The sequence below is a fragment of the Aotus nancymaae genome, unplaced genomic scaffold (genome assembly GCF_030222135.1).
Source record: "Aotus nancymaae isolate 86718 unplaced genomic scaffold, 86718_ANA_hifiasm-v0.15.2.pri h1tg000029l, whole genome shotgun sequence".
Taxonomy (NCBI): domain Eukaryota; kingdom Metazoa; phylum Chordata; class Mammalia; order Primates; family Aotidae; genus Aotus; species Aotus nancymaae.
The window spans coordinates 21687790-22841222 of NW_026988442.1; the positions used below are offsets into that span (position 1 = coordinate 21687790).

The 1153433-nt window shown below is 42.6% G+C and overlaps 1 protein-coding gene, 3 long non-coding RNA genes and 1 other non-coding gene across 16 annotated transcripts in view; 4 read left to right on the top strand and 1 right to left on the bottom strand.

Annotated features, from left to right (window-relative positions):
* Window positions 1-6588: 6588 nt before the first annotated feature.
* Window positions 6589-838885, bottom strand: PTPRT (protein tyrosine phosphatase receptor type T). Of its 12 annotated transcripts, none has more exons than XM_064382444.1 (33): window positions 838787-838885; window positions 741206-741477; window positions 728734-728815; window positions 719342-719457; window positions 701767-701941; window positions 621448-621741; window positions 422580-422876; window positions 396080-396189; window positions 296729-296930; window positions 295285-295387; window positions 255713-255986; window positions 207446-207482; window positions 195253-195309; window positions 173072-173207; window positions 161087-161113; window positions 132570-132718; window positions 95928-96118; window positions 78231-78318; window positions 77801-77923; window positions 62511-62587; window positions 53729-53765; window positions 52217-52314; window positions 49840-49899; window positions 49009-49125; window positions 44676-44830; window positions 41124-41259; window positions 38632-38781; window positions 35945-36118; window positions 32422-32553; window positions 19844-19969; window positions 18796-18959; window positions 15667-15802; window positions 6589-14734 (listed from the first exon to the last, which is right to left on the bottom strand). In XM_064382444.1, exons 1-33 carry the CDS (start codon window positions 838809-838811, stop codon window positions 14681-14683), a joined length of 4374 nt encoding a protein of 1457 aa, XP_064238514.1. In that variant the 5' UTR covers window positions 838812-838885; the 3' UTR covers window positions 6589-14680. The 12 variants fall into 12 exon arrangements, with proteins under 12 accessions (XP_064238514.1, XP_064238512.1, XP_064238513.1 ...); XM_064382442.1 differs by having other exon boundaries at window positions 132570-132725; window positions 161085-161113; XM_064382443.1 differs by having other exon boundaries at window positions 161087-161116.
* LOC135276930 (uncharacterized) lies at window positions 21214-24536 on the top strand. The gene is made up of 3 exons (XR_010344477.1): window positions 21214-21281; window positions 24183-24279; window positions 24450-24536. It is a non-coding gene; the product is annotated as an uncharacterized LOC135276930 (long non-coding RNA).
* LOC105727418 (uncharacterized) lies at window positions 629009-632056 on the top strand. The gene is made up of 4 exons (XR_001109769.2): window positions 629009-629365; window positions 629479-629591; window positions 629678-629840; window positions 630701-632056. It is a non-coding gene; the product is annotated as an uncharacterized LOC105727418 (long non-coding RNA).
* On the top strand, window positions 777622-777811 carry LOC135277174 (U2 spliceosomal RNA). Its single transcript, XR_010344762.1, has one exon. It is a non-coding gene; the product is annotated as a U2 spliceosomal RNA (small nuclear RNA).
* A 307091-nt stretch (window positions 838886-1145976) lies between the features above and the next one.
* The window catches only part of LOC135276931 (uncharacterized), an 8426-nt gene continuing 969 nt past the window's right edge, over window positions 1145977-1153433 (top strand). Inside the window, exons 1-2 of the long non-coding RNA XR_010344478.1 lie at window positions 1145977-1146492; window positions 1152447-1153433. The exon at window positions 1152447-1153433 is cut by the window's right edge and continues 969 nt beyond it. This is a non-coding gene — a long non-coding RNA (uncharacterized LOC135276931). The remainder of the gene's footprint in view (window positions 1146493-1152446) is intronic.

Below are 1153433 nucleotides of genomic sequence, written 5' to 3' on the forward strand. Positions count from 1 at the left end.
ACAGCTCACTCATGAAACTACCTGCTCTTGTATCTTTCACAGATCAGTCAACAACAAAACTTTTTTCTCTGATAATATGTCAACTTGGGTTTTCGATTTCTTGAGCCAATTTTGTTAATACACGTTTTCAAAACTACCGACTTGATCAAGATTTTAAAATTTACTTGCTATGGTGGTTTATAATATCATTTTAGAATGATATATAATTTCTGTTTTGGTTTTTTGTTTGTTTTTTATAGAATGATGTATAATTTCTATATTCACTATTATATCCCCTTTCTGTCTCCTAATTTTGATTATTTCTGTATTCTCTAGATTAGACTTCTCAGCAATTTGTTTTGTTGGATACAACAACAAAGTAGTTCTTACACTTAGAAATTCTAGTGTTTTTTTCTGCATCTGTGGAGATTCATTGTAAAATGTCTTTCTTTTTTTGTCAGAGACCTGATTTCCTAGGCAGGTACGTTCACTCATTCCTCAAAGTGAACCTCTGCTTTTGAACTCCTGCATCTTTTCATGTGTCTGGTGATGTTTTCTTGTTTGTTCACCCTTACAAGTGAAGGTGTGAGCTTGCTCTGAGTTGGGGATGGGCTGCCAAAGAGCATCGTGGAGGGGCCAAAAAAGGGAAGGGATAGTTGAGATTTGCTGTTATTTTTCTTTGGTGGGCCAGAAATTTGACAGTCTGTAAAGGCAGAGAGCTTAGGCAGAGCTGGTACAGGGAGCTAGTACAAGGAGCTTCAACCCTGGGAGACGTTTGTATCAGCATTTAGTGTTGGCTGGAACACACACCCACAATTTCCTCCATTAGGAGCTAGCTGCCTACATGGCTCGTCAGGAGCCATGTTCTGCAAAGGATAGGCTGGGAATAAGCATTACTGCAGGCTGCTGACTCTACATGCATGGATCCCAGATCCAGATACTCCTCCAGCCCACTGGCCAACCACCCTCTTGCTCTTACACCCTATGTTAGGGCTCTCAATGGTATTTTACACAGGACCCCTTTATCATCCTTCTTACTGTCCATTGGGCAGGCTCACCAACTATTTTCAACAAAAATAGGAGATGGCAGGACTCCTGTTCCCAAATCTGAGCAGGAAATTAACATCATGACACATAGGATGAGCTTAGGACATGAGTAGAATCTCTCCCATGAGTCACTTTATATCAAGTCCATTTTCTTTGCTAGATCAAAAGCTCGGCTGGACATCTGGGAGCCCTCTATGGGTGCTGGCAGAATTTCATCTAAGATTAACAGCTGGATGATAGGGTATTGTACAAAGCTGAAGCCCAGTTTCCCAGCTAGTGTTCCCCTGAAAGCAAAGCCTTAAACAAAATTTTATTTGGATATAGGATTCCAGGAAGCAATGAAGATAGGGGTTGTAAGTCAGGGAAGGAGCGAGAAAGAGGTATTACAAGGTGTGTTAAAAGTTGGCTGCTCCTAGAGGGTCTGTTTGCTTGTTCTGAGAACATTCGAAAAGTCACATGAAATACACTTAAGAACTGCCTTCAGAGGAAAGAAAGGGGGAAACATTTGTTCACAGCCTCCAGGCTCCTATCAAAGATTTCATGGTTAACTTCCCCACATTTCCAGGTGGCACACTCACAAGTGCTAAGTGGGTTCCTGTGGGCATCTCAGAGAATAAAATACCAGAAACTGTGGCAGAGGAAACGAGGTGCAGAGCCCGTATGAGGAAAGGCACCACGGACTTCTCCTATATGAGATCTGAAGAAGCATGCTTCGAAATTGTCCCCATGGACATGGCTGAGATAAGAGGTGGGGCTGAGCATATTTGAAGTGCTACACAAAAGGCATCGGTTTTACCTGGTTTTGCATGCATTCAACCAACAAGGTGCTCTTACCACTCCCTTCCTCTCTCTGGGGTGCTTCAAACAGATTGGGGGTGGCATGACAGCTAAAATCCTCAGCATACATTTCTTCAAGATCCTCTCTGCTGTTCTCCTGCCCATAGAAATTTTTCTTAATGTCATTTCATCTCCCAGGAGATAGAAGTGGACGATTGACCAATTTTCTGAGTGAGTACAGACCATCTGGAGCAGGTACCTGGGAGGGATGAGCAGCTTTATCTTCTTTGAGGCTTCTTTGCATCTTTTAGGCAGCAAAACATGATTCAGCATTGACACTGATTACGATTTTCATTTCAGCTTCTTGTGTCTTATAATCAGAGGAAATTCCTCCCGATTCTCACAATGGTTTGGCTGCCAGGTGTGGTCACAGGTTTCCAGCTTTGACTAAGTATTTATAAGTAGTTTAAAGCAAAGTGGAATGGGATGGAGTCAGTCTTCATTATAACCTGGAATGAGGGTTTACTTCTTGGCCCTAATAGAGAAATAGATTCATTTTCTGTCTCAGCACATGTATCTGTTAGGCTCCTCATCACTCAATAGGAGATATTAATTGTCTTTCTGGCTCAGCTGGCTCTTAAACTCAGACTCCAAATTCAACCAACAACTCAGAATAAGTATTTCACTGGTTCTGGGCTAAAAGCCTCCAGCTCATGAACGCTCAGAGATGAGAGAAAACTTGTTTATATAATAATTAAGATTCTGAAAACCTACACCTGGCTTAGGTCTGACTTGCAGAGAACCATGTAGTGGGCCCCTTCATTTTGGTCCTTCAGTGAAGAGGGTTCACTGAATTGTTCTGTGGCATGAGGCCATGAGTCTTCAGGGAGAGGAATACATTGTGTCAGTGAAGGATGTGTTGAAGCCATTATTTATTAAGGGGACTCATGAAAAAAATTTCTTCTAGGCTCTATAGCAGGAATGTTTTTTATTTATTCTGAGCAAGAGATTATTTTTCCCTTTGGGACATTGACTGATTGACTGTATTCCCCTTTTACAGGAGATGGGCAGTACCACGTTTTCAAACCTCTTGATCCAGGTATATGGCAGGTCTTGGGGTATGACCCTATTCCTGGCATCATCATACCTGTTCTGCCTGGATTTTCCTACATTCTTGTCACCTCTTCTCTTTCTATAATTGACCTTTCTAGGTATTAAAGTTATGTAACATTTATAAAATATAGAAAATTACAAAGAACAAAAAATACTCGTGTTCCCTATGATGGGATATAATCACTGTTAATATACTAATGTGGTTTTTCATTCATTTATATATTCATTTTATTTTCTCTATGCATCTGTATTTCTCTGTATATTTCCCTATTCATGTACTCCAAATGTCCTTGAATAACTAGTTAAATTTTGTTCCAATGCCTATTCTGTAGATTGGGAAAACTGATGCCCTCCGCAGTTTTTGTTAATTTCCAGGGGGTTATAATGCCATGCTATTCTTTCTCCGGTTGTTCAGTTTGTGAGTATCATTTCCCTGTGGGTGCCATGTCTTTACTGCATGTCAATGATGATTTCAGGCTCAGTCCTTCCATTACATTTCAAGAGAAAGCCTCTCAGGCAAAGCCTTTGTTGAGTCTAGTTGCACGTCCTCAAGATTAAGTGGTCAAAATTTTTCTGAAATTAGCTAGAGTGGTTTCTTTCTCTTATCTCACCATCTTCTTCTGTTTCTATTCCTGTTCTTTTCTCCTTGCCACCGCCAAACCCTGTCGGAGGGAATCAGATCCCTCTTCTTGCCTTCCGCGTGGCACGTTGTTGACCTCGTCCCATGTCTTCAGGAATCTGAGGGCTTCTAGGTCGCCTGGAGTTCTGATGAAAGGCTTGAGCCTTTGGAATTAAAGGAAGATCTTAAGTCAAACCAGAGCTACCAGTCAAGGTGCTCCTAGGTCTGACATGGGCCCACACTCCAGGTCTGGCCACGCAGGAAGGCCAGGCTAGGGCCTACCTGGACAGCCAACAGACACATAAAGAGAGTGGTGCCACTATTACCAGTCTCTCTCCAGGACTGCAGTGCATAGGGTTGGATGTCCCTCCCTGCTAACATTGATCCAGATGCCAGGACTGGCTTTCTTAGCATCACGGGAGAACACAAGTCTTGAAGCACCCAAAGTAGCTTAGCTTCAAATTCAGGGGTACTATGGGGAGGTGTCAAGGAAGATAAGGGATATTTATTTAAGCACATTTCCATGGAAATATGACAACTGTATGTTGAGTGAGAAGAGGCAGGTTTCAGAATATATATTGGTTGATGTCACATATGTAAAGAATGTGTATGTTTATGCATAGAAAGGTTGAGAATGGCATAAAAATATTAACAGTTACCTTTGAGAAATGGGAACTCTCACCTTTTGCCTTAAATAATTTTATATTGAGTCATTTCAAGTGAGTATGTGCTACTTTTATCATAACACATGGGGAGAAATGCCAGATATAGTATGCACCTAAAGTTAAATAAATAAATTAAAAAAAAATAGAAATAAATAAATAAAGCGATTTCCATTTTGGGGAAAAATGATACGTCCCAAAGTACTTTTTTAAATTAGGGGTTATATAAGATTTTTTTTTCCTTCTTTCTCCTTTTCTTTCTCCAATGTCATCTATTACATTTGTGGCCAAAGCATAAATATAGCAGGTGGACTAAGTGAGATTAACATGACCAAGGACAAGGTGACAAGATAACTAGCTGGCTGGAAACCAGGTTCCCCACATCGTACCCAAGCTGGAAAGCATGTGTTCTCTAGATTCTGTGGCCTGGGAAGCCTGGTGAGCCATGTAGCTAGGTTCCTCAGGCAGAAGAACCCTGCCAGAGTTCCCAAGGCTGCAAGAGAACTAGGTGAACCTTGGGCTCCGGCTTGTGTTTCCAGCTCAGGCTTATACGAAGAACTTGAGAACCAGTAAATGCCAAAGATTCAGGTTCTAGTAATTTCTTCTGCTCATCCAGAGGAAAATAGAGGACATATGCATCCAACTGAGAGGTTGGCAGCCTTATGTCCCAGCTTGAGCACTGGCTTGGGCTCTTATCTGTTCCTCTTGGGCTTTTATCTGTTCCCCTCTAATAACAACAGCATTAAAAACAGCGCTTGCCTAATTTTAGCATATATTAAAATCATCGGGGGCACTTGAGCATGTGGATTCTTAGAAGCTCCTATCCTGGACCTGTTGAATCAGACTCTACATGTTGAGAAGTTTCCCAGGTGTAATGATGTATGTGACCCATGGATTGCACTCTGTGATCAGAGAGTTAAAGGGTGCATCAGGCACCATTGGTTTCATATCTAAACTCAGCATTTTTTCTTTTTTGAGACAGCGTATCACTCTGTTGCCCAGGCTGCACTGCAGTGGTACAATCTCAGCTTGCTGCAGCCTCAGCTTTCCAGGCTCAGGCAATGCACTCACCTTAGCCTTCTGAGTAACTGAGACTACGGGTGTGTGCCATCATGCCTGCCTAATTTTTTGTTTTGTTTTGTTTTGTTTTAGAGATAAGGTCTCATTACATTGCCCAGGCTGGTCTTGAACTCCTGGGCTCAAATGATCTCCCACTTTGGTCTTCCAAAGTGCTGAGATTACAGGTGTGAGCCACCGTGCCCGGCCAACCTCATCATTTACTGGAAAATTGAGACAAGGGGTCTATGTCAAGATGTAGAATGCCTGCCCCTTGATTCTGAGAATTCCATGTGACTAGCTTTGTCCAAGGGGATGTTGTAGATATTATTCAAGCAAAGGCCTGGCAAAATATGTATGTGATTGGAATTTCTCTCTCTCTCATGTTCCTGCTATTATTATGAGAAACATATGCACAGGCTAGCACACTGGTCCCAGGAGGAGGATAAAAAATGTAAGGTGCAGAGACATAACAGCTTATATGCCCCAGCCAAGCCTTGCCTAGCATAGAGCCCTTAGCCAACACATGAATGAGCCTAGCTGAGATTAGCTGAGCACAGCTTAGAACAGTTGGGTCTTAGCTGGTTGTTAGCAAATATTTTGGTTTCAAGTTACTGAGTTTTGGGGTGGTTTATTATGCAGCCATAGCTAGCTGGTACATTTAGGCAGCTTGTTAGCAATGCAGACCCTGAAACTGTGATCCTCTGGACTTAGGAATGTGTATGTCTAACAAACTTCCCAGTGATTCTGGTGCCAGTGCTCTATGAACCACACTTGAGAAACACCACTTTACACTCAACTGTTTCACTAGCTCAATGTGCAGTCATGGAAAATCCCTTGTTTCTGAGTCTCAGCTTCTTCATCTGCAAAGAGGGAATAATATGTATTTCCTGTGATGTAGTTGTAAGGATTAAATTAACTTAAATATAAAGAAACCTAGTTAATAATTTTTTTTTTGAGATAGAGTTTCACCCTTGTTGCCCAGGCTGGAGTGCAGTGGAGCAATCTTGGCTCACCACAACCTCTACCTCTTGAGTTCAAGCAATTCTCCTGCCTCAGCCTCCTGAGTAGCTGGGATTGCAGGCTTGTGCCACCACACCTGGGTAATTTTGTATTTTTAGTAGAGATTGGGCTTCTCCATGTTGGTCAGGCTGGTTTTGACCTCCTGACCTCAGGTGATCCGCCTCAGCCTCCCAAAGTGCTGGGTTTACAGGGGTGAGCCACTGTGCCCAGCTAAAAATAAATTTTTTCTCCTCCTCCTTCAACTTGTCCCCACCTCATCCCTACCCAACCTCAGGAAGACACTAATACGAATATCTTAGGAAAACATGAATCTCAGGGTCACAGCTTTATTGTATAGATTTTTAAACACAGCCATATTACAAACATTGTCAGGGAACATTTACAAGAATAAATAAGATGGACTTGCAGGTGTAAAAAGATTACACTTCACTGTAATGTACAGTCAAAAAATATATCTGATATTCATTGACCTGACATTATTTACCTTCTGCTTTTTTAAGCTAAAATTGAAAAGGAAAAGAAAAAAACATTGACAGCACAGTGCTGGCTTTTTTAAAAAGTTGATTTATTTTGTTTTCTCTTCTCATACGTGCTTTATCTATCAAACACCCAAACTGTACAAGTGCAGGCCATTGGGATTCATGGAGGAGGCTGCAAACAGTGTGGAGACTTTGGTCTCATGCAATATCATATGCCCAGTGGATGTGAAGATGTCAGCCTCCCTGGAGTTGAGCAGGAACCTTGTGATAGCCTATAGAGGGCTATGAGGGTGTCCAGAAGCCAAGGCAATGGTAGAGACCACAACTCTTTGTCTTTGATTGGCTGATAGACTGTAGGGTGAAAGTGTTTTTGAGTCTGATTATCAATATGAGTTAACCTGGATTGACATGGGCTAGCTCAGGATCCACTGGTGATGAGATGTGTGCACTGGAAATGATTATAATCATGTGTACTTTGAGTTACTGTGCTTTTGCTTTTGCAATCTGCTCCAACAGGCCTTGAATAGGGAGTGGGGTAGAAATAACCTCTGGAGATAATATGTATGTTAAGCAAAGCCCTGCTCTGTGTCCTGCTTGGACCTTCACTGGTTCTGGCTGTCTCTCATAGCCCTATTGGTCAGTGAATCTGAGTTATGGCTGCTCTCATCAGAGATCCACGTGGGTATTGGGTCTATGACAAAGCAGCTCTTCCCTGTGGTTTGCCGTTTGCCAGCCTGGATCAGCCCGGTATATGTGGCCACAATAGCACGTTGGCCTGCTCTGTGAGGAGACTTGGGCGGGAGAGCAGGGAGCTTCAACCTGTACAGACCAAACACAGTCTACTTGGATTTTTGGTCTACAGGTATGAATGAGTTTAAACATGATCCCAGCTCCACAAGGTCTCACCCATCTAGAATGGAAGTGACCTGAAAGCCATTTCAGCAATGCTCCTCTTCCCTTTAAAGAGATACCTGGCTTCATTTAGACAGCTGCCAAGATGGGCAACTTATCCTCTCAGGCAAACAGCAAGTTCTTCCTTACAGCTATTAAGTTTTACTCATGGGTCTTAGTTATACTCAGAGGCGTGACCTGGGCCTGGCAAAAGATGCTTGACTTCATCCAATAATCTGTAGACCTGTGGAGGATATGGACACCAGATTCTGCCTGACCTCTCGGAAGCCCGATTTTACATGGAATGACACCACTCTGTCCTCTAAGCCTTCTGGGGCCTTTGATCCAAAGAACACCTGACATTATTCATCTTCCATGGGAGATGGAAGGGACAGGGTGGGCACTGAGAGTTTGTTGGACCATCACAGAGAAGGCCCACTGATTTGTATTCATAAGCCCAAAGGCACTGAAGTAACTGTACAGAGACTCAATTTTGTAATTTTGGTGGGTTACTTCCTGTAACCCTTTCTCCTCCACATCCAAGAGTCCTGCTCACCAAGGAACCATGAACTACATTAATTACCTTGAGCTCCAGGTTTTTATACTGATAATTTTCTAATGCTTCAAGGCCACCAGACATTGAATTTCTGATCAACCAAGGATCAGAATCCACATTCCACCACCCAGAGCAGCTTTCAGATACAGAAGGAAGCCCCATAATGATCCAGCCCCCAAAACTCTTCCCAATAGATTATCTTTCATCCTGAGCCCTTGCACTTGTATCTGCCTCAGTGGACCACCACTGAGCTCTTAGATAGGCGGGATGCTAGGGTTGGAGGCTACCGTTGTGAGTGCTGATCCCTCCTTTTAGAGACCTAACATTCATGGGTGGATTTCAAGTGGTCAATGTAGCCCCTTTGATGACCTTTTCCTATCTCTTCTGGAGGTGGGCAGGTGGGATGCAAAAGACTGGCTTGATCTCTACAAGACAACCGTACAGCCAGTGCCATGCAGAAGCCCATCCCTTGTTACTAAAAAACTAGAAGAGTCTGCTCATGTGCACAAATAAGGCTTAGATGTCTCTGCTATGCTTCTGAGGATCAAAGCCATGATTCTGAAACCTGTGTCAGAAGAAACTGGAGGTGGAACAGCCCTCCCATTCTCCACCACTAACCTCTCTCCCTGCTGTTCAGACGGTACATGACCTCAAAGACAGATCCCTGCAAGGTGAAGCCGAGGCCTTGCATTTTATCACTTCTAGACATGTATACATGGAAAACCCCCAACAGGGAGCCCTTGCATGGGAGGAGTCAACAAATCTGAATCTCAGCTTGTCTCTTCTAGTTGGATCTACTTTTCCTATTTCCTTGTTTTACTTGGCTGTGATTTGAAGTTGGTCATAGGCTGAGAAGAAGCTCAGACTGTTAAGTAACGGGGAAGGCAAGTCAAGAATCTGAGATGACATGGCCATCCATGTTTATGTTTTTTTCTTCTATCCTGCCCTCCAGTTGGGTTGACCATTTTCCCCCTTGTCCATGCTTCCTCTTGGGCTCACCCATGTCTCCCTTATTGTTACTCCTGATTTAGCTTGGTGCCGATGACCTACTTAGCCCGGGAGTGGCCAGCTACAGCCTAAGGAAGGGTGGATTTCTTCATTCTGTCCCCTGGCAATGAGGTACCAGGGAATTATCACTTCCTTGAATGTCTCTGGATCTGGGTTGGGCAGTCACTCCTGCAGAGATGACAGGATAAGGGCCTGGCTGCTACTCCCTGGGTATCACTTCTGTTGTGTAGAGCAGTCTTACTGGACTGACACCTCTATGTACTCCAAGGGGTTCCCACCAGTGCTGAGGGAATGTAGATCCTGATGAGGACATACAGCAAGAGCTAGTGTGGCAGTGGGGAGTGGAGGATGAATAAACCTGATGGGCGAGAGGGAAAGTCATCATCTTTTGCCGCAGACACTGAGATCTGCCCTTGCTTCAAGTGGCTCTGGCAAGCTGTTACCCATGCTTTGTCCAGCTATGTCATGGAAGTGACCGCTTTGCTAAACAAGTCATCTGCACCCTTGGTTTTGAGTATTCACTGGGTTCCAGTTTCCTGGCCTTGCCTTCCTATTTTCCTGCCTAAAGTGCTCCAAATCTACCCCTTCTAATGTTGATGAGGCTCCTCTTTTCATGTATGTTTTTCCATTAATTGGTTGGCCCAACACTCTATGGCCAAGAAATGGCAGGGATGGGATTCAAACTAAAGAATGAGCTCTGTCCACTGCAACCCCATGCCTTACCCAGGAATGAATTGTGCCATAGTAATCTCTGTTTCCTAACAGTGCCCCCACACCAAGGTGCTATGTGCTGTAGGAACCCAGTAAGTATGTGTGGCTAGGGTAAAGTGAGGAGCCTTCCAAACCCCAGCTGCTCGTGAAGTGTGCCTTCAGACTTGCCCACATTAGCAACCACGTGACTCCACTTGAGCAACAGGCACCACTTTGCAGCCTAGCATTCAGGAACTTGCTGAGTACAGCTGTGTCTAGCTTCTCCTTTCCCTTTAGGGTTTTGTGGGCTTATCCTTCTCCATGCCAGATGTGCAAATCCTCATCATTCTAGTGTGTGTCAATGGGTTCCTTCCAGCACCCAACTGGAAGATACTTTAGTTGAGGTCCACTCATGAACAGTGAGGTCAGAGCACCCCCACACCAAAGGAGCTGCCTAGGAGAAGCTCAGTTGGTCTAGTTCCTGAGCCTACAATTGGCTCTAGGAAGCAGCAGGGTCACTGCTCCTAGAGCCAATTCTAGGCTCAAGCTCAAGAACAGCTGACCCAGGGTCCATCATAGTAGGTTGAACAGAACAGAACCACATGAGGAACAGAGCACATGTTTTTTTTTTTTTTTTTTTTTTTTAAATTTATACAGTCAAATTAAAACCAACCAGGCTAAATCAGAAAGTGGAATGCAAATTTTGCGTGAATTGTGAAAGTAAAACATAAGACTGTGAAGGAATTTTAAGCTTATTGTTGTTTGCTTTGAGCTTATCCACCGAGATATCTGTTTCACTCTAGTCTGTTCTGTTATGAGTAACCTCATAGGAAAAATGTGAGATACAATGGTGGAAAAATATTCTCTCTGTAGTCAGAAAAAAAAAACCAGTTAAAATCCTGGTTCATTCATTCACTAGCTGTGGAACTATGTGCAAGTGATTTCTCTCCTAGGGGCCTTAGTTTCCTCACCAGTCAAATAGTGACCATCACAAACCCTTCTTTAGAATGTTGGAAGAATTCAGTGAGCTCACATGTTACAGTCCCCATCATAAGGTCTGTTGGTTCCTTTTCAGGCCACACCCACAGACAGCACTAACAGCTGTCTTCTTCCATTCCCACAGAGAGGCCTACTGTGGCCTTCTAGAGGCCCAAGGGCCCCTAGTTGGCCCGGATTCTCCATACCAGAAAGGATGCAGTGTTGGAGTGCAGCTGAGATACGTCCTAAACTATCTAGACCATCCACACACACAGGTGGAGAAAGTTCCTGGTCTTCTCATCACTTCCTTGCATCTTCACCAAACAGGCTCCACGTCTATAAAGTAAGAGCTCCTGTTGTAAAGACTCACAGAGCATTAATAATATTTTCCTCTGCTCACAACAGGCTGAGCTCACCCTGTCAGTGGGTTGGGGTGGGGAGACCCCCTGGAGAAGGTGGTATTGGCTCCGGAGATTTTCTGGGTAAAGGAAATGTTCAGATCCTGGGCACAAGTACCCCTATTCATCCAAGCCTTGCCACATCCTAGTCACATGGGATTTTAGGGAAGTCATCCCCATCCATGAGCCCCAATTTCTTCCTGTGTGCACTGGCCTAAGACCTGTATGCTGACCTGCTTTCTTTGGAGAATGGTTGGGTTGTGGGAAAACAAGGGGATAAACTGGGGGAATCTCACTGGCCCTTGCTGGGTTAGCCCACCATGGCCTGAGATTTTTTTTTCCTTTCTCTGTGAAGTCACACTTTAAATCCCTACCATTTAAAATGATAGAAGCCACTGTCATTTTTATCTGTCAGCCATTTCACCCCTTCCTGAGCAGAAAAAAATCTTAGGATTTGTGTTAAATAGCTCTCCCTCCACCCTCATCCTGTCTGGATGTACCAGGATCTGAGAAAATAGCATACAGCAGGCGGATTTGCCATGCTACAGGCTCATCGCAGGCTGGGGAAGGCCAGCTGGGGGAGTGGGCTGGAGCCAGGGGAGGCTATGAGGCCCAGTGGGGGTGAGTCCCCGGGGTCTCCTGAAATACACCTGGGGAGAGGCTCATCAAAGGAAAAGAGCAAGTTCATCGTGGGGTTCCTTTGCTTGCCTTTGCTTTGAGGCATTTCCTTTTGAACCTCTAAAGTGACAGCCCTTCCTTGATCAAGTCTGGTGTCCCTGGACTTCTAGACAGCTCCAGAGCCCATGCCAATGGAAGCAACTTCTGTGGGCTCCTTTCATGTTCCACCCTCACGGGCCTAGAGATCTGGATTGGTGACCCTGCTCCGTGGTAAAGCAGAGACCCTGGGTTTCTCAGAGAAGCCGAGTCTCATGATGCACTGTATATTTAGTTCCAGCAACAAAACAATGAGCAGACAGACAAATAGATGTGATATTAAAAAGTGCACGCTTAAGGGAATGTTTTCACAGTGTCTGATGAAAAGAGGCAGCCCCACTGGCCCAGAGGGAGTCTTTGCCAACACGAAGCTGAGTACATCTCTCTAAAGCTCCATGGACTCCTTGTTGCCATTAGGACAAAGTCTGCACTCACGACAGGCATCTGTCTCCTGGACCCTGGCTCATCCCTGCTGCTCACCCTGTTGTGCTGTGCCCCTGCTGGGCTGGCCTCCCCATACTGCTCCTCCCAATGCCTTTTTACATTTCTCTGCCACTGCACATATGGATCCCTTTGCCTGAGTTTCCTTTTTTTTTTTTTTTCCCTCTTTTCTACCTGTTAAGACCCAGCAGGAATAGATGTCCCTTTCTCTAGGAAGCCCTAGGCTGAAGAGGCTCTCTTGCTCCTAGACTCATGGAACACTCACCTGCTCCACACCACTGCACCATGGTTCAATTTCCCCACCATACAGTGGGCTCTTGACGGTCAAGGCTGTGCCTTCTTGAAATCTGTGTCCCTTGTGCCCTGTCTGGGGCTAGATCAGCCTTCCAGATGGAGCTTCCTAGGTCCCAGCCCACCTGAGGCTGTCAGATATCCGGCCTGAGCACTGGCTAGAGATCAAGGTCGAGATTGTCCCTGGCTGGTCCCTTCATAGCCTGAGGGAACAAGGAATTGTTTTTATGGACTGAGAAATTAGATGAGACTTGCTTTCCTGGGGAGCTGGGAATGAGTTACTAAAATATATCTGAAATTCTGGGCTTCCCAGAAGAACTGGCATCGGGAAAAAAGTACTAAATTTCCATTTGTGGAGTTCTCTGCTCTGAAGCTTCTGGCCTTATTTTCCCTCCATAAAATAATTGTTTGGCTTGGAGAAGATGAAGAAAACAGCACAGAGAAGTTTCACTGCCATTACCTGGCCCTTTGGAACCCAGGATTTCATCACTGAGGAAGGTGCCTGGGTTTCCTCATTGGAGGAGATGATCAATGAAGATGATAACAAGTCAACAGCTCTCTCCTAGGGGTTCTAAGGACTGCGTGAGATGTCCCATGGAAACTACCAAGCATGATCCCTGGCATACATCAGAGACTTAGCAAACGGTGGTTCCCTCTCACTGACTCACTAACACTTTGGACAAGACCCTAGATCTCCAGGTCTGATTGTCTTGGCCTATTTTCAATCAATGTATCATGGGCTCCACAATGTCCTTTTTCAACGTGGCAGCTGGGTTTCTCTAGGAAGAAGTTCAAATGTGGAGTTCCAAATTCTGCACAAAGCTGGTGCTCTTATCTGCCCCAGAAACCAAAGGGACCATCTTCAGGCTATCCCCTCTCTCCCTTGCTCAGTGGCATGCTGTGCCAGGGTGGGAGCTTTTAAGAAAATTGCCAGGAAAAAATAACAGGCCCGAGAGATATGTCTTTGAGGTACACACTCAAACTCCCCCGCCCCCTTCTTTTTGACATAAGAGACTAAGATTTTACACACCCCCAAAACAAAGTTTCTTTTCACATACACTTTGGAAAATAACCAAATCTTATCTTGTTTGTCTCTTCCAAAGAAAGCTACCACCAAAGAGACACAGGGGTTACAACCTACAGTTCAGCCAGAGCCCTGCCCCAGGGAGGTGGTCCCTTTTTACAAAGACAAGGAGGAGCAGAGAAGTTCCCTGCAGTTTCACCCCTTCCCACTGACCACACAAAAAAGCAAAGAACACCTTTATCAAAGAGTGCTGTGCACACAGCGGGCCGGCCAGTGAATGCTGGACAGTCAAGGCCCAGGCTGGGGAAGGGGTACAGAATGGTTGTAGGCCAAGCCCCATGCAGGTTAGGTGCGAGGATGGGTGGGCTCTCTTGTGACCTAGGGAACATTGTAAGGTCACACGGGTCCAGACTGTAGGTGTCTGGTGCCAGAGGCCCCGAAGGAGGTTGCAGGGGCAGCAGAGCTGTGACCCCCAAGAGCCCCAATCTTTTCCATGACATGGAGGAGCAGAACACGTATCTCCTCCACTCCTAAGGAGGAGGAGGGCTGGGAAGGTTCTACTGGGCCTCCCACTCCCCAGCACCTGCACAGTTGGCTTGCCATGAGATCCACAAACTCAGAAAGAACAAAAGCAAGAGGTCTGGGAGCCAAACATCCAAGGCCTTGCTTGTGGGTACACTTCTGCTTGGGCCCAGGGCTGTGGCTGGTTAGGTTGAAAAGGAAACCTGGGCCTTTTGGAGCAGCATCTGCCACAGCAGCAGGAGAGCCCTCAGAAGGTGCAAAGCCCCCTGTGGAACACAGGGCCACCAGTCTTCTCCTTGGAGTCAGGCAGGGTGCCACCTCAGAGCCCCTGAGCCCAGTTACCGCCATTCACACAAAAGGGGGCTTGGTCGCAGCAGCCTCTGGACTCCGGCAGGTTCCCCATCCCATTGAGCTAAAAGGAGCTTAAATATTCCAGTGCCACCTCGTATACAAATTTATACTGTTCCTGAGAGGCGGAGAGGAGGAGAGGCATAGAGGGAGAAAAGGAGACAGGAGAGAGATGAAAAAGGAAAGGGAAAATGCATTTAGTTTAGAGATACGGATTTTGGAGACAACTTTATCTACATCCACATTATATCAACTCAAAATTACCCATCTCTGGACATCCTTCAAAATTCTGCTTGACGCCTGCTTCTACCCAAGCTTCCTCGAATGCCCAGCTGGCATCATTCCCTTTCTTTTTTACTGTTTTGTACAACAGTGCTTCTCAAACTGTGACGTGCATACAAGGCAGCCAGAAATCTTTTTAAAATGCACATTCTGATTCAGTAAATCTGGAATGGGGCTCAAGATTCTGCATTTCTAACAAGCTCCCAGGTAATGATGCAGTTGCTGGTCTGTGGCCCACACATTATATAGGGCCTCACTTTGAGGAAGACCACACTTTGAGTACATTTAAAGACTTTTATTAAAGTTCCTCGTGCATGGTGCAATGGTCCACCATGGTACTAGGTCTTACCATCTGGGGCTCTGCCTGCACACTCTCTTTACCACACTTGCCTCTACAGTGCTCTCTACTGTAAAAATTAGCATAAAATAATTGGAATATAATTGGACTGAATTGAAAACATACTTCACATTCTACTAATCCAGAATTCTTTCCTTTAAGCCTGAATTAATAATACTTTCTTAAAGAATGGGCAGAAAGTGAAGCAAAGTAGGTATACCAGGATTAATAATTAGATTTTCCTGCAAGAAAGGGAAGCTGGGGAGGCTGGAAGGCGAAGACACAGGGCAGACGACATGCCAAGGGCACAGACTGTAGGTATACAATCAGCAGCCAGCTGTCGAGTGATTTAACTATTTGCTGTCATTTTCTTCAGGTCCAGAGAACTAGTCAGCCCCTGGCTGTTAGAGAACAGTTCTTGGGATACTCACCAGGGTCTCCACCATGTTGGATTTGTTGTTACGCAGTGTTTTCACGATGTGGAACACGTCAATGATGTTTTGCTGCTGGATCATCTCACACACACTGCAGACGGCACAGAAGGTTCCACTGCGGCCTCCCCCATTTCTAAACACAGAGCGAAGAGGTAAGCCATGTTCTTAGGTCCCTTCCAGGCACCTGATGATTCTAAAGCTACATCCGTAGGTGTACGGATCAGCTGCCTAGGCAGATGCAAGGCAAGGCAATGGTGAAGGCTTTAGCCTGAGCCATGAGTTAGGGTTTGAGTCCCACCTGTGCCGTTAACTTGCTTTGACCTTGGGCAAGTCACTTCCCCTGTCTGGGTCCCAAGTTCCCCATTCATATAATGAAGGGGTTGGACTAGATGACCTTTGAAAGTTCAATTAGCTGCTTGTTTTCTTGGTTCTATGAGGATGTTACAGACACTCAGGTCACACTCACCCGAACCCCAAGGGCAGGGTGGTACTGTGTCTTTGTACATGTGACACCTTCATCCTTGCTGACACTTGCATCCATGTCCAAAAGAATGCTCTGGGTCCACTTAAACATCCCATAAAGACAGTGAAAATTCACAAGTGATTTTCCTGCTAGTTCTTCTCAACCTTCATTAAGGACAGCAATACTCTGTTAGCCTAGGGCCAGCCAGCCCAAGCTTGGAGGTGGGAACTGGAGTGGGACTGAGAGGCTTTATCTGAAAATGACAGGTCTCTACTATACACCTTGGTTTAAGCAAGATGCTACTGATTTTGAGCCTAGGGATAGAGGGCTGATGGCAGAGCTATGTCTCTGTTACTCCTTTCTGAAACTCCATAAGTCATCTTCATGGAAACACCCTTCAGACTCTTTATAGAGCGTCCCCGTAGGAATATGCCTGATTTGGAACTCCTGGGCATGCTGCCAAGAGCAACTAATGATTTCATGTAATGGTCTGTGTCTAAGAAACATCTGGACGGAAACTAAGACACTCAATCTCCCAGATGTTTTATCTACAGGATATGCAATGACCAGATGTTTCAAGTACAGAGCGTTGGTTTCCATTCACTGACTGGTGCCTGCATTCAGGGCCTGTTATGGTGTCTGTGGCCCTCAAGGATACCAAGATTTCTGTTGGCAGAAGAATGTCTCTGTCCCTTCCTTTGGTTCAAAGTACTGGCCACCTGGGCTGGAAAGGACATGGAAAAAAAGGCACTACTGGAAAAAAGAAAAAAGCAGCCTAAGAAACAAACATGGGAGAGAGAGAGAGTAGGGTCTCCTAGGAAAGGAGGAGACCCTACTGAAGCAAGAATAACAGCGTCCAAGAGGAAGAGGTGAGCAGACACAGGGTCTCAGGGCCTGGTAGTGTGAGACCCTGAAAGATGGGTGCTAGGGTAAGGTCACCTGAGTGTGTGGGAGGCATCTGGAGGCAGCAGGGATTAGCTGGCAGGAAACCAGCTGCTAGTTTCTGGGATGTATACAGAGCCAGGTGGGCTTGGCTGATATCACCCATCAACCTGACTTAGGACACCACGTGGCATCTTCCTGAACTCTAGCCTGAAGTTTGCTTCCTCTGGAAAGGGAGTTTTGCTGCAGGTGCTGGCCCTGAAGCTCTGTGCGTGCATCTGCATGTGTCGTGTGTTTGACCCCCTTTAAACTCTCTAACTTTCTTAATGTGCATGCACCATCTATTGGAGAGGGAGAACAATTAGCTGGGTTTTAAAAGACTGACCTCAATTCTGAGATCAGTCAGATGTTATCAATGCCTCCACTAACTCCAGAAGTATTTGTTCTGAAAAAGAGAAGACCTTGGTTCAAATGTCCTTTAACAAAACATTTTTAAAGAGACAGGCCTTCTCAATGACTTTTCCTCAAATTGTTGAACTTCTAAGAAGCAAAGTGAGTGACTGTGAATCAAATATTTCACACATAGCTGTCACGGCTGCAGATTTGTTTTGGGTGTAAGACTTTGTAGAATCCTCTGTGGCCACTTTATACTCTAGGGTAGAGTCTGTGACACTTGCTCTTTTAAGTAATTACACTGACAACATTTGCATATTTGCTACCATGCCATTCTTGATCTCTGTGTTGGCAGATGAAGTGTGTTTACTTTGTATTTCATGCCAAGGCATTATCGGGTCTGAAGATTGTCTAATTCAACATATCCATTGAACAGATGAGGAAACTGAGGCTTACAAATTCAGTTATTTTCTTGATGTTGCACAGCTCATCAGCCACTGTCCTCGCAAGATCCTGACCTCCACACAGCATAATGACATCAGAATTCATTAGAGGACAGCGTCCATTCGAAGAGGTACAATCTCCAGTTCACCCCAGCAATGGGGGTATAAACACAGCTGGTCTGGAGCCCACGATGTCCCTGGGCAATAGTGTTCCCAGGGCCCTTCAAATCCATCTATCAGCCCCTCAGGGCAGTGCCTTTCCCTGCTCTCTTTGTCCTGTGATCCCTCTAAGCCCATTGTAGAGAGGCAGACATAGCAGACAAGTCCTTTAGTATCCTCAGAGAGATAGTGTGAGTTAATCGATGGCGCTTTAGCTTAGAGACCAGGGAATGTGAGCCACACGCCATTCCTGATTCCTGATTACCTTTCCCTGCCTGCGCCTCAGTTTTCTCACTACAAAATGATAATATCTACCTCACAAATGGATAGAGGTGATTCACTTAAAACGTCTGGATTAAATTAAGCTCACTTAACACCGTCCCTTTCCTCTCCTTCTTCTTTGGGAAATAATAAAGGAGGTTCTGATCAGCGGAACCCACTTTGTCCTGGGCTTTCTTGTAACTAGCAAGACACATCAAGCCTCTTACATCACCTTCTTATTGGGAGCATTAGAACATGGTCTGCTACCTCCTCTCATGTTTGTGGAAAGACCACCAGGGTTTGCATCAATGATATGTCATATATTAGTTCAGGAAAACAAACTGGCAGCCCTATTCCATTAAAGGAGCATAATTCCTTTGAATGCACTTCCACTAGCCTTTGAGGGATGTTGAGCTGTGGTCTAGCCAGGCTTGCCTAGGACTGGTGTATGTGGCCAGCAGCATCTGCAAGGATGCTCTATCACCCACCACCCTGTTGCCCTGGTGACACCTCCCTAGTACTCACAGGCAGTGGACCACGGTGCGTCCCTCCCTCCCGTCATACTGCTCCTGCCACTTCTCCAGCCGCCGGACCACTTTGAGCAGAGAGCGCTTGGAAGGGGGTGTGTCCCGGTAGGCAGGCCAGCCAATGTACTGGAGGTGCTGGACTATACGATAACCGTCCTGTGGCTGAGAACAGAGAGGCTGTTAGGGCTGTTCTGCTGGGGATGCTTGGGGACACGAGCCTTACAGATACCCTGGGGACTGCAGCATCATAGTAGAAGACAGACTAAATGGGTTCTTAGCCGTGTCCTCATGGGGAGAGTCCCCATGACTACTTCTGTTCCTTCGTGCATATAGATTCTCTTGCTGTGACTGCCCTGAACCCCTTCTGTACCTGAAAAACTCTGACTCAGCCTTAAAAACCCAATTTAAATGTCCCTTTCTTTAGGAAAGCCTTCCCTTACTCTATTGGGCAGAATTATTTCTCCCTGAGGCTCATGTACCAGAACATATCTCACTTTCCCAGTAGACAGTGAATTGGGAGCTGGGGGCGGGGGAGGTGCTGAGTTCCTTTCACCCTGGATCCCGAGTAGTGACCAAACTGCATTAGTTAGCAACCATTTCATAGATTGCTATTCTGCCCCTCCCTGCCACTACTCCTCTGCTCAGCCAGTGAATTTCCTCATGGAAGTAAGGAATCACTTTTCATCTTGCTGTTTGCAGTGCCTGGCCCAAAGCGTATGGGATCCAATCAAAGTCTGCATCAACTCATGGCAGCACAGTGAGACACAGTGGGGAAGAGCTAATGTCTAAGAAGTTTTGTCTACACGGCAGCAAGTGTGTCAGGAAACAGGCAGATGGCAGGTTGGATGCCGCTCATTGCATCTCTATGTGTTGGAGTCATTGCTGAGTCTGGAGCCGGAATCAGCACAGGCCTCACTTCCTCAAGGAAGAGATTATCAGGAGAGCACAACACAGACTCTTGGCTGGCTCAGCGGAATCCTCTCTCGGCAGCCTCCATCTGTTTTGGGGAGGAGGGGCTCAGCAAGCAATGGCGGCCGTGCACTTACCCGGGCCATGTTACAGATGCGGAATATTCTGTGGATGATGTCCTCATCTATGTCTGCGGAGACGAACTCCACCTGGATGGGCCCGTAGCACCCAGAGGTCTTCTCAGGCCAGTACTGCATACAGAACTGGGATAAGGAAAGAGGAGGTCAAAGGCAAGGGGACTGAATCTGTCTCATTTATCACAAACTTTTCCTTTCTTTTTTTTGAGACGGAGTTTCACTCTTGTTGCGCAGGCTGGAGTGCAGTGGTGCGATCTGAGCTCAGTGCAACTTCCACCTCCTTGGTGCAAGCAATTCTCCTGCCTCAGCCTCCTGAATAGCTGGGATTATAGGCATCCACCACCACACCCGGCTAACTTTTGTATTTCTAGTACAGATGGGGTTTTGCCATGTTGGCCAGGCTGGTCTTGAACTCCTGACCTCGGGTGATCCACCCATCTTGGCCTCCCAAAGTGCTACGATCACAGGTATGAGCTACCGCGCCTGGGCATCATCAAGCTTTTCTTAAGACTGGCAGGACATACTGGCCAGAAAGGTAGAGCATTGTGTAGGAAATCAGACTCAGTTTCCCCTTTTGGGAGCAGCCAGCCACTTTTCCTGGTGTTGAAATATCAAGGCTTTGAGCACAGAAACACTGGGCTGACAAATCTTTGCTATGTTGATTTCAGACCATTTCTTAGGCTTGCTGAACCTGAGTTTCCTCGTCTGTAAAATGGAAAGAATAATATCTACCTTGAAGCCCGGCTGTCAAGATTACATAGAACATGCTAAAAAAAAGGGCAAGTACAGTCTAATTTTCTTTTCACCACGCAAATTATAGCAAACTCTTCCTCATTCCAGGAAAACCTTCATAGTGTTCATTCATTATCAGATCCGAAATAGTTTAAAATATATAGGGGTTGGATCTCAAATCTGGGCTCTGCTGCTTACCAGCTGTGCAGCCCAGGCCTCAGTTTTCTCGTACGTAAAGTGGGGATAATTATGCTAATTTTGCACCAAAAGATAATGTCACATGGTGCTGACAGATCTTGCCTATGATTTTTCCTATTTACCTGGAATTGGAAATTAGAATTTATAGCTGAGAGCAAAAGGCAATGATTTACCTTCAGTGTAAGACAGTGGTTCTCAGTCGGAGGCTGTTTTGTTCCCCAGGGGGAATTTGGCAGTGTCTGAAGACATTTTGATTGTCACACCTGGGGGTTGCTATGGGCACTTAGTGAGTAGAGGAGAAAATGCTACTAAACATCCTGCAATGCACAGATTAGCTCCCCCTCCACCACCGAGTTATTGGGCCCCAAATATCCATAGTGCAGAGATTGGGAAAACCTAGTCTAAGATAATAAATTATTCTTTATGTGTACAGGGGTCATCAAGAAGAAGAGATGGAGGCTGGATGTGGTGGCTCACGCCTGTAATCCCAGCACCTTGGGAGGCTGAGGTGGGTGGATCACGAGGTCAGGAGTTCCAGACCAGCCTGACCAAGATGGTGAAACCCCATCTCTACTAAAAATACAAAAATTAGCCAGGTGCAGTGGCGGACACCTGTAATCCTAGCTACTCAGGAAGCTAAGGCAGGAGAATCACTTGAACCCAGGGGCGGAGATTGCAGCGAGGCAAGATCATGCCACTGTACTCCAGCCTGGGCAATAGAGCAAGACTCTAAAAAGAAAAAAAAAGAGAGAGATGGATACCTTGTTTCTTTGTTTCTGTTGAGCCACTAGATAACTTCAGTTTAGGATAGAATGTTGAGGTGGTGGTGGGGTGTGTGGCTGCAGTGAGTAGTAAGGCATGCTTCCTCAAATTCCTGGTTCCCAAGGGACACAGAGATGGACCCTGCTAGGTCTACAGAACTCAGTGGTGGGGTACAGAGGAGAGTCAAGGCTGGGGCTGCAGGCTTGCTGGGGACCACCACAACATGGACAAAGAGGCCATGTGTTAGACTGACCCTGCATCTGGGGGTTGCCCTGAAGATATAGCCAAGGTTCACACAGAAAGACCCAGGAGGCTCTGAGAGCAGTTTGGGATTGAGTCTCTCATCAGGGGTTTTGGTTCAGGCTACCCCAAGCTTGCAGATAAGGGGCTAGTTTGACAGACGTGACCCACTCCCCCACCCACAGATGCAGGGTTTTCATCAAAGGGGAGCTTGCTCTCCGCTTTGTGGCCAAATAACAGCTGTCTCACAGTGAGAAGTCACATGTGAAAATATCTTCATTCTCACTACACTTCCTCCAGAACTACAATTAGAAGGCAAGAGCAGGGAGCAGGAAGGATGTAGGAGATGGAAACTCATGTCTTCCACCTTCTTGGCTGTGGAATCCCCCAATTCTAGCTTAGCAATATTCACCTTAGAGCAGCAGTTGGCATACTGTTGCCCACAGAATCAGCTGCCTATTTTTGCAAATCAAGCTTTGCTGAAACACAGCTACTCTTATTCACGTATGTATTGTCCACAGTTGCTTTCATGCTACAGCCACAGACGTGGGTAGTTGTAACAAAGACCATGTAGCCTGCAAAACCTGAAATATTTCCTATCTGGGTTTTTACAGGAAAAGTTTGGCAATCCCTGCTTTATAGGGTTGTTCTGCAGATAAAGGACATAATTCATGTAAATAAAGCCCTTACCACAATGCCAGGCATGGAATAAGCATTTACTAAATTCCAATGATTTATACCATTATTGAACCCATCAGTGCTCAGCAAAAATAATAATGATAATAGCTATCATATATAAATTTGAAGGAGTCTTCTTATCAACCCTCATAAATAGCGTAAGTAGGCAAGGTTAAGCTTCGGAATGCAATGATGCCTTGCTTTACTGGCGTCTCCACTGGGGGTTAGCCAAGAATAGGGACAAAGGAGCTCTGAGCATGTGTGTGTGTTGTCGGGGTGCTGGTCACAGGGGCCTCCGTGGCTGGACAGCCATCTGCTGAGCTGTGCAATAATGACAAATCCACAATTTGAACTTCATTTCTCTTTGCCATTCGCTTGTCTGCCTTGCAACCTTCACAGTAATGAGAGACTGGTACAGATAAGTCTATGGCTGGTCAGAGAAATCAGAATTAATCAGAGCTGCCCATTAAAAAAATAATTGCCTTTATCACTTGCCCTGCATTTACTGTTTCCAGAGTTTGGCTATGATCCCGACATGAGGTGAATGGATCCGAGGTATCAGGGAAAGCCTGTTACCCCCAATATTTTCAGTCGGGAGAGAATGTGGAATGATTTGTCTCTTTTAATAAGATTTCCAGACCAATTTCTCAAGCTAATAGGTTCTATGCCTCAAACAAGACTCCTGTATCTCAGGACACTTCTCTGCATTCGATTTCTGGGTCACTCTCTCATAATGCCCAGAGGTCTGGGGAAGGTTGCAGGCCTTTCTAATCCTAAATCAGAGTCATCCTTTCACTTGGGTTCCCTAATTTGTGAGACCACAGCAGCAACAGAATGGGTGACATTCAGCAGGGTGACATGCTGGCAAATGTGTGATCTGTCAGGGGTGTGTTTGATCTGCCAGGGATCATCAGGGTCTCTCTGCAGCCTGGGACATTGCATATACTGTAGCCATAGGAAATAAGAGAAAGAGAGCAGAGAAGTCAGGTGTTCTCTTTCCACTGACTCTTTGGGGCTCAGATATGACTCTAATCAACAAGAAACATCCTCTGCGGTTTAGCTCAAGACTGTCCTGGTGTTCAGGGGCTGTGGCTGCCCCTCAATGGATGCTGCCATTTTGGTCTGCACATGTTGTGTAGCAAAAGGTGGGAAAATGTGTTGGGGTTTCCTCTTGAAGCTCCCTGGATTCAGATCCTAGCCCTATCACTTCCTAGTTGAATGGCTTGGCCATATCTCTTATCTTATCCAGGTTGTTAGGAGTGACTGTGAATTTTAATGTCTACTTAGCATAGGGATCTGTATCTAGTGATTCCTCGATAAATGTAAGCTGTGATTATTAGGCAGTATGGGGGAGGGTTCCTCAAAACAAGAGGAATAAATAGAAGATTCTTTTTTTTTTCCTCCACTTAGTAGCTCTTATGAAAATTTCTCTTTGGAATAGTACCCAAAGGACTGCCCTTGTGAAAATTCTGGATCAGCCAGCTTGGGGTAGCTGTGAAGATGGGTAGCATCCTAGATACAGGATACTGCATGTCATAAACAAGAGAGCTGTAGTTGCTCTGATGAGTTGAATGACTAGAAGATAAAAGAAAAAGGTTGGGATCATAGTAGAACCAATGAGGTACAGAAGACAACTCAGTGTGTCACGTAACCCTGCTCCTAACCTCCTAAATATTCCGTAAATTCATAATAGCATGTACAATGCATACTGTGCATATATTTCCCGCAGAAACCAGCAAGGAACTGAGTTTGGCTCCCTGGATCACACAGACATGGAACAGAGACCACATATGTGAGTGGAGGAGTCAGACTTTTCATATAAGCACGTAAGCATCTGGGATTTATACAACTCCTGGGAGGGAAAGCTTATGGTTTCTTTAAGGCTCTGGAAATATGAATTCCAGGAAGCCTACTTGCTTCTTTAAGATCACGAGGACCTAGCTGACCTAAAGGCCACACTTACACTCAATGCAACCTTGGCATTTTCTTCATTTAGATGGAAAACATTTGAAGTTGGCTGATCGAAGAATAGATTCAAATTCTTCAGCCAGGAGTCTAGACCAACTGACTTTTTCTACCTCATCGCCTGGTAAGTACTCTCTGCTACTGTTTCTTTTCCAATGGTCTGAGGGTGAGAGCTGGCATGGCCTGAAGGGAGGGCTTTACCGCTGCAGATACACACAGGTAGTGGCGATGAACACACCAGGGATAGGTCAGTCCGGTTGTTGTTAATGAATTAGAAATAATCATGCTTCTTCCAGAAAAACAGAGGGGACTTTTGCTGTTTTCTTTTGTCAGAACAAGTTAAACCAAGCAAAAGTCGTGAAGCCCGTGTGGACAGCTCCGGAACAGCTGCCATACGTTATTCCACTCAGTGCTCTCCATGGCTGTTTGGGACATGAAAAGGCGTCCTTTGGGGGTGCAAGTTCACGCGTGATATATGACAAATGCAGAGGTAGCCTCACGCGTTAAACATCTTTTTCATGCTCATGGAATCAGAAAGCTTGTTAGTCACTGAAATAAACATGCTCTGATGAGTTGAATGAAGACTAGCATATGGGTCTATTTTTGGAATAAACATTTTTAGAGCATATTTCAGTGCACCTTAGTTATGCCTTTCTTTAATTAAAAAATACTTTGATGAAATGGAAAGGCCAAGTAATAGCATAGCTTTAGAAATGAAGGACTCTATTTATTAAGGTCCCTGTGACCCAGAGTGAAGAAATCAATCCCAGGCCACCTAAAGGTGAAGTGAATTGGTATTTTAAAGAGAGAGACATAAGTTTCCTGAACTGGTTTTAAAATTCAGCATAAGTGATTATAAAATTCCTTTAAACAGATTCTATAAAGATCCAAATATATATAATTGGCTTTAATACTATGTCCTGTTAAGGCAGCCTGTGAATGAAGGCATAAAGGTGACAGGGACAGGGATGGGCGGGGGGCGGGGGGTGTTGGAAAGAGAGGGAGACAGAGAAAGAGAGAGAAATATCAAAGTACGAGAGAGAGACAGAGAGAGAGAGAGATATCAAAGCACATTGACACATCTCCCCTCAATTTATCCTCCCAGTATTCTCATGAAGTTTCATAATGCAATCTCTACATAGTGGGTGGAAACTTATAACAGCTGCATCAGAGTTTGTTTCTGGGAGGAGTGGTTGGAGTTTAGAAACATATTTACAGAAGAGTCTTGTGGCGGGAAGCAAGGTGCAGAGCAGGTTTTAGAAAGAGGTACTAAAGAGACAGCTAGATTTTGCAGCTTAAGAAAGGAACAACTGTTGGGGAGTGGGTGGAAGAGCCGAGAAGGGAGAGATGGGAGAAGAGGTAAACGGGAAGAAAATGGTTTGGGCAACAGGGCCAGGGAAGATGTGTTTCTGCCAGTGAGGGCTGAGGAGGCAAGGTGGAGCTTCAGAAGGAGGGTGTGTGATGTTCAACTCTAAGTCATGGGCATTGGTGGGATACGAAGCTCACGTTGCTCCGACTAAAGCCTCAGCTGAAACTTGGAAGTGAAGATGAGAATACAACTCCCTCAGAATTCTCAGAAATATTGGGGATGGACACTGGGTTTTCCTATAGGATGGGGAGTAGGGAACAGAGAAAATTTTATTTAAATCTTCAAACACAGAGGGACTTGGCTAACATCTAGGTTATAGTAATCTAACAAAGGATAACATCAAGACTTGGAGAAAGTGAAGGAAGTGGCTCAAGGCAACCCCATGAGTAAGTGCCACGGCTACAATTTGAACTCAGGTCTCTGGACCCCAGGCTTCTTATTTTACTCTGACCCCTACCATTCTGGTGGGAATAGAAACAGAGACACAGCCCCTTGTGAAGTCAGACCTGAGGCTGGCTGAGATGCAGGTTGGGTGTTGTGCATATTTTGCTGGAGTGTTAGGCTGTGTTTTCACAAGCCCAGATAAAAATGGGATATTGGGCCGGGTGTGGTGGCTCAAGCACTTCGGGAGGCCAAGGTGGGTGGATCACAAGGTCAAGAGATCGAGACCATCCTGGCCAACATAGTGAAACCCCGTCTCTACTAAAACTACAAAAAAAAAAAAAAAGGTTGGGTGTGGTGGCATGTGCCTGTAGTCCTAGCTACCCAGGAGGCTGAGGCAGGAGAACTGCTTGAACCCAGGAGGCGTAGGTTGCAGTGAGCCGAGATTGCACCACTGCACTCCAGCCTGGTGCCTGGCACCTGGCGACAGACCGAGACTCTATTTCAAAAAAAAAAAAAAAAAAATGGGGATATTGGCAGTTGATATTTGCCCTACAGGCACAATGACAGCAAAAGACATCTCTGAAATAGCAACCTGCCTTTCTCCTGGAAGAGTGAGGAACTCGCCTCTCTCACTTCATGAGAATCCATCACAGCCCCCGTCATCCTTGCATTCATGCATCTTCACCTTTCCAAAAGGCTTTGCATCTCCTGATCTCTCAGGCTTTCCACAGTGGAAGCCTCAGAACTGAGCAACTCAGCTTTTATATAAGTTGTTAGCTCTTCTTTGTTTTAAAGTAAAGAAACATTCCTGTATGCTCCACACACCAGGTGCCATAGGACGTTCATAGTCTCAGGGATTAGGATGTGGACATCTTTGGTAGGGTCATGATTCTGTGGCTGGCATGGAGGATCTCCTGAGCTCTCTAAACAGTTTGCTGAGTGTGGCATGACTGCAAGGAGGGCTTCTTTCTGGTGTCTGCTCTCCATGAACTCTGCCCTATCCATAGAGCCCACAAATAGGGAAAAGATGTCGGTGCTGTTGGGTGTGATTGAAAATGTTCTTTCTGCTGAGTCTGAGAAGCCACAGAATCCTCTGCTGGCTGCTGTGGTTCTAGGATTTTACCCCCACAAATTTAACCAGAGACATCTGGAGTTCTAAAGAGTGAGAAAAATCTGTAAGGTTGAATGCAAAAGTTTGAAAGCCTTTATTTTGAGCCCTCATTGATCATAATTACCTTTGAACAGCAGCCACTGCAGAGAATGGAAGAATATTTGGGGCTGATTGAATGAAGGAGTGTAAGAAAGATTCTGAGCAGGGGCAGATTTAGTCAGCAGTGCAAAAAATAAGGCCCTGTGAGAGCTCACACCCTCTTCTTATTTTGCTGCAACTTACAGTTAGCCCTGCCCAGTCCCCAACATCAGCCCGTATGATTCCCAGGCAAACCACAGGAGGCGGCATCAGGCCTCTCAGGAGTGACCTGTCCATGTTGCCGGGCTGGGCCAACTTGGGGCTGCCTTGGCACAAGCATGCAGGCAGACAGATGCTGATGCCACTTCAAAGAACCGCCCCTCCAGGTGCCTAGGGCGGCTTTTCTGATGCTCATGCTGTGTCATTGTTTATTTTCATAAGGCGCCCAGCTGCTGTGGTGATGATATTTATATCAATAGTGCTCTATTCATCTGGTTTCAGGGGATGCTTGCCAGCTGCATATGGCAGCCAACCTCAGGGTACTTGTGAGCCTGACGGTTTTGCATTTAGAGAATCATCAGTTCTCAAACTCTGTACCAATATCTGGGCCTGAAAGAGTCTTCATTCACCCAGGATCCCCCCTGAAAGGGGAAGCTATAGCCAATGACCTTGACTTTTGTTTCAAAGGTTTTATATGTCCCAAAGTGAAGTTCTTTGAAAGTCATCCTTTGTTGCCTGAGCTGTCATTTTGCAGAAACGGATGTTGAAAAAGAGAAGAGCAAACAGGCTTTTGCAGGCCAGACTTCACACCCAGGCTCATGAGCTGAGTTCAGTGTTTTATTTCTTCAGCCAAAAGTGTAGGGTGGTGATGCCTTTAGACTCTGAAAGTCTGCAGGGAATGTTCCAGAACTGTCTGTTTCATGGGAATTCATTTATTTTTATAGTTATCTCAGTTTCTAACCTTCTATTGCTCAGGCCCCAAACCTTCTTGGAATTATTCTTGATTTCTCTCTCTCTTTTTTTTTTTTTTTTTTAAGACAGGGTCTTGCTCTGTCGCCCCAGGCTGGAGTGCAATGGTGTGATCACAGCTATCTGCAGCCTTGATCTCCTGGGCTCAAGCGAACCTACTGCCTCATCCTCCCAAGTAGCTAGGATTATAGGCATGGACTACTATGCCCAGTTCATTTAAAATTATTTTATATGGCTGGGCGCGGTGGCTCATGCCTGTGATCCCAGCACTTTGGGAGGCTGAGACGGGCTGATCACCTGAGGTCAGGAGATCGAGGCCAGCCAACAATGTGAAACCCCATCTCTACTAAAAATAATACAAAAATTAGCTGGCTGTGGTGACACACGCCTGTAATCCCAGGTACTCAGGAGGCTGAGGTAGGAGAATCTCTTGAACCTAGAAGAAGGCAGTAAGCTGAGATCGCGCCACTGCACTCCAACCTGGGCAGCACAGCAATACTCTGTCTCCAAAAAAAAAAATTATTTTGTAGAGATAGATAGGGTGTCACTGTGTTTTCTAGGTTGGTCTTTTTAACTCGCAGCCTCGACTCCTGGACTCAAGTGATCCTCCTTCCTTGGCTTCCCAAAGCACTAACTAAGTAAGATTACAGGCACGCCTGGCCCTTGAGTCGTCTTTCTCTTATTCCATATTCAATGTGTCTGGATGTGGTGTTGGCTTTACCTTCAGAATCCACTCCATGGCTACCCTTGGGTTCAGGCCAACCTCACCTGCCACCTGAATTGTCATAGTGGTCTCCTGTCTGTTCTCTCTGCTTCCATTTCAGAAACCACTCTTCCCCATTCTTGCATCTACAATCTGTTCTCAACACAGCAGCCAGAGGGATGCTTTTATGAAAAAAAAGGCAAATTATGTTCCTCTGCTTCAAGCATGTGCATGGCTCTCTGTTTCTCTGAGAATGAAAGCCCAAGTTCTTCTGTGACTTCCACGGCCCTCCGACCTCACCTTCTGCTGTGTTCCCTGCACTTGTGCTGCTCTGCCCCGGCCTTTGTGCTGTTCCTCAAGGGCACCAGGTGTGTGCGTTCCCTGCAGCCTGGGTGCAGATGTTCCCTCTGCCTGCGATGCTCCCCTGAGAGAGTCACGTGGCTCACTCTCTCACCCCCTTCAGGTTTGTGTTCAAATGTTTTCTTCCCCGTAGGGCCCACCTTGACAATCCTATTGCAATGACATCCCATGTCCCAGATCCACCCTTCTGATCTTTACTACCCTGCCCTCTTGTTTGTCTTTTTCCAAACACTCCTGTCACCTTCTAACATATAATTGAGCACATTAGAGAGTGTGTGTTGCTTATTATCTGTCTCCCCCCTTAGAACAGAAGAAGTGGCATGAGAGATGATGGGAATTTTTTAAGGCCTTGCTTTGTCTGTGTTGCTCACTGATGCATTCCAAGCACCTAGAATGCTTCCAGCAAATAGCAGCTGCTCAACAAATAGGGATTGCCTGAATCAATGGACTCTCAGGAACGTCTCTCACAGGCACATCCCCAAGTTGCACTCAGTTTCATTCCCTGCTCGTCTGCTCTTCTCACTGCCTTTCCCCACCTTCCTGCCATTCCCATTTTCATCAGTTGTATCCCTGGATACTTAAATTGCCCAGACTCAGCATCCTGCCATTATCATCTTCAATCTTCCTTCTCATTCACCTCCCACCTGCATCTGCTCCCTAAACCTTGTGGAGTTAAGTCTGGAAATGTTTTCACATCTAGTTCCAATCCTCTCATCATCTCCTAGCTACTTCCGCAGTTTAGAAAACTACCTTTATTTTCTGCATATTTGCAACATTCTCCTCCCTGGTCTCCTGGTTTCCAGGTCTTTCCTCCAGCTTTTCACCTGCACTGGGTCCTCAGACCTGGTTTACTTTTTATTCTTGTTTTGCAATACTTTACTTTACTTCTTTAAAAATTTTTTTAAGAGATGATGATGAGGTTGGCCAGGTGTGGTTGTGGTGGCTCACATCTGTAATCCCAGCACTTTGGGAGACTGAGGCAGATGGGTCACTTGAAGTTAAGAGAGTTTGAGACCACCCTGGCCAATATGGTGAAACCCCTTCTCTACCAAAAATACAGAATTAACCAGGCATGTTGGTATGCGCCTGTAATCCCAGCTACTTCGGAGGCTGAGGCATGAGAATAGCTTGAACTTGAGAGGCAGAGGTTGCAGTGAGCCAAGATCACACCAGTGCACTCCAGTCTGGGACAGTGGGAGAGAGAGAATATGAACAGACATGGAGTCTTGCACTGTCACCCAGGCTGGAATACAGTGGTGGGATTATAGCTCACTTGAGCCTTGCAGTGCTCAAGCAATCCTTGCTCCTCAGCCTGCTGAGTAACTGGGACTAAAGAAACGTGGTACCATGCCTGGCTAATTAAAAAAATTTTGTTTTGTAGAGACAGGGTCTCATGGTGTTGCCCAGGATGGCCTTGAACTCCTGGCCTCAAGTAATCCTCTTGTCTTGGCTTCCCAAAGTGCTGGGATTACAGGCATGAGACACAATGCCACTCTCCAGACCCAACTTTCTAACAGGAACCCTGGCTCTGTTACACCACTGCTAACCCTCCAGTTACTCAGAGGTATTTCTAACTGTGCACCTGCAAACTCCACGGGTCCCACAAAGGACTGACCCCTCCAAGGGTACCAAGAGAAAATGAGAGAGCAGTGTGGGTGGAACCCCAACCCCTGCCTACTGCTTCATCATGAGCAGCTCTGTTTCATACATTGGGCTTGCATGAAAGCTTTTATTCATAGAAAGGATTCTGTTGCTTACAAAGTAAAAGTCTGATGCTTGCTATGCTACCATCTGAGACCCCAGCTCCGGAGCCTGGCACTGGGAACTCTCTGCAAGCTGGGCTCTGCAGCATTTTTCAGCCTCACTACATTCTTCTCCTTCTGATATACCCCAGGCCCCAGCCACACTAGAACATAAGCTGTTCTGCAAATCAGTCTACATATATTCACCTCCAGCCTCACCTTTGCCTCTGCTGTTCCTTCTGCCTGAAATGCCTTTTCCCAGTGAGTTCAACCTCTGTATACCTAAAGCTCCCCTGCCTTCTTCAAGGCCAAAGTCACCTTCTTTTTGAAGTCTTCTCTCACCCTCTGGGCAGAATTAATTGCTCCCTGCTCCTGGCCAACACAGCACTTCACTGCTGACCTCTATTATAACACAGCCACACGAGGTTGGGACAATTTGCTCATCTGTCTCTGTAGCAAGACCATGAGCTTTTAGAGGGCTGAAACTATAGCTCAGATCTGTTTACATTTTTTTTATTCCCATCCAAGGCCTGCACAAGGCCAGAGCTCACATGGGAATGCGTTGTTACTTTGAGTTTTATTCAGGGCAGTGAAAGGATAGATTTTTAAAAATCTAAAGGACCATTCTTACCTCTTCCACCCCAGAATGGCTGCCCTCCCATAGGGGTACATTCACTGCTTTGAAGAAATCCAGAAACTGTCCCAAGATAGATACATGTCCTGTGTCCTGAGTATGGGGATATACTGTAGGCACGTGGTGCTTGGAGCTGTCAGACCAGAGGGGCTAAGGCAGGAAGCCTGCCAGGACACAAGGGTCAACTGTGAGGACCTGGGGCTTGGTGGGATGGTCAGTGGGTAAAGTGTCCAAGGTTCAAGTCCCAGGCTCTGTTGGTACAGGCTGCATTGCAGAGGGGGAAGGGAGGCAAGTGTGGCCAGTCATCTGGGTATTATTCAGGGCTGGAAGAGGCAGCCTCCTGACTCTGCAAGCTCTGTGTGATTTGGAGCAAGACAATCATCAACGCTTGTGAGATGGAGCAACAGAGTCTGGTCCTGGAGGGGTTGGACAAAACCCATAAGCAGGGGGAGTCTTTGCTGGAGGTCTGGGCGGGGGCGACAGGACCCTCTGTAGGCAGAATGGCTTGCCTGATGCTCATGGTCAGACAGTGCTTATTACAGGACAGCTAGCTGAGGCAGATGTGGCAGGCAGCGGCTATGAAGGGCTCTTTCTCCAGGTTTAGAACATTGCCCCCGCCAACCTACCTAGAGCTTAGCTCAGCCTCCTCCTACCTGGGCAGTGTCCATCTCATTCAGCATCACCACAGAGGAGCAGTTGTAATCGAACACCAGCCTCCAGAAGTCTGCCACGGTGTTGGGTAGAGGGTGCTGGGTGACCACGAAGGCGGCAGGCTGCTTGTGACTCTGACAAAGAAAAGATAGAGGCTTGGTAAATTACATATCCATCAGTGATATTATGATGAGGCCCAGACTGAGGCCAGAGGCTCCCGAGCCTGCCAAATAGATTATACAAAGCACCTGCCTGTTCTTTTATCTCTCCATGCCCTGGCAGCAAAGGGGACCTTCTCATAATGAACACATTCTCCTCCAAACTAAGACATTTCATTAGGAAAGTGTCACTTGGATGGGGATTATCCAAATAAATTATTTATGCCTTGGAGCTCAGCAAATAATCATAATTACAATATGAAATGAAAGATTTCAGATGCAGATTTGTTGCTCTGCTGGTCAAGACACTTCTTGGGATATAAAGGATTGGCCCAGTCCCTGTGCTCGTGATGATGGAGGAGGGTGTGGGAGGGCCTGAGGCAGAGTCTCCTGCAGGCTCCTTTCTGCCTCCAGGCTAGAATGAGGGGCTGAGCTGGCCTGGCAAGGTGGGCACTGTGTCTTGTGAGTTAATGGGGCAGTGGAAAGTACACATGTATTAAGTCAAGTAGACCGAGGGTTCAAGGACAGCTTTACCACTTGTAAGTTATGAGTCATCCATCTGTCTGTCTATTCGCCCATTCATTCATTCAAACTTCATTTGCAGAGTGTTTTTTTTCCCAGAGGGGTGGGTGCTAAGTACTGTCAAGTTATTAGATGACTCCAGAGCTGATATTTTTCACCTGGAAAACTGAACTCATAATTCCAAAGGAATGATTGTCACAGAGATTGAATGAGATTTGTGTGTGAAAAGGCCAGCAAACAGCAGCCTGAACGTAAGCCTACTGGCAGGGCAGAAATACCCTTGACCTTATTTTACATCATGGTACTGGTATTGTGGCTGGCACACACTAGACAGCATTGTTCCGGCAAATAAGACAATAAATTCGGCCCCATGTTGCAGATAGGGAAACAAACAGAGGCCCAGAGAAAATGGACAGTGGGCGTCTGGCAGCTTCAACCAGAGCCCTGTTTTCACACCACCTGAAGTACTGTGTTTGAAAAGACCGGGGAGATTCTCTACCTCATTATCAGTGGCTCAGGCCTCAATATGTTTTCTCAAGAGATGGTTTCTGTGGGAGTCACAGCTGTTCTCAGTGGAATTACAAGCGAGAAGGAAGATGAGGGAAGAGGGCAAAGACCCTGGAAAAAGCAGGACAAAGCCTTGCAAACATGGATGTCAGGCATGCATTAGGGGGGGCCGTTCTTCTAGCCAGTAGAATGTTCGGAGGAGGGGTCTGGGTGGGCAGAGGCAAATAATTTATTTTCCAAAGCCACACTCCCTACCTGTAGACAGCACTGTCTTTGAGCCATTTCCAGACACAGAAAGAAATCAAGGCTTTGAGTGTTTGTTAACACACTTGGGGCTCCAGTCCTCGGCTCCCCATTGCTGAGCTAGTTGACCTTGAGCAAGTGATGACAATACTCTGACCGTGAGGACCTCATCAGAAAATGGGGATAAGAGTACTCACATGCAAAATGAGCCAGTGCAAGTCCAGGGCCCGACATGGTGCCCAACACTCAGTGAATGTTAGTTTTCTTTTCTTTTTCCCTGTCTCTGTGATAAATGCTCTATTAGGCCAGCACTCCTGACAAAGCCTTATCTGAAAATATGTTCGAGATCCGTGCTCCTGCCGGGTTTCAGGGATCAGCCGGCAATCCATTTCATGGATAACATCATGCTTTACCAGGGGAAACATTAAAAATTAACCCAGAGGACTTCATATTTTTCTGCTAGGAGCAAAGCTGCTATGGTTACCAGATAATGCACCGACTGAGCTGGAATACAGATAAGGACTTTTTTTTTTTTTTTACAGAAGAAAGGCAAAGGCCCCAGTGATGGCTCACAGGAGAAATGCCCTGTGGACAAAGAGAACACAATCAGCATCAGAGCTTGGCAGAAGGCATTTGGCTCCAGGCAGTATCTAACCTATTAAGTAGAGGCCAGGAGCTTGTTTGATCTCTGCCTGGATGAGGAAGGCAGGGAGGGGGTGTTGGGAGAAGTGGGTGCACCCCTAGACCCCATTTCTTACCACACTCACAGAATGCACATATACACATACATGCACTCATTGACTTTAGAAGGCTCGCTAATGCCAAAGGCCTTCTTTCCACCTCCAGCTATATGACCGAGCCAAGGCTCCTTGATTCTGAACCTAGAGCTAGGGTTTTTACGGAAGCTACAGGCACACTGTGGGCAGAGGTCAGGACAGACCCCTAGAGAGCTGGGATAGGCATTGACCTTCCTGCCTCTAACAAACACCCAGGTCCTTGGGGAGAAACCAGGAGGATTAGAGGTCAGAGACATTGTTGGCCTTGACCCCCAGGAAAAAGCATCCCATGTTTCAGTCTATTCTGAGTGAGATAGATAGGAGGGCCACAGGGGCTAGAAGGATGTGACCTCAGATGGGTGGGGAGGGGGAGCCGGAAGAGCCCGTTATAATCAGGCAATGGTGTTCTTGGTTCTGAGCCTCAGGAGGCGAGGTGTTTGTTTGTTTACATCTTACTGGATCCAGCAAATTGCGGGGAGGCTCAATAAATGAATACTAGAGTGTGAACCAAGAGCTCTGGGTTTGGGCTGTGCCGCTAGCTCCCTGGGTGACCTTGAGCAAATCTCTCTCTCTGGCCTCAGTTTCCTCTGCTGAAAAGTACATGGCTGGGAGTAGGTAGTCCACAGTTCCCTCCTGCTGCAAACACCCGTACATCTTGGAGGGGAAGTGATGATAATCAGAAGCATCCGAAAAACGCAGGGGAGAAGCCCAGGCTCACTGGGTCAAGAACGTGACCCTACTCCCAAACCAGGGCAAGGTGAAGTGATGTCAAGAAAGCAGGGGACAGTGCCCCTCACAGGACAGCCAGCAACATGGCCCGCTTCCACCCCATGCTTGTTTTACTGTGCCCCTACTGTGTGCCATCCTCATTTCTGCCTCTGCACAGGAGTTACCTGGGAACCCTCATGGGAGCTATCGGGGGCAGAACCTGTGTCTGTACCTTCTTGTGTTCCCTGGCTCAGGCCAAGGCCCAGCATAGAGAACACTTACTTTACTACACTTCAGGCTGAGAGTCGGCTCTGTGGGGAAGAAGGGGTTGCTAGGCAGGCCTGTACACTTGCCATGGTGTCACAGGCGCCACCTTAAGCTTTTGGTCTATTCTTTCCAGGCTCTTTGTATGAGAAAAGGAGCCAAGAGCCCAGCTTGTGTCTAGATTTGGACCAGAGCCTTTAGGCAGAGCAAAGGTCCTTGGGACCAGAATATTAGGAAAAGTGGGGCTGGCTGGTGGGGTTGGGGCCCTGAGGTCCAGCCACTTCCACCTCAGGAAGAATATTTGCCCTTGAATGCCAGCTAGGAGCTTTCTTCCAGGGCACACTTACATCCATCAGTGCCGCGTTGATGTAGTTGCTGGATTCTCCGTCCACCGAGATGAGGAAGGGCAGGCAGCGGTCCAGAGGTAGCACGTCCATGCTTCGATTCTTATCATGGTTCCGGGGTAGGAGCCCAATGCTGCAATCCTCGGGCCGCACACGGGGCGTCACAATGTTGAGGGTCTGTGGGGCACAAAGGTAGATAGATAGGCCCTGCTCACATGATTGCCCCTGAGCAAGGGAGACAGTGATGTACCAACTCAGCCTAACTTGCCTATCTCCACCCTCCAAGTGCAGCCCCACTGTCCATTTCCCAGGACCCATTCCTCTTCCATGTGATGTTCTTTCCTCTCCTGCTCACTGCTACAGGGTGTGTGAGCTGTGTGACACCTTCAAAATGCCAAGGCTGCAGAAGCAGCACACCCACACACAGGCCCAGACAGTCTCATAGTACCTGCCAACCATAGGAACTAAGTGGTTCAGCTCAGCCAGTGTTGAATTAAAGGGTAGGGCAGGGAGGCCGAGGTGGGCAGATCACGAGGTCAGGGGTTCGAGACCAGCCTGTCTAATATGGTGAAACCCTGTTTCCACTAAAAAAAAAAAAAAAAAAAAAAAAAAAAAGCCGGGCATGGTGGCACTCACCTGTAGTCCCAGCTACTTTGGAGGCTGAGGCAGGAGAATTGCTTGAACCCAGGAGGTGGAGGGTACAGTGAGCCGAGATGATTGCACCACTGTATTCCAGCCTGGGCAACAGAGTGAGACTCCCTCTCAATTAAAAAAAAAAAGGGCAGGCCATCCAGGAGCGCGTATGGAGGGGTGGGGGTAGGGAATCCCTGCTGAGTGCTAAACATCACTTGCATTGCCATGGAATGGGGGAAATGATTTCCCAACACTCAGAGAGAAGTCTGAGTATGGAAGGATGCCTGGATGAACTGCTCAGGACAGATGAGAGACCCTTGAGGGGCAACCCAAAACAGGTCTGGGAAATTGCTGTGTTTGGGCTCTGCAGAGTGAGTCCTGCAAGTCGAGGCCAGAGCTGAACTGCTCTAGCCAGTGGACTAGGTATTCTGTGCTATGACCAGGGTTCTGTGCCCTCCATCCTTCCCTCCTTTAGCACTCTGTCTCTACTTCAAGTCAATAATGGCTGTTTTAGGGATTACTAAGGTATTGGCCTGCCTGGGATATCTGCCCGTGGACCAATGGGTCTAGCGTTTGCCCAATGACTTGAGGCAAGACCTGGAGCTTCCTTGCTTTCTCATAGCTGGTTCTCTGCTCCTGTTGCCCAGGTGGAATCCTGACAGTGGGTTTGGGATAAAGGGCTAAACTCTGGCTGTACCTTACTTAGTGATTCATGTCCAGGCCTCTTAGACCAATCAATGTTCCCACAGCTCTGACCATGTGGCTTCCAGATGTGGATCGATCTGGTATGCCTGAGCTATGTTCTAGGACAGTGCTTCTCAAAGTTAAACATGCATACAAATTACTCTGAGACCTTGTTAAATTGCAGGCTGTCATTCACTATGTCTGGGTGAGGTCCAAGATTCTGCATTTATAACAAGTTCCCAGGTGAAGCCAATGCTGCTGGTCTCCAGACCATAAATTTTTTTTTTTTTTTTGAGACGGAGTCTTGCTCTGTTAGTTACCCAGGCTGGAGTGCAGTGGCGTGATCTCGGCTCACTGCAACCTCCACCTCCCTGGTTCAAGCGATTCTCCTGCCTCAGCCTCCTGAGTAGCTGGGATTACAGGCATGCGCCATAACGCCTGGCTAATTTGTTTTCTACTTTTAGTAGAGATGGGGTTTCACCATGTTGGTCAGCTGCAGACCCCACTTTTAGTAGTAAGAGTCTACTGAAAACATACTGAGAGAACCTGAGTGCCTCCAGGGATAAAGGAGTATGAAATTGACACCTCTTTGTATAAATTTGTCTCCATTCACTACTTGGACTAGAACTGAGTAAGATCTCAGTTAAAAAACATAATCACAGTTAAAAACAAGCACCAGCAATCCCTGAGTGCACAGTTGCTCATCGCTATGCATTTTGTGTTGTGGAACAGATTCTGCAGCTTCCTAGAGAAGCAGACAATGAAAGTGCATAGACATATCAGTTGTCCTGATGAAAACCCCACAAATGTGCATGGAGCGACTGAAATTGGTTGGGTTACTATATGGACTAAATGTTTTCATCCCTCCCAAGATCCATGCCATAATGTTAACCTCCAATGTGATGGTATTAGGAGATTGGGACTTTGGAAGAAGATTAGGTCATGAGCATAGAGGCCTCGTGAACGGGATCAGAACTCTTAGAAGAAGAAACATGTAGGGCCGAGTGTGGTGGCTCACGCCTGTTATCCCAGCAATTTGGGAGACCGAGGTGGGAGAACTGCTAGAGCCCAGGAGTTGAAGACCAGCCTGGGCAACATAGTGAGACCCTCTCTCTAGAAAAAATAAAAAAAGAAATATGAGACCTTGCTGCTTCTACTTTCTACCATGTGAATATGGAATGAGAAGGCTGTCTGCAAGTCAGGAAGTGGACCCTCCCCAGACACTGGATTCACTGGAAGCTTGATATTGGACTTCTCAACCCCAAGCAATGTAATAAATAAATGTCTATCATTTAAGCTACCCAATCTATGGAAATTTGTTATAACAACCCAAGCTGACTAAGATAGTCACTGAGTCTGGGATTTGCTCATACCTGAAATTCATCTTTGATTTGGCTGGAGTTCGTTTGGGGGTCCAGCCTGCTGATATTGTAGTAGAGAGAGCGGAACTCACACACAGGGATGGCAGTGTTGCCACAGAGACATGCTTCAAGGATGGCATCGTGTACAAACACATACTGCTCCTGCAAAGGCAGGGGAGACGGAATGGGGTGCCAGGTAAGAACAGCGGCCTGAGACTTTGCTGTCCACATTTAGTGTTGTGGCTATGAAGAATAGACACGATTTATCAATATGTATAAATTACACAACATGTATAAATTGTATGAAATTACAATTAAAATGCATAATGCATACAAATTGCTTTGTGCCTGGATACATAGCAATTTCTCAATAAATAATGGCTATTCAACAAATATTTGTTTAAAATCTATGATGCAATAGATGCTGGGATTGTTCCTTTCATGAAGGATTAATAATCTGGGGAGGGAGAGAAAACATTAAGAGGCAGAGAATAATGATATTTTAGAGTATCTACTATATGTCAGGAATTCTCTCTCAGGCACTTAGGCAGAATTCTTACTTTTCCTACTGTAACCCAAAGGGCCAGGTTTCCAGGTTTCCTAGATCACCTGAGCTCTTGTTTCTTATTTAAGATGGAATAGCATAGTCACTGATAAAATTTAGAAACTTCTAGACATGCTGTAGCAGGCACTTTTGGTGTCCACTCCATTGTCCCCTCAGCTTTCACCTTTACCTAAGGAAGGCTGCTCGCTGCAAACACCTGGGATTCTCTGCTGAAGGCAGAGAGGATACTTGGGCTGTGTCGAAAGTAACCCTGAAGCAACGACAGATGGAGAGTTGAGGATAGAAATCTAAGTTCCCTCTCCATTTAGGTGGAATCACTTGGACACGCATGTTCCACACTCTGAGTTCCCCAGCAGAACTGGGCTCCAGTTGTCTATGGGTTTGACAGCTTGCTAAAGTCGCCTTTGTTTATTTCCTTCCCTGCTCTGCCTCACTTTCCCACTCACCAGCCAGTGTGTCTTGGGATCACCTTCCAAGCAAATTATCTGCCCACAAATCTTTGTCTCACAATCTGCTCCTAAAACATGTGTCCTGTCTTCTCCCATCTCAATTCTTTGTACCTGCTGTTCTCGCCTCCTGAAACTCCACTCCCTCTTTTCTATACTTTTAATGTTCCATTCTTTCTGGAAAGCCATTTGTTAATCCACCAGGCAGAAGTTGGTGTTACTTCTAGGGCCTACATAAATGTTTGAGTGACCTTTTTCTGCAGAACTTGGTCAGTTTGTTTATAAAGAGTGCTTATCCAGATGCTCTGTGATGTATCTGCATTTGAATATGTCTCCCCCTATGTCTGACTCCAACCGGCAAGCCTGCCTTCTGCAATGCATGAACCAGGGAACAGATAAAGCAGTCTTCTTGGCTTTAACACTAGAAGCCTGAAGACTGGCCTGTGTAAGAGCTAGCTCAGACCCTATGTGTAAGAGCTAGCTCAGACCCTATGTGTGTAAACCAATCAGTGATGGTATTCACTGCAGAGTCAGAGGGGCTAGCTGCGCCAAAGCCACGGGTCACTTCCCTTTGCAGGATTGGTGATGTGCGCAGTTCCTTATCTGTCCCAGCTCTGATTGCCCAGGCACCCACAGCCTTCACTAGAACAGAAGATGGGCTCATTACAGGAATGATAAGCCAAGGCACAGAGTGGGAAAGACAGAAAAAAACTGGTTAGTGAGTTTGTGGTTCTGGTGAAAAAGCAGGAATCTTTGGGGTCCCATGGACCCAAGTTCTACCACAGTCTGGTATATGAGGTCTTAGGGACACAATTTCTTCTTCACTGATAAAATGGATATAATACTAGGAGCTACACCATAGCTGGTTTTGAGGAGCAGAAAAAATATCGTGTATAGGAAGAATGTATGCTGCCTGGCTCACAGTAGGTACACAACAATAAAGATTAATTCCTCTCATTACTCCAAGGTCTTGGGCTCTCTAACTGCACGGAGAGGTGCCTGAAGGTCTGCTTCTCCCTTGAGGAGGGGCTGTGTATTATGTCTCTTGAAATCCCAGCACCCAGCTTAAGTACTCAATGACTTTGTTGATTAAACCATTCCCTGCAGTGACTGTACCATCTCTTGGCACATAGTAGTCACTGAATAAATGCCAGTCCTTCTCTTTCCTTCTCTCACTTCACCCAAGGCAAGAATGCCATTCAAATAATCCCTGAAATTTGTCATTCTGTCCCTGCTTGGATGCCCTCAGAGATGGAGAACTCACCACCATTCTTCACTGGTAGCACTCCCTGCACTGTAGCCCTCCAGGGCTGGCTGGTGTACCCTAGCTTCCACAGTGGTCTCGCCATAGTAAGCCACGTGTTTATTCCCTCCTGCTTCTATCACACCCAGGTCCCTTTTAAGAGGAGGCCCCCACCTGTGGGTCTCTCAGTTCTATCATGTTTCTCCTTGGCCAGGGCTACCGGTGACCGTCTTTGTCCCCTAGGACTCACCTCTGTCTGTACCAGGTTCACCCTCTGGGCCCGGAGCTCACGCACGCAGTTGAAGATGTCCACCACCCCTTCATTCTCAGCCATGTCAAGCATGGTGTCAATGGCAATGAAGCAGCCAGTCCGCCCGGCCCCAGCACTGGAAGAGAGGTATGGTCTGTGTTAGGTACCTTGGTAGGGGCACCTGCCCTGGGGAGGCTCCTAGCATTCAGCCCTATCCCCAAGGGTCCTGTTGAAGTCAGTATGCTGCATAGTCAGACAGAACTCTCTGATTCCCAACATTCCTGGGAGATCTTGAGTAAGCAACTAAATGTAGATTAAGCCCCAGTGGTCTCCTTTGTAGAATGAGAGAGTAGTGCTTGTCTCTGAGGGCTATTTTATCAGGACTGACTTATTTGGATGTAGTCATTCAGCAAACGTTTATTCGGTGCTTACAAAATGCCATTGTTCTACGTGCTTTATAAATGTTACCTGTAGATTTCCCTATGAGGTTGTTAAGAAGTTTCTCATCCCATTTCACAGGTGAGAAAACAGGCACAGAGGGCTTACCCTGCCTAACTGAGGTCACACAGCTAGGAAGATGTAGAGCTGGAACTTTTACCCAGGCGGTCTGGCTCTAGATTGCATGTTCCCACATTTCCTTTCTTAATATTTATAGTTTGTAATGCATGCTCAAACCACACATATACATGCAGTTTCCTGGTGGGCTGGACAAAATAATACATCTATATAGTATAAAAAACACCCAGCTCAGCTCCTGGCATGTTGGAGATGCATTATAAACATGTCTTTCCTATTTTCTTCCCTTCTTTTCTCCTCTTTTTTCTTCTTCAGCAAATGGGTTGATGAATGGAAGCAAAGAAGGAGGAGAGAGAACAGAGGGCAGGTGAATGACAGGACAGAAACTAGAGTCCTCTCAGCTGTCCCCAAGGCAGAGAGTGGTTGGCGAAGCGCCACGTTCAAAACCCGGCCTCTGGCTCCACCTGCAGCTGTTTAAGGAAGAGTGTCATCAAACTGGAGCAGCTGATCATCCAGAGACCCTTGGTCATCGAACTGGAGCAGCTGACCACGCGGAGACCCCTGTCAAGGAATAAGTTTCCTGATACATACTTGATTTGTGGTCACTAATGGCTTCTTTAGAAGGATCTAAAACCAAGTATAAAACAGCAAGGGAACTCAACGAGACTCTGTGGGCCACGGCCAGCCCTTTCTGTATCAGTGCTGACCAGGGGCACACAGGACATGTGCCTTGCACATGTGCAGTTTTGGAAGGGAAGGCTGGGAGGCCTGTCGAGGAGGCCCCCTTCCACAGCATTTTCACATCTTGCATTTCTCATGGAGACAACTGTGTTTGTCTAACAATGGGGATGTCAAAAGAAATGCAAAGAGGAAGAGAGATGGAATGAGACGAAAAAGCAATATTGGCTGATTATACGTCCCAAGAGCACAGGCCAGTCTCAACCACTGTCTACAACAATCTGCAAAGTAAACCCATTGGAAGCAGAGTTTTCATTAATGGTAAAATTTCATGGTTTGAATAGAGTGAAGTCTGACTTATGTTTATTTCAGAACCTAGTCCCAAAAATCCAGCTGTGGGGGCTCAAGAGGCTTGGCCTGTGTGTCTCGGGGGGAGTATAAGGGGTCACTCATCTGTTTTCTTCTTCAATGTTCATACTCAACATGCTTTAGTATAAAGAACCAGGACAATCTGGTTTTGAATTTTGGAACTATCAGTGGTGACCAAGTTGCCTAGTGTCTGTTAGCTTCAGATTTCTGATGCATTTAACATACCTCCCTACAGGGTCCCTGTGAGGACAGAGCTGTGTTTATTTCAGCATCACACAGTAATTCAACACAGGATATCTGAAGAGACCCCTGGGATTATATCCTGGCTGTATTACTTACTAGCTGTGTGACCTCAGGCAAATGACTTAACCTCTCTGGGCTTCAATACTCATCTATAAAATGATGTTGATAATAATGAACAGATCCACCTTACAGCATTAATAGCACAATATGTATAAATTGCATGAAATTACAATTAAAATGCATAATGCATACAAATTGCTTTGTGCCTGGATACACAGTAATTTCTCAATAATGGCTATTATATTCAACAAATATTTATTGAAATCTATCATGCAGTAGGTGCTGGCATTAAGAGAAGGAATATGAAAACACTGTTCCTTTCCTGAAGGATTAATAATCTGGGGAGGGAGAGAAAACATTAAGAGGCAGAGAATAATGATATTTTAGAGTGTCTACTATATGTCAGGAATTCTCTCTTAGGCACTTAGCATACTTAGCCAACCCATTTGCTAATAATTTTCAGAACATCTCCAGGAATGGGTACCACTCTGCTCAGATGCCTTAAGATGACCTGCTATGGAGATGCATACCACATAGAACCATCATGCACAGAGGGCCTGATAAACATTTGCCATTGCCTTTCTTTCTCCCGAACCCTTGCTCTGGGTTCTTTTTGGGATATGGAGATGGGGGATTTCATGTTCTATTGTCCTTGGATTGCTATGAGATATAAAGCGGAGCATACGTGCAAAACGCTTAGAGAGTCCAGGGGCTGTGATGAGGGTTACCTCCTCATCCTCACTTGCCTTGCCTGTGAAATGGGGCTGTGTAGCTACTATTGCTGGGAAGATAAATGGATGCTGTATGAGGAGGGAGCTGGCTCTGAGACATCCACACTTACAGAGTCTTCCTGGATCTCGTGACGGACACAAACACCGCCAGGGCAGGGATGTGATAACTCAAGCACCCAGGGTCTGAAAAGAGGGGCTGGCCCAAGGTCATATTGGAAGAGAGAGAGAGGCATTGGGAAGGAGGGGGATGCCAGCTGGCCGGCCTTCAGGTCAAGAAGTCCATCCTCCTCCAATTCTCGACACCCTTGACATGATACTTCATCTCCATTCGGGAGGACTGAAAGACGTGCCACTCATTCTGAATCTGACTTTCTAGGTCAGAGCTGAAAATATCCCTTCTCCATAATAAGGTGAAACCTGGTGCTGTCCAGTTCTCTCTATGATGGACCTTGCAGGCCGGCAATTGATTTTGAAAATAATAGAAACGAAAAGAAGCATGCTTCCACCAAGGCACCCTGCTGCCATGTCAAGGAGCTGAGGGCGAGTGTCTGGAGAAAAGCACGTTAAATATCCCCACTCTGTGTTTACCTTCTCAGCACTTCAGTTTTTGTATCTGTAAAATGGGAAAGATAATAATTCCCATCTCCTAAGACTGGACGAGAAGTAAATTAAATAATGTGGGTAAAGTGTACTTGACAGACATAGCAGATGCTGCCTGTGTTCAGCCTACCTCCCTGGTGACCCCTGTTTCCAGGCACCAGCCGTAACAATGGCTACTACCGCTATTACTCTTGTTGGGTGACCTTGCCACCAAGTCTCATCAGAAAGCACTGGGCATGGGGGACACAGGAAGAGGAGTCTTTAAGAGTAAAGCCACTTGAAAAGATAACATGTCCCTCCCAAGGAAACCGAGGTGCAGAGGCGCACTTGGGTAGGTGGAGGGCCTTGGACTTACCTGCAGTGGACCACGATGGGCCCGGCTTCAGGGGGATTGAGGAACTTGACCTGGCGGACGAAGCCCAGGAGGCCAGTGGCGTAGCAGGGAACGCCGTGGTCAGGCCAGCTGGTGAAGTGGAAGAGGCGGAGCTCCCGGATCTCATGGTAGCCTTTCTGAGGAGAGAACAGGCCTCTGTTCTTCCAGCTGCTGCCCTCACATACCCAGCCCAGCAATACGTGAAGCCACAGCTGCTGCACTGAGAAACCTCCGGCAGGGACAGCGCCCTAGCAGGGTTAATAGGTGTTACTGCATAGAGCAACTCTGTAATCAGTTACATTTGGGAAACGCGGGATTCATAAAATGAAATCGATGACTTTAGTGCAGGATGCCTCAGAGTCTTCAGTGTGCTCATACACACTCTGAATGCCCAAGAGGGCCATAGAGCACCCTAGGGGACCTTCTTTGACCAGTGTTTAGAGGAGGTATATGGAGTAGAAGGGATTCAAAGAAATGTGGGCCTTGAAGACTGAGTCCAAATTGTTTCCCCTGGACTCTGAGGCCTTTCAGTGATTGAGGTCTGAGGTCCCATAGTTCTGGCCTTGACTATGCTAGTCTGTGTGGCTCTCAAAGTTTATAAAACTTAGTAGGCTGCTTTATTAATCAGATTCTTAGCATGATTAGGTAAGATGCAAAACAAACAAAAGCAGAGGTTCTCTGACTGATGGAGGCAGAGCCATTCGCCTCCCCTTTCACGCCCCGCCCCCACCCCTCACAGAGACACACTCCAGGCCCAGTGGTAGTTTTCTGAGCATTCCATGGTCAGGTCACACTTCTAAGCCTTTGCTTAGACAGTTCCTGCTACCTACTATTTTTCTACTTAGGAATCTCCTGCAGATACTCATAGAGAGCACTGAATAGGAAAAGTCTGTTCGATTGTTCATTCCTTCAGTTAAAAATCATTCACCAAGTGTGACCTGTGCCCAGCTTTGTGCTAGGTACTAGGCAGATGAGAATAAAAGCCACAGCTCCTATCCCTGGAACAGCTCATGGCCTTGTGGGGGAGGCAGATGCCCAAGTGGATAATTCTATTGAAGTGTGTCAAGGAGTCCCTGCTAACTTGATCTGTGGAGAGGAAAAATCAGAGAAGGCTTTCTGGAGGAGGCAATGGTTGACCTGAATCTTGAAACAAGTAGTGAAAATAAAAGCTAACATTAACTAAGCATTTACTCTGTACCAGTCACTCTTCTGAACACTTCAATGTCCTAACTTATTTAATCCTGATATCAGTCCCTATAATTTTATCTCCATTTAATGGATCAGGAAACTGAGGCTAAGGCAAGATTAAGTAACATGCCCAAGGTCACAGTACAGCTCATGAGTTGTAAAGGGATGATGTGAACCCTGGCTGTCTGCCTCCAAAGTGTGCACTCTTAATCATTATAATATACTGATATGTGAGTATTACCCAGTTGATGGGAGGAAAGGAAGGGAATCCAAGGCAGGGGACGGCATCGGCACAGGTCTGGGGACAGGGCTTAGCATGGCATGTGCAGAGAATCACTAGCAACACGGGGCAATGCTAGAGGCAAGTGGAAGACAGGCCATGGGGGACCACAGGACTGGGGGTGTTGGAGAGTGGACAAGAGCTGGATCCCAGAAGGCCTTGAATCTATATTAGTGCCTTTGGACTTTATCTCAAAGGCATTGGGAAGCTACAGGGGGATTACACAGATGGTTCGACAGAAGAGGAAGTGCATCGTTAGACTTGCATTTCAGGAGGCTGCATCCTGCTACATGAAGGATGGATTGAGGTGGGTGTATTGGGGGTTGCAGAGAGAGCACTATTGGTGCCCACTCAGATCCCCATCACTGGCCCAGTGTACTCCTCGCCAGATGCTCTGAGTCTCGTGGCTGCACACAACTCACACTTACCCTCTTGTGAAGGGAACTGTTCTCAGCTGAAGAGGAACCCTCTCCCCTGGGATGTGGCAGCATCCTTCAGTGACTGATAGTAGAGGGAGACTGATCAACTGGCTTGCCACTTGCCCAGTCTGCCCAAGACTGAGGGATTCCCTGGTACACAGGACTTACAGTGAAAAAACCAGTAATGTTCTGGAAGAACCAGAAGAATTGTTTACCCTAATGGGGGCACCCGAGGCCTTTTTGCCTCAAGGTTGGACCAAGTGTGCAGTACCATTCATGTTCCAAGGCTCCCATGGGGTCAGGTGGAAGCAAGTCTCTGCTGAGGCCACATCCCCACTCAGCTCCTTTCCCCACCCCACTCTGCCTCTCTCCCCGCCTTCCCCCTGCAAACTCTCCCTCAACACATGAGCCAGGACACCCAAACCTCTGCTGCTTCTGGCTCTGCTTCCAGGAAACCCAAACTAACATAAGAGCAGGACTAGAGGCAAACAGTCCTGTTAGGAGGAAGAGACCAGAAGCCCAGATTAAGGCAGTGATGGATGAGCTGAAGTGAGAGAGGAGAAAGCTTCAAGAATACTTGAACTTTTTTTCATGCCATCTTCCAAATCAATTCAGTCCCAGGAAGCCCTCCTTTGAGCTCTTCCCACCTGTGCTATGATTATTTATCAAGGATCCTCTCTCCCCAATGCGACTGTGCTGTCTTCAAGGGCAGACAGCACTCCCTGTTTATTATTTCCAGGTTCCCAGCTCAGGAACTGATTTTGAGCTAAAATTGTAGGTGATGTTTGCCGAGTGTCTGCTCAAGTGCTGTGAAGAGGGTGCTAAGCCCAGTTAATGCTCAGAAGCCCTTGGGGTCTCTTAAGGTTCCCTGTGGGTCAGCTCTAAGCTAGACTTCTCTGGAGCCTCTGCCCTTGCTTGGCATCTTCCCTTCCCTCTCCTGCTTCCCACTCTCTCTTAGGAATTTCTTCTGGGAGAGCTCCCTTGATATACCTTGTGTACCTGAATCCTTGCCTCAGGCTCTGCTTCTAAACAACCTGACCTAAGGCAACATCCAAGTACCTGATGGTTTCCCCTCCTCTTATGGAGGGAGTTCACAGGCTTCCTGACTTTTTCACCCAAGACTGAAGATTCAGATGAAAAAGACCCTGAGAATTTAGGAGTCTGGAGGTTTGAGGGGGAGCTGCCAGGAGCAAACAGAATGTCCTGGGCCACTCTGTATGCTGGAACAGCACTGTGTGCATGGCGGGCTCTGGTCTGCAGAGCAACCTGCTTTGGCCCTTGCAAGGACTTGTCCAAGCCTCAAGGGCTCAACTCTGAAAGCACGTAAGTCCCCAGTGCTTTTGCATCCTCAGGCCCGTGGCCACATTGTCTATTAAAGTGGTTGCTTTTAGAGAAATGGAACCTAGGGTGTAATGGAAAGAGAAATGTGTTACAGGGGCCAAGGTACGAATCCTGGTTCTACCAACCTTGCAGCTGGGCAACTATGGACAACTGATTTAAACTCTTGGTGTCTCAGTTTCTTCATCTGTAAAATGGGGATAATAATAGCACTTACCTTATAGGGTTGTTGGGAGGACTGAGTTACTCTACGCAAAGCATTTAGAAAAGTACCTGGTTTAGTACTTGCTCAGTAAATGTTAGCCATCATTATGATATAACAGCAATGGTAGAATAGCAGTAATTATATAGTAAATTATAAATGTATCTATTATTATTTGCAATCACATTCTTGCTCACCACGCTTGTACAGCCCTGGCCTCCTTTCAATGTCTAAACCAGCATTTCTCAACCTTGACAATACTGATGCCTTGGGCTGGATAACCCTTTGTTGTTCGGGACTGTCCTGTGCACTGTGGCATATTTATAAGCATCTCTAGCCTCTACACACTAGGTGCCAGTAACATCCTAACCCTTCTCCCCTAAGTTGTGACAACCAAAAATGTTGCCAGACATTTTACAAATATTCTTTGGGGGATCAGAATGCCCCTGGTTGAGACCACAGGCCTTGAGCAGGTCAAGATCTTTCTTCCCCTCCAGATTGCATGTTTTTTCCCTCTGGCTGAGGTAGCTCTTCCTTCCTTTCCACCCTTCACTGGTTCCTCCTCCTTCATTCTCTGCCCAAAAGAGGCTCTCTCCTACCACCCCATCCTCCTGTGGACTTCTGTCTCCATCCTTTGCATATTCCTGTGTGGTTTTTATCACAATGTGTTGTTATTTCATTGATTTGCTTATTGAATTCAGTTTGTCCCACCTACTAGATGTGGGATCTATGGTAGCAGGATCCATGTCTGCCTTGATTGCTGATCTATTGCTGGTGCCAACCGTGGGGCTGGACATAGAACAGACCCTCAGTCACCATGTGCTCTGGATGAACAAACAAGGCAGCTCTCATGGTGGACAAGCTGCCCAAAGCCACTGGGAAGCTTACCTTCTGGACTGTGAAGGTGCGTATGACGTATTCTGCCAGGGGCTCTGTTTCAATCAGGGTGACTTTAATGTCTCCATAGACCTCCGTGTCATCTGGCCAGTATCGCACACATTTCACCTGCAACCAAGTGAGAGACAGAGACAGAACAGAGACGAGGATGCATAAGCATGCGGCTGAGCGTGAGCAGCCGTCCCATCTGGTCGTCCCATTCAAATACACCCAAGGGTGACTTTGGTGGCATTTCAGTCCACAGGGTTCACAGCTGGCTAGGGATCAGCAAGCTGCGCAGAGCCAAGCTCACTCCCAGAGGCACTGGAACCATTAAAAATAATTGTAGTACCTGCTTTTGCAAAGCTCCTTGTAATTTTCCAAGGCATTATCACACTAAGTGATCAAACAGAACAAGGTGAGATAGGTGGGTGTTATTATCCCCACTTTACAGATGAAAATAAAACTCAAGTTCAGAGGTTTGGTGACTTGTCCAAGGTCATGTGGCCAGGCTGGGGACTGACTGAGTCCCCTTTCTGCTCTGTCAGCGTGGAGCAGCTGAGTACTATCAGCTGGGCAAAGATAAGAATAAAAGGTGGGAAATAGGTGGAAACAGAAGTGGTTGGGAGGGGGACATCATTCAGAGGTGGCAATTGGGGTTCTGGAAGGAGAAAGGCTCTTAGTTGGGAAAAGGATGGTAGCTGCTGGGTTCCAAGGGAAGATGTGCAACTCCTCTCTGACCCTGGACGCGAGCAAGCCATTCCCCAGTCGACTCTTTAAGTCGCACTCATGGATGAAAAGGAGATCATGGTTTTCCCCTTAAAAGAACAAAAGCGTGATTACCATTCCGGGGGACGCCGCACGGCCTAGAGTGGCATTTCCCACAGTGTGTTCCGCTGGGTGCTAATAGGTGTTAGGTAAAAAAACAAGAAACAAAAAACAAACAAAAAAAGGTTTTGTGGTCAAATGAGTTTGGGAAATGCTGTACTACACAGTTAAATAGGCAGCTTTGCTACAGGACTACTCAGCTTCTTTCGCGTGCTAGTGCTAATGTGTTCTGTGTTTTGCGACTCTCCAAAAGGGGCACAGAGGACGCAGCATTTCCCAAACGTATTTAACCATGGAACCCTCTTCTCACTAACCATCCTGCAGACTAGCATCCCATGGAACCCACTTAGGGAAATACTGGTATAGTGCAACAGGGCTTGGGGGGGCCAATGGATTCATTGCTTGGTCCTAACAAACAGTATCTGGGGAGCCCCAGAAAGTGCTGAAACCTCTCTGAGCCTCAGCTTCCCATCAGTAATGATAGCTAACATGTACTGACTGTGTACTACGTCTACCCCAGCTCACAAATTGTTCTGCGAATACTTTACATGTATTATTTTAATGACTTTTCAAAACGACTTTATGAAGTAGATATTATTATCCCCATTTTGCAGACGAGGAAGTGTAGGAAGACTAAGAAAATTGCCCAAGGTCAACTGTTGGTAAGGGATGGAGCCAGTATGCAAACCCAGGACACCTGAATGATAACTAGGAATGTGGGCTCCTATGATTGTTGAAAGTTGCAGTAATGTACAATAAGTCTCTGGCACAGGGTTTGGCACTAACAGGAGTTCCTCTAAGAGATTGCTTTCCTCCCCAAATCCAATTTAGATTTATGGTCTACTCATCAAGGGAATCTGTTTCCAATGTGGGATATATCGTAGAACAGGCTAGAAATTGCCTCCAAATCCCTGAATCCTGGGCTGGCCTTTTTGTCCACAGCACCCGCAGCCTGGGCCTGGGTCCCTGGGGAACCGTCTGAGTGGAGTGGCCATAAGCACTGGAATGAGAGTCACCTGTCAGATTTTGTATCTGGGTTTTGGCTGAGTGACTTCAGGGTAGGCACTCTACCCCTTCAGGTCTGTTTCCTCATCTGTAAAATTGAGTAACGGACTAGATAAGGATGGACTCACGGATAAAGTCTCACCTGGTCCTAAATTCCCATTCGGCCCTGAGATGTCCATACCCCTTTATTGGATTACAAAAGCTCAGATTTTCTCCTTCCCATTATCAGAGGTCAGAATTCATCTTTACAAATTATCTGTTTCTTACCCAAACAGAAACTTACCTGCCCACTTTTTAGTTAGTTCACATGATGTGTGGAGAGCCCTTTTAATTCTGGTGTTTGTACACCTTGCCTTTAAACTCAGCAGCCCACCCTCATGCCAGAGTTAACCAAGTAGGCAAAAGCAAGCTGGGAATAGCAGTCCCATTTCTAAGCCCCAGGAGTAGTTAAGGACGACCTCAGAGAGGGTTGAGATGGAGCACAGCAGGAGATCAAGATCTGAGAGCCCTGAAGAACATCAAGATTTAGAGGTCAGAGGAAGAAGAGCAGGGAGCGAAGGGTTGGATACCACTGAGGTTGAGTAAGATGGGAAGAGAGAATTGGAGACTGGATTCGTCGACATGAAGGAGGATGCGAGTGATACCGACGATATCACTGTTGGTGGGATGGAGGGAGGAGCTACGCTGGGGTGGGTAGAAGAGAACATGAGTGAAGAAACAGAGCCTCTCTGTGAGTCTTTGAAGTTTGGCAGAAAAGCGGGAACAAGAAAATACTTTTTATTTACCTTTTCCTTTCTTTTTAAGATGGGAGGTGCCGGGCACGTTTGTATGCTAAGGGGAACAATTTGGCAATGAGAAAGAGACTTATTTTGCAAGTGAGAAAGGGAAAAATGAAAAAAAAAATATTGAGTAGAATCTGTGATCTGGGCACTAGGCTTGCCTTTGGAAGGGCAGAGACACGGCTGCTGTTGTATTAGGCTGAGCCATAAGATTCAGTTGATACTTGACCATCTGGGTCAATGAAAACAGCCATTTCTTATAGTCAAACCTGACAGCAGAGGGGAAGAGCAAGAGCATGGTTGTAGATACAAGTAGGATTGTAGCTTTGTGGTGTGACGATGAGGGAGTACATGATGGATGGTTTTAACTTCCTCAAAATATGAGATGACATCATCAACGGAGAGTGAGGGTGGAAAAGGGGATGAAGGGGATTTGAAGGGAAAGGACATTGCTTGAATGTGGAAGAGGAGTGATGACGTCTCCCTTGTAGGTCACTGTGAGGGTGAAATACTGACTAGGAGGCACTTAGCACAATGCATGGAACAGAGAGATGTTCAAGAGTGCACCTCCAGCTTCCTCTGCCCAGGCAAGTGCAGGAGAGGCTTACCCTGCCCACTTCCACCAGGTTTGTGACCATGACGATGCTGGCGGAGTTCTCCTGCCAGATCATTCTCCAGAAGTCCTTTACAGTCTCCTGCATTGGACCTGCCAACGGAGAAGGCAGTGAGGTTAGACAGTGCAAATGCAAAGAAGCAGCTGAGAAGGTCTGTCTCTCTGGTTGGTCAAGTCTCCACACTAGTGAGCAGGAGGGAGGCCGGGTGATCCTCGTTAAGATACCAAGTATCTGAGACATGGGCCTGAGATATGTTGAGCCTGATGGGGCCAGATCAGGGTATGGATAGGGAAAGTCTCATGCCAAGCTCTCACAATCTGCAGCATCTACTGGAAATGTTGGCAACCTCTCCTTTCCCTTTTGTCCTCCTCCTGCTCAGACCCTTCCTAACTCCACCCATCACCTTATCTGGACTGTATTATGGCTTAAGGGGAGTTTTCAAAAACTGGGCTCCAGAACTTCCATGAGGGACAGGAAGGCAATTGGGGTCAGGGTGGAGAGAGCTGCTGGGTGTCAGATGCTGAGAACAAAAACAGGAGATGCCTGATTTTGAGCTTGACAAATGCTGGAGGCATTCCTCTAGAGCCTGAACAGAAAGGAAGAAAAAAACAACAACAAAAAAAGACAAGGAGCAGAAAATAGGCTCTGACAGACCAAAGCAATTTCCTCAGAAATTACTCTTTCAATGTCCTGGGCCTTCATCATTTTTAAAATTACAAAAGTAATATATGTGTTTGATATAAAAGTTTGAATACCATTTTTCTATATTTATATGTATATGTGTGTATTTACTGTAATAAGCATCAGACCTATTATATGCATTTTCTGATACCCTTAAAAGTTCTTACCAAGCATAATAGTTTTAATAGCTGCAAGGTTTTCTATAATATGGTGGCAACACACTTTATGTAACCAATGTACCAATTGTTGGGCATTTAAGATTTTTCACTTTTTTTTTCCTATTATAGATAACACCGTGAAGAATGTTCTTATATGCGTCATTGTCTCTATATATAATTATCTTCAGGACTTTTTTCTCCAGAAGGGTTTGAAAGGTATGATCATGTTTAAGCCTTCTGAAAACGCACTGCCAAGTTGCTTTCTAGGGCAACCAGCTGCATCTCTGTTACAGATACGCACCCATCATGGAGATAAGGCACCATCAGCTCTGACCCTGGCAGGTGTTGATGGCACCTGCTTGGGCCTCTCCCTCCTGACCATTTCCAAGTAACAGCTCCTTCCTCTGTCACTCATGGGCCTTTCTCCTATAGCGAAATTTGTCACCATTTTCCTTCCCAAATAAACAAATGAACAATTTCAAAGACCTCTACCTCTGTGGCTTCTTTGCTGGTGGAAACTCATTCCTCTCCTCCAGGGCTGTTTCGTGAAATGGGGTGTTGGAGTAACAGATACAGGACAGGAGGCCAAGCCTTGCAGTTAAGAGAGCCCTTTCCCCTGGCACCCTTGAAGCCTCTCTGAGGCACTAGGAGGAGGGAGGGCACTTACCTTGAGTTGCAATGTAGTGCCGAGGTCGATGGTATCCCTGGATAACGGAGAAAAGCACTGTGAAGGGTCTCTTGTCAAAGCTTGCAAACAGCACAATATTAATAAACATCCTCTCTAAGACTTTATTTCCTCATAGGCAAAACGGAAACAGCATCAGTTATTCCCAGAGAAGTGGCAAAGGTTAAATAAGATATTGCACATAAAGTGCGTAGTAAGTCACTAGATGCTAGTTATTCTTATGGTTACTTGTGAGGTGCCTACACAGGCTTGCCTTGGAACCAGTAGCACCGGGAGCAACGACTGGATGGGCATCACTTATCCTTATGCACCCAAAAAGAAGCAGGGAAGGAGTTTTCAGGTTTGTGGGGAGCATCAACCACCAAAAAGTCTTTCCTGAGCCATGATTATGTGAAGTACACTGTACAAGACCCTATGGGACACCCAGAGAAGAAAAAGCAAGAAGACAATGCAATTGTTGACTCCTTGCATTAGTAACCATTAGAAAAAGCAAACTGAGAAGTATCCCACATTGATTCTCCGTGCCAACATTCCTGGGCTTGGAATTGAAGTCCCAGGTACAGAGAGGACTTTATGGAGGTGTGACCTGGGAGACCCATAAAGCTACCTGCTAATCCAAAGACCAGTTTCTAATTTCTGTGTACATTTCAGAGCACTCCAGCAGGCCCTGCTGTACTCTGGTGGGGGAGTACCCCGCTGCCTCATAACCTTAATCACTGGAGGAGAGGCTGAAGGTGACTCCTCTTTTGCCTGGGCATGGCATACATGGAGTGTCCTCTTTCCAGTTACAGTCATATTGAGAAGAAGTTTTAATTTTGGAATCAGACAGATCTGCATGTAGTGCGGAACGCTGAATGCACTTAGTATTTGTTAAATAAATACATGAGTAAATGAATGAATAGATGAATAAAGTTTTTAAAGAACACAGATGCCAATTATGGAGACTATCGATGGAGAGATTGTTGACAGTCCTGAAATCCACTCAACTTTTACGGTTAACCATGTCAGAGAAAGTACGTCCTAAAGTTTGATGTCTTTGTCTTAGATGTTGCTGACCTGTCTTTTTGTCCTGCTGAGGTGGATAAACTGTCTCAAGGCCTCCTTCAGGAAACAGAACTGCCATCTGTATGGCTTATGGTGCCACAGATGGGCCATCTCTAAAGTTCTAGACCCACTTTCAGATTCAAAGACAAGTTTCTAAGTCCCTTGTACATTTCTCCACCTTTGTATTTCACACGCTCAATAACTATTTTGTAGGCACCTTCCAATTGCTGGGCCTGCTCTGCAGTTGGAAGTTGGCACCAATCCAGGGACAATGTCATGACCAGAACTGCTGGATTAACCACAGAGCAATCAGCAGCCCCACTTAAACTCTGTGCTTGAGCAATCATATGTACTCAGTGAGGTTGTCGGCTTCTTAAGGACAGACACTCCCTACTTAGCTTAAAAATTCTTTTTTCCCACAGAGCTCAGCACAATGTTGAGGCTCAGAGAAAATACCCAATAAACAAGCTGTTGACCAACCAGCTAGACAGGCAACATAGCATGGTGGTTATGTGTACCATGGACTCTGAAACCCAGATGCCTGGGTTTGAATCCTGGCTCTGTCCCTTCTAGGCTGTGTGGTCTGGGACAAGCTACTTAGCCTCTTTGTACCTGAGTTTTAAAATTCACAATAGCAAAGATATGAACTCAACCTATGTGTCCATCTCAATGGATGACTGAATAAAGAAAATGTTATACACACACACACACACACACAGTATTCCATATATAGGTAGATATAGTATATGTACATATATACGCATATACCATGGAATACTACTAAGCCATAAAAAATGACAAAATCATGACTTTTGAAGCAACATAGATACATCTTTGGACCTGGAGGCCATTATCTAAAGCAAAAAAACCCTCAGAAACAGAAAGTCAAATACCGCAACTTACAGTGGGAGCTAAATGTGTATATATGGATGCAGAGTGTGGAATAGTAGACACTGGTGACTCAGAAGGGTGGGAGGGTAGGAGGGAGGTGAGGGATGAGAAATAATGTAATAGGAGCAATGTATACGATTCAGGTGATGGTTACACCAAAAGCCTATACATCACCACTGTGCAATATATCCATGTAACAAAGCTACACTTGTACCCCCTAAATCTATAAAATTAAAAAAAAATAATGGGGATAATGGTATTTACATCATAGTGGTGTTATTCAGATTAAATGAGTTGATATGTAACAGTTACGATGTGCCAGGCACTATTCTAAGATTTAACATATATGTCTTTGCTATTGTTTTTTATTGTTTATTTGGCAAACATTTATTTACTGAGTGCCTATCAAGACTAAAAGTGTATGCGGGCCTCTCAGGGGATGATAAGACCTCCTTTCTGTTAATGAAATAATGAACCCTTCCCTGTGACACAAGAGGGAGGAAGACCTATCTTTTCCTCCAAGTGAAGTGGACAGGGCTGCACAGGCTAAAAGAAAGAATTAAACTCAAGGGTTTTCTTCAGTAGTTTTGGGAATAGAAAATAATCTCCTAGATCTGTAAAGATGCAGTTTCTCAAGTCTACCCTCTTTTACCATCCCCATCACTCACTCCCACAGCCCTCATCGTCCCTGGCTGAGGCCACAGCATCAGCCTGTAGCTGGCCTCCCTGCCTCCAGTTTTCCTCTGTAGCCTTTTTGCTTCCTAACCCCATGAGCTTCCTCTTTGCACTCTACCCTGCTTATAAGCCTGCAGTAGCACCCTACTGCCTGCATGGTAACGTCCAGATGCCTTAGCTTGGGACTAGTCATCTGTCTCCATCCTTATCTCCAGCCTCACCTCCAGTTGTCCCTCTTTGTCCACTTCTACAACCCCACATATCCTGTGTTTCAGCCTCACCAAACTGCTCTTGAAATGTGCTCTCCTCTGGGATGCACAGCTGACTGCTTCCTGCTGAGTGGCCCAGTAGAGCTTTGTATATGCTCAGTGAATACAATTCCATATGTGGCAGCAATTTTTTGTTTGGACTTTTCTCCTCCTGGGCCATGGCACATGCCACCCAGAGCTGGGTGCAGTTTTCAGCTGTCTGGTTGGTGAAATGCATGCATGAATGTTTTTGAGCTGAAGTTGGAGCATCCCCTTAATGCTTAGGCTGGAAGAAAAAAGAGACCCTGGAAGAAGCTGTGATTTGGAAGCTTCTAATGTACTTGAAATTCAGTGGGATAACATTCTGAGCAAGAGATTCACATTTTAGTTGTGGAGTTAAATGGCGTGGATTCTCTATTTTGTGAATTCATTTGTTTGCACAGTCATTCACTGTCAATCAACAGGTATTAATTAAGCACCTACTACGATATACAAGGCACTGGAAATACAAAAGTGGACCAGATGAATGTGAACTTTGCTTTTGAGCAACTTGCAGACATCAACAGACTGGGGTAAAGGCTACTAATGGGAAGATGTGGGGACTCTGTGGAGCACCCATGGGAACTGAACAGCCAAGGAGGTCACCTCAGAGGAGGTGGTGGTTGACTGTCTCCCTAAGCCTGGTTTGGGCATCTTGACACCTCTTGTCATTTCCATTTCATCCCCTCAGTGATATTCCCAGTTCCTCTACCATTGTTTCATTGTCCACTGGCTCTTACCCTTCTTCAGAGACAGGGATCACATGTCCATCCAGAGGCCTTAGCACTCGCCCTTCCCTGTGCCTGCTATGTCTGCACCCAGGTAACTGAGTGACTTGCTCTCTCACTCCATCCAGGCATCTGCTCAGTTGTCAATCACTTCTGTGGAAGAGTTCATCTCTGACTACCCCATCAGCTTCTTTCTACTTTTCTCGCTTACTTTGTTTTAGAGAACTTATCACCAGATAGCATACTATTCTTTATTTATTTACATGCTTATTGTGTGTCTCCCCCAGTTGAATGGGAGCTCCATGAAGCCAGGGCTGTGTAACTGGCTTGCTCATGGCCATGTTCCTAGCACCTAGAAGTCAGCCTGGGCCACTGGCCTTGAAAAATTCATACTGACTGAATGCATGCATGCTGTGTGCCTGTCCCCACGCTGCATCTGAGTAAAGAGACCCTCCTTGGCTTCTAAAAACCCACACAGTCCCCAAAGAGAAAACATTCTAACCACGAGACTCCTCAGCAAAGGAGATAAAAGGAAATGTACTGCTCAATTGGGGCTCCTCTGGGGATTTGCCAAGAGTGAGTATAGAAAACTTCCTAACCTTAAAAGAACTTTGAGTTCATTTAAGTCCCACCTACACAGCACGCAGATCGACTGCAAACCAGCACTGGGCCTGCCTCCATCTGTCTGTGAGCAATGGGAAAGAGGTTTGCATCCAAAACACATTTATCTCACTCTGCACTCATGCATCTGTTACTTACTGGGGACCCAGATACGATATTTATTTCCAGACTGGTAATTTATAACAGATTTAAGTGGCCAATACATTTTCGGGTGTGCAAACAAACCTGCCAGCAGGATGGTTCAGACAGTAACAGACCACGGCCTCCGGAGGCAGAGACAGGGCTGGCCCCATTCAGCTCATTATCCCAATGGAGTTATTTTAATGAATCATCAAGATCCAATTGTGGAAAAATGATTCTAGCGTGGGCAGTTAGCTCTTTAGAGAGCCAGGAAGGATTCTGGCTAGGGCGGAGACCAGGGTGATGGAGTGAGGGCCTAGTTAGCTGTCTGGAGTATTGTTTTGCTAGGATTCCCTATAGAGACCCCAGGAATTTTATCTTTGCAGGAGTATATAGTTGGTTCACAATTAATGGAGTTCCTCCACTCTTCACTCTGTAGTGGTAACTGTGCCAGGAGTTGCTTGTGGCTGGTTATCTTCCCTTTGTCCCTCCATTTCCTTTTCTTTCCATGGTCTGCTCTGTATGGGTCACACCATGCACTCCCATTGCTTTCTGCTTCAAATTGGGTTTAGTCAATGGGGAACAAGAGCAGGAGCTCAGAGGCCAGGAGGAGGTTGGGGCATATGTTCTTCTAGATTCCTCCCTGCCGGGTCACCATGGCTTGCTTGACCTTGTTGCCCAATCAAGGGCTTCAGTTCTTGAAGGTCAGCTCTCTCTCATAGCTACTCCCTTCCCTTGTCTGGGTCTAGGGCTGCTAAGGACTCCCTACTATTGCCAGTCTAGAGATACTGCATCCTAACCTACTGGTTTCTCTTAACCCTTTTCACATCCATATTAAGCTATCCTTGGTTACCCACTTTGAGGAAGCCTATGTTTCTTTTTGAGAGCATGACAGATACTTTACATCAGTTATCACACACTTGTAGGGGTGGCACCATTATCTCATATCATAGATATCAGAATGAGTAAGTAATTTACCCAAGATCACAAAGCTAGTAATCCAAAAGACCTAGATTCAACAGTCAGGCCTTCAACAAAGACCAGATTCATGACTTTATCAGCCCTGGAGTCCAACCAGTGAGATTCACCCAGAGTTCAATATCCCATAATAAGACAGCATGAACAGAGGCCATTTGCCCTGTCTGTAGAACCTATTCTTACAGAGAGAAGGAGGAGGTTGTGGTGTGTCCTAAGTGGGCAGAGAACTGAAGTTCATTTGTATGACCTTGGACAGTGCTCTTAACCTAGACCTCTGGTTTCATGTTTTTAAAGGCTTGAAACATGCCTTGTAATGATGAAACAGGAAAGAAATCAGAGGCATAATTAGCACTGGTATTGTACAGATTAACTTGCATTTAAAGCAGTTTCATTTGTTGCCTGTAAAATACTAAAGTGTATCTTGGCCCTGACTGTAGTCAGATGCTCATTCAACTTCAGATTGAGTGCCTATCTAGGAAAATGACTTTTGCTGGGGGATTCTAGTCAAATGATGAATGCCAGATACAGAGACTCAGGCAGGTAAGATCCTGTGTGGGCTGTGGCCCTTAGGGTCATATCCACTCAGCCACAGACAAGGTCAAGGAGAAATGGACGGAATCAATTCAGCCTGCATCAACATAGGCTGACTCAGTCCTTGCTGTGTGTTGGCTACAAGGTGGTGTCTGGGAGTGGGTGGGAAGGGGAAGGAGAAAGAGTGCTGTAACTGGGAGCCCTTCAGGTCTGGTTCCCATTCTGGTTCTGCCACTGACCAGCTGCATGGCCTGGGACATATTTGTAATTTATCTAAACCTCGGCCCACCCCATCTAGACAATGGGAATGTTAACACCTACCCTGTAGGGTTGTTAAGAAGTTTTGATAAGCTGACTTACTTAAGTCACCCATCATAGGACCTGAGAGTGACTCATTAAGAGCCAGTTGGTGTTGCCATTGCTCACTGTGATTATTAAAGACAGCAGGGTATGGTAGGAGAGGTGCTCTTGACTCAGATTTCTGCTCCCTCCTCCCCCACCTCCTAGCAGTATAATTCTGGACAAGTTATATAGTCTTAAGAGACCCAGCTTACTCATCTGGAAACGGGTAGTAATGGTACTTTACCTTGTGAAGTTGTGATACTAGTTAAGGTGACATTGGTACATGAATGGTGATCAGTAATTCTTTGGTTACTATAAACCTGTCTTGCCTGGCTGGCTGTAGGTCATCTTCCAAGGCAAGACTGAGACATCACCTCCTCCAGGGAGCCTTCACTGGCTACTTCCCTTTCCCTACCAACCTGAAGCTTCGATTTTCCTTTACGGTCCCACAGCCCCTACTCTGTGAAGGTCTGTTTTGTTATCTGATTTCCTCACCAGATTTGAGTCTCTTTTAGGTTACAGACCTGCTCTTAAAAGTCAGTATTTTCCCATATACGGTGGACGGTCTGCTCTTTGTTTGTGAATTGAATACTGGATGTATGAGGAACAGGCTGCTGGCATGATGAGTGCATGCTCAGAGTGCCTTGCTCTGGGCTGGAGAAAAGCTATTCAGAACTGGCCATCTCCTGTGAGCTTTCCTGGAAGGGTCATGGTGGCAGAGACAGTGTCCATCTTCAACTCCACTGAAGTTCCAGCCCCAGTTCTTGGCCATGTAGTAAGCCCTTTGTTAACTCGGGTGTAGTTAGGGAAATAGAAACCACCCTAGGTGTTTCAGACAGAGGTAATTCAGTACAGGGAGTTGGTTACACACGTGATGGAGGAGCCAAGATGCCAGAGAACAGTGGGGCAACCCAGAGATCAGGGTCAGCAGGAAGCTGCAACCACCCTTAGAACTAGTGGGTTAACGGGAGACAGACAAATGACCAGAGTCCAGGAGCTGGGGCTGACTGGCAGGAGATGGGACTATGGCAGGTCTGCTTGAGGAAAGATGGAGCCACAGGCAGGATACAGCCACTGCTGGAGCTGCTGCCCAAGGAAGGGAGTGAGACAGAGAATACATTGTCCTTCCATCATCCTTCAGTTTGTCTGTCTGTCTGTCTGTCTGTCTGTCTGTCTCTCTCTCTCTCTCTCACACACACACACACACACACACACATCCACACACCTGCAATGTAAAGCAGAACACGGAAGGACAAGGAATAGATCTGAGGGCAAACAGTCAAATGACCAATACAAGGCTCACTAAGTATTTGCTGAATTAATAACTCATCTGGCTTAGTCTAGATTAAGGGGCAATTCACAAACTATACCACCATACTTTACAGCTTATCTATAAATACATTTCAGAGAATGGGGACCGATATGAATCCCTTGCCATTCTTCAAGACCCATGGACTGTGAGGCGAGGTCTTGAGATGCATGGCTCGAATCAGTCACATTGGGATGTCCTTCTGACCCCAGCAGCCATGTTCTTGCTTTGCAAACTTTCTCACTTCCATGCATACTATTCCTGGCTCCTGTCTGAGTTCAGTCTCTGCCTCAGTCATCTCTGGATTACTGAAGCAGCCTCTCTCCTTATTGGTTGTAGTTGTGTTAATTTCAGAATTTCTTCCCTCTGATCTATCTTATCCTTGGTAGCAGATAAATCATCCCAAAGCTCAGTTCTGAGATGGTCACTTCCTTGATAAAACATTTTTAATATTTTAGTATTTCCTCTTGTCTACGGGATAAAGTCCCACTTCCTAAGTCTGAGCATTTAATCATCACTGATGTAGCCCCAACAGTATTTTCCACTATTCCTGTTTCATATTCTCTGCTCCTCTCAAGCGGAGCTGCTACATTTCTCCTTTCCAGTTGCTCCACCTTGGCTTGTGCTATTCTCTCTAACCAGAGGCCCCTCTTCCCTCTCTTTGATTTTTAATCATACCTTTACGTGCTTGAAGCTTTAGTTTACATCCTATTTTGCATTCCTGATGGGAGAATTGATATTTTTCCCTACCTCTGAATCTCTGCAGTATGTTATCTGTACTTATGACACTTACCACTTTCTGCTTTGCCCTGGAATTACTGATATGCACGTTATCTCCCTGCTAAGGTTTTAGAAGGTAGAGATCATGGTATTTTTAGCATTATGGTTCCCATAGCATCTAGTATACAGTTTACAGTAGGCACTTTAAAATTTTTGTTGCATAAATTGTCGTGTGTTTATGTGAATGAAGGAATGGATCAACAGACATCCATACAAATGAATAAATGGGGTGAGTGAGTAAGACTATCACTTATCCTTAGGTCCCATAGAGCAGGCTACTACAGCCAGCTCGAAAGAGGATGCTGCGTTAGATGGACAGTCACCTTGGGTTACACTAGTTAGTTACACGTGCTCTGGAAGGGCCACCTTATGGAGGAGAGTTTGGTGTATACCACAGATCTTGAGCCTGCAAAAGCCAGCCCCAGACCCTGGCTTCCCAGCCCCATGAAGACACTCACGTCAATGTAGTTGGCATTGATGTAGTCAGAGTGCGGGTCTCCATCCAGCACCAGCAGCCTCACCCGGGAATGGTCGTCTGCAGAGAAAGCAGAAATCAGGGGATGGTTAAGAGGCCTTAGGGTGAGGAGGCAGTTAAGTCCTCCTTTAGAGCTACTGTTTATTAATGACTGCTTATCAGGCATCACGCTACTCTCTCATTTAACCCTCAACACTACCCTCAGTTACTATTCCCATTTATAGAAGAGGAAGTGGAGGCTCAGGGAGGTAAGCACTTCTCATTTTTCTACCTTCCCTTCTGATTTTGTCATTAGCTAACTGGATTAGTCACCTGCTTAAGTCGTAGTGATTTAATCATTAAAACAGGGATGGAAATACCTGCTTCGTCGGACAATGTGAGAGACCATATAAAAATGCTCAGGACAGGAGAGTGTTGCATCTGGATTAATATACTCCATTTTCACATTGGTTAAAAACAGCAAGTTTACCTATCTTCCACACATGCACAAATTGCTTTTCTTTTGCCCCTTGGAGTACTGTTGCAAACAGATTGTATTTATCCATATATTGTTATTAATACTATTATTAAAGTGAGGCTGACTAAATCATTATAAAAGAGGCCATCAATAACTAAACTTTGTGTTAGAGAGGATACCTTTTCAAACACAACCTAGACATAAACAAGATTTGCAGGCTTTATTTTATAGCATGCTTACTTCAAATAACACCAAATAAAAACCATTAAAAGAAAACTAGTACAGCAGAAGAATCAAGATAACCCTTTACAATTAATTAAGTGAGCTCTGACACGCTAATAGACACATACAGTGAAACATTGGTTGGGTCTGGTTGGGAGGAGGGACCCTGCTTTGCTATCCAGGTCACTGTGCACATATCGTTGTGCAGTCACTGCATCCTAATTCACCTTCCTCTAGGGCAGGAATGGGGTCCCTAGGAACTGGGCCGGAGAGCTCTTGAAATCCCCAAGGGTTTTGTGGGAGTTAAGGAGGAGGAGGTCAGGTCAGCTTATCCTGTTAGAATTATACAGCACTCTGCAGTTTACAAGGCACATTTATTGCAACTAACCAAGACTCCCTTGAGAACTGGGACATTATGTCTTATTCCCTGTTCCATCCCCCGCACCTTCAAAGGGTCCTGACATACAGCAGGTACTCTATAAGTACATGGAAAATGTATAATTGGATGACTTCATTGGGTTCTCAAGTGACCCTATGGGAGAGAAGTAGGATGGGTTGTTAGCCGCTGGTTACAAATGAGGAAACTGAGGCCCCAGAAAGCCTGACTGGCCACATGGCCAGTGAATGGTGAAGCACAGAAGAGTGAAGCACTCTTAACTCTGGGTTCAGTGGCTCCTGCTTCCAAAGGGGGTGTAAGCACAATGTTAGAAATCACTTCAAATATACCCAGCAGAGGGAATTAACTACAGAGAAGTGGTTGCCTGGGTGACAGAAGAGTTGAGCAGCCAGACAGAAGAGAGTGGAGAAATTCAGAGATCAGCAGCAACAAGGAGACACCACCTGCCCTTGGGCTGAAGGGACGGAGGAAGGCAGTGGAGTTAGCAGTGCTCAGGAGCTGGGGCCACCTGCTGGAACCTAAGGCCACAGTGGGATTCTGGTAGGAGCTGGAGACAAGGAGGAGCTTCCCTTGCTGCTAAAGAAGGCAACTGTAGTTGTCATACCCTGGCTTCTCCCTTCTTCCTTCTCTCCAGTCTCCCAGTGCATGTCATTGGCCGAACCTTGAGAGCTGACAAGAGAGCCTGAGAAATGCAACCTACAGGGGTCAGTTACCTGCAATAGAGTGGGAGAAGGTAAGGAATGGGTCCTATGATGGACAAATAAGCCTAGGGCTGGTATAAGATACACCCCATATCTATTCATTAATTTAAGAATCATTCACCGAGTATCTTCCATGTGGCAGGCAGGCAATGTGCTAGACAGTGAGTTATACTACACGCCACTTTTCTTACTCATCAGGGGGAAAAGTTCCAGCAGAAGCAACTAGAGGGAGCAGGTGGGTGGTCTAAGCAATCCCTTTGGGTAGGTGGGAGAGTGGAGTGTGACATAGGGGAGGAGTTTGAAGTTAACCTTTATTGGATCCATGGTAGGTACCAGAGACTTTAGATACATTATCCCTCTCAATCATTTATGCCTCAAAATAGCCCTATAGGTTATTATAAAGATACCAGAACCATATGGTATTATGAGCCTTCCCATTTCACAGATGAAGACACTGGGGTTCAGAAAGATTCGGCAAGTTTCTGAAGTTATGCATCATGTGAGTGGGAGATACAGGATTTCTCTCTTAGGTTTATCTGACCTGACCCTGAAACCCTACTCTGCCCACATGACTTGCTGCCCCCCAGCCTTGGGTATCTCACAGGCACTACAGATGGAATCTGTGTAAACAGCTGGTCCCCAGTTCCTGCAGGATTCTAGCTCCAGAGAGGAGGACTTCCTGGAGGACAGCTCATGTAGCAGGCTGGAATTCAGACAAAGCCTGGCACCTGACTCTCAGCCCAGGGCATCAAGCCTCTGTTACCAGCAGTTCCAGGAGCTGCAGGCCTTAAAAAAGTGAAAATGCACATTGTGTTTTCACTCAATGGTCTCATTATGACTTATTGATTCAGAAATCTCCTTTATTTGTTGAGTTATGCCTGCCCCTGGGGCCCACAGCACTGGAAACAGAGATTCTGGTTTAAAATGTTGAAAGGGAATTTTTAAAATAGAAAATGAAATTGAAAAAACGAAAAGCAAAAATGATTAAAAACAAAAACAAACAAACTAATTTATTCTAGTTAAGCGTTCTTACAGATGAAGGGGACCTCTAGCCACCAGATGATGGTGTTTGACAACATCTCTCCTTCATTTATTAAGAACGTGTATACTGCACACCTACTATGTGCCAGCCTAGTTGAAGGGATTAAGAAAGTGCTATTAAATGTGATACTCATGTTTAAGGAATTTGTCAATTTAGTGGAGACAGACCGTATGCAGAAGCAAAACTTCCAAATCCAGAAGATGGGGACTAGAGGGCTTTGTGTAGTGTCATGTGAATGAGGAATTAAAAATGAGTCAGGTTTGACCAGTGCACAATGAGGAAGTCTTTCATCAGAGGGAATGGCTGGGGTGAAGGCAGATATCCTGAAAAAAGCAAGCACAGCGGGAGAGCTGCAAGGCTCTCCTGTCCTGGGAAAGCAGAGTGTGAGGGGAACAGCAATGGTAGGGGAGATGGGAGGGCAGGGAGGGTTAGATTTCATAGGGCTCTTCATGCCCTATGAAGCCACCAAGACTCAAGGAATCATGCTGGGCTCTGCAGAGCAGCCTAATACAGTGTTTCTTTTCTGGGACAGTGGAAGGGTGCTTTATTATGATGTAACCAAAATTAATGCCCACACAGCTAACTTATGTCAAGTGAGACAAACTTTTTCTTTATTTTGAGACGGAGTCTCGCTCTGTTGCCAGGCTGGACTGCGGTGGTGTGATCTCGGCTCACCACAACCTACGCCTCCTGGGTTCAAGTGATTCTCCTGCCTCAGCCTCCCAAGTAGCTGTGACTACAGGTGCGCACCACCACTCCCGGCTAATTTTTGTATTTTTAGTAGACAGGGTTTTACCATGTTGGCCAGGATGGTCTCGATCTCTTGACCTTGTGATCCTCCCACCTTGGCCTACCAAAGTTCTGGGATTACAGGTGTGAGTCATGGTGCCCAGGTGAGACAAACTTTTAATATATGATGTGAAATGTGGAGCTGTGATCAGACTTGGCTTCAAATCTTAGCTCCATTACCTAGCAAGTCAACTGATCTCTCTTAGCTTTGGTTTCCTCAGCAAAATGGAGCCAATACTATGTAACTCTAACATGTAGGCTTGAGAGGATTAAATGAGAAAGTGTAGGTGTGCAAGTGCTAGGACATTAACAAATGAGAGGAAAAGCCACAGACTGGGAGGAAATATTTGCCAAACACGTATCTGAGAAAGGACTTGTATCAAAAATATACAAGAAACTCTTAAAACTCAGTAAGAAAACAAATGACCCAATTAAAAAATGGGAGAAAGATCTGAACAGACACCTCATCAAGGAGGATACACAGATGGAAAATAAGCATATGAAAAGATGTTTAACATCATGTGTCGTTAAGAAATTGTGAATTAAAAACAAGAAGATACCACTACATACATATTAGGCTGGCCAAAATCCAAAACACCGACAACACCAAAGGCTGGGGAGGATGTGGCACAGCAAGACCTGTCACTCACCGCTGGTGGGAATGCAAAATGGTACGTTGACTTTGGAAGACAGTTAGACAGTTTCTTACAAAACCAAACACACTCTTACCATACTATATCCAGCAATTGCACTCTTTGGTATTTACCCAAATGAGGTGAAAACTTGTGTCCACAGAAAAACCTGCACATGGATATTTGTAGCAGCCTTACTTAAAATTGCAAAAACTTGGAGGCAACCGATATGTCCTTCAATAGGTGAATGGATAAACAAATTGTGGTGCAGATGGTCCTCACTTAGGATGATTAGACTTATGATTTCTTGACTTTATGATAGTTCCAGAGCAATATGCATTTAGTAGAAACCATAATTTGAGTACACATATAACCATTCTGTTTTTCACTTTTGGCAAAGTATTCAATCAATTCCCTGACATATTCAATACTTTAGTACAAAATGTACTTAGTGTTAGATAATTTTGCCCAACTATAAGCTAATGTAAGTGTTCTGAGCATGTTTAAGGTAGGCTAGGCTAAGCTATGATGTTTGGCAGGTTAGGTATATTAAAAGCATTTTTAACATGATATTTTAAACTTATGGTTTATGGGGATATAACCCCACTGTAAGTCAAAAAACATTCATTATATATCCATACAATGGAGTAAGGTTCAGTGATAAGCAGGAATGAGTTATCAAGCCACAACAGACATGGAGGAAACTTAAATGCATATTGCTAAGCGAAAGAAGCCAATCTGAAAAGACCACATACTGTATGATTCTGACTATATGACCTTCTGGAAAAGATAAAACTATAGACACAGTAAAAAGATCAGTAGTTTCCAGGGGCTTGGGAGGAGGGAAGGATGAATAGGTGAAGCACAGAGGATGTTTAAGACAGTAAAACTATTCTATACGATACTGCAATAGTGGATATATGTCCCTGTACATTTGTCAAATCCTATAGAACTGTACAACGTAAAAAGCAAACCCAAATGTAAACTATGGACTTTAGCTAATACTAAATCAATATTAGTTAATTAATTGTAAATGAAGGTACCACACGTCTTAATGCAAGATGTTAATAACAAGGGAAACAGTACGTGGGTGGGAGGGAGTACATGGGCAACAATGTACTTTCTGCTCAGTTTTTCTGTAAAACTAAAACCGCTCTAAAGAAAAATACTAGGACAATGCCTGGTACACAGCAGGTGCTTAATAAATGATGGTTTGGGGGCTGAATGGGAGGCAGACAGTGAACTAATAGCAGAGACACTTAGACACTTGGTGCTCTCAATTTGCCCTCTGTACCAAATACAGATCCATCTACCTGCAGAGGCAAAGAACTATTGTGTATGTTCACTAAAGGGTGGAATTCAGCTGTAGGTCCACCGGAAAGGCATTGCAAGGAGTGGCAGTGTCCTCATGGTTTATTTATTCCTTCTGGGAGATGCTAATATTATTCTGTGTCCCCTTCTTCTTCTAACTTTATATAATTAGAAGAATAAAAAATTGTGTTTACCCACATGCACATGGAGAAAGATGGGGCGGCAGGCGATGTGAAGGCGTTTATACGAGGTAATTTACAAGCAGCCCAGAATGTTCATTATGCTCTATCTACATTTTGCAAGCTTGAAAAACAGCTAATTTGGTACTCCTTGTTTGATATTCAAGACAAGGAGAGGAGTTAAGAAGAGTCATGTGGAGGAGAGGCAAACTCCTCAATGAGGCGAGAGGAAGGTGCAGGAGCCTGGCTCCCCCGCTTTCAGTTGAGGTGAGAGATGGGCAAAAGCTGGCTGTGGGGAGGCAGGAACTAGTGGCAGAAGGTAGAAGAGAGACGTAGTACCAAGACACAGAGATTCAAAGCGCTCCCTTTAACACAAGTCTAGGGGAACATCATCACTCAGTTTGCAATCTATCTGCTGTTCCTCACTTGAGGTCAAAGACCAGCAGTATGTTAGAAAACGTTTAACAAACGGCTCCCTGTGGGAAAAAAGGCCCTGATCAGTAATGTCTGCTGATTTCTGTGGTGTAAATACTCCCACCATAACCAATTTCAGGCTACCAACATAGCATCAACCAGCTCACAAAATTCCTGAAAATTTAACAATCTGCTCTCACAAGCTGGTATGAGTCAGCTACAGAACACCACCGACAGAGGACAAAGCCTAGCACACCCCGCAGTGTCTTACATGATCTGATGGTGTGGGACCGACTTCTCTCTCTCTAGCTTCACATACTGCTCTGATAACTGAGGCCTTCTTTCAGTTGTTCAAATGCGCTATGTTCACTCTGACCACAGGGCCTTTGCATGTTCAAAGAACACCCCCATCCAAAGCTAGCAGTTGTGCCTGGATCCTGGGCTCAAATTTTTCCTCTCCTCATAGCTGACCCCTCACCACACCTGTAGACTCAGCTTAACCCTTCCAAAGATTGGCAGCCAATTCTTGCCATCAGCAGAAGGAAGATTATGGATTGGGTGGGGTCTGAATGCAGGCGTGAGTCCTGTCACACCCTTACCATATCACCTGGGGCAGGTTACCACCTCTCCTGAGCTTTTACTTACCCAGTTATAACATCCAAATTGTATATATCTGTATAGACTTGCTGCAAGGATTAAAAGATATAAAATATGAACACACCTGGTATGTTGTAAGAAATTAGCACAAATATATAAATTCAGTTTCATTTTTATTCTAGACCTGGGCCAATAGTATCGGCAGCACCAGAAAACTTGTTAGAAATGCAAATTCTTGGGCGCCAGTTCAGATTCACTGAATCAGAAACTGTGGGGTGGGATCCAGCAATGTGCATTTTGATAAGCCCTCCAGGTGATTCTGATACACATCCAGGTTTGAGTATACAAACCAATGTTTAGTTATTTAGCATAGAGGTGCTCCGGTTATTCACTTCACTCTGTCTTGGGAAAGACCAGAAGATCTTACTGGAAATGGGCCATAAGATGAGAGACTCACCTTGTGCCAGGTGGTGAGGTGCGGAAATTCACCTGTGTGGAAAGTGTAAGATGTTCCAGGCACTTATCAAATGCCACGGGGATGCTATGCCATTTGATCCTCCTAGTAACCTAGTAAGGTGTATATCATCATCCCATTTCATGAATGAGGAATTCAAGGCTCCAAAAAGTTTAATAGCTTGGGGGAAGGCATAAGGATGAGGGCTTCTTTATAGAGTTGTAGGGGCCTTACTCCTCCTGGAATCCTGAGATCCATTACCTTCATGCCCCTCTATGCCACACCTCTCCAGCTCTCACTTCCCTCCAAGTTCTCAGTCTCCAACACTGGTTCTCATTCCACTAAGGTCTCATGCCCACCCCCCAGAGAGGGTTCACTTTCCTCCTTCATACAGCTCTTACTCTCAGAACAAAGCACAACGCCTTCTCCCTCTGTCTATCATCAAAGACAGCCCAGTAAACCAGTCATCTCAAGCCACATCCACTTAAAGAGAGAATCACTTCCAAGAGGTGGGGATGGGAAGGGAATATTATTTGGATACTTGATATTCTTTCTTCCTGTCTTCTGGGCACTATAGAGGGTAAAGAACAGTGCATTTTTTTTTTTTTTTCAGAGAAAAGAGATTTAACTCATTACAATGAATTGTGGATCTGAAAAACCATTTCCTACAAGTATTGGAAATGTTAATGGCATCATCTTGCAAGAGTGGATAAGGAGGAGGCAGGTAATTCTGCTGAGACTGCCTGGGTGCCTCATTGAAGCTAAAGGTCTGCACATTCAATCTTGAGTAAATTACCATTATCAAGCGAGGGTGGCTTGGGCATGATGCAGAGACAGCCCGACATTCTGTGTACCTCCTTGTCCTGCCAGACCCATGCTGGCTGAAATTGGAAAGCTCCCCTTTGTGGGTCCCTGGAAGGAGCTGCTCCAGTAGATGCAAACTTCAAGGGACTGAAGGAGACTGAAGTAGAGAGGGGCAGGCACTGAGAGAGGACCACCTGTGTCCTAAGGATGCTATCCAGGCACTGCCCCACTGACGGCCCTTTCTGAAGGGAGGGAGGGAGGCTTCTTATTTGGATTTCCTCAGAAGAAGAACCTGAGATATGTATTTGGATGCAAGTAGTTAATGTGGGAGGTAATCCCAGGAGACACCAGGTAGGGAGTGGGAAGTGAGTCAGAGAAAGAAGAAATCTAATAGGGGTGTGTCATCCAGCAAGTTGCCATGTGGCCAACTGGGGCTTAATTCTGCTGAGGAGCTCTGGGAGACCATCAGAGAAGAATGTGCACCTCCAAGTCATTCCACCTAAGCGGAGAGGGAGCTGGGATATGTAAATACCCACTCCATCAGTCACTGACTGAGGGCGGGTTCTGGAGATATTTAATATTCTGGCTCATTGGGCCTGCCCTGCAAGAAAGCAGAGAAGGCTCCAGTGAAAAAGTCCTCAGGAAAAGAAGCAAAGGTGCTGGCAATTTGAATTAGTACTAGCACACATGCAAGTAGTGAGTGTTGGCGGATATGGCAGGATACCAATGTGTTCTGCACCACATGGCGTCTGTAGGGCCCAGGGAAGGGCCACCCTCAGAGAGAGTGAAGGGGAATGGAGGCTAAGAGTCCGGAGCATTGAACAAAGCACCCGTTCTGTCACCCCACCCCAGCTCTGTCTCCCCAGGAATCAGCAGAGAAACCTGTTGTGAGAAAAGGCCTCTGGGTTTTGTTTTGAACCTGAGTTCCTCTCTAGGAGTGAGTCCTCTCTGCACACCATAGCCCCACCTCTTTCTGGAAAAGATGGGCCTCTTTGAAGAGCTCATCTGCTCTGAGGTTGGGCCTTAGCAACATATTCTCCCCCAAGAACATGGATGTGACTTGATGCAGACAGGATCTTTGGTAAGGAACATGTGCCACCCTGGCAGGCGAGAGACCACAGCTCCGGTCATGGCTGTTCTACAGACTTGCTGTGTTACCTTGGGCAGGGCGCACTCCATCTCTGGGCCATCTCTTCTTGCCTGTGAACTCAAAAAGGCTACACTAACTCATCTAGATTTAAAAGTCTGTGACTTAAGGGACCACATAGGATTCATATTTAATACCTGTTCAGCTTAATTTGGCCTCTCCATCCTGAGAGCTGCCCTAGAGCCATCTGACAGGTGAGAAACTGAAGGTCAGAGAGGTGAAATGATTGTGCTGAAGGTAAACAACAGAACTGGGGGGAAAGCCTGGGCTGCCTGACCTTATGTCTAAGACCCCAATACACCTGAGCCCAGTGGCTTTTCCTAGCCTAGGGGAAGAGAAGTCTCAGAAAATGTGCTGGTATCCTGCATGCCTTCAGACCCCCCTCTCCACTTCTTTATCTGGCTCTCTAATCCAGGAGGCTGATTGCTACAGCCAAGATTGGATGTTCTCAAAGTTGCACATGCATCAGCATCACCTAGAGGGCTTTTAAAAACACGGCTTGCTAGACCCTGTCCTCAGAATTTCTGATTCAGTAGGTCTAGGGTGGAGCCCAAGAATCAGAACCTCTATTGAGTTCCCAGATAACGCTGATGCCGCTGCTCTGGGCATTATTCTTTGAAAACCACTGGATTAGGTCAACAGATCCCCTGGAATCTGGTTGGGCTCAGCCAGTGGAAAGCACAGGCAGAAGATTGGGTAGAGGGAGGAGAGTGTGATGGAGGTACTTACCCCTTCAGCACCCCTTGTTGGGGTCACCACAGGTGGCTGCCTGGCCACCAAAGGTCACACCCACCTCTGGTCAGTTCATCTCTCTTAGGGTCCTGGTAATCTCTCCCTACCAAATCCATCATGGTTTGAGGATGGAATTTAGCCCCGAGGTAATTCACTATCGCTTGCAGTCTTTTTTTTTTTTTCTTTCTTGAGATGGAGTCTCACTGTCGCCAGGCTGGAGTGCAGTGGCGCATTCTTGGCTCACTGCAACCTCCGCCTCCTGGGTTCAAGCCATTCTCCTGCCTCAGCCTCCCAAGTAGCTGGGATTACAGGCACTCACCACCACGCCTGGCTACTTTTTGTATTTTTAGTAGAGATGGGGGGGTTTCACTATGTTGGCTAGGATGGTCTCGATCTCCTGACCTCGTGATCCACCCACCTCAGTCTCTCAAAGTGCTAGAATTACAATTGTGAGCCACCATGCCCAGACCCCTCGTAGTCTTTCTACATCTAAATTACACCTTTATAAAGAACCTCTTAATTCTCCTCTGACTACCCTATTGGAGGGTCCCATCTGTTTCCCGTTGGGATCCCGACTGACCCCAGAAGGGGGCCTCATTTTGTAACATTTGCAACCCCTGCGATCCTTTCCTCTTCTCAGTGTCAGCTCCATCCTGCCAGTCCAGAAAGCACCTCTAAAACTTTACATGGAGAAGGCTTTGGGATTCTTTAATTTCCCCTTGCCAAGTCTCTGCCCTAGAGTTACTTGGAAGCAAAGGACTCTTTGTTCTTATTTTACCCATTCATTTCCTTCTCTTTCACTTCCTTTCCATTTCCACTCCCTAGAAACCCCACTGTCTCTATTACTAAATTCTAAATAGAATCACTCGGAAGAAAGGGGATATTTCGCCAAGGTCTCTCGTTGTTTCATTTGTAGGCAGTGCCCTCCCTCCTACTCGTCCCCTTTAATCTTTTCTGTTCTCCCCGGCCTGGGCCTTTGTCCTCCACTCCAGCCTGGCAGTGCTCTGGGTTCCTTAAGATGCTAATCACAGCCAGTTTTCTTCTTGCACCAAGAATATTTCTATTTATCAAGCTGCGGCAGGCTTTGCCTTTGGGAGGGACACATACAAGGGCAGGAACACTTTCCATTCCTCGGGGCTGTTTCTTTTTTACATATCCCATTTCAATTCCAGGGTTTTTTTTTTGTTGTTTTTTTTTTTATCATTTTCCTTTGTTTTTCCTTATTCCCCTTTGTGTCTTGTGCTGCTTTCTGAATTCACCGGTTACCTCGGCACTGTCCCCTTTCAGCACTGAATGCAGAGCTGCTCTGGCCCTGATCTCTTGCAGAATTATTGACCCTTAAATTAGAAAGATTCTGGTTGATTTAAACCCATCAACGTGGTATGGTCAAGGTGCTTGAATTCTCTCTGCCTCCATTTGGGTTTCTCAGAAGTAGATCTAAGACAGAGATTTTAGTCCAAGCAGTTTATGTAGGAGGAGACAGGAATACCAGTCGGAAAGGGGGGATGTATGACAGGGAGGAGAAGGCAGCTTATTAAGGGTGAGTTTTCAAGCCCATTAGGACTGCAGGTAGCTGCATCCTCATCCCTGTGGGAACTCTGGGGGAAGCTGGAGAATATATGCTTTAGGGGAACAGTGAAGAAGCTGGGGTATTTCGTGGTGGAGGGCTTCTCCTGAGGGTATTAACCCTTCAGGATTTGCAGGCTGCCTAGGCCTGGGCAGGGCCTCCTTTCCCAGCTTTGGAGGAAGTCCTCAGTCTACGAGATGCAGGCAGGGCAGGGCTGGGGTGAAACGAGCTCAGAGCCTCAGGCATAGGCTTTAAGGAGATCGCTCCCAGAGTTGTGCCCATGTAGGGTCAACAGCTGAGCGTGGGTATCTCCCTGCATGTCTCACCCTCATCCTGGCTCTGCACACCCACCCTGCCAGCTGGGTGCTGCTGACAGTGAGGCAGTGAGGCCGTGGGAAGTAGGTGGGACACTGATGGCACCTTCTGCAGTCCCAGTGCTGGCGTTCTCATCGCCTTCATTATTTTCCCTGACTTCCTGGAATCCTGCCTTCTCAGAAGCAGCTCTCAGAGGGGTTAGACTGTTCTTGTCCTTCTGTGTCTCCTGTGCTCCATCTCACCACTCTCCATTCAGGCTCCGTATCTTCTTCCTTACTGGAACATCATTATTCCAAGTGCCACTGGGCCCGGCTTTCCCCAATCCTCCTGTCCGGTGTTCTCTATAATAGTTTGGAAGCAGAGAGAAGACACCACTGCTCATGCCCTTTAGAGTCTCTCTCACATTCAGTTCCTATTAACGGGGCACCAGCCATAGGTCAGGTGGGAGGAAACCGAAGTGGAAGGCGGTCGCGGTCCTGCTGCCACGGAGCAGCTATTCTAGTGATGGAGACGGGCATCAAAATTCCTCCAAATGCCTGTCAAGCCACAATAATGACGAAGGCTAAGAAGACAGACATTGTGCTCTAGGAGTGAATAGTAGGGTTCTGAACATATCTGAAGGATCAGAAGAATTCCCTAAGCAAGGGATGACTGAGCTGAGATCTGAAGAAAATATGGACCTTAGGAGGTCAAAGAGAGGAAGGAAGGGCACTTCAATAGAACAGAATGTGCAAAGGCCCTGTCACATGGAAGGGCATGGGGAGCTCAAGGACCTGAAGGAAAGCCAGTGTGGCTTCATGGAGGAGGCTGTGATAGAGAAGGTAGAGTGTGAAATGAGACTGGAAAGACAGCCGAGGGCCTTTCTATCGGGAAAATGGGAGAGTGAAGGAATATCATTTGAAGGGTTTTCAGTAGGAAAATGGTAACATTCAATTCATGTTTCAAAGAAGTTTTTGTGGCTTCTATCAGGGTTCAGACAGGCAAAAAGTTGGGGACAAATTAGCTGTGAAGGAACCAGAAAGGAGGCAGGGCAGTGTCAAGTGAGAGCTGACGATGATTTGGGGCAGCCTGCTGCGTGGCAGCCCAGGGGAGATACAGAGCATGCCTTCTGACCTAAGGCCCCCCTAGGCTTGGGCTGGATAGGAAGCCCAGCCTGGGTGGGTATCTGTGTCTCTCAAGGATTCAGGGTCCCTTTACTGTGCTCTAGTCATTTTTTAAATTTTCTCTCTCTTTCTCTCTCTCCCTCTTTCTTTCCCTTTCCTTCCTCTTCCCCTCCCTCCCCCTCCCTTCCCCTCTTCCCCGCTTCCCTTCCTTCCCTTCCTTCCCTCCTTCCTAAGACAGTCTTGCTCTCTCACTCAGGCTGAAATGCAGTGATGCAATCATGGCTTACTGCAGCCTCTACCTCCTGGACTTAAGTGATCCTCCCACCTCAGCCCTCTGAGTAGCTAGGACTACAGGCATGCACCGCTATGCCCAGCTAACGTTTTGTACTTTTTGTAGAGATGGGTTTCTGCCATGTTGCCTAAGCTGGTCTTGAACTCCTAAGCTCAAGGGATCTGCTTGCCTCAGCCTCCCAAAGTGCTGAGATTACAGGCGTTAGCCACTGCGCCAGGCTGTCATTTTTTTCTTATCTGTGCCACATCCCTAGGAGAAAGATATTTTAAAACCTGTTTTACAGAGAATAAGACTGATTGACTAAGGTCACATATAATTTTATAGACCCTATCTGAACTCACAGTCTGATACGGAGAATAGATAAGTGACTATGTATTTTAAGGCACAGTATACACAGCGCAGGAGCAAAGAATGCCCGGGACCAGTCAGGGCAAGCAGTTCCCTGTGGCGGAGTGGGGGCTCCCCAGAAGCAGGAACTGCACCCCCCCAATGCCCATCACAGGGCCTGCTTAGAGGAGGCCCCATGTCACAAGTCTTAATATATGTTTGCTGATTGTTTGAATATCACTTCTCAACACTTCACTTGCAAGAAATCTTACTGTCTGAATTACCATCTTCCAAGAGACAAATTATAAATGTTTTCTGATTAGTTCTACCATTCATAGCCCATTCCTAAATCAGCACAGGAAACAGCTAAGCTGAAACTTCTGCCTTTTTCCTCCTTTACAATCTGCCTGGATCTTACTCTTTCTTCCTCCAAGTTTTTTCTTAGGCAATGTCTAGACAGTTAAAACAAAACAAAACAAAACAAAACTCTGAATTGTGCTAGAAATAACTTGTCATTCAGGATTCTTTTTTTTTTTTCCTTTTGGATGAAGTGGGTTACTCTGTGAGCTGAGACCAGGGGATGCTCCCCACACCATTGGTGAGATGTCAAAAGGCGCAGGTTAGTAACACTGAATCAGACAAAGGCCGCTGTAGACTCCTGTTCTAATCAGAATACATGCTTAGCGTTTTGTATAAGATAACTTTGCCTTCTCTGTATTTATGCTACTTTGAAGGCTGCATCTACCAATATTTGGCAGTGACAATACTTGTGTGTTACCTACGCGTGGCATTCAGTTCTGTGGCAGCCTCTCTCTTCCTCACCTCCCAGAACTGAATACTATGCACCTGTCACACACAAGTTATTGTCACTGTTTCTGTTCGAGCCCCATCATCCCTTGGTAAGACTATTGCAGTGGTCTGCTGACTGATCCCTCTGCTAGCAGCCTTTCCCAATCAAATGTTCCTACCTTCCATATCTGCTACCCTAGCGATCTTTCCAAAATGGCTATCTGATCACGCTCACCTCTCCCCACCAACCTGCCTTATTCCATGTCCCCACAGGACATGTCCTGAGTACTCAGTGAATTCTAATTAATAAAATAAGGTGGAATGATAGATTTATGCTGCTAATCAGTGACCTCAAGGAAGTAACCCTGTGGCTAAGAGTAATGGTGCCAGGCACTGTAGCAAGAGTTTTATGTACCTTTTTGCAGTGACCCTATTATCGTCACCATTTTAAAGGGGAGGAAACTAAAGTTGACAGAGGTCAAGTAACTTTCCCAGGGCCCTACAGTTGGGATAGAAACCTGGGCAGTTTGACTCCAGAGGGTGGTAACTAACTGTTCTGCACCACTGACTTCATCAATGAGTCACTCACTGGGGGTGCCTATGGGAAAGGCAAAACTTATTGCTGACCAAAGGCAATGTCCTTCCTTAGCTCTGCATAAGAATGTGCTTTCTCCCTGCAGGCTCAGCACCTCCAGAGCTGCACTGATGCAGACCTGAGAGCAGCCTTCACCTTCGAGCCCTGCCCTCCTATAGTGGGGTCAGGTAGAAACTGTGTTGCCCTAAACCCTGTCTCTCATGTGGTAGGAGTAGCCCAGGGCTCCTGTGGGGCCTGAGTTGGGCATACCCCAAGACTCAAGTATATGCCGGTTACTGGCTCCTTCTGAGCATCAACCTTTACTTCCAAGCATCAGCCAGTGTGACTCCTCCTCCTTGGAGGAGCACCATTCTCTCGTCCAGGTGCTCCTGGCCCCTCCCTCTCAGGCTGGGGCCCATGCTCCTCACCCCTGGTTGCTGCCAAAGTCCTCCTTTGAATTAGAGGAGCTTCTGGGAACACAGAGCTCATCTCTTTGTCCAGCTGTGGGGTCTTCTGTATGGCAGCCCTTTTGGCTGGGCTTCCTCCCCGACCTGAGGAATTGAGCAGGCAATGCTCAGTGAGACCCAGCCTTCAGAGGTTCTTCCCCAAGAGGCTTTATGGTTCTGCTCTGCCCTGACCCAGCTCCCTGCCTGCTCCCTCCGGCTGAGATCAGCCATGCTTTGTCATCCAGTCTAGGGATGACAATAAGACTGAAATAAAGCTTCCATCTTGACATGTGGACACAAAGCTGGAGACATCAAAGATTATTTGATAACAAATTCCAGGTAAATACTAGTAATAGCCTCTTTTCCCCTTTCTCAACACCTGAAGCTTAGGAACTCCCAGAAGGGCACCTACAGGATATGATGTTCCCGTATCGATTCTTATTGCGGTTTTCATCCTCCTTGGCCGTGTCCCACGAAGCTGTCTGCCCCTCTGGTAAGGCCTAAAAAACAAGGACAGAGTGGTTAGAGTGGCCTGAGATAGGAGCTTTATTGAGGTGGAGATGAACCAATAGACGGAATTGAGACCCACTGCAATGGAACTCGTAGTGGAAAGGGCTAGATGTCCTTGGATGGGGCCTGGGGAGAATGTAGATTTTGGTCTGTCCATGGGCCTATTCTTGTTCATTGTTTCATATGTAATTGATGTCTTCAGCATCATGAGTTTACAATCTAGTCCTGTTCAGGAAATCACTTATCCATTCACTGATTTATTCATTCATACACTCAACAGATACTTACTGAGCCCCTAACATAGGCTGGGCAGTATTTTAGGTACTAGGGATAAAGACAAACAGACAAGTTCCCCTTGAGCTTCCAGCAAACTAGGAAATGTAGCAAATGAAAAAAAATATTAAATTTGAGATATGAAAATGCTGTGATGAAAATAAAGCAGGATAAAGGGATAGTGATGAGGAATGAGAATTATTTCAGATTATACACTCCGGGAGGGCTTCTCCAAGAAGGTAACATTTAAGTTACAGTAGTCCTCCCTTATCCTTGGAGGACTTGTTCCAAGACCCCCCAGTGGGGACTCCTGAAACCATGGGTAGTGCCGAACCCTATATATACTATGTTTGCTTCTTACACCCACATACCTATGATAAAGTCCAATTTATAAATTAGGCACGGTAAGAGATTAAGAATAATTATAAAATAGAATGATGACAACAATATACTATAATATGTTATATAAATGCAGTCTTTCTGTCTAAATATCTTATTATTTTTTGACTGTGATTGACCTTGAGTAACTGAAACCATGAAAAGCAAAACTGCAGGTAAGGGGGACTTCATTAATGATAGATACTGTCATTCCTTCATGATAGTGTAATTCCTTAATATGAGAGAGCAAGTCACACCAAGAAAAGTAGAAAGTGCTTTTCAGGCAGAGGGAACAGCAGGTGCAAAGATGGTCAGGCAGAAAGCAAACGACCATATTCAAGGAACGGAGTGATGTGAGGAGGGGAGAAGTAGTGATGGAAGTATCCACAGTGGATGGGGGAGGCCAGATTATATAAGGCATTGCTATTACTGGTTAATGAATTGGGCATTGTTCTAAGTGTGATAAAAAACCATTAGAGGGTTTTGGGCAGGGGAATCGTCTGATCAGATTCATGTATTACCAAGTACATTCTGGCTCACGTATGGAACACAGGCTCTGGGAGGGCCATGGATGACGCAAGGAGATCTGCTAGGAAGTTGTGGTAGTACTCCAGGCAACACACGATGTACCATGGACTCCTAGACCAGGGTGGTGGCGGTGGATGTGTGAGAAGTGATTATTTGCAGGATATTCAGTTGAATATTGTTGACTTGGGTTGCCTTAGAAGCAGACTCAGAGAAAAGAAGTCAGGCACAAGTAATTTGTTTGGCAGGCAATCCCAAGAAGTTTGGGTAGGAGAATGGGGCAGTGGTACAATCCAGGGAATGAAGTCAATATAGGGCACATCAATGAGCAGGTTACCACTGTGCACAATCGGGGCATAATCCAATGGGCACATCTCATGCCTCAGAGTTGTCCCACCACGGGGGAGTGCGAAGTTGGGGAAGTTATTCATCAATTCTCATCCAGTATCGGTTGAGGACAACTCCTGGGAACTCCCCAGCACTTCTTCCATGCTCTGTGGACAGAGTGTGCATATTCTTCTGTCTTGAAGAAGCCCTCAGGCAGAACGTCACAGGTGTTTACAGGAGGAAGCCATCAGGTGGGCAAGCATGGGAACAGTGAGTGTAGAGAGGATGTGTACAGGGCATCAACACATCTGCCATAGGCGCAGACTGTGAAGGACAGAGAGGAATGAAGACTGACCCTTAGATCGCTGGTTTGCAGAACTGAGTGGAGAGGGATGTTATGTGTGGAGATGGAAAAGCCTGGGAGAGAAACAGGATTGGGTAGGCAAGAATTAAGTGGTGTGTTCTGGGTACATAAAGTGCTTAGAAGAGTGCCTAGCACTGAATACTGAATACTTTTTTAAAAAACATATTCAAAATACAAATAATGGCAGCCATGTTTGAGATGTCTACTAGACATCCAAGCTGATGTCAAATAGGAAGTTGGACACAGACACCCAGAGCTTAGAGGTAGGGAGGAGACAGAAATCATCACTCACTTTAAGAGGAGGACAACCACTGATGAGACAGACAAGTCAACAAGCACGTGGGATGATTTACGAGTTATGAGCCAAGTGGTAAGGAAATACAGGGGAGGGTGCAGTCAGTTATTTCATAGAGAGGATGGGCAGTTAAGGGTGTGGAAACGGCTACAGAAAAGCCGCAGAAGCATGATGACCAGACCACGTTTTGATTACTCTCTCTAGCCTGCCTTTAGTAGAACAGGCTGAACAACCTGCTTATGCCCTTGCATTACCTCTGAGACTGAATTTGCCACACCTTCATTCTACACAGCTCTCAGCAGGGCAGTAGGAGAACCCGCCGTTCATCTTAATACACCAGCCTTGACTTTGCCCATCTATTCCTTACTAGGTCCATCCTGAGCAAGAAGGAACATGTAACCAGGTTGATCAGAAAGTCAACCCATCAGTAAGCCCTGTTTTATTGGCAGGTTCTGAACAGGTCAGTGCTCATGCACGGTTCTACCTTGCATCTGGTCTCTCAAGTGTTAAATCAACCTAGGTGAGTCTTTTCCTAGAGTGGGAGTTGGAATGCTTTTTCTGTAATGGGTCAACTAGAAAGCAGTTTGGGCTTTGCGAGTTGCGTAGTCTCTGTTGCAACAACTCATACTCTACTGTTGTAGAGTGAAAACGGTCACAGATAAAAAGCAAACAAATGGGCACGGCTGTGTTCCAATACATCTTTATTTACAAAAATAAGCGTTGGGCTGGATTTAGCCTGTGGCTATAGCTTGCTGACCTTTATGCTAGAAGCATGACTACGATCCTCATCCATGCAATGATTGAGTAGGTGGAATTAGTGCTCATTCTGCTGCCTAGCCATTTCAGATTCATTGCCGGGCACAGGAAGGAGTTCCTTGCATGGGGTTCTCAGGCTGAGCCACGTTCTACAACTTAGGCTTTCTTAGGGTTTAGATTGGGATAACAAAGTACCTTAATAGCTATGAATGGGTCATAATTTTGCTCTTTGTGTGTCCAACGCTCTTAGATAAACACCCGGAAGAGAAGCAAAACAGGTGCTAGGCTTTGGGCACCAATCTCTGACCTAAATCTGGACATGGCAAAAATGTTATAAGGATAGGTGAGTGCTCATTTTACAAACGTGGGGCTTGTCCCTCACTTTTCTCCCCTGGTTCTTTCTCATTCACCTCATTTTCCTGTTTCTCTTCTTGCTCCTCATTTTACCAAACCCTGCATCCATCTTGCCACCAGTTTAGGCCATCTCTAGATGGAAGATGCTTCCAGCTACTGCAAGTAACTCTTAGAACTCAGATTCTAGCGCTAAACTCATCCTCTATACCAGCCAGGTAGCTCCAACTCTTCCAGGAAGTATGGCAGGTCTATTCTCTGTCTGTGAAGGGAGGTTCCTGCTCTCAATGGTAGCACTGGATTTCTGGATGCCGAAGCTGACCTTCTGAGGGTGGATTCTGTACCTGAAACCCTCTGCGATAAAAGCCAATTGTTCATCCAAACATGTCCCCCTGAAAGTGGGGTGAAGCCAAAAGGAGGATAACATGACTGCTTTCATACTAATATTTTGAAAAAAAAAAATTGAGTACTTGCTATGTGCCAGGGTTTGCGATACAGGTACCTTAAGGTCTCTTTATGACTGCACACTAGAATCGCCTGGGGAAACCAAGGTCCTCCTCAAGACCAATTAAGTCGGACCCTCTGGGGTGGGACACAGGCATTGGTAGTGTTTGAAGCTCCCCAGGTGATACTACTATGCAGCCATAGTATTTGCAAATGATGACTGTAAAATCCTTTCCCACAATTCTCCTCATTGGTTCCTTTTGTTCTGGTTTTGTTCCCTCCAATCCATTCTCCACTGTAATCAGAGAGATCATTCCAAAATGTGAATAGGACCCAGTTACTCGTCTTGCCATTGCCTTCAGGACAAATTTCAAATTCTTTAGGTCCTTAATGACTTCACCCCAAATGCCCCTACAGCCTCACTTCTGGTCCTTATTGTTGGTTATAAGGTGTTTAAAATTTATAAGACTTTTCATATGCTGTTCCCTTTGCCTGAAATTCCCTTTCACCTGAGTTCATCTGGCAAACTCCTACATATCCTTCAAAACCCAGTGTAAGCATCTTCTTTGTGGAGTCTTCTCTGTTCACTCTCCTTCACCCCACTGCATCCCCACTTAGAGCCAGCCACTTCTATTATTAGATGGACTTCTTTGCATCTAATAATTTAATTCTGTTTCTCAATTTGGCCATGGGCTCCTCCAGGGAAAGCGTAGGATCTTAGTCATGACTGTATCTCCAGAACCCAATCCTGGCTCCATACTTCAGATATGCTTAAAAGACCTCTTTAGGATGAAGGAATGAGTGAAATAATTAGTGAATGAGGTGGCTTCTGTGCATTCAGGAGCAAATATCCTGGGATCCTAGAGGTGTCAGTGACCTTGAAAATGGCCCAGTTGTGTTCCCATCCACAATGGCCTTCCAAGCAGCTGATAAGCAGATCCACAGCATCTATCACTTGGATATCCTCTGTGATAGATAGCTCAACACTTCTCCAACTTTTGGCCTCACTTTTGGACAGATTCACCAGAGTTTTTTCTTTACTCAACCTCCCTGTACTTTGCCCATGCCATCTCCTGGGGCCCCACAGAGTAAATATGTGTACTTTCTCTGTCCTGTGAAATCCTGCAGAGATTTGATGAAAGTCCCTTCTGTTTGGGGTCCTCTCACCATCAACAAACACAATGCCTTCCAGGAGACACCCCAGCATGCACCTATCCCTTGACAATCCTAAACCAAACAAAACAGTTGTGGTAAGTGAGTGGCATTTCGTGGGAAACCACGCAGGCCCCATCGTAGTCCTGGGAGCCTCTGTCTCCCTTAGTGGAGACTGAAGGAGACCGAGTGGGCCTGGGGGCTGTGACGATGTTGATAAAAGCAGAGGAGGGATGCCTAATAGAGCCGCTGGGAGGGAGTGGTAATGACCCTGTAACTGGCAGACTTTGATCACACATCCATTTCCCTTTTTAGGGAGCTAAAATCTAATAAAGGATAATCTCCTGGAGAAAAAAAATATGAGGGGGGAAAAGTATGAAAGGGAGACTCATTTCCATCTTCAAAGTGAGCAAGCCGAGGGCATTATTTTTCCATTAATGGCTAGTTACAGTAGATTGACCAGGGAATGGTGGCAGTCATTAGCTGCTAATCACATCCTTTTCAAACCAAAATTGCCGTCTCATTATATTCGTCCATTATCAATCTTTGCTTTCCTTTTCTCATTCTTTTCTCCTGAGAGTGCTGAGCCCTATTTTTACAATCCTCTCAGTGTGGAAATGTTTCCTACTCTTCGACAGTGTTGCTTTTCCAAGGCAGTCCTTTTTTTGTAGTTCAAAAGATGTATTTGGGGATGTCCTTGTCCCTGGAGAGCTGCACTGTGATATTTATAGAGTCCTCAAAAGTCAGATTTGGAAAGATCTTTTGAGAAAATTATTGACTCATTTCGTAGATCAGCAAAGTGAGGTCTCGAGACAGGAAATGACTTGCCCAAGAATATGCACTGAGTGAGTCTGTCCCCGCTCCCTCCCTCCCTCACTTCCTTCCCTGCTCAGCAACCATCTGGATGCCAGGTGCTGGGATAGACAGGGACCGGGGCAAGGGACTAGACAGGGTGGTACGGACAGAACTCTGAAAAGGGGAGATTTGAGAGGGAGAAAAGCAGCCCCTGAATTCTGGGAGCTGACCTGGCACTCACAGGTGGGCCCTGGTGCTCTCCTACTGAACGTGGACAATTTCACGGAAGACCAACCACAGGCAAGCCGCTCTGAGGCCAGGATGGAACAAGACAAAAGCAAGTTGTGTCTGGACACAGACAAAAATATGAACATTGTCCAAGGCAAAAAAAATGACCAAATACCCCCCATTCTGGTTCATATGAGTGACCACTGTTTTTTTTTTTTTCCCAATTACAGCTCTAGCCTGTATCTGGTCTTCTCTTCTCATAGGTAAGATGTATTAAGATATCCAATCATACCACCTCCCAATAGTGTCTAACCTAAAACAAAGTCTCATCTCCTGAGGCCCTCTCTCAAATCAGCAAACACAGCCCACATTCTGAGTCATTTCTAAAATAACTCTTCCTGAAATGTCCCACAGGAACGCACCCTTCCAGGTATGGATTCACCTCATTGCAACAAGGGATAAAGCCAACCTGTTCACCTCCAGGAGGTACGTCCCTGCTCATCTCTGGCCAACACAGTTCAGCTAAAAATGAAAATAAGCAGGTGCCAGCTTTGGCAAGAGCTGGGGAAAGAATATTCTATGCAGAGGGAACAGCAGGTATGGAGGGCCTGGGACGGAATGAGCTTTTTGTGTTCTAGAACTTGAAGGGAGGCTCTCCAGAGCAGAGAGAATAAGAGGAGGAGGATGACAAGTAATGTGGATTTGGCTTGGGGTTGGGCAGGGTGTTCAATCAAGGTCTTGTGGACCAAGGACAAGAACGTGAGTTTGATTATAATTCAATGGGAATGTTTTGGAAGTTTTTTAAGAGGGGGAGGCTGAGCCAGCACCAGCATCATGATAAATGGCGGACAGTGCTTGTCCTTGGAACCCTGCTTTGTCCTTGATGATAGGCTTTATAGATTTTAGAATAAGATTATCATCTAGTACCTGTCCCAGACTGACTCTCCCTAAGACTGCAACCCACGCTCCCATCCACAGAGCTGAGCCAGGTTATAAGGTCCTCTTACGTTCTGCTGTGCTGACTCAGTCCCTAGGACTATGAAATCTACTTCAATGTCCCACTTAGTACTTTAATTATCTGCTAGAACTGAGAATGATCCCTGATGCCTGTGTGGCTGATTTTGTCTTCTACCTGGCTCTACTGAGGCAAGCCAACAGAAGCTTGCCATCCTTCTTTAGACACTCTTCTTTGCACCTAAGCCTTTTTGAGTTATGCCTAAAATAGTAAGATGTCAAAACACAAAGCTTCCTAGAGCAGTTCACTCCCAACTCAAGGCTGAGGGCGTGCCAGCCTACTTCATTTCCCCGTTCACCTCCTATCCTCAGCAGATTCTATCATTTGCAATGCCCTCTTTCACTCCCCTTGGCTTGACTGTATCCCTGGAGGTAATTGGGTATGTTATGCCCTAGGGTGCAGCAAAACCAGGCACAGGGATGGGTGATGAGGCAGTTCCTGGCTGATGCTCCAGGGCACAGCTGAGGGCCTGCCTCCTCCACATTCAGTCCAGCCTGCCAGGATTTCCCCCACACCCCTGGCCAGCACTGAACTCTCCTGGTACACGGAAGACTCTGGAGAGTCTTCAGCAAGGAAGCACCATTTTACCTGGGTCCTTCATTCATTTGTCTTGTCTAGAAATACCCCTTGCACACTAACTGTGTATATGAGTCAGGAAAAAGGCAAGGCTTTGCAAAAGGCAGACAGACTAGAGTGACTGAGTATTTTGACTGCAAATAAGTTCACCACTTCAAGTGTCAACAAATGTTTCTGAAAACAGTCAATAATGCATCCTTCAGGTTATGGGTGAGGAAAGATTTAACTACACAGGGGTAGCACAAGGTAACTTTTTGGTTAAAATTCTCATGTGTCCTGATCGTGTTGGTCCTGACTCTATGCATTAGTTAAAGCTCATAAAACTCTCAAAATCTTAGAGTCTGCACATTTTTAAAAGTGAAAAATAACACACCCCACAGAACTTTGTGATGATTAGTGATTATCAGAGACAATACCCATAGCACCTGGCACGATGCCTGGTACACAGCAGGTGCTCAGTCTTCCATCTTTCATATCCTCTGTCCCGTGGATGTAATATTGAGCCTTCTGCCCACTTGTAGGAGTCATTCTCTTGCCATTTTCGGTCAAAAACATCCAGTTTTTTTTAACTTTAAATTCTGGGATAACTGTGCAGAATGTGCAAGTTTGTTACATAGGTATACATGTGCCATGGTGATTTGCTGCACCTATCAACCCATCATCTAGGTTTTAAGCTCCACATCATTGGTATACATATGTTCAACTCCCACTTATGAGTGAGAACATGTGGTGTTTGGTTTTCTATTCCTGTGTTAGTTTGCTGAAAATGATGGCTCCCAGCTTCATCCATGTCCCTGCAAAAGACATGAACTTATTATGTTTTATGGCTGCATAGTATTCCATGGTGTATATACCACATTTCTTTATCCCATCTATTATTGATGGGCATTTGGGTTGGTTCCAAGTCTTTGCTATTGTAAATAGTGCTGCAATAAACAACGTGTGCATGTGTCTTTACAGTAGAATGATTTATAATCCTTTGGGTATATACCCAGTAATGAGATTGCTGGGCCAAACGGTATTTCTGGTTCTAGATCCTTGAGGAATTGCCACACTGTCTTCCACAACAGTAGAAACATGAGTGTTTTTTTTTTTTTTTTTCTTACAAGGGCAAAAATGGGAGCTCTCTGAAACATCCATTCTGGTTTGTCTCAGACCAAAGTGGGTCCCAGGATGTAGGACTTTCAGTTTTAAAACAGGGACCATTTTTGGCAAATGGGACAAGTCTGTCCCTCTAGGTATAGGTAAAATAGCATTCAGGGAATGGGAAAGTTTCATAATCTGTTAGGAGCCTAAGGTCTGGTCTCTACTGTGGTCCATGGGTTCAGTTAACACATTTACTGGTGTCGATGGCCAGCTTGTGGGTGGCAAGGGAATCACAGAGAGCTGTGTAGGTTGTGGACAATCCAAGAGCATTGCACCTATGGGAGCGCCATGCATATGGCAGAAATTTCAGGTTTTCATATTTATTATGAACATTTTTTGGAAGGTGACAGTCAAGTATCTTGAGGCACCTTTTGCTATTTCACTCTAAGGTGTTGCAGGAGTTTGTAGTGGCCTTGGCAGAGGCCAAGCTTTCAACAAATGCCACCTTCTGTGCTGAAAAGCACATGCCTTAGGGATTATAAATGTGGACAGAGAGAACAGCAGAGGATGACTAATGACATCTACTCAGAGTGGCATCAGGAGAGCAAATATTATTGCATACCATGCCACTAAATAGACAGTAATTTATGAGTTCTGCTGGTAAAGCTAAGTAGAAAATCAGATTGCAGCAAGATGGAGGTATTTGTCTGTGACAGGAGCTTTGATCAAGGCAGAGAAGTTGAGTGCATGTCTGCACGTAGACTCACAAAGCACTCTTTAAAAGGCCCAATTAAAAGCTACACAAGGCCTTTTAGATGACAAATTCTCTGCCTTCAAGAAGTCTATAGCTTAATAGGGAATCTCACATGAGGGTACCTCTATTCCTCCCAGCTGGGAACCCACAATCATCTTGGGGATCCCCATAATTCACTCCAGGCTACAGACTTCCAGCTGCCTACACACGTCTCCATGGTCACGCCTCAGCTTCCGGGTGGCTGACTCTAGGCCAGCAACTCTCCTCTAAACTTGTAGCCAGCTATGGTGAAGAGGCAGACTGCCACGGGCCATGATCATAACCTTGGTAACTCTTTTCAAGAAAATTGTGCAAGGGGTGTAAGATTCCTTTTAAATCTCCCCAACTCCTTTCATTTTATTTTTCCTTTCATAGGCAGGCATCTTTGTTTCTCCTCAAAAGCTGGCTGCAGAATTTCAATCGTTTTTTGCTTCCAAGATTTGCACATGTAGCTCCATCTCGTACACCTCCTTCTTCTCTACCCATCTTCTTCTACTTTTCTCTAACTCAGAGTCTTATCTTTTGTGAAACTTCTGATAGATTTTGGCAACAAGAAGTGACAAAAAGCAAATGTATCTCCAAAGCATTTGAACTAGAGCTCTGTTACATCATTACATGGTGCAGCAAGACCATGAGTTTTCTTTAAAGTCGCGTCTTTATTTTCTTTATATAGCTTTCTATCTCCAGTGCCCAGACAGTGTCAGGTGCACAATAAACACTCGATCGGTGTTTCTGGTCAGATGAATGTTTATAAAATAGAAGCATATACTATCAGCCTTCAGAATTTCATGCAGGGCATGTAGCCAAACATTTCACAGATGAAAATGAGACCCAGTGAGGGAAGAGTCTTGCCCAAGACCAACCAGAGTCTCAGGAGCAGATTGAGAACCAGGTTTTGACTCTTGGTCAAAAGATTTTTCTACATGACTACCTGAAAATTGTTCACTTGGTTGGGGGAGATCTTGTATTAAAACAAAAAACCCACCATGTGCTCTGTTACAAACAATATTGTAAGTGGAACAATAAAATAGGCTAAAAGGAAAAGACTGAGTTAACAGTCTTCCACGTGAGCTCTTTCCTTCTGGAAAACTCCCAAGTTTGAAACCACATGGGTTGCTGATGGCTTTTGGCAACTCCCTCTAATGGCCTATTGTCTTCTTTTTTCAATCTGGAAGTGGGGTGGAATGGATTGAAATGAGCAGGTGGAGCCAGGTCTTCCTAGTTTGGTCATTATGATTTCCCAGAGTTGAAGAACACCATGGATTTCCCATTCACGGTTTGGGCACGGGCCAGTAATTCCTCAGGCCCCTCCCTAGAACCACGCACATCTGCAAATTGAGAAGCTGAACCAGAACCTTTCTGGGGTTGCCTGCGGTGGGATATTCTATCACACTGTTACCAACTGAGGAGAGCAAGCCTTGTGGGAGAAGCAGAGATATACTTTGACACTGTTCAGGTGGCTCTGAGCAGAGAAGGAAGCACCTGGGGTGACCTGAAACTTCCATCTCTCTGGTTATGCCCCATTCAAAAGCTGACTGCCTGCCATTACCCCGTCACCCACAGACGACTAAGAGCAAGATGGCAACACAAGCCTTCCCCACAAAAGCCATACATATGGCGTGCCCGGCCCGAGCTGGAAAATGAACAAATGTTTGCTCTTCATTAGGCTGCATCATATTCCTCACAGCTGTTCCTTGTTGCTTTAAATGGTCTTAATGGAGTTGTAATAACCAGATACCTTCTGGTTGCCCTACTGGGCTTGTTCCATTCATTACGATGACAGGCTGTCTGGGTGGAACTGGGATGAACATGCTTTCTTCCTTCTCTCCATCACTAAGTCACCTCTTTCGATTCACCCTCATCTTCCCTAAACCTGCTACTCTTCTGACTACCATGGCAGGGGTTACACGGCACACAGACAACTCAGCTGTCCAGCCCACATCTCATATTTTGCTGTGATCCTTAGGGTTTTGTTGTGTAACAGGGGAAGATGGGAGAACTGGAGCTGTGGGGGAAGCAGACTGGGGAGGAAGGAGGACACTGTGGTTCAGAATCACATGCTGTTAACTTTAATAGGAAGGGCATATGGCTCAGAATCACATGCCCTTTCATCAGCGGGGGTAGACCTGAGGGTTGGCAGGCAGAGTATGCCAGGGGATGGGTCTGTGGGCACAAGCAGGGAACACGCTGGGGACTCCATGGGTGTTCTTAGTGGTTCTCAGCTTTAAATATTGTCATCAACCGGAGGGCTTAGAAAACACTGAAGTATACATCCTACCCTCAGCGATTCTGATGTAAATGATCTGAAATGTGGCCTGAGCATTGTTTTTTAAAACTCCCCCAGGTAATTCTAATGTGCAACCCAAATTGAAAGCCTCTGACTGAGGTGCAGATCTGTCTGGCAGGTGAAGTTAATTTGCCTGGGGCCTCCTTGAGCTCCTAGGAGCCCAAGGCCCTTGGCCAATTTCGTTTTTTAGAACTTGAGATATAACCACGAGTGGTGGCTCCAGAGAGTGAGGTCCCATGCGACCATCAGTGGGAGGGAAGCCCAGCTGGCTCGGCTGATTGGTTCTTATTTAGACTCCCAGAATATCAGTGACAGAAGGGTTCTTTGGATCACTTTGACAAATCCCTTTGCTCTCACTGCATAAATGTGGAAATGGAGGCCCAGAGAAGGACAGTGGCCTGCCTAAGGTCACCTGAATACTTAATGAATGTTATAAGACTTGATTCCAGGCATTTTGACTCTCAAGTCAAGACTGTTCATACACTATTTCAAATGATTAAACTTAAAATATATATTGAGAGACTCAAGTTTTCATGCCAATGAGAACAAGCTGATTTTATGGCTCTACATGCAGAGAAAGTGCGTAGGCTTGTCTGGGCTCTGGGCCCAGTCTCCTGGTTTGAGTAGCCCCATCTTCTCCCTGAATTACTGTCCCAGCCGCCTACCTGCCTCTGTTGTCCCTGCTCTGATCTCTACAAAATCTAAAATGCAAATCGACTTAAAAAATGTCCTGCTCTCTTCCATGGCTCCAGTGGCTCCTTGATTAAAATCCAAACTCATTAGTTTTACAAATACTCGCCTTTTGCCTCATCCTGGCCCCTGTTGACAATGTCAGCCCCATCTCGCTCCATGCTTCCTCCCAAACCGTTTCTGGCTCCCCTCACTCAACCTGCTACGCACATTCCCATGCCATAGTTTGTGCTAGCTGCTCTGCCTGGAACGCCCTTCCCTTCTTGAATTTGGTTCTTCCTACTTCTCAAGCTTTGATTTAGGCTTTATATTTTCCAGAAAGCCACTGGGTATTTACCTCTAGGCTGGGTTAAGGCATCCCATGCTCAAGAGTTCTCATAGCTCTGGGTGTACCTCTATTGTGGCATTTTGCCAAGATATTGAAATGATCAGTTTGTGTCTAAGAACAGGCTCTAAGTTCCCTAGAAGGCAAGGGTTCTGTTTCACCTTCTCAGTTCCCAGAGCCTAGTACAGTGACTGTCCCATGGAAAATGCTCCCACATCTTAAAGTTGAAATTCTGAAAGGCCTGGTCCTAGGTCCTTGTCTCTGTCTATACTCACTTGCTTGGTGACCTCACCCAGTCTTGTGGCTTTCATCAGCTACAGGCCAACGACTCCCAAAGGTTTCTCTCCAACCCAGGCTTCTTTCCCAAATTCCAGCTTCAGAGATCCAACTACCTCCTTACCACACAGAGACACTAAGATGTCTTGCAATGGTCATTGCAAACTCAATTTAACATGAAACTACTGACTGCTCCAGCTCTGCCTTACTTGAGCATCCCCATTTCCATTAGAGGCAGCTCCACCCTACCAGTGGCACAGGCAACAGCCTGGGAGTCACCCTTAATCCCTTTTGTAACATATACCATGTGTTAGGAAATGCTGTTGGCTCCATCTTTCAAAAATATTCAGAATCCAACCACTTCTCAACACTTCCTCTGCCACGCCCCGAGTCATCCTTGTCTCTCACCTGGGTTACTGCACTGGCCTCTTAACTGGTCTCCTTGCTTTCACCCTTGCCTTCCTAAGTTCCACTCTCAACACAGCAGCTAGAATGAAGTAAGGCCAGATCATTAGCACTTGTCTTTTCAAAACTCTGCAGTGGCTTTCTATTTTAGTCAGTGTAAAAGCTGAAGTCCTTATAACAGCTTGTAATGCATGGCACGGTCACGTCCCTCTCTATTTCTCCAGTCGAATCTCCGATTACTTCCACCCCTTGCTCACTCTACCTCTGCCACCCTGGCCTCTTTGCAGCTGCTTGTATGCGCCAGGCATATTACTCTCTAGATCTGGAACTCTCTTCCTCCAGATAGCTTCCGCCATGTCTATATTCAAATTTCATCTTCTGATGAAGGACTACCCTTTTATCCTATTTACTGTTGGAACCTCCTCTACTTCAGATCCCTGGAACAAATCTCCCTTCCCTGCTCTACTCTTGCTTTTTCCATGGTACTTTTGACAGACGGTATTATCCAAAGATTTTATTTTTCAGTATTTCTTGCTCTGCAGGCTCCTCTAGAATTTGGCAATTGCCCCTCTTCATCAACGGATAGAGTCAAATTCTCCTCTCCTAGAATGTGGGGTGTTTTTACTTGCTTACAACCAATAGTACATTGAGGAATAATACAGTTTTACACCCGAGTTTAAGTTACAAAGGTGATGCACTTTTCACCTTGTTATCTGGGGAGCTCACCTTTGGAGCGCTGAGCCACCATGGAAATAGTCCAACTATCCCAAGGCTACCATGCTGTGAAGAAGCCGAGGCCACTTGAAGAGGCCATGTGTAGGTCTTCCAGTGGACAATCCCAACTGAAAGCCTGCATCAGTCACTAGACAAGAGTGAAGACATGTTCAGATGATTTCAGGCCCCAGCCTTGAAGACTTCCTAGCCAAGGCTCTGGACACTGTGTGGAAGAGACAGGTTGTCCCTGTTGTACACTGCACCAATTCCTGACCCACAGAATCAGTAAGTGCAAGATATTGGTTATTTTATGTTGTTAAGATTTGGTGTGGTTTGTAACACAGCAAATGGTATTTTTTTACCGTCTTGCATACTACATTATATAATTAGCTTATTTTTTAAGTTTATGTTTATTCCTATTTCCCTGCTAGAATACAAGCTTCAGGAGGGCAAAATTCTCTGTTTTCTTCACTGTTGTATCCCAAATACCTAGAATCGTCCTTGGCAATAGTAAATAGTAAATATGCATACATATATTTTTGAGACAGACTTTCGCTCTTGTTGCCCAAGCTGGAGTACAATGGCGCGACCTCTGCTCACCACAACCTCTGCCTCTTGGGTTTAAGAGATTCTCCTGCCTCAGCCTCCTGAGTAGCTGGGATTATAGGCATGTGCCACCACGTTTTGCTAATTTTTTTTTTTTTTGGTATTTTTTTTTTTTAGTAGAGACAGGGTTTCTCCATGTTGGTCAGGCTGGTCTCGAACTCCCGACCTCAGGGGATCTGCCCACCTCTGCCTCCCAAAGTGCTGGGATTACAGGTGTGAGCCACTGTGCCTGGCCAGTAAATACCAAATATTTACTGAGCAAATTTTAAGTGATTGTTCAACTGAATTGAATTTTGTCTTCTGACACAGCTTGCTATGGCTGAGTTGTCCCTTAGATGTCAACTTGTCAAACCCACTCATTTGTATGAAAAAATTGAACAGAACAGGGAAGTGACAGGCAACAAACAGCATGTAGCAGGTTGGTATGAGAGTAGGCCTGGACGCTCAGGAGTCTTACATGTGCAATAGGACACTGATTCTCCCAGCAGATCTGTGACTCTCATGCTCAGGATGAAGATTCTAGACATCACAGGAGCCTTGATGATCAAAGTAATATCCAGCTGTATTCTGGGCGGACACTGTGGGCTAGCACATTGTGAAATGACTTTTATCAGACAAAATTTTCCAATTAACCCTCAGCTAATCAGAAAATAATGCTAACTAGAAGCTAAGCTTTACAGCTTGCTGATTAATATAATTTGAACTAATTGAGGCCACGGCTAGCCTAGCTAGATTTCTGGTTGTAGTTCAAATGATGAAATGACATGTATTGTTTTCTCATTATAAAAGCTGTTCATTTCCATGCTAGAAAGTTTGGAAAATGCAAAAGCGTACAAAGAAGAAATTTTAAAAAGCAACTCATCACACAGGCATGAATGCTTTAAAAGAAATATTAATCTGGAAGGAAATGCATGAAAGTTGTCAAACACATTTGTAATTCTGTCTTCAAATGTCAGACTGCAAGTTCTTACATATGTGCTTCTCAGCATTTGGCTGCTTGTCCCTTCTTTTTTGGTAAGCCACGTATCTCCCTTAATGATATTTGAAACTTTTAATTAAATTGTTATGACTAATTTGGAATATACCATTCCAAATAACGTAACCTTCCTGGCATTTGCTCAACAAACAGGTTTACATACACACACACAAAGCACGCTCACATGCACCCTGCTCCCCAGAGACTGGGGCCTTTCAGCCCGTAGGAAATGAGACCCAGGGATGGGAGGGGACAAGATCATCTTCTTCAACTCTAATTCAAATATTCTTTCAAGATTTGTAGATGAGAATATGAAAAATGCTATTTTACTTAGACCATATTTGAAATTAAGTGCTTGTTCTCCCAAGCTGGTAATTACTCACATCCATTGATATAAACTTTTTTTTCTCATAAATATGTCAAACATGCCCCTTGTCACCATGTTTTACACTCCCATAAAGTTTTAGGACCAGATAGGTCCTGAGAAATCACCTTATCCAAATTCTTCATTCAACTAATAAAGAATTTTAAAACTCAGAGAGCAAAACTCTAAAATCAAACAGCTTACTACATTGGAATCCAGCTGTCTGGACCCCAGTTTAGCACAATTTCATGACCTCATACGACTTCAGAAATATTGCTTTGCAAGCTCTTTCTCAGAATATAGTCTGAGGGATAAACTTAGTCTGCAATATTAAGAATTCCAAATGTGTGGACTCTGAGCCAGTGAGTTTTCTACTGCGCGCAGTGACAGTGAATCGAGCATATCTGGGGCACACGCTCCACATAAGGAGAAAAGAACAAACAACAAAAATCCACAAATGCATACAATTCAGAGAGTGGTACACAGAAGACACTCAAGAGATATTTTAGGAAGGAAGGAGGGAAGGGAAAGAGAGGAAAGGAAAAGTGAAGAAAGGAATTCGTGTTTTCAAAGCTGGCTGCAGCTGGATTCTACCTGCAACTAGGAGAGCTGCAGAATTATTCTTGGAGAGTGAGCTGCTCTTTGGTTCAGAAAAATGTCTTAATGCATTTTCTTTCTATTTTATTTTGCTTTTTGCTTGTAAAAGGTGAGGCCTAATGGGCAGGATTTGAAACAAAAAGAGTGAGATAAAGAAGGCTAAATTGTTCTGCAAAATAAAAGAGGAATGTGGGTCCCTTTGTCTGTATGCTGGGGGAGGGGTGGAGGAAGTTTTGAGGACACTAGAGAAAACGCTGGGGAGAAACTGGATAGAGACCTGTCAGGAGACCAGAACCTTAGAAGGGCTTACCAGCAATGTAGATGGTTAAGGAATTTATAAGAAGAACAGTATCGCATTGAGGCACTTCCTGTACTTTGCTGCAATCCTTCTGTATTATTCCCTAAACCTTGGTAACAAGCCCTACCTGCAAATCCTTTGTGTTAGAGATACTTTGGGGAGGTGGGAAAGGGATGCCCAATGCAGGAGTGAAGAGAAAGTGCAGAAGCAGAAAACTGGTCACTGGAGATAAAGCATTGCCTTCGGGGAGTGGGAGCAGGGACAAGAATATCACAGACGCTTGAGTAGGAGACAAGAGGTGACCAACAGCAAGCAGGAGAGATTTGCTGGCTTTTCTACAGCATGTGGGATGGGAGCCTGAGCCATTTTCTGTTATACTGAATGGAGGTGAGACTCCAAAGTGTAGAACCTTTGGAGCTAACTGGATAATGAAAGGGGAAGGGGAGAGAAACAACAGTGAAAAAGGATGTCTTAGAATTATTTAGCATGGTGCTTCTCAGATTTAAAGTGTATACAAATCACCTAGTTTCTGGTTAAAATGTAGGTTCTGATTCAGTAGGGCGAGGTGGGGCCTGAGATGCTGCATTTCCCACATGCTCCCAGGTGATCCCGATGCTGCTGGCCAGGGAGCCATACTTTTTGTAGCAAGGCTTTAGTGCCCAAATAAACAATCAGGAAGTTTCCCCACAGGCTGGTCTCTTACCTCATATTCCTCCTTGAACCCGTAGCCCTGGCCTCTCTTCATCTGCGTGATGTGCTGCAGCAAGTCAGCCACCCGGATGGCAGGCTGGAACTGGTCCCGGGGGTAACTCATCTCCACAGGGTCGCAGGCGCGGTAGGGATGAGTCTGGATCGTGAGGGTGGGCTGGGAAAGCTCCCCGCGACTGCCATCTGCTTCGAAAAGGAGGAGGCAAAACAGATCATCACCTATAGAAGCTTTGTCCTTCGTTCTTCCTGTCTCCCCCAGCTTGGCCTGAGGACGGCACAGGGAACAAACTTGGGACTCATGTGATCAAGAAACTGCAGAAAGATTGGAGATAACACTGCTTCCCTGGCATGGCTATGTTGGTAGATCTAAATATCAAACCCACAAACCAACCAATGAACACAATACATTTCAAGGGTACCCACTGACAAAGGAGAAGTTCCAGCTTGGTCATCATCCCTGTCACAGTCCTTCCTTTAGGCTGGTTGAGTAGAACCACTGAGAAGCTAGGCAGCCTATTTATTGGGAGCCCCCTTCTGTTTAGGAAGCAGAGAGGCTGGAAATAGTGTCTGATGCCTGTCTGCAGGGGAGGAGAGCCTCAGGTACCCGAAGATTGGAGTCACATGTGTGCTTCTGATCCATTTGCCTGCATCCCTGTGACCTAGCTTCTTTACTATTTTGTTTCCTTTGAGTTTTACCCTGGGAGGAACTGGAGCCAGTTTTGGACCGCCAGCAGCTAGCAGGGACTCTTACCCTCCCAGCTGCTCTCTCTAGTTATGAGCTCTGCCACAGTGACCACCTTCTTGCTATTATATACTTTCCCCACCACTTAATACTATTAATCCAGTGGCATCGTTGAACCACCTTGCAGGTAAGGAAGGCTGGACCTCTTCCTTCAGTGCTGCTGGCTACCTTCCCCAGGCCTGGATCCCAGGCCGCATCTCCTTCACATAATCTCTCCCTGATGTAAGGTCTATATATTCTCTCTTGGTAAAAACCTTTTCATCCAATGAGTTGCTTTAACTGCCTTCTGTTAGTTGGCCACCCTGGAAACTGATGCCTGCTCAGATTGGTTTGAATTCTTCTGTTCCCCTTGGACCACTGAAACCAATGTCTTGCCCTACCACCTCCCTGCCAGGCATACACTGTTGGTGTTTCGGGGCCAGTTTACCTCTCCCAGAACCATCCAGGCTTGGTCTTCCCAATCTCCTCCCAAAGACATGGACAGTCTATGCCCTGGACCATCTTGTTTGTGGCATGCAAGTGATGAGAACTGCCAGTGTGGCAGCTGATGTGTCTCCCCCAGATGTTTTCAGACACTGCGAAGCACCAGTGCAGATACCCACTCGGCCTATGCCATGCTCATTCCCTGGGAGGCTTAGCGTATGCTCCTGATTTTTCTGCAACTTGTCTTTTCAAAATCCATGTTCCCTTCAGCTTATTTGCCTGTCATGTTGCAATAATCCATCAGACATGGATTCTGTATGTGAAGGCACACACTACTTCCTTGTGACAGCATCAGCAAGCCTGTTCCTGGCAAGGAAAGAAGAATGGAAGGGAACATCTGGCCTTCCTGCTTTCTAGGTGACCAACTCGTCCCAGTTCAACTGACAATTTTCTGGTTTTAGCACTGAAAGTTCAGCTCTTGGGAAACCTCTCAGTCACGGGCAAACGGGAATGGTTGGTCACCCTGATACTTTCACTTATATCTGTGGTTGGAGTAGGGAATACATTTTTAACTTTGCAGCCTTCTGCCTGCCCTCACCTACTGGCTCCTCCATGGGAGGAGAGGCTACTAATACGACTGGTCTGACCTTGAGACACTGATTGGGTCATACCTAATTAGTAGGTGGGGTCATCATATGCACAGCATGGCCTCTAAAACTTCCTGAGTCCGGGTGGTAGGTAAACATCCCCAAAGCAGAGACTATCATTTAGGGACCAGCCAAATAACCCCTGGATTGCCTACAGAAGGATTTCTAAGATTTAGATTTATGCACAAGAAAGAAGGGCCTAGGCAAGTTAGCAAAACCTTCCTGACTGCCCAGAAGAGAAATACTGCTCACTCATAGGTGGGCGTTGAACAATGAGAAAACGTGGACACAGGGAGGGGAGCACTACACACTGGGGTCTGTTGGAGGGGCCAGGGGAAGCACAGTGGGGGGTGGGGAGGGTAAGGAGGGATAACATGGGGAGAAATGCCAGGTATAGGTGATGGGGGGATGGAGGCAGCAAACCACCTTGCCATGTATGTACCCATGCAACAACCCTGCATGATCTGCACATGTACCCCAGAACCTAAAGTACAATTTTTTAAAAAGCTGTAGGTAGAAATGTCAGGGGGGCAACACTGTAAGCAATGATACAAGGCAGATCCAGAAAGACTGTGAATGTGCAAGACTCTTGAAGCCAGTGTGAAGATGCTGAAGGATTTTAGAAGGAATCTCCTTCTTCAAAGACTCACACTGTTTCTTGTAGGTGTCCTAGCTGTCACGGGTAGCTGTCATGGAAGGCATCCTTCCAGCGAATATCACTCCTGTGATGGTGTGATTGGAAATGGAGAAGAAAGGAGCACTTGTGTTTGACTCATCTAGAGATGGTACAAAGCTATGGCAGGAGCCACAGAGGTGTGGATCATGAATACCTACAGCTTGGAGTCATGCCATACTCCATGATTTCTAGGAAAGGATGAGCCGAGTCAATGCTAGGAGACCTGTGAGTATTTCCTGTCAAAGCTACCATCACACATGGGGACAGATGTCTTCAGAGACCTACAGTTTCCCAGAGGAACCTGGAGCATGGGCTGCATGGGAAACCAGCTGTCTGGGAAAGACAGGCTTCCTAGGAATGGGAACTCAGCTTTGTGTGTGTGAGAGAGATGTCAAATGTTTCCAAAACCAAATAGCTGTCAATATGGATATTTTCCCTAAACACATTGCTAGACAGACTGTAAACTTGGTGTCAGCAAAACCAACACTGGAATGGAAAACAAATGCATCTGAAATTTAACAACTTGTATTGCTCTAACATTTGCAATAATGTCAACGCCAATGCTAATGATGGTATGAAGACTCAGAACCCAGGGATTTTCAAGGTTTATTAATCCAATGAGTTGGACTCTCCTTTCCAATGTATCTTACCTCACCTATTCCCTTATTAACCTCTGATAATGCAGAAGTGATGTCTTTTATCACACCCCATTTCACCAGACGCACTATACTTAATTTTCCATCATTAGGTTTAATGAAAACCCAATTTCACAACTCACTTCTCTCAGGAACCTACAAGTAATGCTACGTTTTTATCAGGCCCAATTAAAAAACGTTATGATGTTCCTATTCGAGAGGGAGCCTTAAAACTAATGTGCGATTCTACTGCTAATTCAACAAGGGCACTGGAATTCACATGCTGCTCATAAAATGTAACTCACACCAGCTGGCCCAGGGACAGAGCCTTTTTCGTGTTTTCTCCTCACCATCCCCTTCATTCTCATGCCATTTCAACTTCTCATTTATGGGTCTGGTGTGTTTATTTATCACGTAATAGTATTTTGGATTTCTGTCACACTTTTTATCTAGCTGTTGCCTAGCCCTGTGAATTCCCCTGCAGTAACTCTTGTCACTGCCTGCGAGGGGCTTGTGGGGCGGGCAGAAGGCTTTTGGTGATTTGTATGAGATTCTGGGCCACTGTCTCTCAGATTTCTTCTTTGCTGTCTCTCTGCTCTCCCTCCTCTTCCTTGGGATCCTAGATTAATCGCCACCCCCCTGCCCCGCCCCAACCCCCCAGCCCTGCTACGGGCCATATAGATCTCCCTCTCCCTTCAGTCACATATCTCCAATCACCTGCTAGGAATTACCACTCCAACTGGTCAAGAAATATTTCTTGAGTACTTATGCTGTACAGTGCATCATGTTAGATACTGTGATCATATAGGAGGCAGGTATGTTCGGGGAGAAATAAGCTAGCCACAGCACTTGAAGGAGGGGAGAAGAAAATATAAAGTGTGCATGAATAAGTCTAACCAAGAGAGGAAGAGATAGGCACCTGGGAGACGGAAGAAGGGTGTGCCATGGGGTTTGGCAATCTGGAAGCGTTCTCCAGGATTCAGGCATTCATGATCCACCTCTGTGGCTCTTGCCATAGCTGTGTACCATCTATATGAGAGCTGTCCAATAGGACTTTCCACAACAAGGAAGCATTCCACATCGATGCTCTGCAGTTTGGTGGCCACTGACCACAGGTGGCTACTGAGCATCTGGAATGTGGCTAACGAGACCGAGGAACTGAATTTTAAATTTTGTTTAGTTTTAATTAATTTAAATGGAAATATCTACAGGTGGCTTATGTCTACTCTATTGGGCAGTGCAGATATACAGAAAGAGACAGGGAAAGGAAGATTGTTCTAGAGTCACACAGTGGGGCAGAGGTCTAGAACAGCACTGGCCAGTGGAAATGGATTGCAAGCCATGTATGTAATTTAAGATGGTCTCGTGGCAACATTAAATAAGGTGAAAAAGAAGACAAGAAAGTCATTTCAATGAAACATTTTACTTAACCCCATCTATCTGAAATAATATTGCAACATTTAATTAGAAAAATTATTAATGATACATTTTTACATTCTTTGTTCACACAAAAGCTTTGAAATCTAATGTGTGCTTTACACTTATGGCACATTCTACTCAGACTGGCCATATTTCCAGGATGCAACAGACACTGGTAACTGGCAGCTACTGTGTGGGACAATGCAGGTGTGCATGGAACATCAAGTTCCAAAGGGAGGCAATTTAGAGCTGGAGTGAATGCTAAATAGAAAGTCACTGATCCAGTGTAAAACAGCTCTAACTCAGCACTATCCAAAAGAACGTTACACAGTGACACCGATGTTCTACGTCTGCACTGTTCAATGGTAGCCACTGGCCATCTGTGGCTACTGAGCACTTGAAATGTGCCTACCAGTGCTGAGCAAATGTACGTTTACTTTAATTTTGATTTATTTCAATCGACATAGCCACAGGTGGCCAGTGGCTACTATATTGAACAATGCAGATCTACACAATTACATCGTTAAAACTTTTCTTCAAATAAACTTTCAACTATTTTTTTACTTTGCCTCATTCTGACTGAGTGCAACATAAAATCATAGATGTGATGTGCTAGTTTTGCTTTAGTGCTCACTAGAATGTTTACATAACTATTTAAGAAGGGGTCTATCCACGTCCCATGAGAGGAACTCAATCTGCACCCTGAGAAATGTTGAGTTTGGCTCCCAGAATCAGACAGAATGGGGTTTGGATCATTAATCAACCAGTTAGGGGCTCTGGGACCTTGGCCAAGTGACAAATCTTTCTGTATCTCAGTTTCTTTATCTGTAATACAGAGAAAACACATGTTGTAAGGATTCAAAGAGATAGTGCATGCTAAGTGCTCAGTACAGTGCCTGGCATCCAGCAAGCAGTAAAAACCAGTACCTGTTCTGATGATTTCGTGCATAACGTCATCTTGGGCATATGAGAATCCACACACTGGAGATGGCATCTAGGGGGTCATTTAGGGCTTCTCTCGCCTTTCCTTGTCTCCTCTCTACTTTTCTTTATGACACACTCCAAAACCATCTATTTTACACCATTCCTGCTGGTATTGCCTTCATTCAGGTCTTCATGACAAAACTATTCTATCAGTTTTCCAATGGCTCTTCCTGCTTTCACAGTTCCCTTTACACAGCTTTGATCAGTCATTTTTCTTAGCAAAAGTCTTCATGGAGTCAAGACAAAATTTCTTAACTAGCTAATCCAATTCCTGCAGTTTCTTACCACTATTAATGTATTTCTTCTATCACCATTCATCCTAACTCCATGTGCCCTTCAGGGCAGGAGAATATGAAGAGTGCTGTGTAAGTAGCTGGAGACTGCTCACTGAGAGGGGAGACTCTGGGAGAGGAGAGAAGGTTTGAAGTGAGGAGGAGGCTGGGTCACCTGCACAGAGTGGTGATGCAACTGGAACCAACACCGTAGGGGCTGTGGCAACAGCAGGTGTCAGAGTTAAAGCACAGAATCTGAAGATAAAACTTTGGATTCAAATATGAGCTTCACAGCTTTCTAGCAATAGGACTTCAAATAAGTTACATCTGACCCTTGAAAAACATGGAGGTTAGGGAAACCAACCCCCTGTGGAGTTGAAAATCCACATATAACTTATGACTCCCCAAAACTTAACTGCTAATAGCCTACTGTTGAGCAGAAGCCTGACTGATAACATAAACAGTAGCTTAACACAGACTTTGTATGTAATATGTATCATATACGGCATTCCTAGAGTAAAGTAAGCTAAAGAAAAGAAAATGTTATGAAGAAAATCATAAGGAAGAGGAAATATATTGACTTTTAACTGGAAGTGGATCATCACCCAGTTCTTCATCCTCATTGTCTGCACACTGAGTAGACTGAGGAGGAGGAGGAGGAGGAAGAGAGGTTGGTCTTGCTGTCTCAGGAGTGACAGAGGCAGAAGAAAATCCATATATTAAGTGGACCTGTGTACTTCAAACCCGTGTTGTTCAAGGGAAACCATACTTTGAGCCCAAGATCTTCATTTGTAATTGCTGATAGTGATGGCAATGATCATGACTGATCATCGTCATCTTCTGAGAAGGCTGTTGCAATAGTTAAATGTGACTCCACTGGAAGAAATCTCATGGTGGCACCTGCCTAGCGGTCTCCCCTCTTCTCTCTCACAAAATACCAACAAAAACTCAAGACAATGAACTTACACTATCTCTGAAATCTAAGTCTATCCACTAACCTATTGCCAGAGTTTGGGAAGAGTACTTGTTTAAGATTGCAGCAGCAAACATCCCATGTGCATGAAGATATGTATTTCATTTTGTAAACATTTCTTTAAAATCCCTGGAATTGTACAAAATAATCTTCCAATTGATTCAACCATAGGTAGCTGGAAGTAATTACCCTTCCAGTTGGCTTGTGCTTAGGAGTCATGTTGTAAGAAAAATCTGTTCTGTGTTTCTGAATTCTAGACTTGCAATAGCATAGGTGTATGAGATTTGTGACCCCTGAGGAACAGTAGATTGACATCCTCTCACTCAATGTAACAACAGATGTATTTACCTTTTCATGTCTTTCTTATGTCTGACCAAACACATAGTAGGCTTGAACTTGTAAAACTAACAGTAATGGAATGCCATTCACGGTGCCATTTTCTATGGAGCTAAAGATAAAGCAAGCCCAATGGCCTGAAGAGCAGAAAAGAAATGCTTCCCATTTTCTCAGTTTATTTCCTGAGCTCAGAGAACCAAAGACTGTATCAACAAAATAGCAGGGTTGGGGCATTTCCAAGCTCTTTCTCCTCCTAAACTTCCATCACTGGGGTCTTGGACATGGTAAAGACAGAAGATGGTATCTTTGTTTCCCAGGTGCAGATTCAGTGTTATGAAGCAATTGTGATGGAAACAGTCATGGGAAAATACTTCTGGGAGTCATTTACTGTTTCTGATAAAGAGATCAATCCTCCTTTTTCTGGGGAGAGTGTGAATTCCTTCTTTCACAGCACTCACACCAGATGGAAGGATAGGCACTATAAACATCCATTACTCCTTTTCCTTAAACCACTGCCGGAATTTGGGAGGAATACTGAGTAATTATAGCAGCATCACACATATCATGTGTGATGGTATGGAATAAAAGCATTCCAATAATAACTAGTTGGACAGTGAAAACTACACTGCCCTGACAAGCAAATGGAAAATCATCCCATAGAGGTGTTTTCATAATCCCAGGCACATTAATTCCCACAGAACAAAACCACCTCCACTAAAGATGCACTCATGGTAAAAAGTAAATTATAAAGAATGACAAGAGCCTTGTAAAGGCGCTTATCCCCATAGGAGAGAGTCCGCAGTCATGATACACAGAAAAATACGCCTCTCAAGGATTGAAAATAATAAAACAATCAAAGAGACTATTAAGTAAATACATTTAGATTGATTAAAGAGAAAAAGGAAGGAATATGAACCATTGCAATAATGCACATATGATAGAAAAAGGATAGGTGGGTTTGAAAAGTACACATTCAACCTCTTGAGATAAAAAAAAACACAGTCATTGAAAGCAGAAAGAAAGTAAATACATATATAAGAGCAGACATTCATGGAACATAATACTAGTTAAAGACAGAGCAGAGAAGCTGAAAAAAAAACCAGCAAAAGCTGGCTCTTTCCTTTGAAAACAATGAGAAATTAGACAAACCAAAAAATGATTAAGGAAAAAACACAAATAAGCCACTTCACAGTTGCTAGAGACTGACGGAACACTTAGCCCAGGCTGAGACTGGAGAACGATTAATGACCAGAGAAGCCACGAGACACGTCTCAAGACTCTGATGGACAAGGTCCGGGTCAGCTGGTAAACGCTAGCCCATCACCGGGGTGCTAGCTTTTAAAAAAAGAAGTTATATTTGAGATCGTTATAGGTTCATATGCAATTGTAAGAAGTAACGTAAATGGGTCTAACATACCCTTCAACCAGTTTTCCTTAATGTTAACACTTGTGTAACTACAGTACAATATCATAATCAGAAAATTGACATTGGTATATTTTACTGATCTTATTCAGATTTCATGACTTTTACATGCACTTGTGTGTATGTTTAATTTTATGCAATTTTATCACATGTAGATCTGTGTGACCACCATCACAGTCAAGATGCAGAAACGGTTCCATCACAAGGATCTCTCAGGCAATGGAGCACTCGCTTTGAGTCTCTTTCTTGTTTCTACATTGGGGCCTGGTTACTGGATTCTGGGAGACAGTAGCAATAATGAAAAGAATGGTCTCTCAGTGAAATGTCAAACTCTGCCAGGGATCCACAAACTGGGACCCCACCTTTCCCGATGCTCCTTTAACGAAGGCTTCCACAGGACCACAACATGTGGCTGGTTGTACATGCTGTGCACTGCTCAATTTTAGAGGGTACCATTCCTTTGATGACCCTGCTCTTGTGATCTACAAGAGCCGTCAATCTTGACTTGTTCCAGTGACTAGTCCTTGTTATTTTCATTTTTAGTACATCAAGTGGAAAGTTACACCCATCTGGTCTAGAGGGGAAGGATAATAAGCAAAGCATTAGTCTATGGACTGAGTACCCTAAGACTGAGGCAGAGTTAGGAAAGAAGACCTCTATTCAGAGTTTCTTCTGTGTATCTGGAGTGAATTGGGCCACCATGAAGGGTTTTGTGCATGTCATGTGTGTATGGGTTGTGTGTAACCTGGCAAGCATGTGAGTTTTCCCTTACCTCTTCTCTAACTGGACATAAATGACTTTTAATCTGTTTTAGAAAATAAACATCTAGGTATAATTTTGTTCAAAGAAAGGGTTTCACCACTATTTTTTAAAAAAACTTTTAAGATCATTTTTTTTTCTTTTTGTCAAAATGTTATCAAAGTCAGTGGGGAAACAGGCAGCAAAAATGCTGACACCAGTGTTCCACAGCATAGGCTGTATAAACAATACATCTGAAAAAATATGAAAAGTCGTTGAGTCTGCCAGAGCAACAGACACTTAGTAGTGAAAGGGATTCTCTGTGGCTGGCCTTAACCATTCAGTGATGAAATCAGGAAGTGAGAGAATAAAGCTGAGGGGCATGTATGGGATCCTGGAGACATTTTGTTGGACCACAAAGAAGAAGGGATGTAATTTTGGACTTTTTAAGTGTTTTAACTCACTGGAAACATAAGCCCTTTTTGGTAACATGTAAGTTGATTGCTTAATTCTTGGCTATTCACCATCCATTTATACTTTCAGAGACACTTATGTTTGAAAATAATGGCCATGAAAAATGCTGAACTTTGACCAGGAGACAAATACTCCATAAATAGACAATGAAATATATGCCTAAAGAATTTTATAAACTGATAAGTAGAGCACAAATATTGGTTGGCAAAGAATGGATGCCCTGAGAGTGTATTATTTTTCAGAAGAGAATGAGGTATATTAAAGTAAGATGAAACTGCAAGGTGGCTTAGTGTTAGAAAGATTTGTATTATTGGAAAGTTACTCCATACTATCAGTAAGAAGTTCTGCATGTGACTGTGGCTTAAGATAAATAGCATATGCAAAAGAACTTAGAATAACGTGTCTTGGTCAGTGAGTTACTCAACACATAAATAATAAAGAAAGGTAAATCACACCATTTTAATATTGTGGCAAGCGTGAAAGAATGATAAGGGTGTGGCATTTGAGAGGAGTTTATATGGAAAGACTGGGATTGAATGAGGACGGATATGAGTCATAGATAAAGGGATTGATTGAGGCAGCAAGCACAAGCAATGGAAATTGACCCCTGAATGTCAGTTCTGTATTTCACAGAGTCACTACCAATGTAAATAAAACCAGGTATTGGTAGATCCATGTGGATTCACCTGCCCCTATTCCCAAACCATCCCTTAAAGAAAAACTTGGGCAGATGAACTTATTCTCAAAGTGGGGCCCTGTATTGACAGGGACTGCCAGAAACTTGGACAGTCTCCTGCCTTGAAAATTCTAGAGTGTTTGAAGAATCTGATACATTGAGGAAACCGGCGAGTCCAACAGGAAAGACTGAGAGGCTCACACCACACTCTCTGAAACTCTCTGAAGACGGGGAAATGGTCTAACTTGTATAGACTTTGAGCAAGTATAGACCTGAGTGAGAACTCTGACACCACCACCTGTGTGACTTTCGGCAAGTTACTCAATCTCTCTGAACCAGTTTCTGCAAAGCCTTTGTGGCTGATATCTATGAAAACTGGAGAAAGAAAGAGAAAATCAAACACTGATTTCTAATTTTTAGAAGCTCAACGCATCAGAGATTAACACAGCAGAAGAAGAGACAGCCATTTCTCTCCATGGGCAGGACCCTCAAATCTGCTGCCCCTCTCTTTCCTATCCATGGTGGCTGAAACAATATCCTTACAACTCCTTAAATCCCCTCTTCCTTCTCCACTTTCTGTTCTCCAAAATATAGGCATTAGAAATTTTTCAAAGGCCAAAGCTGAGCATGTAATCTCCCTGCTCAAACTTTTTACTGGATGCCCACTGTCCTTTGGCTATATTCCAGATTTAAAATATTTAATATGGCTTCCAGGCTATGATTGGTCTAGCTCTCACCAATCTCATTTGCCTCATCCTGTATTCTCTGTCCTTTGCCCACCAGGCTGTAGCCACACTGTTTCCTCACTGAGTTCTCACCCACCCAAGAATCTGCACAGAGGGTGCTAGACTCCTGAAGTGGTTATAACTTTCCCCCAAACTTCCAAGGCCAAGTGGACACCTATTCATCCTTCAGGACTCAGCTCAAGTCACTTCCTCTTCTAGAAGAAACAAACCGATTCTGTGGTAGGAATGAATGATGGTTACCAATTGGGTTGAGTAGGGGCAGGGCTTGCTGGGAATGGGCATGAGGGATCTTCCTGGCAAGTCTGTATATTAGTAGGGGGCTGGGTGGCACCATGTATGCAATCGTTGAACTCATGAAATGGAAAACTTAAGATCCGTGTATTTCTTTGCAAGTAAATTTTATCTCAGAGGAAAAAAAAACAGACTATTGAGCCTGCATCAGCAAAGTGCTGTTAAATATTTGGAGGAAAGGGAAGTGTAGTGATGTCTAAAATTTCCTTTGACATACATAACAAATTAAGATAGACTGAAGGATGGATAGATGAAAAGATAGGTGTTAAAATACAGTAAAATGTTAATAGTAGAATCTAGGGGATAATTGGTCATTAAAACTATTTTAACTTTTCTGAATGAAGATACCAAGGAAGACATCCCTGTCTGCCTCCATCCACATCTGAGGGTCCTAACAATATCATTTTCATGAATTATAATATATATATATTCCTGAATGTATATCATCTTCATGAATTACTATAATTATTGAATAACAGAGAGATTCATATCTTATCCTTCACCAGACTCTAAGCTCCATGAAGATACGGTGTCATATCTGTGTTGGTTACTGGTGTATCTCCAGAATCTAGTGCCTACTCTGGAAACACTCACTTAGTAGGTACACCTTGTTCTCTGAAATCCACCTGCCACCTTGTTAATAAATACAGTGCTTGTTTATCTTCAAGGTTCATCTGTCATGCCTTCTAATTCCTTTGCTGAGGGTCTGATGATCTCTATTTCCAGCCTCAGTTCCATTTGCCTTGGTGAGTGAGGGGAGGTTGATAAGCCACTTACTCAAAATGCATGTCTTCTGCAGATGGGCTTCTGGTGATTTTCACTACACCCAGATCCAAAGTTCTTCTCTCAGACTGAAAATTTTCAGCTTCACTGTGGCTCCAGGTTGGACTTGAGAAGATTTGGAGTTTCTCATTGGCTCCAGGGTTGTGTGTGCACTAACAAGAACTGGCCCAGCATTTTGTTATGTGTATATCACTAAACTCCATAACCTGTACACTCATGGGAAGATGTGTGATAGGTGGAAAAGACTTTAATGCCTCACACTGAAAATACAGGCTCCTCTTACTTTCTCTCTCTCATTCATCAAAAACGTAGTAAGACAAAGGTATGCAAAATAGTTGCAGAGTAATACTTAGCTAAACTAGAAAAGCTCAATTTTGACAGGTTTTTACGATCTTCAACCTGACAGGTGACTTTGTCTTTTGTTGATGTGTAAGAAAGAGAAAATGAAATAACTAAACTTGTCTGAAAGAGGAAATTTAAATGTGCAACAGATGTTTGAAAGAGTTTGCCATTGTAGTGGGTGGATAAAAGCTTCCTTTCTCCATTTCAAACTATGCCCTGGATACTTAGGCTGAGTTTGTGGATATAATGAACTACAAAGAGAGCAGGACATTAAGACAATGGAAAGAACACAGTTTGGGAGTTACAAGACCTGAATTTTCATCCTGGTGTTACCACTAAATTATCTTGCACAATTATCTTCACGTTTGTGGAACTTAATTTTAAAACTAGGCAGCTGAATTAGACCAATGCTTCTCAAGGTATAATGTGCATATTTAGGGATCTTCTATAGGCAGATTATAATTCAGTGGGCCTGACGTGTGGCCTGAGAGCCTACATATGTAACAAGTTCTCAGGTGATGCTGATGATGCTGGTCCATGGACCACACTTTGAGTAATGAGGGATTAGGTGGTCTCTAAGGGAGCTTCCAGTTAAAAGATACGATGTGTTCATTAAAGGTCCTAGAACTTCTCATAAAAAGCAAACATTATTCTTTCTGATCTGAACGAATGAAGTAGTACAGCTTAGTATTGTTCAAAACCAACCAAAAATGCAACTAATTAAAGCCGATGGCCTTAATTTGGGAAGAAGAGATAGCTAATGCTCTCATAAGAAATAATAAAGCAGTGTGTCCCCATCAAGGTTCAGCCTGGCTGATCCTCAGCTGCTGAATTATAGAAGCTGATCACTTAAATGCCAAACTACTTTGTTTTATATAGATTCCAAATCCTAGTACCATACAAGAGTTGTCCAAACAACTAAATAAAGATTCCTTTGTTTCAGACTCTAGACATAAGGATTTAGTGGCTTTAGTCTGGGGCCAGTCATGTTTTGGGAACCACTGTTATAACCATTTTATGGGGGGCAGGATAGCAAGAAGAAAAATGGGAAGTTTGACCCAATTCCTTATTGAGAACATGGTAAAGAAGATTTGTTTCTCAAGCCTGCTTGCCAACCTCTCCAGAATCCCAGTGACTTCTCATAGTAATAAAGGTGTGCAAGTCATGAGGGAGTCAATGTTATAGGGAAACATTCTGTGAATAGTTGCTCTTATGAGATGTCAAAGCTTCGAGGATCCCTGGCAGCTGCAATGAGAGGTCTGGACTTTAATTCCTATGCTTCTTGTCTTTCAAAATGCATCAGAAGAACCAGGGTTAAATCCTGGATCTATTACTCATTAGTCAAAGGCTTTGGGCAAATTAATATAACATCTCGCATATTAAGCCGTGTATTAGTTATCCACTGCTACCTGACAAACTACCCCCAACCACAGCAGCCTAAAATAACAAACATATACGATCTCAGTTTCTGCAGGTAGAAATCTGGTTGCAGCCTAGATGGGTATCTCTGGCTCAAGGTCTCTTGTGAGGTTGCACTCAGGCTGACAGCTGTGGCAATGATCTCATCTGAAGACTCAGCCGGGAGAGAATCCAAGTTCACCGATTTCATATTCACTGACATGATACTGGCTTATTCACTTTTTATGGGCTACTGCAGTATAGGACTCAGTTCCTTGCTGGATGTTGGCTGGGCATCTCCCTTGATTTCTTGCCAAGTGGGTCTCTCCATAGGGCAACTTACAACATGGTAGTTAGCTTCCCATGTGTGGGCAAGTGGGAGTGAGAGAGAGCACCCAAGATAAAAGCCACAGTCTTCTTAAAGACACATCTTGAAAGGGACATCTCATCACTTTATCATATTCTATTCATTGGAAGCCAGTCACTAGATCTAGGCTGGACTGAGGAAGGGGTTATATAAGAATGTAGCATAGGAGGCAGGGATCATTGGGGCCATCTTAGAGGTTGCCAACCACAAATCATAATATCACTCTGCAGTGTTTTTGTGAGAACCCAAAGAGGTAATGTTGATGAAAGAACGTTTAAATATACACATACGAGAGTATATTATAATAATATGATAATAATTCATTCCAACGGGTCCAATCAAAACCTTCCAGCTGACTTTGCTTAGCTGTGCCAACTATTCTGAACCATTTAGTTAATTATCCTCTTTAAACTTTTCCAAGGAGTTTTCCAACATCTGATTTTTCAAGGAAAGTAAATGGTTTAATTTTCCTTACCATATGAATTGCCATTGAAAACAATCTTTAATCATTAAAGAGTTAACAAACACATTCAATTGCTTTAGCCAGATAAAAAAATTCATTCCGTAAGAAAATGAATTAGCCACATAATTGACAGTAGATTCCTGTAATAAAACACTAATTAGGTGATAATGCTAAGTAAAAAGTGTAATGTGATGAATTTGCTAAACAATGGCCTAATAAATTTTCATGCTAAACAAATGGCTTGTCATGGTGACTAAACACTCACCACATTTAGGGTCAGTTGAAAAAGCAACGATGCTTTCAGAAAACAATGACAGAAGTGACTGTGCCAGCTAAGATCCTTAAAGTATTACACTGGGATCTTTGCCAAACAGGGCCAAGTGACTAAGTCTGAATGGGGTAGGTGTACCAGAATCTGGGGGACTGGAGCAATCACCATGGTGATAGTATGAGTGACTAGTCTAAATGAGGGCTTGGAATAGCCCAGTATAGCCAGTTATAGTAATAGCAGAACCCAGCAACGGACAAGTAGATGCAGAATTCAATGCCAGACCGTCCCGAGCCAAAAAAGATTCGGGTCAGCACCAAGGACAGATCCTGAAAGCAGTGGCTCCAGGAGAGATTCCTGCAGATAGACACGTTTTATCATAAAAAAGTCAAAGATTACAGAGTTTTCTCTTTACTCCAGAACACTAGGATAGTGGTAAGACTCAGCCCTCATATGCACAAAAGTCTTCACTATCCTGTGGAAGCATCACGGCTTCAACCCATTCGATTTACAACAGTGCCTGCTGAAAGGATCTGAATTCAGAGAAGTCCGTATTTCTCATGGGTTCCACTGGTTTTGACTGACCTTTGCAGCTGGAACAGGGTTCTAGCTTCTACATATCAGGCACATGCTTGCCTTGGGAGCCTCTAGTACAGACACTCTTTCCTGACATAGCTCACATCTCTTACCTTTTAAAAGTCTTTAGTCAGATTTCATCTTCTACAAAACTGCAGTCCTCCTCCACTTATGACTCCTAATCCCATTCAGTATGTTCTATTCTTTCAGAGTACCCTCACTTGTTATTATATCCTATCGTATAAGGTACTTATCTTTTGCTGTCCATTGCTTATTTCCTGCCTCTCTTTCCAATTTCTACCAGCACTGAAATGTAAGGTCTAGAAAGAAAGGGAATTTTTAATTTCTGTATTATTCACTGATGTAGATTAAGAACCTATAATGTCAGGCACATAGTAGGTGCACAGCAAATCTTGCTGAATAAATGAATGACAGCACGTTCTGAAGCTTGTTATATTCTAACCTTTGAAGAGAGTAGGGCAATCTTAGAAATCAACGGAGTAAACAACAGCCTATATCCTCTGATTTTAAGACACCACTGTCCCAGTATGCCATCCTCTTAGTGGCTTCAGAGGTGTCTGCATATTTCTCATTATTGGGGAGGGAGTATATTATAGCAGCAGGATCATATGCAAGAGAAAGATTAAGTTTAAATTCCAGCTCTACAACTAATAGCTATGTGACCTTGAGCAAGTTACTTAATCTCCCTGAACCTCAATTTCTACATGTATGAAAGAAGCCTAGTACCAAAAATAATCATCATCACCTCACAGTTGTAAGGATTAAATGATATAGGCACAGCATCTAGCATAGTCCTTGGCACATAGTTAGGTCTCAATAAATACTGGTTTCCTCTACTTTCCCTTTTAAATACAATACGATACATCCCTTCATAGGTAAGAGTAAATTGACTTTTCAGATTATGCCAGATATCGGGAAGGCTCTCAAGGGCATAAAACTGGAGAAGGGAAAGCTGTGATTAGAGAAATGTGAAAGGCTAGAAGCTTAGAGCCCTCTGGAGGAAAGAGGGGAGATCACAAGGGCAGGGGCAGCAGGGGCCACAAAGTGGGTCTGAAGAGTTTTCCCTCTGTTTTCCAGGGCTACGTTGAGTGGTAGAGAGTTCAAGGAAGGCAGTATTTGTGATGGGGCCTTTAGAACTGGTGACAAGAACAAAGACACCAGGATTAGGACTTTCTAAAAAACAGAGTTGCAAAGTGCACCATATATCTCTCCCGGACTATTGTAATGGTCCCATCCCTTGTCCTCCTCCCTCAATCTTCCTCTATGGGATTAAAATCTAAGAGTAATCCTAGTCATCGCTACGTCTGCAGGTTCTCATCGTTCTAGCAATGCGCAACATCGGTTGACTGAATACTGAATAGTGAAAATGAACCATTGTGATCTACCCTGACTTAAAATTAGCATAATGATTCATTCAACAAATACCACTCAATTGTATTCATATCTCAAGCACCATACTAGTCTCCCAGGGATACAGTGGTAGCCTGGACAGAAGTGGTCTGTGCAATCACAGTTTAAAAGTCTGGTGAAGATGGCAGACCATTAACCAGAAAGTTCTTAAATGAATAAACATTTGCATACAAGATATTTCTGAGACATGCTAAGAGGGACTAGAACATAGTAAAATTAGAGAAAAACAAGTGGCCATTGTTCAGATAGAAAATTTAAGGAATCCCTAAAAAGATAACATTTAATCGTAGACCTGAAGGATAGAAAGCAGCTAAACAGTGAAATACAGAGGGGAAGACTGTTCTGGAAAGAACAAACACAACTGTGAAAGCCATAATTTTGGGAAATGCTTAGTGTTTTCAAAGGATAGGAAGGAGGTCAGTATGACTGGACTGTACTGAGCAACACAGAGAGTAGCCAGAGATGAGGCTAAAGGTGTTGACAGAAGTCAGTTCATACTGAGCCTTACAGGCTATGAGCTTCATTTTTACTCCATCCTGAGGGCAATGGGAAGTCAGTGATGGATTTTTGGTTCAGCAGTGGCACTGTGAGTTTGCATTTTAAAATTGCAGAACAGGTTAGGCAGATGGCTATTTTATAAGTAAAGCATAACAAAGATATTGAGTTATTGGTATACTTCTGCTGATGGATCCATTTGAAAGGAGAATGATGGGATAGAGTGAGAAGGGTTACAGACAGGGCACTGGGGACCAGATTTGCAGTGTGTGTATTTGCTAGAACACAGCTGGCTGAAGATTCACTAGATGACCGCTTGGGTCTCCACTGCAGCAGAGACAGAAGTGACTCTATTGGTTTGGAATGACTCTTACTTTCTGAGTGTTTGTTACATCTGTACACCAGTGGGAATTTTATCTAACCTAGATTAAAGATCCTGAAGATGAAAGAAGGTTTCACCTTGGAAAAACTCAACTGGTCCAATGAGATATTAACTTAATAAGGACACTCATTTCGAAGTCAAACATGTCTAAAAATTTCCAGGTATTGAACTCTAAAAATATAGACCAATCAATAAAATAAGGAGCAAGCAGGGAGATCTAGACAATACTCTCAGCTTAAAAATGGTTTCAAGACCAACATTCTCAGCAAACTGACACAAGAACAGAAAGCCAAACACCGTATGTTCTCACTCATAGGTGAGTGTTGAACAACGAGAACATGTGGACTCAGGGAGAGGAGCATCACACACTAGGGGCAGTTGGGGGGTGGGTAGGGGAGAGACAGTTGGGGGTGGGGAGTGATAACATGGGGAGAAATGCCAGATATAGTATGCACCTAAAGTAAAATAAATAAATTTAAAAAAATGGTTTCAAGACTGGAATGCCATAGAATACCCGCTCTCTAACATTGCTTCATTACAAAGAGTTGGCCATACCTGTTAGGTTGTAGTGACTGTTAATTCTACAAGCAGGTGTGTGTGTGTGTGTGTGTGTGTGTGTGTGTGTATGTATGCATACGTGGAATCAAATTTCCATGTGCACAAGTATTTTGTGCTGTTACTTTCCTTGAAGTCTGAAATACGCAGAAACAATACTTACTTAAAGCTTTATCCACTCCCACTCTCCAAAACATTTCCCTCGCTATCAACAAGATGATCTTTCTAAAACTGGACTCAATCCTTCCCCTCTACTTCTTAAAATCTATGTTAGCTCCTTGCAGAAACAATACATTTCAAACTGTCTAGTATTTGAGACCCCGGTTCCTGACTACCTCTTCTGGTTTATCCTTTACCACTTGATCCTATGGTTCTTTTTTTTTTTTTTTTTTTTTTGAGACGGAGTTTCACTCTTGTTACCCAGGCTGGAGTGCAATGGCGCGATCTGGGCTCACCGCAACCTCCGCCTCCTGGGTTCAGGCAATTCTCCTGCCTCAGCCTCCTGAGTAGCTGGGATTACAGGCATGTGCCACCATGCCCAGCTAATTTTTTGTATTTTTAGTAGAGACGGGGTTTCACCGTGTTGACCAGGATGGCCTCGATCTCTTGACCTCGTGATCCACCCGCCTCAGCCTCCCAAAGTGCTGGGATTACAGGCGTGAGCTACCGCGCCTGGCCAATCCTACGGTTCTAATATTTCAAGTACTACAGAGAGGTCAACCCATTTATTTTTTTTTATTCATTTTTTTTATTGCATTTTAGGTTTTGGGGTACATGTGAAGAACATGCAAGACTGTTGCATAGGTGCACATGTGGCAGTGTGATTTGCTGCCTTACTCCCCTTCACCTATATGTGGCATTTCTCCCCACGCTATCTCTCCCCACCTCCCCACCCCCTGCTGTCCCTCCCCTATTTCCCCCCAACAGACCCCAGTGTGTAGTGCTCCCCTCTCTGTGTCCATGTGTTTCCATTGTTCAACACCCGCCTACGAGTGAGAACATGCGGTGTTTGATTTTGTGTTCCTGTGTCAGTTTGCTGAGAATGATGGCTTCCAGGTTCATCCATGGCCCTGCAAAGGACGCAAACTCATTGTTCTTCATGGCTGCATAATATTCCATGGTGTATATGTGCCACATTTTCCCTGTCCAGTCTATCATTGATGGGCCAACAAGAACGAAGACACCACATACCAGAATCTCTGGGACACATTTAAAGCAGTCTCTAGAGGAAAATATATAGCAATAAGTGCCCACATGAGAAGAAAGGAAAGATCTAAAATTGACACCCTATCGTCAAAATTGAAAGAGCTAGAGGAGCAAGATCAAAAAAACTCAAAACCTAGCAGAAGACAAGAAATAACTAAGATCAGAGCAGAACTGAAGGAGATAGAAACACAAAAAACCCTTCAAAAAATCAATCAATCCAGGAGCTGGTTTTTTGAAAAGATCAACAAAATAGACAGACTACTAGCCAGATTAATAAAAAAGAAAAGAGAGAATAACCAAATAGATGCAATAAAAAACGAGAAAGGGGATATCACCACAGATTCCACAGAAATTCAGACCACCACCAGAGATTATTACAAACAACTCTATGCATATAAACTAGAAAACCTGGAAGAAATGGATAAATTCCTGGAAACTTGCCTCCTCCCAAGCCTAAACCAGGAAGAAGTCGAAATCCTGAATAGACCAATAACAAGGTTTGAAGTCGAGGCAGCAATTAAGAGCCTACCACCCAAAAAAAGCCCAGGTCCAGATGGGTTCACAGCCGAATTCTACCAGACATACAAAGAGGAGCTGGTACCATTCCTTCTGAAACTATTCCAAATAATCCAAAAAGAGAGAATCGTTCCCAAATCATTTTATGAGACCAATATCATCCTGGCAGAGATGAAAACCCGGCAGAGACTCAACAAGAAAAGAAAACTACAGGCCAATATCCATGATGAACATGGATTCAAAAATCTTCAATAAAATACTGGCAAGCCGATTTCAACCCATTTATAATCATAAGTACAACGTAAGTAAGGGTCTTTCTGGGAACCTACCAGCAAGGAAGACCAGAACCACGGATAGAGACACTAACACCATCCCCTGCCCTTCACACACTCTTTCAGGCTGCAGGATGAAGTTAATATTCCTGATGTCTTTGGGACTCTGGATGTTAAGGAATACATTTATACTCACAAAGAATTGTACAAGAGAGTAAAAACTATAGATTTGTAAAATGTGCAGAGACTAGCAAACTAAGTGCTTGTAATGGCAGAAGTATCACTCTAATCCAAGTGGAAAATAGAGATTTTGAAAATATTCCTATTTGCCATTGACTATATTAGCCAAGTAGACTTTCCCACCTCTATACCCCTGTATATGTATTTTCTTATTTTAGAATAATGTACTGTCTCCAGGATGACCATGACTGATTCCTTCTCTTCCTATATGCATATGCCATTTTTCCTATAGAAGGGTTTAATCTGCTCCTCTACTCCCTTAAATTTAGGCTAAGATGTGACTACTTTTAATAATGATATATAGCAGAAGCGAAGCTGGCCGGTTCTGAGCCCAGTTTTTAGGAGGACTGGCATTATTCCTGGCTTTCTCAAAACACTTGCTTTGGGGGAAGACAGCTACCATGCAATAAGTGCAATTACCATGAGTCTCTCATGCTACAAGGAAGACTAAGGTAGATGTATAGGGATGTATAGGGAGTGAGCAATGCTAGCCCACCCTAGATGTTGCAGTCATTTTAGCACAGAGGTTGAATATGCAAATAAGGGAGCCATTTGAGTCTTCCATCCCTGACAGATGCCACCTGAGGAAGAACTGAGGTCCCAGACATGTCCTACAACAGCTGTCACAGCCATCTCCAGCCATTCAAGTCATCCCAGCTGAGGCTCCACATTTTCAAGCAGATACAAACTATCCCTGTTGTAAACTATCCAAACTCCTGGCCCCAAGAATTGTAAACCAAATACGATAGTTGTCTACACTGTTAGGTTGTGATATGCTGTGTTACACCAAGAGAAAAAGCAATAACTTATTTCTTCTTTTCTGCATTGACTAATTCTGACCATTCTTTAAGACTCAACTTCTCTATGATGTTTTCCTTAATCACCATGAAGCAGCCTAAGGATTCTATTTCTATTTCCTGCTGGCATTTTTCTTTCTTTCCTTCCCTTCCTTCCTTCCTCTTTCTTTTCTTTCTTTCTCTCCTTTCTTCCTCTCTTGCTTTCTTTCTTGCTTCCTCCCTCCCTTCCTTCCTCCCTCCCTTCCTTCCTCCCTCCCTTCCTTCCTCTCTCCCTTCCTCCCTCTCTCCTCCCTCCCTTTCCTCTCTCCTCCCTTCCTTTCTTCCCTCCCTCCCTCCCTTCCTCCCTCCCTCCCTCTCCTCCCTCCCCGGAGTTTTGCTCTCTTACCCAGGCTGGAGTGCAATGCGGCAATCTCGGCTCACTGCAACCTCTCCACCTCCCAGGTTCAAGCAATTCTCCTGCCTCAGTCTCCTGAGTAGCCAGGATTACAGGCATGCACCACCACGCCCAGCTTTTTTTTTTTTTTTTTTTTTTTTTGTATTTCTAGTAGAGGTGGAGTTTCACCATGTTAGCCAGACTGGTCTGGAAATTCTGACCTCAGGTGATCCACCCACCTCAGCCTCCTAAAGTGCTGGGATTACAGGTATGATCCACCACACCCAGCCCATTTCTGCTGGTATTCAACTCATCTTGGCTTCTTCTCACCTAGAGAAGACATTGATATCCTATCAACCCATCTTGGCTTCTTCTCACATAGAAAACCAGCATGGTCCACATAGCTTCCTTTCTAACCTCATAGTTTTTACTTTGTAGTTTCAGTAACCAGAGAAACATCATGGCTCCCAGGACAAATGGTGTGGAAAAGCCAGCGATCCATGACTTTACAGATTAAACCCACGTAACAGGTGCCCATCATCTCCCAGAACCTCCTAAGAATACTGTTGTTCCTATGGCTACCTGTAGGGTCATCCATGCAACTGGGAACCCCAATCTATTGTTACATATACTTTTTTCTTTACTTTTTCTTTCTTCTTCCATTGAGAGGGCCATATGACAGCCCATCTGAGTGTCTGCCTATATTTATATGTGGTCTGAAGATCACTAGCTGAAATATCTTCCTATTCCTATTATTGAAGGACTAATTGTATCAGATTCCCAGATCAAAATGGTTGACTTCTTAAGGATATTTTGAGTAGCAGCTTCAAGTTTTGTAGCAACCATAAAAAGGGCTTTATAAAATTCCCTTCAATGTTGGCTGCTGTGGGTGGTGGCAGGAGTGAGAGAGAGGCTAAGATCCGGATAGCATCGGACTGGCAAAGCATCATCCTTTGATTTCTTTATCCACCTTTATTCAACTCTGAATGCTGAAAACAGGACAGCAGTGTGTGATGTCAGTTGCATCAAGCTTTCTAAATATTCCTTTTAGTTTTGTCTGAGCATATAGGATTTATATACCCAAGTCTTGTCTATTTATCCATCTATTCATCTACCCATCTGCCAACAAGAGTTTCAGGTAACTATTCTGTGCCACACACTGTGCCACATGCTGAGGATACAGTAATAAGCAGAAAATAAATGGTCCTTCCCTCTTGAGCTTGCCATGTAATCGAGGGGTCAGACACTCTGCTGAGGATACAGCAGCAAACAAAAACGTGGTCCTCCCTTCTTCAGCTTCCCATCTAGCCGAGGGGTCAAGTCTCAAACACATTTGGAAACTGCAGTCATTACTGAGAAAAAAAGATGGAATACAATTCTGTGGTAGCACCTAACAAAAGAAATCCAATCTGGTAAAGGGAGAAGGGGTCAGGAAAGGAAGAAATGTAAGAATGGAGGTCTAAAGGAATCAATCAGGAGAAGAGTGTGGGTACAGCCGGTGATCTAGATGAGGCATTGGAAAACATTTCTGTAAAAGACAAGACAGTAAATATTTTAGGCTTTGTGGGCTAGCTGGTCTCTGGCAACTACTCAACTCTACTGTTGTGCTACAAAAGCAGTCATAGGAAATTGCATGAACGAATAAGCATGGCTGTGTTCTAATAAAGTGTTACTTACAGAAACAGACACAGTACACTGGATTTGGCCTATAGGCCTCCCATCCCACACTCCTTCTACCACAGGACCTTAGACCATGCCATTGCTATGTCTAGCAATAGCACGGTTAAAGGTCCTGTGGTAGAAGGAGTGTGACAAAGTTTAAGTACTGTGAGAAAATTGTGGTGTTGCTGGAGCTCACAGAGAAAGGAGAAGTGAGAAGAGAGAGCCTGGGAAAGGTCAGAAGGACGAGACCTGTATGTGAAGTCAGGATGGAGACTTCGGTCTTTAGCTTATGAACAATCAAACACAAAAGAATTGTTTTAACCCAGGGATGAGTGGGGCAACATATTTAGATTTGCCTTGAAAATGTCTCCCTGGCTGTTATTTAAAAATTAGACTAGAGAATGACAAGCGTGGATATGAGATTATTTAGGGGTTGTGGATTTGATTGAGGTAAGAGATGAAGATGACTTGGACAAGGATGGAGGTAGTGGATATGGAGGAAAATACATGGATTCTACATATGTTGAAGATGTAGACTCATCAAAACTTGGTATTGAATTCGATGCAGGAGGTGAGAGAGAGGAACATGTCAAGATTAATCTATGTTATATATCTGCTGAATGTATCCTTGCTGCTAAGGGGAACTGAAATTTTATTTCATTTTCAGCCTCCTTATAATTAGGATATCAACTCATATAATTGGTAAGGTGAAAAGTAAATCATCTGAACAGAGATGAATCACAGATTAATGGACCATGACAGCTCCCTGACCCTCAGTAGACACCATTCTCTTGGCAGCTTCTGCACACAGCTCTACTGGACATACCAAGCCACATAACTGTTGTCTGTGTTTCCTGTTTCATGGGCTTCTTGAAAGTAGAAGTGCCATTTCTTGTGCCACTAATAGTTATTATTTTGGTCAGTGGAATCTTCTGCTCACTTAACATCTGCCTATTTTGCAGAGAGGTGTAGATTTGAGATGCATTTGATGTCTGGTGGGGTGGGCAGTTCTTCCCACCTAGCTAAGAGCATTCCACTAAAAGTCAGCCAGTGCTGAGTAACTAAACATCATGGAACCCCTTTTCAAAATTACGCAGGAGGCAACCCAGAGAATTTCATAACTTCATAACCCAGAGAATCATAAAAATGGTGATGCACTAATCATAGGGGCTTTGACCATCCTTGGCCTTTTGCTATTTCCTTCTACTACCTCACATGCAACTTTTCAATCTTTGTGATAGTCAACCCTATGGCTCTTCCATTGACTTTCCTAGATCCATTCCTAACCATTAATATATAAACCAGGCCTCAGGTTCTTGTTGCAAGATTCTACTTTGAATACAGAAAACATGTCACAATCCAGGCTAACTAGATATTCGATGGAGTCCTCTAATCCATCAACTCCTTCACACGTTCTGAGTTCCATCCCTGGATCCAGATGCATTTCCAGAATGCTCTGCACCTAGACTGCATTCACACAGTCCCATTTATAGTCCACTGTTTTGATGTTATGTCCTGAGCTTTAATTGATGGCTTTTCTACAGGCCCTCCTATGTGTTAAGTCTTGGCTCAAAGTTCTGGTCCTTCCATTAACTTACTGAGTGATTCTAGGCAATGAGTTTCCCCTCTGTGGGCCACAGTTTCCCTATACATGGCAAAGTCTTCAATCACATTGTATACAAAATGTAGTGAACATGTATATCCCCACGACAGGCTCCTCTACCGAGCTCCAGGCCCAAAGAGCCTACTGTCAACCTGGCATCTCTTCCATGACTCAATAGCACCTCAAATGTAATTGGTCTAGATGTAAATGCCCCCTCTTCTGCTTCAAATCTGGCCCCTTGCTGTGCTCACTATCTCATTTGGCATCATCACCACCTACCTAGAGCGAGTATAAGCAGCAAGGAAGAGCTTCAGGGTTAAAGCCAGGGATACTTCAATGATTAGAGGTTGGGAACAAGAGTATGAACCAGTAAAGAAGAATGAGAAGAAACGGCTGAGGAGGAAGGCAGAAAACAAGGAGAGTAAAAGTCAAGCAAAGAAAATGTTTCCAGAAGGAGGTGCTGCTGATAGGTCCATCATGAGAACCTAAGTGCAAGCCCTGGGCTTAGTTTCTTGGTAGCGATGTAATTGAGCAAGTTACTTAAGTTCTCTGAGCCTCAGTTCCCGTAACATGCCTCATCGAATTGTTGAGAATATTAAGTGAGACATAGAGAATGCTTTGTCCAGTAATTACTCTCAAAATGTTAGCTAATAGAATTATTATCTATGTTTTCAACTCATCAAGGCTGTAGCTTTGAGAAGAGGGGGAGAAAACTGGTCTCCAAGCTCAGTTTATTCTGCTACCTAGCAACTATATATTTACATGTTCAACATCACTTCTTTATTCCTGATTACTTTAGCAAGCACTTTTTAAGTGCCCTGTTATAATTCAGGACCACCTTGTGAGGTGTAGGGAACAATTCTATTTTCTTCTGAAGATGTAGTGGCCTAGGATAAATTGTCAAAAAGCAACTTCAGCCTTGTAACTTTACAGAGGTCTCTTTGAAAGGGTACCGAGGAAAGGTTGGACCAGCTGACAATGACAGTGAAGGTCTGTAGCTGATAAAATGCACTCTGCTTATGTACAATGGAAAGCTGGATCTATACAACTCAAAGAACATATGAGGCTGGGTCCCAAATCACACAGACACCTGACACTGGGATCTCTCCAATTTCCAGGCAGGTTACCCTTCTTGGAAAGTGAATTTAAATGAAACACAAATGTGAGGCCCTTTCCAAGGAGGCTCCAGCTACAATTCCAGCTTCATCTCTGGCCATACACTCTTGACACAGAGTATCCTGGATTTGAAACCCACTTCTCTGAGTGCACCAGACCTCACACCTCATACTTCCAAGCTTTTGTCCCTTCCACCTGGTCTTGCACTCTTTTCAAGTCAAAATCCATCTTACGTTGTCTTTTCCAAATCACTTAGCCAGTATTAATCACTTGCCGGGTCTCCGATCAGTGTTTCTGGGACACTACACATGCCTTTTTCTCTATCACTTATCACATTGACTGAAACTAAGCCACTTGCAATTCTTCTCTAGGAAGACAGGAATATTACTGAAGGCAGAGACCATGTCTTATTTATCTTTACAATCCCTAAAATGCTTGGCATATAGTCAGCATTCCTTGAATATTTAAAGGAACACCTCAGCTACTCCCATAACCAGGGGATGAAAAATATAATTCAATTTGAGAAGGTTCTGTTTATGCAGAAATCAGATTAGGAGTCTACAAAAAATATTACATAGAACGCAAACTGTTGTTGACTGTACTTCATTCCTTTGAAGGATACTATGGGACTAAAACTAGAATGGTCGTGTCCCTAATTAAAGGCCATGGGCCCAATTCTAGCTCTGGTTCTACTCATGACTCATTGAGTGATCCTGGGAAAACTCTCTGGGACTCAAATCTCCATTTTTTAAGATAAGAAGTTTGAATCAGTACCATCTAAGGTAAGTTTTAGTCTTACTTTATGTATAATTATTATCTCTTTTTCTGAGTTTAATATTCTTCTCTGAAACTTAACTCCTTAGTGTTTGTGACAGAAAACTGGTCAACTTTCTCAAGGCTACCTAAATTTCCATTTTGCACTTCTCAGGAAAAACAATTCCATTCAACTTCGTGTTGCCAGGAACTTAATAAGTGTGTCCCTTAATCTGTGAGCCAAGTGGATGATTGCAAAATATTCAATAATTCCTGTAAGATATTCAATAAAACTGGAGGGGGCAAGCTTGTAACTTTCAATTCTTCTCCCAGATTCAATTTAATCTTGGAGCAACCTGAAAATATAATTGTTCCTGCAGACAGGATTTTTGCATATTTGAGTTCTTTTTTCACAATGCTCTGTTGAGCTCTCGATTTCACTGTGTGACTCATCACTGCTTTTCCTTGTAAATTTCCACTCCTTCCATCCTGAGTCTTAGATTGTCCACTGTTCAGACAAAAGGAGACAAATTCAAAGATATGTTGAGAAGGGACTCCCAGATTTGGGGACCCCTATAACTATCAATGGGCTTTAGCAGCCTTCGGGTCCAGTACTCTTATGGCAATAACCTCTTGGCACATCTACCCAGGGAAGCAAGCTAGAGCCTTCCTCTCCCAGAAAGCCCATAACTCAACTATCATAAAAGACCACTTTGCAAATAAAGAACAAGGGTTTTAGAGTCTGACAGTCTTGGGCATTACTTTGAGCCAGTGACTCTAACTAGAACATGCCTGTGAATCACCTGGAAGGCTTGTTAAAAACTGACTGCTTGGCCCAAACCCTAGAGTTTTGTGTTCAGTAGGTCTGAGGTAGGGCCTCAGAATTTGCTTGTAACAAGTTCCCAGGGGATGCTGATGCTGCTGTTCTGGAGATCATGCTTTAAGAACCACTGCTTTGAGCAGATGACTCAATATCTGTGGACTTAAGTTTCCTTGTCTATAAAAGGGGAATAATAGCATCTACAGAAGGCAGCACGGAGGAGTAATCTGGGCTATGGGCCTCAGGGTGTCAGGCAGACCTAGGTTTGAGTTCCAGCTCTGCCATTTAAAGCTACAAAGCCTTAGGCAAGTTCCTTACTATTTTAAAGCCTGTTTCCTCACCTTTAAATGATCAGGTATAATAACACTTATTTAATTTTCCCACTATACCAATGAGATAAGAATTCATATAAAACACTCAGCATGTAAATGGGCATACAATTAATGCTCTGTAGATAGTAACTAGGATCATAAATATTAACAATGTAATAATTACTACATTTCGAGGCCCCAGACTAGGAGGATTAAGTGATTGGCTGATACAACCAGAAATTTAAAAAAAATCCCAGTAGGCTTGGCAAACAGGGTCAAACCTAACAAGAAACAGAATGAACCAAATGTAAAGCCTTTCATTTGGGCCCCAAAACTCATCTTCATCTGGGCTGAGGCAGCCTTAGCTGGAACCATGATCTCTACATTAGGCAGTCAATGTGATGAACATTTAGAGGTTAACTAAAACATGAGTGGTATATTCTGAACCCAGGTTTAGAATCAGAGTGAGGATGATGGCAGCTCTCTGAACTCCCAGTGACTCAGCCCAATGTAGAGGATCATGGTTGTCTTGGAAACCACTCATTCCGTGAGCATGGACCAAATGGAGACAGAAGGGTCAAAGGAGATTTTAAGCAGATTGAAAAACAGAAATGTATTCTGAGGAGGGCTGATGGCTGATGCAGTGACTGCTTAGCCTGAGGGAAGGACCTGGTGACACAGGTAGCTGCAGTCAAATAGCTGGGGAGGGTGTGGGTACTGCAGGCAAGAGAAGCACTGATTCCATTACGCTGAGTGACACCAGAGGGCAGACAAAGGCCAGCACATGGTTGCTGACTAATAAATGGTTGTGTACAAAAGCAGGAATGAATGAAGTTATAGAGGACATATTTTAGCTTAACAGAAGAGAGAATACATTATGAGAAAAGTTGGAACCAGAGCTGGGCTTGGAACTAGAAGATCTTAGTGTGAATTCCAGTTCGTTTGTTCATTCATTCCTTCCTTCCTTCATTCATATATTCAAACAAGTACCCAATGAGTATCTGAATGGGCTAGAGTTGGGCAGTTGTCAGTGCATACTGATCAGCAACCATGGAAGGGTCTAGGAAGCAATGCTTAATACAGCCCTTAGCTTGGGGGCATCAGTGATGCCATTTATGAAATCAAGATACTAATTCCTAACTGGATGCATTGTTTTGAGGATTACAGATAAGATGTGAACAGCACCTAGCAAAATCACTGACCCAGAGAAAGTCCCAAACACATATAGCAATCCTTGACATCACACATCAACAAGTCAAGAGTTTCCCCAGAGAAGATCACGGTCAAGCCAATTTTCCCAGAAACGCATTTCCCAGCCAGCTCACCATCTTCCTGAAAGAGTTAAGGAATCTTTCCAAAGAGTTTACCACCACCCCAGCCAGCCCCCTTTATTTTAAAAGCCATGATCCATCTTCCCTATTTGAAGTGCTTTAGTTATATAACATGTTCCTAAAATAATCTGGCTAAAATTTTGCCTGGTACTTCCTTCTGCCTGCCTCATCTCTGCTGAACCATCCCAAGGGAGTATCAAGCCTGAACATTCTCTGACCTGCCCACAAAGAAACCCTTTTATGAGGTCTGTGTGGTGAAGAACAGGGAGAACATCAGGTTTCATGGTCCATCCTCCCCGTTGGCAGCAAATATCTCTTAAGGTTACTGTGTGCTGGCTGGTAGGTATATTTCGGTCACATTGAAAGGTACAAAGTCAGGGAAAGGGCCCTGTGGCTCTTTGTGTAGGCGTTCACTGCACAAAGTCCTTTAACAAATATGCTCTTTATTGAAATATTCGTCTCTGCTGCCAGCCTGAAAGCTCTCTGTTGGGCAGCGGCCATTCTTTGCTCATCTCTCTCTATAACTACCCAGGGATGGGTCTAGCTTTGGAATGCCTAAGGGTGGGACCACCGGTCTGCAGTCCCACTTTCCTAAGAGGCTCCTAGTAGGATGATTCTGGCAGAACCTGTCTGTGAGTATGTCCACTTGGCAGCTGCCTTCCTGAGGCAGGGGTTTCAGCGAATAGAGGAACCAGGAAGAAGCACTGTTCTCCCAGCCAGAAAGGCTATTTCAACCTTGATTTCCTTTCTCGCCTTCTCTCGTCTTCATGGTAGAGACAGCTAAAGGTGAGAGGAAAGATAAAGTTGCTTGGTTTTGAAAGCAGAATATCTGCTCTGGGGTCCAGGGGCCATTATCTCTTTGTCATACGACTTCAAGAAGATCTTTTAATATCTGAGAGCATCAGTTTCCTCAACTGCAAAATGAATTTGATAATAATCATATGGATTGTATAGGGCTGCTCAGAGAGTGACTAAGATTGCATATTTTAGCTTGCTTATCATAGTATCTGGCACCTGGTGGGAATCTGCTTGGCTCCATGCCAGTACCTGGCCCCAGGCCTCTGTTCAGGACACAGTCTCTGCCCACATGGTAGAAAAGCTGGCTGACCTATCAGTAAGGAAGTGAAGCTCTCCCTTTCTCCCAGCTGTCAGTGACCTTCCTCAGTGAGACTGGTGAATGTTGGGCTACCATTCAGAGAGCAGGAGAAGGAACACTGGTTGAAGAGTCAGATAACCCTATTTGCTTCTAATTCTATCCTTTCTATTTCTTCATTGTGTGACTTTGGGCTTATTTACTTCAGTTCTCTGAAGCTGAATTTTCTCATTCACAGAATAGGAATAATATCTAATTGTAGAATTCCTAAGAAGCTTAAGAGTAGAATTTATATAAAGCACAAGTTTTAGCACATAGCAGGTGCCCAATAAAAGTTATCTTCTTCTTTGGGCATTTTCTACTAGAAATCTCAAAGCCAACGTGGAATGTAAAATTTATCAGACTGCATATTTTAGATTAAAATTTAATGTAACATAATGATATTTCAATATATCCTGGTCCTGACCTTCATGTTTTCCTGATCCTGATTATTTATTTTTCGCACTACTTTTTAAACTGTAGGTTCTTTTATTCGATATTTCCCCAAATTCTTTGCAGAATGAGATGGATAGACTCTAACTGATATCAGGAGAAATGTATTCTCATTACGACTCTGCAATATATATGTGTGATTGGGCCATGACAGCTCTCTGAACCTCAGTTTCCTTATCTGTGGAATGGGAGTAATTAAAAACCTACTAGCTATCTTATTCCTACAAGATGAAGGAACTACTGCTGGAGGGTTTTGCAGAAGGACTTTGTAAACTATGAAAGGCTTACAAGTAGAAACATGAATTATTTGTGATACGATATCTCATTTTGTTCATCTTTGAAACTACCTCTCTCTTCAAACTGTGCCCCATGACTTACAGCACAGGGGTAGGCATATACTGAGAAAAAGGCCATTCAATCTCACCTCCAAGGTCACATTAAGCAGAGAGCTAGATGGCCCAGTGTCTGTCTGATGACCCTTAGAGAAGGATTGTCTTTACCCACCAGACACAGAATAATTCAATAGAAGGAAAGCATAAAAATAAGGACAGAGTTAACTAACGGTACCCAGGAGGCAAGTGAGTCTGTCAAATGCCATTATAGGAAGAGCCGACAACCCACCCCCATATCACAGGAATTCAACAGGGATTTGTTTTGAAGCATTTTTTAGTTTGGACTGAAAATGAACAAGAAGATGACATGTGAACAAAAGAGATAAAGAAGAAGATTTAAGCACCAGAAGAAAGACCCAGAAAATGATCCCAGTGAGCAAAAGATCACAGAGAAAAATAACAAGTACACAGGGCAATAAGATCAAAATCAGATTACTTAATAAAAGCTAACGTTTCTTTAAATGGAAAACAATGCACATTGTCTGTCCTTGAAATGTGACATGTACTCCTTTTTCAAGAATGCCAAGGCACTCCAAAGCAACAGCCCATATCTGACAAAGCCCCACCGCCCTAGAGCCCTGGAGGTCATTGTTCCTATACAATATTAGGAGGTTTGATTGAATAGATGCCTCAGAACTTAGCAGTCACTTGAAATAGAAAACCCCAGGAAATAAACGTATGCAGGGAGAGGTAGAATTTGAATTAGGCAAGGGCCCAGCCCACCTGGTCAATAATGAAATAATTGCTCAAGGCACGTTCTTCTGTCATCTTTTGCAATGTAACAACTATTCTGTGCCCAACCTCTCTCAATGCTGCCTCAACATTTGCAAAAATCTCAGGGCCTCCCAAAGACACCTATTCCGAAGCCACTTTCCTAATGCCACAAAAATAGATTCAATTCTATATACATCAGGGTGATTTCAGAAGCAATTTCTCATCTCCAGTGTAAGCATTACTTACATTTTCCCCCCTCAAATCTCATCCCAATGGTTCCACAGGGCATTTTAAAAGGTACCTGATGCATTCTAGGGTAGTCAAAAGATCCTGAGAGTGTTTTTGCAGCCGTAGCCTGAGGACATCAGATGCATAAAGAGTCATAAAGTATTCAATGATTCAGACAAATGCAAAATTTCCTAATAACTGAGAATAAGTCAATCATTTTTAATCTTTTAGAAAGCATTATTATTATAATGAATGTATATACAGTCATATGTATATTTGTATATATGTGACTGTGTAGGTTTATACATCTCTGTATTTATGTGTGTGTGTAAATACGAAACACATGCACACACATACATACACACCTCAATCATTTGGAAAGTTTGTCCCTGGCCTTTTAAACATCTAATTAGATTTCACTGGCTATTTCTCCTCTTCCTTTATGGCAAGTTAATTTATTTCTGTCTTAGGTGTTTCCTTCTTAAGGGTCTAAGTTTTAGCCCATAGTGAACAGTGATAACTTTCTCCTTTCAAACACAAGAAATCCATGTTACCAGGTTTGCATTTGAGATCAGAAAGACTGAAAACTAATACCTAAAATTTTAGAGTCACAATGATTGTCATGAATTTTTGGTCATAATCATTTTGGTTTTCAGAGTCCTCCTGGGGCACATTTACAAATGGAAAAAAGTGTACACAAAAGGCCAGACTGGCCAGAAAAGGAGGAATAGGTATTACTTGGCCAGGATTTTCAATCAGATAAACTTGCAAATGAAATTCTCTGCCCCAGGGCCAAAAGCAGGGCATCCAGTGACAACTTAGCATAGCTAGCGACTCAGTGAGCTAATGATGAGGCTTTCTCTTTTTTCTATTATTATTAATTGACATATATTAATTATATATATATTTAATGAGTATAGTGTGATACATGTATATAATATATAATAGTCAGGGTAATTAATATATTTATCACCTCAAAATGTATCATTCCTTTGTGTTAGGAACATTCAAAATCCACTCTTCTAGCTATTTGAAAATATACAATAAACTGTTGTTAATTATAGCCCCCCTGCAGTACAATAGAACACTAGAACTTACTCCTCCAGCTACCTGTAATTTTGCTACAGAGGTTGGTTAACAGATGCAAAATTGTAGCTAGAATGTTCCTTTCTTTTAAGGAAAAATCAAGCCCATTTTCTGTTCAACCTCTCCTAACCTGTCCTGGTTTATATCAAAATCAATTTCCCTGCTTCTAGGAAATGTATGAGTCTCAGTCATTTATCTGGATTGAAAATCCAAAAAAGGACTGGCTTCATGGTTAGGCAAACCACAAATTTGCTCTGATCCCTAAGAAAAACAGATGTTAAATATTTGCTTATAATCAGTATGCATCATTAGATTTGTCTTTAAAAGCCAGTATCTAACCTGAAGAAAAACTCAAACTTGCCATGATCAGTAATGCACTGAGTGGTATTATGTGTCTATTAATATGATGCAAAGGGAAGTATGTCATATCAGCTATGTTATATTTTTGGCAAAATTTTTAACCTGAATGTAATCACGATAAGAAAAAAATCAGACAAATCTGGATTGTGGAACACTGCAGGATGACAGCCCTAGATTTAAAAAAAAAAAAAAAAAAAGTTCGTATCCTGAAAGAAAAAATAAAGTTGAGAGGGCTATTCTAGATGAAAGAACATAGACACCTGAAAACCAAATACAATGTGAGCACTTCGACTGAATCCTGGATTAAAATAAACAAATAAGCAATAGAGAACATATGGAGGCCACTGAGGCAACCTGACTATGAACTGGTTAGATCACTGAATTAAGGTTATACTTTATTGTGGTTATGTTGAAGAGCTGCCCTAGTTCTTAGGAAACACATGCTGAATTCTCTGGAGGCAGAGTGTCATGAGGCCTGCGACTTACTTCTAAATGGTTCAGAAAATTTTGAAAAAAAAAAAAAAAATGGATACGGGAGAAAGAGAGAGGGTGAGTACAGACAAGCGCAAAACTGCAAATGTTGCAAAACGGTAGCAATTGGTGAATTAGGTACAGGGCATGTGAGTATTCACTTTGCTGTTCTCAACTATTTTTGTAGGTTTCAACTAATTTCTCTTTCCAAAGACAGCACATCAGTATCTGAGCGTAGCTATCGCCTCTGTCCAAGTGCTGTATTCTAAACCTGGGTGCCTATAAGAACTCCCTGAATGACTTCCAAAATCCATATTCCTCAGCTGGGCCCTACCTCTCATCCCCCAGGAGACTTTGATTCAGAGATGAGGTGTGGGGCCCAGATTTGTATGTGTTGAAAACCTCCTCAGGTGGGTTCTGTGCTGCACTGGAGCTTAGGAATCATGGGTCTGAGTTACTCTCAGATCTGCATCCATTAAAAACAAGCTGTGTGGCTCTGGGATGGTTGGCCAAACACACTTAGCCTTGCATACCTTGCAATAGTACTAAGGATCTTACAGGACTAGGGTGAGGATGAAAGGAGAGACAGTGTCTACATTATAGAAGGGGGCAAATAAGTATTCGTTTGCCTCCCTCCCTCCCTCCCTCCCTCCCTCATTTCGTTCCTTCCCTCCCTCCATTCCTCCCCCTCCCTCCCTCCATTCCTCCCCCTCCCTCCCTCCATTCCTCCCCTCCCCTTTCTCTTTCTTTACCTTTCCTTCCCTCCCTTCCTCCGTTTTTTGACAGAGTCTTGCTCTGTCGCTAGGCTGGAGTGCAGTGGTGTGCTCTTGGCACACTGCAAACTCTGCCTCCCATGTTCAAGCAATTCTCCTGCCTCAGCCTCTCTAGTATCTGGGATTACAGATGCATGCCACCACACCCAGCTAATTTTTGCATTATTAGTAGAAACGGGGTTTCACCATATTGGCCAGAATGGTCTCGATCTCCTCACCTCGTGATCTGCCTGCCTTGGCCTCCCAATGTGCTGGAATTATAGGCATGAGCCACCATGCCTGGCCTTTTTTTTTTTTTTTTTTTGAGACAGAGTCTCTCTGTGTTGCCCAGGCTGGAGTGCAGTGGCGTGATCTTGGTTCACAGCAACCTTTGCCTCCTGGGTTGAAGTGATTCTCATGTCTCAGCTTCCCAGGTAGCTGGGACTACAGGCACATGCCACTATGCCTGGCTAATTTTTTGCATTTTTAGTAGAGATGGGGTTTCACCACATTGACCAGGCTGGCCTCGAACTCCTGACCTTGGGTGATCCACCCACCTTGGCCTCCCAAAGTGCTGGGATTATAGGCATGAGCCACCGCACCCAGCTTTTTCTTTCTTTCTTTATTCTCTTATAGATCCCCATCATCCCAAACTGATCCTATCCTAAGTAATTTTTATAAAATGCATTTTCTTCCATTTGTAGCTTACATGGTATGTGGAGGACATCTGTGTACGTACACATTCTTTTAGACTATTTGCATTACCCAATTTGGCGAAGAGGTTGGGAAATCTAGTCTACAAACTGGCTGATAGCATGGTGTAAGAGCAGAAGCCAGTGTGTCCACAAGGAAGCCTTAGATGTTAGCAGTCTTGGAGCTCTCCTTAGGATAAGGGTTAACCCTGGTATCTTAACCACTCATAGCTGGAGATCCTTTATTAACTCGGCACAAGGACTCAGGTGGCCTTGCCCAATGACACTTGGAACATTGACTGTGGCTTGGAACTGCCAGACATTTGAGGGATGTGGCTTCCAGACTAGATATGTAACTCATCGGCTATTGTATTTTGGATAAGTTGCTCCTCGGAGCCTCAGTTTCCTAAGTACTCACAGTGGAGACAGTCATAATCTGTGACTCACCTACCTTATGTGGTGTATGTGAAACACAGATATGAAAATCTTAAGCCACTCAATGCAGTGTGGCATATTTTTCTCCTTAAGGACATAACCATCCTCCTCCTCTTTCTTTTTTACTGCTATTATTTTTAACCTGTCTCTATTTATGTCCACAAGGAGTTAGGATGACTTGCTCTCATTTCCATCTGATTTGGGGAAGATTTTTAAAATATTCCTTTTCACCTTAAGAAGGACTACCCCAAGTCTTTGTCAGAGAGAACCTTCATCCCAGTCTATCTCAGGGAAGCATCCAGACCCTATGCCTGGCAGCACTGGATCACTGTGTGGGGCTCACAGCAGAAGTACTAGGGCTGAGCTGGACCACAGATGTCCCCTTCCCCTTTGTTGGCTCAACTTACTGAATCCATTGACGTCCTGAGAACTGGAAGAGAAGCCTTCATCATTGCGGCTGGCACTGAGCTTGGTGGTAGGTTTGTCAGCAGAGGCCACAGGCCCCATCTCCCTCTGGGCTCCACTCTGGGTCTCCTTCTGCTTCTTGGCCAGCTTCCTTTGGGACATGTGCAAGGGAAAAATCACAGTCAGATGGTGCCAGTTCCATTAAAGCATTGGGAAGATAGATTGCTCATCCTCAACCCCCAAATCTTCATCCTCAACCCCCAAATCTGGTTCATTCTCCAGAAAAAGAATCAAGGCAGAACAAACTATGAATGGTTTCCATTTACTCAGAAATGAGACTCACGCTGCTGCCTCATCTCTGACAATGTTCTATGTTTGAGCCTAAAATGGGAAATCAATGAGACTTGTACAATGCTTCCCCTACGCTCCTTTCAGAGAAAATCAAGACTTGTACTTCTTTCCCCAACTCTCCTTTCAGAGGGAGGAAGTGCCTAGACTGGACTTTCTGCTTCTGCGGCTCTGAATGAGATTAAAAATGGGAGTCTTGTCTTTCTCAGGAAATGAACTCATCAAAAACCCACCAAATAATGGTAGAGTGAAGCAGGGGCTGGTGGTTGGAAGTAGATGAGTGTGGAGGTTAGTTTCACAGCTCAAAAGAAGGAAAGTTTAAGCTGAACTGATGTATACTTATTCCCATGGGAATAAAAGACCCTCAGAACTAGATGGGCATTTATGATAATAACAGTGTAGAGCAGTGCTTCTCAAACTGTGGTGTAAATTTGAATCACCTAAAGAGTAAAACACACACACACACACACACACACTCAAAATCATGGAAGTAGGACAGGACCTAGAATTCTACATAGCCATCAAATTCCCCAGGTGATTCAGACACCAATCACTGGACGTTCAAACCATCAGCTTTGGTGTCAGGCAGACTCGGATTCATAGCTTTCCTCTGCTGCCTGCCAACTAGCTGCAAGATCCAGGGCAAATTCCTTACTCTAAATCCTGAACTATTCCTCTGTATACTGTGGCAGATAACAGGACCAACCTTACAGGATTGTGAGAATTAAATGAAACAATGCATAAAATACACAGAGCACAGTGCCTGGCACACAGTGGATGCCTGACACCTAGAAGCTGCTATTCTTGTGTTTATACTATTGCCAGTGGATCCAAATACATTCCAGTTCCCTCCCCAACAGCCCCACTGTGGGATCCCATCTCTCCCTGAATTCTGTCAAGTGGTGTAGACTTTGATACCTCACCAAGGAACTAAAAAGTTAAAAAGTTCTTTTTCTATGGATTTAAAATCTATGTCCTTTAAACTTTAACTGGATAGGTCTTAGATAGATCATGAGAGATACAAAAATATGACTAACTCCTCTTGCATATAAGAATTATTCAAATATTTCTAAAATGCCAATGCAGTCCCTCTGAGTTTTCCAACATATATGCATCTAAATATGGCTGTTATAGTCCTATCACATGAAAGGCTATCAGTTAAACACCAAATATCTTGAGAGTAATTTCTCCAGGTCTCTTGCTCCATCCTTCACAAGAGTAGGCTTTTAATTCAATTTTGGTTATTTCTGTCTCAACACACAATGAAGAGGTCCCACAGAAGTCAAATCCAGTGCAATACAGGGAATAATTTTCCAAGGTTCAGCCCCACTGATCATGAAACAGACAGTTTCAAGAGGTAAGGTAACAATCTTCCTGCCACAGGAAGTATAAAAGGAAAGGATAAACTTCAACTTAGGCTGGGCATGATGGCTCATGGCTGTAATTCCAACACTTTGGGAGACCAAGGCGGCAGATCACTTGAGCCCAGGAACTGAGACCAGCCTGGGCAACATGGTGACATGCCATCTCTACAAAAATTACAAAAATTAGCCACGTGTGGTGGTACGTACCTGTGCTACCCAGCAGGCTAAGATGGGAAGATCACTTGAGCCCAGAGGAGGAGGCTGCAGTGAGCCAAGATCATGCCACTGAACTCCAGCCTTGGTGACAGAGTGAGACCCAGTCTCAAAAAAAAAAGAAAGAAAGAAAAGAAATACAAGCCCCAAACCCCAAAGCCCCAAACTTAGAAGTGTTTTAGAGGAGTTCATGTAGAACAAATTCCAGTTTGATAGCATCCTCTTTAAAACATGAATCTCACAATCTAGGTGTAGACTTCACAGAAGAATGATAGACGGCAGACTCAAACAAGGACAATTTGAGGAGCATTTATTTATAAAAGGCGACAAGGGACCCACAATATAATACATCAATGGGAGAGCTGTTTATTACCGATGGGACCAGAGGAATAAATAGAGGAGGCAGTAACCAGAGCCCAAAAGAAGAGAGCTATGGAGAGGAGGCGACCTGAATAGCAGCAGCAGCTTTCTCTGGAAAGGCCCAGCCAGTCATAGACAACCTCACAGGGAGAGAACCAGAGCTACAAATGCCCTGACTGCACCTCACGCCCCTCCTCTGATCCCCTGTGGCAGCTCTCTCCAGCCGAATCCAACGAGCCAGAGGTGGCAAGTGATCTTTATGACAGACTTCACACAAAACACACTCTAGAAACAGAGAGCACAGTAGAGAAAGGTGGAGAGGGGAACTAGATCCAGGATATCCGACCAAGAAGAGAAAAATTGCCTTTTTTTGAGACAGTGTCCCACTCCGTCACCTAGGTTGGAGTACAGTGGTGCAATCTCGGCTCACCGCAGCCTCTGCTTCCCAGGCTCAAGCAATCCTCATGCCTCAGCCTCCAAAGTAGCTGGGACTACAGATGCCCGCCACAGTGGCCAGCTAATTTTTGTATATTAGTAGAGATGGGGTTTCACCATGTTGCCCAGGGTGATCTTGAACTCCACAGCTTAGGCAATCCATTCACCTTGGCCTCCCAGAGTGCTAGGATTACAGGCATGAGCCACTGCAACTGGCCGAGAAAAGTTTCTTTATACTCCCTGTTTTGGCCATAATTTGAAGAAATGCGCAGCCTAAAATGGAATTCCTCATTCACTAAATTTTCCTTTTTTAAGTTGGTTTGGGGAAAGAAAGGCACTCAGGAAGAGGAATGCATCTTTTGGTTAAAATGCTTTGGCCACAGGCGCACTGTTCTACCGTGAAACGATTCCAGGCAGATATACAACAAGAAACAAAGCATTGGATCGGTCAGGCAATTAGGCAGGGGCGGGGGAACGCCAACGAAAGAAAAATGAGCAATTCTGCTGCTGATGACATTTCAAAATTTTATTCTTCATTTATTACCAAAAAGAAGTGTGTTTAAAAATGTATATGTGACCTTCTTAATCATAAATTTGAAAAGATATATAGCAGATTCTTTGCCTCTATCTGAGCTCTGCTCACATTGCCCCAGCAGGAAATAAAAGGAAATCTGATAAGAGAGTTAACTTTAAAACTATAAATGAGTATGTTTCGAAGGCTTTGATATTTCCTTGGGGGCAGAACTCTCAACCAATCTCATTCCATTCAGGGTAAAGTAATATGGAAAGGGTTGTCTTAGGCACAGATCATTGGTTTTCAAAGGAATAATAATAATAAAAAAAGCCTTGCTGCTTTTATGAAAAATGGTATTTTATAGAAATGTTTGGTAGCTCTGAACACCTGTATTACAGAAAGAAAAACTAAGCCTCCCCAAAACACATATTTAAAAATTGGAAAGCTAACTGAATTGTAAAAATCAGATATATTACATCCTTAGCATTTAGCTGATGGTTGATGCTGTATATTTATGGTGATAATAATGTTACATAATAATTTTAATGTATGGACAGATGTTTTGGCAATTGGCAAAGACAGCTACAAGGTGGAAATGGAGGGGATATATGTGGAAGAAAATAAAACACAAAGCCACAGTTTGGGGATCTATAGCTATTTTTTCAGAATTCTGAATTTCAGTTTTAAAAAGCCCTCTCAGTAACACAGAAAAATTGATATTCATCTCCATAGCCAAGTAATTTAATTTACCATCTTTTTTTTTTTTTTTTGAGACTGAGTCTCACTCTATCATGCAGGCTGGACTGCAGTGGTATGATCTCGGCTCACTGCAACCTCCACCTCCTGGGTTCAAGCGATTCTCCTGCCTCAGCTTCCTGAGTAGCTGGAATTACAGGCACACACCACCACATCCAGCTATTTTTTTTAATTTTATTTTTACTAGGGACGGGGTTTCACCCTATTGGCCAGGATGGTCTCCATCTCTTGACCTTGTGATCCACCCGCCTCGGCCTTCCAGAGTGTTGGGATTACAGGCGTGAGCCACTGCACCTGGTCCCTCTTATATTTTTATCTCAACAAAAGAGAAACCCAAAACTGTGAACTGGGCAGACAAGACCCTTAAACTACGGATCAGACTTCAACTCAGTCTTATCCTCTGCACACAACCTTATCTTCCCATTTCGGAAAACATCAACTACCCCCTCCCACCACACTATTCCTCAATACTCTGTATTGCTTGATGTGCCCCTCTTCTCCACTGGTCACCTCCTCTTTATCCTCCAAGGCTCAATGTGAGCGTCACATCTCCTCGGAGGCTTCTCCCTGCTCTTCTACACAGAATTATAATTTTCTCCTCTTGCTTGACTCATCCATTGAACGCGTACACGTATCAGTCTCTGCTAAATGCTAGAAGATCATGTCTTTTTGACCTTAATCCTCATGGAACACGAAGACTAATGGCAAAGACAGGCATTAAACAGATAAATACAGAGATAAACACAAAAACCACAAAGATGACGAACACCAAGAAAAAATACCTGTTGCTATGTAAGAGCTAGAACCTGGTTTGAATCCTGGCAGCAGATCAGGGAGGGTTTTGGTGCCATGTCAGCCAAGTACTTCGAGTCAAATTGCAGTGATTCAACTCTTTCACCCACTCCGACAAGAACCTCTTGGGAGAAGGGCTTTTGACCCTTTGCACCTACTCCAATTTCTTGCTGAGTGTCTGACACTTGGCTCAATAAATTTGTTTCACATATACTTAAAAGTCTGCAATTGCAAGTTTAGAAAAGATGGTCCTCTTACTCTGAACACAAATTATAACCACTTTAAAAGTAGATACGTGCAAAGAAAGAGAAGGAAACATCTGCATAAAATTAGCTAGTGACCTGGAATACTTGTAACTAGAAACATTTTGGTTGGTAACTTAGCATTTTCTTCTTGGAATGTTTGCATAATTAACAGGATGTTCATGGAAGTCAGAGATTTTCCACCAAGAACCTACAAAATATTTGCAGCTATAGCATGATAAAGAAGAAAAAAAAAAAGGCTGGGTGCAGTGGCTCACATCTGTAATCCCCACACTTTGGGAGGCCAAGGTGGGCAGATCATGAGAACAGGAGGTTGAGACCATCCTGGCCAACATGGTGAAACTCAGTCTCTACTAAAAATATCAAAATTAGCTGGGCGTGGTGGTGTGCACCTATAGTCCCAGCTACTGGGGAGGTTGAGGCAGGAGGATCACTTGAACCCGGGAGGCAGAGATTGCAGTGAGCCAAGATCGAGCCACTACACTCCAGCCTGGCAACACAGGAAGACTCTGTCTCAAAAAAAAAAAGAAAAGAAAAAAGAAAAGAAAATCTCATACTATAGTCACATGATTCGTGGGATGATCATGTAATTCATGGAATTCTCAGAGCCTTCAAAACCCAAATACTCATGACTTTCTGAATTGGGGATTTTTTTTTTATCTCTAGTTGCTCTGAGATTTTTGCCAACTGGGTCACACAATTTCGCCAGCAGGGGGTACCAAAAGCTGATAAAAAGAGAGTATGCAAAAGCCTGTTTATTCCCTTGCAGGAACATTTCCAAAGCTGAAGAATGTTTTAAGATACAGCAATCTAAAGTTTACCGCTTCTGACAGGTGAGGACGAGGTGACGTGGCCGTAGCTCTCTGCATTTTCCCTCTAACGGATCACTTTGAGCTCTCTCTGACCTTTGCTTGTTAGCTGAGTGAGGGGTAGGTGGCAGGGGATATGCCCAGGATGGACCCTGAGTCCTGTGATTTATTCTGAGTGCCACTCTTTACAAGGGATACTGGCAGGTAGAATGGCTCATGGGAGAGGAATGAAGAGCTGTTAAAAGTGCAGAAATCATGCTACAAGAGGAAGAGTTTGTGGACTGTCTAGGGCTATTTCTCATGGAGAGGGAACACAAAGCAATTTTCTCTTCATGCATTTGATGACTGCGTCTGTATGGCCCCAGGGGCAGAATGAGGACCAGGATGGCTTGATACAACAAAGAAATTTCTAACAAAGTAAAACTGCTTAGGTCTCCTTTGGAAGTACCTAATGCCTGAATTCCGCTCCCCAATTTTTCTTGTTTGGCAACCTTCTCTTCACTTTTAAGGCCCAACTCAAATGTCCCCTACTCTTAGAAGTCTTTGCCTCCTTCCCAAAGTTAGAAGTTTCTCTTTGCTCATTAATTTGTTTGACAAATAGTTAGTGAGCAACTACTTTGAATCTGTGGCTATTAGAAGGAAGGCAATGATGATATGAAAAACAAGACCTGAATCCTGCCCTGTTGGGCTTTTGCGAGTATTAAGCTCCCCACTATTGGAGAAGTTCAAGTAGAAACTGGGAAACCACTTAGAAAAGAGGTGGTGGAGGATACCAGGATTCAGACTCTGCAAAACCCTTGAATCTGTTCTGGGCTTGGGACAGGACAATCCAGCCAATTGGTGGGGGCAGGAGTCTTCAGGGTTCTACCTCGGGTTTTTCCTTGAATGTGGGAGCCATACCCACTCTCCTGGGGAGTCACTGATCAGGCACTCTTCCCCTTCCCCATAGGGCTCCTCCTCTGGGCCATCCTCCACTGCAATCTCCAAACTTTTCTGGGAAACCACAAAGACTGATACCTTGGAGTCGAGAGAGATCTTAGCCATACGAAGTGGACCAAAACACACACACACACACGCACACATGCACACACAAGTGAGGCCCTGTTCCTAAAAGCTGGCATTATCCTCTTTGAATCTAGTATTCTCTGCTGGCATGACTATATCTCAGCTTAAAGTTACACATTGCAACTGTAAGGGACCACAGCATCCTCTAATTTCACAGAAGACAACACTGCGGCCTGGACAGAGTAGTCCCTTAGTTAAGATGCACAGCAATGTGGGATACAAGCCCTGCCTTGGCCTTCCAGCTCAGGACACCTGTTCCACATTCCTCCACCCTTCTAGGGATTTGCCCCGAAGGGCAAATTCAGTCTGTGGTACACATAATTCCAGTGTCTTAGAAATGCAGCAAACGTTATTAATGTATGCCCCCACTGACTCAGAATTACTGTAACTGAGGCAAAGTCTGAGCTACATTACATAAGAATCAATAGTGTAAATAGGGATCTGGATGTACATAGAATTTAAAGGAGAATGCACTGTTTTCCCTCATATCAGGAGGCAGGACTGCAGAGCAGTTAATATACTGGCTTTGGTGCCAGACAGCCTGGCATCAAAATCTGGCTTCATGTCAGACTAGCTGTGAGAGCTCTTGCAAGTTACTCAGCCCTCTGCATGCCAGTTTCCTCCTGTCTGCAAAACACAGATTAGAGTAGTATTTCCTCGTAAGACGATTGGGAAGATTAAATGGTATACTGCTGGTAAAGCACTTTGCCCAAGGCATGCACACAGTAAGCATTCAATAAATGCTCTCTGCTATGATCATATTTTAAATACAAAAAAATCCATGTTAGTTTAAATAGCATCATTATTTATTAAATATAAATACTTTAAAACAGATGCCCTGAATAATGGCTTTTCTTTAAAAATTACCAGTGAGATTCTAATTTAATTGGTCTGGGGTGCAGCCTGGGCAGCTGGGTGTTTAGAAGCTCTCCAGGTGATTATCATGTGCCACAAGCTTGAGCATCACTGATGCAGAACAGTTCTCCAGTTGTGGTTTCCTGGACCAGCAGCATCAGTTTCACCTGGGGATGTATTAGCAATGCAACTTCACTGACCCCGCCCCGACCTACTGAATCAGACACTCTGGATGATCAATAAGCCCTCCAAGCAATTCACCTGCATACCAGAGTTTGAGAACCACCGAAGCAGGTGGACCCACTCTTCAGCAGATCTGCATTAATAGTTTCATTCCTGAAAAAATGGAACACAAGGAGGTAGGAGACCTGGGTGCTGGGTCCAGATCTCTAAATATCTCACTGAGTTGCCAAGAACACTCCCTTCCCCCTCTCTGGGTATTGATTTCACTATAGCGGGGAGTTGGCATCTAAGAATCATGGCAAGAACTGATGCTTTTAAAATGATTGTTATGGATTGAACTGTGTTTCACTCACCCACTCTCTGGCTGCAAAAGATACATTGAAGTCCTAACCCATAGTACCTGTCAGTGTAACCTTATTTGGAAATGGGGTCTTTGTAGATGTAACCAAGTTAAAATGAGGTCACTAGGGTGGCTCTGATTCCCATATGACTGATGTCCTTACAAGAAGAGGGAAATTGGGACAGAAGTGCCCTGGAAGAATGCCACATGACAACAAAGATGGAGACTGGAGTGATGAGCCATAAGCCAAGGAACATCCAGTATTGGTGGGCACCCCCAGCTGCCAGGAAGAGGCATGGCAGGATTCTACTTAGAGTCTCAGAGGGAGTCTGGCCCCTCCAACACCTTGATTTTGGATTTATAGCCTCTAAAATTATGAGAGAATAAATTTTGGTTGTTTTAAGTCACCTAGTTTGTGGGACATTGGTACAGTAGCCTGAGGAAACTAATAAAAGGACCATAAAAGAGTTAAGTCCTAAATTAATGTTATTATTTAATAAACATTTATATAGTACTTATTCCATGCCAGCCACTATTCAAGGCTTTTATAAACAGGGTGTTAAGTTCTTTAATTCTGCTAATAACAATATGAGGCTGGGAGTGTTATTATTACCATTTTACAGATGGAAGAATGGAGGCAGAGAGAGTTGAAGTAACCCATGGAAAGCCTCCTCCCAGGCTTTCAGAGGCAGAGCTAGGATTCAAACCCTGGCAGTTAGGCTTCTAAATGTTCTCTAAGATTCCCTGTTATGTGATGCTTAGGCAGAGCCACCATCTATCTCCCCTCGTCCTAAAGCTTTCTCAGCTGACTGTTTTCTCCCCAGGCAAACACACACTCACTCAAATGCACACATGTGCATAGACAGCTGCAGCCAGAAAACTCACTCACAACACTCATATCCTGCAGGCAATGAGCATCCTGTCTGCTCATTATCTCTGTTGGGTGCCAATTCTGGGGCATAACTGGTGGGTCCTTTCCCTCCTACCCCATCACCCTGGTCTAGGCCTTCTTTGTGAATCCCTCAGAATGGCAAAGTTACAGAAGCAGCAGCAGCAACAGATGTCATCACAATTTGAAAAGCCAAAGGACTTGGCCTTTTACTTCCCTCCCTCTTCTGTCTTGCTGTCCACATCTGTGCCTCTACCTGTCAATCTCTGCTTCTTTATTCTGCCTGTGACTACCTCTCTGGCCTGGATAAGCTCTCCTACCAATCACACTGTTTCCACTTAGGCCATAGTCAGACCCTGTTGGACCATTCTCTGGATCTGGCAGAGAAATCAGAGCAGCAGAAGGCCTGAAACACAGGTGAGGCCCTCCTCCCTCTGGGCACATGGCCACACTGGCCCTTGGGCCCTAATGCAGAGCCTAGTAGGAACAGCACTGACTTTGGAGCCGGACTGCCCAGGTTGAAATCCTGGCTCCATGATTTATTAGTTGTATAGTCTTGGGCAATTACTAAACCTCTCTATAACTCAGTTTCCTCATCTGTCAAATAGGGATAATTATAATGAATTCTCTTAACAGTGCTTTGAGATAGATACTAACTTACAAATATGAAAGTACTTAACTAGAATCTGTTACCTGCCAAATAAACTCTACATAAGCATTTGTTACATCATAGATGATAAGAAGGAAAAAAGTGCTTCGAAGTAGAGTGTGACCAGAATTCATGGTTCAGACAATGGGAGCTGCCCTGAATGAATGTTTTCTGAGCCGTGAAACCCTGGGCTGGGCAGATGGCCCCTCTGTTCTTGGTGTTGCAGAAATACCATGGGCTTTGGCCCTGGACTAACTTGGCTCCAAACAGCTGTGTAATCATGATCAAGTCTCCATTTCTATGACTGTGAAACTCAATTTTCTCATCTAGAGCATAGAATCGGACATACCCTCATTTGCCAAGTTGCTCTGATGATTAGAAATGATACATGATGACAGTTCCCTAGCATGGTCTTTGGCATATAAAGATATTCAACAAATGCTAGTTCTTTTTTATCCCCTTTCCTTACCCCAGCAACCTGCATGACTTTTTCCTTGCTTTAATTTCTACTTTTATATTTGATCTGCTTGCAGATCCAAGGGATCTGGTGATCCAGGGAACCAAGGTGACTACTTTTTCCTCTCAGTAGTTCCATCTTGCTCCACCCATATCCTGCTCATACGACCAAAAATAAAACCAGACAGTGGGGCAGATGCTCTTCCCCTATTCATGGTTTGACCTTCAGTTTCACATCATTAAAAGTTGTAGACGTTTGGATTCTCCAGGCTGGAAAGGCCCTCAGCGTCCCCCCAGTCATTTTCTCACCCTAGATAGGAGACCCCTTGCAGCACCCCCAGCCAGTGGATATCCAGCCCCTGATTGCCAAATTCTAGCAACCCAAACTCCACCTCTATGGGCAGCTCCTTACCAGGAGTGCAGTTCCCTATACAGGGGCATTCCTTATTGAGCTGAGGCTGAGCTGAACTCTGTCCCCTGAAGGCCTCACCCTTTGGATGCCCCTCCTCGGTCTGTCTGCTGTATCCCAACAAGGCCTGTATATGGACAGATGGATGACCATGAATCCTTCCAGCTTTATCCCAAGCAATCTCCTCCAAGCAGTGTCTCCTGGTTGCTGAGGTTCTATGTCTATTTCTTCACAGCTGAGCGAACTTTCTCCTGCATTCCACACTCACGTGCCCACACCTCTTCTCAGATTTCAAATCAGGACTCCAGAGTGGTCTCTCTCTCACCAGCTCACAATGGCCTCCTCTCACCCTGACCCCATTGTAGACCTTCAATTGCCAACCAGAAACATCTCCTTACTGAATGGCCAACCCATGGGGCTATTGCCCTGCTAGACTATAACCACAAGGACAGCAATCGTGTTGGCCTTGTTCACTACCAACTCCCACTAGCCTTACATAGATTTTGGAACAAGCAGGTATCCTGTAAAGACTGTTGAATTAATGTATTAAGAGATGATCACAAATCCTACAAATCCCACTCAAATCATTACTTCTTCCAGAAGGCTTTTCTGATCTCTGCCTGATAGGGCACGCCTTCCTTCTGTTTTGTATCCCAGTCATTTGCCTATCTTCTCTCATCACTCTTCATTATAATCCATGTACATAATATACATATTTGTATATCATATTTGTATTTCCTTTAGCACATAGTTCAGCACTTGCCACTGTGTTGTAGAAGCTTTAAACATGTTTATGGAATAAATAAATTGAGTGACACTTTCCATTCTTTTATTGTTTCACTGTCTGATATTTGAGCTTCCTTATGTCTAAAACTTGGCCCTTTTCATCAATTTCTGCACCAAATTTCTGTACTGAAGCAGGGTCCTACTTACTATTCTACAAGTTGGCTTTCTCCTGCTGGTAGTGCATGGCAATGATTCTCAGACTTGAGTGTGCATCAGAATCACCTTGTTAATTAGGCATTGTTGGTCTCCACCATCAGAGTTTCTGATTTGGTAAGTCTGGAATTAAGTGTAAAAACTTTGCATTTCCAAGTTCCTAGGAGATTCTGGGTTCTAGATTCGGAGAACTACTGATGGTAGTAATATGAAGAGAAGGGAACACACACTATTTATCTTCCATCTTTTCTTCATCAGTCACCTCAAACATTACATCCAGGCCAGGTGCAGTGGCTCATGCCTGTAATCCCAGCACTATAAGAGGCTGAGGAGGGTGGAGCACCTGAGGTCAGGAGTTTGAGACCAGCCTGGCCAACATGGCAAAACTCTGTCTCTAGTAAAATACAAAAATTAGCCAGGCATGGTGGCGGGCACCTGTAATCCTAGCTACTTGGGAGGCTGAGGCATGAGAATCACTTGAACCCGGGAGACGGAGGTTGCAATGAGCTGAGATCACGCCCTTGCACTCCGGCCTGGGGGACAGAGTGAGACTTTGTCTCAAAAGAAACCACATAAAACGTTATATCCACCCCCACTCCACCCCAAAACTATAGATGAGCATAAGACCATCTATCCTTTAATCCATGTTTCCCATTTTCCTAAAATTTTATCCTAAGGAAATAATAATAAGCAAAATATACATGCATTGTGTAGGTCACGCTGGAAACACAGCTTACTCTATGCCAGGGTTTCTCAGCATCAATACTGTTGGAATTTTGGGCCAGATAATTATTTGCTATGTGTATGTTGGGGAATTACCTAGTGCACTGCAGGAAACTTAGTAGCATTCTCCTTGATTTCCACCTTCTAGATGCCAATAGTTCCTCCTACTCCCAGGGGTGTCAATAAAAACATCTCTAGACATTGCAAAATATTTTTTTGGGGGATGGGCAGAATTGCTCCTACTACTGGCATAGTTAGGTAAATGCAATAGTTTAACATTTAGCAGATACTATCTTGTGCTTAGTATCTTTAAAATAGCTCTAATTTTCACAATACTACAAGGTAGTGATTATTTCTTTTGTTTTACGGTGAGGAATTCGAGGCTCAGAAGGGTTAATCCCAAACTCATAAAACAAGTAAAGGGAACAGGTGGGATTTGAGTCCAGTTCTTCGGCCTGCAGACAGCATGCTCTCCTCCTCTCCGGACTTGGCTGCATTTAATAGCAAACGATCAGTTAAAGCCTCGTAAATGTCTAACAACAGGGAACTGGTTCAGTAAATTATGGTGTATCCTCTGGATGGAATATTATGCAGCTATTAAACTGACAGACGGCCATTAAAAATGAAAACTATGTAACAATATGGAAAAATGCTAACTGGATTACATTAAGTTTAAAAAATACTAGAAAATAAAAATGTGTCTACATTTTGATTATAATGATGAGGAAGTATATCTATGTGCGGATGGCTCATGTGTTAGATTGAGGATATTAAGGATAATTTTTCCTTCTTCTTTGATATCCATTATTGTTATCAGAGTGTCTTCAAGATCCTACTTTCTAAGTAATAGCAGAGTAATGATAAGATTTAAGATGTTAGGTTTGCCATAGGCCCTTCTTCCACCTGAATTAGAATGAAAGCTACTCTAAACTCTGACTAGAGCAAGGAGTTGATATACCCTTACTTTCCTTCCAATTAGCACTGTTGCATGTATGTTTCTGAGCCCAGGCCCCTCTCCTTGCACTAACCAGCTTTTCCCAAGCACAGAAAGCTGGAAGCATACAAGAAAACAACTCTGAAGGCACTGGCGTGAATCACTCTGGGAGCCAGGGCTATCAGGATCATGAGGTCTTTGAGTAGCAGATGCATCTGTCTGTCACAGGGTACTGAGTGGTGTACCGGTCTCATGCATTATGCATCAAGAGTGGCCTGGCACCCTGGCCCGGCCGTGCGGGAGAAGTCTTGCAAAAGAAACATCTGATGAACTGATTGGAATGTCAAAATGTCATTAAGGATAAATTAATGGATGTGTTACTTTGGCTGTAAGAGGCAGTGCCAGCAAGACAACAGACAGCCGGTGGGCTGTTCTCCAGCCCAAGACAGACGGCGTTTGCAATGGAGATTCACGGTCTTTAGGCAACGTGAGGTGCTTTGCAGGGAGAAGAATAAACAGAAAAGCTCCAGCACTTAAGCATCATAAAATCACAAGCATGAGATAAATTAATTAGTGTACACTAGCAAGGCGGCTGGTCTGTCTGCGCTCCTGGGGAAAGCCAGAATGGATGGCACTGGGTTGGAGATGACGGGTCCCTACACCAGCCTCCTAAAGAAAAGCAATTGAATTTAATGTGCAATCATAAACTGCAGCTGATGGAAAGATGCGCCTGGTCGGTGTTTGTTTTTTCAGGGATACTATTTCTGTCTACTACTTCAAACTCTTTGTGTCTGTGGGTCAAGTATCTGAGAGGACTGGGGAGACCCTGGAACTAGTTCTACTTACAATGCCGTGTGGGGTATGAAGGGTGTTATAATCTCAACACGTAGAGCAACTCTCGGGGAAGCCTGACTCCCCCTGTGCCTTTCTAGACAGGGAGTCGTCCATTCTTCTGTGATAGGAGGCTCACCACTTCACAGTCAACCTGATCCAGCGTTAGGTAAGCACTGTCAGCGAGTTCTTCTTTAGACTTCCCTAGCATCGTCCTCCTTACAACTTAACAACAAAGGCAATAAGGAGAATAGCTAATGCTTACTGAGTGCTTGCTGGGTGCCAGGCACTGGGCTCTGGCCAAGTTACAATGTTACCATGTATTCTCTCCATTTTGCAGTGTAGGAAAATGAAGATAGAAGGTGTCAGGGACATGCTGAAGATCACACAGCTAGTATATGGGAGGGCCACGGTTCAAACCCCGGGCTGCCTGAGGCCAGGGTCTGACGTCTTAACTATCACACGGTTCTAAGTCCTGTAACTACCACTAATTGAATGGAGCCTGGCTTTTAGAGCAATATAGAATATGACAAGGTAAGACAGATGAGAACTCACATGTAGCACATACTGGGCATTGCTAAGCACTGGGCCCAGGCCCGGGCCCACTTAACGTATCATTCATGCAGTAGCCTTTTTTGAGTAAGGAAACTATTATTTCCACATCTAAGATATCTATTTCCTTATCTTTTAAAAAACTTATATATATATATACATTTTTTTAACATGCAAAAATCAGTTTCACTTCTATGCATTTATAACGAACAATTAGAATATGAATTTTCATAAACAGTACAACTTACAGTAGCACCCAAAAAAGAAACATCCAGATATAAATCCACCAAAATACACATGGGACCTACTTGCCAAAGACTACGAAATGGTGACAAAAGAAATCAAAGTTCCAGTCAAACAAAGAGACATACATGTTCCTAGGCTGGAAGACTCAGTATTGTTAAGAGGGTACTTCTCACCAAATTGATTATAGATTCAATGCAAATGCAGTCAAAACTCAGCAGGATATCAACAAGCTTGCAGATATCAACCAGCTAAAATGCCATTGTACATTTATTTCAAAGAAAGAACAGGGAGGCAGGTCGTGGTGGGTCACGCCTGTAATCCCAGCACTTTGGGAAGCTTGAGCCAGGAGTTCAAGACCAGCCTGGCAACATAGTGACACCCTCTCTACAAAAAATAAAATAATAAAAACAAAAAACATTAATAAAAAGAAAGAATGAGGAAAAAGCCTCTAAACCTCAAATGTCCAGAAAATATAACCTGAAACATTGTTATGTGAAATACCATCAACATTTAGGTGTATTTTAAAAATAAAGTTATTTCATGCATGTCTGCTATAGCTAAATTTGAATAAAATCCTCTCGAAGGTACAACTCTTTTTATAAGATATTATAAACAAAAACGTTAAGAGACAAAAATTTACTCAATGAAGTTAAAAGCAGGACTCAAGAGGCCAATTTAAAACACAACACGACCCCAACCCTATGATCCTATTTCTACAATGCAGATGATAAATTTCATACCAGTCGTGAAACAAGGAATGATCTTGTTCCTGTTTAGGGACAGTGAGTATATTTAAGGAAATGATACAGGTTTTTTTTTTTTGAAATGGAGTCTCGCTCTGTCTCCCAGGCTATGAGTGCAGTGGTATGATCTCGATTCACTGCAAACTCTGCTTCTCGGGTTCAAGCGATTCTCCTGCCTCAGCCTCCTGAGTAGCTGGGATTATAGGAGCATGCCACCACGCCCAACTAATTTTTGTATTTTTAGTAGAGACAGGGTTTCGCCATGTTGGCCAGGCTTGTCTTGAACTCCTGACCTCAGGTGATCCGCCGCCTCGGCTTCCCAAAGTGTTGGGATTACAGGCGTGAGCCAGTTGGTACAGTTTTTTATTTGGTTGGTGCATTATTCCATTCTCACACTGCTATAAAGATACTACCTGAGACTGTGTAACTTAAAAACAAAAGAGGTTTAATTTACTCACAGTTCCGCAGGCTGGAGAGGCCTCAGGAAGCTTACAATCATGACGGAAGGCAAAGGGGAAGCAAGGCGCATCTTTCGTGTTGGCAGGAGAGAGACAGCATGCAGGGAAAACTGCCACTTTATTTATTTTTAAGACAGCCTCTAGCTCTGTTGCCCAAGCTGTAGTGCAGTGGTGCGTTCTCAGCTCACTGCAACCCCCACCTCCCAGGTTCAAGTGATTCTCATTACTCAGCCTCCCAAGTAGCTGGAACCACAGGTGCAAGCCACCAGGCCCAGCTAATTTTTGTATTTTTAGTAGAGATGGGGTTTCACCATGTTGGCCGGGCTTTCTCAAACTCCTGATCTCAAGGAATCCACCCACTTTGGCCTCCCAAAATACTGGGCTTACAGATGTGAGCCACCATGGCTGGCCAAAACTGTGACTTTTAAAACCATAAGATCTCAGGTGAACTCCCTCACTAGCATGAGAATAGCCTGGGGGGAACTGCCTCCAAGATCCAATCTCCTCCCGCCAGCTCCCTCCTGGACACGTGGGAATTACAATTTGAGATGAGATTTGAATGGGTACACAGAGCCAAACCACATTAGTTGGTTTCTGTCTTTTCTATTGTAATTTAGAGCAAAGGGTAAGAAATGACGTCGAACCCTTTCACTGCATCTCTCCCCTGCACTCAGACGTGTAAAGTGCTTCTCTCTGGGGCAGGGGCTGCAGTACTCATCAGTTTTGCCGTCATGTAAAGTAAGCAGCCTCTTTCAGAATCCCTCCCACAGCCACCCCCCAATTCATGATGAGAACACAACACTAGTAATTAGCACCTCTTTGTTCCACAGGTTTCTTTCTTCATATGGTCTGTGCCTCTGCTCAGTGTGGTGAGACTTCATTTCCTTAAATTTAAAATGTTTTCTCATTGGAGTGACTCAACTTTTTCGTGTGATACCTGTGGTGTTATGAAATATATAACCTGGTTTTTGTCCACTGTGCCTGGTTTATAACTCTTGTGACAGTCTTTTGCTATGTTGGGTGTGTTAGGGCCCAGGGGAAGACCTCAGGAGACACACCCTCTCTCCTCCCTTCCTTTTACCTGCCCCAAGGCAGAACTCTCATCTTCCCCTGCCTTTCTGATTACGGATCTTAAGACTTTCCTCTGAGAGGGTCCCACCTCATATCTTGGGGGAGGAATGCTGATTTCAGGAAGCTTCCCTAGGAAATCAAGAGGGCTGGATTTGGAGAGAAAGCTTCCACGTAGCTGAATGCGTGGAGTTTCCTGGAGGGTGGTACCCCAGGGAGGACGTGGAAGCTCCACAGCTGTTCCCCCAAACCTCACCCTATGTGTCTTTTCATCAGTATTCCTTGTAATATGCTTTATAATAGACCAGTAAACATGTTTCCCCGAGTTCGATGAGCTGCTCTAGCAAATTAGCTGAACCCAAAGAAGGGGTTGTGGGAACCCCATCTTGAAGCCAGTTGGTCAGAAATTTCAGAGGCCCAGACTTGTGACTAGTGTCTTGGGGAATGGAGAGTAGTCATGGGGACTGACCCCCAATGTGTGGGATCTGACCCTATATCCTGGTAGGAACTGAATTGTCGGACACCCAGCGGGTGTCCTCTGCTTGATATGTGGGGAAAACATCCCATACATTTGGTCACGGAAATCCTCTTCCATGTTGATGGCTGTGACAGTGTGAGAGTAGAGAAAAAATACAGTTTGAGAGCATTTTTCTTGACACACTACCTATATGAAAGTACTTAGTAAACTGCAAAACAGGAGTAGACAGAGAAATAAAAAATATAAAATATGCTAATAACTACAATGTACTGAGCACCTACTATGCACCAGATAAAAAAACCCAGATGTTTTATATGCATTCAATTATCTTAGGCTGTTCTGGTAAATCCCCACAGCAGCCTTCCAGATTTGGTATTATTGTCCCCAGTTTACAGATGAGAGAACAGAGGCTCAGAGAATTTTAAGTTAGTAAGTGGTGAAGTCCAGGATTCAAACCCCAATCCAGTCCATGCTCTTTTCACTACAATGCTGTTTCCAGGTGTTGGGTATTGCTTTCATCATCATTCAGAGCTAAGGCAAAAGTACTGTTTAATCCCCTTAAGGAATGAAAGATGAGATTACAGAAGTACAATTTTTGAGCAAATTGCCCCTTGCCTACATGGCTGGAAAACACATCACAGTAATACAGTCAATGCGTATAGTTCAAATCAGCCATAGATCTGGAAAAACCTTAGATCCCACACTTTCATGGTAGTTCTGCTCTCTAAAGCAAAGATAAAAAGAAAGAATGATATAAAATCCCATACCAACCAGATATGAGCTTAGATTTTTCACCTAAAGTTCTCATCTGGTAGATTCCCAAATCAAAATTGGCAATGGGGAAGGAAGAATGAAATAAAGTCTAAAGACTTAGCTTTTCTCCATTTCTGAAAAAGCACATTGTTGCTAAGCTGTTTTCCCAAATAAGCCTTCTTTAGTCTCAAGGCTCAATTTGTTTTTACAACATTAACAAAACAATATTTACAGTCTTTACAAAAATCAAGTCTTCCAGTAAAAGCAGGGTTTTGACCACACTAATCTTTCTATTCTTCCACTTAAAAAATATGGGTGGTTGTAATATACCCACCAATTCCCACCCTTTTAGAATGTTCTGCACTGTGGTTCAAAGCCCTTAGAGTAAAAAAACTGCTACAGAAAGCAACTCAGCCAATGTTCTTTTATGCTGTTAAGAAAGAGATTTCATCAGCAGAAGCACTGAGTCCCTTGAGGCTTCACAGATAAAGAGAGGCTTCTCAACACACATATCTCAGGAGGTAATCATGATGGAGGGGACTTTACTCCTCATAATGTCTCCAAAACCATCATGAGTAGTGATTATTGCAAGAAACTAAATGCTATTCAAATATGTATGTGCTCGGGCATTTTTGCTTTTTATTAAGTGACCTCTGTACATTTATGAACAGTGTAAGGATTGTCTACCTCAATACCTAAAAAAGGAAATGGTGCCACCAAATAGCATCTTGTCTTCAATAGATTTTGCTTTCCAAACTCAGGTTCCAGCATCATAATCAAAACCATGTGTATCTGATAATACTATGGGACCAAATTCTAAACTAAGGTTCTGAGCTAAATGGCCAGGCTAAGGCTTCATGATGCTCTTTCAAATGCCTTTATTTGATAGCCCTGGATTCTCAAGCTTTTCCAGGTGGTTCTCAACTATGGCTTCAGATTAGAAAAACCTGGGGAACTTAAAAGTAACCAGGCACTACCCCAGACCAGTTAAGTCAGTTCTCCAATCTCTCTTTATAAACTGTGGCGTGTGGTCTCCTCTCTAGCTGAGTATCCTCCCTAAAATACACCAACTCCTCTAAGCTCTGTTCCCAGAAAGGCAACATTTCTAAAAATGACATCGTCTTCCTTTGTAGTTCTGGCCAAAATCATTAGTTATCTCTTTTCTTTCTTATTGATATCACTATGGAGGGATGCCAGGAGGAGGGTCATCTTACTCAACTGCTCAGAGGGGGAAATCTGTGAAGTTTAAAGACCACTATCTAAAATTCCCTACTTCATTCTATTTTCAAATTCTTCTATTTAACTCACATCTGGCAATTACATTGATTTCTCTCTCTCTCTCTTCCTCTGATATCAAACTACTGCTTTGTTGTAGCCAAGCTCTATAATTTCATAAAGGACAATAATTCCCCTGGCACATACACTGTCTTACTTAATTTCTTAAGATAATCCCATGAATTGAACATGATCATTTGCATTTTCTAGATGAGAAAACTGAAACTCAGTGGGTTTAGGATTCACAGCTACCAAGTAGTATAAATAGGATTCAAACTTTCTCCCTGCCCTTTTCTTTCTGTCCCTATCCCATTCCTTTCTTCTTTGCCTTTTTAATTTTGTTTCCTAGCATGCTATCAAATTAAGTTATGAAAAACGTGTGTGTGTGTGTGTGTGTCGTGTGTGTGTGTTTTTCAATGTTATGAGGCCAAAGAGTGGATGAATTTTTTTTTTTTTTTTTGAGATAGAGTCTCACTCTGTCACCCAGGCTCGAGTGCAGTGGTGCGATCCTGGCTTACTACAAATTCTGCCTCCCAGGTTCAAACAATTCCCCTGCCTCAGCCCCCCGAGTAGCTGGGATTACAGGTGTGCACCACCTCACCCAGCTAATTTTTGGTAGAGATGGGGTCTCACCATCTTGGCCAGGCTGGTCTTGAATTCCTAACCTCAAGTGACCCACCTGCCTCGGTCTCCCAAAGTGCTGGGATTACAGGTGTGAGGCACCAGCCGGGCAGAATGAGTCATTTCTTTAAGGAAACATCTCGCATCTATTTTATACCAGAAACTTTATTGGGCCGGTTAACCCATGGTATCTCTCCTCAAAGTAGAATCAGTGACTTCCTCCCCTTTGCTGTGTTTTCACTGCTCCTCTTTTCATGCACTTGTAACATTATTTTGTAACATTCTGTTAACATGCCCAAGTTCCTGTTAAGCTGTGAGCTCCTTGAGAGAATATTTCTTACTAAAGATTCAACAAATTTCTCTCCTTAGCACAATGGAATTGCTGAGTAAATGCTCATGAATGAAATAATATGTCACTTAAACATCAGAGCTATTGTAAAATGTAGGTGTTATGATTCCCATTTTACAGATGAGAAACTGAAGTTGGGATGGAATTAAGTGAGTTATCTAAAACTGTGGAGCCAGAAAGCTCAGGGCTTTTTCCTGCTTGCCACAGCCATCCATCTAATAATGTTTTCCGAAATACCTCCAAGCTTAACTAGACAACTAGGTAATAAGTGGGAAAGCACTTTGAAAGAGATAAAGCCCTAAAAACAAACAAAACGCAATCATTATCATCATCATCAACATTGTGGGGCTTAACTAATTTCCTTCCATTAAAAGCACTATTTTGAAACACTTACAGAGCCATTTTCCAGGCTGTGCATCTCGGGATCCCATCTTTGTCACAGCTCTAGCTGTAAGAGTCATTCCCATTTCGGGGATGCTTGCTGAATGTGGCGCTTTCAGAAATAAACCCAATCCTGCCTTGGAGACATATTGCTAAGGGGGCACTGTGGCTGGGCACTTCTGACCCTGGTTCTCTCCCTGGCTGGATCAGCTAAAGGGTATTGCTACAGTCTTCTCTGTGATACATCTTTAGTTCCCCCAAGCAGGGGCTAGGTATGAAGATCTCTGGGGGCCCTCAGGTCCCGCACAAGCACAGGTGAACAGCAAATGCCTATGAATGAATGATCGCCCAAGGAAAAATGTTTTAGAGTTTACGTATTATCAGTGGGCAACAAAGTAATAACTCCAATTAGTTGGTATGCAGCATTCATAGGCAATGAAGAGTGTATTTCAGGGGAGTGAACCCACTTGTCTCCAGAAAAGCCAATGGGAGTGTCCCAAGCTGGGTTCTCTGACAATCAATCAGACTCTGAGAGAGATTGACAAGCAGGAGATGTATTGGGGAAGCCTCACCTATAGATAAAAGGGAAGGGGACAGACAAAGGGAAGGAAAGGGAAGGTAAAAAGAAAGAGAAAGAGTGGGCAGAGGAAAGGGTGAATGGTGATGCAGTGGCAGCTGTGGCTAAAGCCAACCTCATAGGAAGCCTTGAAGCTGAAGTGGCTTTTACATCCCCGTGTTGACCCATGAGTAGATGACTCTGGGTGAGGCGGCTCCAGAGGGCAAGTTCTGAAGCGGGCTGTTAGTGTCACAAACAAGTGAGTTCCCTCCCCTGAAATGCACTCTTCATTGCTTATGAATGCTTTGCATACCAACTAATTGGGGTCATGACTTGGTTGCCCGTGGATAATGCATAAACTCTAAAAAGTTTTTCCTTGGGCGACCATCCTTTCATGGGCATCTGCCAGTATCAATTGAAGCAAATGAAGAAGAAAGTCCCTCATTCTTTTCTTTTTTTTAAATTGAGATGGAGTTTTGCTCTTGTTGCCCAAGCTGGAGTGCAATGGCATGATTTCAGCTTACTGCAACCTCTGCCTCCCTGGTTCAAGTGATTCTCCTGCCTCAGCCACCAGAGTAGCTGGGATTACAGGCATGCGCCACAACACCTGGCTATTTTTTTTTTTTTTTGTATTTTTAGTAGAAACGGGTTTTCACCATGTTAGCCAGGCTGGTCTGGAACTCCTGACCACAGGTGATCTGCCCGCCTGGGTCTCCCAAAGTGCTGGGATTATAGACGTGAGCCACCATGCCCGGCGCCCTCATTCTTGAAGGGGGATCTGAGTAGCATATCAGTGTCCTCCATAGGAATTTTCTTTCTAACCACACTTCAGTAAGGTACTCCTCTCTGTCAGCAGAGAATTCCCACACTCTCATTAGCCTTCTTTATAAAGTTGAAATATATTTATGAAGTAGAAGCATTAAGAGTCACAGACAGTCCTTTCTAAGCCTCAAGACATCACTAATACATGGTTGGTATTATTAGGTTGGTGCTAAAGTAATTGAGGTTTTATGTTCTCACTCATAAGTAGGATTTGAACAATGAGAACACATGGACACAGGGGGAGGAACATCACACACCGGGGCCTGTTGGGGGGTAGGGGGTTAGGGGAGGGATAGCATTAGGAGAAAAACCTAACATAAATGATGGGTTGATGAGTGAAGCAAACCACCATGGCACATGTATGTAGCAAACCTGCACATTCCGCACATGTGCCCCAGAACTTAAAGTGTAATAATAATAATAAAGAAGTTATTATTTAAGTAATTGCAGTTTTTGCCATTAAAGGTACATTTTACCTTTTTTTTAATAGTAATTAGCACAATTACATTTGCACCAACATAATAAAACTTAAACTTAGGTATAAACTTATAACTGAAGTATAAACATCTTTTGCCACCGTTGGAGGGAAAACACTCATTTGTATTTTCCCTGATTAAAGTGACAGAGCCTCTGACATATAGATTTGCTCTGTTTGGTACGCATGATTGATGTGTTTAGATTCCAATTCAATAGAGTAAACAATGAAGCATCCGTTCAGTTGCAATCCCCATCCAAATCTATCAGTACACATGGTCTAGCCCAGCACATTTATACCTATTAATATCTCATTGTGAACACATGAACACAGGGAAGGGTATCTCACACCGGGGCCTGTCAAGGGGTGGGGGGCTAGGGGAGGGACAGCATTAGGAGAAATACCTAATGTAGATGACGGGTTGATGAGGTGCAGCAAACCACCATGGCACATGTATACCTGTGTAATCAACCTGCATGTTCTGCACATGTACCCCAGAATTTAAAGTATAATAAAAAATAAATTTTTTTTTTTTTGAGACAGAATCTCACTCTGTCGCCAGGTGCCAGGCTGGAGTGCAGTGGCACAATCTCAGCTCACTGCAACCTCTGTCTCCCGGGTTCAAGCAATTCTCCTGCCACAGCCTTCCAAGTAGCTGGGACTACAGGTGCACGCCACCACGCCCAGCTAATTTTTATATTTTTAGTAGAGACAGGTTTTCACCATGTTGGCCAGGATGGTCTCCATCTCTTGACCTCGTGATCTGCCCACCTTGGCCTCCCAAAGTGCTGGGATTACAGGCTTGAGCCACCGCGCCCGGCCAAAAAATAATGTTTAAAAAATATCCCATTGTAATAGCAGTCATTAATTTTACACATTTATAATTGTGTTATGCAAGTACAAATGCAACAATTCTAAACCTAAAACCCATGTAAGACTACGAAATAGGTGATCTGAAAGTTCTATCATCACCATAGGCCAAAGTAAGTGAAAATGGGTATCAACTAACTTCTAGAGAATCGAATAATATAACTCAATGGGAGGCAGAACAAAATTGGAAGGATATCACCTCCACACATACATCCACTCATGTAGGTTCATTCATCCAGTCAACACAATCTTATGATGCTTGATTTGTCCTGGACACTGATCTAGTCATTGGGAAATGAATGAGTGAATAATACATAGTTCTCTCTACATGGAGACCGACATGCAAAGATGCCAAAGGCAGGATAACCTGGGAAGGGATCGTGAATTAGTAAGTCAATGGGTGAAGGAATGAAAGATGAATACAACAAAAAAGATATGAGCCCAGCACTATGGATATGGTCTGTGGAAATTGGAGGGGGCCTCCGAAGTAGAGAACAATGATACTCCCTTTGTAAAGATACCAGAATTTTCTGGGCACACAAGGGGGATAGGAAGAATTCCAGGAAGAATGCACTGCAGGGATAAACGTCGTGAAAGGGACATTTAAATCAGAGTGATGCCAGCATGTCATTACAGTTGTTATCAAAGTCAGCATGGAAAATAAGAATCTGAGATACTCGTTAAAATGCAGATTCCCAGGCCGTGCTTTTAAAGAGACTGAGCAGATCTGGGTGTGAGGCTTGGGAATCAGAATTCCCACCAAGGTTCTCACCTTGGCTGAACAGCAACACTGCTAATAATCACCTTCATCTGGACTGCATGGTAGTGTCTTAGATTTTCACCTATCAACATGTTTGCTGTCGGTAATTTGATATTTGCTGGCAATTGATATTTAGCATCTTTAAATGGTTTTCTTCTATTCCTATTCTTTCTTCATTTTTATTCAAAGTGGCTGATGAATTACATTAAATAACTTTTGAGTATCTCTTGATGGAATCATTTGAAAATGCCTGTTTAAATATATTGAGGCAATGATACCTGCTTCACAGCAGCTGATGATCTGAAGAGGCATATGCATCTGAACAAAGGAGCAGTCTCTTATTTTGGTGACGCCCTACTATGTGCTAGGCATTTTACATTACATCCATTGAATCTTTGTGAGACTTCTGTAAGGTTCGTATTTTTTATCTCTGTTTTACATACTAGGCAACTGAGATTCAGAAAAAGTTGAGTGGCTTGTCCAGGTCACACGGATGCAAAAACAGAAGCAAAAATTGCCTGAAAGCCACAGAAGCAAGGAAGGTACAAAGTCTAGAGTCACCTAAAAATTGATGTCTTCTTTTTTCTTTTTTTTTTTTTTTTTTTTGAGACGGAGTTTCGCTCTTGTTACCCAGGCTGGAGTGCAATGGTGCGATCTCGGCTCACCGCAACCTCCGCCTCCTGGGTTCAGGCAATTCTCCTGCCTCAGCCTCCTGAGTAGCTGGGATTACAGGCACGCGCCACCATGCCCAGCTAATTTTTTGTATTTTTAGTAGAGACGGGGTTTCACCATGTTGACCAGGATGGTCTTGATCTCTTGACCTCGTGATCCACCCACCTCGGCCTCCCAAAGTGCTGGGATTACAAGCGTGAGCCACTGCACCCGGCCCCTTCTTTTTTCCTTTTTAAGAGCAGAGTACCTCCCTCTTGACTTTAGCTGTATGTCTTTTAAATTCATTTTGTTCCTGCGCTCATTACCACAGGCACTTACTGGGGCTCACTGTATATGTTAGGAGCTCCATGGAGAATAACCTAATGAGCAAGCAACATCCTTAAGACACATTTGCTCCTGCTAACAATATAAAGCAGCTGCAGTTCAGAGAAAGGTGCCATTCCCACAGGTGGAGAGAATCAGGGGAGACTTCTTGTAGAAGGTAGTGTTTGATCTGGACTTTGAAGAATGATGTAGGATTTGAATATACTGAGATGGAGGACATTGGAAGGATATGGGAAGAGCCCAGGAGTCCCATGGAGTATCTGCAGACAGAAGCCAGCCCAGGTCATGATTTTCTCCCTCACAGACACCTGCACAACGCATTTGTCCAAAACTAAGTGAAGTAGCTATGTGATCTCTCTCAGCCAGAACGACTGGTAAACATCTTCGTGCTTTCTTAAGAGCAACTACGCTAAAATGCCTCTGTTCAAAACAATTACTGCGCATCACACATCTTGAGGTAAATTAACCTGTGGACATATGCCAACTCTTAATATCCTTTAAAATGGCAAACACTGAAGAATTGAAGTGGTTGAGGGCTGCTTTACTACAGAAAGGCAAAATTCCAGAGAGAGTGTCTATGTAGAGTGGCCAGCACACAGTAGGTATTTTACAAATGGCAGCTGTAATTCCTCACATTCTGAGCTGAGAAAAAAGACTCAAAAAGTTTAGAAAATTTGCCCAAGGCACTATAACCAGTGCATGACAGAGGCAGGACATGAGCCCAGAGCTGCATCACTCCTGAAGCTCATTCTCTTTCCACCATAGCAATGACTCACTATATTGTTTCGTACCTCCATGCCTTTGCAGATGCAGTTTACTCTAATCCGAATTTTAATTTTTTCAGTAATGGGTAAAGCTATCTCTAAATGCACTAATAACTATCCCTTGCCACATAAAAAATTTGCCACTCCACATATACACCATGAAAAACTATGCAGCCATAAAAAACGATGAGTTCATTGTCCTTTGTAGGGACATGGATGAATCTAGAAACCATCATTCTCAGCAAACTGACGCAAGAACAGAAACTCAAACACCGCATGTTCTCATTCATAGGCAGGTGTTGAACAATGAGAACACATGGACACAGGGAGGAGAGCATCACACACTTGGGTCTGTTGGGGGTGTCTAAGGAGGGCAGCAGGGGGTGGGGAGGTTGGGGAGGGATAACATGGGAAGAAATGCCAGATATAGGTGACGGGGGGATGGAGGCAGCAAACCACCTTGCCATGTAAGTACCTATGCAATAACCCTGCATGATCTGCACATGTACCCCAGAACCTAAAGTACAATAAAAAAATTGCATATAAAAAAAATTTGCCATTCAACGAAGTGCTTCTATACCACAGTATGTAGAGGTGTCTCTCAACTGACGTTTCCAATAGGTGAGTTTATGCTAGTCTCTCAGATAGGCTTGCATACTGTGAGGGTGAACCTCTGGGTTCTAGTCATTTCTTCATCCACACTATCTAAAACATAATGTGCATGTTGAAAGCATGTTTGTGGGACGAATGAATAAACACATGAAATAAGTGATCTGGTACTTCCAGTATTGGTGATGGGGGTCCATTTGTTCCCATATAACATGAGGGTGGTAGTACCTGCCCTAAAGACCTATGGACCCAACACTGAGCAGAGGGGATGGGGCAGCCTTTTGCTGGCTCCGTCTTTATCTGTGAAGTCTTCAGCAGGTAATGCTGTTAGGGACAACCTCTCTCATAAAGCTGAGTTTGCCAGAGGTGAGGGAAGACATGGAGTGCTAGGCAATGCACATTATCAGAAGCCAGGCATTCCCTGTTTTAATCCTACTCTTTTGCTAGCTGGATGTGCAATGAATTCACATCCTTCAATCTCTTTATAATGTCCCTACGACCTCTCTGGACCTCAATTTCCAAAAATAAAACTGCATATTACAAATGTGGGACTAGTTCAGAGATTTTCTAACTTTTTATCACCAAAGATCTATTGTACAGTTGTTCTCCCTTACTCCTATGTTTTGAGAATCTGTTTTATTATTATTATTATTAATATTATTATTTTGAGATGGAGTTTTGCTCTTGTTGCCCAAGCTGGAGTGCAATGGTGCAATCTTGGCTGACTGCAACCTCCGCCTCCTGGGTTCAAGCAATTCTCCTGCCTTAACCTCCTGAGTAGCTGATACTACAAGCACCCACCACCATGTCTGGCTAATTTTTGTATTTTTAGTAGAGATGGAGTTTTGCCATGTTGGCCAGGCTGCTCTCAAACTCCTAACTTCAGGTGATCTGCCCGTCTTGGCCTCCAAAGTGCTGGGATTACAGGAGTAAGCCATTGTGCCAAGCCCTCTGTTTTATTAATTTAAAAAATAATCACTTGTATTTAGCAAGTGTAAAAAAATAGATAAACAAGCACCCATCTATAACTCCCAACAAAATGCATTGATAACATGAGATAAATAATGCTAAACACCAAACATGTATTTCCAGCCCAAAGCAAAGACACTGGATGTTTTTTTCACCTGTGAGGCTGGTTCTAGATAAAGTCATGAATCCCTGCAGACTTTCTGAAACAGCAGAAACAGCCAATGAATTCCTTTCTAAACTTTGAGCCCCCAGGGCTACCCATTCTCCAAGTAGAAACAAATGGATTCAGAAGTTGCTAAGAATGTGATTTTGTCTTATGTGTGCAAGTCCTGCAGGAGGATTTGGTCCCCTGCTTGATGGAATTCAGGGATTCCTAACTAGAAAATTGCACTCACAAAGGAGAAACAGCCCTTCACATCTCCAAAAACAAGAAAAAAATCCAAAATGGCAGAAACATAACGAAGTTGAACAATGACAGTGCACTTTCAAATGGAACACATTTATGCAAAATAAAAACTTTAAGGCTACAGACAACTTAGACAGAAGAGAAAATGAGAAACTAACAGACACTTGGTTGGTGTGGGAAATGCATGCTACAGATTCCCTTACAGGGCACGAAGCAAAGTTAATACCAGCTCGATACTTACAAGTAATAGGAGTAGGAATAAGCATTTCTTCTATATATTGATGGGCAGTCAGATGAAGGAAATGTCCAAAATGGGGGAAAAAGAAAAGACAAACAAACAAGAATTAGATTTTTAATGAAATCTTGATTCTTAGAAATGCACATATTATTTTAGCATCCCTAAGCTCAAGGAGATGCAAGTTCCTCTACTAATCATCTTCACTGAGAATCAGATATTTCCAGTGGTAGAAGAAATAAGAAAGATCTCTTCTGTAACAGGGAAACTCATGACCTCACACAGGAAGTCTCATGTTGGCTGTTGTAGTTGTTTCAAAGTTCTTCCTTATGGTCAACTAAAACTAGCTTCCTTGTAATTATGATTTAATTTCTTCTGTCTCCTCTACTTCAGATAAACTCACATCAGAATCTATTTAGTAAGGTCATACCCAAAGCAAGGAGATCATATAGCCAGTACCCCAGATGGCTCCCCAGTGATCTGCATGTCCTAGTGTTCAGGACTTTATGGAGTGTCCTCCCACACTGAGTCAGGGCTGGCCCTGTGTGAATAGAATGTGGTAGGAATTATGTTCTGGAATTTTCCAAGCCAGGGAAAAAAAGAAGCCTCTCAGCTCTGTCCATAACTCTCTCTTGGAACCCTCAGTTTCCATATAAGAAGCCCAACTTCCCTGAGGCTACCATGCTGGAGAGCTCCCAGAAGAGCCTCTGAGACTACATAAAGAGAAAGAAATGTCCCACCAGCCCCCAGCCATTCTACTTTCAGCCAACTAAGTTATCTCAGCTGAGACCCCTGACATTACAGAACAGAAATAAGTCATTCCCTTTAAGCTCTGCCCAAAGTGAAGGCTCATGAGAAAAATAAATAACGGTTGTTATTTAAGCCATTAAATTTTGGGGGTAGTTTGTTACATGGCAGTAGATGACCACGCAAAATCCAGCCTTATCATGGAAGAGCATTGTACTGAGAGGGAGGAGTTCCAACCTTCAATCTAAACAGACTCTACCTTGAATAAACTCTCTGTGCCTTCGTTTCTGCATCTGTCCCTTAGGCACATTAAACTAGATCAGTAATTTTCAAACTTTGGTCACAGAAGTCTGGGGGATCTATAGCAGCCCCTGTGTAATGAAGAAGGAGGGTACTGAGCAGGTGAGGCTGCTGGCCCCCACCATCCACCAAAGCACCTCAATTTTTATCTATTTTATACACTGAAGTATCATTTAAGATATCATATGGCTGAGAATTCCATTCTCCAAAAGAAAGCTTGAAAAATCACTGCTTTCAATCTCTTTCCAATGTCCCTACTGGCTCCTGGCTTCCAAACAATCACAAAACTCAAATAAAATCATCATATTCCCTTTCTTATAACTTTTCATATGTTGTAAGAAAATAAATAGGAATGTTTTTATTTCACATCAGATTTAGCTATACTGACAATAAGGGATACATTTGTAGATTGAGAAAAATGGCTAGATCATTCAGGCCTCCAAATATCCACCTGAGTAGACAAGAAAGGATTCCTTTTTTTGAATGATTTGATTACTTGCAACCATTATTTCATTTGCTTGGTACAGGAAAATACAGTCTTTATAACTGCAGAGTGGGGGACACGTCGTCAGAGCCTAAAATTTTCCCATCTCAAGGTGAAAATACCCAAAGCTTGCAAAATGGGGCCATCTCTAGTCTTTCTTTCATCAATTGGCAAAGCCCAACCCTACGCCCCCAGAAGGAAAGTGACTCTAAGAGATAAGAAGCCACAGAAGAAGGAAAGCCCCACACCTCCTTAGGGGGCTGAGCTGGGGAAAATGAGCCACAGTGAAGCAAGATCTGGCCACAAAGAAAACTGTTCAATATCTCAGACTGAAAGAACAGTGGCCCTAGATGATGAGAGGGTGAAGAACTGAGGACTACGATGAGTGGGAACTGGAAGCTCCCACAGAAAGTCATCAAATCCCCCTCACCAGCAATACAGGCTGGCACTATAAGGAGATCATTTCTCCACCCCACTGCTGGTAAGTTCAGTGCCTGGAAAGTGATTCCTCTGGGACATAAAACTCAGGTTTCATTTGATCAGGACTTAGAGGGACACCTACATTCTCTGCATTGTCAAAAACACGGAGCTGATAATCAAGAGGCCAGCATTCTAATCTCAGATCTTTCAGTTGTTCATTGTGACATGTTGGGCAAGTAAATTCTTCTTCTTCATTTTAGACCTCTTTTTCCTGATCCATGCACCAAGGTGGATGGCATAGATGACTGACAGCTCAACCAGCTTTGAAGAGTAGAAATACAATAAGCCTTAGCATCTCAGGACCACCACTTAACTAACTACATGGCTTTGAACAAGTCACTAAACAGCCCTGAGTCGCAGTTTCTCTAGTTCAAGGTTGGGGGCAATAATTATGTATTCCCAAGAATCACCATAGGCATTAGCATTATATTAGTCTAAGTTATACTCAAATTAGATATGATATGTAATATATAAAGAATTTTATGTAAATTATATTAATCTAAATTGATATTATATTAATCTAAACATCTGGAATGTATTAGGGCTCCATAAAAGGTGGTTTATGTCTGCACCTCATCCACAGATATAAAGTTTAGTGCTTCTCAATCTGGTCATCAGGAACAAAGTGTTCACCTCTTTAGGAATAATAAAATAAGAACAGGCCGGGCGCGGTGGCTCAAGCCTGTAATCCCAGCACTTTGGGAGGCTGAGGTGGGCAGATCACAAGGTCAAGAGATCAAGACCATCCTGGCCAACATGGTGAAACCTCGTCTCTACTAAAAATACAAAAATTAGCTAGGCGTGGTGGCGTGCGCCTGTAGTCCCAGCTACTCAGGAGGCTGAGGCAGGAGAATTGCTTGAACCTGGGAGGTGGAGGTTGCAGTGAGCCGAGATTGTGCCACTGCACTCCAGCCTGGTGCCTGGCGACAGAGTGAGACTCTGTAACAAAAAAATAAAAATAAAATAAAAATAAGAACAAATACTTATACAGCAATTACTATGTTTCAGGTATTGTTCTCAGCTTTAGCACACATTAACTTATGTATTCTTCACAGCTGCCCTAAAAGACAGGCATTGTTGCCATTTCCACTATACTGATGGAGAAACTGAGGCAAACAAGGAGAAGTAACTTCAGATCACACAGCTAGTAACTGGATTTGATAGCAACATGGCTCTAAAGCTTATAGCTCATGTTCTTGACCTCAAGCCTGTACTGCTTTCAAGGAAGGATGAAAATGGATATATCTTGAGAAATCTGGTGAGTCAGGCATTGGGATGCCACACGCCTTAACTCTTTCAATCTTCCCCACAATCTTGAGGAGCAGATATTATTACTCTCACTGTTAGCTGAGACCTTCTAGTTTTTCTGCTGTCAGCCTTCAGGATTCGCTTCTGCCTGAGCCAAGAAAACATGGTTCCTTCTTCACCTTCAACTCACAGATCACCTTGTCCAAGTTGTTTTTCTGAGTTATCCTGGCTGTCATCAAAAGCCTTCCTGGTGCTATCTCTGACCCAGCAGCAAGACAACTCTAGGATAATGGTAACTGACAAACTTCTATGAATTGAATCTCTTTCACCAATTAAACTGAAAAATCTTCTAGGTCAAGTATCACAGGTCTTTCCTCTGTGACCAAAAAAGTTTACGTTTGTGTTTTTTTCTAAGCCTTGAAGACGATTTACTGAAGGTCTAAATTTACAAGGATACAGTGATATTGCAAGTAACAGATTGCCTGAAACAAAAAATCCTGAGCAGGAAGACAGCTGTGCTCAGAAAACAAAACAAAACAAAACAACAATAACCCCAAACTTAATAAATCACATACTGCAGAACCTTATTTGAGATAGCTGACAAGATTGACTTCAGGCACAGTTTTCTTCTGTTCCATACAATTTAAACAGGACAAAGTTGTCTATCTAACCACCCATTTGACCATCTACCCATCCATCTAGATCATAAACCCACCCGTTCAGCCACCTGTCCATTCATCCATCCGAAAACCTACCCATGCATATATGTATCCATCCATCCATCCATCCATCCATCCAACCATCCATCCACCCATCTATCTAAATAGCCCATATGTCCATCCATCCATCCAACCAGCCATCCATCCATCTAACAATCCATCCATCATCTATCTCTCTTTCCATCATTAATTCAGAAACTTCTCAAGGGCCTATATCCTTATCTCTGTCAAGTAAAGATAGAAAGACAAATGAGATACTAATCTAGCCCATATGTCTGATGAGAGAGCCAGACAAACAAATTATAAAGCAGATGATAATAATAGCTGTCACTTAGATAGTGGGAGATCAATTATGTGTCAGGTACTGTTTTAAGTATATTGCACGAACTATTTTATTTAATCTTCACAATAACCTTATGAGGCAGTATTATCCTTGTTTACAGATGAGAAAAGTGAGACTCAGAGAGGTTAAGCAACTTTCTCACATTTACATAGTCGTTAAGTGGTATGGCAGGGATTTGAATCCAGGGAGTCTGATTTAAAGAGCCTATCTTAATAGCTATTATATTATCTTCTGTCGCGATAACTTGTATGATGAGGCAAAACAGGGAGCTGTGAGTCCATACCTGGGGTTAGGGGTGAGGAGGGAAAGCAGGCAAGATGTCTCAGAATCTGGGATGCCTGAGTGGTACAGTAAAAGAGAAGTCAGATGGAGGAGAGGGAAAGAGCAATTTTAGGCAGATGGAACTGAGCTTGTGGTTTGGGTGGGGGGGTTAACACAGTGGGAATGGCAAGATGGTGGAAGGGCTAGTTCCCAAAGAGTTTGAGGAGTTGGTCTCAGGCCCATACCTAGGTCATAGGGAAAACCCAAGAAATTACATGGCCAAATATTTGTTGTCAATGAATAATTTTAGCAGGAGGGTGAGGAGAAAGTCAAAGGCAGTGTGACTGCGGTTACACAATCACTGATTGGCCAACGCAAGAAATACTGGGAGCTTCCTTTGCAATGGCCATGGGGATGGGGAAGAAAGGTCAGTGTGCGAGGTGGTTAAGACACGAAATCAATAGGTGATTAAACGTGAATATATGGAGGAGGACTTCCACGTTCCTAGCTTACGTGGCTGCCCACGTGGGTGCAAGCAGAAGGAGCAGGATTCCATTTTCAGGTGTAGAGGAAGGAGCAGTTTAGAACAGGATGAACAGAAGATGACACATTTTGTTTGGGCGTTTGGGCCTTTTTCCCACCTCAACAAATCACTCAAAATTATGCCACACAATTTGGTATCTCAGCAGGTCCCGTTTTATATTTAATCCGGGGTAGATGATGTTTCAGAGTATAGACTCCATTATCAGACTGTCCAAATTGGAACTCACTTCGGCCGTTTATTAGCTATGTGATTCCAGGCAATTTCCTTAACCTCTCCTTGCATTTCAGTTTTCTGATGTGTAGTGCCCTTTACTACTATGCGCTGCCTCTTTTAGCTTGGCCTGAGTTCACTTTTCTGATTGCCTCATCATTTTGCTTTGTTTTGTTTCTGGGTAGACAATGTGCTCTCTGAAGGCTCAGACCACGGTCTATCTTCCACATACTGCCCTCCAGCCTTGCCTTGCCACCCTCCTACCACAGGACTTGGTGCATGCACCATCGATGCTGAAGGTTGACACTTAGGTCTCTTCTCTGAGTGAAGCTCTCTTGTACAACAGATAGAGAGTTGATCTGTTTTAATTCCACTGGGATCTCTCATTCAACATGTTTTTAGGAAATTCTTAGTATTTGCAAGGCACATTGGAGATGAGGATGAATCAGAATACACAGCTGATGGTCTAGTAGGGAAATACAATATGAATACAAAGGCAGAAAACAACACGGGTCCTCACAGAGGGGATCCAGATGTGTAGAGATCCTGTCTAGATCAAAGGTCAGGAAGGGTTTACAGGAGAAAGTGGCTACTGAATTAGCCCTTAAACATGGGTAATAGCTGGTCACATGGAGCTGAGAAACACAGGCATTGAAGAAGAAAGTTCATAAGCCAAACTTATGGAGTAGAGGTGAGACTTTAGGAGACTTGTCAGAAAAACTAAGAAAAAAACTAAAAAGCTAAGAAAAACTAAGAAACTTGTTTCCCTAAGGGGCAGGGAGACAGCACCACTTGACAAAGTTCCCAGGTGACTTAGGTGCTTCTTCCCTCACTTCCACTCATGAACCATGGTTATGGAGAAGAAGCCATTGAAGCGTTTCAGATGACAGGTTTGAGAGTACAAGCTTTATTTTTGAACATGATGCTGGCTACAGTGTGGAGGATAGGTTGGAGGGGTGGGGCACAGTTAGGAAGGTCAGTGAGGAGACTCATGCAATGGGGCTATAGAGGGCTGACCCAGGGAAAAGATAGTGGACAGAGAGAAGAAAAGGGAGAGGGAGAGGGAGAGAGAGACGATGTGATCAAGAGAATGTAAAGAACCCAGGGTGTTGGACTCCCATCTGTTTGGTGATGGGACAGGAGGTAGTGCCTGTGAATGAAGATGGGAAACAGGTTGGGGAGTAGGTAATGATTTTGACTTTGAATATGAAATACCTGAGGGATTTTCAGGGTAGATGTCCAGAGGTAGATGATATGGATAATGGGGCTCTACCAAGAGGGGACCGAAGCAGAAGTAATCCCTTCCTTATAGTCCATTTCCATCTTCAGGTCAGCAAAACCACAACCACCAGGCAGTGTGATAAATACACAAATGCAGACCTGTGTGTATGGCACAGTGGCTACATGCAGAGGAGCATCATTGAATCTTCCTGGGGTAGGAGGCTGGTGGGAAGGCTTTGCTGAGATGGTAACACTTGGGAGTGCTACTTGGAAGGACAAGAGGCTGAGAGTCAGAGCGTGATAGGAACTTTGTAGGTTAAGAGAAATCTCAGGACATTTCATTCAGGGAATCAGCATGCACAAAAGAAGAATATAGTGAAATTGGGAAAACCAAGCCCCAGAGAGGAAAAGAATCTGAGCCCATGTTTCTTAGTCCAGGATTTGCTTATTTCCTGTCAGTCTCCTTGGACTGACAGAGTAGAAGTTAGCAGCACGAGCTCTGGAGACACACAGACTGGGTTTCCATATCAACTCTACCCAAAACCTTCGCCAACTCACGTGACCTCTTTGCACTTGTTTCTTCTTTTCAAACAAGCAACAGACCTACCCTACTATGATTATTAGGAAGATTAAAATCAGAATATGGCTGCAGTTTAAATGGAAAATGATACAAATTATGTTAGTGTGTAAGCATTGATTGCAACCCTGCCATTAGCATATTAGTAATGGGTTTGGAGCTGGCTTGGTACAGATGATGGTCAAGTGGAGATGAATGTTTCTGTAGATATTGTGCATTGTAATTCCTTAGGCAGGTTCAGAGAACAAAGCCTATTCCAATAATTAGCTCATTTGATCTTTAGAATAGCCCCATAAAACTGGCTACTTTTCATAGAAGGGAAAGCAAAGGCTGAGATTTGTTAAGTTGCTTCTCCAAGATTAACAGCAAATAAACAGGACTAAAAATTTGGGTTTGGTTTTTCTGATTCTTTGTCCACAGCTACAAGGTGTGCATCCACTAGACTGGAAGATACCGGCGGGCAGGTACAAGTCACAGAAAATTGATGTATAACCAGAGATGCATATAAAATCTCAGAATAGACACTCATATTTATACTCAAGACACTCCAAATACACTCTTGGAACAAAAGTTTCCATTTGGACAGGCAAGGAAAGTTTGGCAAAAAGTTCAGGCTGGACCAGGAAGAGCTGGGCAGAGGAGCAGGGGAGGAGATAGGGTCTAGCTAGAACCTTGGATGGCACCAACTTTGAATATAGCTCCCTAAAATTTCCTAGTTCTCATTTGAAAATTAAAATGTGATGGACAGGTTAGTGTAGGATCCAGACAAGTTAAGGAGTGTGGAACTTGTGAAAAGTCCCGTATAACCTGCCTTTGATGTTTCCCTATGCACAGATGCCTGGCCATGCTTTAAGCTTTAAGGGGCCATGTTCAGACTCCAGGAAGTGTGTCCGAAGGCATAAAATTGAACTGTATGAAACTTGTGTGCACATACATATAATTCCACACTCCACAAACCTTAAATTCTACAACTTCTCATAAGTGAGTGGCTAATAAACACCTTCAACTATTGAGACATACTGGTTAAGGCAATAAGACTTGATCTTTTCATTTTAATTTGCATGAAAGGCACACAGTGCTCCACGGTATTAAGAAAATATAGAATTGGTCATGCAACCTCTTGATTACTGACTTCAGAGGAGAGGGGGAGAACGCCAGGGATGAAGATGATCAGGACTGCTGTGCTGAGTCAGTAAGAAAGGTCTTTCTCTAGGTCAGGACTTAACATGGTACTCATGACAAGGAGGTACATTTTACTATATAATGACATGGGGTACCCATTACAGAACATTCAGAGCTCTAGATATGATCAACAGATCCAGAAGAAAAAGATGGAGCCACTATCTAGTGACAGCATAAGGATGGATATTTTGTATCTGGTGTGGCTAAAAGCACACTGGTAGTTAACTCTGTCAGTGAGGGGCTCCAGGATCCCGTCTTACAATGCTCATATCATCCTGTGTATGTCCGTGCAATCCTGATTCCATATGGTTCCACATTCAATAAAGCCCAGTTCAAACAGCCAAAGGTAATGCAAAAAGAATTCTAAACTTTAATTCTCTTCTCTTTCAAACTATAAGAGAATCCCATTTAAATTGCCCACCATCTCTTTTCATTTTCTGCTTTTCATTTCTCAAGATCTCCCTCCCCCAGTTACAAAACAAAACCAAGCAACCACAACAAAACACCTCTCAGGTTTTGTTGATATTCTTCTCTCTATTCCCTCCTCTCTCTATTTTGTTTTCAGTTGCTAAGTGTAAATTAATTTAGCTTTTTTCATTAAAACCTTCCCTTCATCCTTGTATCTCAAGCCCATTCTCTGCCTGTCTTCTAGTTCTGTGTCACAAAAGAACCCCTAACAGGATGAGAAGGACAGTCTTCGGAGAGTGGCAAGGAAGCTCTAAGGTCAATGATCACAAACCCTTCAGAGGGAAAAACTGGGGACATCTTATGTGTGCTGGAAACATCTGTGGCTATAGCTTTAGGGAGAGTTTGAGTCAGTTGAATCTATTAGGAACAGGGAAAAAAAAAAAAAAAAAACGCAGAAAGCAACCATGTCCATGCCTAGGGAAGGCAGGGAAAAGACCCAGGCAAGCTTAAGCTAGTGGAGGGGGTGTAGCAAGTGTTAGCCTCTGAGAACTCCTGAGTCCAAGCACTGTAGGTAATCATAGGACACTGAGAAGATGTTAACACCAGGATCCTGAGCTATGTGATGAGCCTGTTATTTGGAAGTTTCTTTGACTTGAATACATCTTCCTTTCAGGTAGGTGTAGACAGTATTCTGGCCAACAGTAAGTTGGTTACAGACTCAGTTGGTCAGTGTAGTATATACTAATATATATATATGCAGCTGGGGCAGCTGGGGCAGCAGCTGGGGCCAGAAGAGGTGCAAAGAATTTCACTGTCCTTTGGAGCATCTCTAGACACAGGAAGACATTGTAGGTTAATGGAAAGAGTACAGGCCTAGGTGTAATTTCTGTCTTTCTCTCCATTTGTAAATTGTTCCAATCAACTAGGCCAACAAAATGTCTTATTTTCTTCAAAAGATACTGTATATGTAAACACTGATTAGCACTCCCCAACATGCAATGCCCAGGTTTTGCCTCTTGGGGAGAAATGGTGATCATGTGATACCTGGTCTGATGGACAGTTTTGATAGACATGAAAGATGATGAAAATACTCAGAGGAGGTTAAAACTACCACAAAGGACTCACTTTATAGTTGCTCCCACCCTGGAAACATAAAGCCTTTTCCTCCCTCCCAAAAAGTCACACATTTCAGAAATAGCTGTGAGAAGGAAGTGAAATTTCTTCACAATCTCACAGATGATGGTGACGTGGGTTAAGCCAGGCTTTAGAAAGAGCAAAATTGGAAAAGCCTATCTGATTTACAAATCGGTAGCAAAGAATAGGAAAATTTCAAGTCTATCAAAGAGGTATTCAGTTCCATTAATTTGGGTAGACAATCCCAAACTCACCTCTGCCTCGAATACACCTGTCACTCTAAGAAATATGTCAATGATCTTACATGTACAATGTGCTTACTGCCCCCAGAGAAATCAAAAGTCATATTCTACCCCGCATAATAGCAGCAGACTACTCACTGGGACATATAATGTGACCGTGTGTTATCAGTGATGATGGTGATATGACAATGCAGTGTTGTCCTTAACCCTCTGAGGGCTCTTCACCCCCAATATTAACATAGTACCTCCTTTTCTTACCCCTATTTTCTCCAACCAGAAAATCAGTAGCTGGATGAGAACCTTAGCTCTTAAGCTATTCTGCTGGGAGCTTGAGGCAAGATAAAAAATTGTCAAGAAAATATGTCCTCACAGTATGATGTCCTGGCAAGAGGCAGGTATGATTGATCCAAAGCAGAACCATGAGAAAGAGACAGAGGGACACCCTGGTGCTTGCATAGCCAAGAGGGTGTTGACTGCATGTGTAGTGGGGACGCTGGTATTTCTAAATCACTGGTGGCTGGAAATGGGGATATTGCTTTAAAAAAAAATACTCTGCATTTCATATTCATGTGGTTCCTAAGGTGGAAGCTGGAATTACTTGTTGGGAATATTCTGTCCCTTTATTCTGGTGGGAAACACATTTGATGAGCATTTTTCATCCTACAGATGGAAGCAAGTTCCCAGCCCTTGTTCTTGGGTCTGACAGACAGTTTTGATAGACATGAGAGATGAGGAAGATACTCAGAGGAGGTTAAAATAAACACAAATGACTCACTTTATAGTTACTCCCATTATAAGCACACCCAGAGCTTCAGGCTGAGGTGTTGGTGTGGTTAATAATGCAGAAGGCTCTTTTGCCTGGGAGCAGGGCACAATATACCACATAGTATTGTAATGTGGATAAATGTGTTGTTTGCTATGACAGACTGAGGAATGGGAAGGTAGAGACCAAAGTTGGGGTGCTGGCATTGAAACTGAGAAGACATGGAGGTGGGAAGTCGGCGTGTTAACACGGTAGCAGGCAGTGGCTAAGGGAGTAGCCCCTTAAGACTCCCTGTTTAGAGGAATAACCAGTACATCCTGCGGACAGTGGTAGCTGATGTTCATCCTTGATATTTTCTTTCCCTCTCTGTAATTTCATTGTGTTATCCTCAAGCCTTGTGAATGCCTCTTAAACAGAAGACGCTAGTGTAGTAAATCTTAGAAATAAGGGAGGAATCTGCATGTATGCTTTCATGAGAAATGCAACTGGAGAAAACACACAGTATGAGAAAACTGTTAGCTGGTTTTCTCCAGGGAGACATGTTGTTGAGAGGTGACAAGCAGCAGCAACCCAGCTGGGAAGGTTCTGTGGCACAGGGCATAGTACAGAACCTGTAACAGGACTCTATTGGGAACTCTCACACCATTGTGGGCTTTATCTCTCAAGCAGAGGGCAGCTGGGGATGCTATTATTTGACCAATGGAAATCAGGGCAAATGGACGTGAGAATGGTAAAACATTACTTTCTGCAATTGTATTTCTGGGCTCACCTATGTTCCTGGGGCTCCTAAGCTGTCTTGATGACATGATTGATTACAACACAGCCGTTAACTCCTACAAGACTCAATTCATGATACATGGAATCCCACAGTACATAGAGGTGGCCCAGCCACAGGGATCACAGGCCCTGAAGAAACTGGCCACCTCAGGACCACCTGCCAAGCAGGCAGCACGCACCCTTCCAACAGCAACACAATGAACCATAGCCGGCCCAAGTATTTCAGGACCTCAATAGTTATATCATAAGATCCCTGCTGGATAATGATAAACAGAGCAAAAACCTGGCCACACAGCCATGCTGGGGTCTCCTCGGGTCAGCAGAGTCTTCCAGGCAGCGGCAGAGACTCACCTCCTTTTGATGGTAAGCATCACGCCCAGGAGAATGATGATGAACATGAGGAGGCCAGCAATCACGCCAGCCATCTTCACGGTGTTGTCCACCTGCTTCTCTGGCTCCACAGTGTTAGAATTCTGGGTGGAGGCACCTAGGAGAGGAAAGGGATGGACAGTAGTGTTGAAAGGGCCCACACATGTCACTAGAAAATAATCATAGTGATAAGAGCTTCCTTTAGTTTGTGCTAACTATGTGCCAGGCACTGTGCTAAGGGCATCCTAGACATTGTCCCATTTAACACCTTTTGAGGATCCAGTTCTTGTGAGGTTGGGATTATCAAGAGATTCTTTTGAGATGAAGAAACGGACATGCAGAGAAATTAAGTGACTTGCCCAAGGTTCTCACTTAGGCAACGTGTTGGAGCATCCTTTTCCTTAAGGCGAATCAAGTTAAGAATGTTTTCTCTCATGTTGCTTTGTCCCTAGGATCAAACCATGGAACAGTTCCCGGGCTTGTGGAATTATATCTAGCCCTACTTTATTCTTTCAGGTAAATGGTGACAATAACAGCTTGATGTTAGGGCAACACAATTTAAATCACTGGATTTTTAAAGATAAAAAGAGTTTTGTTTGTTCTTTATAGGAAATAAATGGTAGGGTAAAAAGTTTGTGTATTCAAGGGAACTTAAATACACTTTGGGTTCAAAAAAACGCTTAAATCTGATCAACTCCATTTTTAGCATTTAGTACTAATGCAACATGCTCTACCAGGTGTTAACTTACTGACACAATCCTCAGTAGAGGAAGCAGGTAACTGGCCGCTTACTATATCCTCAGCCCTGTGCTGGGTAATGTCACTGATCTAGCCTTGTCAATCCTCACAAACATTCCCAAAGACAGATACTGGTTTTCCCATTTTAAAGATGAAAAAACCAAGGGAAGTTGCTAAAAGTCACATGGCTGACGAAGGTCAGGGCCGGAATTCCACAGGTTTTCTGATTCCAATTTTAGACCTCAATGGTCAGAAACCCTGAATTCAACTCTTAAGTTGCTTAGTTCCTCAATCCGTTCTCCCTAAAAGAACCATTCTGCTTATGTCATACCAAAGTAAGCAGGCAAAGAATGCCCCAAATCAGTATCTTCATGCTATGTACTAGGGAGAGAGACAACTTGTTATTTCAGACATTCTAGAGTCTTCCAGGGGTTACCAGCACCTTAAATTAATTTCCTCCTGCTTCTGTTCATATTCCCATTGGTGCCAACCATTAAGGTGCAAGCCTTTAAGTGTGATTAAGCTTAATATCCAAACCATCCTTTTCCTAACCCATTCCTTTTTTTCTTCTACATCCACATCAGCTCATTCTTCATCAGCCAATACACTTTCTCTGAGCCTGTGCCCCTGGGAGAGCTTCTCCCTCTTCTCTAAATTCTATTAACACTTTATAACACTTTGCACATGCCTCACAATATCTCTTACTACAATGCACCAATATTATTAGCTATTTGTTTTCACATCTGTCTCCTCCAGTGGTCTGCAAACTCCTCAGAGGCAAGATTATGTCTCGTTTATCTTAGTTTTCCCATGTTAGCACAGACTCTGACTGGTAATAGGGGCTCCCTAAATGTTTGTGGTTGTTTAGTGTTTAGCTAAAGGGATGATGTCTCTGCCCACACACATTTGTTCTCATGGAAGCAAATTGAGTTTTTTCTTTTTTAAAGTCATGTGTTCATAGAACTTAGCTGAGTTTTGAGTTTAAGGAACGCTGCTCCCTAAAAACTATGGTCCTGATTCCCCAAATGTACTGATGTTTAAGCCCTCCAGCACACTGATGCACCCCTTTCTTTTTGCTTAAGAGCGTTAAATGTTTCCTCTCTCAGAACGCTTTTCCCAAGCTGTTGTAACTTAGACATGTTGGGTTTGATTAGCCCAGTCTTTCTAGTGAGAATGGTAAGTCACCCTCTTCATCTCTCTAATGCTAGTGTCTAGCACAGGCCTCCCTCCTCCTCACTGCTGCTTAACAATGATTATAACATAGTGTGAGGGTGAGTGAACCACAGCTGTGTGCTTTATTTATCCATTCAATCATTCATTACCTTGCCATTGAGTGCCCATGTGCCGTGTGCTAAACTATGCCGTCTGTAGAGTCAGAGATTCTGTTCCTAGAAGGACTTATGGCTGAGGAATTTTATTCATTCCTTTCACAAGCTAATGGCAAAACCAACTCAACAAATTCCAGGGCTGTCTGAGCAGACTTTGCTCATCTCCAGCCTAGAGAATTCCTGAAAGAGTGGGCCACCATCTCTTTAGCAGGGCTGGTCTGATGTTCCGGGGGGCAGGGCGGGGGGCTGGTTCTGAGTAGCTCCCATGCAGCCCCCATTTACCAGGCGAGACATGATTTCTGAGATGTGGCCAATCCACAATGTAGCAAGCATAAAGGAAGGGGAAAATCTCAGATCCCAATTTCCTCAGTATTGATAGAGTCTTCTTATTTAGATTTGGAGGAAGGGTTGTCTCCGGAGCATTCACTCATTGGCACAGCCTCATTTTACTTAGTGCCTGCTACCAGGTCCTGTTCTAGAGACTAGGAGTGCAAAGGCAAATACCTGCTAGAGAAGATTCTATTACTCTAGGAACAATACTATGAGCTTGGTCTAATGAGACTCAGACTTCATTCCTTCAGTAAGTGATCATATGCCAGGCATTTGGTGATACAGTGGTGAGCAAAACAGGCACAGTTCCTGCTCTCAGAGTCTACAATTAGTGGTGACTTGGGGTAGGGGAATACAATTAATAAATCAAGAATCAGTAACAGCAAACTTGAACTCTGTTAAGGTTTGAACAGAGAAGCACATAACACTTGTAAATAGATATTGCATAATTTAAAAAAAGTGAATTGCTTCTTGGAGGAAGCAGCTAATAGGGGTGAGCTCCAAAGGAAGACAGGCTATAACCAGGTAAAGGAATCACGAAAGCAGTATATGGGAGCAGCAGGAGAAATAGTCTTGGCTAAGGCTGTGCAATGGGGCAAGCACTCTGTTGTACTAAAAACGAAAGAAATTCAGTATAACCAGGGCAAGAAAGCAAGGAGGGAAGGATAAAAAAGAAGCTGGAGAGGGCATCGTGAATCAGTTCACACAGGATATTACTGGCCACAATGAGGGCTTTTGTTCTTTAACCCAAAGAACACAGGGCATCATTTAAGTGTTATTCAAGGAGCAATGATATGGTCAGATTTGTATTTCCAACAGATAATTCCAGCTTTTGTGTGGAACCGAAGTGGATTGGTGAAATGAGTTTTGAGACCACTGCAAGCATTCAGATGGGAGATGACAGTTGCTCAGACTCAGGTGATGACAGCAAAGATAGAAAGATGTGATAAAAGAGATAATTACTTGAAATAGCTATAGATAAAATCTGTTGATGGATTGGATATGGGGAATAAAGGAGAAAGAACTGTCAAGGATGACCACAAATCTTTGGCTTGCATGATAGTGTGGATGATAGTAATGTTTATGGGCTACAGACACAATGGAAAAAGAAGAGCTTTAGGGGGAAAATATATCTGGGGCAACTTGAGCTTGAGATATACTCCAGAAAAGTATGTAGTCAAAAATGTGATCTGGAGCTTTAAATTAAAGGTCAGAGCTGGAGGCAAAAATGTGTGAGTCATATGCACACAGATGGTATTTGAAGCATGAGGGCCTGCTGATGAAATCACCCTGGGAGAGAATAAAGAGTGGAAGGAGAAACAGACCTAGAATAGAGACTTGAGGGTCTGCAGTATTTAGTGAGTAGAGGGAAACAGATAAGCCTGCATGGGAAACAGGAGTGACCAGACAGCTAGGAAGTAAACCTGGGAGAGTGTAGCATCCTAGAGCCAAGAGAAGAGAATGTTTCAAAAAGGAGGGCATGATCAACTGTGCCAAAGGCTGTTTCCAGTGTACAATCAAGTCCACACATAATGGAAAGTGAGTATCTTGGGTGAGCATTAGAAAACTTTTCCCAAAAATAATTCTAAGATGTTCCTAAATAGAAGCACCTTCAGCAATGACCATAAACCTACAATAGAACATACTTGAGGGCCACAGAAGAACATTCAGGGGATTTGGGGAGGCTGTCTGAAAGGGCAGAGCCCAGAGGTTTAGACAAATTCAATGAGTTCAGCCAACAGACAGCAAAACTGATATCACAGACTTTACGCAGTGAGGTTTTTAGAAAAATCCATGCTTGGCTGGTCCAACCAGACATCAGAAACAGGAATATGCACATGCCCTGGGACAGGGCAAATCCAGCTTTGCCTTTGGCACTCTTTAGGGGAACTTGCCCTAGTCTCTGGAGATTTGTGCTTCTGTTCATAGTGGAAGTGTGTTGACAGGGTTCAAAGGTGATACAGGGAGAGAGGAAGTGGACTAAAGGCAAGAGAGCATCCACGTGTGGCTTCTATATCTGAGGGATGGACAGAGAATGGGAGAATCTTGCTTTTGTGGCAGACGCAGGTGTGTCCACAGGGACTACATCTTAAAAGCTCAGTGGAGCAGAATGTGACCTGTGATGGGAGTCATTAGAAAGCACATCAGGGTTGCCTACTGACGGGACTCCTGGCGATGTGGTGGGATTCCCACAGATGCCAGCGGTAGGTCCACATAGAAGGCTATCTGTCTGACTCTGTAGCCCCAAAATCGAAAGGGGCTTTTCAGAGGGCTATCCCACCAGAAGCCCTTCAGTGGGATAACACCTATGTTACTTTTACCCCGAGCCCACCTTTTTCATGAGAGTCAGGCTTAGTATCAGCCTTAGTCCCTAAAAGGCTGTCTCTGACTCTGGGTGGCTTCTGTTTATTAAGCAGGGACTGGGAATTTGAGAACCGAGAGGAGGAGGAGGGATTTGGATGCATCTTCCTCATCTTTACCCTCCAGAAGACCCAATCTGAGAATAGGCCAAGCAAATCAGAATTGGCAACGAGGGAGGCACCAGATGATAAATTTCTCCAATTGGAGAAGTTTTAGGGCTCTACTTGAGTCCCGTATGTTGTGATCATCAAAAATAATCTTGTGAAATCAGTTTGCAATGAAAGGAAACTCCTGTTTCCAACATCAGGCTGCAAGTCTGACCTTATGCCCAGCCAGCTTTGTCCTCTGAGCTCTGAACACTTCCAAAGGCTGAACCAGTTCTCTCAAAGCAGCTGCTGCTGCATCCTGTTGTCTACTTTTCCCCCAAATTCCATGATGGCTAAGGATCCAATCTCCTCCTAGCTCCAGCCTAGAGTCTTAATCTGGCTTTTAAAGTGCTACCTGTCTGCTCTTACACATGCAAACCTGGTGCCCAAGGCATGACCCTTGGTTTAATACACTCTACTTCTCTCCCTCAATATTAGCTCCATACATAGGGTCCAGTTGCCATATTTTGTCTCTCTGCTGCCTCCTCTCAGGCTACCCAGCAACCCTCCCAGCTGATTTTCCCTAAGGATTACTGAGACCTAACAAGGGCAGCGCTGCCCTGCTCTACTCTGCACTGCCCAGAACACTCTGGTGAGTCCTGTCCAACTGTGACCCCAACCTCTCAACAGGGATCCCCAGAGTGAAGATAGGCCAAGAGCCTTGCTACTCAAAAAGTGGTCCATTGACCAGAATATTGGCAAAACTTGGGAGTTTATTAAAAAATGCAGAATCTTGAGCCCTACCCCAGACCTACTAAATCAACAGCTGCATTGTAACAAGGTCTCTACATGATTCGGGTGCACATTGATTGAGATGCACGATGATCCAGAGATTACTGACTTTAACGTACATCACTCAGAATCAGGATTTTTCATCTTAGAGAAGGGAAGATTCAGATAAGACCTAATTTTTGCCTTTAGATGGACATAGGGCCATTGGGGAAGATGGAGTAGATTTGTTCCCTTTAATTTCAAACCTCAGAGCTGCGTCATTTGGGTAGAAGTGAAGCGGGTAGATTAGGAATCAATACAGGAAACATGTGAATGTGGAAGAGCTAAGCAGCCAACGCTAAAGCCCAGACCTTTCAATGCCGCATCATGGTATAGAGAGATGATGAGATCATTAGAGTTCCAAAGTCCTGCATTAGAGTTAGCCCTTCGTTTTACCTGCTCAATCTGTCTCTGTTCTCATCTCCTCAACTTCCTGGATGCATAACTAAGCCCTGAGGACATCGTGTCTACAGGATGCTGACCATTTTCTCTGCCTGTTGACATCATCTTTCACTTCAACTTGATGCCCCTCAATCCCAGTAATAGTCATACTCTTGGTGAGAGAAATTTCCCCTATCATCTTTAGAGCCATGGACTCCCATGCAGTCCATTCTCGGCCCCTCACCCTCAACCTCCCTAGGTCACTCACAAAGGAAGGGGAGTGTGTCATCAACAAAGACAAGAGCTGGCTGGAACATTCTGTGCTCCCCATAAAGCAGAAGGGACAATAAGGCTTCTTATGCCCCTTTTGATGTTGAGATGCTATAGTTTTATAAGACTGGTCAAAAGCATCAGGTTTCAAATAGGAAATCTGCAAGCTTGCATCTAAATGCCATCACTAATGGGTTGTGTGACCTTGATCAAACCTGTTAACTACAATGTGATTTGATATTCTCATTAATGAAATAGTGAGAAAATACCAAGTTCACACAAGGATTTTCTAACAATCAAATGTAATAATGGAAGGAAAAATGCTTGATAAATTCTGAGGAGCTGTTCACATATGGGGCACAGTGATGATGTGACCTTAGCACTGGTTCCAGGGTAGTACCAGGATTTTTTTGTGTCTGTGAACTAACTGAAGGTGATAGAGGCTGGGGCAATGCCTCCTGGTAACCTGCTGCCTAAGTTCATCCAATCCTCAGGATAAAGGCAGAGCCCCCAGAGTGCTTCGCTTAACTTTCCTCATATAGGCAAGGCTCGTATCAGGCATACATCTGGATGACTTAATGGCAGCAATAACATCATTTGGCAACAAGGGATTAAGGATTCATTCCGAAGTGCTCTCACTGGTGACAGGCCCAATTCTAGAGCTTTACTTCAGAGAATTTTCCTTGTAAAGATATGGAGCAAAAATAGGAGTCACAGAGAACATCTAATTCCAATTGATAAAACCAAGTAAATCCCAATGGATGCATAACCCATGCTGGTGATCACTGCAGACGGTAAAGAAAGAAAGACACAATTCCTAAAAGCTGCACTCTTTAAAACACATAGTTGTTTCTCAGCTATCCAAAGGCATATTATCCCCAGTGTGGCTTATCAGAGGCAAATCTTACTTTGCTGGCAGTTTACCCCTGTCTACTTAATTACTTCCTTTGTTGAAGAGTTTCTCTGTCTTTATTCTGGCTTTGCATGTATCTGGCACCCAGTAGGGAAAAGCTTTGAAACCCTGACTCTAAGCTGGTACTTCTATGCCAGCGAAGGTTTTGAGCATTACAGGCATCTCTGATTATGGGGGTTATGCCAAGAGGAGATAACAGGGAAGAGATGAGGAGGCTTGGCAACTTTCTGGCTCTTCTAAAGTCAGGTAAGCACCATAAACCTTCTTGATTTTGCTGGAAACAAATTCTCAGGATGGCAGACTATTTTTAAGATGGAATTAAAGTCCAAGACAGAAAAGAAGTTGGCAGGAGAGCATCTGGATACTTCATTAGATTCAAGCCTCTAGACTTTACAAATTGCATCCCAAGGCATTGAGAGTATTTGTAATTGTGATCATGAACTACTTTGGCAGTCTTTGAGGACTGAAATTGTAGCAAACAGGAGGGGTGCGAGAAGCCTGGGGAGAAACAAATGCTGTTGCTGACTTTTTTTAAAAAATGAAAAAAATGTGTATTTCAGATACTTTACGCTAGTGTGATGTTGATACAGGAAAAAAAATATAGAGACTAGATGATTAAATCAGGTTCCCCCACCACCCCCAACGCCTGCCCTTACCACTTAAAAAAGTAAGAAATAATCACCAGAAACCAGCACTGCCTCACATCAGACAGCATCCAACCAGGGAAAGGGAAACCACTCCAAACTTTTAAAACAGAGCAAATTTACTAATTAGTACACCAGGATTAGGAGACAAGGGTGCAGAAACTCAGAGGGTGGCAATATCAGGAAGCCACTGCACAGCCCAGACTGGAGAAACAAAAAGGGGTGGTGGAATTCTCAGAGCTCAGAGTTTAGGATCACCCAACAGAGGTGAAACTCTGGTAGACCCATCCAGAGACTTGAAACCATGGAGTGGACACAGTCACTGCCAAAGAAGGGGCCTGAGCCAGGAGAAAGAAGGCTTCTCCCTTCCTCCAGCTTTACCATCTCTTATTAATGTCTCCCATTAGCCAAATCCAGAAGCCAGTTGGCATGGGGGTCCCATGCAGGGGTCACCTGCATGCCCAGGAGCATAGGGCAACAGTGAAGGATGGATGTGACATCAAATGGGCCAAAGACCAGCATGGGCTTCTTATAAACAAGTCTCTTTGCCACTTTTGAGGTGTGTCTGGACTTGTACGTCAGGGAGAATGTCCAGTCCTGCATTGACTTTAGCCAAGTCAAGGTCAACATGGATAAATTGTGGCTGACTTTCAGGACAGCCCGGTATAAAACTGGGTTCTTCCAGAAGATGGAAACAGAAGGCTCAGGATATCTGACCACATATGAAGTACTAACAATGAACAATAAAGAAGAAACATAGAAGGGCCTTTACTACAATCCAGGCTGCTGTTTCAAGCCCTTCACATAAAGTATCTCTTTTAATCTTCACAGCCGGATTGATATGGTTTGGATCTGAGTCTGCACCCACACCACATGTCGAACTGTAATCTTTAGTGTTGGAGGCGGGGCCTGGTGGGGGTGGGGCCTGGTGGGAGGTGGGGCCTAGTTGGAGGTGCTTGGATCACGGGGTTGGATCCCTCATGAACGGTGTAGCACCATCCCCTTTGGTACTGTCCTCATGACAGTGAGTGACTTCCACGAGATCTGGTCATTTAAAAGTGTGTATCGCCACCACCCCCCATCTACTCTGTCTTGCTCCTGCTCCTGGCATGTAAGATGCCTACTGCCCCTTTGCCTTCTGCCAAGATTGGAAGCTTCCCGAGGCCTCCCCAGAAGCAGAAGCTGCTATGCTTCCTCTACAGCCTACAGAACCATGAGCCAATTAAGCCTCTTTTCTTTATAAATTACCCCGTATTGGCTATTTATAGCAATGTGGGAATGAACTGATACACCTACGAGGCAGGTTCTATCATTATACCTATTTCTGAGTTGTGGAAACAGCCTCTGAGAGACTAAGTAATGGCAGCAAGCAGGAGAGCTGGGACATGGGCCCTGGCTGTCTAGCACAGTTTATTCTCTTTAACCTATTGTACTACTCTGTCATCTCTCCAGTAAATAGGGGGAGACACTATTCAGCAGAGAAACGTGGTTGTCTTTTCTCAAATATCTGGAGTAAAGGAGCAGACCCATATTTAGATCTAGCATCTTCCCTTGACTAGCCAGATTAAAATCTCTTTGTATTGATGCCTGTCTTTGCTGGGTTTGCCACCCGCTCTATCATGCAGTTCTATTTCATGCACCTTTCTTGAAGATGATCTCCCCTCATGCCCTCGCACCCACGTATCCTATTCTAATATCTATGGGATTGATGAACATGTCATGTGAATCTTGTTACATGAGGCAAATTATACAGACTTTGCTCAAATGATATTTAAACTTGACCTTTTCCACTTAAGTTCCCTCATTCTTTTTACTTTCCTTGTATATCAGCCACCACCTCCAGGCCTTCCACACATTGCATTATTTTTATTATTAATTTCTGGGCTTCCTCTATAAAACCTTTCTTGATATTTAGCAACCAAACCATCCCATATAATTCCATAGAGAGACAAGTCTTGTTCAAATTTAGGTGAATTTTTTCTGCTTTGTCTACAATATTCATTCTTTGATCTCGCTGTGACTAATTTCTTTAAATTGCTGACTACCTCCCTATGCCTCAAAGCAGTGCCTCCTTCACTAGATCTGGTTGATAATGGAGCACTTGAGAAGGATTATTCCATCATTTTTCTAAGTGACATCACCTAGGATGTTTCTCAAGTAATAAATAAATTGCCTCAATTCATCATATGACAGTAATTGCTTTTAGTCACGATTTAACTCAGAGTCAATGTTAAGTAGCTGGAAAACGCCACAGAGATGCAGGGTTTTCAAAGACAGCTCTACCCTCGCTGTGGAAAACCATTTAATAAGCACTCTTAAGTGCAAAAAAGACACACATTTCTAATATCCCAGACTCCTCACTATTACCCAGTGAGTCCTAAGAGGTTAGAATTGACTTCATCACAGCCTATACAACTAAAACTGCTAAATACTGCTGACAGAAGTTGCCCTCGTTTTCAGCCTTGAATGGAGGTTAGCACCCTGTGAGATAGGAATAGCTTTAATTGATTGTTTGAAAGCACTCAGGCCACTCAAATAAATTGTTCCTCAAGTGCTGATTTTGCTTGGTCTCCTGAATCTATGTTTCCAGGTAGACCTTGTTTTACACTATCAATGCTCTGTGTAGGTCAAATTCTAGTTCAGTCATGTTACACACACCAGGAAAGATGGCTAAATGAGACTCCAATACAGAACCTCTGCTGGATGGAAGAAAACTCCTTTATTCTATAAATAAAGTGTCTTTTTTATCCATGGAAATAGAGCATGACAGACTGATTTAAGAGCAGTCGTGCCCAACTGATGCCAGACACAGTCATTCTTGACACGACCTCAACTACTTTCTCTTGTGCCCAGGAGAGGCCTACCCTATGAACGTCGCCAGGACTCAGCTGGGGTAGAGAGAGGATTCTGTCTGTGATAAGACTAAGACATTAAGCTATGACTAAAGTTAGGTATAAGGTTGTCTAAGAAACCAGGTATTGGGCATACTTTGGAGACTGAGTTAGGTGTCAGGTTGCAGTCAAGGTTAATAACCAGGATATGGCTGAAGCAGGCATCACAGCTAAAGCAGAGATTGGGAGTCAACTTATGGCTTGATTTTAGGAACGTTATGGCAGTCTATGTCCATGGTGAGGGTCAATCTTGCCCACAAGTGTGGCTTAGATTTTATTCAGAAATAAAATTTAGTCCACGGCCATGGAAATAACTGGACAAAGCCCAGTGACCTTCACATGGACTCTATCCATTATCTTTGTCTCATTAGCACCAGTTCAACCCTTGGCTTCATAGAAAAAGCCCTGGACATTGCCCAACCTGAGTGGTGCTAGGGTTATACTGATGATAGTGGCTACATATAGCAAGGTACTGAGCATGGGAGGTAATTAGACAACACTGCTATCTTGGAGCTCACACTCAAGGAGAGAGGAAAGCGCAAACTGAAAATCAGAGCTGAGTGATGGGTGCCAACACAGAGTTGTGTACAGGAAAGGGCATGCATAACTCTGCTTAGGCAAAACTAGACTACAAACTTGATTTCCACAAGTCATCAGTGGTGTGGGACCCATCAGAGGCATTCCTGTGACCACTCAGTGGCCTTCTCTTTTCCCTCCCCATCTTGACTTCCCGTGGTCCAGACTGCCCTGCTGAGGAGGATGAAGAGGGTGAGTCATCTCAGCGCTGACAGTACTGGCTCCTTGCTTGTAGAATCTGTGCTTTGAGCCTGGATCCCAGGAGGCTCAAAGCTGCTTAGCTGCTTCAGACCGGAGTACCCACAGCCTGTGCTGGGGATTAAGGGTTTAGTCTGAAGAGCAGATATAAAAGAATAACACATACTCTTTAGGACGCCCTGTGGCAAAGTGATGGTCCCTTTAGACTTCTTCAGGCAGCCAGTATGAGGGAGCTGCGGTCACACTGAACTGACCATAATTCTTCCTGTGAAGCTTAGAGCAGTCTCAGGGCAGCAATGGGACAAGGAGAGGCTTCTCAGGAGCAGCTAGTGTAGAGACCAGCACAAAAGCCAATCAGGGACGGTCTGCAGGTCATGTAATCTCAGGACGCTGAGAACAGGTTACCACAGCCTGGCTTGTGAAGCAAAGCCAAGACCAGGGCATGACCAACAGCAGATGCTGTGACTATGCAAAGGGAGAAGGCAGAAATCAAACGAAGAAAGGAAGGGTCAGAGCCACAGAGTAGAGACGTGTCTGGGCCAAATGTAGAATATGGTCAACAAGGGGATCTTACAGGGGAGATGGGGTGAGCCAAAGAGATTCTCTGGATGGCAGATCTTGGCCAAGGTTTTCTTGAGGTCTGTCCACTTTAAAGGCACAGCCCTTGAAGCTCAACCACTGCCCACTGGCCAGTGCTCAGGATCACTGCATTGCCACGTGCATTCATCTCCTAGGGCTGTTGTTACAAATGACCACAACCTGAGTGGCTTAATGACAGAAATTTATTCTCTCACAATTTTGGAATCAAGCAGTCCCAAATCAAAATGACAGCATGGCCATGCTCCTTCTGAGACTATGGTAGAACTCTTCTTTGCTTCTTCCTAGCTTCTGCTAGTGGTTGGCAATCCTTAGTATTCCTTGGCTTATAGATGTATCACTCCAATCTCTGCCCCTGTTGTCAATGACTTTCTCCCTATGAATCTCTGTCTTTACATGCTTTTCTCTTCTTGTAAGGACACCAGGCATATTGGATTAGGGTCCACCCATCTGACTTTATCTAAACTAATTACATTTGCAAAGATATTATTTTCAAATAGGTTCTACTCACAGGTACTGGGGTTATAACTTCAACATATCTTTTTTGGGAACACAATTCAACTTCTAAGACCAGGTGAACCTGAGTCATGACCGAAGCAGCCTGGGGATGGGCTACAAGCATGAGCGGGAGCTTAACATTTCACTAAGTGAAATGCAAACTCTAATAGGGTTCACAGCTGAATGGACAGACAGCATGTGGAAAGAGGAATGGGAGCTCCTGCTTGGTTGCGGACTGAGCAGAACATAAGCCTTCTGGAAGGACAATATGTCTCAGCTTCCTTTGTCTGAACTGCATAGCAGGGTGCACCAGAGGCCGAGGCTCCCCTAGGCTCATACTCAGAAGCAATTCAATTCTTTCCAACCAACTCTACCAAATTGATCCCCTATGGGGTGACTGTATTACCTGACTTAGAGGGGCAAGAAGAAGAGGAGGAGAAGCAAAGATCTGCCCATCTGAGGCAGCTTTGTCCAGATTATGCCTCTGCAATAGGCAGCTTGCAGCTAGCATCGGAGTGCGTGGAAAGGAGACAAGGGGCACAGGAGGAAGCAGGCAATCTGTAGGAAGGATTAGTGGAAGCGTGAGCAGGATCAGACAGAGGAGCCAGTAAACACGCAGCATGGAATTCAGATTAGTGCAACTAACCCGCGCAATGGTAATAAAATGAGCAGCGGTGAGCACGGCATTGATTGTTGAGATTCCAGCCAAATCCACCATGAACATGTTTTCTTTCTTCTAGCCTTTGCCCCTTGGCTTTTGAAAGCAGAAACACTGAATCACTGTGTTCTTTATTAGAGGCTGATCTGTTCCCCTTCCCAAAGGATGGACGGAAAAGCAGCTCTGCTCTTAGTGGGAGGTGAGGAGGGTAGAAGAGGTGGTCGGTGTGGTTGTAGCAGACGTCACTTGCCACACTGGCACAGTCAGAGTCCTAAGAGAGGGTCTTCCCTATGACTGCCCACAATTCCTGCCCCCAGCCCGACCTCTCCCTGGGCAACACCATATGAGCCCAGGCCAGACATTGGGCTCAGCAAGACCAGTCCCACTGGTCTTGAGCTCCACTCAAGGGCTTTGGAGACTCAGTCTCCAGGAAGCTTGGCAGGTGAGTCTGCATGGAGTTCAAATACTGGATTGAAAACTAGTGTTCAGTGACTCACAATCAGCCTAACAAAATGGTAGAAGGTGAACAGAGTGAGGTACTTGAACCATCACAGACTGGAGGCAGAAGCGGGGCCAGGGGTGAGTATAACATGCCTGGCACATGTTCCATCGATGTCAGCCATCTGCTCATTTATTACATCATTCATGCATGGGGCCAAATGAATGAGCATTACAATGTGTACTAGGCACAGGGAAAGAGCTGATAGAAACCAAACAGTTCCAGGAAAACATGCTTATACTTTGAATGTATGCCACATTCAATACAAAACTTTGCTCAGGGCTGGGGGAGGGGGTTGCAGTCCTTTGTGCCAAGTGGTCCAGCCAGTTGATGATCTCTGGGTGCAATCTGGAGATAATGGGGGCCAGTAAAGGTTTTGCAGGGATGAAACTGTCTGAACTTGATCCTAGAGGGTGACTAAGGCAAACCATGGAGGGAGAACATCTCAGCAAAGAGAGGAGGGTGTGAGAAGGCAGGTACCACTCACATGATCAGTGTGAATGGGGTTCAGGATGCTGAGGAGGAAATAAAATTGGAGAGCTAAAGAAGGGATAGGGACTAGGTGGTAAATGGCTTTTGATTCAGGCTTGTTATCCCAAAGCACAAGGGGAGCCCTGGGAGCATTTTAATCAGGATTAGACTCCTTTTTTTTTTTGGAGAGTGGGTCTTGCTTTGTCATCCGCACTGGAGGGCAGTGGCATGAATACGGCCCACTGCAGCCTCAACCTCCTGGGCTCAAGCAATCCTCCCACCTCAGGTAGGGCCACAGGCATTCTCTGGGGCCACAGGCATGCACTGCCATGCCTCGCTATTTTTTTTTTTTTTTAACATTATTTTTGTAGAGACATGGTCTCACTATGTTGCCTAGGCTGATCTCGAATTCCTGGGATCAAGCAATTCACTTCCCTTGGCCTCCCAAAGTGCTGGAATATGGGTCTGAGCCACCATACCTGGCCTGAATCATACTCTTATTTTTAGATTATCATTCTGGTTTAAGTGGGGAGTAAATATTGGAAAGGGACTGCTATAAAGACATGGGGACCCCAGTTTGGAATCTGTGACACTAACCTTATGAGTCCCAGACATGAGTTGTAGCAGTGAGGAAGAAGGAGACAGAGATTCAGGCGAGATTTCAGAGGCAGTATCGATCAGATTTAGTGATAAATTGGATACTGAAGATGAGGAGAAAGAGAAGGCAAGGATGATGCTGGGCTTCTGAATCTGAGTTTAACGGCAGTTTGGATGGAAGACTGGAGACTGATTTCTCTTTGCCTTAAGGAGAATATCCCCGGAGAGAAAAAGGTACAGTGAGAGCCTCAATCATATATGCTCCCTGATTAGATGTTTGTTTTGAAGAAGCATAAACATTCACCTCCTAAAGAACACCCTACAGGGGATGTGACAACTCTCTTCTGCATTAAGCCTTTTGATTCAGTGGGGATACTGGCAACAGAACACGGCAGCTGGAATGATGTACCAGTAGCCTGGTGTCAAGCTTTGAGCATCTGCTGGAAGACTGTTGATAAGTACAGTATCCTAATGTATTTGACCCAAGGCTTGCCTCCTCCCCCATTCTGTAGTGTCAGCCTTACAGCCATACAAGCAGTTGCCCAGAAGAGCTGAGGAGGGTCCCCTGCAATGATCAGCCTGGCTCCTGGATGTCATCTGCCCCCCTGGCCTCCAGCTGTGGCCTCTGTCCCTAGTCTGCTGGCAGAGCCCTGGCCTGTGTGCATTCCAGAACCAACCAAAGCACTGGTCAAGGGGAACTAGAGGATGCCCAGGTCAAAAGCTCAGGGACAGCCACATCCTTTCAGCCATCTCAGTGCTCAGTCCTGCTCTAGCCTTGGGTCACTGCAGGAGCTGGGACTGCTGTGTCCAGCTGTCCACCTTATATCCTAAATCTTTGATGAGCCCTGATTCGTGAATTCTGTTTGGCACTTTAGGTACCCCAGGCCTGAGGTCCTGATGGGCTCTCACCTTTTTCCTCTATCACTCATGTTTCTCAGGAACCACAGTGCTGGCCCAGTCACCAGTCACATTCTGGCCCAGATTCAGTCTGCCTGAATCTCACCAATGGTCAGCTTGCCTGCTACTCACTCTCTGGACTTCAATTTCCTCAAGATGGGTTTAGGATCAAAATAATGACAGCACAAGTCTAAGATAATGAAGTTTCTTATCTCATGATTCCTCTCAATAACTGGTCATTATGAGTATTTCCATTTTGCAGATAAGAAAATGGGGAAAATTTATGGTGCAAAGCCTCTCAGATGAACCATCCTGCCATAGTATTTCCCAGTGCTGGCTCAGAATAGATGCTCTCTAATGTTGGCTATGGGCACAGAGCACGATGAGTATGATTACAGACTGTCTTGAGAGACCTGGGTTTGAATGCTAATTTCACCATTTCAGAGTTCGGTGATTTTTAATCATCTGAGCCTCGGTTTCCTCATCTGTAAACTGTGAATACTAATAGTACTCTAATTGGGGGAGTTGTTGGGAAGTTTAAATGAGTTAATGATATGAAACTCAGCACATTCCATAGCATGTAGGAAGCATGTAACATACTTGCTATTATATTTTTCTTTTCATAATCTTATTGGACATACCCAATGCTATTGTCTCCGAGAGCTGCCCCCTCTCTCCTGGCAGGCTGTGCCCCTGCCTCTGCTGCCTGTCTTCCTCTTCTCTCCACCAAGCACTTTCCCCTCATGGTGGCTGTTCAGGTTGGAGCTTCACCCAGTTCTCCTGCCTCTGTTTCCTGTTCTCACACCATCAGTCAACTTGGACATCTGCTCCCTTGGAGGGTCACTGAGGCCTCAGGGTGTCCAAGCTCGCAGGGCCAAGGCATGACCCTAGGGAGACTGCTGCTTTGCTTCATCATCGTATCTTGGCCCACACAGCTTTCTCCCAAAGGTTGAAACTTCTTATACCTGGGTCCAAGTAGAGCCGTCCCTGGGAAGGTTGCTTTAGGGGCAGTTGGAAAGCACTCCAAGGGAGGGTATGATGACCTGAATCCTGTGACTATGGCAAGGGCCTGATTTAAAGAATTTCCAGGGAAATAATAAGAGAGAGTTTCAACATGAGGTGCACAGGAAATAAAGGAATAATAAGGGAAATTGTGTTCAATATTCCTCAAACCTGGAGCTGGGTTAAGAGTGCATCCATGGCTGGGCGCGGTGGCTCACGCCTATAATCCCAGCACTTTGGGAGGCCGAGGCGGGTGGATCACAAGGTCAAGAGATTGAGACCATCCTGGTCAACATGGTGAAACCCCGTCTCCACTAAAAATACAAAAACTAGCTGGGCATGGTGGTGCGCGCCTGTAGTCCCAGCTACTTGGGAGGCTGAGGAGAATTGCTTGAACCCAGGAGGCAGAGGTTGCAGTGAGCTGAGATGGCGTCATTGCACTCCAGCCCGGGTAACAAGAGTGAAACTCTGTCTCAAAAAAAAATAAAAAAAAAAAGAGTGCATCCATTTCTTCTGTTGGCCCTCACCATGACTGGGCCTGGCCGTACAGAGACTCAAGTTTACTATTTCATAAATGAAGAAGGTGAGGTTTGGAAAGGCTGAGTGATTCGCTCAAGGTCCCTCAGTTTTAAGGAATGCAGTTTGGACTCCAGATGAGGGCTTGTCCCATAACCCTTCTCTCTGTAGAAAATTAACAATGGGCACTGGTCATGTCCAACACAAATGAGTCAGATCTGCCCCTGGGGATGACCTTTAGTACAGCTACTCTGGCCTCCAGACTGGACACTGTCAGTCTCCTCTTGGGCTCGGAGGTCCAGGCCACCCCCTTGAGGCCTGTCTGAGCTGCAGAAGGGATGTGAGAAGAGGCCTGCTTTCTGCACTGGTGGGCCTGAGTGAGACTGAGTCCTCTTAATGTTAATTAACTAGTCACTTGTCTACTGTGGCTTCCACTCAACTCACTGCAGAAAAATGCTCAATCCTGGCCAGAAGAGGTTTTTACCTTATTTCTCTCAATGGAAGCCTACCTGACTTCTACTCGCTAAGTGACTGTAGCCCCTTGCACCCAGCTGTGACAACCAAATACATCTCTTCCAGATGCTGCCAAATGTCCCCTAGGGAGCAATAAGAAATAAAAGGAACTGAATTATTTACTGAGCCTCTTCTCTACACATGCATTTCTATTCATCAACTAGGGACAAAGATGACCCCAGATGTTTTATCTCTAGATCTGCACTGCCCACAATGGTAGTCACCAAGCCACATACTTAAAGCACTTGAAAAGTGGCTGGTGTAACTGAGGAACTGAATTTTAAAATGTATTTTATCGAAGTGTTCTATGTGTAAAACACACACCAAATGTTAAAGACTTAGTACAAAAAGAGAATATAAAATATCTTTCATCAGTTGTTTAATTTTGTTGCACATTAAAATAATATTATTTTGGATATACCAGATGATTATGAACTTAAGATAGCTGGGCTTCAGATTTTTTGACTTTACAATGCTGCTAAGAAAGTGATACCTATTCAGTAAAAAGTGCACTTTGAGTACCCATGCAAACATTCTGCTTTTCACTTTCAGCGAAAGTCTTCCATAAATTACATGAGATATTCAGCACTGTAATATAAAATAGGCTTTGTGTTAGATGATGTTGCCCAACTGTAGGCTAATGTAAGTGTTTTCAGCATGGCACATTTAAGGTAGGCTAGGTTAAGCTATGATGGTCCGTAGGTTAATTGCATTAAATGCATTTTCGACTTACAACATTTTCTTTTTTTTTTTTTTTTTTTGAGACGGAGTTTCGCTCTTGTTACCCAGGCTGGAGTGCAATGGCACGATCTCGGCTCACCGCAATCTCCGCCTCCTGGGTTCAGGCAATTCTCCTGCCTCAGCCTCCCGAGTAGCTGGGATTACAGGCACGCGCCACCATGTCCAGCTAATTTTTTGTATTTTTAGTAGAGACGGGGTTTCACCATGTTGACCAGGATGGTCTCGATCTCTTGACCTCGTGATCCACCTGCCTTGGCCTCCCAAAGTGCTGGGATTACAGGCATGAGCCACCGCGCCTGGCCTCATTTTCAACTTAAGATGGGTTTATTCAGACATAACCCCATCATAAGTTAAGGAGCATCTGTATTGAGTTAGATACATTATATTATTAAAATTAATTTCACCTGTTTTCTTTTTGCTTTTCCCATGTGACTCTAAGAAATTTAAAATTACATGCAACATTCAAATTCTATTTCTATTCAACAGTATGGCTCTGGAGGTTTATAACATAGGATGATTTTGTCTCTATGGGACATTTGGGAATGTCTGGAGATGTATTTGGTTGTTACAATTGGGGTTGACATGCTGCTGACATCTAGTGGGGAGAGGCTGCTAAACATCCTACAGTGTACAGGACAGCACCCCGTCCCCGCCACGCCCCACAGGAAAGAACTATATGGGCCCAGACACCAATGGTGCGGCAGTTGAGCAATCTTGCCATAGAGCATGAATTCCTTGAAGAATAGGCCAAGGAGTCCAGAAGACCTGAAGAGCTACTTGGAGCTAGATGGGCAAAGAAGTGAAAGCTGTTATTGCACTTCATTCTCATGATTAACTATGATTGTGGTTATTAATATTTCCGTTTCTCCAAATAAAGATAATAAAGTCTGGAAAAGAGAAACAACTTATCCAGGATCACCAGCCCAGAAGGTGGCATTGCTGAGAGCTGAACTCAGCCTCCACTCTCTCCGAATGCCAGCCTGTCCCTGCTACATAATGTGGTCCCACAGCTCTCCGAGTTGGTGTTGATATGAAAAGAGGCTGCCTGTGCTTAAAGCCTAATATCGCCATCATTCAGACCCAGGCAGTTATTATTTACATCAGCCATTATTGCTACCAGGGGACGAACATTAACAAAAACACCCTTTGAAAGGGATAGCACTCACAGGCACCTCACCCATCAAATGAGGCTGAGAAATGTGTGGAAATAAATGGATCACAAGGAAATAAACCTGTCAGAGGAGGAACGTTCAGATGCCTTGGAAGACAAGAGGTAAGAACAAAAGCACCTGATATGGGATTGGCTCTGTTTAAAGAAAATATTATCTGACTGCTCGACTTGAATAGAGCCCAGAGAACAATGGCCCAGCAGAAACAGAGCAGCTTGCACACACTCTGGAGAAGCACTGTTTCTTTGTAAATTGGGGGCGTGAACAGTGGCAAGAGTCACTTTTCTCCCACTGTCCATCTGCACGCTCCCATGTGTCCATCTGCAACTCCCACCTCCCTTTGGGAAGGGTCTCAGATAAGGTCGGGTTGGGGACTGATATTTGGTAAAGACCTACTATGTGCTATGAATGCAAACAACACTCCTAGCATTTCTGTCTTTTTTTTTTTTTTGACAGAGTTTAGCTCTTGTTGCCTAGGCTGGAGTGCAATGGCTCAATCTCAGCTTACTGCAACCTCCACCTCCTGGGTTCAAGCAATTCTCCTGCCTCAGCCTCTCAAGTAGCTAGGACTACAGGCATGCAGAACCACACCCAGCTGATTTTTTGCATTTAGTAGAGAAAGGGATTCACCATGTTGATCAGGCTGGTCTCGAACTCCTGACTTCAGGTGATCCACCCACCTCAGCCTCCCAAAGCATTTCTAATTGAATTTTTAATATGATGGTATGAAGTACATATGATAGTTTTGCTGGTGAAATAAGGCTATGCAACTTGCTTAAGGTAATCTAACAGGGACTGGCTGAGATGAAATTCCTGTGGTGTTGGCAGTGACACACTGGAGTATGGGTGTCCATGGCAGTACAAAGGCAGAGACAAAACTGGCTCATAGTGGAGGCTGTTTAGGCTCAGCCCCAGTCTCCTTTACTGGGCTGGTGCGCCCACTCTCCAGCTGCTGTGGGTGCTGGCAGCATATGGCTCACAAATACCTCCCTTCCTAGAGAAGTACCATTAGGCAAAAGGGAACCACTTTTCCAGGAGGTCACGCATTCCCATGGCAGCCCACAGCCAGTAGCTGACTAATACTATGGTACAAATATTGGCCCCCTTGTCTCAAGGTGGGATCAACTCTTTAGCACATTTCCTACTCCAGACCTCCCCTTTACCCCAGGGGCTGAGGCAGATGCAGGTCTCCACACCCTCCTTTAGCTTTGTTCTCTGCCCTATCTCATCTTCCTCCCTTTCTTTCTTCTGAGAACATTCTGCAATGAATAATTTGCACAAGAATCCCCATCTCAGGCTGAGTGTCCAGGGAACTCAACCTAAGACATTCACTAGCAGTGATGTCTCTGAGTTTGGGAAAGGGGGTGGACAGGAGTGAACTGTGAAGGTACTGGATGACAGACTGATGTCATCACTTCCTGCTGCACCTCCTTTTCCACCATGATAAACTGACCAGTCGGGGATTAGTAGACCAGAGGCCATTGTCTGGGCAAGGACTTTGAAAGAGGTGACAGTTAAAGGTTCGACATCTCCAAGAAACATCCCATTGACTAAAAAGGGGCCCTGCAATAAAGAGGTCTCTAGGTTAGCAGATTGTCTTTTGAGTACCACAATGGGCATCAGCACAGGTGGGCTCTGTGTCCTTTGAAGAATGACACACATTTATGTGAAATGAGCTCTACATATGGTGTACTTGAGGAAAGGGGCTGGCATTTATTACAAACAAATACAGACTCTAGACTGGGCATACCCATAGCAGCTCCTCTGGCATTTATTATCATGTTTAGTCTCAGAGGCCACTGCATGTATACAGTCTACAATGCAAATGGTGCCCCATAAGGGGTAGGTGGGATTATTCCTATTTAACGGATAGGAAAAGTGGGGCTGATCATGGTATGGGTAAATCGTCAGGACAAATGGTAGACCTGAGATCATCACGAGAGCTTCTCACTTCCTAAGCACAGAATTGTTACATCAACTCTTTCCCAACTTTAGATCACAGCTCAGCTGTCACTTCCCCTGCGAAGCACTCCCTTGGCTGCACATGGGTTTGTTTATTTTGAATACCCTGTACCTTTCCTTTGTAACACCATTCAAAGTGGCAAATTTAGTGTAGTTTGTTGACCAATGGCTGTTTCTTCTCCTGGAAAGGCACTGGAACATATCTTCTTTTGCTCATCATTGTACATCTCAGTGCCCAGAACAGTGCCTGGCACCCAGTAGGTACCTAGTAGGCATTAGTAGAATGAATGAATAGGTGAGTGGATAGATGAGTACATGGATAGAAGGATGGATGGATGGGCAGATGAATGAATGTGTGGGTTGATGGGTGAATGGGTGGAGAGATGGGTGGGTGGACTGGAGGGAATGCTGGTTCCTCTCTGGTGCACCTGGCTTGGAGGACTCACTGAGCGTGGGCAACTCTCCCCTCCCACCCGCCCAGGGCTCTGGTGATCACCTGTGGTGAGGAGGCAGAGTGGAGTCCCCGGGGTCACCTGGGCGCTGCCCATTGGTGCTGACCACAAGGAAGCCAGTCCCCAGGCAGCATGCAGAAGAGAAGGAGAGAAAGAAACACACATGAAAACGTGCGGCACGGTGAACAAAACTTCAATTCTTGTGGCTCTGAAGAGCTCACACTAAATAGCAAAAGAACATCATGATTTAACAAAACAGGGCCTGAAATAGATTTTTTAAAAAACGAAACAAGAGTAAGAGGCACCATTTATCAAGCACCCACGACATGCCAGGTACTTTTCTGGGTACCTCACATATAATGTTTCTAAGACTTAGAACAACCCAGAAAGGTCAGTGTGATTATAAATAAATCTGCCATTTTTCCACCAAAACTGCTTCTCCCTTTGACTTCCCTTTCTGCACAAATGGTGCCACCATCCATGCAGCTTCTCAGTCTAGACACACGGGAGCCCTCCTTTTTTTCTGATGTCCCTCTTATAATCAATCACCATGCTTTACTAATTCTACCCCAGGAAAACTCTTGAAGCTGCTTCCTTCTCTTTAATTTCACTCTCACTTTGTTCAAGCCACTCGTGCTTCACATACATCATTTAAGCAGCCTCCCATCTAGTCTCTCTACCTCCAGTCCTGTTTTCCTTCAGTCTTACTCTCCATCCTTCAGCTGAAATACATCAGTGCTGCCTCATTTTCCCCAATGTAAACTTCAAACCGCCTCACCCAGCTCACAGGCCCTCCAAGATGAGTCTCCTGCCCACCCCTCTGGTCTTGCCTCTCTCCACTACTACCACCCACCCCATCCCAAGCATGATAAACAGCTTTCCATTATCAACAGCCCCCCACCTTTTTGTCTGTAAGCCTTCCCCAGGTGAGTCACTTTGCACGGGATATTGTCCTTCCTGCTCTTTCACCTGGCTGACAACTGCTCCATCAGGTGTCAGTTTAGAACCCCTTACCTCTAGGGAGCCTTTAGTATGTCAGTGAATCTGGACAGACGCCCCTCCTCATCTTCCCATAACACCCTCATCTTCCCTTCTTATTGCACTAACATCACTGTATTAGAAGTGGATGTCTTCTCTTTAATTCTGCAGTCTCCTTGAAAGCAGACACGGTGTCTCATTTACTAGTGTACTCATGTGGCCTTGCATTAGTAGGCCTGGCACATAGTAGGTACTCAGTGAATATTTGTTGAATAAATGAATGAATGAATGAAGAAATGGTGACTCATAGAATTTGTAAAACTGCTCAAGGTCACTAACTGGAAGAGGCTGTATTCAAACCCTGGTTTGTCTGGCTTTAATGTTCCTGGGCTTTCAAATCCACCCCTCGCCTCTCTAAAGAAAATCATAAAAAAGGTTGAAAGGTGTTTTAGGCTTGGCCAGAGACTGCAGCTTTCTCCAGTGGTCCATCAACAAAACTGCAGGACGTTCTTACGCAAAATAGAGAGGGTAGAGGATGCCAGACCAACTGATAAACAGAAAAGACATAATTTGAAAAATAACACAGATGGCAAACTTGATCAACAGCCATGAACTACTATAAAATGTAACCACCAGTAAATAGTATTCATAATACTTTTCCCTTAAAAAAATGAAAAGTTTTGTTATTTTAAAAGCACAGTCTAAGTCAGGGGTCAGCAAACTATGACTTGTAGGCCAAATCTGGCCCCCCACTCCCTGTTTCCTGTGCAGTCATGAGCTATAAATGCTTTTTACATTTTTAATGGTTGGGAAAACAATAAAAGAGGAGTAATATTTTGTGACACATGGAAATTACATAAAATGCAAATTTCAGTGTCCATAAACAAAGTTTTATTGGAACACAGCTGCACTCATTCGTATACATATCCTTATACGTATGGTTGCTTTTGAGCTACAATGACAGACTTTAGTAGTTGTGACAGAGACCATAAGGCCTGCAAAGCTGAAAATATTTACTATCTGTCCTTTTACAGAAGAGTTTGCTAACTCCTGTTCTAAGTAGCTATTTTTTTAGTTTGTTTATTTTTTTATCCCAATGCTCTGAGGTAGGCAAGACAAGGACTGTCAGCCTCACATGTCAGTAAAAGAAATGGAAGGCTTGAGAGAAGAGATGACTCACATGTTCCCACTTGGCCTCCTCCAGCAGCCTCTTAATTGTTCTCTCATTCTGTAGCCTTTTCCCTGCCTGAGTCCCCCTTCTCTGATTCATTGTCTAAACTATAACTAGGGTGTCCTTCCTAAAAAAGGCAGTCTGCATAAGTACCTCCAGGGGCTCCACCATCTAAGGACAATGCTTTCTTATGTGTACACGTACACGTACACACACACACACACATACACACAATGGGACTACACAGAATCCTGGGTGGCCCCTGATTGCTCCTATGGCCTGCTAGCCATCATTCGTTTGCCTTGTCCCATTTAAATTCAGTGGCATGCTCTCTTGCCTTCAATGATTTGTGTACCTACTCCCTTGGCTTGAAGATTTTCTCAACTTACTTTCCAACCTTGTTCAACATGATAATTGTCACTCTTCTTTCAAACCTTATCTTAGTGACCACATGTTCCGAAAAAACATACCATGAGTTGATTTATATCTCCCTTGTTGCCCTCCAATTACATCCTGATTTGCCTTGACCACAGCCCTTATTGGACTTACATTTATTGGTTGGCTCTTCCATGAGCTACTGCTTGTTGAGTGCTTTTTATAAGCCAGATATTATATTAAGTACTTTTGATACATTAGCTCATGAAATTCTTATATTAGCCCTGTGAAGTAAGGGGTGTTATTGTCATTGGTTTATAGATGGGGAAACTGAGACAAAGAGTAGTTTGGTAACTTTTACTACCTAGAATCAAAGACCATCCAACCATCCAAATCTAAAAATGGTGTTTTTAACCACTAGGGAATGTGGGATTACATATCAATACTAAGTTGTACTTGATACATGCTTACTGAAAGGTAAATGAATACCTGAAACTCTGATTCAGTATTTCTCACTCAGTAGCTGTGTCACTTGGAAAACTACATACAATACTAAATTTGAGTTTCTCCGGTTACAAAGTAGAGGTAATAATTATCTCTCATGAAATCATGGTGATGATCAAATGGAAAACAGTTAAAGCCTTAGTTGGGTTGGAAGCCAAGAGGAGGTGCCTCCGCACTCCACCCTCTGGGTCTATGACCCATGCTGTGCTTAGCAGTAATGCTCAGCTACCTGGGGTAGGAACAGAGGGACAGCTGGATAAGGGCAGGAATGGGGAGAGATTTTTCTAGTTGGTAGGGCAGAAGATAATGGGATGGATCATGGAACTCAGCAAAACACAAAGGTCCTATTTACATATATGGTTCTAGAGATGTCTCCTGTTTACCAGTGTCTGGTCCATCTCTCCTTCTTGGGCATAGGAAAGAGTTCCAGTCAACTTGCAGTTGAGCTGTTATCATGTGACTAACTCTCATCAAGGCTATGTAAGTGGAAGTGGCATGAGTCATTTCCAAGTGATATATTTAAGATCCAAGTTAAATGTAGAATATATGTAGTATCAAAGGACTCCTGAGCAGGGGAAGAGAAGCCACTTTGATGCTTTCTCTTCCCCTGCTCAGGAGTCCTTTGAAACTACATATATTCTAGATGGCATAGCAACAAACATGCCTTTGTGGTATTAAGCTACTGCGAGTTGGGTATTAGCTTGTTATTGCAGCAAAGCCTAGCCTAGTCTGACTAATCCAGTTGGAGAAAAGGTAGAGGTCTCTTGCTTTCTCCTACATCACCTTGTTCCCTGACCATATCACCCTTTACTTGAGGATTCATTACCCTTCTCTCTTCACTATTTCCAAGCCCTGTTCAGCGCACGCGCGCGCGCGCGCGCGCGTGTGTGTGTGTGTGTGTGTGTGTGTTAGCCATTAATGAAAACATAGAGACCCTGCAAAGGACCTTAGAATGCTGAATGCCTCAGACTTCCCTTCTGACTCTTGTTTTTTCTAAAGCAATAAATGTTGAGCACAGAGAGTTGCTGCTGGGCTACAGATGGCCCTGGAGCAGACAACCCTGAAGACAAACCAATTTCTTGGTTTATTAGCTTCTATGTTGTGGAAGTAAAGAAAGTTGAGGATTCCTTGAGCCAGCTCACCTTCTGCTCCAAGACTTAGCTTGAATACTCCTGGAGACAGGCCAAAGACCATCACACCCTGAACATTCTGTTATCAATTATTACTAGAAAAAAGGCATGGGAAGAGGTTAAAAAACAGGAGACAGAGCATCCTGTCAGTGGTCGATGAATCTCACCTATCTATTGGTATTAACAAGATTCAAAGTGGTATGATGGAATCAGATCTGAATTCCAATTCTGAGGAAAGGAGGTCTTGATTTAATCCCTTGAGCCTATCTGGCCTATCATTAAGTAATAACCTTAATGATGACCACTATTTATTTAGTGTGTGGTAAGTGCCAGGCTTTACTTCTATCATCACATGACACATTGTGTCAGCACACAAGCCTTGTGACTGGATGGTTAATTTTTGCAAACCCCTTTTAATCCCCCTTCAAACATTACATTGAGATCCCATCACGGGGGTTTAAAATTTCCAATAGAGGCCAGGCGCGGTGGCTCACGCCTGTAATCCCAGCACTTTGGGAGGCCGAGGAGGGCAGATCATGAGATCAAGAGATCAAGACCATCCTGGCCAACATGGTGAAACCTCACCTCTACTGAAAAATATAAAAATTAGCTGGGTGTGGTGGCGCATGCCTGTAGTCGCAGCTACTTGGGAGGCTGAGGCAGGAGCATTGCTTGAACCCAGGAACTGGAGGTTGCAGTGAGCCAAGCTTGCGCCACTGCACTCCAGCCTGGCACCTGGCGACAGAGCAAGACTCTGTCTCAAAAAAAAATTTCCAATAGAGCACTTTCTCTTTATTTATAACCCTTGTCTCCAGCCTACCCCAAATGTGTTCCTTCCGTGACTCCCAATTTTCAAAGGCCCCCTTTTCCCTTTATAAGATGCAACTGCTTCAAAATAACAGATTTGAGATTAAGTCAACTCAGGTGTTTCAGATCTTGAGTGGATAATTCTTATTTCTAGTTGAGAAAGATGGATTGGAACTCCCAAGGTACATGCTTCAATGGCAAGAGTTAGTCCTTGCTTGTTTTTCTGAACTCTATCACACCAGCTTTTGTCTTCCTGAGTTGGGTGTGAACGTGGGGTATGGAAGGGGTGTGTGTAGTGGGAGAAGTTTGAGCACATCTAGAGAGTAGCACAGAGGGAAAGAAGAGAAGGCTAGAGAGATGTGCCAGCTGTTGCAGTGAGAAAAATATTAAAGAAAGGGTTGGGATAGTTAAAGGTCATCTTTAGGCTATTTTATGTGTACTTATGGTATGGTTCTCTTCCTCCACCTTCTCACAAACCTTCAGGAAAATCCATATATTTCCACTGACATTTTAGGGCCTAGAAGACAGTAGGTGAGAACGAAGGGGGCACAAGTCAAGGAGAACTTGTTACACTCATGTAATTCTGAGGACCCCAAATCCTGGAAAATGTATCTCATGGGACTCAGCTGGGGAGGAATAATGTTGCCCTGCCCCAACCTTCTAGCCACACAGTCTGAGCTTTCACCACCAAAAGTCTGACAAGATTCAAGAGCTTTCCAGTAGACTATCTGACTAGAGTCTTTCCTCTCACAAATGATTCCCCATTATGGCCCCTTCCCTGGTTATTCTAGCTAGATCTGGGCATGCTGTGCTCCTGGGTCCCTCCTGAAATTGCTGAGCAGGAGATGAGGAAAGGACAGTGTCACAGTCAAGGCTAGAAAAGGGATGCCCACAATCCTACACGTGGCCATAAAAGTATACTATTGCTGTGCAGGATCTTATCCAGAAACAACAACATATCAATAGGAAGGTCCAAGTGCTGAAAAGTGAGGCCAGCATCACTCCTGCCCTCTCTTGCTTTCTCCTACATCACCTTGTCCCCTGGCCACATCACCCTTTACTTGAGGATTCATTACTCTTCTCTCTTCACTATTTCCAGGCCTTGTTCAGCTTTGTGTGTGTGTGTGTGTGTGTGTGTGTGTGTGTGTGTGTGTGTGTGTTATCCAGTTTCTTCACTTTGGATCTAGCCTGTATCATTTGAGAAACGGCCGAGCTGTAGAACTGTATGAGCAGTGATTTGAGTCTGGGCTTTGGCTTTCTTCCTTAGAGAACTGAGAGAGAGGATCTGTGCTAAGTAGGTCTGGGTCTCTAAGTCTCACATTAGAGGCTCAGAAAGTTAGGAAGAAAGAAAGAATTATCTATTATGTTCTGGAATATTTGGCAGAAAGGACTACTGATCTCAAGCTTAAAAGTGAAGGGACAGACTCGTAGATGTTAACTGACTTGTCCAAGGTCTAACAGCTAAATTTTAGGGGGCAGGATTTGAATCCAGGTGTTTCTAGCCTTCAATTATTCGATGCAACCTCTCAAGGAAGCTTTATATAAGAGAGAATCTTCCACATAGGCTCGCATCAACGGGAGTGGGCATTTCCTGTTGATAGCAAAGGATTCTCAGACCACCCGTGGCTGTGATTCTGTGGATGAACAAGGCATGAACACATCACTTCTCCTCTGGGCCCCAGTCTCAGCATCTGCAAAATGAGAGCATTTCGCTGAAAAATGGCCATTTAGTGTCCCTGCTACTCCCTGAAGGAGTGAGAATCCATTATGGATAGAGGAGAGAAAAATGCCGGATGAAATGCTTTACCTCACGCTTAGCTCTTATGAAAAGAAGGCATATTTACAAAAGACCAGCGCCCAAGCCTCTTGCCTGTTGCTGCTGGGACAATGGCTTTAGTCCATTGCTCCCACCAAGCAGAACAAAACTACTGGTGACACTGGCCCCTCATCCCATGCTTCATTATTCTGGAGTTCAGCTTTCAGCACCCACTCCAAGGGGGTTGTTTTAATGGGATCGTTAGAGAGTGTTTACTAGATTAAAACTGTGGCTGTCTTCTGCAAAGCAACTCTGCAAATGGCTTTATGGGTTTCTGGGTTTATTTTGTCTCAGTGACTCGGCTCAGTTTGCAAATCAAATCAAAGTTGATTTTTCTAACTGCCACTCGGGCGCACCCAGCGGGAGTCTGCAGAGCCAGCTGTGTTCCCTTGACGGCTGGCACTGGAGACAAACAGGAATGCTGCTGCCCGCTGGCAGCCAGAGTGGTTCCGCCCAGTGCAAAGAAGCAGGCATGCACCTTCCTGACCCTAACCAAGGCAGGGGGAGCAGGTCAGAGGAAGCAAATTTCACTTTCTGGAAGGAGAAATGAGAGACAGAATCTATTTGGCCTCAAGGACTGATGCGCAGAAATAATAGGGAGCCAGTCTGGACTCATAACATAGAAGCTTCCTCAAACTGAAGCATCCAAAGTGTGAAGCAACTCTGTGGTGGGTAGAGAGATCCCTATCAGAGCAGGAACAGAAGCAGAGACTGGCTGGCTTTCTTGTTAATGGGGATTGCAGATCCCACTGAGGACCCTTTACCGCTGTCACTTTTACTCCTACCTTTTAAGAGAACAATCCTGACATGTAACTTGCATTTGAAAAAAATGAAGCTGTGGAAGAATAATGACCTGTTAGTTATCCATCCATCCATCCATCCATCCATCCATCCATCCATCCTTTCATCTATCCATCCATTTGTTCAGCCAACACATTTTATTGAGTACCAATATATGCTAAGATCTGGGAATAATACAACAGCGCTCAAAATAAGCACAGTCTTTGCACTTACGTCACTTAGAGTCTAGCAGAGAGATAGACGTTAAACATGTAAGCAGACTATATATATATATATATGCAAGTTGTGATGAGTGCTATGTAGGAAAAGCACAGGGTTTAGTGAAAGAGGAAAATTGGAGATATACATTAAAATAGAGGTCAGGGTGGACTTCTAAGGACAAAAGGTTTAAGATGACATCTTTAAGATACTTATCTGTTAAGATATTTATCTGTTAAGACATTTATGTGTTAAGGAGACATATAGTAGCGAGGCATTTCAGAAAGAGGGCAAGATGAGCAAAGGCCCCGAGCTTGGAAGGAGTTTGATGTGCCTGAAGAACTGAAAGGAGACCAATGTGTCAGACGGTAATAAGAGAATAAAAGGATGGAAGCTTAGAGGAGGCTAGAGGGTAGGAAAGGGTCAGATCATGCAAGCAAGACTGGTGGGATAGGGCTTGTGGGTAAGAGAAAGAAGCAAAATGAACAGATGACTGCAGAAAGGGAAGCAGGGGAAGAATTGGAAAGACAGGACGTTGATGGGGAAGAGTACTTGGATGGAACTGGGTATCAGTTTCTCAAAGGGGGACTGACCTGTTCTAGAATTGAACAACTAGGTCAGAAACAGTTTTCCCTTGTCCTACTCTGTCTCAGCCAGAGGGCATGAATTGAGATACTTGGGTACCTCCTTTAGCAGCTGCAGTCTAGGGTATCTTTTACCAGATGGGATAATGCACCTCCCATGGGATGGGTTGTTTTCTCTCCCAGTTGAGCATTAGCACCTCTGAAGTCTAAGTCCCTACCCCAAGCTTCCACATGCCACGTTTTCTCAAGGATCATCTTGAGCACCTCTGGCTGAAATCTTAACCTGCTGGCTATGTTGAGCCCATCCCTCATCTTCCAAAGGTAGGATAAACACTGTTAATGGTTCTAAATGCTTCCCCTGCTCACTTGCCCTTTCTAACATTTCCTGGTTTAATCATAAGAACAAAACCTGATTTTTAAATTGCTATTTTTTGCTCTGTGGCTTTCTATTGACTTCCTTTCAGAGTCTTGAATAATAGCTTTAAATCCAAACCATCACTTAATGCCTGTTTACCCATTGGCTGCAGTTTTCTCTTTATGGCTCTGATCAGATCTGTTCCCAGGTCTACAGTGTATCAAGCAAAGTGCTCAAAATATCCTTTTAGTTCTTATATTCAAGGCAATTCTCTTGCTTTTTTGCTATCCTAATCAAATGTCCCTATTGGATTACGTGGTAGTATCCTCATAAGAAGGGAAATTTTGAACACATTTATACACACAAGGAGAATGTCATGTGATGGTAAGGCAGTGATCAGGGTGGTGCTTCCACAAGCCAAGAAATGACCAAGATTGCCAGCAAACCACCAGAAGCTAAGAGACACACATAGAACAGATTCTTCCTCACAGCACTCAGAAGGAACAAAGTCGGCAGACACCTTGATTTCAGACTTCAGACTTCCAGAACTGTGAGACAATACATTTGTGTTATTTAAGCCAACCCATTTGTAGGACTTCGTTACAGCAGCCACAGGAAATTAATACAGGTCCATTACTTTGCAACCCTCCAAGCTGGGCAGTACCAAATTAGATCCTGAGTTACTAGAAGCAATATTACAAAAAGAAAAGGGTTGGAGACACATGCTGGAGCCAGGTGTGTATCTAATAATCTCGTGTAAGGGGCACTAGGCTTGGGGTCAAGTTAAAACGATCCTGAATGAGTGCTTAGGGCTGTTCCAACTGGCAACCATCTGGTTCTGTGGGTTTCATGTAGCTGGTCACAGACATTGGCTGGACTCTCCAGGGTCAGGGACATGACAGCAGCAAGTTGCTTTATCACCAGAGTACTGGCCTCGAGCCTGACATGTGAGCTTCGGGGTCAGGATGCCTTCCATCAGACCCATGAAGCAGGTGCCATGATGACAGAGAGAGGGAAAAGCCCTGGGAGAGACTGATGGCCCATCTCTGGGACTTTGTATGCTTCCAAAATCTGCGAGGCTCTCAGTATCTTCCTCTGTTAAAAAGAATACTGTTTTTAGCAAGCCTGACTAAGGGAGTTTGATCCAGTTGGTCAGGAAGGGATAGGATAAACAGAATATTGATTCCTGGCTTTAGGTTCTTGATACAAACTCTTCACAGGCAATGGATGGATTTATAATAGTTAAGGTTTGCTTTTAATAAACCCTAGATACTCTAAGCACAATACCCGGCACCAACTAGACACTCATCAAACATGGATCTGCTTCCCTTTGTCCTACGCTCCCCAAGCATCCTTCTTATCTGATGTGGTGAGAGGGGATAGCTAAACAGTGTCCGACTGGCATTCTGCACTATCTAGTTCTCTGCCCCATTCCCAAGTGCTACTGGAGTCCCATTTCTTTGAGTTCAAGTGTTGGATCTCACTGAATTGGAAAACCAGGAGTGGATGCTCAGATTCCCCAATACCCTGATCTCTCAGAGCCCTGCCTGGGCTTGGATAGCCGGGCATTCACACTCATTCATGCATTCCTATCCTTTCACACACCCTCACTTTACCTGCATACACGCTCCACTCACTTAAGGAAAGATGGTAACCTAAAGCTCAGACAAGAGGGGAAGCCCTTATACTAAGGAGAGGTAGAGAACTCATCTGTCTGGTTCTTTAAATGTCACTGCAATTCTCTTGCACATCAGCAATGCAACTGTAGAGAAGCTCAGCATGGTGGGCTTCTATGCCTTTGAGGGCTGCAGTCCTGAAGTTTTCAGGAGAGTACAGTTTTAGACATTCTCCCACTGTCTCCATATGTTCCTATTGCCCATCAGGTCTCACGTTTCCAATTCTCAGTTCAGAAAATAGAACCCAGCAAGCGACCCTTTTATGGAGATTATATCCCAGAGGGTGTCCCTAGAATCCCACCTACCCCAGGGAGTGCAGATCCATTGCATCCACCTCTCCTGGTCTAGAAGTCAAAAGCCACTGGGGAGCCATAGAGCATATCACAGTGAAGGAGGTTTCTCTGTGAGTTTCCTTCTCTCTCCAGCCGCCTATTTAAGCGGGCTGCAGACATCCAGCTGTCCTGATCGCTGTCTAGAGCCCTAGTGCTACCCAATGGATGGTGTTCTTCCTTCTACATTATCTGTTTTCTTCGGTAGAAAAGTCTGCCAAGACCTGTGATTTGTGTCACTCTTGTTTGCAGGCCATCAATTCTCCTTGCCTCACAGAGAGTATTTTATCTCCTTCCATCCAGTAGCCTGAATTCCTGAGAGGGAACAAGTTAGGGACATGCCACCCTCTGTGACTTACGTGAAATCAGGGTGACTTCTTATCACTGGGAGCCCTAGGGCTTCTGTTTTCTCCTTTCTCCTGCATCTTCTCTTTTGTGCCTACATATTGGGCTGATTTTCTTCAAAGTTATAAAAATCATGTGTGATAGGTCTTGTTGCACATTTTGTCAAATAGCTGTAGATTTTTCTCTCTTTTTCTCCCCACTCTGCCCACATGTATGTTTTCCTCTGTGTGGTTCTGTGCACTGTGCATGTGTGTACATATTTACACATATACACACACATACTTGGGTCATTGCTTTTGTGTGTGTACTTTACATCTATGATTATATGCCTATTTATATTTACAAATTTTATCTCCTTGGAAGCAGTCTATGAAACTACGTATGCATCAGTAAATTCAGGGAACAGAATAGAATTGCCCAATTTTGTTGTGTGTGTATGGGGAGGGTTTGCTGTTAAAAATATCAACCCTGTAACAAAAAAATACATCTGATTTCTAACCATTCAACCCTGTAATAGGTTAAATGATAGCAAACCATTCATTGATTTTGTTTTTTAAAAAGGGTATTAAACAGAAACATGTACCAATTGAAAGAGCCAGACAATTCAATTATAATTAGGAAAACAGAAGTGATGAGCCTGAACAATGCTGCCTTAGTTTAGGGGATAAATGTTGAAAATGCCAACTACATAATAATGCAGCATTTGTCTTCTCATTATTAAAGGCACCAGTACTCATCACCTCATTTTTGAAAGCCATGTACCAATTGAATGAAATACAAAACTCAGAAGATGGGTCTAACAGACATGCTTAAAAAAATACCCACATAAAAACAAAGACCCAAATACAAGAAAAACATATCAAAAGAATATTTGAGTAAATTTATATCCATCACTCTACCGATCAATGTACCAGTCCTTCCTTTTATACATTCATCTACCCATCCATCCTTTCAGTAAATATGTTTTAAACTTTTACGTGTTTTATGCACTGTGCTACTAATATACACCCTAGAATGTATGGTCTAGATGCAATTGACTCCAGTGAAAATAACAGTTCTTTCTCGTTTTGAGTTATTGTTGCCTAAACTTTCTCTGTGTGGCTAGAAAGAGAGAAATACTTAAACGGTTGAAGAACAGCTGAAGACAGACAAGCACATGCCAACATACCTTTTGTAGCCAGACGGACACAGTTGATTTTGGTCTCCTGTGAACAACAAAAATGAGGTGCCAATTAATTAGCTGTGAGTTACATAAAGTTGTTATATAAAGACAAATATACATATATATATTTGCATATATATGCATCCATAAGTATTTTTAATTATAATTTTAAATTTACCCTTTCCATTCTTTTCGCCATTGGATCACCTTTTAATTCCATTTTTTAATTTTTTTCTCAGGCTAGGTACATACGTTATTCAGTTCACTTCCTGGCGTCTACCATCTCATAAACTTCTTCCCCTGACAGAACCATTTTATAAACATATCAGATAATTCCTAGCACTCATCATCTTTCACAATAACACTCAGTAGGTACTTGTGGTATGCAGTGGGCTTTGTTCAGTTACATGAGTGAGCAGATGGAACAAGGGCATCCTTGGGAAACTTTGTTACTAGCAATAACGCATCTACATGCATAGACTGAAGAGACACTTGGCAATAGTCCAGTCGATATGAAATGTGTAAAACTCAAACTGCAAAGTTCATGTTCAAAAGTTACTTTTCCCCTGAGCTCTTTTATGAGCCTCGAGTCTTCATACACAATGCGTGTGGTAATAGAATCTTTGCTGGGTGAACTATCTAGTCGTTGTTAGCTGTTTCCAAAGTAAAAAGGATCATAAATATGTGATGTTGCTGGGCATGCAGTGGCGTTAATGAAGGGTGCGCTTATGAAGAGAATTATCTCTGCTCACTTTACTGGGATTCATCTCCCAGGAGGTCCTGGAGCCAGCTGAAAATTCCAGTTGACTAAATTGTACCCCCAACAATAGTCTGAATTCAGTGTAGCAATGAAAGTAACATGCAAAGAATGCAACTATGTGAGTTGCTGAACTAAAAGTCTCTCAATAATCCAATGCTTGTCTTTCTGTTGCTCATTCACAAAGAACCACTACATCTTGAAGGCACTGGTGGCAATCAGGATAATAAAGGTTAGGAGGCCATAATAAAACCTATAGACTTCAGTGGCTAAAAATAGCAAAGGTTTATTTTCCATTCAAACTACATGTCCAATGTAGGTGTGTGGCTGGGTCAAAGGGGTGGGAGTGGAGGTGATTGGGAGACACTCTGACCATTGTAACCCCTTAGAGATCATAGCTGGTATGTCCATTTTAACCCAAGGGGAGAGAGTGCTAAAGAGTAAATTAAATGCTTTGAATCAGAAGTGACATTTTCACTTTTATGCATGTTTTAAACATGGCCATGCCTAATTTGAGATGGGGAAATGGAATCCTCCAATGTATCCAGAAATAGAGAAGACATGATAATGTCTATAGCAGATTCTATTCCATCTAGATACACCTCTGAATGCTGGAAATAATCAATTCTATTAAGTCCAAGTACGACTTCCCATAATTAATCTCACAGTTATCCCCAATAGTCTTGCTTCTGTTCCTCAGAATTCCCAGCAAGTCTGTTTTTGCTTGTGTAAAAAGGTCTAGATACTGAAAGATGGTTCTCGGGCTCATAAACATTCCTCTTCATCAATTCCTCATATGATAAAAGTTCAAGTCTTTCAAGCTATCCTAGCTACTCATTCTAGGAACTCCATTTTGTCCTCTTAATCTGCAGTGACTAGAACACAAAGCAGCAGTCTACATGTGCTCTTATTGATATATGATTACCTAGGCTATCACTCTTATACTTACTTATATTGGGCTTCTATTAACATTGTCAACATCTTAGTGTTTATCCATCTCCCCAACCAAAAATAAAAATCTAGGTTATAAACCTGCTTCTACATGTACAGGTGTGGCTATATTTTCGGAACCGAAGTACAGAGTCGTATTTACCACTATGATTTCCATCTTCTTCAACTGATCTAAGTACTACAGCCCATCATCATTTTCTCCATAAGCTGAAAAATTCTAGAAATCAATTTTTCCTTTAATTTCATCCCCATCATTAATATAAGTAACAATCTGGATAATGCCAATAGTAGAACCTTACGGCTTGTACTAGATTCCTTCTTCCAGGTTGACACTCGTCTGTTAATCCAAATCTGAACTAATTACTAATGTCCTAAATTGCTTATGCATTGAGCTTGAGAACAGCATCAAATTCCTTTTAGACAGTGATACTCTGTCTATTGCATTTCTCCAATCAGTGCAGACTGTCTTAAAGAAAGAAGGTTGAGTTGACATGACTTGTTCTTTGGAATAAGTGTTTTCTTCTTTGTAAATGCTGAAAGTGTCTCTCTTTAAAACAAACAATTATTTCATTTTATAAAGTAATAATTTAGAAGTGTGAAAAACATGACGAGTCATGGTTCAAATATATGAATCACTCATACAAAATCTTCATATAAAATTTGAAGCAGGTTATATTCAATAACAAGTTTTTTAAAAAGAACATACTCAGAATATGAAAAGAAAGAAAAATGGCTGAGAAAAAAAATAACAGTAAAGGATGCTGCTCTAAATGTGATGTACAAAAAGCTTAAGTTACAAGTTAAATCTTCCATATGACAATTAAAGGGACCAAACTCATTTCTGTTTTCATGTTTGGATAAAGCTTTTCAGCTTCTGTTGGCTTCCATTCCAAAACTACCATACCCTGTGCTTTGATTTAAGGAGCTTGAGATGGTTAAACAAAGTATGAAACCCAGAGCACTGAAGAAGACATGCAAATGACTGTGCAGTGTCACAATGACTGTCATTGAAATTGTGTGGACTGGGAGAGGTGCCAACACATAATAAATGATTAGAATGATCTCCAACTTCATGGTAATACAGAAAAAAAAAAGATTTTGAAATTAATATATTAGGAAACTTGCCAATTCTGTGCATGATTGTTGAATACAGCAGAGGACAAAGGTTTGATGAGGCTAATACTGTTGAGAGTAGTTTATAAACATGTATCTTCACTTTAAAGACATTCAGTCTTATCTGTCTAGACATCTAAGAATCTTTTCTCAGGGAATAACCTCAAATATAGAAGAAGCTTTATATTCAAAGATGTTGGTTTCAGTGTTCTTTATAAAAGTGAAAATTATGAGCAATGTATCTGTCTAACAACATAGGCATGGAAAAAAAAAAAGCTGTAGTCTCTCTTATTCAACACAGTACTGGAAGTCCTAGCCAGAGCAATTAGGCAAGAGAAAAAAAATAAAGGGCATCCAAATTGAAAGGCAGAAAGTCAGATTGTCCTGTTTGCACATGACATGACTTTATATATAGAAAAACCCAAAAACTTTACCAAAAAAACCCTCCTATAACTGCTAAGCAAATTCAGTAAATTTGCAGAATACAAAATCAACATATAAAAATCAGTAATATTTCTATACATAAACAATAAACTACCTAAAAAAGAAATAGATAAGGCCATCTCATTTACAGCAGCCACCAAATATAATAAAATACCTAGGAATCAGTTTAATCAATTTAACAATTTAATCAAAGACCTCTACAAGAAAAAACAAAAACACCAATGAAAGGAATTGGAAAGCATACAAGTAGAAAGATATCCCAGGCTCATGGATTGGAATAATTAATACTGGTAAAATAATCATGCTATCCAAAGCAGTCTATAGATTCAATGCAATCTCTATCAAAATACCAATGGAATTCATTATAGAAATAGAAGTCTTGGCAATGACCCAGGATGGCGCCACTGCACTCCAGCCTAGCTGTAGAGCAAGACTCTGTCTAAAATAAAAATTAAAAAAAAAAGAATAGACCCGCCCCGCTGCCCTCCGGCTCTGCGGGCGGCCCACGGCGAGGTCCGAGTGACAGCGCAGAGGGTGAGTGGACGCTGCATTTCCAGACGGATTTTTACTGCCCACAGACCAGGAGATTCACAGGCGGAGGAGCCCAACGGGTCACCAGTGTGGCTGTTTTGGCTGGTGCAGCTGTTTGGCCTGCACCCTGGCGCAGCAGTTCCGAGGACAGAGTAAATGAGAATGAGTCCCCTCTTAGCCAGCAAGGGGAACTGAAACGGGGAGCCAGGCCAGGAGATTCCCGGGCAAAAAAGTGCCACAAATCTCAGCCGGTGGCTCCCAGGGCAGAGGAAACGAGAGTGTGTCCCCTCTTAGCCAGCAAGGGGAGCTGAAGCGGGAGCCAGGCCAGGAGATTCCCGGGCAAAAAAGTGCCACGAATCTCAAAGCCACGGTTTCAGCCGGTGCAGTGGGTCACCACACAGGAAATCACACAGATCCCAGCGCCTATTCAACAGGCGACCAGGTCACCTGGTAGAGAGCCAACCGTTCAACTAAAAAACAAAAGGCTCTGAGGCAGGGAGCCAGGTGACCAGGCCCGGCTGGTCCCACCCTGACAAAAACAAAAGCAAAAACAAAAAAAACAGCAATTGGAAACGCTTTGGGTTGAGACTTTCACAGCAAGCACAACTGAACCCGGGATGGTCCAGCTCTGTGGAGGAGGGGCGTCCGCCATTACGGAGGCAGCCTGCAGTTGCTGGGCAACCTGCCATCGTCAAGGCAACCTGCCATTACAGAGAGAGTACGTCACTACAGAGGCGGGCCAACATAGTGGAAGCAGTTCTAACTACACCCATATAAACAGGACTGCAGGGAAGTTCACACGGCAGTAGGGCAGAGCCCACAGCAGCTCAGTGAAGCCTCTGCAGGCTGAGAGTGACTAGGCTGCCTCCTTGTGGGCAGGGAAAATGGCAGCAGCACAGCAGAAACATATAAAGCCCTAACTCCCTGAGACAGAACACCTGGGGAAAATAAAAAAAGGGGTTTATGAGTTCTGCTGCTGCAGACTTAAACTTACCAAAATCAGAAAGTCAACAACGTCAAAGTTGACAGGTGGATAAATCCACAAAGATGGGAAGAAACCAGCACAAAAAGGATAAAAACACCCAAAACCAGAACACCTCTCCTCCTACAAGGGATCACAACTCCTCACCAGCAAGGGATAAAGACTGGATGGAGAATGAGTGTGATGAAATGACAGAATCAGCCTTCAGAAAGTGGATAATAAGAAACTTCTGTGAGCTGAAAGAACATGTTCTAACTCAATGCAAAGAAACTAAGAACCTTGAAAAAAGACTTGACGAAATGCTAATGAGAATGGACAACATAGAGAGGAATATGAGTGAATTGATGGAACTGAAAAACACAACACGAGAGCTTCGCGAAGCATGCACAAGTTTCAACAGCCGAATTGACCAAGCAGAAGAAAGGATATCAGAAGTTGAAGATCGACTCAATGAAATAAAACGAGAAGGCAAGATTAGAGAAAACAGGGTAAAAAGGAATGAACAAAGTCAACAAGAAACATGGGACTATGTGAAAAGACCTAATCTATGTTTGATAGGTGTACCTGAAGGTGACGAAGAGAATGCATCCAAGCTGGAAAATACTCTTCAGGATATTATCCAGGAAAACTTACCCAATAGCAAGGCAGGCCAATATTCAAGTCCAGGAAATACAGAGAACACCACAAAGATATTCCTCTAGAAGAGCAACCCCAAGGCACATAATCGTCAGATTCACCAGGGTTGAAATGAAGGAGAAAATGCTAAGGGCAGCCAGAGAGAAAGGTCAGGTTACCCACAAAGGGAACCCCATCAGACTCACAGCAGATCTCTCAGCAGAAACCCTACAGGCCAGAAGAGAGTGGGGGCCGATATTCAACATCCTTAAAGAAAAGAACTTTCAACCCAGAATTTCATATCCAGCCAAACTAAGCTTCATAAGTGAAGGAAAAATAAAATCCTTTGTCAACAAGCAAGTACTCAGAGATTTCATCACCACCAGACCTGCTTTACAAGAGCTCCTGAAAGAGGCACTACACATAGAAAAGAACAACCAGTACCAGCCAATCCAAAAACAAACCAAATGGTAAAGAGCATCAACACAATGAAGAATCTGCATCAATCAATGGGCAAAACAGCCGGCTAGCATCAAAATGGCAGGATCAAATTCACACATAACAATATTAACCCTAAATGTAAATGGACTAAATGCCCCAATCAAAAGACACAGACTGGCAAATTGGATAAAAAGCCAAAACCCATCAGTGTGCTGTATCCAGGAAACCCATCTCACATGCAAGGATACACAAAGACTCAAAATAAAGGGATGGAGGAAGATTTACCAAGCAAATGGAGAGCAAAAAAAAGCAGGAGTTGCAATTCGCATCTCTGATAAAATAGACTTTAAAGCAACAAAGATCAAAAGAGACAAAGAAGGACATTACATAATGGTAAAAGGATCAATGCAACAAGAAGAGCTAACAATCCTAAATATATATGCACCTAATACAGGAGCACCCAGATACATAAGGCAAGTTCTTAATGACTTACAAAGAGACTCAGACTCCCACACAATAATAGTGGGAGACTTCAACATACCGTTGTCAATATTAGACAGATCAACGAGACAGAAAATTTACAAGGATATCCAGGACTTGAACTCGGACCTGGAACAAGCAAACCTAATAGACATTTACAGAACTCTCTACCCCAAATACACAGAATATACATTCTTCTCAGCACCACATCACACCTACTCTAAAACTGACCACATAATTGGAAGTAAATCACTCCTCAGCAAATGCAAAAGAACAGAAACCATAACAAACAGTCTCTCAGACCACAGTGCAATCAAGTTAGAACTCAGAATTCAGAAACCAAACCAGAACCACACAGTTTCATGGAAACTGAACAACTTTCTCTTGAATGTTGACTGGATAAACAATGAAATGAAGGCAGAAATAAAGATGTTCTTTGAAACCAACGAGAATGAAGACACCACATACCAGAATCTCTGGGACACATTTAAAGCAGTCTCTAGAGGAAAATATATAGTAATAAGTGCCTACATGAGAAGCAAGGAGAGATCTAAAATTGACACCCTAACGTCAAAATTGAAAGAGCTAGAGCAGGAAGATCAAAAAAACTCAAAACCTAGCAGAAGACAAGAAATAACTAAGATCAGAGCAGAACTGAAGGAGATAGAGATACGAAAAACCCTTCAAAAAATCAATCAATCCAGGAGCTGGTTTTTTGAAAAGATCAACAAAATAGACAGACCAATAGCCAAATTAATAAAAAAGAGAGAATAACCAAATAGATGCAATAAAAAATGATAAAGGGGATATCACCACAGATTCCACAGAAATTCAAACCATCATCAGAGGTTATTACAAACAACTCTACGCACATAAACTAGAAAACCTGGAAGAAATGGATAAATTCCAGGACAGTTGCCTCCTCCCAAGCCTAAACCAGGAAGAACTGGAAACCCTGAATAGACCAATAACAAGGTCTGAAGTTGAGGCAGCAATTAAGAGCCTACCAACCAAAAAAAGCCCAGGTCCAGATGGGTTCACAGCCGAATTCTACCAGACATACAAAGAGGAACTGGTACCATTCCTTCTGAAACTATTCCAAATAATCAAAAAAGAGGGAATCCTTCCCGAATCATTTTATGAGACCAACATCATCCTGATACCAAAACCTGGCAGAGACTCAACAAGAAAAGAAAACTACAGGCCAATATCCATGATGAACATAGATGCAAAAATCTTCAATAAAATACTGGCAAGCCGATTACAACAGCATATCAAAAAGCTTATCCACCACGATCAAGTAGGATTCATCCCGGGGATGCAAGGCTGGTTCAAAATACGCAAGTCTATAAAGGTAATTCACCACATAAACAGAACCAAAGACAAAAACCACATGATTATCTCAATTGATGCAGAGAAGGCCTTCGACAAAATTCAACAGCCCTTTATGCTAAAAACCCTCAATAAACTAGGTATTGACAGAACGTATCTCAAAATAATAAAAGCTATTTACGACAAACCCACAGCCAATATCATACTGAATGGGCAAAAACTGGAAGCATTCCCTTTGAAATCTGGCACTAGACAAGGATGCCCTCTCTCACCACTCCTATTCAATATTGTACTGGAAGTTCTAGCCAGAGCAATCAGGCAAGAAAAAGAAATAAAGGGTATTCAATTAGGAAAGGAGGAAGTCAAATTGTCTCTATTTGCAGATGACATGATTGTATATCTAGAAGACCTCATCATCTCAGCCCAAAATCTCCTGAAACTGGTAAGCAACTTCAGCAAAGTCTCAGGATATAAAATCCATGTGCAAAAATCACAAGTATTCCTATACACCAATAGCAGACTTAAAGAGAGCCAAATCAAGAATGAACTGCCATTCAGAATTGCTACAAAGAGAATAAAATACCTAGGAATACAACTAACAAGGAATGTAAAGGACCTCTTCAAGGAGAACTACAAACCACTGCTCAACGAAATAAGAGAGGACAGAAACAGATGGAGAAACATTCCATGTTCATGGTTAGGAAGAATCAATATCATGAAATTGGCCATACTGCCCAAAGTAATTTACAGATTCAATGCTATCCCCATCAATCTACAAATGACCTTCTTCACAGAACTGGAAAAAACTACCTTAAACTTCATATGGAACCAAAAGAGAGCCCGCATAGCCAAGTCAATTCTAAGCAAAAAGAACAAAGCGGGAGGCATCACACTACCGGACATCAAACTATACTACAAGGCTACAGTAATCAAAACAGCATGGTACTGGTACCAAAACAGATATAGACCAATGGAACATAACAGAGGCCTCGGAGGCAACACAACATATCTACAACCATCTGATCTCTGACAAACCTGATAAAAACAAGCAATGGGGAAAGGATTCCCTGTTTAATAAGTGGTGTTGGGAAAACTGGCTAGCCATACGCAGAAAGCAGAAATTGGACCCCTTCCTGACACCTTACACTAAAATTAACTCCAGATGGATTAAAGACTTAAACATAAGACCTAACACCATAAAAACTCTAGAAGAAAACCTAGGCAAAACCATTCAGGATATACGTGTAGGCAAGGACTTCATGACCAAAACACCAAAAGCACTGGCAACAAAAGCCAAAATAGACAAATGGGACCTAATCCAACTCCACAGCTTCTGCACGGCAAAAGAAACAGTCAATAGAGTGAATTGGCAACCAACAGAATGGGAAAAAATTTTTGCAGCCTACCCATCTGACAAAGGGCTGATATCCAGAATTTACAACAAACTAAAACAGATTTACAAGAAAAAAACAAACAAGCCCATTCAAAAATGGGCGAAGGAAACGAACAGATACCTTACAAAAGAAGACATACATGAAGCCAACAAGCATATGAAAAAATGCTCATCATCACTGGTCATTAGAGAAATGCAAATCAAAACTACATTGAGATACCATCTCATGCCAGTTAGAACGGCAATCATTAAAAAATCTGGAGACAACAGATGCTGGAGAGGATGTGGAGAAATAGGATCACTTTTACACTGTTGGTGGGAGTGTAAATTAGTTCAACCATTGTGGAAGACAGTGTGGCGATTCCTCAAGGACCTAGAAATAGAAATTCCATTTGACCCAGCAATCCCATTACTGGGTATATATCCAAAGGATTATAAATCGTTCTACTACAAGGACACATGCACACGAATATTCATTGCAGCACAGTTTACAGTAGCAAAGACCTGGAACCAACCCAAATGCCCATCGATGATAGACTGGACAGGGAAAATGTGGCACATATACACCATGGAATATTATGCAACCATCAAAAACGATGAGTTTGCGTCCTTTGTAGGGACATGGATGAACCTGGAAACCATCATTCTCAGCAAACTGACACAAGAACACAAAATCAAACGTCGCATGTTCTCACTCATAGACGGGTGTTGAACAATGAGAACACATGGACACAGGGAGGGGAGCACTATACACTGGGGTCTGTTGGGGAGGAGTCGGGGGGACAGCGGGGGGGTGTGGAGTTGGGGAGAGACAGCATGGGGAGAAATGCCACATATAGGTGAAGGGGAGGAAGGCAGCAAATCACACTGCCACGTATGCACCTATGCAACAATCTTGCATGTTTTTTACATGTACCCCAAAACCTAAAGTGCAATAAAAAATAAAAAAAAAATTTTTTAAAAAGAAATAGAAGTCCTAAAATTTGTACAAAAACTCAAAAGACCCCAAATAGCCAAAACACTCCTGGGCAAAAAGAACAATGCTAGAGGCTTTACACTAACAGACTTTAAAATATACTATAACACTGTAGTAACAAAAACAGCATAGTACGGCCATAAAAGCAGACATATAAATCAATGAAAAAACTCCAATATGCACATACCTACAGTCAACTGATTTTTGAGAAAGTCACCAGGAATACTCACTGGGGAAAGGACAATGACTTCAATAAGCGGTGCTCGGAAAATTGAATATCCATATTCAGAAGAATGAAACTAGACACCCATCTCTCATCCTATACAAAAATCAACTCAAAATGAATCAGAGACTTAAATATAAGACTTGAAACTATAAAACTACTAGAAGAAAACACAGGGGAAATGGTCTGAAACCAAACATATGACACTGATCTAGGAAAAGATTTTATGAATAAAAGCTTGAAAGCACAGGCAACAAAAGAAAAAAATAAACAAGTGGGATTATATAAAACTAAAAATTTATGTCTAAAAGGGAAACAATAAACAGAATAAAAAGGCAACCTACAGAATGGAAGGAAAATATTTGCAAATTGTTCATCCCACAAGGAATTAATAGTCAGAATATACAAGGAACTCAAACAATTCAACAGCTAATAAAAATCCAACTTAAAAATGGGCAAATGATCTGAAAAGACATTTCTTAAAATGAGATATACAAATGGCCAACAAATATATTTTAAAATGCTCACTATCACTAATCATCAGGGACATGCCAATTAAAACTACAGTGAGGTATTATCACCCTTGTTAGGATAGCTATTATAAAAAAACAATAATAACAAATGCTGGTGAGGATGTCGAGACAAGGGAACTCTTATACATTGCTGTTGGGAATGTAAAGTAGTTCAGCCACTATGGAGAACAGTATAGAGGTTCCTCAAAAAAACTGCAAATAGAACTAATATGATCCAGCAATCTGACTTCTGGGCATTTATCCAAACGAAGATAAATCAGTGTATTGAAGAGACATCTGCACCATGTTTATTGCAGCACTATTCATCATAGCCATGATAGAGAATCAAACTAGGTATCCAAAACCAGATGAATAAAGTAAATGTGGTATATATGTAACATGGAGTAATATTCAGCCATAAAAAGAATAAAAGCCAGTCATTTGTGGCAACTTAAATGGAACTGGAGGACATTACATTAAGGAAAACAAGCCGTGAACAGAAAGTTAAATACTTTGTGCTCTCACTCATATGTGACAACTAAAATAAGTTGACCTCATAGAAGTAAAAGGCAAGACAGCAGATACTAGAGGTTAGAAAGGGAAAGGAGAGATAGGGAAAGATTTGTTAAATGAAACAAGATTATTGCTAGATAGAAGGAACAAGTTCTAGTGTTCCATAGCCTGTAGGATGACTATAGTTAACAAACATTTATCATTTCAAATAGCTAGACAGAGGATACTGAATGTTCTTGACACAAAGAAATGGTAAATATTAAAGATGATTAATATGCTAATTACCTTGATCTGATCTGTATTCATTATATGTTTCAAAACATAAATATTTAGAATTAGTATGCGTTAAACACATAAAAGGAAAAAAAGTCACAAAAAGAAACCTGTGGGCTGGGTATGGTGGTTCACGCCTGTAATCCTAGCACTTTGCGAGGCTGAGGCAGGTGGATCACAAGGTCAAGAGTCGAGATCATCCTGGCCAACATGGTGAAACCTCATCTCTACTAAAAATACAAAAATTAGCTGGGCGTGGTGGCAAGCACCTGTAATCCCAGCTACTCTGGAGGCTGAGGCAGGAGAATCACTTGAACCCAGAAGGTGGAGGTTGCAGTGAGCCAAGATCATGCCACTGCACTCTAGTCTAGGTGAAAGAAAGAAAGAAAGAAAGAAAGAGAGAGAGAGAGAGAGAAAGAAGGAAAGAAAGAAAGAGAAAAGAAAAGAAAGAGAGAGAGAAAAGAAAGAAAGAAAAGAGAAAGAAAGAGAAAGAAAAGCAAGCAAGCTGTAGTCTATCTACATAGTAGACTTTTATGGAACTGTTAACAAAAATGATTGTGAGGGCCATATAATAACATGAAATGGTATACATAAGAGAATATTAAATAAATAAAGCAAAGTTCATTTTCTGTTACAACTAACGTGCAAATTTAAGCATTAAAAAATACATCCTGAAGGAAATAGATTAAATCTTAATAATTGTTGCACAATTAATTTAAATTATAAGGTGTATGCAGATGAATATACTAAACTTAAATACAGTTCAACAAATTTTTCACCAAGTAAACACACACCTATGACCAGCACCCAAATCAAAACACTCAATATTTCCAGCACCTCAGAAGTTTCCCTTATGATTCTTCTGGTTACTTCCTTCCTGGAAAAGTGAACATGAATCTACTTTCAGTGGGAATGTTCTCTTAAAATGTGGTCACATTAAAGGGAATTCTGCAGTGGTTTGTTCTTTTTTGTTTTTTAAGATTCAGAGGGCTCGTGTGCAGGTTTGTTACCTGAATATATTATGGAACGCTGAGGTTTGGGCTTCTATTAAACCCATCGCCCAAAGAGTGAATAAATGAACATAGTACCCAATAGGTAGTTGTTCAACCATTGCCTCTCTCCCTCCTTCCCTACTTTTGTAGTCTCCAGTGTCTACTGTTACCATCTTTATGTCCGTGTGTATCCAATGTTTAGCTCTTACTTACAGAGAATTTGATTTTCTCTTTCTGCACTCATTTTCCTAGACTGCATAGTATTCCACGGTGCATATGAACCGTGTTTTCTTTATCCAGTGAAACATGGATGGGCACCTCGGTTGATTCCATGTCTTTGCTATTGTGAACAGTGCTGTGATAAATATACTAGTGTGTGTCTCCTTTTGGTAGAATGGTTACTTTTCTTTTGGGTATATACCCAGTAATGAGATTTCTGGGTCAAATGGTGATACTGCTTTTACTCCTTTAAGAAGTCTCCAAACTGCTTTCCACAGGGACAGAAGTCAAGCCACACACAAACAATCAACTGATCTTCAACAAAGATGAAAAAAAGAAACAATAGAGAAAGGACACTCTATTCAAAAAAGGATGCTGGGAAAAGCAGGTAACCATATGCAGAAGAATGAAACTGGATTGCTACCTCGTACCATATAAATATTCTTCTGGGCAATGATCTAGGCAAATAATTTATGACTGAGACCTCAAAAGCAAATACAACACAAACAAAAATTGACTATTGGAACCTAATCAAACTCAAGAGCTTCTGCTCAACAAAACAAAAAACAAAACTATCAACAGAGTAAATAACTTACAGAATAGGATAAAATATTTGCAAACTATGCATCTGACAGAGGACTAATATCCAGAATCTTTAAGAAACTTGAACAAGTCAGCAAGAAAAAAACAACCCCATTAAAGAGTGGGCAAAGGACATAAACAGACATTTCTCAGAAGACGTATAAGTGGCCAAGAAACATATGAAAGAATGCTCAACATTGTTAATCTCCAGAGAAATGCAAATCAAAACAACAAGATACCATCTCACACCAGTCAGAATGGCTATTACTAAAAAGTCAAAAAATAACAGATGTTGGCAAGGTTGCAGAGAAGAGGGAATGAACTGTTGATGAGATTGTAAATTAGTGCAGAGGTTTATTCTGTCTTCTCTTGTATATTGTGTCATTTTTGAGAAGTTTTTAACTTTCCTTAGAATAATCTTCCCTTCCACAGTTTTGTGAAAGAAAATGAGCCACTTCTTAAAATCACCCCTTCAGCCCCACACGTTTTAAAGTCTGTTTTCTATGATCTAGATTGTATATACGATTATACTTCTGTCTTCCTGACTGACAAACATGATGCCGACACATTTGTTTTCTCCTAAGTTTCTGACAACTTTAATTCCATAAGCAATTTGTCTCTGTTAGTCAGAATTAGGTACAGAATAAGAAAGCCCTGAGTCACTCTCTTGACCTTCTGAGTGACTGAATTGTCAGCAAGCAAATCAGGTCTATTCTGGACACTCTGATGTCTATCACAGGAGAGGTCTGGCCAGTGTGCCTATGTCCAAAGTTCCCAGTCATTTCAACAAAAGGAAATGAGCACTTGCTTTGTTCTCAGATTATATAAGGCTCTGGGGAATGGAAAAAAAATGGCGTATTTTCTGTTTGTTCTCTACTATACCCTAATTCAAATTTATAACATATTCTGGGACAGTGCAACATAATTTCATTTCCTTATCATTTTAGCCTCACTCACTTCCACTTCCCACTCCAGACTAAAATCTGCACACAGGCATAAATCACCCCGGGGTAGAACGTCATGTCCTTATTGTTGCGTTCTGTTGAGAAATGCTTCTACCCAAGGCTCTGCCAGTATAGCAATATTGGGCAACTCTCTGTCCCTTTCCATGGCTCAATTTCCCCATCAATCAAATGACAGACAATGGGGTAGAAATGACCATTTTAGTGGAGTAGGCAGGCCACTCTACTAAGATTGCTTCCAGAGCTCAATGCTAAGTCTGGTTTTAGCTACTGGCAGTACCTCTTCACTTTCAGACTCTGTCTTCTTGTTACTACCTCATAACATCTCACTTCATGCAAATAATTTTATTTATTGATTTTGGTAGGCTACTACCCACCTTATTATTCAAAATGCCTCACACCTGTATCTACTTATAACCTCCATTTTTATACCAGGTCAAGTCTGACTCATCTAACCATCCATCCATCCATCCACCCTTCAATTATTTACTGAAATTTTAGAATGCTTCTTCAATTGAGGAATTCACAGTGGAACTGTCCAGGGCATCAAATGTCTCATAGTTGCTGTTTATCATCCAGAAAGACTTGGGTTAAGCTGCTAACCTGATCAAGAAGCCCTAGGTACATGGCCAATACATACAATTCTTACTGTACTGCCCCATTAGACTCTTTATTTAATAGGATGTAGATTTGGCTGGGCGCGGTGGCTCATGCCTGTAATCCCAGCACTTCGGGAGGTGGAGGCAGGCAGATCATGCAGTCAGGAGATCGAGACCCTCCTGGCCAACATGGTGAAACCTTATCTCTACTAAAAATATGAAAATTAGTTGGTTGTGGTGGGATGTGCCTGTAATCCCAGCTACTCAGGAGGCTAAGGCAGGAGAATTGCATGTACTGGGGAGTCAGAGGTTGCAGTGAGCCAAAATTATGCCACTGCATTCCAGCCTAGTGACAGAGTGAGACTCCATTTCAAAAAAAAAAAAAAAAAAAAATATATATATATATATATATATATATATATATATGATGTAGATTTAACCCTAATCCCATAGTTCTCTAAGACTGAGCTTCCCAGTTGATATGATGGAATTTAGATTTGACCTTAGTGTCTTTCCATGGTTTCCCCAGTTACTTTGACTCAGGCCTTAGTTGTCCTCTAAAAATGGGCTGAGATCCTGATAGTCTACCTAATTTTTGTTCATGTATTCATTCGGTCAACTGATAACAGGTATTTATTGAATGATCACTATGTGCCAGGCACTAGGCTGGGTACTGGAGCTACAAACATGACAAAAGTAGACATGGTCCCTATCTTCACAGATCATACAGACCTGGGGGAAGACAAACATTAGATGACTATTCTCATAAACAAGTATCTAATTAAAACTTGCAATAAACACTGGGAGGTATGTAATAAAAACACATAGGTATGTATTTACTTGTCGAAAAATTCGTCAACCTGTATTTAAGTTTAGTACACTAAACTAAATGAGGCTGTGTTTAGGTTTAGTACACTAAAGTAAAGGAGAAGTGCCAGGTGCTGTGCATGTGTAAGGGAGATGCCATAAGGGTGAGTGGGAAAGGAGATGGTCTGCTGCTTTTAGAAAGACCATTTAGTCCTGAGTTCTAATTTGATTGCACTGTGGTCTGAGAGACTGTTTGTCATGATTTCTGCTCTTTTGCATTTGCTGAAGAGTGATTTACTGCCAGTTATGTTGTCAATTTTAGAGTAAGTGCGATGTGGTGCTGAGAAGAATGTATATTCTGGGATTTCACTCAAAACTACACAACTACATGGAAACTGAACAACTTGCTTCTGAATGACAACTGGATAAACAATGAAATGAAGGCAGAAATAATGATGTTCTTCAAAAACAATGAGAACAAAGACACAATGCACCAGAATTTCTGGGACACATTTAACGCAGTGTCTAGAAGAAAATTTATAGCAATAAATGTCCACATGAGAAGTGAGAGAAGATCTAAAATCGACACCTTATCATCAAAATGGAAAGAGCTAGAGAAGCAAGATCAAAAAAACTCAAAAGCTAGCAGAAGACAAGAAATAACTAAGATCAGAGCAGATCTGAAGGAGATAGAGACACAAAATACCCTTCAAAAAATCAATAAATCCAGGAGCTGGTTTTTTGAAAAGATCAACAAAATAGACCACTCGCCAGACTAATAAAAAAGAAAAGAGAGAATAATAAAATAGATGCAATAAAAAATGATAAAGAGGATATCACCACCAATTCCACAGAAATATTAACTACCATTAGAGATTACTACAAACAACTCTACGCACATAAACCAGTAAATATGTAAGAAATGGATAAATTCTTGGACACCTGCACCCTCCCAAGATTAAACCAGGAAGAAGTTGAAACCCTGAATAGACCAATAACAAGGTCTGAAGTTGAGGCAGCAGTTAATAGCCTACCATCCAAAAAATGTCCAGGTTCAGATGAATTCACAGCCAAATTCTACCAGACGTACAAAGAGGAGCTGGTACCATTCCTTCTGAAACTATTCCAAACAATACAAAAAGAGGGAATCCTCTCTAACTCATTTTATGAGACCAACATAATCCTGATACCAAAACCTGGCAGAGACACAACTAAAAAAGAAAACTTCAGGCCAATCTCCATGATGAACACAGATGCAAAAATGTTCAATCAAATACTGGCATATCGAATGCAACAGCACATCAAAAAGCTTATCCATCACTATCAAGTAGGTTTCATCCCGGGGACGCAAGGCTGGTTCAACATATGCAAATCTATAACTGTCCATCACATAAACAGAACCAAAGACAAAAAACACATGATTATCTCAATACATGCAGAGAAGGCCTTCAACAAAATTCAAAGGTTAAGAACTCTTTATGCTAAAAACCCTCAATATACTAGGAATTGATGAAATGTATCTCAAAATAATAAAAACTATTTATGACAAACCCATAGCCAACATCATACTGAATGGGCAAAAACTGGAAGCAATCCCTTTGAAAACTGGCATTACACAAGGATGCCCTCTCTCACCACTTTTATTCAACATAGTATTGGAAGTTCTAGCCAGAGCAATCAGACAAGAAAAAGAAATAAAAGGCATTCAATTAGGAAAAGAGGAAGTCAAATTGTCTCTATTTGTAGACGATGTAATTGTATATTTAGAATACCCCATTGTCTCATTAAAAAATCTGGAGACAACAGATGCTAGAGAGGATGTGGAGAAATAGGAACACATTTACACTGCTGGTGGGACTGTAAATTAGTTCAGCCACTGTGGAAGACAGTGTGGCAATTCCTCAAGGATATAAAAATAGAAATTTCATCTGACCCTGCTATCCCATTACTGGGTATATACCCAAAGGATTATAAATTGTTCTATTATAAAGACACATGCACATGTATGTTCACTGTGGCACTGTTTACAATAGCAAAGACCTGGAACCAACCCAAATGCCCATCAATGATAGACTGGACAAAGAAAATGTGGCACATATACACCATGGAATACTATGCAGCCATAAAAATCGATGAGTTTGTGTCATTGTAGGAACATAGATGAATCTGGAAACCAACATTCTCAGTAAACTGACACAAGAACAGAAAACCAAACACCACATATTCTCACTCATAAGTGGGTGTTGAACAATGAGAACATGGGCACAGAGAGGGGAACATCACACACTGGGCTCTGCTGGGGGGTGGGAGGATAGGGGAGCGACAGTGGGGGGCGGGGAGGTTGGAGAGGGATAACACTGGGAGAAATGCCTGATAAAGGTGACGGGGAATGGAGACAGCAAACCACCATGGCATGTGTGTACCTATGCAACAATCCTGCAAGATCTGCACATGTACCCCAGAACTTAAAAGTACAAAAAAATTTAAAAAAGAAAGACCATTTAACCTTACACCTAGAAGATAAGTAGAAGTTGGACATATGAAGTATCAGGAAGGTCAACCCAGACTCAGAAACAGACATGCAAAGGCCTGAAAGTGGGGAAATGCATCATGCCACTGAAGACATACAGAAGCCTGGCATGGCTATCATCATAATGAATTACCTGGGGCATGATGTAAAATGATGTAATAGAAGACTGGGAGAACCTTTGGGACTGTAGAGTTTTGGTCTATATTTGAAGAACAACAGGAAGTCATTAAAGAGCTATTTAGGCAGGAAGAATTGAAATTTCAGATTTAAAATTTTTTAAGGTAGAGGGTGTTATGTAGAGAATAGACTTAGGGTACAAGAAAAACAAGTTGTTGAGAAGAAGGTGGTGGTACAGTCTAATGATGAGATGGTGGTGCCTTAGACCAGAAGAGTGGCTGTGGTGATACCCCAACCTTCTCCTACCTTTGGAAAGCATATTTTGGCTCTATTTGACTCTAGAGCTCCCTCCCACCATCCCACCACACCCCATGTATATGGATCAGTCTGGGCTTCTGGTATTGACACCATTGGGCCCTTAGTATAGCCTTCCCACAAGTTGACTCTCCTTGACTTTCTTCCATTACACTGATCCTTAAGCTATTATTTAGCCTGAATGGGACTCACTCACTTAACATGTTCAATACCTGAAAGAAGCACTAAGAATTTTTTTGTAAAAGATGTCCTCTTTTTTCCTTTTGAAATGGAATTTTACTCTTTTTTCCCAGGCTGGAGTGCAATGGTGCAATCTTGGCTCATTGTAACCTCCGCCTCCCATGTTCCAGTGATTCTCCTGCCTCTTACCTACTTAGCATAGTTTATGCCTTTTAATCCTTATAACAAGACTGTGAGGTGGATAACACAGTGTCCATTGTTTTTCAAATGAAGCAAGATTAAATAATATTTTTCAAGGTTACACAGATAAGAAACCAGACTAAAATAAAAAGTAACCTTCAAGCAAGTGGCCTTCCTTTCTGAGGTATCTGTAGGCAAACACCCCCTTGTCATTGAGGTCAGATGTTGCTTTCTTGGGTTACATGCAGACACACAAAGACAATGGGGCAAAGCTTTATTTGGGAAAACAGGCCAAGTGGTTTGTGATATTACAAAATTCTGACTTGGCACAGGACCTTGAACAATCAGATAAGATCTGGAAACCTTGAGCAACTAAGAACCATTAGAACTAGTTAATGCGGTAGCCTCCTCCTCAAAGGACAATGCATGAGGAATGCCTTTAAAGAGGTTACAGAAGCAGAAGGTCTCTTGTGCACTAGCTCACTAACAAGCACGTATGCTGGGTTCTGCAGACCCTCAGTCGCCAACAGTGAGTAGCAAGGTGCAGCCTCAGGTTGCAGGATAGCTGGCTCTTGGTTACAGACACTTCTAACTGGAAAAATGTTCACTACCAACTTTATGAGATCTTCCTGGAAGGGATTAGGCTCTACTTGAGGCAATAGTCAATGTATGAGACACACTCTAAGAAAGGAAGCCCTCAAGTAGCATGCAAGCCATTTGGAAAATTTAAAATCAACTCACATTATGAAAATCTTCCTATAAGTTTTATCTCTCTACATGCTGATTCCATTGCCTCAAACTTGCCAAGTCTCTGAACTCCCTTCAATCATACTAGACTAAGTCCACTAAGACTTTTATGTGGTCAGCTCTCATAGTCACTGCTGCAACACCATCTCTCTTAATATCTCTCATCAACATTAGCTGCCACTGACCATTCCCTCCTTGACCTGTTTAACTATCTTGGCTTTAAGTCATTCTACATTCGAGACTTTTCTCCTACTTCACTACCTGTTCCTTATCCACTTTTTTGCCTATGCATCTATCCTTTACTTGACTTCAATATACTAGAGTGACCTGGAGCTTGGTTTTATATCCTCTTTCATCATTTATATCCTATTTCACTAGGAGATTATAATAAATTGCAAGGATTTGAATATTACGTTCTCATGACTCCCAAAGTTCTTTTTCTAGCATAGATATTCTTGAGATCCAGGCTCATCTATCCATCTGTCTACCTGAAATATCTGAAATATTCACAATGAAATATACAATCCTCTAAAAGAATTCTGTTTTCTCTTTTATTTTCACTCCAAGCCTTATCCATGACTAGTTTTCCCAGTTTAAATAAATGTCACCATCATTTACATAGTTGATTAAGCAAACAACCTAGGAGTCATTATTGATTTTTCTAAATCTATCACTTCCCCAAATCAATCAACCATTAATTCATGTTGGATCTGGGTAGTTGAAGAAATTGGTAACAACACCAAATTTTCCCACGTATGGTTAAAAAACACCACAGGAAAACAAGAAAAATCAAAATTATACAAAATCCACAACTTCAGCATAATTAACATATGGAGAGGTCTTCAAATGTTATAGGCCCTGTTTCGTAGAAAAATAAGAACCAACAAGGGCGGATCCAAGATGGCCGAATAGGAACTGCTCTGGAGTACAGTTCCCAGTGAGAACGCAGAGGGCGAGTGATCACCGCATTTCCAAATGAGTTTTTACTGCCCACAGACCAGGAGATTCCTGGGCAGAAAAGTGCCACGAGTTTCCAGCACAGCTGTTTCAGCCGGTGCAGCGAGTCTTTGCACAAAAACTCACACAAATCAGGGCAGCCATTTCAACTGGCACCTGGAATGCCTGGGAGACAGAGCTGCCCATTCAACTGAAAAAAAGTGGGTAGAAACAGGGAGCCAGGTAATCTGGCGCAGCAGGTACCACCCCCACAAAGACCAGCAATCTGAAACGCTCTGGACTGAGAGTTTCACAGCAAGTGCAGCTGGACGCCTGATGGTCCAGCTCTGTTGGGGGAAGGGCATCTGCCATTACCAAGGCAGTCCACCACTACTGAGGCAGTCCACCATTACCAAGGCAGTCCACCATTACCGAGGCAGTCTGCCATTACCGAGGCAGTCTGCCATTACCGAGGCAATCCACCATTACCGGGGCAGTCCATCATCACAGAGGTAGTCCACCATTACTGAGGCAGACCACCATTACCGAGGCAGTTCTAACTATACCTCTATAAACAAAACCACAAGGAAGTTCACACAGCAGCTGGACAGAGCCCATGGCAGCTCAGCAACACCTCTGCTGGCAGACTGTGACTAGGCTACCACCTTGCTGGGCAAGGCATCTCTGAAAAAAGGCAGCAGCACATCAGGAACATATAAATAAAGCCCCACCTTCCCAGGACAGAGCACCTGGGAAAAAAGGCAGTTATGCGTTCCGCTACAGCAGACTTAAGTGTACCTGCCCAGCAGCTCTGAACAGAACAAAGGAGCTCACAGCTCAGCACTTGAGCTCCTATAAGGGACAGACTCTCTCCTCAAGCAGCTCCTCGACACCCATATATCCAAAGAGACAACTCATAAAGGAGAGCTCAGGCTGACATCTGGCAAGTATCCTTCTGGGACAAAGATAATAGAAGAAGAAACCGGCATCAACCCTTACTGTTCTACAGCTACCTCAGGTGATCCCCAGGCAAGCAAGGTCTGGAGTGGACCTCCAGTAGGCCTATAGCAGAGGGGCCTGACTGTTAGCAGGAAAACTGAAAAACAGAAAGAAATAACTTCAACATCAACAAAAAGGACATCCACCAAGACCCCATCCAAAAGTCACCAACTACAAAGACCGCAGGTAGATAAATCCACAAAAAGGATGAAAACACCCAAAACCAGAATGCTTCTCCTCTTCAAAGGGATCACAAAGCAAGGGAACAAAGCTGGATGGAGAATGAGTCTGATGAATTGACAGAAACAGGCTTCAGAAAGTGGGTAATAACAAACTTCTTTAGGCTAAATGAACATGTCCTAACACAATGCAAAGAAACTAAGAACCTTGAAAAAAGGTTTGACAAAATGCTACTGAAAATAAACACCTTAGAGAAGAACATAAATGAATTGATGGAGCTGAAAAACACAACATGAAAACTTTGCGAAGCATACACAAGTTTCAATAGCCGAATCAACCAAGCAGAAGAAAGGATATCAGAGACTGAAGAGCAACTCAATGAAATAAAACAATAAGGCAAGAGTAGAGAAAAAAGGTAAAAAGAAATGAACAAAGCCTCCAAAGAATATGGGACTATGTAAAAAGACCTAATCTACATTTGATAAGTGTACCTGAAAGTGACAGAGAGAATGAATCCAAGCTGGAAGACACTCTTTAGGATATTATCCAGGAGAACTTCCCCAACATAGCAAGGTAGGCCAATATTCAAGTTCAGGAACTACAGAGAACACCACAAAGATATTCCTCAAGAAGAGCACCCCCAAGGCACATAATCATCAGATTCACCAGGGTTTAAATGAAGGAAAAAATGCTAAAGGCAGCCAGAGAGAACAGTCAGGTTACCCTCAAAGGGAAGCCCATCAGACTCACAGTGGACCTCCCAGCAGAAGAGAGTGGGGGCCAATATTCAACATCCTTAAAGAAAAGAACTTTCAACCCAGAATTTCATATCCAGCCAAACTAAGCTGCATAAGCAAAGGAGAAATAAAATCCTTTATGAACAAGCAGTTGCTCAGAGATTTTATCATCACCACGCCTGCCTTATAAGAGCTCCTGAAGAAAGCACTAAACACAGAAAGGAACAACCAGTACCAGCCACTCCAAAAACATACCAAATGATAAAGAGCATCGACGCACTGATGAAACTGCATCAACTAATAGGCAAAACAACCAGTTAGCATCAAAATGGCAGGATCAAATTCACACATAACAATATTAACCTTAAATGTAAATGGGCTAAATGCCCCAATCAGAAGACACAGACTAGCAAATTGGATAAAAAGTCAAAACCCATGGCGTGCTGTATCCAGGAAATCCATCTCACATGCAAGGACACACATAGGCTCAAAATAAAGGGATGGAGGAAGATTTGCCAAGCAAATGGAGAGGAAAAAAATGCAAGAGTTGCAATCCTAGTCTCTGATAAAATAGACTTTAAACCAACAAAGATCAAAAGAGACAAGGGCATTACATAATGGTAAAAGGATTAATGCAACAAAAGAGCTAATGATCCTAAATATATACGCACCCAATACAGGAGCACCAGATACATAAAACAAGTTCTTAACCACCTACAAAGAAACTCAGACTCCCACACAATAATAGTGGAGACTTTAACACTCCACTGTCAATATTAGACAGATCAATGAGACAGAAAATTAACAAGGATATCCAGGACTTGAACTCAGATCTGAACCAAGCAAACCTAATAGACATTTGCAGAACTCTCCACCCCAAATCCACAGAATACAAATTCTTCTCAGCACCATATCACACCTACTCTAAAACTGACCACATCATTGGAAGTAAGTCACTCCTCAGCAAATTCAAAAGAACGGAAATCATAACAAACTGTCTCTCAAACCACAGTGCAAACAAAGTAGAACTCAGCATTTAGAAACTAACTCAGAATCGCACAACTTTATGGAAACTGAACAACTGGCTATTGAATGTTGACTGGATAAACAATGAAATGAAGGCAGAAATAGATGTTCTTCAAAACCATAAGAAGGAAGACACAACATACCAGAATCTCTGGGACATATTTAAAGCAATGTCTAGAGGAAAATTTATAGCAATAAATGCCCACATGAGAAGCAAGGAAAGATGTAAAATCAACACCCTATTGTCAAAATTGAAAGAGCTAGAGGAGCAACATCAAAAAAACTCAAAAGCTAGCAGAAGACAAGAAATAACTAAGATCAGAGCAGAACTGAAGGAAATAGAGACATAAAAAACCCTTCAAAAAAAAAAATCAATAAATGAAGGAGCTGGTTTTTTGAAAAGATCAACAAAATAGACAGACTACTGGCCAGATTAATAAAAAAGAAAAGAGAATAATCAAATAGATGCAACAAAAAACGATAAAGGGGATATCACCACAGATTCCACAGAAATACAAACCGCCATCAGAAATTACTACAAACAACTCTATGCACATAAACCTGTAAGCCTGGAAGAAATGGATAAATTCCTGGACACTTGCACCCTCCCAAGCCTAAACCAGGAAGAAGTCAAAACGCTGAATAGACTAATAACAAGGGCTAAAGTTGAGGCAGCAATTAATAGCCTACCAACCAAAAAAAGCCCAGGTCCAGATGTGTTCACAGCTGAATTCTACAAGACATACAAAGAGGAGCTGGTACCACTCCTTCTGAAACAATTCCAAATAATATAAAAAGAGGGAATCATTCCCAAATCTTTTTATGAGACCAACATCATTCTGATACCAAAACCCAGCAGAGACTCAACAAGAAAAGAAAACTCCAAGCCAATATCCATGATGAACATAGATGCAAAAATCTTCAATAAAATACTGGCATATTGAATGCAACAGCACATCAAAAAGCTTATCCATCACGATCAAGTAGGTTTCATCCTGGGGATGCAAGTCTGGTTCAACATACGCAAGTCTATAAACATAATTTGCCACATAAACAGAACCAAAGACAAAAACCAAATGATTATCTCAATACATGCAGAGAAGGCCTTCGACAAAATTCAGCAGCCCTTCATGCTAAAAACTCTCAATAAACTAGGTATTGATGGAACGTATCTCAAAATAATAAAAGCTATTTACGACAAACCCACAGCCAATATCATACTGAATGGGCAAAAACTGGAAGCATTCCCTTTGAAATCTGGCACTAGATAAGGATGCCCTCTCTCACCACTCCTATTCAACATAGTATTAGAAGTTCTAGCCACAGCATTCAGGCAAGAAAAAGAAATAAAGGGTATTCACTTAGGAAAGGAGCAAGTCAAATTCTTTATTTGCAGACAACATGATTGTATATTTAGAAGACCCCATCATCTCAGCCCAAAATCTCCTTAAGCTGATAAGCAACTTCAGCAAAGTCTCAGGATACAAAATCAATGTGCAGAAATCACAAGCATTCCTATACACCAATAACAGACTTAAAGAGAGCCAAATCATGAGCAAACTCCCATTCACAATTGCTAGAAAGAGAATAAAATACCTAGGAATACTACTAACAGAGGATATAAAGGACCTCTTCAAGGAGAACTACAAACCACTGCTCAAGGAAATAAGAGAGGACACAAACAGATGGAAAAACATTCCATGCTCATGGTTAGGAAGAATCAAAGTCGTGAAAATGGCCATGCTGCCCAAAGTAATTTATAGATTCAATGCTATCCCCATCAAGCTACCAATGACCTTCTTCACAGAACTGGAAAAAACCTCCTTAAAGTTCATATGGAACCAAAAGAGAGCCTGCATAGCTAAGGTAATTCCAAGCAGAAAGAACAAAGCTGGAAGCATCATGCTACCTGACTTCAAACTATACTACAAGGCTACAGTAATCAAAACAGCATGGTGCTGGTACCAAAACAGAGATATAGACCAATGGAACAGAACAGAGGCCTCAGAGGCAACACCACACATCTACAATCATCTTATATTTGATAAACCTGACAAAAACAAGCAACGGGGAAAGAATTCCCTATTTATAAATGGTATTGGGAAAACTGGCTAGCCATGTGCAGAAACCCTTCCTTACACCTTACACTAAAATTAACTCCAGAAGGACGAAAGACTTAAACATAAGACCTAACACCATAAAAACCCTAGAAGAAAACCTAGGCGAATTCAGGACCTAGGCATAGGCAAGGGCTTCATGACTAAAACACCAAAAGCATTGGCAACAAAAGCCAAAATAGATAAATGGGATCTAATTAAACTCCAGAGCTTCTGCACAGCAAAAGAAACAATCATTAGAGTGAATTGGCAACCAACAGAATGGGAAAAAATTTTTGCAATCTACCCATCTGACACAGGGCTAATATCCAGAATCTACAAATAACTAAAACAGATTTATAAGAAAAAAACAAACAAACCCATTCAAAAGTGGGCAAAGGATATGAACATATGCTTTTCAAAGGAAGACATATATGAGGCCAACAAACATATGAAAAAATGCTTATAATCACTGGTCATTAGAGAAATGCAAATCAAAACCACATTGAGATAGTGTCTCACAGCAGTTAGAATGGTGATCATTAAAAAATATGGAGACAACAGATGCTGGAGAGGATGTGGAGAAATAGGAACACTTTTACATTGTTGGTGGGAGTGTAAATTAGTTCAACCATTGTGGAAGACACCGTGGTAATTCCTCAAGGACCTAGAAATAGAAATTCCATTTGACCCAGCAATCCCATTACTGGGTATATATCCAAAGGATTACAAATCGTTCTATTATAAAGACACATGAACATGTATGTTCATTGCGGCACTGTTTACAATAGCAAAGACCTGGAACCAAGCCAAATGCCCATCGATGATAGACTGGACAGGAAAAATGTGGCACATATATACCATGGAATACTATGCAGTCATAAAAAATGGTTAGTGTCCTTTGTAGGGACATGGATGAACCTGGAAACCATCATTCTCAGCAAACTGACACAAGAACAGAAAACCAAACACCACATGTTTTCACTCATAGGTGGGTGTTGAACAATGAGAACACATGGACAGAGGGAGGGGAGCATCACACACTGGGGTCTGTTTGGGGTGACTATGGGAGGGACAATGAGGGGTAGGGAGTTGGGGAGGAATAACACAAGGAGAAATGCCAGATATAGGTGATGGGGGGATGGAGGTAGCAAACCACATTGCCATGTATGTACCTAGGCAACAATCCTGCATGTTCTGCACATGAACCCCAGAACCTAAAGTGCAATAAAATATATTTAAAAGAAAGGAAAAAAAGGAAAATAAGAACCAAATATAAATGAAATATCTCTAAGGCATTCAACACAATCATCCTTGTCATCCTATGTAGAGAACAAGAGCTATGTAAAAACAATTTGGGAGAAGAGGTAAGCTAGCAATGAGTACACGGCTGATCTAAAATACTTTCCAGAAAGACAAAGACCATACTACACATGAAAATGCTAAAACAATTCCTGGTAGATCAAAACTAAGAGTACAGGAAAAAGACTTGAAAGAACATGTGACTCAAGGTGGTAGTGTTTAACAGGTATAATTTATGGTGGAAAATGAGACAAAAAGAAGGGAGACGTATTCTTGGAAGACTGGTGAGTGAAGGAAAAGGAAGCACAGTGAGAATTTTTAGAATCACAAAAGTAAAAAGAGAATAAAAACAAAAAGCTAGAACCTACACCCTTCCCCGTGACATACACACACACAATCATCTACTGAAAAAACCTGTACTTTACTATCTGGTCAGAATAAAGTGTTTCTGAACTGAGAATCTTATAAGCCACTTTCAATTATAAAATTTAAAAAAAAATTGAAAGAACCTAATAAAGCTACTAGATGAAGAAAACAGAAAATGAAAGTCAAAACACCACAAATGATGAAAATCTACTCCTAACAAGAAAACAATCAGGAAACAGAAGAAAACAGAAGTAATACAACACTAAAAATGGAATTAAATATCCTCAAACAACTTTGACTTAGAGAAGCACAAGTGAAAAGTGATAATGTACAAAAAAATCAGGAAAAAATAAAAAGAGTTTATTTAACTCAGGAGAGAAATTTTTTAAAAAACCATCTCAGAAATGAATAAATTATCAGATGTCAAAAAAAGCAATTTAATACGGGGTGCTAAATAAAAACAGAAACACAGTAAAGACAACAGAAATGAGATATAGAAAAAATTAACAAGGGTTGGTGAAAAAGTGGTTTAAAAATAAGGTAAAGAAAATACAACATACATATACTGAAATTTCTGAGAAGAGAGACAAAATAATCAGATCGGTAAATATTTTATAACAATAATCCAAGAAAAACTATTCGAAGTAAAAGAAGTCCCAAGCCTCTATATTGAAAGGGTGCACAGTGCCCTTGGGAAAATAGAGCTGAAAAGATCAACTCCAAAACACAGTCTAGTAAACTATTAAAGTTAGAAAAAAATTCTCAAAGCCAAAGGGATTGAATAATGCACAGATGCAAGAGAATTAGACTATCATGATACTTCTCAAAAACAGCACGCAAAACAAGGAAACAATGAGGCAGCATTTTTCAAAAGCTGACAGAATATTAATATGTATCAAGGATTTTATAACTAGCCATGTGTACTTCATATAGCAAAGCTATGGAAAAATAGCTTTCAACATTCAAAAAGCCAGGGATGCTGTATTCTTGAGTCTTTCTGGAAGCATCTACAGAGGATAAGTTCACTCAAAAAAAATGACTGAGGAAACTTTAGCAAAAAGACTGATGGTGAAAGTTTAATATGTTTAACCATAAATCTAAAACTGCAATAATGTAGGGATGTGGATGAAAGTAAGATATATAAATGTTATATTTTCTGACACTGTAGATAATGCAAATATTATTTAAATATAATAACTAAAATAACTAAATTATTAGAAAATTTAGTTATTACTAATAATAACTAAAAATTGAGAGAGAGAGAGAGAGAAGAAACAAGAAAAGAGAAGAGAAGTATCAGGTCATTTATTGTCGTACAGGCAGTGCTATGGTCTGGCTTTGTGTCTCCATCCAAAACTCACCTTAAATTGCAATCTAAATTGTTATCCCCATGCTTTAGGGTAAGGACCTTGTGGAAGGTGACTGGGTCATAGGGGTGGTTCCCCCATGCTGTTCTTGTCATAGTGAATGAGTTCTCATGATATCTGATGGCTTTATAAGGGGCTCTTCTTTCTTTGTTCTATACTTCTCTCTTATGCCACCTTGTGAAGAAGGACATGTTTGCTTCCCTTTCTGCCATGACTGTAAGTTTCCTGAGGCCTCCCCAGCCATGTGGAACTGTGAGTCAAAAAAAATCTCTTTTCTTTATAAATTACCCAGTCTCGGGTAGCATTATCATCGCAGTGTGAGAACGAAGTAATACAGGCAATATATGAAAGCTAATGGATACCAGAAAAAGAAACCAGAGAGCAAAAAAGTAAACAAAAAAGATGGCATTAAGAGTGCTAAATAATACAAAAGAACAGTTAACTACTAGAACAAAAATACAAACTTCCCTAAATACAAAATGAAATTTTAAGTTAAAAGAGTAAAGAAGCGCAGCAGAAAATATTATAAAATTAATAAATTATGAGATACAAATATATGGTAGAGTTGAGACCAAATATGTCAGTCATATCACCAAATATGAATGGTTTGACTCACATACTTAAATTAAAAAGGTACTGCTTTGGCTTACAAAACAAGACCCACCTTCTGTGTATAAAGGTCACATCTAAAACATTGTTACTGTAAACAGTGCTACAACAAACATGCTCAATAATAACTTAATTATACATTTTAAAATAACAGAGTATAATTGTATTGCTTGTAACTCAAAGGATAAGTGCTTGAGGGGATGGACAGCCCATTCTCAATAATGTGCTTATTTCATATCGCATGCCTGTATCAAAACATCTCATGTACCCCACAAACAAATATATCCACCTACTGTGTACCCACAAAAATAAAAATTCAACAATTAAAAAAAAAATTAGGTGAAGAAAATATTTTTTTCAGAAAAGTAAAAAGGAATGAAAGAAGCTATGAACAGTAAATGAAAAAATAACAAAGCTATAGTAATGATTCCAATATCAAATAAGAATTCACCTAAAAAAGTTACAATCCACATTTAACAAATAATATGATAGGTATAAACATCTATGCTCCCAAAACATAATGTATATAGAAAGCCAATAGTAGTCATACATAAAACCAGTACTCAGAGGACATAAGGGTAGCAAAACCCTATTACAATGACAACGAAGATGAAGTAACTTGCTAATAGCAAGAATGCACAAAACCTGTATAAAGAAAACTTTACAGCACCCCTGAAAGATAAAAAAGTACAATCAAACAAATAGAAAGACATCCCTTAGCTCAGGTAAGATAATTCAACATCTTAAAGATGTCAGTTCACCCTAATTAATGTGTAAATTTAATGCAATTCCAGAATTATTAATAGACTTTTTATGAATCTGGACAAGTGGACACTAAAATTTTTAAGGAAAGACAAACATGCAAGAAGAGGTAGAAACTCCTTGAAAAAGGAAATCCCAATGGGGAACTTTCCCTCTCAGAAATTAAAGTTTAGATCCCATAATTATAACAGCGTAGGGCTGCTACATAAAGAGCCACATAGGCTGGTGGATAGATGCGAAAACCAGAAAAACACCCAAGAACATATGAAAATTTAAAGTATGAGAAAAGCAACATCTCAAATTATAGCGACAAAAATGGACTTTTAAACACATGTTGCTAAGACAACTAGATAGACATTTGGGAAAACAGATAAAAATTAGATCCATAATTTACATTATACCCAAAAACAAACACCAAACATCAGAAAACTATATGTAAAAATACTAAAATACACAAGTCTTAGAAGCAAATGTCGGTAAATGCCTTTATAGCCTGGGTGTAAGAAAAAACTTTTTAACTACTACTTAAAGTTTACATGCAATAAAAAAAAAAAGATGCATGTGACATTTTATTTGCTGTGGCAAAAGAATAAGAAAAGTCAACAGATAAATCACAAACTGGAAAAAATTGCAATGTATATCACAGATAAAGTATTGATGTCTCTGATATATAAATAACTCTTAAAATTGATAGAAAAACAGTAAAAAACAAACTGAAAATTGAGCAAAAGACAAACAGGTAACAAAAATTATATTAAAATATCTGTTAAATATAGGAGAATATTGCAATTTCATTTATGAGAAAAAGGAAATTAAAGCTATATTGCGATATAATTTGTTACCTGTAAGTGTGACAGAAATTAAAATTGGACCACACAAACTGTTTACAAGGCTGTGAGGAAACATACATCTCTGGGATGAATACAAATTGGTTTCACCCTTAAGGAAGGAAATTTAGCAACATCTAGCAAAACTACATATTAGTCCACCCATTGATCCCACAATCCCTCTTCTAGGAATCTGCTCTTAAGACACACCTCTAACAATACAAAAATATATATGCACAAGTTCCTTTATGCAGCAATGTTTGCAATTGAAAGGTATTGGAAACAATATACCCATACATGAGAGTGACCAAATAAACTAAGATATAACCATGTAATAGAGTACTGTGCAGCTGTAAAAAATAATAAGGAAGATCTTTATGAAATAATATCAAGTGATACCCAGGTATCTATAGTATGTTACCTTTTCTAAGTTAACATACATTAACTTCATAATTTTTGCAACAACAACAACAACAACAAATTAATGACACTGGTTTCCCACAGGGGATGGCAGAGGTGATGTAAAGGAAGTGACATGTGCTTTTCTGCATGCACTTATTTGTATAGCCAGGCTTTTGGAACTACATTATAATGTTTTATGTATTAAAATAAATCAATGAGAATGGGTAAAATGAACCTAAAATTAGAAACAAAGAGTCACAAATAAACCTAACCATATTTCCAATAAATACATAACTATATTGTAGTGAAAGAAAAATATATAAACCAAATAAGTTTTCAACACAATAGTTTGTATACATTTAGATTGAAGATAGAAAGAACAGAAAATAAATATTGAACCCTAGTTAGTGGGTTTGTTTTACTAAGTTTAGTATTTCTGGAAATGCTTCCTGAGTATTCTATATTGAAGAATAAGTAAACATATAAATAATAATGAAGTTGAGGTTCTCACTGTCAGAGAAGGGAATTACAAAAATGGGAAGAGTGAAGGTTGGAATAAACTCCTTGGTGTTGGACTAGAATTGGGGGTATCATGAACTTTGCCTGTTAAGATACATAGATAAAGGCCAGGTGTGGTAGCTCACGCCTATAATCCCAACACTTTGAAAGGCTGAGGTGGGCAGATCATCGGAGGTCAGGATTTGAAGACCAACCTGGCCATCATGGTGAAACCCTGTCTCTATTAAAAATACAAAAATTAGCTGGGTGTGATGGCTGGTGCCTGTAATCCCAGCTACTCAGGAGGCCGAGGCAGGAGAATCACTTGAATCTGAGAGGCAGAGGTTGCAGTGAGCCAATATCACACCATTGTGTTCCAGTCTGGGTGAACGGGCAAACTCCTTCTCAAAAACAAAACAAAACAAAGCAAAAAAAAGAAACACAGATAGATAGAAAGATGGATAGACAGGTAGATGGGTAGATAGATAAAGAGCCTAGAATCAATGACACTCACTAACAATGAGGACCACTCATCCCCAGATTTAAGTTTCTATAATAAGTACTACTCCCCATCTAAAGGAACCAGAGCTGGGGCAAAGAAAGCACAAGATTCCGTGTCAGAGAGAAAATAAGTTTTCAAGAACTGATGAAGACATGTCAGGATGACAAAAGAAACATCTTGCAGGGGCTCACACCAGCTAATTCTGGGGCAATTTGAGCATAAAAATAAATAATGATAGTAATGAAGTATAACCTACTGAATAAAAGAAGAATCTATAAATTTTTATCAATATAAATAAATTAACACAATGAAAATAGGGGACAAAGGAGAACTCATCCTCAGAATGGATGCCCACTAATAAATGCAGAATGAATGATGGAATTAGAAAATTGTCATTTGGCAAACATCTTTGTAATAGTTGATTTCAACAAAAAATATCAGCAAATGCTAAAACAAAAGATGAAAGTTTGCTGAAGAACAAGATGCTTACATAGTCTAGAAATATTTCTGCACAAAATACTTACACATTACAAAAAATGGTTGCTTTATAGTGGAGAAAAGCTTAATGGACAACACTTTAAGTAATCAAAGCTAATGTCACCAGTAATGGAACAAATTGCTATCACGTGCCACCTAGTATGATACATTGAAAAGGAAGCAACATTACTTTTGTGATATTCCCAACAAAAAAATACATAACTTGAATCCAATCTTGAGGAAACCTCAGACAAACCCAACCTGAGGGATATTCTACAAAATAACTGGTCTGTAATTTTCAAGAGTCAAGGGCATGAACATCAAGGCAAGACTGAGGTATGAGGAATCTAAAGGGACCTGATAACTAAATACAACGTGTGACCTTGGACCAAGTTTTTTTTTTTTTTTAATTTACTAAAAAGAATATGACTGAGACAATTGGCAAAACTGGGCCTAGCAGTATTATGTGAACATCAATTTCCTGGTAACTATACTGTAGTTATGTTGGAAATTGCACTTTAAAGCATTTAGGAGTAAAGGGCTGATTTATAGAGATAGACCTATAGACAAAGAGACAGACAGGAAGAAGAGAGAGAACAGGAGAGGGAGAGAGAAAATGAGATGGTAAAGCAATTGTGGAAAACTGTTAGCAAGTGGGGAATCTATGTAGAGAGTTTATTAACATTCTTTACACTATTCTTGAAACTGCTCTGAGTATTTGAAACTACCTTGAAAAAAGGAGTTAGAAATACTTGGTGTAAGAAAGAGTAAGTTGGAACAAAAAAAATTGATGATGGGTTGATCATTGTTGAAGCTGAGTGATGGGCATATAGAGATCACTCTATTATCATCTTGGCTTTTGTGTTTTTTTGGCATTTTTTTATTATCATACTTTAAGTTCTGGGGTACATGTCCAGAACATGCAGGTTTATTATCAGGTGTATACGTGCCATGGTGGTTTGCTGCATCCATCCCCCTGTCATCTACTTTAGGTATTTCTCCTATGTTAGCCCTCCCCAATCCCCCCAACTTCTGCTATCCCTCCCCTAACCCCCCCATCCCCCAACAGGCCCTGGCGTGTGATGTTCCCCTCCATGTCCATGTGTTCTCATTGTTCAACACCCACTTATGAGTGAGAACATGTGGTGTTTGGTTTTCTGCTGTTGTATCAGTTTGCTGAGAATGATGGTTTCCAGCATCATCCATGTCCTTGCAAAGGACATGAACTCATCCTTTTTTATGGCTGCATAGTATTCCATGGTGTATATGTGCCACATTTTTTTTTTTTTATCCAGTCTACCTTTGATGGACATTTGGGTTGGTTCCAAGTCTTTGCTATTGTGAACAGTGCTGTAATAAACATACACGCACAAGTGTCTTTATAGTTGAATGCTTTGTATGTGTGAAACATTTCTTAGCTAGCAACATGTGTTTTAAAGGCGAGAACAATACATATTGAATATGCCATAAATAATCAATTTAGACAATCAAATTTTGTTTTTCCTTAGGTGAATGACATTGGGTAAATTCCTTAATTTTCTGACTCACAGCATTCTCATTTATAGAATGGGAGCAGCACCCTCTACAGAGCTCTCTAGAGTAAACAAAATTTTGTGAGCACAAGTGCCTTAAAGATGCAAATACATGTACATGACTTTATGATTCTAATACATTGATACTGAGATTATAACCAAGACAATTTTTTTTTTATTTTTGCTGTTTTCAACAAAATAAATGCCAAGTATTTTAACATGGCATAGAAAGCCCATTATTAATTGACATCTGTCTCTCTCTGACTTTCATTCCATATCCTGGAACCAACACCACCATGTCTTCCCAAATGTATCAGGCAATCCCCAATTCTGGGGCTTCTACTCAGGTGCTTCCTTTGCAAAACATACCCTTTCCTCTGCCCCACTGTCTACCTGGAAAATATCCAATTAGCTTGTAATAATCAACTCGAATGTCACTTCTTCTACAAGACTTTTCCTAGGTACCTCCTCATCCCCTCTACCTCCAGGATTATAGCTGAACACCAGATATTCTGCCACTGTGATTGCTGATAATTTATTGCCCACATTAGTCTTCATGGGTGTCGTCTCCACTGGATTGTGGGTTTGCTGAGGGCAGGAACTGATCTTAGTTATCTGTATTTCCAACTGATTCACAGGAAGCCCAGAATAAATAACTGGTGGGTTTTTTTTTTTTTTTTTTTTTTTTGGTTTTTATCACCATCATTCATATCTCCTTACAGAGAAGCTCATGACCAATGAAGGCACAATTTTGCAGAATAAACAAATGTAAATGGGGTGTGGGAGACTGGGTTTAAGCCATGGCTCTGATCTTGAGCAAATAACTTCCCCATACTGGACAATCTACAAGCTCCTTTCCAATATTGCGTTTTATACCTCCCATTCCTCCACAATAGGACTTTGTGGCTGTGGGTTGGCTGTACAAACTATCCTCTAATTGAGAAGTTGGAAATGTAGTTCCTCTGCACCTCATGAAGAAGGACTCAGATTTTCTATTAGGAGCTGGCAGCCCCCTGATTTAAACCAATGCAAACCAGAGCAGTCCTTCATGCTTCCCTGCACAGTTCTTATCTGACCTTAATGATTCCTGCTCTCTGTAAGAGATCCATTGAGCTGTAATTACTAATTGATGTTTGCAAAGTCTTTGAAATTCTCAGGTGACAGATGTAATCAAAGGCCAATTTATTATGATAATTGTTATTAGTACAGCTCCTCATTATTTGTTGATGTTAATGGCAGGACCAGCAGGTGTTTCTCGATTGAGTGAGGGATTTAGGCTGGCCATGTTTGGTGGGAGGAAAAGAAAAGTATGGCTGCATAAGGGATTTGGGATCCTGCTGGTTCTAGTCCAGCCATATTCCTCTATGAAGCCACCTTGTGGGACTAAGACCCAGCATGAAACAGAGCAGTAAATGCATAGGACTTTCAACTGAATTTTTACACACACAGATTCAAACCCAGCTCATTCTCTTGTTTCTGGAGTGTGCTTCAGCAAATCATAGCCTCCCACAGGCTTGGCTTGCTCTTGTGTTAAATGAGAATGCATATAGTGCCAATTTGCACTTGCTGTGATTTGAGAATCTGTTTGAGACAAGCAATCGTGGATGTGGGAAGAAGTTAGGACACTGTTGAGGTTGTCCAGGCAAAAGATGCTACTATCCAGGACTAAGATGGTGGCACTGGAGACAAGAAAAGTATATGGATTAGAGAGAACTTCAGAGTGCAGAACAAAGAGAACTTTGTGATAATTGAATACAGAAGGTGATGTGAGTGGGAAACCCAGACATTGCTGAGATAGGAAAGATGCAGGAATAACTTTGAAGGAGATGAATGAATCATTGCCTTCTATTTCCATCAGTGTCTTGAACATATGGTTCATGTCAATCTCTTCAACTATGTACCCCAATACATTGCATTTATGGGTTTGCAAACTTGAGGGCCATGATGTGAAAGGTGAAACTTGATGAAAATTCAGCCTCTAGGCAGAATGGGACTGCAGAAGAATTGTCCCACTTTTCTACTTGCCTCTCTGTAAGTGCAACATTCCTAGCCTTCCTTGACATCTCAGTCCCTCTCTCTCCTTCATGCATCCAGTGTGTCATCTAGTTGATATTTGCTCAGGGTGGCTGGAAAAATATTAAAGATAGATCAGGAAAAGTTACAGATTAGTCTCAAACCTTTTGGAAGGCTGAAAGGTTTTAATGGGACAGGCTGAATGTGGCAGGTCCATTAAGTTAGGGAGAAGATAGGGACGAGGCTTTCCCAGTTAAGTCTGTTTACCGCACATCCCTTTGTGTCTACTCTATGTAAACTTTGTGCTGGATGGTCCTCTAAGTGGGAAATCAAAGGGGAATTATCTGTTAATAGTGTTTACACTGGGCCTGGAACCTAAAGCTTTTATCATTTGCATAACCACCCTTTTAACCATGTTAATTATCCACAGTGTGGTAACTTAGAACCTCTGTTGTAAAATCTTGATGGAATAAATGTGTGGATGGACAGAGGGTCTTGGCTGATTGGTTGCATTTCGCCCTCTGAAAGCATCGAGCAGTCATCCACAGCCCATTTATATCACTGTAATGGTGTGAGAATACATTCATCCATCCATCCATCATTGAGTCAGGGGCTGCAGGCCAGACTTCTGCAGGTGGTGGTCGATGTCTCATCATCTGGCATCTCCGGAAACCCTGGACTAATTTTTTTCCCCCTGATCCCGCATCATGTTCATACTCTATTCAAATTTGATCCATGGGTTAAAAAACTCTTTGCCCCTACAGATTTTGCCTGTTCTTTCCTTAGTGTACCTCCATGCTCTATCCCATCTGTGATACTGTATGCTACCTGTGATATCTAATAGCAACAGCTGACATTAATTGGATGTTCATTGCATGCCAAGCACTGTGATAAGTGTTTTTATGCATCTTATTATTCAATAGTTAGAAACATTCTTACAAAGTTGATACTGTGGTCATGTTTTCCAAAAGAGGAAGAGACTCAGAGAGCCTAAGTCACTTGCCTAAGGTCAAGTAGCTGGTCAGTGTCAATCTGTGCAATAGGAAAGACCCCATGCTAGGCATATTAATCAAAAATGCTGAGGGGAAACAAACTTGAAAATTCACTAATCTTACTTAATAGCATTAATGCCATTTTATAGTGCAAGAAACAGAATCCTTGAGTGCAAATGTCTCCATTAACTTTTTATATTTTAACCTCAGACTTTATAGGATTGATATAAAAGGGACTAATTGAGTGTTTGAGCAAAAATGTTCTTATGACATTGACCAGCATCAACCCAGGGCTTCTTATGCAAGGATATATGCTATAAATCACCCTCTTAGTGTCTTTCATGACAAAAATATATGCTTCCTTCAAGTAAGAGAAGATATGCAAATCTGCCACATGCACTTTTTTGCCTAGGCTTCTAGGAAGCTCAGGAGATACGGATAGTGTACCCTTAAATTAACTACCTATGCTAGGCCTCTGGTGCAATGATTACTCTTTATTCCACTATAAGATTCTTAGACTAATTTAAGATCTTTATTTAGGGCCAGGCACCATGGCTCATGCTTGTAATCCCAGCACTTTGGAAGGCCAAGGCAGGCAGATAGCTTGAGGTCAGCAGTTCAAGACCAGCCTGGCCAACATAGTGAAAACCCATCTCTACTAAAAATACAAAAAGTAGCCAGGCGTGGTGATGCATGCCTGTAGTCCCAGCTACTTGGGAGGCTGAGACAGGGGAATCGCTTGAACCTGGGAGGAGGAGGCTGCAGTGAGCTGAGATCACACTGCCGCACTCCAGCCTAGGTGACAGAGTACGACTCTGTCTCAAAAAATTAAAAAAAGAAATTTAAATTTAATTTTAATTGAACATGTATATATACATGGTCTTATATATACACATACATCTATATATATGCATACATCTATATATACGCATGCTAAAATATTTGTGTGTACGCACATATACTGAATACTTGATCTATATTTAAATTTCATAAAATTTACAGTTAAAAATTTAGATTCACATACCCAAGTGTTTCCAAAGATACTTTAAAATTTTCCAATAAATGAATTGAGTATCAGTTTTAACTCTGTGTGTGTGTGTGTGTGTGTGTTGGCAACTATACCTTTATTTGAACGGTCTTTAGGGGTTTGCAAAGAATCATCACACCTACCATTTACTTATTACAAAGGTCCCAGTGAGCTTGAAGGGCACATCTCCTCCTATTTGACAGAGGGAAAACTGAGGGTTAGCAGGCACATATTCAGTCCCTGGAGCTGAGAAACGGAAGAGCCAGTTCTTAAACTCATGGATACAATTTCCAAATTCAGAAATGTCTCCACATTTTCACCATTTGAGGGCAATCAGTCCAAGCTGAATGGGGTTCCCTACTTTGTATGGGCCTGATGGAGGCAGCGACTCTGCTATATGGAAACTTAGGCTGCTATTTCCATGAGCTTTGTTGGGACTGGAGTCTGGAGCATTTATCCCTGAAGGCCCAGGCTGACAAGATTATCAGCTGTCAACATTTGGGTAACCTTCATCTCCCTTTCCAAATGAATTCAAATATATTTGCATGGGAAGGAAAATGTTCTTGCTCCCTCAGGTCTCATACCATGATAATAAAATCTGTAGAAAATGTAAGTGAATGAAAAAATAAATTAGCAACCTGGGAGAGCTCATCTTGGTATCTGTACAAGGCGACACTCAGGGAATTTCTATCTTAACCTGAGGAGAGAACTCTGGGCCCCAACAGAGCTCCAGCAGGGGTTTAGTTTTAAGGCTCAAATGATGAAATGGAGGCCCGAAAGAAGAGAGGTCCAAGGGAATAAATGAGCCCCAGGAGATGGAGTCCACTGAGGAGTGGCAAGGAGTTCCAGGCAGATAAATGGGGCATGGAACCTAGGCTCTAGTGACAGACAAGAATTGTGAGTTGATGTTTACCAGATAGAGATTTTCCTAAGGAGCAATAGAAAGGTTGTGAAGATAATCCTGGAATTAAAGTGTCCAGTTCAGTCTTCCTCTTCACTTCAACAGGGCTCTGCAGAGCTAATACAAGCCAGAAATCGATTCCTGATAGAGACTACAGTGATAAGTCAGCAAACGGTTACGTGGGGGCATTTGGGTCACAGCTTTCTGTTGCCTTGGCCCAGCTACCAGTGGTGGGTAAAGATCTAAGGTTTGCTGAGATAGGGAAGCATTGCAAGACCATTGCTTTTCAGGGCGGAACAGCAGCACATGGCGTTTCAGACATTTCTTTACCATTCCTCCACAGAAGTAAAGGGGGAAAGCTGTTATTAAAATTCCTCCTTCAGTGTGAAGTAACTGAGATTCCACGGGATTCCAGAGGGCTTCTGGGTGTTCGTCCATCTACTGACAAAAATGTAGTCACTTTGTGAGACCAATCAAGAAAGTAGCATAGGTGAAGGCACCTTGCTTAGTGTCTGAGACACAGCAGGTGCTCGATCAATTGAAATTCCTCAGGATTTGTGGTAGGAACTGCCATGTGCTTTGGGAGGGGCTCAGTCAATTGAAATTCCTCAGGAGGAACTGCCCATGTGCTTTGGGAAGGGCTCAATCAATTGAAATTCTTCAGGATTTGTGGTAGGAACTGCCTATGTGCTTTGGGAGGGGCTCAATCAATTGAAATTCCTCAGGATTTGTGGTAGGAACTGCCCATGTGCTTTGGGAGGGGCTCAATCAATTGAAATTCCTCAGGATTTGTGGTAGGAACTGCCCATGTGCTTTGGGAGGGAGTCTGGGTATTATGAGAATATAAAGGGGAAGCTTAGTCATCATGGAAAAGCGTGGTAGTCATTGGGGAAGTTCTCAAATATTCCAGCTCTCCTAGCCACATAGAAGGCACTGCCTTATTCTTTTTGAAATTAAGTTGGCCATGTAGTTAGACGTGGCCAGTGGAATGTGAAAATGCCATGTACCATTTTGTGTGGAAACTTTTAGAGTCACTGCTGTATTTGCCACATTTTTCTTTCTCTGACTTGCTACTGGTGTTAAGATGGACTTTCTGTTACCCTGAGTCTCTGAGTGACCCATTTCAAATATATAGCAGAAGTGATCCACTGAGATTTTGTTGTTTATTACTACAGAATAATTTATAAAATAAATAAATAATAATTTGCCTTAACCAGTATAGGAGTTTTTTAATAAACTTACTGATGGGGTGTTCAAGACCCAAACTGCCATGTGGTCTCCTGATGATCTTAACTCGTACCCTCTAGAGCCTGGATCTCCTACAGCTTCTCATTCCATATCTATCTAAGGTTTTCACATGTGACATGTGAACCGTCACTGAACTAACAAGAGAATTAGGGAATGGGGTGGAAAGGGCAATATCACACCCAAAAGATAAGATCAATTGTGCCAAAAGACTCCACAGGAACAGATATCTGGCTTGAAACTGTCAGAGACATTGGAACTAGAACAACTCTGTCTTAAATAGGGGCTGGTTAAAATAAGGCTGAGACCTACTGGGCTGCATTCCCAGGAGGTTAGGCATTCTAAGTCATGGGAAGAAACAGGAGGTTGGCATGAGATACAGGTCATAAAGACCTTGCTGATAAAACAGGTTGCAGTAAAGAAGTCAGCCAAATCCCACCGAAAGAGAGATGGCGACAAGAGTGACTGCTGGTCATTCTCACTGCTCATTGTATGCTAATTATATGGCAGTAGCATGCTAAAAGACACTCCCACCAGCATCATGACAGTCTACAAGTGCAATGGCAACATCAGGAAGTTATTTTATGTGGTCTGAAATGGGAGAGGGACCCTCAGTCCTGGGAATTGTCCACCCCTTTCCCAGAAAACTCATCAATAATCCACTCCTTGTTTAGTATATAATCAAGAAATAACCACAAAAATGGCCAGCCAGCAGCTTATACTGCTGCTCTGCTTATGGAGTAGCCATTCTTTTATTCCTTGACTTTCCTAATGAACTTGCTTCCACTTTACTCCATGGACTCGCCTCAAATTATTTTTTGCACAAGACTCAAGAATCCTCTCTTGGGGTCTGGATCCGGACCCCTTTCCCATAACAAAACCATGTATGAGAAGTTAAACTAAGAGGAATATGGCCTAGAGTGAGTCACAGGTGCGTCAAGGCAGTCAAAACCTGGGACACAGACACAAGTCCTAAAGTCCTCCAGAGTGAGGAAGGTGTGTGCCTCCACGTGGGGTTTATATGCCAGGTAAAGGTGCTCCAACCCTCTTCTGCCTGACAAGAGGAGCCTCTGGAAAGTAGCCAAAAGAAAAACAACAAATAGTACAACTGTAATCGTACAAGGTACTTCAATATACACTGTCTCATTTACTCTGTCCCGATTTTTTTGAGGTAGACCGTTAATCACATTCTCCATCTTGAGATGCTAAGTAAACTGTTGAAGTTCACATAGTTGAGAGCAGCCAAAATTCAAAGCCAAGTCTATCTGATGCTCAACATGCAGTTCCTTCCACTCCACCATGCCACAGAAAACCCTTTCATGTGCAACCATTTCTTTAACAGTGGTTGGATGCAACTGAACGTAATGTCTTCCAATTCATTCAGAGACACAGAATTTTCCCTGACCTAGCTCTACCTCGATAATCCCCACTATTATAACGTGATTATACTGCGAGCGTCGTGACCAATTCAACACAGCATCTGGCTTCCAACCGCTCTCAAGAGGCAATTGAGTTCAAGAACTGGAGAAGGAAGTAAGAGAAAGAGAACAATCACCCTGCTACTTCCCACTTCTCTTATTTAGCTTAGCATTTGGCAGAGGCATCATCCAGGTTAAATGTACCCCTACATGATGAAAAGGATATGACAAGAAAAGAGTTTTATCCTCTGCAAAAATAGAACATGCGTAACAGCCTTGCCCAACAAAAGGTGGCTTCTGATGGATATTTGCATGAGTTTTCCACACTTGTTTTGCATCCAACCGTTAATTATGGTCCTTCAACTTCACAATTATGGCTAATGGTGGTGAGGATGCAGAGAACAGTAGATTCAGCAGACCTCATTCTGGGAAGAGTGTGACAGAAACAATGCGAAACTGCACCCACCCGCTGTTTACAACTGAGACAGCTACCCTGGGTACCATTTGGAGGAAATCAAGGCTGCCCAGGAGCCTGGAGCTTGGGAAATGAGACATCTGGGGGAAAAAAACTTACTGCTATGATGGAAAAAAGGGTCCTTTAGGACTCTTCTGTCTATGGTGAAATGGCTCAAACCACATCTCTCATTCTATACTGAATGAAAATTCAGACTGTACTGACACTTACTCAGTGATTTTCATTATTCAAGATCCTTTTCTTAGTTAATCCTCAAAAAGACTGTGTGAAGTATATATTACTATTTCAATGTATAAGTTGAGACTCATCGACAAGAAACAATTCATAGTCTCATTCATTCATTCATCCATCAAATGATTATTAGGTGTCTATTATGGGTTAAATATTACACTCAGCATGGAAGATATAACAGCCAACAAACCAAAAAACCCAAACTAACAAACCATAATTTATTACCCTTGGAGCTCTCAGCATGCAGTGGGAGGCATGCAGCACCCAACAACATGTGCAATTAAAAAATACATATCCAGCGTAATACAGAAAAACAGTGGGTAAACATATGAGTGAGTGTTGCTGGGTGGTTCTTAGGTAATGTGGTTAGAACGTTCTCTGGAGATGTGAGATTAAAACTGAGGCCTGAAAAATGAGAAGATACTATTTCTGCCAACAATGAAGAAAAGATAGGTGTAGGGTAAATACACCCTGAACTAAGGCCCCAAAGTGAAAAACATGTTAGAATGTTCGAGAAATAATGTCCTAGGAAAGGTTCAAGGCAGGAGGCATAGTTACAATCTAGCAGGCATGTCCAAACCATAGCTGAAGAACAGTGATAGGTTCTGGGCAACTCTTTTTGAGGAGAACATGGTGGGGAAAAGGAGCCTTTAAGAGAAAAGGGTAAGTAGGATGAAGGATACTCAGAAATTACGCCATGTGCAAAATAAAAGAAGTAATAGCATGTTAATTATCAATGAGAAATAACTTGAGTGGCCAGAGGAGGGTAGCTGATAATGTCATATTTTCTCTAAAAGGCTAACATAGGAAAGAAAGATTTGATTTGTTCAAATCAATACAAGTGGCTACAAAGGAAGAGTCAAGGAGACAGAATTTGGCTTTATATGGGAAAAAAGTTTCAATAATTTTACCTGCTCCACAAAGGAATCAACTCCCTCTCACTCCAGCAATCTGCAGCTTATACAAGCTGAAGCAATATAATGTCTTGCTAAGAATGCTTTATTGGAGATTTTTTTTTTGGCTTCTGGTATAGACTAGCTGACACTTCAAAGTCCATCCTACTCCACGACACTATAGATCTATAATATTGCTGTATCCAAAACAAATGGTTACAGCATGGTCTAATTGATAAGAGACAGGTGCTGTGAATGAGGCATGATGGACGGTGTGCCAGGACAAATGGGACTACTCTTGTTATCTGTAACAAAGCATCAATGGGTAAATGTGAGATTACTAATTGGAAGAAAATTCCCAACACAAGTGCCTGTGAACAACTCACGCTTCATGAAAATGCCTGCAAGAACTCTGAGCACCATGTCCTATGATGCACGCCACACTTGAATTCTCCATGGTGTTCACAGGGCTGGATTAAAACACTCCATATTCACAGATCACCAGAGAGTCTACAAAATGTCTTTATCCTCATGTTAATTATAGTCAGTATTTAATGACGGACTTCCACATTCCTAATGTGAAACCTAAGGATTCATTATTTGATACATGATTTCCTTATTTATTTATGCTCTCTCCCCCACTTAGAATGAAAACACAACGAGATCAGGTATCTCTGCTTGACTCACTCCTGCATTCTCAGCACTCAGAAGGCGGCCTTTTTTTGACATATTGCATGTGCTTGATCTATTGTATCTAATTCTTTTAATAGTTTACTGAAAGTCACACAGCCCCTAGGGTTTTGTATGTAGGCAGTGTGGTGGCAAAGGCTGAATTCATAGCCACTCTGTTAGGCTGACAAACCATCCTTAACATCCATAGAACAAAGATGTCTAGATCCCAGAATTTTCCTACCCTGTCCTGACTAAAGCTTGCAGGTAGGGTAGGGAGCAACGAAATTTGTTGATAGTAAATTATTCCACCTGGCTTACAACCATCCTGCCACAAATGCCCATTGCTGCTTTCCTTTCGATTGTTTTAGTTTAATAAACTTTATCTTATCCTTTGTCTTTAATCTTCTAGTGATACAGATAAGGCTAATTCTAATTTTGTTTGACCTAAGCTGTTTTTTTCTTTCTTTCACAATGGAGCAAAACAACACTTTTTTTTTTTCCCACATCAAATCTAGTACTTTCATCTTCAGGCTTGTTTTATAGTTCTGATTTTCATGTTTACTTATAGTTTTCTTAATTTTCTCCAATTTTCTTTGTTGACTGTTTTTTCTCAGATTTTTAAGTATAGATCAGAGAGCTGACTTTATGTTTAAAAGAATACTTTTAAATATTCGCAGTATCAGAAATAACACAGTAGTTATATATTCCCTCTTGCCTAACATGAGAAAATGAGCAGATTTTTATTTACATTCATCCATCTTCCAACTCTGTCTTAGTTTTTGTTGACAAAATAGTGAATTACGGATCCAGATTGGAACCGTTAATTTTTTACATTATGCTTCTTTGCCTCAAGTAGTTATGTTTTACATTAACCTTCCATTTGGTAACGTAGTTAGAGCCATTATTGAGCATTAATGCTATGTTTAATTAGTTTTATGCTCACTGTGGGTCTTTGTATTCTACATTTCTCAATTCTTGATTTCTTTATTTTGATTCATTGCTCAGTCAATTGCTCTGTGAATGATTTATTAGAAGCAGGGAATGTGGCAGTCCCTGGATACTAACAATGTCTTTCTGATGTATTTGCACAAGAACAACAACTTGGCTGATAAGGAATTTGTGGGTTATAACACTTTCTCCTCAAAAAATCCTCCAGGCTTAACATCATTGTCTGCTGCCGTTTATGAGATGGAAAAATCTGAGAGGGACCAGGCAGAGATTTGTTAGGCTGAGAATGGCTGTTCTGCTTCTATGACCCTTTGACCCAACTCTTTTCAGTAAAATGTAATACTAAAGACAGTCTTTTGAAACTGTATAGTTTTTCCTTTGCCAGAAAAATACAGCCTCCTGAGTGCCCAGCCCCCATTGCTTTTCCTTTCTCTATTCCTGTGAGGTCAACTGTACCGGCAAGACACGTCGCATAAGCACTCACCCAATTCCATTCCTGCCTGTTTTGTTACTGGGAATCTTAGTTCCAGCAAGAGCACATATGCAAGGTGTGGAGTAGAAGGTACAGGCAATTAAATGGCCTTGTTCAACTCTGAAGCAGTGTCAAAACTGCTTCTGAGATGAGGCAGTTTCAGAGTCAGAAACTTTTTCTTTCTCTATGGGAAATCCCTGTGTCTTGAAGAAGGAGGTCTCTGATGTGATGTTTGGGGAGCAAAACTGTCGGAGGCGTCTAAACCTGAGCAACTCCCTCTTAAATAGGAGCTAGGTAAAATGAGGCTGAGACCTACTGAGCTGCATTCCCAGGCAGTTAAGGCATTCTAAGTCACAGGATGAGATAGGAAGTCAGTACAAGATACAAGCCATAAAGACCTTGCTGATAAAACAGCTTGCAGTAAAGAAGCTGGCTAAAACCCACCAAAACTAAGATGGCCATGAGAGTGACCTCCGGTAGACCTCACTGCTACACTCCCGCCAGCATCATGACAGTTTACAAATGCCGTGGCAACAACAGGAAGTTACCCTATATGGTCTAAAAAGGGGGAGGCATGAATAATGCACCCCTTGTTTAGCATATCAAGAAATAACCATAAAAATGGGCAACCAGCAGCCCTCAGGGCTGCTCTGTCTATGAAGTAGCTATTCTTTTGTTCCTTTACTGTCTTAATAAACTTGCTTTTACTTTACTCTATGGACTCACCCTGAATTCTTTATTGCATGAGATCTAAGAACCCTCTCTTGGGGTCTGGACTGGGACCCCTTTCCTGTAACAAAACCTCTGTGGTTGGCTCAGGACCAACCACTCCTATGGTGAGGAAATTGCTTTTGATGTGCATTTGCTAGTGTCCTGGGTTCCACAGATATGTTCTATTTCTAGATTTTATGAGTATATTAGTGGGAAGAATAAAGTGAAGCTACTTCTTTCTCTTTCTAGCACAAAAACTCAACCACACCTTTTGACACATGCCAAGAGCAGGGAAAGCCACACCTTCTTAGAGTTGTGCTGAACTGACAAACTGGCCAGCATGGGATGCTGAGAACCGAGAACAAGATGAGCCCTAGACGCTTCTGCCAATTTTTATGTCTTCCTGCTCAATACATCCTAGTACTTCATGCAGCAGGAAGACCAGATGGACAGGTGGAAGGCAGTCTGGCAGCTTCTCTTTGTAGTCTTATGCTCTCTGTGAGGAGTGTTGCTTGAACCGGTAATAAATGCAGAACTGAAATACCACGGTGGAATTTAAATGGGTATGTGGACATTCTAAATGTTAATTAGTTCCTCAATCCAGGTTTCTCACCAAGCAATGACTGCCATTGACAGACTAAACGCTCTATCCTGGCCACCCAGAGCCTGCAGGCTGTTCCCCACAGACTTCACTGAATCTTGCTTCTGTCTCAGGCTTCCCTTCTCCAGCAAGCTTCTCAGTTCTCCATGGTATACACTGCATAACATGGCACATGACAGATTCCCTTACATGTCTATAAGCCCTTGGAGGGCACATACTACATAACCTTAGTGTGAACTGTAGGGCTTAGCATTTGTCAGTGTTTGTTAGATGTTTGTTAAAAGAAATATGACCACTTGGATGAAAAATACAAACTCACATAATAAAAGAGACTAAAGATATCTAGCTTGCAGAAAAGAGGATCATAAGAGCATGTTTGTATAAAGGAGAAAAGGGCGTTAGAAAAGATCTTATGTAACTGAAGGACTATAAACCAAGAAGGTGGTTGCATTGGTTCTGTAGAATCCTAAGAGTCTGAATCAAGAACAATGAGTACAAACTTCAACAGAAAATATTTCAGTAAGTACACTGGAAAGCCTCCTTAGAGACACAGCCCACTCCCTATTCTAGAAAACAGTAAAGCTGCCTCAGAGATAAGTGAGTTCTCTGTCATTGGAGGTATTCCAGAATAAGCACTAATGCCAGTTAATTGGTGTTATAATATTGATAGAACTGTTGCTTTGTGTGTGTTTGGGGTTGTTGAATGACCTTTGATATCCTTTCCAGCCCTACGGTTTTCTGGTATTATGACTGGCACCAATCCTTGACCAAAGAAATATTTGACACAATGGTTACCTTGTCTTTGGAGAAAAATTATTTTCTAACATGACCAATGGTAATGACAAAGTGGGTATTATCACGGATCAACTAAACCACGCTTAGTGCATTCCTAGATAACAAACTGATAGATATTATTATTATATATGAAGACATTAAGCTCAGAGAGGTCATGTAATCTCCTCAGGTAAAGCATCATCTCTATACTCTAATACAAGAGTGTACAAAGGTTTTCCATAAAAAGTCATATAATAAATATCTTAGGCTTTGTGGGAATATAGTCTCAGTTACAACTGTTCAACTTTACTGTTAGGCATCAAAACAGCCACAGACAGTACATAAATAAACAGGCATGGCTGTATTTTTTTTTTTTTTTAATTTAAAGGCATGAGGTAGGATTTGGCCCCTGGGCCTTAGTTTTTTAACCTCTGCTCTAGAGCCCCTCTGACTTATCATTTGAGAATGAGAAAATGCAAACAAGGCAAGGAATGGCCTCCATGTGGCCATACTTACTCCATTGGCTTTGCTGAGTGCCTGGAAGTAGATGCTGTAGCTTTTCAGGGGAGAGAGAGGAGGGTTCCAGTAGCCATTGTATGTCTTATTGTCACCCACTGTAAATGGCTGGGTGACAGGCAGGTTGGCAGGCTTCAACTCAGCAGCAAAGTAGTGTAGAGAATCGAGGCTGGAGGCATTCCGATAGCTCACAGGCACCGAAAAGCACTCAATAATGTCAGCTGCCCTCCGTGACTTCTGAAGTCGCTCCTCCTTGACAACCAGCTGATAAACACTGGATGGGAAAGAGGAGAGGGAGATGGATCAGCAACTCTCTGGAAGAATGAGATTGTTAGTTCTCATGATGTCAACCCAGCTTCTCCTATATGGAAACATTGTTTCTGTCTACCACAAAACTTTAGTCCTGAGCTTCAGATTTCCAAACCTACCATATTATAGAACTTTATTTCCACTTAGCTGTCTCAAAGCCAGCTCACACTGGATACATCCAAACTCCACTCAGCCCCAACCCCTACAAACCTGTCTGCTCCTCCTTCTACATTTCTTTTCTTAGTAAATGGTAGCACCATCGGACAAGTGGCCAAACTTGAATCATCCTCATGAGTGCTCATCCTTAGTTCTTAACTCCTTAGTTCTCACTCCTCATCTCTAATCAAGTCTGCTGATTTGACTTCTGGAGGTTTGCATCTGCCCCACCTCTCTTTTCTCCTTCCACTGATGATGCCTAGGTTGGGTTCTTTCCCACCTATCCAGATTCAACTAGTCTCTTTGCCTCTAATGCATGTGATTTATGAATCAGTCATCCTAATCATATGTGTCCCAGTCAGGTAGCACTTTCCCTCTTCAAACACTTTCATAGGGCTTCCATTGTCCAAATTATACAATCTAAAGTCTTCATCTTGGCATTTGAAGCCCTCTGTGCCTGTCTTCTGTCTTCTGGTTAGAAGGTCTTCTCCTGGTGTTCCCATCTTCCAGCCACTCCAGACTCAATGCTATTGCACAGCCATCTTTTGGATCTCACCTTGTGCCATTACTGACTTATGCTTCCTCTAACTGCAGTGCCCTGCATCCTGGCCACTTCTGTTTTCCTCCAAAGGCTGAGCACACCTTTCACTTCCCTATAAAGCCTGTCCAGATATGTCCAGTCTGGATGAATCCTCCCTCTGTAGTTCCCCTAGAGCTCACCTAATCTCCACCTGCTTTGTTTTCCAATAGCATGAGATGGGACTACTCTTTCGCTAGCTGGATTGTGACCTTTTACAAAGTAGGCACTGTGGTTTACTTATCTATGCATCATTCTCCACCCCCGCCCCACACTGCCCAGCAGGATGCCTGCCACCCAACAAGTGATCAATGAATGCTTGTTCAAACGAATTACATTGGATTGAATTAAAACTGAAAGCAAGCATAAAACCAAATCTGGCTGGATGCAGAAACCCTAATCAGATAAACAGCGATTGCCCTGAGTTCCTGCCTAGTAATCTGATATTGTTCCCTTCAACTTAGAAGGATGTAAGAAGATGCTAGTGTGTGAATAGGGATGACTGATCTTTTATTGAATATCAAATGATATCCAATGTTAGACTCTCTTTGTACAGTTATTTTAAAGCTTGTAAGTTGGATAACATTGTTCAATTTCTTTGAATGCCCCACAGTTTATATTTCTCTTGAATAAATGTTATTCTTTTAGAAGAGCTTTATTGCACAGATCTTTGGGACTCATGATCTAAAACAAAAGATCAATTGCCCAAAGAGTGCCCACAGGAGACTTCTGTGAATTAATGAGGTGGTTGCAGGAGTGGGGGCCCAAACCAATCATTTAAACAAGGCATAGTGAACCAGCACATGGTTTATAAAAATGAAACACATTGCAGGCTACCATCCTTCAATCAGACTATCCATCTAAAGACACTTGATTAAGGAGTACAGCTTGGGAAATGACAGAGACACAGGACTATTTCATTAAGGAAAAAAGGCTATGGAGAACTGCCCTAAGAAAATGTGACACATTCAATATGACAAGTTTTCCCCTGAATTTTCTCGAGCGTGGGAATTTTCAGGCATGCAAAAAGGAAGGGATGGGCATATGAGTATATGCCACACTTAGATGAGTGCAGGTAAGCAGCAGCTCAATGACCATGCCTGTTGTAGTATGTACACATCTGAGTAAGAACCTGACAATTCAGAGTGCATGTGAGTGACATGTGAGTGGATTTGGGCAGTCTCTCAAAAAATGCACACCACATCTGAAGGTGCACGATTTCCAAGTGAGGATCTGTATTACCCCGGCATCTAACTCCAAATGAGTGAACATAACATTCAGATGAATGTGGCTAACCTGAGTGTTTAGACTTCTAAATAAGTGTGCGTAACATCTGAGAATGTTTTAACATCCCCAAGTGTGTGTGGGTGTGTACCATCTATGTATGTTCATAATGCCTGTTGAAGTCAAAAAATCTTTAAATTATGATTTCAATAATCATTTCCTCCTCAACTCTGAGGTCCTTCTCAACTGTACAATTCCAGTGTTTATCAGGACAGCTAAGCTCAAAGCAGTCAATGAAAAATAGCACAAGGACCTAACCCAAACCTAGAGGTTGCAGGGCAGAAGTGGAGGGGTGCTTGTAACAGAGTTTTCAGGACCTGCACTGCTTTATATATAACAATATATTCAGGTAAATTTTTGAATTTGCCTTGAATGCTAATAGTGGCTCAACCAGTTGAGGGTCTGATCTGTGAGGGAAAGGGCAAAAGCAAAAGAGTGACTTCATGAAGCAGACAACTTCCTGGGCTCTCCTGCTGAAGCTATCAATAGCATCTAAGAACACTGCATTGGATTTGGGAGCATGTAACCGATGCAGCCCTCATATCCTCTTGAGCAGATTAGAAGGAGCCAGCAGCCTCATTCCCAGGGCCAGGGTTTGGAAAGAGCTGGGGGTTCCTACTTTCTTCTGAGGGCCGGCCTATCACCACTTGGACTGATCATGTCTACATAATAAGGCCTTTGTCTTGGTTTCTCAGACAGTCTTCTCATTCTACTTTAAATCCTTCTATCATTTTTCCCCTCTAAATTGAGACCCCTGAAGCCTTGGGAGCTTCCCTGGGACTGAATCCCCCTCCTTGAACCACTTCCTATTGTCTCTGGCCCTCCCGTGATGGGATGGATCAAGAGGAGCCATATGGCTGGACTCATTTACTGTCCATGACTGATGTAAGATTCCACAGTTGTGGCCACCAAGAAGACAGGTTCTTACTGGGCTCTGAACACTCAAATGTTGCCAACGTCTTTTAGAGAGAGCCATAATATCTCTGTGGGGTCAGCCTGTATATCCTCATCAGCTCTTTCTCCCCACCAATCTGATTACTGAGGATCCACTTGTTAATTGAACCAAACTCAGCAGCCAGATCACAGATGAGGAGGCTGAGGCTGAGAGGTCAAATGACTCATGAAGGTCAAACTGCAGCAAAAGTAGAAACTCAAACTTTTCATTCATAGCTCAGTATCCTTACTATATATATATATATTTTTTTTCAATTTTTCTTCTCTTCCTACAAACAATAAAATGTATAAAGGACCTTCCAAGCATTTTTTTTAACTTGGCGTTCTAAACTGCTTAGCTCTATCCCAACCAACTCCATATGAAATCACAAAGAATAGCAAAGGATATATATTTTTTTGGTTTAAACTGTGCAGTCAACATATGGTTCACATATGATTGTGATTATTGTGCCAAAATATACCCAGCAACTCCTCCAGGCCCATGCATCTGCAGCCTGTCCATTCAAAAGCAAACCTGCAATGCAGTCAGAAAAATTTAAATCATGTTGTTAGATAAATCTGTTTGCCAGTGGATCCAGCCTTTCTCAAAGACCACAGAACTCTGATTGAAGACAGGGAGAGAAGAAACAGCACTTGCAAGTTGTATAATTTTCCTTTCCTGACACTTTTTAGGAAAGGGTGGGGGAAAGAAACAAGAAACTGAGTATTATTTTTATTTCTTGTAGTAGCTTCATTCTCATTCCCTTGAGAATACATTAATCTAAGAGCATGTTCTTTTCAGCTTGCTAGTAATGATAAAATCATATCCATATGCGAATGACCTCCCTTTTGGGGTCATATCTCCAGCTCAAAAAACGTGGTTTCAATAAACTATTCAGGAACATTTTTAAAGAGAAGGGAATTGTTTTTAGTAGGAAAATTCTAATAACATGAAAGAAGAGTAACGTAAGACACTCACAGCCCAACACATAGCATTTACTCATATATTTTATCCTCTTGTGACACAGTCTCTGTTTCTCCCAATGAGAAGATGGGCATTGTTTTTCATTACTTATCCCAAGGATCTCTTCTTGCAAGAATTTAAGAGCTATGCTGTGCCCCCAATTCACTTCATTCACTCTAAGGTGACTTCTGTAAGGTCAAGGAGAGTTTGTAATTTTACTTTCAGTATCTCCTGCTGCCCATCCAAGGCAAAAACCTTCAGGACTTCTCCACAGGCTTTGGAAAACCCTGCTGCTTGACTATCTCCCTCTCTCTACTCCCTAAGCGAATGGCTTAAATGGTGGCTTGAGATTCTCAAACCAGATTCCACTGAGGGGGACCAGGGACCTATCAGAGCATCCTTCCATCAATAACAGTTAATGTGGCCCACGTTGTATATCTAGAAAAGTCTCTAGCCAGGAGCTGTATCCTTTCAGAAGGTTGAAATATGGTGACAGATGGAGTGTATGCTTTAGCTCACAGGTAGAAATTGCCCACCTTCAGAAAGATGCATATTTTAGTCCACGTTCTCCCAGAATGAGGCATGTCTGAGTTCAGGTTATTCCAGAAACAGACCCTGAGCCAAGCTTTCACTGCAAATGATGTATTGAGGAAGGAGTCCCAGAATAAACTAGTAAAGGAGTGAGAGAAGCAAGAGAGAAAATGGGAGGAAGTGGAGCAAGGGTGTGATATCAGGTAAAGTCCCAGTCTTAGCCTGATCCCATGGGGAGCTGTGGAGCATAAATTATACCCCCAGAGTTTGTCTCATCTCAAACCAAAGGCTTTTGAACTGCCAGTGCCTGTCAGTTATTGGTTATGGCTGCCCCAGAGAGACATAAACTCTAAGGCACTTCTAACTCTGTGTGAGGGTCAGACAAGGTGGCTCTGGTTTCTTAATGGCAACAGCCCACAGCAGGTCACACCAGGGAATCATTTACATCAAGGCACATGGAAGCTGGGGGATGGGCACACAGCAGAAAAGGGGAGGTGACAGGGTCTGGGTGGCCAACAAGAGTGGCTCTGACATGGCAGTTTTGGACAATGACCATGTGAGACCTGTGAAAAGATCAGAGACCTATTTTATCAAGGTATTTTTCAACCTTTGTTTCCAGCACTACTCAGCTGAGAGATATGATAGCTTCTCACCAATCATAGTGGCTTCTCCATCACTGATCCTTCAAGTGAGAGCAGTGAATAGTCATCTCAGATGCTCAACGGAGGGTTGCTCAAAATCAACAGGTTGTTCAACTGTGGCTGCATATTACAATCACCTGGGGGCTTTAAAAATGCTTCTTCCAGGCCAGGCGCAGTGGCTCAAGCCTGTAATCCCAGCACTTTGGGAGGCCGAGGCGGGTGGATCACGAGGTCAAGAGATCGAGACCATCCTGGTCAACATGGTGAAACCCCGTCTCTACTAAAATACAAAAAATTAGCTGGGCATGGTGGCGCATGCCTGTAGTCCCAGCTACTCAGGAGGCTGAGGCAGGAGAATTGCCTGAATCCAGGAGGCGGAGGTTGCGGTGAGCCGAGATCGCGCCATTGCACTCCAGCCTGGGTAACAAGAGCGAAACTCCGTCTCAAAAAAAAAAGAATGCTTCTTCCTTGGCTCTGCTACAGATCAGCTGAATCAGAATCTCTAGGGGTGGGACCCTAGCCTCAGTACTTTTTTAAAAAGCTCTCTAGATAGTTTAATGTGCAGGTATGAAATCACAAACCTAGGTGATTCTGATGTTTATATCCTTGCCCTGATATTATTCTGATATTTGTACCCGTATAGTCAACAAGGGCATTCCCCTTCAGTATTCTCACTCCCTCGGAAAACCCTGATTTGAGTCATTCTAAATTCACCAAAGCATTAATACATAATTACCAGGATTCTGAGTCACTGTACACCATACCTCCTGATTTATTTCTTCCACGGCTTTTAACATAATTGAAACATGTTTAATTATTTGTTTACTGGCTTTGCTGCCTGCCCCCACATAGGCTGCCAGCTTCATGAGGTCTGAGATCTTACCATCTAGTTCACTGCTTCTAAAACCATACTAGCTAGACACATAATGATTTTTCACTAAGTATTTCTTAAAAAAAAATTGAAAAAATTACCAAATAAAGTTTAAGTGCATATCAAGTCAATTCTCACCACACACCTCAACGTCCTTCTACCTGCTGTTCCATCTGCCCACAATGCCTTTTTTCTTCTCCATCTTGAGACCTCCTCATCCAATCCAGATTCAGATCGGATATCACGCTTTCTCTCTTGACTTGCAAACCAGAGCTGGTTTCTCCTGTTCTCATAGCTCTTTCTCCACACCTCTATCATAGCTCTCACTATTGCGTACTGCAATGATGCCTCCGCCCACCAGAAAATGTTTATTGAATTCCAACCACCTACTAGGCAATATGCTAAGCTTATTTCATTTATTATCTCATTTGACCTTTAAAACAATTCTAAGAGGCAGATACGATTATCATCATTTGACAAATTAAAAGAACAAAAACATAGAGAGGCTCAAATTTTTTTTTCCAGGGTCACACTGTTATTTGATTGCTAGAGCTAAGATTTGAACCCAGGCAGTCTGACTCATGAACCCTCAATCTTAACTACAAGACGATATTGCTTTCTATTACACAGAAGGTTAAGCCTCAACTTTACTTTACTCCACTAAATACTTTCTAAACAACAACAAAAAAATTCTATATCGAGGAAAATATAACACTTTATAAAATTTGAAAAACGAAGAAAAAGCATTTCCCTAATTAAACAATCATAACGTGATCATCAATGAAATGTTGGTGAATCTTTTACCATTCTTTTCTTCTGCAAGAACAACCTCTGATTTAATACTGAAAATCAATGGAAGAAAGCTTTTTGCTTGTAGATATTCATCTTCTAGTCAACTTGGTTGGTTTGGACATACAATTTTTATATTATATACAAAAGGCTCCCAATATCATATATCTTAAACTATTCCAGGAGGTCTAATGATTTAGTAAACTTGTTCACTAAGAAGCCCTTACTATTGACATTCCTGAGAATAACCAAATGTACAAAAACTTGCTTCAAGCACACTGACTGAGAATTAAATGGTTTCCATATATCTCTTCTTTCAAAAGTTGCTTGACTAAGTGATTGATAGGAACATGTAGCTCTTGGCTGTTCATGGCCATGATAGGGAGCCACAGGAACACACGTAAATGCACTCCTTTTTGAGGCTTGCTTAACTTTGCTGTCTGTCATGTGCTGTCTCTCATGTGGCAGGGTTAATGCCATTTCCCAAGATAGTAGGAAGCTGCTTTGTCTCTATATTTTTCTAGATTACCTCAGCACCCTGTGCTGACCAGGAGAGCTATGGGGAAAGGTCCCACATAGTAAAAACTGGCATTAGAATTGACTCAGACACAGAGAGTGATGCCTCTAGTCATCAGAAATGGTTAATCAACAGTAAGTAAAATCTGTTTAGTAAAGCAAAGAGTTATGTAACACATCTTTAATGGATTTTAATAAAGCTGATTAAAACACAATGCTGGCATGTACAAACTCAGGTTGTAATCCAGGATCTACTAATGCCAAGCTACCTGTATGACCTTGGGCAAGACACTTAATCTTGCAAAAGGATACAATTATTGTCCCTTTTAATCCCTCTTTCTGGGTTTATGTGTCCATCTTTTATCTTAAGTTATCATAATTACACAATTAAAAAAATATTTCCATAGGTTATTGGGGGAACAGGTGATGTTTGTTACATGAGTAGGTTCTTTAGTGGTGATTTGTGAGTTTAGGTGCACTCATCACCTGAGCAGCATACACTGAACCCAGTTTGTAGTGAGGGACATCTCCCATCTTCTGTGTGCTTTGCTGTGAATAGGGGCATCAAAGACCTCTTCAGAGGGTTGCCTTAAAACTGCTGAAGACTTCTTTGCTGGTGAAGAGGGCTTGAGAATGTAAGTCTTGATCTCCCCTAACTCATACCCCTTTCTGATTCGAGGGTAGCATTTTCCAGTGACTGACTTAGAAAGAAGTGGAAAAATCCTGCTCCTCTGACTCAAAGGGAACAGGTTCAAGGTGCAGTTCACTCTACAGAGGATCACACATTGGTTTGGGTTCTTTATCTTCCCTGTTCTGCTTCCCTCTGTCTTTTAATGGTTTGTACTGAGAATGCTCCCTTAATAATAAATCACTTTTATTCAAATCTTTAGCTCATAGGTCTGCTTCTGAGAGAACTCAACCTAAAATAATCTCTATATGGCTCAGCTTCCTCATAGTTAAAAATTATGGGATGGGCCTCCATGAATGGTAGAATGAGTAGCTTGGCACATGCTCTCCCCAAAAAGCAGTAATTAAACTAGACAATATTGTCAATATCAACCATGTCAGGAGTTGCTGGAGAAAAATTTATAAACACCAGTATTATAAGAGAAGAAAGAACTCAAAAAAAAATCTAAGTTTCCGTCTTAAGAGAGTAGAAAAATACGAGCAAACTAAACCCCAACAAGAATAAAGAATAAACGAATAGGAATAAAGATCAGAGTGGAAATCAATACGAAAGACACCATAAAACAAGGCCGAAAAATCAATGAAACAAACTATTTTTTTAAGATCAACACATTTGACAACTCTTTACATTGACCAGAAAAAAAAGATTTATGACATAAATTACCAAAATCAGAAGTAAAAGAGGGGGCATCACTACTGACTGCAAAAATTCTGTAAAAAAATTTATGCTGAAGAACATGGACAATATAGACGAAATAGATAACTTACCAAAACTAACTCATGAAAAAGAAGAAAATTCTAATAGACTCATAACAACTGAAATAGTTAAATTAGCAACTACAATCCTTCCCACAAAGAAAAGTCCTGCTCATATGGCATCACTGGTGAAGTCTATCAGATATTTGAAAGGGAAATAGTTCTAATTTGTCACAAACTTTTCCTGAAAATAGCAGAGGAGTGAATGCATTTCAACTCATTCTATGATACCAAAATCAGAGAAATATATACAACAAAAGAAAATGTCAGCACCTTTACTCATGGAAATAGATAAATGGTAAACCAAATATTAGCAAACTGAACCTAATAACCTATAGATTATATAAATAACTTAGTGAGATTTATCCCAGGAATACAGGTTGGTTTAATTTTTAAAACTCAATTAATGCCAATATAGCATATTAATAAAATTAAAATGGAAATCACATAATCATCTTAAAAGATGGAGAAAAATCATTTGATAAAATACAATATATATTTATGATAAAGGGTACTATAGAAAAGAAAGTTGGGATAAAAAGGAACTTTCTGAACCAGATAAAGGCCAACCACACAATATGTAAAACTAACATAATACTCAAGGGTAAAAGACTGAATGCTTTCTCTCAAAATGAGGATTAAGACAAGGATGTCTGATTAACATTGTACTGGAGATTCTAGCCAGTGAAATAAGAAAAAATAAATTAATGTCACCCAGATTGGAAAGGAAGAAGTAAAACATTTTATTTGCAGATGGTATTATCCTATATATATAGATAATCTAAGACTTTTGAACACACACACACACCCTACACCAACTACAACAATCAACAATTTTCACAAAGTCATAGTATACAAGATCAATATAAAAATCAACTATATTCTTATCACTAGCAAAGAGCAATCTAAAAATGAAATTAAACAAACAATTCCATTCGCAATGGCATCAAAAATACTTAGAAATAAATTTAACATAAGAAATGAAATACTTGTACATAGAAAAGTAAAACAAAAATTGCTGAAATAAATTGAATAAAATCTAAATAAACAGAAAGACATTCCATGTTCATAGATTGGGATAGTCAATATTGTTAAGATGGTAATCATCTACAAATTTGTCTATAGATTTAGCACAATCCTTGTCAGAATCCCAGGAGACTGTAAAAACAAACTAATTATAAAGTTCATATGGAAATGCAAGGGTCCCTAATAGAACAATTTTTAAAACAAGAACATAGTTGTAGGACTTAGAGTTTCAGATTTCACAAATTTTAAAAATCAATATAGTGGCATGCTGGCAGAAGAAGAAACTTATAGGTCAAGGAAGGTGAATTAAGGGTCCTGAAATAAACTCCTACATTTACAATCAATTGACTCCTGACAAGGTGCCAAGATGATTTAATGGAAACATGATAGTCTTTTCAGCAAATGGTACTGGGTCAATTGAATATTCACATGTAAAAATCTAAATTTAAACCTTCAAGAACAGAAAATGGATCATAATCCTAAATTTAAAAGCTAAAACTATAAAACTTCTAGTAGAAAACATAGAAGAAAATCTTCATAATCTTTGTTTAGAAATAAAGTATATACATACAACCCTGAAAGCATGATTTATTAGTGAGAAAAAAAGATGTAATCCCAGCACTTTGGGAGGCCGAGGCAGGTGAATCATGAGGTCAAGAGATCGAGACCATCCTGGTCAACATGGTGAAACCCCGTCTCTACCAAAAAATACAAAAAATTAGCCGGGCATGGTGGCACGTGTCTGTAATCCCAGCTACTCAGGAGGCTGAGGCAGGAGAATTGCCTGAACCCAGGAGGCGGAGGTTGTGGTGAGTCAAGATCGTGCCATTGCACTCCAGCCTGGGTAACAAGAGCGAAACTTCGTCTCAAAAAAAAAAAAAAAAAAAAAGGATTAAAATAGCAATAATGGTATCTTTTAATTGGACTTCAAAAATACTACTAAACAAATTAAAACAAATATCACATGCTGAGAGTAAATATTTCCAAATGATGTATATGATAAGGCTTATACCTAACATGCATAATGACACATTACAGCTCAATAGTAAGATGAACTACCCAATTTTTAAATGACAAAAGATTTGAGTTGACATTTCACCAAATATGAAACACAAATGGCTAATAAACTAACGAAAACATGGTCAACATCATTACTCATTAAAGAAATACAAATTAAAGCAACAATGAGAAATCACCACACACACTCACTGTAATCCATCAGACAAAAGACAGACAACCATTTTGTTTGAAAGAATGTGGAGAAACTGGAACATCATACGTTGCTATTGGAAAGGTAAATGGTACAGCTACTCTGGAACATAGTCTGCTAGTTCCTTGAAAGATAAACATGAAACTACTATTCATCTAGTTATTCCATTTCTACATATCTACCCAAAAGAAATGAAGACACGTCCACACAAAAACTTGAATTAAACTGTTCATAGAAGCATTATTTATAATAGCCAAAACATAAAAACCATCTACATGGTTATCAATCAATTGGTGAGTGGGTAAACAATATGTGGTATATCTATGCAATAGAATAGTATTCAGTGACAAAAGAAACGAACTACTGCTACAATCTGCGGCGTGAATGAAGCTCCAAAACATTATGCTAAGTGAGAGAAATATGACGCAGAAGACTAACAGACTACAGACCGTATGATTCTATTCACATCAAACACAGAGAAAAGGCGAGGTCATAGATACAGAAATCAGATTAGCAATTGCCCGGAACTGGAAGTGGGAATAGGAATCAATTGTACATGGGCCTAGGGGATTTTATGGTGTGATGAAAACATTCTAAAATGGGATTGTGGTGATAGTTGCACAATCCTATACATTTACTAAAGAGCTGTACATTTAAAATAGATTAATTTATGGTATGTAAATTATACATCAATAAAGCTGTTAAGAGAAACAGACTGAATAATCTTGAATGTCCTTTCTCACTTCAAAAGTCAATGCTTTGGTATTTAAGTATGCACAAATTTTAATACAAAATGCTATGATAAACCATTGGTTTTACTGGACAAGATGGGCTAAGAAACAAGTGTGAGCTTTGTAATCCCCAACAGAATCTAGCTTAGCAATTACATTCCCCGCTTAAAGGTCACTCAGAACTATGGAGCTGAAATTTACAATGATATGTCTTAGTTAGCCAACCTTTCTTCCCAGGCTCTGGGAATTCCTGCTTTTACTCACTATTTGCCTAGTCAAAATAGTTCTCAGAGGAGACAAGGAAATAGGAGGAGGTGCACATTTGGCAGACTAGTGTCAGAGTTAGTGCACGTGCATCTTTGCTTTGCCTCTGACTAGTTTGGTGACCTATTGCCCTGTCTGTCTACCTTTCATACATTTATTCATCAGATATTTATTGGGTGACGATAACTTAATAAAGTGAAAATAGCAGGTTCAAATGTGAATGTAACCTGGCCACTGGGTACTGGGGGCTTAGAGCCCAGAAAGGAGAAACAGATTATTAACTGTTTGCCACAATCCAGTGAAGTGAGGGTAGCAAGAACTCTGCCAGAGAAGGATTCTGGGAAGGTAGGAGCCTACAAGGCAGTGCAAAGACTGAGATCACATGTCTAGAAAGTGCATTCTAGAAAGTGCTCCATGAAAGTTGGCTGGAGCCTTCACAATTGCTGCATGCATTGTTATTACAATGCTACTGAATCAGACACCAAAGAGTGGCTTTGTTTTTTATCTGGGCCCTTCTCCTATGATTGAATTGCATTTGATACATTTAATGAAAGTGAATTTTGTGTAGAAATTTAGAGGAAGACAAACATGTTGTGTAAAGGAATCATAAAAATCTAGTTGAAGCATCCAAGTAAGTTTTTCCTCAATCATGGCTCTTCTCTCTTTCAAAATACCGTAGATTCAGTCCATAAGCAACTCCCATGGCTCCAGTTTCAATACACCATATATTCAGAATCTGACTACTTCTCAACATCTTCATAGCTACAATCCTGGACCAAGCTTCCATCATTTCTTGACTGGATTATTGTAATAGCCTCCCAACTGGTCTCCCTGCTTTCACTTTTGCCTCCCAAAATTTATTCTCAAAACAGTGCCTAGAATGATCCTTTAAAAACATGACTCAGGTTAAGACACACCTCTGCTCAAAGCTCTTATGGCTCCCACCTTACTTAAGAGTAAAATGCAACATCTTTATAATGTCTACAAGTCCCACTCTTAAGAACTCTCTGATCTTACTCTCTAATTCTTCTCCAGTGACACTGGCCTCTTTGCTGTTCCTTGAACACCCCAGACATTGTCCCATTTCAAGGCCCTTGCTGTTGCTATCCTCTTCCTTGAATGGTCTTCCCTTGGAGATACGCAACTTAAGAAGGCTTACTTTATCACCTCTGCCAGGGAAGTCTGCCCTGACCACTTTATTTAAAATAGCAACCTGAATCCACAGTATAACCAATTACACTTTCCTGCTTAATTTTTATCTGTATCATTTATTATTATCTAGCACACCTAAAAGATTAAGTCCTTTAAGAGAGAACTGTAAGCACTGCAAATGTCAACCTTCCTTTGGGAAAAAAGTAACTGGATTGATATGGGGCCAGTTAGGTAATATTTGGGTAGATAACCTTGATTTGATGACCTTTGCTAAAGCAAGATGGAGGTTTTGGTACTGGCTTTACACTCACTGCTCTGTCTGCCATGCCGAGCAAATCATTTTACTTCTAGAACTTGCATCTAAAATGGAATAATTGTGACCAATGCAATAAGACACAAAACAGAAGAGACATACATTTTAGAAAGGAAAGCAATTCATCATCATTTGTGGATAATATGACTAGACCTAATATATCGAAGCGAATCAACTGAAAGACTTTTAAAATTAATAAAAGAATTCAGTAAAGTAGTTTTGTAGAAGATAGAGATAAATACACTGTACACCATGAAAAACAAGCCAGAAGATGTAATGAAAAAGCTTTTTAAAATAGAGTCCTTTAAAAATAGCTAAGGATAACACAAATAAGAAACATACAGGACTGACAGTGGAAGGAAAATAAAACTCTACTGAATGATTTAAAAGACTATCTCCAGCCCCTAGCACACGGCTTGGTAGAGTGGGTGTTAAATAATTGTGCTGAACTGAAGATGAATAAATGGACAGAAATGCTGAAGTCCTGGAGGAAAGCATCATATATTGTAAAAGTGTCAATTCTTGCCAAATTGATGTATTATTTTCTTTGAGAAAGAGCATATTGTATAAAATCTGAGCCAGTTAGGTGATATTTGTGAGCCCTAAAGATGTGGATGACCATAATTTGACAATTCCAGTAAGATTTGTTTTGTTCAAAATGGGAAATATAGTTAAGAACTTAAAAAAAAAAGGAATGAGGCTGAAAAACCACTACTGGATATTAAGTTGTATTATGAAGTTACAATGATTAAACCATGGGTACTAGAGTATGAGTTAAATAAAAATGAAATAGATGTGTGTGTGCATGTATGTGTGTGTCAGAGAGAGAAACAGATAATTTTATGTATAAAAATACAAGCAACATAAATTAATGAAAATTTTATCACTTAGTGTTTGAGAAATTTCATAATTATGAGAAAAATCATCAAATTTAAAACCTCACTACATATGAAAAACCACATTATATTCCAATAGTTCAGAATTTATTTATTTATTGAAAAATTTCAGGATGCTCATGCCAACTAAATACAATGTGTGATCCTTGATTGGATTCTGGATTAATTTTAAAAAGCTTTAAAGGACAATTAATTGGGAGAGTTGGGGAAATCTGAATATAACCTATATATTAGATACCAGCATTATGTCACTTTAAAATTTCCTGAGTGTGATGATGGTTTTGTGGCTATGTAACAGACTGACCTTTCCATAGGAGATACAAACTAAACGTTTTGAAGAGTCATGGTTACTACAAACCCTCAAATGGTTGAATAACCATTTGGGAGATAAGAGAAAGAGAGAAAAACTAAATATGGCAAAATGCTTACAGCTAACAAATCTATGGGAAGGATATGTGGATGTTTATTGTACCATTCTTGCAACATCCTGTAGGTTTGAAACCAAAGAACAAGATAATCTTGGGTGGAAGAGAGTTGTTTAAGCTTAATAATAGAACAATTTACAAAAGACAAGAAAAATGACACATTTGTCTATATGTAAATTTGAAATGTCTAAAACAGAATTTTAAAAAAAACCAACCAATTAGAAAACCTATTCCCAGAAAATATGACAGAGAAGGAAACAATATTTTTATATTTAAAAAATCATATCAGGTATGGAGAATAAAAATGACAAAAGACACACAGAAAAATCGATAAATTATCTGAATAAATAAAGGTATAGGCTATATTCTGTATATATAATGGGAATGAACCAGAAATTGCTAAATCAAAATTCTGCACAAATGAAAACCTCCAACTGCGGAAAATAAGAACTTACCTTATATGACACCTTATAAGTAATTCTCATACCAAATAGAAAATCAAAACCACAATTTCCTACTCTTTAGAAGCTATTACTGTGAGAACAATGATGTTTAATGCTTATGGGATAGGACCAAACCTGTTTTCAGCATCTGAAAAGGCTTTGTTACTAAACAAAAAAGAATGACAATAAATTAATTAAGCATTCCATAAAAAGAAAATTAGAATAAACAACGCTAGAGCCAGATGGCTTTTCCAATGAGTTCTTTCAATCTTTTCAGGAACTGATAATTCCCATGTCATGGAAACAATTACATCAGACAGAAAAAGAGAGAAAGCATCACAAATTGTCACAAACTATTCCTCTAATATACTATTAAATTGGTGCTCCATAAGTGCATCATTTACTGCAGGTACACAAGATAGGTTTAGTAATAGAAAATCTAGAAGAATATCACATAAATAAATCCAAGTAGAAAAAAATATGATCATGAGTAGATATCCAAAAGGCACTTGATAAAATCACTCATTAAAAAAAGTCATAAACTATAGAATAGAAATACGTTTTCCTTTTCAGATTTTAAAGTACCTATTTCAAATCTACAACTAACATTATACATAAGAGACATTTGCTGGAGGTCTAGTGTTTGAGGTTGGAATTTAGACAAAAAGTTCAGCTATTCACATTATTTGGCAACATTGCCCAGAAAGCTCTACCCAATGCAACAAAACATAAAACCAAAATAAGAGCTATTGCAAATGGAATAGGAGGACATAAAATTATCATTATTCATAGATGGTGTGTAATTATTAGCTGGTAAACCAAGATAATAAAACTTAATTAAAGAAACTCACAAGAGGTTTCAGCAAATGAGATGCAGAAAAAGCACACACACCACACACATACTCTCTCACACACAATACACACACAGTTTCCCTAAATACCAGCAAAAACCAAATGGGGGAAAGATAGCAGAAGGCCAAGCTTAACGTTAGTAAGAAACAATTTTAACAAGGTAGCAAAGATGGAATCTACATGACAGAGTCAATGCCTTTGTCCTGAGAATTAGTGAAGACTCAGATGAATGGACAGCCTTGCTCTCTTTCAGTGTGGAAAAGCTCACGTTAATATATATAATCATTTCAGATTAAGCGATAGTCTTAATATAATTTAGACCAATTCCATTGAGGATTGTTTAGAGAACATGATAAAGGGATTTAAAAATTCACAGGGAAACTTAAGAGGGTGAAAATAGCCAAGAACATTTTGAACAACAAGAAATAGGAAGACTAGATATTAAAATGTTTTGTAAAGCTATATTAAAATGGGTGATGCAGACACAATGATTAATGGAGATGCAGATTCAACGGAACAGTATAGATAAACCAAGAATATAGTGGCGCGCACACACACACACACACACACACACACACACACACACACACAGGCAACATCACAGTTCAGTAAGACTGGAAGGATTATTCAGTAAATGGTGTGGAGAAAATCTGTTAACTACTTGAAGAAACAAAAGAATAAGTACTCCCCAAACATCATTAAAATAGTAATAGCTATCATAACATGTGGCAAAAGTAGGATGCAACATTATCAGGGAAGATCAACATTATAAAAGGCCTATTTTTTTTTAATTTGGTGAATAAAAATGGGGAAGATTTCCCAAACATTAGTATTTTCAAATTTTTCCTATCATTTATATATAAGCAGGTATTATTTTGTGTTGAATCTAACTTCAACATGATTTAAAATAAAATAACATTGTATGAATTACCTTAGTACTGTGATGAGGATCAAAGATAGGAATATGAAAATAGTTTGTAAGTAATTTTTAATGTAATATGTTACAAAATAGCTGTAGTATTATTTTTAATTGATGATGGATTTCTCTACATGAGTGACAATTGCATAATCTATGCCTAATACACTCTACCCAGCTGTGCACTGTTGACTATTTCACATTTACTAAATAGAACCCATCTCTACTTGATTGCAGAAGTGCTATTTTCTAAGTTCATGTTGAAAAGTATAATTTCAACCAGTCAAGAATCCAGTAATGTATAAAAGATATTTGACTCAGTTTAAAAATAACTGGATGGGAGGAGTGGCTCACACCTGTAATCCCAGCACTTTGGGAAGCCAAGGTGGGGAGATCACCTGAGGTCAGGAGTTCAAGATCAGCTTGGCCAATATGGTGAAACCCTATCTTCATTAAAAATACAAAAAAATTAGCTGGGCATGGTGGTGCATGTCTGCAGTCCCAGCTGCTCGGGAGGCTGAGGCAGGATACTCCCTTGAACCCGGGAGGCAGAGGTTACACTGAGCCGGGATCACGCCACTGCACTCCAGCTTGGGTGACAGAATAAGACTCCATCTCAAAAAATAAAATAAAATAAAATAAAATAAATAACAAAATAAAATAACACTGACCAATAGCTCTATTAGCTAATGCTAATAGCTCATTCAAAAAATAACTTTAAGCAAGTCTATGTAGTTTGTGTAGGCCAGGCATAGTGTCTCACGCCTGTGATCCCAATGCTTTGGAAGGATCAAGTTTAATGCTGCAGTTAGCTATGATCACACTACTGCTCTCCAGCCTAGGCAACATAGTGAGACCCCATCCCTACAAACAATAAACATTATTATTATTGTTATTATTGATTCAAAGCAAACGGTGCTAACCAACAATAACTGGGAGAAACAGAATGCTGCAGGGGCCCCGGTCCTAGGTGGTCACAAACCAGTAGCATCTTCATCACCTAAAAAAAAAAAATGTGTTGGAAATGCAGAGTCCCAGGCCCCACTTCAGATCTACTGAATTAGACTCTGTACTTTAAGAGGTCCCAAGTTACTTCATTTGCACATTAAATTTTGAAAAGCAGTAAATGTGAAACAGAACGTGTCAGGGAACTGAAAAGCTTCCTGGTTTTCGTTTTGTTTTGTTTTCTAATAAACATTCTGAAGCATTTTCGGTATCCTAGTGGAAGGCCAGACTGTTTTCTTTACTCCAGGCCTCTCAAACCTCAGACATCCTGGGAAGCAACCCTTTTGTACTCCTGTCAAGTTCTCAGTTGAAATGTCATTGTTTTCTAAAGTTACCTTACATGGTGAGAGGAGCAAATAAAAAAAAATGAAGTTAAACAAGACTAGCTTCCAAGGGGATTCAGCTCCTAACTTGGTGATTAGAACCCATGGCGAAGCTTTCACAGAGGAAGACGCTATTGTTTTTAAAAGAGTAATCAGTAGGGGGTCTGGATGTCTCTCCTTGTAACAAAGACAGTTGCTTAAGGAAAGTGTCAGGTGAAATCTCTCTAAGCAGTTTTTTTTTTTTTTAATAAGAACGTCTAAAATCTAAAATCAATTACCTTCAAAAAGCCCTTTTAAGCTCTAAAAAGGTAAATGGAATAATTACTAATTAAGCATTAAATTAATCATAATAGCAGGCATATTTATTTGCCAGATAGGGCAAACAAATGCAAGAGAAAGATGATAACATCAGTTGAAACATTTTTCTTATGGAAAGATGTAACCCACTGTTAAGGTTTGCAGAAGTGCACTGAGGTTATAATCATGTATGCACAGAGAACTGTAGGTTCTCATCCATCCAACAGCAGAATTGCCTGTGTATTCTGGATTCCCATCAAGAATCCCTGGATGTGAGGCTTGGGAATGTAAATTTGAACAGGTTCACCATGATATATATATATATATATATATTTTTTTTTTTTTTTGAGACAGAATCTCGCTCTGTCACCAGGCTGGAGTGCAGTGGTGTGATCTCTGCTCACTGCAACCTCTGCATTCCAGGTTCAAGCAATTCCCCTGCCTCAGCCTCCTGAGTAGCTGGGACTACAGGTGTGCGCCACCATGCCCAGTTAGATTTTGTGTTTTAGTAGAGATGGGTTTTCACCGTGTTGGCCAGGATGGTCTCCATCTCCTGACCTTGTGATCTACCCATCTGAGGCTCCCAAAGTGCTGGGATTACAGGCATGAGCCACCGCACCCACCCACCAAGATATTCTTATATACACTAAATTCCAGAGATGTCCTGTGGGAGTTCTTAAGACCCAATGATTCTGTAACATTGACCTAATTGTAATAGTAATGCTAAGACTTCATTTGCCTTTTTCTACTTTGTTAACATTGACTCTGCAAAGGTAGGCAATACTGCTGGTGCCTCAGCCTAACTCAAGGCAGTGGTACCCAACTGTACTTGTCATTATATACTTCACCACCACAAACTTGCTATAAAAGCAAAAATGCCAGTTTCACTTAAGAAGATCCTCGATGAAGCAGTAAAAGCATTAATTTTATTAAATCTCAACCCTCGAGTCCATGTCTCCTGCTTGTTGAAGTACTATGGTTTCTTCAGGAAAAAAAACATTTCTGCGATTGTTCAAATTGCATGCTAAAGTAGCCACATTTTTCATGGGGCACATTTAGTTTTAACTCTTGAAAGATCTGAATATCTGGAAAACATTTTTTCCAGAATAATCAAAGTCTGTCACTGTAAAGAAAACTGACAGTATTTGTTGTACAAAGGAGCTTTCAAGTGAAACTTAGAATTTGGAAAACTTGTATCTGCCACTGTGAACTGGAAAGGTCTTCAATATTTAAAAATTCTAATGATGTGATTCTGGTGATAGCATCAAATGCAATATTTTGATATGGTATAATGAGATATATTAACATTTGGAATTTTTAAAATAAATCCATGAATATTTTTCAAATGACCAATGCATAATGTTGCAAAATCATGTAAAGCCAAAAATCCACTCAAGTGCAAGATAGATATAAATTTTAATGTAAAAGAGTATACAAGGTTTACTGATACTTCGTTGCAACTAAACTTCAGGAAGCCACCACTCTGAATTATGGTGTCATATGAAAGAAGAATACCCACAATGATCTTAAATGGCTAATAAAATATTCCTTCTTTTTTTCCCAATTATGTATCTATGTGATACTGGATTTTCTTTATTTCAACCAAAATAATTCATGGCAACAGATTAAACACAGAAACAGATATGATAATCCAATTATCTTCTACTAAGCCAGATATTAAAAAGATTTACAAAATGTGAAACTGTATCTCTTTACCCTAACTTTATTATTTGGGAAAATAGAAATATATTATTTATATTAATATGTTTAGGCTTAGTATGAGGCTTTATATTAATATGTATAGGCTTAATATTTTAAATGAATTAAAATATTTGTTTAAATTTTGCTTTAATTCCTTTTTGAGACGGAGTCTCGCTTTGTCGCTCAGGCTGCAGTGCAGGGCAAGATCTTGGCTCAGGGCAGTCTCCACTATTAGGTTCAAGCGAGATTCTCCCAGCTTAGTCTTCTGAGTAGCTGGGACTACAGGAGTGCGCCACTATGTCTGGCTAATTTTTGTATTTTTAGTAGATAGGGGGTTTCACCATATTGGCCAGGCTTGTCTTGAACTCCTGGCCTCAAATGATCCACTCACCTTGGCCTCACAAAGTACTGGGATTACAGGCATGAGCAACGATGCCTGGCCTGAATTTGACTTTAATTTCTAATACAGTAAATATTGGTAGACAAATCTCACATGAACAAAAGTTCTTTGATGCCTTCATTAATTTTTAAGAGGGTAAAGGAGTCTCCTAACTTAAAAGATCAAGAACCTCTGATTGAATCATACATCTAAAAAAAAAAGTCTATTAAGACCCCCATGGTTCAGGGGTTCTCATTCTTGGCACTATTGACATTTTGGGCTGGATAAGTCTTTGTTGTGGGGGGCTGGCTATGCCGTGCATTGTGGGATGTTCAGCAGGATCCCTGACCCCAACTCACTAACTAGATGCCAATACCACCTCCCCCTTGTAATTATCAAAAACATGTCCCGACTTTGTCAAATGTCTCTTAGGGGACAAATTAACCCTGGTTGAGAACCACTGCCATAGGTAATTGGGCAAAGGATGTAAAAAGAAAACGTACAAAAAAGGAAATGTTAATAGCATAAAAATGAGAAGAAAAATATTCTGCCTTGCCAGTAAGCCAAGAAATGCAAATCAAAATGACAATATGTTCCCATTTAAAATGCATTAAATTAGTAAAAGTAAGCATAAATTATAATAAACCATTTCAGTGAAGCTGTGGTTGAACTGGTAAGATTCTATAATTCCAGTAGCATTTTTAATCGATTCATCCAATTGCAAAGAATAATCTGGTAATGGTTTTCAAGACTCATAAATGTTTTTATGACCTGGGAGTAAAAAGAGCATAGGCTCAGGAATCAGTATTAAACTTGAATTTTAGCTCTGAACCTCACTAATTATGTGATCTTCCTTAATTTATTTAAATGACAGTATCTATAAGAACTGAATACAATAATAATGCCTCCACCATTTGTTATTTGAGAACTAAGTTAGATATAATGTAAGTTCCAGATATAATGTAACTTCTAGTTAAGAGTGGAAGAATTAATGTACTTCATTTACCTCCTCTTTCTCCTAAGATATCACTACAATAACAGTGAAATGTGAAAAAGCATAGCAACCCACAAGGAAAAGAGAACAGGAGAGGGGACATGAGTGGATGAGCAGTTTTAACAAAATCCTGTAAGCCTAAAAATGGTCAGAGAGGTACCACATGTGATGGGATAAGGAAAGTCAAATTGCAAAGACATGTGAATAGGAATGAACTTTATTTGCCCCCCAGATTTCAAGGGAGATTCTGATGTTGAAGTAGTCATGTGTGGACAATGTGGAAGTAAAATGTGGGGCTGAAAACAGGGGTGTTGATCAAAAGTCTGTACATAAAACCATCAAACTTTTGAACGTGGAGAGCTATGTGTGTGTCCTCTACCCCTTAGGCAGGAGATGGGAAGAGGATTTCATCTCATCATCTGAATGTCTCCAACTCCAAAAGCACAGAACCTCCAGTCAACTTTCTCAACACCTTACTTTTAAATATTGACTATGGAGGTTCACTGGTTCGGTGAGCAGTGCTTCCAACATGACAGACAGCAACAAATTAAAAAAAATGACTCTAGAAGAAATAGAGAGAATATAGGAATCAGAAAATCTTCCCTGTTATCCAAAATCAAAATCATATCTTGAGATATTTGAGAAATGATTACTTCCATAAATATGAAGTGAATGTTTTAAGAAAAAAATTCAAAGAACAGTAAGCAGCTCTTAAAATGAAAAATTATGACTGCCAAAATTATAAACAAATATGAGACATTTTTTGTTTGAGAGAGTTGTTCTGTTTTATTTTAGGAAATAGAAGAAACTGGCAGAAAAGAAAAGGGGAAAAAGAGTATTTAAAGGCAAACCTAAAATGACAGAGTTCTGTGGGAGGAAAAGTGTATGAATAGTTTAATAAAAATATTGCCTGAAGAAAGGAGAATAATCGTATATTCTATAATGAATTAAACAAAAAAGCCCACAAGATAGGAAAAGTAATTAGAGGTAGTAGTAAGCTCCAGACTGTGGGGCTAGACCATTATGTTCAAATTTCACATCAGCAGCTACTAGCTGCACGATCTTGAGCAAGTTAGTTAACCTTTCAGTATTTCAGCTTCCCCATCTGTAAAATAGGGATAATACAAGTTCCTCCCTGATAGGGTTTTGATAATAATCAAGTGAGTTAATATATATAAAAAACCTAAAATCTTAGCAAGCTTTGAATTATGCAATAACATAAAAATACTTACATATTACATTATATTACAATAAAAGTACTATACCATTTGGCTTTGAAGTGATCTGTTTTTACAGAATTGTAAAATTAGCCATAGTGTATTTATTTAACTAAAAACAGTGGCTTAAGTACATTGGAAAGAAGGAAGGGAGGTATTGGATGATTTAAGACAGCCAAATTACCATCTATCATAGCAGGAAATAAATAGATAATGTCTGCAATCAATAACTTTAAAATAGCACATTATGTAGTGACATTGCCAATTCTCAGAAGAAAGGGCAAAGAATTAAAATGCATTTGCCTCTGAGGTACAGGACTCCGGGCTTGTAAATGGTGGAGTAAGGAATAGCTTGACTATTTGATTTTCCAACTATGTGTATTTGTTACTTCGAGATTTTTTAATTAAAGAATGAAAAAGGTTAATGTATATGAATTGGCTGTCAGTGTCTGGCATATTAGAGTAAGCACTCAATACATTGTAGTTCAATTTTATTCATTTCAGTAATTCCATTCCTGGGGATTTTTGCTATTTAAAGATACAATACGAAAAGAAAAACATGAATAAATTTGTTATTGCTGGGTTATTTATAACAACAAAAAAATGGAAATGACCCAAATTTCTAACCATTTGGAAATGGCTAAGACTTATGCAAAAAGTTGACAAAATGTTTTAAACCAAGAACAAGAGTTGATTGTTTCAGATGGCTGGGGGTTAGCTAAAACTGACTGCACACACACATACAAAGTCTCCGATGTGTTTGGACTAGGGAATAGAAACCTGAGGGAAACTGCACGTCTGAAGAGCGGAGGAGATGTAGTGTATCTTTACTCTAGACAACTTGCTGTGTCCTCCCGAGTCCTTAATAGGGGGCCTCACAGCTTCCTGGGTGGCTGTGCAAGGGGAGTTTCTTCCCTAAACCGAAGAATTTCTTTTTGAGCTGTGGCATGGTCTTTCATACTTAGAGTTTGCATCACTGTTCAGGAAGAATGCATACTCACAATCAATGCTTACAGATATTTAGAAGCACCCCCCCTCCAACCCTTCCCTGGTTCTACAGTTAGACTCAGCATTAGCAAAGTCAAGCCTCACTGGAAGTCATTCCAAGCTGTGGTTCAGCCTCCAGCTTACAATGTCTCAGAAAACCCATTTCTTTCTTTTTTTCTTTTTTTTTTTTGAGACTGAGCCTTGCTCTGTCATCAGGCTGGATGGAGTGCAGTGGTGCGATCTCGGCTCACTGCAACCTCCGCCTCCCAGGTTCAAGTGATTCCCCTGCCTCAGCCTCCCGAGTAGCTGAGAGACAGCTACATGCCACCACGCCCAGCTAATTTTCGTATTTTTAATAGAGACAGGGTTTCACCATGTTGGACAGGATGGTCTTGATCTCTTGACCTCGTGATCCGCCCGCCTCGGCCTCCCAAAGTGCTGGGATTACAGTCGTGCATCACCACACCCGGTCCAGAAAACCCATTTCTTAGCAGAGCCATTGATGAAAATTATATGACAACAATGAAAAAAATTCTGCATCAGAACTTACAAGACCTACAGGTCCTAAGATACTATAAGCTGAGAAAGCTGTCTTTTCAGGATCTCAGTTTTCTCTACTGAGAAAAGGGACTTATATTTTCTACTTCAGGGTAGTATTGTGAGTGTACAATCAATGAATAGATGATTGGTATCCTCAGGTTCTCATCTCAGGTTTAGATCCAGAGTAAGAGCTCAACAAAACTCAGTGAGATGTGACTTGGAGTGTATATGACCCACTCCTTAGAATTGAGCTTCTCAGATGGTAGCACACATGAGCATCTCCTGGAGGATATGTTAAAACACAGATTGCTGGGCTCTCCCCCTAGAGTTTCTGATTTTTAGTTGGCTGGAGGCAGAGCCTAAACATTTGCATTTCTAACGAAGTCCCAGGTAATACATCAGTATTTGATCTGGGACCAAACCATGAGAATCACTGTCCTATAGGCACAAAATACCAGCTTGGAAAATGGTTGAGACTTTGGAGAAGAAAAGGAAAGGCAGGAGGGGAAAGTTTAATAAGGATTCCTCATCTACCTCGCTCGCTACGCCTAGTAGGTAGAGTAGAACCTTGGTGTGACATCTGTACCAGCTCCGCCTCCTTCCTCAGCTCCCTTCTAAGGCTCCAGACCTGAACACAGCCTCCTGTGTCAACTTCCTGAACTGAAGGATGACAACACTTTCCATCTGCCTGGTGCCTATGTGCTGATGCAGCGGCCACCTTTATAGGTTCCAAGAAATTATGCATTCATTATGGAGGAAATTAACACCTCAAAGCAAACTATAATTAGGAATTCTTCAATTCAGTTTATGCTTTTTCAATTAGGTACTCTATAATTTTAATCATGGGAGCATTAACATGTTTCTGTAATTTATATACCTGCGGTATAATTAAGCCTGGGAAACACATTGCTCTAAACCTGAATGGAAGTGATTGTTTCCCTTCACACTTGCAGTATTACGTGTCCCTGATGGAGAGATGGTGCCAGTTGCAAAGGAGCCATTTGTGAGTTGCAGAGGCCAATGAGAGAACTCCTGGCTTTGGAAATATGATGGCTGCTGTAGACCATGTGATGCCTTTGAACATCTGCATCCCAAAGCTTCAACTCCTATTGCGACTTTCAAAACATTCCCACCATTGGAAACTGCTTTGGACAACTATTCTTGGAAACCAATTTCAATTAAGCAGGAACAGGGTGTCCTGGCAGGGGAGACATTATCTGAGAGCCGTGGGAAGCAGATGGCTTTGAATTGAAGAAATTGAACAATAGACTAAAACTTAGCCTGGATTGGGACCAAACTCGTTTTTTAAAAAAAAACATTGATTCCTCTTCCCACTTTCTCTGTTTCTCTCTCATAATTTCAGCTTTGCCTCTTAGCCACAAAGCAGGGCCTGAATCCTATGTGCAAGGTAGTTCTCTTGGGATTCTGGGCAGTTCTGCAAATTCAAGGAATTCAGAGGCACTCAAACTTTTTGTGCTTATTCAGACTGAACCTCTGAACTTTCTGAAGGTTAAAAACCTTCATTTTTTTCTCTCTTCTTTCTGCTGTCCCCACAATAGCAAATTCAGATTTGCTGACTGCAATAAAAGGAAAAAGAACATAATCAAAACTGGCCCGGGGGGACAATGCATACAGATTCCAACCCAGCTGAGTGACGCGTCCATATTGCTGCAGCATTTTGGCACTCAATATATTTTGTCTGATCTAAGAAAATATGGAACTTTTTATAGAGTGAAAGTTGGAAATGGATTTGTTTCTCCCAGGCTGCTCTAGCCTTCCACAAAAGAATACAGATTTGTTCAGATTCTGATATTCTGATGTTCAGCCTCGTCAAACACCCGTCTTCTACCTAAGCCCCAACATCTGCATGGAAGTGACAGGTTCAGATATGCTGTCAGCATGCAACAGCACAACATGAATTATTTTGACACGAGTTATTGTCATCATCATAGGAAAACAGAGGTGTGTTTTTAGCCCCCATGTGGACAGGGATAGAGAAATAAGCTGGCAGAGACTCTAGTTCAGCTTTTAGGAGCTAAAACTGGTTATCCTCATGCTGAAACACACATGGAGAGAGACATGAGAGATCCAAAAGCTGCAAACTCAACAGGGGCAACTTCACAGTACAGTGCAAAACTACTGCTTCCCTATATCACAGGAATGAGCAAATATCGGTGCCACAGAGGAGATGACTTGGTTTCCTGTACAGGTTCCTTTCTCCATATCTGAGGCCACCTATAGGCAACAGCAGTAATACTCAAGTATGGTCCAAGACCAGTAGGTCACCCAGGAAATTGCTCAAAATGCAGATTCTCAGGCATTACCCCACAGTCCTTGGGGACGGGCAGGAATCTGCAGGCTTACCAGAACTCTAGGTAATTCTGATGTTCATTAAAGCTTGGGAACCTTGGGATTAAACCACTTCTTACATTTTATATCCAGTGGGAGTGATGTCGAGAAACTTTGAAAGTCCAGCTCAGTAGATCAGAGTATCCACTGTAAGTAAGCCCTGCCACGCTGTTTTCAGGCTTACATTTTATACCTGTGTCTAAGCCTTCTTTACATTGCTCATCTTGTGTGTTAGGATCCCTGGCCTTTGCCTCTCTCCCCAAATGCCTGACAAATAACCTCTCTGAAACCAAGCATGGGCCTTGACCTCTTTTTACCAACCTTCCAAGGGTCTAGAGCAATGTAGTAAAATAGAATTTTCTGCCTTGATGGAAATGCCATCCAACATGTTAGCCACCAGCTACTTGTGGCTATTGAGTACTTGAAATGTGGCTAAGGCAACTAATGAACTGACGATTTAATTTTATTTAATTTTAATTAACTTAAATTTAAATAGCCATATGTAGCGATGAGTAATATTTACTGTAGTGGATAGTGTAAGTCTAAAGTCTAGCCTTTGATTCCTGCATTTGTTACTAGGGCTGCTACTTCTTGCCTTGGGCATGAATACTTGTATGTTTATAAAATTCTTAGTGAGCCTGTATCTAAGTGGAAGTGCACTAAATAGCAAACCCTAAGCATCTGTAACCAGGTAAGAAAAGGATGAACTGTATTGTAAGAGAGTAAGCACACATTTTTTCTGCCCATTGGTAGAAACTCTAAGTTGTTATTTTCTTACCAAAAATCCAAGATTACTCTCTCACTGTTGCCAAGTGGAGGCAACTCTCTGAGCAGCCCTGAACAGCTGGGGCAGGCATTGTGCAGAATGCTTTTTGGATAAGAGCAAACCTCCTTGGATTCTAACATGGCACAGAGCCACGCTCTAACTCAGAAGAACATCAATAGACCAGGCTATAGAAATGCACTTGATGGAGGCAGACTTGAAAGTTTGACCTTTGGGTGGTTACAGACAGAGACCGAGAGCCATTGGTTATCAGCTGTGCAAGATCTGAGACAAAGCAGTGATGCAAACTGTCACGGGGCCCAGAACAGTGGGAGAAGTAAAAGTCAGCAGAAAAAAAAGTTAGAGAAAAAGTAAGAACCAGGAGAAGGCATCTTCCAAAGTCACTGTGCTCTTGCAAAGAGTTTCACCAGCTCCCCAGGGTTGGAGGGTTTGCTTTATAAGAACTATATCTACTTGGACAGCCCCCTCCATCCTTAGTCTGGTCTCATGTTCCTTGCAATATTTGGCTCCAATGACCTTCACTTTGAATCTATTACTGTCTGTTCACCATCACTGCCAATGTGGTCATACCCAGAGCCATCATATCTTATAGAAGGGTTTTATTACTGATACCTTACATTTGATTATCTTATTCTCCAAATACCACTTCCTGTCTTTCTACCCTCTCCCTGCTTTGTATCCTCTACACAAATTCTTCAACAGCATCCAGGTTGCCTGGCTCTCAGTATATCTGTTTTCTGAACAGCTACCTTCACATTCTTTTTAAAGCAAGCCTAGACCAGATTGTCCATTTTCCAGCACTTTCGCTGACATTGTCAATCATCTTCATTTGTCTGTAGTCCTGGATCAACTTGTGTGTCTTTCTTCTTTTCTATTATAAGAGCTTCTTGAAGCTCCTGGAGAAGATTAAACCACTTTAAAAAATATTTTTAAAACCATTCTTCCCTTGAATTTCTTGTTTTAAGAGAAAAGAAAACTCAAAATGAAATAGACAGCCTTAGTTTTCCTTTACCTCTTTGGCCAGTCCTTGTCCATCTCCTGTGTTGTTCCTTGACAAAGTTTCATAGATCTCCGTTCTGTTTCTCATCTCTTCTAATCTACACTCTCTGATGATGAGGTCATCCACTACCCCCATACTTCAAATACCACCTGGATACTAATGATTCTCAGATCTGAAACCCCTGCTCAGATGCCTCTCCAGCACTCCAGACTTTTGGAATTTAAATAGTCCCTATGGTAGGAGGTGAGCATGACAACCACTCTTCTTTTCCTCATGCCAGTAACAGTCCCTGTCTCCATCTCTCCAGATGGCAGACAGTCCAAAATAGAACACTCCTTCGATCTCTATGTACCATCGACTGCTCCATTTAAAATATTCTTCCCCAAACACCTGTTTTTCCTCCTTGGTTGGAGCCTAAGTAATATAATCCAGAATCCTAACACCAGAGTCAATTATTGGTAAGCTAGGTTGTTGGTGGAGGAAGGAGCCTTATAAAAGGGGACCTGAAATGCAGTGAGGGTAAGCTGAAGTGAATGCAAACCCACCTGAATTATTTGGGTGTCACCTTTCTTCCCTTTTGTTTTCCTGAACAATCATCTAATTGCAGCTCTGTGCTATATTACCAGACTGACCCTTGTCTCCTAGCATGATTTTTTTGGTGGTAGACACATATCCCTTTAATACATACACTTTTAGTTGTCATATTTAGACTGTGTGACAACCCCCGGTGAAGGACACTACAGTAACATTCATCCATTATTCTTTATTTCTGGTTGTTTCATCAAATATCTGGCTTCTCCTATTTCCCAGTCTGGTGTGATGAAGGCCCAGTGTGCTTTTAGGCATGGTTAAAAGTGGTGTTACTTACAACACTAAGACTTCTTGCAGGTTATGGCTGAGTACTTCTTAGCCATGTCCCCCTAAACCCCAATACACCAAAGTGGGACCCACAGCATTCCTCATCATCACGTCCCAGCCAAGGTGGCCCAGAGAACTGAGGAACTAAGTGATAAACGAGGTTTAGAGGAAGAGTGTCTAAATGGAATGACAGTTTCTCATCTCTCCCAGTGTGGACAGGGCCTCACAAACTCCTCAGGCTGCCCTGTGCTAATAAATCCCTAAGTGATCATTTCTCCTTCCTAACTGGACACTGTCATATGTGGGTATCTGAGAATCAGACGGTAGTGATTCCAATTTTGCTCACTGTGGCTTCATGGACCAGCAAAACCCTTCTGTGATTATTTCATGTGCTCCCACTCTGGGCTTCACAGTTATTAAAGGAATCCTGAAGGAAATTTGGCAATCATTTGCTTTTCTTCCCAATAAAGTTTCTTCTTTCTTTAAAAGTTGTCTGGATCTCTAATTTGTACTATTGCTAATCACTGTGCATTTCAGAAGCTATGGTCTTAACTAACTGTACCTGTCAAATGCAAAGGATTGTAGATTCTCATCAGGAGATGAAGAGAACTTGCAATGACCTTTAGAAGCATATACCTTGTTACACCGTCTTCTAGGGTTCCATCTTTCGTACCCCTGATCCTCCAGGCTAGAGCTCCCATACCCTGTGCACCATGCCTCAAGCAACCTAAAAAGCAGGTCTCACATCCTAACTGACCTTGCAAATGATCCCTTAGAAGTCCCCACACTCTCCTAGACCACACGCCAGTTGCAGCTGTCCTTGCTCAGTTGAGTTCCTAACTTCCCCATTCAGTTCCCAGACCACCTTTGCTACCATTTGCCTTTCCTGGATGAAATTTCCTCATAGACCCTTCCCTCCCTCAACATCCATTGGTCCAGAGAATGGCACTACTTTCCATCCCATGAACCAAGCCAGAAAACTGGGAGTCATTCTGGACAATGTCTTTTCCTTCACACCCCAACACCCTGCCCCTTTAAGAAGCCATCACCAATTCATGCCCATTTTACCTCTTACAAGTTTTATCTCATCACCGCAAGTACTCTAATTGTGGGTCACCTTCATTTCTTATCTGAACAACGTAACTGTCTCCCAAGGGTGCTGCTCTTAACCCTGGGTCTTGGCAATGAGACAAGTGCTAGTCCTTGGCAATGAGACACTATAAGCTCGTCTGCTTGAATTTATATTTCAGAAAGGTGCTCACATCTGACCAGGTTCACAGTCTCATAGGCACTTTCTTTTTCTGACTGTCTTTCCTACTTTTAAGGTCCTGTTGTTTTGAAGATCACTGGAGATGGCTGTAGGTTTCCTTATGTGCCCCACACTGGCCAGCATTTCACAGGTAGTAGATCTCACATGAGTGCTAGAGGATACACAGCAGGTAGGCACTGGTTTGCAGCAGGGCTCAGAGAATACTTTTGCTCATGGCTGCCCAGGTCCTAGAGCCAGTTCTTGCCTCAACAGCTTGGCCAAACACAAGGACCATGTTTTTGTTTTGTTTTGAGCCAGAGTCTCGCTCTGTCACCTGTTGGAGTCCTACAGACCCTGACTTAGTGATGGATGAATAAAGTACATTGATACACAGATATTATGCTTTGCTAGTTCAGCTGAGGGTCTGTGGCTGCCCACAGACTTCTTGGAGAGTGCTATAAACAGATAGCAGCTGTCAGCCTTCTTCAGCTAGTGAGACTTCTATTTATTTAGCAAAGTTTAATTGACAAAGGCTTCAGTCAACACTACTAGGGGCTGAAGATTAAAGAACAGGTTCTGATGCTTAAGGCAAACACTATTAGAGGTTAATATCTTTGGTCGACCTCCCTCCGAGAGGGCTTTCTGGCTTAAAGGTTAGTTTTAAGACTACATAAGTAAACTAGTTAGTTAGGTAAACTCTTTTACATACTTTAACTATTTGCTTTATTTATTAACTAGATGTAAAGGAGATTTAGGCTGCCTTCAGCCAAGAACCCCCCCCACACACACAAAAAAAAACCTTTAGGCCTTCTAAAAGGGCTTGAGACTATATTCTATCACTTTCTCTAGTATTTTTCTCTTAATATTTTTGCCACCACCCTGAGTGAATTCCTACTGTCAACCAGGCTGGAGTGCAGTGGCATGATCTCAGCTCACCGCAACCTTCACCTACTGGGTTCAAATGATTCTCGTGCCTCAGCCTCCCAACTAGCTGGGATTACAGGTGTCTGTCAGCATACCCAACTAACTTTTGTATTTTTAGTAGAAATGGGGTTACACCATGTTGGCCAGGCTGGTTTTGAACTCCTGAGCTCAAGTGATCTGCCTGCCTCAGCCTCCCAAAGTGCTGGGATTATATGCATGAGCCACCACACCCAGCCCCAAAAGAACATGTTGAACAACTACCAGTTGCACTTGACACAGTTTAGCTTATCCAACTTTCAAAACGATCTGAGATGTAAGTATTATTCCCATTTACCAACAAGCAACTTGAGGTTCACAGAAAATAAGTACCTGCTTCCAGTCTACCCAGTGGGGCAATTGGATGGGGTTGGTCTGATTTTAGGAGCCTCTCCTGTTTCAATGTATCCAATTGGGAAATCAGCTATGGCAGGAAGAGCATAAGCGTCTCAGGTGTGAGTGAGGAGCTCCCTATGGGACCCATCTCTGCCCTCAGGGAAGCCACAGTACAGCAGAGGCTGACAATGCAAGATGCTGACAGAGGGGTGACCATGACCCAGTGGCAACTCAGAAGGAGCTGGTGCATTCTGCTGCAAGAGTGGAGATGGTCCTGGATGTGGCCAATGTGAACTGGACAGGTGGAGAATGGCATGCTTGGAGGAAAGAACAGCATGGACTAGGGGCCTGTTTGCTCAGAGAAGGACAGAGTTGGACGCTCCCTTCTGAACAAAGTCTAAATCCAGATCGAAGACCTTCTTCGCCTGGTCTCTGACTGCTTCTTTGTTTCCCTCCTCATTCCTCTGTCCCCACCCACTGAGCTACTTGTGGCTCCCTGAACACACCCTGTCCCTTCTCTGTGTCGGCTTTTGCATATCCTGCTCTTCCTTCTCGATCACACTCTTCCCTTCTCCACTAACTCCCCTTCATTCATTAGGTCTGAACTTAAGCAACACTGCCTCCAGGAAGACCTCCCAACTTCTGAGCTTACCAGGCTAATGATGGCTGCCTCTCTACTGAACTCTCATGGAAACCTCTGACCAAGTTGGCCAAACACAGGCTCATTGGTACCTTTTCTTTTTCTGATTGACTTTTCTGTAGACCTTTACCACCCAAATGGCAGTCACTAGCCATACGTGGCTCCTGAAATCTAAATTAATTAAAATAAAAATTTTTAAAGTCAGTTTCCCAGTAGTGCTAGCCATATAGCTGGTGCTTGATGGCCATATGTGGTCAGTGGCAGTCATACCACACAGCATACATTTCTGTTACTACAGAAAATTCTATTGAACAGCACTCTTTTACAGAATAGGAGGTAGCTGAAGGCGGGGTCTGTAATGTGCATCTCTATAATCCCAGCATCTGATATCTACCAGGTGGGCAAAATAGATTTGTTGAACTAACTAAATACATACTTTCGTAACTAGTTATATATACATGTATATACACACACATTTTTTTGGTAGCATAGAATATATGCCAGACACCATCCCCCATAAAGGGAATTCAGAAATTCAGTAATTCAGTAGTTTCAAGCCTTCAGATTTCTTGGAGCTCACAGCCTGTTGAAGGGTATGTAGAAACAATAGAAAACAAAGCAAAATATATAAACAACTGTATAATACAATTAAAGGCTCAGGAAAGAACCGTGAAGGAACTATATAGGTCATTGTTGAGTAAAACCTGATAAAGGGGCAGATGGAAATTAAATGAAACCAGAAACAAGGCTAACAACAGATTCTGATGAGCCTTGAATTCCATGCTAAGAAGCCTGAACTTAATGCAATGGAAAACCAGTGACCCATTTAAGAATTTTAAGTAGGAAAGTTAACTTGTTCCAATTTGTGCTTCCAAAGGATCACTCCAGCAGTTCAGTGCGGGGTAGACTGAAGGATTAGAAGCTGTGGAAGGCACCCCAGCAGGCGTACCCCAGCAGGTGCAGGTCCACAGGATGAGGCTGGGAAGTGGCTATAGGGGAGGAGGAGGGGGAGCTTGGCCCAGGCTGATTCTGAAGTCCAGCGGACCGGTCTCCATGACTGATTAGATGGGAAGGAGAGGAAAGACAGGGAAAGCACATTTCCAGGGAAGTCTTCAGAGATCAAGGGAAGGATCTGTTACAGAATCTGGGGCTCTGCCCCTAGCCTCAATTCAGGGACTGCATTATAGGTGATTAATTCATGGCCAAGTTACTTTCTTATGAAGGTTACTACAGATCAGTCACGCATCAGTGTGACAGGTGGGGCGTGGGGGAAGAAGGCTCGGCATGTTCAAGCCAGAACTGAATATTAGATTCTAGTCACTATTTGATTGATCTTTTAAGCAATTCTAGGATTCTGTCACTTAAAAAACAATAAATCTTTGAAGGTCCGAGGAAAGCAATGCAAAAGCAATAAATCTCCATTGCGGAGTATTAGAAAAATAGGCTAAGCTGCTGAGGTGGTTTGGCTGGAGGGATGAGGGTGCAGGAGAAACAGTCCTCCCTGCCACACCTCCTCGCCCCTGCACACTCAGTTTTTCCAGATAGAGTCAGATCCACGGGGCTTCAGATGAGCTGTAAGTGGCAGAGCAGAGGCTGGAGTTTGGCTCAGCCAGGGTTGGAGCATCATGGATAGAAAGAAGAAGAGCCTACCTGGGTGGGGTCTAAAGGCCAAAGTTTGGGTGTGAGTCTGTTTGAGAACACATAGCTCCACTCAGAGAGGGACCTACTGAAGCTCACAAGTGATAGACTGGGCTCACACAAAGCCGAGTTGGAGGACCCCTGAAAACTCCTCTTGCTCACCCCTCATGCCCTGGTTGGTGGAGGTTCATCCCGTAGCATCCCCACAAAAGGGCCACCCAGTCATCACCTGACATACCAGACAGTGGAACTCAGAACTTCCCGGGGAGCCATGAACTCAGAGCCAGGAGACCAGGTCTACGTACCGGCTTTACCTGTAATGAGCCCTACAAGCTTGGGCCAATCAGTTAACATCTTAAACTTCAGTTTCCTCCTCCAAAATGGAGACGGTATTGCCCAACCAGCTGACTCACCAGGTAGGTGAGGATCAGACAATACCATGGAAGTAAAGGAACAATTAACTATACATGCTAATTCAAAAAACGATCAACTGTAAAATTTGATTTGAAGCATACTTCACCCAGTGCATCTAGTGAGCTCTTTGAGTCCTGGGGTCATAGAGTGTCCACATTACTTTCTCACATGCTTCACCTCCCCAACTCACAGAAATGCACACTGGTCAGCTTTCCTGGGTAGTGCTCCTCTCTCCAGCCAGTCTACTGCTTCTCTCAATCACTACAGGCAATGTACCTCGTGGCTTCATATCATCTTACAGTGGAAGTGTAGAAGCGGCTCAAAGCCCCCAGGTTGCAAGGTACATAACCCAAGCACACCAGATGAACCAGGCATGCAACCATTGGTAGAACCTAGGTGCTTGGAGACTAAGGAATAGAGATGGATTAAGATGTGGACACCACATGGCATGATCCATGATCCAACAGCATCATGTCATGACATGATCCAATCAGATCAAGCCTCCCACAGCACGACATTGCAAATCGCCAATCAGATCGCACCATTACCTTCTGCCTACAAAATCCATCCCAGCTTCCAAGAGCCTGACTCCTGTCTCCTTGTTCAGTAGCCTTGCAACAAACTTTTCTCTCTAGAAAAACATGATGCTTCAGTGTTTGGCTTTCTATTGTGCATAGGCAAACAGACCAAGTTCTGTTCAGTGACACTTTTTTGCTCATTTCATGATTTTGTTTGTTTGTTTGCTTAATGCCCCACCTCCCTGCCCCACTCACAAACAATTTACTGGAGCTTGAAGAGGACAGAGTGTGGCTCTCTTGTGCCTTGCCTTATCTTTATTGCTTAGCTCACTTTCCTAAACATAGCAAGTATTCAATAAATATTTGTTGCATGACCTAGTGGTCAACTACCTCCCATATCACATTCTACTGCCTAGAGTTCAAGGTGAATGAAGGTCAAGATAACTGAAATCCATTGTGATATTTCTACTTCTGTCCTTGCAGTTGTCCTGAAAGTCATGCGGGGTGGCACTGGTTAGTCACTTCCTCTTCTAGTCAAATGCTCAAGAAACAGTCTGAAAATAAGTCCAAAAACTGAGTATACACCCACCCTAAATGCTCCAGAGCCTTGAGAGAAAAAGCAGCCAGACATTTCCAGACACCAACCATTTCCCCTTTGAGCAGTGACATTTCTTTTAATTTTTTTGGATGAAAATGTCACCAAGATATATCATGCACACCTTTCTCCTAGGAGGTGGCATGGTAAAGTAAAATGAGTGTTGGCTTTGGGTCATTTGAACTAATTTTAAATTTTGTCTGTACCACTTGCTTGCTTTATAGCCTGAGTCAACTCACTTAGCTTCTGTTTGTCTCAATTTCTGTATTTGCAAAATGAGGAGACTACTATCACAATGTCATGAGAATACAGGTGGTGTGAGATACAGAGACAAACAGGTAGCAAGCGTCTGTTCCTTAAGTGAAAGCTAGCAGGCTCCTGTAAGTTGCAGAACCATATTTTCGGGGCAAACCAGGACCAAGTTATAAACATGCATGGTTGTGAGGGATGACAGCATGTAGACCTACTTGATTTTTTTTTTTTTTTTTTTTTTGAGATGGAGTTTTGCTCTGCCACCCAGGCTGAAGTTCAATGGCACATTCTCAGCTCACTGCAACCTCTGCCTCTCAGCCTCAGCCCCCCGAGTATCTGGGATTACAGGCATGCACCACCACGTCAGGCTAATTTTTTTGTATTTTTAGTAGAGATGGGGTTTCACCATGTTGGCAGGCTGGTCTCAAACTCCTGACCTCAGGTGATCCACCCGCCTCAGCCTCCCGAAGTGCTGGGATTATAGGTGTGAGCCACCACGCCTGGTTGACCTACTTGATTTTTGAGTCCCTGTGTCTGTTTTGTAGAGTTGTGCTATTCCTTTGCATGCTGACAACTGTCATTTCTCATTGCTACTGGGAAACTTTCATCCCCTTATTCCTCCCCATCATTTGCTGAGTCTTAGAATGTATGAGCTTGTTAAACAGACATGCAAACCGAGAGTATAGAGATTCCGAGGGAAAGTGTAAGGGCTTCTGTGTGTGGAAACTGGAAAGTTTTTATGCGCATTTTGCTTTGGGCTGCTCAGAGGCCCCCTCTGCTGGGTGTGAAGGAGCTTGGACCCTGGGGTCAGGTAGGCCTGGATGTCAGGCCTGCCTTACTCTTGGTACTTCGTTTTGTTCAGCCTCTACGAAATAGTGACTGGTCATGCTTTACAGATAAGGAGAAATGAGTCTCAGAGAGATTAAGCATCTTGGCCAAGGTCATGCAGCTGTGTTACAACAGGATCGGACGCCAGGTTGTTGCCAGCAAACTCTAAGTCTTTCCATGGCCCCACCCACAGCCAGAACATTGGGAAGCTGGACTAAATCCAAACACATTGAAAGGCTATGGATGACAGCTGGATTGGGTCCCTTAGCTGATAGTTCTGTAGGCTTAGTTATCTGGGTCTGCTGTATCAAGATCATGGACTGTGGGTCAGATTGGGGCTGTGTTCTGGGTTAGCTGTTTGAACAAGCTTCTTCCCTTCTCTGGGCTGTAATTTTGCTATCTGAGGAGCTTCCTAAGATTTTGAAACAGTGACCAACGCTGTGGTATAAAACAAGAGAGAATTGTGAAGGGGAGTAAGGTTTTGGTGACTAAAATGGAACATGATTTGACACCTAGGGGACCTGCCTTCAAACTCAGCTTTCCCACTTACTGTCTGTATGCCCTGGGCCATTTCTGTGCCTCAGTTTCTTCATCTGCATCTGAAAATGAGGACAGTACCTCACAGTATATAGAGAAAATTAAATGGCAATGGTACATCAGAGTAACTGGAAGAAAAAGCAGGGGATTCATAACTCAATTTGACTTAAGACTCAACAATCTGCTTTAACTTATCACGGGTAGGATTGTCCTAGAACAATCAATGCATAGAATGTAAGACCAAAGCTCTCTGGTCAGATGCCCCGCAAACATTACCCACATATGTTGCAACAACAGAGGACTCACCTGACTTAGGGGGAACATCGTCCAAAGTCTTCAGACTGCATAGGAACTTCCAAATCGGTAGTGGTTGGTTCTGTCTACTCCAATGCCTATCATTTCTAGGTAACGTTGGATATAGGATGGACAATGGGAGCTAGACCATCTCAACAGCCTCCTTCTGGGCTGGTGTCCTGGCCTCCAGTGACACAAGGGGTAAGGCTGCACACATCTCTCTAGTGGCTACTCATGCCCTTCAAACAGGCCTGAACCTCTCAAACCTGCATTCTAATCACAGCACTCCCACCTTGGTATTTATGTTAAAGCAAACAACTGCCCTGGTTGCTCCTGGTTACAACACGCCGTCTCTCTTCCATGCCTTTGCTCACACTGGGCACTCTTACAACGCTGGTGAAATCTGATGTATCATTATACATTCAGTGTCTCCTCCACTGGGAATTCTCTCCTCTGAGCTCTTATAGTGACCTATGCGTATCTCCACAAGGACACACTGCATACTGTAATTATGTTTCTGACTCCCAAACTAGAGTTTGACTTTCTTTAGGACACGACTTCTCCATGGCTAGCTCGCTGCCATGTTCCAAGCACTAAAGCATTGCCCAAGACAGGGTGGATTCTTAATAAAAATGTTTGTTGAATGAATGAATGGTTTTTAGGTCCTGGGTCTGGCCTCATTCCTGGTACATAAGGTACTCAGTTTATGCTTGATGAACTGTACAGAGCAATTTGAGTTTTTCCACTCGATGCTCTGCTTCATTTTAAGGAACTGTAGTCCTCCTTCCTGGAGTTCTGGGCAGAACTGGCACTCAGTATCTCTGCCCTTGTGCAAAGTGTAGCTTGTTTAAAAGAGATGCCTGTGCTCCTAATGTCATGACCTGACACTGGTCAGTTTAGCTATGGAGATGCATCATTGTATTCCTGAACTCTGACCATCTCTTGTTAAAATCAGCAATTTTACCAGACAGCAAGTGCCCTTGTGGGTTCTAACACCTTACAGCCTTAAACTGGACCAGCCCTCAGGTCTTGGCACATTTGTGATCTCTGAGCAGGTTGTTTGCAGAATTCAGCAAGTCTGTCTATCTGGCTGTTACTGGCAGTGACACAAGGAAAAGTGATCTTGCCAGAAGACTGTGCTCCAGGCCCCCAACCCCACTAACTAAATTTACCGTAAACACGTTCCAGGAAGTTTTCTTCTGGACCATCTCAGGTCCCTATTAAGATGTACTTGGTATTTTGCTGTTTTTGTTTTTGAGACAGGATCTCACTCTGTTGCCCAGGCTGGAGTGCAGTGGTGTGATCACAGCTCACTGCAGTCTTGGTCTTCCAGGCTCAAGTGATCTTCCCATATCATCCTCTCGAATAGCTGAGACTACAGGACTGTGCTACCACTTCCACCTAATTTTTGAAAACATTTTTCTTTGTAGAGACAGGGTCTCCCCATGTTGCCCAGGTTTGTTTTGAACTCAGGGGTTCCCTTTGAACTGGGCTTGGGGCTGCTGACTTTCCTCCCAGGAAGCTTTGCTCCTGGCCAGTCTTGCCCATGGGCACTGCCAGTCACATGATTTAACTGGAGGCCCATGTGACACAGAGAAGGAAAACTGCAGACTCCAAGTGAAGAACCATCCTCACCTGACAGGGGCTCCCCGGGACTGGGCGGGTTTCAGCATCACCGTGATGGTCGTTTCTGTCTCATTCAGTGGGGTGTCTGTGTCGTACTCAGGCATCGACGGAGCTGGGTGGGAAACAGAGAGTGCAGGTGAGTTCAGCACAGGTTCCCACCCGGCTCACCACCTCCCCTTGCTGCCATCCTTAAAGACCAGCATGACTAGAGGGAGGACGCTTAAAAAAGGAACTGGATGAGAAGCCTTCCAGGCCTTCAGTAAAGGAGGCCCGGGTGCCCAACCTGCCCACAGTAGGTTTCTTCAAGGTGCAGTAGCGTGGGGAAGGGTGGCAATGATGTGTCAGGTAATCTGCATGAACCAAAAAATTCCACCCCTAATAAACAGATACATCCAGGGAATATAAGTGTTAACGAAGAAGTGAAAGCAGACTCAGCCTTGCTAAACACATTTAAAATGCAAATTAAATCAATTATGAACTACTTCCCCTCTACCTTTTTTTTTTCTTCATGAGACCCCTTTCCCTCACACTCAGCTGATAGGAATGCAACTATATTTAATCCTTTGGGAAGGTAATTTAGCCATTTGTAGTAACAGCTATTAAAACCCACACCCTTTTTAATTCACTTTTTCCAACTTCTGAATTTAATCCTAAAGTTATAATCCAAACCCATGATTTAAACTTTATTTTGTAACATGTTTATTGAAGCGTTATTTTGTAAAACATGGAAGCACCAAATATCCAACCACGGGGGAATGTATAATTAAATTACGTCCATCCACTTGACAGAACATTATAACGAAAGCAATGTAGCAACACAGGAAACACTTATGGGATAAAGACAAGAGAAAACATTAAGCTACAAAATAAAATCATGTTTTTCTGCAAAACCATGTGCAAAATATGTATATATGCAGACCAGAATTGCATAGATATTTAGGATAATGAAAGCTGCAGAAAAGTTTCTGAAATAATTCTGCATTGAGGCTGTCTAGTGGCAGAGGGAGCCCTACTGGTGATGGCAGTCTATAATTTTGGACTGCTGTGGCCCTATAACACTAATTCATTTATTCATTCATTCATTTATCAGGCATTTCATGAGAACCTGTGCTAATGTCTTACACTGGCACAAAGAACGTTCCTGAAAATGAATTTAAAAACCAACTTGTATGCAATATACATTATCTACACACACACACATGCTATTTAATGCCATCCTGTGGGCAAATTATTAAGTGATCTGCCACCTAATTAATCTAATTTTTACACCTTCAGAAGTTCATCATTTAGATTTTCTCCATAGAAGACAACAATGATAACTTACTAGGGACTGGATCGTCCTAATTCCACCCCTATCACAGGGTGACAATTCAAGAAAAATTTCCACTTCAAGGAAAATTGGCAAGTAGGGGTGAAACAACCTTTCTTCCTTTTTCCTTTCTAGGAGAGATACCTGAAATTTTGGTGGCGATCCGAGTGGTGACAGGGGGCCCAAAGCCCTTTGCTGTGCTGGCCTTGATGGTAAAGGAATAGGTGGTTCCTGGGTACAGACCCACAAACAGGTGGTGGGTTTCATTCCGGAGCTTGAACACTTTCCCCCTCTGGCTGGACAGGTCAGCACTTGGGTCCAGGGAGCCAACAGCCTTGTAGTTGATCTGTAGGACAAGCCAGCAAACAAACAAATCAATGCCTCGCTCAGGAAGCTGGACTGAGCTCATCTGAAGGAACCTTAGGGAAGCGGAGGGAGGGAAGGGCATGTGAGCTTGGCCCGCAGATTCTGCTAAGCTGCCTGTTGCTGTCCACTTTACAGATGATCCCAGCCTCCAAACACCCCATTGCTCACCCACTGGAGCAATGCATATTCTCATTGATTTGTAGGAGTTAAAACTTAAAAAATAACTGAACTTACAGAGATAGAGAGTAGAAGGATGGCTATCAGAGGCTGGGAAGGGTAGCAGAGGGTGGGGGGATGGTTAATGGGCAGAAAAAAATTGAAAGAATGTATGAGACTTCGTATTTGCTAGCACAACAGGGTGTACAGTCCAAAATAATTTAACCATACATTTAAAAATAACTAAAAGGATATAACTGGATTGTTTCTAACACAGATGATACACGCTCGAGGGGATGGACACCCATTTATCCTGATGTGATTATTATGCATTGCATGCTTATATCAAAATACCTCATGTAACCCATAAACATATATACCTACTATGTACCCACAAAATTGTTTTTAAAAAAGAAATAGAGGGTGAGCCACAGATGTCACTCTGAATTTTTTGATAGTCTCATGAAAAGAAGTAAAAAAAAAAACAAAAACCAACTAATTTTAATAACACATCTGTTGAACCCAATGTATCCAAGCAATTATCATTTCAATCTGTAGTCAACATAAAAATTGAATGGAATTGTTTACATTCTATACTATTCGTGAAGTCTTACAAATATGTTGTGTCTTTTACTCCTTCAGCACAACTTCATTTGGACTAACCCCTGCTTTTCACAAGTGCAGTGGCCCTGTGTGGCCGGTGACCACCATGCTGGACATTGCGGTCACAGAGCAGTGTCCAAGTACAGTATCCCAATGAGAACATTTGTGAGTCTTGATAAAAATGCAGATCACAGGCCCCATATTCCACACAAATAGCAATTGCCGACTGGTGCTTTCTTGGGCATTATCTTTTTTTTTTCTTTGCCTTCCTCAAATCCTTGGGGGCATCAGGATAGCTACTCTCATTTTAATAATGGAGAAACTGAAGTGCCTTTGGAAGCCACTTGCAGGCAGTCAGCATTTTTCAAATTGTATATGGAGATAGTTTATCTATGGTTTGTGACATATCATGTGAGTTCAGCAATAGCCAAACTGGTCTACACCTGCAGAATGCTTTCTGTCTACTGTTGTTCCCTGATCACACACTGGGTGCCACAGCAAGGTACTAGAAGAGTTTTGAAGTGCTCACTCTCAATTTCTGCACTTGCCCAAGGGTGAAAATAACCAACAGTTGGTAGCCCAGCAACAGTCCCGTGGATCACACTTTGAGTGTCACATCTTGAAATTACACAGTTGTAAAGTTGCAAACACAGGATTTTTTCTTTGTTTGTCTTACCTGGTTTGTTCCATTAAAAATGTTTAATTAGGCTAGGTATGGTGGCTCACATCTGAAATCCCAGCACTTGAGGAGGCCAAGGTGGGAGAATTGCTAGAACCAGGAGTTCGAGACCAGCCTGGGCAACACAGTAGGACCCTGTATCTACAAAGTATTAAAGTATTAGCTGGCTGTGGTGGTGCACATCTGCAGTCCCAGCTACTCAGGGGCTGAGGTGGGAAGATGGCTTGAGCCCAGGAGTTCAAGGCTATAGTGAGCCATGATTGCACCACTGCACTTTAGCCTGGGTGACAGAGCGAGACCCTGTCTCAAATAAAAAATAAAAATAAAAAGTTTAATCATGGTATAATATACACACAGTAAAGTATCCCTCTTGATGAATGTTTGAAAACTGGATATAGTCATATACTCAAAAACCAAACCATTACCAGGCCCAATACTTTTTCCTTACACCCCCTTGCAATCCTACTTGCCTACCCCCAACAGGGATCACCTCTGCCTGACTTTTTTTTTTTTTTTTTTGAAACAGGTTCTCTCTCTCTCGCCCAGGCTGGAGCGCAACGACATGATCTTGGCTCATTGCAACCTCCACCTTCCCAGTTCAAGCAATTCTTGTGCCTTAGCCTCCCGAGTAGCTAGGATTACAGGCACATGCCACCACACCCAGCTAATTTTTGCGTTTTTATTACAGACGGGGTTTCACTATGTTGACCAGGCTGATCTCAAACTCCTGACCTCAAGTGATGCACCTGCCTTGGCCTCCCAAAGTGCTGGGATTACAGGCATGAACCGCCACACCCAGTCTACCTCGGTCTCACTTTTAACAGCATAGACTAGTTTTGCCAGTTTTTGCACTGTATATAAATAAAATCCTATGAAATTTGCGTCTTGGTTTCTGGCTTCTTTCTCTCAACATTATCGTTACGTCCGTGGGATTCATCCATGTTGTCATAGACAGTAGCAAATAAGGCATTCTCAGGTACATTCAACAATCCATTGCTGACATTGTACTAAGCAGATCTGACTCTGAAGCCGGTACTCTATATTCTATACCACGTTGCCTGGCCTGGAGACGCCATGCATCAGTTGAAGAACGCATTCACTCATCCACTTACTTGCTCCTTCACATGTTTCCTGTGTACTCCTGTATTCTGAGCCCTGCACTGTGTGCTGCTGGGGCGGGGGCAACTGAATTCAAGTCGGGCCTTGTCCTCAAGTGATTTCCATTCTTGAGATAGGGAAGCCAGCTATATAGACAGCCGACATCAGTTACCTTCTGTCAAGAATGGCCAAACCCAAGCAGAAAAGGAAGCACATCAACTTCTCTTCAAAAATAAGCAATTTGCTATTACTGGCAATGACACCAAATGTATTGGAGAGAAAAGTGATTTATCTCTCCTATGTTAAACAGTAGTGGTGCCACATCCTGGAGGAGAGGTCAGACTGCCCAGAGCAGAGTGTGCACAGGAGGAGAAATGCAGGGAGCTGAGGGCTTTGGGATTTTTTCAAGCAGCGCCTGAGCGTGCATGTGCACCACACAGGTGGCTGCCAGCTTCAGGCTGCTCTGGTGGGCCTGTCTACAGCATTCCCTATGGTGATCCCTGCCCACCTCAGTCCCTCTCAGAGGCAAGTGCTACAGGCATCTATCTGCCTCTGTTTGATGACTTTCTCCATGGGTGCTTGCTGGTAATGGGGGGTTAATTAACACCCCAGCCATGATGGGAGTTAATGCACAAATTCCCCAGGCTCCCCTCCCTTGACACCCCTGCAGACGCCCCCTCCTTGGTATTCCTGCAGCACCTCAATTCCCTGAGCGGCTCAGCTACACTTGCCTCTAGGGGCTGCTTTGACAACACAGTGATTACTGGCTACTTTCCTTTCTCTTCCTCACCCTACACCTCTTTACCAGTGTTTCTTAAACTTCTCAGCAATCTGCTCATATTCAAATCCTTATCTCAAGGTCTGCTTCTGAGAAGGACCAAAGTAAGGAAAAGTGCTCAGGGAGGTATCTCAGGAGAGAGTGGAACTAATGCCCAAAGGACAATCCTGAGTCAAAGAGGAAAGAGTGTTCTAGGTTCCAGGCAGAGGGAACCACCTGGGCAAAGACCCGAGGTGGGAAAAGGTTTGGACAGAGCAAAGGCCAGAGCCACTGCAGAGCAGTGAGCAAACAGGGGCAAATGGAGTTTTCAGTGTGCAGGTGGATTCTGGTTCAGAGAGTTCAGCCTGTGGCCACCAACCCCAGTGCACCAGTGGAGAGGATATGCGCTTGCATTCTTTGAAAATTCTGTCCCTGTACCCCTGCCTGCACTGGTGGCAACTACATTGATATACAGACACTGGGAGGTGGAACTCATGCCTTATTTACTAGCCAATTCCTTTCCTGGTGCTCCAAATTCAATCCAAAAGCAACTCAATTTCCACCAAGCTGTCAATATAATATACCGCGCTCCTCTGCTCTCCTAACCTTTCCTGGTATTACAGGATCCTCACTTACTTGTAATGAAACACTATGAATAAATCAATGTATGTTAATATAGCATGTCTTCAATTTTTTATGAAGGGCTTCGCCAAATCTAATTCCTACTGCTTTGTCAGAAACAGTCTTTGAAAAATTTAACTTGCAAGTTTTACGAAGTTAGTGGGGGATCGGGCTGGGGAGGGAAAGAAGAAAGATGAGTAAAATGGGATGGGATGGAGCTGTGGCTGTAAATGTATAAAACCATATGAATCTGCATTTGTAAGTGGGGAAAAGGGGAGATCTGTTAGAATAGCAAACATAAATAAAGGGTTAGTAAGGGGATGGGTGCACGGGTGCACATCAACCCTGGGCTCCTGGCATAGGCTTTGGCCGCAGCAAGTACTCAGGGATGTTCCCCTCTCTTTTAGTTGCTGACAGGAGGATCCCCAGCTGGAAGCCAAAGCAAGTGCTTTATAATGAAAATCCAATCATGTCGTAAGAGCAATGGTTTCCCATAGCTCTCAGGATGAAGACTGTGCCTGTGTAATGTGGTCTTGATCAGCTCAGTGCATGAGCTGGCCTCTCTTGTCCTCTCCCTTACCACCCCAAGCCTCATTTCAGTACCCGAAAACAACGATGGTCCTTTCTGCCACAGGACTTCGCACCAGCTGTTCTGTCAGCTTGGACCTCTCCTTCCTTCCCATCTCCCTTTTGCCAGATTCATGATTCCTCATCCTTAGCTAACCTCACTTACAGTGACTCTTTTTATAGGCATCTTTGCTGACTCCCAGGTTCTCTTATTTTATGTTTCCAGAATCACCTGTCTCTCCTTTGAGCCATTAATTTTCCATGTGCCCATGTAGTAATTTCATCAATAAGTCCCTTTTCTACCAGCCCATATTTGAAAAAAATATGACTTGCTAGTAAAATTCAATCCACCATCTGTTTTATAAGTAAAGTTTTATTGGAAAACAGCTAACCATTTATTTAAATGTGGGCTATGGCTACTTTCACACTACAAAAGCAGAGCTAAGCAGTTGCAACAGATACCCTATGGCCCACATGGCCTAAAATATTTATTCTCTGGCCCTTTTAGAAAAAGTTTGCTGACCTCTATACTAGACTTTAAGCTCCAAGGAGGCAAAGATCTTACCAGGTGTTTGTTCAACACTTATCCTTTTCCAAGTATAAATGAATAATTAAATTAGCTGTGTGGCTTGAGTGATCGCTTAACCTCTCTGAGCCTCGAGTTCTTCAAGGGTAAAATTCTAATTCTAACTTTAGTTTCCATTTTAATTTATGTTGCAGAATGACCCCCATTTCTTTACAAAAAAGAAAAGCCATTTGTTTGGGAGGAAAGCTCCAGAGGGTTCATAAGTGACTTTAGCTTCTGTACCAAGGCTCCGGACCAGGAGACATCGTGGGAAGAACAGGTCACTTTTCCACCTGGGCTTCAGGAAGGAGCAAGAGAGGGAGGGAGAGCAGAAGGAAATGATTTCTCTCAGAGAATTCCATCAGGAAGGATTTGTTTGTTTCCTGAACATGCTTGGGTTGAGTTGCACTGTGCTCCTGGCACTGGGCTAGAGGCAGGGTGTGACTACATTGGTTCCATGTTCAGAGACAGCATAGATGGCCTGGCAGAATAATTTATTCACAAAGATCACTCCCAATGAGAAGACCCCAAATTGAGGAAACCCATTATAATTTTATCAAGCTAACCAAGTGTTCTTATGACATACTTAAATATATGTCAGGTTAAAAACAGGTTCATGTAAGCATCATGATCAGAGACAAGGTAGTATTAAACCCATAATCAAGTAGAATTTAAAAAGATTGAGAATATTGATAGCAGCATTAGCTATCAGTGACAACAGTGTAAACGGAGTCAAGCCCTGCCCACTCACAGCTTATTGCTCCGGAAGCATCCTCTGAGCTCCGCACCCTCCCATCTTGCCACTACATTTGCATCTTCATCCTAAAGTCCTGGGAGGGTCAGCACCCTAAGTTATCCGTCTCATCTCCTGACTTTCTTCAATGCTTCCAGCTAATACTCTGGAAGTCTCAACATACTAAACTTCTAACAGCGCCACAGGAAAAAAAAGACCAATCTGGTTGGTGCATCAGATGAAGGGTTAAATCTATCTATTTTTTCTTTAAGCTAAAAACAACTGGTTAAAACATTTTCTCCTCTTTTCCACTCCACTCTCAACTGTCTACAGGCACAGTCTCTACCATCTTGGTGGCCCCAGAGGCAACTGGTACAAAAGGAAATCAGCTCAAGGTAATCTCTTATCAGAAAGCAAAGTATTAGCTCTTTTGTTTCCCAGCAATTTCAAAGTACAAAGTGAACCCACTCCTTTTGAAGAACAGTAAGAATGCACAGATGACTGTGACACACATGCTGGTGACTCCTTGACCAGGGTGCCCTTGTTTTTTCCTTAGTGAGCCGAGGACCATAATAACAACAGAAAAGCGATTATAACTGACACTCGTATTGCTGCTCCTGGTGCGTCTGAGGCTGCAGACCCAGTGAGAACATGAGGACCTGCTGTTTCTGTGCACACGCAGCTACTGCTTTTACTTCTCTGGGGGGTTGCTTATTCTCTTCATCCACAAATGCTCACTGAGAACCCACTTTGTGCTAGACTCTGGCTGGGGAGGAAAGCCATAGATGAGGAAGATATAGTTCTAGACTTTGGGGACAAACTCAAGCCTTGATGGATATTACAGGGGGCCAAAGTCCTTCAGAAGTAAGTGATTTTGCCAGAGAGAGAAGACAGCCTCTTAGAGAAGCTGTGAGAACACTGGGCTAGGCCTGTGGTCCTCAGCCCTGGCTGAGCATAGAATGCTTAGGAGACCTTTTAAAAATAGTGCCAGTTCCAGCACTATTCACAATAACAAAGGCATGAAATCAACCCAAATGCCCATAATGATAGACTGGATAAAGAAAATGTGGTACATATACAACAGGGAATACTATGCAGCCATAAAAAGGAATGAGATCATGACATTTGCAGGGACATGGATGGAGCTGGAAGCCATTTTCCTCAGCAAACTAACACAGGAACAGAAAACCAAACACTTCATGTTCTCACTTATAAGTGGGAGCTGAAAAATAAGAACACATGGACACGAGGAGAGGAACAACACACACTGGGGCCTGTTGGGGGCTGAGGTAGGGGGAGGAAGAGCATCAGGATAAATAGCTAATGCATGCTGGGCTTAATACCTAGGTGATGGGTTGACAGGCGCAGCAAACCACCACAGCACACATTTACCTGTGTAACAAACCTGCCCGTCCTGCACATATATCCTGGAACTTAAAATAAAGTAAAAAAGTCAGATCCTGGGTCCCACCCCAGACCAATTAAATCAAACCCTCTGGATAGAAGGACCTGGGCATTGAAACATTTTTAAAGCTGACCAGGAGATCCAACTGGGCCCCCAAAGCTGAGAATGGTGGAGCTGGGACTCAGAGCACAAAGAGGATTCGGTAGAAGAGTTGGGAGAGGAGGCCGTGCCAAGGAAAGGAGTCCTCAAACGGCCTGCCGGAGCACTGCCGTGATAGTGCTGCAGGCAGGATACCTTGATGACAGCTGACATGGGCGGGTGAAACTACAGTGAAACAATATTTGCGTAGCCTCAAAGTACCTCCCACCAAAGTTACTAGTTACTCTTATGGTTTTTTCATCAGACCAGAAATTCTCTGATACTCTTCCCTTCGGGAGGTAGAACCTAATTCCTCTTGCCTTGAGGATGGGCTGGACCCAATGATTCATGATGCACTTTGAATGAATGGAGCATGGAAAGGGGAAAGTATTAGTGGCTTTTAAATGGAGAAACCTGGAAGATACCAGTGTTCCAAGTGATCAAGGTCAGCATCACCATTGATAAGTCACATTGAGATCATGTGCCCCTGATATGATGTGGTGAGCAGGACACATGTTTTCTGGGGTTTTCCTCCTCATATCCTCAGTCTCCTAACAGGAAAACATCAGATAAACTCAGATTGAGTATTGAACAGTACTCTTACAAAGTGCCACCAGGTGCAGTGGCTCATGGCTGTAATCTCAGCACTTTGGGAGGCTAGGGCTGGAGGATTACTTGAGCCCAGGAGTCTGAGAACAGTTTGGGCAAGAAAGCAAGACCTTTTAAAAAACTAGCCAAGGGGCTGGGCGCGGTGGCTCACGCCTGTAATCCCAGCACTTTGGGAGGCCAAGGCGGGTTGATCACGAGGTCAAGAGATCGAGACCATCCTGGCCAACATGGTGAAACCCCGTCTCTACTAAAAACACAAAAAATTAGCTGGACATGGTGGTGCGTGCCTGTAGTCCCAGCTACTCAGGAGGCTGAGGCAGGAGAATTGCCTGAACCCAGGAGGCGGAGGTTGCGGTGAGCCGAGATCGTGCCATTGCACTCCAGCCTGGGTAATAAGAGCGAAACTCCGTCTCCAAAAAAAAAAAAAACCAGCCAGGCATAGTGGCACACATCTGTAGTCCTAGTTACTTGGGAGGCTGAGGCAGGAGGATCACTTGAGGCCTGGAGGTTGAGGCCGTAGTGAGCCATGATCACAGCACAGCATTCCAGCCTGGGAAACAGAGTGAGACCATGTCTCAAAGCAAAGCAAACAAACAAACAAAACAAAACAAAGAAAAAAGTGTGAAGGTCACAGAAAAACAAAGACCAAGAAATGGTCACAGGTTGAGGAACAAGGAAACATGACAACTAAATGCTATGTGAAAACCTAGAAGAAAAAAGAAGACTTCTGCAGAAGAACTGGAGAAATCTGAAAAAAAAAAAAAAGGCTGGAGTTTAGCCAATAGTAATGCACTGACATAAATTCTTAATTTTGCTAAATATACCATGGCTATGCAAGATGTTAACACTGGGGAAAGTTGTAGGAAGGGTAAAAAACTCTCTATATTATTTTTTTAATGATTTCTCTGTAAACTTAAATCTATTTCAAAATGAATTGTTTAAAAGACAACAAATGGCATGCTGAGATTTGGCTCCTGTGAACCTCTTTGTGGTTACAGAACAGAATCCACAACAAATATCTATCGAGCTCTTGACTAGGTGCCTGGCCATCTACTAAGCTCTAGAGAATCTTCAGGAACCTACTGTGGATCAAACGCTGGGAGAAAACAAGCTGGAAGTCCAGCTGGCCCAGGGTCTTTAGTATTCACTGTCCATAATCAAAAGGCAGGGTTAGTTAGTGGGTGATAATAACAAGAACTAACATTATGTGCCAACCACGCATATGGTTCTCTCCCGAGTCACCTCCCTGCTCCTTAGCTCCCTCCCAGACAGACTTTAGGTGAGTGTGTTCCTGTCAACAGGTGCTCCCTTCAGCAGCACCTCTGGCCCCCCCAATCCTCAGCAGTGGGCTGTTTCCCAGTCTCATTCTCTTCCCTCCCCTGCCCCACATGGAAGGGATACTCTGAGTATTACTCTTCCCAACTGCCCTAAATTTCAAAGAATGCAGTCAGAATCCCACAGCAGGGCCAGCATCAACTCAGGTGGCTCTAAGCTCTTTCTTCTTAAACTATCATAATAGTTTGATAGTTTGGTGAGGCCCACAGGAATGAGTGGAAAAGGCGCATTAATTTTCCGTTCTGAAGGAAGGGAAGATGGCTCTTATGAGCATATAACAGAGAAAACATATGCTCTTACAAGCATAAAACAGAGATTGAGTCTCTGGGGTCAGATGCCTTCCCCATAGAGTGTGAAGCTGCTAACCAGATGAAGGCATGGGAGAAGGGGGAGAGGAATGAGAGGAGATGGTGGAGAGTGAAAGAAGAGAAGGCTCTTGGGCAGGACCACTGCTTGCCTACGGGGTGCTTTTGCACAAAGTAGAAAAAGGTTCCTGTCTCAACTCAGTTTCAGCCCCCTGTACTTCAGTGAGCTGATGCTGCCTTTGTGAGAAGAAAAAGATATGCCTTCCTTAGCATCCAGTCACATTCTTTCTGGCAGACACAGCGCAGAGCTTAATGGATTTCATTCCCTTGGTAGTGTATCTTTGTGCAGTGCACAAACTATGCAACAGTAGGTGGCATTCCTGCTGAGCTCAGATTATGGAAGCCTTTAATGAACTACTCAAGTGTATATATTTTATTTTGAGGGTAATACAGAGCCATTAAAGGGGAGGGGAGGCTATCAAGAGTGATACAGGATCACACCACAGTGCTCCTAGAAGTGTGGTTTGCAGACAAACAGCATCAGCACCACCTGGGAGCTTGTTAGAGATACAGATTCATGAGTCTACCCCAGACCTCCTGATTAGAATGTCCAGGGCTGAGGCCCAGCACGCTGTTGCTTCATAAGCTCTCCAGTTAATTATCATGCACGTCGAATTTGGTGAAGCACTTTCTCAGGCAAGGGGATGGAGGACTGACATGACCAGAGGAACAACCCAGGGATCCCTTTGGATGGTCTGGCTCTCATGCAGATGGCAAATACAAAGAAGGCCTGGTTTCAACCAGAAGCAGAGGGGATGGAGAGGTGACTAGAGTGACTTTGAGAGCTTCTGAGTCCTGGCTGGAGAAGAATGAGGTCCCTAGAAATGTAAGAATGAGACGGAGCCAACACATGGCCCCAGACCTGAAGGGAGATGAGACCCCTAAGGCTAAAAACCACTGGGGGAGACCTGCAAGTGTCCTTACTGGCCTCATCCTTCCAATGCTGTTAACCTTCATGAAGGCGAAGAGTGTGGGTCTCAGACAGTGGGAGGGAAGACTGAAACTCAGATCCATCACTTATAAGAGTTAAGTGACTGGACTGAGGCTGTATTTTGTACCCTCACCAGCCAAAAGGCTCTGAAAACAACAGAACAGAGTAGCAACGCCTCTGAACAGTGTCTGCTAGGCCTCCCTGCTTCCCAAAGCTCCAAGGTCAGAGGCTCAGCCTGCAGGCTTGGTTGGCTGTGCCAGGGCCTGCCTGGGCTTCACTCCTTTCCCAGCACTGCCAGCACAGGGACCCATGCCCGTGGTTGCTGGCTGTGTCCATCCTGCTGCAGCCCAGGGGCTCCCTCTAGCCTAGTGTGGACTTTCTCGGTTACCATGGATCAAAGAGGCATTGCAGGAGTGGGGAAGTCAACTTGTTTGCCCAACATGGCTTTAGGTGATTTCCAATCAATGTCCTGCTCTCTGACTTCAGCTGTTTTCCTGTTGGCTGTGGGATCAAACACTGGGAGAAAACAAGCTGGAAGTCCAGCTGGCCCAGGGTCTTTAGTATTCACCATCCATAACCAAAAGGCAGGGTTAGTGGGTGATAATAACAAGAACTAACATTATGTGCTGCCCACACATATGGTTCTCTCCCGAGTCACCTCCCTGCTCCTTAGCTCCCTCCCAGACAGACTTTAGGTGAGTGTGTTCCTGACAACAGGTGTTCCCTCCAGCAGCACCTCTGGCCCCCACCCCAATCCTTAGGACTCAGCTGCTTCCCAGTCTCATTCTCTTCCCTCCCCTCCCACATGGAAGGGATACTCTGAGTATTACGCTTCCCATCTGCCCTAAATTTCAAAGAATGCAGTCAGAATCCCATAGCAGGGCCACCTCAACTTGGATGAATCTAAGCCCTTTCTTCCTAAACTATCATAATGCAGCCCAATAATATGAAGCCTAAACCTCCTTTCAGCTTTTAATCTCATGCTGGGGTGTCCTGGGTGCTATGATTTTGTTATTTTCACAGAAACCTTCTTGCTTAATGAGTCTGTCTAGCAATACTCCCAATGGCTTTTAGTCTGTATTGCAACACTTCTTGGGTTTTTGAATGTAAGCTGCTTGCCTTCCAACTTCACACTGAGCTGATTTCTGTTCTGCTAAGTTTAACCTGGTTAAGTTGCTAAGTTGCATGACCAATTCCTCTCCAGTTGGCTTTGGGCATGAAGATGCAAGAAGTTAAGTAATCCCATGACCCTGCTCCTTGGAACCCTGCAGCCATACTAACAGCCTTTCTGGCAGCCACAGCCTGGAAACAATCCTTCATTAAAGGCAAAGCCTGGATTCATTCTATTTATTTATTGTAATAATTGCCAAGCACCCAGCTTGGCACAGAGAAGGAGTCAATAAGGTTTACAAAATAAATGAGGATTAAGAATGAAAATGTAACAAATCCTGAACAGGGTACAGTTGGGATTTGAAATGAGGTCATTCCGAAGTCCAGTATTCTCCACCCCACCCTGCCACCTTGCCCTTGGCTCCTCCATTCACATCCTGTGTGAACAGTTTCTAGGGAGGGGGCTGATTAAGGGAGGCTGCAATTGTCAGAACACAAGGCTTTGTAGAGGGTCTGTCGGAGCCCACACGCCTCAGGAGGGACTTGCCAAGCAAGCGCCAGAAGCTGGGTCCACGCCTGTCTGGCACAGAGTTGGTGCTCAGTAATTAAGCATTTAATAATTAAAGAGGCCCAAGATGGTGAAGGTCTTGTCCTCTGGGCCTGAATTTCTAAATCTGTATAAGTAGAAAGTCCTTTTGGTGCTTTTTAAAAAATACCCTTTGACGCTGCTTTCATTAAAAGGTGGAGTTTATATCCCCTTGAGTCTTAGGGGACTTGGGACTGCTTTGACCAATAGAATGTGGGGGAAGTGACATTTTGTGACTTCTAAGACTAGGTCATGAAGGCAATGCAGTTTCTGACTTGTCCACAGAGACACTTCGGTCTACAGCTTCTAAGCTGCCGTGAAAGAAGTCTGACTCCCCTGGGGCCGCCATGTGTGAGCAAACGCAGGGTGCATGGAGAGTCCCGTGCAGATGCTCCAGACTGACAACCCCAGCTGAGTCCAGTCATCTGGGCACCAGACAGCTAAGTGAAGACGCTGCCACGTGAGTCCAGTTCTCGGCTGTCTGGTCACCCTTGGTCATTTGAGTCTTCTCAGCTGGGACCCTAGACATTGTGGAGCTGAAACAAATCATCCCTGACCTCTTAGATTCCTGACCCACATACTACGTAAGCTTAATAAAGTTGTTGTTTTATTCCACTAAATTCTGGAGCGGTTTGTTACCAGCCGTAGTAACTAGAACACCATTTGTTCATTAGACTCGAGAGTTTCTTAAAGACCACGGGCAATATTTTATTCTCTTTCGTATCCCCGAAGGAAACAGCAAATGCTTAACAAGTACATGCTACATTCTTAGCCAAATGATGAATGTCAACAATATCAGTAATGAGAACTATGGACATTTACGCTGGGCAATATAGGCAGATTCATTTCCATTTCCACGCACAAAAAATTTTTGAAATAGCCAGGCATGGTGGTGCATGCTTGTAGTCCCAGCTACTTGGGAGGCTGAGGCCAGGAGGATTGCTTGAGCCAGGGGGTCAAGGTTGCAGTTAGGCAAGACTGTTCCACTGCACTCCAGCCTGGGTGACAGAGTGAGACCCTGTCTCTAAAAAACAAAATTAGGGCCTGGCCTAGCGGCTCACACCTGTAGTCCCAGCACTTTGGGAGGCCAAGGCAGGCAGAGTACAAGGTCCCAAGAAGGAGACAATCCTGGCCAACATGGTGAAACCCTGTCTCTACTAAAAATAAAAAAATTTGCTGGGTGTGGTGTCATGTGCCTGTAGTCCCAACTACTCAGGAGTCTGAGGCAGGAGAATTGCCTGAATCCGGGAGGCGGAGGTTGCAGTAAGCTGAGATCATCGTGCCACTGTACTTCAGCCTGGCGACAGAGCGAGACTCCGTCTCAAAAAATATATAAATAATAAATAAATAAATAACATGTACATCATATGCCTCTTGATAAGATGATCTGAGAAAGCGCTATGTATGGTATTTTTTTGCCAAAGATGCATAATCTCAATCTAAGTATGAGAAAACATCAGAAGAAAAAAAAACTAACTTAAAGGACAGTCTATGAAATAACTGACCAGTATTCTTCAGAAGTGTCAAGGTCATAAAACGTTTTCAAATAAATAAATAAATAAATAAATACTTTGGGAGGCCGAGGCGGGTGGATCATGAGGTCAAGAGATTGAGACCATCCTGGTTAACATGGTGAAACCCCGTCTCTACTAACACAAAAAATTAGCTGGGCATGGTGGCTCATGCCTGTAATCCCAGCTACTCAGGAGGCTGAGGCAGGAGAATTGCCTGAACCCAGGAGGCGGAGGTTGCGGTGAGCCGAGATCGCGCCATTGCACTCCAGCCTGGGTAACAAGAGTGAAACTCCGTCTCAAAAAAAAATAAATAAATAGACAAACAAACAAACAAACAAATAAAAGGCTGAAAGGCTGAGGAGGTATCCCAGACTGGAGGAGACTAAGGAATAATGACAAGTAAGTGAAACATGGATAGGATTCTGGACTGGAAAAGGATAGTGGGAAGATGAATGAAATTCAAATAAGGCCTGCAGATTATAGTACTCATTATATTGTAGCTTAAGGTATTTATCAACGTTCATTTCCTGGTTTCAATCACTACACTGTGGTTATATAAGATGCTAACATCAGGGGAAGCCAGGTGATAGGTATACAGGAACTCGTTACTAATTTTCTAACTTTTCTGTAAGTCTAAAATTATTTTAAAATTAAGTATTGAGCCAGGTGTGGTAGCTCACACCTGTAATCACAGCACTTTGGGAGACCAAGGGGGGTGGATCACCTGAGGTCAGAGGTTCGAGACCAGCCTGGCCAACATGGTGAAACCCCATCTCTACTAAAAATACAAAAATTAGCTGGGTATGATGGTGGGCACCTGTAATCCCAGCTACTTTAGAGGCTCAGGCAGGAGAATCGCTTGAATGCAGGAGGCAGAGATTGCAGTGAGCTGAGATCACGCCACTGCACTCCAGCCTGGATGACAGAGCAAGACTCCATCTCAAAAATAAATAAATAAATATTGGAAAAAAGAACAGGAAAAGAAATGTGCACTAGGTCTCATCAACTGGCTAATCTGGAATCATGGACCCACAAGTCAGAAGCCAAAGGTGCACCCCTTGACCCCTCACATTCTTGCAGCAATTTATTACAGTAACAACACAAGTAGACATTTATCACCACTCACTAGTTGCCAGGTGCGTTGTCAAGCACTTTCCACACATTACTCGTTTAATCATCCCACAAGTTCCTGAGGCTACTACCATTACTATTCTGAGACTTAAGGAGGACAACTTCCCAGTGTTCTCACAGACAGGAAGAGGCAGAGCCAGGCCTGGAACCCCAGCAGTGTGAATCTGGAATCCACCTGCTTAGCCTTGGAGCTCCCTGGTCATCATGAAGAGCAGCCAGTCTTGTTTCCAGCGGCCCAAAAACTTTTGCTGGAAAGCTGTTAGTTAAAGGATCAGTTAGAGTGAAAAGACATCTTAGGAGTTTAGACAGGCAGGGAGAACTTTTGAGTGCACAGTTGGGTGCACAGAGGCCAAAATTAAGGTGAAATGGGGTGGAAGTAAGTCTGGAGAGTTGGGGCAGATCAGGGGACTTGATGCTAGAATGCATTTCCCAAGCACCCCAGAGGGGTTTTCTGACTACCTGGGAACTTCCCGCATCCCTGTCAGAGGCCAAGTCAGGGATCAGGTTGAGAGGCCTTTCTAAGGAGAAATCCATCGATCACGTAATCACACATTCTGGGCCAGCGCAGGGCTGAAGGCTGAAGTTTCATTCTACTGCACTTTTCTTTCATTCAGCATTTTTCTCATGAAATTAAAATAGAATTGATTTTCTCCCCCACTAAATTAGGCATTAGGAAAGGAATGAAAGGGAGGGCATGCTGGAGACTACAGCATCAATTCCATCCAGTAGAGTAGCATTTGTGAGAGGTTTTATTCGCCCCTGCTTATTATGAGAAGGTTTTGTAAAAGCCTATTTTTTTTTGTTATATCACCTCCTTACCAGAAGAGATGAAATTTCTTTTTTTTTTCCTCCCTTCTTGGTTAAAATGATCATTTACACTAACCTTTTCTCCAAACTTCTGGTCTCACGTTAGAAGCTTCCTTTTTCTAACTTTGCCCCCGTGGTATTTCCCCAGAAGCAGGCACACAGGAGGTGACACTGCTATTTATGGAACTGTCATTTCTGATGAAATAGGTCATCTGAGGACTCTAAACTCTCCTATTCTGCAGTGACCTCAGGCGCATAGCTGGGTCCAGAGTGGAACCTCACAGCTGGAGGGAACTACTCCATTTACAGAGTACTAAAAGGAGATTGATGCAGGAGTAAACTGAGGCTCAGAGAAGTTATGAGGCATGCCTAAGGCCACACAGTAAGTAGCTCTACCTGAAGGAGGCAGTGATGGGATAACAAGAGAGTCGGAAAACTTGGGTACAAATCCTGATGCTACCTCTTCGCAGATGGTCATTTATGGCTGCACTGCCCACTAGAAATAGGATGTCAGGCACATTTGTCATTTTATATTTTCTAGGAGCCAAATGGGGGAAAAAGGCAATAAGAAGCAGGTGGGGATTAATTTCAGTTATATACTTTCTTTAACCCAAGACATCCACAATGTTATTATTCCAACATGTATTCAACACAAAATCATTGAGGATATTTTACATTCTTTTTTCCCCCTAAGTGTTTGAAACCTGCTGTGTATTTTAAACTCTGAACATTTTGATTCAGGCTAGCCACATTTTGAGTTTTTAATAGCCACTTGTAGCTAGTAGGTAGACCAGGGTTTCACAATCATTCTTTTCTTTGGTATCACCTCCTAAGAAGCCTATTTAGACTTTTTTTCTTTGCTGTACCCCCATGAATTTTAACTCTACAGATGTGGTGCACAGCTGTATATGGACATTATGCATACCCGTATGGCTATATGTGGGCTTTATGCATATTATGCATATGCATAAGAAAGGGATTCTTTTTTCCCACCCTACCCCCACCACTACCACCAAGAACCAATTTTCATCTTTTGGGGGCAATGGCACCCCCATTAAGCATGCATGGTCTAGGGGAGGGGTGTCCAGTCTTTTGGCTTCCCTGGGCCACATTGGAAGAAGAATAATTGTCTTGGGCCACACACATAAAATACACTCACACTTATGATAACTGATAAAACAATTGAAATCGTGAAAAAATCTCATAATGCTTTAAGAAAGTTTACAAATTTGTGTTGGGCTGTATTCAAAGCCATTTTGGGTCACATGTAGGCTGCATGCTGAGGGTTGGACAGGCTTTGTCTAGAGCAAGCAGTAACAGCCCTGAGCCTCAGGTCCTTATCTGTAAAATAAGGATGTGTGTGGACTACATGAAGCAGTTCTTCTAGGAAAGCATCCAGTGGGGTTGAGTGTGGCACCAATGCAAATATTGGAGTTGCACTACGGTTTCCAACACATTCCCTTCTACACTGAGTGCCAGGAGTGAGGTCCCCTCCTCACCTGCAGCCAGCTGCCAGGAAGATGTACTCTCTGCCCATGTCCTCCCCCTTGCTCCAGGGGACTTCCCAAAGCCCTCACAGGGTGACCAGGGGCTCTGTCCTTCAGCCTGGCCACAACTCAGCCCAGGGCAGCATGGCCTCATGGACCACCCCTTCAATGCCTTCTCTCTCCCAGTGGACACCTAACTGATGCCGAAGGTCCAGAGGCCACGCTTGAGGACAGCCCAGGTCCCCTGACACCCAGACCCGAACTCTTTTCCCTCCCCGGAGTGTTCATTGGCAGAGAGGTGGTGCTCAGGCTTGTTATCTGTGCAGAGACATATGCTACATTTTCTAACTCCTCCCAAACCCCTGCCCCAGTCTACCCCAGACTCAGAAGGTTGCTAACTGTGCCCTAAGTGGTTTTCTCCCTCAGCTCCTGAGAGATTCTGGCACTTGTTTCCCTTCCCATCTCCTGGCTTCCCACGGGCCAGTAGGGTCCATTTCTGCACCTGTGGCTCCCAAGAAGCTCTACCTTGTCATCGACCACTCTGCCCCCTCTGTCCAGTTCTTTTTCTGTCCCATCTGAGTGAGACATGCCCTTACCAGCAATGCCAGGGGCCATCAGGGAATCATCTGGAACCCTTTGGAGGTAAGGAACTCAGTCCCTCTAACCCGTGATTTTGCCAGCGGTCAGTGCTGTAAGAACATGAGTGCTGGGGTCACTGAAGGCTGCCTCCTCTCTCTGCCCCTCTTGTGATTCTAGTGGGTACACGGCACATGTGAGTGGAGCTGATTGCGAAGGCTATAAACTTGGTGTCTGAAGCTGGGGATTGCAGAGTAAAACCCACGAAGTGAGCAGCCTGATTGCCCAGCCTTCTGCAGTCATGCCTCATTAGGCACCCATTGGAGGGAAAAGTCAAACTAAAAACTGGAAAAGAAAGTGGCTTTGGGATGCTGCTGTTTTTTCCCCTTAAAATGTACTTCTTGGATTGTGTTTCTTTATAGATATAAACCTTCCCCCACCCTTTATTTGGGAGGAGGTTCAGAATAGAAAGCAATTGTTTCAAATTGTATCAGCAAAGATTCATAGAGAATAAAAGGAAATACTTTGGGATTATAAAAGACAGTGAGAATTTGATTAACAATGTGAACTTGGTCTTAGGTGTGAAGGGCTGGTTTTAGGCTGTGATGCTTAGCACTTGGGTGACCTTCAACAAGACTCAATTCCATCATCAAGAAGAAAGGCTTTTCATGAAGTTGAAATGTGTCCATGTGGCCGGGCACAGTGGCTCACGCCTGTAATCCCAGCACTTTGGGAGGCCAAGGCGGGTGGATCACGAGGTCAAGATATCGGGACCATCCTGGTCAACATGGTGAAACCCGTCTCTATTAAAAATATCAAAAATTAGCTGGGCATGGTGGCGCGTGCCTGTAATCCCAGCTACTCAGGAGGCTGAGGCAGGAGAACTGCCTGAACCCAGGAGGCGGAGGTTGCGGTGAGCCGAGATCGTGCCATTGCACTCCAGCTTGGGTAACAAGAGAGAAACTCCGTCTCAAAAAAAAAAAAAAAAAAGAAATGTGTCCATGTGTATAAGAGGGCTTGAAAATTCCTAGCACTTGCTAGACTATCAAGTAGGTCAGTCAGACCTGAATTTACAACATCAGAGAGGGTGTTTGACGGTATTTTTGGGGAAACCACCGACTCATTCAACTGAAGTCAACAACTAGCTATTGGGCAGTAATATAACAGAGCCGTTATTTCAGGCACTGGAGTATGCCCATGAACAAACCAATAAAGTTGCTGCCTTCCAGGAGTTTACCTTCCACCTACTGGGGAGGTGAGAGGAAGGGAGAAAAATATAATGAACATAATAAATATGCCATTTATTTGGTATGTTAGCAGATAATGAGTTCTCTAGAAAACTAAAGAAAAGAAAGGAGACAGCAGAGCAGGGTGGGGAGGACAGGCGTGCAGGGGCACGTAATTCAGGGGTGAGACTGACCAGGCTCATTGAGAAAGCGAGATTTCAGCAAGAACATCATAGAGGTGAGGGAATTAGCTAAGGGGATACCCAAGAGAAGAGCTTTCCAGGAGAGGAGAGTGGGATATGGGGTGAAAGGAGTGTGTGGGGGGTCACAAGATCTCTGTGAGTCCTTGAAAGATCTAGGCATCTAGCCTGGCTGGCATGGGGGCTGCTACAGATTGTAAGAGTCAGTCACTGAGACAGACCTCATGGTGAGAACTGGTTGCAGGACTGAACTCTTTGTCCTGAAAGGTAACAGCTCCAACTCAGGCCATAGATGCAGGATGCAGGGACCCCTGATCTCCTGGGTGGTGGGCACCTGAGAGGACAAATTGATGCATAAGTCCCACCTCCATGCTCCCCAGGCCCAGGGGATGCTGCATAGCCTAGTTTCTAGACCTTTCCTTCTGGTTCAGCTGCCTGACTCAACAATCTCCCAGGAGGTTACCTTCAAGGGCTCCTTCCGGATCAGTGTGGGGAAGAATAAGGGCCATGGATTATGCCCTGGGCAGGAAAAATGAACAGAAATTCAGGGTTCTGAGGAGGCATCTGAGAAGATGACCATTGCTGATCCAGCAGGGCCATCCTAAGCTAAATCTCAGGAGTGTGGACTTTGATGTGGAGACATCAAAGGTTCTGGTGAGCAGTGCTCTCCGAAGGTGGTGCTTTATTGTTATTGTTGCTGCAGTGCTCTCATGGTTCATGAATTATTTATTCTTTGGAGGCAAAATCTGGGCCCTTGGAATATTTGTCATGAAATGAAAGAGCAAAGCCAGACATGGTGGCACATATGTCTGTAGTCTCAGCTACTCTGGAGACCGAGGTGGGAGGATTGTTTGAGCCCAGGAGTTCAAATCCAGTCTGGGCAAAATAGCGAGACTATAGAAAGGGAGGATGGAAGAGCTTTTTCCCAGAGCTTTAGCAGGTGTAGCCTCCAGCTTTAGTCTCCCAGGGACCCTGGGATTTTGAAACCCACTGCCCTTCAAGTAGAGGAATTAGGGCTGGGAGCCTGGCAGGGTTTCAGAGACAAGGTAACCTGCTGGGGCAATACTGAAAGTTACACAAACTCTTTACAAGGTTTACACCTAGAACTCCAGCCTCTCATTAAGATTCAGAGTTCACACCCCCCCCAAATGTGAGGAAAGCAACACAGAGACTCTCTTCTTAGCATGTTGAAGGTGTGTAACTAAAAGGTGCTGGGTGTTTCACGTAGGAGGTGGAAAGAATCATTGCATTAATTTGGATGAAACCTCCTTCATTGAAAAATATCAAAATTTGCATGAAAGACATTTGCTAAAGTAATAGCAATTTAAATACACTTTGAAGTGCTCTGAATATAAATATAAAAACACTCCCATGGATATCTGCTCATGTTGGCTTCTTGCCTTATCACTGCCTCACTGGGTTCACTGTTAGCCTCAGAGGGGTTATACAGTGGCTCAACCATACTGCCTTGGGCTGCCTAGCCTGTGTGTGTGTGTGTGTGTGTGTGTGTGTGTGTGTGTGTGTGTGTGTGTGTGTGTGTGTAGTGGGGGGAGTCCTCTCTAAGTCTGGTTCTATTTTTCCTCTCCTCTCCCTAACCCTGCCCTTCCCCCTCCACCTCCCCCCCACCTCCTCCCCATCTCTACCTCTTCCGTCCCTCTCTCTCTCCCTTCCTTCCTCGCTCCCTCCCTCCCCCCTCCCTCCCTCCCTTTCTATAGTCTAGGTGAGTTGCCTAGACTGGATTTGAAATCCTGGGCTCAAGTGATCCTCCCACCTCAGTCTCGAAACTAGTTGAGACTACAGACATGTGTGCCATCATGTCTGGCTTGGCTCTTTCATGTAATGACAAACATTCCAGGGGCCCAGATTTTGCCTCCAAAGAATAAATAATTCATGAACCATGAGAGCACTCCAACAACAAATGAGACTGTAAGAGAAGGAACGCACTACCTGTCTCCAAATGTGGGTGCATCTGGAGAATTTGAATACCCTCTCCACCCTGAACCTACGCTTTGGAGGCTACTTCTCCCAGCTCCTGAACCACCATTGCTATTACAGAGTCAATGGTGCTGTGGAAACATATTCAATTGCTAAGAGGACTGAATGTATTAAGCCACAAAATAAAAATAAAAGGTGCTGAAGCTTAATGGCTCAGAGATAGTGGGGCCAGAGTTAGTCCCATTGCAGGCTGAAGAACACACTCTTTGAAGTAGGTGACAGGGAAAAAATCCACACCCAAGAAAAGAGAAAAGGCAGCATGCAGAAAGGAGGACAGGGCAGACAGACGCCAGGAAGCAAGAAGCAGAGACAATGGACAAGAGAAAGAAAGAGAAGCCTGGTATTAGGTTTCCAATTGTACATCCATGATGCCAAATCATTTTTCATCCCCTGCTCAAGATTTTCTGTAAGGTAATTTGAGCTATTTTGAGGGATGTCGTGTTTCTTAAAAAGTATATTTCCCTGATGAGAGCATCTCACCTAAATAAACACCTCATTTGGATCTTCAATCTCTTCTTTGCTCTTTCCTCAGCAAACAGCCAAGAGATGCTGGCTCCCCAGCTCAGCAGCTGCCTCCATGTCCCCTCCTCTCTCTGTGTCCAAGTCCAGGCTTACCCGTCCCAAGTCCTGCAACCTGCCTGCTATAAGCCATGGATTCATCCAAAGCGCAGACTCCAAACCACATTAATTCATAAGGGTATCTGGTGCTCCCCAAGGCAGCACAGCTTGTCCAAGAAGTGGAACTGAATGTCAATGCCTTCGTTTCACTGCCGTGTAACTCCCTGGGGGAAACAGCCCAGGAAGCAGCTGTGTGGGCTGATAAGGGCTTCTCTGCCTTGTCGGAATCCTCAGGCACCAGCTCCAGACAACGGCCAGCAACAGGAGTCAGTACCTGTGCCTGGTGTCAAGCCTCCCCCTTGAGCTACAGATACACTCAAGCATACCATGCTGCCCTGCCTGGACATACATTCAAGCATACCATGCTGCCCTGCCCCCCCGGAAGAGGGCTGGGCCTTTTCATCAGGGGACGGGCTATGACTTTCCTTGCTACACTCAAGAACGGCAGGAGCCCTTACACACTTCTCGTCAAAAGCAGGAGGCAACTGTCTTCAGTGATTAACAATGTGAGGACTTACTAGCTTTGAGACTTTGGACAAGGTGCTTAGCATCTGGGTACCTTGATTTGCTCTTCTGTTAAAGGTGACAAGGATATCCCCTTCTTATAGGTCAGAATGAGTAATAACTGAGATAATACTTGCAAAGCCCCTAGAACAGTGCCTGGGCATAATAAGCACTCAATAAATGCAATCAATACTTACTGTTAAAACATTCAAGTTCTTCAGTTGTTTTCCATTGCTCTTACGATAAAAATGCCCCTCTATAATGTGGCCTGAAGATCACACACGGTCTTGCCTTGGCTGCTGTGAATCCCACATCACCTCACTGATTCTGCATTCAGGCCATGCTTGCCTTCTCCCTACCCCTGGTCCTGGCCCTGCATCTCCCACCAGAGGTTCTGGCCATGCTGCTCCCTCACTACAGCACGCTCTTCTGCCCTCTCTGGATTTGGATAACACGTCTTCCTTCAGTTCTGGGCTCTATTGTTACTTACTTGGGCAAACCTTCCCTGCTAGAGTCCAGTGTACCACAGTGGCTTTTAAAGGACCAGAATCACCATTGTGTACAACTCCCAGGAGCACTGTTAACAGTGTACCAATAGGGATGGTGCCTTCTGGAGTGGTACAGAACAGCAGCCCCACAGGGCAGTGGTTTCAGCCAGAGGTGAAACCTGACCACAGGGCCAGGATCTGTACCACTGATCGGTGAGAGAATAAGGACATCAAAAAGGCACCATCATGTGCCAGCATTTCCTTCGTGACTCAGAGTCAAAGCACTGATTATTTGGTCTGATGTCTCACATTGCTGCTTCTACCATCTTCCCACTATCATCTTAACATCTGCCACCAAAGCACCACTTACAGAGAATACACTAAGAAAAAGCAACTGATATTCAACTTCAAGCCCTCTCCGGCAGCTACTCTGGAAGCAAATGTTTATAGCCCATATTACTTATGCAATTTCACATTTATCTCTTTATCTGATTAATATTGGCCACTCAGACAAGACCCTAAGCAACACACAAAAAAGCAACACGACCATGTTGGCTGTGGTCATTGAAGTATCTTTAGCACCTAAAAAAAAAAAGAGTAGATCCTCAATAGATATCTGTAGCATTAATACATAAGCTTCAGTTTCAGTGTCTAGGGCTGTCCTCCAGCCCCAAATTGCCAAGTCCAGTGCCTGAAATTCTACCACTATATCGTATATTTGAGCCCAGTTCCTGGTTCAAGGGAAGGAATGTTAAGAGCCTCAACTACATTGGCTAGTAATTTCAGAATCAGTGCTTTCATCAAGGGGGCATTATCAGTTGTGTCCAGGTAAGCTGCTAAATTGCAGTCTTTCTACCCCTGTCTATGTGAACCTGGCGGTAAGACTGGGGTCACCTGAGAGGGATCATATGGCAGGTGGTTGGGGCTGAGTCTCCATGTAGGTTGGTCTAGATGTCCCCAGGACATCAGCATTTTTAGCAAGCCTTCCCTACCCCTAGGATGTTTATGCAGCTAGTCTTCAGGCTATTTTGGGTACTGGGGAGACAGTTGAGTCACCTTGTATCAAGAAACTCCAAACATCCCTTACTTCCCTAAGAATCCAAGATATAATGAAAGAACGAAGAGTCTGACCTTCAGAGATGAGAAGACGCATCAGCTGTTGGCTATGATTCCAAGCGAAGGGAGAAAAGTAAAGACAGATGAGCAAGACAATTGGTCAGAAAATAGGGGTTTTGGACTGGAGAGTGAGTGACTGTTAAAAAGAAGACAGGGCTTTCTCAATTTTTTTTTTTTTGAAATGGAGTCTTGCTCTGTTGTCAAGGCTGAAGTGCAGTGGCACAAGCTTGGCTCACTGCAACCTCTGCCTCCTGGGTTCAAGTGATTTTCCTGCTTCAGCCTCCCGAGTAGCTGGGTTTACAGGCAGGCGCCACCATGCCTGGCTAAATTTTTACATTTTTCGTAGAGATGAGGTTTCATCACGTTGGCCAGGCTGGTCTTGAACTCCTGGCCTCAAGCGATTCACCCGCCTCAGCCTCCCAAAGTGTTGGGATCACAGGCTTGAGCCACCGCACCAAGCCAGGGTTCTCTTAATTCTGATAAGGGTTTTTAATTTAGAAGATGTTTGCTAAAGTTCGAATGTCCCCCCAAATTCATGCATTGAAACATAACTCTGAAAAAGATAATATTACAAGGTGGGACCTTTGGGAGGGCAGAGTTGTCACGAATAGGATTAGCACCCTTATAGAAGAGACCCCAGAGAGCCACCTTTCCCTTTCCATCATGTGAGGACACAGCATGAAGGTCCTCTACGAGGACCTCACATCTATGAGGACGAGAACCCAGCCCAGACACCCAACTTGCTGGCAATTTAATCTTGGACTTCCCAGCCTACAGAACTGCAAGGAATAAATTTCTGTTCTTTATAAATTATCCTGTGTGCGGTATTTTGTTACAGCAGCTTGAATGGACTAAGACAATGTCTAAGCAAAACGTAACAAAACACGGAGACTTCTGCCACATCTTAGGCAGAAAGATGTGACAAGGATCTCAGTTAAATCGGGGCCTATGGAGGACATGCACATTTTGCTGCGTGCCTACTGTGTGCCTAGCATTTCACTAGGCTCTACAGTATACATATTATTTACTTTGCAGAGTAACACCATGAGTTAAGTATCAGCCTTCCAACTTCACTGCTGAGGAGACAGGCTCAGAGAGGGTAAGTGACTTAATCAAGGTCATGGAGCTAGTGGTGTGCTGCCAGGCTGGGCTCTGGCTTCTGTTCAAAGAGTGACAGGCTTGTAAGGACAGAGTTGCAGAACTATCAGTTCATACATATTCATTTTTAATCCTTATTTTCATGAAGAAGCTTAGGCTTTCTAAATATTTAGGTTTTTTATTTGTAAACTGACAGGGTGCTATCGTTGACACAGACTCTCAGAGGGAACGGAATCCACTCCTTTTTCATTGTCTCATCCCCAAACGACCTGTCTGTTGCGTGGATGTGTCTAACAGCCTTGATGCTAGCAGTGGCCAGCGGCAGCAATCTCAAACTCTAAATAAACCTGTTGATACCCATATCAGTTCACAGTAGCAATAATAGAAATTACGGCCATACATATAGAGGCGCATCATTTGCAAATTACGGACCTGACTTGACCCTGACCACAATTCTGTGTAGCGTGCAGAACGGTGTGACACCATGTGCAGGGAGGGGAGGAAAGCTGTGGATATACCAAAAGCAGAGAATAAAAGGTCAGATTTCACATGCACACTGTTTGATTCCAAGTCCAGCTTTCCTTGCATTGTACCACCCTACAGTTCATGAATCCCAGGATGGAACAGTCCCCAGTAAGACGCGCACCGGGAACCACAGGCCAAAGATGCCAGCGAGGCACCTCACAGAATGAGTCAAGCAGGACCCAGGGGGACACTCTGAGCTGAGGCCAGAGGGTGGTGGGGTAGGGCCTATGGCCCTGTTTGGGAGGTGGAAGCTCCAGGGAGGTGGGAACAGAGAGGGCAAGTGTCAGCCTAGGAAACAGAACAGGTGCAAGTCAGCACCTCTAACCCCTAACATCTAAATAGAAAAGCAGTGACTTCAGGGTATTTCAGCTTCTGCCAGCTGAGGGGAAATGCTGCAGCTTCCCTGAGTAGAGAGCATCACTGCCATAGCCCACCTGTCTCACTCTCAACATCAGCTCATTCTTCTCAAGAACTTTTCAGGGGCAGGGTCTGCTGCCCTCTGAGGTTCAAGGAAGAGTTTGGGTGTGGTGTGTGGACAAGGGGAAACCTCATTAAATCAAGTGTCAAATGTAAAATAAATAAAGCCATGAATTTATTAGAAGTAAATAGGTGTGGCTAGTTGTTTGACCTCTGGTCTGGACTTTTTAAACATGCATCTAAATGAAGAAAATGTACCTTAGTAAACACAATGATAGAGTTTAAAAATCATACTGCAATAACGTTAAAACTTACAATCAATATTAAAGGGAAACAACAAAATGAAAAATACATAAACATACATGGCAGAGAAAGTTAATATTTTCAAATATGAAAAAGTTCTTACAAATCATGCAAATAGAAAAACAATGATAAATGACATGAGCAGGAAATTCACCAGGATACACATTACCAATGTGGGGAAAAGAGATTCAACCTCACTAGAAATCAAATACTTGCAAGTTTGTATTAGATATCTAGGCTTGCTTTTCTAAACAGTAAAGACAATTTAAAATGATAATACAGAGTGTTGCTGGAGAGAGAGTTTCATGCATTGCTGATGGGGTTTTATATATCTTTTGGGGTTAATCTCATGGCTGGAAGCTTCTTACAAGAAGTTAGTAACAACTAGAATCTGACACAGAGAGCAGAATCACAGCAAAACAAAACCGATAACCAAAAACAAAATTATAGACCAGCATATCAATTTTAAAAGAATAATATACCACTGCATGGAAGAATTTATTCCAGAAATTCCAGGATTATTGTAATTAAGATTCGACCAAATTACCTTTAGCCATAGCTCAAAGTTAATCCCAAGGCCTCCAAAATGTATTTGATAAAATTTGGTATCAATTTTTAAAGAAAAAGTAGTACATTTGTAATCAGGGGGTAGGGGGACAGGGAAAGTCTTTCTTGATGGAAGGGGAAAATCACATGTGTGTTATATCCAACAATCCTCTACTGAGTGCCCATCATGTGCCAGGGATACAAGGAAGAGTGAGACACAGTCTCTGCCTCTAAGAGGTTACATTCTCCTAGGAAAGACAAAGGGTGCCATGGTATAAATTTGACCCCTCCTAAATTCATGTTCAAACTTAATTCCCACTGTGGTGGCTTTAAGAGGTGAGGCCTCTGGAGAAGTGATTAAGTCAGGATGGTTTGGTCCTCATAAGAGGCTAGAGGGAACTAGCTTAGACTTTTTGTTGCCCTTTGGCCTCTGCCAAGAACTACAAACCACTGCTCAAGGAAGTAAGAGAGGACACAAACAGATGGAAAAACATTCCATGCTCGTGGTTAGAAAGAATCAGTATCGTGAAAAGAGCCATACTGCCCAAAGTAATTTATAGATTCAATGCTATTCCCATCAAGCTACCAATGACTTTCTTCACAGAATTGGAAAAAATCACTTTAAACTTCATATGGAACCAAAAGAGGGCCTGCATAGCCAAGACAATCCTAAGCCAAAAACAAAAAACAAAAAACCAAAGCTGGAGGCATCACGCTACCTGACTTCAAAATGTATTACAAGGCTACTATAATCAAAATAGCATGGCATGGTACCAAAACAGAGATATAGACCAAGAAAACAAAACAGAGGCCTCAAAAGGAACGCTACATAACTACAACCATCTGATCTTTGACAAACCTGACAAAAACAAGCAATGGGAAAAGGATTCCTTACTTAATAAATGGTGTTGGGAAACCTGGCTAGCCATATGCAGAAAGCTGAAACTCAATCCCTTCCTTACACCTTATACAAAAGTTAACTCTAGATGAATTAAAGATTTAAACATGAGGCCAAACACCATAAAAACTCTAGAAGAAAACCTAGGCAATACCATCCAGGACACAGGCATGGGCAAGGTCTTCATGACTAGAAGACCAAAAGCAATGGCAACAAAAGCCAAAATAGACAAGTGGGATCTAATTAAACTTAAGAGCTTTTGCACAGCAAAAGAAACTATCAATAGAGTGAATTGGCAACCAACAGAATGTGAACAAAATTTTTGCAATCTACCCATCAGACAAAGGGCTACTATCCAGAATCTACGGAGAACTTAAACAAATTTACAAGAAAAAAAAACCATCAAAAAGTGAGCAAAGGATATGAACAGACACTTTTCAAAAGAAGACATTTATGTAGGCAACAAACATATGAAAAAAAGATCGTCAGCACTGGTCATTAGAGAAATGCAAATCAAAACCACATTGAGATACCACCTCACGCCAGTTAGAATGGTGATCATTAAAAAATCAGGAGACAACAGATGCTGGAGAGGATGTGGAGAAACAGGAACACTTTTGTTGGAGGACACAGCATTCAAAGTGTCCTCTTGGAAGCAGGGACTGGGCCCTCACCACACACCAAACCTGCCTCCCTGGATCTTGGGCTTCCCAGACTCCTAGAAGTCTGAGAAATACATTTCTGTTCTTTATTAATTGCCCAGTCTGTTATAACAGAACAAAGGAACTAGGAGGTGGTAACCAAGTAAACAGATAAATAAATGAGATATAGATAGACAGATGGATACATAGGCAGATTTTTATTAATTTAAACATAAAAGGAAGTGAACGACAGATGCTATGAAGAAAAGCAGGGTAAAGCCTTATAGAATGATTGACAGTCAATTTCATTTAGTGGTGAAAGTCAGGACAGTCCCATTAAAACCAAAAACAAACAAGGGGGTGCCTGCTCAGAACATTAGTGTTCAACATTGCCATCTGAATATAAGCAATCAGAATTAAACAACCAACCACCCTAGCAAATAAAGCAGCATGGGAGGGTATAAAGATAGAAAAATTCTTTGGGAAAAAATGTGGAAGCTCTACAAATTAAAACAGTTCCAGAATACAAAGGCTGAATTTTGCCAACAGCAAAATGATCACAGTGGATGGGGAAAATTGCATCCCCAATTACACGAGAAAACTGTGATGAACAGGGCTGAAAAGATACGAGCTTGCCGGATGAAAGATGGAAACGCTCCACCCTGCAGGGGAGAATTAGCAATCCTATGTTCCCACAACAGAAAGGAGAGACATTTTACAGTTGGTTCAGTGCAAAACTGTCTCAGAAATGTCATCAGGAAACAATCTTCTCACACTGGCTGACCCTCAGCACACTCTCACAAGTCACATATTAAGGGATATTCTCCCCGAGAGAACTTCTCCAGAGCATGTTCCCTCTCCAGGCCACAGCTGGTTGCACTCTGTGACAGTGATCAATGGCTCCATTGCGGAGACATATCTTCTGTTCCATTCCTGTGCACCAGACAGTCCAGTTGCCTTTCTGGAAACGAAACGCCACAGTGCTCCTGACCACAGCATAGCAGCCTCTCCAGGGAGAAGTTCACACCCTGACCCCAACCCTCACCCCAAGAACCTCACCCTTTCCGTGGTCCCTTCTGAAAGGGAAGATTTAGGAGATACAATGGTGAAAAGCCCAGACTTGGGTGTTGGGTGGACATTAGCAAAGCTCGTGACATGAAATGGGAGTAAGAAGCTCCTGAGCAGATTGAGGCAAAGAATTCCAGACAGAAGGAGCAGCTCGAGGAAAGATCCCCAGCCACAAAAGCCCAGGGAGTATGAAAAAATGGTGAGAAATTGTATGATTGAGTGTATGGTGGGGGAGATGAGCAAGAGTGGTGAATTGGGGTCAGACTGCAAAGGGTCTTAAAAGGCGTGATAAGGAAGTCAAGCTTCACAAAACTGTGGGATGCCAACTGTGGAATTAAACCAGAGGCTGACGTTATCGTATCTCCCCTTTTAAAGAAAGCACACACTGGTGATAGTTTGGACCCTGTAAAGAGAAGATACACAGAGAGGGAGTAAGGCTGTCAGCTACTTGTCTCTTAGTCCATATTGCAATTACCTCCTTCCTTTGATAATTTGGATAAACGCCATTTTCACCACTGTTTCCTTCTTGGCAAAGCCCTGCATTTCACCTGTGCCTGAACAATCTTTGCAGAAACATTCAGGGGCAAGAGAAGTCAGGCACTGGGTGGAGTTGCACACAGAAGAGAGAAAAGCCAGGAAGATGTGCCTGTGAGCCCAGGTGGATCCCTGAGCTCAGCGTATGTGCTAACTCCAGAAATCCTCGAGTCTAATGTTCCTTCAACAAGTGGTTTATTCCTAGAATGTAAAGATGCCTGAAAAGTGGTGATCCCTCTGGGCAAACACTGGTCATTGCCCCTGATTGCACTCCCCTAACACAAACGTATGCATGCATAAACCCGTGTTTTGCAAGCTTTAACCTGCGACCACATCAGACTCTGATTCAGAAGATTTGAGTTGAGGCCTAAGAGTCTGCGTTTCAAACACATTCCCAGGTGATTCAGATGCTGTTGTTAACCAGTGGATCCCACTGGTGTAGCAGGTATAACGAGACTCTAAACACCAATAGCCTTTCAGCTGCAAGATCTTTGCCTCGATTTGAAAGTACCACTGACCTCAACCTAAAACCTCAAACCTAACAAATGACCTCAACCTCAAATCCTGTGCTTCTACTTGTGAGCCTTGTGACTGTTGAGGAGACATTTCCTAGTGCTGAGCCTCAGTTCCCCACCTCTGTAAATAACGCCTGTGGAAGACACGGCTTTGGAGGAAAGAAAAGAAAAGTGAAGGAAGAGTGAAATGGTAGCATTGGTGCTGTGATTCACAAAAATAACACTATAGGAAGAACCTGTATGACAGAATTCTGAATACCGCAGCAGCATCCATAGAGTAGCAGTAGTAAAAATAGCATCATTATAACTAACAGTACAGAAATAGTACTAGGGGTCCTACCCAGAGCAGGACTGATCATCTCAGCCGCAGAGATGGGGGCAGAATAGGGGGCGTAACAGATGTAGTACATCTCACTGGTTGAGAATTCAGATTCTGGAGCCAAACTGACATTTGATGAAATGAAGTGTGTATTGAAAAGCTTCAGGTACCCAGGCAGCACAGCACTCCCCACAGGGTAAGGGAAAGAATGTAAGATCCCCGAGGAGAGGGACTGTGATGGTCTTGCTCAGCACTGCATTCCTGATGCCCAGGACAGTGCGAGGCACCAGATAAATATCTCTTAAATAGATTAGGAGTCTTTGATTCTTTCTCTTCTCAGATACCTATTGACTATATGATTCTGAGAGATCACACCTCTCTTCTTGGCTTCAATTCTTTCGTCTCAAAAAGTCAGAATTTGGGCTGTGTGGCACCAAAGATCCTTTCGAGTTCCTGTGTTTTCTCTCCTGGTGCCCTATTTTACTCTTTCTTTACAACCTGATTTTTTTTTTAATTGTTCACTCATTTTCTGTCTCCCCACTAGACTGAGTTCTCCATGTGGAAATCTAACTTGCCATCTTGCACAACCCTATAATCCCAAAACTTGGCACAAAGCCTGAGGCATATCTGCAACTCAGTGAGTATCTGTGAAATGAACAAAGGAACGAACAAGCTCTATTTTCCTAAGATCACTGGAGGCAGCATTGTGCCGTGGTTAAGATACAGGCTCTAGGTTCAGACTGTCTATATTTGAATATTGATTCCACCATTTATCAGTTCTATGACCTGCAAATTGTTTAACTTCCCGAGGCTCAGTTTCCTCATCTGTAGTATGCAGATACTAATGGTAACCCTCCTTCATAGGATTTTGAAATGATTAAGTGAGGTAATTCATGCAAAGCTGTTAAAATAGTTCTGACATAGAGTAAGCATTCAATACTTATCAGCCTCATTTAGCAAAAAAAAAAAGAAATTCCTTGTGAATTCCAAGTGTAATTTGACAGGTGTGACACTGAGTCAACTTGCTCCAGCAAGTCTCCAAGGCAACCATTCCCCACTTGGTGCTTCGACCGTGCCCCCACAGCTCCATTTTTGCACTTGGAATGCTGCGTTTCATTTTTAACATGTAAGCCTTTGCTTCTGCCTTTAGGTGCTCATCTCTGGCATGCCAAGCCTCCCCAGTCTTATGCCTACAATTCCCTCCCTCAGTCTTGCTCTAGCAAAGTGCCTCTGTGCCTTGGCCTCTGTGATGGACTTCCAATTTTCTACAACTGGCCAACACCTGGTCATTACTCAAGTCCCGGGTCAAGCCCCTTTATTGCAGGAAGATTTCCCTGAATCCCTAGGCTGGTGAAATGCATGTCAAAGTTCTATTCATTTCCTTGCAGCAAGAGAGAAATCCTAACTGTTTAATCATGACAGAAGATGAAAACAAAGAAGAGTGCCTTAGTATAACTATGACACCGTAATCATCATCTCGTGGGGAGACTTAGAACCACCAGACCCAAATTTGGGATACCCAGTGCATGCTTCCCAGAGCCTCTCACTCTTACCTTTCCCAGTGGCACCTGAGCCTGTGCAAGGCAGCAGGAGCTTGGTCTCTAGCTCCACCCCTTCTTCATATTCCTACAAAGGAGTTATATGCCAGGTACCTCCTTTCTCAGCCTTGGCCCTGGCTGGGTGATTGGAAAAATGAAACAGACTGGCTGAGGCTTGATGCCTCTAAATTGTAATTTCAAGGTAATTTGAACTTCCTTCCTCTTGGGGATGAATGGAAAAGCTAAAGTCTCCTTGAATCAGTGTGCAGAACTCAACAAAGAATTAAGGTGCCCCCGTCCTTTCCTCCAAAGCTCGTGTGAGATCAGCAGGATAATCAATTTCACAATTCTGTGAAGCTGATTGGAAAGTGATTACAAAGGCAGCCAGAGCATTTCTCGTGGGCTTTTAAAAGGCCTGTTGTAGAGGGACGTGAAGGGTATGAAGTCTGGCCATCCATACCAAGCCCACCAAAATCAAGGACTGCTTCACTCCCAAAGGTTTAATTTCTGGCTCTCATAAGTTCCATAGTCAGTCCTGCCTAAGGCCTATAGAGTAACCGTGTGAGTCTGGTAGTCTACTGAGAACCTAAGCCCTATTTCAGCAGATAGGTTTGGGGCCAGAATGCTACTGCAGGCTGATTTTTTAAAACCTGGAACTTCAGTGTTGCCCTCTGCTGCATCCTGCCTCAGTTTCCTTACTCCACTCTCTCCAGCCCCCTGTGGAGAATGGATCCCTGATCTGGTTCACCCTGCCACCTCCTCCATGTGCTAGAGCACTGTTCCCTAAAACGGCCAGCTTTCTGGCACTGAGATGCATTAGGCACTGATTGGTAGGCTATGCAGAGGTCAGGGTTAGCCCACACTCACTGTGCTGCCTCAGACGCTGGACAGCCTGGGCCTTCCTTTCGTGGACTCCTCAATTCCCTGAGCCTCAGGCCTTCCTGGCCTGGTTGGTCACAGATAGTTCCCTTTCTCATAAGCCTCTCGGTCTGGGAACAGGAACAGATCATGCATTTCCCTCCCAGACATTGGGCCCCAATGGGAATGGGGAAGATGTTCACACAGCAAGAAACAGAGAAGCCCCAGGAAAAGGCTGGCAAAGGAGAAAGAAAATGAGCCTGCCTGGTCCTAGGGCTCTTAGTGTAGCTTTGCGTTGCACTCATCATGCTGTCTTGAGTGTGTTCTGGTTTTCCCACTGGACTCTGAGCTCCCTGACAGTAGGGTGTGTTTCTAATTCATTTTGATATCATAGATTATTACCTCAGTTGGCTCATGGGGGGTGTGTTAGTCTGTTCTAGCACTGCTAAAAAAAAATATCTAAAACTGGGTAATTGATAAAGAAAGAGGTTTACTTGGACCATCATTCTCAGCAAACTAACACAAGAACAGAAAACCAAACACTGCCTGGTCTCATCTGTAAGTGGGTGTTGAACAATGAGAACACAGGGAGGGGAACATCACACACCAGGGCCTGTTGGGGGGTTAGGGGAGGAATAGCAGAAGGGTGGAGGGCTAAGGGAGGGATATCATTAGGAAAAATACATAATATAGACGTTGGGGAATGGATGCAGCAAACCACCATGGCACATATATACCTATGTAACAGACCTGCACGTTCTGCACATGTACCCCAGAACTTAACGTATAATAATAATTAAAAAAAGAAGGCAATAAAAAAAGAAAGAGGTTTACTTGGTTCACAGTTCTGCAGGCTGTACAGGAAGCATGACATTGTCATCTGCTCGGCTTCTGAGGAGGCCTCAGGAAACTTACAGTCATGGTGGATGGCAAAGGGGGAGCAGGCACATCTCACATGGTGGGAGTGGGAGTAAGGGAAGGAGGTGCCACATACTTTTAAACAGCCAGATCTCACGAGAACTCACTATCGTCACAACAGCACCAAGGGAATATGGTGTTAAACTATGAGAAACTGCCCCCATGATCCAATCACCTTCCACCCGGTACCGCCGCCAGCATTGAGGATTACATTTCAACATGAGATTTGGGTAGGGACACAGATTCAAACCTTAACAGGGGGCCCTTTAGATTATTGTAGGATGATCCTTTCATGAGCCTTTTGAAGTAAGGCATGGCCAGATGACTTGTACTGGACAACGAAATGTGAGCAGAAGTGACCTGTTCTGTCCAGGTAACTGCTTTAAGAGCCAAAGCCCAATCTGCTGCTTTCTATTTTCCCTCTGACACAATGACTGGCAATGTTCAGCTTGGTGGCAGCTCCGTCAGCTTGGGTCCCTGTGTGACTCTGCTCCCTCTTGACCCATAATGGACATGTCATACAAGCAAGAGGTAAACGTTTGATGTTTTAACATATAGTGTGGGTGAAAGATAAGCTTTTGATGTTTGATGTTTAACTTTTGAGATCTGGGAATTTGTTATTGAGGTGTAATCTAGCCTAACCTGACAGATACAGTGTTCAATAAACGTTTCAGGGTGAATGAAAGAAAAGGAAGGAGGAGTGGAAGAAAGGAAAGAGGGAAAATGGGGTAAGAAGGGAAGGTAGACAAAAAGAGAGAGAAGGAGAGAGACATAAGTAAATGACTCAATTAGTCTTCACCTCTCTTTGGGTCTCAGTTTCCAACTTAGACATCTGGGAAATAATGTTCACCTTTACGGTGTTCCCTTCCACCTTCAACACAGCAAACCTGATACAATTCAGACACAAACTCCATGCCTTTTTTTGGATAAAAGAAAACTCTATTTTCTCAAATCGAATGTGTAACATAGCAATATTTATAGAGAAAGGTGGCAGAGAAATGAGGCAGGAAACAAAGCAATTATGACTTTTTTTTGGTAATATATCCAAGCCATAAAGATTTCATTAGATTCCCTAATACATTGCTAATGAAAAATAAGACCCTTTCTTATTTTACCTACTTTCTGAACATTAGAATCAACTTGGCTTTCCAAGCTTTGCACCCCATTTACATTAATTAGAAAGTTCCATATTAAGGAAAGCTTTTAATGGGCTGTTATTGCAAATGATTTTACTGGCGAGCTGCATTGTTCTGTTTAATAGCACATAAAATAGCATCTACAGAGGAGACTTTGATAAAATTGAAGTTCTGATGGACTCTGGGCCTGAGCTAGCCTTTGTTGAGAGGATGGAGTTCAGGGATATTTTCCTAGTGAGGGAAATGGCTTTTCTCTTTCCTTGGACTAGAGCCAGTTCTAAAGCATCCACATGTTTCTGCTCCCAGGAGAAATTCACACTGCCTCCTGCCTGGGTACACCATTGGCGGACCCTGTACATCACTTGGCAATATCTCTCATAGGTCTTCATGGACAAGATGGAGCAGTCCTGGGACTGAGACTTAAGGGATGAATTTCATAAGCATAGATTTCCTGGACCAGGTGGAGAGTGTCATGGAGATGGGTACCAGGACTGTGCAGGAAAAGAGGGAGAAGGGGGACAAAGCAGAACAAACAATGGTTGCACGTAACAGCAACTGACACAGAGAGTAAGGTGGGGTACATGGACAATTGGGGTACAGTGAAGGGTGTAAGAGGAACCAGAGCATGCTGGCATGGCATCGAGAACCCAAAGGATGGTAACCACTTTTCCGTTTGTCTTTATCCCTATCCATGCCCTGAATAAGTGGTGCCACCCATAGGTGGTCACTATTGCTCCTGAAGGTTTTCCTCAGCTTGGCTTGTAGTTGCCTACTACTGATGGGATCTCCAGTTATCACTACAGCATGAGAATAAACTACTCAGAAGGCAGTGCAGTGTGGAATTTAGGTGTTTGAGCTGTGCAATTATGTCTGGGTTTACATCCTACCTCTCCAGCTAAATAATAAGTGTAATATTCTGGGCCAAGTTAGTTAATCTCTCTAAATCTCAGTTTTTTCAATTTAAAAATGAATCTGCCTGAAGACTTCCAGGTATCTAAAGCGTGCTCAATACATGTGAGCAATTATAAGTTTCATTAAATAAATTTGAGTGGTTTAAAACACTAACACTTTGAGCAGAGCATAGGACATCTGAAATTACAGTCATCCTAAAGCCCAAAGGGCACCAGTGGAGTTATGGAAAATGGGTCCTCGGATCTCAGCAACCCTTGAACAGTGAATTCAGCAGACATTTTTGAGGTTGGACATTCTGGCTTTCCTGGTGCCTGAACTGGATGCTATGATCCATGGCTTATGTAACTGTGAGCACCATGGGCTCATGGGCTTTTATTCTTGCCATGTTGGCAGAAGGACACTGCTAAGCAGAGAAAGATAAAAAACAACTATTCATATGGACCAACCTGGCTGATAACCTTGAAGCAGTGTCTCACCAAGACAGCTTCTACTATAAATGGGAAGACAGGAGAATGGTCAACCAGTTGAATTCAGCGTACAGAGAGAGAAGACTAGTCTCAGGCTGCTGATTCTGCAGTGTCTGATATGTAGTAAGAACCCATTAGAGTTAGTTACTATTATAGCTATAATAGGAAAATACAAGAATAATGCAAGTATATTATATTTTGTCCCCTAAGAAAGGGGAAAATACGACTGTATCACGTGTAGGGCCAGGGCTTACCATGCTGCTGTCAGAGCCCATTGAGCATCTTGAGGATAGCTCTAGACCCATACCCCAGCTCAATCAGGGAGATAAAGTGGTGAGGGACCCAGACTTCATGCCCTACAAAGAATAATTGAAAGAAATCTCCAAATAGAGAAAATGTTACTGCTAGGTGATGTTGGTTGCATTCTAGTAATCAAACAGCAGCTGATTTTATGATGAATTATATATATTCTTTCTAAGTAGGATCTGTGGGTAGAGGGGGTAGGGATAAGTCTTCCATCCATAAGACAATATGGATGGAAGATTTATCAATATAAGTTTGACACAGGGCACAGAGTCAAAATCAGGTGAATACCTTGCAGTGCTGTGAGTTCCTGTCACTGTGGGGCTTCAAGTTAAATGTGGATTCATCCATCAAATTCATATGGAACATGTACTAGTACAGGGTCAGTGATAATAGCTGGGAACACAAAGATTAAAACGATGTGGCTCTTGTTTTATAGTAATTCACTCTCCTGTGAAGAAGACAGACCCATAAACAAATACTTAAGTCACTGAAGTGTCACACATACCAAAGAAGAAATGTCTACAAGGCTGTGTCAAAGCAGAGAAGTGATGGCGGTGGGGAGGGAGGCAAATGTGAAGTCAGAAGGTGGCTGAACTTTGAGGATGAATCAGTAGGGTTCTGATGGGTGGACAAGGGTGGGAGGGTGTTTCTATCTAAGGAAACAACATCTAAAATGGTGTGATGAATATATCACATTTTCTTTATCCATTCATTCGCCAGTGGGCATTTAGGTTGCTTCCATGTCTTGGCTATTGCGAATAATGTTGTAATGAATATGGAAATGCAGATATCTCTTTGAGATTTTAACTTCAATTCTTTTGGGTATATATCCAGAAGTGGGATTGCTGGGTCATACGGTAATTCTATTTTTAGTCTTTTGAGAGAACGCCATACTGTTTTTCATAGCTACATTTTACATCTCCACCAGCAGTGTACAAATTTTCCACATCCTTACCAACACTTATCTTTTAGTTTTTAAAATAATAGCTATCCTAACCAGTGTGTGATAATCTCATTGTGGTTTTGATTTGCATTTCCATGATTATTAATGACGTTTAGAATCTTTTTGTATATTTTTTGTCCATTCAAAGTCTTTTAGAGAAATGTCTACTCAAGTTCTTTGCCCTTTTTCCAATAAGGTTTTGTTTTCTTGGTATTGAGTTATATGAGTTCCTTATATATTTTGGATGTATGATATGCAAATATTTTCTTCCATTCTATAGGCTGTCTCTTCATTCTGCTGATTGTTGCTGTTGCTGTGCAAAACCTTGTAGTTTGATGTGATCCCAATGGTCTAATTTTACTTTGTTGTTTATGCTTTTAATGTTATATCCAAAAATCGTTTCCCAGACCAGTATCATAAAGCTTTCCCCCTATTTCTTGTAGGTGTCTTACAGCATTAGATGTGAGAAATATTTAATCCATATTAGCACATTTAAATCTTCAATCCATATTATTCAGCCTCAAAATAAAAAATGAAGTCCTTCCATATGTGACAACACAGATGAACCTGGAGGACATTATGCTAAGTGAGATAAGCAAGTTACAGAAGGACAAATATTGCATTATTCCTCTTATACGAAGTATCTAAACTAGTCAAAATCATAGACACAGAGATTAGAATAGTGGTTGCCAGGTGCTGGGTGGAGGGAGGAAGTGAGTTGCTGTTCAACAGGTATAAAGTTTCAGTTATATGAGGTAAATACATTCACTCTGGAGAGCTGAGGTACAAGACTGTGCTTATATTTCACAGTACTATGTTACACAGTGTAGTAGTCTGTTTTCATGGTAATAAAGACATACCTGAGAACGGGTACTTTATAAGGAAAAAGGGGTGTAACAGACTCACAGTTCCACATGACTGAGGAGGCCTCACAATCACAGTAGAAGGCAAGGAGGAGCAAAGGCACATCTTACATGGCAGCAGGCAAGAGAGCTTGTGCAGGGGAACTCCTATTTATAAAAGCATCGGATCTCGTGAGACTTATTCACTACCAAGAGAACAGTATGGGAGAAACTGCCCCATGATTCAATTATCTCCACTCGGCCCCACCCTTGACATGTGGGGATTATTACAATTCAAGGTGAGATTTGTGTGGGGACACAGCCAAACCATATCAGTCAGTTAAAAATGTGGTAAGTGTAGATATCTCATGCTAAGTTTTATTATCACAATGTAAATAAAATAAATAAATAGCCACCCTTTTCCTAAAATAAACAAACTAAAACATATGACTCTAAGCCCGCATACACGTGTATAAAACTTTGAATAAAGAAAAAAAAACCTGTTATTTTACTGACACACACACACACACACACACACACACAAAATGTTCAAAAGGCACAATGATATGAAACAGCAGACAGGACATCAGCAGAAGTTTGGCACTGCGAGAGCACAGGATGTAAAAGGATGTCTAAGAGAGATGGGGCTGGAGAGGTGAGCCAAAATCCCATTTTAGAGCCTGAATTTTAGAAACCCATGGGACTAATAAAAGGTATTATGCAGAGAGTGACATGGTCAGATTTTGTCTTTGGCTATAGTGGTATAATTGAAAAACTAACCCAGGAGTTTCAAAAAGAAAATGCAGGGGCCTAACTAAAATTAGAGGTAAGGAGAGAATCTGAAGATCCTCGAGAGGAACAGGATGAGGGATGTTCTTAGGATAGGCTGGGTCCTACATTTTTAGGGGAACAGCCACTGGGAATGCCAGAGAGGAGCTGAACTGGACAACCTAAAGGAAAGAGGGACCTTTCATTTTTGGACATCTATGGTATGCTTGACATTACTATCTTTCATATCTTCATAACAACCCTGCAAAATAAGAATTAGTATCTTCATTACCTGTTAGAAAATTGAAGCTGTTTTATGTGTCCAGGATCATACAGTTCAGACCAAATGTGACCCATAATTGTCTGCATTCTGAAACCTAGGCTTTTCCTACTAGATACTCTAAATTCCTTTTTTTCCCCTCCAGATCTCAGGATTCTAAGCACACAAGTTAATTTTTATCTGTTCAAAATTGAAATAAGGCAAGTCTTGGTGGAAATGATCTGACTTTATACCAAGCCTGGTTATACACTCTCTTCATATTAAACGTATTCATACAGAGGATAAGCAGTACCTATAAATATCATTCCAATAAAAGTGAGGCCATGTATTCCTGAGTGGTAATACCCTGCTTGGGGCAGTGATATAAACCAGGAGGCTGAAGGCCAAACAACTTTAACCAGCCCAGAGATTCAATAAGTTAAAATATGTTTTGGAAGACGGCTTCAGGCCAGACTTGCTTTTAGGCCAGACTTGCTTTTTCTTGACAATTATATGAAGACACCTTATTCAGCACAAGCAGACTGGCTACAGGGTGTGAATTTTGGTTTAAAGGAGAAGCTACAAGCCATAAGGCAAGGGTGATCTGAATTTCAACTTGAGAATTAGAATTAGGTAATCGTGGTCTTTTTGTTGTTGTTGTTGTTGTCATTTGTTTTATTATTTGACAAGCTCCATCAACAAAAGTCTCACTAACATAGCGTTTCTTCATACTGAAATGTTCTCCCAACTCCAACACTTTTTATTCGGAAACTTTCCATAGGGCAAATTTTAGCTTCTTAACTGGGGTAGATTTTGCCTTCCAAGGAACATTTGAATATACCTAGAGACAGTTTTGGTTGTCACAACTTGCGTATGTGTGGGTAAAGGACATCTAAATGGTGGAGACCAAGGATGCTAATATTCTGCAATCCATAGGACAGTCCCCACAACAAAGACTTACCCAGTCCAAAATGTTAATGGTGCTAAGGTTGAAAAATGCGACATAGAGACTTATCTGATTCTCAAAGTAAATTAGGTCCTCCATGATTTATGTTTTCACAGCAACTTAAATTCTTTCACAGCACTTACCACATGTTAAGAGACGTATTATTTGTGGGAATACTGCCATGGTTTGAATGTGTCTCCCCAAACCATGTATTGGAAACTTAATTCCCTTGCAGTGGTGTTGGGAGATGGGGCCTAATGGGAGGGAGGTGTTAGGTCATGAGGGTTCTGTCCTCAGGAATGGATTAGTGCTAAATATAAAAGCGCTGAGGCCGGGCATGATGGCTCATACCTGTAATCCCATAACTTTGGGAAGACAAGGTGGGAGGCTTGCTTGAGTCCAGGAATTGGAGACCAGCCTGGGTAACATAGTTAGACCCTGTCACCACAAAAAATTAAAAAATAAAGCTGGGCATGGTAGTACATGCCTGTAGTCCCAGCTACTCCAGAAATTAAGGCAGTAGGACTGCTTGAGCCCAGGATGTTGAGGCTGAAGCGAGCCATGATTACGCCACTGCACTCCAGCTTGGGCAACAGAGCAAGTCACGGTCCCCTGACTTAAAAAAAAACAAAAACAAAACGGCTTGAGACTGCCAGTTTAATTCTTCTCTCCCCCGTCCTTTCTGTGTCTCTGTCTCTGTCTCTTTCTCTTCCTTTGCCCTTCTACCATGAGACGAGACAGCAAGAAGGCTGCTGAACTGTGAGCCAATAAATTTCTCTTCATTATAAACTACTCAGTCTGTGGTATTCAGTTATATAAGCACAATAGGGACTGATACTGTCATTTAATAGCTTTCTTCCCTATGCAACTGAGTCTAGGAGAGTGGCGAACAGCATTTGATTTTCTTCCAGTTGTGTCCTCAGCAGTTAGTATAGTGTCTGGCACATATTAAGTGAGACCTTCTCACTACAAAAAATTAAAAAGTTCTGGGCTTGTAATCAATAAAGGCTGGTGAATGGACCAACACATAGTAAAAGATAGAATGCAATCAGTCAATAAATTATGCTTGTGAAATTACTCACATCTCTACTTCATTTGGACAAATTGATGAAAAATATAAATTGATTCATTAATTGATTTAAAAAAGTATAAACCAGGAATCATTGTCCCTATGGTGCTGCAGACCCATACAGTACTAAAATTAACCAAAGTAAATACTAGCTTCTATTAACCAAAGGAAGTGTCAGTGGTAGTCAGCTTCCAAGATGGTGCCCAACCATTCCTACCTCCTGGTATTCATGTCCAGATGTAGTACTCTCCTACTTCCAAGGCTAGTTTATGAAATACACAATGATTTCTTTCCCTTTTATCTTGGCTCATTGACTCTAGTGAAAGCCATCTGCCATGTCATAAGGGACTGAGGCCTCCTGCCGATAGCTGTGTGAGTGCCCCATAGTGGAAGTGAATCCTCCAGTCCCAGTCCAGCCTTCAGATGACTGTAGCCCCAGCTGACATCTCAACTGCAACTTAAAGAGAGACCCTGGGCCATAAGCTAAGTCACTCTCAGATTCCTCACTCTCACAGAATGTTTAAGATAATAAATATTTGTTAAGTGGTAGGAAAAATTAACCAAAGAACAGGAGCTTTCTGGAGTACTGGCTGGGAGGCTGGCAAGTAGGAAAAATAAATTAGGTTATGGTGTCAGAATTAAGTTTACAACCTTATTTTATTTAGGCTTACTCTGACGTTATAACTGATCCTGAAAAAGTTACTTACCTCTTTTCATTGCTTTTAAAATCAGAATAATATCCACTTTTTAGGGCCACAATTAAACATAAATTCAATAATATGCAGTGGAGTGAGTTACTAATGACTTAAGAGGTATTTAAGAATTTTTTAGAGGAAAGAGAGAGGAGGGTGACTAGGAACTCTTTAAAATGAGAATTAAAAGGCATATGTCCTTTTAATTGTGAGTTCTGGGCTTGCTTGTCCAGGGAGGAATTAAGAGTTCACTTTTCAGATCCCTTAACTATACCTCACAGGAAAGGAGGAGAAGACTTTTGTGCTTCAGCAGGAAAAGACGAGGGGCATGGCTTGATCCTGAACACAAGTGTAGAAGCCTGAAAAGCTGTAGAAGGATTGCCTGAGTTGCCAGAATCCAGAGACAGTCCCCTGATATCACAATCTGAGCACATAATATGGCAGACTCAGGAAGTGGAGCCATAGCCAATGTCCTGGCTGCCGAACTTAGTGTGAAGGGAGTGGGCGCTCCCAGGAAAGGTTCCAGGGCACCTCAGGCCTGCACGACTTCCATCTCAGAGGCAACCTGGAGGGACCAAAGACCAGAGATTCTTTTGGACTTCCTGTAGTAATTGGGTAGGCCAGGTTTCTATTTGTTTGTTTTTAGAGTGTAAAGAGTAGGAGGAAGGGAACACAACAATGATAGGGCTTGGACGAGCTGCCGGCCACACTGGTGAAAGATAAGATGTTTTATTAAATTCAGTAAAACAGAAGAAACCTGCTTATGTCTTGCCCTGGGTGTCATCCAGCAAGACATACATACTGAAAACAGATATAAATGCTCTGTCACATAATTAAATGCTTTGGATTTCCTTTTATTTCAGATGCTGAGTGTAAGCAAGTTAATCATTCATATCATCTAGGTTCTCCCTAACAGAAGATCTTCCAATGTCGGATGCCCTGCAGGAGTCAACAACAGATTGCCAAGGGCTTTATTTTTCTCCCTGCCCTGATGGGCAGTGGCCAGAGAGAGGTACACTGTCCTTACCACCACACTGTCCTGCTGTGCCCACCTTGCTTGGGTCCCAAGCCCTCCCTTGCTTCCCAGTAGCTCTCAAGTGGTTCTACCCCACTCATATACCTGAGGCCAACTCCCTACCTCATAATTTGTCTCCTACAAATACAAGCCTGTATTTTCTCTCATGTCTTGCTTCCATTTCAGCTGATGCCAGGAGACAATCTCACTTAAACTCACTCAGTTCTAACACAGATGAACATTTCTTCCCCTACCTTTTCTCAGACCCCGCTTGAAATGTCTTTGTTTCCTCCCTCCATTCTGCAAGTCAACTAAGAACCTGAAAGGTAAGAGGGCTATTAGTATCCAGCAGGAAAAGGGGGGGAAAAGTAAAATAATAGGTTTTGATAAGAAAACAGAGGCTGACATTTTCCTCTAGTGGAGGGCGTTTGCTTACTAATCTTTCTTTTGGTATTTCTCAAAAAAAAAAAAAAAAAATCGACTTCATTTTTCTTACCTTAACCCACATATTTATCTTTTTTTTTTTTTTTTTTTTTTTTTAAAAAAAAACCTGCCATTTTGCAATGACCTACAGTTCACTCGGCTTGGCGCAGGAAGAAGTGAGGAGCTACAGAGTCAGAACTAGCTTTGGTTTCTAGGAAAGATTGCAACATAATCACAGCTGCTTAGTTCTATCCCTACCTTCAGAGATTTATGGCTTCACAATATAAGGATTGGAAAAAGCCTGCCCAGGCCCCGAAAACTCAGAGAGAGTATCATCCATATGCAAGAATCTTTGAACAGCTTTCAGAAGGAAAAATTCACAGGAAAAAGGAATGAAAGGGGCATGGTGGTGATTTATTTCCTTATCCATTGCCAGGTTCATGGCTGAGGCACCTATCATAAAAGATGGATTAACGAGAAAAGAATACACATCTATTTAATACATGTTTTATGCAACATGGGAGTCTTTGCAAACAAAGGCCCAAAGACAGGAAAACTTGATTTTTTTTTTTTAATGCTTAGATTTGATGAAGAGTGAACAGTTGTGCAAAAATGTATTTGGACAAAGTGGGGCTTGTCTAATTGTAATATACTGAAGGGAACTGAGCAAGATCTATTTTGTTCAGATTCTTCTCCATCCCCCTGTATCTTCAGAGATGAAAATGGTCCTCTCCTCTAGGAATAGGAAGGGCACCTCTGGAGTAAGGGTCTTAAGACTTGCTTCAGGGAAGAAGTGTGCAGGGAAAGTGAGAGATCCTCCTACTTCTGCTGTTTGTCTGAATGCCAAGGTGCCATATTTGGGGGTAGCATGTTCTCAACCCCATCAATTGTGAAGTCAGTAAATCCATCTTCATTGTAACCCTTTTTAAAATATGCACATATATTAGGGAATAATTTGAACTTAATGGAAATGTTTGATTATGCGTCATTTCACAGGAGACAAAAGCAGGTGACTGGAAAAGAAAACTGCACTCAGATGAACCAGCCACATAGGAATACACAAAATGCATGCCCTCATACACCTCACACATCTGCATGCCCCTCAGATTATGGTGTGTGTCAGCCACATCTGGGGTTCCAACTTTCCCTCCTATTTCAGACAGTCTTCCATGCACCATTTCACAATAATGCACAAGCTGGAATCTGATGCCCACTTACACACAGATTGCATCTCTTTCAAAGTAAAGTATCATGTTTATTGTAGTATTTATGTATTTCCTAGCTATTTAACATGTCTAAACCTGAGCTACTATTTGTCCTAGGTTCCTATTGTTTGGGTCACTGATAAAGTTTTAAATATTTTATCACTAACTTCATTCTTCCTATAAGCTCTGTAATTTTTAGTGTGCAATTTTACACAGCATGGCTATATTTAGGAATGTGTAGGTCACATGATGTCAGAACTGACTGACTGTATTCACAGGTGCTGGGTGAGTAAACAGTGTGGATATCAACAGAACTGCATGGAAGAGTCAGGGAAGACTACGGCTCCCTGTATTTCTGAATACAACCTGAAAGATGCCCAGTAGGGCTGGATTGTCCAAAATGAATAAGGAAGAAGGTAAAAATGCACAAAGTCTTTGAAGATGTAACAGGTCTTTTTTTAAAAAAGAATTATACTACTTGCCTTCAAAAATGATAACAATGTGTATCTTCCTTAGCAGAAGACACACTTGTCTATGTAAATCCATCTCTCTCCCCAACTCTCTTCTTCACTTCTGGCAAAAACTGATTCAATTGGCATTTACTCTTTTATGTGGCTATGCATTCATCAAAGGAGGTCCCCCTTTATCCCATCTCAAGGTTTATCCCCAAAAATAAACATTGAATAATCTCAGCCAATCATGATAACTCTATTTGCTGCACCAGTAATTGGTTAACCTATGGTCATGGGACCTCATTCTGGCTAATGAAATGTGAGGAGAAATTTATGTTGTACATCTGGGAATATTTGCTTAAAAGACTCTTAGGAAGGGATGTCCTCATGTCCACATGAGGTGTCAGAGGGCACAGCAGCTATCTTCTGACCATGACGACAGTCAGCTTAAAGACAAAGCCCACATACTGGGGTTGACAGAGCAGAAAAACCTGAGTTGATAACGACGTTTTAAACATGCTAAGCAATTCCACAGCTTAGGATATCACTGGATACCTTGTTATATGATGCGACACATTTTCCATATTGTATAAATCATTTTGAGTTGACTTTGTTACTTATAGCTGATTATTTTACTATTTGTTTAGCAATACTACTTTCAAAAGAAAGAACCAAAACTAGGAGCTAAGAATGACATAAAGGGGAATTCATTGAATCGTTATCTGCTCAATGTAACAATGAATAACTAAAAAAATGAAATATCCAAGATGAGGGAGTTGGCTAAATAGATTGAGCCCATTTTACAGAATCCTCTGAAACCATTACAATGAAGGTGATATAGCTGTAATAGAAATTGATATTGAGAAACGTTCAAACTGTTCTTGCCCCTCTTGCTTCATTTAAGTCATTTGTCACAGTGTTAACTCTGACGAAGCCCAACTTTCCACCTACTCCGAGTCTGCTGGACAAGCGTGAGGAAAGCACTGACCCATGCTAACTGGTCTTACCGTAACTCCTGTCTGCTAAACTCAGGTGGTCCCTTGGTATTTCCTGGTGATCCTTCCCATTTCCCTGTTTCAGTCTCTTCCTCAGACTCCCAAACTCTTTTCTACTTCATGGAGTCTCTTCAAACCTCCAACACCTCCAGGCGCTCCTCACTCTTAGCTGATAACCCCGCTTCCTATTTCATGGAGAAAACGGAAGTTCCATACTCTAACTATGGCACATGTCAGCTTAACTGACCCATCCCCATACATTCTGTCTCCCCTCCTATTTCTACAGAGGAAGCACCTATGCTGCATCTAACGCCAACTCTTCAACGTGCGTGTGAGACCCCATGTGCTCTCATTTACCGAACATCATCCCTGGGGCAGTGTCCATCCTCTTTGGGGTTAATAGTTTTCCTTTCCATTCGATCATTCCCATTAGTTCTAATATTTCTCAAATTTTGTAAAATGCAGACAACTCCCCACCTTTTGATCAGAGACCATCTTCAGTTACTGTCTCCTGTCTCTGCCTCTTTGTATCATTCTATATAATTCCTCTACTGCTGCTCTCCCTTGGGCCTGTGTAATCAGATTTCAGTGCCCACAATTCTGTAGAAATTGTTAATGTTAAGTCACCAATGACCTCTCTGTTGCCACACCTAATGGTCAATTCTCAGTCCTTATTTTACCTGAACTATCAGCAGCATTTGACACAGTTGATCATCTTCTCCTTTTTTTCTTTGTTTTATTACTTGGCTTCCTGGACCCTGCTCTGTTTCCTTACTACTTCATTGGCTGACGCTTCTGTCTCATTTGACGATTCTGTCTCAAACTTTCCACCTTCAAAATCCAACTGTCCCAAAGCTTAGCACTAGAGTCTCTCTATTCTATCTATACTGAGATCCTTTCACCTCCTCCAGCTTTTTGGCTGCAAAGCCCACGTATGGGCTGACTCCCTTGCTAACATCTCCAACCTCACCTTCTCCCCTGAACTCCAGACTGGTGTATCTAATTGTCTACTTGACATCTCACCCAAAATATCCAACAAGAATCCATCTGAAACTTAACAGATACCAAACCTAAATCCCAATCTTTTCTCTGAAACCTGCTCATTCCACCATCTTGCCCATCTCAGTTAATAGCAACTCCATCCATCCTTCCATTGGCTCAGTCTTTCTCTCACATCCCAAACTTACTTTGTTACCAAATTCAATTGGCTTTATCTTAAAACGACATCTAGAATTCTGCCACTTCTCATCACTCCCTCCTACCTTGGTCTGAGCCTCCACCATCTCTCCCCTGTGTCATAGCAATGTCTGCTCAGCAGCCGCTCTACTTCTATCCTTGCCTTCCTTCAGCCTGTCGTCAGCAAACAAAATGATCCATTTAAACAAAAAGCCAAATTAGTTTCTTCCACTCTTGCCCTTACTCACTCTATTCCAGTCACAGTGGTCTCATTTTTCTTGGAACCCACTAACCAGGCTTCTCATGAGGCCCTTCGCACTTTCTTTTTTGTTTGTTTGTTTGAGACACAGGCTGGAGTGCAGTGGCGTGATCTCAGCTCACTGCAACCTCTGCCTCCCGGGTTCAAGTGATTCTCCTGCCTCAGCCTCCCAAGTAGCTGAGACTACAGGCGCCCACCATCATGCCCGGCTAATTTTTGTATTTTTAGTGAGATGGGGTTTCACCATGTTGGCCAGGCTGGTCTGGAACTCCTGACCTCAGGTGACCTGCCCACCTCAGCCTCCCAAAGTGCTGGGATTACAGGCGTGAGCCACCGAGCCCGGCCACTTTACACTTTCTGTTATCACTGCCTGGAGCAACCCTCCTCCAGACAGAAATTTGCCTTCCATCAGGTCTCTGTTCAAATGCCACCTTTTATTGAAAATAAAATGTCCCTTCCACACAGGTGGTCAGTACATCCTGCCCCTGTTATCCTGCTTTCCCCCACTTTAGCTTTATTGCCATCTGATTTACTATATACCTGTTTATTATCTATCCCTGTCAACTAGAAGATAAGCTCCATAACAGTGGGGTTTTGTCAGTTTTTCCACTGCTAGTTTAGTGCCTCGAAAAATGCTAGACCTACAGTGTATATTCAAGTATTCGGTGAATAAATGAAAATACTGACTTAATTATTTAATTATTATTAATTATAATTATTGGGTACTACACTCACTACCTGGGTGACAGATTCATTGGTATCCAACCCTCAGCATCATGCAGTGATTGACTTAATTAAAATGCAAACAGGTAATGAACAATTACAATACAGACCTGATTCTGTGAAACAAATCTATAAAAAACCCAGTATTTGCTGGATATGTAATTTTTTGTCAACTTTTATTTTAGAATCAGGGGTACATGTGCAGGTTTGTTACAAAGGTATACTGCGTGATGCTGAGGGTTGGATACCAATGAATCTGTCACCCAGGTGGTGAGTGTGGCACCTAGTAGGTAGTTACTCAGCCCTTGCCACCACCCCCCATTCTCCCTTTCCCTCTAGTGATTCCCAGTGTCTGTGTTCCCATCTTTATGTCCATGGGTACTCAATGTTTAGCTCCCACTTATAAGTGAGAACATTTTCTGTTTCTGTGTTAGTTTGTTTAGGTTAATGACTTTCAGCTGCATCCACGTTGTGGCAAAGCACATGATTTTGTTCTTTGTTTTATGTCTGCATGACAGTCCATGATGTATATGTGCTGCATTTCTTTATTTGATCTTCCTTTGATGAGCACCTGGGTTGATTCCAGGTCTTTGCTATTGTGACTAGTGCTGTGATTAACATACATCACTTGTCTATTTTTGGTAGAATGGTTTATTTTCCTTTGGATATATACCCAGTAATGGGATTGCTGGGTCAAATGGTAGTTTAATTCTTAGTTCTTTGAGAAATCTCCAAAGCTCTCCACAGTGGCTGGACTAATTTTAATTTCCACTAACAGTAGACACTTACTTTGTACCAGTCATTTTACTGAGCAGTTTTTTATATTATCAAAATCATGACTATTCAAATAAATAGGCACCTAGTATCGCTATTGAAATTTGAGGAAACTGAGCCTTGAAAAATGTAGTTAACATACTTTGTATTAAATAACTAGAAAGTAGCAGTGGTGGTATCTGGTTTGAAGGTCCATGTTCTGTGGTACACCACCTCAAGGGGGGTGTGTGTGTCCCACAAAAAAATTGTAAAAAAATTACATACATGAGAGGATCATTCCTTAGTAAAACAATAGATAAATAGGAATAACTGATAGACATATACAAATCCAATTAAACTAATGGTTAATAGAATTAAAATGGTATGGGTTTTTTCTATTCTTTGGCAAAAATATCAAGCAGTAATAGCCATAATGTATTAACAAAATAATCATTTACATGTGGGAAGATTTATGTGCAAGGATTTTCATTAGAGCATTGAGCAAACATACAAAAATTATGTAATAACAGGAGATAGTTAAATGAATTACGTACATCTCAAAGATGGAGTACTATATAGTCATTAAATGAGGTAAAATATTATTTATGAGATATGAAAATTAGTGTATTACATGAAATATGCAGGTTACAAAGTGGTATGCACAGCAGAATTCCAATGGTGCATCAACAAGAACAAAATCTCTTTGTATATGTCTTGATCTGAATATCAAAATTCTGGAAGGAAGTCATCTTTAATAACAATAACGACCTCTGCACAGAGACACTATGTATAATAATTTTCAGTTTTACATTTATGTAATTTTTAATTTGAAAAAATAGGGCTGGATCCGATATCTATTGGTACTCCAACATTTAGTTGCTTAAAACAATGATTGACTATTTCTTGTAGTTTTCTGAGTTAGCAACCTGAGCTGTTCTGCTAGAATTCCTTGATGTCACTCAAGTGGCTATAGTCATTAAGCTCAGTTGAGGCTGCAAGTTCCAAGATGGCCTCACTCACATCTCTGGCAGTTGGTCCTGACTATTGGTTAGGACACTAATTATTTTCATTTAATTACTCATTTTCCAGGAGACCAGACTGAGTTTCTTCACAGAAAGGTGGCCCCAGAGACTGGGAGGGCAAGAGCAACCATTCCCAGTGAGTCAAGGCCTTTGAAAACCTCATTTCTAGACTTGCACATCATCACTTCTACCACTTTCTATTGGTCAAAAAGATTCACAGTCAGTCCAGATTTAAAGGACTGGAAATCAGACTCCACCGCTTGCTGAGAAGAGTGGCAATGCCACATTGCAAAGGGGCATGAGCATAGGGAGGTATGATTCATTGATAATCACTACTATAACACTTTATGCATTGTAACAGATTAACTCAGATTAACTATCTATCACAAAGGTCATTCTTTGGTAGTAGGAACTATGGTACCCTCAGAGTTCATCACCCATGTAACCACAGCTTTAAGCTTGGGCAGCAACATGAGAAGCCACCCTTAGTGCCAAGGCAGGGGAGGAGAAAACAGCAGTGCGAACCAGGAAATCTAAATAGCAGTTCAGAAATAGCACCAGAATCACCTGAGATGGAGAGCTTTAAAAATACACATGCTCCTACAGCCCACAAAGGATTCTGATGTCAACAGGACAGGACAGGGGTTGGACCAATCACTCTTTCAATAAATCCTTCCCAGGTAATCCAGATGCTCAACCTGGTTTTGAAACCTTTGTACTAAACACAGGATATCCTGAGGGCTCAGACTCATTTTGAGGAATACTAGAGAGAGGCTCCTTTTTTCCTAGCAGCCAAATTGCTTTGAGACTATTGCTGTGACCTGGAGACATGGGATATATTTACTGACTCATCTTGCACAAGTACTACAACAATATGGGTTAAATACAATTCTCCAGATTCTAGCCACCATTTACATCGCTTTTCACCCTGAAGAATGTATTGTGTCTTTCAAATATCTGACTTATAAGATGTCTTTGGCAATATCACCTTTTCTAAATTGAGGGTGGCCTGTAACTTGGTTGCCTTAGCAACAAATAGGATTGAACATTAAAAATTGAGTCCAGATGGTCACTCCAGGCAGACAAGGAAACAAAGCCTGGTCCACTCTGAAATGCACTCATCAGTACTGCCCACATCAGGGTCTGACATGGTTCTCAGATGCCTCATGTTGTCTTTAACCCAAGTCAGAGCCATGGGCATTACCAGTGCTGGATTTCATTTTTCTTTTTACTAAAGAGACAGCAATGTGGAGTAAAACTGATCATTGATTTTTAAGGCAAAACTATTCCAGTGTCTAATTCAGAGACATCATTTAAAAAATCACATGGGACTTCCATATGATTTTTCTCAGCAAGCATGATCGGTTGATTCATTTATTTGAATAATTTTTATTAAGAGGCCATATTTTTAGTCATTGGAGAAATGCAGATCAAAACCACAAGGAGATACCATCTCACGTCAGTTAGAATGGGGACCTTTAAAAAAATCAGGAGACAACACATGCTGGAGAGGACGTGGAGAAATAGGAACGCTTTTACACTGTTGGTTGAGTGTAAATTAGTTCAACCATCATGGAAGATAGTGTGGTGATTCCTCAAGGACTTAGAAATAGAAACACCATTTGGCCCAGCAATCCCATTACTGGGTATATAGCCAAAGGATTATAAATCATTCTGTTATAAAGACATATACACATGTATGTTTATTGTGGCACTGTTACAATAGCAAAGACTTGGAATCAACCCAAATGACCATCAATGATAGATTGGATAAAGAAATGTGGAGCATATACACCATGGAATATTATACAGCCATAAAAAAGGACGAGTTCATGTCCTTTGCAGGGACATGGATGAAGCTGGAAAGCATCATTCTCAGTAAAGTGACATAAGAACAGAAAACCAAACACTCTATGTTATCACTCATAAGTGGGTGTTGAACAATGAGAACACATGGACACAGGAAGGGGAACATCATACACCGGGGCCTATTGACGGGGTGGGAGGTCAGGGGAGGGATAGCATTAGGAGAAATACCTAATGTAGATGGTGGGGTGATGGATGCAACAGAACACCATGGCATGCGTATAACTATGTAACAAACATGCACATTCTGCACATGTACCCCAGAACTTAAAGTATAATTTAAAAAAACATAAATGGAAGTATGTCATACATACTGATGTTTCCAGTCTAACTGAGAAATCCTGCCTTGGCAAATACCACCATCTCCAAGATCCAAGAAAGCCTACTAGCCAAATGGCAGATGAGGACCGTATACATACGATTTTCTGTATAACCATGAAAAATGTGACGCAGTATAGAATTCGTTCTGCAGTGTCAGGCAGTTAATTGGCACAGGAAATGACTTCATCCAAACATGTCTGCTTTGAGGGACTCATGCTCACTTGGCATATGCTATATGGTATTGTTCCCTGAGTGTAGAGATCTCCTATGTCTTATGAAGTATTGCATTCCACTCAGTATCTAATGAACTTAGTTCCTCATGTGTTTGTACTCGGTGGTCAGTCAATGAAGACCGTAAGTATACTTGCAAAAAAAAAAAAAAAAAAAGCCATATTTTTTGCTAGGTCCTCTGCTATGTCCTCAGGAGATAAGTCTAACTGTTATGATTCCTTCCCTTGAGGAGTTCAAGCCTAGAGAAGAGATGATATTTAAATTACTTCTACATTTGTGAGCAAGAACAAGCAAAGATATATGTGAAATTGGGGAGTCCAGAGGAAAACAGAACTATCTGTGTCTGAGCGGGTCAGGAAAGATGCCACCAAGGAGCCACATCTTGCTGGGTAAGGAGCACTGTGCACAGCAGAGAGAGTATGAAGCAGCATCCCTGCAGGAACAATTGTCTCTGCAAAGGTGAGAACTGGGAGCTCATGGTGTATGGAGGGAAGACCACATGTTCAAGCATGCTCACATGTTCAGGCATGAGAAGAGAAAGGAAAGGTCTTGTTGGTCACACTAAGTCCCTGGGCTTTAGAGAATGGAGTTACTGAGGGCATCTGACCAGACAGTATGACATGATCAAATGCACATCTTGGAAAGTTGGTAGCAACCTTGAGGGTGAGTTAAAGAAAGAATAAAACAGTGTGAGAGTAATTCTACAGCAGGGGTAAGGGACTGGGTTTTTAACAGATGAAGCTATACTGGCAGGGAGAGAAGGATTATTTAGTGGCCAGATACGGGTTTCAGGAGGATGGTGGAGCCCAGGACCTCCCAGGTTTCTGGCTTGGGGGTGGTGGGACTACTTTTAACAGGACAGGAACACAGGAGTAGGAACAGTTTTGATAAGCAGACAGGCTGGTTCAGATTTCAATTTGGAGTAACTAAAAAATGTCAAAATGTCAAAATAAATAAATAAATAAACCTTTATTTTAAAAAGTCTCTATCAGGATTGATATCTTAATGCATTACAGGCTTAATGTCCCCGAAGCTTACTGATCTATCCCCCTTTTCCCTCATGCTGTCCACCATCTCTTCGGACTATTCCCTGACAAAATAATATGCAAGGAGAGGTCTGTCAACTCAAGACAACGTTTAATGTAAACCTTGGCAGGGGGTAGGGAGCTAGGTAACGGAAAAAGTGTTAATCATGATAATAATAATATTTATATCATATTCCATAGTTTTCAAACTGCTTCTACCTAATTATCTTATGTTAATAATGTCTGTAAGGAAAATAGAGGCATTATTTTTTAACCAGCATTTTACAGAACAGGAAACACACACACACACACACACACACACAAAAGGCAGCCATGGAGCACTGAAAGAACAATTGAACTGAGAGCCAGAGGTGGATTCAAACACCTTTTCTGCAGATGATGAACCAAATGTGAACTTAAACAAGTCATTGTCTCTCCGAGCCCCGAGGTCCTCCTTTAGGAAATGGTGTTAGCAGAGAGGATGGCATGTTACAATGGAGGTGCCCAGTACAGGCTTAACCAAAGGATGTTAAATCCCCAGGCATCATCACTGTCACTGCCAGCAGCAGTGGCAGCCAAATGGAGGAGACAGATCGCTGGAACAAGCCTAAGCCATTGGAACTGACTGTCACAGTGTTACACTGTAAGTTGAGAGCTTAAATATTTTGTAACTGCTGCTTGGCTGGGGAAGCAGGGTTGTCTTTGTTTTCCAGAGTTTTCTCTCTATCCTACTGGTCACAGCTGGTGGATACCTGTTCTGTCCTGGGACAATCAGACCCTTCCTGGTGGGAATTTGAAATCAGTTTGCTCTGATTCTAATCAGGCTAAGAATTGTTAGGAGGGCTGGCACATTCTGCCATGTGGAGGAGGGGAACAGAAAACAGAGAAAGGTGAATGAAGCAGGTTTGCAGAGAGAGCAGAGGGGTGTGTGAGAGGAGGACAGAGACTCAGAGCCTGACACTCCTTCAGTTTCTGTTGTGGGTTTTGGTTCTTCAAAACGTCCCTTACTTGAGAATTGTGTTAGCCTTACATTTTCCAGCAAATTGTCCTCTCTTGATTAAGCCAGGTGGAGTCAGTTTCTATTATTTGTAACCAACCAAGCCTGTGCTAAAACAGATGAGGGCCTATTTTCAGATAATTGGGCCCAAGAGGCTGGAGGCGAGCATGCAACCAACACATTTGTGAAAACTGCAAAGAAATATATATGCTCATTCTCAGAAAGATGTCCTGGTTTGCTCATAGAGGATAGCGCATTACAAAAAAAAAAAAGTCGGCCACAGCTAAAGACTTCAGTATTGAGCCAGCTCTGAAAGGCATTGAGACTGACCCAATGACCTACATCCAATAATATGTAGCATTTACAAGACAGAGAGAGAGGTGGGGGTTGTGGGCACACAAGAGGGGACTCAACAACCTGATTTCCAGCAAAGAAAAAACGATAATAATGCTCGGTGTGGGTTATAAGGCATTTAATCTTGAGGAACTTGCAGGATTTGTGAAAACATCTGCTAATACCCATGCCGCCTTGTGTCTTGCTCTTTCAAGGGGACTGTGGTGTGTGTGTGTGTGTGTGCACCTGTGTGTGTATACACACATGCGTGTGCTTGTATATGTTCATGCATGAGCATGTGGGTATTACAAGGACTCCTATAACATTTGATTCTGTGAATTGTTAAAATACACAGCTGTCATATGTAAAAATGACACAATTTTAAGAAGACAATCATTATTTCACTATTCTCAATGCAATACTTACGGTAGAGAATGTAGATAATATATAAAAGAAAACAAAAAGTCTTAGTTTGATTACCCAAGAAATCTTAATACTTTCATGTGTTACCTCCCCGCTTTTCTTTCTTTTTCCCGCTCATTTTTACATAGCTTCAGTCATTCTGGGTATACGATTTTTGCATTTTGCATTTATTGCTTATATTATTTCATAAACTTGCACCCTTGATTCTTAAACCACCTTATAAACATTTTTAATGACTCTAATATTCCATGATATGCAAGTACCATCATTTACCTAAACATTTCTCTATTTGTTCATATTCCAGTAGATTTGTTTTTCTTCACAATTATAAATGATACCATAATGATTAGCTTTGTGAGCACAAGCGTATTTTTAAACCTGTGATGATTTGTACTGGTAAGTATATCACAGATAAACAGATACCTTTCTCAAGTGTTTCAAATAGTTACTACTACTAACAACATATGAATACAAGGTGACATGGTGTGTGGATGAGCTTTTTAAAGCATGTGGGATTTAAAAGCTGACCTCATGATTACATTTCAATATTGAATAAATGAATTCCTTTCGCTTTGAAGGCTTTCAGTCTTCAATTGCTCCCTTTAAAATGCAAGCATCGCAATACCTTGGGTAACAGGGACTGATACCCTCTTAAATGACCAGACCTGTAGACGAAATCCTGTAGAAAAGTGCAGGGACTTGGACCTATGGGTCTCTGCTCTCTCACCTCCAGTCCTCCACCACATTCACTTGCAGTAGTGATGCTTCTGACCTTCTAATCCGGCCCTATCCAAACCTGCCTGGTTGGTACAGGTGACCTATTCTCACTACTTGATGACTTATCCTACTGCCTTTTGTACCTAGAAAAATACTAGGTCCTTTTCTCCTCATTGTGTGGGAGTCTACCTCCTCACCCCTCTAGGCCCTCTGGGATTTTGCCCCTATTTCCAACAAAAGCTTCAGTTCTTCAAACTCAGAACTTCATTCTGATCTCCAGAGCCACAGGAGCCCTGGGCTCAGCTAAGCTTTTTCTTCCACATTCAAATTCAGACCCATTCACTCGAGAACAAGATACAGTTGAGACTGGCTAGATATTCACCAAAGCTAATTCTTCTCCTGGGCACCCAGCTGGGCAAATCTTTGCATGGAGCTGTGGTCATATGTTTGAGTTCTCACCAATGAAAAACAGGTGGAAGTACTGTGCCACTTCTAGACTCATGAGATCCCATGTGGAATCCACCACTCTCTCTCCTTTCCCTGGCCAGCCATCCAGACCCTGCAGAGGACTTGAATGCCTTAGGGGATGATGAAGACACTAAATAAAAAGAGCCTGGGTGCTTGAATGACCGATAAAGAAGATCTCACCTCCACACACACTCCAACATTCATTCAACCATCATTTTTAAACAAAAATTATGGTTTTTTGGTCATTATTTCCATTTTTCTGCCTATGCTAGGTCATCTAATAGTGTCATATAGAAAAATTTGACTATAGGGCACTTGGAGAATGTGATGTGGTAGAAAGAGGTCAGATTCACCAAATTCAAGCTGTATGACTTTAGACAAGGCCATTCTGCTCTCATGGCCTCAGTTTCCCTATTAGTAAAACCAAGAGGCTATTCTACATCAAACATAAGAATTCTCCTAATTCTAATCCTAACATGGTACTGATTTTACATATTACAAGAAAATTTCAAATGTAAGAAACTAAGTATGATTTCTATATCTTATATTTTTCAAAATGTCAATTGAAAACTCCAATTGAATTGACATATTGAAAACTATAACAGTTGTAAACAACACAAAAGCCAATCATATAACACAAAATTTATGGAAATGTAAACAAAACTGAATAAAAACAACTGAAGTATGAGATTTTACTTTCTCCAGTAGTTAGATTAAATTTTGTCATGACAGATGAATGAAATAAAAGTAAGCATGTGAATAGAGGGTTAATTAATAAAGTTATACATATATACACAAATATATAATGTATCATATGGCACCATTATTCACTTAAAGAATTTTAAGTCCTATGAATGTATATTCTTTATATCTTTGATATATACATATAAATATAAGTAAATTTATATAAATATAAATATAAGTAAATAGATCATTATTTGGCTAAAAAGAAAATTATAATACATTGTTATAGAAGTGATTTTGCAGGTCACATTTCTAATCATAATATGATACAATTAAAATAAAAACCTTAACTTCTTGGAAACTGAGAAACCTTAATCTATATACACAGTCCCTAGATCAAACAGGAGATCCAAATGGAAATTATAAACTATTTAAAAAATAATGAAGAAAAAGAGACAATTCATGCCAAAACACACGGAAGCAGCTAAGGATATATCCAGAGTAATGTGATCCAAGCATTTCAACATCACAAATTAGAAAAAAAGAAAAATAAATAACTAAATAAAATTAAGAGAATATAAGCGCTGAAAATAATGACATGATTTTCTTTTTAGTGAAGTAAACAATAATAATGACGTTAAAGAAAAAGTGTATCTAAATAAAATGAAAGGTGGCCCTTTGAAAAAACAGGTACCTCTGGTGAAGCAAATGAAAATAAGAGAGTATAACATGTTAAAAAAAGAGAAAGGTGATATAACCATAAATAGACAAGTTACTAAATTCAAAAATATTATGTATAACTCTGTAATAACAAATTTGAGAATTTAGAGAGTGATAATTTTTTTAGTAAATACAATGAAATTCAACCAAGGAGAAGAAAATCACATAATAGTTTAAGAAATTTGTTTAAATACCTTTATAAAACTCGCATCAGGTCTAGATCCTTTTTTTCCCAGATGATTTAAAAAATATATCTTTAAAGAAAGATAACTCTGATGATATTTAAATTATCTCAATCCACATAAAAATAAAGCTTTTCATTCATTTTATATGTTAAACATAATTTTTATGCCAAAACAAAACACAAATAATGCAAAAAATAAAGCTAGAGATCAATTTTACCTATAAATACAGATGGAAATTTTTAAACAAATGGAATCAATCAGTGCATCCAAAGGATAAACATGACTAAGCAAGGATTATTCTAAACATGGCTCATCAGCAGCAAATATATCAAGACAATGTATTATAAACAGAAATTAATGGGAAAAGCCATCTGGTTGAATCAATGGACACTGAAGTGACATCTGTTATTGTGCCACCCAGTAGCTATTTTCCCTTCTTCTGGTGACTGATGCCAAAGCTTTCCTCTGGGGATGCACCTGCTCATCTCCTCTAAGGAGACGTAGATTGGATGGGATCCTACCCAGCTCAGGGGTGGAGCTTGTGATCTACATCTGAGCCAATCAGCATATCACATTTCTCTGGTCTTAATGATTCTGATTTAGAGGTAAGACTATGACCCTACCAAAGCCAGGGAGATACAATAAAATATTTTTCTGGGAACCCTGAGTCCCTATCTCTTTCTCCACCACTGGATTTGAAGCCAAATGCATATGAGTTTTACAGTTGCTGCAGCTGATCAAGCGGCCACAGGGGAAGAGTCTGTAAGAGTTACCTGATCCTGATAACACAGTTTGAACCCTCATATCAAGCTGGTCTCAAGCCAGACTGATCCCAAGCATTTTCCATTATAAAAGCCAATGCATTCACTTTTTACTCGAGTCAATCTGAGTTAAGATTTCCTGGAATTTGTCACAAAGGAGGTTTTCATTAATATATACGCCAACATACATTTGATAAAATCCAGTAGACATTCCTAATGAAAACTTCAACCAAAATAGAAATTGATGGGCACTACTGAAATATAATAAAGGCTTTTGAAAAAAACTTCAGTAAACCTCTTATTAAGGGGCAAAATACTGAAACCATTTCCTTTAATATCATGAGTGAGACAGGTATGCTTACCATCTCCATTTATATTTAATATTGTTTTGGTGGTTTAAGCCAATGCACTTACTAAAGAAATGAAATATTCAGGAAAAAATATTTTAAAAAGAAGAGAAAAAACAGAATTTATCTACAAATGATGTGACTCTAAACTTAGAAAACCTGAACGACTACCTAAAACATGACTTGAACTTATCCAGAATTTGACAATTTGGCTAGAATCTATCTAAATACATAAAAAATCAACAGTAATAATTTTTAAAAATCAGAAAAACCTCTCATTCATAATGCGACTTAAATAATCAGACAAGGAAAAATACATTTGACAGGAATAGTTCTAAATTTAAAGATATTAAAATGTAATCAATAAATTGTATTAAAACATATAAAAACATGTCCTGAACAATTTTTTAAAAACACATGTATGAATGAACAAACTCAATATTATAAATATGTCAGTCTTTCCAAAAGTAATACATTGATGAAATACAATTTCATTCAGAATCTTTATAATTTTAATTCGTCAAAATTAACTACCAAATTATTTTAAAGTGTATATGGAAGAATGTATGCCTAAGAAAACCAAGTAAACTATAAAAGTAAGAGGAACCACCATGTCTCTTTAAGCTTACAATCAAGTCGCTTAAATAAAATTGTATATTATTGGCCCAGAAATAATAATTTAGTGGAATAAAATGGAAATGCCAGAATAGATTCAACCTTATAAGTATATAGTAAGTGACAAATACAAAATTTTAGTTCAGTAAAACCCATATGTATGTGTGTGTGTGTCTGTGTGTGTGTATAATTTAAATAAATTAGATTAATATGTAAGATGATGTTTTCTTGATAAAATTAAGAAAAAGCAAGTATTCTGCTGGCAACAAAATTAGGAAACACATTCAGGGAATCTGCAAGGCATATGAAGAATGATCTCTCCAAAACAACTAACCTTTAGATGGGAAACTAGACCTTTTGCGTGAAATCTCTCTCTCGTGTGTGTGTGTGTGTGTGTGTGTGTGTGTTTGTGTTTTCCCATTAGGATATAACTATATATTGGCTATACATGGGTGACCAGAGAATTAAACCTGATAAGAGACCAATCCATCTTGCAATACAAAAAGAAATTATAAGGAAAAAAGATTATCTAGCTGATTATCCCAGTCTGCCCTCTGCTGCTATAAACAACAGAAATTTATTTTCCCGCAGTTCTGGTGCCCGAGAAGATAAACACTGGCAGGTTTGGTGTCTGATGAGGGCTGCTCTCTGCCTGCAAGATGTGTCTCTTGTTGGGTCCTCACATGGGGGAAGGGGAAGACAGCTCTGCAGTATCTCTCTCATAAGAAGGCTAATCCCATGTAGGAGGGCTCTGCCCTCATGACTTAATCACCTCCTCGGGGTCTCACCTCCTAATACTATCACACGGATGATGAAGTTTCTACATATGAAACTTTATGAAACTTGAAGGAACACATTCAGATCTTACCACTGATAGATCTATTAAACACTGGTTTGTTGTCTTGAAATAGTTATACCATTGCAATAAAAAAGTTGGAACAAAATCCAAAAGAATGTCAAATTGAAAGTATTATTTTTACAAACTGATGTATTAACAATGTCTTGCATTATAAAAGTGTCAATAGGTTGCTAAGGCAAAGTATTTGAAAAGCAAAGCAGTCTCAAATAAATGGTGGCTATATTTTGTTTTCTGATGTCATTTTAGAAGAATATGTTAAAGGAAATAGAACTAAGATAATGCAAATTAGTTTGACTGGTCCCTTCAGGAAAGGGTTTGGCATGACCATGGGCCAAATTCAACCTTTGCTCTATCTTTGTAAAGTTTTGTTGGAATATGGACACATATTTTTGTTACCTAATGTCTATAGCTGCTGTCACATTACCTACTTGGCTTAAAAGAAAACTTGTTTAATTCTAGAAATGGAGCAGATTGCCGTCTGTGACTACAACTCAGTAAATTTAAAAAGAAATCATGAAAGTAGGAACAAACAAACAAAAACCCAAGCCACTTGGAAAATTTTAAATGTATAATAAAAATTTGATTCAAGGAAGTCAAAACACATTGGTTTGTTCCAGAAATTTTGGAAAAGAACAGTAACTATGATGTTTCATGCAAAAACTTAGGGAATATTGCCAAAATTGCATATTTCATTGTTTCATTACATATAGGAAGGGGGGAAATAAATTACTGAAAGCATTTAATTCAAATTATTGATGAAAAAAGCATAACATGAAATTCTGAGCTACACAGAAGGAGGTGTTAATAAAAGTAACAAAAGAGTAAATTTAAAAGACATATTCATTCAATATTGAATTTGTTGGAAATCAAACATATTTCCATCTAGATAACAATGTAGATGAGCCAACAGCTAATACAATCAATACAAATAGAAACACAAAAATATGTAAAACTGCACCTAACAGCAGTTACATAAAACAAAACAAAAATACTCCACCAACAAAAATACATAAAACAAAACTGATAGAACGGAAAAGAGAAATATGAAAATCCACAACTATAGTTGAAAACTTTCCTCTCCTAGTAATTGATAGAACAAGTAGAGAGAAAATTATGAAAATCAGAGAAGACCTGAGCAAAACTTCAAACCAACTTGACCTAAGTAACGTTATTTCAGACTCCACTCAACAACAGCAAGATACACATTCTTCTCATGTGCCTGGCAAATTCACCAAGATAGACCATATACTGTACTATGAAACAAATCTTAACAAATTTAAAAGAACTTCAATAACAGAAAATGTATATTCTGACTATAGTAGATTTAAACTAAAAATTAATAACAGAAAGATATCTGGAAAGTTCCCTAATATCTGTAAATTATACAAAAGACTTCTAAATAATTCATGGATCAAAGAACAGATCACTAGGAAAGCTGATGCACATTGAATTGATTGAACACTAAAACACAGCATGTCAAACCATGTGCAATAGTGGGATACAGCTAAAGTAGTACTTGGAGAGAAATTTATGGCATTAACATGTCTATATTAGAAAACAGAAAAGCTCTCATAGCCATAATTTAAGTTTCTACATTAAGAAAGTGGAAAAAGAAGTACAGAATAAATATAAAGGAAGCAGAAAGAAGGAAACACTGAAGAACAGAAATGAGTGAAACTGAATATAGAAAACCAATGAAAGCAAATGGTAAAATAAAAAACTGATTCTTTGAAAAGATCCAGGCCAGTGCAGTAGCTCACGCTTGTAATCTCAGCACTTCGGGACGCTGAAGTGGGCGGATCACCTGAGGCCAAGAGTTTGAGACCAGCCTGGCCAACATGGTGAAAGCTCATCTGTACTAAAAATGCAAAAAATTAACCAGGCACGGTGGTGGGCACCTGTAATCCCAGCCACTCAGGAACCTGTGGCAGGAGAATCATGAGAACATGGGAGGTGGAGGTTGCAGTGAGCCAAGATTATGCCATTGAGCTACAGCCTAGCCAGCAGGACTTAAAGTCTGCCTCAAAAAAAAAAAAAGGAAAAAAGAAAACATCAGTGAAACTGACAAGGCTCCAGCCAGCCAGACTGATCAAGAAAGGAAATAAAGAAGATACAAATCATTAGCATCAAGAATATGAGGACAAACATTACTAGAGATCTTTGAGATATTAAAAGGAAAAGGAAATACTAGAAGCACTTAATGCCAATAAATTTGATAGCACAGATGAAATAAACAAATTATTTGAAAGACACAAACTACCAAAGCTCATTCAAGAATTAGGTAACCCCTTTCACCAAGAAAAATCCATTGTCAAAAGTTTCACTGGAGAATTCTACCAAATATTTCCAAAAAAAAAAAAAAAAAAAAAAAAACCAAAAAACTTAGTATCAGAGAAAGAATAGTATTTTTAGCAAGTAGTGCTGGAAGAGATATCCATATGTAAGAAATGAACCTAGACTCATATCTTGCATTGTGTGCTATAATCAACTCAAAACATAACATAGGAAAAACATTATGTGACCTCTGTTAGGCCAAGAATTTTGAGACATGACGTAAGGACTATAAAACAAAGAAATCTGATTAGTTGAAATTAATCAAAATTAAAAACTCCTGCTCTTCAAAGAGCATTGTCAAGAAAATAAAAAGAGATGTCACAGAAAGGGAGAGAATATATAAAAAATAAGCATCTGATAAAGGATTTGTATCCAGAATATGTAAAGAGCTTTGAAACTGAGTGGTACAAAGATAAATCAACTTAAAACATAGGCAAGCAGTTTGAACAAAGATTTCATCAAAGAAGATACGTAAAGAACAATAAGCACATGGAAAATTCCCAACAGCATCAATCACTATTGAAATCCAAATTAAACCCACAATGAGCTCTTACTACTCACACACTCACTTGTATGGCTAAAGCAGGGGAAAAGAAGACAAGGCAAAGTCCTCGCAAGGCTATGAAATGACTGGGACTCTTAGATACGGTGCAAAACGGTACAGCCGCTTTCTAAAACAGTTCAGCAGATTCTTATAAAGTTAAACTTACACTTTACATATAATCCAGAAAATCCAATTCTGGATATTTATCCAAGAGAAATAAAAAGGTATGTCTATTCAAAGACTTGTACACAAATACTCATAACAGTTTTACTCCTAGTAGACAAAACTGAGAACAACATAGATTTCTATCCATGAATAGATGAACTGTGATATATTTGCACAAATACTACTCAACAAATAAGCAATAAAGTACTAATACATGCAACAGCATGGCTAAACCTTGAAAGCATGATGCTTCAGGAAGGAAATCAGACTTAAAAAGCTACATCCTGTGGGATATCATTTACATGGCATTATAGAAACAGAAAAACTATAGGGATAGAAAGCAGATCACTGGTTTTCAGGGCCTGAGGACAGGGAAGAATTAATTATAAAGGGGCGAGGAGAAACTTTTTGGGATTGTGAAAATATTCTTTATTTCAATAGTGGTAGTGGTTATACAACTATATATTTATCAAAATTCATTAAATTTTCCTCCTAGAAATGGTAAATTTTATTATAGATAAATAATACTTTTTGAAACTTAAACACATACAAAATGATGTATTAGAAAAGGCAAACAAGCAGAGACAAAGATGACATTAGAGTGATGTGGTACAATATTTTTGCCCAACCTTACCACCATTTTATTTGAAAACCTGGATGGATTTCCAAGAAACCACAAATGAAGAAATCTGACTGAAAGCAAGTGGAAAAGCTAAATAAATCAATAATCATAAAATGAGCTAAAGACATAAGAATGTCCCAGTGACTTGCGTGCTTCTCCTATACTCTCCCCAAAGCACCAGGAGATTCAGTTTTAGGACAGGGTATTTTCATTCCTTCAAGAAACCCAAGAAATGGTACTAGGCCATATAAAGTGAAAGGCAATTTAGGAATTCCTTTTTAAAACCAGTCTAACACCCAAAGCAAAACTTAACAAAGGTAGGCTTAAAACCCCTAGGCTAAACTTACTTATGAATATGGATATAAAAACTCTATATTAAATATTATTACCTGAGCAGCTCAATAAAATATCCTATCTTGTGATAAAATGAAATTTATTCCAGCTATACAATATGGTTCAATATTTTAAAATCTGCATTCATGCATTACCACATTAAGAGATCCAACAGAAAATCACCCTATCATTTCTGATCCTGCTGCTTGTATCTTTCCCAAGATCTCACACGGCTCATCCTATAAGACATTGAAACCTCCATTCAAAGAACACCCCCACAGAAAAGCAGCTTTCTCAAACTATCTTTGATGTGCCACCTTCCTGCCAGCCCAGAACCATCACTCTCCATGAAAGTAAAGACTTTTTTTTTTTTTTGGAGACAGAGTCTTGCTCTGTCACCTAAGCTAGAGTGCAGTGGCGCAATCTCAGCTCACTGCCACCTCTGCCTCCTGTGTTCAGGCTATTCTCTTGCCTCAGCCTCCCAAGTAGCTGGAATTACAGGCATGTGCCACCACACCCAGCTAATTTTTGTATTTTTAGTAGAGATGGCGACTTGCCATGTTGGCCAGGCTGGTCTCGAACTCCTAACCTCATGTGATCTGCCTACCTCAGCTTCCCAAAGTGCTGGATTACAGGCGTGAGCCACCATGCCCGGCTGAGACTTTGTTTACTGCCTACAGAATGCCTAGCACTACTCAGCGAATATCTGATGGATGAATGTCAGTAGATATTGACAAGGGTTTTAAGAAATTCAACCTCTATCTATGATAAAATACTTGGTAAAATGGAAACAAACAGCTTTTAACATGACAAAAGAGAAAAGTATCTCATATCCAAATTTTGCTTTGCGTTTAATGTTGAAATAATTCAAGCATTTCCATTAGATTCAGAACAAAACAAGGATGTCCTGTATTCCAGATATAAATGCCAAAGCAATTAAACAAGAGATTGAAATAAAAGGTATGCCTGTTTTTAAAAAGGAGGTAAAACAGTTATTATTTGCAGGTCAGTCTTGGTGAATCAGCTAAAAAACTTATTAGAAAATAAATAGATCTTACTAAGGGAGCTGGTTATAAAATTAATATGAACAGTCAGTAGCTTCACAATGTACAATAAACAGAAAATGTAAAGGAAGTAATGATCAGTTCAAAAATGTAATGCAAGAAAAATCCTATACATAAAAGTCATCAGAAAAAATAATCTAAGAGCAAGTGAAACTAGAAATCTGAAGTACCTATGTGAATAAAGCTATGAAATTCTACTCAGAAATATAAAAGATTTTATGAAGTCAGAATAAATTCAATATTGTAAAGGTATCAATTTTTCCTAAATTAATCTGTAAATTCAGTGCAGACAGAATATAAATCTAATAGGATTTCTACTGCAGCGTACGGTTCCCTCCCACTTATTTGGAAAAATAAGTGTGTGAGAATATCCAGAAAGTGTTTGAAAAAGGGAGAGGGAGACAGATCTATCAGATATTGGTAATGTGTTGTAAAAGAACAGAAGTTGAAACTGTATGGAAATCATGCAGAACAGCCCAACAGAAAATACTACAGAATAGAGTCCAGAAATAGAACTGAAAGAATATCTAAGTAAAGGGCAGCAGAGCCTACTGCAATGGTTGGGCATTAGGTTCAAATCCCAGTTCTGTCTCTTCGTACTATGGGACCATAGGCAAGTTGCTTATTTTCATTCATTTATTGATTGACTTTTAGAGAAGGGTCTTGCTCTGTTTCTCAGGCTGGAGTGCAGTGTTGTAATTATGGCTCACTGTAACCTTGAACTCCTGGGCTTAAGTGATTATTTTGCCGCAGCCTTCCAAATCAGCTAGGAAATGCAGGTATGTGCCACCAAGCTCGGCTGTGTTTTTGTCTTTTTTTTTTTTTTTTTTTTTTTTGTATGTGTGGGGCTTCACTATGTTGCCTAGGCTGGCTGCTCTTGAACTTCTAGCCAAAAGCGACAGTCCTACCTTGACCTCCCAAAGTGCTAGGATTATAGGTGTGAGCCACCATGTCTAGCCCAGTTGCTCTGCCTTTCTGGAAAACATTCTTCTCCTACATGGTGGGGGGAAGAATAGTATTATAATAATAGTAATGACCTCAGATGGTTTTTTATATAATTACATGAAATAATCTATAAAAGTGCTAGCTTAGGGCCTGGCATTTAGGAAATATTCAATAAATGCTGGCATACATACATATATGAAATTCTTATTTTAAGTTTGTAGAGAAAAGAAGTTCTTGATCAACAATGTTAGCACAACTAGTTAGCTATTTTGGACAAAGTGTGCACATGGGAGTGATGCGGTATGAGGATGGTCATCTCCACTATTATTTATAGTGGTGAAACATTTCCTTTTTTTCTAAGATGGAGTCTCACTCTGTCATCCAGGCTGGAGTGCAGTGGAGGAATCTTGGCTCACTGCAACCTCTGCCACCCAGGTTCAAGCAATTTTCCTGCCTCAGCCTCCCAAGTAGCTGGGACTACATGTGCGTGCTAACACGCCCAGCTAATTTTTTTTATTTTTAGTAAAGATGGGGTTTCACTGTGTTAGCCAGGATGGTCTTGATCTCCTAACCTCGTGATCCACCCGCCTCGTCCTCCCAAAGTGCTGGGATTACAGGTGTGAGCCACCACATCAGACCCATGGTGAAACATTATTAACCACATGATTAAGAAAAATGAACATAAGAGACCTCTATACTTTGATATGAAAAGACATTGTTAATATCTTGTGGAGTAAAGAGATTATAAAGCAACAGGCATATAGCACAAACCTGCAACGTATAACTGCGTTCATGAATCTAAATGCTTTCTTTTCCTGTAGTGAGTTGAATGGCAATTCCTGAAAGATCTATCTACTCAGAACCTGGAACTGTGGCCTTATTTGGAATAGGCTCTTTGCAGATGTAATTAGGATTTCAAAATGAGATCGTCCTGGAGTAAGGTGGGCCTCAAATCCAATGACAAGTGTCTTTATAAAAGGAGAAGATGAAAGACACACGGAGGAGAGGGCCATATGAAGACTGAGGGAGAGATTAGGTGACATGTCTATGACACAAGGGGAGCCAAGAGTCACGGCAGCTACCAGAAGCAAGGAGAAAGACATGGAACAAATTCTCTGAGCCAGCAGAGGAAACCAATCCTGCGAACACCTTGATGTTGGCCTTCTGACCTCCAGAACTGTAACAGAATACATTTCCGTTGTTTGAAGCCATAGGGTTTGTGACAATGTGTTACAGCAGCCACAGGAAACAACTGTTATTTCCCAACATCATCAAATCCCAGTATTTATCTTTGAAAATCCGCTCATTCACCTCATCGTTCAGTCTCTCTTTACCTCTGAGGACCCACCGGCCTTCTATTTGCTGCCCCTAAGTTAGACAGAAGAAATTGTTTGCAACCTGGCCCTATGCATAATTCATGACTGACTCTGGCTGTATCCGCTTTGTCAGCTTTTGATCTGCTGGTTAAAGAGATAAAAGTGTTATCTGTATTAGAGTAACAGTGTCCAATAATGGGGGATTGGGTAAGTAAATTAGGGTCCATCCACCAGATAAAATATTACATAGTCATTGAATAAGATAATGATAAAGACGAACAATGTGGAAAAAAATAAGGTCTTTGACATAATGCTAAGTAGAAGAAACTACGTTATCAGATTATATCTACAATATAATAATAACCATGACAAAATTCTTCCTAGATATGGACAAGGACTTAAAACAGGTAGATGTGTTGGGCTGTGGGATTGTGGGTATGTTTCTTCTTTATTTTTATTTTTTGATCAGAGTTTCACTCTTGTTGCCCAGGCTAGAGTGCAGTGGTGTGATCTGGGCTCACTGCAACCTCCGCCACCCAGGTTTAAGTGATTCTCCTGCCTCAGCCTCCCGAGGAGGTGGGACTACAGGTGTGCGCCATCACACCCAGCTAATTTTTGTATTTTTAGTAGAGATGGGGTTTCACCATGTTGGCCAGGATGGTCTCGATCTCTTGACTTCGTGATCCACCTGCCTTGGCCTCCCAAAGTGCTGGGATTACAGGCGTGAGCCACCGTGCCTGGCCTTATTTATTTTTTAGAGTCAAGGTCTCACTCTGTCACCCAGGCTGGAGTGCAGTGGCGTGATCATAGCTCATTGTAACCTCAAACTCCTGGGCTCAAGTGATCTTCCCATCTCAGCCTCCTGAGGAGTTGAGGTGACAGGCATAAGCCACTGCACCCAGCTAATGTTTTAAACATTTTGGAAGAGAAAGGGTCTCTATGTGTTCCCCAGCCTGCTGGACATTTATTGATCCCCTACAATGTTCCAGGAGTTCTCACACATAAACTCATTTTATCCTCACAGTGACATAGAACAGGCATTTGTGTCCCCATTGTGCAAATGAGGAAACTGAAATTTGTCTACTGAGCAATGGAAGTATGATTCGTCTGGACTGAAATGTGCGTTAGTGGGAAATGCACACTGTATTTCAAATCTTAGTATAAAATAGTCACATTTTTAGATTAAATTACATGTTCAAATGATACTATTTTGGATTACATATTACTAAAACTACATATTATTAAAAATAATTTCACATTTTTAGATTAAATTACATGTTCAAATGATACTATTTTGGATTACATATTACTAAAACTACATATTATTAAAAATAATTTTACCTGTTTCTTTTTAGTTTTTTTTAATGCAGCTAATAGAAAATTTTAAATTATAGATGTGACTCACATAATGTTTCCATTAAGAGGTACCAGTCTAAAATGACAGAACTGAGAATTATGAGTCTGGCTTAGACTCTGGCTCAGGACTACAAAACTGACCACATTATTACCCTTAGTTAGGTCTCTGCCCCACAGCGAGGACTATGAGTTAGAAAGCAATGTTTCAGAAGTAACACATAGTTAACAACCACATAGCAAAAAAATTAACCTAGCCAATAATCATTAAATGTGTGGTTTATGGCTGATAAGTGAAAGACAGTAGGAATGTGACCATCGGCTTGCACTCAAAATCAATGTCCAAATCAGAGCAGAACAGAGAGATGTAAATTACCTGGACACAAAGAGGGGCTCCCAGGCTCTCAGGTATGCATTGCCACTCAGATCTGGAGAGGGGCAGGATATTCAGCCAGGATCACAGGGGCCAGGTCATGTCAGGGGAAATCCCTGCTTCAGCACATACCCCAGTCCTATCCACAGAAGAGGCTGTCCTGGCTGGAGGACCCCCTCCCCTGGTGGAGGAGGAAGCTATTCAAGATGAATCTCCTATCTCCTCTTGCCTTTGAGAAAGACTTCCCAAATTTTCATACAAGCTGCTTCCCATTATAATTAAAACATCAACTCCCAGAGGAGAGAGATTTGTCTATTTGCTCCATCCACATATCCCAACTGCATAGAACAGTTCCCAGGATATAATAAGTGTTGAATAAATACCTAATAAATGAACTAGCAAATGAATGAATGGACTGATTTCCCCCCATGGGGTGCTGCCAATAGGGAGAGACTGTAACAGCTACAAGGAGCCTGGTTTTCTCTGTGACAACTTTTGTGTGTTCCTCTCATGTGTGAGGCCGCTGACTTGCAGTGTCAGTGTTCCAATTGCACATGCAAGTCCATTCCACCCAACATGTGGCCAAGACAGGTTGAGCCTGGCTCACCAGGGCTGGAACAAAGTTCAAGCCCGGTTGCATGTGCACATAATTTGCACGACCATGAGGGAAAGAGGGGCTCGTTACTTTAGCAAAGGGTTCAGAGGGAGGAGCTTCGAGGTGACTACAAGCACCAGGGCAGCAGGGGAGGGTTAGATTTGGGGGGAAACATGAACAGATGGCATCTTCTAGTTTAGCATGTCTCTGTTTTGAACCACCACCTTTCCTCAGAACTTTGCCTCACAACCCGAAGACTGCCCTGCAAGCAATTGTACTTTCTGGCATGTGGTTTAGATGCTAAGCACTCCACAGCGCTTCCAGTGGACCCTGGAAGTCAAGGATGGGATGAGGCAGCTTTGAGGACTCCTCTCCCTGCCCCGGCCCTCCTTTCTTCTCCCTCTCCTAGAGTTTCCTCTCCTCCAGCGCCTTCCCTACCTCCTTGGCTCTGGTTACCTCCTCCTAATTTCTGTCCTTACAGTAGAGGATCAGCTGAAGACCTTCTGCACCTGTGAAGTGATCTTATTTGAAAATAATGTTTTTGCATCTATAATCAAGTGAAGAGGTCATTAGGGTGAGCCCTAGACCAATATGGCTGGTGTCCTTACAAAAAGCAGAGGAGAGACACACCTAGCGAGAAGGCCATGTGGAGGCAGAAGCATGATTGAAGCAATGTAGCCACAAGCCCAGGGGGCAAGGATTGCTGGTAACAGCAGAAGCCATGAAAAAGCCATGGCACAGGTTTTCCCCAACAGCCTTCAGAGGGAGTGGGGACCTGCTGACACCTCGATTTTGATTTCTGAATTCCAGCCTCTGGGACTGTGAGAGAATGAATGTCTGCTGTCTAAAGCCACCTGGTCTGTGGTGCTTTTCTATGGCAGCCATAGGAAACTCATATTGGGTTGCTGTGTCTGTCTGTTGTCAGCTACGACAGGTGACTTGCTTACTAATAGGCACAATTTCAATGAGAGAAAGTGAACCTCTACGTAAATACATTTATCCGAGGGCCTGAATATGACTGTCCAATGCCTACAATCTCTGAAGTGTGGGGTTATCATGAACAAGAATTGCTAAGCTCGTTCTGACTCAGATATATATCTGAGCTCTGGGGCTTATTCTGGCCATGTACCACTTCCTCAACCCCATGCAAATGCTGCTTTGCTCTGATTGCAAACAAAATGCATGCTTGTTAGAAAACCCAAAGAGAGAGAAAACAAACAAATCATAAAGGGAAAATAATTTGCCTCCCTTCTCCTCACGCCAGGCTAATCCCTGTTGATGCTGTGTTATGTTCTCTTCCTCTTTCCTCATTACGCTGGTCTCACGAGGGATTCGACTCACCTTGCTGTCCAGCACATACTCATGAACCTGAGCCAGTGGGCTTGGTTACTGATGCCTAAGGCACTGACATACTCCTCACAGCCCCCGCCTTTTGAGGGGGATTCTGTTCTGTCTTGGTCTGTCCCCAGAGTGTGAAGAGTCCAATAAATTGTTAGTAGTTAAGCGATTCTGAAACCAACCCCTACCCACATGGGTCTAGGACCACCCCCTGCCAAGACCTTACAAAATTTGGGGGTGTTGCAGAGAACACTGTCTGGAGTGGGGTTTGGGAGTTGCTGTGGATAAATGGGCAGCCATAGAAGAAGCCCCGCTGATGGTGCTTGAAGCAGCCCAGAGGGCATCTCTGAACCTTAGTTACAGAAGGATTAGGATTGGTGAAAGGGGATTTCACTGCTGCCTCTGTTGAGTTTAAATGCTCCAAGCTTGTCCCAGGTCATGCGTAGCTCACCCAGAGGTGAATCATATTAGCCCAGGTGTCTGCTCTTGGTGGATCCAGAACTGCTCCTTATTTATCTTTTAATTTACCTTGGAGTCAGGTAGACCCCATAGAAACCCCCCAAAAGCAAAAGGTCTGATTACCTCCCATCTTTCTGAAAAAACGAGCCCAGTCTGCACTTCTCTTCTAAACATAATGACGTGGTGTTTCTAGTAGACACAAACACACACACACACACACACACACACACACACACACTTTCTTAAAGGAGTTGCCAAGTACAGCAGGTTGAATGGTGGTCTCCAAAACATACATCTATCTGGAATCTGTGAATGAGACTTTATTCAGGAAAAGGGTGAAGGCAGGGAGAACAGGCAGGAGATCATCATAGTCAGGACAGGAAATGAGGAGACGTTGACAGTCACAACTAAGGTGGTAGGAGTGAAGGCAGAGATGTGGGATTTCAGGGACATGTGGAGATAGCACATGAGGCTCCCCCTTTGGGGGAGGAGAGCAGATAGTGGTCATGGATAAGAAAAACCAATGAATCAATATCATTAAAATTGCCATACTACCCAAAGCAATTTATAGGTTCAATGCTATCCCTATTAAAAGGTCACTGATATTCTTCATGGAACTAGAGAAGAATATTTTAAAATCTATATGGAACCAACCTGAATAGCCAAGACAGTCCTAAGCAAAAAGAACAAAGCTGGAAACATCACACTATGCAATTTCAAACTATACCACAGGCCTACAGTAACCAAAACAGTATAATACTGGTACAAAAACAGACACACAGACCAGCAGAACAGAATAGAGAACCCAGATATAAGACTGCACGCCTACAATTATATGATCTACAGCAAACCTGACAAAAACCAAGCAACGTGAAAAGGATTTCCTATTCAATAAATGGTGCTGGGATAACTGGCTGGCCATATGCAGAAGACTGAAGTTAGACCCCTTTCTCACACCACATACAAAAATCACCTCAAGATGGATTGAAGACAATCTACACAATACCATTCAGTCAGTACATAGGCATAGGCAAAAATTCATTATGAAGATGCCAAAACTAATTGCAACAAAAGTGAAAATTGACAAACGATATCTAATTACACTAAAGAGCTTCTACACTGCAAAATATACTATCAATAGAGTAAAAAGACAACCTACAGAATGGGAAAAAACTTTTGCAAACTATGCATCTGACAAAGGGCTAATATCCAGTATCTATAAGAAGCTTAAGCAAATGTACAAGAAAAACAAACAGCCCCATAAAAAAGTAGCCAAAGAACATGAGCAGACACTTTTCAAAAGAAGACATACATGTGGCCAACACATATGAAAGAATGTTCAATATCACTGATCATTAGAGAAATGCAAATCAAAACCACAATGAGATACCATCTCACGCCAGTCAGAATGGTTACTACCAAAAAGTCAAAAAGTAAACAGATGCTAGCAAGATTGTAGAGAGAAAGAAACGCTTATATACTGTTGGTAGCAGTATAAATTAATTCAGCCACTGTGGAAGACAGTGAGGTGATTTTTCAAGACTTAAAGACAGAAATACCATTTGACCCAACAATCCCATTACTAGGTTTATACCCAAAGCAATATAAAACATTCTATTATAAAGACACATGCATGTGGATGTGCATTGTAGCTCTATTCACAATAGCCAAGACAGAATCAACCTAAATGCCCATCAATGATAGACTGGATAAAGAAAATGTGATATATATAAACCATGGAATGCAATGCAGCCATAAAAAGGAATGAGATCATGTCCTCTGCAGGGACATGGATGGTGCTGGAGGCCATTATCCTTAGCAAGTTAACACAGAAACAGAAAACCAAATACCACATGTTCTTGCTTATAAGTGGGAGCTAATGAAAACACAGGGACACAGAGAGGGTAAAAACACACAATGGGGCCTTTCAGAGGGTGTAGGGTGGGGAGAGGGAGAGGATCAGGAAAAATAATAAATGGGTACCAGGCTTAATACCTCGGGGATGAAATAGTCTATATAATTAGCCCCCATGAAAGTCTTCACTTGTACCCCTAACTTTAAAAGTTAAGAGAGAGAGAGAGAGAGAGAGACTGACTTAAAAAAAGAGTCAGAAATGAGTCCATTTCTCTGCCAAGCACTTTCATATAGGTTCCTTTTCCACCATGAGGCAAACTTGGCAGAGACCTTGTTAGTCTCCCTGATTATGGGCTGGGAATCAGGCCCCAGGGAATGACATACACATCACCCCCAGGGTTAGTGGCACAGTTAGACTGCATCTGCTTTTTTTATGTGATTGTTTGGCCACAACCCTTCTAATACACCCTCAGTCTGGCCCCAACTTTCTCAGCCTGTAGCCTCATCCTGTGCACAGGCCCCTCACTGGCCTCAACCTTTTTCCAGCTGAAGTCTTCATATTTCCAGCCCCTTTGATCAGAGCTTGGGTTGATGCAATGCATCACTCTAGGGGAAGCATAAACTCAGGAAAACATCAAGAGGCTGTGCTGTTGACATCACAATCATAATTCTGGAAGCTTATTTAAAAGAAATAAGTTAACAAGACAAGAAAAAGCAAGTTCATAAACATGTTCATGGAAGCCTCTATAATTTTCTATAATAAAGAAATATTAGAGGCTATGAGAATGTCACATAAGGTGGTTAAATAAATCATGATAGTGTCACTTGATAAGACAGAATGTGGCCATTAAAATGCTAGGAATATAACTATGTATCATTTTACATGAGGAAAAAGCATTTAAAATAATAATGATGCAATAATTATACTTACATAAAAATTTCATATATATATAGACAGGTACTAGTAGAAAAAAATGAAAAAAAGTAAGATTCTGAGTAACTGAAAATTTGTTTTCTGTTACTGTTATTACATTTTATAAATATAAACAACTAACTTTTTAAAACAAATGTAAAGCTTATGCTAAATTGTGACTTAGCCCCCAATGGATCTCTATTTATTTGGCATCTGCTAAAAGAACCAAATACTCCTGAGATGCTGAAGGGATCAAGCTTAGAGCATTTGAGGGTTTTTTCCCCCCACCAAAACATTTTTGTTCTTATCATGACTTTGGACACTCAAATTTTTCCAGACCTCAAAAAAACAAAAAATGTTTGTCTTCAGCTGAAATCCAAAGTCACAGGTGCACTTTCTCTGTACAAAAAATACTCCCTCTTTTGTACAGAGAAAGTGCACCTGTGACATTGGATTTTACTGACAGAAACTTAACAAAGCTCAGAATGCAGCTTTCAAGGTTATTCCAAGGGCATTGTTATCCTAGGACTCCTATGGGTCAGGCGGTAAGTTTCCCACCAGTGGATTCCAGAGCCTTGGGCAGAAAACACCAGAGCTGGTATTGAATGGCTTCCACCTGCCTTCTACTCTCAAACTGAGGGATACTTGTCTGAGGGGGCTTGCTGTGCCTCGAAAGCCTTAAACAGCATGCAAGACAAGCTTCCCTGTGCCTAATTTGGGAATGATTTACTAATTTACACAAGTAGCTCAAATTTGGCACAATTAGCTGGTGTCACTGGATGTCACTGTCTATGAGGATGGATGTGGCAGCCCTTGGGGCACACCAAGTGCAGTGAAATTACAGTAAATTGCAGTGCTCCTGGGCACTGTGAAACAGACTTCGCCAGACCAGCCATGGGCATATTTTTTGTCAGGTGAGAACACAAATATAAAACAGTCCTTAACAACATCTTTCTTCCCAAGACAAGAATGCAGGAGGGAATCTAGGACACCATCAAGGTATTATGTAGGGAGATGGTTCCAGGAAGAATCCTATTAAAGAGAGTTGCCTGTCTCTGGCGTATGCATGAAAAAAGATGGATTTAAGCAAATAGACAAGGTTGACAAAAGTATGCGGAAAAAGGAAACAAGAAATTTCTTTGACATTAAGGAATTTACTGATCAGCTAAAATGAGATAGGTTGATTTGGGGAGAAGAAAGGCCAAATATGTATTTATGAGTTATGTATTATGAGTAATATGAGTTATGTATTACTCAAACATCCATTATGCATCCATTCTGTGCTAGGTATTCTTCTAGGTATCTGGGAAACATTGATGAATAAGACAAAATCCTTGCCTGGAGTCTGAGATGCAAACATGCACACCCTCACAAAGATTACTATACTGCAATGCAGTCATTGCAATGACAAAAACACTCCAGAATATTACATGAGGCAGGTGCATAAACCAGTTAGAGGAGGTGTGATGAAATCTCTTTGAAAAGAGGTAATGCTCATTCTACTCTCTGCTTTTATAAGTTTGACTTTTTAAGTTCCAAATGCAAGTGAAATCATGCAATATTTGTCTTTCTGTACCTGACTTATTTCACTTATCATAATGTCCTCCAAAGTAGGGGGTGAAGAAAATGCAGCGATCTTGGTCAATGGTGCAAAGGTTCAGTTACACAGGATGAATAAGTTCTGGGGATCTAATTTACAGAATGGTGACCAACATTGACAATATTGCATTGTACACTTGAAATTTACTAAGAGAGCTGATTTTAAGTGCTCACCATGAAAAATATTATAACTATATGAGACGACAGATATGTTAATTAGATTGATTGTGGTAATCACTTCACAATGTATATATATGTTGCACACCTTAAACAGATATAATTTTTGTCAAGTACACTTCAATAAAGCCGGGGTAAAAGAGAAGTAACGACTGAGATGATTGTGGCAAGCAGACATCTCAGCAAACAACCAGTGAGTGAGAGAGGGAGGCCTTGAAGGCAAATCAACGTATCAATGTGCACAGAAGTGCCAACGTAAAGAGCAGCTTCTGGAAGGGGCTGCCAATAAGCAGTTTGGTGCTGCCACAGCATAGAGGTGGACAAAGCAGATAATCAGAAAGGAAGCTAAAGATGTCATGAGGAGTCCGGGGGCACCCAAATCCTGGATTAAAAAGCTGCATAGTTTGTGAAAGTTGTCTGTGTTTGTAGAGTCTGTGTGTTTCGTAGTGATATGGACAGGAGTCAGGGAAATACTGGGTAGAAGAGGGTGGTTCCCTGGAAACAGCCCCACCCTCCAGCCTGGAAACCCACAGCCCTAAATGGGAACAGGCATTTCTGTTTTCATGCCCAGATGTTGCGTTTTGGCCCACCATACTCCCCTATCCTGTACCCATATAAAACCCAAACCCTGGCTCCACAAGCAGACACACAGAAGAGAAGATGAGTAACAGAACGGTATGGCAGAGGAGGGAAGAGAAAAAGCATCTGAATGTCAAGAGGGGTTCAGCTGGGGATGTTCAGAGAGGAAATTGGCCACCGGATGGCCAAAATCCAGGGGAAGATCATCTTCCCACTCCATCTCCTTTCCAGCTCCCCATTCTCCTTGCTGAGAGCCACCTCCACCACTCAGTAAAACCCCCACATTCACCATCCTTCAAGTTCATGTGTGACCTAATTCTTCCTGGACACCAGAGAAGAACCCAGGTACCAAGAGGGCACTAAGTTGGTTAACACTTAAGCCATCTACAGATGGCAGAGCTAAAAGAGCACTGTAGCATGCCCACTGAGGCTTTGGGAGTCACAGGCACCCACCCCTAGATGCTGCCATGGGGCCAGAGCCCAAAAGTGCTATCTCCGGCTCCTGCACCTGCCTGTCTGCATGCTCCCCCTCCCATAAGGGGTTTGAGTGTGCACGGTGGCTGATGAGTCACACCCCTGTTGCATGTCCCGCAAGGGAGGTCAGGGAACTCTCCTGTTTCAGTAGGTTGCTCAGATGGCTGATGCAGGGGGTGGATCTTGGGGAAAGGACAAGGCGAAGCCAGCAGGTGATAGATGCAAGGGTACTGAGAAAGGGCAAAGGTAGGAGGGCAGAGGTCAGTTCAGACAGATTTCCCAGAGTAGCTCTCAAACGTGGTAGCACAAGAGACTCCTCTGGGCTCCATTTATAAGTATTTCCTGGCCCCACCCCTGAAGTTTCTGATTCAGTAGCTTTTAGAAGGATCTGCCTGTGTTTTAAGCCTCCAGGGCTTTGAAAGCTCAGTCAGATTTGAAAGCCACTGATTTAGAATGTAAAATCCATCCTTCCTCTTTTCCTCTGTTCCTCCATTCTCTTCTTTCTGTAACAGTCTCTTTGGTACCTACTGCATGGCAATAATTTACTGAGGTTAAAAAGTACCACGTGAGTTAAAGAATACAGAAAAAGGAAAGGTCTTTCATTCTTTTAAGTGTTTCTCAAACTTAAAAACTTGTTAACCTGCAAACTTGTAAAATTTATAAAATCTGTTTTAGTTTGGGCTGCTATAACAAATTACCATGGACTGGGTAACTTATAAACAACAGCAGTTCATTGCTCACAATTGAGGTTGAGAAATCCAAGATCAAGGTGCAGGCAGATTCGTTGTCCAGTGAGGTTCTGTTCCTCATAAATGGTGTCTTCTAGCTGTGTCTTAACATGGCAGAAGGGGTGAACAAGCTCCCTCCAGCATCTTTTATGATAGTACTAATCCCATTAATAAGGGCAGACTCCTCCCAAACATCCAAGTATTTTATAATCTCCCAGAGGTCCCACTTCTTAATACCACTACATTAGGAATTAGGTTTTATCATAAGGATTTTGGGGAAACACAAACATTCAGACTACGGCCATCCCAGGCATAAATGTGTGGACATCTCATGGCAAAGTGTTCCATAGATTACAGTTGGAGAAATGCTACCTTGAATATCACACACTACCACTTGTTCCACTGAGATGGAAACCACCAATGAAACATAGTCACTAGGTTCTCCCATCAGCACTGCGGTTAGAGAAGCAGCCAGCCAGGTGGCCCACGTTAGGTTTTTTTCTCATTTTTCTTTTTAAATAATTACCGCTTTGAAAGTGAGAAACTTCATGAACTGCCATGGTTTTTGTTTACAGAACACCCTGACCATTTTGACATTTCTCCACAGATGTAAGAGAAGGAATTCGTTTTAAAAATTGACTTGGAATGGGAAACTTTTTTTCCAGTAATGAAAAATATTAGCCCAATTTGCCTTCTGCAATTTTCCTTTGAAAGAGAAATTTCAGGGGAAGGACTGGGCTCTGAATCCATCTATTCACTTGCAGAAATGTTCAGGTTGAATGGAATTTGCAAATATTATCATGATGATGATGTCACCTCCACTGTGGGGCATGAAACTGGTCCCACCTGTTTTTTTTCCCACTCATATCCCTATACAGGCCCTTGTTCATCCAATACTGACAGGGCACCCCTCCTCAAGGATTTGATAATTCAAGCTGGGGAGACACAATGTAGGCTAGATGGTTCCCAGGCCAAGGCTGGATCCAGACCTCAGTCATCCTCTTCATTCTAAAACTGCACCTTTATTCCTCCCCTCCCCACATCTGCAAGCTTATGGCCACCCTACTCAGGTGGATTGATCATGAATGGGAAATTCAGATTAATTTCACCATCATTTATTGAGTGCCTTTTCAAAAGGGACTGTGCCTAATTAGTTAAATGGGCAAGCTTTGTATTCACACTTAGTAGGAATCTAGGTTTATGTTTACTACTCAAGTCATTTCTGGCAAGTAACTTCCTTCCTCTAAGCCTCAGTATTAAATGGGGATAGTGATCCTTACCTTGAATGGCTGAGACAAAGTACACGATGACAAGCACTCTGAGTGATACATGGTAATGATAATGGGGTCTCCACGAGATTCTAGCAGGAAATAGATAATTCAAGGAGAGTTGACTAAAGGCACTATTTACAATGCTGTGAGTCGGATGAAGAAATCAGGGCAGAGGCACAGTGGAGAAGTGAACTTAGGGAGAGGTAGAGGAGGGTGCAGTTCCCAAAACCTGGAAGGTCACCTTGGGCGGAGCTGTGACCTTTCTGTAGGTTAGAAAGCTGCAGCAGTAAACACCCCCACCCCTTGGTCTCTTCCCTCTCTCCTCATCCCCTGCAAGGCGCTCTTTTGATAAATAGAAGGCAAGAAGGCAAGCAACTCAGTGATGTCTGAGACTCAATCTCCTGTGCCAGGAAGCAGGCGAGAAGGGTGGAGGGAAGAAGACCTGGAGGAAGGAAGGGCAGCTAGCAGCACCACTGCCCTTCACAGATGACCTATCACATGCCAGTTCCTGGTAGCTCAGCAATAAACAAAATGCATTTGAAGAAGTCTAAGAACTCTGAGCCAAGTTGTAGACAGATGTAGAAATATACAATCACTGTACCGGGCAATAAATAACAAGTAGGAATCCCTCATCCAGGTGGTGCAGAGGGACAGAGAACCCTTGAGCAGGGTGCTGAGGATGCAAGAAAGGAGGAAGAGGGAAAAGATAGGAAGGGGAGTGTAGCGTAGCTGTAATGTAAAGCCTGTGGATTTGGGAGTGCGGATGGAAAAGCAAGAGAGGGCACTGGGCAAGCCCGCAAGGACTGAGTCACCCATGGAGGAAACTGTCAGCCAAGTTAAATAGGAGGTTAGGTTTTATCCTCAGAGCTGTTGGGATTTATAAAGATTTTAAATGGTACAGTGTCTGGTATGATCTGCATTTTAGCAAAACGATTTTGGGCACTTCAGGAAGGGAAATGTTGTTTGTTCCGACCCTGACCCATGAGAAAGATCACCATGGTCCACAGACATAACTGGGCAAGGGGAGGAATTTCACTGCAGGGTAGGGAAGTCCTGATGTAGTAAGAGCATGGTTCCAGGAGAGACTGGTACCAAAACTGAGGCTCCAGCATCTGTTCCTGGCATGATGGAAAACTTGGCCTGCAGACAACTCAGTACTGGAATTGCTGAACTTCAGCGTGCACAGTGACAACCTGGGGATCTTGCAACAGTGCAGACCCTGACTCAGCAGACCTGGGGTGTTGTACAGAGATAGTACATTTCTAACAAGCTCCCAGGGGATGCTGCTAACCGAAGAACACAGAGAGGTTCAGCTTGAAAGGCCAACTGCTTCACCTCCTCTTACGCAGGTAAGCTAACAGAGGTGGTGGAAGGGCATGACTGGTGATGTATCATAAAGTTGTCAGGGCCTGCAGAAACCTGGCTGTGAGTCCTTCAATTCAGAGTTCCCATGGGGCTTCCAGGACCCTCTGGGAGATTACTGTGGATGAGACATTCTACTTGCTATTGAAGGGCAAAGGGGAAAGGGAGTGAACAGGAGTTGATGAGGCAAGAGTCCTTGGAGAGTGAAACGGATGTGCCAACACGCATGATAAGCTTTTCACACATCAGCCTGCTCTGAGAGTATCATGAAAGCCGACATAAATCTCTGGTGGGCTGCCAAAGGCCTTCTTCCCAGACATGGTGATTGGCATAAAAACTCAACCCAATACTCAAAACACACACTCGCACAGGTAAGATCTGTTTGCAGTGCCATTTGGCAATAGGTAGCAAGACTTACAAAAGTATTCATTCCATTTAACCCAGTAATCTCATGTTTGTGTGTGTGTGGTGGGGGTGGGAGTGTCTAATATACAAATACCCTGAACAGAGGAGAAAGAAAACTAACTTTGACCTTAAATGGCTACTGGACAGCTAGGACTATAGTACATCTCTAATTCTTATAATATTCCTAAATTGTGGGCTTAAAATTGTTTCCCCAACACACAATTCTATTTAATTAAGCCAGTAAGATCATTCTATTTCAGAGGTTAATTTGCCCCAAGGTCAGCCATCTAGGCAAAGTTAGATCCAGGATTTGAATCCAGCTCAATCTAATCTGAATGTCACGTCCTTTCCACCATGACACCATAAACATGAAGTTTATCGCAGTGTTACCAAATATATAAAAAACAGAGGAATCAATAAGAAAATTATAGTATATATACTCAATGGACAATTATGCAGTCATTAAGAAAGATAAGCTGTTTCCGTGGTGCTATACACCTAATGAAAAATTACAATAGCAAATTTTATGTAATTATAGTTAGGTAAAAGATGTGTGCATATTAACAAAGATAAAAACACAAGGCAAAATAAGCATTGTGGTAGAAGAGAAGATTATTGGTGACCTGTTTCTCTGATATCCAAACATTCTGTAATACTGTTATACAAACTCCCCAAGAAAGGCTAAGATGACAGAATGCACTTGTTGGTGGGAAGAGCAGAGAACCTATTGTACATACAAGATCCTTAAGGGAAGTTCCTACACAATCTTGCGACCTCTGCACATGGCCTTGTCTTCCTGTGGTTCTGCCCTTCGGTCATGAAGACTCTCTAGATGACTTGCTCTAATATAGACTCTCCCACCTCTGGCACCTTTTTCAAGAAGGCTTCTATAGTACTGGTCTCTTTTTCTAAGCAGTAACACAGGTAAGCATCACCAAAAAAAAAACTGCCTCTCAGAACAGCAGATAGAACATTTATACAGCAAGTGGGAAAGGACACACAGGGCCTTTAGGCATCACAGCTGACAGTGTGGCTGCTGCTGGGAGTGAAGACCCAGTCTTCAGGGGCATGCCTCATGGGATTGGAGAGAGTAGAACTAACTCTATCTTGTTAAGAGACAAAACAGCTATGAGAGAAGGGAGATACCTAAGCCATTCTCAGTTCTCACTTTCCCCATGTCCTCCTAAATAATCTCAGTCTAAGCCTCATGTAAGGCTTGATACCCAGGAGCCTGGGGAACATCATGGCACCAGTGTGGCTAACACAGCCCTTCCTGGGAGGTTGCTGAAACAAACTTGCTTGCAAGGGTCTTGACATGTTCTCTGCACCTCCACACACAGGGTAGGGTCTTGCTGTAACTAGGCTGATCCTCAGGGAGCTGAGCCTGCTGCTTGTTTTCACCTCTAATACCTTTGGTAATTTTGTAAACTAAAAATAAAATCATAAGTTCCCAACCAACTGAACGGATGCCTTCTTGGCCAAGGAGACCCCAGAGAAACCTGAAAACCAGAGTTCTTGGCCATGGGGGAAAGGAAGTCACACCTTATTACATACTCTCCCTTTTGAATTTTAGGTACATTGGACCAGCATTAATGTTAAAACGGACCAACAAAACAGACTCTTTGTGGCAATACAATACCAATTATAAGCAAGGCCTAAAGCCATGCAAGGCAAGGGTTAAGTCACACCTGCAGGCCATCAATCCTGCTACATGGCATCTTTAACTTAACTGAAAACATTCCTTTCTGCTGATTCCAAGTTTTAGACAGAGTCTTACTCCTTTAACCAATTACAAATGAAATAATCTCTGAATCCACCTATAACATGTAAGCCCTCACTTCAGGATATCCCACCATTTGGGGCCAAACTAATATATACCTTCCATGTACTGATTTATGTCTTTGCCTGTAAATCTTGCCACCCTAAAACGTATAAAACCAAACTGTAATCTGACTATCTTGGGCACAGTTTCTCAGGATCTCTTAAGACTGTTTTCCTCAGGCCATGATCATTCATATTGGCTCAGAATAAACCTCTTTAAAATATTTTGTGACATTTGGCTTTTCTGTTAATGCTGTTGACTCACCATGTTGAGTCCAGTCATGAGATGGATTCGACTCTGACACTGACATGTCCGGACGTTTTTTTAATCTACTGGCAACTGGAAACCCAGCTGCCGACGGGGGATATAGTGTGTGGGAAGTTTCCCCAGAACCTCACACCATCTGCTTTATCTTCTTGTTGGCCCATAACGCTGACGTCCCTGCAGATTCTGCAACAGAGTCCACTAGGATTACAACTGTTGTGAAAGGGATCAGAAACTGAAACATGCTTAGACTGCAGGAAAAAAAAAATCCAGAAATTACCAAATGACCATAAAGACAGATTCTGTAGGACAAACTGATGAGTGAATGCAGAGCTTCACCTATCCGCCTGTCAACCTTCTGAGAAGAGGCCAGAGACAGCAGGCAGACTGCACCTTGCAGGCTCATCCCATTCCATTGGAAATGACCAGCTGCAGTGCTGTGCCATGATGAGAGGGATTCTGAGGCCATGTTGGAGTTCAGTGGAAGAGCATCCCCTGATTGGTTATTGATGTCCATCCTGGGAATGGTATTAGGGAGGAGGGGGCAAGCACGTGCCCTATATTCATCTCTCTCTGCTAAGAAATAAGTGAACTGAAATCCAAGTTTTAAAACAAGTAGGACAATAGGACCACCACTTCTAACCTCGAGTTTATGGATCCCATCCAAATGTGCATGTATTGTTTGACTCTCCTCCATGAGATCCATGTCTATTGAACAGAGAGAGCTATTATTTAGACCACAGTTCTACGATCAATGAAACACATGTGAATGCCACTGGCTGCTACTGAAAAATCTATTGCGAGGGAAAAGGAAAGCAGAAATTCACACTCTCCTCACCAGCTGCTTAAGGAGATCCAGTTCACTCTTATCATACCTTCAAAATTGTATCTAACATTCTAGTAAGATCAATCAACACATCTCAAATAAATGGATTTGAAAGTAAAGTATGGTCCATATGTTCAGGGAAACAGAGAGCCATTAAATGGGATAGTGGAATAGATTACATGGAAACGAGAATATGTTGGGCAAAGTGAAAGTTAGAAAAAAATGTCGCCATAACCACGTCAAAGCTGTTGCAAATGCACAAGAACGAGAAAAAGTAAACCCACATGAAGATGGCTCGTGTGGTATTTCTACTCCCTATTTTTCTAACACTATGTAATGTTGTTATAATGCCTCCAACATTTAACGAAGACTAAATTTTTTAAAAAATCAAGCAATGACAAGGATGTCAATATTTAAATATCTCTCACAGCTGTTGCCTTAACCTTGACTCAAGTTTGGAATGCATTTTAATATATTAAACAAATATTTATTGAGCATCTACTTTGTGCCAGGTTTTGTTCTAGGCACTGGGGATATACCTGTGAATACCGATCTTTAACCTTCACAAGTTCACACTTTAGCAAACGAATTCTATGAGGTAAGGATAAACTCAGTGGTCACTGGAACCTCATGTAGTCTATTAGAGAATATTATAGGACTTGGGACATAATCTTATGATTTTGGATGGTCCTGTAAGGTCATATATATGGACTAGTGGAAGCTAAGAGTTACTCCTGTTACTCTACCCAAGCCATCAAGGGAACCTCTCCAATCTTCATTAGAAAAAGAAAAAGAAGCCAGGCCCAGCAGCTCACGCCTGTAATCCCAGCACTTTGGAAGTCTGAGGCAGGTGGATCATTGAGGTCAGGAGCCTGAGACCAGCCATGCCAACGTGGCAAAACCCTGTCTCTATTGAAAATACAAAAAACTAGCCAGGTGTAGTGCATGCATCTGTAATTCCAGCTACTCAGGAGGCTGAGGCCTGAGAATTGCTTGAACCCAGGAGGTGGGGGTTACAGTAAGCTGAGATTGCATCACTGCACTCCAGTATGGGTGACAGAATGAGATTCCATCTTAAAGAAAAATAGAAAACTTAAAAAAAAAAAAAAAAGCAAAAAGGAAAGAAAAAAAGCACCACCAAATTAGAGAGCCTACTGTATTTCAGGTACTATGTAAGATACTGAGTTCTTTCCAGAGATGAGCTATGTGTATATGTATATAGGAATGTGTGTGAGTGTGTGTTTCTACACACATACTTGCTTGTAAATGTGTATCCCTATATTGTAAGTGCCTTTGTTTATAAATGTATGTCCCTTGGCACTTACAATATAAGGATACACATGTATAAAGAAGTAATAATTATGAACTGCGATCCATGTCACTAAAAAATGGGAAGCAATAGTAGAGACAGTGGTGAGTGGGCAAAGTCCTAAATGGAGGCTATTAGGCAGGGCCCTTCTGAGGTGTTAGCATTCACATCGATACCTGTAGTAGGAGAATGAGTTGGCCAAGGAAGAGGAAGTGGAAGAGCTTTCTGGCAATTAGGAACTCTGCATGCAATAAGCCTTAGACAGGGGCCCCTGGCATGATGGAGGACAATAAAAGAAGACCAGTGAGGCCAGGTGTGGTGGCTCATGCCTGTAATCCCAGCACTTTGGGAGGCCAAGGAGGGCAGATCACGAGGTCAAGAGATCGAGATTATCCTGGCCAACACGGTGAAACCCTGTCTCTACCAAAAATACAAAAAATATAGCTGGGCGTGATGGTATGTGCCTATCATCTCAGCTACTTGGGAGGCTGAGGCAGGAGAATTGCTTGAACCTGGGAGACGGAAGTTGCAGTGAGCTGAGCTCATGCCACTGCACTCCAGCCTGGCGACAGAGTGGGCTCCATCTCAAAAATTAAAAAAAAAGAAGGCCAGTGAGACCAGAGGAAAAAAAGAGAATGGAAGGTGGGAGTCTTTCAGACCCAAGGTAGCAGTTTGAATTTTATGTGAAATGCAATAGCTCTAAAAGTTAGGTAATAAAACTATGAGAGACATTAAAGAAAACCTAAATAAATATCCAGAGATTGAATATCATAAAGATGTCAATTACCCACATGCTGTTCTATACATATAAGGCGATTCTAATAAAAACAACAACAGATGTTTTCATTAAACTTGATAAGTAGATACTAAAATGAAAGAGCCAACAGCAAGAATAACCAAGATATTGCTGAAGAAGTATGAGGAGGAGGAATCTTCTCTACCGGAGATCAGGATACTGTGAAGCTGTAATAAGTATGACTGTGTATGGTTATGGTGCATGGAGGCCATGGAATAGAGAGCTCAAAAAAAATCCGTGCATATAAGAAATTTTGGCATAAGTCAGATATGGCCTGATAGAGGAGGGAAGAAGAGACTATTAAAAGGACTTGGATAAACTGTTTATCAATGTAAGAAAAAAATGAATTTTTCACTCCATCTCTCCCTCTATGCAAAAATTAATTGCAGATAGATCAAGAACTTAAATTTCAGGAGCAAAACTATGCAACTTTTAGTAGAAATATAGCGAATCATCTTTCTCACCTTGGTTTAGGGAAAAATTTCTTAAGGACACAAAATGTGTTAATTATATAAACAAAGACTGATAAAATTGGCTATAATTAGGGACTTCTGTTTCTAAAAGATACCTTAGAAGTAAAAACGGCAAATTACATTTGCAACTGGCAAAATATTACAAAAAGCATATTTTAAAACTAATACATATCAATAAAGGAAAGAGCATATAACCCAGTAGAAAAGTAGGCAAAATAAATATACCACAGAAAATGAAATACAATATTTAACTTTATTAATAATTGAGGGACTACAAAGCAAGACAAGATGCCATTTTATATTTATTTAACTAGTTAAGGTGAAGAATCTTGACAACACCAAATGTTGGGGAGAGTTTGAAATCATTGGCACTCCTAATGTGCTGGCATTAGTGCCATCAGTTTGGGAAAGAGTTTGGAATGTTTTTGTAGAGTTTAACATTCATTTACCATATGACCTAGCTTCTAGGTAGAAATTCAAGAGAAAATCTTGCACATATACAGGAGAAAGTATGTACAAGGATGCTCATTTCATCACTGTTGATAAAGGCAATGTTCTAGAAACAACTCCAATGTCTATGAAAGGATCCTGGGTGAAAGTTTTGTAATATCTTCATGCAGTGGAGTATTAGACAGCAGTCAAGATGAATGGACCACAGCTGCACTTGTCCAAGGGGATGAACACTTGCAATACAATATGGAATAAAAATGGCCCAAAAGTTTATACACAACTTAAAATCTTCTATGAAAATTAAAACACTAATAAAACGATATGCTTGTAAGGAATTCATACAAGAAGCAAAACTGTATGAAATATACAGGAAGTATATACAAGATTCGGAAGAGTGGAGGAGGCAGGAAGACGGGATGGGGACATGTGAGTGAGTAGATATAGATGTGCTTACGTAGATCATAAGTAAATGTTAGATGTTTCCAACATTCTGGTTGTCTTTTAGTTGGTGTGTTACTGAAAAACGAATGAAAAAATAAATAGAAAAGAGATCCGTGCACAGACCAATATGGAAAGAGTTTCATGAAATGAGGAGTGAGATTAATCTCATTTTGGGCACCCAAGTGATAGTTCAGAGCAGAAAGAGCTTTTTGAAACTTCCTGGTCCAATCCTCCTATGCTATAAATGTGGAAAATGAGGCCCAGTTTGGGAAAGAAACTAGTTCAACTACACTTGGCAATGGCTAACCAAAGATCAATCTTAAATTTCCTATTTGCACAACCCACTATTTGACATGGGGCGATACACATACGTTAAAAATGTGAATAAAATAAAACAGAACAATAAAGCGGTGACCTTTTTTTTTTTTTGCCATTTTGAAGAACCCTGGAGACCTAGTATATATGTATATATGTATGTATGTATGTACATAAGTATGTATGTATGTATTGAAACCTCAATGAGGCAGACCAAGATCTCATACTTGGGTGTCAGTTTTAAGGAATTACTTTTCTCTTGGTAAAGAGTAAGAAAAAGTAGTCAAAAGAAAAAATGCCCATTGACTTAAGGTGAGGAGAGAAAAGCCACCTGCTATCTTCCTGAGCTAATGAGAAGATAAGCAATGAATCATAAATTTGAATTCCAGCCTCCAGAGACTTCAGAACAGAGGTTCCAGATGTCCTGATGATAGATGAAAATATGCAAACACTCTTCATTTGTTCTGACCAAAACAGAAGAGAAAGAGCCAGTTAAAAGCAGCACATTCATGCTGCATTGCCCAGCCCAGGCAGAATTCCAACAGAGGTAACATGGTAAAACATCTGAGATGAAAAGAGAACAACCTGTGATGTTCAAAGAGACACTTCACAACTTAAACACTGCCTCTGGGCACAGTTTATTGAAAGGACCATAGCAGCCAGAGAGTTCCATCTCTAGCCATGTGGCCATATATGCAGGAGGATAACATGTAAAGGCATCTGGGTGCACATGCAGCGCATCAAAATGCAGTTTCCCTCCCAGATAAGAAACATGAAGACAGCCCACACCATGCTGAATGCAGAGCTCACTCTTCATTTTTTTCCCTTCTCTCCCCTTGGACAACTGTAAATGCATAGGATTATATTCAACCTGGAGATTTTTTTTAATATAAAATTTTTCTTTAGCAAAACTCTGGAGACAAATTATGGCAGAAGTTCATGTTAAGCAGCCAGAAGCCCACTGAAGTGAAAGAAAGTTTCTCCCCTGATGTTACTATGGCATGGATATGGGTGACCAGGGGCCCCTCTGGTCCAGGAGAAAACAGACATAGCCCTGTGTCTCTGATACCTCTTGCAGTTAACTCTCGAATGAATAGAACAATCCTAAGGATGAAGTTGGAAAAATGGATACAGCAAAGGATCAAAGCTTCACAAAGACACACCAATACACACACAATTACATGCGTGTATACATGTGCCAGTGTACAACTACATAAACTCACAAAAACATACGCTCATACATACACACACTGAGACAAGCATACTTATTCACATGTATGCACTGCAGGAATATTTTTCATGCAGCAGCCTTTATTGTTCTCTACAGCTAAACTGAATGATTAATGTTTACTGTGAAAACCTTACTGGCAGGAGAACATGATTTGCTGTCCTTAGGTAACAAGTGCTATGCATCTGCTGATTTTCACTGTCAAGTTACCTGGCTCCATCACAAATACCTGTGTTGTGATAGAAAAGAAGAAACACCCCAAGGCAAATATAGAGGCAATCCTAATATACCACAAGGGGATGACCAGCAGCTCTAATGGGCCCATGTACATAAATGTAACTCACTCACATCAGAACGCAACTTCTTTTCCTTCCAGACTCTGAGTGCCAGAAATCATTCTTTTCAACCAGAGCTGTTTCTACTGAAGCAACTGTCAGGTTCCCTGTAAGCCAGAATGACCTGTATATGGCATCTAACCGGGATGCCTGCATTTTTCAAGTTTCTGGAAAGGAAACATCCTGTGGAGGTTGAGTGATGAGCCGTGGGCTAGATAAAAATGGCTCCTAGACATCCCAGGGCCCTGACTTTGAAGATTTAGGGAAGGCCTCTGGGCAAATCTATTAAGTTTTGTGTGTGTGCATGTCTTTTTTAACCTCACAAGAAAACACAACACAACTGACTTCTACTATTCAGGAGAGGGAAAAAGATTTGTAAGGGAAGGTCTGTGGTGAGCTCTGGCATCAGTTACAAGATGCCATTAGTAACACACAAAGGGATATTGACAGAATGATACCTCCGTATGTGTCTTCAATTACTCCACACACTGTTTAGCAACCTTGTGGAAAGAAAGAACAATGTTTCCTGAATATAATCCTTTAAAAGATTAGCGTCTGCCTGTGCAGGAGTGAGTTGGTTGTAGTGTAACATCAGATAGAGGTGGAGTCTGGCAGAGTGAGAGTGAAGACAGGTTAAGCCAGGATCAAGACTGAGTTTATTGAGCAGATATTTAGCTAGGACTACATATCAGAGAAGACTGATTGGATTCATTTCATGCAATGCTTCTTCCAAACCATGGATGTTTCTGAGAATTCTCAAGGAACTTAAAAACAATAAACAAACATAGCACATGGACAGAGCCCCCTCACCTAGAAATTCTAATTTATTTGGACTGCAATAAAGCCCATCCAGCAATCCCTGAATTCATTCAGGTATCTAGCTGCCTATTTATTTATCTGTACATTGTTTCAAGCTCTCAAGGTATGATTTTTAAAAATAAACTTAATTTAATTTAATTATTTTATTTATTTTGAGATGGAGTCTCGCTCTGTTGCCAGGCTGGAGTACAGTGGTGCGATCTTGGTTCACTGCAACCTCTCAGCCTCAAGCAATTCTCCTGCCTCAGCCTCCTGAGTAGCTGAAACTACAGACGTGCACCACCATGCCCAGCTAATTTTCATATTTTTAGTAGAGATGGGGCATCACCATGTTGACCAGGATGGTCTCAATCTCTTGACCTTGTGATCCACCAGCCTCGGCCTCCCAAAGTGCTGGGATTATAGGCATGAGCCACCGCACCTGGCCAAAATAGACTTTATTTTTTAGAGCAGTTTTAGCTTCACAGCAAAATTGAGCAGAAGGTATCTCAAGGTGTGATTTCTATTCTTCAGCCAGGCTTGAGAACAACTAAATTAGTTAGACAAAAATAATCATCATCACCCCTTGCTAAGATAAAGCACAGATCCATACATTTATCCAAAGAATATTTATCGAGTACATACTATGTGAAAGCTACTATTTCAGGTCCTGGGACACACTGAAAGGCAAAAATAAATACAGCCTGTATTAGTTATTTTAAGACCAAAGGCTGTCAGGCTGGAGAACCAGGGGAAAGCTGATGTTGCAGTTCCAATCAGAAAGTCATCAGCCGGGGAATTCCCTTTTACTCAGGAGAACTCAGTCTGTTGATCTATTCAGACCTTTAGCTGATGGCATGAAGCCCAATCCATGTTATGAGTAGCAATCTGCTTTGTTCAAAGTCCACCCATGTAAATATCAATCTCATTCAAAAACACCTTCACAAAACCATCCAAAGTATGGTTTGACCACCCATCTGCCAAACCGTGGTCCAAGTCAACACATAAAATTCACCAACACAGGATCCCCTTCACGAGGCTTCAAGTCTGTTGCGGGGCTGGATGATACTGAAGTACATAAACAAAACGAGTGCAGAGTGGCAAGGGCTGCCGGGACCCAGGTGAGCTTGGGAAATGCCAGGAGGCTAAAGGAGCTGGACCACAGTAAGCAATGGGAAGAGGAGCGGCAGGTGAAGTTAGCGAGGCAGGCAGGGCCAGATCGTTCAGTGCCTAGACGTTAAGATGAAGCCAAAGCAGAGGAAGAAGAGGATCAGGTTTACCTCTTAAGATGCTCTGTCTGGTTGCAGTGTGGATGGGTGGAACAGGTGACGTGTGGAAGGGGGTGAGCAGGGAGGAACTGAAATGCTTCAGGCATCTGATGAGTGTTCAGAACAGGATGTGGCAGTGGAGATGGGGCCGTGTGGCCTGACCCATGTCTATTTTGGCAAGAGAAATAATCAAACTTTCTGGCGGATTAACTGTGTGGCTGCTGGGGGCAACGGATGACGCTCACATTTCTGGCTTGAACAATTTAGAAGAAACAAGAGCTTTTTTCTTCGTTACCAGCCTGGCTCGAGTTATACTCAATAGCGGCCTGCATTATGCAAATCGTGTGTCCTAATTAACATAGATCCAGTTTGAATTATGCAAATTCTTGCTTTGGGCTGAATCAGTCACCATCCAGCTGATTTCCTCCTGCCTAGATTGCCTCCTGCCCATCTGGACCACATCCCATTCTCCCCACTCCTCCTCTGTGGACCAGAGTCATGAGCGAGAATGGGGTCAGTGAGTCCCTCAGTGGTCAGAGCAGCAGAGCTCAAGGATGGGAGGAGGTGTGCTCATCTATCCAGACAGAGCCAGGAACCGTCTCTGGGCCTCTGTTTTTCAGAGCTTCCTCGTGAGCTTATCCACCCAGCTGGTCGCCTCCCTCCTTCACTGTCTGTGTTGGCTTGCATCCTGTTCAGAACTCCTGTCTTGAAAGACACTCCAGCCTCCTTGCAATGCACTCTGATGGCTTGTTGATTCCTGGGGCCCGTGCTTTTTGTTCAGATTGAATCCAACCATCTGTGTGCTGAAAAAATATTGACAAACCCTCTGACCTCTTGTACATTTTAAAGGCACTCCCATGCAGGAATGCCGCCTTGTTTTATTGAGGCGAAGTCTGTTTTATTTAACTCTCAACGCCAGGCACCTAGAATAGCTTGTAAGATAAATGCCAATCAACTCTAGCATAATCAAGACACCCATTCCTGCCTCATTAGGGTCTTCTCATTCCCTTTAAGCCTCTCAGATTTATACACTGTAATTAGAAACTTGGTGATTTTGACTGCTAAACAGAAAGGCTTACTGGGAGGCTTCATATGTCTGAATTTTAAATATTTTCACACTTCGTTAACCCAGTTGCAAGTGTAACATCTTCTGGCCCAATTCCCTCACACTGTGTGATGTTTATTTTTGGACGAAGACGGGAACAATTAATTGAATTGAGACACATATTGATTACTGTTTTCCATGAACTCTGAACAGCTTGTCTCTGAATGATTTTATTGAAGGGTTTTTAGACAACTGTTTGGTTGGATTGCTTCCCTTGGTGACCTCCTTGTGGCTATAAGTGCCTGTCTGCAATTGCAATGGTCTGTGTTCCTGGAGTTATGGTTGTTTCCAAGATTTGAGATAGAATGAGGCCATACCATCCTTCTGCATGTCCACACCCTGATTAGGGAACCCTGATGCCTTAATTAAACCCAAAGGCAGGGTTCTGGAAGAGTCCATGCAGATATCACAATTTCCATATTCCTGATGTAAATACTCAGCAGTTTGGACCTCAGGTGAGCAGGAATATTCCTTAGTTCATTAAATGATCACATTATTCATGCAATGATTGCAATGTTTTCATCAAGCAGAGCTTTCTAGACCAGTTGATATTCCCTTACCACCTCTACCACCTCTTATGCAGATCAAGATTGTGAGATTTGAGAATGTCTCTTGAACCAGTGCTTTTTATGCTTTAATGTACACAGGAATCATCTGGGGATCTTGATAAGAAGACTCTGATTCAGTGGGTCCAGGCTGGGGCCTGAGATTCTGCATCTCTAACATGCACCCAAGTGATGTTAATGCTGCTAGTTTGTGGACACAAGGCCTTTGGTGCTGCATGGACGATCTGTCACTCTGTTAGGGGAATGATCATAGAAGTACATTCTGCATCTCCCACTAAAGTGCAAATCCCCAAAGATTTGAGACCATGGTCTAATTCATCTTAATACTTCCTGCTGCAGCTCAGATGAGGCTGGAACCAGTGGGCTCTGATGAGGATTCTGAGCTCCCTTTTCAGTGGACAGAGAGAGAGTTTGAGGCTGCTGCAGAATGACTGTTTCACAGCCCTGGAGTGGTATTAGGGTCAGGGTGAGACACCCACAAAGGTGGGCCCAGGATCTAAGGGTCCATGGCTCCAGGGAGCTCATCAAGTTAAGACATCATAACTGAAAAGAGGACGTCAAAGCTGGGTTAGCCGCAGTAAAGAGGCAGCTGTAGGCCAGGGGCAGTGGCTCATGCCTGTAATCCTAGCACTTTGGGAAGCTGAGGTGGGCAGATCACAAGGTCAGGAGATCGAGACCATCCTGGCCAATATGGTGAAACTCCGTCTCTGCTAAAATTGCAAAAATTAGCTGGGTGGGTATGGTGGTGCATACCTGTAATCCCAGCTACTCAGGAGGCTGAAGCAGGAGAATTGCTTGAACTAGGGAGTTGGAGGTTGCAGTGAGCCGAGATCACACCACTGCACTCCGGCCTGGTGACAGAGCAAGACTCCATCTCAAAAAAAAAAAAAAAAAGAGGTAGCTATAACAAAGCTTTCATATCTTCTGCCCAAATACAAGGTCTTCTAATAACTAATTCATCTCAATATCACAGATGACGGAAATGTCCTTGTCTCCTGGTGCATTTTGCAGATGTCTCCAAGATACTTGTGTGCCCACCATCTCTCATCCACAGAACATCTGGGTGATTTTTTAAGAATATAAATTGGATCCTTTCATTCCTCTGTGTAGAACCCTCCTAGGGCTTTCCATTCCTTTCAGGATAAAATGCAAGCTCTAGGAGTCCTGACATCCCTGGCCCTACCCACCCATTCCCCGACATGGTCTCATCACTGTCCTCTGTGCTCAGGAAGCCCCAGTCACTCTGGTCTCCTTTTTATTTTATTTTAAAGACATGTCAAAAGTATGTCCACCCCAGGGCCTTTGCATTAGCTGTTTTTATTCATGTGTCATCAATGCTTCACCTTTAGAGACTATGGCTGGTTTAAAGGCAAGAATTAAACAGCAAAGCAACTCCAAAATGAGGTAGAATCTTGAATTTTGTGGGTGTGACACAGATTTACTCTTCCCTTCATTCTTACCCAGTTGAAGCCTAGAACAGTCTGACACCTTCATATTAGAAAGAGAGGACTGAAGACTGATACAAAATGGGACTGAAAACCACTCACATTTTGGGTGCAGAATTGTCCAAGGATGGATCCAGAGGTTGTGATTTGAACTTGTGCACAAGGAAATTTAATCTTAATCACTTGGGACTGCTGTATTTAACAATAACATAGTTATAATAATGAAACTTCCCTCCTCTCCCTCCCTTTTTCTTTGCTTTTAACTTTGCTGAACTATGTGGCTTGAAACCTCATAGTGAGTCCCTCAGTGGTCAGAGCAGCAAAGTTCAAGGATGGGAGGAGGTGTGCTCATCTAACCAGACAGAGCCAGGAACTGTCTAAGGTTGTATATAGGAGGCCACAGACAATCCTGAATTTCTCTTCCATTTGTATTATCCTATTTTTCTTTGTAATAAAATATTCTTTTTTGAGGCCAGAAGAGGGTAATTTGTAATTTATGAATTTCTCTCTTGAAATTACAACTAGAACCTAATTTTAAAAATCAAATTGGTTTCATCTAATTAAATTTATAAATTGCCTCATAAACACATGCTTTGTTATAAATGTTTTTAAAAGCAAGGTCTCTTGCTTACTCTCTGGGGCTGGATTGGGTTGAGCCCAGAGTATCAGGTACTTCTCATCTCTCTACTCAAGAGAACATACTCATCCATCAATTGCCAAAAGTTTCTAAAGAATAGCATTTTCCAGAACAGTGCTTCTCAAACTGTAATGCCCATAGGAATCACCCGAGGATCATGTTAAACTGGAGAGGCCTGAGATGTGACATTTCTAAATAGTTCCCAGGTCACGCCGACACTGCTGGTCTATGCACCAGGCTAAGTTGCAGCAAGGAGCAAGACACCTGTACCTGCATTTAGGAGTCCTGGATTTGGCATCTGGGTAATATGACCTTGGTCTTTTCGTTTTAACTCTCTGCCCTCAATTTCCTCACTTTTATGTAATGATAACAGCTAACATTTATAATGTTATTTCTCAATGCCAAACACTGTGCAAAACATGTATTTAATTGGATCCTCACAGTAATCTTATAAGGTCATTTTATTATTATCTTGATTTTTCTGATGAAAGACTTGAGGTTCTGAGAGGCTACTTGATGTACTCAAGGTCACAGAGCAAGTAAATATCAGAGCTGGGATTCAGTTCTAGGCTATGGGCTCAGGAGTCACCACTCTTATTTTCTTGGGCCTCACTAGCTTGTGATACACATGAGCACACTCATGTTTATGCTCACAATACAATGGCCTAAATCTACAACCTTCTTACCTCCCTTTACAGCATCCCTCAAGCATTGTGGCATAGTCCCCAAAAGTAGCCTCGAATGCTTACAAACAAGTCAACCAGCCGCAATACTCTGGTCCTGGTTCTCTGCAGTTATAGCTCAAATCACAGCCATGAAGCTACTTCAAGTTATCTTTCACTCATAGCTGTCTCCCAGAGAATCCATGGGAATGCCAACATCCCTGGCATCTGGTCTCTGAAAATCCACAAGGCACTGGGTTCACACAGAGAAGGACATCCTTTTCTAATCTGTACCCACCTTTGTGCGTGGGGCTTCAGAGAGTGCACTATATAATAATGCCTCAATTGCAGGAGATTCTGCTCAAACACAGAGTCTAACTCACAGCTGTGTTTGCACCCTTGCTCTCCCTCTCTTTCTTTCTTCTTATCATGGAATAGTGATCACCATATTTCTAAGGCATATCCTACTAAAGAAAACAGTATAGTACTCTCAAGGAATAATCTGTGCAGAGATGTGACTCCACCTGCAACATGGCCCTAGACTAGTGGTTTCCAAATGCAGGTATGTACAAGGACCAGGGCTTTTCCGTAATAAAGTTGCCATCAATCCAAGGCAAAATTAGAAAAAATAAGGTGATTGTGGTGAACTAGTAAAAAACCCTAAATTAACTAAATTTGAAGGATGGCCTTTTATTCTGAAATTATATTCTTTCTATATTTTTGGAATTATGTACTTTATGAAATGATATAAATAAAAGATGTTAAAGTACCCTAGGTTAGTCCCCCAAACCTTTTTAAATGCTACTGGCCTGTGAATTCCAAAAGTCTTGAACATCTGGCACACAGCATCTTTTACATAACCGCACCAAGTAACTTAACTTCCTAAATCACGGGTCCTTTTGTTCTGCTTTACAAACAAAAGTTTGCCAGGCACAACAGATTTTCATTTCCTTTAAATATTGGGGTATGTGTGTATGTATGTGTTTGCGTGTATGTGTGTGTGTGTGTGATTGGGGTCTCTGCTTTACAAAGAATAGCATGTATATTTGAAGTGACTGGATTTTGTTTGAGTTAAATTTCCAGTCCCTCTCTTTCCCAGTAAGGTTTTGGAAATGTCCTAGGCAAGGTGTATTAGTATATGAGTACCTGCCTCCTCTTGGGGTACTCCCCACGAAGACAGTTTCTCCGAAGCATGTGACCTGAGAAAGTTCGTAAGTGGTGGGGATGGATGTCTGTTTCCTCCTTCCATGTGCTCATCCTGAGAGCTGCACCAAGCTCCCTGCAATTTCTAAGAGGGAGATGTTAGCTCTCCTTCGGAGGAATGCCAGTTTTAGTGAGACGAGGTGTTTTCTTAAGCACCTTGTACATGTTGGATAATCTTCTCTCTCAGAGAGTTCTCAGGACCCTCTATGTCTCTCTAGAGAGCTCATGGGTCTGTTAGATTAATCCTGAGTACTTTTCCTTCATCAAACACTCCTTGACTTTCCTCCCCAGAGCTCACCTTTCCTTATAGCAACAATATTCTTCCCCCAAGCCCACTCCCCATACACACATGTTTCTGCATGAGCACTCAGTGGCTTAAGCCTCTGTGTGGGCCTGTGGTTCATGTTTCGGTCTGGGATGACTGTGTCTTTCTTCCCTCTCAGACTCCCTAGGGAAACCCTGAAGAAGACTACCACCTCCATTTTACAGATGAGACAAATGAGGCTTAGAGAGAGGAGGAAGCTGCCAAAGGTTAACTTGGGAGAAGGTGGAGCTACTAGGACACTAGGCTACATCATTTCAGCTTGGGCATCCATGCCCTTCCCTCTGCATTGCTGTGTGTTTCCATTTGATCTAGTGTTGCAATATTACGTTGTGTGAGAATATAAGGGGTAAGAGGAGACTCAATCCTACTCCTATCCCAGTTCTTGAATCCTAGCTCTATCAGCTTTGTTGGGGATGTTCTGTTTTGTTTTGCAATAAACTTTTATATCGTTTGTCTTATTTTTACAAGTTTTCTGGATGGGTACATTCCTGCCTGAGTAGGTTCTGGTTCATCTCTGATATGGTAAGGTCCCACTAATGCTTGGAAGGGAGTCTTTGGATCCAATCATCTGGGTGACAAAATATGCCTTGGGCACAGAACAATTTAAATCTCAAGAATCCTGTGCCTCTGCTGCAGAGAATGACATTGGGATTTTCAAACCAAAGGGAATGATATAGGGAGAGTGAGCACCATGTAGGTGGTGTTGTAGTTTCCCAGGTGAACGTTCACTACTGTTTGCCAGGCCTGGGCCTTCTCTTCTACGCAAGAACAATCTGATTCCCTGGGTTTTGACCCCTTTGTGGATGAGGTCAGTTGTCACCCTAGTCACCTCAATGCATATGTACAAATTTCTTTATCCTTCAGGCTACCAAGACAGTTCCACGTGTGACATTGTGTTTGCGCCCCAATGTACTGTCAGAAACCTTTTGATAAGTTGCATCTCACTCACCTTTAAACCTTCAGCAGAATGAGTATTCACCAACCTCAGGCTGAAGGGAATTGAATGAAGCTAAGCCAATGGATGCAGCGCAAGGGACCTCCTTACCTCATAGAGCGTGATGACCCCATTGGTCTCATTGGGAGGTTTCCACTGGATGTAGATCTTCTCCTCAAAGGGGCCCCCTTGGATGGATTCTAGAGGAACAGCTCCTGGAACTACAGAATGGAAAAGTTATTAACTTGATGTCACCTTTCACATCATTTCTGCAGCCCCACTGACCTAGAACAAGGATTGACAAAGTTTCTATAAAGAACCAGATAGGAAATACTTTAGGTCTGATGGGCCGTACATTCTCTATCATAACTACTCAACTCTGTCATAACTATTCAACTCTGTCATTTTAGCACAAAAATGACTACAGATAATTCATAAATGAATGGGTATGGTGGTGTGCCAATACAACTTTATTTATAAAAACAGGCAATGGGCTGGATTTGACCCACAGGCCATAGTTTGCTGACCCATTTTCTTTTTCTTTTTCTTTTTCTTTTGAGACAGGGTTTCACCATGTTGGCCACGCTGGTCTTGAACTCCTGACCTCAAGTGATCCACCTGCCACAGCCTCCCAAAGTGCTGGGATTACAGGCATGAGCCACCGCACCCAGCCTATGCTGACCCATTGTCAGAAGGCTGATCAGGCTTTTCACCTGCAGACCGAGCAAGTAAGTTTATGAACTGAACCTGATAAGGGTAGAAAGGACATAGCAGTTTCCAGTTCTGCCAGCAGGTGGGAATCTGAAATAAGGTCTTTGCTTCATGGGTGTCAAATCTTTTGGCTTCCCTGGGCCACACTCGAAGAATTGTTGTGGGTCGCACATAAAATACACTAACAATAGCTCATGAAGTTTTAAAAATTGCAAAAAAAAAAATCTCATAATGTTTTAAGAAAGTTTATGAATTTGTGTTGGGCCACATTCAAAGCCATCCTGGGCCGCATGCAACTCACGGGCTGCTGGTTGGACAAGCTTGCTTTAGGATTTGTATTTGAGAAATGCAAAGTGAGCTTTTCATCATCTTCCCAAGTATCATTTTCTTCACTCTGCCAAGTTTTCTCTAACTTTAGGAAGTGCTTCGTCAGTTTCCTAATTCCTGAATCCAACATGAACTATGTGGCTTGAAACCTCAATCCAATTAGAAGCAGCTTGCCTTGCTCCAAGAAGGAAGCTAGCTTGCCTTGCTGTTCAGTCCCAATGCCTGGCATGAAGGAGATGCATCATAACTTTTTGCTGGTTGGATGAATATGTGAATGGATGACCTATGCCAGCATTTTGCCCTAATGAATGCAACTTTCCCTGGGACTGCTTCTGAAGGCGGTCAGCCTTCCTGCCAGCATCTTCCTGCTGGATTTCACTATTCTTACAACCGTCTGGAAGATGCTGAGCCAGAAAGCAAATTATTCCCCAACCTTTCTGCTATAACCGCCTTGGAAATAATGAATTTCAGTAAATTGTTACCAGATCTATTTATATTTTGGCATTATAAAAGCAGGTACTTTTACTAAGCACTTACGCTTGGGTTAGAATTTTACCTACATTATTTCAAGCCACAAAACAGCTCTGCCCAGTAAGTATCATCTCCTTTGCGTAGATAAGGGAACTGAGGCTGAGAGAACAGAATAACTTGCTGAAGGTCATATGGCTCTTAAGTTGTAAAGAGGGAGCTAAACACCTGTCTGTGAGCTTTAAAGCACATACTCTTAATCATCATGCGACGCCTCGCTACATATAGCCTTGGCCATATGTTGCAATCGGTTCCCTTTTGTTAAATTAAAATATATTTAGTTTTGCTCATTATGTACATGATACACAGAATTTGTTGAATATTAAGAATATATAAAAAGGTTAAAAAAAGAAAAGAACAAAGTTACTCATAATTCGCATGCTCAAAGATATTTTCTAGTCTTTTTATGCATATAAAAATTTTATTAAAAAAAGATATGCCTATGCATATAATATATATATATATATATATATATATATATATTTTATTTTTTAAAAACGTTAACTCCTATTGTGTACATTGCATTGTGACCTTATTTTATCACTCAGGAAATTGGAGAATTAAAAAAAAAAATCTTTGGATGTTTGCTGTGGCCATGCATTTTACCGGCTGCCTAGAGGGGGCAGTGCTCCTTTACAGTCACTAATCTTTTATTATTGGGCATTAAAGTTGGTTTGAATTCTTCATGATTTTGAGCGATGCTGGAATAAGCATGCGTATAGGTAAGTATGTATGCAAGTCTGCTGATGTCCTTAAGATTGATGCCATGGAAATTAATTTACTGGGCCAAAGTAAATGAACTATTTTATTTTTAAGGCTTCTGACATATATTACCAGATTGTCTTTCAAAAAGTTTGTAACATTCTGGACTCCCCAACAGAAGAATATGTCTGCTCTTGCCAACACTGACTATTTAAAAAATTAAGTGCATGTGTATGTGTATCTTTTTTAGAATTCTGGAGAGTACAGATTTTGTTTTCAGTTTAATTAGCCATTTACATTGCTTCTTTTATGAGCAAATTCTCTATACCTTGTGCTTATTTTCATTTTTGCTCATCTTTGTCTTATGGGCTTGTAACTGTAATTTCATTTTAAGGGCGTAAGCTTTATTGCATAGGTTGCAAATATATTTTTGCCAGTTTTTCGCTGACTTTTAAAATCATGCAGAAACTTTTTTTTTTTTTTTTTTGTTGGTGAGACAGTCTTGCTCTGTCACTAGGCAGGAGTGCAGTGGTGCAATCTCAGCTCACTGCAACTTCCATCTCCTGAGTTCAAGTGATTCTCCTGCCTCAGCCTTCTGATTAGCTGGGATTACAGGCATGCACCACCACACCAGGCTAATTTTTGTATTTTTAGTAGAGATGGGGTTTCACCATGTTGGTCAGGCTGGTCTTGAACTCCTGACCTCATGATCTGCTGGCCTTGGCCTCCCAAAGTGCTGGGACTACAGGCGTGAGCCACCATGCTCGGCCTGCAGAAGCTTTTAAGTAGCCAGGAATCCTATTGTTTTCCCTTATCCATCCTTCCTTTCCAGAAATATTTATTATGTATTTAATAGGATCAAGGGACAGTGATGGATACTAGAGATAAACAATAACAAAGAGAGAAGTAGTCAAATCCTTGATAAAGCTTGTATTCTGGAAAGAGAGATGAACATTTAATGATTACACTCATAATTAATTCATTACATTTTTAAAATCAGGACACTGACCTAAAGGAATATGGTATTAGGAGAATTATTAAAATCAGAGGAAAACCTAGAATGGCAAGTTAGGATATTAAATGGCACATACATTAGAATTGCTGGATAAGTAGAAGTTACCAGGGCAAAAGCGGGAGGAGGTGCTGCAGCGTGGCGGTTAGCTTTGTGAGGTTAAGGGTGGAAGGAGAAAAATCAGTTAGGATGCTGCATTGTCATCCTGGGGAGAAAGAACCGTGTCCTGGACTGGAATGATGGTAGCGTAGAAGAGAAATAGATTGTATAGGAGATCTGGACTCAGATGACGACAATGTGGAAGATAAATGGACTGTGCAGGAGATTTGAAGCAGGGTGATGGCAATGTAGAAGAGAAAGGGACTGTGCAGAGATATGGGGATGTTAAACTAACGTGACTTGGTGGTGACAGATAAGGGTGAAGGAGGGAAGGGATGCGTCATGGAGAACTGTAGCCCTTTTGTTTTATACAACTGGGGGATCAGAATGTTGTTTACAGAGAAAAGCCTTAAAGGATGACCAATTTTGGAGAGGAAGCTGGTAAGCTGTTTTTGTCATACTTTATTTCAGGTATACAAAGAACATCCAAGTGGTAACGTTGAGTAGCAGTTGGATATAGGAAGACTGGGGCCAATGTTTGGAAATGGAAACCGTGGGCAGGGAATAGATGGCAAGAGTATAGAGCAGAGAAAAAAAAAAAGATTCTAAGACTAAGTGAAGAGGAACTCCAGGATTAACAATTAGGAGGAAAATGAATGGAGAAACGGGGAGTCACTGTTAGAGAGGCAACCAGAAAACCAGGAAGTGAGTTGTCACTGGAGCATCCAAGGAAAGAACAAGGGTCAAGAAGGTACTGGTCAGCAGTCACAAATATGGCTGAGTAGTCAAGTAAGATGTAGCTTTAAACTTGCCCATTGAACCCACTGTCCTCAAAGTTACTCATGAGTCAACCAAGAGAAATTTAAGGGAGAATGTTGGCATCATAAGCCATCCTGAAGAGGGTTGAGAAGAAAGTGGAAGGTGAGGTGAGGCAAGTAAACAATGCTGGCTGTGAAAAGGAGGGGAATTCAAAACAACAGGAATGAGATATGGAGCCAAAATGGTGACCCTCTTAAAGAAAAGAGAGGTTATGATTAAAGCAACCAAGAAAAACTTTTTAAAACAGAGCTAATAAAGAGAAGAGTGAGAAAGAGGGGAGATAACTGACAATGGTGGGGTCCTGAAAGGCAAGAGCAGGGGTGGGTTGAAAAAAGGTATCTTTCCTTCTGTGAGAGAAGAGGAGAGGATGGAAATGTGCTAACGTTTTGCAGGGAGGAATCGAAGTGTCCTAATGGCTCTGTTTTTTTGAGAAGTGGGGTGAAACCATCTACCAAAAGTGTAGTCAGAGATGAGTTGCATCAAGAATTTGGAAAGAGAGGAGAAGCTTTACTAATGGAGAGTAGAAAGTAAGCTGAATAGCAAGATGAAAATTCTATTCATTCACTTGAGGGTCTATCTGATGGAAATTGAGGAGGGTCTGTCTGATGGACTTTAAGAAGGGTCTATCTGATGGAGGGTCTATCTGTTGAAGATTGTGATAAGGAAACTCAAGCTAACAGAACTTGGTCTTTCCAATTTGGAGAAAATTCTCTTTCTCACACCAGATCAGATGAATGGAAAATACAGATAAATGGTTATTTTATAATTTATTTATTTTATGCTTTATTCCCATATTTTTCTTTTTACACCTCACACTTTAATATTTCTGAAATTACTGTGTATACTACACATGGTAGAAATCTAACTAGAATTCCTTACAATTGTCTCAATTGTAAAGGACAATTAATTGACCAGTCAAAACTTTCCCCAGTGATTTAAAATGCCATCTTAGCACCATATTAAATTATTTTATATTCTAGCATATTTTGTTTGGTTTTCTGTTCTATTTCACTGAGTTGTAGCTTTTACTGTGACAGTATTTCTGTATTGCATTGAGATGACATGTTTTGAAACTTGGTAGAAGAAGTCTTTTTCTTTTATTATTCTTCTTTTGCAAAGGTTTTTTGAGGTATCACTACCCATGCATTCTTCCAGAATAATTTAGGAATAATTTTATAAAGTTTCAAATATATTTCATCAACATTTTTATTGCAGTTGCATTTTTCTCTCTCTTTTTTGGGAAGCAAAGAGCATCTCTTTGTAACATGAGTCCTTCTTTCCAGTAATACCATATAAATCTTTATTTATTAATGCTTTTTTTATGCCCCTCAGTTAAAAATGTTTTTCTTTTATTTCTTATAAATTGCATTTCTAGGACTTTATTACTTTATTCATATTATTTTTGCATTATATTAAAAAGTTTCTTTAATAGTGTTTTGCATTATATTAAAATATGTGTAATAATTTAAGAATAGCTCAAGGAATGTTCATTAAATAAACATACATGTACCCACTATCTGCTCTAAGAAATGAAACATTACTATACTATTGAAGCACTCTGTATGCTCATCACTATTTTTTCCTTCCCCATCAGTAAATAAATAAATAATAAATTAATTTTTTTAAGAAAACAGGTGCTACAGGTAGTATCCTGATTTTTCTTTTCTTTTTTTTCCTTTATTTATTTTTTTTGAGTTGGAGTTTCACTCTTTTCACCCAGGCTGGAGTGCAATGGTGCAATCTTGGCTCACTGCAACCTCTGCCTCCCAGGTTCAAGTGATTCTCCTGTCGCAGCCTTCCAAGTAGCTGGGATTACAGGCACCTGCACCACACACAGCTAATTTTTGTAGTTTTAGAAAAGACAGGGTTTTACCGTGTTGGTCAGGCTGGTCTCGAACTCCTGACCTCAAGTGATCCACCCACCTCAGCCTCCCTAAGTGCTGGGATAACAGGCATGAGCCACTGCACCTGGCCTGAATTTTCTCTTAATCAGTCTCTTTGTTTTTCTTCAAAGCTCTAAATATATACATCTATCCCAAGACAATATATCATTTAGTTTTTCTTGATTTCTTTTAAATATATGTGGATTGAGTGTTTTCTATTATATGATTTGCATTTGTCACTCATCATCATTTTGAGAATAATCTATTTTGATGCACATAGTTGTATTTAATTCATCTCCATTTTATGAATATATTCTTATTTATTCCACCACTCTACAGTATTAGAGTTGTACCCAGGTGGGGCTGTCTTAGAATATAATTACTAGCATGCATTTGTACATTCGGTTGAACATACATACAAGATTTTACTAAGGTACACTTAGGAATAGAGGATCTATTCCTATGACTAGAGAGCATATCTGTCATTGTTTTTACAGAATAATGCCAAATTGTCTTCCAACATCGTGGTAGCACTGGCCCAAGCAATGTTCTGAAAGTCCCTACTTCTCTACATCTTTATAAACACTTGGTATTATCAGGTTTTAAAATTCTACAACATCTGGTAAGTGTAAAATGATACTTCATTAAGGTTTTACATGTTTTTACCTATTTACTAGCATCTTTCAATGTTTGTTGGACATTACTGTCCTTTCTCTCTTGATCTATAAAGATTCATCATTTATGTTTGATACTGATCTTTTTATTGGCTATATGTGTTACTGAAAAACTTCTTTCAATTTGTGTTTCATGTTTCTCTTTATGTTACCTTTGACTATGGATAAGTTCTTAATTTTAATTATTCAAATTGATCAGTTTTTAGTTTTTGTATGTGAGAAAGAGAAAGACAAATTTAGTAGCAGAGACTGTTGATGGCTTCCCTATATCCCACTGAAGAATGCTTACTGCGAAACACCTGCTACTTTACCTAAAGGTAAAGGTAAAGGATTACCAACTTGTTATCCACATAGAAAAAGCAAGAAGTGCCAGAGGGAAAATGCCCTGAAAACATCCTTCAAGCAATGAAAGGGAGTTGATGGATGAACATCCCCGTTTCCTTACTACTTGGTTGGGTAATTCTGAGACATGTTTTACTAGCACTTCTCAAACTCTTTCAAACACTGAAATCATTGAGATAATAATAATTCCAAATCCATTGTAGACTCATGCCATCATAAAATACAATAAAAATAAATTACTAGGGAAGTAAAATTTTAAAGTAAAAGTAAAACTGAAAAAGCAAAAAAGAAAAATAGTAAGCTCCTTCATTTTAAATACCTTCTCTTTCTTTACTTGTCTTGTTATGGATTAGAAAGAGTCAATGAGTCAGTGCTGGTCCTTGGACCTCCTCTGGAATAGCAGTGTTCTAGAACTCAGTTATTCACATGGTAAATATTTGTTTAAAAATTTTGTATTGACCTTCTTCCCTTTTCTATCTCACTTTCCCTCTTTCTCGTGAGTGTGTCCTGATACCATCTCCTAAATAAACTACTTTCATTTGTATCCTTATCTCAGGGTCTGCTTCTGAATAAACTCACTGAAAAGAGTTTTACTTAAGAAACACTTTCTCTATCCTGAAGTCATAAGAATACCTTTCTAAATGTTCACTGACATTTAAAAGTTTACTCCTTTAATAAAATGTACTCAACTCATTTACAGCTCAACACAATTACAATTGTGCTACTGTGTATAACATGAGGTAAAAATCCAATTTTAATTCTTTCTCCTTATCCTAGGGAGACTGAAAAAAATATTTTTAATCACTCAGTTGATCTGCCTGATAATTTTAACTTCTGCCACATTTCCACATATGTATGGGCCTACTTCTATGTCCTATTATATTCAATGGTTCTATTAGACTTTCCCTGTGTCAATATCACAACTTAATTAACAATGAGATACAAGTCTTGCTATCTGATCAAGTCTGTTACCTTGTATTTCATGTTCAGGACTGTCTTGACTACTCTTACCTTTTCTCCTTACATAAACATTTTAGGACTAGCTTGTACCTTTTCAAAAAATGTTTGATTTTTGAATTTCAGTTGCATGTATTATAGATCAATTGGAAGATAATATCATGTCTTTATAATAATAGGTTTTCTCATCCATGAATATGGTATATCTTTTATTTAGGCCTTCTTTAACATCTTTCAGTGCTTTATACATATATATATATATGTGCATTTTGAAAACTTAGCTAAATGTATTAGTAAATACCTTATATTTTTATTGTTATTGTAAATAGTGGCTTTAAGAAAATATCACATATTTGACAGAGGTTCCAAGATGGCTGAATAGGAACAGCTCTGAATTGCAGTTCCCAGTGAAAATGCAGACGGTGAGTGATCACCAGATTTCCAAATGAATTTTTACTGCCCACAGACCAGGAGATTCCTGGGCAGAAAAGTGCCACGAGTCTCCAGCATGGCTGTTTCAGCCAGCATAGTGGGTCTCCGCATAAAAACTCACACAAATCCGGGTGCTGTTTCATCTGGTGACTGGAACATCTGAGAGAAAGAGTCGCCCATTCAACTGAAACAAGGGGCTGAAACAGGGAGCCAGGTGATCTGGTTCAGCTGGCCCCACCCCCACAAAGGCCAGCAATCTGAAACACTGTGGATTGAGAGTTTCACAGCAAGCACAGCTGGACCTGGGACAGTCCAGCTCTGTGGGGAGAAGGGTGTCCGCCATTACTGAGGCAGTCCACCATTACTGAGGCAGTCCACCATTACCGAGGCAGTCCGCCATTACCGAGGCAGTCCACCATTACCGAGGCAGTCCGTCATTACCGAGGCAGTCTGCCATTAAAGAGACAGTCCACCATTACCGAGGCAGTTCTAACTATACCCCTATAAACAAAACTGCGTGGAAATTTACACAGCAGCTGGGCAGAGCCCACGGCAGCTCAGCAATGCCTCTGCTGGCAGACTGTGACTAGGCTACCTCCTTTTTGGGCGGAGCATCTCTGAAAAAAGGCAGCAGAATGACAGGAACTCATAAATAAAGCCCCACCTTCCTAGGACAGGGCATCTGGGAAAAAAAGGCGGTTATGAGTTCCACTGCAGCAGACTTAAATGTACCTGCCCAGCAGCTCTGAGAACAGAACAACAGAGCTCACAGCTTAGTACTTGAGCTCCTATAAGGGACAGACTGTCTCCTTAAGCAGTTCCCCAACCCCTGTATAACCAAAGAGGCACCTCATAAAGGAGAGCTCAGGCTGACATCTGGCGGGTATCCTTCTGGGACAAAGATAACAGAAGAAGAAACTGGCAACAACCCTTACTGATCTGCAGCCACTGCAGGTGATCCCCAGGCAAGCAGGGTCTGCAGTGGCCCTCCAGAAGTCCTACAGCAGAGGGACCTGACTGTTAGAAGGAAAACTAAGAAATAGAAAGAAATAATTTCATCAGCAACACAAAGGACGTCCACTCAGAGACCCCATCTGAAAGTCACCAACCACAAAGACCACAGGTAGATAAATCCACAAAGATGGGAAGAAATCAGCACAAAAAGGATGAAAATACCCAAAATCAGAACACCTCACCTCCTCTAAGGGATCACAACTCCTCACCAGCAAGGGAACAAGGCTGGATGGAGAATGACTCTAATGAATTGACAGAAACAGGCTTCAGAAGGTGGGTAACAACAAACTTCTCTGAGCTAAAAGATCATGTTCTAAAACAATGCAAAGAAACTAAGAACCTTGAAAAAAGGTCTGATGAAATGCTAACTAGAATAAACAGCTTAGAGAGGAATATAAATGAATTGATGGAGCTTAAAAACACAACACGAGAACTTTGCAAAGCATACACAAGTTTCAATAGCAGAATTGACCAAGCAGAAGAAAGGATATCAGAGATTGAAGATCAACTAAATGAAATAAAATGAGAAGGCAAGAGTAGAGAAAAAAAGAGTAAAAAGAGATGAACAAAGCCTCCAAGAAATAAGGGATTATGTGAAAAGACCTAATCCACATTTGATAGCTGTACCTGAATGTGATAGAGAGAATGAATCCAAGCTGGAAAAAACTCTTCAGGATATTATCTAGGAGAACTTCCCCAACCTAGCAAGGCAGGCCAACATTCAAGTCCCAGAAATACAGAGAACACCACAAAGATATTCCTCAAGAAAAGCAACCCCAAGGCACATAATCATCAGATTCACCAGGGTTGAAATGAAGGAAAAAATGCTAAGAGCAGCCAGAGAGAAAGGCTGGGTTACCCACAAAGGGAAGCCCATCAGACTCACAGTGGATCTTTCAGCAGAAACTCTACAAGCCAGAAGAGAGTGGGGACCAATATTCAACATCCTTAAAGAAAAGAACTTTCAACCTAGAATTTCACATCCAGCCAAACTAAGCTTCATAAGCGAAGGAGAAATAAAATCCTTTATGAACAAGCAATTGCTCAGAGATTTCATCACCACCAGGACTGCTTTACAAGAGCTCCTGAAAGAAGCACTAAACAGAGAAAGGAACAACCAGTACCAGTCACTCCAAAAATGTACCAAATGGTAAAGAGCATCAACACAATGAAGAAACTGCATCAACTAATGGGAAAAACCATCAGCTAGCATCAAAATGGCAAGATCAAATTCACACATAACAATATTAACCTTAAATGTAAATGGGCTAAATGCCCCAATCAAAGGACACAGACTGGCAAATGGGATAAAAGTCAAAACCCATCGGTGTGCTATATGCAGGAAACCCATCTCACATGCAAGGATACAGATAGGATCAAAATAAAGGTATTGAGGAAGATCTACCAAGCAAATGGAGAGCAAAAAAAGCAGGAGTTGCAATTCTAGTCTCTGATAAAATAGACTTTGAACCAACAAAGATCAAAAGAGACAAAGAAGGGCATTACATAATGGTAAAAGGATCAATGCCACAAGAAGAGCTAAGGATCATAAATATATATGTGCCTAATACAGGAGCACCCAGATATTTAAGCAAGTTCTTAATGACCTACAAAGAGACTTAGACTCCCATACAATAATACTGGGAGCCTTTAACACTCCACTGTCAATATTACACAGATCAATGAGACACAAAATTAACAAGGATATCCAGGACTTCAACTCAGACCTGGACCAAACAAACCTAATAGACATTTACAGAACTCTCCACCCCAAATCCACACAACATTCATTCTTCTCAGCACCACATCACACCTACTCTAAAATTGACCACATCATTGGAAGTAAATTACTCCTGAGAAAATGCAAAAGAATGGAAATCATAACAAACAGTTTCTGAGACCACAGTGCAATCAAATTAGAACTCAGCATTCAGAAACTAACTCAGAACCACACAATTTCATGGAAACTGAACAACTGACTCTTGAATGTTGACTAGATAAACAATGAAAATATCAATAAATCCAGGAGCTGGTTTTTTGAAAAGATCAACAAAATAGACAGACCACTAGCCAGATTAATAAAAAAGAAAAGAAAGAATAATCAAATAGATGCAATAAAAAACGATAAAGGGGATATCACTACATATTCCACAGAAATACGAACCACCATCACAGATTACTACAAACAACTCTATGCACATAAACCAGTAAACTTGTAAGAAATGGATAAATTCCTGGACACTTACACCCTCCCAAACCTAAACAAGGAAGAAGTCAAAACCCTGAATAGATCAATAACAAGGGCTGAAGTTGAGACAGCAATTAACAGCTTACCAGCCAAAAAAAAGCCCAGGTCCAGATGGGTTTACAGCCGAATTCTAGCAGACATATAAAGAGAAGTTGGTACCACTCCTTCTGAAACTATTCCAAACAATCCAGAAAGAGGGAATCCTCCCCATATCATTTTATGAGACCAACATCATCCTGACACCAAAACCTGGCAGAGACTCAACAAGAAAAGAAAACTTCAGGCCAATATCCATGATGAACATAGATGCAAAAATCTTCAATAAAATACTGGCAAACCGATTTCAACAGCACATCAAAAAGCTTATCCATCACGATCAAGTAGGCTTCATCCTGGGGATGCAAGGCTGGTTTAACATACGCAAGTCTATAAACGTAATTCACCACATAAACAGAACCAAAGACAAAAACCACATGTTTATCTCAATACATGCAGAGAAGGCCTTTGACAAAATTAAACAGCCCTTTATGCTAAAAACTCTCAATAAACTAGGTATCGATGGAATGTATCTCAAAATAATAAAAGCTATTTACAAGAAACCCACAGCCAATATCATACTGAATGGGTAAAAACTGGAAGCATTCCCTTTGAAATCTGGCACTAGACAAGGATGCCCTCTGTCACCACTCCTATTCAGTATAGTATTGGAAGTTCTAGCCAGAGCAATCAGGCAAGAAAAAGAAATAAAGGGTATTCAGTTAGGAAAGGAGGAAGTCAAATTGTCTCTATTTGTAGATGACATGATTGTATATTTAGAAGACCCTATCGTCTCAGCCCAAAGTCTCCTTAAACTGATAAGAACTTCAGCAAAGTCTCAGGATACAAAATCAGCAAACATATGAAAAAAATGCTTATCATCACTGTTCATTAGAGAAATGCAAATCAAAACTACATTGAGATACCATCTCACGCCAGTTAGAATGGCGATCATTAAAAAATCTGGAGACAACAGATGCTGGAGAGGATGTGGAGAAATAGGAACGCTTTTACACTGTTGGTGGGAGTGTAAATTAGTTCAACCATGGTGGAAGACAGTGTGGCGATTCCTCAAGGACCTAGAAACAGAAATTCCATTTGACGCAGCAATCCTATTACTGGGTATATATCCAAAGGATTATAAATCGTTCTATTATAAAGATATATGCACACGTATGTTCATTGCAGCACTGTTTACAATAGCAAGGACTTGGAACCAACCCAAATGCCTATTGATGATAGACTGGACAGGGAAAATGTGGCACATATACACCATGGAATACTATGCAGCCATAAAAAATGATGAGTTTGTATCCTTTGCAGGGACATGGATGAACCTGGAAACCATCATTCTCAGCAAACTGATACAGGAACAGAGAATCAAGCACCACATGTTCTCACTCAAAGGCGGGTGTTGAACAATGAAAACACATGGACACAGGGAGGGGAGCATCACACCCTGGGGTCTATTGGGAGGGACAGTAGGGGGTAGGGAGTTGGGGAGGGATAACATGGGGAGAAATGCCAGATATAGGTAATGGGGATGGAGGCAGCAAATCACATTGCCATGTATGTACCTATGCAACAATCCTGCATATTCTTTACATGTACCCCAGAAAAATGCAATATAAAAATATATATTTAAAAAAAGAAAATACCACATATTTGTTAGCTTAATAGAAATGCAATTGACTTTTTAATGTTAATGTCTTGGCAAACATGCTATATTCTTATATTAATTCTAGTAATTTGTGTGCAGATTTCTTTGGATTATCTACGTAGATAATTGTAGCATGTATAGTTAATAACGGTTTTGTTCAATTCTAATCTTTTATTTTCTTATCTTCAACTATACTACCAATACAGTCTTTAATAGAAATGATGATATGTCTGTCTCCAATTTTAAAGATAATGATGATAGTTTCATCTTTGAGTATGGTGTTTGTAGGTTTTTAGCTATCTTTATCACATCGAGGGGGTCATTTTTATTCCAGCATACAAGAATATTTTGTTTTTTAAATCATGCTGAGCATTAACTGCTGCTTTTTCTTTATCTACTGTAGTAATGATATGTGTTTCCCCTCTTTTAGTATGTTACTGTAGCAAATTAAACAAACAGATTTACTTAAGTTAGACCAACACTAATTTCTTAAACTATTTTTTTGCATATTTATACAGTTTTGGACTGTTTACTAATATTTTGTTTAGGGTATTTGCATCTTTTTTTCTCCTAATAAGCTCTTCTGCTTTTGATATCAAGGCTACAGTCTTGTCATAAATTGAAGGGGGAAGTGCTTCTTCTTTTTCCTGTCTCATAAAGTGTGTAAGATTGGGATTACAAACTCTTTCAATGTTTGACTAATTGTACTTATGAAGTCACCTGGGACTGATGTGTACTTTGTTGCAAAAGTTTAAATTACTGATTCTATTTCCTTATTTGTTGTAAAACTATATAGAATTGTTTTTCCTTGAGTCAAGTTTTTAAATTAATATTTTGCCATATCACCTAAATTTTACATTTATTGGTATAAGATTATATACACTATCACATTTTATCCTGTTTATTGTGAACTACACACAAATGCATAAAACAAACATCTCATTAATTTTTCAGTACTGAACTTCATACTATGAACTTGCTTTTCTTTATCATTTTCACTCCTTAAGCATACATCTCTAAACACAATAGAGTTTATCATCAAATAAAGTAAGTATAGTAAATAGTGCTAAACTATTTCACAAAGGCCAAACTCGGAGAACTAATACCTATACAATGTCAACTTCCATTCCATGAACATGTTCTATCCCAGCATTTATTTAGACATTCTTACTGAGTATGTGTATTAGTCTTTTTGTTTTGTTTTTAAAAATCTTGTTTCTTGCTTCAATTCTTAGGGGGTGTTTGCTTTGTATTATCAGATTTGTTCTTTTTAATAAGAATGAAAGCATTTTTAAAACTCTGTCCAGCAACCTTTTCTTTCTTTTGTTTTATTGCATTTTAGGTTTTGGGGTACATGTGAAGAACATGCAAGATTGGTGCATAGGTACATACATGGCAGTGTGATTTGCTGCCTTCCTCCCCATCACTTATATCTGGCATTTCTCCCCATGCTATCTCTCCCCAACTCCGCACCCACCACTGTCCCTCCCCTATTTCTCCCCTACAGACCCCAGTGTGTGATGCTCCCCTCCCTGTGTCCATGTGCTCTCACTGTTCAACACCCACCTATGAGTGAGAACATGTGGTGTTTGCTTTTCTGTTCTTGTGTCAGTTTGCTGAGAATGATGGTTTCCAGGTTCATCCACGTCCCTGCAAAGGACAAGAACTCATCAATTTTCATGGCTGCATAGTATTCCATGGTGTATATGTGCCACATTTTCCCTGTCCAATCTATCATCGATGGGCATTTGGGTTGGTTCCAGGTCTTTGCTATTGTAAACTGTGCTGCAATGAACATTCGTGTGCATGTGTCCTTATAGTAGAACGATTTATAATCCTTTGGATATATACTCAGTAATGGGATTGCTGGGTCAAATGGAATTTCTATTTCTAGGTCCTTGAGGAATCGCCACACTGTCTTCCACAATGGTTGAACTAATTTACACTCCCACCAACAGTGTAAAAGCGTTCCTATTTCTCCACATCCTCTCCAGCATCTGTTGTCTCCAGATTTTTTAATGAATGCCATTCTAACTCAATGTAGTTTTGATTTGCATTTCTCTAATGACCAGTGATAATTAGCATTTTTTCATATGTTTGTTGGCCTCATGTATGTCTTCTTTTGTAAAGTGTCTGTTAATATCCTTTGCCCACTTTTGAGTGGGCTTATTATTTTTTTTCTTGTAAATCTGTTTTAGTTCCAGCAACCTTTTCTTATGCAACCTTCTAAGAAGTGGTATGTGATGGCCCGGTTTAGTAGGTCATTCTGCCAGTTACTATGTAAGCCCTTGTTTTAAATATTTCCAACTCATAGGGAAAGGAAATAATTAGATATATTCATGTATTACTTGGCTGGATAAGGGGTCTGTGACCTGTGGGGCAGTGATATGAGGAACAGTTGAGGAAGAGAAATAATTAGGCAGCAGGAAGATTCTCCATGGAGAGAGGGCTTTTTAAGTGTTTTGAGGAGCAGCCTGAATTTAGTTACCAGAGACACTGCTCCTTCCTGTAATTGTTTCTATACAATGATATCCTTCCATTGAAGCCCTGTTTTCTTATTTGCCATATGTCCTGAATGTAGGCTTGGAGTGGGAACTCTTGCTCTCTGCATCATGGACTAGCAAATAAAGATGACCAGGGCATTCATCTCTCTCCATTCCCTACTCCCATCCGCCAGCTCCAAGGTGCACTGCTGTTTTTAGCACTGGTTGGTCAAAGTTGGAGGTACTCATGCAGATAGACTTGGAAGTCTTTTCCTCCAGATCCCTAAGGGGTTTTCTGTCTAGGCAGTCTCAGCTTCATCATCTTTTTTCCATGTGGGACTCCCTCCCTCATGATGTCTTGCATTAATTCTTTCACGAGCATTCATGGCATCCTCTTGTAGTTCTCAGGGCAGGTACAAAGGTATTTTTCTCTATATTTCTTTAGGATGGTAGTTTAAGAAGAGTGATCAAATTGCCATTTCTAATCAAAACTCTTATTTCCATAACTGAGACCTAAAAGGCAGTATTGTGGAGTTTAACAAAGATCATGGGTTGGAGCCTGAATGCCTGGGTTTACGCCCTGTACTCTCCACCTATTTGCTGTATTACCTTGGCCAAATTGCTTAACGTCTCTGTGTTTCACTTTCCTTACTTCAAAATAAGAATAAAAATACTACCTACTTCATAGGTTGTCCTGGGGATTCGGTATGTTAATAAACACAAAGTGCTTGGCTAGGTGTCTGGCACAAAGTAAACACTATCTATGTTTGATCCTCCCCGTGGCCTCATTGCACTCTCTGCGAACAGCTCTAGGGTAGCCTGGAGATCACTAATTTGATTTTTTGCAGAGACAATTAGGATTGTTGCTATATCCAGTGGTGTCCTTACCTCAATTTGCTCTTTCTCAATGATGTTATATTGCTAATCGTAGAAGCTATATCTTCTCATAGCTTACTGGACTTTGTACAATCTTCTTCTGATTTCTATGGTAAATAATCTTCAAATCTATTTTTTTCTCTGCAGACTCAGAATTCATTCATTCAATAATGTATTTATTGTTTGCTTATTTATCTACCTGGCACTGTCCCTCTAAGTGCTTGGGAAGTAGCAGCAAGCAAAATGTAAGGAAACATTCTTGTCTCTGTGGAATGCATTCTAGTAGGAGAAGACAGATAATAAGACGTATAATGAAATACACAGTATGTCAGATGGTAATTACTAAGGAGACACCCAAGGCTGGGAAAGGGACAAAGAGAGTGGTGTAGGCAGCTTCCAGTTTTTAATAGAATGGTCTGAGAAGAGCTTGCTGAGAAGTGACATTGGAATAAAGCCTTGAAGAAGCTGAAGGAACCGCCCTGCTTATTTGGCAGAAGATTACTCTACCCAAAAAGGATAGCAAATACAGAGGCCCTGAGGCAGGGATGCCCCTGAAATATTTGAAGAGAATGATGACTGAATTTGCATAGTGAAGCACAAGTAGCAAGAGATGACCGAGAGGCAAACAGAAGTGGGAATTCTGCTCACCTTGGGTGTGTGAACCACTGCAAGGCTTTGGGTTTTTAATCTCAGTGACATGAGAAAACATCAGAGGGTTGGGAGCAGAGGAAGTGATATGATTTGCTTTGTGATTTAACAAGATCATTTTGGTTGCTGTGTTGAGAAGAGAACGCAGGAGGCGGGATGAAACTACAAAGATGATTTAGAGGCTGCTGGAATAATCTCAGTTGTAGAGTAGAGGGGTTTGGACCTAAGAGGTAGCAGTAGAGACTGTGAGAAATGGTCAAGGTCTTGATATATATTACAGGATAAACCAGGAGAATATGTTAGTGGCTCGGATGTGGGGAGCAGCAGGGCTGCTACTCTGTACAAAGCCAAGGAATCTTAATCAAAGGCAATAAAAGTTGAAGAGGTTTTCTTTTTCTTTTTTTGAGACAAGGTCTTGCTCTATCACCCAGGCTGGAGTGGGGTGGTGCAATCATGGCTCACTGGGGCCTCGACCTTCTGCCTTCAAGCAATCCTCCCACTTCAGCCTCCTGAGCAGCTGAGATCACAGGCACACATCACCACACCCAGTGTGTGTGTGTGTGTGTGCATGTGTGTGTGTAAAGATGAGATTTCATCATGCTGCCCAGGTTGGTCTTGAACTCCAAGGCTCAGCCAATCCACCCACCTTGGCCTCCCAAAGTGCTGGGATTATAGGGGTGAGCCACCATGCCCAGCCAGAAGAGGTTTTCTTTGAAGATGTTTAAGCCCGTTCTGACAAAAGTGAGGAGTCAAGGTTTTTGGCTTGAGCCACTAATAAAACAGAGATGCCATTAATTAAGATGGTGAAGACAGTGGGAAGAACAAGTTGAGGGATGATCAGGGGCTCAGTTTGGAATGTGTTTAATTCCATGGGCTGATTAGTAATCTAGGTGGAGAGGTTGAGGAGACAGATGGATAAATGACTCTGGAGGACTGGGGAGAGGTCTGGCCTGGAGGTATCAATTGGGAACATTATTAACATATGGATGGATTCTAAAGCCAGGAGACTGGAAGAAATAATTAGGGAAATGAATGTGGATCCAGGGTCAGCAAACTACGGCTCTTGGTTTGAATCCAACCAGCTGCCTGTTTTTGTAAATAAATTTGTATTGGAACACTGCTGCACCCATTTGTTTATCCATTGTCTCTGGCTGTTTTCCTGCTACAATGGCAGCCTTGAGTAGCTGCTACAAATCCCCTTGTGGATAAAGCCTATCCTTTAAGATCTGGCCAGCCCCTGGTATGGAGATGAATGAGAAAAAGTTCCAAGAATTGGCCCAATAAGGTTGGGATTTTGGCTGTGTCCCCACCCAAAATCTCATCTTGAATTGTAATCCCCATAATTCCTCCATGTCAAGGGAGGATCAGGTGGAGGTAATTAAATCACAACGGTGGTTTCTCCCATGCTGTTTTCATGATAGCGAGTGAGCTCTCAGGAGATCTGATGGTTTTGTAAGTGTTTGGTAGTTTCTCCTGCGTTCATTCTCCTTTCTGCTGCTTGTGAAGAAAGTGCCTTGCTTCCCCTTCACCTTCTGCCATGATTGTAAATTTCCTGAGGCCTCCCAGCCATGCTTAACTCTGAGTCAATTAAACCTCTTTCCTTTATAAATTGCCCAGTTTTAAGCAGTTATTTATAGCAGTATGAAAATGGACTAATAAACGCTGTTTAAAAAGAACCAGCCAATTCCAACATTTTCAGAGGCTGAGATGGGAGGACAGCTTGAGGCTGGGAGTCTGAGATCACCTTGGGCAACACAATGAGACCCTGTCTCTACAGAAAAGTAAAAATAAAAATAAATAAATAAGCTGAGCATGCTGGCACATACCTATATGTGATGATGCATGCCTATATGTGCCTATCTCATGTGTCCTAGCTACTGGAGAGGGTGAAGTGAGAAGGTCATTTGAGCCCAGGAGTCAGAGGTTACAGTGAGCTGATCATACCACTGCCCTCTAGTCTGGGAGACAGTGTAACCCTATCTTTAAAACAAAAACAAAGAAGAAGCCACTGAAGAAGGAGGAAATCTAGAAGTGTTTGATGAATTGGAAGCAAAGTACAAAAAGCGTTTTAAGGATTTAACAACCAGCTGTGTCAAATATTGCCAATTGGTTAAATAAGAAGATCTGACTCTCTGAGTAATGACTATTGGATCTCGTGATGTGAAGGTCACAGGTGATCTTGAAAGAAGTGTTTTGGTGGAATGGCAGGGATCTAAGTAACTTTGGTTGAGAGGATTCAAGAACAAATAGAAAGAATGGATGCATATAGAGGGGATGGAATAATAGCTGAGGAGAAGACAGAGCTGGGTGTTTGTGTTTTTTGTCTTTTTAAAGATGGGAGAATATAACCAGTTACAAAGGGAAATTTTGAGGTAGGGTGGAAAGGGGACAATTGCTGGAGTCATGACATTGAGTTAAAAAAAAGTAGTAAGTAGTATTTGGTGCATTAAGTAGAGAAACTGACCTTTATTTAGAAAAGGAATGGTTCATCCATAGAAACACGGAGGTGAGGGGGAGGTCAATTTGGGCAACATGTGGGCAATGAGAGTTGGAGGGAACTTCTTTGAACGGTTTCAGTTTCTCAGTCCACTAGGTAACAAGGTCATTTGTGGAAGTGACAACAGGTGGATGTGCTAAGGGTCTGAAGATGGGAGAAATACTCTCTGGGAGACTAGAGGGATGAATGGGGCAGGGAAAGACCTTATTACCAGTTGACTTTAAAAACCAGCTCCCGTAGTGCTTCTGGCTTCCAAGTGACAGTGGTTAGCACAGTAGCGTGCAGCAGCTGTGGAAGGGAAGACATAGCACAGGCAGGAAATCAGACGGAGGTAGGGTTGTGAATACCTGGAAATGAGAATGAGGCTGAGGTGTTGGGGGAGTATGCAGGGCAGTAACTGGAATGATCAGCCAAGGATCATCTGGGTAGAGAAGGGAATAAGGGCAACCAACGAGTAGCAACTCTAGTGGGGCTGAATTTTTGGAGCTACAGTACTAGAGGGAATAAATTGAAGAGAGAAGAGATGTGGTCAGAGTAAAATGTTTGAAAATGAGATTACAGAGGGGTTAGAGGTTATTTAAAAGTGGACTTTTGCCCAGGGCAAATAGAAATTTTGCATACATCTCCCATTCTGTTTTTCCTAAACACCCTGATAAAAAGCTGCCTATGATGTCTGATGTTAGCCACACACCACTTAGCAAAACTCTTGGCAGAGAGTAAGTTAAGGGCTTTACATACAGACTTTCATGTACTACAGCCTCTGTAGAGAGGCATTTTACAGATGGGGCACTAAAGTGTACAGAATGCAAGTCCTTTAACCAAAGTTGCATAGCAAAGTGCATAGCAAAGTCGTGGATGAAGACTGGATATAGCTCAGATGCTTCTGTTTCCAAAGCATTTTCCAAATCACCCCTTTCTTCTGTCACCTGATAGATCTGTGGGTCCAGAAGGCTGAAAGGCAGTCATAGCATCTTTTAGCAGCAAAATCAGGGCGTCTCAGCCCAAGTAAGAGGTTCTTCCCACCCACCACATTGCCATTCCATAGTCAAGATGTCCTTTACATGAGATAGACTTACTTTCCTTTGATTAAACTAGGTCTCTCTCTCTCTCTCTCTCATTGTAAAGAGACATCTTGGCAAAAAAAGAAAAAAATTCCTTTTTTGTCTTATCTTCTAATTCTGTGTCGCTTTTCCATTCTTTATTCTTTGTAATTCTTTAATGAAGCCACACTTTCCCTTTCCACAATTTCATTTCTTCTTCTATCCAACAGCATGGAACTTTCCATCCTTTTGACAGAGTTCTACAACAAAGGTTAATTACTTTATAATTTCATTCTCTTAAAAAAAAAAGCACACTAAAATTGCTAATTTTAACTGTGCTTCTTGTCAGTGGGTTCATGTAAATTCACTGTAATTAAACCAGATGTTTTCTTGTGCCTTAAAGTCAGGTGGTAATTTAAGGAAAATTTTCATTTCAACATAAAGGAGGACAAAGTGTTATCAAGAGAAGTCCTCTCCTCTCCTCTCCTCTCCTCTCCTCTCCTCTTCTCCCCTCTCCTCCCCTCCCTTCCCTACTCTATTTCCACATCTGAAAACAGGTTTACAATAGTGAACTTTGCGGGTAGATATGAGAAATTCCAAGGTAGCATATATAAAAGCGGAGAGCCCTGCCCAATTCAACAGTTTCTCTTGCTACTTTTCTTGCCTAGGTTCATTTTTTTTGGTCTCTGCACTTCAGTTGCCTTATTTGCTTTTTCATTCATTATAAAGAGGCTTGGAACAAACTTAATAAGAGAGATTTAGATAATTTTAGTCTTATATTTCTTAGTTGTGTTGGAGAAAATGTATTTGTTCCAGATAAATCTTTACAACTTAAGTCATTAACTATAGCCTTTTAATTGAACTATGCAGTGATATGCTACTAAATGATTCACAATTTGCTCTTCAGGGAAAAACAGAAACAAAAATTTGCCAATTTCCATGGTGTAAATATTTACACTACGGTTGATTTGAAGCAAGGAATGTGGTACTACTGAACCTGGAGGTGGGAAGAGATGCAAGTTAGTTTGAGTTAGCTTTGAATATAGCTAACGTACGGCATACATATCCCCAACTTCACCAACAATACCCATAAATGGGACACTGTGGTATCATGAAAAGGGTATGGAATTTGATGTGGGATAGTCATTCATTCATCCATCTATTCACTCAACAACAGTTAATGAGCCCATACTATGGATTAGCAGAGTGAACAAAACAAAACAAAGTTTCTATTCTCATTAAGCTGATATCCCTTATAGAGAGATAATAAAGTAATCAATATACAGCATGAAGTAGAGAGAAATAAAGCAGAAAAGAATGGTAGAGATTTTGGCCAGGAATAGAATTATATATCAGGTGGTCACGGAAGGCCCTTCAGGTAAGATTTTGAAATCTATTTATTCTTCTTCTGCACAACTGTATCAATAGCATCTACATCACAGTGTTTGAGAATTGACTGTAATAATGGAGAGTATCAGCACAATGCCTCGCTCATAGTGGGCATCCGAAAAACATAACTGCATTTCTCTTTACCCTTTATAATATCTCGAGATCATCTTTGTAAACATCTCAAATGTACTGAGCTCTAATAAAGGGATGGCTTCAGGACTCACTAAGGTGTGAACGGCTTTTACCCTTACACAAAATGACCCTGGAATGCTTTACTTACCGCCTTGTTGCTATTGCTTTTTCTGCTTTTCCCCTCACTTTTCCCTTCTCCGGGTTTTATGTGCCACATCTTGTTACTACAGATGTACTCATCCTTAGCAACATGCAGCCTCCTTCAAGTTTACTGTGACCTGAGAAACCCGATGATCGGCTCATTAGAAATGTACACTTAATAAAGGTACTCATTCCTGAGATATGTCAGTCTTCCTTACAATTAAAGTACATGAGCTTTTTAAAAAGGATGATGTTAAATAAAATGTTTTATTTGTAATTAATTGTATTAAATATCAATTATATTAATTATAGTATATATTGTTATTAATTATAATCAATTATGTTATATATAATTATTATATGGGATCCTACATTTCCTTATTTGTAAAATAGGAAAAACAATGCTCTTTTCTCCTTCACATTTGATGTTAAGATTAAATGAATCTATATTGCTAGTGAAAATGCAAAATCGTACAACTTCTATGGAAGAGTACCTCTCAACAGCTAACAAAACTCCATAAGCACTTACTCTCTGACTCTTGCAATCCCACTTTTAGGAATTTATCCTAAAGATATGTTGCCATAAGTACCAAACAACATATGCACAAGGCTATTTACTATAGTATTATTTATGCTAGTAGATAATAGAAGCTTTCATGATCCATCCCTCTCTTCTCTTTTTTTTTTTTTTTTTGAGATGGAGTCTCATTCTGTTGCCCAGACTGGAGGGCAATGGCACAATATCAGCTCACTGCAACCTCCACTTCCCAGGTTCAAACAATTCTCCTGCATCAGCCTCCTGAATAGTTGAGATTACAGGCATGCACCACCACACCTGGCTAATTTTTTTATTTTTAGTAAAAAAGGAGTTTCACCAAGTTGGTCAGGCTGGTCTTAAACTCCTGACTTTGTGATCTGCCCACCTTGGCCTCCCAAAGTGCTGGGATTACAAGCATGAGCCACCATGCCTAGCCCATCTCTCCTTTCTTATATAAAAGGTAGTATAATTGATATACTTTGCATCTTGTATTTTTGTTCACTCAGTATATCCTGGAAATCGCTTCATATCAGTTACTACAGAATTTCCTCATTATTTTTTATGACTCTATGGTATTACATTGTGTTGATGGAAATACTATGACTTATTCGATCAATGTCCAATCTCTTTATATATTATCCCACTTAATGTGCACAAGAAACTATAAGATAGGTATTTTAATTAATTCCATCTTATAGATGAGGAAACCAAGGCACTAAGAGGTTAAATGACTTGTCCCAGGCCTGCTTGGCTCCAGAGTGTACTTTGTCTGACAGTGCACAATTCTACCTGTTGGTGGGAGGGGCTACACATTTCTGAAACAATAAAGTCAGATCTAGGGAAATCTTCTAGAATTGGAAGTTTTACACAGTCTACTCTAAGGATGACCCCAAAGTCCAGTGTGTGGGGTCTGCAATGAGGATGAACTGGAAGGGTTTAAGGGAGGAATGGATCATGAAGGTAGACTGTGTAAAACTTCCAGCTCTAGGATGGGATTTGGTGGAAGTGAGAATTAGGGGCAGAGTGAGAAGAGGCTGGTACTATTTCCCTTATCTTTCCATGAGATTTTACAGCTGAGAATGTGAATCTGGGTTCTATTCAGGGTCATAACTCTGAGGTATTTAGAACTTGCTTATATAAAAACAAGAGTATTAGATCCTATTGAATCCCAGCAACACACACACACACACTCACACATGCACACACACACTCTCACACACACACACACACACAGAAATTTTTTAAAAATGTACAAGACAGAATTGCCATGGTAGAAGTCCTATCTTCAAGTTTGAAGGCTAAACTGAGTCAAGCGGGGTCTTTTTTTTTTTTTTTGAGACCGAGTTTCACTCTTGTTGCCCAGGCTGGAGTACAATGATGGGATCTCAGTTCACTGCAACCTCTGCTTCCCAGGTTCAAGCGATTCTCCTGCCTCATCCTCCAGAGTAGCTTGGATTACAGGAATACACCACCATGCCTGGCTAGTTTTGTATTTTAAGTAGAGATGAGGTTTACCCATGTTGGTCAGGCTGGTCTTGAACTCCCAACCTCAGGTGATCCGCCCGCCTCGGCCTCCCAAAGTGCTGGGATTACAGGTGTGAGACACTGCGCCTGGCCAATAGGGGTATTTTCTTTATGCAGGTGACAATGACAGTGCTCTGGCTAGACCCTTTCAGATCGTTCTGTACCATTTTTGTGCACCTCTATCCTTTGCCTACATGTGCAGAGAGACAAAAGTTCCTGAAATTTTACTTCCGAATCTCTCCTCCCGATCCCAGCCCCTAACCGTTGGCTGGCAGCTTCCTTGCCTAACTTAGGACATCTGTGATGTATGGCCCACCCTGAACAGTGAAGGCTCAGGTTGCAGTCACTTTTTGCTGGACTTGGCCAGAAGTTGCACCTTGGCTTTTTCCCCCTTCCTTGTCCCACTTCCCTTACTCCCCTCTCAGTCTCCCCTTGGAAAACTTTCTTAATCAGTCACCTATGCATGAAGCTTCATCTGAGTCTGATTCTGGGGAACTATCTAAAGCCATGCCACAAGGTAAGAGGCAGCATGGCTGGAGGGGAAACTGAAATATGGTCATAAGGAAGTATTTCCTAGGTACGTTAAGTCCTCGAATTGGCTAATTCTAGCCTATCACTAAGGTAACTATGGTGAGCCTGGGAAGAAACATCCAAGTCAATCTGAGGCAGTCAAGGAATGCTTCCTGGAGGAAGTAACATTTGAGCAAAGACTTGAAAGATCAATAGAGGTTTCCTTGTAAACATGGAGGAGAAGTCATCCCAAGCAGGAGACATGGCATGGGGAAGGACAGAGAGGCAGGAAAAGTTATATGTTCTAGCAGTAGTGGCTCTAGATTCTTGGAGTCTCAAGTTATGAGGAAGATAAACTGTAGAAGCACACTTACTAGAAACTTGTGGGGTATGGAGGTGGGGTGAGGTGGGGAGGGAGACATGGAGGCTCCTAAGCTGACTTTTACATCTCTCTCTTGAGTTACTGAGTGCAGTTCAGTGAGATGAGGACCACAGGGAAAGCCAGTACAGAATTGGAGATTAGTTCATTTTCAAATACCTTGAGTTTGACATGACTGTCATACAGCCAAGTGAATATTCAATTCTGGGTGCATCCAATGTGTAAGCTAAGCTTTTTAATTCTTACATAATTCAGCACTGTCTGACTTCCAAATTCAACATGTTTAAACAATGTGTTGCATGTTTTCTCTTTCCAGAGGCATCAGTGCAGTCAAGCCTTGGACAGAGAAGCTGGTGGATACAGTTGGGTATCTGTCCCCTCCCAAATCTCATGTTGAATTGTAATCTTCAATGCTGGATGTGTGATCGGATCACAGACCTGGATCCCTCACGGCTTGGTGCTGCCTTCGTGACAGTGAGTGAATTCCCCGCAGATCTGGTTGTCTAAAAGTGTGTGACACCGCACCATCAATCTCTCTCTTGTGCCTGTTTGCGCCACGTCGTGTGCCTGCTCCTACTTCATTTTCCACCATCAGTAAAAGCTCCTCAGCCTCCTCAGAAGCCAAGCTATGTCAGTGCTATGATTTCTGTACAGCCTGCAGAACTGTGAGCCAATTAAATCTCCTTTCTTTATAAATTACCGGGTCTCCGGCATTTCTTTATAGCAATGCAAGAATATTCTAATACACTGTATAAAGTGAGAAGAGGAATGGGGGTACAAAAGGGCCAAAGCTGAGTGCATGTCTATGGCAGTCACTGTGATGGAGAAGCGCCTCCTGGAGGTGTGCAATGCACAGCTTACATCATCCTTCATTGAAGACCTTGGAAAAGAAAGGTGTGTGTGAGGGAATTAACAATGTAGGGAAAACGAAAGCCTCCTAATTGACTGGCATGGCCCGGTGAGCAGATTCAACATCTCCCTTCCCAGGTAAGCTCTCCTCCCTTGCTTACCGTCTTCCTCAGTCTGGACCACCAGCTCCTCACTCTCCATTCGGCCCTCGGGGTTGGACAGCAGGAGTCGCAGCCGGATGGTCATGAAGGGGCGCAGGCCTCGCAGGGTGTAGTGGGAGGAGGTCTGGATGACCTCCTCAGCCTCGTACTGCTGCTGGTTGAACACATACTGGTACTGCACGGTGAGGTTGTAGCTGTGGCAGCGGGTCACGGCGTAGCCGAAGGGTTCCCACTGCAGGGTCAGCTGCCGGGCTCGGATGTCCACAATTTCCACGTTCTGTGGGCCATGCACCGGATCTGCAAGACACACAGGCAAGAAAAAAGGGTTCTGAGGAGACTGCCAGGAAGCTGGGGCACATGTTCTGCTAAAACAGGGGAGCACAGCTTTTCCAAACGTATCTCCACCATTCAGTCACTGCCATCATGATTTTGGCCACATGTTTTTCTTTAAATCAGTCTCCCTCGTCTTATTTAAATACGTGCATCTAATAGAAAACCTCATAAATAAATGTTAACCATAAAAATCAATGTGAAATTGTTAAATTCTTAAGAGTGTATCAGAGCGCCACTGAAATCTTCTTGATGCCACAAACAGCACACTCCCCACTTCTGGGATATGCTTATTTAGATGGCTGCTGAGAGCTGACCTGCCTCCTTATACTGAATTCAGCCACAAGCTGTCCCCTTTGGAGGTCAACCTCTCCCCTTCAGCCAACAACATCCAGATGCACAAGCTGGAAACCGAGTCACAGCCTCAACCCGCAACACCCAGTTTATCCATGCCATCATCATGACCCACTGACTCTGCCTTGGGATCTGCGCTCCTTTCCTTGAGTACACAGTTCATCATTTCCCAACCTCTCACAACAGTCCTCCACCCTCCTTGTCTCTCTCCACTTTCTCCCTAAGCGGCCCCTCTGGGAACATCATTCTAAAAGCCAATCTGAGCATGCCTTCTCACTCTAATGCTGTCTCCCACTCCACGCTGCCTACTGATCTTGGTCGCAGGTCACCATGCATAACATCGTCTATGTCTCATTTTATTAGGAATATTCTATTTATACTTTATGCACATTAAATAGATTTTTCATATACAAAACAGGTTATAACAAACAAGATGTTTTTCAAAAATCCTCACGTATAAAGCTCAGTTTATGTTGAGGTTTAGGCATTCGTTTCTTGGGGGTGGTTTGTTTTGTTTTTTTGAGATGGGAGTCTGACTCTTGTCTCCTAGGCTGGAGTCCAGTAGAATGATCAGAGCTCGTCCCAACCTCAAACTCCTAAGCTCAAGTGATCATGATCCTCTAGCCTCAGCCTCACAAGTAGGTGGGCCTACACTATGCTTGGCTAATTTTTTTATTTTTATTTTTTCAGATATGGGATCTCTCTATGTTGCACAGGCTGGTCTCAAACTCCTGGGCTCAAGCGATCCTCCTGCCTTGGCCTCCCAAAGTGATGGGATTGCAGGCATCATCCACCATGCCTGGCTCTGGGGTCAGGCATTTGTTATGGTAGAAACATAACTTCTCATGTGATGGACACCCCAGAAATTCTTATGTCATATTTTCTTCTCTGGGAGGAGTTAAGCACAGGCTAGAGATTCAATCGGTACTTCTCCCCGTACTTACAGGACTACAGAATTATGTATCCTCTTTGGGTCCACTTTTTATTTCATTTGTAAAATGATGATAATAGTAGCTAACCTCATTGCAGGGGAAGGGGAAGTTAGATGAGACACTTGTACAGCAGTTAGAATTAGAACTTAATAAGCACTCTTCATATAACTGGGGTGTGTTGTTTGTTTTGCAGTAATAGTAATAATATATATGTAATAGTAATAACAGTATTCCACATGCTGTGTCTACCCTGAATGCCTTGTGAGTGGCAGTGCTGGGAGCACTCTTATGCAAAATGATGGACTAGGGTTCCCTCTGCTCCAATCCCCTCAGAGCATTTAGGGGTAAGGCTACCTCTGCACCAATGCAGCAATTAGAAACAGGGAGTGCTACTGGTGTTAGCTGATCTGTCCCTATGGGGAAAATGTCCTGTAACTTGCATTAGAGTGTTAGCAAGGAACATAGTTCACAGCAATGTCAGGACACCTGGCGAGCCAGCACAGAGCTGCCCATGTGGCTGCAGGAGAGAGGGTGTTGAGGACAATGGGCAGCCCTGGCCCCTGATCTGCTGAGGAGTTCATGGTCCCTCTTATAGCCGAATTACTCGTGCTCACAGGTCCTTTGTGCAAAGCAGAGCCAGCATCCCAAAACCAAATGGGCGACTTTGAGGATGTGACACTGAACAAGCTGTTGCTGAGGACCTATTGTGGAACGGAAGGTGAAATGTGCTCCCCGTGGTTGGGGATTATGATCGGGTAGGGTTGCAGCTGCTGGCTAAACATCTCGAAGTTGTACAGACTGCACTGAGAACAGGTGCACAAGCACACAGACAGCGAGAAACTGCTTGCCTGGGAAGCCCCGAGCATCCCCACCAGCCTTGCCTAGCTGGAGCCTCTCCACTTGTCCAGGTGCCAGCACTCTGCTGGCAGGGAGCCACTGCCCCTGCTCAGGGCCTCTTCAGCACTCCTCCCCTGGGTGTGCCCTCCAAACTGATGCCAAGCCCCCAATACAACACTCACCCACGTGGCACTCTTGCCTCCCTCCTGAGGCAGCGAGAACAGGAACACTGAAGACCCGTTTACGCCCAAGGCTAAGACCATATGTTATTGACCATCTTAAAATGTACCATATCCCAAATTCAATACAATTTTTGAGATCTCCATTATGCCCTTAACCCACAAACAAAACACCATTGATGGAGCCACAGCCGCAAATGCTGGGTTCTATCTTCTGAACCATCTTATGAACCTGGGAGGGAAGGATGGCCCAACTCAACATTACAGATGAACAACCTGAGGTCCAGAAGGGTACAGGAATTTCTACAGAGTAGCAAGCCCAGCAAGTGACAACGTGGGGGTTTTGAACTTGTGTCTGCCTGCCCCACAAGTAATGTGCAATGTAAAAAAGAGTCTCTGTAAATTATCAGTTGCACTCTCTATTTTGTAAACCTCACTGCCTGGGAGGAAGGCATCACTAGCTCTGTCCGAGAGGAAACCAAAGCTCTTTGAGACAAAATGATTGGTCTAAAGCCACAGAGTGAGCGGTACAGCCAAGATCTGAGGTCTGCCAGAGCGGGAAACCTCTGTGTTTTCTCTGCACCTTGACGCCACCGGAGACTGAGACCAGGGAAAGAACATACACGTGAAGCATGTCGCCTTCATCAGGAGTCTGGGAAGACTCGAAGAGAACATTGTGAGAAAGTCAAAACACTATAAGGCAACAATGACTTGGGTCTCAGGAGCCTAGGACCTGCGGGAGAGGGTGATGCAGTGACAGAAACACATTTAGTGCTAAGGTGACCGCTGGCCTTTTGACTCCTGGTCTCTGTTCTCCCTGGAGCTCACCTCTAGAGGTGCACACAAACACCTTTCTCCTCCTCTTAAAGGAGTAACAGGCAGGAACATCTTTTTAAAGAAGACAAGAACATCATGATCTTGCCACACGGCAAAGAGTCTCTCCCAGAGCGGGAAGGTTGGGATACAGGAAAAGCCACTTGTTCCTTCTTGAGCATGTGTGACTGTCACGACAGGCCCCAGGCACAGTGGTGCTGACTGGAGCATGGCTTGAAGCCAGACTCTGGCGCTCACTAGCTGTGTGACCTTGGGCAAGGGCACTTCATCGCTGAGCCTCCATCTCCTCATCTATAAAGTGGAAATTATTACACTAGTCTCAGAAGGCTGTTAATGAGCGTAAAATGAAATGTAAAGAGAGAGAAAATTGCCTTTGCCTAACAGTAGGTATTCCTCTCAGGGGGAATTGCCTTTCTTGGAGAAATGCCTTCTGAAGCTTGTTTGGGGTCGAAGTTGCATCCTTGGGACCTCAGTGTCACTTCTGCTGAGACTCCAGTGGAAGAGAAAAATAAACCCACTGGGGGCTTAGACAGAATAAGAGAGGTGTGAGGGTGAACAAACGGCAGAATATTGGGTGAAGCCCAAGATGATCGCTCCCCAAGTGATTTTTACATCTCCAGCAAGGCCGTCAAAATACAACAAAGATGTTTGCCATGCCTGGGTCTCCTGTGGGTTCTAGAAAGGACTGCGGTCTGCATGCCTTGGGCCTAATAAGATACCACGTGGGAACACAGGGACCAGAGGCAAAGGAACCTTGGAACATTTGCTCGTGTGTATTACTGAAATCTTGGGAGATGATTTTGGGGGTCCTACCGGCTATGAAAATTCAGAGACTGAAGGAAATCTCAGTTCGTATTCCAAAGGCAAGAAGGACTCTGGTGAACTTAGAGATTCGTTACCTGCAGGTGATAGCATTTCATAAATCTGAGAAGTCCCATTCGGGAAAGAGAAAGACAATGGCTATTAAGCAGCAGCTCTGGGCTAGGTGCTACCCTTCGCGCTTGTGTTCTGAAAGCAACTCTATGGTACAGGAAGTTGAGACTCAGCGAATGGATGTAACTTATCCAGGGTCACATGGCCAAGCCCCCATTCTCTAGGGGGCAGTTCCATGAATGGGTCAGTCACACACGTAAGCATACAAGCCTGTCCCAAACATGTGCAAAATCACAAATGGGTCTGGGATAAGAATACAAATTTTAGCCTGTAGCCCCGTCCCCCTTCCCCTTCTCCCAACCACTTCCCCCATAACCAGGGGCCTCACATATGTGTCTGTGGCGACCACAGTCCTCAGGCGCTAGTTCTGTCCACTTCCCCCAAACACCCAGCCTTTGGCCGTGGCACTCTGCACTGTTGTCCGACACACTTAGCATTTGTCACACTGTCCAGGAATTGCTTGTTCACGTGTTTGTCCCTCCTTCCAGCAACGGACCATGCTCTGTTTGTCAGTAACCTCAGCACATGGCACAGGGTCTGTCGAGGGGCAGTTCCTGTGAGATGAACAGATGGTGACCTGTTCTTGGGAACTGAGCTCAGACTCCCTGACTCCACAGTCCTTGTTCTGTCCTGTTTGCCATGTCAGCAGGGTCTTTAAGGGTAATTTTTTTTTTTTTTTTTTTTTTTTGCATTCAAGCAAGAGCATATCCTCAAATCTTATACAATGGAAACTAGTTTTTAGAATGTGATGGAAGCATTCATGCTTTCAATCTGACCCTTCTAAACCTCATCTGCCAAACCCAGCTTCTGCTGGGTAATTGCCTGCAGCATGGAGAATCTGGGGTTTACATTCGCATTGGTGCAAACAAGTTGGAAATTGCTGAGAAAGCCTTGTGTGTGCAGTGGAGATTGGTATGTTGAATTTACATCCCCCATGTAAATACGGCCAAGCCTAGAGCCTATGGTTTCTGCCTCCAGATAAAGTCCTGTCCGTATGACCTTCTTGAGTAACAGCCCACAGGCCAGGAAGATGGCAAACAGTGGGAAGAGAGTGTGGCTTGTCTGGGAAGCTGGAAAACCATCCTCTGATGATAGAAAATCAAACTGGCTCTACCTCTGGATGCACTTTCTTTATGCTCTCAGACTAGACAACGGTGGCCTTGTCCCAAAATCTGAACTTCAGAGAGCCATCTTGGCCCACTTCAGAATGTGTCCTCTTCCTGGAGCAAGGGATCAGGAGGCCAATGGGCCATGTCCACCTGGTTCTGTCCTCTCCCTTCTGGTCGAGGCTCCACATATATGACACCCTAGAATTCCCTGCCCGGGGGCCCTACACACAGGGTCAGGGTCTGTGTGAGCCTCTTCCCTTGGTCTGCCCTTCCTGTGAGTGTCTCTGGGCCCAAGGATGGTCAAAGGATGGCTATTTGGGGGAAGTGGACAGAATTCGCACCTGAGGACTGAGGTTGCTGCACACACATATGTGGGGCACTTGTAGGGAGAGATGCGGTTGGGTGCAAGGAGAAGGGGGAAGGGGCCACAGGCTGACATTTTTATTCTTATCCCAGATCCGGTGATTGTGGACATGTTAGGAACAGGCTTGTGTGCATGCATGTGTGACTGACACACTCAGGTTTTCAGAAGGTTCTCCATTCTTACTGCTGCCTCAGGAAGGCAGGGTGGTCCTCCTTACCTCTGAACCCTGCTCCTTTTTCTACATCAGTTCTTAATAAACTACCAAGTCCATCCTAAAGTACCATTTTCATTCCAATACCCGAGCCCAACCTGCCACAGGTACCTTCCTGCCCCTAAATGACCCTGAGTCATTTTCCACTTCTCACTTCTCAAATCCTATACTTTTTTTTTTTTAATTGAGACGGAGTTTTGCTCTTGTTACCTAGGCTGGAGTACAATGGGGCAATCTTGGCTCACTGTAACCTCCGCCTCCTGGGTTCTAGTGATTCTTCTGCCTCAGCCTACCCAGTAGCTGGGATTACAGGTACCCACCATCATGCCCAGTTAATTTTTGTATTTTTAGTAGAGATGGGATTTCTCCATGTTGGTTGGCCGGGCTGGTCTCAATCTCCTGACCTCGGGTGACCCACCCGCCTCAGCCTCCCAAAGTGCTGGGATTACAGACATGAGCCACTGCACCCGGCTAACTCCTATACTCTTACCTCAAAGCAAGGTATCATAAATACCTTCACACCTCCATGCTTCTGCCCAGCTATTTCCTCTGCTTGGAATGCCACTGACAAATCCTTACTCAATATTTTAAAGGCCCAAGTCCAATGCCACCCTTTATTCATGACTTTCTCTAACAGCCTCCCTTGCCCATAATTAATGCCTTGATGATCCTTTTTCCTTAACACGCTATCATATGTCTGCCGTGGCTCTGATCAGACTTCAGGATAATTGTCTATATGTTTGGTTCTTGTTCACCTCCCCTGCTAACCTGTGAGCCCCTACATCTCCTCATTGTATAACTAAAACATATAGCTGCTGAATAAATGAATGAATAAGTACATAAATGAATAAATACAGAAAGCAGTGATGTCTGAAGACCAAACCAGCTGAATTAAGGTGTTAATACAGTGCAGGGGAAAAGCAGTAAGTAGAGGGTTGATTCAGGATCTCTTTACACTCCAATTGTTAAGGGTAATCATGTGGTTAAGTCAGAACTGGCTTCCTTTTTCATTCTGTATGGACACAGCCTCCATCCCTGCTGTCAAAGGCAATAGCTGTGGAATCTTCTAATGACCTTAATCAAGGCAGAACATCTTATTAAAAAAGAAGCAGCAAAGCAGATTTCCAATTCATGAATTTTCTATGTATTCATCTTCGCATGTGGAGTTGGCTGCAGCATATGTACTGTTCAAAGTTGAACCTAAATTGAGATAATTTGGGGCATGGGGCTGAAAATGTGGAGGTGGATAGCTTGTATGTAAAATTAATTTTTTATCCATTTGGAGATGCAATTTGAGTTCTTTTCAAATTAAATTGCAATGGAGTCCTAGGCAGTTGGAAACATTACTGCCATCATAATTTGATACTGCAAAAGCAGAAATACGTTGACAGATAGTTCGATGTGACCATTAATTTGTACTTTCTGCATGGAAATGATACACGAAGGGAATAAAAAGGTAAGGGGAACAAAAATAAGATCCATCCTCTTTCCAGCATCATGGAAACCTACTCTCTTGCTTATTTTCCACCACCTCCTCTAATTTATTGCAGATGTTTGGTGGACAAGAATTTGTGGAATATTGGTTCATTATCCCTAATCCAAAAATCTGAAATCCGAAATATTCCAAAATCTGAAACTTTTTGAATGCAAGAATGATGCTCAAAGGAAATGCTCATGGGAATATTTCAAGTTTCAGATTTTTGATATTAGTGATGTTCAACTGGTAAGTATAATGCAAATATTCCAAAATCTGAAACATTTCTGGTTCCAGTCAGTTCAGATAAGGGATATTCAGCCTGTATTACCATAGGTATCTCATAAATGTAAGCAAGGGGAGTTTCATTTGGAGATGCTGGTAATTCCACAACATAGAAGCACTAGATCCTACCTGTGCTGATGACTAGAATCACCTGGAGCTGGAGCACGTCACCTTGTGAGAAGGCAACTCGGTTGCTACCCTCCTATAGCAATGCCACAGAGAAGGTAATCCACCTACCTGTTCATTGGCTCATTTCTTAATTGAAAACTATGGAGGCATCATGACATGGGGAAAAGAACACTGGTCCTGTGATCACCTGAACCTAAGCACATCACTTACCCTACCTGTGTCTGTTCTTTATTTTTCTCACATAGAAAATGTAGATGATATTCCCTGACTCTTAGGGCTATGAGGTGAATTAAGAAGACAATATCTTCCAGAGTCTTGGATGGCACTAGACACAGTTGCATTGCCTCAAACCCAGAGTGGGAGGTGAGACAGAACAGCCACTGAGACAAACAGGGGTTGTGGAGGTTTCTGTGGATCTCTGACCTGGTTCTGAGTCTAGCTGACTATTGGACTCATTCTTTTGACCAACTCTAGTTTAGGGTTAGAAAGCTTCTGTTAATGCCTTGTAGTTATTGCTGTATCTGCTCCTTCCATTCTACATATATATTCTGAACCTCTGAGATAGGCCAGGCATTAGGGATGTAGGTGAATGAGACACTTTTCTGCCTTTCTGAAACTCATGCTAGGGGGATGAAATGATTTTGAAGGATGAAATGATGAAGCTTGATGAGTCTTTTGCAGAGGAAGTATTGGGCTTCTGGACAATAGACACAGTATATAGTATTGAAACTCATCTAAGCCAATTTGATGATGACTCATGCATAACCCTGACATTCTATTTCATAGAAACCAAAGCCATCAAAGAAATTTAAGGTGAGCGAGGGTTAATGATTCCCCAACAACTCCATTATTAGATCATAATAAAAGCAAGCCTCAGGCCAAATTCTTCTACACAGATGGACATATTCATTATACAGGCATTTATTAGCAAATGGGCACAAAACAGCTCAAACAGTCTATTTCATGAAGTTCATGAAGTCTCAGCAATAGGTGAACTAGTTACTATTCTTCATGAAAGGTTCATTTGAAGCAAGCACGACAATACTCTAAGGCATAAGTTGGGGAGTTTTTTTTTTTTTTTTTTTTTGGTAAAGGACTAGATAGTAAATATTTAAAGTTTTGCACCTTTGCAGGTTAGTCTCTGTTGCATCCTGTCATCTCTGCTATCATAGTGCAAAGGCAGCCATAGATAACATGTACACAAAATGGGTGTGGCTGGGTTTCAATAAATGTTTATTTACAAAAAGCCAGAACCTTCGGCTATAGCATGCTTACTCTCGTTATGAAGGTAAAATAAATGACTATGATTGCCACTTCAGGCAGCCAGTAATCCTCCTCATCTAATGGCTGACACAGTAGTGTTTAGGAATCAAGGCTTTGACACCATCCCTGAGGTCGAAGACTAGAGGTCTTACAGGTATTCTTTATTATGTGCTTCTGGGGAGTATTTTAAAAACATTTTGGCCAACCTGCATATTTTAAATGCCTTTAATTTCACCAATTAGAATTTATTCATAACATTTATTATGGTAGTGCATAGGCCCTTGATTTTAATCACAGCAATCAACTATAATCAATTTCTTTTTTCTTTTCAGACAGAGTTTCACTCTTGTTGCCCAGGCTGGAGTGCAGTGGTGCAATCTCGGCTCACTGCAACCTCTGCCTCCCAGGTTCAAGCGATTCTCCTGCCTGAGCCTCCTGAGTAGCTGGGATTAAAGGCATGCACCATGACGCCCAGCTAATTTTTTGTATTATTTTAGTAGAGATGGGGTTTTACCATGTTGGCTAGGATGGTCTCAAACTCCTGACCTCAGATGATCCACCTGCCTTGGCCTCCAAAAGTGCTGGAATTACAGGCGTGGGCCACTGTACCTGGCCCACAGCAATCAATTTCTAGTATTTAGTTTGCTAATTAATAAAATGGAGATTGTTGATCAAGATATGGTATCAGAATAGCTGGGAAAATGGGTGTGCCTCACCATATCTGGCAAATTTTATTTTTTTTTAAGAGACAAGTGTTTCATTATTTGCCCAAGCTGGTCTTGAACTTGAAATCCTGGCCTTGAATGATTCTCCCACCTCAGCCTGGGAAACAGAGCAAGACCATGTCTCTAAAGAAAAAATTATATATATATATATATATATATATATATATATATATATGCATGTATATATATGGTTACTATATATTATTTTGATATATGATGTCAAAAGCATGTGATGTACTTAAAGTTGACTCTGAGCTATGGGTTTCTGACTGCAACACCAGTGTACTTCCCTAAATGGTGTGTTCTTGATTGAAAGGCTCTCAATACTGGAAGTAGCTCTCAATAGCTTGACATATAAAACTCACCCATCACACCCCACTGTGTAAGCTTAGATATTTGAGATAAATTACCAGCAATGTAATATTTAGTCTAGAGACCAATAATTCTTTCCCGAAAAGGGGGCCTTGGGCAAAGGATGGGTAGGATTTAACCAGGTAAAGGGGAAGAGTGTGTATAGGAGGGAACGAGAGAGGGAGAAAAGGGAGTGGGAAGGTTAAGTCCCAGATAAAGGAGGCAGCACATTTAAAGCCTAAGAGACAAGAGCAAAGAGGCCAGTGGCCATGGAGACTGCAGTGCTTGAGTGGACAGGCCAAGAGAACAGGAATCCCTGCCTTTCACCCACATGCATACCCTATACAGTCTGTTGCCTGTTCCATGCTGATTTTCACACAATACTTGCATTTCATCATGGCAATTAGGAAAAGCCCAGCTTTGCAAAGATACGACGTCAGAAGGAATGTAGCTCAATCTCATGTTGAAAGTGTGGGCCCCTTCAGATAGTCCTTTGTACTGTGTCTGGCAGATGATGCTGTGTTTTCCAAGATACCGGTATTACTGGTGCTCTTGTGAGTTAATAGTGGTGTCTTACACTGTCTCAACACAGTTTGAAAACCAGGATAGTTAACAATTCCATATAGGCAATTCTGTCTGTCATAAGTGTCATAATTTATCTCTAATGCAGGGCCTCACTGCCTCAACTCCCGCCTGGGCACCTCATGCACACAAATCTGATGTCCTAGCTTCCCAGCTCCATCTCAGACCTTGATCTTCCCTCCCTCCCCCATCCAGATGCGGCCCCCTGGACTGTGGCTGAGCCAGGGAGCGGGGTGCTCAGCTATCTGCCTTCTGCCACATCAACTGCCCAGGTGCTCAAATCCTGGGAAGAATTAAATGGACGCAGGCAAAAGACTGCAGCCTGAAGACAGAGACTTTGGAATGTTTAAAAATTACTTTTGTGCCAGAGGAAATCGGGTTGGGAAAAGAGAAGCAATTTCGAAATGACACGGTTTTGGTTTCCAGAGACAGGAAAAAAGATTTGAGGGGAAGAAAAGGAGAAGTCAAACCCATAACATCTGGGTTGGTTTCACTTCAATTCCCGCTTGATTCATGGCAAGTCGCCTTATTCATTTAAAGAAAAAGAGGAAAAGAGGAAAAGTTAGAGAAAGACTAAAACCTGAAACATTTCTGATGGTCAAAAGCCACCCAGTACTGGGCCCAGGTGAGGTATTAAACATTCTGAACACTATACTTGTCCCGGCTGTGAAAAATAGGGCACTGGAACTAGGAAAGTCTCAGTGTAGCTAATTTGCCATCACTGCCTAAGATGCTGTGAGTAAATCAAATTGTTTCTAGACTATGTATAAACAAACAAAAGTAATATCTCCTAATTGGACTCTGATGGCCTCTCTTCTAGAAGTACTACCATTTTTTTTTCTTCAGTTGCAGAATTTGGCTTTTCACATTCGGAGCCAGAGCTTTTCAAAGCTGAGGCTGCTCCTAGCTGAGGACTCCCCCATCCCAGGACATTCTTGATCTCCCAAAGAATCACATTAATCTGCAGACACTACTCGGGACTGCTGGACCTTGACAAGCCCTGCTGTGTCAGCAGCCCCAGAAATGCCTACCAAGCTTTTTTATGATGTTCAAAGCTTTATTCTTTGAAATGTACAAGAGTGTCATTAAACTGAAGGAACATTTTCAAATGAAAACCACTGTCAGTTGAGGGAGGATTATTTTCTGCTGAATCTCATTTGGGACTTACCTAGGCAATGAGAAAGGCAACTGACAAAACGAAGCTGTCTCAGTTAACTTGTGGCAAACAAGAAGGGAACCCCAGTAGAAGAGGGATTGCACTAGAACAGTAGCTAGAAGACACATTCTCCATCTGATTGCTTCCCTCACTCATTTGTGAAGTACCTGCTGGCCTTGTTGAGCACTGCTCAGAAAAGATGAGGGGTTAAAACACACACGTTCTGTCTCCTGACTGACCCCTCTAATAGAGGCTGACCCTTGGCCATGACATTGTGAGACACAATCCTAGCACAGGCTTTAGATAAACCACCAAATGATAATTCTTCCTGTCAGAATCTCAAAAACGTTCACTACTCTTCCTCCTTGACTTTCAACTTTGACTTTGCCTTCTAAAGATGGTCTCTACAAAATATGAGCTCTCCTTAAATGTCATCAATCTCTATGCCTCTTCCACTTTCCATCTTCCTCCATCTGCAAATAACCTTACTCAGATACTTGATGTTTTCACATTTTCTCTCTCTTGTCCATCAAAACTTATTTATAAACTGTGTGACATTGAAATAATACTTTTACCCTTCCTGAGCTCCAGTTTTATAATTATACATACCTCCTATGTTTCTTGTAAGGTTAACATAAAATTATATGTACGCATCGTTAGTGGGATATTGTCACCATAGTGCTTTATAACAAATCACCCCCAAAGCCAATGGTTTACAGAAATGGGCATTTATTAAGCTTATGAATCTGCTTGTTTAATCTCCTGGTGTGGATCAGCCAGGCATGGCTCCAGGATATGAACTGTGCCCAGGTCTGCCCGATGTATGTTTATTCTACGGACCAGGCTGAAGGAGTGGTAGCTACTCAGAGTAAGTTCTTTCCATGAGCCAAGCCAACTCAACCCATGTTAGGAGCTCCTAAGGCCTTCCTCATGTCATGCCTGCTAATACCATATTGACAGAGCAAGTCACATAGGCAAGCCCAACATCAATGGAGTCACTCATCCCACAATTGGAAGGGGTGAGAGTAGCAGAGGTGAGTGAATATAACTGAATGATAACTCAAACTATCAGATCAATAGATGTGTATGTTTTGGTTAACATAACCAGCCAACACTCCTTCACATAGTATAGGCTTGGTCCCCTAAGGGAGGAAAGTCTGACTTTGAGTCAGGTGTGTGGAGAGCGAGAAGATTTTGCTAAAGCCGTAAGATGTAGGCAGTTTCCTGCTCTATATTCATTTTAACTATTATGTAATGTGTCTCTTGGAGAGAGGGGTAGAAGTCTAATAGATAGACCTGGAGAAGCCACTTTGGCACTGAAGTCTTTCTCAATCTCAGCATGAACCTTCTGATCTACCAGCCAAACTGATCAGGTGAGTTATTCCTGTCCTCACCTCCCAAATGCTGGCTCACACCACATCTCTCCACATACCCTGATATCCTTTGCCCCAAATCAAAACTCTACAGTAGGCAAAAATATCAGCCCCAAAGAGGTTTATATCCTAATACTCAGAACCTAGAAATCTGTTCTGTTTTTTTTTCTTTTTGAGATGGAGTCTCATTCTGTCTCCCAGGCTGGAGTGCAATGGCATGATCTTGGCTCACTGCAACCTCTGCCTCTGAGGTTCAAGTGATTATCCTGACTCAGCCTCCCGAGTAGCTGAGACTACAGGGGCGCACCACCACGCCGGCTTAATTTTTGTACTTTTAGTAGAGATGGGGTTTCACCACGTTGGCCAGCTGGTCTCGAACTCGTGGCCTCAGGTGATCCACCCGCCTCGGCCTCCCAAAGTGCTGGGATTACAGTGTAAGCCACCGTGCCCAGCCAGAATCTGTTATCTTACATGGCAAAAAGAACACTGTGAACGTGATTAAGGATCTTGAACTGGGGAGATAATCTTGGATTATCTTGGCGGGCTCCACGTACTCATAAGGGTCTTTATAAGAGAGAGGCAAGAGGGCAGAGAGAAGAAATGATGTTATGCTGACAGCTTTGAGGATGGAGGAGCAGCAGCAAGCCAAGGCACAGAATCGGCCTCTAGAAGCTGGAAAAGGCAAGAAACACATTCCCCCCAGAGCAGACCAAAGGAACACAGCCCTGCAGGCCCATCTCAGACTTCTGACCTCCAGAACAATAAATCAGTGTTGCTTTAACTGCTACACTTGTGGTGAATTATTATAGTGGCAAGCCAAAACTAACACAAACCTCAAATATTGCTCCGCTTATTTCTGTATGTTTATCCATGCTCTTCACTTTCACTGCCTCCCCTCTGTAGACCCATTATGTTTTATATATGGTCTTTTGCCTGAATGAGTTCTTGTAAAATACATGTAATCGTTTAGTATGCATGTATTTTTAATTATGTAAATTGGAATGAATTCTAGCTTGTTTACCTTTTTGTCACTCAGCACTACACTTTCGACATCCACCCAGGCTGCTGTGTGCCCTTAGCTCATTATTTTCATCACTGTATGGGGTTCTGGGGTGTGTTCCCTCCAGAATTTATCAGTCTGCTCCCCACTGATAGACACAGTTTGCTTCTAACTCATCACTACCAGAAATCATGCTATAGTAGACCCTCTCAGATATGTCTCCTTCTAGATTTCTGTGAATTCCTTTGTGGTATACATTCCCAGGGGCAGAAATACTGACATATAGGCTATGTGTACACTTAATTTGACAAAGTACTATCAGTCTTGCTTTCAGAATAGCAGTCCTGAAACTTTTAGCTGTACGTAAAGGTACCTGTGAACCCACATTCATCCAACATTTGGCATTATTCAATTTTTCTATTTTTTTACCAATCTGATGAGCGCTACATATTTTTCCCATTATTATTTTAATTTACATTGTTTCAATACTAATGAGTTTGAGAATTTTTTCCTGTATTTATCAGCCTTTTGGATTTTTATCTTTATAAACTCCTTGTTCAAACCTTGTTGCAATCATCTACTCATTTGTAGAATTCCTTGTATATTCTAGGGTTTTGTTTTGTTCATGATCATCTCTAATAAGTAAGAGTCCTTTATTTTTGACGTGATAAAATCAACCAAGTTTTTAAATTTATGGTTTGTTATTTTTTTTAATGTCTCCCTGATGGTAGACAGGAAATCTGTTCTCAAATAGTCCATGTGCCCCCTTGTTCCAGGCATATGGTCAGGTTGTACTTTCCTTTGAAGTTAGGTGTAGCCACAGGGCTTGGCTTGCCCAGTGATAAGTGAGAATGTGTTACGTGTCACTTTCAAGTTTTTAAAAAAATTTTACTTCAGGTTCTGGGGTACATGTGCAGGTCATGCAGGGTTGTTGCATAGGTGCATACTATATTCTGCATTTCTCCCCACGTTATCCCTCCCCACCCTTCCCACCCGCACTGTCCCTCCCCTAGCTCCCCCCGCCAACTGCCCCCAGTGTGTGCTGCTCCTCTCCCTGAGTCCATGTGTTCTCATTGTTCAACACCCGCCTATGAGTGAGGACATGTGGTGTTGTTTTAAAGCCCATGTGTGATTGGCCCATTTCACCTTCCCCTGTCGACCCCATGTGATCACAAAGCACTAGAGAGAGAGAGAGAGAGAGACTTTTGTTGTGGGTTAAGCCATGAGATTTGGGGTCATTTGTCCCTTGAGCATACCCAGCCTGTCCTGACTTGTTTGTTTACTTATTTTATCCCATTCCCCACTCCCTTACCATGAACAACCATTTTAATATATTTATTGTGTGTTCTTAGACAATACATACTATTATGCATGCATTTTTAAATTTAGATAAATGGTGTTGGTTTGTCTCACTCTGTATCTGACTTTTCTTCACTCAACATTATGCTTTTAAGGTCCAGCAACACTGCTACACGTGCATATCATATCTGTTGTTAAATGCTGTGTGGGTGAGCCACAGCTGTAATTTCTCCCTTCTTCTCCCCTGAAAGACACAAACTTTTTCTGAAGAAATCTTTGCCCAACCGTAGTCTACAAAGTCATTCTGCAATATTGTTTTCTAACTGTATAGCTTTATTTTTCGCATTGCCATCTGAGGTCTCTGGAGTCCACCACCCTGCTAGTAGGTGTGAAGGTGGCATTCAGTTTTATTTTCCTCTGCAGAGTAAAAAAGTTTTCCTCAAAATTATTTGCTTACTGTTCTGTACAGTTGATCTGTAGAGCCATCTTTATCACACATGAAGTTTCTAGATATACACGAATTGATCCCTGAGCTTTCCATTCTGTTCTATTGATCCACTGCCTATTACAGGATGAATGCTATACTTTTTATAATTATGGCTTAATAGTATATTTTATATATTTATATATGGATGGGTACACCTTCTTTTCCTTAATCCCTCCTCGAAGTTGACTACTGTGAACTTTTTCCCTCTATATACATTTATTAGAGAAAGTTTATCAAGTTCCTTAAAAACTTAACAGAAACTTTTATTGGCATTGCATTAAATTTATAGATAAATTTAGGGAGGATTTTCACTTGTGTAATATCTTCCCATCCATGGGCATGCACTTTTTCTCCATCTATTCAGATATTCTTTTAAGTCTCTTATTAGTTTTAAAGTTTTCTCCATTGAGGTTTTATATACTCTTGGACGAGTCAAATCCTAAATATTTGCTCATTTGTATTACGATTGTCTTAAATTAGATTTTCTAGTTCATTATTGCTGGTGTACAGACATGCTATTGATTTTTGTAAGGTAATCTTATATCTGGCAACCTTGTTGAACTCTCTTATTACTTACCACAATTTTTGATTGCCATTGATTTTTCTGAGAGGATTATCCTATCATCTACAAACAATGAGTTTTATTTCTCTGCAATCCTCATATGTCTTACTTCTTTTTCTTTCCTTAAAGTTTGGGCCAGAAACTCCAGCATTATGTTAAATAGTAGCTGTGGTTCCTCTCTCCTCCCTGCTCTGAAAAGGAATGCACCTGCATTTTCTACATTAGGTATCATATTTGCTGTAGAATTCTGGCTTGTAACCTGGCAATCTAACAAAAGTTTCCCTTTATTTTCTAAGGGTTTTAAAAATCATCATAAATTGGTGAATACCTTTATCAAATGCTTGTCTCAAGGACTGAAATAATCATGATTTTTATTCTTTAGCATATTTAAAGTAGTGAATTGCACTAACATTGAAAAAAACGTGCTCCTGGGATAAACCCCATATAAACATAATTATTGTTTTTGTAAAACAGTGTTGGCTTTGTTACCTAGTATTGAACATAGAATGTATTTTCTATATATTCACACATGAAATGGGTCTGTATTTTCTTTTCTTGTATTGTTATCTGATTTTGGAATCAAGAATCCAATAAATTCAAGTAACCTTTTGATCTTATTTTCTAGAACAACTTTCATAAGTTAAAAATTAAATCTCCTTTAAAAGTTTGGTAAAGCTCATCTTTCAGTCATTTGGTATTTTGAAAGGCTTGACTACCACTTCAATTTCTTTAATTTTATTGATTCAATTAAAAGTTCTTTTTCTCTTCATGTAACTTTTGTCATTTTATGTTTTTCTGATTATATCTATTCAATCTAGTTTCCAATTTAATAACACATAGGTCAGTGTATTCTTTTTGTTTTTGAGACAGGGTCTTGGGCTACCACCCAGGCAGGAGTGCAGTGGCATGATCACAGTTCACTGCAGCCTTCACCTCCAGAGCCCAAGTGATCCTCTCACCTCAGCCTCCCAAGTAGCTGGAACTATAGCCATAGACCACAACCCTGGTTAATTTTTTTTAAAAATAGAAATGGGGTCTCACTATGTTGCCCAGGCTGGTCTTGAACTGGACTCCACCTACCTCAGCCTCCCAAAGTTCTGGGATTACAGGTGTGAGTCACCATGCCTGGTTTCACTATATTCTTATTTTTTTTCAAATTGTGTTTATTATATATTTGTCAGTTTGCTTTGATTTTTAGTATTCTTTTCAACTAAGAGTTTTCATTTTTGAACTCTTGTCCATTCAATTAATAATGCTTCTTATTTTATTAATTTTCTTGTTTCTTTGGGCTTTTTCTGATATTCTTGGGTTGAATACAAGCTCACATTTTAAGCATTTAAAATAATTATATATTCACAAGAAGTTGTAAAGAAATGTCCAAAGGGAGCTTGGAACAGCAAGATCACAAGCACCTTCCGCCCAGCCTCCACCAATGTTAATATTTCACGTAACATAGTACAATATCCGAAGCAAGAAATTGGCATTGTCACAATCCAGAGCTTATTCAGACTTCACCAGGTATACATGCATTCATTTGTGAGTATGCAAGCGTGTGTTTAATTTTATGCAATTGATCACATGTGCAGCTTCATGTTACTACCATTACAATCAAGACACAGAGCGGTACCATCACAAGGCTCCGTAATCGCTATGGTTTGAATGTTTGTACCCCCTCCAAAAGTCATAATGAAATCATAAGGAAACTTAATCTCCAATGAACAGTACAGTAGTCTCACCGTATCTGTGGTGATACTTTGCAAGACCTCTGGTGGATAACTGAAACCACAGATATGACCAAACCCTATGTATGCTGTATTTTTTCAATCTGATGACCAAGAAGGCTGCTAAGTGACTAACAAGTGAGTAGCATATACAGCAAGGATATGCTGGACCAAGGGATGATGCACATTCTGGCAGGATGGAGCAGGATGGCACGAGATGCCATCACACTATGCAGAAAAGTGACATTTAAGAAACTTATGAATTATTTCTGGAATTTTCCATGTAATATTTTCAGACTGTGATTGACTGTAATTGAAACCAAGAAAAGTGAAACTGTGGATAAAGGAGGAAGACCATGTTAAGCCCCTTTAGGCTCCACCTTCATAGATAGGATTAGTGCTTAGAACAGGGCTTGAAGGGCCAAGTTTTCTTCTCCCATTCCTTCTGGCATGTAAGGACATACATTTGTCCACCCTAGAAGATGAAGCAACAGGGTAGCATCTTGGAAGCAGAGAGTGAATCCTCATCAGACACCAAATTTGCCAGATTGTGAGCTTCCCAACTTCCAGATCTATGAGAAATTAATGTCTGTTATTTCTAAGTCACCTACTCTAAGGTATTGTGTTACACCAGCAGTGTGACTCTTTTTGTAGTCACACCCTTTCTCTCCTTCCTGCCATCTAAAACCCCAGGCAGCCACTAATCTGTTCTCCATCTATACTTTTATCATTTCACAAACATTATATAAATGAAGTAATATACTATGTAGCATTTTAACTCAGCATAATTTTTCACTTTGCATAATTCCCTTGAGGTTCATCCAAGGTGTTGCAGGTACAATAGTTTGCTCCTTTTTATTCCTGAGTGGTATTTCATGGTACAGGTGTTTTACAGCTTGTCTAACTATTCACTCATTTAAGGACATTTAGGTAGTTTCCAGTTTGAGGTTATTATGAGTAAATCTGCTATGGACATTCATGTACAAGTTTCTGTGTGAACATGAGTTTTTGCTTCTCTGGAATAAATGCTTAAGAGTGTAATTTCTGGATCGTATATTAAGTTCATTTTTACTTATAAAATAAACAGGCAAACTACCTTCCAGAGTGGCTATTATCATTCTACATTTCCACCACCAATGTCGGAAAGATCCAGTTTCTTTCTATCCTCATCATAAGCTGCTGCTATCACCACCTTTTATATGAGCCATTCAGATAGGTATGTAGTGATGTCTCACTGTGGTCTTAATTTTCATATTCCTAATGGCTAATTATGTTGAACATTTCCTTCATGTTCTTTTTTTGCCATCTGTATATACAGCTCATTTGTTTTTAACTTTTGTTTCCTGCTAAATAAATTTAAATTTTTAGACTTTCCTCTAAGTGTTGCTTCAGCCTGTTGTGCAAATATAGACTTGTTCTGCTTTCATGATTATTCACTTCAGGATTTCTTTATGATTTCCTTTGTAACCAAAGTGTTACTTAGTAACATGTTATTTAGTTGTCAGATTCGTGAGATTTTTAAATCTGTCCTTTGGTTATTAATTTCTAATTTTATTGCATAACAGTTGGGGGACATGGTCTGTGTGATACAAATTATTTGGAATTTAATTGGGCTTCTTTTATGGCCTAATACATGTTCTATTTTTGTGATGATGTTTGAGTGTGCTTAAAAAATGATTTTCTCTGTTTGGGTTTAGAGTTCTAAATATTAAATTTATTTAACACTAATTTGTTAACCTGTTAATAAGCTTGAGTTTATTCATTCTATTTCTGAGATCTTCATTATCTCTGCTTATTTTTTTTTTTTTTTTTTGTCTAACTGATACTGTTCTGCTTCAGTGGATTGATTTCCTGGTATGGGTGCTAACTTTTTTCCATCTTAAATGATAACCACAAAAACAACCATAATTTGCAAACACTTAACCACCTCATGTAATGTTTTAAATACTATGTGCCAGGCACTTGGCCAAGCACTTTGCTCGTGTCACATTTACCTCGTACACTTATAAGTCACAAGGTTTACAGATGAGAAATACAAGCATCTAGAAGCAAATTAACCATGGCATGTAGCCAGAATGGCAGGGCAGGCATTTAAATGTAGATTTGGTTACTAAGTCCACGCTTTTAATGATTGTATTCTATGACTCAGTTTACTTATTTGTAGGAGGATGTCTGGAGGACTTTGAGGGGTTTTTTTAGACTAACAAACTCATCATCATTATTATTGACTGAGTTAACATTTATTGAAATCTTCCTCTGTAAGTTCTAGGTTCTGTGCTAAGCACAGTCGTCAGTGATCTTATTTCATCCTCACAGCCACCCTATAAAGTAGGTGTTGAAATCTTAGTGTTACAGGTGAGAAAACGAAGGCTCAGAGTGGGTACCCAGCTAGTATAAAAACTCATTGGTGAAGTCTTCAGGGTCCGAGATCCTAACCACAATGCTAGACTTTGATCTCCCACACTGAACTGGGGACTTTATAGATGACATTTCATGCAGCGCCCCAACGGCCCTGTCAGAAGGAGGAAGTGGCATGTCTTCTTAACCTCATCTATCCGAAACTGTTTTGGTTGAACCTTGGGACTTCAGAAAGAAGTTCTCTTGTCTTTCTTATTTGATTGAATTGTTCCTTTCAATTGCTTGAACTCTGAAGCCCAGCATCCTCTGTTTATCTCCCCAAACTGCTCAACACATTCCTCCAGGCAGCACTTGGCCAAGCTCATTTCCTCCTCTTCTCACCCCTTCCTTTAGTCTCCCCATCTTCTATGGAGGTACACAGACCCATTCACAATGCCCAACCTCTCCTGCTGTCTTCCAAAAAAGTCTTAGCCTAAAATGCACTGATAAGCCAATACAACTTATAGCATATTTTAAATGTGTGAAGATAGGGACTTTTCTCAATCATCTCGACCCTTTCTTCTACCTGTTTTTCCTCCCTCCTCCTTGTTCCCTGGAGTAAAGAGAAAGAAGCAGTGAGTTATTGCCATGTTAAGCTGCACTAAATGGCAGTATATTATGGTTAGAGACCTCTGGAGAAATAACGATGAGATCACTGCATCTATTGTTCTTGGAAAAATAATGTGGCAAAAAGAAACTCTAATCCTCTATTTTAATTTGTTTTTATTGATCTCTTTGAAAATTAGGGAAACACGTTTTCTCATTGCAAATGTTATAAGAGGGCATGGGGAGGTCCTAGTTATGAAGAATAATGAAGCTGAGGCTATGAAAGAGAGTCTCTTCATAAGGCATGGATTTAGGAGAGGATGGTGGGTGAGAAAATACCTATAAAAGGCAATACACAGAGGAAAGAAACCTATCAGATATCAATGGCTAACTCTGAGTTGTGAGTTTATGAATAATGTATCATCAAAAAGGCTTTCCATGAGCTCAGTAAAAACCCCACCCCTCCCCCAACTATCAAATCAATATCCTTTATTCTCTTGGCACTCAGTACTTGCAGGAATTACCTTATTCATTCACTTATATGATTGTTTACTTGTATAATTTTCCCTACCCTAGCCTGAAAAATTCATTGTACAAAAGCAAGAACTTTGCATGTTTGTTTTCTGCTATTTCCTGGTGCCTAGAATCACAGCTGGCATATAAGTAGTCAAATATTTGGAGAGATGGATGGGTGGATGAATGGATGGATGAATAGATGGATGGATGGAAGAATAGATGGATAGATACATGAAATAAATGTTTCCTCTATCCCCAATCCCCTGTGATTTCCAAACTTTCTATAATGAACAACTGTTACTGCTCTAAATAGAAAAAAAAAGGTTAATTTAGCATCACATCTTTCTAGAAACCTTTCCTGTTTCCTCAGGCACATGTGGATCTTCCTCCTCTAATCTCCCAAGAATATTCAAACCTCTCACTGGACACTGGGCCTTGTGATTTTAAGACTCTAATTATTCGCATACATTTCTTGTCTTTCTCACTGGAATTTAAGACCTCTGAGTGTTAGACTCATACATTGCCAGAGCAGGAAAGAAGTTAAAGATCATCAGGGCTAATGTGCCTCCTTATAGGCAAAAAACGATGAGACTCAGAGATGTGAGCCATCCAAACCCAATGGCGAAAGATAATCCAGGAAACTGCTACGTTCTCAATGCATTTTCTTTGTTCAACTTGAACTTAGCACTGGGTAAGTTGTGTTAGATTCAGCACTTTAACTGGGCACCTAGCCCTCTAGCCTCCCTTCTCCAGGCTACAGGGCAGTACCTTCTGCCTTTGCAATTCATATTTCCTACCCCAGTGACTGGAAGGGGCAGGAAAGACTGGAAAACGGGGAAGTCTCACCTATACCTTCTCTCTATTTGGCATGTCCATGTACCTGGCACCCTATCCTTTACGCCCAAAGAATTAACAAGGAGAAGTAGAAATAAAGTGATAATTCTCTAGCAACTATCAAAAGGCACAGAGAAGATCCACAAGTGGCTTTTCTGATAAATATGTGCAAAGCCTCTTTCAGCTTTCCCATTAGAGTCTCAGCGCTCCCTTGAGGAAGAGGTAGCTCAATTCTTTATTTTTATTTATTTATTTTTTTTGAGACGGAGTTTCGCTCTTGTTACCCAGGCTGGAGTGCAATGGCGCGATCTCGGCTCACCGCAACCTCCGCCTCCTGGGTTCAGGCAATTCTCCTGCCTCAGCCTCCCGAGTAGCTGGGATTACAGGCACGTGCCACCATGCCCAGCTAATTTTTTGTATTTTTAGTAGAGACGGGGTTTCACCATGTTGACCGGGATGGTCTCGATCTCGACCTCGGGATCCACCCGCCTCGGCCTCCCAAAGTGCTGGGATTACAGGCATGAGCCACCGAAGAATTTTAGATGAGCTATTTAAGACATAGGAGAAAATACAGATTAAAATAAAACAAATTCCCCAAACCTAGCACGTAAGATACTGAATTTAGTGTTTAGCATTTCCATGTAGGTATTCATGTTTCCTTTTCATATATACATCTCTAAGAATAACAGTATGGATTGGCAGATTTAAAAACTACATACAGTTGACCCCTGTATATAATGCAAGGGTTAGAGGTGCCAACCTCCCACCCCACACAGTAGAAACTCCATTTACATGTATAACTTCTGACCGCCAAAAACTTTCCTACTCTTGGCCGAGAGCCTTACTGATAAAATGAACAGTTGATTAAAACATATTTTGTATTATATGCATTATACACTGTATTCTTACAATGAAGTAAGCTAGAGAAAAAATATTATTAAGAAAATCATAAGGAGGAGGAAATACATTGACTATTCATTAAGGGGAAGTGGATCATCATAAAGCTCTTCATTTTCATTATCTTCCTATTGACCAGGCTGAGGAGGAAGAGAACAAAGAGGGGTTGATGGGTTGATTTTGCTGTCTCAAGGGTGGCAGATGTGGAAGAGGTGGAGGAGGTAGAAGGGGAGGCAGGAGAGGCAGGCAAACCCCACGTAACTTTACAAAAATACATTGTAATTTGTCTTTTTCCCTTTTTTATTTCTCTTAAAAATGTTTCTATGTGGTACCCATTTTTCTTCCACCTCTTGCTTTAGTTCCATTGCCTGTTTCATAGAAAGTTCCATGTTCTAAAATAAGTCAAAAGTAGTCTTGAATAATTGGAACCATTCTGTCAGATAATCTAACGTGAATCTGTTTTCTGGCACCGCTGCTTCTGTGTATTTTTCCTTGTCTTCTGGCCCCGGTTCAGAAGAGCTCATCTCTAACAAGTTGTCTGCTGTTAATTCTTCTTATGATCTGGTGAAGTGTCTATCAGCTCTTGAATTTCTCCAAGATCTGTATCTTGAAACCCTTCACTTTCCCAAACACCTTTTTTTCTTTTGCCATATCCGCAATCTCTTTAATAATTTCCTTGATTGCTTCGGTCATAAATTCTGTGAAGTCACACACAGTATCTAGACACATTTTTCTCCAGCAGTAATTTATTGTTTCCGGCTTGGAGGTTTTCATGTTTTTTTTTTTCCTATAACGATGATGACATCTTCAATGGTGTAATCTTTCAGACTTTCATGGGCTCTCTTTATACCATTGACAATACATTCCATAGAATACAACATGAAATGAGACTTAAAGGTCCTCATGACTCCCTGATCTAGAGACTGAATTAGAGATGGCGTGTTTGGGAGCAAGTAGACCACTTAATTGCCTGTGATGTTAAACTCCCTGGCAGGGTGGGGGTATTGCCTGACAGCAAAAGAAATTTAAAGGTAGTCCCTTACTAGCAAGGTACTTCTTGACTTGAGAACAAAGCATGAGGAACCAATTCAGAATCTGCCGTCCAAAACTTGTTGTACAATCAAAAGTCTGGCAGCTGGTGTTTACCTTTTCCCTTCAAGGCTTAACGTTTAGCAGCTTTACAGAAAACATTAGTCCTTGTCATAAACCTAAGTTCATTTGCACAGAATCGTAGATTTAGTATTTCTCTTTCCGTCTTAAATCCTGGTGTTCACTTCTCCTTCTTACAACCAAATGTCTTTTGTGGTATTCTTTTTCCCCCCAGAACAGGGCACATTCACTGGCATTAAAAACCTGTTCAGGCAGATATCCTTTCTCCTTTACAATTTTCTTTACGGCATCTGGGATCTTGCCTGCTGCCTCTTGGTGGGCAAAAGTTGCTTCTTCTGTTACCTTGATTTTTTTTTTTTTTTTTTTTGAGACAAGGTCTATGTTGCTCAGGCTGGTCTCGAACTCCTGTGTTCAAGCGATCCTCCTGCCTCAGTCTCCCAAGTAGCTGAGATTACAGGCACCCAACATGGTACCAGGCTCCTTTCTTAACATTTTTTTTAAACCAAATCTTTTTCAAAAATTACCAAGCCACCCTTTACTGGCATTTAATTCTCCAGCTTTAGATCCTTTACCTTCCTTTTGTTTTAAGTTGTCATATAATAATTTTCATTTTCTCCAATGATATTAGATTCTACAGATATGCCTTTCTTATAGCAATCCTGCAACCACATAAAAGCCACATTCTCAACATGATATAAAAACGTATTTTGCAAAAAGTGCAAGGTTTTCATGCATGCTGGTATAGCTGCAGTGATCACTTCACAAATTTCCTTTTCTTTTCTTTTTTTATTTTTTTTTTACAATGGTCCTTGTGCTGGATTCATTTATCTTGAAATGGCAGAAAACTGCTCCTGTAGACCTCAATCTAGGGTACATATCCAGCAATTTAACCTTGCTTTTGTAATGTCATGACTTTTCTCAGCTTCTTTGGAGCACTTCCAGCATCACTAGTGGCACTTTGTATGGGTATCACGGTGTCATTCAAGGTTTACACGTTTGCACCAAACATGATGAAAAATACATGAGAACCTCAAGAGATCACTTTTTATTGTGGTAAGTGATGTACTCGAAAGACGAACTGATTACATGGAGATGTCAGCGTCATAAACCAAAAATAAAATTCTAAGCCCCCCAGTCAACTGAATGGACTTTCCTTTTGGCCAAAGATCCCCAAAACCTTAAAAAAAAACCCTAGTTCAGGAAGGCAGGGGGTATTCCCTCTGGAGGTTAGACACAACTGACCAGCATTAACATTAAAACAGAGGTCTTAAGGACTCACAAAACAAATTCTTTGTAGCAATAAGACACCCAATTCCAGCCTGACTCTACTGTAACGTCACGTGACAGACAGTGGGCCCTGAAGGAAATCAAAGTATTTTGCTCCAAAATATATCCCTGCAAAGCTATCTCTTGTGGAGGAAATTATATTCTGTAGAGATTCTCCTTCCGCTACTAGGTCTTTTCAGGAGACTTGGACATCTTTTAGGTCTAATAAGAGACATGCACATCTATTCTCTCTGAAGTCTGCTACTTGGAGGCTTCATCTACATGACTGGAACCATGGTTTCCACAACTCGACCACTCTCACCTTACCTTAACTCAAGCTGACTCAGCTCTTCAGGAAGAGCTTAATTCTTTCAACCAGTTGCCAGTTAGAAAACCTCTGAATCCACCTACGACCTGGAAGGCCCCAACTCTACCCGGCTTTGATATGTCCCACCTTTCCAGGCCAAACCAGTGTATACTGTACATATGTCTTTGCTTTTAACTTCTGTCTTCCTAAAACGTATAAAATCAAGCTGTATCCCAACCACCTTGGGCACATGTTCTCAGAACCTCCTGAGGCTGTGTCACAGGCCATGATCTTTAACCTTGGCAAAATAAACCTCTAAATTGATTAAGACCTGTCTCATACTTTTTGGCTTACAGCCTCAAATAGCATTTTAAGGAGATACTCATAACACTCAAACTCACAGCAATAGCAACAGGAGGTGGCTACAAAATTCACTGTAGTACACACTATACTGCTGTGACAATTCTGTGCAGTTGTGACATAATACTGCACTGTTATATTTGCTTGCATTTCTCTCAACTGCAAATGGTGTCATGTACAGTCTACAGATGTGTAAGTTTTGATAAATTTTAACCTTTTAATAAGAGATTTTTGCATACTTTATGGTAGCAAATGATAAAATAGACTACTATCTACATATATTTTATGTTTTTGTGACATACCTAGCTTTTAAAACTTTTTTGATTTTTGGTATTTCTAGGCTACATGATGTGTCTGCAAGTTTTTCAAATCATTGCAAATGTCCAACAAAATTTCCAATATATTTATTGAAAATAATCCTTGTATAAGTGGATCCCTTCAGTTCACACCTACATTGTACAAGGGTCAGTTGTAATTGGTATTATATGCATACCCTTATTCAGCTTCTATAATTTTAGTTAGATTTATTCATTATGACACTTGGAAATTAAATTCATCAATTTCTACTGCTATTCAGTTTTCCATTGTATGACTATATCACAGTTCATTCATTATTCTTTTGATGAATATTTATTTTAGGTTTATTGGTTTTTAGTTCTGTTTGTAATTTGAATTTTTCATTTACTAACATGGTATGTCTTTTAATTTACCTAGGTCTTTAAAAATTTGTTTAATACAAATTTTATAATTTTCTAGGTTTTACACTTTTTTAAACTTGTTTTGATGTACCTTTTTTGTTGCTACTGTAAATGGTGTTTTTAAACATTCTATTTGAATATAAAATACACAGAAGTACATCTCTGAATTTCCACAAACTTCAGCCTCATATAACCAGATAAAAATCAAGAAAGATGTTACCAGAATCACATAAGCCTCTTTATGCCCTTCTACTCACTACCCCCATCAGCAAGGTAAATGCTATTTTAATATTTTTGAATTTTACAATTATTGTAGAAAAATGTAAATGACTTGTATACTGACTAATGTCTAGAGACTTTAATATAGCATTTTACTATTTATAATTTGCTGTAATCAAAAATTTGTTGCTTTATATTGTAATCTTTTTTTCTTCTCTAGACAATCATGCCACATGTGACTAGCATAAAATTATTTTGCTTCCTTTCTAGTAATTATTCATTTTACCCCCCTTTAAAAAACTTCTCTGACCTTACTGGCTGTCTTTAACACCATGTTAAATAGATGTAGGGTTGGTGCATCCTTTCCTCACTTTCCCTTAGTTTTCAAGGCAGTGTTTTCACATTTATCATTTATTCTGATGCTTATTGACTGAAGATGTCCCTTATCAGAATAAGAAAGTTATTTTCTATTTCTAGATTTATGAGGGGTATTTTTAGTTTAATGACTTTATGCACTTATTCAGCTATAATTCTCCTATTTCAATTGACTAATGTGGTAATTACATTAACGTATTTTCCAAAGTCAGACAACTTTCATAGTCTCTCAATAAACCCAACGATGACTTCATCTATTTACTCTTTTTACTTCTTAAATTTAAACTTTAAATTGATAAATAAAAGCAGGTCATAAATCATAAACAAGCAGCTTGGTGAATTTCCAAAATACAGACATCTGCCATGTAACAGTATCGACAACAAAGTATTACCAGCCTTCAGAAGCCCTGACCCCCACAAAACTAGCCAGTATCCTAACTGATAATTTCATTGTTTGTATTTGCCTATTTTTAAATTCTCAACTAGAATAAATCATAAGCATGTGCTCTTTTGTATCTTTTGTTCAACCTTAGGTTTGGGAGATACTACCACAGTGTTATAAGTAACGTTACTTCATCCGTTCCCATTGCTGTATAAAAGTACATTATATGAGTATCTCACATTTACTCATTTATTCTATTGTAGAGAAACATTTTTGTTTGTTTCAAGTTAATAACCATTAGGAATAGTGTTATTATAAACATTATGCATACTATGCTGAAGATGCATATGCATTTCTGTTGAAAATATATCTAGATGTGGTATTACTGGGGTATGGGTAGTATATATTTACTTTCTAGGTACATCAAGGATCTGCAAGCTACAGGCCTTCACTTCTGCCTGCCAACTATTTTTGTTAATAAAGTTTTATTGAAACACAGCCACGCATATTTGTTTATGTATGTCTATGCTGTTTTAGCAGTATAGTGGCAGTGTTGAATAGTTGTGACAGAAACAGTATAACCTGCAAAGCTTAAAATATTTATTATCTGATTTTTACATAGAAAGATTGCTGTTCCTTGTTGTATAATGTCAAACAGTTTTTAAAAGTAATTATACCAATTTATACCCCCACTTCTCCAGCTTCGCCATGATATATTTTAATATGCATTCTTAAATTTCATTCTTACTTATAAGTGATATTAGGCTAATATCCCTTTATTTTTTTGTTCAGTTGTGGTTTTTATATCAAGATATCCTAAACTTATAAAATGAATTAGGAAATATTTCTATATTTTTCATTCTCTGAGTTTACAAAAAGAAAAAAATAAATTATATTTTCTTCAGTTGAGAGGATCCAAGATGGTGGAATAGGAACAGCTCTGGATTGCAGTTACCAGCGAAAATGCAGAGGGTGAGTGATCACCACATTTCCAAACAAATTTTTACTGCCCACAGACCAGGAGATTCTCAGACGAAAAAGCACCACGAGTCTCCAGCACAGCTGTTTCAGCTGGCGCAGCGGGTCTCTGCACAAAGACTCACGCAAATCTGGGTGCCATTTCAACTGGTGACTGGAACACCTGGGAGACAGAGTCACCCATTCAACTGAAAAAAAAAAGGGGCTGAAACAGGGAGCCAAGTGATCTGGCTCAGCCAGTCCCACCCCCACAAAGACCAGCAATCTGAAATGATCTGGATTGAGACTTTCACAGCAAGCACAGCTGGACCCGGGATGGTCCAGCTTTGTGGGAGGAGGGGCATCTGCCATTACTGAGGCAGTCCACCATTACCAAGGCAGTCCTCCATTACAGAGGCAGTCTGCCATTTCCAAGGCAATCTGCCATTACAGAGACAGTCCGCCATTACTGAGGCAGACTGCCATTACTGAGGCAGTTCCAACTATACCCCTATAAACAAAACTGCAAGGAAGTTCACACAGCAGCTGGTCAGAGCCCACTGCAGCTCAGCAACACCTCTGCTGGCAGACTGTGACTAGGCTACCTCCTCTCTGGGCAGGGCATCTCTGAAAAAAGGCAGAATCATGACAGGAACTTATAAATAAAGCCCCACTTTCCAGGGACAGAGCACGTGGTAAAAAAAAAAAGGCGGTTATGACTTCTGCTGCAGCGCACTTAAACGTACCTGCCCAGCAGCTCTGAACAGAACAACAGAGCTCACAGCTTAGCACTTGAGCTCCTATAAGGGACAGACTGTCTCCTCAAGCAGCTCCCCAACCCTGTATATCCAGAGACACCTCATAAAGGAGAACTCAGGCTGACATCTGGCGGGTATCCTTCTGGGACAAAGATAACAGAAAAAGAAACTGGCAGCAACCCTTACTGTTCTGCAGCCACTGTAGGTGATCCCCAGGCAAGCAAGGTCTGGAGTGGACCTCCAGAAGTCCTACAGCAGAGGGGTCTGACTGTTAGAAGGAAAATTAAGAAACAGAAAGAAATAATTACATCATCAATAAAAAGGATGTCCAGAGGCCCCATCTGAAAGTCACAAACTACAAAGACTACAGGTAGATAAATCCACAAAGATGGGAAGAAACCAGCACAAAAAGGATGTAAAAACCCAAAAGTAGAATGCTTCTCCTTCTCCAAGGTATCACAATTCCTCAACGGCAAGGGAACAAGGCTGGATGGGAGAATGACTCTGATGAATTGAGAGAAACAGGCTTCAGAAGGTGGCTAATAACAAACTTCTCTGAGCTAAAAGAACATGTTCTAACACAATGCAAAGAAACTAAGAACCTTGAAAAAAGGTCTGATGAAATGCTAACGAGAATAAACAGGTTAGAGAAGAATATAAATGACCTGATGGAGCTGAAAAACACAACACGAGAACTTTGCGAAGCATACACAACTTTCAATAGCTGAATCGACCAAGCAGAAGAAAGGATATTGGAGATTGAAGATCAATTCAATGAAATCAAAAGAGAAGCCAATTGGAGAAAACAGACTGAAAAGAAATGAACAAAACCTCCAAGAAACATGGAATTATGTGAAAAAACCTAATCTATGTTTGATAGGTGTACCTCAATGTGACAGAGAGAATGAATCCAAGCTGGAAAACACTCTACAGGATATCATCTAGGAGAACTTCCCTAACCTAGCAAGGTAGGTCAAGAGTCAAGTCTAGGAAATACAGAGGACACCACAAAGATATTCCTCAAGAAGAGCAACCCGAAGGCACATAATCATCAGATTCACCAGGGTTGAAATGAAGGAAAATATGCTAAGGGCAGCCAGAGAGAAAGGTTGGGTTACCCACAAAGGGAAGCCCATCAGACTCACAGTGGATCCCTCAGCAGAAACCCCACAAGCCAGAAGAGAGTGGTGGCCAATATTCAGCATCCTTAAAGAAAAGAACTTTCAAACTAGAATTTCATATCCAGCCAAACTAAGCTTCATAAGCAAAGGAGAAATAAAATCCTTTATGAACAAGCAATTGTTCAGAGATTTCATCACCACCAGGCCTGCTTTACAAGAGCTCCTGAAAGAAGCACTAAACATAGAAAGGAACAACCAGTACCAGCCACTCCAAAAACAAACCAAATGGTAAAGAGCATCGACACAATGAAGTAACTGCATCAACTAATGGGAAAAACAACCAGCTAGCATCAAAATGGCAGGATCAAATTCACACATAACAATATCAACCTTAAATGTAAATGGACTAAATGCCCCAATCAAAAGACACAGACTGGCAAATTGTATAAAAAGTCAAAACCCATCAGTGTCCTGTACCCAGAAAACCTATCTCACATGCAAGGATACACATAGGCTCAAAATAAAGGAATGGAGGAAGATCTACCAAGCAAATGGAGAGCTAAAAAAAGCAGGAGTTGCAATTCTAGTCTCTGATAAAATAGACTTTAAACAAACAAAAATCAAAACAGACAAAGAAGGGCATTACATAATGGTAAAAGGATCAATGCAACAAGAAGAGCTAATGATCCTAAATATATATGCACCCGGATACATAAAGCAAGTTCTTAATGACCTACAAAGAGACTTAGACTCCCACACAATAATAGTGGGAGGCTTTAACACTCCACTGTCAATATTACACAGATCAATGAGACAGAAAATTAACAAGGATATCCAGGACTTGAACTCAGACCTGGACCAAGCAAACCTAATAGACATTTGCAGAACTCTCGACCCCAAATCCACAGAATATACACTCTTCTCAGCACCACATCACACCTACTCTAACACTGACCACATCATTGGAAGTAAATCACTCCTCAGCAAATGCAAAAGAATGGAAATCATAACAAACAGTTTCTCAGACCACAGTGCAATCAAATTAGAACTCAGCATTCAGAAACTAATTCAGAACCACACAACTTCATGGAAACTGAACTACTGGCTCTTGAATGTTGACTGGATAAACAATGAAATGAAGGCAGAAATAAAGATGTTCTTCGAAACCAACAAGAATGAAGACACAATGTACCAGAATCTCTGGGACACATTTAAAGCAGTATCTAGAGGAAAATTTATAGCAATAAATGCTCACATGAGAAGCGAAGAAAGATCTAAAATTGACACCCTATCATCAAAATTGAAAGAGCTAGAGAAGCAAGATCAAAAAAACTCAAAAGCTAGCAGAAGACAAGAAATAACTAAAACCAGAGCAGAACTGAAGGAAATAGAGACATAAAAAACCCTTCAAAAAATCAATAAATCAAGGAGCTGGTTTTTTGAAAAGATCAAGAAAATAGACTACTAGCCAGATTAATAAAAAAGAAAAGAGAGAATAATCAAATAGATGCAACAAAAAACAATAAAGGGGATATCACCACAGATTCCATAGAAATACAAACCGCCATCAGAGATTACTACAAACAACTCTATGCACATAAACCTGTAAGCCTGGAAGAAATGGATAAATTCCTGGACACTTGCACCCTCCGAAGCCTAAACCAGGAAGAAGTCAAAACCCTGAATAGACCAATAACAAGGGCTAAAGTTGAGGCAGCAATTAACAACCTACCAACCAAAAAAAGCCCAGGTCCAGATGGATTTACGGCCAAATTCTACCAGACATACAAAAGAGGAACTGATACTGGAGCTGATACTACTCCTTCTGAAACTATTCCAAACAATCCAAAATGAGGGAATCCTTCCCAAATCATTTTATAAGACCAACATCATCCTGATACCAAAAACCAGCAGACTCAACAAGAAAAGAAAACTTCAGGCCAAATCCATGATGAACATAAATGCAAAAATCTTCAATAAAACACTGGCAAACTGATTGCAACAGCACATCAAAAAGTTTATCCATCACGATCAAGTAGGCTTCATCCTGGGGATGCAAGTCTGGTTCAACATATACAAGTCTATAAACGTAATTCACCACATAAACAGAACCAAAGACAAAAACCACATGATTATCTCAATACATGCAGAGAAGGCCTTTGACAAAATTCAACAGCCCTTTATGCTAAAAACTCTCAATAAACTAGGTATCGACAGAACGTGTCTCAAAATAATAAAAGCTATTTATGACAAATTCACAGCCAATATCATACCGAATGGGCAAAAACTGGAAGTTTTCCCTTTGAAATCTGGCACTAGACAAGGATTCCCTCTCTCACCACTTCTATTCAATATTGAATTGGAAGTTCTAGCCAGAGCAATCAGGCAAGAAAAAGAAATAAAGGGTATTCACTTAGGAAGTCAAATTGTCTCTATTTTCAGATGACATGACTGAATATTTAGAAGACTCCACTGTCTCAGCCCAAAATCTCCTGAAACTGATAAGCAACTTCAGCAAAGTCTCAGGATACAAAATCAACGTGCAAACATCACAAGCATTCCTATACACCAATAAGAAACTTAAAGAGAGCCAAATCAAGAACGAACTGCCATTCATAATTGCTACAAAGAGAATAAAATACCTAGAATACAACTCACAAAGGATGTAAAGGACCTCTTCAAGGAGAACTACAAACCACTGCTCAACGAAATAAGAGAGGACACAAACAGATGGAGAAACATTCCATGCTCATGGTTAGGAAGAATCAATATCATGAAAATGACCACACTGCCCAAAGTAATTTATAGATTCAACGCTATCTCATCAAGCTACCAATGACCTTCTTTACAGAACTGGAAAAAAACACCTTAAACTTCATATGGAACCAAAAGAGAGCCCACATAGCCAAGTCAATTATAAGCAAAAAGAACAAAGCTGGAGGTATCATGCTACCTGACTTCAAACTCTACTACAAGGCTACAGTAATCAAAACAGCATGGTACTGGTAAAAAAACAGAGATATAGACCAACGGAACAGAACAGAGGCCTCGGAGGCAATGCCACACATCTACAACCATCTGATCTTTGACAAACCTCACAAAAACAAGCAATGGGGAAAGGATTCCCTGTTTAATAAATGGTGTTGGGAAAACTGGCTAGCCATGTGCAGAAAGCAGAAACTGGACCCCTTCCTGACACCTTACACTAAAATTAACTCCAGATGAATTAAAGACTTAAACATAAAATCTAACACCATAAAAATCCTAGAAGAAAACCTAGGCAAAACCATTCAGGACATAGGCAGAGGCAAGGACTTCATGACTAAAACACCAAAAGCATTGGCAACAAAAGCCAAAATAGACAAATGGGATCTAATTAAACTCCAAAGCTTCTGCACAGCAAAAGATACAATCATTAGAGTGAACCAGCAACCAACAGAATGGGAAAAAATTTTTGCAATCTCCCCATCTGACAAAGGACTTATATCCAGAATCTACAAAGACCTAAAATCGATTTACAAGAAAAAAACAAACTCATTTAAAAGTGGGCAGAGGATATGAACAGACACTTTTCCAAAGAAGACATATATGAGGCCAAGAAACATATGAAAAAATGCTCATCATCACTGGTCATTATAGAAATGTAAATCAAAACTACACTGAGATACCATCTCACGCCAGTTAGAACGGTGATCATTAAAAAATCTGGAGACTACAGATGCTGGAGAGGAGGTGGAGAAATAGGATCACTTTTGCACTGTTGGTGGGAGTGTAAATTAGTTCAACCATTGTGGAAGACACTGTGGCAATTCCTCAAGGACCTAGAAATAGAAATTCCATTTGACTCAGCAATCCCATTACTGGGTCTATAGCCAAAGGATTATAAATCATTCTATTATAAAGACATATGCACACATATGTTCATTGCAGCACTGTTTACAATAGCAAAGACTTGAAACCAACCCAAATGCCCATCGATGATAGACTGGACAGGGGAAATGTGGCACATATACACCATGGAATACTATGCAGCTATAAAAAATGATGAGTTTGTATCCTTTGCAGGGACGTGGATGAACCTGGAAACCATCATTCTCAGCAAACTGACACAAGAACAGAAAATCAAACACCACATGTTCTCACTCATAGGCGGGTGTTGAACAATAAGAACACATGGACACAGGGAGGGGAGCATCGCACACTGAGGTCTGTGGTGGGGAGACTAGAGGAGGGACAATGTGGGGGTAGGGAGTTGAGGAGGGATAACATGGGGAGTAATGCCAGATATAGGTGATGGGGATGAAGGCAGCAAACCACATTGCCATGTATGTACCTATGCAACAATCCTGCATGTTCTTCATATGTACCCCAGAAACTAAAGTGCAATTACATATATATATATATATATATACTCCAAAAATAAATAAATATAATTCTATTTTCTTTGAATGCTTGGTCAAATTTGCTTGTAAAACAATATGGACTTGGCATTTTCTTTGAGCAGATTTTCAATGATTTATTCATTTTTTAAAATTATATTCATTTTTTTCTACTTCTTGCATCAGTTTTGAAAGTTTCATTTTTCAAGGATATACTTTTTTAGTCTCACTTATTGACAAAATGTTATTTATGATATTTATTCATCCTAAGTATTTTAATAGAAATCATTTCATACATAAAAAGAACACTTACAAAGTATATGTAAAGAAAAATAAAATTCACTTCTATCTATGCAACATCTCCCTTAAGAAACAGAACAATATCAATATATTTGAAACCCACTTGCGCCCCTCCCTATGGTATCTATCCCCTTCCAAGTGCTTTTGGAGGGATAGGCACTCTCCTAGAAAAAATATATATCATACACACACACACACCCCCCTCTCAAACCAGATATTTAAATATTATTTACTTTTGCATGTTTTTGAAATATATATAAAAGGAAGAATATCACATATATTCTTCTTTGCATTGCAGTTTTTACTAAAATATCACATTTTTGACAACAGTTATCCATACTGGGTAACTCATTTTTGTGTTGGCTTACTCAGTTTTACTGTCTTATGAGACTATATGAATAGATATAAACTACTAATACAATTTACTCATCAATTCTCCTGACATAGACATTTCTGTTGATGCCAGATTTTTTAGCTCTTAGTGAGCAAAGCTGCTCTGAACATTCATGTATTTATCTCCTGAGAGTACATGTGCGAGAGTTTCTCCAGTCTAGGCTACATATCTGTGAGTAAATCACTGGATGTTATGTTATACACATCTTCAATTTAATAGATGATTGCAAACTGTTTATCAAAGTGGTTGTAACAACTTGCATTCTCCTGAGGAGTATTTAAATATTTGCTGTTCTAAATAATTGCGAATACTTGGTATTTCAGGCTATTTTGTTATTATCAATCTTATAAGTTTATTTCTTAGACTTTCAATGTTAGCGGTTTTTTAAGGTATCCTCTTTTAGTCCTAATAATTTTCGTTTGTGCCGACTTCTTTTCTTGAGAGAAAAAAGAAGGAGTTTGGTGTCTTAAATGTCTTTTCGAAAAGTTTTGGCTTTGTTGAACCATTCTGTTTTAGCTGTGGTTTCTTATTTCATTAATGTCTTCTCTAATATTAGTTATATCCTCTTTCAATTACCCGTAGGTTTAATCTATTGTTCTTTTTTACCTTTTTAAGATGACTGCTTGAATCATTAAGTATTTGGATATTCTTCATTGCTATAAGCATGGGCTAGGAATTTTCCTGAAATTTTGAGTTTAGTAAAGCCCCAAAAGTTTTATTTGTATTATTTTTATGATCATTCAATTCTAAATAGCTTGTCTGTTGCCTTTATGACATTTTCATTGACATATCTATTTTGTAGGAGTGCTTTTAAATTTCCAAATGCATAAACTTTTATAAAGTTCTATTTTTGCTTTTCATTTCTAACAATGTCATTGAGATTAGAGGATGTAGTTTGTGTGATGCTGACTCAGAAATCTGGGGACTTGCATTATTGACTGATTTTTGATTTTTATAATTGTTTTACGCATTTTGAGCTGAATGTATATTCTCTGTGTATCAAGTGGTTCTTAAGTTTTATAAATAGGCCTGGTAGCATTCATGACTTTATATTTTAATTATTTTATTTATTTAATTTTATTTTATTGGACAGCCTCCACAAACCCCTAGGACCAGAATAAGTTCAAAGTGACTCCTGTCTTTGTTATTATTTTGAGATGAAGTCCCACTCTGTCTCCCAGGCTGAAGTGCAGTGGCTGAAGTGCACAGTCTTGGCTCACTGCAACCTCTGCCTCCCAGGTTCAAGCAATTCTTGTGTCTCAGCCTCCTAAGTAGCCCACCACCATGCCTGGCTAATTTTTGTATTTTTAGTTGAGACCAGGTTGCACCATGCCAGATTGGTCTTGAACTCCTGACCTCAGGTGATCCACCCGCCTTGGCCTCCCAAAGTGCTGGGATTACAGGTGTGATCTACCATACCTGGCCTCCTGTCTTTATTATTTTAAATAGATAGGTGACAAACTGAACCCTTCAATTATTTGTTGAAATGATAGACTTTTAGGGTCATAGAAGGAGGGTGAGTTTGATACGAGCAACAGGAACTACTGGCTTAAATGTGCAAATTAATACATCCCTGCATAGCAAGATGTGGCTATCCCTCTGCTTGGTCTCTAAGGGACATATGGTTCACAATCCTCTGTGACACTGAAAAGAAAAAAGAAGCAGGAGTATATGTGCCGTTTGACTGTTTTTCACTGGAAGTCTATGAAAGCATATTTTACTGTGTTCATTGTCCTTTTTAAAGTATCCAGCTCCATGAAAGGATGAGCCAGAACAAGTAGTTGAAAAGCTTGCCCCTTTCCTCCTGGGTTGTGTGACTGGTGGCCATAAAGTCACTTCCAGGCAGAAAGATGCAAAGCCACTGACTCAGAGTTACATATATCCCAAACCATGCTCAATGGGAAGAACAATTAGACTCTCTTTCTGTTTATTTAGTCATCTTTTTAACATTTCTTCTTTGGTGTATGTTGCATGTACCCAAATTATAGATGTAATGCACATAATACATTACTCTAGTAATGTATATATACATTTATCAACAAGTATGTGTATGTATGGGGAATATGAGGTCAGAAATGTTTTACTAATTTGATTTATAACTTAAAAATGAGTACACTGGTTTGTGTGACAGATTTGGAAGCCTAATTTCTCATCCACACAATTCGGTAAGCATAACCGTATAGACCCTCTCAGGTGTATTATCCCAGTTCGTATCTTGGGCCTTCTTTATTGACTTAATTCCGTAAGGTGATACTGATGCCTTCCAGTTGAATCTATTCTAAGAGCACCTTCCTCCTATCATCTCTTCTTTCTTTAATCCCTTTGTCCAAGGCCCAGATTACTGCCACTTAATTTCAGTTGTATCTCTTATCTTTTTCTCCATTCAGGGTTGTGAACAATGTTGTACAATAATTTGTGTAATTCCTGAATATATCTCTCCTGACTTGAGAAAAAAAAAGAGAATATCTTTTAGTATCAGGGTTCCTTGGCGGTCAGGGACTTTGAATAATAGATGGTATTCTTCCCATTATTTATGTGAACAAAAAAACTGAGATTCGGTGATTTTTGTCCAAGGTTATAGAATCAATCCATACATTTTAACCTGACCTTGAGATTCTGAGTCTTGTACTTTTCCCTGCTGGGATCCTGAGAGAATCTATGTTTTCCTAACCTCTGACCAGAGGCTTTGCCTATGCCCCTTCCTTGCTTTTCACATGGTAAGGACAATGTCCTTCTGGGTCCTAGGATCTAACCACATCTCATTAATAGAGTTCAAGGCAGTAGAAAGAGCAAGGTCTTTGAAAATAGACACAAGTCCATTCAAATCTCAGCTCCTAGGTCCACACAAGTTGTAAAACCTTGTTATGCAGCAGTAAAATCAAGCCCCAAATCCTAGTGGCTTGAAAGCAACCAATATTTATTTCCCACTTACTTTGTATATCCATGGGCAGTTAAAAGGCCCAAGATATGAATTGGGATAATATAACTGAGAGGGTGTATAGGGACATACTTATTGAATCCTGTAGATGAGAAATCAGGCTTCCAAATCTGTCACACAAACCAGTGTACTCATTTTTAAATTACAAATTTTAATTATATGTGGACCCAAGCTGATGAAGCAGATGCCAGAGGAGGAGCACATGGTGACCCATAACTAGCTCTTTAAGCTTCCACGGAGATGAGACATATGTCGCTTACACTCACATGGACGTATCCAACCCAAGATGGCAGAGAAGGGAAAGCCCATCATGTGCTCAGGAGGAGAAATGAAAACATTTGAGATACAGCACTAATAATTATCACGCCAACTTATTTAGCATCACTGAGCCTCAGTCTTCTATGTAAAAAACAGGACAGTGATGAGGACAGAAATATAATAAATTAGAACTAATGTCTTAGTACATGAAACGTGCAGCACAATGCTTGGCCAACCATTGAGCCTTAACAAGTATTAGTTCGATCCTGTCTGCATTTTGTTCCTTTCTCTCTAGACCTGAGAATAGAGGGAATTGGTAGGAAAATGTCAGCTGCCCGGTTTCTAATTCCACTAAGAAGAGAAGGAAAATGGGATGCAACAGCAGCCAGAGGCCAGGAGGCCAGGGTAGTCAATCAGGTCCCAGGGATCATGTAGAATTTCATTACTCAGAAGATATTTTTTAAAAGCACAAAATAACTAACCTTCTAGAAAACTCAGCTGAGGAGAAAGTTCACAAAGGGGTCACATAGGTAGCCCAAGCTCTTCGAGGTCAAGGCATGGTATACATCTTGATGCAGCCTGGCACTTTCATTAACATATTTAATCATGCTTTTATCTTTAATCATCAAATGGCTTAATAGTGTGCATTGTATTCCCAGGCCTGAAATAACAATGGTTATGTGGCTCTGTGATAAATGTTTTTAATAAAATCAGTAATTACCCTTTGTGTGTGTGTGTGTGTGTGTGTGTGTGTGTGTGTGTGTGTGTGTATTATCTTTCTATTTCCTTTTTAATTTTGGCTTTTAGGTATGAAAAAAAAAACAAGATTAAGGTAGAATACTCAGAATACTGCTTTTTGTGTTTTTTCTAGGAGTGCCTGCTGGATAGAAGGAAAGGTAGATTCTAAGCAGTGGATTTTAATGCAAGCTTCATGTAAGAATACTTGTAGTTGGGAGAGAGCCCGGGCTTCAGGGCTAACCCAAGGTGGGGTTTGAATCCCAGCTATGTGAGAGAAGGCTACTCACAGGACCTCTCCAAACTGAATTTCCAAATATGTAAAATGGTAGAGCACTATTCTTTATAAAGTTGTGGTGAAGAACACAAAGATGCTTAAAAATATAATTATATTTAACAAAAAATAGAATGGCCCTTACTATGCACCGGGAGTTATTCTAAGTGACTTACAAATATTAACTCATTTGGTCTTCGATGCCACCTTACCAAGACAGGTACTTTGAGTTGATAGATAAATAAACTAAAGGACAAAGAGTTTAAGCAACTTTCCCATTGTTCCATAGCTAGTAAGTAGCAGAGTTGAAATTAGAACCCAGACACACTGCCTAGAGCAGTTCATGCTCCATGTCATGCTCTAAACTGGTGAGCTATTATTACTGATGTTATTGGTCCCATAAACATATTTTACTTAACAGACCTGGCTTTTGTATTGGAAACTTAGGTCATTGTACATTTAATGATGGCTCTTTATCCTTATACTTAATTTATACTTCTATTCCAACTGTTTTATGTTGCAAGGTATTCCATATGTTCATTTATCAATATAGAATATTGATATATGCCCGATATAGAATTGGCCTAAATTTATACTCACTGTATGTCATTCTGCAAAATAGCTCAGGATTCTTTTAAGTCTCATTCTAATTATATTGTTGAAGGCAAATCAGTCTGAACCTTAGTCCATCTCTCTGCAAAATTAGGCTACAGGTTGCACCTGCCATTTTAGACGGATGTGATGGAAAAATATTATTGTCTCTCATTTATTTAGCAAACATGTATTGAGTACTGTCTCCATTCCTGGAGGGAAGCGTCTTGGTAATTTTAATCAATCCTGGCATACCACCCCTACAGACCTCTGATCATATAGATAGGAACAGCCTTAGATAAAGAACGAACCTGGGCTGTGAAGTCAGAAACTGAGCTCCTTCACTTGTAGCAGGACATGCCACTTCACCTTCTGAATCCTATCTATAAAACAGGTTGACCTAAGAGAAGACGAATCTGAGAAGGTGAAAATACATGGCATAGTACTGGGCACACATCATGGACAAGGATGGAGATAGTGTATTTCTAACTCGATTTTATTATGCCCAAGAGACAAGGACCTTAAGGGCACATGGTTTGCTGAGTCCAAAAGCACCATCATGTGCATAAGTTCAGGGCCCCAATGTGTTTCCAATATCTAATCCCCCTTGAAAATGCCCCAGGAAGAATTGGCTTGTATGATCACTGCAGTGCCAGTAAGTTTGCAGGATGGTGTAGTCCTACAGCCCTTCCCTGCCTAGGAACAAAAGCTTGTAGCCTATATTCTTGAATAATCAGGATTATTTATTTTGAAATTCCTGAGACTTGGCTTGGGTTAAAATTCACCTGCAGTTTTAACTTCCACAGGCATGAATTCACATGCTATAATGTGTTGCTTTTTTAAAAAGGAGCCCCAAGACCTGCTCACAGTAAGATCAACGGTGTTTACTGGGTCACACAAGATGTGCTATGGTGTCCAGATAAGAGCTCAGACCCCTAAGAGGGAAGTTATTTTTCCAGCTTTAAAGGACAGAGTAAAATAACCTTTCCCACTATCTTGCCAGACAAGAAACCAAGATAAAGGGGTAAACCAAGGGATGGTGGGCAAGAATATATATACAAATTACTCAGACTGGAAGTAACAGAACCATGGAGTCCTGCAAGTAGGTGGCAAAGCCATTTCCCTCTATTCATTGTGCAGAATAAATTTGGGGAAAGCCACATTTCCCAGCTAGAGAAGCAATACAAATTTAGAATTTAAAATAATCCTGAGCAAAAGCATTAGCAAAGGCCTTGCCTGTTGCTATGGTTTGAATACCCGCTCCAAAACTCATGTTGAAACTTAATCCCCAATGTGGCAATCATTGAGAGTTAGGGCCTTTAAGAAGTGATTGAGGCCGGGCGCGGTGGCTCAAGCCTGTAATCCCAGCACTTTGGGAGGCCGAGGCGGGCGGATCACGAGGTCGAGAGATCGAGACCATCCTGGTCAACATTGTGAAACCCCATCTCTACTAAAAATACAAAAATTAGCTAGACATGGTGGCGCATGCCTGTAATCCCAGCTACTCAGGAGGCTGAGGCAGGAGAATTGCCTGAACCCAGGAGGCGGAGGTTGCGGTGAGCCGAGATCGCGCCATTGCACTCCAGCCTGGGTAACAAGAGCGAGACTCCGTCTCAAAAAAAAAAAAAAAAAAAAGAAGTGATTGAATCATGAAAGCTCTGCCCTTATGAATAGATGAATCCATTCATGGATTGATGAATTAATGGATTATCATTGGAGGGGAATTGGTGACTTTGTAAAAAGAGAAAGAGGTGGGGTGCAGTGGTTCACATCTGTAATCCCAGCACTTTGGAAGACCACAAGATCAGGAGTTGGAGACCAACCTGGCCTATTGGTGACACCCTGTCTTTCCTAAAAATACAAAAATTAACTGGGTGTGGTGACACATGACTGTAGTCCCAGCTACTCAGGTGGCTGAGGCAGAAGAATTGCTTGAACCCAGGAGGGAGAAGTTGCAGTGAGCTGAGATCACACCACTGCATTCCAGCCTGGGCAACAGAGTGAAACTTTGACTCAAAAAAAAAAAAAGAGAGAGAGAGAGAAAGAGAGATCTGAGGTAGCACATTACAGGATAGTACAGTTAGCACCTGGTCACGTGATACCCTGTGTTGCCTTGGGACTTCTCAGAGAGTCCCCACCAATAAGAAGGCTCTCACCAGATGCACCCTCTGAATCTTGAGCTTCCCAGTCTCTGGAACTGTGAGAAATCAATTTTGTTTATAGATCGCCCAGTTTCAGGTATTTTATTATAAGCAACAAAGAGCAGACTAATACACATGTTCTGCAAATAATAATAAAGTCTTGATACAACAGACTTATCCTAGCCAAGACCAATGTGAGGCAGTAACAGTGAAAAGTCTAGGGGAATGCAGACTGGAACACTCACCGGGAAGAGAAACTCGAAGGGAGCAAGGACGAACTTTTGTCTTCTTTGGAGTTGATTAAAGGTTTTCACCAACTGCAGTGAATACAGAACTCATTGTTTTTGGATTTTTTTTTTTTTTTTTTTTGGTCATGACTATGGTCAAGAAGTTGAAGAGTAAATGTGTTCCTTCCCAGTCAATAATCTGAATCTGACACTATTACTTCTGGAGAGGTCCCTTAACTAGGGACTTGATAAAGATCACAAAATCTATATATCTGGAGATCAGGATTAGATATGCCCAACTTAACTCTTACTCTAATGATTTCAGTGCCAAATGAGTAATAACTGGTGAGCAGCCTATTGTTTTTAGAGACCAATGTCTTGGCAAGGTCTATCGCCTTCTGAAAGGGCTACACACTGGGCCTTTGCAGACACACCTCCTGCTTTCTAAATCTAGGCCAAGTTCCTACCAATGACAGAAAAGCACCTCCATTCCACAGTAACCTCTTTTCTTAATTTAGAATATATAATGTGTACATTATCATTCAAAGATTGTATATCATGAATGAACAAGATACAACATTCCGAAGGCAAGGAGAGTAAATAGGAAAGGTTCTATTCCTCTCTCTCCCTGAGCTGAACCATCTGTCCTGTTTCTCTCCCTGGAGGCAACTAGGCAACTAGTTGTAGCAATTTTGGATACAACCTTCTAAAGATATTCTTCACTTAAGCATATATATGTATATGTTTCAATTATCATATCAAATATTCATGAAATTTAATATAAAAATTATAGAAATTTCTATGAATTTTAAGACATATATAGATTTCATGTAACCACCACCACTATCAGGACACAGCCCGGTTTCATCATCCTAAAAAACTTCCTTGTACTATCCTTCCATAGTCACAGCGTTCCTAAAACTTCCCAACCAACTCCTAGTCCCTGGCAACCACCGACTTCTTCTGTTACTACAGTTTTATCTTTTTGAGAACATCACAGAAGTGGAATCACACAATATGTAGCCCATATATATAAAATAAATATATTATATATTATATATATATAAAATATATATATTATAAATACTATATATTATATATATATATAAAATGAAAAATGAATTTTTAAACCTTTATGTCAATGGAATCATAGTGAATGCATTCCACTGTAATATGCATTTTTCTCTGAACAGTATGTGTAGAATTCATCCATTTAGATACTGGTGGCTACAGTTTGCTCATTTTCACTGCTGTATAGTAGCCCCAGTGAGGGTAAATATGACAATTTACTTACCCATTTTTCTACGATGGTCCATTTGGATTGTTATCAATTTTTAGCATGTACAAACAAATTTTCTAAAATTATTTTGGGCATAATCCATGATAAATATGGACAAGGGTTTATTCAGGCTAGTTCCTTCAGAATGGAATGGCTAAAATATGCAATATATTCATCTTTTGCTTTATAATAAAATGCCAACGTTTGCCTGAAGTGGCTTTACCCATTGATATCTCCCTTCTGCAGTGTATCAGCACCCTCCTGCTCCCCATCCTTGCTCCTGTTTGACAATGTCACACTTTTAAACATTTATTACATATAGGATGTGAAGTCATATCACAGAGTACTTTTAATATCTGTTTCTAAGATTTTAATACAATTTCTCGGTTCTTTGTGATCATTCATACTTTATATAATGCATTTTCTTTGCTCATGTTTTTCTTTTCTTTTCAAATGCCTTTTTAAAATTGATTCACTGAGATTCATGAGTTATTCTAGACATTTACATGTTGTTGGCTTTGTGTGTTGCAAATATTTTCTGCCAGCGTGTGGTTTGTCTTTTCATTTTATTTGGGGGTGCCTTTTGAGAAACAGAAATTCAACATTTTAACACATTTGATCAACATTACTATTTGAATAATCTTTAAGAAATCTTTCTATACCTCACAGTCAGATAGTATTCTGTCTATATTTTTCTCTTAATATGAAGGTTTACCTTTTATAAATAAGTCCTTTATTCAGCAAAAATTGATTCTGTGCATAGCGAGTGATAGGATCCCAGCAATTTTTCCATGTGGATAATCAATTTTTCTACTGCTATGTAGGATTGTTGTGCTAACAATTTACAAAACCATTCCACATATGGATAGGCCTATTTCAGGCTTTTCATCCTGTTCTACTTGTAAATCCCTGTACTAACTGCACATTCTCTTAATTTCTGTAACTTATAGTATGACCTTATTACAGGGAGGGCAACAATCTTCATGATTTTTCTCTTTTGGATATCCTCTTCTGTATAAACCAGAGAACTCTCTTGTCAAGTTCCACTGGAGTTTTATTTTAATTGCCATTAGATCCATAGATTAGCTTGAGAAAAATCAACATCTTAAACACACTGAGTATTTTTATCCAATAATTTATCTTTCTATTTAGGTCATGTTTAAAACTTTTCAGTGCAATTTTATAGTTTTTTTTTTTTTTCATAAGAACCATAGACAACACCAGACGTGGTGGCTCACGCCTGTAGTCCCAGCACTTTGGGAGGCCAAGGCAGGCGGATCATGAGGTCAGGAGTTCGAGACCAGGCTGGCCAACATGGTGAAACCCCATCTCTACTAAAAATACTAAAATTAGCTGGGTGTGGCTTTGTGTGCCTGTAATCCCAGCTACTCGGGAGGCTGAGGCAGAAGAATCACTTGAACCCAGAAAGCAGAGGTTGCAGTGAGCCAAGTTTGGGCCACTACACTCCAGCCTGGGTGACAAAGCAAGACTCCATCTCAAAAAAAAAAAAAAAGAGAGGAAGGAAGGAAGGAAGGAGAAAGAAAGAAAGAAAGAAAGAAAGAAAGAGAGAGAGTGAGAAAGAAAGAAAGAAAGAAAGAAAGAAAGAACCATGGACAACTGTTCAGTACTAGTAATTATATTTTGCTATTATATTTATCATCACTTTAAATACTTTATCTGTTTGTAGCTGGGGTACAGAAGTGCAATGACTTTTTAAAATAAGCTTTTTATTGAAGTATAATATATCAAAAATGTGCACAAGTCATAGGTGTACAGCTTTATAAATTTTCAGAGCATGGTCCATGAGACCAGCACCCAGATCAAGAATGAACACATCACCATGATATGAGAACCACCTTAGCCAGTGACTTCCCCTCATAAAGATAACTACTATGTTCATCCCTTTTTACCATATATTAGCTGTCCATCCTTTGGACACTTATGGAATGACACAGAATATATTAACTTATGACTAGCTTTTCCTCCTTGTTTTTGTGAGATATATCCATGGTGAATATGGCTACAGCTTGTTCATTCTCTTTGCTATATAGGTTTATATTACATGACATGACTATAATTTATGCATATTAATGATGGTAGATTTTTAAGGGGGATATGGCCACTATGAACATTCATGGGCTCATCTTTTCACATACGTAGGTGTTCATTTCTGTTCATTTGCACTTAGAAGTAGAATTACTGGTTACATATATATTTAGTTTTGTAGATCCTGCCATATGCTTCTGGTTTTCTGAAGTGGTTGTACCAAGATTCACTTGTAGTAGATAAGAATTCCAATCAAAAATGCAGCCTGTAATTTGACATTTTAATATTTCTTATTATAGCAACATTGGTAAATTCTCATATGAATTTTAATATTTTTATCTACATAATAAGCTAGTATACTGAGAATGAATTCGCCTTAGTCATGATGTTTATCTTTGTACAAACCTGGCTCTTGCAATTCTTTGCAAACAAATTGCTAATGAATTTTTGGTTTTTGAATGTGCATAGGAAAATTAAGCTATAATTTCCTCTCTCATGCTGTCCTTATCTACTTTGGCACAAAGTTTATGTTTGCTAAGTAAAATTAACCAGAGAAAGTTTTATTTCTTTTTTGTAAGATTTTATGTAGGATAAGAATTTCCTTTTCATCAAATGTTTGGTAAAACTTGCCTATTAAACCATTTGTACCTGATGTTTCATTTTGGAGTGATTGCTAATAGATTATAAAGTAATCCTTTAAAGATTACAGGATTGTTCAGATTTTTTTTAGTCAGTTTTAATATTTTTCTACAATGTGCTCATTTCAGGTTAATTCTTTATACTAATTAGCATAGAGATTATAACTTTTGTATCACTGATGCATTTATAATTGTAGTTTTTAATATATAATATGGCTTATTTGTGTCTTCTGTCTTTTTTTCATTTCACCTTGGCAAAGGTTTATCAATTATTTTAGCTTTTATTATAGAATTAACTTTTACTTTGTCAATCTTTCTATTGCACATTTGCATTCCATTTAATTAATGTCTGTTTTTACCTTAATTATTTCTTCCTATGTTCTTTGTTTATTCTAACTTTGAAGCAGGATATACAATCCATTAATTATCAACCTTAAGTCTTTGCTAACATAAACATTTCTGGCTTAAATTTCTTCCTAAATACTGCTTTAACTGCATTTCACACATTTTGATATATAATAGTTTCATTATCATTGAGTTCTACATATTTCGCAACTTTCACTGTGATTTATCCTTTGACTCCAGAGTAATTTAGTAGAGATTTAAGTCCACACACAGATTTTAAAATAAAGCTACCTTTTAATTGATTTTATGTTAATTATAAACAAGGAATGCAGTCTATGTGATACAGATTGAGTTGAGAATTGATTCATTCCTAATAAATGGTCAACTTTTATGAATTCTCACATATTCTTGGAATAAATATGTGGTTTCTAGTCATTGAATACTTTGTAATTGTTCAAATCTTCATCTTAATAGTATGTATTTTCCTGATTAAAATGTTACTTCCTGAGAGACGATATATTAACATTGCTTATAATTATAATGTATTTGTCACATTCTCCTTGATGTTCTAACATTTGCTTTGAATTTTTGAAGTCATGTTAATAGTGTCATTCTCAGTTTAGAGCTGATTATATCTTCAGGATGAATTTGACTCTTGTCGGTATATTAATGGTTATATTTATCTCAGGTAATGCAAACGGTCATTTTAGTAGTGTCCCTTTTCCTCTAATTTATCTGTAACTTTTCCATGATATTATGTTTTAAGTTGTGACTCCACTAAACAGCATAAAACTGGATTTTTTTTAATCTAGGGGACAACTTTAGTCTCTTCTCAGATAATTTTGTATCTTTGTTTTTAGATATATTTATGTCACCCTGTTTTGTGTTTTCTATTAGATTGCTGTCTAGATTTTACTGTCTAAATATCTTTAAAGGTCACAGTTAATAGAGTTTAGGAATTCCTTTTTGTGTTAGTGATAGTATTTTATTTTTCTTGAAAGTTGTCCATTTCACATAAAGTTTTAAATGCATTAGAATGTGGTTATCAATAGTATTCTCATATTTTAAACTCTGCCGTATCTGTAGATTAACTATAATTTCCCTTAATTCTGTGTGTGTGTGTGTGTGTGTGCACGCTTGTGTGCATGCATATGTATTGTCTCTCTTCCTTTTGACTTTGTTGATTTTCTGGGATTTTTTTCTGCTTTTAATTTTTGTTCTTATGTTTATTATTCCATTCTTTTACTGTCTTTGAATGTATAAAACAGTCTCCTTTTCTGGCTTCCTAGCTTGAAAAACTAGCTTACTAATTTTCAGCCTTTTAAAAAATAAGGATTAAAGACAGTAAGTCTTGCTTTCACTATACTCTGTGTTTTAATGTACAGTTTTTATTGATTTTTCTCTGAAGTTTTATTTTGAGATAATTGTAGATATACATGCTGTTGTAAGAAATAATACAGAAAGTTCTCATATACTCTTTATCCAGTTTCCTCCATTTTAACATCTTCAAAAATTATGGTGCAATGTCCTGATCAAGTTCTTCACGTTTCTACGTCAAGATACAGAACATTTCCAGCACCAGAAGGCTCCCTCATGCTGCCCTTTATAGCCACATTCACTTACCTTAGTTCTTCAATCCCTTCTTAACACTGGCAGCCACTAATCTGTACTCCATTTTTGTAAAAAAATTACTGTTTCAAGAATGTTACATAGATAGACTCATACAGTATGAAACATTTTGGGATTAGAGTTTCCCACTTAGCTTAATTCTCTCAAGATTCACCCAGGTTTTTACATGTATTCCTTTGTATTGTTGAGTGGTAATCAATGGTGTACAGGTAAACAAATTTTAACTATTCACCCAAAGGACATCTGTCTTATTTCCAGTTTTGAAATGGTTACCTATGAAGGTGCAATGAGCATTCACATGCAAGTTTCTGCATAAACGGTTTACACAAAATATGTATAAAAATATTTACAGTAGCTTTATTTATAGTAGGCAAGTATATTTTAATTTATTATACTTTCTTTGTGGATACAGGAGTGGTTGTTTGGAATTTAAAAATTATTAATCTACATTTAATAGTGCTATATTGTTGTTGTTGACTTCTTTCTTCTGTCTTTCCAGATGGATAAATAGATATAGATATTGATGTGTGTTTGTGTGTGTTCATGTTTTGAATTAGTTGAGTCCTAACTTGATCAAGTTTATGCATCCAAGTGTGCTTAGGAAGATATATTCTCACGTCCAAACGTAGAATTCTTTAATTTTTTAAAGATTTTATTAATTTTGTTAGCTCTTTTAACTCTTCATTGTGGTTTACATGCTTGATTTACAAATTACTGAGATGTGTAAAATCTCCCACTAGGATGTGTCATTTGAAAATTTTTCCTCCTAGTAAAGTATTTTTTCATATGTTTTAACCTGCTTTATTTGGTACATACAAATTTAGAATTATTTTATCTGTCTGGTGAATTTATCCTTTCATCATCACATAGCTTCTTTTTTTTAAACAATAATGGTTTTGTTTTGCCTTAAGCTCTGTTTTGTCTGATACTATTATAACTACACCAACTCTCTTTCTGTTAGTTTTGCCCATAGCATCTTAATCTATTCAAAAAAATTGTATTAATTTTCTCATCCTTTTACTTCTGGTCTTTTTGAATACTTATGTCGGGGATAGGTCTCTTAAGGAACATGCAGCTTTAAAAATGATAAAACTTTCTATTGTAAAATATGGTATAACTAGAGACAACAGAATAGGACAAATGTAGAGCTTAATCAATATTTATGAAGCAAATAGTCTCAGCATCAGCACTCAGGTCAACAAATATAATTTGCAAGTCACAATGGAATCCCCATCCCACTCACATATCCTTTTCTTTTCTCCTCAAAGTAACCAGTATCATGACTTTTATGATAATCTCTTTCTTCTTTAATTTATAGTTTTATCTTCCAAATACACATCCCAAAATACCATGGCTTAGATGTTTGGCTGTATGTTTTTAAAGATAATGCCTTCGGTCTTTTCTAGTCTATTAGTACCGTCTCCAGCCCACTACCCTCCATTTTTTTTCCAGTGCAATTTATTTATTAAAATATGGGATCATTGAATCTACATGCTTGCTCTAGCTGCATCTTGTATTTTCTCTGCCCCAGCTCTGAGATAAACTATTTCTCTAAGGACACCTGCTTCCTTTTATGGGAGATGGTATTTAGAAACCAAGATCTGAATGCTAGTTGTATTCATTGTTACTAGGATGTCATTCTTTCTAGGGCTTGTCAGCAAAGAGAGCTTTGAAAGATGTGTATGTATAGTAACTCATGCCTAAACACATATCCATATCTATCTATCTATCTATCTATCTATCTATCTATCTATCTATCTATCTATCTATCCATCCATCCATCCATCCATCTTTCCACCTACCTACCTAAATATCTATCTATCTATCTATCTATCTATCTATCTATCTATCTATCTATCTATCCATCCATCCATCCATCCATCCATCTTTCCACCTACCTACCTAAATATCTATCTATCTATCTATCTATCTATCTATCTATCTATCTCCCTTCCTCCCTCCCTCCCTCCCTCCCTCCCTCCTTCCCTACTCACCCCTCTATCCATTCTGATATTTCTGATTCCATTTCAACAAAGTTCATTCATGCTTTACAAAATTTTGGCCATTTCATATGAGTTCAAGATAAAATATCTTTTGAGTTCATATAAAAACTTTTGACTTAAATTCAGGACTACAGGTTCTCCTATCGTACAAATGTATTGCCTTTCTTCTTCACCAAGATTCTTTGTTGTCATTGAGATAAGGGTAAAATAGAAATTAGAATATCATGCTTTTTCTCTATATTATACACCTAATAGTCTCAGAAAAACAGAAACAACTTCAATACTATCCCCATTTATTTGCTTATTAAAACAATAAACTTATTTATTGATCCTCTTCCAATATTCCTACATCTTTAATAGGTATACTGAATTTATGTTGTCAAAGCCTATAGCCATTAAATATTGTACTTTTTTTCCACAGAATATTTATTTAATGTTCACCACTAGCCCGTATGCTGATGTTTCTCTAATCATGATGGTTGACTGAAACTCATTAAGTAGATTATTCAGAAAGAACCCATTAGAACAATATTCTCTAATTTCCTGCCTGTTGGTAGCAATTTGCAGTTTTTAATGCTTGAATGTCAGTATTGCTGAATATAAAGTGCTTGGTTTACATTTTTTTTTACTTGAGTGTAATAAATATATTACTTCATTTTATTCTGGCACAAATCATTGCTGCCAAAAGACTGATAATAATCTGGTTTTCTTTCCTTTTTGTATGAGTTAGTCATTTTTTCCTGGAGGCATGAAAGAATTATTTTATTTTGAGTTGCAAAAATTTTACTGAAACGTGCCTCAGTGTTGGCCATCCAGGTGGGTGTTCTCAAGGAGGGATGACTGCCTTTTCAATAAGTAATTTTTATTGAAGTTATTTCAGAAAAAGAAATAAGTATAACAAGAATTTTTTCTTAAATTGTACTTTTTTATACTTGTGCTTTTGCTTTGGGTTTCTTCTTTGGGAATTCCAGTATAATGATTTTCTTAGCTCATCTTCTAACTTTTTCACGTTCTCTTGGATCTAGTTGCCTCTTGCTTTTGTAAAAGTTTCCTTCTTTAACCTAGTTTTTCCCAAGCATTATAGGTTGTGTAGATTTACTCACGTGTGACTTCTAACTTAGTCTCAATTTCTCAGACGTATTTTCTTAAATTTATAATATATTTCTTGAGTCCTAGGACTACATTCTGAGTTTTCTAATTCAGATTTTCATTGTTTTGTGTCTCATGTCATTTTCTTAATGTCTTTTAACTCTTTCTGAAATAGTATAATATAGTTCTCATTTGACTCGTAGGCACATTTATTTTGCAAACTTTCATTGTCTGGAAGGGTGCTATTCTCCTTTTTCTTTGTGATGGAGTCTCACTCTATTGCCCAGGCTGGAGGGCAGTGGCATGAGCTCAGCTCACTGTAATCTCTGCCTCCCAGGTTCAAGGAATTCTCTTGCCTCAGACTCCTGAGTAGCTGGGACGACAGGTGTACATCACCACACCCAGCTATTTTTTTCTTACATTTTGTAGAGATGGGGTTTCACCATGTTGGTCAGGCTGGTCTCAAACTTCTGACCTCAAGTGATCTGCCCACCTTGGCCTACCCAAGTGCTGGTATTATAGGTGTGAGCCACCATGCCTGGCTTCCTTTTTCTTGACACTAACTTTGCATGTGTTTTTATTTCAATTATTTTCTGTTATCCCATTTATATGAAATTAGTTTTCCTGAGCATTTAGAAGAGAATGTAGTCCAAACTGTAATTTCTAAACTCACAGAGCTCTCTTTTCTCCTGTATATGGTATGCACAAATATGGTGGCTCATTTTCTGATACTCCCACATCTTCCATTTCTTGTCACTGTTGTCTCTGTGATACTCAATTTTGATTCCTAATCTCATTGTTTATTCCTAGAAGGGAATTTTGACTGGTTTCTTCTGAGAGTCCACAAAGCCTAGACTGCTCCAGACCCATAAGTTTTAACTGTTGACTCCTTGTTTTCATCCTCTACTAGACATTGTGAGATCCCTCAAGTTTTAGCTACTATTCTGAAACCCATATGATGCCTGATTACTTTCCTCTCCTTCTCCCTGCATAGTCCTGACACCATGAAGATCTTGTAGCTGTCAGTCTGATAATAATTTGATCTTTTTTCCTTGACAAGTGATTTAGTTTTGTCTTGAATGAACACAGAATTCATTTTTCTTTTAAAGTCCAGAAATTGTATTTGAATCTCATTGTTGGCCAACCTGATTGTCAATAGTTTACCCTCTCTACTCATAATTTGCAATTCACGGGGATAACTTGCATCCTAGGTGTTCTGTAAATATTGTTCATGGGGTTTTATTTTGCTGTTTCAGTTTCTTTGTTTGTGTGAGGGAATTTGGGAAATTTAAAAATTAAGTCACAGTGTCATTTTCCAGCCTACTGCATTTACTTTTCTTTCAACAACTTAATCTGACAATGTCTCTCTTGTTTGGTAAGTTTAGTATAATGACATAGAAATACATTGTAGTTATTGATAAATTTAATATTTTTCATCTTATTCTACATTTTTTACTTCATCTATAAATTTCTAAACATTTTTTGTCCTCTCTTTACTTTCAGTTTCTCCCTCTACTGTTTTGGAAATTAATACCTATCTGCATTTTTTAGTTAAAATTGTAGCCAGGCACCATGACATGTGCCTATAGTTCCAGCTATTCAGGAGGTTGAGTCAGGTGGATCACTTGAGCTCAGGAGTTCAAGGCTACAGTGCGCTATGTTCGCACCTGTGAATAGTCACTACACTCTAACCTAGGCAACATAGGAAGACCCCATCTCTAAAAAAAAAATTTATTGCACACATTTCAGTTGCAGTCTAAGTATTATCAATACATCACTTCCACAAAAAAATCCAAGGATCTCAGACTACATTAAACAAAAACTCCCTCTCAGTTTACATATTATGGTTGACCAAGTTTAGTTGTATCATGTTTTCTACACACACACATACCAACTAGAACACTACTATTTTTTATATAGTCAGTGTTTATTTAGGTTTCCCATTCTGTTTACCAATTTCCTTGCCCACCACTGATTTTGTATAGTAGGCCTTTCTTTCCGGGGAAAGGGATTGATTTTCCCTCTCCTCAGCTAAAATGCTTTGACTTTCCTATAATGAGATTTTATTGGCAGTCCACTCTCAGTTTTTGTTTACTAGAATACCTTCTTACCCATGCTATCAACCATGTAGGCAATTTGAGGTTTGTTTCTTTCCCTCTGTCTACATTTTGCAGATTTTTCACTGTTTTCTGGCTTTCATTGCTGCTGTTGAGAAACCTGCTTTGAGTTGGTCATTCCATGGCAAGTGATCTGTATACATTTTCAACCTCTTTGAAGAGCTTTCTGGTGCTCTGAAATTCCCTATAATAAATCTAATTTTTTTATTATTTCTTATTTACCATGCTTAGGATTAACTGGCTTTTTGAAACTGAGAATTGGTGTCTGTCGTCAGTTCTAGAAAGTACTTGGCCATATCACTTTGAATATCATCCCTTTCCTCAGTGTCTACTTACAGAATACATACGTGAGACTCTCTCATCCCACTAACGTGTTTCTTCACTCCTTTCATGTTTTACTTTCTGTTTTTCTTCTTTGCTACACTTAGGGTAATTTATTAAGTTCTAGCCTCCAATTCATTAATTATCTTTTCCTGCATTTCTCATTTCCTTTGTAATATGTCTGCTGAGTTTGTCATTTCCTATTTAAATTATATTTGATTCTTTTAAAATTATGCCTCCTCAACATTTGGTGTTCTCAGTCCATTATTCCATCATTCTTGCATTCATTTTTGTGACAGGGTTTTGCTCTGTCCCCCGGAGTACAGTGGTGAAATTACTGATCACTGCAGCCTGACCTCCCAGGCCCAAGCTGTTCTTCCACCTCAGCCTCCTGAGCAGCTGGGACTATATGAGCACACCGCCACACCTGGCTAACTTTTTTATTTTTATCTTTATAGACAGGAGGTCTCACTATGTTGCCCAGGCTGGTCTCCTACTCCTGAGTTCAAGTGATCTTCCTGCCTTAGCCTCCCAAAGTGCTAGGATTACAGGTGTAAGTCACTGTGCCTGATCTTTTATTTCTGTAAATGTTTTAAATATTTTTTCCATATTCAGTCATTCACTGAGCATATATGATTTCAAGTACATAAGCTTTATTGAGTGTAGAGCCTTCGATCTAACTCTCCCTAGTAAAACTCAAACTCTAGGTTCTCCTTATTGAGAAATTTTCCCAGGGCAAGCAGTGCTTTATATCCATTTATGATTCTATTCTCAGCTTTCTTTTCACTTGTGCCCCCCGGATATTTCCCTTAATTACACAAGCATAGTCATTCACTTAAAAACACACACCTGTCCTCTCTTAACATATAGGTAATTATTACAGAAGGATTTTTTAGGATATATGGTTTTCAATATCGGCCATGGTGAAAGTAAGTTGGGTAATTTCCACATTTCCATTTCCCTAATTATCTCTTCAAATTTCTATGATTATCTCTTCAAATTTCTGTAATATGAGAACTTGTGATTTTTATGAATGTAGAAACTATAGCAAAAAGACTAGGCAGAGAACACGGAATCTATTTATCTGTTGTTGGCTAAAGTTTATCTTCTAATAATTTAACAACAAATGTTAATGGGGACAATATTCCCGAAATTGTGTGTTTCATAGTGCCCATCTCTTGCATTTGTATGTGAATGGCAATTTAGCTGGTTGCAGATTTTCAGGGTCAAACTTTATTTCTCTGAGATGTTTACAGCTATTATTCTATTGTCACTTAGCATTTAATGTTACTATGGAGAGTGTTTTTTTTCTTTTTAATTTTTTAGGCCATTGATATGTTTGTTTGTACACCAAATAATCCTTTGTTTGGATTTAAAATCCATTAGTTTTACTTGATATATATTTGTTTTGAATATTCTAGACAGTGTTTCCCCAGAACACAATCTGATCTTTCCTTCTTTAGGTTTAAGAGTCTCTTAATTTCTGCAGCAAAAAGTATCTACCTGAACTTTTTTCTATGATAATTCTTCAATGTCTTCTTTGGAGCCACCAAATATGTTTATGTTAGACTCCTTTGCCTTCCATGTGTATAATTTTCTCTCTAATGCTTTCTAATGTTTTATTGATTTCCATTTCCTTTTCCTCATGGTTATTCATACCCTTAATGTTTTTAGAAGTGCTCAATCTTCTTTGTGAAGCTTCCAATATGGCCCCTTTGTTTCTGTGATGGCTTTATTTTGCTATTCTACTTTATTCCACTTTATTCCTAACGGAAGCAATATAATACTTTATCCTCTGCTTGGTATTTCTCTGTGCCATATTTTTGGTAGAAAAGATAACTGCTTAATTTCCTTTTAAAATCAATAGTGATAAATTTGGTCCCAATTTTTATCTGTGGCAACACTTTCTGGCAACTATTCTTTTTTTAACATGTCTTTTTCCTACGCTTTTCCACAATTGTATTGTAAGTTTTTGTCTACAATCTGTTCTGGTATCTCTAAAATCATTGTTATTACCAATTTCTGATTAAGTTGAGTTCTACTTGAATCAGCTATTTGAAGAAGATTTTATTTGAAGTAGAGCAGGGCCACGTTCTAAGCTAGCAGAAATTCTCCCCAGTTCACAGTGACATTCCTTATGGTACCTAGCATTGGGTGTGTACATTACTTATTTTAGCTAGCAAAGACTAATGTCATAAGATTCAGTCTCTTCTACTCCACTGTACTAACAGACTGACTTCTTGGTTCTTTATTCAGTACTTCCTTCCTTGATTCTCTATGGTGCCAAATTGTACCTAGGAATTGTCCCATCCCATGTGCTCTGTCCCTGAAATCGACAACGAAAGGATGATTGGCTTATGGTACACTATCAGTCTTGCAGACCTGCAGACTTTATTTAAGGTCTGCAGCCACAGATGTGTTCTCTCAGCATCTGACCACACCCTTAATGTCCACATTGCAACCTGCCACCTTTCTTCACCATTATTTTCCGACATAATATATTCTTCCCAGTTGTACCACAGCACTTGCACTTCCTTTTCCAATTTTTCTTTTTATGGAGAGGGAGGAAAAGAAGCAGAAGGGTCTTTGCTATCTCAAAATCAGAAGTCTGTTCCTCACCTTTCTTAACAACCTTTGATAAGGAAAAATGTTGGAGGCTTTTCGCAAGCCTAAGTAGATTGTAGGCTGTCCCTGAAAATGTCATTTGTAATTAGGTTGTTTGGAATTTGGAATGCATTTTCTTATAGAAACCAAGTTATAAATGGTATTTGGCAACCAAGGCCAGCTTTTCAATAGGCAGTTTAGCTGGATGCACTGTCCTAATAGCATTATTCTGGCTCCACAGAACTACCATTTATTAAGTTATTTCTATGGAAAAATAAATTCCAAGTTCTAGCTAGTAGAATATAGAATCTTTTAAAATGCAAAGCTATGCCACTCTCTGGCTTAAAATCCTTCAATAGTTTTCCATTGTTCATAGCCAGAGATGAAATGCTTAGCACGGCCTTGCAGGCCCATGATCTGGCTCCTGTTGGCCCTTCTAAATTTGAACCATTTTCCAAACTGGCCATCTTATTGTTAATGGAATACGTTACGCTTCTTCCAGCTCTTAGGTGTTTGCATATTTAGTTCCTTTTGCCTAGATCTTTCTCTTACCTTCTGCCTTTTCATGATTACCCGCCCTCCAGAACTCAACTCAAATTTCATTTATTCAGATAGCCTTCACAGGCCAAACAGCCCTGCCACATACATTCTAAAAACATCGTATTTCCCTGTCTCTACATCCACTATTATATTTCCAATACTGTTTACAGTGTCTGGCATATACTAGATGTTCAATAAGTATGTATGGTTAGATGAATGGATAAATGAATGGTTTCATATTTTGTGTTACAGACAAAGCTCTTAAATTCAAACGTAATTCTCTGAAGTCAAGGAAATATTTGTACCTCTTCCACTTCTGATGCCCTCCCTAAAATACCTTGGGTCTGCATCTCAGATGAACCACCTGTATGCTACATACACATTCCATGGTTCATCCTCAGGATAACTGATGCTCTAAGTAGTTCTTATAACAATCAAGGGCAAACTCTGACAAGTTATTAAAAACAGTTCACTCTCTGATTCCTCATAGTGTTACAGCTTAAACACCTGAAATATAAATATCAAGACATAAAATCAATTGCATTTTATGCTTGTTTAATCTTAGATATCTCTATCTCAAACATTCCAGGACTATGGCCATGTACCCTGGATTTTTCCGGGATAGTTTCATTTTTAAAATAGATTAAGCCCTTGCTGCTAGAAAGTGCATTTTACCTGTCAGATTTTGTGTCCTGACTTTTTGTTCATACAACTTGTTCACTATGATCGTGTCACCCATCAGCTTATCACAACTATCTTTTGAACCACTGCGTGCTTCCTGCCAGAACTAGCTCCTGTGGAAAGAACTTAGAAAACTTTAAACCCTCAATATGAAACAGAAATGACCTTTTGAAATTCTAAATTAACCTGCTCACGTTTCACTGCATAACCCTGATTCAGTTTCCTCACCTATAAGATGTCTAGCATGGTGCACAGGACTTTGAAGGTCCTCAATAAAGGCTTAGGGAATATAATTTCTGAGATCAAAAAAATGTTAGTTTAAAAATCCGCTTGGCCAAGGTAAGAAAAGGTATCTGAGGTTGAAAAGTCCCAGTGAACAGCACGGGGAAGGGTACCATGAGACCGCCGCTCTCTAATGAGCTGGGTTTGACACATGTGAAATAAAGATGACCTTGTTGGTTCGTCAGATACAGATGGAAGAATAGGAGAAGGAAGAGGTGACTGCTGAGAGTAGGTATCATCAAGTTTGAAAACACTCTCTGGGTGGCCTGCTCAAAGTAAATTGAATTAATTTTTTTTATTTTTATTTTGAGATGGAGTCTCTGTGGCCTAGGCTGGAGTGCAGTGGCATGATCTCAGCTCACTGCAACCTCCACCTCCCAGGTTCAAGTGATTCCCCTGTCTCAGTCTTCCAAGTAGCTAATTTTTTTTTTTTTTTTTTTTGTATTTTTAGTAGAGACCAGATTTTGCCATTTGGCGGGGCTGGTCTTGAACTCCTGACCTTAGGTGATCTGCTGGCCTCAGCCTCCCAAAGTGCTGGGATTACAGAGGTGAGCCACCGCACCTGGCCTCAAAGTAAATTTTAAAACATCAGAAGACCTAACTCTTATTCCTGTGCAACTTCTTAGGATTAAAAAAAAAAAAAAATGACTTGATGGTTTTGTCATTTGGGCATAGAACTGACTTAGTAAAATACAGTAGTGTTTTTTACCTGAGTCACTGGAAATCGATTTAACTCATTTCCCTCTCCCACCGTCTCCCTGTTTTCTTATCTCTCCGTTTCTTTACTTGAAAGAACACATCAAGCCTCTTTGTTAGATTGGGCTGTGTTGATCCTGGATGAGTTTATAAGACTGTGGACTTGCTCCTTGCTTCTAGCTATTAAGATTTCATCTATCTTGAGAAAACAGAGGGCTTGTACGTAAGCCGATGAGGCAGATTCCACAGATTCACTAAAAAATTAGAAGTGGATCACTGTAGCAAGCCCTGAGGAATATCTCTGAAAGGAGCCCCACCTTTAAGGATCACCTTATTTTACAGAATGCAGAGTCCAACCAAGCACTCCTACCAACCCTCTAGAAGTTACCCAGCGATTCACTGCTCAGTCACTGCATGCCTGCTGCATGCCAGGCACCGTGCAATGTGGCTCCTATCCAGAAGGAGTGTGGATCCTGGTGGGAGGGACAGACACAGATAATCACAACATCATGTGCTAGATATCGGGGTAGGTATAAACTGCTGTGTGAGCACTGAATCTAGAACAGTCACCTTAGCCTGAAGATACCGGGGAAGGCTTTAAAGAGGAAGTGGCTTCTGGGATCAGACTTATGGGAAGAAGAGTTAACCCGATCAATGTAGGAAGGGGAAATTGAACCTCTGAGTACCACGTTTTCCTGTTCTCTTAATGTTTTTGAACGTGCATGTGCTTTTCTTGTGGACCAAGGTTGCTTTCCGATCCAGTGGTTTGTCCCACCAGCATCACCTCAGGCTGTCATTCGGGGAAAATGGGAAAGAGATTGGAGCGGGGAGATTCGGGCATCCAGCTTTGCAGTAATTGTGCATCGAGGAGCCCTACTTCTGACTTGGTGGGGGTGAGACAGTGCCCAAGTATTTGCTTTTTTAACGAGAACTTGGAATAAATTGGATGCCAGTGGTTTCTGGAGAAACATGGCCCAGCACAGTGTTCCACACCTTGAACCCAATACAAAACACAGGAAATGCTTAATAGCAAAGCCAACGATGTCATCCTTAGAACTACAATGTCCAAGTGTAACTCCTACTGCCACCTATTGGTGGTATGGAGATTTGACCCACCTGCGGTTTGGATACTATCCTTTTTTATAATCCTGGCAAGTTGGCAACTAAAAACCTGAAATTTCCAGAGATGTTAATATATACTGAAGTACCAATGGTAGGTTTTCTTCAGGGGTACTTTTTAAATTCTGGGCTGTGAAGTTCTGAAATGTCCTGCAGTGAGTTCATATTTTGCAATGAGTATATCTCGTTTCTATTCAGAAGAGCAGAATCAAGGTAACAGATAATTAGAAATTTACCTATGGGGTAGACAAAGGGCCATCTACTTCGTTACAAGGGGTTATGAACAGGCAAGAGAGCATCATCAGAAATTGAGAAAGAAAGGATGTTTCTATAAATTTGATTACCTTCTTCTTATTATTTTTACCTGGGGATGGCAGATGTGCCTGACTCGCTCATGCTGGCGGGGAGAGGCCTTAATAAAATCGTCAACAGCCATTCTCAGGCACTTGTTTAGCAAATTCATATTGAATGCCTCCTGGCTGCCAGGACCCCTTGGCTCCAGCCTCCAACAGTTTCATTTTGGGGTATAGCCAACCTTGAGAGCAAGTGGTTGTCAGTGGAATTCAGACTATGGATAAATGCTCAAGAATAATGCCACAGGCAAGCGACCAAGTGCAGAAGCAAGGACTCCCAGTGCTCCAGGAAGTACCTGACCCTCCCAGGAGACGGTCACTACTTTGGATAGCTGTCCTCCACAGACTTGCAGATGTACCTTCACAGCACATCAGAAACAGAGGACATCTTAGACCTTAGCAGGGAGGCCAGCCCTCTTATTTTACTGCAAGGGAAACAGATACAGAAAAGGGAAGGGACTCAGCCAAGCACGTGTTATTTGAGGAACAGTGCTATTGTCTGTGTGCTGGAGCTAGGAAGACTGAGCATGTCCTCATGGGAGCCTGGTGGGATAGACAGATGCTTAAACTCACCATGTCACTGTAGTGTAGTAAGTGGCCATAACTTGGGCTGGGGATAGGCAAGGCTATGGGGATGAGAGGAGGCCATGCTGTGGGACCCTTTGTCTCTCTCATGTTTGGGGATGAAGAACAACAGAGCTTTCTGGATACAAACCCATGGAAGAAGTATGTAGCTTAGGGCACAAGGTCAGCTGCCACAAGTCTGTGGGTTCAAATCCCAAGTTCATTAGGTTCTTTGAGCCTCAGCTTCCATCTCTGAAGTCCCCACCTCATAGGGTTGTTTGTGAGGCTGATATAAGGAAGGCACAAGTGCTCAGCACAATGTGGGATGTCAGTGAATGGCATAAGTCTAGAAGTCCTCCAGCAATCCATTCATATCCTCCTATAAAAGGAGCTATGGCCAGTTTCATCTTTTTTTGAGACAGGGTCTCAATCCATTACCCAGGCTAAAATGCAGTGGCATGATCATAGCTCACTGCAGTTTGACCTCCTGGGCTCAAGCAATCCTCCTGCCTGAGTCTCCCAAGCAGCTGGGACCACAGGTGTGTACCACCATGCCTGGTTAACTTTTAAAGAAAATGTTTTGGTAAAGGTGGTGTCTTGCTATGTTGCCCAGGTTAGTCTCAAATCCCTGGCCTCGTGTGGTCCTCCCACCATGGCAGTTCCATCTTAAATAAAGAAAAAGGCCCTGAGGATGTGCATTTGCTTCTTTGTGTCACAACCACATCCTTAGACCTGAAACCAACCCCCCCAATATCTGTCCCACGACCCTGGGAGGTGCTTAGGCTTGACCAGCTGTGGACTCCAGGAATAAACCCAATTCTTTCAATATAGACATTTTCTTCCCAAAGCAGACCTACAGCTCACAAGGGTGAGGCCCACAGTCTCCACCCCTAATAAAGATGCCCCACTGAGTTCCAGAGCTAGTTATGCAAGTCATTTACCAGAGCCTCCCAAATCCCCCCTCTTAATGCAGGGAGAGTTATGGGAGCCCCAGCAGCTCCTTTTAATGCAACTGGATTAATTGCCTGCTCGGAAAACAGCTTGATTCTAAATGATCCTAAATGGCCTCTAATACCTCTGATCTTCCCTCCGCCACGCTGCCCTGCTGCATTACTAAAGCGGGGCTGGTTCTGGGAGCCCATTTGCTTAATAAACAGCAAGCAGCGTTGCGGGAGGCCAAAGGCTGAGAAGTTGATGAAATCACTACTGGCCTATTCACCAGCCTAATTTGATTCAGAAAACCAAGCAGAGGCATTTGGACTGGCCTGTTCTACAAGCTCAGTGTTCCTTTGCAGGACTGGATAATCAAATGCAGGTGTGCCACGGGCTCTCAGCTCGGGTCCTTCCCAGCCCAGCAGTGAGCTATCCCTCTTAGGGATCTCGATCTTCTTTCTGAAGACCATGATGGAGCTGACAAGGAACCATGATGCCTTTCAGTCAATCAATTACCTGGAAACCAGGAGTAGGTGGGGGCTGGCACATGATGGGCAGTGTGTTCTGACTTTGGGTGTGCATTTACCTGGTAAACAGGTGAGGACCACGATGAAGAGAATAAACTCGGGTTGATATTTTAGCTCTGCCATTACTAGCTATGTAACTTTGAGCAAGTAACTGCTAGGTGCCTCAGTTTCCTCATCTCTAAAATAGGGATGATTATAATAGTATGTACCTCAGGGGTGATTTTGAGAATTAAATGCCTTAAATGAATACAAGATGCCTCAGGAGGTTGGTCTGTCTCACGATCAGCTCTATACATGCATTTGCTCTCATCACTGCAGCTTCACTGCTTCCACATGGGCAGGCACATGCCCTCCCTCAGCCTCAGTCTCCTCTTCTGTAAACTGGGTCAGTGGTTGTTGTGCGAGGGAATGAGGGTAAAGGGTGCACAGAATGTGGCATGGAGGTGTCCAGTGAGCAGCCTTCCTCGCCTGCCATTCTCATGCACGCTGCCACTCTAAAACGTTTCTTCTCTGCAGCTGCCCTCTCTCTGTCCATATGGACAGTTTCCATAGAGATACATGTGAACGCTGAGGGAAGACAGGTCACCTAGCCAGGGAGGCAGGTCGGGAGAAGGTGAGCCAGATCCACTTGGAAAACAAAAGATGGGCAGACAGGTATCTGCATTTTCTCCCTACAGACCAGTGAGGGTCAGGGAAAGAAACCAGGCAGGTTGTGTTCACTTGAAATTTCCAGCATTTGAGCCTGACATTGCCTTCATTTGAAGCCTTCACCACACCAGTGCCCAGCAGTGAGAATGCTTTTGAATCCTTGGCAAACCGATACCAGTAGAGTGTCTGGACTTCTACAAGGACAGCATCTTGCATGACAAAGACACCAAGATACAAAACTAGAGTGCTACAGACCACACTCAAGCAACACTGGCCATGTCTCAATCAACACCATAAGTGACTCTGATGCCAAAAGCCATGTTTGTCCTCACTCTGCAGCTGTTTTACCATCTGGACCTGGTATAGATGCTTATTTCTCTACTGACTGGCTGCCACACGATCACACTCTGCTCAATTGCTCACTCTGTAAAATGGGGTCAACTGTCAACCCACAATATAAGGCGACTGTGGGAATAAAAGCAGCATATCGACAATGGTGAGTATTTGTTGATCCCTCAAGATGCACCCAGTGCTCTGCTAAATGCTTGATGTATGTATTCTACCCCATTGACTCTCCCCACTCGTCATAGAAAGTGAGCCCTGCTGTTACTCCCTATCATGCAGTTGAGAAACAGAGGGAAAAGGAGGTTAATGAACCTGCCCAAAGTCATATATAGCTAGCGGATAAGGAGCTATTAGCAAAGTCCCTGACACAAAATAAGTACTCAATAAAAATATGCAGACATAAAAAACAAGATCATGTCCTTTGCAGCAACATGGATAGATCCAGAGGCTGTTATCGTAAGTGAACTAACACAGAGATAGAAAACTGAATAACGCATATTATTACCTATAAGTGGAGTTAAATGAGTACATATGGACACAAAGAAGGGAACAACAGACACCAGGGAGTACTTGAGGATAAAGGGAGGGAGGAAGGTGAGGATCAACAAACTATCTTATAAGGTCTTATGTTTATTACCTGGGTGGTAAAATAACCTTTCACCAACCCTGTGACATGCAGTTTATGTATATGAAAAACCTGCCAGTGTACCCCAGAGCCTATGAAATAAAAGTTAAAATACAGATGATGTAAGTTGGTAGAGCCACTTAGGAGAACAATTTGGCAAGACCTATATCTAAAGCATTACTTCTAGACAGCTAGCTATGCAAGAACATTTTTCTGCAATGGCTAAATAGAGCTATTGTGGAGACTACCATCAGTGCTAACTTTTGGGGAATGAAAGGGGCTCATGGCCTCAGGTAGGCAACTGATTAGTTCTGAGTGAACGGCTGATGGGACCAGGTAGCTAATGCCTGAGAATGGCACTGCAGTGATAGGGTCATGTATGAAGAGGTTGAGTGCACTTATTTGGGGTCCCCATGGCAGGGCAAAGTTTGAAGCGGGCTTGATTCTGGCAGGGTTTGGAGTTGCAAATCCATAGCCTACTCCATGGCCATTGGGGGTGGCCAGACCAGATCAGGGGCAACACAAAGACTGCAGGGACTGCCAGAAGTCACTTTCTCACCCTGAGTACAGTGACCTCATCTGTAGACTGCATATACAGATACCTATCCTGTCTATTAACAGGAGGCTTATGAGGACTCAATAAGATCAGTCTGGTTATTCCCCACCATCTCGTAGAGAAGAAAGAATAATCTCCTACACTGGGTTTAAAGCAGAAATAAATGCTCCACCAAGCAGAAGCCTCAGGGCTCTGCCAGAGACAAAAAAATGAGTGTCCCTGCCCCTGGCGGAGCTCTGTTTTAACCATTTCATAAGCAACAGCTTCCCACGTGCCCAGAAGATTTTACTTTTCAATTCAAAATGACAGCTAACATTTCTCAAAAGCTGCCTATGCCCTATATGTTATCTCCTTTAATCCTTACAGTAATACCATGAGAGATATTTTATTCTGATTATATAGAAGTCATAACTGATATTCCCAAGAAATTAAATGATTTACCCATTGGCAGATGGCTGACAATTTGGAAACTCTACTTTTGCACCTAAGACTGTCTACCACCAATATTCTCATTAATGATTTTTATTCTACCTGCAGCCCCTAACACTTCTTTACCCCACTGTAGCACATCTGTCAAGAGATACCTGCATTCCTGTGTGTGTGAAAGTTTTATCATCACTCACCTTGTGGGCTATGGGAATGTCATGTCTGTTCTGGGCTGTTGATTACACATCTCTAAAATGAAGATAGTAGCAGTTTACTCATTGGGTTGTCTCAAGATTAAATGAGGAAATACATAAAGTGTCTATCACTACACATGAGAAGATGCTCAACTTCTGTATTAATTAGGAAAACGAGATGCCATTTTTGGTTCATTAGGTTGGCAGAAATGAAAAAATTTTTTGAAATATTAAGTGTTGAAAAAGATAGAGGAAGCAGACACTCTTCCATCACTGGCAGAAGCCAGTGATTTAAGTTGGTACAGCCACTTAGGAGAGCAATTTGGCAAGACGTATATGCAAAGCATTACTTCTAGATAGCTAGCTATCCACGAGCATTTTTTGCAATTGCTAAATATTAAAACCCACCTAAATGTCTACTGATGAACTAATGACTAAATGTGGCATATCCCTTGTGTGAAAGATTATATCATGCAAAAAAAAATGATTTGGTAAATATGTAGTTACTAAGCTGAAAATTTCTCTAAGAAGTAGAGACAAGTTAAAAAAAACAAGTTTTAGAAGATTACCAAATGTCACTTACATCAAAGAAAAAACTCAAAAATGACAATAGGTTTTACAGATACATATATGTTTTGGAAATTCATTGGATTAGCCCTGCAACGATATATGTTACACTGTTAACAGCAGTATTCTGGAGTGGTGGGTGACAGTCACCAGTTTAAATGGACGCAGTATTACCTGATGTTATAAATTTTACAAAGTGAAAACATTCATATATGATTAGTGCACTTATAAAGGTAAAATAATAATAATGAATGCAGTTACACTCTATTAGGTGTTGACTCTGAATCTTCATTTTCTTTCAAATAAAATTATTCATCTAATAAACAAACCTATTGTGTGTCTACTCTTCACTTGAACATGACATCTTTTAACGAATGTTTTCACTGAAACGGAAATCATGTTTTCATTTTGCTGATGATGAAAGTGAGGATTGGCTTAAGTGACTTGCTCAGTTAGTACGGCACAGAGCCAGGACTGAAAACCAGCTGTTTGCCTCCAAGTTCAGTTCTCTTTCAATTAATCCAGCAAGTCTTTACTGAGCGCTGCGCACGTCCCAAGCTCCATACTAGGTACTGGGGATGCAACAGGAGACAGGATAGATGTGCTCCCTGTTTTCACGCATCATGGTCCAGTGAGAAAAGCAGACAGAGCAACATGTACTTACAATGCAGTGTGCCGTGCTTAGACTTTGCGGCTAACGGCCTATTCTTCACTGATGTCTGAAACAAAGTACGGAAGCACAACTAAACAACTAGTCTGGGTCTGATTCATCACCATAAGGTATACCACCAATGTGTCCTGCAGCTCCAAATGTTTTGATTCTCTAACAGATTTCCGAATCGATAGTAACAATGAAGATAGTTATTGAGCATTAGCTATGTGTCGGATATCATTCCAACATTTAAATATAATAGATGACACATTTAATTCTCATAATATCCCTATGAAGTTAAGTTCTATTACAGTCTTTATCTTACAGATGTGGAAAGGTGAGGTAGAGACTTTTTTTAAAAGATTAAAAAAAAAAACACAAAATAAATACAAATCTGCTTAAGGCTATGCAGCTAGTTAATGCTAGAGCCAGGATTCAATGCAGAGCTTTCTAGCTTGCAATCCTACTCTCCACTGCCTTCTCAACAAAAGGTTCCAAGCTGCTCAGCAGGACACACCTCTCAAGGTTCCTTCTCCAAGTCTTCTTTGAAATCCAAGCATGCTAACAGAGTATCAGATGTCATCCTTGTATGAGCATCAGTAGTAGTTAAAGAGAGAGAGAACAAGTGGGGTCTTGGGCTAAATCTCATGTTCCCTGTTGGCAGAAATTAATAGACCCTAAAAAGAGAGACCTAATTTTTCAGTAAACACAAGTATGTAAGAGCATCTTGACCTCAGCCCCCTAATCAGAGGAGCATCTTGCTAATTGCCACTGATGTGATCAGCAGAATTAATTGGCATCTCAGAAATATTACACATCAAGTCACATGGGGATTAATCTGTACCATGATTGGGAACACCATTGCTCAGTACAGGGACAGTGAGACATCTGACCTCCAAAGGGAATCCTGATGCTCTCATAGAGTCCTCTTATGAATTGTGAGTATCTTGTGCATTAGACAAAGGCAGAGAGAGCTTTCTAACCATTCACCAAGGCTGTTTCACTAATTGTAATCTGCCACTTCCAGCCCAGCTAGAACTGCTTCCTGCCCACTCCCCACACTGGACGCATGCATACTCCCACTCATTTCTCCATGTTGTTTGTGCACCATAATGCATCCCCTGGATCTTCGTTGCATTTTGGTAAACTCCTATTCATTTTCCAACAATAGGTTCAAACATCACCAATCCATGCAATGATCACTAATTCTCCCCTTCAGGTATTTCACATTGATTTACATACAAACTTCGAAACTTCTGTTTTACTAGAACTACTGGACCACCGTGTGTATGCCTACCAGTCTCTTCCATGGCAATGGGACCTCAGAGTCAGGGATCATGTTGTTCTTACTACTGTATCTTCAGAGCCTAAGTACAGATCTTGGCATTCAGTAAGGCTCAGTAGTTCCTAAACAGTGGATTCTGTAGCTCCAGACTAGGTAGGGGGCTGAGTACATACTAACTGTGATCCCTAGGCTCAAGGGGATAGGCCTAGGAAATATGTGCATTGCATCACCAGGGAATTATGTGAAAATATCCCTGACTCTGTTGCTCCTGCTATGTGTTTCTGATCTTGGTGAATTATAAAACTAAAGGATCGCCATCACTTTCTTGATCTCTCATTGCTTAAATAAATGATCAATTTCAATTTGTCAATTTCCTTAATTGTTATCTAATCTACCAACTCCCTACCAGACTTGTCTTAGTCTAGGTTTCAACATTTCTCATCAGATACAGATATCTGGAGAAAGCATCAAACATGAAAGATAGAGATCAAAATAAACAAACAGAACAAAGGAATTTGGAGGGACTTGTTGACAACTAAAAAAACCCACACACATTAAAAAAAAAAAAGAAAAACTATTACTAACATCCGCAGAGAGATAAGAGACAATATTGCAAAACTGTGAACAAAATATTAGAAACCAAGGAACATTCAAAAAACAATAAAAAGCTCTTGGAAATTAAAAATATGACAGTATATATTAGAAACTAATAAAAGGGTTAGAGAATGAAGCTGAGGAAATCTCTTGAAAAGCAGAGCAAAACATCCAAAGATTTGGAAAATAAGCAAAGTGTGTGTATTGCAGAACCAAGCCAACAGTTCCAACATCCAAATACTAAAGTTCCAGAGAAAGAAAGCAGAGAACATGAAGGGAGAGAATAACCAATAAAAGAGGTCAAGAAAATTTCCTAGACGTGAAGAATGAGTATTGCCAGAATGAGACAGCCCACCATGTGCTCAGCCAAATAAATGGACAAAAATTAAGCCACATTAAGGTAGATAATGGAACAATTTTATAATGATGAGACACTGATCACATCATACAAGTTTGCACAGAGAATTGGGAGAAATTCATTCTTGGGAATCAGAATGGCTTTAGTTCCCTCAAAAGCCGCACTGGATGCTGGGATGTGATGGAACAGCACCTTCAAAGTAGTAAAGTAAAGTTATTTCCAGTCAAATTATTCCCTGGTTGTGAGAGTCACAGACAGAAGGTCTTCACATGTTGATCTGCTGTGAACACTTTCTTAGGAAGCTACTGAAGAAAATGCACCTCCAAGACAAGGCAGGGAAAAAAAAAGAGAAGTGGGGACAGAGTCATTGGTGCCAGGAGCACAGCAAGAGTAAAGCAAAATACCCTCCTTGTAGGTAGGGTGAAGGTGGAGCAAGATCCCAGATGACAGCACAGAGAGAGGAAAACACCAGCATAGAGCAAGCCAGCAGCTCTGGGAGAGCTTTCTGTAGGAGGATGAAATTGAAAAAATAACTGAAGCATCCGAATATCTTGAGAGGAGCTTTAGATAATTGGCAAAGTGTTGGGGCTGAATTAGTAATAAAAACATAAAAATGAAGCAAACAAACCATAAACAAGTCAAATATTAGCTTCAGGGAAAACATAATAGTCGTGCAGGAAGGGAAAATAATCATAATTTACTGCATGGTTCAGTTTTGAATAGCATTTACATAGTCAAAATAGTGTAAACACTGAATGTTGATCTAGCCAAAATTAGGATATAACTTTATCAGGAGGATGTGGAAGGTTGGTGGAAGGGATGCCTGTGTAAGTGATGGGCGGGGAGTGCAGGGAAAGCAAAATCATTAATAGATAATGGTGAAGTGGAAAAGTCGCAAGTAACAATAAAGGTAGATAATTCAGAAGTATGTGTTTTGCATAATTATAAGCAGGTGAAAAGTGTTTGCAACCAGGTGAGAGGAATTGGAGTCTACACTTATTGCTATCATACACCAAAGAACGATCTGATGATTTAAACTATGTGCATATAGAACTTGGATAAAATTTTTAAAATATAACAAAATTATACAATGTGATGACAACACTCTGTAGGTTAATTCCAATTTAATGTGATGCCAATAAAAACACTAACAAGGTAATTCTAAAGTTTATGTGAAAAATCAACTACCAACAATATTAGACAACTCTGAAAAAGATGAGTATTACAAGGAGTGAAAGCAGTTGTGGATGGCAGATTAGCTATCTATGATATTCAAGCATCTTTTACATTTTAGTAAATAAAACCATATAATTCTGGTATGCTAGTAGACAAAGGAATATAGTCAAAACTTAGAAACAGATACAATTACAGCATTAATTTAGTATATAATAAAGGTGGAATACAAATCAGTAGGAAGAGATAAACTATTTAGTAATAGTTATCAATAAATAGTACTGAGTAGCCATATAGGAAACAAAATGCATCCAGAACCATAGCTCACACAAATGTAAACTTCAGATGGATCAAATAATCAAAAGTTTAATGCAAAAGATGAATCTATAAAAATAATAAGAGAGGCTACTGTTTATTTATACACTTGGAGTGAAGGAAGCCGAGGTATGATGCAAAACCCAGAAGACATAAAAGGAAAGATGAATAAAATATATTGAATTAAAAATTTTTTAAAATCTGAGTAGCTAAAATTCCTATAAAGCTAAGTGACACGGATTGGCTGTGTCGCCCCACAAATCTCATCTTGAATTATAGCTCCCATAATCCCCATGTGTCATGGGAGAGACCCAATGGGAAGTAACTAAATCATGGGGGTGGGTTTTTCCCATGCTGTCCTCATGATTGTGAATGAGTCTCATGAGATCTGATGGTTTTATAAAAGGGCAGTTCCTGTGCACATGCTCTCTCTTGCCTGCTGCCATTAAGTTGTGCCTTTGCTCCTCCTCTACCTCTGCCGTGATTATGAGGCCTCCCGAGCCATGTGGAACTGTAAGTAAATTAAGCCTCTTTCCTTTATATATTACTCAGTCTTGGGTAGGTCTTCATTAGCTGCATAGAACAGACTAATATACTATGTCAAAAACTTTAAATTGAAAAAAGTATAACTCAAACTTTTCCTAATCTAGAAAGAAGTACTACAAATCAATCAATTAAAAAAATCTGATTTATTAATAAGCCAACAGAAAAATTGGCCCAGGAGATAGTTTCCATGGGGAAAATATAAATGACTCATAAACATTTGAAAAGATGCTCAAATTCTACACATACAAAATATAATTTTACTGAGATGCATTTTCTACATTTTAGAAAGGAGAAGTTAAAAAAGTATACTTTGTTGTAAGGATGTAGAGAAAACAAGCACTCTTATGTATTTCTGTAAGAGCTGCGATGTGACACAATCTATGTAGAGAAGATAATTTAACAAATCTATGAAAATTACATCTGCAATTACCTTGGGACCAAGAATTCCATTTCTAAGAATTTTTCCTACTAATAACTCACACATGCATGAAATAATGTTTATAAGAACAAATGACTGCAAACTACTTATATATCTATTAGCAGGGGACTGTCAAATCCACCAAGTTTCATTCATATCATGAAATAATAGCCATTTTAAAAAGCTCTTTATGTAATCAAGTGACTTCCAAGATATATTGAGAAGTGACTAAAACAACGAAAGGTCTACAGAAGTTATGTATACACTATAGTCTATTAAGTGTTCAACAGAAACATGTCTAAAATACATGAACATTCCTTACTTAAAAATGCTTTGTTGCTAAAAAATGCTAAGGATCATCAGAGCCTTCAGCAAGTTGCAATCTTTTTGTTGGTGGAGGGTCTTGTCTCGATGTTGATGGCTGCTGACTGATCAGCGTGCTGGTTGCTGAATGTTGGAGTGGCTGTGGCAATTTTTAAAAATAAAACAACAGTGAAGTTTGCAGCATCAATTGACTCTTCCATTCACAAAAGATTACTCTGTAGGATGAGATGCTGTTTGATAGCCTTTTACCCAAATGTAGAACTTCTTTCAAAATTAGAATCAATCCTCTTAAACCATGCCACTACTTTATCAAATAAGTTTATATAATTTTCTGAATCTGTTGCTGTCATTTCAACAGTGTTTACAGCATCTTCACCAACAAAAGATTTCATCTCAAGAAACTACTTTCCTTTGCTTGTCCGTAAGAAGCAACTCCTTATTTGTTAAAATTTTATCATGCGATTGCAGCAATTCAGCCACATCTTCAGGCTTCATCTCTAATTCTGTTTATTTTGCTATTTCCACCACATGTGGAATGACTTCTTCCACTGAAGTTTTGAATCCCCAAAGTCATCTGTGAGCATTGGAATCAACTTCTTCCAAACTCCTGTTAATGTTAATATTTTGCCATTCTTATGAATCATTAATCTCCTTAACGGCACCTAGAATGGTGAATCCTTTCCTGAAGGTTTCCCATTTACTTTGCCCATATCCATCAGAGGAATCAGTATCTATGGCAGCTGTAGCCTTACAAAATGTATTTCTTAAATAATAAGACCTGAAAGCCAAAACGACTTCTTGATCCATGGGCTGTAGAATGGATATTGTGTTAGCAGGCATGAAAACAACATTAATCTTTTTGTACATCTCCATCAGACCTCTTGAATTACCATGTATATTGTCCATGGGTAATAACAGAAAGAAATCTTTTATTTCTGAGGAGTAGGTCTCAATAGTGGGCTTAAAATATTCAGTAAACCCTGCTGTAAACAAATGTGCTGCCATCCAGGCTTTGTTGTTCCATTTAAACAGCACAGGCAGAGTAGATTTAGCATGATACTTAAGAGTCCCAGGATTTTTGGAATGGTAAATAAGTACTGTCTTCAACTTAAGAGTCACCAGCTGCATTAGCCCGTTACAAGAGAGCAAGTCTGTCTATTGAGGCTTTGAAGCCAGACATTTCTCTCTAGCTATGGAAGTCCTAGACTGCATCTTCTTCCAATTTAAGCCTTTTTTCTACACTAAAAATCATTTGTTTAGTTCAGCCACCTTCATCAATTATCTTAGCTGCATACGCTGAATAACTTGCTGCAGCTTCTACATAACCACTTGCTGCTTCACCTTATAGTTATGTTATGAAGAAAACTTCTTTCCTTAAACCTTATGAACCAAGCTCTGCTGGCTCTAAAATTTTCTTCTGCTACTTCCTCACCTCTCTCAGCCTTTGTGGAATTTAAGAGAGTTAGGGCCTTGCTTTGGATTAGGCTTTGGCTTAAGGGAATGTTGTGGCTGGTTTGATCTTCTGTCTAGACCACTCAAACTCTCTGTGTATCAGCAATATGACTGTTACACTCCTGTTGTCTATAGCACATAACAGATACGCACAAAAACCCAGTGTATGCTGGACTTTGCATAGGGGGGACATTTATTTTCTTAGCACTTGGGAGACTTTCCACTCCTCTCTCAAGAGAGAGCACAGAGAGTAGCCTGGTTGTTTATATGAGAATGCAAGCACCAAAACCTTAGTAAGCAAGTAAGATCACATGGTCTTGCATTCAATTCGATACATTTCTGAGCTTTTAAGAATAACAGATGTAGGTCTTCTATTTTTATTTAAAATATATATATTCTTAACAGAGACAAGGTCTCACTATGTTGCCAGGCTGGTCTTGAACTCCTGAGCTCTAGTGGTCCTCCTGTCTCAACCTCCCAAAGTGCTAGGATACTGGTGTGACACTGGGTCCAACACAGACATGGACCTTCTATGGCCGTACACTCCCCAGCTTCGCCTTTAGATGCAAAGCCTGGGCAGAAAACTAGCAGTGCTATGAAGGAACATAAGGCCAGACACCAAGCCAAGTGCCTCAGGGATCTGTTTTCCTTCCTGGCTTGCTCATGCACATTTAACATCTGCCACTTTAGACCTTCCTGGATCCTCAAACGAGGCCCCATTAAGGTTATAGGCTTATCTATCTACCTACGATGGCAAAGTAATCTCTGATCTAGTTTTCTCTGCTGGACTTTTACTTTGCAATTCAGTAGTACAGGTCAAGCTACACATCTTTTTTGATGCTTCTTGTATGTGTGAAACAATCCCTAGTTACCTGGCAAACAAGATATTTAATTCAGGGGTTCATAAAACCACCCTTGTAGGATTCTGTAAGTCCAGCTAGAAGCAGCCAGAGCCAGCTGACAGCAGTGTATGTAGCCTTCCACACAAAGGCCCATTTGCCTGCCGCCAAAAGCCACTTTTTTCACTCAATGCACACCCACCCTGGCCAGATTCTTTTTTTCCCATGTACCATTTTGCTCAATTCACACTTTCAATTCCCCAGCCTATCCTGAGGAAACAGATTTAGGCTTTCTTCCTATACCCAGAAAGACTCTTCTCTTCCTACCCAAACTGAAACACAATGATCTATATCCACATCACATGTTTAATAAAAGAGAACCAATCTTGATTGAAAATCTTTAGAGAAATCTTACAACTGGGTGAAGGCACTTGGGCTGAGTTTGGTTAAACCTCTTTTCCGGGGTTGACCCTACAGAAAGTCACATGGAGCTGGCAAGGAAAGACTCCCATAGGCTGTTCTGTATTCTTCACTCACAGAAGTTAGCAACAGGCTCACGAGAACAACAACAAGTTAGGAGAAATTAAATGCATCTGTATGTTGGTAAGTGTGTGTCTTGGTTTCTATTTTTAGATATTGTTTATATCTCAGATAGACATTTATATGTATATGTGTTTTTATATTAGTTTAAATACATATACCTATAAATAGTTATACATAATATTTCATATCATTTTCAATACATATGAATATATGTATATATAGGTAAATATTCCTGGTTTATTCCTGTGTTCATTATAATAGCACTTTTAATTTTCTTCAAGAACTTTCCATTTGCAGTGATAAAAGAAAAAAACATCAGCTGAATTAAATTTAAAGGTGTTTAATTGAGCAATAAATGATTCACAAATCGGGCAGTCCCAGAATCACAGCAGATTCACAGATACTCCAGAGCAGCCATGGTGTGGAAGATTTATAGACAAAAAGAAAGGGGCAGGGGGAATGGCCAGAAATTAGAAGTGAGGTAGAGAATGGCTGGATTGGTTACAGCTTGGCATATGCCTTATTTGAACACAGTTTGAACACTCAGCAGTGTATGAATGGCTGAAGTATGGCCACTGGGATGGACCAAGACTTAGCTATTGCTACAGGTGCATACTACTAGTTAGGTTTTCGATTTTGTCTGCCTATTAAGGTAGGTTACAGTTCAACCAACAGGACAAAATACAGAAACATGGAGTCCTTCTCAGGCCATATTTAGTTTGTGTTAACAGCATTTCCAACTTAACTAACCACTTTGTGTACACGGTGTAGCTTTGTGCCTGTCTTGGCTTTCAGTATGCCTTCCTCACCAAGCTTAATCATGTCTAGCTTTGGATTTAAAGTGAGAGACCTGTGATTCTTCCTTTCACCTGAACACTTAGAAGCCATCACAGGGTAATTAATTGGGCTAATTTCAACATTGTTTTGTTTCAGGGAACATGGGGGCCCAGGAGAGGGAGAGAGACAGAAGGTTGATCAGTGGACAGTCATAACACATACAACCTTCACCCATTACGCTTGCTCACTGATAGAAAGGCAATGCTTGTGGCATCCCAAGACAATTACAGCAGCAAAGATCACTTATTACAGATCACTGTCATAGATCTAATAGTAATGAAAATGTTTGAAATATTGAGAGAATTACCGAAACCTAACACAGAGACATGAAGTAAGCACACGTTGTTTAAAAAAATGGGGCCTTATAGACTTGCTTGATTCAGGGTTGCCATAAACCTTCAATTTGTAAAAACATACAATATCCGTAAAGCTCAATAAAGCAAAGTACGGTAAGGTAAGGTATGACCGTATACTCTTGTGTGTGTTTTGAATTTTGAGCCTCAGAACTCAAACACTTATTTAGAAAATTACATGTTTAATTAGCAAAAAACTCTTAAAAATGCTATCTAAGGAGCTCTATAGTAAGTAAAATGTTCAGAAAAGTAGAAACTTGCTAACATGGACACCAAGAAAAATTAAAATTATTTCTGAATGATATTATAAACCTATATTCATGTAAGTTATCTTTCTGTAACTAGTGTGTGACCTAAATCTCTCTATGTATATGTGATAGAAATACTGTGCAATTAAAAAAAATACATATTTAGAGACTTTATAGTCACAGAAGGAAAAAGTTGCATTATTTTACAAGTAAGGAAATAAGAACATGATTTTTATTAATAGAACTGTAAGTTGTCTTAGAATGAAAAACACCATTAATTGACAGATAAAAGACTGATAAAGTTCAACTTCTGCTTTTGATTAAAATCTTTAAGCAAACTAAGAATAAAAGATAACATTCTTAACTTGTTAAAGGTTATACCTAAATCCTACAGTAAATAGTATACATTTTTGAGAAACTTTAGAAATATTCCCTTTAAGATTGAGGACAAGACAAAGGTCCCTATATCCCTGGTTCTGCTTATCAATGAAAGAGAAAAGGGTCAGAATGAGGTGTAAATATTAGAAAGGAAAAGATATAATTGTCATTATTTGTAGATAATACAATCATATATACAGAGAATGTGTCAGAGTCAACAAGCTATTAGAATCAATAAAGGCTTTACTAGGTAACTGGATACAAAATCAACTCAGGAAAATCAATAGTGTTTTTCTACTCCCATCAATAAGTAACTGAAAACCACAGTTAAAAAAGATACTGAACAAGGAGAACACGTGGACTCAGGGAGAGGAGCATCACACACTGGGGGCAGTTGTCGGGGCATAGAGGAGAGACAGCGGGGGCTGGGGAGGGAGGGGAAGGTGGGGAGGGATAACATGGGGAGAAATGCCAGATAGTATGCACCTAAAAAATAAATAAATTAAAAAAAATAGAATTAGAATTAAAAAAAAAGATACCATACACCGTGATAATGAAAACTATAATATGTCTAAGAATCAACAATCAAGAACTCTCGAGACCTATATGAAGACACTTTTTAAAAACTCTGATATGATAATGGACACAAAAAAAGACTCAACAAATCCAGGCATTCCAGGATCTTGGACAGGATACAATGATAAAATAAGTATGCTATCTTTTTATTAAGTTAATTTACAAACTCAATGCAATCTTATAAAAATTCAAATTGGACTTCTATAAGAACTACATAAACTTGGTTTAAAATTTATAAGAAAGAATTAAAATTCATGACTAGCTAAGATGAAGGATGGTGACTTGCTCAATCCAATATTGAAACAGAACAAAAAGCATAGTGGAATTCAATAATGAGCTCTGAAAAAGGCCAGTGAAAATATAAAAATGTATTATACAATAAAGGTTAAATTGCACATCAATAAATAAGTGATGGACAGATTTGCAGATGTGTTGGAAATACTGTCTCATCCTATGGAAAAAAAATTAAACATGCAGCTGGGTGCAGTGGCTCATGCCTGTAATCCCAGCACTTTGGGAGGCCAAGGCAGGTGGATCATGAGGTCAGGAGATCGAGACCACCCTGGCTAACACAGTGAAACCCCATCTCTATTAAAAATACAAAAAATTAGCATAGTGTGGTGGCACACACCTGTAGTCCCAGCTACTCAGGAGGCTGAGGCAGGAGAATCACTTGAACCTGGGAGGCGGAGTTGCCATGAGCAGAGATTGCGCCACCACTGCACTCGAGCCTGGGAGACAGACAGAGACTCTATCTCAAATAAATAAATAAATCATGCGAAGATAGATTTCAGATGAATCAAATAACAAAACATGAAAAGTGAAACTATAAAGTTATTAAGAGGAAAACATAGAAGACTATGCTTGTGACTGAAGGGTGGAGGACTTAAGATTTGAAAGGCATACATCATAAATCAAAGCACTGTGGAATTTTATTATATAAAAATTATGGATGTATATTCAATAAAATAAACAGAACACAGACTGGGAAAAGATACTTGCGATGTCCTAAATCGACAACCGAATAATATTCAGGATATAAATGCAACTCGTGAAAATTTAATAGAAAACACAGGAACTCTTTCTCCAAGAAACATGCAGGTGTTAGGTGAACAGACAACTAATAAAGAAGAGGGAATGCAAAATATTAAGGAGCACTGGATTGATTGTCAAACTCATTAGTTATCAGAGAAATGAAGAAGAACACAATGTACTGTCATTTACACCGAATAGGTTGGCAAAGAAATAAGAAAGCTAAGTAGTGCTACTCCAGGGCAGAGCTGTGGAGCTCTAGAAACTCACGTGCAGCTCGGGAGCATGGACTAGTGCAGGCATTTTGTAAAACAATCTGTCATACTTAGTCCAACTAATCGAATCTAAGTCCAGACATTCAAACCCTGATTTATAGTCCAGAGAACTTCTCACAGAGCCCTCTGGGTGAATGCGTATCAGAATGTCATAGGCAGTAGTGGTGATGTGGAGACAGTCTGCTCACCCATTATGGGGGAATGGATAAGAACAGTGTAGACTACAATGTAAGGGTTAGAAGTAATGTGTAAAATGTACATACAGTAATACAGATAGAAGTTAAAAAAAAAATAGTGCTGACTGGGGAAAAAAAGGGGGATGAAGTAGAATGAGCAACAAATGATTTATCTGTGTACATTTAAAATACTCAGAATAACAAAGAACATTTTTCCAGAACACAAGCAAAGCAGTGTAAATTAAATGCAAGAAATGGGCAGTGACATGGGGGAAGAGAACAAGGAGATAAGGGGGTTACTCAGTAAAAGAAACAAGTAGGAGTGCTTTGTGGACCAACGTGATTGAATGCTATAAACTGTGGCCCATCATTAACTCAACTACCTGAGCTAGAGATCAACAGAAAAGTCAGGTCCATCTCATCTCATGAAATAAATCTTGTACAACTATCCATGTGAAGAGGCACCTGTTTATCCGTCCGCTTAGAACCATGTGTAAACACATGCTCCTCAGTGACAACCCCTCACCACAGTTGCTGAATGGGAGGGAAAGGTGGCGGTCTATGTGATGTACAGTCTCCAGCAGCCAGCTGCGACAACACCACCTTCTTTCCTATCGACCGGACATACCTAGGGCATCTCAACACTACTGTGGAAAACTGTGGTAGTAGGTCAAGAAAGTCTGCAGGGCAGAGACCCACTCTGATTTATTTCTATCTCAAAAAAATGAATACTTTTAAACTTTGCCAAAAGTGCTTAGACAAAGACCAGACCGTATGCTTCAAATTGAAAATGGGCATGAACTGTGAATGGCTTGAGATATTGTAATTTCTAGGGAGACTGTGGGCTAATCTGCAATTGAAAAATCATGAGAGCCATTTATGGAATGACCACTCGGTAGTGAGCAGCTTCGTTTTGTCTTCCATACACCCCTTGCTTTCATGAACTGTCACTGTCCTCTGTTATCCTCACAGATTGCCAATCACCTCCCCAACTTTCTTGCCACGGGGGTAGGTATGCGACCTCAGAAAGGACAATAAGAGCCTGACATTAAAGACTACTTTTGTAGACTAGAAGTATCTCCAGACCACCTTTCCAATTTCTTGAAGGGACTCACTAGCAAATGAAGATAACCAAGAGAAAAGCAGTGATCTGAGTGGGAAGGGGAAGGGGAGAGGGGGAGAGGGAGAGGGAGAAAATGAAGACAGACAGAAGGCAAATGCCACCACTGAGCTTTTAAATTATGTGAACCATGAAATTATTCTTTTGATTAAGGTTTTTTGGGTTGGGTTTCTATCAGTTGAATCCAATTGAATAGATGTCCCACCCTAAAACACACAACCAGTAAAGAGCAGACCTAGTTGAATTCTTGATCCAAAGCCAAGTCACCCCCTATTAACCCATGGTTATCTCTTGCCTAGACACAAACTCAGACTGGCACAAAGGGCCAATTTAGCTCCCGGCACAGACATTTCATTGTGGGACTAAGCTTCATCCTTTATAGGCAGATCTAAGTTTTAGAAATCACCCAAGATTACATCTTTGGAATAAAACAGAAAACCCAGAAAACACTGGAAGGAAATAAGCATGATGTACTATATATCATATACTTGGTAATGAAAGCATCTCTCATTGTATCTAAGTCTGGTTTGAGCCATGGCCTCCTCATTACAAGTAAATTGTCACCAACAGGACACAGAATGTGGTCATTGGAACTGGACTCGCTTCTCCCCAAACTGTGTGTTTAACTTGGTAACATACTTAACCTTTCTATGCTTCAGGGACCTCATGTATAAATTGGGGATAATGATACCTTCTTCAAGCATTGTTTTTCATAGATGAAAGGTAATCAAACACATAAAACATGTGGAATGATTCTTGCATATTGTTGACCCTCAACAAATTATATATCTCTTTATATAAGGTGTATTTATATGGAGTCATGCATATTAGACTTTTTAAGGCATTAATCCTCGTGTGTTGATTAAAACATCTGCCTTGTTACTCTATTATCATACCCTGCAAAGAGCTGGGCCACTCCTATTTCATATACTTCCCAGTGGGCTCATTCTTTTAAAATAGTCATCAGGCACACACAAAAAGCAATTTAAATGGTTCATCTTTCCTCTTTTCATCCATAGACAAATTTCAATAATTATCTTAGGCAACCCATTAATTAGTCTAAATTTGCCCAAGCATAATTGATGCTGCCTACACAATTTTCTATAAAAATTTGAAATGGATGGCTAAACAGAGATTTTTGTTTGTTTGTTTGACTAAGTGCCTTTTCCCCCTATGCAAAATGTGTTAGTCAATGCGTATATGGTATAATAAGCTTAGCTTCTAGCATTTGTGTCTATGTCTGTGATAGAAGTTTGAATCTCTGAGTTCAAATTATGCATTGGCAGTTTCTAGCTTGTTGACTTACGGTCTGCCCTTGAACTCTCTGAGAAAACCTGTGGCCCTACTTGTTGAATGGGGATCTGGTTGGCTAGCCTTGCTTTCTGGAATCCTTCTCACGCCTGGGTCTTAAATGTCTCCTATACCTACATCCCTTGAGTACTTGTTTTCCTGGACCTTCCCTATGCTTTGCTTGTTGGATTTCCCTGAGGTTCCATTCATTCTTAATTCTTTTCTACTATTTGGCAATTCCTGGATAATCTTACTGGTCTCAAACCTTCATTACGACCTATACATGACGAGGATGCTCCTCTCATGTCACTATCAACCTATAACACCAACATTGCTGTGCATAATTCTTTTCTAACCTCTAGAGTTATTTTCAACAGGTGCTGTGTTCCTCACTGAAACTATTAAGGGAATAAATATGGAGACACCTACAATAGCATAAAAGCCTCAGGTTTGTTGCTGCAGTCATGACGAAAATGAGACCAGATGAAGGAATACATGAAAGGAATGATAACTTTCAAGTCAGCTACTTGAGCAATTTCAGACACTCTGGGAATCAGATATAGGAAAACAATACCTCCTTAACCTGAATTGGGAGGGAAGATGGCAGTTGCCACTGAAGATACATATGTAGCACACAGCAAAACGTCCAGAAGCAAATACAAAGATGAACAAGAATTCACAATCTAAAGGTATTTCACTGCAGCAGAACAATGTTAGATTATTCAACAGTATTGGCATAATGGGTTAAGTGTGTGAAAAATATCCAACCTTGTCACAAAAGAAATGCCAGATGAAATAAAGCTCTCAGTGAACTACAAAAAGAAACAAAAATGACACCACAATTTAGGGAAATATAAAACTTTTTTACACGAAAAAGTTTTTATAATACATGAAACTAAAACCATTAAAAATAAATACATCTTATCACATAAAGGATAATATTTTCTCATGATCCTAGACCATCAACACGTTCAATGGCACATGTCTAAATTGGAAAATATTTGCCATGCATAGAACCGACGAAGATTAATGCTGTTAATACATAAAGTGTTCTTACAAATCAATGAGAAAAACAATGAATATTCCCAAAGAAAAATGTACCAGGGAGGTAATTTTGTAGCTTACAAAAGAAGAAATACAAGTAGCCAGCAAGCATGAAAAACGGTTCCACTTTGGGTATCAAAGAAATGAAAATTAAAACAATAAGATGTTGGACCTATGATATTTTTATTGATTAAAATAAAAAATAGTCTCAGGTACTGGCAGGCAAGGGCAATAAGAACTCCCTTCAGTAGTGGTACAGTCAATTTTAGAGGTCAGCCTGGCCCTTTTTAGTCTATATCTCTAGTCTACATCTCAAATTTCAAAATATGAATAATTTTTTCACTTGACAACTCTACTTCTAGGAAATTACCTGAAAGAATCATATGAATTTGCATTGATGCACGTACAACAATCCTCTCTGAAATGGTATAATAATGGAAAATTGGAAGTAGCATAAAATTAAATGATAGGCTAGCTCAAATAAAATCTCTTCCTAAAAGAGTTATTTAAGCTTATTTCTATTTCCTCACTACATCCCATTCTGTGCCAAACCCACACTCATCTTTCTTCTGCACACATTTTTCTTTTGTTTCTTCCGCATATGCATTTACTTTCTCTCAACCCATTTTCACTTTCTCTCACTCAGTTTTACCTTCTCTCTCCATTCCACCCACATTTACTTTCCTTCTTACGGAGCTTTTCTTTTCTCTAAGCCATTTCTGCTTTTTCTCTCATGCGTGCTGTCTTCCTTTCTCTCTCCCCCCAACACTTTTTCTGTCACTGACTTTTACTTTCTCTCTTATATCCATGTTTACTTCACTCTCACAGAGTTAATAGTTTTACATTCTCTCTCTTACAGTTGACTTTCTTACACACACTTTTACTTGACCTCACTGTCACACACACCTTTGCTTTCGCTCCTACACTATGACTTGTACACACACCTTTTTTATTTTCGTTCTCACTCAGTTCTCCTCTCTAACCCAGAGAAGAGGATGAAATGGCCATATTAGAGTTTATCCAGTCACTGGGCAGCCAGGACTGGGTTGCGACCTGAAGCAGGAGGCTGCTGCAGTCTTCCAGGGTGGGACTCAGTTCTTTCTACCAAGCAGCAGCAAGCAGGACGGAAGGGAACACTGTGGATGCAGAAGACATTTCTAAGGTGGAGCTGATGAGTCTGAGCAATGGTTTGGTCAATGAATGGTAGCGTCTAAGATGATGTCAAAGTTTCTAGCAGGGACAGCAGAGTAGAAAACATCACCAAAGCCACAGAAAGTGGTAAAAGAAAAAGGCCTGGGTGCTCCTTGATCCTAGAGCACCTATATCTAAGGCAATATCATCTTTGTGGCATTTTCAGATGAAAAAAAAATGTTCTTAAGAGAACAGAAAAGAGTCCACAATTACTTTCAGGGAGTCCCTGAATTTTGTTTCTTCAACTGAGCAATTCTCCTTCTTGACTGCCATTCAGGGGCATCCTTAAAATATTTTAACTCCAATATCTGTAATACCAATCTGTATGTCTTTGTGTATCCAAAAGGTCCTTGTACCCCCATAGCTATTGAAATTTAAAAGAAAATTCTGTAAAACTTAAGTTTTGTGCATTAATGGATTTTTTAAAAATAGAGCTATCAAGATAACAAATTTTGCCCACCACTATTTAAATTCTGGCTGCATCACCTCTTTGCTTAATATCATTGATGCAATCATATCCCCAAAGGGCTTGCAAACTCTGTGAGGGCAGGGAGGCTGTCCTCAGCTCAGCGCAGGTCCCAATTGCCAAGAGTTGACAGCCTTTTAGTGGGTATTCAGGAAGTATGCTGGGATGAATACATATTTAAAATCTTTCTCGTGTTGTCATTCATTATTGTTCTGTAAAAACTGAATACTAAAATGAAATTACGGAACCACTCGCATTTTTGATGAGAAGTGCAGGCCCATAAACCCAAGGCAATGATGGAGATCATTAAGCATCATTGAAAGTGGTACATTTTTAGTCTCAAGTGGATGCTCATTGGGCTTAAGCCGGTCAAATTTGTGCTCAAGTGTCAATGAAAAGAACAAAATTAAAGACATACTGAATGTTGGAAACAGAGCAATGAAGATTTTATGTAAAAAGTGAGTCAAGTTGAGGAGTTACTACTCTTTAGATTTCCTGAAGCAAGCCTCCTCAGTCCCTACCAAAAAAAAGAAAACCTAAATCAACCATTCCAACATTAAACATTTGACTTTTATGCAATTTTTAGGGAAAGTATTGTGTTACAGAGTAGGGGCTGCCTGTCCCAATTGCTTATCCTGGTATTTCATCTACAGAAAGAGGTGAATCCTTGTCAACAGATCAGACTGTGGGAGCTGACAGACAGACCAGCTCTCCAACGTGACCTTCAGAATAATTCAGAGCATTGCTGCTACACTCCTGGGGATAGAGGGAAATCTAATGGGTACAGAATGCTCTGGGCCTGGAAGGAAGGATTTAATAGTAAGAGAGGCACTTGGTACATTATCCATTGTTTATCTTCATATAAAAGATTGGTTAATTAATCAACTCAAAGTATTCAGCTACTATCCCAGGCTCTGAGGACACAGTCATGGAAACACAGATAAAAATCCCTGCCCTTATGGAGTTGACAGTCTAGGATGGCCAGGTACAGACAGACAATTTAAAAACTAAATAAGTAAATCATACAGGATTATAATAGAATATGATGATCACAAGAAAAAAATAAGGCAGAGATCATGGCAGGCAGTTCAGGCGTTGCTAGCAAGCAGTTGCAACTCTCAATAGAGAAGTCAGGGTAGTTGTGCTAGGGTGTGTCATTTATTGTTCAATATCCATTACTTCTTCCACTCCATTATGCCTATGCATCCTGGACACTGCCAGGTAAGTTGCAGTCCTTCCCTGCTGGCTGAGAAGACCTCCCTGCCCCAGAGACATGAGCTGTGCCATATGATTTCCTTTGACCAATGGAACATGAGCAGGTATTGCTGTGCACAACATCTAAAGGAATGTACTTGCGTCACTTAGCTCAGTCTCTCATGTCTATCTTCCACCATAAAAATGGAATGTCCCAGGCAAGGGCTCATCCTCCTACGTGCTTCTGGAATGAGAAAACATGTGGTGAGAGCCCTATCTCCAGCAAGCCCACACCTATGAGGGATGTGAACAAGGAAAAAAAAGTTTGTCATGTAAGCCAATTATACAATTTTTCTGTTACCACCATAAAGTTGATTGATACAAAAAAGTCTAAGAAGATGACATTTACGCCAAGACTGGAAGGAGATAAGATGATAAAACTGAGGCCCAGAGAAGTGATGTAAGTCTGTCAAGGCACACATCTATTAAGTGGTAAAGACTTTACTGAAAATCATTCTCTTTGAGTTTGTTCACACTGTCTTCTCAGGCAGGGACTTGACTAGCTCAGATCACAAAACCCACAGGGTCAGCAGTATTTCCTCATCCTGGCCAATTGTACGTGTAGCCTCTCTCCTTTAGTTACTTGAGGCACATGGCCCTCTCCTGCAACTGAAGACAATTGTGACTGAGTCTGCAGCTGAATTCTTCCATCCCCTTCTCATATGTTACATCTCACTAGAACCTTGCAATTAGCTTGCGAGACAAGGCAGGATGGGAAATATCAACACCTCGTATGTACAGATGAGAACACTCAGGCTGGGAGCTAAGCGACTTCCTTAAAAATCATGAAGTAAGTGGATGTTGGTGGTGCAAACCCCACCTTTCTGAAACCAAGAATATCACTGCATCACTAGAATTTTTATACACTTGAGTATTTTGAGCATCACTGATTCGCTATCCCTATTATAGATGAAGACATTGAAGCTCACAGACATGAAGTAGCTCTCAGAAGTTCTCACAACTTAGAAGAGCAAGATTGAACCAAAGATTTGCCTCCCCCCAGAACCTGTGCATGTCACAAGCCCCATCCTCTTTGTGAGTATCTATGAGGATGCACAACTATGGCTGTTGGCCACCAAATACATTGCATAATGTGGTTAGTTTAAAGAAGTTCAATGAACATTACTGCTTAATCAATTCATCCTTAATTGAGTGACATTGCTGGTGCCTGGGGAGAGCTAGATTCAATGTGCATGAGGAAGATGCAGGTCATGATGCACCTTCGTTCAGAAAGAGCTACTCCTGCACCAGGGCCTGAGACCACGACCAGCCAAATGTGTAGGGGAGTAACAGTGAGAGAGATGTGTGTCTCTCTTCCCTGCACTTCTGCTTTGCTAGACACTTTCCTTACTAGGAGGGACTAACATCCTACGTACACAGAAGGCAACCCAGTGTGGCAGAGGCAGGATAGTTAGGGCTGGAAACTCATCGCCTCCGTGGAAAAGCTGTATGGCCTTAAGCAAAGACCTCAGAGGCTTGTTTTGAGGGTTCATCCCACAACTCATTCATTGATTCCTTCATTCACTTATTTAAATGTATATTAAGTACCCATTATATATCAGTTATTCTAGACCCTAGGAATACAGTAATAGCAAGCAGACAGTCTCTGCTCCATGAATACCTACAAACCCTTACCATGTTTCACTCTAAATGCACAGAATACCTATTCTGATCTTACCCCTTGCTCAGCAAAAAGGACCTTTGCAACTAGCATAGGAGTCCACCAGATCACAGGAGGTCTCAGAGCCAGAGACAGGTCATAGGTAGACAGAATTCCCCTAGAATCTCCATCCCTCTGCTAATACAAGTAAAACTGACTCATAACCCTACCTCTCATGACATGCTTGGGCAGCCCAACCCAGACAACTCTGCTACCAGAAGTCACACTATTAGCCCATCTCACCATTTTTTAAACATGTTTTCTGGTGAGTGGAAGAGCAAATGGATCCAGACGATCAATAGCTAGGGCACAGAAAGTCATTTTTGAGTAGCAACTTTTGGTTGCATAAAATTGTAAAAACAAACAAACTATAGAGCAAAAACAGACACACAAAGAAGATGGTTGAGTTGCCTATATGGAGAAGAACTAGAAATGTATACCTCACCTTTGCTTCCTTTACCTGGATAAGCCCCAAAGCCCAGCTCCAATCTTGAAATGCTCAGGAAGGCTGGAACAGCCATTCCCCTGACTCGAGACCTTGCCCATGGCCAACCCATTGGGCAGTTATAGATCCAAATATCTTTTCAGCTAAATGAATGAATCGCATGTTTAACTGAAAGGTAATTAGTCTTATCACTGTGTTTGTTTTAAACTTTTAAGTTCAGGGGTACAAGTGCAGGTTTGTTATGTAAACTTGTGTCATGGGGGTTTGTTGTACAGACCCCTGGTGTTCATCACTCAGGTATTAATCCTAGTACCCTTTAGATATTTTTCCTGGTGATCTCCCTTCTCCCAAACTCTGCCCTCTGAGAGGCCCCGGTATGTGTTGTTCCCTCTGGGTATCCATGTGTTCCCATCATTTAGCTCCCATATATAAGTGAGAACACACCATATTTGGTTTTCTGTTCCTGCGTTAGTTCTCTAAGGATAATGGCCTCCAACTCCATCCATGTCCCTGCAGAAGACATGATCTCATTCTTTTGTATGGCTGTATAGTATTCCATGATGTATATGTACCACGTTTTCTTTGGTAGCACTGATAGGCATTTAGGTTGATTCCATATCCTTGCTATTGTAAATAGTGCTGCAACGAACATACACGTGCATGTGTGTTTACAATACAATGATGTATATCCTTTTGGGTATAAACCCAGTAATGGGGCTGCTGGGTCAAATGGTATTTCTGTTTTTAGGTCTTTGAGGAATTGCCACATAAAGGAATGCTCATATACTATTGATGGGCATGTATATTGGTCCAGTCACTGCCAATCTTGACAAACCCAAAAAGTGGAAAGTGGACTCACATGGCACAGAGCGGGGAAACTGAAATCTATTATATCTCTTGGCTCCTGGAAAGAAGTCAGGCAAGAAGGCCCACCCAAGGCAGTCCTGCACTCAGTGAATTCCCAAATGGAGCTGAGTGTTGCTACTTGCCTCAAACGCAACTCGCCCTCATGGATTTTCTGATTCCCATCAGTGCCAGCTGAGAGTCACTCTCCTGATGAATGCTGCACTGATGTAACCACCTACAATACAGCCACATGCATTTACCTTAAAGTGTTGTTCCATGCCAGCTTGCGGCTGATGCAAAGCTAGCTGGCCAGAAATAGGATCCTTGGGATTCACGCCAGCTTGGGACTCAGAATCCCTAAGACTCTGAACAGAATTCTTTATGTGAAGGAGTTGGGAACACTGTGACCAAGATGGCAGCTTTCACGTGTCGACTGGATCGTCCCCATCAAGGCTGTGTGAGTTTTCTGGGTGAACTCCATAAGGACAAACACCCCAAAATGAGGCCAAAGGCCAGATGTTCCTGCACGGTCTTTCCACAGTCCTAATAATATCCTCAGTGCTTATTATGAACTGTAGCTGATTATGCTGATGGAATGGAACAATGCAGAGGCTCAAATCTACTTAAATTTCTGCAAAATTCTGCCCTTTGAGCAGGGTGTAATGTTTGATTCCGTGTTGCCTGATCTGTGGTGTATGTAAGGATTCCGAGTTCCAGAAGTCACCTGAAAATCGGCAAGCCACTCTGGAATTTGTCTTCACCATCTTTCTTTTTGTGACCCCAGAGACCACAGTCACAGGGAAGCAAGGCGACTTGGGGGAAGCCTCTGGTCTTAGCAACATACATAACTTACGTGAAGCAGCTGGTAGAGTGCCTGGCACCCTCAGCTGAGCAACAAGCCTATGTTTCCTTACTTCCATGCCATACTTCTATTCCCAATAAGTTCATTTGATAGATTTCTAATATATTCTAAGTTTCTGCCTCAGGATGTCTAAAGGCATGACACTATTATTAAAGGAGGGACAGTAAGTGACCAGGAAGAGAAGGGAATGATATCTAGAGTCCCGAGGGCACCTGACATTATAGTCTCTTCCATGGATGCTCTTTGACCCCTGACTTGAAGAAGCTGGGCTCTAAGAAGGAGGAATAGCTTGGTCTCCAAACATCTCTGGCTGATGCTATTCTAAATGCAAAGAAATGTCAAAGCTGAAATAACTATAATGCAATTGTACTTAGCCTGTTTGCTGAAATATCAGTCATTGCTTTGCACAGCAATTCCATTTTTAAAGTTCATTGTGCTAGAAAAATGTTGCAGCTTCTTAATTCTTACGTTCTCATCCAAGCCGGGTGGGAGGTGAGAAGTTTTTGAACTGTATGAAAATCCATATTTCAGCAGCATTACGGAGCTCTCTTCTGGCATCCTGCACATCTTCTCTTCCCTGAACCTAGAGAAAGCTCCCACCCCCATGGTCTGCCCTCATTTTGACAGCGAACGTTAAAAGAGCATCAGCAGAAGCAAAGATGAAAAAAGAACAACACAGGGTCACTGAGCACCCGTCCTGTTGTCTGAGGAGGTCCTGGCTCATTGGGAACTCTGGGTTGAGTCTGGTTCCCTCAACCTCTAAGGGTATCAATGACTGATGTTCTGGAAGCTGACTTCTATGGGTTGCCTCAATGGGCTCTCAGTTTCTGACTTCTGGTTATGTTCAGCCAGTAGGAAGTACCGGCATGAGATTAGAGAAGGGGAGGATGGAGAGGCTGGGCAGTCATTCTCTCCCTGGTTTTCCATAGTTTGGATAGTGGCAACATTCTCCTACTGCAGGGTTTCTAAACTCAGCTCTATTGGTATTTGAGGCTGAACAACTGCTTGTGATGGAGTGTTGTCTTCTGTGTTGTTGGATCTTTCAAAGCATTCCTGACCTCTGCTTGCTGTGTGCCAGTAGCATCCTCCCCAGGTTGTGACCAAAATGTGACCAAAAATATCCTCTGAGGGAATGTTGCCAATTTCTCATAGGGGGCAAAACTGCCCCAATGTACATCTCTATAGACTGCCCCTTCATTTAATTCCCAGTGCTAACCCATTGAGAATGTTCTCTGCAAGAAGCTGGGACCCCTAGGTAAGTGAATATTAGCATATGTGCTCCTCAATCTGGATTATCCTTGTAAGTAACTGTGGAGATGCTGTGTTCTTTAGTAGACTGCAGGCCTTCTGAGGGCAGTGACCAGGGCTCCTGCATAGAGCACACCCCACCCCAGAAGCTTCAAGCACAATGTGGCCACTGGAAGGAAGCACTTCTAGGTTCTGCTGGAATCCCGGTGGCTTTAGTGAAATTCTCTTTCCTGTCTTCCTCCTCCATGGAAACAGAACACATAGGGACACTACCCCCCTTCCACTCTCCACCCCCAGTCTCTTTTTATAATGACTCTTCATGTCTGTGGGCAATTTCCTCCCGGGAACAAAAGGTCTAGGAGTCCTCCGAATTGGTACCAGCGCCCTGTGGTTAACCTGAGGCTGGCAGCAAACGCTGTTGGTCCCCAGGATGCAGCAATCACCTCTAAATGAGGTCTGCCTTTGCTTCGTTTAAGGACTGTAACAATTGCTTTTTCTCCCTTGGAAATATAACCTTAGAGATGAACTGCTCTTGAATCAGCAAACGTCTGTGCCAGTTTCCTTAGACGCTACCATGAGAAGGTACTGGCCTTCTTCCACAAGCTCAAGAGGAAAGCACAGACCTGCAATCACTGCCTAGTTTCCTAAGTCCCTGCAAAGGGCTGAGGCCAAGAGCAGAGGCTGGGCTAGGACTCCAGAAGGCAGCAGGGAGGTGTGTTGGGTCTGACTTGCTTCTGGATTGCAAGTGTCATCAATGAATATTTAATATCAATGATGCTGTGCTAGTGTTACTGTCAGTGCCCCATGCAAGCCTTGGGGACAACTTAAGGAAAAAAACTGGCACAAATGATACCATGAGTGTGTCTCTATGAAGCTAGGTTTAAAGTTCTCCTAAACTGGGACCAGAGGCTCACGCCTGTAATCCTAGCACTTTGGGAGGCTGAGGTGGGTGGATCACAGGGTCAGGAGTTTGAGACCAGGCTGGCCAACATGGTGAAACTCCATCTCTACTAAAAATACAAAAATTAGCTGGGTGTGGTGGCAGGCACCTGTAATCCCAGCTACTTGGGAGGCTGAGGCAGGAGAATCACTTGAAACTGGAAGGCGGAGGTTGCAGTGAGCCGAGACCATGCCACTGCACTCCAGCCTGGGCGAAAGAGTGAAACTCCATGTCAAAAAATAAATAAATAAAAATAAAGTTTTCCTAGATTATATTTATACCCTGGGATGGCTTCTCCGGTTGTGGAACTGTGTGTACTGCTGTTTGGTTCTTGCCAGGTCTGGTTTTTCATGGGCTTAGGGTGTGGGTTTAGAATGTCAGTCTTGGCACTTGGTCATGCTGCCTGCCTTTGCCAAGCCAGATGTGAGCAAGGAGTGAGGGATCCGAACTCTGCTCCCAGCCCCCAGTAAGCAGGTGCTGCCAGTTCACACTGACATGCACTGCTGGAGAGCAGAAAACTATAGAATGGAGTTTCTGCCTCAGTTTCCACATTTGTGTCAGATTTCTGTTGGGGCTGCTCACTCATTGACTGTAACCCTGATACTGGCTGTTGTCCCCACAGAACCCTTTCAGGGATGAAACCAAAGCCTGTACCCCCATCCGACAGGCGATGGAGGAAATCACAATTTTGTCATCCCTTGGTTCCAGTGCTGAAACCAGAAAGCCTTGGTCTAAAACAGTAACTCAGAGCCAATCACTACATCTCTCTGGGTTTCAGTTGCATCATCTGTAAAGTGAGGTTGAATTATTTTCATCCTTTCCTTATATTTTCTTCTGAGCTATAATTTGCAGTCAGCAAAATAAACAAGCTTAAGTGTACAGCTTGATGAATTTCTATACATCCACATACCTGCCACCCAATCTGACAGAGAGAACATATATTTCCAGCCCTCTAGAATTATCTTGATCTCCATCCTAGGTAATGCCACACCCCCATAGGTAACCACTGTATGGCTTTCATCATCGACATAAGTAGTTTTGCCTATACTTGAATGTCATATACATGGAATTCTACAGTATATACTGTTTGAGTCCAGTTTTGTTTATTCAACACAAAAGTTTTGAGGTGAATTCTCATTATGGAGTGTGCCAACAGCCAGTCCCTTTCTGTTGATAAATAGTATTCCACTGCAGCGGTATAATACAACAGTGTATCCATTCTCCTTTGGATGTCATTTGGATTGTTTTCATTTGGGGATTATTACAAATAAAGCTATTACCAAAATTCTTACATGGGAATGTTTATAGAAATTTGCATTCATTTCTCCTGAGTTTATTCCGTGGTCCAGTACCAGGGATTTAAGCACCAAAATTCACTCCACATCTAATTTCCTTATCAGCACATTTCTACGCTCAGAGGCACCTGACACTCAGCAGGTTCTACATGGAGTCCATCACCCTCATCACCCAGCCCTGACAATCCCTCCGGTCTCAGTACTAAACATCTCCTCCAGGGCTACAGGCCAGCCATCCTGAACTTCTAGTGCTTTGAATATGCCTTATTCTCTTTCTGTCTTTCTGGACTTCAGATTAAATTAAAGCCAGATGACAACATCCCCTTTATACAGAAATATATTCTAGAAAGATTAATGACTTGAAGGCAAAACAAAACAAAACAAAAAAAGTGCTAGAAGAAAATCTGGAGTATCTTTTCATATTGGTTTGGTTCCTTAAAAGTGTAATAATGTTAAAAGCAAGGAAGAAAGACAGAAATAAAAATTTAAAACATCTCTATATAAAAGGAGTATAAAGAACATAAACATGTTAAAAACTAAATAAACCTAGTTTATTCTTCATTACTAATGCATTGAAAAACTCATATTATCCTTAATATGCAAAGGGCATTTGCATAATAATAAGAGATGTGTAAAGCTCCCAAAAGAAAAAAAGATGCATAAAGAAGTAGCAATTGGTCCAACATAATCAATCAACAAAGAATAACATATTAAAACAAGCTATTATTTTTTACTAATCAGATTAGTATTCAGACAATTGATGGTTTAGGGAAATTAGATCTCTCATATACTCTTCATGGAATTATAAATCAATACCTCTTTTCCAAGAAGACATTCCTGGAATTATCAAACATCACTTAAATGTGGCCAAGTAATTCAATTTCTAGGAAGATGTCCTAAGGAAATGGTTATATATACGCACAAAGATATGTACCAGCCTGTTCATAACACAAGTGCTTATAAATTTCAAAATTGAAACAACCTAAATGTCCAGAAATAGAAAAGTAATAAAGTAAAGTAGGGTACATGCTTATAATGGAATGTACGCAGCCATTAAGGTGACTGGATAAATATACCTTTATTATGGAGACATGTTCATAGCCTTTTTGAGAGACTGAAGCAGGTTGCAAAAATAAGCCAAGATATGATTCCGTTATTGTGCATGTGCATGTGTGCACACACGTGCCCACAGCAAGTCTTTGGAAGGCGTTCTATTCAAGGTAAATGAACCTTGGTAACCTCAGAGACTTAGCACAAGAAAGATTTCTTTTTTGCTCATGTCACAGTCAAAAATGAATCTGCAGGGTGGCTCTGCTTCACTTTGCCACTGAAGAGCCCAGCCTCCTATCAGTGGCTCTACTGTCCCAAAGAGTCTTGAAGTCCCCCTCTGGGTCCTCTGTATCTGACCATTTGGAAGAGGGAAGAAACAGTGGAGGTGGGGTGTATACAAGGCCAGGTGCATATGAAGGTGACTCATTTCTGCCCACATACCAACAGCTAAAACATAACCACAGGGTAACCCCTAACTGCAAAGAGGCTGAAAGTTATAGCCTGACTTATGCCCAGCAACTGCCTAGTCTCTTTTATGGAAAGAAACAGAGCAAAATTTTAACATGATTAGGTCTGGCTAGAAATATCTAGGATCAACTTTGCAATCTCCTTTCACTCTTCCACATTGTCCGGATTTTTTCCCAAAATATGTGGACTACTTTTAGAATCAAAGCAGAAAAGCCCAGTAAAGCTACAGCCAGCCCTCCAAATTTGTAGGTTATGCATCTGCAGATTCAACCAACCATCAATTAAAAATATTTGAAGAAAAAAACAATTAGAAATCACAATACAACAATAAAAATACCAGCAAACTAACACAGGAACAGAAAACCAAACACCGCATGTTCTCACTCGTAAGTGGGAGTTGAACAATGAGAACACATGGACACAGGGAGGGGATCATCACACACTGGGGCCTGTCACGGGGTGGGAGCAAGGGAAGAGAAAGCGTTAAGACAAATACCTAATGCATGCAGGGCTTAAAACCTAGATGACGAGTTGATGGGTGCAGCAAACCACCATGGCATATGTATACCTGTGTAACAAACCTGCATCTTCTACATATGTATCCCAGAACTTAAGGTAAAATAATAATAATAAACAATACAGTATAACAACTATTTACATAGCATTTGTATTGCATTAAGTATTGTAAGTAACCTAGAGATGATTTAAAGCATACAGGAGGATGTGTGTAAATTATATGCAAATACTACCCCATTTTATATAAAGGACTTGAGCATCCAAGAATTTTAGTATCCAAGGAGGGTGCTGGAATCAATCCCCTGAGGATACTAAGGGTCGACTGTATTTCCATTCTGATGGCTTCGCAGAGGAATCAGACAGCCCTCCACTGTAGATCAAGCTGCAACTGGTGCCCTGGTGTTCTGGTGCCCTGGGTCCTTCAGTTAGGGCTGGGTTTAGACAGCATCTGAGAAGAAGGGGGCCTGGAACATCCCTGGCTGCCCTTCATATCCCAAAAGACACAGACACCAGTTCCTGAGGCAGCTCACAACCCACCCACCTGGAACTTTCTCCATGACTAGGAGGCCTCAAACTGAGAAGCAAAGCCCCTGTTGCTGTCTGGCAGGGCCCGCTTTTGTCTGCCTAGGTGCACAAGCGCATCTTGCCACTCAGAGGAATACACGCCCCACACCACCATTTGTCACTGTCAGTCTGGGGAGCAATTATATTCCATCCAGCCAGAAATAAACAGACACCAGCATCACATATGAGATGACAGGCAGACACGCTGCCTCTGATGCACACACGTTTTCCTCCTGCCCAGCTGTGACTGAGCCTCTGGGCACAGATGCAGCCCGGAGCCTGGTGGGAAAAGCAAATCAATCAGGGCCCTTAGAGGATCTCTTCTGCTCTCTCACCACTTGCTCTTTTCAGGTAGAGCGAAGGAATTTGGGGAAAAGCCTAAGTTTTAAATTGAACAGTTGTAAAACTTCTGATTAAAATGCCCTTAAAGAAATGTATGAGATTAAACACATCTGTGGCTTCTCCTGCAGACCAGCCCGTGGGTCTGAAGGCCTTTGGATCAAGGGGATGAGTCCATTGGGGTGGGAGCCGGGGCAGGGCCTGGGGTTGAGCTTCTGCAGCACTGCTCAACGGCTGTGAGGTCCCATCTGGGTCCTGTAACCTTCCTGCCTTTCAAAGGGCAATATCACCACTTGCCCTTCCTTCCTCCCTGCTTTTATTAATGCAATTTTCTCTGCTTCATATACACTCCTACATCCTCCTTGTGGCACAGACAACTTGCTCTCTCCCAAATTCATTATTCCCTTCCATAGCACAGGGCTGCAGCTAGGAAGCAGATACTCAGCTAGAGAGTGTATTTTCCACCCTATGTTGGCTATGTGTGGCTTCAAGACAAGGCTTTTTGAAAAAAAAAGATTCAATTTTATTTATTTATTTTCTCTTTTGAGGCAGAGTCTCACTCTATCATCCAGGCTGGAGTGCTGAGGCACAATCATGGCTCACTGCAACCTCAACCTCCCAGGCTGAAGGGATCCTACCACCTCAGCCTCCTGAGTAGCTGGGACTACCTGTGTGCACCATCATGCCCAGCTAATTTTTGTATTTTTTTGTAGAGACGGGGTCTCCCTATTTACTCAGGCTGGTCCTGAACTCCTGTGCTCAAGCGACCCTTCTGCTTCGGCCATCGAAAGTTCTGGGATTACAGGCATGAGCCACCACAGCCAGATGACTTTATTGGTTTTTTTTTTTTGTTTTTTTTTGGGTTTTTTTTGAGACAGAGTCCCATTCTGTCGCCCAGGCTGGAGTGCAGTGGTGGGATCTCAGCTCAGTGCAACCTCCACCTCCTGGGTTCAAGCGATTCTCCTGCCTCAGCCTCCCGAGTAACTGGGACTTCAGGTGCATGCCACCACACCTGGGTAATTTTTTTGTATTTTTAGTAGAGCTAGGGTTTCACCATGTTAGCCAGGATGGTCTCGATCTCCTGACTTCATGATCTGCCCATCTCTGCCTCCCACAGTTCTGGGATTTCAGGTGTGAGCCATCGTGCTCAGCCGACTTTCTTGTTTTTAAGAGGAGCTTTAGGTTCAAAGCAAAACTGAGCAGAAGATTCAGAACCTCAAGACTGGTTTTCACCAATGAAATGGGAAAAGAAGTGATGCCTGCGACTCTCAGGCCCTGCCCTAAAGCACCTGGCAGGTGTTCCTCCAGGCCTTTTCTCTCTTTCAGCTTGCTGGAGTGGAAATAACCAGGACATACTTGGAAGCCATGCATTGAGAATGTCTGTCAGGCTGCTGGCCACCTAGGTGACCAGGTGACCAAGAAAGGACTATTGCCTCTGTTACCAATCCAGCGTACCACACTCAATGCAATGTGCTAGCTTTGATTGCATCCTGGAATAGAAAGAGCATGTGAGTAGAAACAAAACCACAAAATCTGCTGTTAGGAACCCACAAATGTGCCATGGCAATGTAAGTTGTTAATATTAGGACGAATTGAATAAAGAATAGATGGGACTCTCTGTATTATCTTTGCAACTTTTCCCTAAATCTAAATTTATTCTAAAACTGAATGTTCATTAAGAATGATTTGTAGGCAGGGCGTGTTGGCTCACACCTGTAATCCCAGCACTTTGGGAGGCCGAGGTAGGTGGATCACCTGAGGTTAGAAGTTCAAGACCAGCCTGGCCAACATGGTGAAACTGTCTCTACTAAAAATACAAAAAATTAGCCAGGCGTGGTGGCAGGCACCTGTATTTCCAGCTACTCAGGAGGCTGAGGCGGGAGAATCACTTGAAGTTGGGAGGCAGAGGTTGCAGTGAGCTGAGATCATACCATTACACACCAGCCAGGACAACAAGAATGAAACTCCATCTCAAAACAAAAAAGAAAGAGAGAGCAATTTTTAAAATAGCTGTATTGGGCCACTGTACCTTTGGGTCTATTTATTACTGCAGCCACGCCTACCTAACAAATGTACTCCTCTTCACCTGTAAAACTCCTAGTCACATTTTAAGACTCGGCTTTGACATTATCTCTATTAAGAAGCTTTCTGTGATTACCAGGGGGTGAGGTACCATACACTTTCTTCGTCAATCACATCCAAGAGAACTAACTAATAGACCTGCCTATTTCCCAAGCCACACTGAAGTCTTCCCTGAGTCAGAAATCTCATTTCCTTCACAGCTACAACATTCCTCGTGGTGTTCAGAAATATTTGTCCAATGAGTTAATGCCAACCTCACCTATTTGTTGTGAACGTTCGCTATACCAACCAGAATAAAACTGCTTCATTAACTCTGAAGTACTGCACAGATGTAGGGGATGATTAATCAGTTGCAAAGTATTTATTGAACACCAGACCTGTTTTATAATTGTGATATATTTTCCTGGTGGCCTGGAGTGTCTGCACTGATACATGGCACTTGGTCTCATGATTGTGACTGTCTTAATTAGTATTGATGAGGCAAAATGGCTTAAATAGTCAATTCAATGCCTTCTGTTGAACACTCAAAGACATTGTAGGTGGGAGTTTGCATTTCTTGAATGCCTACTGGCTGCCAGGCAAACATGTGTGGAGGGCTTTCACTCCTATTATTTCACCAAATCCCAGTAGAACCCTCCAAGGTTGGTATTATTATCCTCCACTTTACAGGTGAGAAAATTGAGGAGCAGAGAGAATAAGTGATGTGTTTACCACCGCTCCCTTTGTAAGTGGAGCTAGGTCTCCGAAGTCCACCTATAACCTGCTTCTTTTCAAAACAGCATCTTGACATATGATTGATCGCCAGGCTCCACTAAGAACTGTCATAAAAATAAATTCAATTTCTTCCATGCCCCTCTGGGTTGGCTCTCAAATAAAAGCTGAATGCCAAAACTCAAACAAATTGCCATAAACTGAAGTCTAGTTGCTGAAGCTGAGACTTGGGGTCAGAGGTGATCCTCCTGGCCTACAGAGAGGTGTCTGAGCTGCTAAACCCAGGATCCTTCAACTGTCCTGGATTCATCTGGGAATAAGAATTATTTTGGCTGGGCACAGTGGCCCACACCTGTAATCCCAGCACTTTGGGAGGCTGAGGTAGATGGATCACGAGGTCAGGAGTTCAAGACCAGCCTGGCCAATGGGGCAAAACATTGTCTCTATTAAAAATACAAAAATTAGCCACATGTGGTGGTGTGTGCCTGCAGTCCCAGCTACTCAGGAGGCTGAGGTACAAGAACTGCTTGAACCCAGGAGATGGAATTTGCAGTGAGCCAAGATGACGCCATTACACTCCAACCTGTGCTACAGAGTGAGACTCGCTTTTCAAAAGAAAAAAAAACTATTTCAACTTCTATGCTATGCACTAAGCATTTTACACAGCATAGCTCACATAAGCATAGCTTTCATCGCTACGTAAGCATAGCTTACAACCCTAGGAAGAGACTATTATTATTCCAATTTCAAAAATGATAAAATAGGTTCCGAAATGTTAGGCAAAAGTTACTGTGAATCAATGTTTCACTATGAAATTAGATGCTCAATGTCTCCTTTCCCTATAGACTGCAAGCCATCTGAGGGCAGGGACAGTCCTGCCTTACTCTACTTCGTATCTAAAGTTCACATCACAAAGTCCTGCATACAGTAGCTGCATAATGAACAACTGTTCAATAAAGGCATGAAATGATAAAAGCCATAAAAAGTCTGGGGAGCCACAGCATCTCTGGAAGGTCTGTAATGAATCAACTAATGATTGATGCTATCACATGAATATCAGACAAATGCCTGAGCCTGCATCCTGTCTATCAACTCCTCCTGCCTGCTCCTCTCCACTAGTCTCATCCTCACTGGGCCATGCACTTCCTGAGAGCACCCAGGGATGCAAAACTCATAGATGCCAAATGGAAATGGGTTCTCATTAGGGCTCTCTGCACCAGAGCCATGTGATGCTCCAGGCAGAAAGAAGCAGAGGGCACTTGGCCTGATTCTTTCACACAAGATCACGTGGCCCTCAGTTAGCATGACTTGTGCTCAAGGTTTCATAAGTTCCCCGAAGAAGACATTTATCATCATTCAGCAACCATTCCCAGAGCCTTCTCTTAACTCCCACCTCTAGATACTCCCTTCTCCTTCCCCTTGCAGGTCCCTCCCCTCCACGTGTATCAACTCAGGCTGCCAGATGGCTGGGAAGGAAAGGCCCAAGATGACCAGTTCAGCAGACCACTCAGACTCTGAGCCTCAATTTAGGCTCCTGTGGGACAGTTTTCTGCTCGTGGTGATAATGAGCAGAAATGCTCATTTCTGCACAAATGGTGCATCGTAACTAGGGGAAATGTTGAGGACTGGGGAGGACAGGCATTTCTCTTTACTGTAGGGCTGCCTCACAGCCCTATACCAGCACAGGAGGTGAGCAGAGCATGCACTCAACCCTCACCTTGACTGGAAGTCTTTCTTTACACACAATGCACATACTGCACACCTGTACACAGGGTCTGGTTTTACTAAATACCTCCCATGTACTAGGTACTGTGCTCAAGACTTTCTATTAGAGCACCTTGTTACAAGTCCCTATTGGCATCCCTTACATTTCCTCATCATTTTTAAGCCAACTGTAATTAATTTTTGTGCATGTACATGATTATTTAATGTCTGACATGTTCACTGGCATGAAGGTGTGTTGTTCAGAACTCTATGTCCAGTACCTAGCAGGGTAAGTAACACATAGTACACGACCTCCTCCTAAAACATAACAGCTATATAAAAGAAGTATGTGGCAGTCTGCACTGCTGGTTCAACACTTTTCCCCTCCCTTCATCAGGGCTCTTTACCAAGTGACTTTCTAGTTCTTCCCACCAAAAGAAAGGCATCCCCCCCCTTTGGACTTGGCCTGGTGATCACTTTGGCTAATAGACTGAAGCAGAGGCTATGATGTGTCTGTTTTGAAACTAGTCCTCAGAAACCTTGCATGTTTCCACTTATTCTCTAAGTTGCTGCTTTCACCATGAGAAGATAAAGCCCTGACCAGCTCACTGGTCTTAAGAGAAGAAAAGGAGGCATGGGAAGAGGTGCAGGTCTACAGAACTCCATCGAGAAAAGAGCCAGCCCTGCCATCCCAGCCTAGACCAGCTGACCCCCTAGTCAACGTGCAGATGTAGAAACAAACTCAGCTGGGATCATCCAAACCACATATCTATAAATGTTCATTTATTTATTATATATTCATGTTGTTTGTCACTGATATTTTGTGCTCAGTAGCAATAGCTGACTAATACAAACTGATGTAAGTCTATGTTACAGAAGAAGACACTGAAGACCAGCAAGTTTAAGTACCTTGCCCAACATTTCATAGAAGGAATGCAGCTAGTATATGAATTTAAGTCTGTCTGTCTCTAAAGCAGATAGGCCTCTGCTACCCCACGTGGCTCCCTCTGTCCTTTGGAAGGTCATCCAGTCCTTACACCTGGCAAGACAGACAATGACTATTGTCAGTGTCTGGGGCATCTCTCCCATCTGTATCTCCTTGACAGTAGCACAAAGGTGACCCATGGACAGATGCTGTACTGAGTCAGGATGTCACACCTGGAAACCTGCCGTGTCCTTCCTGAGTAACTACCCTTCACTCCAGAGCTCTCCTCGGCACGTACGGATATTCCTCACTTTAATGTGTAAATACCATTCCAAATCAGCAACCAAATCCACCAGCCAGGGGAGCTCCAGGTGATTAATGCATCTCTCAGGTGGTGAAAACCACTTAATCTTCAGCTGCAAGTTTCTGACTTCACCAAACACAGTTCTAATCGCCCACAAATGCACTACCTGATGGGTCTTTATTGCTTAATTACCAAGGTGAGAGGCTCATAATTAATAAGCCATTTACTCCTACTTTTAGATGTCTCCAGAAAATGTAGCCAAAGTTTTTCCAGGGAAATTCACATTTTTCGTCATCTTTATATCTCTTGGACCTGAGTTGGTCACCTATCACATTGGTTTCTAAATTTTTCTGCTTACAATTAGACAGAAGAGGGAGAGAGAAAAAAAAAGAGATGGGAAGAAGAGCAAGAAGTTGTTTTCCCCTCTTACTTCTGACTCTATTTTTCATTTATAAAGAGGCTTGTGATACATTGGGCCCACCTGAATAATCCAAGCTAATCTCCCCATCACAAGCCCTTTAACTTAATTGCTTTAATTAACTTAATTAATTAACTTAATCTATAAAGTAGGTTTTCCCGTGTAAGGCAACATATTCACAGATTCTGGGGATTAGGACATGGACATTGATGACATTTTTGTAGGGGGTGGGGCTGTGTTATTCTATCTACTCTAAAGTTCAGCATTGCAACAACCTAAGCATTCCAGAGAAGAAAATGGCTAAATATTCTCTCCCCACACATTGCAATGTGCTGCCATTAAAATGCTTATAAAGAACTGCTTATAACATTGCCCATGCTGATGCTGTAATATTTTGTAGAAAGCTGTGCAAACTTGAAAAGTATTATCCTTTGCATAACATGTGTAAAAAGGATGAACAATGATAAACAAATAAGATGAAAGGGAAATAATAATTCTCATTTTTTATGCTTGGTAGTTGAATCATGCACACGTATTTGTTTCTGTCTACATTTTTCTAAATGGGAAAGAAGGATAGAGAACAGGAAGAGAGTTGAAGATGCTGCATTGCTGGAGGAAGGGGCCAGGAGCCAAGGAATGCAAACAGCTTCCAAAAGCTGGAAAAGGCAAGAAAATGGATTCACCCCTAGATACTACAGAATACATCCTGGCAACACATCGATTTTAGCCTGGCAGGATGCATTTCAGACTTCTGACCTCCAGAATTGTAAGAGAATAAATTTGTATGATTTCACACCACTAAGTTTGTGATAATTTGCTACAGCAGCAAGAGAAAACTAATGTAAGGACCCTTGTGAATGAAACTGTTCACTCAGTTCAGATTTCTATTACAATAGATTTCTAAAAGTGGAATTACTGGGTCAGAGGATGTGACTGTGTTGGGAGCTCTTGAGAGATGTTGACAAACTGGTATCCAAGAAGGCTGAGGGGCACCTTTGGTAGATGACCCGGAAAGAGGACCCCAACCCCCACTGCCCTGGGTGGGGTCCTCCAGTCCTTACACCTGGCAGGACAGCCAGTGACTGTCGTCAGTGTCTGGGGCATCTCTCCCATCTGTACCTCCTTGACAGTAGCACATCCACTTCTTTCCAGCTTAGTTTCCCACACCCTTGTCAAAGCCACTCCCTCACCTCCCCTGGGAAGAATGCCCCAGCCCTTCACTGGTCTTCCCACTTCACCTGTTGGCAGCCACAGTTTGGGCCAGGAGAATCTCATTGACACCTGAGTTAGACACTGGTGCTCTCCTGTATTAGTTTGAGCTGCTGTAACAGCATACCTTAGATGGGAATTTTTTTGCTCACAGTTCTGGAGACCGGGAACTCCAAGACTGAGGCCCCAGAGTATCTGATGTCTGGTGAGGGTCTGTTCCTCCTAGATGGTGACCTTATGCATGCTTAGATGGTAGAAGAGGCCAGGGGGCTCCCTCAAGCCTCTTTTATATGGGCACTAATCCCATTCATGGGGGTGGCATCCTCCTGACCTAATGGCCTCCTAAAGGTCCCACCTCTTAATACCATCACTATGGGGGTTAAGTTCCAAGACAGGAACTTTCGGGTGGACACAAACGTTCAGACCATAGCACATCCTTCATTGTTTACCCATTACTCATTGCATAAAGAAAACTATCCCTACCCTGGCCTCTCCTGGCCACCTTCTGACCTCACCACTCACCAAGAACCCTCACCCCTTACCTTCTCTGCTGTGGCCACATGGGTCTTCCCCTGGCTTCCACTCACAGGCCATGCTCTCATTTACTCCAGGGCCCTGGCACATACCTGGAATGCTCACCTCACATTCTTCTTGGTCCCAGTATCTCTCTCTTGTCCTTTAGAGTCCATATAAAATTCAGCTTTCTCAGGAAAACCCCTTTACCTCCCAGGCAAGGTCCACTTCTTATGCATTCACACACTGTATTCTTCTTCATAGCACTCATCATGATTATAATTAATTAACTTTTTAATTAGTTGTTTAGCTTTTAATCAGAGTTTAATATCTATCCAGCAAATTGCACACAGCACAATCTCTATGAACTTCCACAAACTGAACACAACTGTGTAAACACCATCTAGAGCAAGCAAGCATTCTCAGCCTCCTGGGGCATCCTAGAAGCTCACCCCTACCTCTTCCAGTCACTAAGCCCCATAAGGCAATGCCTACCTTGACCTCTAACACTAGAGATACGTTTTTTATCTTTTGTTTTTTTTTTGTTTGTTTGTTTTTCAGATAAACACTATCGATTTCTTTTTTGACATGTATGTCTCCATTAAAATATAAGCTCCATAACAGCAGGACCCACAGGACCCACATCTGTTTTGTTTGTCATCCTATTCCCAGTGCCCAGCACCTTTGCTCAACAAATATTTGTCAAATTACAGAAGGAATGAATTAACAACTAATTAATGTTGTAGGAATTGGGCCACAAGGTGTAAGAAGAACAGTGAGCAGGGTGCCCACAGGAAGATGGAAATAAGAGAAACAGGGTGCATCTAGCCAAGGAGTGGCCAGCAGGAAGGTCAGAGGAATATCCCTGACTGCACAAGCCCAGCCTGCACTGAGCAAGGCAAGCACCCTGGCTAGCAGGGGCCTTCCGTGGTGGAATGAGTCCACTCCCCACCCACCCAACCTCCAACTCCCTACCCATGATGGTCTGGATAAAATACCCTTTCTCTATAGAAAGGAGCTTTTCTGGAAGGACATAAGCTGTTGAGCCCCAGAGAGGGATTGTTCTTCCCAATAAAGAGGTGACAGCATTGTGGTGAAAATAAGCTGGCATCTGTCGGTCTCAGACTGGGAGAAATTCTAGCCTGTAGCCTGAGTTTGAATTGAGGAACATTTACTGGGTGACTACCCCGTGATCTAAGTTCTCATTTCAGGTCTCCTTGCCTCCCTACTTTCCCTCCTTTCTTTCATTCAAACTTCTTTCCACACTTATCAGAGTAGTTTCTCCTGCGTGGGGGATGATACAACCCCATTATCAGCACGGTGGTCTCAAATGGCAAGATCGACTCTTTCCATGCTTCTGATTGAGGGCAGTTTGGGCTCCCAAGCTGGAGAAACATTGAGCCTACCAAAGTGGGTTGCAGAGCCAGACAGAGCATTTGACATTTCCAGCTGGAGGGCCATGGCAGCCAGTATTTTATTTAAAACATTCAGACTTTACAGTTAAAAACCCATGAGTCTGAACAAATTCTTAACTGGCAATTCCCTGCAAAGGGCTCTGCAGTTTGCACTGTTTCAATCATGTGTTCAATCAAAAGGGTATTGGGGACATAACTGTACATTATCACTATTGACATTTCCCAGCCCACTCCACTTTGGCTAAAAAGGAAGTGTCCAAAGATGCCACTTAATAACTTTGGATATCATGAAAATGTCACTTTGGCAAGAAGAAAAGTGGATTTACACACCCACCAAAGGTGACCTGCTTAGAGAGAGACAGCAGGGATTGTTTCCTGGCCTCCAAAAAAGATAGTGCAGTCCCTGTCCCTGCAAGTTACCATTGCTCCAGGGGAGGGAGGGAGGGAGAAGAAGAACCAAGGGGCAGCAGCAGCCCAGGTGCTACTCAGCCCACTGGAGCAGGCTCAGGTGGACAGAAAGGCTTCTGGGGCTTCAACAGCAAAGCTGGGGTGGAGGTGGGAGGTGGGCAACAAAAGGTGATATGGTATGGCTCTATGTCCGCACTAGAATCTCATCTCGAATTGTAATCCCCACATGTCAAGGGAGGGATCTGGTGGAAGGTGATTGGTGGAAGGATCACGGGAGCCATTCCTCTCTTGCTGTTCTCATGATACTGAGTGAGTTCTCAAGAGATGTGATGGGTTTATAAGTGTTTGGCAGGTCCTCCTTTGTTCTCTCTCTTTCCTGCCACCATGTAAGACGTGCCTTGCTTCCCCTTCACCTTCTGCCACGACTGTAAGTTTCCTGAGGCCTCCCCAGCCATGCGGAACTGTGAGTCAATTAAACCCCTTTTCTTTATAAATTATCCAGTCTGGTAGTATCCTTACAGTAGTGTGAGAATGGACTAATACACAAGGAACAAGGACTGCCTCGTGCAAAGCTGAGAAAATAAATGCATCCGGTTCTGGAGTTTGCACCCGGTTCTGTGTGGGGGTAACACACACATAGAAAGACCCAGGAAGGTGGGTCCCGGCTGAGAGACCCATCCCTTGGTCAAGGTGATGGGGGGCAGCAAGTGATCCTGCGGCCTGGTGAAGGCAAAGTCAAAGTTTTGGAAGAACAGTCAAGTGTTAGCAGAGCCACAGCTGAACAGAGAAGAAAGAACAGGGACTAGTTTCCCAGAGGAGAAGGCTGTGAAGAGCCAAGTGGCAGGGCCTAGTTACAAACTGGTGGAATGGGAAGGCTGAGGCATGGCTCAAAGACTGCAGTATCCCCGCCTCCACTTCCTGGTGTTCCATCTCAGTAACACGCAACAACCTCCACATTCTAGGTGGCAATGTCACATCTTTCTGTAACCTCACCATCCCCAATGCTTTGCATCTAACCCAGAGGCAGACAAATATTTTCTGTAAAGGACCAGACAGTAAACATTTTAGGCATTGCAGGCTTCTGTTTATTGGAACATTCACTCTACTGAACTCCACCATTGTAGTGTGAATGTTCCCATAAAATTTACAACAGCAGGCAGTGAGCCACCTTTGATGCATAGGCTACTGCTTGCCAAACCCTGATCTAACAAATTGCCAAAGGCTGTCAATTTTACCTTCTAAAAGTCCCCCGAATCTGCCCACTTTTCTCCAGCCCCCACACCCTCGCCACACGAGTCCAGCCACAATCTTCTGTTGCCCAGAAGACCACGGTGGCTGCCTCCCTGCCTGCCTCTCTCATTCCGCCTTCACATTTGTCTCCTCCACCCAGCAGCCAGAGTGAGCATCTAAAATGTAGTTCTGACCCTGTCACCTCTCTCCTTAAAGCTCTTCAGAGGTTCGCCACTGCTTCCACAAAAAGATCAATACTCTTGACTTGCCAACCTATCGACTCAGAATCTCCAGGAAACCAGGTCTTGTTTACCCCTCTATCCATTACACTATGATCCAGCCAGGTTAAGTGCCTGTTGGAGCATCTGCAGGATCTCTCCCTCCTGGGCCTTTGCCCCTAGATAATCTCGTGGGGGTACACTTTCTCTCCACTCACAATTCCACCCTTTCCTCTTCTCACATTGACTCATCTCAGTTTAGGCATCACTTCCTCTGAGCGATCTTCCCTGATATCATGAGGCAGTGTTGAGTGCCTTCCCTCGGCCCTCTGTTTACTTGCCTGCTAAATCCTGAACATCTGGAAGGGAGTAGTGTTCGCTAACACATCTACACCTTACAGCACAGTGCCTGGCCTGCAGCTGGTGTTCTGTAAACAGCTGCTGACTGACGGGATGCATCAGTGAGTCAATCAATTAACTCTCTCACAATAGGAGGATGAAGCTCAGAGAATATCCAACTGGCCATCCTTCCCCAGAGACTGGAAAATGCTATGGCTTGAGTTCCCTGGGGCCTTGCCTGCCTTGGTTGGGATGGCTTTCTGTCCCCAGAGTTCTTTGGAACTTACAAGCCTGGAGTTTTCTGACCCAGGAGTTATCTGGGTCAGAAAAAGAACCTGGCTTTCAGAATCTTTTGTGCATTTTAAGGTGAACTAAGGTTTAGAAGGGCACAAAGGCACTAACATGTTTACACATTTTCCTGGGTAAAAGCATAAGTAAATTCACCATCACCTTTTCTTTAGTATGATTATTTATTTCTTAATTTCTTCCCTTATTTATTCATTCTACAAGTGTCCCCTGAGGTCCCATGGGGTTTCTGCCCCTCAGCTAGCTGCTGCATCCATAGAGATGGCTGACACCCAATTCTTGCCTTACTGTCAGCTCAAGAAGACAAGCCATTTTGACATAGGGTGGCAAATGCTATGATCAATGAACGATCAGGGACAATGCCGGGAGTAAAATGAGGGAGAGTGAAACTGACAATAAAGTATACAAGCCAGTTCAGGTCACGCAGCATTTTAGAAACAAGTAGACTTAACAAGCTGAAATAAAAACAACAACAGGCCATCACCAAGAAAGAGTATATAGAGGCAGTTAAAAACAAAGGTAGACAGGTCAGGTTAATGTCAACAATTACTAAAACAGAACAGAAAAGAAACATCAGGCTCTTTACAAAATTGGATCATGGATGCATACTACAGTTTGCAAGGAAATTAACCAGCATTAAAGTGATTCACTTCTCCAAAATGGCCATGCAGGTGCCAGTCGTAGCCACACCTCTGCACAAGGCACATGAGCAAACCTAGTGGGATGGATACACGGCAGGAGCCACCATGGAAGGACCACTGGGCAGTGCTGCAGCTGCTCCGAGGGAGGGGCTGAGGGGGCACAGAGGGAGATCCAAGCATGTAGGTCTGAGAACATAGGAAGTAGTGAAAACCTATCATTTCTCTCCTGTCCTGGATGCAATAGAGTAAATAAGATGATACTGCAGATGCGGGATATTTAGCTCCTCTCTTACTGAAACTGCTTCAGAGAGGTGGGGGGAGTATTCCCTTGGAAGTGATTGTGGTTCAACCGGGCTAACGGTGACTTTATGGTAGTGTGAGAATGGACTAATACACAGAACAGGGACTGCCTGATGCAAAGCTGAGGAAATGACTGCATCTGGTTCAGAGTCCCATATGGGGGTAACTCACGCATAGAAAGATCCAGGAAGATGGGTCCCAGCAGAGAGATCCATTCCTTGGTCAAGGTGAAGTGGGGCCAGCAAGTGATCCTATGGCCCGGTGAAGGCAACGTCAAGGTTTTGGAAGGCAAGTCAAGTGTTAGCAGAGTTACAGCTGGACAGAGAAGGAAGAACAGGGACTAGTTTCCCAGAGGAGAAAGCTGTGAAGAGCCAGGCAAAGTGGCAGGGCCCAGTTACAGACTGGCGGAATGGAAGGCTGAGGCATGGCTGCAAAGACTGGGGTATCCCCTCCTCCACTTACTGGGTTTCCATCTCAGCAACACACACTAGATAGCGACATTATCTAGTTCGGTAACCATAGAGGGTCAGGGCTACCCAGACTAGGGGCCAGGGAGGAACGAGATCAATGGCATGGAGATGTGTATATCTCAAATTAAAAAATGGTCTGGGAAGATGTAGGCACTGGTATGCTCTGGGAGAAGCAGTCTGTCCAAACAAGAGAAAAACCTTCAGAGCTGAACGAGGTTGTGTGTGTGTGTGTGGGTGGGTGTGTGTGTGTACGGGCATGCACATATGTGTGTGAATTCCCATTATGAGGTGGGACACTAGCAAGTTGGAAGGCAGAGCCCCTCTGACCCTGAGATCCTCACACTCATGCAACCTTAATGCCAAAACAAACCGAATGGCTGACTGTGTCAACTCTCTTGCTTCAGGGATGGGAAACAGTGGCTCAGAGTGGGGAAGTGACTTACCTCACGTCAACCAGGAGAGTCTATGTGTTGAGACTAGAACTGATCCCTGGCCTTTCTGGAAGCACACTAACCAGGTATTCACTCCTTTTGCTTCCATGACAAACTCTATTATTTAATCCTCATCTCTATCTCCCAGTGCAGTATAAGTGGAGAAAATTATCTCCATGTTAAGAATATAAAAGGCTCAGAGATAGTAAGGGTATTTTCCTGAGGGTCACAGAACTAATCGTTGGTGCAGATGTGATTGCAATGAAGGCCTGTTTGACTCCAAAGCTTTCCCACTGTCTCACGTTGTCTAATAGATAGCCAGCAAATGTTTCAGTTTTAGCATGTCTGAAACTGAACTGCTGATCTTCCCCAGTAAACCTGCTCCATCTACATTCTTCCCCCTCTCACTTGGCAGCAATCTCATCCTTCCAGTTCCCCAGGCCTAGACTCCTCTCTTTTTCTCACTTCCACTACCAATCTACCAGCAAATCTGTTGGCTGGATCTTAAAATAAATCCAGAATCCAACCATTTCAACCAGCTCTCCCCTTGCAGATGTCACCATCTGCCCTATCTTGGCTCTGCAATAGCCTCCTACGGTCTATTCTCAGCTCTGTAGCTGGAGTGATCCTCTTTAAATGCAAGCAACTCATCTTACGCTCTGTTCAGAACCCTACAACAGCTTCCCGTTTCCTGCAGACCCAAAGCCTAAGCCCTTAACAATGGCCTTTGAGTCTTGCAAGTTCCAGTCTCCAGGTACATTTCTGACTCAGTCTCCTCCCATTTTCTCCTTCACACACTCAGCTCTAGGCCCCCAGCTTCCTTGCTGTTCTTTCAATATTGCAAGCTTGCTCCTGCCTGAGTCTTTGCACTGGCTGGCCGTGTGCTAGAAAGTCTTCCCTCCTCCCCTCTTCCTCCACCCTTCATGATCCATCTGACTAAACCTTTTTCATCTCCTTCAAGTCTTTGTCAATATATCACCTCCTCAATGAGGCCTATTCTTTAAAATTATTAACCACTTCTACTGCAACAATTTCCAATCTGCATTTTCTCTGCTGTGTTTTCTCTTACTACCTTTTAGCATACCATGAACTGTACTCATTTATTATGCTAATTGGTTACTTTCTGTCTCCCACATGAAAATGTAAGCACCATGAAGGAAAGGATTTGTTTCTTTTGTTTACTGGTACATCCCAACCTAGGAAGCAGTTGACACGTGGCAGGTGCTCAATGAATATCTATTGAATTGCACGATCTCTCTAATTGGTGACTGCAGAAAAAAGGCTTAAATTCACAGGAGAGGAAATTTTTCTAAGTCACAAAGTCATTTTTTTAAACATTACTCCATCCCTAATTCTTCCACAGGAGGAGCTGAATGCGTAATTTTGACAAATGAGTTTGCATAGAGAAGGAAATAAAACATGGAATGAGACTATGAAAGTAGTTCTTGGGAAGAGTAAATTGCATTGCCTTTAAGTAGGAAAAAAGTAATATCGAAAAGCAAAGATGCTTAAAACATCGCAACTGTAGGTAGAAATAACTCAGAGGTTGAAGGGGGAGGGTGCTGCAGTGGATTTCTTTCTTATCTGGGCTCCTGCCTAAAGCATTACTGGGCAATTGACAGCCCAAATCAATAAGCAACTTAAATTCTGCTCTGAAGGAAAAAGTGAAATGAATGCACAACAGCACAGGGAAACAAATCAGCACTTGGAACAACAAAGGGGCTGGAATGCTGGCTTTGACTGGCTTTGATTCGCCCCAGCCAACCCAGCACTCCAGGTTACTTGCTAAGTGCTGTGGTGATCATAATAATGGTGGCTTTGTGGGGAGAGAGTATCAGCTCAGTCCTCTTTCCCTCCTGGGTCTCCACGGATGGATCTGAATCCGATCTGTTCTGTGGAGAGAGCGGAGGAGGGAAGTACCTGTCTTGGTCTTATCTGCAGGCTCCCTTTGCTGGGGTGTGGAGAGGCTCCCACACGCTTGGTGTGGAGGGCTGTTCCCAAAAGCAAGGCCTGGGGTGGAGGGCCCTGGGAGAAGAGAATGAACCTCAAAACTCAGGGTTGGCCAGATGAAGCTCTGAGGCTAGAGGTGGAATCACAGGGTGGACCACACTGTCCAGAGGTCAGATGGACAGAGACAGGATCACGGCAGGTCACCAATGAACGGGAAGGACCCAAGTCCCCTGGGCTGCCACTTGTAGTTCTGCACAAATCCACAGGTCAAGGGGGTGAGTGGGTCTGAAATTAAATTAGCCTAGGTGCTGCTATCCCTCATGTTGGTTGAGCTAGTTCAGAGGGAGGGACGTCTTTTTGCAATTTTAGCTTTTCAAAATTTACACAGAGACTCCCAAAATTCTGGCAACTGTGGTTGTCTGTGATCACCCTTTAGTGGTTTGTTTTGTAGAGTCAGGCAAACTCTGGTCAAGAAAAGCTGTGGGAACTGGAAGAAATTAACTCTGATCTTCTTAAGAGTTTGCCCAAACAACTGGACCTTTAGAGAAACCTACGGAACATTTCAGGCTTCCTTTTCCCAATCCAAATCTGAGCTACACATTTGAATCTCAGATTAATCCCCAAATGGTTCTCCTACTGATTCGTTCATTTCATTCATCCAAATATTCACAGGGTTACTCTGAAGTGCTGGTCCTCCATCAGGCCAGGAAAGAGAGATGACAGACTTGGTCCCACCGGCAAACACTTTACAAACAAAAATGTCCACCTCACTCATCTCTGCAGCTCCAGGGCTTAGCACAGGGGCCAGCACATGTAAATATATGCTCCCTTTCCTTACCTTTTCCTGGCACATGTAAATATATGTGTGGTTTTTTTTTAGTATATAAATCAATTTTAATGATGATAGTATCTTGCAACTACCTCAGACCAACAAGTCCACAGAGATGATCTTGCTCCTGACCTTGACAACAGAAATATATTCTTAGAGACTCTGTAGTCCTAAACAGCTTTGGAGAGTGTTTTTAAAAATCAAATGCATACTTGGTATGGGAAATGACAATGGCAACCGGTTGCTCAGAGTTATTTACACGAAGGTCTACCTGCCTTCTAAGCCCCACAGTTCCTCATTAACTGCTAGGAGTTAAACTTTAAAGAACTACTCCTAGGGCTCCATATGCAGGAAAACTCTGTCTATATGGCCATGCAAAAGTGCCTGGACATCACTATGGACAGAAGATGGTGACACACTGGGCCCTTGTCATGGCTGAACATTGACCTTCCACTGCCTACAGCTTTTAGAAAGAGTAAAAAGTATGCTCATGGGTACACAATATACACATGCACCCTCCACACACACACACAGGGTACACAATATACACATGCACACACACACCCCCCCACACACACACACGGACACACACAGAGGCACACCCTGCATTATCTTCTCTTATTCATCAATATTCTCAAATTCTCAAATGGCTAAATATATTATACATATTCACATTCACAAATATTCTATCACGTACATATAAATCTATTATATGAATATAAACCTATATAATGTATTTGGTCATTTTTCTCGGTTCGATATTTTTGTTATTTCTACGTTGTCACAATTTTAAATCACGTTGAAATAAACCTGGCCCCTTTGACTCCCTTCTTTCTCTTTTACTCCATGTGGTAGATTAAATGTGGCTGCTAAGTTCATTCCTCCCACTGTGTCTTCCAGTCAATCCTAGACTTGAGTCAATTCTGGAGACCACTATGCTGGAGAGTTCATACGCAGATCCAACCATCAACAGACCTGGGGCTGAGCCCAGCCCTCCAGCCATCCCTGCCAAGGTGCCAGTGTGAGTGAAACCATCTTGAACTCTACAGATTAACTTATTCTCCAGCTGGATATCATCAAGGTGCCAATGTGAGTGAAACCATCTTGAACTCTACAGATTAACTTACTCGCCAGCTGAATATCACCAATGGACTTCTGTCTGCTGATGCTACACGGAGTGGAAGAATCTCCCAGCCAAGCTCTGCCCACATTCCTGACCCCCCAAATCCTAAGATATTAAATAAAATGGCTGTTGTTTTGAGCATCAACCCAGTCTTCTCAATGCTGCACAATCCTCACAATGGCCCATACGTCTCTATGTGATCTTCCACGCTCCTCCTCTTTGATCTAAGCTTTGGTCTTCCCACGGCCCAACCTACTCTAGCCACACTGGCCTTCTTGTTCCTCCCTGAACATACCAAACATGGTCCTCCCACCTCATGGCATTTGCACTCCCTTTTCTCTCTGTGGGGATAATCCTCTCCCAGATGTCAGCATGGCATGGTCTCTGGCTTCATGCAGGCCTTTGGATGTATATCGATTAATCAGAGAAGTCTCCTCTGATATCTTACCTAAAATAGGAGTCCTTTTCTTCCACCTCAGCCCCCTGGAGAGCCAGGGAACACTTCTCTCTCCTTACAATGCTTTTCTATTTTATTTTTTGAGCCAGAGTCTCACTCTGTCACTCAGGCTGGAGTACAGTAGCATGATCTCAGCTCACTGCAACCTCTGCCTCCTGGGTTCAAGCAATTCTCCTGCCTCAGCCTCCCGAGTAGCTGTGATCACAGGCACCCACCACCACACTTGGCTACTTTTGTTTCATTTTTTTTTTTTTTAGTAGAAGCAGGGTTTCACCACGTTGGCTAGGCTGGTCTCGAACTCCTGACCTCAGGTGATCCAGCTGCCTCAGCCTCCCAAAGTGCTGGGATTACAGGCGTAAGCCATCGCTTCCAGCCGCTTTATTTTTCTTTATAGCACTTTCACAATCTTAATATTTATATATGTTTATTGTCTATTTAGACCTCATCTACTCCCCACAAATAAATGTACATCCTTTAGTACAAATTCTCCCCAAACAGAAACACTGTCTGCTTTTATCATTGCTGTATCCCCAGGACCTAAAACAGTGTCCTGGGTGTAGGACTGATCAATACATATTTGTAAATGAATGAATCAATCAATTAGCACATGTTCTTGGATAAAAATATTTCTATTCATTTTTAATTATTCCTCAAAACAAGTTCCTATAAGTTGCGAAGTTGTAGGAAAAACACATTTCAAAATCTTTTAGCACGTAGTAGCTAAAATTCCCTACAGGCAGGCTGCACTGGTGCTTATACATCCTGCTAGGGATATGTAAGAGTGCTAATTTCCCTGCATCATCACCAATATAGGATGAAATCACTCAAAAATATTTGCTATGTGACTACATGGAAAAATGGTTACTCTTTGTTTTAACTTGCTTTATTTGATCCTTTGTGAAGTGAACCCCTTGTTCCTTATGCATACCGGCCACTAGAATGTAAGTCCCTTGAGAGCAGGGATTTAGATTTGCTCACTGCTATCCCAGCATCCCAGAGTCCAGGATATAAGAGATACGTGATGAACATCTGTTGAAAGATTCAATTAATATGGACGTTTTCTTTTGTTACTGGAAGGCTATTGGCTCATGTGTCCTCTGGGAAGTCTGTTTTCTTATTGACTTGAAATAACTCCATGCATATAGAATATTTTTCTGTCACCTAGGTTTAATTTTTAATGTGTCATTTGCATTCTATTTTGTGTATGCTATTTTTTGAGCAATTCTAACATTTTATGTAGTTACATCTATCATTTTATTTTAGTTCCTCTATTTGGTATCCTGTTTAGCAACAGTCATAATAGTTAACACTTAATATCACTTAACCACATGCCAAGTACTTTTCTGAGGACTTTACATACATCGCTTATTAAATTGCCACAGCAATCCTATAAGATAGACACTATCATTATCTCATTATATAGATAAAGAAACTGAGGCAAGGAGCTATGAAATCAATCACTTCTAATAAAAGATTTTACATAAATTTACCTATAAATTGCTTTATGATTTTAGTTTTTGTATTTCTGATTATTATATAATAGACATCTATGGGCTTAATCCATGGAGAAGTGAAGGTCTAATTATTTTTTCCCAAATAATTGTCAACAGCTCCAAAGCAGTTTATTTTAACAATATGTAGCATGCCTGTAACATATTGTTATATATGTGTATGACGAACACACATATGTATACATACGCATAAACGTGTACATTAACACAAACATGTACTACATAGCACTTGCTGGTATTCTTTTTTTTTTTTTTTTTTTTCCGAGATGGTGTCTTACTCTGTTGCCCAGGCTGGAGTGCAGTGGCATGATCGTGGCTCACTGCAACCTCTCTGCCTCCTAGGTTCAAGCGATTCTCCTGCCTCAGCCTCCCAAGTAGCCGGGACAACAGGCATGTGCCACCACACCTGTCTAATTTTTTATTTTTAGTAGAGATGGTGTTTCACCATGTCGGCCAGGCTTGGTCTTGAACCACTGACCTCAGATGATCCGCCTGCCTTGGCCTCCCAAAGTGCTGGGATTACAGGCGTGAGCCACCGCACCCGGCCTGCTGGTATTCTTATTCAGTTTAATTGTACTGTCAATCTTTTTAGTTATGTAGTAACTTTTGTGGTGTGTTCCATGAATCAAATTTATAAAATAGAAATATAAAGAAGAAACATAAAAGGATTACCAGTGATTCCCTACAAATCCTGATTAAATACACATTCAGTGTTGTTATCATGAAATATGCATCTGTCAAATAAAAACATAAGTGCCTCTAAATTGCATTATAAATGCACAATACTTTTTGGAAACAGTTTGCTTCCGAACTTTGGCAGCCACAATAACAACACACACAAGCCTGTTTCACCCCAAAGGAAATCTCTTCAATACAAGGATGTTTAGCTCCATCATTTTTCACTGCTTCGGGTTTCTTGCAAAACCATTTTGATTTCAGTTGAAACTAATGAGAGCAAGCAGTTTATGGTCAGGTTCACAAAGTGCATTTCTACCCCTGCTGTGGGGAAGGGACCACAAGGAAAGTGCTTCCAGTAGTTTAAGACTCATCTAGCTCCCAGAGTCAGGACTCCTCAGCCAGAGCCTGCATTTTCCACTTTTTGTCACTCAGAGAAGGACTTTGACCTCGACATGTGATCCAGGTAAAGCACATCCTCCCACATAACCTCAAAGTAATAGTAACTTTTTATTAGTGTCTTGTACATTCTTTGTCATTCACATTTACATTTTTATTTCCATATCTTCTTATACCAAAGAGAGTGTACTATACATCATTTTCCCACCTTGCTTTTCTCTTAATCATGTATTTGAAAATGGTTCCTCATCCATTTCTACAGCTGAATAATAGTTCGCTGGATGGCTATACCCCATGTATGTAACCTGAGACAGGGGTGACCCTTTGCAGCTCACTGCCTGGCACTTGGCTCCGTCTAACAAACAGAACCTTCATAAGCCCCGCTGGTCATGCCACCAAGTCAGCGCAGTCCTTGGGAGTGAGTAGTATGTGAGTCCTGGCTCCCTGAATGCCCTGATGGACCCCATGGTCCAGCCATACCAGCTGGGTCCCTGTAAGCTTTGCCTACCTTGCCTGGGAGCCAAGGGAATCCCATCCTCTGCCTCACTACCCTCAACCACATTTCAGCACAGATGAAACCTCCAATACAGCGCTGGAATCCTTGTTTCATCCAGGGTGGACATGGCAGAGGAGTCAGCAACCATTTTGTGTCCCAATGTTCTCCAGATAGCTTCCCACTTCTGCTAAACTCTAGCCCATACTGCAGCTGAGGCTCCAAACACGCAACTGCATTGTTCCTCATAGTGGGCTGGGTCACTTGTTACTGCAACAAGGCAGAGGAAGGACCGCATCCCAGCATTTACAGAGGCATTGCCCAGCATGGGGACTGGCCTGTCCAAATCCTGAAAGGTATGAGCCCTTTGTGAACTAGCCGCACTCTGCCCTTTGGTCATAAAATAAACTCAGGTCTTGACCCAAGGCAAAGCCCTGACCTCAGTCTCAGATCAAACTTCTGTCTGGCCATAGAGTAATTCCTGACCCTGGTCAGATTCAACTCTGACCCTTGCACAGCCTGAGCCCTGACTCAGGCCACAGGCTGCACCCAGACCCTCGGCCTCACACTGAGTCATGACCTACATCACAGACACAGCTCCAAGCCCCAGACTTTTCCTGAGCCCTGACCCTGGGCCCAGACTCAGCCCTCACCTTGGCTGTGACTGAGCCCCACTGGCCATCTTCAAATGTGGTCACACAGGAGGTACTTGGCCGAGTAGGCAGATGGCTCTGTGGGGGCCCTGCCTTGGCTCTGGACGGCACTTATGATCTACTGCCTATCCTGAGCACCTAGTATCTTGCCATGGGGAAGAAATCTCAGTCCCACAGACCTGAGTTCAAATTCTGCCAATGTTTAGCTGGGTGAACTTTGGGCAAATTACTTCTAATCCATCAAATTAAATGCCTTCTGAAGAAACCATTTGTAAAATGGGCACAAAATACCTGCTGTCATGATGGTCATAACGATTAAATTAGATGACTGTAAATTATCCAGCTCACAGTAGATAGAGTTCATCCCTTTCTCCAGTAGGCATCTTGTCAGCTGCCGCTCAATTATTGGTATAGCAACAAGCCCTCCTGAGCTGTGAGGTCCAATACTGTGCCCACCAATTACATGGGGCTATTAACCAATTGAAACGTGGCTGGTGTGGCCAGGCACAGTGGCTCATGCCTATAATCCCAGCACTTTGAGAGGCCAAGGCGGGTAGATCACTTAAAGTTAGTAGTTTAAGTCCAGCCTGGCCAAAATAGTGAAACCCCATCTCTCCTAAAAATACAAAAATTAGCCAGGCGTGGTCGTGCATGCCTGTAATCCCGGCTACTCAGGAGAATTGCCTGAACCCGGGAGGTAAGGTTGCAGTGAGCCAAGATTATTTTGTGCCACTGCACTCCAGCCTGGGCAACAAAGTAAAACTATGTCTCAAAAAAAAGGTCAAACGAACAAATCAGAAAAACAAAATGTGGCTGGTGCAAACTGAGATGTGCTATAAGGAACACACCATATTTCAAAGACAGAAAAATTAGAATGAGAAAAAGAATGTAAAATGCATCATAATACATCATTAATACGTTTTTTAATGATTACACATATAAATGACAATATTTGAAATATATTGGATTAAATAAAACATACTACTAGAATTCATTTCAGCTGGTTCTTATTTTTTAAAATACAGCTACTAGAAAATTTTAAATGGTATATATGGCTTGCAGGTCTAGAGGTCTGGGGAGAGCAGTTCACGGGTAATAATGACAATTAAAACAATAGGAGCAACAGTGAAAATAATAGCTAACACTTACCAAGTGTTTACTGTGTGCTGGGCCCTGCTCTGAACACTGAAATCCTCACAGCAACCTCTGAAGGCGGGCCCTACTATTGTCCCTACTATTGAAATGGCACAACTGAGGCACCAAGAGGTAAAGTTACATGGTCCAAGATAAAAAGCCAGTAAAAGGCAGAAGTAGGATTTGAATCCAAACATCTCGATCCAGAATCTATGTCCTAGAGGAAATGACACATTCATTAAAGGCTGCCTGAGTAGATGCCTTCCTACAAATGAGTCACCCCACAGGGAAGAAACTTGCCCTAGATCAATTAAATGCTATCACTGAGACATGGGCAGCAGCAACCCTCACTCTCCCAGTTCTTACCCACATTGCTAGGCACTCACTGCCCATCAGACTAGTCGGCACTCAACAGGGTCCTTATGGAGGTGGGGGAGTTCTCTCATTTAATCTGGTGCATTTCTCAGACATCAGCCAAGTTATCTTTACCTGGCAGAATCAAAGAGGAAAGCTCCCTCAAACCTTTTTAGCTTTCTCCATTAGCAAGAGGTACCTCTGGGAGCAAAAATGATAAACTCAATTGTTCAAAAAGCAAGGTCCTTTCTTCAGTTTGTGTGCCAGTCATAAACATAGCACCTTCCATTTGAGCAGAAACCCCACATTTCAGCAGAAATACTTAATGTGTCATATCTCCTGGATCCATCTTCTTCAAAGCACTTACTTTAGAAAGCAGAGAAGAAAAAACAAACTCTAATAACCCGGTACTTTGAATGGGAGACGGGAACTTTATGATAAAGAACTCAAAATGCTTTATTGACATGGCTGCACACATCCCCATTCAGCTCCTGAAACTGCTCCTGAGATGGAGAAACTTTCATAGGAGCCTTGCAACTAGGCTTCATACCCAACTGGACTCTGGGGTCAGGATGCACATTCACTTCAGCTCCTGATCTTTTTTGATCAGCCAGAAGTCCTATTTCAAGCCTAAACCCAGAATGTAACCATCTTGTTGATCTTAAATCATGCATTTACAAATATCTGGCAATTATATACTGAGCACAGTGGTAGATGATATTTTCCAAACATGGCCATGACCATGCCACTTATCCCACAAGTTCTTTCAATGTGACCTTGTCACTCCCCATCAGGAGGTGCAGTTTATGTCCCTGCCTCTTAGACCTTTGTGGACCTTTGTGATGGCCTAGACCAATGGAGTGTGGTGAACATGCTTCTATATGACTTCTGAAGCTAAACATAAAAGTTACAACAAGACCAGGTACAGTGGCTCACACCTGTAATCCCAGCACTTTGGGAGGCTGAGATGGGTGGATCACGAGGTCAAGAGATCAAGACCATCCTGGACAACATGGTGAAACCCTGTCTCTAATAAAAATACAAAAAAATTATCTTGGCATGGTGGCGCATGCCTGTAGTCTCAGCTACTTGGGAGGCTGAGGTAGGAGAATCGCTTGAACCTGGGAGGCAGAGGCTGCAGTGAGCTGAGATCGCACCACTGCATTCCAGCCTGGTGACAGAACAAGACTCCCACTCAAAAAAAAAAAAGTTACAAGTTATAAAAGAGAAAAGCTTTTGCTCTTGGAGCCCAGCCACCATGCTAGGAGGAAGCCCAATCTACATGAAAAAGTCAGAAGTAGGTGTTCCAGCTAACAGCCCCAGTTGACGCCCCCAGGTGGGCAGCCAGCATTATCCTCCAGACTTGTGAATGAAGAGGCTGACTGAGACATAACTCCAGCTCTACCCTACTGTCTTATACACATACGGGAAGGACCCCCTCAAATGAAAGCCACCTACCTGAGCCAGTCATGCTTCACTAAAACAATAAGAGATAATAAAAAATACAACATTATTGTCTTATGCCACTAAGGTTCTGGTGACTTAGCACACAGCAATAGATAACTGCAGTAAGCACTTACTATGTGCCAGGCATTGTGCAGTCTGCTTTAACGACACTTGAAGCAGACTTTGTCCCTGACCTTAAGGAGACCATAGCTTAGTGGGGACATAAAAAAGTAACCAATCACAAGCCTGCAATGTATGAACACGTAACAGAGATGCATGCAAGATACTCTAGGAATAGATCAGGCTTGGGGAACATAACGAGGCCTGAGGACATCAGGGAAGCCTCCTCAGAGGAGATTGTTTAACTGAGTCTTCAGAATGAGTCAGTGTCAATTGGATGAAGGAGAACAGAGCTTTTAATTCATTCTAAGAAACTTTGCGAAAATAATGTAGCAAGAATGATAGAAAAACTATGAGAAAGCCTGCTCACTTAAAAACGTATTATAAAACCTCAATAATCAGTATATCAATAATAAAAACCTCAATAATTAATTGGTTTATTGACAGACCATTTGACTAATGAAACATCAGAAAGTGCAGAAATAGACCCAAATCTTACAGAGATTGTGTGTGTGCGTGTATGTGTGTGTGTGTAATGGGGGCATCCCAAAGGGACTTTTTCAGAAATGCATCGAATTGCACGCTATACACACCAAGATAATATCCAAATAGGTGGCGATTTTAAATGCAAAAATAAAAATAAAAAAATAAAATATAGAAAAATAGAAATTTAGAAAGAAAATAACTTTGTTTAACTTTGGAGGTATCTAAAGTCTTTATTTTTTTATTCAAATTCCAGAAACATTAAGAGAAAGATTGATAAATTTGAGTACATGATAAAAAAAATATATAATGCCAAAAGAAAAAGAGAGAGAGAGAGAGAAGCCTTAAGCTAAGTCTAAAGACAAAGACTTCTGTGAAGGTTGAAGATAGGTACAATGTCACCCTGAAGAACTGCAGCTTCTCCTGAGCAAGCCTAAGATATCTATGGCTTCTTGAACCTCTTACAGAGGGCCTGAAACAGAGTAGATGTTTAATAAGATAAATTGCATGCTGCTGTTTCAGAAGCTTCCACTAAGATGGAAGTGCTGGTTTCATCTAGACTCAGCTAGTTAAGGGACCTGGAACATAAATAACTTGGCATGTGCACCTATGTGTTCCAAGCACTGGGGGAAGTAGAGCAGGTGATTGCTTCCCTACTGCCCTACTACCTCATTCCTGGAAAAACCACATCACCACTTTCAAGGTAAGTGATCAAGACATTGATGCAGTGATCAAGACTGCCATGCAAGGCTACAGACGCAGCATTAAAGCAAGCCCAAGAAGCAGGCATTGTTCTACGGATCTCACCTTGTTCCCCTAACCTGAGGCTCATGTCTTCAAAAGTCAGAATCTGGCTGCATCTCACTGAACCTCAGTTTTCCCATCAGTACAGTGAAATTGGCACAATGGGCATGGCTTCCGAAAGCAGTTAAGCATTTAAATGAGAATAATGTACATAAAAGACCAAGCACTGGTGTAGGACACAGCACAAGCTTCGTTCTTCGTCTCTGTGAACACCAGAGTCATTACTGTCATGGGTACTTTGCTGGAGATTCCACTATGACAAATATGCAGGCCAGGCCTCACCTGGGTAAATAAGCAATCTCCACTTGTACTTCTCTGCCTGCAGGAGAGGTCATTTCTTCCTAGTCTTTGTTTCCTGCCTTTAAGGCGCATTGCACAGATGAATAGAACACATTACCAAAGATGCACAGGAACAAAACGAAAGCACCAAGAGCACCCTGGGGCACCCTGAGCTGCTACCCAGAACCCTGGGCCATAGACCACACTCCCGCGATTTTAGGCTGAGAGATGAGGAGCTGTTAAAGCTGGGGTTTTGTTTCTCATTCCTCCCTTAATACAGTAAAGCTTGGGAGGCATTAAGTGGATCAAGCATTTTCAGAAAAAGGTAGAGAAAAAAAGATGTGGAGGTATGTCTTACTTAGAAAACACAAGGCTAGCCCCTTTGAAGATGCTGACCAACTCCCTGGAGTTTACTGTTTGTGTAGACCTTACAAAGCTCCAGTTTGGGGTGCCTGCCTGTCAGTTTCTGCTTCCTGGTTTCCATCACGAGCCCTCTGAGGACTCCATCTAACCATGTTATCTACTCCCTGCCACTTTAAATCAAAGATCTGAAGGGCAGCCTCTCCATGTAGCTGACAGGAGGGGCAGCTTTCAAGAGTGTTCTGTAACCTTTGTCAGTGAAAGTTACATGGGGGAATACCCCAAACGTTTCCTCCCTTTCCAGTGTGGTGAAACGGTAAGTTTCCTGCATGTGAAAAACTCAGACACTAAAATATCATGGGGTCAATTAAACCAGTAATGAATCAAACCAAAGAGCTGGGGAATCTTCCATGTAAGTAACAGGGTAGTGAATGCAGGAAAAGCAGAGGCGAAAACTGAATTGCAGCATCCAGTTCATGAGCCTTTGCATGACTCAGGTTTCAGCACAGGCACAGTAACCGTCATGGTATCTCAGAATCACTGGAGAAGCAGGATCCCCCAAAACGTGTCTCTGTGATCGCTACTGGATGCCAAAGTCCCCTGCACGTCTTCACCTCGTGATCACCCAGCACCTGACATCTTCTAGGCTTGAAACTCTACTCTGAAATATTAGGAAGGGAAGTTGTGTTCACCACACAGACACTCACTCCTAGGTCACCTCCCTGAAGAAACCTTCCCTGTCTGCCCTCTCAGTCATTCTCTAATATCTTGTCCTACTTTGCCTTCTTAATAGATGTGTTAGGTGCTGACCCAGACTGGGAGGTTCTGACTATGACGTCATGTAGCTTACTTATTGCCATTTAGACTGAGCTGGAGAGCTCATTTATCTAATCTGTTAAAACCAGATTTGGTGGAAGTTGAGGACCTCAATATTTCCACATTTGCTGACAACCTTAAACTCTCATAGAAGAGTGGGAAGTTGTTGCTTGGAATCACATTAAGAATAATAATGACAATACAGATAATGATAACTGCAAAGATAGATAGCAACTCTCCCACTCATAATGGCAGTCCCGATTGCATGAAGAATCCAGTACGAGGAAGGGACACATTTTAAGCTATGTTGGAATTGTTTCCTAATCTGTGGGATAAAGATAGATCAAGTATCACTTTGCATTTTTTTAACCTTGAATAACTAGGTAAACAGCTCCCTTGCTAAGTAGAAAAAGATATTGGGAGGAGATGAGTTTAGCCTTCTCAATATGTTTTCATCTCATTGGCCAGGAGGTCTATGGTTCAGAGACAGGTTGAGGTTGGAGACAGGGAATCAGAATTATCTGTAGAGTCTCTTGGTTGAGGCCTTGGGAATTAATGAAACTGAATTATCAGAGAGTACGGGAGGAGAATGGAAGTGGGTAGTGGTCCCAGAGAACAAGCTAGGCTAGAAACAGTCAAGACAGCCAAAGCAGGAGTATCTGGAGACCAGTGTGAAGGGAAGGAAGTGGGAGACATGAGGAAGGGGTGGTAACTCTTGCCAACGGTAATTAAGAACAAGGAGTTCTGAAAACTCTCTGAGGGGTTGTTGGGTGGAGACGCTGCCTCCATGCAAATCCCACTGGCCCCCTGTCAATCCAGATCTTGTTCCATCAGGACCATCTCTGAGAAACAGACTGAAGACATAAAAAAAAAAAATCCCTTTTTGTAAAATTGGTTCAGGAAACAGACTACAAGCATTGATATCCTTTATAAGTGATAATTTAGGGCCAATATTTACACTTTGTAATGTTTATTCTCTCTCGGGACAGAAAAGAATGCTGTCAATATCAACAAATAAACATTAATAAAATCAAATATAATCTTGTTCCATCTGGAATCAATCTTTAAAACATTTCTTAACATTTGAATGTAATATACATATACCGCTATGTACATAATAGGGAAATCCGATTATGTCTGAGAGTTGCGCATAGTATTTGATGCCAATTTATTTGGTCCCACCTTTTCTCTAGACTGCTTTAGAAGAGTAGAGTCCCTAGAATTGGGATTCTGAATTAGTCTCCTCTGACTCTCACACATAGAATGTCCAGCTCAAGCTAAGACATATCAAATATTTATCCACTCCCAGAATTTCAAAAATCAGCCTTCTGTGTCCTCCTGCAGCTGACCTCCTCTGGCAGAAATTCTGCCTCAATCTGGGAGAAATGAGTGGATCACCAGAATCAAAGCTGATGTCAGTGCTTCTGTGGGTTGGTATATGACATGAGAACCTTGCCAAACAGAAGCAAATGTTTATAAATGTTAGACCTCAGGTTTGCAAGGAAAGCTCTTGCTGTACTTCACAAACAGACTTGATTTTTAATATGTCTCCTGTTCTAGGACAAGTAATGTTGGTCAGAACTCTGGGGGTGAACTTAGGGGTTCCTGGCACTTGGGGTTGGGTCATTACTCCTGTCCTTAGCATCGCAGAGGCCAAACTGTGCCCAAATGAGATCCCAGCGAAAGAGAAAAGAATCCTGGGCAGGGGGTTTGTTATTCACAGAATCTGGTGCAGTGTGCGGGAGATACTGCATGTACCTCTAACTCCGACAGATCATTAATTCACACCATCCCTCTTGTGCCTACTAAATCAGGGTTTCTCAGCCTTACCACCATTAACATTTCAGGCCAGAAAATTCTTTCTTTGTGGGGACTGCTCAGTGCATTGTAGGATGTTTGGAAGCATCCCTGACCTCCACCCAGAAGATGCCAGTAGTATTCTCCCAGTTGTGACAAGCAGAAATGGGTCCAGATATGGTCAAATGTTCCCTGATGAGGGGGTAGCAAGATGACCCCTGGCTGAGAACTACTGCACTGAATTATTAAAGGGACTATGAAGTTTTAAATAATCCACACCTGAGCTCAATGGTGTCAGAGAGGTGTTGGTGGGACCTCAGCTTTGTTATAGTCTGACATCTCTCCAATAAGCCCACCAACTGGAGACCCCAAGCATGCTGCAGCCCCTACCTAAAAGATCTTCATTTATTCCATTACAGACTGTAGGCAGCATTTCTCTATTTCAGAATCTTCCAGAGTTTAGGAACAGAGCAGGCTGGCTTCTCTCCTCTTGCCAGGAATTTCAATGAGATGTTGAACATCTCACTGGAGTTTGCTTGTTGCAAGAATGAACACTTCTGGCAGCTCACCCCCACACCTGCCTAGAGGCAAGGCTGCCCAGGTTGTTTAAAGGGAAATCAGTACTGTGCCGGGCCTATCCAAGTGAACTTTTTGCTTTGAGCAAATACCCCTGTCTATCTGTTCATCTTTAAAACTGTAGGTCTTCCTGGTGAGGGGGCTTCGAATAAACTACAACAAAGAGTGAAGCCTTTACCTCTTAGTAGGTAGAGAAGAAGAGCCTCCAAGAATGATTTATTCATTCATCCACTGGTAATAACAGCAGGGCAGGGCTGTGATCACATGAGAGGAGACAGATAGGAACTTCTTGGTCTCAGGGGATTTGCAAGGTCCAGAGCATCCAGTGGTATAGATCCAACAGGGAGAAGCTTCTTTGGTGAACTCAGTGCCTACTGATCCAGGCAGGAAAATATACCGCTTACCTCATCTCTTTGTCTCCACGTTCCAACTAGTAAAAAATCAGTCCCAAGAATACCAAAACTTTGCCAATTCTACTTCTGAAATGCTACCTGGCTCAGACCCCCGCTTACCGTCTTTGCAGCCCCTAATGTATTAATAGTTCAGGTTTCATCTTCATCTGTTCATCTGAACGAATATAAATGATTTCTCATGGATTTCCTTACCATCACTCAATCAATCTTCCATACAGAATACCATGGCGGTCTTCGTAAAATCCAACAGAATGTGAAAACATCCATATCCCTCCTCACCAAATACCATAAACAATGTTTGACAATAAAAACAAAATTGTCTCATAGAAGAAACAAAAACACTTGCAATGTTTGTAACAGATAACCTAATATCTGTATTTCTGACTCTCTCCTGGCTTCCACATATGTGAAGAACTCTCATAAATCAGTAAGAAAATGTCAAAAATAGGCAAAGGCCATGATTAAGCAAATACCAAAAATGAGTTTTCAAAATGAAAAATAAAAATATGGGAAATGTGCGACCTTACGTGTAATTGAGGGCCACAAATTAAACAAGTATTTTTTAACCTCTTAGAGTAGCAAAAATTTAAGAGGTTGGCAACAGCAAGTGTTGACAAAAATTCATAAAAATGGGAGCTCTCATAATAGTTGGAGTGGAAATTGGTGTATAATTTATCAGAGGCCAATTGTATTTTTTTTTCTACTGCCACATAACAAATCACTATAGATTGAGTGGCTTAAAACAACACACATTAATTTTCTCACAGTTTTAGTGGGTCAGGAGTCCAGGCAGAACTTAACTGGGTTCTCTGCTCAAGATGCCACAAAGCTGCAATGGAGGTGCCAGCCAGGGCTTAGATCTCATCTAAGAGTCTTCTTCCAAGCTTACGTGATTATTAGCAAAATTCATTTCCTTGCAGCTGCAGACTTTCTGAGGCTTGCTTCTTCAAGGTCAGAAGGAAACAGGGTCTCTGACTTCTAGACTCCCTTTTAAAATGTCTCACCTGATTAAGTCAGGATCACTCAAAATTATTTCTCTGTTGATTAACTTAAAGTCATCTGATTAGAAACCTTAGTTTCATCTGCAAAATCCCCTCACTTTGACCATATATTGAAACATAATCAGAGGAGTGACATCCATTGCCTTTGCCATATTCTATGGTGATACGGTTTGGACCTATGTCCCCACCCCAATCTCATGTTTAATTGTAATCCCAATGTGGGAGGCAGACCCAGTGAGAGGTGACTGGATCATGGAGGCAGAGTTCTCATGAATGGTTTAGCATCATCTCCCCTTGGGACTACATAGTGACTTCTCACAGATCTGATTGTTTAAAAGTATCTGGCACCTCCTCCCGCCTCGTCTCCTGCTCCAGCCATGTAAGGTTTGCCTGATTCACCTTTGTCTTCCACCATCACTGTAAGTTTCCTGAGATCTCCTCAGAAGCCAAGCAGATGCTGCCATGCTTCTTGCACAGCCTACAGAACAGTGAGCCAATTAAACTTATTTTTTTAATAAATTACCTAGACTCAGATATTTCTTTATAGCAGTGTGAGAACAGAGTAATATATATGGGTTAGCAGCAAGTCACAAGTTCCACCCATGACCAAAGGGAGGGAATTAAAGAAAAGTGCAGATCATCAGAGATCATGTTATAATTCTGCCAGCAGCATATTGGACCAAAACTTAACATGTTTAAAATCTTCGCCATACTAATTTCACTTGTAGGACTATATCCCAAAGAAGTAAGTGGACTAAAACGTATACATGCCCAAAGAAGCCTTTTCATCATTCTGCTATTTGAAATCATGAATATATTATTATAGAAGCAACCCCAATATCCATAAATATGACTTTAAATAATTTATGATATGTGCACATAGGCTATCACCTATGTTAAAAAACAACCCACAAGTGATCAAAAAGAATTTAAACAGAGTGCTATGATATATTAAGTGGAAATGGCCAGCTTAAGATCAAGCCCATCTATACCTATATTTATATTTATATATAACTGTGAAAATGAACCTAAAATTGTAAAATAACATACACACAAGTATTAACAGACAGTATCTCCAGGTATGGGAATAGATGGCAATCTTCATTTTCTGTGTAGTTTTCATGGTGTGAAACTTTTTGAAATAGCTGTGTATTCCTTTTATAACAAGACACACACACAAAAAGCTGTTTTTTAAATGCTAGAGTATTGGTTTGTAAAAAGAGTGGTGTACAAAATAGTATACTCAAGGGCATCTCATGTTTTGTAAAATATAGATGGGAAGAAGAAAACTTACTAGGGAAGACACAAAATTTTAATAGTGGCTAGATAAAGGTTGGTATTATGGGATGTCTTGAGGATCTCTTTTAGCTGTTTTCTGCACTTTTTCAATATAACATGTACATTATTTTCATAGTTTTTCAAATCAATTCCTGCATCTTTTTTTAAGCGTAGAAAAGGAACCATAGATACGAAAAACAGTCAAAAGGCAGTCTCACTTCCCTGGTCTCCAGGCAGGGATGGCCTCCAATATCTGAGCCCTCACTGAACACAGCTTCCTCCCATGGCTTAACACTGCCTCCTGTTATGGCTGCCTCCCCCATCAGGCTGTGAGGGTACTGATGGCAGCACCCCTGTCTCATTCACCTCTACACCTCCAGTGCCTGTCACAGGGCCTGCCACAGAGTACTCCACAGTGGCCAAATAAATGAAGACACTGGCAGGCTAGAATCTTGTAAGCAAAGCAGAGTGTTCCAGCAATCATCTTATTTGCAATGGTGAAGGATGGAGTTAAGGGAGAAAACCGGAGGCAGGGAGACAAGATGCCCTGGTTTATAGTAGGATATTGAGGACCCGGTGCCAAGGGAGTGGCAGTGCAGATGCACAGGAAGTGGAAAGGACAGAATGTGGGGAATAATGGGAGTAAAGGTCCACAGCAGCCAAGCATTGACGATAATGCTTGGACAACTGGGTGGCGACATTTGCCTGAATATGGAGCAAAAGCTCTTGGGAGAGAACAAAATGACAACTTCAGGTTTAAACACATGGGGTTTGATGTGCAGAGACATCTGGGAGGTGTCACAAGGAGCCTCTCATGTCATCCTCCCAGCTGTCACATACACAGGGTTGATTCCACAAACCACAGGAGCTTAATTGATGCATGTCTTAGTAAAATTCATCTATCCCTCCTCAGGGATGAAATGCCCCCTGCCTTAGGATTCTGTGACTTCATCCAGCCCAGAGAGATTGGGGTGCAATGGGAGGGTTGAGTTACAGTGTCAGGCAATGCACAGGGTAAGGAGCTCCAGGGCCTGCTACTCTGATACCCGGGAAGATGCTCATTTGCATCGGTCCCCTCTGCAGTGGGATGATTTTGTTCTTCATTTGCCTTCCCTGGATGATGAATGTTGCCTACATACCCACTCTGAAAACTCTACACAGACCTGGCCACACATTTCATAAAGCCTGAGTAATATCAAAGAGCATCTACAATGGGGAGAAGACTGACTCTGAGCATGAGTTTTACATTTGTAATCAGGGGATCTTAATCAAATGCCACCAAGATACCATTGCAAGACAGCCTTCCACAAATACCACTCCTTGCACAGCTCAGGTTCTGCCTGGTGCTCAAATTACCTGTAAAATGGTCCCCACCACCATGTCCGCTTACGTTCCAGGCCTCTCCATGGAGCCACATCCAGTTTCCTAAGTCTGCTACATCACTCTGACTTTGTGCTGTTCTCTCAGCCTTGATTGCCCTTCCAGATGTAACCTAGCTGATCCAGCCCTCTGTAGCCTTCAAAACCTAGCTCAGTCATCAACTGTCCTGGGAGATATTTTATTTTTTATTTTTATTTATTTTGGGTTTTTCTGAGATGGAGTCTCACTCTGCCACCTCCACTGGAGTTCAGTGGCACGATCTCAACTCACTGCAACCCCTGCCTCCTGGGTTCAAGCAATTCCCCTGCCTCAGTCTCCTGAATAGCTGGGACTACAGGTGTGCACCACCACTCCTAGCTAATTTTTGTATTTTTAGTAGAGATGGGGTTTCACCATGTTGGCCAGGCTGGTCTTGAACTTCTGACCTCAAGTGGTCCGCCTGCGTTGGCCTCCCAAGGTGCTGGGATTACAGGCATAAGCTACCATGCCTGGCCAGAATCTTTATTATTTTTGTTAACATTTTTAATGTTATAGATTTAAAGGTACAACTGTAGTTGTTGTAAGGCCGGTGCCTCCTTGGGAGCCGAATGGACACGCCCTTCTCTCTCCGTGCCTAAAAACTACGTCATCATTCTGAGCACATTGCTCAGCATTTGCCCTCTCCACGCAGGCTCCCCTTGCCCATTTCCGCATTCCAATCTCAGCCCTGCACCCGCCATAAATTTTGAAAAGGCCCGCCAAGAACCTGCCCTATGGTAGCTCCCCCGTACGTCCTCGGCCAGCCCCTCGTCCGTGCTCACTCCCTTCGTACCCAATGGAAATGCCTCCGCTTTGTTCACCTCGCCCGTCCCATCTTTTAATATCCAATAGAACTACCTTGTCTTTGTTTCCCCCGTAGTCAATCAGCCACTTCTACTCCCTATAAAATCCCATGCCCCAAGAAGAGAAGCGCGACTTCTCCGGCCCCTCCTGTCGGACCGTAGAACCTCACCCAGGAGCTGATTAAATTTCTTTATTCCAATAACTGGCCTCAGTTGCCTCATTTAAATCTCAGTTGCTTCATTCAAACCTTACAGTTGTGTTACATGAATATATTGTATAGTAGCGAAGTTGGCTTTTAGCATCCACATTACCTGGACAGTATATATTGTACCAGTAAGCAGTATTTCACCTCTCACCCCCCTCCCACCCTCCTACCTTTTAGGGTCTCCGGTTTCTATTATTCCACTCTGTATGCCTGTATGAACCCGTTATTTAGCTACCACTTATAAGTGAAAGTATGCTTGACTTTCTGTGCCTGAGTCATTTTATCTAAAATGATGGCCTCCAGTTCCATCCATGTTGCTGCAAAAGACAGACTTTTATTCTTTTTATGGCTGAATCGTGTTCCATGATATATATGCAACTCATTTTCTTTATCCAATCCTCCGTTAATGAATGCTTAAGTTGATATTGTGACTTTGTTACTGTGAATAGTACCGTAAGGAATATGTGAGTGCACCTCTGGCAATCTTCAGTTCCTTTCTAACAAGGTGGGTTTGAATCCCTCTGTCCTGAGTCAGTGTCAAAGCACTACACTGAACCTTTCTCTTTATGATTCTGCATCTCCCATACTACTCTGAGCTTGTAGGTTTCTATGTCTTGTCTCAGTACCACCCTCACCTCCACGGTCACATCTACCAGGTTACGTACTAGAAAGTGGCAGCTCTGCCTGATTGAATGACCTACTCTCCATAGAGGAAAGTCCTTTCCCATTGATTCTAAACAGTGCAAAAGACCCCCTTTCAGAATAAAATTTTGGGGGTCACCTTTGGCTCTTCTCTGCTCCATCTCCAACATACAATCTGCCTTCCACCTGCATCATCACCCCTTTTATTTTCCCATTATATTATTCCAGTGGATGCAAATGATTGCAAATTATCATCCCACCAGTCATAAAAGCATTATCTACAAATTGCTTTATAGGCTATCAAGCATCAGCCGCCATGATTATCTGGGGTTCATAAAATCCTTTTGAGAGCTGAAGGCCAGAAACCGTCTTCCACATTTTACACATGAGAAACATGAGGCTCAGTAAATTCATCTAGGTCAGATACAAAGTTTAGACTGGAACTCAAGACTCGGTAATTCTCAGGCTTGGTCTCTTTGCATGTTACCTCCATTAAATAGTCTGCTAGAAGAGTTAATTACAGATGCTTTACTCTACAAAAAAGGAACTGTTTGGTTTTCTCCAGTGCCTAGTTTAGGACCTAGCACAACAAACTCACTCAAGAAACCATTACTAAGTTAACAAACAAATAAATGTCGCTTTGCATCATGACCTTAGTTTTCTCATCTGTAAATGAGCATGTTTAGGTGTGCTGGTTTCCAAAAATACCTCTGGCACTCTTTTGTCTCTAGCTATCGATTTCTGGTTAGCAGACTGGTTGTGAGGTTGGGATCTGCGCTGGGGAGAATGCAGGCATGGTGAACACCAGCTGCCCTGGGTGTGAATAAGAAACAACAAAAAATGAATTGAGACCATTTATGAAAAGAATAAAAAAGCTACACATTCCTTGATATCAGAAATAATACAGGGCTCCATGCCTTGTTACCAGCTTTGCATCTCAATGTGTTTGTCATCCCAACAACATTCATTCTGGCTTTGCCTGAAGTTCTTTTTGGTGCAGAAATGTAATTTAGTGGGTAGCTTTTCCCACAACTCTGGGCCATTAACACATCCATTTCCTTCTCTGCTTTTAAAGTTTATGTTCCTTTGTGCACAATAGGCAGCACATCACCACTTTCCTACAAAGTCACAGGCAACAGAGAAACTTCTAAAAGCTCCTGCAGGTCTTGGGAGAGACTGGAGCATTTCCAGCAAGACCCATGTGCTACTAGATTGTTCTTAGGAACCCCTCATAAGATTCAGCAACAAGCAACAAGACCTGTAGAATGAGATAATACTCATAAGGGTAATAAACACCTATTTGATAGTGCTTACCTTGTGCCAGACACTGGTAAAATGGCTTGCTATAGATCCTTTCATTTAATTCTCCTGATAACTCTGTGAGGGAAATGCTATCACTATCTCTATTTTTCAGATGGGGGAACTGAGGCATGGTGACAAACTCTACAGGTGACTTCCTTAGGAATGGGCACAGCATAGCTTGGAACCCAGGCAGCATGACTGCAGAGCAAATATTCTTACCATCATATTCTTTTTTCCTATAGTTACATATGCTCCTCTTCCATGAAACCTTCTTGGCTACCCCACAAACAATGCCAAATACTAGATGGCGACAGAACAAGGAGCAGGGGCTTTACAGTCAGTTAGAACTGATCTTCACCCCTGGCTGTGCCAAATCACTTGTATGATTGTGGGCAGACTGAATAACCTCTTTAAATCTTCCTTTCTTCATTTGTAAAATAGAAATGATAAATATTTCATGGTACCTTGGCAAACACTTAAGACATAAGAGTCAGTAAATGTCCTGCATGCTCTGAAATGAGAAGTCCCAAGGCAGAACAGAGGGGTGCTCTGTTCCCTTCACTCCTCATTTATCCATTCATTCATTCACTCATTCATTTACACAACAATTCTTTAATGAGCACCAACCATGAGCCATGCATTGCCTGGGGTGCTGGGAAAGGTTCCTGTTCTCACGGAGCTTACTGTCTAGTGATGAGTGACAGAGGTTAATAGGCAAACACACAAATGGCACAAACAATTTCAGAGAGAGATCAGTGCAATGAAGAAAATAAACGGGAGACATGAGTGAGATAGTAATGGTATGTGGGGAACGAGGGTGTAAGGGAGAGAGCTTCTTGACACTGGCCTGGGAGATATTTGAGCGGAGACTAAAATGAGCAAATGAGCAGCATTAGCCAGCCAAGTGGAGATCCAGGGGGCTGGGGGTGGGGTGGAGAGAGGAGAAATAATCTAGGCAAAGAAAATGACAAACGCAAAATGTAAACAGGCAAAAAACTTAGAGAGTTGTAGGAAAACAAATAAGGCCAGCATGGCTAGAGCATAGTGCACAGCCAGGAGAATAGAAGGAGATGTGCTTTGAAAGGCTGGTGCGACTAGATCTTGCTGGGTCTTGTGGCCCATATAAACGAGGAGTTGGGATTTCATCGTAAGTGCAATAGGAAGCTCCTAGGGCATTTTAAGTAGGGAAATGGCATGATGTGATTTATGTTTTCAGAAGCTCATTCTGGATAAGAAGTGAAGAATGGATAAAAGAAGTGGAATACATTTAGAAGTGGAACCTGCAGATTGTGATAAATGTTGTATCTCGAAACCTCACTCAGTAGATGGAAAAGAAGGACATCTCTTCTTTATCTCTGTAGATGTGTTTCCCAAGACACCCAAGACAGAGGATATTGGAGCAAACAGTGAGTCATCACTCTCCACCCACCTTCCAGACTCCCTCTTCCATGAATATCCAGCTCTTCTCAACCTGGGGCTCCCTTAGGAAATACAGACGCAACAATTGCCACAGAACCAGTATCTTCCTTTTCCCTTTGTCTTACAGTAAAAATGTATTTGTAGAAGCAAATCAAATAATAAAAGATTAGCACATAAATACACTGAAGAGAGAACACTGACAAATAAACCCAAGTGTGGGTAAGCAGCTCTTAAAGTCTCAGTACATGCAGACCCCATGTTGCAGGTGGCATCAGGCAGACATGGGTCCTACTCAGAACTCCTGCTGAAGCCGGACAGCCATGAGTCAGCAATGCTCTTGTTAATATCTCTCCTCCATTTTTCTCCCACCTCCGCATTTCCTGGTCTTTTAAACAGTCATCTGGGGAGAACCCACACATTTTATAAATATTTTGTCTTCCCCTTCCTCTCTGTTAAAATAAAGGCCAGTCACACTTGATACTCATCTGAATTACTAATGTTGGGCATGAGATGGTGGGGCCATGCCATCCCTCTGGAGACTGGAATCTGGTTTATTTGGATCCTCAGGAGCTCATAAGTGCTGTGAGTTAGGCTTTTGGCTCTTAAAGAAGAGAGTCCGTAATATCCCAGAACAATGCCTCAGTAGCAGATTTATTTCTCCTTTTTTTCTCCTGATCGTGTTCCTTTTTACCCAGCACCCATGTGGGTGGCTATGGGGAGAGAAGAAGAACATGCTAGGAAGAGAGTCTCTCATTTTCATATTCTTCTCATGCACACATCTACCAGGGAGCTAGGTGGAGACACTTGAGCCCCAGGGGCTCTAGACCCAGACACTCATTGGAATCAATAATCCTAAAAGTTTGTAGATGGGGGAACTGGGCACAGTGACATTCTCTACCTCTCTTCTATACCCTGAAGACACTGAGTTCCATAATCGCACCATACTTTGCCTGGCATGGCTCATGAAACATGATAGGGGCCTGCCTAACTCACTCATTCATTCATTCACTCACTCACTTACACAACAATTCTTTAATGAGCACCAACCATGTGCCATGCAATCAGAACAGAGTTGACCCAGGACCCCCTCGAGGCTTGGTGTGTGCTGAGAGGGTGACTCCTGTCTCAGGCATTGACAAGAAACCCAGTCCAGGGGTTTGTGTTGCTGACAGCAGGGGTGTCTGATGTAGGTTGTGAGACTCTAAGGTCAAGGGAGGAAAAGCATCTAAGACTCTCTGTTGGTTGGAGAGGGCAGAGATGAAAGTAGAACTCATGGAGTGAGGCGCAACACACGCACTACAGGGAATGAGGCACATTCAAGCACAGGCCTGGATGGACACCTGAGGAATCCATTCAGAATCCAGTTACACCTGCCCTGGAGCAGATGAAGACGGGTCACACGGTCAGAGACGGACCCATGGCTGAATCCATCCAACCACTTTCTTCCTCGGTTCAGGACTGACCCCAGGACACAGCCTGCAGTAGGGGAGCTCATTGCCCTTGCTTGGGGGCAGGCAAAGAGATTCAAAACCCAAGGTGGGGCCTGGTAACACTGACATCCCAGGCTGAGTGCTGCTCATCAGCCCCTGAGTGAGAAGAGCTGCAGGTCTGCAGGCTCTTGTCACTCCCTGCTGGTGTTAATTTACTCGCTTCTCAGACATCTCCGCAGAAAGGTCAAGGGCTAGATGAGTAATCATGGCTGAGCTAACGCCTCGGCCTTGGCCATCGATTCTCAACCTCAATTTTTACAAATGTCTCACTATCTTATCCAAATATGCTTCATACCTTGGAGCAAAGGGTGTTCCTGGCGAAGTTTGCAAATGATTGATTTAAGTGGTTGTGGCTTTCAGAAACTGGCATAAAGAAGAATGTGAGCAAAGACCGATCTGCACAGGAACCAGCCACTGGATGCGGCTCTGGGGAAGAATGTGGATACCAGGAAAGGGGCTCTCTCCCTCTCTTACAGAAGCCCAGAGCCTCACACCTTACTTAGTCCATGGATCAGAGGTTCGCAGGTTTCAGAAGGCATCAGAGTCACCTGGAGAATGTGTCAACATGCAGGTGCCAGGACCCTGCCCCTGGAAAGTCACATTGTACAGATGTGGTGCAAGACCCAGAAACGTCCATGTGGCCGTGCTCCTCCTGAGCCTGATGGAGGTGTGTTCTCAGAGCCTTGCTGCTCAGAGTGTGGCTGGTAGACTGTAGGCACAGCATAGAAATGAAGAACATCAGGTTACAGGATCAGAGTCTGCCTTTAACAGAATCCCCAGTGATTCTTAAGCACTGTGAAGTTTGAGAAATGCTGGTTTAGACCACATTGTGAGCCCCCTTGGCTCTTCTCTGGGCCCAGATTTTTCTCTGCCTATGTTTGTGACTCTACTTCATTCATATCTAACTCCCTGAGGGACCCCTTTCACCCCAAGATAAATACAACCGACCTTCTGGGCCACATAATCTCACGGGGAGACAGGTACACACACACATGAACCTACCAAGGCTGATGTGGTGGGGCCAGCCCAGCAGATCTGGGACCTCAACAGAGCCTATCTGAGGGCAAGAGAATCAGAACAGAAAAAGTATGGGGGCTACAGCCTTGCTGCCTGCTCACAGATTTCAGCAAAGGAAACAACAATAATTAACTCAGCCAACACTTAGGGAGCACCTGCAATGTGCCAGGCCCATGCGAATGACAGCTGCCATTCATATCATACCTTTTGGTTGATAAAATATGTTCACTCCATTCTGTCAGTGAACTGCTCATGCAATAGAGAAATGAGCCTGTGAGATAGCATGATCCCCATTTTACGGATGATGAAACTGAGGCTCTAAGAAACCGAGTAACTTGCCCAAGATTTTTAAATAGCTCTTGAGCTGGGATCCCCAGTTTTTTGGCTCTCTCCCCTCACAATCAACGTGATTAATTTATTTGCCATACATGGTCGTTTGAACATTACCCTCACTATTTTTTGTGCCTTTCTACCATGATGAATGTCAAGTTGCCACTGAATTTCCATTAGACAGAGTCGCTCATCCTGAGCTCCAAGTGGCACTGAGTACGCCCATGCTCACGGCAGCATTATTCATTACAGCTAAAATGAGGAAGGAGCCCAAGTGCCCATGGATGAATGAATGAATAGTCAAAATGTGGCACATACATAGAATATTATTCAGCCTTAAAAAGGATGGAAATTCTGACACATGCTACAACATACATTAGCCTTAAGCTAATTGAAGTAAGTCAATTGCAAAAAGAGAAATGTTATATAATTCTACTTCCATGAGACCCTTAGAGGAGGCAAAATCATAGAGACAGAAATTAGAATGGTGCCTACCGGGGGATGGGAGAAGAGGGAAATGAAGAGTTAGTATTTAACGGACAGAGTCTCAGTTCTGCAAGATGAAAACTGTATTGGTGATGAAGGTTGCACATTATAAATGTATTTAATTCTACTCAACTCTACATTTAAAAATGATTAAGATGGTACATTTTATGTTACATGTGTTTTACCACAAATTAAAAAATTGAAAGCGGGGAAGAGATTGTAAGCAGCTTCCTATGTAAGGCCAGATCTTGGAACTGGAAGTTACGACTGAGCCACCAATCATGAATGGGACGATCGTTGGGATGAGACAGAAATGTATTAATATGTCAGCCAAGCCCAACATTCAGAGGCTCAGCAGGGATATGCAAGACATCGCCTTGAAAGGCCGACTTCTTGTCACTCATCCGTGAAAATTCTTACACTTGGAGCAACAGTAAAATGCTTCCTGAACCCAAGAAAATAAAACAATAAAATTACGAACAAACAAGCCCTGAACATACCTCAACCAAGAGAGCCAGGATATGAGGGTGATGAGCATGAGGGTGCAGGGCGTGGGTGGATTGCATGGGGCTGGGAGTGCACAGTAGGGGCGCCTGAATGAGCGAGCAGAGGGATCTGTGGGTGCTTGCTTTTGCTTCCAGGTCTTCTTCATCATGGGCCCGGGGGATCGGAGAGGGCCTCACAGTGTCCACACCTTTACCCTTATCCTTAACCTTGCTGATCCTCCCTGCAACGACAGCTAATTACAGCATCGTCATGTGGACCAGAAGCAATGACAGTGGCCCTGTGTCACAGCTTGCAGAGCATCTTCATGTGCCACCCAATCACCTATGCCCTGGTGAGATTGCTATCTCCACCCATTTAACAGATGATGAACATGAAACTCAGAGCAGTAGAGCTGCCTGTCCATGGAATAACCAGAGGGTAGACTCGGCATCCAGACTCCAGGCTCCAAGACCCTAACTCTGTGTCTGGCACCTCATGGTCTCATCTGTCCCTGGAGTAAGTCCTCGATGGCCACAGCTGAGGTGCCTCATGCATCATGGGCAGCCACAGCCTCTGCCCCAGTCCCCTTGTCTGATGAACACACATCATGATGTCACCCTAATAAAGGGACTGTTGTTAGAGAGGAGTAATTCATTCATGAATATGAGGCCTCTGGAAAGCCAGAACGTGATGTAAATACCCATGCTGTCAAAGCTGCCTCTCTGTTGCAGAATGAAAAGGACCAAAATCCCCCCACTGTCCTTGGATAATAGTTTTGATTTGGGGCAGCACAGGAGGAAGGAGACTGTTGGGGGATAAACAATGCTGGGCTGTTCCAACATCACAGGCGGGGAAGGGGGGAGAAGGCTGAGGCTTCAGTCTTCCCAGAGGACCTCTGAGTCTTCGCTCCTGAATTTCCCACACTGCCCCAGCCAGACACACACATGCATGTTCTCTCTTTCTCTCCCTCTCACTCACTCACTCACTCACTCAATCCAGCTCTTGCCCTAGAAAGAAGGAATACCTCATTTTGACCTCTTTGAAGGGAGCAAAGATAACATCCATCTTTCAGCAGGTGTGGGTTTGAAGCTGATTCCCCACCTGGTGGGTGAATTTGCGGTGACCAGTTTGCACTTTGTAGACCACACCCATGGTGACCAAGAGACCAGGTGGCAAATATCAGGTGTGCATCTGAGTATATTTTAGCTTTCTACTGCTGCATAGATGTCTTAGCCTGCTCAGGCAGCTACAACCAAACACCATAGATTGGATGCCTTAAACAACAGGCATTTATTTTCTCACAGTTCTGGAGGCTGGAAGTCTGAGATCAAGGTGTCAGCATGGTCAGTTTCTGGCAAGGCCTCTCTTCTTGGCTTGCAGACAGCAAGGCAGCTTCTCACTGAGTGCTGACATGACCTTTTTTTTTCCTTGTGTGCATGCGAAGAGAGAGAGTTCCAGTGTCTCTTCCTTTTCTTATAAGAGCACCAATCCAATTATAGGGGCCCATCCTCATGAAAATATTTCATCAGAATCTAACTATCTCCCAAAGGCCCCACCTCCAAATACCATCACATTGGATGTGAGGGCTTCAACATGTCTATTTTTGGGTTGACACAAGTTCGTAACAATAACAAGCATTCCATGAAGTAGTGGTACAAGACAATATACATTTTATGATGCTCGCAGGCTCTGTGTGTCAGGATTTGCAAACAGGATCCAGCAGAGATGGCATGCTCTTCTCGATATAGTCTGGGGTATCAACTGGGAAGACTGGAAGAGCCAGGGGAGATTCGGATGTCTGAGGTCTGGAGCTGCTGGAGCTGGAGGAATTGATTTCCAACAAGACTTCTTCACTCACCTGTCTTGTGCGTGGGCTGGATGGCTGAAGTCAACTCAGCTGGCACTGTCACCCGGAGCATGGACACAGGGTCTTGCCCAGGCTTCTCACTGCATTCAGTGTAAGTTCTAAAGTAGAGGATCTTCGAGAGAACAAGTGTCCCAAGAGGCAACTCTCAAATGCCATGTAGTTCCAACTTTTCTCAAAGCGAAGGTGCAGTTTTAGCTAGCCCAGACTCAAGGGAAGGGAACAGAGACTTTCTTGATGGGAAGAGTATCAAAGATTTGGGGGTCATGTTTTAAAACCACCACAGGGAAGGATGTCAGGGTTTGGTATAGGATTAAGTTTGAATACTGTGGACCCAGACACTCTGTCCCCATGAGGAAGATAATACAGAACACTCCAATACTTTTTTTTTTTTTTGAGAGAGAGTTTCCCTCCGTCACCCAGGCTGGAGTGAAGTGGTGTGATCCCCACTCACTGCAACCTCCGCCTCCTGGGTTCATGCAGGTGCATGCCACCATACCCAACTAATTTTTGTATTTTCAGTAGAGACAGGATTTCACTATGTTGGCCAGGCTGGTCTTGAACTCCTGGCCTCAAACAATCTGCCCGCCTTGCCTTCCCAAAGTGCTGGGATTATAGACGTGAACCACTGTGCCCAGGCCCCAACACTTTGAATTAAACCATTTTCATCCTTGAAACATAAGAATAAGGGGTACTCTGAAGTTTTAGGGTCCTTGAAGAACCCAGGTCCTTGCCTTTATCGATGACAAAACTGAAGCCAGGAGAGGTCACTTGTTATGGCCAATGTCGCATGTCTGCTAAGTGTCACAGCCAGTGTTCAAAAATGAGGCTGCTGACTCCAAATCCAACACTCACTCTTTGCTCCCGGGTCTGGCTGCCTGGTTCTTTCTACCAAGATAAGGAATCCATCTTTAGAGCTGAGTAACCAGCTGCAAAGCAGCTCCTCTTCCTCTAGGAGAAGGGCAAGGAGCAGGAGGGGGCAGGGGATGCTGTAGGCTGGCAGATCAGCGGACCCCCACTCCCCCAAGGGCAGGTCTACGATGGGCAACTGGATAAACACATTCAGAGCAGGATGAGTGTGCAGCCGAGTGTAAGCACATTTTAAAATATATATTTCACCTCCATATGCAGATCCCAGTGACATGTGACAAATATGCTGTGCCCTCCAGGAGCTGTTCTCCAGGGAGGCACTTATTTCATTTGACTCCAAGCATCCAATCTCAACAGATGCCAGATTCAGATGGGTGGTGGGAAGCAGGTTTCAATTACCATAGGAAGACTCAAGTTAGACAATGGGAAGAACTTTCCTTCTCTGGAACACCAGCTTTTTTCAGCAGATCTTTTGCAATGTGATACACAGACTCAACAAAGACACTTTCACATAAATAAAAGTGCTCTCTGGAGAAATGGGGGAGGAAAACCCAGCCAACAGAAACTAGGCTTTTTGCTCAGACTCCCAGATTTTCTGGAATAGACTCGCTCCACAAAGGGTGCCACCCTGGTGAGCACTTTTGGCTTAAATGAAGGCTCAATGTCTCTTTGTGGAGAACAGACCATATTTTAAGGACAGAAATATGGAGATTTGGGGGTTTGTTTTGTTTTTTTGAGATGGGGTCTTCCCATGTTGACCAGGCTGGTCTTGAACTCCAGGCCTCAAGCACTCCTCCTATCTCAGCCTCCCAAAGTGCTGGGATTACAGGCGTGAGCCACCGTGCCTGGCCTGAAATAAGTGGATTTGAACTTGAAAAGCTGAGAACTAAAGCCCTGTAACCTTTTCCAAACTAATCTGTGAGATCAGAAGGGGTTTAGGATTATATACATAAGTTACCTGCTTCTGTGTCAGGCACTTTTCTTCTTCCTTTTTATTTTTATTTTTGTTGCAGGGGATAACACCCTTATGGAGCTAAAACTCACAAACATATAATTCACCCATGTAAAGTGTATAATTGCATGAATTATAGTATATTCACATAGTTATGCAGCCATCACCGTAAGTCAATTTTAGAAAATGTTCATTACCCCAAAAAGAAATTCCATACCCTTCGCTTCCCCACAGACTCCTCGCCTAGGCAACCACTAATCTTTCTGTGTCTCTAATTTACCTATTCTGGACATCGTAATACACAATGTAGTCTTTTGTGTCCGGCTTCTTTCACTTATCATGCTATTTCAAGGTTTGTCTATGTTGTAGTGTGTACGCCTTCCTTCCTTTTTACTGTGGAAAAAGTGTTCATTGTATGGCTATGCTATATTTTATTTACCTATTCATCAGCTGATGGGCATGCGGTTGGTTTCTACTTTGGGGTGATCATGAATACTGCTGCTATGAGCATTCATGTATGAGGTTTCCTGTAGATGTATGTTTTCATTTATCTTGGCTATGGGCTTAGTAGTGGAATTGCTGAGTATGGAACTCTACATTTAACTTTTTGAGGAACTCCCAAACAGCTTTCAAAGAAGCTGCACCATTTTACATTCACAACGACAGTGTATGGGGATCTAATTTTTTCACATTCTCTTCAACACTTGTTATTATCTGTCGTTTTCATGATGGCCATCCTTGTGGGTGTGCAGGTAGTTTGATTGTGTTCTTTCATTTAATCTTCAAATGCAGCTACAAGGGCAGGCACCACCATCCCACCATCCAGATCACAAAACTCAGGCTCCAAGACGTTGAGCCTGTCAAGCTTGGAAAGCTGATAAAGAGGCAGAATTATGTGTTGTCAGGTGTGCCTGACACCCCTCCCACTTCTCTGTATCCCAGCCCACACTCTCAGGCCAGTCACGCCACCTGCATAGCCCTCTCTGCGTGTTTATCTTTGTGTTCCACGACAGTAACTGGATTATCTATCCAAACTCATCTTCTTCCCCCTGAGCCTTGAGATGGAACCATCCTTTCCTGGCCGTGGGCATTCCTTCTGTGGAGGGTGAGAGCCAGTCCAGACTGCCAGGAAATAAACCAGTATGCCTCTCTGCCCCAATTCCTCCATCAGTGTCCAGATCCAGCCCCACTAGGCTCCACGTGGCTCAGTAGCTATTTCACCCACCTCTTGGAGCACATGAGGCTCTTGCCTGGTCTATCAGTGGCTTCAGGGAACCCCCAAATCAGACTTCCAGGAAATCTCCCATTGGTTCAAAAAACCCTAACAAGCAGGACCATAAACAACCTAGCACCTCCTAAGAACCACGCTGACATGGGTCCTTGGTCGTGAGCTGTACCATCTAGGCTCCTTGAGGTCAGCACCTGCTGGACCCACCCATCTCCTGACTCTTCCCCTTCCCCACCACACAGGAAGACAACTGACGCAGGGAGCATCAGTGTCAGGTGTGTTGTATTTATGTGACGCACACCGTTCCCTACTCTCCCACCATTGTTCTTTGATGTATGACAAAACTCCCAATTTGTCAAATGCTTAACAGCAGTCAGGAAAATGTATTCTCCACACATCCACAGAGCTTTTCATTTTGCACAACTGTCAGCAAGAACAGTTTATGAATTTTCTGTCATGACGATTCTTAAAGAACGAGGAAGGAGAGAGAAACACCACCCCACCACAGACCCTTCTCCCGTGAATCACAGTCTCAAGTTATCAGATAGACGCCGATGCCGCATCTGAGGGCCCCTATTCTAATACACGTCATCACTCTTTGCATTTAAGCCCATTTTCCATGTTGCCATCTCTGAATGCATTTGTTTGTATCAAATCCCTCCCATGGTGTACAAGTAAATATTAGACAGTGCCCTCCTCCTAAAAGACCTTGCATTTCAAGTTCAAAAACGTCACCTAGAGGGACTCAGTAGTGGACAGCTCTCTGCTCCACAGATGCCAGCCAGCTTCCCTGGCTGACATGCAACAGATTCTAATGCAAACTCAGAAGCCTCAAGCTTTTAAAACATTGTATATTGAAAATATACACTGAATCATCTTTCACAGGAAAAAAAACTAAAATCAACCAAAATTTCCAAAGAGAGATCAGTTAAATACATTATGATAACCCCCACAATGGACCATGGACCCCCATGGAAGTAGAGTTTCTGTGGTGTGGGAATGTTGTTCGGGTATGTTAACTAAAGCAAGTTTCAAAACTGTATTTACAGTATGATTCCAATTTAGTAAATGTATGCATGTATATGTATGCATAGGGGTAAAATAGACCAGATGGATAGACACCCTAAATGTTAACACTCGAGGGATTATCTGCTTTTTAAAAAGATTTTTATTTTAATATATTTTCAAAATTTTCTTCAATGAAGGAAAAAGTTTTTGTTTTTTTTTTAAAGTTGTTTTTGCTCAACAGTCTATTCATGGACCAAAAACTTTAAACTCAGCAGAATGCAGCCAGTTGTACAGTAAACAGAATTTACAGCCCAATGGCTTTCTGGCAGTGAGCACTTTTTCATTCACACTGGGTGACACCACACTGAACAGCAGCTGTCCATATGATTTTAATCACAGTAACTTTTGAAACCACAACTTGCAGTCCCCCTTATTTTGTTCCATTAAAAACCTGTCTCTGGAAGCTGAAGAGCAAATTCTCCGAGTACTGGAACCTAGGAAATGCTGAATCACTGGGTGAATAGCCCATTAAATCCATACTAGTTATGCAGCTCTTTGAAGACACACACAGCTCAGATAACTTGAAACTCCCCTCTGAGAATATACAGGCTCTCTGGTTATCATATGTAAATGTAAGTCAATGCCTAACAAGAAATGATTATTTGCAAATACCTTGGCTATGATCTAAGTTGCAGTTCTAATTTGAGGAGTAGCAGAGTGATCACTTTAGCAAGGACCTGGAGGCTAAGATTAACCTTTACAGGGAAATCCTGAATAGGGTTGAGACTCCCCAAGAAAGAGATTCTATGAGCTACCTACGACTGTCTGAGCTGAAAGAAAATTTCAACACTAAATCCCTTAGTTCTTCCTTTTCCTTTCTATTCAGTCCCTCCCATTTTATCTCCTTTCCTACCCACCTTGAATATTTCTTGAGCTATCTCTTTAATGATACTTTTAGAATGTGCTTTCAAAATGTTTGCTTTAAGTCCTTCACAGCCACTTGAAGGGGGAAAAAAAGGAAAAGGGAAAAAATGTACCCCTTGTGGATGAGTTTGCTAGAGCTGCCATAACTAAGTACCATAGACTGGGGTGGCTTAACAATAGAAATTCATCATTGCACAGTCTGGAAACTCAAAGTCCAAGATCAAGGCGTCAGCAGGGTGGATGCCTTTAAGGGCTATGAAAGAATCTGTTCCATCCCTCTCTAGCTTCTGGTGGCTTGCTGGCATTCTTCGGTGTTTCTTGGCTTATAGAAGCATCACCCTGATCTCTGCCTTCAATTTCACATAGCGTTCTCTATAAGTGCATGACTGTCTAAACTTCCCCTTTTTATAAAGACACCTGTCATAAATCACAATGGATTCGAAGCCCCCAACACACACCCAATGACCTTATCTTAATTTAACTTCATCCACAATGACCTTATTTCCAAATAAGGTCATATTCTGAGATCAGAGGGTTAGGACTTCAACATATAATTCAGCCCCATAGTACCTGTATCAATCCAACCAATGACTTTCTTTGAACCTATGCCCCAAACAGGCTCCTGAACACTGCTAGAGAAAACTGTACAACCTTCGAGGGATGGCATGGGTTCCAATGTCAGCTGAGCTAACACTCACTGTCACCAGTGAGTGTCACCACCCCCTTCTATTCCCCAATGCAGCTCTTTTCAACTTTCGCCATGCTTCTAAATCCTCCTCTATCCACCCAACTTTAGATGATCTTACCTCCTACTTCATAGAAGCAAATAGAGGCCATCCCAAAGGAAAGTTCTGACCACCCTACAATGAATGCTTTCCCTTTACCTGCTTTATTAGTCCATCTTCACACTGCTGATAAGGACATACCTGAGACTGGGCAATTTACAAAAGAAAATAGACAGTTCCACATGGCTGGGGAGGCCTCACAATCATGGCAGAAGGCAAGGAGGAGCAAGTCACATCTCACGTGGATGGCCACAGGCAAAGAGAGAGCTTGTGCAGAGAAACTTCCGTTTTTAAAGCCATCAGATCTCATGAGACCCATTGACTATCATGAGAACAGCATGGGAAAGACCCACCCACATGATTCAGTCATTTCCCACTGGGACCCTCCCACAACACATAGGAATTATGGGAGCTACAAGATGAGATTTGGGTAGGTACAAAAAGCCAAACCGTATCACCTCCCTCCTTCCTTTCCCCCTGTGCCCTGTTCTAAAGCAAGGTGCATCCTTCCCCCGGGCTCTAGACCCCCTGCCCTCCAGCTCCTCATGCCTTCCCCACACCAATTACCCTCTTGCCTCTTTCTTCAACCTCCCCATCTCCAATGGCTCCTTTCCATTAGCATATTAATGTGTCCAAATCTTTTCCCTCATAAAGAGCAAAAGCTCTTATCTCCATGTCTTTCCAACAACCTCCTGTCCCCACCACATAGCAAAATTTATCAAAAGAGAAAAATAAGTTACCTCCACTTTTCTTGTCCTCAACCCATTGCATCAGACTCTTGCCTTCACCTGTGTATTGTAAGTTCTCCTACCATGGACTCCTCCACTGCCCTCTTACGGGGCCTCTCAGCAAGCATAGAATGCCATTGACCTCATCCTCCTTCAAATATGGAATTCCTGGGCTTCTGAGTGATCCTACAGCCTACCAGTTCTCTTTCTGGGTTTTCTGTGCTGGGCACTCTCCACATGTTCAATGGTTGCATTCCTTGGTATTGTTTTCAAGCTCTTTCCCTTCTCTTTCTGATCTCATCTATTACTATGAATTGAACTACCACCTAGATCCTGGTGACTCTCAAGTGTCCATTTTGAGTCTACCTTTTCTCCTGAATTCCAGTTGTCTACATTTCTCTCTATTATTACATCTTCCATGGGTGACCCACATCCAATAATAGTTATGAAAGAGAACAGCTAATAGCAGTAGGCACAGCGAGGTGTTGACACGGATTTAGGAAGGGCAAAGACCCTTTGGCAGGGTTAAGGAAAGCAGAGGTGAAATGAGGGGTTAGGGCAGACAGCTGAAGTACTTTATACTTCTCTAAAAAGTACTCTGAAATTCAAATTGCTAACCCTTCTGCACACCTACATCCTAAGGGACAGGGCTCTCCTTAATGTGAACTAAATTTGAATATGTTTCTACCTTAGAAAATACATTGTTCCTCTACCAACGCCCTGGCATATGGAGACTGCCTACTGAAAATCAAGGGTATGCCATCGACTTGTGTAATGCTAGCTTTGGAGTACATGTAGCTTTTTCTATATAGACTTACAATTTTAAGGGAGTAATTTATATTAAATTATGCTTCCCACAATCCACTCAGCTTGGTCTTCAGCTCCATTGTTGGGTGGAATTACAATTGCTAGTACAGTAGCTGGATGTTAAATAGAAGTCAGTGTAGAACAATAGAAGTTGAAATAAAAAACAAGATTAGAAACAGAAAAGTTCATGGCTTCAAAATGCATGTTAGTTTTAGGGGAAAAAACTGCAAGGATCTTACAGAACATGGAGTCTAGCACTGAAACAGACAGGAGATAGGGAAATGTTAGGTTGAAGAGGGCAGTTCCCTGGCAAAGGCCTCACCCTCAAGCCCGGAAACCCGCAGCTCAAAGTGAGCACAGGCATTCCTGTTTTTGCACCCAAAAAGTTGCCTTTTGGCCTGGCATGTTTCCCTGTCCTGTATCCATTTAAACCCAGAACCCCATGCTCCAGAAAGAGATGACCAGATATATGGCAGAATGGTACAGCAGAGAAGGAGCATCTGAACACCAAGAGGAACTTAGCTGGGGACTATCAGAGAGGAGACTGGCCGCTGGATGGTCACACTCCAGGGGAAGATCATCTTCCCACTCCATCCCCGCTCCAGCTCCCCATTCATCCCACTGAGAGCCACCTCCACCACTCAATAAGACCCCCACATTCACCCTTCAAGTCTGTGTGCAACCTGATTCTTCCTGGACTCTGAACAAGAACCCGGGTGCCAAGAGGGCACTGAGCTGGTTAATACATGAGCCGTCTGCTGATATCAAAGCTGAAAGAGCACACTGTAACATGCCCACTGGGCTCTGGGAGTCGCAGACAACCACCTCTATACACTACCAGACTGGTAAGTTAAGTTAAATATGACAGCGTTCACCCCAGCACCTAGGACAGTACCAAAGTGCTTGCCCTGGCTCCTGAACCTGCCCATCTGTGTGCTCCCCCTCCCATAAGGGTTTCAGCTTATGGCAGCTGAACAGATAGGCACACCGCTATCACATGTCCTGTGGGGGGAGCAGGGAACTCTCCTGTTTCAGCACCTTCATTATTAAAACAAGGATACTGAGGTTCAGACAGAATAAAGTTTCTCAAGGTTAAACTCTATGGAATAGGATGAAATGGTGATAGAATTTAACAGATGTGAGAGGTCTGAGAGACATGGCCTCATTCTGCTAGGGCCTTTGAGTTACTAGAATTTTTGCAAAGCATGTCAACATCCCACCCACTCTGGCATACTCACCTCATCCACGTGCTTCTTCCAGGACCCCTTGTTTTAGCCAACTCCATATCCATACTTCAGGAGGCTCCTGACTTTTCTGAGTCCTGGACTTGTGTTCCCACACCCAGCCTTGCCTCTTCTCTCAGGCTAACCTTAGCCCCATCCACTCTGCTAGAATGTTCCATTCTGTTTTCTTCCTCCTTTGGTTCTACTGCAACCAGCCTCACCAAACAGTATTCTGCTCATCTGTCTAGGAGCTCTGCAATATACCTGAGCTCATACCCTGCCCCACTAACCCCAGCCCCTGAAAGAGAAATGATAGTTGTTTGAAACCCTTATCATGGAAAACAAAGAATGAAGGAAAACAAAACAAATAAAAGCAGCCGGGCACACTAGCTCATGTCTGTAATCCCAGCATTTTGGGAAGCCAAGGCGGGTGGATCACCTGAGGTCAGGAGTTTGAAGCCAGCCTGGCCAACATGGCAAAACCCCATTTCTACTAAAAATACAAAAATTAGCCAGGTATGGTAGTGGGCACCTATAATCCCAGCTACTCGAGAGGCTGAGGCAGGAGAATCACTTGAACCCAGGAGGCAGAGGTTGCAGTGAGCCGAGATGGCACCATTGCATGCCAGCCTGGGCGACAGAGCGAGACTCTGTCTCAAAAGAAAAAAAAACTGCAAAAAAACCCTGCTGAACTCAGATTATGATTCAGCTAGCATGAAGCCATGACTTGTGCCAGGTACTGTCCTAGGTGCTGGGGTGAACGCTGTCATATTTAACTTAACCTACCAGCCTTTAATAGAATCCTGCTCTGTGAAATTTGCACAGGGGCCAAAGAGAAACAAGGCATTATTTATAATAATTGGCTTGCCATTATCCATTCGCTTGGCGCTGCCTGCAACAACATGATGGACCTTTATGCTATTCACAGCCTATAAAAAAGTAGTTCCGTTGTGATTCAACATATAGTAATCTCCATTTTAAGAGGACAATAGAAACACTCAGCTATTATTCATCCTAGAGCCTTAAACGGCAGAGAATTCCTTCATCAGGAACATAAGGTTAGAACGGCATGAGTTATTAATATTGCAAGTAGCCCAATGCATTTATTGAGGTGCAGAAACTATTGAAAAAAAGTAATGATTTTTTAAAGTAAAAGGCTAGACTCAAGCAGCGCTTTGAGAGAAGTGTGTCAAAGGCACAAACTGTTCAGAACTGCTTAGGTTGAAACGAGAAGGGTGATAGAGTCGTGGTCCCCGTAACCCAACTGGGTTCTGAATGTTCTGAAAAGAATAACTAAAGGAGAATGCTACACATGTCCAGAAATCCAGATTTGAGGGGCCAGGAGTGGTGGGAAACACGAGAGCAGCTGCAAATCAGAGTTAATTAACAACCATTAGTGATACATGCATAACACATTTTGTATTCGGTTAGCTATGTATTTATTTATTCACAGCCACATTCCACAAAGGGCTTGAGGCAGCCTGCAAAAAGAATGACACAACAATAGCAAAATGCAAACGAGTGTAAAAAGTCAGGACTAGCACAGAGGGTGAGAAACACCTTGGCCAGAAGGGCACACACCTGTCGGCCATAAGGTACTCCAGAGGCACCACAGTCAAGTTCCAAATTTGACTTGAGGCACCCTGGCAGCCAAAGTGAAAAGGAGACAGGGTCAGGTCCAAGCACTCTCTTTCACAAGACACTGTTAAGTGTCTTTCTTTCAAAGCAGGTAGAAAGCTGAACACGGACACAGTGGACCCGCAAATAACTACAGAACAGAGGCCTGTTCAACTGCAGTAAAAAGGAAGGGACGAGGGAGAATGGCACAGGACTTGGGTTCTGGAGCTGCAAGTCCTCCCTGTGAGGTCTGGCTTAAGCCCTAACAGCTCCTGGGTCCGGGAGAAGTTGTTTACTTTCTCTGGGGCACTTTCTTATTATGCATAAACCAGAGATTTAAAAAGACCTAATTTGCTAAGTCGTGTGTCAGAAAGAAAAAGAATGAGAGAGAATGAACAAAGGCATGGATAGGTATGTAAATATGAAATGAAGTGAAAAATACAAAGCGCCTACCATATGAAACATGCCAGATCCTTTCCCATATATATATATATATATATATATATAATTTTTTACTTTCATTCTTTCTGTGAAATTGAGTCTGGTAACAACAGATTGTTCCTCCATCTGAGTGGCTGTTTGTCAGCCTCTCTCTTCCCTCTCCCACTCTCTGCGCCTCCCACTTTCCTCAACCTCAACTCCAGATGCAGCTGGGGCCATGGCACATTCCAACCTCAGAACACCAGGGCACAGAGAAGTACAGAGACCCAAGGGATGGATGGGTGGGTGAGTCTATCATTCTCAGAGGAACATTATTAGAAGCAGCAGGTGGTGAAGTACACAGGAGCAACCAACACAATGAGGGAGAAAAAGAGTCAACTTGGAGATCGGGTAATCAGTGATTGATAATCCAATAATGGTTGAACACTCACAAGGAAGGACCATATACTGAAATGAGTCCATTCATTTTACATATTCCTACTTTGAGTGCCTGTTCACAAATATGCTCTATCTAATCCATTCTGATTTTGATGAAAAGTTCCATTTTGTAATTTTCATCAGAATCAGAATGGATGCCAGCAATCCATCCAAAATCAGAATGGAGCCAGCAATACTGGCTGTCTGGATACTAAACACTTTCTGACATCAGCTAACAACGTGAGACTAACTATTGAGCTTTTGTGTTTTCAGTGACCATATTTTTCTAAGTTAAACATTTTAAAAATTCACATAAAGGTCAAATTACTCATATATATTTTGAGGCTCATCTAGTTTAAGAAAAAAAAAACTATCGAAAATTGAAGCGCTCTTGCAAATTCTGAGTCATATAGTCACTGCATTAAGCTACTTGGACAGGTGATGTTCCCATTTTTCAGATGATTCTCCTACCTTCAAGCTCAGGTGAGAAGCCTCTGCTCTGAGTTCCCTTTGAACTTGCATACATCTCCATTCTAACATTCTCCACTCTATAGCTGACTTTCTGATTAGACTAAGAATTCACTGGGCCCAGGATTTCTGTCTATTCAGTTGCTTGTTTCCAAAATTTGCTCAATAAGAACCAAAGGGAACTGTTTCGCAAGCATAGGAAATCAGTTCTTCAGAATAGTACTAAATGCAGCAAGTTACCCTCCTCTTTTCTACACTGTCCTCTTCTAGACTTCTCATCCTGCCTTGACCAGCCCCAGCCAGGCCTCCTTAGTCCCAAGATTCCAAGAAGTCAAAGAGGACCCACATTCACAGGGTCTGAGCCGGCTCAGAGAAACAGGTCCCCTGGGAGTAGCCACAGAGGGTCAAGGCTAAGATTTGATTCTCTACAATAGCCCAGGACATGGGAAGCCTTCCTAAGGCCCAATTTGACCACTAAGTATCTGTCACTTCTTGTTTTCCCAATACAGCAGTGAAAGTGAAGGAAACCCTCAGATACCCTGGCCAAAACCTCAACTCTCTGCCTTTAGAATATGAGCTTAATGAGAATTCCCTGGATGACAACCATTGTCATTCATTTAAATCACAGTTACACATTACGCGAAGCCTTATCACACTGGGGTGGTCTGATCTCCTTCTGTAAGTGGTCTTCAATTTCTGTATGTTTTACCTTTTTTTGTCTGAATAATGAACATACTGCTGAAAGCAATGCCCAGGATGACTGGGCATGTCTAGGAGATTGTAAAAGAATGAGTTTCAGATTTTTGACATGATTTTCTTCATGCTTAAACTCTCATAAAATTCTGGATCTATTTAATCATGCTGCCTAATCATATGCTGATCATGATAAGTAGCACTAATGTGGTAGGCCAACTGCTTTTTCATGTTTCTTTCTTCTTCTTTTTTAAGAGATAGGCTCTCTTTTACCTAGGCTGGCGTTTACTGCAGCCTCACACACCTGGACTCAAACGACCCTCTTGCCTCAACTTCCAATGTAGCTGGGACTACAGGTGTATGCCACCACACCCAGCTAATTTTTTTAATTTTTTAGTACAGATGGGGTCTCACTATGTTACCTAGGTTGGTCTTGAACTCTTTGCATCAAGCAATCTTCCTGCCTTGGCCTCCCAAAGCACTGGGGTTACAGGCACAAGCCACCATGCCTGGCCCTAGGTCCTGTTTCTAAACTAATAACTAGCAAGGTAAGGCAAAAAGGGTTCTTTTACCTATATTTGAGCCCACATCTACAGAGGCTTCAACAGAACAATTCCACGTCCTATTTTTGGAAGAAAGCTCTAATTTCTAGCCCTAATTTTCAGTGTTATGGAGTAGTTTTATTTGTGTCCTGTCTTTTGCATTTTTTTAAAGGCTTCTCTAACATTTTAGTTGCAATCTCAGAGAGTCTGTTTCAGAGACAAAATTTTACAGCCAGATGCTCCAGTGTGAACTGCTTCAATTTGTTTCTAAGGATGATCAATAACGAACGGGAATACTTGTCATTTGCTCAAATATTGTGAAGGCCTGTCTTTTCTTAGGCACAGGCACACTTTCAGAGGTAAGGTTTCATCCATCCGTAATGCCTGATGGGATCACTGGGAGAACAGGTCAGTTATTTGCAGAAACAAACCTAAAACCTAAGGCCTAGGAACTGTCACAGCTCCCACACCACCTGAACATTAGCAAGATGCCCAGGGTGGGGAAGAAAGGCAAATGGGAGTGCAATGGAGTCAGGAAATAGGCAACTCTAGGGCCTCCAATTCCATGGGGGATGTTAATATCTCCCTGGATTCATAGAGGGTGGTTATAAGGAGGCAGAGGGAAGGTAGGATGGTTCTGATACAGAAAATACCTCCTGGATGGCACAGGGGAGATGACGGCAGAGGTGTCAACCACTTTTTTGTGATTCCGCAAGTCTCTGCGGCTCACCTGTATAACACTACTGCTCTATTCCATGTGACAAAACATGAGTCACCTGCTCAATTAGTTTCATTCAGTCCATTATCCCTATAGCTAGGGAGAGCTCGCTCCCAGAAACTGGCAAATTATTGCTCAGTATATTTAGTCTTAATATGGCTGATCCTTCCTTCCTTTTTTCCTTCTTGCCTCTCTTCCTCTCCTTTCTCTCTCCCTTCTTCCCATCTATCCATCCATCTAACTGAAGGCATGATGACCATCTACTCTGTGTCAGACACTATTCCAAGCACTTAATATACGGTATCTCACTAAATTTTAACAATACCCTGGAAGTCAGCTCTTAATATTCTTTATGAATATTATATGAGGTTTAGAGAGGTTATGAGTCTTACCCAAGATTCAGCAAATTCAGCCCATAAGCTAAATTCAACCTATTTTTGTAAATAAAGTTTAGTTGGAACATATCCACGCCCATTTATTTACTTATGATACAATTTTAGCAGAGTTGAGAAGTTACAACAGAGATCACGTGGTTCACAAAGCCTAACATATTTACTAACTGGCCTTTAACTGAAGAAATTTGCCAACCCCGATCTTGCCCAGTAATACTTAGCAAGAAAGTAGCTGAGTCAAAGATTCAAACCCAGATCTATCTACCTCAAAATGCCATAATTCTTCAGTGCTGTGTCATGGAACAGAAGTATTTGAGTTTTGTCTGCATGACTTCTTGAGACCTAGGGTGAGATGGCCAGGCTATGTGTATGGCAAGAGAAACAGAACTGACATATATTACTTAGTAAGTAGCCAACGACTGTTGAAGACTCTCTTCATTTGTGAGAAAAGCCAATGAGGACTTTTTTTTTCCTGGTGAAATAATTATAGAGATGAGTGTTGATGCATGTTTTGACTTTGCTGCAAAAGTAGTTCTGTCTTCTCCAGTTTAAGCAATTACATTAGTTTCTAAATAGAGCAGATGGAACTATAGTTGTCAAAGAATGCAAAGATCAGTCAATTGCATTTATGGTGTGACATTCAAAGCAGAGATACCACAAAGTACCTTGTGCGCAACCAAGTAGGTGAGTGCTGTTGAGCACCTGTGAGCCGGAAGAAAATAGGAGGAAAATGTGGCTAAATGGAAATGGGAATTTCTACACAGTGGGATCTGGTGGCAAACACTTTTTCTACCATAATGCCCTAATAACTGCTTGTTTTCTAATGTTGTCTGGTTGGGGGAGATGTATTCTGAGTGTTCCTCCAAACTTGTAGAACTCAATTTTTCTGGGGAAGAGGGTGGTCCTAAGATGGCTTGCTTGGTACTCCGAGTGCAAAGATGCCTCCTGCAAAAAGCAAGGAGCTTATGAAGCAAACAATGGCTTAAAGCAGACACATTAACTCTAAGGAACAGAGAGAAGATCAAATCTAGAACCAGCCAGTAGCAGTAAGGGAATTGACCTGGCGACAGGACAAGGGTCCAAAGGACATGGGAACGACACATGATTTGAAACAGCCACTGCTGAACACCTACACCAATGGGGGGAATAAATGATAATCTTGATGTTAAGAGTCCACTACTCTGTGCTACAGAGTCTCAGCTGTGATCTCTACAGCCGAGGGCTCCCAAAGATGTCTGCATCCTAACCCCTGAGACCTGTGAATATGTTACCTTACTTCGCAAAAGGGACTTTGCAGATGGGGGGATTATTCTTCATTTTTTAGGTGGGCTCAGTATAATCAGAAGTGTCCTTGTAACTGAAAGAGGGAGGTAAGAGGGTCAGAGTCAGAGAGAGATGTCAAGACGCTACACTGCTGGCTTTGAAGATAGAGGAAAGGGCCATGAGCCAAGGAGTGCAGACAGCCTCTAGAAGCTGGAAAAAGCCTACAGATTCTGTCCTAGAACCTCTAGAAAGAACACAACCAGGCAACACCTCAATTTTAGCCCAGTGAAACCCATTACAGACATCTGACCCCCAGAAGATCAGAAGATAATAAATTTTTGTGGTTTTAAGCCACTATGTCCATGATAGTTTATTATAGCAGCAATGAAAAACTAATACAACAGCCCTGAATCGGGGGAGGATAAAGGAAAGAGCCACACACCACCACCCTCTCACCATGGGAGGAAGAGTTGAAATGAACAGACTTCAGGTCCCCAACAAGCAGCTGAATGGGTTTCAGGCTAGCTTGCTAATTCATTCACCAGTTCTCAGCTCTGGTGTTGCTTGATTCAGAATGGAAAAACAATTTAAAAATTTCCTGTTTCAAAACTTAATTCATCCAGTGCATTTAATTTAAAATCATACATTATTTATCCACAAATCTTTATACACAGGGAAAGAAACAGAAACACTTTCTGGACAGGTGGCATGGAAACTAAGGGTGAATAGAGATTGCCATGTGAATTCATGATGACAACATGACATGATGTCCGTTGTTTTTATCAAAAGTGCTGCTCATGGATTAGTGTCAATAACCTCAGAACTATGGAAAGAACCATGTGCAGAGTTGCAGAGTTTGACACTACAGATCCTCTATGAGTGATTGAAGTCTCTTCTACCTCGCTGAGTGGTAACATGGAAGTAATCTTGTCCCTGGGTCTCCTTAGCTTACTTATGATCAACTGATGAGACTCTTGCCCAAGAAACCATTACAGGAAAAAAAAACTTCTCACCTAATAAAATTGTGCCAGTAAACAAACTTGCAGACAGATGGCCGTATTGACAAGATCTGCAACGGTGTCAAAAGAGATTAAGAGACTAATAACCTAAGGAAACAGGGAGAAAATTATGACTGTCTTGTACAGAAGGTCTATAACCAATAGGACGAAGTCTAACGCTGACAAGAGTGGGGTGAGATGGGTAAACTTCTCTACCACCTGGTGATGAAACACACTGGGATTCTATGAAAAAGCATTTTTTTTTCTAAAATCAATTTCCATATTAATTTTAGAGCTATATGTAATTAGTTAAAAATGTTCCTGAAGATTTAAGTCAAGATCATCTTTTAGAAGAAACAAAATTATCCACACATGAAAATACTCTATTCGGCCTCTCATACTGCCACATGTTATGTTCCCTGAGAAGCAGACTCTGAGAGTTTAGCATGTAGAATGATTAGGAGATTCCCTTGGGTCAACAGCTATGGAGAACAGGGGAATTCAGCATGAGTGGGGCAAAAATAGAAGTCAAGCTGTGATGTAGGCCCCAAAACAGCTTCAGCTAACCCCCTGCGGAGCTCTAAGGCTGGAATGTGAGTTGTCCTGTTTTGGGGCTGAAATGGTAATACATTTACACTCTTCCTTCTATGGGTCAGTGAACATCGGCTGCCCCAGGAGGGAGCCTAACCTTGACCAAGGCAGCCCTCCAAAGCTGAGGGGATTCTTGAAGAAGCTTGTGCAATAAAGGGTTAACCCAGTGGAATTGGAGTACTCAAACTGTACATTCCAAAGAAGACTGGCCCTTGACCTGCTCCTGGGAGATAAGCTATAAGGCTTTGGTATATCTAGCCTGATACGAACGTCTTTGTATATCTGGGATCTTGGGATATGCCAGATAGTTTATGCAAACAATGTGACTTACGGTGAAGGTCTGTTTTTGTTCACCTGGGGCCCCGGTCATGCTGTATCAGTCTGACACCTGAGGGTGCTGGAGACTGAGCAGTCATGTGGGTACCCCAGGTCTATGTGACTGGCTCCCAGTAGAAACCCTAGAGACCAAGGCTCAGGTGAGCTTCCTTGTTGGCAATACTTCATATGCATCGTCACACATTGTTGCTGAGAGGATGAAGCATTGCTGGTACAACCCCAAGAGCACAGATGTTTTCTCCTGCACTCTATCCTATGCTTCTTTTAAAACCAGCCCTTTCCTGACTTCAGTCTGTATTCTTTTTTTTTTTTTTTTTGAGACGGAGTTTCGCTCTTGTTACCCAGGCTGGAGTGCAATGGCGCGATCTCGGCTCACCGCAACCTCCGCCTCCTGGGTTCAGGCAATTCTCCTGCCTCAGCCTCCTGAGTAGCTGGGATTACAGGCACGCGTCACCATGCCCAGATAATTTTTTGTATTTTTAGTAGAGACAGGGTTTCACTATGTTGACCAGGATAGTCTCGATCTCTTGACCTCGTGATCCACCTGCCTCGGCCTCCCAAAGTGCTGGGATTACAAGCGTGAGCCACCACGCCCGGCCCTGTATTCTTTTACTATATTAAATTGGAACATGAGAATAGCAGCTTTTCTGAGTTCTGTGAGTCCTTCTACAAATCATCCAACCTAAGGACGGTCTTGGGGACCCCTGACACAGGGCTAGCACTTAAGAGCTGCCTGCTAGCTGTAGTCCCAGAGGCTAGGGTAACAAATCCTTTCTTGAAGAGATATCCAGGTGGCACATCATAGTATGTACCTATAAAAGCTGGAAAAAAGTGAAATATTCATAAATAGGAGATCTATTTGGCAAAGCAGAAGTTAGTAAGTACCCAGCCAAGCTCTGTTTGGTGGAATCAGAGTGCTTTTTGAGAATGATTCCAATATCCATCTTCATTTGCTATTCATATAGAGAAAACAGTCTTCTCAAGTTGGGGGAGAAAAACCTGAGTTATTCTTAAAGAATTTCTGGCTATCTCCTCTAGCTTACATTGAACCTTCTAGATCCTTGCGAAGATCCTCATAGAAACCATCTGAAATGGATTCTTGGAAAATTTATGAGCTATTAACACCAGACAGCAGAAGTGGACTGGCTAAAATATGGTAACTTGAAATATATTTTATGTACTGGAATTCGATCAAATGCAGAAGGGTAACTTCTAGATTAATGACAGCAAACAATCTTTGGAAAAATATACAACTTTGCTTGGAGAACGGTATCATAGTTTTAAAGAAATATACACTACATAGCTAGGTAAGTGTAGTGTCTGTTTAAACCCCAGTCTGACACTTTGTTGTAAGCTGAGAGTGGGAGAAAATGGTTATTTGAATATGGTTTGACAGGCCAGCCGCTATGGCTCACACCTGTAATCCTAGCACTTTGGGAGGCTGAGGCAGGCAGATCACTTGAGGCCAGGAATTTGGGATATTGCAAAACCTCATTGTAAAAATTCATTGTCTTACCTAAAAATACAAAAGTGAGCTGAGTGTGGTGGCGCATGTCTGTAATCCCAGCTACTTGGGTGGCTGAGGCGCGAGAATCGCTTGAACCCAGTAGGCGGAGGTCACAGTAAGCCATGATTGCACCACTGCCCTACAGCCTGGGCAACAGAGCAAGACTCTGCTGAAAACAAACAAACAAACAAACATATATATATATATATATATGGTTTGATGGGTTACTTGATAACTGCCAATTCAGTCTTGAGATGAGGAACAAAACTGAAATATGAAACACGATTGGTCTGGTAGATTATGGGACGGCTTCTGGTACACTGACTGTGAACATTAATGATGTATATTCATTGCTGGGTTGAGGTAAGTATAAGTTGGTGCACTACCCGCTATTTCTCTCTTCCTTTGTCACAGATACCTTGAGACTCCATGACAGAGATGACAGAGCTATAAGATGAAAGCAGCCCAAATCCCTGAGTCACCAATGTTTGAAGAAGAGCTTCCCAGGAGAAGTCCCACATCAGACTTCATATGATTATAAAACGAACTTCTATTGTGTTGAATCTCTGGACTTGGGGGTTGTTTTGCAGCACATTAGTTGAGGAAGGTACAGGCATGAAAATTTCATTTTAAAATTAGTCAAGGACTGTCAATGGGAAATAAAGATTTCAGTTTACTTGCACCTTAAAAAGGAGGAAAAATGTGTCTTTTTTCTTCCCCAACCCTTGCATATGTGAAGCATTGTAGTCTAACAGCTGGCATTTTAGAGAGATGAGAAAGATGAGTTTGCTTCAAAATGTATATATGACCAGACTAAATTCACATGCAATGCAGTCTGCTTTGGGAGTTAAACATATTATTTAAACAAACCATTATAACTTGCCTCTCTCATTATACTTCAATTTGATTATAAAACAAACATTAAAGTGAACTCTAAGGTAAGTCTTTTTTATTTCCAGTTTCCAAGCCATGTCCATTTCTTACTTATCTTTGAATCCTCAGCCCCAAGCACAGTGCCTGATACACAGTAGGTATCCACAATCCTTGGATGACTGAATGAAAAGGAAAGTTTAAACTCAATTATCTTTAATCTTGCTTGTGGTTTAATTTCTCAGAGTTAATTTGAACACTAGATGGAGAAATTCTAAAAAAGTATTTTTTAGAAAGACAAGAATTCCCTTGGCCTGAGAGCTTTTATGACAAGTTAATTTATTTTAAATCAGTATGAATGGATGGATGATAAACTATGGAAAGTCACACTTAGAAATATATTGAAAACAGATAAATGAGTGTGTCCCCAGAAGAGAAATAATAATTACGTAAATAAAATTTGAAATAATCACTTGATAGCATAGAGAACTTCAGTATCAAGAAACACTTTAAATGCTATGCCATGGTTAATGATATTCCTGAAATCAACGAAAAAAAGGGCAAAATTGAAGAAAAAAATGGATATAGTTTAAAATAAAATCATGAACAAGAACCTGAAAAATATAATAGGCAAAAATGTGCTTCATTTCAACACTTAAGAGGTTTTAACATCCATATTTTTCTCCGATGTGCAATTACAGGAACTTATAATCCTTGAAAATTGTTATTATTTTTGTTGCTAAAACTGCTTGTAATAGGAATAACAGATATGTTTGGTAAGAGGCCCAGATGATTACATCTGAACGAATACCATGGTAATAATTCTTATATTTGGAAATGCTAGAATTTGAATTACACATAAACTTAGTGGCATCTCTTTTTGGAAGTCTTAGATTTTATTTTGCTTTTTGTTTTAAGACCAAGTAAAAACCCAACTTTTAGCTAATGGATACTGAATTTAGGTCTTGTTGTTAGAACGAGATCCAGATGAAGCTCAAAACACTTGCTGAATAGTATCTATAAATTGTCACCTTGATATTATCACCAAGAATTCTGCAAGCTGTGTCCGCATTGGAATCTTAAGGACTTGTATACAGTATAGTTATATGTAACTCATAAGAACTAATTATTAACTGCTAGACTGTGAGGACTCTTTCTTTGGCTTTTAATGAAAGTCCCTGAGTTAATGTTGAATATATTCCTAAAAAAAAAGTACTTACAAAATTAATAGAGTTGAGCGATAATCTGAATAATATTAGGCTACACTAACCTTGAACTTGGTTAGTCTTATACATGGTAAAACAAGCCAGACATCCTGGGGAAGGGCTGTTCATCACGACTGCATAGAAATTGCCCAAGACCTTCTAAGTTGCCCAAGGCATTCTCTTACAGTTTCAAGGGAGGGCAAAAGTCTGAAGTGGGTAGGGACTGAGCCATATTTAACAATTTAAACTTAGCATCACGGAACAATTCACACCTGCTACATACAAGTTAAATAACCTTCATGCTGTGTTGCAAACTGCTCTTCCTGCTATACTTCAAACAGAGAATCATTTTACAGAATAAAATTACCAAAATGGGGATGTACTTCATAAAACTGTTCAAGAGAGAAGCAAATCTTTGGTGAAAAGTGTGATATAATCACCAATGGCTTTAAGAATGCCATCGGGAGGATTTTAAAAGGGAGCTGGGTCAGGTGCAGTGGCTCACACCTGTAATCCCAACAGTTTGGGAGGCCGAGCTGGGTGCATCACTTGAGGTCAGGAGTTTGAGTCTGGCCTGGCCAACATGGTGAAAACCCATCTCTACTAAAAATATAAAAATTAGCCGGGGTGGTGGTGCATATTTGTAATCTCAGCTACTCGGGAGGCTGGGGCAGGAGAATTGCTTGAATTCAGGAGGTGGAATTGGCAGTGAGCTGAGATCATGCCACTGCACTCCAGCCTGGGCGACAGAGTGAGACTCTGACTCAAAAAAAAAAAATTAATAAATTAATTAAAATAAAATGGAGATGAAGGATGGAAGTCGTGGTGAGGTGTGCAAGTTCCAGCATGTATGGATCTGACAGCTTTTGAACGTATCAACTGTAGGGATTCTCTTATGTTCTTTCAGGAACTAACAGTGTTGATATACATGATGGAAAATAGCACTCAAACCTTCATGGAAGATAGTGCCTCCGACTCTGGAGGGATACAATGAAGAGAGAGAGAGCACGTAGCCATAGTCGAGGTCTCCAAGTCTATCACGCTTTGGCATCACCAAGATAGTTTCCTAAGACTCAGATTGCTGGATCCCACCCCTAGAGTTTTTGATTCCATAGGTTTAAAGAGGGACCTAAGAATCTGCATTTTTAACAAGTTCTCAGGTTATTCTGACACTCCGACTCAAAGCATAGAAACCTACACTTTGAGAACTACTGGTCTAGGTGTTTCACTCAGAAGCCAGAATGGTTCACTCCTGTTTTCTTCTCACTGGGCTAAAAATCCAAAGTCCTAACCATTGCCGCAAGGCTCTCCGTGATCTAGGCCTTAACAGAGTCTTTCTGATGTCATCTCCTGCCAGTCTCCTTGTTGCTAGTACCACTAAAGGCGCATTGGCCTCCTTGCTGATCCTTACACATGCCAAGCTTGTTCCCCCCTCACATCCTCTGCAATTGCTTCTTGATCCCTCAACCCAGAATGGGTTGCTATGTCAAAGGGCTTGCTATGTCACTTCATTCGGTTCTCTGTCCAGAGCAGCTTTCTATAATCATCCTATTTAAAATCACTCTTCTCCACAGTTCCCCTTTCATTACTGTCTATCCCTTTCCCTGAAAATTTTTTCACATCATTTTCACCTGTAAAATAATATTTATTGATTGATTGCCTGCTCCTCTAAGAACACGGACTTGGTTCGATTCGCTGCTGTGCTCCCAGTGCATAAGAAAGCATCTGACACACAGTGGGCATTCAATACAAATTTGTTTAAATAAAAGGCTGAATAATTGATTGAATAAATAATTTTAAGAAAGAGCAACTGCAAATAAGCCAACCTCCAAAGTGGCAAAGCTAAGGGGTAAAAGGTCTAAGGTTTTAAAACCAAACTTGCATCTATGAAAATACTCTATAAATAAGAATGGACACTAGATAAGAGAACTTCTGTTATACATAAAGAGGGTTGAAATGTATCCACCCACAGGAGCCAATGGTGCACATCTCTTCCCGACCCCATATTCAGTAACTTTACACTGATAGGTAGAAATCAGTCACAGTGGGAATATTTGCACCCAGGAAATTGGTAAACATTACAATTCAAGGCTTATTTTTATCAGCACACCACTGATTCTATTCACAGATAAACACATTTCATTACTCAGTTTGATAGCCTCATCCATGAACCTGTCACCCAGACCAGGGGTAAGACAGGTTGGTGACCAGTTAAACGCAAGAAAATGGGACATCTCAGTACAATAGAGTGAGATAGACCGGGAAGCTTATCTAAATCTTATTTCAGGATTTCTACTTAGTGGGGCTAAACATCTACCTTGCCCTGCATGAGCAGCCCAAACATAAAACAGGTGGACATGGGGACACGTGCTTTTGAAGATACCCACCCTTCCCTCCTACTGTACATGTGTTATGGGGAAACTGATCCTATTCCTGAGTCTAGGGATAGAATATATGACTCATATTATTCAAGCCTAAAGTCAGGCCCCACAATGGATTTTCAGTTACACAAGTCAATAAAATCTCCCTCTGTCTTACTCGTAACTAAATGAATCCTGACTATATTGTGCTTTTCTTAAAGGTGGATTTAAAATAGTATAAACCCATGTTTGAGCACAAGTAAATCAAATACATACTCCAGTGACAGAATGGAATAAGCAGTGGTAAAATTTATTTTTGTTGTTGGTAGTTATATGAATCTATTCATTGTCTAAACATTTTTGCTTAAATTTTAGTCCCATTGTTTCTGCAATTAGAAAAATCAATAATATATAGGTTGAATGTAAATTTACTTCTCTGTTTATAAACGGTTTTCCCAGACATCAGAAAGATGTCTAAGATAAACCCGTGAATTAATGGAGAACTAAAATGGCAGAGCCAATTTAAATACCACATATTGAAACAAAGACCAGAAAAAAAACTCTTGCAACAGAGATTGCTATAGCATGGTAATTATAAGGTTTCAGATAGATTTTTGTAACTCAAACATAAATTTTAAAGAACCTGTCATTTGTTCCTTTTAGTTATTAATGTCTCCAAGAGAAGGACAAGTTGACCTTTAAATCTGAACCAGCTCAGAAAAAGGCCCAAATGCACACTTGACCTCTTCTACAAGGAACCTGTTTTAGTTACAATATAATTTTATCCTCTCACAGGTGCGCTGTAGCAGCCTGATGGTGGCATTTACATTTTTTAAAGCAAGCCAAGAAATAATAGAACAAGGAACACTGGTAGTCACTTGATTTAATTGTAACATTGGGCCTCCGTTTAGTCTTGCCACCCACTTTGGCTGAAGAATGCACTTTTTCATTCCCTGTTTCAAAGCAAGAAACTTGAATTTGAAACCAGAGCCCTGAGTTTCCTATGCCTTGGCCATCCACTGCCTTTGCGTTCTGGCCCTCAAATAGCTCTCTCTGCAATTCCCAGAGCATTCCTTGGGTCTCAGCTCTAAGGAAGCAGCTTCATTTCATGAAGCATTTTGTAGCGGACACAGCAAGATACATTGTTCTAGCACAGCCTATAGCAATTCACTAAAAAGTGCCCAGAGAACTTTCTCCAAAGTCGCCTCCTTAGCCCACAGTCTTCTGGGCTTTCCAAGCTTTCCCACTTCTTCCCTTCTTGATGTCCGTGTCTCTGTTCTATTGCTCCTAAGTTTCAGGACACTAGGAGATGCCAATCAATCAAAAGATTTCACATGCTCTTTTAGGTATTATAATGCTGTACTCACAAATTATTTAGACATTAATTAGATACCTCTCTTCTACCTTCTTGGTGATCTTACTCCATTCTCTCCAGGCACCTAACCTGTCTTTTTAGTCTGGCCATGGCCTGTCAGCATTTCAAATTGCCTACCCCGCATCTCTTTATAAAATAACCAGAAAATCCCTCCACCCCACCCCAATGAAGCTTGAAATTTTAACCTGCTATCTGTCAGCAACCATGGACCTATACAATACCTCCTTTTGACAGCCAAACATCATCAAAGTGTTGTCTACACAGACTGAGTTCATACTTTACCTGCTACCATCTGGTTTCCACCCATACCACACCCCTGTACCTGCCCTCGCCAAGTCTAACAAGTTCTAAATCAAATGGGCATGTTGCACCTTGCGTTACTTGAACCAACATGAAGTGTGAATCCTACACATTAGAATATTACAGATTTGGTAAGACCAGTAAAATTTATTTTTTTGTTAGTGTTATATGAATCCATTTTGTCTAAACATTTTGCATAAATTTTAGTCACATTGTTTGGTATAAAGAGTCTAATACTGGTTGCCATTCACTGGGAACCTCATTCACTGTGCACCAATCTTTAAATATAGAGACTTCTTTTTAAAAAAAAATTTTTGGCAGAGTATTGCTTTGTCACCCAGGCTGGAGGGCAGTGGTATGATCTTGGCTCACTGCAACCTTTGCCTCCTGGGTTCAAGGGATTCTCATGCCTCAGCTTCACAAGTAGCTGGGATTATAGGTGTGCACCACGACAGCCAACTAACTCATTTTTATATTTTTAGCAGAGATGGGCTTTTGCCATGTTGGCCAGGCTGGTTTCGAACTCCTGACCTCAAGTGATCCACCCGCCTCAGCCTCCCAAAGTGCTGGGATTACCCACCATGGCACCCAGCCAGAATCTTCTTTAATTAAATAAACACAAGTATTGGAAATAAGCATTGGCAAAAAAAAAATGGCTAGAGATGTTTAAAATTAGTGGGAGACTTAAATCAACATTGAGGATCACCATTCAGCTTGCCCAGGCTGCCTCTGTGTCAGTCAGATTTTGCTTTCTAGCTGCAAACTGCCCTTACTCCAGCTGGGAATTTGAAATGTGGATTGTTCCTAGGGCCACACCATTTATAACAACACAAACACATATTTTTACATGACTTTAATCATGGTATATGTTCAATGGTGTCTCCTGGCTTATTTACTTAGCATTATATCATAAGCATTTTTAAGGTTGCCCAATAGCATCTATAATTACCATTTTAATTGCTGCATAATATTCCACTAAGTGGATGAGTCATGATTTACTAAACCATTACCACAGTGTTGGGAAAAATTTTGCTTCCAATTTTTGCTACCATAAATTGCCCTGCATATAGCAATTTCCTAGGTTTGAATTAATTCTTTATGATAATTTCTCCAACACTGATTGCTGGTTTAAAGAACATGAGCCATTTTTAAACCTTCCATACACATTTCCTATTCCTTCCAAAAGAGCTGTGCCAATCTGTCACCAGCAATGGGTGAGAGGCCTTCCTAAGGTCACTGCATGAACTGATAAAGTGTGCACGGAGAACAGCATAGAATCCTGGATGAATAAACAGCAGTGAGAGCTGAGAGTATAGGATATGTTGAAGAATGATAGGTCTGCAAGAATTGTCTTTGATGGGGGCTTTATCCATTCTCTCTGTCTCCTCGCTCCCTTGCCTGCAAATCATTTACAGAGTCACTAATGAGGGTCTCTGTCGCAGGTCAGGCATCAGCTTTTCTATAAACCGAAGCCTACGGACTTTGGGAAAAGTCCCTCTAAGTCTGTGACCCACACAAGCACTGTGAGTATGCTTTGCCGTCAGTGGGAGCCAGATAAAGACTGAACGTAATTCTTTCCAGTGGACATAGAGAACTTGCAAATGGCTTGGATGAGCCATTTATGACTGATAGTCCTTTAAAAAGAACCTAAAGCAGTTGGAACAAGCAGCCATAGAGACCAAGAGTGGTAAAGAGAGGCAAGGCAAAGGCTAGAGAGGCATATGACATAATACCTCCATGCCCAGGCAAGACCTGGTGTCCACAAAGGGAGCAATGCTTAGAGCCTGAAACCCCAGTTTCCAATACCAGCTCTATCTTGACTATCTGGTCTCATACTGACTTCTAAACCTCTTAGAGCACTCTCTTCCAAGGGGACCCAGATACCCGTCTCATAGGCTAGCACGGAACTGAGAAGGCAGAGCATAGAGCTTGCTTTGGAAGACACAGGGATCCACGAGGTTATTAAAACCAACTCAGCAACAACTGTCTACAACAACGGTGCGACTGTCCAAATCATATTGAACATGTCTGGGATGTCAACCTGGGGAGACAAGTGAATGCCAAAAAATCTATGTTTCTGCAAGGCTGCCACTGAGAAGGGGACCTACACATTCCTGGAGACCTTTCATAGCAGAGTTAAGGTTATTGGGCCAAAGCTAGAGGGCCTTGGGTGTGGGCTCAGAATTAGAATTTCTGCATGTTAATGTTCTTTCTTTTACATCACACTGCATGAATGACTTCCAACTATTTCCAAATTGTTTTCCAAACTGCCTAAGAAAGCTCTGACCTTTACTAGTTGTGGGACCTTGAGAGACTTAGGAATTTCCCTAAGTCTCAGTGACATTTGTTAAATGGAGACAAAAATGCCTACATTTGGAATAAGATAGGGAATAGTAACAATCTTGATGGTGACAACAGTAATAATAATGTGAATTTGTAGAGTTAATACGATGTGCTGGCTCTGAGCTAAACTAAGGACTGTATGTACATTATCCCACCTAATCCTCGTAACAGCCTCCTGAGGTAGGAACAGTAAATGCCTAAGATCAATGAGGTGCCCAGTGAATGGTAACTAGTATTACAGGCTTTAATACCAATAATTCCCAAGGAAGAATAACCTAATTAGTTAGTGGGAGAGCAGGATTGTTGAAATGAGTATTGCCTCAAGGATTAACCCTCCTCTGGGAGGTTGATGTAAAAAACCAAAGTGATATTGATCGTGTTAATGACTACATTTAGTGCTCTCCTTCCAGCTGTACTATCTGACTTGTAATTGGGTAGTTTCCTCCCACTTTGACTCTGGGCTGGGCCAGGCCGTATGACTTGTTTTGGCCAATGGGACAATAGCAAACTGTGGGCAAGGGGATGCTTGACAAAGTGCTTGTGCATTTCTGCTGCTTCTCTTGGATCCCCGCTTCCTCCATGAGAAGTCACCCCAAGCACAGGCTAGCTTATTGGATGTCAGACCATGTGGATCAAAGTGGGGTCACCCAGCTGAAGCCACCTGAGACCATCCAGTTCCAGCTGACCTGCTAGTTAATCCAAGATGCACACTGAGTTTTGTTATGCAGCATTATTATGGAAATAGCTGACTGATGCAAACAGTTCCATTACTTCAAAGATACTATTTTCTTCATATATGCTGATAACACCTGGTGAATAAGTACTTTGCCAAAATTCTACATGGATTGTATATCATTTATTCCTTATATAAAAACCCATGAGGTACATGATATTATTACCCTCACTTTATTTTATTTATTTATTTATTTATTTATTTATTGAGAGAGGGTCTTGTTCTGTAACCCAGGCTGGAATGCAGTGGTGCAATCACGGCTCACTGCAGCCTCAACCTCCCAGGCTCAAGTGATTCTTCCCCTCAGCCTCCCAAGTAACTAGGAGTACAGCCATGTGCCTCCACACTCAGCTATTTTTTTTTTTTTTTTATTGAGATGAGGTTTTGCTATGTTGCCCATGCTGGTCTCAAACTCCTGGACTCAAGCAATCCTCCCACCTTGACCTCATAAAGCACTGGGAACACAGGCGTGAACCACCATGCCCAGCTACCTTCCCTTTCAAGATGAAAACCTAAAGTGCAAAGAATTTAAATACCTTGCCCAAGCTTACACAGTTAGTAATGGAGATGGGATTTGAAGCTGGGCAGTTTGGCTTCAGAGCCTCCACCGAAACTGCTATGCATTGCTTTGTGCACACTGTAAGACAGCTCCTCACACCAAGCTGCTTTATAGGACTGGTTGCAACCCTCCCTTGCCTGAGCATAATGCCTCTATGAACCTCCTTTTTCAGCCAGGCCAGGCATCATCAATCAAGAGCTGGCTGCCTTACTCTCTGAGCTTATGGCTCCTTCTGCTTCCTTGACAAGGTGCTCTGGGAAGAGAGGACACCATCAGGAAAGGAAACCTTCTAGCAACACAAGATCCACGATTTAAGGGGTGAAGTGCTCTTCATGACACAGTGCTCTTAAAACCTGGGCTGTGTGATGGGCCTGAAGAGACCTGCAGGGAACCAGGGAGGCCCTAACTGCACTCTTGCCACTTCTCAGTAGAGCTCCAAGAATCCCAATCCGCAACTGAGCCTTCAACAGGCTGAGCAGGTTTACGGCCCTGTTCTCACCCAGGCCTCCTTGTCTCTGTGACCTGGACCTTTGTAGCAGTCTCCTCTCAGGACCTGCAGCCTCCAGACTTATGTTTTCTAATCCGCCTTACACTCCAAATCAGAGAATCTTCCCAAAACACACGTCACTCTCTGCTTAAAAGTCTGCAATGTGTCCCTGAGATAAAACACCTGAAAACAGCATTCAAGTCCCCTCCCAATTTATTGGTACAGCCTTCCAGTTCTCGGGCACTGATCTTCATGTTCCCAAAGCAGAGCACAGGGTTTTCCTCTGCCTATGTTCATGGCCCCTCTCTGATCAATGTGTTCTTCATCACTAGGTTAGGCTCTTACCTATGCAGCATGTATCTGGGCACAGATACAGGGGACAGGAGCTGTACGATGCAATAAAGACTAAGATGTCTTGCATGGAGGGTAACGGTCCTGGGTTTCCCCCTCTCTGGTCAGCCCTCAAAGTCCAGAGACTCAGCAAAGTGGTCTTCAGTGTACCCCCAGAGCTTGGCCCCAGCAGTATTCACGGACTTTCTGGGAAATAGGGTGTGAGTAAGGAGCTCCAGGTTCATACACATTAAGGTAAAGACCTGGAATAATAATCAGCAATTCATTTACATTGCCTTAATCACAGCACTTAGTCCTTAAGCAATAACTTACACCCATATGTACTGCACAGATTACTAAGTATATGCTCTTTCATTTCTCATTGGAGGTACAGTAAAAGCCTTGCTACCACTCCCATTATACAGAGGATGAGACTGAGACCTAGAGAAGTTCTGAACCTTGCTAGATCAATCAGAAGTAAAAGCCGAGGCTCCTGAAGTGGTTTCTTTATTTTCTTACCTCAAGTTAGCAAGTCTGTAACTTCTTCGCAGTGCAATTTGCCAAGCAGAGTCTATTGCTGCAGACATTAGTTACAAATCCCTAAGTCAGAAAAGTCCATATTTGGAGAACTGCTAGTAATTCAAGACAGGGGAGTGTGACAAAGGCTGCCAAAACCCTACGCACAGCCCAGAGGTCACAGGCAGCCTGCTTTTTGAGTCTCCCTGCATAGAGCGGGAGGGGCTCTCCCTGAGGGAATGTGGCTCAACTCTGGGTCATACAGAAGAGTTAGGAAGTTAACACTCCATAAGCAACCCTATCCAATGTGGGGTGGGAACAGGTGGATAAATACCCTAACTTTCTAAGGTACATGTGTTCAGAACCTTGCAAGATCAATCAGAAGTAAGGCCTCCAGTGGGGATGAACCAAAGTTGGCCACAATGGTAACTCACCCTAATGCATGCTTCATTGGTCTTTATTCCCTTCCCCGTGTCTTCACTGTGTTTTTGGGAATCACCTCCAAAGGAAGTGACTTACATCCATATCAGGACCTGTTTTTGAGGGAACCCAACATAAGACACAGAGAGATGGCTTTCCTAACAAGAAGGAAATATGGGCTGTAAAATACCACGGAGAGTCAGCGTAAGCACAGGCCGCTACAACAAAGATAGATCAGGTCACTGGGGTCTCCGGGAGTAGACGAAAGCCACCCGGAAGAAAAAAGGACATGACTGCCACTGGCACCATCTGTACGTTTCAGATGGGATGTGTTTTTATGTGTATGTGTGTTTGTGTGCGGAGGGGTGACAGAGAGAGAGAGGGAGAATAAATATCTTGGTAACTGGTTAAAAGCCAACAAAACTTAAGTGATGAAACCCAGTGAGTTTTACAGAAATGTGCTGGAGATGCTTGAATTACATTCTCAATAGGTCTATTTTGATAACCGAATGAAAAGAATCCATGTGAAGCACCTACCACTGGTCCTGGCACGTAGTGAACACACAAAAAGAATTGCTGATTACTGCAATAGACACTGCAGTGCACCTCCTAGATTCTCCTTACCCAGGCACTACACCCATGCCCACTGCTGTGAGGTCAGGTGCCTAGGAATCACAGCATCCCAGCTACCCCTCCTCTGCTCCAGGCAAGGCCCTCAACTGGTAGGCGTCACCTTGACCAGAAGCTACCATTCTTCCAGGGGGCCACAGCCAAGGGCAGACTGGCACAGGCTATGTAAGGCTGGCCCTTGGCAGAACGTACGTGGAAGGGGCAACTCTACAGTGTGCTTTACGGACCACGGACCAAACCCAGCTCTCCATTTGCTTTTGTAAATAGGTACTGGAACACAGCCACACCCATTCCTTTTTGAATTGTCCATGGCTGCTTTCCTGCTACAACAGAAGTTGAATTATTGCAACACAGGTCGTCTGGGCCACAAGATCTAAAGTATTTACTATGGCCCTTGATGGAAGAAACTTGCCGACGCTGGCCTAGGGCTGTACTTCCAATATGGTAGCCATTAGCCATGTGTGAGTATTTCAGTTTAAGTTCATTAAAATAAATAAAATTAATATTTCAGTTCTTCAACTCCACAAATCACGTTCTGATGACTCAGTAGCCATGAGTGGCTGGTGGCTCTCCTATCAGCACAGATACCGAACACTGCTATCTTCATGAAAGTTCTGTTGGACAGTGCTGCTGTATTTCAAAGGGGATACTTAGCCTAACCACATTCTGACTTAAAACCCCTTCCACATCCCTCCCTCCTCCACAGGTTCCTCCTTCAATAAATCACATGCACCTGTTCTCCTATCTCAGGCTCTGTTTCTAGTGATCCCAACCTAAGACAGTTTTTGTTGTTGGTGTTTTGAGACAAGGTCTCGCTCTGTCACCCAGGCTGGAGTGCAGTGGCATGAACGTGGTTTACTGCAGCCTTGATCTCCTGGGCTCGAGCAATCCTTCCACCTCAGCCTCCTGAGTAGCTGGGACTACAGGGTGTGTTACCATGCCCAGCTAATTTTTTAAAATTATTTTGCAGAGATGGGGTCTCACTATGTTGCCAGGGCTGGTCTCCAATTCCTGGGCTCAAGTGACCCCTCCTACCTTGGCCTCCCTAAAGCATTGGGATTCCAAGTGTGAACCACCATGCCCAGCCTCCAATAACTAAGACAGTTATGATATGCTTGTATTGCATTCACAGGTTCATATCTTTGCTGTTCTTGTGATGAGAGTGTGGGCTACTAAGACACAGGGAAGGATGTCAGGTTCACCTCTAAATCTCATCTCCACTACATGTCTGTCACAGAGCAGTCATTCAGTAAATATGAAATAAATAAATAAATGAAGTATATAAGTGCCCCCTCACATGCTGTACCCCTGGTGTCCAGTCAACAGCCAAGATCCATTCCCACTTCACGTTTCAGACTCAATTTCTCAGCCATTCACCTTACCCAGAAGTCCAGCTGTGACAGCTAATAGATGAAACCATCCAATTTGCGAGTTCCCCTGAGTCTCTGCTGTAAAATCAGCCAGATCTCCAGGAAGTTCCACACCTAGGGCTCTGTGCTTGGCCCTGTGACCCCACCTCCACAGGCCCTGCACTTGAGCATTCCACCCTCAGTGCTTGTGAAAGGTGGGCATGGCAGATGCAAGGCTGGAGGATGTGGGATGTGTCTGCATCTTCAGAAACCCACTAACAGGGACAGCATCTGTGATACCGGCTGACGCTCATTAAACCAAGGCTCCAGCAGCTCGTTCCTCTCAGGTTTCAGAACTAAAACAACAGTCTGGTTATCTCAACATCTGCTTTCATCGTAAGATGCTGCCAGTCAAATCTACAGTGGTCAGGGTTAAGAGAAATCATTAAGTAACAAAAAAGGCAGGAGTTTCTTCTCTGAGGTGGCTTTGCTGGAAATCCCTGGTCCATACTCAAGCTGGAAACCCAGAACACTTGGGAGACAGCAGCTCAGAAATGGCCCTGAAGTGGGTCTTTCCTCAGACTCTATGTGAAAACACTTTCCCTTGATCCTCCGGGGAAATGGCTTCCCTGAGGTTGTCTGGGGTTTTTAGAGAGCTCTTCCAAAGCCCCTGGGCCTTGGGGCATGCTGTTTAACTGGTTAAACAATTATGGTTATGGGTTATTGGCTGCCATATTGAAATGTATCCAAGGAAACAATGGCTCAAGAAGAGTAGACACCTCCATCACTTCAGTCAGGGGGTCCTTCATGAACGTGCTTCATTAACAGAAAAAGGGGTGTTAGCGTGGTTTGTCCTTATTCTTCATCCCCCTCTCAGCTCTCCAGGAGTTCTGTTTTCCCAGCAGACCAAGCCTGGCAGAGAGAGAAGCCATCACAGGAACACAGCTGGCCTCAGCAGCCTGATGCTCTCAAGGAACGTGTTGAATCACTAAACCAGTAGTCGAGAGGCAGCTGCTAAGGTTCGGAGGAGAAACAGCAGGTTCCGTTATTAACTGAGAACCCACCCACATGAGGAGTTGCTCTAGGCCCCTGAGTATGACTAAAACACAACCCAAGAAGGCCACTGCAGCCGCAATCCGGTGCCTGGGCTGAGATCCTTGCGTCTCTAGGGCCACCGCATTGTTTGACTCCAAGGTGCAACATTCACACAGAAGGCTATGTAGATGATGCTTCTTGGAAAGAGGCCAGGCCAGAGTCCTGCAGGTGGGCACATGCTGTATCAGTTCGTTCTTACGTTACTGATAAAGGCACACCTGAGAGTGGGTAATGTGTAAAGGAGAGAGGTTTAATGGACTCAGTTCCACATGGCTGCGGAGCCCTCACAATTATGTGAGAAAGCAAGGAGGAACAAGTCAAATCTTACATGAATGGTGGGAAGCAAAGACAGAAAGCTTGTGCAAAGGAACTCCTCTTTATAAAACCATCGGATCTCTTGAGATGTATCCACTATCATGAGAACAGCATGGGAATGACCTGCCCCCATGATTCAATTACCTCCCACTGGGTCCCTCCCATGACACATGGCAACTGTGGGAGCTACAATTCAAGATGAGATCCAAACCGTATCACATGCCTTGATGGCCACACAGAACATTATCTCTCTCTTTGCTCACCTATAACTGGGGAAGTCTGATTTCAGAATCGTACACTTTATGTTCTCGCCAAGTTCATCCTATAAACCAAGTTCATGAAGACACACATTTATGTGATGGAAGTCCATCTCTACGGACGTACCCATCAATTCCTCACAGAGAAAAAGATATGAATGCTGGTTAAAGTAATAACTCCCTCATCCCTGGGGAGTATGGGAAGGTCCTGAAAGAGCCCATAAGTTATGCTTCATTTACTGCAAAAAGTGTTTGCTGGTTGAGAGCAGACATACCTCTCTCTCAACTTCGGTCACATGTTTGGAAAGATAACCCAGGTACAGTTAGCATGAGAACCTCTTTGTATTTGCATAGCACTCAAGCATCTGCAGCACAGAGTCAATCACAGCCTGGCCTCAGCTCTTGGATGCAGGCAAGGCTTACTTGCCTCAGGTCTATGATACCCAGGCAAAGGGAAGCCAAGGAGAGCAGTAAGACCCTGCTCCAACTCTGCCCCCTTATAAAGAGCTCTCCAAAAGTCCCCACATCTCCACCACTCTGCTTTACATCTCACTGGCTAACCCTTGGTCACATGACCACATTCAGCTGCAAGAGGGCATAGTCTTTTAGGGCTCACATCATTGAAAGAAAAATAATAATGCCATCTCAAGAAGTAAGAAGGTGCAAACAGATACTGGTTAGCAGTCTCTTTCACATGGCTCATTTTTTATAGGTGATGAAGCACAGAAGGATTAAGAAACTTGTCCAAGTAAACAGCAGAACCAGGACTTGAAATCAAGATTTGCCCAACCAACTTCCAAACCCTGTCCATTGTTTCCCTGACTTACCTTCTGCACCACTAAGGTTTTTGCACAAATCACTGCAAGATGCTATTAACGAGACAGTATCCTCCCTCCCTCAACCAATCTCACACACATATACATGTCCTCCTTCATCTCCCTGAGCTCATCAGGATCACCTCAGTTTCTAAAATAAACCTGTCACCTCCATCAATCATGAAAAACAATTGGTCAATCAGCTGCAGTAGAGGGGGCCTTGTCAAATCAGGCATTGGACTAAACTGGAATTGATCAGTGGATGCATTTCAACCATCACCTTGACAGTTTCAGGCAGACACAGTCACAGAGGCCAGGGTTGCTGAAAGACTCAGCACGCACAAGAAAAGTGCTTTTATTCTCTGCTGCTTGCACTTCCGTCTTGGCTCAGCAGGGACAATAAAGCAGAGGTCATCTTCTAAGCTGCTCTGAGATCCCTGAGAATACTTATGCAAAGATAAGGCAGAAGAGAAAAACCAATTTCCTTCCTGTATTTTTAGTTTCTTAGGAAAACAACCACAGTGGAGAAAATATTCATCTCTGCCACTGTGGCAAAGAATGACAAGGGCCAGGCAAATGCAATTGGTCTTCCGCATTCACAGTGAGAAAAGAACACTATTAAGAAACCCCAGTGATGCTAGAATTCTTGAGGAAGCGCATAGACATCTATTTCTCTGGCGAAGCTCTCCAGAAAGGCCCCCAAAAGAAATTAAAGGCTACTTTATTCACTTACTTTTCAAATGGGTGAGTGAATAAAGTAGCCTTCAGTTTATTTTACATGTGCAACTAAATGGCTCTAATATATGAATTGGTGTCAGAATACAAAGAGTTCTATAAGCAAAAAGCATTTTGATAAAGGAAAGTGGATCTGGTATATATTATTGTGAGAGAATAAGATAAATGCCTGTACAGAGAGAAAGTGTGAAAGTGATGGTATTGAATGTGACAACGACATATATTAAACCGGATCATATAGGAATTAATAAACATGGCCAAACCCCTATTGCTTGTCTAAGTCAGATATAAGAAAATATAGGTAGACCCTACTGATCTCAAACATCAGAATCAATGAACATTTGTTTAACTTCTACTCGCTCACAACTGTCATAGATACGTTCACAAATGTTTTCCATTTGGTGACTGTTTCAAATCTATGAGCTAGTCATATTTTGTTCCCATCTTACAGATGAGAAAGCTGAGGCTCAAAGAGATTAAGTAACAGTCATTAAGTGACAGAGGCAGGGGCAGGTCTGGAATCCACTTGCTGTGACTATAAGCCCCGTGAGGTTTCTGTGCCTTGAAGAGCAGTTTCCTCTTCCAGAACATTACTAATGATATTCAAGGCAGGTTGTATTGCTGAGCAGAAATACTGGAAGCTTCATCCAAATTCATTGTTTGGGTGTGTCACTCATTAGCTCTGTGACCATGGGCAAGTGACATCCTTCTCCATACTTCTCCCTCATCCTTAAAAAAGGGATGATATGGCCAGGTGCCGTGCCTCATGCCTGTAATCCCGGCACTTTGGGAAGTCCAGGCGGGTGGATCACCTGAGGTCAGGAGTTCAAGACCAGCCTGGCCAATGTGGTGAAACCCTGTCTCTACTAAAATTTAAAAAATTATCTGGTCATGGTGGTGTGTGCCTGTAATAGCAGCTACTTAGGAGGTAGAGGCATGAGAATTGCTTAAACCCGGGAGGCAGAGGTCACAGTGAACCGAGATGGTGCCACCGCACTCCAAACTAGGCAACAGAGGAAGACTCCACCTCAAACAAAAGGGAAAAGGAATGATACTGTATCTCCAATTGCTGTTAATGTTTAATTAGAGAATGTAGGTAAAATGCCTGCTACATATTGTTTCTATTCTATTCAAATGACCAAAAAAATGCCCTATTAAACATTCATTATGACATCAGGATACTTGGAGAGACTCCTTCAAGGGGAATTATCTGCTCTGAATGCACATTGCTATTTGCATGTTTAAACCATGTAGTTCTTCATTCATTTAACAGATCCTCCCTGAGCATTTACTTGCTCAATGCTGGACCATGCTGGGCACTAGGGTACCAGAGCTTAGAAGACACTGTGGTCCCTGAGGAATGTGCTGAGGGATGGTGCACAGAGCGGGGGTGGTCAGTGACTCTCCAGCCTCTGTCTGGTGATGATCGCTGTGGCTCTCTGGACTTTTTCTGCCACTGGTTGCTGATTTCCTGTTTCCCTCTCAGAGCATCCCCCTCCCCTCCACTCATGAGTCTCAGAACCCCTAGAAACTCCATTCTGTGCTGTCAGAACAAAATTCTGCTCATCACATTCCTTTCTTTGCTGCTGGGAGGCTACTAAAGACATTGATGCCTATGGTGACTCTGCTAGCAGGCCAAATCAAGGGCCTGACGGTTGCTAAGGGTGAGTCCCTGCCTTTGTGTCACCTCCCCCATCTTTGTGTCACATCACTTAGTACAGATTTCCTGAACAATGTGTCCTTCAGTTCACATTAGGTGCATGTGGTGGAATAATCAGAATGAATCTGGCAACACTCAGACTTATCCGTAAGGACCTCATAAAAGGCAAATTTCCCAGTGTTCTCTTTTTCCAGCATAACTTTCCAGGACTGACCAGTCCTCTCCCAGTTAATAGCACTGACAGCCTACGCCATGCGTAAAGACTTGTGCTCTGTACTGGGAATCCAGCAGATAAATAAGACTAACATGCTGATATGGTTTGGCTATGTCCCCACCCAAATCTCATCTTGAATTGTAGTTCCCATAATCCCCGTATGTCATGGGGGGAACCTAACGGGGGATAATTGAATCATAGGGGTGATTATCCCCATGCTGCTGTTCTCATGGTAGTGAGTTCTCATGAAATCTGATGGTTTTATAAGGGATTTTTCCACACTTGGTCAGCACTCCTCCTTCCTGCTGCCATGTGAAGAAAGACATGTTTGCTTCCCCTTCATTCATGATTTTAAGTCTCCCGAGGCCTCCCCAGTCCGGCAGAACTGTGAGTCAATTCAACCTCTTTTCTTTCTAAATTACCTAGTCTCGGGTGTGTCTTTATTAGCAGCATGAGAACAGACTAATACACAAACCCTCAGTCTTGTGTGGCTTACAGCCTATCAAGGACAACATCAAATATCACAGGATTGAGTGACAGTAAAAAGAAAAAGGTAGATGACCTTGCAGTCATCAGGTGCAAATACACGGCAGCAAGCAGCTAAGGAGTGGGAGGCTGGAGGTCAAGGAGAGGCCCACGGATGTGTCTGATTTTCACAGGCCAGTCTAGCTGTGAAATTCTCTCTCACAGCTTATTAAGATGCACCTCCATTATACCTTTGAGAGTAACTGTAATTTTGTCTTAAAATTATTTTCAACTATTAAAAAAAAGTTTTATTTTCAACATCATTTGGTTTCTAAGAACTTCATAATTTATCACTGACTGTGGTTTCTCTAATCACTTTGTTCCTTTGGGAATTCTTTATCTGCAAGGAAAACTAACCCATAGTTTATTGTTAAGTTTAATGAAATTTTTTGAACATTAAATTTGACAATATATATAAAGTCACATAGATACATATGTCATAATGAATTCTTGTTAGCTGCAATTATTCCATTTTCTTTTTGTATTTTTGAGCCAACATATTGCTTTTCTAGGCCTTAAAACATTTCCATAGGCCCTGAAATCTCCTGACCACATAATAAGGAAAAAGGACCCAGAAAGGGAGCAGGACAGGACAGGACAGTGATGGAGCGGGTGGGCTGGAGAAGTTCTTGCAGGGCTTCAAGTGGCAAGGTAGTGACAACACTCTCAGGACAGTAGAGGCCACGGAAACTATGTAAACTGGGGGAAAAATCAGGCTAGGTTTGTGCTGGGATGCTCACCACCGCTGTCCCATAGAGAATGAACACCAGCAAGGAAATGGAGTCTGTAACTAGCACCCAGGAGGAGACGGCTGGTAGAAAGGTCCAAGAATGATGCAAGAAGGCTCTCCCTAGCACAGTGCATGTAAGGATGGAGAAAACAAACACTGTCCCAGACAGAGAGGCAGGCAACTTAGGGAGGCTCTCTCGAAAAGCTGCAGTGGAACAAGGAAGTAGCAACTGGCCACAAATGAGAATCATCCCACACCAGACATCTAGGGTCACTCTCCCCTTTGGAATCCACTCACTGAGGGCATGAAACTATTCAAGCCTGAGGGTTACCAAAGAGGGGTAGGGAAAAGCAGAAGAGTGTCCCTTTGCAGACTGCACCACGTCCAACACACCCAGACAATACTAGCTCTGCTGGATCGATATTTTTCCCATCTATGTATCATGTTCTGGGTATTTTGAATGACTCTCTATACACTGGGTACTTTGAATGACTATATCTCTATATCTGTTCACTCAAGCCTCACAAGAGCCCATTGAGGTAAGCACAGTTATTCCAAATGTATAGATGAGGAATTGGTCCAGAGTAGTTTAGTAACTTGCTCAAGATCACACAGCTGGTATGTAGAGAAAAGAGAGTTAAAACCTAGAAGGTCATACTCTCCTTGGAATATTCTGTGGCTTCCCAAAGCCCACTAACATAAGGGCAAGAATATCACTACTACTGGCATTGAAGAGAAATTTATAGATTATATTTTATTGCATTAATGTTATATGCATTTCAATTCATTTTCCCATTTAGTCATCATGAGACCTTCTTCAGCACGACAGTGTGATGGATCCAATAATGTCATGGTATATTTGATTCTAACAGGAATAGGGTATGTAATACCCCTTCTACCCTGAAAAGGTCCATTTCAATTGACCAAAAATGGAAAGATACAGCAGTAGCAAAATTAAATCACATTTAAAAATACATCATCATCTACTGGAAAAGAAAAAAACAGTAATAAACTGCCTTAGAAATTGGCCAGATCTCGTCTAGGTGCAGTGGCTCATGCCTATAATCCCAGTATGCTGGGAGGCCAAGGCAGGAGAACCACTGGAGGTCAGGAGTTGGAGACCAGCCTGGCCAAACACGGTGAAACCTCGTCTCTACTAAAAATACAAAAATTAGCCCAGCATGGTGGTGCACCCCTGTAGTCCCAGCTACTTGAGAGGCTGAGGCAGGAGAATCACTTGAATGTGAGAGGCGGAGGTTGCAGTGAGCTGAGATTGTACCACTGCACTCCAGCCAGAGTGACAGAGCAAGACTCCATATTTTTAAGAAAAAAAGAGATTTTCCAGATCTCCTATTTATACCTTGGTAATTGGTGTAAAATAAAACATGAGACTTCAATCAATAGTGGCAGCAAAGACTCCTCAAGCCATGTCTGTGAATGGGAGAGTAAAACTGGAGAAAAAAGGAACAAATCTAAAGGATAAGGAAGGAAAACGCACAGCAGTACGGCTGATTGTGTGTGAAGGCTAAGGATGGCAAGGGAAGGATTCCAAATGACTCTCAGGTTTCTGATCTGGGCAAATACGATGCTGATTCCCAAACAGAAGCCATTTTCAGCATCAACCTATAATGCTGAGGAAGGTAGAAACATGTAGGAAAAGTAGTTAGGCATGAAGACTTGATGTTCCGAAGGGAGGGGATATAGTCATGTCTTGTTGAAGTCACAGAACACGTAAGACATCTAGGAAGAGTTTGCATGATGAAGAGAGAATTGAGCAGAAGACGCAGCCCTAAGAAATACCATCAAGGTAGAAATCAGAGATGAGAAACAGTGGACATATGATCCTAGAGGCAAGTTCTCAATGCACATGAGCTGGATGGGGCTTTTATTTCAAAAATAAATCTGACATGCAACCCACAGGGAGGTAAAGGTGGAAAATCTGACCCTGGTAGGATGGGATTATTATTAGGTATGGAGTCATGGCCTTTTTTTTTTTAAGAGGAAGAAAAGCTGAGGCAAGATAGAAAAAGTCCTAAGGAAAATAGAGCCCTAAGGAAAACTGAGAGATGGATGTGGGAGGGAAAATGTCAGGTGCTAAAAATTCAGAGCCTGCCTAAGTCAAGCCTAAAGGAAAGATAAGAGCCTGCAAATATTTGACATGTGTTAATACCAGTAAGGGAGAGAATGGATTCCGCTCCAAATAGGGGGTTGAGTCTTGTAAGTTGTGATAAGAAATAAAAGCCATTGATTATCAGCTCCAAACACCAAGCCACTTGTTTGCAGAGTTGTTGTCTCCGGATAACAGAGAAGAATAAAGGCAGAATGTCAACGCATAATAGCTATAGATGGGCATGGCATGTCCAAACAAACAAAGCTGCTCCTCGCTGTTGAAGGCAAGGTGTAAACTGACCCAATTTTTGAAGAACTGTCTCAAAGTGTTGAAAATGCTCACTGATCCAGCAATGACAGTTCCAGAAATTTATTCTAGGAAAAATATTACATATGTGCAAATATATTAGCATCTTTCAGGATACTGATTAGTTTTTAAAAATCAGGAAAAACTTACATGTCCAGAAATCAAAGTTAGGATGAAATCAATTGTACATCCATATAACAATATATTAAGACTGTAATCAAAAATAATGTCTCCACACTTTCACCCCCTTTTCATCTATCATATGATACTCTGGCTTTTACCTGCTTGTATTTTTTAATATCTGTTAATGTCAAGTCACCCATCACTCCAACACTGCCAAATCTAAGTGATATGGTTTGGCTGTGTCCCCACCCAAATATCATCTTGAATTGTAGTTCCCATAGTCCCCATGTTTCAAGGGTGGGACCAGGTGGAGGTAATTATATCATAGGGGTGGTTACCTCCATCCTGTTCTTATGATAGTGAGTGATTTCTCATGAGATCTGATGGTTTTATAAGGGGCTTTTCCCCCTTTGTTCGGCACCTCTACTTCCTGCCACCATGTGTAAAAGGATGTATTTACTTCCCCTTCTGCCATTATTGTAGGTTTCCTGAGGCCTCTGCAGCCCTGTGGAACTGTGAGTCAATTAAACATCTTTCCTTCACAATTTACACACTCTCGGGCAGTTCCTTATAGTAGTGTGAGGATGGACTAACACACCAAGGGGATCCTTTGGAGCACATATTACTCAATCATTCAGAGTTGGCAACTTTCTCCATTCTCAGTCTTGCTGTTGAAGGCATCACGTCTTTCTCATTTTTCTCCTGCTTTTTTTTTTTTTTTTTTTTGAGACGGAGTTTCGCTCTTGATACCCAGGCTGGAGTGCAATGGCGCGATCTCGGCTCACTGCAACCTCCGCCTCCTGGGTTCAGGCAATTCTCCTGCCTCAGCCTCCTGAGTAGCTGGGATTACAGGCACGCGCCACCGTGCCCAGCTAATTTTTTGTATTAGTAGAGACGGGGTTTCACCATGTCGACCAGGATGGTCTCGATCTCTTGACATCGTGATCCACCCGCCTCGGCCTCCCAAAGTGCTGGGATTACAGGCTTGAGCCACCGCGCCCGGCCTCTCCTGCTTTTAGTTGTTCCTTCATGGTCTTCTTTTCAGACTCCGTCTTCACAACCCAACCTTATGGTGGTGGCATTCCCTGGGATTGGCCTCTCTTGTCTCTCCACATGCTCTATGTAGGTTGATGGCATTTATTATTACGGCTTTGTGGGGGGAAAAAATCTGTGCTTCAGTGAAAAACTGCATTGCCTATAGCACACACTTTCTTATTCCGATTCTGTAAGAGCTATTTCCCAACTCTGGAAATTGTAGATAACTGATAGTAATTTAGAATAATTCTTGTCTATAGACATGTAAATGGTTTCATCATCAGGAAGAGGGACAACCTTGCTCCCTCAAGGAAGAAAGCTGGTTTTTCTTCCATTTGCATATTCCTGATCTATAATTGTCTCTTATCTTTGAATTTTCCTCTGTACTGGTTGTAAAACCTCACAAGTTTCCTCATCAATGAATTAAATGCAGTTATGTTCATTTTTACATCTCTGTGAGAGTCCTGATTTTATTTTTCTTGAAAATTATTAACAGTTTTAAGTTATATCTAGAGCCAAAGAACCCAAATGTATGTCTCTATCATTGACCACCCCCTACCTTACTGATTTGTATACACATCTAATTGATTCCTCTTACTGGAAGTAATGTTCTCTAAAGTGGCACTCAATTAGAGAACACTGAACCCATGGCTCCTAGGAGAAATACAAGGTTAGGTTCCTGTGAGCCTCTGCTCACCATGCTTTTGTCAACTGATTAATATAGGACCTTGTTTCTGTACATAATCTTATGTGTGTTTCTATTTAAAGACAGATTACTTAGCAGATTTTGTTAATTCATTACCATTGAACTGACAGCCAGCAGCTCTGTAACTCAGACCTGAACAAAGCTCATTTAATACACCTATTTCCTCTGCAAAGCACATCACACCTTCCCGTGCTCAGGAACATCAGACGACACTTCAGCACTATACTTGGGGGCCCTTTAAAGCAGCAAAATCACCAACAGCACAAAAATGTGAAAAACATAACACGAAATAAACCATGAAAAGGACACTCACTTACAGTAGGGGAGCTGAAACAAGAAGACAGAGTGCCACCTCGTCTGACCCCACTAAAAATATGTGCATTGGGCAACTCACAGTTTTTACTATTCCGTGCATGTCTGAATTACTGGGAAAGAGCTGAGAGTACTGATGTTGGTGTTACAAATAAATTTTAGTGAGTAGGTGAATTTGCAAATATGAAATCTGCAAATAATCAAAATTGTATTTCTGTATCTATATTAAATGTAATGTATATATCCTCCATTAGTATTCAGGATCCATAAAAACTAAGATCATATCTATTCAATTTGATTATATATTATTCAATTTAATATTTGTATTTAATTTAGTAAAAAGATACTTGAGTACACAGGAAAATATTTATTATACACTGTTTAAAAACATGTTACTCAACAACATTTACATACTGGCTCAATTTTGCCCAGGGAGATATATCTGTCTGTATTAAGAAACATAAACCCTAATGGAAAGAATTGCCTCAAAATTTTGTATAATCTTCATGTTGTGGGGATCATGGCTTATTTTTACATCCTTTTTTACTGTAATTCTGTGTTCCAAAATAAAATAATGATAACATATATTTTTCATCATTGCTACAAAATGCCATTAAGATGTGAATACCTGCCTTAACTTTTCCACTATATACAGCAGAAGTTTGAACAGCTCCAGGCACCAGGAACTCTCTAACTTGCAAAAAAAACATCTGGGTCAGCACCTCCAGACTGCTCATATGACAGGTTTAATAGCTCATACCCATAGGGCCTGGTGCTCTCCTAGGTAATATCCTTCATCTAATGTCTTTGGAACTATGTGGCCAAAATTAAATGTCTTGCTCTTGGAATATTTTGTGTGACATATTACAGACATCCCATTGCACACTTAGTCTGAACCCTAAACTCCCATAATACAGAATACTGTTACCTTGATAGCCACACCTAATTGCAAATACACACTCATCCACTCTTCAAATTGGTAGATGTGCCAGCCAGCCACCGAGGTCTGTCCACAGGGAGTTAGAGTCTAATATATTCAGGACAGTGGGATGGTCCTTCACACCCTGTAGGAGGCCTTTAGATGTCTAAGCTGCCATGGCTATGGTCAAATGCTTTGTGATGGGTGCAGGGAAAGTCAAATCCATGTGCCAACTATAAAAGGCAATTAAGGGTCATGTTATTGACTTCTTCCTTCTAAAGGATATTCCTCTGGGCTCAATTTTATTGTGTTTAGTTCATATACAGTCCTATATAAAATAGTCCAGGTCAAGTTTAAATGGATTCACTGCTTAACCTTAAATAAAAAAAAAAAATTCAATTAATCAGAATCCTTGCCTCCTCCATCCCATTGCCACCACCACTTTCCTCCAAGCTGTCTGGTTAATCCAAGATTCACAGCACACAGAAACCTTCTGTAGTGGACAGAGGGCAGGAGTCAGGTGAGTTTGGGGTCAGGAGATGCTATTTCACAACTATTATGAGATTTGAGATTTGGGAAAAATTACTCCTCAGAGCCTCAGTGTCCCTATGTAAAATGACAGTGGTCACCTGAATTAAGTCACAGGGTCACTGTGTGGATCAATAGAAATTGTGCTTATAAAGGGCTCTAGGAAGACAGTATTGTAAGGGCTATGCAAGAGCAGGTGGTGCTGGCTGCCTGAAAGGGGCTGGAGCTTTCCTCCCAAAATATGTTTCCCTAGCAAGGTGTCTGCTCCACCATTATGTCTCCAAGTTCAGAGAATTTGCAAAGATGGCACCCACTCTTACAGATGTGAAGCTTCTTTGGGTCAGGCTCTAAGCTTCCATCCCTTCTCCCTCCCAAGAGACTCCTGTACCCTCCTTCTCCCCAATCCATCATTGTTTGGGATATTGTTAGCTTATTCTGGCAATAGTGTTGGAATGATAGCTTAATACTGAAGAACAAAGTTGAAACCTCACCATCTACCAAAAACCAAAACAAACGCTTTATTGATTAATGAGCTAAATATAAGACATGAAACCATTAAAAATGCCAACTTGGTAAAAGTTTTATCACTGAGTGATGCTTTGTTGAACTATTTTCATTTTTCTCTGTATATTTTTATGATTTTCCAACTTTTCTCTGATGCACACATTTGTCTTCACAACATTCATGCATGCAACACTTATTTATTGCATGCCTCCAGGTGCCATCCATAATTCCAGGCACTGGTGACCAGAACAGACAAGGGAACGACCCCTGGGGAGTGCACAGTCTAATGGAAAGAGCAAGTAATATACAAATACACACATGAATAAGTAGATGACTATGAATTAGGATAAGTTTGGTAAACAGTGTTTTAAATGGTTAAAATGGGGAGTGAAGAGAGAAGCCTAAATCAACAAAGTATATATATATATGGGTAATATATGGGTAATGAGGGAGAGAGTGAGCCTCTAGGTGTTCAAGTGCCAAAGCTCCAATTTACTAAGCACCTACTAAGTTATAAGCATTGTGCTTAGAGGTATATGGTCAGCTGGGTCCAGAGCAGGACTCTAATCAGACTCTGTGGGCCACAGCCTCAGCTACTTCTGAAACTGTGTGACTTGGAGCAAAACACTAAATCCCTCTGGCCTTGGTAGTGATGGTGACGAAGCCTAAATCAACATGTTTTGCCCTACCTCATGGGGTTATAGGGTTGCAGGCAAATTCAGTGGGGTAAGTCTTGCAGAGCATTATTAGCCATCATTAATATTAATGATCTGTATTTCTATCCAGTGAGGTAAGCAGCATTATTCTAATTTAACAGAGCGGGAAACCAATTCACAGAGGTCAAGCAATTGCCCAGGACTGTCCAGAATCCTAAGGAGTGAACCTGGTATTAAAACTCTGATGGGTCTGAAAACAAACCCTCTATTTAACTGCCCCTTACTCTATTTAAACACTGAGCTTGAAGCATGGTTTGCATCTCAGGGCTTAGCAAATTTGGGACTGTTTCTGTACTGTCCAAAAATGTCAATGACTCACTAACTGCAATAAAAACACCCTCTGACATAGAGTGTTTTTCAATTTTGTAACAATCATCCACATTCACATTGGATGTAAAAGGGTAAAACTATTTCTAAATTATATAAACTTTTGTGACCCATAGTCTCAATACCTGAATATACACATATGTGTGTGTATTTATATGTATACATGAATATACAACACATATATATGTATGGTATGTCTGTGTCTGTACCTACACACAAGTGCAGATAGATTAAAATATATGTTTTAAGAAGGGTTGTTTTCATTCAAAGAAACACTTTGATCTCAGAATTAGCTGCCCTCCCCCAACCCCACGTGATGTTTAGCTCAAAGCAAAAAATGTACAAAGAGGGGCCTGGAAATAGAGTCTGGAGAAAGGTGAAGTGCTCTAGGCACTTGAATGAGAAGATTTTGCTGCACCTGTGGGCAACGTGGGAGGGAGGAAAGAGAAAGAGGTGAAAATTTCTTGCCTGTTGAAAGGACTTTTGAAGTCTGAGGAAGGATGAGTTCTTGCCGGGTAGGATGGCAATGCAGCCCCCTGCCCGAGTACCACCAAACACCAAGAGAAGTTTGCTGCTGCAGGAAACAGCCTTTGCTCATGTTGCTTTGGGAGAGTTAGTACCGAAGGGCCCAGGTCCACATTTGGTTCAGTTAGAGGAACTAGGAGAAGTTGACTGATGTTCTACAATTCACAGCAGGCAGTGAACAGGGGCTCATGTGCTCCTCTGGTATTCTCCATGTGCAGAATTTGAAATGGGGAATTCTGGTCAATACTTTATAGCTTTCACTGGTAAACTGGCCACAGCTGTTATGTGGTCTGTGTATTTATATTTCACAAAATTGAGACAGTAATTATACGTGTGGTTTTGTAGGTTCTTTTTTTTTTAACTTCCTATAGCATGAACGTTAACCCATGCCATTAGATAGATATACCCCCAAGCCGGGCGTGGTGGCTCACGTCTGTAATCCCAGCACTTTGGGAGGCTGATGTGGGCAGATCACGAGGTCAGCCGTTCGAGACTAGCCTGACCAACATGGTGAAACCTGGTCTCTACTTAAAAATATAAAAATTAGCCAGGCATGGTGACATGCATCTGTAATCCTAGCTACTTGGGAGGCTGAAGCAGGAGAATTGCTCGAACCTGGGAGGTGGGGGTTGCGGTGAGCCAAGAGCGCGCCATTGCACTCCAGCCCGGGTGACAGATAGGGACTCCATCTCAAAAAACAAAACAAAACAAAAAGATATACCACCAAAACAGAGTTTGTAACAACACTGGCACAGAATTCTACTGTGTGCATGCACTAAGATTTACCTCACTACTCTCCTATTGTTGGTGCATTTAAGTGATTTCCAAGTCTTTGTCCTTATAAATAATGCAGTGATGACCTCTATGTCTGAAACTCTTTTTTTGATCAGCTCTGATTATTTTGCTAGAAAAAAAAATTAGCAAATTGTCCTCTTAATATGCTGTACCAGTTAACTAACCTGCAGAAATCCCTTAAGAATCCGCTTTGTTATTCCTTGCCAATACTGCTTATTATCAATTTTAAAAATATATATGTAGGTGATATTATAGGTAAAACGCGTTTATTTGATCATCTGTAACATTAGATATTTTAACATGTTTTTTGCCATACATGTTTTGTTTAGCAATTACCTCTTTATGCCTTTTAGCCTTTTTTTCTATCAGTGTGATTACATTTTAATGTTAGAGCTCTTTGTGTGTTTAGATACTTTAGCTCCTTTCTCTCAATTTTGTCACATATTTTCCCACAACCAGTTTACTCGTCTGCTTTTTCAGTTTAGTTAACATGGCACAGATTTTTCTTTTTCTTCTCTTTTTATGTAGTAAAATTTTTAAACTATGACCTCATGGTGTATTTGCTTGCTTTGAATGAACTCAGAGTCTCTCCCAATAAAAAAGAAATGATTATTTTCTTTTTCTAGTTTCGCCTTTTAAGTTCTGAAACTACCCATAATTTAATTCGCATATTGTAATATGTGCAATAAATTCTATTTTTCCAAAGTATTTTACCATGTACAATTTATTAATCATGTACTATTTGATATGTAATTTTCAATTCACATAATTTTATTTTATTAAAGATGGAGTCTTGCTATGTTGCCCAGCCTGGTCTTGAACTCCTGGGCTCAAGTGATCCTTCTGCCCTGGCCTCCCAAAGTGTCATATAAATTTTAAAAGCCAGTTTTGCTATATATTGCATTCATTTCTGGACTTTAATTATTATAGTTATTACAAATGTTGACTTTCACAGAGAAATCCACAGTCAATTTTTCTTTTTTTTACTTCTTTCTCCTGTATATTATTTCAGATCAACTTTTTAATCACTTTAAGTTTCAAAATGGATCCCATTAAGATTTTGATGAGAACTTTATTAAACCCATCAATTAATTTGGGGAGAATTGATATCTTCACAATATTAAATTTGCTAATCCAACAACATGACATACGGCTTCGTTTATTCAGATCTTGTTTTCTCATCCTCAATAAAATTTTGTAGGTGTGTGTATTTTCATATACATCCTGCACATTTCTTAGTTTACTCTTAAGTATTTATATTGTAATTACATTTGAGAATAGGATATATTTTATTATATTTTTATAATGGTTATTACTGGCATATGGCTATTGATTTTTGCATATTTCCTTTGTGTCTGAACACAGCATTGAAATATTTTAGTAGTTCTAACAGCTTGTATTTTTAGTTAAGTTTATTCTCTTAGGCATTGAGGCTATAAGAACATTTTCTTCTGGAAATAAGAAAGTGCCTTTCCATTTCTAGCTTACTAAGAATTCTGATCAGTAATGAAGGCTGATTTTTTTTCAAATTACTTTTTAGCCTCTCTCAAGAGGGTCAGATGTTTTTTATTATTTGGCCTACTGATATGAGGTATTACACAAATAGTTTTGCTAATATTCAACATTTTTCATCAGAGCATTCTTGGAAAACACCCAAAGGGCCATGGTGCATTATGTTTTGATAATGATTCTGGGTTTCAGGAGATTGAGCTTTATAGCTGTACAGTTAAGGGTTCAATTCTCAGCTGGGCCATAGAAGCAAGTGTGTGGTCTTGGGCAAGTCACTTACCTTCCAGACAGTGAGTGGAGGAATTATACCTACCTCACAAGGTTGCTGCAGGAATTACGAGTAACATACTCAAAACAAGTTGAATACTATAGACCTTGCCTATAGTAGATACTCAAATTGGCAGCCATTGTTTTCATCAATATCTTCATATATTTTCTTTACATTGTCATCTCAAGTGTGTCACAGCTATAAGAGTGATTGAACTCTAATTTTAATATATTTGGGATGCTATTTTTTAAAAAGCCAGAGAGCTTGATAAACAAACACTGTTACCTTTTATTATCTTCAACGCCTCTCTCTGACTCACTTTTCCTTCAAATCTCCACCCTCAAATTTAGAAGAAATTGAGGAATTACTTGTTGACTTACTATAGACTTAGTCACTTCCTGCCTGCAGAGTTCAATTAACAAAAGCAAGATCTGGTAGAAAGAAAAGTGACTTTATTCCAGAGCTAGCTGGAGGGAAGTAGTGCAAGGCTCCTGACTTAGGGTAACACTTTGCTTCTGGGCAGAAAGCTGGGGCTTTAAAAGGGAGACTTGGAGGGAAGGGCATGCAGGGGAGGGGATGAGGAAGTGCAGGGTCTATGTGACTTTGCAGATTTCTTATCTATCCGGAGGTCTCGCTAGTACCATCATGGGCAGAGTGAGGTTGTAAATGGAGGCAATCTCCTGCTGGGGGAGAATTCTGGACGTGCCTGGTTTGCTTCAAGGTTCAGTCTCTGGAACTTTTAAGTAAACACATAGTTAGACAGGCTTGATGTGTTAGAAGTGTCTGGTGGAGAGAAGGTAAAGATTATAAATTCGCTCCTAAAGAGGTAAGTAGGAGGTGGGGGAAAATAAAAAGTGTTTTTAAAAAATCATTCATTTCTTTCCCTTTTAAAAATGGGTTGCTCCGTTACACTATTACACTTCATCGTCCAGGAGGCCCTAGCTCCCTAAGGGGCATGGAGTGGCCAAAAAATCTAAAAGTGCAACTGGATATCTAATAAGGCATCTCTCATTGCTTTGGAATTTTATCTACGACTACAAAACCAATAAGCATACAAAATAAATACTGCCACCTTCTACAGAGAAGAGCTGAGGGACTTCCAGCTATTTCTTCCAGAGAACACTAAGAGGTTCCCAAGTGGACCCTCACTCTTCCCTCCCAGCACCACAGTCAGCTCATGCAATAATGAGACGTCATGGGTTAGGGGAAGAGAGTCTCCGAGATTACGAATTGTAGGTTTAAAGAGAGAGAGCTTTATGTTTTCCTCATCTGTTTCTTAAGCCAAGGGAGAGGGACTCCAAAGTAACCAACAGTAGACACTGTGTGACAGGGGGAGGGGAGGGAGGGCCTGCAAGAAGGGGAGATGAACATCTTATGCCCTTGCAGGTGCTTGTCCATCTGCAGATAATTTTTATGGAGTCTCAATCATGAGGCTCCATAACTGAGTATGACATCAGAGCAGGTTTTCTCCCTTCTTCAGCTTCCATCTCTCTTCTGTGGTCCTACACCCCAGGGGAAGAAGAGAGTGCAGCCGCAGCAAAGCAAGTGGGAAGACGGTGACTCCAGAACTGCCAGAACCTTCCTCCACTTCTTTCTGAGGAAGTGCTGGCCAGAATCCATCTTCTGCAACTGCCTTCAATCTAGGCTCACCTGCACTGCACCAGCAACTGTGTCCCACTGAGCATGGTGTGGCATGCATGGAAGTCCCCTCCTTCCCTAGTTCTTCATGGTCTTGAAAATATCTCCACTGGTCTTTAGAATCCATTGACTCTACGGCTTTGATTCTGGACGGGACAGTGATTCAATTTTCATTTCTATTAACTACCCTTTTCATGTTCCCCCAAGATTTATGGATCATCTCACCAGAATTACAGCAGAGCAGAGATGGAGGTTAGACATCTGTGTTTGTACTTCCCTCCTGCCCATAAGGATATCCCATTCTACTTCTAATTCAGAACCCTAAGAGTTAGACCAAGTTATATTCCTCCCATTTTATAGATGGTGCAGCCAAGGCACAGAGAAATGAAAAAAAAAAAACTCACAAGGCTAGTTATGTGACACTATTCTATTTTCTAGACCTTCAATTACCTCTTTTTATCATTCTCTGCCTCTACTCTGTCCTAGAACTGCATGCTTCCCTGAAAGACCCTCGCCTGTGGGACCCACTGGCTTCTCAGAGAACAGAGAGACCACCTGAGGCTGCTTATTGCAGACAGTGAGGACTCACTTCCAACCCCTTTTTACTCTGGGCTTGAAAGGCTTCATTCTTACAAGCCTTGACCTCCTCAAAGAGAGAAGGATCTGCACAACATGGTTCTCCCTCTTACTTGAGACTAGAGACAATTACAAAAAGGACAATTCCCATCCCCCTTACCCCATGCCCTGTCATGAAGTACCATCACAGCTACACATCGAAGACTCCGTGACAGGCAAACAGAAACATATGTCCTGTCTTCCCAGCATTGATCAGAGCTTGATGCTAAACCACTACTGTCTAAGAAAGTACAGAGAGTAGCAACTAGAAAAATCCTTCTTAAAACAGGGTCCATCATGCCATAGTGAAGGAAATTAGGTTCTGACATCCTTTTCCCAGGCCTGAGATTTATTTCTAAATAACGTTTATTAAAGGGCCCCTATGTTCCCAGTTCTCTGCAAGGCATATAACTTATCTCACTGAAGCCTTCCAACAAAATGGTGCATTATAATATCCCTTAGATGGAAGAAAATAAATTGAGTCACAGAGAGATGATGTAACACATCCCGATCACCCAGCCAGCAAGTGCCCAGCTTGAAATAAAAACCAGATTATTTTTGGCTCTAAAGCCCATATCCTTTTCATTCAATTCTAATGACTACTCTCACTTCATTGAGCCCAGCAATTTGAATTTATCTTTTTTATCCCCCTGGAGAAAAGAGAGAGGTAGACACATATCACTGCAAGTAGAAATCCATAAATATGTAAATAAAATAGAACGTGCAATCAACCCTCAGGTGGAGGGAATAGAATGAGAGCCCTCCAAATCAGCAGCATATGAGGTGTCTCTGGCTGTACAAAGCCACTTTTCACTTGGAGAGCTGGGACTCCGCAAGACCACAATGAAGTGGGTTCCCACGCAAGGTGCCTTTGATTTACGGAAGTACGCAGACACGGGGGCGGGGGACGGGGCATGGGCGATTACGTGATTGGATTGCTGACTCGCGTTTCTGTAACTATAATCGGAGTGGTCTGGGGTCTGCCTCAAGCAAAGTTTGGGGGAATGAAAGTAAGCAATTTCTGGGGATTAAGTGAGACAACTGTGAGTGGCTGAAGACCTGTTTTTGAGATGAGGAAGAATATGTCTCCTGAGGGCAAAACTTACAAGTGGGTGTTTCAAGGAGGCATATTTGAAGGTGACGATGAGGAAGAGCTTCTTCTATCTAATGCTAGATGATAGTCTCAAGATACCAACAAGCTGGTGCCCAAGCCATTGAAAGTGGTGCCTGCAGGAGAGGTAGAGGGCCAAGGTAGACCCTGTGGTGTCCGTATCTCTTGTCATCTCACCTGCTTTCTCCAGTTGCTGACTTCAGCATCCACTGCCCTTGGTTCTCACTGTGGACTCCAGATAGTTAATGCTAGCAGCCTGCCTACTGCCCCTACTCTTTTGAACCTAATGGATACTCTGTGTATAATCCATCCAGAGTTGTATGATAACTAAGCTAACACCGGTAGAGGACAATAGTAACCACCCACGATCTCTAGCAGTGAAATGATCTGCTATGGAAGAGTGTAAACTTCCCATCAGAGGCAGCATTCAAGGTGAGGCTGGGTCAGCAACACACAGCTCTTCTAGGAACCAACTCCTATCACTGGATGTCGGCTCTTGGGCATGTGCTGGAGGAAAGCACACAGCACTCTAGACAAGAAAGTCTCTGAGAGCCCAGACTACAGCGTAAACTCTGCAATGGGATTTCCCAGGAGATGATGAACAACAAAAGAATATGGTCCATCTTCGAGATGCCAATTAGTTCTGAGAAGTGGACAAGTCGGAGTTCCTATTTTGATGTTATTTTTCATAATCATAGCATCCATAACAATAGCAGCAACCAATAACAGTTTGGTTCACTACAGGCAGCTAAAGAACATTTTGAGTTTTCGATGCGCTTTGATATACATGATGGCATTTGCTCTCAGGCCTATACCTCATGCAAGATGGTAAATGATTAAACCAAGGAAAAGAAACAACATAATAAATAAAAATATAAGAAATGGGGCATCTCAAAAGAACAGCATGAAGACAGAGAATTAAGTTGCTTTCATCAGTACTGAGACATCCCTTTGATCCTAAAGCCCAGGTGAAATCAGGTAGTCCTCATGGAAGAAGAAGTTATCTGCTGATCTCTCCCGAGCTCCAGATTTATATATTCCCATCATCTGCTATGCATCTTCACCTCCAATACAACATATCCAACATATCCAGACCTGAGGTCATACCCTTTTGCGTTTTTCAGCTCAGAATATTGTTCCACCACTGTGATAGTTAATGTTGAGTGTCAACTTGATCGGATTGAAGGATACAAAGCATTGTTCCTGGGTGTGTCTGTGAGGGTGTTGCCAAAGAAGATCAACATTTGCGTCAGTGGATGAGGAATGGCAGGCCCACCCTCAATCTGGGTGAACACAATCTGATCAGCTGCCAGCATGGGCAGAATAAAAGCAGGCAGAATGTGGAAAGACTAGACTGGCTTAGTCTACTGGTCTACATCTTCCTCCCACGCTGGATGCTTCCTGTCCTCAAACATCGGACTCCAAGTTCTTCAGCTTTGGGACTCAGACTGGCTTCCCTTCCCTCAGCTTGTAGACAGCCTATTGTGGGACCTCACCTTGGGATCGTGTGAGTCAATACTCCTTAATAAACTTCCCTTTATATATACATCTATCCTATTAGTTCTGTCCCTACAGAGAACCCTGACTAATACAACCACTCATCCCTCAGTCATCTAAACCAGAAGAATGGCAGTATCACCTTTGATTCCCTTCTCCCAACTCCATATTCCGTGATTCCTATCTGATCGTAAGTCCAGGTTCTGGTTTAACTGGCTGGGAATCTTGCTCTGAACTCCAGCCTACTGGGCTCCGAGGCTGCGCTACAGCCAAACTCTTGACAATCTCCTCCTTAAGGGTTAAGGAGGCATCCTTTGGTTTAAGGGAAGTATACCCTTCCCTTAGTACCCCAGAGTTTTCTTAATCAGTGACCTCTCAGAACTGGCAGAGCCAGAATGAATCTCCACCTGCCTTTGCTGAATTGTCTCTCCAGTATCTTCCTGTGCTACACCCAAGCTTGTAGCTTACTACTGCCAAGTCTGCCTGCTACTAGTATGTCCTTACTAAGCCAACCTCTGCCACCAGTGCCTAGCACAGAATTTGGCACAAAGAAAAGACTCAGTAAATGTTTGACAGAAAGGAGCGAAACTTTGTGTAGCAGTTATTCATTCTCAGCTGATCTCCATAGTCACCAACCTCCCTACTGTCCAAAGCCACCCTCAAGAGGACACTTGTGAGCAGAGGAGGTCCCCAGGGCTGAAGACTCCATCAAGTCCTGTGGTGAAGAGTTTCTTCAGCCAAGAGATCTAGCATTTAACTTATTGGTGATTTTGGTCCAAAGATTCTGAGTCTCAGTTTTCCTCCCATCTACTTCTCAGAGATGCTGCGAAGATCAAGCTATGGAATGAGCATCCTTCTAAAGGGCCATGTTGGTTTGTCACTATATATAAGTTAGACTTAAATTTGTGTATGAAACAGCATCACTCAGCAGGTTCCTTACAGCAGATTTCTAGGCTCACCCCCAGAATTTCTGATTCATTCAGTCGGGGTATAGGGTCTGAGAATTTGCATTTCTAACAAGTTGCCAGGGGAATACTTCTCTTAAGCCATTTGGGTTATAATAATGGAATGCCATAGACTGGGTAACTTATAAACAACAGAAATTTACTTTTGACAATTCTAGGGGATGGAAAGTCCAACATCAAGGTGTGAGCAGATTAGGTGTCTAGTGAGGGCCCATTTCCTGGGTCCTCACGTGGCACAAGACATGAAGGAGCTCTCTGGAGCCTCTTTTAAAAGGGCATTGATCTCATTCATCAGTGTTCTGCCCTGATGACATCATCACCACCCAAATGCCCCACCTCCTAATATCATCACTTCAAGGGTTAGAATTTCAACATATGAATTTTAAAGGAATGCAAGTATTCAGTCTACAGCAATACTGATGCTGCTGGTCCAGGGACCACACTTTGAGAACCACTGCCCTAGATGATTCTAAGACCATTTCTCTTTCCATGCTGCCCCTGTTTTTCCTCCATGAAGCACGCTATTTCAATGCTTTCCTTTATGTTTTATCTTTTTTGCTGTTTTGTTGAAATCTGAACCCAGCCTATAAATTCCTCTGGGCAGAAATTATACCTTCCACATTCCACGTGCTCTCTCTTTCTGTTGTGTAAAATAATGAGTACATTTCCAGTGTGGTTAATAATAGAATAGGAAAAGGAGGAAAATCTCAGACTACCAACACCAACAAACAACACCTACAAATAGTTATCAGCCCTGGAATTCTCTTAAAAATTAATTACGAGGCAAAAAACATTCCACCATCAGTAGCAATGCAGGAGGGAAGACTGTCTTCTTGATGACACATTTTGTAAAATGTGGGTTATTCAAGATTTTAGCTGTAACTTAAACACCAACGTTTTTTAAAAATAAAATACCACAATTGCATTTCAACTCATAATTTTTATATTGATAGCCAGACTATTGTGTTTTCAACATGTAAAATCCATTACACAGTCATGGCAACAGTTTGCAATAGATTGTAAATTTTTATTGAGATGATCATCTTGTGATTGAATTTCAAAATATATTATATGATCATCAGCAAATAAGTCCACGGGGGCTGCTAAAGTACTTTGAATATCATTTATAAAGATCAAAAACCCTGGAAACTCCTACATTTGCCCTGTGGAAAGAGAGAAGTCTCATCAGCAGGATCAAATCAATTATTTTTATGGATGAATATTGCATTGCAAAGCTGAGATAAGGTATTACCCAGTTTAATAACATATCATTATGTCCTTTGAAAGTAGTAAGTTTCATAATCAGGTTTCAGTGAGGAATTTTACCAAAGGCCTGTTTTGAAAATAATCAAGAAAATGGCATCTCTGTTCATCATAGTGGTTCAATAACCTTACAAGGAATATTTCCAAGCGACGAAAATACCTGGGTAACATACTACCACAATACACCATTGATATACTTAAGAATGGTTACAGCCAATCCACTATAATTCTTGTTTTGAAAACGCAAATGTGTTCCAACACAATTAATACATGAAAGAGCAACCTGAGCATAACACGAACATTGCATTTGCTTACATGTGATTTTTAGTGAAGAAGAAATCTGCACCTAGCAGCACTGAGCCACCTAGAAATACACGAAACACACACAGTTCCAACTCCTGCCTGCCCCCTCAGCTCACTGCCTGTGTTCTGAGCTACAACTAGTAGTACAATCTTACCCCAATTTCAAACAGCTTTCCTTCCACCACTTCACTGTCACTCACAGGCTGCAACCTCCCTGATGCCCACTTCCACAGCAAACTTCAGGTCTTTTTCAAGGTAACACACCATCTGTGTTGTGTATCCCTTATTCAAAATGCTTGAGACCAGAAGTGTTTCAGATATCGGATTTTCCTGAATTTCAGAATATTTGCCTATGACCTAACAAGGTATCTCAGGGATGAGACTCAAGTCCAAACACAAAATTCATTTATGTTTTATATATATTTTGGGCAATCTTATATAATATTTTAAATAATTTTGGGCATGAACCAAGTGTGTGTACACTAAACCATCAAAAGCAAAGATGTAACTATCTTAGCCACTTGTGTGGACGATTCTGTGATTGTCTGTCATCACTGTAATTCCTGACTCTGAATGTATATGCAATATACATGATAAGCAATCATCTTCTTATGCTTATTCACACGTAAGTGCTTAACAGTGAAAAAGAATAAATGATATATCATTAATACTGTGAAAAATTAACGTGTTCAGGTTAACTGAGCAGCACAGTAGCCTCAGCAGACACCTGGATCAGCTGTTGAACATCAGCAGCAAACATCCTGGCCCTCAGTCCTCTCCCTGTGATGATGTGCTTTGATAAAGGATTCCTATACACTGCATTTTAGTTTTTTGGTGAAAACAAACATCAGAAGAAGTTGAGGAACCAGGAAGTGGATCCTCTACGGATAAAGAGGCATTCTGCTGGATGGCTTTTTTAAATGTTTCCTCCAGAGTCATCCGCCTTATTAACAACGATTCTTGTCTTAGACGTCTCTGATTTTTTAAATTGACACGGTTTCCTGTCGTCCTGTGAATGCATAGTGCTCCAGTCTTTCAATAAGCCCATCACCCATGTTTGCCGTGTCATCTACAGGCACTTTTCCCGCAGTGTTAACAATGTCAACTTCATTTGTGATACTGTGTTGGCACTGAGTAAGTTTCAGATTTTGGTGCATTTTGGATTTCTGATGTTCAGATTAGGAATGCCCTACCTGGATGAATGCATTTCTCAGCCATTTCACATGCATAAAATTGTGCCACCAGTTTTACTAGATTCCCGTCTTTTTTTATGTGTCCCTAGTGAAGTATGAATATGGCTCCCTAGCTCCATTTTCTCCATAATCCCCGTGGTTATTTCATAACTTGACAAAGTGTGGTGATTCTTAGGGACCTGTATGTCAGGTTATGGCAGAGCTGAATGCACTTTCCTTTGTTTGTTCCATGGTTTCTGTACTGATGGATCCTTCCCCCCATCCCAGAAGCCTCAGTGACTCTTTTTGTCTTCTGAAGTCCATGCTGCCTGCTTCCCTGAACCATGCCTGCCTCCACTAGAACATCCCCAGCTGTATATAAGATGCTCTCTCTCTTACTGCTCTCTTTCTCTCTTTATTCATCATAATGTGGCCAAAAATCAAAGAGTCATAAAATCTAAGTGTAATTCCTAACTGTGCCACTGGCCATTCTATGACTTTGGACAAAAAGTTTAAAAGTATTGAGTCTCTATTCCTTTGTGTATTTAAGAAATGCAAGTACTTACAACAAAAGGTTACTTAGAGTGAAAAAAATATATAACACAAATAAGGTAATTTGTAGCAAACAAACAGCAAGTTCTTTTAATTTCTTGAGTTGCATCCAGAGCCAGAACATCTCCGAGATACAGTGAGACACACATTGTTAGCCAATAGCCCCAATAAGAAATGCAGTAGGCGCCAGGAGGCCTGGGATACAGTTGCATCCACAGAATCGCTCCTCTTAGACACAATCTCAGCCAGCAAACTCTTACATGGCATCCAGGAATATCAGAGAGACAGGTGTAGTCAGTACCCCATAGAGATAGAATGGAATCCAGAGGACCCTCAGAGGCATAGTCCCCACCCAGACTCTTAGGTAGGGATAGGAGCCTCCAGGGGATACAGAGGCAGGAAGCTCTTAGGGACTAAGGCAGTTCCAGAAACAATTCAGAGACACTGTCAGAGCCAGGAGCATTTAAGACATGGTTGGCAACAGGAGCCCCTCAGAGACAATAGTAGAACCATCAAGAACCAATACAGGAAACCATGGAGAAAATTGTCAAAACCAAAGGTCATAGGCCCAGCTTAGGGAGTCTCAGGAACAATGTTAGAATTAGAAACACATTAGAGATACAACCAAAATCAGAAGCCCCCAAGCACATATCTAAATGAAGCCTTCAGGGGGCTCGGTCAGAGCCAGAAGCCCTCAGAGACACAACCAGAGCCAGGAGCCCTCAGAGAAACAGAGCCAGGAACCCTCAGAGAAACAGGGCTAAGGGTTCCCAGAGACACAAAACCAAGAGACCTCAGAGACATTATTAACATTAGAAAGCCTCAGACATATAAATGGCACCAGGAGTTCTGGAAGACGCAGAGCCACTGTGTCTCATCAGAAACACTATTAGAACCAGGAACCTCTATGACCCAGCTAAAGTCAAGAGGTCCTCAGAATCATAGTTAGAGATAGAAAGCCTCCAGAGATGCAACCACAGCCAGAAGGTCCTCTAAAAAAGACCAAAACCTTGATTCTTTTCATCCACAATAAGAAACACATTCACATTCAAAGAAATTTAGGAATTAACTGTCACAGGAAAACGAGAGGAAAGCCAGTCTTGGCAACAGCACAGCCTCTCATAATGGAGCCTGGACAAAAAAAATCTTACCTGCACACTTGGTCCTGGTGGTGAGGGGGGGCCCTGGCGGTCCCGTACCCCCTTCGCCTGGTCGTGTGAGGAGCACTCGGATCTCATACTCCACGTCGGGGTCCAGATGCCACAGCTTATAGTTGGGAGAGTCGACTATGTGGGTCTCGGCCCAGGTGCCCGTGGTGGTGCGATATTCCACTTCCTTCAGGATGATGGGGCCATCCCCGATGATGGAGTTGGCATTTGGCTTGATCCACAGGTATGTGGCCCCCACAGCCAGCAGCTCTGGAGGAGCAATGGGCGTGGGAGGCTCTGTAAGACAAGCAATCAACAAAGGACGTCAGACTCAAATGATTTACAGAGCAGACTCCAAGCACCTAAGGACAAGGGACAGGATTCTAGACGTAGCCACAGAAAACAGTTAGAAAACCCTTTTGATTTTATTATTTAATTTTTTTGAGATGGAGTCTTGCTCTGTCATTCAGGCTGGAGTGCAGTGGCACCATCTTGGCTCTCCAACCTCCGCCTCCTGGGTTCAAGCAATTCTCAAGCCTCCACCTCTCCCAAGAAGTTGGGATTACAGGAACCTGCCACCACATCTGGCTAATTTTTGTACTTTTAGTAGAGACAAGGTTTCACCATGTTGGCCAAGCTGGTCTTGAACTCCTGACCTCAGGTGATCTGCATGCCTCAGCCTCCCAAAGTGCTGGGATTACAGGCATAAGCCTGAAAACCCTTTTGAAATTCCATTCATGCCCTACTTTAAGCGTTTTCATGTATGTACCTGAGTCCGTGTTTCTTCAGTAACTGTATTCAACACCTACCTTATCTCCTTCATTTAAAGAAACAAAGAAAGAAGCCATGTGAGGAAATGGTTTTCCCAGAACACAACAAAGCTGCGAGGTGCATACTCTGCTTTCTAGACTCAAAGGAAAATCTGCTTTTGCTGAAATGAAGTTTGGCTCAAAACCCAGGGGAGCCCGAGGTCTATAAACATTTCTTACAGAGAACACATAGATTGTTAGTTGAAGTTCTTTCCGAAGGGTGATCTGAGCCTAAGTAGAAAAAGAATGATGCCACAGCAAGAATTCAGCTTCTGCCTCAACCCAGCAGGTTTCTTCTAGCAGAGTGTCATGGGCCACAGTGGACCCAGTAGGAATGAGCCATGCTGGGTTATCTTGCATCTGCTCTGTGCTGCCACCCGTCTTCCACTGAGTTCCACGCAGTCAGCTAAACAGACCAGAGGTTCAGCAGGCTTGTATTGGGGCCTCTTCCTTGCAATCACTAGCCCATGGCAAAGCTACCAAAGTTAAAACTTCTTGTACTTCTTCTGTACTTTAAAATCTCACACATATTATTTCATGTAATTCTTGGGATAACATTATCACCTTCACTTTAATGGAGAAAACAAAAACAAAACGAAACTGAGAACCTAGGAAATCAGGTCACCTAACCAAGGTCATGGAGAAGGTGGCACTGGATGAAGCTTATGTCTGGACTTCCTGGACCAACCTGCACCAAGGAAGGCTGTCTGCCTCTTAATACTCATTTTTTAAAAAAATCACACTGAATATATTTGTTATTTTTATTTGTAGTAAAAGTGGCAGAACAATAAAGAAAATGTAAGAAAGAGAAAATATGAGAAGAAATGGAAGAAAATGGAGAAAGATGGAAGAAATAGAAACTATCTCTACCACCCAACATAGCCATTTTTAGTCCTCCAAGTTCCATTTCAATGTTTATTTACGTACTGACATATTTTTTGTGTGGTTCTAACACACAGACCCAATGTAGATTAATTTTTTTCCTTCACTTATATTGTAAGGATTTGTTTTTCATACACTGCTCGAGCTTTGTCATCACTGTCTTTAATATTTACAGAACAATCCATCAGGTTACCACACTAACTATTCTCTAATTGCTGGACACATGAGCTGTTACATGTTTTGCTATGGTAAATAATGCTGCAATGAACATCTTTGTGCGAATGACTTCAGTCTGTCTTATCTCATGTTTTCTTAGGACCAACTGCCAGGAATGGGATTATCTGGCAAAGGGTATGAATGAGAGGAAATGAAGAATAGAACAAGAACAGGAGAAAGGGGAAGCATGGGGGAGGCAAAAGAGGGTGGTATACAATGTGCATTTGTTTCAGAACATGTTACTTATAGAAGCCTCCGGGTTGTTCACATGGATAGAAGGCAGGTATACATTTTAGTTTGGAACTCAGGTAAGGGCTTTGAGATAGAGACTCACTCAGCGTTTTCCTTCTAATTAATTACCTAGAAGGAAAGATTCTCTAGAAACAGAATAATTGCTATGAAACAGAGGTGGACAATATTTTCTCAGTGTGACACGAAGCAAATCTTAAGGGACAACTTCAGATTGCCTCTATTATAGCCTGCCATTTGGTCAGAGAAGGAAATTAAGCAGATTAGTCAAGCTAGATGCTTTTCTTTACAAAGCCATGGAGGTTATTACTCAAGACCTTGTTATCTCAAAGGTGTTTGCAAATTGATTTTTGGATAATTTGTTCCAGGTAGAGAAGTTAGGTTGGCAGGCAGATAATTTCTGAGCTCACCCTTTGTGCATGTTAAATATATGGACCCTTTGATTGCCATTATCAACTCTCCAGAGCTCCCATCAGTCTCCAATGAAGCCCCAGGGGTGATATTTTGTAGCTCTGTGATGACTCTGCCCAATTCCTTAATATAATTATTCACAGACTAGACCGCTACAGAATTAAGAACAGCAGACTTCAATAATTCGGGTGCTGAGTGAGTGGCCCCATTTAGTTCTTTTCCATCGACTTTTCACCATGGTATTCTGCTCTCCTATTTCAGAGAGTAGTATTCAATTGCTGACCACCAGAAAGAAAATAAAGTATTAATCTTTCCAAATGGTTAGCTTCTTTTCATGTATTTCTAATGGCATGTGTGAGTATGGTAACAAACATCCCCTTGAGGATATAAATGTCCCTCTCTTAAATGACTTGTGACTTCACACATTTGTGTGCAGATTAGCCATGTGGTTATCTCTCCCTCCATTCCCTCAAGAATAGACCATGTAAGTTTATCACAGTGTTTCCTCTATATGGCACCAAGGAAGCCATCAGATTATTGTTTGCTTTATTCTTTCTGTTTTTAGTGATCCACTGATTTATAATTGGCATTGTTTAGAAGGCACATGTACTGGTGGTTCAGAGAGAGAAGCAAAAATATAGCACAGAATGAATTTTTTGGTAAGCAGCACATCATTTTTAAAATACATGGAAAAACCATATTTATTCATATCAGTTCTCTATCTCCAAGGTGAACTCTTCAACAAGACAGTATAGGAAATGTACAGGGCCATCCAGCACAATGGCAAGAGTCATCAGGAAGGAAAAGGAAACCCTGGTGTATCCCATGTGCCAGACAGAGAACTGAGTGCATTAAATGTAATGCAGCCAAGTAACTCAGGGATAACAAAGTGCATAATAAAGTCACAATGAGGGTTGCAGAGGCAGCTTTGAAGTCTGTAAAGGAACCTAATCTCATTGAGAGTTTAGGGAAGCTCTTGCAGAGAGAGCTTAGCGGGGTATTGTGCTGCGACCACTCAGGTTGAGTCTATGAACAAAGAAAAATTCCTGGCAGTTCCCTAGTTCTGAATTGCTTGGGCCAGACAGATAAACAATGAAAATGATGTGTCCTGGACACTCGTTCATTCACTCACTCGGTAAACATCGAGTCTCTGCTGCTTGTCACACACTGTCCTAGGCACAGACACAGTCTTGGCTGCATGGAGTTCACCTTCTGGCCTTCACTCAGGATTGAGACAAAGGAGTCAGGAGAGAAGAAAGCAGACCCAGAAGTGGCTGAGGAGGAAGGCATCAGAGAATGGACAGGCCCTGGGAGCCAGACCTAGGTAGGAGCTTATAGATCCATAGAGGGATGCACATATACACAGTGGAATATGGCTCAGTGAGAAGAAATGAACAAGTTGCAGATACACACAACAACATGAGTAAATATCAAAAAAATTCATCCAGAAGTAAAATAAAGAAGAATGCATGAACTTATGTGAAAAGTTCAAGGAAAAGCAAAACTGCTCCATGGTGATAAAAGACAGAAGCATAGTTACCTAGGTGGCAGGTGCTGACTGGGACAGACCCCGAGGAAATTTTCCCTAATGTTAGAATGTTAGAATGTTCCCTATATATTGATTTGGGTAATTAAATAATAGAAATCAGAACAGTGTTAGCATAAGAGAGATGACTGCCTGGAAGAAGGCATAAGAAAAATTGGGGAGGCTATGACCATTTCTGTATCTTGACTAGGGTTATATAAGACTCATTAAACTGTGAACTTAAAACACAGCTATTTCTAAGTATGTAAGTGATACCTTAAAAGTTAAAAAAAAATCACAAAAATATGGGTATGTGACTCAGCAGGTGGAGAGAATGCCACTAATTACTTGAAACTGAATCCCAGAAAATTGGGAGAAAATGAGCCCTTACTCCCATACCATTCCCTCCAGCCCACCCTATCAGCACCATCAGATGCTTGAATTCCTAAAAGTTTTCCTAACAAGGTGTTGTTCAGTTTCTCATCCACACACCAGATTCTTCTCCATGAGCCTTTTCACATCTAACACAACCAACACCTTACCAGACTCCACACCATCAGCTGTGCAAAGCCAGGAGTAAGTGTTTCACATCTGAGGACACCCTCTGCTCACAAAGTTTGCAACCAAATTAAGGAGGAGGAAGTCTTGCCTTCAGGGAGCTGAGGCCTGAGCTCGGAGATGACTTCGGTGCCTTTCAGCCAGGCATCAAAGTGCTGCAAGGACAAGGGCGCCAGGAGCCATCCATGAGGCCTGGGCAGCAGCGGCCCGGAGCTTCTAAGGCTCTCCTTCAGCATGTAGATGGTGAGGTGACCCCTTCATGTAATTTTGCCTTATCCTCAGGCAGCAATCTCCAGAACAATTCTGTCTTTCTTTTCCCTGCTGTGAGCACTTGTAACAGTTTGACTCCCCAGAAATTCCTACAGAGAGCAAAAGTGTTTCAGATAGCTGGAGATGGAGCTGTGCGCATGTATTGTCTGCTCCAGACAGAAATCAAACATTTTGAGAAAAACCAAATGTTACTAAGATGTGAAGTGAGCCTCTTTATAGTTAAGGTGAGTATAACCTGGGCTCCAACACTTTCTTCCATACGCCGCACCCTACCTGATCACCATTTTAATTGCATTTCTATTCACTGACCCTCCAGGTCTGTGGGAATGCCCCCAGTCACCCGACCCTACCCACCAACACCCATACCTTCACACACAGACAGAAACGCTGTTGTACCGTTCTCACTTCCAGACTTGTCTGTGTCATTTTTCCCAACTAGAATAGCTTTCCTTTTCTTTTCTTTTTTTTTTTTTTCCGAGATAGAGTCTCGCCCTGTCACCCAGGATGGAGTGCAGTGGCGCAATCTCAGCTCACTGCAACCTCCACCTCTTGGGTTCAAATGATTCTCTTGCCTCAGCCTCCTGAGTAGATGGAATTACAGATACCTGTCACCACATCTAGCTAATTTTTTTATTTTTGGTAGAGATGGAGTTTCTCTATGTTTGCCAGGCTAGTTTTGAACTCCTGATCTCAGGTGATTCCACCTGCCTCGGCCTTCCAATATGCTGGGATTACGGGTGTGAGCCACTGTGCTCAGCCTTTGTTTACTTTTAACTAAACCATGCCTATTTTTCTTTTCAAATCTGCTTCATGACTACTTAGTTTTGTGTAGCACAGGGCTAGCCACAGAGTAGATGTTCAATGCTGATTAGACTCTCTACGTGCAACACTGTTATCATAAAATGACGGACTGAGGATCAAAAAGGACTACCTTGGGGCCAGGCTGTAAGCTTTCCTTTGCCTTAGCTTACCAGTCAGGTGTGTGACTCTACTCAATCTTCATGATCCTCAAACTTATTTTACCTTGACAATGAAAGATCCAAGTCATTCCAAGTCATAAAGTCCCTAAATCCTCTACCAAGGGCCACAGGGATTCTATGTGTACTCACTGACTATCCTAACAGTGAGCTGTCAGCAGTAGCTAGCCTTTTCATTCCTCCCTGGCTTGGGCTCAGGGTCCTTGGACACAACCTAAGTAGATAGAGCATCATATCCACCAGTAGGTGCCAACCAGAATTAGTCTTTGTTGACCAAGCACAGTGACTTATACCTATAATCCCAGCACTTTGGGAGGCCAAGGTGGGCAAATCACTTGAGGTCAGGAATTTGAGAATAGCCTGGCCAACACGGTGAAATCTTGTCTCTACTAAAAATATAAAAATTAGTCAGGCAGGGTGGTAGGCATCTGTAATCCCAGCTACTCAGGAGGCTGAGGCAAGATAATTGCTTGAACCCGGGAGGAGGAGGTTGCAGTGAGCCAGGATTGCACCACTGTACTCCAGTCTGGGTGACAGAGCGAGACTCTGTCTCAAAAAAAAAAAAAAAAAAAGTCTTTAAGCCCTAACCAAACATACAGCCAATGGTCAATAAATATCTGATGTCTTATTTAAATGGGTAGAAAAAATATTTGATATGTTTTCCCAAAATAAGAGGTTGAGGGTGGCAACAAAGCGATGAAAAAGAACAAGAAGTAGGATGTTGTAGAGAACAGTGAATGCACCTCTAAGCAAAGGATTGGAAGTATTTAGGGAGAAGACATCAAACAACTGATAGAAAGCAACAGTCAAAGACATATGTAAAGAAAACTTCTCTGAAATACCCACCGGCCTGAGTTTGCAGAGCGCAGCGGGTTCCAGGCAAAATCAATGATGACACTCAAGCTTAAGCACATACCGGCAATAGATTTGAAATACAAAACTAAAGAAAAATTCCCATAAGCCTTCAAAAATAACAGATATCCATCAAAACAAACTAAAAAGACTAAAAACTCTGGTTTCAGACTTTATCATTACAATTTCAAACACTGGGATGTGATAAGGAAGATGATGATGATGAGCATAATCACAAATAACATCATGGGGCAGCTCCCATGTACTGCACACTTTCAGACACCTGTGACTGCTCTTAGTGCGCTACTGTATTGATTCATTTGGTCCTCACAGCAGTTTTATGGATGGGTAGATACCCATCCAAAGTCAAGCAATTAGTCATTCAAAAATCCAGGACTGAGGCCAAGGCAGCCTGCCTGGGGTCTGCACTCCTAACTGTTATAATAAAGATAATGGTGTAACACACACACGGGATCTTAAGGGGGGTGTTTCCAGTCCCAAGAGTTTTACAGCAGGTTAGTTGTGGTGCATTTTCAAAGCCAACAGAAAAATGTCCTCAGTTTCTGAAGAACGCAGAAAAGAAAATGCTGTGTACATGCCTTCCCTTAGAGAAAAACTGCTTGAAGATACACCTAGTCCACCTTGTGATGACTCAAAATCATGGCCTCTAGCATGGGGAAATTGTGACGTAAGAAGGATCGGTCCTACGAGATGGTTAGCTACCACAAGACCCTCCTTTCTCAGATGTGAGTCTAGCAGAGGAGTATGACCTTGGGCCAGCCTGAACTGGACACACAGCCCAATCTGTAAGAAGAGGCAGAATGTCATGCCTTTCATCCACACACTATCTAGTGAATGCTTAAAAACAAGCAGCTTCATTATGAATGGTTATCTCTAGCTTTGGCCATCATCCTGAAAAGGGACATCATAAATTCCTAGGAAAAAGTTTCTCTCTCAGTTTGCTGAACTAAATTCAGCAAACAAACAAATCTCATCTACCTAAGCTTAAAACATCTAGATTTTTCAATACACAAAAATGTTGACATTTTTCTTAGGGTTGTGAGAACACACGAACTATTTTTTTCTTTATTCTGTTTCTTCTTCTTTTTTTTATATAAATGCCTAATAAACCTGCATCAGTCGCTTGTTATAAATACAAGCATTTGAAACAGGTAAAGTTTTTATATATTTCAAGCTTTTCCCTCTTGGTGTGACCTCCCTTGCAGTTCCATGCTTCCAATCACTAGGAGTGTTTAGCAGTCAATTTCCCCTCCTAGCTGCCCAGGTACCAGGAGTCAAGAACCACAACTACATCCATTTGCCCAGCAAGTTTCTCACCCAGAGCTCACTATCAGGAGACAGCCTGGCTACCTCTGGGACTTCTCAAAGACCTCCACTGTGAGTTGACACTAGACTTTCAAATAATCCTCTAATCATTGCAACCACACAGTACTTTACCTGTTTCCTCATTTTTCTCGCTTTAGTGACACCACAAAGCAGACAGCACTACTCCCATTTTACAGATGAGGACACCAAGGTTACCTAGAAAGCAGCTGTGTCAATATTGGCTGCTCTGTGGGTACAGGCAGTGCACCACCCCCAAGCCCAAGTGTCACCACTCCCAGGAGCAGCCCTTACCCAAACGGGGTGGAAGTTTGCGGATAAACAGCCAGATTTCCTTGATTTTCTTAACCCTTGGTGGGACAATGAGGTGGTTTTATTCAGTCTTTTTGATGGCCCTTGGTGGAACTGAGCACCAGATATCCTCTAGAGCTACCAGCATAGTGCACTCTTTTTTTCTATCTTTTCTTTTTTTTGAGACAGAGTCTCACTCTGTTGCCCAGGCAGGAGTGCAGTGACACGATCTCGGCTCACTGCAGCCTCTGTCTTCCAGGTTTGAGCAATTCTCCTGCTTCAGCCTCCTGAGTAGCTGGAATTACAGGTGCATACCACCACACCTGGCTAATTTTTTTTTTTTTTTGTATTTTTAGTAGAGATGGGGTTTCACCACATTAGCCAGATGGTTTCAATGTCCTGACCTTGTGATCTGCCCGCCTTGGCCTCCCAAAGTGCTAGGATTACAGGGGTGAGCCACCGTGCCCAGCCCACAGTGTACTCTTTAAAGGGCTTGCTTTCTTTTCTGTCTCCCTTCCTCTCCTATTTGCCAGTGTTCCCTTCAACTTAGATAAACTATTTGCAAATCCATGCTTAAGGATCTGTTCTGGGGGAAATCCAGTCTAAGATACTATGAAAACCAGGTAAAGTTACTTAACCTCTCTATGTCTCAAATGCCTCATCTGTAAAATGGGGATATAGTAACATCTTCCTCATGGGAGTGCCATAAAGATGATATAAATTACTACAGTCGATACTTTAGAACAGTTCCTACACGTAACAAGTAAACTGTCTCAGCTACTATTATTGTCCTCCCAACCAGCCACCGAGGAGCCATTTAGCAATCAGTAAGAACCTTAACTGATATTCTCATTTTGTGCCCCCCCACAGAGGACACAAAGATGCCATCAAACGCACTCCCCTTCCTGTGTCAGGACAAAGAGAGTCCACAGTAATGTCAGTGTGTACTCCTGCCAAAACTCCCAACAGCAAATAAATTTAAGAGCTCAGCCTCAGTCTACTTAACACCATCATGATGAAACCAGTGAAGTCATTTAGAAATGCATAATTCAATAACGACCGAGCACCAAAGTTTTATGATCTGCAACACTCTGTCTGCCCTGGTTCCCGTTTATCCCCCAGTGCCTCCTCATTTTCAGATTACTCTTTGCTGGGCCACTTCCCAAAATTAAGAGCACAGTAATCATTCTAGAAGAGCCTTTCTTTCCTCGCCTGCTAATCAGGAGCCCTGAGAAAGCATGAATCAAGAGTCTGTCACCTCCAAAGAGGGGGCTAGGAGAACCTGAATTATAAAGCTTTGGAATCAAAGACCATGCTTCTGGGGCACCTTGTTCCAAGGCAGCATGGAGTCACAAATGGGCACCCCCTACTCCCCGCTCCCACCTCTGCCAGGCAGCCCTGCTCTGAAGAATATGGTGAAAGGAACTCCTGCCTTATCCAGTTTGGATCTTTGAATTCCAGAGACAACAAAGTCTGTACACCTACAGGATGGTGAGAGCTGTTATTATTACTATTATGTGACCAGGACAAATAACATTCTCATAGTGTCAACTGTGTGCTTGGCTCTGTTTTGGGATTTCCACACAAACTCGTCTATTCCTCATATCACACCAGAAACTAAGTACTGTTCTAGTACGCATCTACAGACAAGGACACTAAAGGACTGTGCGAGTACTCGGCTCTGGTCTTTCCACTTCAAGTCCACCCTGCTGCAGTCAGCTCTGTAACTCTGGAGCTGGGACCTTGCTATCTACACCTCCAGACTACCTGGCCAGCTGTCTTTGGCCTAGTCCTAGTGATGGGAGACTTCAGATGGAGACTGGGAAGCTGGAAGAAGGAAGAAGATGCTCTCTTTCTGTTTCAGGGTCCTTTTAGCATCACGCCAACAACAGGGACTGCTCTGCTCCAGGCTTTAATCTCTTCTGGTCTTCACAGGACTCATAGCACAGCATCTTTCTGAAGGAACTAACAGAACCTAGGCCATGCCCCGTACAGCTGCAGTACAATCTGTGGGGTCCCCTTCCTCAGAGGTCTCAGAATCAGCCCTGCTGGGCTCCTCCTACAGACCTCTAGGTACCATAACCCCTCCTATTCCATTTTGTTACCCCAGCCCCAGGTGTGGTCACCACTTCCTGCCATTTTTGGCTACCTTAGCATCCCATTTTTGCTCTGATGGCCTTTCATAATTGTGTAATGGATTCCCTTCAACAAAAAAACTGTTTGAAATACCTGGTATGATTTAGGGTTTCCCTCGTGGACCCTGATTGATAACAGTAGATATTATAATTATCTTCATTTTTCACGTGAGGAAACTAAGGTATAAATTGGCCAAGGTCATGTGGCCAGTAGTGAGTGTGCTGGGATACTCAGGCTGTCTTGCTGTAGATGTCATGATTTTTTTTTTTTTTTTTTTGAGACAGAGTCTCACTGTATTGCCCAGGCTAGAGTACAATGGCATGATCTCGGCTCACTGCAACCTCCACCTCCCAGGTTCAAGCAATGCTCCTGCTTCAGCCTCCTGCATAGCTGGGACTACAGGCGCATACCACCACACCCAGCTAATTTTTGTATTTTTAGTAGAGATTGTGTTTCACCATGTTGGCCAAGATGGTTTCGATCTCTTGGCCTTGTGATCCAGCTGCCTCAGACTCCCAAAGTGCTGGGATTACAGGCCACCATTGCCTGGCCGAGGCCATTTTAACTCACACACTGAGCTGATGCCCCACTGTTCTCAGCACCCTGGTCAGCGACACAGTGAGGCAGGTAGATGAAGGCCTGGGGGATACCATCTTTTGCCTAACAAACAAGTAATGAGGGCTGACTCTGCTATGTTTTGAGGATGTGGAGTCAAAGCAAATAACTGTCTCTACCCTGGAGGAGACTAAGAGACTAGGGAAGGATGCAGAAACCAATGAGCTACAAAAGAAAGTGATAAAGGGTGGGAAGTGGCAGGCCCAAAGTCCTGTGGACTCATAAAGGTGTGTGGTATTGACACAGACAGGAGACAGGGAAATACTGGGTAGGAGAGGTCAGTTCCCCAGGAAAGGCCTCACCCTCAAACCTGAAGACCCATTGACCTACGTGAGGACAGGCGTTTCTGTTTTTGCACCCAAAAAGTTGCCTTTTGACCCACCACACCTCCAATCCTGCCCCCATATAAACCCAAGACCTTAGTGGGCACACACACAAGTGGCTGAACGTGGGAACCAGCAGACCAGTAACAACAGAACAACATGGTAGAGAAAAACGAGAGACAAAGAAGGATGTCTGGACACCAAGGGGAGTTCAGCTGGGGACAGTCAGAGAAGAGTCTGGCCACTGGGTGGCCCAGCTTCAGGGGAAGACCACCTTCCCACTCCATCCTCCCCTTCTGGCTTCCCATCCATCTCACTGAGAGCCCCCTCCACCACTCAATACAACCTTGCATTCATCCTTCGAGCCCGCATGTGATCTGGTTCTTCTGGTACAGTGGGCAAAAACTCAGGATACAGAAGGCTGTCACAGTGGCCCTCTGCCCTCACGATAAGGCAGAGGGTCTATTGAGCTGATTAACACAAGCTGTCTGCAGAGGGCAAAGCTGAAAGAACACACTGTAACACACACCTACTTGGGCTTCAGGAGTCACAGACACCCACCCCTAGACACTGTCGTGGAGCCGGAGCCCAAAAGCGCTCCCCACAGCCTCTGCATCTGCCTGTCTGCATGCTCCCCCAGGGGACAGAGCAGCAAGAAAACTGAAAAAGCGAGCCACACCCCAGTTGCATGTCCTGTGAGGGAGACAAAGAAAATCTCTATTTCAGTATCATACACAGAATCGTGGCCCCAAAAGATGCTCAAGTCCTAATCCCCAAAACTTATATAGACTCTGAAGCTGTCATCAAGTTAAGACCTTGAGTAGAGAGAGTATCCTGGAAATGTAGATGGGCCTGAGGTGACGACAAGTGCCTTTATAAGTGAAGAAGGAAGGTGGGAGAGTCAGAGAGAGCGACTGAAAGATGCCATGTTCTGGCTGTGAAGGTGGAGAAAGGGACCACTAGGCAGGGAAAGCTGTTCACATCTAGAATCTACAAAAGGCAAGGGAAGGGACTCTCCCCTAGAGTCAAAAGAACACAGCCCTGCTGACCCATTTTAGACTTACGACCTCCAATGCTGTAAGATCATAAATTTGTGTTGTCTTAGACCACTGAGTTTGTGGTAATTAGTTACAGCAGCAATCAAAAACTAATACAAGGGGGATATCCAAATTAGATGGAGGAGGTTAGGGAAAGCTTCCTAGAGCAATCAAATCATGACTTGGGTCTTCAATGAATAGGAGAGTCTAACAGGCACAAGGGTGGGTTTATTCACAAAGACAAGACTGAGTCATGCAGGGATGGTACATCCTGTTGAAACACAGGTGATGGGGAGCAGGGGTGGGGGTGCAGCACAAAGGCATCAGAGAGGTCCCCAGGGACCAGATCAGGAATGGGCTTCATCCTGAGGCTGTGTAAGCAGTGGCACAAGTTTTTTAGGGACAACTCCTCAGAGTGCAGGGTGAAAAATGGGTCTAAGGGACAGAAACAGACAGCGGGTCCCATAAGGAAGTTGTGTCAATGGCAATGAGGGAAGAAATGATAGAGGTATAACTCATGTAATGGCCATGGGGCTGGAGAGGCAGAGGCAGAGGAACAAGGCAGAGGGTTGGGAGACTGAAAGGACAGGACTTGGTCATGGACTGAATGTAAAGAGCAAGGGATTATGGACCAGTACAAGGCTAGTGTTCCATACGCTGGGTGAGTGTCCCCTTGACCTCCACAATGCCTGCCCAGCCCATATAAGGGGAAGTCTACCTCAATTTCCCTACCCAGTACCCCAGGGCTCTATGCTAGCTTCTCGAAACTATGCCCAATAGACTTCATTCTTTTGCATTTTCATATTCACTTTCACTTACAAAGGGAAGGGAGGTGTACTGGAGAGTAAAAGATCACTGGGTCAGACAGAGGTTGTGAGGCAACCTCTATTACTTAGTGATGTGACATTGAGCAACGGATATAATTCCCTTGTGGCTCAGTTTCTTCCCATGTAAAATCAGGGTCATGGATCATATCTCACTGGGTCCTTGTGAAGATCAAGTGTTAAGTGTCTGAAAAATGGCAGGCCCTATATAAATGTGAGTTATTCCTTTCTTCCCATGACTATTAGCCTTGGACCCCTGCACCGGTCTTTCTCCCCGTTCCACAACCTTCTCCTGTAATGGGCCATTCAGCCCAGTGCCTCTAGCCTCCTAAGATGCCCACTCTGAGCATCTGAGCACTCAGGGCATCTTGGGCTCATGTATCACATGTATCACATATGATAAAATCAATGTCAGCTTTCTGCATGTGGAAACCACTAATCTCCCACCAGAACAGGTGACTCACTTTCAGCAAGCACTGGAGGAAAAACACAGTAGCTGCCACAACAGAACAAATATGACAAGAAGACAGAGTAGAGAGAAAGGGGGTGGTAGGGAGCAAGACAAGAAACATGCAATGCAGGACAACCTGAGTCCAGGCAGCTTTGTCAGTTGCTACGCTACCAGCCACAGCAAGAAAGGCTTACGCAGAGGGTGTCTGTGGCTTTAGAGATATTGTTATTTTGCAAATTCCTCTCCTTGGCCTATCCCTGTGTGCAAAGGGGAGATGCATAATTAGTCTCTAAGCTGCTGAAAGGGCTAGAAATGACTAGAAGTATCGACTGCTCTGAAGTGTCAGGAAGGGGTGTCCAGATGGATTAAAAGGCTTATCCATAGAGCCTACTCGGTTTGTGGGAAGAGTTTAAGAGATGACTGCCCCCCCTTATGTAAAGGAATTGAAAAATTAGCCTCTTCTAAATCCCCCCTCATTCCCCTAAGGCTGCCTCTGCCCCTGCCATCTCTCTCCTGAAGACAGACTTAGTACAGCCTAACTCACTGCTCCTTGGGAAAGAACTTCACAACAACAAAATCCTGCAACATCCCATAGGCCACCGTCCCTGTCTCCAGAAGCCATGATTCTGACTAAGCCAGATGGACACTGGGCTCCAAGAACAGAATTAACGGCTTCATGCTGGTGTCCACCACAGGCCACTGCCTCTAGGTGCTTCTGTGGAGGAAGAGAACATGAGGAAACAGGAAGGAAAAGGTAAATGTATAGTTTATGACATTGCAGGCATTGTTCTAGATATTTCTAACATCTTATTCATGTATTTCTCAAGCCCAGGCACAGAGAACTCAATGACAGACACAGTGACTCCCAACGGACCAGAGAAAGCAAGAGTCTTTAGCTAGAACACCTTCTAAGAAGGTAATCGTACTTGAAGATATTGGCTAAGTTTGAATTTTTGCACACACAAAAAGTTTCAATGAAATACCACCTTTACACAAATTCTTGAAGAGACTACCAAGAGAAGAATTACTTCTAAACTTATTTTACAAGCCCAGAAAACTTGCATTCCAAGACTTCACAAAGATATCACAAGAAACTTTTAGGTCGATCTCCCTCATAAACATGTAAACTAAAATCCTACATATTATATTACCAACCAAATCCTGTGACATATAAAATGAATAACAGATTATAACCATATTGGGTTTATTCTAGGACTACAAGATTGGTTTAACATTAGAATATCAATCAGCATAACTCATCATATTAACAAACTGGAAGACAAAAATCATATAATTGCCTCAAGAGATGCTGAGGAAGAACTTGATGGAAATCAATAGCCATTCATGATAAAACTCTAGCAAACTGGAAACAGAAGGAAAGTCCTATAATCTGATAAAAGGTATCTAAATCATTACTTTAACATCATACAATCAATGGTAAAATTCCACACATTTTTCCATGATTTCCCCAATTCTATTGGAAGTTTTAGCCAATGCAATGAGGAAAGATAAAGAAATAAAAGATAGAAAGATTGGAAAGGCAGTAATAAAGCTTTCATTATTCACAGACCACATAATCGTGTGTGTAGAAAATTCTTTAAAAATCTCAAATTATGATGAAAATTAACAGGTTAATTTAGAAAAGTTCCATAAATTAAATATAAATAATTATAAAATGAATTTAAAAGGTGTCATTTACCCAACAAACGGTAATAGACGTCATAATAATGGTGACCTCCAGGGGAAGAAGTAGTTGACTGGGAGGAAACATGATAAAACTAGGTACCAGAACAATTTACGCTTTGATTTTGGAAGATGGTTATATGGATGTACATGTATATAAAAGTCATTAAGCTAGCCACGTGAGGTTTATGCCCTTTATGCCCTTTACTGCATTCTCTCCTACTTCAATAACAAACAAAGGGAATAGTGGCTTACAAAGGCACAGCAAAGTATTAAAATATCTAGGGATGTATACATGCTTATATGTGCATATGTGTATGTGTATATACACATATTCTTCTTTGCTAAAAACTGCCAAACATTACTGGGATACATTTTTTTTTTTTTTTTTTTGAGACAGTTTCACTCTTGTTACCAAGGCTGGAGTGCAATGGTACGATCTTGGCTCATCGCAACCTCCGCCTCCTGGGTTCAAGCAATTCTCCTGCCTCAGCCTCCCGAGTAGCTGGGACTACAGGTGTACACCACCATGCCCAGCAAATTTTTGTATTTTTAGTAGAGACGGGGTTTCATCATGTTGACCAGGATGGTCTCGATCTCTTTACCTTGTGATCCACCTGCCTCGGCCTCCCAAAGTGCTGGGATTAAAGGCGTGAGCCACCGCGCCCAGCTGTATACTGGGAAACATTTTTAAAGATCCAAATAAATGGAGAGATATTCCATGCTCATGAATTAGAAGAATCAATATTGTAAAGTTGTAGATTCTACTTATGCTGAACTATATGCTATCCTAATAAAATGTCTGTCAGGCTTTCTGGATAATTTGACAAATTTATTCTAAAGTTTATATAAAAAGACAAAAGGCCAGAAATATTCATTTTATTTTTTTTTATTATTTTTTTTTTTTTGAGACGGAGTTTCACTCTTGTTACCCAGGCTGGAGTGCAATGGCGCGATCTCGGCTCACCGCAACCTCCGCCTCCTGGGTTCAGGCAATTCTCCTGCCTCAGCCTCCTGAGTAGCTGGGATTACAGGCACGCGCCACCATGCCCAGCTAATTTTTTGTATTAGTAGAGACGGGGTTTCACCATGTTGACCAGGATGGTCTCGATCTCTTGACCTCGTGATCCACTCGCCTCGGCCTCCCAAGGTGCTGGGATTACAGGCTTGAGCCACCGCGCCCGGCCAAGGCCAGAAATATTCAAAGCAATATTTAAAAAGGAAAAGAAAGTTAGAGAGTTTACCTTTTATGAAATTAAGACATTATTAAGCTACAGTAATTAAGAAAATGATGTATTGGCCAAAAATTAAAACTGTTCAAGTAACAATGGAGTCGAGAAACAGATCCACATATAGATAATCACTTGATTTGTGATACAGTTGACACTTCACTGTGCTAGGAGAAGTGTATTCTCAAAAAAATTTAGGATTATTTAGACATCCATATGAAAAAAAAACAACTTGAACACTGGGCCCCATTTTATACCATAAACAAAGTCAATTCCAGTATGCTACAGAGCTATATATAAAACGTAAACAATAGGATTTATATAAAATAGAATGTTTCTTGGGGAGGGAAACATTTTTTAAACAAGACACGAAATTATAATCCATAACGAAATTAAAGTGGACCACAAGGGTTTCTCATGCTTCTGTTTTATAACCACACCCACCTCCCTCCCCACTTCCCCACCTCATCTTCAATCCCTGGGAACAACTAATCTGTTCTCCACTTGTAAAATTTTGTCATTTCAAAAAAGACAGTATATAATCTCTTGGGATTTTTTTTTTCACCTGCCATCATACTTTGGAAATGAGTCGAGCTTTTTGTGTGCATGGATAGTTCATTTCTTTTTGTTGCTGTGTAGTTTTCCATGTGATGTACACATGGGTACACTGCTGTACTGAATGCTGTTTATTCTCCTGTTAAGGGTCATCTAGGCTATTTGCAAGGTTTTGCTATTGTAAATAAAACTGCTATGAACAATTATGCATACGTTTTTGTGTGAATGTAAGTTTTTACTTTCTGGGGTAAATGCCTTGGAGTTCAATCTCTGGGTCATATGGAATTCAGAACTATCAAACTGCTTTCCATAGTGGCTACATCATTTTACAGTCCTACCATTAATGTATGAGTGATCCAGCTTCTCACGTGTACTGGCATTCTATTTCTTTTTAGTCATTCTGAAAAGCATGTAGTGATGTCTCATTTACGTTTTAATTTATACTACCTTAATGGTTAATAACATGGCACATCTTTTGAAGTGCTGCCTCTTGGGTGAAAAGCCTGATCATATCTTTTGCCCATTTTCTAATTGTTTTGTCATTGAGTTTTAAGAATTCTTGATATATTTCTACACACTAGTCCTTTGTCAAATGTATGGTCGGCAAATTTTCTCTCATTCTGTAGCTTGTCTTTTCATCCTCTTTGCTTGAGCTTTCACAGAGCAAAAATTTTAACTTTAGTAAGGTTCAATTGATCAATTTTTCAGTTACAAATCATGCTTTTATGTCAGTCCTGTATTAACTTTTTACTTTTAATTATACTCAAATTTATCAGAGCTCACAAATCCATTCAGATTCCTGATGAAATTCTGTTCAATCCAATATTCAGTTGACAAACACCTAACTATGCTTGGTTCTATTCCCTACCATAGAGTTTCTGAATAATAGATATGCTAAAAAATGTATTGTTTTAAAAGTTTTAGTGTTTTTTTAGAAGTCTGATATTTTTTAAATTATGTTTTAAATCAGTATGACGAATACTTAATTTAAAATAAGAAAATTAAAGAATATACTCAAAACTGTTAAAAAGATGTAAGACCGTATAATTTGGAACAACCTACACACTGGGAGGCAGGTATCCAACATGGCACTATCCTTCAGAGTCTCTTCAGTGAACTTAACAAGGAAGAAGATGGGATCACTACCCCAAATTCAATTACGATTCACTAGTAATCAGCTGTCGATCTGGAAAATGTAAGACATACTTAGATACTTGTTTAATATGTGTCTTTTATTATGGTAAATCTTCAGAGGGCTAAAACTTGGCATCTCTTGTGCAAGAAAATCTGTCATCTGCATAAAACCATCACTTCTGTGGTGATATTTAAAGATCAATTATGGGCAGCCTCCAGCCTCTACAATGACTCTCAGTGATTCCCTCCTCCTGTCATCCATGGCCTTGTGCAACCCTGTCACTCTGAGAGCAGGCAGGACTAGTGACTCGCTTCTAGCAGAGTACAGCGAAAGTGATGTGATAATAGTGCTGAGATTCTGTTACACTAAGTCCACCATTTTACTTGCCTCTCTCTCTTCTTCTCTCTTCTCCTTCCCTCTCCTTTTTTCTTCTGCTCTTCCCTCCCTTTTCTCCCTCTTCCCTAAGCCCTCTCTTTTTCCATCTCCCAGTCATCTTTCTCCTTCCTCTTTTCCATTTCCCCTGATCCCTTCCTTCCTCTCTTTCTCTCTTACTGTCCCCCTTCCTCCTCCCTCTTCTCCCTCTCTCCCTTCTTATCTTTCTCTTTCCCTTCCTCCCGTACTCCTCCTCCCTCCCATTCTCCTTTCTGTCTCCTTTCTCTGCCATGTTGTGATTGGTTTCATAAAGAAACACACATAGCAAAGAAATGATATGTTCACCCAACTAACAAGGTCCTAAAGGCTTCCAATAGCCACATGAATGACCTCTGAAGTGAGTCTTCTGAAGACAGCCAGAAACATTGTGAGCTTGGGAGAAGATTCTACCCTAGCGAGGCCCTGAGATGACTGTAGCCAGAGTAGACACCCTGCTTGCAACCTCATGAGAGACCCTAGCCAGATCCAACCAGCCAAGTTGCACTAAAGCTCCTAACATGTTCCTGTGAGATAATAAATGTTTCTTGTTTTAAGACATTTCGTTTTTGAACATAGTCATAGACAACTAATACATCATACATATTCCATAGATAGCTAATAATTTAGCTGAATATCACTAGACGTTTTTGTAACTAAAAAAAAAGTATTAGCTAGAAGTTAATAAGATAAAAAGGTACAAGCAGATGCACCAGTAAAACAAGCAAACAAAGAAACAGGAAAAGCTTGACACTTTCTTTAACATCAGTTTCAGAATCACCATTGAAGGTGAAGCTTAGAAAACAGGTAAAAGCCTCGGGAAGATGTGGCTGAATCTGTTTCAGATAAACATAAAAGAATGCGGGCTACTGTTACTGAAGGACACTGTCAAAGGAGACATTTTAATGCACTTAAAATGAGTCCAAACATTTGATTAACCCAGTGTTTTACTTTACACTGGTACATAAATATGAGACCTAACATCTCACCATTTTATACATTTCCTCTTTATATTCTATGATCCCGACACCAAGGAAGACATTAACTTGCAAATTACTAGAAAGGAAGATAATGAGTGAGGAAATGGTCAACAGATATGGATGGATGTTTGCACACATGGAACTCAATATAAAACAGACACAACCACGGGGCAGACACAGGGTCTTCACACACACAGCAAGGATTGTTAATCCAAATGTTCCAGCCGGTGAAGCATCACTTCATAATAAAACTCGTCCTAAAATCTACCTCTTTAATTCATTAACGGGATGGTAAAAATAGAGGAAAAATGGAAAAACTCACCTTTGTGATCTTGTACACAATAAAACAAGAAGTGAATTTGAAAGGTTGCTCTGCTTCAAAGAAATACCTTGGCCTACTCAATGGGGCACATTGATGGTCTCAGTGAAATTGCTATCATTCTTCATTGAGGAAGAACACATATAAGTAATAACAAAGTTCTCTTAAAAATCTTGCCTAAAACCTCATCTAGATCTTAATCAGTAAAGCAATCTGCTTAAAGCCACATATACTAAAGAACAAACAGATTTAATGTGGCAATATTCCCCAAGTATTAACTTAAAAAAAAAAAAAGAATTGATCTCTAATAGTATCATTCCTATAGAGCTCTTCACAGCTTGGAGGCCTTTATGGACTCTTCAAATTGCCCCATGAATTTCCTCTACTACCTTTGATTCCCCTAAAGGAAAGGAAATGTAACTGAGATTATATGTTTCTAGTTGGAAACCCAACAAGGTTTCCCAGAGGCTAGTGTGTACTCAGGATTGACCCTGAGCTATCGATGTTCTGCCCAGAAGGCTGATGTGGGCACATTTGGGGGTTTTAAAGTCAATTCAAAAGCTAAAGTAATCAGTTCCTTTACAGACAAGAAGCATAAACTGGGCCCCTCTAAGAAATGGGGGATGTCATTATGAAAACTGCAGGGCTTAATACTTAGAGGACCCCTTTGAAAGGACTAAATTGTACCCACACCTAAATGGCAAACGCCTGGGTCCCTTCAAATCCATTTCCAACTAAGGGCCAAGTACTGCTTTTAATAAAAGTCCTCTGTATTAAGCTATCCCACTCTTTAAAAAACACCTTTAGCGGTTACAAGGAGCTGCACATTAGAATTATGTAGAGAAGTTTTGAAGTTCCTGATGCTTAGGCCTCAACCCTTCCCAATTAAATCAAAATCTATAGGGCAAGTTAAAATTGTTAAAAATTGCTTAACTGTTTCCATTATGCAGCCAAGTTGGAGAACCACTAGGTCGCATCATTCATTCATTCATCCAAATATTTCCCAAACACTCATTTTCATCCCGCCCAGCTCTTTGGGTGGTCATGTCTTATGCATCTCTGTGTGTCTAACTCTAGCATCAGAGGCAACAATGAATGCATATGTGAATGAATGAATGAATGATCGAACAAACAAATGGTCCTTCTTATCTGCCTCTTCCTGATTTGGGATACATGAAGGAGTTCTAATGCTTACAGATAGCTCTGCATAGATTAACCCAGCAAACAACTAACAACAATGTAGTAATAATGTCCAAAAAACTTGGCAGTGAAGGGAACTGACAACAGAGAAGAAATCTAGTCTCATGATCTTTTCTTTGCAAACCTAAAGAGGAATAAAAAGCACAGTCCCAAGGGACCACTGCATCACCTCTTACTCTACAATCTCACAGAATCCCCAAGTATTGAGACATCTCACATATTTACACTGAGTCACATCTGAAATACACATGGTCACACACACCAAATTAATCTGAAATATATGTGATCATTTTGCAACTGCTAAAATAGTTTCATCCTTTAAGGCCCTGTTAATATTGCACCTGCTTGGGAAAGCCTTCTGGGAGACCAGCCTCCCTGACATGTTCCAAAGTGTGGTACATGAGATTAAATCAAGTGCACACTTACGGCTATTTATTTAAAAATTATTTTAATAGTCAAAATGTACATTAACTTAGAAGAAGGAAGACAGACTTCCTTCTGTCATGGTGATATGCACTCTCATTTGAAAGATGAAGGAGGGCATGTGTCATTTTTGAAAAGCAACAGTATATAATACATAGTAGATGGAAAAAAAATCATGAAGAGGGCACAGAAAAGACTGAAGTGTGGGAAACCCAGCTAGAAGACTTTGCAGTCCATATAGTACTGCTACCCTCTACACGGTGTCAGTATCATGTCTGTGTCTTTTTCCCCTACAAGAGAGTCGTTGCAGGGCAGGGATTATGGACAATCATGCTTGCACTCCTCACTACACCAAGCACAGTGCCTTACGCAGGAATTTTGAATAGAAACATTTTTTCTGTGATTGTGTTACCAGTCCTATTTAGGTTAAAGGCAATTGACAAAAAAAGTAAGTCCACAAAATAATTCAGGTCATTGCTAAAAATATAAAATTGATATTATTCTCAGGAGCAGCCCTAAATAGATGATGTAACATGTGCCCCTTTCTTACCTTCCCATCTTTCCAGGTCCTGATCCTTCTCCCTGACAACAGCAGTGAGACCCTGACCCCTGATTCCTTCTCTACCAGCTTGGCCACTGGGCAATGAATCCAGGAAAGCATGTTAAGTCACAAGAGATTTGAGAGATTTCTTGACATAGCACTCGACCCTCTCTAACCTAGCATTTGGGGATTTTCAGAAAATTATCTCTGACAAAACGAAACGCAAACCTCATTTCCATGTGACCACCAGCTTGAGAAGCCCACGGAAGTTACCTTGCCCTTCTTGCCTGGGCTCTGTGGGATGCAGCTCCTGGGGTCCCTCCACAGCACGCAGTCCTCTCCTGTCCCTCCCACTGAGCCTCAGCTCCCATCAAGAAGCCTGGAGGCTGGCAGGCCCCCCTCACACAAGCTGTGTGGTATAAAAGGATCTGACACGGCTTAGGAAACAGACGCAGAGCGTCTCTACTACACAGCAGATATTTTCTCGCTTAAAAAAATGTGTTCTCACTTAAGAATGCTAATGGCCCATGCACAGAAATAAAATCCCTGACCTACTTTGAAGCTGAACTTATTAAACAAGCCGACCTTATTACTCAGAAGAGACTGTAAAACAGGAGAATAAAGCCCAAATAGAATTCCTCGCATCCCTCGTTAACAGGAGCAGCCAAGAAAAGCCCAAAAGGATGATGGAGCCCTGGGCTGGAAGTCAGAAACTGGGGTCTGGTCCAGCTTTTTGCTGACTTTCTGGGTGGCCTGGGATATGTTACCACCCCTCTCTTGGTCTCAGAACCCTCATCTAGGGGCTGGACAAGGTAGAGATCTCTGAGGCCATTTCTACCTGCTATAACTGGAGATCTTATTTTTTTAGGAGCATAATGTTAAAGTAAAATAAAAATCAATTATTGAGGGCATATTATCAGACACAGTAAGACAGGTGAGGGACTAAGACGGACATTCTGCCTCCAAGGAGCCTATAGCCAGGCAGAGCCAGTGGGGACGGTCCTCACTGATTAATGGATTTATTTCCCAACAGCAATTTGAAAGCCGCCACAAGGCTACAGCAGACATAATAAAACTTGTGTCTGCAACAAGAATTCCCTCTGGCTCTCCACCTGACTTCAGTTTAGTCGAATGACTCTTTCAGTGCATTTTAAACCACTGCAGAGTCATGAGTGGCCATCCGTAAGTTATGATCAAATTTACCACAATGGGAAGAAAGAGAGTGGGGATACACTTCCATGGGATTTGAGGGCAGCAATGTGAGTCATTCCTGCTCATTCTGGAGAAGAGCCTGGAACTGGAAGGTAAATTATCCAAACCAGAATCGGAGAGAGGCAGGGAAGGTTATTAATGTAACAGCAGGCATTAGCAACCCACACAACAGTGGATTAGTCAGGAATGATAGGTGCTACCGTGGGACGTTTAAATGATGCTACTGAGAAAATGTCACAGTGCCATGTAATTAGAGGGCCCCCTTTTCAAATTTCAGGCTCAGAGACTCTTCCCTTCATTGACTCTTTAGCCTATGCTCATCCTCACAGAGCTCAGAAAAGAAAGCCAGTGGAGAGAAGTCTCCAGAAAGAAACAAGTAGATCCGGGGTTTAGATTGAGAATTGCAAATCCCACAGTCTCTCCCAGGCCTAGCCAGGGTGAATTCAGGACGTGAAATGGTGTGCGAAAATACCAAGGCAGAGCAAGACTTGGGCGACCCTGTAGGGATTGGATGTCCCAAAGCTGGAGAGTGTGGTGCCCCAGGGAAAGATTTAGAAGGGTCCCACCAAGGAGACACTTGGATCACAAGCTCTGCTGTCACCGTTTTCATAATCCTCACACTAAGTATCCTGCTACAGTGCTCCAGGCACCTCCATACCTCGGAGGTATTTGAGTCCCCAAAGGTACTGAGGAACAGCTAGAGCTCGAGTTCTTGCTTCTGTCCATTTTACAGACATGAGCACTGAGATTCAGAGAGATACACCCAAGGCCACAGAGGTATTAAGTGGCAAAACAGGAAAGAGTGTATAATCCCAGCCCCTCCCTCTCTGTTTGTCCACTTCCCACTTGTCACCCTTGCTAAATCTCAAATCTCCCACAGCTGCCAATCACAGTCTGTATCCACCAATCACATTGTGTTCCACCCTCACGAGTATCCTCCCACCTCCTGTGGGAGTGTTGCTGAACTTGGAACACAGTGCTCTTTGTCCTCCACTATTGGTGCTTATATCATGATGGACTTATTCTGACAGTTATTCTTTGAGCTGTTTTGGGTTTCTTCCTGTTGCTGGACCCAGAAGGTTTTCTCCTCATTTTCTCAGTGTATCATTCTTATTAAGATCTCCAGGGATCAGGACAGATAGTAAAGAGGAAGCAGAGAGCTCAAGGTTGCAAGGAAGGCAAACCACAACCTTGCGGCAGGAACTTTAAAAGGCTGGGGTGAAAAGTCATCTAAATGTTTCCAGTCCTGAATGCATTCTCTGTACTGCATTTGACAAAGCTCCCCTAACACACTGAAGCCCCATGGATCCTTTTCCCCCTAGCAAAGGGGGCGAGACTCTGAACAATCTACTTGGGTGCATCTCCATGAACAATGGCTGTGCAGTACCCCTGGGAAAGCAGTCCTAAATCCTGTAATGAACACAGGCTAACACCATGAACCTACAGTGGGAAATAGAGGCCAAGCAAGGTGGTGTGTATCAAGTTCCCTTGGAAAGACAGTGGCAGAGCTAGGGCAAGATCACAGGCCTTCTGGATTCAAAGGCTCTGACTAACACAATTTATACTTCACTGAGAATCCCAGCGGAGAACATCTCTTAGTTTTGCTTTTGCCTCTCAAATTTGATTCACAATTCTTCTGGTTAAGTACCTTTGCAAATTTCTCTTGAAGAACCCTGTCCCATGGCCAGCCCACATGGTTTGAGATTTATCCTGCCATCAGCAGGATATGATCGGAGTAGGTTCTGATTAGCTTAAGTCAATCAGCATATCTACCTTCCCACTCCCGGTAGTTCAGGGATGGACACATGACTCAATTCTGCCCAATGGCAATTAGAAATAGTTTATTCATTCATTAAGGGAGAATGTTGGGATTAGTACCACTGCAGATTTCATCTGACCATGTGGGGCCAGAGAATAAGAATGTGGAGAAGGGGGCGGGGCGGCGGACAGAGGGAGGGAGGACAGAGGAAGGTGGGAGAGAGAGAAGGAGGGGTAGCAAGATAGTGAGATAGGAAGAAAAAAGGAGAAACCAGAATTCTATGGAAGTGCTGTTTCAACCTTTAATCAGCTCACATTGGAAGCCAGTAAAACCTATTCATTGACTATTTCCATAAAACAATAAATTCCCTTGTTGATTAACAAAAACAAAGACAGTAGGAAAGAAAAAAAGAGAAAAGGAAATAAACGCAAAGCAAAGAAAGAACACTGTTTCCAGAAGTGGGGTGAATGGAAGTTGAGCCCCAGCCTAAAAGTGGTCTTGGCTATGGCAGGCAGAGCTATCAGCAGTGGGCCCAGCAACAGAGAGCTCTCATGATCCAATCAATGCTTCTGTTTCTGATCCTTTTACTGCAACCCAGGCATCATTAAACATCAGATCTTGGAAGAGGAAGCTTAGAGACCATCTAGCCTCACTCCTTCCATTTACTAAAGAGAAAAGTTTATCTCAAAGATTGAAGGAACTTATCCAAGGACATACAGGAATCCAAGGAAGAGTCGCTTATAGAAACATAATGTGTGCCTGAGAGAGCTTTGCAAAATCAGATGCCACCTCTTCTTGCCCCTGCACACGAGCTCTCTGTGGCTTCCTACTATGCTCTAAGAAACAGAAAAGCAGCCCCTGTCATCCAGGGCTTGGTCCTATCAGCTAAAACTGGATGTTGTTGGAAGCTGGTCCAACTTTCTTAGCCAGGTCATTTTGTTCTCCTGTTGGACTTAAACAATCTTACACAACACCGAGTTCAAGTCAGGTCATTCTGTAGCCACAATGAAGCGACACAGAACAAGATTACTTTGTATTTTTTTTTCTAAGCGAGACAAAACCACGATCACTGTACAAATCACAAAATACCACACATCCTCCTTGTCCAGCTCTATTGAGTGGCTGCTGCAACTCTACCAATTGTAGCTCTCGCTTTGCTCTATTATTGTCCCCTTCTAGGTTAGGCTTCCTCAGATATCCAATCATAGAATCGTCCCCACTTCCTAATAGCTAAATCTAGAAAAAACTCTACCCACTTGTAGTCTCCCAAAATTATCCATCCAAAGTCCAAATCCCATAACACTGTCTTGCTAAGACGTCCCATGGTTCTCTATGGAGTACATTCTCTCTCACTACAATGAGTTATAAACCCAACTTGTTCAACCATAGGTGTGTTCCTAATGGTCTTTAGCTGGAAGGCTTTGACATTTTTAAAAAAATACAAAAAAAGTTCCACTTCTTTCCCAGATACAGAATTCTTTCCATAATCAAGCTCTCCTACTGTGTCCACCTCCATGTCATGCATTCCATCTTGTGCCATGGCAAACTGAACACCATTTGAGGCCTTTCTACCTTCTACATTCAACAAAAATAATAAAGTGTAGCTTGGCACAGTCACTCACGCCTGTAAACTCAGCACTTTGGGAGGCCGAGGCAGGCAGATCACTTGAGGTCAGGAGTTCGAAACCAGCCTGATCAACATGGAGAAACCCCGTCAATACTAAAAATACAAAATTAGGCAGGCCTGGTGGCATATGCCTGTAATCCCAGCTACTCGGGAGGCTGAGGCAGGTGAATAACTTGATCCTGAAGAGCAGAGTTTGCAGTGAGCCAAGATCGTACTATTGCACTCCAGCCTGGGCAACAAGAGCGGAACTCTGTCTCTAAACAAACAAACAAGTGCAAATCAAGACCCCTGTGAAAATGCAGCTTTGGTCTATTATAAAAGTGTCACTTGTCACCTGCACAGTACTCTGTGATTTGCAAAGCACTTCCTCATTACCTTGTCTCATTTAATGCAGTCCTCATGGCAACTTTGGTTTCTAACATGTCTACTCACTTCTTTTTTTTTTTTTTTTTTTTTTTTGAGACAGAGTCTTGCTCTGTCGTCCAGGCTGGAGTGCAGTGGCGCATTCTCAGCTCACTGCAACCTCCAACTCCCTGGTTCAAGTAATTCTCCTGCCTCAGCCTCCCGAATAGATGGCATTACAGGCATGCAACACCACGTCCAGCTAATTTTTGTATTTTTAGTAGAGATGGGGTTTCACCATGTTGGCCAGGATGGTCTTAATCTCCTGACCTCGTGATCCGCCCACGTCAGCCTCCCAAAGTGCTCGGATTACAGGCGTGAGCCACCGTGCCAGCCATACTCACTTCTATCATGTCTACTCTTCCAAGATGCTTAGACACATGGAGAAGACTCAAGGCTGGGACAAAATCAGAGAATAACTGTAGCTGTCATAAATGGGTCATGTGGTTGTTGCTGCAAGCTCACTGAAGGCCCAGTCTGCTCATGGGCAAAGGTTCTCTGGGAATCACATCTGACATTTACAGTCTCATCTATGTCTTCCCTCGCTTCAATTATATATTGGAATAAATATGTAAATTTTTTAATTCAATGCCAGTTTGCACCCTGGTTGAGAAGTCAGACAGAACTGAGTATGAGAACCGACATCTCCACTTAGTACCTCTACAACTTCAGGTAAAGTTTTCAACCTCTCCAAGCCTTGTTTTCTCTAACTGTAAAGTAGGGGTTGAAACAGTACCTACCTCATGGAGTTATGACGAGAATTAAATGAGAAAGTGTAAGTTGAGAATGTACACAGAGTCTGTTACATAGTAATAATAAGCATTCAGTACACGTTAGCTATTGATGTGATTATGTTTTGAATGTTACTCTTACTATCATTGACTAGGATGGTCCTAGGCCTGTTTACCATCAAATAGATTCCTTGCCCTTGATCTCCTCTGCTCTGTATAATGAGGAGAGGTTGGAGTAGAGATTAGGGGGTGGGGAACAGGTTTTCCAAGCTCCTCAGTTGGCTTCTGATTTGATCAGATAGATGCACGATTAGGAGATTAGGAGAAGGGAGACTCCAGGGCATGTATATATGTCTGTCTCTGTCTCTGTCTCTCTCTCTCTCTCTGTGTCTCTCTGTCTCTCTGTCTCCCTGTCTCTCTTCCTCCTAGCCCTCTCTCCCTCAGGCAGATGCTCTTGTAGCATCTCAGGCTAATGCTGGACTTGCCACCATAGCTTCTGTTTGTTGTTAATCTCTGAATTGACTCATCTTTGCAACCAATTCCCTGCATTAAATTCTTTCTGTTTGAAACATCTGGCATTTGTATTTTCTTTCCTGGGCCCTGATAAGTGGATACACTAGGTATGTACATTTGAGCAAGTTACTTGATGTACTAAAGTATCTTTATCCTATGAAAAGTTGCTAATATCTCAACATTTTGTATTGAGCATAGAAAATAAAACATAAGGGCACACAGGTATCTCAGTACATGGCGCATAGCAGTCATTTTAAAAATGTAGTTTCTTCATTATCCATTAGAAATAATTTTTATAATGAGATATCATCTCATGCCAGTTAGAATGGTGATCATTAAAAAATCTGGAGACAAAAGATGCTGGAGAGGATGTGGAGAAATAGGAACACTTTTACACTGTTGGTGAGTGTAAATTAGTTCAAACATTGTGGAAGACAGTGTGGCGATTCCTCAAGGATCTAGAAATAGAAATTCCATAGGCCAGGAGCGGTGGTTCAAGCCTGTAATACCAGCACTTTGGGAGGCCGAGGCAGGCGGATCACGAGGTCAAGAGATCGAGACCATCCTGGTCAACATGGTGAAACCCTGTCTCTATTAAAAACTATAAAAATTAGCTGGGTGTGGTGGCGTGCGCCTGTAGTCCCAGCTACTCAGGAGGCTGAGGCAAGAGAATTGCTTGAACCCAGGAGGCGGAGGTTGCAGTGAGCCGAGATTGTGCCACTGCACTCCAGCCTGGCGCCTGGCAACAGAGTGAGACTCTGTCTCAAAAAAAAAAAAAAATAGAAATTCCATTTGACCCAGTAATCCCATTACTGAGTATATACCCAAAGGATTATAAATCGTTCTATTATAAAGACACACCTGGAACCAACCCAAATGCCCATCAATGATAGACTGGACAAGGAAACTGTGGCACACCATGGAATACTATGCATCCATAAAAAAGGATGAGTTCATGTCCTTTGTAGGAACATGGATGAATCTGGAAACCATCATTCTCAGCAAACTGACACGGGAACAGAAAATCAAACACTGCATGTTTCCACTCATAGGCAGGTGTTGAACAATGAGAACACGTGGACACAGGGAGGGGAGCATCACACACTGGAATCTGTGGTGGCGGGGACCAGGGAAGGCACAGTGGAGGGATGGGGAGGTTGGAGAGGGATAACATGGGGAGAAATGCCAGATATAGGTGATGGGGATGGAGGCAACAAACCACATTGCCAGGTATGTACCTATGCAACAATCCTGCATGATCTCCACATGTACCCCAGAACCTAAAGTACAATTAAAAAAAAAGAAATAATTTTTACGTGTAAATAATCTTTATCTATGGACTCCCTAGATAAAGAAATAATGTCTGAAACGATTACATAATCAACAATGAATATTACAAAATTATGTGCCATACAGAATCTTGAAACACCTAAAAATAAAATCACAGCATATTGTTGTATAATTGTGTTCACCCAAAAGGATATGTTGAAGTCGCCCTAACCCTCAGTACCTCAGAATGCTACCTTATTTGGAAATAGGGCTGTTGCAGATGTAATTTGTTCAAGATGAAGCACTACACTGGAGTAGGGTTGGCCCTCATCCAATTTGGCTGGTGTCTTTACAAGAGAAGAGACACAGACAGGGACACAGAGAGAATGCAGTGTGAAGACAGAGGATTGGAGCAACAAATCTACAAGACGAGAGTGCCAAAGATTGACAGGCAACCTCCAGAAGCCAGGAAGAGGCAAGGAAGAATTACTCCTCAGATTCCAAAAGGAGCCTGGCCCTGCTAACACCTTGATGCCAGACTCTTAGCCTCCAGACTGTGAGTGAATAAATTTCTGGGTGTTTTTTTGCCATACCCAGTTTGTGGTACTTTGTTGTAGCAGCCCTAGGAAATTAATCCAATAGTAAGAAAAGATACCGAGTACGTAGAATTCTGTTGTCTCTTAACATTCTCATCCTGTTATACATGCCCTATACAATCCATGGGATCATACATATGCTGGGATAGCATTACCATGAGTAGGTTATGTTACATGGCATAAGAAAGGGAGATTATCCTGAGTAGATCTGACATAGTAAGATGAACCTTACTATTCCCATGTTTAAAAAGATGGGAATTCCTTAAAGGAGATTTGTAGTGTCAGAACATTTTTATTTGAGAGACAGGCTCCATTTTTGGCTTTGAAGATGGAGGGGGCATATGACAAAGAATGTGGGTGGCCTCTAGGAGCTGAGAGTAGCCACCAGCTAATAGCCAGCAAAGAAATGGGGACTTCACTCCTACCATCACAAGGATCAGATCTCAATCAGCAACAAGGATGAACCCAGAGCCAGGCATGGTAGTGTATGCCTTTAGTCCCAGCTGCTGGGGGAGGCTGAGGAAGAGGATCACCTGAGCTCAGGAATGTGAGACAGCCTGAGCAACATAGCAAGACCCCATCTCTGAAAACAAAACACAATGGGCTTGAAGCAGATTTTTATCCAGTGTCTCCAGATGAAAATTCAGCCCAGCTAAGACCTTGACTTCAGCCTTGTGTTATACTGAACAGAGTCCAACCATGCTGTGCCCATGTTTCTAACATACAGAACTCTGAAATCATAAATTATTTTAAGCTGTCAAGTTTGTGGTAATTTCTTATGCAAAAATAGAAAACCAATATAAGTAGGTACATTCACTCCTTAAAATTTTATGCAATTATTAAATTATAAAAATGCCAAAGGTCATAAAGAAACATGTAAAATATGTGTAATGTAGCATTAACTTTAAACTAAGTGAAATAAAATGGTGCTCTCTTCTGATGCTATCTATGCCAAATACACATTTATGTGGATAAAACAAAAAATCAAAGAGACTTTGGATGTACTAGGGTGACAGGATTGTTAGTTCAAAGTTATCATCAGTCTTCTTTTATCTTTTTAAGAATCTAAAATATTATAAAATTCAAAATTTTTCTTGCCCCCAGCCTACACTGAGCAGACCAAGAGTGTAAAAGGAAGCACGGTGTCCCATGAGCCCAAACTACTTGAAAAAGAGAACCATATGAGAACTGACGCTTTATAAAATTCCACTGGAAAGAGAGAGAGTTTCTCAGTTAGATTAATACATCATCACATCACATGACTCCTTTTTCTAGAAATTCCACACAGACCCTTGCTATGGCCACTCTCCTCCCTGCCCTAGGGAAAGAAACATAGACACTGCATTCTTGGGGCTAAAATCACAGCTTGCGTTAAGGGCCCAAGGTAGCAGGCATGCTCTACATTTTCCACTTTGCATTTCCCATAGGTATCTGCCTTGGTCTTTCTCTCACCATAGCTACCTCCTAAGTGGCTTGAAAAAGTTTCTTAATATCCTGTGGCCTCAGTACCCTATCAGAATGAAGACATCATGAATATATTACTTAATAAACTGTAATTCCCTCTTTTTTCATATATTTACTGTGTGATCTTAGGGAAGACAGTCTCTAGGAGTTTCAGTTTTATAACACCCGAAGTGGGTAATGACTACTCATGCCTACCTCCACGCGACTGTTGACAGCATTGGCATTAACAAGCAGAACTGCACTAGCAAAGGTCAAGCCAGAGAGAGGACACCAAATCCCATCCACAGCAGAGAGAATGGGCAGCACGTGCTGCAAATGGAAGCTACCCGGTGGAGGTGTACAGAGAGGTTGTTGCCTCAAGTAACTGAAAATCCAAATACTACATGGTATAATATCAACCCAGGGGCATGCCAAGCTTGTAGCTTGCTTTGGTTATTAAAATATGAGTACAAAGGACCTCAGGTCCTTCAGGATAGAAAAAGCTAGTGCTTAGTTTTCTACATCTTCTTTTCCTCTTTGTCATAGTCACCAGCAAAGTTACAGATGGTGGTCGCGCTATCATCTTGCAATATGTTATGAATGTTTGTCCCCTCCACAAAATCTCATGTTGAAATGTAATCTCCATTGTTGGAGATGGGGCCTGGCAAAAGGTGTTTGGGCCATAGGGGTGGGTCCATCACGAAGGGTTTGATGGCCTCCCTGTAGTAATAAGTTCACGTAAGATCTGGTTGTTTAAAAGAGCCTAGAACTTTCCTTCTCTCTCCCTTGTTCCCTCTCTTGCCATGTGGCACACTGGCTCCCTTTTGCCTTCCACCATGATTGGAAGCTTCCTGAGGCCTTTGCTAGAAGTACATGCTGGCAGTATGCTTTGTGTACAGCCTGTAGAACCATGAGCCAAATAAACCTCTTTTCTTTAAAAATTACCCAACCTGAGATATTCCTTTATAGCAATGCAAAATGGACTAACACAGAAAATTGGTACCAGGAATGGAGCAGTGCTATAAAAGTACCTGAAGATGTTGAAGTGGCTTTGGAATCGGGTAATGGGCAGAGGCGGAAGAGTCTGGAGGTCTCAGAAAAAGAAAGGGAGATGAGGGAAATTCTGAAACTTTTTAGAGACTTGTTAAGTGGTTGTGACCAAATTGCTGATAGAAACATAGACAGTGAAGGCCAGGCTGATGAGGTCTCAGACGGAAATGAAGGATTTATTAGGGAGTAGAGTAAAGGTCACTCATATTACACTCTAGCAAAAAACTTGGCTGCATTGTGTTCATGCCCTAAGAATCTGCAGAAGGTTGAACTTAAGAGTGATGACTTAGGGTTACTGGCAGAAGAAACTTCTAAGTAGCAAAGTGTTCAAGATATGACCTGGATGCTTCTAACAGCCTATGATCAGATGTGGGACCCAAGGGGTGACTAAGTTTGGAACTTAGAACTAAAAGAAAAGCGGAAAGTACACATCTGGAAAATCTGCAGCCTGGCCATATGTTAGAGAAGAACTTTTTCAGAAGAGGAATTCAAGCAGACTATGGAGCAATCATTTGCTAGAGAGGTTAGCATGACTAAAAGGGATACCAGTGCTAATAGCCAAGACAATGGGGAAAAGGCCTTAAATCCATTTCAGAGACCTTCAGTACAGCCCCTCCCATGACAGGCTCAGAGGTGTAGGAGGAAAGAATGGTTTTAGGGGCCAGGCATGGAGCACTTCTGCCCTGCTCAGCCTTAGAACACTGCTCCCTACATCCTGGCTGTTCCAGCTCCCACTGTGGCTCAAAGGCCACAGAGGGCACAATCCGTAAGCCTTGGAAGCTTCCACATGGTGTTATGTTTGCAAGTGCACAGAACTCAAGAGTGAAGAACACTTACCAGCTTCCACCTAGATTTCAGAGGATGTATCAGGAAGCCTGGGTGCCCAGGGAGGAGCCTGCCACAATGGCACAGCCCCTCCAGAGACACTCTACTAGAGTGAACTAACACATCTTGGATCCCACGTGTAGAGTAGAGCCCTGTTCAAATGCCAAGGAATATGAACAAATTTAACTTTTCTTTTCTAGCCTCTGACTTATGGGGCTGTTTGTGACTGCAGCATTACCTCTTGCATCCTATCTAGTATAGCTTTGATACTCTCCCCCTTTGACAAGTGGAGAAAATGAGGCCGATAGATGAAATCATTGACTCAAAAGCACATAGCTACTACTGATAGAACCAAGACTCAAGTTCAGGTGGCCTGACTCCACAGCCCATGACTCTCATTCATTGTGGAAACTTCCCTCTGCTCCTTGATGCCTGGACAACCCAAAATTGTATTCAAATGGAAGCAGGGATGTCACAAGAATCGCACTTTAAAATGAGCAGTATACTGTGCCATTCCTTACCTGGACTAATGAGTCAGAGGTGATGCAGGAGATACCAAGTGTGAGGGCATTCAGACAGAAAGACCTCATTAGAAAAATAATCCTGAATGACACTGTTCTTCTCTCAAGAGGCTCCCGAAGAGGTCCAGGTGCCAAGGTAGTCCCTTGCCCCAGATCCCACAGGATCTAATTGTGGGTTCTGCCCAGCCTGGATGTCAGTTTAGATTTTCTCAGGCCACAAGTGGCTTGCCAGTGGGTATATTAGCCCTTATTTTAAGAGAAGCAAACATCATGTAGCAGCCCAGAAAAGAAGTCTCTACTGAGAACTTCGGGTACTAAGAGTCAAGTTCTATATACTCCTCTCCGTTGATGATACACAGTGAGATGACACGTTTGCCAGGGACAGAACACATCTGTGCACCCTGAGGCTCTGCAAGATCACTCTGGCAACATCCTAAATGAACCGATCAGTGTCCAGATGGGGGCCACACTATGAGTCAAATCAACACATACTTACTTACTATTTATGCACAAATTCTGTGCCAGGTGCAGTATTAGAAGCTAGAAATACAACTATAAACAGGATACAATTCTGCGTTGACAGAGATCACAGTATGAAGTATACAATGCAGTAGACAAAAAGTTAATTTCAATCTCCAGCATTTTATGACAAGCACGTCCACATCTGGCCACAACAGAGGAACTGGCACTGAACTGGGTATCCTATCAAAACAATTATAACACTACAAAAACATAGGAGTGATTTTTTTTCAGCACAGGATTTTGATGACTGATAGAGGCAAAATACGGAAGTGAGACTCATGTCTGTCTTGGCTTTCTGCCTGGCAGTTATTTTCCAGACCTGACACAGAGAGGTGGAGCCCAAGCAGAGCACTGCAGTCTTGTTGAGTTGAGGAACTTGAATTTGAGTTCTGGGCTGCTGAAGTGTCTGGAATTTGTGAGGAAGGGTACCAGAAAGTTCATATGGGGAGTACCTGTTAGAATTTGGATATTGGCTGGCCTCACATTTGCAAGGTAAAACTCTATAAGGTCTAGAAAAGAATGGTTGATGAAGAGCTGAGAGCTGAACAGAAATGCCAGAGGTTGTATAGTGCTGGGAACCTCTGGAATCCTGGCGCACCTGCAGTGGAGATTCAGCTGAGACTTCAGAAACAGCAAGTTATAGTAGTGAGTACCACATCTAAATAAAAGTAAGGCACACACACAAAGATGACTGACAAACCGAAATACATCCATCCTAACAAAGTATAAAAAAATTAGGACAGTTTCAGAAGGACATGCCAGTAATTTAACTGCTTACCAGGATAAAATTCAATACCATTTAAGCCCAATCAATATAATCCAGACCACCTACAGCAAAATATCTACAATTCCTAGGTAACAAACAGTACATAAATTCATAAACAAATAGTTAGGTAGGCAAATAAATAAGGAGTAAAATGAACAGACCCCAAGATAATTCAGATGTCAGAATTTGCAGATGAGAACTTTAAAACAGATATTATAAATATTTTGAAAGATTTAAAGAAAATTGGATATAATGGGAAAACAGTTAGGGAATCACAGCAGAGACATGAGAAGAAAATAAAAATAAAAATTGGATGACTAAAAACTACAATATCTGAAATGAAAAGCTTCCTCTAGCGTTAGTAGCAGTGCACGGCAGAACAAGGAGACCTTTAATGTAAAAACAGATCAATAGAACTAATCCAGTCTAAATAATGCACACATATACATGAACATTAAAAAGTAAAGAGACCTGCAACCTGTGACACTGCAAAAAAATATCTTTAACACATTTCTCAGAATCAAAAAAAAAAAAAAAAAAAACATAAGAAATCAAGAGAGATACTATATTTATGGATTGGAAGGTTCCATTTTATTAACTGGCAAATTCTCCCAAAATTGCTCTACAGACTTAGTGTAAATTTTGATGAAAATCCCAAAAGTATTTGTTTCCTTTTTAAAGAATCAACATATTGATGCTAAAGCTTGTATAGAAGTGTAAAGAACCTATCATAGTAAAACAATCTTGATTTTAAAAAGAGTCCATGTGTGGATCCAAGGATATATGGGAACTCTATACTTTTTACTCACATTTGCTGTGAACCTAACACTACTCTAAAAAATAAAAACAAAAAATTGTTTAAAAAGCACTTATGCAGTGGGGCTTGCTCTCTTGCATTTCTATTGTAAGAATCTTCCACTCTTGGTGGCTGCTCCCACAGTTCTGGGTCCAAGAATGAAAACCGAGAATAGTTCTGAGCTGGCCAGACCCACAGCTTGAATAGAGATGCTCTGCTAAACAGCTTGGATCAGCTGACTCCCAACTAAACCACAGACATGTGAGCAAATAAATGTTGTTTTTTTAAAAAGCAGAGGTATAAGGTCTTACATGGATTTCAAGACTTATGATAAAGCTGAAATAATTAAGACAATGAGACACCAAAATGATACAAAACAGATCAACAGAAAAAATAATAAAACACCAGAAGATCCAGAAATAAACCCTTACATTTATAGACACCTGGGATATTACAAAGGTTCAACTGAAATCAGTTGGGGAAAGATTATATTTTTAACAATAGTCCTGGGTCAATTAATATCCATATAGACAAAGTGAACTTTAATTTCTATATAACATGTTATGTGAAAATCAATTTTAGATGATTACATAGACTAATATGTGAAATGTAGAATAATAGAACTTCTAAAAATAACATGAGACAGGATTTTTTTTTTATCATGGGGAACACAAATATTTCTTAAATATACCAAAAATAAATAAAAGGCTAATCATGGGATGTCTTTTAAATCAAAACTGTTATTCATCAACAGACACCATTAATTAAGTGAAATGACAAGGTATAGAAAGAAAAAGGGGATTTATGATACGTATACTAGACAAGGAGTCATACCTAGTAAATATAAACAAGTAGAAATCAGTAAGCCACAATTCAATATAAAAAAAATCAAAAGACCTGAATATCCAGTTCACGAAAGATGACACTGAGATCGCCTGTGTGTGTGTGTGTGCGTGCATGCATGTGTCCATGCACATATGTGAAGGTTGCTCAATCACTAGTCATCAGAAAAATACAAGTTATAACCACAATGAGCTATCACCACATACCTACCAGAATGGCTAACATTAGAAGACTGACGATACCAATATGCAATTTGTCATACGAGAAAACTGTTTGGCAGTATCTGCTTAAGCCAAAGAACAACTCTCCTCCTAGTTATCTATCCAAGAAAAATGGAATCCAGTACTACCAAAAAACATACAAAATGTTTACAGATACATGGTTCATTATGTCTAAATAATACGAAACAACTCAGATGTCTGTACGCAGTATGGATACATTTTGGTAGATTCATTCCATGGCATACTATTTAAGAATAAAAAAGTGAACCCAACATAAATGAGACTCACAGATATAATTTCAAGTGGAAGAAATAAGCCAAAAATATATAATTTATGATCCTATGTATATAAAATTCAAAAATGGAAAATAATTCTAGTAGTCACAATACCTTTGCAAAGGAGAGTACAAGGAGGGCTTCTGACCTGCTGGTTATGGTCTATATTTCGATCAGGATGTTGTTTATTGTTATAATGTGTGCCTTTTTCTGTATTTTTACTGTTCTTCAAAATAAAAGTTTATCCTCACATACACCACAAAATAAGGAACTGCAAGAATCCAGCTGAGAGCTGATGAGAGCCAATGCAGTGATACTAGTGATGGTAGGAAAGACACATAGTCAAGAAATATTCAGGAGCTACGTTGGCAGGTCTGTTTTCATGGAATATATGCAGGGATGGGGTAGGGAGAGGACTGAGGGCAAGGCAGGAATCTAAAATGAATCTAAGCTTTCTTTCTAGCTTCGCTGAAGAAATTAATGGTTGAGCCATTGATGGAGATCAAAACTTTGGGGAGAACATGTTGAGTCAAAGTGCCTGTGGCCATCCACAGGAATAACTCCAGCAGCTAGTTAACTGTGACTTCAGTGGAACTGTCTAAGCAAGAGATATGGATGTGGGAGTCATCAGCATCCCTGGTCATAATTAAAATAATGAGAGAGAACATGGAACATGAAGGGGTATGGTATCCAGAGCTCTGGGGAACATTAGATTTAAGGGAAAGGCCCAGAAACAGAAAGCTGTGACCAAGACAGAAACGTTTCAGCAGGAGAAATAGTTAGGAAACCAGGAGACATCAGTTATGGAAGCTAAATCCAGAGGGAAAGTCCTGAAAAAGTTTGGCCAATAAAGTAAATTCTCTCCAACAGCTTGGCAGGAAGGCAAGAAGTTAGCTCTATGGCTGTGCTCGTTGGGCAAGTTACTTCTCACCTCTGAGCCTCGTTTTTTTCAACTGCAATGTGGGAATGTTGTAGCTAAAGAGTACTGTTAAAGGCTATTGTAAGAAGTCAGTAAGACAATACATATAAACTGTTTGGCAAATAGTGAAAGGTCTATAGTCATGGTGACCTACAGAAACCATGAGCAAATCAAGCAAGGTGTTCTTTCTCAGGATGAAGAAGATAGGGATATGTTTAGAGACCAAACAGAAGAGCCAGTGGATGAACGTCACTGGATACTCAGAGAAGCAGCAGAAAGGGCAGCCCCATGTCCCCAGGTAGATGGGAACACCTGCTGCTCTGACACGGGGTAAGAACAGATGTGGAGACAGACATATCTGATGGAGAAGTGGTAGCTCAAGCAATGAAAGGGCTCATTCCTTCCAAAGGCCTCCACCATGAACTCACATGCATTTGGGCAAGACCCTTAGGTGTGAGACAACCAGTGCAGGTATGAGAGATATTGTAAGAAATAACAAGCTTCATTTAACTCACTTATCATTCATCATTCAGTCACTCACCTTTGACAAATACATACCAAATGCCTACGGGGTGATTTATGGGGGGAAAAAAATCCTTCTTACCCTTGAGGAGATAACAGTTCTACTGGGATGTTGAACAAGGAAGAAAAGGGCAGTTATATATATTGAATATTGCCTTTGTACCAAACTGTGGGCTTACATGCATGATAAATGACATCATGTTTATCCTCCAGCAGAATGGGAAATAGAAATCATTATTCTCATTTTACATGTGTGAATATTGAGGCTTGAAAGTTAGTTGATTAGCCCAAGGTCACATGGCTGTAAGTGTCTGACTGGTAGTGGAATAAGAGAATTCATATAAGCAAGTGATTACAGGGAAGTATGGTGAGATGGGTGTCAGAGAGGTGGAAACCACTGCAGGAATTATAGAGGGGTCAATCGAGAAACTGATGTATGAGTGAGATTCTAAAATAAGAGTTAAAGAAAAGGGGTCAAAGGCAAGAAAAAATTGGCCAACGTTCCATTGTCACCAGAACATATGTTCTGCATAGAGAAGTTGTCTGTGGGTCCTGCTTGCTTCCCTATTATCAAAATGTGGCTCCTTCTTGAACAAGTACGATTCATTCTTATGACTGAAGTTATACTGGATTTTCTCCAAGCTTTCCTGAGTAAACAGAATTGTCCTTCTGCACTGTCAAATCTCCAGATCACATACTTAGCAGCTGTTTTGGAGATATTTTGTCAGAATTGCTTGTCATAGAGGCACAGAATAATTTGTCGCAGGCATTTTCACATCTGGTTGATTCCAATCAAATCATCCAGAGATTACGTACAAACTTACAAATTTTATCAGTTTTAATTACTTAAAACAATTTTGATGGCCATTTGAATCTCTCTCACACCTCCCTCTACCATATTCAACACGAAGTTTCAGAAATAATAGGGAACAGATGGCAGAAATATTTAAGACTCTGAATTTTTAGCAAAAATAATTAAGAAAAAATTTTATTTTGATTTTTTCCATTTAGAAACAAACTGCTTTTCATGGAAAAGGACATCTTCATAATACCCAGCCTAACTTTTAAAAAATCCCTTTAATCTAATTTTAACCAAAATGAAGCATTCTTCCCAACTCGACTTTGATCAGGATGGATTTAGCACTTAGATCTCAGATGTGCTGATAATAGGAAAAGAACAGCTGTGAGTGGTTTAACCTGGTATCTGAGGAGCCTTTAAAGGCCCATTGCAACTGACCGAGGAACTGGGCACAGCTGGAGCTGAATGAGTGTTTGTGAAGATGTGAGCTCCTGTGGCCTAAATCTCCACCCACTTGGAGCATAATGGAAATAGGCCTTGGAACTGGTATGATTGATATAGAAGGCCCAGCACTTAGGATGAAGCTGGGCAAAAATAGACCCTGGAGGGAGACTGATGACCGGATGCTGCAGAGGCCGCCGTGCCCAGGATTCGTCCTGTAAAGCAGAAATTGGGAAGGTGGAAATGTAATTATAAAGTAGAATGCCCGAAGCCTTTAATGGAAACTGGGTTAAAATCATCTCAGGGCTTCCTTTCAGACGTGGGCTCTATGGTCTACCAGCGATGCTAGGAATGTATTCTGATATGAATACCGAGGTATAGATGAAAAACCAAGCCCTTGAGGGCCATAACCTCTAGATTCAACTCCCTCTTCTGCAACTAACTAGCTGTACAACCTGGGCAAGCTACTAACCTCTCTGAGCATTGCTTTCCTCTACCATAACTCTGTCTTATTTAGCTTAAAAAATACCACAGTAGAGCATCTGGCACAAAAGAACCAGTAACAAAGAGACCTTCTGCATTCTGACCTCTACTATGTACTGTCCCTAAATCACAAATACTTCAAATGAATGATGAGCTTCTACAAACCTGTCTGACTCCTTCTCATGTCTTATAGAGGCCTCTCCCGACCATCCTATCTAAAGTATTTTAACCCAGTGACTGAGGGGCCTTCACTGTTACATCGCAACAGACAAGCACTGGGCCTGATGCCAGGGAAAGGCTCAGTCACTGTTTGACAAATGAGTAAAGACCATCTCACCTGGCAGAGGTGGTCACACCATTCACAAACCTATGACCCTTTTTCTCTTCCTTGACGCAGGTGTCTGACACTCAGCAGCCTCCCTTGCAGTTAATATGGCCATGTGGCTGAGTTGTAGCCAATAAACAAGTGAAAATATGTGCCATCTTCAGGCTTCATCCATCAAAACAAACAAAACCCAACAATAACAACAGAAAACAAACATTCCCCTTCAAACTTCTGATGCAAAAGGGCATGATGAAGATGGGCTGACAGAAGACAGAAAGAGCCTGGATCCCTGAGTCACCAGTGGAGGAGAGCTCTCTGTCTATTTGAGATAGTTTACAAGTAAAAGGTAAACTTCTCACTCACTCGAACCATTACACATAGTTGGATTTGTAATGGCAGCTACCCACACTCTGTGGGTCTCCAAATTGGGTATACATCAGAATCACCTTGAGGACTTATGAAAGCATATTCCTGAGCCCATCCCAGAATTTCTGATTCTGGGATGGGCTCGGGAATGGGTTTGGCATGGGGGTCTTCAGGAATTTGAATCCCTAATAAGTCTCCAGGTGATGCTGATGACACTGGTTCGGGGATCCCTTTGAGCATTGCTGTCTCTCACTAGAGAGTTGGGGTCCAATAACCCTGATGAACTTAGGAAGTTTGAGAGACCTCCTGGCATGCAGCCCTGTGCTCACCCATGTCTGTCTGCACACTGTCCCAGATGCTCTGTGCTTACAGCTTGTCAGCATGAAAAAACAAACACACAACTGACAAAATGTAACAAGTGTCAAACAAGAGGAATGTGGGACAGAACTAAGTGTTACCTCTACACAGACAGCACTTCGCCAAGGAGGTCAGACCATGGTTTGAGCAGCACGAACAAAAGGCAAGGGAGTTTGCACGTTCAGAGTAATTTCATGAACAAAAGTTACTTGGGCCTGAAAGAAGGCAAACACAGGAACAGGATGCCTGGAAATGAGGACATGAAGAGTGGCTGAAGCCGGACTCAAAAGTTAAAATGTATCTTAAAGGCAGCAGGGATCCCCTGAAGGCAAGGGACTAAGGGATGTCAAGGGAAGTGTGTGTGATGGTGAGCTGGAGCTGAGACAGATCCACAGGAGGCAGGACTGTGAAGCACTCACGTAATGGGAGGATGTGGGTGTCACTCAAGTCTTGGCGGTGTGGGTGGATGGAAGCATGGTGGGTGGGCAGGGAACATTTGGGAAATCCTGCTGTTGTAATCAGGAGACTGATCAGGCAAGGGTAGGGGATGGAGCAGATGGGCTGGCCCTCAGGCTTCTGGCTGGACAGGTAGATACACAGCCATGCTGTGAAAGGAACACAGACAAAGCAGCTCGTCTGGGGAAGGGGGTCAGTCAGTGCAGTTTGGGGTGTGAATGGACTGTAGGACCTGCAGGCTATGCAGCATCCTGGGGCTGACAGCAGAGCAGCCAGTTTCCCTTGTCACTCCCATCCTGAGTCCTCCATAGTCAGGGTTCTGGCCTTTTCCCAGGAGATCCCTGCTGCCATGTGCATTCATGCACACACATACAGGTGCATCCCTCACTCCATCTCCTGATTGCACAGACACCTCCCTCCACCTCTCATCTGGCCAACCTATTTCAGACTGTCAGTAAAACACGATTTAGATAACTTCCCAACAATGCCTGACCCTTTAGTGGCTGCTCCCACATCCCCCACAGACTCATGAGATTATATCCGTCTTGGTGCTTTGCTGGGACAGTTTTTTGGAAAGATGCCAGTGTCCCCATGTTGCCAGCGGTCTCCGCACCTGTTCCCTTTCCCTTCCTTGCAGCATGTAGCACTGTGCTCAGCTGCATTGGGAAATCCTGCCTGCTGGCCTCTTTGCTTCCTCCCAAGCTGTCCTCCCTTCCTCTCTGCACATTCCTTCTCACCATATTGGGTCTATGAGTCACCTGATGAACTTGTTAAAACGCAGATTCTGATTCAGTAGGTGGGGTGGGTGGTGTCCAGAGTTCTGCATTTCAAATAAACTCCAAGATGATGCCAATCCTGCTGGTCTCCAACAAGATTTACCTATGACCACTGTCTCCACTACCTCATACCCACCTCCAATGCCCACCTCCTTTCTGGAACACCTCTGGCTTAATTCACTAATGGCCTCTATGTGACTAAATCCACTGGACATTACACTTGACCCTCCCGCTCCTGGAAATAGTCTCTCCTCTCATCTTCTGACCTTGCATAGAAGCTCTGCTTCTGACTGTAGACGGGCTGGCTAAAAACTTCCCAAAAGAAATACCAGCCAGCTCCACTTTCTGCATCCTCACTGGGACCTGACTCCCTCTCTCTTTCCTTTCTGAGAGTCTCAAGGTGCTCCAGGTCACTCTGTCTGCTTTCTGTCCAAACTCAGGGGAGTGTCTTCATACACGGCAGCAGGGTCCAGTAGAACCCTCCACAAGCCAGAGATGTTCTCTATCCCACACGGTTGCCACTAGGCACAGGTAGTTCATGTGGCCAAGAAACTGAAGTTTTTATTCTTATTTAAGCTGAATTAATTTAAATGGCTGCACATGGCTAAGAGCTTCCATACAGGATAGCAGAGATCTATGTGCACAACACCGCAGACATGGGCTCATCACACAGCAGATGGTCCTTGGGACAATGGGAAACTTTAACAATTTTGCAGTTATCCTAGAAGGTGGTAAACATTAGTGGATGGAAAGCATCTCTGTCAGATTCAGATGACTTGAGTTCAAATCCTGCTTCTGATACTAAGTGAGTGACTTCGGCAAGTCACAACCTCAGTTGTCTTCATTGGTAATAATATGACTTATGACCTCAGAATGTCTTCCTAGGGGTAATAGTGGTACTGATCTCACTATTCCTGGGAGTGCTAAATAAGTGAATACATATAGAGTGATTAGGTCAATCCCTAACACATATACATGTTCAATCAGTGCTGTCTTGCTACTATTTTGATCAAGTCTCCATGCTACTGTGCAAAGAAGAGATTATTGCCTTCCCATCTTCATTTTGCCAATCTGAAAGAAAAAGGGGCCACACCAAAAACACACAGAAAACAGGGGTTTGAATCTGGTCCTGCCCAGAACACACAGAAAACAGGGGTTTGAATCTTCTCCTGCCCAGCTCAAAAGTAGCTGACAGGTCAACCGGGGGCCGGATGTCCCATAAGAAGCTGCAGTGACTGCCTCCAGGTGATTGGTGGAGGGAGGTGTCTGTGCAGTCAAGAAATGGAGGTGAGGGATGCACCTGTGTGTGTGCATTATCCTCAGCCTTCCCTGTCAGCTCACCATCTCTATGTCCCCAGAAGAGGCTGGTGGTCCAGATGTAGCAGTGGGGGCACCTGCCATGTTCAGTGCAGTTGGGGTCTGTGCTCTATCCTCAGGGGCCTGACAAGGACTTACACCTCCCCATCCCAGATGCTCAGGAACTCTTCTGATCTACCCTACAGGGACATGACATACCTCCCATCCTACCCAATGTAGCAAAGCATGTGTTTCTGAGTTCAGAGTAGACCCCAGCAAGATGCCACGTGCTTTTGAGATATCCTCACTGTCCCTCCTTGCAGAAGGTACCCTACCCTAGGAAGCAGTCATGGGGAGCCAGCCACCCAAGGAGCCTACATAGGATGAGCAGATCAGAAGGCTTTGATTTGAAAGCCAAAGGCAGAATCCTTCCTCTCCTATCTGCACAGGGTGGCAGCTGGACTGGAGTGGGATTATCACTGGGCTTGGATCTAGAAGACTGGGACTCAAATCATCGCTTGATAGTTCCTGTTTCACCTTAGTAAGTTCATGTTACCTCTCCAAGGCTGTCTCGATGAGTGAAAACAAATTTGTACATAGCAATGCATGACTTTTAAAGTATTTTCACAAGTGCATTCAATCATTTATTCGTTCAGCAAACATTCTCTGAGCACCCACTGTGTGTTCTGTTGCTGGAGAGACGATGGTCAGCAAAGCAATAAAATCCCTGCCTTCAGAAAGTTCACTTTTCAATCGAATTGGCTCAGTGTGCTATTAACCACTGAGACCAATCTTAGGAAGACATATTACATAGCAAGGAAAATGCATCAACATCAGCTGTGCCGTTGTCTCAGTTACTCTGTTTGCCCGCCTAGTTCAGTCTCTGTTCTGCCTCATGCACCTGGAGACCCAAACCCATTCACTGCATCTCTCAGCCCTCTTACCCTCTGGCTGCCAGTAGGGGTCAGCCAGTGAGAGGCTACAGCAGGAGGCAGATGGTAAATTTAAAACAAAAACAAAACTCAGGGCATTTCTTTCTTGTTTCCCTCCATGATCCGCTATTCTAAAGTTCTCACTGGACTTCGTTTCTACTGCTTATTCCCCTGCCCCCGAGCCCTGGGAAGTAAGAGCTCCCTGCTATTGTTTGTCTCTGGGTGCCTCCTCATTCCTCATTTGTTTCCTCAACTCTGCTCATATCCCTGTAAATCATCTCTTCATGCCTAGGCATGGTAGCTCATGCTTGTAATCCCAGCACTTTGGGAGGCCAAGACAGGAGGATCACTTGAGGCCAGGAGATCAAGGCTACAGTGAGCTATCATCCTGCCATTACACCCCAGCCTAGACAATAGAGCGAGACTCTGTCTCAAAAAGAAAAAGAAAAAACCCCTTCCTCATTAACTCTCACTAGAATCAAACATGCTATAAAGGAAAGAGCAGGCTGCCTTGAGAATGTTTAATGAGAGGCTCACTCCATCTAAGGAGGGAGATTTAGCATCTCAGGTGGGACTGGTAAAATGTATATGAGATAACCAAACATGTGCACAACGGTATTAAAATCCTCAATTTTACAGATGAGAAAACTGAGGTTCAGAGAAGGGAAGGGTGGCCAAAGTTATGCAAATCCAGTCTTGTTTGTGTATGCAAAACAGCGCACTGTGACATTTGCCTTCCAAGCCCTCGGGACTTTTATTACTTTCCTATTGCTGCGGTAGCAAAGTTCCACAGATTCAGTGATTTAAAAAGTCAAGAAACAACAGATGCTGGCGAGGTTGCAGAGAAATAGAAATGCTTTTACACTGTTGATGGGAATGTAAATTAGTTCAACCATTGTGGAATACAATGTGATGATTCCTCAAAAATCTGGAACCAGAAATACCATTAGACTCAGCAATCCCATTACTTGATATATATACCCAAAGGGATATAAATTATTCTATTACAAAGATACATGCAAGCCTATGTTCACTGCAGCACTATTCACAATAGCAAAGACATGGAGTCAACCCAAACGCTCACCAATGATAGACTAGATAGATAAAGAAAGTGTGGTACATATACACCATGGAATACTATGCAGCCATAAAAAGGAATGAGATCATGTCCTTTGCAGGGACACAGATGGAGCTGGAAGCCATTATTCTCAGCAAACTAACGCAGGAACAGAAAACCAAACACCCCATGTTCTCATTCATAAGTGGGAGCTGAACAATGACAACACATGGACACAGGGAGGGGAGCACACTGGGGCATGTTGGAGGGTGAGACAGGGGAATGGACAGCATCAGGGAAAAGAGCCTAACACATGGGGAGCTTAATACCTAGGTGAAGGGTTGATAGGTGCAGCAAACCACCACAGCACACACTTACCTATGTAACAAAGCTGCACATCCTGCATGTGCACCCCAGAACTTAAAATTAAAACTTATAAAAAAATGAATGTATTATCTTCCAGCACTGGAAGTGAGAAGTCCTAAAGTCAAGGAGTGGCAGGACTACACTCCTGGAGATGAGGTAAGAATCTCTTCCCTTGCCTTTTCAGATTCTAGAGACCACTTGCATTCCTTGGTTCATGGCCCCTTCCGCCATCGTCACACCACCAGCCTACCATTTTCCAATCACTTTTTCTTTCTCTCTATCTCTCTCTCTCTCTCTCTCTCTCTCTCTCTCTCTCTCTGTCCGCTGCAACCTCTACGCCTCTGACTCTGACCATTCCTGCCTCCCTCTTTTCTGCACCTTGTGATTACGGTGAGCCCAGATAAATTGGTGTGATTTGTCCATCTTAAAATCCTTAACTCCAATATACCAGCAAAATCCCTTCTGCTATGTGAGAGAATACATTTATATATTCTGGACAGTAGAATGTGGGCACCTTTTTTGTGTGTATGTGAAACTGAGTTTTGCTCTTTTTGCCCAGGCTGGAGTGCCATGGCATGACCTTGGCTCACTGCAACCTCCACCTCCCAGGTTCAAGCAATTCTCCTGCCTCAGCCTCAGAGTAGCTGGCATCACAAATGCATGCCACCATGCCTGGTTAATTTTGTATTTTTAGTAGAGATAGGGTTTCACCATGTTAGTCAGGCTGGTCTTGAACTCCTGACCTCAGGTGATCTGCCCGCCTCGGCCTCCCAAAGTGCTGAAATTATAGGCGTGAGCTACTGTGCCCGGCCTGGATGTGGGCATCTTTAGGGGTCCATTATTATGCTACTACTGGGGCCTATCACCATGGAGTGGATGAAAACTTGCCCGTCACAAAAACTAAATCCTATTGCTGAGGTGTTCCCTGCAGCAATGTTGACTACAGAGAGCCACAAACAAGACCAGGATTCCAAGGCCAGATGGCCTCTGGCAAAAAGGGCTGGTCCTGCCTACTGTCGCTTTGTGACCCTGAGCAAGACACATAACCTTTGTAAGCTTCACTTTGCCATTTGTAAAATGGGAACACTATCTGGTCCCCATGCCGAGAGGACGATGTGAGCTGGCGTGTCAAGAACTCACCACACAGTAGGGCTCCCCATTCTTTCATCTCTTTTGGCCCCCTCCTGTCTTCCATTCCCTATACACACATGTGCAGCCCATGTGGAGTCCCTCAGCAGATGCCATCACTGTACTTCGGAGACTGATGAGCTGTTACTAATGGGATTTTTGTGTGTGAATGGTGAGAGGCAGTGGGAGAACAGAAGAGCTTCAGTGCCTCATTCATCCTGCTGAGATTTTGACACAGACACAGATCTTAAGAGAATTAGGCAAAGAAGCAGACATGCTATGAATAAATGTCAGTGCCCCTCACAAAAGGTTACCTTCCAAGGCCTCACTTTTTGCCTGCAAATACTCCGGGATATCAGAGTTTCTGATCATGACGTCCACCTTTTCAACATCACTTAAAGACTGCCCTGCTGCTGACAGGACAGAGAGAGGCCTCCATTGTCGGGAACCTCAGAGGGCCTTGTGCCTGTCTCCGGACTGCTCTTCTCATTTGGCCCTCCATCCCTCAGCTCCAATGCAAGCAAAAAAAGGAGGGATTTCCCAAATTTGATATCCTCTTAGATATCGAATCCTATGTAAGACCTGATACATGATGCCTTTGAGTGAAGCCTCCTCAGTTGTAAAGTGGGTCACTGTGAGGCCAAGTAAGATTATACTTGGAACACACTAACAACACTGCCAGGGGACAAGACCTAGCAAATATTTCATTAACAATAACACTTACAGTGTGCCAGGTGTTCGACATGGGTTGGATGCTCTTCCTTATCACACTAATCACTGACATCTTTCTCAGGAGACTGTGGACCACGGGAAGGTACAGATGTTCTATCACGTGTGTGTGTGTGTCCCTGAGTGCCTGGAGCATTGTAGGTACCCAGTGAAGGCTTGCAGGAAAGCCAGTGGAAGAACAAGAAAAGGACAACTGGTATACCCATCAATGTTCAATTTCAGTAAAAAGTTTTCTTCTGGAGACTCCGGGGACTATTATTTTCCCTGATATACAAGGTCTTCCTGCTACCATACTGCAGCCTTAATGACTGATCTTACTAACGACACATTTGATTTTGTCACTTTTGTGTTTAAAACCTTTTAATGGTCTCCAGGCACAAGTCCAAAGTCCTAGGCTTGGTCAAATCAGACCCTCCTGATCTGGCTCTACTGGACTGCATCTCCCTTGTTGCATCTTCAGCCACCCTTCTTGAATTCTGTGGCTGAGCAGCACCAAACGTGGCACCATCCTCCAAGTACCACTGTATCTTTGCTCACATTGTGCCTCCATCCAGAGGTTCTCTTCCTTCTCAAAACCCACAATCATCTTTCTAGAACTGGCTCCAATTGACCTTTCAGTGCAATCCGCGGCACCCTTGAAAAGAATTATTACCCATTATTTTTGCTCCCACTTCACAGCTGTAAATACCTTTACCATGCATCAATATTTGGGCAGATTCTGGTCCAGACAACTGTCATGCCTTCTATCTAAGCCAGTGCTTCTCAAATTTTTACCAGGCATCATAATGCCCTGAAGAGCTCTAAAAACAGATTCCTAAACCCACCCCCTGATTCTGCTTCAACAGGTCTGGGGTGGGGTCTGAGAATTTATATTTCTGTTAAGTTTCTATCACTGCTGCTGCTGCTCCATGATCACACTTTGAGTAGCACTGCCTCACTTGTGAGCAAAATGACATTATCCTCTTGCAAGGGAGGAGAAGCGAGGACTTGCCACAGGTTAAATGTCCCAGTGGTGAGGCTACCTTTTGAACCCCAGTCTTTGAAGCCACGGCCTGGCTCCCTTACTCAGCAACATGACTGACAGCATCCGACATTCACCAGCAGTTCACTCTAGTTCATTCCAGCAAGCACAACATACACAGCATCTCATTTAATCCTCAGAACCTTCTAACGTGAAGCCATCGTTCCCACATTACAACTGATGAGGAAACAGGAGCAGAAAAGGTAACGTAGCCAAAGTCACAGAGAACTGAGTGAAGGGACAATGACCGCAGGCCCACGCGCTAACAACGACCATTTTCTAAATGCAACGTTGCTTACTCTTCATTCCAATTGTTGGTTTATACACCAAGACTTCCTGGCCAGGCTGTGAGCACTTTTGAGGTCAGGGAAATCGTCTCATTTAACTTCACATCCTAGTCACTGGCAAAATGCAAGCAATTAGCAGGTACCTACATGTGTTTGATGAATGAATATGCAAGACTGAAAGAGAGACCATGAAAATAACCACATTCTTAAATAGAGAACATGAAAATAACCACATTCTTAACTACTTGACAAGTAGATTGGCCTTCTCTCTATAAATGATGTGACTGGACCCACAGAACAATCCAGAGAGGGGCTTGGAGGAGACAAGATCGTCTTCAAACTGAAAAAAAAAAAAAAAGAGCAAAACAACAATGACAAAAAACACTTTATCTCCAGAAGCTACAGGCTGACACTCAAAGAAGGCTCTGGAACCAGGCAAAGGACTGCAGGTCTGGCAAAGTGAGGCTCTCACCGTGATCTAAAAATGCTTCTCTTGTTTGTCTTTTAGCTAATTTCGCTCCTTTCTGAGTCTACCAGGGGGGTCGGTCTAGCAGATGCTATTCAAACCCACAGCTGTAAAAGGGGAGGAAAAAAACAGGGAACTTTTCTGTTGCTTGTAATCAAGGGTAAAAATAAAACCAGCACAATGAAAATTAAGGAAAATAAACAGTGATCAAGGCTTTTCTTTGCCACTTGCCTATGGAGTCCTGCTGTGTGTCCAACAATAGAGGGAGAACAGGACTGACATGTTGGATTCCACGTCAGCCCCTGCTGAGTGCAAGGACAGAAAGACGCCTACAACGAGGCAGAGTTATGGGACTGGGGAGACATGACTCTCACAGCTGCCTTCTCCCCAGTGAAAGTCGAGGCTGTGGCTATATAAGGAGAGCTGGGAAGATGGTACAGGCAGAGGAAAGGAATGACCCAAGAATGCATGCTGCTTGGCCCCTGGCTGTGAGACACAGGATTGCACTCACATGCACCCTTCAAGGTGTCCATCCATTCAGATCTCTTGGGGAGTCAGCTTGGACTTGACCAGAGGCTCTCCAATAAAATCATGGATGACCTGATTTCCCCATGGTTACCTCCTCTTCTCAAGATACTGTGCTATACTCAGGATTCCAGCATCCGGGTTCTAAGCTGAGATTTGGCCTGGATTTCCCTTGGCCAGGCTGAGATGACCACAGTTTCCAATGAAGCCAACAAGGCTGATAACCTCTGCCATACGCCATGCACTGTGCTATGAGCCTGTCATGGAATACCTCGTCCTCCCAAAAGCTCTATGATGCAGGTAGAGTCGTTCCGATTTTACAAAGGAGAAGGCCTCAATATGAAAGTATGACGCCAAACACATGAATCCACGTCTGTGTCCTTAATGTTGACAAAAAGAGAACCTGACTTACTACCCAGCATCATTCTTCTAGAAAGTGGCAGAACGTAGATCCTTACTCTGGTCTGTCTGACCTGGAGCCCACACATTCCGTATTCTCCAGCAGGGTGCTCTGATAGAAGAAGTTGGGCTTCCAGACTCACTGCTAGAAATAAGACCACCAAATGGGAAGAATCATGGCATGGGTGGCAAGAGAACTGAATAGCGGACTTCAGACACAGCCCATCAGCCAGGGACACAAAGCAGAAAGCAATGAGAGAGAGGGCTGGACGCCAGGGGAAGTGTTAGAAGCAAGAAGGATAAAGAATAATAGAGGGAAAATTGGAGTTGAGGTAGCCAAGAGACTTTCTTGCTTTCATCCAGAACAGGTAGAGGATAGAGCAAAAAGAACTGGAAAAAAGGAGCAGAGTAGTTCGGGGTGTGCGGTACCTTGGAGACAATATCTGAAGAAGATCAGAAATACCCAGGGAACCAAACGCTCTCAGTTCCGATTTGCCTTGTGATAGACGCTGTGCAGTTCTGCTGCTGGAAGCACCCCTACCCTATCAATGCTGAATGCTCACAGCTTCGTCCTCCCCTGGGAACTCTCTCACGCAAGACCCCGTTTGCTTTCTTGGAGGTGAGAGGACATGGCTGATGACTGACTGGTGTGAGAATAAAAAAGTCTGGTCCTCTAACCTCAATTTGGGGCAATTCTAAAGACGCATCCCAGCTCCTGGGTTCTGCCACAGGGTTGACTGAGCCCTCAATGGTAACTACATCATGAGTCAGCTTCTCCCTCGGCCCAGCCCTGCCTTAACCACTTCTTTACAGGTGGGTCTCCACAGAGCTCTTCCAAATAAACCTTCTGCACCCAATCTCTGTCTAGGTTCTGTTTCTAGGGAACCCAACCTAAGATACTCCCTGTACCTCTGTGGCTCCCACCACCCTTCGAGTAATCTTCTTGAGAGAAGACCCACAGAATGGAAGGGAGGGATAGAGGAAACAGGTGAAGCAAGAACATCTTCACCTCACCTGCAAGCATGGGCTCCCCTGATGCAACCAGATTCCCCTATGGTTCCACAAGCCAGCTGTAAGATTTCCAGCCTGGTTCTGGCACCAGACGTTCAGCACAGTCTAATTGCACCAAATTTTATTTGAGTCGTCACTGGGGCTGTCACTTCATCCAATTAAGTGGAGGTTACAGAAGGATCCACTTGTCATTACAGCAATTCCTCCTTGTGCTAAATGCTTCCAGAATCTTAACTACCAAGCAGGCAAGATCAGAAAAGATGGCTCCAGTGGAGACGGTAGTATTTCTCTTTCACAGAGACAAACACAGGCAGGCCCCCAAGCCTGACATGCACTACCCGTGTACAGCTGCTACATAAATTAGACAGGCCTAAATAAGTCAAGCTAGAGACAGGGATGGAAAGAGAATGCAGATGAGGCTCACTACCAGGCCCAGTGCTGTTTGAAGGTTGTGCGTCCACATTGCTTGGGCAGCATGGTACAGCAAAGTACTGAGCTAACAGCCAGGAGACAGCAGCCTGTGCTCTGCTCTTTCCCTGACTGGTGCTGGGACTTCCAGCAAGCCCTTTTCCCTCCCCCATGGCCTCTAAGGCCTTGAGTGATCTGATCCCTGAATATCCAGCCTCCACTCCCACTATTCACCCATCTACCCCAGCCACATCCAATCCACCACCCTCGGTCCCTTCAACACGCCACACTCATTCCTACCTCTAGAGTTTCCCACTAACTGATCCCTTTCCCCAGAAAAGTCTTCCTACCCTCTAAATGGCTGACATCTTCTCATCGTCTGAGTTTTAAACCAAATGTCTTTTCCTCCAAAAAGCTTCTCTTGTCCCTTACCAAAGTGAGCCCCCTACTTATTCTCTGTCATGATACTCTATTTGATCCCAACATAGTCTCAATCACAATTTATAATTCCCTTTTGTTCCACTAACTCTTTCAAAGTCCATCTCTCCCTGTAGAATGGTGCTACCCAAAATGGTAGCCACTAGCCATGTGTGGCTATTTAAACTTTTTAAAAAAATAAACAAATTTTAAATTCCTCAGCCACGATAACCACATTTCAAGTGTTTGATAGCCAAATGTGGCTACTGAGTCAGAGATACCAGACAGCACAGATATAGGACATTCCAATCACAGCAGAAAGCTCTATTAGGCAGATCTGGTCTACAGCGTATGCTTTAACCGTGTCATTGACCCTTGTATGTCTGGGTATCTACCATAGTGCCTGGGCACAGAGTAGTCACTCCAGAAATATGTGAGTAAATGAATTAACAAGCAAACAATGCATATTTTACATAGAGGTATGCTTGGCAGAGCTAAGAAGAAGGAATGTTCATTTCTGCTTGGGGAAGTTGAAGAAGTCTTCACAGAGAGGATGATATCTAACCCGAGCTTTGAAGGATGACTATGAAAAGAAGGTGAAGGGGCAGGCATAGAACAAAGAGAACCACAGAAGTAAAAGCATCAAAGGATGAAAGACCATGCTGTTTCAGGTTTAGAGGTTTGGCAAGTTTCTTGTTACAGAGTTTCTTGCTAGAAGTTTCTTGCTGCAAAGTTGATTAGAACTCAGGTTTCCTTTCATTCAAAGTCTGATGCTGGGGGCTCAACAGCTGAAATATTTGCCTCAGGGCCCATAACTTAACTGTGGTGGTAAAGCATATCTTTGAGAAGAAGAAAAAATGTACTGACTTATAACATTCAAGGTGAAAAAGGAATGCAGATGTTCATATTTTAATACAGTATAAAAGACCCTGCATACCTATCTCCCGGCCTACATCTTCCTTGCTTTTGTGCTGCAGACATACTTTAGCATACACAGGTTGTACGGAAGACAAAGTACCAATTTCAGGATAGATAAATGGAAACACTGTTATCTTGAGAAGGCTTCTCAGCACGGAAACACGATGATGCAACCTCATGCGGAAATAAAGGTGCTTTGCTTCCACCTTTACTTACTTCAATATACTGGTACATGCTTGCTTTCAAGCAACTCCCTCTCCAGACATGCGGTTTAACCACCTGCCCTGCAGATGACGCTTACATTCTGACATCTGCGTGGAAACAAGGTGACTCAGTCTTAGAAAGCCAGGAGGGTGGCCGAGATCACAGGGGGAGGACGGAGCAAATCCTAGGGTTTCTGTCCCTTTAGAGGAGGAGGGTTCACTGTCTTCTGAAACACGGGCTCATTTATATAAGCAAACAGATCAGAACACATTACAGGAAGGAATTCCCATGGCATGCACTGCTCTTTCTTTTGCCTTGTGAAGATAAAAGGAGAAAGAAACAAAAGACTTAGAGAGCAGAGCTGGTGTGAGCCATGAGGCTGCTCTGCATTAATCATCTCCCTCGCCCCCACTTGCTGCTGCCCTTCTCGACATAGGCCCTGGGTCTTTTGCTGGGAAGATGCAGGTCCAGCCCGGGCTGGCTGGGGAGCTCATTAGCACCTCGCCAGAGCCGAGGGCTGCCTGCCTTCCAGGAGGCATTTTGAACTCTCACTTCAGTTACTTCCTTGCAATCAATATGCTGCTTTTGCTGTTGCTCCATCCACTGCCCTTGCAGCTATCGGAGGCTACAGGCTTGTAGGAAGAACCGTTTGGGTTTATCAACATACACATCTTCACTTCACAGGAAGTGGCAGTCCATCCTTTGCACATTGGTCCTCTGGGCTCATAATGTAGCAGGGTCCAGATCTGGGGAGAAGCAGGCTCCAGGGATGTGCTGGGAGTAGGGATCCAGGCTTGGCCAGGTGCTGTGGCAATGTGGGCAGGAAAAGGCCTTGGTGGCAATGGGGGTGCATGGAGTTCCCACAGACAGCTCAAGGGAAGGCCCAGGAGTCTCAACTGGGAACTCAACCCTGAAGCCACGTCTCCAACTCAGACCTGGGGCCCTGAAACACCTTGTCTGAGATGCTTTTCTCTTAATGATGCCTGCATTGTCTGAGCCAGCTTGTAGCTGCCACGCATATGGCCACTAGGGACCAGAAGAATTTGGGTTCTACATGTGGCCTGGTTGGCCCCACCCCTCTGGGAGGTCATCACTACAGCTGAGCCACAAGATCCTGGGACTGGGATCCTCATGGCCCTCTGGAACAGTAGGTTCTGTGCAGCGACACTGACTCTAACTCTGCAGGTGTAGCCTTTCAGAAGCCAGTTCCTTTCTGTAAAATAAAAGCATACAAAGGACCACTCCAAGCCCTTCCAATTACCAGCAGGAACCTAAGCGACAGAGTCCCTCCAGCCTTGAGAGTCTCCAATAGCATCACCCTTCTTATCCAAACCCAATAAAGCAATGCTGTTCTTCAAGGCCCACTGACCACAAACTGATGGAGAGCTGAAGCTGCCAGATCCCAAGGCACAGCATTATAAAAGAGGAAAGCTTGGCAGGATCCCAGGGGAAAAGAATTAGCACAACCCCGGCCGGTCTCAGTGGCTCACGCCTATAATCCCAGCACTCTGGGAGGCCGAGGTGGGCAGATCACAAGGTCAGGAGATCAAGACCATCCTGGCTAACACGGTGAAACCCTGTCTCTACTAAATATACAAAAAATTAGCCAGGCGTGGTGGCACATGCCTGTCTATAGTCTCAGCTACTTGGGAGGCTGAGGCAGGAGAATTGCTTGAATCTGGGAGGCAGAGGTTGCAGTGAGCCAAGATCGTGCCACTGCAGTCCAGCCTGGGCGACAAAGCAAGACTCTGTCTCAAACAAAAAGAAAAAAGAATTAGCACAACCCCATACAAAATGGGGTAATAATACACCTACCTCAGAAAATTCGCTGTGAGAATTATCTAAGATCATCTTGTTACAGCACTGTATTGCTTAGCTTTGACTTCAGTAACAACCAACCCGAGTCTTCATGTACAGACACTTGTTTCTTATTCTCAGGTCTTTAGATCAGTTGGCTCCAAGTTGGGTTGGAATCTGTTCCCTATGCCCCTCATTGCAAGAACTAGTCTGAAGGAGCCATTGCTGCCAGGGGCAGATTCTACAGTGATGGACAGCAGCAGGCAAGAGGGGGAGCAGACACATGACACCTCCTGAAATCTCTCCTGGGAACTGCCACACTGTCCCTTCTGCCCACATTCAAACCAAGTCACATGGCCAAGCTCAAGGTCAGCGGGGTTTTGTCAAAGCCAATCAGGAAGTGTACTCTGCCCACGGGGAGGGATCGGGAAGAGTGAATCTTTGCAGAAAAACGACACAATGTTCCAGAGGTGCTCAACAAGGAATGGGGATATAGTAATCTCTCAGAAAACGTTAGTTATTATCAACATTAGTATTACTATCACTATTAGTAACAGGCTTTGCTAATAATTCCTTGAAGCTCAGCTAAGGCTGGGCTGGATGAGATGCAGTTTGGAGGGCTGCTACTCGGGAGTAGCCCTGGGAAAGCTTAACCTCTATTGCGTGGTCAAGGTCAAGACTAACTGTAAGAACTGTGATGGAGCCAAATGTGACTAGAGGAGAAGGAAGCCGCTTCAGCCAGGCCAGGCCTGATCCCAGAGCTGTCCTTAGGCCCACGACGAACTGGAGGAAGCAGCATCTCACAGATGATAACTGAGCTCACGGCAGAACAAGGACTTAAACCCAGATTCCCTTACATTAATTCTAGATTAAATCCCTACTGCACCCTCACTAGGAGAAAGAACATTTTGAGACAGAATTGATTCCTTTCGACATATTTTTCTTTAAAAAAAAACTCAACGTTTATTTTTACTTATTTTAGGCTGAAGCTTAACTCCAAAAATAGACAGTCTTTTTCAGTAGCCCCGTCATTAGCAGTTGCTACAAACACTATGTCCCCCACACTTTGAACTGCCTGCACGACACTTGAAAAGAGCAATTAGAACAGAAGTCTCCTGAGAATCGCAGTGAAGGCAGTAGCGGCTACAGCTCCTGGTGCCCACAGTCTCCCAAAGACACGGCTGGGAGCCGGGTCTGCCCTGGGGCTTCTGGTGCCTCTCTGTGGGCCGCCCACACCCCAGCATTTGCTCTGTTGTGTGTCTGACTGTGTGCTAACTGCAGGAGAACTTGCAGCCATTCAGCCCTCAACTTCACTCTAGCTGTGTCTCCTTAACCAGGTCACTAAGCCCCTCTAAGTCTCTGACTCCTCACCTAGGAAATAAGAATCATAATAATTTGGGGATATTTGAGGCAGCCTCATCATTTTGTACACATCAAAGAACTATTTGATTTAATGAGAGTGGCCACCAACGGAGCTCCTCTTATATACAGGGATCCTGAGAACAAAGAGATAATTGGACACAGCCCTTGCCTTCAGAAACCTAGTCCAGCAGACGTTCCTGCTCTTGATTTGGAGGCATGTAACACAGTTTACAATGGTGGGGAAAGTTCCAGGCAAGACCTCCCTACAGGGAAAATGCATGCGCTGAACTATGAAAGGGTTGATGAAGTAGGGAAAGGTATTCCAAAGAAAAGAAACAGCATGTGCAAAGGCTCAGAGGCTAACTAAAACTATTTGGGCTGGTTTCCAGCCTGGAGTGCAGTGAAAAGGTGTGAAGGAAAAAATATCATGAAGGGCTTTGTCCACCTTTGCAAAGAGGTAGCAAGTAATACAGAAGTATCCAAGCCTTGCAGTGGCTTCATTTATGCAACACATGTCCACTGAGGGCCCACGACATGCCAAGCCCCAGGGACACAGGCCGAGCAAGCACACACCCAGTGCCTATCCTTGTGGAACCTAACCTAGTGAACTTGGTATGCCTGCTACAGATGTGTAGTTTCAATAAGTCACCATGGATAGCAAGGGTGGTGGCACTGGGGAATTAAAATTTGTCTGGCGTGGTCAAGAAAGGGAGCTCATGGAAGGGGTTCCTGAGAACTATGGCTAGAAAGAGACTCAGGGTCCAATTTGTGCCCTTCTGTGAGCAATAGGGCCTTGGCAGGGGAAGGGGGCAGGTTCTAAGCTGAGGGATAGCTAAAGAAAGGACCTAAAAGATAAGGAGAGATGGAAGGAGGGAACGAAATGACCAGTCCCCAGCCTCTCAGGCTGCTGTCTCATCACCCTCTTGTCTGCTGTCACCTCCCAGGTGAGTCTGTGGTCACTTCTCACACCTGGAAAGGTGGAGACCTCTGTATCACCATAAAAGGCGTCTGATCTTCAGAAGCAAAGACACACAAGAATAATCCAAAAGGAGTTGGGAGGGAGATTTCAAATTCATAAAATCCAATATACATGGGTGCTGTGGATTGAACTGTGTCTGCCAGAAAGACACATCCAAGCCCTAACCCCTGGTGCCTGTGAATGTGGCCTTATTTGGAAACAGGGTATTTGTCGATGTAATCAAGCCAAGATGAAGTCACATTGGAAGAAGGTGGGCCCCAAATCAATGACTGGCATCCTTTTAACATGAGGGACATTTGCACACAAACACACAGAGAGAAGAAGATCGTGTGATGATAGAGGCAGAGACAGGAATGATGCATTTATTTATAAGCCAAGGAACACCAAAGATCACCAGCAACCAGCAGAAGTTAGAAGAGGCATGAGCCTGGCGTGGTGGCTCATGCCTGTAAGGCTCATGCTGTAATCACAGCATGTTGGAAGGCCGAGACCGGTGGATCACCTGAGGTCAGGAGTTCAAGACCAGCCTGGTCAACACATGGCAAAACCCTGCCTCTACTAAAAATACAAAAATTAGCCAGGCGTCGTGGCTCATGCCTGTAATTCCAGCTGCTCAGAAGGCTGAGGCAGGGAAAACTGCATGAATTCGGGAGGTGGAGGTGGCAGTGGGCCGAGATCACACCGCTGCACTCCAGTCTGGGCAACAGAACAAGATTCTGCCTCAAAAAAAAAAGGCATGAAACAGATTCTCCCTCAGAGCCACTAAAAGGAACCAACCCCACTGAAACTTGGATCTTGGACTTCAGGACTCCAGAACTGTGAGAGAATGAACTGTTGTTTAAAGCTACCCAGTGTATAGTAGTTCATTATGGCAGCCCTGGCAAACTAACAAAATAGTAAATTGTACTATACAATTGTACAGATTGAATTTGTATGGGTTAACAGCGTTAGGGGTGGCAAGCTGACGTAACTCAATAATTGCATTCTGATATGCTGAGCCCCACCTTGCAGGACAGGGCCAGAAAGTAGCTGGGGGCTTAGCCCTAGGGGTAGGGAGCTGCTAGCTCCTGTTCTGACCACATTGGCTCGCTCATACCTCACAACCAACCTGAAGGGTCCACCTCACCGTGCTCACTTTGTAGAGGGTACAGCAGGCTTGCAGAAGTGTAGGTGCATGCCCCGGGCCCATGTGGCAAGTGGTAGAGCTGGGATCTGAACACAAGTTATCCTGTGGCTTGCTTTTGGGTCATACGATTATAAACAAGCAGTTCCTATCCACAAGCATTCACGAATTAAAACTGACATTCTTGGATGAGCATGGCAGCTCATGCCTGTAATCCTAGTACTTTGGGAGGCGGTATGAATCACTTGAGGGCAGGAGTTTGAAACCAGCCAGGCCAACATGGAGAAACCCCATCTCTACTAAAAATATAAAAACTAACCAGGCATGCGGGTGGGTGCCTGTAATCCCAGCTACTCGGGAAGCTGAGGCAAGAGAATTGCTTGAACCTGGAAGGCAGGGGTTGCAGTGAGCTGAGGCTGTACCACCATACTTCACCCCGGTCAACAGAATGAGACTCAGTCACAAAAAAAAAAAAAACAAACAAACAAAAATGACATTCTTACCACTGTCTAAATGGTCTCACACATTAGCTCATTTTCCTTCTCCCCTCCACTAGAATGTTTGCTTCAAGATAGTAGAAGTCTGGATTCATATGGGTGTTTGGTATATCCCTGTGTCTAGAAAATTACCGGGGCATAACAGCTATTTAATAAATATTTGTCTCATTGATCAGTCAACTAATAAGGGGCATTTGGAGACTAAGACAGCACTGTCCAGGTGTTTATTTCTATACTAATTTAACAAAGTGGCAAATGGGGCTGGGCATAGTGGTTCATGCCTATAATCCCAGCGCTTTAGGAGGACGAGGTGGGCATACTACTTGAGCTCAGGAGTTCAAGATCAACCTGGGCAACATGGTGAAACCTCATCTCTCCAAAAGAAACAAAAAGTAGCTGGGCATGGTGGCACCTATAGTCCCAGCTACTCCCAGGTGGGAGCCCAGGAGGCTGAGGCTGGGAGGTTGAAGCTGCAGTGAGCCATGACTGTGCCACAGCCTAGCTGACAGAGCGAGACTCTATTTCAAAAAACAAAAACAAAACAATAAAAAACCAAATGGCAAATGGTACTATTGCTTGCTCTCCTCAATCAAAGAATACTGGTAGGAAGATGTTAATATCACACATTTGTGCAGGCTTCACCCTGCACCCGAGTCTGCAGGAGCCATGGCCAACAGCTCCATTGCAGTGGACAAGACGTATCATCCAAAACACTGGTGTGTAACAAGGCATTAGTAAGCGATGAAAGGGACAGACAAAGAGAGCAGGATTCACAGGGAATGACAAGGAAAGGAGGATGGGGGAAGAGAGGAGGAAGAGGTAGGGGGAAGAGAGGAACTGTTTTTCAGGAGGGACCATCAGTAGCAGCAGATGCTGACAAGCATGGCAGTGGTGAGCCAAGTTCCCTGTTTGTAACCTTTTGAATGCACAGGAATGGTGGCAAGAGAGAGGGAAGGGGCAGAGGCTGGCAGACATTGAGGAGAGGAGAGAGAAGGATGGGGACGTGCAAGACAGAAGATCAGGGAAGCAGAGGGACAGGTAGAAAGAGAAGCTGAGAGGGACTGAGACTCTCAAATAGACATAGATAACGTAACTTAGTTCTGAACACATTTGGTTCTAAAATGAGTTCCCATCAGTGTGAAATTCATTACAACAAAAATTTAAGGTATTAATGGATCATTCTCCTTGTTATTTAAACCTGAAACCAGGAGACGCAAACTGTAGACCACGACCTACCAATCAGCCCTAACTCTTCATGTGGCCAACTCCCTTCCTGCTCTACTACAGAAAGGGAGAGGCACATGCCAGTGGGAGCCCCACCTATACACATCCTGTTTTGGTCTGCCCAGAATTCCTATTGAGGAAAAGGGCTCTGGTCCCATTTTGTGTCCTCCTGGAGGGCCTGAGTTTTCACACTCTGGCTAAAGAACTGGGCACATGACTTAGACTGGGTCCTTCCATCTGCCACTGGGCAGATGGTGGGTCTAGCATTGGATGCTCAACCCTGCCAGGGATGAACAGAATCCTTCCCTGGGGTTGGCCTTCAGACCCGGGGAGACATAATCCTTTTACCCTTGAGGTTGTGAAACTAGAAGGTGTGGATCTGGAGATGCCAGCCCCCGAATGGCCCCCAGCTTGCCCCATGAGCATGTAGGACAATAGTGTCAGTGAGGAACAAACCAAAGAGAAAATGACAAAAGAGACATAGCCCTGGGTCCCCATTTGAGCCCCAGGATGTGACTCTGCGCAGAGACAGCTCCATGCTGGAGCATGTCAGGGACACACACCAACAACCTTCCTCTGGGGCTTTATCCAGGTAGAGTTGGGTGGCTGCCACTTACCACTGCCAGGGTCCAGGCTGAGATTGGCTCTTCATCTCCATCCTCCTGCTCTGTGCAGCCCCTGCCGAGTCCTCCTGCCCTTGACTATGTCAGTGACCACACAGTTTTGGCAGAACAAGAGTAGCAGTACAGGCAGTGATGTCCCAGCCCGGACAGGTGTCAAGGACTGAGGCAATGGTAAAATCCATCCTGGCAGTGAAATGAATCCCCGCTTCTGAGACACGTAATAGAAAGGCAGGAAAAAGTCATGCATCTGCCAGAGGGAATTAATCCAGAGCCAGTTGGGGAAGAACTGGCAAGTGGGGCTGGCAGAAATGAGCCGTGCAAACAGGTCCTGAGGCAACTGTCTGCTGCCAGACTGCTCTGCCTAAGAGCCTCCAAGGAAGGAGGGAGAGGGGGAGCCAGGGCAACATGGTAGGAGGCCAGAGCTGCCACCAAGAACTTCTTGCTGTGGTGGCAAGGGCACTTTTAAGGGCAGAAATTCATCAGATCCCATTGAGGACATTTGTTCTGTGCTATGAACCCCTTCGAGTACCCTAAATCCTCAAAAGTCTATTACACCCCAAAGAACTTGAGAGAGAGAGAGAGAGAGAGTGAGAGAGATAGAGTGTGTGTGTGTGTGTGTGTGTGTGTGTGTGTGTGTGTGTGTGTTGGAGAAAGGATAAAGAAATATTAAGGGGAGCTGAGTTCCAAATTTGGAAGGTTTAGAGTTGACAGAAGGTATAAGGGGTGAGAACTGAGGTTGAAATCAGAAGGAATGGAAAACGGATATGTCAGAAGTGACCATAAGAGTAGAAGCTCCTCGGAATATGCAAAATGGTAAGAGAGAGCTAATTATGCTTCAATCCAAAATGTCATCGTAACTTCTGCTAGCATTGTGGTTGGTACATTTGGGACTGGGTTAACTCTTCTCAGACACGGCCCCACAAATGCCTGGCACAAGCCCTTTTGTGCAAAAGCAATCACTACTGGTATATCCATGAGCTACCTTTTCTTTTTCTTTCTTTCTTTTTTTTTTGAGACAGAGTCTTGCTCTTGTCATCCAGACTGGAGTACAATGGTGCGATCTACTCCTACCTCAGCCTCCCGAGTACCTGGCATTACAGGCACCCACTACCATGCCCGGCTAATTTTTTGTATTTTTAGTAAAGACGGTGTCTCAGCACGTTGGCTGGGCTGGTCTCAAACTCCTGACCTCAGGTGATCCACCCGTCTCAGCCTCCCAGAGTGCTGGCATTATGGGCGTGAGCTACCATTCCTGGCCTTTTCTGTGATTTCTGAAGACAGTAGGGCAGTTCCCTGATGACATCAGGGACTAGTAGCCAACCAAGAGTTTTGTGCTCATGGTTGGACAGAGGGTGGGAAAGGTGGTAGCCTGGAGTTGGGGTTTTAAAGGTAAGGCCCGTAAGCACAAGCAATACCTAGATACACCAGATAGATACGGGTCGGTAACTGCTAGATATGGTATAAGACCTGGGAGGAGGGTACCCTGCAGTTTCCTTCATCTCTGCTTCTCTCAGAAGTCAAGAAATAAAGTCAACAGAGTCTGGAATTCAGCAGATGCACACAAATATATCTGAAAAAGTCACTTATGTCTCCAGATCTGCAAGCTTGGTTGGTCACTTAATGAACTACATTACCCTAACTTGGGACAAACAGTGAAGAATAAAAGGTGGTAGTCAGCTCACAGAGGTGAGTCACAGAAGAAAAGTCACAGATGTGAGCGCAGATGTCCCCAGGGAGAAGGAGCACCTTTTAGACAATTTAATCCCAATAACATTGTGGGGAGACAGAATCAGCTAACTCCTCCTGCTATGAGACCAGACTCAGCAAACCCCTTTCTGATCACTGTTCGACTCCCACAAAATGCTGACTGGAAACTATGGCTCTGTCTGGATGCCATGGGTATCTGACCACTGTGCAGATGGCCAGAATGAGGTTTCTAAACCATCAAGGCTAGAAGGGCCAGGGTAACAGACAGAGCCTCCCTACAGCAGCACCTGCCCCGCCCTCGTGGGTTGGACTTCTGCTTTTTCTCATTCCCATCACAGCCCAATGAAGTTACTGGGTAAGGAGGGGTGGTACTGGACTCCACACAGTCATTCAGGGACCCAGGCTTTGATCTGGAGATGCTGCCTGATATAACATGTGGTCTCAAATGTCACAGCGGAGGGGAAAACAGAGGGGGCTTGCAAAGGGGAGTTTTTTTTTTTTTTTAATAGATTCGGCCCAAAAGGAGTGTATATCACTTCGGCACATACTCCTCTGTCCCCACCTGAATGGAGGAAGCTTGTCTGCCCAGAAGGAAAAATAAATGGTACAGAGAACAAGTAACATAGTCACACGAGTCTTTGAACTTTCTTGCTTGTATGAAGCAGGTGCCACACTCTGCGATTTCCACACTTTATTTCACTGATCCTCAGAAAACAGGAGGCAAGGAACATCCCTCTGTCCCTTCCTACAAATGCAGGAACTGAGGCTCAGTCACGTGCAGAGTTGCATTCAGCAACTAAAAGTGAACAGAGACAAGAACAAACCCAAGCCCCTGCCTGCTTCTAAAGTGCAGCCTCCCCACCTCCCCTTACGAAGGGCCTTTCCAACTGCTTGCTCAGGCACAGCAAATTGCAGCCCTGTCTTGCTGGGGTCCCAGCAGTTCCTCACTCATGTGTGGAAGAGATTAAAAGAACAAACCACAGAGCACATTTTGCCGCTGATTGTAACTCAAACAGGAGGCTTTCCCTCCCTGAGAACAGACGATCAGCCGCTCTGCCAATAACTGCCTGCTCCGTACCACCAGGCCGCGTTCCATCAAAAAGGCACAGTTTCCATTTATTGGGTTGAAAGTGAGTCACATCTGCCCCTGGATAGACATATAAAGCAACAGGCATGCTACTCTGATTAATAATGAAAAGCTGGTGCAAGCGTATTTCATTTTAAAAGAGAAGAGGCCAAATCCTAGCCTCCTTTTCTACCAGGTTTAGGAAAGCATGAAAAAGAAGGATCATATGGGTTAGGGGGGTGAAAAAAGAAACTTTAAAGAAGCAAAGAAATCCACCTGCCCAGGAGGTGGGGAAGCAGAGATTTTATACTATTCTAGGAACCCTGTGGTTCTGCAGAGCTGCAGCATTTGTTTTTTATACTATTTTAGAAAGGCATTCCACTGTTTGACGAGGGAATAAGTTTGAAGGCTGGCCTTAGAATACAACCCATTATTCTGACAAATAGTAAAGTCAAGGCTCTGAGAAATGGTCACTTAAGTGTAATTAGCAAGAGAATGAAGGCCACATCTCTTCTTAGGTACACATCCCCTAAGCACTGCTTCTGAGCTCCCTGGATCAAAATGAGCACATCTTGTGCAGGGAACACGTGTTCCCTCAAGACAATGCAACGTGGGCATACCGAACCTCATCGATCACATTGGGAACCCACAGCACCCCAACTGCTGAGATACTGCTTTTTTTTTGGCATCTGCCTCCTGCGAATTGCTACTGTTTTGTTTTTTCAATGTTTGAATGTGTTACCATGATTTCTTCATGAGAGTCTTTCTGAATGATTGGCGATGCTTGTTTCTGAAATGCAAAATGTCTTACTCTACCCTCTCTTCCCTCCCCACCCACCAGCAGCTGGAGTCACTGGGTTACCAGTAGGTGGACCAACTGGCTTGGGCTGGATGTTGGGTGAGTCCAAGCAGAAGAACAGCTCCCATGACCAGCTGGGCCAGCTGGGACTGTGCACCTGGACACCCCACCTCATGTACCAGGCCCTGCCTGACAGGAGGATCACCAGTCCTCCAACTCCTAGTGTAACACCCACCCTTCAGGATCAGACTTCCAAAGTCAGCACATCTGGCCAGACTCTACCACTCAGTTCCTGAGCTTCCCATGGCCATGGCCAAGTCTATCTCTAACCCCTTCCCATAACATGGAACACGCCATTTCTGCCCTCACGTATTCTGGAATTTGTAGACTCTCATCAAGGAATAACAGTTGGGAAGAGACTTTCTTAAAAAAAAAAAAATATTCAAAAACAATCAATACCTGACAAGAAAAAGATAACTGCTCAGCTTTCAGAATGGACAGAATTTGGACCTTTAAGCCCATTATCAGTGGAAAAGGAAGAGGTATCTTCCCATCTGTTTTCAGGTAGGCTAGAAAGTTTTGATTCAAGACAGTAAGCCTGTGGGGGTTGCTAATGGGTTTTTTGGATCCAAATTTTATTAATTAGGAAAATACTAATTGCTGTAACAAATAAACCCCAAGGCTTAGTAGCTTAACACAGTAATAGTTTATTATCACTTAAATATTAATAATAGGCCTGCTTAGTAGATAATTTTCCTCCACAAGGTGATTCAGGGGACCAGGCACGTTCAACATTTTGACTCTGCCCTTACCTTGGAACTGGCTGCATCCAGCCAACCAAAGAGGGGAGGGAGATGAGAAATGACTACATGCTTTTTAACTCCAAAAGGACATGCAGCAGTTCTGCACACATTCCTTTGATTGGAACTACTGCCGCAGGGTCCTAGTGATTTCAAGGCAGGCTGGGAAGGTAGTCCGTGGCTAGGCAGCTGCTTTACCAATTTATCCCATGGAAGGGAGGAACATGTGCCTGGTGGGCACTTGGCCAGCTTTATTGGCCTGAAAGTTAGCAGAAATTTCTCTCAGATCTCAGAATTGGGGAGTCAGTCTGCATTTACCTTTTGCTGTGTTTCCCTGGATACTTGGTGGGGAAATGGCAGAGGGAAGGCCAAGCATCACTAGTCAAGAGTAACCCAGAAGACAAATGTCAGTTTTCCAGAAAGGGATTGGAGGGCTCAAATAAGTGGAATCACGTCCTCACAGCCACATCACCAGCTCTGCCTTCCCTCCACACAGCTCACGCCCCAGTGGTCAGAGGCCCAAAGAGGAAGTATCTTCCCATCCGGTTTCTGTACCAGGCCCCCTAGAAGAACACTTGGGCACCCAATACAGAGCCTTCCCATGGGGCATGATCTGGGCCAGTACAATTGACCTTTGGGGCTGCAACATTCTTTGTTGCCAGGGGGCTGTGCTATTTATCGCAGAGTATTTAATGGCATTTCTGGGCTCCACCCACTAGATGCCAGGACACCTGTCTCCAATCGTGACAATCAAAAATGTCTCCAGACGTTGCAAAATGTACCCTGAAAGGAAAATCACCCTCAATTAAGAATCACTGGTCCAGGCAGAGGCTGCAGTGTTTCAGAGGTAAATTAGGCTCCAGTAAGTAGACAAAGGCAATGATCTAGAACATTCTTACAAATCTGGAGCCCATGGTTTGACTGAGTTTAGCAGAGGCTGAAACTTGGGTTCTCAGAAAAAATATTCTATATATATCTGCCACCAAATAATGCATTATGGAAAATTAGCATGAGGAAGGTCAGCAAATACTCTTATTCACAGGCTCATTATAGGAAGAGGGCAGGCCTTGGACTGTGTGACTCTGATGAGAACTGGGTAATCAGGCTTCGGCGTCCTCAGCGGCAACAGGAGACCGTGGTGAAGATTAAATACAACCTCATGAGAAGACAGTCAGTGAAGTGTCTGGCATGCAATAAACGGCTCACGAATGGTAGCTAACTCCAGACTCTGCAGCTTGTTCCATACCTCAGATCATTCTTCCATTTGAACACAGGAGGGTAATGTTCCAAGTGAATGAGAATTTAATGCAATTGCCATTTGATTTAATTTCCAAATGCTTTAAAAGTGTTAAAGCAACACATCAGCATGCAGCTGATAAAGTAGTCAAAATAATTCAAGGAAACCAATACTTGTCAGGTTTTATTTATCCACATTTACGCTTTTTTAAAAATAAGCTGGTCTTTGTGCCCATATAGAATACAATATACATAACATCTCCCGGTTAGCCTCCCCCCGACACATATGCTCAAGTCAAATTTCCCACTTTTCTCCCATCTGTCCTTTTTCTCTTTCCATAAAAAGCTAACGGTGACGTTACCAAAGAGTAAAGGAGTCAGAGGCTAAGGGTGGGGAAGCGGACACCCGTGAGGAGGACGGGACTGATGAGGGCAGGCGCAAACGTAGACTCCGCACTTTGTTTACAAAGGATTTTCATGGCCACGGCCCCTCACCCAAATCTAGGGGAGTCAGCATTATTATGTCATTTTATAAATAGGCAGTCGTGAAACGACGTTCCTAATTCACACAGGGCAGAATCAGGATGGGAACCCAAGACCTCTGATTTGCTATGTGTTCTTGACGATAGCAGTCCTGGTAAAAAAAAAAAAAAAAAAAAAAAAAAAAAGATGCAACCCATTGTTAATAAAAGTTAAGACCAAAGAAAGATTAAAAAGTCAGAACCCAAGCACCAGCATATATTTTTACAAAGAATAAAACCCACACAGAAAATAAGCATGTTGAGGTTTCTCTGCTTTGAAATAGGGCCTTCCAGGAAAGTCAAGATCAGGCACAGGAGGAGAGGAGGGGGTGAGCTAAAGCTAACACAGAAAGTTGTTAAACTTCCAGACCTAAGTTGAAGCACAGATGATCCACATGTAAGACTCTTGGGGAAATACGTAGAATTCACCATGAGGCAAGCCGTCCTTGAAAAGACAATGAAGAAGGCCCAGGGGTTTTTAAATGAGCACCCTAAAGGCCACAGGGTGGGGTGGGTAAGCAGCATGGCTCTGGCAGGTTGACTGAGCTCCCTAAATTTGTAGCCAAAGCAGAGCAAAGAAAGACCGTAAAAGGAGCACAGGGAATTACAAAGCTCACCACTCCCATGAGAAGGAAGAAGAGAAGGAAGGAAAAATAATACTTAAAGGAAAAGGTAAAGAAACAGATACCTGTAAAGGAGACAGAACTTCCTCAGAGGCAGAAGGAAAACCAGGAGCTCAATCAATAAGAAGAACCTTAAAAAAGAAGGGATGGGTTGGGAGTGGTGGCTCACGCCTGTAATCCCAGCACTTTGGAAGGCCGAGGCAGGTGGATCACAAGGTCAGGAGATCGAGACAAGCCTGACCAACGTGGTGAAATGCCCTCTCTACTAAAAATCCCAAAAAATTAGCCGGGTGTGATGGCGCAGTGCCTGTAATCCCAGCTACTCAGGAGACTGAGGCAGAAGGATCGCTTGAACCCTGAAGGAGGAGGTTGCAGTGAGCCAAGATTGCATCACTGCACTCCAGCCTGGGCAACAGAGCGAGACTCCATCTGAAAAAAAAAAAAAAAAAAAAAAAAAAAAGAAGGGATGGTGATGGGTCTCAAACAGGGCTGCATGCTTGTGAAGTAAGGACCTGAGCACGCTTCCCTGGATACAGCACATGTTTAAGCACCTTCTATATAACAGGTACTGTCCCAGGTGCTGTTGGTCCAGCAGAAAACAAAGCTTACAAGGCTTCTTCCTCCAGGAGCTCGCATTCTAGTAGGAAAGATGGGTAATCCACAAATAGATGTAATTCACAATGTCAGATAGTGACAAGATCTAGGAGGAAAACCAAAGCATGGTGCAAAGGACCAGAGTTACAAAGAGAAGGGGTGGGAGGTAGGAGTGGGTGTTATTTCAGGTGAGGTAATCAGAGGGGGCCTCTCTGAGAAGCTGAAGTCTGAGCAGAGACCAGATCCAACAAAACAAGTGAGCTACATAGTTCTCTGGAAGAAAAGCATTTCAGACCAAGCAAGGACAGTAAGTGCAAAAGTCAGAACTAGCTTGGTGTGGTTCAAGGAAGAGGAAATGGACCAGTGTGGCTAGAGAAGAGAGTAAGAGGACACATAGGGCAGATGGGGCCTTACAAATCAAGGACCAGCTCTACAGACCATGTAAAGAAGTTTGGATTTTATTCTGAATGTGACAGGAAATACTGGAGGGTTTTGAGCAGGAAAAAAAGGCCATTATTTAACTATTTTTTCAAACGATCGCTCAGGCTGCTGCATTGAGAATAGACATCACCGGGGCAAGAGTGGAACAGGGAGGAAGCTGGAATATGCATGCAGTTGAGAACAGAATAGCTTTTTTTTTTGTTTGTTTTTTTTTTGAGACGGAGTTTCGCTCTTGTTACCCAGGCTGGAGTGCAATGGTGCGATCTCGGCTCACCGCAACCTCCGCCTCCTGGGTTCAGGCAATTCTCCTGCCTCAGCCTCCTGAGTAGCTGGGATTACAGGCATGCGCCACCATGTCTAGCTAATTATTGTATTTTTAGTAGAGATGGGGTTTCACCATGTTGACCAGGATGGTCTCGATCTCTTGACCTTGTGATCCACCCGCCTCGGCCTCCCAAAGTGCTGGGATTACAGGCGTGAGCCACCGCGCCCGGCCCAGAATAGCGTTTTGACTCATGCAGTGATCAGTCAACTGTGGCCTATGGGCCAAATCCAGCCCTCTTCCTGTTTCTGTAAATAAAGTTGTATTGGCACATAACCATCCTTATTCATTTATATATATTTTTACAGCTGTTTTTGCTACTACACCAGAGTTGAGTCTTCACTATAGAGATCATATGACCTGCAAAGCTGAGACTATTGACTCTAACGCCCTGGACAGAAAAAGTTTGCCAACCTTGTCGAGGATGTTGACAATAGAGGTGGTGGCGGGTGGCAGGCTCTAGATAAACTTAGGAGGTAGAGTTTCCAGGGCAGAGGCCAGATGCCAGCCCAGGTCTCTGATACCACACCTGCTCTCTGACCACTGGGTGACACAGCCTCTCAGCTCCTCTCTACTTCTGAGGACTGGCAAAGAACATGAATGGAAACTCTGGAGTCCAGTCTGAGGCCAGCCTTTGCATTGTTCCATTCCCTATACAAGCGCAGTGCTCACAGTGGCTTTGCCTCCCCTCCTAGCATGAACTTGACCCTGCCCACTGATGAGGCAGGAGCCAGCAGCCTTGGTCACCTCGGAAGGCCACAGAGGGTGTGGGATCCCTGTAGCAGAAGCTACTGTGTCCTACTGCCATCTCAAGCCTTTTTATTGCACTGAGTACAGACCAACCTCCAACTGCCATACCTGAATCAAACAGCTAATAGCCATGGGCTTTTGCCAAGGCCCTGGAGGGTGGAGGGGAGGGAGAGCTATATCCTGTATGACAAGACAGTAAAGCTAGAAAGTTAAGAGCTCCAGGAGCAACCCTCAACCAATACTTGAGGGGGGTAAGGTACAAATAACCCACTCCTCCATACCCCAGGGTTTCTACACTGAATCCCAGAATTACCTTAGTAGGATAGAGCTCCAGATGTTCACAGCAGCAACTAGCTTGAGATGCCTCCTTTATTGGCTGCCCTTGATTCTCTGTCTCATGTTCCTAAAATCCAAATAAGCCCCTTGCACTCAGAACTCCTGCCCTATGTCTGTCTGTCGGGATCTTAACCCCATATGCCTTTTATCTTCACTCTTCTTTCCAACACAGTCTGTGCCAGTGATCACAGCCAGCTGTCTGATGACGGTTTTCCCTGCAGGACCAGGGAAAGGAAGAATAGCTGGATGCAGAGATCCCACCTTATGAGTGTGTGGCTACTATCCATGGCCATGGACAGGGTCCGTCAGAGCTCCGGACTCTTACAGAATGAATCACAGGCTCCTATTCTGGTAAAGACTCTGCAAATGTCCTCTTGCCCCAAACATGCCAACCACTCAATGTCTCAAAACTAACCCAGGCTATTCTGCTCATGAGCTTGCCAAGCCATAGGACCCAGCTCAGATGGGAGCAGTATGAGAGGCTCTCCCAGACTCTTCAAGACTGAATTCAATGTTCCATCCTCTGACCATCCTTAGCTCACACCTAAATGGGTCTACCATACTGGATTTTGCAAGAAATGTGTCATAAAAGAGAGACATGCCCAAGGCACAGGCAGGCCTAGCTTTGCCACTTATAAGCAGTGTGATCTTGGAAAGGTCCAGGACCTCTCTGGGTTCCCATGCTGTCATTGGTAAAAGGTGGCTGCTAACAGCACCTACATCACAGGACCATTGTCAGGATTAGGGAGATACTGTGGCAGGTGGCTAACATTAACTACCTGGCCATGCAGCACAGATTTGCATGATTCTTCCTGCTAGACCATGAGCTTATTACAGAACCTGACACACAGTTGGGCTCCATAAACCTTTATTAAGCAAATGAATACACGAATGAGTCAGCTCCTCCAGCCATTCCATCTTTAAACTAGAGGCTGTAAATGCAAATCACTACTAGCACCAGACCCAGTGAGTGAGCAAAATGGGACCAGTTAGAACAGCAGTCAACTGTGGAACATGTGCTTTCAAAGCACGGAAGCTGGGGAGCCCACTGTTGCCATCCTAGAATGCAGGCTCTATGTAGCAATACCTGATACAGTCTCGAGAAACTTGTAAATGTTGAAAAAAAAATTAAGAAGGAAAGAAAAGACAGTAAAATGTAAGTAAAGCATTTTTGCAACTGACTTCAACCAATAGATTGAATTGGTTGACCTCAATACCATTTCAGAAGAGGAAGACCTTAAGATGATGTAAATTTAAGTCTTCACAGTATGCACAGAATATCATTCCTTTAAGCCAGGAAAACAAACAATGGACAATATCTTTGGGAAACATTCCTTAATTATAATGTAAAAAATATGATTACTACTAAAGACATAATTTTATACTTTCTAGTACTAGGTTATATCTGTTTCTATATATGTTCTATATGTATTATGCTATATGTATGTTTTATGTATTATATATAAGTTATATTTTCTCTCTCTCATAGGACCTCATTATATATATTCACCCCCATTACACAGATAAGGAAAATGAGCCCCAGAGTAAAGACATGATTTGCTGAAGTCACACTGGTGCCTGGAAGCAGGACTAAAATGGAAACGCAGGTGTGTTTTGAACAATCCCTACTCTTGATCCTACCAAGCTCCCTTGGTAGGAAGTCACATCAGTGTTTAAATCGGAACCTCTAACAGCACTAGTGCCACATTTCTTCTGAGCACTAATTCTCATACTGATGAGCGCTCTGAGGACATAATAGGTTGTTAAATGGAGTTGAAAGACTGGTTTAAAAATCACCACCACCAAGAAACTTTTTATGAATTAGGAAATGTTCATCAAGATACATCTGCATAACTTGGTTGAAGACACTCAAGTCCTTGAGGCCAGCTAAGACACCTTGAAATCAAAGACACTCAGAAAACCAGAAGCAAAGGAAACGAATAAGCACATTTCTGAGCACTGGTCTGGAACAGGTAGGTTGAAGGGCCGAATTGCCAATTGAGCGAAACCTCAATTACAGAGTAATCTAATGTATACCCAGGTACGTTATCACAATTCAATACACAGCTCTCCAGTATTAAGTAATTCCAATTTGCTTTCATTTCAGTCTGTGTGTCACCCTGAGAATTTGATATTACCTACGCTCACATTAGGCAGCATCTTCTGAAGTGCTAATCTTTACTATCTCAGGATCACACAGGAGCTGGGAGCCAGCCAGCCGTGAATATGCCTGTCTGGGGAGAGACTGAGACCAGCCTGCGCCTCCGCTGTTCCTCTCAGCATGAGCACCTGCTATGGAAGCCAGCGCAGGGGTCTACTGCTCCTGGAACCCTCAAGTGCCGAGGGGCCTAGTGACCTCTCAACTGTGGAGTGGTTAGGGTTTTGAATGAACAATGCCAGGAGAGGGGTGGTCCACGAAGCCAGATGGCTGAGGGCAAACAGAACTAGCTACTTTTCCTTTGTCCCCAGATTCCTGAATGAGCTTTCCTGATCCAGTAGGGGTGAACACAGGAAGGGACCCAGAGAACTCTGACCTAGAGGGACTTGTGATGGTTAATATTAAGTGTCAATTTGATTGAACTGAAGGATGCAAAGTATTGTTTCTGGGTATATCTGGGTGTTTCTGGTTGTTGCCAAAAGAGATTCACATTTGAGTCAGTGGACTGGGAGAGGCAGATCCACCCCCAGTGTGGATGGACACCATCCAATCGGCTGCCAGTGCAACTAAAAAAGCCAGCAGAAGAAGGTGGAAGAAGCGGACATGCTGAGTCTGCTGGCCTTCATCTTTCTCCTGTGCTAGATGCTTCTTGTCTGCGAACATCAGACCCCAAGTTCTTTGGCTTCTGGACTCTTGGACTTACATCAGTGGTTTGCCAGGGGCTCTCGGGCCTGTGGCCACAGACTGAAGCTGCACTGCCGGGCTTTCCTACTTTCGAGGTTTTGGAACTCTAACAGCCACCACTGGCTTCCTTGCTCCTCAACTTGTAGAAGGCCTATCTGCGTCTTCACCTGTGATCATGTGAGTCAGTTCTCCTTAATAAACTCCCTTTCATATATACATACATCCTATTTGTTCTGTCCCTCTAGAGAACCCTGACTAATAAAGGACCCCATGACCCAAATGTCCCCAAGTCAACACTTTTTTTTTTTTTTTGAGAATGAGTCTCGTTCTGTCACCCAGGCTGGAGTGCAGTGGCATAATCTCAGTTCACTGCAACCTCAGCCTCCTGGATTCAAGCAATTCTCCTGCCTTAGCCTCCTGAGCAGCTGGGACTACAGGTGTGTGCCACCACACCTGATTTTTTTTTTGTATTTTTAGTAGAGACAGGGTTTCACCGTGTAAGCCAGAGTAGTGTCGATCTCTGGACCTCGTGATCTACCCACCTTGGCCTCCCAAAGTGCTGGGATTACACTGTGCCTGGCCCCAAGTCCACAGTTTTATATTTTCTCCCTCCCTCTTCTTATGCTCAGCACATCACTGTGTACAAAGAGAGAACTGGGTCGCACTTTACAGAACAGGCCTGACATGGCTCCCCCAAAGCCACAGAGACAGTCATCAAAGTGGCACCTGGGTCCAACATCCTGTCCCCACCCAGAGTTCTTCACCTCTCTTACTTCTTTGAGAAATCTCACCCCCAGGGACAATTTATTTATTTTATTCAACAAATACTTTAGAGTGCATATTCGGGGGCATGTTCTAAGAACTCCCACATCCATTATCAAATGGAATCCTCATGACGCCCTCTGAGGGAGGTAATCCTACATCCCTGTTCCCAGATGAGCCAGCTGAGGCCCCAAGAGGTTTGATCATCTCCAAGGTCACAGAGTTGGGACAAGGTGGGGCTGGAATTCAGACCCAAGCATCCCAGCTGCAGAGTTATCTCCTGCCCTGAAATGGAAACAAAGAGTGGGAACCTATAAGGAGGAAGACCTTGAAGGTGTGGTTTTCTTTCTGTGATGTCTCAGGGTTGTGGGTGACACCAGTCCAGGAAGAAGGAATCCAGATCCCATCCCATAACATAGCACTTGGCCCTTGAGAAAACTTTTTCTCTTTTAGTTTTTCAGATTTTCCCCCTTCTCTGAAAGAAGGAGGATTAATGCCTTGCCCTCGTATTTTTTTAAACAAGTACAAATACTTCAATATTAAAGTACTTAAGCATCCCGGCTCTGCAAAGGCTAAGAGCTCTTGAAAGGTAAGTGAGTCATTCTTCATCACACAGTTGCTTCCAAACGCTCGGGTTTGCTGCCTTCAAATGGGTCCCTGGGCACCCCCTCCAGGGTGACAGGTTTCCTCGGGTTGCTTCTGCTCCTGGGGGGATCCCTGTCTTTTATTTTCTTGTTTTGTTTGGATGCCACCAACTCTTTAGCAGTGTGTGGGGGGTCAGGGGAGGGGGTGAGGGTAGGTTCAATGTATTTCTCCAGGAATCTGGAAGTTAGCTGAGAGTCAGGGAGGGAACATCCTGAGTCAAATTGGCAAGTTAGCTAGACGGACCCAGGGGCTCCTGCTTGCCTGGTACCTGGGCCCTTTCAGCACTGCTCATGACACTGTGGCACCAGGTGCCAAAAAGGCCACAACTCACCAGCCCTCCAGGTGTGCCCAAAATAGCATGAGTCAGACTCTCCACCTTTACCCCTTGGGATGGTCCCATTTCTCAACCCAGCTGTGCTGGTTCCCCACCCATGAAATGAGTTTACATAAAACCCAATGTGCAGAGCTGCAATTAGGATAAAATCAGGTAACATATGTGAAGGGACTTCTTTACGTGCAAGGGACCAAGCTCCTAGCTTACCACCATCATGATATTTAAATGGGAAAAGTAGGCACTAAAAAAGGGATAACCTATGCCAAACATATGGATGTATTTCATTTATGTGTAATAAAATTATACCTTGATTGACCAGATTACAGGGAGTGCCAACTCCCCACTGTTCAACATGAAGGAGACCTCGTACCACCCAGCACCCCACCCTCCCTATGCTGGAGTGGCAAGCGCTGCAGATGAGGGGCTTTAGGGCAGTGGCAGCTACAGTCATATTGCCAGGCCTGGCTACTATACCCCAGGCCAGCGCTGGCCCTTCCTCTTGACTCTGGCCCAGGATGCACAGCCAGCAGAGGACAAGGCAGTGTCCCAGTAAACCCTGGTCACCCCTCCGAATAAAGCAAGGAGGCTCCACCACATCATCTGTCCCAGTGGCCTCTCAGTTTCTCTTCCCATAGCTCCCCATCCTGCCCCTGAAAGGGAGCATATAAAGAAAGAATAAACGAAGAGTTTTCTGGTTCCATCTGTCTGTGCATGGGAATTTCAGAGTGCTACACTAACTCCCATAGACACTGGTCACATTCTCTTCGCACCAACTTCGCCCCATGTACATGCAACGTGCTAGCAAGACCATGAGGAGCAGGAGCGAATGCAGTGCACTCTCTCCTGGGGTTCCCAATCTAGCGTGAGAGACCAGACATAAAAGGTGTAAGATACATTCCAGCAGGAGAGCTCCTGAAATTACATGTTCACTGAGTACCTGAAAGGCCTGCAGTAGCCCCCATGTCACAGAAGCTAATCTTACGGCACCAACAAAGCAAAGATAGGAGTCTAATGCCATCAAAGCGCTGGCTTCTTTTCTATGTTAATCGCATTTAATGTAAACACATTTAACATTTTTTTTCAGTTGTTTTGTTCATGACTGCCTAATTTGTTGATCTTTGGATTAAGTGTTCATGCCATTACGGTAAGGAAATAAACTCCTGCTGAGGCCAATAATTCACTCACTCATCTATCATCCCATACATTTTTTTAAAGTTGAGCCTTATGACATGACTGATTGTGCAAGTCAAAACAGGCAAACACTTGGCTCACATCTGTAATCCCAGAACTTTGGGAGGCCAACGGGGAGCATCACGAGGTCAGGAGATCAAGACCACCTTGGCCAACATGGTGAAACCCCAGCTCTACTAAAATACAAAAAATTAGCCGGGTGTGGTGGCACACGTGGTAGTCCCAGCTACTTGGGAGGCTGAGGCAGGGGAATTGATTGAAGCCGGGAGACAGAGGTTGCAGTGAGCCGAGATTATGCCACTGCACTCCAGCCTGGGCCATAGAGCAAGACTCTGTCTCAATAACCAACAAACAAAAACAGCCATACACTAACAATCCCATGTGGCTCAGCAAACTGAGAACTAGTGCCAGGCACTGCGCTGAGTGTGGGGACTCCCAACCCAACAGACAGCCCTCCTCTCACAACGCTTAGATGCTGAAAGGGGAGACAGAAAATCCCCAAGTAAACAAATAAAGGCAAACCAGCATTTTAAAGTGTGATAAGAACTATATAGAAGGAACAGAACAGAGGCCTCGGAGGCAACGCCACACATCTACAACCGTCTCATCTTCAACAAACCTCACAAAAATAAGCAACGGGGAAAGAATTCCCTGTTCAATAAATGGTGTTGGGAAAACTGGCTAGCCATGTGCAGAAAGCAGAAACTGGACCCCTTCCTGACACCTTACACTAAAATTAACTCCAGATGGATTAAAGACTTAAACATAAGACCTAACACCATAAAAACCCTAGAAGAAAACCTAGGCAAAACCATTCAGGACATAGACATAGGCAAGGACTTCATGACTAAAACACCAAAAGCATGGGCAACAAAAGCCAAAATAGACAAATGGGATCTAATTAAACTCCAGCGCTTCTGTACAGCAAAGGAATCAATCATTAGCGTGAACTGGCAACCAACAGAATGGGAAAAAATGTTTGCAATCTACCCATCTGACAAAGGGCTAATATCCAGAATCTACAAAGAACTAAAACAGATTTACAAGAAAACAAACAAACAAACCCATTCAAAAGTGGGCAAAGGACATGAACAGACACTTCAAAAGAAGACATATATGAGGCCAACAAACATATGAAAAAATACTTATCATCACTGGTCATTAGAGAAATGCAAATTAAAACCACATTGACATACCATCTGACGCCAGTTAGAATGGTGATCATTAAAAAAGTCTGTGGGGTGGAACTACCGGAGGGACAGCGGGGGGTGGGGAGTTGGGGAGGGATAACATGGGGAGAAATGCCAGATATAGGTGATGGCGAGGAAGGCAACAAACCACATTGCCATGTATGTACCTATGCAACAGTCTTGCATGTTCTTCACATGTACCCCAAAACCTAAAACGCAATAAAATATATATATTAAAAAAAAATCTAAAGACAACAGATGTTGGAGAGGATGTGGAGAAATAGGAACATTTTTACACTGTTGGTGGGAGTATAAATTAGTTTAACCATTGTGGAAGACAGTGTGGCGATTCCTCAAGGACCTAGAAACAGAAATTCCAATTGACCCAGCAATCCCATTACTGGGTATATATCCAAAGGATTACAAATCATTCTATTATAAAGACATAGGCACATGTATGTTCATTGCAGTACTGTTTACAATAGCAAGGACTTGGAACCAACCCAAATGCCCAACAATGATAGACTGGACAGGGAAAATGTGGCACATATACAGCATGGAATACTATGCAGCCATAAAAAACAATGAGTTCGTGTCCTTTGTAGGGACATGGATGAACCTGGGAACCATCATTCTCAGCAAACTGACACAAGAACAGAAAATCAAACACCACATGTTCTCACTCATAGGTGGGTGTTGAACAGCGAGAACACATGGACACAGGGAGGGGAGCATCACACACTGGGGTCTGTTGGGGGTGACTAGGGGAGGGACAGAGGGGGTATAGGGAGTTGGGGAGGGATAACATGGGGAGAAACGGCAGATATAGGTGATGGGGATGGAGGCCGCAAACCACATTGCCATGTATGAACCTATGCAACAATCCTGCATGTTCTGTACATGTACCCCAGAACCTAAAGTGCAATATCTATATATATATGAACTGTATAGAAAAGGAGATCAGGTAATGACAAGGGATTGTGACCACTAGGAAGGGAGGTGTGGGCAGGGGGTCGGGGAAGTTCTCTGGATGACATAATGACATTTCAGCTGAGACCATAATGACGACACATCATCAGCCATGTGAGTATCTGTATCAGGTCACAATGGCCAGGATAGAGAATCCCACACTGCAACCCCCAGTCCAGTCAGCCCAGGCTCCCAGTCACATCAGGTCAGCAAAAGGAGGTCAAAGTTTTCACACCTACCCATACTTTGACAAAGGAAACTAACTCAGGAGCTCTCGAAGGCTTCATCAGCAGTTTTTGTTTGTTTGCTTTGTTCTGTTTTGCTTTTCCCTTCAAACACACCAGGTCTCATTCTAGCATAATAGCATCATATGAACAGCTTCATTATTTCATTCACTAAATTATGCTATATTAAAATTTTAATCGGCAAACATAACGTTGGTAAAACGAGTACATCCATACACTGCTGTTGCCAGTGTAAACTGTCAAACCATTTTTTTTGCAAAAGAAATATTGCAACACAAAGAAAAATCCATAAAGATGCTCATATTCTTGGCCTCCCAACTCTACCCCCAGGGAATTTATCCTAAGGAAATAATCTGGTTCAATAGAATAAAATGTTCTCTCTAGAAGAACTCCATGGAGGTGTTAATTGTCATATACACAAAGGAAAGAAAAAACAAAAGCACCTGGAATCATCCAAATGACTGCAAATGGGGGGTTTTAACAAAATAGGATAATTCATTTGATGAAATATCATACCACCATTAAGCATCATAACAAAGATGACAAAGTTCCTAAACGAAATGGCATATCCAGCTTTTTGAGAGAAGCAGAAGACAATGTGCATATTTTAATGGAAAGCATGTAAACAGTATCTCAAGGTGAACAAGAACAAGAAAATTGAAAAGAATTGCATCAAGGCCAGTGGGGTGAGGAATTATTTATTTCAAATGTCCTTCCAAAATATTGCCAGTGTACTGAGTTTTCATTAAAAAAAAAAAAATCCCTCAGAAACGATAGTATGAGAATGCTGTAATAGCATGCCACCCAAACACAAGGACATTTGCTCATTCTAACTTTAAATACAAAATAAAGCCAAATTTGAAGATGCCTTCTGTGTTATAGATTCCAGAGTCTTTCACGTATGGCTCCTGCATGTGAGACTCAACTTTGAATAGCAATGCAATGTTGCATGATTTTACAACAGTTTCTCCTGTTTGGAGAGTTTGTCTTGAGGGAGGGAGGGCAGAGTGACTAGAAATTAAACTCTTCTTTTACTAAAGGTGGGGGAGGATCAGCAGATGAGGAAAGGGCTTTAAGGCCGGACTCCCCATGGCGGTAGAGGCATAGGCTGGGGGTACTCACCTTTCACGATCAGCTCCGCGTAGTTGGACACACCAGACCCACCGTCAGAGCGGATCACACAGCGGTACTTGCTGACGCTCCGCTGGGCAGTGTCTGCCACACTGACCGTGGCTGAAAAGCGCCTGTGGTTGACCACACGGGTGACCATCAGGGCTGTGTCCCTGCCATTCCATTGCTGCAGAACAGAGAAAGAGAGGGAGAGGAGGAATCTTAGCATCACAGGCTTCCAAGTGACTCCCAGCACGAATGTCCACCCATCTGCACACCCCTGAGGCTCAGGACTTTCAACTGTAAGAAGGGACTTCCAGCCAGGCACAGTGGCTCACGCCTGTAATCCCAGTGCTTTGCAAGGGCTGAGGCAGGAGGATCACTTGAGGCCAGGAGTTTGAGACCAGCCTGGGCAGCAGGCAAGGCCCTGCGTATACGAAAAATTTTAAAAATCGTCAGGCATGGTGGCAGGAAGGTGAGCTTCAGTCAGATCAGTGTCACCTTCAGATAGTCTGGAGGGTGAGAAGGAAGGATCGCCTGAGCCCAGGAACTCAAGGTAGCAGTGAGCCATGATCGAGCCACTGCACTACAACCTGGGTGACAGAGCAAGACCCTGCCTCTACAAAAGAAAAGAAAAGAAAAAGGCAAAAGTTTTCATGGCTAGTTTATGCCAAGGATCTGATTCGAGAATAAGCTTTGCTAGTGAGCTGATTTGAGGGCAGAGGCCTGCCTGGTGGTAAGAAGAGAGGGAAAAGGCTTCTTCTAAACACCTTGGCTCAGCCTGCATTTGAGGCTGGCATGTAGCCCCTTAACCTTCCTTTCAATTTTCCTTTTTCCCTTAAGCGGAACCCATAGCATTCTTTCAGAGAAACTTCAACAGACTTAGTGAAAACCCAGCCCAAATGGAATCAAGACAGCCCAGCTCCCAGGCCTATGGCTGGTACCCTACTACCCTACTCCACAGGCTCTGAGCCCCATCTGCCTTAAGCTATCACCACAAGAGAGAGGATGGGGCCTTTTCAACACATCTCTTCTTTGACACACGCTCTTTCCTGTGCCTGGAAGGTCCAGTCTCCCTGGGGACACCCTCTCTCCCATAAAAACCCACATTCAGTTCACAGCCATCTCTGGTCAGTTCTCACAACTGCCACCCCACCTTTGGAAGCTTACCCAGCCCTCACGCATGATGCAAACTTTCCACATATGTTTTCCTGCAAGTGCTGCCCACTTTACACTGAAACCAGGACTTGCCTCTGTTCATCTTTAGAAGCTTGTCTGAAAGCCCCCCAAGTTGGCAGACATTTTCAGAATCAAGGTGAATACACATAGGCTTTTGTATTCAGCACCCTGAGCATTAGGTGGGATATCCTGAGTCTGAATAAACCTCTTTCACAGTTTCAAGTTATGAGGACTGGTAAGGCACAGGCACGTCAATGCAGTTTGAGTGGATGTTTATTAAGGTTCTTAACTGGATGTGTTTCTAATGTGCGCCAGCCGCTGAGCTGCGTATTTGTGTATAAATCTTCACTGTGTCTTCACAGCCTTGTTTAGGGTGTATATGACTGCAGCTCTTCTCAGAAGTAAAATCCAAACATCCAACAGTTTAACTAAATGTGTAGAGTGCCTGAGTCCCTTATCCAGGTTTTCCAATTTCAAGTCAAGCATTCTTTTTACTAAGACCTTATTCTCAGCGCCTGCTTTAACTTAAAAATGTTTTTCTCAAAAAAGTGAAACTGACTACTCTAATTGTCTGGACTTAGGGAAATCTTATGACATATGATTCTCATGCCCTGAGTCTCCCTGTCTCCCGAGATGCGATCTGCATCATTTCCTGCACCAGGCAGACAGCTTCTCCATGTGCAAAACCTACTTTCATCTATGTCATCTTCCCTCACCCTCTACAGTGACCTCTCAGGATGGGGGCGCAGCTACAGGTAGAGTCACACTGTTCAGCCCTATGGCAGCAAATGAGGGGAGGCCAACACCATGGGAAGGCAGTGATCACGAAGGCCAGAAACCCAGGGTAACCTAGGCCCCCATCAAAGGGCAGCTAAGACAGACTTGCTTCAGGATAGACAGGAAAATTGTGGGTAATATTTTGCTGCTTCTTTTTACTTTTTGGCATTCTTCAGACTTTCTGTCTCAAACATATATTTCCTTTATACTTGAAAATTTTAAAAAAATGGTATTGTTAAAAAGCCACGGCAGAACGAGAGTTAGCCATAACTCCCTCCCATGCCAGAAACTAACCAAGAGGGGGAATAGTTAGTCCACATCAGAGCAACATATATGGGGCTCTAAGAGGAGAATCTGAAGCCAAACGCCAGCTCTGCAGCTTCCAAGCTATGCAACCTGGGGCACGCAATTTCACTTCTCTAAGATGAAACGTTTCTATTTGCTTGCCCAAATAGAAACCAGTACAAGGTAATGGAAGGAGAGAAAAGTCACCAGGGCTGAAACGGCCACCCACCTGCCTCATGCCTTGAGGAAGCTTTGCAGGAGATGGTACAACTTGGGCCTCACTATGAGAACATATGAGACACCACATGCAATGCCTATTCCCAAAGTAGTGCAGGGAAGAAGGAGGGAAAATTCTGGCAAACACCAGGAATGTGCCCTGATTGGAAAACAGGCCACTAAATGAATGGGAGGGCCTTGGAAGAAATGGGGTCATCAAAAGGAGCCCATCTTCCCCACTGCTGAGCAAGGTACTTCAGAGCCACCATGGTGGATAAGGATGAGTGAGTGGTAAGGCTTTGGGTCAATATTTTCTAACCTGAGTTGTTTATAACATCATAAACCCTTATCTTTTCTTTATTAAGCTAGTAACAGCTAAACAATATTATGTGCTAAGTGTTTTACATGCTTTCTCATTTGTTCCCCATGAGAAATAAGGTAGGCACACTTCTTAACCTCTCTTATATATAACAGGAAACTGAAGCTCAGAGAAGTGAAATTGCCTGCCCAAGGCTGCACAGCTCAGAAGCTGCAGAGCTGGCATCTGGCTTCAGATTCTGCTCTTACAACCCCATGTAGGCTGCTCCAATGTGAATTAACTACTCCCAGTCAGTTATCTCTTAAAGTGCCCCAATGTCCCAGTGTGGGAGAGTATGAGCAGCAGGTAAGACGCCAGCTATTTGCTACCAATTTATTAGCTGAGCAATAAAAGGGCTGAGGGATGTAGTAATGTTGCATAAGAAGTAGAAAGAAATAAGCAAAATGCACATGCCCACCCAGAGCCCATGAAACACAGAGCTATGCCTTGGATGTCCAACTTCTGAACAGCCAAGAAATCTGGGAGATTAAAAAGGAGAGATCGAGAGTGATACCAACACATGGGCGCCACAGAACAGGAGCTAAGAGGTGAGGCGACAAGGAAAAGAGAGAAGATAAACCTTCCTGGAGGAGCCAAGGGAAGAATCACGGCAAACAAGCAATGCCATTTCCAGATGTCAACATGGCTTTAGAAGTAAAGAGCAGGATCAATGTTGCAGAAAACCAGCAACCTGGAGGACAGGCCTGAAAAAATAACCCAGATGGCAAAGAAAGCAAAGATAAAATAAAGTGGAGAGAGTCAAACTGATCAAGAAAATGAGCAACAGACAATTAACAACCCTGTAAGTAACTGGAGGTCCCACAGAAGAGAATGCAATGAATGGAATGAAATCTGATCCCGAGATACAGGAGGTCACTTTTCTGGACTAAACTGAGACCTGACTTTTCAGACTGAATGGCCCACCATCTATTTGATAAAATTTACAAAAACCAAAATAATTGATGTTTATAAAAATATTAAGAATAAAGAAATATATAGAAATCTAGCAAAAAAAAGTACAAAAATACAAGCCCATCTGGTATAAAACTCCTCATATGCAATTGTTTCTAAATCCAAGGTGATCTCTCCTGGATGTGACTGGCTCACCAGTGGTCACAGGTGAGCTCCCAGGAGGTTCCTGTTACCTAGCTGCCTATAAGAAAACAGGGATGGAGCAAAAGAAAGACAGGATAGGGACTACTGATAAAACTAATCAAGGCAAATCCTCAGTTTGTGCAACCTTGAGTGGGTGATTTCATTTCTCTGAGCTTCAGTTTCTTCATCTACAAAACAGATTTGAAAATGGTGCCCACTATATAAAGTTATTGTGGGGAATCAATGAGAAGGCATGTAAAACAGCACATGAAGGCACATATTCTAGTGTTTGCAGAGCTCTCGTGTTAGCAGAGCTCAAATTAATTGTGAAATAAGCCATAAAAAGTGTGGTAGACAGGCCGACAGCCCCCCAAAAAATGCCATCATCCTAGTCCCCAGAAACTGGGAATATGTGACCTTATGTGGCAAAAGAGACTCTGAAGCTATGATTAGGTTAAGGATCTTGAGATGGGGAGAGATCATTTTTGATTAATCTCCTGAGCCCAATTTAATCAAGAGTCTCTATATATGAAAGAGTAAGGCAGGAGAGCCAGAAGCAGAGAAGAAGATTTGGGACAGGAGAAGTCAGAGTGATGGCATCACTGTTTTGAAGATGGAGGAAGGGGCCAGGAGCCAAGGAATGTAGGCAGCCTCTAGACGAGGGGGAAGGTAAAGGAATGGATTCTCTGCTAGATGCTCTACAAAGAATGTAGCCTGCCAAAAGCCTGCCAACACCCTTACGTTAGCCCACTGAAATCCACTTGTGACTTCTCATCTCCACAACTATAAATAAATACATTTGTTTTAAGTCATTACACTTGTGGAATTTGTTACAGTAGCAATAAGAAACTAATGAGAAAAAGCCTGGTTACATGCAAAACATTCACTTTTCACATTTAGTTTAAATTTTATTTTGAAGTCACCTCCAGTATTATTTACTTTTCTTGTTAATGATGTCAGATTCTAGCAGGGTCAGGGAGGATTAAGGGTGTCCACCTGAACAATTCACATTTTTCTGTTTAGCTCCCGAACCAACAGGCTTTATCCTATTGAAAGATAGGAAATTGCAGGTTGTCTTATAAAATCTCCGGAAAATAGGCCTTTTGATAATCACACTTGTCATATTGGGAGCAGGCAACAGCAGGACAGGGATGAGCAGGAGGGCCTAGAGTCATGATAGGAAATAGCACTGTGATGGGCCATTGGCAAGGAGAAACAGAGGTCAAGTTAAGAGAGATGAGCCCAGATGAGAAGGGCCCATGAGTACAACTGCTCAAGACAAGGCAGGGAAGGACAGGCATGAGTTAAAGGTCAAGGCAGGCTAGCAGGAACCCAGGGACAGAAATCAGGGTGATTTTACAAGACCAGCGAGTAGATGATCAAATGGTGAAAGTCTCCGATGTCAGAATGCTACAGCAACACGAAGAAGGGATTTAAGCACAACGAATGTGTAAGAAGCACAGATCCCAGCTGCCATTTCAGCCCCAGACACAGGCAGAACAGAAAAGTACAAAGGGAAAAAAAAACACGAGAAAGTTTTCTTAAATACACAGGGGCGCAGAAATCCACGCTCACCTGCAACAGAGAAGGCTTGAGAGGATACAGGGAGAAGCAGAGCGGGGAGGGAGTGGCAGGAGCCTCAAGTAGACCATAAGCCAGAGCCAAGGTGGGAAGGGAAAGGCTCTAACCCAGACATCAAGTAGCATAAAAATGCACAGAGATGCAAATGCTAGGATGTCAGGAACAGGGAGTAGGACATGGAAGGAAAGCCTAAAGTCTTGGGAAATGCCACAAAGAAGCATGGCATGGATGAGTGCATACAGAAGCCCAGGAAAATTTCCATCAGATCAGGCCCTTACCTACCACTTGGCTTTTTGGAAATTTTCTTCTGGCTCCTGCAGTAGTTTTTCAGACATAACTATATCCTTCCTCCAAAATTTCAGGGCATGATTCTTTTCCTTCTGCGGTAAGATTTTCAAGTCTATATGTGTGCTGTTCTAAAGTGGTATCACCTTCTGGCCCTCTGATTCCATGAGTCAACTCAACAAATGTCCCAGCGGGCCCTGACAGGTGGTGTCTCTGGTTGGGCTCACTGGAAGCAGACTTTGACACATGGAGATTTATCAAGTGCTCTCCAGAGAAAGGATGCAAAGGATAGATTGAGAAAAGGAGCTAAGAAAGGATGGGGTCACAATTGCAGTCAAGCTCCAGCCTGGTCCCACAAGGAGCCACGGAGCATGAAGTGTATCCAAGAGTTGATGGCACGTTGTGGTTGCACTACTGTGGCCATCAGTCATTGGCCAGGGCTCTCCAGGTAGAGACAGGAGGAAACTACTTACTTGACTGATGGCAGGTCTCTGGGGAAAGGAAGCTGTGAGGCTTTAGCAGCCAACATGCCCAGTGCTCTAGGGTTGAGGGCACTTGCTAGCAAAAGGGATCTGTCCAGGACACTACAAGCATGCTTTCCACCTGGCACTTTCCTACCCTACAGTAAATTATACACTGGGGTTCCTGAAATCCAATGAGCTACTGCCTTGAGATTTGCTGGCAGTCTGTTTCTAAATCTGCTTTTTTAAAACACGGGGCCAGGAACTGACCTTAGCAGAACACTGGCAGCACCAGAAGGCGTGAGCACACCTGCAATTAGGCACTGCGCCCTATGAAATGACACTCCACCTCACAAGAATAAAGCACTCCATAGCTAGGTTTGAAAAACATTTTGTTCAATGCAACAGGATTTATCTGAGTGTTTACCAAGTAAAAGTCACATTAACAGTTTTGAGGGCTAACTTTGTGCCAGCCACTGTGTTAATGGCTTACATAATAGACTATTCACTTGATCCTCTTAAAGTCCCTGTCAAAGTTCTTCTCAAAGAGTGGTCCCTGAACCTGTAGGATCAGCCTCATCTGGGGACTTGTTAGAAATGTAAATTTATAAGATAATTCTAGGGCTGATTTCCATTTGGAGATGTTGATAGTCTGAGCCTTTTTCCCCTTTCCCCATTCTATTATTAATCATGCTGAAAATGTACTCATGATTTTATAAAACAGAAAATGAGAGAGTGTGGAAGGTATAATTTCTGCCCAGAGGAACTTATAGGCTGGGTTAAGATTCCAAAAACAGTAGAAAGAGTAAAACATAAACACTATGTCAAGCATTGAAACAGTATACTTCATGGAGGAAAACAGGTCTGGCATGGAGACAGAAATGCTCTTAGAAAAATCTAGAGCTATGGTTCTCACACCATGGTCCCCAGACAGGCTGCAATAGCATCCCCTGGGAAACTGTTAAAAACATGAATTCTCTAGCCCCATTGAATAAATTCCTAGACCTAATGAATCAGGAACTCTGGGAATGGGGCCTGGCCATTTTTGTTTTAACAAACCTTCCTCAGGATTCTGATGCCGGATAAAAAGTGTGAGGTAGATCCTATTAGTGATTCCTATTTAATGAACAAGAAAACTGAGGCAGAGAGCAGTCAAGCAATATCACTTTTAGTAGTACTTCTCCAACTACAGCATACAAACCACCTGGTGATCTTGTTAAAAATTCAGACCTTGATTCAGAGGGTCTGTGATGGGGATGGGAATTCTTCAGGTCTTGCTGATGCTGCTGGTCCATGAACCTTACTAGGAGGAACAAAACCTGGTATCACTTTGCTGAGGGGCTAAGTTAGGATTGGACCCAAGTGATCTGATCGCAGGCACTGAGGCACTAATCACATCACCCATCTGCCATCTAGTATGTAACAGTGCACAGCTACACTTAGCAACTCTGTGAAAGTAGGGTACAGAGTGCAGTGTTCCAGAAACTTACTTTGTTTGTTCAAAGAACATCTAATGCCATCTTGCAGAAAATGACTGCTTCATAGAAAATAGTTTGGGAAATGCTGTAATAGAAGCCCAGATGCCTACCTTTCTGGGAACCCTGGAAGACCTTAAGTCAGAAATATATATGTACGAAAGAACAAAGTATCTTCCTACATTCTTGGCTATCAGATTCTTTTAATATATTATGAAGTTATAGCATACCTGGTATACTATTAGGTTGGGGTGAGGTTTCCTTATCCCCACTCTTTCAGTCCACAGCAGTAGTTCCTAAACTTTAACGTTTATCAGAATCACCTAGAGGGTGATTTAGGAGGTCTGGGGTGAGACTGGATAATTAGCATTTCTAATTGGTTCCCTGGTGATGCTAATACTGCTGACTTTCTCCTGGGTCTCAAGGACTTAAAAGCTAATGTCCTCTTAAGTCCCTTAATGGAAAGCAAGGGGCCAAATAATATCATAGAATACATGAATAGAAATATTCCTTAAATATAAGACTACGTCCTGAGGATGAACAGCTGGTCACTGCACCAACGGTAGCCAGGTAAGAGGTGAGAGGTGTGATCCTACACCAGGGAGCAGATGGTCAAAGCCAAGACATACTCTTGGCACAGCCATGAGTCCTGAGTCCCCTTGGGAGGAGGTCACCTTTGTGCTTTGCCCAAAGGCTCTATCTGCATAACAAGCTACATATCCATGAAGCTGCATCTGCCCGGAAAGTGAATCCCTTTTTTTCACAATTCATCCATCCAGGAGGGACACACACCCTAAACTGAACAAAAGCGTTTTACCGCCTAATCTGCGGTTCTGCTTAATGCCATTTTATGTTCATGTGTCTCTCATTATGGCAACAGTTGCTTTTGAAATCTCTCTCTTTTTCTTTCCCATTTTTCATCTGCTTGCCTTGCTTTTTAAAAACAACTCAAATTCCAGATCCCCTTGGCTGGCTTTGTTGTATGTGGACAGGTTGCTTGGCTTGAGAGCATACACTCCTTGGAAAAACAGGGGCTGTCACAGCTACACTTTAACGTTCTGTCCCTAGCACGAGTGCATGCTTCCACCCTCAGGCAAGACCCCTCTATTTTCAGGAACCACCTAGTGAGGGAGACAAGAGTTGCGTGTGATGCCACGGAGAGTGCTGTTTCCCTACCACCTGATAATCTATCAAGTTTTCTGTAATGGCCTTGCCATTTTGCAATTCCCTATCCACTCTCCTTTGGTGTCATGACATTATTTCCTTCACAAAGAGATAAGACATAGACTACAAAAATGGCTGTCATTATTTCAGAAAGAGCAGGAAGTCTTGAAAATGACTTGTAATTGGCAGAAGAGGAAACAGTACTGTCTTTAATAAAAGGAAACCATTTCTTGTTTTGCACAAACCGTCTCTGGTTTTGCCTGGTTTACAGAAAATATTTAATGAAGAATCCTGTAAGCTTTCAGTGCGCTGGTTTGAACTTCTGGCATCAAAATAAAAAATAAAGTAAAAAGATAAAGATAAAAATAAAAATAAAATTAGGCCCAGCATTTTCAGCTGAAATTTGTTCCAGTTGCTCCAGGAATTCCCTGGCCAGAAAATATTTAGGTGAAATTCTCACAATTCACTTGTAATGAATATTCTTTTCACTTCAAGTCACATTGCTGCCACAGCATGACATTTGGACGCGTGCTAAAATCTAGCCCATTGGTTCTCTTAAAATCACATTTGTACCTTTTTGGCAGTCTCTAAAGAATAGCTTTTGATCATTCTTTATTAAAAGTTAGAAGAAATAGAAGTAGACATAAATCATTTTTGATTAGCTGTGCTGAAACCCTTCCAAAGGCCTACTATGTACATGGCTGACTGCTCATTTTGGGTTGATTTCTGGGTTTAGAATTCCTGCAGAGAGTCAGGAGGGACCTGGCACAAGTCCCACAGGGCTTGGCGGGGGACAAAGAAAACTAATGAGAACATGAAACTTATGCTGCTTGCTGTGTGGTGAATAATAAAGTTCTTTGTCTCTGACCCAGAAGTCTCATGTCTTCTGCCAGCATCTACGAAACTGGAAGTCTACCTTGTTAGCTCCAAATAAGGTAAAATCTCAGGCCCTTCATAGTTATTGACAGATGGTTTCAAGAGGGCAGTAAGATTTTTGATGAGAGAGCATCAGTATCATCAAATCTGAAAAGAGAAGTGACGTATAAGGCCTGATATGCACCCCTCGGCTATAGCAATGAGGAAAGCACTGGTGACATTTACAAGGGCCACTTCTTGGAAGAGGTGGGCACTGAAGAAAGCCTCATTGCAAGTGTTCACATCACATTTAAGGAATGTGGCTAACAAAGGGATAAGAGAATTAAGAAGGTGACTAGGGGGTGGGGAGGCAATTCAAAAATAATTCCAAGGGCACTTTTTATTTTGCTCATGTTTAGATTTAAGAAATTAAGATATACTTAAGTAGCAAGTTCAGTGGCCAATAAATTTAGAGGTGTGTAAATATGTGCTAAATAAATCAATCAGTTTTTAAATAGAAAGCTCCCTGTATAGAGGGAAAGGCTGGAGTGTGACCCAGGGTGACAGGGCCACAAAGTAGGAATGGAAGAATGAGCCCAGTACTGAGATAAAGGACCTATGTTTGTTCACATTACACTTCTGCTGCTCACTGCCTGTGTAATTCCAAGGATGTCATCTATCCATCTAAGGCTCGGTCTCCTCATCTATACATGGGGCTATAATAACATCTACCTGAAAGACTGGTTATGAGAATTAAATACATTCCATGTGTAAGTACTTAATAAACATGAGCTGTTATGAACAGTATATCATTACATTTCATCATTGTTTAGCTGTAGCGTGGCCACTAGATCGTCAACACAAATCCCACACAGAAGGGACGCCTGGTTCAGATCCAGATAAGCAGGAGGAGGAGTTGGTCCCCAGAACACTCACAGCCTTGGAGGCCAGCAGCAGCCCTGCAGGAGCAAGGACACAGGTTGACTGGGAGAACTGGCTGCAGTGAGGATTGACATGCCTCCTTAGCTCATCAACCCTGGTCCAGCTGCTGCTGTAAGCCTACAGACTCACAGCTCAGGCAGGAACCTTTTCCTGTCGAATTCAGATCTGCTCCCAGTCCAGTGCATGCAATTTGTCTGAAAATATACACTGTCCCTACAGAAATCTGCACAGGGCGTTTGGACATATGGCTGCATTTCTGAGACTCTTCAAATGTTATTTGTCACATAAACCCCTCGTGGAGTGAACCCTTCGTAGGGAGGCCTAGAAAATCAGCTCCATGGTGGGGCTGACAGACTTTGTTCCTGAGGAATTAAAGGAAGGAGCTCCATCTGCCATGCTCCTTGATAAAGACAGGAGGACACACACAAAATATTTCTGAACATCCTTCTGGATGAGTAGTGTCTCAATCCTGTATCCTCACTGTTGGAATTAGCAACCCCAAACCCAGCAAAGACTTCCTACCAAACTTGGAATATTCTGTAACTAGGAAAAAGTGACCATTTTTCTTTTTTTAACAGCATTTTGTTTATATTAGTTTCCTGTATTCATTTTAGAATATTTGGATAAAACAGAAAAGAATAGCAATGAAAATAAAAAGCATCATAATCTATTATTACAATCAATTAAGTGTCTTGATACATGTTTCATGAAGTTATAGAAGTATATATGAGAATTGTATATGTATATACATATGTACATATAGATATTTTATATATGTATGACATATATGAGCATGTACATGTGTATATATTTTTCATAAAGCTTAATATATCAGTATTATGAATATATTAATGACTAATTCATTCTTTTCACTTACATGTTACAGAAATGTTATTAAATATACTTCTATAATCTGTTATTTAATGTACCATCCCCTCATTTACTTAATCAGTCTCTTGCTGAAAATTTAGGTTCTTTCCAGCGTTTGTCCTACTGAACACACTTGTAGATACATTTTTGTCCCCATCTCTGGATATTTCCTTAGGTAAATTTCCATAAGTAAATTTACTCATTGGAAAAATATGCATATTTAAGGCTTTAGAGATCAACTGCCTAATTATCTTGCAGAAAAGATGTGCCCATTTACATTTCCACTGTGCTACACCGATAATTCTGTTGGCATAGTCCCACCTAGTTGTATCCTGAATTTTTTTTTTTTTTGACAGAGTTTCCCTCTTGTTGCCCAAGCTAGAGTGCAGTGGCAGGATCTTGGCTCACCGCAACCTCTGCCTCCTTGGTTCAAGCAATTCTCCTGCTTCAGCCTCCTGAGTAGCTGGGATTATAGGCATGTGCCACCATGCCTGGCTAATTTTATAATTTTAGTAGAGACAGGGTTTCTCCATGTTGGTCAGGCTGTTCTTGAACTCTTGATCTCAGGTGATCCTCTCACCTTGGCCTCCCAAAGTGCTGGGATTACAGGCATGAGCCTCCACGCCTGGCCTGAATGTAATTTTTTAAACCGACTCCACAAAACTCTAGACCACTTTGCTTAGTGGCTATTCCCCTTAGAATGCACACCATCTAGTTGCTTGAAAAATTGCTTGCAAAGTTACATGTCTGGATTCCTCAGGCCAGAAATAAGGAATTCCTCACAAAAGGAATAAGCAATATGACGGAGTCCCTACCACCATAGACCATGGCATCATACACTTCACCTTAATGAGAAATGAGCCCAGGACAAGAAAAACTTGCTTATAATTTTTTACTGCCCTTTTATCGTCCTTTTCCCTGATTCACTACAAGTGCTCTAGGCTCATGTATTTGCATTTCTGCATAGGTCCTCTCTATTGATTCTCATGCAGAACTTGTACTATAATTCCACAAAAGTCAGCAACAGCAGATGGGGTCTTCCAAAGACATAAAGTCTCCAGAAGGGTGCAAAACAGGGGCATTAATTTATTAATTTATGATCCAAAATCACTTAAGGAAAAGCAAGCTATAAATTCCCACTCTACTTTAAAGGAAGGCCAGCATTCCACAACACAGGCAACAGGGATTTATCTCAAACGATGAGTCCACTGACTGCTTTCTAACCATTGCCAGAAAGAAGGGCCACCGACATACCTACCATTCTGGAAACAACATCTTTATTTTCCCAAATTACAACTGACTGATTTGAAAAGATACCACTTTCAGTGACTTAGCGAAATTCCTCAGGGTATCTCAGAAGCTACAGCAGAAAGCAGCATTCCTAAACAGTAGACCTGCTGTGGGTGTCTGATGAAGACTCTTTTGGCCATGATGCGCCTGTTTCATTTGCTTTGGAAATTCTCAGGCTAAGTCACCCTAGCCTTGCTACATGAGGCAGAACAGCAGTGAGTCTGCCAGTCACTGCTCTAGTGCTGGGACACATCTGAAGAAACATCTCATGAGAAATTGGCCACTGCTTTGGCCTGTCTTGGATTGTGGCTGCAATCATCCCTGGGGTGGCAGCTGTCTTGTAGGCACCTCTTTTTTGTAGAAAGATGTTAACCTACATGATGGTTAATTTTATGAGTCAATTTGACTACAATAAAGTACCCAAAGTAAACATTACGTCTTGGTGTGTCTGTGAGGGTATCTCTGGATAAGATGAGCATTTGAATGAGTAGACTCAGTAAAGCAGATGGCCCTCCCCAGCGTGGGTGGGCACCATCCAGTCTTTGGAAGAACAGAACAGAAAAGCAGGGGAAGAAGAGTTTTCCCCTTTTGCTTCCTCCCTGCCTGCTTGAATTGGAACAATGGTCTTCTCCTGGACTTGGACTGGAATTACACCCCTGGTTTCCTGGGTCTCCAGCTCACAGAAGGCAGATCATGAGACTTCTCAGATTCCAGAGTCAAGTGAGTCAATTCCTTGTACTGTCTTTTCCTTCCATATAGAAAAGGACTTACTATATATGGAAGGAAAACACTTCTTATGGATGGAAGTGTTTCCATCTATAAGGAAACACTCATTAAGGAAAATACTTATTATATATATATCAATAAACATAATATATATACTTACATATAAAATAAGTATTTTCCTTAATATATTTTATAATATATTTTAAAAATAAATATTTTATTTAATAAGTGCTATATAAATATAATTATGTATAAAATATATTTATAATTATATTTTATACATAATATATTGTTATATAACACTTTGTCATTATGTTATATATATGAAAATATACAAAATTTTACACACACAAACACACCGCTTCTCTGCACATAAGCCTGGACTTAACTAGCAACACAGGCATTTGTCAGAGAGCACTGTATAAACTGCATATCTCCCAAAATTTTCTGAAATGTAGATGAGAGAGACAATATTTAGGGAAGTTTCCTTGGAAAAAATAGTTACTAAATCTATTCACTTACCAGATACGTTTCAAGTGCCCCAGGATGGAGATGGATTGGCAGAGAGCAGGGGACTCTGCCATATTCTCTTGCCCACCTCACCCCTCTCTCCCCCTTCTTCTCCCAGACTGCTTTCTCACAGCCATCATTATGTGAAACAGGCCTGTGAAACTCATTGCGTGCCCTCAATAAGACTGCGGTGGGGAACACTGTTCATTGCATCACACAGTGTTTTCTTTACAGGGACTCCTGGGAACAATTCCTGTCTGGCTTCTGTGTGAACAACAGTTAGAATTTTCCCGAGCAATTGTTTTTTGTTTATCTCACAGACATTGTGAACTGTGTATCTGACAAGTTTTCTTTATTCCACTGGTGGCTACAATGCTGCAGGCTCTGTCTGTGAACCACCAGTTAGTAAAAGGTGAGCAGGAATGTGGTTTCTACATTATTATCAGCTCTGTGTACTTTCTCCTTCTATCTGGTGTTGCCTCAGTTTTAATTTATAATATCTTGTCATGTTTTATGTCCCATTGTAAACCACCTGAAAGACGTTTTGTGAATAAGATTTGGATTACACTGAAAAGCAGATAAGATGTAGAAGAGCTCCATGTCATGTGTTTCCATCTGTTTCCTCAAATATTCAATTATGATCTCCTTTAACATTCTCCCACCGACAGACCCAAGGTTCAGGGCATGCAACTCAGAACTGCCGCAATAACAATCATAAAACAATTGGAAGACACAAACAAAGTTGCTGAAAATATTGTGATTGTCCTGCCTCACTGTCATGACCCAGCTGAGGCAATGCCATTGAAATCACACAGTTTCTTGGCAGCTGAATACACTGTAATACTAATTGTAATGAAAAGAGTAAATAACACTACTGAATACTGAGGTGACATGTGGAGGTTTCTTGTGCTCTCCTGTGGTCTATAAAAACCCTGGGAAGCAGAAAGGGCAAGTATTTCACTCTCTCGTGCTGCTATTTCCACTTTGCTGTGCTGCTAAGTGGCATGGAGGAACTGTTGGCCCCTAAATGGGCTCTTACTGCCCAAGGATTTTCTAACTGCAGGAAATGGCTTAAATCCAAGAAGAGAAGTGACAACATGAACTTCTAGCAAAGTGTGTGGAGAGACAGCAAGGCAAACAAATACATGAAAATATGTTCAGGCTGGGCGCGGTGGCTCACACCTGTAATCCCAGCACTTTGGGAGTCCGAGGCTGGGGGATCACGAGGTCAAGAGATCGAGACCATCCTGGTCAATGTGGTGAAACCCCATCTCTACTAAAAAAATACAAAAAATTAGCTGGGCATGGTGGCACATGCCTGTAATCCCAGCTACTCAGGAGGCTGAGGCAGGAGAATTGCCTGAACCCAGGAGGCGGAGGTTGCGGTGAGCCCAGATCGCACCATTGCACTCCAGCCTGGGTAACAAGAGCGAAACTCCGTCTCAAAAAAAAAAAAAAAAGAAAGAAAGAAAATATGTTCAGATCATCAGTCCTCAGAGAAATGTAAATTAAAACTACAATGTGCTCCCATTACACACCTATTCAAGTGCCAAAATTAAAAAGACTGATCATATTGAGTGCTGGTGAGGATACAGAGCAACTAGAACTTTCATTGACTGTGTGTAGGAAGGTAAAATGGTACAACCATTTTCTCAAACAGCTCATTGTTCTTCCAAGTTAAACATACATCTACCAGATGACCCTGCCATTCCACTTCTAATTCATTTTCATACCCAGGAGAAATGAAAGAATATGTCTCTACAAAGACTCACACATGCTTGCTCACAGCAATTTCTCTGTAATAGCCAGAAACTGCCAACAACCCAACAGGTATCTATCAACAGGTAAATGGATAAACAAATAGTACTATATCCATTCTATGAAATATTTCTCCACAACAAAATAATAAATATTGTTACACACAACAACATAAGTAATCCTCAGAATAATTATGTTGTAGGAAAGAAGGGTACATGCTGCATGCTTCCATTTATATAAAATTCTAGAGCATGCAGGCTAATACATACTGTCAGAAAGCAGATTGGTGGTTGCCTGTGACAGAGGGGGATGAGGAGGTCAGGAGGAAGTGGACACACATGGGGACAGAACTTTGGATGTCATGTACACACTCAATATCTTGATTGTGGTAATAGTTTCACATGTAAACATAACAAAATTTACCAAATTTTGAATACTTTAAGTATCACATCTCAATTATACCTCAATAAAGCTATTTAGAAATAATTTTTTTTGAAGGAGTTTTGCTCTTGTTGTCCAGGCTGGAGTGCAGTGGTGCGATCTTGACTCACTCACTACAACCTCCGCCTCCTGGGTTCAAATGATTCTCCTGCCTCAGCCTCCCGAGTAGCTGGGATTATAGGCACCCACCACACCCAGCTAATTTTTGTATAGAAATAATTTTTTTAATGTCAAATAACCACAGCCACATGTAGTTAGTCATTCCTGCACTGAACAGCACAGCTCCCACTTCTGTGCTGCTCCAAAAACTTGCTATTTGTGTTAGTATTAACAAAAGTATGCCAATGCTATTATAACAAGTGATGTTTTAGTTCTGTGTGTTGCCCTCTGTCTCTAACCCCCATTCAAAGAGATCCTTTCTCATCTTCCTTGGAAGGTAGCATCAATGAGCAGAAATAACAGGAAGACAAATTCAAGCTTAAAACACTTCCCTGATAGACTTTACTAATGGATTTATTTAACCAAAGAATAGACAGATTGCTTGTTTTAGTGAAAAATTCCCATAAAGAGTGACTCTCTAATTTTACCCAGATGTACTAGTGAATCACTGGATATCCAGTCAAGATTACATGAGACCACATACCCAGAACCTAAGATATTCCATTTGCCTTAGCCCTAGTAATCTGCGATTAAAAGACAAAGTTTGTTAGAGGGTAGTTGGAAAATGTCATAGTTACAAATTCTAGTTCTGGAACGTTTAGGTTTTGGTCTCTGTTTCTGCATCTACAAAATGGTTGTACCAATGCCTGCCTAAGATTCAACAAGATCACAGATGCAGGGCAACATAAAAGGAACAGAAGTACTTAAAAAATATCCCTTCCCCTTACACACCAAACCCTTCATCACAGCACACACTTTCTTCCCTTATCAAAGGATAAGACAGCATTGTTAGCCCAAGCTACCGTGTTCTGTAAACCCCTGCCATTTTGCAAATGCTGGTTAGAGCAGAAAATTCCACCAGGGCTCAGGCCATGAGACACATCCCGCCAGACAAGTCGCAGGCCTAACCACCTGACCCCAGGAAACTCCTCCCTTAGCAGCTAAGCACACCACCCACCCCATCTCACAACAAGCCCAGACCTCTCCCACCCAGACCTACACTTATTCCAGTTCGTAAGCAGGGGTGGGCTCCAGTGCTAGCTGGTGTTCCCCTCCACAGGGTTTTGTTCAATATACTTGTGTTGCCACAGAGCTGCTTCTTTCCTTCTTTTCCCTTTCTCGTCCTAACAAGTATGAACGGAGACTTCTCTCGTGCTTACCTGGAGCCAAAGCTTGTCATGCTGAGACCACTTTCCACCAGCAATGCACTGAAATGTGGCATTCTGCCCCACATTCACCTCCACATTTTGGAGTCTCAGAAAATGAGGTGCTTTTCCTAAGAGAGAAACCAAAGAACACATGAGAATGAGACTCAACAGCCCGCACCACTTCCCTACTGGTGAATGGCAGCTCAGAATGGGCACTGGGCAGGGTGGAATTGGTGCTTGAGAAGTGGCCCAGCTCAGTGAAGAGTTCACTGGTCATTCATTATGAGTCTGGCACTGTTTGAAGAACTTTACATATAGTATCTCACTGAAACCTCACAAAAATACATGAAATGGGCAATATTTCCATTTCACAGATCAGAAAGTTAAGGCTCCGAGGGGTTACATCATCACTGGACACAGTCACACATCCAGAGGGTGAGGGAATCAGGAGGTGAATTTAGAACTCTGTATCCTATTACTAGCTATTATGCAATATGGCTCTGTGAAATTGGCACAAACACATCTAGAATACACCCAAATTAATCACGGCTCCTGGGACTGGCATTGCACAAAAGGTGAAACTATGACACCAAATGTTAGAAAGAAGGAAAAACTGGAGGCAGGGAGGGGTGTAGATATTCACCATAGGTGATGCTTCCCTGTAGCCTATACAAGCAAAGAAAGAGAGCTGATTTGAAGCTCCTCTGTGCCTGAGACCTGCACACTTGGCCTTGGTGATGATGCTAATGAGGAAGATGATGAGAAAGACAAAGAGTGGAGGAGGAAGGAAAAGAGAAGGAAGGCACTAGTAGCTGTCATTCTTAGCACTTGCTATGTGATCGATACCATGTACAGTGTCTCTATGCAGTAACTCACTTAACACAGTGTAGTCCATAGTGGTATTTTCTCTACTTCACAGTGAATGAACTGAGGCAGAGAGAACTCCAGAAATGTGCCCAATGTCACAAGACCCCAGAATCTTACTCTGTGATGTGCTTTCTGAGCATAAGGGGGGAGCATTGATTCCAGGGACTGGACATAACAGGGAAAAGATTTTTCAAATGAAAACCAGAGTGTGTGTGAGCAGACAATCTTAGGTCTATGTTTTATATTGGGTAACCTGGGTTCATCTCTTTCCATTTTTGTGGAGAAGGGTCCCTCACCCACCTGCAGTCTAGAAATAATAACATCAATAACAGCTCTCCATAGGCTGATAGCTTATATCTAGAAGAATTAGTTTCTTCACTGAGGCACAATGAAGGATCTCTATGCCATCAATCAAATCAGTGATGAACTGGTATCACCCCCGGAGTGGAAACAAACGGAGAATTAGGAGAGGATCAAGGAGGTTTAACAGGAGGTTCTGGCCAACTTTTTTTTTTTTTTTTTTTTTTTTTTTGAGACAGCGTCTCACTCTGTCACCAGGCTGGAGTGCAGTGGCACCATCCCAGCTTACTGCAACCTCCGCCTCCTGGGTTCAAGTGATTCTCCTGCCTTAGCCTCCCGAATAGCTGGGACTACAGATGTGTGCCACCACACCCAGCTAATTTTTGTATTTTAAGTAGGGATGGGATTTCACCATGTTGACCAGGATGGTCTCGATCTCTCGACCTCGTGATCTGCCTGCCTCAGCCTCCCAAAGTGCCGGGATTACAGGTGTGAGCCACCATACCCGGCTGATTTTGGCCATCTTTCTAGAGGGAGTCAAATACACAGAGAGACAAATAGTAACAATAATGCCATCTACTGAGAGCTCCTACAGTGCCAGGTACTATGAGAAATGCTTTGCATGTTCTATCTAATTTAACTTCATGACATTCCTATAAAGCAGACACTATTATGATTTCCCTGTTAGGCAGAAATCAAGGCTCAACAAGTTTAATATGCCCAAAGCTACGTAGCACTAGTGAACGACAGAAACAGAATTCAATCCAGGTCCACTTTAGCCCCAAACTCAGCATTTAACATGCAGCTATGCTCCCTTGCCTACTGGGCACTGGGAATAAGGATGGTGTCTCCAGCCAGACTCCAGGGTCTGCAGAAGGGGCTCCCAGACAGGGCGGTACTGATGGTTCAGGTCCTTCTCAATGCTCCCAAATACTTTATTACACGTGACCCCTTTCCTTGCTATTTTTCCTTGATTTGAACTATCTTGTCTACTAATCTGTGTCATCACCTGTAAAGCCTAGCAAAAGCCAAGAATCTTGGAGCAATTAAGCAGACTTATTGGGAGAACACTGGGCAGGGTGGAATTGGTGCTTGAGAAGTGGTCTGGCTCAGCGAAGAGTTCATTGATCACTTATGATAAGTCTGGCACTGTTTGAAGAACTTTACACATAGCATCTCACTGAAACCTCAAAGAATAATCCAGGAAGTGGGCAGTATCCCCACTTTCCCAATGTGTTTTCGCTCAAGTTTTAAACTAATGAAGAGCAGCTCAGACATCCCTCACGCTACCTTTGAGCCGCCATGCTGGAGTGCTGTCAAGGACCCAAGGCCCAGGGAAAACCACTTCTATGGGCTTCTCAGAGTTGAAAATTCCTCCATCTAGTCAACTTGACAGATGTCATGCTGCTTTGATTGTCTGAAATTGTTTCCTTTTGGCTCTCCTGTATAATTTTGTGAAGTTATTTTTGGAACTATCAGTTCAAGTCGATTCTTGAAGAGGGAATACAGTGAACTTTGTAAGTTCGTCCATGCCACAGGTTTAGAGGGGGAGTGAATGCATCCACCCCAGGTGGGGAGGGAGTGCAGAGTCTTAGCTCCAATGCCGGGAAACTCTGTGTTTGTTTTTACAAAGAAATGCCCTTCCCTTACGCTTCGAGAAAATGGTTTAACCTGTGGGACGTGTACAATTAGCAATGAATCTTCTCTGCATCGATGTCCCCAGCGTGCCTGCCTCTGACTCCTCTCCACTTCCTGCTTCTCAGCAATAGAACTTTTGCCTTGATTCTTTCATTTTCAATTTCTCTTCTTCCCTCCCTTCTAGGTTCAGTGGTAGAGAGTTGAGATGTTTAATGACCCTCGGTGTGAATATTCTGAGGAAACACTGGCAATTTACAGCAGAGACACTGAACGCATGCGCCGACAAGAGACAGTTACGTAAATTAATAAAGTCGTTCAGCTGTAAAACAAAACAAAACAAAAAATACCACCTCCTTGGCCCATCTTTTATTTGCTCACTTTTGATAGAGAGTTAAGAAAAATAAAGATGTCTTTATATAAGAAAAGCAACGTTGCAAGCACAATAACAACTGGTATCCACCACTAGCCTTAGCACTGGGGAGGTAATAAGGAGTGGTGAGGATTGGAGGGAACTGGAGAGAGATGCTGTGCCCCACTGAAAGTGGGCAACTACGACTTCAATTCAGCAGAGGGAGGCCAAGCATGCACGCCTTATATGGGGGTGTCAAACATTTGATTTCCCAAGGCAAGTAAGAAATCCAGACTTTATATGAAATCTCTCACTCTAACCTCAACATGCTGTTAAAACACAATACAGACTTAACAAAACAGGCGGGCAGGCAGACTCTATCAATCTGTGGTCTCTGTTCTTACATAAGTTATCTGCAACAATTCCACCATCCAGACTTACCCGATCCAGTCTCATAAATTTAGGGCCTCCCCGACAACTCTATGCAGCACGCAGTGGGCATCACACGAAGGCCAGCCCTGATGGCAGTTCCCAGCCCAGAAGCTGATCTAGACCATCCTCTTCTTGCTCTGGACCCGTGTGTCTCTGCTCCTTGGGGCTCTGGGTCAACTTTGGCTCATGACAGCGCTCTCCAGGGATTGTGCTTATGTGGGGGGCCTGCTTGGTCCTCTTCTCTGCATTCCTGGCCTCTCTGATCCCCCTTTTTCCATGTCCCCACACAGCCTGCTCATCAGCCACAGGTTCTCTCAACTGCCACCTTTCCCCAGCATCTGCTGTTCTGGGAGAGAATTTATATTCCATGGACTTCAACTCACCCACCTTCAGCCAACACGGTTGACTTTGGTACCAAGGTCAGCCATCAGCTCATGGTTCTAAGCACTTCCTACTCACTCCGCACTGAGACCCAATTCCCCGCAAACGGGATGCCACTGAATGGGCTTAACAGAAGACTGGCTGTGCATTTGGGGCAAAAATGCCTTGATGCTGGTGGCATTTAGACTCCTGCAGATGTCAGTACCGCATCTGAAGACATATTATTGTGCTCTTTATCCTGCTCTTTAAACCTGACAGTGCTCAGTAGGAAGCCACACAATTGTGCAGAAAGCCCGGTACACACATTAGAAACATGTTGCAGATGCTCTGTGGGCTCAGGGACACGGCCCCACAAGATTGTGATGGGGAAAAAAAAGTTTTAAACACTTCAAAAAGTCAACTTAGAAGCTACGAACTTTGAAATGGAGTGGAAAAATCATCCTGACATTTATCGTACACGGGTATAAATGCAGTGGTCCTGCTAATGGCTAGCACTGAGAAACAGCAGTGGAGGGTAACTAAGGCTAGAATACTTTTAGAAGAACACAAAAATGTTAAATGGGCTATACATATAGATGAGAGGTTTCGTTTGTTAAAAAAAAAAAAAAAAAAAATTTCCTTTGAGCATTATGCCTGTCTTCTGGTTACTGTTTTGGGAGCTTCGAGACAATTATCTACCGTCCTAATCTCAGTGCCAGTCAACTGACGATACAATTGCAAATGTTTCGCTTGCTCCCTGGAACTTCTGGAATATTTAGTGGAATCACTTATTGATAAACTCTGATCATATGTTAATAAAAAATATGTTTGGAGGACAGAAGGGGAGAATTAAAAAGCCTTTGTGTCCACAGGCTTTTTTGAATTGAATGCATATATTTCAATATAGTTAAATTTTTAACCATCTATAAGTAAAGTCATAAATCAATTAATTCTAAGACTGGAGGTCCGGGAAAAACCACCTTTAGTCTTAAGGAGAATTCAGAAGCTACTATCCAGTTGCATGACAGGTAACCCTCGTGAGCAGACTCTGGGGCCCATAGTTGGCTTCTCACAAGGCAGCCTGCTCTTCCCAGCATCACAAGACCTTGCTTAAGCTAGAAATCTGGGAGTGAGCCGTCTCTGAAGCCTGACTCCTAATCCAATCAATTGAATGAGACCAGTTGGCTCTGCCTCCTAATAGATCTCTAATCTGTGCACCTCTATCCACCTCTTTCTCTATGTTTATTCATAGTCCTGCTTATCATTTGTCATGGGCTGAACTGTGCCTCCTCCAAATTAATCTTTTGATATATGACCCTAAACCCCAGTACCTCAAATGTTCCTATATTTAGCAATAGGGCCTTTAAAGAAGTGATTAAGTTAAAATAAGGCCTTTAGGGAAGGCCCTAATCCAATCCAATCTGACCAGTATTTTCAAAAGAGGAGGACATGCGAATGCACAGAGGTACACCAAGGGACTATGAGTACAGAGGAATGACCATGTGAAGCCACAGCAAGAAGCCAGCCACCTGTGAGCAGAGGCCTCAGGAGAAACCATCACTGCCAACACCTTGATCTTCGACCGCCAGCCTTCAGAACTGTGAGAAAATTAAATACATTTAAGTTGCTTAAGCCACCAAGTCTGCAGCATTTTGTTAGGGAAGCTTTAGCAAACTAGTGCACTGCCTGTGCATATAATTATATAATTATATAATTATATAAATAAATGTAAATTATAATTATATAATCATGTTATATAATTATTAATCTATTATAATTTATATATCATTTAATATAATTTGCATTTATATAAAGTATATTTCTATTCTATATTATATAATACTTGTAAAATAATTATATATAATTATATGATTATAATAATATAATCATACAATTATTTGTTTTGTTTTCCATCTCCTTCACTTCAATAGAAGTCCATGAAGACAGAGAGTCAATCTGTCTTTCTCTCTCCCACAAATCCAGAATGGTGCCTGGCATGGAACCCATGTTCAGCAAATACTTGTTGGATGATGAATGGATGTCTCTCAACCACCCTGATGCTGACCACCACAACCTCTTGCATGGCTCCAGAACTTTTCTTCCTCCTAGATCTCCCAACATCTTCTCTATGGTTCTTCAACACAGAGCAGCCCACGTGACCCTTCTCCAGCATCATGCCCTGCACAGAGCCTCCTGCACTTAGACAAACATTTAAACTACTCACAATGATGCCCAAGGCTCAGACTTCTCTGCCCCACATTTGTCCGACCACTTTCTCCTGTGCTCCTTTTGCTCAGGACACTCTGGCAGAATCAGGACGACTCCCTGTGCAGGACCTCTGCAACCGCTGTCTCCTCTGTCTGAAGCATCCCTTCCCCAAATCACTATATGGTGAATTCCTTCCTGTGATGCGAGTATCAGCTCAGATTACATTTTCAAAGATATCTCCCTTGACCATTATATCCAAGAAGCCCGCCCATATCCCAGAAACCCACACTTAGGATATCAATGGGACTTTTCACTATCTGAAATTTTTGGTTAATTAATATTACTTACTGATGTAGTGCCTTGCTTTCCATTGGCTCTCCTGCTAATCAAACACCATGAGTACAAGGACCTAACCTTTTTTAGTCACTGAAGTATCACTGTGCCTAGGAAAGCTCTTAACACACAGCTGATGTACAATAATTCACTTGCTGAAAGAAAGAATGAATAAAATCTGGGCAAGGTATGGACTAAGCACTGGTCCTTAGGGAAGGGACTTTTTTGGGCCCTACTCAACTCCACATGATTAATGAACTGTGGATATACCTCAGGTATTATGTATACTGCCAATATTTGTCCATATAGTTAAATGAAAATTTTTTCCAATTCCAGCCTCTCCTATGGGGTCTTCACATTGTGGTTTCTGAGAAGTTTATGCTTAAGCTGCTCCAACACTGAGATTGAGCCCAACAAAAGCACATTATGCAGGAAATAAAGCCAGGATCACGTTTCCTGAGTTACAGCCCATGGTCCATTTGCTGGGTAACTGGCTCTCAGCAATTTCATAACCATGCAATCCACAACCCCTCTGCAGGAAGATGATGAGGTTGTCAGGAGAATCCTAACTTCAGGAACTGCCCCAATGAAAGGATAATTTCAAGAGGATTCATCAGACTTTGGGGTAGAAAGCTATTCTAGTACCCTCCAGAGAACCCACTCCTGTGGAGATTTATCAAAGAGAAGGACACGTTTGCTTGTGATAGCAAACCATGGTCTGTGCTTGGAGGTAAGGCAGAGCTTTTACCACTCTGGGTTTGAAGGTAGTTGAGGCTAGGGTAAGAGACAGGTGTCAAGGTTGGGCATCAGGATGGAGGTGAAAATTCCCATTAGAGCACAAAGTTCTGGGACCCAGATAAAGAGACCCATGCTATTTTTCCTGGGGAAAATCCAGCTGTCACCCACTAGAAAAACAAAAGTCCAAACATCCAGCACAAGGTAAGAAGCAGAAACACAGGTAGATGTGGCAGAGGCAAGCACACTCGGAGTGGACAGGATGCAGGCAGGGCTTGAGGAAGACAGAAGGGATGTTTCAGAGAGACTGCCTCAAAACTGGAGGTGGTGCAAGGTTGAATGCATGCTGTTAAATGGACCACAGGTAGCACAGACATCCCCCAACACAGCTGCCCAGTCTTAGGCCAAAGATCATTCTCCAGTGGAACATCTGATGCTGACTCCCAGGAGTACAGGGAGGGGAATATTTCATCCTAGTGAAGGAGATTTATATGCATATCTACTACATAAACCCTGCATAGCTGGGTATGGAGGAGTGGCACACCTTTGAGGACTCTTGACGCTGTACCATAAGTACTAACCACTATGAGAAATCTCTCTCTGTGCCTACATGGAGCTGATGAGCGTATTTAAAATTATTTCAAAAGAATGAATCGCTTTGGGGTACTGTTCCCTGCGAGTGAACAGTGTGCTAATTTGCTCAGTGTTTTGGCGGTGTTCTTTTTTTTTAAAAAAGACAATTGCACAAGATTCTATAGCTGGGGGGATTTCTGGGATCTGACTCACATGAAGTCTGGGTCAACAGAAACTTTTCCCAGGCATGCCTGAATGACAGGCCAATCTGAGAAATTCTAAAAGACTCACAAAGTAACCCAGAGGAGGGGAACTTTCAGCCAGTGCCATGGAGAGCCCAGTAGCATCTCAGCATTCCTGAGACACCAGTTGCTGCTTGGAAAAGAGAGTCTCTCTTGCACAGGACTCAAACACAGTTTCTCAAAATAATGTGTGGAACTTGTAATGTGTTGCAAATTCCTCCAGAGAAGGTGCTCTAAGACAATGAGTCAGACAATGGCATTCTAGTGCCAGGCAGAGGGAAGTTACGTTTGAGGGTCTGACAAATTCATTGCAGCAGAAGTGGAGAGTCATTTCAATTAAAGCAACATGGATGCGGCTGAAATGAGAATAGTCCCTCAATGGGAGGATTGAAAAGCACATAAGGAGAGGAGGACCCATGATACCTCCTGAGGCAGCAGCAAACTGCACCACAGCCCAAAGCATGACTCATGGCCATATGGGAGGAGTGGACGGAGCCCACAGGGCGTTACCTAGAACTGGATGGCTGCTGAGAAACTACTGGGAATCTCCAATCTGCAGAACACTGACAAACTTGTGGGACTGGCATCTCAGCTACCCCGCCCAGGGGCTGCCATAATCTCCATGCAAATCAGTTTGATTTCAGTCTCCCCAATCAAATGTCACTGGGTATGATGTCATCTCAACTACCTGTACCCAGGACTTATGGCCTCTGAGATTTAGCAAAGCCAGAAACCACATCTCCCTGCTGAAACACATTCAAATATCTGAGACTAAAGATGGCAAAGAAGTGGATGGGTATGGAGGAGTGGCACGCCTTTGAGGACTCTTGACGCTGTACCATAAGTACTAACCACTATGAGAAATCTCTCTCTGCGCCTACATGGAGCTGATGAGTGTATTTAAAATTATTTTGAAAGAATTAATCACTTTGGGGTGCTTTTCCCTGTGAGTGAACAGTGTGCTAATTTGCTCAGTGTTTTGGTGGTGTTCTTTTTTTTTTTTAAGACAATTGCACAAGATTCTAACCAAAGCCCTCTAATTCTTCCACTTCAGTGGTCTGAATCCCACTAATAAACAATCAGGACTTTAGACTCCCTTAATAATGGAGAGAGATTCAAACGAAGATGTTTTGCCACTCTCTGCAAATTCCTGGAGGTGCTGCTTGTTGAACAGGCCGGCAAAATTACGGATTTATTCAGGACTGATTGCATTGAGTATGTAAGCATTTTTGAAAGATTAAAAGAGAGAGAGAGAGAGCGGAGAGGGAGAGATGTTTGTGAGCTGAATGAATGGAGGGGATTGCAGGCTTTATGCTGCCTAGTCTGGCATGGATCAAGGCTGTACTGGGAGGAACGGACAGACTTACTGCACGGATGAGCAAGGACCCGGACCTCGTCCACGGCGATGTAGCCAGGATGACCCTTCAAAGAGACGGATTCAAATATCACCTGCAACACACAGGGCGGGAGTCAATTTCACAGAAACGGTTGTAGGCATTCATCATAGGAAGCGGCCCGGCCCCCAGCCCTTTATGTTTCAACTTCCCATCAGAAGCAACCACAGAGACCTTCTATTAAGACGGCACGCTACCCTGGCAACTGACTGGGATTTCTAACACAAGTTAAAAAGGCCACACTTTGGTGACTAGCAAAAGAAGAGTCAGTCGCATGGAATATTTTTAACGGATTTCAGAAATAACACTTAGATGCAAGAAAAATGACCCAAACACTGAGGTCTTGGAGACTCCAATCTGTGCATCTTTCTCATTGCGGCTTTAAGGGTCAAGCCACAACTTGACCATTCTTCTACAGAGAACTACTTTCTAATATCCCAACTTTTTAAATAAAGGGTAAGAGAGATGCTTACCTTGGAGTTACCATAAGCCAAAGAAAGTTTACCATGCTTTGATTCTACATTCCCAAGGAACATATTACATTTGGATTTATAATAACACTCTTAAAAAAGTGGCAATCTACCTCTTGGTATCCAGGAATAGAAGGCAATGAGTTGTCTGAATTCTCCACTCTGACTTCCACCTAAACTGCTATTTCCATAAAAATTTTGTAATGTATTTACCTTCCCTCATCACTCAACCTCTATCTTCACCTAGGAGATATGAATGTCTGTGTGGATAACACAGCCAACATGCTTGACCTCTCTAGTTCCGACAGCCTTCTCCAATCCACTTTAGCCCCACCTCATTCTTCACCTTCTGGAAATTGGAAATTCCATTTTCCCATATTCAGGCACAATCTCTACCCACAGCCTTCTCCCAACTGACTCCTCTTGACCTGCTCCTCAGGCTCATGTGGTACCCTAGACCTCTGCTTTTCTTATCTAATCCCTGACTTATTAATGCAAGAGGTCCAGACTACCGTGTGAGCTCTTCAGACTCCACATGAGCCTCTCCTAAAGCCCCTATTCCTTTGCACCTTTATTTCAGCTTTGCCAAGCCTATAACACATCTGCCTTCTCCACTCCTGTACCTCACACAACTGCCGCCCTTTCAGTATGCACCCATGTCAGCCCAGCAGACACCCACATCTTCAAGAGGCGAGAGGCAGAGAGAGGGGCTGACTTCTAACTTTTTACCTGCTGACCTGATATCCATCCACACCATCCCCTGCCTCTTCTTTACCAGGAACACCACTGCTCTTGACCCTGACTCTGGCTATATTTTCCAGCTTTTTGATTCTTTTTGGTTTTCTCTGTCTATCCTGTATCTCCAAATCCTTCCTTTTATCCCTAATTTTGACGCACATCAACAGCTTCTCCTATGCTTTAAAAACTATCCTTTAGCGGCAGGTTTTCTCTAATACCATCTAGTTGTGTTTCAGTAACACTTAAAATTCTCAGTAGTTTTGTCTTCATTCACTCCCAACACTTCCTGACTTTCCACTGCAAAACTTCAACCTACTATAATCTAGATTCTGTCTTCCATACTCCCCCAACAAAACTGCTTACATGGAAAATACTAATAATCTTCTAATTGCCAAATCCAGTAGATATTCTCAATCTTTATCTTACTTGGAGAAGGAAGATAGTGCAGTGCTTAAACTATGGATCCAAGTGCCTAGGTTCAAGCTCTGGCTGTGTCACTTACTAGTTAGTGGTCTTGGGAAAGTTACGTTACTGTTCTGTGCCTCATTTTCTGCATCTGTAATAATAGTGTCTACCTCATTAGGTGATTTTTTTAGATTAAGGGAGTTAATACCCTACTTAGAACAATGTATGGCACATAGTACATTCTCAGGAAATATTTACCATGATTATTGTCACAACTTGACCATTCTTCTACAATTGTCGGTGTTCACAGAATCTTCATTTCTGGGTCTTTTTTTCTATTTAGGTTCACATAACACTTTATTCTTGTGATTTTTCTCATAAATCTGGCAGTGTTCTACCATAGATCTGTATGCATTCCTCCTCCTCCATCCTCCCTTCTAACGTAAGGGCCCCTTACTCATCTTTTCACTGCTTATACTCTCCCTTCAACAGCTGCCAATGCATTGATAACTCCCAAGCCCAGCTCTGCACCCTAGACCTTTCACCCACACATCTGTCTTACGTATCCAGTTCACAGATCTGTGTTTCTACCTAGGTGCCACATCAATGATATGAATGCAGCAGATCTGCACAGCTTCCTCCTCAAACCTTTTCCCTCACTGACCAATGGGCTACTCTTCCTGAAATATGGAATATGGTCAGTGGCACTATGACCCATTCAGTCACCCACGCTGGAGACCTGGGTATCTGGTGGGCCTCTCCTCCCTCAACCTGCATCTTCATTTTCCTTTGTATTCTACCTTATTAGCAATTCTCAAATCTTCCCATGTCATCCGTCTCTGCTATTAGGATGAACCATTGGAAGCAGGCATTTTTTGGAGGTCAAAAACAGCCAGACATCAGAACCACTGCTCTGATTCAAACAGCCATCAGTTTTCATCTCCAACACCTGACAGCCTCCAAGAAGGACCCTCTCTCTCCTGACTTTTACTCCTCAGTTCAAGTCTATGAATAGAATATAAGGTAAGCAATGAGATCAACCAGAAAACCTCCCTGTGACATCTTTTTGTGGTTTATGTGGTCACTCCAGGTCAGTGGATTCAAAGATTAGTGTTCTCATTGGGACTTGGAGCTCCAACAGCTATAACAAATGAACTGTGGAGAACCAATGGGAACCACTGGAGATCATGATGATGGCTGAGAAGAGGCAGCTTCCTTTGGTGGTGGGATCTGTTGAGAAATAGCACGTGGCTGCCTGGGAGTTAGGTGAAGTCCTTGGGGATGACAGTCACACCAAACATAGAGCTGGTGCTCCAGCATGATGGCCACTCTGGAAGAATAGTTTACTAAGAGAGCAGGGTCCTTCAGAGAGACTCCACAAACAAAGTTATTCAAGAGGTAGGGGAAAGTCTGCAAACCTAATGTGCTAGCCACCTCATCCTGCAGAGGGGAAAGTAAACAGAAGGCCTTCCTGTAAATAATCATGTGTCTAATTATATTTTTTAATAATTCAAAGGAAACCAAAAGAGAAGTTCGTAGAAAAAAGATAAAAGCAAATAGAACATACACAGTAAATGCATTTAAAAAGAAACAGCGCAAAAGTATTCAAACTGTGTAATAAAAATGACAAAAGTGAGAAAAAATGTTTCTGTTGTGACAGTAAATATAAATGGGTTAAAACAGAGAAAAGCTCTCAGACTGTCTAAATAAACAAAGTCTAATTGTATGCTATAAGATAAACACCTAAAACAGAATGACTCAATAACATTAAAAAGTACAAGCTGAACAATGACATAATAAAGAAATGCAAATAAACAGAAAGCAGTTGTCACAAAAATAATGTGAAAGATCAAAGCAGAATTTTAACCAAAAAGCAAAATGAAAAAATCGGGTGGACTAAAATGGTCATTCAGAAAAAATACATGAGTCTAGAGACTTAAGTGAAGAAAATGATGAAAAGGACACGGGTTGAAGACTTTAACCTATGTCTTAGATTTTGACTAACCATATAGAAAAAATCAAGTATATATAATGTAAATAATGTATTTACTAGATATATATTAATAAATACAAAGACAGAATAAGATTTCTATTAAAATGCTATGGCTCAGTAGCAAAATAAAAATCCTATACTAGGCCACAATATAACTTCAATAAATCCCTTGAAGAAGAAATTGTTTAGCTTTGGGTCTACACATTTCCTAACCAAATTCACTAAAACTAGAAATTAGTGACAAAATCTTAAAAATCAGTTTCTTTAAAGTTACACAATGCTACCGCATGTTCTCACTCATAGGTGGGTGTTGAACAATGAGAACACATGGACACAGGGAGGGGAGCATCACACACTGGGGTCTGTAGGGGGGAACTAGGGGAGGGACAGTGGGGGGTGGGGAGTTGGGGAGGGATAACATGGGAGAAATGCCAGATATAGGTGATGGAGAGGAAGGCAGCAAACCACATTGCCATGTATGTACCTATGCAACAATCTTGCATGTTCTTCACATGTACCCCAAAACCTAAAATGCAATAAAAAATATATATATATATAAAAGTTACACAATGCTTTCTTAATAACTATGGTGTCAAAGTATGTTTTATATGTTAACAAAAATCTGAAACAAAATTAAAAGTCAAATAGGCTGAGAATAATATTTGTAATAGCTATGTCAGCTAACAGAAAAATATCCTTTTTTGTGTGTAAAGGACTCTTGAGAATCACCAAAAAAAAATCATTCAAATTAAAAAGTGGCAAATGACTTCAGCAGGTAATTCACAAAAAGATGAAGGAGAAACGGTAATAATCTATGAATGTAATTGTGCAAAATGACACTGAGGATGATCAGAAGGTACCCCAGAAGACGCCTACAACCTTGGATGGAGATGGGATCACTCCATCAATATGCTTCTGATGTGGGGCTCCTAGCCACAGGAAGTACCACTCAGTAGATAGCCAGCTCCAGTTCCTGGACACACACAACAACAGGACAAGGTGATGCCAGGACCCTCAGAAATGGAAAGACCTGCTCAGATGTCCTGAGGAGAGGGAGAATGGTTATCTTCGAGCCAAGCACACTCTCAAGAAAATTCAACCAAGGCTCTTGAGGAATGAAAGTCAGAAATGGGAGAGCCAGAGGAGTGAGTAGAGAAGTCTAACGGCGACTCTGGTGCAGGGTTTTCCTCCTGTCTTCAGGAGGCAGGGGAATGGGGATGGAATGGGGAACTCACACAGGGCATACATATCCAGTGGCACTCCACGTCAGTACATGGAGGCCAAGACCCTGAGTACAGGGACTGGAGCAGAGGGCTCAGGCTAAGAATTCCAACTTCTCTGTAGATGCTCTTCAGCTCCAAGGCTGCCATGTTGGACCTACTGTCTACTGCACATGCTCCAGCCCCATGGGCCTCATTTAGAGACCTCCTTGTGCAGGTGTTGAAGACATGGAGCTCTCATGGAAAGGTGAAAACCTCTCCCTGTGCCTAGGGAACTGTGCAAAGCCAGGAAGCAATTCCCCAAAAGAGGATCTGAGATGAGTCATGCTCAACCCCTTCAAAACGTGGTTTTTGTTCATACTTGGAGGAGGGTATGGATATGTCAGGCCATAGTTTAAGAGACTTGGTGTTTTAACGTCACCTTTTATAGTCCTCAAGCAGAAAGTCTGCATGGCAAAAATTTTAAGGGGCTGCAAACATTTTTAAGACACGAGAAAAATGTTGGCACATCAGAACTCCTCTTAGGAAGAGAAATATATATATTTTCATGGGGAGAGATTGCTTAGGGTAAAATTAAGAGAGACACTCTTTACCATATCAGCCCAAGGGGACCTGTAGAAGACAAGGAGGAGGATTCCATGTAGTAGAGAAAAGTGGGATGGATAAGGGAGCAGATGGAATAGAATTCCAAGGTGGTAGAGTGGGCCCCTCACTGTGATAAACTCCACTGAATTGTGAGTGAAGGTACTAAACCTACAGAGTGCCAGATGCCAGGGATTTCCTGAGAAAGGGACTGAGTTTCAAATCTAGTTGAACCAAAGCTGGGTGAGTCCTTAATTTCAGGGGCCTATATAGCAATTATAACTACTGAATAAAAGATAGCTTTCCCTAGGCAGATGACAGAGATTAAGGCAAGTAGGTAGCTGCAAAATTAACAGAAGCTCTTTTATTTTTTTTAAATTGTGAAACAGAAAAGTTCACAATCATTAGAAAATATGAAATCAAATTAATATCACCTAGAAAGGAGCTGTGATCTGAAGTACACGTAACTTAACAGCCATTCAGCACTGCGTGGTAACCACATTTAATAATAATGTATTGTATATTTCAAAATTGCTGGAAGAATAGATTTTTTAAATGTTCTCACTACACAAAAAATGTTAAGTTGGTGAGGTGATGGATATGTTAATTAGTTTGATTAAGTCTTTCTATAATGCATACATAGATCAAAATATCACACTATACCCTATAAATATACACAATTAATATTTTCCAATTAAAAGTTAATAAATAAGCCCCTGGTTTCCCAAGACGAGGCACATGTGGAGAGATGGCTGGCAGAGGGAGGTTCTCACCCCAGGCCTTCCCAAAAGTCTAGTGCCAGAAAGCTCACTAATGAGGAAGAGGAAATTTCAGCGTTTATTACAGAGCTAAAAGTCAATTTTAGAACTATAAAATATGACTTTAATAAATTAATACATAAACCATCAGGTCTGAAGCCCAGTAATTTGTATTTAGTCCACGGAATCATATGTGCAGGACCAGAGCTCCAGGTCTGGTGAATTTTAAAACCCATTTTGCTAGTGTCTTTGGATTTCCTGATAGGTCCCCTTTTCTTGCCACCATACCTATGTGTGCATGTACGAGTGTGCTTTGAATCCGAGAGTCTGTGGCTACTTGTCCCTATGTGTGCACTCTGTGGTGTTTGTGGCCAAGTGAGTATCTATTAGTGACTATGTGTGTATAACACACATATCTCCCCAAACTGCTGCGCTCAGCCAAGGAAACGTAACGAGGCTGCCATGGCCAATAAGGTGCAAATCAAAAAATTCTCCCAGATGAGGCTGCTTATCCAAGGGATGGCACAGAGGTTACTGAGGACAGGCTAAACAACACTGGCTATTTCTTTTAAAAAAGCTTCCTTCCTCCTTCCCCTTTCTCTCTTTTTCCCTCCTTTTCTCTTTCTTTCCTTCCTTCCAACAATTGCTAAGGCCACTGCAAGCCTGATGATATGGCTTGGCTCTGTATCACATGCCAAATCTCATCTTGAATTTTAGTCCCCATAATCCCTACATGTTGACAGAGGAACCTGGTGGGAGGTGATTGGATCATGGGGTTGGTTTCCCCCATGACGTTCTCATGATAGTGAGTGAGCCGTCACAAGATCTGATGGTTTTATAACTGTTTTACAGTTCCTTCTTCACAGGCTCTGTCTCACCTGCCACCATGGAAGACGTGCCTGCTTCCCCTTCTGCCATGACTGTAAGTTTCCTGAGTCTCCCCAGCCATGCAGAACTGGCTCTTTTCATTGTAAATTAAACCTCTTTTCTTTATAAATTACCCAGTCTTGGGCAGTTCTTTATAGCAGTGAGAGAACAGACTAATACACCTGACATGATGATTCATGCATATTCTCTAATTTTACCTGCAGAAGGACCTATCATACCTAACACCCTCTCCATTCTACAGATGGAACTGTAATTCTGAGTGATGACAGGATACAGCTAACATTACACAGCTAGCAAGAAGAGTCTCAGGAAGGGTAGCTATTTTCCCTAAAGGCAAAGCAGAGCTTGGAGCCAGAGGACCTAGGAAGAATCATGGGGACTTGAATGTGCCAGTAGTGCTTCCTACACTGGAAGATGGGACATATTGCTACCTAATAGAGAGAGCTACTACATAGATCTCATGCCTCTCATAGGGTGTGAACACAGCGGGCACTCCAGAGACGACCTTTTTCCCCCATTGCCTCATCAAAGAGCATGGCAAATGGTGTGACTGTCCCTGTACTGGGTCAATTTTCTTGTTCATTGTACTTTAACTTGTGGCCGCATCCTGTACCCATTTGCATCTGGCCCTAGATAGGGGGTTTCCAGTTGGAACCTCAAAGCTTCACTGACCATGCCCATGAGCTTTTAGACACACTTGAAATCTATACTCAATGATACAGTGGTGACAGTCTAGGGAATAGGGTATCTGGGATCTGCCCCAAGCTTAGCCAATAATTTGCTATGAGGTCTTCGATTTCACTATGCAACTCTGGACATCAGTTTTATAATATACGTCCGGGTTCAGCCATGGCCTGGAAGCCAAATCCAGCCCACCACCTGTTTTTGCACATAAAGTTTTATTGAAACACAGCTGGATCCATTCATTTACATATTATCTATGACTGCTTTCACGGTACAATGGCAGAATTGAGTAACTGCAAAAGAAACTGTACGGCTTGCAAAGACTAAAATATTTTCTTTTTAGTCCTTAACAGAAAATGTTTGCCTTATCTACAAAATGAGGATAAACCTAAGCCACGTGTGCCAGTATGCAGTCTGTAAATGTCTATGGATAGGAAGAGTATATAATTTATCATTGAAACTGGGGCAAACTATGAAACGGATGCTCTTAATTTCACCAGGATAATAGGAGTAAACAGGGTTGTCCCAGCACACTGAGATGTAGGGACACCTGTCTGCAGAATACTATCTCTACAGTCAAGTGGTCATGTGACAAAAAGAGGGTCAAGATCAAACTTAGAGGAAAGACAGTAAATTAAACACCAATAAACAGATTTCTTTCTGACTCCTCAGAATTCCCACGAGTAACTGTGAGTCTCCTAGAACCAAATACATCATACAGCTCTTTCAAAATGCTGTGACCTCTACCACATCAGCCTTCACCTCAGAGAATCTTGGGGAACAAATGTTCCACTGAGCACACTCTACAGGTCATGCACTGGGTATTCTTCCCAGAATGTACAAGCAAGATATTTTCCCCTTGTTCATGCAACTGTGCAGGTAGAGAATATAGTGCCATACGCTTAATGCCATTCTGAAAGCCCAAAAGCTCTGAAAACGAGGTTCTTCAGTTTAGTATTATACAAAGTAATTTGGTGGTAAAACCTGAACTCAGCCAAATTGGCCTGATACTGCTTACAATCTTTATTTATCCCATTTCTTGTGAGTATCTAAAAGTTTTGCTGTAGAAATATTAGATTTGATTATAGGGTACTGCCTCAGACCCTACCAGGGTTGTTATGAAATACACAAGATATGCGAATATATTACTAGTTAAATTCCAAACATTCTGAATTCTGACACATATCTGACACCATCAGTTTCAGATAAAGGTTTGTATTAAAACATACTACACAAAAGGAAAAGACAGAAATAATGAGGCCAAAGGTACATAATTTTTCTCAAAACATCTAAAATAAAACACATCACATTGTTAGTGACACACACATTAAAAACAAGGATTCTCCTTTTAGCACTTTCATTGATAAGTTCCTGCTCTTCTAAAGAAGAGTGTAGGGTCTTAACCTCACACCAAATGACCACAGTTCCCCCTGATCACCCCAAGACCAGCTCTGTCCCATTCACCTCTGTGTTACCGATGCCTGAACTGGCCTGGCTCACACAGGATGCAAAATGACTGACAAGCGGATGAGTATAGGGAGCAAGTGGCAGAATGATGGTGTAATGAGTTCTTCCAAGAATTCACTTTCTCTTTTCCGCTTTTCTTCTTTTTCTCACTTCCTCTTTTATTTCCGTTCTCCTGCTAACTTTCCTTACTTCCTGCCTCTGGCTCTTGGCCACCCATGGACAGGCAGAGAAGATGAGGTTGGGGGAGAAGCAAAGGAAACGTGTTCACAAACAGGGCTATTCAGATCCATCTCCAAGGCTGCTTGCATATTGCCAGGGTTGTGGGAGTAACCTGTGCTGTTCGACAGTCCCTGCCACAAATATCTTGTCTTATTGTCTACTCATTTAAGTCTCCTGACAACCCCAAAATATAAACCTTAATAAAACTCTCAACACAGACCAAGGCACTACAAGAGACAGCTGCAGAATTCTCCACAATAGATGATGAGAATGAGCAGAACTAGAACCCCATAAAGGTGAGGTCCCTTCTGAGAGCCCAGCCCTGGAGTCACCCCCTTCATCTCCCCACCCACATGCTCCAGGCAGGGCTAAGCCTTTCAAGAACTCTACTAGGGGAAATTGTGGAGCCAAGTGGTTAAGAATTTTGATCTGTACTAATTTGACAACCACCAGCTATTGAAGTGTGGCTAATGAGACTATGAAACTGAATTTCTCATTTCACTTGAGTTCAGTTACCTTAAATTTTAGTTTAAAAACTGATACCTGGCCGGGCGCGGTGGCTCACGCCTGTAATCCCAGCACTTTGGGAGGCCGAGGCGGGTGGATCACAAGGTCAAGAGATTGAGACCATCCTGCTCAACATGGTGAAACCCCGTCTCTACTAAAAATACAAAAAATTAGCTGGGCATGGTGGCGCGTGCCTGTAATCCCAGCTACTCAGGAGGCTGAGGCAGGAGAATTGCCTGAACCCAGGAGGTGGAGGTTGCGGTGAGCCGAGATCGCGCCATTGCACTCCAGCCTGGGTAACAAGAGTGAAACTCCGTCTCAAAAAAAAAAAACTGATACCTAATTCACTTAAGAATGTTTGGAACAACCTGTATATTTGAATACATTTCTTCAGCTATATATTTTATGAATCTAAATACAGATCAGTATTATTAATGAAAATAAAAACTTAAAATTGAGACTTACTGTAAGTATAAAATATAGACTGGATTTTAAAGACTGATAGGGAGAGAAGAGAAAATAGCTCACTAATAATTGTTTAGACTGATTACATGTTGAAGTGATAGTATTTTGGATACAATGGGTTAAGTAAAACATATTCTTAAAATTAATTTCAATGATTTCCCTTTACTTTTTGGTTAATAAATATTTATAAATGACATGTGTGGTTTCCATTATGTTTATATTGGATTATATAGCTTAGAGAGTAAAATCAAATAGAATGGGTAAAAACCAAGACCCTATCTCTATTCCAGCTTGGGTTATCACTTATCATTTCTGAGCCTTTGTTTCATACTATAAAATCGGTATAGTAGTACCTGCCTCAAAGGATTATTCTGAAGATTAAACAAGGTAAGGTATGTGAAATATTTTGTACTGTGCCTAGAACAAGATAAACACCCGATGAATGGTAGGTATCACCATCACCACCATTACCCTCATCACCATTACCTCTCCCCTATTTCTGAAAGGAATTTCAGGAAATGTATCATGAGGAAAAGTAAAATTATTCTAAAAAAAAATCATAAGCCATTGAGGATAAAATGGAAATATTTATGGCAAAAATCCAGGCTAAATACTGGGAACAATTGAGTATTAAATTCTGATTTCTTGTTACCAAGGCAAAAAGGAAATATAGCTTGAATTGTCTCATTAAGGTCAACCCAACAAGTGATCTCAATATATAAACGTATTCCTAACACTAAAATCTGGAAGAACTGTACCATGGATATTAAACTGGAGGATGTCTAAGAAGCCCCCAGCCACTGATCTTGCCACCTTCAGGTCCATCTGCTTCAGATGCTAGAGAAATTTCTCCAAAATACAGATCAGACTGCATCACTCTCTAACCCAAAACCTTTCAATAGTGCAAGTGGGGATTAACTGCAAATGAACACAAGATATCTTAGGGGGAGGATGAACATGTTCTGGACCAGTTTATGACGATGGTTGCACAATTCAATAGGTTTTCTAAAGTCACGGGACTGCACACTTAAAATAGGTGGATTCTGTGATATGTACATTTTATCTTAATAAGATTGTTTAAAAAATAAAATTTTAAATAGCTCCAGGCCAAGACAATGTGTAGAAGTGTTCCTCTAAGGATGCTTTATGGATGGGTGCCAATCTGTACACTGTGTGTATCAGGTCACAAGAAGATAAGGAAGGAAGGAGAGAGAGGTTCGGAAGCTGTTATGGCAATTTGGCGTTGCCATGACTTTTTTTTTACGGTGGTTTATTTATAAGAGTATTACTCCACAATGAGCTGGGAGGAAAAGTGTCCCTTCACCACAGACAGTCTGGACAGCACTGCTTTACACTAAGTTCCATTCGTTAGCCTGGCATTCAGAGCCCCCCACGATCTACTGGTCCCTGCAGGCTGATCTCCGTCTGTCCCCTTTGCAACGTACCGTAAACAACTTAGTCTTTCCAAACTCTGCCATCATCTATCATCCATTCCTCTAGCTCATAGTACACACTGTTCTTGACAACTCAAATGCCTTTCCCTCTCTCCCTTTTAAAATAAATTTCTATTCATTCTTCAAGATTCATCTTAGCGGTCATCTCCTCTTACAAACCATCCTAATTGCCTTCCCCAGCAAACACCCCATTCCCCCGAGGGTAATCTTTGACTAGTTATCTCATCTCTCTGAACCTCAATCTTTTCATTCATAAAAGAGGATAGTACTAGAAAGAACCTCCCTCGTCACGTTATCGTAAGCACTGACTTTATAAAGAGGAATCAATGCTGTGTTCCTCCATCATCTTCAGGAGCCACAGGCATTCTGCTATACTGTCATTTTATTTATATATCAGTCTTTTCTTACAGATGATAAACTCAAGGGAGGCAGGGGCTGTGTCGGGTCACCTCTGCAGAGCTTGGCTAGGAGGAGAAGTCCAGTAAACACAAGTGAATAAACGAAGTTCTTTCTAGACCTAGCACCTGTAGGAAGAGCAGTGGTGTACAGATTTATTACTAACTTTCAAAAATAAAACCATGGTAAAATGCCATACCTGATAGAAATGTGGCCAGAAAGTGCTGATGGCGAGCTCTGCCTTCACCCAGCCCTCAGTGACGACCCCGGACACATTCCAGACAGGGTTCCCTTGGGGGCCACCATTCACCTTCACGTAGACGTTTAAGGCCCCTGGGCTGGATCTGTCACGGCTGGAGAAGTAGTAATGGAAGTCGATGCAGTGGGTGTCGTTCTCCTTCAGGGTCGGCAGGAGAAGGTGGGCCTTCTGGCCAGAGGCTCTCCCAGAGCTGTTCACCATCATGAAAGATCCTGGAGACCAACAATACAGGTGGGAAGTAGAGACAGAGAGTAAGAAAATCCTTCTGAAAATCAGTCACACTCATAAACATGGTGGCCAGAAGAGAGGCCAGTGGTCAAGTCACTCTAGGAGGGTCTGGGTGACCCTGCAAAAGCCACATCTCCTCTCTGAGCCTGAGTATCCTCTTCTGTAGTTGGGAATCAAAAATCTATTCAACAAGGCGGTTTTAAGAATTAAGAGATGGTAACACGCATGAAGTATTTTTACAAGGTGCTACTATTACTATCAGCAGAAAACACAGCTACTATTTCCCAGCATTCAAACGGTTGCCTTGTAGGAACGAAGTGAGCCTCTTTTGAGTTCCTTTGAGAAATTAAATGGTTGTCTCCGATTCTTTATCCCTCCCTGGATCCATGTCCCTTGCCATCGTCTTTGCAGTTCCTTCCAGCAGAAGCAGAGGATTTGTCCCCATGCCCTGACTTTGGGCTTTACCATATGACTTGCTTTGGTCAACAGGATGCTAACAGAATGATTCAAGCAAAGGTTAAAATGTGCTTGCCCTTGCCATCTTGCACTACTGCTTCCTTTCATGAGAATAATGTGCCCCCAGTAGCGGCTGCCCCTTTCAGCTTGGGATCAAGAATACACACACAGAGGATATCTGACTTGAACCGATAGTAAAGAATCAAGCCATGCCCCCCATGCAGCTAGAATTACAGCCACATGGCCCAAAAGCCCAACCTAAATCAGCCGATCTACAATCAGTGCACAGTCCCACGAGAGCAAGAATAAATGCTTATTGTTGTTTTCCACTGAGTTCCTTCTCGGTGTGTTTTGCTGCTTTATTGTGACAATAGCTTATTGATAAAGCTGCCTGCGAGGGCAGACTCATGAAAGAAACCATGAGGAGGTACATTTCAGTTCAGTGTACAAAGAACTTTCTAACAAGTGAAGTTAGTGCAAAACAGAATTGACTGGCCAGAGACAAAGTGAGTCCCCATCCATGCAGGTGGCAAAACAGAGCCTGGACAAATTAAAGAGAGGGTTAAGGAAATTTCTCAAGCAGCTGGGAGGGCTGAACTCTGTGACTTAGAGTCCTAAGATTCTATGAAATAAACTGCATCATGAAACACAGCAGATAAACTCATGCGATTCTGGAATGCATGTTTCCACCTAGAAAATCACTTAAAATATTCAATTCAGAAAGAAACCTTAAGACCACTTATCCTCAGCGAAGGTAAGCTGCTTCAATAGCTAAAAGTCACCTCATTCATTCAACCTAATGCCAAAAAGACTAACAGCTCCTAGTTAACAAATGCTGGGAAACCCGTATCTTCTTGGGGTTACAGAAGGTACCAATCAAACCCTGTCTCCTCCAGGTTCTCAGTGAATTTAAAAACAGACATGAGAGAGAGGGAGAGACAGACAGCGAGGTCAAAACTTCCACATTATTATTCACAAAGTAACTTGGACTTAAGACCAAATTAGACTTTCTGCATGTTACCCCTGAACCACCATGCAGAGCAGAGGTACCCAGCCTCCAGCTCTGCCCAGATCCCCAGGCCAAAGCTGTCTTACTGGGATGATCACTTAGGATACTTGGGTGGGCTTAAACAAAAAAGTAGCCAGGTGAAAAGCACAGAGAAGCCTGAGTCAGTTGCTATCATGTTTTTGCCATCCTACCAATGAGAAAAATGTCTGTGTAAATGTAAGGAGTACAAGTGCAGTTGTGTTACATGGATATGCTGCACAGCGGCCAGGTCTGGGCTTTTAGTGCAGCTACCAACCAAATAACACATATTGGATCCATTAAGTAATTTCTCATCCCTCCCTCCCTCCAACCCTTCCAAGCCTTCAATGTATATCATTTCACACTCTGCATCCATGTGTACACATTATTTAGCCACCACTTAGAAGTGAGAATATGCAGTATTGGTTTTCTGTTTTGGCATTCCTTCACTTAAGATTATTGTCTCTAGTTCCATCCATATTGCTGCAAAAGTCATGATTTCAGAAAATGTAGTACCACTTGGGGTAGGAGCCACTGGAAGTGGAACAAAGGTGCAGGTGTCTTTGCCAGTGTTTCTAAGTGAGTAAAGTTTCCTAGTTTAGGGCCTTGCAGTAACACAAGGTAAGTGAAGAGACGTCTCCATGTCAGAGAAGTTATGAATTATCATAAATCCCCAATGAGGCAGCAAAAAAGGAGTGATTACAAGGGCAGAAATAGAGGCTTAGAGATGAGACAGAGCCTGCACCCATGCCCATATCCGTCCATTGGCCTACATGCCGCCGGGTTCCAGAAGGTTTCCTTGGACAGGTAAGTAGCAACTCCAAAGCCCCACAAAGGGTTTGTGACTGCCCCTGCCACTGAGGAGTAGCGCATCTCCCAGCAGGAGGAGCAGCCTGAAAAGCAAAGTGTCTCTCTCTCTCCTTTCTGAATCCCATGATACCCGCGTGCACATTTCAGCTCCTGTCCTCCTGCGAATTCACACCACAGGCACCTGTTTCCTCGGCTCTTTACAATCCACAGCAGAGAGAGTTGAGAAGGTTTTCCTTCCAGCAGCTCATTTTCCCACTTCCTTCCATCCTAGCTTCAGTAGCAGGGCAGGCTTGCTGAGGAGGTAGAAATTTCCCTGTTCCATGTAGCTTCACACATAACCCTATAACATCATTCTGGACACATAGCTAGACTTCGTCTTCCAGCCTCCCTTTAGCATTTTGTGGGCACATTCAACCGAGTTCTAGATAATGGGGCATGAGTATGATGTGTGCCACTTTCCAGGCCTGGATGGTAAAAGCTGCCTCCCTCTTACCCACCCACCTCCACACTAAATGATCTTGCCTCTCAAAGACTGGTCTTTGGACCAGCCACCCCAGTGTCACCTGGGGGCTTGTGAGAAACAAGAATCTCACATCTGCCTGCAGGCCTACTGAGCCTGGATCTGCATTTTATCAAGAACTCCAGGTGATCTACATGCACATTAAGGGGTGAGAATCCCTGGCCCAGTCTATTTTCCTATCTACTGGCTGAATGTTCCAGATCTCAAGAGCCTGGGGGAAAGCAGAGCCACCATAAAAGAAGCCAGGTTCCCCGAACGAGCAAAGCCACGTGGAAGGCTACTCACCCATTAGGAGCACTCATCTTAGATTTTAAGTAAAAAGGGAATAAATTATTATTCAGCTACAAGTCCATTTATTCAAGGTAATAAGATGTGAAATGATAGCTACTAAGTAAAGTTGCAAGACGCTCTGCATAAGGACATCATCAAGAGCAGCAAGCCTGGGTGGTAACTTGGGAGGCATCTGAAATAGAGAGAACAGCCCAGGCAAAGGCACAGAGCATCCAGTAATGCTAGTGTAAGGTCTTGAAGGTGGGGGATGGGATCCAGCAGCCAACTCTAGCCCCTCCACACATAGCCCACCTTATATAGGTCTGACCACACCCTCCAGAAAGGAAGGGAGCTGTATCTGTGAGTTGAGCTCAAGCCCATCATTAGAGATTGTTCAGGAGTGAAAGCCCTGGCATATCATCCGCTCTGTGGGGCCCTCTTTGATCAACAGGTTGGCGTAATTAATATCATCCCAGGGCTGTCAGTTTCCTGGAGATCAAAAATGAGTCGGTCATTACGCCAAGATCAGTCAGAAACAAGAAAAAGACTGTAAATACATTCTTTTCCCTTCTCCCTTAAAAAAGAAAAAAATCTACTAATGTGATAAGGAACATAAAACAGCATTAGTTTCTTCATAGTTATTATACATACCACTGAAAAGTGTGGAATTAAACCAGGAAGTACTCTCTGGCTGGCCATAAATTTTGCATTTTTCCCCTTCGTGCATAATAATGCCTTGATAAGCGCCTCGTTATTGATGTGTCTGCAACACAGATCCCCTTTTTGGAGGCTAAACACTTCTCCATAGCAGATGGCCGCTATTGTGTTTACACATGAGCACCTCAGGATTGCATTTCCTCACGTCGGCAGTAAAAAGAAAGTCCTAATTGAGTTTTTAATGGCTTTGCACATTGTTCATTAAGATTACATGAGTGTGTTCGGGCGACTGGCAGCTGAGGGCCTTGGGCACCAAGAGCTCAGCGTGGTCCCTGCAGACAGGTGGTCCTGCCAGCTCCCAGTGCCAGCACCTACTTGAAAGGAATGGATGCTGGTGGGGCCTCAAATGCTGCCAAAAGCCAAGCAGCTGCGGTGGCACAGAACAGGGTCCTGGATCTTCAGTCAAGGAAACTCAGTTTCACTTGCGCTTCTGTTGTTTCTTATTTGCGTGACTTTGAGCAAGTTAGTAAAATTCCCTGGGCCTCAATGTCCTCATCTATAAAATGGGATAATAAAACCTACAGATCAAAGTTGTTTGCTTTCAGTGAATATTAAGTAAAAATGGTACTTAATAAATGCTAATTTTATAACAAATAGCCAACGGCAGGTAACGGTAGATCTAATGCAGTTGGTCACACCTAATATTTACCGAGAACTTTTCATGTGCCAGGCATTGATCTAAGCATTGTTTAGCACCATGTGAGGTGGTGCCATGCTATCCCTGTTTTAAAGCAAGGAATACTAAGGAACAAAGAGGTGAACTCATTTTCCCAAAGCCACGTAGCCAGGAAGTGGTAAATACTCAAACCCACTATTCTTTCTTAGAAAACAGAGACTACGGGGTCTAGAAATGCGCTCTTCTAACCAGTAGCTAACAGCACCATATGTCTATTTAAAATAATTAAAATTACGTAGAAAAAAATCATTTCCTTAGAGGTACTAGCCACATTTCAAGGGCCGAGTAGACACACGTGACTGGTGGCTACCATATGGGACAGTGCTGATGTAGAATACATCCACAGTCACAGAAAGTTCTGTTGGATGGCACTGGTCTAGAACTTGTAGACTACTTATCAAGTATAACAAATTACATCCAGGTGAGTGACAGGAGCTTCACTAACCCAACCTACTCGTTTCATAAACTCCAGTGGGGGACAAGCAGCTTGGCCAAGGTCAACAAACACAATGAAGACTTAAACTCAAGTTTTCCAACTGACTTCAATTTCAGTTTCTACCACAGACAATGCTGCCCTTCCCTGCCAAGCTGTGCAGCCACAGGAGGGGTTTCCCAGAGAGCTATTTAGGTAGGCTTCAGGAAGCAGAGAGGCTCTAGGCATTCTACATGTCACAGGTCTTGGGGGAAGTGTGTGCACACACATTGGGCATTCCCAGCCTCAGCTTTGACATGCAGTTCGACAACTGCTTGTGGAGCTCCAAGCCCTGGTGAGCAAGGATGATGCAGGATGCTTCTCATAAGGGGCCCCTGGAATAAACTGGAGCCCAAGATATGAGTCTTCTCTCTGATGATCTCAAATAAATCACTTAACTCTTTGACTCTCGAGTATCCTCTTCTATAAAATGGCTATAAAACACATCTCACATTGTGGTCATGAGAATTAATACAACTATTATTTATGAAGTGTCTAGATAAGTATCACTGTATTGTAGGTCCTTAAAAATAGCTTCTTTTCTGTCTTTCCCATGCCCCTTAAGGTTTTTTTTTTTTTTTTCAGTGTAGCAGGGAGACCTTAATAGACTGAATAGTGATAAATCGGTTGAGAAGCAGAGTAAAATCTGCTGCCCCATCCCCACCTCCCACAACTGATCAGGCATCAAGGTCCGGGGATACCTCCTCCCTTCATTTCGCCGACTGTCTGCTTCCTTTCCACTCCCTTGGCACTGGCCTAATTCAAGTCCATGACATTGGTGTCATGAACTGTTTGTTTATTTTGTCAACTTTTGCAACAACTTCCTAAGCAGTCTAGTCCTTGATTCTCTCACCATCCAATAAAACAGCAGTTAGCACCATCTTTCTGAGATACAAAACCAACCGTGACACATCCTCGACTTCCATTGAGGTCCTGCTCTATAGGAAATTCCCCACGTCCTATAAAGTCCAAGGTCTTTCACGGGGACATGTGGAGCCTTGCATATCCTGACCCCCACCCCTCCTGCCCTGTTCTATCTCCCGCACCCTCCCCAACACACAGTCCTTGGCCACTCTGTGGTAGACAGAATAAGGGCCTCCCAAAGATGTCTACATTCTAATATTTGAAACCTGTACGTATGTTGCCTTTCATGGCAAGAGAATTAAGGTTCTCTTAATTATCTTATTAACCAGATTAGCTTGGGATGGGGAGATTGTTCTGGATTTTCCAGCTGAGCATAATGTAATCACAAGTGTCCTTGTAAGTGAACAATGGGGCCAGGAGAGTCAGAATCAGAGTTGAAGATATCTGAGGAGGCTATGCTGCCTGCTTTAAGATGAAAGGAGGAGCCATGAACCAAAAAATGCAGGTGGCCAGCAAAAACTAGAAAAGGTAAGAAAACAAACTCTCCTGTAGAGCCTCCAGAAAACAACGCAGCCCTGATATTTAGCCCAGCGTTGAATTTAGCCCAGTGTGACCCATCTAGGACTTCTGATGTCCAGATTAAAATGTGTGTGTTTTTGGTCACAAAATTTGTGTTAATTCGTTACAGCAGCAATAGGAAACTAATACACACTCCAAACATCCTATGCACGTCCCTGCCTCTAGGCTTTTGCCCAGGCGATATACTTCCTGAAATCCACGCTACCCAGCTCAGTCATGGTCCTTCATGAAACTACTTAAATATCACTTTCCCTACGTGGCTTTCACTAATGTCCAGGAAACACTCACTTCCGAATCATTGTTCCTATACTTCAGAGTGCATACTTCCATGACAGGTCTTTTAAACAGGATCTAATGTAAAAGTCCATAATGATAAAATTCAGCTGGCTGGAAAGTGTGAACGGCACAAAAACATCAAAAGGCACAGTGCACTTTCAAGTAGGAAAATGTATGTGCAAGAAAAGCATGTGGTGCCACCAGTCCTACCATGAAAACTAGTAATCATTAAGCCAGTCACAAACATAACAATAAACCAATAGCCATACCCATAAACATATCATTCAACATTATTCATATTATCTACAAAAGCAATCTAATGATCAAGTGTCAAACAAAAGAAATCTGCTGCTTTTCTAATATACCAGAAAATGGGGAGGAGGTATTAATTACAGCTTAATGGATATATAATATCTATTTAAAACAAAAAAATACATCCTGAAACTTCAAAGGAATTAAATATTGTGAACATTTTGTCAGTTTGCATGAACAAGTAATAAGCATTTCTGTAATCATTCACTCAGACCAATAAGTTGGGGTTTCAGCACTTCATATGCAAATTTGTTACGGCAATTTTTGAAGAAACAACTATTTAATAATCCATGTAGGTGTGGATAATGTAATTTAAATATGGTATTAACCCCCAGTGATTGGATTTGAAGGCGCTGATGGAGAGGCTCTGCTAACCCATGCTGGATACCCTAACATAAGCAGAGCCAGGCAGGGAGTTCATGTGCACTTGGGTCTTTTCCTCAAAGATGGAATCCCTAGCCCCCCTGCATCGTTTTACACTTTCTGAGAAAAAGATGAAGGCAAAGAGGAAGTGAAGGAGAGACAAGAGAAAGAAGGAACAGAGAAGAGGAAGAAGAAAAGAAGGAGAAAACAAGAGTAATGAAAAATAAGATGAAAATAGGAGGGAAAAAGGGGAAGAGGATGGATGGAAGGGAAGAAGGGAGGAAAAGGAACAAGGGAAAGGGAGATGGAGAAGCAGGAGACATGAAACACAGGCGAGGGAAGAGAAGAGGCGAAAGATCATGGAGACAACGCAGAATACCACCTAAACTACATGCAACCCCTACACAAGCCTGCATGCCTCCTGACCTCCCAAACAAAGGCAAACGTGAAAATAAAGGCTTTGCAACCAACATACTTCTTTTGGCCCTTCTGATGATCATGCGATGAAAACAGACCCAGGGACGACGTTGCAGGGCATACTGGGACCTGTCTCCCTTTCTTTATCACTTCATAACTTGCCTTCCCCAACAATTCAACATACTCTTTCAATCTCCCAGGAGCAAAACTAAATGTTATTGTAGGAAAAAATAATGGAACTCAAAACACAACAGAATGACAACTCAGCAACGTCAACTGTAAAATGTAAGGCTTTGTTCGATTTGCTCTTTGATGCTGGAAATAGACAATTCATTTGGCAAGATCCAGATGAAACTGAAAGTCAGATAATGCTACTCTCCCTTCAGACTCCTCACCCCTTCCTATGCACCCATTTTAACCATACACTGCCTCATAAGCAACAATTCTGTTTCTTCACCTGCAAAACAGGTACATATACAAGTAGAGGTTTTAAAGTTCCTTCCAGCTACAGAAGTCTATTTCCAAGACTTTATAGTGACTTTACATGACTAGCTAGTTTTGAGTTTGGAGCCAAGGCTGGCTTGGATTTTCTACCTAGACTCCCTCTGAAGAAGGAGTGGGAAGGAGAGATCTTTCTCCCTGGGTCCTGTCTCTGAAAGAATGCAGTATTTTTGTGTTCTCACAAGAATTTATTTCTCAGTCACTTCAGCTCTTAACAATAATAAAAACAACAGCGAACACATACTATCATATTTTACTTAGACTCACTCATTTAATTCTAATATAAATCCTATGAGGTAGTCACTACTATCATTCTTCTTTTATAGCTGGAAGAACTGAGACACAGAGAGTTTAAGTCACTTTTCCAAGGCCAGACAGCTGGTAGCAGAGCCAGGATTCAAACCTAGGAAGTTCTAACTCTCATGCAGCTGCTAGGCTGCATGCCACAAGTGGGCATGTTGTGTTTGACAGCAAAGAGTGATCATAAACTCCCTGGAGTTCGCTGGCTTTGCCCTGGGGAGCTGGTTCAGGCAGGAAGAGGGGTAAAGAATGGAAATAAAGAACAAACATTAAGTCTGTTGTCAAGCTGCTGCCATATTAAGAGTAAAGAGAACAACAGGGCTGCTGGGAACATTGTCAGACCCCCAAATTGTTCTCAACATTCACTGGGCTGAGTCCTTTGCTTTTGCAGCTCTAAATGGAAATGACATGGAACTAAAATATATACATTTTAAAATCTCCAAACTCTTCACACATCCGTTGGCATGATAATATTTTGATTAGTTACATTTATGCTCCAATTACACTCACAGAACGTTCAACTGTGTCTTATATATAGCACGTTTGCCATGCTCCATAGAAAATACTGGATTATTACCTCATATATTTGCAAGGGGGAAAGACACAAATGGAAAGGGGGAGAAAAGACAGCAAAAAGAAGAGATGGCTAAGCCTGTGAAAATGGTGCTGCCTTGCCTTCACATTACTAAACTGGGTCATCGCTATTATTGCCCAAGCTTTAAAATGCCGGGGCTCAGAGAGACATCAAGTATTTAAGCGTACCCTTCCCCTCACCTGAGGCTTTTATCTCCCTTACAACAACTGGGTCTGAAAGCAACCTCTTCACATACCCAGTGAGTGGCAAGGTCAACAGTGGGGAATGTTTGCGTCTTTATGCTCTTTCTTTCTTCCTGGGGAGAGCATCCATCTATTTCTCAAAGAGGTCTGTAACCCTGTCCAAGATAAATACATAAATATATAAATAAATCATAAAGGAAAGCTGAGAGTTACTCTGCGCTTTGCAAAATGCCTGCCCTGGGGATACTAGGAGTGACTTCTCACTGTGTGTGCTGGCCAGATGCCATCACATTCTTCTGCTCCTCACTGGCAGCCCACGCTGCAAGCACTAAAGGTGAGTGTGTAACGCCGTCTAATGCTGATGCCAGGTGAACCCCTGAGCCCCCTGAGGTTTGCTAAAGACTGCCCATACCCCAATTCCACAGCACCCTCCTCTCAAATCCTCAGTCACTGGAGCTGCTTTCTCCACTGGCTTCTCTCTGCCACTATATCCTTAACTCTACTGGCACCTCTATGCCTCAGTTTCCCCAAAGCGGATCTGTGCATGAAGGCTAATCCCTCCACCAGTCTCCTTATGAAATCCACCAGAGCCAAGCATTTTATAAAGTTAATAAAATCTGTTCTAACCACAAGCATTATTTGTGTCACATAAATATTACTATGTGCCTGACACCAGGGGAACAGCAGTCAGCAGGGAAGTTTTTATCCTCTTAGAGATTACAGACGTGTTAAGAGCCATTATGGGAATATGGGAAGCTCTATGATGAGGCAAGAACCTGGACTTGATATAGGTGAAGAAGCATAAAAAGAAAACAAATACAACAGGAGCAAATGAGCTCTAGGCTGAGGTCTAAGTTAAGTAGGTGTCAGACAGGGGAAAAGGGAACAGAAAGAATGCTCCACGCAGATGAAATAGCCTGTCTCAAAGCCAGGAAACAAGACAGTTTCTGCCTTGTGGAGGGGCTAGAAGAAACTGCAGACAGAAAGCAAGTGCACCTCTCTAACCTCTCACCCTTCAGTTTATATATAAGAAACCTGATATTCAGAGAGGTGCCCTGACTTGCCCAGAGTCACACAGCCAAAGGGTGATAGTGTCAGCCTTCAAATGGAGGTCTGTTAGACTCCAAGATCAGTACCATTCCCCTCTGAAACAGTGGTTCCCAAATCACAGTGTGCATGAGAATTACCCGGAAAGCTTATTAAATTGTGCCGCGTCTCCAGCCTGGCCAATACGGTGAAACCCCGTCTCTACTAAAAATACAATAATTAGTCGGGCATGGTGGTATGCGTCTGTAGTCCCAGATACTCAGGAGGCTGAGGCAGGAGAATCGTTTGAACCCAGGAGGTGGAAGTTGCAGTGAGCTGAGATTGCGCTACTGCACTCCAGCCTGGGCAACAGAGCTAGACTCTGTCTCAAAAAAAAAAAAAAAAAAAAAATTGTGCTGCGTCTCAGACCCAGTAGATTTGGTGAATCTGGACTTCTAACAAGTTTCTAAGTGATGCTGATGGAGCTGATCTGTGTGCCATACTTTGAGAACCACTGGACTAGCTGGTCTCTAACTCCCTAGCCTTGATAGGGCAGGGAGCCCATTAACTCTGGGGATCACCAAATGGGCCACCACAGGGGTGCTAACTTGCTGACCTCCCTCCTACCCTGGGCTACACCCTGCCTGCCTCTCTCAGGGGCAGAAGGTCTTGGCCACTGGCCGTTAAACATGAAGACTCTCCCTCTGCCCAACTCCAACAAGCTCCTCCAGCCTGAGCCATTTCCCTTCCATCACTGCTAATTACCAAGAATATCATTAGACAGTTATTGACTCCCCCAAATGTACTAGGGTCTGCATAGAAAATAGCACAATAATTATTCTTCCTCTTCTACCATCCTCTAAGGAGCTACAAGACTTTGACAGCTGTTATCCAATTAATCCTGACAGCTTATTTTTTTAATGTAAAGGTATTTTTTTTTTATCTAAGATTGGAAAAGCTATTTCCTTTCTTGAGGTAAGAATGAGGGCAAAGAGAGGCCAAATAACTTGTCCAACATTAAGAGGGTCATGTCTTGCCTCCCTTGTCCTGCATGAGCGGTGGAACAGTGCAGGACAAGGGCATGGACTGTGGATTCAAATGCCACATGAAATCCCAGCTCTGTCGGCTCCCAGCTGTGTGGCCTTGGGCCACATACTTAACGTCTATGGGCCTCAGTTTCTCCATCTGAAAAATGGAGGTGATGATGGCAAAAGCTGTACATGCTCCCTAGGCTTCTTATGTGAATTAAATGTGTCTATATGTTACAGGCTTAAATTAGTACCTGCCATGTTAAGAGTTAGCTACCATGATCGTCGGTGACAGCAGCGGCATTCCTGAGCCCTCATGTCAATCTTTCACTACAACACTGAGATAACTGACCCTAGAATTCAGCAGAGTAAGGCAGGTCCCAGTCTCACTGTCCACAGAGGCAGCGGCCCTTGAAGGCACCAGGAAGCCATGGAACATCTCTCTTCACCAGTGGTTCTCCACGTGTGGTCCCTGAGCCAGATACATCAGAGTCACGGGGAACTGCTCGAAAAGCCAATCCTTGGGCCCAAACCTACAATGACTAATGAGAAACTCTGAGTGGGGTCAGCCATCTGGGTTCTAACAAGTCTCCCAGCCAGGTAATGCTGATACCCACTCAAGTTTGAGAACCACTTTTTTTTTTTTTTTTTTTTGCAGACAGAGTGCCTGAGCCTCAGCCTATCAGGGTGGACCACAGTAACCTGGGGTTCATGCCAGCTCCTGTACACTGGATGTTCCCTGCTTTTCTCATGAAGGGACAAGGACAGATTACCATATTCCACAGCATTGCAGCACAGGTCCAGAGCCTGCGTTTTTATTTTATTTTATTTTATTATTATTTATTTATTTATTTATTTTGAGATGGAGTCTCGCTCTGTCGCCCAGACTGGAGTGCAGTGGCATGATCTCTGGAATCAATTCACTGCAACCTCCATCTGGGGGTTCAAACGATTCTCCTGCCTCAGCCTCCTGAATAACTGGGATTACAGGCACACACCACCACACCCAGCTAATTTTTGTATTTTTAGTAGACACAGGGTTTCACCATGTTGGCCAGGTTGGTCAGGAACTCCTGACCTCAGGCGATCTGCCCATCTCGGCCTCCCAAAGTGCTGGGATGACAGGTGTGAGCCACTGTGCCTGGACAAGCCTGCATTCTTGACCACTGCCCTACACTGCCTCTCTTGAAACTGCCTTCCCCCATGCACTTCTGGAAAAGACTCCAATCCCTACCCTGTTGAGGGCCAGCTGGGACCATGGCTGCCCTGGTGTGCCAGGAGGTAGGAAAAGGACACCTGGAGAGAAGGACAACTCACAGAAATGACACATAAGGAGTCTCCCAGACCCACTGAGTCCTTGAAGCCACTCAGATGTCTCCATCCATTGGGGCCTCTTGAAATCAAGCCCCTGGACCCACCTTGATTCTCTACAGCCTTCATCCTGAACCCACTCTTCCTCTTTCATCCCTCACTCTTCCACCTGCCCCATCCTCTCAGCTGCAAAGCTAGTTTCCTATTTCAGTCTTACCTTTCACCCATTCTCCACGCCTTGCCCTCCTCCCTTGTCCCACTTTTTGTACCAAAATGCACTTTGGACTCTCCCCCTTGACCACAGTGCAGACCCCAGCCCTCTCCTGGGTTCCCTTTCCTCTTGCTGCTGTCCACATCATCCAGTCAAGTGGTCTCTGCACTCCAGACCACCAAAGATACTGTCTCTGTTGGTTCCACCCAGCCCTGCAGTGGAACCTGAACCCAGATGAAAAGACAGAGCAGAGGAAGATGAGATGAGGAAGCAGAGGCAGCTATATCGCTGACAACCACTGGGGAATCAATGAGCTGGATGGGTTCTTCGGAGCCGCCATAACAAATGCCACAAAGTGAGTGGCTGAAACAACAGAAACTGATTGTCTCCCAGTCCTGGAGGCAGGAAGCCTGAGATCAACGTGCCAGCACGGTTGGTTCTTTTTGAGGGCAGAGAGGAAGAATCTGTTCCATGCCCTCCACTAGCTTCTGGTGGACTGCTGGTGATCTCTGGCATTCCTTGGGTCGTAGACACAACCCGCTACCTGATCTCTGCCTTCAGATTCACATGGTTCATCCCTGTGTGCATCTGTCCTCATTTCTAAGAGAAAAAACACCAGTCACATTGGATTCAGGGCACACCCTACTCCAATATGGCTTTATCTTAACTAATTACCTCTAGAATGACTACTTCCAAATAAGGTGACATTTTGAGAGGAGTTAAGACATCAATATATGAATTTGGTGGGGACAGAATTCAACTCCTAATAAGCTTTCTAGAGCCCTACTCTGTTCATCACCCAAAGAGATACCTAAGGCAGTCCTAGGAGGGTTTCTGTAGAGATGATGGAACATCCTATTTACAGGGAGCATGGGAAAATATTAACTGTTTTTAACTATAAAACAACACATGGGGAAACAAACAGAAAAGTAGAAAGGAGGAGTGAAAAGTCAAGCACCATGGAAAGACAGCCATACATGTCTTGAGGCATTCACTTACAGTCGCATTTCCTGGCATAGGTTAGTGCTTTCCAAGGAGGTATGACATTTAATTGGGTCTGTGACTGCAGTTGGTAAATTTTTTCCTGAAGAAGAGGTTTAATCAGGGATAAAAGTCTATAGTAGCCTTGTTTGCACTGAAGCTACATCCAGATCCCAATGTGAAAGAAGCAAGCACCCCTTCGACGGGGCTGCCTGTTCACTGATGCAGCAGGTTAGTTCTACAACAAATGTATATTGAGTGTCTGCTGCGTGTCAGGCACTGTTGTAGGCCCTGGGAATACAGCTGTGAACAAAACAGTCAAGATACTTCATCAGAGACAGTTTGCTGAGATGAAAATGCTCCTCAAGAGCTTTGAAACAAGTTGAATAGGGCTCCTGTAGACAACTCCCAGGGAATGCACACCAGCCTTTCATGCCATGATTTCCCCTTTTTAAGTTCTTGATTTTTAGCTCATCTTCCGAGGCTCCGAAGTACTTTTGCAATGATTATTTCCCCAGGAAGGATCTATGAATGGTATATTTTCTGAGCCTGTGCATTTCTGATTCTGCATCACTTTTATAGCATAGATCATATGCCCATACTACACTTCTTGAGTCTCAACCCACTCCCTTTTAAATACTGTGGACCAGTGGTTCTCATCTTTTGCTAATAGAATAAGGATAGCAGATTCGTCCCTCATCTGTCAAATCCTCTTTTTGAATATACATTTGGAAGGCAGGTAGACAGGTACATCTCATACTAATTTCTAATACGGGAAGACTTTTTTTTATCTTATAGACTTGTTCTTGGGAGCACAGCATGGCAATTAAGATGCAGGCTCTGGAGCCACACCCCTGCAGCCAAAACCCACCTCTCCCATTTCCTAAAGTGCATCCCTGCGCTAATTACGTAGCTTTTTCTCTGTCTTTGTTTCCCAATCTGTAAAATGCAGATAATGGAAAGACAAACCTCACAGGATCCTCGGTTAATCTTAAGGATTAACTGACTTAATACAGGTACCAGACAGTAGAAAGGCTGACAAACTTTTTCAATAAAGGGCCAGACCGTCAATATTTTAGGCTTTTCAGGCCATAATGTTTCTGTTACAACTACTCAATCTTACTGTTGGAGTGTAACAACTCCAAAGACAGTGGAAAAATGGATGTATGAGGCTGTGTTCCAACAGAGCTTTACAAACTCAGGCAGCAGAGGGGTCCATGCATGGGCTGTAGTTTGCTGACCTCTGACTTATAACAGTGCTAGGTAAATACTAAATTCTCAATAAATGTTAGCCCTTTTTTTTTTTTTTTTTTTTTTTTTGAGACAGTCTTGCTCTGTCGCCCAGACTGGAGTGCAGTGGTGTGATCTCAGCTCGCTGCAACCTCCGCCTTCTGGCTTCAAGTAATTCTCTTGCCTCAGCCTCCCGAGTAGCTGGGGTTACAGATGTGCACCCCACCACACCTGGCTAATTTTTGTCTTTTTAGTAGAAACAGGTTTTCACCATCTTGGTCAGGCTGGTCTCAAACTCCTGACGTCGTGGTCCGCCCGCCTCGGCCTCCCAAAGTGCTGGGATTACAGGTGTGAGCCACCACACTCGGCCAGCCATTATTATTAACTATGATTAGATTCAGAAGGACGGGGTTTGGATTCTCTCTGTCACTTACTGCCTGGTTCTCTGACACTATGAACAGATGGAGTACACGAAAAAGCACCATCCACAGAAGCATTCCTTCCAGCCCTTCTAGAGCACTGCACTTGTGAAAACTACACCTTCCAAGATGCCATGTGCTGCCACAATTTCTCTGTTAATTTTTGCCGTGTTGTATTTGTAAGCTTCAGCCTCAAGTAAGATGTGAAGAAGAGTGGGAGAAAAACAATAGAATTCTGAGTGCTTCAGAAAGTCCTGTTCACGCTATAAAGGGATGTCTGGCTCACTGAAGTTAGTACAGACCTTTGTCTTCTACTAGAGGGACAGAAAAGGATGAATGCCACATCTTCCTTTTGTTAGCATCACAGCATAGGTGGCGGAGTTACTGTTTTTCCTGATCATTCCAATTAGCCTTGGAGTTGAGGGAGAATTCTCCCAGACTCTGTCAAAGGGTTGCCCGTCTTACTTTCCAGTGTTGCTATGATCTGTTGCCTTTGTTGTTGTTCTCATGGGAATTTTTAAGGGAAACTGGAAGGGGCTGAGATTCCCAAAGGCTCTGAAGGTTATGTCCACCATGGTCTCTGTGTATAGTGGAAAGAGTTCCCAGCCCTGTGCTCTCTGTGACACCCACTGTCTCATTTCAAACACATGAATTCAATGCTTTATCTACATCTCAGGATTTTCTGGTTATTTTCTTCACCACCTACAGCAAGGGTTAAGCCATTCCCCAGGCTTCCCTTGTCCTGACCAAAATTGATACAATATGACACAGAGTCAAAAGCATGGCCAACAGGTGCAGGTGAAATTTCTCAACTTGTAAAGAAATCATTTGAAGAAATTCCTGTTTAATTGGGCTTCTATCTCTTCCATACCCTTATATTCATTCATTTCTTCACTCATTCATTCATTCTTTTACTCATTATGTGCCTGCTAAACATTCACTGAGCAAACATTATGTACATGGTACTAAGGATGCAGAGACACAGAATAAATATTTTATTCTTGAAGACATCTTGTTCTAAATAGGTACGGTGTACCTGGCAATGCCCTGCCCAGGTCTCTCTCTTTTTTTTTTTGACACAGAGTCTTGCTTTGTCACCCAGGCTGGAGTGCAGTGGTGTGATCGGGGCTCAATGCAACCTCCACCTCCCTGGTTCAAGTATTCCCCTGCCTCAGCCTCCCAAGTAGCTGGGATTACAGGTGCACACCACCATGCCCGGATAATTTTTTTTTCCAATTTTTAGTAGAGTTGGGGTTTTACAACGTTGGCCACACTGGTCTCGAACTCCTGACCTCAAGAAATCCACCCACCTCGGCCTCCCAAAGTGCTGGGATTACAGGCAGGAGCCACCATGCCCAGCCTCAGGTCTCCCTTTAAAGAAACTTGTCTCCCCAGCTGCTGGGACAGTTAGGCACACAGTCTTCAGCGGTAGGCCTTCCAGGGATTGTCTCAGCTGCAGAGTGTAGAGTGTGGCCTGACCCAATGCCTGCCCTTCTGGGAGTTGCACATCCAGTGACAGATGGAGGCTGGGGTGGAAACCCTCAGCCAGTCCTGCCTGTTGCAGACACGGATTGGCCATTTTAGCTCCCCTTGGAGCTGGCTAATGATGTCCTGAGGTTTGCAGTTTGCATCAGCTCACTTCCTTCCCCAGCCTGCTCCTTGTCCCTTCCTGCCCTTCCATAGCTGCTAGTCCAGGGGGCAATTCCCAAAAACATCCTAGTAGTAAACACTCATCTTCATCTCTGATTCTGCTTCCCAGAGAAACCAACAGTGCCAATGTCTCTGGAGGCACAAATAGGGAGCAAGTTGCTGTGTGCGGGCATTTTGAAGGGGACATTTGCACTGGTTCTCTAAAAACACATAGGAATATTCCAGGTAGAGATGGAACGATCATTTCAGGCAGAGGAAAGAGGATGAGAAAGTCCAGGCTTACGACAGCACAGAGGCACTGGGTGTCCTGGCCTGACTGGTGTGAGGGGACATGCGGGCTCAGGTCAAGGACAAAGCAAGTTCTCAATAGTCAAGCTAAGGAGCTGACCATGCACTGAGAGCCCATGGATGTTTATAAGAACAACTGAGACGTGATAAAATATTCATTTTACCAAGATCAATGTCTTTGTCAAGCTTCCCTCTAAAAAAAACAGGAGCTACTCTGCATGCATCAAGTACACAGTTTTCATAGGAAGACACAGACCTTTACCCACTATTGCAAGGCTGGGGAATGTCAGGTGGGAAGGTGGCCCCTGGGAAATCCCTAAGTATAAGGACCCCAGCAAAAGTCTAGTCTGCAGTTTTGGCAACTTGGGTGACTGTTGGGTAGATGCTCAACAAACATGGGCACAGCCCGAAGTCCGCTGACTGCCCACACTCCTCCAGGGGCTCTCAGCTGCCGGAGGGAGACTCACGGTTCTTCGGCCTTCCATATCTCTTATCTAAGTGATCACACTGGGACCCTGCAGGTGAAGAAGTCTGGGAAATGTGCTTCTGGGTGTTGTACCCTTTGGTATGGGAGAGCGCTTGGAGAGCTGCAATACCAACAAGCCATATCTGGGGGCTAGAGGGATGTAAGTTGGGTCACAGAGGATGTGGCTGCAGCAGGGAGATTAGTTAAGGGGCTGAATCAAAAGCCCAAGCAAGAGATGTTGGTGCCATCACCACGTCATTGCCCAATTCTCCTTCCTCTCCAAGGCCTCCGAACCTGCTTCGGGCAGAGAAAGTGAGCCAGACTAAGGAGGACGGGAGACAGGGCTGCCTGAAACGAACACAAGGGACACACAGCCCTTTCCTGCCAGGTGTGACTCCGGGTGCCAGGTATGACTCCAGCCAGGTGTGGCTCCCAGATCGGGCTGGCTACTCCTTGCTCACTGGCATTTGGGTGAGAACGGCACTGAAATGGAGCAGAAAGAACCAATCCTCAAGACAAAAACCCTGGCTGGAGTCCTTTCCAGCCGTTTTCCTATCTGAATGTTTGACTTTCCTAGGGCTACCAGAACAAATTACCACAAATTTAGTGGTTATTCATTCTCTCACAGTTCTGGGGGCCAGAGGTCTGAAATGAAAGTGGGTCAGCAAGGCCACGTGCCCTCAGAAGTCTCTGGGTGATAATTCCTCCATGCCTCTTCCTGCCTCTGGAGGTGTCTGGTGCTCCCTGCGGTCCTCTCTCCCTCCATCAGCATGTGGTCTTCTCCTCCTGTCTCTCATTTCAAATCTCCCTCTGCTTTTCTCTCACTTTGGCAGCTATCACTGGATTCAGGATCCACCCTAAATGCAGGATGACCTCCTCTTGAGATCCCTAACTCAACTGCATCTGCAAAGATCTTTTATCCACATAAAGTCACATGTTCCAGGGATTAGGACTTGCACAATCCTGGGGGAGGAGGACTTGATTCAACTCCACTACAACTACACTGAGTGACTCTATAAATGTCACTTGCCCTCCGGCTGGGTGCGGTGGCTCACACCTGTAATTCCAGCACTTTGGGAGGCTGAGGCAGGTGGATCATGAGGTCAGGAGTTCAAGACCAGCCTGGCCAAGATACTGAAACCCGGTCTCTACTAAAAATACAAAAATAAGCCAAGCGTGGTGGCAGATGCCTGTAATCTCAGCTACTCAGGAGGTTGAGGAAGGGAATTGCTTGAACCCAGGAGGCAGAGGTTGCAGTGAGCCAAGATCACGCTACTGCATTCCAGCCTGGGTGACAGAGTGAGACTCCATCTCAAAAAAAAAAAAAAAAGTCAGCTACCCTCATGCTTAGACTCAAATTGGTACTAATAAAATAGAGAGTGGGAGAAGATAATCTACCTGGATGTTGGGGTGATTATGTAAGACAGAACGAGGCAAAACACCTGGCACAGTTATAGGCACAAGGGAAGCCTGAATTAAATATCTATTGAATTTGAATCAGTGCTCACCGCATGGCTATGGGACTGGTCTGGTCAGGACCTGGAGACTCCTGGTTCAGGCAGGGCTATCACAAAGCTCAGCTTGCATTCAGTATTGCACTCGACTGCCTTAAAAGTAGTACCCACTTCTAAAGCTTATCCATTGTATAAAATAGTATCTGGTGCCTGTCGTCCTTCATCTGTTCAAGTGCAGGTTGGATGGATGGATTTCCAGATGCCTTCCAGCTCTCACAGCCTGTGGATTGAGCATTCCTACAATAGTGTGGGCATCAGATTCACTGCAAGTAACTTACCCAACAACTGAAATGCTATCCTCACCCACAAGAGAAAAATAGATCACTTCCATAAGGTGGAAAAGCTAGATCACTTCTACCAGAGCAGTCTTTCGATGCTGCCTCTCCCCTTTGCCTCCACCCCACCTGCCCCCACCCCCAGCTTTTAATTTCTGTCCCTGCATCTAGGCTTGAACCATCGCTCCATCGCTTCCTGACTATGGAACTTAGGACGAGCCCCTTTCTACTCCATTTGTTTTCCTTTTATGTTCTTTACATTTTCATAAGTTGAAAGTATCAGAAAATTGAGAAACCTACAAAGAATAAAATTCTAAATACCCATAACTCTACCATCAAGGTTTAACCATTGTGAACATCTTACACACTTGCTTTGCCTTTTTATTTTTAAAGAAGAAAGGTTACTTTATTGTTACTGTGAAATGATACATATTCATTGTGAGGAATTCAAGAAATGCAAAGTACCAAGATTCAAGTTTAAAAAAATTTAAGTCTCACCACCCAGAATAGCTGTCAATAACATACAGCAAACATCATTTTAAATATTTTACGATATACACAGAGACAAAAAGATGGATGGATGGATGGATGGAGAGATGGATGGATGGACAGACGGAATAGTGGATATAAATACTATCAAATGTGAGATAAAATATATGCCACTTTAAGTTTTTTTTAAATATTGTATTTGTCTTTACTTGTATTTAGCAGAAGACAAAGAAAATTAAAACAAAATTGAAGGAAATCTAGGCTTTCAAATACTTCTTCACCAAGAGATACTTACCAAAAGATCTCTTTAAGTTTAGAACTCAAATTGTGGAGAAAGCATTAAGAGCTTGAAGTAATTATGTTACATTTTAACGATTTATTTTGATTTTAAGCTTATTTAACGACTACATGCTGTCAAATATGGCATTAGGGCTCTCACGCTTCCTCTCAACTTCTCCTCCCTCTCCCAATTTCTCAGTTTTAATTGTTGGTGGCTGCCGTTGTTACACTGCCCGGGTTTTAACCTTTATACCCTGATCTATAATTGTAATTGCCCAAGCTGTTTATTTCAAGTCCCATATTTATATGGTTTCACCACTTATCATCAATCCTTATGCCATGAGGTCTGCATTCAGGAATCTTTCATTTTTGTTTGCTTTTAATTAGTTGTGTTTTATAATTAAGTATTTTTTGAAGATCTTATTGACATTACACTGCCTGAGTACAGTTATTCTCGACAACTTGTGAGCTTTATATTCTATGATATTCTTGAACTATGCTTTCTTTCCCTCAAATCTTCTAGATAACCAATCTTTCATCTTTGACATTGAATCTGCTATAGAGAAGTCTAAAAATAACTTTTTTTTTTCCTCCCTGTGGAGGATATTCTTGTGTCTAGAAAACTGGGTAATTCAGTATTTATCCTAAGTTTTAGTAGATTAACTAGGGTATGTTTTGGTGTCTAGCATTATGTACCAAATTTTCCTGGAACACTTTGTCTCTTTATTATTATTTTGCTACAATATGTAACAAGGCCGGGCGCGGTGGCTCAAGCCTGTAATCCCAGCACTTTGGGAGGCCGAGGCGGGTGGATCACGAGGTCAAGAGATCGAGACCATCCTGGTCAACATGGTGAAACCCCGTCTCTACTAAAAATACAAAAAATTAGCTGGGCACGGTGGCGCGTGCCTGTAATCCCAGCTACTCAGGAGGCTGAGGCAGGAGAATTGCCTGAACCCAGGAGGCGGAGGTTGCGGTGAGCCGAGATCGCGCCATTGCACTCCAGCCTGGGTAACAAGAGCGAAACTCCGTCTCAAAAAAAAAAAAAAAAAAAAAAAAATGTAACAAAAGTTTATCATTTTAACCATTTTAAGTGTACAATTTGGCCGCATTAATTACTCTGACAATATTTTGGAACCATCACCATTATCTATTTCTAAAAATTTTTCATTACCGCAAAGAGAAATTTTGTAATCATTAAATAATAACTGTCTATCCTCTCCTCCCCCAGTCTGGTAACCTCTAATCTGCTTTCTATCTCTATGAAATTGCACATTCTAGACATTACTTATAAGTGGAATCCTACAGTCCAAAAATGGACAATAACAATTGTGGGGAGGAGATGGAGCAACTGGAATCCTTATACATTGCTGGTGAGTAAGTAAAATGGTGCAATTGCTTGTAACACATTCTCTTTTGATCTGCATATTCAGTTATTTATTTGCTTCAGGAATTTTTTTTTATCCAGAGGCAAAATAGCATCATTCTACGCTTATGAATCCCAGTTCTGTTATATATACTAGATGTGTTGCCTTGGGCAAGTATGTAACTATGTCTTAATTTCCCCATCTATAAATTGGGAATACTAATTGTATTGACCTCAATTTTGTTGCAAAAAATTATTCATGTAAACCTCGAAGTGTTTCATGCATAATCAACTCCAAAAGAAGTTGTTCTTGTTGTTATATTAAGTTATATTTTGTTACAATGTATTTGAATAAATGTTACATGTAGATACCTTTACATTATATATCTTTATGTCTATGTCTGTCATAGAATATATTTTTTCTCCTTTAGCTATCTTTATGTTAATATTCTCTTGACTACTTTCACCAGTCGATTTCATCTGTATTCATGTGCTTGTCAGGACTTTCCTCTACACTTTTTTTCCAGCAATGTATATTTTCTTTTGTTTTTGCATTGTTTCATTTTTTGCTGTCACTTATCTATGGGCTCTTAGATCCTATTAATGCTATTTCAGGCCTCCATTTGTTTCCTTTTGTCCCTGTTAATCTCATGTTGTTCATTTATTCCATCATCCTTGAACTCTCACTTTACCGACTTGGTGTTCATATCAAGTTGTTCTGTAGAGTAAAGCAATGGTGAATAATTTACCTCTGTTCCTTAATTGTTATTTTTTAAGGTGACAATCCTTGCTCTTGCATATTACAGCCCCCTGCTTGTTTGCATCCTTTCCTTCCTTTTTTCTTCCTTCCTTCCTTGCTCTCTCCCTTCCTCCCACCCTCTCTTCCTTCTTTTCTCTTTCTCCCTTCATTGTTTTTTAAATTACTGTTTGTGGTATGCTTTAATGTTGCCATGACATTTCTTACCTTCGTGTCCCGCCTAGGTGGCTCTGCTTGGGTGGCTTCATCCTGACATGCCATTTGCTATGATATACAGCATAAGTGACACCTGACTTTCTTCCTACCATATCAGGGAACAGTTTTCCCCTTGAAGTTGAAGTTTAAAGATTGAATATTCTTTATTCTGTCTGATTTCTGAGCCTAACAAAACAGTGAGAAGGAAAGAGAGAGCTCATCTGAGGTGATATTTGGTCATTCTTAGACTACTGAGCATCTGTTTCTTTTTAGATTTTGTGAATATCTCATTCTCATATTCACTACATCTACTTGTAGGTATTATTTACTTTTCTGATGAGGAGAAAGTCCCTATTTTCATTTATCTTACTCAGTTTAGAAAACGGTCCTGAAGATTTCACTACCATTAGAGAAAGTCAGCCTCCTCCATAACCCCCTTCCTTTGCTTTGTTTGTCCCCCCATTCCAGCCCCAAGCCATTTTTTCTTATTCTTAATCAGATGAGAGAAAGGGTAATGTTGCCCAGTCAACTTGATTTTCTCTGTATGTTTGGTATTGAGAAATCCCAGCACTGTGCTACTAACATGCTTTGTGGCGAGTGGAAAAAAGATTTAGAAGCCCAGCTATACCTCTCCACATCACTCTGTGTCTCCTGTTGCTTTCCTTACTTACCAGTGTTTAAAATTGCATTTGATAATTTTCTTTCCCTTGTTTTGCTGTTGTGGTGAAGTTCATCTATTTTTATTTTCTGGTATTCTTGTTTGCTCAATTAAATTTATTAGGTATTGGGCAGGAGGAATTCTGTAATTCAGTTTCTGTCAATGATCTTAACACCCAAATATCTGAGTCACATTTTCCATATGTAAGTTGGGATAGTAATTATAATTCTGAAATCATGGATTTTTTTAGAAGTACTAAGTTAGATAATATATGTAAATTGCTTTGCAAGCTCTCAAATTTTATATGAAGAATATGTTTCCAATAAATGTAGTTGTGAATGAATAAGCTGTTATTACTCTGCAGTAATGAACTTAGTTATCTAATTTATAGGATTATAAAATGTTAGCACTTAAAGTAATCCTAGGAACCATGTAGCACATTCTATTTATTTTATAAAGGAAGGAAATGTCATGACTGCCATCTTTAGTGCCACATTTCATCAGGAGATGGGTGACACAAGAATTCTGTGCTTATAACTGATGGCAAGAATGTCATTCACAAGGATTCTTCTTGCAAATAAACTTCATGTGTTAGAAGAAATATTTTTATTCACTTTTCAGAAGGAAGGTCTTATCAATCAGAAGGCCCCTATTTTGCTGAACACCAAGATTGGTTTAAACATGCCAGCTTGTGGGAAGAAAATAGAAGCAAAACTTAATTGCTTTCCATAATAAGTGGGAGAAAAAATACAATAGAAGGAAGAAAAGAGACAGAGCAAGCGAGACCAAATGCTGAGTAAGAAAAAAGAAAAGTTAAATGAAAGCAATGGGAGTACAGGTGAGAATGAACACTGAAAAAAAAAAAAAGGTCAAATATTAATTTTCAGTTGTTTCCTCCGAAGTGTATACTTTCTCCATCTCACGCAAGGAATATTTAGTAAAGTTTATACTATTCACTGATGTTTTTGTAGTACGTTTTTTGAAAGGGGCACTCCTGAATTCATTTAGGTCTCGGTAAAGACCAAGCAGACACAGCATGTTCATTTGCAGAAGCCAAAGGGTGCAGTGAATTATTTATGTTGGTCAATTGTGTCCTCTTATGTTCAAACACAGCCCTGGGGTTGGGGATAGAGTGTGGTAGAGGGCTGAGCTACAGGAGCTTAGTGTTAGTCAGATGACTGACTGAAGAGATAAGTTTAAAGCTAAAGGGATTGCCAACACTGAAGACCGAAACAAAGTCCAAACCATGGTGAAAATCAGAGGCTCTGATACATGGCAAAGGAAACCAGGTAGCTAAGTAAGTTTACACCATTTGCTTCAGCACTACAAGGAAACATTTTTCTGTCAGCCCCAAACTTAGAAGCTGTCATCTGCTTCCTAACACATCTTCGGAGGTTCATCCAAGTCTGATATTAAGATCAAATTAAAAAGGGTATAAAAATCAGTATCTTCAGTCAAAAAGAGCAAACTGATCACTGATATTTATCTTCTAGGGCTTCACTGGAATGATCATAAGTGGATTTTTAACTGTTTAAGCTCAGAAAAACAACTAGGGCAAGAGAGAGGCTGAGTCGACTTTTTATGAACCACTTTGAATACTAGAGAGAAATGCCACCATAACTTCAAAATTTTAAGTAAGAGTAATCTTTAGCCAAAAATTGTATACCCAGCAAAACTATCAATTAAATTACACCCAGACATTTTGAGCCACACAAGACTTTGAAAATATCACTATCTACTTCTCTTTCATGGGAAGTTACATGAGAATGTAGTCCTGTTCAAACTGAAAATATGAATTTTTTGTTCTTTTTGTTCATTTCACTTTAATATCAGGTTATGAACACCTATAAAAATGTATCTAAAGGAAACTTTCAGGCTGGGGGCTGGCACACATACAAAAATCTTTTTTCTTGGGCTGAAGCCAGTAATACTAACTTTGAAAATCCACCTCATCTCAGAGGACAGCCATGAATAAAATTCAGTGAAGATTTGAACAGTAGGACAGGTAGCTCTGGAAGTGATTAAGATCTCTCACAAAATAAGAGAAGTTGATAGTTTAGATGGTGTGATAAAAGTAAACAGTGGGTGTAAGTAAAAGAGAGAATCCATTCAACCTTAAAGGTAGGAGCATTCTCCTTTGAGAGGTAGAGAAGATATGCCCAAGTCCAGCAGAAAAGAAAATATGATTCTAGCACACAATTTGGTTTTTCGATGAAACAATGTACACAGCAAGAATAATGGAAGAGCCATGTATCCACTTTCAACGTCAGAATCATTACACTGACTGGTATGCTTTGTCCCTGTGCCCCCACCCAAATCTCATCTTGGAACTGTAATCTCCACGTGTAGAAGGGGGACCTGTAATTGCCACGTGTCAAGCAAGGGAGGTGACTGGATTATTGCGGAGGTTTCCCCCATGCTGTTCTCATGACAGTGAGTAAATTCTCAAGAGATCTGATGGTTTTAAAAGCGGCAGTTTTTTCCTGCATGCTCACACTCCCTCATGTTGCCCTGGTAAGAAGGTGCCTGCTCTCTCATCGCCTTCTGCTATGATTGTAAGTTTCCTGAGGCCTCCTTGCCATGCTTCCTATTAAGACTGTGGAACTGAGTCAATTTAACCTCTTTCCTTTATAATTACCTAGCCTCAGGGAAGTTCTGTATAGCAGTGTGAAAACAAGCTAATACACTGACCAATCATGAAAGGCAAGAATAGTTACAGAGAAAAGTCTAAAAATTACCAACCTTGGCCACAAAAAGTAAAAACAAGGCTGGCAATGTCAAAGATGAAGGTGATTGGGAGAAGGGGAGATCAGCAATGTTCTCCTCACCTTACCCAGAAGACCCTGATGGTTTCCAGAACAAGAAGCAGTGACTGAAGTAAACTATAGCATCAGAATTTGCAAAGATCACCAATGAAAGACATGCAAAGTAAACATTTGCTACGATAGAATGTGATTTAAAAGGGCAATTGTTCATTTTTCTTAGCAGAAAGCCAGTAGATAATATCTTAAGTTAATAACTCAAGAAAAGCACTTTAAGTAAACTAGTTACACATGTAGAAATAACCACCAAAGAAGCAAAAATAGAAATGGATGACCTGTGAAAGTGTGATCTGAAAGGCAGAGAAGCCAAACAGCCTATGGTGGTTTTTAAACATGAACCCTTCTGAGTTATTTGACATCTTAATCATATTTGGTTTTTTTGATTTAACAGATCTTTGAAAATAAAATTAAACATAAAACTATAGAACAATCTCACCTACCAATATGTACACAATAATACTCCCTGAATTAAACTAAATTGTGATATGAAAAAGAAATATATGTATATTCAGGGACAATATGCTTATTTAGGTATGGAAAAACTGTTTGAAAATGTGAAATGTCTTTTGTTGTGATTTCAGCAGGACGAAGTGAGAAAAACAATCTCTAATCTATTGTTGCAAAAGAGGCTTCTGGTAAAAACTTTTCAATATTCTGGTTTTAAGAAAGTCAGTATTTTAGGCTGGAGCCAGGGAGGCTGGACAGCTTGGTCCCAAGATTGTCCTCACAGCCTAACACACTGGCTGTGGCAGTCTGCAGCCAGAGTGCCTCTTCTGGCCTAACCCTGATCGATCCTTCCTCATTGGGCAGGGCTTCCCTGCAGGAACTCCAGTAACTCCATTCAGGGTCTCAAGGACAGAATACAGATCTCCCTGGACCTGAGCCCCATGGGGAGGGGCAGCTGCAGTCTCTGTAGACCAACAGAGTTAGTCTCTCTTCCTGGTAGTTCTGAGGAATCCAGGAAGCCCAGACAAGTGGGTTTCTCCCCAGCAAAGCACACCCTCTCTACCAATGGACAAAGTGTTTCATTAAATGGGTCCTGTTCCCCATGCCACCCAACTGGGTAAGACCCCCTCAACAAAGACTGTCAGACATCCTATACAGGAATGATTCTACTGGCATCAGGCTGGTGTCCCTCAAGGTCAGAGGTCCCAGAAGAAGCAGGCACCCAACTTTGCTGCTCTCCAGACTCCATGAGTGACATCTCCAGGCATGGGAGCAAATCAGATGAATAAGTCCTAAAGTGAACCCTGAGCAAACTGCAGCAGCCCTACAGAAGATGGACCTGACTGTTGAAAGAAAAACAAACAAGCAGAAAGTGACAACAATAGCATCAACAACAACAAAAGGGCCCCCAGGAAAACCCATCCAAGGGTCAGCAGCCTCAAAGATCAAAACTAGACAAACTCAACAAGATGAGAAAGAATCAACCAAACAATGCTAAAAACACAAAAATTCAGAGTGCCTCTTCTCCTCCAAATGATTGCAACGTTGCTCCATCGTGGGCATAAAACCAGATGGAGGATCAGACAGATGAACTGACAGAAGTAGGCTTCAGAAGATGGATAACAAAAAACTATGATGAGCTAAAGGAGCATGTTCTAACCCAATGCAAAGAAGTTAAGAGCCTTGATAAAAGGTTAGAGGAATTGCTAATTAGAGTAACCAGTTTAGAGAGGAACCTAAACAACCTGACGGAGCTGAAAAACACAGCACAAGAACTTTGTGAAGCATACACAAGTATCAACAGCTGAATCAACCAAGGAGAAGAAAGAATATCAGAGTTGGAAGACAACATTACTGAAATAAGACATGCAGACCAGAATAGAGAAAAAAATGAAAAGGAACAAACAAAGCCTTCGAAAAGTATGAGCCTTCATTTAAAAAAAAAAAAAACAAAAACAAAAAACTGGACCTATGATTGACTGGAGTACCAGAAGGAGATGGGGAGAATGGAAAGAAGCTAAAAACACACGCTTCAGGATATTTTCCAGGAGAACTTCCCCAACCCAGCAAAACAGCCAACATACAAATTCAGGAAATATCAGGAACATCATTAAGACACTCCCCAGGAAGATCAACCCCAAGACACACAGTCATCAGATTCTCCAAGGCTGAAATGAAGCAAAAACTGTTAAGGGCAGCCAGAGAGAAAGGCCAGGTCATATACAAAGGGAAGTCTATCAGACTAACAGTAGACCTCTCAGAAGAAACTCTATAAGCCAGAAGAGACTGGGGGCCAATATGCAACATTCTTAAAGAAAAGAATTTTCAAGCCAGAATTTCATATCCAGCCAAATTAATCTTGATAAGTGAAGGAGAAATAAAATCCTTCCCAGACAAGCAAATGCTGAGAAATTTTGTTACTACCAGGCCTTCCCTGAAAGAAATACTAAATCTGGGGCGGGGGGCGGGGAACCAGGTACCAGCTACTGCAAAAACACACCAAAATATAAAGACCAATGACACTATGAAGAAACTGTATCAACTAGTGTGCAAAATAAGCAAAAAGCATCAAGATGACAGGATCAAATTCACACATAACAATACTAACCTTAAATGTAAATGGGCTGAATGCCCCAATTAAAAGACAAAGACTGGCAATTTGAATAAAGAGTTAAGACACATTGGTGTGCTGTATTCAGGAGACCCATCTCACATGCAAAGACACAAAGAGGCTCAAAATAAAGGGATGGAGGAAATTTTACCAAGCAAATGGAAAGCAAAAAAGAAAAAAAGCAGGAGTTGCAATCCTAATCTCTGACAAAACAGACTTTAAACCAACAAAGATCAAAAAAGACAAAGAAAGGCATTACATAATGGTAAAAGGAACAATTCAACAAGAAGAGCTAACTATTCTAAATATATATGACCCAATACAGGAGCACCCACATTCATAAAACAATCTTAGAGACCTACAAAGAGGCTTAGACTCCCACACAGTAATAGTGGGAGACTTTGATACCCCACTGTAAATATTAGACATGTCAGCAAGACAGAAAAGTAACAAGGATGTTCAGGACTTGAACTCAGCTCTGGATCTAGTGGACCTAGCAGACATCTACAGAAATCTCTATTCCAAATCAAAAGAATATACATTCTTCTCAGTGCCACATGACACTTATGCTAAAATTGACCACATAATTGGAAGTAAAACACTCCTTAGCAAATGCAAAAGAACTGAAATCATAACCAACAGACTCTCAGACCAAAGTGCAATCAAAGTAGAACTCAGGATTAAGAAACTCACTCAAGTTTGCAACCAGCCTGACCAACATGGTCAAATGCTGTCTCTACTAAAAATACAAAAATTAGCTGGGTGTGGTGGCAGGCGCCTGTAATCCCAGCTACTTGGGAGGCTGAGGCAGAAGAATCACTTGAACCCAGGAGGTAGAGGTTTCAGTGAGCTGAGATCACCATTGTACTCCAGCCTGGGAGACAGAGTAAGACTTCATCTCAAAAATAAAAGGAAAAGAAAAGAAAAGAAGAAGGAGGAGGAGGAGGAGGTGGTGGCGGCGGCAGCTGCTGCTCAATGGAAACTACACAATTACATGGAAATGAAACAACCTGCTCCTGAATGATTCCTGGGTAAATAATGAAACTAAGGCAAAATCAGGAAGTTCTTTGAAACCAATGAGAGTAAAGAGACAACATGCCAGAATCTCTGAAACACAGCTAAAGCAGTGTTAACAAGGAAATTTATAGCACTAAATGCCCACATCAGAAAGCTAGAAAGATCTCAAATTGACACCCTACCATCACAATTAAAAGACCTAGAGATGCAAGAGCAAACTAATCCAAAAGCTAGCAGAAGACGAGAAATAACTAAGACCAGAGAAGAATTGAAGGAGATAGAGACATGAAAAAAAATCTCCAAAAAAATCAAGGCATCCAGGAGCTGGCTTTTTGGGAAAAAAAAAAATAGATAGATCACTAGCTAGACTAATGAAGAAGAAGAGAAAGAAGAATCAAAAAGACAAATAAAATATGATAAAAGGGGTGTCACCACTCACCCCACAGAAATACAAACTACCATCGGAGAATACTGTAAAAACTTCCACACAAATAAACTAGAGAATCAAGAAGAAACTGATAAATTTCAGGATGCATACACCTTACCACGACTAAATCAGGAAGTAGTCAAATCTCTGAAAAGACCAATAACAAGCTCTGAAATTGAGCCAGTAATTAATAGCCTACCAACCAAAACAAACAAACAAACAAAAAACCCAGGACCAGATAGATTCACAGCTGAATTCTACCAGAAATGCAAAGATAAGCTGGTACCATTCCTTCTGAAACTATTATAAACAACTGAAAGGGGGGGACTCCTCCCTAATTCATTTTATGAGACCAGCATCATCCTGATACCAAAACTGGGAAGAGACACAACAAAAAAGGAACACTTCAGGCCAATATCCCTGATGAACATCGATGTGAAAATCCTCAGTAAAATACTGGCAAAGTGAATCCAGCAGCACATCAAAAAATTTATCCATCATGATTAAGTCAGCTTCATCCCTGGGATGCAAGGTTGGTTCATCATACACAAATCAATAAATATAATTCATCACATAAACAGAACCAAAGATAAAAACCACATGATTATCTCAATAGATGCATTGAAAAGCCTTTGATAAAATTCAACATCCCTTCATGTTAAAAACTTTCAATAAACTTAGTATTGATGGAACATATCTCAAAATAATAAAAACTCTTAATGACCAACCCACAGCCAATATCATACTGAATGGGCAAAAGCTGAAAGCATTCCCTTGGAAAACTGATTCAAAACAAGGATGCCTCCCCTCACCACTCCTATTCAACATAGTATTGGAAATTCTGGTCAGGGCAATCAGGCAAGAGGAAGAAATAAAGGGTATTCAAATAGGAAGAGAAGAAGTCAAGTTGTCTCTGTTTGCAGACAACATTATTTTATTTTTAGAAAATTTTATTGTCTTAGCCCCAAAAGTCCTTGAACTGATAAGCAATTTCAGCAAAGTCTCGGGATACAAAATCAATGTGCAAAAATCACAAGCATTCCTTTACACCAACAATAGGCAGCAGACAGCCAAATCATGAATGAATTCCCATTCACAATTGCCACAAACAGAATAAAATACCTAGAAATACAGCTAACAATGATGTGAAGGACCTCTTCAGGGAGAACTACAAACCACTGCTTAACAAAATAAAGAGAGGACACCAATAAATGGAAAAATATTCCATCCTCATGAACAGGAAGAACCAATACCGTGAAAATGGCCGAGTGCCCAAAGTAATTTATAGGCTTAATGCTATTCCCTTTAAACTACCATTGACATTCTTCAAAGAAATAGAAAATAACAATTTTAAATTTCATATAGAAGCAAAAAAGACCCCATATAACCAAGACAATCCTAAGCAAAAAAAAAAAAAAAAAGCTGGAGGCATCATGCTACCTGACTTTAAACTGTATTACAAGGCTACAGTAACCAAAACAGCATGGTACTGGTACTAAAACAGATATAGAGACCAATGGAACAGAACAGAGGCCTCAGAAACATTACCATACATCTAAAACCATTTGATCTTTGACAAACCAGACAAAAACAAGCAATGGGGAAAGGTTAGCCTATTCAGAAAATAGTGCTGGATAAACTGCATAGCCATATGCAGAAAACGTAAACTGGACCCTTCCTTATACCTTAAACAAAAATTAACTCAAGATGGATTAAAAAATGTAAAACCCAAAACCATAAAAACCCTAGAAGAAAATCTATGCAATACCATTTAGGACATAGGCATGGGCAAAGACTTCATGACAAAAATGCCAAAAGCAACTGCAACAAAAGCCAAAATTGACAAAAGGGATTTAATTAAACTAAAGAGCTCCTGTACTGCAAAAGAAACTAGCATCAGAGTGAACCAGCAACCTACAGAATGGGAGAAAAATTTTGCAGTATATCCATCTGACAAAGGTCTAATATCCAGAATTTACAAGGAACTTATACACATTTACAAGGAAAAAGAACCCCATCAAAAAGTGGGCAAAGGATATGAACAGACACTTCTCAAAAGAAGACATTTACGCAGCCAACAAATATATGGAAAAAAAGGCTCAACATCACTAAACATCAGAGAAATGCAAATAAAAACCACAATAAGATATCATCTCATGACAGTCAGAATGGCGATTATTAAAACGTCAGGAAACAAGTGATCCTGGTGAGGCTGTAGAGAAATAGAAATACTTTTACACAGTTGGTGGGAATGTAACAACCATTGTAGAAAATAGTATGGTGATTCCTCAAGGTTCTAGAACCAGAAATACCATTTTACCCAGCAATCCCATTACTGAGTATACACCCAAAGGAATAGAAATCATTCTACTATAAAGACACATGCACATCTATGTTTACTGCAGCACTATATACAATAGCAAAGACATAGAACCAACCCAAATGCCCATCAATGACAGACTGGATAAAGAAAATGTGGTACGTATACACCATGGAATACTATGCAGCGATAAAAAATGAGATCATGTCTGTTGCAGGGACATGGATGAAGCTGGAAGCCAGCATCCTCAGCAAACTAACACAAAAAAAAGAAAACAAAAAGTGCATGTGCTCACTCATAAGCTGGAGTTGAACACTGAGAATACCTGGACACAGAAAGGGGAACAACACACACGAGGGCCTGTTGAGGGGTGGCGGGGTAAGGGGAGGGAACTTAAAGGATGGATCAATAGGTACAGCAAACCACCACAGCACACATATACCTGTGTAACACACCTACACGTTCAGCACATGTATCTGGTTTTTTTATATATATATAAGAAGAAATAAAGAAACAAAACGTAAATAATGAAATTTTTAAAAGTTTATTACTCACATCTTCCTCAAAAGAAAGTCAGTATTTGAGATGTAGAAGAATACTACCTTAGAATAACAGCACCCATCTGAAGCTGAAGACATCATATATGAGGCAAACACTGAAGACATTTCTATTAAATTCAGGAATGAAACAAGGTTATATCAATATTATTCAATATTAATTTGAAAATTCTAAGCAATAAAATTAAAAGGGAATAGATGGAAGAAGTTAGAAAGGAATAAATTTTTTACATAATAGAAAAGCAAGAGATAAAATTATCATTATTTGCCTGACGATATGAATGAATATCTAAAAAAACCCAAGCATCAATTCAAAAACCTGCAGTACTGATAAAACAAAAAAGTTCAGTAAGATGCGTGGTTAAAAAACAAATAGATAAAACACAATTTTCTTATACAGCATCAATAACTACTTGAAAACATTAACAAGAAATAAATTAAATCACATGATAGCAAATACCTAGGAATCAACTTAAACAGAGAAGTGTGAGGGCCAGATGACCATAAAACTTTACTGAAGGATATAAAAGAATCATTGAAAAAGTGAAGATACAGGAAATGATTCGGAGTCTGAAGACTCAATAAAGTCAAGATAGAAGTTATCACAAAAATAATTTGAGCAATATGTGCAATTCAAATAAAACCAAGGAGGAGTTTTCTGGAACCTGGCAAAATAATTCTAAAGATCAATTGAAGGGAAACACAAAGAATTTGTCTCTCTTGGTCTCTTTTTTTTCCGTAAAGTGTAACTAGAAGAGGATGTCCTATTAAGCATTAAATACCTGGTAAAGACACAATAATTTAAAAAGTGTTGTACTGACATAAAAACAGACAGGCTAATGACAAGAAGAAGAAAGAACATCAATAGACCATGTATGAGAATGCATTTGATGAGAAGAGTCCCACTTTTAATGAGTGGAGAAAGGCTAAACAATTAATTCATGGTTCTGGAATACTGATTAACTACAGCATTTGAAAAACAATGGACTTAGATTCCTATCCACATGGTGAATGAAAAATTAATTAATTGGCTAATTAATTAATACCTATAAAGAGTTGAACATGAAGAAGAATTTTTTAAAAATCAAATAATTAAATCTAGAAAAATATAAGAGAATATCTCATTTGGGGATAAGGAAATAACTTTTGAAGTTCAAAAGCAAAAGAATATATAAGATTTTCTATAATGGACAACATCAAAATTAAAACTATTCATCAGAGACATCAAAAATTCTGAAAGCATATAAAAACTGAAAAAATATAAGGAACAGGTAAAGAATAATATCCTTTCTCCATTAAACAAAAAAGCTTATACACATAGATGGAAAATATAAAAATGTTTATGAACAGATAATTCCCAGAGGGCAAAACACAAAATATATTTGGCTATACAAGTAATAAGGAAAAACCAAGTCAATAGGATGCAGTGTCCTTTCTTATTAAATTAGCAACGATTTTCAAACAGAGATAATTCTTAACATTAGCAAATATTCAATGAGTAATCACTTGATGCTTGAACTTGAAGTTGTCTCAAAGATTTACTGAGGAGCAATTTGATAATATGTATCACATTACCAAGCTGTGAATCAGATAACACAATATGAATCACATATCACATTAAAACGCCCACATCATCAATTGGACAATCCCAATCTAGAAGAAGTAATGAGAAACCCTAACAGAGATTTAGGTGAAAAATCTCACAGCATTATTATTTACTGTAGTGAAAGACTGAAAGCAATTTAAATGCCCAAGTGTAAGGACATAATTAAATAATAATATGGCAATATGATGTAATTTAATTGATGTAAAAGTCCAAGCATTCAAGAATATTTAATGACATGAAAATGTTAATGAAAGAATTATAAATGAGAAAAAAGGCCATGTAACAAGACTTACAGCTTGCTCCTAATTTTTAAAAAAATACATATACATTTAGCAAATGTATGAGCATGTGCATACACATGTGTGTGTATACATAGTAATCTACATATAGAAAAAAGACTTGAGAAGAGTTCAACTTTCAATTAAACATCACAGATTAAACACATGCATTAACCTCCATTTTCTTCCAAATGCACTAAAATGACAGTGTAGGAATTAAATAGACATAAACAAACCCACATATACCAAGAGAATGAGGGGGGAAGTGACAGCAATTGAGAGATGCAAACATTTTGGAAGAAGAAAAATGGCTTAACAAATGGTAACTGATTAAGCAGAGCAGTGAAAACTAAAGCCCATATGTCCATCAGGTTAAAAAGCAGAATACAACCAATTTAACCCATTGAGTGCCAGAAGGACCAAAAATTAGGGGACCAGATTCTTCTAAAGGCAGGAACAGCTAGAGCTGAAAACAAAATTACCTGAAAATCTGTGTAAGAAATGTTAAGAACCCCCAGACCCCCTTCTACACCTGCCTTGCCACCAGATGGCAGTCCCTTCTCAATTCCTATGTAAGACTGAAAATGTAGTTACTACAGCATATCAAGCAGAAAGGATCTAGCTTCAAGGATTCTGTGGCTGGTTGACAGTGGGTATGCACCAGGCAAAACCGGAGGTGATCCACTGAAACCAACATACTGAATAGAGTATACCCCAATTAGCTCTCAGAGTACCCAGAGCCAGATTACACATACTCCCTATGCCTTCATGAGTGCAGAAGGTTTATCTTTGGAAAAACTTACCAGATGAAGAGAAAAAGGCCTTAGCTGTGAACATTCCAATGGTCATCCATAACAAAACCAGTTTGCTGTTTTACTATCATACAGTCAAGCCTTTCAGAGAACAACGCCCCCCATCTAATACATACACTCAATATTTTAGTGCCACTCTCTTAAATATAAATGGATAGGCAATGATGATGACTATTGAGTTAAATCTCTAACATGAACAGAATATACCAAAACAAGCAGAGAGAAAAAAGTGTAGATAGAAAGCAAAAGATAAGTCCTTCTCAGCCTTTTGGCTAAGATCAAATGTAGTATCTCTTCTTATCAGTTTCATATGCAAAGCAGTAACATGATAAAGCAACCACACAAACAAGCTGGCATGATAACCAGCTTGTAACAAAACGGCAGGATCAAATTCATACATATCAATAATAATGTTGAATCTAAGTAGGCTAAATGTCCCATTTAAAAGGTACAGGGTAGCAAGCTGGATAAAAAAGCAAGACCCAAAGGTATGCTGTCTTCAAGAGACCCATCTCATAGGCAATGAATGATACCCATAAGCTCAAAATAAAGGGATGAGGAAAATCTACCAAGCAAATGGAAATCAGAAAAAGCATGGGTTGCAACCCTGATTTCAGACAAAACAGACTTTATCTTTTATCCAGTCAAAGATCACAAAGACAAAGAAGGGCATTACATAATCATAAAGGGTTTAATTCAAAAAGACGACTTAACTTAACCCTAAATACATACACACCCGACACAGGAGCACCTACATTTATGAAGTAAGTTCTTAGAGACCTATACAGAAACTTCTAGTTCCACACAGTAATAGTGGGAGACTTCAATACTCCACTGACAGTATCAGACAGATCATTGAGGCAGAAAATCAACAAAGATATTTAGGACCTGAACTCAACATTGGACCAGATGGATCTGATAGATTTCTACAGAACTCTCTACCCCAAAACAACAGAATATACATTCTTATCATCATCATATGGCACGTACTCTAAAAGCGACCACACAATCAGACATAAAACAATCTTCAGAAAATGCAAAAGAACCAGAATCATTCCAAACACACTCTTAGACCAGCACAATAAAATTCGAAGTCAAGACTAAAAAAATTGCTCAAAACCATACAATTGCATGGAAATTAAACAATATACTCCTGAATGACTTTTGGATAAAAAAATGAAAGTCAGGCAGACATCAAGAAGTTGTTTGAAACTAATGAGAACAAAGATACAATATACCAGCATCTCTGGGACAAAGCTAAGGCAGTATTACGAGGGAAATCTACAGCATTACATGCCCTGATGTAGTTGGGCTGTGTTCCCACCCAAATCTCATCTTGAATTGTGGTTCCCATAATTCCCACATGTCATGGGAGGGAACTTGTAGACAGTAACTGAATCATGGAGGTGATTACCTGCATGCTGCTGTTCTCACAGTAGTGAGTTCTCAAGAGATCTGATGGTTTTAAAGGAAATAGAACCCCTTTTTCTTGGCACTTTTCCTTACTGCTACCATATGAAGAAGGACATGTTTGCTTCCCCTTCCACAATGATTGTAAGTATCCTGAGGCCTCTCCAGCCATGCTGAACTGTGAGTAAATTAAACATCTTTGCTTTATAAATTACCCAATCTCATGCATATCTTTATTAGTAGTGTGAGAATGGACTAATACAGTAAATTGATACTGGTAAAGTAGGGTGCTGCTATAAGGATACCCAAAAATGTGGAAGCGACTTTGGAACTGGGTAGCAGGCAGAGGTTGGAACAGTTTGAAGGATTCAGAAGAAGACAGGAAAATCTGGGAAAGTGTGGAACATCCTAGAGACTCATTGAATTGCTTTGACCAAAATGCCAATAGTAATATGGACAATGAAGTCCAGGTTGAGACAGTCTCAGATGGAGATGAGGAACTTACTGGGAACTGGAGTAAAGGTGACTATTGTTATATCTTAGCAAAGATAAGGGTGGCATTTTGCCCCTGCCCTAGAGATATGTGGAACTTTGAAATTGAGAGAGATAATTTAGGGTATCTGGCAGAAGAAATTTCTAAGCAGCAAAGTGTTCAAGAGGAAGCAGAGCATAAAAGATTTGAAAATTTGCAGCCTGACAATGGAATAGAAAAGAAAAACCCATTTTCTGGGGAGAAATTCAAACCTGCTGCATAAATTTGCATAAGTAATGAGGAGTATAATGTTAATCACCATGAAAAGGGAAAAAAATGTATACAAAAAAATGCATGTGAGAGACCTTCACAGCAGCTCCACCCCTAGAGGCCTAGGAGGAAAAATGGTTTTGTGGGCCAGGCCCAGGACCCCCCTGCTGTGTGTAACCTAGGGACTTCATGTTCTGCATCCCAGCCACTCCAGCCATGGCTAAAATGAGCCAAGGTACAGCTCAGGCCGTGTCTTCAGAGCATGCAAGCCCCAAGCCCTGGCAGCTTCAACGTGGTGTTGAGCCTGAGGGTGCACAGAAGCCAAGAACTGAGGCTTTGAAATCTCCATCTAGATTTCAAAGGATGTATGGAAATACCTGGATGTCCAGGCAGAAGTTTGCTGCAGTGGTGGAGCCCCATAGAGAACCTCTGCTAGGACAGTGCAGAAGAGAAATGTGGGGTCAGAACCCCCACATAGAATCTCCACTAGGGCATTGCCTAGTGGAGCTGTGAGAAGAGGGTCACAATCCTCCAGTCTTCAGAATGCTAGTTCCACTGACAGCTTGCACCATGTGCCTGGAAATACCACAGCCCATGAAAACAGCCAGGGCTGGGGGGTGGGGAACCTTTACCCTGCAAAGCCACAGGGGCTGAGCTGCCCAAGGCCATGGGAGTCCACCTCTTCCATCAGCATGACCTGTATGTGAGACTCCAAGATTTAATTACTGCCCCATTAGATTTTGGATTTGCATGGGGTTGTAGCCCCTTTGTTTTGGCCAATGTCTCCCATTTGGAACAGGTGTATTTACCCAATGCCCATACCTCTATTGTATCTGAGAAGTAATTAAATTGCTTTTGATTTTACAGGCTCATAGGTGGAAGGGACTTGCCTTGTCTCAGATAAGACTTTAGACTTGGACTTTTGAGTTAATGCTGGAATGAGTTAAGACTTTGGGGGACTGTTGGAAGGGCATGATTGGCGGGGTGTGATAGCTCATACCTGTAATCCCAGCACTTTGAGAGGCTGAGGCAGGTGGATCACCTGAAGTCAGGAGATCAAAACCAGCCTGACCAACATGGTGAAACCCTGTCTCTACTAAAAATACAAAATTGGCTGGTCATGGTGGCACATGCCTATAATCCCAGGTACTCGGGAGGCTGAGGGAGGAGAATCACTTGAACCTGGGAGGCAGAGGTTGCTGTGAGGGGAGATTGTATTACTATACACCAGCCTGGGCAACAAGGGTGAAACTCCACCTCAAAAAAAAAAAAAAAAGAGGAAGAAAGAGAGAAAGAGAAGAAGGAAGGAAGGGAGGGAGGAATGAAGGGAGGGAGGGAGGGAGGGAAGAAATAAAGGGCATGATTGTATTTTGAAATGTGAGGACATGAGATTTGGGAGGAGCCATGTGTTCAATGATATGGTTCAGCTATGTCCGTACCCAAAACTCATCTCATCTTGAATTGTAGTTCCAATAATCCTCACATATTGTGGGAGGGACCTGGTGGGAAGTAATTGAGTCATGGGGGCAGTTACCCTCATACTGTCATCATGATAGTGATTGGGTTCTCAGGAGATCTGATGATTTCATAAGGGGCTTTCCCCACTTTTGCTCAGCAATTCTCCTTGCTGCTGCCATGTGATGGGGATGTATGTGCTTCCCTTCTGCCATAATTGTAAGTTTCCTGAGGCCTCCCAGTCATGCTGAACTGTTAGTAAATTAAACCGCTTTTCTTCATAAATTATCCAGTCTCGGCTATGTCTTTATCAGCAGCATGAGAACAGACTAATACATGCCCACATCAAAAAGTCAGAAAGATCTCAATTTAACAACCTAATACAATTGAAGAATTAGAGAAGCAAGGCCAAACCAACCCCAAAGATAGTAGGAAACAAGAAATAACCAAATCAGAGCAGAACTGAAGGAAATAGAGGCATGAAAAACATTCAAAAGATCAATGAATTCAGGAGTTTGTTTTTGGAAAAAATTAATAAGATAGATAAATAGGCCACTAGCTAAACTAATAAAGAAGAAAAGAGAGTAAATCCAAACAAACCCAATTAGAAATGGCAAAGGGGATACTGCCATTGACCCCCGGAAATAAAAATAATCCTCAGAAACTACTATGAACGCTTCTATGTATACAAACTAGAAAACACAGAAGAGATGAATAAATTTGTGGACACATACATCCTCCAAAAACTGAACCAGGAAGAAGTTTATTCCTGAACAGACCAATAATGAGCTCTGAAACTGAATTAGGAATAAATACCCTACCAATCGAAACAAGCCCAGGACCAGATGGATTCACAGCTGAATTCTACCAAATGTACAAAAAATATCTGGTACCATTTCTACTGAAACTATTCCAAACAATTGAGGAGGAGGGACTCCTCTCTAACTCATTCCATGAGGCCAGCATCATCCTGATACAAAAATCTAGCAGAGACACAACAAAAAAACAGAAACTTCAGGCCAATATCCTTGAAGAACACTAATGCAAAAGTTCTCAACAAAATGCTAGCAAACCAAATCCAGCAACACATCAAAAAACTAATCTACCATGATCAAGTTGGCTTCATTGCAAGGATGCAAGTGGTTGGTTCAACATGTGCAAATCAATAAATGTGATTTGTCACATAAAAAGAACTAAAGACAAAAGCCACATGATTATCTCAATAGATGCAGAAAAGTCTTTCAATAAAATTCAATATCCCTTCATGTTAAAAACTCTCAATAACTAGGTATTCAAAGGACGTATCTCAAAATAGTAAGAGCCATCTATGACAAACCCACAGACAACATCACATGGAATGGGGAAAAGCTGAAAGCATTCCCATGAAAACCTGTACAAGACAATGATGCTCTCTCTCACCATTCCTATTCAACATAGTATTGGATGTCTGGGCCAGAGCAATCGGGCAAGAGGAAGAAATAAAGGGCATCCACATAGGAAGACAGGAAGTCAAACACCCCCTGTTTACAGACAACATGATTTTATATATAGAAAACACTACGCTCTCTGCTCAAAAGCCTGTCAGCTTATAAACAACTTTGCCAGTTTCAGGGTACAAAATCAGTGTATGAAAATCACTAGCATTGCTATACACCAACAACAGTCAAGCTGAGTGCCAAATCAGGAACACAGTACCATTCACAACTGCCACAAAAAGAATAAAATACCTAGGAATACAGCTAACCAGTGAGGTGAAAGATCTCTAAAATGAGAATTATAAAACACTGCTCAAATAAATCAGAGATGAAACAAACAAATGGAAAAACATTCCATGCTCATGGATAGGAAGAATTAAATCATTAAAATGGCCATATTGCCCAAAGCAATTTACAGATCCAATGTTATTTCTATCAAACTACCAGTGATGTACTTCACAGAACTGGAAAAATCTATTTTAAAATTCATAGGGAACCAAAAGAGCCTGAATAGCAAAGGCAATCGTAAGCACAAATAACAAACCTGGAGGTATAATATGAGCCAATTTCAAAACATAATTCAGGACTATAGTAAATCAAACAGCATGAGAGAGGTACCAAAACAAATACAAAGACCAATGAAACAGAATAGAGAGCCAGGAAGTAAGGCCACACACCTGCAACCATCTGATTTTGACAAAGCTGATAAAAACGAGCAATGGGGAACGGACTCCCCATTCAATAAATGGTACTGGGATAACTGGCTAGCCATATATAGAAGATTGAAACTGGACCCTTTCCTTACACCATTTACAAAAATCAACTCAAGATGGATTAAAGACTTAAATGTAAAGCCCCAAACTATAAAAACCCTAGAAGACAACCTAGGCATTGGAACATTCTGGACATAGGAACAGCAAAGATTTCATGACAAAGACACCAAAAGCGATTGCAACAAAAGCAAAAAATGACAAATGGGATCTAATTAAACTTAAGAGCTTCTGCACAGCAAAATAAACTATTAACAAAGTAAACAGACAACCTACAGAATGGGAGAAAATTTTGGCAAACTATGTATCTTACAACAGTCTAATATTCAGCATTTATAAGGAACTTAAACACATTTACTAGAGAAAAACAAACAATCCCATTAGAAAGTGGGCAAAGGACATGAACAGACACTTCAAAAGACGTACATGCAGCCAACATGCACATGAAGAAAAACTCAGTGTCACTGATCATTAGAGAAAGGATGCAAATCAAAACCACAATGAGATACCATCTCACATCAGCAGGAATAGCTATTACTAAAAGCCAAAAAGTAACAGATGCTGGCAAGGTTGCAGAGAAAAGGGAATGCTTGTACACTGTTGGTGATTGTGTAAATTAGTTCAGCCATTTTGGAAAACAATGTGGTGATTCCTCAAAGAGCTAAAAACAGAACCATCATTCAACCCAGCAATCCCATTACTGGGTATATACCCAAAGGAATATAAATGATTCTACCATAAAGACACATGCACACGAATGTTCATGGCAGCACTATTCACAACAGCAAAGACATGAAATCAACCTAAGTGCCCTATCAATGGCAGACTGGATAAACAAAATGTGGTACATACATGCCATGGAATACAATGCAGCCATAAAAATGAACAAGATTATGTCTTGCAGGAACATGGATGGAGCTGAGGGCCATTATTCTAAGCAAACTAATGCAGCAACAGAAAACCAAATAACACATATTCTCACCTATAAGTGGGAGCTAAATGATGAGAACACACGGACACAAAGAGGGGAACAACAGGCCCTGGGGCTTACTTGAGGGTGGAGAGTTGGGGAGGGAGAGGATCAGAAAAAAATGAACTACTGGGTACTAAGCTTAGTACCTGAGTAACAAAATAATCTAACAAACCACCACAACACGAGTTTTCTTATATAACAAACCTGTACATGTACTCCTGAACCTAAGTTTTTTCAAAAAGACATTTCAAAGAGCACTTTTTAATGTAAAAAGAAGAGATTTTATCCAAGAAAAAGATCTAAGAACCAAGAACCAACAGAGAACTCTCAAATGTTAAAAATACAAAAGCATAGGCTGGGTGCGGTGGCTCATGCCTGTAATCCCAGCACTTTGGGAGGCCGAGGCGGGTGGATCACAAGGTCAAGAGATCGAGACCATCCTGGTCAACATGGTGAAACCTCGTCTCTACTAAAAATACAAAAAATTAGCTGGGCACGGTGGTGCGTGCCTGTAATCCCAGCTACTCAGGAGGCTGAAGCAGGAGAATTGCCTGAACCCAGGAGGCGGAGGTTGCGGTGAGCCGAGATCACGCCATTGCACTCCAGCCTGGGTAACGAGAGCGAAACTCCGTCTCAAAAAAAAAAAAAAAAATACAAAAGCATAAATAAAAATTGCAATAGATGGGTTCAAAGATAAAGTTGAGGATATTGTCCAGAAAGTAGAACAAAAAAAAAAAAAAAGGAAAAGAAAGAAAAACAAGAACACTGAGTACTGGCTTAGGCTGTCCAAAAGCCAACTAATAGGATTTGGGAAAAAAAAAAAAAAAGGCCAGGCCTGGTGCCATATATAGAAGATGCCTGATGCCTGTAATCTCAACACTTTGGGAGGCCAAGGTGGGAGGACTGCTTGAGCCCAGGAGTTTGAGACCAGCCTGGGCAACATAAAACTGTATTTCTAAAATGTAAAAAATTAGCCAGGCATATGTAGTCCAGCTACTCAAGAGGCTGAGATGAGAGGATTGCTTGAACCCAGGAGGCAGAGGTTGCAGTGAGCCTTGGTTGCACCACTGCACTCCAGCCTGGGCAACAGAGCGAGACTGTGTCAAAAAAAGAAACGAATATATAAGAGAAAACTGAAAATGTTATAAAAGAAATGATATAGGAATAATTCCTAGAACTGAAGATAACAAAGTCGTAAATTGAAATAGTAACCAAATAGTCATGCATTATAAATTAAAAAAAAAAAAAACTTACACCAAGTCATTATGAAACCTAAAAACACTGAAATTAAAAGAAAACACAACACTTGGCCAAGCTTGAAGGTTCATGCGTGTAATGCCAACACTTTGAGAGGCTGAGACAAGGGGATCGCTTGAGCCCAGGAGTTTGAAAGCAGCCTAGATAACATAGCGATACCCCATCTCTACAAAAATAAAAAAAGTGGGGCATGTGCCTATAATCTCAGCTACTCAGAGGGCTGAGGCAGGAGGATGGATAATTGAGAGCAGGAATTCCAGGCTGCAGTGAGCTATGATCACATCTCTGCACCCCACACTAGATGACAAAGTGAGACACCATCTCATTTAAAGAAGAAAAAAAGACGAGACCGGGGCAGTGGCTCACGCCTGTAATCCCAGCACTTTAGGAGACCAAGATGGGTGGATCAGGAGGTCAGAAGTTAGAGACCAGACTGGCCAATATGATGAAACCTTGTTTCTACTAAAAAATACAAAAATTAGCTGAGTGTGGTGGTGCACACCTGTAGTCCCAGCTACTAGGGAGGCTGAGGCAGAAGAATCCCTCAAACCTGGGAGGTGGAGGTTGCAGTGAGCCGAGATCATGCCACTGCACTCCAGCCTGGCAGAAAATACTTCTCCCTTCTCTTAAATCAGGCAAAGCATAATAGAGATCCATGTTCTACTATGACGAAATTCTGCATTTAGAAAGTGGGGATTTCAGGGTATAGAGTAAAGGTTTCTATGAAATAGCACATTGGGAAGGAGACTATCTCAGTGCTTGGCGTGAAGTAGGATTCTGGACCCCTCTGCTTGTCCACTGGTCTAGTTTTTCCATTGGGAAGATTAGAGCTTGGGGTCAGCCACCTCTTCCTAGTCCTAGAATTTGACTCCAAGAATCTGTGTCCACCTCGGACGCCTTGTAATGAAGGAACCTTCCAGGAACAGGTCACCCCAACCTCCTGCTGCTCAGGCCTAGGCACCAGAAGCCCCTCCTCTGCCCACCTCCCACATAGAGCCAGACATCTTCTCACCCCAGACCCTCCATCAGTTGCAATACATTACTGGTAGTTTATTTGTTCTCTCAACTGCCCACCTCCCAAGAGACAAGACCCTGAAACCAAGTATAAATGGCTTCAGTGCCACCATCTGGTCTGTGTACTTCCAGCTGTTGAATAAATGGCAACCCTTGGACATTCCTATTTCCTGCAAAGCCCTCCCAGATTAGGAGCTGATCCTCATGACTTCTTACAAGCTTGGCAATGCAGAATCAAGCAGAGTATCTGAATATGAAAAGAAAGACCAGGTCTTGAAACTCAACTCTTTGAGCTCTAAGACCTGGACACAGGCCAACACCTGGTCTCCAGAGCTGCAAGCCAGAAACAGCAACAAAACACAAGGGGATGAGCAGAGCTTTGCAACCAACAGCCCTGGGTTTGAATCCTTAATCGGCCACTGAATTCCTGGCACTAGCTGAGACATGTTTTGGCAGATTTCTCATCCATAAAACTGGAACAATATGGCCTACTTTCTAAAATAATGAGCAAATAATTAGATGACAATAAGTCACGTTTATTGGGCACTTGCTGTATCAATGGCACTGTGCTAAGCAATTTGTTTTCATTGTTCATTTAATCATCAGAAATCAAGTATTACCATCCCCGTATTAAAAATAAGGAAATTGAGGCACAGAAAGGTTAACACGTCCAGAGTAGCTCAGCAAGGAAGCACCAGAGTTGTGATTTGAACCCCAGCAGTCTGAGGCCAGACTTGACTATAACACTGCATGGTTTCCCTAAAGACAAGTATTTCTTGAGGGGGATAATAACCAGCCCTGTCTCATTCTCCCTGCCCATATTATTGATGGGAGACCAAGGCCCAAAGCAGGGACATGGGCATCCCACAGTCATACAAGAGCTGGGGGTGGGGTCTGGACTCAATTCCTCATGCCAACAGCCACTGGAGCCCACAGAAGCCCATCCGGAGGACCCATGGATCCCCACTGCTGCCTCAGACAACCCACAACAACCGACACTCATGGGTTCCCCACATGTTGTTCTGATGTGGGCATGGTCTTCTGCTGGGAGAGCGGGTATCTGGCCTCTGCCATCCCTCAGCACACTTACCAGGCCATCATCCTATTGTGATACCTGCCCTAGTCACCTGCCTAGCCCTTGAGAGCTCATCTTTCCCCTTCTCCATGGTGACCAAGAGCACCACCCATGCCCTGCCATCAAGAGGGAGGGAGGAACCAATCTCAGGGCCCCTGGATCCAGTCAGGCCTGCTGCAGTCCAGTCTGTTCAAAGAGCTCATGCCTACCAAGGCAAGTGATTTGTTTCCCTGGTAGCACTTAACACTCACTATATTAACAGTATGTATTTACTCAAGGACCATATCTGAGTTATCCATTGCTGGGTCCTCAGAGCCTATTCCAGTGCCTAGCAACAAATTGTCCAGCTGTTATATGCAGAATAGAGTACGAAGACCAAAGCGAAAAACCAGCCCAGTTAGCAGTGACTGCCAGGAGAAAGATGATGGGATCCTGGTGGCAAATGAGAAAATAGAATAATTTCAACGGACATTTAGGAGAAAAACTGGATAGGATTGGGGACTGAGGGAAAGAGGGGTCAAAGGTGACTGCTGGTGTTCACATTTGCATGCTAGACAGATGTCCATCTGTCCTCTCAGAGAAGTAAGAGGGAAAAATGAACACATTTTCCAATCTGGGTGCCAGCTTTGGAGCACCAGGCCCTCATGCAAACTGTTGACAAAATGAAACCACAGATAAAAAGCTGGTCTGTTGCCTAAGGACAAACCAGATCATAAGCCCTTCCCCCTCTCTGTACCCTTTTAATCAGGGACTCCAGGCTGAGCTAGCCGGGCTGGAATGGGAGTCTGAGAAGCTGGAGATTTCTTTCCTGAGATCAGTGAAACACACTGGACATGAGAGGACCAGTTGGGGATCCCTGTATTGTATGGGCTTCTGATCAAAGGCTCTACACCATGACCTTGCTCTGTGATCCCTCATTATCATGGGGATAACTGGGCTGGAACCAATGGGCCACTGGACAGAGAGGAGGATCAAAAGGGCTGCGATATAAAAACAAATCACGCCCCATCCCTGATTTTAAAACTGATATGGGTGCCCACTTCTCTGTGGAGGGTATCTCCCTCATTGCAGGGAATCCAAATTCCAACACAAATTGGTGCCAACCTTCCTTTCCCATTTTTTCACCAATGTCTAGTGTAGTGGTCATCACTGGCTGCCCATCCAGCCATGTCCCCTCCTCAATCTTCCTAAGGGAACCTTTGGAGAGTCCCTGCTCCCTTTATTTAGGAGCCTGTGCTTGGGCTTGGGATGATGAGTTTGGAGGCGCCCACAGGGTTGGTCCAGAAAACAGGCCTCATGTATCTCATATCACTGCTTGCCATTGGCTACTTTAAGTATGTATCTCCCCTGCTGGCCTGTGAGCTCCTAGAGGCCAGGGCTCAGTGTGATTCCTTTCTAGGTTCTGCAGGTGGGATCTACTGGGCAGAAGGAAGGCCCAGGTGCTGGGAGGGAGGCTCCTCTTGCGTGCCTCGTGGGGACTTCCACCTCACACAGCCTCCCTGGTTCCCCATCAGCCTTTCCTAATTCGGGCAGGATTCTGAACCATGGCTTTCTTTAATCTCAGAGCAAAAACCTCTCTCAATGTCACTCTGAAGCTCAGGCACACATACTCTGTTCATTCTATTAAAAAAAAAGTGCCCTTCACATGATCTAGCTCTCAGGCAAATTAGAAAAAAAGAAAAGAAAAGAAAAAGCCTTAATTAAAAGAAAGTACAGCACAGTTTTCACACATAATGAGAAATGGCTTTTTGAGCCAGCACGATAAAATCCTGCCACTCTGGGGTTGCTCTCCAGAAAGTGCGGATTAAGAAAGCAAGGGTTTTATTTAAGGGCAGTTGGAGAAATAATGGCAGCAAACTCTTAGAAGGCACTCACTCTGTGCCAGGCTGTCCTACACGCTTTACAAATGACGGAAAGCAGCTATTTCCTGGAATCCTGCTGGCTGAAATCTGAGAAGAACGAAGAGAAAAACATGGGTGAAGGAGAAAAATGACCCACAGCATCCCAAGGTGTGGGATGGTCTGGAGGGTGGTGAACGCCAGCTGACGCTGTTACTACTGGGAACTGGATACCTTGTCTAAGATCTTTAATACGTGGTACTACAGGGTGTAGTTTGCAAATTTGTTTTTAAATCATCCGAAGAGCTTTAAAAATTCTAATAGCTGGGCCAGGCGTGGTGCCTGAGGCCTATAATCCCAGCACTTTGGAAGGCTGAGGCAGGCAGATCACCTGAGGTCAAGAGTCTGAGACCAGTCTGGTCAACATGGTGAAACCCGTCTCTACTAAAAATACAAAAATTAATCAAGCATGGTGGCACACGCCTGTAATCCCAGCTACTCGGGAGGCTGAGACAGAAGAATTGCTTGGGCCCAGGAAACAGAGGTTGCAGTGAGCTGAGATCGCACCACTGCACTCCAGCCTGGCTGATGGAGCGAGACTCTATCTCAAAAAAAGAAAAAAATTCTAATAGCTGGGGTTTACCCCCAGAGACTCTAATGAAGTTAGACTGGGGTGTAGCCAGGACAATGAGACTTTGTACACGAGCCCAGGAGATCCTAATGCCAGCCGAGGTTGTACGCCCTGGCCCAACGTTGTCCACTAGTATACTGGTTTCCTCTGCTGCCATAACAAAGTTCCATGAACTGGGTGACATGATGCAGGAATTTATTGTTTCATAATATTGAGGATCAGAAGTCTAAAAGCAGGGTGTTGGCAAGACCATATTCTCTCTGAAACCTGTAGGGGAGAATCTTTCCTTGCCTCTTCCTAACTTCTCATGGTTTGCTGGCAATCCCTGGCATTACTTGGTTTACAGCTGCGTGACCCCCATCTCTGCCTGTGTTGTCACATGTTTTTCTCCATGTGTGTCTGTGTCTTCCCATGGCCACCTTCTTGCAAGGATACCAGTCCTATTGGATTAAGGGTCGCCCTATTCAGTATGACTTGCCTTAACTAATTACATCTACAATGATCCTATTTCCAAATAAAGCCACACTCTGAGGTATTGGTAGTTAAGACTTCAACACATATTTTTTATTTTTATTTTTATTTTTAATTTTTTTTCTGAGACTGAGTCTCACTCAGTTGCCCAGGATGGAATGCAGTGGCGGGATCTCGGCTCACTGCAATCTCCAACCTCCACATCCCAGGTTCAAGCAATTCTCCTGCCTCAGCCTCCCAAGTAGCTGGGATTAAAGGCATGCACCACCAAGCCCAGCTAATTTTTGTAATTTTAGTAGAGACAGGGTTTCACCATGTTGGCCAGACTGGTCTTCAACTCTTGACCTCAAGTGATCCGCCCACCTTGGCCTCCCCAAGTGCTGGGATTACAGGTGTGAGGCACTGTGTCAGGCCATCCCATCTTTTTTAGAGAGACACAATTCAACTCACAACAATAAGTATAAGTGCCTGCTCCTGCAACCGCTCAGCTTTGACCTGTGGACTCTGCCTGCCCATTGACTGAACGCCACACTTACAGCATGAGCTGTTGCTTGGAGCCCAGCATCCCCACGTATTTGAGAGATTCCTGGTGGCCTTCCTGCTCATGAAGACTCTACCTTTCTCCTTATTGCTCATGGAGTCATTTGTGCTACTTGACTCAAAGCCTTTTGCCTTGGGTCACTTGGCCTTTGGCTTCTGAGTCTTTAAACCCAGTAGCTTAGCAAGGCTACTGACAGCCTGCTAAATATCCCAAGCACCCTTGCCATGAGAGATATACTGCACCCTGTCCCCTCAAAAGCCCAGTGCTAATCGGGGCTCAGCCACAAAGCAGACATCCCATCCAGCTGCGGGTCTGGTACTTGCCTCCTCTTAGGTGGCATCAGAGCTCAGACATTCCACTCACCAGGAACAAGCCCCACGAATGAGTCAAAGCTCCTTTAAAATCTACATTTGCATGGACCTTGCTGTGCTATTAAACAGCTGAGCATCCATGGGCAAATCACTTAACCTCTCTGAAGTTCTGTTTCCCAGCTTTGAAACACTGATTATAATCCATGCCTTCATTTCGGATCACAAACACTCGGGACAAAGGTATTTCAGAATCCAGAACAATTTGGGTTTTTAGAAAGGTAACATGGGTGGATGTAACAGTCCTAGTAAGATCTGGGGCAACATTCCGGGCTCAAACACACAAATTTTTCCACAATGAGGCATATCAAAATTCACACTATGGGAGACAAATAAAGGCTACAGATAGCTTCATATCAGTTTGGGTCAGGTTTGGCAGCCAAATGAATTTAGTGTTAAACTTAAATACACACACACACACACACACACACACACACACACACACACACACTATTTTTATAGCTTCTTGAATTTCTGGACAGTCTGTAAGAGAATGTCAACCAAAATTCAGTTCACAAGCTTGTGGTAACTATTACAAGAGATAATACATCATACGTGTGAGTATCTTGCAGAAGACCTAGTTCGAAGTAATTAAATATTTGCGAATCTGGAAAGGGAGGAAGAAAGCTTCAATCCTGCTCAAGCCAAAGTTTGCCACTCTCTTTAAAACACTGCAATTTGGCCTGAAGAGCTGCAACTTCCACATTATAAATGGTCAAACGTCCCCAGCTTTGCCCTGCTCCCCACTTCATCAGCGGCCCCAAACTGAGGTCTCAGCATGCGATATGAGCCACATTCATTCTAATCATCACAGTAATTTTTTTTTTTAAATTCCAGCTCCATTTCACATCTCTGAAGATCTGACATAAATCATTGTTACAAGAAGACCCGCTCTCAGAAAGATCTTTAGAATCAGAAAACTCCTGTATTCTCCCAAGCACCCTGGTTTCATGAAAGGCAGCCAGACTCAGATTCACAGTTCGTCCTCCTCACATTGGAAGTGGTTTTTATGGTGGATGCACTGAGAACATCCCCAACACTCCAGGAGATATGTAAAACAAAGAAGGGTGCAGCGTCTACAAAACAGCAGCCACTGCTATAAGGGAGCTGAGCGGCTACACTCAGGCCAGGGTTGGAAAGTCCATTGTCTTCTTCAGTTCAGACTGCTATAACAAAATGCCTTAGACGGTGTCATGTATATTTATTTTTATTATTATTATTATTGAGACACAGTCTTGATCTGTTGCCTAGGCTGCAGTGCAGTGGCATGATCTCGGCTTACTGCAACTCCTGCCTCCCAGGTTCAAGCAGTTCTCTTGCCTCAGTGGGAGTAGCTGGGATTACAGATGTGCACCACCATGCCCAGCTAATTGTTTCTATTTTTAGTAGTTTCACCATGTTGGTTAGTCTGGTCTTAAACCCCTGACCTCAAGTAATCTGCCCACCTTGGCCTCCCAAAGTCCTGGGATTACAGGAATAAGCCACTGAGCCTGGTATAAGCTGGGTAATTTATAAACAACAGAAATGTATTGATCATAGTTCTCAAGGCTAAGAAGTCAAGGATCAAGGTGGTGGCAGGTTCCATGTCTTATGAAGGCCTCTTCTTCATGGATGGCAGCTTCTATGTGTCCTCACATAGCAGAAGGAACAGAGGGGGTCCCTCAAGCCTCTTTTATAAAGACACAAATCCCATTCACAAGGGCTCTACCCTCATGACTTAACCAACTCCTAAAAGCCCCACTTCTTAAAATTATCACACTGGGGATTCAGTGGCAATATATCAATTTGAAAGAGGGAGACACAAACATCTAGACCACAGAACCCATCTAGTCGGGCCTAGTATGACCTTGGATAAGGTAATTCACTTCCCGGATCCCCAAGTCTTCACCTGCTAAATAAGCATGTGGATTATATTCCCTTCCAAGAAACTTCTGGCTTAAAAACTCCACAATGAAGGTTTCTGCCTGTTTGAGATAAATGCTGGTTCCCTAAAGAGATCTGGAAAATAAGCTGTAGCTATTGATGGCTTCCGATAGACAATTTCAGGCAGGAGGTAAAGAAGCAATTACACGGTGCACATCTCGTGCCACACACTGCCTTAGGACACTGATGGATTCAGGTGACAGTGTGGTTCCGCAGTTCCCTTGGGGAATTTTGTTTCTCAAAGCCAGGGACTGGCTGCTCCCACCACGGCCTCTGCTGGGCAGATGCTACTAGGCAGGAACCTGTCAGAAATCAACCCAAGGAATTACTTCTTTTCGGAAACAGAATCTCTAGAATTTGAGGTAATTCAGGTAAATGTGGCAGATGGTAGCATCTCAAATTGTCATTTCTCTAAAGAAATCTGGCAAGGGTGATAACCTCTGGTGGCCTGAATTCAGAGTTGAGCAACAGTGAGAATGTGGCAGGTTTAACAGGTACCTACTGAGGGGAGCAGAAAGATTGGGGGCAGAGCACTCCGTGAGGTATACAAAGAACAGGGGCCATGCCCACCATGGTTGCAGCTTCAGCTCCAAGGAGGAAAGCAAGCATGGAGGGCTTCCGAACTGGACTAAAGCCATCTCTGTGCTGAATTCTAGATGCCACATTCTAATGAGAGTGAAGTAGGAGGTAAGACTTGGCCGCATATCATCTCTTTACAGTGACCTTAAAAAGCACATCACCTTCCTTAGGAATAAAATTCTATTAATAGAACCAGCCAGGAAAAAATAATGCGAGTGTGTTGCATGTAAAATCTCAGAAACTTGGCCAAGAAAACTGAAAGATCAAGAACCTGAGTAAAATTCATCATAACGATAGAAGATAATGAAGAAAAAACCACAAAACTTCAAAGTAGTTTAGTATATTATTGAGGACACGGAAACCACATTTATGCAGGTGAGCATCAGAGAAGGAAAGGCTTTTTTTTTCTTAGTACCAAGCACTGTGCTAGGCACTTTAAATTCATCATTTCACTTCCCTCCCATAGAATACGCAGAAAGTAGCATAGGCAGTCATTGCAGTAGCAGTAATCATAGGAAAACACCAGTAATTAGAAATCATAGTATTTTGCGAATTTTTTTTGTGATGAAAACATACCCCTGGTTCAGGGAGGCAAGCCTATAAAATTCAAAAGGCATGAAGAGAAAAATGAGAATTCCTACAAACTCATCTTTAGAGATGAGCCTGATGCCAAAGCTCCCACCACCACGGCATCCACTTCACCATTAGAATTAAGAGATCCTTCCTATGAGAGTCATAGTCCTTACTCAGGTGACTTCATTGGTTCCCAGAACTAGTGATTTCAGAAATGACAGTGGGTTTTGTGTTTCTTCAAGGTCCAGAAAGTCTTGGTCAAAAAAATAACTTGGTTACCTTCAGTGACAGAAGGCCCCTGGCTGGGCCTCTCAGAGGGAATCCATGCTGACCACTCCCCGTGACTTCCCCCTCATGACAATGTGCTAGGTGGGGCTCTCATGGTTCCCATTCGACCCCTCTCCCCTCTCCTGACTCACCAAAATGCATTGTCCTTGGGTACCTCCAACATACCTAGAGTCAGCTTCACACTGCTCTGGCACTTGTTCATTCATTGGTTGGAGCCCCTGTTTTGGATCGGACCCAGGCTAGGAGATGGGCATACTGGGATTTGTTAAGCTGCCCAGTCTGGAGGAATCCCATGGTCCCTGCCTGCCATTCCATGACTCTCCATCCCACCCCCCTGTTCAGATTGATTCTCCCAGCACCTTCTGTCGGTATAGCAATAAAGAGTTTGCAGTCTCTAAGAACCAGCCCTCTGCAGGTGGCTGGTGCTTTGTTTGATAGGGACTGTCATATTCAGCTCTCATCTCTTATTACTATGAAGGTAAGGATGAAGATCCCCCCGTGGGAGAAGCGGGCTGCCTAACACCGAAGTATCTAGACATTGGTAAGCAAGCAGCCCACCCCTCCCTTGCCTGAGTATGTGAATGTACTCAAGATCCTTGGAGCAGTCAGACCAGCGCCTTGCTGAAAGTCCGATGTTGTTTCTGTTTGGGTTGTTCCCCTCAGAGGTCCAGGCTGGGGAAAGCTAAAGGGCTGTCTTGGGTGGCACTGGCCAAGTCATTTTTCCTTCCAGATCTCAACTGTCTTATCTATAAAACGGGAGTGTTGCATTGGTTGGTGCTCCAAGGTCATCTTTTCCATGTATACTGGTTTATGACTTTATATAAACCTGTTTCTCATCCTAAACCATAATCATGATTATAATCATAATCATAAATTGAAGGGTGTGTGTGTGTTTCTGTGTGTGCACATGTGTGTGTGAAAGAGTGTGTGGTCTAAGAAAAATCTGACTCTGAGTTTTCTACAAATGCTCCAGAGAGTGCTTTAAAAAGTCTGGAATCCTGGACTCTCCTTGTTGAGAGTGCACATACCCAATATGCCCAGGCGGGTTGTACAACCCACCTGCTGCACAAGCAATGGAGAAAGGCATGACAGAGAACTCCCTAGTTATGAGCCGGATGCAGGAGTCCAAGACAGGCATGAAAGAGCTCTGTGATCTGGTCTAGAGAAATGGGACGCGTATGAAGCACTTGGTTAAGGGCAAGCTAGATTATCCCAGAACACCTCAGGAAGTCAGAGCTAGCCCAAGCTTCTGAGAAATGATGACAAGGAAGAATTGAGCAGGCAGATAATCAGACCTTCAAGTGGTCCGGGGCTCAGGGTTAAACACAGGGGTGCCCCTAAAGAACACATAAAATACTGTTCTCAATCATGAGACAGCCACCCCTACTTGGCCCAATATGTGTCTATTAAAGATAGAACTTTTGGCCAGGTGAGGTAGCTCCTTCCTATAATCCCAGCACTTTGGGAGGCCCAGACAGGTGGATCATCTAAGGTCAGGAGATCGAGATCAGCCTGACCAACATAGTGAAACTCATTTCTACTAAAAATACAAAATCAGCAAAGCGTGGTGGCACATGCCTGTAGCTCCAGCTACTCAGGAGGATGAGGCAAGAGAATCGCTTGAACCTGGGAGGTGGAGGCTGCAGTGAGCCGAGATCCCATCATTGCACTCCAGCTTGGGCAACAAGAGTGAAACTCCGTATCAATAAAAAAAGAAAAAATAAAGATAGAACTTTCAGGGTTCTGCAAGGGAAGCTGAGCATCCTGCAGCCCCCAGGGATGCTGCAAGGGCCTCAAAACCTTCCCACCATTGCTCGCACCGTCCACCAGCCTCCGTGTGTCACCCGGAACCATGGATGCCCTCACTGGTTGCCTGCTCACTTCTCCTACTTTGATAAGGTCACCCGCCATGCTTTATAACGCAAAAATAATATTCCTGCTGCCAATGCAAATTATGTCTGAACTATCCACGCTTCCCAGCCTCATGCAGAAAGCAGCTCTGTAGGGGAGAGGCACACCAGGCTGCAGTTAGAAGGCTTATTAAGACACCTAATGAAACACCTTGTGGTGACCGTCCCCTCTGAGGAGAGCTCAGCAAAATGCATCACAGAAGCAGATGTCAGGCTGAAGGCAAAAGCTTCCAAAGCACTAAAGCCACACATGGAAGGACTGAGAGTGGCCCCCTCCATACCAGATGTTCGCCAAGTCTATGGTGCTGGGGCTTCTCGCCCTTTATACGCAAAATACCACAGTAGTGGTCTCGAATTCTTGGCCTCTAGGGGGTGCAAGAGGAGGTACACTTGCTTAATTCAAAGCTTGGGGCAATGGCTACAGGCATTTGGTGAGCCTGAAACACAATAGCAGATGAAGTTTTAATTTAAGTGAATGAGTTGCAAGCCCAGGTATCTGGGGAAAGACCTTTTTGGGGGTCTCTTGGCTTGTCCCTCAGGAGCTCTGGTTTCTCACGTGGCTGGTTGGCTCCTACCCTCTGAAGTGGTGAGCTCTGGAGGGGTGAGATGAGGACTGGGTCTGGGGACAGAAGTTCTAAGAAGGCTACACTGCCTGCTTTTACCTTCATTTTTTTCCTGTGTCTCAGGCCTGCTTACCAAAGAAGCAATGGAAGTAGGTACCCTAGTGCAGTGGTAGAAAATGTGCAGGAACAAGCTGGATGCAAACTCTGTCTCTACTCCTTACAAACAATGAGACTCTGGAGAAAACAATGGGACCATTCTATGCCGTGTTTTCTCATTTTAAAAATGAGGGTGGTGATAATAATAGTCTCCATCTCCTCCAGTTTTTATGAAGATCAAATTAGTTAATGCCTAGGGAATCAATCAGGGTCACCCTGGGCACACTCAAATGAGGAGAATCCAAGGCAAGTTAATAAAGGGAATATTTAAAAAGGGGGCAAGGACAAGGGTAAGTGTAGCAGAGCGCCCATGGGGATGGAAGGGAATAGGGGAGGAAGTCGTTACCAGAAGCCAGCAGGAGAGAACCGGGGCGGGAAGGCCCCTTTGGGAGAAACAGCAACCTTCAGTCAAGAGATGTGGCTGGCCTACAGCAACCACACAGGGAAGACCCAGGGAATAAGTATACAGAACACATTTTTACTCCCTGGCCTTCCTCTGATTTCTGGCCATACGGAAGCCCAAAGGCATGGCAGAGTCCATACAGGCCAGCTTTCCAGGCCAGTGAGCAGGGTGGAGATGGGTAAAGATGGACTGAGAGGGTCACATGAACACCACCAGCACAGCACACAATCTGCCCAGGAGGTAAGCACTCAACACATGAGATGCCGCTGCATCCACCGGCATCAATTTGGATATATGTGTTCAGCCCTCGTCACTGGGACACTAAACGGGGCTTTGGAGTCACATGCCACAGCCATCAGTGTCTCTCACAGACCTATAGCTGCTACTGTTGAGAGACCTGCTGGCTAAAGGGAAGGCCACCCAGAGGTGGCACTTCCAGGCCTTCCCTGGGCCTACCAAGTTCACCTTGAGACTGCCTGGGCTTCACAACAATGACGGGGCAAGAGGCAGTGATGTTTCCACCCTGTTAGAAAACAGGGATATTTTAAAACTAATTTTCCATAGGTTTTTGGAAAACGGGTGGAATTATACAGAATAAATTTTTTAGTGGTGATTCCTGAGAGTTTGGTACACCCATCACCCTAGTAATATACACTGTACACAATTTGGAGTCTTTTATCCCTCGCTCCCGCCCACCCTTTCCCCTTGAGTCTCTGAAGTCCATTCTGTCACTCTTATGCCTTTCCATCCTCAGAGCTTAGTCCCACTTATGAGTTAGAACATATGATGCTGGGTTTTCCATTCCTGAGTTGCTTCACTTAGGATAATGGTTTCCAATTCCAAATTCCATCCAGGTCACTGCAAATGCCATTATTTCATTCCTTTTTACGGCTAAGTAATATTCCATAATGCATATATCATATATATATTTATATATATCTCACAATTTGTTTTCTTTTCCTTTTCTTTTTTTTAGACAGAGTCTCACTCTGTCACCAGGCTGGAGTGCAGTAGCATGATCTTGGCTCACTGCAATTTCAACCTCCTGGATTCAAGTTATTCTCCTGTCTCAGCCTCCCAAGTAGTTGGGACTACAGGCATGCACCACCACACCCAGCTAATTTTTGTATTTTCAGTAGAGAGAGGGTTTCACCATGTTGGCTAGGATGGTCTCAATCTCTTGACCTCTTGATCTGCCAGCCTTGGCCTCCCAAAGTGCTGGGATTACAGGTGTGTGCCATCGCACCCGGCCTCCACAATTTCTTTATCCACTTGCTGATTGCTCGGCATTAGGGCTGGTCCCATATTTTTACAATTATAAATTATGCTGCTACAAACATGTGTGTGCAAGTATCTTTTTTGTATAAACACTTCCTTTCCTCTGGGTAGATATCCAGTAGCAGGATTGCTGGATCAAACGGTAGTTCTAGTTTTAGTTCTTTAAGGAATCTCCACATTGTTTTCCACAGTGATTGTACTAGTTTACATTCCCACCAGCAGCGTAAAGCGTTCCTTTTTCACTACATCCCCAGCAACATCTATTATTTTTTGATTTTTTGATTATGGGCCATTCTTGCAGGAGGAGAAAGGTGGTATTGCATTGTGGTTTTGATTTGCATTTCCCTTGAGCATTTTTTCATGTGTGTTGGCCATTTATCTATCTTCTTTTTTGAGAATTGTCTAATCATGTCCTTAGCCCACTTTTTGATGGGTTTGTTTTTTTTTCTTGCTAACTTGTTTGAGTTCCTTGCAGATTCTGGATATTGGTCCTTTGTCAGATGTATAGATTGAAAATTTTTTCTCCCATTCTGTGGGTTGTCTGTTTACTCTGCTGATGGTTTCTTTCGCTGTGCAGAAGCTTTTTAGTTTAATTAAGTCCCATCCATATATCTTTGTGTTGCATTTGTTTTGGGTTCTTGGTTATGAAGTCTTTGCCTAAGCCAATGTCTAGAAGGGTTTTTCTGATATTATCTTCTAGAATGTTTGTGATTTCAAGTCTTAGATTTAAGTTCTTGATCCATCCTGAGTTGATTTTTGTATAAGCTGAGAGATGAGGATCCAGTTTCATTCTCCTACATGTGACCAGCCAATTATTGGAGCACCATTTATTGAAAAGGGTGTCCTTTCCCCACTTTATGTTTTTGTTTGCTTTGTCGAAGATCAGGCTGCAAGTTTTTGGGCTTATTTCTGGATTCTCTATTCTGTTCCATTGGTCTATGTACCTATTTTCATACCAGCACCATGCTGAGGAACAGGGGTCTTTCTGATAGCCAAGGTGGTTCTAGTCCTGTCTCAGGTAGGTAGAATTTGCTAATTGAAAGAGGTCTATTTTAGAAAGTCCCACTTTCCTTAAATGACAACCAGCCTCCTCCTAAATCTTTCCCACTTGCTCTAGGCCTGAATTCAGAGCTCCATTGTTCTTTCACAGAACTCCTTGGAGTGACAATCAAGTAAATTAAATCAATTAATCCAACATTTACAGAGAGTTGAGCATGTACTGCTTTTGGGGAAAGCGGAAACAGATCAGATGCAGACACTGTCAGTGGCTTTTTTTTTTTTTTCAAGAAGACAATTTTGAAACTCCCTCCTCACATGCCCCTAGGGTAGCCAAAGCCAGTAGAGGTTCATTCTCCAAGGTAGGGTGGTGCAGTGGGCAGAGTATCAGCCATGGGGGCCACAACACTCTGTTTAAATCCAGCTCCATTATTATTACATAATCCTGGGAAAAGTCACCTAGACTCCCTGAACCCTGTTTTCCCCCTCTGAATCTTTCAGAGAATAATCTCTGACTCACAGGATCAGTCTAGGGATTACATGAGATGATGTGTGTGTGAATGTCCTAGAACAGCACCCAACACACAGTAAGTCCTCAATAAAGGTTAGCTCTTTACCCCTACCAGAACTCCAGGTGTCCAGATGTCTGAGTTGGTGTTTCCTATGTCTCCCCTTTAAATCTCAGACTCAGAAGAGGTGAATCCCACGGTTTCTGTTTCCTACAACTTGGGCTGTGCTACCTTGTCCCATTTATTTCTGGGTCCAGGTTTCATCACTTATTAAATGGAAGGACACAGGTTACACAATGGATAAGCCAAGGAGTTATCAGCCTTCCCTATGTCTACATTTCTCCCTGGACTGCAAGTCATGAAAGGCTTGACCACTGCATAAACTGAATTTGTGAAGTAAAGATTATCTCTTCCTCCATTTTCTCCTAATCAAAGCAAGTGCCCCCTTTGGGTTTCTGAGCAGCATGAGATCACAGCCTTGATCACTGGGTTGAATTTGACACCTAACCCAAAGAACCTGATATTTCTTTGAACCTGTATAGTGTAGGCACATGCATCTTGAAATATTAAAAATGGTTCAAGCACTACCACTTCTTCTTCCCAGATTTCCGGGTCCTCACGTTGCAAAGCACTGGTCTAGCTGATTCTTATGAAGCCCTCCAATTACTGACTGTCATTTAAGGTCCTAACTGGAATAATTAAGGAAGATCAGACCCAACCTGAAAAGGCATCTGTTAACATGAGATGGACTGTGGTTCATTATGGTAAGGGTTGAATATGTCAGGATGGAGGTATTTTATTTCTGTTAGGAGACTGGGCCATTAACCAGTGTTGTGAATGTGTCTTCTAGAGGCGAGGCGTTTGGAATCCCCCAGTGTTAGGAAGTCAGGTCCTTTTTGTTCAGTTGCTATACACCCACTGCCCTGTGGTGTCAACTCCAAAGGCAGTCACACTTACACATTCCTTCATGAAGCCAGCTGCTGGTTTAACCCACGGCCAGGCCTGGTCCTGATTCTCCAAGCAAAAGGGAAGATGCTTAGAGGCCCATGGGCTTATGTGCCAAGTTGTTTTCCTGGAGCTCACTTAGGAGCGTCCCCTCCTGACTATGCAGCAGTGATCTGAGATCAGATGTCTTCAAAGAGCAGCCCTGGGGCCAGTCTACCTCCTCACTCCCTTTCTTCTCATCAGATGGGAAACTCACAGATGGGAAAACATCTGTGATTACCCAGGTCTCATTCCCCGCAAGCGTCTTCCATCTTTGGTCCTGATTAGGGCTCTTGGTAGCTGGCTCATTGCTAAGTCACACTTGCAAGGCATGGTTTTTCTGCCACTTCCTTAGATCTGCACTTAACTACAGCTGTTCCTTCCTGTTGTCCATTCTCCACTGTTTCAAACATCCAAGATACTAGTCATCTAATGTTCTTATCCTCTCATTAGAGTTGAACATTTTGCTCTTCTCTTACATCTATTCTGTCCCTTGCACAGCTCAAGAAGTACTTGAGTTTTTGCCTCTGCTTTTATGCTGCGTAATAAACAGCATTCTGCCTGGTATAACATTGAGAATAACTGATTTACTGCTTTCTATCAGAAGTATCTAAAGATCCATGAAAACTAACAATGCTCCTTTCTACTGTTAGAAGACTGACTGTGCTTTTACCAGTTTTGATTTCTATTTTTCTTACTTACCTTTATTAATTCTAATCTTGCTCAACTCTCATCATCACTACCTTCCATTTCTCCCCTTCCAATTTAATTCTTGACCCATTATAGACATCTATAATTAAAATACCTCCCTGCCTGCCTGGGGCATTCCTTTTACTTTAAAAAATGTCCCTATTGGGCTGGGCACAGTGGTTCATGCCTGTAATCCCAGCACTTTGGGAGGCCGAGGCAGGTGGATCACGAGGTCAGGAGTTCGAGACCAGCGTTACCAACATGATGAAACCTCATCGCTACTAAAAATACAAAAAATAACCAGGCATGGTGGCATGTACCTGTAATCCCAGCTACTCAGGAGGCTGAGGCAGGAGAATCACTTGAACCCAGAAGGCAGAGGTTGCAGTGAGCCAAGATCATGCCACTGCACTCCACCCTGGGTGACAGAGCAAGACTCTATCTCAAAACACAAAACAAAACAAAACAAAAATGTCCCTATTGGTCACAAAAATAAATATGTGACCCAACCATAGAGAATAAGATGTTTCCTGTTTATTCGCTATTGCTTCAGTTCAAGCTCCTGCTCTCCATGTGTCAAAGCAGGGGTCAGCAAGTATTTTTCGTAAAGAGCTAAATAGTAAATACTTCTGACTTTGCAACCATATTGTCTCTTTTGCAACTACTCAGTTCTGCTATGGCGGTGCCAGAGCAGCCACAGGCAGTATGTACGTGAATGGGTGTGGCTATGTTTCAATACATTTAATGTACAAAAACAAGCAGCAAACCAGATTTGGCCTGCAGGCCATAGTTTGCAATGTATGCTTATACACGGACTGGGATAATGCTCTGCCTTTCCCTCTAAGGGGCCGATTTTCCTAACAGCATTAATTACATAATTATTTCCCAAAATGATTTAAATCCACTATTATCACATAGTATTTATAATAGACACAAATAATTTTCATTATTTTATTTTCTGTTCTGTTTCAATTACATTTTACTTTACTAACCACTAAATTGCTTATAGTGTGTTGTTACTTTGTAATTCTTTGTAACTTTTTGCTGTGCAAATCTCCCTTCTATTAATACTTACAAAGCAACATTTTTTGCCATTCTTATGCATTTCAGCTTCTATCCGAACTTTAAAATCACCTTTGCCAAGTTTTAAAAACATACATATGTAATCGCTTGGGGGAGGATTGACATATTTATATGAATACATGTTTCCATTCAGAAACACGGTTATTTTTCCAAGTATTTAAGTCATCTTTTATGTGCCTCTGTGTTAGTTTTCATGTGGTTCCTGCATTATTTTATTATCTTCATCCCAAGCCTTAAAAAATATTCTGTCCTGTTATGATTGGGTTTTTCTTTGCTCTCTATATCACAATTTAAAAATTGCACGTAGAAAAAAAGCTGATAAATTTTTTTTGAAAAATACAAAATACATTTTTTTGAAATGTATTTTGTATCTGGTCCCTGAAACCTCTTGCTAATGCCAATGGGTTCTTCTTTGATGCCTCCTGCACACTTTTTTTTAAAAAAGAAATTAATCACACTTGTTCAGAGGCCTATGTCCTTTGATTTTCAGAGCCAGATAATTTTTTTTCCCATCAGTGGGAGGATTTTTCTCCACTGGTTCACGCCAGAGATACATTCTTCATTCATGGATTCTGCTCCCCACCATGCACAGCCTAGATGCCTCCTCTATTTCACAAGCCCTCTCATCTGACCTGTCAACATGTCTTCTAGTTCATAAGGCTTGTACTAGCTTTACAGTGCTTGGGTGGGAAAAGAACAGACTGAGAAGTAGGTGGGGCTGCAGAAACTCACTGGGAAGCCTAGACCTCCCTAGAGAGTAAACACAAGTTCACTCAGAATGGTCGAGAGAATACGACAAATGCATGTTCCACCCAGGTTGCCAGGATACTTGAGGAGTCAAAGCTGGTGGTGGAGCTGTACAGCAAAGATGTTCAAGTGAAGGCCTCAGGAGATGGAGATGCTAAGAGTCAGATGCCAGGTGACGGAGCAACAGCTTTGCTGCTTTTCAAGATAAGAGCAAAGAAGCTAAATCTCAGGCACCCTTTGGTCGGATATATCAAGATTAACTCAGCATTGTCAACGCCTTTTAGTTCATGTGGCTTGGCCCTGAGTATTTTGGTCTCATTCAGGAATCACAGTCTTTTTTTTTTTTTTGAGATGGAGTCTCACTCTTGTTGCCCAGGCTGGAGTGCGATGGCATGATCTCGGCTCACTGCAACCTCGGCCTCCCAAGTTCAAGTGATTATCCTACCTCAGCCTTCTGAGTAGCTGGGATTACAGGCATGCGTCACCACACCCAGCTAATTTTTTGTATTTTTAGTAGAGATGGGGTTTCATTATGTTGACCAGGCTGGTCTCAACCTCCTGACCTCAGGTGATCCACCCGCTTCGGCCTCCCATAGTGCTGGGATTACAGATGTGAACCACCGCACCCAGCCAGGAATCACAGTCTTAAGAAAACTAAGCAGACACCTCATAAAGAGCTTTGTATTAGTTATGGTTCTCCAGAGAAACGGAACCAACAGAATATATAAAGATATATACTAGGAGACTTATGGGAATTGGCTCATGCAGTTATGAAGGCCAGAAAGTCCCACAGTATGCTGTCTGCACGCTGGAGAACCAGGAAAGCCAGTGGTAGAATTTAGTTCAAGTCCTAAGGCCTGAGAACAAGAAGAGGTGACGGCTGATGGTATAACTCTCAGTCTGAGCCCAAAGTCCTGAGGACCCAGAGTGAGAAGGTGGAAGTCTGGAAGTCTGATAGCCCAAGAACCAGAAGCTCTTATGCCCAGGCATAGGAGAAGAATCCTAGCTCAAGAAAATAGACAAAAACTGAACTCTTCTGCCTTTGTTCTATTCTGGTACTGAAAGGATTGGATTAAGCTTGCCAACATTGGTAGACTTCTTTACTAAGTCTTCTGATTCAAATGCTAAGCTCATCCAGAAACACCCTCACAGGCTCACCCAGAAATAATGTTTTACCAGATATCTGGGCTTCCCTTAGCCCAGTCAAGTTAACATACAAAATTAACCATCACAACCTTGTAGACGTTTTCCTCAGAATGACTGCATGCCAGGATTGGGCCAGCACGCTGACTTTAATCACTACCATCTTGAGAGATGGGTTCCTAAAATACAGCGAATTTGAGCTGGATCTGAACAGATTGACCCTGTGGCTGAGCAATTCTGGGTAGGACTAGATGGAAAATGGGCTAATTCTGGACCACCCATTATCAATCACGTATGTGTCTACATCTGTGTCAACAAACGCTTTCCAACCCACCAAATCAAACCACGGGAGCAGAACTGGGGAGGCCTGCAGCACAATTACTGCTCACAACACTTTGTCACAACATGATTTTGGATCTGCTTATGCCCAGATAGTGTTTGTCTGGAGAGTAAAATGTAACGGCGACATTCCATCTTCCCTTTCCTAAGTATTCATTTGTTTCCTTTTATTTGTTCTCATTCAGTCATTCATTCATTCATCTGGCAAATACTTACCAAGCCTACTGTCTGACAGACACCTTACTAGATATTGAAATAGTGACAGGAATAAGGCACTCTCTCCTTGAAGCACACACCCTATTCACGAATGGTTTAAGGAAGCCAAGACAAACCTATTCACTCATGGTTTAAGGAAGCAAGTCTGAACACCCTGACAAAGGAAAGAAACTAGGGAGGTACAACCAGAGTTTAATCAAGGGCTGTCTAACCCACCACATCTGCTATCCCTCAGAATTCTCACACACAGCTTCCCTAGGCACATTACAACAGAATGGATCGGGGAGACTCCTCATAACATCAACTGACATGTGCCTTGCACCCACCACAGGCATGGCACCTTGAAGCAGAGTAACAGACCAGCCAGATGATCCTATCTCCCTCCCTTCCTGGAAGCCCCACTGATAGAGACTCAGGATGAGGTCTTACTGCCTAGGAAGCAGTATGGTAGCTAAAGCCATCACTGGGGGAAAAAATTCTGAAATCTGTAAGCATTGCTCATTAGCATAAAGCTCGGAGAGCTCTGATAAAGTTCAGAGCTTATCTCCAAGCCTGCTTGCTCCCTCTCTACCCAGAGCAGCAGCTGGGCAATGGACTGACTTCTTTGCAAAGAAGCAAATTAAATTAAATTAGACCAGTTATACCAGCACCAACAACAGCAGAAGCATCTTCAACAAAATTAAAATCTTGCAATGAAAACAAGGAAATCATCTTCTAAAAACCTAATCCCATTGCCCAGTTTAAAGGCACTTACCACTGAGACCTTCTGTGGCAACTTTACCTGAACACTTGGGAGCAGGGAACGAGGGGCGATCCTGGTAACCCAGGATCTGGGCCTTTTCTTTGTTGTTGTTTTATTCTTACAGAAGCACATATCTAATCACACACTTGACATATAAATAGGCCATTTCAGTGAATACAGTCATTGGAAACCTTTTCCGATAACAGCATGTCATACTGGCTATGCAACAGTGTATTTATAATCACACAGCATGGTACAGCGCAAAGAATGCCAAGTATTCCAGAAAATATGGTGGCTTGCACACCACTTCACAGAACCTCCATCTTCAAAGTTGACTGAAATGAACAAAATGAATTAAAATGAACAACAAAAATATTATTAATTCTGAAACTCAGAAAGCACCTCCACTTCAGGCTACAGGTTTTAAGTGTCGCCTAGGCCAAAATGAAAGAAGAAAAATTTATGTTCATCCTCTTTCTTTTTTTTTTTTTTTTGTTTGAGACAGAGTCTTACCCCTTTACCCAGCTGGAGTGCAGTGGTACAATCTTAGCTCACTGCAACCTCTGCCACCCAGGTTAAAGGGATTCTTGTGCCTCAGTCTCCCAAGTAGTTGGGATTAGGAATGCACCACCACACCCAGCTGATTTTTGTATTGTTAGTAGAGACAAGGTTTTACCATGTTGGCCAGGTTGGTCTCGAACTCCTGACCTCAAGCAATCTGCCCACCTCAGCCTCCCAAAGTGCTGGGATTACAGGCATGAGCCACTGTGCCCAGCCCGTCCTCCTTTTCAAGATGGAAAAGTACTGCTGGCAAGAAAAAAAATGTGGAATGAACAGAAAAGCTGAATGATATAGCTCTTAATTTGAAAAGAACAAATTGGAAAGGTTTGAATATTCTACTTGGAGCTCGTTTTTCCCGCTCTGAATTGGCTCCTTCCCTAAATCTCTTCCCAAGCCATTCTGGGAATTATCAGGCAGAAACCAGTTATCTCATATGAGGCCTCAAATGGACAAAGAGAAGAAAATGAATGGGTCTATAGAAACAAACAACACAAGTCCATGAAACAGAAGCAACTCTCATTAAAGCAGCTGACTCATTTTGAAACAGGTGAGCAAACCGAAGCTCTAGGGGACCACCCACCCCAGGAAGAGGATCAATTGCCAACTCAATAAAACTAAATCTAGTGTCAGAATTTCAATAAATTTAGAGACAGATTAAAGAGGAAGCCCCCAGAGGATTTTTTCAAGTCCTCAGCAATTTTCTCTCTCATAAGGGAATAGTCAAACTGCACCCAAGTAAACTGGGACAATGGCAAAGGCAAATTCAGCATTACCAATTTGGATCAAATAATGCTATCAGGTAACTGCCCCCCCTTGATATGGTAGTCAAGTAAAGGGGAGAAGTACGATACTTAAAGGAAGATTGTGTGCCCCCACAGCAGGTTTCACATGCAAAGGTATTTTTTTAAACGCACCTTGGAAGAAGAGATACTCCAGGAAACATAAATAGATCACTGCTTTGTAATCCCAGGAAAATTAAAGAAAATTTAAGCTCTATAAAACAAGCAATTAAAGGATGAGCGAACATGACAGTGTTCAAGACTGGGAGTGTATCAGTTTCTGGACAACCCCCCCGCCAGCTTTCCCAAGGGTGTCCTCTTGACAACCCTGCAGGTGCTGTCCTCTTATCAATATTAGATCTGCTGCAGTTCCTGAACATGTGATGGCAAAGTGTGTAAAAATGTATACCCTATTAGGGCTGGAAGGACCCTCATCAAGTCATCATCAATGACAGGACACGTATTCAGTAAGTTGCAAAGCTACAGCTTAGACCTCAACTTGACCCTGTATGTATAAATAGGAAAGAAGAGGAATGAAGATAGGAGGTTGGGAGGGAAAAAAAGGAGGAGAGGAAAGAGGGAGAGAGAATGGAAGACGGAAGCAACAGCTGGGGTGCGATAGGAAGGGGCACTGGACTAGTCAAAATACCCACCATGAATCAAATCTGAGTACCTGCCTTAAATTTCTGGGGATACATGCCTACAAACAGAATTGTTAGGTCATATAGTCACTTGATGTTGCCAAATTGCCAACTGTTTTCCACAGCAGCTGCACCATTTGGCATTCCTATCAGCAATGTACAAGGTTCTAATCTCTTAGCTCTAGCGTTTACTATGTTGTGTGACTCTGCAAAAGTCATTTTATTTATCTGAACCTCACTTTCCTTTTCTTAAAGAGTAGGGGTTAGAACTAGCTATCCTATTTCTGCCTATTCACACATTCTTTTTTCCATCCAAATCCCGACCTTCCACTGCCCACATCTGTTTCCAAGAGTTTTCTGACAGTGTGAAGTGCTGTAATGAGTAAGTCCTAGCTCTGCTCCTTCTTAGAGCTGGAATTATCTGAATCCATATCCCCAAGTTATATTAATGAGCTTCCATTTCCATCCCTATCTCTCAGTGTACATTTTTTCTCTTGTCTATTCTTTTAACCTTTTTGCAAGCATCATCTTGTTCTGTCTGTCGGCTGTCAGCTTTTCTCTCCGAGCTTCCATGGAGTTGCCAGATTCTTGGCTATTTCCCCACCCTCAGCTCATAACTATTTTTCCCCGGAGCTCAGCAACTGCTAAGTGGTCTTTGTGAAATCCTATTAGGATAATCTCCCTGTCCGTGTCTCCTCTCAGCTGGGCTGCCTCTAGAAACCTCTGCCATCTTCCTTCTCACAGTTGGCAAATCATAGGCTGGCTCCTGAGTCATCCAACATCGTACTTATTCACAAACGTGCTTAGACAAGCTCTGAACCTGTCGAGTCTTGTAGCCCACAAGCAACAGTTAAACACACTGGAGATTCAACTCAGATGTCTTCTCCTGCAGAAAGTGTTTCCTGTTTATGTGGGACCCCTACTCCTTCTACAACCCCAGCAATGAGACTTGCCCCCTTTTTACTTTTTCTGTTTATATTTGTTTATCATCTATCTGTCTCATCAGACTGGGAGATTTATGAAAGCAGGGAGCTGGAGTATCTTGTCCAAAGCTATATCTTCAATGCCTGGCATATTACAGGCCCTCAGTATTCAACATGTTTGTCAAATTCCTGAATTACCATGTACCTCTTCCACAGTCAATCATGGATCTGCATACCTGTCTATCTATTAGACCCAAAGTTACTTTGGGGCAGCCTGGGATTTACTTGCCATGGTAACCCTTATTAAAAATAAAATTACTCTGACACTTGTTAAAATAATAAGGAAGACATAATTCAAGATTATTTCAATGGAGGAGAGAAATCAGGCAAATATAACAAAGACAGCTGGGGATTTAGAGCCAAGAAACAGAGTGAATGGAGGAGAAATTACCAAGAGGAGATAAGGGTAGGGAGATTCTTGCTAAACTAACCTACCAGGGTTCTTATTGAAGGCAGGCCAGGATGATCAGATAATGCTAAGATCTGAATGTTTGTGGAGGCCAAAACTCGTATGTTGAAATCCTACCCACCAAAGTGATAGTATTAAGAGGTGAGGACTTTGGGGAGGTGAATTAGGTCATGAAGGAATGGGATTAGTGCCCTTATAAAAGAGTCAAGGACCCCCAGAGAGCTTCCTTGACTCTTCCATCATACAAGGATACAACTAGAAGGTGATTTTTTTTTTTTTTTTTGAGACTGAGTCTCGCTCTGTCACCCAGGATGAAGTGTAGTGGTACGATCTTGGGTCACTGCAACCTCCACCTCCCCAGATCAAGTGATTCTCCTGCCTCAGCCTCCGGAGTAGCTGGGATTACAGGCACCTGCCACCACACTGGGCTAATTTTTTTTGTATTTTTAGTAGAGACGAGGTTTCACCATATCGGCCAGGCTGGTTTTGAACTCCTGACCTTGTGATCCACCTGCCTCGACCTCCCAAATTGCTGGAATTACAGTCATGAGCCACTGCGCCCAGCCGAAGGTGTCATTTTTTTAAGGAAGAGAGATCTCACTAGACGTGGTATCTTCTGGCACCCTGATTTGGGCTTCCCAGCCTTCAGAACTGTAAGCAATAAATTTCTGTTCCTAAGAGTTAGTTTATGGTACCTTGTTCTAGAAGCCCAAATGGACTGACAGATGTCAAGGGGCTGGGGGATCCTCACTAAGCTAACCTAACAGGGTTCTTGCTAAAACAGACAAGACAGACAAAGTCAAGGCCTAGTTGAGAAGGGAATTCAGAGGAGCACAACTAAAATTTGGTCAAGGGGAGAGTCTCTGTCACCCCAGCACCTAGCACAAGTGCTTGGTACTAAATATGTATTGAGCCCAGTTGAGCAACCATCCTCAGGGTGGCCCTGCTTACTCTGACAAAGGTTTAGGGCTCTCTCTCTCCTTTGTTTCTCAATGAGCAGCAGTGCCAGGAGAAGGGACCCCAGACGTTAGTGTTCAAGTGGTTGGGGGTGGGGAAGAAGAACAAGATGTTACAGCCCCAAATTAATCAAGAAGGTATTCCATTTTCCTAAGGTTCCATAGCTCCAGTGATTTTCTGGGCCAGTCATCCCAAATGACCCTCACGGCCACTCTGTGAAGCAAGTTGATTTATCTCCTCATGTTATGAAAGGAATCATTGACACTCAGGGAGGTCAAGTGCCATGTCATACCTCACACACCCAGAATTTCGTAAAGTCATGAAGACATGAAGTATACATGTCTCTGATCAGAAACTTTTTAAGTTGTCCCGAATTATTGTACCAACTTGTACTCATACCAACAGTGTATGAACACCTGGTTGCCAGAGGTCTCACCAATACTGGATATATGTCTAGCAGATTATTTTTCTTTTTATTGATTTTTAAAAGCTCTTTCCATGTTATCAATAATTTCTGTATATATAATGCAACTATCTGAGCTCAGTTTGATATGAATCTTTTCATCATGTTTATGGTACTTAGGGACAAAGATATAATATTTTTCTTTATGGCTTTACCTTGAATAGTATCATCAGGAAACTGATCTGCTCCCCTAAATTAAATATTTATTCTTTAAATGTCATCTATGTTTTCAAAATTTTACATTTAAATAAAATAAGCCTCATTTATCCAGAATATATTTTGGTTTACAGTATGAAGTAATGATAACCCTCCCCTGTTGAATTATCATTTCAATTTCATCTTATCTCATAAGTAGAAATGCATGTACACATGCATGCATTCACACACACACACACACACACACACACACACCCCTCTCTTTTTTAAGGACATATTTTATTCTACTAATCTATTCACTTCTTCTTAGATTGGTACAAGCTATTTGAACTATTTTAGTTCCAGCATATATTTCTAAAACTTGGAAGTAGAAATCTTTCTCCATCATTCTCTTTCAACATATGCTTGATGATCTGTGCCCATTTATTTTTCCAGATAAACCTTAAAATCATTTTATAATATCGCTTATTCATTTCTATTGTAATATGCATTCAGTATTTTAAATTAAATTGACAAGTTTTAAAATACCAATGCTTCCCATCCAGAAATGAAATGCCTCCATTTACTTATTTGTTTTCCCAGTTTTGCTTCATGGATTCCTTCTACAGTTCCTGCATATTGTCTCTTAAGCTAATTCCTCAGCCTTTTAGATTTCTAGAATGAATCCTTTTATATTATGAATGAATGAATCCTTTTATATTATGTTTCCTAACTGGTTATTGGTATTTCAAAAATTGTTGATTTTTGTATATTTATTCCCTAACTAGTCACCTTATTAGATTCTTCTATTGGGCTCTAATAGTTTTTCACTTATTTCTCTTGGGGTTTTTGTAGATAATAAAATCCTCTGCAAATAATAACTTTATTCCATAATTATATTTCCCATTCTGTTACTAGAAATCCCTGAATAAATGTTAAATAATTTTAGTGGTCCTGAGCATCCTTATATTTTTAGGATATGGGTTAGTTTGGAATAGACAGGCTCTATCACATTAAGGAAATAGCTTTCTAGGCCTTTTCAGGATGACGATTATTCTCTGCTCCTCCATCTCTACCTTCACCCACCAGCCTACACATAGTGGTTACCCTGCTCTGTGCTCTGAGAGGCTGACCTCTGTGGTCTGTATCTCCCAGGATTCCTTATTCTATGCTTCTAGCTGAGTTTGGCCAATGGCAGGCATGGGCAGAAGACCAGTGGGTAGCTGTGTTCCTCCACAGCCTGTCAAGCAATCCCTTAACACTTAGCACCGTTTCCATTTCCTACCATTGCCCTTCAAACCTACGGTGGTAATGGCTTCCCAAGGTTGCCAGTCTCTGGGTACTTCAATATCCCTTGTTAATTCCCTTGATTCTGATCTAACCTCTATTTCATTAAACTCCATGTAAATCATTCATCTCTCACATACCTCTTTTCCGGATATCCTCAAACTGATTGATAAATTAAGACCCACTGGTAGGTATTTTCAAATATCTTTTCAACATCTCAAAATAATCAAAATATTTTCTCCTTTGTGATATTAACATGACAATCATTCATTCATTCATTCAAGAAAAAAATTCTGAGTATCCACTATGTGTTGCTTGTTGTGCTAGACACTGAGATCAGAACACATAAAAATACAAACACAACACAAGACAACCCTTCTGCCCTTATGTTCTCTTAGAGAAAACAGTTACACAAACATGTATATGAATAAAATACCTAAATATTATGATAAGGACTAGAAAGACTTTGGATAAAACAAAACAAAACAAAAAGCAGGCAGTACCACATTCAAAAAGGCTAGTCAGAGAACACTGCTCACAGAAGGTGACAATTGAGCTGGGTTGACATGCAAGCTCTTGCTGAGAAGAGGCTTCAGCAAGTGAAAAGCCTTGAGGCAGGAAAGAGCCTGGCGTGGTTAGAAAGTAGCCCAGGGTACCATAAGCAAGTGTGAATGTACCATAAGCAGAGGATGTGAATGAGCAGACAGGCAGGTGCTAGATCAGCACTGGCCAACAGAAATATAGTGCAGGCCATGTTTATAATTTTAAATTTTCTACCTGCCATATTGCAAAAGGTTATATACGCACACACACACATACACACATATATATAAAATAAAATACTATCTTTTCCACATATAAACGATGTAAAAATTAACAAGACATTTTGTCCTTTTTTTGGGTACTAAGGCTTTAAGATCTGGTGTGTATTTTGCACTTAGAGTGCACCTCAAATTGGACTGGCCACATTTCAAGTGCTGGAGGCCACTGTATTGAACCACACAAGGCTAGAGGGTGTATATCAGGCCTGGCTGACAAGGCCTCCCTTGGTTGAGAGGGGCAAGACATCTGAGACTCATCTCTGCAGCTCCCAGCACCATGCCTGGCACACGGTAGGTATTCGACAAATGTTTGCCACACAGGATGGCAGAAGAACTGCAAAATAGATGGCAGTTTCCTGAAGCAGAGAGGCTGCACCAGGATCACGCTGGTTACTGCTCCAGGAAATTGGGTCTCTTGTGTGTCCTCAAGCAAGAGAGGAAGTTGAGGGCCACCTGCTGAGTATCCCACTATAGGAGCTGTTCAGGGCCACCTCTCTCACTGCCAGGGTGCTTGGCAAAGCTGCTCCCTAAATTCAGAAAGATCACATCGCACCATATGCCAGAGAGTGGGAGGGAGGAAGCCCATTAGCATTCATTGTACACAGCTTTTCATTTGGAAAAGCACCTCGAATGTGCCGATCTGCATTGCTTTGCTTCATTTTTCAACATTCATGAGTGTAATTGCATTTATTTTTCTCGTCAAGACTGCAAAACAAGTGATAATTTACTACATTACAGCCCATATCGGCTGGGTTTACAGCCACAACAGTTATAATCCACCCTCTTAGGGACTGGGTGGGTAAGCAGGGGTGGTCTTTTTTGCTGAGAGCAATACATTTCTTTATAACAGAAAGCCTGGTCCCAGCTGTTCTTCAAGGTTACAATAATAGTGGCAAAAACTAATCCACGGAGACACACTAAGCTGTTGAAGCATGTTCACTTCTACTATCCTGATGGCTTCCTACAGTAATGGGGTAAAGCAGACGTGTACTCCCATTCACATTTCCCAGAGAAAGAGACAGAATCAGAGAGGTCCTCTGTAGTACATACTAACAGGTTGGTGAACAGCAGAGCCAGGGTTCAAACCTAGATTCATGTGACAGGAAACCCTGTGCTCTGCTCATGATGCCACATGGCAGTGCCTGAGCTATAGCAAAGTGCGAGGTCTTGCAGTTACGCTGGTAGAAGAGGACATGATCTTAAAATTTTGTAAATCTGAATGAAGCGCCTACAGCAGCTGTGACCACGAAGGAGATCTGTTTTCTTGTGTCTACGCCGCAGAATGCTGACTTCCAGCAGAGAATCAGGACAGAAAACAACACCCCTGCTTGAGGTCCATCCAGGGGCTACTCTGCTTGTAACTATCTAAAAATGGGAACAGGGAAGCATGGTCTAGCCTTGCATTTGGAGATCATTCTAGGCAGATGTTTTAATCCTCTTGAAAACAAGAGTCAAGCCACGGCGATGTTCAGACTTTAGATCACAAACGCTCATGAATTCATGAGTAGTAACTGATCAACAGGATCCAAATCTAAAAACGTATGGATTCATTAAAATCATTTCCTAAGTAAGATTAAAGCAGTGGGCATGTCAGTGGTAGCAAGCACCTCATTTCTTCCTGGGTTTTAGAGGGATATAAACTCTATCCCCTCACCCGACTCCCTGCCCCCTAATTATGACACATGGATCTTGAAAAGGGTGGAATTGAAAGCTGGTCTTTCTGTAAAGGATCTGAGGAAAGTGGGCAGAACATGCAAAGCCTCAGATCTCAGCCATAGGATATTGCTACCATATGACGTGACATCTCATTCCAGAGGAGACCCTAGGGTCCAGCCCCACCTCTCCAACTTTCTTCAAGGCAGGAAAGAAATATTGGGGGTCCCTGAAGAGTCTGAAGAGGCAGGAGCTGACAGGTATCCAGGAATTCCCTACAGCTACCTGGCCAGCATGCTGTAAAGTACAGGAGACCCTTTACCCCAGTTCCTGTCCCTTCTCTGCAAACCGAGGTCCCCTCTCCCAATCAGGCAATGGCTCTTTTATATCCACTCCTGACGTTGGCAATCAAGGCCCTTTGTGGGCCTTTCTGCCCCAGGCCAGAACTAAAATGACCAGGTCTGGCCACTCCAGGGCCTGCTGCTGAGTCTCAGTTAAGCACACAATGGACAAGGGACCTCCAACAGCCACTCAATGTAAGGGGCCTCAGGGCTCCAAAGGAGGCCAGGAGGGGATGACGAACATTACAGCCCATCTAGTGTTAAACACATGGACTCACACACACACAGACAGACGAGGGGAGAGGAAGAGAAGGAGGGGAGAAAGGAGAGGCGAGAGGAGAGAGAGGAGAGGGATAGCAGGCTTAAGAAGTCCTCAGGGTTTTCCTTCCGTAGACAGGTTAACAAGGCACCTCCATGCTGAGCCCCAGCCCTGAGACATGGCAAGGTGCTTGGTGGCGATGAAGGAAACCTACCATGGACCCATGCACCAAACATTTTGTTCTGTGTTTTCTCAAATATTTGTCATTTAATCCCGATGTGTCCCAATTGCATGACCCTCATTTTGTAAGTCAGAAAAAGCCTTGAGCCATAGAGAAACTTTGCTCAATAGCTTTGCTCAAGGTTGCCCATGTGAGTCCCTCTGGCTCTAGTGTCCCTGAACCTTGAACGTGTATACGCTTCTGGAATTTCTTTTCTGAAATTCAACTGTACAGAGAATCAAAGACCAAGGTTATCAAGGTTTTATTTCAAATTTAGGAATGTGGTCTTTCCATTCAGGCAAAGAACCTTTCTGTTATTATTTTCCATATTGCGAAGTCTAAAACGTTAGCACAACATCTAAAAACCAGGCTTGTAAAGGTGACTTTTGGTTAGAAATGGTCAAAATCAGATAATTGCTTCCTTCAGCATGGAGCGTTAAATGCAGGCTTTCTTCTAATTGTTGCTACCACCCAGAAAAGAAAAATAAGGCTTATTTTCCAGAGGCTGGAACTGTACTCGAGGTGGCCCTCTGGCCTGCGAGGCCCCATCTGCTCCATGCTGCTACCACCTTCACGTGCACTCAAGGCTCTCTTTGTTCCTGTACTGTGAAGTCTTTTCATGTGGTCCCTGGTGGCAGCAATGAACAAACTTTGCCACAGCAGAACTGCTTTACAGAACCTGCGGGTTATTAGAGTTAGAAAACTGGGAGTATTACCTAATCAGGGCTCTTCATTGTGCAGGTAAGGCCACGGGAGCCCAGAAAGACTAAGCAACTTGCTTCAGGCCATACAGCAGGTCAGCAGCACAGCAGACCCAGATCTCCTGAGACCCACTGAGCACCGTGCTCTGAACCACAGCGTATGTTTCAGCCATCTCAGATTTTCTGTTTCCTTCAAATCTGCTTCCAAATAGCTTAACACTTCACTCATCCCCTAACTCACTTATTCAGTATTCATTGAGGGCATTCTGGTGTCAGAGCCAGTTTTAGGAGCTGAGGACACATAGCTGTGAATGGAAAAGTTGCTTCCCGCTCTGCTAGAGCTTATATTTAATTGAGGAAGATGGGTGTTAAATGCAAAATTATACAGAGCTCCTCTGTATTGAGCTCCCCCACTGCCTGACCTGGGGCCGGGGCTGGAAGAACAAGGGGAATCTGAGACCCAGTGGTCTCCAAGGCAAAGGAAAGAACATGGCAGTGATGATAAGAGGATGGCAAAGAACAACAGGTAGAGGAGGGAACTACAGGCATGCAAGCAACAAAGAGGTGTCCCAGGGTGCCAGTTCTCTGTAGGGGAAAGAAGAGAAGGGGCGGGTGTTCATGGCAGAACACAGGCTTATTCTCGTCTTCCTCTAGGCATCCACTCCCTCCATCTCCTTTCAGGCTCCCACTCTTCTGCCCACACCCTAGATTGCGGAAATGTCCAGAGTTCTGCTCTCTACCCTCTGTTCTTCTCTTTCTCCTGGGAAATCTTGACCCGGGCCTTGACCCCTTTCCTAACTTCCCAAACACCCAGTGGTTCTCAAGACCAATGTGCTAAAATCACCTGCTGTTTCCTGGACCCCATCCCAGTGCCACATGTGGGGACAGGACCCAGGAATCTGCTTTTTAAAAACACCCTAGGTGATTCTGAGGCAGATGTTCCATCTTCCGGTCACTGAGAACCAAGTTCTGATAAACATCAAACACTGGGCCAACACTTTCACTTGCTAAAAACTTAAAGTATAATTAAAAAAAAAGAAAGAAAGAAAAAGAAAAAAGGACCCAGTATTCTGGGCACAGAGGTAGGGTCTCTGCATGTGCATCCTGGCCATTTTTAGCATACCTCTATAGGTATGTGTGTAATATACAGATGAGAAAATGGAACCCACAGGGCTTGGCTAGAGTCACAGAACTTCAAAGAATAGGCCCCTGACTCCACACCCAAATCCAGTGTCTTCATTCATCTCTTTCACCAAGTTTTGATGAGCTCACCAGTATCTCCAACCCTGTTTTCCTCCTCCCCATTTTTACAGCTAATATCCCCATTCATGCCTGATCAGTTTCCTCCTGGTCCACTGCAACACGCTTCCTCCCCACCACAGGCTCCCTGCTGCTCCAAGCTGCCTTTCACACTGGCCAACGAGTGGTTATCCCAAAAGATAAATCTGATCAAACATTCCCTGACTTAATCTCTGATGAATCCTCACTCTTATCACTCAAGATCCTTCAAGTTGTAGCCCCAGCCTCCCTTCTCATCACATGTCATCCCATACCACAGGACCAGTATTTATCCCTTCCTAGAATACATTATTCAAGAGTATTGGTTTAAGTATTTGCCTCTACCACTTACTGTGTGATTCTAGACAAGTTACTTAATCTCGATGAGCCTCATTTTTCTAAACTGTAAAACAGACTATTACTAGTAGCTTCTTCAAAACGCTGATGGGGGGAATGGATGCAGCAAACCACCATGGCATGTGTATAACTAGTAACAAACCTGCACATTCTGCACATGTAACCCAGAACTTAAAGTATTTAAAAAAAAAAAAAAAGGTTGTTGTAACGATTTTATAATGAAAGGTGACAATTATAAAGTGCTCAGCACAGTGCCATGAAAACAACAGATGCTCCATAGCACTACCTAATACTAATGTCATCACTGTCATCCCTACCATGCAGGACTACTTGTTCTTATTCTCTGAACATACCACATACTTTGAGTATCTGACTGGAGCAGACACCTCTTGGTGCTGGAAGCTCCTCGTCAAAATTCTAAAGTGACTGCAAGGTAGGGTGGTCATAAAATACCCACTGTGGTACCAGGTACTTTGTATGTGAAATTCTAGTTAATTCCTCCAAAAGTCCTACGAGACTCCTGTCCCTTATCCTTATTTTACAGATGAGCATGAGACTCAGACAGGTTACCAAATCAGCTCCAGATCAGAATGCCAGTCACTGGTAGAACTGGCATTCCAACTAACATCAGCCTGATTTCAAAGTTCACACTTCTTCTGTTCATTTCCTCTATGTAAAAAGAATACAGATTTTTTTTTAACGCACTTAGGGTATACTGTACTGAGAATTGTGTCTTGGTATCTTGCATCATTCCTACCTTCCGAAGCTCTCCCACATATGACTAGGGCTGGAAGTCTATAAATTATACCTTACTTTCCAGCAGGGTCCCAACTCAGTCTTCACCAATAACTAAGTGGCAGAAACTGGGCCCTCACCAGACAATGAACCTATAGGCACCTTGATCTTGGACTTGGACTTCTCAGCATCCAGAACTATGAGAAATAAATTTAAAAATTTATATATTGCCCATTTTGTGGTATTTTGCTTTAGCCAAATGAATGGACAAGACAAATTAATACTGAGAAGTAGAGTGTTGCTTTAACAAATACCTAAAATATGGTAGTGGCTTTCGATCTGGGTAATGAGCAGAAGCTGGAAGACTTCAGAGATTCACGCTGGAAACGGTCTAGATTATTGTGAACAGAGTATTAAGGGTGTTTCTGGCTAAGGCTCAAAAGAAGAAAGCTGGAGAGGAAGTCTCAATCTTCTTAGAGATTATCTAAGTATAGTCATGAACAGAATTATGGTAGAAATATGGATATTAAAGGCAATTCTGATGAGGTCTCTGACAGAAATGAGAAACAAGGTATTGGAAACTGGATGAAAACTCATACTTCTTACAAGATAGCCAAGAACTTGGCTGAATCATGCCCATGTCTTAATGCTTTCTGAAAGGCAGAACTTGCAAGTGATAAACTGGGAAATTTGGTGAAAGAAATATCTAAGCAAAGTGTTGAGGGTGCTACATGGCTTCTGTTGACTGCTTATAGTAAAAGTGAAGTAATAAAGAATTAAAGATAAATTTATAAGTAAAAGGAAGCAGAACTTAAAGATTTGGCAAAATTCCAGCCTGGCCAGGTTGTAATGGTGTATTATGGAGAGAATGCCAAGAGTGTGGCCAAGTCAATGTTTGACACAAATATTAAGATGCTTGATAGGGATATAAGTATGGATGTAAGGAAGCCAGATGTTATTTATCAAGGCAATGGAAGAATGACTTTGAAGGCATTGCAAAGATCTCTAAGGTTGTCACTCCCATCACAGGCCCAGAATACCAAGGCCTGGAGGACAAAACTATGTCAAAAAAAAAAGGGGTCTTAGGCACCCATGAGACCTCAGGACTCACTGCTCTGCTCTGAGCCACCTCAAGCCTCTGCTTACTGAATTCTGGTGTAGTGCTCCTTAGATGCCCCAGATGTGACTCAAGTGGGCCCAAGTGTGGCTCAGGCTTCCCCTCCAGAGGGCATGAACAGTTAACCTTGGTAATATGCACAAGGTGTTGACCCAGCAGGTGTGCAGACTGCATAAGCCATGGGGGCATGGTTACCTCCACCCAGATTTCAAAAGATGCCCTGGAGAGCCTCAGTGCCTAGGCAGAGAACTGTCAGGGTGGGTGGGGCTACTGCATAGAATCCTCACTAGTGCAATTCCTAGTGGAGCCATAGGAGTGGAGCCACTACAGAGAACCCCTATTAGGGCAATATTTCATGGAGCCATGGAGACAGGGCAACCCTTGAGACCTCAGACCTGTAGAGCCACCATCATGCAACACAAGCCTGGGAGAGCCACAGGCACCCAACTCCAACCACTGAGAGTTGCTCTGTGGCTGCACCCAGGCAAAGCCATGAGGTATGGGGTTTCCTGGGGCCTTGGGGGCCTAACTCTTGCTGCATGGTGTCCAAAAGGGTAGGATGTAGAGTGAAAGAAGATTATTCTCAAGCCTCAAGACTTAATGCTGTTTGTCTTCTTGTGTTTTATACTTATTTGGAACCTATTACCCTTTTCTTCTGGCCTATTTGTCTCTTTTAAAATAAGAAGGTCTATCCTGTGTTTGTCCCAACATTGTATTTTGGAAGTATACAATTTGTTTGATTTCACAGGCACACAGCTGGAGAGCAATTTGCCTCAGGATCAATCACATCTAATTTAGATGATACTTTGGACTACACTTTAAAGTTGATACAGGAATAAGACTTTTGGGGCTACTGGGATGAAATGAGTATATTTTGTAAATGAGAAGGACATGGATTTTGTGGGGTCTGGAGGAGAACATTGTGGCTTAAATGCAGGTGTCCCTACAAAATTCACATGTTGGAACTTAAACTCAAATGTGATAGTATTATGAGTTAGAACCTTTAGAAGATGACTAAGTCATGAGGTCAGAGCCCTCATGAATGGGATTAGCAACATTACAAAAGAGCTGGAGGGAACTAGATAGGCCATTTTTGTACTTCCATGTGAGACCACAGCATCCAAGGCACCATCCTTGAAGGAGAAATGGAGTCTTCATCAGACACCAAACATGATGGCGCCTTAATCTTGGACTTGTCCACCTCTAGAACTGTGAGAAATAGATTTCTATTATTTATAAATTACCCATTTTGTGGTACTTTTTATAGCAGCACGAATGGACTAAGACACCACTGAACAATTCTCTATCTCCCTCCTCCCCCCAGCCTCTGGCAACCATTATTCTATTTTTTCTTTCTGTAAGTTTGACTACTCAAGATACCTCACATAAATGGAATCATACAGTACAAGTGTTTGATGACTTATTTACTTCTTTCAACATAGTGTCTTCAAGGTTCATCCATGTTGTAGCACGTGTCAGGATTTTCTTCCAATTTAAGGCTGAGTAATATTTCATTGCATGTGTATAACACATTTTCTTGATCCATCTATCTGTTGATAAACATTTGGGCTGCTTCCATCTCTTGGCTACTGTGAATAATACTACAATTAACATGAGTGTATAAATATATTTTCAAGATTCTGCTTTTAATTATTTTAGATATGCCATCATCTGCAGCATAATGGTGTTTCAGTCAATGACAGACAGCATAAATGAAGGTGCTAGGTGGATAGTCAGCTGTAACTTCTAGGTTTACAAAAATACAGTCTATGAAGTTCACGCAATGATGAAACCGTGTAATGATTCATTTCTCAGAACGTCTCCTGATCATTAAATGATATATAATTCTATTTCCAGAATTAGGATTGCAAGATCACATGGTGGTTCTATTTTTTATTTTCAGTTCTCCATATAGACTATACTATTTTAAATTCTCACAAACAATATACAAAGGTTGCAATTTTTCCAGATCCTTAACAACATTTATTTCTTTTTGTTTGTCTTTTTATAGTGGCCACCCTAATGGGTGTAAAGTGATATCTCACTGTGGTTTTGATTTGTATTTCTCTAATAATTAGTGATGCTAAACATATATATTTTTTTTTTTTGAGATGGAGTCTCACTCTATCACTCAGGCTGGAGTGCAGTGTCATGATCTTGGCTCACTGTAACCTCCACCTCCTGGGTTCAAGTGATTCTCCTGCCTCAGCCTCTCAAGTAGCTGGGATTACAGGTGCCCACCACCAGGCCTGGCTAATTTTTGTATCTTTTGTAGAGATGGGGTGTCACCATGTTGGCCAGCTTGGTCTTGAACTCCTGACCTCAGGTGATCTGCCCTCCTCAGCCTCTCAAAGGGCTGGGATGACAGGCATGAGCCACTGCACCTGGCCATATTTTCTTGTTTCTTGCCATTTGTTCACATTCTTTGGAGAAATGTCTATTTGAGTCCTTTTCCCATTTTAAAATCAGGTTGTTTTGTTATTGTTGAGTGGTGGGTGTTCTTCACATATTCCAGATAGTAATCCCATACGAGATATAATTTTCAAATATTTTCTCCCATTACATAGGTTGTCTTTTAATTGTTTCCTTTGATACACATTAGTTTTAAGTTAGATATAGTCTCATTTGTCTATTTTTGCTCTTGTCACTTTTACTTTTGAAGTCATATCAAGACATCACTGCCAAATGCAACATCACAAAACTTTCTATCTACATTTTCTTCCAGGGGTTTTATAGTTTGCAGTCTTATGTTTAGGTCTTTAATACATTTTGAGTTAATTGTTGTGTATGGTGTAAGATAAGAATCCAACTTTCTTTTGCTACATGTGGATATTCAACTTACTAAATGCCATTTGTTGAAGAAACTATTCTTTCTCCATTGTGTAGTCTCACCACCCTTACTGAAGATTATTTGGCTATGTATATGAGAGTTTCAAAGGTTTTGTAAACCTCTAATACCCTGTATTAAACCCCTTCCTGATTGAAATACCTAGGTGGTTTCTGTTTTCCTACCTAAATCCAAACTAATGGACACATCATGCCTATATATTTTTGCAGCTATGATTTAGAAGGTTCTTGGAAGCTATAAGCCTTATTTTAACCTTAGACACCCTCAGAATTCTTTAAAAACATAATACAGTTTTGCTTGTTCATAGCTTTCACAAGTGTTTTCATTGATGACAAGGCTTCAAATCCTGAGAAAGTACAATTTGGGTTTCTTAATAAGGAAACAAAACACCTAGGAAAAGAAGCAATTTTAAAAGATATTGGCAGATTTGGGGAAAGTTTTAAAAACAGTTTGCTCAAGTACCTGTTGCTTTCCAAACATAAAGCATGATTGTGTCAGCACAAAGCACAGTGTCAAAACTGGGTAGATGAAGAGGGAAACACGAGGTCTCTTAAGAAAAAGGTAATTTCTCTCAATTACCAAATGTCTCACTGATTAGTAGTTGTGGGGAAATAAACTCTGGAGTTGTACCTGTGATATTAATGGGGCATGTGAAAGATCACTGCAGCTCTGTGGGGCTGTGTGAGAACAGAATATGCTCCTTAAGCTCACCTGGGAGATTTATCTTCCTGTGAAAGTCTGAGCTCTCAGGGATAGATTGTCCCTCAGGTGCCCCATCTCCATACACTCATGAAGACAAATTCCTCTGTCAAGGAAGCAGAACCAGCTGCCATGCTTGACAGACAGACGAATGGAGGGGCTAGGACATGAGTTTTCACCAATGTTTTCTTTTATAAATGTATCACTGAATTCCTACATTTAAAAATGCCTTTTCTTCTTGATTCATAAATTACAAGTCAAAGAATACTAGAGTCAGAAGAAACTGACATCTGATCTTACAATGGTTAATAAGGCCCAGGGAGGGATGGTGTGTGGCTCAAGGTCACAGAGCAAGTTAATGGAAGAGCTAGGACAGAACCCAGGGCTCCTTGTTTTTAGAGCCATTTCACAGAAGCAGGTGTTGGAAGCACAGAGAAAGGCAGCTCAAATTCAGGTTAGTGACAGATCTGGGATGACTTTCCAGGGATGCTTCCTTAGCCACTAGGTGGAAGGCCATGCTAACCAAAAGGCCTGGCAGTAGAGACAGTGCCACCCAACTCCACCACGTACCTGCAGCCCACACAGAACCACAATAACCACCACAGGAAGAATAGAGCTAGAGGGGCCTGAGGGACAATCCAGCACAATCCTGGGTAGGAAAACTGAGGTCCAGAGGTTCAAGTCAACACAGCAAGGCAGAGACAGAAGTGTTGGGTCCATGTGCTAAAAGCTGGATGCCTGGGAGTCATCAGTGGGGACCACTGAGTTGAGCTGCTATGTTTCAAATCCCCTGCCTGCCACTTCCATCTGTACAATGAAGGGCAAGTTGCTTAATCTCTTCGTGTCTCAATTTTCCGACTATAAAGTGGGAATCACATGGTACCTACACTATATAGGATTTTGTGAACCATAAAGGAAACAAGACTTAAAGCACCTGGCATATAATGAGTACTTCATAAATGCTAGCTGTTAACGATTCTCAAAGAGAGACATCCCTGTTGGTGAGAATACAAGTGACATAATAAAAATCAGATAATCCAGGACAGTATTGGCCAATAGAAATACAAAGTAAGCCACATATATAATTCTAAATTTTCTAGTAAGCATATTTAAAAAGGTAAAAAAAAATTTAATAATTTATTTTATCTAACCCAATACATCTAAAATATACTCATTTAAACATGTAATCAACATAAACATTATTAATGAGATGTTTTTAGATATTTTTTCATACTAAGTTTTTGAAATCTGGTGTGTAGTTTACACAAACAGCACTAGCCACCTGTATTTATGTGGAAATACTAACCATGTATTTCCAGTATGCCATACCATGCATGGCTAATGACCACCAGACTGGATACTGCAAATGGGACCTCAATGGATTAATGGATTTTCCAGATTGTTGGACTTTATTTTTCAGAGACATCTCAGCCATCTTGCTGTTACTAAATTAAGAAAAAAAGACTCTATTTATATTAAACTATTTTTATCTTACCAAACATCTCAGAATGCATATTTATAATTCAAATTACTATGGTATTCAAAGCATAATGAAAACCTGTTTCCTCACTAAAGAAAAGACAGATCACACATTTAAAAATGAAATGTTCACTTGGAGGAGCTCTAGCCCCTGCAGTAGCAGCCCAGTCAGTTGAATGGTCCATGAAGACATCGCCCAGCATCAGCATCTAGCCAGCATCACCATTATCAGGATGATTCTCAGCAACGTCTTCCTCTCAGGCTGCCCTGCAAGTGGCTGAAGTTGAAGCAGCAGGAAACAGAGGAATTCAGAATGACGTCATCTTTGCTGTCCTGTTAAATGTGTCTCCGACACATGACTGTTTTAGTGATGCTTCCTTTTCTTTTTTTTTTTTTTTTTTGAAACAGAGTCTTGCTCTGTCGCCAAGTTGGAGTGCAGTGGTGCAATCTCGGCTCACTGCAACCTCCGCCTCCCATGTTCAAGCGATTCTTCTGCCTCAGCTTCCCAAGTAGCTGGGACTACAGGCACACGCCACCACACTCAGCTAATTTTTTGTATTTAGTAAAGACGGGGTTTCACCATGTTGCTCAGGCTTGTCTCGAACTCCTGACCTCAGGTGATCTGCCTGCCTCGGCCTCCCTAAGTGCTGGGATTACAGGTGTGAGCCACTGCGCCCAGCCTATGATGCTTCTTTTTCAAAGAATTTACTCCAAACAACATGCAGGTTCATTGTGTCTGCATTTAGGTGGACGCTGACAGACTTAGACAATTCAAACTGATAGGATCAACCCTCCATGAAAAGTAAAGAATTTATTCCATTTTTCCAGTAAGAAAACTTCCCCCACCCCACAGAAAAAGTTTTCAGGCAACTTTAATTAATAAAATTTTTGGCGTAGAGATGACTGAATTAGGCAAAAGTCCACTTATGGTATCTAATATACAATTTAATTACACATACATATTTAAAATCACGTTTCATAAAACATTAATTCAAAAATAGAGAGTGGGTCAGCACACAGACTCTGGATCCAGACGTCTCACCTCCACCATTTACTACTCCCTTTTGAGAGAGTTAACATTCTGGACCTCAGTTTCCTCCTTTTTAAAAGAGGTGTGATAGGCTGGGCACGGTGGCTCACGCCTGTAATACGAGCACTTTGGGAGGCTGAGGCGGGAGAATCACAAGGTCAGGAGTTTGAGACCAGCCTGGCCAACATGATGAAACACTGTCTCTACTAAACATATATATATTAAAAAAATAGGCAGGTGTGGTGGTGGGCACGTGTAGTTCTAGCTACTCGGGAGGCTGAGGCAGGAGAATCACTTGAACCCAGAAGGTGGAGGTTGCAGTGAGCCAAGATCACATCATTGCACTCTCACCTGGGTGACAGAGCAAGACTCCATCTCAAAAAAAAAAAAAACAAAAAAATAGGGGTAGGTAATAACATCTAGCTCACAGTGTTGTTAGAGTATTAAGTCAAAAACATGTAAAGCCCTTAGCACACTGTCCAGGAAGTGGTATACACACATTAGGTTAAAAAAAAATAGTGGTTTATTATCCATTCCCATAGACTTTAGGACCCCTTTATTCTTTTTTTTTTTTTTTTTTTGAGAAGGAGTTTCACTCTTGTCACCCAGGCGGGAGTGCAATGGCGCAGTCTTGCCAAACTGCAACCTCTACCTCCCAGAGAACCCTTTTATTCTAACTCATCAAATGCACCAGTGGTTCTCATCAGAAGAACCACTTTTTAAGTTGAATCACATCAGCCTCCATCACCCTCACTTCCCATTACACCATTTGGAATACAATACTTTCTGAGTCTAGGTATGACGTCACAGAAAACTGAGTGTCAAAGCAAACATCTATGTGGATATTAGCACAGACAGGTTTTCCCATTTATCTGGCAGCTGAATATTCTGCTCACCACAGGACATCATGCTGCTTTTCAAACCCACTGTCAGGACACTTGTTCATAACAATCGCCAAAACTCGTCATTACTTGGTCATAGCCTCCGGAATAATTACTAAACCTGCATTCAATTTCCTTGCCTTTTCTTTCTACCAATTCTGTGATCCCTGTAAACATCCCAAAGTAGCACTGATTGGGGTCACTGTAGGCTAATGTAGTTTCTTCAATTAATTTTGTAGCTGCGAGTACACAAGAAACGATCTTATAATATGAGATGTTTTGTAAGAACTTTTCTCAGAGCTCTTCAGAGAGAGACAAAGATCTTGCCTTTTCTTTGGGCACACAGGAGGCATTTTGGCATTTCTTTCTTCTCCCACTTCCATCTCTTAGGCGTTAGTTGAATAAACCGTGGTTCATTCACCCAGGAGAATATCACGTAGCCTTGGATGGTGAAAACTAACTCTGAATATAGTGGCATAAAAAGAGCTCAATGACAGAAGTGTTTGGGGGCTATGATTCTACTCATCGTCTGCACTCTTAGGCGGCCACAGTGCTGCCGTCCAGAGCACAGCCTGGACCCCTCCCACGGGCACGTCCTGCCTCTACCATATGCTAACGACGACCTGGGCAAGTCATGCAAGCTTTCTGTGCCTCGGTTTCCTGATTTGTAAAATGCAGATAACAATATCTACATCAGAGGACTGTTGCAAAGATGAAGTAAGTGACTATATTTAAAGTACTTAGGATGTCTGACACATAATAAGCACTATCTAAATATCATGTCTCTGTTACTATTACCACATACAGATACTCTCTGTCTTCCTCCTTTCCTCTCTCCCTCCTCCTTCGCTCTCTCCCTTTCTCTCTCAAAACACAGCAATATGTTAATAGTGATATTTAGGCTAACTGTGATGAGGGTGGAGAGAGGTAACTTTTATGTTCAAACTCAGCATTTTTTTTTTTTTTTTTTTTTGAGACGGAGTTTTGCTCGTTACCCAGGCTGGAGTGCAATGGCGCAATCTCGGCTCACCGCAACCTCCGCCTCCTGGGTTCAGGCAATTCTCCTGCCTCAGCCTCCTGAGTAGCTGGGATTACAGGCATGTGTCACCATGCCCAGCTAATTTTTTATATTAGTAGAGACGGGGTTTCACCATGTTGACCAGGATAGTCTCGATCTCTTGACCTCATGATCCACCCAGCTCGGCCTCCCAAAGTGCTGGGATTACAGGCTTAAGCCACAGCGCTCGGCCCAAAATCAGCATTTTTAAACAATAAACATATAATATTTTGTCATAACAGAGGAAATAAAAATTTACTGACTCAACAATGGCTAAACGGGAACATATGAACTTACAATTTTAAACCAATCAATAATAATATCAGGAAGGCCGGGCGCGGTGGCTCAAGCCTGTAATCCCAGCACTTTGGGAGGCCGAGGCGGGCGGATCACGAGGTCAAGAGATCGAGACCATCCTGGTCAACATGGTGAAACCCCGTCTCTACTAATACAAAAAATTAGCTGGGCATGGTGGCGCGTGCCTGTAATCCCAGCTACTTAGGAGGCTGAGGCAGGAGAATTGCCTAAACCCAGGAGGTGGAGGGTGCGGTGAGCCGAGATCGCGCCATTGCACTCCAGCCTGGGTAATGAGCGAAACTCCGTCTCAAAAAAAAAAAAATAATAATAATAATAATAATAATATCAGGAATATCAGGTGTGATTAAGGACACTTAAAGGCCCATACTTACATATTGTTTTCTGTAAGCCTCACATTAAAGGAAGAGTAGGTCAATCTGAGAATACATCACATCTTCCCAAGAGGAGCCTCTTACAGGCATTACAAGCAGCGCCATACATTCATGAGTGTGTGCCAGGCCCCAGAGCAAAGGAAGAGGTAATCTCCGGTGTCTCTTTATTTGCCCCAGGGATCCTGGGACCAACGTCAGAGCAGAAAAACCCAGGTCAATCAGGTCCTGGGACCAAGTGGCCCATCCTGATCAAAGCCCAGAGTCGGGTTCAAGATATGAAAGCTACAGATGCCCCAGGTGCCATGAAAATGCCAAAGAAAACGGCAACCCCTCCAGGCTTCCCCCGAAACCACTTTCTCCCAACAATAATTCAGTTATTGTTAAAGTTATGGACCACTTCCTTATTCCAGGCCCCATGCAGGATACAAAGAATTCAGCAATGAGAGGCAGTCCATTCCCTGATAATACTCACAGGCCTAGTGGGGAATCAAAGACAACATGTGATAAGCTCAGCTACAAAAGCATGGTAGAGAGGTAAATACTGTGAGAGGGGAGTCAGGGAGGGCCTCCTGGAGGAGGTGACATTTGTGCCAGGTTTTGATATAGGAAGAAGGGGAACAGGAGCTGTGTTCTATCCTTGGGGATCAGCAAGTAAAAAAGCACAACAGTGTGACCTGCAGGGTTTGTGGTTGAAACAAGAGATACCAACTATGACTATATTTTTAAAAATAGAAAGTTTCTGGAAGAATATTGCGAAGCTCATAGTGAACAGAAAGCAGAAGGATCAGGCCTGAAAAGTGAGCAGAAAACAAGGCAGTTCTGGGAGACCAACAAGCAGGAAGTCCAGCAGCCTCACAGCATAAACACCATGGCCAGACGCCCACCCTACTACTGCACGCCCCAGTGCCCCAGCCTCTGGCTGCTGTCCCATCCTTCCTAGATGAAAGGTCCTGAGTAGCCCGGTCCCCCCACCGCATCCAGGCCATCGATCCAGTTACACCTAAGCTGACAGGAAACGCTGAGCAGCTGGTACCTTCCCCTCTCAGCGAGCTACACAATCCACCGAGAGTCAACACAATGAGAGATTTCCCACATCAGGAAACAGGGTTGAAGACTGGACTCCCAAAACAGTAACCCAAAGGCTGTTCTCCTGTGATTACACAAAAGGGGAAATGCAAGAGAAAAGAGCAGGAGAGGGGACTGGGCTCGAGATACACGCTAGGCTTGCATCACGAGAAAGTTCAATTATTAATAAGAGCAATTTATCTAACAAACACTTGCCGCTACCTACTGAGCCCCAGCACTGTGGTTACAAATATAATACAATGTTGTCCCTGCCTACAAGAACCGAAGCTAGCTCTACACGTGGCCAGTGAACAGCCTTGCAGTTCATCCAATGAACACCAGGGAGCCCATACAGCTTTTTACAGCCAACGTCCACCTTGATTGACCAGTGCTTGGACCATTCTATTTGACAGTATTTCCAACACGATTCTTGCTAAAGCCAGGAGTACCTAAGCTAAGAACTAGAACAAGGTGCAACCAGGGGACCAGCACCAGTGCCTGGCTTGTGTTTAGTGCTTCAGAATTCGCAAAGCATGTTCCCAACCATCAAGTCATGGGCAAATGTCCAGGATGGCCATTGCCACGTGGATGATATTCTTTCTCCAGATGTCAACGATAATACACAACCATTCTGTTTGGGGTACGTAAGGGTGTACAGAAATACATACATATGAAAACAAATTTGATAACTCCTGTTGGAGATGAGCCCAGAGATGTATGTACAAGAACACTCACCGCAATGTGATTCAGTAGTAACTGGAAGAAACTTAAATATGCAACAACACAGGGTGGTGAAATAAACTGTGCAACCGTCACTGCAACGGGAAACTATGGACCCTTTAGAAAACAGTGTTTTAAGGCGTATTTAATGACATGGGAAAATGCTAAAAAAAACAATAGCATTAAATAGCAAAATAGATATTTCTGCGAGTTCATGTGAACATATGACTTTCATTTCATTCTTTATAGCTATCTCTATCGTGCATTTTCTCTACAATGAATACATATTATTTTTGCCATCAAAAATCATGACTGTAAGTAGAAAAAACACTTTAAGGTGCTTTGTTGATGACAGCACGACGTCTGCAATATCTATTTCTCTACCCTGGACTTCAAGTCTCACTCCTCAGCCACATTAAACTCACATGACCTTGGACCAGTTGCTTCACTTCTCTGGGACTCCGTTTTCTCAAAAATAAAGAAGTGACAGTATCTCTGAACTCGTGGGATAGTGGCACATTCGATGAAATGTTGTACAGGATAATGCCTAACCCACTTCTTGGTTAGAGTGGACAAGTAGTAAATGCCAGCTCCCTTAGAAGGAAACAGCTACTAATACTTACAGTGCTCATGTGGAAAAGGTGGCCTGGGTAGGTGGTGGGTCAGGGTACTGATGTGTGTTGACGTGGTTTTAGTTTCCTAGAACTGCTATTAAAAATCACCACGACCTAGGTGGCTCAAGACAACAGAAACTTATTGTCTCACAGTTCTGGAAGCTAGAAGTCCAAAATCCGGGTGTTGGCAGGGCCATGTTGTCTCCAAAGGCTCTAGGGAAGAACCTGTCCTTGCCTTGCCTCGCTTCTAGTGTCTGTTGACAATCCTCAGCATTCTTTGCCTTACGGCCACATTGCTCCAATCTCCACTGCCATCTGCATGTAGCCTCCTTCCCTGTGTGTGTATGTGTCTTTGCCTCCACCAGTCGTATTGGGTTAGAACCCAATATGACCAGCATGACCTCATCTTAATTTGATAATATCTATAAAGACTTTATTCTCAAATAGGGTCACATTTACAGGTATCAGGCGTTAGGACTTCAACTTATCTTTTTAGGGGACACCATTCAACCCGTAACAGACCCCAACCCTCCCTCTAGAAATATTAACAGTTAGAGCAAGGCAGGAACCCACAGGCAAAGGCCCTGTGGTGGGAAGGAACAGGCCTGGACCACCCTGGAGACAGTGCTGCTTCCACGACATGCTAGTTGGTTGAAATATTTGTGTGTGCACGTGTGTGTGCATGCACACGTGTGTCACCTGTGTGTATGTTCCCCCAACTTCTGCCCCTTCCAATCAAGAAACTAAGTTTTTTTATTTTTCTGCTCTGGAAATGTGTGTAGGAAAAACAGAAGAAGCTGCTTGAAATCAAGGCTCCTTCCTTCTTTGCTTTTTCCTAACTTTTAACTAACTTAAGAGAGAATGCTGGGGTCTGGAAGGACTGAGCCAAGAAGAGTGTGCTTTTGAAGGCTAAGATGTTAAGGAGAGAGGTTCTCCCATTTCACTAAGGCAGGAGGTATGGGTCTACTGGTGCCACACTGCTCCATGGCAGTATCTGAGGAGGGGCAGGCCCCAGGAGGGATGCTGGGTGGTGCACCTGGGCAGGCTGGGCTGTGACAAGGACTCCCAGCCTGAGAAACAGCAGCAGAATCACTAGACCTGAAGGGAATGCAGCAGCGGGCTTCCCAGAGGACATCACAATGGTCTGCTTAAACCCCAGGGTACTCATAGAACCCCAGGGAGCAGGGAGCTCCAGTAGTGCCTAAAAGAGAGTCTCAGCACCGTGGGGACTGAGGGTCAGATTCAGGTCTATGTAAAGAAGAGAAAAAAGTGAGCATTTATGTACCTGGTTTTGCAGGCTGAGATTCAACCCTGATCCATAGCTCATGCTTTAAAGAATGTCCTACAAGTATTCAAAGGAAATAGAAGCCAGCCACCCAAGCCCCACTACCTCCGGCTTCAGCCGGTTTAGAAGGACACCTTGAGCACTCACATCCTCCTTTAGCCGCGAGGATACCCTCCTGCTGGGCCCTGAGCTGTAATTCAGGGCTGCACCTCAGGGCTGCCTGTGGAAACCTACGCCAAAGATGGGGAAGGCAGGGCTAGGAACCGGTGGTAGCTGCAGTTAGTTCCATGGGCAGGAGAGACACCTAGAAAGAGAGTTTGTGAGTGCAGTAACCCCTGCTCCCCTGTGACAGCCTCAGTAAAGACAAGGTGGGGAAAACCAGGTCTGAAGCCTGGAATGCTAGTGCAACAGCCTCTCCCACGGAGAGAGATAAGGAAAAGCATATATTTAGGTTGGTGCAAACGCAGTTGCGGTTTTCACCATTACTTACAATGGCAGTTAATAGTGGTTATGTATAACACTCAATTCACGGAGCTGGGCTGTAGGAAATGTCTAAGCTCTCAACGCAGCAATGCATCCTGGTCTTGAAAAGCCTCTCTGACAGGCGCAGTGGCTAATGCCTGTAATCCTAGCACTTTGGGAGGCCGAGGTGGGTAGATCACCTGAGGTCAGGAGTTCCGGACCAGCCTGGCCATCATGGTGAAATCCCATCTTTAAAAAAAAAAAAAAGAAAAGCCTCTCTGGCCTGTCGGGACTCACAGCAGAACACCTGCTGAGCAGCTTGCTTTTGTAAAGCAGCATCAGTGAGCCCGAAGGAGGGGCAGGGTCTCAGGTGGACTTAGGTTTCCAGCCCCAGAGATCGCAAGAACCAGAAAACATTTAGAAAAACCAACACTGACTAAACCCTACTCTCGCAAACAGTTCACCACACTCATGCAGACATCCTCCATTTAACTCTCACACTGGTCCCCAAGATAAAGATGTGGAAACTGAGGCAGAAGAATTGAGACCCTGAGGTCACTCAGCCACTGTGTAACATTGGAATACACTGATCTGCAAACATGTCTATGGCAAGGATTGTGAAAGCAAAGAACGGGATGTTATGAGTGAGAACAAGAAGGAAGCCTGTCTTTAGGCAGACGGATAAGGGAAGATTGCCTCAAGGAGTCCTGTGAGCTGAGACCTAAAGAAATCAGCAAAACACTGGATATGGTGGCTCATGCCTGCAATCCCAGCACTTTGGGAGGCAAAGGCAGAAGGATTACCTGAGGTCAGGAGTTCAAGACCAGCCTGGACAACATGGCAAAACTCTGTCTCCAATTAAAATACAAAAATTAGCCAGGTGTGGTGGCGTGCACCTGTAGTCTCAGCTACTCAGGAGTCCAAGGCATGAAAATCACTTGAACCTGGGAGATGGAGGCTGCAGTGAGCTGAGATCGCACCACAACACTCCAGCCTGGGTGACAGAGCAAGACTCTGTCAAAGAAAAGAAAAGAAGAGAGGAGAGGGGAGGGGAGGGGAGGAGAGGGGAGGGGAGGGGAGGGGAGGGGAAAGGGGAAGGGAAGGGAAAAGAAGAGAAGAGAAGAGCGAAAAGAGAAAGAGAGAAAAGAAAAGGCAAGGGAAGGCAAGAAAGAGAGAGAAAAAGAAATCAGCAAAGTGAAGAACTGGGAAAACAAATTCTGGTGAGAGGGAACAAGGAACAGCATGTGCAAAGGACCAGTGCTGAGAAAGAATCTGACACATCTGAGGAACCAAAACAGACCGGGTATGTCTGAAGCATTCTGAGAGAGGAGAGGAAAAGAAGCCCGAAGAAGACACTGGATTATGCAGGGTCTTACAGGCCATGGCAAGGAGTTCAGATTTTATCTTCTGTGCCAGGAGAGGCCATCAGAGGAATTAAGTCCCAAAATGACATGGACTGATTTACCCAGACCAAGCTCAGCACAGAGCTCGTCACACAAAGGGGATGGGCAAAAGGCTTGGAACATCTGAATAAATAGACTCAAACTTGATTTTCAAGACAAGGAGAACTTCTGGCTTTACAGAAAGAAGAGCAAGATTTCAGCTTTTGCCTGTGAGAAGAACAAACAGTTTCGCCTAATCCAAATTCGCTTTCATGCCGCTCTGCCTAAGCAGCACACAGAGCCGCTGGAATCCACAGGCGCATCATGACAGAATAATTTCAGTGATTATTATCAAATGCCTCTATTTAAAAAAGCCCAGAAGATTGTATTAGCATGATCCAATATTTATGAAACGACACTCTGCCATAATGAGGGGCTGAGAAAATTAAGATCAGAAGCAAAAGCCATGTCTCTGGGGAGAGAGAGTAGCATGAGCAAAAAGACACACTTATACTCAGCTTCTTGGAACTTGGTTTTCTGATCTGTAAAATGGGAAGGATAGTAGCAAAGAGGAAAATATATGATCAGTTAGTAGAGGACCCAAGGCCTTTAATAATGTGTTCTCATTCATTCCTGTGTTAATAAAAACACCTAAAAAAGATGATTTGGCCATTCACATATCCATCCAACAAACTGCTAATTTAGTACATAGGATGTCTGATGACCTGCATCAGGCACTGAAGATAAAGTTGTGAACAAGAAAGATTCTCATGGTCCCCATTCACATGGAACTTCTCATCTGGGAGTAAAACATGCGTTGGATGAACAACACCTGCTGTGATGCGTTTTACTAAGGAAAAGTGCAAGGTGCAATGGGTACCATTACAGAGAACTGGCCCAGATAGAGACAGGAAGAGGAAGTGCAAGGCAGCAGGTAGGGGAAAGGCTCCATGGAGGATGCCAATCTCATGTGCATTCCTGAGGCAGGAACATTCTGGCAATTGGCAGAAGCCAGCGTAAAGTGAGCACAGTGGGACGTGGAGCATGATGAACTTGGAAGGTTTAGGGAGGATCAGCCCTCAGAGCCTTGGAGGCCACAGCAGGGCTTTGGTCTTTTCTGGAGCAATGGGAAGTCTCAGAAAGGTGTGGGACAGAAACTGGGCAGAGACAAGGAAGAAAAGAGGTAACACGAACATGCTTATATTCTAGAATAATCTCTTTGACATCTGCTTGGAGAATGGATAAAAGTCAAAAGAGTTAAGTCAAAGGAGCCTGTTGGAAAGTGTTCCACTTACCCAGGAAACAGACAATGCCTGTGTTCACCAGGGCACTGGTGGCAGAGATGGAGAGGCTTGGGCAGACCCAAGGTATACTTAGGAAGTAAAATGGCAGAACGAAGTGACTGATTGGAAAAGTGGGTAAGAGACTGAAAAGAGAGAAACATGGCCCCGGGTTTCTGAATCAATTCCAGTGGAGTGAAATGAGCTTTCGGAGACAAGGAAAGCAGTAAGTGAGTAGATAGGGAGGGGGAAATGGGTGTATCAAGAGTTCAGTTTTGGAGATGTGGAGCTTGGAGAGCCTACAACATGCTACAGGGCTTCAGGTGGACCAAAGATGAGCAGAAAGAGCATATGTAAACACACCCCTACACACACATATGCACATGCCCCCATACACACACACACCATACACATGCGTACACACCTCCCATACACCCCACATACACATACATCACCCCCATACACACAGATCCCCATACACATGCATACACACCTCCCATACACACACACACCTCCATACACAGACCCCTATCCCTATACACATGCATACACACACCCCCATACACATGCACACACCCTCGTACACATGCATACCCACCCTCCGTACACACACATACACCCTCATAGACCCCCATACACACACATACACACCCTCCATACACATACATGCATACATGCACATGCACACCCACATACACATATACACACACCCTCCATACACACACACCCATACACAAACATACCATCCTTACAACCCCATATGCACACACACATACATCCCCATATACAAACACCCACACACATGCACACATATAGACACACCCATACACAAACATACCATCCTTAAAACTCCATACGCATACATACACCCCCATATACACAAACACCCATACATATGCACACACACCCTCCATACACACACACACCCATACACAAACATACCATCCTTACAACCCCATATGCACACACACAACCCCCTACACTCCCATATACACAAACACCCATACATATCACACACACCCTCCATACACACACAGTCATACATACACGTACACACCCGCTTTATGCCAACATACGCACTCACACATACACCCCCATATACACACACACCCAAAGACATGCATACACACATACACCAATACACTCCCATATACACACATACACACACACATCCATACACATACACTCATACACCCCCATTCACACATACTCAGGCATACACACACGTGTATACACACTATAAGATCCAGATTTATTTGGCCAGTATCAAAGAGGGCCATGAAGAGTAGAGCAGATGTGATATGTTTAAGCAGAGGTATCCTGGACTCTTAGGGAACCTAATGGAATGCGTGATTCTATCATCTAAACCAGGTAGTACTTTTGATAAAGTCAGCATTAGTAAAAAATACGATGGGGCAACAGACAGAGGTTGTTCCACATTGCCTTACTAATGGGCATGCATAGCAGTTGATGACTTTGCTCAATCAAAGTAAGATCCCTCAATTTTGTACCATAGCCCACTTCATTATACCTAAGGCTTGTGTCAACACTTGTGAGAAATGTATACAATTAATGCCCTTAACAGGAGCTATCTGTAATCACCCAGTGCCTCCTTCTTTGAAGCCAGACTCAAAGTGAGTGAGACCAGTGAGACCACACCCTCACCCTCACCTAGGCATCTCTGAGCATCTTCTTTGCTCCCAGTTTACTGGCATCCTGGGAAACCCCATTCCCCAGAGGTAGCCAAGACGACATGGCGGCTGGGCAGTAGGTTCTGTGGGTCTAAAATTCCTAAGAGACATCTAGGCTGGAGGAATAAATGTCAGAATCGCCAGCACAGAGGCAGTATCTGAGGCCATGGAGTGGGTGAGGCCACCCATGGGAAGAACACCAAGTAAGCCTGAAGAACCCTTAACTCTCCATGGCCAGAATGCACTGACAAGAGAGACTGAGAAACAGCACCTGGGGGTTTGGTGAAAACCAAGACAGGTATGGGTTACAGCCAGGCAGCCTTTGGTCAGGGAGACCTGTAGAAAGGGGCCTCCCTTCTCCAACAAGCAATTGTCCTTACAATATAGCCGGGATATGTGATTATTCAGAGAAGTGAGCTTCACTTTCTCAGAGCCACAACTCTTCCTGGCTGATATCACCAGGTAACCCTCTTCAAGGTGCACCTTACACAGGTATACCCCATATTTAGAGTCTGTGTGTTCTCCCAGAGTAGACCTCCTTCAGGTACTTCCCTTGAAATACGTCAAGTGTACCTCATAGGCCAGTCCCATGCAGGCATCCATCAAGAATTTATACCAGGCCTTCAGCCCCACTGGTTAAGGATAAAAGCTTGGCATTTAGAATGTCAGGATGTTAACCTTATAATATATAATAATAATATAATAATGCATAATAATATATAATAATATAACCTCATAATAATCTATGAAAGTCTCCCTATATATATAAATTATATAATACACATACTATAATATATAATAATAGACAATAATAGAACCTTATAATAATCTGACTGTGGAAGTCTCCCTAAATATATAATATATATGTAAATAATATATGTACATAATGTACACATATGTAATATATGTAAATAATATATGTAAATATATAACATGTTAATATGAAATATGTTTATATAGAAATATAAAACAATAATATAATTAATATAACCTTATAATAATCTGACTGTAGAAGCTTCCTTGAATCTATAAAACCTATATCTATGTGACCTGGAAGAAAAGAAGTGACCTCAAATTCTTCAGAAGCTCTTTCCTTCCCTGATATGCCACTATCATCAGACTCCCAAGCAAAACCCAGTAATATCCTACCTGTAGCTAATGCTTAAAATCTCAAAGCTAAAAGAAATGCTGAATCCAGGTGACATGTGACTCGTACCAAATCCTGAAGAATTCACTCAGCCTTGGTTTGAACACCTCTGAGTATGGGGAACTCACTGCCTACAGAGCTATCAATCGCCATCTCAGAGAGCTCTATTTGTAAGTAAGTTCTTCCCCCATGATTCATGGTAGAAACTAGCCATCCTCATTACAGCCCCAAACAGGATGGATCACATACCTGTGGGCACCGCCTGGTCCAGCATTGGTTTCTCCCATGTGTTAATCTGCTCCCAGGTGAACCCATTGGTCCCTAGAGCCACACTATAACCACAGTTGCTGTAGTGCTCATCAAAGGAACAGCCACCTGCAGACAAAAGAGATATGGGTAAATACATTCCTGTGTCTGAGGCTTGGTTCGTTACCCTGTCTCATTGGCTCTTCATTTACAGCTTTGAATTTTAAACTCTGGAGAAGATTTTCTTTTATGAAAAAAAAAAAAGACAAGCAAATTGGATTTTTATATTTGCTTTGGTGCTCTCAGGAAAGGCACTGGCATCTGCAGGCCCCCCTATTTTAAAAAGTTAATAAGGCTAGTTACATTGATTTTAATCTTCCTTCCTGAGAAAGTAAACAGCAGCGTCTCATTCTAAGTAGGAAAAATGAATTCCGGGGCATGCCTCCGTAATTGCTTTGTGCAGCACGGGGAGATGCTGTGAGGCAGCAGAAGGAGCACTCACTTCCGAGTCTAGCAAAACTAGACAGCCATCACCTTCGCAAGGCTGTGTGAGCTCAGGCCAGAGCTTCAGACCTGGGCGCCTCAGTTTCCTCACCTGTGAATACGGAGGGAACTGTCCAACCTTACAGAAATGCCATGAGGATTAAATGGAATAACATATGAAAAGTAACTGCCACAGAATACTTTCTCAGTGCCCACCTGTTTCTCTGTAAAAAGCGTCTGAAAAAAACCATTTTTCATGGGGTGAGAAACGAATTGGTAAGAAATTAGACAATCATGCACCTGGAAGATAATAAAGTCAATGTTGATCATGTTTCAAGCTTCTCCCTTTAACTTTAAAGGTCAAGCCATCCACCATTTGACAGTAAGTTACATTCATTCGCTGTTGACAAGGATTCACTGAGCATATGCTCTGGGCTGTAAGTCCCATCAAGGTGACATTGGGAGAGATGTGGAGTGTACAACAGAGGCTCCAACTAGGAAACACTGGTCTGTCCAGAGAAACAGGAGCCCATTATATTCTGGAGGAGAAAGAAGAAGCAGAGGAGAAGTGAAAAGGGCTGTGAAGGTTGGGAGCATCTCCACAGGCGGCGGGCAGGAGGAATGACATTCTGGGTTGAGCCCGCAGGGTACACAAACACAGGGAGGCAGAACTAGGTCTGAGTTCTACAGCAGCCTCCTGGCTGGTCTCCCACACCTGTTTCACACTCCAGTCCATCTTTTCCAATGCCCCTTTCTTGTCTCCTTGATGTTCAGAGGTTGCATCACATCACCCTCCTCCTCCTTTAAATGTTCATAGGTTTCACGCCCCACAGGGAACCAATGTCTGCTACAGATTAAATGTTTGAATGCCCCCAAAATCCATGCTCAAGTTTTAACCCCCAAAGTGATGGTATTAGGAAGCATGGCCTTTGGGAGGTAATTAGGACATGAGGGCAGAGTCCTCATGATTGGGGCTGGGATTGGGATTAGTGCCCTCATAAAGAGACCCCAAAGAGCTATCTCGCCCCTTCCACCATGTGAGGACACAAGGAGAATCCAGGTGATATGTGACTCGTACCAAATCCTGAAGAATTCACTCAGCCTTGGTGTGAACACCTCCTGTGCCATCAAAGAAGCAGGAGCTGGGCCCTCACCAGATGCTGAATCTGCCAATGCCTCGATCTTATACTTCCTAGTCCCCAGGACTGTGAGAAATAAATTTCTGTTGTTTATAAGCCACTCAGTCATGGTATTTTGTTATAGCAGCCTAAACGAACTAAGAAAATAGCCAAGCATGGCTTTCTTCAATGTGCAGGAATCATGCCACACTAGCCTGGCCCATCTCTGCAGGTTCATTAACATCAGACTATTGTCTCCATCAGCTGCAAAGAACCAAATTCTTTCTCTGCACCCCAGAACTGAGATTTCCTCTGGATAGTGGTGATGGACATCCTGTTGACAGACTTGATATAGAATACGGTCCAGACACCATGGAAAAAAAACCTGTGAAGTCGAAGCTTTCTCCACTTTCCTTTCTTGTTGTATATGGACACCCAGAAGAGCTGGCCTTTATCAACTGCTATGGTCCAAATGTGTGTGTTTCTCTGAAATTCATATGTTGAAGTCTAATCCCCAATATAATAGTATTAAGAGATGGAGCCTTTGGGAGATGCTCCCAAAGGATTCTGAGGACTCTGTTCTCATGAATGAGATCATGCCCTTATAAAAGATGCCCTAGCAGATTCTGCCATGTGAGGACACATAGAGGGTGCCATCTATGAGTAATGGACCCTCATCAGGCACCAAATGTGCTATCACCTTGATCTTGGACTTGCCAGCCTTCAGAACTATGAGCAATCAATTTCTTTTTTTTAAGTAACCCAGTCTGAGTCATTTTGTTATAGCAGCCCAAATGGACCAAGACCACTCAAGCACCCCACTGAGTATCTCCACTCCATGGAGGAGAGTCACCCAGAGAGTTGTCTGACCAGGAATAACAGCATTCAACTTTTCAGGAGTAAAATATAAACTTTTCTTGTCATATGCCAATGAGATCTTAAGGTTTAATTGTTAGCACTGTAGAGCTTTGTACAACCTGACTAATATATGAAGCATGTCACATACCTTAACACGGTGATCTAAAGAAAGAAGCAGCATACTCTCCCAAGCATTTGCTCTGTGTCAGGGAATATATTAGACACTGATTATATACACGATCTTATTAGCTTTCATGTCATCCTCACGAACCACATGAGGTACATTTTATCTCAACTTCAAATCTAAGGCAATTGATGCACGGAGGGGATAAATGACCTGCTCAGGCAACATGGAAGGAAAGAAAGTATTGGAACCAACATTAAATCCATGGAAACCTAGCTGTAGAGCCCATGCCCATTCTAACAGACCAGAGAGAGAATTATTCCCCCAAACCAAGAACAAGGTCTTTCACTTATAAGGTAATGTGAGGGGACCAGGAAGATAAAGAACTTCCAAGGTGGTTGGGTCTCTCCATTCAAATCCATTTTTTCACTTATTCTAGAAACATTCAAAAAACTTTTTTTTTAAGGGACTCTGGGCATGGCACAGAACTGATAGATATGATCCTTACCCTCAGAAGTCTGCAGAACAGAGTGAAAGATAAGCACACAAACATACAGTGAAGATGCAATGCAAAATATGCTTTCTTATGTATGTGTTGATGCTAAAAAACCCAAGTTATTAATTTCTTTTAGTTGATGGTTTAATGAACCAAATCCTCTTCCTTCTTCTAGATAAGATTTAAGAGAGCTTACAGTTATACCTCTAGGCATCCCAGGTTACAGCTCCCAAGCAAGGTCACATTAATAGTTACCCCAAGTCCATTGGATCTATTGCCTACCCCTCACCTCCCTGCCTCTGCCTAATTGAAGGGAGACTGCTCAGCTGATCCTAAGCTGACTGCTGACAGGTCCTGGCCCTCTAAGGTCTAGGGACGTACCTCCTCTTCACAGTCACCCACTGAACCACCTTGCTTCTCCTCTCTGCTGAGCTCTGTTGGTCACTTCAATCTGCAGCAGGTAAGCAAACACTTTTCCCTTCTTACAGCCTGCTCTTTGATACTAGGGTTCCACAGCAGCAGGCCCTGGACCTCAGTGACCCAATTTTTATTTTCAAACCACAGTCTTCTCTTTGCCTCCGCAGAGGAGCTCACTTAGAGTGAATTTAAAGGCAGCTTTGCACTCTATCTTGAGCCACTATTTCTTCAGAATATGCAGGCCCCACTGCCAATTCTATCCCACTCTGTCATAATTTGTCATCACTTATGGGATGACATATGTGTTCAGGAGGGAAAATGGGGACCTTAGGGTCACTTAGGGGAACGTTAATGTCCCTCCTACAGAAGAGTTTCTAGAAACAGGCTCCTGTTCTGCACTTTTATCACTCATACACATCTGAATCCCAGCAATACACACAGTTCATGGTTTTTCCATGGAGCCCTTGGGCTCCCAGCAAAGCAGGAATTTCAAGAAATGCTGCCTGACTGGTCACTGGTCCAGCCACAGCAGCCGGTTCAACATAGAAGCAGGAAATACTGCATGATAACAAAAATCAAATTGAGGACAGGAAAAGAAAGAAAAGCAGGACAGAAGGGGGGAGCCACAAATCTATGCTGCGATTTTCCACGTGCTCATCTACTAAAAGGGGGTTACATATTTAGCTCTGAGCTTCTGACACCCAATAGAAAAAAAGCAAAAACTGGTCAGATACTGGACACTCTTGTGTTTATGTAATAAAAGCCAAATTGCTCGGGGAAATGACAACCATTTCAGGTGCTTTGATCAGACAAGAACTTCTCTGCAGGAATAGTCATAACAGAAACTCCATATCCCATAATGAAACGACATCTGCACAAGAGGGTAAATGGCCAATTTAATGAGACTTTTCTCATAATCATCCCCTTTATAAATTGACAGCATCACCCAAACATACAATTCAGTAAAAGCTCATTGGGGCCAATACAATGCAGTCCGGATACCTGCTCCCTATTGGTCTGACTTGACTCAAAGCTATGTTTTAAGAAATATTCAGGAGAGAAAATATACCTAATATGTATTTTAGGCAACTTTCTGAGTCTTCTGTCTCTACACTGAGAACAGAGTGGCTATGAGCTCAAGACTGTATAACCCAACAGCAACCAACACTGCCCTCTGTGTATAGCCTCTTGGTCTCATATCCCTTCCCCATTTCTGAGCCTTCATTTTCTGCTGTGCAAGGCAAGGGGCTGAACAAGATGATTGCAATGAACCTTCCAGTTGTAATATTTAAGAATTCCAGAGATTCAGAAAGAACTGGAACTCTGAGGAACCACAGGGATACAGACCCACGCAGTCAGCACAAGTACCAGCTAGGGTGTCATGCCACTGACAGCCACCAAGAGGAGGAAAAATTAAAGCCGAGCTTCCCCTGGACTGAGAGCAGAAAACATCTAAACCCAATAACATCTATCTGTTTTCGCACAATTCCTAGTGGCCATAACACGTGACACACACAAAAAAGGCCCCAGACATTGCTGCATGGTAGGCGACTAAGGAGAGTTATGGTTGCAGAGAATCCCTGATATGGTTTGGCTGTGTTCTCATCCAAATCTCATCTTGAGTTGTAGCTCCCATAATTCCCATGTGTTGTGGGAGGGACCTGGTGGGAGATAATTGAATCATGGGAGTGGTTCCTCCCATACAGTTCTTGTGGTAGTGAATAACTATCTCAAGATCTGATGAAAAAAGTCACTCAGCTCTCATTTTCTCTTGTCTGCCACCATGCGAGATATTCCTTTCACCTTCCACCACGATTGTGAGGCCTCCCGAGCCACACAGAACCATGACTCCACTAAACCTGTTTCTTTAAAATTACCCAGTCTCGGGTATGTCTTTAGCAGCAGTGTGAAAATGGACTAATACAGTCCCCAAAGACACTCATTTGGATGCTAACCTCATTCGGGTTTGAGGAGCAGGTGACATCATTTAATTGATCTCAATCTCACTGCAATCATTTTTGGGAGAACAAAACCCAAAAAACCTACCCCCACCCCAGGAGCTGGGCTCAGCTGAGGTTTGCTGAAGATCCATATCATTGAGGCGGGACGGGGAAGCGCAGCCACTGGCCAAGGACCCAGCACCTGCCCAGAAGAGCTATTTCCCTGGGCAGGCTGAGGTCAAAATGTGGCAATGGCCCCAGAGGCTCTGACGTGAATCAGACATAAAAAGTCAACAGAGAAATGGAAAACTGTAGCAAGGAAATTGGATTTTGAAAATCCATTTGGGTTTGGTAATGTATAGCATATCAGCATCTGTAAGGGAAGTAAAAATAGTGCAGGATACATACTTTAGGATACATTAAAGCATAAATAAAGTTTATAGTGTCAATCAGAATTTTTTTAAAAAACATGAGCTCTTTTTTTGAAAATGGGAGAGGAATAGAATTCAATAAAAATATAAATGTGTCTTCCTCTGCATTTCTTAGATATGATCCTGTGTATTCTTGAGCAGAATTAAGTTCTGTAGAGAAACTAAAGATTTGTTGGGCTTCCACTGTGTGCCAGGCACCACATTTGAACTACATAGGTCTATGTGTATTACCTGTATGTATATTAATGTAGATATAGGTGACTCCAACACCACCACTCTCTAAGACAGGGGTCAGCAAACATTTTTTGTAAAGGACTAGACAGTCAATACTTTTAGGTTTGTGGTCACACAGCCTCTGTCACAACTACTCAGTTCTACTACTGCAGTGCAAAAATATATAAATAAATGAGTGTGACTCTGTTCCAATAAAACTTAATTTACAAGAGGTGACAGCCTAGATTTGCCCAGAGGCTATAGTTTACCAACCCCTGCTCTAGGAGAGAAGTATTGCTTTCTTCTTTGTATAGACGGAAACTTGTCATCAGAGCTCCTAAGGAACTTACCCAATGAGGGATAAACAGAGACATCACATCCAGCAGCACTAACAGTAACACCTCCTTATATTGACAGTTGAATGTATGGAGGCTTTACCTACAGTATCTAACCCTCACCACAAGCCCTGCCATTTTGACTGTACCATTTTATAAATGATGTAGCAAACTCACCCACATGAAGGAATGGAGCCCTGGACTGGATGGTACCAAAGCCTGGGTACTTTCCATTGCTCCAACCCTGCGCTCTTTTGAACACTCTGTATGTTCACAGAATCTGGTCTCACCCTGATGCTTCCAGAATAGAAAGATGTTCTTTTAATATCCAGCAGTGGAGCCAAGTAAAAAAAAGAAAACTGGGCTAAACATAAAAAAAAAAAAAAAAGGTGGAACTGCGCCTGCGCCTTTACTTGCCCTGCATGGTAGGCACTACTTTGGAAGAGCTCATCATTTTGACGAACATGACGAGAGATTAAGGTGATTTGCCATGGATGAGGATGTGCAGAAACACCCCCTCCCTGATCCATAACTGGTGCTGAAAGTCCTAGTAGCTCACTCCACATACATTCTTGTGATTCTTGGGGGAGATATCAGCACTGAAGACCCTGGGGTTGGGGAAGGAACTGAGACCACAGGACTGTGTTCCTCCAACTCAAGCTCCGTGGCAACAGGGACATGCCACAAGGGTCCCTTTCCTCAGGGTCTGTCCCATAGTATGTATTGCACTTCATTGTTCAGTGAATGCCTGAATATATTAAAAGAGGAGCCAGGTTGGGGCCCCCAGAGAAAGTTCTCATCCACTGTCATCAGGCTTCTCCTGAGGGCCACGGTGAACCCCGGGGGGGCTTTGGAGGAGAATAGGAGCCAAAAGCTCAGAGGTCAGGCTGGACCCCTTAAGAACATTTACTCTGATCACATGAAGGGCCAACACGGATGGAGATTCTGAATCCAGAGAAAGAAGGGAAGTCCAAGGTTGCGCTAAGGAGGCGCCATAAGGCCACCAGGAAAGAGAGAAGAGGAAGGTAAGACCACGGACAGGTGAAGTCATTCAAGGAGAAATGAGAGTATCTGCAAAAGGACCAGAATGACCGCTGGGACTGCTGAGGAGTACACTGTGAGCAGAGCTTGACGACGCTTTGCAAGGACCAAGTAATCAGAACGCAAGGTCAAAGAGATGGGGACAGAAAACTACTGAGCAGACACAAATCACAGCCAGATCTGAGAGACAGGATAACCATGTTCGGTGCCCGGCACTGTTCTCAGAGTTCACCAATAGTAACTCGTTTAATTATCACAATCGCCCCACGAGATGGATATGATCATTAGCACCCATTTTACAGACAAAGAAGCTAAGGCACAGAAAGGTTTAATAACAAACAAAAAACTATCCCAAGAGAACAGAAATAATGGGCGGCGAAGCGTGGCTTTGAACCCGGACTAGCTCAGTCTGTGCACCTACCCATTATACTAGGTTGCCATGGTGATGAACTGAAAATGTCACCTCGACCTCGAAGGGAACCTGTTGAGGGAAATAAGTGGCCGCACAGTTCTTCCCCGATGCCTGTAAAATGGCATTCAGTCCGTCTGCAGGCCTTCTGCCCCCAACCCCTGCCCAGGCCCAACATGCCAATCTGCAATTTTGGAGGACCAGGTATAGCAGGTAGGCTCTGGTCCTTTACCTCACAACGGAGGCCATAGTGCTATGGGAAGGAGAAGAAATGGAGGAGGGCGCTTAAAGTCAGGAAGGAAGTGACACGCAGGGAACAGGGCGTTGTGTGGGCCGCATGTAGTTATCACTGGTATGTGGGGAGCTCACACCTGTGAGCTGTTCACACAGATTCAAGACATAGCAACAATAAAAGGTAAAGGGGACAGAAGAGCAATGTGGTCAAAGCAGTTTTTATTATTTTTTAACAGGGGGGTTGTTAAACTTTTTCTATAAAGGACTAGATAGTAAATATTTTCAGCTTTGCAGATTGTATCAGCCTACCAGGGCTGCCATAACAAAATGCCACAAACTGTGACTGAAACAACAGACATTTATTTTCTCACAGATCTGGAGGCCAGGAATCTCAGACCAAAGCTGGCATGGTCAGGTGAGGGCTTCCTCCCTGGCTTGCAGATGGCCACCTTCTCACCGTGTCCCCACGTGGTCTTTCCTTGGTGCCTATGTATTCTGGTGCATCTTCCCCACCCAATGGAACTAAGGCCTCATGCATACCATCTCATTTAACCTTCTTACAGGCCTTATCTCCAAACATAGTCACATTGGGAGATATCTGCAAAATTCCTTCACCTTGTCACTAAGATAAGCTAATCAAGACAGTGAAATTCATCACATGCCCCGTCCACACAAGGGGTGGGAAGTACACAGGATGTGTACCCCAGAGACCAGGATTCTTGGGGGCTGTCTTGGAATTCCACCCATCACAGCAGGCCACCTATTATCTGTCACTGTCACACAGAAACAATACAAAAACAATGGGCATGATTGTATTCTAATAAAACTTTATTAGCACTGCACATTGCATTTCATATGATTTTCACATGTTCCAAAATAGTATTCTTCTTTTGATTCCTACCATGTAAAAATGTAAAAACCATTCTTTACTTGTGTGCTATACAAAAACCAGTGAACATCCAGATTTGGCTGGTAGGCTATAGTTGGCTAACTTCTGCTCTAACAACATAAAAATTCTCAATTTTAGCAGTCACTGAATTTTAACACAGTCCATGTATCACCATTTGAGTGTCTGCCATGTGCTACTGACCCTCTCCCCCAAAGACTGAGTTGCAGAGTGTTCCTTCCTGTTTCTGGGAATTGGAGGGAGGAACATGTCTTCCATTGTCTCCTGGTCCTATGGATAAGAGATTGAGTAAAGAACTATAACTCTTTAGATTTAATTAAACACTTTGCCTACACTATAAGCATGTGTTCTTCATAGGAAAGTAGTACTCCCACTTTACAGATAAGGAAACTGAGGCAGGAGTGGATGATGCACTCAGCATCAGATCAGGGACAGAGCCGACGCCAATCATGCGCTTCTTTCGTGGCCAGAAGGTCTGACAACCAAGGCGATCCACAGGATAGGTCCAGTTACAAAATTTGAAAATTTGAAGCACCCCATGCAAAACTAAAATGCAGAGTCTCTCGTTTAAAATTAAGTAATCAAGATGGTGCCAGGTGCAGTGGCTCACACGTGTTATCCCAGCACTTCAGGAGGCCAAGGCAGGCAGATCACCTAAGGTTGGGGGTTCGAGACCAGCCTGACCAACATGAAGAAACCCTGTCTCTACTAAAAATACAAAAATACCCTGGCATGGTGGCACATGCCCGTAACCCCAGCTACTCAGGAGGCTGAGGCAGGAGAACTGCTTGAACCCGGGAGGAGAAAGTTGTGGTGAGCTGAGATCGTGCCATTGTACTCCAGCCTGGGCAACAAGAGTGAAACTCCATCTCAAAAAAAAAGAAAGAAATCAAGATGGTGACAGCAGAACATTCAATCAAGCATGGGCTCCTCTCTTCTGAGCGCCAGGACCTGTGTGACTCAGTGCCCTCCAAGCCAACCCTGCTCTGTGGACACATATTCTAAAGATACAATACCTCAACCCCCCCAATCATAGAGATTCCACCCTGGTGCCAACAAATGCTTTGAAAGCAGGGTAATATCTAAGTGGGGCTTATTAATGGTGAGCAGCCTATCGCGGGTAGCCAACTCTTGCCCCCGGAATGAATGTAATCCAGTCTTGCATAAATTGAATTCCTTTTTTGAATATCTAATTGAATTTGCAGAAGTGTGTGCCAGGGGGGTGTTTAAATAAGTGCACAAATATGATAAGAAGGCCTTCACACCATTATATCTAATTCAGTAAGCAAAAATAATGGCAGGGCACGTTCCAATTAGTGTTTGATTTATTTGCTTTAACAAATCCAATTAGTAAAATGTTTTATAAAGTCATCCAATGTCAAACACTCATGGACTCAACAGATAGAAACAATACTCCTAATATAAAAAAATGTTTTAAAGCTCTTTGAGCAGTGAATTTATTATAAATAAGATGATGTCTCTCTGATGGCTTGAGCATTCCCCAAGGACCAAGAAAACAGTGTCTGATCTGTTCATTCGGTTCTTTTTCTACGAGACGTGGCGCAGCAACTCAGGCTAATGTGGCCCATTTCGCTAAATCCAGGAATGGAAACAACAAAGGTGGAAGTTAGCCAAGGAACTTCAAGGGAGAATAATGAACTTGCTGCTGGGTGTCTTCTAGATCAGAGACGTGTTTAGACTTCCAAGGCAGCACAGCACAGTGGAAAGCCCAGGATAACAGAAACAGCAGTGCCCTGCAACCTAATCTGACGTCTTCAGGCCCTTTCCGGTCTCAATTTTCTCACAAGTTAACCAGCCCTAGAAATGCCCACCTTGGGTAGTGGATAATGTTCTTTGCCCAGAAAAACATGCAACCAGGTAGCAATTAAAGCTATGAACTCCAGGGGCAGCATCTAAGCTCTGCTATTTTTAGTTATATGACCTTGGCCAACTTATGTAACTTTTTATTTTTAATATATATTTTATTGCACTTTAGGTTCTAGGGTCCATGTGAATAACATGCAGGATTGTTGCATAGGTACATACATAGCAATATGGTTTGCTGCCTCCATCCCCATCACCTATATCTGGCATTTCTCCCCATGTTATCCCTCCCCAACTCGCCACCCCCTACCTAGTCCCACCCCTAGTCCCCCACAACAGACCTCAGTGTGTGATGCTCCCCTCCCTGTGTCCATGTGTTCTCATTGTTCAACAACCACCCATGAGTGAGAACATGCGGTGTCTGATTTTCTGTTTCTGTGTCAGTTTGCTGAGAAGGATGGTTTCCATGTGCCTCGATTATCCCATCTTTAAAACTAGGAAAATAATAGTACCTAACTCTTAAGGCTGTTATGACGATTGGGTAATTTAATATTTGTAAAAACTTAAAATAGTATCTGGCAAATTGTTGGTGCCAAGTATTTGTTAAATTAATGTTTAATCCCAACCTATAAATTAGAAATGGAAAAGGCAGATGTATTACATGTATTCAGCTGGCATCATCTTACCAAACAAACAAAATGTTTTAGAGAAACTGTCTCAGTCTGTTCACCATATCCCATATTGATCTGCAGGGCTGACTGTGGTATGTTATTGGTCTGCGTTGGAAATCCCAGCTTCTGTCACCCCTTACTACTATGTGACTTTGAGTAAGTCACGTGGCCTCTAGGGCCAGCATTTCTTCATATGTAACAGAAGCAGTAAGTTGAACCCTCTCCAAGAACCTTTTTGTTGTTCCTGTTAAGAGACAGGTCGTGCTCTGTCACCCAGGCTGGAGTGCAGTGGCGTAAACATAGCTCACTTGAAGCCTGGAACTCCTGGGCTCAAGCAATCCTCCAGCCCCAGCCTCCCAAGTAGCTGGGATTATAGGCATGTGCCACCATACCTGGATAATTGTTTAATTTTTTGTAGAGATGGGTTCTTCCTATGTGCTCAGGCTGGTCTCAAACTGCTGGCCCTAAGTGATCCTCCCTCCTGGGCCTTCCAAAGCACTGGGATTACAGACACCGCCCCCTACCTCCTAAGAATCCTTTGACTTCTGACATCCTGTGGGATTGTAATTATGCCTTCCCTCCATGGTACCTAGCTACATTTTCTGGGACACAAAAAGTACCAGGTGTTCCCTGAAAATAAAAGCCTCTGTTTAGAGCAGCTTCCCCACGTGGTCTGCCACGGGCCTCTGTCTGGTGCATTTGTACCTTATGAAAAAATAACATCATGGGGTATGGCAAGCAGATTCTGTCTCCTCACAGGCCCCAGCCTTCCCAGCCACCAGTTTGTGAGCAGACACTGCAATGCACTGTGACCAAGAAGAAACTGCGATGAAAGAAGGAACCCATGTGCTGGGTCAGCGCCAGCCCCAACCTGCCAAGGAGAGACTGAGGGGACAGGGGCAGAGAACAGTCACCTTCAGTTGAAACAAGTGAAGATGCTTCCAGTTGGAGGCCAGCTGGAGAGTCCACTCAGCCTGAAAAGTAGTCCCGCCCAACCCACTGAGTCTTCTTTCCCGAAAGCAGCATGGGAGCAGACGCAGGGATTCCACTGCACTATCAATTTTAAAGAGAGAAGGGATGGTCTGGCCCAGCTGCTAATTTTACAGGTAGACAAACAGGCATAAAAAGGGCAAGACTACAAAGAAAAGGGGCCCCAAGCCAGAGCTCTGCCCACTCAGATGCCAGAATAGCATCTTTCATCTTTTCTCGCACAACAGTGGTATCTTTTTCATTTTTATTTTGAGGGAGCAGTGAAAGAAACAGATGGCCACGGGTCATCCCCTATCTCAGCGAAACTTCAGATCAGTCGGGAAAAGGTGAGGAAAGGTTTTCTCGACACAGAAGGATGGACTTAAACTGGTTCCTAGCAGCTGTGTCAGCATCTGAAGCCTGCAGAAGCCCAAGCCGAGCTCTTCGCGATCTCAGGGTCTTTGCACTTGCTGTTTCCCCACAGAACACTCGTGCCCTGGCACATGATGTGGCTGGCTCCGGGCATCTTCCACATCAAAAATCAAATGCAGAACAGCTTCCTCCCTGCTCCAGTCACTCTGTCATACCACCTTGTTTATGTTTGACAGGGCTGTTTTTCAAACCCCTCAGTTATATTCTGAAATTGTTTATTTACTCATTTACTTAATTTCTGTCTTCCCACTACCAGTCTAATTCTACCAGGGCAGGAAGCGTGTGTCCATCTTATTCACTAGATTCATCAAAGTACCAGTACTTTATCTCTTGAGAGCTTGAGGGAAACTCTATGAATGCTTGTGAATGAATGAATGAATGAAGTAGAATATGAGGAAGTGTCAGAAGTACAAGACTTGGTATCAGAGGATGATGCATAGCTTGGTTACGGCACTTTCTTTGTGATCTTGGATGGGTCAGGAGAAAATTTCTGAGTCTCCACTACCTCATCTTTAAATTGGGAACAATAATGACAGCAGCTCGCATGTACTGGGAACTTATGACCTGCTATGCACTGTGCTAAGCCATTTCCATGAATCACCTCATACAATCCTCGAAAGAGCCCCACTTTCAAAGTAGGTACTATCACCATCCACACTTTATGCATGATGAAACCAAGGACTAGTTAAGTAACATGACCCAAATATCACAGCTAGGAAATGGTCAGAGAGATTCTGCAAAGCATTGGAATAGGCAAATTGCCCTGCAAATCCACTGAAGTAGGGGTTAGGTCACATTCTGAGGGTCACAGAGCTAGCAGGTGGTAGAAGAAAATTCTGAGATTGGTCCATCTCAAAGCCCAGCTTGGCTCAAGCCAAGCCATATTCACAGAGCCAGGGGGGCTAAGCCTAGGTCCTTCCCATTCAGCCAGGTATATGTGAGGTCCTTTCCCCAGTGAGAAGTTATAATCAGCTGTCTCCACATGACAGCTCTTGAGTGGTCCCCAATAGTGAGCAGGTAGAGATTCCTAGCAAAACATGGATGTCTGGCTTGTCCCCAGTCTGAATGCCCAAGTCCCGTCATCTCTCTACCCCTCTCCAGCACTTCCTTTCATCACAACCATGTCCTTGAGTTCTGATCGGCTAAAATCTTGCTTCAGTTTACCATGTCCTCCATCATACTTCATTCCCATGGTACCAAAAGTGGTAATGCCACCCAGAGCCCGCATCACATAGAAGACAGGAGACGAAATCCGCATGGTTGCCCATCCTCAGTGTCTTCATCCATGAAATGTGGATAATAATAGTACATTCCTGATAAGCTGTTATGAGGATTCACTAACATGTAAAACAGCACAGTGCCTGGCACATAGCAAGCTCGCAACAAACATTAGCAATTAGGACTCCAGTCATAGAACATCATACACACACACACCCTTCCTTATAAACAAAAATTTAAAAGAACAAATGAAATGCTTTTTATGTCCACACTGATAAATACATTTCTACACTTAGATAGCCAATGACATAGACTTAACACCCGCAATCCCATAGCTGTCTACATGAAAGCTCCTGGCAAGTCCCCCATGGTCTCTGTCTTGTTTAGGGAACCAGTTTGGATCTTCTGCTCTGGCTTGCCATGATTGCTGGAATGCATTGACTTGATCACAGTGGTAGCCAGAGTTCTATGTAAGATACACTAACCCTACAAGACCCCCATGGACTGCTTCATGCCCCTTCCTCTCTGGGTGCCACTCCTCCCGCCCCGTTAAGGAAAGGAAGCAGGAAAGCAAACACAGAAACCAATGTCTTTCTCCAAATCAGGAAGTTTTTAACACAGAGTACACCAAACTATGACCTGTAAACTAGAAATCTAGCCTGCCTCCTATTTGTGTAAATAAAGTTTTATTGAAACACAGTCATATTCATTTGCCTACATACCGTCTATGGCTGCTTCCCAGCCACAGCAGCAGAGTTGAGTAGCTGTGATGGAGACCAGACGGTCTGTAAAGACTGAAATATTTACTATTAGCCTTTGCTGGAAAAAGTTTGCTCATTCTTCCTTCCAAAGGCCTGAAAGCAATCCAATAGCTGTCACCCAAGGCATGCAGGAAACCAGGAGACGGATGATGGCAGCTTATTTTTGCTAGTCCCAAAAGTTGCTACCGCTACAGGAACATCTGGCTTTCTAAAAACCTCTTCTTCTGAAAGTGACTTATTTTTAACATACAATTTTTTCAGAGGGAAAAAAAAAGAACAGAACAGAATAGAACTAAGGTCCACGCTTCTGTTGGCAGGCGTCCCCTAGCAAGTTCCAATGCCTAGGACGGTAAGTACACTGTCCTGATGCTCAAGGTCAGTAGAGTCACATGGTCCACACATGACTCTCTTTGAAACTCTGGAGTGCTCTTTGACCCCACTCCACATCTCAGCTCCATTAGTGACCTGGCTTAGAGAAGCTCAGGAGAGACAGGAGCCATGTGCTCCCACCTCGGCCCAGTGAGGATCAGAGGAAGGAGATGACCCCAGTAATCCCCAGGAGAGAACATCCTGGGGTCATGCAAAGCTTTCTCAAGTTCCACCCCGGGAAAATCAGCCTCTGGTGCCCACTCAATAATTCTGAACCATTAAGTGCCAGGTACTTTTCAACCCCTACCTTATTTTGTCCTTAAAGAACTCCTGTGAGTTGTTCTTTGAAATTCAAGGCAAGATTTTGCAAAATTGGACCCTAAGGCTCAAAGAGGTTGTCACTTCCGCAAGGCTACACAGCTTATAAAGGACAAAGTCAGGACTAGAATTACGTTCAATTTGACCCCAAAGCACAAACCCTCTCAACTATATCATAATGTCTCTTGCATGAAATTCCCACTCCTCCCTATTACCCTTGCTGAATTTATTCAACCCATATTTGGATTCCATTCATTAATGCTAGATCGAGTGTCTGGTGCTAGACTTTATTCTAGGTATCAGGGATTGACAGCTATGACCTCTTTCTCCATGTAGCTCATCTACTAGCAGAGGAGATCAACAATGAAAGCAGGGAGAGAAGTAAAGCAGGTAAGGGACCCACCTTGGCTCCTGACACAGCATAATGCCTTGAAGATGTTAGGCATGCAATAATCATACGCATAAAGTAGGTATGGAAATGGATCCTTATTGAGCAGCTAATCTTTGCTAGGCATCAGGCCAGACATTCCATGTAATCTTATTTAATCATTAACAACCATCCTGTAAATCCAGGAATTAATCATCACCATTTTAAAGATAAATAAACTGGGAATCCAACAAGTTAAGAATCCAATCCACATTCGCTACAGTTGTGGATTCTGTTTCCCTTCCCCCAAAGCCATTATCTTGCTGCTGCACAATGCTATCCGTGCAGAAGCCCAAGGAACATTTAGGACTGGCTGACAGATATTGGTTTATGTACTCTGTTTTTATAAGTATATTAACATTTAATTACATAAAGTAAAGACTAGGGTCCCACATAGTCAATTAAACTTGATAATAGCATCCAGCGTTCTATAAATCACCAAACTGGTAATTGTGTAGATAAAATATTATTGTGGTCTGAGGCATTACCGTGGTCTGAGGCATTACCGTAAGTACAGTTGGTTGTCGGAAGTCCTCTCAAAATAGTGAAGCTTTGGCAATGTAGTCGGTAGTTGCCAGTTGGACTGCATAGACCTTGGCTGTTAATTGTGCATTAACTGTAGGATGGAAGGTTTTTAAGGACAGAGTACAAAGAAGCCTCAACTAAGCTAAAGCTGAAATTATTTGGATACCAAGATTGGGTCACTCCAAAGGGAGTGGTGGACTTAGCATGTTTTGAGGTCACAAGGATGGTGATGGTGCCTTGGGCAACCGTAATGACAGCTGAACTACCATGTCACCCACTTAAATCAGTAAGTCTTCCACTCTTCCTCTCAAACGTTGACACTTTTATGTTTCCCTGGATAGGCAAACCTCACCAAGATAGAATTGTACACAAACAGGAAGCTGGCAATCTCCTAGTAACTACAGGAAGTAATCTTTGATGAGTTTCAAAGAGAGACAGTAGGGCAGTCACTATGGTTCCTAAGCAAAAAACCAGACCCTCTACGTCAAAGCTGCCTCATCTCTACCTCTCTGTTGCCCGGGAGTTCATGTATATCCAGGACATATAAACATGTTTCTCCTCTTTGGAACAAGCACTCGGCAACTTCCAGCTCTATGCACTTTTTTTTAAAATCTGCAAAAGCCCAAGGCAGACAATCCTATGAGGGCAGCCTCTGCCAACATGACTCCACCTCAGGCTAAAATTCTTTGAAACAGAAATGAACTTCTAACAAAGCTGCAACTTGCTAAATCACATAATAACTCGGGGCCTGACAGGACGTAAGAGGCAGGTGGTCTTGAAGATTGAGGATTTGCCTGAGAGAAAGGAGTCCCTGCATTAAAGACTTGGCTCTGCTTCCAGCTGGTTGCATGACCTTGGCTGAGTCACTTTCTGTTTAAAATGGATCTGGCTGGAAGCTCCTGACGGTCTCCCACAGAACCACTGCAATGCCCATAACAACCGTGGAAGAGGTGAAAACCTCCCACAGAATTGAAAACAAGGTCTTGAGACAGGAAGGGGGCAGGGAAGTGCTGAGAAGAGAAGGGTGAGTCCCTGGCTAGGGCTCCACCCCACGAACCTAGGTGAGGACAGATATTTCTGTTTTCAGGCCCAAATGTTGCATTTCCCAAGACCGACCCTGGCCTGCCACACCCCCATCCTGTGCCTATAAAAACCCCGAGACCTTAGCGGGCAGAGACGCACAAGCTGCCAGACGGTCAGAGGAACACATCGGCAGAACACACAAGCATCTGAACATCAACAGGAACACATCAGAGGAAGAAGACACAGCAGCTGGATATCAAGAGGAGCACACCAGCAGAAGAAAGTGTTGGCAGGCACTAGCAGACGCTGGCAGACCGACTGGCAAAATGACATGGAGTTTGGCCAGGGTGGTCAGAGGGGAGCACCGAGGTTGAGTGGCCCGGCTCCAGGGGAAAACCACCTTCCCACTCCATCTTCCTTCTGGCCCCCACATCTGCTGAGAGCTACTTCCACTCAATAAAACCTTGCACTCAGTCTCTGAGCCCACGTGTGATCCGATCCTTCCGGTACACCAAGGCAAGAAACCCCCAGGATACAGAAAGCCCTCTGTCCTTACAAGGCAGGGGGGTCTAACTGAGCTGACTCACATAAGCCACCTAGAGACAGCTAAACTAAGAGCACATGCCCACTGGGGCTTCAATTGTAAACATTCACCCCTAGATGCTGCCATGGGGTCGGAGCCCCATAGCCTGCCGGTCTGCATGCTCCCCTAGAGGCTTGAGCAGCAGGGCACCTAAGAAGTGAACCACATCCCCATCGCCCACCCTGCCAGACAGACGCAGGAACTTTGCCATTTCAGACTCACAATAAAAACTATCCACTTGCATCTGAAGGAAACTAAAATGGATTTTAAAATGCAAATGGCAGACTACCTCTGTTACGCTCTTGTTCTAATCTGGGGAGAAAAAAGTTAAACCTCATCTGCCTGGAATTAACTAAATAAACCATGTGTTTCTTCCACCATATTGTCAATGCCCAAGTTCAAAATTATAGCATCTAACCAGGAGCATACCATGTCCCAGGCCCCCTACCGTAAGGCCTGGTTTAGGCACCTGGAGTTTCTCTGTTCCTAACAACTTCCGACCTACAGTCAGAAAATATAACCGTGGGGGGAAAAAATAAGAACTATTATGAGTAAATGAAAAAATGAATACAGTAGGGGAAAAAAAGAAATCACTGCAAACATTTAAAAAGAAGACCTCTGAAAATGATCTACTGAAAGAACCCGAAGAACGCTTTAAATAGTGTGAAGCATCCTAAACAGGAGACAAAGAGAGGCAGCCCTTTGTGAAACAAGAAGAGAAAGTCACACAGAGACCTCAATAACCTGAAAAACAGCAGGATTAGGAGACAGGTCGGTGTGTTAACAAAGATCTCAGGGAAAGTACAAATGCAAAAAGCGGAATCAAAATCAGCATATCAAACCCCACAACCTCAGCGTTGACTGGAATGAACAGAAGGAAGCAAAAGTAACAAATCACAAACACTGAAGGGTTTTTAAATGTTTTTCTCATTGACTTAGAGGATGCAATTCAATTTGGGCCCACCCAAAATGCCAGGAATTTATATGCTACACCACGCGTTCTTAAGAGAACTGCACAGTATGAGATGAAGTGGAGGAATTTCGGAAAACCCAGCAGTACCTGCCAGTCGGCATGTCTGGGGCCACGGCATGATAGAGCTATAAAAAAGATGAAGGATGCCCAGCCTGGTGTCCTTCAGCCTCTTGCATCAACAGCATTTGAAGTCGTCATTAGTTTGTTATTGTCATTGTTTCTCATCTAATTCAGATCTCTCCAGAGGCCCTGGGACCTTCTCTCATCCAGGAGAGCCCCATAACTGGAAGGGTACGAGTAGGGCCAGAGCGAAAATAGTAAGAAATGGCAAAATGATTTTTCAGGTGCCCCAAAGCAGCCCACCAAACAGAAAGCAACCGTGATTTAAGGATGAATAAAGTGAATGAGCTGAGTCAGAGACAAGGAACAAAAAATAAGCGAATGGCTTAGCAAATTGTGGGAGATCCTTGCCATGGAATATTATCCAGCATGAACTATTAATATACGCAACAAGATGAATGACCCTTATAAAGTGTAGACTAAGTGACAGAGTCAAGTACAAGACACATACAACCTCATAGAATTTCTTAAGGGAATTCAAGAAAGATAGTAAACATGTACCTAGAAAAAAGTCTGGTACATTTTAAGAGCTAAATATATACTAGCTATTATTACTGTTTTGAGGAATACAGTGCCTATAAAATGTATTCGGAATCTAACAACACACGTTTTAACAAGCCATAACTATTGATAGATATTAACTAGTAATTATTCTGATTACCCTAAAGTCACAAATATTCAAAATGCCTACTGGCACCAATGCATTTAACAACATTGCATTTTTTGGTGTAATTAACATTCGGAAAATGTACATATTATCTAGAGGCATCCTACATATATTTATTTATATGTAAATCTATGCATATGAATCTATACGCATTCATTTGTCAGTTTTATTCATTTTAATCTAATTGCAAAAATAATACATTTTTACTGCAAATTATTTGAGGAAAATTTAAAAACACAATCCCCCCTAAACTGCACCTTTCTGGGAGTCACCACTTCTCATACTGTCATACGTGGCTTTTGAGATTTTTTTTTTCCATCATCAGATAGGCACATTTATTTTCCAAAGAACATTTGGAACCAGAATGAATATAAAGCTTTGCAACCTGCTTTTAAAGTATATTACAATATCAGAAATATTTTCTTAGTTTACTAAATGTTCTTCTAAAACCCAGTTTTAACGGTTGCCATTCTATATGCTGTTATTTACTAACCCAAATCCTCTTTTCATTTTTTTAACTTTCAAATTTTACCACTTATAAGGCAAGGAAATAAACCACAGGAAATATCTACATTTATTTCCTTGGGATAATACTCTAAAAGCCGTATTTCTAGGGTCAAAGGGTATGCATAAATTATATACATAGTCAAAGCACCTTCCAGAACAGTTGTTGCAATTAACACTACCATCAGCAATGTATAAGGTTGTTCATTTTCCTTGCATCCTCACTAGTACTAAGTATCATCACTGCTTTTAATCATTGTCATTTGTCATTTTAATTGGTGAAATGCAGAGGCCCATTAGTTTAATTTTAAGTTATTTCGGTATTAGGTGAGGCTGAATGTTTCTTATAAGTTCAACTGGCCATTTGGCATTTCTCCATTTGGAAATTGCCTGCTTATGTCCCTCACTCATTTTACGACTGGACTTTTTATCCATTCTAATTTGTAAGTGATCTTAATTTGGTAAACACATTAACTTATTCTCTACATTTTCAGTTACAAACATTTCTCTAGTTTCTTTGAACCTCTTAATTATTTTCACCACGTGTACAATGTTGAGTATAAACTAAAATCTGTAAATCATTTCCTACTCTGGTAGAAATGCCTACATAGACTATCTGATACTTGGATATCATATTACAGAAGAAATAAATATTCACCTGTATCATTCTTGATCCTTTTATTGAATTATGAATACATTTAAATCTTTACTTCATCTAGAAATAAGTTTAATGCATGACATGGCATATGAATACAACTTTATTTTAATTTTTAAAACACTTTATTGTTTCAGCATCATTGAATTATCCATCTACTCCCTGATGTCCTACATAAAATGCTTATACATACATGGCTCTATTTCTGAGCTTTCTATTCTGTTCCACTGATCTATGTGTCTAAATATATCAGTATCAACATGCTGTAATTATTATGGATCTGAACATGGCATAATTAATGCTGGTGTTATGGATTAGCTCAGGAAATAGACAACCTGAGTTTAAATGCCTATCCCACCTCTTACTATGAATGGCCTTGGGAAAGTTTGCCAGTGTCTCTGTGTCTTAGTCTCTCTATCAGTAAAACAGAAATAATCATCATCTCTTCCTTACAAAATTGCTGTAAAAATTAAAATGAGTTTATAGATATAAAGTGCTTAAAAAGTACCTTACACAGAGTGAACAGTCAACAAATGTTAGCTATTATATTCATTCTTGAGGAGTGTTATAACAAAGTGCCACAGACTGAGTGGCTTAAATGAAAGAAAGGTACTGTCTCACAATTCTGGAAGCTGAAAGTTGGAAATCAATGTGTCAGCAGAGTTGGCTCCTTCTGAGGACGAGGAGGGAGAATCGGTTCCATGTCTCTCCCCTGGCTTCGTGTGGTTTGCTGGCAATCTTGGGCATCCTTGGCTTGAAGATGTATCACTCCAATCCTTCATCTTTCCCCGTGCCTCTGCACACTGTCTTCTCTGTCTCTGTGCCTATTTTTTTGTTTTTTTTTTTTTTACAAGGATACCAATCATACTGGATCAGGGCTCACCCTAAGGATCTCATCTTAAGTTGATTAAATCCTCAAAGACCCTATTTCCAAATAAGGTCACATTCTGAATTACTGGGGGTTAGGATTTCAAAATAACTATTTCTGGGGACACAATTCAACCCATAACAGCCATTACTGATGGAACCTTTACAAAGTTTCATGATGAGGTTATCAGTTTAGTCTTAACAGCAACTTCTGAGCCAATATTCTAACCTTTCATGACAAATGATGACATTAACTTTAGATTTAGAAAAGCTACCTGATTGTATGTTTAGGGTGATAAGGAAGTCCCAAGCATTTGGGGCACTGGGTTGCTTGCTAACTTTTAAGCCAGAATGAGTGTTAAATTTTTCAAAAGCCTCTTCGAAGCTACTGAATTCATCATACGGTTTTCTATTTTTTATTTACCCATGTAACACATATTAATTAATTCCCTAATGTTGAAATTTCCCTACAATTACAGGATAAATCCTATTGCAGCATGGTATATTACTCCTTTAAAATACCGCTGGAGTCCATTCGTGGGTTTTGTTGTTTTGTTTCTCACGGCTACATCCATCTTCACTTGTGTAGCTGTTCTCTATACTCCCTTGACAAATCTCACAAGCAAACTGTCTTTGCTTTCTGAGGAAAGGGATTTGTGGATCAGCTCTAGGTGATCCTCTTCAATCATTGTATCTCCTAGAAACTAAGTATGAGGCAGAAGGATGGCACCTTTTCCAGTGCCCGGCTTGGTCATGTCAGGTTTTTATTTTTTTTTGATCATGTCGATTCATGTCAAGGAAGGCAGGGTGATTAGTTGCCTGTGCTCAAATTCCCCTCTTTCCCAGAAGCTGGGGCCTACTGCACAGATTTGTATGAATCACTTATCGAGGAAATGCCTGTGGTCTCCACAGTCCTTGGATCCTTAAAACCCAGTTCAAGATCCAACCACATTTACATCCATACGAAAAAATACTACTCAGCAATAAAAACGAATGAACTATTGACACTTGCGACAATATAGACAAGCATCAAATGATTTATGTTAACTGCAAGAAGCCAGATTCAAAAGCTACAGAACGCATGGTTCTATTTATCTGACATTCTGGAACAGCCAAAACTATAGGAAACACAAACGGATCAGTGGTTATCAGGAGTCGAGGGTGAGGGAAGGATTTGACAATAAAGAAACAGCATGGGGAAATCTGGTCAATAATGGAAAAAAATACATTATCAGTACAGAACGGGTAAGCGGATAGGGGTATGGGTGAAAAAACTGCCCATGAGGTGTTCATTGCTGAAGCCGGGCAATAAGGACTTATTATGTTATTCTGTATATGTGTTTAAAATCTATAAAAATGTATAGTTTAAAAACAAATACACACCAAAGGTGGCAGTGAATCAGTGTGAGACAGAGGCTTGAAAAACATGACGCTAGGGCACCCTTTCCCATTCCAATTTTCTAAACCCTTACCCTCTCCAAATGGCCTATGTCATGAATATGCCATCCAATGATTAATAAAATGAAAGCGAAGGAGGGAAAAAGGGATATAATTAAGGAAGAAGCCCCAACGTTGGCCATCCAAGTGAAATGACTGTGCTAATGTCATTGTTAATGTTTCGTGGTCAGAGCAAAGAGAAAATTACACCCTGGATTACAGCTTTTGCTATTTTAGGGCCTCTCTGGGAGCTCAACTGCAATGCGCAATATGCTTCGAAATCTGAGCTTCCATTAAAGAGTCTGTTTGAGGCACAGCTTAGAGAACCCCACAGAAGACTGCTTAGCCTCTCAGAAAATGCCCTCAGGCCTGGCCCAGCTATAGGTAAGGCCTGTGGGTCCCACCCTGACAGTAGCTGGCCCTCAGCAAGCTGCCTTCTGATCTGCACAAGGGCACCATGTGAGAGGCCTGGCTGCTCTCCTGGATCAGGAAAGACTGCACAGCCACGTAATCTGCGTGTGTATTCAGAGAGGGCCTGATTTACCCATACACTCTGTTCCACAGGGCTCAGAGGCGTGGAGGCAGCCATCTTAAGAATACACCTCACAGTGCATGTGTGCATTAACTCTTTCTCCTTCATTCTCCATCTCATAAAAAAGGAACTTCCACTGCTGGCACTGCAGGGGCAAGTGTTAAAAACCTTTACTCTTTCCTCCCTGAAGGTGTGGGACTTGCTCGTTTGACTGGTAAAGCTCCCCATTCCTTGGACTAAACTTACTAGTGGTCGCCTGTGTAGAGGTGCACCTCTCTGATCTGCAACACCTTTGTCCACCTGAGCTCAGGTGCCTAGGTCCTCTGACCTGCTCTTTCACCTCCTTCTGGGTTCTTGCCTTCTTTCAGTTCAGGTGCAGTAAGAGCTCACCTGGACAGGTCCCTAGCCATCATTCTCTCTCTATTCTGGAGACCAGTAGTGAAGGTCAACCAGTGCCATGCGTTCATGCAATAGAGTGAGCAGGTAAGTCAGGGCAGAGCTGTTATTGGCAGTGTTGACCTTTACCCAAGCCCTGTGCTCCTGGTTACGAAATCCCCCCATCTCCAGGTAACAGCTTACTGCAAATAACCCCCTTTTCCCATACAGCTTAGATAAGGCTTGTGGATAATCCTTTGACAAGGCCAGACACAGGTCCTCCAAATTCCTATTCTTTGTTGTAGAAATGATTAGTTGTGCTGTTTGTCTACATTAACCAATCTAACTGGATCAAATTTTAGTCAGGCTTCACTCCTTCCCATAGTCCCCTTAAAACGGTTTGCTGACCACAAAGAACACTTCCAGTTCAGTTCACCGATCAAGCCACCTACTCTCCCCACCCACCCTGATCCTCTCCCCACCCACCATCCTCCTCTTCCTATTGCAATCGTCCCCCTTGATAAAGTCTTTCCTTACTGCTGTACAAACTTGCACATTTTTTTTTAACACAGTCTCTAGTTTACAAGGAAGGGAGACAAAAATCAACTTTCATTTGAGAATTCAACAGTTTATCAGGCATGCTGCAATCAGGGGTCAGACCGTGCTCACCCAGATGAAAAGGACTGGTACTTGCTTCGAGTTTTGTATATGTGTGTTCTGTCAGTTAGATCTCCACAGGAAAGATGGGCAAGAAGCTGCATCTTGGTGCCCTAAACACCTAAAAATGGCCTATCTCCCTCTTCTAGTTTCTTTCCACTCTTCAACACCAGAAGAGGCCCTTTCAGCTCAAGCCACCCCACCTACGCAACCCACTAAACAATAAAACAGATTTTCCATGGCGAAGGACGTCAGCTTCTCCCATGGCTCAGGGACTAAGGGCCGACACCAGGAGGCAAAATAGGCAAATGAAAGCTCATTTCTCTGCCACGAAATGAAACACAAAACACTCCTAGAGAAGTGTCCTTCTCTGTAGGCACCAGGGACACTCATCACTTCTCCAGGCTGGGGATCCCTCAGAGATGGCATCAAGGGACACCCACTTATTTCGTCGAGAAGATGGGAATTTGAATGGCACATCTTAGGAAATGTGACTGTTTGGGGCTGGGGCTGGAGGAGAGCTAGATGTACTCTCTGTGCTTCCTCTTCCTGAAGCTTTGTTCTCCTTCCTCCATTGAGTATGGTTGGACTCTGTAGTCTGAGCTTCGAGGACTGGAACATGAGTCTCCAGATGGATGACAATGGGATTATGAGACCCAGCCTCAAATACATGAGAGTGATGGCTAGTCTGTGGGGCTGCCCCAGAGATGTCAGCTGGAAAAGGCTAAGACCACGTGGCCAAGTCCTTAACATTTCCAAAAACGGGGTCTATGTGATTCTGATATGGCAAGCAGTAGATATACATCCATAAAACATTTTGCAGCACAGACTATGTGCCAAGCCTGGGCTAAGTGTTTTGCAAATACTATCTCATTGTATCCCCACTACCAGAAAGAAAAATCACTTGAATTAAAGAGACTTAATACTGAAGCAGAAGGACACAAACTTGTAGACAAGCAAGATGTTAGAATTTCCCACTCTCAAATATACATTCCTTGTCCACTCATTTGCGTATGGATTTTCCTTTTGTTCATTCTTTTAGTATAGTTCAGTTAATTTCAGACTGTAGTCTGCATGAGAATTATTCAATCAAACATTTTATCATGGGTGTCATAAGAGATTTTCCAAGCTTAATTTGGACAACATGTACTTCCCAGCTTAATTGTTGACTTCAGAGGCCAATCCCCATCTAGAATTCTAGTCCACTTTATTACAACTTCTGATCATGACATCAAAGCAGCGTGGTGAGCCCAAGTACAGGTGGAGCACTTCGCACTCTGAATGTCCTAGATGATCAAGAACATTTTAAAAGAAGCTCTTTGGCTGTCCCTATCACTTGTGATTTAAGGATGAATAAAGTGAATGAGCTGAGTCAGAGACAAGGAACAAAAAATAAGCGAATGGCTTAGCAAATTGTGGGAGATCCTTGCCATGGAATATTATCCAGCATGAACTATTAATATACGCAACAAGATGAATGCCTCTTATAAAGTGTAGACTAAGTGACAGAGTCAAGTACAAAAGTATATGCCATATTGTTCCTTTTATATAAAGTTATAGAAACTGGAATACTCTAGTAACAAAATGCAGATAAATGGTTGCCTGGAGCCAGTTGTTGGCAGAGAGGGAAGTGGAGGGGAGGGTGATAAAAAGCAAAAGGGGAGAGGGGAGGGAAGGAAGGGGATGGATTCTGTATCTTGATGGGATGGTGGTTACATGATTGTGTACAATGACCAAAATTCACTCTGCTGTAGCCTTAAATTTTATAGTCCAAAAATAATACCTTAATACATTTTTTTTAGAAGAAGAGGGGGAAAAGTCACGGTCACATACATACCAAAAGATTAGAACACTTTATTCCAAACAAAAGACTACTGAGCAATTTGGGTCAAGAGAATGCACAAAGCAGAATCACATTCTTCCTTTCAAATTTCTCCTTTCACGTTTGTGAAAGAAGAGGAAAAAGGAAAAAGAAACTGCAGCATGCATTTGAATTTTTCCTTTCAGAGAGGGGCTCTAATCAGTGCAGAGAACTGGGTAACAAGTAACACCAAGAGGGTTTAATTAAACTGAGCAATCATTAAACTGGATTTAAGAGTGCTTGTGTTTGCAAAACAACAAAATATTTACAGACATTTTCTTCATCCCCTTCATTAGTTTCAGACTCCACAGGAAATATGGAGGTTGGGAACAGGTCCTAATGAGATCATGCAAATTTTAACTACTGAGGTTAGCCTGGCAGAGAGACAGCACGGCAAAATGCTCATGATGAAATGTTAAGTGAGGAAAGCAGGATAGAAAATGAGCTTGCGCTAACATTACGAGTGATTACAGTAATTATAAGCATGGTGGGGGGATGACAAGGAGCGGCCGGACACTAAAATATTCTATCGGTGATGGTACAAGAGAGATGGAATTAGGAGATTATTTTCATCTCTGTTTTCCAAAATTTCTTTAGTATTAGTTTATTACTTTTATTTCTTTCAAAATAAGAAGGGAGGCTACAGCAAGACAATCGCTTGATGCCAGGAGTCCAAGACCAGCCTGGGCAACACAGTGATATCCCATCTCTACAAAAAAAATTAACAGTTAGCTGGGGGTGGCGTGCACCTGTAGTCCTAGCTACTCAGGAGGCTGAGGTCGGAGGATTGCTTGAGCCCAGGAGGTGGAGGCTGCAGTGAGCTAGCACTGCACCACTGCACTTCAGTCTGGACAACAGAGCAAAACCCTGTCACCAAAATAAAAACAACATAGAAATATTTAAAAATCTTATTTAGGCATGTAACAGTTACACATGTTCACCATCTCTTTGCTCTCCCTTAGAACAAGACAAGACTGGCAAGAGTGTCTGTAATCTACAGCTGCAGCATCCAATCTCACTACATTGCAGCTCCACTCACTCCAATCAGGGTCTTGCTGCCACTGGGACAGTGAAACTGCCCTTCTCAAGACTACCTGTGACCCTCAGGTAGCTCAAGGTGTCCAGAGGGAAATCCCTGGCCCTCATCGTACTTGCTTTATCAACAGTGTTGACAGCATGAATGGCTCCCTCCTCTTTTCTCAGATTCCAGACAGCGCTCTCTCTTGCTTGTCCTCCGCTTGCTCTTTCTCAGCCTCCATGATGGACTCTCACCCTCATCATGATCCCTGCCTGGTGGGGTGCTTAGGCTCAGTCCTTTAATTTCTTCTTTTTTATCATACTTTAAGTTCTGGGGTACATGTGCAGATCGTGCAGGATTGTTACATAGGTATACACATGCCATGGTGGTTTGCTGCATCCATCCATCCATCATCTACATTAGGTATTTCTCCTAATGTTAACCGTCTCTTATCCCCCCACCACCTGCTATTCCTCCCCTACCCCCCACCACCTGTCGACAGGCCCCGGTGTGTGATGTTCCCCTCCCTGTGTCCATGTGTTTTCATTGTTCAACAAGAATTTCTTCTCTTCTGAGTCCCATCCCTGCACATCTCATCTAAGCCCACAATTTTAAAGAGTATCCATACACTGACTACTCCCAATTTCACATCCTTATTCTAGACCTCTCTCCTGGACTCGGGCCTGTATATCTAACTGCCTCATTGACGTATCCACATAGATGTCCAGTTGACACCTCAAGTCTCACATGCCCAAAGCCAGTATCCTCTACCCTTCTCCAAACCTGTTCCTCTCAATCTTCCCTTGGTCCCTCAGCATCTCTTGTAGGTTTCCTTATTCTTGCCCTTACCACTAACAGCTACTTCCCTCAGTTCTGTTCGTTACACACTTTCGAGTAGAATTCTGTGTCCTGCAGGAATCTTGACTGTGTTCCACCTAGAATGATGGCCCTTGGAAGCTGAGTCCTACCCTGCAGCTTCCTTCCAACCCAGAAGCCACACCTCAGCCTAATTAGCTGAGGGTCACTCAAACACACTGTAGTCTTTAATGCATTCATGCCCTCATCTTTGTAGGCAGGTGAATCATAGACCACCGTACCCTGCTGTCTCTTCACCCTTAGAAATGTAGTTCGAGTATCAAGGCTCCCTCAGGAAAATCTTCCCTAAACATCACTCCCACCCAAAGCTAAGTTGGCATCCCACCCCTGTGGTCCCCAACACTTCACTTGTGGCCAACTTGGGAATGGTCTAATAGCCCATCTTTGTAGACAGGTGAAGCTCCATGATGCATTTAGGGAGGTCCTTCCGCACTCCTCCCCCGCCCCATCACACCTGCTGGTGCCAGTTCATGCCTGCAGGAGGGCCAGTCACACCTGCAGCATGTTCAGTCACTACACCTGGAGACAAAACCTGAATATCAGTAATTTCAAAGGTCACTCCCAAGGAGCTCTGGGTTCACAGGTGGCATAAATGAACAAAGACACAGATTGGGCAATCTAGATGGTTAGGATGTTCAATAAACCAAAGAACACAAATCCTATCTGAAGGCATCCAGAAGCAATTTTTAACGAACACTGTATACTCAGAAGAATACAATCTGTGCATTGATCTGGGCTCATGATCCATGAATTTGCAATCTCTCAGCCAAATGACCACAAAGTACCTAAATGTGCAAGACCTTGGAGATTAATACTGAATGAAGGTTTCCTGACAGACAGGAAATGTCTGCACATTACTTTCCAGGTGACAGATGGGCAGATAACAACCACACGCCGCCATCTAAGTGACAACACACTTTTCACATGTATCTTCTCAGTCCTCCTCATCATAGCCCCAGGACACAAGTTAATTATTATCTCTATTTTGCCTTTAAGAAAACCGGAGCCTGAAGAGGGCAGATGACGTTACAAGGTCACACAATGAAGATCTGAAAGAGCCAGGAGCCCTGGCACCAATCCCAGGTACCCAATATATGCACTGCTGGACCAGAGGATGCTTCACAACCTGAGGGATGGCCAGGGTGCCTTGGGCCAGCGGTGTCTGGTGTCATCAATACCCTATCCACTTCAAGCTGGATGGTGCCTTTTCTTTTTCTTTTTCTTCTTTTTTGAAGACCAAGTTTTGCTCTGTCGCTCAGCAGGCTAAAGTGCAGTGGCGTGATCTCGGCTCACTGCAGCCCCTGCCTTCTGGGTTCAAATGATTGTCATGCCTCAGCCTCTACAGTAGCTGAGATTACAGGCATGTGCCACCATGCCCAGCTAATTTTTTGTATTTTTAGTATTTTCAGTAGAGACAGGGTTCTGCCATGTCGGCCAAGCTGGTCCTGAACTCCTACCCTCAAGTGATCCACCCACCTCAGCCTCCCAAAATGCTGGGATTACAAGTGTTTGCCACCATGCCCAGCCAGATGGCACATTCTTAATACATGCTAAGAACTCTCACAAGAATTCCCATATTATGACTTGTATAACCTGACTTTTAACCCTTCCATGTTTCAAAAAAAAATTATAGCATGTGCTACAAAGTCTTGGATGATCTCTGGGTTTAAAGCAGCATGCGTTTAGCTAGGAAGGCCATGGCATTTCTGTATAAAACAGCCTTCTATTCTGGTAATGGAAGCAGCCATGGTCTGATAAGCAGGCTGTGCAGCATTCCCTAGCATCTGAGGCCAGCATTCACCAGCATGGTGAACCTTGGGAAGCAAAATAAAACAACTTTATGTCCAACAGTACTCCTATAAGGAGCAAAATTGTTGAGAAGAGCCCACACTTTTCCTAAACCCCATACAAATATCTCAATCTCTGCCATGATGGTTTAAGTGTAAGTGAAATCACTTTGAATTGCATCCTCGAGGTGAAGAAAGCTGAGTTAACACAGAATGGCTAAGATGTGCAGAGAACATCATGGCTGGCAAATCTCCTGAGCCACACATCAATCCCCAAAAACAGCTGCTGTTAACATCACTTTTCAGATAAGGAAATGGGGTTGAGAGAGATTACATGAGTTGGCAAAGCTGAGGGGCGATTTGATCACAGGTCAGCTGGATTCACAAATCTGTGTACTTAGCATCTGGTCTGTGGTTCTCAAATTTCACTGATGACGTGCATCACCTGGGAACTTGTTAAATGCAGATCCCTGGGCTGTGCTCCAGGGATTCTGATTCAGTAGTGCAGGGGTTGGACCTGAGCATCCATTTTTAAAGAGCCTTCCAGGTGGATCTGATGCAGGTAGCACACCGTCCATAGCGTGAGAATTCCTGCGGCTGCATTGCGCCTATCAGAAGAGAGAAGCGCCATCCTAAATGAAAACCTTAATGCTACAAATGATACGAATCAACTCCCAGAAGCATTCCTGGGACTGTGAGCACAGTCTGCAGAAATGCTCGCTTTTAAACATGCTTCCTAAACTGTCTCACGCCTCATGACACAAGCTTTTCCAAATGCTAGTACCACCTGTACTAATATTTAGTTAATATTTTTAATGTGTCATTTTTATTAGCTTACTTTAAAAGAAAACTCCGTATCACTACCAAAATGAAAACCCAGTCTCATTTGCTATAAACAGATAATGAGGCCAAAAACAAAACTAACAAAAACAAAAACATATGTAAATGTTGGCTAGATACTGTTGCTCTCCTAGGGTTCTGACCTTAGGACACGCTTTCTCCTGGGTAAAAATGACCATTTGTAAGTGTCGAAAGGGCAAGGAGCAACAGAAGCTCCAAATCTCAGAGGTTCTTCTTATATAAAGAGGGATTAGAAAAGAAATGGAGAGTTTTTTCTACAGAATTCAAAGCTTATGGATGTCCTGCCCACACACTACTTCCACGAACTGCCAGTGGCAATGTCCCATACTTTGGGTGTCATTGGCTCAAGTCTTGAAGGTGAATCGGAATCACCGGGAGAATCATGCAGATTGCCAGGCCCTGCCCCATGGGTTTCTGATTCAGTGGGTCTGGGGAGGGGTCTGAGAATCATGTCTAACAAGTTCCCAAGGGAGGCAGATGCTTCCGGTCCAGGGTCATGTTTTGAGAACCAGCAGCCTAAGGAATTCAGAGCAGATGAAGAAAAGAGGGCTTCATTCTCTGGCACTCCCTGATACCTATGAGGAGCTGTTAACTGCACATGAGTACCTTTGTAGATTTCTGACACCAGACATTCTTCTAGAAGCCCCAGCTCCATATAAGGTCTTCATCAACCACTTCACTCCAAGATTCTTCTGGAAGTCCCCTCTAAGAGGGGCTAGACTCTGCCAGATAAAGCTTTTAGATGGGCTGTTTTCTCTCAGGATAACTCATGGGAGTAGGGGCAGGAAGCTGCCCACTGACCCTGGGGCAGCCTCAGCAGCCCAGGCCAGCATGTAGGTCTGACTTGCAGAGGGCTATATCCCACCTTCAGACCTGTCGCCTCCATGCTGCAGGCTCTGCACCTGGCTGAGGGGTCATTTCTAGTCAGCCCTCCCTCCCTGACCAGACCTGAGCCTTGTTCTGATGTCAAGCTCCCTTACACCCACGCTCCCTTCTCTTCTCCATCCTGGACTAGCCTGGAGCCCTGATACTGCCCTTTCCCAGGTTACAGACCCCAGCAATAGGCTGCACTAGCTCTAAGCTCCTCCCCAGCAGGATCAAGTGTAGCAAATACAAGCTTTTTTCTGAGCAACTCTTACTGCAATTCACCCTACTGCACCTTATGTTTGAAGGAGCTTACAGTAATCCTCAAGGAATCCAGGACAACATAGGGGACATGATTTAGAGGGGAGAGGTATCCCCCACCAGAAGCACTTCCCAGCGAACCTTGGGCCCGGACTCTGGCTGTGCCTCCTAGTGGGAGACTTCCCTGAGCAGAGAACGCATAGAGTGCATCAGAGCCACACAGGTTCCAGGGTCCACGCACCTAGGTTAAAACCCCAGCCTCTGCTTCCTCCATGTGTGTCCAGGGACCTGTTTCTAAACTTCTCCATGTCTCATTTCTTCATCTGCAATACAGAGAAAAAATCCTATTTACCTGCAGGATTGTTGTGGGGATGCAATTAAATAATACATGACAAGCCTCAGCAAGGTGGCAACCAGGTTTACAGTGCAACCCCAGGAAAGGACAGTCGCTGCCACAAACACTGCCACCATTATTACTGATGGAGCAGACACCTGGGTGAGGGTCATTTCCACTCCTGCTCCAGGCCATCCCAGAGATGGCTCTTACCAGGAAAAGGACATTTCCCTGCTGGCGTGCATGCACGCGTGCGCGCGCGTGCACACACACACACACACAAAGTACTGACCATGTCAGTCCCATCTTTTGATTCTTGTTATATCTAATACCTTTCATACCAGTGATATTGTCTGGATGACCCCAAACTGGAAATACCAGCATAACAAAATGTGTGCGTGTGCGTATGCATGCACGTGTGCACACGTTCATCCAAGATCTCAGCAGCCACAGAAGCTAAAACAACATGGGATGGGATGTGCAGGTGGGGTCTGTACACTTGCTCTTGATGTGACTTTGAATGTCCGACATGAGAAAGAGTGGGAAAACCTGAATAAACATACCCCTTCACCCAGGATTCCCACTGGCCCTCAGGAGTAAGGCAGTGTTGGCAGTTCACAGAGTGGAAGTCACTGCCTCGCAAGTTAAGGAGAAGAGACAAAGGCAAGACCCGTTTATGGGACCAGCAGAAAGACTGTAGAAGAAAAGGGAGACCGGGCTCCGTGGTGCATGCCTGTAATCCCAGCACTTTGGGAGGCCAAAGCAGGCAGATCACCCGAGGTCAGGAGTTCGTGACCAGCCTGGTTAACATGGCAAAACCCCATCCCTACTAAATGCAAAAACAATTAGTCGTGCATGGTGGCGCATGCCTGTAATCCGAGCTACTTGGGAGGCTGAGACAGGAGACTCGCTTGCACCTGGGAGGCAGAGGTTGCAGTGAGCTAAGATTGTGTCACTGCACTCCAGCCTGGGCAACAAGAGTGAAACTCCATCTCAAAAAAAAAAAAAAGAAAGAAAAGAAAAGGTAAAGGGAACTAGTCATGGTGGTGTGGCCCATACCTGCAACAGATGGACTAGAGTTCACAGCAACCCAGCAGGTCACTCACCACCAGCATGCAAGTCCACACGGGACTTAACCTCTAAAGGGCTCCGTTCCCTCTTCTGTGGCCCCACTATGGTACAGTGAACTGAGGTGTCAGGACATTAACTAAAATTCTAATGATATAAACAAATGCTAGTTAGGCATGTAGGTTGTACATAGCCCCCTGTGTGCTATTTCTCATCATTTTACAGAGAGGTTAAGTCACTTGCTCAAGGTCACAAAGTCAGTAAAGAGGAGGGCTGAGATCTCTACCCATGCAGCCCACCTCCAAGTCACATGCTATTAGCCACTAAGCAGCACCGTGTAGCACAGGGCCTGGCACGCAGCAGTTGTGAGTACAAACTGGGGCAAGGGGAAGGAGGCAGGGAGGGTGAGGACAGCGACTGTCCTTTCCTGGGGTTGCACTGTAAACCCGGTTGCCACCTTGCTTCGTCTAGCCTCTCTAGACGAAGAGATGGGAAGTGAATCTGCAGACTCGATTAATCTAAACCCAAGCTCGCTGCACAAGGCTCTGGTTCCCTGCCCCAAATTTAAACAGCTGCTCCTTCAATGTAATGGAACGCAAATGTCTGAAGAGCTTCAAATTTTAATTATCAAAGTCCTGATGACAGTCTGAATCAACAGCTGCTCCTGGCAAGGCGGCCCTCAGAGATGCCCAGAGAGGGGCAGAGGGAGGGGAGGGGAGGACACAGCTCAGACAGGACACAGATGACTGCAGCTGTCTGGGGAGCCCCGACACCTGCAGCTGGGAGCTGTGGGATGGACAAACAGGCTGGAATACAGTGAGAGGAGGAAGGAATCTCTGGGGTGCACCTGTCCCCTTGCCACAGAACATGTTGTCATATGTAGGGGTGAGTGACAATGCAGAGGGAGGACATCAGGGGCCATGGGGAGGCCCCACCATGGTGTTTCTGATGAGCAGGGCAGGAGGTGTAGCTTCAACTGCCCAGGGATCCAAGAAGGGGTCAAGAAGAAAGCAGGTGTCAGAGGGACGGCCACCCAACTAAGAAGTGGCAATTGACAATGCCTTCAAGGCCCTGCTGTGACAATAACTCCTATGTTCCAGGTATTGGAGTCTCTGCCCATCCCCACCTACCTTCTCTTCTCCAGGTGAGAAACATCCCTCCATTCCTGCAACTATTTCAGCGAACACACTGGCACTCAACACAAAAACCTGTCCCCAATTGCTTCAATGCAAAAGAGAAGGACATTCCCCTCTTCAAGTACTAACCCTCTCAGTCCCATCTTTTGATTCTTCTCATATCTAACACCTTTCCTACCAGTGACATTGTCTGGATAACCCCAAACTGGAAATACTCACATAACAAAATGGCCAGGAGAACATAATATACCCACTGCTTTCTTTTTGGCTTTGCCCATCAATTTGGCAAGATGGCGGCAGAACAGGTGCTGCAGGTAAGGGAGTAAGTTACCACAAAATACCCAGAAGGAAGTTTGGACACATGTGTCATTTCTAATCTCCTTAGCATGTGAGAGTAATTCTCTCTTAGGGAGGTATTTTATGCTTTACATGCAAGGATACTCAGTAAAGTGTTATTTATAAGAATGCAAAAGGAATGTAAAAATAGGAGACTAATTAAATAAGTTGTGATACACTCACGCACTTGAAGTGCACGCCATTATCAATAATTTAGAGTTCTAAATAGCCTGAAGTGTGGAGACATGTTTATAATAAAATGTTAAGTAATAAAGCAGGACATGAAATCATCTGTCACATGCATAATTATTCCAATTGCATTTAAACGACAGAGGTGCATAATTATGAATAGGAAAAAAATAAAACTACAAGAAAGTGCACCATTGCCTCTGTTCTTATGGATGGTTCTGTGTGCTTCTTCCTATTTTCTTAAATTTTCTGCAGAAAATATGTGTTACATAGAGACTTTAAAATTTATTTTCAACTTAAAAAATGAATACTAATAAAGGACCGAAGTTAAAGAAGGAGAGTTGGTGCTCACACAAGGGCTAGGAGCCCGTATTGAACAAACCTGACCTCACTCCCACAGCCCTCAGAGTCAAAATAGTGACACTTTCCCATTAAATCAATTCTTCATTAATTCAAATAATATTTGGTCTGATATTGGTAGAAATACGAGTGTCCTTGGCTCCTGCAAGCACGTATCAGACAAAGCAACTTGAGAACCCATTTTTGAACCCTAGGGATTAGCAGTTGCCATGACAATGTGTTAGCAAACAACTTATTAAGTAGTTGAAATTTCTCCTCCGCTATTGATTACTAAATGGGTTCTGGAATGATCCACGTACCCCATTATTCCAAGTTCTGTGTCCCCATCTCAGTGCCTGATCCGGCTGCAAATGGTCCCACAATTAGGAACACTGGCTGTAGGCAGCTGCCATTAAAATGCTTGGTTCCCATCCAAGAAAGCAGTCATCTGGGAAAAGTTTAAGCTTATCTCTCTGGACTTGTTTTTGATAAAGCAGGGAAGAGGACAGGAAAAGGTCTTGGGAGTGCTTGCTGATGACGAGGAAGATGAGCCCTGCTTTGGAAGCACTCACAACTTATGACACCAGCCTGCAGCATCAGTGAGATGGAAAACCACCCAACTGCCCTCCGGGGTCCCTCTTCTGATGCCAACCTCATCATCAGCTGAGGGGGCTGGATTGCTATCACTGCAGGTCTTTGTTCCAGAAGATTTGGGCCCCTGGACATTCAGCTCCACATAATTCATTCAACAAAACTCCACTAAGAGCACTTGCAATGTGATGGTGCCAAGCAAGGTCCCTGTGTAACTGCCCCAAGTCTTCTACCGTTATTCACAATTCTCCTTATTTTTTATTTATTTCTATTTTATTTATTTATTTATTTAGGGACAGGATCTTGCTCAGTTGTCCAGGCTGGAGTGTAGTGGTACACTCATAACTCACTGTAACCTTAAACTCCTCGGCTCAAGTGATCCTCCTGCCTCAGCCTCCCTAGTAGCTAGGACTTCAAGCACCACACCTGGTTAAATCTTTTGTTTTTATTTTGTAGAGACAGGGTCTTACTACGTTGCCAGGCTGGTCTTGAACTCATGGCCTCATATGATCCTTCTGCCTCAGCCTCCCAAAGTGCTGGAATTACAGGTGTGAGTCACCACACCCAGTCCCCTCATACATAATTCTGGTGACTTTCCCTCTCTTTATGAAACAAAGCTTTACACCATAGCTACAACATGTACCTTCCAGCAAATAGCAAGACACAGCTGTCAAATAAATGAGGTGAGTTTATGATAATAGTTGTAGCTGGTATCTAGAATATAAAAGCTTTAAACAAACGAACAAACAAAAAAACTTCCTAATCTTTATGCTGTTTGGCCCAATCAACCCTCCTCTCTCAATCTCCTCCATTTTAGCCACCACCACCGTCCCTGGCAGCGCATTAACTTAGAGCACCAAGCTCTCAGAACAGGAATGGTGGTAAGGAGTTAGACTTGGACAAGAGCAATGCGAAGGGTTGAATTCTACCCCTCGAGTATTCATATATTAAAGTTGTAGCCTCCAGTGTCACTGTATTTAAAGGTGGGACTCTTAAAAGGTAATTAAGGTTGAAGGAGGTCATAAGGGTGGGGTCCTAATTCAGCAGGATTGGTGGCTTTATAAGAAGGTGAGAGATCTCTGTCTCTTTGCTCACGCACGCAAGCGCGCGCGCGCGCGCACACACACACACACACTTAGGAAAGGCCACGTGAGGACACATTGAGAAGGCAAATCAGGAAGAGGCCCCTCACTAGAGAGAAAATTGGCCAGAACCTTGATGTGGGACTTTCCAGCCTCCAGAACTGTGAGAAAAATAAATGTCTGTTGTTGCAGCCACCCAGTCTACGCATTTTGTTATGACAGCGCAAGGTGGGAGCTGCTGCTTCCCAAATGCTGAAGAATTAGTTCGCTGGCTCAGAAGAGAAGTGGAACCTACGTGGCAGAGTGTAAGGAGATGGTTCTGCTCAGAGTGAGGTAGAACCTTCTCACAGAAGGGGCAGAACAGGCACTGCTCGGGCTTCTGGGAGACGGAAGAGAGGGACAGGGTAAGTACACCATCACCAATACGTGCCACTACAAGACCTCCTGCATCGCACAGGAAGTAGATGAGAGGACACGGCGTAGACGCTCAACAAATATTTGTTGAAGGATTGACACATTTTCCCCTCTAATTGGACACCAGGCATGAACAGAGACAACTTAAGAGCTGGTTAGCAGTGGGGAGGTAGGTATCAGAGAAATGGCTGGTACCAGTGAACCTTGGAATGACAGAGTAAAGGTCATGTCCAGTGTCATTTCAGCTACGCGGCACTAAAAACTCATCCTGTCAACATTTTTCCTGAATGAATCCATCCCATGTTTCACATGCAGCCTGGAAACTACTATCTGAGGCCACAGCGGCCTCCTTGTCCCATGAATGCCACACACAGGCCTGGCTTGGGCATGAAACCTGCAAGTTCATCCTGTGAGAAGCTGAGAAACAGAGAGGCAGACACACACAGCGAGGGGTGGCTCTGAGAACACAGCGCTTGCCGGTGCCTGGGGCACAGAGAAGGCAAGGCCCCATCCCTGGGTGCTGAAGATGGAGGTTAGAACACTGGGTCAGGGTTAGAACCAAGCCCGGGGGAAATCTGGACCTCCCCACGAGGAGCCTGGACTTGAGGAAGCTGTGATAAGGCAGCCAGCACTTCTCAGGGGGGCATGTGCCTGGTCTAGACCAAGAGATCAGGGTCAGACTGCAGCTGAGGCTGCAGGTGGTGTCAGGCCTTTAAAAAGTGGCCAGGGCTTATCAAGGACAAAGAGGACAGGTAATTTGGCTGCAGCCTGGAACAAGAGCTCCAAAAGTCAGAAGGGGGTGGTTTCTGAAGGTCTGGCTGAGAAGCAAAGTGGTGGGGTGGTAAGAAAGGAAGAGAACCTGAGTCTCCCACCCTAGGCAGCATGTCCTGCTGTGCAGCCTGCTCAGCGCCACCCTGCTGACTTGGGTGACCAACATGTCCCAGTTTTTCAAGGACATTTTCAGTTTCAGCACTGGAAGTCCTGCATCCTGGCAAACCAGGACAGCTAGTCACCCCACCACCCACCCAGGCTCTAGCTGGGGCTTCACTGAGCTCCTGGAGAAGGACCTTAAGAATCTTCTGGGAGGCCAAGGGGGGTGGATCACAAGGTCAGGAGATTGAGACCACCCTAGCTAACACAGCGAAACCCCGCATCTACTAAAAAATACAAAAAATTAATTGGGCACACACCCATGGTGGCACACACCTGTAATCCCAGCTACTCAGGAGGCTGAGGCAGGAGAATTGCTTGAACCTGGGAGGCGGAAGTTGCAGTGAGCCAAGATTGTACCACTGCACTCCAGCCTGGGCCACAGAGCGAGATTCTGTCTTAAAAAAGAAAAAAGAAAGAAATCTTCTACCTGCTCTGGACACCTAGGTTGCTTCTGAAACAACTACCCCACCTTCATGACCTCCTCAACAGGTGTCATGGAAACGGATGCTGTTAATACAAAAAACACACAATGACAGCTCAGAGTGGTACAGAAACAAGGGTCCTCATCTTTGCTCCACTGGTCTGCCTGCGCTCATTCTCACCTCTTCCAATCTCTCCTCTACAGAGATCCCTCCAGGCTCCAAATCTTACCAGGCCTGCCCTATTTGGACCCATCCCAGCCTCCCTGTTGCTCTGAGAACAGAATCTAATCTTTAATCTGGCCCTCAAGATCTTCCTGGACCAGCCTCACCCATCCATCTGGCCTCTTCCCTGCTTTGTACACATCAGCCTTGCCAATTCCCCCAGCCTGGCCAAGCTAAACACCTCAGGGCCTTTGCACAGGCCAATCCTTCAGCCCAGAATGTCTTCTGCTCACCTAGATCTTTAACCTGCCACCTACCAACCGAATTTATTTGCCTGCTCAGAAAAGCCTTTATTTTTCCTCCCTGGTTCCCTGCAAATAGCATCAATTTGGTCTCCCACAGAGCACAAGCCTTCACTTCACTGTATTGCAATTTTAAAATATATTTACATGTTTGTTGGCCACCTCACTCTTCCATAAACCCTTTGATAACAAGGACTGCAATCTAACTATATTTTTCCAGCCCTGAGCATGGTGCTCAAAGTAGGCACACAGTGAGTGTTTGCTGGTCTATTGATTGATTGATTGACTAAACTCACCTCCCCCAAACCCTTCCATGTGAGAATACATTTTCTTCAAAGTTTTTAGCCATAATAAATGACAGACAAGATGTCTCTTTGAATTTCCAAATGCTTATCTCAAAGCTTTTAGTTTTGTCTACCAGCCCATGCCGCCAACCGGATAGCCTCGGCAAGGTTCCTGTCAAAGCATCTCTCTTTTTGTTGATTTACTTTAAGATGCAACTCAGTGGCTTCGAGTGAGAAGAAGAAGCGGCCACGTCTTCAGCCTGTCCTTAAATATCTATCACCAGCCAGCTGAGAAGATGTGACTATCGTCTTTCCAACCCGACAAGATGATTTTTCTCAACCACAATACAAGCCCAGCGAGCCATACAATCATGGCGAATCCCCTGTCAGCTCAACATCCTATGCAATTTTTCAGAGAATATGATTCTATCTGAAAATAAGTGCAACGGTCTGGAACTCATTTTTCCCCAGTGCCTAACTTTCAGATTCCTATAAATACCAAACAGCCTTCCAGGCAGTGACACACCTTGGAATTATCGAACAAGCATCGCTTATGACTTTGCCTTGGGCAGTGTCAAAAGGTACTGAGAATTTACCCATCTCATTATGGCATTGCTAACAGAGTCTCAGGCAGTTTGCTGGGCCTGGAGGTGTGTCAAATTGTAGTGCCAGGAGTGTCTCAAACGAGAGACAGAGAAAGAGAAGGAAAATATGAATGTGTGTCTGTAGCTGAGGGAAAAAACAAGAGTAAGGAGAATTAAACTCTTTAAATAAAGGAACACAGTTTTCAAACAAAGAAAAAGAAGTCTTTTGGTTATCTACTGCTGCATAACAAATTTCCCTAAAACTGAGCAGTTTAAAACAGCATACATTTATTATCTCACATCTTCTGTGGGTCAGGAATCCAGGCAGAGCCCAGCTGGGTCCTCTTTGTCAGCATCTCACAAGGCTGTAATGAAGATGCAGGCCAGGGTGTGGTCTCATCTGAAGGCATGACTGGGGAATAATATGCTTCTAAGCTCACTCTCATGGTTGTTGGCAGGACTCAGTTTCTCAGGGGTTGTTGGACAGAGATATTAGCTCTTTATGAACTATTGATCAGAGGCATCCCTCAGTCCCTTACCTTGTGAGTGTCTCTATAGAGTATTTCACAACATACCAGCTTGCTTCATCAAGTAAATGAGAAGCCAACAGAACGCACCAGCAAAGACAGAGTGCTAGCAAGATGAAAGCCATGGCCAGGTACAGTGGCTCATGTCTATAATCCCAGCACTTTGGGAGGCCAAGGCGAGTGGATCACCTGAGGTTAGGAGTTCGAGACCAGCCTGGCCAACATGGTGGAACCACGTCTGTACTAAAAACACAAAAAAAAAATTTAAAAATATTAGCTTGGTGTGGTAGTAGTGCCTGTAATCCCACCTACTCAGAAGGCTGAGGCAGGAGATTCACTTGAACCCAGGAGGTAGAGGTTGCATGAGCAGAGATCACACCACTGCACTCTAGCCTGGGCAACAGAACAAGACTGTATCATCAAAAAAAAAAAAAAAAAAAAAAAAAAGGACATGAAAGTCACAACCTTTTGCAACCTAATCTTGGAAATGCATCTCGTCACTTTTGTCATATATATATATATATATATATATATATATATATATATATGTGGTTGTTTTTTTTTTTTTTTTTCCCAGACTGGAGCACAGTGGTATGATCATAGCTCACTCTAACCTCAAATTCCTGGGCTTAAGCAATCTTCCTGCTTCAGCCTCCTGAGTAGCTGGGACTATAGGCACAAACCAGCACACCTGACTAACTTCTAAAGTTTTTGTAAAGGCAAAGTCTCACTATGTTATCTAGGCTGGTCTCAAACTCCTGGCCTCAAACAATCCTCCTGCCTCCCAAAGCACAGGGATTATAGACATGAGCCACAGCACCTGGCCTGACATAATATTCTTTAGAAACAAGTCTCTAGGTCCACTGTACACTTGAAGGGAAGGAATTACACAAAGGAATGAATACTCAGAGACAGGGATTATTGAAAGCCATGTCAAAGATTCCTCCCACAGAAAGGCTTCAGCATCAGAGCCTCTCCCTTAAGGCCTGGAATATACAAGTATTTGGGATACTCATTCATTCATTCTTCAACAAATATTTAATGAGTGTCTACTATGGACCAAACACTATTCTAAATGCTAAGTGAACAAAGGCAGAATTGAACAAAACACAGAAAATTCCTTGTCTTCATAAAGCTCATATTCTAATGGAAGGAGAACAACAGTAAATGGGATAACTAGTGTGTCGGATGCTGGGATAAAAGCTACGGAGATGGGATAACAGCTATAGAAAAGGCAAAACAGGAAAGGAAATGCCGGGGAAGGGGTGGGGGGCACAGGATGAAATCAATAGCACATAGGAAAGGTCCCAGTGAGAAGGTGACATTTGATCAAAATCATGAAAGAGGTCAAGAAGCAATCACATGGCTGTCTGGGGGAAGAGCATTCAGACAGACGCTGCAGGTACAAAGGTCCTGGGACAGGACAATGAAGCTAGGAGACTGCAGTGGAGTGACAGAGAGTAGTAGGAACAAGCTAACAGAGGTGTCATGGGTATATCATGTAAGGCCTCATAGGCATTTGTAAGGACTTTGGTTTTTATGCCAAATGAGATGGAGAGCTACTAGGTGGCAGGGCTGCGACACAGGAGTGATACGAACTGTTTTATAGTTTAACAGGTCTCCTCTTGACTCTGGGCTGGAAAACAAATTTTAGTGGGGTGGCAAGGGCAAAAAGCAGGAATTCAGTGAGGAGGCTGCAGCTCTACTGTAGATGAGAGCTGACGATGATGTTAACCAGGGGCCGATGATGACTCAACCCAGGGCAGCAGCACAGGAGGCGGGTGGGATGGCTTCTGGATATATTTTAGAAATACAGCCTAAGGATTTTCTGATGGGTTAGATGTGGAGTGTAAAGAAACAAAGAAATCAGAGATAGTTCTGAGGTTTTGGCTCTAGTGACCAGAAGAATAGAATTGAAGATTCGTTTAATTCTAAACGAAGACCAAGAGCTCAGTTCTGGAAGTGGCAGAAAACTAGGGTGATCATTAGATCAAAGTCAGAACCTCTGAAAGCCCCGGCTCTGGATCTGGGTGATGGAGCATGGTTCATACAGCACACTGGAGCCTCGGTTTCTTCACTGGACCTGCAGATTCCCAATACCTCCTAAGTCCCACATTTAGCCAGCAGCCCACACCTGTGCAGTGGGACTCTCAGCTTTACACATTATGTGTGCATATCATATGACTGTACAATAACTCAAGTCTTGTATAGGCAAATCATAAAACTATTCCAACAGGACAGATTACTTGAAACCAGCATTTAATGTGCAGCTATTACACGCCAGCCACTGCTCCTATGTTACCCATACGTATACACAGGCACTGGTTGTCACAGGATCTCTAGCCATCAGAGGCTGTGGCTCTCGGGCTCCTTGGCAGTAGGCTGTGGTCATCTTTCCCATGTGTGTCTGTGTGTCTCTTTATTAAGATCTGCAGAAATGAGGGCCATGTCTGGGACTCTGCTTATTACTGCAATTATTCTAAGCAAGACAGTCTCTCCCTGTGTACTTTCAGTGATGGGAACCTCACTACCCCATAAGGTGGCCCCCTCCAATGTTATAGCTAGTTCTCAGAACTAGCTACAGTTCTGAGAACCAGCTTTTATTATCAGTCAAAATCAAACCCTATAGTTTCTATTCACTTGCTCCAGTTCACCTTGCAGAGCCACCAGAGAAAAATTCCCCTGCCTTCCAAATCACAAGCTTTCAGAGAGTTGAGAGCAGCTCTTCAATCTTCATTTGACACTGATGTCAAGACAGCCAGCTAAAGTCTGAGTCACACACTGTGAATCACACTTGGTAAAAGTGTTTTCACAAACATTATCCCATTAGCCATCCATAATCACTGAAGACTAACTATGAATTATCATTTAGCTATCAATACTAAACAGAAGAATGAATGGGAAAACTCTTGGAAAATTTTGGATAATTTCACTCTGTATCGTTGTTCCCATTCTGCAGATGAGAACACAAGTGACTCAGGGATGCTAAGTCACTTCAAGACTACCTTTAAGTAACTAATGCTAAAAGATAATCTTCAAAACATAATAAAATCATGACTCATACAGATATAAAACAAATATGTTAAAGATCTTATCATCAATGATTTATCAACGATCTTATCAGTGGATTTCTATCATTCATCGGTGAAGACTGGGAAGATGCTACAAGTGGTTTAAAAGAGAGAGAACCCAAAGAGCAGCCGCATCTAACAGAAATATTTAAATGGGTATACAAATGATGTAAAACTTTTTGAGGGGGAAGGTTGGGTGGCTCAGTTGAACCTCTACTGGACAGGACAGAATGTGCCTATCTGTCAGGGATCTATAACTCATAAAGCTGTAAGACAGGTTCCATAAAGTCAAAATCGGGTGCCCTGGAGGGATTATCCCTGGAGTCTAGAGCTAGATAATCATTGTTTTCCACTGAAGCACCATTTTTTCCCATACCCTAGCACAGCTAGGATCTGAACATAGTTCTTTTTAACTTTTTAACTCTCTGTCCTCTAAGAAAATCTGTTTAAAACATTCACTGACTTTTTTTCAGGCCCAATCATAATATGCACAGCCTTCAGTGGCTGGCAACATGTGAGAAGGAGCAGAGGCGCTGAAGAAGAAAGAGTTTGGCAAAGACAGTGAAGTTCCTGCCTCTCTGCATTTGTCCACGTCAGTAATAGTCTTTCCCTTCCTCTCTTCCCCAGCCTGTTTCTCACTTAATAAGGAGTTGTGCAGGGTATTTCTGGCCTAACTCCCTCCCTCAAGGCTTGCTAGAGAGTGCTCCATTGTGCAATGAAAGAAGGTAAGGGGTTATGCATGTTTTTTGGTTTTACAGAAAGTCTATAGTGTTTCAATAGTCTCTTTGTTCTCTTTCTCAATAGTTCCTGTGTCTTAAGAAATTACAAATTTTCATTCTTCCTATGGCATTAGTAGTTTGGAATAAAAAAGGAAGGAAAGAAAAGAAACCAATTAAAAAATAAAGTTCTTAGGCTTAAGAACGGCATTTATAATAACTTCACAGGTCTAACCTGCACTTACTGCCGGCAGTTTAAACAGAAGGTTCCTTGAGAGGTGAGCAATAAAGAAGCCATTTAGTACTTGATCTCCAGAGAGGCTTTTATCAACTTGCTTGCCCCCTTAACCGTCACTGGTTTCTGTATAATCCATAGAAAGACGAGACAAACCAACCAACTCGCTCACATTTGCATGGGTCAGACCTCTTATTAAATGAGTTTTCCCCAAATGGCAATGCTTAGCATACTCTGATGACAAATGCTTAAATATTTCATCAATTTCAATGGGATGTCAATTTCCCCTGCCAAGCAAGGTGGCCTTCCGGGCTAATCTGGGGCAAGGGAGGGGAGCCAGTTCCAAAGTAGAGTGTGATTCTGAATATGTACGGCTTTAATTCCAGGTTTACTCATCTCTATTCCTGCCATCTCAGCCCATGCTTCTACCAACACTGGCTCAGAAGCTGGAAAAGATGGAGATTCTATTTCTGTTAGACTGAGAGATGGAACTTGTCTCCCCGCGCCCCTCCTCTTCTCTCCTTTTCCTTTCCTTCCTGAGGGCAGGACCTGTCTTGTTAACCTCTGTATCCACTGTCTTATTCAGTACCTGGCTCATAGTTGGACAGCCGGTGCTGAGACAATGTTTGTTCGGTCAAATTGACTAAACCCATTGTTTTGTCTTTTTCATTCCTTCATGTAATATTTACTTAATACTTACTAGGCTCCAGGTTCCCAGCTAAGAGCTGGGACCATGGCAGTGACTCAAACAAGGATTTTGCCTTCAAAGGGCTTATATCTTAGTAAGAAAAAAAGAGACACTAAAAAAAATGAGCAAATAAATTATATTATTAATAATAACAGCATTTCATGTACAAATAAGGGCTCAGAAGTAAAAAGGTAAAGTGATGGAGTGGTAGTTTTGACAAAAAAGCTAATTCACCTAACCTTCATCTGTCTATCCAATAAATAGATAAATGGATACAATCTTATCCGTTCAGAGAGTACCTGTTGGACAGAAAGATGATCTTCCCTCTCAGTACCACTCTTCTGTCACTGACTGGCAGCAGTGGATAAGAATAGACTAGCATTTATTGAGTGTCTAGTGTGTGTCAGCCATGGTGCCAGGCTTTTAATACATAATATCTGATTTAATCTTTAAAATATAATCTTCCCAGGAGATAGTCCTTATTACTTTAGTTCTACCAGTGAGAATACAGAGACTCAAAGTCGTTAAAGTGCCTTATCTGAGATCACCTGCTTATATTGCCTGATATCTCCACCTACGGTGGAGCCAAGATTTGAATATAGTTTCCTCTACCTCGAAAAGGCACATTTTGTGTGTTATACTTTACCAGCTCTGGACCTGAGGCATTATGCCAGATATTTTGGGGGATATAAAATGTTCAGATAGCAGCCTTTGACGTTGTCAAAGAGATCACAAGCTTACTGGGGAAATGAGCTGTATTCACATCGCCATAACCAACGAAAAGAAGACGTGTATTTCAAGAGAGATAAAAATTGATGGGCTAGAATGACCAGAAAAGCAACATGAAAGGGTAAAATGAATCCAAAAAGACAGGATAGATCTGGAAATCAGAGATGAAGTTGAAGAGGAGCTGGGAGACTGTTTATACATTGGAGCATCGACAGTTTGTTAGGCACGTGAGTGATACAGACATATGGGAAGTCTGCTCTTAGGTGGAAAAAAAAGCTCACACCTAGCTCACACACAAGGGAACTAGAACATGATGTGCATCTCCCTGGGGAAGAGTCCAGAGAGCCACAAGTATGCTTAGAAAATAAAAACCCCACCATATGGTTTTATCTTCCCATGAACCTGGGTACATTTCAGCACAAAAATAATAGGATTTCAGCTGGGCACAGTGGCTTCCGCCTGTCATCCCACCACTTTGGGAGGCCGAGGCGGGTGGATCATGAGGTCAGGAGTTCGGGACCAGCCTGACCAATATGGTGAAACCCTGTTTCTACTAAAAATACAAAAAAATTAGCCAGGCATGGTGGTGTATGCCTGTAGCCCCAGCTACTCAGGAGGCTCAGACAGAAGAATCCCTTGAACCCAGGAGGCGGAGGCTGCAGTGAGCCAAGATCATGCCACTGCACTCTAGCCTGGGTGACAGATCAAGACTCCATCTCAAAAAAAAAAAAAAAAAAAAAAAAGTAGGATTTCTGTTATGGAGTTCTATCTTGGGTTCCTTAAATTCCACAGACATTTTATTCCTAGGTACAAGTCTAGTCCTCAGCAAAATAAAAGAGTAGAAAAGAGCTTCAAAGCCCACTCAGCTGGAAACAGCTTACCTCTCACAGCTGCAGTTTCCTCATCACTAAAACAAGATGGTGAATCAAAGGATTCAAAAGCCATTGTTAAGATTAAGAGATGTCATCAAGCAAAGGACTTTGCATAGTACCTGGCCCACACCACATGCTCAATAAATGTCAATTCCAATCTTCCTCCCTTGACTCTCCTTTTCTATAAAATATACCTGGTCATCTACAATATTTGAAATTGTCTTCTCTCTCCCCTATCCCTTTCTCAATACAGATATTCAGTGGGTCATAAAGTCCTGCCAATTTTCCTGCTCACCATTTCATTCACATACAGTCTTTCCTTTCAGTATGGCTCCTGACCTAGTTCAACTGCTATGGCTTCTTAACCTGACTCCACACTTCATGTGTGTACCCTCCAGTCCATCTGAGCCCCACAGCAATCATCCTAGAGCATCCTTTAATAATGTCACTTAGTGAGACAGCAGAGAGAGATGGGACTTCATCTTCACAGGCTGTTCTTAGATGCCCAGGTTGGTCATGAACTCCTTGATGTTAGGAAAGGAACCATTAGCAAAATGGGAACATCCTCCAAGTAGAAAATTAGGTTGATATCAAACAATTTCACGTAGCTATAATGGAGGGAGGCAATATGATATTGGACATGACATGCTTAAACAGCATTGCCTTCAATGGTCCAGAAAGTGTCATGGGAGAGGCCACATCAAAGCAGGTCTTCCTCAGAACATTACAATTGAGAAGTCATTCCTCCCATTGAAAACAGCAAAATGCAACTCTTTACAAGGGACATGGGTGGGAGAAAAAGGTTGAGCCCGGAAGGAAGAATACTAGGACTGCAGAAACACTATGGCTGTAGTTGGAGTGAAATACATGCCACCCAGGGGGAGCTGCTGTCCTGTGAAGTCCACTGATTGCCAAACTATCATGCAGTATCTGCAGATCCCCAGCTCAAAGACAGCCTGAAAATAGTATTTGCTATGCCATATCCATACTGGCTGGCTGGGTCAAGAGGAGGATGGGGCACTGGGCAACCAAGAGGAAAGGCCGATCATTTTTCCATGCAACCCAGCCACAGTTTCCAGAGAACGCATACAAACCAATAACACAACTCAAGTGTGGTATTTCTAGATAGGAGATGCAATGGGCTTAAATTTCTTTTCCCTATGGAAGCCTTCCCCAACCAAAAAAAGAACAGGCTGGGTACCCCACCACATGCTCTTACTAAACTTCACATTCATAGCCTTTATTGTTTTAGTAAGTAATTGTCTAGATGTTTATCTAAAGTCTGTCTCCTTGCACTAGACTATGAGTGAAAGGAGAGCAGAAGCTTTATCTTGTTCTCTCTCGTATCCCTGGTACTCAGCATGGGGCTTGGCACTTGGAGAACATGGCACGTGCGTATAATTGCTGGTTCTGCGTTTAGACAGCATAAGTTCAAACCCTATCTTCACTAACTGTTGCTAAATGACTTTTAGCAAGTGGCCAACTCTTCCAAGCCTCAGTATTTTACCCTCAAAACAGGGATACTGATGGTACCAACCATCGAGTTGATAGAGGATTTTAAGAATAATTACACATATAATATTTAGGTATTCCCCAGCATATAAGAAGTGTTCAATAAATGTCTATTATTATTAACTACTTTGGTGAGGACTCCATAAATACTCATTGAATTAATAAAGAAAAGCTTATACTAATTGCATATTAAAGTCTGCCACGGAGACTTGGCATCCACAGATGTCAATATTTAGCACTTTCACTTCGCATGAGAAGGGCCAATGGTTTGTTGTCATTTACAGTTTTTCTGTGGCAACCATTTCAATCATCCATTTATTTAGATCAAAACCCAGGCACGACTTGAGGAAAAGAGTCTTTCAACAGGGGTTCACACTTCAGCCAGAATAGCCATTCTAAGAATATCCAGCCAGAAGCCAAGTTGCCTGGCTGCTAAAAAGGCTGAGGTTGGGAAAATATCACAGTATGGAAAGTGTCCCAAGAAGTCCCCAGACACCCAGTGGACATCATCCCAGGGCAGTCAGATCAGAGATCATCAGCTCCTGGAACTGACCCAACCACTCTAAAGCCAACCATTTTTGGGGAATGGCTTGTAAATGGATATGCACACAGAGCCTTCGGGTCGGAAGCTTGTGCCTAATGCCTAAAGTTGAGCAAGTGCAGGGAAGCTTGACCCAATGAGAAGAGCTGTCCACTGAAGACTTATTCCTCTCCCAGGTGCCAGGCATGAGCAGCAGCAGTCTCTCCTAGGACACCCCTACCTCTGAGTGGCTTCAGTCCTCTGGAATGATGCAAATTAGGCACAGGGATGAGGAAGCACAGCCTCTAACCCAGCCTGAATCTCTCACTTTCCTACAATCCCTTCTTCCTCCCTGAGGGATCTAAAGCCATCTGCTTCACCATCCACCATCCAGTTAATCTCTTTAAATGTAAAGTTCACCTCAGTCAACCTTCTCAAGGCTGGCACAGTGGCTCGCACCTGTAGTTTCAGCACTTTAGGAGGCCGAGGCGGGAGGATCACTCCAGCCCAAGAGTTCGAGACCAGTCTGGGCAACATAGCAAGACCTTGTCTCTACAAGAAAGCAATTAGCCTGGAATGGTGATGCACGCCTGTAGTCCCAGCTACTTGGAAGGCTGAGGCAGGAGGATCACTTAAGCTCGGGAGCTCAAGGTTACAGGGAGCTACGGTGGCACCACTGCACTCCAACCTGGGTGACAGAGCGAGACACTGTATCAAACAAATAAACATTTTTTAAAAACCTCCTTGAAATCAAGCCCCCACTGCCCAGAAGAGCTCTGGGTTTTTCCTCCTTCAGTAATACCTTCCACATCCCTGTGTCCACTATCTTGCCACTGAGTCATGAAAACTTCTGAGAAACACACATGGGAGAGCAGAGAAAACATCACAGTTTAAGATTTTAGAGCGGGGGTGGGGGTAGGGGGAAGTGCTTCTGCTGGAATTTCTGTCTTCCTAAGCAGAAAAATAAAGGAAGCGTTGGCTTCCACGTGGAGAGGAGTAAAGAACCTGCAAAGTGCTCTTCCTATCCCACTTATGAAGCTCTGCAAACCGCTCTTCCTCCCAATAGCAGTGATATTCCTGGAGCAAAAATCCAATCACACGAGAGCCTCCCTTTAATCCTGGAATAAAATCCAAATTCCTTGAGACGGCCCACCAGGCCTACATGAATAGCATCTCCCTTCTATTCCTCCAACCTTATCTGAAGCTCCTTTCCGCTTGCTGTTTCCTGACCTCACTGATCTTCCTAGAGTTCCCTGAACAAGCCACACTCTCTCCCACGCCAGAGCTTTGCAGGTGCTATGCCCTCCACCTGGAAAACTCCCCACTTTTTACATGACCAAGACAGGGAGGTGTCTTCTCTTCTGCCAGGTCTCAGTTTACATATCATCTCCCCAGAGAATCTGTCCCAACCACCGTATGTATAAATCCACAGTTGGTGACTATCTGCATTAAGCACTTGGCTGGTTTTAGTCCCAGTATTTACTATAATTTGCAAATGTGTGTCTGTGATATCTTACCTCCCAGTGGTAGATACGCTTCATGAAGGCAAAGAATATTGTTCGTCTGAGTCGCTGTTTATTCCCTGTGCCTGGCACATAGTAGGAGCTCAATAAACTCACTGCATGAATGAATATATGAATAAACTCACTCCACATTTTTATGAATGAAATGAATATTCACCAGTGTAATTTGTGGCCAGACATTATAAAATGGTGTGTGTGTGTGTGTGTGTGTGTGTGTGTGTGTGTGTGTATAATATATAGCATATACGTAGTATATATTATAAAATACATATTTATATTTATGTATGTAATATTTATATAATATATACTTATCTATTTTATATATTATGCAAAGATGTGTATCTTTATATTTATTAATGTAACTCTAAAGATACATAATATGTATGTATGTATGTATTCATTTATTTATTTATCTACACTGATCTAAAACTCACTGGTTTCATTTTGCAGATGAGGAAACTGGAGTGTGAGAGGTTAAATAAATTGCCCAGGCCGGGTACAGCGACTCACGCCTGTAATCCCAGCAGTTTGGGAGGCCGAGGCAGGTGGATCAGGAGGTCAAGAGATCGACACCATCCTGGTCAACATGGTGAAACCCTGTCTCTACTAAAAATACAAAAACTAGCTGGGCATGGTGGTGCACGCCTGTAGTCCCAGTACTGAGGAGGCTGAGGCAGGAGAATCACTTGAACCTGGGAGGCAGAGGTTGCAATGAGCCAAGCTCTCACCACTGTACTCCAGCCTGGCAACAGAGCAAGACTCCATCTCAAAAGCGAAATAAAATAAAAATAAATTGCCCAAAGGCACACAGCTAATAAATGACAGCTGCTTGACTTCCACCACCACCAATCACAGGCTCCTGGATAGTTTATCTCTGTTCTGGGACTAAAGGCAAGTGTCCATGCACTCCCTACAGTGGAACACAAAGAGGGTATGGTGAATACAACTGGGCTCATTTTCTTCCCCTGTATCTGCGGAGCCCACTTGGGTGGCAGGCCCAGGGAGGGCTCACTAGCCGCCATATCCTTGCAATGGCCACTGGCAGGAACACTTCCTCTCCCTGTTCTACTTTATATCCTGTAGGAAGCCAGCTACTGAGGAGGATTTAAACATGTCTGCCAGGGCATCGGCTGTTTCTCCTGGCACTAATCTGCCATGCAAAGCTTCATTTATCACTTCCAATGAAATATGAAAGAGACGAAACCCCAGCAGATGCTCCCTGCTTCCAGTGTCCATCAGGGCAGGGCTTGTCCCATCAGGGCCTCCAAGGTGCCTGTTTCCCTGAGAGGGGACCCCTCCTCCATGCCACGGGGCCACTGCCCCTTGTGCTGGGCCCAGGGCTCTGTGGTCTGGATCAGGCCAGCTGAGCTGCTCTGTCCACCAGGGTCTTTTGTTTTTAAGCTTCACACAACATAAAACAACTATTTTAAAGTGTACAATTCAGTGGCATTTTGCACATATCACAATATTATGCAATCACCCTTCTATCTAGTTGCAAGACCCTTTCATCACCCCCAAAGAAAACCCCCGACCCATTAAGCAGTCACTCCATTTGCCCTTCCCCAGCCCTTGGCAACCAACAATCTAGCTTCTGTCTCTATGGATCTGCCTTTTCTGGACATTTCCAGAATCATATTGTACACATGGAATCATAAACATGCAACCTTCTGTGTCAGGCTTCTTTCATTTAGAATAATATTCTAGAGGTTCATCCACGTTGTAGCTGGAATCACTGTGTCCTTGCAAGTTTTGGCCCCTGGCCAGTTAGAGATGTCAAGTCAGAGAGCAGCACAGACAGAGTACAGAGCTGACAACCAGCCTTTTCTCAACTTCCTCAGACACGCTAAGAAATGGGGGCCTTGGAACCACTGCACCTGGGAATTTTCTCCTTCTGCAACAGGTGGGCAACCCCCTGGGGGGACCTTGCTCCCAAACAAATGAATCACCCTAAGGAATGCCACAGCAGATGGCAGTGGACCAGACCCATTCAGGACACCTGAGTCCAGCCGTGCCCAGCCCTAGGAGTTCCAATACTCATGAAGAGAAAGGAAAAACCTTAATATTGGCATCCTGTACACTTTTGTTAGAGGAAACCAAACCCAGAAATCCAAAGAACAAACCAATCACAAAAGTTTAAATTGTACTGTATTTTAAGCACAACAGATTGTGGTCTGACCTCACTGTGGCATCAGCAAAGGATGTTACATGCATGACAGAGGGTCAGAATGTTATCAGTTCCTTAGACAGGTGCCCTGAGTTGTCACTATAAATACAACCATTAGATTCTCTGGCAAAAAATTCAGTCTCAGTACTAAATAACCATTATCTTCTACTGGGAGAATAAGAAACATATACCATAGATACTGGTGTCATTCTTGTACTAAATCTTCCCTTCTTTCTTCACACAATGTCATGGCAACTTCCACCCAACAAACAGCAGGATTTGTAACAGGGTTTCTCAACTTCAACCTCCACTCCATTGACATTTTGAGCAAGGTAATTCTTTGCCCTGGGGTTGTCCTGTGAATTTTAGAATTTTTAGCAGCATCCCTGGCGTCTACCCACTAAATGCCAAGAGCACCCCTCCCATAGTCCTGACAGCCAAAAATGTCTCCAGGCATTGCCAAATGTCATTTAAAGATACAAGATCAAGAACCATTCACTTAGAGTCAGGTCAAAGAGAGCACTACGGGATTTCTGACTTAGGTTGCATGATAATTACAGGTACGGGATCTTCAGCTGTGCTTCCACAATTAGGCTAATTACAATCAACTGAATTTTCCAGGGGCCAATTATTCACATTGCCCTAGCCCACATGCCCATACTACCTGCATTCCACACAATTCTTAGCCACTCACAGGCAGCTGGCATGATGGGAGAGAAAAAGAAATTTCGAATCAAGAATGCAGGCTTCCAGGAAAGTTGGTTTATTTATTTTGTTGAGTTTGGACTAGAGAGACTTGTGCTTGTTAAAATGCATCCTCCTCGTACTTGCAAAGTTTTAATGCTGCCCAAGACTACCCCAGGCCCTAGCAGCAGTCACTGAAGAAAAGGTAAGGGATCTTCTCCTCTCATCTCTGGATGGTAGGAATTCCCTCCTGCTCTCCATAGCGTAGGGAAATTCTAACAGTATCCCTCTCCTTCCAGAGGCCAATATTCTTCAGGCAAATAGACAAGGAGAGAGGTCTTTTCTAGGGGACCAGACCAAACAATATCACGATGTTTGAGGGCACAGAAGAACAACGTATACACAGTAAGAGAAAGTCTCACTTTCATATTACAGTAAATAAATAAACTTCAAAAATCCCCTCAATGTCTCTTTCACTCCAGCCCTTGCTCCCTGTCTTTCCTCCCCTGGACATCAAACTTCTTGCAAGAATCATGCTCACTTTGTCCACCCTCATACCTTTCACTCACCCCCTGACGCAGTTCATGAGGTCACCCCACCCCAGGACTCCCTGAAATTGTTCTGCCAAGGTCACCGATGAATATCCACCCCGTCATTGAATCTAATGACCACCGCTTCATCCTCATCTAGGAGGTAAAATCCATGAGGACAGGGAATTATGTCTGTCTTCTCCACTTTTGTATCCCTAGTACTAGAACAGTACCTGGTTGCTGAATGAATGAATGAGTAAAGGAGTGAATCCCACTTGGCTTCTGCGAGGTATTTCCAACACTGATCACTCCCTCCCTCTTTGTATCCTTCCCTTGGTTTCCACAAAGTGACATGCTAGTGGTTTTCCTCCCACCTCCCTGAGGACTCCATCCATCTCAGCCTCTTTATGGTGTCTACTTCCTTGACACACCCATGAGATGCTCTTTAGGGACCTGCACCAGGACCCCTTCTCTTCTCACTCGACAAAACTCTTTTCCCAATCATCTCATGGCCTCAGCACCCAGAGAGAGCAGTGCTGTGTGAACTGCCCTACATCCTTACATCATTTGTATCTAAGATCACCTGGATCATCCTCTGGAGAACTACCCCTTCCCACTCTAGCCTGTCCCAGGTATGGGCACATATCTCAAGGTTGGCTTCTCAGAGCCTCACCTGCCCCTGGCCTGAGTGAACAGCTCAAAGATGGTCATGTGGTCCAATACAAGCCAATGCAAGTGTGGTCCAGGATTTGAATGGTTGGTGATGAGAGTTCTCTCTTTTTCAGTGAGCTTAGAGGTCGGCAGATGTGGCCACCTTGCTCCCAAAGGAAAGAGTGTGTCCGGGAGTTTAGCCAGCTCACAAAAAAATGCAAAGTGAAGAGATAAGAGAGAGAGAGATCCGGAACTGATGACTTCATGTGAGCCCTTAAATTCAGTGATGCTCAAATCAGATAGTCATTCTATCTAATACTCATGCAAAAGATATTAATTATAATCAGAAGATGGTAACACTTTGAAATGATTACATGATGGTAAGTATACTGTTCCAAATCCTACTACTCAGTAAGTAATTACCTAAGGAACCCTTTATATTACTTTTGTAAATAATGGCAAAGAATGTTCCATTCATAAAAATTTTCTTTGGATTGAAAGTCTAAACTCCTAAATGGATGTCTAAATAAATTTTCAATGAAACCCCCCCAAAAAAATCAGTGATGCTTGAGAGAACCCACCCCAGGAGTTTCCGATTAAATGACCCAAAAAATTTACTTTTTCCTTATGCCATTTTGGGTTAGAGTCTATCATGGATAACCAGCAGCCCCAGCTAGAGTAATGACTGCCACATCTGTATCATCAGGCCTGATTCAACTCTGAGCATCAGACCCATGTATCCAATTGTCCATGGACATTTTTATGACCTCTGTCAAATGGACAGGCTGCTGGGAACACATTCCCACAATCAAAATCTGGCTTGATTAGAAGAGCCCCACACCATGTACACAACCGATCTCCCCATGTTGTCCTCATCCCACCGTTAGTTGTCCTCATTCCACTGTTAGATCTCTTGCCAACTACAACCCCATTACGAACGTTGACTTCCTTTCCACTGTGATTTCACCCCATTGCTAAAAACAGAAACTTGGGATGCTTCAATGGGGAGACTGATCTCCAAGATGTCTGCCATCAATTCTTTGCCTCCCTGGACATGTATGTCATTCTCAGCTCAGAGGTAGGGCCTATTCCTTCTCTCCCTTTTTGCATCTGCTCTGGCCTTAGTTATTTTTTCCCCAATAGACTGCAATAATAGTGATGTTCTGGAACTTCTGAGGCCAGCTCAAAATAAACTTCCTAACATTCACTGCCACAGAAGAAGTGAATGGACTATTCTGAGGTGTCCATCATGGAAGGAAGCCCAAGCTAGCCACAGGAAGAAGCCATATAGAGACAGAGTGCAATGTCAACTAGCCTCTAGCTATTCCAGTTTTCTCAGTCCTGGTGCCTAGCCATGTGAGTAGAGGAGCCATTCTTGGACATTCCAGCTCTAGCAAATGCCACCTGAAGAAGAACCAAGGTTCCAGTTATGTGCATCCATTTGAGCTGGCCAGCCATTTTTGCCTTTGATCCACCCCAGCAGAAGCCTCAAACATGGAGTGGAGTCAAACCTTTCCAATGTGCCTGTTCCAATTCATGACCCACAGAATCACAAACATATTAAACAGTTGTTGGTTTACATTATTAGGTTTTGGGGTACTTGTTATACAGCAAAGATACCTGAACCACTTGGCTATTTTTTATGTTTGCCAAACCATCCCTGAAATCCACCCGAAACCAACTACTAGTCTCTAAGGTCACCCTGGCCAGAAAAACCTCTATTGTAGAACTGAGACAAAGTAGTTGATTTGCCTGTGTTTCTCCCTTATCATGCCCTGTACTACTCCAGGGCTCAGAACAGTAGCTGGTGCTAAGATATCCAGTATGTATCTGATGAACAAGTGAAAGAAAGGAAGGAAGAAGGCCTGCGTGCCACTGCCCTCCATGAAAATGTTCTGCGAGTCCTAGAACTAACCGTGTCATTGGGACTCTGTGGCAGCAAAGCAGTATTGCAAGTGTTATTATAATAACCATGACAGATTCCAAGCCTAGTAATCATTAACCATCCCCAGGAGAGCTAGTTAGCTAGCAAAGAAGAAAGCTCCCCACTCAGGGTTGGGAGCGCTGGTGCCCTGATGGCACTTGGCTTCAAACTGAACTCCCCACTCCTTCTCACAGAGCAGATCTGTCTATAAAATTGGTGGTTTCTATAGAAACAGAAGCACTGTAGTAAAGCGAAGGGAAATCGTACATTCTGTCAGCGTACGGAGATCAATTCTGTTCTTATATGGGGCAGGACTCTTTCACGCTTTATTTTTTAGCATCTCAACTTCCATTTCCATCCCAGCCATCTCATCTCATATTTATGAGGCTCCTGCACTGGTAATCTTGTTCCTTCTCACCTAGCTGCCTTTGTTAACTATGACCATGGGCAGAAGTCTGTGGGAACAGTGTGGAATCCCTGGCATCCCCTCGTGGTGCCAATAGCTCCACACCCCAACCTCAGAGGCAGGACTGGGATCCCTGGTGTTCTAGAGTGCCAACCATGATGGTAGATTCAGACTACAGAGGAGGTACCACAGCCTTCCACCTGGACATTATATAAATCTACTCTGTAATCAGGTACGTGTTTTACCTGCCTATACCTTAGCTGCAGACAGTCTCCATGCTCTTAAATATTAATATCTCTGCAATCTCTGTTTTGCACCCCAAAGTGCAAGTGGCTTTCTAGCAGGCAAGAAAACAGAGCTCAGCTTGTATTTGAATTGCTCATGCTGTCTCTGATCATTTACAGACAAAATTAGAAAAGGCACAGGTTATATTTTAATATTTTAGATGAAGGTCTACATTTTGAGGCACATGTTAACTCATGAAAAATGTCTGCTTTAATCTTGATTCACTTTTAAAATATGAAATAGTGTGATGTTTTCTTCATCAAAGAGCAGTTTTTATAATATCTGACCTAATAGCACTAAATGTATTTTGCCTTTTTCCTGTTCTAATAAATGGCTGGTTGGATGAACAGAAATAAAATGACAGATGGATGAGAGAATGAAGAACGGACAGAGGAATGCATGGATGGGTATGAATCATGGATGCGTAGATATATGATAGATGGATGGGTAAACAGGAGATGGATGAATACATAGGTAGATGGGTATGTGGATGGATAGATACATGAAGGGGTGGATGAATGAATGGAGATGAATTATAAATGTGTGAATGGATGATGGATGAGTTGATGAGGGATGAGTGGATGGATGGGCAGATGGATGGACGGATGAATGAATGAACAGATGGGTGGGTGTGTAAGAGGGCAGATGGATGGATAAGGAAATCATCCATCAGGATAACTTTTCTAAGACAAAAATCTAATCATCCATCCATTTATTCATTTACATTTTTGAGCATCTACCATGTACCAGGCAAGATGTTAAAAGCACTGAGGACTCCACACTGGATATCCGAGATAAGGTCCCAATCCTTGAGGACTAAGATTTCAATATCTTTAAAGTAGCAAATAGATTTAAGGCAACAAGAGTGGGTTCAGGGAGAGAAGTGCATCATCTATCACCATGATCCAGGTGAGAGTTGATGGTAGCTTGGTCTAGGATAATGGCAGTGGATACAGGGAGGCAGAAATAGATTCAGGAGTTATCAGCAGGCCTTGATAGCTGACTGAGTTGCACAGCCCTGTGTCTAAATCTCAGTTCAGCCACTTATATGCTGTGTAAGCCTCAATTTCCTCAGCTGTAGATTGTGGATAATTGTACCTATCTCCCAGAGTTGCTATGAGGAATAAATGAGATGAAGTATGTGAAAGAGTCAGATATCAGGCCTGGCCAAAAAAATGTTTTTAACACCAAAAGCCTCCATTTTAGGGTAAGACACCCAAACCCCTGCTTCTTGCTGCCAGACTATGACCTGTAAGGAATACTAAAGCTATTAGGGCTAAAGAGTAGTCAGAAGGTCAAGAGAGACTCAAAGGCATAGCAGAACAGGGTCCTCCCGCCACGCAGTGTCCAGCCTACTTCCTCCCGTCTGCCAAGGATGCAACCAGCTATGTGCCACAAGCCTGCTCCACACCACATGTAGGTCCACATGTCATGCCACCATGGCTGGCCATTAAAACCACTGCAGAAGCCTGGGCCCATCCATCGCACTTGGGGCAATTACCAAAACTGAACTTCCATGGAGCCAGAATCAAAGGGCTGCATAAATTAGGATTCCGTCCTCTTCCATCAGAATCATCTAGCCTCTGCGTAGCCATGAAGCACAGTGAGAACAGAACTAAGAATAACTAGGTGAAATCTAAGCAAAACAGTATAGGAGCAAAAAGCAGGGACACTGGAACAGCTAGACTGCCTGGCTTAAACCTCAATTCTGCCCCTTACTAGCTGCATCACCCTGGGCAATCTGCACAACTTCTATGTGCTTCAGTTTCCTTATCTGTCAAATGGGAAGAAGTACCTTCTTCTAGGCTTGTGATGATAACTAAGGTGTGCAAATATGTAACGCAGCTGGAACACCACCCGGAATACAGTAAGCAATATATAAGTGTTTGATCTAGATAGACTTATCACTGCCAAGCACTAATATGCTCGTTACCTCACTGAGTACATAAATGTACTATTCCATTTGGTCCACATGATAATCCTGAGAAAGGGTTACAGCAGGGGGTCTGGAAAGAGATCTATCAGCAACTTGCTTTACGACCTCTGGGCAGACACAGAAGCTCCCTGAGGCTCTCTTTTCTCATCATTAAAATGGATACAATAGCACTAACAGCTGATACCTAATAAATGAGAAAGTAGATTTTTTTTTTGTATGTACTCCTAAAAAATCTCAGATTGGATAAGTAGTCCCTTTGTAGACACAGATCTGAACCCAGCAAAGCCATTGCCTGCCACTTCCATGCCCTTCAGTTCATGCCTTCAATGGGTTCCTTCCCCACCAGCCTTTCTCTTTTCAACATCACTCTGTGCTGCTGCAGAATCTGTGAAGAAAACTGGACCGAGCCATCCCAAAGGAAGTTCTGAGGGTGGAGGAAAGGAAATAAAATCCAAACTAAAAGACAGCTCCCTTGAGTAGGTATCCTGAGAGTCAGCCAAGTGGTAAGACTGCACAAAGTTGGGGAGGGTAGACAGAACTGTGCCTTCCACCACTGCCAAGGTCTCAGCTAGCAAGTGCACAGTGACGCAGGCATGGCCATCCACAGTGTGTATGTTAGAAGACTGAGGTTCAGAGATGTTAAGAAATGTACCTGAGGTCACACAGCTTAGTAAGAGGTAGAGCTGGGATTCAAAAGCAGATCTAACTGGCTCCAAGTGCCCCCTGCCGTGGTAGCCACTGCCGTCCGTCCCTGCATAGCTGAGTCTGCAGTTAAGCCATAACTTGTTGCTCACTTGAAGAAGAGCTCAGATGACCTTTGTTCCTGGTGGGCAAGTATCTTCTCACTTCCACCTGCAATTAACCCTGTAGAATGGAGTCTACCACACTCCTAGAAGAGCCTCTGGCCCCAGCACTCAGATAAGTCATCTATCTAAAGCTGCCCAGCCTGTGGAGAAGCTGAGCCCTCCCGTTTATGTAAAGGCAGAATTCCACCTTGCCAATTTCTTAAAGTCTCCCCAGGGAAGACCCCAGATGACTGAGCCTGGCTAGACTGGGGTTTCTCAATCTTCGTATTATTGGCATTTGAGACCAGATTATTCTCTGTTGTAGGGGTTGTCTGGTGCTTTGTAGGGTTCTCAGCAACATACCTTTCCTCTCTCCACTGGATACCATTAGTACCCCTTTCAGTTATGACAAGCAAAAATATCCCCAGAATGGCCATATTATCTCCTGAAGGGAAAAATAACCTGAGATTGAGAATCACTGCCCTGGATGGATGTATCACATCCAGGGAGATAATGGACAAGCCTGGGAGATGTCATGGGGGGAGGAGGGGCTCTAAGACCTCCCGTGGGATAGTTGGACCCTGGTATGGTTACCTGCACTGAGGGTGGGTCCTCGACTCTACACACTGTTAGTTCCATCCTGCCAGAGTTGATTGGTCTCAGTGAGACTAACTTAGTAGATCTGATTCACAGGAGGTTGATGTATAACTTGTATTCCAGGCTGTTGATTTCCCAGGAGAAACAGACCTTGCAAGCAGACCAGATTTTCCTGTTATCTGGCCAGTGCCTTCTTCCCTAAAGGGAATTTTGGGGAAGCAAAATCATGATAAGGCTGTTGTGTGGTAAGCAGGATTGCAGGAAGGAACTGATGGAAGACTTGGGTGAGTGCTCCTGGGCCAAATCTCCCCGACTTGGCTGGGGAGGACAGAAGAATTGCAGCACCTCTTAGCAGTTTCTGTCTCCTATAGTTAAGCCACGACCCGGTAACACATGCAACAGTTTGCCTATCAGACAGCTCTGCCAGCCTGCAAGTTCCAGAAAGACAAGCACGGTGAGTTACCCGCAAATTCAGCAGTAACCGCTACACAAAAGATGCTCATTCAATGTATGTGTTTGCTTTTTTTACCATTTGCGCCTTCTAAAAAGGAAGGGTGTGCGGGGAGCGGAGGAAGAAAGGAAGCAAAAGAGATTTCCTGTTGCAGAAGAAAAACGGCATGAACTCTAGAGAGGCTACCATATCTTTCTCTAATTTGACCTGAGCTGAGCAATATATCCAGGATTTAAATGACGCTGGTCACTCACTTCCTTCTAGGTCACCTTTGTCCAAGGAGATGTCCTTGGAATCACAATATTCGCAGAAGAACATGGAAGAGGAGAGGAGAGAAGGGAGAGGAGGAGGGAAGAGAAGGAAAGAAGAAAAAGGCAGGAAGAGAGAGAGGGGGAGAAGGGAGAGGAGAAGGTTAAGGAAGCGTAGAAGGGGAAAAGAAAGGAGAAAGAGGGAAAGGCCAGGGAGAAGATGGAGGAGGATTTACACACAAGCTCATTCCCTACGGATAACATGAGTTTAAGAAACACCACAGGCTTGTCCCCCACTTAGGGATGCAGGACACACGTTGCCATATCAATATAAATCATATTAATGATCATCATTAACATTTATTGAGATTTTACTGTGTACCAGACACTATTCTAGAAGCTTAACTGTATTAACACCATTAATCCTTCCCACAGCCCTGTGAGGCACAGATATACTAAACAACTTGGTTACTCTAGGTTACTGGCCAGTTAGTAAAGTTTCCTGGCTGAGAAACGTGACAATTCACAGACCCCACAAGGCCCTGCATTAAAAGCCTACAATCCCAGAATTTCCCACACTTGCTGTCACAAGTTGCATCTTTTAACAGGCCGCGGAACACATTCTGAAAAGCACAGTTCAAGGACAGCGTAGGTTTGGCTCGCCCTACTAAGCACATGTCTAAGGGCTCCCTAAAATGAATGAGGGCCTCATGTCATGACTATGATTACTGAGACGTACTTATGATAACATTATACTTTTACTTATACTTACATTATTGTTCCTTAAGTTTTACAATTTCCCCATAAGGAAAGTACTGAGGTTACTGTCCCCATTTTCCAGACGCAAAGACTGAGGCTCAGGAAAACGACCAGACTTTGATCCCAGCAAATCACAGTGCAACAAAGGCAAAAAGGCTGAGGCAACGTGTTCTCACTAGAACTTTACTGCAGGTGCAAGGCCAGGGCAGCACAAGTGAGGGAAAAGAGAGGGAGGGGAAAGAGAGGGAGGGGAAAGAGAGGGAGGGGAAAGAGAGGGAGGGAAGGGGAGGGGAGGGGAGGGGAGGGGAGGGAAGGGAAGGGGAGGAGGGAGGGAGGGAGGCAGGAGAGGCAGTGCATCCCTAGGACAACCATAGCTTTACAAAGAACCATCTCCACTTGCTTGGGCACATGGCAGTGTGGAAGCCGTCAGCCTCAGAGCATTCCCTTATGGGAGAGGACCGGAGAGGAATTTATCTGCTGCCTTCATTCCTGGCCCTCTGGTTAAAACTTACCCCACACAAGTGGTTAACGCTTCTGCATGTACAGGTGGTGATACTCAAGCTCCTCCATGCAGCTGTTGGAAAGGCCAGATCCCACCGCGTGGTATGGGGTTTTTCCAAGCACCGTCTGCCCAAACTTGGTGAGACAGTCTGGATGTCAGCCCCTCTTAATCTCACATTCAACTGTGATTCCCAGTGTTGGAGGTGGGACCGAGTGGGAGGTGACTGGATCATGGGGGATGGGATCCTCATGAATAGTTTAGCCCCTCCTTTCGGGGCTCTCCTCACAACAGTGATTGAATTCTCACAAGATCTGGTTGTTTGAAAGTTTATGGCACCTCCCCCAACAACTCTCTCTCTTGCTCCTGCTCTCACATGTGAAACGCCTGCTCCTCCTTCACCTTCTGCCATGATTGTAAGCTTCCTGAAGCCTCCCCAGAAGCCAAGCACATGCCAGCACCACGCTTTCTGGACGGCCTGCAGAACCATAAGCCAATTAAATCTCTTTTTTTTTTTTTTTTGAGATGGAGTCTCGCTCTGTGGCCAGACTGAAGTGCAGAGGCACAATCTCGGCTCACTGCAACCTCCGCCTCCTGGTTCAAGCAATTCTTCTGCCTCAGCCTCATAAGTAGCTGGGATTACAGGCGGGTACCACTGCACCCAGCTAATTTTTCAATTTTTATTAGAGATGGGTTTTCCCCATGTTGGCCAGGATGGTCTCGATCTCCTGACCTCGTAATCTGCCCTCCTCGGCCTCCCAAAGTGCTGGGATTACAGGCGTGAGCCACTGTGCCTGGCTAAATCTCTTTTTTTATATAAATTACCCAGCCTCAGGTATTTCTTTCAGCAATGTAAGAATGGCCTAACACACTTAGGCACCAAAGACTCTGCAGCTCCCACTTTGGGGGTGAAGGCAGTAAGACTGTGACAAAGTCTCACCTTCTCCCACAGGGGAAGTGAGATGGTCAGTGCTGTTAGGAATACAGGCGACAGCAGCAGCAGTCAGGACTATGCACTGGGCAAGAAGTCAGGGCTTGGGGAACAGGTGAGCTAAGTGAATCCAGGAGGCACATAAACTGAGTCCAGGGTATCATGTCTTTGAATCCAAAAATGAGTGTTCCTTCATTCAGTGGTGAAAAGCATTCAACTCAACCAAACACCCCAGTGCCCACAACACCTGAATCTAAACCACCCATTGAAAATGCAGATTTCTGGGTCACACCCAGAACTAAAGGAACAGCTTCACTGGGGGATTCAACCATGGAGGCTGCATATTTTTAACAAGCTCTCCAAGTGACTTTCATGTCACTAAATTTTAGAGACACCTAGAACAGCATCATAAGCTGCCCTGAGCATGCCCAAACTTCCCAGCTCATTTCATGGGGAAAAATCGACCTAGAAGTGATTAACTCCAGATCAATAAAACAGAACAATGAACCATGCCAAAGGTGGAGTGGACGTTCGCAGCAGTACACGGCAAGCCAGCCTAACTAGTGACCTTGTAAACGTCACCTGCTCATAAACATTCACAAAAATTTTTCATATAGCTGTAGGTAAAGTAAACGTATTTTTAATATGATACACTGATTTGATACTGTATTTCTTTTTGAAAGACTGGGAGATTCAGTCTTTGTTTACTGATTTCTATATCAGAGAAGCTGCAGGAGAGAGACGCCAGAGCGTACTTTCTCTCCTAAGGAATAAGGAAAAACTTCTGATTCTCCCACATTTACACTGTCCCTTGGTTCTCACAGCCCAAGCTGACATCGGATGCTCTCTCATGGAGACAATGACACAGGGTGAGGCAAGGCATGGAAAAGAGGTGTCAGTTCTGCAAGTGAGAAGCTGTCACTTGTAAAGATTTTCATTAATAAACCTTCTAATACCTACTGTTGCAGTGCACTGTATCCATCTCTGGAAATTTTTTAACAAACTCAGATTTAATTTTCTTTTTCATTAATTAATTTTTTATTCATCTCATCCATTAGAGCCTAATACCTCCCAATTATACATTATTAGCTCAGAGGAAAGTTGGTAATTGAGATGGTCCCAGGATTCCAGAAGTGCCCTGTGCAGAATGTCTGCTTTAATTACATTTCCATTAATTACTTTTTTATCAATTAATATTGGGTACTTTGGGCCCAATACTTGTGATCTCCACATCATGTACTCTTAAATGACACCTCATTTATTGCAGTGAGTCAAGCAAGGGGCCCAAAAAGGGTTCAGCAGAGAGAGTGGCAGACAGGCTCTGTGCCTCACATGCAAATGACACAGCATGCTGGCTGGCAGGGGTGAGTTTCATCCCCCAGTGTGTACTTTGAGAGGCTAGGCAGGTTAGGAAGGAGAGACAGAGAGAGGAAGAGGTGGGACAGGAGAGAGAAGGAGGGGACAGGAAGAGAGGGAGACAGGGAGAGAGGGAGGAAGGGAAAGAGGAGAGAAGGGAAGGGGAGGGGAGGGCAGGGGAGGGAGGAAGGAAGGGAGGAGAGGGAGGGGTAGGGAGGGAAGGGGGATAGGGAGGGAAGGGGAGAGAAGGAGGAAAGAAGGGAGGGAGGGAGAGAGGAAACAAGGGAGGGAGGAGAGGGAGGGGTAAGTAGGAGAGAAAGAGACGGAGGAAAGAAGGGAGGGGAGGGCAAGAAGGGATGGGGGAAGGAGGGGAGGGTAGAGGAAGGGAGGGGAGGGGAGGAGAGGGGAGGGGAGAAGGGAAGAAAAGGAAGAAAGGAGACCTCCAGACAAACATAGAAAGTGTCTGGTCCAACCAAATCATTTGCAGATAGAAAAATGATGCCCGGGTGCCACGTGATCTCACCAACCCTACAGAACATGGGCTAGAACAGTTTTCTCACCTCCACATTGTCCCCTGCACCTCCCTCTACCCCTTTACTAGGGGAACACATAATTTATCATCTACACCAGGATACTTTTAAGAAAGAAAAGGACTGCTGCTAATAATTATACTGGAGAACAACAGACATAAACCCCAGCACATCAAGATGTATTGTCACCCAACCTATCACCCCTCAGCTGTTAACTTATGAACCTCCTCCCGAGAGAGACCCACTTTTTCAAGGTGGCAACTCTGCCTTTGCAGCCCTAATATAGCTCAGTATTCACCTGGAAAATCAATATGCATTGCTTAATGATAATAATATGATGCAATCTCCACCGCCTGAACTCACTAGTATTCCCACTTTCTGTCTTAAATTAAATGTTTCAGTTCACATAGTATCTTTTCCCAACTCATTTCTCATCTATTCCTTTATAGAATGTAACTTAATTGCACTCAATACCCTAACCTAATTAGGTTAACCTAATGGTTAAAAGTAAACTGAAACTGGACTGCTAGGGTTTGAGCTTAGTGGGGTAATCGTGTAGGTTCATTAAGCATTTGTATTCTTTTTTCTTTTTTGAGACAGAGTCTCACTCTGCTGCCAGGCTAGAGTGCAGTGGCATGATCTCAGCTCACTGCAACCCTCCACCTCCCGGCTTCAAGCAATTCTCCTGCCGCAGCTTCCTGAGTAGCTGGGATTACAGGTGCGTGCCACCACGCCCAGCTAATTTTTGTATAGTAGAAACAGAGTTTCACCATGTTGGCCAGGATGCACTCAATCTCTTGACCTCATGATTCACCCAACTCAGCCTCCCAAAGTGCTGGGATTACAGGCCTGAGCCTCTGCACCCAGTCGGTTCATTAAGCTTTCTATGTCACTTTCTTATCTATAAAATAAATAGTACCATCATAGGGTTCTTATGAGGATTATGGGAGTTCATATACCTCAAGTGCTTAGAATAGTACCTGGTTCATAGAAAGTGCCATGAAAGTACTTGCTAAATATTAAATAACAATAAAAAGTTAGAGAAACGATTACCAAAAGATGTAACTAATTTCTAGCCTTAAACTAAGCAGAATATCTTGAAGTCAAGGAGAAGAAAAGAAAACCAGATGTGGCTGAGCACAGCTTCCCGTGCCAGGGACTGAGACGGGTGCTTTGGATGCATCATCTCATTTCATCCACAGAACAGCCCTTGAAGATAGGTATCGCTCTTATCCCCATTTTACAGATGAGCAAACAGAGGTTCAGAGAGATGCCGTAACTGGCCTCCACTATACAATAAAGCCAAATCCCCTCAAACTCCAGCACAGGTAAGGCAACTGGAAAAAAATAGCAAAACCCCAGGGTTTCAGGCTGACTTTCACCTTCTGCTTGAATCCTCCTTATTTCTAGCTGCCACTAATGCGTACCCCAAGGAGGCTTTGCTCCCTTCTTTAAGGCCAGGACCCATGCATAAGCCCTTCCTTGGCTCTGTGAACAGCTGACATTGGTTGCAACTTGCAGAAAGATTTCCTAAGTCCTGAGGGGGAGTCCAAGAGAAAACATGTGCAGGAGGCAGAGAAATAGCCCAACTGACAATGGACAAGGCCTAATCTTCCATGAGGGACTCACTCCTTATCAGGGACCTTGCCATCTATCCCATCCCATGCCCAGATTCCTAGAACAATGGTACTCTCACCTCCAAGGGCTGGCCCCCTTTTCAGACACCTTGTCCCTCCCATCATCTACTGACAAAGAGTGCCTGGGTTCTTGGGTGACAATTAGCAAGTCTGGACCCTGACCACCCAAGCCACTTACGAGCTACTAGGAACTCCCTCATATACAGTCACCAACTAGATCATATGTCGATTTTAATAAATATTTTGACTGATTTATTAGTCCATGTCTGCTGATACAACAAAATACCTTAAACTGGGCAATGTAGCAATAGAAGTTTATTTCTCACAGCTTTGGAGGCTGAGAAGTCCAAGATCAAGGCGCTGGCAGGTTCGTTGTCTGGTGAGGACCTGCTGTCTCCTTCTAAGAAAGCACCTTCTTGCTGTGTCCCCACATGGTGGAAGGGGAGCTGGAGGACCTAACAAGCCCCTTCTAGCCCTTTTATATAAGCACTAAGTCCATTCATGAAGATGGAGCCCACATGGGCTCCACCTAAGAACCTGGGCCGGGCATGGTGGCTCATGCCTGTAATCCCAGCACTTTGGGAGGCCAAAGCGGGTGGATCACGAGGTCAAGAGATCGAGACCATCCTGGTCAACATGGTGAAACCCGTCTCTACTAAAAATACAAAAAATTAGCTGGGCATGGTGGCGTTTGCCTGTAGTCCCAGCTACTCAGGAAGCTGAGGCAGGAGAATTGGCTGAACCCAGGAGGCAGAGGTTGCGGTGAGCCGAGATCGCGCCATTGCTCTCCAGCCTGGGTAACAAGAGCAAAACTCCGTCTCAAAAAAAAGAAAAAAAAAAGAACCTCCTAAAGGCCCCATCTCTTAACACTGTTTCTTTGGGGATTAAGTTTCAACATGAATTTTCAAGGGACACAAACATTAGATCTTAGCAATAGCAAAATATCTCATCTAGTCAGGTTGATAAAGTATACCCTCTCTCTGGATATGTGTAGTCACCAGCCTGCATCTGTCACTATTTCCTCTGCCCCCAGAATTGGGATCACACTATGTACATGCACACAGGTACACACACGTTTGCACACACGGCCCTTAAACAACTGGGCTGCTAAACAACCAGCGGGGAATACAAGCAGCAGCTGCCACAGTGATACAAGGATGTCGTAAACAGCACCAGAGCAGAGAGTAAGAAGCACCCTAAATAATTCATTTCCCTATGTTGAGAGAATATACCCAGACAGGTATAGCTGTTCACATTTATAAATCACTAAAAATGAAAAACTATAACCAATACGGGGCCTAGGAAAGTATTTTGTAAATTAAACAAGAAAGAAGTATGCAGACAATAGATATTTTTCTAAGATGATTTACTGCATGAAATGCCATTAAATTTCAGACTATCTGTTTTGCGTTCATAAATTCAAGAAAATCTGGTTTCCATGAAAATCAATTCTTTTTAAAAAACCGAGATAAACAAATAAAAAGAGATCTGGTTTTAAAAGCTGGAAAAAAATTGAAGATAGGTAATTAAAATAAAGAAAAGCCTGTTTGGAATCCAATTGTTGATAAGAAAATGTTAATGCTGTAAGGAGCAGAACTATGGAATACAGAAGCAGTGCTGTGTAGAACTTTCCAGAAATTAAGAAGAAAAGAAGGTACTGATAAAGATTGCTATGGTACTGTTGGTTCTCCAAAAACATAAAACCTTATTTTATCCCTCATTCCAAGCAGACCTCCATATTGTGATACCCTTGCTCAGAGACATTGGATATTTTAGTTATTATGTACAATTGTGTGCTGGTTCAATAAGGAAAATAGGAATTAAGTCCTTAAGAGGAAAGATTATAGCTACATTTCACTGGAGGGAAGTAAAATGAGTGTCCTGGAACAGAAGAAAAGGTTAACACGATGTTCTTCCACATCACAGATGCTTCATAGAAACGAGCAAAGATGTGGGGGTGCACTCCTTTGGGGCAGGGGAGAGGAAAAGAAACTGACTCAACTGCCTTCTAAAGGAGAAGCATGTGGGAGGGGGCCCCCAACTCACTGGGGAAGGGTACCGTGGTCAGCCGAAAGATGGGCCTAAAAATAAGTGTCTACATTCTAATCCCCAGAACCTGAGTATACGAGGAAAAAAAACTGACTCAACTGCCTTCTAAAGGAGAAGCATGTGGGACGGGGCCCCCAACTCACTGGGGAAGTGTACTGTGGTCAGCTGAAAGATGGGCCCCTAAAAATAAGTGTCTACATTCTAATCCCCAGAACCTGAGTATATGCTACCTCGCACAGCAAAAGGGACTCTGCAGATGTAGGAAGCTAAGGATCTTGAGCGAAGAGAGGAGCCTGAGTAATCACAAACCTCCTCATAAGTCAATGAGCGGGCAGGAGGGTCAGAGAAGGAGGCATACTGACGGAGGCAGAGACTGGAATGATGCAAGGCCATGAGCCCAGGAATACAGGGTGAAAAAGGCAAGGAAACAGATTCTCCTCTAAAGCCTCCAGAAGTAAAACAGTCCCGCTGTCACCTGCTGAGTTTAGACTTCTGACCTCCAGAGCTGTAAGGGAACAGATCTGTGTTGGTTTAAGCCACTGAAGTTGTGGTAACTTCTTAGAGCAGCAGTAGAAAACTAATCTAGATACCATATCCAAAAGAGTCGAGATGCAAAATTAACTCTCAGTTTCTACATCTTTTGAGTTATTTACAGGGTTGATATCTTCCTATCATTAGTTGAGGCATTAATGTTGAATAAGATAATAAATGCAGAATATCCATAGAGAGATCAAAGAGCACTGAAACTTCAGCATATTGGGTAAGCCTTTTGTTACGGGTACCAGTGTAGATAGAAAGCTCGCCAACAGTAAAATGACCAGAAAGTAAATTATAAATATGAAAGACAAGGGAAGTATGTTACACAGATGATATGGATGATGAGAAAACCTAAAAAAAATTTAAAAAAATAAAAAAATTAGAACAGATTTAAAAATAAGCTATACCACAGCTGGGCACAGTGGCTCAGGCCTGTAATCCCAGCACTTTGGGAGGCTGAGGTGGGTGGATCATGAGGTTAGGAGTTTGAGACCAGCCTGGCCAACACGGTGAAACCTGGTCTCTACTAAAAATACAAAAATTAGCTAGGCATGGTGGCGCGTGCCTATAATCCCAGCTACTCGGGAGTCTGAGGCAGGAGAATTGTTTGAACCGGGACCCGGGAGGCAAAGGTTGCAGAGAGCCAAGACTGTGCCACTGCACTCCAGCCCAGGCTACAGAGCAAGACTCCAACTCGAAAAATAAAAAATAGCAAATAAATAAATAAAAATAAGTTATACTGAATGTCCTAAACATCCTGAATAATGTTTTTCCAGGCATAAAAAAAAGAAGACATTTATATGGATAAACATTTATATAAGTAAATGACTGATCTCAGATTTCTCTACAATACTGGGCTAAAAATGCTAATAATTAAATATCTGCTGGATTTAAAGCACTCTGTTCACTTATGGAAGAAGCAGAAAGGTATGTATAAATGCAGAAGGACTCAGAAAGGATGTACAGAAAAACTACCACCACCATCTACCACCTCCCTCTGCCAAGTACCAAAAGAAATGCCTAATCAAACCAGGCGCAGTGACTCATGCCTATAATCCCAGCACTTTGGGAGGCCGAGGTGGGTGGATCACTTGAGGTCAGGAGTTCGAGACCAGCCTGGCCAACATGATGAAATCTCATCTCTAATAAAAGCAATATAAAAATTAGCCAGACATGGTGGTGAGTGCCTGTAATCCCAGCTACTCAGGAGACTGAGGCAGGAGGATTGCTTGAACCCAGGATGTGGAGGTTGCAGTGAGCCGAGATCGTGACAGTGCACTCCAGCCTGGGCAACAGAGCCAGATTCTAGATTCTGTCTCAGGGGAAAAAAAAAAAAAAAAAAAAACACCACCTAATCAAATGCGGTTGTTTTTTAAAAATAAAATGTGGGTAGTTAACATTTCTAAAGGTTGGCATTGAGTGCTCAAACAAATTAAATATAAAATTTTCTTAAATATTGATGTAAATACAAGTATTAACAGCATATAAATGCTATAAATACTTCTTTGTAAAAGATATAGAGAGATATAAGTTTAAATAATAATTACTGAATTAGAAACATGGATAAAAATCCCATACTTGCCATCAGCAACTGAGAAAATGAATAAGGCTTATATGAGTGTTAGATATAGAGAACTCCAAGTTTCCATCAGTATGTCAGTATGTTCAGCTCTCTTATTCTTTCATTCTCCATTTTAAAGTTTAACTTCCTTGTAGTTTCAGTTAACAATCTTTTCCACAAGTTCTAATCGGTAGTTCACGTCTGTTCTCCCAGGTCCCCTGCTCCATCCTGACTCATTCCAGTCACCTGCTCTGGTCACCTGCCCTGGTTATCTGCTTTGACCTCAGTATCCCCAGGTCACCTGCTCTGACCTGTCCTGTAACTGTCCTTCCCACCAAGCTACCCACCCCACCACTCCAAATTGTACCCTTGCTCTCTTTAAAATAGCCTGTCGGAATCAGCTTAGATTGTGCGGTCTAACCCTAGCCCATAGGGGAACAACACAGCAGTAGCGGCCACCTGCATCAGGAATAAGAACCCTTTCCCCTCCCTTGTCCAGCTGTGCGCTCATCATTGCTCCATCTGTGCGATGCACCCTTCTATAGAAATAAATTGCCTTGCTGAGAGAATTTATATTCGAGTGCTACTTCTTCTACAACACTGGAAATTTTACATATAACATGAGGGTAGGTAAAATTATGCTACCCACCCTACCCTGCACAGGGGAAAGCCAGTAAGATACTTTACATTTTGAAGACAATTAGAAATAAGTTCTAGGAAAGATCAAATTTAGACACATACTTATGGCAGCTAAATGTATCCAAGAGTAAAATCAAAAGCAGGCTATAATATGAAAACATAATTACCAATGACAGAATCAGTGCGCTCTCTAAGGGCCAAACAGCAAAGAGTTCAGGCTTTCGGGCTACATCCAGCTATTGCTGTCTGTTCTTTGTTTTGTTTTGAAACCCTTTAAAAATGCAAATCCACCATTCTTAACCTGTGTGCTGTCAAAAACAGGCAGTAGGTTCCCAGCCCCTGCAACCTACTGCCTGTAGGGAGTTAGGGAGGAAGCCAAATTCAAAAACAAGCATAAGAAATAGAAAGCATTAAGTGAGATAAAAGTCAGACACAATATAGTAGTTATGACATTACTATACAGTGCCTTAACTTCTCCAGCAAAAGAAAATGTCTCACAGACTGAGTAAAAAATCAAGTCTATTGAAATATTTTTCATAAGATGTGATCTTAAGCAATTAGATTCTCATAAGGTTAAATTTGAAAACATGGGTAGATTTAATAGGAAAATGTCAATAGAAAAAAAATACAGATGTACCAATATCCATCTCAAAGTAAAATTCAAAGTCATTAAATAATACCAAAAAAGCTTGTTTACATTGATAAAAGGTGATTCACAAAGAAATACTTCAACTATCATGACCTTTTCTGCAGCAGGTAGCAATACATTGAAATATAGAAAACAAATTGTTAGAAACCAAGAAATCAACAAAAATACAGTAATAGTTTGAGAATTTAATCACACCTCTCTAACAGATCAAAAAGGAAAAATTTAAATAAGAAAGTCGTGACTAACACAATTAGTAACGTTGATTTAAAGACATATATCAAACCTCTCTCCCTACTTGGAATTAATTATTTTTCAGTGCTTTGAGTATTTTTTCAATGATGATTAAAATAACAATAAGGCCACAAAAAAATCACCAGATAAATTTTTAAATGTTTTTATGCTGTATTATCTGGCCATGAGGCCAAAGTTTAAACAACACCAGGATATTTCAGCATTCATAAATCAATTAATATATTTAATGCAAAGAGGAATATATTTTAAGTTAAAACTCATATATCAATAGATGCCAAAGTATATTTGATTAGAATAAATATCCATTCTTGATTTAAATTCTTAGTAAAATATTCAATTATTATTTTAAAGTGATTACCTACTAAATCCAAGGTTATCAACAGAAAAATTATTGTAATTTATACTCAAATTCAGTAAGATATCCAGCATAAAAGTAAATTAGTAAACTCACTACTTTTTCATATAACCCCACCAACCAATTTGGAAAGATAAAGCCGGGGAAGAAGACATCTTATTCCATAAATACACACACACAAAATGATACAAATAGATACTCATATATAGACAGAGGTGTGATTGCAAATGTTCACAACAAGTCCTCTGGGAAAGAAAGCCCAGATTTATAGCATTTGCTGCTTTCTGTGGCTTAAATAATCCCACAATGACCTATTTCAAATGACCAACATGTTACCACTGAAGGCAGATATGCAATGAGATACCATTACACAGTGTTTCCAACTTACAGATATACAATAGACATAAGTAACTTCAAGAGTTTAAATAATAAACTGTAGTAAAATTAGGAAGTTATGAGTTTTAAAAATTATCTTTGTTTTTACACACAGTGTATATAGTTGTAGGTTTCTATGAGTTTAAGAATGCCTGTGCTTAACAAACACTTCATGGAAGTTCTGAAAATTTAATAGTCAGCTCATATGAGCAGGTACCAGGCTGACTCCAGCATATCACTGTATAAAAACATCTCCAAAATCTTAACCAGAAAGATTCAGTACTTGCAAAAATATTACTAAACTTAACTGAGAGCCATAAAATAAAACTTCAACAAATAGAAGCACATGAAGCTCACAGATGGAAAAACTTAATATGACAAAGATGTTAATTTTTTCTTTTCTTCTTCTTTTTCTTTGAGATGGAGTCTCGCTCTGTTACCAGGCTGAAGTGCAGTGGAGTGATCTTAGCTTGATGCAACCTCCGCCTTACAGGTTCAAGTGATTCTCCTGCCTCAGCCTCCTGAGGAGCTGGAACTAAAGGTGCATGCCACCATGCTCAGCTGATTGTTTTTGTATTTTTAGTAGAGACAGGGTTTCACTATGTTGGCCAGGATGGTCTCAATCTCTCGACCTCGTGATTGTCCACCTCGGCCTCCCAAAGTGCTGGGATTACAGACATGAGCCACTGTGCCTGGTCTGATTTTCTTTAAATTCATCTATACATGTAAGATAGTCTAGACAATACCCCCATTTATTTTTCTTCAGGAACAGTGGAGAAGGGATCCTGAAAAACCAATCCTAAATTTGATGCATAAAAATGAACATTCAGAGAAAAGCTAGGAAAATTCTACAACAGTAACACTCAATGAGCATTTGATCTTAAAGCTATTACAAGGCGAGAAGGTGCAGCAAAGTGTGGCACTAAACACTACAGAAGACAGAAGCTGTGGTATCAGCCCTGTGGGGAAGAAGACTACCCAGACAGGCCCTTCCAGTTCCATGTGGTAAGAACCACGATGGAACAGCCAAGAGCAGCTGGGGGACTGAGAAGCTTGAAAATACAGAGAAAGGAAGTGACATGTGAATTGATTTGCCTTTTGGGGTCATTTGAACCTTTCATCAAATTGGCTTCCACAAGGCTTGTACAAACCCACCACCAGTATATGAGACTACTTCCTAACATGCTTGCCAACACTGGATATTATACCATTTTCATTTTATATCTTGCCTAGTTTGACAAGTGAAAATAGTAACTTACTGTAATTAGCATGCCTGATGTCCAACGAAGTTGGTAACATTTCATAAATTTATTGGTTATTTCTACATCTATTTTTGTAGAAATTCCTCTCACCTCTGTGTTTCCTCAGTCCCTCCTGCTCTCTTATTATAGCCCTCAATACCCTATGTCACACGAGCTGCCACAGTTGTGTGCCTGTCCATTTCCCCCAGAAGACTGAAAGTCAGAAGCAGGACTGTGTCTATTTGGTCGCTCCATCTGCAGCAGAAAGTACTGCCCAGCTTATAGTAGAGAGTCTGCAAACACACACCCAATGTACAAGACAGTGGGTTTTACAGCGTCTTCACTTGGGTGTCAACAGCAATCACATGTGAACCACATAAAAATGGTGCTGCTTCCCCAGCAGCAGAGTTCTGCCAACATTATTAACAGCAACTGGGCACAAACAAGGAGGAAAAAAAAATAGAGCAAGGCTGTAGTTCATTCCATTGTATGTGATCACCAGGCAGAGAAAAGTTTGTAAGATTCAAGGAGAAATTCCTTCAGAAAACACATTTTCCTTAAGAGATTGTTTCAATGTACCTGCGGAACTGTCAGAGAAAATTAGATTCTCTGCAAATAACAGTCACTTGAATTTCTGCTTTATTTCGAAGGAGTTCCTCTGCTTTAACTTCCATTTGTTGTGTTTTTACAGCAACTTCTTTAAGAGAGGCATTTGGTCTGGTATTATCTACTCATCAGACTTTGGAAAGGCACTGCGGGGAGGTGCTATGACTCTTCAGCAGACAATGAGTTTGTTCAAGTTTGCTGCGACATTTGTGCAAAAGCCCAGACCTTCCTCTTACAGCTACTTAAAGACACCCTGAGAACAGGAGCTGCTCCATCCCCTTGGTGGCTGCAGTCATTTTAGTGGTGGCCCCAAAAAGATATGTCCATCTCCTAATCTCTTGAACCTGTGAATCTGACTTTATTTGGAAATCGGGTCTTAGCAGATATAACTAATTTAAGGTATTGAGATGAGATCATCCTGGTTTCCCAAGGTGGGCCCTAAATCCTGTAACAAGTATCCTTATAAAAAACAGAAGAAGGGCCCAGTGAGGTGGCTTATGCCTGTAATCCCAGCACTTTGGGAGACCGAGGTGGGTAGATCACCTGAGGTCAGGAGTTTGAGACCAGCTTGACCAACATGGCGAAATCCTGCTCTACTAAAAAAATACAAAATTAGCTGGGCCTGGTGGTGTTTGCCTGTAATCCCAGCTACTCAGGAGGCTGAGACAGGAGACTTGCTTGAACCTGGAGGCAGAGGTTGCAGTGAGCCAAGGTTGTGCCACTGCACTCCAGCCTGGTGCCTGGTGACGGAGTGAGACTCTGTCTCAAAAAAAAAAAAAAAAGAGTGAAACTCTGTGTAAAAAAAAAAAAAAGAGGAAAAGACACACACACATGGAAAAGAAGGCCAGGTAGAGACCAGGGCAGAGAGTGCAATGATACAGCCACAAAGAATGCTGACAGCCACCAGAAATTGGAAGAGACGAGGAATGGATTGTCCCCTAGAGCCTCCAAGGAAGAGCAGCCCTGCTGACACCTTGATTTCAGACTGTGGACTCTAGAACCGTGGGAGAACAAATCTGTACTGTTTTAAGCCACCAAATGGATGGTAATTTGTTACAGCAGCCCTAGGAACCTAAGACAGTGACGAATCCCATTCACCAGCCCCCTAATACCTTTGTGCCATCTGTATTCCCCAAACCCTCCATGCTGCTTCCTTCCCTCCTAGGCTACCATTCAGACCACTGCAGCAGCCTCCTCCCTGGCCTCCCTGCCTTCCTTCAGCCTTGCCCCCTCCAAGTCCACACCGCTACCAGATGTCAGGAAGAAATTCCAAAACTCAAATCAAAGGCTGAAATATTCTTGCTGTAAACTTCAGTCAATGCTGGCAACCCGATCATGGACATCAGGATACAGCCCAGGACTTGCAGTCTGTGCTTGTGAATTCCTACCACCTGCCAGCTTGCTTCCCACACCTCATACCTGCCAAGACAAATTCCCCTACATACCCTCTGCCCCAGCCAGAACAGACCCATCCCTGATCGTGGAAGGCTGTCACATGCTACTCCTTTCCTGGGTATGTCCTTCCCCCTTTCAAGTCTATGTTCAGCCGTCAAATTCTTTTTGAGGACTTCCTTTAGCTCCTCCCTCCACCTCTACTGCCACCCTTAACAAAGCCGGGTTCTCTCCTCTCACATCCCATTGTCTATAGCCCACTCCTGAGTGACAGCAACAACGGCCACCCGATTCCACTCATCTGTGGACCTGTTTCTCCCTTAGCCTATGAGCTCCTTTAGGGAAAGGTTTATTCTTATCTGATTCACCTTTGTATCCCAGAACCTAGCCTAATACTAGGCACACAACAGGGATCCAATGGAGAGAGAGATGGATGGGTGAGTAGGTGAAGACACAAATGTGTAGTTGAACACACAAACTGGCAAAGTTCCAAATTAACTAACAAGTGGACACTTAACTGAGACACTTATATGCAGAAGGGTACCAGGACACAAGAGGAACGGCTGCAAGTTATGAAAACAGGCTCTATGTGGCAAATCAAAAGTCTGCTGAAGACAAATGCATCATAACAAGACTGGCATTTTCTGGAGCTCCAGGCTGATAAATCACTTTCATATGCATCATTCATTTATTCCTCACAATGACCTGGTGTGGTAAGGAGTTACTATTAGCTCAATGCACAAGGAAACTGAGGCTCGTGGACATTGGCCAAAGTCTCACAGCCAGCAAATGGCAGGCCAGGGCCCCGGGGCCAAGGTCTGTCTGCCTCTTCCATCCACGTTCTGTCTGTCCTCACAAGCCTTCAGATCTCCAGCCCTCCAATCTGCCCCAGTGAGACCCTCCCACATCTGTGTTCTAGTTGCAGAGGACCCATCAGGCACTTACAGAGAAATGAGTGGTGTTGTGAACATTCGACCGTGTCCATGTGGAATCCACACACATAGTTTGCCTGAAAATGACTGATAGGATGGAAACTGACAAGTCATCATCCGCTTCGGGCACCAGCGATGACTGGTTAACGTGAAGATTGTGTTGATTCCCGCTAGATGGAAGAAGATGTCACTTGTCGTTAATGGGGTGTCACATGTACGCTTTTGCCTAAAGGAAAATGCTCTTTTGGTGGTGGTTGTTCTCAATATTCCCATCGTTTTATAGCCATAAAAAAGAAAAGATTCAACAGAAAAGATGAATCCACCTAGGGGTAGGATGGGAACGCATTCTTCTGATTCATTTCCTTCCCTCTTTACCGGAAAAACCGAAAGCTAGTGAAAATGCTGGTGCAAGTCAGAAGAGGGGGTCCTGGGTTCTAAGAGCAGCCAGGTACTCTGGGCTCCAGATCAGAGACTCAGAATCTAGCAGTGATGCCCACAAGGTGGCCAAAGTCCAGCCAGTACCACGGGTCTCTCGGCCAGCTCTGCTCTGCTCAACAACGATTTGAACATGCATGTACAAACAGTAACAGGTAACATTACTGAGTACTTCGCTGTGCACTATGGAATGTGCTAGGTAAAGACGTTACCTCCATGTAACCCATAAAATCAACCTACAGGGCAGGGGCAGATGCACAAACCCTGATCTAAGAATTCTCAATCCTCAAAAGCTTTGAAAAACAAAAGATTTTTTCTTAGGTTTGGTGCAAACTTATTTGGTGCTAAGATTTCCGTTAAAGTGATATGTATTGACCAGTGGTTTTTAAATATCTCCTTTTTACTAATATTCATACTTTTGCTACAAACATATCAACATGCTTGATTTAAGGGTGCTATCCCAGCATCTGCTAACATATGTTATTAATAAATATGGTACATTTACTACATTGCATTCTTTTAAAAGTTAAGTAAATCTAAATCAGAGCACAATTGGCCCCAAGGACTGCATATAAGAGATTGAGAACCTGTGAAACCCATCGTATGGATGAGGAAACAGACTCAGAAAAGCTAGGAAACTTTCCTGAGGTTACAGAACTCAAAAGCAGCAGATGAAGGTTTACATCCAGGCACCCTTGCTCCAGAGCGGGTCTGGTTAATCAGTGGGCTTTGCTACCTTTGACAAATGCCCCTTCCACATGGTCTCAGCCCCACCCTCCCAGCGCAGCAGTTCAATCCCTGCTTGTTCTTGAGCAAGAAGTTAGCATGTGCCTTCTTAGTCGAGGTACAAGGCAATCCCCAGGGCATCAAGATCATAAGTACAATGCTTTATGAAAATACACCTCAGGATATAGACCTGTGTTTCAAATCAAGAGTCAAACACTACAATAACATCAGTCTTAGGCAACTACCAGTCAAAGATTTGGATTGAGACTTGTGCTTTTACACTGAGAAGCAAAGAAAGATGACTATTAATTGGCTGATGGTCAGCCAGTATCAAATTACCACATTTTCTCACACAACAGTAGTTATTTAGACCCTAGAGCTAGACAGGTTGTGTTGAAATCCTGGGCCAGGCACTTGGTAGTCGTGTGACCTTGGACAAGTTACATAACTTCTCTGTGCCTCATTTCCCTTATATAGAGCATGAGGGTAATGCTAGCACCCCCCTTAAGAGTCATCATGAGGATTAAATGAGATTGCATTTAAAGCATTTGGTATATAGCAATCCAGTCTTAGCCTCTGCTTCCCAGGCAGAAGACAGATGATTAGGATGGATGGATAGATGCTTTGCTTCACATTTTAACTTCCCTGAAATTGAGGCTCTTCTTACTACTGACGTGTACTTATAATGTTTATATTGTTGTTCTCAGAAAGCTGCAACCTAACTAATGGCGCCTCTTTTTCTTTAGAGCATCTTAGATACGTTGTAATATGGTAAAACACTTTGGAGGAACTGGATGCATCTTTCCTTTGGTCTCCAGAGAAGAAATTGAGACAACAGCAAGTTACAGATTCAAGCTGTGTTCATAATGCGTTTCCACGTGGAGGTCACACTTTCATGTTCACAGGCAGACAAATTCTAACACCAAACACCAGGCTGAATAGGTGTTCCCATTGCAAGAAAAGTGCTGTGCACAATTTTGATTTGCATTTCAAAACCCGAACAAATGGCCACAATCAACTCCCTTGAATTTTTCCTGATTAGTTTTGGTCTGCACTTCTGTCACCTTTAGGAGAGAGCCAAAGATTTTAACCTTCCAAATTAGCAGGAAGGCACGTCAGAAGGCATCTGAACGAAGAGTCAAAGTGCGTTTGGAACCTAATTGCTGCATCTGAAAGTGCTGTTTGAAGAGTTTTCAGTCTTCAGAGAAGTAAGTCCCCACCCCTTGGGAAAACTAGTCTTAAAACTAAAACTTTCCCCAAATCATATACCTGAGAAAAATGTTAAAGCAGATTTACCCACAAAGGCAAAGAAGTAAAACTGTAAGAATAAATAAATCACAAATCAGATGTCTCTTCCCTGTTTAAAATCCTCCAACAGCTTCCTCCTTTACTTGGAATGCAATGCAATTTCTTTACCACTGCCTTCTGGGCCTCATGTGATCTGGCCCCTGCCCATTTCTTCCATTTTTTTTTTTTTTTCTCATTCTGTGTTCACCCTCACAAACTGCTCCAAACATACCAGACTTTTTTGTTGTTGTTGTTTTGGCTTCAAACGTATCAAATATATTCCTGCTTCGACTACTTTGCACTTGGTATTCCTTCTTCCTAGAAAGATTCCCTACCTATCCCCGAACTCCCCTACCCAGGGATACCAGGCTCAGCTGTACAGGATCGCCACTACACACAGTGACTTAGACCCAAGGTACATTTTTCTAACTCACACTAAAGAACCATATGGGCTAGAGCAGTCCTGCTTACCTATAATGATTCATTCATTTCTAGAACAAATATTAATTGGGCACCTACTATGAGATAAGCACTGTTCTGGGCCCTGGGATTATAGCCTTGAACAGACAGACAAGGCCTTTGTGTTTTGGAAGCTCACATACTTGTAGGCTGAGGCACACAACGGATGACAATTTAACAATACTTGAATAAGCCAAATATCAGAAAGTAACCAGAGTGCACAGACAACCTAACTCGGTTACGTGACAGTGACTGAATGGTAGTCAAAGAAGGCCTCCTAGAGGTGGTGATATTTATTGTGAAATCTAAATGACAACAAGGAATCATCAACACAAATAATTTGTTTGGGTTTTGGGAGGGGAGGCATGGCATTCCATGCAGAGGAAACTCAAGGTGTGAACTCTTACAAAGGCCCCAAGTAGTGAAGAGTCTCTTTGTGTTCTAGAAACAAGAAGTTGGAAAGTAATGGCTAGAGAAGAGAAAGGCAAAGATAAGGCTGGACAGGTGGGAAGGATCCAGGTGATGTGGGACTCTGTAAGTCAGAATAAGTGGTGGCTCATGCCTATAATGCCAGCACTTTGGGAGGCCAAGGTGGGTGGATTACTTGAGGTGAGGAGTTCGAGACCAGCCTGGCCAACACAGTGAAACCCCATCTCTACTAAAAATACAAAAATTAGCTGGGCATGGTGGCACACACCTGCAGATCTCAGCTGCTCAGGAGGCTGAGGCATGAGAATCGCTTGAACCCTGGAGGCGGAGGTTGCAGTGAGCCGAGATCACAGATTGCACCCCTGCACTCCAGCCTGGACAACAAACAAGAGTGAAACTTGGTCTCAAAAAAAAAAAAAAAGAGAGAATTTGAGCTTTATTCTAAAGTGAGCAATGAAAACATTTGAGGTTTTAAGCATGAAGAGACATGAGCTGGCGTATATTTTGGAAAGATCACTCTAACTCAGGGTTCTCAAAAATAACTTTATGCAATGAAGTCCTATATCTACATTGCGTGCAGTAGCCACTAGCCATGTGTGGCTACTGAGCATCTAAAATGTGACTGGTGTGACCCAGAAACTGGATATTTAATTTTACTCTCTTTTAATTAATTTTCATTTAAATATTCACATGTGGCTGGTAGCTACTCTATTGATCAGCACACCTTATCTGCTGCATGAAGAACAATTGAAGGGCGTGGGGCAAGAAGAGAACGGAGGCAGGAGGACAGATCAGGAGGCTACCGCAGTGGTCCAGGGGAGAGATGGTAGCTGCAAGCAGAGCTGGAGAGAAGAATACCTTTCAGGGTGGAGCCACGAGGGTGAGAGGGAGAATGGAAGAATGAGAAACTGGGGATACTGCCTAGATTTGTGGTTTCAGAACCAAATGGATGGTGGTGCCACTTTGATCAGGGAAAGACTGAGGAAGAAGTAAGTTTTGGGGACGAAACAAAAACCTGAAAACAAAATAACCAGCTCCTCCCCAAGTCATCATGTGGCAGCTTCTCTCTTGACATCTGGACCTCAAATGTCAGCTCCAATGTCACCTCCCCAGAGGAACTATGGCAATCTCCACCCTACCTCTTTATCCTTTCTCTTTGTGAGTGTGTCTGTGCATGTGTGTGTGTGTGTCATATTGCTCCACTCTTCTCTTCCAAGCAGATTATCCACAATTACTCAATCACAAATGCACTGCCTCCCTCTTCTCCAAACTGTAAACTCTCTGTGCAGTGACCTCAGCCCCTTTTCCCACAGCGGTCCCACTTACCTGGAACACTATCTGGCACACAGCATGTACTTAAATATGAATTGAGTTATTAAACAGGAATAAATATCTTTATCTCACCAAACAAAACATGGCTAGAGCCTCAAAGAGTAGGTTTCTGGTTTGAATTTCATACAACATAAAATAGAAGAAAATAAAGTGTGCTCACACACCTGCCCAAGGTATAAATGGATAAATTTTGTTTGAAGTTATTTTACCATTACTCCGTTTATTCAGAAAACTGAGTATAATTTCCAGGTAATGAGCCACCTCATCTGACAGATGCAAAAGCAAGCTGCTAATCAGGATGGTGATTCCTAGCACTGCAGTCCCATTTCTCTCCAAGAGTATTTGGGGAGACAGCTTAGAGTGTGTACAATGAAAGCAGGGTAATGCTGGGTTGCCATTTTTGAAAGTTCAGAGTGTCCCAAGAGCTACCTGCCTGTTGTTCATCACCCACCCATATCCTGCCAACAGCAGCAGATGCTACCCCAGACAGGTGTGCGTGGCTCAGTGCAATGAGAAGGGACTTTGCAATTGAACAGATATTAATTTGAATACAGTTGAAGGTCTTGAGAAAATTGCAAAGCTTCTCTGGTCACCACTCCTCATCTGAACTCCCTAACAAGCAAAAACACTATATATTTTCTTGCCAACTACAGCAAAGCCACATCACCCCAAAATTTTTGAGCCCCAGAGTACATCTTTGCATTGATTTCCTTCAGCAAGTTAAATAGGAGTTTCACTCCACTTTATCATTATTTTTCCCATTCTCGTCTCCAACTTCACTTTCTCATAAATGCATCATACCTCAGTGTGTGCACGTGCACACACACCCACACCCACACACACACACAACTGTACAATTCCATACCTACAGACACATGCAGAGCTTCTCTGCAGCTTCTTTCACTCTACACTGACTCACAGTCGTGAGAACACATTTCCTTTTCCTCTTCACAGGCTCCTGAAATGAGATCATTTCTGCTAAAAGCAATCGCAAGTGCTGGGTGAACAACTCCAGAAAATTAGTACAAGTTCCACTATGGCTAGAGACAGAGAAGAGGAAAAATCTGTTCAATTTTGACTGCATTCGCATTACCCACAAAATGAAATGTGCTTCTTATTTATTCCACTTATCCCAATTCTTAACAAAAATTGAAACAAAACTATAAGCTATTTCCAGCACTACCCCCAATGGTCATTTTTTATTTGTCATCAGCATTTGTTCCAAATCAGCAACGTACCAGTCACTTCACTTTTTGAGTAATATTTCTCATCAGTGCTGCCTGCTGCATCCTCTCTATTTCCAATGGAAGCGATAGAAAACATTTTTAAAAATAACTAGAATGCATTATAGATTTAACCATGAGTCATTACAGACATTGAATAAAAGTAAAATTCTGCCTCCCTGAGCCTGACATATAGACATTCTGAACAAGGAAATAATCTGTGGAATATGTGATACAGACACAAAGGACGAAAGATTAAAAAAAAATCAGATGTGAAAAACAATATTGTTTCCTATTGATTTGAAAATAACTGAAATGAAAAATTATCTAATATCTACTCAATGGAATATCACGTAGCCATTCAAAGCTATTTTTTCAAAGAGTTTTTAATAACATGAGAAAAGTGCATATTCTATGGTTACATGCAAAAAAGGCAAGATACATGACAATATTTACAGCAAGATTTCAACTATATGAAAATGCACAGACCACCCTAAAAAGCAAACACAAAAATACCACCAAATGGTTATCTTTGGGTAGTCAGAAAATATACGAATTCTTATTTTTGTCATCTATTTTCCTATATTTTCCAGACTTTGTGGATAGGTAATTCTTTTTTAGCAAAACCTTTCATTCAGCAAATTATTTTTTTTAATTATCTAAATTTTGTAAACTTCTTTTATTTTATGAAAATGTTTTCTGCAAAAGCTTCCATCTTAAACTGCCCTCATAGTATTATGATTATGATGACTCTTGAGGAAACAAGATAGAATTGTCACTATATCTATACCCACTCCCAATGCCAAGCGGAGAGCACCTAAGGTTCCAGCCAACACGACTTTTCCGAAGAGGCTATAGATGGGTGGGAAATCTGGCAGCCTAGCTGTTACCTAGAAATCCCAAGGTAATCAGCATAGAAGGCTAAAACACTAAAACCACCATGGCACACACATGCCTATGTAACAAACCTGCATGTTCTACACATGTATCCCTTTCTTATTTTAGAAGAAATGAAGAAAAAATTAATTAAAAAAATATAACTATCAGTCCAACTTACCAAACAAAAGAGAATGTCAGATATGGTCATGAAGCACTTGGTCTTATCACATGCATTCTCTCCTCCCTCACACATGAAATCCCTGCAAGGCTAGCATTATCATGCCCATTTGACGGATAAGAAACTGAATGTGGCCAGGAACTGTGGCTCACACCTGTAATCCCAGCACTTTGGGAGGCCGAGGCAGGTGGATCACGAGGTCAGGAGATCGAGACAATCCTAGCCAACATGGTGAAACCCTGTCTCTACTAAAAATACAAAAATTAGCTCAGTGTGGTGGCATGTGCCTGTAGTTCCAGCTACTCGGGAGGCTGAGGCAGGAGAATCACTTGAACCAGGGAGGCAGAGATTGCAGTGAGCCTAGATAGTGCCACTGCACTTCAGCCTGGGTGACAGAGACTCAATCTCAAAGAATAAAAAAATAAAAAATAAAAGAAAGTGAATGTATAAACAGAGGAGGCATGTTGCTAAGGTCACAAATCAGTCTCCTGTCAACATCTGGAAGCAAATCCACATCTGTGATGCTAATGATCAGGATCTTTGCATTATACCACATGGCAGCTCTCATGTAGACCACGATAATTGAGAAAACTATATCAGATACAGGGAGCCCTGCATATCATCAACATCAGGAAGGACCTGCACTAGGCTTCCTGCTGAAGGATATCTAACTGTGTAAGTTTAATGAACACAGGCAACTAAATTCCCACTTTATCCCTTAAAATCCTAGAAAGAAAACACAGTTGAAATTAATTGTATTTAAAGTATAGTATGTATTTATTTTTTTTATTATCGAAATAGAGTCTCACTCTGTCACGCAGGTTGGAGTGCAGTGGCTCAATCTTGACTCGCTCCAACCTCTAACCTCTGCCTCCCGGGTTCAAACAATTCTCCCACCTCAACCTCCCAAGTAGCTGGGATTACATGCACCCGCTACCAAGCCTAGCTAATTTTTTTATTTTTAGCAGAGATGGGGGTTTCGCCACGTTGGCCAGACTGGTCTCAAACTCCTGACCTCAAGTAATCTGCCTGCCATGGCCTCCCAAAGTGCTGGGATTACAGGTGTGAGCCATTGTGCCCAGCCTGTTTATTATTTTGAAATGATATATCCTAAACATGGGATTACTATACCAAGATACAGGAAGATGCTTAAAGGCTCTTGCTATTTCTTTTCAAACTTTCCTAATAACCATTATGTGAGTTTATATGTCCATGAACATGGTATGCAAATAACCATTTAGTTATATCTTTGCCACCTCTGGGAATTGCAATTTTAGAAAACTGACAAAACAAAGAGGGAAGAAATGGAAGAGTTCTATGTCAGCTTTTGAAGAGGTCATGCATGACATAATCTGGATATCCCATTCAAATTTTTAACCACAGGATTGTTGAAGCTAGACAGTTAGCCTTACTTAGCCCTCTTATAAGAAAATGTAGCAAGTGGTTGTGCGGTTAAAACAAGCACAGACACATAGGAAAGTTCAAAGACCAATGAAGACCCTAGGTTCCAAATCCAAAATGCCAGACAGATAAAAGTATAGAGAATGGAGAATCTAGTTGATATTTACTGACAGTCTATTTGGTACCACATTCTTTCCTATGTTCTAAATTAGCCATTAAAATAATCTTTTGAAGACCTACGTTTGTTCCTGTTTTATACGCAAAAAGAGTAAAGATTCAAAAATGTTAACAAGGGCACTCAGCTATTAACGTCAAAGTTCAAATTTAAACTCAAACTCTTCTACCCAAAACTTTTTGATTCTTTCCCCTTATGTTTTGGTTTTAGTATTTTATTTTTATATCACTTATTAAAGTTTCCAATTTTATAAGAAATACTTTTTTATTATATTAAATATGAAAAGTAGTTTGGATGATTCTCTAAAGAAAAAAATCAAGAATTGTTCATAATCTACCACCCAGAGACAAGAATTGTTAATACTTTGTTTCATTTTCTTCCGTTTATTTATGTATGTTTACATATAATTTAAATAAAATCAATACTAGATTGTATATAAAGGCTAGTTTGCTAATTTTTAAACTAAATACAGTCTGACTTTTGACAGGGCACTCAACATTACCTGTAACTATCATTTTTTACATCTGCAGATAATTGTATCAAATGAAAGCTACATAATTATTTTAAGCTACTCTCTACTGCTGAACATTTAAAATTGTTTTCCTCACTTTTTCTATCTCAATCTTGTGATAAAAGTCCTTTTATATTACCTTTTATGTGCATCTCTAATTGTTTCCCTAAACAAATTAGTAGGAATGGAACTTTAACAGTCCTCCCTTACACACAAGAACTAAGTTCCAAGATTTCCAGTGGATGCCCGGCATTTTGATAGTACCCAACCCTATATATACTATATGTTGTCCTAAACATACATATTAGTATCTATGGTAAAGTTTAATTTATAAATCAGACACAGTATTATGGGATTAACAAATAAAATATAACAAATATAATGATATACTATAATGAAAGTATATAAATGTGACCTTTCTTTTTTCCTCTCTTTCTCAAAGTATATTATTGTTCTGTATCCACCTGTTTTCAGACCACAGGTGAATTCAGGTAGCTGAAACCATGGAAAGCAAAACTAAGAAAAGTGAGAGAATACTGTACAGGGTTGAACAGTATGCAAATTTTAAGGTTCTAAAACTATATACTAAACTGCTCTCCAGAAAGATTGCAGGAATTTATACCCTCTAGATGAACATATCACTTTATCCCCACCAATATTGTCAGAGGCGTTTGAACCAGAGCAACTCCGTCTTGAGTAGTAGCTGGGTCAGACGAGGTTGAGACCTACTGACTGGGCTGCATTCCTAGACGGTTAAGGCATTCTAAGTCACAGGATGAGACAGGAGATTGGCACAAGATACAGGTCATAAAGACCATCCTGATAAAACAGTTTGCAGTAAAGAAGCTCACTAAAAACCACCAAAACCAAGATGGCCATTAAAGTGACTCGCGTCTCCCTCACTGCTACACTCCCACCAGCACTATGACAGTTTACAAATGCCTTGGCAACGTCAGGAAGTTACCCTATTTGGTCTAAAAGGGGAAGGCATGAGTAATCCACCCCTATTCAATATATCATCAAAAAATAACCATAAAAAAGGGCAACCAGCAGCCCTTCAGCTGCTCTGTCTATGGAGCAGCCACTCTTTTATTCCCTCACTTTTCTAATAAGCTTGCTTTAGCTTTACTCTATCATGAACTCACCCTGAATTTGCTCTTGCTCTAGATCGAAGAACCCTCTCTTGGGGTCTAGATTGGGACCTCCTTCCTGAAATAATACCATTGTTTACATTGTTGTCAATGTGAATGGAGAAAATTGTACCTTTATTCCTTTTAAATTTACATTTTAGTAAATAAAAGCAAGGCTAATTTTTTTCAGATTGTTTTGACTATGGCAATTTTTCTTACATGGGGTTGTAAGAAAAACTTGTTTTTCTATAAAGACACCTTTTTGTTATTAGTGCTCTTTATATATTAAAGATAGTTAGCCACTGTGAATCATATTTGTTGTGAATATTTCCCTCAAGTTGTTCTTTAACCTTTTTGTAATTGTATTTTTACTTACAAATGTTTCTGAATTTTACATAACTAAATCCGTTATCCTTTCTCATCATTTTTTTCTTGGGTTTTACACTTGGAAAGCCTTTGCTCTCCCTAAAATCAAACACACATTCACCTATATCTTTGTACATTTTGTTCTTTCTACTGCACACTGCTGATTTTCATTTCATGTGGGTGAAATGTCAAACAATAACTGAAATATCCTTAAGGTTTTTGTTTTTGTTTTTTTTAAGAGAGGTAAATCTATCTGAGAGGACACATTCACTGGCAGATAAATTATGGATGATCCCGCCCCGTTTGTAATCTCAGGGATGACAACTCCAGTGTGCATCAAAAACCCTTAGAAAAATTCTAAACTCCTTATCCTAGGTCTCCAGTCTGGGCCTTATGGGACCCCTAAAGCTGTGATTCTCCCCAGGGAGTATTTAAACTTTGGTCTAAAGATAAATGACTATAGAATCAAGTAGGTTTTGTTCCCAAATCTCAAATCATCCAGGTATTCCCAGAAACACTATCCTGCGTCCAGCCCCAAAGCTCAGCCAGAGAACCCAGGGATTCACAGGTATGCCTGGAGGGGTCTTTCTGAGATTCCAGAAGCTGGGGAGCACGAAAGTATGCCTGGGTGTGGGGGGTGCCGTTTGTGTCTTCCTGAGAGAAAGCCATTCAAATTCACATCACAAAAGGAATGAGGCTTTTTTTATTCTAAACTGCAAAACGTGGTGTGGTTAATCAGAGCAATTATAAATGGTAACATCATTATTCAAGCTTCTATTTCCAAACGAAGTCATTTAAATGAATACATTTTCTGCCTTGGAGCAGTAGCTGCCAGTGAGCCTTTAAAAAGAAAAGAAAGGAGAAAAAGAAAAAAGAAAACCAGATGATGCCGCTGGTGCAAAACCTTGGAAAATAGGGTAGAAAGAATTCAGCATCGAGAATTGGGAGTTGGGAGCCGGAGGTACAAACACAGATCCAACTTGGTCTCATTCTGTGACCTTGGGCAAGACCTCGGTTCCCACCTGTGCAACAAGGAAATAGATGAAGTTGTATTCATGACCCCTTCTTGCTCTGACATTGTGAATCTAGATTTGCACCACTAAATGTCTAATTTTTCTATATGCTTCATCTGCAATTTTATAGAATTTATCAATGTGTTAAATATATTCTCTTATTCAAATTAGAAGACAAATTCTTCAGAAGCTACGTAAGCTGCCTCTAAATGGTGACAGACTTGCCTCCCCTTACTGCAGCCTGTATTGTGTGTGGCCTTGAAGGAAGGAGCACAGGAGTGACAAAATCAGATGGTCCTGGGGTCAAACCTCAGTTCTGACCAAGAGAGCCTTGACATTCCCCTTGGTTTGACCAAAGTTTTAGACAGGTTTCTTCCTGACAAGCTCCTCATCTCCCTTTTCTTAGAGCATCTACTTTAGAAAACCTGTAACTACAAATTCTTTCTCTGCTCCTTTAAAAAAATCTACTGGTGTCTTACTAGTTTTACAATCCAAGTGATGTCTTTCTCAAGGACCTGGGAAGCAACCATTTGAAATAGAAGCACTGAAGGAAAGAGAGTTCCTATCTCCCAGTCTGCAGAAGGGTGGGAGCCTAACTTCAGGGCGCCTTGATCCAACTTTCTAACCTCTCTCATCATGAAGATATGAGAAAGTTTACTTTTGCTTTAGTAAACTTAATTAGCAAACACAGAGGGCCTGAGAATTCCAGCTCTTGAGAATTCTTCGTCCCTCTGTTTCAGGAGAGTTAAGTTCTGTCGCTCCCTGATTACAACGGTCTTGAATAATATCTTCTTTGCCTGATTAAATTTGTCAGGTGTAATTTTTACTTAGTCCAACTGTGTAAATGTACCTCCTTCAACTTCCTTGAACATCAGGGTCCCTATCCATGAAAAGCAAACAACAGAAAAAGTCCTTCTTTTAAGGAGGGAATGATATGTTTCAGGGAATAAATCAGAACATGCACAGAGAGAATGGGAGATTGTCTGCAATATCTACTTCCCTGTAACCACACCCTTGAGTGATCCCTTCCCACACTGACTGTGGGCTTGGTCATGTGAGCTGCTTTGGCCAATAAGGCATCAACAAACATGCCACGAGCAGAGGCTTGAAGAAGTGCCGTGCACGAGGCTTGCCCTCCTGTTGCAGTTGGAAGCCTGAGAGTTATCACAGGGATGAACCTGGGCTAGCCTGCAGGATGGAAAGCCACAGGGAAAAAGGCACCCCGGAGGGCAGCCTGCTGAACTCCAGAGATGTCAGCAGGGCACCTGACACATGAGAGAACCCAGCAGAGACTAAACAAGCTAGCCAGAGAAGAATAACCACCTACTGGACACACACAATCAGCTGCGAAATAAAACGGCTATTGTTTAAGCCATTAAGTTGTGAGGTCATTTGTTACACAGCAAAAACTAACTGACACTATCAGGCACCGAATTTGTGTTCATTTTCCTCTTTTCCCTTTTCTAATGGATGGCTTTGGGTGGTGCCTAGGAAGGCTGAGCACTGGCAAATAAAACAGTCACCAGCCCAATCAGAGATGACAATGCTCTCTTTATGAGGGTGCTCTTATCAGCCCCTTCCAGCTCCAGGGAACAGAATGAGACTCAAGGGAAGAAGACACAGGCATGAAGATGCCAATGAGGCCCTAAAGTCCTGTGAGAAGAGATGTGGATTTCCTAACAAATTCATATAGCATCACCAATATGTGGGTTTCCTGGTTTTGGCTCAGGCACCCCTGGGAAAGGTTCAGTCATTCCTGGAAGTACTGAAAGACTTTCTCTAGGTTGACACAGAGATGTCATCCATGAGTTTCTGCCTACAGTTAGCACCAGATTTTCAAATGTACTCAGCATCACTATGCTGCAGGCACGGGGCTGTGTGGTGGAGACAGAAGTGACTAAGAAGCCATCCATCTGTCCTCAGGGAGCTCACTGTGCATGTGGGAAGTAGACCTTCACAGAGTAAACAAACAAGTAACATAATTATATCATGTGATACAGATTATGCAAGAAATACACACAGAGCTTGGCAGAGGGTGACTGAGCTGGGGACTGTGAACACCCACTCAGCCAGGAGGGACGGGAAGGCCTCTCTGAGGAGGTAAGATGGGAAATAAGATCTAAAGGTGTAAAGAAGCCAACCATTTGGGGGAAAAAAATTCAGGCAAAGAGAACTGTGCGAAGGCCCTGAGGCAGCAAGGACCTTCTGGAAGTTAGAAGGTGGCCAGTGTCAATGGATAGAAAGGGGAGGGGTGGTGGGAGATGAGCCCATGGAGGTGAGCAGGGCCAGCTCCATCTGCTTGGCTTCCCCAGCACGAGCAGCCTCCATCCCTCCACTCCTCTCCCACACCCGCCCTCCTGAGGGTCGGCTCCAGGTTGCCATCTCTTACAATGCAGAGGGCAGGGGTTGAGGATCTGATGACTGCGGACACGATTCCTCAGTGCCAGGCACTGTGTGAACTTTGTTCCCAACTTCTTATCTTCTATCCAAGTAGATATAATCACTACCTCCCACATACCTTACAGTCATTAGATGACCTTCCCAAGGTCACACGGCCAGCAGGGGTGAGCAAGCAGCTGCCAGTGCTGAGATGTGGGCAGCAGCCTATCTATACAAGCTCAGACTCCAGCCTGTCTCCTGGAGCTTCTTGGTGTTATAGTCATTTCACCACTATGGGCTTTGTCTCTTCTGCTCTTGTTATTTCAAGCTCTCCCATCCTTTGTGTGCACATCCTTTGTGTGTCTCTTCATGGTGCCCCAAAAGGAGACCCTTAAACATCTCTCCTTACGTTTCACTAGGTTAAATTTAGGCCACTTTGTAGCCTGTGACAGCCACGCTGGGTGCTAAAATGCCCTACAACTCCAAGGTTGGAAATAACAATGAAAATGAGAAGGGAGATCCAGTGTTACCTGAGTGATTTTTCTCTGCCAGTCACAGATCTAAGCACTCTACAGCCTCCTGCTGTTTAATCCCTTAATCAACCCCAGGAGGCTGAGCAACTTCCCAAGGTCACAGAGACACCAAGGCAGAGCCACAGTGGGAGTCCAGGCACCACCAGGCTGTTCCGCCTCCCAGGTGAAGTCCTCCTGGATGCCACATCCACTATCAGAGGGACATCTCCAAGCTGGGCACATGACATTAGCACAGAAGGTGTCTTGCAGGTCGTGGGTTCCTCCTGGGATCTAGGGATGCCCACTTCACCATCCTGGGACAAATCAGTCCACTGGGAGGTGTGGCCAGAGGCCCTGTCCACAACCCACTAGAAATGAGAGAAGATGGTTTCACACACACCTTAGAGGTAATGCCCAAAGCTTCCGCTTCCACTTCCACCCCGCTGTGGGGTTTCTGCCTACTTTCCTGTCTTACTTCTGGCAACCTAATTTGTGTCTAGGCCTTATTCCACTTTCCCTGTTTAAATGGGTGGTACTTCCCTGGGCACGCTGGCCCCATCTCCAGCTCCCCTGGGTCCCCATTTGCCCTTCTCCACTACCAACACACATTCTCCCAATCAGACAACTCCACTTTGGTCTCAGCCCCCAGGCCTGGAGCTGACTGGTCAGGTCTACCATCCCCCTTTGAGTCTTATCTGCAGGGCACCACCACGTTTGCAAACAATCACATGCCTGCAAATATGGACAGGTGCACTCAACTGCACCAAAACATACATGTTCATAGACATGCATTTACCCACATGTGCACAAGCACCCAGCTTCCCATAAACAGGTATGTTCATACAAGAGTGCACATGTATGTACAAACACGACTGTATATGCAGGCTCACAGACACATATATTCACACACACTTCCTCAATTCATGAAGAAGTAACTGGTCAAATGCCACAAAAGTCATTCACAAGCCACGAGAAGACTGGAATTGACAGTCCATATAAAGAGACAGACACAGTCCTGAACACGCCAGTTAAAAAGGCTCTGCTATTGTCTATCACACAGAAGCTTGTAAAAAGACCGCATTATCTCTGACACAAATACAGCTCTCCTCTTTCTGTAGAAGGATTCCAATAAAGATAAGAGCTTTCTCATTATTCTAATGTGGAACGAAAACAATCTCCTGTTCCAAAATCAGCACACAGAAGTAAAATCTCCTTGGTTAACACTACAGCTCCCCACCCCATGATGTTCGGCTCACTCCACAGTCATGCAGCAAATTTTCTCAAGCACCTACTATGGGCTGTCATACATGTTTTATTATTTAGTTCTCACGATAACTTACAAGGTAGGAATCATTGTTTTTATTTTTACAGAAAAGTAAAGCAGCTCAGAGAAGTTCTTTAACTGAACCAAGTCATATAGGTAGTAGAAGAAGAACCTAGGCTTGTCTGACACCAAAGTCCACTCTCCTGTGTGATGCCAAGCATAGGAACAAAGAGCTCAAGAAAGACTCAAGACCTAGGAACCAGCAACAGTTAAAGCGATGAATGTGTAACATGTGGTAAGCAGAGCCAGTGAGTGCTAACGACACAAGCTGACTGGGTGGCTTAGGGAGCCTTAGGTGGCCTGAAGGCTGGGTGTATCGGTAGAAGACGGGAGGTAAGACAGCAGGCCATTCAAGAAGAAGGAATGAGAGACAGTAAGACAAGAAGATCAGGTGAATATGACCCAGCTGGGAGCTACAGCAGGAGGGATCTTCAAAGAATGGAATGAAAGTTGCAATGAGGGTCAGGACTTTGGAGAGCAGGGCTCTCGAGCCCAGATGCCACGACTTCGACTTCTTCATGGCTCAGCAACACCATGCCAGGCCCTGTACTAGCAAGTGGGGATACAGTGGCCAACCGAACCCAACAGAACCAAGAAGCCTGCTCTTGTAGGGCTTACCTTTTTGTAGGAGGGGAAACAGCTGGAAAACAATACATGTAACTTTTTTTTAAAATGCAGACTTTTTTAAATTGTATAGAATGAAGGTGGTGAATACAGCAGAGAAGAAAAAGTCAAAGTAGATCAGAGGTAAGGGGGAGGGGCCATAACTGTAAATAGAATGGTCAGAGTCAGCCTCATTGAGAAGGTGTTCAAAGTCTCAGGGGGCATGAGGAGTGTGCTCCCCAGAGCCAGCAGGGTGATGCAGAATCAGCAGCAGCCAAGGTGAAGGTTGGCCTCTCTGTTCAAGGAGCAGCTCAGCAGGGCGGCCAGCAAGGCTGGAGCCAGATGAATGAGGGTGAGAAAAGTAGAACACAAGGTCTAAATTTACCACCATGAACCACAGGAGCCTCGAAAGGCAAGACAACAGGGACATAAAATTAGTTACAATGGTGCAGTGAAGCCAGGCTGATCGCGGATCGTTCCATTCATCTCTATCAATCATTCATTCCAAGAAGTGAGTGGCAGGAAAAGGTATGATATTCAACTAACCCTTGACATTAATATGAAGCTTTCACACTATGCCAACGAATGTTTCACTGTACGCACCCTACCTTCCTAAGGCCACAGGAAATGAGAGGGGCCTCAAGCCAGATTTTCTTTTCTAACAGAAGCATTTCCAAGAGCCATTGGGTGTGAAGGCACAGACCCCGAGGTGTTCCCAGCTCCTCTGACTCACTGAGGTGTTCCCAGTGCCCCCAAAGCCAATCAACTTCCTGCGGCCTCCACCTGTCCATTTTAGGACAACCAGCATGTGATGAAAATGGACCTAAGTATTCTGGCATCTTCCTCCACCTGGACTCATCCTGAGTCACCCGCTCCCCTCTGCAGCATCCTGTGGAATCCAATCCCTCCTGTGGAATCCAGCATTCCCCTTCGTACAGCTCAAGAGACAGTTTCTGGATGGAGCTTTGTCCAGCCCTAAGGGTCAGATGAGGTCAGATAAGGACAGCACATAGAACTAGAGACTTCTAGCTCAGGGATGATGCTGCCATTTGTGACAAAGAAAACGACAGCAAATAGTCATCCATTCTTCCATGCGCCACGCATTGTGGGAAGTAGTTTACATGGATTTATCTCATTTGAGGCTCATGAAACTCCTACAATGTACATAGTATTTATATCCTATTTGCAGATGAAGAAACTACAGCATAAGCAATAAGCAGCCTCCACACACGGCCGTGCAGACACCGAACCACACTAAGCCCTAGAAAGAGCTGTACAGTGGGGGCTTCTGTAAACACCAGGGGCAGGGGACAGACTCTCCTGTGTGAGAGGGTGAACCCATCCATTCTTTGCAGCTGCTGTCTGGAGGCCACATCCCTGCATCAGGCTAGACCCGGTAGGAACGAACTGACACTGATACCCACTTCAGCGGTTCCAATCCTCACATGGTACTAGGGCTGTGAGAGGGCACAAGAGGCCACAGAACTCAGGGCAACTGGTGGGGCAGCCATCGTCTCCACCTAGACCCCCACATCAGCCCCTCCCTACCTACCTCTGCTGCCTCCCACCCACCTTCCCCATGGCACTGTCTCCCTACAAACTCCGAGGTCATACCAGTGCCCTGCCGGGAACCTCTCCCCCAGCTGCCCTTGCACTTTCTACACTGCCCTAGGAGGTGCCCAAGGGCCACATATGGCTACTTGAATTTATATCCACTGACATTAAATAAAAAGTCAAATTCAGTTCCTCAGTTGCACAAGCCACATTTGAAGTGCCCAATAGCCCCCAGTAGTTGGTGGCTACCATGGTGGGCAGTATAGATACAGAATACTGCTCTCACCACAGAAAGCTCTGTCTGCAGCACTGGCTCAGATGGCAAACTCCCAACCCCTCCTTGGGCCGGCCAGACCTGCATGGTCCCACCTTGCTCGCCTCCCAGCCTCTTCTGGGGGACACTTGGTCACACTGTCACACTCCAGCCACCCACCCTGACTTCAGTTCCTCAGGCATATCAAACGTCAGCCACCTGAGACATTGCCTCACACCCCATCCACCCCTCCCCTGCGGTTTCCTCGGCCAAAGCCTCCATTCCCTCAGGAGTCACTGCAAACTTCACTTCCTTCAAGGCATCATCCCTGACACCCCCACACCAAAATTCATCCATACAGATCAACAATAGTTGCAGTAATGATCATAACCTCTCACTGCCTGTCTCTCCTCTCATGGCACTTATGAAATGTGTAACATCTTAAGGCCGCAGTCACCCAAAACCTTGACGGGTGCTGGGGATCCTGCTCACGCATGTGGCTGCTGGCTGGAGGTCACATGGGCCTCCTCACAGGACAGCTTGCCATTGCGTCCCTCCCAGCAAGGGATCCCACACACAGCCCAAGATGGAGGCTATAGCACCTATTACTACAATCGAATCTTGGAAGTAACAAATCAAAGCTTCTGCCAAAGTCCACTGGTCACACACATCGGCCCCAGAACAACACGGGATTCTACAAGGAGGCGAGGATTTTGCGCACCATCTTGGAGATGGGTAGCTCAAGGCTGTGTGTCCTGTTTGTCACTGTGTCCCCAAAGTGTCAAGCATAGAGTAAATGCTGTCAATGTTACCGAAACAAAGAATGACTGCCTTCTCATCAGAAGCGCCTCACTTTCCTTGTCTACAAAACCTAGAAATCAGGCATGAAATGTTTCATGCTCTTCCCCATTCAAAGAGTCCTCTGGTCTATACTGACTATGCAGTCTGTGCTTGTCTTGTTCTTAGTTGAAGCGGTGACATGTAAGTGAAGAGCTGTGGATCTGTGCTCCACGGGTCTGCTCTCTCACGGACAGGGTCATGGGACATGTGAGATGTACGAGGCTTCCCTCCCTCTGACTTGGGTCTAGTCCAGGGTTCCCATCCCCCACATGCCACAGGCAGCTCTGTCTTACATCACATGGCGACTGACAGGTTCATGACAGCCAATGAAATTATACGCCCCATGCAGCAGGGAAACACACTCACACAGGACCAGCAGAGCCATTGACTTTTTATTAGATGCTCCTCCTAGGCAATAAACCAGGAGAGACACTGGCTGCAGGGAAATAGGAGCCCCTGGTCAGAACCTGTGACTGGGTCAGTTATTTGCAGCAGAGACAAACATCAAGTCTTGGCCTCAGGGGCAAAGAGTCAACTGGTGGGACGTGGTAGGAGTGAGGGCAACCATTTGACAAGGTGACAGTGTGCCTTGTGACCTGGAACTGCCAACATCCATGAGCATCATAGTGATGGAATACTAACAGCTACCTTGCAAGAAGCACCTACTACATCCAGGACACTTCACATGCTTTATCCCTAATCCTCACAACATGTGCCAGACACTAAGCCCACATTTATCCTTTATCATAAGGTCTCGGGATAGCATCACACAGCATATGACAGAGAGTGAGCACTCAATAACCATTGTGTGAATGAATTAGTAAATGAATGGGCAAATGCAGGAGACTGGGATGATTATGTCCATTTTATGGAATAGAAAACTTAGGTCTATATATTTGCTCCAAGTCATGTGGGTGGTATTGAGTAAAGGGCTGGCTTTGAACTCTGAACTCCCTGATTCCAAGTCCAACACCCTTTTCACCAAATCCTTAAATATTTTACACGTGGGTGCAAGCAAAACTTAGTAAAATTCTACCAATTTCCATGGGATAGCACGGTTCTTCAGGAAAACACAGAGATCAGGAAACATTTGTATGAGGAGTGAGAGATGACAGAACGTAGGACTGTTGTGGTTTGGGAGAACCCGGGGTATCAGTTCAGCAGTTCACCAGAGCACAGGGCATACCTTGTCCCATGTGGATGGTGCCCTTCCTGGGTCACAGCAAGTGAGCACTGGGCTTTCCCCGTAAGGCTGAGGAGGACTGCCCCACTAGAACCAGGGGAACAGGAAATGTGTCACCCTAGAAACAAGTATTGGTTTATTATTACACAAAACTCCACTGGCTCCCACAAATCAACTCAGGCTGTTACCACAAGGATGTTCCATCAATGTTTTCATTCCCAAACACTTGATTCTATTTCCCTAACCACTCCCTCCTCCCTCCCTTCACAGCAGAAGAGTCTACAGATTTCTGTATTTGGTGGTTTGCTTTCATGCTTCATTTACCTTGCTTAAGTTTGATTTCAACTGGGAAAATTGATGATTACAAGCTGGAATTTTGAGATGTAAACTTGAAATCACTGAGAATGTGACAGGCAATAAGAGAAGCAAAGAAAAACCTCAAATCATAGAAGGTCACACTGTAGGCATGTCCCTCAGGCTTCTCCCAGTAACACCACAGCCCTTGTGGAGATGTTGAATGAAGAGTGGGCAGAATTCACCAATGAGCAGGGTGCGTTTAAATGCTTTGTTTCTTACAGACTGGTCATTATTGATTATTGTAGAAACAAAAAAAGTCCCTAAGTATCACAACACTTACACACAAAATATCTATCATCTTTTGAAGTCATCAGCTTATCAAAGGTATTAAAAATCATATGCACTTTTAAAATATATTTTGAAGTCTAAGGGAAAAAAAGGCATGATTGTGAACAATTTAGAACAAGGATTAGCAAATTATGGCCTGTCGCCTAAAGTTTCACTGGAAAAAAAATCTGTAAGAAAAATATTTACTAGTCGACTTTTTAGAGAAACATTTGCCAACCCCTGATTTAGACACTGCATTGAGGTTTTCTTCAGTATATTTTTAATGTTGATATTTATGAAGATATTAAGTTGATAAGTGACCAACTGATAGTAAAATCATCTGGTGCATGGGATTTAGGGTTGTTCTGTTTGGAAGGGAGAAACATTTTCTAATGTATAAACTTAAATACTGATGGGGCCAAATCAATAATGGATAAAACTTCAGAGAGCCATGGTGTACATCAAGGCCACGATACACCCTACCACCCAGGACCACCTCTGCCTCTCTCAGTGACACTATGCTCACAAAAAAGTATGTACAACACAATAGTGAAGATGGTATGTCTTGGAAAAAATAAAGCAAAATGGTCACCTGAATTATATTTTTAAACAAACTCACAGTAAAATGAGAAATGACTCTGAAAATGTAGGTACTGTCATGGTTTCAGAACTCTAAGTCAAAGTCTTATTTTTCTTTATAAAGGGAATAAAATTATGACATGAAGAAAGGTCAAAATCTAAATAAGAATTAATTCATTACTCACCGTAATGAAAAGGGGAGTCTGCAGCGTTAGATGATTTAGCAGATATTGCTTCATAACTGGAAACACTCTTATGTGAAGCGGACCGTATTGATCAGAAAGGGTTTTTGTTATATAAAAAGGAAAGAAGTAAAGATGACCTGGTAGGAATAAAGGGTATTAAATTAGGAAATTCGGGGCGTGGAAGGAGAGCTTCACAGGTCATCTAGACCTTGTGGAGAGAAGCAAACCCAGGAGAGAAAGCAGGCGGAACTCTGCAATGGTTTGCATTCTTCTAACTACAAAATGAGGGAAGCTGCAAACAGACTAGGAATTTGACGAAGCAGAGTTAAGGGTTGTAGTTACATTTATCCTGTAAAAATGCACCCTCAAGGGACTGGACATGAGGCTCCTTTCCTATGCTAATGAAATAATCATAGAGGCCAGCCACCCCCAGTCTCATTCAGAAGTCTGAAAAGTTTTTCTGTAAGGCACTAGACGGTAAGTATTTTCGGGGCCGCAAGACATACATTATCTATCACAATTGCTCACCTCTGCTGTTGTAGGGCAAAAGCAGACACACATAATACATAAATGAATGAGAATGGCTGTGTCTCAAAAACTACTTATTTATATTTAGAAAGCTATCTGAAATATTGTTTGACTCCACATCTATGAATTACCTAAAACAGGCAAATTCACAGAGACAAAAAGTAGAATGGTGGTTTCCAGGGACTGGTGGGGGGCAGATGAAAATGTGAAGTTATCATTTAATGAGCACAGCTTTTTCGGGGATGATGAAAAAAGTTCTAGAAATGGATAGGAATGATGGTTGCACAATACCTGAATGTATTTAATGCCACTAAATTGTACGCTTAAAAGTGGCCAAAATGGGCCGGGCGTGGTGGCTCATGTCTGTAATCCCAGCACTTTGGGAGGCTGAGACGGGCGGATCACAAGGTCAGGAGTTTGAGACCAGCCTAACCAATACGGTGAAACCCCACCTCTACTAAAAATACAAAAATTAGCCAGGTATTGGTACACACCTGTAGTCCCAGCTACTCAGGAGGCTGAGGCAAAAGAATCACTTGAGGCAGGGCGCGGTGGCTCACACCTGTAATCCCAGCACTTTGGGAGGCCGAGGCGGGTGGATCACGAGGTCAAGAGATCGAGACCATCCTGGTCAACATGGTGAAACCCCGTCTCTACTAAAAATACAAAAAATTAGCTGGTCATGGTGGCGCGTGCCTGTAATCCCAGCTACTCAGGAGGCTGAGGCAGGAGAATTGCCTGAACCCAGGAGGCGGAGGTTGCGGCGAGCTGAGATCACGCCATTGCACTCCAGCCTGGGTAACAAGAGCGAAACTCCGTCTCAAAAAAAAAAAAAAGAATCACTTGAACCCGGGAGGTGGAGGTTTCAGTGGGCCGAGATCGTGCCACTGCACTCCAGTCTGGGCAACAGAGCAAGACTCCATCTCAAAGAAAAAAAAATAGTCAAAATGGTAAATTTTATGTTATGCATATTTTACCACAATAAAAAATTTAAATATATATTTTAAGATAAACACATAATATAAGTATATCTGATTCCTTGTTGCAAACCTTTGTCTCACCCTTGGAGTCCCAGTAATAACTTCCACTTAATGAAGTGAAAAGTCCCACAGGATGGCTTTAAAACCAGGTTCAAGCAACCTCAGCCCATAAAAATGTCTTAAGACTTCTGGCAGGTTAAAGTCTTCCAAATATGGCCAACAAACTTTTTATTCTATTAAATATTTTTTACATGTTGAGATGAGAATAGGAACAAAATTCTTGGTTTCCCCTTTACTCAAAGTAATATATGTGACATAATTTCTCTAGAAATTATGTTGAAATATTTAACATTCATATTTAAATAATAAACCTCAGGAATTAAAAAAAAAAAAGACTATCCCATTTGGTCCCCAGGTCATGGTTTGCTATCCCCTACCGTAGAATGTGAAGGACATATCCAAGAGGTTTTGTGTGATACATCAAGAATGAGATCATGAGAGAAAGAACTTGCGGTCTGGATAAAAGGATAAATTGAGCCCGTATATTAAAAGAGCCTCCCTGCTGATTCTAGACAAGTTGCTGTAGTTCATATATGGTGTCAATGCACCATTCGTGTTGCCTCACCTATTTCACTCATCAATGTCCATCCCTGGAAGATGGAGAAAAGGAGGAAACTCAGTCTATTGGTGTTCTATGTAAGCTGGCCCAGAAAGCAAGGAACCTAATGCCCTGCCCAGCCTTTCTTCCTGACAGCCAGGAAGGTGAGGAGCAGAAAAAGGAGTTAGCATCTTTATCCAGCAATGAAAATCAAAAAAACTCCTCTTAGTGTTTTCATGGCATGTGTCAAGATAGCTGAGTCAAAAAACAAATCGGAGGATGGGAAGATTAGAGTTGATGAGGGAGACTGTTTCAGTTATCTATTTTTGCATAACAAGTCACCCCCAAACTAGTTGTTTAAAACAATCACAATCATTTGTGGTCTCCATGGATCAGGAATTTGGCACTAGCTCAGCTGGGCAGTTCTGGCTTAATGTCACTGGTGCAACTGCAATCACATAAGGGCTGTGAGCATCTCTATCACTCTCTTCATAGTCTCAGGGCTCTCCATGTGGTCTTTCATGTGGACTAGTTTGGGCTTCCTCCAAGTATGGCCACCTTTAATATGTTACATGGTCACTTAGAACTCCAAAGATGAGTGTCCCAAGAAACGACAACACAGTGGCATGGCCTTTTCTCTAACCTAGCCTCAGAAGCCACACAGCATCAATTTCACTACATTCTATTTATCAAGGCAGTCACGAGTTTCAAGGGGAAAGGACACAGACTGGGGCATGACGAGGTTCTGGAAAAGCACACAGAACAGAAGATATTGATGTGGCCTTTTAAAAAATACACAATCTGCCATAGGAACTAAAACTTATTTGGGACTTGCTGTTTATTTACATCTGAATAAAATTAAAGTGCTCATGATAAAGAAAATATTCTTGGTCCTCTTTCTCTGCTCACACACTCCTTGGATCAGCATTTCCCAGCCTGGTCAACCAGGTCATATGACATGAACAACCTGACTTCTTATCACCAAACCCCACCAACATTAGCCTAAAATATTGCATCATGCCACCTGCCTGTCAGCCTTCAGAACCTTTCTGCTGGGTGATTGCCCTGACATTGCTTGTAACACAGTGAAACAACCAATTTATGTGAGTAAGCCCTGTTGAGATATCGTGACACAAATAGAAGAGAAACAGTCTGGACACAAACCCGAAACACACTGTCAGCTCTCTACACAATACAATCTTCTCAGTGACAGACTTGAGGCAGTGCAATCTCATCCAGTGAATCATGGGAATAGTAGAAAACTTTGGGGATGTTTTTCTTTGGATTGTAATTTAAAATATGTGTGGCACAAGTATGTATGCATCTGCTATGTATTTATCCACTTCCATTTCATTGATCTCTCCCTGGGCACACAAGGCCACCTCATTTCTGAGCTTCTCTTGCAGTTTTATCAAGACCACATGACTGGATTCCAATCAACTGCGTGAGTTATAGGCCACTACCAAGCCTTCCATGCTAACCTAAGAGACCAAATGTCATATCACAACTTAGAAGGACCCCAGAGTCACCACTTGGGAAAAGCCACAAAACCACAAGTCAGAAACGTGACTTGAATTAGAAATCACCTTTGTATGCATGTATTACAATATTGAGATTTTTTTTCCTGCTCCAAAGGTGAGCACCAAATAAAAAAATCCAAAACTCAGGTGCTGTTGGAATCTGGAACAGTATAATTTTTTGTTATACAGGCTGTCTCATACCTTAAAAAGCCAGATGCCAGGCACATATCTCAACCAAAAAGCCACTGAAACGTTAGAGCTTATTGGTATTGCAGTACAACTAAGACTAGTCTGACTAATATAATGTTATAACCAACATGAATATATTAATGAGCAGAATTAAAAATTCACATAAATTTTTAAGTTAAAACATAAAACTTTAAAGAAATGTCCTGCTCGAGGCAGGTTACTCTGGCAATGCCCCAGACTCCTGGGAGCACATGCACTTTCTCTTCCACTATCAGGAAAACTTCAATGGTGATGTCTGAGAAACATCCTATGGCATTTGGCAGAGACAGCCTCTGAAGCCAGATGAAACCCAGTTCTGTTACTTCTGCTTTCTTGAATCACTGAGCCTCAGATTATGTGATGGGGGAATAGCTGTTATTGTATAATTTGGTTACCACTGGGGTCAGATGGCCTAGAAGAATAGCAGAATTTGTCATAGAGATACAACAGCTCTTTGTTTAGGAAAAAAACTTAATCTGCTTATAAAAGGTGAGGCCTACCAGGACATGGCTAAGATGAAAGGACATTGGCCGATGAGAATTCTTTGTTGTATTGGTTATCTACTGCTGCATAAAAAAGTACCCCAAATCTTCCCAGCTTAAGATGACAAACCTTTGTTTAGTTTTACATAGTTTCTGTTATTCAGAACTTCAGGAGCAGCTTAGCTGGGTGCTTCTAGTGTAGGGTCCTTCATGAGGTTGTAGTCAAGATTAATGAATAAATAGTTAAAAGTAGAAAGAACCCCACTGATTCTATTTTTAAGTCAGAGCCCATATTGAAAGCATTCTAGCAAGGGGAAGAGAATCAGAGCTGGGGGAACTGGGAGAACCAGGTTCTAATCCCATATCTGCCTTGCAAACTTGCGTGAACCAAGTGACTCACCCAATTTAGGCATCCATTTCAGGGCTCAGGTCATCCTAAAAGCCCCTCCTACCTCTGAAACACTGGGTTCTTTGGGCCCAATGGGCCATTCTGAAATTCTGGGCATGCGAAATGAGGACAGGCGAGCACCCCTGCACTGAGGGCAAACATCAGGCCTCTGAGTCTCCCAGGAAGGACTGTGTTCTTCCCACGCTCTCAGAACACAGAATCTTACCATCCAACCCACCGCATTCCCCTCACCCCGGAGAAGAAATCCCATGTCTAAAAGCAAGAGCCTCTTGTTCTCTTTTTCTTCCTTTTTTGAAAAGTCTGTTTCTATTGTGACACCAATCCAATCCATTCCATTGTTACCTACTTTATAATGTTTTTAAAAGTCAGGGTATTATTCTGTGACCCAGGCTGAACTGCAGTGCTCATAGCTCACTGCAGCCTCGACTCCTGGGTTCAAGCAATCCTCCCACCTTAGTTTCCCAAGTAGCTAGGACTACAGGCATACATCATGAATCGCTATACATAGCTAATTTATTTATTTATTTATTTATAATTATTTTTGGAGACAGAGCCTCTCTATATTGCCCAGGCTGGTATTGCCATCTACTTAACACAGTTCAATCCCTCCCTGCATCCCATGGTAGAACACAGGAAGGGTGACAACCTGATTGCCAGGTGAATGAAGAGAGTACCCAGCACCAAGCGTGCTTCCAGGCATAGTAAGCAGGGAGTGAAGCAAGAAAAAAGGAGGAATGCCAGCACACATGTGAGCATCTTCTATATGTCTGGCTCCTTGCATGCGCAATTTTAAAATTTTTACAGCAACCAGCTGAAGTACCCACATGTTACAGGCAGAAAAACAGAGAGACTCACTCCAAGCAGTTACATTGGCCAATAACCTGCAGCAAATGAATATGAGAAGTGAGATTTGAATAGCATATGTGAACTCAAAGCTAGGGTAAAGAAGAAAAGAAGGAAGACGGGAAGAGAAACAGGGAAAATGTATCGTGTATTTTCTTCAAACTGGCACAAAAAGGAGAAGCTAGCTCTCCTTGATGAGATATGTTGATTCTGTGCAAGGCTGGATCCACTTCACACACACAAGCTCCTTCTGCTATGAAAGAGATTTAACAATCTCAATGAATCCTCTGGGTATATGGAGTGATGGTGGAGACTATTAGGAAAAAATTCTTATCTATCTTCAACGTGGAACGAAAAGGGGGCCCAAAATGGTCGTTATAACCACCTGAATCATTACTTGAGAACCAGGACAGCATATTGTTAGGCATGTAGACTCCAAAGGCCGAGTTTGAATCTAAGATTTGACACGTATCAACGTGACCGTGAGCAAGCCTCATAACAGCTATGTGTCTCAGCATCACCATTTGTAAAATGGGGATAACAATAGTATCCACTGAGAAAATCTGCTAGAAGGATTTAGCAACAAATTTAAAGTGCTCAGAAGAGCAGCTGGCATACTTTTCTGTAGTACTCAATAAATGTTTGCTGCTATAATAATTAGTGGTGAAGAATGCCTACTCCAAAGCCAGACTGTCAGGATTTAAATTCCACTCCACCATTCCAGGCTCATGACCATGGAGAATTGACACAGACTTTCTAAGCTTCCATTTTCTCATCTGTGAAAGGAGGGAGGGGGGAAAAGTCTATCTCGGAAGAGTTATAGCAGGAGGTATTTTCCAAAGATGACTACAATAGTATCTCCCACCTCCATTCATTTCTACACTGTGGCTCTGCCACTGCCCCATTAATACAGGCAGGCTCATTCTCCTCCCCTAGATCCTGGTTGTGACTGTGAACTTTTCCACAAATAGGATGGACACAGCAGAGGTGATGCTGTTTAACTTCTGAGGGCACATTAGAAAAAGTCAGGCAGCCTCTTCCTGGTTCCATTGAGACATTCACTTTTAAAACACAGCCTCCATACTGTGAGGAAGCCCAAGCAGTTCAAGAAGAGGCACACTTGAGAGAAACTGAGCCCTCTAGCTCACAGCTAAATTGAGCTCCCAGCACTCACGTGATCGTAAGGTAAGTGAGCCATTCTCCAGCCCCTAAACTGTCCTAGCAGATACTGCATGAAACAGACACGAGCTCTTCCACTAAATTCTGCCCAAAATATACATGCATGAGCAAAATAAATGATGATTGCTGTTTTGAGCCACCAAGTTTCTAGGTGGTTTGTTATGCATCAATAGTAAATAGGACAGGAACACTGGGGAAATTACTAAATGACAATAAAATAAGTACTTAGCTTAGTGCCTTAGGATGTATGAAATGCTCTTTATCTCTTATTATTGTTGGTATTATTCAGTAACTTCCCAAAGTCACACAGCTAACAAAGGTCATGGCCAGGAGTCAGTCCCAGGTCTCTAGTCTCACTTCATATTATGCTGAGGATCAGGAACGTAAGCAAATCCAATGTCCAAGTAGCCAAGCACCTCTTCTTCCACTGAGCTGGAAGCCTGGAATATCAAAATGATGGGAACATGGGCAATGCCTCTTTGTGGCCCCTACACTCGGGTTTGGATTGAAAGGAGAGACTCCAGAGACAGTGGATGAGGGAACATTGGTTAACATTCTTTCTTTTCCTTTAAGCTAAATACCAAGAGTGTGAGATAGTTTTTTCTCAAAGGAAAAGCTACCCCCCCACCATGGAAAAGTAAAATATGCAAACATTGACCAGAGAATAGATGGCAATGCATAATTCACAACTAGCTGTCTCTCTGGACCAAAGCAGGAAGGAGTTTGGTTGAACTTCAGGTCAGAAAAAAAAAAATTCTAGCTGTTGCATCCCAGCACCTAAGTATTCAATTACCATAAAGATTTCTGCCCCTGGGGAGACCACTGGAACCTGTATCAGCATCAAAACCTTTCTTAATATGATTCTGCGGTAAGCTGAGATATGCAGCACCCTGGCAATTGATATGCAAATTAAATAAACAAAACGACATAATAAATAATTAAATCAGTCTAACTTGATGAATGAATTAATCATATTGGAGTGATGAGAAGAAGCCAGCACTGTCACTGAGAAGATCATTGATTTGAGAAAAATGAAACATTCATAACAAATCCATTTCAGCATAGGATGTTGCCTCCTATATTGATTACTTGCACTAGCCTTTGAAAAGAATAGGTGCTCAATAAATATTAGTGGAATCAAAAGAACTTTTAACACCAAGATCATCTCACTGCAGTATATGGAATTATTCATTCAATAATTGATTGTACCAACATTTTCTCATTTCAATCTTATTAAACAATAAAGTAACTCTGAAAGGAGGACAAAGGCAGGCATGTATTAATATCTACCATCTTAGAGTTGAGAAAAATAAAGCTAAGACTGAGTGACTTGACCGCTGTCACATGGTTGGAATGAGAGGAGCTTAGACTCAATTTGAGACTCCTGGCATCTATTACCCCACTCTGGACCCCACTGATGGGGATATTTCTGTCTACATGAGTGTGCATGCAGAGAGAGATGCTACAGCCACCCACTACTTCTCCAACCATTTCCCCTAATAAATCGATTCCAGATTAATTTCAAGTTTATACCTGACTACATTTTGTACCTTCACCCATTTTTGCCTTTTGTTTAGTTACTATACATAGCATCTCTTTATAGGCAACTAAGAAACGGAGGTAGGCATGAGGAAAAGAAAAGTACTGTGCAGCCATTAAAATTAATGATGAAGAATATTTAGCCACATGGGAAAACTTCCACAATATATTGCTAAGCAAAAGCATAAAGGCTTTCAAACTGCATATATATTATCCACATATAGTAACAGACACACACATCACATACACAAATAGACAAAAAGACTGAAAGCACACGTCAAAACACAAACAGTCATTATTTCCATATGGTGGAATTATAAGGGTTTTTATTTCTCTCTTTGGGTATTTTTAAATACTTTTAGAAATTTATAAAAGAAGAATGTATTGCTTTTGTAATTGAAATTGTCATTTGTAAAACTAAAGTAAATTATAGTGGTGGGGGTGGGGAATAAAATGCCTCTGAGGGCCGGGAATGGTGATCAGGCTCTTGCCTGTAATCCCAACACATTGGGAAGCCAAGGCGGGTGGGTCACTTGAGGCCAAGAGTTCAAGACCAGCCTGAGAAACATAGTAAGATCCAGTCTCTAAGAAAAAGATTTTTGTCTTTTTTTAATTAGCCAGGCATGGTGGTGCATGCCTGTAGTCCTAGCTACTTGGGAGGCTGAGGCCAGAGAATCACTTGAGCCCAGGAATTTCAGGCTGCAGTGAGCTTCGATTTAGCCACTGAACTCCAATATGGGCAACAAAGCAAGACCCTGACTCTAAATAAATAAATAAACAATTCCTCTGAGCCCACATCTAACAGAAGTCATATATATTTCAGCATTTTGTTTTTTCTTTCTTTTTTTTTCAGACAGTCTTGCTTTGTCACCTAGGCTGGAGTGCAATGATGTGATCTCAGTTCACTGCAACCTCTGCCTCCTGGGTTCAAGCGATTCTCCTGCCTCAGCCTCCTGAGTAGCTTGGATTACAGGCACCCACAACCACATCCAGCTAATTTTTGTATTTTTAGTAGAGATGGGGTTCACTAGGTTGGCCAGGCTGGTCTTGAACTCCTCACTGTTAGGGTCACAGCAAGGCAAGCCCATAGACCCCCTCCCTGTTCTCCCCTGCTAAGCCAAGCTCATAACAAAAACAGCCTCAAGCCTTGTAAACAGGGCACTTAGGTTCCAGGATGTGGTCACACCTGCTTCGAACCCAGGATTTTGACCCAATTAAGCAGATGTCAGCCCCTGAGAACCAAGATGTGGTTTTTCTTAGAATAGCACACGGCTACCTGTAAACCCCCTATATAACCCCCATAGTCTATAAGCCAGGCTGCTGCCTTCACTGCCTGTGGCGAGGTAGCCAGCCTGGCAGGTTGAAATAAACTTGCTAAACTCAACCCTGGGTCTACCTCTCTATCCTTTTGGTCAAATTCACACTCACCTCAGGTGATCCATGTGACTCGGCCTCCCAAAGTGCTGGTATTACAGGTGTGAGCCACTGTGCCCAGCCAGTATTTTGTTTTAAAGAGGATTATTTATCAATGTGGCTAAATGTTGAGGCTATGTAGGATAGGAAATAATTTGGAACCTCATCCCACAATGAGATAGGATATGCCCTCAAGTCAGTGGCTTGGAAACATGATGAAATAATTGCCAAAAAGAAAAAGAAAGAAGGGAACAAGTGGGGGAAGGAGGGGGGATATAAAACCTGCCCAAGGAAAACTCCCTAGTCACAATTATCCATAGACCCATCCCTTTCTTCTTTCCCAATTCCCTAAAGGGCTAAATAACTCAAAACAGAATATAAACTTTAGAGACAGTCCTTATTTCTGGTTCTACAGGAGGCTTGATGGTGCCAAGGAAAACAAGTTGTGTATCAAAGAAAAATCAACCAGAATAAGAGATCTGAAAATACACAGTTCTATTCCAAAATGAGTTAAAAAAAAAAAAAAAAAACAGCAAAAGGCAGAAGGGAATCATGCAACACCTCCTGGGGGGAATAGAAAGTAAATAAATTTTTAAGTGAATCATATAAGTTTGCTGTGTGACAGCAATGATTTGAACTCTCAAAGAAATTCAAAAAATCATGGAAATAATATGTGAAAATCTAAAATATGAAATGATAAGACAATAAAGTGACATGATAGAGCTAAAAAAAAGTTAAAGAAATGTTAAGTTCACTGTAGAATGCAAAAAAAAAAAATGAACCAAGTCAACAATAAAATTATTTTAAAAAATCAAAACTTGAGATCATCAAACAATGCAGACGTACATGCCAGACTGAGAAAAAGCAATCCAGGACACAAAATTAGAAGTAAACAATGAACAATAAGGATCTAGAATGAGCAGGCCCAAGAAAGAATTGAGAAAGTAAAATAGAAACTACAGTCAGCGATGCAACAGAAGAAAATACTCATGATCTTAAAGAAAATCTAACTGTGACTATTAGCAGGACTCACAGACAACAGAAAAAAATTGCTGAAAAGCAACCCATATGGAGAAATATCCTAGCGAAATCCCTGCATATCAAGAATTACAATGAAATTGCACAAGCATGTCATTCCAACACTTGGTCACCTACAAAGGAAAATACCTTTTAGCATCTCTAGATTCCAGGAAACCACAGAGTAATCTCTACAGAAATTTAAGGGAGAAGGTATTCTTCTTCACCCAGACAACCAGTTATTCATATAAAGGGAGAAAAAGGAGAAGGAGAAAAGAGAAGAAGATGATCATCAAGACATTGGAAGGGAATAAAAAAGATGAAGGAAAAGAAGAGACAAAGACGAAGAACACGATATTCTCAAAACACAAGGGATCATCAATCCACTATTGATGAACTGACAGCTTGGAGCCACACTCTAACCAAAAGTTCAATCAAAATACAGATCTCAAAAAATGAACAAGCAGTAATATGAAGGCATCTTAAATTTTTGGTGAAATTCAAAAACACAGTTGAGTCTAATTAGTTGTAAAACATTATTTAAATTTTTTTTAAACCTACAGTTAGAAATGAAAGTAGATTGTGGGTGTTCTCTATAGCAAAGATGAATACTCATAACAACAGCAACCAAAAAAAAATTTAAAAGTAAAGGTATCAGTTAAAACTAAAAGCATAGATGGGATTAAGTCTATAGTAAGATATTCTTAAAACGAATCCAAAACCAATAAAAGCAAGTATATGATGTTTGTCAGAAAGCAGACTGAAGCTGTAACTCAGAAATAGAAAATAAAGACAAAAATATACCAAGAAAAGAAATTCAAAGAAAATGAAAGCAGAGATTACTCTTTTATAGATGATTAAGCTGGATTCAGTAAGAGAAATAGTATTAAGTTTTACCAAGAAAGGTCACTTTCAAATTGACAAATGGCATAATCCACGATAAAGATGTGTCAAAATGCCCATGGTCTGGATCACACAGCAACAAACATTGCAAAGAAAAACGCATTAAAAATACAAGGTGGATGTTGCGGAGCTGATATGGCTTGGCTTTGTGTCCCCATCCAATCCCATCTTGAACTGTAATCCCCAAGCGTTGAGGAAGACCTGGTGGGAAGTGATCAGATTACGGGGGTGGTTTTCCCATGCTGTTCTCCTGATAGTGAGTCTCATGAAATCTGAAGGACTTAAAAGTGGCCGTTTTTCCTGTGCATGCACTCTCTCTTTCTTGCTACCCTGTGAAGAAGGCACCTGCTTCCTCTTCTGCCATTACTGTAAGTTTCCTGAGGCTTCCCTAGTCATGCTTCCTGTTAAGCCTGTGGATCTGTGAGCCAATTAAACTCCTTTCCTTACTGATTACCCACTCCCAGGTAGTATTTTTTATAGCAGTATGAAAATGAACTAACTCGGGGCAGTGAAAGAAAGTAATAGCAGTGACTAATCAGAAAGATAATAAGCATTAACATAGGTGATCTGATTAATATTATTAAAGTCAGTATAAAAGCTTTATGCATACTTTGTGTACTGTAAATAAAGAATTTAGTTCCTTTTCTAATGCTCACTAAATCATTACAAAATCAACCGAAATTAAACCAAGAAAACACCATTAAGTTTTCAAAAAAGAAATTAATAATATAGATTTCAGTCTCCATTTACACTACAATAAGCTAGAAATTAATTTCAAAAGTAGAACAAAATAATTATTTCAACAGCTTGGAAATAATTTTTGGGTCAAAAATGAAACCAAAACAGCAATTACAGATTTTTAGAGAATAGCGATAATGAACGCAATACATATCAAAATACATGGAAAGTAGCCAAAATATACTAAACATAACTTTCCTAAATACCTTAATAACTGAGAGAAATAAAATGTCAATTATTTAAGAAATCAATTCCAGACCCTAGAAAGTAGAGTTGAATGAAGCAGAAAGAAAAGCTTAATAAAGATAAAGGAAGAAAACATTTCATTAAAAATTAAAAAACATCAGAATTAATAAATAAATCTAAGATCTGGTTCTTTGAGAAGACAATAAACTATTAATAGATAAACCATAAATTAATCTCATCAAAGAGAAAATAGAATAAAAGCATAAACAAAGTAGAAATGAGAAGGAAACATAGTTACAAAAAAAAATTTCAAAGACTCAGTAGAAAATACTTCATCTATCAACGAATTTGAGAACTTGAATAAAATTACATATAATATACATATATATACTTCTCAAAAGAGCACTGGATCCAATCATTGTCTAGGGTATTTCTTGTGCCTTATTTATTTTTTGAGACAGGGTCTCACTCTGTCACCTAGGCTGGAGTGCAGCAGCACAATCATAGCTCACTGCACGTCTACCAACTGGGCCCAAGCAATCCTCCTGCCTCAGGCTCTCAAGTTGCTGGGACTACAGGTACATGCCATCACACTCAGCTATTTTCTTTTACATATGTGTGTATGTATGTATCTATGTATTTTTTAGACAGAGTACCACTCTGTCGCCCAGGCTGGAGTGCAGCGGCACGATCTCAGCTCACTGCAACCTCCGCCTCCTAGGTTCAAGCGATTCTCCTCCCTCAACCTCCCAAGTAAGTGGAGGTACAGGCACATGCCACCATGCCCAGCTAATTTTTTTTTTTTTTGTATTTTTAGTAGAGACAGGGTTTCATTGTGTTAGCCAGGATGGTCTCAATCTCCTGACTTTGTGATCCGCCCGCCTCGGCCTCCCAAAATGTTGGGACTACAGGCGTGAGTGACCATGTCCAGCTTTTTCTATTATTTGTTGTAGAGACTGGGGATCTCCCTGTGTTCCCCAGGCTACTCTCAAACTCCTGGAATCAAGTTCTCCTCCTGCCTCAACCTCCCAAAGTGCTCCCAAAACATTATAGGCTTCAGTAACCATGCCCAGCCTCTTGAGCTATTTTAAGTCCCTTAGAACCTTGCTACACAAAATGTGGTCCCTGAGCCAGCAACATGGGCATCACCTAATTAGTCATTTTTCCTTACATTTTGTTTGTGATTTAAAATCCCTTTCACAATACAGATTCTTTAAACTTCTAATAAGTATCCCCACCATTGTTTTTATGGTTTCTTGATGGCTCCGGTGACTGCTAGTTAGAAAGGCAGACTCTCAAACCCCACTCTGGACCTACTGAGTCACCATCTGTATTTTAACAAGCTTCCAGGTGATTCATAAGCACATTTGAGAAGCACGGTTTTAGATCTAAAGGAAAGAGGAAAGCTTCCATTCTTTAAGAATAGTACATGAAAGATCTACAGATTATTTTATTTATACAGACTCAAAAGTCCAAGTTGAGATTTCTAGCAAAAAGAATCCAACACTTCATTAAATAAATACCATTTAACCAAGAAGTAGATTTCATTTCAGGAATGCGACAATAGTCTATTGCTAAATTTATTAACAGAAAAGAAGAATATAAGTTAATTTACTTTAAAATTATTTTCGGCTGGGGAAGGCTTTGAGTACAACCCCAAGCCAAAAATATAAATTCCGTGGTTGAAATACATCATAAAATGTTTTTAAATATTATATTGCAAAAAAAGTTTTAAATCACAAACAAGATGTAAAAAACAAAACAAAAAGACTAAAAGTATATTCGAAGCTTCAAACAAGGGGTTATTATCTAAATGTACAAAGAGCTACTAAAACTTACCAATAAAAGGACAATGAATGAAGGATATTAATCAAGTCACAAAAGAAAAGCCAATGATCAGTAACTATGCTTGCATCTTCACTCATTCAACCCAGCAAGCATTAAATGGCACTGATCTAGATTCTGAAGACTCAGCAGCAAATAAAACAAAGTAACTTCCTATAAGATTGTCTAACTAATAATCAAAAATGTCAATTAATAGACTGGTACCTAACAGACTGGCAAAAATTTAAAAGATAAATTAATATCCTGGGTCGACAAAGATGTCAGGAAATCAACACCTTCATACATTCATGATGGGAGTTTAAACTGCCACCAACTGTGCTGCAGTTTAATTTAGTAAAATAAGGCACAGATTTTAACAGAATATATCCATAGAAAATAGACAAATATGTATGAAGATCTTCTTCAAAGCATTATTCTCAATAGTGAAAAGAACCTTCATGTCCATCAACAGAAGAATGGCACAATAACATCACTAACATTTTTAATCTATTGCTATTTGTTCATATATTAGGTATGTATTATTTGTTATCATATCAATAAAGCCTAAAATATTCTTGAAATATTTATTTCACAGTATTTCAGATCCAAGGCTAAGATATGTTAGAGGTAATAGAAACCCTAACACATTTTACATGACAATGATGAAATAACTTACGTGGAAATTTGGCTTTGTGTATAAAATATACACGTTTAGGGATGTAAGCATCACACAAAGCTTCCTGAAAGACAGATCTAAGGCTGCCTATGTGCCTCTAACAGCTGACGCTGACCATCCCAGCTCACTCTCAGACACAGGTGGGTGTTCAGATGCCTTCATCATGTTTCTTCTACAGTTCACATCCCCTCCTTTGCATCTCCTCCCCACCCAGCAACAAGGAGGCTTTTTTTTTTTTTACTGCTCTAGATTTTACACCTAGAAGTGAGGTTGTCTAATCCTACTTTGTGTGTTTTTCTATAGAAAACACTGTCAAACTGGAAATAGAAATTCCATTTGACCCAGCAATCCCATTACTGGGTATATACCCAAAGAACTATAAATCGTTCTACTATAAAGACACATGCACACGTATGTTCATTGTGGAACTGTTTACAATGGCAAAGACCTGGAACCAACCCAAATGCCCATCAATGATAGACTGGACAGGGAAAATGTGGCACATATACACCATGGAATACTATGCAGCCATAAAAACTGACGAGTTCATGTCCTTTGTAGGGACATGATGAACCTGGAAACCATCATTCTCAGCAAACTGACACAAGAACAGAAAGCCAAACACCACATGTTCTCACTCATAGGTGGATGTTGAACAAGGGGGCTTTTTAAAAACACACACACAAGTTAAATCCCACTTCTTCCTCCATTGCTTTCTTATTGCTCTTACCACCAAAAGATAAAGTCCCGATTCTAAGGGCCCACAAAGTACTGAGTGACAGTCACCAGCTCCTGCCCACTCTCCAGCTGCATCTTGCTGCTGCTTTCCTCTGACTCCCTGTGTTCTAGCCATATGGGCCTTCTAACAATTCCCAGAACATACCAAGCTCTGTCACCTCAGGGCCTTTGCATGTGTTCTCCTCAAACTAGAGTAGTCTTTCCCCTTTCCTTTCAGAGCAAGCTTTTCTATCCTTCAAGTTTCAGCTTAAAGATGCCCTCTGCAGGCTGGCTCTACTCCTTGGCCCTCTTATTCACAGACACTACAGCGCCCTGCTCGTCTCCTTCAATGCACTGACTGCAATCTGGGGAACCCAAGCAGAGAACTGACCATACTTTGTGCATTATTTTTTTACTTATTCACCGTGTGTCTCCTTCACTGAAATGTATGTTTCAAAAAGTCGACCCTGTGTCTATTTTGCTCTTCACCCAATCCCCAGCAGTCTAGCTCAGAGCCTGTAACGGCAACAGTATTCAAATTCTGGTAGATGAATAAATGAATGTGAACACAATTTCGAACAGTAGACCAAAAACCTTAAACATGTTTAAAAGAAATTTGATCATCTTTTCCTCAATCCTCAGAAAGTAATCACAAGAAGTGCCCCAAGATAAATATCCAGAGATGTTCATGACAACATTCTTCTAACAGCAAAAACCAGAAACAACCTACAAGCCCAACAAGAGGAAAATATTCAAATAAGTTAATATATAGGATGGAATCATCAATTATAAAATATATAAGTATGTGGTAAATTTTTAAAGGGGAATAAGAAACAATGTATAGTTGGACTCTAAATTTATAAAAAATAAAAACAGCATATGGCTGGGCACGGTGGCTCACGCCCGTAATCCCAGCACTCTGGGAAGCCGAAGCTGGCAGATGACGAGGCCAGGAGTTTGAGACTAGCCTGGCCAACATACTGAAACCGCACCTCTACTAAAAATACAAAAATTACCTGGGTGTGGTGGCACACACCTGTAGTCCCAGCTATTTGGGAAGCTGAGGCAGGAGAATCGCTTAGAACCCAGGAAGCGGAGGTTGCAGTGAGCCGAGACCATGCCATTGCACTCCAGCCTGGGTGACAGAGTGAGACTTCATCTCAAAAAACAAAACAAAACAACAAAAAAAAACAGCATACAATTCTATATGCAAAATAGAGGAAGGATATATTACAAAATGAGTCATGGTTTTGTTTTCTTTCATGTATTTCCTACGTTTTCCACTTCTACATATTTTTTAATTGACATTGAGCAAGAGGATACATTTGACAACAGAAATGCTAAATAAACATCATTTTTAAAAAATTAATGAAAGAAATCACTCCTCTCCACGAGTATAACCTCTGGGTCTCATGAGAAAGAAAACTTTTATTTTCAAATATATTTGAAAATGAAGCAGAATGGCTCTACCCAATCAAGGAAGATTGCTCTACTTTAAATTGTGTGAGATTCTATCAGCATGTGAAGCATATGTTAATTTATTCTGGTTCCCAAAACACAAGGAAACAATCATTCATATGGGCTTTCACCCAAAATCTACAGAAACCCACTACATCCTCCATTTCTCAGTCCTGTATCTGCCTGCCTCTGTATGTCTGCCATGGTCTCTCCATTAGTGTTTCTTTGCTTGTGTGTTTCACACTCAGCTTCCCTTTGAACTTGACATCCCTGCCGCTCTTATTCTCCCTGGGGGCTGTCTTTTCTCCTCTGTTGGCCACGATATGAAAATAGATGAAAAGCATTTATTGAACTGTCTTTGTTTTTCTCCCATTAAAATAAAAACAGATGAGTGAAATCATCCGTTTACATTTTTCTCAAAAAGAACTAAATTAAATTACTGTTTGTCCTACAGGTCACTAACCTTCCACTGCCCATCAGTGCCCCTCACCAGAGGCCCCCAGAAAGAGAGACATGTCCTTGCTGAGAAGGCCAGCATTTGGGCACATAAGCACACACTGATGAGAAGCTGATTAGAACTACGAACCAGGGTATGGTGTGGCAATGTATACAGTTTGCACAGAAGTCTCTGAGACCCCACACGGTAAGTGTGAAGCTTCTAAGAGGTCACAAAAACAGTATCTCGTTCTAATTCTCGGGGACCCACCTTCATATAGCAACATGAATTGAACCCAGGTGAATCTTGCAAGAACAATCATAGCAATTGGAATAATCTGAAATCAATATAAAGAGAAGTCTAAAGAGAGAAGATCACAGCTCACGAGATCGTGAAGTCAATTAAAAGCTTAAACAGGATTTGAAACATTATGGCTTAAGTAGAAAATAAAGTACCCAGCAGAGAAAAAGTGAAAGCTGTCTGTTACCTATGCAGCTCTCTCCTTTGACAATTTAAAGGGTTCCAAGGAAACAGCTGAACCTCAGGAACAAAAAGCTATTTTTTGGTTCTGATTTTTGACTTGGAAACAGAAACACATATTTGATTTTAATGGTTCTCAGAATGGAAATACCAGCTTCTGAATTTACATACAGGCAGCATCCGATCTTATTATTCTGCTATCTTTAGTCATTTTTGCCTTCATGTGTTATTTATCATTTCATTTTCAATAACTTTGATATGTAAATTAAAGGCACTGTACCAAATGTTATGATTTAGATAAAGATCTAGAAACACTAATATTTCTCATTACGGATTTTGCTTATCCAGCTGAATCCAACAGAATTGCCCAATTTGAACCATGTAGGGGAATGTATGGACAGAACTCAGCAGACTTTTGACACCATTTCAAATTTAAACCCACCACCCGAAGCTTTTCTACCATAAGGGCTTCTCGGTTTGTTAATGTGGCACATTGTCCGGCAACTTTAAAATCATGACTAGGTTTTCTTTTTCAAATGCAGCAGAATCATCCCCTGGCCCAGTTTGAAAAGTTCTAAGTTTTCAGGCTCAGAAAATTATTTAGCATAGTCGTTGACACTTCAGGTATTATCTGCACTTACCAGCTCTGTGACCTCGGCCAAGTTATAACCTCTCTTTGCCTGGGTGTTTTAACTGTAAAATGGGTGAAGCAATAGAACCCGCTTAAGTATCAAATAAGAAAAGTCAAGTAAAAGTGCTGACTTAGCCCAGTCCCTGGCACATGATAAGCACTCAGTAAGGGTTAGTAAATTTTTCTTCCCGAGGCAGAATGCTGCAAGAATGGTTTTGCCACAGATTTAAAGACTCACTCTTTAAAGACTGAGAGATGGCCACGCAGTCTTCAATGGACTCAATGTTTATGTCCCCTCAAAATTCATGTTGAAATCCCAACCCCCAAGGTGAGGGTATTAGGAGGTGGAGGCCTTTGAGAGATAATGAGATCACAAAAGTGGAAAGGGACTCCAGAAAGATCCCTTGTCCCTTCCACAATGTGAAGTTCCGGCAAAAAGATGCCCACTTAATGAGCAGACACTCTCCAGACACCAGATCTGCTGCTGCCTTGATCTTGGACTTTCCAGCCTCCAGAACTATGAAAAACAGGCCTGGCAAGATGGCTCACACCTGTAATCTCAGCACTTTGGGAGGCCAAGGCGGGCAGATCACTTGCGGTTGGGAGTTTGAGACCAGCCTGGCCATCACAATGAAACCTGTCTCTACTAAAATAACAAAACTTAGCTGGGCATCATGGCACACACCTGTAATCCCAGCTACTTGGGAGACTAAGGCAAAGGAATCACTTGAACTCGAGAGGCGGAAATTGCAGTGAACTGAGATCACATCACTGCACTCCAGCCTGGGCAACAGAGTGAGACTCCAACTCAAAAAAAAAAAAGAAAAAAAACTATGAGAAATAAATTTCTGTTGTTTATAAGCCAATCTATGATATTTTTGTTATAGCAACCCAAACTCGAATTAAGACACAGGCTCCTAGTGAGCCCAGAAAGCCAACATGTAGCTAAATGCAACAAAGAAAGTGTAATGACTCTCTTGACCACTCACGCTGCCTTCTGTCGCTCATCTCCTGTGCCCTGCGATAGTCAGAGCTAGCATTAAGCTACCTTGGTCACTCTGGCACCTCTCAGGTGAGTTTGGGGCTCTCCACCTGACTTTACATGTCAAGGGCTTCCTTCTGGAAACATTTGGAAGGCTTCATGAGAACATGGTGGCCCCTGAGTTCTTGTTCAGCTAATGATCCTGATACCTTGGTGAGCAAGAAAGAGCTATGGGCAGCAATGGCGAGACAAGGCAAGGGGGCTGTGAGTCTATTATCTCAAGGTCACTGAACTTTTTCCCCAACAGCTACATTTCTTCCCCAAATAAGTCAGAACGTGAGAACTATTGCTGAAAAAAAAAAAGACTAAACATAGACAACATTTCATCTCTCAATCCATCTGTTCATTCATTCACCCACTCACTCATTTATCCTTGCATCCCCTGTGCCCAGCCCTGTGAGGGAAACTGAAATCCCATAAAGATGCCCAGGAGGCAGCCCTTATCCTTGGGGAACCTACAGGCTACTGGGGTAAAGGCCTATCAATAAACACCAGCCCAGAGTGTTATGGGCCATGAAATGCTGAGCTGGGATGTTGAAACACTGAAGAGACAGGGGCAAAAAGGAGGTTCCAGGAAAGGGAAGTGGCAGGTGCAGAACTGCAGAAGTGAGAGAGGCACTGTGCGCTCTTCAAACCAAAGAGAAGAGGAGACTGGAGAACGGTGTAAGATGAACTTCAGGCCTCAAGGGACCTTGGGGGCAAGCTGAAGCACTGACCGCAGCCTGAAGGCCGTGGAGCGCCATCCCATGAAGGGTAGACAGGAGAGTGACATGCTGGATTTACATTTTAGGAAGATCATTGCACCATCATGACCTCTGGTGCACTCTTGACTCCTTCCATTCACTGGGCATCTGTGACTATGGCTACATTTACGTAAATTCTGATCATCTGATCCCCTCAGAGATTCAGGGCTCCTCACACTTCAGTACCCTTTATTTCAGGTTTACTCGAGCGGAGCAGAGAGCAAAAGCGTCTCCCAGCTGGCTGCAGAGCTGCATTTCCAGCTGCCTGGTAGATTTCTGCCCTCCCATAGGCAGTGTTTACTCAACAAACTCATCACCTTTCCCACCAAATCAGCTCTTCCTTCTTAGTCTTCCAGTCACCCAAGTCTGAAAGCTCCTTCTCACTCCCTGCTACATCCCATCCCTCACCAAGGCCTGCTGTGTCTTCCTTCAAAAATGTCCCCTCCTCCTCCCTTTGCAGTGCCATTGTTTCACCCTGTCCCCAAGTTGCAAACTCTTCCCACAATGACCCACCTGGATGCTCTGTCCCCATCCTCCCCATCATCAGCCTGTCTTCCATTATCAAGTCACTTCCTGCCAAAGCTGGCAGACCGCAAACTCCCTGCAGTGTAGAGCTGATGATCACTATAAGGCATCCAAGACCCATGGAAAGCCAAGAGGCTTTACAGCAGCAGCTCCGTCCTCACACTCACCTTGCCGATCCTCCCCACTGAGCAAGTCACCCAATCCACCTATCACACCCTACTCTGTCTTCTGCCGATAGTGTCTACTGGATCAAATAGTGTTCCCCAAGAACTTATGTCAACCTGGAATGTGACCTTATTTGGAAGTAGGGTTGGATGAGATATTCACGTAAAGCAGTTAGCATGGAATCTCATACTTAGCAGCATAACGTATGTTGGTTGACAGCATCGTCATCATCAACCACAACAATCAACATCATCATCGTATCCTCGTTGAATTTTGTTTTAAAATGCCTTGCATCAGCTATGAACAGAGAGTTGCATGAATTCACCACTTGCAAAAAAAAAAAAAGGAATAAAAGGCACCCTTCAAGATTAATGCCCCCACTAACCATGAGTACTAAGCAGGTTCTTCACCTATCAAGGACAATGTATTATTATCCTCATAAAATTCCTTTCTTCCTAAGAGATTAAAGAGCTAGGGATATTTCATTCTACTCAGCTTCACAAGTCCCCTGAGAGAGAGGCAACAGGTAAGTATCACTTTTCCATTGTCCTCAGGTGTGTCAAAGCAGAGACAAGAAGCAAAGTGGCTGTCCCTAGAGCTGGAGGCTGCCCTCTCCCCAGACCTTGAGAATTAAGAAAACATGGGCAATCCTTCTGCTTATTCTTTAGGTATTCTTTGCCTACTCTGAAAGCAATTTAGTATTCTGCAGGCTGTTTGGTTCTCATTCATTCACTTACTCACTCATTCATTCATTCAGTATCATTGAATGAGCCTGACTATGTTCCCACAAACTCTACTAAGCAACAGGCAGGCTACAGAGAATAAGAGGAGCCAGAGAGTCAAGTGTGGCTACCTGAGAAAATGCCCAAGCCACAAATGGCCAGAGTCAGTCCGTCCCGTCTGCTGAATATGATGGTAGAATGCTTCTGAAACTTCCCCAATCTTACACATCTCCTCCTGTAATTTTTAATATTGGAATTTAAAAATTCAACCCAACTTCAATCAATACTCCAAAAGATAAGGATACCCCAAACAGGAGTCTTTCCTGGCCAAAAGTAAGACCCACCAGCCCTGCTACAGCCATCATGCTCCGGAATCAAAGATACACACGAAGTGGAGATCGATGCCTCAAGTGAAGATGCTCCAAGGAATCAAAGCCTTTTATTGTTGCTCCTACCCAGAATGAAATGAATCTAAGCATAAAATGAGAGAAAGCTGGCAGGTATTTATATTCACAGCAGCATTATTCATGATGGCCAAAAATTGGAATCAACTCAAATTTCCACCCATGGTTGAACAGACAAACAAAATGTGGTTTATACACGTGTAATGGTTAATATTGAGTGTCAGCTTGATTGGATTGAAGAAGGCAACGTTTTGTTCCTCCCTGCATCGGTGAGGGTATTGCCAAAGGAGAATATGAGTCAGAGGACTGGGAGAGGCAGACCTACCCTCGGTCTAGGCGGGTACCATCTAATCAGCTGCCATCTGGCTGGAAGAAAGCAGGCAGAAGATGGAAGGACTTGATTTCCTGAGTCTTCTGGCTTTCATCTTTCTCCTGTGCTGGACGCTTCCTGCCCTCGAACATCAGACTCCACGTTCTTCAGCTTTTGGACTCTTGGGCTTACCCCAGTGACTTGCCAGGGGCTCTTGGGCCTTCAGCCACTGACTGAAGGCTGCCCTGTTGGCTTTCCTATGTGTGAAGTTTTAGGACTCAGACTGGCTTCCCGGTTCCTCAGCTTGCAGAAAGCCTATTGTGGAACTTCACCTTGTGATCATGTGAGTCAATACTCCTTAATAAACCCCCTATCCTATATACATCCATCCTATTAGTTCTGTCCCTCTAGAGAACACTAATACAACACAGGATGGAATATTTTTCATTTATAAAAATCAACAAAATTCTCACACCTGCTACAACAAGAATAAACCTTGAAGACATTGAGCTAAGTGAAATAAGCCAGACAGAAAAAGACAAATATTGCATGAATGCATTTAAGATGAGGTACCTAGAGTAGTTAAATTCACAGAGACAGAAAGTAAAGTAGAATAGTGGTTACTAGAGGCCGAGGGGAGTGGGGAATGGGAAGTCAGTGTTTAAAGGGCACAGAGATTCAGCTTCAAAAGATAAAGTTCCAGAGAAAGATATTGGAGGTGCTTGCATAACAACGTGAATGTACTTAATGCTATTTAATTGCACACTTAAAAATGGTTAAAATGATGTGCTTCATTATGTATATTTTAGCCACAATAAAAAACAATTAGACGGTGCGATCGTGGGACTTCTCCAAAGCCACGAAAAGAATGTGTGGTGCTACTGAGGATGCTGGTGTTGTCTGCACAGTTCCCCTTAAGGGGCTGGTACAGTCTACCCCAGCCCTGGGGAGCTGGCTCCTTGGCAGCCCAAGGGAGCCACCTGGAAGTTATTCCCCCACAAACCCATCACCATGGGGATGACCAGTAGACCTCCAGAAAGCTGCAAAAGACCTCTTGCCTCCAGATGGAACTGACTCTGTGGTGCAGCTCATGTCCCGGGGCTCACCTGGGAGGCCATAGGCTTGGTTAACTTTCTTCCCCTCCCCTGCTCAACCTGCCTTCCTTGCTCTTCTAAGAGCATGCCCTCCATAAATCACTCAGAGGAATCCCTGTCTCAGGCTCTGCTGGAAGGGCAGTGTTTATCAACCCTGTTTTCATTACTGCCCTCCTAAGAGGTCTTTTTAAGGATTTTTTTTTTCCCTAAGTACCCCGTAACAGGTATACTGTATATCTGTTTATGTACTGTATGTATATCTTTGCTTTTTACATTTAAAATATTATAATTTTTCTCACTCTCTAATAATTCATTTTCATTATTTTGGAGGTGAGTTCATCCCCTCTGAGCGTGCTTGGTCTACAGAACCTGAGCTAACAAAGTGTGGATTCGCCTAAATGACCCATGTGTGGGGTACAGAATTATCCCTCAAAGCATCGAGTGCTTCAAAATGATTTCTGCCACCATCAATGCATTTTATTCACAACAAGTAACCATCAAACCAGCCAATCCAAGAAAATATAAAATCTGCCACCTCTTACGTGCCCATAGGGTGTGCTAGACCCTGAAGAGAGAGAAAACAATGAATAAGCTAGATCCTTGAGTCTGCTTGCATGGAGAATAAAAGAGCAAACAGGTGGTGCAATAGCTAAAACAGAAAGCGGGGGGCACATATCTGGAAGTGGTCCACCCTACCCAGACCCCCTACCTTTGTGGCGTCTGTGGACCCTCTAGGGATACACAGAGACAAGAGCAATTCACTTTGCTGTCACAGGATAAGCACTCCTTGAAGAAGAAAAGGGAGATCTACTGCTGTTACTGACTTGTTCATTCATTAATCCACTCAACAGACATTTCTGAGCACCTACTTTGCTACCCTGCACTGTGCTATCCTGGGGATACGATAAAAACGCAGAAAGACACAGGGGGCTAGAAGAAAGGGCTCCAGGCACACAGAACTGGCTTTGAGTCTTAAATGGCTTTGTGATCTTGGGTAAGTTCCTTAAGCACTTATGTTCCTGAATTATCACATGAGGAGAATAATAGCAAGCGTCCCAAGGGATTGTTGTGAGGATTAAATTCGATACTGAACATAATAAGGCAAGGTCACTCATTGTCTTAACACACAGAAAATACTCAACACATACTGTGTATTGTTGAGTCTTTCGTTACCAACCGGATACATTCCATGCCACCAAGTACTTGGTGCAGAGATGATTAAAACACAGTGCCATGTAGCATCATGGAAGAAACACATCTATTCTCTCATTTTTGGAAACAGAGTTCCCCTTGAGGACCTGGTCCCCACATGGCACTTCCCTGACATGACTCCTGGCCGTACACTCTGATGGCTGGAACCCTCCTCTACAAGTCTGTTGCTCTGTTATCTGCATATAACAAGATAAGCCTACACTTCCAGCTCATTTGGCAGATACTATCAGGAACTAATGCCTGCAACTGTCACCGTTTAGTGAAAGATTTAATAAACAGGGTGTTTTTTTTCCAAGTCCAGCTTCACAAGCCAAGCTGATGTTTCATTCCCCCAGCATTAATGCTGCCACATGCACATCAAAATGGGCACCAAGGGACAGGGAATTATTTTCCAGCCACAATGAGACACCCAGTGACTTCTGAGACCACAGCCATATATTCACATGATCAGACAAGGAGAATAAAAATCAGCATTCCGGGGATGACATCACCAACACTGAGTTTCAGGGGGTTATTTATTTATTATGTGATAATGGCCCAAATGTATACACTACTCCAAAATCTGCCATGAAAATTCAAACATCTTTGTAATCCCTGTTTACAAAGCACACAGAGAAATTAAAACAGGCTTAATCGAGCAGTGTTTGTGCATATTAATGAGCCTAAATTCTAAATCTGGATTTTGGAAATAAAAAGGGTAAAAGAGGATTCATTTCAGACTAATTTGTTTTTGAATATGACACTTTGCATATCAAATAGTACAGGGGATGCGAAAGTGGGGGCCTAGATGGGCATTTTAAAGCATTTCCACAAAAGGTACGGGGCACATGATCTTTTAAAGGAAAAGAACCACTTTCCATGGTCTACCTAAGACTTTAATGACACAAATCTCCCTTCAGTCACCTGTGTCCTATTCAGCGAGGGAACAATAATGGTTCTCCACTGTGACCATAGAATCCTTCTCTTTTATATCCTGTATAAACTTTTCTTTGGCTAACCATTATTTATAATACTATCACAAGAGTGCTGGGTGTCATAAGAGACATGTTCTTATAACCTGTAGCTGAGGCACTTGTATCCTAGGAAACAGAGAGACGGAGAGAGGCCATCCTCTGAATTCAGAATCAGACAGAGCACAGTTCAAATCCCAGCCCTGCCTCTCACCAACTGCAAGTTAGTTACACTCCCCTTGCCTCACTTTCCGTATCTGCAAAATGAAGTGATAATTCCTATCTTTTAGGTCAAACTTACAAAGCAGAACATACTAGGAGTGCCAAAGTGCTAACTCCACTCTTTTTGCTTTTCCCTGGAGCAATAATAAATTGGGAGGGACCAAAAGTATTTTATGGGTATTATAATTCAATGAATAGCCAACACCCAATTTCCTAAGGTCCATATATGCAGGTAAGATAAGAGAAAAATCAAAAAGATCCCAAAGGGGACACTTGAGAACAGGGATGGATATTGGGATAGGGATAAACATGCACACCTATGTGCCCTCTGGCTTGCTTTGCTTGGCATAAGGTGCATGATACAGGCCTGGCAGGCCTCCAGCACTAACTAAGAGTTGCATGTAGGGCTGTGGAATCAGATGTCCTGGGCTAGACTCCATGCTCTGCCCCTTACAAGTGACCTGGGCAAGTCACATCAGTCACATCACCCTTCCAGCGACTGGTGTCTTCACTGTAAATGGGGACAGCCATTGCAACGTCCCTGGCTTTGTGATTCACTAAGTTACACCTGTCAGCAGATTCCTCTGCAGATATAAACATAAGAAAACAGGCCTTCAGGATTATGCCCCAATCAGAAAGGTTCACAGAATACAACAACACACTAGGTATTTAAAAAATAAAAATAAAAAAGCCCACATCTGCATTGTGACATGTCCTCTCTCTCAGAATCTGACCCTAGAGATCCCAGATAGTTCCAGACTGTCCCCAAGCTGAAAGTGCCCTGTTCCCTCCTCAGGATTATCTGACCTGAGAGCCTCCTGCTCCCTTTACTCACAGGCCCTGTCCAAGGGGGTCTGCAGATCACATAAGTGCTCAGAGTTTGGGGGGAGTGGGTATGGAGCAAGGTCCACACTGGGGCAGCTGCACCCACAGCCTCCCCCTCTTTTCCCCATGTATCCTCCAGACCCTGGGCACTGCTGAGCCAAGGGTGGGCCGGCCATGCTGCCAAGCAGAACCCTTCCTTGCGCTGTCATCAGCCTCCGGCTTTGAACAGATTCTCACTGCTCCAACCAGCCTCTCCCCTTGCCTCTGGCCCGCTCTCCCTCTGTTTCTTCCCTCTGCTGTCTCGCCTGTCTGCCCGCCTCATCCTTCCTCCCTGGACTGTAGTCCCCCTTTCCTTTCTCTCTGCCTGCACACCACCACTCCTTTCATACCATAGCTCTCCATGTCTGTCTCGGTTGCTGTCTCTGACTGTCTGCTCATTTCTCTAAAGCCACTTTTTTTTTTTTTTTTTTTGAGGCAGAGTCTCACTCTGTCCCCATCTCAGCTCATTGCCACCTCCCCCTCCTGGCTTCAAGTGATCCTCTTGCCTCAGCCTTCCAAGTAGCTAGGACTATAGGCGTGTCACCACACCTGGCTAATTTAGTAGAGACAGGGTTTTACTGTGTTGGCCAGGCTGGTCTCCAACTCCGACCTCAACTGATCCGCCCCTCTCAGCCTCCCAAAGTTCTGGGATTACAGTCGTGAGCCACCGCACCCGGCCCTCTCACTGCCTGTCTCCTTTTTTCGTTTGTTTGTTTCTCTTCTTCCCTCTCTCCCTAAAAGCCTCTCATTCTCTTTCTCCTGATTTCACTGCGTATTCCCCCATCTCTGTTTCTCCCTTTCAGGGCAGGGACTAGGATGAGGTCAGGGTGGTACTTGACTCAGGCACAAAATTTAAGGAGGTACCGAAACACTCAGTCATCCAAACAAATACTATTTTAATGTAATATTTTTAAAAATCAAGATTAATGCAAAAAAAAAATCCTGTTGAACAAAGAATCAAAAATATAAGGAAAGCCAGGATCTGTCCACCACTTCCCTCTTCGCTCCACCCTAATCCGTTCCTGGTCTGAAACATTATTGACAAGAACAGGTGGCTGGCCCATAGATTGCAGTTCATCAATTTGATTTTTTTAAATATTGCATGAAAATATTACTGATCTCGATTTAAGTTTTTTGTCCCCCTTACATTCTGTGCAAAGGGGCACGCTGCCTGTGTTTGGGCCCTGCGACCTCTCTGTGCATTTATTTCCTTCCTCATCTCTTCGATCTGTTCCTCTCTGTTTAGCCTCGCTCTCTTTCTCTGCTTCTGCCAAACTGTGTCTCCCTCCCTCCTCCTGCCCACCTCAGTCCTGCTCTCCATCTCTGCCCAGCCCCGTGTGTGTTTGCACGCCCTGTCCCTGTTCTGTCTCGCTGTCGTCCCCCTCTGCACCTCTTTGTCTCCACTTCTCCCTGGGGTTGACTTTTTCTCTCTCTCTTGCCACCCTCCATGTCTTTCCTCATCTTGCCTGCACCTGTGGCCATCCCATCAAGCCCCAGCACTGCCAAGACTACAAGGAAGGACAGACGAGCCTCCTCCTGGCAAGAAAGCTGGACTGGGAGGGAAAAGCTCCAAACTCCATCCTGCCTCAGACCTCCAAATCTGCGCCATCTGCCAGCACTCCTGTGAAGCCTATCTTGAGCAATAGATGCCCTGTGTCCCAGAGGTAGAGGAGGAAGCAGCTGGCAGATGCTGAAGTCACACACCATGGATAGAAGATAGCGGGCTGTGAGCAGAGCAAGCCTGCTGGCAGGAACTGGAGGCACTGTGGCTGGGAGAGCTCAGACTCCCCAGGACAGGGCAATTCACCCTCCACATGGCCATCTCAGGACAGCAACTAGAAAAGCGACACAGGCAGGATCTGCCTAACACATCTGGATGTGCCGGGGATGTCATACTTTCTGTTTAACTTAACGCTAGGTGTGATTTTTCTTATTCTGCAACTGAAGGTTCAGAGAGGTTGAGGGATTTGCCCACCGGCTCATAGCTTGATTCAAACTTAAAACATCTAAGGGTCCAAAAGGGCTAAAGAACCAGTCCAGGGCCCTTTCCTTTACCATCTTATCTATTTAAGAACAAACTTCTCACAAACCAAGAGGAATAACAGATAAAGACCAAGCAACCCAACGATTCTGTGTTCATTCTTTGGAAAACAACATACACAGTTAGCTAAATGACTAGAAAAAAAATAAAATTAGATTCTCCAGATTATGCCACACTCAGCATAAATTACGAATGGATTCAGTAATTACATGCAAAAAGAAAAACATAAACCTTCTAAGAAGAAATACAGGACTGTATCCCATGATCTGAAAGACGAAAAGACTATTTTGAGGGTGACATAAAATCACACAAGAAAAGGTTGACTGATTTCATTTTTAAATATTAAGAGTTTCTGAATTGCAAAAGACATCATAAACAAGATTGAAAGGCAAATGTAAAATGGGGAGGGGGGGATCTTCAGTCTATATGACAAAAAGTTAATATCCCTAAAATGTGAAGTGTGCTTACCAACCAACCAAAAAGTCAACTCAACAGAAAATATGAACAAAAGACGTGAACAGGTAATTTATGGAAAGCACTTAACCAAAGCAAATAAACAAGAAAAAAAATGCAAACAAAACGCATGGATTCCAGATTTCAAGTTAAACTAATAAGCCTTTTTGTCACATTTAAAGTTAGCAAAGCTTAAAACCCACTGTCATCAGGAGTTTAAGGAGTTGAGGACTTTTACAGGATTAGGGAGAATGGACATTGTTACAGGTGTCTATTGAGAAATGTGCCAATATTTATTAAAATTTCAAATGCATATTCCTACTGATCCATTCATTTCACTCTCAGGAATTTATCTTACCGAAATGCACGTATCACATCATGTTTATCACAACATAGTTTGAAAAAGCAAAATATTAGAAATATCCCAAATGCCCTACAATGGTACTGAGTAAATTATACTATAACTAGGTAATAGAGTACAATACCCCCAACAAAAGGAGTGAAATAAAGCTATATGAGCTATTATAGAAGGATATTTGCAATGGCTGATTTGGGATGTCAACTTGACTGGATTAAGGGATACTCAGATAGCTGGTAAAACATTAATTATTCTCAGCGCTTCAGTAGGCACCAAGCCCATCCCTTTTCTGCTAAAAGGAAAACCCAGATGGTTTGGCATTTGATTAGAATAATTGGACCACGGCCCGGTGTGGTGGCTCACGCCTGTAATCCCAACACTTTGGGAGACCGAGGTGGGTGGATCATGAGGTCAGGAGATCAAGACCATCCTGGCTAACACAATGAAACCCCATCTCTACTAAAAATACAAAAATTATCTGGGCATGACATCGGTAATCCCAGCCACTCAGGAGGCTGAGGCAGGAGAATCACTTGAGCTCAGGAGGCAGAGAATGGAGTGAGCAGATATTGCACCACTGCACTCCAGCCTGTCAACAGAGCAAGACTCTGTCTCAAAAAAAAAAAAAAAAAAAAAAAAAGGAGCAAGGGAGACTGGTGTGCGGGTCATGGACTGAGTGGCAAAGATCCTCCCTTAATGCAGGCAGCACCATCCAATCAGCTGAGGACCCAGAGAGAACAAAAAGCTGGAGGAAGGGTGATGTCTCTGGCTCTCCCAGAGCCTGGAGCCCTTCTTCTCTTGCCCTTGAACATGAGAATTCCAGGTTCTCTGGCCTTTGGACTCCACGATCACACCAGCAACCCCCTGGGCTCTCAGAACTTTGGTCTCAGACTGATAGTTACACCCTCAGCTTCCTTGGTTCTAAGGCTTTCAGACTTGGACTAATCCCTGGGTCTTCAGCTTGCTCTCAGCCTCCATAACTGAGTGAGCAAATTCCCCTAATAAATCCCCTCTCCTCTCCATCTCTCACATATATATGTGTGTGTGCATGTGTGTGTACATATATGCATGTGTGTCTCTATACATAATTACATATATAAGTAATTATATAATTATATATTATATATAATTGAGATATATATGTGTGTGTATGTGTGTATATATGCTATATATGTGTGTGAGATATATATGTGTGTATATATATGCATATATATGTGTTTATATATGCATCTATATACACGTACATACGTATATATGTACACATATATAAGTATATACGTATATATGTCTATATACACATATATACGTATATATGTATATGTATATACACATGTATACCTATGTATATATGTATATAGACATATATATACATGTATATATACATAGATGTATACATCTATATACATATGCATACATATATATGTATATACGTATATACACACACACACACACATATATATACACACACACATATATATAATTGGTTGTTTTTTTGGATAACCCAGACTAAAACAGTAATCAAAAGAAAAAAAAATGTAGAACAAAATTGGTAGATATTATGATCCCTTTTAAGAATACATGTGTATGCGTGCCTGTGTATTTATATGGAGGGAAACAGACCTGGAGGCACAGGCACAGACACAGACGGCAGCAGTGCATGCATCAGGGAGAGAGACAGAAAATGGAATACTCTCCCTTCAAACATCATCCTATGGTTTACATTTGTACAATGAGTACCTGTTGCTTCTGAAATCCTCAGGATATTCCCATAATTAAACACTTGGCAGATATGATTTAAAATATAACAGTTTTGCAAACAGAAAGCACCCTTTTCCGCCTCAACCCTGCCATGCCCCACCACTCTGTCTGATCAGTGAGACTGGCCTGCCCTAAGTGTGCTGGGAATCTGAGACATCGCTCCTGTGCACATGTGACATGCATTTATTTGTAACTAAATTAAACCTTATTACGTTTTAAGGTTTTCAAGGCCCCATGACATATTCTGAAGCAAAGCTAGAGGATGCCTTTTATGTAACCAATGATTCATATTTTGTGCTTTGTAAGCTCTCTTTCCCATCGTCACAAAGATCCTGTTAAGGATGCTGCTGCTGCTGCTGCTGCCGCCTATTTTACTGAAGAATCTTAGGTACCTGCTTTGAGCCAGGATTGGAGCCCAGGTCTGTTGTTCAGTAAAGCCCATGTCCATTTCAAGCCCAGCCCTGAAGATGACCAGAGAGACCCCATGCCAACTGACCAAACCAGATTCAAAGATACTATACAGAAACCACTTACTCAGAGTACCATTAAAATCAAGAATATCCAAGATGGATGTATTAAATTAGCATGTGTATTCCCCCTAAAAATAAACAATTAAATAAAGAAATTAAGAATACAGAGTTAATATCTACTCAAAGGAGATGATGGTAAGATCCTGACCAGGTAAGCTGACAAAGGAAATGCTCCTCTCATACAAACCCCATCTTTGCAAAGTCCTGATTTGAGAGACTGCAGAAAGACACTCTAGGGAAGGCACTTCCTAAATATATGTACCTCAATTTACTGAGGAACTGCAGCTGTAACAGCTGAGCCTGTGGCTACAAAAAGTTCCAGTCTTTTCACTCAGGTTGGGATCACCTCTCAAAGGCAAGAACCTGATACTTTTTGTCCAAAGTCCACACCAGAGCTCACCTACCTTGGAATCCAATAGTGGACCTGAACTCAGTTGAATGGGGTAGATCATACTTCCAGACAAGCAGGGGACCAGGAACAGGTGGGCAAGTTCCATGGTCTGTTCTGCCTGGGCCCCAGATGCTGAGTTGGGGCTGGGCTGGGGTGTCTTAGGGACCCTAGTTCATCTTGGCCAGAGTCCTTTCCAAGCTAAGCCTAACAGAGGAGATACAGACAGTTACGGGACTCAGATCACTGAAGCATTGTAACTAGGTGTAAATCTTAACAACTGTACTCAACTATAACAGAAACCAAAATAACCTGACCTGAATGAAGCAGAGTTTTATTTTTCTCACATGATGAGAGATACAGAAAGAACAAAAAAAAACTGGCTACTGGCATTGAGTCAAGGGTGTATGGTTGCCAGGCTGAGATCTCTGCAATTCTCTATCCAGGTTCCTTGTTGTTGCAGATGACTCTCCACCTTCAGCATGTTGTCCCTGTTGCAGCCAGGAAGGAGGATCAGGGCAAAGGACAAAAGAGGTATGAGCCACTGAGTAGGCTTTCCTTGTGAGGATCTTCCTTGGAAGCCCCACTCACAGCTTCCCCTTCCACCTCACTGGCCAGAACTCCATCATTTGGTGCCACCTTATCCAAAATAGGCAGAAGTTTTGTGTGAGGGTATGCAAAGAACGTATATTGGGTAAGTAACTAGCAGAGTCTCTCTGACCAGATAATCCTTGGGAATAAACTTGGTGAATTCCTCAGTGCACTGATGGTGCAATGAATGGCATGTAAGATTGGAATGCCTTGGAATTGCTGGCAACGGGTCCAACTGTTGCACTGGAGGAGACTCAAGAGTCCGCCAATATAAGGAAAGCAAAGTATCCTTGCACCGTACATACCTGTGGTTTTCCCAGTCTCATCTTTGCCCTCCGGAGAGCTGGATACTGAGGAGAAACTGAAGCAGGATAACACTAAATTAATAGGCCTTACAGAATTCTATTTCCTTTGATTGCTCACAATTTCCTTTCATTGAGGTCCAAAGATCATCTAAGGTGATGGTGCAGCAATAACTAAGAAGAAAAAGAGTCAGTCAGATTGCTTAGGGGGCTGATTCCAAGAGAGCTGAGCATGATGGGAAGAGGGAAGTTTCTCCCAGAACAGGTTGAGAGGACCTGTATCATGGCAGGGGACGAATCGTCTTATCCCATCAGGAGGTGGGGTGAAAGCTAGAAGCAAAACTGGAATATGTGGCATTCAGTCCCAAATGGGGAGGATATAACAGCTGGGTAAAAAAGCATAAGAATACACAAGGCTGTGTGGGAGGGTGAGATGCCAGGTGGCCTGTAGCAGTTGCAGAATTTGTCTTCTACCTTGCTAGAGCCAGATTTTGAAGAGTTGGTAACATGGTTACTCTAGACCTGCAGAGATTTAAGGGGATATTTAAAGGGAAGTAACTGTAACTCCCAGAAGCCTGAGGACACTAAGGGTGCCCAGTCAAGGCAAGATGGTTCCAGGAGCAAAGGCCCTCACAGTAAGGGTGGGTCCCTCCAACCTAGCAGCCTATCCCTTCTAAAAGTAGGAGAAAACATATATACATTGACATTGATGTTAAGAGCTTCTTCACACTGAGAAGTACTTATGTGCTTGATGATTATAGAAATCTGTGTAATGTTGAGTCTGCAGGACCAGTCCCAGCCATGACAGAAAATGGCCCTACACCTCTGAAGTGAGCTGACTTCCCAAACAGGGTGCCTTGAAAAACTTTGACCTATTTTGCATCATCACTGTGTGTGACCTGAAGCATCCTCCTCAAAGTTTGTCAGCTGCATGCTCATGCTGCTCTGGCACCAGCTGTGTGCAGGACAGAAGTGTCAGCTCCATGTGAGGGAAAATCAAGTGTTCATCCCCTCTGACAGCCACAACAAAAGATGCTCCCCTCCAAGGCCAAATAGGTGGCCCATGCTGCCAAGATTTCCTGCTCACACAAGTCCGCGGAAACTCCATGTTACTTTCCAATCATGTTGCCTGCCTTCCTGAGTGGAACTGAGTCAGGTGGGCACCCCAGGCTGGCTGGTTACTTGGCATCTTGTCACACTGATGGACCTTAAATATCTGTTCTATGTTTATTTAGAGAAGAGGCAGAGAGCTGCCTGAGCAAGGGCCTAAGGGCCACAGCCGCTTCTCCTCTCATCTCCAGCACAGTTCAGCTCTGGCCCAAATCTCTTCCTCAACAAAGCCCTGTAGCTGCCCTGACCTCTCCCTGTAAAAGGCAGCTTTAGAGGCTGTGTCTTGTTATTGGGGATCATCCCTTGGCCTCACCCTTTACCCCAGATGTCTCATCAAAGTGCCTCTGGCCCCCACACTGAGGTTACCCCTGAGACAAATATTCTGATAAATACTGGTTTGTTTGCTTTCATAATTTATTCTTAGAGATGCCTAATGCCCCTGGATTGCCTGGCATCTCAGCTCTGCCACCTATCAGTGGATGTGTCTCTGGGGACAGCAGGCTCCCCACAGTCTTTGCAGCAGCCCAACACAGGGAGCTGGACAATGAGCACAGCAGGTGTGAGCACCAGATCCAGGACACAGTGCCTGGGTGCAAAACAAACCCCTGCTCCATCACAGACTGGCTCTGAGAACGTGGGCAAGCTACTCAAGACCTCTGAAGGTGGCTTCCTCTGCATAACGGAGCAATCCTAGTGCCCACCTTATAGGGTTTTTGTGAGGATTAACAACAGTGCATGGATATTGTTCATCACAATACCTGACACATAACAAAGGCAGAATTAGAATTTAGCATTAATGTTAGCACTAATGTTAGCATTAGTGATACTACAAGAGAGAGTAAACAATGTCTCCCAAACATTCCCATGTGAATCAATTATGCAACTTAAAATGCTTATATGAAATGGTATTAATAAAAGTAGAGACTTGAGTAGAAATGCTGGCTTGGCCATCATACCAAGGGGCCTGCCCAATGTCCAGTGTTAGATCCCAAGACCTGGGAATGAGGATCTTCCGAGATCATCCCACATGCCATTTCTCAGGCCAGCACATGCTGGGCTCATCACCACCTCACAACTGCCAATGGCTCCAGCTCCCATGCCTAGCCCACCCCTGGAACAACCAATTCTGTAGCCTCACTGGGCTGCTTTGGGTACCCAAAACGTGTCACAGACTTCCTTGTCTCTTGACCATTTGGGTATGCTGTTCCCTTGCTCTTCTTTGCTGTCCTGAAAATTTTAAATGTCTCAAAAGATCATTCGTACACTACCATCTTTCTAACACCTTCCTTGACTGACAGAAACACAGCTGCGGTCTTTCTGTGGTCCCAGACACTTTGCTGGTGTCTGTATCCACTTATGGGATGACCTGTCCTCCCACCAGACAATGAGCCTCCTGTGGAATCTATCTTTAGCTCACCATGCCTGATACTAACTAGATACCTTATAAATGTTTGCTGATTAAAAGTAACAAGTATTAGAGATGGATTTTACTGGGCTTGTGCACCGCTGTGTATGCACAAACACATATACATACACACAATATTTCCTGACGACTATTTGAAGGCAATTTGAAAGTGGAAAATACAACCGTATCACGAAAGTTCAGTAAATCAGGGAAACCAACTTCCAGAAAGCAGTCCACCCTTTTACGCTGATGGTAAAGGCACTAGCAGCACTTTCGCTTGCGTGGTACTTGACAGTTTACAAAGCACTTATGAATGGAAGGAGCCTGAGGGTTGGAGGACGCGTTCTCAACATCTAGCCTTATTTCCTGGGTAAAGCAGGAATCTACTGGAAAAATCACTCAGAGTTCTGTAGCCTCTTGCCAATGTATCCTGTGCCCCAGAACTTCCTATCTTTTAGAATAATTCACAGTATTGGGCTGGGCACAGTGGCTCATGCCTGTAATCCCAGCACTTTGGGAGGCCAAGGTGGGTGAATCATGAGGTCAGCAGTTCAACACCATCCTGACCAACATAGTGAAATGCCATGTCTACTAAAAATACAAAAATTAGCTGGGCATGGTGGCAAGTGCCTGTAATCCCAGCTACTCCAGAGCCTGAGGCAGGAGAATCGCCTGAACTTGGGTGGCAGAGGTTGCAGTGAGCCAAGATTGCGTCACTGTACTCTAGCCTGGGCGACAGAGTGAGACTCTCTCTCAAAATCAAAAAGAATAAATAATTCACAGTATTTTTTAGAGATCACTAATCATTCAAAGGTTCCTGTCTTAGGCTGAGTTAAACTTTGCTTCCCAGGACTTTTTACCTATCAGTTACAAAGTATCTCTCAGAAAGACACAAAAAAACTTTCTCGTAGCAGAATTCAAATTCTATTGATAATTCTCATGTCCTCCCTAAACTTCTATAAGGCGATCCAGCCCAGAACTTAAATATGTCATCCTTCAACTTGAATCTCAGACTTGTCACCTCTGTGGCACCCTTGCTTAGGAAGATACTACACCATCCTTCTAAAAGGGATGCCAACAGGTGAAATAAAGCACACAGTAGGTACCTAACTGGAAGACAAGGCATCACTCACTTGGGTGTTTCAGTCTTTAGTGCAGTTATGTCCTGCCTAACTGTTCTGGGCTGAATTGTGGCCCCCTCCAAAATTCATATGCTAAATCCCTATCCCCTCAGTGCCTCAGAATGAGACTATATTTAGAATCCTTTTTTTCCCTCCGAGATGAAGTCTTGTTCTGTCACCCAAGCTAGAGTGCAGTGGCACAATCTCAGCTCGCTGCAACCTCTGCCTCCCAGGTTCAAGCAATTCTCCTGCCTCAGCCTCCCAAGTAGCTGGGATTACAGGCACACACCACCACGCCTGGCTAATTTCTGTATTTTTAGTCTCTACTAAAACCTTGTCTCTCAAGGTTTCACCATATTGGCCAGGCTGGTCTCGAACTCCTGACCTCATGATCCACCCACCTCAGCCTCCCAAAGTGTTGGAATTACAGGTATGAGCCATCAAGCCCAGCCTAGAGATAGAATCTTTTTTCTAATTTTTAATTTTTGAGAGTATATAGTAGGTGTATATATTTCTGGGGTACATGAGATATATTAATACAGGCATGCAATGCATAATAATCATAATAATCATAACAATCTTAAATCAGGTAGCTATTGCCTCAAGCATTTAGCCTTTGTGTTATAAAGAACCCAGTCTATTCTCTCAGTTACTATAAATGTAAAATTAAATTATTGGCTGTAGTCACCCTGTTGTACTATCACATAGTAGGTCTTATTTGTTCTATTGTTTGTGCCCATTAATCATTTCCACTCCCCATTCCACATCCCCACTTCCCTTCCCAGCCTCTGGTACCCAGCCTTCTATCCTCTATTGTTTCAATGGTTAGCTCCCACAAACAAGTGAGAGCATGGGAAGTCTGTCTTTCTGAGCCTGGGCGATTTCACTGAACATAATGGCCTCCAGTTCCAGCCACCTTGTTGCAAATGATGGGATCTCATTCTGTTTTATGGCTGAATGGTACTCCACAGTATATCTGTACCACAATTTCTTTATCCATTCATCTGCTGATGGACACTTCGGTTGTCTGCCAATCTTGGCTATTGTGAAGAGTGATGCAATAAACATGGGAATGCAGGTATCTCTTCAATACTCAGATTTCCTTTCTTTTGGGTAAATACCTAGCAGTGGGATTGCTAGACCATATGGTAGCTCTAGTTTCAGTTTTTGAGGAACCACCAAACTGTTGGAGAGAGGATCTTTAAAGAGGTGATTAAATTAGACAGTTAGGGTGGGCTCTAATTCAATCTGACCGGCGTCCTTATGAGAAGAGGAAACTTGGACAGAGAGAGAGAGACAGCAGGGACACGTGGCACAGAAGACAGACCACATGAGGACGCAGAAGGTGGCCATCTGCAAGCCAAGGAGAGGGTCCTCAGGAGAAAACAAACCTGCCAGCACCTCAATCTTCAACTTCTCTAGTCCCCAGAACTGTGAGAAAATATAGTCCCATTGCTGAGGACACAGGGTATGGTAATTTGCTATGGCAGCCCCTCACGAATAAGTACACTACCTACATGTGTACCTCACTTATATTACCTACACAGCACCGATAGCATTTAAGTTGCCAATTTCTGGTCAAGAGATGAGTGACAAGATACCTTCTGGAATAAATCTCAGAGCCAGTTCTGCTCCCTTTCTGAGCTTCCAAAGAATGACACACAGCTCCGTCAGCATTTCCATCCCAGCACTGTGCACCACCTTCAGTAATGCTGATTTCTCTGTTGAAAGGAAGTAAAAGACCCTTCCCTGATACAGGCCAGAATTTTCTGAATTAAGATCTTTGTTTTTACTGAAACCTAAAAGGACAGCAAGAATATCAAATCACAATGCAGAAGAGTCAGTGCTAAGCCTTTTAAGCTATCATACCACTCATTAAGCTTAATAGAGAACAGAGGGCATGCCCTATTGTCCCCCTGCATGGACTCGGTTAGGAGCTGCCCTCCCACACAGGGAGAGAGCTCTTCCAGATACTGCAAGACACAGGCACACCTTCTTGGAATTTCCCTTTTGTCCTTGCTTTGCCCTTTGAACTTGATGCACAGTAGTATTTTCCTAATAACAAACTCGGTTCCCCTCCCACCTCCCAACTTTTCTGAAGTGTCACAGGTGAAATACCCTCTCTTCTTCTACCTAGTTCTAGAAGCCTCTACTATCTTGCACTATCCTTATCCCTGGTTGATCATCATCTTAGGAAACTGAATGCTACTACAAAACAGATCCCCTTTTAAAATGACATAAGCACTTTGGTCTTCTCCCCAGGGCTCTGCTATTTCAGGGAGACAAGCAGGGGTCACAAAGCATCTCTAAAAGTAAAATGCCACGTAGAGGTACTGGGCCACCAATGGAGCAGCTAAGTGCTACTTCCTTTGTCCTGGGCATCCGATAGCCTAAGGCAAGGTACAGATCCCTAGGGGCTGAAGACAGAGTGAATCAAATCTGATCCAAATGCCTAGGAGCAGCAAGAGCTAAGCCTAAGAAAACCTCCAGTAAATGCCAAATCTGAGAGCAAGAGGAGACCTGAAATCGGGGCCACGGCTGGAGGGAATAAGTGAAATGGAACAAGAAGGAGGCAGTGATGGAATGGGAGGGTCTAGAGACATGGGGTCAGGCAGAAATGGAATTAGGCTTCTCATAGTCAATTCTTTATGTATCAACCCCTTTGAGTCCTTCACCCAGAAACAAGGCTGTGCATCTTCAAGTCAGAGCAGGAAAAGAGGAGAGCAGGCAGTCATCCATCTACCTCCTCTCAGCTGCCTACCCAGAGGTGCAAGCTTTGAATTTCCTCTCCTAACCATGAGATCTATCTTGTCACTAGGATTCTCTGCTCTTTCCACAATTTATTCCATCTTGTGACTGATTGGAACAAGTCTTTAAAAGGGCATTTTTCAAAGCCATGATGGTACAGTAGTCACGCTGTCTGGCCCTGACAGCTCCAAACAAGTTACAAGCCCCAAAATTACACAGAACAGCCGTCCATCAAGCACCGCCACGGTCCACCAGCTGCTTGTGAGATACAGATAAGTCATACATACAGGCCACCAATAAGCAGTTGTGATTGGAAGTGCTTCGGCTTTCATCACCAGCTTCAGTGGCAGAGAATATGGCACTATACTCACAAATGGTAGCTTCCAGAAACAAATCAGATGTATTATGTAACACTTCATTCTCCTACCTTCAATGGCCATGCATCCTGCAAACTGGCTCCAAAAGACTCCTGGGCAGTTAGACTGGTGTATCACTTGTACACAGCCTTACAGTCTATGGTATTTTGTATTATTGTTCAAAGTACTAACGACTGAGGCATCTATGTCCCCATGCCATTGATATCAGTCTTGTTGATGTGATTTGGAGTGCTTCTCCTTGGAGGAAGATTATCTGTCCTTAATCCAGTGGTCAAAGGCTTGACCTTATGATTTCTGGCATCCTTCCTAACGGAAGAACATATATCCTCACTTTGTTGAGCTTAAGAGTGGCTACATGATTTCCTTTGGTCCATTAAATGTGGACAGTCATGTGTCATTTCCAGGAGTTTAAGATGCAGCTCACAGTTTTCTGTTAGTCTTTGCTCTGTTCCACAGACCACCTGTTTCCCAGATAGAGGTTATTATATCAGCCTAAGTACCAGATTAAAGGCCATGTAGGGTATGGCCACGACCAACCTGATACGTAACATAGATGGAAAATGAACTTTTGCTGTTATAGTTTACTGAGACTTGGGGGACAGTTATTATTGGAGATCATTTATTATTGAAGCATAATCTAGCATATCCTAACTAAAATATCTTCTTCCTTTTTCTCTTTTATTCTTCCACTAATTAAGCACCTACTAAAAAGTGAGAATGCTTTATAAACTGAGCACCTACTATGCGATAGGTACTGGGTTGCGCAGGGAAGGCAAATAAAAGACATACATAATGGGAAGACCCAGATGTTGCACAAATACATTTTGATACATTGTGGCAAATCTTACAATAAGATGCATCGGCAGCTTGAAGGAAATAGCTGCTCTGTCTTCTCTACCAGGAGTTGGGGAGGACTTTATAGAAATGCCCGTGATATACGATGCTCCATAAATAAATAAGGTTGACTGAATGACTTTGATATGGGAGCTAAATTGAAGAAAAAGATCAGGGGTTTGCTTGGCAAGGAAGAAAGAAAATGGCTTTCCAGTGGCCAAAAATGGGGAAAGGACATTTCAGGCCAAAATAGAAAATGGCATAAGCAATGCTGTGGATATACCTCTGTTGTTCAGTGAGGATGGAGCTTAGAATGGACAAATGAAGAGATAGATAAAATAATTTTGGATCATTCCACTGGAATCAGGTTAAGAATACCTGGAAGACCATGCCAACAAGCTACAACTTAGCCTTGGGGGTGATAGAGGAACAAATGGAGACTTCTAGAGTAGGGGAATGAGGGTCTTCGTGCCATAAGAGGTGGTGTGGAGCAAGAGATGTGGCTGGGTTTGGGAGTTATAAAGAATGGAGTTCATTCTGAGTAACATGAGATTATAACATTTAGAACAGACAATCTCCAGTGGAGAAAGAGAAAAGCACAAATCCATCTTAGATCAGCTTCCCCAAAAAACAGACTGTGAAAAGGAGATGAGATACAGGAAGGAGGTTTACTGAGGAGAGGTCCTGAGACCATCACCTGGAAAGGAGTGAGGGATGCAGGATGGAGGGAGGAAGAGGTCCAGCTGCGATGCAGTTGCAACATAGTCCTTGGCCGATCACCCAGGGATGATCACCTTGGATGGCTGGTCAGAGTTATCCTGAACTGAGGCAAGAGTATCAGGCCCTCATACTCTCACATCAACCAGGCTTTGGATATGAGAAAGCCCCATGAAAGAGGTGTAATCTTGGGCAAAGAACTCCTTTCCACAGAAGGGGGTTACCAGGATAGGATTCTGCTAAGCTGTCGGTGGCAGTGGGCACTCTCAGTAGCCGCGGCAATGAGTGCCTGGGTGCTTAACAGAGAATCTGAATCTTAGAGGCAGGTGTCAGCATCCACTACACACCCTCACAGGGAACAACAAATTGCCTTCCACCAAGTAAAGACACAGCAACAAGGCAACAACCTTGAAGCAGAGAGCAAGCCCTCACCAGATAGCGATTTGCTGGAGCCTCGATCTTGGATTTCCCAGCCTCCAGAACTGTGAGCAATAAAATTCTATTGCTTATAAATTACCCAGTCTAAGGTATTTTGTTCTAGAACCCTGAATAGACTAAGACACTGGCACAACACTTTGTAGTAGGTTCTATTTTTACAGACAAGAACACGGAGGTTCAGTGATGTTACATTATCTGCCCAGGTGACCACAGGATCAGACTGAAATTTAACTTCAGCAGCGTCTGACTCAGAGCCTACGCTCTCCCCATACATAGTGGTGTTTGTCTTCAAAAGGTATGAATATCTCTATACAGGGGCCACACTCCAGGGCAGACTAACCAAAAGGACAGTCTAAGGGACTCTCTCCGGAGAAGAAGATCTCCAATGCCCTTTCACGGGTTCTCAGAAACACCTGGGGTCTAAGCCCGATCAGGACTTTGAAATCCTGCTCAGGGACCTCTGCATTAGGTAACTCTACTACTCAATCACAAAGGCTCTCCTTGACCTTCTTCCCTGCTCCAGTCAAGGCAGAACTTGGCTTGGAAGGGAGGTCTGTGAAGACTGGGCAACAGATGATCTGAGATTTGGGGCAGAAGGGTCAAAAATCATCACAGGCGCCATGCATGAATACCAGTACCAAGCACCATCACCCACATCACCCCATTATCACTCCCATTTTATACTTGAAATAACTAAAGCACTGAAACCTGAGTCCCTTGTCTGAGGTCACACAACACATATGTGGCTGATCCAGAATTTTGTTCTTTCTTCCTGGACCTCCATTAATACAAAATGAAACAAAATTTAAACATCCATTCCTCAGGTGCACATTTCAAGTCCTCAGTGGTCACAGGTGGCCAGTGGCTATAGCGGGTAAAATACTGGGTAGGTCGGGTATAGAATATTTCCACCATCACAGAAAATTCTATTGAATAGTGCTGGTAAGGGCTGCTTTGAGGTCCTAGGGGAGCAAAACAGCCTCAATGATTATCTAAATTTTCTCTATGCCCCTCACCCACTGTCCCAAATCTTTTCACTAAAAAAAAAAAAAGTGGCAAATACACCTAATTAATCTGAGGGGGAAATATATATAATTAATCCAGAAGGGAGAAGGGAAACCATTTTTGTACCTGTTTATGTTCACTTGATAAACAGAGGAAAGCTAATGCCTCTGTAGTTCCAGAAGAGTCCACAGGGGAATTGGAATCTCTTATCTTAGCCCCCTGCAGAGCGTCAGGGCTGAGATCAAAGCAGATCTATGCATGTCATTACTGCATTTCCTCCCCGTCCCTCCTACATTCTCAAATCTTCTTAGTTCAGGAGAATGGCCTACATTAGCCTGCCAGTAAAAAGTGAAGCTTTTATTCCACAATACTAACAAGTGAAAGCAAAATAGCAGCAGCTAGATGTCTAACTCCCTTTCCAGACACCTCCCATATACAAATGTGTGATGTGCGATATGGAATCGCAGAGGTCTTGGCAGTTCTCTGGTCCAAATTTCCATCTATAAAATTCATGCCAAGCCATCGTGTCCTTAAACTTGAATTAATTTGAATGTCTCTAGCAGTGTCTGTGTCTGTGTGGTGTGTGTGGCACCTGAGACCTCCCACGGAAGACAATTCTATTTTGATACGAACAAATGTCACAAGAGAGGACACATCTCTTACATTGTATCCAAATTTGCCTTTTTGTGACCACTGCCCATTTCTCTTGGTTCTCTCTCTGGGGACATAAAGAACAAGTCCAGAGCCACGCGTCAGTTGATTTGAAGACAAGACTTAGGACCCCTTGAGCCTTCCTCTTTACTGCCCTCTTTACTACATCTCTGGGTCTCTCTCCTGATGGTCTCAAGGTATGGCTTCCAGATACCTTGCTCCCTGGCTACTTCCTCCCTCTGTGTGTTCAGTTGCACCTGCCAATCTCCTGCTGACAGACAGCCCCACTTGAGTCCCTGCGCGTAGGGGGATGGAAACAATCCTCTCTACCACCAGGACCCGTACGTGAAGGCATTTGGGAGCTCATACCTTCAGAAGCTGCCACAGGAAACTGCCCCACCCTCCAAATAGGGGTTCCTACATCTGCTTCTGGACTCCTTCCTGGCACCTCATAATAAAGTCCAGGTTAGGAAGGAGCAATGTTAATTAGTTATAAACTGAAAGTATTACCATAATAATGAAAAGATGAGTGAATGCACAATCTCCTTCTTTCACAGAGCTATTTACAAAAGAAAGATTTAAAAAGTAATTTTACCCCCAAATCTGCAAAGAGCTCAGCAGATGAAGCACATAGAAGATGGGAAGGTGGAGGTAGATGCTAAGGTCATCAGGAAGGAGGGAAGGTCTCCCTGCTCTACAGAAAAACACTGAGCACAGTGATCTTCAGTAACTCTCAAGGTCATGCGGCAAGTAGTGGAGCTGGAATTGAAATCTGGAACGTCCATCCCGGGCCCTAGAGCTTTCGCTCCTGACCACCCTGCTGCCTCTCACTGCACTGTGCCTTCCCCTTCATGATCCCAATACTGGGTAGAGGGTATTGGCCCCATTTTATAGAGGGGAAGAATGAGACTCAGACAAGTAACTCATCTGCCCCAGCCATACAGCCAGAGGAGAGGCTGGCTCGGGGGGGCCTCTGCCCTGGAGCTTGTGCTCTTTCCTGATTGTGTGCTCCATTCTAGAAGAAATCCGTCTTTCCTGACCCACAGAAAGAACTGTCCAAGGAAGTTCTGGTGGAAGGTGACACAAAAGTGCTTTCCTCAGGCAGCTGCGTCACAACAGCCTCTCGGTGCAAGAGCCCAGACTTTGGCATAAAGTCCAGGACCAAAATGCACCTAGAAGGAAAGAAGAAAACCCCCTGCCTTCAGTGCATCTTGCAGAGGCAGGGATGGCTGAAGCAAACCAGGAGCTGAGCCCTATTCACGACCGCTGCTAGTGTTACCTGCCCAGTGTGTGCTGCAGGCTGGGGAGCACGGGAATACCTGGTGGGGCTACTGCAGAAAAAGTCAGGACTCTCCAAACCCCTACAATCCTCAAGGGCAAATGAACCTTCCAGGAGGTGGAATTAAATAAAGCTGAGAGATGATGTCTTCACTAGTTAAAAAAAAAATTAAGCTGCCTCAGGGTTCAGAAACTGAAAGGAGAAATAGCCCTAATCCTGACATTAGGTTGGTGCAAAAGTAATTGCAGTTGTTGCCATTAATTTTATGGCAAAAACCAAAATTACTTTTGTACCAACTTAATATTTCAAAACTGTGAATCCAGACATTAGAGGCAAATAAATTCATAGCAGAATGAAAAAGGCCAAGAAACACTAATGCTCCGCCCTTCCTGCTACCAAACCCAAGGAGCTCCCCACTTCAGCACTCCAGAACCCGGTTTTGTCTGTGCTTACCTAGGATTACCTGCCAGGGGTCCCTGCCTGTCCCCGCAGCACCTGCGTTCACTCCTACCTCAACCCACCCCAGCCTTTTCTTCAGCATGTCCAACCTCTGTCTACGCTTCAAGACTTATTAGTAATAATGCTAGGATTAGGTGACTTGGAAAAAAATTCTACCCACCTTCAGTGTGATTTCTAGAGGAGTCACAAGCAGAATAAATAGAGGCAAAGGAACATACAGCACCACTTTCTGGTTGGCTGGGCTCCGGCACCCAACTGCAACTCTGAAGCCTCAGGGATGTGAGAACAGGCCCCTCAGAGTACCCCAGCCCCTCAGCAGTCCAGACCAAAGGAGGCTGGCCCAGCACACCAACCCATGAACACACCCCGAGGGTCTGCAAGAACACTCCTGCCTCAAAACCACTCAGTAAGTGAATCCAGGCCTTAACAAGAGCTCTTGGTTACTCTGGAGTGTCTGGAGGTCTGTGTTTTCTCTCTGCCTAGACCTCAACTCTCTGTATCAGAGGTCAGCAAAATGCTTCTGTAACAAACCATGGAGTAAATATTTTAGAATTTGTGGGCCGTATAGTCTATGTGGTAACTGCTCAACTCCGCTGCTACAGCCCAAAAGACAATAAAACTTTATTTACAAAAACAGTTGTTAAGTTGGACATGGTCATGGGCTGCATTTCACTGCCAGGCTGTCATTTTCTGGCCTCTGTTCTAGAGGACAAGAGTTCTGTCTGATTCATCTTTGTTTTTGCCTTTCAACACCGTGGGCATTTCATAATCTTTTGTAGAAGGAAGAGAGGAAATTTGTTTTCAAAAATCAGATGAACAAAGATAACTACGGAGATACCATGTGTCCTAAGGTGTGCTTGGATGTCAAAGCTCAAAGATTAAGTGCAAAGAACTTCCCAACAGTTTAAGAAAACAGAATTTCGAGTCCGTTGGACAAGGTTAATTACTCTCCTGTGTCAAATTTTTTTCCACACTTACAGCCGGCCACCTAGTTGAGGAAAATTCCAGATAAAGCACTGTTACTGAAAATGTACATGGCATCACCATAACGTCTAAGACCGGTATTCATGCTCCTGTCTGGAAACTGAGGATGGAAAGGAGTCTGTCCTGAACCACAAACGCGCAATGGACACTATCCCTGGACCAGCAATCACACACTATTAACACACATTCCCCTGGGATCCAGGGAGTCTGTTCCAGCATCAGTGAGGGGCCCGAACCTAAGGACAATGGCAAATGCAGCTGGGGAAAGAAACTCCTGTGGACTGCTTCCTTCAGAGTCAGCAAAGAGAAAGCAACAAGATTGTTGCTTGTATTGTTGACTGTATTACGAAACTGAATGAGCTGGCCATGTAAATCACTTGTTACTTTAAAAAAAATTGTTTTGCCATGTATTTTCCTCACTGTGATTCCTGGCATCTCACTATGTTGCCCCAGCTGGAATGCAGTTATTACTCACAGGTGGGATCACGGAGTACTACAACCTTGAACTCCTGGGCTGAAGTGAACCTCCTGCCTCAGCCTCTAAAGTAGCTGAGACTGCAGGCACGCATCACTATGGCCAGCTTTATTTTACATTGCCTTCCCAAAAAGGGAGAAAAATGCAACCTAGTTCACATTATTCAATTGTGATGGGAGGAATAACTGTCCTCAAATTTGTCATAAGGTTTTGCGGGATGTAGGGTGGAGGCAGAAGAGAAGAAAGAAAGAGAAAACTGAATTTTGTGTTTAAGAATTTATAAAAACTAAACATATAAATTCCAAAGATTAAATTCTACAGGTCACAATGGAATCAAATCTGAAGTTAGCTATGAAAGGTTAGATATTTAAAAACTCAACCCCACTCAAAAGTTCAAAACAATATGCTAACGTATTTCATTAAGGAGGAAGTAAAACTAGGCAGGAAAACAGAGAAAAAGTAACATTTAAGACTCTCAGGTTGCATTTAAAGCCGTATTCAAACAAAAATGCATACCTCGAATTTTCCTATTAAGTTAGAATGAAAAATTTTTAAAAAATGACCAATCAACTTATAAGTTTAAAAAATATAGGAAAGCAGGAAATGAATTAATAAGCTCAAAAGAATGGTTAATAAATCCAAAATTTTCTAAATGATAAGATTCATCTGTATTATAGCTGGTTCTTTTCAAAAGACCATAAAATACGAAGGAAAAAGATAAACATACATTAGAAACTGATGAGGTGACTATGCCACATTCATTTCTTCTTTCATTCTGCAAATATTCATTGAGCACCTGTCAAGTGGCAAAAACTGGTGACACCACAATGAATTAAGCAAAATTTCTGCTTCAGCTCACTGTAAAGGAGGAAGATAAGTAACTGCATTTATGGCGTGTTATGAAACATATGCAAATTTTATGAAAGACTGCTATCTGAAACTACGCTAGGAAACTACATCTCAGAAATACACTACTTTCCAGGAAAATATAAAGTCAGAACTAATTTGACTACATAAACAACCATTATTTTAAAACTTAAATATTTATCAAATTTGCCTTCAAAAACTGTGCAATGACAGGTGGCCTTGCAGGCTGGTTCGGAAATGCCCTTAGAGAACTGATGATTCTGGTGCTTCATAAACTGATCTACAGCCAAAGCAAGAGAGAGGGTTGTGTGCATTTTAAGCCACCAGTAAAACCTGCTACCAAGCTAACGTGGGACAAAGCAAAGGCCAAAAAGGCTTCACTTTGGATGTTAAAGCTAAAATCAAATACAAGTCTACAGTCTCTTATCCAGAATTCTGAAAGCGAAACAGTTCTGAAACCTGCTTTTATGTTGTTTCTTTTAGTCATTTGGTGGCAATGGCCTGTGCTGCCACACTCTGCTCCCTTCCACGTAACTCTCATTGGGTACACCCGTGACTGAGGGGTACAGGAACGTAAAATCTCCAGCTTCCTTGTCCCAATAGAGACAGCCCTAAAGAGTCACCTATACTGTTTCCAGAACTCCCTTATGCAACTGAGCTAGAGTTACCTTCTGTGAGACTTTGCATGATATCATACCCTTGCGGGGCTCCTTCTCTTCCATCTGTTTTTCCTGGGAACACTTCTGAATCAATGATTCTCACATGAACCCTTGTCTCAGGGTCTGCTGCTAGGAAACCCAGCTTACCATAGCAAAAAATCTGACCTAAACTGCTTTTGTGGATACACCTGACCTGAGCCTATTTATAGCATTATTTATTTGACTTAGCTTTGCAGTCCTATGTTTGGCTGAATACATATTAATGTGTTTGATTAAGGAGTACTTCCTCAGACTCCACTGGGGTTATTACATAACACTCACAATATACACATCATATTACCTCCCTAAAATCTAATAAAATATGAATTACAAACACACTTCACCCAAAGGGTTTCAGACAAGGGATTAAGGAGCTATATAAAATACTAGCAAATCAAATCTAGCACTATATTAAAGGAATAAAAACCAACCATAGCCAATTAAAGTTAATTACAACAATGGCTTAATATTTAGAAATTTAGTTACACAATTTGTAAAAATAATAGGTCAGTGGAGTAAAACCACATGACAATCTCATCATTTGGTCGTGATATAAAAATAACCTAGAAATAGCATGCAAGTTCCTCAAAATGATTAAGAATATTTATCTCAAAAAACAGTCATCATTCTTAATAAAACTTCAGGAGCATTATAATTAAATCTACACAAAGAAAAAAGGACATCTGCTATTATTTAACTTCATTCTGGAATTTGTAGCACAAGCAAAACAGAAAAATAAAAGAGCTGTAAGTATTAAAAAAAAAAGAGAAGACAGAAGTATCATTTCGTGTAGATGATATTATTGTCTACCTTCAAACCCAAAGGCATAACTGAAAAGTGTTGGAAATGACAAGACTTTTAGTATGGGAGCCAGATATAAAATACATGCCTAAAACCACATCTATCTATATGAACAATAGCCAATTAGAAAATATAACAGAAACATTTATCCCATATACAAAAGAAATAAAGATAAATAAGAAATAAACAAGAAATGTGCAAGACCTAAAAGAAGAAAACTCAAAACTCCACTGAAGGATATAACACAAGCGATTTGAGTAAGTGCCAGAAGGTATCTCGTACTTAGATAGGAGAACTCAACATTAAGAAAATGCCTGAGGTCTCTAACTTAATCTACAAATCCAATGCAGAACCAACCAAAGTTCACACAGGATTTGAGGGGAGCACATGACAAAATTATTCCAAATTTTTCTGGGAGAATAAATACACAAAAATGCCTTTTGAGATTTTAGAGTACTGGGGGAATAATCCTCTCCAATATGAAAACATATCACAGCCACAGTAGTAAACCAAGATAGCATCGCTGTATAGAAAGAAATAAATGAAAGCTAATTAGACCCAAAAATACATATTATTCTGGTTGCATGTCCTATAAGTAGAAAACACATGAATTATTCAGTAAAAGGCACTGAACAACTAGCTATCATCTTGAAATATAATGATAATAAAACAAGATCTCTATCTTACTCCTCACACCAAAACTAGGGCCTGATACAGTAAAGATTTAAATTTAAAAAAGGAAGAAAGAGAGGAAAGGAGTAAGGAAGAGAACTGTAGGAAGAGAGAAGGAAAGAGGAACTGTAAAAGTACCAGAAAAAAAAGAAAGTATATTTCATGTGAGTGTGGAAGGCCTTTCTAATGATGACATGAAGATGAAAAATCAGTAAAATACTGATAAATTTTATCACATAAAATTTTTTAAACAAATAAACTTCTTGTGACCAAAAATAAAAACGCATAACCAAGTAAAAAGAAAACGACCACCTGAGAAAAAAACTACTTCAATATACATGATAAATAAAGAACCAATAGCTCTGGTGTCCAAAGACCATTCACAAATAAAAAAGAAGAAAACCAGGCCTGGGGTGGCGGCTCACACCTGTAATCCCGACACTTTGGTAGGCTAAGGCAGGAACATCACCTGAGCTCAAGAGTTCAAGACCAGCCTGGGCAACATGACAAAATCCTGTCTCTACAAAAAATACAAAAATTAGCCACACACGGTGGCATGCACCTGTAGACCCACCTACTCAGGAGGCTGAGGCAGAAGAATTGCTTGAGCCTGGGAGGAGAGGTTGCAGTGAGCCAAGACAGCAACACTGCACTCCAGCCTGGACAACAGAGAGAGACCTTGTCTCAAAAAAAGAAGAAAAAGAACAAAGAAGAAGAAGAGAAGGAAGAGGAAGAATAGGAGGAGGAGGAAGAGGAGGAGGACCACTCAAAAGGAAAAATGTGCAGGGTATGAGCAACTAAAGAACAAGAAGGAAAATGAATGCAAGACATCAAAAAACACTTGAAAATATTTTTCTACCTTGCTAATAACTGAATTAATGCTAATCAAAAATATTTTTCATCCATGCAATAAGAAGATAAAAAAGACTGATGAAAACCAGTGCTGGGAACGGAGGATAAAAACCACAACTCTTTTAGATGTTGTTTGTCAACAGTTAGAATTATGAATTATGACTATCAATCAGAAAATGCCTAAAAGATATACTGCCCACAGCCAATATGGTTGCCAATAGAGAACAGAACTAGGGAGGAAGGACAGAAAATTAATCACTATATATACTTCTAAAACAGTAAATATTTTTAAAAGACACAAAATTATAACAGCTAATACTTACTAGCTGCTTGGCATATGCCAGACTCCGGTATATAAAGCACTTTACCTGCATATACCTGCACCCCCTCACAACCCTTCATTCTACTTTCACAGGAATAAGAGAGCTCCTTCACTGTCCTTGGTCCTGAAAGATGGAAACACCCATTAAGACTTCCTCCTCCTGTCAGGAGAGGACCAAGGAGGAAGCCCCTGTCTGTCTCTTCTTTCCTTGCTAACCCTTCCAGAAGAAGTATTGTGAATAAATTTGTTGAGAGCTAGACCTGTCTGAGGCCATGTCCAGGTAGCCATGGCTGATTTTCCTTTGCTTCAAAAGTTGTGTCTCCATATTCCCACTCGTGATACCCGAGGATACAGTGGGAATTCCCTGCTTCCTGCCTCCACTCCATTCCTCATTCAGAGATTGTCTTTTGGGACATAATTCGAACCAGGAACATTCTTTTGCCCAGTGTTTTCCAAAGTGTGGCATCCAGACCAGCAGCATCTGCATCACCTGGGAACATGTGAGAAATCAAATTCTTGGCTCCACACCAGAGCTACTAAATCAGAAACCCCAAGCACAGAGCCCAGCAATCTGTGATTTAACAAACCCTCCATGTGACTCTAATATAGCTAAAGTTTAAGACCATCTCTCCAATCACTTATGAGTTAAGAAAATGAAGACTCAGAGAGCTTAAATGACTTGCTCTAGACCTGCAGCTAGTATGCGCCAGGGCTGGGATCTGAACCCAGATCTTTCTGTTTAGCAAACCATGGTATTACCCACTGTGCTATGCTACTTTTTAATCTATTGCTTGTGTGGTATAAATTCAGTGAATACAAATTTTCTTTTAAACTACAAATAATGACCTAAATGTCGTTATAATTAGCTTTAGAATTGGCTTTTTAAAATTTATGAAGGTGACAACAGAGCAGAAAATTATGCTAATCTTATCTCCTTTAACTCCATCTGCATCACAAGACTCCTGTGCATGGACGACAGGGAAAAGTCTGCCCTCTCTCCCCAAAGCCAGCAGCATCGAGTTGTAGGAAAGCACCTTAAAGAGCCTTGCCAGCCTAGAGTGATGGCCATAACATGCCACCTACTTCCCTTAGATCATTGTACAAGGGCCACCTCTTCTAATAATCATTTTCAGCTAGAAAGTAAACCTAGCCGTGCTATGGTGAGCAAATGTGGTGTTTACCGTCATGCCAGATATTCTACGGCAACTGCTGGCAAACTGCAGCTCACAGACCAAATATGGCCCACTAGCTGTTTTTGTAAATAAAGTTTTATTGGAACATAACTAAGCTTATTTGTTTATGTATTATCAATGGGTGCTTTCATGCTACAGCGGCAAAATTGAGTACATGAGGCAGAAATATGTCCCACAAAGCCTAAAATATTTACAACCTGTCACTTTCCAGAAAATGTTTACTGACCCTTGTTCTAAATGGTTGTCACTCAAATGAAGAGAGAACAGATTTGTGAATGCCTGAACTCAAGTTTCTAGGACTGACATGTACCAGAATCTGATGTTCAGAAAGTCCTCCCTGAGCCTCAATTTCCCCATGTGTATAATAGCTGCTTCATTGAACTGTGGTGATGATTAAATGGAACAAGAGATGGTAAAGACCTGGTGCACAGCAGGTGCTCATTAATGGCTAATTTCTTCCCTTTCTCTACTTAAGTACGGAGATTCCTAAAGACCAGGGATGTCACAGCTCCCGCACATAGTAGGTACGTTGTTCATTCAAGGCCAATTCCTTTTGCAAATTTAGAATGCAGAGGCTCTACGAAGCCTGTAGGCTACAATTTAAAATGTCTCATCGTCCAGTGATCCAGGGGATAATTTACTAACCAGGCAGCACACTTAGATACTATACATCATCTCCTAAAGCCAAACTTGTCCTGCCCAGAGCCAACAGTCAGCTCTAGCCTGAAAATGAAGAATGGGCTCCTGGGGATAGCAGATCCCGGCTGCAGGAGGGAAAGAGAAAGGGGCCTAACTGTAAAACTCTGTTCCCACAAATCTCTGCCTCAGGAAGAGTCCCCCTTGGTGACCTTAGAATCTTTCAAAAGCATAAGTTTTATAACTCCCAGCTGCCTCAGAACAGAGAGCTCAATCTACCTCTCTGCTTGGTCAAGCACAAGAGCAGTCACACAAGGAAAGATGCCTTGGGCCCAGTCAATGAGGAGGGCATTCTTCCACCCACCCTCCCATCCGCCCACCTCTCCTCCCGTCCGCCATCTTTCCTTCCATCTGCCATCCTTCCAATATTTCTTCTATTCCAAGTGCTAATGGTTTAAGCCACTTCCTCCTTTCAGTTTGAGCTTCTGTCCTCTCAGATCACCTCAACTGTGGTTTTATGCCATGTCTTTGCTATTCTCCTCCTATTTTGCCTGTATTCCAACCATGTTCCCACCCGTACGTACAATTATCCATTTTTAGTGCCAAGTATCCTATTGCCCGGTCTACTGGGCAATGGCCCATGGTCACATGTGGCCCATCTGAATCACGGAAAGGATACAGACAACCTGTAAGCACTGGATGAGATAAACACATTGTGCCTCTGGCCTCCAGGACTCTGGTCTTAATGAAAAGGAAGCCTTCTTTTGCCAGAGTGAGCTCTGCCAGATGCCAGCAACCTGGTCCCCTGCAAGATGAAGTACTGATTGCAAATACACTGTATCTGGCAGGAGTGTGAGAGGCTACCAAAGGACGCCCTCCCTCAGCCCATGTGGAACGTCCTTTGATGGACTGATTAATTTCAGTAAAAAAGGTAAAAGAGTGAAGAGCTCCATATCCTGAGGGGGTGGGGGGAAGACAAGAGGATCAGGAATTAGGGAAGAAGGAAAGAGAAAAAAAAAAAGCAATAGTTAGTATTTAGTCACATTATATTGTGTGCTAGACATAAGTTAAATAATTTGCCTGAGTTATGCTGTCAATCCTCACAACCTTTGAGGAAGTTCTGAGCGTTGACCCTGTTTTACAAATGAAGAAATCAGGGCTCAGAAAGCGTAACTCATTTTCCCAAGGTTACACAGCCTACACACAGCCAAACCCGCCTTGAGCCTTCCTGCCTCTCAAGTTCACAGTCCTAATAGCTTCATTCCTTTGCATGGAAGTGGGTGAAAGTTCAAGGACACGGCAGAGAACAGGCACAGAGACCCCAGGCCACAGACATGTAAAATTATCCAGTCCAGCCTTCCCATCTAGCAAATGGGTAAACAGGCCTGAGGCAAGAACATGACCTTTTCAGGGTCACCCAGTGAGTCATCAGCCTGTATAATGTGAAGAAGATGATTTTTTAATAACGTGCTTTCACACCACAAGGCTGAGAAGCGGGTAAGACTTCCCTACTTCCTAACCTTATGATGTCTTACCCAGAAGTGGGTAAGATTTCTCAGATTCCAAGCATCTTTCTTCTTCCTCTGTCTGCTTATCCCACCACAGAGAACAACTGACATGCCCAAGTCTGGCCTCTTGTGATGCTGGCCTAAGGGGATCTCAGGGCTCGTTCAATAGATAGCCACCCAGGAGAACTGTCTGAGAGATGGCATCCTTGTGGTTCAAGCGGTCCAAGGCATATGGAGCAGGACCCTGGAGACCAGCAAGAATCCAGCAGCCAGCATGAGAAAATGATTAGGCCTAGGCAGAATTTGGAGCCCATGCCAACTTTGGGCCTGGCAGGAGACCAGGAAACAAATCCAGCCAGGAAGCCCAGCAGAAGGATATATCCACAGGCGGGTAGGGGCTGGGAGAAGAGAGAAGATGGGTTTCATGAGGGGGCGGTTGACCAGGAGTGGCCACGTGCATACATGGGGCTTAGGGCAGCCTCGAAGACTAGTGGTGACAGTGTCTGCCTGGGAGACTGGCAGGGAAGGTTGTAGTTTCCCACTCTCGAGGGAGACTTGAACAGTGCAGAGAGGGCAGCACAGCTACTAATCCTTTCCAGTGTGTCTCCCCTGCTGCGATCAGTACATTATAAAGTCCTCAGGAACAGACTATAACAGACAGAAAAGGGGACTGAAAGAGGGACATTTCTCTCTTTTCAGAATTGCCCACACGGATGGCGTGGATTCAAGTCCTGCCTCAGCACTTCCCTGCTGCATGGCCTTGTGACCGAGGCAGCCCCTTCAGGCCTGTGCTACTCCACCTGTAAAACGGGGGCACTGACAGCACCCACCTCAAAGCATTGTCAGGAAGATTAGATGCAGCAAGGTGCATAAGATGCCTGGCACAGGGTTCTTCTCATCACAATAGTAGACAGCCAGCGTAGCGCACGGTGCAGACAATTCAATAAAATGTTACTGAACAGATTAAAAGTTTCATGCAGAATTCATTTACTTGTTAAAGCGAGGAAGTGAGCAGCTGCAATGTAAAGGCTTTTTGCTTTTAACTACTCAAAATCAAATTGTTATTCCACTCTCCTATCCCTGCACTCAATGCTAAGGTTATTTGGCAGGTCTGGCATATGACTACTTAAGAAGGGGTAACAGCCTCTAATTGAGCCTTAAAATGTCACTGCAAGATGGGCAGGCAGGAAGGAGCATCTCTTCAGGAAAACATTTCTGGGCCAGGCTTGGGCCAAAGAGCTGTCAATCAAGAGATTATTATGTTTCAGAGTTTTTCCACCCAAATAAATGTTGAGATCCAGGAAGGAGGATCCTTGAGAATAATTTATTTCAGAAACAGAGCATCCAGCTGGAAGAGAGCAGAGGATTTGGGTCAGGAATGCTACTAACTCAGGAATGATACCCTGAGTTAGTAGCATTCCTTTCATAATATCTCTTCTCCCTAAAATTCCTCCATTCCGCTTATTTCATTAGACCTATTTGGTACTGAAACAGCCCCTACGGGAAGATCAGATACAATAACCCAATCTTTCATTGTTTATTGAACAACTACTTTGTGCCTGGCACTGGGGCAAAGCAGTGAGCAAGACAGATGAGAACTTTTTTTGAGTCACAGTCTCACTCTGTCACCTAGGCTGGAGTCCCCAGCGGTGTTAGCCCACTGTCATCTCAACCTCCTGGGCTCAAGTGATCCTCCTACCTCAGCGTCCCAACTAGCTGGCACTACATGCATGCACCACCACATCCAGCTAATTTTTTTATTTTTTGTAGAGACAGGATCTCACTATGTTGCCGAGGCTGGTCTCGAACTCCTGGGCTCAATCAATCCTCCTGCCTCAGTCTCCCAACATGGCAGAATTACATGCATGAGCCACTACACCTAGGCAATCCCTACCCTTTTGAGTTTATAAGCTCCTGGGAGAAGAGGGACAAGCATAAGAATACAAATAATGATTTCAAACAGCAATTACAAATGACAAAGGCAAAAGGGGATGAAAGGAGGCAGGGGAGGCAAATTTAGATTCTATAGCTAAGAAATGCCTACTAAGCCAAAACTTGGAAACTCACAAGGACTAAGCCATGCAGAGTTCAGGAATGGGCATTCCAAAGAGATGGAAGAGTGAGTGCAAAGGCAGAGAAGTGAGGGACCGCGGGGCATAAGAGGTGAGTAGGGGTAGAATCATGTAGCATCTCACAGCCACAGTAAGATTTTATTCCAACTGCAAAAAGAAGCCAGATTCAACAGAGAGCCATAAGCGTGGCGTGTTCTGTTTTATGAATTAAGACAATCACTGTAGTTGGTAACGAAGAAGGCTAGCAGTGGTGGGAACTCAGGGAGAAGCACTCAGGGGCCCAGACTAATACAGCTGCTACATCAGTCCCATCCAAGGCCTAAAAAGGCCACTGAAAACTTCCTCCCTGGGCTAAGATGGCTTGGGCGATGGAGCTGAGGTGGGAGCACAGCTACATGCAGTTCTCCAGTGGCTTTGCCTCATCTCACCAGGAATCTCCCTAGACCCAAGGAACCAGCCATCCCAACACCAGCCTCCTGCAAAGTTCCGAGACTGGCCCTAGAGACAACCTGGGTTTCACTGAACACTTGTTCAACTAAAATGAACTCAGTAGGCAATCCCTCGGGAGATACAAGCTCTGCTACTGATGAAGGCTCACAGTGAGACAAGGATAATGGGTTCAAATCTCGTTAGCAAAGTCAGAGAACTGAGAAATTTCTGAGCTCCAAAGAATAATTTCCCTTCTGCTTTTAATATTTTTGCAGGTTGAGAAACCCTTCATAGGACAGCCAGGAATAATTCTTGGGCAATTATTCAGCATGTCTTGGACTGAGTTTTGCTTATTTTCATCAAGTTAAAGATCCTTCACACAACAGTTTCTTCTCAATACTGCCCTCCCTCCCCCCTCCTTCCTCTTCCCCTCAGATCTATGTCTCATAATCTGTTTTCCCCGATTCACCCTCTGCCTTTCTCCCCCATCCTCCTCCACGCCTGATGCGTCTCATGTTTCATCTTTCTTGAGAACCCACAGTGCTGCGCTTGAGCTCAGCAACTCCCAAGTTTTTTATTTGACATCCCAGTGTGTCTCCAGTCATCTCCAGGGGAGTTTTGAAATTCATTTTCATTCACTTTAATTTAAAAAAGAAATATAGGCCATTTAGTTCTTTTAAGAAGGGGAAATGGGGTGTCACTCAACCAGCAGGGAGGTGAATCCTGACTTCTGCTATTAGCTTACTGGGCAAAGTGGCTCTCTTCCAAGTGTTCTTGGTTCTTGGGTTGCTTAAGCAAGTAAAGAGTTTTGCTAATGTCTGAGAGACATTCACTCCTGGGGGGCAGGAAAATGAAGTTCAGGGAGAAAAGAGACAAGAGAAAATTAATGTTTTCTATTAACTCCATTTCCAATAAAGTAGGAATTCAACAAAATAACTCATATCACTCATCCATTTAGTCATTATATTCAACAACTTATTGAGTATTTAACATTTTCGAGGACCTAGTGATGCTAATGATGATGATGATGATGACAATGACAATAACAGCAGCTAACATTTTATTCAGCTCACTCACTCTGTGCGAGGTAGAGCTCTACATTACCTAAATTAATCCCCACAGAACTCCATAAAATAGGAGTTGTTTTGTCCCTACTACAGAACAGAGCCTGAGAGAAGTTAAATTACCCAAAGTCACAGCAATGTAAGTGGAATTTGAACTCAGGACTGTCTCATCACCAACATGACACACTGCAGCCTTGTCTCAGGGTTACAAAGGCAAATGAGGCACAGCCTTCCCACAGGGATCCCACTTTGGTAGTGGTCAAAACTGGCAGGTAACCAACTCCATGGATCATTTGGAAAAGCCCTATAAGAGAATCTGGGAGTACAGAGGTGGGGTCTCTGCTCAGTCTGGAAGCAGAGAACACATAAAGATCCACTTCCAGAAGGAGGTAAAGAACTCATCGGAGTTGGCTGGGCAGAGTGTGTGGGGTCCAGAAGAAAAAGGCTTCCAGAGAGAAGAAAAAGAGAGGAAGGGGTCGCTCAGGAAGATGGGCCATGCCTGAGAAACGCAGATATGCGGAAGTGACTGGTGCCAGGGGTAAGAGGACAGATGGTCCAGGAGCCCCAGCTGGGGAGACTGTCAGAGTCCAGTGGTTATTAAGTCCCCTCTGGCAGGCTAACTATGGGTCCCAGGGAGCCAGGGAAGGAGGTACACAACAGGGTGGCACAGTCAGTTATGGAATCTTAGACGTGGTCCCATGGCAACCTGGATTTGGGGATACAGAGAGAGGTTTAGGGAACCCCACATAGAAAGATATTTAATAGACATCTAAGCAGGCATGAGCAGATGAGGGCTTGACCCCAGGCAGTGGCCATGGGGATGGCAAACAACAGATATTTGAGAGAAGCTAAGGGGAGAGAAATGATGGGTGTTGATGACCCTTATAGAGAACTCTAAGAATATTGGCCATTCTTTTTCTAAATTCTCCTCGGGAAAACATGTTTCTGCTTTTATTTTTCTGGTGATGGTGAATTTCTAACGTATTTTTGCCATCTGCTCCACAACAGAGAGGCCAACGGGATTAACCAAGTGACAAAGTTTATGACACGGAGAGACGCCTTGTCCTGTCCTTGGGCCTGTGGCGGTAGAGAGGTGGTTGACCAACAGCAAGTGACCCTCACAAAGGCACCTGCTCACCTCTGCCCAGCCAGCCTCCATCATAGGTAGTGCATCTGTCCTGCTCTTCCCCCTCCCCCTCCGACCCCAACACCCTTGGCCTGACTCCCAAGAACAGCAGGGGTGTCAGATGAAGCCGTCAATACAGATACGTGATGGCTAAACGAGAATGAAACGAGGCTTGAATACTCAGCAGCTGGTTCTGCCTCAGAGGCTGTCACCCTGTTCCTCATATCTCCTTCAATCCCAGGGACAGAAGAAAAGACGACCAGTCACCTCTCAGCACCACTATCCTAGATCCAGGTCCAAGGCGGCAGAGCAGATTGTGGAGGTTAACATTCAAATCCAAAGAGCCACAGCATTCTGTCAGTACTTTTGATAAGAAAAAAGTATATATCCATTGGATAAGAAAGACCCAATTTACATATCTAATGTATCATCTCTTGAATTCATAAAAGGCCAGGTAAAACATACATACCTTCAGACATACATGCATACGTAGACAAGAGCTTACTTTGAAGCTCAAAACACAAACCCATCTCTCTCCTTCAACATCTGAAAAATATTATCTTTTCAATGTATTTTCCAAGAAGACAGTAAAAGGGAGTATAAATAACAGGAAAAATGTATAAAACTTGATTATTGACCGGGCACGGTGGCTCACACCTGTAATCCCAGCACTTTGGGAGGCCAAAGCAGGCAGATCACGAGGTCAAGAGATCGAGACCATCCTGGCCAACATGGTGAAAGCCCGTCTCTACTAAAAATACAAAAATTAGCCAGGCATGGTGGCACACACCTGTGGTCCCAGCTACGTGGGAGGCTGAGGCGGAAGAATCACTTGAACCCAGGAGGTGCAGGTTGCAGTGAGCCGAGATTGCGCCACTGCACTCCAGCCTGAAGATAGAGCAAGACTCCATCTCAAAAAAAAAAAAAAAAACTTGATTATCATCATAAATCCAAACATCTCAGGCACAGGTAGACCCAAGGCTTTGGAGAATCCATTCCTTGTGTACAACTAAATTCCTGCCGAGCCCATGTGACCAGACAGACAAGGGCAGACAGGCTTTGTGTTTAAACCCTAAATGTACTCACATCCTATATATTCCTGTCCACGTATTTCCTAGGGAAATCATTCTGACAAGTAAACTTTGCTCTCCTGGGGGCAACTGGCATCCTCTTTCAGCTCCAAATATGCTTTAGGTAGCAGCACGAGGCCTCTTCATCCCTGCCCTGCTCATGTATCCTAAATGAGATAGGAGCTAGAAGACCTAGGCTCAAGGACCTGCTTTGCCACTATCTGACCACAGAAATTAGACTAATGATGAGATTTCCCTGAGAAAGCAGCTATCAACAAGAACAACTGCTAATATTTCCTGAGCTACTAGGGTACCATCAGCTTTATGTTAAGTATTTTACGATCAGCTTTATGTTAAGTATTTACCATCAGCTTTATGTTAAGTATTTTACAAGGATTATTTCAGTCAATCCTTCCAATGTTTTATGGTGCCCATTCTAAAGGGGATGAAGGGGAGGCTGTCAGTGGGAGAGTGGGGCAGTTGACCACAAGCATCCTCAGTGTCATCTCTGAGCTCCAGGGAACCACACAGGTTCCCAAGGAAGGGAATGTGCAGCTTGTAACAAGGCTGGTTCATTTAGCCCTTACTATGGGGCAGGCACTGCACTGACCCTGTTGGAAAACAGAGAGACAAGAGCATGGGCGCTGCCTTCAAGATGGGCTGTGGCCCTGAGACACACCACTGGCGACGATTGGGCTACTTCACTTGGTTTAGGTAGAATTTCAGCTGGACAAGAAGATGGGAAGGCAGTTTCAGGGAGAGGGCACTGTAAGGATAAAGGTTTGGCCAGCTCAGCTACTAAAGACCCGGATTGGTGCTAAGCCAGGCCACAGCTGCCCCAGCAGGGCGTTCACAGGCCATCTGCCACCAGCTGTCCCTCATACTGCATCTCTGCTCATCGACAGACCCAGCCCTGGGCCAGTGGATTTCTGCTCATACCACAAGGTCCAAATTCATTATAGAAAACCAATAATAGCCTAACCTTTGACACTGGGTAAACATAAGCTTTGATCCTGGGTTGACCTCTTCACAGATGAATAACCTTGGGCAGGCCACTTCACTTCTCTGAGCCTCATCTGAAACATGGGAATCATGTGACCATTAGAGCACAAATGTTGGGGTGCATGGCAAACTTTCTATTCACCCCTTTTCTGATAACAGAACCTCCCTCTCCAATGGGGAAATCATCCCATGAGATACAGATGGGCCTGATCCCTGTCCTCCATTCCCATTGGCAGGAGCACAGGCCTTAAGCTTGACCAATGAAAGCATATCCCATCTCCTGGGTGTACTGATAGGTTCTAAGATGAGACAATAACCCAACCACCCTAAATCTGAATCCTCCCAGGGCACTTTTTTGAGGCTATCAGGAGAAAGTGGCCCTATTCTCTGGAACGACAAATTGTACAACTAACACAAATGTAGAGTATCTGCATATATAGAACTTTCTAAAAAACGAGCTCAACAGAAAGAAAGCAAAGTATAATAGCACCAGGACACAGAGAGATGAAGAGAGGCTGAAAGCATGTTTGCATGTTCTAGTGACACTCTTTGAGCTCCTGGATCCAGCTATACCTGAAATCTGGACCACTCCTTAGACTTCCTATATATATGAGCCAATAATATTGCCCTTCTTTTGCTAACTCCAGTTTGAATTGGATCTTTTGCAACAAAGGTCCTGTCCAAAGCCTGGTAAGTTAGCTACAAAGGTTAAATAAGTCCCAGTTAAGTAAAACGACGAGCCCCTGCATTCTGTGCACTTCAGTCAACACTCTTTTCCCTTCTCTTAGGTTCCAGGTCTCTTGTCCTAGGCAGATGTGAATCTAATAACTACGGAATGTTTGTAGAAACTTAAACTGCCCTCAAAATGTTCTTAGACAAAACTAAATCATTCAGTTGTAAGAGTAAGACACAAACATTTTGCCAAATCATCTCTTTAAAACTGTGCTGCAATCCACCCATTTCAGGAAACTGCCCCAGATCTTGTTCACATATGGTCCTTCCAGCTACACTCTATAACTGTAAAAAAAAAAAAAAAAACTACATTATTTTATAAATCAAATTCCTGTGTTCGAAATCCAACTCTTATTAAACTGCAGCTGTATCTCTCTAAGAAAAAAATGTCATCAAAGACAGTATTTTACTCTAAAATTCAGCAAGCTTTAAACAACTAAACAGTTAAAGGAAAAAATTATATAGCAAGGTAGATAAGTAAAATCCTATTTCACTAATAAGTTTTTTCACCAAATTGAAACTATATGCCTCAAGGAGAACCAAAATGAAAACAATTACCAAATAAATAAATAAATAAATACTTGAAAATGTAGCAAACTGTTAAAAAGCTAAACTTTTAAATGTAATTTTGATTTTATATTTTAAAGAATAAATGTGAATGAATGAAAAAAATGTGAACGAATGAACTACTTTTGATACCTGAACTAATGGCCTAATGGAAACAAAGTAATAAACAGTGAGCTGAACATAGCACATGTAACAGAAGAGTCTTGGGCTCCCCTCATGGGATTCCCAGTGTCCCCCAAACACAGCCCTGTCTTTGGCAGCCCAGCCTCTCTTACCGCCATGAGGTAAAAGTGATTGCCTTTACAGTGGTAGACTTGGCAGGAAACACGGCAACACAACAGGGGTAATGATTCAAAATTCAGCATAAATGAACAAAGAAACATGTTTACGGAACCCACCTGGCTATTCTGTGAAACAAAACATCACGTGCTGTCTATAATAAGCCAGTTCTCTGGACTATGAAAGCAGTTCACTGACTCAACAGACGTTTATTGGGTATCTGGTGTGTGCCACGCACCATGCAAGGGTTGGGGACAAAGCACAAAGCTAGGCATGGCCCCTGCCCTCGGGGAGCTTTCAATCTTGTTTGTGCAACAAATACTGCACAAATAATTGCATAATTCTGAACTTCAATGGGGGTGTTTGCATATGAATCTACAAGTTTATTGCTCTGTGAAGAACTTCAAGTAGGGTGAGGTAATTCTATTTCCCTTTTAAGAAATAGGCTTATTAAAATGTAATTCAGATACCATATGACTCACCAGTTTAAAATGTACAACTCAAGTTTCTGTTAAATCACAGATCTATGCGACCATCCATAGCCCATTACAGAGCATTTTCACCACCACAGAAAGAAACCATATCCTTTACTTATCACCCTTCAATCTCCCCAAATGCTCCCAACTTTATGTAATCACAACACACTTTCTATCTCTACAGATGTGCCTGTTCTGGCAGTTCTTTGCTAAGTTCAGCATAGAATTACCAGATAACCTGGCAATTCCATTCTTAGGTATAGAACCCAAAGATGTGAAAACATAAAGGTGTTCAAACAAAAAACTGTACCTGAAATGTTCACAGCAGCACTGTGCACAATAGGCCAAGGTGGATATGGCATATCCATATGATGGAATATGCTTCAGCCATAAAAAAAAAAAAAAAGGAGTGAAGTACTAACACATGCCACAACATGGGTGAGCCTTGAAAACATGCTAAATGAAAGAAACAAGTCCCAAAACAAATATGACGTAATTCCATTTATATGTATTCCCTTGGCCTGAAAGTTATCTTCTTGTGTTCTTTCTCTCTCCCCCATCACCGCCCATCCTCTGTCATCTCACATCCACTCCCTCCATTCTGTCCCCAGGGCCACTGTCTGGATGCCAGCATCGGTGTCCATACCTGAATCATGGCAGCAGACTCCACTTTGGTCCCTTGTCCCTGGGCTTTCCTCTCCAACCTACCCCATGCACCAGCTTCCAGAGTGGTTTCTCTAAACACAAATATGGCTGGGCTGATTACACCCCATGAGTGGCAGCTCCATCCAGCATCATCCACCGAATTAAAGCAATCCCCATCACATGCAAACTCCCAGGCACCAGCACCCATCATTCACATAATGGACATGGAGCCATCCAGCATGATGAAGTTCCCTGGATCCTGCACTCTTCACTACCCACTTCTGTTGCTGCCTCTGTTTGTGCTCTGCCTGGATTCCTACCTTTGTGTTTCCTGCCTAGAAATACTACTCTATCTTCCAGACAGTTCAGCCCTTCTCTGATACTGAGCTGGCCACCACCCTGGAGACTGCTCTCCACAGTGTTTGAGGACTGCCTAATTAACCACTGCTAAAAACCAGGAGCTGTATCTGTTCACAGCTGTATCTCCAGGAACCAGCACCCAGTCTGCCTTGCACATTTTCCCAATGAAAATGAGGGAGAACGGAACAGAGGATATGGGGGAAGAAATTAATACGTAGTTCTCAGAAACTAATACATATTTCTAAGTAACTTAGGCACCTGTTTATCAATCAACAAGTGACTATCATCTCAGATATTGTAAACATCTTGGCCTCTTTAAGCTTTTCTCCTCCCCCAGTCTCGTAACAGACAAAATAAAAGTCCAGAGTTGCAAACAATAGCAACAACTAAGAAATCACAAGAAGCCTCAGCTCAAGTCCCAAACACGGTAAGAGTAGGAAGTCCTGCCCTCCTGGAGTCTTGTTCATTTTAGAAGCTTTACCTCCAATCTGCTTGAGAAACAAAACAGGGACTGGTAGAGTAGAGTTAATAGAAGCATCAAACTGGAGACATGACAAAGGTTTTAGGACCTCGATCTTAAAACCTTTGTTCCTGGCCAGGCACAATGGCTCCTATAATCCCAGCACTTTGAGAGACTGAGGTGGGCAGACGGCTTGAGTCCAGGAGTTCAAGACCAGCCTGGGCAACACAGTGAAACTTCGTCTCTACAAAAAGTACAAAGATTACCCAGGCATGGTGGCACCTGCATATAGTCCCAGCTACTCAGGAGGCTGAGGTTGGAGGATGGTTTGAGCCCAGAAGGTCAAGGCAGGAGTGAGCCGTGATCATACCACTATACTTCAGTCTGTGCGACAGAGTGAAACCCTGTCTCAAAAAAAAAGAAGAAAATAAAACCTCAGTCCCTGATCTCTACCTCCCAAATCTGAGCTTTTAGGCTTTTGCCTTCATTTATATTTTCTGGGATCCTGAGCACACTAATCTTTTCTTTCTGTTCTCATGTTTTGAGAAACTCATATGGACTCTGTAGTCCCTGATAGCACTTCTTTTCAGGTAAGATGCAAAAAGGCAAAATCACAGATAATCCATTTGCCTCTGGTGAGAGGTTGGGGGATCAGAGACGGCAAGATGGTTTGCAGATTATTCTAAAGACCCACCTAGTTCTAACTCTCTATGATACTTGGTAGAGAACAAAATACCATGAAATAATAGCAACATGCATGAGCCCAATCAAAGAATTTCTTTTCAAAGATAAAAATGCAAAAGTGTTGTTCATGATGATTGAAACCAAAAAATAATAAGTAGTGACATTTGAGATTGGTCTTGATCACTCCTAACTGAATTCTAAAATCTCCCCCTCACCCTACCATTATAATTTCCCGCTAATTACTACAAGCAATTTTATTAATATACTTTTCAGCCTCATTAAATACTACCTTGGGCCTAACATTAAAAATGATGAGGCTCAGTAATCTTAATGAGCATCCAAGTTGCACCGACCCCTGAAAACCCAGACAACAGAGAACTAAATTCATTGCTGAGCTACTCTGGTCCCCAGGCATGTAGGAAGCAACTTCAGAAACATGAAAGAAATGATACGTACAACCCAAAATGAAGCCTGGCTTGGAAGCATATAAGCTTGGCTCGGCCTCCTTCAGTTCTTGTCAACTACGGGGGCAGGAAAACTGTTGAGGAGATATTTGGGCTTTATCTTATTCTCCCCTTTCATGCTGCGTATAAACAGCATCCATCAGCATGCCATTCACCCATATTAAGTCTTTCCTGGGACTCTGAAAGATAGAGCTTCGAGTGATTGTGGGCTAAGCAGAGCCCAAGCAAACTGGCAATGAGGTATCCACTGCTCTAGCAAACAGAAATCTGTGGCTTTCTCTGAAACGGTAGTGGAAGCACAAAGAATAGACAGTTCAGGGAATTAGGAAGATAAATTTTCTTTCTTTCCTTCCTGGCATGACCGGAATTGTCTGCATTCCTCAAGCAGCAAGCTAGGCAACACAGTGAGACTAGCTTCTTGGTTCTCAAAGTAAATTATTTATCAGGAGATGAATTTACTGCTCTCCTGACTAAGCTGTCAAAACCCTGCCATTTGCAACAGCAGTTGTGCTGTGTGATCCCAGAGATGCTTACGTTTCCCTGAGCCTCCAAGTTAAAAATGAATGTGTAACAGTAAACTGTGGGGGTCGGATGAACAGACCAGCCCAGACTTAATGAATCCACCTGCAGCCACCATCTCAGAAAGGTTTTTCCATGTGTCTGAGACCAGCAAACTTAGCACGATGTAAAACTATTAAGTCAGAAATCTCTGGAATTATCTAATTCAACCCGCTAATAAAGAAAGGAAAGGATTTGTCTTGGATGAACAAGAAGAGTTAAATCCAAGGGGACTCTTGGGTCCCCTTCATTATACTGCCATTGATATTGTTAACCTGAAATGAGGAACTTAATGGGAATGGAAGCAGAGCCAGCCATCCACCAAAGAATTGTGGTTTCCCTCTTTCATGGCATAGTTCTGGCTCCGGGATGTGGCTACCTACCAGGAACTACATCTTCCCATCCTTCTACCCACTCTCATCCCACTACCTCCCAGCTGAGTCCAGCCACAGGGATGCATCCTAGCCAACGAAATGGGAACAGAAGAGCCGTATGATTCCACTTCTGGGTGTGACCCATGCAAAACCTCAAATCCAGAGCTTCTCCTTGCCTTGCCCTATCTAATGGCTGGGTACAGGGGACTTCAACATCACGAGAGATAGTGAACTAGATCTCCAAGTCACCTAAGGAAACAAAGTCTTTTAAAGATGAGGCATACACACATGGTCTGTTGCTGGAGCAAGATAAAGAATTTTATTGCATGAAGCTACTAAAATCTGTGGGTGGAGGAGTTATCATTACAGCACCTGGTATCAACCTAACACATACCAGGAACAACTTTATAGTCAAAAAGATCTCGAATACATTGAGCCCAAAGCAAAACTGAGAGCCCATAGAAAGAACCTTGTTACAACAGTGGGAAAACATTAACAAATCAAATAATAAAAATGATAATTTACCAATTTGCCAACTTGCTCATCAGACTCAAACAGATTAATCATTCCAGGTTTCTGAGGGGGAACAAAACTCAGGTAAAGGCTAGCCTTGAAAACAACGTATTTTTGCAAAAGATATTTTTCCTCAAGTGTCCTTATTCCTGCTTCTTTTGATCTTAAAAGTGATGGCAAATGAACTATTGATGCATGCAACAACTTTGATGAATCTCCAGGGCATTGTGCTGAGGGAAAAAAGGCCAATCTCAAGGGGTTACATACTGTCTGATTCCATTTATATAACATTCTTGAAATGACAAAATTATGGTGATAGAAAACAGATCAGTAGTTGCCAGGGGCTAGGGGTGGGGAAGAGTGTCTCTTAAACAGTGACACAAGAGAGTTTCTTTGTGGTCATGGGTCAGTTCTGTCTCCTGACCGTGGGGACAGTCACTTGAACCTACACACACGATGCAAGTTCATGGGGGTTGGGCAAGGGGAGGAAGGAAAGAAGGAGGGTGGGAGGGGAGGAGGGGAGGGAAGGGATGGAGGGAGAGGAAGAAGGAAAAAGAGGATGAAGAGGAAAGGAAAAGGGAGTAAAAGGGAAGAAAAATAAACTACAGGCTGGGCACAGTGGCTCATACGTGTAATCCCAGCACTTTGTGGGGCTGAGGCGGGCAGATCCCCTGAGGTCGGGAGTTCGAGACCAGCTGACCAACATGGAGAAACTCTGTCTCTACTAAAACCAAAGAATTAGCCAGGTGTGGTGGCATGCACCTGTAATCCCAGCTACTTGGGAGGCTGAGGCAGGATAATTGCTTGAACACACCACTGCACTGCAGCCTGGGCAACAAGAGCAAAACTCCATCTAAAATAAAATAAAAGAAACTAAAATACAAAGTGCATGTGAAAACTAGTGAAGTCTGAATAAGGTGGATCTCTAAGTTAACAGACAATATCCTGGTTTTGACAACGTTACTATGATTATGTATAACATTATCTTATGAGGAAGCTGGGTGAATGCTACAAGGAATTCTGCACTATGTTTGCAACTTCTTGTGCATCTGAAAGTATTTCAAAATAAAAACGTACAATTTTTTAAAGTGATAGCAAAGACCACCAGGTTCTGAGCTGGGAAAAACGCCTCGTACTTCCACATCAGGCAACATGAATATGACAACTGCAGAGAGTTCAGGGGCCAGTCACAAGACCCTTGTTGCCATTAGTCACATGATTGTTTGTTTATTCTTTGTCTTCCTTCTAGACTATAAATGCCTGGAGGTCAAAAGCCAAGTCAGTTGTATTCCCCACTCAATGCCTAACCCAGTGCCTAGTACACAGAAAGCACCTAATATGTATGTGTGAGATGAACAAATAAATGAGAAGAAAGGGAACAGGCAAGGAAGGAAGTACCACCCATGCTTTGTAGAGAGGCAATGGTGTGCAGAGGATTCCATGCCTTGTCCCGTGCACACAGTTGGAGGGAAGCAGGGCAGGTACAAAAACCATCAGGGCTTCCAGAGAGCCCAGTGACCTTTTCCTAGTGCCATACACCTCTCAACAGCTTAGATCCCTAGTAGTTGCTTTATCTTACAAAATAAAAAAAGAGGGGAGAAAAAAAGAGCAGGCATATGAGAGAGAGAGAGCGTGCGCGCAATGAGAAAGAAAGAAAGAGAGGAAGACCTATGAGCAAAGTAAGCAGTAAGAGAGATCAGTTGAAAGAGGGCAAGAAAGAGGGAGGGAGAGAAAGTGAGTGGAGAGAGCGAACAAGGAAGAGACGGAGGGAAAGAAGGGAGAAAGGAAGAAGGAGGGAGGAAGAGAGAGAGAGAAGAGAACAGAAGGAAAGGAAAGAGGGAGGGAAGACAAGAGGAAGTCTGCCCCAACATGGAAAATGACACCGAACAAATGGATTCCAAATTTTAACACAGCCCCACACCATAGACCGAGGCCTCTGTAGCTCCTCTCATTGCTCAGAAATGGTATTGTAATGTGAACAATATGTCATTAAGCAATAAACACTTCATGCAAAATAACAAAGTGGTCATCAGTGAGATGGAAACCAGGAATAACCAAGGGAAATTGTGCTCCACATCTCGCCATGCTCCAATGATCAGACTGTGATCAGTGACTCCTCTTATCTTTTGAGAAGGTGCTGCAGTTTTCAGTACAACATAATATAATGCAATACACCAAGACTAAGAACATCTTATTTTTTTTCACCTTACACAGAGAGCAACAGATCCAAATTTTAATTCAGGCTCTGCTGTCTTCTCTGCAGCCACTGCGGCCCAGGCTGCCCTGAGGCCCATTGGAGACCACCTGCGGTGACCAATGAGTATGTGGGGAGCGAAGTCTTCAATGCAAGGTGGCACCAGGTAGGGCATGTCAAGGTTCTGCAGGCACTGGCAGCTCTTCCTTTGAAACCAGTCTGCATGCTACCCCCAGCCCTTGCACTCTGAGCCTGTGATGGGAGGCGCAGGCCTGATGATCTCAGAATCAACTTTGGGGTCATTCTTCTACTGTCTTGGAGAATAGCTCCTAGCTTCTGTTAAGACTGCCGATTTGGGGCCGGGTGCGGTGGCTCACACCTGTAATCCCAGCGCTTTGGGAGGCCAAGGTGGGTGGATCACAAGGTCAGGAGTTCAAGTCCAGCCTGGCCAATGTGGTGAAACCCCATGTCTACTAAAAATACAAAAATTAGCCGGGCGTGGTGGCAGGCGCCTATAGTTTCAGCTACTTGGGAGGCTGAGGCAGGAGAATTAGTTGAACCCAGAAGGCCAAGGCTGCAGTGAGCTAAGATCACACCACTGAACTCCAACCTGGACAACAGAGTGAATCTCAATCTCAAAAAAATTTAAAAAAGACTGCCAATTCATACTAATCTCCTTATCAAACAGTTGCTTGGACATAGCCTTAATGTTCTCTTTTTCAATATGCATAGGCTGAGAATTTTTCAAATCTTTTAAGTTCTGATTCCTTTTTGCCTAACAATTTTGTTTCTGAGTCATTTCTCTCTTCCTGCATTTTACTATGAGCAGTGAGGAGGAGCCAAGGCACACGTACAACACTGCTTAGAAAGAGCTTCAGCTAAATATTCAATTCTATTATTCACAAGTTTTACCTTCCACAAAACACTAGAACATGAAGACAATTCAGCTAAATTCTGTGCCACTCAATAAGAGACTGTCTTTTCTCCACTGCCCAGTAACATGGCTCTCATCTCCATCTGAGACCTCAGCAGAATGGCCTTTTACCATCTGTATGTCTACCAATATTCTATTCAGCATTACTTAAGTATTCTCTCAGGAGGTGGAGGCTTTCTCTTGAGGTGTCTTCCTCTTCTGAGCCCTCACCAGAACCACCTTTAAAGGCTTGTTCAACAGCCAGGCACAGTGGCTCATGCCTGTAATCCCAACACTTTGGGAGACTGAGGTGGGTGGATTACCTGATGTCGGGAGTTGAAGACCAGCCTAGCCAACATGGTGAAATCCCGTCTCTACTAAAAATACAAAAACTGGCTGGGCATGGTGGCACACTCCTATAATCCCAGCTATTGGGAGGCTGAGCCATGAGAATTGCTTGAACTCAGGAGATGAAAGTTGCAGTGAGCTGAGATTGCACCATTGCACTCCAGCCTGGGACACAGAGTGAGACTCTGTCTCAAAAAAAAATTATAATAAATTATTTTATTATTAGTATGTCTGTTCAAGGCAATGTAGGCTTCTTCTAGCATGTACCTCGAAACTCTTCCAGTCTCATTATCTAGTTCCAAAGCCTGCTCCACATTTTTAGGTATTTTGCACAGGAGCACTTCCATTTCTCAGTACCAATTTCTATCTTGGTCCATTTGGGCTGCTGTGACAGAACACCAAAGGCTAAGTGACTTATAAACAACAGAAATTTATTTCTCACTGTTCTCGAGCCTGGGAAGTCCAAATTCAAGGCTACAGAAAATTCTGTGTCTGGTGAGGACCTCAGTCCTGGAGCATGGATGGCCTTCCTCTTGCTGTGTCCTCCCACGGTGGGAAGGACAAGGAGGCTTCCTGCAGTCCCTTTTATAAGGGCACTAATTTATAAGAGCGTTCCTTCATGACCTAATCACCTCCCAAAGGCCCCACCTCCAAATAACACACATCAGGGTTAGATTTCAATCAAAAAATTGTATGGGAACATAAACATTCAGTTTATAGCAGTCACTTTCATCTATGTGACCATGAACAAGTTATTTAATATTTTTAATTCAGCTTTATTATCTGCAATACGGGAACAACAATGCATACTTTGCATGGTTATTGTGAAGACTGAATGAAATAACGTATACAAATGTGGCTAGCACAGTGCCCAGCATTCATTCAGCACTTAACAAGGACCTCCGTGTTCTCCTCCAAAGGCCTCTTCCTCCATAAGCTCAACACAAAATCTTGCACACTGTAGGACTATTCACATGACATTCTAGATTCAACAAAATTTGCCTAATAAGAATCAGACTTGTTTGGGAGGAGGAGAACTAAGTGAAAAAGGGCACAAGGGCACTTTCTGGGGTGACAGGTTCTGTATTTTGGTAAGATTATAGGTGTTACAGGAGTGTATGCATTAGCCAAAACTTTCTAACTCATACTTTTAAGATCTAAGGACTTTACAGTATTTAAATTATACCAAAATAAAATATTTTAAATAGATAGCTAGGTATCTAGATAGCCAGATTTGTAGATAAGTAGGTGGGTGGGTGGGAGAGTGGGCGGGTGGATGGATGGATAGATAGATGAAATAAAGTAGTCAGTGTACCTACGTCAGCATGAGGCTCACAATAAGTATTCCATATGTATTTCTGAAGTTCAGGAATAAAAATGAATACCTCTTAACTCCTGTCCGTCCCTACTCTCCCTCCTCCAGAAACCATCCACTCAACCGTGGGGTGGCACAGCTAGTTCTGAAAGTGCTTCCTTCTATGTGACTGAATCCTGGTCCCTGACACTCCTACCAGGTAGATGACATCTGCCCATTGCCTCCTCATAACAGAACTCAAAGGTCTTGACTATCAAATCTGCCCGGTCTCATGTTGAGCACCTTTAAGTCCTTCACTGTACTAGTCACCTTCAGTTCTTCAAAATATCCTTGGACCGTGAGCCCAGATGGGCCACCAGATGTCATCTGTTAAGTGTGTGTTCTCAATGAATGGGCTCTGGGCAGCTCTACTGCTGTGAAGTGGTGTCCACCATCTGAAGCTCAAGCCTTTGGTTTGGTGCATAATAATTGTTAGTATCTACTGAGCACTTACTCCATGTCTAGCACTGTTGTAGATGCAACATGTTTGCTTTCACAATAAATCCAACAAGTTTATGTACTTCCCAAGGTACGTCTTTAGGTCAGAATCTTTTCAGACCCTGTTAAATCCCATCTGCAAATCTGATCTCCACATCTGTATCCCACCCATCATTATAATGGAATTGCTGTGACTCAAGCGGAACAACTCTTGCCTAACATACAGAGCAGGAGCTCAATTTAAAATGTGACAGTGGAGGTTTTCTTTTTTCTTTTTTTTTTTTTTTGAGACGGAGTTTCGCTCTTGTTACCCAGGCTGGAATGCAATGGCGCAATCTCGGCTCACTGCAACCTCCGCCTCCTGGGTTCAGGCAATTCTCCTGCCTCAGCCTCCCGAGTAGCTGGACCTACAGGCACGCGCCACCATGCCCAGCTAATTTTTTGTATTTTTAGTAGAGACGGGGTTTCACCATGTTGACCAGGATGGTCTTGATCTCTTGACCTCGTGATCCACCCGCCTCGGCCTCCCAAAGTGCTGGGATTATAGGCGTGAGCCACCGCGCCCGGCCGACAGTGGAGTTTTGAAGGAACAATTGATGGATACAACCATGGGTGAAGCTTAAAAACATTATGCTGAGCAAAAGCAGATGAACACGAAAGAGTATATACTGCATGATTCCATTTCTATGACGTTCTAGAAAAGATAAATTTAATCTATAGTGATCAAAATCAGGTCACTGGTTGCCTGGGGCTTAGGGTGGAAAGAAGAACTGCAAAGAGAAAGGACAGAAATTTCTAGGTAATGAAAATTTTCCTTTTTTTTTTTTCTTTTCTCTCTTTGCCTACCTGCAACTGTCTTGATTGAGTTATAGGTAATGAAAATGTTCTATGCCTTGATCAGGGTGGTGATTAGCTGGGTACACACATTTGTCAAAACTCAAACTCTACACTTAAAATGTGTACATTTTATTTTATGTGACTAAAGCTGCTATGTTTATGCAAAAACAAAGAAAAGCCTTCTGAGCCAACAGCTCTAGCTTCGCTTTGTCTTTTCCTGGCTGGGTGACCTAGGGCAAGCCACTTAACAGATTTGAGCCTTAGTTTCAGGCTGTTGTCAGGGCTGGAGATAATACATGCCAAACACCTGGGGGGAAAGCAGGCTTTCAATAAATAGCAGCTTCTATTATTACCGTTAATTAATAATAATGAGAAATAATAATCTGAATAACAGCTTCAATTCTCTACTTCACTGGGAGATCTTGAACTGCTAAATGTTCCTTACTATTAGCTCTCACTGAAAACCAACACACACTCTTTTGTAGCATGCAATCACTTTAATGCTATGCTTGAAGAGATAATCAAGAATGAATACCAAATATATGTAGATTAAAGAATTCATGTTTATATATGAATATGGGCCATGAGATCTTGGATTAATTCAAACCTGACCACGGCTGACACTGTTTTCTTTCCAAGGAATCAGATTTTCTGCCTAGGAAACTCCATAGGAGTTTTCTACTATATTGTTACCCAGGGTGTAATTTCTCTAATAAGGTCATTAGGAAGGAAGAAAGAATTCTGGACTCTCTAATCCCTTTGTATTACTTTTTCCTAAGAGTGTCTTTCTCAAGGGATATGACATGGGGTCAGCATGGCAAATTTCAAATGTATAGCAATCTGGTTTAGGTCGTTTTCAAGCTAAAAATCTGTGAGCTCCTCTCTTTGTTTTTTGGTCACTTACCTCCACACTCAGAAAATTGCTTTGTGGAAAACTGTTCAGCTCTATTTAGCCTTATATATAATTTATCCAAAGCTCAAGCAAAGGTGAATTAGAAACTTTCTAGGTTCTTGGTAGAACTGAGACTCAATGTGAGGTGTCAAAAGATTGAACAAAAATGGCAATTTGTATGTGAAATGAATGAAAGGGACTGTGCAGAAGTGACTTCAAGGTTGCAAAGGTGTCAGTCAATCCATGTTTCAGTAAATTCCTCCAACTATCCTTCATTTGGGGAACATCCTTGTCCCACTTCTAGTCATCCAAAGAGCCAACTTCGGACGTGAGGGCGATCTGGCTATGACATCTGTCACCCCACTGATGGCCAGGGTTGACTCGGCTGATCTGGCTGGCTAGGTGGGTGTCCCCTTCCTCCCTCACCATCCCATGTGATATGCATCTCTCCCGAAGCTGCAGACTGGGTCAAAGAGGATCACCATCCCCAAGTGAGTAGAACCCTTCAGTAAAGGGTACACCCAGTAGCTGCGCTACCCTGCTAGAACCTCCAAACAAAGAGCCAACTTCTCCTGCTAAATGCCATGCTGGTTGCATTCCAATGTCCTCTCAGTCTTAGGACAGATCAACTCATTGTCAAGAGTCATCTCCCTTTTGGCAGAAATCCCTCAATGTTCTGGGTTCATAGTGAGCGCTGCATAATTGAGAGCCTTCTAAAGACTTATGGAAGCACGAACGAAAAGCAGCAGCAGTCATCACCTAGACAGGCACCACTGAAAAACAGCTCCTCAACCCAAGCAGCAGCTCTGGAAGTTCCCAGGTGTTAAGCTCTATTCTGAGTTCACGTGAAACCAAGTTCATCAGTTGATGAACTCAACCTGAGTCAGGTCTCAGAGACTAAAAGCTAGCTTACAGTCCTACTTGGACTCTTCAGGAAATAAAATTTGCAAAGAGCATGGTGCTTTTATTTTAGGATTTAACTTTCCTTATATTTAACCATGAACTTTTCATGAGACCCAAACAACTTTTCTTAAACACAACTTCCCTTCTATGGCACAGACTACTACCTATTCATCCTACCCCATTTCTTCTTCTTCTTGGGAACACAGTGAGACCACATTTCCCAAGATCCCTTGCAGTTAATTCCTGAATTTACCCCTGAATTCTAGCAGATGAAAGGTAGATTTTATATGATAATGGTAATTCTTAGGCCTGGCCCATGAGAACCTTCTACCCATCCTCCACCGTTTAGTTTCCCATCACCAGTTGAGTTTCACAGACCTATGGGATGGCAGACTAAAGAGCATAGTCCTCTGCCGACCACGCTGGAGTGACAGAGGAAACAAATCTTTATTCCATGAAGACAATGAAATGTTGAGGTTGTTTGTTGTAAGAGTTAGCCTGTCCGGACTCACATACCTTCCTCTGTGTTCATCCTCTCTAAAACTCCATTAAATGATTTCAAATTGAAAAACAACAACCACAAAAAAATGTTAGCATCTAGCTTATGCGAGATAAATACTTTTAGATCAAATCTCACAAGTCAGCCTGGAACTGCTGCTTCAAGCTCTGAACTGTCTGTGGGTGGTGTCCTCATCCCCTCCTCTCAACAAGCACCAGGTTCAAATAAGTCTTCTGGAAGTCAAGAGCTGAGAGGAGCTGGCTGATGTCAAGCAGGAAGCCCACTTGTCTCAGACCACCTCTGGCAACGCTGCAATCACCCACCACCTGTTTATCATGAGGTTCTCAGTATAGCTTTTTCCACTGTCTCCCAAAGAAAAGGTTAATGGAAAGTGTCAAGATCCAACAGACAGATAAATCCCAGTCCTCGGTTGAGAAAACAGAAGAGCTTATTTGTAGACTCAGTCATGGTTCTGGAAGCTAGTTATATTACACTGACCCATCCTGTCTTTACATTTGCCCTTTCCTCTCTTGTGGACATGGCTTGACCTCATCAGTGAAGATGATCCCTTCACCCATGGCCAAAACTTCCTCTCTTCCAACCCACAGTCTTGAAGGGTCATGCTCTAACCTGAAGTAAACTCCAAAAGAAGAAACCGTCTCCTTCCCCTCTGCATCTCCAGTCCCAAGCACATAGGAGGTGTACTCATCAGCACAGGATAATTGCTATAGCAAAAATCTCGATATTTTGGTGGCTTAAAACAATGAATGTTTTCTTTGCATTCATGCAACAATCCAATAGAGATTCATAGACCTAGGGTCCTATAATTCCACCAAACTCTATGGCCTCAGAGTCTTCCACAGTCAAGGGAGGAGAATGCAAATCACATGTAGTAAGGATTTACAAGCAGCCAGGCCTGAAAGTGGTATTTGTACATTACTTTCACTCCCATTTCACTGGCTAGAACTCAAAACAGGCCTACACATAATGTCAAGAGGGTCTAGGCAAGTATTCTCACTAGGGCTTAGAAGGAAAGAGGAAATGGATTTTGGTGACCACACTATTGAATGTGACCCAGTGGGGGAGGCAATGTCTCACAGAAGTCAGTTAGCCAGCTTGTAAGGACGTGATCCAGAGACGTGTTGGTAGGAAAGTGAGATTTCTCAGAACTATGCAAAGGAGATGTGCTACCTTAGCACAGTGAATCAGATGATGTACACCAGCCAGAGATTCAGGTAAGGTGGGACCTCACACAAGTTGAGGAGAGGCTCACGTGTGCATGAAATAGACCAGTAAGGGCTTATGAGGGAAGACAAGGTGGTGTTGCCTCATAGATTCACGCTGGTTGAACCAGGCTCACTCCTGGTTTCCCAGACAGTCAAAGAGCTCAGAGTAGGCGGAACTCTCATTTTACAGATGGGGAAACAAAGGCGTCCAGAGAGGTAAAGCAATTTGCAAGTTGCACATCTAGCAAGCAGGAGAGCCAGGACTGGAACTCTTGTTCCTATCACTCCCGGACCACCATGTTAGCTGTGTGCATACCCCTATTACTGCAAAAGTCTGGGCCTTAAAAAAAATAGCAACAGCTGGTTTATTCTCTCAGACCAAAGATTTCCAGAAACCGTATTTTCCACCCTGGTATTTTGTTCTTCCCAAGTCTCTCCTTCCAAATTTACATAAAGTGTACATGTGGCAGGTGCCTATACGAGGTACAAGGACAAAGGCTCTCACACCCCCACCACGGTCTGTGTCACCCAGATGGCTTCCTGCTCACGCAAGAAGGACTCAGCTCAGTTTTCATCCATAAATGTGTCTTTATTTGTCCCCAGAGGCCTTTCTGTCACCTACAGGAGCACTTCTCTGCAAGCTGTGTGAATTACAATCTTCTAGAGGGTATGTTCCAGACAATGAACTTCTTTCATTCCATCTTTTAAAATGAGATTAACCCAAGAACATTGCTGAGGCTCCATGAAAAGCTCCCAATGATAAGCATTTCTCAGACTCCCTAACACTGGTGCAGGAATATCTCGGTATGGGACGGGAGGGGCAAAGGGACAGGAAAAGAAAGAAAGGAACCTAAGCTTCTCAGGAGCTAACTTCAGGAAGGAGGGAGGGAGGGAGGCTAACTTCAGGAAGGGAAGGAGGGATAGGAGGGTGGTGGGGAGAGTGGAGGGAGGGAGGAAGGGAAGGAGGGAGGGAAGGGAAGAGGGAGGAAAGGGATGGAGGGAGGGAAGGAAAGGAGGGAGGGAGAGAGGACGGAAGGAAGGGAAAGAAAGAAAGAGCGAGAAAGAGAGAGCGAGAAGCCAATTAGGAAAGGGAGCTCAGTTTGGGACGCACGGAGTTTGTATACCTGAGACAACCGGGGGGTATAACAACAGGGAGTTACCCGTGTGGGACTGAGATTCAAGAGCAAGATCAAGGACAGAGCTAGTGATGCAGGAATCATACTTAGGGAGGCAGTATTACTATGAAAGAAGAAACGAGAAAGAATCGGGCCTGTTAGAAAATCCCAGTATCTACAGGGCGGTGGGATAAAGCACGGCCTGAGCTAACATCAAAGAAGGTACCGGAGGAGGGTAGGAAGGAAGCCAGGTGAAAAGTTGGCCATGGGAAGGGCACGGTCGGTGGCAGCAAATGCTCCAAAGGCACTGAGGAGGAGACAGAGGAAGAAAAACTGATGAAAGGTCACTGGGATTGCAGGGTAGCAGCACAGCTCAAAACCTACTACCTGGTTCTCATCATTTCTTCTGAGCAGCTTAGGTTGCTGGGTAACTGAGGTCATGAATAATGACGTCATGCATGCAGATCAATGCATGCAGTCTAGAACCTGAAGAAAGGAAGATTCCAAAGATGTGAGCTCTGCTCTCCTCTGACCCTCAGTCCCAAGTTTGGAAGGACAGTACAGGCAGCATTCAATACATGCTGAGTCCCAACCATGGCCCTAGGTCCAAAGGCTGAGCTCCCTCCCCAAATTCAGATAGGACGTCTCTAACACGAGCACACCCAGCATATGTTCAGGCCCCTTGGTTAACGTGCTCATCCACCTGGGACACTTCATAGACATGGCTCGATACTACCACTACCCACATCTTCCAACACCAGCAGCTATCAATTGGTCAGTGCAATAACCGTCTCCATTTGCAATAACAATCCTCTACAATGTTACATTAACATCAAAATGACATTCAGAGTATAAGAGCAAATTAATTCTTTAGAAATAAACGAATCTGACTTGCCATTATTACCTTAAGTGGGAATCCGAAAAGGCTATAATAAATAATATAACCCCATTATATTTATGCATCCCTGATCTATCCTTTATAATATTAAACCAAAGAGGTAAGCACCATGAAGGAGGAATTATTACCTCTGGTATGACAAGGAAGAGACTTTGTTAGGGACGGGGGCATTGCTTGACAAGAAGTAGTGGGGTATCTTTTAGTAAAGGCAAGTTTATAATGAGGAGTGAGTCGGCTTTTTTATATAACAGCTATTCAGGTGTGAAATGGGCTTTCCCGGAAATGAGGTGGGAGTCCCTCAGCTTCTCGGGAGCCGTAATAATGGGTTAGTCATGCATGACAGCCTGCATAGTGGCTACTCCAGTTGAGGAGGCTCTGGACGGCCTTCCAGTGATTTATACAACATCAACTGGAAAAGCATCCAATGTTGCCAGGAAAGACATCCTGGAAAACCAAGCTCATGGGCTCCTAAAAGGCAGATGATTCAAGCTAACTTCAGGTGAGAAATCCACCAGCCCCCTAATATGCCCTTTTAGAAAACGCATTTGCCCAAAAGTCACAGACATGCAGCCTATGAGCCAAATCTGACGTACAGATGTATTTCAATGGCCCAAAATAATTTCTTTTCGGTTTTTTTTTAAACACATGAATCTGTTCCTAATTCTCCAGACTTTCAAGATGCAGTGCATGCTGCTGGTGCACAGTCCAGACCGTCTTCACCAGCAGGTTATCATCCCCACATGCCGTGGGCTCACAAATCCTCCTTCTCCAAAGAACTGCCCTCAACCAAACCAGGGCCACTTACCTCTACCACAAAGCAGTGGCCAGTGACTGACTGACACAAGGGTATGGTGATGACAAAGGCAAGGAGGGACCAAATCTGGTGCAGTCTGGGGCTCCTTGAGGGATCAGGCTGAAGCCAGACACCAGCCAAGCCACGTCCTTGCTGAGCTCCTATCCCTGGCTGTCTTGCCTCCTCCTCCACTTTCTTCTTACAGCAGGGCTCTCAAAATGTGGTCCCGACAATAACAGCATTAGCATCACCTGGGGCTCGTTAGATATGCAAATCTCAAGCCCCACTCCAGGCTTTCTGGATTGGAAACTCTGGGGATGGGCCCAGCCATTGGTAGTTGAACAAGCTCTCCAGGTGCTTCTCATGGAAGCTCAAGTTTGAGAACTGCAGCCTCAGAACGCAGCCTCAATTAAATGGCATTCACGCGGGCCCCGAGCTCCAGTTCTGCTTCAGGAAACCTAGTTCAAGACAGGAAAGTTCACATTTTCAAAAAAATCTCCCAGCACCCTGCTTAACACATGGTGTTGGGAAAACTGGCTAGCCACGTGCAGAAAGCAGAAACTGGACCCATTCCTGACACCTTACACTAAAATTAACTCCAGATGGATTAAGGACTTAAACATAAGACCTAACACTACGAAAACCCTAGAAGAAAACCTAGGCAAAACCATTCAGGACATAGGCGTAGGCAAGGACTTCATGACTAAAACACCAAAAGCATGGGCAACAAAAGCCAAAACAGACAAATGGGATCTAATCAAACTCCAGAGCTTCTGCACAGCAAAAGAAACAATGATTAGAGTGAACCGGCAACCAACAGAATGGGAAAAAATTTTTGCAATCTACACATCTGACAAAGGGCTAATATCCAGAATCTACAAATAACTAAAACAGATTTAAAGAAAAAAACAAACCCATTCAAAAGTGGGTGAAGGATATGAACAGACACTTTTCAAAAGAAGACATATATGAGGCCAAGAAACATATGAAAAAATGCTCATCATCACTGGTCATTAGAGAAATGCAAATCAAAACCACATTAAGATACCATCTCACACCAGTTAGAATGGCGATCATTAAAAAATCTGGAAACAACAGATGCTGGAGAGGATGTGGAGACATAGGAACACTTTTACACTGTTGGTGGGAGTGTAAATTAGTACAACCATTGTGGAAGACAGTGTGGTGATTCAAGGACCTAGAAATAGAAATTCTATTTGACCCAGCAATCCCATTACTGGGTACATATCCAAAGGATTATAAATTGTTCTATTATAAAGACACATGCACACGTATGTTCATTGTGGCACTGTTTACAATGGCAAAGACCTGGAACCAACCCAAATGCCCATCAATGATAGACTGGACAAGGAAAATGTGGCACATATACCCCATGGAATACTATGCAGCCATAAAAAACGATGAGTTTGTGTCCTTTGTAGGGACATGGATGAACCTGGAAACCATCATTCTCAGCAAACTGACACAAGAACAGAAAACCAAATACCACATGTTCCCACTCATAGGTGGGTGTTGAACAATGAGAACACATGAACACAGGGAGGGGAGCATCACACACTGGGGTCTGTTGGGGGGGACTACGGGAGGGACACTGAGGGGTAGGGAGTTGGGGAGAGGTAACATGGGGAGAAATGCCAGATATAGTTCAGGGGGATGGAGGCAGCAAACCACATTGCCATGCATGAACCTATGCAACAATCCTGCATGTTCTTCACACGTACCCCAGAACCTAAAGTGCAATAAAATATATTTTGAAAAAAAATCTGCCAGTACCTCTTGAAAACAGCTTCTTTCCCACAGGGAGGCAAGGCACTTGGCCTGGAAGAGCTGCTGCCCCACTTCAATAGTCAGTCGCCATGGTTTTCCATTGGTTTGCACCCAGTCTATCTCAGGCATACTGCCTGGTCTGTGTGGGCCATTCTAGACATAGGATCTAGCTCTCTAGACTGTGAGCCTCTTGAAATCAGCACTTGCCTTTCTCATGTTTGTATCCTCATAGCCTGGCACCTGACTGGCACTCATCAGTGTCTACTGAGTCAAACCAAACTGCACCAACCCTGTCTGTTGAAATTGGGCAACACTTCAGAGACTTAGAGGCAAAATTCATGCAATTAAGAAGCCAAGAAACAATCCCTGTAACAAATTAATATAATGACCTTATAGACATCACAGTTATGCGTTGGCTATAATGGTGCAAAGATGTAATATGCAAGAGAAATTGGTTGCTGGTTCACCTGATAGCCATCCTAAGCCCTGAAGCCTGCAGATTAATAACCCTTGTAATTTTATCCCAGTCCATGTAATTGCAAGTGCCATCTTTACTTATTTAACATCTAATTCCTCAAAGTAGGTTTGCAGGCCTCTAACACTTGGTTCAAATATTCTCATTGTCTTCTTAGCCCAGAGAGACATTTTTTATTAAAGAATCAAGCTGAATGTGAAATAAAACAAACACAAAATAAAATCTGGCTGCAAACCTGAGCTCTGGAAAAAAAGAAAAAAAAAAAACAACTCATTTCCAACCCAGTGCTAGCTGCTTGCAAATTACCCATGTAGAAAATTGCCCAAACTTTTCTACCCAAACTGCATTTGTTTCTGATTTTAAACTAAGTTCCGTTCCTAACTTTTCTTCCTTTCTCCAAAGCTTCTCTATCTTTAGAAAATATGGAGCCCAAGTTCTATAATTTGCACTTCATTTGAACACTAATGAAAAGAAATGCTCTTCCCCTTCAAACTATTTCCTCAGTCAATTAAACAAATCCTCTAAGTGGAGTGTGTGAAGTGATTTGTGTCCAAGAACTTAATTAGTACTTAATTCTGGAATTTGTATCTTCTTAAGCTCACATCCTTTTAAGTTTCCACCAAGCTCAAAAAATGGTCCAGGTGTGGTCCCTTACCATAAGATCAAGGCAGAAGCTGATTTGAAGAAGTCAAGAGGAATAAAAGACCATCTGTGTGCTCAAAAAGACTTCCAAGCTGCCTTGTGGCCACCAATGAAGGTCCCTTTCAAGTCCACAAAGAGAACAGGGGCAAAGAGCACTTGCTTACACTGCAAAATAATAGCTGTCTTATCCTAAGGGGACTACATACTCATGGAGGAAAACAGACAAAATAACATAAAAGAGAAAATGCAATCAGCTACCTAGAGATACACACTCTTTCTCTGTGTTTTAACTGTTAAATATACATTTTTTTTTATTTACCCCATTTAGTATAGCATTTTCCTAAATTTTCAAAACTTTACATGTGTTTGTCTCATAGTTTGATGTGCTCCAATATCTTCGTTCCGGGCTGTTCCTCTAATCATGCATTCTCAAATCTTTAGGGGGAAGTGTGTGGCAAAAAATAGCTTATTCTTTATGTATAAAGCACAGGAATATATACACACACACACTTGTGCTATACACACATATGTGTATGTATATATACACACATATATGTGTATAGCACAAATTTATATATATATATAAAATATATATAAATACATTATGTTGCTACAAAAGTAATTGCTGTTTTTGCCACTACTTTCAATGGTAAAAACCGCAATTACTTTTGCATTAATCTTATATACACATATTACATACATAATTACCACTTTATGTAAAGGTGTCTCCTTGGAAATCCTGCCTACCCTCCAGGTTACAGTTGTCTGGGTGGTGGGGAGGGAGAGATACCTGATCCAAGCTGAGCCAGGGTCTCACTCTGTTGCCCAGGCTGTAGTGCAGTGGCACAGTTATAGCTCACTGTAACCTTGAACTCCTGGGCTGAAGAGATCTTCCCCCCTCAGCCTCCCAGTAGCTAACACTATAGGCATATGCCACAATGCGCCCAGCTGATTTTTTGTTGTTCTTGCTGTTGCAGAGACAGGGTCTCACTATGTTATCCAGGCTGGTCTCAAACTCTTGGTCTTAAGGGATCTTCTCACATCAATCTCCCAAAGTGCTTGGATTATAGGTGTGAGCCACCATGCCTGGCCCACCTATGCTTTATATACAAATACATAGCATCTCTGTGGTATTAAATAAATGTTATAGGCTGAGTGGCAATTAGGAGGAAAAAAATATCTAAAAGGCTTATTAAGGGGGAGATAATGAAAAAGGTTGAAAAACTGGGCAGTAGATGACTACAATGTAATTGACTTAACCAATTTTTTAAATAAAATCTGCCAACACACACTTATTACTTGATGTCAGACTTAAATAAAAGCAAAAATGAAACAAAATTTTATGATGTCTGTTAATGATCATATGTTCTTTTCCAGTGTAAAAAGATCAGTTTCCCTAATGTCTGGATCTCCAACAATCTGAGCATTCCATTTCATTAAAATGAAAGTGATCTACTTGTTGGCAATCTGTACTGGACTCCCAGGCTTCCATATGTCCATCATTTAATTCAACTCTGCAGGAAGGAAAGTAACACTGAAAGTCCTCATGTAATCCTTGGCAGACACCATGAAGTTTGCTCGTGCAATTTATTCAAACATTTATTTAGGTTTCGAGAAGTTATGTGACTTGCTCAAAGTCACACATTTATTCAGTGGCAGAGCCTAAATTTGGTCCTAATGTCAGTCTGCTTTCCACACTCCCACAGAACCTTAGTGAAGTCACTCTTGGAACTTCCTAGAACTTTGTTTCTCCCTCTGTAAAAAGACAGAGTTGAACTAGATTTCTAACTGGGTCTTGCCATTTCAAGAGTTCATTTAATCATGTAGCTAGATGTATAGGTTCATGGGTCAAACACCACACTGTCAAGACCACTAGAAAATAGAAGAATATTGTTCTCCCTTTTAGTCCTCCAACATTCTGGAAGAAATATATCCACACTCTTGAGGTTCTGCCCACAGAGCCAAAGCTTTCCAGAAAGAATGTGCTGATGTGCTTATTTCAACTGTGAAAGCACACGTCTCATTCTCCCCCTTCCCAGAGCTTCTGCATAGGCACACTCCCCTCGTGGAGCCTCTGGGGAGATCTCTGCATGGATGCAGAAGATAAACATCCAGCCCTTAATGAACAGTGTTTTGTTTTTCTCCAGGCCATTGTCCTGCTTTTTGGCACTAAACAGCGGAGATGTATCAGCATCAAAAGACCACTGTCTAATTAAAAGAAAGTTTTAAGAACTATGAATCCTTGCGGGATTTCTCACGAAGCGTTGAGGGTCCCCACGGTGAAAGCACACACATAGTTTAGAAGGTAGCGTTGAATGGCAGCGTTGCAAGTGCATATGGCCTGCTTTATCTTTCTCCATCTACCTGGCACCGTGAAGAGTCCTCTCCTGTGGAGATGCACACCCAGCCGTTGAGAGCGCAGCAGAGGGCTGGAAGGCAGCATGTGCTGGCAAGGGCTGGATGGCAGTTGCATTTATTCTATTGTGATTCATTATGCAGCCAGGCGATGCTCTAATAAGCATTCGTCAGTTTCCATCCCACAGGTTGTTGTTGCATCTCGAGGATGGAGCTGGGATTCCGGCACATATGGGCCCCAGCAGCATCCCAAGTGAAATGTGTTGCCCAAAGAGACATCGTTCTCATTTAATATGAACTCCTCCATTTATAAAGGTAAAAGCAGAATAAATCCTCCCTGACTTTGGTTAGGCAACGTAGGCCATTTTCCTGACCACTCTACAGCTACGTTGTGGGCTAAATCTGCATGGACCCATGGATGATCTAATAGCAAATAAAATCTGAAAGAGAGAGCATGTCTTAGAATTTGGAAGAAAAATAAGTGTGAAGACCTAAACTGCTAACAGAACAGGTGTGCACACAGTTAGAATTTTTAAAGCTTTTGCATAAAGTGGTAATGAGAGCTGTATGCTCCCTTTCAAAGCAAGAAATGTGAGTTCCCAGGTTTTACAGGGTTGAAACCTCTTTTTTGCTTTCCAGAACTCCAGAATTCTATGTATTACAGAGTTAAAGAACCCCTGGGAAGAGGCTTAATTTTATCTAATTTTTCTAAACATGCATATCTGTCAAGAATCTTAAATCTCCTATTTAAAATCATTTCCACTACCATAATTGGAAGAAGGTAACAATTATGGGTGTGGGATTTTTTTAAACCTAACAGTGACCACAGTATAACTAAATTCTTTCCCCTGTCGGGTGGGCAGATAGTGCTTTTTTTTTTCCTGTGCGTGTCTTTTCTTCTCATTTTTCCAACAAAATCTCTACCTTCCCACTTTCTCATGATTTCTAGTGTCCACTGCTAAGACTCCTGGAGTCTAGAACTAAATTCTGTGATTCATCTGGAAAACTGTATGTCACCTTAATTATGTACAACATGAAACTAAAATAAAATGCTACCACGCAATATATTTAATAGGATTTGATCTTCTCATCCTTTATTTTGAATGCAAGCCAAATGAAACAAAAAAAAACATACTTCCTGAAAAGAAGAACTCTAATGAGCCTGCTTTTTACTTTGATGTGGTCTTCAACTGACCTTTTACTATAGATCTGTGGTCCTTAATTGGAAGAGGGAAAAAATATTCCCAAAAGCCTCCTCAGTTCCCAAAAAAAGATTCCAAGCGACATAGTCTGAACTCCAGAACTCAGAGGCTACCTACTAGTTGGAGCAAAGAGGGAATAAAAGTCCACAGCACCCATTACCCCCACCTCTATCCACTGTCCTCTGGTCCTTCATCCCATGATGATGCTGTGTACACAGGGTCACCAAGGTAAAGGCTTTCAGGAGAGCTTTGACTCCTCTCTCTCCCTGACCTCCTACTACCAAAGGTCACTGGGTCTCCATTTAAGCATTCCTATACACCATTCTTTCCTCTCCCCTCCTCCCCTCCTCAAGTCATGCCCTTCACTCAGGTCTTCTGTACATCTCAGCTGGATTTCCAACCAGCGCCCAATGGGACTTCTTGTCCTGCTTCTCAAGTGTCTCCAGAGTGGCGGTTCTGAATTACAAATGGGATCATACCAGTCCCTGCTTAGAAAACATGAACTGATCCTCATTGTCAAAGAAGAAAGTTCAGAATATCGAGCATGGCTATTAGGGCCAGTGTGATCTGACCCCAACCCACTGTTTAATTTCACCTCCACTCAATTAATGGTAGCATTCAGTGGAATTTGATGAATCAACAGATTTGGGTGATGAAGAAAAAGAGTGTTAAGACTGTGGCAATCATGACACCCAACACTACAAACTGCATAATCTGCTTAGGGTTGTGCCAAGGGCTTCATACGCATTATCTCAATCTTCCCAACAAGGCAGGTCTTATTAGGTACCCCACTTGTCAATCTGAAAACAGGCTGCACAGCTGAAGTGACAAAGGATGAGGCTAAATCCAAGCAAAAATGGCAATGTTCACATCCTGATACATACACCACCCTGCCTCCCACACACTGTCAACAGAGGGAGTCTGGATGACCTGGAGTATAGTGGTGTGGATCAAAATTTTGTTGCAAATACCCACCAGGTACTGATCATGACACTCACTTCTGCCAAACCCCCTAAATGTGCAAAAGAGAGCCTCTTACTGAATCTAAGAGCTCAGCTTTCAGAGGGTCCAGAAGACATCAGATAGAGCAGAAAAAGCCAGGTGCATCCCATGAACATAATCTAAAAACACACCAGTTTCGGTTACCTTCCCCAATCATCCCTGGGTATATGCAGAAGGAAAAAGGATACTGAAGGATCCCACCTCCCAGTGACCCTTTTGTGGAGTCCATGCTCATCAAGCACCATTCTAATCCCCGCTGGCTTTTGGTGTGGAATAATCTATGAAAATGAGAATTTACAAAGCAGTAGACCTCAGGACCTTTGCTCATGCTGTTCTCTTTTTCTAGACCACTCCTCCTTGTCCACAATCCTCAGTATTTGTCCTAATTAACTCCTGTATCAAGTGTAAGCATCATTTCTTCAGGGACACCCTCCCTGAGTGTATCAGACACCCCATTAGATGCTCCCAGCATGTTCTTTATAGCAGCACTCAATGTCATTGTAATTTTACCTTTGCTTTTCTAGTTACTTAATGTATCTCTCTCCAACTTGGTTATAAGCTTCATCATAGCAGTAACTGTGTCTACTGCTCAGTACGGTTCCCGGCAAAGAGTAAATGACCAATCAATCTTTGTTGAACAAATGAATGAACAAGCAATAATTTTAGTCTTCTTAACAGTCATATTTGTCATTATGAATTAATAAGTTCAGCATCTGGTTTTGGCACCAGTGTCTTGTTAACTTGGTCAGGAAAGCAGTCTCCTTGAGGCTGACAGCTCAGCCAGCCCTGAATAAATAAGTCTGGCACCTGTGAAGATGAGGAATTGGACCTAGATATTGGTGACCCACCATAGCCCAGCTTGGGCATCCAGGTGGTTTTTTTCTCTAATATTCCCCTCTCATTCCTAGCACCCAGAAAACTGTGTCCAGGGGTGGTCACTGCATTGCTTGTAGACATTACTAGGCACATAAATTTTGGTTTGATAGCTCCTGTTTCATGCACACTCACTCTCTAAAATCAAATAACAAATGCAAGGTGGCAGGGAGGGCTGGGAAACAACAAATGCCATAGGGAAAGCCACAAAAATCTAACTCAAACAAATGCTTTCTAAACTTAGAGATGATAAACACAACATGCCATGGCAGCATACACTGTCAGCAGGCTGCCCCTTTAAAAATGTAACCATCAATCTGTTGTTAAGCCCACAACCAGTTGCAATATTAATCACACTTTTCTGGCAAGAGAATCCATTTCCCAGTAAAGTTTGAGTGGCAGAGAAAAGGCAGAGCCAACAATCGGGGAATAAACTCTGCTTCCAAATGATCTAAGGAAGCTGCTCTTCTTGCCGGCTGCTCTCTCACCATCCTGCTGCTAGCACCAGACACACATAAATACACATGCCACTCTGCTTCCCCCACATCATATTTCCATCAGAGTGCTCTGCAGTTCTGTTGTGGACCCATTTTTCACTTTGGGCCATTTTTGTATACTTTGAACACAGGTACCCCTAGAAATTAATAGTCACTTTTTAAGCACGACCACCATCTCTATCAAGTTGCTTACTTGATAGCCTCTCTCTCTTTCTTTCTCTCTCTCTCTCCTTCTCTCTCTCCCTCTCTTTCTCCCCGCCCCCCTCTCGCTTTCTCTTTCTTTCTCCCCTGTCCTCTACCATTAATCTGGAACTGATTATGATAAGCACCATTTCTGTTCTTCTGCCTCACCTTCAGCCAACTCTCAGGATACTACACCCACGTTGTAGGCTGTAGGAAAAATTCCCACTTTCATTCATTGTTCTTTTTTCTTTAAGTAGTTACTCATAAATATTTTCCTTCTATACAAATGTTAGGATGTCTTCAACCAACTTCCTCTGGAAATGCTGTGATGTTACTGTTCCTGCATTAAATATATAAACTAATTTGGAATTAACAGCATATCTAGAACATTAAGTCTTCCTTCCTATCCATAAACATGGTATATCTCTCTGCCTTCTTTCATATTCTTAGAGTTTCTCCAGGAAAAATGCATACAATTTTGGTTAGGTTAAATCCTAGTTGTATTACAGTGGTTGCTATTGTGAATAAACATCTTCTATTATATATTCCTAATTTATTATTGTGGTACAAAGAAAGTTATTCATTTTCATATGTTATTTTATCCAACAAATTTGTTGAACCCTCTACTGCTAAGTGTTGGTCTTCTACTCATTTTTTTTCTCTAAGTAAATGATGTTATATGCAAATAAACCATTTTTCTTTTCCCTTCCTATCCTTACAACTTTCTATTTGCTTTAACGCGTTAGCCAGAAGCTTCTTTAGTGTAAAGAAGCAATAATCATGTGTATTCTTATATCCTTCTAACCTTAAAAGAAAATGCAATAATCATGTGTATTCTTATTTCCTTCTAACCTTAAAAGAAAATGCTTCTAAAAATGTTTAACTAAACATAATGTTTGCAGTAGGCTTTTGGAGAAAAGCCTTTATTAGATTGAGAACATTTCCTTCCATAATAGATTATATTATTGTTTCCAATTATTTGCTGCCTCTCTCTACCAGGCCCACCTCCATGGGGCCCCTCACACTGGGCAAAGTATGGAGCCACCACACCGACATCAGACTTGGCCCATGTGACTTGCTTTGGCCAATGAACTATGAAAGGAGGTGGCATGCCATGTCCAAGCTGACACTTGGAGCCATTACACAGTGCTTCTATTTATTTTTCTCGTCTGCTACTGTATGACCATATCCCAGGCAGGGGCTGTTCCTTTAGCCTGGCTCCTGCAATGAGGACTACAAAGAGTAGAAACACAGCTAACTTACAGCCAACATGCAACATGAACAGGAAATCAACCTTTGTTATCATAAGCCACTGACGGTTTGGAGTTACTGCTGTAGCATAATGTAGCAAAAGCTGATTGATACACAATCTATTTTTATTTTTATCTGGGCTGTTGTTATAATAGGTGTTTTTACTATACCCTTTGAGATCACTATATGGTTATTCTTCTTTTGTCTGTTAATGTAATGATTTCAGGGGTTAAATTTGTAGCAGGCATTAGCTGTCCATCAAAAATACTAGTGCTCTTCCTCCCACAGTATGGTATTTTCACTGGGAAATGGCTATCCAGCCTGGAACTACACTTTCCAGCCCTTCTTGCATGTAGATGTGGCCATGCAACTAGTTATTACCAATAGGATGGGAGCAGAAGTGACATGTCACACACAGGTCCAGAGCTCTTACAAAGCAGGTAGAGATTCTCACACTCTCTCTTTTTCTGCTGGCCAGAAGTGCAGGACATGGGGCCTTAGTGAGAAGTCAAACCACAAGATGGACACAGCCTGGTCCTTGAGTCACCACGTGGATCACCTGCCAACCATGGCACCATTCCACAAGGAAGAAATAAACCTCTGTTGTATACAGATGCTTATTTGTTAGAATAACCAGTGTTACCCTAACATACCATCCTTGCACTTCAGGGATAAATCCAGTGATATATGAGTTTTTAATACGATGTTAGATTTAGAATGTTAACATTTTATTTAACTTTTAACTTAAGCTGGCTTGTCATTTGTCTTCTTTGGTACTATCCTCATTCAGTTTTGATATTGAGGATATAAATTTGGTATTACACTTCAGAAAATAACAAGAGCAGCTTTCTCCTTTTTATAAATCTCTGGAGCAACTTGAACAAGGCAGGGATTATCTATTCATATAAAACTGCATGGCCCTAATGATTTTGGGAGGAGGAGGGAGTTTTTGCCATTATTTCCATTTCTTCAGCAGTGATTGTTCTAGTCAAGCTTTTCATTTATCAATTGGCCAATTTTGGAATTTCATATGTTTTTCTATAAATCTATTTATTTCACATGGGTTTTCACATTTCACAGCTATACATTTGTTTATATACAGTTACCTATCCAATTCTCTTATGTTATCTAAATTGCTTCTGTAACTATGATTATTTCATATGTACCTTTTCTCTTTCTATTCGTTGATCAGTCTCACTAGAGGCAAATCCATCTTCCTAATCTTTTCAAAGAACTAACATTTGGTTATTCTAATCATTATTATTTTTTCCATTCCCCCTTTATTGATTTTTACCCTACCTTATTGTAATGCTTCATTGAGTCAGAGAATGTGGTCTGAATGATATCAGTTCTTAGAAATCCAAGACCGACTTTCTGACCTAGAATATAATCCATTTTTGTGAAAATACCATGTATGCCCCAAAATAACATGCATTTAGTGTTTGCGAAGTGTAAGACTGTTAATCATGTTTTTCAAATCCTTCTTTGTCTTTTTTCCTTGTTTGATCTGTTTCCAAGAAGATTATATTGAAATCTCTATCAACAATGGTAAATTATCTATTTACCACTATAATTCTTTCAATTATTGCTTTATATAGTTTGAAGCTATCTTGTTGGTTTTATTTTTCTCATCACTCTTATATCTTCCTGGAATATTGTGGTATTGTGGCATTCCCAGAAAAAAAATCATTTTTCATCTTTTTTGATGTTCATACCTTAAATTGTACTTCATCTGGTATTGAAATTGCTAGCCTGGTGTTATTGTGGTTATTTTCCTAGAATGCCATTTTTATCCCTTTATTTTCAACCTGTGTTTCTGTTTATGTGACTGTCTTAAAATCACATATTGCTTGATCTTTTCTGTAACCTAATCTAAGAGTATATGTATCTTAATCAGCGAGATTAACCATTTATTCTCTAACCACTGATACTGTAGGTTTGATTTCTTCACTGTATTTTGTGTTTTCTATTTACTGTGCTTTTTTCTTTTTACTTTCTGATCTCTCACTGAATATATTCATTATTTTCTTAGTTTTAGCTTGAAATTTACAAATTATGTTTTTATTACTTCCATGGTTGCCCTTAGCTTAAGGCCTATATTTGTACTTGTTTATTCCTTTACTGTCTAAAGACTATTCATGACTATATCCTCCCCATAGCAAGACACAAACCTTGGACGGCTTTCCTCTACCTGTGCTCTTTTACATACACTCACACACACAAACTTCATTTCCCATGTTGGCATCACCTATAAACTTAGTTCCAGGTTGGCTATGGGTTACTCCCTCCCCCCTGTTTTTTTGGACATCTTCAGAACCCTAAATAAAGGAAGGAACCAGCAGACCATGCTTTGCTTATCACACTGATTCAAACCAGAATTTAAAACTGGCCTAATTGTGCCATGAAACTAATGCTTATGGGTCTTTTTTTTTTAATAAACATAGAAATAGACCCCCCAGTCTTGAAATTAACAAAGTTACATTTGTCTTATCCAAGTTCCTCTCTTGGGAACCAACTATCCGGCCTCCCAGATAGTATCAAGGAGCTGAAACTCACCAGATCACATTGGACAGTGAGATGCTAGACCCCTCACTTGTCATGATGGCCTAACCACCCACCTGTTCCTGCTGACCAGCTCTTCTTCACCCTTCCCTAATTCCTGTTTTCCCACACATAGTCAGATTTCTTCTCTGCTATAAAAACCCCTAATTTTAGTCAAATGGGGAGATGGATTTGAGACTGATCTCCCATATCCTCAGCTGCAGTGCCTGAATATAGCCTTCTTCCCCAGCAATACTCGTCTCACCGGTGCACTTTCTGTGCAGCAAGCAGCAGGACCTAGACCGAACCCCTGGTATTTCAATAACAAATTATCCTCCTCATTTCTTATTATTTTTTGTCTATTGCCCATTATGAGTTATTTAGAATAGTGATTCTATGAATGCTACTATTCTGAAAACTTTTTTGAGGTATAATTTATATACCATAAGACCCACCTATTTCAAATGTGTATTTTTTTTTTTAAGACGGAGCCTTGGTCTGTCACTCAGGCTGGAGTGCAGTGTCATGATCTCGGCTCACTGCAACCTCCGCCTCTTGGGTTCAAGTGATTCTTCTGCATCAGCCACCCAAGTAGCTGAGATTATAGACACATCCCACCACGCCGGGCTAATTTTTATATTTTTAGTAGAGATGGGGTTTTGCCATGTTGGGCAGGCTGCTCTCAAACTCCTGACCTCAAGTGATCAGCCCACCTCAGCCTCCCAAAGTGCTGGGATTACAGCTGAGAGCCACTGTGCCTGGCCTTAAATGTATAATTCAATGATTATTATTTACGGAGTTGTACAGGAATCACCATTACCACAACACGGTTTTCGAATATCTCTGTCACCCCAAAAAGATCCTTCGTGCCTGTTGACAGTCATCCCTGTTCCCACCCCTACTCCAGGCAATCAGTAATCTACCTTCTGTTTCTATGGATTCACCTTTTCTGCAAACGTCCTATACATGGAAATATACAATATATGGTATTTTCTGACTTGTTTCGCTTAGCATAATGTTTTTGAGGTGCACACATGTGGCTGCATATGTCACTATCCATTTCATTTTCTTGCTGCATCGTATTGCATTGAATGGATGCGCCATGTTTTGCTTATCTGTTAGACAGCTGATGAACATCTGGATTGTTTCCATTGTTGTGGATCTGTGTCTTCCTGTAGACGCAAGTTTTCATTACCCTTGAAATAGAAGGGTAGATGCTTAGGAGTAAAATTGTTGAGTAATATGGTAACTTTATACATAACTCATCTAAGAAACTGCCAAACTGCTTTTCCAAAGTGGCCATGCCATTGTACATCCTCACCAGCCCACTGTGAGAGTTGCACTTTCTTCGTATCTTTGCCGTATTAGTCCATTTTCACATTGCTATGAACATGTACCTGAGATGGGGTAATTTATAAAGGAAAGAGGTTTAACTGACTCACAATTCTGCATGTCTAGGAAGGCCTCAGGAAACTTACAATCATGACAGAAGGTGAAGGAAAAGCAGGGACCTTCTTCACATGATGGCAGGAGAGAGAGCAAGCAATGGAAAAACTGCCAAACACTTTTAAAGCATCAGATCTTGTGAGAACTCACCCACTATCCTGAGAACAGCATGGGGGAAACCGCTCACGTGATCCAATCACCAGCCACCAGGTCCCTCCCTCAACATGTAGGGATTACAATCCCAAATAAGATTTGGGGGGCGACACAGAGCCAAGCCGTATCATTTGCCAACACACGCTTTTAAGCATCGTTCGTTATTGTTCTTGTCACATCCATTCTAGTGGGTGCACTTACTATTTTTATAATCAGAAAAAAATAAGCATGTGGATAAGTACATGAAATGTATGTATATATACTATCTTAAGGGAGAAAAAAGAACAAAAATATTAAAAGGAAAGACAACAAAATATTAAATATGGCTGTCTCTGGATGACAGGATTATGACTGTTTCTTCTTTCTACTTTTCTGTATTTTTCTCTTCGACAAGCAACAGGTATTTACTTTTATAAGGAAATTCACTTTAATAAAGTAATAACATACCATGAGGTGTTTTACAGCTAATATAATCTTATTTTAACTACCTTAACATTTCCCAATGGTAATGATTAGATACCAAAGCTTCCCTTCGCTAAAGATCATATATACTTTGTTGAATTACTGCACAAATTACTTGCCTCCAGATTGACTCGCAGGGTAACTGTTGGTTTTATTAAACTCCAGAGAAGAACTGCAGAGCTTCCAGGGTCCTTTCTGAAAGCAGGTAGGAGGCGTGGATGCACAGCTGTTGCCACGTTCCTCCCACAATGCTTCCTGGGCCAGCATCAAGGCTATTCAGAAACATCTCATTCCTTTACAAGCATCCTTGGCTCCTACACCAAACTACAAGGTATATGGCATTCAAGTAGTTTTGTGTTTGGCTAGTGGTGACAAAGCCACCCCATCACACAAAACTGTTATATGATACTCTGTTAGCACATAATCTGTGAATCTTGCTAAAGTACATTCATCCAACAAGTATTACCTGAGCCCCAACTATGCGTAAGGCATTGTATTAGTCTGTTCTCAGCTGCTAATACATACCTGAGACTGGGTAGATCGTAAAGGAAAGAGGTTTAATTGACTCACAGTTCCACATGGCTGAGGAGGCCTCACAATCATGGCAGAAGGTGGATGAGAAGCAAAGTCACATCTTACATGGCGGCAGGCAAGAGAGAGTGTGTGCAGGGGAACTCCCCCTTTAAAAAACCATCAGTTGAGACTTATTCACTATCACAAGAATAGCACAGGAAAAAACTGCTCCCATGATTCAATTACCTTCCACCAGGTCCTTCCACAACATGTGAGAATTATAGGAACTACAATTCAAGATGAGATTTGGGTGGGGACACAGCCAAACCGTATCAAGCATCTTGCTGTGTCCCCTTGAGTTTACAATCTAAGAATAAACACCGTACCCAAAGAACAGAGCACAAAGGATACTAAGGGAGAAACACACAGACGGGCCTGTGGGAGTCTGGAAAAGAGCTGTCTTTTTTTCTCCTCCCTAGCTGAAAGAGGAAAGATATTTCAAGTAAACAGTCACTTGCCGGTTTTGGGTGTCCTTGAACATGGAACCAGAGTTCCAGGAATTACATGATGGCTCAAGACAAGCATCTAGACGGCAAGACCAAGAAAAGAGCTTCCTTTCCCTGCACTCATTTTCCCTCTCAACTGCTCTTTCCCTGATCTTCATTCTCTGTCATCACCAAACTTCTCACCTGCACGTAGACAGGCATACAAGGGCCAGCCAACCCACAGTAAATAGGTGCCTCAGACAACTGAAGTCCAAACAGAACGACGCAAGGGTGCCCTCACTCAACTCATCCAAAATAAGAAAAAAACTAAAAAGTCCCAACCAGAGTCATGTTTCTTCTACACCATGGCACTACACGTGTAAGCCCACCCTACTTCCTCTTAAGAATGAAACATTTTACAAAAGAATCACTTAACTGCACATCATACGCCATCATTTTGTACTAAAGATCATATGTACTTTGTTGAATTACTTCAGAAATGACTTTAACGTCAAGAGCCAAAGTAAAACCTTTACCTAGAGGGGACTGTGTATTTTGGCCTGATAAATAATTTGCACTCAGTAATAGGGAATCATCCAAGCCACCAAGCGTGAATTACTAATTTTCAAAAGACCAAAAAATAATAAAGTACATTCAACCTTAAAACCATTTTGAACATAATCTTCCTTTGAGGATTCAAAAATGCCTAGAAACACTTTAAATCTGTGAATAAGGACCACGACTCTGTGTTGTCATATCCATGCAAAGTTATTCAATAAAACCTAGCAGGCTTAGAGCTTACTAATCCTACTGTTATAAGCGGGGGCGACGTGGGGGAGGAAGAATTGCTCTTCTAATTGTAAATGTAGGTAAATGCCAGCAGAACTGGGTATAGGAGATGTGCCTATTAAGGAATGTCACTGATTTTATTTTAATTTATTCCAGTTTTATTAGATACAGCAAAATTCGCCCTTTATAGACATACAGTTTTATGAATTTTGACAAACACATACAATTCTGTGGGCACCACCACAATCAAGATATAAAATGTTCCCATCACTTTCTTAAATTCATGCCCGTTTGTAGGGAACCCCCCCCCATTTCCTCAGTCTTTGGCAACCATGAATCTAATTTCTGTCTGTATAGCTTTGTCTTTTCCAAAATTATAAATCTAATTTCTATACCTCTAGTTTCGTCTTTTCCAGAATTATGAATCTAATTTCTGTCCCTAAAGTTTTATCTTTTCCAGAATGTCACAGAAATGGAATCATGCTGTCTGTAGGTTTTGAGTCTGGCTTCTTTCACTTAGTTTAATCTTTTAAGAGCTATCCATGGCTGGGCGTGGTGGCTCATGCCTGTAATCCCAGCATTTTGGGAGGCCAAGGAGGGCGGATCACGAGGTCAAGAGATCGAGACCATCCTGGCCAACATGGTGAAACCCCATCTCTACTAAAGAATACAAAAATTAGCTGGGCGTGGTGGTACATGCCTGTAGTCCCAGCTACTCGGGAGGCTGAGGCAGGAGAATTGCTTGAACACAGGAGACGGAGATTGCAGTGAGCCGAGATCATGCTACTGCACTCAAAAAAAAAAAAAGAGCTGTCCATGTCATTGCATTGATTTTGTTTTTTAACTAACAAAGAACTGAGACATCAAAATGGTGCTGGTGGCCTCACACCCATCAGGTTCTTTGTCACTGTTTACATTGTTCTTTTTCTCTTTTTTTTTACAGACAGGGTCACCCAGACTGAAGTGCAGCAGCATAATCTCGGCTCCCTGCAACCTCTACCTCTCAGGTTCCAGTGATCCTCCCACCTCAGCCTCTCAAGAGGCTGGGATTACAGGTGTGTGCCACCATAGCTGGCTAATTTTTGCATTTTTAGAAGAGACAGGGTTTAGCCATGTTAGCCAGGCTGTTCTTGAACTCCTAACCTCAAGTGATCTGCCTCCCTCAGCCTTCCAAAGTCTGGGATTACAGGCATAAGCCACCACGCCTGGCTCACACTGTTCTTTTCAGGAACCTCTAAGCCACCTGATACCTTCTTCATATATTAAAGGCAGGACGGACATGGTGGCTCACAACTGCAATCCCAGGACTTTGGGAGGCTGAGGTGGGCGGATCATGAGGTCAGGAGTTTGAGACCAGCCTGGCCAATATGGTGAAACCCTGTCTCTACTAAAACTACAAAAACTTAGCCAGGTGTGATGGCAAGTGCCTGCAATCCCAGCTACTCGGGAGGCTGAGGCAGGAGAATCACTTGAACCCGGGAGGTGGAGGTTGCAGTGAGCCGAGATCATGCCACTGCCCTCCAGCTGGGGCGACAGAATGATACTCTGCCTCACAAAAAAAAAAAAAAAGAAAGAAAGAAATCATCTTTCAAATGGGAGGGCAATGGTTTTAAAAGCATAGCTCTAACCCATGAGCTTTTAGTTCTGGACATAAACTCTGGCCTATGGAGCCCTGTGGCCTAAGCACAGGGCAGGATACTCAGTGTGGGCACCAAACAGAGGCCACTAAAAGCTGGGAAGGGGAAAAAGAGATGGGAGCAAGATTTGTTAAAGGATATAAAATTATAGCTAGATAAGATGAATAAGTCCTACTCTATACCACTGTGGGATGGGTGTGCATAACAATAAAATATTCTAGTTTCAAAGAGTTAGAAGGAGGATACAGAACATTCCCAACACAAAGAAATGATCAATGGTTGAGATGATGGATATGCTAATTACCTGGATCTGACCACTATACGTTACACTAAAACATCACTATGTGCCCCATAGATACGGACAGTTATCGTGTGCCAATTAAAAAAATTTAACTCTATTGGTTAAACTTCACTGAACTGCAATCTGATCAGTAGTCAACGTGAATCATACCAACTTAGTTCAAAATTAACCTCACTGAGAAAATTGCTCAAAAAAAAGACTCACAAAATGTTACATTGTGTTAGGTTTTGTTTTGCTTTCTTTTGTGTGCGTGCATGTGTGCGTGTATGTATGTGTGTGTGTGTGTGTGTTTAAAACTGGCTCTGAAAGCATTTCCAAAAGTGGAGCTTCCAACAGTGAGTTCTCCTTTCCAGCATCATCGCGAATCCACTCTTGCACCTGCTTGTTGTACAAATATTTACTGAGTGCCCTGCGTGGCTGCCCCAAGTTCACTACTGGGAGTGATTCAACTTCTAAACACCATCAGGAAAGTACAGACTCTGGGTCGAGACAGTCCCAAATTCAAATTCTCACTTTTAGGCCTTTAACTCTGACTCTACCGCCCTAGGGATTCCCCAGCAGGGTCACCCAGACAGAGCTTGACAACCAGTGTGCTCAAACCCTCTGCCCAATGCATCCTCCAGCACACACTGCGGGGCTGTCTTTCACGATTTGCACACTCTGCTTGTTACCAGTGGATTTGGGAGACTTTCAGGACATCTATCCTGGAAAAATGTTCACCTCTGAATAATAAATTAAGTCTGGAACTTTCATCACCCAGGGAAGAACTTCTCACTCTGAATCTGTCTAGATTCAAGAGCAACGCTATCTCCTGACTTCTATGAAAGTGGCTTGGCAGGGAGAGGGGAGCAATGGCTGGAGAAAGTGACAAATTCTCTAAGTCTGGTTTTTCTCACTCATAAAATAGTTATTAATCCCTCCCTGCTGCGAGTATAAAAAATGGATAATAACAATAGCAGCTGTTATTAACTTAAAGTTTCTTTGAGGGCCAAATACCACAGACTATGTATTGCTTATTTATTGATTTTAACCCATGCACCCAATCTTATGAGTAAGAATATTATTACACCCAACTAATACATGAGGAACTGAGGCTCAGAGATACTAAACAAATTGCTCAAAACCACCAGCTAGTAAATGCTACATGGAGGGTGTGAACTCTTCTCTTTAGCGTTATATTTAACTTCATTCAACTTCTGGCAATCAATCCCAAAGAAACAATAATCAGTCACTCATACATATAGAGGATGCTCACAGTCTGAGAGGAGAAAATCAGAAAATAATTAAACATCCCACAACGAGGCGTTGCTAATATACATCTGCAGGTTTCAAATCATGATTGCAATGAATAGTTTGTGAAGACCAGCTGAAGACATGTGCTCACCTCCCACTTCCTCCCTTCTTAAGTCTCCCAATAACTTGTTCAGCTTTTGCAAACAGGAATTTTTTTCCCAAAAAGGAAAAGAATTTGAATAAATCCAGTGCCTAGAATTTACCAACATAAAGCCTTGTGAATGCACATGTGAAAGCACCCATGCACACGCATGCATACACACGACAGGTCAGTCTGTTAAGTCCATTCTGGGCCCAGTCTTCCCATTTCTTCCACATCCCTCTGATCTATTTTCCAAAAACAGCCAGAGTGATCCTCGGGAAGTTATCACTTCATGTCACTTCCCTGCTCCAATGCTCCACTGGCTTCCCATTGCATTTATGGAATGAAATTGAAATGGCCCTGGAGATGCAGGTCATCTGGCCCCTGTCCCGCTCTCCCCTTGACCCAGTGTCTACCAGCCATGACAATATTCCTCTCAGGTCCCTGAACACACCAAGCTACTCTCCCATGTCTGGGCCCCTATACTGGCTGTTCCCCCTTCCTGGAATGCTGTTCTCTGGGGTTCTCACAAGCCTTCCTCCTTCTCATCCTTCAAGATACAACCTAACTAATATCCAGAATCTACAAAGAACTAAAACACATTTACAAGAAAAAAACAAAGAAACCCATTCAAAAGTGGGTAAAGGATATGAACAGACACTTTTCAAAAGAAGACATATATGAGGCCAACAAACATATGAAAAAATGCTCACCATCACTGGTCATTAGAGAAATGCAAATCAAAACCACATTGAGATACCATCTCATGCCAGTTAGAATGGCGATCATTAAAAAATCTGGAGACAACAGATGCTGGAGAGGATGTGGAGAAATAGGAACGCTTTTACACTGTTGGTGGGAGTGTAAATTAGTACAACCATTGTGGAAGACAGTGTGGCGATTCCTCAAGGACCTAGAAATAGAAATTCCATTTGACCCAGCAATCCCATTACTGGATATATATCCAAAGGATTATAAATCGTTCTACTATAAAGACACATGCACATGAGTGTTCACTGCAGCACAGTTTACAATACCAAAGACCTGGAACCAACCCAAATGCCCATCAATGATAGACTGGACAAGGAAAATGTGGCACATATACACCATGGAATACTATGCAGCCATAAAAAACAATGAGTTTGTGTCCTTTGTAGGGACATGGATGAATCCAGAAACCATCATTCTCAGCAAACTGACACAAGAACAGAAAATCAAACACCACATGTTCTCACTCACAGGTGAGTGTTGAACAATGAGAACACATGGACACAGGGAGGGGAGCATCACATACTGGGGTCTGTTGAGGGGGGAATAGGGGAGGGACAGCAGGGGGTAGGGAGGTTGGGGAGGGATAACATTGGGAGAAATGCCAGATATAGGTGAAAGGGGGATGGAGGCAGCAAATCACATTGCCATGTATGTACCTATGCAACAATCCTGCACGTTCTGCACATGTACCCCAGAACCTAAAGTGCAATAAAATATACATGTATTTAAAAAAAAAAAAGATTCAGCCTAAATTCCACTTCTTCCAGGAAGCTCTCCCCAAAGGCCACCATTAAAAATAAGCGTCCTCCCCACCATTCTCTCCCACTATCCTGTTCCTTTCCTTCGGAGACTTCCCCACAATACTATTGCTTCTCTTTACTTATCACCCTAGGCTTTGATTGCTTGGCTTCCCTGTTACTACGGGAGCTCCACGGGGCCTCATCTGCCTGGTGCATGGCTGCATCTCCAGCATTTAGAACGGTGTCCGGCACATAATGAGTGCTAACAAATGAATGATTGCACACAGGCTGTAGAAAGGGGCTAACAGGGGTGTGCACAGAGTATGGAAGAAGATGAAGCGGGTTATCAGGGTAGATTTCTAGGAGAAGGCGATGCTCAAGCTGAGCTTTGAGGGATGATCAGGCATTCAGGGGGAAAGGCATGATCAGCAAGGGAAACAGAGGTGTGCAAAGGCCTCCAGACACCAAAAAGAGCAGGGTCAGTGCCTGGGGAGCTCTTTCTGCATTTTGGATATTGAGTTTCATGTCCATTTGGGAGCCTTGGAGACAGCTTTCACACCAGCCACCTTTGCCTTGGGAGAGACGAAGACCATTTCCAACTGGGGGTTGGGCTGGTGCACCCCAGGCTCTGGTTCCTGAGCGCCACTTGAGAGGTGGCCTGTCATCAAGCAGTTTCACACTCAGTGATACCTTGTACTTTCACCCTGTCACCTGTCATTAGAAATTTCTCCCACCAGCACTGAGAGGTAAATCACTATTATTATTTTTCAGTTTTACAGCTGAGAACTAAAAAGTGTAGCGGTTAAGTGACTCGTCAGAGTTAGTGGCCAGACAGGGATCAGAATTCAGCACCTGTGGTCACACCCAAGGCCTGGGGCCCACAGCCTCTCTGTTTCCGGACACTCAAACCAGAAGGCCCCATGTGGCTGGACATGTCTGAATGGCTGCCCATCCATCCTGAAAATTTTCCCAGCCCCCAGCTATCCTTCATACCACTTTTCTCCTCCCTTGCTCTTTCTTCTCTCCTCATCTCTCTCTTCTCTCTCATCTCTCTCTCTATCCTCCGCCACTGGTCTCTCTCTCTGACTCTCTCCTACCCCACCTCCCTTTCTCTCTCTCCCCCTCTTCCCTCCCTCTCCTCCCTTCCTGCCCTCTCCCTGCTTCCTGTTTCTTCCTCTCTCTCTCTGCTCTCTTCTCTCTTTCTCTCTCCACCCTCTCCCTCTCTTCTCTCTCCCCCCACCTCTCTCCTCCCCTTCTTTCTCTCCCCCACCCACCTTCTCTCTCTCCCGCTGTCCCTCTCTCTCTTCCTATCTCTCCCTCTCTCCTCTGCCTCTCCCTGCTTCCTCTTCTTCTACTCTCTCCCCGCCTTGCTCCCTCACCCTCTCTCTCTCTCTCTCTGTTTTCCTTTCCTCCCTCTCCCTCCTCTTTTCCTCTCTCTCCAACCCTATTTGGCTCAATAGATTGAAAACTTCCCACCACCTGACTTCAGACAGGGAGAGGATCACTTGCCTTCTCTTCTTAACAGTGTCAGAACCTCTAGGCTCACAGACTCCTTTCTGAGGAGAGCCCAGCATGTGAGGAAGGGCTGGTGATCCCCTGAGTGAGAGCACAGAAACATCCCTGGGGAGTCTGCTTTGGGCAGAGCCTGCTGGCAACTGAGGCCTAATCCTCAGGCAGGAGCTCTGTGCCCCGTTCAGCAGCTGGGCCCCACCTCCTCCCAGGGCTCCTGACAGAGGGGCTTCCTCTACTCCTTGCCGGCTCCACAGCCCAGCAGGCTCCCGCCCACCATCACAGCTCCGCCTGTGTAAGGCCAGAAGCCCAGCGTGCCTGCCTGGAATACTAACAGGCCCTTCCAGATCCAGATGCACTGGGAAGGCCAGACAATCCCCCACCTCCCCACCCACAAGGGGCCAGCTGGAGAGGGCTGGAATCTAGTGCATCGTGGGGAGCAGGGCAGCTCATCACAGTCCTTAGTGGGGACAGAGGAGGCCCCTGATCCCTCTGGGATGCGGGTGGGAGGCTGCCAGCTGAGGAGGCTGGAGGCCCCAGGCTCCCCTTGCAGACAGCATAAATCCAAAGGTATGGGTTCCAGCTCCCTGAGGCCCAGCACACAGGCAGGACTGCAAGGATGAAGGCCCGAGGTAAGTTTGGAGGAGATTAAATTAAAAAGCCAAAGTTTCTGAGCACCAGAAGGCCTAAGCGACCATAAATCTACTTGCAGAGGAGCACACGGAACACCAGGCCAAACCAGTTTTATTTAAGTTGCTGATGAGCTCTGGGCGTTGCAGAGGCATAATTCAACCAGACTTGGGCCTGAGCAGGCCCTGTGTCCAAAAAATGCCGAGTAAGGGAGCCAGGAATTGGAAGCAAGCAAGTGGGCCTGGGCTACAGGATCAGAAAAACTCATGCTCAAATCCCAGCTCTGTCATTTCTGGGCTGTGGAATCCCAGGAAGGTCGCCAAATCTCCCTAACCCTCTTTTTCCCCACTCAGAAAATGGGTTAAACCAGATGGACCTTCCAGAGTCATTGTGAGTACCTGCCCCACAAGCACCAGCAAAATGGTGGCCATCACAACAACGAAGTTAATGATGATACAGGAAAGTCAAGTTAATGGGCACAGAACATTAAGGAACTAACGCAGGGCACTCATAAAAAATGCTAGGCACTGTTTACTTACTTTTTTTTTTTTTTTTTTTTTTTGAGATGGAGTTTCGCTCTTGTTACCCAGGCTGGAGTGCAATGGCGCGATCTCGGCTCACCACAACCTCCGCCTCCTGGGTTCAGGCAATTCTCCTGCCTCAGCCTCCTGAGTAGCTGGGATTACAGGCACGCGCCACGATGCCCAGCTAATTTTTTGTATTTTTAGTAGAGATGGGGTTTCACCATGTTGACCAGGATGGTCTCAATCTCTTGACCTCGTGATCCACCCGCCTCAGCCTCCCAAAGTGCTGGAATTACAGGCTTGAGCCACCGCTCCCAGCCCCTACTCTTTCAATCCTTAGAATGATACTGTGATAAAATGCCGTGATGGTTCCCAGTTCACGGTTGCAGACACTGAGGCACAGAGATGCTGAGAAACTTGCCCAAGGTCACACAGCTGGTCAGGGATAGCACCGGGATTCAAACCTGGGCAGCCAGCCTCTTACACAGTGACAGACACTGCACTCTCCTGACTCTCAGAATCTGAGAGCCTGAAGGAACACAGGAATCATTTTTCCCATATTCTTGGAAGAGGGAGACACCGAAGCCCAAGGGCAGAGGACACCTCCAGATAGCGACAGGACAGCTGAACTCCAGCCACAGCTCCTTAGAGGAAACAGCACGCAGCTCTTTATGACCTTAAGTATCTTCTGTGTGCCTTTGACAACCCCCAAAACTTCTCTTGTTACGTGAAAATCAGCTGACATTAATATGCATGCAAGACGCGAGTGCAGTACAGCACAGTGGCTGTGCAAAGCAAGCAGGGGGCTTCCCAAGATGACGCCCAGGCTGTGCCTTGGCAGTCCCCACTACCAGCTTCCATGCCCCGAAGCCACATGAGGAAGACCAGAACAACAGGGGCCCTCCAGAATTCTGAACAGAGAAGCAGAGCCAGCCAGCCCAGCCAGCCCCAGAGACGGAAAGAAGCCCCAGGAGGACCTATGACAAGCTGAAATTTGGAACTTCATCACAGACTCGTGGTTACCAACATCAAATATTTAATTTGCAGCTAAGACTCTTTTTGCTGAAAGCCATGAAGCAGCAGCACAGCATACTGGCTGAACACACCGACCTCAGAGCCAGACAGCCTAGGTTCTGGTCTCAGCTGAAAGACCTTGGCCACGTTTCTTAACCTTTCTGCCTCAGTTTCCCCATCTGCAAAATAGATATGACTGTACCTCCCAGGATCATTTTGTAAATCAGGAATATTCATATTAACAGAGTATGTAGAATATTGCCCAGTCCCCTAAAAGTGCTAGGTAACTAAGCATTTATCAAATAGGAAGTTCTCCGTTCTAAGCCAGCCCTCTCTTCAAAAAGCGACAACTCTTTGTATGTGTGTGTGTTTTTTGAGGGCTTCCTTATCCTTGTGGGGCAAGGATCTTCAAAGATTTCTCTGAAGAGTCAGCATGTGTCCCTGACCTGAGGGAATGTGTTCTTACCAGGATAAAGAATCGATGCAATACGCTGGAATGCGACCCCATGGCTTGAAGCAAACCAAATTACACGTTAAAGCAAAAAATCACCTCCAGAATAAAACGCTAAGCACAGCGACTGTCTACAAAGGCCATGTTTTAAGCAGCCTCACTCCAGGACCCTGGGTTTAGTGGCACATTAGACACTCAATAATTGCATATCCAGCTTTCAGAAACTTTTAAGTGGTTTCATATTTTGATTCCTTTCACCTCTCTATAGTGGGAACTGCCCTCATTCATTCTGACAAGTATTTCTCTTGCCGCCCACAAATTTTCAGCCCTGCAGTTTCCCTCACTGGTCTGGACTCTGGCATATGCAGGATTTATGCCAGGCTTGCAAAAGAGCCTTCAATCAGTCAGTCCAAACCCCCTCTTCACACCATGTCTACCTCGGATGATGGCAGTGTGACAGCATTCTTGCCTCCACCCCCAAGACACACACATGCACACACACACACACACACACCCTGGACATCTCACCATAATAATAATGTATCTTTATACCACGAGCAGGGGAATATGAGTAAATCTTCCTCCTATACCCTAGGTTCAGAAAAGAATAATAATGATTTCCTATATTATGTGGCATCTTATAGTTCACAAAATAATTTCAGACCCACTATCTGCTTTGAATGTCATGGCACCCAGTGTAATAAGTAAGTCAGGAACGGTGTCCTATTGGCCACAAATCAAAGAAGCATGGACCAGAGAAGGGAAGCTATTGTATGAAGGACACACAGCGAGTTGGGAGGAGGAATGATGCCACACACAAGTCTGTGTACCCTGGGCTGATGCTCCTCGACGCCTTTTTCCTCCTTGCTCTGAGCTTACTTCTTGCAGGCATCAGGAAGGTATACTGATAGGACGACTTGCTTCCCCCAGACAACCCCACCTCTTCAAAATATCCACAAGTTTGCCCACACAAGTAATCCATCCCTACCTCCCAATTTCCACCTTTACGAATGGCAAGTCCCAACCCCGCACTGCCCACAGCACCTCTGGGTCTCTGCTTCTGTCTAAAATCCTCATCTCCATTCGTGTGCCTCCAATCCTGACAACCTTTCAGGTCCATCTTTAATAGCTCTTCATCCAGGACACTCACTGATGCTCCCACCAGAGCCTGCAGCACCACAGGAGATGCCACCCCTCTCTGTATCCCTGAAACACTTGATTCTTCCTCGCGTGGTCATTCCTTCTGGTCCTGGGACTTCTCTTCTAGTAGCCCAGTGGGCACCTGGAGGGCATGAACCAGGGTGCACTTGCCTTGGGAGCTCCCACAGACCTCACTTGATACCTGCACATAGTAGGGACTCAATCAATAACCATGCATTCATTGTATTAATCTTGGAAGGAAGGCCAATGTGTATTACATGGAGGGAGGTTGACCTGTGCAAGGACAACCTTCTTTATACATTCAAGAATATAGACACAATGTGCCAGGCACGGTAGCTCATGCCAGTAATCCCAGCACTTTGGGAAGCTGTGGTGGGTGAATGACATGAGGTCAGGAGTTCAAGATCAGCCTGGCCAAACAGGGTAAGACCCCGTCTCTTACTAAAAGTACAAAAATTAGCTGGGTGTCATGATGCATGCCTGTAGTCCCAGCTACTCTGGAGGCTGAGGCAGAAGAATCATTTGAACCCAGGAGGCAGAGCTTGCAGTGAACTGAGATTGTGCCAGTGCACTCCAGCCTGGGCAACAGAGTGACTCTGTCTCAAACAAACAAAAAGGATATAGATACAGTGTAAAATTGCTGCACTGGGTCAGTATAGGGGCTGCCTTAAACTCAGGGAACAGCCAAATCTGTTTGTGAATTAAAAGAACAGAGTCACTAAGGAGGCAAGTTCAAGTATCATCAAAACATTAGGCCTTGAAACAGAACCTGAAGGATTCCCCCAAGCCTTAGGGCTGTATCCAGACACAATTTTCATTCCATAACTATCACAGAATGTCTCTTTCATTTCCAGCGCTGTGTTAGGGGTCAGACACATAAACAGCTCTCATCTCTAGGCCCTGCTATGACGGAGCTCACAGCCTAATGGGGAAAAGAGACACACAACCAGACAATGATGGAACGATATAAAAGCACTCCAAATGGGGACAGCCAGACAGGCATAATAGCACAAAGAGGGAAGGTGTCCAGGTGGGAGAGCCTAGGCTACAATATGAAGGTGGCATTTCCCATGCAAATACACATAACGTGTCTATCACTCTTGTGCATATGTGTTGGGGGGGGTGTTGGGACGGTGTTAGTAGGGTAGTTAAGGTGTTGAAAAACACAACACTAAAATTCCCAGGCAAAGCAAAAGATTCCACCAATTATCCGAATAATTTTTCCACAAGTTCTACAAGATAATACGTATGTTTAGGAAATTTCTGGCACAAAGAAACAAACCATGTGGCTACCTTTTCCTTTTTAGCAGAATGTTTTAATGCCACATAAACACACACTCATTAACAGGCTTAAAGCTGATTTACATAGCATTACCTCTGAAGCATACAAAGATAAGAAAATTCAAGTGTTCTGGCCTCAGTTTTCTCATTAATAACATGGAAATAAAATACAGACCTCACAGGATTTGCTGAGGGGAGATTCCATGAGATAATGTATGTAAAAGACTCTTTGCAGTGAAAACCAGCACAGCAAGCTCTTGATCACCTTTCGCTCAAATGCTGGGAATCAGCATAGTATTATGGGTAGGAGCCTGGACTGGAGTCTACAGATATGGGTTCAAATCCCTGCTCCACCCCTTCTGCAATGATCTGAGGCAACACTACCTATGTAGCCTTTCTTAGCCTGAGTCTCCTAAGCTGTAAAATGAGGATTCTAATGCATACCTCATAGTTCTAATGATTAAATAAGGTAATATGGTGAAACACCACAGTACAGGTAGTAAATTCTCAATACAGCACAACTAGCATCATGTTACTTTTGCCAAATATTTTGTCACATATTTTGAGGGTAGGTCAGAGGATGGAGTTCATAGTCTACATAATCCACAGATGCTCAGGTGTTAAAAGTAATGGGAGGGAGAAAGCACAATGTGGGAGAGGCTAAGAGTTCTGGGTTTGATTATTCCATTTGGTTGCTGGCATGGGGCTGACTCTGGGGGACAGCCACCGGTAGTCATGGGAGTAGGGACAATTCCCTGGAGAGGACAAAAGTAATCAAGGGTGCTGGCTGCATGTCTCAGATTATTGACTATCTTCATCTATTTGTGCTGCTACAACAGAATGCCTGAGATTGGATAATTTAAACACGACAGAAATTCATTTCTCATAGTTCTGGAGGCCGGGAAGTCCAAGATCAAGGTTCAGCATCTGGTAAAGACCCTTTCATCACAGGTGGCACCATCTAGGTGTCCTTACATGGCAGAAGGGGCAGACAGGCAAAAGGGCAAGGAGGCCTAGCTAATTCCCTTGAGCCCTTTTAGAAGGGCACTAATCTATTCACAAGGGTAGAGCTTCACCACTGCATATCATCACATTACTGATTAGGTTTAAACATATGAACATAGGGGGCACACATTCAGACCACAGCATGTATCTCATGTATTTACATTTGGAGTAAGACCAGCTTTTCACTGGACCTCCCCCCGTGCTCTATTTTCTCTTTCTCTGTCTCTGTCTCTGTCTCTGTCTCTGTCTCTCTCTCTCTCTCTCTCTCTCACACACACACACACACACACACACACACACACACACACACACACCCCTCCTATGAGGAGACCCTAGACATCTTTTTAAATGTGTATAACCAGTTTTGGAAAATAAAATATTCAGCTGACCTAATTTTTACACAGGGAATATGAGACATAAGTGTATTTTCAATAAATCTACCAAAATATTTACTTTATTTCAAAATTAAGATGTAAAGAGTCAGAGAGAAAGGAACAGAGTATGGCAGACAGCGTCGGCGAGCCGCCCACCTCCCTTTGGAGCTCCTCAAAGTCCAGTGCCTGCAGAAAGCTCCTGCCACCACCTGGGGCGACCTGTATCTCCAGAGTGATGGCAATTTGTGGACTGTAGATGAAGAGCAGGCTGGAAGTGACAGCTGGTGGAGAATCATCCCTACTTCCCTATCCCTTGGTGGGCAATTATGAGGTGTGTAGGACATCGTCTTTCAGAAGGTCCCAGCAGGACTGCACACTGGTGCCTATGGCAGAAGCCACTGGTTAACCGTTTTTCCTGACTTCCTCATCTCACAATTGCTCTCTCCAACTGCTGTTTCTTGGGATCACCTCCACAATCAACTACTTCTACCCCAAACCCTTGGCTCAAGGTGTGATTTGGGGGATGCAAACTAAGATACAGAGAGAAAAATGAGAAAACAATTTAGAAAGACCCAATGAAGGCAACAGGAACAATGTAACTGATGGCAAGGTAGACCTCGAGGGAAAGAGATGAAGATTAAGTAGGAGAAGGAAAAGACTAGAGATGAGTATCAGGCTTCCATGACCAAGAAGCCCCTGTTTAGTACCTGCCAACCCAACCCGTGCCATCTGGCAAATCACACACCCCAAAACTCCACGTACCTGCCCCCAGATGCACGCACATTCCCCATCCCCACTGGCGGTGGTGAGCACTCACTCCTTGTCACATGGTCCACCAGCCAATGCAGAGGACAAAGTCTGGTTCCAACTCCCTGACCCAACACTACCAGATCCTACCTTCCTCCAAAATCACTGGTGGGGATTTTGGGTCAGATAACCGGCCCTGTGAGGTCAGAGACATCGAGTACAAGAGAAACCTACACTCTTGATAATCAAGTCCCTGGCTGAGACAAATCTCTTTCCCAAAAACATGCTGTTACAAGGAATTCAAAAGACAAATTTTAGGAAACTTGCTGAGAGGCTGACACTCTTTTCAGATGACACCAAAAGCTAACTACAGCCATGAGAAGGGATTTCCACCCTTGCCACAAAACCCCACCTTGGACACTCCATTCTTTGACTTTAAAATGCTTTCTATAAATCCTCTATCCTCAATGGGGGCAACATCACCCCAAGGGGGCAAAAATTGTTCTTAGAATGGAGAGCAAAATAATCTCAGATATTATAGTGGTTTGTGACCCTCCAAAGCTCAACCCTGCACAAAAAAATCTTATTTCATTTAATTTCACGGGGAGGGGAGATCAGTAGTAATAATAATAATAACTAAAAAGATTCCTTAGGGTAGTAATAATGAAAAAAATCTCAAAAAACCACTGATATAATGTGAAAATCCCATTCTGGATTCATTTTCAACTCCTCTTAGGAAATAAAGTCCACTGCAATAAGATTTTAACATCTCTCTCTCATCTAATATCCTGCGGAAAACAAATATCACAAAGTAATGCATGGAAGAGCAGATGCTTTAAACATCACATGCGATTGCCACAGTAATTGCCCTTTGTAACTTTTCTAGCACTTTCACAAATTCCAGAAGTTATCTTAATCTCCAAGGCTCTGCAGCAAGGCAACAGAAGAAAGATGATCATCATTTCCAAGTAAATTCTAAGACGTATTAATTGAATGGCTCAGGCTGGATCACAGAATTAAGCTCTAAAAATGTCAACATTAGGAGTCTTGCCCTGTCCTTTCGTCACCTCGAATGTAGCTCCCAGCACACAATAGGGCCTTCAGCAAGATTCTGATGAATCTCCTTAACTTCAGCATGTTCAAATGGAATTCATTTCTGTCCCCAAACTTATTCTGCTTCCCAAACCTCCAGTGCTACCGGCCACATCATCACCCCCTGAGGTCCCAGGTAACAATCTTGGGGTATGTGTGATCCAGTCAATCAATATAATAGAGCAGCTAAGAGTCCCGGCTACACCCAGGTTCCAACCCCAATACTGCCACTTACCAACTAGGACCCCAGGCAGGCTATTTAACCTCCCTGAACTTCCGTATCCCCCTGCAAAACAGAAATAACACCTACCTTCCTTGTAAGGTAAAGACATGGTTTAAATGTGATGAGATATATTAAAGTGCTTAGCACAGTGCCAGGCACAGAGGTGGAGCTAAATAGATGGAACTTTCCATAACTGCTCCTGTCACTGACACTGGGAATGCTTTTGCTCTGCGGACTTCTAAAACAGTTGCATAGTGTCAGCGAAAAGAATAACATGGCAGACAGACTGACAAAGTATAATCCCAGCTCCATAACTCACTAGGACAGACCCTTCGCAGAATTCATTTCCCTCATCTATAAAATGTGGGCAACATAACATCTACCTTGCAAGGTTGTGGCGAGTAATAAATAGATAATGCACACAGCAGATGCCCAATAAAGAGTGTGGCGACTGCTGTGGACTTAATTACATCCTATCTCCAATTATCCCACAATTGTTTCTCACACGAATTACTGTTTTCAAGTACCAGGCCATTCTGTAGTACAAAATATCAAAGGACCCCTAGTTTCCAAGATCCTCTTACCAAGAAGAAAATCCGGCATTGTAAGGTATACGTAGCTGTCATCCCGCTCTCCGAGGTCTGGAAACACATCCAGATGAACAGGGAAGGCAGAGTGTTCACAAGATCATGGGTGAAGAGGCCTTAGGCTAGGTCTGCAGTAGAAGCACACTGGAAATGCCCATTTTCAGGCCCTACCTCAAACCTACTGAATTGGTCATAGAGGTCTGCAATCTGCTTCATAAACCCTTTCAGTGATTCTGACACACACTAAGTTTGCGCCATTGGTCTATATATATGGACTCCGCTGCTTCCAGTTTCATCTCTCCCCTACATCCCCAGCCCCCTTCATAGGGACCAATATCTTTATCAACTCCAAGCAGATCAGTAGTTCATTCTCTTCTCTGATTCTCTGCCTTTTTTTCTTTTGAGATGAAGTCTCACTCTGTCACCCAGGCTAGAGTACAGTGGTGCAATCTCAGCTCACTGCAACCTCCGCCTCCCGGGTTCCAGTGATTCTCCTGCCTCAGCCTCCTGAGGACCTGGGTCTACAGATGTGCACCACCATGCCTGGCTAATTTTTGTATTTTTAGTAGAGACAGAGTTTCAACCATGTTGCCCAGGCTGGTCTCAAACTCTTGAGCTCAGGCAATTTGCACGCCTCGGCCTCCCAAAGTGCTAGGATTAAAGACAAGAGCCACCGTGCCCAGCCTTCTCTGCTCTTTCTAATGGACTCCTGTCACATAAAATTCCTCATGTTTGCAGCCTCTAAGGAATGCCAAAGGGCAAGGTAAAAATAAATATTAAATAAGACAGCATCTAATCGTGGCTCATGGCAGGGTCAGTTACAGTTGGCTCCCCTCTCCTTTGACTCTTGGTGGGAGTGCTTGATTCTTGGGTGGTTAAACAAGTTCTACCCTCAAATTAATCGACTCTTTGGCACTCCATAAGCTAGTTTCCAATGTCAAGGAACGGTGTGCACTGAGGCCTGTCATTCACAAGGATGCAAGAGGTTCAGGGGGTGAGGGCGGGTTCCTAGGGAGGTGGCCCAGACAGACTGGGCCTGGACAAGCTAAGGCTGCCCCAGACCGAACAGAAGATAAGGCAACAACCAACTGCAGCAGCCTGGTGCAGCAGGAACAGCATGATCCAGAAGCCAAAGGGTCTCTCCTCTGAACTCAGCCAGCCACTCACCTTCTGGTTTCCTCTGCCCAAACCACCTGCCCTCTCTAAGCTTCTTTCATAAAATCAGTGTTTAGACTGAGTTGCCCAGGAGCTCTGTAGCCCCATGCTTCTGAGTGCAAATGTTCAGTAAAACAACAAAAAGAAAGTAAAGGGTTAATACTCCTCCACACAGTTTTCTTCCAGTTTAGAAAGAGACATACATGGCCTGGTGAGGTGGCTCATGCCTGTAATCCCAGCACTTTGGGAGGCCAAGGCACGTGGATCACCTGAGGTCAGCAGTTCGAGACCAGCCTGGCCAACATGGTAAAACCCTGACTTTATTAAAAATACAAAAATTAGCTGGGCATGCTGTCAAGTGCCTATAATCTCAGCTACTTGGGAGGCTGAGTCAGGAGAATCACTGGAACCCGGGAGGCGGAGGTTGCAGTGAGCTGAGATCACACCATTGCACTCCAACCTAGGCCCACAACAGTAAGACGTGTGGGAAAATGAACATTTAATTAAAATTAAGTAAAATATTTTTAGCTTTTTAAACATTTTTTTTAATTGTTTCTACTCAAACAGATGACAGGATACTGCTTTAAAGAATTTTCAAGTGAAATGAAGATGCCAAACAGATGACCCAAACCCTCCAAACAGAGTCAAATAAGGAGGAAAAATCGTCTCGGATTGATATGCAGCCAGGGTGTATGGCAGACAGCTAGTCGGCTGAGGGTGGACATTTCATCTTCTCAGCTATTCATCACCTTTGGAAAAGTTTGCTGAAGGAAAAAGGCAGCAAGGAAAAGAAGAAAAATACGCATTAACCAATTCACTTGACTAATAACTCCTGTAAAGTAAAGTGGCAATACAACGGAAGAATTTCACATCCTCTGGTTAAAAGAACGAAATAAAATACAAGACACCACCTTCCACTGGGCTGAAAAAAATTAGAATAAGTGCTGTAAAAGAAAAATTAAAGGCCGAGGCGGGTGGATCACGAGGTCGAGAGATCGAGACCATCCTGGTCAACATTGTGAAACCCCGTCTCTATTAATACAAAAAAATTAGCTGGGCACGGTGGCGCGTGCCTGTAATCCCAGCTACTCAGGAGGCTGAGGCAGGAGAATTGCCTGAACCCAGGAGGCGGAGGTTGCGGTGAGCCGAGATCGCGCCATTGCACTCCAGCCTGGGTAACAAGAGCGAGACTCCGTCTCAAAAAAAAAAAAAAAAAAAGAAAAGAAAAATTAAAAACGGCAGTTACTTAACATCAAGATCAGCTTCCTGGTTAATGTCTCAACAGGCAGAGGGAGTCGGCCACATTAACAGGGACTTTGTCCTCGGTCTAAAGGATCAATATCGCAATTACACAATGCCGGCAGAAATTTAAACAGGTTTACATACTAGGGTAATCTAAACCTAAGAAGAAGAGAATCATCCGGAACTTGGTTCCTACACAGTGGTTAACAGAGTCCAGGAAAACAATTTAAAACGCTTAACACAGTTGTGTGTGTGTAAAGAGGGAAGAGGGGAAGAAGGTGTAAGGTTTGGAAAGAAATGGCATCTAAATCCAACATGCTTCATATTTCCTTAGGTAATACACTTAAAATGTCAGCGATCGTTAGTGAATTAATGTTGGGTAATTCTTCCATGTAGGGAATCATTCCCAAAGCACACTGACTTTTGGAATAACTGCAGGCAGGGAACGCTAAAGAAATGGGAGAGAAAATGCTGCGTACTGTATTTTTCAAAGATGTTTGCAACAATATCTCCTATCCCACATGTTCTTCTACAAGCTGATCTTAACACTCCCCTATCAAGCGGTAGAGTCTCTCCATCTGCTTGAACATGGGTGGGTCTTCTGACCACTTTGACCAGGAGGATATGGCGGAAGTCATGTGCTGGCTCCAGGCAAGCCTCTTAACTGGCCTGGCATCTTCTGCTTTCCACCTCTTGGAACTCTAGTTTTGAGGATGTTCCCTCTCGGAACTCAGCTGCCATACTGTGAGAAGCTCAAGCCACGTGGAGAAGCTACCTGTGGACAATCTGGTTGATCGTTCCAGCTGAGTGTCCAGCTGATGCCCAGTATCAACTGCCAGCCCAGATGAGCCTTTGGAGGACGCCTGTTCCAACGCTATCCTGAGTGTCATAACAGACCTCAAAGAAGGAAGTGCCCAGCTGAGTCCAGTCAACCCACAGCACCATGAGAGATAATAATACGTTGTTGCTATGTCATTATGTTTTGGGTGATTTGTTATGCAGCAATAGATAACTGATACGTGTGACTTGAGAGACAGGGTTGGAGGGGGACGCTCAAGGACAGATAAATCTGCCTTCTCAGCCAGGCAAAGTGGCTCACACCTGTAATCCCAGCACTTCGGGAGGCCGAGATGGGCAGATCGCGAGATCAGGAGATCGAGACTATCCTGGCCAACATGGTGAAACACTGTCTCTACTAAAAATACAAAAATTAGCTGGGTGTGGTGGTTCGCACCTGGAGTCCTAGCTACTTGGGAGGCTGAGGCAGGAGCATTGCTTGAACCCAGCAGGCAGAGGTTGCAGTGAGCTAAGATCATGCCACTGCACTCCAGCCTGGGTGACGGAGCAAGACTCTGTCTTTAAAAAAAAAAAGAAATCTCTCTCAAAGGTCTTCTAAATCAGAGTTGCCCTTATTTTCTTATAAAAATCTCTTCAAAAATAAAGTACTCCAAATTCCCCAGCATTGCACAGAGGCAGGGCTGATATGGGGGTGGAGGGAGGATGTATTTGAAGCCAATAAGATGAAAAACAAAATAAACATTTAACCACACACACCATTTTAAGGGTGTTAAAATCACTGCTCTGAGCCATGCAATGGGACAATCAAAACAAAATGTTAAGGTCTGAAATCAAAAAAAGCCTTTGAAAAGCTGCAAATAACCTTATCTTCTTTAAGTCCCTAGTTTAAAGTAATAAGAAACGCATTCGCCCAATGCATTGCCTCCAGCACTAATCTAGGATGAAGTCACTTAAATTCCAAGACCAGACCCTACCACCCCATAGTAACTGGACTGCCGTATCCAGGATGTTATCGGAGAGGTCAAACCCTTGCTGAGTTCTCCTATTTTCTTTTTTTCCCTGCTTTCCCTTTCTCTGCTGTTTTCCTTGCTCTCACGACACAATAAAGCAATGGATAGGGAGCAAGTGCTATAATGCAGTGATTGCAGTCACGTGAGCAATAACATGAGGACAGTATGGGAAAGGGACCAGAGTGCATTATAAATAGGAAAATAATAAACACAGCAAACTGTGGCTGGATGAACCTCCCACACATCAAAGTGGATTTGGGGCTCAGTCCTCTTGCTGATGGCTCAGATGGAAACTGGAAGCCCACGCTTTTCAAAACTCCCCAGATACAAGGGTCAGAAATACCTCCAAGACCCAGGAACCACAGGCATCCACCAAAACCAGGCCTGATCTCGACTCTGAGCACTTAGTTGTAAGACCCGACTTCACTTCCTGCCTTTAGTCCCTCAAGATTTGATATTCACACTCAGTATATATTTTCTTCATTTTTACATCTAATATTCATTTAGCTACTATTGTGCTAAGGGCTGAGGATATGGTGATGAACAAGTCAGACATGGTCCCTTTCTTCACTCGAGTGGACATTCAAGTGGAAGAGACAAGCAACAACCAAGAAAAAAAGAAAGAAAGAATATTACAGACAGTGATAAGCCAATATAGAAAAATACAGGGAATGTGACAGAGATGGACAAGGAAGATCCTCCTGAAGGGGTATTAAGACCCAAAATGAGGAAAGGATTTGGGGAGACAGCACTCCAGGCAAAGAGCTCAGTATGCGCAGAGATCCTGAGGCTGAAGAGAAATCTGGCATGCTCTAGGAATTTTCAGGGGGACCAGCGTGGTTAAATAATAAAGTAGGGAGAGAGAGGTGGGAGATGAGTCAATCACGGAGGCAAGGGTTGGACACAACATGCTAAAAAGGGTTTCATCTCATGAGCAATGGGAAGTTATTGGAGGGTATCTTAATCCTTTTTGTGTTACTAGAAAGGAAAACCTGAGCCTGGGTAACCTATAAAGAAAAATGGTTTACTTGACTCATGATTTTGGATGCCTGGAAGGTTCAAAATAGGGCCTCTGTATCTGGTGAAGGCCTCAGCCTGCTTCCACTCATGATGGAAGGTGAAGGGGAGCTGGCATGTGCAGAGATCACACAGCAAGAGAGAAAGTGAGGAAATGCCTGGCTCGTTTTAACACCCAGAGGGAACTAACAGAGTGACAGCTCCTTACCCTGGAGAGAGAGCAATTAATCCATTCATGAGGGATCCCCTCTAAATCCCCCATGATCCAAACACCTCAGATGAGGCCCTCTTCCAACACTGTAGATCAGATTTCAACATGGGATTTGGTGGAGACAAATTAACCATATCCAAATGATGGAAGAGGGTTTTAAAGAGGAAAGTGACTAAATCTGGCTGATAGCTTCAAACATCAACTCCAGAGTTAACAGTGGTTCCCTTTAGGGGTAACAGTGACAGGGAGGGGACAGAGGGGAGCTTCCGGGGTACACACGCTATCCTATTTCTTCATCAGGGCACTGTGTACATGACTGGCTTCAGTTTGTGAAAAATCTGTCAAGCAGTATGTTTAAGATAGATGCCCTTTTCTGTATATAGGTATACTTCAGTAAAACATTCATTAAAAATCGCTCTGGCTCCTCCCAGGAAATGGGGAAGGAGACAGCTTAGTTAGAAAACCAGTGTAGACACTCAGGGGTGAGAGGTTAGGGTGATTTGGGCGGGGCTGGGAGTGGGGGAGAAGAAGGCAAATGGAGAAAGTCAAGAGACACCTGCATTTTCACGCAGCCCTGCCTTCACATGCAGTGAGCCTCTTTTCTGACTTCCACTCTTATGCTAGCCCCAGGGACTCAAGTACCGCCTCAGTGACCAGGCAGCTTCAACTCAAATGAAGTCCAGTGTGGGTGGGAGGAGAGAAACTCAGACAACAACAAATCCATTCAGTATTTATCATTCATCTACTAGACCTGGAAACAGCTGGAAAAGAAGAAACCAGAGGCTAGGAAGGGAAAGGAAATGTGAGTTAATCGTGTGGGTCCGGTGATCTAAGGGTAGGGGGTAGACAAGCAGCCCGAGGTGAAGGCTGGCAGGCACCCGAGACCCTCCGTGTAGCCTGGGTACAGGGGGCCCCACACAGGGGAGCAAGTCTCTATTCATGCTACTCTGTCTGGTCATCCCTCAAGAATGGTTACATAATGGGACTTGTATATCCACTTTAGTTCTTTCCTACAGCTCTGAGTTCCACGTTCTATTTTAAAGAACAAAACTGTTTAAAGAAAAAAAAATGATCTGGTGAGAAGTGAGGCCTCAGAGGCAGAGAGCTGGAGTCCTCATTTGGAAGGGGAAAAGAACGGGTCCTTAAAGAAACTTGTATAATGGGAGACTCAAAATTAACCACCTTTTGGGAAACAGGCCATGTTCATTATTCATGGAGTAGGAAAACAGCTTTTGAAATGAGCTACCAGTTATCACACTTTCATGTTTAGCAGAGTCAACCACAGCTTTTGTTTAAAAATTAAAAGCCCATTAGCATGTCATGGTTTAGTGCCAAGGAGGACATCATCTCATCACTAGGCCAGACATTTAACATTTCCCCAGAAGAAGGCAGTCTTCTGACCTCCCTCCCACTCCAGGTGAGAATTCTCCAAACCACTTGGGTGGAACATGTCCTCATATGTATACATCAATGCAACAAAGAAACCCAAATTACATCTATTGGTTTAGCAGGAACTAGAGCCACACTTAGCAGAGGTGTTATCCAAGGAACAATGCATTCTATTGGCTTATCAGTTTATGACCAGGTGACATCTAACAGCTCCTCCATTTCTTTTCAGATTTTTATTTGATTGGGTAGAAGGCAAAATAGTTCAACAAACACATACCCACCCTAAAAGTCAAATTCATAAAATCTACCCAACTCCAAAGGGTGCCAAGGACTATTGACGAGAGACTGCACTGTAGAAATGGGATCCTCTGTGCTTGTTAACAATGGCATGGAAAATTTCCACGTGGAAAAATGAGATGTATCTGCTTTCAAAATCAGAGATTGTTCATTTCCTTCCATTCCATTCTGTTCCATGTTACGCAGTACATAGGGTGTCTACGGGTCAGGAAACTAGATGAGGAAATAATGAAATTTGAGACTATGTGGAAAGAAAGGATTGGGGTGAAAAGAAAGAAAGGTAGTCAGGAAAATGGAAGATTGCTTTCAAAGTAAGATCTTAGTGCATCTGGAATGAAAATAAAATCAATAGGGTGTGCAAGGAAGTTCCACTGGTTTGAATGAATCTGCCCAGCTTCAAAAAGTTTTACTTCACGATTGAATCAAAACTCAAAAGTTGAACAGGGAAATTCAAGTTCAACTTTATTAACCCCATATGGCCCAAGAAGACTTTTAAAACAAAAACAGTTGCTGCTTTCTGCAGCCCTGGATGTTGGGGTTTTGCATGTAACTCATTCATGATACAAATGTGTCCCCTTTTTAATTAACTACTTCTCTCATCAAGGGAAGGAGAAATAATCCCAATCTAACATCTCATCCACGATGAACTTTGCTGTCTCTCTTCTGTTTCCAAATGAATTTGGCTTATTAAAAAAGTAATGAGCTATTAATTAACTCTACACTCATACAAAGCTGTTTAATTCTCAATCTAATTAGCAGCAATCTGTTGAAGGATTCTAATAATTATTTTAAATTTGCTAACAGAAACATCTTTTCACTTTTCATAAGTTATTTATAGAAGAGTTCACATTGGATCCTGCTTGGTTGTTAATTTGATAACATTTTTATTAGATCCTCTACTCTTCTACCATCTCTGTGTGACAGAGTTTAGAACTGTCACTGCTGAAAAGCCCAGAAATAGTATCCTGGGTCACCTACACGGCCAAGACAGTGCACTCTTCTGTCTTTGAAAAAAATCTCCAATGGATGAGGTATGGGAGGACCAGAAGCCCTGTCCTTCTGATGTCCTTCTTAAACAAAAGGCAAAACTCAAGTATGAACCAAGGATGGACTTAAAACTCCCAGTGCAAAGACCAAAGGCTTGGAGTTACTGGTGGAGCTGCATTTGGCAGGGAGGGAAGCATGCCACCATAGCTATAGGAATGACTTTTTCGTAACTGATACAACCAAGCCTATTCCTGAACCTCTTGTTTAAGAAACAACATGCAATGAGTTACATTTAATTTATGTCTAGAATTTCTACTGGAGCCACTACAGTACAATACAAAAAGATCAAATGATATTTTATATCCATGGGCTTTATAATATGCATTTCTGCAGACATTAGAAGTCTATATGTAAATTGCATATTAATGTAAAGGCCTATGTACATCAAACCATGGATTCAATAAACACACACATACACTTATACAAACGTCACAAAAAATAAAATGTGTTTATTCAGAGGCATGTTTCTTCTTCTCTAGGTATTATAAGGGAAGAGATTATGGTCAGTGAGCCACTCTGCTTCCCCAAGATCTAACGTGAGATAAACCTATTTCACACTTAGTATCACCACTTTCCTCTAAGATCTGAAGGAAAATGGGAGACTGTTTCCTATGCCACCTCCAAGACTTAGTATATGCAGAGGCTATATGTGTAGTGGTTTAGAAAATTAATTCTGAAGCCAACTGCCTAAGTACAAATCCCAGCTCCACACTTATTAGCTGTGAGCCCTTGGGCAAGTTAATAACCTCTTTGTGCCTCAGTTTTCTCATCTAAAAAAAATGGGAATGAAAACAGTACCTACCTCATACTCCTGCCAAGAAAATTAAATGAATTAATATATCTAAAGCCCTTGGAATAACGCAGCACCTAGTACATACTCAGTAACTTCTAAATAAACTCTAGCTAGGTGCTTCTCCCTATAAAATACATAAAGTTTGAGATACTACAAGGCCATTATCTTACTAAGAACAATAATTTTTTAAAGTTAGAAACTCAAATTATAGAGAACATTTGGCCACTGTAGCATTTCTTATAGGCATTTTTTTGTTTCTTTTTTGTGAAAACATAGGTACGGTGCTAAATTAAAAGGCTTACGTTTTGAGCCCTCGCCGGTGTTATTTATTAAATGTCATTATTCATTAAAATGCTAATAATTCACTAGGTTTTTAAAAAATTAAATACAGGACCTTGAAAAAATTAAATTTAAATAAGTAAGTTGAATATTAATGGAGCGGGAAGCCTGGGGGAGTATGTTCTGAAAACTAGTTATTTATTTATTTTACAAAAAAAAGAGCTGTAGTTATAAATAGCATTAATAATAACAGTAATAATGGCCAGCATTTATTAAGCATTATCCACATGCCAGGCAGTCTGCTCAGTGGGTGACATGTGCCATGTTGTTGCGTATACAGATGTGTGGGAAGGCATTCATACTGGTGGTCCTCTAGTCTCTGGATTCACTCTCTCTCTTATACCTCTTTCCTCCACAATTACTCATCCCATGGAGCCAGTACTCTGAGAAGGACATGGCCTCCTCCTTCTTGGGAAGAGATGTTCAATTCCAGTATCCCTGCCCTAGAAGGTCCTGCAGGAGCTGAGAAGGTGCCTGTAAGACAGTGGGTACCAAGCAGATGGATGAAGCCTGCTTTAGACCTTCAGCTGGAGAGCAAGATCTTCCCATGAGCCGGTGTGTCCAGCATAGTTCATCAAGGTCAGAGAATACACAGGCATTTAAATCCAAAGCCCATCAAGGAATGGGGTCTTGGAGTTCTCTACTCTGTTCGAGTCCCCCAATCAGAAATTCTGGGTTTTTTTAATGATACACCAACAATGATACCATAGAGCATGGTTCTCACGCAGAGGTGATTCTGTCCCTTGGTGGACAATTGGCAATATCTGGAGACATTTTTGGTTGTCACCGCTGAGGAAGAGAAGAGTATTACCGGCATCTAGTGTAGAGAGGCCAGGAATGCAGCTAAACATCCCACAGTGCACAGGACAGCACCCACAACAAAGAACTACGGACCAAAACGTCCATTCAATTCCTGATTTAAGCCAAGAATGATAAACACTGCCGTGGAGTGACTTAGAAACAGCACAGCCTTTGGGTCCAGACACCCCGTCCAGGGCTCTATTACAAGCAGCTGAATAGCCCCGGGCAACTCACAGTCAATCAGTGAGTTCTGCTTTTCTCATCTGCAAACCAGGAGCCTGAGGAAGCCCTCTGAACATCCCCTAGCACAGCTCTGCGAACTCAGCAAACTGCAGCTATTATCATCATGACTTTGTCCTCAAAGAAATCTCGCAAGCCACTTTGGAATCTCCATTTTTCTGTAGGCGCCAACTCTGGGTACTCACTGAAAACCTTACCTTTGGGTAATGAGCTCCAAAAGATAAATCTAATTGATCCTTGCAGGGCACTGAACTCAGAACCTTGGCCTCATTAGCACCACATACGAATCTACTGAGCAGGCCAAATGAAGACACCCAAGAATCGCTTTTTCATGTAATAACATTCGGCAGCTCACTCAACACAATCAAAGCATGTCAAACACAGGATCAGCCCTGCAGAATCATGAGTTTCAAATGCCACATGGAACCACTGACTCTCAGATTCCCCCACTGGAAAAGAAGCCGTCACATTTTAATGGGTATTATAAACCAGAATACACAAGATGGTGGGGGATTAAATGAGATCAAGAAGCCAAACACTCAAGGGCTTTGCTTTCGACAGTGTTCATCAAATGTTACTGCTATCAATATCATGAAATTAATGACATAGCATAGGATTGCACCAAAGCCCAAGAGTTATTTATCTGACATACCTTTATGAAAATAAATAATCGAAAAAGCAATGTTCTTTCCACCACCTTACTTATTCACGTAATGTCTACTCAGGCTTAAAGACATAGCTCACACATTATCACCTCTAAGAAATCCTACCTGATGGACCCTCACCCCGGGACCGGCTGCCCCTCTGTGCTCCAGTAACTCACTAGGCTTACCACTATCACCACTGCTTTCCCACTTTATTGTAATTGTTTCTTTTTCTTTTTCCACCACAAATGTATGTACTTCTAACAATAGGGAATATATTTTTGTTCATGTCTATATTTGCAACAGGTGCACAGGTTAGCACATACCACTACTGAATATCCAGCGAATGTGGACTCCATATGGTTGAAACACGGCCGTATTAGGTATCTCTTGCCACAAAAACGCTAGCACCAAGCCCAGGGGCCCAAAATAAAAATCATTCATCTGTGCTCAGATATCTGTACATTGTCTGAGGGTAAGCTGACCAGGGTGTGCCTTAGCTGGGCTTCACTTGGGCTGCAGGTTGGGTCTAGATCTGTTCTACAGGACTCATCCTCCTTTGACCACTGAACCAGCCAATGTGTGTTTCTCATAGCAATGACCAAAACACAAAAGGGGCAAGCAGAGCCATGTGCTGCTTCTTAGGGCCTGGGTATAGATACTTCCACCTATATTTTATTGGCTTAAGCAAGTCACACGCTTGATGGCAACTCAATGGGTGGTAAAAATATGCTGCATCTCTACTGGGAATAAGTGTCAACTTACGTGAATAAAGGGAGGGGCCAAGAACTGGAAACAGTAATCTAGTCTACCATGAGAATCCTTGTATCCAATGCAGAAGGCTGCATTTACACACTTCTAGAGCCTGTGTATATTTACAGAATGTTTATCCCATGCCATAATCTGCTATCAGGAGTCAACTTCTGAAGCCTTGCTCCAATCTTATTTTCCTGTTCCAAGCATTATTTCTGAAATATTTTGAAAGCAGTGTGATATATTCAAAAGAATTTTGAATAGGAGGCAGGGGTGTGGTGGGGGGCAGGGGGACAGCCAAGAGCCAGACTGGTGAACTGAGCCATATCTCCAGGCTCCATCCCCATCCACACACCAAAGGAACAGGGTGACAGAATCTCTCAGACATTCTGTGAGCTGAGTCCAAGGCATTGTGGCCCAGAATCAATTTCCCAAAAACAGGTGCACTATAGTGGCAAGAGCCACAGAGTGAGTCCTGCACTCTTATAACAAACACTTCCAAAACATTCCCAGTGAAGCTTCAAGTTGGACGACGCCAGGTTTTGCTCCAAAACACAGACAACATAGATAGGAAACACTTCACTCTCATTTAAGGTCAACCTCACTTTTTCCCAGGGAACTCTAAAAAGATTGGTGTGTCAATCAAAGTGTAAGGCCCAAATCTTCTTGTTCCTTTTGTAACTAGACAGCATCTACATTCAACAGAGTCAACTCAGCCATACATAGCTTGGGTCTATCCTCTTTCACAGAAAAAAAAAAATGTTTTTAGAAGTCCAATGCACTTACCTTTCATGAGTTCAGGAATAAATATTTTGTGGTTGATCTGAAACAGGGATAAGTAAACTTCTTCTGTAAAGGGACATATAGTAAGTATCTCCAGCTTGTCGCTGCAGCAGGAATGCAGCTACGGGCTGTATGTAAGCAAATGAGCAAGGTTCATGAGGTTGTGCTCCAACATAACTTTAGTCACAAAAACAGGAGGTGCAATGGATTCAGCCCACGGACCATATTTTGTTGATCCTTGAGCTAAAAGAATGATTAAATATTTGCCTCATGTTCTAGAACACTGGTCAATACCTCCAAGAAGCCCAAGAAGATGTTCAAAACTTAGGTCATTTTTTTGGCAGAGTCTGACTTAAGGAATGCCTCCTGAACATCTGGTTCTTCATTTAATCCTCCTCATAGGTTGATGAGATGGGAAAATATATCCCCATTTTATAGAGGAAGATACTAAGGTTTTCTGAATTCAATGATCCACTCAAGATCACACAGCTAGTAGGTGGTGGTAAAGCAGGGATTCCAACCAAAGCCTGTGTAAATTTTGGTTCAGTAGTTTTCAAGAATCGTCACAGATGTTATCATTATGCACCCTGAGCCTAAAATGGTTACAAAGAATGACCAGAAAATGTTACTTTTATTCTAAGAAAATCAACAGTGATGAATTCAACTTTATTAGTAAAGTTTTTATTAAAGCCCTTTTTACAATAGTGAAATATTGGAATAATCTAAATAGCCAATATTAAAGGGACACTTGAACAAATTACAATATAACGTTTGAAAATGTTCATAAGAATATGTAATGATATTGGAAATGTTCACCATAATGTTGTTTTTTAAAACCTAGAAAACAACACAGTGGCAAAAGCTCACGACTCTGTTGCTTAGCCCTTATATTAAATGTATAAAAAGCTCTCGAAAGGCCGGGCACGGTGGCTCAAGCCTGTAATCCCAGCACTTTGGGAGGCCGAGGCGGGTGGATCACGAGGTCAAGAGATCGAGACCATCCTGATCAACATGGTGAAACCCCGTCTCTACTAATACAAAAAATTAGCTGGGCATGGTGGCGCGTGCCTGTAATCCCAGCTACTCAGGAGGCTGAGGCAAGAGAATTGCCTGAACCCAGGAGGCGGAGGTTGCAGTGAGCCGAGATCGCGCCATTGCACTCCAGCCTGGGTAACAAGAGCGAAACTCCGTCTCAAAAAAAAAAAAAAAAAAAAAAAAAGGCTCTCGAAGAAGACAATTGATTGTTTGTCAGCATTTAGTTCCTGGTTCGGGGATAGCGGGTAGTTCTATTTTATTCTTTGAACACTTTTGGTTTTGCCCAACTGTATTCAAAATACATAAAATTTTATAATCTGGTAAGTATGTCTTTAAAATGTAATTTATCCTTATTTTCTATTTTTTCTTCTATCGTTCTAGTTTATTCATTCTTTTCTTATGAGTAAGTTGTTCACAAGTGAACATTTTTAAAGCAACAATTCCATCCCCTGGATTCGAGGAAGAATCCTATACACAATCCTTAACATGCATCATAACCCAAATCATACTAGTGTTTAGAAGGCTGAAGCAGTGGTCCTTGGAGGGTTCAGACCCAATGGCCAAGGAGTACAGATACACCTGAATCCCATCTTGGGTTGCAAGCCTGGTTGAGTAACAAGACCCTTCTGGTTTCAACATTCATCCTTTCTATGAACATTAACAAAATTTTTTTTTAAAAATTAATATAATGCATAACATCCCAGCACCACTTGTGATATGTCTAATGAATTCTGTGTGGTTTTTTATATAGCCCTGAGACATAAGCAATGAGTTGGGAGTTTCCGCCAAGCACCTGGTAAGAGGCATCATATAAAGCAATGTCAGGAAATCAGGTACCAGAAGAACAAGGCTTGAGTCTCCAGCAAGGCTGCATGGGAGCTGAGGGACCCTGGTCAAGTCCCTGAAGCCCTCTGGCTTAGCAACTTTATTCTTTTGGTTTTTGTTGTTGGTTTTTGTTGCAGTGATGTGATCATAGCTCACTGTAGCCTCCTATTCCTGGGCTCAAGCTCTCCTCCCACCTTGGCCTCCAAGAGTGCTGGGATTATAGGTGTAAGGCACCAGACCCAGCCAGCACCCTCATTCTTAAACTAGGAGTAGTAACCACACTTTCAAAACCCACCAGAGAACTATGAGGATCTAATGAAAAAATAATGAAAATCACAAACTGTATCAAATATATAAAGGGTGTTCTGCCGTGATGGCCAGTGATAGTACTGGGAGTGCTTTCTTTCCCTACCACTTTCAGGTCCAGATTTAAAAAAAAACAATAATTATCCTGGAAACTGGTTATCTACTTCTGCTCTGGAGGAAGACACTGTGTGTGCGCATGCTGCTGCATGTGTGTGTGTCCACATGATCCTTCTTTTATTCAGCTGTACAGCAACGGGGGTCAAGGCAATATGAAAATGACTGACATACTCTTTGAGCCACTGACAGTCCCACTGCTTCCTTCAATGAAGCTTTTTGGTTTTGTATAATGTCTTTCATGTTATACGTGGGTATTTTACGTAAATTTTTGTATTGAAATTTCATACTGATATATGTAAATATACATACAGAATAATGTACAAATCACAAATAGATTGCTTAGTAAACTTCCACAAACACACTTTGATAACTGCCAACCAGGTCAAGAAATAAAATGCTACCAACATCCCAAAAGCTCCTTTCATTGTTCTTTGCAGTCCACATCTTCCCACTCCTTCTCCCAGGATAATTAGTGTCTTGACTTCTGTCACTGTGGATGAGTATTGCCTGTTTTTGAAATGCTCATTAATGGTATCTTATGCTATTTTGTTACCTGTGTCAGGCTTCTTTTACCCAAAGATGATTGAGATTAGCCCATTTCATTGCATGAAGTAGTTCATTATCTTTGCCAGATGGTATTTCTCTGCATTTCTTTGAATAAATATATTACAATTTATCCATTCTATTACGGACTTTGGGGTTGTTTCCAGTCTTTGGTTCTTATAAATAATGCCGCTGAGAACATTTGTGTACATGCCCATGAGTAAATATGTTTACCCACTTCTGCTAGCTATACCTCTAAGAATGAGATAATGCTTCTTAAATTATGCATATATCTAGCTTACTAGATCTGCCAAATTTACACTTCCAGAAGCGATGTATGAGAGTTTCAGTTGCTCCACATCCTTACAACGTAGGCATTTTATCTGTATCAGCTAATGAATCTGGTGAGTGCGTACTGTAATATCAGTGTTGTTTTTATTTGCATTTCCTGGTGACTAACGAGATTAAGCACCTTTGCATATGCTTTGTGTCCATTTGAATATCCTCCCTGGTAAAATGCCTCTTCACATCTCTTGACACAATGCTTTGTTTAGAGACAATTCTTGATTCATTTATGCCAAGACAAGGAGGAGTGGCAGAGAAAATAAAAAATAATAGGTTTTTCAAAAAAATATTTTAAATTTGTCTTTGGATTTCAGTTTTTATGCTAAACTTGAATAGGAATTTCCTTGAATTTTTTGAATTCATAAAAATGCCATCCATAAAGAAGCTAGAAAAATAATAATGAAAGCTGTCATTTACCAAGACATCTCACGTAAAGTATTCTACGAGGACAATGAGGTTCAGAGAGGTTGAATAAGTTGCCCAACACTGCGCAGCTACTAAGTGGCTCAACCAAAATCCAAACTCTGACTGGGGGCTCCAAAACCTAGGCTCTTGATCACCCAGCTATTCCTCATCATTATAGGATTCTAGTCCCCAGTTTCAGCATGCTTTAGAATCCCCAGGAGGATCCCATCCTCAGGGTTCCTGATTGAGTAGGGCCGTGGTTAGGCCTGGAAATTTGCATTTCTAACAAGTTCCTAGGTGATTCCCAGGATGCCAGACCAGGGACCACACTTTGAGAACCACTGTTTAAAAGGTGGCAATCATGTCTCACTTATCTACATATCCAAAGGCCCTGGTCCTGTGCCTGGCAGACATCAGATATATAAATGATTGCTAAATGATTCCTACTTCCTCTTGTTCCTCTGGCACAAGCAGCCATGCCTCTGTGGCAGCTGTCAGCTAATGTGAGTGAAACCCTTAACACTCCTGAGTTGGTGAGTGCCAAGGGAGAGGTAACACAATACTCAGTCCTAGAAAGGCCCTTCCACAAACGTGAAGGCAGCAAGGAACTTCACTTATGATACGGTTTGGATGTTTGTCCCTTCCAAATCTCATGTTGAAATGTGATTCCCAATGTTAGAGGTGGGTCCCAGTGGGAGACGACTGGATCATGGGGGCAGATCCCTTATGACTGGTTTAGCGCCATCCCCTTGGTAATGAGTACTCGCTCAATTAGTTCACGAGAGATCTGGTTGTTATAAAAGTGTCTTGGGCCTCCCCCTTCTCTCTCTCTCTTGCTCCTGCTCTCACCATGTGATACACTGGCTCCCATTTACCCCCCACCATGATTGTAAGCTTCCTTCCACCTCGCAAAAGTGGATCTTGGCACCGTGCTTCCTGTACAGCCTGTAGAACTATGGGCCAAATTAAACCTCTTTTCCTTATATATTATCAAGTTCCAGGGTTTTGTATTTGTTTTCTGCTTTTGTTTTTTGAGACAGAGTTTCACTCTTGTTGCCCAGGCTGGAGTGCAATGATGCAATCTCAGCTCACTGCAGCCTCTGCCTCTTGTGTTCAAGAATTCTCCTCTCAGCCTCCCAAGTAGCTGGGATTACAGGCGTGTGCCCCCACACCTGGCTAATTTTGTGTTTTTAGTAGAGATAGGGTTTCATCATGTTGGTCAGGCTGGTTGCAAACTCCTGATCTCAGGTGATCCACCCACCTCAGCCTCCCAAAGTGCTGGGATTAACGGCATGAGCCACCGCACCAGGCCCCCAGGTATTTCTTTATGGCAGCACAGAAATGGTCTAATACAACCTATTTCCTCCACCTTCTTTTAACCAAGGGGTGGATAAATCAGCACAAGGGGAAGTGTAAAACTGTTGTTTTCTGGCGTGTATATTGCTCCTAGGCAATGAAGCCATTCTCTGTTCAGCACCTCCAGTACCCAGGATGATGCTGGTAGCTGGAAACAGTCCTAAGCTGACTGTATTTAAGCAAACATGCCCATGACCTATCTCACTTGTAACACTTTCCATACTAGGTCTTTTAGAATGCATGTTGTGGCAGAAACTGTCAGTCATCCCCTCAAATCTTCTCTTCCCTTCCTTATTGAGTGGCAGGCACCATGACTACTTTCTGAGTCATAAGATACAAGCAAAGTCACACCTTCCATGGAGTCCTCTTAAAAGAGAGCGAACACACCCTTTTCTATGTCTTCCTGCTGCTACACATGCAATGGCTAGCACTCAAGCCACCACCTTGGGCCATGAGGTTCAGGGCCACAATCCCTCTGAAGGGTAGATGGGGAAACTCGAAAGAGCCTGGGACCCTTTCCACTGTAATGTGCCACAAGAGCAGCTGCATTGCCTCTTCTGTGACAAGTTTTACAAGAGGCAGAAACCAATTTTTATCTTGTTCAAACCACTGTTATTTTGAGACTTCTCTTTTTTGCAGCTGGACATAATCCTAACTAGTACATACAGGCACTATGACTCTGCTAAAAGATCATCGGATGAGATTTAGCCTTCCTCTCTTGTAGTACATTCTAAGGCAAGTCCCTTCAGTTCCTGAGCCTCAATTTCCCCATCTGTAAAAAGGGAAGAAAAATGTGTGTTGCCATTGCTTTAAAAGGCTTTTGTGAGACACAAATATTATCTAGTTCAGACATGCTTTATGAAATACAGAGCCCGACGAAACTGTGAAGGACTTTTATTTCCTACAAACAAAGGAATTTTTAAAAGAGAAAATGAAGTAGGAGAGGGCCACATGTAAGAAGTCTCTCCTGATTAAGAAGAAAGGACTGAATTGGACTAACAGTTTCTCTGCTCATCTCTGCCAAGTCTCCTCTCCCAATTCCATCCAGGTCATTCTTTATTTTCCAAATGGGAATTTAATTTTGCTCTAACACCATTATTACATCTAAATTAAATATTTATTGGGCTGACTATCAATTGACTTTTAGAAATAAAGATTTGAAATTTATGAGCTAACACAGAGTAATTCGATAATTGTAAATTTCACAACCGAGCTTTGTAATCAATTACTGTTTAGTAATGATACAAATGCATGTTCTTCTCAGGAGACCCCGGTCAGCTATAAATTAGATTCTGCGCACATAACAATCTGGCAGCATCTCCACACTGGCTTTGTCTCTTCTCGGGAGTAACCAAGGCCAGGAAATAATCCCGGGCTGGATTTCCCTGGCTGTGCATTTGGACCCCAGTTGACCCATTAGTCAGGCTGTGCTGAGACTCGACTTAATGAGCATTCACACAAAACATAATTCAGAGGATAAATCACCTGCAAGTAAAACCTCACAACCCAACTCAAAGAGACACTGCACAACAGGTAGGTAACAGAGACAATCTTTCATGCATTCACCAATTTAACAGATAGCTACTGAGTGCCTACTATGTGCCAGGCTCCTTTCTACACCAGTGTAGAAAACAAAGATACAGCCACTGTCCTAGAGGATGAGAATAAGGTGCAATGAACCATAAACAATACGCAACAGAGATAAGCAAATTAAACTGGGCTGAACATCAAATGACTTTTGAAAATAAAGATTTGAAGTTCATGAGCAAACGTGAAGTGTTAAAGGGCTGGAGTGTTAGAAGGTTATAAATGCTATAGAAAGAAACAAATTTTTGAGTTAACTATTGTCCTAATTTTATGAATAAGGAAATTAGAGCTCAAAGATCAAAATTAGAAGCTAAGTTAGACTTGGGATTTTATTTTTCTTTTTTGAGACAGAATATCACTCTTGTTGCCCCGGCTGGAGTGCAATGGCATGATCTCGGCTCTCTGCAACCTCTGCTTCCCAGGTTCATGCAATTCTCCTACCCCAACCTCCCAAGTAACTAGGATTACAGGCATGCGCCACCATGCCCAGCTATTTTTTTTTTTTTTTCAGTAGAGACAGGGTTTCATTATGTTGGTCAGGCTGGTCTCAAACTCCTGACCTCAAGTGATCCACCTGCCTCAGCCTCCCAAAGTGCTGAGATTACAGTTGTGAACCACCAAGTGGGCCAGATTTGCGACTTGAACTCTGACCTCCCTGGTGCCACATTCCACCCTCCTTCTACCACTCATATTTAATGAATGAATGAATACATGTACACAAGCACTTTTGACATCATTTCTCATGGACTGCACAACAGAAATATCCCTGTTAATAAGCTCCCCCATCTAAAAGACTCTCAAACTCAGAAAATAAAGCTAAGATTAAAGAAATGCTCTATAGCTAGACTGGACGTCAGCATCTGTAAGCATCTAACTTGCTTAAATCTAGACTTGGCTTGAGTAAAACTTCTATTTTAATTTCTATGTGATAAATGCTAGCACTATTTTCACTAGGAAAAATCTTAAAGCAAGTGCATGTATTACTATTCATTTGAAACCCATTCATTGTCTTTGTAGGACTGGCCAACTATAAGAGAATGCATTATAAATTGAGTTTCTATTAGAAGTAAGCATGGTCAAGAGGGGATTCTGAAGCCCTCAGGGAGACCTCTGTCATAAGCCACAGATTCTGGTAATTGATTAGAGAGCTTTTAAGTGAACTTGGTGATTACATTTTGAATTCTTTTATATTAATTATTAAAGGCAAATTATGTTGTTGAAAAGGAAAGCCACTGAAAGATGGTAATTTAATGAAATAGGTTAGAGAGACATTCTAGATAAGGTGATTGATTTTTAAAGTAAAAGGCATGTGGGAGAAGGTTTGTCAAAAATGGATTTAAATAACTGAAAACTGTGTACCTAATCACTGTTTGTGTGTTGCTTAAAGATGAAAAGAAAGGGCCAGGCGTGGTGGCTCATGCCTATAATCCCAGCACTTTGGGAGGCTGAGGCAGGCAGATCACCTGAGGTTAGGAGTTTAAGTCGAGCTGAGACAACATAGTGAAACCCCATCTCTACAAAAATATAAAAATCAGCCAGGCATGATGGCGGGTGCCTGTAATCCCAGCTACTTAGGAGGCTGAGGTGTGAAAATCTCTTGAACCCAGGAGGTGGAGCTTGCAGTGAGCCAACATCATGCCATTGCACTCCAGCCTGAGCAACAGAGCAAGACTCTGTCCCAAAAAAAAAAAAAAAACAAAGATTAAAAGAAAGTATTTTAAAAGATTAAAAGAAATGCATTGAGAATTCAGTAGGATCTGTCCAAATACGAAGGAAAGGACGTTTTGTCATACTTGTACAATGCACTTGCCCACTGTTACAGTCGTGCCTGACTGAACAATCCCTGCACTGCTATCTCTTTATAATTTTCAGTGGACGAGTTCACACAAGAGATTTCACCTGAACTTGGTCATTTTCTTCAACTGTCCCTTTTCAACAAAGATGCTAATACTTCCCAAAGATATAAAACGATGTTACAAAGCTCAGAGCACAGGCTTAAAAATTACATTATTTAAAGATTGGAAAATAAACTTTTGTTCTCTTGAGCATGACACCGCCCCCTCCAGCCCCAATATCCCTTTCAGTCTCTCAGCAGAAGGGGGCACCTTGTGATAGTAATAATAGTAGCAGGAAGAGTAGGAACCCTGCACAGACTAATGGTGCTTCCTAGAGGAGTAATGATCCATAGAGTGCTTCTTGTCAACCTGCGTCCGGGAATCATCCCTTGAAGGACATCTGCCCAAAAGCACCAACCAAATGGAACCAACTGCATTGAATTCTGCATGAACAAGAAATATACTTACAATTATTATTTCCAATCCTTCTTTTCATTGCAACAGGAAATGGAAATAAGGCAAGGGTGAAATATTTGTGGGGCAGAATTACTTATGATCATGAGATATTTTTCCCTTCTTTGAATTCCTCCTAATTCCTAAACAAAAAAAAATGCAACTATAAAAATGGCTCATCAGAAAACACAGCCAGGAAACATCATCACCCTGATGCACCTGCTAACATTAATAAGAGCCAGAGTGGCCCGGAGGCTCCATAACTCACAGCAAGCTCTTTGGCCATCCTCTAGCCACGTTCCTACAGCCACAACCACCAGCCAGAAAAGGAGATGCAAAAGAAAGCCCAGGCCATTACACTAAGGCAAAACTCAGTGCAGATGCAGCTTCCTGCGGCCAACCTGGGCCCAGAGAGACGTTAAAGCGCCCAGCTTGGAGAATGATGGACACGTCTTTCTCCAACTGGGCATTCCAAAGAGAAATTCTTTTTGGAAGGAATTTCCAAAAAGAAAAGTAGGAGGGTATACTTTCTACAGTGAGAAATCCTAGGGCCTTGCTGTTCCTGATGATGGGTGAAGCCCATTTCTTCCATGCTAGACTTAGGCTAACCTATACTTTTCACATCATTTTGACGTATCGCATTTTGATCGACTTTCCCAATCTTCTTCCCATGGCTGCAAATCTGGATACTTGGAGACATTGCTAGTTCTTTGATGGTAACAACTGCCATGGAATAATAAGAGTTTAACAAAAAGCTACTCTTGGCCGGGCGTGATGGCTCATGCCTGTAATCCCAGCACTTTGGGAGGCCAAGGCGGACAGATCACCTGAGGTCAGGAGTTCAAGACCAGCCTCACCAACATGGTGAAACCCTGTCTCTACTAAAAATACAAAAAATTTGCAGGGCATAGTGGTGAACACCTGTATTCCCAGCTACTTAGGAGGCTGAGGCAGGAGAATTGCTTGAACCCAGGACGTGGAAGGAGGTAGAGGTTGCAGTGAGCCGAGATCACGCCATCACACTCCAGCCTACGCAATAAGAGTGAAACTCCGTCTCAAAAAAACAAAAAAACTATTCTTTCCATGGTAGTGGTTATGGCTTTGACTGGAGTGACACTACTCCAAGCACGAGCATGGGAAGGCAAGGTTAGTTAGATGCAACTTCTAGGAAGAAGACAAAGATACCCACTGTAAGAGTGGTAAGAAGCAGAGCAAGTCTGCATGAAGTACACATCTTGGAGGCAGATGAAGACAGCCCAAGGCTCCCATTGGGCCAACTAGGAGATGTTCAGTTCAACATTTATGGGCATAATAAAGGACAAAGAGATTCAAGGAAAGGTCAGAAAAAATTTAATAAGGGAAGATGAATAAATGACCAATTGTTGACTGATCTGCACTCAGTCTTGTCTTGGACCAATTGCTACATCTAGCCTATCTCATATTACAAAGTGCAAAACTCTGAAAGGTTCAAGTCTCTATGACAAACAGGCAATTTGTTGCTCTTGACAATCTTGTAGTTACCAACCCATTCTTTTGGCCTGCCCCAGCACAGCCACTGTGGGGGCCCCAAAATAGTCAAAAGGACAGAAGGCAGTACAGCACTTCCACTGGATAAGGCACCAAATGAGAAAGTTCCAGCAATGAGAAGAGGTTTCCTAATATCAAGAACGGATGTACAGCTGCATCAGTCTCCCCATTTTCACCACTGCACCTGGATAAATGGACTTGGGCTTCAGGACTACAGGGGTGCCAAACCCTTGGCTTCACTGGCCTCCAGCACATTTGAAGGAAAACAAAAAATCACACAGCAGGCTACCAGCTGTTAGCCCACGCTGTCTGCAGTTTGGACATGGCTGCGTTTCAAAGTGAGAAGGTCATCTGTATCCTTCTCTCACAGCTCCCCATACTGTAAGCTGAGGGAAGATGCCCCAAGTCATTCTCAAACTATACATATCATCCTTCATCACAATTATATATTTATTTGTACATGTAAATTTATACACACATATATGTATACAGTACGTGTGTGTGTGTGTGTGTGTATAGTATGTTTTCTGTCCATCTGGCCTACAAAGCCGTAAGCTCCTTGAAGATCCTGCATGAGGGTTCTGCCTGTTTTCTTGTTGTATTCATTCTCATATAGCCCTAACCCTCACTAGGTCATTCGTAAATTAGTTCAATTCATGACTGAATCTGGAGTTTTAGAGCCTGACTTTGGGCAAGGGGTGTAGGGGGCATGGAGCCTGAGGCATAAATGGCTTCCCCAGCATTTCAAGCAGGCTCTAACCATCACTGTCTGAGGAAGGAGGCAGAGTCGTAATCCCACATGTCAGGACCACTGCTTGTGATCCTTCACATTGCCCTGCGAAGGGGCGCCCAGCCATGAGGAAGCAGTCTGGTTTAGAGGACCCTCTTCCCACATTTAGTCACCAGGGGCTGCATCTGTCAAGAGGGAGTACTTTTTTCTAGTTTGTGCACATCGCATGGCTAGTGAGCTCTGCCTCCCATACCCTTTCTGACCCAATAATCTTTCTACTCTGATGAAAAAAGTGACAGATGTGTGATCCTCTGTGAACTTCCTCTCCTCCCCTTCTTATCAAACAGAATACTACCTTCAGACTCAGCTGCTCCTTCACCTCCACTTCCCCTCCCCAACTCCAAAGAGTTCTTTTTTGGGAGATTTTGTAATACAGAATCAAGAATTCACAGAGTTAGAACTAAAGAGGCAGGAGACACAAGGAAAGAATTTAGGCCAAAAAAACTAAGTTGATCTATGTAACAAAAACTATACAAGTGGGTAAGAGCAGGAAGACAAAAAGAAAAGAAAGTTGTGCAAATAGGTATCTGGATGCCCACTGACAGTCTTGAGGATGTGAGTGAATAAGTGATCGCCCTCTTCATTTGTTTGTGCTCCCAAAACACAATTGTCATCCAGAGACTGAACCACATGGGTTTACAGGTTTATAAGGATTATCTTTTATTGAGATGGAAAGCAGGAAATCCCAGAAAATTAGACAGCCACTGGGGAAAAGTAGAAAACACTGGAACATATTGTCTTTCCCTTCCCCTGTCCCCTGCCCCCAGAATAAAATGTATTGGGTAGGAGCAGAAATTTAAAAAAGCCTGGTACCAGTTCAAGTAAAATCATTTAAAAGCCAAACCTATGACCTACTCAATGGCCACAGGATTCAAGAGAACATTCAACTACCATACTCATGAACAAGGCAATTGCACCATTTCTCAATAAACATGACTTCTGAATAGATTGAATCCTGTTCCCAGACGAAAAAAAAAGGGGAGGGACTTATTTTTTTACATATTGAAAAAAGTCAGGGTGGAGAACAGCATGAAGATACCCTGGAGGTACACACCTCTGAAAATAATCTACAGAATCCAGAAGAAAATTTCAAAAATCTGTTCATCATGCTGAAAAAGAAACCAAGGACTCTGAGAGTCAGTGCAGAGAGTCATTGGGACATAAGGCAAACACGAAAATGTAACAGGATTTGGTGAAATGAGGATTTAAAAAAAAAATGTATGGTACTAAAAGCAACATTTTTTTTAAATCAATGAAACACAATAAAGCTCAGAAACAAGCCAAAGTATAACAAGATCAAGTCCTCAGTAACGTACAGAGACAACTGGCTAAGCATCTAAATACAAATGAAGTTAGGTTCTCCGCCTGACACCTACAACAGTCTGACCATGTGTCAGCAGGCTGCACCTATCAGGACGCAGGTAGAAACACATTGACTGTAGCAATTCAATAACACTGGCTTCTGTCCTATTGCTGATTTAGCACCTCCAGCCTCTGAGAAGTACTCCCAAGTATGCCTGGGCACTCCCAAGAGGTGTTTCATACAACCTTGCATGTATCCACCCTCCACAGCTTCCCATCAGGCTTGGTCCCCACACCACTGTTTGTGCAGAGCCCTGACTCAGCTTCGGTCCTTCTAAGGACAAGCTTCAAAGTCATTTGCGCTAAAATCGGGAATAACACCTCCACCCTTGTCCCTGCTGTGTAACTACAGGGCAGATCCGCTTTTCCCCAGTATGTAACAGACATTAGTACAATGACTTTCATGCTGTTTTCACTTTTTGGAACTTTCAAATGTTTCTGTAATAACGATATATTTCTATAATAATTTTAAAAATCTAACTTGGCAGAAAATAAAACAGAATTTTCCTTGACCAAATTTGTTTTTTAAAAGTTACTTACATTCTATTTTTTTAAGTATCCTCTGTCTTGTCAAAGAATTATTCCTCAAAGAAACATTCAGGCCTAGATGGACTATTTATTCAGACATGCTTTTATTTTTCAAACAAAGCCAGCATAATACTGATACCAGAATTTAACAAAGACCAGGAAAAAAGAACTCAAAATCATTCTAACTTACGAACTTAAACAAAAATCCTAATTAAGCACTTAGCAAACAGAAACTAGAAAAACATTTTTAAAAATAACACATCATGCTCTAAAATAAGATTCATCCCCTGAACACAGGCTATTAAAATAAACACCATATTAGTAAATTAAAGAGTAAACATTTTAGAGTAAACTTAATGGATACCAAAAAAGCATACAATCATTCCTCATCTATGCCTGAGCTAATAAGAAAAAAATAATCTTGATAAATTAAAATAGAACTCTTGCTTAACTCAATGAAAAATTTAGAGACACACACACACACACACACACACACACACACACAGTCACAACCATGTCACAAAAATAATCTGCACAGCACTTAAGGAAAAAACCTTAGAAGAATTCACATTAGAAAAAGGAAAAAAGCAAGAATGCCCATTATTACCATTGGTACTGAATGTTGTGCTCTAAATGCTATTCAATGCAATTAGATAAGAACAAAATAAGCAGTATATAATGAAAAAGAGATAGTAAAACTGTCTTTACGTGTAGATACTTGTATACTTGAAAAAGAACCAATCGAAAAGCTCATAGAAAAAATAAGAGATTTCAGTGAGTGGATTAAAAATAAAACATAAGAAATCAATTGCTTTTTATGCCAAGAATAGAAAAAAATGCAAACCGATATTTCTCAAAAGAATAAAAATAAAACAAAATATTTAGGAATGAATTTAACAAAATCACCCAAAACCCTGGAGGGTTTCATCAGAGGACAAAAAGGAACTCTGAATTCACTAAATATGTTGTTCTGAGGTACTCTGTAATATCCAATGTTGTGATAGTGTAGGAGTAATCCAATCAAAAGCCCTAATTTATGAACCTTGACAACATGACCCCAAAATTCATCTGGAAAAATAAACACAGCATGAAGAATCAGAAAAATCTAAAAATATGATTATTTTAAGGATTTGAGGTGGCTTGTCTTGTAAACAGTAAAACATATAATGCTGTAATGCAGGAAGAGACAAGGAAATATAACAAAATAAAGTATTCAGACTAGACATAGGTCAATATGGAAATTTAATATAAGCTAGAAGAGGTATTTCAAATCTGTAAGGGAGACAGAATACAATAAATGATGTTAGGACAACTAGATCGTTATTTGCAAAACTTGGATAAAAGATTTAAAAGTTTTTCATATAGTTTATATAATAGGATATATAGCTATATATGACTAAAGTTAAGTGTTTTATCATCTTGGATTGGATAATGCCTTTCTTACCGTGAAACCAAGCTGAGAACCGATAACTACCTTGATTATTTAAAAAATAAACTGGGCAGAAAGAGATAGCACAAATACAGGTTAAATACAGCTGTTTGCCTGGGGAGGAGAGGCAGACATCAACTGAGAGGGAGCTCGACGGGGGATTCTGAAATGTTCTATATCTCGATGTAGATGGTAGTTTCACAGGTGTACACATGTGTAAAGTTCATTGAGCTGTACAGTTAAGATTTGTGCATTTACCATGCATAAATTATTCCTCAATAAAAAAGAAAAAATAATAAAGAGAATAAATCATGCATTTATCCTTCCTTTTTCATAAAGACTACTTTTCAGGATAAGCAAAGACTTGACACTGAGGGAAAATTCTTCTTCATGCAAGTTACAGCTAAGAAAGGCAAAGGGGATGAAAGAAACAGAAACTCATTATTTTGCAACTCCTACTGAAGTAATCTGGACAACATCAATGGTTGTTAAAAAGCATTAGGGCACTGGTTCTGAAATGCTAGCCTGCATCAGTGTCAGAGAGTTTGCTAAAACACAAACTGCTGGGTCCTACCCACAGAGTTTCTGATTCAGTAGACCTGGTGGGGCCCTGAAAACTAGCATTTCTCACAACTTCCCAGGTGATAACAGTGCTGCTGGCCCAGGCACTACACTATGAAAACCCCTGCCTTAGAAAAAAGATTGATGGGGAAATTTAAAATGAGTAAATCAGGCTGACAACACCCAAACTTATGGATCAATCTGAGCTTCAATTCTATGAGACATGGAGGAAGAGAGGGACAGGACAAACACCACCATAAAGATGCAGTCAGCCAAATCCAATATGGGGAAATCTACAGAACAAATAACCCAGAGTTTCCAACAAATCAAAATGACAAGGAAAAGGAAGGGGGAACTGTTATAGATGCGTTTAATTTATTTAGAAATGAAAAGACAAGTTTAGATACTGACAGAGATTCTTTGTTTGGCCAAACTTTAGTCAGGCTTCGGAACCTTCTCCTTGCCCCATCTGTGTACTTCCTTGCAAAATTCAGCTGAGAAGAGTCCTGCCAGGTCAGTTTAGCAAGAACCTCCCACCTTTGCTCTCTGATCTCCCCCCACACTTGATATCTGAAGTTTCTCATCCTCCATCACCTTGGCCTGTCTTCAGCAAGAGTCCTCTTAGGTCAGTTTAGCCAGAATTCCCCTTACCCCTGATGTTTCTTGGTAATTTTCTATCCACTGATCCCACCCTGCTCCTTGGCTATAAACCTCCACTTGCCCATGCTGTATGCAGAGTTGAGCCCAATCTCCCTCCCCAACTGCAAAACCCCACTGCAGGAGTCGCTATACCCATCGTGATGGCCTTGAATAAAGTCTTACTATACTCTAACAAGTGTCACTGCATTTTTTTCTTCTGTAACAGGACTGATTCGAGCTAGCTACCTATTTTCTAATTGGGAAGTTAAAGAAAATCTGGTGATATTAATGCATTGCTGTCAATTTTGTTGTCTGTGATAATAGGATGCTATTTATCCTCTTTGACATCCTGATCTGTTAGACTAAGGGTTCATTAACCTCAGGACTGTTGACATTTGGGGCCAAACAATTCTTTGACGTAGAGGACTATCCTGTGCCTTGCAGGGCATGTGGCAGCATCCTTGGCCTCAACCTGCCCACGCCAGTAGCACCCACCACCACCACTCCCAGTGGCAACAACCCAAACTGTCTCCAAATAATATCAAATGTTTCCTGGGGAGGGAGTGCAAAACTGTCCCCAGTTGAGAACCACTGAGTTAGATACATCTTCTGAAGAATTTGCAAGTGAAGTGATATGTCTGAGGATTTTTGTATTTTGTCTTTTTTTTTTTTAAGACTCAGTCTCGCTCTTGTCCACCAGGCTGGAGTGCAATGGCACGATCTTGGCTCACTGCAACCTCCAACTTTGGGGTTCAAGCAATCCTCCTGCCTCAGCCTCCCAAGTAGCTGGGATTACAGGCGCCTGCCACCATGCTCTGTTAATTTTTGTATTTTTAGTAAAGACAGGATTTCACCATGTTGGCCAGTCTGGTCTTGAACTTTTGACCTCAGGTGATCTGCCCGCCTCGGCCTCCCAAAGTGCTGAGATTTCAGGCTTGAGCCACCGCGCCCAGCCGATTTTTGTATTTTAAAACACTCCAGAGGAAAACAACGAGGAGTGTGATGAGATGTAGCTAAAAGGCAGGATGCCAGGGACTGTCGAAGTGGGGTCCATTGAGTACCTGGGTGTCGTGAGTCTATTCTCCGTGCTTTAATATATGTTTGAACACTTCTGAAGAAAAGTTTTTACAAAAACATGTGAGCACACATAAAATCATGCTTAGAAACATGTTTCTGACAGATGTTCATGATAGTATGTGGGGAAAGAAAAAGAACAGATGACACAATATGTACACCGTGATCCCATTTGGATATAAAAGAGACACAGGGAGACAGAGGAGAGATGAGTCAAAATATTCACATTGATGGTCTCTTGGTGGTTGCAATTGTGAGTAATAATTTTCCTCTTTCAGTTTGTAGTTTTAAAGCTCTCCATATGAACATATACCTCCTATTCAATGTAGACAAACAAATAAAATAAAAACTAACAGAGAATAAAGGGACTGCTACAAAGAAACACACCGTGGGTTGGGAAAGAAAGAGAAAGATCTTTCAAAGCAAACACAAGATCTTACAAAGTACAACAATAAGAGACCACTGAGTGTAGGGACCAGGATATCACACAGTCCTTAAGGAAATGCTGCATTAAAGAATTCAAGCTCCTTGACGTGTGCTGGAGGTGGGGGGCAGGGGGGGTCCTCTTGTCTTTCCTGATTCTGACCTTGAGGCATCTTTCATTTGATCTCCCCTGTTTCAGAAGGCAGAGTCACATGGAATAAATTTTAGAACACCTTCTCTCTAAACAGGGAATGGTGCTTTTCCTGTCAGGCAAATGTTTAAAGTTTTTAAAATAATCACTTTGGTGCTTAAATCCATAGTCAAGTGGAAATAGTCAGCTATTAAGCTAGTCTCAAGCCTCAAAGGTTCTGGGTAACTGGAGTTTTGCTCTTCTGCTTTTCAAAGCCAAATATAAATTATTTGCTATTTAATCACCTGTTGCTATGGCTCACCTGAGCAGCTGCAGCCTGGCTTTAGCACAAGTAACTAATAGCAAGCCAGAATTCCAAATTTTATGATTCATTCTATAGCATCTGGCCTAAATTTCAGTTTCTTTTCCATCTTAAACTTTCCCATAGTCTGGTGTAAAATCATCTCCGCCTTCAACAGAACATGGAATCCATCAAGAAATTTGTATGTTGCCTCCTTCAATGCTGCATCCTTACTGCCTAGAAAAAAGCCCAGCACATAGTAGGTGCTAAATAAATGACTGAATCCTGTTTTCCTCCCCTTTCTTGATTTCTGGCCTGCCAAGAAAACTCATTCTTTTCCAAGAAAATAATAAATTATTAGAAAATTTATTCTTTCTAGGGCTACCAAATGTCCTGAATTATCAGCAGCCTCAGACTACAGTAACATGCTGCTTACCTGTACTTTCAGTGATTAATGAAGATATTAACACAGACCTACCCGCCCCTGTACTACACACATGCACAGCACATGTGCAACACACACACACACACACATACACAGCACTCTGCAACACCCTCAAACACCTCCACACCCTCGGACCTAGTGATACATGTATTTTCTGTTTACTCCCTCTGTCTCAGCTAGTCAGCAGCGCTTGATCTCATTGTCTAGTTAATTTTCAGAGTTAATTTTCAGAGTTAAAATTAATTAATTAATTAATTAATTTTTCAGAGTTAAAATTCATGAGGCAGCATATGTAATGTCTGTGTCTATAGCTGCTTCTGAATTCCTTCTGGCCACAGACATTTTTATTCTGCCCACAAAGGCTCCTGAGTTTATTTGAAGACGTTTCTCTGTGGCCTTCCCTGGGGTCCTCAGCAGCCCACAGTGGGCTTTGCTGCTACTCTCAGACATTTCCTGTCAAGTCACTCCAGTGCTTGGCATAAGAACTAATGCCAGATTCTGGAATCCAGGCTAACTTTAAGCTAACAATCTCCTTCCATTCCCATCTCCGGCCTTCTGCCTGTACCTACTCAGGTCCTCCAGAATGTCACTCCAAATCCTTCCTAACCACCCCTTAGACATCTAGTCCAACCTCCTACTGAGGAGAAGGGAAAACTGGGGCCCAGAAGGGTGAGGCAGCATGTCATGGGCACATGGTAAGTGAGAAGCAGCACAGGGACCGTGACAGAGGTCGCCTGACCCCCAGGATCCCAGTGTTCTTTCTCCAGAGAAAGTATCAGCAATTTATAGGCTGTGGGCTACATCTGGCCCTCTGCCTTTTTTGTAAATAAAGTTTTATTCGAACACAGCCATGCTTACTCATTTCCATATTGTCTATGGCTATTTGGGGCTATCACAACAGGGCTGAGTAATTGGGACACCGGCCATATGAACTGCAAGCCTTGAATATTTGCTATCTAGCTATTTGCAGAAAAAGTTGTCTGACTCCTAGAAGGTTCAAAAGAACAGGAAATGGGCAGGAAAGGGCTGACACAAAGACCCCATGGAAAACCAACTGAGCCTCTGGCTATTCTCCTCACAGGAGGCTGGTTCCACAGGGAAATGGGAAGATCCTCTAGGGCAGCGCCAATCACTTCCCTGACTCCTCTTCCCCCATTGCTATGGTGGCTTCTCTCTTTTGCAGAGACTGCAGCCCTACCTGCTGGCAATTACCTTAGGCTGTCGCTGCCAACACATGCACACATGCAGACACACACACATGTGTGTGCACACATGCATACATGCACACACGCACTCACACACATGCATACACACATGCACACATGCACTCAGACATGCACACACATGCACTCAGACATACACACACATGCGCTCAGACATACACACACATACACAGAAATGCACACACACTCAGACATACACACACATACACACATGCACACACACACGCATACACAGACACATGCACACACACATGCATACACACGCCACATGCACACATGCACACACATACACAGACATGCACACACACACTCAGACACACACACATACACACATGCACACACACACACATACACAGACACATGCACACACACATGCATACACACGCCACATGCACACATGCACTCAGACATGCACACACATACACAGACATGCACACACACACTCAGACATACACACACATGCACACACACACACGCATACACAGACACATGCACACACAAGCCCACACACATGCAAGCTGAGTTCCAAGTGTGCTGTGGCTGCCATAAGTCAGTCTGAAATATTAAACTCAGGTTTTCATTAAAGAGCCTCTCAACTCCACAGCACACAGAAGACCAAGAAGTATGGGACCCCTCTGCAGGGAGGAAGTCTTTTGCAGTTCAATTCACTTCCCTGGGTTCAAGTTTTGTCTATCACCCTCGCCAGCTGGAGTTACTTAGGTTCTCAGTCCATGGCTCCTTATCAATAAACCAAAGGTGACCTTGGTTGTGAGGCTTCACTGAAGCGATGCTCATGTAGCTCCGAGCATAGGGCCTGACACAGAGTGAGCACTGAGCGGGCACCGGAGAGCAGCTCTCTAGGGATTGCCCAGGCTCTCCAGACAATGCAAGGCAAGATTCTAGTGTCCAAAACAGCCTCTGACACACAGGGTCTGAAACAGCCTTCTTTATTCCAATAGCTCAGAAACCCAAAGCTAAAAGCCAGCCAAGTAGGCTAAAGCCAGGAGGCACAAGCCACCTTGTTTGGCTGGAACACCCGGGCTGCTGGCGTGGCTAGGAGTCAGCACTGCAGGCAGGCAGCCTTGACTTCTTCCTTCCCGGTCCTGAAAGATACAAGCCATGAGGCCATGAGCAGGCCACCCTGTCTCCATGAGCTTCAGTTTCCTCATCTGTCAAGTGATAACAGCAATTACCCCACAGGGCTACTGTGAGGACTGAGTGAAACAAAATACCTGAGGGCCTTCCTACTGGCCACAGGTAGGCCCCTCCATAAATGAGTCATTGACATTGCCATGTAATGCGGTAATAGTTCAGCCCGGGAATGTCTTCCACAGTCTGACCACAGAACCCCCTCGCCTGTGACGGGGGCACTCGCACCTCTGCCCACTCTACCTAGGGTCTCAGTTGAAGTGGTGCCTCCCTCTTACCCTTCCCAGCCTAGCCTCACGCCCCGCCAGTCCCCTGCCACAGCCACACACACCTGGAAGGCCACACCTCGCCACCGACCCTGTTCCCACATGTCAACATGAAACCAAGCCACCACCAGGCAGAGCCTCTGTCATGCTCAGTCCTTGCTTCTCAGTTTCCTTCCTGTGGGACCACGGGAGAGTCATTCACCCTCTCTGGGCACACAATCATTTGTAAAAACACAGGCTTCAGATCAGATATTCAAGTCCCTTCCACCTTGAGAATCACTACAGAGATTCTACTATGAAACCCTAACAAAGATGCCCATGTAACTTGCTAACTCCAACGTCAATTTGCACCCAAATGCATCCACTTAATCTAACAGGGACGGCGTGGTACAGGCAAGAAGGATTGCTTTCCTAGCGAGACCACTGAAGACCTCAGCTGGAGACTGAATTTACCAATAGCCCTGCCCTCCTCCCTGTCTCCTAATCAGTCTCTTTTGCACATGTCTTCTCCCCACTCAATTGTTGTTAAATCTTGACATTTTCTGTTTTTGCTTACATGGAACCATGGGACTTTTCCAGCTCTCCTCCACACTCCCTGTTTTTGCTCTCTGCGGCTTCTTGGTCAGTTTGATTTTTCCTGAATTAGAATTAAAGGCCTTGGAGAAGCTCCCAGCAGTGCAGGTCCTAGGAGACCCCGTTCCAGGACAGCAGACCTTGCTTAGTATTGCCCATCACGGTATGAACACTCTAACAACAAAGAACTCGCCACCCACAGAGGCAGTCCACCCCATGTTCACAGCATTCTAAGGCTGGAAAATTCTAATTTTCTAATGACCCCTCCCACGATGGCAACAGAAGGCAGTGTCCAAGGGCCCCCTGGAGCCAAGCCAGACACTGAGCCACTGCTTTACCCATGAGGGAGGCAGGTATTCCTCCTCTCCCAAATGGCAAGTATCTAAGGTGGCGCAAGCTAGAAAACAGTCACCCCAGACCTAGAACGCACATTAAACCCCCCGGTTGGTGTTCCCAATGCCTCTGCCAGGTGGGGCCCTTCCTCCTTCTCCTCTGGGGATTTAGAAGTGGAGCAGCATCAGCATCCGGGCCTCATTGCCTCTCTGACTGCAGAATGAGGGGACAAAAGGCTTCTTGTAAGATAAGGAGACAAAAGCCACCAAGGGACTTACCACGAAACAGAAGCAATTATTTTACATACTTTTTAGAACATTTTTATGAAGATAATCCAGAAGTACAGTGAAAAATAAATATAAAAGATTTGCAATGAAATCTCCTTCCTGTTTCTGACCACTGGCCACCCAGTCCCCTTCCCCAGCGTTTACTACAATCAGTGTCTTGCATTTCCTCTCAGTGATAATGTGAAAAAAATCTACATGTATTTAAACGTGTGTGTGCACCCATCCTTTTGTTTTACAACTGATAAACCACAAGACAAAGTTCTGTACCTAGCTTTTCTCAACACAGATCTTGGATGTTGTTCCATTGTCCCATTAATGCTTAGAGAACTGGTTCTTTCTCTTTAATGGTATTTCACAGCATGGACACTTCCGTTATGTCTAGCCTTTTGTAAGTATGAGCAAAGCTGCAATATCCTAGTACATACATGTCCTGCATGCGAACACACACACACACATTCAGATGAAATTCCTAGAAGGAAAACTACTTTTAGATGGACAAGAGTTAGCAGACCTCAGGGTAGTGTGTGTGTGGTGTGTGTGTATGTACATGCACGTGTGTGCGTGTAGTGTAAGGTGGTTTTGGGTTAATTACAATGGGCTGAGATCTTCTAGTTGTAGAATGTTAGAGCTAAATTGGAACTCATCCTATTTCACTTCATCTGCTTTTCTCTGAGTCTGTTGTTCCTCAATTTCATCCACACTTTTGGTTATTAATGCCCCCATTCAGTGTTTCATATTCACCAGGACTTCTTAATCCAGTTTACTTTTTTAAGGCTTAATGCCCTTACAGAGCCACCGTGTGTGAAATTATCTTTTAGAATGCTGAATCCAAGCAGTTTATAGTTTTCAGTCAATTACTCCCCACCGCCAGAGCTGTGCTCAGGATAACATTTCTGGCTAAATTTCTTACTTCTTGGATCATGAATTCTCAGACACGACTAATCCTGGTGTCTGGTGAGTCAACATATTTGGACTCACACTCAGGCCAAAGACTCTCCAAATTTAGAAATCCACATTCAATAAGCCACATGTGCCCTGGAAAACTGTAGTACAAATGCCAGGCTGAAAACCTGGATAATATTTCACAGTCCCTGATAAAGAGCTAACTTTTAAGAAATTCTGAAGCAAATTCATTTATACTTTTGTAAATCTCTGTGGCTAACAAAAAAAAAAAATCACTGGTCATTAATTCAACCATGTCAGTTAGCTTTGGCTGTATAATAAGCTACCCCCAACATTGAGTGGCTTCAAATCACCACCACTTATTCACCTAATGATCTGTGTGTCAGTCCTCTGAGACAGGCTCAGCTGAGCAGTTCTTCTGCTGGTCTTGGCTAGGCTCAGTCACGCATCTGTGATCAGCGGCTGCTCAGCAAGGTGGCTCTGCTTCTAAGGCTGGCTGGTTATCAGCTGGGGTGACTGGGGCAACTGGGCCATGTGTGTCAACATCCAGCAGGCTGATCTGGGCTTTCTCACATGGAGGCGGCAGCAGGGACCCCAGGAACAGCAAGGAAACAAACCCCAGGGCACACGTCCCTTTCAAACCTCAGTCAGTGTCACATTTGCTACTGTCCCATTGGCCAAAACGAGCCATGTGTCCAAGCCCAGATTCAAAGCATGAAGAAATAGACTGTACCTCTTCATGGGAAAATGGACTACAATGTTGTATGCTGCAAGTGTATGGACAGACAGTAAGGAGAAGAATTAATGGCCGTTTTTACATTTACCACATCAACAGGGTATAAATTCATCAAACCTAAGTAATATTTCTGTAAGACTTTGCAATAGAGCAGCTCCCAATTACTCTGTTTATGCCCAGAAGTTTCTTGAAACAGCATCCACGTAAAAGCAACACCTGGAGAGACTCCCAGTGCCAATGGTTCAGTATCCACAGAATCATTCCAAGTCATCCTACAAGTTAGCATTCAGGCACCCTTGACCACATGTGGTGAGCCTCTGGACAGCTTTCCTCAAAACCACAGACACATGGAAGAAAGAGCACCCAACAAGGAGTGCCGGGTCTGTCCCCCCAGACCCTGGCCAACCGACGGATGAAACGAGTACTCAGACACAGGTATGCAGTGTAAGAGCAGCTAGGTGCCTGCCTGGCTCTAGAGGCCAGAGAGGCAGCCCCGAGAAGCTGGAGCTGCTGGCTTTTATTCACTGCAGGCACAATGCCGAAAACCTGGAGCAAACACAACCTGTGAGTAATTAACACTTATTCTTCCCCTTTCAGGAAACCTCACGTGCGCATGATCAAAGGTCAGTTGCTGGTCAATATGTCAACAAGCCTGTTTAAGATAAATTCCCCTACACTCCCTTGTACCTACTCCTTGCCCTCCGCTTCAGGATTATACCACAGCTGCCTTCAGCTATTCTTCCCCCGGGGCTCTGCAGAACCTTCCAACCTTTCCAAAGGTTTGCATCCTTTCCCTATAGTTTTTCCCACCATTCTCATTGACCCCGTGCAGTGGAGTAGAGAAGCCTGAAGTCTAACCTCAACTCTCAAAGCAAATTACTTCGGTTCTTCTACATGCCATCTTCTCCCTCATTTGCCAGCAGGAACAGCCGGAACAATCTAAACAATTGCTCAGAGGACTCAAAAAAATCGACCTAGATGCCCATGCCCCAGGCACCCGGAACTACCTGGAACCGTACGGCAAGGACCGTGACACAGTGAATCATGCCCAAAGTTCTACAGGGACTTGAATGCTCAAACAAAAATGACAGATGTGAGCAGGAAGCTCCAAGGAAGGCCGAGGCTGTGAGCCAGCACACAGAAGTGGGAGATAGACCCAGCCTGGCCACAGGGCACAGGGCTGCCCCCGGGCAGGATTTGAAACTTGAAGATGGCAGAACTGTGTGTTCTCTGTGCCCTCTGTGGAAACGGACAGGTCTTGGATCTGCACAAAACATTCTCTCCCCTCAAAGAAGAGTGAATCCCCAGGCGTGTCTTTGCTGGGAAAACAGCCCTGCCTGACTTAAGAAAGGCATGTGAATCTATGCGGCCCTATTCAGGGCCTGAAGGAATTGTGCTGCTTGCTGTCTGTAAAAGGAAATAAACCCTCCCCCATTACAAGCATTTTTTCTATTTCAAGGTAAATAACAAGAGCTATAGCTACACTTTGTTGAATAGCAACCATATGGCAGAACCTGTTTCGGTCAACCCACGTACATTAAATAATTAGCACTCACGCTGCAATTATCTACGCAAAGACAACTGTGTGCCTGTGATGTACCAGATTCCACCCAAGGGGCAGGAGAAGCCGTGTTGACATGGCCATGCCAGGCATGGTAACTGCCCAGTGGAGCCTTAAGGTCTGGTCACGATCACTAATGCTACAGATGTTGCCTCTACCAACAAAAAGAGAGCACTAGCTTTTATGAATGAGCCTGAGCACTGCACACCAGACTTCCCACACGTTATTTCAGTGACTCTCCACAGTTACCCCTGGAATAAGCATCGTCATCTCCATTTTACAAATAAGGGAACCGAGGCACAGAGAACTTGTCTAAAAGCAGCAGGTAGCATGGGGCTGAGCTGGATTCAAACCAGGGGCATCTTCCAAGAGACCCTGCCCTGCCACAGCGCCTCTTCTCCTGGTGAGGAGGGGTCTTGATGAGCAGGAAAATGTTCCGGGGAGGTGATCAGAAGCCTCCCTTCTCTTCATCCTGGGCTACTCCCAACAATCCCCCTACCTGTTCTTCCTGAAACTCTTAGACAAAGGTAAGTGGTACCTACTTCTGCTATCCCTCTCCCTCCTCCCTTCAACTTTCCAGAGTCTTCAGCAAATTGATCTAATAAAAACTCAACAGCTCACTGGCTCTAAATCTCAGCTCTGGTTTTTTATCTGCCTAAAGGGCTCACAGGGTTGCTAACTCGGCACTTGAATAAAATCTAAAACTTACATATTTGTGCATTCATTCATTCAGCAAAAACTTACTAAGTGCCCACCAAACGTCAAGCCCAGCATGGGAGCACCTAGGTAATGCTGACGAGGTTTACACAGGGGATTGACGTGATGACACTTAACGTCGAAAGGTTGTTAAGTGCAGCCACTGTGGGAGAATGAGGTTGAGGAGTGGGTGGGGTGGGGGACAGTCTAAGAGATGCTAGCCCGGACAAAGGTCACAATGACAGGAATAGAAAAAAGTGAGCAGGACCCATCTGGCTTGGGTCCAGATCTCAAAAGAGGAGTCTCAGTTGGAAATGCAGATTTGTGGTACCCTTTTATGTAAATGTATTGGGCACAGGTGAGGTGACTGCTCTCAGCTGAGGGGCGAAATCTGGCCCAGCCTCCTTGGGAGGCTTCATGAAGGTTTGCTTGCTCAGAGATTCTAATATGCCTCCCGTTGCAGAAACTGGACACTTGAAACCTGCAAAGATTTCCCATGTAACTTTCCCCTCATCCCTCCAAGAACCACCAGCCCATGCAAAGAAAAGAGGGAGAAGTTATCCTGGGACAGAACCCAATAAACTTCAACTGAGTGGACAAGCCCACATAAGGGCAGGAAAGGAACTGCCAGAGTCCTCTATGTCAAGAAGCCAGAGGAGGAAGGGGCTTTCCAGGAGGAGGAGTGATGGGTCAGTAACATCAAAAGCAAAGCGGGGTGCAGGGGCAGAGCAGACAAAGCAGAACACGAAGACAAGAGTAGACACGTGGAACAAGGTCCCCTCAAAGGCAGCAAGAGTGAAGGGCTCTGTGCCCAGGAAGGGGAGGCTGTACAGAGCAGGCAGGACTCCTTGCCTTGCGGAGCCAAAAAGGAAAAAGAGAAGGAGGCTTCAGGTGCACAGTCCAGAGAGCTGGTGGCAGGACATTTAATGGCCGATGCTTTTACTGAGAGGGAAAAGAATGACCTCTTCCAGGCACAGGAAATGTGGTGAGCCACAAGGGAGACTGGAGAAAAGTTGACCAGAGGACAGAAGGAAGTGACTGAGCCAAACTATAAATGTGCGGCTGGGCACCACGCATTTAGAGGCCACATTTTTAAGGTCTTAGGGACTTTTCTCCAGCAGTATCCAGCCGCCTGATAGAAGAGAAAGGGCTGTGTTTGTCCAAGTGTGAAGGCTGAGGTGGAGATATAAGGAAAGGGTACTGGGATTCCAAGAAAGAGAATGGTGGATGTGATGACTATGGAACTCAAGCTGACTTAGGAAGGAAGTGGACACAGGAGGAGGCAGGCAGACAGCAGAATTAACTGAGGGAACTTGATGTGGGCGCTTCCATCAAAAATGGCCATTCAACTGGAGCAAACAAGACCAGACCAGGGTGGTGTCTAGAGGTCACGTAAGCAGCAATCCAACTAATGCATGAGTGCCTTCTACAGAGTCGTGGTAAAGCGGTCATAAGGTTCTGCTACATCTGGTAACAGGAAACTCTCCACCTTCCAAGGAACCCATTGCCAAGTGAGCATCTGCCTGCTGGGACTTTTGGATTCTGGTTCTTCCATCCACAGCTATATGGAACAAGGGTCCAGATGGGGCACCATACCTCCAGTGCAACCAGGCTAGTTTCAGGTGGGCCCCCTCGGCCTTCTCAATGCACAGATATCCGTCCACTTCCACAATTCGATGATCATCTGTGTGCCAGTGGCTCCAAGATCTAAAATTTCAGCATCTCTAAGCTTCAGACTCAAATACTCAACTGCTCACCAGACACCCTGACCACAACAGCTCTAAGCACTCACACTCTGAATGCATGTAAACCTGAGCCTGTGGCCTTGTCCCCACACACCCAAACACAATGCACTGGAGGATGGATCCTACCCAGTTCCCAACTGGGCACCATCCTTGACTCTTCCTTCCCCAGACATCCACATAATCACCTGCCCATTCATTCTTCCTCCTAATAGGTTCTCAGATCCAGCCACCTAATCCCTTCTGTCCCCACTGCAATGACTCCCAACAAGGCCACCAATGTCTCTCTCCTGGCACTATTATCTTTCTCAAGGAAGTTTTCCTAACGAGTCTTCCTTCTACCACCTTACCCCCTTTATCCATGTTCCTGGCATGGAATCAAAAGCGATGCTTTCAAAAGGAAAAGTCGCTGGGTGCGGTGGCTCACACCTATAATCCCAGCACTTTGGGAGGCCAAGGTAGGTGGATCACAAGGTCAGGAGTTCAAGACCAGCCCGGCCAATATGGTGAAACCCATCTCCACTAAAAATACAAAAATCAGTCAGGCATGGTGGCAGGTACCTGTAGTCCTAGCTACTTGGGAGACTGAGGCAGGAGAATCACTGGAACCCAGGAGGCGAAGGTTACAGTGAGCTGAGATTGCAGTACTGCACTCCAACCTGGGTGACAGAGTGAGACTCTGTCTCAAAATAAATAAACAGATAGACAGAAGATAGATAGATAAAATAAAAATTTAAAAGTTGGTCACATCACTGCTTAAAATTTATTTGAAGCTTCCACTGCTCTGGAAATGCAGTCATCAGTTGCTCCCAGGATCTGCAGGATCTGACCATTCACTCCTCTGGCCTCACCTCTGATGCTACAGCATACCCATCAACTCTGTGTCTCAGCCACATTGAGCATTTTGTTCCGGCAACATGCCAGGCTAGCTCACCTCTGAGCCGCAGCAAAGGCTGTTCCCTCTGCCTCACCCCTACCCTCTGCTTCTACTGAAACACTGGACTTCTCCTCTCATGGTTTCTCTTGCTGTTTTGTACTAATCTGCCCATTTATCTGTCTCCTTCCAAAATGTCTGATCACCAAGGAAACGTGTGTGTTGTTCACCAGTGTGTCCCTAGTCCTGACACTCAGGAAGCCCTCAGTTATTTATTTATTTATTTATTAGAATAAAGTAGATTACTGAGGGCTTCCTATGTGTATAATCCTTTCATCTACTCCAAGCATGTTGAAAGTAAGAATTTCCAACTATCGATCACCTTCACTGATCTATTTCCTATATCTCTACTAATGCAGCCCCAAATGACAGAGGCTTCTTAAGTTGCCACAATTCACTTCAGATGCACACATAATTTCCCCTGACTGTAGAACTCAAGGATTTTTCCATTACATACTGTTAGACCAGGTCTCTTCCATCTCACACCCAAGCAATTCTTCAATTTAAATACTTGCTGCAGGAGTTTCTTATCAAGACAGAAAGAAGGAAGGCCCATTTTCAGGATGAAAAAGAGAATGCGAACACTTTCAGCTTCCATTTTTATCTGGTTCAGCCCTGGCTCACAGATTAATTTCTGGCACCAGGATCGGGGACCAGATAACAGAGAATCACACAGAAGAGCCTTCTCCAGCTCTCCAAAGCCAGCAAGAACCACTCTTTTCACAATCGTCCATTTTACAATGTGTCTAATTATAACTGAATAAATTACTTCTGCCATTCTGCAGAAATACTTAAAATAAATAGCTCTCTTTCCTTGAATTAAAATCATAGTCTTTTGTTCGCTGTTTTCTGTTCCATAAACCAACAGAGCCTGTTGATTAAAGATCATTTATAGGATTTCATTTTCTATCTTTTTTATGATATCACTTTAAAATGCCCCCAAATATTCAGCTGCAAGGAGGGATAAGAACTACTGGAAATTGGCTCTTTGAGAGTTTTTGATGAGAAATGAAGTTGTGGATGTAACTCTCAGCGAATGAACATATATTAGAAAAGTCTATTTTAATAACTATTTGGTTCTTCTTCTTGGATTTTTTTTTCTCTACCCAACTTCCTATATTTTTCTTGAGATTACAACATAATCCCCACTGACACACTAAATATTACCTCTCTGTATTGAATGGATGACGCTGAGACAATAAATCACTTTGAGCTAACACAATATGCCAACCAGTCCCAGCTAAGCCAAATATTTGACGAAAGACATACAAACTGAAATTCAGCAAGGCAGGAATGCTTTGGGAATTATGTCCTGAATATCAACCATCTCTAGACCCTATGCAGTGAAAAAAATAGATGTTCAAGGAGGCCATATGTGAATGCATAAGATGATTCTGTATCCAGAATAGCCACAGTTAGTCAATTCCAGGAGATATCTTGGGACGAGATTGTGATTAGGCCACTCTCCAAACACTGGTGGATGTCATGACAAAATAAAGGCTCTTCAGTTCTGAACCAAAAAAAAAAAAACTCCCCCCAAAACACATCAACTATTGTTTTTCTGCAGTGGTGTCGAAATAAACATGATATTGATGAAAAAGATGGTCTGCAGGGGGCTGTCCATGCTGCCAAGGAGGCTGACGCCTCGGGTCCCCTCACTTGCATGGGCCCCTTTCAAGACCCAGTGCTAATGTAGTATTTGAAATGCTGTCTTCTTTTTCTTAAAGTGGACCCCTAAATGGCACACACTTCCGCAAAACCTTCCAGAGCTGCCCCTGTGGACGCTACTTTAGAAGGATTCTAATGGGACTTCGAGAGATGACCTCAGCTATCAGTATGATGGAACTGTATTCACAGGTCATCCCAAGTGCCCTAAAAAGAGGACACAGCATCCTCAGCCAGCAGCCAAGGCCTTTCCAGGGCAGCTCCAGTGAGCTCCTCTGACTCCCATCTCATTCCCCCGACCTGCCTTCCACTGAAGCACCAGTGATCACTAATCAGCTTCATCCACTGCCATGTTTCACTAGAACTGGGACCTCAGCCAAGCATGTTCTGCCTCGTGTCATCTCTCCAGGTACCTCTGCTCCTCCTTCAGAACCTATTCAAGGGTCATCAACTCAAAGAAACCTGTCCTGGTGCCCTTTTTTCTGCAGATGAAACTATGTCCTCCCCTGTGCCCTGAAGCTTGGAGCTTAATACCTACCCTGGGTCTGAATTGTGGCTCCTTCACTTACTAGAAATCTTCCATGCCTCAGTTTCCTCATCAGCCAAATGGAAGCAATAAAATGCACATGAGGATAATCCTTGTTGCACAGTAGAAACTCAATAAATGCCAACCATCAGCATCAGCACCCCACACATCACTTCGTTAGAAACCCCTCGACCACTCATTCTACCTCCCCCATGACGCTAGGGACTTCTCAATAGTGGACATGGAAGCCCCTGTGCCCAGAGCCTGGTGCTTCATAAATGTTTGCTGAGCACATGAAGGAATTAAGTAATATTTATATTCTGACCAACAGAGGTAAAATTCAATAACACATCCCACAGCCTCTTGTTTGCTAACATTTCAAGTCTATACTGGAGAATTTGATGAAAAGCAGAATAAGGCAGGAGAACAGGGAGCAAAACAGCCCTGAATCATGTTTCTCTGTCTATTCCCAAGACCATCCCTTCTTCATCCTGGGCCGGCAGAGCCCCGAGCTGCTAGCTGCCTACAAAACCCACTTCCCAAGAGCAGCTCCATTCATCTACCTCTCTTTGCAGACAGACCTCCAAGGTGCCTTCAGCTGAAAAATCCTTTCATCTACTCCAAGCACAGAACCTCACGCCAGCAATGCAGGAGCACAGAACCTGGCGCTCTCACACCGGCAGTCACCACGCACACCATGTGACCCATCTAGATTCTTCCTATCAGATTAGGAAACATGAATAACTCTTTAACACATGATGAGAGTTTAAATCTACCTAAGACCTCTTCAAGCAAAGCAAGGGCTCTGTCTGTGGAAGCTGCAATAGGTGTCATGGAAGTGCACACACGCAATCTACACAGAGACCATTGTCATTTCCACACCCTGGGCTGCTTGGGTGGTGGGATCTGCCTCCACATTCAACCTCATCTTTGGCCACACCCTCACACCTGCCCTTCACTCCCAACTCCACAGAATCAATCTGCATATCCTCGTATTAAATATATGCCTCAATTGTTCACGCGTCCCTGTCTTAGCACATTTGTCACCCAGCCTGAAATGGTTCTCACCAAACCTCCATCCCATCCCTGGGGCAGGAAGTATCCATCTCAATAACGTCTCCCTCCTCCTTTCAAAACCATCCCCACCACGTGAGGCCTCCTGGACCCCTCTTCTTCAGACTCCCCCAGTTCTTGCCCAAGATTCTGTCAGCACTTTTGTTCTATGTCTCTCATCCACCATATTTTATCTCTGTAACCCCAGCGCCCAGCATGGCAATGGATGCACACAGCAGGTGCTCTTTAAATACCTGATGAATGAATGATTCCATGAGAAATCTTCCCTGAGATCACAGACTTAAATTATGCTCCACATAACTCCTGCGTTTCTTAAAACAAATGTGTTCCCACCCAGTGGGTCATTGCTCATTAACCCCAAAACCATCCCAGATATTTTTATAGAGGGAGTAAAGAATACGTGGGTCGATTTTTCAGGAAGAATTTCCCCATTACAAAACCACTCCGAAGGCTCAGATGTAGCACTGGTATAGAGATCACACGCCTCAAAAATGTACTGCCTGCTACCTTTTTTTATAGGCAAGAAAAATAAAGCAGCAGAAGTGAAGAAATAAGATGGGCTTTACTCTCACCTCCAAGATTACAAAACATCAGTAGTGTGTCTGCTAGAGAAATCTTTAACGTGCTTGAGGTAGGTCAGAGATGTTGTTTTTTAAAATGTCTGTGTGATATTCTTACTTCTGCAAGACAAATTAATGCTGCAGAGTAACCGGAGGAGAGAAAAAAAATCTAGATTCATGTTCTCTTGGAATGCAGTTTGCTCTAATTGTTTTCTCATGTAATTACATATATTACCAATGTAATTCCAAATAATACACATATTTGATTTGTGCAATTACAGAATAGTATATAATTTTTAAATGTGGTATGTTTCTTTCTACCCAAGATCCCTTTGTGAGGAAAATGATTTATCATTTCTAAAAATATGCCCCTGTGCATTATGCTTTAATAAAGCAAAAATTAGTAAATATTTGCCTTTCTTTTATATTCCAACAAAATAAACTTTGTCATGGAAATTCAGGTTTTAAAAGGCTCATTATGTGCTTTGAAAAATTGCTTGCACTAGGCTAATTCTACTCACTGGAGAAAAGCCAACCATATACTATGATTCTCAAGACAATTATAGAGAATCTGCAATGTATAAGGCACAGTCAAGGGAGGTGTTTGAGAAGACCTGGGATAGGAGGAAATAACACCTCAATGAACTGGTGAAGAGCAGCCTATTTAAGAGTGAAAGAGACAAAGGAGAAAGCTGGGCTGCGCCCCTTATCAGTGTGTGTCTTTGAACAAGCAACTGAACCACTCAGAACTTTCATAAAGTGGAGGTAATTTACCACCTCACTCATTGTACAGCTGTGAAAATTAAATGAGGTAACATATGTGAAAGGCCCTAGCACATTCTCACTTAGTGACCATGCATGTCAAGTGGTAGATGGTTCTTGCTGTAACAGCATAAATCACAACCCTTATCTACCATTATTGTATTCCAATTTGCAGGATGACAGTTTGCCAGATCTGCTGCACAGCATCTGAAATACTGTGGTCTCTAAGTCTCCCATTTTGGAAGGTAAAATGGAAATGACCTGGATTCATTCAAAGTAAGAGGAGACTTGTGAAGGGTCCACAGAAGAAATGTGTGAACACCCTTGCGATGTGAAGGAAAATGCAGAATCTTTTTTGTTTTTTTTTTTTTGAGACAGGGTCTCGCACTGTTGCCTGGGCTGGAGTGCAGTGGTACAATCTCAACTCACTGTAACCTCACCTCCTGGGTTCAAGCAATTCTCCTGTCTCAGCCTCCCAAGTAGCTGGGATTACAGGCACCTGCCACCACGTCCAGCTAATTTTTTGTACTTTGACTAGAGACAGTGTTTCACCATGTTGGCCAGGCTCAACTCAAACTCCTGACCTCATGATCCACCTGTCTCAGCCTCCCAAAGTGCTGGGATTACAGGCGTGAGCCACCACACCTGGTCCAGAAATGCAGAATCTTAAACTGTAAAGACCAGAAACGAATCTCCAGATAATTTTCATCTAACTAGTTACTCACACTTAGGTTCTGTTGAATCCATACAATAGAATCCTTGGTTAAAAACTTAGCCAACATTTAAAATTAGGAGACTTCCCATAAAACCTTGGAATTACACATTCTCATTCTGAAATGAGAAGCCTAGGTAAGACTGGACCCAAGATCCTCTATGGCAACAACTGGCTGGAGCCAAGGAGGTTGCTCCCTAGGTAGCCACGCCCTAAAGGCTGCCTTCCCCAGGGTTCATTATTTGCATAAGCTACGGAACCCCTGAGACAAAAAATAAATAAATCTCTCAAGTCAATCAACAGGTAACACAGAAGTGACCAGTAAAGGATCACAGGTTCCATCCCCGTCTAATTCTCTGCCAGCTGCTGAAGCCTCCTGCTTGTGGGGCCAGCTTTGCTTTCCCAGAAGCTATAATCACAACTGCTGTCACGACGTCCACAGGATTTTTTGTTTTTTTTTTGAGACCAAGTCTTGCTTTGTCACCTAGGCTGGAGTACAGTGGCACCACCTCAGCTCGCTGCAACCTCCACCTCTCAGGTTCAAGCAAAATTCTCATGCCTCAGCCTCCCAAGTAGCTAGGACTACAAGCACGCACCACCACACCCAGATAATTTTTGTATTTTTATTAGAGATGGGGTTTCACCATGTTGGCCAGGTTGGTCTTGAACTCCTGGCCTCAAGCAAACTGCCCTCCTTGGCCTCCCAAAGTGCTGGGATTACAGGTGTGAGCCACCACGCCTGGTTCCACAAGGTCTTCAAATGCCTGAAGCTCACTCAGCACTGGGGAGAAAGCAGACCCTAGAAGAAAACTATTTCAGTGCTGGTACAATGGAGTATCCTGCCTACCTAGAGATGAAGGCAGATGTGATCTGCTTCATGCTGAACCTCATGTTTAAGAAGAAAATAAATGGATCACAGTTTATCTGAGATGTCCTAAAGACTCTTCATGTAAATATTCAAGAATAGGTATCTAATCTTAGCACTTCAGTGTGGTTAAAAAAAAAGGCATAGACTTCACAGCATAGGAACAGAAAGCTTCTAATAAAGAGAGCTAATAAAGAATTGGGCAGTTTGGGGGCAGTGGGGGGGACACCAACTTTCCTCATAAGAAAACTGAGTCTTGGAAAGTTTTAGTAACTCATCTGAAAACTAGAAATTGAATGCAGGAAATCTGACTCCAGATATGAATAAACAAACCATGTAGGCCGGGCATGGTGGCTCATGCCTGTAATCCCAGCACTTTGGTAGGCCGAGATGGGCGGATCACAAGGTCAGGAGATGGAGACCATCCTAGCCAACATGGTGAAACCTCATCTCTACTAAAATACAAAAAATTAGTCGGGTGTGATGGTACGCTCCTGTATTCCCAGCTACTCAGGAGGCTGAGGCAGAGGAATCACTTGAACCTGGGAGCTGGAGGATGCAGTTAGCTAAGATTGCACCACTGCACTCCAGCTGGGCAACAGAGCAAGATTCTGTCTCAAAAAAAAAAAAAAAAAATCATGTAGCCTTACTTTTCTAATTACTTCCCTCCATCAGTACATCAAAATTAAGAAACCAAGAACTTGGAGACTAATGAGACTGATGAAATACAAGTCTCAACTCTCCTGAAGATGGAGAAGGATGAGCTCAGGAAGCCCACCTGATAAAGCCATCTACATTTCTGAGCCAGCGATAGTATAAAGGATTTGGAGCTTCTTTTTTCTGTGACATCTGGATGAAGCTTTTTAAATATTTCACTCTGTATTCATTCCTCAGCATGGAAAAAAACTATTTCATCAAATACCAGAATTGCTCAGAAAAAGCCTCTGTCTCATATTCAAATGGAACCCTCGGCTCAAAGACTAAGTAAGTAAGTATACAGCTACCTTTAAAAGTTAGCCAAGAAAAAAGACTGGAAGGAAATATGCCAGGATGTTAAAGTGGCTAAGTATGTAGCAGGAACACAAACAGATACCATATTTGCTTCTGTCTTTTTCCCCTAGTATCTTTGTTTTTTCAAATGGGCTTGTATTACTTGTTTAAAATAATCTATAACTAGACAAGAAAAAATATGAATTAATTTCACACAAGTGAGGGAGCTGCGTCAGGCGTCTTGTCCTGATCAGACCCACAGCTCTATCCCAGTGTAGCTTAGCCCATTTTTGCCTCTCTGCCCCCTGCTGGACGATGTGAGGTCCCCCCAATGCCTTGCCATCCCCACTGTGTGCCCCAATCTGAGCAGCAAGGTCCTCAGCACACAGTAGGTACCTAATAAACATTTATAAAGTGAATAAATTCATAGCATCTTCTATTTTCTTTCACACAATCTTCCTCTAGGTCTGTCAATGTGGAGGATGATACTCAGGTGAATGATATTTCCTGGAAGAGACCATACAATTAATTACCCTTGTAACCTCGAAAATCATATTTGAAATCAAATCTGCACAAGTGACAAGAAGAGGATATAAAACATGGCATTCTCCTCAGCCTCTTAATTACATACTATATATCAAGCTTCTCCCAAGCTCTGAAAACGTCCCATTTAACATTCTACACTTGCCTTTCAATTCCAAAACCTGAAACGGAGATTGTATTACTTAAACATTTCCCGATTTTTTTTTTTACTTACTTGTTCTGCATTTTTACCCTTCAACCAGGTTTTATCTACTCCCTATTTCCTTCTTATACTGTTGTATGCTAGCCAAGAAAATTTAGGGTAAGATTCAATTGTTTAAATGCAGACACCTTCATTGTCCTAAGACTAAGGGGCATTTACCTAGTGCAAAATACATGAGTGAGTGGGCAAAGGCATGTTGAAGGCACACAGAAGAACTGTCCCTCTGACCATCCTCTCCATGAAGCTAAGTATCTTGAGATACATAGTGGCCACCAAGATATATAGTATAAATGAAAGTTTGTTTAAAAAGTATAGTTCTCACTCATAGGCGGGTGTTGAACAATGAGAACACATGGACACAGGGAGGGGAGCATCACACACTGGGGTCAGCTGGGGGCAGCTAGGGAAGGAACAGCAGGGGGTGGGGAAGGTGGGGAGGGATAACATGGGGAGAAATGCCAGATATAGATGATGGGGGGTGGAGGCAGCAAACCACCTTACCATGTATGTACCTATGCAACAACCCCGCATGATCTGCACATGTACCCCAGAACCTAAAGTACGATAAAAAGAAAAAAAAGTATAAATGTGTACAAACACAGGTATGTTAATATAGCCACAGGAAAAAGTCAGAAAGAATACACACAGAATAGCAAATAATAATTAGCTTTGCACGGGGTGAAGTGGAGAAGCCAGTGGGCTAAGGAGATCGAAATTTTTACTTATTTTCTATAATCTAGATAAACAAGGTGAAGGAATTATAAATGAATTGTTCTTATGTTTACCCCTTTTTTAAAAAAAAAAATAAAAAGGGACTAAAATGGTTGTATGTGAGTGTATTATCTGTATAACAGTTAGTTCCCTGCCTTCAGGAGAAAAAAACAGTATAAAATAATTCCAGGACTCACATTATACATTATTAAAACCACAGAGACAAAGAGGACTCTCCAGATACATAAATATACACCCATCCTATCTCCTTAAACAAATAGAAGTCAAATTCAGACAATGTGGCCTCATGAAAGTCTCACTAAAGGTTGCATGCTATCATGCCACTATTTGGGTATTTGGTTCTGTTTATTGGAGGCGCTGAGTAAAAAGATTAGCACAATTAGTCAATGTAACTGCAGTGGGATTGAATTTCATCAGAGGCCAGCAACAAGCTCAGCATAGAGAGGGCAAGAGGATGAATAAATTATACCAAGAACAAGAAGCTCATAACCAGGAAAGAGAAGCAAATGAAGCCAGCCTCTCGGAATCAGGTGGCTTGTGGAGAAAACTTTAGAGATGGCTCGATCCCTCTCCTCCTCACAAAAAAAAAAAAAAAAGAACTGCTGCAAGGTGAGAAAGATACTCCAATTCTACAGCTTCACATCTTGGGGAAAGGAAACACCCAACTAATAAACCCATTAATACTGTCCTTACAGGAGAGGTATTCCTGAAAACTGCTTAATTCCCTTTAAGGGCATAAAATTATTTTCTTCTTCTAATCATTTCATGATTTCAGGACTTACATTTAAGTCTTTAATCCATTTTCAGTCGATTTTTCTACATGGTGAGAGATAAGGGTCTAACTTCATTCTTCTGCATATGGATATCCAGTTTCCCAAATACCATTTACTGACAAGACTGTGCTTTCCCCGCATTGTGTGCTCTTGGCACTTTTGTCAAAAATTCATTGGCTGTAAATGCATGAATTTATTTCTGGATTCTCTACTCTCTTCCATTGGTTTATCTGTCTGTTTTTATGCCAGGACCATGCCATTTTAGTTACTATAGCTTTGTATGGTATTTTGAAGTCAGATAGTATGATGCCTCTAGCTTTGTTCTTTTTGCTCAAGATTGCTTTGGTTATTGAGGGACTTTCGTGGTTCCATACAAATTTTAGGAGTGTTTTTTCTATTTCTGTGAAGACCCTCACTGGTATTTTTAAAGGAATTGCACTGAATCTTTATATTGCTTTGGGCAGTATAAAACTACTAGAGGAAAACACAGGAGAAAAGCTCGATACTATTGATCTGAGCAGTGATTTTTGGATATGACCTCAAAAGCAAATGGGATTCCATCAAACTAAAAAGCTTCCGCATGGCAAAGGAAATAATCAACAGAGTGAAGAGACAACCCACAGAATGAGAGAAAATATTTGCAAACTATACATCTGATAAGGGGTTAATATTCAAACTATATAAGAAGCTCAACTCAATAGCAAGGAATTAACCTGATTTTAAAATGAGCAAAAGACTTGAATAGACATTTATCAAAAAAAAAAAAAAACATACAAATAGCCAACAGGTACATGAAAAAAATGCTCAACATCACTAATCATCAGGAAAATGCAAATTACAACTACAATGAGATTCATCTCACTCCTGTTAGAATGGCTGTCATCAAAATGATGGAAGAGAAGTGTTGGAAAGGATTTGGAGACGATAGAACCCTTACACACTGTTGGTGGAAATGCAAATTAGCACAGACATCATGAAAAACAGTATGGAGGTTCCTCAAAGTATTAAAAATGGAACTGCCATATGATCCAGCAATCTCACTTCTGGGTATATATCCAAAGGAAATAAAATCACTATGTTGAAGAGATATCTGCATTCCCATGTTAGCCAAGATGTAAAACCAATAATAAGTGTCCATCACGGGATGAATGGATAAAGAAAATGTGGTAACTATACACAATGGAATACCATTCAGCCATATAAAGGATGAAACCCTGTCACTTGCTACAATGTGGATAAACCTAGAGGACATTATGTCAAGCAAAATAAGCCAGGTACAGAAAGACAAAAACTGCATGATCGCACTCATATGTGGAATCTAAAGTTGATCTCATAGAAGTAGACAGTAGAATGGTGGTATGAGAGGCTGGGGTGGTTAGCAGGGGGAGGATGGGGGCAGTGGTCACAGGATATATCATTACAATCAGGAGAGAACCTCAAGAGATCTACTGCACAGAATGGTGACAATAGTTGATGATAAACTGTATTCTTGAAAAATGCAAAGAGGGTGGATGTTGTGTTTTCACCACAAAAATGATAACTTTGCAAAGTAGTGCATTTGTCAATTAGCTAGATTTAACCATTCTGCAATGTCTATATATGTCAAAACATCACGTTGTACATGATAAAAACAGTAATTTTTTTCTGTCAATTTAAAAAAAGAAATAAAACATTGGAATAAATTTTGTTAATGTAAATTGGTTTCTCACTCTTCAGAAATTAGCAGCCTGAGCACTCACCACAAGACTTCTACATATGTGAAGGGAGCCAAGTCACTTGTTCGGCTCCCCTCTTTCTAAAAATAATCCCTTTTCTCAGTATTCCTCCCTGGGAGCACTTTGAAATCTGTCCACCATCTTATCTGGGCATCTTTGCACTCTATCCACAACACCTCCAAGTAACAATGAACTTCCCTGAAACTGAGAAAGGCATGGGGAGTGCTGCATGGGTCCTTGTGCTGGGAGGGACCTCGTTTGGGGGCTTCTCTTTGCTCCTGGTGTTGGAAAGATGAAAGGCCTTATGTCCTGATCAGCACTGGGGACAGGAACCACACAACCACACATCAAGTGGACAAGCTCCACTTGCATCAGGCATAGAGGCCTGTCCATAACAGAACCTTAGAATGAGAAGCTATAGCATCAGAGGGGCCTTAGCAACATCCATTTTACAAATGAGAAAACTGAGACCCAAAAAAAGGGAGAGGGTACCTGTGGTTTCCCAGGAAATTAATGATAGAAGGAGACTGGAATCTAGGGCTCTGAGCTCAAAGAGCTCCAATGACTGATGAATGGAGAGATGGACAGATGGACAGATGGCTGGATGGCACAGAGAGACAGGTAGACTCGGGGGATAACTAAGATTTTGCTATAAAATGATAAATGAGAAGAAAGTCTTCTCCCAAGGCTGTGCTGGCCCATGATTCCAAAACCTGTCCTGAGACCCCAGCCCACCATCTTAAAATTTCCTGCCATGGTTTACAATGGAGAGAGAGAGAGAGAATGGTTGGCTCAAACCCAATGCTGACTTGGACGGAGGAGGGAGGATTAAAGCCTACATACTCTTTATACATCAAGAGTGCCAGGATCTCATCAGTTCCTCTTCAGTCCCTGAAAATTTGCTGCAGCTACACTGGAGTGTCTGGGATGATTGAGAGACCCCAGCCACAAGGGCTTCCCTGCCTGGCTTGCAGTGAGGGCTCTTTGTTGAACATTTTGAAATTCAAGGAGGGGTACACCCACACTCATCAGCTCCTTGGTCAGGATTCAGGCAGAGGCGGTAGCTGGATGTGATGCATCACTTGTCAGAAGCCTTCTGCCCCTTCATCAATGCACTCAACACCTACTTATTAAATCCCTACTGCATGCCACTGTTTTAAGCCATTGGGACATAGCAATTTAAAAAAAAACACAGGCTGGGCATGGTGGTTCACTCCTGTCATCTCAGCACTTTGGGAGGCCAAGGTGGGAGGATTGCTTGAGCCCGGGAGTTTGAGACCAGCCTGGGCAACATGGCAAAACCCTGTCTCTACTAAAAATACAAAAAAAAAAAAAAAAAAAAATTAGCCAGGCATGGTGGTGCACACCTCTAGTCCCAGCTACCTGGGGAGGGGGCTGAGGCAGGAGGATCACTTGAGCCTCAGAGGTTGAAGCTGTAGTGAGTCCTGATCATGCCACTGCACTCCAGTCTGGACGACAGAGTAAGACCCTGCCTCAAACAAACAAACAAAAGACACAAATCCCTGCCCTCTTGGGTTTTCATCTTACTGGGGATGAGGAGTGGAAAAGACAATCACAAGAAATATAATAAAGCACACTGTATGGGTGGAGCCTTAACTGACTCCCTTTGCAAGCCAACCCATAGCTGACCATGGTGGGAGGGCATGGGCACTCTGCAGTATGAAATTAAGTAGTCTAGGGGGAGGAGACTCACTAATTTTCCCAGGACAGTCGGTCCTGGCTTATTCCAGTTGTAGACCAATTAATGTCAATTAGTTTCTTTCAGTGCCACGCTTCTCTCTCAAAACTGTCCTGGTTTGGATGACAAGTTATATGTTGGTCATCTTACTGAGAACTATGCTTTTGGACTCCAAGGAGGTGAGGGAGTTAGCCAAGCAGGTATCCTAGGGGAGAACAAGTAGAGCAAAACCCCAAGGCAGGAGTGTGCCCGACGTGCTCAAGGAAAAGCAACTGGGCTCAGAGGCTCAGAGCTGATGAGTGTGGGTGTACCCCTCCTTGAATTTCAAAATGTTCAATAAAGAGCCCTCACTGCAAGCCAGGCAGGGAAGCCCTTGTGGCTGGGGTCTCTCAATCATCCCGGACACTCCAGTGTAGCTGTGGTAAATTTTTCAGGGACTGAAGAGGAACTGATGAGATCCTGGCACTCTTGGTGTATAAAGAGTATGTAGGCTTTAATCCTCCTTCCGCCATCCAAGTCAGGAGCAGCTGTGCTTGGGTCACAGGGACTAAATGGTCATGGGCCCTTCAAAGTTTTCCAACAAAAACGGTGGTTTTGCTGAGTGAGATGGAGGGATATGGGAGACTTCTGAGCAGAGGAGGGGCATGATCCAGTTCTGATTTGCTATGAGCCATTCTGGCTTCCATCTCGAAAACAGATGCTGTCAATACAAAGGTAGAAGAGGGAAGACTGATTTAGGAAGGCCTCCCAATAATCCCAGGGGAGAAGAAAGTGGCTTGGCCAGGTGGTGAGAGTGGGTGGACCCTGGGTGTATTTTGAAGACAACACATTGGACTTGCTGATGGATTCGATGCTGGTGTGGGAGATAGAAAGGAATCAAGAAAGACCAGGGCGACTTGGCCAAGGTGAGTAGACATGTGCAGTTGCCATTGACTGACATGAGGAAGGCTGAGGGTGGGGCCGATCTGGAGAATTAGGAGTTCAATTCTGAACAAGTTCCATGTGAGATGAATGTCAGACATACAAGTGGAAATGCCGTGCACTTAAATATTGGAGGCAAGAGCTCTGGAGACAGTTCTGTCCTGGAAATACAAATTCAGGAATCATTAGCATGGAGAAGGTCTTTAAAGCAACATTTACCAACAAAGCACATCTGGCCTTTAGTTCAATTCAAAACAGCACAAATTATATAGCATTTGCCTATCATCTCATCTCCCCCATTCTGTTTGTGCTCCCATCAAAACTTCCTATGACCCCAGACTACACAGCCAGACCTCAGTGTAGGGCCTGAGCAGTCAGAGCTGCAAGGTGTCCCAAGGGGTGCAAGCACTTCCCGAAACAATCTACTCTATGACAATCCTGGTACTCACCAGGGACAACTTGTGTAAAACAGGCATCCAGTTGTGTGGAGCACTGAACATGGGGTCAGAAACTCTAGAAGAAGAATCTTGGCTCTAACAATGGTTTGACTCTAATTGTATGACCTTGGGCAAGTCACTCAACCTCTCTGTGCTCAGTTCTCTCACATGGTTTATATTGTGCAGTAAGTGACAAAATCCATCTCAACAGCTTAGCAGCACCTGGGACAAGTAATTGCTCAGTAAAAATCAGCAAAAGTGACTGTTTTGTTGCCATTATTTTTAGCATTGACTTAGGACAAGGATAAGGGAAAATATCATTTATTTGGAAGGCAATCCTAGGATACACTGGTTAAGGAGAGGCCAAGTGATAAAGAGAAAGAAAGAAGCCAGTAGAGGGTGTGTTCTCAAGCCAGTTATCACGTCAGCAAATAGAGCATAAGTCCACTAGGGCACCCTGAGATCTAGTGTAGAGTACACACCCCAGAGTTCTCCCACCTGAGGGGTGAGGGAGCTGAGGTATTTATACACCAACTCCCACCAACCATGGCGTGAGAGCTGGGGGTGGATACTACTTTCTGGCTTTGGAGAAAGATGTAGTTGGAAGTTGGCTGGTGCATGCCACAGTGGTAAGGCCCAAAGGATGTGGGCAGGGCACACACTGGCACCTGCTGCAGTCAGCATTGCCTAATACGGGGGAAATTCACCCAACCCAGCTTCTCTCAGCCTCAGTTTTCCATCTGTAAAATGGCAGGAATCGTATCTGCTTCTCAGAGTTGGCATGAAGATTTCACAAAATAATGTCTGTCAAAGCACCCGGCGTGATGCCTGCCACATGGAATTTCAATTTCCTTGCTCCCTTTCTCTTCTCCTCATTATGCCCTTCCCACATAAAGGGAAAATTCACTTGCTCACAGGCTACACAGAAAATGCCTTTCAGAAGGGCACTTTGTGTTTTACGGCATTGTTCTCTGACTGCAACGCACTCCTTCCCTATAATATACTCTCAGATGTCAATAATGAGCTCTCCAAATATTCCTTCCTGGAAGGAGGAAGTACAGGTGCTTTGAGAGTGAGGATGGCGATTGGTGTCCCCCGGGTATGTTTTATGTCTGTGGTCGCTATTTTCACCCCCACCACGTCAAGGCCTCCTATCTCCAAATTGGTTAAGATGGAGTAATTTCTAATCTGATGACATCCAGTACTGCCATATGTAAGTTGCTGAGCTGCTGACACAGACACTGGTAAGTTGATCCAGAAAGGAGTCAATCCCTTCTTCCTTCCCCCTGAAAAAAAAAAAAGACCATCTCGAAAGGCCCCCACAGGAAACAGGCCTCCCCAGTGCAACCCACCAGCCCATACAGCAGAACAGACGTGGGCCCAGGAGACAAGTGCTTATGTGTGAGCAAGAAGCCACCAGAATACCAATGAGCAGGGCAGTCTCCCTGCCAGGAAACCCCCACAACGGCTATTTGTTTGGTGTCCTGGGAAATCTGAGCACCAACCGAGGCCTCACGGAGGCATCCAACAGCCGGAATAAATCTGAAAGAAGTTGACCACGCTGAGACGGACCAGGCTTGGTTACCGACACACAAGTAAGTCCAATTGATTAATAACTGCTCTCTATTTAAGAGTTAGCAATGGGCTCAGAGACTGGCATCTTGCTGCATCCAAAGAGGTGCTTGCTGGCATGGATAAGGCAATAAGAATAAATAAAATTTGTGGGTTTCTTTACACAGGACTTTGCTAAGAATCTCACATATGGCATCTTGTTGATTTTTCTTGGCAACCCCGACACACACACAATCATCCCCATTTTACTGTAAAAGAAACCTGAAGCTTAAAGGGCTTACCGATAATTTGATCATGGTGATACAAAGTCAGTCAACAGGTAAGCCCACACTTACCTACCCATAAAGTCGGCGTTGAAAGAAAAATTTTTTTTAATCTACAGTGTTTTCATACACAGGATCTAATGGAACACAAAGTGTATTTATTATGCTTAGAAGTCAGAATAGTGGTTAACATTGAGGTGAAAGGAGGAGTAACACCCGGAAAGGTGCTGGTATAAGGGACTTTAAGATATTGGTTCTGGCTGGGAGCGCTGGCTCACGCTTGTAATCCCAGCACTTTGGGAGGCCAAGGCAGGCGGTTCACGAGATGGAGACCATCCTGGTCAACATAGTGAAACCTCATCTCTACTAAAAATACAAAAATTAGCTAGGTGTGGTAGTGCACACCTGTAGTCCCACCTACTCAGGAGGCTGAAGCAGGAGAATAGCTTGAACCTGGGAGGCAGAAGTTGCAGTGAGCTGAGATCATGCCGCCGCACTCCAGCCTGGGTGACAGAGCGAGACTCTGTCTCAAAAAAAAAAAAAGATATTGGTCCGTATTATTTCCTGGTCTTGGTGGTGATTTCACGAGACTGTCACCTTGTGAGAGCAATTAGCAAGGTAGTCACTTAGTAACTAGTGAATTTTCTTTAAAAAAAAAAAAAAAAATAGAGACAAGGTCTCACTGTGTTGCCCAGGATGGTCTCAAACTCCTGGCCTCAAGTGATCCTTCCACCTCAGCCTTCCAAAGTGCTGGGATTACAGCCATGAACCACTGCACCCAGCCAACTAGTGAATTTTCTATACTTATGTCATACTAATGGAAGGATGAGAAAATGGCGGCCAGAGGGGGCCAGCTGCCTGTTTTTGCAAATAAAGTTTTCCAGGAGCAGGGCCATGTCTCTGTGTTGATATATTGCCTATGGTTAATAATCTGATCCTTTGCAGAAACGTTTTGCTGATTTCTGTGTATGTTGCTCAGAACTTGGTTTGAGGACACATTACATCTGCTTTCTACTTGTGTTTTTCTTAGACAAACATGTACATGAGTTTGCAGACTTGAAGAACACATCAAATGACATGAAGGAGAAAGAGCTTCATGTTACCTTGACACGTTCATTAAAGAAGTTATAAGGTCATTTATAAAAACACAGATAATCCAATGAGAATGAAAGGAAGGAAATTAGGATAAACTGAAGAAAATTAAAAGCAAAGAGAAAGACAGGTATAATGGAAATCATCTTACTTAATTACTAAGATTTGGCTGCAACTTTGACTCAGAGTTTCACGGACACCCAAGCAAAATTGGCAAGACACTCAACACAGATGCTCCAAGTGCCAGGGAACCAAGCAGAGCTTCGAAATTCCTCTCTAGAGTCCAGAGAGCTTCTAAGCCTGTGCATACAACTGAAAGCTGGCTGTTCCCGATTTTTTTTTTAAAGCACCTTTTCCCCATTTTTCCTTCAAAAAGGCAACTCATTTTTTGCTCTGATGGGCAAAAAACCCTCAGGAGCCTAACTTTTGCCAACTGCCATGTGGCACTGCCCATTCCCATCTGGACTGGCTGGCACAGACCACAGCGAGCAGAACAGAGGGCCCAGGAGGGTCCTCAGATCATGGCTGCATCACAATGACCTACTTGGGATTAGAACAACATTTTAGAGCATAACAGTGTTTTATGGGTCATAAATATTGCACAGATGTTCCTTATTTACACAGACTCGATAGATGATTACTGCAACATTACCATGCTAATATGGTGATTCCTGTTTTTGAAACTGGCGGGCAAGAAGCAGGGAAATGTAATTAAACAAGTATAGTGCACATTTCAGGAACTTGTTCGATAAAACAAAATAAAAACACACACTAAAACTGCTACCTCTTAGTCAGTTTTATTCCACAACTGACACTTGATGGCAAGAGTTAAACTTTTCACAAAATAGCATTTGTTGGTATGGGAGAAGAGTGACTTAAATAACAGCAATAGCAGCAACAAACAGCCAGCATTAAATGTGTGCTTACTACCTGCTTTATACATGCATTAATTCACTTAATGCTCAGAACAACCTTATAATGTGCATCTTGTAATTATGCCCCTTTGACAAATGAAGAAACTGAGGCAGGGTGACTAAGCAACTTCCCAGAGTCAGAAATCTTTTCTCAGTGAAGCCAGCATCTGACTTCAAAGTCCACGTTCTGGTAATAACCACACAACAAGCAAAGACTTAGTAACAGCTTTCTGCAAAAGCAAAGGCGACCCTGTGCTGTCCTACCCTGGGTCACGGAAGCACACAACTAGCAATGCTCCAACACATAACATCATCTTTGTAGACAGAGAATGGAAGGTCGGTCTACAGAGTGATGGGCTGGTCCATCACTCTGGAGGTAGCAAGGAGTCAAGCTTCCAGGATCTGGTCTGGGGCTGCCTGCCTCCCCTTCCCTTCAGTCACACCAGTCAGTCACCCATGGTTCCAACCACATCAAAGGGCTTGCCTTTTCACCATGGTCTGCTGGACAGCTGCTTGGCTCAGGCTGCTCTTCTGTCCACCCCCACATCTCATTACTCATGGCCAAGCATCATTTCCTACCAGAAACCATCCCTGGCTAGAGCTAAGTGAGGCTGCCCCTTGAGGCAGCATTTTATGCCTGCCATCTCTGTAAGGTGATGGCCAACATGCTCATGTGTCTCCCCAAACCAGGCGGTGAGGACAGAAATGATCTTTCAGGTCTCCCCTGCTGGTGAATCTGCAGTGATCAACCCAGAGAGAGAACTCAGCAAACTGGTGAACCAGAAGAACTGGCAAGGGAGAGAGCAGAGATAGCTGCATGGATGCCCTGCCAGGAACTACGGCAATCCTTACAAAAACTTGCCTTGAAACGATCAGCATCACCTTAGGAATTTTTGAGTCTCCAAAATAAACATCTGTAGTCAACAATGAAACAGACAGAGTGCTCACTTTTTGGCACTCCATTCTACAACACAAATCTTCTTGGAGGCCAGTCACATGGGCCCTTGATCCTAGGTGTGATCACATCAAAGTGTTCATGTGGTCCTCGCAGCGCAACTAGGAGGTAAAGAACAGGCTGTGTGTGAAAGGCTGTGGCTGCTTCTTACACATTATCTGGATAGTTCTGTGGCTCCCGCACTGGACTGGTTCCCTCAGGGGAAAAACTATCCAAGGATGTGTGCATCAACAGCACATCTATCTCGTGTGCATAGAAAGAAAGGGAGAGAAGAAGGAGATACAAAGACATCCATTCCTCAGCCTCTCCTTTAGGAAATGTGTTCCTAAAAATGAGTTGCAAATTGAATGTTTAAAATTTGGACTTTACAGATCCTTACATGCTATAAGAGTAGAATAGAAGAGGATGTCCATGGGAGGAGGACTTTTAAAAACTATGAAATTCTACCTTTGGTATTATGTTTCATTTTCTTACCTCCTGAGTGTCATGCAACGTACTCATGATTATTTGAGATTACTTAAAATATTAAGAAATAAATTAAGTTATAAACCAAAAAGTTAATTTTGGAATGTCTTACCTTAGATTCCAATTATCTCAGCTTACTGAAAATGACAATTCATACAAAGGAGAAAATGAGTTTGCTGTTAGGGACTAGGATGTGCCAGCACAGACACAGCAGAGGATGCAACACTGGCTTCCACTCCTTCATGCAGTCTTTCAACATGTGTAGAGCACCCAGTACATGCCAGCTGCTTTCTAGGTAGGGAGCAAAAGAGAATTGCTCCTTTTTAAAATTATTATTACACTTTAAGTTCTGGGGTACACATGCAGAACGTGGAGGTTTGTTACATAGTTATACACATGCCATGGTGGTTTGCTGCACCCATCAACCCGTCGTCTACATTAGGTATTTCTCCTAACGCTGTCCCTCCCCTTGCCCCTAACCCATTGACAGGCCCCAGTGTGTGATGTTCCTCTCCCTGTGTCCATGTGTTCTCATTGTTCAACTCCCACTTATAAGTGAGAACATTCGGTGTTTGGTTTTCTGTTCTTGTGTTAGTTTGCTGAGAATGATGGTTTCCAGCTTCATCCATGTCCCTGCAAAGGACATGAACTCATCTTTTTTTATGGCTGCATAGTATTCCATGGTGTGTATGTGCCACATTTTCTTTATCCAGTCTATCACTGATCGGCATTTGGGTTGGTTCCAAGTCTTTGCTATTGTGAACAGTAACGCAATAAACATACGTGTGCATGTGTCTTTATAGAATGATTTATAATCCTTTGGGTAAATAGTCAGTAATGAGATTGCTGGGTCAAATGGTATTTCTAGTTCTAGGTCCTTGAGGAATTGCCACACTGTCTTCCACAATGGTTGAACTAATTTACACTCTCACTAACAGTGTAAAAGTGTTCCTATTTCTCCACATCCTCTCTAGCATCTGTTGTTTCCTGACTTTTTATCTGGCATGAGATGGTATCTCATTGTGGTTTTGATTTGCATGAGAATTGCTCCTTTTAAGTGCATTCTCCCCATTACATTCAAATGAGAGAAACAAACTAAGTAAATAAGCAAATAGATAAATACTTGGAGACAGTTGATGCCATTAACCTATTAACATACCCACCCAAGCTTATGTGGACAGAAAATGACGGAAAGGTATTTGAGCAGAGCTGGAAAGTAGGCACGTCCCAAATAGAAAGAACAACTAGAGTCAAGGTCTTGAGGGAGACACACGTTTTGACTATTAGAGAAGAGAAAAACAAGGCCAAGGTAACCTATGCGGCACCACAAACCTTTTCTGTAAAGGGCTAAATAGTAGAGAGCCTTTGCAGGGCATACGGTTTCCTCTGCAACTACCCAATTGCACCATTACGTGAAAACAGCCATAAATAACATGGAAATGAATGGGCAGGGCTGTGCTCCAATATAACATGTTTATGAATGTTGAAATTAGAATTTCTTAGAATCTCTGGGCACTACAAAATACCCTCCTTTTGATTCATTATCTACCATTTAAAGATGTAGAAACCTTCCTTAGTTCAAAGGTCATATAAAAACAGGTGGCAGGCCAGATCTGGCCCCTAGGACACAGTTTGCTGGCTCCCAGGCTAAACTCAATCAGGTAAGTTCATACGGTTTGGCTATGTCCCCACACAAATCTCATCTTGAATTCTGGCTCTCATAATCCCCACGTGTCATGGGAGGGACCCAGTGGAGGTAACTGAATCATGGGAGTGGGTTTTTCACGTGCTGTTCTCATGATAGTGAATAAGTCTCACAAGATCTGATGGTTTTATAGAGGGCAGTTCCCCTGCACACATTCTTTTTTTTTTTGAAACAGAGTTTTGCTCTTGTCACTCAGACTGGAGTGCAATGGCACAACCTCAGCTCACTGCAACCTCCACCTCCTGGGTTCAAGTGATTCTCCTCCCTCAGACTCCCAAGTAGCTGGGATTACAGGCACCCACCACCATGCCCAGTTAATTTGTCCTATTTTTAGTAGAGACAGGATTTCACCATGTTGGTCAGCCTGGTCTTGAACTCCTGACCTCAGGTGATCCACCCAACTCAGCTTCTCAAAGTGCTAGGATTACAGAAGTGAGCCACTGTGCCCAGCCCCCCGCATACACTCTCTTGCCTCCTGCTATGTAAGATGTGCCTTGGCTCTCCTTTGCCTCTGCCATGATTGTGAGGCCTCCCAGCCACGTGGAACTGTGAGTCCATTAAACCACATTTTCTGATAACATATGGACACAGGGAGGAGAATGTCACACACTGGGGCCTGTCAGTGGGTTAGGGGCAAGGGGAGGGACAGCATTAGGAGAAACACCTAGTGTAGATGATGGGTTGATAGGTGAGGAAACCACCATGGCACGTGTATACCTATGTAACAAACCTGCACGTTCTGCATGTGTACCCCAGAACTTAAAGTATAATCTCAGGTATTTCTTTATAGCAGTATGAGAACTGACTAATACATAAGTAAATGGCAGAAGAGGGTATAAAAGACAGTATTAGGAGCTAGAAACAACAGTTTTGGCTTAGGGCTTTATTCTAAGTGCTTTATTCTTGCACTTAGAATAAACGGGGAGAGATATGATATGAATTATGTTTTTAAAAAATTACTTTGGCAGTTGAGTGGCAATTCTGACAGTGTCATCAACTTCCTTGAAAAAAATGTGTCAATAGGGAATGGAACACTGTACTCTTGATTAAGGAATCTGGAGAAACCATCTTCCCATCAAAAGCTCTATTGGGGCAGGCATAGTGGCTCACACCTGTAATCTCAGCACTTTGGGAGGCAGAGGCAGGCAGATCACCTGAGGTCAGGAGTTCAAGATCAGCCTGGCCAACATGGAGAAACCCTGTCTCTACTAAAAATACAAAAATTAGCTGGGCATGGTGGCACACACCTGTAATCCCAGCACTTTGGGAGGCTGAGGCGGACGGATCACCTGAGGTCAGAAGTTCAAGACCAGCCTGGCCAACATGGTCTTGAACTAAAAATACAAAAATACAAAAATTAGCTGGGTGCGGTGGTGCACACCTGCAATTCCAGCTACTCAGGAGGCTGAGGCAGGAGAATCACTTGAGCCCAGGAGGCGAAGGTTGCAGTGAGCCAAAATCAAACCACTGCACTCCAACCTGGATGACAGAGCAAGACTCTGTATCAAAAAAAAAAAAAAAAAAAAAAAAAAAAGGTTCTATGGATCCATAGATTTCTCTCTGTATGTGAACCACTGAAGGGTTTATTTTTCTTTAATGTTGATTCTCTGTCCATAATTTTAAAGATTTTCTCATTTTCTTCCATCACTAAACATGGCCTTTGAGACACGATGTCTGAGGATACATTTTCAGGATTTCATGTGTGTTCTTTCATTTTATTTTCCTTTCACAATTGAAGTCATCTGGCCAGTAACCAAGTGAAGTTAAACCGTCAATACTTTCTGTACATCTGACAGACTCTATCCTTGCCTCAAATGTGTTACCATGAGTACCAGCATTTTCACATTTCCATTTTCTACTCATTTTTATAATATAAGAGAAAACTGGAGAAAAATTCAATCACAGCTGTACAGATAAGGGGGGCTAAGAGAGAAAAACTGGCCTCATGGCTGGCAGACATCAGAGTACAATGGCTTCAAATGGTTTTGTAAAGTCCAAATTCAATACTGGGGGTATAAATGAATAATAATAAAGAAAAGTGTGGTTTCTCCCCTCCGTCAATTCTGCCCTACATGAGAGGAAAGCCTGTCAAGGACTTGGGCCTTTTAGGCTTCCCTGTGTTTCTCTGACTGCCCATCCTGAATCGTAATGTCCAATGTCCCGTCAAGAGCCTGGCTTGACCTGCATATCAGTTCATAGACTATACTTGGCATTCTGACATTCAACTTAGTCTAGCAGTTCAGCTCCAGCTAACCATGCCCCAGCAGAGGAGGGTGCAGCCATATTAGTCAACTCAACAAAGCCTTTACTCTTTACAAGTTGGAACTCTTAAAAATCCAAGAGCTTTCAAGCCTTGTTAGCCTGGACAAAATTCAAACTTGGCTCTCTCAACTGTCACAAGAAATAGATAATGATGACTTCTTAGACATATAGCAGCAAAGAAAGGAAGTCATGCATTTCAAATCCTCTTCAAGACAGTTAAGTTAACCAAAGTAAGTAAGTAACCAGATCAAATCTATCAGAATTTTTCATCCCCCAATTTCAGCCTCTTAGTTAAATTTCAATCCCTCCTGTGTCCATAGAAGTAAAGCCTATTGTAACAAGGCTCTGAATAATGCAAAAAAGAGGTGGGGTGGGAGCTGAGACGTAAGTCTATGGCAGGCAGAGTCCAAAATGGCCCCAATGATCCTCACCTCCGGAACTCACATTCTGATATAATCCCTTCCCCTTGAATGTGGCTAGAATAGTGACTAGCTTCTAACCAACAGAGCATGGCAAAAGTGATGGGATATCATTTCTGTCATTAGGCTATGTAAGATGATGACTTCTGTCCTGCTATACAAGTAGCAAGAATATAGCAGACCGTCTCCCTTACTCAGGAAATGGGGCAAGCCCACATATGTTAGAAATGGCCACGTGTCAAGCAATTGAGGTGGCTTCTGGCCAACAGCCCCCGCAAGGAGCTAAAATGCTTAGTCCAGCAGCCTACAAGAAACTCAATGCTGCCAACAACTATATGAGGTTGGAAACAGATCCATCCCCGTGGAGCCTTCAGATGAGATCACACCCTAGACCAACACCTTGACTACAGCCTTATGAGAGACATTAAAAGCAAAGGACCTAGTTAAGCTGTGCTCAGAGACTGCTGACCCACAGAAACTGTGAGATATTTTATTTAATATTAAATTATTTTTTTAAAATGTGTGTTGTTTTAAGTGGCTTTGTGGTAATTGGTCATGCAGCAATAGTTAACTAGTACAGAGTCCAGCTTGTCATTTCAATTTGAATTTCTCAAGTCATCCTAATCCAGGAGCCACATGCTGTCAAGACTCTGCACACCTCTCACTGGTATTATCATAAGCTTTCATAAATTTAAAAGAATAGATTAGAGGTTGATTCCTTCTAAAAAACCACTACAGTAAACCAATCTCAATCCCTTTCTTCCAACAAAGAAACGTCAATTGCCGCATCTTCCTTTTTGATGCAAATAAAGAGGAAAATTAAACCATGTCGTAGCCATCTCTGAGTCCAGGAGAAGGAGATAATGACAGCACCTGGCGTGTCTTGCCTCACACCAGGAATGCAGTGAGATGGTTCTGAGCCATGGGCCTTCCCAGGCAATTTGGATGAGAATGACATCAGGAGGAAGGGGGTATCCTCTGGTGGGGCATCTTCTAGTGGCTGTCTCATTATTTTCTATCAAAGCCCATACTGCACAGGAAGTTTTTCCCATGCTGATATGAATCTCTCATGAAAAATAAAAGTTATTTTTAACTATGAGCCTTAAGCTGTAAATGCACTCTCCCTGAAGAGTTAGGACCAAGCAAAATCAAAGGAGTTAGAGGAAAGAGAGAAGAACACATCCTGGAGTGACTCGGCCATACCTGCAGACCATGTGTCCTGCCCCACAACTGTCCTCTGTATGTTCTTCTGGGACCTCTTCCCTCTCCCTTTTACCTGTGCCCCTTTTTATGTATTCCTCCTACGTGCTCATCCCACCATGCCTTCATTCAACTGGCTCCTAAGAAAACTTGACTTTATGATAGTAAGAGCTTTCCAACTAGCTAAGTTGATTCTTCAATTCAATGTACTACTCCAAATACTTCAATCCGGAGTTCATTAGGGTGAAGGCATCATGCTAACCCCCACAGCAGATGCATGAAGATCTGTGTCTACAAAGCCTTGAAAAATGCTCCACAAACTTCCCTGCCTTCTTCCATGATGGAATGAGACCAGAGTGTGCACCCCAGGTTCAAAACCTAAAAAGCAGGTTTCAGGCCTTGCCTCAACCCTCAGTTCCTGTGCAGCCTTGGGATGGTCCTCTAAACCATCTAAGATCCAGCTTCCTATCTGCAAAAGCATCACAGAACTTGTTAAGAACAAGGATTAAAATAGAATGATATGCCTGAAAATACTGTGTAAAGCATTATCTAAAAAGAATCATTGCGATTAGAGCAAACAATTTCACCTTTTCTTATAACTCAAAGTTATCCATAAAATAATCGGTTATTGTATTAGGAGCCCACATCTATTTTTTCTTTTCCTGACATTATCATTGTCATGGCTGCCACTACATCTCAGCAAAGCAATAAGGTGGGGCCTCTGGGGTCTTCCAAGGAGAAGAGCATGCTTAGCCCTCATACCTAGCAGCTGCAGCTACTGAGTTGATTGAGCTTTCATCACAGCTTTTTACATTTATACCTCCTAATTCAACACTGGGGGGCTATAAATGCAGCAACAGTTAACTAATACAGGGTCCAAACTGTCATTTCAATTTGAATTTCTCAAGTCATCCTAATCCAGGAGTCACATGCTGTCAACCCTCTGCATACCTCTCACTGCATTATCATAAGCTTCCATAAATTTAAAAGAATAGATTACAAGTTGATTTCTTCTAAAGAACCACTACAGTAAACCAATCTTCCTCCTCTTCTCCAGTAATCAGGTAATCATTCCCTTTATTTATCAGCACTGCAAGCATGCCTCCCTGGAACAGCTTTCATCCTCCTTCTAAGCCTTCTGAGCTTAGAAATCAAATAAAAACTTGCTAGAATTGTAGGTAAAGTAAGAGCTGCTGGCCACTGAAGGGGAGACTAAAGGCTCTCCTCGGTAGGAAACAAGAACTTTGCGTGTTTATTATCTCTTTGGTGGCTCAGAGGCTCTTAGATTCTTTCTAGGTTCCACACAGTGCATCAGAAAGCAAGTCTTCTACATTGCAGGGTCCTGCATAAGAAAGGACTTTTTACACAATGTCTGGTATATAGTTACCATTTCCTATTTCCATCTAGGACCTTACCTGGTACCCACCCACAAGTGTTGACGTGTATCTGCATGTCTAACGCACAACAGCAAAGAGACCATGAGCATTCCACTCTTAAATTAGGAATTCCCTCTGTATATATTCAACATATTCAATTTTCTCTGTATGCATTCAACATGTAGAGGAAATTCCTTATTTGATACACAGAGGAAATTCCTATTTAAACATGATCATCATTTCCACACTCTGTTCACCATCTTATATATGTTACTTCACGTTATGCTCACAACCATCTAATGAGATAGGTACTATTATTCCCATTTGCTAGGCACTATTATTTACATAAAGAAATTTAAGACTCAGAGAGGTTAACCGATTTTCCCAAGGATACAGAGAGAGTAAGAAGGACGATTAAGAATCCCAACCAGTCTGACCTCAGAGCCCATCCAGACAGGGATGAAAATACCTCCAATGATGGCTGTAAGTTCAAGTCACATTGTAAATTTTCCTAATGAAAAGAAGTGAACTCTAAAATCCACCCATCAAATTGAAATGTATCACATGACCTGCGTGAGTTAACCATTCTCCAAAAGGTAATAATATTATAAGTACCAATGCTACTATCCCTCACCAGGTATTTGACATGCATCATCTGAAACCTTCATCACCCCCATTCCCATTGATAGTGGGGAATCTAGGCTCAAAAAAAATCACAGTAGTTTGCCCAAGGATACAGACTCAGTCAGTGGCAAGAGCTGGGTTTTAATTCAGGTCTCTGACTCCAATGCCTCTTCTCTTGCCATCATGTTGAGTGACCCAAGATGAGATACATGTAAGGGCAAACTATTCTTCGACAATATAGTCAATCTTTGATTCTTCTGAATCTTTCACAGCTTTGAAACTGAGACAATGCTGGTGTGGAAATGAACATAGCTGGGTGGAAACAGGTTTATCCAGTTCATAGTTACGTCACTGCATATGTTGCATAACCTCACTAAGAGTCCATTTCTTTATAGTAATGCAATTTCACAGGGTCTTTATAAGGATTAAATGGGATAATGTGCGACATACATGCAGGTATCAAGGTACCTGTGGCACACAGAGGGTACTTTAAGTATTCTTTCATTAATAAATTCTTGTTTTTCTTTAGAAAATGAAAATACAAATTGAGATTTCTGATTGACAGATTTAAGATAAAACAGCTACTATTATACCAGACAGAACACTGAATCTTCAAGATTAAAATCACTGAAAGTGATCCTAGAAATCACCAAATATCCATTTACTCAACAACATTAAGTGAGCACCAACTATGTGTAGGAATTGCACGGGGCACGGGGATCAGCAGGGAAAACAACAAAATACTGATGATTATGGCTACAAATTCCAGTAGAAAAGAGTCAGAAAAATAAACACAGAGATAAACAAGACCACTTTAGATCATTAAGTGTTAGGGCTGGAGACAGCAAAGCTCCCTCTTACTTACCTGAGAGGAAAACTGATCTCCAGACCAGAGAAGAGACTTGATTGGCCAAAGACCCCACCCAGAATTAATGGTGTATCTTTGTTCTCTAGACCAGTGATTCTCAAATTTTCACATCCATTACAATCACCTGAAGAGGATTTAAAACACAAATTTCTGGGTCCCACACCAGAGTTTTTTTATTCAGTGAATCTGTTATGGAGTCCAAAACTTTGCATTTCTCAAAAGTTCCTAAGTGATGCTGACACTGCTTGTCCAGGGACCACACTTTGAGAACCGCTGCCATTGAGGAACACAACCATACCAGAAAGCAGTGGGGCAGAAGGAGCAGAGGACAAGTACCCTAACCCCCCACCTCCTGCCATACCATCTCCTACCAGTGCTAAACGCCAACACTAAACTCAGTCGGAAATCAGAGCGCAAAACAGTCAAGGTCATGTAGCCTCCTGGAATCCAGAGCAGTAAGAAGGGCTCCATTAACACAATTCCCTCCCCTTGCCCCTTTCCAAATTAAAGGGTGCAAAACCTCACTGAGGCTTCCCACTAGTCCTAGTTTCCAAGTGCCTCGGCATCCCTTGTGAGTTCTCTTAACCTCAACCCCACCACACATATAGTCCCTTTGTTGAAGTCTCTTGACACCCTGCAGTTGAATTCTGTTTTCTGTTAAGATCAAGAGAGACACACCACCAAATCCCAGACAGCTCCACCAGTGGTAATAATTTCCGAAACTGACAAACAGCTCTTCTATTTCTTCCTAAGGTAACAGCTATAAAATGCAGGTCAAATATCAGATAATCTTTTTTGCTACACAAATATAAATCGTATGCAATTCACAAGTACCTGCACAGCCTGTGCAGTGAGATCACTCTAAACAGAGCTTGTGGGCCTGGGATGAGCATTAGAGTGACCAACTCATCCTGATTCGTCTCAAACCTTCCTACATTTTCAATGAGCACTGAAAGTCCTATATCCTAGGAACAATCTCCATCCTGGGCAAACGAGGACAACTGGTCACCCCAGCCATGCACTCTTACACTTTCTTGCATTAATGACACCTCCACCGAACTCCCAGCAATAGCACTATCACCAAGGATGGCTAGTGTTTATGGAGCACTTTCCATGAACCTGGTTCCTTGCTAAGCATTTTATATACATCACTTCATCAATGTCTCACACCGATCCTATAAGCAAGTTACTACTATTAGCCTCATTTCACAGATGATAAAATCGAGGCTCAAAGGGCTTAAGAAGCTTGTTCAACATCATACATACAACTTATAAATTAGCACAGCCTTAACTTGAGTCCACAGTCTGAGATCAGAGTCTGCACTCTTAACCACTACGTGGTTCATGACAGAGCAGATGGACTCACCTGCCCCAGATCTGATTCCATAAGGAAGATAAGGAAGATTCAGCCAAGAACTACCAAAAGGGCGTAGCAGAGACCAAGCAATAACACTGCGGCCACCGAGCGGAAACTGAGAGGGGAATCTACATGCTCTTTAATTTAAAGCACACAATGAAAAAGTCAATAGCAAGATGTTTGGTGCCTTTGGAAAATCCAAGATAAAATTATGCAGGCCCTTATATCTCAGAATCAGAGATTCTTGCAGCAAAATTTGTGACATTCAACACCTGATGCATCCTACAAATTCAAAAGCAGTCCATCTGATGCCTTGGTTTCAATCTCTCATTTGTAAAACTGGAATAATGATCACCTGCCTTAAATCCACAAGGTGCCTGTCCTGTGGAGTAAGTGAAAACTAACTCTGTCTAGCCAGAAGTGTTTTCCTAAACTTCTGTGCTTGCTGGAGCCCCACGGGTCCAAAGTCCGTAGTGTGGGATGACCCTGGGGTTTGGTATATGGCACCTTCAGGTGCTGGGCCCCAGTGTGGAATAGGGGCAGCTGTATCTACGGGCTCCACCTCTGTTCCAGGACAGGTGAGGGTCCTCCCCTCAGAATTGCCCCCCTGTATGAGTGGGATAGTTGAGACTCACTTGTGGTGGAGATGGGCATTCTTTCTGAGAAAGGCAGTCTCTCTCTCCTGCACCTCTTATTCCCACAAAAATCTTTTAATATTCAACATCACATGGTGATTAAGAACCTGCCGCATATTCTCACTCATAAGTGGATACTGAACAATAAGAACACATGGACACAGGGAGGGGAACATCACACACCAGGGCATGTCAGGGGTAGAAGGCTAGAGGGACAGCAAGGGGTGGGGGGCTAGGTGAGGGATAGCAGGGGATGGGGGGCTAGGGGAGGGACAGCATGGGGCGGGAGGTTAGGGGAGGGATAGCATTAGGAGAAATACCTAATGTAGATGATGAGGTGATGGATGCAGCAAACCACCATGGCATGTGTATACCTATGTAACAAACCTGCACATTCTACACATGTACCCCAGAACTTAAAGTATAATAATTAAAATAATAATAATAATAAAAAAGAACCTGGACTCTGAATGAGATGACCACAGTGTGATTGTGGCCAAGCCCTTGAACCGCCATGAAACCAATTATCTTATCTGATACATGGGATTGCTGTGTCTGCCTCACGGGATCATCGTGAGAATTAAATGAAGTCTTAGAATTTCCCGAAATACATGCTCACTGAAAATTCTCAAGAGAGGCTTTCCACCCAGGAATTCCAAACAGGATCTAATTTTCCCCATAAGCATGAATTTTGCACAGCATATGGCAGAAAGCAAGCCAGACAGCGAGAGCATAAAGTAATGGCCAAGAACACAGAGTCTAGCCTTGAATTGTTCTGGCTCAAGTCAAGTTCCAACACTGACTAGCTGTGTGACCTTGGGCTTGCTACTTAACCACTCTGTTCCTCAGTTTTGATCACTGTACCTACATCATAACAGTGTTATGAAAACTCAAGGAGTGATAGTAAAACCCTTGAAAAGTATCTGGCTCATTACCAGTATTTAACGCATGTAATAAAGTTAGTGTTCCCTAACTGGTAGTCATTTCGACTCCTGCATTTGTTCCCCTGGTTTTCAGTTTGGATCCTTCATAGTCTGCAGATCTGGCTGCACCTGTGATTTTTATAACTTTTGAATCTGGTCCCTATTATTATCACCCATCATCCATCATTTCACCAAATGATTTTTCCCTTTCTTGCATTTTCTTCTTTCCATTCCAACTTGAGCCTAATGCTCTTCTCCTCTGTATAGTCTTTTAGGTTTAGAAACCTCCCTCCCAGGAAAGTGAAAATCCCTGCTGTCATACTCTAAACTGGACTGTTCTAATGGAGTCGCTGTTGGAAATGAACAATCCTGGAAACAGACTGCTTTATCTCCTAGACCTGGGGATTTCACAACTTATTCCTTTTGAACAACAAACTATGAGTGGTGTCAGAAAATTAAATACATTTAATATTTATCAAACATCTCCAATAACTTTATTTTCAGAACTTAAAATAAAAATCCTAAAGTCAGAGACCTAGAACTTTAGTCTTTAAGAAACATAGAAATCATCTTGGTCATTTCACAGATGGAAAGAGTGTGCCCAAGTTCACAGCATCTCTAAACATTGAAAAGATTGCACATTATTCTTTGAGTCAAATGTGCCTTTCTGAGGCCTCAGGCAAACCTAAGGCCAAAGGCTTTCTTATGAAAGAATCTCTGCTATACCAACAGTCTCTCAGACCACAGTGCAATCAAGTTAGAACTCAGAATTCAAAAACAACTCAGAACAGCACAGCTTCATGGAAACTGAACAACTTTCTTTTGAATGTTGACTGGATAAACAATGAAATGAAGGCAAAAATAAAGATGTTCTTCGAAACCAACGAGAACGAAGACACCACATACCAGAATCTCTGGGACACATTTAAAGCAGTCTCTAGAGGAAAATATATAGCAATAAGTGCCCACATGAGAAGAAAGGAGAGATCTAAAATTGACACCCTATCATCAAAATTGAAAGAGCTAGAGGAGCAAGATCAAAAAAACTCAAAACCTAGCAGAAGACAAGAAATAACTAAGATCAAAGCAGAACTGAAGGAGATAAGAGACACGAAAAACCCTACAAAAAAATCAATAAATCCAGGAGCTGTTTTTTTGAAAAGATCAACAAAATAGACCACTAGCCAGATTAATAATAAAAAAGAAAAGAGAGAATAACCAAATAGATGCAATAAAAAACGAGAAAGGGGATATCACCACAGATTCTACAGAAATTCAAACCACCATCAGAGATTATTACAAACAACTCTATGCACATAATCTAGAAAACCTGGAAGAAATGGATAAATTCCTGGACACTTGCCTCCTCCCAAGCCTAAACCAGGAAGAAGTTGAAACCCTGAATAGACCAATAACAAGGTCTGAAGTCGAGGCAGCAATTAAGAGCCTACCACCCAAAAAAAGTCCAGGTCCAGATGGGTTCACAGCTGAATTCTACCAGACATACAAAGAGGAGCTGGTACCATTCCATCTGAAACTATTCCAAATAATCAAAAAAGAGGGAACCCTTCCCAAATCATTTTATGAGACCAACACCATCCTGATACCAAAACTCGGCAGAGACTCAACAAGAAAAGAAAACTACAGGCCAATATCCATGATGAACATAGATGCAAAAATCTTCAATAAAATACTGGCAAGCCGATTGCAACAGCACATCAAAAAGCTTATCCATCATGATCAACTAGGTATTGACGGAACATATCTCAAAACAATAAAAGCTATTTATTACAAACCAACAGCCAATATCATACTGAATGGGCAAAAACTGGAAGCTTTCCCTTTGAAATCTGGCACTAGACAAGGATGCCCTCTCTCACCACTCCTGGTCAATATAGTACTGGAAGTTCTAGCCAGAGCAATCAGGCAAGAAAAAGAAATAAAGGGTATTCAATTAGGAAAGGAGGAAGTCAAATTGTCTCTATTTGCAGATGACATGATTGTATATCTAGAAGACCCCATCATCTCAGCCCAAAATCTCCTGAAACTGATAAGCAACTTCAGCAAAGTCTCAGGATATAAAATCAATGTGCAAAAATCACAAGCATTCCTATACACCAATAACAGACTTAAAGAGAGTCAAATCAAGAACCAACTGCCATTCACAATTGCTACAAAGAGAATAAAATACCTAGGAATACAACTAACAAGGAACGTAAAGGACCTCTTCAAGGAGAACTACAAACCACTGCTCAACAAAATGAGAGGACACAAACAGATGGAGAAACATTCCATGTTCATGGTTAGGAAGAATCAATATTGTGAAAATGGCCATACCACCCCAAGTAATTTACAGATTCAATGCTATCCCCATCAAGCTACCAATGACCTTCTTCACAGAACTGGAAAAAACCACCTTAAACTTCATATGGAACCAAAAGAGGGCCCGCATAGCCAAGTCAATTCTAAGCAAAAAGAACAAAGCAGGAGGCATCATACTACCGGATTTCAAACTATACTACAAGGCTACAGTAATCAAAACAGCATGGTACTGGTACCAAAACAGAGATATAGACCAATGGAACAGAACAGAGGCCTCGGAGGCAACACAACATATCTACAACCATCCAATCTTTGACAAACCTGATAAAAACAAACAATGGGGAAAGGATTCCCTGTTTAATAAGTGGTGTTGGGAAAACTGGCTAGCCATATGCAGAAAGCAGAAACTGGACCCCATCCTGACACCTTACACCAAAATTAACTCCAGATGGATTAAAGACTTAAACATAAGACCTAACACCATAAAAACCCTAGAAGAAAATCTAGGCAAAACCATTCAGGACATAGGCGTAGGCAAGGACTTCATGACCAAAACATCAAAAGCATTGGCAACAAAAGCCAAAATAGACAAATGGGACCTAATCAAACTCCACAGCTTCTGCACGGCAAAAGAAACAGTCATTAGAGTGAATCGACAACCAACAGAATGGGAAAAAATTTTTGCAGCCCATCTGACAAAGGGCTGATATCCAGAATTTACAAAGAACTAAAACAGATTTACAAGAAAAACACAAACAAGCCCATTCAAAAGTGGGTGAAGGATATGAACAGACACTTTACAAAAGAAGACATACATGAGGCCAACAAACATATGAAAAAATGCTCATCATCACTGGTCATTAGAGAAATGCAAATCAAAACTACATTGAGATACCATCTCACGCCAGTTAGAATGGCGATCATTAAAAAATCTGGAGACAACAGATGCTGGAGAGGATGTGGAGAAATAGGAACACTCTTACACTGTTGGTGGGAGTGTAAAATAGTTCAACCATTGTGGAAGACAGTGTGGCGATTCCTCAAGGACCTAGAAATAGAAATTCCATTTGACTCAGCAATCCCATTACTGGGTATGTATCCAAAGGATTATAAATCGTTCTACTATAAGGACACATGCACACGAATGTTCATAGCAGCACAATTTACAATAGCAAAGACCTGGAACCAACCCAAATGCCCATCAATGATAGACTGGACAGGGAAAATGTGGCACATATACACCATGGAATATTATGCAGCCATCAAGAACAATGAGTTTGCGTCCTTTGTAGGGACATGGATGAACCTGGAAACCATCATTCTCAGCAAACTGACACAAGAACACAAAATCAAACACCACATGTTCTCACTCATAGGCGGGTGTTGAACAATGGGAACACATGGACACAGGGAGGGGAGCACTACACACTGGGGTCTGTTGGGGGGAAATAGGGGAGGGACAGTGGGGGGTGGGAGGTTGGGGAGGGATAGCATGGGGAGAAATGCCACATATAGGTGAAGGGAAGAAAGGCAGCAAATCACACTGCCACGTGTGCACCTATGCAACAATCTTGCATATTCTTCATATGTACCCCAAAACCTAAAATGCAACAAAAAATAAATAAATAATAAAAATAAATAAAATTAAAAAAAAGAATCTCTGCTATTTATCTAGAGTGCAAGGAAGTCTCCTCCATGGAGGTGTCAGGAGAGAGAAGGAGGTGTAAAAAGGGGATAGAACTGATGGCTGAGAAGGTGCCCTCCACTGGGCCCCAAGAGCTCCCATTCAAATGTTTCCCTGTGTCTATGATAATGTTCTCTATTTCCCTTCTTGTGTATGATGCAGGGGTGTTAGGATAAATCCTTTACAAACTCTGAAATAAGGCCTTCCATACAGAAAATAAAATCCAAATTTGGCTTGTAAAGATGACAGAAGAAAACTGTACATATATTTAAAATCTGTATTATCTGTGCCTTATTAATAAATCTTCAATTTCAAGAACATCACTTGGAGCTAGGACTGTGCCACTGCACTCCAGCATGGCAAAAGAACGAGACCCTGAGCTATGACTGTGAGAAGCACGAGGTTAGCTCACTGCAGCCTCAAACAGATAGCACTTTTTAAAGGAATAATTAAAATGCAGAAATATTACAAAGAGAAGTGCAATTAACACCTATGTTCCTCTCCACCAAGAATTATCAACTAATTTTAACAAATTTTCCTAAAGTATGTTCTCCTTTTCAAAAGGAACAGAATATTACAGACAAAGCCAAAATGCCCTTCAGCTGCCATCCTAGTTCTATTTTTCCCATGGCTCTTCTAAAGAGTAGCCTTCCATTCTGCTTTTAATGCTGACATAAACTTACACAGTTTGATTAGTAATACATATTTGATTGTTGTATCCATTAAATTGGCTCTGTTTTCTTTCCACAGAAGAATATGTGGCCTTGCAGATGCTGAGTTTGGTTCACGTACCATAAAATCCTGATATTCATAAGTAGTCCTTAAATAGATACCCAGATTATTAGTATAAGATCATCCAAGATGCTGATAGAAAAGGGAAGTGGCATAGAAAAAATTGGGATGCTTCTACATACAACAAGGATTCTGCTAGTTTGAAGTCACTGGCACCTCATTAGTAAACTAAAAGGCCAGAAAAAGCCAGCCAAGATATAACATCTGCTTCAGCCCTGTGTAGTCACCGCCTTCCCATAATATCCTATATTTTTGGCTAAATAAATCAAAAAGGTACAGAAGTTTGGGAGCACATATCAGGTCCCTGCCAGGTCATCTGTAACCCATTTGCAATTAACCACTGGTGGCAGAAGAGGGGCAGACACGAAGAGCCTACCACAATGGCCAGATTTTGGACAGGGCTCAGAATGTCAAAGTAGGACGCAACAAGTAAAACGTGCCTGAAACGTAAGAATTTCGGGGGAAGGAACTGAGTCTAGTGGAATTTATCCATGGTTCTCCCTCCATCCATTTGGACCTGACACATAGCGAAAGATGGCTGGAACAAACGCAGTTAGCACAAGAGCCAATGCAGGCTAGAACTAAGGCTCTCCAAAAAAGCTGAAACCCCAGAGGGAGAAAATGTCTGAAGTTTGAGCCAAAAATCTATGTAACACAAAAGGATTTTCTCAAATTAGACATCTGAAAAGGTAACCCGGAATGGGAAAGATACCAAAGACCCCTAGAATCCCAGTGGTACAGGGGGTCAGCAGCTTTCCAGGGACAAATGACAGCTGCCGAGGGTTCAGAGGTGTGAAGAAATGGGAATGGAATGGAGAGATGCTTCAATGCTCATCAAGCCAACTCTCAGGCAGAACAACTGCAACTCAGAGAGAGTTACACGAGAAATTTAAATATATGCTAAATGTTTCATATTTGGGAAGAGGAAAAGATAGTAAGGATAAGAAATCTGAGTTCATCAACCTTCACTAAAAAAGTGACCCATCAGGAGCCCAGCCCAAAGTTACAGTTTTAAACTAAAACTCCTGTTTTAAAATAACTGTATACTTTTTTTTTTTTTTGAGATGGAGTTTTGCTCTTGCTGCTCAGTCTGGAGTGCAATGGCACAATCTCAGCTCACCACAACCTCCATCTCCCAGGGTCAAGCAATTCTCCTGCCTCAGTCTCATGAGTAACTGGGATTACAGGCATGCACCACCATGCCCGGCTAATTTTTTTGTATTTTTAGTAGAGACGGGGTTTCTCCATGTTGATCAGGCTGATGCCGAACTCCTGACCTCAAGTGATCCACCCACCTCGGCTTCCCAAAGTGCTGAGATTACAGATGTGAACCGCTGCACCCGGCCAATATGAGTATACTTTCTAAAGGCATCAGTAACTTTGGAATTTGTTCAAATTAATTGCACTTTTCCACCAGAAATGGTGTTCAGAGGTTCAAGTCCCAAAAATATTTTTCTACTTGGAACAGGGATCTTCCAAGAGGAAAGCTTAAAGAACTTCATTGAGATGGAAAATTTACCTTGGTAAATATACCCAGAAAAAGTTGACAAAACTTCTGCTGAAGCAAGGGTGTAGTGGTACCTGGATTTGGTTAGGTGTTTGCAAGATTAAGCTGAGCATCTCACAAGTTGAAAACTATTTCCTCTTTTCCAGTAGGTTCCATTGCTCCTTAGTAAACCTAATAAAAATGATCTCAAAACTGCAACTGAAGTGTTAGACAGCTGGCCTCTACTTCATCCCAGACAGTTTTGTTTAGGGGAAGATAACCACCCTGAACTGGAGCCAGCCGAGATAGGGAGGAAGCTGGCTTTGTGCCTGGCTTCTTTAAGGCCAAAGCTCTGGGAAAATAACTAATCATTCCTGACACCCACCCTGCAACCCCTGATTTGAGACCGTTTAGAATCTTGGCTTAAAGTTGCGGTTTCTGAGCCGAAAGCCACTCCCCCATTCCAATACACACACTTTCTATTTGAAAAGGTGAAAAAATAATGCAAAAGGTTAAGAGGTGGTAAATGGACACAGGAAAGAGTCATTGACTAAAAGAAACATGTAACAATCAAAACATAAAAAGCTCTGGATCTGGAAAGAGAAGGACCGGGCACCGAAATGGCTTTGAACTCGAAGCTGGGGCAGCAGAGCAGAACAAGTTCCTTGACCCAGGCCTGGTACATTTGTGCAGGTTCCACACAACAACGGACAGCGGCCCTAATAGAGACACCTAGAACATGGTACCCCACCCCCTCACACCAGGAGGCAAGCCTGGCACCCAACCTTGCACAGCCAGATGTAGCAAGGCTGAAAGGGACAGGTAATAAACAACAAACTGTTCCAAAACCCAAGCCCCTGAAAGTGGCGGCCAAACACCTCCCCAAGGCAGATGAAGGGTCAACTAAACAAGTCTTAGCACTCTCCTTCCCAGGCTCACCTCGTGGAAATGACTCAAAAGGGCTTAGGGTCGGGATCATTTACACTGGTGCCTCTCCTACCAAAATACAGATACTGCCTAGACATGAACAATGGGGATCTTTGGTATCACCACCACCCCCTAATCAAATAGTTAAGCTGTGAAAACCAGTAAATTTGTGAAGCCCATATCTCCACCAGAAGTCCCATGTCTGGTCAGCCCGTTTACATTTTGACAAAACATCATTCCTTCAATGCGGGATCTCCTGGGGCCCTAAACACAGTTCCCTTGAAAAAAATACTGTGACAGTTTCTTCAGTGATGACTGTACTACTGTCGCAACAACCGAAACCAGGAGATCAAGCATGACATGTTTCAATCCATGTAATAACCTACATGTTTACATCAGACTTTTTAATTGCCCATTTTTAAACCTCTGGAAATGGGTTAGAAAGGTCTAAGATTAACAGTAATTTTAAACACTGAGATACGTAAATGTAATAAAAAACAAAATTGCAGCTAAATTATATCATAGTCCTGGTCTATTGATGTTTTTTATAAATTGGTTTTAGTGGAACCTAGATACTGCTGTAAAAATTTTAGTCTTATGAAAACACAGTAGTACTTCAATTCTGGGGTAAAGATTGAAAAGTGTTCTGATGGATCTTCATATTAATTCACTTTTACTTTCTGACATACCTAATTAACTTTCATAAAATTTAAACTAAATCCCTTCCGAGACACTAAACCTCTCTATTCTAAGGCCTTTAAGGAGTGAAAGCCTGACATTGAACTGACCCCAGTGCCCCCCAAAATAAAAAAAATTAAAAGATCTGAACACACTTCAAAGGTTATATTTGTATTTTTCTCCAAGAAACTAAGTTTCCTACACTTGTGTGTGACTTCAGGTTCCTGTGGTGGGCAGCTCCTAAAATGGTTCCAAACGACCTCCACTTCCTGGCATTCATGCCTGTGATGGTTAATACTATGTGCCAGCTCGGCTGGGCTAACAGATACCCAGACAGCTGGTAAAATGTTATTTCTGGGTGTGTCTGTGAGGGTGTTTCTGGAAGAGATCAGCATTTGCACTGGTGCACTGAGTAAAGCAGGTGGCCCTCCCCAATGCGGGTGGCATCCTCCAACCCACTGAGGGCCCGAAAAGAACAAAAAGGTAGAGAAGGGTGAATCTGCTCTCTTGGCTTGAGCTGGGACATCCACCTTCTCCTTTCCTTGGGCATCAGTGGTCCTGGTTCTTGGGTGTTCAGACTCAGGCCAGAGCCTACACCATCAACCCCAAATTCTCAAACCTTCAGACTTATACCATCAACTTTCCTGGGACTCCAGCTTGCAGACTGTGGGACTTCTTGGCCTCTAAACCTGCATGAGCCAGTTCCTATAAGGAATCTCTCTCATACACACACAGATACATACACACATATATAATGTATAACATATATGTAACACATGTTACATATACATTATGCATATGTATATAATGTATAACATGTTATTACATGTGTAACATATGTATTGATCACATGATTACATGTGTTAACATACATAATTACATATATGCAACATATATCTATGCAATGACATATGTGTGATATATATGTAGTGCATGTGTGGTATGTGTGATGCGCATGTAACACATGTGACATATGTAGCGTGTGTTGCATGTGTTGCATGTGATATGTGTGGCATGCGTGTAGCACGTGTTACGTGTGTGGCATATGTACTTTACGTATGTAGCATGTGTTGCATATATAACATATATGTTGCATATGTATTGCATATATAACATGTCTCACGTGTGTTGCATATGCAGCATGTGTTGCATTGTGTATGTGTTGCATGTGTGACATGTGTTGCATGTGTGGCATGTGTGACATGTTACTCATGTATAACGTGTGGCATATGTGTACCATGTGATGTATGTGTTGCATGTATGGCATATGTGTGGCATGTGTAACATATGACATATGTGGCATGTTACATAACATGTTACATGTGTGATGTTACGTGTTACATATATGATACATACACATATATTTTTGAGACAGAGTTTCACTCGTCACCAGAGCCGGAGTGTAATGGTGCGGTGTTAGCTCACTGCAACCTCCACCTTCTGGGTTCAAGCAATTCTCCTGCCTCAGCTTTTCGAGTAGCTGCAATTACAGGCATGCACCATCATGCCCAGTTAACTTCGTATTTTTAGTACAGACAGGGTTTCACCATGCTGGCCAGGCTAGTCTTGAACTCCTGACCTCAGCTGATCCACCTGCCTTAGCATCCCAAAGTGCTGGAATTACAGGCGTGAGCCACTGCACCTGACCAATAGATAATATATATTTTAAATATGATATATAACATATATGCCCTATTATATATTCTAATTATAGCCTATTGGTTCTGTTTCTCTGCAGAACTCCAAGACAACTTCCTTGTACAATTATTTCCCTTGAGTGTGAGCTGAACCTAGTGACTTGCTTCTGATAGAATGTGACAAAGTGACGTGACATCACTTCTAAAATCAGGTTCTGTCTTGCTCACACTCTCTCCGGCCCTCTCACTTGCTCACTCTGACAAAGCCAGCTGCCACGTTGTGAGCTGTCCAATGGAGGGGCCTGTGTGGCAAGGAACTGAGGGTGGCCTCTAGCAAACAGCTCATGAGAGACAGAGGTCCTCAAGCCAAGAGCCCGTAGTAAGTGAACCCCACCAACAGCCACGTGAGTGAACCTGGAAGCAGACCCTTCCCCATTCAAGCTGAACTGACTGTAGCCACCGCATTGGGACAGTAACTTGTCATTGACAATTAACATAGCTCCTTTAGAATAGGACTGGGCTTGCTTTTCCTTTGTAGAAAGTTGGTGCCCAAGAAAGAAACATGGACAGCCAGGCCCTGACGCTGGACCTGACACTAGACCCATGCACTTGGAGGCCAATTTCTAAGATGTTAAAGAAAAAAAGACATGGTGACATCAACTTCTCAGCAATACTCATTTAAACACACAGTACGTCAAGTGACAAAATTATTTTTAATTAGAATGAATGAGTTATCATATTTGAGCTAATTTTACAAAATCGAAGAGATAAATAATTGTAAATGCATGCTATTTAAAACATCTTTCCAGGTGGGCGTGGTAGCTCACGCCTGTAATCCCAGCACTCTGGGAGGCCGAGGCAGGCAGATCACCTGAGGTCGGTAGTTCGAAACCAGCCTGACCAACATGGAGAAACCTCATCTCTAATAAAAAAACAAAATTAGCCAGGCATGGTGGCGCATGCCTGTAATCCCAGCTACTCAGGAGGCTGAAGCAGGAGAATCGCTTGAACCCGGGAAGGGAGGTTGCCATGAGCCGAGATTACGCCATTGCATTCCAGGCTGGGCAACAAGAGAGAAACTCTGTCGCAAATAAATAAATAAATAAAACATCTTTCCTTTCTATCCCGAATGTCACCAGCTGTTTCCATTTTACCCTGCTGTATGACAGCGTTCAAACAAAACACCAAAACTGTGCACCCAGATTCTAATGTCCGCACAACAAAGGGACCACGGATCTTTAAATAGTAACAAACTACAAATCAAGATGTGGGCCTGAAAATCCCTGTTGTCACAGGAAAATAAGGACTCTCTCAAGGAGGTCTGGAGGTGGTAAGTAAGAACCTGGTTTGAAGGAGCTCCCAACGACCAAAGTGATCACTTAAGCAGCACACACACAAAAGCATAATTATAGTCAGGGGAAGTCAAGACCACCCAAGGCCACTAGTACCTAGTGATGATTCGACATGAAGCACTGTTTGTAAGAGTCCTGCTTGCGGCCAGGCACGGTGGCTCACGCCTGTAATTTCAACACTTTGGGAGGCCGAGGTGGGTGGATCACAAGGTCAGGAGTTCGAGACCAGTCTGGTCCACATAGTAAAACCCCATCTCTACTAAAAAAAAAAAAATACAAAAAATTAGCCAGGTGGCAGTCGCCTGTAATCCCAGCTACTCGGGAGGCTGAGGCAGGAGAATCGCTTGAACCAGGGAGGCAGAGGTTGCAGTAAGCTGAGATCATGCCATTGCACTCCAGCCTGGGCAACAGTGCAAGCCTCCAACTCAAAAGAAAAAAGACTCCTGCTTGCTAAAGTGAACCCATTCATTCATGCTCAGTTACAAAGAGACAAATGTGTGATCCCTAAGGGATGACTATATAACCACCACCATGAGGTCACGGAGGACCCAGAGAAATGGGTTTGTGGTCTCGTGTCTGGTTCTACAACCAACAGGATAAAGCGGGGAGTAAAACCAAATGAGGGGTGGTCTGAAAAAAAAACAGGTTTCCAAGGTCCTGGGAAGCAGGAGCTAGAACATAACTGCAGGACATAGTCAGCAGTACTGCATTCTTCCAAGGAAGAGGATAAGCTCCACGACGCCAAGAAAATTAGAAGTTTGAAAACATCCCTTTTTTTTTTTTTTTGAGACAGAGTCTTGCTCTGTCGCCCAGACAGAAGTACAGTGGCAAGATCTCAGCTCACTTCAACCTCCGCCTCCTGGGTTCAAGTGATTCTCGAGCCTCAGTCACCGAGTAGCTGGGTTTACAGGCATGTGCCACCACACCCAGCTAATTTTTGTATTTTTAGTAGAGTCGGGGTTTCACCATGTTGGCCAGGCTGGTCTTGAACTCCTGGACTCAAGTGATCCACCCACCTCGGCCTCCCAAAGTGCTGGGATTACAGGCATGAGCCACCATTCACGCTGCCAAGGTTTGCAAACATCTTTGAAGAACAGCACTTGAACTATGTGTAGTGGCAGTCGCCTGTAATCCCACTTGAAGCCCCCTACAAAGGCAGAGACAGAGCTGGTGCAGAGTTTTCTCCTCTGTTCATCCTGGTAGGAAACCAATGGTGAAAAAAAAAAATGTATCATCTGCTCCTGATCCAAAGCGCTGTTACTCTTCTGTTAATTTTCTACATCCTTAGCTCAATGAGAAAAGAAATGAATGAATGATTTATTCCCTCCCCGACCAATCCATACCCTACCAAAATACTCAGTGTAAAAGTTATTCTTGTCTTTAATTTTAATAGACATTGCCAAATTAGCACTCAGAAAGGCTGTTTCAATTTTCACTACTCAACAACGAACAAAGCTACCTAATTGCTCAGATCCTTGTCAAGACTTGATAGTCTTAAACTTTTGCATTTTTGCCAAATCGATGAGGGGGAAAAAAATGCTACTTCACAGATTTAATTCACACTCTAAAGAGCCTTTAAAAGGGTGAGAGATAATGTTTTGCAAATTGCTAATACAACAAACTATTTTGGAAACTAGCAAGAGATACGTCATAGCAATGCCACTTTCTTGGTGCCTGTTTTGTGCCAGAGACCAGGCTTGACAATTTACAGGAATTATCTCCAGCTCGTCCAGCAATGAGGCATTGGTAGTCCCATTTTACAGATGCAGAAATAAAGATTCAGAGCACTGAAGTTAAGTTATCAAGGCCACATCACAAGTGCATTAGGGAGCTGGGATTTACATGTAGGTCAAACAAAAGTTTTAATAGTTTTAGTCTATAAAATTTAATCCATCATCAGGGTACAATTTTATACCTTTTAGCAAATGTAGAGTTATACAACCATCACCACCTTCCAGTTTTCAAGTCAAGAAAGTTCGAGTTTGCAAACATCTCTCTTTCTGTTGCTGCTGCTGCTGTTGTTTTGAGATGGAGTCTTGCTTGCTCTGTCACCAGGCTGGAGTGCAGTGTGGCTCACCGCAACCTCCGCCTCCCCAGTTCAAGTGATTCCCCTGCCTCAGCCTCCCGAGTAGCTGGGACTACAGGCATGCACCACAACACCCAGCTCATTTTCTTTTTCCTGTATTTTTAGTAGAGATGGGATTTCACCATGTTGGCCAGATGGTCTCAATCTCTTGACCTGGTGATCCGCCCACCTCAGCCTCCCAAAGTGCTGGGATTACAGGTGTGAGCCACCGCGCCCAGCCTGCAAACATCTCTTAAGAGCAGCACACGAACTGTTTTCTCAGGCCCGCTTCCTGTAAACCCCTGCTCCACGCCCAGCCCCAGGCAACCACTGGTCCGCTCTCTGTCTCCATAGATCTGCCTTATCTGTGCATCTCATAAAACGTGCAGTCTCTGACATCCAGCTTCTTTTGCTTAGCATAACATTCTTGAAGCCCATCCATGGCGCAGCCTGTATCAGCAGATCCCTTCTTTTTATTCCTAGTCGTATTCCCTCGGATGGATTCGCCGGTTGATGGACATCTGGATTGTTTACAGGTTTCGGCTTCCGTGAATAAGGCTGCTACAAACATTCATGTTCATGTCTTTCTGTGGACATATTTTCATTTCTGTTGAGTAGATTCCTAGAAGTGGAACTCCTGGATTTTATAGGGAGTGCCTGTTGAACTTTTTAAAGAAACTGCCAAACTGTTTACCAAAGTGGCTCCACCATTTTTGATTCCCCTGCAGCATCAAACAAAAAATGTAAGCTGAATATTCAAGAAATGTGAGACTTTGCGTCTCTTCCACTTATGCTCCAGGGGACGTGTTTGTGTATCAGACGTACTTCAGCAGCCTGACTTCAGCATGAGAAAAATGAAGTCTGCATCACTGTGGGTCTGCTTCCATTTCCAGGTCACTTACCAGTCTGAAGGTGGCTCTGACGGGGCTTTGCACAGCCCTTCCTTGTGGATATAGCTAGGAAGGACAAACTGAAATCTGAAATAATGCTCGCGTTGGGGATAAAACAGGCCCTAATGATGACCATGCCTCACTGATGCCTCACTTTTTTCCCGTGCCGCTTTATTGACACACCAATCCCATTTTTCACGGTTGACTTCTGGTAGGTCCCTTTGGAAACTGTATCTAGAATCCTCACTGGGTCCCTCTGCGTCCTCTTTAGTACCTGCAGCTCTTACCAACAGGTAATAAATAAATGCCTCTCACGGGCAAATACAAGTGTCCAGCAGGATCATATCAAATGCTGAAACCCAGGATCCCAACCGGTCACCCTAACCTACCTGGACACACACTATTGATGAATCCCTGTCCCTGTGGCTGCATCTGATTGTTGTTAATCTATTGAAAATACATGGCTTTCTTCTTCTCCATACTAATCTGAATCCATTCTATAAGATTTCATGAGACACTCTAACAGCTTCCTAATATCTACGTAGTATTGCCTTCTGGACTCAGTTCTGCAACGTGTTTGCAAATGCTATTATACTTGTCAGACACGGTTTCCTCTCAATAATCTCATAGCTTTTTAATTTGTTTATTGGAATGCCGCGACCCTCGATTTGTTTCATTCTTTCCTTGTTTATCCAGGGCACAAAGTATCTTTTCCCCCACAGCCCCAGAGTGCTGTGCACTTGATTTCTAGGTTAGGGAAGAGCAGAGGAGAGAGCCCAAAAGCAAGGAAGGCTGGACACAGAAGGTGCAGGAAGGCAAACAGAATACATCCAAACACCGTGTCCTTCTGCAATACGCAACCGTGTGTGTTTTATCAATAGTTCTAAGTCAGAGGGTAAAATAGGCTTAAAAGTAAACATTCCCTATTGAAACCCTTGAATGGCCAGATTTACTAGTGTCACCTGTTGGCAAATTTCATTGGCGATCTCTTTGTAAACACAGTTGCAGGGAATCAAGCCCCTAAAAAGAAGAAAAGGAAGAAAACTGGGTGGGCACAGTGGCTCACGCCTGTAATCCCAACACTTTGGGAGGCCGAGGCAGCAGATCACCCGAGGTCAGCAGTTCAAGACCAGCCTGACCAACGTGGTGAAACCCGTCTCTATTAAAAATACAAAAATTAGCTGGGCATGGTGGCACACACTTTTAATCTCAGCTACTTGGGAGGCTGAGGCAGGAGAATCACTTGAACCCAGGATGCAGAGGTTGCAGTGAGCTGAGACTGCACCACTGCACTCCAGCCTGGGTGACGGAGTGAGACAAAATCATCACCGAAATCCAGCCATCTCACAGTCAGTTCACTACTTAGCATAAGACTGATGCCCCACCCCCCTCCGCCTGTGTATATGCACCTATGCTGAGGTAAGTAACAGACAAGACTCCTCATGGGACAAAGTACCTATTATGTACCAGTCTTCCATTCACTCTGCAAATGGCATCTTATCTGGTCTCCACAAAGTCCAGCGAGACAGCTATAATTATCCTCGCTTTACAAACGAGAAGCTTAGGATCTGAGAAGGTAAATGACTTGCCCAAGCTGGCATAGCTAGAAAGAAGCAGAGGCGGGATTCAAACTGAGGACTTCAGAGGCCAAAGCTCATACTCTTTTCTCTAAACCAGGCTGCCTCCTGAGTTAAACTCCCCTGCCCCTTCCCCAGTATGGCTGCCGTGAGATTCCACCATCTCTTCACCATCATCAATAAATATTTATCAAGGACCACCACCTACACAGCACTGCTCATGTTTCCACAGCAACACACTGTCACGGAGTCATGGGAGTATCCCATGCTTGAAAGAGTGATGCTGTAATGTCCTCTGATCATGGCTATGAAAGGTGACAGCTACACTACTACACAGAACACTGTCTCAGCTAGCAGCCTGTCACCTGCACGAGCTGTGCTGAGGACAAGCAAGAAGAAATTAAGCAGAGTAGAAAGAGAGTGGGTTGTAACCCAGGAAGATGGTCTGCTCTTACTATGTGTTTGCGATTGTTGCTGGAAAAGAATGTAAGCCAGGTTTGCACATTAATTGTTCTTTTATTAGGAAACAAATCAAGCAATCCATGACAGAAAGTAAAATTCGACTGTACTGCTAACAGTTCCCCAGACGTATCTGGCAGTGATTATCGAGTTAAATGACTACATTGATAACAATTGCAATTGCAAGTCAGTCCCCTATAAGATCCATTTTTGCTCTCAATATATGGATTCTGAAACCCACCAGTAAATGAACCAATTATCCCCTTATTCATTTAACTGTCTCTCTCTTCCCCCATCCTAAATCATGTTTTGCCACATTGTTAAAAGGCTGTTTTAAAATGTGTTTTGTTTGTTATTTACTATCACTCCTTACAAAAACTGACATGGCTCAAGAAATATGCCTTAGAGTAAGGAAAAAGGAAATTGTCTTTTGATGACAAGCTTCTGCCCCCTGACTTTTGGACACTGTGATCAACATGTTACAGCAAAACACATTAGCACAACTATATCATGGCTGTAAGCTTACAAACTGAAATTGCTTTCGAGATTGGGAATTTTCAGATCAAAAGAACATGGAGAGCACACTACTTAGTTTTAAAATGTATTTATCCGAACTTGCCAAAAGTTTTAAATAAAATACTTTAAAGGAAATCTAGTTTTTGTCATATTTATACTAGATTTGAAATTTGAAGAATTTCTGAATTTAGGAATAAAATAAGTCCATTTGTTAAGTCAACGTTTACAGTATTCTTGTTTTGACAAATACAGATGTTCATGAGAAATCCTGGAAAAAAAATTAATCCAATTTAGATGGTCTAGTTGCTGTTAAACTGGAAAGGAGAGGACAGATCTATACAGAAAATCCCCACTTCTACAAATGCATAAGGCTTAGAATGCACCAAATCTCCAATACAAGCTAATCCCATTCGCTGAAGGGGCCCCTGGCACAAAGGCAGCCACCTGCTAAATATATGCTGTGTAGTGGGTTTGCAGAAGCCACCCTGCCCAGGTAGACCCAAAAGAAATACACAGTGCCTTAACAGATTTCTTCCCAAACTGTATTCCAGGATTTCTTTTCTTTCTCCTGCGTTCTTAAGAGCAAACAAAGAAAAGGTGCTCGCTCCTCGCACTTCTCTAAATGTTTTAACAAAAGGCTGCTGAATAAACACATTACTCATTTAATAATTGAAAAGTTCTATTCCTGATATGAAAGCAACCAGATTTGAATTTTAATAGTTGTGGGCGAGCGCCACCTGGCGGGAGCATCCGGGACGGGCGGCGTTCAGCACTGGACGGCTTCCTGAGCCGGTACGGGTTTTACCGCTTGCTACCCAAGAACGATATGAGAGACCCGTGATGGAGTATTTTTGATCCTGTTTCTACCGAGGGAACGTGAGTGGTATTAATGTGCAGTTGGCCGGTCACGTCTTAGAGGATATAAAATCTGAGTCATGAGTCATTCCCGGGTCCCCAGGAGTGCCCCAGGCATCCTCCCTAGCACCCCTCCCTCCCTAGCACACCTAACGCACACCCCAAAATGAGGAAAACAAGAATTGTGCACCATCTTTAGAATGGTGCCGTGGCTGTCCCTCTTCTCTCACTTGCCAATCCAACCTTTCAGCCTCACGCACCTCAAAAGGAGTGTCTTCGTCACCCAACAACTTCCCCAGCCAGAGAAACAGGCTATCCCTTCGCATAAGTCGCCTATTCCGTTTCCGTTTTAGTACCAAGCAAGAGAGGCTCTAACGCATTTCCAACGGAATGTCCCTCCAGCGGCTCTTAGCCTCAGACGCAGCCTGTGCAAAGACGTTCTACTTCCCCACAGGTTCGTTCTTTTGCTCTTTCTTTCCTTCTTTCGGTGAAATAATAAAAGGGCACAGCTGTTGCTGAGCGAGCCAAAACGAGCCTGTTCCTGCGTCCCACGGGCTGATCTCAGTCTATCCCCGCGATCTCAGCCACCTGGCTGTGGTTACACCAAAAGCAATCGGTGCTAAGAAACTTCAAGGTGATTTTGAACTTAGAAGTACACCTGCAGCACTCCCTCCCTTCTCTTCTTCCCTCCGCCGCTACTCTTGGGGGGCTCGGGGCTGGAAGCTGCCCGCAGAGGGGCTTGGTGATGTGGAGACCCTGGACCGCGGTGCTCTCCAGCACATACCAGCGTGCCTTTAGTAGCCCGTCAGGGCACCCCTCGCTCCCCCTACTCCAGGGAACTACCTCTGCTGGCACCTCCTTCCCACGGCCAAACCCAAATAGGAGTCCCCTGAACTTTTCAGGAGCAGACGCGCTCACGGGTCAAATCCACTCCCCTACAAAGGCCTCAACAACAAGGGCGCCCAGCTACCCCGGAGAAAAGCCGGCGGGTAGGGCGGAGGTATTGCCGCACGGTCATCCGCGCACACATCCCCACCCGTGCCTTCGGCGGCTTGCTTAGGGGAGCGGCGCGTTCGGAGCCCCTGTCGAGCTACCAGTATCTCCGGGGAGAAAAGAAAAGCCACCGCCCCGACAGCCTCGGCCTGCTGGGGGACCTGTCCTCCCCACTAAAAGCGCGCGCTGCCCGAGGAGCTGCCCGGGAGAGAACGCTCCACCCTGGGCGTCCGCGCCACTCCTCGTCCCGCCGCCCCAAACACTCAAGTGGCAGATTCCGACAAGTGGGAGGCAGCAAGTGGAAATATCGCAACAACCGCGGAAAGTTACTCCCGCCCGGGGGGCCGACAGGAAAGTGAAGCGGTGAACTTCGCCAAACGCGGGCCGCCGAGGGACGCGAGGGGCCGGGCTCGCTGGCCGGGGCGCGCCGGGACGCGGCCTCCTGCGCCTGCAGGCTGAGACCCGGGCTACGGCCGTGGGGCCCCGTGCCCCCGCGAGCCCGCACAACTTTCTCCTCCAGGGTCCCCGCGGCTGGGGGCCCGGCGCGCATCCAGGAGGGAGCGGGGAGCCCAGGGGAACCGGGCGGGCGCACTCACCTGCGGCACTCTGAGCCCCGGCGCCGGGCAGCAGCGGCAGCTGCAGCCGCAGAAGCAAGCTGAGGGCGAGCGCGGCGAGGCTCGCCATCCGGGCGGCGGGCACGGCTCAGCCCCTTCCCGCGGGGGCCGGGGCCGGAACTGGGGCGGGCGCGGGGCGGCCCCGCATCGCCCGCGCGGCTGCTGGCTGTGCGCGCGGCTAGCTCCGCTCGGGCTCCCGGAGCCGGCGCCGCTTCGCTCCGAGCAGAGGCGCCGCGCGAACTGAGGCGGGAGGCTGGGCGGGGGCGGGACGCGGGGGGCGGGGGGCGGTGTCCCCCGAGTCCTAACGCCGCCGCCGCCGCCGCCGCCGCCGCCCGCCCGGGCGCTCCGCCTCGGCCGTGCACACACCCTCGCGCGCACGCCCGCGCCTGGCACACGCCCGCGGCTGGCACACACGGGCTCCCCCGCGCACCCTCTCCGGGGCCGACCGGCTTGGGCCGCTGACACAGTCACGCGCGTCCACACATCACCCCCGCACCCGCACCACTGGCAGGGTCCTCGCCTCCGCCCCGCGCCGCGCCGCACAGCCCAGCACCGTCTGCCCTGTGGGGGCGCAGGTACGGGGGCGGTGCGGGGAGGAGGGAGCGGGAGCAGCCGTTTGAACTCGGGGTGGGGAACAGGTGAATGGGGGTTCGGTGGCGAGAGGAGGGAGGGAAGGAGCAGCCCTCTCAACTCTAGATGAGAGGCCAAGTGAATTGCGAAAGGGGGAGGGGCATCTGCCCGAAGCTGGGGCAGGCGGCTGCTGGCCGGGGTCTCTGGCACACCCTGAGATGAGAATTTCATCTAAGACCGCGCGCGCGCGCACACACACACACACACACACCAGTCACACTCTTATGGGTGCTTCGTGGACCGCACCACAATCGCCGCCCCCCTCAATTAGCCGCCCACCCCACCTTGTTCACCCATATCTTTCCCTTGTCCCCACCACCACGCGGGAGGGGGCGCAGACGGGGCATGAGGCATCTCCCCAGCCCCCACAATTTTTCTCTGGCAGCCTTCCCTTTCCTTTTCTAGGGAGACAGAACCACGTAGCTTTTTCCCTTTTCTTCTAGGTCTTAACAAAGACCTGGTTGGGGCTGAAAGCTTAAAACCATAGATCAGAGCTGGAGCTGTCCCTTTCAGTCCGAAGCTCACAGCCTGGCTCTCTCCTGTCCTGAGAGGCAGCTGGCACCTGAGTCTCGGCTGGGTGTCCGAGATGTAAAAGTCAAGGGCGAGGACACCCAAAAATGTTTAAGGGATTCACACTTTGTGAACACTTTGCTACCTGGCCAAATCCCTCCGTCCTTCTGGGTCAGCACGGTCCCCCACCCCCATCCTTGTTGGGGTTCCAGGGACTGGATTGGGCAGACTGTAGGGGAATTGTGAAAATCAAGCATGGTCAGGGTTCCAAAACTGGGGATCCCCAGGCTCTGGACCCAAGTTGCCATGGCAGAGAACACAGGGCCTCACTCCATCGGTCCCCAGGCCCCGCTAGGTGGAGTGGAACAGTTCCCTTGAATGGAAACCCATTTACTCCTCCTACCCCACACTTGCAATCCCAGGGAAATTCTTCCACCCCTCGCTGGACCCGCTTCCCACCATCACCACCATGACCATGACCACTTTCAAAAGGTGAAGTGCTTGGACCAGCCTGTTGGACCAACTACCAGGAAGGTTTCTCCAAGTCCTGCTTCCCAGACCCCTGCTGGGGAGAGTGGGGGTGGCCTGGGAGTTGATCCTTTTATGAGCTGCCTTCGAGATTAAGAATTCTACCGCCAGGCACGGTGGCTCACGCCTATAATCCCAGCACTTTGGGAGGCCAAGGCGGGTGGATCACGAGGTCAAGAGATCGAAACCATCCTGGTAAACATGGTGAAACCCCGTCTCTACTAATACAAAAAATTAGCTGGGCATGGTGGCGCGTGCCTGTAATCCCAGCTACTCAGGAGGCTGAGGCAGGAGAATTGCCTGAACCCAGGAAGCGGAGGTTGCGGTGAGCCGAGATCGTGCCATTGCACTCCAGCCTGGGTAACAAAAGCAAAACTCCATCTCAAAAAAAAAAAAAAGAATGCTACCAATATTTATGTCGTACTTAAATTGTGTGCCTCACTCTGTGCTGTTCTCTGGGGACACCACAATGCACAGCCTTTGGGACAGTTGGAATGGAAACATCCCTTCTGCTCAGAGCTGAGCTGCCAGCTGTTGGCTCCATCACTCACTCGCTCTAACCCTGCCTCAGAAGAGAGCTCTGACCCAAGACCCCCCAACCCCCGTGACCCCAGTCATGGCTGACCCCAGGGGCTGGCCCAGGTGGGGAGGAGATTTCTAAGCCACTAAAGAGCTTGCTGTCACACTTGTAACGTGTCCCGACCTCCTTGGACTCCTGCCAATTCATCCCCTCTCTCAAGCTTTCTGGAAAACTATAAAATAGCAGTTCTCACAGTATCTTCAGAGCACACACCCTTCAGCCCCACCCCCACCTTTGCACCCTGCCTTAGGGATGCGAAGGCAAATCCCCCAGGTCTGAATGGAGTTCATGTGGCCCCAAGGCAAAAAAAAAAACTATTTCAGTAATCACTGAGCTGGTGGAGTGGGAACTGATTCCGGCACCAGGACTTACCTGCCCAGGTGCACCGTGGTTATGAACTGTGACCCTCTGTGCTTTCTGAACCTCCCTCCACACCTAGAAACTGCCCCTTCTTTCCCTCAGTAGTACGTGCTGCCACCTGCTGCCCAGCAGGGCTCTGGAACCTGTCACACTGCCACGCTTTTGCACACACCAGTCCCTCTGCCTGGAAGCCCTGCACTGCATCCTCTCCCCGGGAAACTCACACTGGCCCTTAGGGCTTCTCTTTGGAACTTTGGCCGGCGGGCCCTTCCTGCTCAAGGCGTGTTCCCCGGCACGGGCCGCTGGCATGGTGCTTTTTACATTGTGGGGATGTTGTCTCCTCTTCATCTGTTCCGCAAGACTTGGGTTCCCAAAGGGGACCTGGACGCTTACCACAGGGCTGCTAGGAGATGCGGGTTTGGGGTGGAGAGAGAGGGCTGGTACACGGACAAAGACGCCTTACACAAAGCTTCCAGCTAGCTGGATTCTTAGGGGAGGGAACTCATGGAAAGTTACAGCATTGTCTCCCACCCTCCCACACAGGGAGCCCTCTCTCCCATCTGACCCCATCAACCCGGGCAGCTAGGACATGACCACGGATGTGCTTGGCTCGGGGCTGGGCTCAGCATTGCATCAGCAATGAAGGAAGGAGGCAGGGTGAGCTTCGTGAGAGATGGCATTCTGCCCTACAAACTCTTTTAGTTATGCTCAGCTAGCAGGCCTCTTCAGAGTCACTCTGCCCTTAACCCCATGAAACCTTTGGCAAGACCTCTCTGAGCGTCAGTTTCCATATCTGCCCAGTGGCTTCCCTTTCAGCTCTGGCAGGGACCAAGATGGGTGTGCAGACATTTCAGCTACAGATCTCTATGTCTAGCACAGTTTCAGGGGAAACCTGAAACTTGGGACATCCTTTCAACAGGTGTGCTGGCCTTTTGATGTGTGTCAGGGATCTCAGGGCTGTGGGTTTGCAGCCTACAACAGCAGTGGTCATTGCCATCATGGAGCTTATAATCTGGTGGAGTAAAGTCCCAGAGCTGGTCCCCATCTCCCCAGCCCTGCCTCACCCCCAGTGGTCAGCCCTCCGGTAGAGACCAGAGCACGAGGAGGAAGACACCTGCTGGGGCCACATGCCTTACTAATGAGATTTCCCAACCACGTATCTAGTAGAGTGTATTCTGTTAAAGAATCAAATAAAATCCAGTGAGAAGAGTCCAGTGATGTAGCTACTGTTTGATCCCCATCGTACACATGAGGACACTGAGGCTCAAGAAGGGCAAAGACTCCATGTAGGAAGGTGGGAAGGGTCGCTTCCTGCGATGGGGGTGGCTGCTCCACTGGAGCCTCTGTCTTCTTGCTGTGGCACTGATGGCCACTAGCCATTTAAATTTAAAATTTAGAATTTCGGTGCTTGGCCACACCACATTTCAATACTCAGTAGCCGCAGGTGGCCAGTGGCTGCTGTATCAGACGATGCAGATACAGAACATTTCCCACATCGCAGAGAATTCTATTAGTGCTGCTCTAAAACAGAGGTCACCAAATTTCTGCCATACCTGGCCCACCGCCTGTTTTTATAAATAAAGTTTTACTGCGTCACAGCCATGCTTATTTGTTTGCATACTGCCTATCGCTGCTTTTGGCAGAAAGTTCTACCAGACAGCACTGCTCTAGAGCAGAGGTTAGCAAACTCCACTCAGGGGCCAAATCTGGACCACTGCCTATTTTTATAAATAAATTTTTGTTGAAACACAAACCCATGTATTTATTCACATACTGCCTATGGCCATTCTGACCTATAACAGCAGAGGTGAGTGATTGTAAGAAAGATCATCCGACCCACAAAGCTGAAAATAGTTAGTCTTGCCCTTTGTAGAAAAAAGTTTGCCAACCCTTCCTTTAGAGAAACTCTTACAGCACAATTTGACAATTACTGATCTAAAACTCAAAGTGTGGTTTCTGGACCAATCGCATCAGCCACACCTGGGAACACATTAGAAATACAAGTTCTCATGTCCCACCCCAGACATGCTGAATCAGAAACGCTGGCGGTGAGGCCTGGGCTCTCCTTTCACCAGCCTTCCAGATGATTCTGATGCATGTTCAAGTTGAAACCCGCTGTTCTAAAACACTCATGGAGGAAACCAGCAACTGACTGCTACAGTGAGGGTGCGAATGGGCTCCCGTGGGTAACAGAAGAGTTTGGAAAGATGCCAAGAGACTGATAGCCCATCTGCTGCCTGGTCCATCGGCAGCAAATCCTTTGACGGCCCTTCCACGGAGGCCGTGCCAACCAGGGGAGGACCCTGTACCAGCCGCCGCGCGGAGCTCGGGCCCACTGCAGCGGGCCCCGCCCTCCCACGGAGTTGTCAGCACATTTGGAGCTGCTTCCACGCGTAAATTCATGGACCAGCTGTCTCTTTTAATCTGGTTGCAAGATGAAACCATTAATAGATGTCAGACACATTGGCAATGATCTCTTCATTAATAATTTCCTCCTTTCTGAGGAAAAAGAAATTAGTAACAAGCAACCATCAATAATTCAAAAATACAAGTTAACCTTTCTATTAGCAAAGTGACTGTGCACACACCACAGACACTTACAGAGCCAGTAGTTCTGGCTTGAGTAATGTTTTGATGGCAGGAATATTAATATGCATTAATGCTATCTGTCAAGACGTGCAAATATAAATAACCCAAATGCAACTTAGAAATCGTAAGTATTTTCGAGTTTAACCTCATGATCCAACCATTTTTTTCTGTTAAAAAAAAAAGAATGTATTATCCAATAATATCGCTCCGTTCAAAAGCAGGACTTCACAATGGAATCCATTTCCAGATTGAGGTCCTCGTAGTTGTAAAGATTTCCCTGCTGCTTTACCGACACTGCCAATCTGTAATTTCCTCCCGTCAAATTTGAATCTTTCTCCTGGGGAAGTAAGAGCCTGGACGTGGCGACCTTTGTTTGGAGACTGGGCATGCTCCAGGTAAGGGGGTCTCAGTTTCTAAAAATCCTTCCGTTTCCTCTTCTGATAGATGTTCAGGCTCACAGCACCTGGTTCCTCTTCTCCATCATGCTCCATTTTGATAATGTCCCTCTTCCAGGGAGGCCTTGCACCTGCCTGCATCTTCCACATCTCCATTTACCACCCAAGCGACCACAAACTCGTCACTTTCCCTCTCCAAATCTGTTTCCCCATCTGTGAAATTGGGTGATTATTCCCACCTCGATGAGCTGAGTGAGAATTAAGTGAGTTAATGGATGTGAACACGCCTAGTACAGGGCTGGCCCACTCAAGGGCCCATTTCCCTTCCTTTCTTCCCACTTCCAAGTCTGAAATTCACCAGACCACCCCAGCCTTGACTCCAGGCCAACTGTCATACATGCCTGGACAACAGCATGGCACAGTGGGCCAGCTGGTATTCCTTGGGCCAAAATACCAGCACATAGTCCAGAGTGTTGCCAAGTAGACCTCAGTGTCTGAGATGCCCTGGATTTAATGCCAGCACTGCATCTCACCCAAGTGACATCTGCCAAACAGCTGTTTCTGGTAATATTTTTAACAAGTTAAGTGATGTATGGCAAGTACCCATCACAGGTGTTTGCACTTCTAACTGACACCTGGCCTCATTGCTGGACAGTGGGGATGTCGGGATAAAGTGACCCCATCCGCAAGGAGTCCACAGTCCACCCATACTGAGAGGTCACCCAAGCACACTGGGGACAGGGTGGTGTTAGCGTCAAGGTTGGAATAATGGACGTCAAACATGATTGAGATATGGCCCCAGGCTTCACTTCTTGCTTCGAGTGAAGTGGCTTCTCTGATGAAGCAGGAGAAAAGCCACCATTCCTGCAACAGCTTGGTGCCCAGGAGTTGAGGACATGCCTTTTCGGAGCACTGAGGTCCCCCCAAGACCTTCAGCCTCTCTCCTGGTCCCTGACTCCCAACTTGTATTCTAGAATGTTTGTGAACCTGTTGCTTCTCCCCACTCCCCTGCAGCGACCTTAGCTCTGACTCAGCTCCTTACTGCCTCAAGTCTTGTCCCTCCCAACCCCTCCCCATGCTCAGCAGTCAGAGTGGTTGTTCAAGAAGACAGTCACTCCACAACCTGTTACTCACCAGCTTAACGGCCTTCACTAAAGCCCCCATTGCCCTCAGCATGAAGTCCACAATCCTTACCACAACCAACCACATGGGGCCTTTTTTTTTTTTTTTTTTGAGACAGATTTCGCTCTTTCACCCAGGCTGGAGTGCAGTGGTGCAATCTCGGCTCTCTGCAACCTCTATCTCCCAGATTCAAGCAATTCTTGTGTCTCAGCCTCCCAAGTAGCTGGGATTGTAGATGTGCACCACCAGGCCTGGCTAATTTTTGCATTTTTAGTAGAGATGGGGTTTCACCATGTTGCCCAGGCTACTCTTGAACTCCTGGCCTCAAGCAATCCACCCACCTTGGCCTCCCAAAGTGCTGGGATTACAGGTGTGACCACCACACCTTTCTAAGGCCTTTCTAAGCCCATCCCCAGGCAGAGAAGAAAAGAAGGGCATTCCAAGGCTGAAACAGCCTAGGCACGCACTCAGAGGTCTGAAAGAGTCTGCAAGTTCAAAGCCATGAAGCTGAGACCTAAGTTCAATGCTCTCTGTCCTCTCGTTTCATTTCTTCCACACTATTTACACACACCCTTTACTCCAAGTCACACATGACAACTGTCCATGACCTCCCTCTGGGCCTCTGCTCATGTTGTTCCCTCTCTCTCTGGAATGCCAAATTCAAAAGCAGGATCTTTCCTTATCTTTATCCAGGCATCCAAATCCTCATCCTTCAAGGCTCAGCTCTGGGCAGGGTCTGTGGGCTGGACTGTAGTGGGCTGGATGAAGAATTAGTGAATTCCACCCTCAGTGGTAGCATGTGCACATCTGCCTTCTCCACCCGGGTGACAGCATTGAAGGATGCCAGTACTGTCTTCACACCCTCACGTCTCCAAAGCCAACCCAGCATGGCATACAGCAAGCACTCAATACATATTGGTTAAGACTAGGGCCAAATTTGCCTGCCAGGCCCATATACATTCAGCATGAGCTGTTATCAAACAGAAGGGACAGTGATCCATATATCGAGATCTATGGGGAAACCAGCTGATTAGCAAGACCCCAGCAAGGCTCTTGGCTGTGCAGGATGAGATGATGGGGTGGTGTTTTCCAACTGTGCCTGGTCCTGAGAACCACCAGGAGCCTTGTTAATAACTCACATACCCTAGACTAATAAATCCAATGCTTCAGGGAAGGGCCTGGAAATGTGTCCTTTTTATCAGACTGAATCTCACAAAAGATTCAGTCTTTTGTGAATGGGGTGGTTCTGTCCAGGCCAATGTGGAGCCTGTACTCTGGTCAGACTGCCAGAAGCACGTGGCCCGGGGGCTCAAAGCAGTAACAGGGCTGTCCACGGCAGGGAGAAACCACAGTAAAGTCCCCAGAGGCTTTAGGGCCTGTCTGCCATGGTCCTGAGCCTCTTCCATAAGGCCCGAGTCCCAGGAACAGCAGATGCCAACCTCTGAGAAAGAAAAGGCACCAAGAGACTTGAAGCAGAAATAATACAGGAAGAACGCTTCATGTTTACAGAAACTTCTGCAAACTTTCTTCAGACTTCTGGTTTACAGAGTTGGCTTAATTAGAATTCTTGGTTCTTTCTGTTTGTTTGTTTTTTGAGATGGAGTCTTGCTCTGTCGCCCAGACTGGAGTGCAGTGGCACAACGTCGGCTCACTGCAACTCCCCCCTCCTGGGTTCAAGCAATTCTCCTGCCTCAGCCTCCCAAGTAACTGGGACTACAGGTGCACATCACCACACCTGGCTAATTTTTTTGTATTTTAGTAGAGTTGGGTGTTCACCGTGTTGCCCAGGCTGGTCTGAAACTCCTGAGCTCAGGCAGTCCACCCACCTCAGCCTCCCAAAGTGCTGGGATTACAGGCGTGAGCCACCGCACTTGGCCAAATTCTTGGTTCTTCTTAATATACTTTCATGATGTTTTCCTTCATAGCCCTCTCTTATTATTTGCTTAAGCTTGCTCCTTTGTGTTATGGCATGTCATTGTTATTCTATTTTCATTGACGTATCTTGTATTTTGATAAGCACCTACAGATCTTCCACCCACCATTCCACCCCCTGACAGTAAGTAACAGAATTCTGCTCACCACAGTTCACCCCTGCGATACTGTACGGAGAAAAATTAGGCTGGCAATGTTGTACTGGCCCGAGCATAGAAAGTCAACACCAAGACAAAAGTGTGCCAAATTGCAGGGTCTTTATTGCCGGCAGCCATGGCGGACTCGCGTCTCTCCAACCCGTGGCCCCGAAAGGAGGGTGTCAAGACCTTTTATACCCCTAAAAACCACCTCGGGAGTGAGGGTGAGGGGCAGGGGTGGGGGTGAGGAGCTTCAGACGTTCTGGGGACCAGTGGATTCTGTAAATCACCTCCTGGGCCAAGATGAGGGTGAGGGGGTCCGGACATTCCGAGGGCCAGGGGACTTTTGACATACTGATTGTTACTTAAGCGGTTCACAAAAGTTAAGATAAGCATTTGTTTACACATTGTCTGGGTAGGGTGGAAATCACAGATCTTAATTACTTATTACAAGTTGCAGGCACCAAGATGGTGTGGGTTTGGACTGCTTGCCTGTCACATTAGGGGTTACAGAGAGCAGTTTCAACAGAAAGCCGAGGTATGGTTGAGGTATGCAGTTTTATGGGTCTTTTACCATGTCACAGCAAGAAGGCCTTCGGGAGAAACCCCGGAGCCGGATCGTTCCCGGATTTCTGCTGCAGTGGTTCTCAACCCTACTGCAGATTAGAATCACCTGGGGCCCCACCCTCAGCCAACAATTTATTTGAGTAGGCCCCAAGCAACAGTATTTTTAAATCTTCCCCAAGTTTTTCTACCAAGAACACTGCAAGGACTCCTCAGAGTTCTCCCCACCCCTAGGTAGGTGAAATATAAATCATCTAAGAAGTTTGGGGGAACAGCTACACAGAGCTCTACCCACCCCCTTATAATCTAATACACTTTCCTATAGATGCCCGCCTACCTTGCTCACCTTAGGGGATCCCTGCACATGGGACCTATGTTACTAAAAGAGGGTGTGCTGGGCAAGTGATATACTTCTCAGTGTGAGGCCACGGACCCTGCCTGCACCAGAACTGTTAATGATGCATGGAGCCGAATCAGCATCTCTGTAGGTTGAAGCTTAGAAGTTTGCATTTCTAATGGGCACCCCAGGTGATTCTCAGAAATGCAGGTCTGCATTTGCCCATTCTATGTCTCAGACACCTACAAGGGCTTAAAGGATGAATACTGAGCCGGGAACACATACACTCCTTGTATTTTAGGCAAGACTCTTTTTCTTATGAATGACAGACACCCAACTCAAGCTTAAGTGAAAAGAGGAACCCAGTGGCTTATTTAGCTGAGCAGTTCATGAGCACCTTCAGGCAAGGCTAGATCTAGGTACTGAAATGATGGCATCGGCCTCCTCTCTCTCCCTATCTGTCTCTGTCTCTGTCTCTGTCTCTGTCTCTGTTTCAGATGGGCTTCTCTCTGTGGGTAGTCAAAGAACCTGACCAATGACAGCTCCATACACAGGTCTCACTGCTTACCACCTTCAGTATGAAGTGAGACCTTCTGCAACACCCCACCACACTATCTACAAAAACCCAGTAAAGATATTTTTGGGTGATTTGGTTCACATTCTATTTCCTGAATGAATCGATTTGGCCAGGGATATTGGCAGGGGGAAGGGGTGTCACCGTAATTGGCCAGCCTAGGTTTTTTGTCCACCTCTCTGTGTTGAGGATGACAGCCATAAATGACAGCCCCACGAAAACTGAGTGGAGTGGGGAAGGGGAATCTTCTCCAAATAATCTTGGGCAGTCTGGCTGTTCTGGTCCAACTCTCTTTTTTTTTTTTTGAGATGGAGTTTCTCTCGTTACCCAGGCTGGAGTGCAATGGCGCGATCTTGGCTCACCGCAACCACCTCTGCCTCCTGGGTTCAGGCAATTCTCCTGCCTCAGCCTCCCGAGTAGCTGGGATTACAGGCACGCACTACCATGCCCAGCTAATTTTTTGTATTTTTAGTAGAGACGGGGTTTCACCATGTTGACCAGGATGCTCTCGATCTCTTGACCTTGTGATCCACCCGCCTCGGCCTCCCAAAGTGCTGGGATTACAGGCGTGAGCCACCGCGCCCGGCCCTGGTCTCTCTTATAAATCCCTTTAATAACTGGTCTAGAGACTTAACCAGTCACCTGGGGCCTGCTCCTTCCCTATGTCCTCGTCCTCTCCATCTGACACTCGTTCTAACCCCCATACCCAGATAGACCCTGTGATTTTTGTTGTTGTTGAGACAGGGACTGGCTCTGTCACCCAGGCTGGAGTGTCATGATGTGATCTTGACTCACTGCAACCTCCACCTCCTGTGTTCAAGCAATTTTCATGCCTCAGTCTCTCAAGCAGGCGGGATTATAGGCATGCACCATGACGCCCAGCTAGTTTTTGTACTTTTAGTAGAGAAGGGGTTTTGCCATGTTGGCCAGGCTGGTCTCAAACTCCTGGCCTCAAAGGATCCACCTGCCTCGGCCTCCTAAAGTGCTGGGATTATAGTCGTGAGCCACCGTGCCCGGCCTAACCCTGTGATTTTTACACAACCTCCCTTTCCTCTGTACCAAAGCATGTTACCCTCAAAATGTTTTCACCCAGCAAGTTACTCCATCACTAATCTAGTGGAACTTGAACTTTACTTACTCTGAACCATGCATGCAGCTAAAAGCCTATGTGCATTATCCACCCCACAATTCTCGTATTATTCCCCATTTACAAAAGAAGGAACCGAGGCACAAGAAGGTTTGTTGATTCAGGATTGATTTGGTTTTAAGTTTTGTTTTCTTCTCACAGCTCCTGGAGTTTTATAAATTTCTGGAATTGTGTCTCTCTACCATGGGACTGGTACTGTTATGATATGTTTCAGAAAACAGCATCTGTTTACGAAGCATTTTATTATACAACGCAGAAATACATTTCACCCCAAGTGATAGCAGTGAACTTCAGCCCCCAGAATCTCCTTCTCCCCTTCATGAAACAGAGCTAGGATGATGGCAGAGGACTCCAGAACGCACTGAGATTGTTCCGTGGTGTGACCGTCCAGACTGCACACGTTTCTTCAAGCCATTCTCACATCAAGTCAAATGTTGATAAATCATTATTTCTCCAAGCTTGAAAGATGAAAGTGAGTTTGTTGACATCAACGTGAAGGATCGAGGGTACAAACTTAGAATGTAAAACCATAGAAAATACCATCTGGGAACACGGAAATCATGTCTTATCTGGAAGCCTGTCTCCAGAGTGGCAAATTTAGGGATTTGTTTGAGGACAGAGTGTGCCCTGTGCGCTGGGGAGGGGTGTAAAGGGCTGGGATGGGGTGGGGGGCTTAAGATGTTCTTTTACCCATAAACACACTGTACATCACTGTCTGCCGCTGAAGCTTAAGGATTGATAACCTTGGAGATGTTTCACTCTGGTTTTGCTTCCGCCTCTGCAATGCTTGAACTTGCATTTTCTGAGCTGTGTAAAATGAAAAGTCTTAAATGCATTCCCCTACAGCTCTCTTACTAGTCCTATTTACAGTAGAGAAAACTGAGGCACAAGGAGGTTTGCTGATTCGGGATTGATACTGGTTTTAGGTTTTGTTTTCCTTCTGGACAGCTCCTGCACTTTTTAAAATTCCTGTAATTGTGTCTCCCAATCATGGGCCAGGAATATGAGAATCAGTAGTGAACTTCAAGCCCGTCCATCTCAAAACTCTTTTCATCTCTAAGACATTTCAATAGAGCTTTGCCAGTAAACAAGAATAAATAATAGGGTTCAGTTTACCCAGAAGCCAAA

Excerpts from the sequence above, each read along its gene's own strand:
- PTPRT (XM_064382440.1), bottom strand. The coding sequence starts at position 838,811 with ATGCTGGACCAGGCGGTGCCCACAG. Across the intron at positions 295,388-296,728 it reads GATCGCCACCAAAATTTCAG|CTCCGTCGATGCCTGAGTAC; the intron begins GTATCTCTCCTA and ends TTTCCCACCCAG. Across the intron at positions 41,260-44,675 it reads CCCATCGTGGTCCACTGCAG|TGCTGGGGCCGGGCGGACTG; the intron begins GTAAGTCCAAGG and ends CCTCTCTTCCAG.